The following is a 1010741-nucleotide window of genomic DNA, read 5'->3' as shown; positions in this document are numbered from 1 at the left end:
ACACAAAATAAACCCTTTTAAAACACACTTTGAGAATTCCTGGATGATCAGTAAAACTCTTCTGAATCTTCCTAAATGTGAGTCTGAAATTAACATTTCTTAACTAGAGAAGGGCAGGTGAACTAGTTAATAGAAAATTACACTTTTACATACACATTTAGTTTTTAGAAATAAGACACGGAATCAAAAAATACAACATTTAAAAGAACTCTGAAGAGAATCTTTGCTACAGGGAAGGGCTGTTCATTAGTCAAGACTTTTTTTTTGTTTGTTTGTTTTGTTTTTTGTTTGTTTGTTTTTACAACGCGATTTGCTGAACCTGGGGTGTGGGGATGGGGTGTGGGGAAAAATGCCCCGTGGCGCCTAATGGCAAAGACTGTTTTAGACTTAGGGGCAAGTCCAGGCCAGGAAAACAATCCAGGCTAGACCATTGGGCTAACTAGTTGCAAGGCTCTGTGGGAGGCTAGTCACTTGGAAACCACGTGTTTGACCAGAACTTGACAGAGAACTTGCACATTTTAAACTTTATTGTTATTTTCAAGGGGGAAAGGAGGCATGGAAAAGCATGGAAACTTTACCTTGTAAGCTGGCATTATGGGAATTTTCGTGACCAGCCTGGGGAAGGTCAGCTCCTCTAGCAGGACAGAAGGCAAATAGATGGCCTCCAGTCATGGGGCTGTGACAGGAGCACAGCCTTGAAATAGGGCATTTCTTTTCCAACTTCAGGACTTCTTTTCCTTTCACCCTATCAACCATCATCTCCCTGCCTCCTTCCAAGATGTTCTTATTTATGTCTTTCTTTCCTGACTTCAAACTGCATGAAAATAACCCTAATATGTCGCTGGTCTAGAAATTTCTCAGATTGTGTTTTACCCTGAAACAATCTCTCTGCCAACATTACATATCCCATATTTGTATCATCCCCTTCTTCTCCAATCCATTCTGTTATCTTAAGGCTATTAGCCCTTTGGAACTTTTAATTGTTGTTATATTTTAATAGCTAAAATTGATTAAGTGCTTACTGTATGCACCAGACTAAGTGCTTTGCATGTATTATCTCATTTAATTTTGTTGACAATTATTCTAGGTTTTAAATTATTGCCCCCAAGTGTTTAGTCAAGGAAATTGAGGCACAGAGAGATAAAGCAACTTGCCTAAAGCCTCACAGCTAGTAATTGGAAGAGCCTGGCTTCCAACTCAGGCAGTCTGACTCCAGAGTCCACTTGTCAATGACTGTTGAAGGGCCAGTGAGGTGCATATTTTGAGACTGTGTGAAGAGGAGCCAAATTCAAAAAAGCCTCGGGGTAAGAGAGATCAGATGACATTAGCTAGGCCCCTGAGCTATCCAGTTCCCCCTTCCCCTTTCAGCCCTCAAGCCCTCCTAACAGAAATAACAGGATTTATAAAAAGAAATGGAACCCAGTCATTGCCTAAGAGTAGCTAGTGACTGCTTAAGCAGATATCACCAAGTGGATCACCTCAGAGCGCAAAATCATGGTTTTCCAGCTAAGAAACTTCCAGAAAGTAAAACAGCAACTTTTAATGCTAAAAAATTAAAATATATTCCCATTCCTTCCCATGAGGTTTTTTTTTTTTTTTTTTGGCCGGGAACAAACTTTATTCAGTAAGGATTTGAAGGAGGCTGCGTTTGTGAGCAATAATGCTTAACAGAACTGAGATGTTACATGGCAAGGTTACAGACAGTAGCTCAGTTGGTAGTAGTACCATGGACATAGTACCAAGGGCATGGGTTTGATACCCTAGAGGACCAGAATGCATCTCTCTGCTCTTTGGCCCTTAATAGCAGCTCCCCTCTTGCCAACCCGCATCCTTTTACTGGGAAAACAACTCCAAAGTCAGTACTTCCATCTTTGTATACAAAGAACCACATACTCATTTTGATATATAAGTTGTTAATCACATAATCTGAAGAGATTATACTTCGAGGGCATGTGTGTATTATGAAAAATATAGATTCAAAATATTCTCGGTTGTTTCTTCTTTTTCATTTACACATTTAAGATTGGCAATATATACCTTAATAGACACTTATTTAAAAATTTTATTTAAACTTGTTTAAAATCTCATAAAACACTTTATTAAAATTTTCAAGCATACAAAAAAGGTCTGTCATTTACTGGTTTTCCTCTACTTTGACACTTCATATATGAAAATTACTTCTTCTCTTAGCACAAGCTTGCTGTGTACATTACTGGGCCCTGAGTGGGAATGGTGACATAACGTTATTTAGCAATCTTTTTGAAAAGAAGAGTCCCACATCTGTGATTCCAAACATTTCAGGTCTAGTATCTTCCAATATACTTGTGAGTGGCTGGATAGCCTCTCTGAAAGACCCTCAAGAAGTCCTAGTAGGAGGAGAAAACTTTTGGGAACCCCTAGGCTAAAGGACCTTCTTGAGTTTTCTTTCTTCTTTTTGGAGACACCTTTGCAAACTGTAGGATTTCCACCACAGTTCGTAACACTCCCGGCACCATTACTTTTGATTTTTCTTACATGCCACTTCTCTGGGGACAAAGCAACAAGCTACCTAATGTTTCTCAAGCTAGAGGTCATTAAATGTGCCTTCTGACCATAGTTCGTAAAGCTTCTGTTGCTTGTCGTGGAATGCTCTTAAGCTCAGCATGATTAGAGCTATGCTTGTTTGTAAAATGAGGCCCTGGAAACCTGAGCGTAGCTGAACACGGGTCTCTTTGCTATTGAAAACCGGAATGCTACTCTAAAAAAAAGACAATTGTTTTATGAAGACAACTGAAACAGGGAAATTAAGACCAAAAGTCAAATTGATTTCTGAAGTTGGAAAGAGGCTTCCTTTTTTTTTTTTTTTTTTTTTTCTTAGTCTTTCCTATCTTTGGAGGCCATACCATCCTTTTCCAAGAATTCCCAGCCCAGCAACTTCAGGCTACCCATCCTTCCTCACCTGGCGCAGATGCACATGGGAATTTATTTACTGTGACACTAATGAAGCTTAAGCTTCAAGGCCTCTCACTTGCACTTCCAATGCCCTAGGAGTGGCCCTAGTAATTCTGTATTGCTAATTTTATATTCTTTACTTTGATGTGGGCTCCTCAAATTATAAAAGCTTCAGACTCAAGAAAACTCAAATCTGTCCCTGAATGCACGACATCTAGAGAACACAGTAAACTTGAAATATGTGTTTGTGTGTGTATAATCTCCATAAATCACTAAGGTTTGACAAAGTAGGAGTTGCAACTAGCAATCCACAACTAGAGAATATGTACTTTTAAAAGAGAAAAAGCCCAGGGTAGCAAAGGAGGAATAGCACTGAATATTAAGAAGTTATCCATCTATGTAGAAAGGAATATATCACTTAAGCAGGATAGATATCCTTTCAATTGACAGTAAAATGGAAAGAGGAAACAGAATTAATATTGTTATGAGTGTATGTTACAGACTGATGACAAGAACTATATGGGCAATACTTCTTAACTACAGATCACAACACTGTGGAGGAGAAAGTAATAACGATAGAAAGCATATTATATCATATATTATTTAATTAGAAAAATTTACAAAATAAATATATGCTTATTTTACAAGTCAAAAAAGTCAAAAGTGAATGCAGAAGAAGGTAATAATAGTCTCTGCCTTCTCCATCCAATCGTATACCACCAATACTCCCTCGACCAAAATAATCAAATTTTGAAACAGGAAGAAAAGATTCCAGACAGTACATATCAGTAAATTTCATGTTGCTTTTAGGGGAAATTGTAGCAGAATATTATACAGATGGCTCCTGAAATATGCTTCCCAGGAGCAAGTAGTGGTTCACTAATAATGAGCCATGGCAAACTAGCTCATTTCCTATTTTGATTTTGTTTTGTTTCGTTTTGTTTTGTTTTTGTTTGTTTGTTTTTGGTTTTTGAGACAGAGTCTCACTCTGTCACCCAAGCTGGAGTGCAGTGGAGTGATCTCCACTCACTGCAACTACTGCCTCCCGGGTTTAAGCAATTCTCCTGCCTCAGCCTCCCAAGTAGCTGGGATTACAGGTGCCCATCACCATGCCTGACTGTCATTTCCTATTTTGAGTAGTGATAGCAAATGCAATGTAACCTCCTCGATGTAACCCCCAATGAACCAGTCATCATGTTATTCACTTTGTGTGGTCTCCCCCTACATCAAATCAGGACTGGCTTTTTGTGGCCAATAGAATATGGAGGAAGTGATGGTGTTGACTTGTAAGGCTAGATCATAAAAGAAACTGAAACTTCTGGCTAGGTCTTTCAGATAGTTTGATTTAGGAGAAATCACTCTCCAAGCCTTGAGGACACCAAAGTAGACCTGTGTTAATGCTTACATGGAGAAGAACTGAGGCCCATGCTAAGAGCCAGCACCAGCTTGCTAGCCACATGAGTGAACCACTCTAGAAGTAGATTTCTCACCTCCATTGAAACATTAAGATAAAAACATTCCCAGACAACATTTGACTGTAACTACATGACAGACCCTGACTCAAGCCACTCCCAAATTTCGGATCCATAGAAAACATGAGGTATAAGAGAAGATTATTGTGTTAACCAACTACATTTTGGGGTCATATGTTAAAAGGCAATAAACACCTCATAAATGGGTTTCTCAACCAGTCTGGGCAACATGACAAAATCCTGTCTCTACTAAAAATACAAAAGAAAAGATTAGCTGGGAGTGGTGATACATGCTTGTCCTTCAAGCTACTCAGGAGGCTGAGGTGGGAGGATTGCCTGAGCCTGAGAAGTTGAGGCTGCAGTGAGCCGAGATCATGCCACTGCACTCCAGTCTGGGTGACTGGAGGGAGACCCTGCCTAAAAAAAAAAAATTAAAAAAAGGATTCTCAGCAATTAGACCAGGATATTATTATAGTCAATGTATTTTTATTTCAGCAAACGATTTTGTGGTATTCTCTTGGACAAGATAGAAAAATGTGAGAATGTAAAGCAAAGATAGACATATTCATGACTAGTTGAACAAAACAGTTAACTAATGAATCAATGGCAAAATGAAGAGAACTTGCAATATTGATATAAGGTTATGTTGGACATAATCAAATAGAATTTTCTATGGTGGTGAAAATGTTTTATATCTATATCATATATTTATGATAGCCACTAGAACTGTGTGGCTACTTGAAACATGACATCTTAGGAACTGAATTTTTAATTTTAATTAAAGGAAACTTAAATTTATATAGGCATATGGCTAGTGGCTATTGTATTAGTTAGTGCAACCCTGTACAATTAAAAAAATCAGATCCATTAAACTTTAGAGAAAAAAAGAAATAGAAACCCAAGGACAGATAGTCTAAAAGGAATGTGGTACAGATTTTCTGTCCTTGGCTCAGTGTTCAACTTACTTATCAATGTTTTATGTGACAACATGAAAGACATGAACATAACTTTTGTTGATGAACCCCAATAGGGAACAATTATTAATTTATATGTTGACAGTATTTTTCCCAGGTTTGGCACTCCAAGGTCAGAGCAAGAAGGGAGTTGAGCTAGGGAAGTGATTGGGCTGAAACATAAGGTAGTTTTTAGGGTTAGTTCAGAGGAAAGGGTCCCAAGGCCAGAACAGGGTAGAGGAGACAAGCAATAAATTGGGCATATAGGCTTGGGAGGCAGCAAAGCAGACAAGCTGTGAAGATAAAACTAGAGATGAGACTGGAGCTGACAGGAAGCTAGAATGATGAATGAGCAGGGGGTTAGAAAAGGGAGGCAGGGGCCAAACTGACATGGATCAAGGAATAAGCATAGATGAAGGCCAGTTCATGCTTGCTTATGGCTGCCTAGTTCCTCCTGTTGTTTTTGCTGTTGGCTTTTTGCATTCCCTCTGGGCATGGGCTGAAGCCTTAAAGAAGCAGATCCATTCTTCAGAGAAACAGATAATGCAAGAGCCTGGAATTGTTAGCCTAAACCAACCAGATGACATTTTACAGTGATGAGTGTGAAACTCTGCAGCTAAGTTAAAAAAAGAAAGAAACAAACAAAAGCAAGGAATCGATTCTATAAGCACGGGATGTGAGAAACCTAGCTTAAAAAGTAATGTTAATCCAGTGTTACAGTGATACCAGAGAGACCAGTAAAATATCCAAATCAAGGGCAATCATCTTAACTGCACTCTATACCAGGCAGACATCTGAAGAGGTGTATCTATTTCAGAATATTACCTTTCAATCAAATTAAATAGTTTCCAAACTAAGGAAAGTAGTAGAATGGTGGATAATTCAGAAATCATGACATAATTGGAAAGTTTTGAGGAACGAGTACCATGTAGAGTTTTGGAGGGGAAGGCTTAGGAGACAGAGTAGCTATTTTCACATATTTTTAAAGGGAAGTCACAAGGAAAAAGGATCAATGGATAGGGGTTATAAAAAGGTAAAATTCAGAGTAATTAAAGAAGAGTATTATAACAATTACTGTTCAGAGCAATTAAAGGAAGAATATTCCAACAATTATCACAGCTGCTTTCTAAAGGAGAGAGTTCTAACTGGAAATAGTTCATGCATAGACTAGATGATCATCCGTACCAGATTTGCATTAAAAACTCATGGATTAGAAGACAGATCGAACTAAAGCAATTCTAAGTCCTTTCCAATTCTGAGAAATTATGCAACTACTATTCTTTTCAAAGGGCATTGCTATTCTGTTTCCAACATAGGGGCATGTACTATTCTTAAGTCACACCCAGGAAAGTACGTTTTATATAAGGTCACAGAACAAATGCGACACTTGGTTAGAATGCAAAGGCATAACCAGCTATTTTTATATGTGGTGCAAGTGCTAAGCAATGCAAACATTGCTACCACTCCTTCCATCTCCCCTTAGCCCTCTCCCACTCCTATTCATTACCATGCAAAATGCACTATCATTACAGTCTGCAAATATCTACTTCCATTTCCTTCATTTTTCTCTTTGTGTTATTTAACATTGAGAAGAGTTTTCAAGGTCTGATAGTGTGTATGTCAGACAGGGGGGTGGATATTGTGTCAACCTCTGGGAATGTATCTGAGTGATTGTGCTACTCACCCAACCATAAGTTATGGGACATATCCAATCAATTACTTCTCTTCTAGTGATTCCAAGGGGAATCTGTGAGATATACATTGCCCTATGTGATATACATTCTCCTCCAAGGAGGATGATGAAATTACAGCAATATTATTCTTTAAGACTTTTTTTCTTTACTGGAATTTTTAACATTACAATAGTTTTTCAAATTGTAACAAGTCAAATGATAAAAGGACATGTAAAGAAAAAGTTAATAAATTGCCTCCTCCCATCTCACCCCACTGTTAATGTTAAGAGTTTGAGTTTTTATCTTTCCATAGCCTTATATTTGCTAATACAAATATATGCAAATATACACACATATTTTCCCCTATTTTTCAAAATAGGAAGAGAGGATCATACTATACCTATCATTCAGCAACTTGCCTTATTTTACTTAATATGTTATGTACATCAGGACATATAGGAGTAAGTTACTGTTTTAAGAGCTACACACAAAGATTCACGGATTTGATCACATGAAAACTAAAATGAATCAATTAACATGAAAAGATATTTGCAACACATATGACCAACAGATGCTTAATATCCCTACTATGCAGGAACACCTACAAATTAATGAACTATCTAATGGAAAAATGGGCAATAACAATGATCAGGCAATTCACAGAAGAAGATATATTAGTAGCCAATAAATATAAGAAAACTTGCTCAACTTTACTAGTAATCAGGGAAATGGGAACACAAATAAAAAGCAAATTTTATTAAAAATTACAAAAGGAATAAAACCTCACTTTATAAACAGAGTAATAGTCAAATAGAGGTGTATAAAGAAAAACTTACTAGTTTACCTTTGTACCTGCTGTCTCATTCCCCGCAAGGTCATCATACTTACTAGCTACCACACAATTTTCTATGATCTTACAGACATATACAACTCACAATAAAGGTATTTTAAATAAAAATAAGATCTCCCAGGCGAGGCTGGCAAGATGGCCAAATAGGAACAGCTCTGGTCTGCAGCTTCCAGCAAGATAAATGCAGAAAGCGGGCGATTTCTGCATTTCCAACTGAGGTGCCAGGCTCATCTCATTAGGACTGGTTAGACAGTGGGTGCAGCCCATGGAGGGTGAGCCGAAGCAGGCATGGGCATCTTTCCTGATCAACATGCAAAGATCCAGCTCATTGTTTTAAATAACTACCTAATATTCCACAGGCTAGGTCCTACGTCACTATTCATCCAATATATCAGACTTTCAAGTAGTTTCCAGATTTTATTGTTTTATAAATAATCCCTCAAAAATATCATATAGACATATTCTATGTACTGGTGCTTTTATTATCTAGTACAGATTTCCAAAACTGCAATTTCTGGATCAAAAGATATATGTGCATTTCAAATTTTAATAGCAATTACTAGATTGTTTTCTAAAATGTTTGGTAAGAAACACGTTCCCAACAGCAATTTACAAGGATATTCACATATCCATACTTTTGCTCCAACAGATGTTGCCAGTCTTCTTTCTTTCTTCTTTCCTTCCTTCCTTTCTCCCTCCTGTCTTCTCTTTCCCCTTCTTTTTTCTTCCCACCTCCCCTCCCTCTCCCCCTCCCTCTTCTCTTCTTCCTCTTCTTCTTCCATTAATTGCAATGGGATTTCCATGTTACTTGGTTCATGAATTATAAGCCTACTTGATTATGGTGAGTATTTTACAATGTATCAGTTTGGCTTGTTCTTCTGATTTTAAGATAAAGCCAAATAGAAAAGTTATATGTTATTCAACCTCATGTGCTTAAACCACTTTGCATGATCTTGAATCATTTTATCTTTTTCTTTCAATTCTATGGGATTATAGGAGGAGGTGATGATGGTGGAAATAATTATTGAAATATAGCAATGTATTATTATACTGAGGCCTATCACTCATTTCATTTTATCTAACTGTAAGATTCTTGTTTCCACCTTATTTTTAGGTGTATAACTTAACCTCAGCCCTCTGGTAGACTGACGAGGAGACTTTCAATTGACACTGCCAATGTGCCAACTAAAATTAAAAGCAGCTATTTTCTCACCCCATCCAGCCAGACTAACATGATAATCATCATCCCTGACAAATTAAATTACCATTGTAGTAGTATGCTTTATGGAGATCATTGTGAAGATTAGCAGCCTACTAAAACCATGGTCCTGATGCTAAATTTGGGCTAAAAGAAAGAATAGCAAATAATGATGTTTTCCAGATTTCAGTGTAGAGCTTCTGATCAGATGTATCTAAATAAAACCATCAGAACTGCCACCTAGGACTCTTTCATGGTCCGTATTTCCCAACATATGTCTCAAACCTAGAGATTATTTGTAATAGGTTTACTGAATGCTTAAAGCATGACAGGAACTGTGCCAATGTTTTTACATTTATTATCTCATGAGTGTACTATTAACATCTCCACTTTTCTAGGAAAATTGAAGCTCACAGAAGTTAAGTAATTTGCTTGAGGCAGAGTGAGGACTTGAACCCAATTCTGTGAAACTTCAAAGCTACGACAGTCTATGACAGACGTCAGCAAACATTCTCTGCAAATGACCAGGTAGCACATATTTTTGGCTTTGCAAGTCATATAGTCTCTGTTGTAACTACCTCACTCTGCCATTGTAGCATAAAAGCAACCAGAGACAATATGTAAACAAATGAGCATGGCTGTATTCCAATGAAAGTTTATTTGCACTGAAATTTGGATTTTCCTGTGTCATGAAATATTGTTTTTGATTTTTTTCAATCATTATAACATTTAAAAATCATTCTTAGCTTGTGGGTCATACAAAAATAGGTGATGGGCCAGATTTGGCGTTGTGGGGCCTTAGTTTGCCAATCTCTAATCTGTGGCATCTCAAAGGGTACAGAGCCTATCAGTCACATAATTGAAGGGCTTAACCAACCATTATACTTTCCCTTTAATAACTCAATATGGGTCAGTTATTCAGGCACACATATGAGTCTTTTTTGGATCTATTTGTCTATTCAGTACCGTATATGTACTGATTTTATCTGGCAGAAAGTAATCCTTTTCTAAGGTTCTGTTCAAATATTTTAGCATCCACTGAACAAGCCTGTATTTATTAGATTCTTTTATTTTTATTTTAACCTGACTCTCCTTCACTTCACATACCATGCCAAAGATTTGTCTACTTTGCCAACATTTGTTCTATAATATATTCATCCTCCAACAGCTTGGGGGCATCTTCTACACAATAACTAATAACTCTCATAAAATAACAAATATGCAACTTTTTAAATATTAAGAGTGATTGAAGGATTATACTATTTTCAATGATTTCAACAATGGACGACATTACTAAAAAGCTCTTAGACATTGCAGTACATTCCAAGACATGTCCTTTTTTTCTTTCCTGGTCCCTTTAAACATTAGTGACAGGGGGATCCATGACAGCAAAAGTGGTGCTCACCAGTGCCTACCACAGTGCCTGACATGTAGTAGGTGCTTATCTGTTGAATGACTGAATCATTAGGACTCCCTGCTTAAGGGAGTAAATGTAAATGTGCGCAACCATCAGAAATCATGGACCCTGATGATTTGGTGAGTCACAATATAAGGTAATTAACCTTTTCAAAAGTATTTACAGATCACCAAAATACTATAAAATTATGGATTTTCTAAAGGTTTGGATGAGAGAAAAATAGTGCATGTTTTCCAGATTTTTTTTCTTTGTCAGAAGAATCTCTGGGAAGCCAGATAACTACTTAAGAATGGTACTGTCTCATCTTCCACACCTGCTGGTTGCTGATGGGATGAGGTGTCCTTCAAGCTAGTCTATACTTTAAGATCAGGAATTGAGCCAGAGTTTCCCTTTGGTGAGGAAAATGGCACAGTTATTTCTCAGTACATGTGGGTTTGGCTTTGTGCCCTATATACTCCAGTATCTGAATAAATGTGTGTGTGGTGGAGGGGGTGGTGGTTAATAAGATCAAAATTATGGATGTAGTTTCCATGTGGTTCTTTAGCTTTGTTGTGTTCCAGAATTGTATGCTTCAGTACTCACTGTCATCAACTCTATGGTGTAAATATGCCTTTTATCATAAGATGGGCAAAAATAGTGTATATAAATAGTTCAATACAAACTTCTCAGTACTACCTTAAAATAAGTTCAAAGCCTATGTCTTTCTAGTCATGGTGGGTCCAAAGTGTCCATCACCCTGGAAAATATTTCCAAAGGTAAATACAAGTAATTGGGGAATCAGGGAAAGTTATTATTTCAGCATGCAAAATAAGGTCACTCTCTGCAATATGTCTAGACACAGATGTACAAAGACAAATAGAAATGGGTTACAAATGACATTTTATTTTCTTGGAAAGAAGTAGAATGCATTTATTTAAGGAATATATATAATATATGAAACACCAATTATTCTCCAAATAGATAAACAAAAAAATAAGTATTTCTTTTGACCAGTGCCAGAAAAATAATAAAAAGGATTTGAGAAAGAGAATAATAATAAAAGGGACTGCCCCTATATAAGGTAGCCATATAAAGTCACAATGAAAAGGGGACATTTACCTGAGAATGCTATCTGATAACTGTACTTCAGTTTGCCAGATTCAAAACCCAAATGTTTTATTCGGGTGGAGAGAACCTCCTCTAAATAACCATTTTTTGATTAAAGGAATAATCCTCCTGGGACATTAAAGAGCAGCTGGTTAAATGCAAAAGGGAAGGGAACTGGCATTTATTGAACATATTCTCTGAACCAGACCCTTTACACATAGCATTTCATGTCATCTTATTCTATGTTATTATTTTTGTTTCGTGGATGAATAGACTGTGATCCAAGAAGGTTAAATAAGTTGCTCAAGGTAACATAAGAGACTAGGACTGAAAATTGAAGTTTTTGCCTCTGAAATCCATGTTCTTATCATTATACCATGATGCTACTCATCAAGAATACTAATTGCTACCACTAGTGAGGAAATACTATACTAACGGCTTTGGGAACATTATGTCACTTAATCTTCAATTAGTTACTGGAGGAACTACTAACCCACTTTATATATGAAGAAATTAAAACCTAGGGAGCTTAAGCAACTTGCTCAAGTCACATGGCTTGTCAATTATGTATATCCACATTCAGCACGTGATGATTTTGCTTTTCAAGTTTCAGAATTGTGACTGGACCAGTCTGATGTTTACAAAGTGGTTTACAAAGTGATGTTTACAAAGTGGTTCTGCCCTGAAGTCAGCTTGAAGGAAATACTAGTCATTCATCTGAATCATAATATTACTTCAGTCCACGTCCAGCTTCTCTGGGACCAAAGTGAAGCAGTAAAACAAGGTCACCCCTCAAATGCAAGGCAAATGGAATAAGACATGGAATACTGCTTGCGTTTCCCTTTTGCCAAAGAAAATGCCATGGAAGCCAGAGGTCACCTGAGAGTCTCTTCAAGAGAGTTATTTTAACCTGCTGTGAGATGTAAAATGCTCACCTCTGACTTCCTTTCTTTTTTAAATATAACTTTCAATACAGTCCTTCTTTTTCAGATGTATATTTGAACACTTTCGTCATGAGGACAGAAGTTTTACAGTTCCATCCAGTTAACTGATTCTCGTAAACCTGATGTGCCTAAGCAGGTAACAAATATCTGAGAAAAGAGGGAAGGGTTGGGCCTTAGCATGGCAAACGTGTGGTTAAAGAGATATCTTAGGTTCTGTGTTGTTCTTCATGCTTTCCTCCCTTCACCTAGACTGGAGGTGCTCCCCTCATCATATATAATCTCCTCAATATCGTAGGGTCTTCTATGCATTTTTACCTCCTCAAGAACTACCCTGAGGAAAGAAACTGCTAAACTCATCAGAAAATGACTGATAAAGCTAAATATGATATGTTTGCTATCCATGGGTGTGACTAAATTTTAATAATACTAATAGCTAACATATAAAATTGACCCTTAAACACTAGTTTGAACTGCATGAGTTTATTTACATGCAGATTTGTTTCAGTAAAAATTATACCTACTTAGTCTGCCTCTCCTGCCTCCTCTTCCACCTCCTCCACCTCTTCCAGCTCTGCAACCCCTGAGACAGCAAGTCCAACCCCTCCTCTTCCTCCTCCTCCCTCAGTTTACTCAGTGTGATGATGAGGAGGAGTAAGATCTCTACGATGATCTAATTCCACCTAATGAATAGTTAATATATTTTCTCTTCCATATGATTTCCTTAATAACATTTTCTTTGCTCTAGCTTACTGTATTGTAAGAATTCCATATATAATACCCCTGCATTGTTCAAAGGTCAACGATATAGTGAACTTAGTCTATTCCTGGCACTGTGCTACCTACATTTTCTCATTTAATTTTGATAATCCAGTAAGGTGGTATTATTATTAGTATGCTACAATTAGAATATGGTTTGCCCCTACCAAATTTCATGTTGAGGCTTGCTCCCCAATGTGGTGGTGGTGGGAGGTGGTGCCTTTAAGAGGTAATTAGCTCATTAGAATGGAATAATGTCTTTCTCTGGAGTCTGGATTAGTTTCTGAGAGAGTAAGTTGTTGTAAAGTGAGGTTTGGTCTCTTTGCACATGTCCACTTTCCCTTCTGCTTCTCTCTTATGCTTCTTGAACCTCCCAACCTCCAGTGTCGTGAGCCAAATAAACCTGTTTTCTTTATAAACTACCCAGTCTCAGATCTTCTGCTATAGCAATACAAAATGTACAAAAATATAATATCACTCTCATTTTATAAATTTTTAGAAAAATAGGCCCAGAGAGAGTCAGTAATTTTCCCCAAGGCCACCCAGTTGATTATTGGTACAAATATGAGTGGAACACAAGTTTTGCTGATTCTCAAGCCTGTATTCTTAACCAATTACTATGGTGCCATAAGACAAAAAAGATAAAGTAATAAGTGGAAAATTTAAGTATCAGTAAGCTGGATGAGAGAGATTTTGTGGGGGTAATGGGCAAGTGGGAAGGAGACAGATGGTATCTTCATGAAATCCCCATAAAGACACCAAAATTAGGCTGCGTATTCCACTCACTGTTCATAATGATAAAGAACAGCTTTTCCAAGCCCAGTGTCTCTCAGTTTATATCATTACTGAATGCGTGTAAATATGATTCATATATATATATACACACACATACATATATATACCTTTTCCTCACCAGATTAGCCTCCATGCTCAAAGCCTGTCCCACAACATCATGACATTATTTCTCAAGTAACGCTGGTCATTGGAGGTTTTCTGATTACAAACATACACTCACACAGTGCATTTCCCTTTGGGACAAATTTCAACTGAGTGTGTGTATATATATATAAACATGTATATATATATTAGGTGTATATATAAAATATATAAAATATGTATATATATAAAATTTCAACTGTATATATATACAATATATATATAATTTCAACTGTATATATATATAAATATATATATATATATTTGCACAGGATTGTCTAGCAAGCAATGTTTTTAAGGCTTATTGTACTAGGGTTTGGCTTCCTTGGATCTGCTCTCAGCTTGGAATTCAATTTAAACTATGCAAATGAGGACCTCAACTAATGAACTTTTCTGTTTTGGGTTAAAATTCTTCAAATAGTATTTAAATATTTTAAATTTATAAATTCAAATTTAAAAATTAGGTAATATTATATATATATTTTTTGAGATGGAGTCTCACTCTATTGCCCAGGCTGGAGTACAGTGGCATGATAGCAGCTCACTGCAAGCTCCCACCTCCCAGGTTCAAGCAATCCTCCTGCCTCAACCTGCCAAGTAGCTGGGATTACAGGTGCCCACCACGATGTCTGGCTAATTTTTGTATTTTTAGTAGAGACAGGGTTTCATCATGTTGGCCAGGCTGGTCTTGAACTCCTGACTTCAAGTGATCCACTTGCCTCAGCCTCCCAAAGTGCTGGGATTACAGGCATGAGCCACCACACCTAGCCTAAATATTTTTAAAGTGTCTTCAAAGCAAACAACTTTGCCATAACAAGAAATCCGTCAAGCTCATTAACACAAATACTACATTTTATTGATTTATAAAGGATAAAAATAACTTTCAGGTCCATTTAATGCAATTTCACTTTGACATATAGCTGTTTGTCTTCTAGTGTCCATGTTTTGAACGTTCACTATCATTGAAGAGACAAGTCTATTGTTATATATGTACTATATGGGATCAAGATAAACCAAATTGCAGTGAAAGTGCTCCCTAATCATATGTCTTTGTTTTTCTCTAAAACATATAAATTGAATATATCACAATGGTGTCTAAATGTTTTCTGAAGACATTCTCATAGAAAAAAAAAGTCACCCTATTCGTTTTTATTTTCATCTTAAATTGAGACCTTTTAACTTTTTTCATTTTTATTTGGTTGTTTGTGTTTTGCCACCAATATCACTTTCTACATGAACTATTTGTTCACTTGGCTGTTAGCAATGTGGTGACAGCAATTTTATGAGGAAAATATGGGTCATGATAACCCCCATTGTATCTGGATACCTATACATGGCTAGCTAGCTGGCCTTGGAAAGTGAAGTAAGAGACTTAGCTCTGTCAGTGAGAACATCCATTTAAGGATAAGTACATTTAAGTAAATGGGTGGTGCTATGTGTTTGCTACATTTTGGTTAATACCCTGGTCCTCTTGGGCAACGAAGTTGCCTTAATTTTCAAAGCCTGATTCATTCATTCTTGATTTAGTATCTTGGCCTTCTTTGGAATAAATATTATCATTATTGTTTTGTATTTTTATCTAGAAACTCATGCCATATTTTTCTTTCAGTTATCTATGCCCAGTGATAGGGAGATCAGTACTTGAAAGGGTTTGGGTGAGTATAGGTTGAGAAGAGTCAAGGTGAAGGAGCAATGCTTCTGTGTTTGATGGCATTCAGACTGTTCTCTGATCTTTAATCTGCCCACTCATAGTTCCTTACTTCTAGATGCTCCTTCTGCTCTTTCTCTGCAGGTGCCAAAAAATGAGTTGTCAGGGACAGGGGGTTATTGTTTTATTGGAAAAATCTCTCTCTCTCTCTCTTTCTCTCTCTCTCTCTCTCTCTTTCTCTGTCTCTGTCACATCTCTCTTCTCTCTCAAACCCTGAATATTATTGAACCTGTAAGTTCTCATCTAGTGCAGTCCTTGAAATACTATTGTATTATTGTATTTATTTTGTCATATAGTTTGTCAACTTTAAAATGGCCCTCTTTCTCAGCAATGTATACATTCATAGCAGGAACATCACATGTATAGGCCTCCATAATGTGAACTGAAAGGTGTGGAATCCCTCCCCGACCCCAGTTTTTCTCTAGTCAGCCTGGGACAGTTTCTGAAATTCCCACCAATACATTATGTTTTAATCCTTTGGATTAAGTCTTTTTTGAAATCTTTTGCTAAAATGTACCTGGAGGTTAATAAATAACCCTGAGACTTTAATTCTCTAGCATAACTGAATTTCAGATTATATCTCATAGAAAACAGGCTACTTAAAAGAATGGAGCATAGGATAAGGAAGTTTTAACAGTAAAAACTGGAGGAGTAAAATATATTGAATATTTCTGGGGTTTGGGGAGCAAACTGGGAACCCAGGTTGGATAATCATAATAATTTTGTCAATTCATTCTAATTCAAATCACACCCAAAGAGGCTAATTCTGTTTGTCTGGAAAAATATTGCATTAAACATTGCCCATCTCAATGGCTTCTACATTATTATTATTATTTTTTAATGTATTTATTATTATTATACTTTAAGTTGTAGGGTACATGTGCATAACGTGCAGGTTTGTTACATATGTATACTTGTGCCATGTTGCTGTGCTGCACCCATCAACTCGTCATTTACATCAGGTATAACTCCCAATGCAATCCCTCCCCCCTCCCCCCTCCCCATGATAGGCCCCGGTGTGTGATGTTCCCCTTCCCGAGTCCAAGTGATCTCATTGTTCAGTTCCCACCTATGAGTGAGAACATGCGGTGTTTGGTTTTCTGTTCTTGTGATAGTTTGCTAGGAATGATGGTTTCCAGCTGCATCCATGTTCCTACAAAGGACGCAAACTCATCCTTTTTGATGGCTGCATAGTATTCCATGGTGTATATGTGCCACACTTTCTTAATCCAATCTGTCACTGATGGACATTTGGGTTGATTCCAAGTCTTTGCTATTGTGAATAGTGTTGCAATAAACATACGTGTGCATGTGTCTTTGTAGCAGCATAATTTATAATCCTTTGGGTATATACCCAGTAATGGGATGGCTGGGTCATATGGTACATCTAGTTCTAGATCCTTGAGGAATCGCCATACTGTTTTCCATAATGGTTGAACTAGTTTACAGTCCCACCAACAGTGTAAAAGTGTTCCTATTTCTCCACATCCTCTCCAGCACCTGTTGTTTCCTGACTTTTTAATGATCGCCATTCTAACTGGTGTGAGATGGTATCTCATTGTGGTTTTGATTTGCATTTCTCTGATGGCCAGTGATGCTGAGCATTTTTTCATGTGTCTGTTGGCTGTATGAATGTCTTCTTTTGAGAAATGTCTGTTCATATCCTTTGCCCACTTTTTGATGGGGTTGTTTGTTTTTTTCTTGTAAATTTGTTTGAGTTCTTTGTAGGTTCTGGATATTAGCCCTTTGTCAGATGAGTAGATTGCAAAAATGTTCTCCCATTCTGTAGGTTGCCTGTTTCACTCTGATGGTAGTTTCTTTTGCTGTGCAGAAGCTCTTTAGTTTAATGAGATCCCATTTGTCAATTTTGGCTTTTGCTGCCGTTGCTTTTGGTGTTTTAGACATGAAGTCTTTGCCCATGCCTATGTCCTGAATGGTACTACCTAGGTTTTCCTCTAGGATTTTTATGGTATTAGGTCTAACATTTAAGTCTCTAATCCATCTTGAATTAATTTTCATATAAGGAGTAAGGAAAGGATCCAGTTTCAGCTTTCTACTTATGGCTAGCGAATTTTCCCAGCACCATTTATTAAATAGGGAATCCTTTCCCCATTTCTTGTTTCTCTCAGGTTTGTCAAAGATCAGATGGCTGTAGATGTGTGGTATTATTTCTGAGGACTCTGTTCTGTTCCATTGGTCTATATCTCTGTTTTGGTACCAGTACCATGCTGTTTTGGTTACTGTAGCCTTGTAGTATAGATTGAAGTCAGGTAGCGTGATGCCTCCAGCTTTGTCCTTTTGACTTAGGATTGTCTTGGAGATGCGGGCTCTTTTTTGGTTCCATATGAACTTTAAAGCACTTCTTTCCAATTCTGTGAAGAAACTCATTGGTAGCTTGATGGGGATGGCATTGAATCTATAAATAACCTTGGGCAGTATGGCCATTTTCACTATATTGATTCTTCCTATCCATGAGCATGGTATGTTCTTCCATTTGTTTGTGTCCTCTTTTATTTCACTGAGCAGTGGTTTGTAGTTCTCCTTGAAGAGGTCCTTTACATCCCTTGTAAGTTGGATTCCTAGGTATTTTATTCTCTTTGAAGCAATTGTGAATGGAAGTTCATTCATGATTTGGCTCTCTGTTTGTCTGTTACTGGTGTATAAGAATGCTTGTGATTTTTGCACATTAATTTTGTATCCTGAGACTTTGCTGAAGTTGCTTATCAGCTTAAGGAGATTTTGGGCTGAGACAATGGGGTTTTCTAAATATACAATCATGTCATCTGCAAACAGGGACAATTTGACTTCTTCTTTTCCTAACTGAATACCCTTGATTTCTTTCTCTTGCCTAAGTCCCTAGCCAGAACTTCCAACACAATGTTGAATAGGAGTGGTGAGAGAGGGCATCCCTGTCTTGTGCCAGTTTTCAAAGGGAATTTTTCCAGTTTTTGCCCATTCAGTATGATATTGGCTGTGGGTTTGTCATAAATAGCTCTTATTATTTTGAGGTACGTTCCATCAATACCGAATTTATTGAGCGTTTTTAGCATGAAGGGCTGTTGAATTTTGTCAAAAGCCTTTTCTGCATGTATTGAGATAATCATGTGGTTCTTGTCTTTGGTTCTGTTTATATGCTGGATTATGTTTATTGATTTGCGAATGTTGAACCAGCCTTGCATCTCAGGGATGAAGCCCACTTGATCATGGTGGATAAACTTTTTGATGTGTTGCTGAATCCGGTTTGCCAGTATTTTATTGAGGATTTTTGCTTCGATGTTCATCAGGGATATTGGTCTAAAATTCTCTTTTTTTGTTGTGTCTCTGCCAGGCTTTGGTATCAGGATGATGTTGGCCTCATAAAATGAGTTAGGGAGGATTCCCTCTTTTTCTATTGATTGGAATAGTTTCAGAAGGAATGGTACCAACTCCTCCTTGTACCTCTGGTAGAATTCAGCTGTGAATCCATCTGGTCCTGGACTTTTTTGGTTGGTAGGCTATTAATTATTGCCTCAATTTCAGAGCCTGCTATTGGTCTATTCAGGGATTCAACTTCTTCCTGGTTTAGTCTTGGAAAAGTGTAAGTGTCCAGGAAATTATCCATTTCTTCTAGATTTTCTAGTTTATTTGCATAGAGGTGTTTATAGTATTCTCTGATGGTACTTTGTATTTCTGTGGGGTCGGTGGTGATATCCCCTTTATCATTTTTAATTGCGTCGATTTGATTCTTCTCTCTTTCCTTCTCTATTAGTCTTGCTAGTGGTCTGTCAATTTTGTTGATCTTTTCAAAAAACCAACTCCTGGATTCATTGATTTTTTGGAGAGTTTTTTGTGTCTCTATCTCCTTCAGTTCTGCTCTGATCTTAGTTATTTCTTGCCTTCTGTTAGCTTTCGAATGTGTTTGCTCTTACTTCTCTAGTTCTTTTAATTGCGATGTTAGAGTGTCAATTTTAGATCTTTCCTGCTTTCTCTTGTGGGCATTTAGTGCTATAAATTTCCCTCTACACACTGCTTTAAGTGTGTCCCAGAGATTCTGGTATGTTGTATCTTTGTTCTCATTGGTTTCAAAGAACATCTTTATTTCTGCCTTCATTTCGTTATGTACCCAGTAGTCATTCAGGAGCAGGTTGTTCAGTTTCCATGTAGTTGAGCGGTTTTGATTGAGTTTCTTAGTCCTGAGTTCTAGTTTGATTGCACTGTGGTCTGAGAGACAGTTTGTTATAATTTCTGTTCTTGTACATTTGCTGAGGAGTGCTTTACTTCCAATTACGTGGTCAATTTTGGAGTAAGTACGATGTGGTGCTGAGAAGAATGTATATTCTGTTGATTTGGGGTGGAGAGTTCTATAGATGTCTATTAGGTCTGCTTGCTGCAGAGATGAGTTCAATTCCTGGATATCCTTGTTAACATTCTGTCTCGTTGATCTGTCTAATGTTGACAGTGGAGTGTTGAAGTCTCCCATTATTATTGTATGGGAGTCTAAGTCTCTTTGTAAGTCTCTAAGGACTTGCTTTCTGAATCTGGGTGCTCCTGTATTGGGTGCATATATATTTAGGATAGTTAGCTCTTCCTGTTGAATTGATCCCTTTACCATTATGTAATGGCCTTCTTTGTCTCTTTTGATCTTTGATGGTTTAAAGTCTGTTTTATCAGAGACTAGTATTGCAACCCCCGCTTTTTTTTGTTCTCCATTTGCTTGGTAAATCTTCCTCCATCCCTTTATTTTGAGCCTATGTATGTCTCTGCGTGTGAGATGGGTCTCCTGAATACAGCAGACTGATGGGTCTTGACTCTTTATCCAGTTTGCCAGTCTGTGTCTCTTAATTGGAGCATTTAGTCCATTTACATTTAAGGTTAAGATTGTTATGTGTGAACTTGATCCTGCCATTATGATATTAACTGGTTATTTTGCTCGTTAGTTGATGCAGTTTCTTCCTAGCCTCGATGGTCTTTACATTTTGGCATGTTTTGGCAATGGCTGGTACTGGTTGTTCCTTTCCATGTTGAGTGCTTCCTTCAGGGTCTCTTGTAAGGCAGGCCTAGTGGTGACAAAATCTCTAAGCATTTTCTTATCTGTAAAGGATTTTATTTCTCCTTCACTTATGAAACTTAGTTTGGCTGGATATGAAATTCTGGGTTGAAAATTCTTTTCTTTAAGAATGTTGAATATTGGCCCCCACTCTCTTCTGGCTTGGAGACTTTCTGCCAAGAGATCTGCTGTTAGTCTGATGGGCTTCCCTTTGTGGGTAACCCGACCTTTCTCTCTGGCTGCCCTTAAGATTTTTTTCCTTCATTTCAACTTTGGTGAATCTGGCAATTATGTGTCTTGGAGTTGCTCTTCTCGAGGAGTATCTTTGTGGCGTTCTCTGTATTTCCTGGATTTGAATGTTGGCCTGCCCTACTAGGTTGGGGAAGTTCTCCTGGATGATATCCTGAAGAGTGTTTTCCAACTTGGTTCCATTTTCCCCCTCACTTTCAGGCACCCCAATCAGACGTAGATTTGGTCTTTTTACATAATCCCATACTTCTTGCAGGCTTTGTTCATTTCTTTTTCTTCTTTTTTCTTTTGGTTTCTCTTCTTGCTTCATTTCATTCATTTGATCCTCAATCGCTGATACTCTTTCTTCCAGTTGATCGAGTCGGTTACTGAAGCTTGTGCATTTGTCACGTATTTCTCGTGTCATGGTTTTCATCTCTTTCATTTCGTTTATGACCTTCTCTGCATTAATTACTCTAGCCATCAATTCTTCCACTTTTTTTTCAAGATTTTTAGTTTCTTTGCGCTGGGTACGTAATTCCTCCTTCAGCTCTGAGAAGTTTGATGGACTGAAGCCTTCTTCTCTCATCTCATCAAAGTCATTCTCCGTCCAGCTTTGATCCGTTGCTGGCGATGAGCTGCGCTCCTTTGCCGGGGGAGATGCGCTCTTATTTTTTGAATTTCCAGCTTTTCTGCCCTGCTTTTTCCCCATCTTTGTGGTTTTATCTGCCTCTGGTCTTTGATGATGGTGATGTACTGATGGGGTTTTGGTGTAGGTGTCCTTCCTGTTTGATAGTTTTCCTTCTAACAGTCAGGACCCTCAGCTGTAGGTCTGTTGGAGATTGCTTGAGGTCCACTCCAGACCCTGTTTGCCTGGGTATCAGCAGCAGAGGCTGCAGAAGATAGAATATTTCTGAACAGCGAGTGTACCTGTCTGATTCTTGCTTTGGAAGCTTCCTCTCAGGGGTGTACTCCACCCTGTGAGGTGTGGGGTGTCAGACTGCCCCTAGTGGGGGATGTCTCCCAGTTAGACTACTCAGGGGTCAGGGACCCACTTGAGCAGGCAGTCTGTCCCTTCTCAGATCTCAACCTCCGTGTTGGGAGATCCACTGCTCTCTTCAAAGCTGTCAGACAGAGTCGTTTGCGTCTGCAGAGGTTTCGGCTGTGTTTGCTATTGCCCTGTCCCCAGAGGTGGAGTCTACAGAGACAGGCAGGTTTCCTTGAGCTGCTGTGAGCTCCACCCAGTTCGAGCTTCCCAGCAGCTTTGTTTACCTACTTAAGCCTCAGCAATGGCGGGCGCCCCTCCCCCAGCCTCGCTGCTGCCTTGCCGGTAGATCACAGACTGCTGTGCTAGCAATGAGGGAGGCTCCGTGGGTGTGGGACCCTCCCGGCCAGGTGTGGGATATAATCTCCTGGTGTGCCTGTTTGCTTAAAGCGCAGTATTGGGGTGGGAGTTACCCGATTTTCCAGGTGTTGTGTGTCTCAGTTCCCCTGGCTAGGAAAAGGGATTCCCTTCCCCCTTGCGCTTCCCAGGTGAGGCAATGCCTCGCCCTGCTTCAGCTCTCGCTGGTCGGGCTGCAGCAGCTGACCAGCACCGATCGTCTGGCACTCCCCAGTGAGATGAACCCAGTACCTCAGTTGAAAATGCAGAAATAGCCGGTCTTCTGTGTCGCTCGCGCTGAGAGTTGGAGACTGGAGCTGTTCCTATTCAGCCATCTTGCTCCGCCCACCAGGAGGATCGCTTCTACATTATTGATGTTGCTGTTCTTATTTGATATTTTTTTCCTATGTTCTCATTTTGAAAACCATGTTGGGGATCTTTACTGCTAATTTTTTTCTCTCTCTTTTCAAAAAACTCATTTGGATTCTCACCTGAAGGCCATTTAAATCTCCCCAAATGGTTTCTAATTTTGTATACGAAGATGAGGTTGGAATTTGTTTATGGATAGGTTAAGGCACTGAGATAGAAACTGAGAAAACTTATTTTACTCTGTTTTAGAAAGCTACCTTTTGGACATTGTAAAAAGCATTCACGGACTAATAGTGATTCTTAATTTTTTCTTTTCCTCTCAAACAAAAGAAATTTGATCAGTCTGCTAGCCTCTTAATTCACTGAAGTGAAAAGCTGTAGGAGACCTTAACTATCTCTGTTCAAAGGTTAACATTTTCCCCCTAATCAATAGACTTTACAATAATCAGGCTTACATTGTAGTTTCCAATTTCTCACCTTTCAGGTCACAGCAGTCTCCTTCCAAAGCTTCTTGGGTGGCACTTTTAATGATGCTTGATAAATGAGAGTACGTGGTCGAAAAGAGGAAGAAGCAAGTTGAAAAACAGTGCTAACTGGGAGGGGTACTTTTAACAAGAAATAGAATGTAATATAATGGAAAGAGAGAAGGACATGGACATTCTAGAAATAACTTCTGAAGGATTTTCTATTTAGCTTTGAGTTTATTTTTGGTAATTACATCACTTGACTCACGGGTTATTGTGGGAATTAAAAGAGAACATATGTAAAAGCATTTTGTAATAAAGAATCACACAAAACTTTTTTTTCCTTGAGTCTTTACTGCTCACTCTTTTTAAAATTTTATTTTGTTATTATACTTTAAGCTCTAGAGTACATGTGCACAATGTGCAGAGTTGTTACATAGGTATACATGTGTCATGTTGGTTTGCTGCACCCATTAACTCGTCATTTAGGTTAGGTACTTCTCCTAATGCTATCCCTCCCCCAGCCTCCCACTCCATGACAGGCCCCGGTGTGTGATGTTCCCTGCACTGTGTCCAAGTGATCTCATTGTTCAATTCCCACCAATGAGTGAGAACATGCAGTGTTTGGTTTTTTGTCCTTGTGATAGTTTGCTGAGAATGATGGTTTCCAGCTTCATCCATGTCCCTGCAAAAGACATGAACTCATCCTTTTATATGGTTGCATAGTATTCCATGGTGTATATGTGTCACATTTTCTTAATCCAGTCTATCATTGGTGGACACTTGGGTTGGTTCCAAATCTTTGCTATTGAGAATCACACAAATATTATTCTAAAAGTAAATCTTTCAGCCTCCCTCCTCTGTCTCTCTCTCTGTCTCTCTCTCAGGAGGCTAGAGAAAAACTTCATGATTCTTTCTTTTTGGCTGAGAATTTCTCAGCATGAGCATTGGTTCTGTAGTCAGGCTGTCTTGGATTTGAATCTGAATTCTGTCACTTTATAGCTGTGTATTATCACTGGACCAGTGATTTAATGTCCGTGGGCCTTAGTTTGTTCTCCCATAAAACAAAGATCATATCTGCCTAACAAGAGTATTAAGAGAATTAAATAAGATGATATATGAAAAGCACATGCACAGTGCTTAAACCATAGTAGGTACTTAATACAGCCTACACTGGTCCCATTATAGGTGACCATTAAAAGCATAAAGAAAACTTTGTCTAAGTAGAACATCTATTTTGTTCTACTTATCAAATTTCAAAATGGCAAGGTCTTCTAATTACCTTTGTCTGGATTTTATGTTTTGGTTTTAATGACTACAAAGGCAAGTAAATTTACAATGGATTCTGCAGCGTTGTGCAGTCTTCCTTGTGAGTCACTTGTGAAACTGCACACTTGTTGGAAGAAGCTGACTTTCACAGTTCTTTGGTTCAGATTATAGGAAATACTGTGCACCCCTATGGAAAGCTTCCAAATAAATGCATTGTAACTTCTAATAACCTTTTCTCGACATGTTTACATTTCTGTTGGCTTTGAATAGCTCTTGATATTTTAATGCATTTAGGCAGAGTTGATAGGCCATTTCCTAGCAAAGTAGACTTACCTACAACAAAACTTGGGGCTTTCCACATATGAGCCTTAATATACTAATTTTCTTTCAAGGTTTAGTTTTAAAATGCTTGGCAGGTACATAAATTTACTGACATCACCTCACCTCTAATTATAATTCAGAAGTGAGATTTTCATGTCTTAGTTATATCACCTTCCAAGTACCCTATATATGCTCAAGATTTCTTGTCTTTTAGAACCCTCACCTATGCTCTGCCAGAATTAAGGAGCTGTCAAAATTCTACTAAAAGCATAGTCTTATTACTAATATGGGGCAAAGAGTAAAGAACATATCATAGAAGTTATAGGCAAAGCTAAGTCTTCTTACATTGTAGCCCAATTACAAACATTTTTCTGTGATGCTTATAAATGTTAGGAATTTACATGTCAATCCAGCTTTCAAAGATAAACTTGAGGGCTTCTGCAAGCAACTAAGTGGAGATGGGAAACTTAACATGCAGGAGTATATAGGCAGATTGATTAGGGGACTTTAACATTTTTTCCCCTTTAAAATGTCCCAAGGAATTTATGGAGACCTTTATTCTCTAAAAAGCATTCTGTCAGGTTTAACCAGAACTGAGGAATCATTTAGGCCCCAGACCATGCTCACTGGGTACAAAAATGGACATATTTTAGGTTGAATGCACTTGATATGGGGGTAAAAGTAACACCAGTGAGGTTTTTTTCGTTTTTAATTCCTTCTGTCACTAGATGTGATGTGCTCCCTACTGTCATAGGAGGGTCATGCAGAGGGAAAAAAAAAAAAAAAAAAAGAAAGAATGGGAGAAAGATAAAGCAAGGGAAAGGTAGATAAAAACAGAAGTCAGAGAATGGAGAAAATATCATGATAGAACTATGCAGGGTGTCACAACGGGATCTGGGAGGCAAAAGGAAATGAAAGTTGGAACCAGGAACCTTAAGAGACCAGAGTGGTTTGAAGCATCTAGGTAGCAAAGGGTTAGTTTAGAAAAGGATCTGGGAATTTGATCTCAGTAGAGAACTATAATTTCATTTTCTTTGTGCAAACCAATTTTAAGTCCTAGTTTTTGCTACTTGGTTACAAAGATGACTCCAACATTTTACAGGACAAGACTCATCTATGGAAATCATTTTTCTCTTGTCTCAGATGCCCATTCTGCTGATTCTATTAGGGCAGCTGTTTAGTTAATCAAGGTCATAAGTATTTCGTCGATAGACATTTATTTCTTCTCATTGCATTTGTCTGTGCAAATTGTCAATGTGTCAGTTCAAATATCCTGATCAGCTTATAGAGAATAAACCCCATCCCACCCCAAGGCAATTGGGGTGCATGCTATCACTGTACATTTGGGAATAAAATAGTAAATCATGTATGCTACTCTCAAATTTACAATCCATCTGATATTCTACCAGTCAATTAGCAGCTTGTAGAATCTCCTTGGTTCCTCAGTTCTTTTTTGGCTAGGTTAGGGCATAATGAAATGGCAAAATCACAATACTTATACAATGGCTGACTTTTATGCAAGATCTCACACTCATCTGCATGGAAGCTTGAGGCACTTGACCCTCATACAGATTAGATTAGAGTGATTGACACTCTTCCAGCAGTGTTGTTCCATCCCTTATCTCCTTTCTTCTCTCCATCCAATCTAATTGGTTTTGTAACTCTGAAAATATTACTTAACAGAGACTGAGTCTCAACATCCTAATTTGTATAATGGGGTAATATTATTTACCTTACAGGGTAATTGTGATAACTGACGAGACAAATGTATAAAATGTCTTTGGTAGAAACCAGGAATTATTCCCCAATATTCTGTACTACCTTTATTTCTTTTTGTTCTTTCTTTTTAATATTTGAAAATTTGGACAGATAGATATGTAATAAAATAGCATAGAAATACTAATGGTAAGATCTGGGAAGCAGTGTATGGGTATTTCAACTTTGTGTATGTATGAATATTTTCATGGATCAATAGCTAAATATGGTGAATCCCTGCATATTAGACAGCACAGCTCCACAACATGCTCTGCAGTGCCAGAGTGCACCCTCAGCCTCAGACATGCCTTCACGCCCTTGACCACATAAGGTTGATACTTCCTTTGAGACACCATTCGAAAATCAGATCTTTTCTGATACCCCACCCCAACACAGATATGATCAGGGTCATTTTCTTCTGCACTGTGCCTTGTATACTCCACCTTTGTAGTTTTTTTTTTTGTTGTTGTTATGAAATGTTAATAGATTTTATTTATTATTATTTTTTATTATGCCTTATGTTCTAGGGTACACGTGCACAACCTGCAGGTTTGTTACATATGTATACATGTGCCATGTTGGTGTGCTGCATCCATTAACTTGTCATTTACATTAGGTATATCTCCGAATACTATCCCTCCCACCACCCCCCACCCCACAACAGACCCCAGTGTGTGATACTCCCCTTCCTGTGTCCAAGTGTTCTCATTGTTGAATTCTCACCTATGAATGAGAACACACGGTGTTCAGTTTTCTGTTCTTGTGATAGTTTGCTGAGAATGATGGTTTCCAGCTGCATCCATGTCCCTACAAAGGACACAAACTCATCCTTTTTTATGGCTGCATAGTATTCCATGGTGTATATGTGCCACATTTTCTTAATCCAGTCTGTCACTGATGGACATTTGGGTTGATTCCAAGTCTTTGCTATTGTGAATAGTGCTGCAATAAATATACATGTGCATGTGTCTTTATAGCAGCATGATTTATAATCCTTTGGGCATATATCCAGTAATGGGATGGCTGGATCAAATGGCATTTCTAGTTCTAGATCCTTGAGGAATTGCCACACTGTCTTCCACAATGGTTAAACTAGTTTACAGTCCCACCAACAGTGTAAGAGTGTTCCTATTTCTCCACATCCTCTCCAGCACGTGTTGCTTCCTGACTTTTTAATGATCTCCATTCTAACTGGTGTGAGATGGTAGCTTGTTGTGGTTTTGATTTGCATTTCTCTGATGGCTAGTGATGATGAGAATTTTTTCATGTGTCTGTTAGCTGCATAAATGTCTTCTTTTGAGAAGTGTCTGTTCATATACTTTGCCCACTTTTTGATGGGGTTGTTTGGTTTTTTCTTGTAAATTTGTTTGGGTTTTTTGTAGGTTCTGAATATTAGCCCTTTGTCAGATGAGTAGATTGCAAAAATTTTCTCCCATTCTGTAGGTTGCCTTTTCACTCTGATGGTAGTTTCTTTTGCTGTGCAAATGCTCTTTAGTTTAATTAGATCCCATTTGTCAATTTTGGCTTTTGTTGCCATTGCTTTTGATGTTTTAGACATGAAGTCTTTGCCCATGCCTATGTCCTGAATGGCATTGGTTAGGTTTTCTTCTAGAGTTTTTATGGTTTTAGGTCTAATAGCTAAGTTTCTAATCCATCTTGAATTAATTTTTGTATAACGTGTAAGGAAAGGATCCAGTTTCAACTTTCTATTTATGGCTAGCCAGTTTTCCCAGCACCATTTATTAAACAGGGAATCTTTTCCCCATTTCTTGTTTTTGTCAGGTTTGTCAAAGATCAGATGGTTGTAGATGTGTGGTATTATTTCTGAGGGCTCTGTTCTGTTCCATTTGTCTATATCTCTGTTTTGGTACCAGTACCATGTAGTTTTGGTTACTGTAGCCTTGTAGTATAGTTTGAAGTCAGATAGCGTGATGCCTCCAGCTTTGTTCTTTTGGCTTAGGATTCTCTTGGCCATGCGGGCTCCTTTTTGGTTCCATATGATCTTTAAAGTAGTTTTTTCCAATTCTGTGAGGAAAGTCATTGATAGCTTAATGGGGCCGGCATTGAATCTACGAATTACCTTGGCCAGTATGGCCATTTTCATGATATTGATTCTTCCTATCCATGAGCATGGTATGTTCTTCCACTTGTTTGTGTCCTCTTTTATTTCATTGAGCAGTGGTTTGTAGTTCTCCTTAAAGAGGTCCTTCACATTCCTTGTAAGTTTGATTTCTAGGTATTTTATTCTCTTTGAAGCAATTGTGAATGGGAGTTAACTCATGATTTCACTCTCTGTTTTTTTGTTACTGGTGTATAAGAATGCTTGTGATTTTTGCACATTGATTTAGTATCCTGAGACTTTGCTGAAGTTTCTTATCAGCATAAGGAGATTTTGGGCTGAGACGATGGGGTTTTCTAAATATACAATCATGTCATCTGCAAACAGGGACAATTTGACTTCTTCTTTTCCTAATTGAATACCCTTTATTTCTTTCTCTTGCCTGATTGCCCTGGCCAGAAGTTCCAACACTATGTTGAATACCAGTGGTGAGAGACAGCATCCCTGTCTTGTGCCAGTTTTCAAGGGGAATGCTTCCAGTTTTTGCTAATTCAGTATGATATTGGCTGTGGGTTTGTCATAAAGAGCTCTTATTATTTTGAGATATGTTCCATCAATACCGAATTTATTGGGAGTTTTTAGCATGAAGGGCTGTTGAATTCTTCAAAGGCCTTTTCTGCATCTACTGAGATAATCATGTGGTTTTTGTCTTTGGTTCTGTGTATATGCTGGATTATGTTTATTAATTTGCATATATAGAATCAGCATTGCATCCCAGAGATGAAGCCCACTTGATCATGGTGGATAAGCTTTTTGATGTGCTGCTGGATTCGGTTTGCCAGTATTTTATTGAGGATTTTTGCATCGATGTTCATCAGGGATATTGGTCTAAAATTCTCTTTTTTTGTTGTGTCTCTGCCAGGCTTTGGTATCAAGATGATGTTGGCCTCATAAAAGGAGTTAGGGAGGATTCCCTCTTTTTCTATTGATTGGAATAGTTTCAGAAGGAATTGTACCAGCTCCTCCTTGTACCTCCCGTAGAATTTGGCTGTGAATCCATCTGGTCATGGACTTTTTTTGGTTGGTAGGCTATTAATTATTGCCTTAATTTCAGAAGGAATTGTACCAGCTCCTCCTTGTACCTCCCGTAGAATTTGGCTGTGAATCCATCTGGTCATGGACTTTTTTTGGTTGGTAGGCTATTAATTATTGCCTCAATTTCAAAGCCTGTTATTGGTCTATTCAGGGATTCAACTTCTTCCTGGTTAAGTCTTGGGAGAGTGTATGTGTCCAGGAATTTATCCATTTCTCCTAGGTTTTCTAGTTCATTTGCATAGAAGTGTTTATAGTATTCTCTGACAGTAGTTTGTATTTCTGTGGGGTTGGTGGTGATATCCCGTTTATCATTTTTTATTGCGTCTATTTGATTCTTCTCTCTTTTCTTCTTTATTAGTCTGCTAGTGGTCTATCAATTTTTCTGATCTTTGCAAAAAACCAGCTCCTGGATTCATTGATTTTTCGGAGGGTTTTTTGTGTCTCTATCTCCTTCAGTTCTGCTCTGATCTTAGTTATTTCTTACCTTCTGCTAGCTTTTGAATGTGTTTGCTCTTGCTTCTCTAGTTCTTTTAATTGTGATGTTAGGGTGTCAATTTTAGATATTTCCAGCTTTTTCTTGTGGGCATTTAATGCTATAAATTTCCCTCTACACACTGCTTTAAATGTGTCCCAGAGTTTCTGGTATGTTGTATCTTTGTTCTCCTTGGTTTCAAAGAACATCTTTATTTTTGCTTTCATTTTGTTATGTACCCAGTAGTCATTCAGGAGCAGGTTGCTCAGTTTCCATGTAGTTGAGTGGTTTTGAGTGAGTTTCTTAATCCTGAGTTCTAGTTTGATTACACTGTGGTCTGGGAGACAGTTTGTTATAATTTCTGTTCTTTTCCACTTGCTGAGGAGTGCTTTACTTCCAACTATGTGGTCAATTTTGGAATAAGTGCCATGTGGAGCTGAGAAGAATGTATATTCTGTTGATTTGAAGTGGAGAGTTCTGTAGATGTCTATTAGGTCTGCTTGTTGCAGAGTTGAGTTCAATTCCTGGATATCCTTGTTAACTTTCTGTCTCGTTGATCTGTCTAATGTTGACAGTGAGGTGTTAAAATCTCCCATTATTAATGTGTGGGGGTCTAAGTCTCCTTGTAGGTCTCTAAGGACTTGTTTTATGAATCTGGGTGCTCCTGTTTTGGTTGCATATATATTTAGCATAATTTGCTCGTCTTGTTGAATTGATCCCTTTACCATTATGTAATGGCCTTCTTTGTCTCTTTTGACCTTTTTTGGTTTAAAGTCTGCCTTATAAGAGACTAGGACTGCAACCTCTGCCTTTTTCTGTTTTCCATTTGCTTGGTAGATCTTCCTCCATCCCTTCATTTTGAGCCTATCTGTGTCTCTGCATGTGAGATGTGTCTCCTGAATACTGCAATCTGATGGGTCTTGACTCTTTATCCAATTTGCCAGTCTGTGTCTTTTAATTGGAGCATTTAGCCCATTTACATTTAACGTTAATATTGTTATGTGTGAACTTGATACTGTCATTATGATGTTAGGTGGTTATTTTGCTTGTTCGTTGATGCAGTTTCTTCCTAGCATCAATGGTCTTTAAGTTTTGGCATGTTTTTGCAGTGGCTGGTACCAGTTGTTCCTTTCCATGTTTAGTGCTTCCTTCAGGATCTCTTGTAGGGCAGGCCTGGTGGTGACAAAATCTCTCAGCATTTGCTTGTCTGTAAAGGATTTTATTTCTCCTTCACTTATGAAACTTAGTTTGGCTGGATATGAAATTCTGGGTTGAAAATTCTTTTCTTTAAGAATGTTGAATGTTGGTCCCCACTCTCTTCTGGCTTGTAGAGTTTCTGCCAAGAGATCCACTGTTAGTCTGATCAGCTTCCCTTTGTGGGTAACTCGAGCTTTCTCTCTGGCTGCCCTTAACATTTTTTCCTTCATTTCAACTTTGTTGAATCTGACAGTTAAGTGTCTTGGAGTTGCTCTTCTCGAGGAGTATCTTTGTGGCATTCTCTGTATTTCCTGAATTTGAATGTTGGCCTGCCTTGCTAGGTTAGGGAAGTTCTCCTGGATAATATCCTGCAGAGTGTTTTCCAACTTGGTTCCATTCTCCCAGTCACTTTCAAGTACAACCATTCAGATGTAGATTTGGTCTTTTCACACAGTCCCATATTTCTTGGAGGTTTTGTTCATTTCCTTTTACTGTTTTTTCTCTAAACTTCTCTTGTGGCTTCATTTCATTCATTTGATCTTCAATCACTGATACACTTTCTTCCAGTTGATCAAGTCAGTTACTGAAGCTTGTGCATTTGTCACGTAGTTGTCGTGTCATGTTTTTTATCTCTATCAGGTCATTTAAGGACTTCTCTATGTTGGTTATTCCAGTTAGCCATTCGTCAAATCTTTTTTCAAGCTTTAGCTTCTTTGCAATGGGTTCAAACTTCCTCCTTTAGCTTGGAGAAGTTTGATCATCTGAAGCCTTCTTCTCTCAATTCATCAAATTCATTCTCTGTCCAGTTTTTTTCCATTGATTGCAAGGAGCTGTGTTCCTTTGGAGGGGGAGAGGCACTCTTTGATTTTTAGAATTTTCAGCTTTTATGCACTGCTCTTTCCCCATCTTTGTGGTTTTTATCTACCTTTGGTCTTTGATGATGTTGACGTACAGATGGGGTTTTGCTGTGGATGTCCTTTCTATTTGTTAGTTTTCCTTCTAACAGCCATGGCCCTCAGCTGCAGGTCTGTTGGAGTTTGCTCAAGGTCCCCTCCAGACCCTGTTTGCCTGGGTATCAGCAGTGGAGGCTGCAGAAAAGTGAATATTGCTGAACAGCAAATGTTGCTGCGTGATCATTTCTCTGGAAGCTTCATCTCAGAGGCATACCTGGCTGTGTGAGATGTGAGGTGTGTCTGCCCCTAGTGGGAGGTGTCTCCCAGTTAGGCTACTTGGGGTCAGTGACCCACTTGAGCAGGCAGTCTGTCCATTCTCAGATCTCAAACTCCATGCTGGTAGAACCACTACTCTCTTCAAAGCTGTCAGACACGGACCTGTAAATCTGCAGTGGTTTCTGCTGCCTTTTGTTTGGCTATGCCCTGTCCCCAGAGGTGGAGTCTAGAGAGGCAGGCAGGCCTCCTTGAGCTGAGGTGTCCTCCACCCAGTTTGAGTTTCCTGGCCGCTTTGTTTACCTACTCAAGCTTCAGCAGTGGCGGGTGCCCCTCCCCCAGCCTTGCTGCAGCCTTACAGTTAGATCTCAGACTGCTGTGCTAGCAATGAGGGAGGCTTTGTGGGCATGGGACCCTCCAAGCCAGGTGCGGGATATAATATCCTAGTGTGCCGTTTGCTAAGACCCTTGGTAAAGTGCAGTATTAAGGTGGGAGTGACCCAACTTTCCAGGTGTTGTGTGTCACAGTTTCCCTTGGCTAGGAAAGGGAATTCCCTTCCCCCTTGCACTTCCCATGTGAGGCGATGCCTCGCCCTGCTTCAGCTCTCACTTGGTGGGCTGCACGCACTCTCCTGCACCCACTGTCTGACATGCCCCATTGAGCTGAACCCAATACCTCAGTTGGAAATGCAGAAATCACCTGTCTTCTGTGTCACTCATGCTGGAAGATGGAGGCTGGAGCTGTTCCTATTCAGCCATCTTCCCTTTATTTCTTAATAGTAAAATGATTAATTTTATCTTGGCACATGGCCACCTGGAATAAAGACTTTATTTTTCTTGCTCTTTTGCATTTACTTATGGCCATGCAATTAAGTTCCGACCAATGGATATCAGGTGACACAGGCAAGAAACCAGGGGGCAACTCCAAGCAAAGAACTGAATCCTGCCAACTGTTATGTGAGTAAGCTTGGAAGCAGACTGGTTCCCAGCTAGGCCTTCACGTGAGACCACAGCCTCACCCAACACCTTGAATGCAGCCTTGTGAGAGACTGTGAGACAGAAGATGCAACTAAGCCATTCTCAGATTCCTGATGCATATAAAGCTGCTTAATTTTAGAATAGTTTATTACACAGCAATAGGTAATACAGGGACAAATGTGGCAGTGGAACATGTGACTTTCTGAAAGTTCCCTTCAGTAGAAAGGGTGTGCCCTTCTTCTGTTCCTTCCTCTTGATAGCTAGTTTAAGGCTATAATGGCTGGAACCCCAGCAGCCATTTTGAACAACGGAGCAGAGCAACAGGTAAAAAGTAACCTGAGTTCCTGAGATTATTATGTACAATACCATCCTGGATCACCTACACCTACATTTACAACTTTGGGTTTTTTGGTCACTTAAAGACAAGTCTAGTCCTATCTAACAATTGTGTCTAATATTACCGTTAACATCATATAAATATTTTTTTGAGCACTAGCTTTCTTTCTACCCCAGCATCATGGAAGAATAAAAACTAATACAAAATATCTTGTGGCATACTCCTTGTATTTCAGGAATACGTAGTCTAATTTCAAAATGATTTTAATGGCTTAGCTAAATTTTTCTCACTAAAGTCCATCTCCAGCAGACTTTCCTTACTTAAATATATACAATTCTCTAAAGAATGCTGAATTGTTTTTGGTGATGGGAAACATTTATTTTGTGATGGCAATGTCCACTCCTATTTCTGTCCATTGGTCAGAAAATTGAAGTTTTACACTTTTTTTTTTCTTTTTAAGTAAGAAATTTACATATATGTTTTGGTTTTGTTCCTGGCAAGTTGTATAAATTTGCCCAAGTTCTTTACTAACTTAAAGCCTCAGTCTCTCAGTTGGCAAGAGAGGAATAATTATATTACCCTCCTCCTAGTGTAGGCTAAATGAGATAATATACCAAAAATATTTAACATAGAGCTCTACCTAAGTAATTACTCCATAAAAGGTGACTTCAATTATATTTTTGAAATGTTATTATTAATACATTTATCTACAGCAAAGATTTCATGTTGATTCTGGCCTTCTTTGGTTCTATTAATATGTTGGCTTTGAAGTCCTCTGCAGATAATGCCTGAACCTGAAAAAAAAATTGTTTAAAGTTGAAATTCTCAGACACCAAGGCAGACTAAGAGGGTAGATATTTTTTTTGTCTGAGGGATGGCCTTTCAGGCATCCCTCACATTCTTCTCTATGCAGGGAGTGACCTTTATTCTTATATATATGGCAGGCTCAATAATGACAACAGTTGATTACCTTCTTTTTCTTGAATAACTTCACAGGTGAATACTCTCCCCAAATGCCACAAGTTTCTTCAGTCCTCTATTATGTGATTCTTAGCTGTTCAAGAAGCTCTTCCTTAGGTTTTGATTTACATAAATGAACTCACAGAAAGACCTAGATACCTAGAAATTTTTTCACTAGTTGACTGCTGGTATCATTTGCAGCTATACTAGGTATATATTTAAGGGCAAAATATTGTCCAGACTTTGGTCTCTCCTGTGGATTTTATGTAGCTTTTTGCTATGGAGGTCATCTGTTGAGATATTAGTTTTGACAAATGCTTGCTGGTCTAGTTTTCTGGAACACAGGGCTACTCATATAATCCAGTCCCAGGTTCATATGAATTTTTCTATGCTGCTCACCCAGCTGCTTTGGTTTGCCAGAGACTGTTCAATACTAGAATTTTCATACAAAGCTCTACTCTCCACCCCACCCAAGAAGCTTAGTTCCCTCAGGGATGTGATCAGAATTGAAATCACTGGAAAAATATTGTAGCTCTAATTTGTGTTAAAGAAATCCTGAGCTGGCCCCAGGGTTTAGCAAGCTCAGATAGCTCATAAAAATGAGCTTTTGGGCTGGGCGCAGTGGCTCACGCCTGTAATCCCAGCACTTTGGGAGGCCGAGACGGGCGGATCACAAGGTCAGGCGATCGAGACCATTCTGGGTAACACAGTGAAACCCCGTCTCTACTAAAAATACAAAAATTAGCTGGGCATGGTGGTGGGCGCCTGTAGTCCCAGCTACTCGGGAGGCTGAGGCAGGAGAATGGCGTGAACCCAGAGGTGGAGCTTGCAGTGAGCCGAGATTGCACCACTGCACTCCAGACTGGGCGACAGAGTGAGACTCAGTCTCAAAAAAAAAAAAAAAAAAAAAGAGCAAATAACATCTATAAGCTTTAATGTTTAATGTTAGTGAAGAAATATATCTCTCATTGAAGAAAAATATGTTCTATCTTGTCATCATGAGAGTTTAGTGGGTTTGTTTGTTTGTTTGTTTGTTTTTTCCTAGTAGTGTGGTTAGATCGTCGAGCTGCACAATTTCACCACTTAGTCTTCTTGTGAACATTTGGGTTAAGGATACGTGTGTGTGTGTGTGTGTGTGTGTGTGTGTGTGTGATGTGGTATGTGTCTCTGTGTGTGTATAAATAAATACGTAGATTTTTTTAAAGAATGATATTTGTGACTTATTGGTCATCCTAGTTTTAACCAATAGCGCTAACTGTCCATGGATTTTAAAGCTCTAGGAAGAGAAAAATCAATATTTTCCAAGTTGATATGATAGCCTAGAAAAGTTGTGTTAAAGTAGATTTTCTCTATTGTATTGTGGCAAATTCTACCTTGTTCACACACACTAGAATAATCAAAATTTTCAAAAATTAAAAATAACAAGGATATGAAGAGTTTGGAATCCTCATACATTGCTAGTAGGAAAGTAAAATGGTGCAGCCACCATGGAAGAAAGTTTGACAATCCCTCAAAAAGTTGATCATGGAATTAACATGTGACCCAGAAATGCCACTCCTAGGTATGTATCTTAAAGAATTGAAAACAAGTATTCAAACAAAACCTGTATATAAATGTGCACAGCAGCACTATTCACAATAGCCAAAATGTGGAAATAATCCAAATTTCCATTAATTGATGAGTGGATAAACAAAATGTGTTATATTCATACAACGGAATACTACCCAGCCATAAAAATAAATGAAATACTGACACATGCTACCACATTGTGACCCTCAAAATTGTTATGTGAATGAAATAAGCCAGTCATAAATGTCACATATTATATGACTCCATTTATATAAACTATCCAGAATGGGTAAACTCATATAGACAGCAGATTGGTGGTTTCCAAAAGCTTGGCAAGGAGGGAAGTAGGAGTAACTTCTTAATGGGTGCACGGTTTTCTTTTGGTGTGATGAAAATATTTTGGGGCTAAATAAATGTATTGGTTGTAAAATGTTGCAAATGTACAAAATGCCACTGAGTCGTACACTTTAAAATTATTAATTTTATTTTATGTAAATTTCATCTAAAAAAATCGGTTTAGTAAGGAAGTCTACTAACTTCCGTAAAAGGTAGTAGGCAATCACTATTCATGTTGTTTTCATGGAAATCTGTGTTTCAGCAGTGAGGCTGACATTTTGCATTTCTGAGATAAATTGGGTTTAGAGATATAATATATAGAAAAAGACCTCTTTAAGGCATATATTTTTGAAAAGTAGTCTTGCCCATTTTTCAGCCCAATATCAAGTTAAAAGATTCCTTGAAGTTCCTCTAGGTCAAACTACTCCCTTGTGATAACTCTCTTGGGTATCATTTAAGTTTACATTTAAGGTACATTTAAGGTACATTTATGGATCATGGCCATTGAAAATCAATGGATCTAAGTGAAAGATCAACTTTTTTTCCATTTAACTTGTTACATGTTATGCTCTAGTAACAATATCCCATTTGTAGTTCCTCAGACATGCATGTTATTTCATTTCTTGATCCATTTTTATCTTCTGTTCATTTTGCTTGGAATGCCCTTCTTACACTTGACTATTTAGCAAACTTCTACTCCTCTTTCGTGTCCTAAGTCAGTGTCACCTCCTCGAGCTGACTTACTTCTTCCTTCCTCTGTTCTACCTGATATTTTATACATCTGTTTCTTAATGTGTTTAGAACAATTATAATTATAACTACATGCTTGTATGTCTTTTTTCCCCACTAGACTTTGAGGTTTTTAAGAATAAGATCCATATCAATTTTACTCTTGGCTATGTTTCTAGTGCCTAGAAAAGTGCAGAGCCTATAAGATGAACTGAGAAAAGTTTGTTGAGGCAATTATACAAAAGACAGTATAATATTGACTTTCTTGGCATCAGGAGAATAATGAAAAGACCCTTGGAAACCCGGGGATATCTGAGGTTGATTTCAGCTGCCATAGAATTATTTTTGAGAATTTTATCCACAAGGAATCCTGTCTCAAAGTCTCAATCATTTATCTGTTCCCAAGATATAATGTCTCTGCTGTTTTGTTCCCAGCCTCTCCATTTGAGAAAGGTTCCTGATTATTTTTGCTGGCAAAACTATTTCCTGTAGATGCTCTTAATGTAAAATACAGCATTCTGAGATCATGGGATCTACACTGAAGAACTTTTTTTAAAAATTTTTACTTGTATTTGCTGCCATGGCTCAATTGTTCTGAAGACTTGGACACTTTTCTGTAACCTGATTTTCTCCAAAAAAGACAACTCCCTCATCCCTAGAGCCCTTGAAAGTCTCTAGAAGCTTTAGCAAGGCAGATGAGTCCGCCAACTTCAGCACTCTGCCAGTTTCCATCATGTACATGTTTTTAACCCTCAGGGTAGAGTGAATGCCTGGAGATATTCTTTCATAACATTTGTTTGGCAAGAAAAATAGAAAAAAAAAAATGATAGCAGCCAAGGGTCACAGTTTCTACATTCTGCAAGAATATCTTTAAGCATATTCTGCTTTTATTTTTGCAGAGTAAAAAGCTCATAGCTTTGTGACAACTCCTCACATTATCATTTTTTTTTTTTGCTTTGTTACTGGGTTGGGGCTATCACAGCCATAATTCTAGACTGCTCACATTTTTTCATTTGAAAGTGTTAAATTATATCCCCTACCTTCCTTTTTCCTAAGCATCCCTCTAACTACTTTCGGTTTTCAAATTCTGTAAAGGAGATACTTTTAATCTGGGGACCACTTTTAATGGCACCCATAGAGGGGCTTCTGAAGATACACAAACCCTTTCAGATTGTGAGCTGAGCGAAATTATGTACATTTTTATATTTGTGCATTTATTTCTGAAAAATAAGATCTGTAAATTTTACCAGTTCTCAAAGTAGTCCAAAAGTGTGTTCAAAACTATTATGACGTATAAACCTAAGCAGATATGCTTTAAGGGACTCTTCAGATAATAAAGTAAGGGTCTCTGCCTCAAAAAGAACTTTCCTTTTAAGAGGGATGTCTCTTTGTTTAGGGAGTGAGAGCTTTGTTTAGGGAGTGAGAGTCTCATGAAGTGAGATTAGAACTTTCTGGAATGTAAAAATTGGTTTTGGGATTGAACCCTTACACCTTGAAATTGAGTCTCCTTATTCAAGCTGCTGGAACTTACAGACCACTAGCTGAGCTGTTGGAAGTCACATAAAAATCACCAGTTGTAGCTCCTAAAGGAGAAACAGCAAAGAAACTGTTGCTGGACTTATAAATCTTTTTCAAATATTTGAGGTCCAGTTGTTATTTGTAGGTTGCTGGAGAAAATGTTCCAGCATATTAATATCTGTAAATTTATATGTGTAAACCTGTGTACATTTCTTTATCAATCTGCATTTATTCAGCACTCTAAGATGATTTACACCCTCCCAGTCTCTGAAAACCCTGAGGACAGAGTGTTACACATACTCTCAATTATTTATGCATAAAAATATGAGGTTTGGCTATTGGACCCACTGACATAGCTAAACATTTTTGGCCTCCTCACAAGGTAAAGAGTGGAGATGTGGTGGTTTGTGGACTTACATTCCATAGTCTGCATTGGTCTGTGGGGGAAGGGAAGAGTGGGGATAAAAAGAGCTCCTTCAACTTCTCAAGGTTGACTGAAAACTCAACTCTCAGAAACAGGGTTTCATCCTTTGAGGCACAATATCAGAATTGGGATATTTTCAGGTTTCATCAACTTGGAACTCTCATTTCTGCCCTTAAGTAATCTCCTTTCCCAATATTGTTCGTAATACATATGCTTGATTTGGCTTATTGGGAGGAGGTTACATATGAAGTGCTTATGTTTCCCAGTTGATATTCTTATATCTACATTCACCATTCGCCTATACTTTATAGACTTTCTGTTCTTCTACATTTCACTTCTTGTCTAGCATTACTAAAAGCAGGGGCCATGACTTATACTTTGGAATCCCTGCATGTCTGGCACAATGCTCAGTATATGATATATACTCAATATTACTGATTATTTTAATTTTCATGTTAACTAGTGATTTCTGGCCTTTAGTGACTTCAAATAATATCTCTAACTCCTAGAGGTGGTGAGGTTGGATTTTCATTTAAAGGTATACAGCCAAAGAAAAGAGTTCATTGGTCAGATGTGGCTTTAGAGAACCAAATTCGGCCTTTCTGTTCTTAGTGGTGGTCAGCTAAGTTTGGATCTAGTTAGAGTGGACATGGCTCTTGTTAGACTGGACAAGATTCGTGTTAGACTGGACAAAACTGGAAGCTTCTAGGACATACTTTTATTCATACAAGTATGACATATGACCCTTCTAATGGGTACATTAAGACACAGGGAAAATAATGCAGTTTCTAAAATTGTTCCACATGGTAAGTTCAGTGTTGTTTAATTCAAGTCCGTTTGGGGGTGTGCAAGAAAGTTTTACATAAGGGCAAGTCAGATAAACTCTTCTTATGACAAGCTCTTCTCTTCTAGGAGTTTATTTGCCATACATTGGAATGTAATCTCTATAGGACAGGTATTTGTACTGGTTTTGTTCACTTCAACACCCCAATAACTGGAACAGTGCCTGGTAGATAGGGTTCCCAGTAAAACTTTCCAAGTAGACACAATCAATGAATAAGAGCTTACTGAGCAGCAACCATGTGGTTAACAAAGTGGTAAGTTCTCTGAAGATACAAAGAAAACTTTTAAAATGGAGAAGTCATTATTATTCATGAGTTTAAAATCCACCTGAGATGAAATGAACAGAAAACAAAGCAATTGCACACTAAAGCACCCAGACCAAGAATAGAAAGATTTAAGTTCTTTTTCTCACTTTGCTATTAATCAACTGGGTTAGCTTGGAAATGTCACTTTTTTAGGAGCATTAATATTTTCTCATTTGGAAAACTGAGTAGACAAACTTAGATACTGAACATGTGATAATTCTATGTTTACAAATGCAGAGGAGCAATAAACACAGTGGGTTGTAATAGTCAAAGAACATGTCAGGTAAAAGATGGACCAGAACTTATATGTTTTAGAGAAGTGGGCAAAATAAGATTGCCTAAAAGGAGGAGTTCAGGTAGCAGGATGTACAAAAAGTTAGAAAAGATATTTGTACCCAATGCAGTCAAATATGAAGTGTGTATGTATGCATATGGTGCTTAGAACAGTGACTGGCACACAATCAACTTGATATATGCCTCAACTATTAAATGTGTATGGGGGAGGGAGGTGGGGAGAAAGGAGAGGATGGGGAGGGGAGATGAAGAGGGGGAGATAGCAGAGAGAGGAGAAGAAGATGGAGAGGGAGAGATAGAAATAAAAGTCAAGTAGAAAGATGGGTCTGACAGGAGTGGTCAGGGTGAATTAGAAGACAAACCAGCTAGATAGATATTTTAGTGATCTGAGCAGTCAGAAGCTACAGTAATATATATGAATTGGAAATATTCTTACATATCAACTATTTCAGCCTCACACTTAAACTCGAAATCCTTTCTGCATTCTTCCAGTCAGTCTCTGACGGTTTGCAGTGACAAAGTATACTGTTTTTCAAGGCAGCATATTTGGTTTATGGGTAGTTTGTGTCCTTAGACAAAACTTTCTGATTCTGAGCCTAAATTTGCCTTCTTGGTGAGTTCTACTCATTATCCTGGTTCACCCCTTGGGGCCACACTGATTATGTCTAATTTTACTTTAACATCACATTTTGGCTAAATTTTCTCTTTTTCAGGAAAAAATAATATCAATTCATTCAATCATTTATTCCATGGCATGATTTCAGATACTTCACCATCTGAACCATCTTCTTCTGAAATCTCTCTAGACTGGTAAAGTTCCTATTAGAATGTGGGTGCCTAGAAATGAACACAGGCTACCAGAAGTGGTCTGACTAGTGCCAAGCTCCTTCCTTGAACTGGGCATTGTACTTGTATTGCTCTGTTCTGACACTACATTTGCTTTCTAGGCAGCTACATCACACTGTTGAATCATTTCAACTTGTAATTGCCTTTAAACCAGAACTATGCAATGGCTTGTTAACCTGGTAAATTTCCTCTTTATTATTTTGGCCTTTCAGGTCTGGTAATTTCTTTTTGAGTGGAAAATTCAGGGAGCTTGGCAGGTTGAAAAACTACTTATTTCTTTAAAATGTCTAGGGTTGCTATTATTTTGGGGGAGAGGTGAGTGCTGAGGTACAGTCACAACTGACTGTCGGAGGGTCTATTAAATGACTGAATTAGTGAAAAGTCTGGATCACATTCTAATTTGAAAGAGAACGTTCTTTAATATAAAAGTATTAATTGGAATAAAGACTGTGATGATGTTTTCAAGGAAAGAATGTGCTTGACCAACTATAATGAATAGGCATGATGAGCAGCACCCTTCCCTGTATACATTTCGTGGTTAAAATCCGTTAAAACTGTCCTTGTAATGCTCAATATTGGGCATTAATTTGTCGAGACAACTTTTTTTTCCCTCCATACAGCAGAGAAGAAAATACAAGTAATAGCTGACACTTTCACAGCATCTACTATATATACAAGACTCTCTTCTGAGCATTGTGTGTACTTAATCTTCTTAATAATCCTATGAAGTAGATGCTACTGTTATCCTCATCTACCTTATCCCTATTTTACCACTGAGAAAACTGAGACACTGAGAGCTTTAAGTAATTTACCCAAAGTGAAATAGACAGTAAAAATTAGTGAGGAATTTGAATTCAGGAAGCCTGGCTATAGAGTTGGTGCTCAAAGCACCTCTCATATCCAAACACTCATCTTAGTCAGAATAGTAGAATTCAAAAATGTCTCCAACTTGCTTTAGCTAGGAGACCAAATTTAAGGGTGAGTTAAGCTCCCATACTACAGACTAATATATCTTCTCTCCTGCAAATGATGATGATTATGCGGGAAGAGATTTCACAATTGATTCTGCTTCCATTGCATATTTAGCGTATTTGGTTAAGCGTTTGGGACCTTGCAGATAGATCTATGTGACATAAAGATGTTTGAAAGGATTTAACATTTTATGATTTGGCAAGACATTGTCTTCCCTCCACCTGAAAAGGTAGATGGATGGATGAATATTTTAAGAATTGAGTCTGGCCAGGCCCGGTGGCTCACACCTGAATTCCCAACACTTTGGGAGGCCAAGGCAGGCAGATTGCTTGAGCTCAGGAGATCGAGACCAGCCTGGGAAACATGGTGAAACCTTGTCTCTAAAAAAGAGTACAGGCTAATACAAAAAAAATTAGCCTGGCATGATGGCGTGCACCTGTAGCCCCAGCTACTCAAGAGGCTGAGGTATGAGGATCACTTGAGCCCAGGAGGTCGAGGCTGCAGTGAGCGAGCCATACTCTTCCCATTGCATACTAGTCTTGGTGACAGAAGCAGACCCTGTGAGCCATACTCTTGCCATTGCAATCTAGCCTTGGGGACAGAGGGAGACCCTGTCTAAAAAAAAAATCCAGTCTATGATGAAGATGAAGATAGAGGAAAGAGTATGGAATCCTGGATTCTAGTTTTGGCTGTCACTAATAAGATTTTTGGCTTTGCATAAATGACTTAATATTTCTGAGTCTCAGTTTCCCCATCTTTAAGAGGACTAGATGATCTTTCAGAGCCCTTTCAAATCTAACATTCCATGTTTTAAGTGAGTAAAGGAAAGCAATGGTGATGAAGGAGAGAAAAAGTTTAAAGAATTTTCATGGATGAAGAAATAAAGTCAAGCCTTGGCTTTACCATTTTTAATTATCTTTGGATTGTGGCTGAATTGAAAAGTAAAGAGGGAGATCAATGACCCTCATCCTCCACTATATGGCTCAGAACTGGGTTTGTGCACATTAGAGGACAGGAAAAGAAAGAAAGAAAAAGAAATCTTTCAAACCAAGAAAGCTAATTTCATGTGAATTGGCATCAGTGCAAAATAAATTAGATGAATAGTTTACAGTATATCTCTCATAATAATCTGGCTTGTCTTGAAACATTGAGCTTTTTAAACAAATTTTACTGCCTGGCCTATGGCTTTGTGGTTCCATCATGTTCAAGAAAAAATGCTGACAACTTGTTTTCTGTTTCCACTGGCAGCATTACTGTTTTTAAATTGAAATGATAAATGGTTGGTTATGGTGCAATGGCTGAGCTTTGAATTCTATAGTGATATTCTATATTTCTCTTTAATGCACACACTTTTATTTCTAGGTAGATTTCCACTGTGTTAAAAAATGCTCATCACATCATAATTGTAATCAGCAAACTATTACATGAATTTTGGTCCTAATATTCAATAAAAGATACATCCTAATTTAGGCTTCTCTTTATTACCTGGGAGTGCTTTTGAGAAGAGCAGAGAACTCTGAGTAGAAAATTCTTCTTTGTTTTTCCTGCTTGGGGAAACCAAGGTGTGCCGAATATTTTCCCCATTTATTTTTATCCATGCTTTTTGAAGCATTTGAGAACAGTTGATTTGTATTTTCTCCACACACCCTTGCCAAAGACAGTGATAGAGACCTGGAAAGACTCACTTTGATCTGAAGGTAGTTTTGCTTGCCATGTGCTTGTGCAATTGAGTACTAGCTGATAATCAAAACCAACTCCCCAAACCTGAGCTTAGTCTTTGACACCGTATTTGAGGCTTTGGGAAAAAGCCTAAACCTTTATATTTTTACCTGTCAAATGAGCTTATCCAGGTCCCAAAGAACATTATACTCAATGATTTTTAACCACTGTGGAAGATGGGGCAATCACAAACAGTCACTATTTGTGTTAAAGTGTTGCATATATTAACAAAATTATTCAGAGATGAAGCTTAATTAGGATGTCTATGACTCCTCTTCTTGGTGCCTACCTAACTTCTGCTCCTAACCTCAGCATATTCCTAACATTCGCCATGTGCCAAGTGTGTTTTTGAATTTTTGAATCCCTCCTACTTTCTGTTTCTATCTCCTTCTACCTTTATCAAGACATAACCATGAGTTGCTTCATAATTGTAGGTTTCTGTACTCCATGGCACCATCTGATATTCGATCAAGTCACTTGGTCTCTGGGCCTCAGGTTTCCTAAAGTAAAATGAAGGGATTGAAATAGATGGCCTTGAAGTTCCCATTCATTTCTAAAATTGCCTGAGTTAATATCCACATTAATGTGTTATCTCGAAAATGTGCTTCCCTTCCTGATAGAGTAGTTTGGTGGAATTATAAAGGCTAGATTTTGGCAACTCCATGGGGACATCATGATTTAACCTAGTTAATATGATTTTAGGACACCGGTGATAGGCATTTTGGGGACTGCCTTCCTCATAAATTTTGATTTCCTTCAAAATGTGCTCCATAAAAAGCTACCAATTTTGCGTATTCCTATAGTTAACTCTCTCTGTTGGTTTGCAGGTAGCAAGTATTTCATAAACATAAAAAGAGATTTATATGTATTATTTCAGATTTAACTCCTAATACATTTAATTGAGGTCATATCCTCTTAGGAAATAAGCAATATTTCTGAGGAACTTCTTTAGCAAATTTTCTTTTACTGTTGGTATCATCCCAGCCATACTTTCCTGGAGAATTCATTGTGATCAACTCTTCCAAGATACTGTCTCACTCTAAAAGCAATTGCCTCTCACAAGCACTACTCATAGATCAGATGCTTAAGTTAAAAAAAAAAAAAAAAAGAAAAAAAACTCCTCCTGAAATGCAGCTTATCTAGCGATATTATCAAAAAGCTTCCTAATCAACTTGTAAGCATTTTAAACTTCTATAACAAGAAACCAGTTTGATTTTACCCAGGTTAAGGAAAAAGACAAACTATGGTGATTTTTTTTTTTTTTTTTGGCTTCTCTTTCCTTTAAAACAAAGAACAAAATGACAAATCCAAATTTGAGACATCTGGATGTTTCCCATCAGTGGCTTAAACATCTGTATTTTTTCACGTCTCATCCAGATGTTTTGGTCTTATGTAAACTTAGCTAAAGTGAAGCAGAGTATCAAGCAATCATCTGGGGACTTTGATTAACATGGACAACAAATCTGAATAATCCATGTTCTGAGAGTCCTGGTTTTTGTCTAGCTCAGAATACATTACTAATGAGGTCAAAGTTACTGTAGGTTTGTTCCTTGAATCGGGCCAGTTAGCTGTGATCTGTTCCATGGCCACAAAATGCACCTCTAACCTCAGCCAGCTGTCTTGGAAAATGAGTGTCCTTGGTCATACAGGCAGTCACGCAAGAAACCTAGTAACCAATCTCTATCACTTGGAAAGTAAAATAAAATGTATTTCCTGTGGACAGTAGGTCAGCAGTGACATTTTGTGTAAAATAATAATTGTAACAATAATTCTTACATAGCTCTTACTCTGCACCAACACTGTTCTAAGCACTTTGCATACATTAACTTACAATGTTCACACTCCTGTGTATTATTGGTATCTGCATTTTACAAATGAAGAAATGGAGGCACAGAAAGGCTAAATAATTTGCCCCACATACAAATAGATGACATTTTAATATTTTCTGGTATTTTGCTACTCTATCAAGAAAGTTAAGGACTGTCAAGCTATTGGATGCTTAGAAAATGTGTCAGAGGAGGACAGAAACTCAGATATCTCTGCATCCTGAATTCATTGGTGGAATTGCTACTGTGCCCAGTAAAGTAGGTTAACCTAATCCCTATTCTTTGACCCAATATGATAATTATAGGCATAAATTACCTTTTGCAAAAAACAAAAAAAGAGAGGCAATGTTTTTATTGGCAATGTCAGCATATAAAGTATGTATTTAGGAAAAATGACTATGTGGTTAGGAGCAATGAACTATGTTGGGTGGCCTCAGAGAACTAAATTGTATAAATGCTCTGAAGAAGAATGATTTGTGTGACTGGCAGAATGCTTAGGAAACTTTTATCTGCAACCACAAATTGACTTAGATCCTAAAATGCTAGACCTAGACAGGATGTAGATAGATAATCTAATACACTATTTTCTTTTTAAAATGTTGTAAACAATAAAAAAGTTGCTTGCTGAAAGAAGCAAACGGAAAAAATAAACTCTCATATTTTTTAAGGATTGTAGGAATTTAAACTTCACAGTGCTCCCAAATCCACTTGTCCATTTAATTCACAAATGAGATGTGAGCACCTACTCTGTGACCAGGACTATTATGGATGCTTGGACTATAATAAGGAGTAAGAAGAGACCACTGATCTTCAGCAACTCTTCATCTATTCTGGCATTTTCTATTTCAGAAAGTGGTGTGCGGTGGCTCAGGCCTGTAATCCCAGCACTTTGGGAGTCCGAGGCCAGTGGATCACGAGGTCAAGAGTTCGAGAGCAGCCTCACCAACATGGTGAAACCCCGTCTCTACTAAAAATACAAAAATTAGCTGAGCGTTGTGGCACATGCCTGTAATCCCAGCTACTCAGGAGGCCGAGACAGGAGAATCACTTGAACCTGGGAGGTGGAGGTTGCAGTGAGCCGAGATCACGCCACTGCACTCCAGCCTGGTCCACAGAGCGAGACTTCATTTCAAAAAAAAAAAAAAAAAAAGTAAAGGCCCTCTTTCCCACAACTTTCCTGCCTAAATTGTGTTTCATCTTCTGGTGTTCTGGAAAACAATTGCTAAGCATCTTAGTAATAGAGACTATGTATGTTCATCAAATCCCATATCCTGCCGATTTCTCTCCCTCCTCAGATCTGCCTTTTTCTGAGTATCCAGGTCACCACCCTAGCTCCATCATTTCTCACCTCACACCTGAACTATGATAACAGCATCTTAGCTGGTCTCCCTGCCTACATTATCTCTCCTTACCTACTTTTTCCTGCATCTGCTATCAGATGAATGCTCCACCACATTTCTCAGCCTTAGTTCTCTCTCTCTCTCTCTCGACAAGGTCTTGCTCTGTTGCACAGGCTGGAGTGCAGTGGCATGGTCTCAGCTCACTGTAACCTCTGCCTCCCAACCTCAAGTAATTCTCCCACTTCTGCTTCCTGGGTAGCTAAGACTACAAGCATGCACTACCACTCTCAGCTAATTTTTGTATTTTTTTGGTGGAGACAGAGTTTTGTCATGTTGCCTAGGCTGTTCTCAAACTCCTGGACTCAAGTGATCCACCTGCCTCAGCCTCCCAAAGTGTTGGGATTTCAGGTATGAACCACTGCACCTGGTTCTTATTTCTTATTATGTTCTCACACAGAGTCTGCTCTTGCCAACCAAATGTGCTCACTATCAGCTAAATAAGACTGACTTATTCTTTGTTGAATCTTCCCATGTGCTATTCTCTGCACTTGAGAAATTCCTATTCTTCACCACTCTTGGATCTATTCCAAACTTTTATCTTGCCACAGTCAGCACTGAATTGCCCCACCTCACTTATCTGCTCTGCATGTACAATATTAATTTCCTATACTTAAATGTGTTTTATAAATACCCACCTTTCTTCATGTACATGATGTGTACACTACTTGAGCACAGGGACTTCAATTTTTTAAAATGATTTCTATTATACTTTATGCAGTGGCCAGTACACAGTGGGCACTCAATAAATACTCATGATTTACTTTAATACTATTTGGAGAAAATGTTGAGCAAACAGCAGTGAGCATTTGGAAAGACAAGTTATATGAGTGTAGGTGACTTTACAAGTTCTGATCGCACAGTAATTAAATGGACTGCCAAATAAGCTTACATTTCTTGTGGCTGATTCCAGTTCTAAACCAAGACAAGTTTGATGTAAGAGTTTGAAGTGAATGATTATTGTTTATCAAACTACTCCATACATTCATCAGAAAGCCTTAATGCTCAGCACTGTGATCTCTATCAGACATAGTAGAACAAAAATGCATGAGTAATAGAGAAATTGGAGCCAGACAATTTTCAACATCAAATTCTGTCCTAGAAAAGAGCAACAACAATTGCAAGTATTCAAACTTAACTGGTCACTATGGAACTATTTTCTGTCTTGAGTCTGGTTTTATCAGCAGACTACCTCAACTTGGGAAATCAATATCAGGAGTGTAAAGATTTATATGTGTAATTTTCTGGATATTTCCCTTGGCCATTACTCAATTTTCTAGAAAATATTTTGTAAAAACCAACCAATTTATTTAAAAACAAAATGTCAAATGGCAGTAAATGCTTTATAGCAGTGGTTTCTTACTCTTGTAAGCCCTTCAAATACTACATGGGTCAAAGACGCTCCTTCTCTTTCCTGCAAGAATTTTTTTTCCTTTTCACACTTTCTATTCTCCACACCTGTTGTGGAAGTTATCCGCAGGATACTACTGATTCCCATGTCCTCTTGGACACCTCTATAAACTTCTCTTTCATAACTGAACTCTGTTTCACCCTCTGATTTCACCATTTCCTCCAAAGCCCTACCATGTTAACCATCAATCCTCAGACAAAATATCAACCTCTCACATGATGCTATTTTTGGTTCAAGCCTTACCAGAAATCTGCAACTCTCTTTGTACTTATATTTTTGAGTGAGTGATTGAAAGCGGACCAGATTTGGACCTAATTCAATTAAAGCTTAGAGGCAGTGAGGACAGACATCTTTTCAGGTACCATCCAGCCACTTTTTAGAGTTTCCATAGTTATGTTGGAGTCCATAGATTATCAATCCCACCATATTTCATGTTTTGTCTAATTAAACCCATGTACACATTGTCCATATCCTTGAGCATTGTTTGTTCTCATGCAATTTTAATTTCCTGTTTGTGGTTTTGTACATTTCTTATATTTTCTGAATGTTTCACCTTAAAATAATCTGTCTTAAAAAGTATACATTCTTGCATACAATAATATAGCAATAAATTTGTTATCAATATATGATAACTAGTTGTACCAGTGTTTTTCTAGATTTCCAAAATCAATTTCAGTGAAAAATTGAGAAGAAATATTTTTCCCTCTGTGAATGCAACTAGGAAAATACTTCATGTTCTAGACTAAATACCTATTATACCCTTATGGGCTATATATTTTAGAAATCTGAGATGAAAATTAAATTTTGAATTGACATCTAGAAATAAATTTTTATAGATAGTGTACACATTGGTTCCTGAAAATTGTAGAAAAGGTTTCTTGTCAAGTTCCCCAGCACAAGTGTGAATGCTCTGTTTTTGAGTACCTACTAGTAGTGAAAGGACACATTGTGGCCAGCCAACTCAAATTGCTACCCACATTTAATCATTGTAAATAGAGGAAGCAGAGAGACTCATGTTATATTTTCAGAACTTACATGCTCAATACAGAACTATTAATTTAAAAATACCACCAAACATTATATTTGAATTAATCTAGATTTCTGTGAAAAATAATATAATAAAAAATACAGTTGGTAACTTAAACTTATATTACACGAGTATATGAGTTCATGCAGATTTTTAACTTAGTAAATACACATAGCATTAAAGAACAACCAGAGTAAATACAACTTTATAACACTTGGAAACAGTTCAGAATTGATAAATTTTCATTTTGAAAGACTTATAGATTTTACAAAACAAAATTATCTTCCTCAGTGGAAAAAGTACATCTATAAAACATAGACATGTGTTGAACAGGGTTTTTCAAAAGAGCAACTAATTGTCCAGCTGTGAAATGAACATGTATCACTGCTAAGCTTTCACCCACTGTAGGTGCAGAATGCATTTTCTGAATAGCTGGACAGAGAAAAGCAACAGAGAAACAAGTAATTTGAACAAAACTCGTGGATCACAGAAATTCAATAATGAAAAAATACTGAAAGAAATAAAGCATTATCTGGTGTTCTCTTATACATTTGGGATTCACAATTACAAGGGGTGGGCAAATTATTAATTTTTACACATTGTGTACATTTGTCCTTGTTTTATGTTTGTCCAAGAACATGATTTAAGAACTATTGCAAAATGCCAAAATTGACCTTGATTAACAAATGACCCTCACAGGCATCTAGGTGGAGAGCACATCTAATTTGATTAATTGGAAAGAACATAAAGTAGTAATCCATAATAAATACTAGAATAGGAGCACATTCCTTACAGCAAATAGGCAATACTTAGATTATTTACAGGGATTTTCTGGCATGGTACAGTCACAGTCACTATGTGAGGATGGAGAAGTTTAGCCTATCAAATATACTCTTCAAAGCACCAGGAGTAGACATACTTGTGCAGGAGCCTTGCACAGATGGCCAAATATTATACATACAGAATAGTCTGTTTTATAACTACATTGCCAGTGAGAAACTGTGCAATTGCTGCTCTACCACTGGTAAACATAAATCATTTAGCACTTCATCTGCGAATATTGTTGCAGTACTTCTTTTCAATTGCTGACACTTGCAGTCAATATGTATTTAAATTCAAACATCAACGATGTCGAAAAAAAGCAGGAAGATGTCCACATCTTCATATAATACTTACAGCAGGTCAAGGAAAAAATCCAAATGTGAATTTGTTAGCAAATAATGAAATGTGTATTTCAAAATGTGTTTTCAAAGTTGTAAAACTTTTGGAATTAGAAAGCCACGAGGGCTGTTCAAAATCATCCTAAAAGAACACACAGCCTGTCTATTCATTTGCTTAAATGCACATTGTTTACCTATCTACCAATTTGCCTACAGAAGATGTGTTCCCTAATAAAACTAAAAGCTGTTATTATGAGCTGTTGATTTAGTCTATAGAAAGTGTCCATTATGTTGAAGAAGTTTTAAACATTTCAATCACATTTTTTCTCAACTGATCTTCCTCTACAAACAATCTTCCAACTGGAGTGCATCAACATTTCTTTCTTGATAATTCCTGAATTTTCAGAACTCTATAGAAGTTATTTTTCCCCTTAAACTTGGTGGAGAATTTTCAAATTCAATTAAAAATCTTTAAATTTTCTTTATTTCAAATACCATGTGAATACTGAAATCTTTTTAAATATGGGCAAGACAGCTCACCTACTAAGCATGCAGTCCATGTGCTATCATAAAACCTACTCTAAGACAACAGGATTTTAAAATTTTGTTTTCAGGAAGAAATCAAAACTGTACATTAGAACAAGGCGCCATACTACAAAAGCAGGTCCTTCCTTCCCCCCACTATTCTGGAAATGTAAACAAAAATATTTAAGTATAAAAGCCATTTTTGTACCTTTTTCTTCAAACACTTTTTTTAACACCTCAACGTTATTAGGTGTACTTTATGCTTGGTATAGCAGAAATTCTCTATGCTCATCTAGCTGTTCAGAGGAATTCCTATTTTTCACTACCAAATATCACTGGTAAAGCTAAGCTCTTTGGAGGATAAAGGCAGCAAAGAATTGTTCCTATGAAATTCCTGGGTATCTTTCAGGGTGTTATTAAGGGGTAGCTGTCCGTTGAGTAGCGTCAGAGGCAGGTTACAATAAGTATGGTGGTTGCCTAAGGAAGGTACTGGCAAGGTCGTGGTTGGTATCTCATGTTTATAACCTCTGCAACAGTGCCTCATTTGCATTGAATCTGAATGGTGGAATTCAGGGAGATCAGCTTGAGATGACACCAGAGTAGCTGAAGTAGTGGTCATGGCAATGGAGGGTATAGGCTGGAGTTCTCCAAAAAGTCCTTGTTCTGCGGAGTCTAGAACTTGGCACCGAGAGAGCATTTCTTTTTTCTTGATGGGCATTTCATATACTAAGTGCTTCCAAAACTTAGAATTTAATTTGCTGCTTTTGGGTCCCTTCCACTTGATCAGGGACAGAAGTTTGATACTGCGCTTTAGTGATTCCACTTCCTGGCAATTCACTTTCCCTTTTAATTCTGTACACTCAATCAAAATCACTTTGATTTCTCCACTGACTAGCATGTTATGGAGTCTGCTTTCCAGTTCAAAAATACTCCATCCCCGTCTGAGAATATAGTCTGGAGTTAGCACGATAATAAGTCTTCTGCTTTGTTCAACATATCTTGTGAGATCTTCGATGTATGCTACAAATCACAGAAAGAGAGAAAGAGTAAAACAAAGACATTGCCAGTCTTTAAAGCACCAGGTTTGCACACTAGTATAGCAAAGATCCAGTCTCTCACTAAAGTCCATCACATTTTCTTTTCTTGTATTGCACATTTCCTTCCCTAAAACTGAAAAACAAACTGCTTATAATCATTATTTTATTTTCCCTTACCATTACTTACAGTGTTTTTTTGGCTAACATAAACTCTGACTTCTTCAGAGCTTATGCGTATTTCAGTGATTTCTATTAATGTATTCATTTAATTAATACATTCTATTAATGTATTAATTTAATTCAAGTCAGGCTTCCAAGCTAGTGAACAACTAATCAAGGAGCCGATGAAAAGAGAAATGGAGCCTTTTAATAAATGCAGAGTTACCGTATTTATGGGGTTTGTTTGCTTTTCTTCTCTAATTTTCTTTATTTTTATTACTATTATTTATTGTAATTGACAAATACTAACTGTATGTATGGCCCCTAGTTCTCAACTACTAAACAAGGAGGGGGCTATGTATACTAACTACTTGAGAGATAACTGTGATATAGAGATGGTGGAAAATCTCTTCTAGAATCATAGCTTGTTTCTCCAATTATTTCTGTCATTTGCAAACTTAGGTTCGCCATTATGCCCTTCAAACCTAGAGACAGGGAAGTGGTTTGTGTCCATGAGTTTAATTGGAACTAGCTGCTTTTGTTCCAAGGAAGAGTGAAGAGTCGGAGGTGGGGGGTGGTGTGAAATGAACAGTGAAGGAGTCTACCAACTGAAAAGTAAGTATTTGCCCTACTTTGTGGAGCAATTCTGAAAGTGAGGTGAATATGTTATCTATGGCTTTTACATGGTAGAAAAACACTCAACTAACTCCGGATTTATTTATCACATGAAATAATCCCTTTGGAATCATGCTTCCCAAAGTCTTATCTGCCAAAAAGGGAAACACACACATGTTTTAACAAATGGAGACTTAGACACAGGTGCTACACCAGAGAGCTGTCTTTCCGAAGCAGAACACAAGGCCTTGTCTAATGTACAGTGCCCTCTAGCAGAAGCAGTGCTTACAGAAAGAAGCATAGCAACATTTGTCACCACAAATCTGCCCAAGGTTACAGACTGCTTTCAAGGAGTCACACTCAGCACATATCGTGGGGCCACCAAACAGCTCAGTACAAGCAATTTGAAAAGAGAAACTTATTTTACAGATGTGTATTTTACAGATGATCTCTCTTTTCTAAAGTTTTATTTTCACTACTTGGCAGCAAGAAAACTTTTGCAAGTGAAAATGAGCAAACTTTCTATATACCCTACAGATAAATAAGAAACCTTTAAGAGATACACATAGATTTGCCTATTTAACAATTTGTTGTTACTGTTCTTTGGGTTTTGACTTAATACATTTCAGGATCTTTCTCATGCAGTAGTTACAATGACTGTATCTGTCGGGATAAGGCAGTGTCTAAGTAGAGAGGGAACTTTTAAGAATTTTGAGTGCTTTATTTTAGAGATTATGCATTCAGGGGAAAAAATAAGCAGTGAAATCTGCAAAAACAAAATGAAACAAACAAACAAAAAAACCACCACACAAATAGTAACTGGGGAGTTATCACTCTGTAATTATCACTTAGAGAACTGGTGAAACAGAAGGGAAGGAAAGGTAGAAAGTTTCAACAGAGTGGAAAAATATTTTCCCAGTGTATCAACAGCTCTGACTCTTCATTTTCTTCCTTTATTTCTGCTCCCAAAAAGAAAGAAGTTATGTGGGAAGCTTCATCATTAGAAGTTGGATCTGTAAGATACAGTAAAATAAACTATCATGCATTTTTCTCATTATTCTTTTTACCTTTTCTCCAAAACAAAACAGAACAAAACCCAAACCCAGAATCATGATATCAATGCAGGAGTCAATGAAGATACAGTTTTACCAGATGAATTATGAATTCATAATTAATTTTATAGAATCATTCTTCACAAAATAATTTACCAAGGGGTTACTTTGAGTAGTATTGTTCCCTAATTAATTACAGCTTGTAATTTCATTTTAAAAAATTAAACCTTGTACAAACCTTGTCAGTAGCACTCTGTCACATAAAGTGTACCTCTAGGAACAACAGAATTTGTATGTGTTAGTTTGTAGTCTAAATGTACTTTTATTTATTTATTTATTTTGAGATAGAGTCTTGCTGTGTTGCCTAGGCTGGAATGCAGTGGCACAAACACAGCTCCCTGCAACCTTGACCTCTTGATCTCAAGCAATCGTCCTGCCTCAGACTCCTGAGTATTTAGGACTACAGGTGCCAGCCCCTACGCTTTGTTAATTTATTGCTATTGTTTTTCATAGAGGTGGGGTCTCACTGTGTTGCTCAGGCTGGTCTCAAACTCCTGGCCTTAAGCAATCCTCTGTTCTCAGCCTTAAATGCACTTTTAAACTATGCTTTTAGAAACTAAAGCTATATCTATACATGAGTCTATCAACTCAAAGAAAAGAAATTACAACCCAGGTATCTAAACTTATAAGAGAAACTGTACGCACATGTACTAATTCATTTGATTGGGGTGTCATGGGCTTTGGCTTTGCTAGCTTCTTTTTGGGATGAGGAAAGGAACAGGGTGACATTTTCCCTCCATTAGTATGGTTCTCTCCTTTCATCCATCTATTATATTTTGCCATCTGACAGTTAAGCAGTATGCAATATTTAGGGTTCTTGGGGCTTCTTAGAGAGACTTATCAGACAGAATTTACATTTGCCCCCAGAAGGAATGCCTGTCAGTACAGGTCCCACTATACTCAGCTGCACAGGGTGTGGGAGTTAAAGGGAACCTTGGAGAGAGGGAGTGGTCCCTGTCTCCTGCATACTCCACTGGCTGTGCTTATTCTGGCAAAGCCTAGTGGAGAGTTGAGGCAACCATCCAGATAATTCCGGCTGAAAACCTCCTGTAGAAGAAAAAAGGTCTGAATTATCCTGGTTTGCCCTATATATACATTAATCATATGCACTAGAGTCAGTCAGTCAGTACATCAAAATTTTCCCTGGGCAGACACAGCCCTAGTGTCCCAAAGAAAACATAAGCCATTTGCTTGGGCCCTGAATCTCGTGTTCCATTTCACTTGGTGAAAAACCAAGTGGAAGTTTTCAGATGTGAAGCCCACATTTCACTTCTTGGGATGATGATCAGTGGCTGGGCAGCAACCTCAGTGTTTGAAAGCAGCTGGGGAGGTGCCTCTAAGGGCTTACTGGCTCTAAGGAAAAGAAGGAGAGACTGTGCCCTAGCTTCCATATTCTGGCTTGCTTTCTGTTTTTCTTTCTTTTTCTCCCCATTCCCCTCTTTCTACCTCTGTCTTTATCCCTTTCTTTTTCTGCCCTTTTATCCTCTTTTCTTTTTACTTCCCTCTTTGTTTTCTTTCTTGCTCTTTCTTTTTACCTATCCCATTCTTCCTCTCTCTCCTACCTCCCTCTGCCTCCTTCTTCCTTCTCTTCTTAAGTTTTCTTTTGTTGTCTTTGGGAAAAGATAAGAACCTAGCCATCAAGGAAAATAAAAGTAAATGAGGAAGAGACCAAATAGGTAGAGTTCATAGTTTTTACTTGCTAATCTTTAGCCAGGGAATTGTTGCTGGCTTCTATGAAGCAAGTGCCCCAGTTTCCCCTTCACCTCGGGGTTGTATGTCTGCATCCAATGACTGTGATCTGCAGACTGATACATTAGGCCCATGTCCTGTTTTTGCACAGCTTGTGAGCTAAGAATTATATATATATATATATATATATATATATATATATAGAGAGAGAGAGAGAGAGAGAGAGAGAGATATATATAGATATATTTTAAAGAGTTGTAAAAGAGAAGAATAAGAAGAATATGATGCAACAGAGACCATATGTAATCTACAAAACCTAAAATATTTACTATCTGGATCTTTACAAAGAAGTTTTGCAACCCCTGAATTAAAGATCAAGGAGGGCGGTTGGGTTTGGAAAAGTTCCAAATAATATAAGCAGAAACAGGTATCAACTTAAGACAGTGCCAGTCCATAGTTAGTAGTAGTCCCTGACAGGCAGTGGGGTTTGCCCTCATAGGGTTGTGGGTTTTTGGGAAGACATTTTAGAAATCTTCAAAAAACGTTTTTAAAAGTGTGTTACCACGAAGAGATAATAAAGCAATGTTTTCCAAAAAAAAAAAATCCCTAAATCCACAGCACATATGAATACTCACTAAATCTTGCCCTGACTTGTTCTGGCAAATTTAGCAAGTGAGTAGCAGGAATCCCTTAAAAGACTTTTTCCGCATAAAAATATGAGATATCCCTTAAATAAAAGGTCACTAATTCATTTCTTTGCAAGTTGTGGTTTGATGTAACTAATGATGACAGAAAAGACCAAAAGGGGCTGTGTCTGATAGCCTTCTGTTTCTCTAGACAAGTCTGCGAAACCACAGCAGATTATCAGACATGAAACAAAGCCAAGTACATTTAACCTATTTATAATCTTCAACAATTAGAGAAAGAAAAAAGTCTCCTTGAACATAGTTTTGATAGGGTGCTTAAATTGATATAAATTCATTTTTTCACATTGTCAGTACAAATGAAAGAAAACTATTCCTTTTGTCTCTGCTGGGAGTTGACAGAGAGTTAGGAAAATATTCTGGAATAAAATGCCTTGCCACTAGACTTCTTGGGATATGTACTTATTAGAGAGATGAAAAAATATCATTCCAGTAGCACCAGTATTTGCAAAAAGCAAAGAAAGTTGCTATCTAAAGCCTTATTAAGAACAAAGCAAATTCAATTTTAAAATCTCTTTCAAGGGCCATTGTATAAAACAAAATTCTAGTGCATTTAGAGGAGAAGTAGAATTAGATCTAGAAAAGTGACTTAAAAGCAAATTATGCCATTCATTAACAAAGGAAAAAGGCAAACTGAAGGAGGAAATAGAAGCAGAAAGAATGGCAGCCCCAAAAGAAATTGCTTCTAATGGGAGACATACACTTTTCCAAAAGAACTCAGTACTTTCTTAATTCTCAGGCCACTCTACTGCAGATGTAGACAAAAAGGACATGGGAGAAAAAACTCTATATTCATGAATTTTTATGTGGTCTTACCATTGCCTACTAACCATCTGATTTCTCAAACTAATCAATTAGCTTCTTATAAATTATTTTTGTGTTGACACCTCCATTAATGTCAAGGTCATTATCAGCAGCATATAGGATATATTTTTTAAGAAGTTAAAATAAAAATACTTAGCCTGTAAACAAAAGCATAAGTTCTTACTTTCCAGATTCACAAAATAGTAATTTGATACGCTTAAATTCACAGCTATGCACAGCAGCTATTATTAGTTAAAAAGATACATCATTAGGCTGAGACAAGATGCATCAGAAGAGATAATACTCCACTAATTTTTGGTGAACATTAGCTAATTTATAGCTATCAGCAATATTTATAAAACCTATAGGTTAATATATCAAGATCTAAAATCAAGCCTACATATGTTTCCTATATATCAAAGAAAAATATATTATTCATCACTGCATAGTTGGGGAAAACATCTCACATTTGCTATAACTAGAGGCTTACAGTGGGTTACTTTATAATGTAGTCTCACTAAAAATACTATCTGAGTTTTATATAATGATGCTAAAAATTAACCTATTGGCATAGTTATACACGTTGAGTCTATCTTGGCTGATGTTGCTAAAGATTTTAGGTCTTGATTCTGTCTCTGACAGATGTAAGATTCTGTATCTATTGTTTGCCGTGGAGATTGAGGTTATATAATGTTAATTTAGCCATGTGTCTCTGTGTGTGTGCGTGTGTGTGTGTGTGTGTATAGGAAGCCTTTCTTATTTTTTTTTTTGATAAGCCTTTCTTATTTTTATTTTTATTTTTTGAGACAGAGTCTCACTCTGTTGCCCAAGCTGGAGTGCAGTGGCGTGATCTTGGCTCATTGCAACCTTTGTCTCCTGGGTTCAAGCAATTCTCCTACCTCAGCATCCCAAGCAGCTGGGATTACAGGCACCTGCCACCATGCCCAGTTAGTTTTTGCATTTTTAGAAGAGACGGAGTTTCGCCACATTGCCCTGGCTGGTCTCGAGCTCCTGACCTCAGGCAATCTGCCCGCCTCAGCCTCCCAAAGTGCTGGGATTACAGGCATGAGCCACCATGCCTGGCTGGGAGCCTTTCTAAATACGTGTGATATTACTTGTCCTACAAAAACCTTTCCCGCCCTCTCCCCTTCCAAATTCTTGGCTTGATAATTTACAGTTAGCTGAACTAAATTTCTTAGGAGGGAGTTTTGTTCTTTATAGTATGAGGGTCTTAATTAATTTTGATTAGTCATTGACTCAGCAGCTAACATGAATTTGCTGAGACCTTATGACTACCGGGAATTGTATGTATTTACAGTTCTGAGTTTGGAGGTTATATTTCTAGTAATGAACCCTTTACTTTCACATTTCACCTGTGGGTGAGTGGGGAAGCATGGCAGTGTGAAGAATCCACTCTGAATGCTGTCCACATTTCTGTCTTTTTTATCTTCTCTCTTCACCTCTTCACAGAGAGTAGAGGTAGGGAATGGGACACATTTAGAGACGATTGAAAGAAACAGAAAGTGGAGAGCAGCAAAGAAAGCGAACCTGCAAAATACCCTTCACCTCTTTCTTTCTCCCTTCTGAAACCCTAAAAGCTTGTAGTGTAACTAATTCTCACTGGTGCAGCCTTAATGAATATGGAACAAAGCCACTTACTACTTACAGTCTTTTCTGTGTTTCCTTCAGTACTTAAGACAATCTTATCCTGGTTTTATACTATTTTTTTTTTGAGATGCCTTTTCTTTGTGCCACCCAAACAGCAGATTTTCTGAATGAAATTCTACATAATCAACTCTAACCTCTACCTCAAACTTTGATGAGAAACATTATTCTGTTGACCTCAGTACACTGCTGGACATATTGAAGTACAATTTTTTCTCTCTTGACTCTAACATGAAAGGGATGGTGGACACGTACAATTTTATTCCATGTGAGTAAAGTTCACACAATATGTTAAATTTCCATGGTTGTTCATGTCACACCTGCCTCAAACGTTTTAGGTCACAGACATCAGATTGTCTGGAAAATGATTTTATTACTCCCCAAGGACAACTTAATTAAATGGTGTCCAATCTGTTCGGCTATCAGAGGAACTAGTGGCAATGAATACTTACAGATCCATGTACAAAAATTTTTTTTTTGCATGCCTCACTTCAGAAGTGACTAGGGATCATCTGACACCAGATGTATTCTCCAATCATTTGTCATTTCATTGGCAGCACAATCACATGGCTAGTACTAAGCATTAAAGAATTGAAGATTAGATTAGTGAGGAAAGTCTACCAAATGCAAGAATGTAATCAGACATTATACTTTTTCCCTTAAATTACTGAAAGTCTTAGGATTCCTTCGTGGAAAATTGAGCATAAAGACAAATGAAAAGATAATTTGACATGTGAGGCTAAATTCATAAATATAATCTTAGTAGATGTGGCCGATAAACCATAAGCATGATAATATTTTTAGTTTTCTAGTGTATTTCTTGAATGCAATCATGCATGAACAACTCACATAGGGATCCTCATAGTCTTTCTATAAATAGAAAGGAAAATTGAGGTAACAGCCTTCCATGGATTTTTTTTTTCCTCTTCAAAGTCCACTTAGACATCTGCAGCTTTTTCTAAAGCTTCATCCAAAGCTGGTTTAATTTATAATTGTTAATAAATATTGCATATGCACCTTTCAGCACCTTACCTTCTTACTTTTAAAGGGAAACACAGAGTACAGGATTGGTTTGTTTCTACTGTTAGTTTTAGAATGCTATTTTCTCCATCTGACCAGTGGCCCTCAGCCTGATTCAATAACTTTTTACATTTTTGGTTTTTATTTAATCTCTACAGAAACACTGAGATAAGATAGGCCCAAGAGCCTAAACGGTACTCATCCAAAAATGATCCCAATCTCAGGATCTCAATTGCACAGCTGGGTTCTGTTGGTCACATGTCAGCTTCAGAGCACATCTGTTCATTCCTCAAGGATCCTCTAGGCCCCATGAACACAATGTGCTCTGTGTAGAGTAGTTTATACCACAAAACCCAGCAGCTGCATGGGTGAGAAAAATCTCTACTTCTCAAGTTTGTGTCTCTAGGCAGTTTGAATAGGGTGTTTTCTATCTGGCTTTCTTCTGGTTGCCTGTCACTTCTGACATTCAGATGCCTGTTGGCAACAAAGTTGCTTTCACTATTCTCAGGGACAGATGTTTCTAGTCTGGGAAAAGACAGACCAAACTTTTACTGGAAAGTAAGAATTCTTGCCATATTTAGGCACCCAACCTGAGAAAACATAAGGAAGATCCTGGCCACAGGCTCAAGAATGGAAAGGTAGTCACTGCCAGGAAAATAATGTCCAGATTGGAACACTCAGTTTCAGCATTTAGGAAAAATATTTGCATCAAATCTCCCCATCTCTGCTGGTTCATAATGGCCAAAGGACAACATATCCCTGGTAGGGCATGGGTGGTTCAGACACCTCCAACTCACATTGGAAAGTGACATCTTTGAAACCAAGATTTCTGAGAATTCTTGGTTGTGTGTGTGTGTGTGTGTGTGTGTGTGTATGTATGTGTGAGAGAGAGAGATTTTCATGTACTTTTGAAACTGTGTACATTGGAAAGGTTTGTGTGTTGATGAAGTTGAGTTGGAATACCGTGAGAGTAGTACAAAAAGACTGAAGATATATCAAAAGTGAAGACATTAAATACGAATGGGTTTATGTCATAGATGTCATTAATTTGATTCATAGAAAATTATTGTTGTGGATCAAGAACGATTTTATGAAGTCTGCTTTCATAGTCCTCAGAGGCCTCATTGCTAGTTTTCAGAGGAAGGAGTAGTCTTAGGTCAACATGTTTTAAATGAGATGTGAGGGACAAACACAGCTTATAATACTGTAACTAGGTTTCCCTCCCTCCCCGCCCCCCACAGGAATGTGTCTATATTTATATAGTATAAGCATTAAATCTGTACCAATGGTTGAAAATACAGACCACAGAAGCTTCTTTAATAACACATATACACCAAGTCAAAATGTTCTACTCTGTCATTCATGTGTAAATCAAGTATATTATTCATATACTTCATTGACTTCCTGAATGCGTGCTAAAAATGCTAAGGAAAAACTCGTTAATCCTGACATGGTGACTGCTCAGCTAACTCTAAAATGTTGATGGAAAAGAAAAATTGTCAAAGGGCCTTTTTAAGAGCCTCTGTAGGTTACACTCGCAAATCGGAATTCAGAGAACATGAATTTCCTCGTTCAGGAAGGAAGGATTAAAATCAAACACCCTCCAGTGGTTGCATCTAAAAACTGCATAGTTGTCCCAAATGGTTTACTTGTAAAAGGAGTCTTCCTGTGCACCATTTAGAACCTAAGATCCAAGCCCCTACTCAGTCTGATTTTAAAACATTAAAAGAATTTTCTGTGGACTATAAAATCTCTGCCCATCCTGATGACATTTTTTCAAACAAAATCAATAAACATCTATGAAGCACCTAATGAGCTCAAGTCTTCTGCTAGATGACTATAAGGATACAAAAAATAAATGAGATATAGTCCTTGCCCTCATGGAGTTTATAATCTTGCTGGCTAGAAAAGACATAAATAGATGAAAAGCTAATAAAATTATTTTAAAATGCAAAATGTCACAGGAGAACAAATCTACTGTCGAATAAGTGATTATACACCATAAATTCTAGGGCTGGAGAGATTATTATGAACCTTTCACAGAGGCAGTGATATGGAGAAGGATAAGTAGGATTTCCAAATTCATAGAGGACTAACATTAACAAATGCATTACAAGGACATACAATGTATATCAAAGGCACAGTTTGGCTAGAGTGGAAAGTATGAGTAGAGGAAGTGGTAGGAGATAAATTTAGGAGATAAATTTGGGTTGGCAAAAGATTGTAGAAGTGTTTAGCTAAGGGTTATAAATTTTATCCTGTAGTAAATAGTGAATGATTCATTTGTTGAATGCGGAAGTGACATGATCAAGGAGATGTACATGATATTAGTGGGGCTGAATGGATGGGAGGAAAGATAAGGAAGGTAAAGGGATAATTAACATTGAAGGAGTTAGATAATTAGGGCCTACACTAAGATGGAAAAGTGAGAATGAAAAAAATGCAAGGGACACTGGATTTGGGAGAAAGACACAGAAGAATAAAAAATAACTCTGAGGTATCAGGATGTTCCTTGGAGAAACAACAAAAGTAGAATAGTATTTCAAGTCATAAAAATGGGGTATCAGGCTGTTCCTTGCAGAAACAATAAATATAGGGTAGTATGGGGAAAACTGCAGAAAGAAAAGAATGAAGGACCATGATAAGAAGCTTGGGGAATTCTTTCTTACATTTGTGGAGTAGGAAAAAATAAACCAGTAAATATTGCCTTCTTTGTTCCTTTCTATGCATGTCTAAATGTGCATACTAATGTGCACACATCAACATATACAGACATAAATGAACCCTAAGAAAAGAGATGAACAATCAAAACCCATTTGTTTCCATTTGTCTTTTGTCAGCTTAGTGACCAAGGTAGCCTGCTGGTAATCTGAATAAATATTATTGAGGAGCAGCATGATCTAGCAGAGTGAGAACCAAAGTCAAATAAATCTAGGTTCCACTGCCACCTCTACCATTTGCCAACTGTTTATCTTGGACGATTTGGGGGTTTTGCTTCCTCAGCATAAGGACATAAGTACCTACTCTCTCGCAACACAGGGTTACTGTAAAAATGAAATGAAGTAATGTATGTGAAATTATTTTATACACTGTCAAGTACTGGAATATAAGTTTTTTATTTTGTTATTATCACATGTTGAAATTAACATGTTATGATTTGTAGTTACCAGTTCAATCTTCCCTTCTCAAGGATATCAGTACTTATATGCAAATAAGTTCTAGCACTTATATTTTCCTCAATGGCATTTTAAGCTCTTCAAAAACAGGGACAATGTTTTAGATTTCTCTGTGTTTTCCTTACACTTTACTGTGTATGTGTATGCACTCTGGACATTAAAGGGAGAAAAGTACATATTTTGACTTGAAACTGAATTTATTCTGAAAGCCTCAATATAGCTTTCAATATGTAGTACAACTTAAAATGGCATTCAAGCCTAGCATACAAGTGTCTTGAAAATAATTTAAATACACAGTGAGAGTGCTGTACCCAATGGCCTAATATACCTTTTTAAGTGGATTTTTCCATAAATCTGGAAATAAGTGACAAGGCGTAATGAATAACAAGGTTGAAAGGCATAGATTCAAAGCCATTAGTGACAATAATTGTAGGTATAAGTAGAAACACAGTGACAGAAGACTAGCTTTGGAACTGAAACATATTGAAAAGGCTTTAACTAACTTTTACAGATATTTTTTTAAAGATCATAATGCTTTTCAGGATACTAAGGCAATATAATAAAAATGACCATTATGGCACAATTTAGAAATCATACTCAAAATATTAGTGAGAATGCCTTTAAAAATATTCAGATGCTAGAAATTCAGAACACAGGCATATGGGAAAGATTTGGATTTAAGAAACTCTACTATGAGAAACAACTGTCTAAATACTTGGCTCTGATGTTTGAAGCCTTCACATAACATCCTAAAAGAAACAGAACGTTTTAAATACAAAATTTGAAAGTACTTACTTCCACTTGGAATCAGGTCTCTTTCTGGGATGAAGAGTTTATATCCATAGTGTTTTTCCAGGACATCTGGCAGTACTTCAAGAGCAAACTGCTCTTCCTCAGGATTGTCACAGTCTAAAGTATCTTGGTCCACTTTTGTGTAAGAGAGATAGGCATCATATTCCTTGTTGTCTTAAACATAAAGAACAACAAAAGGGTTGTAACTATTAGCAGGTTCTCTTTGAGTACTAAGAGGCAGGGATAGCACAATAATTAGTGACTGTCTTTAATAATTGGAAAAAAATAAGTCACATGCCATGTTATAGGAAATCTAATCCCTTTCAAAATAACCCAGTCATATGATATGAATTGAAACCTATGCAATGGGCCACCTATAGTCTGAACAGAATAAAAGAGAGAATTATTATTTGTGACTTTCAGTGACTATACGCATTTGTAATACTCAATGATGTATGAATGATTAGCTCAGTGTGTTTGAATGCAGGACTAAGTAGACCAAAGTCATGGATTTAACCCCTTTATTTTCCAGTTGGCTTGGCTCTGTTACTTGGGCACAGACTATACCTTGTTTGCACAAATATGTGCAAAAGATCCAACAGGGGCTGGGCCCTAGAGTGTGGAAAATTGAAATAATCCAGCCTCGCTCCTGGAGACACTGTTCACAGCACATGCCATAGTTCCAGTTGGTTAGTGTCGTCATCTTCATATACAAAAAGCAGTTCATTACCAAATATTAGAGACAGCAGCTGGGTTTTATACAAGTGCATTGCCTGTTATTCTTGTTCAGTTCATGGCCAACTAATATGACACAAGCTTCCAAAAGAAGCCTTTGTTTCAAAATATACATCCTTCCAGTATTGCCAAATTAGATTTTTCCTCCACACATTTAGTCAGGGAGTTAACTGTGCTTTGCAAGTGTATTTTTTCCTCTTTTGCTGTATTGGCTCAGAGCCAGTCTCTCCAGAGAGAAAATGTGCATGTATGCATACAGTTTTCTTCCTGCAAAATGTTAATGAGCATAGCTACTTGAGGTATTAGTTTCTGAAGGTTTTAGATGGGCCACATCCACACTGAAAAAGTTATAGTGAGATTTTCAAAATTTCCTTATTAAAAAAAGTTTTTAAGTTAAAATAGTGAACACAGATTCACGTGGAACTATTAGTAAACCCAGTTACTTACAAATAATAACTGCAAAAGACTGGTAAGAATTTCGGGATTTGTTTCTCAAACACATCAATATTTTCTATTAAAACATGCCTAATTAGAACATACCTAAAACCTGACCAAAATGTAATTTATAAAATGAAGCAGCCACTCATTTATTTCCACCATAACCCACACCATGACTTCATTCTACATGCTGAAGGAGGAATAAACTATAGACATATGATGAGCTGTAGATACCCTCTTTTAGGAGTAGATGAGACCTCCCTATCTCTGAAGTAGGATTATGTTGTTCTAATTTTAGTAAGATTTTAGCCTTCACCACTCCCAAACAAAAGAAATTCTGGTTATTTATATTAAGATGGTGCCTGAAAGAAAGAGAAAGAGTTAATACTCTTTAGCATCTTTTCTGGCTGCAAAAGGCTTCCATAAACCTTGGTTGGATTACTTGATTGCCTGGAAGCAGATGTACATGAAGGACTGCCCTGGGTAGTTGAAGAGATCATTTCGCTTACAAGTTGGGCGCATTCCACTGTCGTGCATAAAATTCTGCTTGGAAGTGAGAATGTTCATAAGCAATGCTAATGTAAGAACCTCCTGGTAATCCTAGCACCTCTGCCCTTGTTCCAATCACATGCAGGATACACCTGCAGGCCCCTGACTTTCTCCAGCTATAATTACTCACCTGGGACTCAGAGCTGCCGATGACACACAGCTGGAAGAATAAAACAGGCCAAAGGACAAATAGCTCCGTTCATATGAGCAGAATATATTTCATTGTTCTTGATAGTGTTGCTGCCTCAGACTCCATAATGTCAGACCAGACCCTGTTACTCTCTCTGACTTTGATAACTTTCCTATTTCACAAACCTCCCTAAATTCAACCACTTATTAATTCATTCAACAATTATTTGTTGAGCATCTGCAATGGCTACTTGACTTCTTTACTCATCTGACCAGACCTTCTAGACTCCTCTCCTATTGCTTGTACTGACTATGATTATTTGTCTTCCAAACATGCTAAATTCACATATTCTTGATTCTGTCCTTACTGGTTCCACCTATATTCTGATATTGCAGTTCAATGCTACAAACACTTACCCCTAGAAAGTACTTCTATACTTACATTTCCTAAGTTGTGGCAAAGAGCATGGATGTCTTTGGTACGTGTTAACACCCAACACATCGGGATTATAAATTTTACCTCGCATTCTAGAAGCACACCATTCATTGAAAAAATGAATGCTCCTGGTTTCATTCATGTCCCTTTAAGATGAACTAAAGGTGAAGAGCTTATGGTGGCTGGCCAGAGCAGGAAGAAAGCTCTCAAAGTCACCATGTCAGATGTCCCAGACGCTTTAGAATACCAGCTAGTGAGCCAGCAGTGACACAGATGCTACAGTTTAAATAATGCACTCAACCTTATGTAGACAGCCAAGAAAACCTCATGAATAGCTGCAGCTGTTGCTCACAAAGAGGAGCAAGATAGATAAACCAAAATCAACAACATGATGCAAATAAGGTTAACAGCAAGGCCTGAAAATTGTTTCTAAACCAAAAGGCTGTTCAGCAGCACCACTTTTCTAGGCAAGGCTAATGAGCCTTCCTCTGTGCTAAATCATGCTGACTAAGCTTATCTGAGGAACCAGAAAATAGAGCATAATGCAGACAGAACAGTGTAAGGAAGAGGGCTGGCACAGTGGTTACCATAGGTATGCTGTTCCTAATAAAGAGAGAAGTTATAAGGAAGAGAACCAAATGTTTTGTAGAAGAATTTTCCTATTGTCACAGCTGTCCTTTTCTGTTTTAAAATCTAATTTGAATCCTGCTCCCTATCAAGAAGCCATCCATGTTTATAACTCAGTTGTTCTGCAGCTGTGCTAAGCAGAGTGCTAAACTCCTAGTTTCTACAGAGCAAAGACTGTGTAATCTTGTTGATTATTATATACCTACTACCTACTATAGTATATGTGTGTGTGTGTGACTGTAGTGTTGATCCAGATGCAGAATATAAGTAAATGCATCATGCATAGTCCCTGCCACTTAGTAGACACTTAAATATTTAATGACTGAAAAATTGAAAGGTTAAATAAATGAAGCAATCATTGGTGGGTTGAATTAAAATGAATTAAATTTTAAACATGGCTAAGAAATTAAAGTTTGTTGGATGGATTTTATTTTATACAAAATCAGGCATTTTTATAAGAACTTTTAGGAAATACCATTATAGATATTGTCAAAGAGAGAGCATGAAGAAAAAGCATACGGTTAAAATTAAGTTGTGTCTATGATATGTCAAAATATTTAAATGGTGAAATGAAAAATGTGATAGATTATCTGGCTGACATTTGGCATTCTGTAACTGTAAAAATTTATTCATTTTCACCATATACATATTGACTTTTTAGTATTCCACTGAAGCTAATATAGAGGTTATATACTTAAGGTCCAAGGTTCTATGCAGAAATATAAAATATTTTAACCATCATTCCTAACGAAAACACTTGAAGTGCCCTCTCCCCATATTGCATTTTCCCCCCAACACTGAATTTGGAATCAATACATACAATTAGGTAATCAAAATGTTCTATATTACTGGACACCTTTGAACACATGAACCACATTGCAGATAAAGATGCAAAGTGGAATATTTAATTCCTGAAAAATTCTATCATATCAGCATAAAATTAATCTTACAAATATGTACTACAATTGAGCAGTTAGTCTAGGTTATTGGGTATCAGTGATGAAGGTAATTAATTATTGTAGATTAACATAATAAATTGTATAATCTCAGAGATTAACAAATTGCATATTATCAGGACTCAAAACATATTAATCACAGAAGCCTCCCTTTCATATTTTTATTTATTTTATTCATTTTTTTTTTTGGAGACAGGGTCTTACTCTGTCATCCAGGCCGGAGTGCAGTGATGAGATCATAGCTCACTGCGACCTTGAGCTCCTGGGTTCAAGCGATTCTTTTGACTCGGCCCCCATGGTTATCCGGTACCACAGGCATGCACCACCATGCACCACCATGCACCACCATGAGGCAGGAGGATTGCTTGAGTACAGGAGTTTGAGACTGCAGTGAGCCAGGATTGCACCACTGCACTTCAGCCTGGGTGACAGTGACTCTGTCTCAAAAAAAAGGTAAAAGAAAAATAAAAGAAAGAAGAATTTCTGTAATTTACTATGAAAATATGAAAGTCAATTAAAACTCATCCCAAGGCTTACAGCAGTTTTGGGATGAGAACTTTATGTATAAGAAGCTACGTGCCATGATTTCTTATTGATTTTGATTGGAAACATGGCAGTTTGTACTCTTGAAAAAAATTAAATCATTTTAAATGTTCAAAGAAACAAGGCTCAGTATACTGCTTTATTGATATTTCTCTCATAAGATTTTCAAAATTCATAAACAGCAAATACAAGAAAATTATGAGCTATACTCTGAATTTTTATTCTTTCAGGTCACCTTTGAGAATGGTGCTATAAGCATTCAAAATATGTAGGTACATGTACTTTGAGCTTTAAAAGGATTGTCTCCATAGCTTTCAATCTGTTTCTTGCATGATTGCTTGTTTTGTAGATGGCAGCAATGGCTAAATTGATCTGTACTTAAATTTGCATTTTCTGAAAAAAAATTGGAATTGATTCTTAATTTGCTTCTTACTAAGTGGGAGGGACTTGACAGCAATTGTTTTATCTCCTGAGCAACTAATGTCTTATTGTTAAACTTTTTATTGGAAATAAAGTCAAACGTATAGGAATATTATAAAAATAAAACTATTTCAAAAAACATACATAGCATTTACTCAGATTTACCTATTGTTAATATATTCTCCTCTTTTCTCTTTTTCCTGGTAAGGTTTCTAAACTTTTTAAAGGTAAGTAACTTGCCATAGCCCTTTACCCCTAAATATTTCAGCTTGTACTTCCTAAAAATAGGGAAGGTCTCTTACATAATCACAAATGCATGCCATTTAATGGAATTCGAACAATAGGAGACAACTTACCATCATTAGTTTCATCAGCGCCAAAGTGCTGCCTGTAGAAGAGCATTAATTCAATGTTGTAGCATTTATAAATGACCACCAGCAGTACAAGGAGGAGGAAGATTGCTCCCAGGCCCCCTGCAAGCTCAATTTTGTAGATTAAATCTGGAGCGAACAGAATAAACAGGAAAAGGTAATTAAATCAGCAACACTTGGGATCTTCCCATATTTCTAGTATATAAGATGTACTACATTCTGTTTTCCTGTCCAGAAAATTCTTGCTTAATGCAGTAGCTTTGCTCTTGATACATTTGTATGAATCAAATTTTTCTAAAATAAACTCTTTAAAATTTGATTAATTTACTATTAAAAGTGGTAAGTCTATCTGAAAAGGAATAGTTGCTCCCAGTTTGTTTTGAACGCATCTGAGATGTCATATATATGCTTTTGCTCTAAATGTATTTCAGGGAACTATTAAAGCTACTTTATTCTGGGTCCAAGGCCAATATTTTCTTATTTCTGTTAAATTATCATATTGGTTTAGCAAGATTACCATCTAGTACTTCTCAGGCCACAGGTCCTATTCTTTTGCAGGAGAACATCATCATAAAATTACTTTCAGAATCAAATAAAATCTAATGAGTTTGCAGGATTTAACTGTTTCATTTAACCCCAGTAGAACATAATCCAATATAAGGTAAGCAGGTAAAATTAGCTTATCCATTTCCCCTACTTATTTGAATAAATTACTGTAATATATATGTGATATAATATGCCCAATGGAACTAAAACATAATGAGAAATCCAGGCTAATCACTTGGCCTCTTCAGCCAACACCAGCCTACCTGATAGCAGACTTAGGCTGCTCCAGTGGGGCATCCTTAGAACTCTTGAGCATTGGAACAATGAAATCAAAATATAATGGAAGAAGACATAATGTCTCCCAGGTTCAGGGAACAGTGACTTAACCTGTAGTAAATCAGTGATATTAATAAATCTAAAGAGTGTATCATCAAAAGAGGGTATGGTATCATGAAATTTAGAGAAAGGGGAAGTCGGAGGAGAATTTAGAATGTGAATTCAGCAATGTCCAGGGGAAAAATACTGAATCTGAGAGACATCAGACTAGAGACATATTTTCCACAGGGACATTATTGGTCTCATGATAATTAGATAAAATTGCCTACAAGATAAACTAACCTTCCTTTAATGTAATTACATAATTACCAAGTGACTATTTTATTACTAATTCAGCTTGCCATGTAACTGGAAACTAGAAAAGAGAGAGACAATCTAGTTTATACATCAATTCCTTGTGAGTTTAGTTGGCATCAGTCAGTCTTCCTGGATGGATCAATTATGGGGCACTGTCAAAATCAAATTGCTGACCATTGACAGGCTGTCATTCTTCAAAGCCAGACTGTCAACCTTTCTCTAGGAATGTCCCTTATCTCTATACAGGATTATTGCTTAAGAGAAATTAGCCAGGCTCAATATAACAATTAAGATCCATTTAGTAGTTTATATTTTATAAAAAAGAAATATATATATATAATATATAAATATAAAAATAAAATATAAAATATAAAAATATATATTTAAAAATACATTACACACACACACACACACACACAGAACAGCCAATCAGGAGAGTCATAGAATGGAAATGTAAGAAACACAAATAAATGTCACTCTTTTTGAGTATGGAGAGAGGGGGAAGGATAGAAAAAGGAAGAGAGTGGGGCTGCTGTGAAGGACAAAATATGCCAACAAGGAATATTGTGAGGGCACACACAATGAATAGGGGTAGGAAGTTGGAATCTGTGTCTGTCGTGCCTGATGCAAGAGGTGGTCTTTTTAAAAAAATAAGCCACAAAATTCCGGGTTTAAAAAAAAAAATTCACGACATAATTAGCAATGCCTCCTGCCCTCTATATAAAACGTGGCTGTCCAGGAACCTCTACCTTCCTCTGCCTCTGCCCATGTTGGGGACAAAACAGGCTTTCTTAAGAGATCTCTGTGGGCTGCAAATCACAGTTTTTACTTGTTTTCTGACCGTCTTATATACACCATCAATCATACATTATTAAAAGCCAATTTTAAATAGAGAAACCAATACGATTTACTTTGTTACTCTGAAAACTGACTTCTCTTTCATCTTGGGGCATTAATTGACTTGATTCAAAAGGTTTTTCCTGTTTTAAGATGTTCACTTTACGCTATAAATTTTTTGGTCTTTCTGTCTGTCTCTCTCTGCGGTCAGAAGAGCTTTCAAATGTTTTAAAAGTCGTGGAATGGGAAATTTTCCAGCAATTTCTATGTTATTTACAGAGCAGAGTTGCTATTAGGTAGATGGAAAACTTCAGCAGCAGGAACAATTTGTGCTCTCAAGTAGCAGACATTTTTTTCAGCAGTAAATTTATGGAAGAAAACCATGGTGAAAAAAGTACTTTTGTTATTTTGGGGTCCGTTTTATAAAAAATATCTTTGAAAGATATTATGTAATGATGGCTGTTTAAGTTGAAAAATGTGGACCTAGGCCCAGAGACCCAACCAGCATTCTTTGATTCAGCCCAGGCAGTCACATCAAAAGGGAAACATCTATCCTATAATCAGAGGGCACAGTTGCCATCACCCAAATGCCACCTGGATTTTCTTTTGTCTTCTATTTTCAATTGCAATTTTCAATCTCAGCAGGATCTATACTTCAAGGGACACTTACTCACTGAGAAACTGAAAGTCATTTTAGTTGGGCTGTGTCTTGTATATGCTTCACAAAGAGAGCTGTAGCAAGAACAGCAAATATTTATGGGCCTGTAACTTTTTCTAGGTGCCCAAAGTACATGGGTAGTTCTTTTTACCTTCTTAGTTTGAACCCACCTATTTCTTCACTGTGAACACAAAGATCAGATATTATAGAACGGGACAAATAGCAACTGAAGCCAAGGGACTGGAGAGAGAGAATGCAGGGAATGTTTAAGCTTGCTGCTCTGATTCACAAGATGGGAAGCAGTTTAGGAGATCCCACCTGAGGGCTTCTGTCATGGTCTGAATGTTTGTTCAAAATGCATATGTTGTAACCTAACCCCCAAGGTGATTATATAAGAGGGAGGCCTGGCCAGGCACAGTGGCTCAAGCCTGTAATCCCAGCACTTGGGGAGACCAGGGCAGGAGGGTCGCTTGAAGCCAGGAGTTTGTGACCAACCAGGTCAACAAAGTGAAGCCCTGTCTCTACAAAAAATTTAAACAATTAGTTGGGCATGGTGGTGTGTCTGTAGCCCCAGCTACTCTGGAGACTGCGGTGGGAGAATTATTTGGGCTCAGGAGTTTGAGGCAGCAGTGCACTATGACTGAGTCATTGCATTCCAGCCTGGACAACAGAGTGAGACCCTGCCCTGTTTCTAAAAAAATAAAAAATAAAAAACGAGGGAAGCATGTGAGAAGTGATTAGGTCATGAGGGTAGAACTTTCATGAACGGGGCCTGGTATAAGAGATGCCTGAGGAAACCTTTTTGCTGCTACTGCCATGTGAAGACACGAAGAAAGTGTCGTCTATGCGAAATGGGTCCTTACCAGATACCAAATCTGTTGGTACCTCGATCTTGGTCTTCCTAGCCTCCAGAACTGTGAACAATCCATTTCCGTTGTTTATATACTATCTAGTCTAAGGTATCCTGTTATAGCAGCCCAAATGGACTAGGACAGAAATTGGTACTGAGAAGTGGGGTGCTGCTGTAACAAATACCTAAAGTTGTGGAACCAACTTTGGAACTGGGTAATGGATAGAGAGTAGAAGAGATCTGAGGTATATTGCCATGAAAAGGGCAATTCTGGTGAGGGCTTGGAAGAAGAAGAGAGCTACAGAGAATTCCTCAGTCATCTTAGAGATTGCCTAAATGGTCGTGATCAGAATGTTAGTAGAAATATGAATGGCAAAGGCCATTCTGATACCTCAGACAGAAATGAGTAATAGGCCCCTACCAGACATGAATCTGCTGGTGCCTTGATCTTGGACATCCCAGCCTCTAGGATTGTGAGCACTAAATTTATAATGTTTAAAAATTACCCAGTCTAAGGTGTGATCCAGAGCAGGCTCAGAAAGTTTTCTATTCAGATATGGTGGGACAGAGTGAAGCAGCAGCACTGAGAATGAAGAGAGACAGATTCAATGATATGCCTCTGTTTTATGAGAAAGGAGGTATGTACAGGGAAGCAGAAATAATTATCAGAATTTCTGGAACCTAAGTTCACACTCTTGGCTCACCAAATAAAAAATTTAGGATGAACTTCTTACTGAAATGCTAGTTGCACGTACTGCAAATTGTTCATCTGAGAATAAGGAAGTGGTAGGTGCAGACAGAAGATAAATAGGTAAGAAGAGGGATAGGTTACAAAACTTGATCCTGTTAATTGGATATGTTAGATGTGAGTTTTCATTTTACAAAAACCCTTTTCACTTAATGAAAGGATTCATCATGTTTCTTCTCCATAATGATCACTTAAGGCATATTAAATATTTGACTTACAGCTCATCAAGAAGTTATTGTTCCATAAAACAATCCATACTAGTATTCCAAGTGGGAATACTACTGCCAATGAGGCCAGGCTATGATGTGATAAAGCTTAAAAGGTCCAACTCCAAAGAAAATATCTTAAGTTTCTCAAAACTAGCTAGAGCTTGTTCTGACTTTAAAAAAATACGACAGGTCCATAAGGATTCTTGCTCTTTCTTGGGCTTCCACTATATCGTCAGAAGCTCCTAAGGAGACCAAGTGAGGGAAGATTAACTGCATACTTTTGTAAAGCACAGTGAAATCATTTAACTGCTACCTAGAACAGAGAGTACAAACTGGTATACTATGGGCCAAAAAATTGGTTTTGTTGGATCATACAATGTTTCAAAAATGAATACTAATATTTTAAAATTAAAAGACTTCGTATCCAGTCTTTCAGCTTCACTTGAAAACTTCGAAGCTCTCATATCCCTGGGCATACATTCCAGCAAAAACAGCAGTAATCTCATAGAACAAAGTAGTTGTTGCCCTTTTAAAGCAAGGCATGTTTTCTCTGGTCTATGTTTTGATTTTGTCTAATATCCAGCCCTCTTCTTAAAAAAATTCAGTATTTTCCTGGGACCTGAGGTCTTTGAGTTTGCAATCCCTGGAAAGTAAATAATACTTGAAAAGAAAAAAACGCATTTAGGTAATCCAGGGCAGATATTAGTCATGACAAAATCACAGATCAAATCTTCTTTTTATCAATCCCTGTTATTTATTGCTCACCTGATTGTGCTTGTCCTCCATGAGGAGAATTTTCATTCAAGAAATAGTTTTGAGCACTTACTATGTTTTATGCACTGGAGATACAGCAGTAAATAAGGCAAGAAAAGTTCCTGTTCTCAAGTATTCTATATTTTAGTGGGGGGAAGAAAACAAGAAGCAAACAAATATGCAATATAATATCCAATAGTAATAGACAAAACAAAAAGAAGTGGAGACAGGTTAGAAGAAAAATAAAATGAAAGGTAATATCATTTTATATAGGATGGCCAGAAAATACCTATCAAGAAGATAACATTTAAGTAGAAATCTGTATGAAGGGAAGGAGGGAGTCATGGAGACAGCTGGAGGCAAGAGTGTTACAGACAGATGAAATAGCAAGTGCAAAGGACCTGATGCAGGACTGTGTTTGGTGAACATGAGAAACAGAAAGGAGGCTAGTGTGTATAATGTATGAGGAAAATTGTGGTAGAAAATGAGATCAGACGTAAGAACAGATTGTGTAGTGCCTTATAGGACATGGTAAAGATTTGGGATTTCATTCTTGGTGGAACAGGGAAAGAACTGTAAATGGAGGGTTCTGATCAGGGGGATAACATGACCTTGCTTACATATTTAAATGATCCTTCTGACTGTTGTGATAAGAATAGACTGTGAGAGGAAAAGGATGGAAGCAGGGAGACCAGTTAGGCTGTTACCATGATCCGGGTAATTGGTGCTGGTGGCTCAGAAGAGGATGCGGGTAGTGAAGGTGAGAAAAGTGTTCAGAGTCTGGATAGGCTTTGAAAGTTAAGCCATGGGATTTGCTGGTGGAGTAGATATAGGATGTGAGTAGAGAAAAGAAAAAGTGAAGAATGACTCCAAGGATTTTGGCATGAGCAACTAGAACAATGGTGATGGAGATGAAGAAGGAGACTGGAGGATCAGGTTCGTAGGCAGGAGAAATTAGGAATCCTGTTTGGGACAAGCTAAATTTGATACGCCTACTAGATCTGTAAGAAGAGTTGTTTAGTAGGCAATTGAGTATACAGGTGGGAAGTCCAGGCTAGACATAAATTTGGGAGTTGTTAGCATATAAGTGGTAAGCAAAACCATGAGATGGAGATAGAATGAAATCACCTACTGAATGAGTGAGAAGAGGGGACCTGAACCCTGGGGAACTCCAATATTTAAATATTTGGAAGATGAGAATTAACATTGTCAGTTATCATGATTTAGACCAGTTTCCTTGTAGAAGCCATGTGAGGTAGCAGAGTATTATAGTGTGTCTTAGTTTGTAGTGTCAAATTCTTAGAAACTTTTAGGTGCTGCCCTGTGTTGCTTTACTTATTAAAGACAAATGGATTTATTTTAAAACTCAAATGAGGTTATTTCTGTCCACACAGGCCGATTGATAAGACACCCCCCATTATTTTTCCTCATAGCAGGTTTTTAATTATAATACTATATATCTTTTGCGGAATTTTGAAAAATGTTTAAAGTTGGTCTTTCTTTGCATTCTCACTCCTCCAAAAGGTATAAGCTCCAAGAAGACCTAGGTAGGTCTATCTTATTCAGCATTCTATTCCCCAGCATCTATCATAGTGCTGGCTGTAGCTAAGTGTTCAATAATAAAAGAAAAAATTAACCACTTATTTGACCAGAATGGGTTCTAAGTGCTTATTACTAGCTAGACACTGCTCAGGTTGATATTTCTGAGGATACAGAGGTATAACAGCAGGCTCTGATTGGAGGATCTCTAAGCCCGAAATAAGACTAAGATGAACAGAAACAAAGTGATCCTTGCCACAAGGTGTTTGGGCATGATCAATACCTGCCCTTCATGTGGTTCCTAAGTGGTTACCTAGGATAAATTATCCAAGTTCAGTATAATAATAAAGACTGGTTATGGCATATTTCATACTCATTATATCATTATTATTTGAACCTCAAAGTGACTCTGCAAGGTAGATACTATTAATCCTATTTCAAAGATAAGAAAACTAAGGTTTAGGGAGTCTAATAAGACAAGTCAGTCCTACTGAACCAGGATCTCCTGAATCTGGATCTTCTGACTTTACTTTCTCTATTAGACTCCTTTACACTTAAATACGCCTTTATTTTAAGACAGAATCAAGTCTAATGGAGTACGAAGTGGTGCTAGAGATATAAATGCATTATTTTCAGAATAATGATTCCTCTCTGCTTCTTCAAGAGCTGCTGGTCATTGTCAAGTATTAGGGCTGGCTGGAAAATATAAATTCCATCCTGGCCAGGAAGTACAACTAAGTGACCTTGCTGATTGAATCTGTTCTATTATTGCTCTAAAACCTAGGCAACAAGGACACTGATTGAGAACATTTGTTCTGCTACATTTGCAAAGCCTTTGCCAGATGTACATATACAGAAAGTATTTAGCCTTTTGCAGCAACCAAAAGTCATAGCAAGGTAAGAGCCAGTTCAGAAGCTACTCTAGCTGCTGAGATTGCTTGTTGTTTGTATATCTGTTTTTATCTCCTTTATATGTAAATTTAGAGTTTCTTTTCTTTGTTCATTATATACAATTTCCACCCTGTCTGGAACCAACTTGAGAAAGAGATCTCCATAAATGCCAAAATATTTAGAAATATATGCACCTGATAAAGACCTCTTAATACCAGGTCATATCATAAAATATCGTTTATAATTTCTATGATAATTATAAGAATATTATATGGGATTATTAATTTTTTATTTTTTAATCAGGGAATAAAAAAGCAACTGTGTTTCTCATCCAAAAAAAATCTCTTGCATTTCATTTAAGCAATATAAGATATAAGAAGGCAAAATATGGAGAAAATATTGAATGTCAAATATATATCAAATTTTATGTAACACTAGTAACTAAGGTACACTTTATATCACTGGATTTAACATATAACAATACTTCATTTCATTTATCCACTTCCTAATGATATTGAAGATCATAGGCATTTTATGTTAATATCACAGCAAGAGAAATATCTTTCCTTAAAAAGACAAAATGGTTAATAGAAGTTTACACTACATGATAAAATAAAGCCAAGAAATATCTCTAACTTCAATAATTGTTGATAGCTAAGCAAACCATAGTTATAGTTATAAAAATAAATACCCTTTTTACGCAGCAGAACACTGGCATGTTTCCGTCCATTTCGGTTTTCAACATGGCAGGTATAATTCGCCAGGTCAGCTTCCACAACTGAGTCAAAGATGAGTGCCAACTCAACTTCTTTTTCTCCAAGATGCTCTTTGAGAAGCCTGAAATAAAGAAAGTATTCTTGGCTGAATTAGCTTGATTTGGGCAGAAAGCAGCCATGCAAAGACTACAGATGGTCACACAGCTCACACAGGTCTCTGATGATGGGCGTGGAGAATCCTGACTGGGTGTATATGTGGGTGGGACCTTCAACAAGAAAACACAAAAAGTGGCTCTTGACATGAAGATAAGATGGAAAAGAAAAGAAGTGAATAATTCACTTGGCAAAAAGAAATATTAACATGCCACTAGGCTTTGATAAATAAAGTCAACATGGCTTGTATGGTGAAAAGGAGGAAACACTAGGTTCCATGCTCTAAACTAAGATCATGAAAACTAATTGGATTTTTGCATCATGGCATGAAGGGAAAAAAATTTTAGAAGTATAGACTTTGTGGTAGAGGTTAGAGTTTTGATAGTAGTGAGGTAAAGATGTAAAGAAGGGGGCCTTGAATGTGGTTGCCTTATGAGAAGTAAACTGAAAATTTTTAGTGGCCTTCTATCTCCATACATTAGTGATAAGCCTACTCTCTGCTTTTCTCCTGGCTTTTGTCCAACGCAGTAATGCGCTCTGAGCCCTAATCCCCCAATAATGCTAACACGCCCATGACCCTGATCTCTCCAGACACTGCTCCCCATCTGTCCCTTTGCTTTCTGCCCTCACAGGAGAAGCCCTCTGTAACATTTTCTCTTAGCCTTGCTTTTTTTTTAAAGCTGCAAAGGACCTTGTATGGCCAGGAACAGATGTTCCTTGCAGAGGGGCTGAATTGCTAGGGTTATTTCCTGAAGAGTGCGTCTCCTGTTTCTTTGGAGAGTTATATTCTCAACAACGACCAGCCACCTTCTGGGTGAGATGAAAGTGGGCACCCTGTCAACTTTTCTCTTCTTTCTCTTGCCTTTGGCCAAAGAAGGAGCGAATTATGAGTCCACATGGTGACAACCCTACAGTTTAGTTCTGGAGTAGGTTCTTAAATACGTATATGTTTCAATCATGAAATATTTTAGATGGAAAATTGGAGAAGCAGAAGTAATTCTCGCCTTCTTTTTGGACACCTGGTTATAAATGCAGGGAATATCTCTATGACTTACTGGCACTCAGCATAAAATTGGAAACATGACTGCTCAGACAAAACTGGGCTCTAAGTACAGGACTCCCAATTACAAGCTCAGGCTTGGTCTTTACAAAATCATTAACTCAATGGTGCCTTAATTTAACTCATCTTGAAACTGGTAAAATAACTGCCATACATACTTTAACTTTGTTGTAAGGGTAAAATGGGTTAAAGTGATTTGAAAAGTAAATAGTACTATGCACATGCAAATGTATGTTACTAAACACAAACATTTCATTATCTGAAGGTAGATTGTATTTTAGCTACTCCAAAAATATTTGTATTTACGTTTACTGACATTTAAGATTGGCTTGACTTAACCTCTTCTTCTTCCCATTTGAGAGCAGGAAGGGCTTAAAGTTGGGTTGGTGGAATGGAATTTCTAAAATCTGAGTCTCTTGTACTAAAATCTCAAGTCCTTTACATTTATGTACCATCATAGAACCAGACGAGTATAAGAATTTTCTTAACTGCATATGGGAGAATACATCTTATGGTTAGTTTTTCTATAAATTGTTTTTATTTTTCCTGACTGAAGTTGTAGTTTCTCTTTTTGTCTTCTCTCCCAACATGTACCTAACCAAGACAAAATTGGACATTTACTACTTTCATGGTTTATATTGACTTTTGTTCTCTGTTTTTCTCCCTGATGTTGGTAAATAACACCACACTAAATTATTTTAGCTCTGTGTAACCTGCTGTGGAAGAACCCCCTGTAGTTCCAGAAGCTGCACAGGCACCACAACTTCAGTTTAATTTGAAGCCTCACATGGAGGGCAGCCATAGCCTCTGCCAGGCACAGGGTGGAAAGCTGATCCTGTTCTTCCCGACCAAGCCTTTCCTTCTTCTAATGCAGTTTCCAAAAACAGCTCTTCACAGGCTGCAGAAAGAATCTGGAGAGAGGATTTGAAAAATGATCCTTGGTTCATCTATTAATATATATGAGGTGTCTTAATTATCAGCTCCTGAAAAACCTAGGTGACTTGTGTTTTTTAGAATTAAAGATCAAAATGGTGTTTATGACTACAAATCACTCAACGGAGCAGTCATAATTTTCTAGCAAATATATTGTTTTTAATTTTAATTTTAGGTTCAGGGGTACATGTGCAGGTTTGTTTTATAAATTGCCTGTCACAGGGGTTTGGTGTACAGATTATTTTATTACCTAGGTAATAGCATAGTACCCTCCTGTGACCCTCCAAGACTTTCAAGTAGGCCCCGGTGTCTGTTGTTTCCTTCTTTGTCTTCAAATGTACTCAACATTTAGCTCCCACTTATAAGTGAGAACATGTGGTATTTGGTTTTCTGTTCCTGTGTTAGTTCCCTTAGGATAATGGCTTCCAGCTCCATCCATGTTGCTTCAAAGAACATGATCTCATTCTTTTTTATTGCTGTGTACTATTCCATGGTGTATGTGTATCACATTTTCTTTATCCAGTCTACTGCTGATGGGCATTTAAGTTGATTCCATGTCTTTGCTCTTGTGAATATTGCTGTGGTGAACATACCCATGCATGCATCTTTATGGTAGAACAATTTATATTCCCTTGGGTATATACCCAATAATGAGATTGCTGAGTTGAATGATAATTCTCTTTTAAGTTGTTTGAGAAATCGCCAAACTGCTTTCCACAATGACTGAACTAATTTACATTCCCACCAGCAGTGTAGAAGCACTCTCCTTTCTCTGCGACCTCACCAACATCTGCTATTTTTTGACTTTTTAATAGTGGTCATTCTGACTGGTGTGAGATGGTATCTTGTTGTGGTTTTGATGATCATTTCTCTAACAATTAGTGATGTTGAGCATTTTTACATATGTTTGTTTGGCTGCATGTATGTCTTCTTTTGAAAAGTGTTCATGTTCTTTGCCCACTTTTTTATGGAGTTTTTTTTTTTAATTTTTTTTTTAAGTTCCTTATGGATTCTGGATATTAGTCTTTTGTCAGATACATAGTTTGCAAATATTTTCTCCCATTCTGTATGTTGTCTGTTTACTCTGTTGATAGTTTTTATTTTTATTTATTTATTTTTTGCTGTGAAGAAGCTCCTTTGTTGAATTAGTCCAATTTTTCGAATTTTGTTTTTGTTGCAATTGCTTTTGGCATCTTTGTCATGAAATACTTGCCAGATTCTATGTCCGTAATGGTATTTCCTAGGTTATCTTTCAGGATTTTTATAGTTTTTGGTTTTACACTTAAGTATTTAATTCATCTTGAGTTGATCTTTGTATATGGTGTAAGGAGTCCAGTTTCAATCTTCTGTGTATGGCTACCCAGTAATCCCAGCACCACTTATTTAATAGGGAGTCCTTTCCTCATTGCTTGTTTTTGTCAACTTTGTCAAAGATCAGATGGTTGTTGATTGGTGGCATTGCTTATGTTCCATTGGTCTATGTGTCTGTTTTCGTACCAGTACCATGCTATTTTGGCTACTATATTCTTGTAGTATAGTTTGAAGTCAGGTAATGTGATGTCTCAGGCTTTGTCCTTTTTGCTTAGGATTGCCTTGGCCATTCGGGCTCTTTTTTGATTACATATATATTTTTAAATAGTTTTTTTCTAATTCTGTGAAGAATATAACAATCCATCAATGATTCTTTTGCAGTCTTTAATAAGTGCCTGGCTCTGGGCTGTATATTTGGCATATAAGAAATAGGAACATTAAAAGATGTGGTCCCTTCTTCTATTAAACTTTAAAATTTAAATGAGGAGACACAATGTACACAGTTGCAGAAAATTATAGAAAGAATAAGGCAAAGCAGGGTGGTACACTCACGCTTATGACAGTATGTCATAGAATGGAGAGACTACTGTTGACTAAGTTATCTAAAAAATGCCTAAGAAAATTCTCGCTAAGTGAAAAGAAGGGAGGGTTTTCCAGAATAGAAGACAAGAGTAGGTTTTTGCAGAATGTGTGAAAGAAAGGTATTAAAGAGACTGGTTTCAGAGTAGAGGTTATAAGTGAGGGAATCCTGGGATATATTTCAAATGACCTTAGAAGTATCTCATTCCAAGTATTGATATTATATGGGAGGGTAAGAACCACATGCATTTTAAATTGATTATTGAAACGTAATAGATGTACAAAAAAACTCACCTATTTAATGTATACAATTTGATGAGTTTGTATATATGCATGCATCCATGGCAGGTGAGGGAGGGGTAGTAACCAGAGGGGTCTAAATATTAACATTAAAAGCAAGTTATAGTAGCAGTGAACATTGGTACAATAAAAAGTAACCAGTTCAGGTGATAGACATCACTATATTCCAAAATTTTATTTAGATTGGTACTATTATTACAAATTAATACTATGAAGAGTTTGGAAATTGTCCCTCTCATTCTCACAAAAAGAAAAAAGGTGAACAAACTGAAAATTATCAACTTTTCTTAAATCCCTCAGGTAACAAGTCACAGGGCAAACTTCTGCCCCAGAAAGTTGAGAGAAAGGCAAATACAGAGAATCACAGTATACTGGAATGAGATCCCCAGGAGCAAGGCCTGTACCAGCACAAACACTTAAAATGTAATAGATAAATTCCTGGAGACCCACCATGAACTATCTTGAGAGTTAAAAACAGCATGAGACCTATATTTAGGAGGACCTAAATATAGGGGGACCCCACAATTTTGTGAGTTTTGCCTACATAAGCGCCACTAAGTTCTTACTGTGAAGATTGGAAAAAAGATTCCCTTATGCTTCTGGCAGGGGGAAAGGGAAAACTGACCATTTTAAAATGAGCCCAGAGCACTTTGTTCTCCTTTTAAAAGTGCTTGTTGATTGAGTATAGTGGTTCAGGTCTATAATTCTAGGCTTTAGGAGGCCAAGGCTAGAGGATAACTTGAGGCCAGGAGTTCAAGACCAGCCTGGGAAACATAGCAAGACCCCATATCTACAAATAATAATTTTTAAACATTAGCTAGGCTTGATGGTGTGCACCTGTAATCCCAGTGAGGCTGAGGTGGGAGAAACACTTGAACCTTGGAGTTAGAATTTGCAGTGAGCTATGACTGTGCCACTGTACACCAGCCTGGGTGACAGAGCAAGATCCTGTTTCTTTTCTTTTCTGAGATTGAGTTTCGCTCTGTCGCCCAGGCTGGAGTGCAGTGGCGCCATCTCGGCTCACTGACAGCTCTGCCTCCCGAGTTCACGCCATTCTCCTGCCTCAGCCTCCCGAGTAGCTGGGACTACAGGCTCCCACCACCACGCCCGGCTAATTTTTTGTATTTTTAGTAGAGACGGGATTTCACCGTGTTAGCCAGGATGGTCTTGATCTCCTGACCTCGTGATCTGCCCGCCTCAGCCTCCCAAAGTGCTGGGATTGCAGGCGTGAGCCACCACGCCCGGCCCTTTTCTTTTTCTTTTCAAAGGCTTGCTCTCAAGGAAAACCACTTTATCGTGACCTAAACTACTTCAATTTTACCAAAGCCTAGCCCACCTGGGAGAAGGGAAATGACTACTCTAGTCTTCCTCTCACTTTAGGGGGAATCTAAGAAACACTTATGAAGGTAACATACCAGGGGCACAAGCTCACTAAAGGATGCGACATCATAGAATTTTGAAATATGTATCACAACATCAATCAGGCTCCTGTATAATAATAAGGGATTTTATTTGGAAAAACAAAAAACAAAAAACCTGCAAAGCTCAGACCCTATTTAAGAAGAAATCTCGAGGAAAAATCAAACAAAACAGTGGAGACAAGAACAAAAACACTAGAGGCAATTTCAGCCTCTGACACCTATAGCTATACCAAAGAGTAAACACAGTCTAACTTTTAGTCAGATAAACATGAAATCTCACATTGAAAGCCTATTTACTTCAGTTACTTTTACCCAATATACCATATCTGGCTTTCAACAAAAAAGTCACAAGGCATATTAAAAAGCAAAGCAAAACAAAACAAAGCAAAAAATCCCCACAGTTTGAAGACATAAAGCAAACATTCAGAACCAGACTCAGATATGGCAGAGATTTTGAAATTACCAAACTGGAAATGTAAGATAACTATGATTAATATATTAAGGGCTCCAATGAAAAAAGTGGACAACATATATCAACAAATTAGTAAGGTAACCAGAGATGGAAACTCTTAAGAAAAAATCAAAAGGAAACTCTAGAAATCAAAATATGTTGACAGTCAAAGAATCAATGCCTTTGAAGATATGTCAATAGAAACCTCCTAAACTGAAATTCAAAGAGAAAAAAGGACAAAAAAAAATGTAAAAAATGCCCAATAATTTAGGAACAATTTCAAAAGAAGTAATATGCATATAATAAATACCAGAAGGAGAAGAAAGGAACAGTAGAAAATAACATAGGAACATAGAACATAAACAGTAGAAATATTTAGCTAATAATCTTGGAAAATTTTCTAAAATTTATAACAGACACCAAACCACAAATCAAGGACGCTCAAAGAACACAAAGAAGAATAAATACCAAAAAAACTACACCTAGGCATATCATTTTCTAACTGCATAAAATTAAAGACAAAGAAAATCTTGAAAGAAGCCAGAGGGGTAAAAAGAAATACCCACCACAACTATAGATAAAGAAGAATAGGAAATTCATCAGACTTCTCTGTGAAAATCATGCAAGCAAGAAGAGGGTGGGGTGAAATATTTAAAGTGTTGAAATAAAACAATTACAAACCTAGAATGCGATATTCAGTTAAATTATCCTTCAAAGGTGATGGATAAATAAAGACTTTCTCAGACAAACTAAAACAGGGAATTTCTGCTTATATATTTAGGATAGTTAGCTCTTCCTGTTGAATTGATCCTTTTACCATTATGTAATGGCCTTCTTTGTCTCTTTTGATCTTTGATGGTTTAAAGTCTGTTTTATCAGAGACTAGTATTGCAACCCCTGCTCTTTTTTGTTCTCCATTTGTTGGTAGATCTTCCTCCATCCCTTTATGTTAAGCCTGTGTATGTCTCTGCCTGTGAGATGGGTCTCTTGAATATAGCAAACTGATGGGTCTTGATTCTTTATCCAGTTTGCCAGTCTGTCTCTTAATTGGAGCATGTAGTCCATTTACATTTAAGGTTAATATTGTTATGTGTGAACTTGATCCTGCCATTATGGTATTAACTGGTTATTTTGCTCGATAGTTGATGCAGTTTCTTCCTAGCCTAAATGGTCTTTACATTTTGGCATGTTTTTGCAATGGCTGGTACCGGTTGTTCCTTTCCATGTTTAGTGCTTCTTCAGGGTCTCTTGTAAGGCAGGCCTGGTGGTGACAAAATCTCTAAGCATTTGCTTATCTGTAAAGGATTTTATTTCTCCTTCACTTATGATACTTAGTTTGGCTGAATATGAAATTCTGGGTTTAAAATTCTTTTCTTTAAGAATGTTGAATATTGGCCCCCACTCTCTTCTGGCTTGGAGAGTTTCTGCCGAGAGATCTGCTGTTAGTCTGATGGGCTTCCCTTTGTGGGTAACCCGACCTTTCTCTCTGGCTGCCCTTAAGATTTTTTCCTTCATTTCAACTTTGGTGAATCTGGCAATTATGTGTCTTGGAGTTGCTCTTCTCGAGGAGTATCTTTGTGGCGTTCTCTGTATTTCCTGGATTTGAATGTTGGCCTGCCCTACTAGGTTGGGGAAGTTCTCCTGGATGATATCCTGAAGAGTGTTTTCCAACTTGGTTCCATTTTCTCCCTCACTTTCAGTCACCCCAATCAGATGTAGATTTGGCCTTTTCACATAATCCCATACTTCTTGCAGACTTTGTTCATTTCTTTTTCTTCTTTTTTCTTTTGGTTTCTCTTCTCGCTTCATTTCATTCATTTGATCCTCAATCGCTGATACTCTTTCTTCCTGTTGATCGAGTCGGTTACTGAAGCTTGTGCATTTGTCACGTATTTCTCGTGTCATGGTTTTCATCTCTTTCATTTCGTTTATGACCTTCTCTGCATTAATTACTCTAGCCATAAATTCTTCCACTTTTTTTTTCAAGATTTTTAGTTTCTTTGCGCTGGGTACGTAATTCCTCCTTTAGCTCTGAGAAGTTTGATGGACTGAAGTCTTCTTCTCTCATCTCGTCAAAGTCATTCTCCGTCCAGCTTTGATCCATTGCTGGCGATGAGCTGTGTTCCTTTGCAGGGGGAGATGTGCTCTTATTTTTTGAATTTCCAGCTTTTCTGCCCTGCTTTTTCCCCATCTTTGTGGTTTTATCTGCCTCTGGTCTTTGATGATGGTGACGTACTGATGGGGTTTTGGTGTGGGTGTCCTTCCTGTCTGTTAGTTTTCCTTCTGACAGTCAGGACCCTCAGCTGTAGGTCTGTTGGAGATTGCTTGAGGTCCACTCCAGACCCTGTTTGCCTGGGTATCAGCAGCAGAGGCTTCAGAAGATAGAATATTGCTGAACAGCGAGTATACCTGTCTGATTCTTGCTTTGGAAGCTTCCTCTCAGGGGTGTACTCCACCGTGTGAGGTGTGGGGTGTTGGTCTGCCCCTAATGGGGGATGTTTTCCAGTTAGGCTACTCAGGGTTCAGGGACCCACTTGAGCAGGCAGTCTGTCCGTTCTCAGATCTCAACCTCCGTGTTGTGAGATCCACTGCTCTCTTCAAAGCTGTCAGACAGAGTCGTTTGCGTCTGCAGAGGTTTCTGCTGCTTTTGTTGCTGTTGTTGTTGTTGTTGTTGTTTAGCTGTGCCCTGTCCCCAGAGGTGGAGTCTACAGAGACAGGCAGGCCTCTTTGAGCTGCTGTGAGCTCCACCCAGTTTCAGCTTCCCAGCAGCTTTGTTTACCTACTTAAGCCTCAACAATGGCAGGCGCCCCTACCCCACCCTTGCTACTGCCTTGCAGTTAGATCGCAGACTGCTGTGCTAGCAATGAGGGAGGCTCCATGGGCATGGGACCCTCCAGGCCAGGTGTGGGATATAGTCTCTAATGTGCCCATTTGCTAAGACCCTTGGTAAAGCGCAGTATTGGGGTGGGAGTTACCCGATTTTCCAGGTGTTGTGTGTCTCAGTTCCCCTGGCTAGGAAAAGGGATTCCCTTCCCCCTTGTGCTTCCAAGGTGAGGCGATGCCTCGCCCTGCTTCAGCTCTCGCTGGTCGGGCTGCAGCAGCTGACCAGCACCGATTGTCCAGCAATTCCTAGTGAGATGAACCCAGTACCTCAGTTGAAAATGCAGAAATCACCTGTCTTCTGTGTCGCTTGCACTGGGAGCTGGCTACTGGAACTGTTCCTGTTCGGCCATCTTGCTCTGCCCCAAATATACTACATTTTCTTTATCCATTCACCGACTGATGGACGCTTAGGTTGATTCCATATTAATGCTATTGTCAATAGTGCTTCATTACTGATTCAATCTCACTACTTGTTATTGGTCTGTTCACGTTCTCTTTTCTTTTTATTCAGTCTTGGCAGGTTATATTTATCCATGAGTTTATCCATTTCCCTTAGGTTTTTGAGTTTGTTAGTGCATAGTTGTTCATAGTAGTTTCTGATAATCTTTTGTATTTCTGTGGTATCAGTTGTAGTGTCTCCTTTTTCATTTCTAATTTTGTTTATTTGGGTACTCTCTCTTTTATTCTTGGTTAGTCTATCTAGTGGTTTATCAAATTTGTTTATTTTTTTCAAAATAACTTTTCATTTTGTTGAACCTTTGTAGTTTTTTAGTGTCCATTTTGTTTAGTTCTGCTCTGATCTCTATTCTTTCTTTCTACTAATTTGGGGTGTGGCTTGTTCTTGCTTTTCCAATTCCTTGCGGTGCATTGTTAGGTGGTTTGTTTCAAGTCTTTCTACTTTTTGATGTAAGCATAAACTTTTAAGTGTATTTTCTACAAATTTATACCTATAAACAAGTAATGCTTTTGCTGTATTCCATAGGTTTTGGTATGTTTTGTTTCAATTTTCATTTGTTTCTAGACATTTTTTATTTATTTCTTAATTTCTTCATTGACTTAGTCATTGTGCAGGAGCATGTTGATTAATTTCCATGTATTCCCACAGGTTTCAAAGCTCCTCTTGTTATTAATTTCTAGTTTTAGTCCATTGTGGTCTGAGAAGATACTTGATATGATTTCAATTTTTAAAAATTTATTGAGACTTGTAGGATTCCAAATGTATGACATTTTTGAAAAGGCAAAACTATAAAGACAGTAAAAAGATCATTGGTTACCAAGAGTTTTAGAGGTGAAAGGGAGAGATGAATAGGCAGAGCTCTGGGATATTTAGGACGGTGACACTATTCTGTATGATACAGTAATGGTGGATACATGATATTTTACATTTGTCAAAAACCATAGAACTGTATAACACAAAGAATGAACTCTACTGTAAACTATGGACTTTAATAATAATGTATAGTGTTTCATTGATTGCAATAAATGTGCCGCAGTAAGTCAAGACATTAACAAAATGGGAAACTGGGAGGAGGGGCAAAGGGGCTATATGAGAGTTCTCTGTACTTTCTGCTCAACTCTTCAAAAAAAATGTATCTTCTTATCTGTTAACTTCTTTGTAACCCTAAAGCTATTGTGAAAAATAAAGCTTATTAAATAAATAAATCTCCTTTGCTTCTTCAAAAGGTGTTTTACTGGAAATACTTGTTTAGGGTGTGCTGGAGCCTTAATTTTCGTATCATCAGCAACTAGCACGGTGCTGGAAGCATCAAGAAAACTTAATAAAGACACGTTGAATAAATGAATGCATTTTTTTAAAGTAATATGTCATGAAAAGACATGTAGGAACCTTAAATGTATATTACTAAGTGAAAGAAGCCACTCTGAAAAGGTTATATACTGTGTGGTTTCAACTATATGAAATTTTGGAAAAGACAACATTTCAGAGACAGTAAAAAGATAAGGAGTTGCCAGGAGTTTTGGGAGTGGGAGAGATAAATAAAGTGGAACACAGAAGATTTTTAGGGCAGTGAAACTCATCTGTAGGATACTGTAATGGTGGATACATGTCACCATACATCCGTTAAAACCCATAGATTGTACAACACTAGGAGTGAACTCTAAATGTAAATCACAGACGTTGGGTGATCAGGATGTGTCAACGTAGGTTCATAGAATACAACAAATGCACCACTGTGGTGCTGGATATTGATGGTGGGGGGGAGTCTTGGGGGTAATATGGGAACTCTGTACTTTCCACTCAATTTTGCTGTGAACTTAAATCTGCTCTAAAAATTACAGTGTGTGTGTGTAATCCTAGAAAGACACTATATTAATGCATTTTAGTACAATTCAATGCCATTAAACAGATGTTTTAAAAGTTATATGTGCCTGGCATTGTGGTAAGCTGGGAAGTATTAATAAACAAATATTACCTCAAACTATTGTGCATTATTACTCATTAATGACTTCCTCTAATAAATTTAACTAAGGCAGTGAAAGGAGAAAGTAAAAAAGTAAATATTTTATTAGCAGGGAGATTCCAAATTACTTTCCAGTTTCTTCCAGGGGACTTGGTACTTTGAATGTTTTATAAAGATGTTGAACTGCCACCAGAGAGTTTATACTCTTCAGTGTCTGCCCATATCATCAATATCACTACTCATACTTCTGCTGTCCTCATTATCAAAAAGTACTTACTTGTAAGCAGCAATCTGCTCTACCAGACATTGTACTAATATTTACATGTAGGTGTTCCCTGCTATCCTAAAGGTCATAAGTAAAATAAGCAATGCTGAAGGGAATGATAACATAACATTCAGATAAAAAAACACAAATGCAATGAAATTTTAGTGAAATCTTAGTTAATGGAATTGTTCAGGGATGGAAATTCTGGCTAATTGAATTTTCTGTTCACCTGAAATTTAAATAGAAAGTCCTGTTGGTATCTTAATTGAGGTAAATAATTGTAAAATGTCTAAGACCAATTTCCATTCATCGTAAATGGTCCCTTGAACTATTCTGAGTCTTCTTTTGATGGCTAGGTATCTTGCAGAGTTTCTGTGTCATTATCCTGAGTATGAGTAATCATTGTCCAGGAATGACGATTGATAAAATTAAGGATGGGAGGTATGTTTTAAAAAATTAAAATGTTCAATTAAACAAGATCTCTTTCTTGGTGTTATTTGTTCCCCCCCACCCCCCATTAAAGCATTATTAGTCAAAGTCCAGCATCATGCCCAGAGTCTGACAAAATCATATTTATTGGCTCAATGCATTGAGGGAGGGGCATTCTAGAGGAACTACAGATTAATCCTTGATTGAAGGAAGGAAGAAAGTTTTGTAATGTTTACATTTACACTGAAAGATTCTGATGAGGTCTTAGGGAAGCAGGGGTAAATCCTGAATTGGTTGGAGTTTCTGAGGCAGGATTGGAAGAAATGGTGGTTAACTATGGACTAGGTTCTCTTATGGGGCAAGGATAGCTTAGCAGTTGGGTATCCCTGGTAATAAATGTAAGCAGCAAAGCAGGTTTGGGGCATCACTGGTAAGAAAGCAGTAGTCACTCAAAGGAGAAGGGGGTCGTTATGGCATTTTACAACTGCTGCATGACCTTGGGAGAAACAGTATTTTCTGCTAACTTTGCAGCTGGCTTTATCTGTCTGTCTTCCAAGCCTGATTAATAGCAGGGCTGCTTATTCTCAGTCCACACCGATTTTCACTCTTTCAGTCCCAGACAGATTTTGACTTTTTATAATCTAAATGTGGAGTACAACAAAACATTCTGGAGAATTGAGGATTCTTGCTAGCTTTGATGAATTCAGTCTAGTCCTACAGGAACTCTCAATCACTAAAGGGTAGCAGCTCTTCCTCAGTCTCTAAACTTCAGTTTCTTTATCTGCAAAATAAAGCTAATACTATGTATCTCAGATGGTTATTACGGTTATCCAATATGTTTTAAGATGTGAAATGCTTTTGCAATATGCAGTGTACAATAAAAGGATGAACTGGGATTATTATTATTATTTACTAGTTATAGGTTTTTGTCTAGAGTAGCTTACAACCCAACAAAACATAGTTGGGACTGAGCATCTAAAGTCTGCTCAATAAATGAAGAGAAACAACAAACATGTTTTAGGTAGACTTGTAGTATTTTATGCATAGATCAAGGCTAAGACCAACCCTGGAATCATGAACAGTATTCACCACTCCTTCAAAAACATACCTTTAGTTAACTAGAAATTAAGGACGACCCTAGGTAAAACTATGCCGTTTATAACGTATACATTCATATACAGGTGTGATGAGATTTGAAATCTATTTAAATTAAAGCATGGTGATTGGTCTGTATTTCTTCTTCCAGTGGGTTAAGCTGAGAGTGGAAGAAACGAAAATACTTTTTGAACCTCGACTTTGGGAACACCAAGGACATGTGGGGTCCTTCAAGACATTAAAAATTGTGTGAGAAGTTGCCAAAATATATCTCATCATTTTTACTAGGGCTGCCTGAGACTCCAATTATTTCCTCTGTATTTTAGGGACAAACAACATATTCACAGCTTCATATTGCTTTTTAAAAAGCTTTTTAAAAGTTGAATCATAGCTCTTGTGTCTTGTAGGTCATTACTAGGTTAGTTTGGGTCTTTAAGATAGACTCATCTTATTTTAAGAATAAAAGTTCATTAATAGATTCGGGGGGCGGAGCAAGATGGCTGAATAGGAACAGCTCCAGTCTCCAACTCCCAGCGCGAGCGACACAGAAGACCGGTGATTTCTGCATTTTCAACTGAGGTACTGGGTTCATCTCATTAGGGAGTGCCGGACAATCGGTGCTGGTCAGCTGCTGCAGCCCGACCAGCGAGAGCTGAGCAGGGCAAGGCATCACCTCACCTGGGAAGCGCAAGGGGAAAGGGAATCCCTTTTCCTAGCCAGGGGAACTGAGACACACAACACCTGGAAAATTGGGTAACTCCCACCCCAATACTGCGCTTTAGGCAAACAGGCACACCTGGAGATAATATCCCACACCTGGCCGGGAGGGTCCCACGCCCACGGAGCCTCCCTCATTGCTAGCACAGCAGTCTGCGATCTCTCCGCAAGGCAGCAGCCAGGCTGGGGGAGGGGTGCCCGCCATTGCTGAGGCTTAAGTAGGTAAACAAACCCGCTGGGAAGCTCGAACTGGGTGGAGCTCACAGCAGCTCAAGGAAACCTGCCTGTCTCTGTAGACTCCACCTCTGGGGACAGGGCACAGATAACAACAAAAGCAGCAGAAACCTCTGCAGACGCAAACGACTCTGTCTGACAGCTTTGAAGAGAGCAGTGGATCTCCCAGCACGGAGGTTGAGATCTGAGAAGGGACAGACTGCCTGCTCAAGTGGGTCCCTGACCCCTGAGTAGCCTAACTGGGAGACATCCCCCACTAGGGGCAGTCTGACACCCCACACCTCACAGGGTAGAGTACACACCTGAGAGGAAGCCTCCAAAGCAAGAATTAGACAGGTACACTCGCTGTTCAGCAATATTCTATCTTCTGCAGCCTCTGCTGCTGACACCCAGGCAAACAGGGTCTGGAATGGACCTCAAGCAATCTCCAACAGAACTACAGCTGAGGGTCCTGACTGTCAGAAGGAAAACTATCAAACAGGAAGGACACCTACACCAAAACCCCATCAGTACGTCACCATCATCAAAGACCAGAGGCAGATAAAACCACAAAGATGGGGAAAAAGCAGGGCAAAAAAGCTGGAAATTCAAAAAATAAGAGCGCATCTCCCCCGGCAAAGGAGCGCAGCTCATCATCAGCAACGGATCAAAGCTTGACGGAGAATGACTTTGACGAGATGAGAGAAGAAGTCTTCAGTCCATCAAACTTCTCAGAGCTAAAGGAGGAATTATGTACCCAGCGCAAAGAAACTAAAAATCTTGAAAAAAAAGTGGAAGAATTTATGGCTAGAATAATTAATGCAGAGAAGGTCATAAACGAAATGAAAGAGATGAAAACCATGACACGAGAAATACGTGACAAATGCACAAGCTTCAGTAACCGACTCGATCAACAGGAAGAAAGAGTATCAGTGATTGAGGATCAAATGAATGAAATGAAGCGAGAAGAGAAACCAAAAGAAAAAAGAAGAAAAAGAAATGAACAAAGTCTGCAAGAAGTATGGGATTATGTGAAAAGGCCAAATCTACATCTGATTGGGGTGACTGAAAGTGAGGGGGAAAATGGAACCAAGTTGGAAAACACTCTTCAGGATATCATCCAGGAGAACTTCCCCAACCTAGTAGGGCAGGCCAACATTCAAATCCAGGAAATACAGAGAACGCCACAAAGATACTCCTCGAGAAGAGCAACTCCAAGACACATAATTGCCAGATTCACTGAAGTTGAAATGAAGGAAAAAATCTTAAGGGCAGCCAGAGAGAAAGGTCGGGTTACCCACAAAGGGAAGCCCATCAGACTAACAGCAGATCTCTCGGCAGAAACTCTACAAGCCAGAAGAGAGTGGGGGCCAATATTAAACATTCTTAAAGAAAAGAATTTTAAACCCAGAATTTCATATCCAGCCAAACTAAGTTTCATAACTGAAGGAGAAATAAAATCCTTTACAGATAAGCAAATGCTTAGAGATTTTGTCACCACCAGGCCTGCCTTACAAGAGACCCTGAAGGAAGCACTCAACATGGAAAGGAACAACCGGTACCAGCCATTGCAAAAACATGCCAAAATGTAAAGACCATTTAGGCTAGGAAGAAACTGCATCAACTAATGAGCAAAATAACCAGTTAATATCATAATGGCAGGATCAAGTTCACACATAACAATCTTAACCTTAAATGTAAATGGACTAAATGCTCCAATTAAAAGACACAGACTGGCAAACTGGATCAAGAGTCAAGACCCATCACTCTGCTGTATTCAGGAGACCCATCTCACATGCAGAGACATAAATAGGCTCAAAATAAAGGGATGGAGGAAGATTTACCAAGCAAATGGAGAACAAAAGAAAGCAGGGGTTGCAATACTAGTCTCTGATAAAATAGACTTTAAACCATCAAAGATCAAAAGAGACAAAGAAGGCCATTACATAATGGTAAAGGGATCAATTCAACAGGAAGAACTAACTATCCTAAATATATATGCACCCAATACAGGAGCACCCAGATTCATAAAGCAAGTCCTTAGAGACTTACAAAGAGACTTAGACTCCCATACAATAATAATGGGAGACTTCAACACTCCACTGTCAACATTAGACAGATCAACGAGACAGAAAGTTAACAAGGATATCCAGGAATTGAACTCATCTCTGCAGCAAGCAGACCTAATAGACATCTATAGAACTCTCCACCCCAAATCAACAGAATATACATTCTTCTCAGCACCACATCGTACTTACTCCAAAATCGACCACGTAATTGGAAGTAAAGCACTCCTCAGCAAATGTACAAGAACAGAAATTATAACAAACTGTCTCTCAGACCACAGTGCAATCAAACTAGAACTCAGGACTAAGAAACTCAATCCAAACCGCTCAACTACATGGAAACTGATTAACCTGCTCCTGAATGACTACTGGGTACATAACGAAATGAAGGCAGAAATAAAGATGTTCTTTGAAAACAATGAGAACAAAGATACAACATACCAGAATCTCTGGGACACATTTAAAGCAGTGTGTAGGGGGAAATTTATAGCACTAAATGCCCACAAGAGAAAGCAGGAAAGATCTAAAATTGACACTCTAACATCACAATTAAAAGAACTAGAGAAGCAAGAGCAAACACATTCGAAAGCTAGCAGAAGGCAAGAAATAACTAAGATCAGAGCAGAACTGAAGGAGATAGAGACACAAAAAACCCTCCAAAAAAACAATGAATCAAGGAGTTGGTTTTTTGAAAAGATCAACAAAATTGACAGAACGCTAGCAAGACTAATAAAGAAGAAAAGAGAGAAGAATCAAATAGACGCAATAAAAAATGATAAAGGGGATATGACCATCGACCCCACAGAAATACAAACTACCATCAGAGAATACTATAAACACCTCTACGCAAATAAACTAGAAAATCTAGAAGAAATGGATAATTTCCTGGACACTTACACTCTTCCAAGACTAAACCAGGAAGAAGTTGAATCCCTGAATAGACCAATAGCAGGCTCTGAAACTGAGGCAATAATTAATAGCCTACCAACCAAAAAAAGTCCAGGAACAGATGGATTCACAGCTGAATTCTACCAGAGGTATAAGGAGGAGCTGGTACCATTCCTTCTGAAACTATTCCAATCAATAGAAAAAGAGGGAATCCTCCCTAACTCATTTTATGAGGCCAACATCATCCTGATACCAAAGCCTGGCAGAGACACAACAAAAAAAGAGAATTTTAGACCAATATCCCTGATGAACATCGATGAAAAAATCCTCAATAAAATACTGGCAAACCGGATTCAGCAGCACATCAAAAAGCTTATCCACCATGATCAAGTGGGCTTCATCCCTGAGATGCAAGGCTGGTTCAACATTCGCAAATCAATAAACATAATCCAGCATATAAACAGAACCAAAGACAAGAACCACATGATTATCTCAATAGATGCAGAAAAGGCTTTTGACAAAATTCAACAGCCCTTCATGCTAAAAACGCTCAATAAATTCGGTATTGATGGAACGTACCTCAAAATAATAACAGCTATTTATGACAAACCCACAGCCAATATCATACTGAATGGGCAAAAACTGGAAAAATTCCCTTTGAAAACTGGCACAAGACAGGGATGCCCTCTCTCACCACTCCTATTCAACATAGTGTTGGAAGTTCTGGCTAGGGCAATCAGGCAAGAGAAAGAAATCAAGGGTATTCAGTTAGGAAAAGAAGAAGTCAAATTGTCCCTGTTTGCAGATGACATGATTGTATATTTAGAAAACCCCATTGTCTCAGCCCAAAATCTCCTTAAGCTGATAAGCAACTTCAGCAAAGTCTCAGGATACAAAATTAATGGGCAAAAATCACAAGCATTCTTATCCACCAGTAATAGACAAACAGAGAGCCAAATCATGAATGAACTTCCATTCACAATTGCATCAAAGAGAATAAAATACCTAGGAATCCAACTTACAAGGGATGTAAAGGACCTCTTCAAGGAGAACTACAAACCACTGCTCAGTGAAATTAAAGAGGACACAAACAAGTGGAAGAACATACCATGCTCATGGATAGGAAGAATCAATATTGTGAAAATGGCCATACTGCCCAAGGTAATTTATAGATTCAATGCCATCCCCATCAAGCTACCAATGAGTTTCTTCACAGAATTGGAAAGAACTGCTTTAAAGTTCATATGGAACCAAAAAAGAGCCCGCATTGCCAAGACAATCCTAAGTCAAAAGAACAAAGCTGGAGGCATCACACTACCTGACTTCAAACTATACTACAAGGCTACAGTAACCAAAACAGCATGGTACTGGTACCAAAACAGAGATATAGACCAATGGAACAGAACAGAGTCCTCAGAAATAATACCACACATCTACAGCCATCTGATCTTTGACAAACCTGAGAGAAACAAGAAATGGGGAAAGGATTCCCTATTTAATAAATGGTGCTGGGAAACTGGCTAGCCATAAGTAGAAAGCTGAAACTGGATCCTTTCCTTACTCCTTATACGAAAATTAATTCAAGATGGATTAGAGACTTAAATGTTAGACCTAATATCATAAAAACCCTAAAGGAAAACCTAGGTAGTACCATTCAGGACATAGGCATGGGCAAAGACTTCATGTCTAAAACACTAAAAGCAACGGCAGCAAAAGCCAAAATTGACAAATGGGATCTCATTAAACTAAAAAGCTTCTGCACAGCAAAAGAAACTACCATCAGAGTGAACAGGCAACCTACAGAATGGGAGAAAAATTTTGCAATCTACTCATCTGACAAAGGGCTAATATCCAGAACCTACAAAGAACTCAAACAAATTTACAAGAAAAAAACAAAAACAACCCCATCAAAAAGTGGGCAAAGGATATGAACAGACATTTCAAAAGAAGACATTCTTACAGCCAACAGACACATGAAAAACTGCTCATCATCACTGGCCATCAGAGAAATGCAAATCAAAACCACAATGAGATACCATCTCACACCAGTTAGAATGGCAATCATTATAAAGTCAGGAAACAACAGGTGTTGGAGAGGATGTGGAGAAATAGGAACACTTTTACACTGTTGGTGGGATTGTAAACTTGTTCAACCATTATGGAAAACAGTATGGCAATTCCTCAAGGATCTAGAACTAGAAGTACCATATGACCCAGCCATCCCATTACTGGGTATTTACTCAAAGGATTATAAATCATGCTGCTATAAAGACACATGCACACGTATGTTCATTGCGGCACTATTCACAATAGCAAAGACTTGGAATCAACCCAAATGTCCATCAGTGACAGATTGGATTAAGAAAATGTGGCACGGCCGGGCGCGGTGGCTCAAGCCTGTAATCCCAGCACTTTGGGAGGCCGAGACAGGCGGATCACGAGGTCAGGAGATCGAGACCATCCTGGCTGACACGGTGAAACTCCGTCTCTACTTTAAAAAATACAAAAAACTAGCCGGGCGAGGTGGCGGCGCCTGTAGTCCCAGCTACTCGGGAGGCTGAGGCAGGAGAATGGCGTGAACCCGGGAGGCGGAGCTTGCAGTGAGCTGAGATCCGGCCACTGCACTCCAGCCTGGGCGACAGAGCGAGACTCCGTCTCAAAAAAAAAAAAAAAGAAAAAAAAAAAAAAAAAAGAAAATGTGGCACATATACACCATGGAATACTATGCGGCCATAAAAAAGGATGAGTTTGTGTCCTTTGTAGGGACATGGATGCAGCTGGAAACCATCATTCTTAGCAAACTATCACAAGAACAGAAAACCAAACACCGCATGTTCTCACTCATAGGTGGGAACTGAACAATGAGATCACTTGGACTCGGGAAGGGGGACATCACAAACCGGGGCCTATTATGGGGAGGCGGGAGGGGGGAGGGATTGCATTGGGAGTTATACCTGATGTAAATGACGAGTAGTTGGGTGCTGACGAGTTGATGGGTGCAGCACAGCAACATGGCACAAGTATACATATGTGACAAACCTGCACGTTATGCAAATGTGCCCTAGAACTTAAAGTATAATAATAATAAAAAATAAAAAAATATTTAAAAATAAAAAAAAGAATAAAAGTTTTCATGCCTATATCATATTCCCTCCTTTATTAGAGCATTTCACTCATGCAAGGAGAGGATGTTAAGGTAAAGGAATGAAACAGAAGACCAGAAAGTGGTAAAAAGCAGCAGTGAAGAAACCAAAACTAAAACAAACAAGCCAAGACCATATTCATCTCACAGCCTTTCAGGAACTGAAGGTAAATAAAATTATTTGCATTTTAATAAGCTTTTCTGAAAACATTAAGATAAATTGAATATGTTTTTCAGGCCAAGAATTAGAAAAGATTTGGTAAACTGTTTTATAGTATTGCCTGAGGAAGAAAACATTAGGTATTGATAGGGCTATTTGTAAAGTGAGATTTATAATTGAAAATGACTCTCTGTTGGGACAAAGCAATTGTCTTGAAATTCATGTAGTCCTTTTTGACAATCAGATGCAATGCGTAACCCTGTAGGCAATCTAAAATACTATTATTTCTTGTTTAATAGGACTGGTTCAATTTTTCTGACTTTTTAAATTAGATATGTAGAATACATGCCTCACTAGCAAATTCTTTAAAACAAAATTCTCAAGCTTCTTGTACGATTGATAAGAAGGAAATTCTGTAGTGGTACAGGACTGAGGTGGCCTTCCTAGAATCATTATCCCCAAAGGACACTTTGCAGGTATTCTCTGATCCTCCTTTGCAGCAGTTCCCATTAAGCTTTAACAGAAGGACAGAAAGTAAGAAGTCTTCCCCTTATGATTCCTACTAGGTTTCCTCAAAATAATTATTTGACTTCTCTGAATAAACATGGTAGAGCTTGGCAGAGAGCAGATTGTTGGAATGATTTTAAAATCGTAGAAATAAATAACCAAACTTGTACAGTTATAATTTATGTTATTGCACACATAAAATTATTTTACCATCTCTATAAATTACATCTTCTGGAGTTAGTGAAAGGGTTGTGATGCAGTTGTGTGGGACAGACTAGCAGTTGTGAATGGTTACCACATTTGGGTTCAGATTTCCTTGTGGCTTAGTCTCTTAGCAACATCAGAGGCATAGGAGAACTGTGCCAATCTCTTCTTAAAGGGAGATAAAGGGGAATCTGTATGCCCAAAGTGGGGTCTAAGTGCTTTGGCAATGGGCTGAAAATCAGGAGAGGCTAGGGACCACAGTGGTGAAACTGACCCAGAGAGCAAACAAATGAGAACTCCAAAATCTTAGACAGGATTTGATCCAAAATGCTATTCAAGCTGCAGGGGAAATGCTGAGTACAGACGTTATACTTACTGAAGTCCTAGTGACATTATCTCATCAAGCCCTCAGTAAATATCTAAGGTTTTTTTTTACTAGGTATCATTTTAAGTCCTCTATTCCTCTGTGGCAAACTAAGAAATGAAAAGTTGTAACACATATTTCTAGGATCCGGCTGCTACACAGGAAATTGAGAACCTAGGCAGAGGGGCTAGTCCTCCTGCCAGATCCAGTGCCTCTGGGGAAGCTTCTTCACAAGTCAACTGCCTGAGAGCTATTTATTTACATCATCACCGCTTGGTTATATTAGACAATGCAATTTTGAAATGTGTGCACAACATAAGAGCTATGATTCAATTTTTAAATGGGCCCAAAGCATTGCCCTTGCTATGGTCTAAATGTTTGTGATCTCCCAAAAATCATATGCTGTTACCTAATATCCATTGTGATAGTATTAAGAGTTGGGGCCTTTGAGAAGTGATTAAATCATGAAGGCTCCCCTCCTCATGAATGGGATTAGTGCCCTTATAAAAGAAGCATGAATTAGTTCCCTTGCCCTTGTTGCCATGTGAGCACACACAGAAGGCTCCATTCACGAGGAACAGGCCCTCACCAGACACTTAATCTGCCGGCATATTGATCTTGGACTTCCCAGCCTCCAGAACTGTGGGCAACAAATTTTTGTTGTTTATAAATTACCCATTTAAGGTATATTGTTATGGAATCCCAAATGGATTAAGACAAAAATTGGTGCTGACAGTGGGGTGCTCTGGTTAAAAAAAAATGTGGAACAGCTTTGGAACTTCGTAATGAACAGAGGCTGGAATAATTTGGAGGAGCCAGCTAGGAAAAGCCTATATCAACATGAACTAACTGTAAGAAGCAATTCTGGTGAGGGTTCAATAGAAGAGGAGAACTGTAGAGAAAGTTTCAGTCTCCTTTGTGATTACTTAAGTGGTCATGATCAGAATATTGATAGAAATATGGACAGTAAAGGTCATTTTTATATGGGCTCAGACTTACAGGAGAAACAAGTTATTAAAAACTGAAGTGAAAGCCATCCTTGTTATAAAGTGGCAAAGAACTTGTATGAATTTTCTTCATGTCCTAGTGCTTTGTGGAAGGTAGAACTTGTGAGTGGTGTGATAGGATATTTAGTGAAAGAAATCGCTAAGCAAAGTATTGAGGGTGTGGCATGGCTTCTCTTGATTGCCTACAGTAAAATGAGAGAAGAAAATGAATTAACGATGAAATTTATAATCAAAAGGGAAGCAAAATTTAAAGATTTGGGACATTCTCAGCCCAGCCATGTTGCAAAGAATGAAAAAGTGTGTTAAATAGAGAACACGAAGAGTGTGGCCAAGAAAACATTTGATAAGATTAGTATAGATATAAGGAAGCCAGAGGCTATTCATCAAGAAAATAGAAGAAGGAATTCTAGAGATTTTCAGGGCTACCCCAGCCATCACAGGCCCTTTCCAGACACTGGATCTGCAGGCATCTTGATCTTGACTTCCCAGCCTCCAGAACTTTGACTAATACATTTCTGTTGTTTATAAATTACCTAGTATAAGGTATTTTTTAGCAGTGTCCTGTACAGACAGAGACAGCACTGAACAAGGGCCATGCATCCAGAAATAAATTTTGTTTCCAGAAATGCCTTTGAGAGGAATCCCCTAATTAAAAATTCTCAGTATTCCGCCATCAGAACTCTTCCTTATAGAGAAAGTATATGGGTTATGAAAAAATGTGAATCTTCTCTTGCTTCACCTTAATAGTATGATTAGCAATTTTTTTTTCTATTAAAATGCTGGATTTGTTCCAATTTGCTGTGCTGTATAAAATCTTGTATGCTTTGTTTCAAGGACTTTGGAGGCTAGAAGACATAATTAATTAGTTCCTGTATTAGCATAAATGGCTATAGACTGAAAGAATTCTAGAAACCACACAAACTTCCAAATAGATCACAGTTCACACAAGACATGTGAAAGTGGAATGATGACATTTTAGTCAATGATGTCTTGCACATACAAAGGTAGCACCGTAAGATTATAACACTGTATTTTTACTGTACCTTTTCTTTGTTTAGATATGTTTAGATACACAAATACTTACTATTGTGTTACAGTTGCCTACAGTATTCAGTACAAAAATATGCTGTACAGGTTTGTAGCCTAGGAGCAATAGGCTATACCATATAGATTAGGTGTGTAGTAGGCTATAATCTAGGTTTGTATATGTACACTTGATGTTTGCACAATAATGAAATCACCTAATAATGTATTACATACAACATCATCCCCATCATTAGGCTACTAGTGACTATATTACAAAATGAGTGACTCTATATTTATGTTGGCTGGGAATTTCTGCCTTTTTGTTGGCACTTCTGTGAAGGTGACTTTAGTTAGCTAGTGGGGTCTTGTAAAATTTTCAAAATAAATGTCCTGTAACTTTCCGTCACTGCTAATATAGTTATTTTCCTGGGGGAGTTGGTGGAGAACGAGGATGTAACAAAATCAGTTAAACAATGTCATTGTGCAAGTTCTGAAAGGCTGTCTTCCTATATAGCATTTCCTAGCCGGTTGACTCATTTGGCCGCTAATATGGTGGCTTGTTCAGGATTTATCCAATTCATGTATATATGTTTTGTCTCCCACCAACTCTAATCATTTGCTGCCGGAGACAGCAGCAGTGTCTCCCTTTTCTTTTGTAAAATGGTATAACCAGTTTGGAATACAGTTAGGTGGATTCTTAAAAAGTTAAATAATCCTGCAGAACAAAAAGGACAGTAGACAAAAACTAAAGAAAGATGTGTAAAGAAATGTCTTTAGTTAATAACAATGTATTAATTTTGATTCTTTTTTTTTTTTTTTTTTTTTTTTGAGATGGAGTTTCACTCTTATCACCTGGGCTATAGTGCAATGGCATGATCTCAGCTCACTGTAACCCCTGCCTCCTGGGTTCAAGCAATTATCCTGTCTTAGCCTCCCGAGTAGCTGGGATTACAGGTGCCTACCACCACCGCCACCATGCCCAGCTAATTTTTGTATTTTTAGCAGAGACGGGGTTTCACCATGTTGGCCAGGCTGGTCTAGAACTCCTGACCTCAGGTGATCCACCCACCTCGGCCTCCCAAGGTGCTGGGATTACAGTCGTGAGCCACCGCACCTAGCCTGATTCATTTTGAATTAGTACACTTTATATATATATGTGTGTGTGTGTGTATATATATGTGTATATATGTGTGTGTGTATATATATATATACACACATATATATGTCATATGTGTCAGCAGTTCATTCCTTTTGTTTTTGAAACGGAGTCTTGCTCTGTCACCCAGGATGGAGTGCAGTGGCGAGATCTCAATGCACTGCAACCTCCACCTCTGGGTTCTAGCAATTCTCTGCCTCAGCCTCTTGAGTAGGTGGGATTACAGGCGCCTGCCACCACGCCCAGATAATTTTTGTATTTTTAGTAGAGACCAGGTTTCACCATCTTGGCCAGGCTGGTCTCAAACTCCTGACCTCATGATCCACCCACTTCGGCCTCCCAAAGTGCTGGGATTACAGGCATGAGCCACCGCTCCTGGCCCATTCCTTTTTTATTGCCAAGTATATTCCATTATATGACTATACAACAATTTGCTCATCGATTCACCTGTTGATGGACATTGGATTGTTTCCAATTTGGACTATTATGAAGAAAGCTGCTATGACCATTCGTATACATGTCTTTGTATACACATATATTTCCTTTTCTCCTGCCTGGATACCTAGACATGGAGCAGTCCCCAATGTCGATAATTGGGGAAACGGGGTATCGGGTATATAGGAACTCTATATACTATCCTCATGATTTTCCTATAAATCAAAAATTATTCTAAAAAATAAAGTTTGTTTAAAAATGATTTAAATTTTATTTAAAGAATAAACTAAAAATTAATTATATGTCTACTATACAATTCAAGCAAGCCATGTCTAGCTATTCAGGCAAGAGAAAAGAAAATATATGTGCATACAAAGATATGTATATGAATGTTCTTAGCAGATTTTTTCATAATGGTTCTAATTGGAAACAACCTGAATGTCCATCAACAGGTGAAGAGAAGAACAATTTCTGTATAATCATATAATGGAATACTATTTGGCAATAAAAATGGTATGAACTATTGACACATATAACAAGCTGGGATAAATCTCAAAATAATTTTGCTACATGAAATAATCCAGAAAAAAAACAAGCGCCTATTGTATGATTCTGCTTATATAAAATTCTAGACAAGGCAGACTGATTTATAGTGATAGGAAGATCCCTGTTGTTGGAGATGGGCAGGAGGGAGGGATTTCAAAGGGACACCAGGAAACATGGGGGTGATTAATATGTTATCTTCATTGTGGTGATGGTTTCACAGGTGTATACATATCAGTCTGCCCTTAGAAATTGCACACTTTAAACTGTGTGATTTATTATATGTCAATTATACTCTGATAAAGCTGTTTATTTTAAAAGTTATATGCAGCCACACATACAAAAAGGGAGATTATTATCTTAGGCTCGTATAATTAGTACTCTTGATCACAAAACATGTCTGAGCTTTTTGGTGATGGAACTTCTGCTACTATGTACTAGTGTACCTATCACACATCCGTTTGGGGACCAGTTTCTTGTTCTGTAGAATGAAAAGTGACCCTTAAGGTCTTTTATACATAGATACATAGACAGTAATCCTAAACATGTATCTTCTATAACAATTTAAAATGAATTCAGTTGTATTGATTTCAAATAAATATTAAGTTAAAATTCCCTAATAAAGTATTACTAATTAGAAACATCAAAGTATAAATGGCAATTAATACTTTAGAATCATTTGTAATATACCCATTATTTATTTCTGAAAATCTGTTCTGTATCAGGCAATTAATTTCAAGGGTTTTTTTTTGTTGTTGTTGTTTTTTTTTTTTTTTTTAAGAAAAACAGCTTTAGGCCGGGCGCGTTGGCTCAAGCCTGTAATCCCAGCACTTTGGGAGGCCGAGACGGGCGGATCACGAGGTCAGGAGATCGAGACCATCCTGGCTAACACGGTGAAACCCCGTCTCTACTAAAAAATACAAAAAACTAGCCGGGCGAGGTGGCGGGCGCCTGTAGTCCCAGCTACTCGGGAGGCTGAGGCAGGAGAATGGCGTGAACCCGGGAGGCGGAGCTTGCAGTGAGCTGAGATCTGGCCACAGCACTCCAGCCTGGGCGACAGAGTGAGACTCCGTCTCAAAAAAAATAAATAAATAAAATAAATAAAAATAAAAATAAAGAAAAACAGCTTTATTGAGATAAAATTTATATGCCATGTAATCTACCCATTAAAAGTAAACAATTCCTCGTTTTCTAGAATATTCACAGACGTGAAACTATCATTATGGTCAATTTCATAATATTTTCATTATCTGTTTTTTTTTTTTTTTTTTTTTTTTTTTTTTTTTTTTTGGTTTGAGACAGATTCTCGCTCTGTTGCCCAGGCTGGAGTGCAGTGGCTGGATCTCGGCTCACTGCAAGCTCCACCTCCCGGGTTTACGCTATTCTCCTGCCTCAGCCTCCTGAGTAGCTGGGACTACAGGCGCCCGCCACCTCGCCCGGCTAGTTTTTTGTATTTTTTAGTAGAGACGGGGTTTCACTGTGTTAGCCAGGATGGTCTCGATCTCCTGACCTCGTGATCCACCCGTCTCGGCCTCCCAAAGTGCTAGGATTACAGGCATTATCTTACAAAGAAGCCCGAGACTGCTTAATGGGTATAACGTTTCCTTTTAGAGTGATGAAAATGTTCTGAAACTAGAAAGTGGTGGTGGCTGTATGAATTCTGAATGTACTGAATGCCATTAAATTGTGAATTTTAAAATGATGAATTTTATGTTATGTTGTATTCTATCACACATACAAAAACACAACCATAGACTTTAGCTATCACATCTATATTCCATTCCTCCCCACTGACCCTAAGCACCCAGTAATCTACTTTCTGTTTCTATGAAGTTGCTTATTGTGGATATTTTATATACATTGAATCATATAGTATGTGTTTATTTTGTTTGTTTGTTTCTGGCTTCTTACACTGAGAACATTTTCAAGGTTCATTCATGTTGCAGTATATGCCAGTATTTCGTTTTTTATGGTTAAATAATATTCAACTGTATGAATGTATCACATTTTATTTATTCATTCCTTAGTTGATAGACATTTAGGTTGTTTTCATTTTTGTCTATTATGAGCAATGCTGCTATGAACATTCATGGACAAGTTTTTTGTAGACACATGTTTTGATTTACTTTGTTTATATCCCTAGGAGGGCTATTCCTACCAGCAGTGTATGAGGTTTCCCATTTCTTCATATCTTTACCAACATTTGTTATAATCTGACTTTTTTTTCTGAGACAAGGTCTAGCTCTGTCACCCAGGCTACAGTGTAGTAGAGCAATCATGACTCACTGCAACCTCAACATCCTGGGCTCAAGTGATCCGCCTACCTCAGCCTCCCAGGTAGCAAGTAGCTGGGACTACAGGCATATGCCTGGCTAAGATTTGCACATATATATATATATATATTTTTTTTTCTTGGTGGGGAACGGGGGAGAGACAGGGTTTTGTCATATTGCTCAGGCTAGTCTCGAACTCTTGAGCTCAAGAAATCCACCCACTTTGGCCTCCCAAAGTGCTGGGATTATAGGCCTGAGTCACTGTGCTCAGCCTATAATCTGACATTTTAAATTATAGCCATCCTAGTGCATCCTAGTGAGTATAAAGTGGTATCATGTGGTTTTGGTTTACATTTCCTTGATTACTAAACATGTCAAACACCTTTTCATGTGTATTTTGCCTAGAAATATGCTCCTATAGTCAATATTTTGCATAGACTCTTAAGGGGTTCACAGACCTTCAAAGTTATGAACCCCTAGAGAAGAGTTATTGGGCGGACACATAGAGAGAAATTGTCATGAGAGTAATTATAAATAATATTTAAACATAGTAAATAATACAAAGCGTACTCGTCTCATTTGTGCTGCTGCATATTCAATAAGAAAACTGAAGGAATAAATTTTAGCATTAATTGTACTAAAATTTTAGATTAATTTCCACTGCATGATTTTTTTTTTTTTTTTTTTTTTTTTTTTTTTTTTTTTTTTTTTTTTGAGACGGAGTCTCGCTCTGTCGCCCAGGCTGGAGTGCAGTGGCCGGATCTCAGCTCACTGCAAGCTCCGCCTCCCGGGTTCACGCCATTCTCCTGCCTCAGCCTCCCGAGTAGCTGGGACTACAGGTGCCCACCACCTCGCCCGGCTAGTTTTTTGTATTTTTTAGTAGAGACGGAGTTTCACTGGGTTAGACAGGATGGTCTCGATCTCCTGACCTCGTGATCCGCCCGTCTCGGCCTCCCAAAGTGCTGGGATTACAGGCTTGAGCCACCGCGCCCGGCCCACTGCATGATTCTTAATGGGAGTGAAGAGGGAAGAATCTCAATTCCTATCAGAATCAGGAACATACACTACACATCATCATCTCTGAAACCAAAGAGAAACCTCATAAACTAAGTGAGTCAGGAAAGGTTACCTATATTTTTATATCTTTCTTGTACAAATGAGAAAGTACTAAATAGAATTAGAAAACCAATAGATTGATATCTACAAAACAAGGGAGGTATTTGCGTAACAGGAGAGTGAAAAGAGGTCTAAACATGTACTAAATTGAAGGATCAGTATTTTCAGGATAAGTATTAGATGTTGGGAAAAAATAAACACTATTCAACAAGAGTCAACAGTTATTTTGGCTGAGCACCAGCTTACCATTGCCACTGCATCTTTACACTTATGACATATGAAGTTGTCTGTTCCCAGGTGGAAAATGAACAATTTGCACAGTGGTCTGAGGAGTCACCTTCAAAGACTGGACCTTTGCTGTGACTGTTGGAGTACCAGTGGTTTTAGCTTTAGAAACTCAAAGAAATTTGCTTAGGTAGCTTTTGGAGGGGCATTATACCCTGGTGACAAAATCTTTAAATGGGAGAAAAATCTACTTATGTTAGAAGCTTGCACATTGGCATTTCTTAAGGCAGTCATCCTTGGTTTCTCCATAACATCAGCTTTTAGACAATGGAATGATTTGGAGTTGCAATTAAAATCCTGAGCAGAATCCCTTGTAGGATGTTTCATTACATAACTGCAAAGACAGCAAAAAAAGATAAGCAATTCAAGCTCTCTACCTTATTTCACCTTCTCTAATGTGACCTGCCAGTTCTTCAATAAACTTTTCTCCTTTCATCCAGTAGATCATTGGCCCAGACTCTCCACTGAATCCGAAGAATGCTTTGCAGGGAATGTTCAGAGGCTTACCTGAGAATGAGAGAAAAATAAATGAGCAAATGACTCCTGATTATCAGTGGGAGACAGGAAGCGACCATTTAACATCCAAAGGAAAACTCAGAGGTGACCCAATTTTCAACTATTTTTCTAGTCATCTTATCATTGTACCTGAGAAAAATTTTAAATAGTTATGAGGGTTTCTAGAAAAGTCTTAAATTCAAAGTATAATCAAAAGTGAGAAAATAAAGTTACTCAGTTTTCTGTTTGTTTGTTTGTTTGTTTTTGAGACAGGGTCTGGCTGTGTCACCCAGGCTGGAGTGCAGTGGCGCAACCACAGCTCACTGCAGCCTTGACCTCCCTGGCTCAAGTGATCCTCCCACCTCAGCCTCCCAAGTAGTTGGGACCACACAGGGTCTCCCTGTGTTCCCAAAGCTGTTTGTTACTCAGGTTTTAAAACTGTTTATTTTTACTGCCTCCTTCTTATAATATGAAAAAAACAAATGAAAAGACTATCTTTTTTCTTTATTTTTGAGAATATTAAGCACTGCTAACTTGAACTTACCCCTGAAGCTAACATTAATCAAAAGTATAAGTTAATTTTTGGTTGGTGAGAAGACATATCATAATATACTCTCCACTGTTATTAAAATTACATGGAAATTTGTTTATTCTGATTTTTACATGTTTTAAGAAAAATTAGGTAATATATACTATAATGGTTATTTTTAGACATCAAATTGACTGGATTAAGAAATATTAATATCTAGATAGCTGGTAATGCATTATTTCTGGGTATGTCTGTCTGGGGTTGCCAGAAAAGAGTGGTATTTGAGTTTGGTGACTGAATGGGAAGATTCACTTCAGTGTGAGTGGGAAGCATCCAAGTGGCTGGGAGCCTGGATAGAACAAGAAGTCAGAATGAAGGCACTGTGTAAAATGGGGCCTCCTTGAGGTGGTCTATCAAAAAATGACTGCTCTTTTCTTGGCGCTACACATAGGTACTGACAATTGCTGCAATTTCTCCTGGAAGGAATGTTTTTACTCTCCTATTAAACAGATTCTTGTCAAATAAACACAAGAGACAGATATTTCAGCAGTCTAGTTTCTACAAATGCTGAATAAATATCCTGAAGCCTCTTGTCAATGGTTGAAAACAGGAAAACCATCCAAACATCATATGTAATACTCTGAGGAGAGTCCCAAAGTGATCAGCTCTTATGCCAGATACAGGGACTCAATGTGTGCCAGGGGATGGGCACCTCCTCTTCTAAAAGGCATGAAAGGGATCTCTGCATTTATTGGGCAAATAACCTGAAACATAATGTTTCAAGGGATTTCTAAAATCTGGCTTAGGCACAAACTCTTATCTAACATTTTATCTATTTGCTGCTGTACGGTTTTGCCTCCAGGCATTTTCAGAGTAATTCCTATGTTACTATGTGACCTGTTAGTAGAGACAGCCAACTTATGTTTGCATCTAAAGTAGGTTGAAGACTATCAAAATAAAGAGAACTTTGTGAGGTGCTGCCTCAGTGCTATGTAATAAAGTAAGTGAAGCTTCTTGCAAAGTGGCGTACATGCAGTGGATTGGCTCTCGTTGCGCTATAATTCCCCAATTTCTCTTATCAGAGAGCTCTGTGAACATCTGCATTGTGAGAAGGCTGCTCAGAGATCTTAAAAATCTAGAAATCTCAACAGTCTTAAATTTTACAGCCCTGTATTTGCTGGACACATCTTGAAATGAATAAACTCAAATTATCAATGTGTTCAGGAGAGTCTCTGGGGAAAGAGTTCAAACATCTATGTATCATTGAGTTTTATTGGATTTTAGAGCCAAAACTTTTCCAAACAAAACTGCGAGGTAAATCAAAATGTGATGACGTTGTGATGGTAGTAGAGTTTGTGTGCCTCTGTGTGTCTGTGTCTGGCGGGTAGATGGGGGGATTTAAGAAGGAAGTGGCAATTGGAGAGGAGTAGGAGCCACATCTTATAAGTCCTACTATTTATAAATAATGAAGATATACATCAGTGGTATATTGGTAAATATTTAAAACTGGCTTTCTGGAAATAATATGCATGTAAATACATACGTTTACAAATTTTGTGGATATGAAGGATGTCACAGCGTTTATAAAATACATAAATAATAACAAAACACAATATGTTATGGTAAATTCCATGTACTCAATTGATTCTCACAGAGTGCTTTCACTGATTTTTGTGGAACCTATGTTTGCAAATGAAAAACAAGTGTAGTTCCAATATGCGTATTAGTCAATATGTTCATGAACATTAATGACAAAAGTGGAAATAAACCAATAGACGAATATCAGAATTTCACTCATTCTTCAGTTATATGAGCGACTTCTTTTGATGAATTGGATAACAGATTACATTTGCATTTCAAATCCATACCATTGCTGTTAGAAACACTTTAAAAGAAACAGACCAAATTATCTGATGTGAAAGAATTGTAGGTGAGGGTGAAAAGATAAAATCACTTATCTTAATCTCCTCTTCTACCAGGATTTTCTAAAAATTTCTCAAAGGCAACAGTTTCATCTTCAATACTTTCATCTAACTCTGCTCCCCACCCTTTAACGGGCTGCATATTTTTGTAAAGGCCACAGATAGACATCACTGCCCTTTTCTTGACAAACAATTTTTTCCATTCTGTTTTTCTCTTTAAACAATTTTCAACCTCTTTTAAAGTCTCCTTCAAATTGTCCTATTATCTCTGCTTCTTGGTATGCAGTTTTTTTCCATTGTGTCAAGGGAAGCACCATCAAGGTGGTTACTTTTCTTATGAAGTTTATAATTTCATTCTGTATTTTTATTTACAGCAGGGATTGTTTTCTGTGGTAGTCCCAGATGCTGAGGGTTATAGAGGAATTCCCTTAGAGAAGTTCCAAGGTTGCCTCTACCAAGGCCCTACAAGTTTCACTGGTTTGGAACCAGTTTTTCTGTCAATTTCTTTGCTTGGGGGTTTGTGCCATTTATGAGTTATGTGAATTTAGAGTCCACACCCATGCTCGGTACAGGTTTAGAGTTCCAGTTTCTCTTAAATGTTTCATTGGATTCATAGATATGGCCCTGGACTGAATGTGAATTTTCTGTACACTTTCCTGAATCAATAAGCAGAGTTTTCTAGGCCCAATTTCATAGATTTCAGGGTTTATAAATCGTTCAGTTTTCTAGATTTTTGCTGGGATGTGTTCTAACTCCATACTTCACATAGATCCTGAACTCAAGCACTTATACCCTGAATGTCCACATTTGGTTTTGATATCTCCAGGAGATCTTCAATTTCAATTTATACTTCTTTCTCTTACTTTGATCTCCCTATTTATCACTAAAGCCTGAGAATTTCCCTTACTTGCTTTCCAGTTGGGCTAAGCATGTAAATTCTTTGCCTTATGTTGACCAGCATTTCTCTGTAGTTAGAACAAGAGGTGATCTTTACCATATCAATTCATTCTACCTTATTGACTAGGTGCCTGAAATTCTACCACAAAAATCTATAAATTGTGTATCTTTGTCTTACGTAATCAGGTTAATTTTAATTTCACCAGTCTTACCAAGGAGTTAAACATAGAGTTTATATTAATGTTACTGTTAATGTATCCTTTCTTCCCTGGGCCCACATTTTGATTTGGCCTTTCAAAATAAGATAAAAAGAAGAATGGATAGTTGTGATGCCAATGTGAAAACCAATCACCTTCCTGCTGTGCTTTATGTATTTAACTTTGTAGCTTCACCTTTCAAGAAGTTTATTTCTTCCTTAAGATAATTCACAATTAGGGCACAAATCTTTTATCTGTATTTGTGAGAATGCCCTGAATCACATGCTTCAGTCTAGCAGGCCAGTGTCAGAACACATGGAACACTGGAGCATGTTACTTTCAGTTGTAAAACATATTTTAAGAAGACTGTTGCTAATAATGCAGTTTATGAATTAATTATTTAAAAATTTACAGGAGAGTTGAAGTCATCATTATATTAATGTCACTCTTACACATATGCAATCCAGTATACTTCTTTTTGAATGAGAGTTAAGGGGTAAAGTCATAACTTGTATATGAGGCATATTTAATTGTTACGGTTTGAATGTCCCCTCCAAAACTCATATTGAAATCCAATTGACAATGTAACAGCGTTGAGAATTAAGACCTTTGGAAGATAATTAGGTCATGAGGGCTTTGCCCTTATGAATGGAGTAATGTTATTGTAGAACTGGATTAGTTTTTGTGAGAGTGGGCTTCTGAGAAAAGGATGAGTTGAGCTGGATTTCCTCTCTCTGTCTCATATGTGTGCCTTCTGCCATGGGATGACCCTCACCTAATGCCAACAGGTGCTGATGCTCTTGGACTTCTCAGCATCTAGAACTGAGAGCCAAATAAATCTCTTTTCCTTACAAATTTCACCATCTGTGGTCTTCTGTTACAGCAGCAGAAAATGGACTAAGATAGAAAAATTGGTACTGAGAGTGGGATTGTTGCTAACAAATATCTGAAGATGTGGGAGTGGCTTTGGAACTGGGTAATGAGCAGAGGCTAAAGGAATTTGGAGGAAAAGGCTAGAAAAATCCTGTACTGATGTGGACAGACCATAAAGAGAATTCTGGCAAGGGCTCAGGAGAAGAGAAGAGCTGTAGGGAAAGTTTGATCTTCTTAGAGATTACTTAAGGGGTTATGACCAGAATGCTGGTAGGAACATGGACAGTAAAGGCAACTGTGATGAGGTATCAGAAAGAAATGAGAAACAAGGTACTGAAAACTGGAGTAAAGGCCATCCTTGTTATAAAGTGGCAAAGAAGGTGATTAAATTGTGTCTCTGTCCAGGGCTTATGGAATACAGAGCTTTAAAGTGATACACTAGGGCATCTGGTACAAGAAATATCAAAGCAGCAAGGTATTCAGGCTACTGTATGGCTACTTTTCATTGCATATAGGGACATGTGAGAGCAAAGAGATGGCTTAAAGATGGAATTAATACTTAAAAGGGAAGCAGAATAGAAAAATTTTGAAAATTTGCAAGCTGGCAAGATAAAGAGTGAAAAGGCATCTTTAGAAGAGAATACTAAAGGTGTGGCCAATCAACCATTTGTTAAAGGAATTAATATGCATAGAAACAAGCCAGGTGCTATCCGTCAAGACAAGGGACAAAAGACCCCAAAAGTATTTTGAAGATCTTTGAGACAGCCTCTCCCATCACAAGCTCAGGGACTCTAGCAGGGCAGAATGGTTTGAGGTAAGAGGCCTGGGGTATCCTCCATGGGCTCTGATATGGTTTCACTGTGTCTCCACCCAAATCTCATCACAAATTGTAATTGCCATGTATCCAGGGATGCACCTGGTGGGGGATGATTGGATCATGGGGGTAGTTTCTCCCATGCTGTTCTCATGACAGTGAAGGATGTCTCATGAGATCTGATGGTTTTAAAATGCGTCACAGTGTGCAAGCCCCAAGCCTTGGTGGCTTCCACATGGTGTTGGGCCTGCAAGTGCACAGAATACAAGAATTGAGCTTTGGGACCCTCCACCTAGATTTCACAGGATGTATGGAAATGCCTGGATGTCCAGGTAGAATTCTGCTGCAGGAGTGGAACCCTCATGGAGAACCTCTGCTAGGGCAATGTGGAAGGGAACTGTGGGGTCAGAGCCTGGAAGGAGAGTCCCCACTGGGCCACTACCTAGTGGATCTGTGAGAAGAGGACCACCATCCTCCAGACCCCAGAAATGTAGATCCACTGGCATCTTGCATCATGAACCTGAAAAGCCGCAAGCACTCAACACCAGCCCATGCAAACAGCCACAGGGGCTGTACCTTGCAGATCCACAGGGGCAGAGCTGCCCAAGGCCATGGGAGCCCACCCCTTGTAATAGCATGCTCTGGATATGAGACATGGAGTCAAAGGAGATTTTGGAGCTTTAAGATTTAATGATGGCCTGGCCAGGTTTCAGACTTGCCTGGGGCCTGTGGCTTCTTTGTTTTGGCCAACTTCTGTCATTTGGAATGGAAACATTTGCCCAATGCCTCTACCCCCACTGTATCTTGGAAGTAACTAACTTGCTTTTGATTTTACAGGCTCATAGGTGGAACAGAGTTGACTTGTCTCAGATGAGACTTTGGACTTGAACTTTTGAGTTAATGCTGGAATGAGTTAAGACTTTCGGGGGCTGTTGGGAAGGCATCACCACATGTTGAAAGGGAGGGACCAGGTGGGAGGTGATTGGATCATGGGGGCAGTTTTCCCCATGCTATTCTCATGATAATGAGGGAGTTTTCATGAGATCTGATGGTTTTAAAAGTGGCAGTTTCCACTGTGCACTCTCTATCTCCTGCCAACATGTAAGACGTGCCTTGCTTTCCCTTCACCTTCCATCATGATTGTTAGTTTCCTGAGGCCTCCCCAGCCACGCAGAACTGTGAGTCAATTAAACCTCTTTCCATTATAAATAACCCAGTCTCAGGTAGTGTCTTTATAGCAGTGTGAGAATGAACTGACACAGGTTCATTACTCAGGGCCACCTTAGGACTCTTCTCCCTGAATCCCAGTGTAGCACCCCTCAGCCACCCAGTCATGGCTCAAGAGGACCCAGATGCAGCTAGACTTGCCAAAATGGAAGATACAATCTATAAGCCTTGGTGGAATTATGTCTGCATGCTTGCAAAATGCAAGAGTTGTGTGTGCATGGATGCTGTTGATAGCCTTGGGCCCTAGGGTAAAACAAGCCACAGGGCTAGAGCTACCGCAGACAGTTTGCACTGGGGGAATGCCTAGTGTGGTTGTAGGAGTGGGGTCACCTCAGAGACCCCAGAACTGTAGGGCCACAAGCATATAACACCAGCCTCAGAAAGCTACAGGCATGAGACTACAATCTGTGAGAATTGCTGAGTAGACTGAATCCAACAAAGCCACAGGGTTAGGGCTGCCACAGGGTTTGGGGATCTAACCACATACCCCAGTGTACCCAGCATATGGGACAGGGAGGCAAAGCAAATTATTCTCCAGCTTTAAGATTTAATGTTGTATTCCATTTTGGGTTTTGGACTTACTTGAAACCAGTTATCCATTTTGGTATGGGAATATCTATTTTATACCTGTCCCACTATTTATTTTGGAAGCAGATACCTTCTTTAGTTTCACAGGTTCACATATGGAGGAACTTGCCCCAGGATGCATCATAGCTTAAGTCTCACCTATGTCTGATTTAGATAAGACTTCAGACTTTAGACTTTTGAGATTATGTTGTAATGAGTTAAGACTTTGGGGCTATTGGTATGGAAGGAATGTATTTTGCATTGTGAGAAGGATATAAGTTTTGAGGCACCAAGAGCAGAAAGTCTCCTCTAAAGCTCATGTTGAAATTCAATTGCCAATTGTAACAGTGTTGAGAGGCAGGATCTTTAAGAGGTGATTAGGTCCTGAGGGCTCTGCTGTCATGAATCAATTAATGCCATTATCACAGGATTAGCGCCATTATTGAGAGAGAGAGATAGTGCGTGTACTCCTAGTAAAAGGAAGAATTCAACTGGATTTCATCTCTCTGACTTGCACACTCATGTTATTGCTATGTGATGCCTTCTATTACAGGATGACCCTCACTAGATGTTGGTGCCATCTCAGATTTCTCAGTCTCCAGAACTGTGAGCCAAATAAATCTTTTTCTTTATTGCCCACTCTGTTGTATTCTGTTATAGCAGTAGAAAATGGACTAAGAGACCCATTAATAGTTTTTCTTACAGTACGTATCATCTGTTCCATATGTTAAGAAGGAAGAAGCTGAAAGCCAGTGATCCCCGGGTGTAGCTTGACTGAGAGGGAGAGAAACATATATTCTCTTATTTTGAAAATAAAATTCCTATATATTTACATATATCTATATATGTATATGTATGTGTGTGTGTATATATACACATGCATATGTGTGTGTGTGTGTGTATATATATATATATATATTTCTATGTATATCTCTGTGTAATTTAATCACGAGGTAGTTCATCATTCCTCACACTGGCCTTTTCTATCAGTCATCCAATATATCAAGTACCCACTTGCAGCCAATATTGTACTGGTAAAAATACCAAGGTCCTTTCTTTCTCTGAGATTATTATCTCAAACTGAATGAATCATTGAGATTTAGAAACAGGCTCAGATAGGAATTAACTGACTTTTCTGAAGTCAAATTATGAACCAGCTTTGATGTTGTTTTTCAGAAATTAATGTCTTCCAATATGTAGTACGGTGTTTAATCTACCAAAAAAAAAAAAAAAAAAAAAAGCAGTTCAACATTTCAGAGTGATTTTATAAAGCCATTTTAAATTCTTTATTCTAAAGAATAGCCCTCTCCCCATAATTTCTAAATTAAATGAAACAGTCACAGATTAAATTCTAAGTTATAGTTGAGATAAAGCTATTATGAAGCTAAAGGAAGGAAGAAAGAATTTATTTCTTCCAGTAAGATACAAAGGAGATGAAAAGTTGACCGGGAGAAAATACTTGAGTAACCTTAGAATAGAATAATGATTTGGGAGAGAGAGAGATAGACAAAGAGAGACTGAGACCCGTAAACTTTCTACTATTTCTGGTTTCAAAGAATGTATGTGTGAAGCCAGGTAATGTTTCTTGGGGATGGTGGGGAATATGTTCATAGTTATTTGCCTATGCTAGAGGGAAGTAACACAGCAGCAGACCTCAAAGTAAGATGAGACAGAGCACTGTTTTCTTGGTTAAACGAGTATTGTTGTTGTTGTTATTGTTGTTGTTGTTTTGGTGTACAATTGACTCAATCAGATAAGAGGTACAAAGTCCACTGGATGAGGACTTGTTTAGAGTTATAGGGCTTACACAGTTGTGTCACTAAGTTGTCCCAATCCCAGTAGAAGTTTCTGTTACTGAATTTTATATAGGTTGAATGAATAAAACCCCCATTGTTACTACATATTCCACCGATTAACTTTGCTTATTTTTTCCTTTTTCATTTCCTTAGGACAGGGAGTGTGGCTCAGAGTCATAAGATCCTAGTTTTCTCAGTCGTATCTCACATTTAAGGGTACCAAATGTAGGCAAGGCAAAGACATTTCATGGAAAGAGTACTAGTGTCAGAACATCAAAGTTATAGCCCCAGCCCTTCCACTACATTGCTTTGATTTTTTTTTGACAAGTCCATTCCTCTAATAAGCCACAGTTTCTTCTTCTAAAAATTATAGGATCAACTGAGAGAATCTTTAAGGAGTCTTTCAGGTCTGATATTCTCATATTTTGTAGCTGGCCTAGAGTGTTAGAATTTTCCAAGTGGGATGAACTATGTCACTTTTAGTCCTAGCTCTCGAGGTGCCAGTCATTAGTTTCTTCTGCAAAATAAAAAGCATGTAAGTCTCTGTGCCTCAGGCAGCTTTTAACTTTAGCGTCAAGGTCCCTTGGCCATTTGGTTTTTGGCCTGAATCAGCTTGCTTTCTGTGCCTGGAATCCCAGTTCCTGTGTATCCCTTAACTTCTCTGTTTACTTCGCAGTGGGTTTCCTGCCTATGAACTCTACCTTGCCTTGAACCCTAGGTTCTCTCCACCTAACCTGACCCTGGCTGCTTCTGTTGGCTCTGCTGATCTTGGCTTATGACCCTGCTTTCTTTGACCCAGTGTTTTTCATATCTCAGCTTGACAAAGGAATTTTTAAAAGCTCCCCATGGAAAAGACAAAATCCTTGGAATATTAACTCACTATACTAGCAAGTCCAAATTATACTCAGCAAATTGAGATGTCAGGAGAGTTGAAGCAAGCAAATATGCTGTATGTGTGTATTCAAATGTGCATATACTTGCAAAATAACTCATTTGGAATGAATTAGTCGTTCAAAATTAAATACACATGATTCTTTATATTGTGTTAGGTGAAGGAAAAAAACTAAAAATTCGCATATTGATTTAGAAATCTAGGTTTGTAGAGTAGCCAACCTATACGATCATATCAATTGCAAAATGGTTTAAGTCCATATTAAATTCATAAAGTTGTTATTTTCATTTGTTTCAAAAGTTATTTACTTGGCTCTACACTACATGGAATTAAGTGTTAAAGCTTACAAAGTTAGGTCTATTCTAGCAGCTAGACAAGAGAGTAGTAAAACTAGAACACACAGTAACCATTACTTCCTGAAAAAAAGAGGTCACCTTTGTCATTTGAGAACATCTGATTGGAAACAGAAATCTTTTTCACTTTCTCAACTTCTGTATCGTCAAACGTACTTATGAATCCCTTACTAATAAGATCACAACTTTTGGTACTAGGAATGACTTGCTAGTTAAATCCTGCTGTACAAGTTTGGAAAAAAAATGAATCAACACAAACATGACAATTCTTATTGTATACCTGAAGATTGATCCAGGTATTATATGGTGACTGAAGAAAATACTGATGTGTTTTCTGGACATTATAGTGAGATTTAAAACACAGCTGTGGAAAGTTTTAAAAAAATCTTCAAAAAATAAACAAATATGTGTCTGTGGTTTTAATGTAGGTCCCATTCACTTTGATAAGTCTTGTTGGCTGTCTGCACACCGTGACTCCAGAAATGATGTTCAAAATAATCCCACAAGGATCCTTTAATCCTTTAGAAAATGGAAATATCAAGGTTTAACGCCTAGTTGAGAAAATGAAACCCAAAGCTGTCTACATATTACTGATCAGATTCATGTCACAGTATTGATTTTCTGAAGTATTATAAGGGTTCTTTTAGACTATTAATTTCCTTTGACGACAAAGCCCTCTGGTCTTGCGATTCATTATACTCTATTTTGTAGCCTATATGATTTGCATGCCTTTACCCTCTACTTTTGTTCACTTAAAGCCTCATCCATCAAAATATAGCTCAAGTGCCACCTATACCATGAAGCCATCCCTGACTTCCTTAATGCACACTCTGCTTTCTCTGAATCCCATTTTTATATATGTCATAGGAAGTTAAAAGTTTAGCTGTGCTCTGCTTTATATAATTATTACAACAAAATAAGCTAAGTACTTAATATATTCTGACCAAATTAATCATCACAGAAACCCAGGGAGTAAGGTATTATTGTTCTCAGTTTACAAGTGAGCAAAGAAAAGTAGAAAGAAGTTAACTTGTTTGAAGCCACAAACATTGTAAGTGGGAGAGATTTAAAACCAGACAGCTAGACTCTAGAGCCAAAGATCCTAACCACTCTTCCATACTGCATTTCGCAGGTGTTTGCCTCCTCTTCCCAAATAAATATTACAGTCTTTAAGGATGGAAACCGTATCTTATATTTCACTCTCATTTCCTTAGAGCAACTAGCGTGCTGCAAGGCACATGGTTGTGCTCAGTAGTACTTGTTTGATTCTCAAAAGCTTAGTTCAAGTTCCCTAATTTTTCTTATTTTTAAATTGGTTTTCTCTTGCAGCATTAAATGTATCTTTGCCAGTCTTCACCAATCCATTTTGGAATGAACCAGGGTACAAATAATAAATAATTGCCCTGAATTTCAAGTTTTCCCCTTCATTTGCTAACCCTTTTAAAGAGGGAGGAGGGAGAAAGGAAAGGGAAGAGGAGCCAAACTGATCTGAGTTGCCTTTTCAAAAATTCTTTCAAGGCAGACTCAACAACAAAATGGGAGAAAGGAACCTCAATGTTTATATGCCTGTGGAAATCAGTCAGAGTGCTGTGTTCAGGTGATACCAATCTACGATTGTCACCATCTCTTTTTGCTTGAAATTTGGATTTTATCTTGAATTGTATGTAATCTTTCTTTCTCCATGTCCATAAGTTCCTGAAGAGAGAAGGAAATGAGTTCAATATATCCACTATGGGAGAGTGTAGCAGTTATATGCCATTTAATAAGTTCGAATATTTTTGTTCTGTTATTTGAAGATAGAAGGTTACATAAATGACAGAAAATAAAGGATATTGAAGCTAATTCTTGTAGTTAGCAATATCATAATAAAAAAGTCATCTTTGTTGCTGCCTCTGCTGAAGGGCATAATTTAAAAAAGTAAAGACCCATCATTGCTCACAAGAAAAGCTGGCTTCTGATTCTTATGCAGGAATGGCTTGAATGTAATTCACAAAGTTGGTGAGGTTTCTTGTATCCTCCAGGGCTTTATCCCCATTCCTTGAGCCATGTACTCTCCAGCTCTGGGTCTTTACATTACTACTCTTGTAAAACTGAGCCAGCCATCCTTCTAGGAATGGATTCCTAACTCCATCATTGTTCTTGCCTTTCCTATGAGTGTCCTTGACTGCCCTATACTCTAGTCACTCAGCCTTGCTAGCTTACACAACCCTTCTTCACTGTAACTTTCTACTACTCTTTGTTCCTTCCTTGGTAAAACAATTGGCTAGTCTCATCAAATAATGCCCAATCATTTGCCAGTATGGGATAAAGCTAATAAAGAAGTTCTCCATTCTTTACCATGTAATGTGCATTTTTTTTTCTTGGAAAATCAGTGTGCATCTTTAGCAATTTCTCAAATAGTGGGACAATTGTTAAGCAATAGGAATTGCTTAATACAGCGGAGCTTTCTAAAATTCCTCACTACTCATCTACTGACTCAAAGTCCTCAAAGCAGTTGCTCAACAATCCTTTCTCTCTCTCCTTCAAAATTTCCTTCAAAATTATCTTCCAAATTCACAGGGAACTATCCTGTTTCCTCAGTCATCCCTACTCTTCCTCTCCTCTGGATCTAGTTGTATCTTCAATAAGTTGTTCTCTGCCTTTTCCTTTATAAGCTTCTATAAAGGTATATTTTTTTTTAATATGAAAATACTAAACGCTATAAAATTAAATAACACCCTACAATCTTCCAGTCACACTATTAATTACTTCATAAGTGTCTTGCATATAGGCTTCTGAAAACAGTGATCTCTCTATTTTGTATTTCTAAGCTTTTATATTTTGTTCCATAAGCATGCCACTTCATTTCAACAAACATATAACAAGTATCTACTATGGGTAAGATTCTTTCCTAGGTGTTTGGGGATATGTTAAATATGTCAGTTTCTGCCTTCAAAGATTGCAGTGTCACTAATTTATCAAAGATAGTTTCATAGCATTTCTTAGATTGGTAGTTTTCTTATCACTTGTTTTTCTTCAGTCTTCTGAACTTTTCATAAACTTCCTAGGGCCAGGGCTGTGCCTTATACTGTTCCATATTTTTCCACAGTGTGAAGGTTGTAAAAGAAATAGATCAGGAGTGACCTAGTTGGGGAAAATATCTCAAAGTCAATTGTTCTGTTACATCCACCTCTCTACTTGACTGGAACCAACAGGGACCTCAATATTCTTCCACTTTGGTCCATTTCTCACACTGTCTTTTATTTACTTCTGTAGTCAAAAATCCGATTAAAAACAGCCTCTTTCCCCGAAGCTCTCAAGTTAAAAAGACACTTATAGTTCAGTTTTCTGTACAAACTGTACAACAAACTCCTGAAGAGCTGCCATTTTTCTGTATTTTTTTTCTCTTCGGCCTACATACACAGGTACACACACACACACACACACACACATATATATGTATACACTAGTATAGATATTTTATTTTCTATCTATCTATATCCCTCTATCCATTCATCTGTCATTTATCTATTTATTACTTGACCCCACCCCACCCCGAATGATATGGCATTTTCTCCCTGAATTAATTACATCAGTCTTTACCACAGCCCTCTTACATAGTGTATGTGTGCACATGAGTATGTAGTAGGTATATCAAAAATTATCTCAAATATAATCTGTTGACCAAAGTTGTACATTTGCTATGTATTTGGCTCTGCTGATCACCTGAAGAGAGAGCAAGAAGAAACACCATAGAAAACAGCTCAACATGAAAAATGTTCTTACAGAATTTGCACTTGGTTACATGGTATATAGTAAAACTTTAACATTAAAATTGCTGCTTCTCCTGTCGGTGGGTGGGGTGGTGGGAGAGAGAACATTAGAAAAAATAGCTAATGCATGCTGGGCTTAACACCTAGGTGATGGGTTGATAGGTGCAGCAAACCACCATGGCACATGTTTACCTATGTAACAAACCTGCACATCCTACACATGTACCCCAGAACTAAAAATAAAAATTAAAATAAAATTGCTGCTTCTTTAGAACAAAGATTCCCAAAGCAAGGGACCAAATAGCATAGACAAGATTTTTTAAAGTATATTTAATATTTTACATACTTTAAAAAGGAGAATTATTACAAGTTCTTTAAAACAACCATTAAAATATAAGCAATTTGCTTGATGCCAACTATTCTTGTCTACTTGTTAAGGCTCCACTGGCAAATGAGGTTAGCCTATGTATGGTACCATTACGATTAAGTTATATATTATGCAGATATCTTAATTGAGTTGATGGATAATTGTTTAGCTTGTATTTTTTCTTACTCAAATATTTTAGCAACTCGGTGAAAATGTTGTGTATGTGTTTTAAATATATATTTGATTATTTTAAAACCTGGATTTAAGCTGTATTCTACATGACTAAGCAATCTAAAAATCAGCCTGTTGTTGTATATAAGACCTGCACATACAATTTGTTGGAAGGTACAACATTCTGCTTTGTATTATTGTTGTGTATATTGCTAACCTCCCTTACTATACTGTAAGCTCTTTGGCAGGTCACATAACTGCAAACCTCTGCAAAGCCTAGCACAGTGTTTTGCACATTGTGTGCTTTCAGTACATGCTAAATTAATGAACTAAACTAGCTTCCAAGAGACCTCGCATAAGCAATACTCCAACATCTATATTCTAAGTACTTCATGTACTTGAAAGTAATATAACTACATGTCTTCAAAATGCATTTCATAATTCATGTTTTTGACTATTTCTGACTTGTCCTTTCATCCAACTTAATCTGAGACAGTGAGGTTATGCTATTTATCTTTACATAGAGAAATCAAACACACATTTGATACCCACCAAGATTCTTTCAAAAGACATATGGAGAAGAATGGATGCAGATAAAGTTAGATACAGCATTGCCTATCTTTCTCTAATGCAGTTAGAAGGGAACTTTGAGATCATCATCTCATCCTCATCTTCTCACTGTAGATGAGAAATAGAGGGCACAGTTGTAAATGACTTGTCCAAGAACACACACTGACTGTTGGCAGAGCTTGCAATGTAGTCCAAATGCCTGCCTCTAAGTTTAATGCTTTTTCCAATATAGCAGCTATCTGTGGCCCTTACATTGTGAGACCCCTGTCACATCTTCTTGAGGGGCTTTTTCTTGGCTTTCAACCTCTTCCCTTTTCCAGTTTTTTTTTTTTTCTGTAGACTTTTGCCATATTTGTTTTCCCTAAGAATAGGTGTATTCATTACACAACTTTGCTTCAAAATATGAAATGGTCCTCATAATCTACCAATGTAAATGGCTCTCAATAGGGGAAAATTGTGCCCTAGAGGGAGCATTTGGTAATATCTGGGATGTAGTTACTTCCCAAAACTGAGGGATGGGGTGTTATGAGCATCTGGTGGTATAGGGCAGGTATTCTTCTAACCATCTTACAGTGCATAGGACATCCCCCACAACAAAGAATAATCTAGTCCCAAATGTCAATAGTGCTGAGATTGAGAAAACCTATTCTAGAATTAGAGGATTTTCTTTTGATTTATCTTAACTTTCTTTTCCAGAATTATTTCCTACAACCTTCCCACACTTAGAAAAATTGATTGAAGTGTTTTCTATTTTTTATAGATGTGCTATACTTTCCCATTGCCCTGATTTTGCTTGGCTTGAAATGGTTTTCCTCATCTGTCTACATTTTTCTTATTTGTTAAAGACTGAAGTATATAACCTGCTCCATAAAAACCTTCTTTGATTCTTACAACCAGATCATCTTTTCTCTTTTCAAGGCTCATAGAAATGTGAATGTAGACTGTTTTTATTTTTGAAAATCTTATATATTATTTTGTCAAAGTCTGATTGTTAGACTCTGAAGCATCTATGAGAAAATGTATACTAAGTTTGGAGTCCAAAGACTTCTAACTCCACCATTTACTAAATGTGTTTAATCTTACACACGTCATTTCACCCCACCAAGCCTCATACTTTTCATCACTGAAATGGGACTAATAATGCCTACTTCCTAAAGGTGGTCAGAGGATGAAGTAAAATTTTATGAATAGAAGTGCTTTGTAAGTTTTAAAGCACTGTGCCAATATGAGGGGTTGTTATTTTTATTGCAAGGGGAACTAGCTCTTGAAAGGCAGTTAAAGTTTCTATTTAACCTCGTGTTGGGAATAAACAGTCATTGACCATACTGCAAATTTTCTGGCTGGCCTTGTATGAGGGCAGGACATACGCTTAAGTCGACTTTAATTTTCCCCATGATGAACACAGTGTGTTCTTTGTGCCTTGCATCTACCCAGTATGGTGGTAAGGAAAATGCTTCCTTTTTCTGGAGAAGAAAGAGAACAGGGGAGTGCACCAACCAATTATTCACAACAGGAATGCTAGGGGCAACAAGAGGCCTGCAAAACATTTTTCTCTGCAGTCAAATACACCCAGTTCATAAAGAATGCCATAATTTACTTCTAGTTCCTTGCAAGGGCATTTTTGGAAGTGTTGCCCTTGCCATCCCAGAATCCCCAGAATGCAGCTGTCCTTTGTCAGCCAAAGTTTAAGAATAAAATATATGAGTAGTAATAAGAAGAAATCTGACTTGGGGTTTTTATTCTTAGATGATAACTTGTCATATTTGTGGAGGTCTTGCTAATTATATTTTGTATAACACAAATACCTATGGAAATTAAGGCTGAATAAGAAGCCCTGGAGCTTGAGATAATAACTATACAGATGTTTCACTAGAGGTCACTCTTGCAATCTAAGAACAAAATTGTGAAAAGAGGAAAACACACAGCAAAACAAAACAAAAAGCAAACCACCATCAACAACAACACAACAATGCACATGACATCAATGCAAAAAACAAGGATATAGTTTTTCATTTGAAATCTATGAAGATGCTCTTAAAATGATCAAATAAATTGGTAAGGAGTCGAGCTGTCATTACGGAGTATGAGAGAGCTAAAAAGTAACAATTGCTCTACTTGGCAGGCAGGCAGGCAGATAGGTAAGTGGCCAGTTCCTCCCGGGCTTGGGACATCAATTTACAGCTGCCCTGAAGTGATTAGCTAGATATAGATCTAAGTAGACTGGAATGACATACACATTTTAAACCAACTGAGTAGCTGGTAAGAGGAATTGCAGGAATTCAATGTTGCAACATAGTAAAACATAAATACTCTTTGTACCTGTTTGTTTAATTTTGTTTAATGAACAGTAGCTGTTATAGTGAAAATTCACTTCTTAAACAGATGGAAAATGTCTAAATGAGTGGGCTTAAAATCACCCTATGAGTTGTCTCAAGGGTAGGCACATATTTGTGCATTACAGATCACTATCTATATGTTTTATGATGTAAAGGTTTGAACTCTACTCTTGCATCTCGATACCCTTCATTCTTTCTGCAAACCTAATTGGCCTGCATAGTGCCTGAAATTCCATCTATCATCTCTTTCTCAGGTTAATGCATTTTACTTTCAGTTGTCCCTTATTAAAATTTTTAAACTCCCAGGGGAAGAGGAACAGCAGATAGTTTTTCCCATCATTCAAACCTCAATTCATTTTTAAGATCCTCATTACGGCACCTGCCATGAAGTTCCAAAGGGAGATAGGACATGTGACTCTGGAGGAAATATTGATGATGTCCAGAGGAGCAGGAGGAGAGTTATGGGTGGTAAACCTGAAGCACCACTGGAGAGCACTTGAGTAGAGAGGGGAGCATGGAAAAGAACATCTGGATAATAAAGTTTTCAAATTTTGTCAAGCTAGTAGTATGAGATAGATTTAAAAATTTTAGCCTTTCATCTGCTTATCAAATCAACATGATCGTTAAGAGATCTTTACCATATTGCTCTATGAAATAAAGGGATAGTAAAATAATGAATGTTATTACTAAATAGAGTCTAATAAACAAGTTCTAGACCAATAATAACTCAAAGGAATATTGAACCAAGTAAGTTTGGTCTTTCTGACATATCTTTTTTCTTAATGACATGTTTAAAACAAAAACAAAGCCATAGAAGTGGGCTTTGGTTTCACAACCTAGGATGTCTTGTTTACCAAGGCACATTAGCAAAATGTCACCATAAAGTCCCACTGAGACTTAAGTGCTTTTCAAGAATTTCAACCCCCATTTCCTGGGAGAATGACAGACAGCTATGTTGGAATGAGGGGAATAAAATTACAGGATTGAGTCTGGAAGACTAGCTAAGTCATTTAGGGAAACTGTTTTTACAATGTACCTCTTTGAAGAAAATCAGATGATGTCTAAGCTTCTGTCTAAACCTAGAGAATGAAGTGGTTACATGACTTAATTATCTCCAATAATTTAAGCCTAAAATAGACCTCCTTTGCCTCAGTTTTTCAGATTCAGTTCTCTGCCAAATTTGTATAGGAAATTGATTTCACCACTCACTTTTCTCTGAATGCAGTGATGGATCCAAAAGTAATGCAGAAAAAGTGACTCTTACTGAACAACTTAGCCCTCACCTATTTATACTGCTGTTTTTACTGTGTTCTATATCCTTGGGAAAATTTACCCTTTCTTATTAACACCAACCACTTTCACAATTAATGAAAAGTGGAAGAAATTGTCAGCCAGAAAAACTCTGTTGATAAACAAAAAACAAAACTCAGAATATATTTAAAACAAAATAACAGATACTTCTGAGAAAAATTCAGCAGCTGCTGGAAGACATTTGAAAGGAGTAATTTATTCCCTTTTACCTAGAAGGCAAAAATTGATGGCTAAGAATCTGTTCTCTGCAACATGAACTGACTGCAACTTGGAAGCTCAAAAAAATCTAAGCAGTGACCTAGAGAAAAGGACAAAAAGGCACAGCAAGTTTTATGTTCAGGGTGTGTTTCATCCAAAAGAGATAAAATTGGGCCATGTTAAAAATAAGTAAGCCTCTCTAAGAATTGCATCTAGTTTTGTACTAGGACTCTTGAGAAGGTCACAGGGAAAGCAGAGACGTGTCCAAGTCTAGAAGACGATGGATTCCAAATCCCATCCCACAGAGGAATGTGGAAGATGAAGCAAGAGCCATGTAAATTAAGATAATCAAAGAAAGAGAAATTAACTGGAGGGAAAACACCTGGGTTCTAGTCCAAGATTATTTACTCATTTTACATTATATAACACAGAATAAATAACAACTTATCTATATAACTTGTTATAATGTCATTAGAATGTAGATCTAGGAGGGCAGGGATTTTTATCTGTGAAGTTCATGGCTGCATCCCTAGAGCCTGGAAGAGTAATTGACATGTAGTAGGCTCTCATAAACATTTGCTGAAAGACTGAATGAGTGAGGTGCATCTCTCTAATCTGTAAAGTATAATTTGTCTAGGCATATTGTGACGATTGGGTGACAGAATGCATGTACATGGATTAATCCAGGTTTTGTGTGTCTAAAGTTTATACAAGTCAAGGGGGAGTGTCTTAAGAAGAATGCAAGATTACAAATATAAAATTAAGTACCAAATTGATTATTTTTAGGATGAGGAAATAAACTGGTATATGTGAAACATTTTAAAAGCTGATAAATGCCACAAACATCACAAAATCCAGAAAAAAAACCTACATATTTTCATGAATTAACTGCCTGACATACTTCCATAATAACTTTTATTAGTTACATTTTTATTGCATATACTTTGTTTTTCTCTTCATATGACAACTTTGTAATATTTTCTATAAACAGAATGGAAAGGTAATTCAATAGTTCCTCTAGTATGGTTGACTGAGATTTGTTTTTTGTTAATAAGTTTAGGATTTTTCTTCAGCTTTATAACTTGTTATTGCTAATGTCATGTAAAGTTTGACAATTGCTGTCAAATTTGGGGAACACCTACCCATTTAAAAAATCAGTTTTCTCTCAATTTTCTTTTAGATATAAATTATTTTTTCACAGACTGATTTTAGCTCTATATATTTCAAAGCTTATTTCTCTTACATTCACTTCTACTTCTGTTGCCAAACACTTTAGGACATGTTATTATCCTGAAATGACTTCTGGTTCTGTAGCCTCTGGCCCTTGATTTACTCAGCAGAGTGGGTGGCAGGATGATTTCGTGGAAGTCATTTGATACTGGGGTGGCTAGCATAATTTAACTATATACAGAAGTGACTGTGCACTGAATATGTCCTGCTAAACCCAAATTAAATATTTCACCAACTTAACTTCTACTTAACTAAAGCCCTAAAATTTTCATGGTCACTCCAATGCTACCAGACAAGAAAAAAAGCGTCTAAGTTAAGTTCAGTTAAAATATCTTCAGAAAGCTTTACAAAAACATATAGTCAGATAAAAGCATTGCTAAAGCTACTCTAGGAGGTTTGGAGGGGGTTTGTAAGGCTTATGCTTCATTAGCTTCATTGCAAATCAACCTGTGAAGATAAGAGCACTTTGCAAAGTGCAGAGTGTTATACAAATACAGATAATAATGACGATAATGATAGTGGCAATGACAACAATGATGATGATTGTGTAACGTAAAAGATCTTAAATTTTGTAGAAGATGACAAGTTATGGGAGAAGCCACACTTGGAATCAGTCTGATGCTGTGTCTACTCTCCTCTCTTAAACATCTCTGGTAGGAACCAAATCCTAATTGTCTTATCCGAATCTTAGGAAGCAGGAGGGAAAACTGTTGGCTTATATAACTACATAATTTATGTAGTGATTCCATAAAAAAGGGCCTCTAAATTCTGGTCCTAACAATGTCAAGAATTCCCTGGATTACCACTCTTATTTTTACTATGCAATTTTGAAGAAAAATATATAATAACGAAAAATAGCTACTAATTCACTAATGGTTTAACATAAATTGGTATTTTATTCATCATAACAGCATTTGTACACAACTCAAACATGCCAGTGGTGTATATATGAATAAGACATAATATTGATTCAATCTTCAGGCATACTTATATGCTTATGGCACAATATGCCTTTGCAGTTTCTAAGCCAATTCTGACTTCAGCAGATAGTACATTAGAACAGTCCATCCTATCCATGGGTAGGTCTGGAATTCATCTTCCTGTCTTGATATTCTTTAAGCTACCATGTCCACTATAGTTCCGAAGCAGTCAGCTGGCATCATATAAACAAAAGGGTCAATCAATCTCTCTCTGTACACATCACAGCCCTAAATAGCTTGCTCCTACCTACTCTGAGCACTGCCTAATCAACTGCTGATTCCTCTGCCACTTAATCTCATTATTCTTTCTCCCACTTATAGTCCTGCTTCAAACTTCAGGACTGGCATTTAATAATGCATTTTTATGGAGAATTTTGCCTTCCTTCCTTGACTGAAATTTTTGTTTTCTTTTTGAGCTATGTTGCTTTAGGCCACTGATATAGTTTGGATGTTTGTCCCCTCTAAATCTCATGTTGAAATGTGAACCCCAAGGTTGAAAGTGGGGCCTAGTGGGAGTTGCTTGTGTCATGGGGACAGAACCCTCATGAAGGGCTTGGTGCCATTCTCGTGGTAATGAGCTCTCCAGAGCTCTATTAGTTCATGTAAGAACCAACTATTTAAAGAGCCTGGCATTTCCTCCCCTTTTTCTCACCTCCTCTCTCACCACAGGACAAACCTACTCCCCTACTTCCCCTTCACCTTCCTCCATGAGTAAAAGCTTCCTAAGTCCTCATCAGGAGCCTAGTAGATGTGGGTGCTATGCTTTTACAGCCTGCAGAACCATGAGTCAAAGAAACGTGTTTTCTTAATAAATTACTCAGTCTCAGGTAGTCCTTTCTAGTAGTGCAAAATGTACTAACACAGCCACCTAAAGTAAATACTCTGTTTTAGCTACACCTGGCTCCCAGAAACTCATATCCAGGGGCACCCTGGCTAGGTTTTCCCTGGTCCCCAGAGAGGAAACCAGATAACAGGGCTAGCCTATGTTATCCTTAAGGTGAGCCCTAGGTATTCATATGTGCCCTAAGTCACAGTCTTCTCCCTGCCATGTTTACACAATTCTTACAAATTCCCTGATGGATGGATTTGAACTCCAGTCCATTTGGCCAGGACAATGACACTCTAATTTTTTCTAGTCCCTCAATTTTTATTACTCGTGTGTGTGTGTGGGGTGGGGGGGGGGGATGGATGTGGTGTCCTGTATTTATTCATCATCAATAAACACATTTTCAGCATTTCATCTGCTTTGAAGTATTATCAGTCCTAAACGCCAGATTGGTGCTCCTTGGCTATTCACCATAGTCCAGATCAACCACATCTCTTCAGATAGCACATCTCTTTAAATAAGACACACTGGGATGATCGCTAACCATCAAGAATCATGCTCCCCAGCTGTGCCAGGACCCCTCACCCTAGTCCTAGACTGACCTATCCTTTCTGCTTTACTGATTTATGTGGCTAAAGCCCCACATGTCTCAAAATTTTTAAATGATCAATTTGGATACTGTTTTTATTCAGTCATCTATGATTCTCATTATTTAATGTGTTATCCTTAATGTCTCTACCTAGATTATGAACTCTTTCAAGAAGGAAACCATTCCTTGTTCTTACATCTTTCCACATTCCTAGTACATAATGAATGTTAGCAGACTGCATTTAAATTTTCCAGAGAGGAGTCAGGATACATGAGGTGGAGAATTAAAAGGATTGGGAGAGAAGTCACAGTTAAGTGGGAATCTATGTCCCAGTCCTCTAACTGTCCTCCTGGCTTTACATGAAACATCATTAGAGAATATTGTATGCAGACATTGCAGTACAGGTGAAAGAGCAATTAATTGACTAAGAACATGGCATTTGAGTCAGACAGAACAGGATTTGATCTCTGGATTCAATTCCCAGCTTTCTCACTGTCTAGTTGTGGGTATTTGGTCAAGACACGTATTCTATTCACCTTAATTTCTTCATTTATATAATTGTGAAGGTAGTAGTATCTATTATACAATGCTTTGTGATGACTAAATGATATGGCACGCTAAAATGCCCAACACAATGTATGAGTCATAGTAATGCTCCATAAAGGGTAGCTTTTATGTTGTTACTATAGCTACTTTTTTGTAGCTTGAGGCCTAAACGCACCATGAGTTTCTATGCATGGATAATACATGCCAAGGAAGCAGCTGCAATTCTATTTTTAGATTATTTTCCATAAATTTCCAATGATAATAATAATAGCAACTAGCATTTATTGAACACTTATCCTATATTGGCTAGATTTCCTACCACAGGAAAAAGTTCATTGGATAATACCATCTAGCTGTAAGCCTCATGCAAATAATATTCATGTTCTAAAAGACATGATCCCCTGTATTTGGTGGCATGAGGATTTCCAATCTGAAAGTTTACTTTGGATCTGACACATTTTTCCCTGAAATATGATACTTTTTTTTGTAGCTTAACTACCTCATGTATCCATTGATTTATAAAATGTACTTGTCTACAATGATTAGACAAAAAATTAGAATAAGTTTTTTACATGGAAATTCAAAGTAGGATCATTTAGAAGCAGTTTTTTGATAACTTTAAGAATGGCACCTACCATATTTGTCTTTGCAATTTTCAAGATACCATGTGGGGAGATATGTACACCATTGCTAAGGAAACTAGTTACACGATATAATAGCTCTTAAGAAATGAAGCTAGCCTTACTCAACTTTGGGTGTTCGTTGCTTCCTCAGTTCACTAAAGATTCACAAGGAGATAAAAAGGAATTAGTCTCATTTCCAGGGTAAAAAAGCCTTAAAGGTCATTTTTCCTTTACATTTTTCCTTCACAGCCTCCCAATTGAAATCTTAATCAATTCATCATATTATGTCTAGTGTTCTATTGATGTGATTACTAAAAAGTGACTTATTTGGATCTGCCTTTTTATTATTAGTTTCTCCTTTGATTTTTCTATATTAGCTGACATGGAAGGTGTTGATGTTGCTGTACCCGTTATATAAAGTCACAAGAATAGAAGTGAACAAGGGCACCCATTCCAGATGGGAGAGTAAGTGGGGGCATATGTACATTAATATGAGATCTCAGGATGGGATGAGGAAGGGGAAGGGATATGTAAGCAACATAGTCCAACCAGAAGAAAAGATCAGGGGTCAGGAGTCTTATGTTCTAGTTCAAGCTATGGGACATCAAGCAAATGATTTAACCTCTCTGGGCCTCAGTTTCCTCTTCTGCTAAAGGTAGATGATAATGTTTACTTAACTTCACAGGTTTGATGTGAGGATCAAATATGTGTCATCTTCCTCACCCTCTGCATTCAATTAATCATCAAATTTTGATGGTTTTACCTACTAAGTATGTTTTGAACTTCTCCATTCCTTACCATCCATCCTAGAGCACCTTAAAGTCATTTTCACTTCTTACCTGTGTTACTCTAATTGCCTCCTAACTTGTCGTAGTGCATTTTAAGAGGCAACAACTTCTTTATAGGTCTTCCAGTCAAGAGATGAATTCTATTTTCCTATCCCTGAATCTGTCTAAGTGTCTGTACTTTATAAGGAACTTTACTTCTTTTTTTGTAAGTATATGCTATGGACTGAATTGTGTCCCACCAAATTTCATATATTGAAGCCCTAACCCTCAATGTGACTGCATTGGAGATAGGCTCTTTTGGAGGTAATTAAGGTTAAATAAGGCCATATGGGTGGGGCCTTAATCTGATAGGACTGTGACCAAAGAAGAGGTCATGCGAGCCCACAGCAAGATGTCAGCTACCTACAAATCAAGAGAAGACACCTTCAAAATAAAACCTATCTTGCTGGCACTTTGATCTTGGACTTCTCAGCGTCCAGAACTGTGAGGAAAAAAAATTTTGTTGATTAAGCCACCCAGTTTATGGTGCTTTATTGATAGCCTGAGTAAACTAAGACAGGGTATAATATCTTGCTATGTTTGGGTGATATTAATAAATTAGAATGTAAAGTATCTTAGAAGATTAGCTTACAGAGATGATTAAATTCTTATGTACTTAGAATGTTCCTAAAATTCCCGGAAAAAAAGGAAATTGAATTTCTAATGTTTTTGGTATGTTGGATTTGAAAAGTATTCTCACAGGATTCAGAAACCAATTCAAAACATTTTAAGAATTCGAGTTCACATAATATAGGTAAGTGCTTGGCAAATGAGACTAGCTTAACATTTTGGCTTAATAAAAGACCTACGTCTTTTCCAATTTATCATTATTAAGTACAAGTGTAGATTTTATTCTACTTCGGCGTGTTCTTCCTAAAGTTGTACAGATTTACTGACAGAATAAGCTAATATTGCATCTACTTAATGTTTAAGATTATGAATAATGTAAATTTGTATTTAATCAAATGGAATCATTATTCTGGCAAACTTTATTTAACCAGTAATTATGTTTTATACTATGTCAGCTTGAAGATAATTTCCAAGATCTTTAGATAACTTAAAATGTTAAGTTGATATCTTTTTAAAAAATTTTTTAGTTTTTATTTAAAACAATTTTTTTTATTATACTTTAAGTTCTAGGGTACATGTGCACAAAGTGCAGGTTTGATACATAGGTATACATGTGCCATGTTGGTTTGCTGCACCCATCAACTCATCATTTGCGTTAAGTATTTCTCCTAATGCTATCCCTCCCCCAGCCCCCCACCCCACAACAGGCCCCGATGTGTGATGTTCCCCACCCCGTGTCCAAGTGATTTCTTTGTTCAATTCCCACCTACGAGTGAGAACATGCGGTGTTTGGTTTTCTTTCCTTGTGACAGTTTGCTGAGAATGATGTTTCCAGCTTCATCCATGTCCCTGCAAAGGACATAAACTCATCCCTTTTTATGGCTGCATAGTATTCCATGGTGTATATGTGCCACACTTTCTTTATCCAGTCTATCATTGATGAACATTTGGGTTGGTTCCAAGTCTTTGCTATTGTGAATGGTGCCACCATAAACATAATGTGTACATGTGTCTTTATAGTAGCATGATTTATAATCCTTTGGGTATATACCCAGTAATGGTATTGCAGGGTCAAATGGTAATTCTAGTTCTAGATCCTTGAGGAATCACCATTGTCTTCCACAATGGTTCAACTAGTTTATACTCCCACCAACAGCGTAAAAGCATTTCTATTTCTCCACATCCTCTCCAGCATCTGTTGTTTCCTGACTTTTTAATGATTGCCATTCTAACAGGCGTGAGATGATATCTCACTGTGGTTTTGATTTGCATTTCTCTGATGACCAGTGATGATGATCAGTATTTCATGTGTCTGTTGGCTGCATAGATATCTTCTTTTGAGAAGTGTCTGTTCATATCCTTTGTCCACTTTTTGATGGGGTTGTTTCTTTCTTGTAAATTTGTTTGAGTTCTTTGTAGATTCTGGATATTAGCCCTTTGTCAGATGGGTGGATTGCAAAAATTTTCTCCCATTTTATAGGTTGCCTGTTCACTCTGATGGTAGTTTCTTTTGCTGGGCAGAAGCTCTTTAGTTTAATTAGATCCCATTTGTCAATTTTGGCTTTTGTTGCCATTTCTTTTGGTGTTTTAGTAATGAAGTTCTTGCCCATGCCTATGTCCTGAATGGTATTGCCTAGGTTTTCTTCCAGGGATTTTATGGTTTTAGGTCTAACATTTAAGTCTTTAATCCATCTTGAATGAATTTTTGTATAAGGTGTAAGGAAGGGGTCCAGTTTCAGTTTTTTACATATGACTAGCTAGTTTTCCCAGCACCATTTATTAAATAGGGAATCATTTCCCCCATTCTTGTTTTTGTCACGTTTGTCAAAGATCAGATGGTTATAGATGTGTGATGTTATTTCTGTTCTCCTCCATTTGTCTATAAATCTATTTTGGTACCAGCACCATGCTGTTTTGGTACCAGTACCATGCTGTTTTGGTTACTAAAGCCTTGTAGTATAGTTTGAAGTCAGGTAGCGTGATGCCTCCAGCTTTGTTATTTTTGCTTAGGGTTGTCCTAGCAATGCAGGCTATTTTTGGTTCCATATAAATATTAAAGTAGTTTTTTTCCAATTCTGTGAAGAAAGTCATTGGTAGCTTGATGGGGATGACATTGAATCTATAAATTACTTTGGGCAGTATGGCCATTTTCACGATATTGATTCTTCCTATTCAGGAGCATGGAATATTCTTCCATTTGTTTGTGTCCTCTTTTATTTTCTTCAGCAGTGGTTTGTAGGTATCCTTGAAGAGGTCCTTTACATCCCTTGTAAGTTGGATTCCTAGGTATTTTATTCTCTTTGAAGCAATTGTGAATGGGAGTTCACTCATAATTTGGCTCTCTGTCTGTTATTGGTGTATAGGAATCCTTGTGATATTTGCACGTCGATTTTGTATCCTGAGACTTTGCTGAAGTTGCTCATCAGCTTAAGGAGATTTTGGCCTGAGATGCTGGGGTTTTCTAAATATAAAATCATGTCATCTGCAAACAGGGACAATTTGACTTCCTCATTTCCTAATTGAATACTCTTTATTTCTTTCTCTTGTCTGATTTCCCTGGCCAGAACTTCCAACACTATGTTGAATAGGAGTGGTGAGAGAGGACATCTTTGTTTTGTGCCAGTTTTCAAAGGGAATGCTTCCAGTTTTTGCCCATTCAGTAGGATATTGGCTGTAGGAGTGTCATAAATAGCTCTTATTATTTTGAGATACGTTCCATCAATACCTAGTTTATTGAGAGTTTTTAGCATGAAGGGCTGTTGAATTTTGTCAAAGCCTTTCTGCATCTATTGAGATAATCATGTGGGTTTTGTCTTTGGTTCTGTTTATATGATGGATTACGTTCATTGATTTGCATATGTTGAATCAGCCTTGCATCCCAGGGATAAGGGCCACTTGATCGTGGTGGATAAGCTTTTTGATGTGCTGCTGGATTCGGTATGCCAGTATCTTATTGAAGATTTTCACATCAATGTTCATCAGGGATATTGGTCTAAAACTCTCTTTTTGTGCTGTGTCTCTGTCAGGCTTTGGTATCAGGATGATGTTGGCTTCATAAACTGAGTTAGGGAGGATTCCCTCTTTTTCTATTGATTGGAATAGTTTCAGAAGGAATGATACCAGTTCCTCTTTTTACTTCTGGTAGAATTTGGCTATGAATCCGTCTGGTCCTGGACTTTTTTTGGTTGGTAGGCTATTAATCATTATTTCAATTTCAAAGCCTGTTATTGGTCTATTCAGAGATTCAACTTCTTCCTGGTTTAGTCTTGGGCGGTTGTATGTGTCCAGGAATTTATCCATTTCTTTTAGAGTTTCTAGTTTATTTGCTTAGAGGTATTTATATTATTCTGTGATGGTCGTTTGTATTTCTGTGGGATCAGTGGTGATATCCCCTTTATCACTTTTTATTGTGTCTATTTGATTCTTCTCTCTTTTCTTCTTTATTAGTCTTGCTAGCGGTCTATCAATTTTGTTGATCTTTTCAAAAAACCAGCTGCTGGATTCATTGATTTTTTTGAAGGGTTTTTTGTGTCTCTCTCGCTTTCATTTCTGCTCTGATCTTAGTTATTTCTTGCCTTCTGCTAGCTTTTGAATGTGTTTGCTTTTGCTTCTCCAGTTCTTTTAATTGTGATGTTAGGGTGTCAATTTTAGATCTTTCCTGCTTTCTCTTGTGGGCATTTAGTGCTATAAATTTCCCTCTACACTGCTTTATTTTTTTTTATTTTTTTTTAATTTATTTATTATTATTACACTTTAAGTTGTAGGGTACATGTGCATAACGTGCAGGTTTGTTACATATGTATACTTGTGCCATGTTGGTGTGCTGCACCCATCAACTCGTCATTTACATCAGGTATAACTCCCAATTCAATCCCTCCCCCCTCCCCCCTCCCCATGATAGGCCCCTGTGTGTGATGTTCCCCTTCCCGAGTCCAAGTGATCTTATTGTTCAGTTCCCACCTATGAGTGAGAACATGCGGTGTTTGGTTTTCTGTTCTTGTGAGAGTTTGCTAAGAATGATGGTTTCCAGCTGCATCCATGTCCCTACAAAGGACACAAACTCATCCTTTTTGATGGCTGCATAGTATTCCATGGTGTATATGTGCCACATTTTCTTAATCCAATCTGTCACTGATGGACATTTGGGTTGATTCCAAGTCTTTGCTATTGTGAATAGTGCTGCAATAAACGTACGTGTGCATGTGTCTTTATAGCAGCATAATTTATAATCCTTTGGGTATATACCCAGTAATGGGATGGCTGGGACATATGGTACTTCTAGTTCTAGATCCTTGAGGAATCGCCATACTGTTTTCCATAAAGGTTGAACTAGTTTACAATCCCCACAACAGTGTAAAAGTGTTCCTATTTCTTCACATCCTCTCCAGCACCTGTTGTTTCCTGACTTTTTAATGATCGCCATTCTAACTGGTGTGAGATGGTATCTCATTGTGGTTTTGATTTGCATTTCTCTGATGGCCAGTGATGATGAGCATTTTTTCATGTGTCTGTTGGCTGTATGAATGTCTTCTTTTGAGAAATGTCTGTTCATATCCTTTGCCCACTTTTTGATGGGGTTGTTTGTTTTTTTCTTGTAAATTTGTTTGAGTTCTTTGTAGGTTCTGGATATTAGCCCTTTGTCAGATGAGTAGATTGCAAAAATTTTCTCCCATTCTGTAGGTTGCCTGTTCACTCTGATGGTAGTTTCTTTGCTGTGCAGAAGCTCTTTAGTTTAATGAGATCCCATTTGTCAATTTTGGCTTTTGCTGCCGTTGCTTTTGGTGTTTTAGACATGAAGTCTTTGCCCATGCCTATGTCCTGAATGGTATTACCTAGGTTTTCCTCTAGGATTTTTATGGTATTAGGTCTAACATTTAAGTCTCTAATCCATCTTGAATTAATTTTCGTATAAGGAGTAAGGAAAGGATCCAGTTTCAGCTTTCTACTTATGGCTAGCCAATTTTCCCAGCACCATTTATTAAATAGGGATGTAAAGGACCTCTTCAAGGAGAACTACAAACCACTGCTCAGTGAAATAAAAGAGGACACAAACAAATGGAAGAACATACCATGCTCATGGATAGGAAGAATCAATATCGTGAAAATGGCCATACTGCCCAAGGTAATTTATAGATTCAATGCCATCCCCATCAAGCTACCAATGAGTTTCTTCACAGAATTGGAAAAAACTGCTTTAAAGTTTATATGGAACCAAAAAAGAGCCCGCATCTCCAAGACAATCCTAAGTCAAAAGAACAAAGCTGGAGGCATCACGCTACCTGACTTCAAACTATACTACAAGGCTACGGTAACCAAAACAGCATGGTACTGGTACCAAAACAGAGATATAGACCAATGGAACAGAACAGAGTCCTCAGAAATAATACCACACATCTACAGCCATCTGATCTTTGACAAACCTGAGAGAAACAAGAAATGGGGAAAGGATTCCCTATTTACACTACTTTAAATGTGTCCCAGAGATTATGGTACATTGTATCTTTGTTCTCATTGGTTTCAAAGAACATCTTTATTTTTGCCTTCATTTTATTTACCTAGTAGTCATTCAGGAGCAGGTCATTCAGTTTCCATGTAGTTGTGTGGTTTTGAGTGAGTTTCTTAATCCTGAGTTCTAATTTGATTGCACTGTGGTCTAAGAGACTGTTGTGATTTCTGTTGTTTTACATTTGCTGAGGAGTGCTTTACTTCCAATTATGTGTTCAGTTTTAGAATAAGTGCGATGTGGTGCTGAGAAGAATGTATATATTCTGTTGATTTGGGGTGGAGAGTTCTGTAGATGTCTATTAGGTCTGCTTGCTGCAGAGATGAGTTCAATTCCTGGATATCCTTGTTTACTTTCTGTCTGGTAGATCTGTCTAATGTTGACAGTGGGGTGTTAAAGTCTCCCATTATTATTGTGTGGGAGTCTAAGTCTCTTTGTAAGTCTCTAAAGACTTTCTTTATGGATCTAGGTGCTCCTGTATTGGGTGCATATATATTTAGGATAGTTAGCTCTTCTTGTTGAATTGATCCCTTTACCATTATATAATGGCCTTCTTTGTCTCTTTTGATCTTTGTTGGTTTAAAGTCTGTTTTATCAGAGACTAGGATTGCAACCTCTGCTTTTTTTGCTTTCCATTTGCTTGGTAAATCTTCCTCCATCCCTTTATTTTGAGTCTATGTGCGTCTTTGCATATGAGATGGGTCTCCTGAATATAGCATACTGATGGGTCTTGACTCTTTATCCAATGTGCCAGTCTGTGTCTTTTAGTTAGGGCATTTAGCCCATAATTTATATTTAAGGTTGATATTGCTATGTGTGAATTTGATCCTGTCATTATGATGTTAGCTGGTTATTTTGCCTGTTAATTGATGCCATTTCTTCATAACATTGATGGTCTTTACAATTTGGCGTTTTTGCTGTGGCTGATACCAGTAGCTTCTTTCCATATTTAGTGCTTCCTTCAGGAGCTCTTGTAAGGCAGGCCTGGTGGTGACAAAATCTCTCAGCATTTGTTTGTCTCTAAAGGATTTTATTTCTCCTTCACTTTTGAAGCTTAGTTTGGCTGGATATGAAATTCTGGGTTGAAAATTATTTTCTTTAAGAATGTTGAATATTGGCCCCCACTCTCTTCTGGCTTGTAGGCTTTCTGTCGAGAGATCTGCTGTTAGTCTGATGGGCTTCCCTTTGTGGATAACTTGAGCTTTCTCTCTGGCTGCCCTTAACACTTTTTTCTTCATTTCAACCTTGGTTAATCTGACAATTATGTGTCTTGGGGTTGCTCTTCTCGAGGAGTACCTTTGTGGTGTTTTCTGTATTTCCTGAATTTGAATGTTGGCCTGCCTTTCTAGGTTGGGGAATTATCCTGGATAATATCCTGAAGAGTGTTTTCCAACTTAGTTCCATTCTCCCCATCACTTTCAGGTACACCAATCAAACGTTGATTTGGTCTTTTCACATAGTCCCATCTTTCTTGGAGGCTTTGTTCGTTTCTTTTTACTCTTTTTTTTCTGTAACTCTGTCTTCTCACTTTATTTCATTAATTTGGTCTTCAATCATTGATACCCTTTCTTCTGATAGAATCAGCTACTGAAGCTTCTGCATGCGTCATGAAGTTCTTGTGCCATGGTTTTCAGCTCCATCAGGTAATTTAAGATCTTCTCTACACTCTTTATTCTAGTTAGCCATTCATCTAATCTTTTTTCAAGGTTTTTAGTTTCCTTGCAATGGGTTTGAACATCCTCCTTTAGCTCATAGAAGTTTGTTATTACTGACCTTCTGAAGCCTACTCTGTCAACTTGTCAAAGTCATTCTCCTTCTGACTTTGTTCCATTTCTAGTGAAGAGCTGCCATCCTTTGGAGGAGAAGAGACACTCTGATTTTAGAATTTTCAGCTTTTCTGCTCTGGTTTCTCCGCATCTTTGTGGTTTTATCTACCTTTGTTCTTTGATATTGGTGACCTACAGATGGGGTTTTGGTGTAGATGATCTTTTTGTTGATGTTGATGCTATTTCTTTCTGTTTGTTAGTTTTCCTTCTAACAGTCAGGTCCCTCAGCTGCAGGTCTGTTGGAGTTTGCTAGCATTCCACTCCAGATCCTGTTTGCCTGGGTATCACCAGTGGAGGGTGCAGAACAGCAAATATTGATGCCTGATCCTTCCTCTGGAAGCTTTGTCCCAGAGGGGTAGCCGCCTATATGAGGTGTCTGTTGGCCCCTACTGGGAGGTGTCTCCCAGTTAGGCTACACGGAGGTCAGGGACCCACTTGAGGAGGCAGTCTGTCTGTTTTCAGAGCACAAATGCTATGCTGGGAAAACCAGTGCTCTCTTCAGAGCTGTCAGAGAGGGACGTTTAAGTCTGCAGAAGTTGTGTGCTGCCTTTTGTTCAGCTATGCCCTGCCCACAGAGGTGGAGTCTACAGGCAGTAGGCCTTGTTGAGCTGCAGTGGGCTCCACCCAGTTCGAGCTTCCTGGCTGCTTTGTTCACCTACTCATGCCTCAGCAATAGTGGATGCTCCTCCCCCAGCCAGGCTGCTGCCTCACAATTAAAACTCAGACTGCTGCACTAGCAGTGAGCAAGGCTCCGTGGGTATGGGACCCACCGAGCCAGGTACAGGAGAGAATCTCCTTGTCTGTCGGTTGCTAAGAACTTGGGAAAAGCTCAGTATTTGGGTGGCAGTGTCTTGTTTCTCCAGGTAGTCTGTCACAGCTTCCCTTGGCTAGGAAAGGGAAATCCCCCAACCCCTTGTGCTTCCCGGGTGAGGCCATGCCCCACCCTGCTTCAGCTCACCCACCATGGGCTGCACCCACTGTCCAACCAGTCCCAGTGAGATGAACCAGGTACCTCAGCTGGAAATGCAGAAACCACTCATTTTCTATGTCAGTCTCGCTGGGAGCTGTAGACTGGAGCTGTTCATATTTGGCCATCTTGGAATGCCAACCCCAGTTGATATCCTTTTGGGTTAATTAATAGATAGTCATTGGATATCTAGATCATTTCTAAGTAGGATAGAATGCCAAAATATTGATTACTAATCATAATATTAAGCTTATATGCTTTTGCTTCTATTTATATATGCTACAGAGAGATGTTATATTTGGATCTGTTAATGAACATGTTCATTTTGCAACTTTGAGAAATCATATAAAGTATGACTGTAGAAAGTTGTATTATGTGTATTCATGAGCTCTGCTAGATTGCAAGGATGGACTGCGAGGAAGTTTATTCTGTGAAGTAGAAATTGCTTTGGTTAAAAGTTAAAATTAACATATGTGAATGAGACTATGTAGGAGTAATAGTTTCAGAGAATTACAACTGTGTTTGATGTATTTTTATTTTCCATGGAAAGGAGTAGTTTCTTCCTAAAGGAGTTTTTGTTTGTTTGTTTGTTTGTTTTTTTGTTTTTTTATTTTTTTTTAACTCTTCAAATCTCTTTGTGTTTTTAAAACTTATTGAGGACCCCATAGAGCTTTTTTTTTGTAGATTCTAACTATTGATACTTACTATATTGGAAATTGAAACTGCGGAATTTTTAAGTTGCACACTTATTGATGAATTCAAAGATAGCAACAATGAACACATTGAATGTTACTAATAATGTTATGAAATTAATTCTGACCTTGTGGACATCCTGCTATGGGTCCTATAGTAAAGTGTCAGTTTATTCCAGAATATGAAGCAGCATAATGATAGACAAAAGGTGGTCATACATTTTACTTCCCTTGCTTTATAATACCTGAGTTTGAAAAGTTATGAACTGTGTTAAAAATCTTAGTGGAGTTTGCTTAAATCGATAGGCCTATCTCCTTGGTTCACTGCCTTCACTTACTATAAGAAAGGCTATTTTTTATTGTTGCAGTTGTTGTTGTTGTTTTCCATTAATCTGCTTACATAATAAAGATTTGTGTTATACCACAATAAGATTCTATGGTTTATGTTGTCTGTATAATGTCCTTGGTCATTCAAGAAAACAAAGTTTCCTCACAAAAACAAACATTCATTACAACCATGTTGTCTTCTAAGTTTTCTTTTAATGTTTTATTGTCATTTTGAAATAAATAACCAAGTATTATTTCTCAGGCACCTATGATCCAATTTGTATCTTAAATGTTGAAATACCATGACTTTTTTTATTTTTCCCTTCCCCAAATCTAATCCTGCATATAAAAAAAATAAAATAAAGCTTTCACCTTATCTTTTACAACTAAAATTACCTTTTTAGGCCCTGTGCAATGGCACAAAGATTTTTTCCTTCACCTAGTAAAATGAGAGGTGCTAAAAATAATTAGGTTTATTGATATGTTACTGCTGATGAGTTCTATAAGAACAGTTTTCAAATCAGAAAAGACGCTCAGCTTTCTCTAAGTTAAATTTGTGTGGGTAAAATATTATTAGCATAAATGTTTCAGAAACGCTATACTGTTTGGGAACTTTCAAGAAACTTGTCAAAGCCCTTGCTGTCCATGATATATATTTTAATTTATTAGAGTGCTAGGGGTGTTTTGCCTGATATTAAATGACAGCAGTATAGTGTTACCAGTCATAATTTCAGTTATTTTAAAAAACATTAACTTGGTTATAACTTTGCTTCTTTAAATTGAAAATGGCATCTTCTAGGCCACTAAATTTCAAATAGGAATTCACATCACTTAACTATGGAGTTTTATTAATATACAGATGGTTGTGATGTATTCCATACTTACTGAATCTTTTTACTTAATATTGATATATTCTTGATACATATTCTTAATATATGTTTAGTATATTTATTACATATTATGTCAGACTTGAATGTTATATCTCAAGATTTTTTCTCTGTAAAGGATATATTCATCTATTTTTATAATTTAGATGTAATGTTTGCTATCTTCTTTAATAATAGATTTAATCACTGTTTATAATTATTTTGTCTAAAACTTTTTTCGACAGCCTTAACTATCCTGTTTTGCATGTCAAAGAAACAACCAAATTTTATTGTCAGCTGCATTTTTCTTACAACAAATGCTCATTAGACCTTTCACTTTTGAAAGCTATTAGTAATAACTAACCATAGTCTTTTGTCCTAGATATTTTTGTTTGTTTGTTTTACTCTCATCCTTTCTTGAAAGCATATGCAATCAACTACAGTCCTCAGTGCTTCATCATTAAAAAAGGATGACTGTCTCAGAGCCACATGGAAAAGGATTATGACATGTACTTTTGGGTATCAGCTTCTGCTAATACAAGATCTTATGGAGCAAGAATAATTATATAAGACTGAATGCTATGATGTAATTTTTTTTCTTTGAGACAGAGTTTTGCTCTTTCACCCAGGCTGGAGTAAAATGGTACCATCTCGGCTCACTGAAACCTCTGCCCCTGGGTTCAAGCAATTCTCCTGCCTCAGCCTCTCGAGTAGTTGGGATTATAGGCACCTGCCAACACACCCAGCTAATTTTTGTATTTTTAGTAGAGAGAGGGTTTCGCCATGTTGGCCAGGCTGGTCTTGAACTCTTGACCTCAGGTGATCCACCTGCCTTGGCCTCCCAAAGTCCTAGGATTACAGGCACGCACCACTGTGCCTGGCCCATGATGTAAATTTTTAAAGAATATTGTTGATGTTTTAATGTTTCATTTTCAAGATGTATAAGGAAGTCCTTTGTCTTTTACGCTACTGTTGGGGCTCAGAACATGATACCACAAAGTATGACACCTTGGCATACTGAGTACTTTGAACTGAAGGAAACTAGAAAGGCCTCAGAAACAAGGTCTTTCTGATCTTCTTACATTCTCCTGTCTCCTCCTCCTCCTTCTCCCACAAAGCAAGTCATGGAAACCAGAATTCCTCTTCTCCAAAGAGAGTCATGAAAACTAGAAACCCTTTCCCCAAAAACAAGCCATTAAACCTAGAAAGGTAACTCTCTCCCTGCTCCCCTTTTCCTTGAAGACCTTCATTCCAGAGGGGTCATGTCTCATACTGAGGAAGAAGGACTGCTACACAGAGAGATCAACCGGTCTCTGAACAGATAGGCCTTCCTGGATCCCCCCACTCAATCTATTACCATTAGGTCATACTCTTTTGTCTAATCACATTTCTACATGGCTATACATTCTTTATTGAACCTAAGTATATAGGCAGCTTCCTCTAGGTTTGGGGGTCCTCATTTCTGAAGGCTCCTGTGTCATGTACAATTTTGATTAAATAAATTTGTCATGCTTGTCTCTTGTTAACCTATCTTTTGTTATAGGAGTCTTGCCTGTTACCCTTATGATTGGTGAGGAAAGGTATCACACTTTTGTACCTTTACACTATAACTCATAATAATTTAGTAGACTCTGCTTTTATAAACTGAAATGAAATATTTATAAATGGTATTTTATTCTCCTTGTTGACCCCTTCAGAATTCAGAAACTCTTATTGAATATTTTTATTTTCCTAGCAATGTAGTGATTTGCATAGTTGCAGTAAGAATTTATTCTCCTTTTATTGGAGAATAATTGGAAACATCTGTTATAGAACCAAGGACTTGCCTAGGATGTTATATGTGAAAATTATGCTTGTTCAATTAGATATGAACAGATACTTTTAAAGCACCAAAGCTGACTTTATAAAGCCAATGCTTACAAAGTAAACTTGGGAAAACTGGAATGGTACCTGGCTTCCAGGGTTCTCAGACTTACAGATGAGTAAGGAAGGTCGCTTTCTGGCAAGTCAAGGACTTTAGGATGTTTTGAAAACCTTAAAAAGAAAGAAATTCTGGCCAGGTGTGGTGATTCACACCTATAATCCCAACACTTTGGGAGGACGAGGCAGGCGGACCATGAGGTCAGGAGATCTAGACCATCCTGGCTAACATGGTGAAACCGTGTCACTACTAAAAATAGAAAAAATTAACCAGGCATGGTGGCGGGTGCCTGTAGTCCCAGTTACTTGGGAGGCTGAGGAGGAGAATCGCTTGAACCTGGGAGGTGGAGGTTGCAGTGAGCCGAGATCATACCACTGCACTCCAGCCTGGGTGACAGAGTGAGACTCTGTCTCAAAAAAAAAAAAAAAAAAATAAAAAAGAAAAAAAGAAAGAAAGAAATTCACCCATATTTGTAGGTACTATTGGCAAAATCCTTGTTTCCTAGTCTCAGGTCAACACGTAATAAGGAGCTTTTAAAAGTCCAATCTGAGATTCTTTATGAAAACGTCCATCAAAATAAACTTAAGAAGGTCCATATGGCAAATTAACACACTTGCTGCACCTTCATAAATAATTAGATCCAGTCTAATGATATGTTTTATTTTTTGATCAAGATAATTTTCAGGCTTTTTTGATCAAAAAGGAGGGGAATTTTAGTAAAAATTGATGTTTCTGTGGGAAATGATACATCATCTCTAGTGTATCCTTTAGGCCTGATTTAAGCAAAATCATTGTTCTGTTCATTGTTCATTGTTCCTTGTCTGAATTATTTTGCAACTCCTTGTAAGTTGAAGGTAACTGATACATAAATTCTACTCTGTCTGTTGGACATTTGGCTCCTCCACTTCACCTTGGAAAAACCAGTTTTGTCTCCATTTGTCAATGTTCCTCTACTCCATACAAATTTTAACTCTTTTGAATTTTATTTTGAACCAGTTATAATATTGGCCTGGTTCCCTCATACCATATGAATAAAATAAATCTTTAATCAATTTTTGTGTCTGTATGAAAGTCATGATTTTACCTTGCTCTGAAAATAAACTTTCAACAGGATATTTAATTCCTGGTTATCTTTCTGAGTTTAGATCATAGAGTTAATTATGTTCCCCCTAGTATGGAACTCTATGATTTAACAAAAAGTATTTACAAAAGAAGTGCTTGATCTGCCATGACATATAACTTGGATTATAACTTAAGTACAGCCTCAAGTGTCATTATAGTGTCATAGCTTGTTGTTCTTGCATCTTTCATTATGATTCCATATAGTAAACAAGTCTAGGGGATTAGAAGCTGTGAAGAGTAATTAAGAAATGACTTTGCCTATCACATGATAGTATAAAACAAGAGAGGAACTTTTCTGCAAGCCATTCCTTGACATATTTGGAGGCTGTAATCTATCCCCTAACCAAATAGTACCTTGCCTTTTTCACTTATGCACCATTTTTTCTTGATTGTGCATACATATTTTAAAACTAATGCTTCAGCTTGTTATAGAAAATTATAATATGTTTTAGTTATATGCAATATAAATTAGCCTTTTTTAATCTCTAGTTTGCCAAAGAAAGACAAGAGAGTTGTTGCTCTCTGATAAGACCTGGTATCTCCTTAGGACTCTCCACAGGGATTGGGTGGGGGTTGCAATTTCAAGTATCAGAGGCTTTTGATCTTAAACTTTGGCTATTACCCTATTGACTCCTAGTATCAACTATTCAGAAGTCAGGAAAAGACAAAAAAAAATCAGTTGCAATAGACTTCATAATCTAAAGAACAGCTATGAGCTCCAGGTCTTCTATAAAATGCAAGGTGAGTGTGTACATATTCCATTAAATGTACGGTTCATCTGAGTAGAAGAGTGGTTTACAGAGGCTAGGAAGGGTAATGGGGGTTGTGGGGGATGGGGATGGTTAATGGATACAAAAAGTAGTTAGAAAGAATAAATAAGGCCTAGTATTTGATAACACAACAGGGTGATAACAAGTAAAAATAATTTATTGTACAGTTAAAATGACTAAATGAGTATAACTGGATTGTTTGTAACACAAAGGAAAAATGCTTGAGGGGATGAATACCCCATTTTTGATGATTTGATTATTAGCCATTGCATGCCTGTATCAAAACATCTCATGTACCCCACAATATATACACCTACAATGTACTCACAAGACTTTTTAAAAAGTTTATTGCTCATGTGTTACTCACATGTTATGTCAGTACTGAATCTTACAGACTAATATTTATGTATTATTTATGTTTTTTCTCTTTTTTAATTATTTACCTCTATTCCCTATACATTTACCAACATCTCTTGGTTTTAGTTTCTAGGCACAGGATAATGTAACCATACTTTTGATATCAGGCAAATAATTGGGCCTTCAGGAGGTGACATAAACTCCCTATTGGCACTTAACTACAAATGGGCAGGGGATACAGCTTTCTTCTCAGGAAATGTTCTTCTGGAATAGCTTCACTTCATTAATGGGCTAATATGTGGTAGAATTTGACTATACTGCAATCTCCATCAGAACGTTATTTAACTTCCATTTAATCTTTTTTTAGAGTATACATACTAGGGACAATTTTGGCCCCCTAGGGTACATTTGGTAATGTCTGGAGCCATTTTCGGTTGTGACAACTGGTGGGAAATGCTACTGACATTTAGCTGGTAAAGGCCAGTGGTGTACTACTAAACAGCACAGGACAGCCCCTTCTTCCACCAAAATAATCTTTGCCTGCCATTGAACTGCTTCATTTCAAATAAGGATCACCAGGAAAAACAATTACTTTCTGACTTTTGTAAAATCAGATTGTTAAAGTTGTCTGCAACTTAATGCAAGTATTTATCTTTGTTTGTTCTATACAGCCTGGTGATTAGGAGTAGAGGAAATTACAGAAGTTTAAGTAACACAGAATGAGCAAAGTAGTGTGAGCTTTAGAATGTGCAGTATAGAGACTTATTGAATAAAATCATCAAGTTAAAGAAGTTTTACTTGTCCTATGGGATCCAGTGCTTACATTTCATGCAAAGAGGGTCAATTTCTCAGCAACTGCTAGAACAGGTGACATTTTCTTTGATCTGGCAAAAACAAGAACAATAACAACCACAAGGGACACTTGAAACTTTAAAACTTTGGAGGTTTACTTCACATAGCAAACAGCAGAAAATAATGAAATTACTATGTATCTTGTTAAATATAACTTAAGAAGAAATTTCATGTCATACCTGATGATTTAGTAAATAAATATGTCATCACTAAAGCATTATGATTTAGTATACCTGTTTCTCTGATATAATAGCACTAGTTGAGGAAAACGAAAGTACTATGTAATTATTATTGAGTTTTGACAAGGTGTCATGTAGTTACACATTCAGTTGTTACTATGTAATTATTGAGGAAGACATTTATCTAACACTTTTGTGCCTTGGGAAGCAGCCCCTGCAATGTAGTATCAAGCAAAATCTAATGGTAAAACCAATTTCCCAGTATTTAGCAGTAACCTTTAGCAGGTTCCTTTAGAGACATAGATATTTAAGTGACAGAGATTCCCCTTTGCCAAAGGGGGATCATCAGGTACAAGAGAATACTTTTTTCCTACATTACTTTAGTTAGCCCCATCTTGCTTTCCTGTGTACGGTCCCTAAGTGGATTCTATTGAGTCTGATGCCATCAAGGAAAAGATAAGTTTTCTGTGGTCTCTTCATAATCAGCTCAGTCCACATAGAGAGACTGGAAAGCTTTCCTGCCTTTCAGCTAACCAATCAAGAGAAATTGTGTCTAGAAAAATATTTATCATTACCAACAGACTGCATCAAACTACGATGAGATGGAAGCTACTGTGAATGAGCTCTAGTCTTTCCTGTGATGTTTCAGTGATCTTAAGTGAGCTCATTACTTTCTACCAGTGGAAGAGGTACCCAGCTGGACACAATTTTTATTTTTAAAAATGGTTTTAGAAGCCTTATGCTGTGCTCGCTTTGATAGCACATATACTAAAATTGGTACAATACGGAGAAGATTAGCATGGCCCCTGCACAAGGATGTCACGCAAATTCATGAAGTGTTCCATATTTTTAGCTAGACTAATAAAGAAGAAAAGAGAGAATAATCAAACAGACACAATAAAAAATGAATAAGTGGACATCACCACTGACCCACAGAAATATAAACAACCATCAGATAATACTATAAACAGATCTATGCAAATAAAGTAGAAAATCTAAAGAAAACAGATAATTCCTGGACACACACACCCTCCCAAGACTGAACCAGGAAGAGGTTGAATCCCTCAATAGACCAATAATAAGTTCCAAAATTAAGGCAATCATAAATAGCTTACCAACCAAAGAAAGTCCAAGACCAGTTGGATTTACAGCTGAATTCTACCAGAAATATAAAGAGGAGTTGGTACCATTTTTTCTGAAACTATTCCAAATAATTGAAAAAGAAGGACCCCTCTCTAACTCTTTATATGAGGCCAGCATCATCCTGATACCAAAACCTGGCAGAGAAACAACAAAAAAAGAAAACTTCAGGCCAATATCCCTGATGAATATTGATGCAAAAATTCTCAATAAAATGCGGCAAACCAAATCCAGCAGCACATCATGCAACTTATCCACCACGATCAAGTTGGCTTCATTCCCAGGATGCAAGTCTTGTTCAACATATGCAAATCAATAAATGTAATTCATCACATAAATAGATCTGAAGACAAAAACCACATGATTATCTCAATAGATGCAGAAAAGGCCTTCAATAAAATTGAACATCCCTTCATGTCAAAAACTCTCAGTAAACTAGGTATTGAAGGAACATATCTCAAAATCATAAGAGCCATTTATGACAAACCCACAGCCAATATTATATTGAATGGGCAAAAGCTGGAAGCATTCCCCTTGAAAACTGGCACAAGACAAAGATGCTCTCTCTCACCACTCCTATTCAACATAGTATTGGAAGTTCTGGCCAGGGCAACCAGGCAAGAGAAATAAATAAAGGGTATTCGTATAGGAAGGGGGGAAATCCAAATGTCTTTGTTTGCAGGTGACATGATCCTGTATCTAGAAAACCCCATCATCTCAGCCCCAAAGCTTCTTAAGCTGATAAGCAACTTCAGCAAATTCTCAGGATACAAAATCAATGTGCAGAAGTCACAAGCATTCAGATACACCAACAACAGGCAAGCAGAGAGCCAAATCATGAATGAACCCACATTCACAATTGCTACAAAAAGAATAAAATACCTAGGAATACAGCTAACAAGGGAAGTGAAGTTCGTTTTCAAGGAGAACTACAAACCACTGCTCAAGGAAACCAGAGAGGGTACAAACAAATGAGAAAATATTCCATGCTCATGGAAAGGAAGAACCAATATCATGAAAATGACCATACTGCCCAAAGTAATTTATAGATTCAATGTTATTCCCATTAAACTACCATTGACATTCTTCACAGAATTAAAAAAAAAAAAAACTATTTCAAATTTTTTATGGAACCAAAAAGAGCCCATATGGCCATGACAATCCTAAGCAAAAGGAACAATGCTGGAGGCATCACGCTACCAGACTTTAAACTAAACCGTAAGGCTACAATAACCAAAACAGCATGGTAATGGTACAAAAACAGACAGACCAATGGAACAGAATAGAGAACTCAGAAATAAGATTGCACATCTACAACCATCTGATCTTTGACAAATGTCACAAAAAGAAGCAATGGGGAAATAATCCCTCATTTAATAAATAGTGTGGGAGAACTGGCTATCCATTTGCTCAAAATTGAGACTGGACTCCTTCCTCATACTTTATTAAAAAATTAACTCAAGATGGATTAAAGACTTAAATGTAAAACTCAAAACTATAAAAACCCTAGAAGAAAATCTATGCGATAACATTCAGGACATAGACATGGGCAAAGATGTCATGATGAAATAACCATAAGCAATTGCAATAAAAGCAAAAATTGATAAATGGGATCTAATTAAACTAATGAGTTCTGCACAGAAAAAGAAACTATCATTAGAACGAACAGGCAACCTACAGAGTGGGAGAAAATTTTTTCAATTTATCCATTTGACAAAGGTCTAATATCCAGAATCTACAAGGAACTCAAACAAATTTATGAGGTAAAAACAAACGACCCCATTAAAAAACAGGCAAAGAACATGAACAGACACTTCTGAAAAGAAGACATTCATGCAGTCAACAAACATATGAAAAAAAAGATCAATATCACTGGTCATTATAGAAATACAAATCACAACCACAATGAGATACCATCTTATACCTGTCAGAACGGCCATTATTAAAAAGTCAAGAAACAACAGATGCTGGCGAGGTTGCAGAGAAAGAGGAACACTTTTACACTGTTGTTGGTAATGTAAATTAGTTCCACCATTGTGGAAGACGGTGTGGCAATTCCTCAAAGATCTAGAACGAGAAATACCATTTGACCCAGCAATCCCATTAGTGGGTAGATACCCAAAGAAATATAAATGATTCTATACAAAGATACGTGCATGTGTATGTTTATTGCAGCACTATTCACAATAGCAAAGACATGAAGTCAACCCAAATGTCCATCAATGGTAGACTGGATAAAGAAAATGTGGTACATATATACCGTGGAATACTATGCAGTCATAAAAAGTAATGAGATCATGTCCTTTGCAGGGACATGGATGAAGCTGGAAGCCATAATTCTCAGCAAACTAATGCAGGAACAGAAAACCAAACACCAAATGTTCTCATTTATGAGTAGCAGCAGAACAATGGGTACACATGGACACAGGGAGGCAAACAACACCCCGGGGCCTGTCAGCGGGTGGGGTGGGGGGAGGGAGAGTATTAGGAAAAATAGCTAATGCATGTTGGGCTTAATAACTAGGTGATGGGTTGATAGGTCCAGCAAACCATCATGGCACACGTTTACCTATGTTACAAACCTTCGCATACTGCATATGTACCCCAGAACTGAAACTAAAACTAAAAATAAAGCCTTATGCTTCTAGGAAGATAGAGTTGCTATAATTTCTCCTATTTTTTCCCGCGAGGTACAACTAAGCTATCTGGATATTATGTATAAAGCAAACATAAGATGATGCTGATAAACAGGGAGAAGAAGGCAGACGGGCTAAGGACTACAGGACACAAGGAATGACACAGTGGTTAGGTCCCTGGGTCTTCTTTGTGTCTCATATACACCAGACTTGTTGCTGAATAAGCCAGAAACCCAGAAATGGCAATAGTCGCAGACATAAAAAGCCCAACAAAGACCTGCTCTTCCTATCTAAAAGGCTAAAAAAGGGGAAGCCTAGAAAGATAGAAAGCTTTTGGACAATAATTATTATAGTCCAACCAAACATCACAGAAAAAAAATATGGTACCACCCCTGCCCATGCCAGCAAAGGATAATTGGAGAGCCTAGACATTCACTCTTAGGATGCTGTAACAAGTTGTCTAGCACGCCATTGGGATGGTATCAGAGATGGCCAAATAGAAAGCTAAGACTTTAATCCCCGCTTGTTGTTAATGAGAATCACATTCTTCTTGCCCTTTTGCAGTATCTGTGTGAGACACCATGTGAGAAGTCTGGACTTCTACCCCGACTCAGCTGTAATGAGACATCCCTCTACTCCCCACAGGGGTTCTGTCGGAGGAGGCCTTTCACAATTGCCAAGTAATAATAAAGCCACCTCCACTAAGGTATCAGTGGAGACCATGGAAGAACCTGGAACTCTCACCTATGTAGAAGTAGTTAGGAGACTCTCACTTTGGGTGTCAGTGAAAGCTGAATAAGGAACCTGGGCTTCTACCTTCACCTAGTAACAATGAGCTAATTCCCCTATTTTCCCTGATGGAGCAGTATTAGAGAAAGCCAGCTAAAATAGAAGGTTTAAATAAGAACATAGTACAAAACGTCTAGGTTTAAATTGGAAGCTAGTAGTTATTCCGAAAATAGGAAAATCTCAAAATAAATGAACAAAGGTAATGGATACCAACACCAAGATGACAGAGATATTAAAATTATGTAGCAATTATTTAAACAGTGGTAATAAAAAACTTCAGCAAACAATTATGAAGATACATGAATCAAGTTTAAAAATAGGAAGCCTCAGTATAGTAATAGAAAGTCCCAGCAAAGAATTAGAAATATAAAGAACCAAATGAAAATTCCAGAATTAAAAAGTACAATAATTGAAATAGAAAGCTCAATAGATGGGCTCAAAAACAGAATGGAGGGGAAAGATGAAATAAACCACTGAATTGAAAATAGAATAGTAATTACTCATTCTGGACAGTAGAGAGAAAATAGACTAGAAAAAAAAAATGGATAGTCTAGGACCTATGTGACTACAACAAAAGGTTCAACATTCAAGACATTGGAGTCCTGGGGAGAAAAGGAAAAGATGTTGGTACTCAAATAAATAATGCCTAAAATATTCCATATATGGTATAAATATAAACCTATAGATTTAAAAAGTTGGGTGAACCTCTAACAGGGTAAACACAAAGAAATCCATACTAAGACACAATATGTTAAAACTTCCAGAAACTAAACACAAAGACAAATTTTTGAAAGCAGACAGAGCAAATGACCCCTTATCAACAGCTGAAAATCACTGCTCTTAGTCAATACACTGTTGGAAGTTCTAGCCAGTGCAATAAAGCAAAACAATAGAATAAAAGACATGCAAACTGGAGAGAAAGAAATAAAACTGCCCCTATTTCCAGATGACATGATGTCTATGTTGAAAATCCTAGGGAATCTATAAAAAAATAAAAAAAACAACTCCTAGAACTAATAAGAGAGTTTAGCAATGTTTCAGGATATAATATAAGCATACAAGAATCAACTGTGTTTCTATAAACTAAGAAATCAATTCATAGACACTAATTAAAAATATAAAAACCAGCCAGGCGTGGTGGCTCATGCATTTGATCCTAACCCTTTGGGAGGCCAAGGCTGGTGGATCACCTGAGGTCAGGAGTTTGAGACCAGCCTGGCCCACATGGCGAAACACCATCTCTACTAAAAATACAAAAATTAGCGGGTCGTGGTGGTGGGTGCCTGTAATCCCAGCTACTCAGGAGGCTGAGGCAGGAGGATTGCTTGAACCCGGGAGGCGGAGGTTGCAGTGAACCAAGATTGCACCATTGCACTCCAGCCTGGGTGAAAGAGCAAAAACTCTGTCTCAAATAAATAAATAAATACATATATTTATATATATATATAGTATATATGTATAGGTATATATATCTCTCTCTATATATAATATATATATACACACACACCCAAAAATATTTTAAATATAGTGTCATTTACAATCATTGAAAAAATAAAGTACTTAGGTGTAAATTAACAAAACATGTGCTGGACTTGTATGCCAAAAATATGGAACACTGAATAAATGAATCAAAAAGGATCTAAATAACTAGAGAGACACAGTGTGTTTGTGAATTGGAAGACTCATCATAGTAAAGATGTCAATTTACTCCAAATTGTTATAAAGGTTTAATGCATTACTATCAACATTCCAGTTAGTTTTTTTTTTTTTTAGATATAGACAAGATTACACTAAATTTATATGAAAAGTCAAAGAACTTAGAATAGCTAAAACAATATTGCGAAAAAAAAGGTAGGAAAAATCATTCCATTTGATTTCAAGATTTATTATATAGCTATAGTCATCAAGACTGTGTGCTCTGGTGGAGATATATATATATGTGTGTGTGTTTGTGTGTGTGTGTGTGAACAGGAAACACAAAAATAGAGTCACACAAATATTCCCAGCTGATTTTTTTACAAAAATATAAAAGTACTTCAATGGAGGAAAGATAGGCTTTTCAACAAATGGTGCTAGAAAAACTGGACATCCATAGGCAAAAAATAATGAACCCTGAACTAAGCCTCACAAGTTATACAATAAAAATTATTCAAAATGGATTGAGGACTCAAATGTAAAATGTAACACTGTAAAAGTTTTAGAAAAATAAACAAATTTAACATTCTCAAAATAACATAATTACAGAAATGGAGAGAAGTTTAGTGGTTACCAGGAGTTAAATAGGGGATAGTGGTGGGAGGGAAATGGGTGTTACTATAAAAGTGCAACATGAAGGATTTCTGTCAGGATAGAACTGTTCTGTGTTATACTGTATCAATGTTAGTATCTTGGTTGTCAGATTACACTGTAGTTCTAGAAGAGTTTACCACTGGGGAAAACTGGGTAAAGAGTATATGGGATTTTCTGAATTATCTATTACACCTGCATGGGATTGTAAAATGGTCATTTCAACATTTAAAAATTAATTAGAAAAATTGCTTTGGGTGGAAAAAGAAGAGAAGAATGCAGCAAGACCAGGACAATGTGATGCTTGAGTTTATCTTCTAAGAAATGAAATCTCAGGTATTTGACTATGGGGTACCAGGGTGAAATTGTGGGTGGGACAAGCCAGGATTTTCTATAAATAAGTAATATAAAATATTTACCCCTTTCACATCCTTTGGGGACATGAAGCACATGTGCAGAAGACAGAGAAAACTTGAACCAATGAATCCCAGAAAGCGTACTGAATGGGAAATAATCAACGTGGGAAATCTTTCATTGCTTTTTTGTACAAGGTTAAGAAACACCCACCCTGCTTTTTACTCTAACTTATTTTGGAATCCACATAATTCACAAAAATAAGTAATCTTATTTTTATTTAAATATTGTTGAAAACATGGTAAAGATCACAAAGAGATCAACTAATTGTGAGCTGCAGCTTGCTATTAAAATAATGTTAGATAATTTTAAAATGATTTGAAATGAATCATAAAGCTAAGTGGGTTTTTTATTAGTTTTTGAGTTGGGGAAAGTAAAAATTTCTGTATTTTGTGCTTCATGTTTGCTCAAAACAGCAAAAAAAAAAAAACAAAAAACAAAAACCCGTTTCGAAAAACCATTAAAAGGACCAAAAAAAAAAAAAATCCAGTTCAATAAACACATACTCAGCTGGTGAATTAATATTTTATTTCAGTAACTCAGTAAACAATTTACCGTGAAATTTAATATCTTCTAATCTGTCAAAATGAAAGAAAACATCTTGTCTTTTTCAGAAAAACAAGTAATGTTAAATAATATTATCGTGAATATAGTTTTCAAAAGGTCAAGTGTTTTAAAATTCCATCCATAAAAATGTAACAGGTTTTCTCTTGTAGGTTGGCTTTTCGTTCTCCCAAATGATAGGAGGAAAAAAAGTACAATATGATGCTTTGTTAAGGTGGCTTAAATTACACACACACACACACACATACACATAAAATAAAGGCTCATAAAATTTCCTTTTATGTAAGGCTGAGCTCCTTGGGCTATAACTATTCAAGACAAGGGTGAACGTATGAAAATCCACTATGCTTGATGACTTGACTGATTTTTTATCAACTATGGTTGGCCCTTGAACAATGCAGGGGTTAGGGCCGCTAATCCCCACTGCCCCTGCTCCACACACACGCAGGTAGAAATCCACATATAATTTGATTCACCCAAAACTTACTTCTAATAGCCTACTGTTGACTGGTCCCTTATCAGTAGCATACATAATCAGTTAGCACATATTTTATATGCTACATGCATTATATACTGTATTCTGATAATTTAAGCTACAGAAAAAATGTTATTAAGAAAATCATAAGAAAGAGAAAATGTATTCTCTTGTTCATCATTTCCTTGATTGGCTCTCTCATAAATCCTGTGAAGTCATGCACAATATCTGGACACAGTTTTCTCTAGCAGGAGTTTATTGGTTTGGGCTTGATTGTTTTCATGGTTTTTTCCTATAACAAAGACAGCATCTTTAATGGTGTGATCCTTCCAGATTTCCCTGATGCTCTCTCTGTTGAGGAGGTTTTCTTCCATAGCATTGACAATCTCTTCCACAGAGTATTGTATGTAATGAGCCTTAAAGGTTGTTATGGCCCTCTGATCCAGAGGCTAGATTAGAGATATTCTGTTTTGGAGAAAGTAGACCACTCTGATGCCAGTGGTGTTGAACTCACAGGGGCATCTGGTGGTCAGGGGCATTGTCCAATATCAAAAGAACTTTAAAGGCAGTCTCTTACTGACAAGGTGCTTCTTGACTTCAGCATTGATGGAGCCAATCCAGAAAAAGGATTTTCATTGATTGTCCAGGTCTTCTTGTTGTACAATCAACAGACTGGCAACTGGTATTTATCTTTTCCTTTCAAGGCTCAGGGGTTACCAGTTTTATAAATAGGAGCAATCCTATCATAAACTTGACTGCATTTACACAAAAGAGTAGAATTCGCCTGTCTCTTCCTGCCTTTAATCCTGGTGCTTGCCTCTCTTCCTTACCAACAAATGTTCTTTGTGGCATTTTTTCCCCAGAATATGGCACTTTCACTTGCATTAAAAACCTGTTGAGGAAGATATCCTTTCTCCTCAATGATTTTCTTAATGGCATCTGGAAACTTGTGCTGCCTCTTGGTTGTCAAAAGCTGCTTCTCCTGTTATCTTGACATTTTTAAAGCCAAACCTCTTTCTAAAATTATCAAACCATCCTTCGCTGGCATTAAATTCTTCAACTTTGTATGCTTCATATTAAGTTGTCATATATTGACTTGACTTTTGCTTAAATCGTGTTAGAGTTTATAGGTATGCCTTTCTTAGAGCAATCCTGCACTTATCTAAAAGCTTCATTTTCAATACTAAATAAAAAGGTATTTTTCAAAAAGTGCAACATTTTTGCATCTGGTTGTGGAACTGCAGCAATGGCTTCACAAATTTTCTTTTCTCTCTCTTTTTTTTACAATAATCTTCAAGCTGGATTATTTTACCTTCAAACGGCAGGCAACTGCAGCTGCAGACCTCAATCTATGGTACATAACAAGCAATTCAGCTTTTGCCTGTCATGTCAAGACTTTTTTCTGCTTCTTGGGGACACTTCCAGCATCACTCGTGGCAATTTATATGGGTTCTCATGGTATTATCCAAAGCTTATGGTATTGCACTAAAATCAATGAAAACTACATAAATAACACCAGAGATCCCTTTTTTTCTGTGATACTCAATTTACGGGAGAGAGGAATTGCTCACATGAAGATGATTAGCAGCACACAGCATTTTAAGTGGTACTAGCAATACCTGAGCTCACTGCAATAACAGGAGGTAGCTGCAAAATTATTACAGTAGTATAGTACACACTACAGTTAATTTTATGCAGTTATAATTTGATACTGCATCTTTACATTTGTTTACATTTCTCTCAACTGGGAATGGCACCATGTATGGTCTGTGTTTGTATAAGTTTTGATAAATTTAAACTTTTTTGATACAGGGTCTTTAACTTTTCATAATATACTTTTGTATATTATATTTGTGTAAATGATAAAGTAGACTAGGATGTACATATATTTTGTGCATCCATGACATAACTTTTTCTTATTGTTTTGATATTTCTAGGTTAAGCAATTCATCTCCTAGTTTTTACAAATTGTCACAAATCTCCAAAAATTTTCTGATGTATTTGTGGAGAAAACTCACATGTAAGTGAACCAACAGAGTTCAAACACATGTTGTTTAAGAGTCAATTGTATAGGTAAGTATCATATAGAGAATCCCCTTTACCATTTTTGAGAGATGTGATAGGCTAATTGTTAAAACCTATGAATATACTGTTACCTATTTCTATGTAATAAAATAGCCTAAAACATAGTGACTTAAAATAATCAACATTTATTACTTCAGTTTCTGTTTGTCAGATATTTGTGTATGGCTAGCTGGTTCTGTTCAGTATCTCTTAGGAGGTTGAAGTCTTAACTAGGTCTTCAGGATCCACTTCAAGATGGCTCACTTACATGGCTGTTAGCAGGAAGCCTCAGTTTCTCACCATGGTAGACTTCTCCATAGGATACCTAAATGTCCTCATGACATGGCTATAAATTTCCCTCAGCTTGAACAACCTAAGAGAGAGCCGGTGAGGAGGAAGACACAGTACCTTTTATGATCGAATCGCCAAGGTGACACACACCTGCCTTTGCTTTACTCTATTTGTTAGAAGTGCATTAAGATCAGCCCATACTCTAAGAGAGGGGAACTAGTCACCACCTCTTGAGGGGAGGAGTTTCAAATAATGTGTGCATATTTTTCAAAAGCACTACCATGGTCAACTTGTTTATTCTGGGCATCTTTCCTTGTATCAGTTGATGATACTCACATTAGTCACACATCCAATAAGAGATCAGGTACACAAAACGCAAGCCATATAACATAAAGGTCAGTGTAAAAATCTAAGATTTTACAAAGGGAGATTCTGAGAGTTCTGTCTAAGATGTGGAATCAGCTCATAAAGAGATGTCATGCTAACAGAGCTTTTCATATGCTATTCCCACTCACAAGCATGAGCATTCTGTATGTATCACTGGAAGAACTTCTGATGTACAGGGGAAAAAAAGCATGAGAGCAGTGAAAATTCTGGCTTTGGTGGAAGATAAAGTAGGAAGAGTGTAGAAGAAAAGGAATGAGAACTAAACACTGATTGAAGATTTTGCTAAGATAGGGAAAGTTTCTGTAAGTGACAATAAAGGAGGTATGCTTTTGATTTCACAGTGTAATTAGACAACTGGCTAGTGATTTAATAATCTATTTCTATTGCTGCCCTTTTATCTGAAGTTTGTAATGGAATGAATCTAGCACAGGACTGCCAAATCTACTTTGCAGTAAAGAAGAAAACAGACTTTGAAAGTAAGTCCATATCTTTAGCGAATAAAAGAAAGAAAAGATGAAAAATATTGCATTTATTTTATGGAATACTTTTAAACTACTTTTAAAGGGAACCCTCTGCAGCAACTCCAGTGTCAACTGGGAAGTAGAAAAAGAATGCAGAATGGCTTTCAAACTGTTCCTCTTTTGAAAGTAGTAAGCTGCTCTATGAATCAGCTGACAAAAATTAGAAACTGATAAGTATTAGACAACTATAATATTTGAGATTCTGAGACTGGCCTCCATGTATTTTTATAGTTCCCCAAATTCCTCTTGTTATTAATTTATAGTTTTATCCCATTGTGGTCAGAGAAGATTCAGAATATAATTTCAACTTTTTTGAATGTTTTAAGACTTGTTTTTTGGCTGAACATATGGTCTATCCTCGAAAATGGTCTATGTGCTGCAGATAATAAATTGTGTTCTGCAGCCATTGGATGAAATGTTCTGTAAATATCCAGTAAGCTCATTTGGTCTGTAGTACAGATTAAATTCAACGTTTCTTTGTTGATTTTCTCTCTGGAAGGCCTCTCCAATGCTGACAGTGATGTGTTGAAGTCTCCAGACACTATTGCATTAGGCTGTATCTCTCTTTATCTCTAGTAATATTTGCTTTGCATATCTGGGAGTTCCAGTGTTGGGTTCTTATATATTTATAATTGTTATATCCTCTTGCTGAATTGACTCCTTTATTATTATATAATGATCTTCTTTGTCTCTTCTTACAATTTTTCTTGAAATCTATTATTTCTGATATAAGGATAGCTATTCCTGCTTTTTTGTTTTCCATTGACATGAAATATCTTTTTCCATCCCTTTATTTTCAGCCTTTGTGTGTTTTTATAGGTAAAGTGTGTTTCTTCTAGGCAATATATCACTGGATCTTGTTTTTTTTTTTTTGTTTTTTGTTTTTTGTTTTTTTTAATCTATCCAACCACTGAACCTCTTTTGATTGGAGAGTTTAGTTCATTTACATTCAATGTTATTATTGATAAGTAAGGATTTATTCCTGCCATTTTGTTATTTGTCTTTTTATTGTTTTGTGGTCTTCTCTTCCTTTTTTCCTTCCTTCCTGTCTTCCTTTTAGTGAAGGCAATTTTCTTCAGTGATATGTTTTCATTTATTGCTTTTTATTTTTTATATATCTGTTTTATGTTGTTTTGATTTGAGGTTACCATGAGTCTGCAAATGATATCTTATAACCCGTTATTTAAAACTGATAATAATTTAACACAGGTTGCATAAACAAACATGCAAAATGAAAATTACTAAAAACTCTACACTTTAACTTTGTCCCCCTGCTTCTTAACTTTTTAAAATTTCTATTTATATCTTATTGTACTATGTCTTGGAAAGTTGTTATAGTTATTATTTTCTATTTCTTCATCTTTTAATCTTTCTACTCAAGATATGAGTAGTTAGCATACCATAATTCCAGTGTTGTAATATTCTATGTTTTTCTGGTTACTTACTATTAGCAGTGAGTTTTGTACCCTCAGATGATTTTTTATTGCTTATTAATGTCCTTTCCTTTCAGATTAAATAACTCTCTTTAGCATTTCTTGTAGGATAGGTCTGGTGGTGATGAAATCCCTCAGCTTTTGTTTGGGAAAGTATTTATCCTTCATGTTTGAAGGACATTTGCACTAGATATACTATTCTAGGATACAGTTTTTTTCTTTAGCACTTGAAATATATCATACCACTCTCTCCTGGCCTGTAAGATTTCCACTGAGAATCTGATTCCAGAACATATTGCAGCTCTTTTACATGTTATTTCTTTTCTCTTGCTGCTTTTAGGATCCTTTCCTCATCCTTGACCTTTGGGAGTTTGATTAACTCCCAAATGCCTTAAAGTGTCTTCTTTGGGTTCAATCTACCTGGTGTTCCATAACCTTTTTGTAATTGGATATTTATATCTTCTTCTAGGTTTGGGAAGTTCTCTGTCATTAAATCTTTGAATAAACTTTCTACCCCAATATCTCTCTCTCTTTCCTCTTTAAGGCCAAAAACTCTTAGATTTACCCTTTGAGGATATTGTCTACATCTTGCAAGCATGCTTCATTGTTTTTTATTCTTTTCCTTTGTCTCCTTTGAGTATTTATTTTCAAATAGCCTGTCTTCAAGCTCACTAAATCTTTCTTCTGCTTCATCAATTCTGCTGTTAGGAGAATGTGATGCATTCTTCAGTACGTCAATTACATTTTTCAGCTCCAGAATATTTTTTATTCTTTTTAATTACTTCAATGTCTTTGTTATGTTTATCTGATAGGACTCTGCATTCCTTCTCTGTGTTATCTTGGATTTTGTTGAGCTTCCTCAAAATAGTTATTTTGAATTCTCTGTCTGAAAGGTCTCTATCTATGTCTCTCCTGGATTGGTCTTTGGTGTCTTATTTAGTGCATTTGTTGAGTTTATGTGTTCCCGGGTGGTGTTGGTGGGGGTTTTTTGTTGTTGTTTTGTTTTGTTTTGTGTTTTGTTTTTTTGTTTGTTTTGTTTTTTGAGAAAGAGTCTCACTCTGTTGCCCTGGCTGGTGTACAATGGCATGATCTCAGCTCACTGCAACCTCTACCTACCAGGTTCATGTGATTCCCACGCCTCAGCCACCCAAGTAGCTGAGACTATAGGCACGTGCCACCACACCTAGCTAATTTTTTTTTTTGAGACAGAGTCTTTCTCTGTCACCCAGGCAGGAGTGCAATGGTGCAATCTCGGCTCACTGAAACCTCCGCCTGCTGGGTTCAAGCAATTCTCCTGCCTCAGCCTCCCAAGTAGCTGGGACTAAAGGCACGCACCACCATGCCTGGCTAATTTTTTTTTTTTTTTTTTTTTTTTTTTGTATTTTTAGTACAGATGGGGTTTCACCATGCTGGCCAGGCCGGTCTCGAACTCCTGACCTCGTGATCTGCCTGCCTCCCAAAGTGCTGGGGCTACAGGCATGAGGCATCACACCTGGCCAATTTTTTGTATTTTTAGTACAGACGGGGTTTCACCCTGTTGGTCAGTCTGGTCTTGAACTCCTGGCCTCAAGTGATCTACGTGCTTTGGCCTCCCAAAGTGCTGGGATTACAGGCATGAGCCACTGTGCCTATCCTCTGGGGGTTCTTGATGCTTGTGGATGTTAGTCAGTGTCTGCGTATTAAAGAGTTATTTATTTTAGTGTTTGCAATCTTAGCTTATTTGTGCCTACCCTTCTTGAGAAGGTTTTCCAGGCATTTAAAGGATGTGGGGGTTGCAATGCAAGACTTTTGTCACTATAGTCATATCTGCTTTAGGGGGCACCCAAAGCCCAGGTATGCTGTGGCTCTTGCTGACTTGTGGAGGTATTGCTTTGGTGGTCTTGGGCATTTCCCTGGATCACCAAGCAGAAACTCTTGTTCTCTTCCCTTACTTTCCCCTAAACAAATGGAATCACTCTCTCCATGCTGAACTATGTGTAACTGGAGAATGGGTGAGTTAATGATTTTTTTTTTCTAACTTCTTAGTCTGTGCAGCTTTCTGTGAGAAGGATGGGTCTAATACTCTAAGGTCTGGTCGGTCAGCCATGTTATAATAACCTTACTAATCAGACTGTAATCTATTTAAGTAGATTTTAGAAAGTCAATTTTTTTTTTTATTTGGTGCTTCCAAACATGATAGATGGCCACTATAACAGGTCACTGGATTAATGATGATAGGCCGGTTTCGGTGGCTTATGCCTGTAATCCCAGCAATTTGGGAGGCCGAGGTGGGTGGATCACCTGAGGTCAAGAGTTCAAAACCAGTCTGGCCAACATGGTGAAACCACATCTCTACTAAAAATACAAAAAACTTAGCCAGGTATGGAGGTGGGTGCCTGTAATCCCAGGTAGTTGGGAGGCTGAGGCACAAGAATCACTTGAATCGGGAGGTGGAGGTTGCAGTGAGCCAAGATCGTGCCATTGTACTTCAGCCTGGGCAACAAGGGCAAAACTCCATCTCAACAAAAGAAGAATGATGATAATGACTATGTTGATTCAAGTCTTTTAGTATACCACTACATGCTGAACTCTCTAGTGGGAAATAGAAGCAAAGTAAGACATACCTCTCAAGTCTACGAAAGTATAGCTCTGAGTAAGGTACATGTTCACAATATCAAGGTACAGATGGATGAGAAAACACAAAATTGGTCACTAAATTATCTGAGACATCCCAAAGAGAGGAATTTCCTTAGAAATAATGTTATGAAAGTTAAACAGAACACTTATACTTCCCACACAGAGACAAACTCTGTGTGTCTAGGTAGTAGACACACAGAGTTTGATATTCCAACTGATGGAACTGGCTGAAAGTACAAATACAATTAGGTTCAAGAAGAATTTAGAATAAGTTTCTAAATGACAGACTCATAATAAATTACAGATGGCTAGGAATATATAGGGATGTCCTCAATTTTTTATTTTGACATTACAGATAACATCATTCTACCACTATATATCTTTATGCTTTTTTCAGGAATAGCATGAGTGTACAGGGTATGTGTTTATGTGTGTGTATGTAGTAGTAGTAATAGGAGTAGTCAGAGTCAGAATCATAATAGTAGTGTGATCATAGATTGTGTAGGGCCTATAAATGTGACACGGAGGAAATGAACTCTATTTACAAAGGTAAAAAAGAAATCTAAAATAGTTTGTCATGGTCAAAGATATTAATGGACAGTTATATGTAGCCTATGTGTGATCCATGAGTCTAGAGAAAGTCAGAAGTAGAATAAACAATATTCTGAACAATGAGTTTTTGCTTTCTTTAGAATGGAGAATATGTGCTTCTTGTGCAGCTAAAACCAGGACCCTTGATTTGAGAGACAGAGGAATCTGTGATATTCTTTGGAAAATTTGTCAATTTTACACCCTGTGAAAAGAGAGAAGAGAATCAAAAGACCTCTCAAGCTAAAGATATTGCCATAAAGTCCTCCAGAAACCATACCACTTCTTAACACGAACCCAAATGAGTGACTGGTTAGGGCGTATGGTCTCTGCTTTGCAGGAAAATAAAACAAAGGTAAAGTGTGCATTAAAAAATGATATAACTACTGGACAATACATTATTTGGAAGGATATAATCTGTATCTCAGTTATTTTGGGTCTCCTAGAGCACCTAATATAGTACTTCTCACAAAATAGGTGCTCAATAAGTATGTTCTGTCTTTTTTGTTGAATAGTAGTAAACAAAGATAACCAAACAGGTTGTGATATGAAAACTTGCTATTATGCAATGGTGATTATTTTCCTTTCATGTATCTACTCCAAAACAAAGATACTACAAATAATGGGTGTATGCATATGTAGAACTCACTTCAAAACTATATCAAATATGATCCCATTTGACTATTTTCGGTCAGAATATTTTAAATTTAATATTTAAAAGTCCTCAGCCCTCCTTTCTAGTCCTCCATTGCTTGTGTACCAATATCTATTACCAAACAGGCTAAAAACATCTTATTTAATTTGCTTTTCTGCAAATAAGTAAGCTCCATTTCAATACTGCAACCAAAGTCATGTTTCTGGCATTTATTGACTTCCTATTTTAGAATAATTTCCCTTCTTTGCTTTTCAGAACACACCACTATGGCTTTCAGAAACACATCAACTTGTTTTCCTGTCATCAGAATTTGGGCTGAAAGAAAATGAATTTGGAAAGTCTGTGAGACCTAGGTAGAGATCACTCTCCAGTTTAATTCTCCCTTCCTGCTCTTCCCACTTATCCCATTGACAGACAATCCCTGGAGCAAGGGTAGGCAGAAGCCCCAGAGAAATGTGCATTTTTTAAGAAATTTTAGATTTGGTTGAAATGGTGGAAAATCCTCTTGTGGTTCTGAGAGTGAAGTTTCTTCAATATGGCCATGCTGGCTGACACCTTTTCATTTGGTACTTTAAAACTTTGGATGTTTCTTTCTGCTGTAAGCCTAACATAAGTGATATTAGGTCATACACTTGATCTGTTCCTAAAAAGTGTCCAAGTATCACTTTTATGCACTGGAAACAAAAATCTATTTGGGCTCTAAATCAGGACCCAGGCACAAAGTACCAATCTTTGGTCTGTGACAGTGGAAACTTATGGGGCACCCCATCTCTCCCACCATACAACACGCCATCCCATCTCATCCCAACCCATCTCATTCTGTATACATATATAATTTCTTTAATTACAAAGTAATCATTTATCTTCTATTTCTGAAATTGTTTTCTGTATTGCCAATTATTTAGTGACTTTTGGCTTACGATGCTCTGTAATATGTTGCTCTTCTTACGTTCCAATGGACTTGTTCAGCTGCAAAAATGTTATAAACAGTCTTAGCCTATTTTGCAATTATCTGTATTACTTGAATGTCAGACTACAAGTAAAGCACATTTTTGATGAAGAGAATTCACTTAACATTTTAGCCATAAACCTGGATATTTGAAAAAGCATGAATCAGACAGTAGAAAGTGTCGCAATTGTATCACTCTTCATTTTGCTTTTTAGTCCTTCTAAAAGTGATATTTTGTTGATAAAGGAATTAGACCACTGGCATCAACATGGTATATCTGAAAGCACCCTTCCTTTATCATTGCAGTTATCAGGTTTTCTTGTCTTGGCTTTTATACATTTTTTTTTTTATTTTTGTGAGTACATAGGAGGTACCTAAATTTATGGAATAAATGAGATGTTTTTATATAGGCATGCAATGTGAAATAAGTACATCATGGAAAATGAGGTATCCATCCCCTTACACACTTATCCTTTGAGTTACAAATAATCCAATTACACTCTGTAAGTTACTTTAAAATGTATAGTTAAATTATTATTGACTATATTCCTATATTCACCGTATTGTTTTATCAAACAGTAGGCCTTATTCATTCTATTTTTTGGTACTTATCAACCATCCTTACCTCCTTTCCAACCCTCACACTACAATTCTCAGCCTCTGGTAACCAATCTTCCATTCTCCATGTCCATGAGTTCAATTGTTTTAGTTAACAGGTTGTTGTCTGAATTGAAATATTGGGAGATTGGCATGTAACTTTTAATTTTAATTTCCCATTTTAAAAATCTTTTATTGTTGTAGAGGTTAGCAGGTAATGGAAGAAAAGAGAAGCAAGTGAATTTGAAGGCTTATCACAGTGTCTTAACGTGATCAGCGACCAACAAGTAGTATCTATGATGACAATGATAATAATTGCAGTAAAATGAAGAGAGAGAAGATTGGATAATTGGAGAGGATGGTAATTTTCAGGTAATAGAAAGCATCTGAGCAAGCAGTGGATTTTAGGATAAGCATAACATGATGGGGACAGTTTAGTTAGAAAAGAGGACACATTCTGAGGAATCAAAATAGCAGACAAAGGTTCATGTCAGGATTAAGAACCTTGAGTGTGAGGCTGATGAATTAAGAATTTTTTTGTAGGCAGTGAGGAGCCTCTGGCATTTGATGGGTTCTTGCTAGAATCAAATGGATCTGTAGGTTCTTTTAGCAAGACAGGTATATACCTACATGTCACCCAACACAACTCAGTACAAAGAAAGATTAAGGAAATCAAATGATAATTTTAATCTAAAGTTGTCAGTTAAGTGGATTGACAGTTTCTCTTTCTAGCTCAAGCCACCTACCCCCTACCTTAAAATTACTGAACCAAATGGTTATTTTGACACAGACACTGCAAATGTGGCTCTAAAGGCATATACTCGGTGAAGGTCAAGTGAAAAGTTTATAGATTATATGAAAATATCATTGTATGGGATCACATTTTCTCATATTGCATTACATTTTGAAATTATAAAATAATAATTAGTTATTAAATTGCCTTAAAACACTCATTGTGCTAAATACTGTGCAAAGCCTGCACCTGCTTTCAGGAGGTCTTCACAAGGGAGTAAACACATGACTGAAAAGTGAGAGAATTAACAAAAGGAGAAAATACAGTATTGGAAAAGAGAAGAACAGTGAGGCAGAGTTGCAGTTTTCAACAATCCAAGAGGGTACAAAAGTCACATAATAAATTTCCATAACTAGGAATAACAGAAATTGAAACCCCGTTAAGTGAAAATATAATGCAAAAAGCACATTGTAAAATGAGCACCTTAGGGGACAATAGTGCAAATAATATATAAAGATACAGATTTCACAGAATTATAGAACTAAGAAGAATCTAGAGATATCATTTTGTCCATTCTCTTGATCTTCATGCAAAACCTCACCTCAGTCATCTCACGCAAGACAGAATCTATCCTGTTTGAAACCAAAATGTAAAACAGCCCAGAGGTGATTGTATAATCTCTAAAGTAATGTATTCTTGATGTTTGACATCCTTCATTGCCAGTAAACTCTTCCTTAAGCTTTCTCCTGCTATAGTGTCATTTCCTGTGTCTCCACCCTCTCTGCAGATGGGGAGCATCTGGTCCTAATGATTGTCTTTCAGGTCCTAGAAGACCATTACTAAGTCACCTCTTAGCCAGCTCTTCTATGGGCTTAACAATCTTAATTCCCCTTGGTTTTCTCTTCTTCGGCTGATTTTCCTGCTGTTTATCATGTCTGTGTGGGATAGCTTTATAATAAGAAAAACAATCTTGCTGTCTTTCATGCCAAATAGTCATACAATTAAAGCTCTCGCCGTTTTAAAAAAGAGCATATATCCGCCTAGGTTCCTAAGGCCAAGAATATTTTAAAAACTAGCTTCTTTTCCTTTTCTCAATGACAAATGCCAGTGGAAAATCTTACTTAACCTAAAAAAGCAGTATTTCTCTAAGGAGTTGAACTGTGCAGAAGAATTATTTCTAGTGTGGACAAAAATCAACCTTTTTTTCTGTCTTCATGGGTAAATTGCATAGTTACATAAAGGGAGAATTTACTCTATGTGTCACTGACACAGGAAGCTTTACCAACTTACATAGCCACAGGCAAAGGTTATGTCCCTGAACTCTGAACCTGCCTTTCCTAGCTCTCTCAGTAATCCAAATAGAGCTAATGATAGAGGGAAAAATCCCAGGCCTTCAAATGATAAAGTAACCTTTCCCAAAATGTAAGGAACAAAGACTAACTGTCAGAGGATTTAGAAAGTCATAACCAATTCAAGGTAGAATGCCATGTTTCTTTAAGAAAAGTACAGTGCTATATCTAGAAAGAGAAGATTTGGGGAAATGTCACATTTTTCAAAAAATATCAAGCATTTTCCCCAGCCCCACCAATTTGATTTGGTAAAAATTTGAAGAATATGAGTCCCAGAAACACTGGTCACAAGCAAACAAACAAAAAATACATAAAGAACTTTGGTTTTAATCCCTAGTAGAGTAATAGCTGGAACTCAACCATGCTGTGAAAGTGTCATCATCCTCCATCACCATAAGGGTATGTCTTCAAATGTCCCTATAAACCAGTGGCTCTCTCTTAGGGGCAATTTTGACTTCCACAGACCATTTGGCAATGTCTGGAGTCATTTTTGGTTGTCATAACTGGGGACAGTGGTGTCACTAGCATTCAGTGGTTCAAAGCTTGGGATGCTGCTAAACAACCTATAGTGCACAAGATGGCCCTCCACAGCAAAGAACTGTCCAGCCTGAAATGTCAAGAGCGCTGAGGTTAAGAAATCTTGGCCTAGCCTAAAGAGTGCCCCTTGACCAACACCACTAATTATGGGAGGACAGCTTCTATTGGCCCCTATGTCATAATCTGCTGTACTCGGAATGCTGCTCTTTTACCAATGTTCTGCATGCTTGGCCCTACTACCCCTCTCCTCCTCGTTACTTTCTGAAGGGTAGAAAGACCTCAGAAGACTTGAGATTTCTTTTCTCTCATCCTTGGGAAGACAATGCCAAATTGTACCCTTAAGTGGGGTATACTTCCTGTTACATGTACTTCAATCTCTTATCTTATGGGAAATTCCAGAGAAAGCATATAACCTTTCCTTGAGATGACAGGAATGCTCCTCTGTATTTCACAAAGGACAAAGCTTCTTTGCCCCACTCCTTAAACATTTCCATTTTTACCCACAGGCAGAGTTCCTAAACTCCTTGGGTCTGGCCTCTGCCTCTCTATAGCTTCCATATGCACTCAACTCAAGTATTTGTTGAGAAATTATCTACATGGTGATTTGAGCCTGGCTAATATGTTTTCAAGTTTGTAGTGACTATTAATTAGTATTGGAAATAATAGAGTCATTCTGGTTAATCAAAATCTCTAGTTAACTGTGAGTCATTAGAAATACCATAATAGACTAACTGTTCTATCAAGGAGTTGGAAAGAAACCAAATACACTAAATGCTAAAACTATAGCGAACATCATTTAATCTTTACTTGACAATTTAAATGGCTCATTAGGATCTTTTACTGCCTTTGGGACATTGTTAGCAGTCTTTCTCTATTTGTCTCTTTGCTTGACTGATGCTGGCTAAAGGAATTAGTTCAATTAACGAATTCTGGAAAACAGAATTGGGCCCTTAGTGAATAGTATTGGCTGACTAAAGAAAGGGGATAAAGGTGACCATGTTATGGAAATTTATTGTCTAAATCTTGACACATTTCTTTTTATCTAGAAACATAGAAAATACACAAAGCATAAAGTTAAAAATAATAATGTAGTGCCCTCAGTTGCATATTGGATGTTTAATAACTTTCTTTTTTTTGATGGCTAATTTTTTGTTATTATTTAATATATATATGCACCACTGTGATAAGCATAATGAATCCCCCCACTTTTCCCCTCCAACCTCCCCCTTGCCCCATGCAATAACCACTGTAGATGATTTGGAGACATCTTTAGAGATATTTTCCTGTACTTTAACAAATAAACTCAGATGTGTGTGTATGTATGTTCTGTATGTATGTGTAAAGATTAAGTATTGATTAACATTAGGTATTGATACAATAAGTACAATGCATAATTCTAGGGTAACCACGAAAAGAAATAGGGTACTTAACTTTGTACAGGTTACATACAAGTAGAGAAAATAAAATAAATGGAATGATTAAAATATACTCAGGTAATTTGAACTAAGAAAATAAAGGACAAAAAATAAAATAAAAGACAGTAAGAAAAATAAAAAAAAATGACAGTTGATTTAAATCCATAAAGTAGTAATTATGAAAAAACTGCCCCAACTAAAAAAAAAAAAATCAGATTGCGTTGAAAACATCCAACCGTATGCTGTTTATAAGACACATCTAAGATACACGAAAATAGAAAAATAAATGGAAAGAGCTATGCTAGGTGAATGCTAACTGAAAGAATTCTGGTATACATATATCAATGTTATACGAAATAGACTTTAGGTCAAAAAGTAATATGGTGGATATAAAATATCACTTAATAATGATAAAAAGTTTCCATTTTAAATTCGTGTGCATCTAGTAATATAGTCCAAAAATATATAATGGAAAATCCGATGTAGTTTCAAGTTGAAAAACCAACAGGCTTGGTGGAAATCTTAGCGTGCCATTTTTCAGTAAATAATAGAACAAACAGATAAACAATCACCAATGACTGAGAAGACTTGACTACAACAAAATTTGACCTAACAAATCTACACAGAATAGTGCTTCCAGTTCTTACAAGAATACATGTGTTCATAAATATGTGTGGTACAGTTTTTTTTTTTTTTTTTTTTTAATACTTTAAGATCTAGGGTGCATGTGCATAACGTGCAGGTTTGGTACATATGTATACCTGTGCCATGTTGGTGTGCTGCACCCATCAACTCGTCAGCACCCATCAACTCGTCATTTACATCAGGTATAACTCCCAATGCAATCCCTCCCCCCACACCCTCCCTGTGATAGGCCCCAGTGTGTGATGTTCCCCTTCCCAAGTCCAGTGATCTCATTGTTCAGTTCCCACCTATGAGTGAGAACATGCGGTGTTTGGTTTTCTGTTCTTGTGATAGTTTGCTAAGAATGATGGTTTCCAGCTGCATCCATGTCCCTACAAAGGACACAAACTCATCCTTTTTATGGCTGCATAGTATTCCATAGTGTATATGGCCACATTTTCTTAATCCAGTCAGTCACTGATGGACATTTGGGTTGATTCCAAGTCTTTGCTATTGTGAATAGTGCCACAATAAACATATGTGTGCATATGTCTTTATAGCAGCATGATTTATAATCCTTTGGGTATATACCCAGTAATGGGATGGCTGGGTCATATGGTACATCTAGTTCTAGATCCTTGAGGAATCGCCATACTGTTTTCCATAATGGTTGAACTAATTTACAATCCCATCAACAGTGTAAAAGTGTTCCTATTCCTCCACATCCTCTCCAGCACCTGTTGTTTCCTGACTTTTTAATGATTGCCATTCTAACTGGTGTGAGATGGTATCTCATTGTGGTTTTGATTTGCATTTCTCTGATGGCCAGTGATGACGAGCATTTTTTCATGTGTCCATTGACTGTATGAATGCCTTCTTTTGAAAAATATCTGTTCATATACTTTGCCCACTTTTTGATGGGGTTGTTTGTTTTTTTCTTGTAAATTTGTTTGAGTTCTTTGTAGGTTCTGGATATTAGCCCTTTGTCAGATGAGTAGATTGCAAAAATTTTCTCCCATTCTGTAGGTTGCCTGTTCACTCTGATGGTAGTTTCTTTTGCTGTGCAGAAGCTCTTTAGTTTAATGAGATCCCATTTGTCAATTTTGGCTTTTGCTGCCGTTGCTTTTGGTGTTTTAGACATGAAGTCTTTGCCCATGCCTATGTCCTGAATGGTACTACCTAGGTTTTCCTCTAGGGTTTTTATGGTATTAGGTCTAACATTTAAGTCTCTAATACATCTTGAATTAATTTTCATATAAGGAGTAAGGAAAGGATCCAGTTTCAGCTTTCTACTTATGGCTAGCCAATTTTCCCAGCACCATTTATTAAATAGGGAATCCTTTCCCCATTTCTTGTTTCTCTCAGGTTTATCAAAGATCAGATGGCTGTAGATGTGTGGTATTATTTCTGAGGACTCTGTTCTGTTCCATTGGTCTATATCTCTGTTTTGGTACCAGTACCATGCTGTTTTGGTTACTGTAGCCTTGTAGTATAGTTTGAAGTCAGGTAGCGTGATGCCTCCAGCTTTGTTCTTTTGACTTAGGATTGTCTTGGAGACGCGGGCTCTTTTTTGGTTCCATATCAACTTTAAAGCAGTTTTCTCCAATTCTGTGAAGAAACTCATTGGGAGCTTGATGGGGATGGCACTGAATCTATAAATAACCTTGGGCAGTATGGCCATTTTCACGATATTGATTCTTCCTCTCCATGAGCATGGTATGTTCTTCCATTTGTTTGTGTCCTCTTTTATTTCACTGAGGTACGTTCATTTGAGGTACGTTCCATCAGTACCGAATTTATTGAGCGTTTTTAGCATGAAGGGCTGCTGAATTTTGTCAAAAGCCTTTTCTGCATCTATTGAGATAATCATGTGGTTCTTGTCTTTGGTTCTGTTTATATGCTGGATTATGTTTATTGATTTGCGAATGTTGAACCAGCCTTGCATCCCAGGGATGAAGCCCACTTGATTATGGTGGATAAGCTTTTTGATGTGCTGCTGAATCTGGTTTGCCAGTATTTTATTGAGGATTTTTGCATCGATGTTCATCAGGGATATTGGTCTAAAATTCTCTTTTTTTGTTGTGTCTCTGCCAGGCTTTGGTATCAGGATGATGTTGGCCTCATAAAATGAGTTAGGGAGGATTCCCTCTTTTTCTATTGATTGGAATGGTTTCAGAAGGAATGGTACCAGCTCCTCCTTGTACCTCTGGTAGAATTCAGCTGTGAATCCATCTGGTCCTGGACTTTTTTTGGTTGGTAGGCTATTAATTATTGCCTCAATTTCAGAGCCTGCTATTGGTCTATTCGGGGATTCAACTTCTTCCTGGTTTAGTCTTGGAACAGTGTAAGTGTCCAGGAATTATCCATTTCTTCTAGATTTTCTAGTTTATTTGCGTAGAGGTGTTTATAGTATTCTCTGATGGTAGTTTGTATTTCTGTGGGGTCGGTGGTGATATCCCCTTTATCATTTTTTATTGCGTCTATTTGATTCTTCTCTCTTTTCTTCTTTATTAGTCTTGCTAGCGTTCTGTCAATTTTGTTGATCTTTTCAAAAAACCAACTCCTGGATTCATTGATTTTTTGGAGGGTTTTTTGTGTCTCTATCTCCTTCAGTTCTGCTCCGATCTTAGTTATTTCTTGCCTTCTGCTAGCTTTTGAATGTATTTGCTCTTGCTTCTCTAGTTCTGTTAATTGTGTTGTTAGAGTGTCAATTTTAGATCTTTCCTGCTTTCTCTTGTGGGCATTTAGTGCTATAAATTTCCCTCTACACACTGCTTTAAATGTGTCCCAGAGATTCTGGTATGTTGTATCTCTGTTCTCATTGGTTTCAAAGAAAATCTTTATTTCTGCCTTCATTTCGTTATGTACCCAGTAGTCATTCAGGAGCAGGTTGTTCAGTTTCCATGTAGTTGAGCGGTTTTGACTGAGTTTCTTAGTCCTGAGTTCTAGTTTGATTGCACTGTGGTCTGAGAGACAGTTTGTTATAATTTCTGCTCTTGTACATTTGCTGAGGAGTGCTTTACTTCCAATTATGTGGTCAATTTTGGAATAAGTGTGATGTGGTAATGAGAAGAATGTATATTCTGTTGATTTGGGGTGGAGAGTTCTATAGATGTCTATTAGGTCTGCTTGCTGCAGAGATGAGTTCAATTCCTGGATATCCTTGTTAACTTTCTGTCTCGTTGATCTGTCTAATGTTGACAGTGGAGTGTTGAAGTCTCCCATTATTATTGTATGGGAGTCTAAGTCTCTTTGTAAGTCTCTAAGGACTTGCTTTATGAATCTGGGTGCTCCTATATTGGGTGCATATATATTTAAGATAGTTAGCTCTTCCTGTTGAATTGATCCCTTTACCATTATGTAATGGCCTTCTTTGTCTCTTTTGATCTTTGATGGTTTAAAGTCTGTTTTATCAGAGACTAGTATTGCAACCCCTGCTGTTTTTTGTTCTCCATTTGCTTGGTAGATCTTCCTCCATCCCTTTATTTTGAGCCTATGTATGTCTCTGCATATGAGATGGGTCTCCTGAATACAGCAGACTGATGGGTCTTGACTCTTTATCCAGTTTGCCAGTCTGTGTCTTTTATTGGAGCATTTAGTCCATTTACATTTAAGGTTAATATTGTTATGTGTGAACTTGATCCTGCCATTATGATATTAACTGGTTATTTTGCTTGTTAGTTGATGCAGTTTCTTCCTAGCCTCGATGGTCTTTACATTTTGGCATGTTTTTGCAATGGCTGGTACCGGTTGTTCCTTTCCATGTTTAGTGCTTCCTCAAGGTCTCTTGTAAGGCAGGCCTAGTGGTGACAAAATCTCTAAGCATTTGCTTATCTGTAAAGGATTTTATTTCTCCTTCACTTATGAAACTTAGTTTGGCTGGATATGAAATTCTGGGTTTAAAATTCTTTTCTTTAAGAATGTTGAATATTGGCCCCCACTCTCTTCTGGCTTGTAGAGTTTCTGCCGAGAGATCTACTGTTAGTCTGATGGGCTTCCCTTTGTGGGTAACCCGACCTTTCTCTCTGGCTGCCCTTAAGATTTTTTCCTTCATTTCAACTTTGGTGAATCTGGCAATTATGTGTCTTGGAGTTGCTCTTCTCGAGGAGTATCTTTGTGGCGTTCTCTGTATTTCCTGGATTTGAATGTTGGCCTGCCCTACTAGGTTGGGGAAGTTCTCCTGGATGATATCCTGAAGAGTGTTTTCCAACTTGGTTCCATTTTCCCCCTCACTTTCAGGCACCCCAAACAGACGTAGATTTGGTCTTTTTACATAATCCCATACTTCTTGCAGACTTTGTTCATTTCTTTTTCTTCTTTTTTCTTTTGGTTTCTCTTCTCGCTTCATTTCATTCATTTGATCCTCAATCGCTGATACTCTTTCTTCCAGTTGATCGAGTCGGTTACTGAAGCTTGTGCATTTGTCACGTATTTCTGGTGTCATGGTTTACATCTGTCATTTCGTTTATGACTTTCTCTGCATTAATTACTCTAGCCATCAATTCTTCCACTCTTTTTTCAAGATTTTTAGTTTCTTTGCGCTGGGTACATAATTCCTCCTTTAGCTCTGAGAAGTTTGATGGACTGAAGCCTTCTCCTCTCGTCTCGTCAAAGTCATTCTCCGTCCAGCTTTGATCCGTTGCTGGCGATGAGCTGCGCTCCTTTGCCGGGGGAGATGCGCTCTTATTTTTTGAATTTCCAGCTTTTCTGCCCTGCTTTTTCCCCATCTTTGTGGTTTTATCTGCCTCTGGTCTTTGATGATGGTGACGTACTGATGGGGTTTTGGTGTAGGTTTCCTTCCTCTTTGATATTTTTCCTTCTAACAGTCAGGACCCTCAGCTGTAGATCTGTTGGAGATTGCCTGAGGTCTACTCCAGACCCTGTTTGCCTGGGTATCAGCAGCAGAGGCTCAGCAGAAAATGCAGAAATCACCGGTCTTCTGTGTCGCTTGCGCTGGGAGTTGGAGACTGGAGCTGTTCCTATTCGGTCATCTTGCTCCACCCTCGTTTAATAACTTTCAGTTGTAGCTTCCTAGGACCATCTACCATTAACACAGAAAATGGTACTTAGGCAATCTGAAAGGCTTTAATTCCAGCTTTAAATAGCCTACAGACTCTTCTTACCCTCAAGGGCCACTAGGTATATTGTATTCTTCTTTGCCTTCAGCCTAGGGCTCTGCGACCACACTGACACTTGGGGTTGAGTGCACTGGTAACCTTGCTCTGTTATTCCTTCCCTGACCTTTTCGGTGACTTCACATAAATTCCCTACACTCAGGCAAGTGTGCAAAATTAGTGATCAGCTTGCCTGTGCCTTTGCCAAAGGAAGAATCACAGTTTTGTTGCCTTGGAAAACAAAATACACTACAATAGCTCAGTGCCAACTATGTTAAACACCTAACAGCTTCTTCCTCAGTATAGCAAATTCTACAATGTAATAGTGATGCAGCCCTGAGAGAAGGAGAATCTGTCCTCTTTTCTTTTTCATTTTTTGCAGAAAGTGCTCTGCAGATTACTTATAGTATCACAGACCTGGTGAAGTTGTTGAGGGTAGTTAAGCATATCCATTTGATTATTAATTTGCATTTTAGAACTTGAAATTCATTATTGCTCTCTATTTCAGTTTTTATCTTGTTTTTAAAAATTCTGATTCCATATCAGCCTGAGACAACCTGCAAGAAACAAACTGGACATATTCCTAGCAAGTTAAGCCACAGGCAGAGTTTCCAGGAGCCCAGACCCCTGTATTGAACATGTTCTACTGCTCATCATTTCTATCATAAAAGAACAAGAACAATACAATTCTGGGTACTAGAAAAATTCCTGACTCCCTTTTGTATATTATCTAGCAGTTTTCTTAATGAGAAAAGGCTGTCATTCATTTAAGAAGCTGCTTCATAAGAACTGCCATTAGTAGGAAAGTTATTTTCTCATTAATATGAATGAACGTATCAAGTGCTTACCATGTTATTGAGATTTTGCCTACATTATCATAATTCTTCCCAACAACACTGCAAGATATAGCAAAGACTTAGAGAACTGAAGTAAGAATTGCATGTTCTTTTTCTTACCTTGTGCTATAGCTACTGAGTCATTGGACTGCTAATCAGGTTTAACTTGTGACCAAGCAACATTGGCAAGTCAAAGTAAAGAGTTGTAGGATATATTGGTTCAAGTCCGCTAACAAGCAGATGTCATGGCAAGATCAGACCTGCAAGAGATTTGCTGAGGTCTAAAGAACCTGTGAGGGAAAATGGGGAGACAGACAAAGGAGCCTGGCAGAGCCAATATATTGTGATACTATTGTGACTATTGAGGAGAAAGGGAAGAATGGAGAGTTAGTTAATGAGTCTTAAACTGCAGAACAATTCCAAGAAAGTTTTGGTGAAGCCAATGGGAAGTCCTAGAGTAAAAGTCATCCATCAGAGGAGTCCTGCTGAGAGACAGGACTAGCTGGATTTCCTAGGCTGACTAAGAATTCCTAAGCCTAGCTGGGGAAGGTGACTGTACCCACCTTTAAACACAGGGCTTGTAACTCAGCTCACACCCGACGCATCAGGTATTTAAGGGAACTCACTAAAATACCAATTAGGCTAAAAACAGGAGGTAAAGAAATAATCAAATCATCTAAGCCTGAGAGCACAGGGGGAGGGACAATGATCGGGATGTAAACCCAGGCATTTGGAGCCAGTAGAGGGAACCCCCTTTGGGTCCCCTCCTGTTTTATGGGAGCTCTGTTTTCACTCTATTAAATCTTGCAACTGCACACTCTTCTGATCCATGTTTTTTCTGGCTCGAGCTGAGCTTTCGCTTGCTGTCCACCACTGCTGATCACCATTGTTGCAGACCCGTCGCTGACTTCCACCCCTCTGGATCTGGCAGGGTGTCCGCTGTGCTTCTGATCCAGCGAGGCACCCACTGCTGCTCCCAATCGCGCTAGAGGCTTGCTATTGTTCCTGTGTGGCTAAGTGCCCAGGGGGCTGAACACTAGTTGCTGGGTTCCACGGTTCTCTTCCATGACCCATGGCTTCTAATAGACCTATAACACTCACAGCATGGCCCAAGGTTCCATTCCTTGGAATCCCTGATGCCAAGAACCCCAGGTCAGAGAACAAAAGGCTTGCCACCATCTTGGGAGCAGCCCACTGCCATCTTGGGAATAGCCCGCGGCCATCTTGGGAGCTCTGGGAGCAAAGATCCGCTGATAACACTGCATCTCCCAGAAACGGGCCTGTCCTAGTGTCCTTGTGATGCTTAGCCACTGGCTGGGAGCAGCCTGTGAAAAGTATGGCCCCTAATGCAGTGGCAGATTCGGAACTTAGCATCTGGGGCTGTCGGTCAATTACACTCCTCACAGAAAGAGAACTGAGAGGCAGATTTTCATTACTGTCATGGGGATATAGGCTGGGATAGATTAAGGGTTTGAGGCTTTTGACCTAATTCAGAAAGTACACTTACCCACGTTGTACTAACCAAATTATTTTGAAGGTAGGGCTTTTGTCTTACCTGTTTTTCTATCTTCCACTGCACCTGATTGATTAGGTAAAAAAATAAGTATTCAGTGATTGATGTTGACTCAATATGGCTTGATCAATAACAGTCTGCCTTCCCACAAAGTAATATAAATGGTTTGATGACAGTTTGCAAAAATGGGATAATTTCCTTTCATGGCTCCTAAAATGGCTATCTCTAAAAAAGCACAACTGACAAATACAGCCAATTACTATTACAACCATTAAGAAAAGGAAGAGTAATTATAAGTCTTTGCCCTTCCTAATCCAGCCCCTCTTCAGAGAATGAAAAGCCTCAGGGTTTGAACTATTGGAGAAAGGTACACAAAATCATTGACAAATCAATGCACACAAATCCAGACAGAGACACACATATGCACATACACTTGCCCTCCCATCCATTGCTATGATGCAATTTCAGCTTCATATAATACAACCCTGCCTTTACTCTGGAGTGCTAAGCAGCTCTGAACACACCGAAGAGCTTCCTTCAACCCCAGGTTCACCACTAAAGCAAAAAGAACAGCTTAGGAAAGTTTCTGGGTGCCGAGTATGGGATCAGGTCCATGTCATGGGCATGATAGGAAAAGAAAACTGGAGTGAGAGACAAGGTGTCTGGGAAAGTGGAAGTAAAGAAGGGCAAGGGAGAGAATACCAGAGGAGAGACAATAAAGCTGAACATATGCTGGAGATAGTAGCACAATTGTAATAATGATCTTGGGAGTGATGAGTCAGGCCAAGGCCACAGATTACCCATGCCAGCAACTGCAGACATAATAATTCACATGTTTGGGCAATTAACCATATAAATGCCAACCATAATATTAGCTGCCATGTGTTGAATACTCATTATGTGCCAGGCACTGTGAAAAGAACTTTACCTGAGATACCTTTAAAAACTTGTTTAATAAAACTGTGTGAGGTAGCAACAGATATACCCCATTTTCAGATGAAGCAACCAAACCTTCAGAGATATCAATTACTCTACACTATTTTGTTTCCATACCTATCAAGACTATTCATATTACTTATTTACATATATTGTCTGATCACATTGCATTTGAGATTTTTGGCCCGTAGCTAAGATTAGACATGGTCCCTGCTATCAAGGACTACAGATTTTACCATTTGAGTAAAGCAAGTACACTCAACTCCTCAAAACATACACAGAAGCAACCCAGGAATCACAAAATGACAGTGTATTGGGAGAAGGGAATTGTTATGGCAGGTTGGAGGCTGGGCCCATTGGACAAAGCTTCCTAAGGATGTGGCAACCTTGAACTACACAATCAAAGAGGGGAAAAATACAGCATGATGGGATGTTTAGGACAGAAATTTGCCAGCATGTCATGAGAATAAATGACACAGGACTTGCTGCATGGCTGCCTAGAAAAAGAGTGCTGAAAACTCAAACATTAAACCTGAGAATTGTTTCTGAAGCTACAGGTGTGATGTAAAAGCTTGCTTGAGGCACTGTTCACAATAGCAAAGACTTGGAACCAACCCAAATGCCCATCAATGATAGACTGGATAAAGAAAATGTGGCACATATATACCATGGAATACTATGCAGTCATAAAAAATGGTGAGTTCATGTCCTTTGCAGGAACGTGGATGAAGCTGGAAACCATTATTCTCAGCAAACTAAAACAAGAACAGAAAACCAAATGATGCATGTTCTCACTCATAAGTGGGAGTTGAACAATGAGAACACATGGACATAGGGAGGGGAACATCACACACCGAGGACTGTTGGGGGTCATGGGAGGCTAGGGAAGGGATAGCATTAGGAGAAATACCTAATGTAGATGATGGGTTGATGGGTGCGGCAAACCACCATGGTACATGTATACCTATGTAACAAACATGCATGTTCTGCACATGTACCCAAGAACTTAAAGTATAATAAAAAAATAAGAAAATAACAAGAACTTGAAGAATAACAGTAGAAACTATCCAAAAAGGAGTTCAGACAGAACAATATGAGGGTCTTGCCTTCACTTAGAAGTTAGCGGGCATTTTGTCCCTACAACTTCATTACCAGAAAATTTAGCAGAAACGATTCCTGAATGAGGTTGCTGTGGGTTGCTTGACAATACTTATGATGTTATTTATCAATTTTTACTTTTAATTTTATGGGGGTTTTGAAGAAAAGGAAATCTTGATTGTCTTAAAAATCTTATCTCTGATTTCAGAGAGATCAACTTCTGAGCTGCAATTCTCATGAACTTTTTCCCCTTGCTAATGCCTGACACACTCTTAATATTGATTTTCTCATGAAAATAAACACTAAAACCCAAGTAATGAGAGTACTGACATTTTAAAATCATGTGCTCTTAGCCAGATTCAGTGGCTCACGTCTGTAATCCCAGCAATTTGGGAGGCTGAGGCGGGCTGATCATAAGGTCAGGAGATTGAGACCATCCGGGCTAACACGGTGAAACCCCGTCTCTACTGAAAATTCAAAAAAATTAGATGGGCATGGTGGCACACGCCTGTAGTCCCAGCTACTCAGGAGGCTGAGGCAGGAGAATCGCTTGAACCTGGAAGGCAGAGGTTGCAGTGAGCCAAGATCGTGCCACTGTACTACAGCCTGAGGGACAGAGCGAGACTCTGTCTCAAAAATAAATAAACAAATAAATAGCTTGCTTGAATACATGCTATTGAACCATAAGACAACAATGTCAATATGAGCCAGACAAGTCATCATTAGAAAGTGTTCCCACTGGGTGGGATCAGATCACCAGCATACATGGCACTCTCTTGAGGGGTTTCAACAGAGGTGCCAAGGACTGACTGGACATGAAAGGAGCTTGCGCAGCTGGTGACACTGTGTAAAACTTTGTCCAGTTGTAAAACTTATTCTAGGCCTGAGCAGATAAAATTCTGGTTTCATCAGCTTGCATCTGATTCTTGCAAAGAAGCAGAGAGCCAAAAGCATGATCCAGGGAGGGTACTCATTTGACTTGTTTTCTATCAGCTTATGGTATTGTTTCTGTCCCTGTCACTAGTCTTTTAAATGGATCTGGATCATCTCTGTAATATGCTAAAGGCAACATGCAAAAGCCCAGGTTCAGGAACAGAATTCTGCCTCGGGTCTTTGCTCTCCTGCTTGCCCGTTTCAACCAGATCTCTTTTCTGACTCTCAGATCCAAATGGTTCTAAACTCTGGCTAATACTTGCCTTAGGCCCTTTTTTATTCGACAATCTATTTAGACTTATTTCTCTGGTTTATTTACCTCAGCTCTCTGTATACAATTTTCAACTTTCAACTTTGTACACACCATCACCGTCACAAACACCTGCAGCTGTAGGCGATAGACAGTCCTACCACCCACCTCAGCCCTGTAGGGCCCACACCAGTTATGCCAGCTTACATGGAATCCTTGCCAAGATAAGAGATGAGACACCTGGCATAGAGGAATATTTATCCATTGAAAAGTCAGTTTGAAAAGTACAAAAGTTGTATTTGGTTGCACGCTGAGGCTTCTAAAAGCCCAAAGGGAAATTATGGAGGACAGAGCTTTGTCAGTCAAGATAATTAATTCTAAGGTATGTAAAGAGACTATGTTTTGAGCAGAGCATAAGTTGGCAGCATAACCATAGAAGCAATTGTTACGTAGTAAGAAGAAAACTGGCTTAGATGTCAGGAGACTTGGGTTCCAGCTATAATCAGCTACAAATAATTGTGTGAGCTTGGGTCAGTCCTGTCACCTCTCTGGGTTTTGGTTTTCTTATCTAATAAGAAGGTATGGGTTAAATAACCTTCTGAGGTCAATTCCATTTCTCATCTTCTAGAATTCACTGATTGCTTAACAGGCAGTTACAAGTGAATAGAGTAGAAATTAGTCTTTGTGGACGCCCTGAAGCCTGATTGCCAATGAGGGTTTTATTGGGAAATAAGAGCAATAAATTACAAAGCCGAATAGAAGAGAACAGGAATTAAATGTTGGTTATGTGTTGTGGGTCTGAGGGAAGGAAATGCAGTTGGTGAGGGATAATTCATTTGAAGCAAAGACTTTATGTTGATTAAAAGTCCAAAAGTAGGGTTGTTAAATAACTGAATTATATGTGTGTAATGACGTTTAATGATGTTGTTTAAGGAACACTGAAGGAACCCAGTTGACACCAAGTGTTTCTCTGATATTCTACAATTCGACCTGCAATTCTTACAATGCAATTCTTACATTCTTTGCATCTGTATATTACTTGGGAAGTATGGCACACAAAACCAGAATTTGTCACTTAGGTCTGAGTACAAACTAATTTCTTTAGATTAGCCAACCACCTAGCAGGGCTCGGAGGGAATGAGTTGCAGGATAGGTAAATGTTGATGGGGCAGGAGTGAGGGCAGGAGTCGGGGGCTGTGCAGGGAATATGGGGGAAAAGGATCCAGACCATCCAGACCATTGGGAGCTACTTAGGAGTAGAGATCTGGTAACATGTTTTGCCATTCTTCGTCAGTAGAGATCCCTAGGCAGTCAGTGAATACTGTGAGGGAATAAGGAACTTGAAGAAACCTTGTGAGGTTAAAAAGGGACAATACTCAAAAAGGGTCAGAAAGTGAAAGCAGAGGCATAGGCTTTGTAAACATCAGTTATAGGATCACAGTCAAACATCAAGGTCCATGCCTTTCTCTTGAGCTCCACACCCATGTTTTCAATTACATACTGGATGTCCTTATATGGGTGATCCACCAAGCACCTCAAAACCAAAATATGAACAAAGAATCAGGTATTGCCAGTATGAATAAATATATTAATTCTGAACATATCATCTTGGATGATGTAACTATCTTCTAATTACCTTGCTGTCCCAGTCAGTCAACAGAAGTCCTTCTGGAGTCTTTCCTTTTCCTCATTACTCCACCCCTATCATTCAAGTCCTTAGATTCTAGAGGTTTTATTTCTTTTAAATAATGATTCAAATATTTGATACTCCTCTCTCCATTATCTCTGTCATTCTTAGTTCACATTCACTTTGCTTATTGTCTAGATTACTGAAGTAGCCTCCCAACAAATCTGTCTGTATCCAGCCTTTCCCGAGGTTATGGAGGATCTGTGCTGTCAGTTATAGTCCTTGTTGAATATCAAGATTATCTAGTTATGTGTCTGGTTTCTACTATTAATAGATGTGAACTCCCCAGACAACGGCTACATCTTATTCTTTTCTGTACCCCTTACCTAGCAGAGTGCCTGGCATAGAGAAAATTTGCTGAGTGAATAAATGAATGAACAAAGGAACTCATAGATTTTACTTAAAAATGGATTGTTAGATCCCGCATTCTAAACAGCAAAATAAATAAATAAATAAAATAAAAAGCTCTTAAGTACAAATTAAGTACTTTTGTGGGTTGACATATCAACTCAAGAAAATCTATTTTCCCAGTGGCCTCACATTTTTATTTGCTGAATAAATTTCAAAACCTTTCTCAGGTCCTCCAATCGTAAGTATTTGTACCCTAAATCTAGTGAATTTGTGCTTAATTTTTTGTATGTTTACCATCTACTTTCAATACCACATTTACTCAGTCATCAATTCCCTTTATAAAGAACTACTCAATTAGGACTCCCACAGTGCTTACACTCGCTTTGCTGCAGTTGTCAATCAGTTCCAGCCATTAATAGATTAGATTAGTTGGGAAACACAAGAGCCTGGATTTACTGGAGGGGAGGAAAACCCACGAACGGGCAAACCTGTTTGGCACCCTCTCTCAGTCTCTCTCTCTCTCTTTCTCTCTCTCTCTCTCTCTCTCTATATATATATATATATGTATATGCACACATATATATGTGTATATATGTGTATATAGATAGATGTATATGTATATATATAGATAGGGGTGTGTGTGTGTGTGTGTGTATATATATAGAATTTGTGTACATTAATGGTCAATCTTTGTACTAGTTTTTAAAAACTTTTGGGACTTGTAGGCAAATAGCTAATAGCTTGTTAATCAACCCCAGTCTTTTTGGTCACATCTGTGCACAATGAAAACAAACGATCTCAAAATTTTAATATTCAAACACAAAACTCTGTCCTAGAGGATCCTCTTGCAACTGGGCCTCAAAGGCTGTGGGTATTTTGAGCCTGTTGCAATATTATTTGTAGCTCCCAAATGAGAGAAAATAGACTGAAATAGCAAGAAAATTTTTGTCATGGCTCATACAGAGATGGAAGAAGGGTCCTGGGGTAGGTGTTTGGAAGTAAATCTGTGACTGGTCCCTGCTGATGGTAGGCATTCCTGAGAAGCCAGGCCACTAACTTTTCTGCTAATTCATTTTTTTTTCAAGTGAGTTGTTGTCTCTAATTCAAATTCCCAACACAAACCTAAATTAGTTTAGATATAAGTTATAGCAATGGTAACGGCTACTATATTTCCCTGCTATATATTTCACAAAACACAAGCAATTTCTATAGTCTTCAGTTAGACAGAAAATATAATAGATAGATAGATAGATAGATAGATAGATAGATAGATATGCAGATAGATAAGAGTTTCAGATTTTCACAGAATATCTTTGGAGCTTTAGTAGATATTAACATAAATAACGGTAAGAGGCAGACACCAAGTTTGACATGACTTGACTGGCTGTAATGAGAAACCAATCACCCCACAGAGGACCATGAAAAATAGGATACCATACAGTACTTGTCATTTCTGCCAATAGGCTTCATGACTTGGGAGTTTAAAATTCATGGCTTATGGCTTTTTTGTGTGTGTTTTTTGTTTCCTTTGTCCTTTCTTTCTATTTTTGGTGCAGGGAGGAAAGGAAAGGTAAGGGGAATAGCCTAATAAGGAGATATTAGTTAGTAAAAATGAAGCTGAGAATGGATGGTTATTCTAAAATAAAGATGAGGAGTGATGATTATTTCTGTAAAGGTAAATGAAATTGTAAAATTAAAACCTTTTATGGAGAGAAATTAATTCCAGTTTTCTACAAGGGTTCATCATTTTTTAGGCTTTCCATTTTTATAAAGTATTATATTTAATTCAAAGCACAGAGCTCCTCTGCTTTCAGATATGTATTAGATCATCTATTACTTACCCTTTTAGAATTTCCTTTTTCAGTATCATCTTAATGGTGACATTCTGAATGCTGCACAAATGTTCACATCTTGTGCCTGATTTCATTAGAGCAAGGATTTAGCTTGACTCTGTACAGAAAATGCCCAGTGGAGAGTTATAGTAGGTTGTGTCCCATGCAATATGGTGAGTTCTTGATGGCTCTTAGGTAAGGATTAAAGATTATACAATAATGGTATAAGATAAATTTAAGAAATAAGTGATTTCAAATAGTAAATTGATAAGGCATGGAGATATGCAGAGTGACTTAAATTTGAAATATTTACTGACTTTTCTCCTCAGCACAAACCTGACAATGTCCATACTAGGTGTTAGTATGCAAGTTGCAACCAAACTGGTTGCAACTTAATACTAACTGGAAAATACTTACATAAAAAGCAAAACTAAGGCTCTTCTAATAGAACTTATATTTCGACTTAGAGTTCCTCTATGGCTAAGTTATTACACATTCTATGTGCCAGTTAAGATTTAGAGATGAAATACCAATTTGATCATTAATGTAATTTTTTCTCTATTCTTTTTCCACTGGGCATAACTCTTGGATGATTCTGGGAAAAGAACAAGAAAAAAATATAACCCAGGTCAACATAAAAGACTGAGATGGATGAAGTGAATCCCAGCATATGAACGAAAGAAATCTGTTCTTTTCAGAATAACATCTACCCTGCACCATACATGGTGACCACAAATGTACAAAATTCCTGATACCAAAACTGAAATTCTTTCATGTTTTTCACAAGATTTAACTCAATTATAATTTAATTTTCTCCAACAGTTTTAATTACTTAGAATTTTAATGCCTTCTTTTCCCTTTTCTCTTGAATAGCCATATTTGAAGCAGTGGTTCCTTCCAAATGCTTTCATGTTGATTAGAATTATGATTCTTCCACACCATTAAAGGAATCCCTAAAAGAGGAGTCCTTCCCTGGTACAAGAAAAAACTTTCAGTGTTGCAGAGCTAATGTGGATCTGAGGTCACCTAAAGATCAGAGAGAAAAATCATAGAATTTCTGAGGTAAAAGATTTTCTTCCTCCTTCAGACTGGTAAACCATCCAGGATAAATGGCTTTCTCTTTCTCCCTTCAAATTGTGATTAATAAGCATGTGGTCTTTTATGAACAACCCATCTGCCCAAATAGCAAGAATAACATCAAACAAACAAGTAAAAAAAAAGAAGAAACTTTAAAAATGTTCCATAATATCTTCTAGTACTGCCAGTCTCAGTGTTTTATCTATATGATGCTCTTCCTTATGTCTAACCGTAGTTTGTCCTGCTTCAATGTATGGTTATTCCCGTTTGCTAAGGAAAGGAATATGAGAGGTAAATTTAAAAGGCAATTAGTTCAAGTTGAGTCTTTGCTATAGTATGTCTGAGTCTGCAAATGAATGGAAATGGGGGGGGGGGGTGGCAAATAATTTAATATTAAGAACAGACAACTGTCATTCAGATTTTCATCAGAGGCTCAGTGTTATGCCTGGACAGAGGAATGCAACAGAATGTGTCTGATCAGATTGAGGGAGTCACTTCAAAATTACCTCTGTAAAATTTAAATTTAGTTTTCTATTTCCTAGAGTGACTATTCCAGATGGGCCAAGTGGCTCGATAAAATAGAAACTGACCTACAATCAGTCTTCCAGGTTCAAGGGAAGGAGAAATAGAGATTGGTCGAGGTTGTTTATCATTTCTAAATGTCTCTGCACTGAGGTGAGATATATTCACCTTCCTTTTCATGTGGAAAAAGACCCAAGAATAAAGATTGAAACAAGACAAGATGAGTGGTATATATGCAGAGAGTAAGGCTTTCTTCCCAGCAGGCAGAAAGATCTAATAAAGAGGTAGCTATTCCTTCCTTCCTTCTTCTAGCCCCTCTCCACTTTCCCTTTCTACTTTCTTACTTTCCCAGCCATGGAAAAGAGAAGGCTATTTATTCAGATTGTAATTTGGAAGCTATAGCCCTCATCTTCTCCTATGACCCAATAGCCCAGAGGTTAGATTGAGTGCCATTGTATACTCCCCCCACCTCAGACTTTTGGCTCAGTGACCTTGATGTCAGACACTGAGGATGAAGCCAGGATAGTGAGTTGCAGCTGTTGCCTGTAACGTGACACCTGGGGGAATTCCTGGCCCTTTTTGCAGATCCCTATAAAAGCAACAGTACAAGGTCAAAACTCATCTCAAATATCACCTCCTTTGGGAAGCCTTCCCTGAACCCCGCCCACTGCCTCCTTAGGTAGTGCAACAGTATTTCATGGTTTTTACCTCAATCACAGCATTCATCAAGCTGTATTATACTGTGTTGATTTCTCTGCCTCATCCACTAGGCTGTGAGATCTTTGGGGATGTGAACTCTGTCTTTTATTTCTGTATCCCCAGTGTGTAGCACAGAACCTGGCATATAGCTGACTTTCAGTAAATGTTTGCTGAGTGAATGACAGTTTCACACTAACAGCTGTCTGTATCTAAGGGTCATCTGGGGTGCGGGGTTGTAAATTTTTTCTCTGTTTCCAACATTTCTGAGAAAATTCAACTATCAGAGAGATATAACATTTTTATTATATCATTATCTAATACACTGGCACCTTAATTCATTCATTACTTATAATTCCTAATTAATTATATTTAGTGTTTCAGTCATCTCACATTTTAAATATTATATTTTTATGAGTAAAAGTCCATGTAATATATACTAAGTATAATAGGTAATTATACTTAGGCAACTAAGGTGTTCACTGAATCAGACACATTTTGATGAGATCAGGGAGAGGAGAAAAGGTTAAGAAAATGGGTTACCTAGTAAATGTCTTTCTTCTTTCTAATTTGAACCTTCCCCCTTGTCCTCTTAATCTTTTTCCTCCTTTCTCTGCCACATTCCTGTTCCATAAATTATGCCCTTTCTCCCTCTCCACTGGCTACTCTTCAGTCAACAATAGGTTCATTCCTCCCCTATTAAAAGAAACTTCCCTCAACTCTTCTATCCCCCCAGGCTACACACCCCTATTGTTTACCTTTCTTTGCCACTCCCTCTAAACTATAGACAGAATAAGTTGATAGCTATAACCTGCACTGTCTTACCACCCACTCATTTCACAATCATTCTAACATCTGTCCTCTCCCTTCTAGTCAATCTGTGCTCTCTGACTCTTACCCTTACTACTCTGCCAAAACCTCTCTCTCAAGGGAGACCTCTTGGTTAATAAAAACGCAATGGAAATAGATCTTAGAGATTAAGAACATGAACTTCAGAGTTAAACAGATTTAGGTTTAAGTCCAGGCTGTGCCTCTTAACTAGCTATGAGGTCTTGATCAAGTTTTTTTAACTTATATAAATTTCAGTTTCCTCATCTTTAAAATCAGGAAAATAACAGTCCCTATCTCACAAATCGTTCTGAAGATTAAGCAGACAATTGCTGTAAAGTGCTTAGCATAGTACCAGAAGCATAGAAAGTGATCAACAACTGGTAGCAAGCTAGCCTACTATAAATTCTGACTCTCTTCAATTTTTATAGCATTGACTAAAGTAGGAACTAAACACCTTCTGGCACCCTGACCTTCCATGGCACCCACCATACTGTCAACCTCTGGTCTTCTTAATATTCTAACTGCTTTGTTTACATTTACATAACTGACGGCTCTTCCTCTTCCTACACCATCAGTGTGATCATGTCCTAAAATTCTGTTATTGGCCTATTCGTTCTTTCTCAATGAAGATGAAAATATTGGTGTGAAATTCAGGAGCAAGACTATTGCATGTGTCAGCTATGCTCATCACCTTTCCTTCTAAACTGGTTTTCCTCCTTACTTGGCTCTTTCTGTCACTAGCACCACAAATTTGGCTTTGCTCCAGGGAAACTGTACCATTTGCAATCCTCTAAACATGCCACATGTGCTTTACAACCTATACAGTTTGGCTTGTATTGGTCCTTTTTTTTTTCCTGTTAAAATCCAGCACATTCTTCAAAGACCATCTTAAATGTTATCTCTTTTGTGAAGTCTTTATCAACACAAGCTCTGGAATAATTGTAGTTCCAGCACTTTCTAGCTGTGTGACCATGGGAAAGTTACTAAATTTCTCAGCTTCAGTTTCCTCATAAAGAACATGAGGATAATCATGATCCTTAATGGATCAAGTTTGTTTGAGGATTAAATTAAATAAGAAAATTCTTACAAAAGTGCTTTGAATGGCATCTGACATATGATAAGCCTCAATAGATAGTAGTAATAATTACTATTGTTGTTACTACTATTATAACTACTAGTGACATAACTTCTTCACTTGGAACTCCAGAGCAATTAAATTCTGCCTCTTTTATTGCATTTTTAACTCTAACTTTTGTAAGGATTATTATGTACATACTTGACATCTGTCATTAACCCCCTCCAACTATTAGAATATGAGGGCAAGAACCATTTCTGCTTTATCTGACTGTGTATGGACTCAATATGCTTTTGTTGAATTTAAGTACATCAAATCCTGTTTGACAAAGGGACAATCCTGCTTGTCCTTTTTGGCATTTTTCTCTTTTTTTTTTTTTCCTTTTTTATTTGGTTCCCAAGGAAGCAGTAGTGATTAGTGTAAGAATGTAAGGCACTTCATTGTAACATTTTCTCTCTACATTTGAATAGATTCTGACATTTCTTTGCTTGGTTTCCCATGGCAAATTGTTTACTTAGGGATTGTGGTGACTGGAGGTAAGTGGGCAGGGGGCTTAGCCTTAGAGTTAATGAGAGCAATCGTAGGCCTGATTATTAGAATGGGAAAACGTACCTTTTCTTTTTGTACTCTTTTCAGATACTATCACTTATCTTTCTCCTTTTGAACTAGCAAAGTCAGTCAATATGATTAATTGACTTATTTCAGTATACAGACACTTAGACACTGAAAGGCAAATAAGGGAAGTAGAAGACAAACTCTCAGCCCTAAAATGAGCTCAGTTGAGGCCCATAGTATTTTTCCTTAGCTGTCAGGGAGAATATTAGAAGATGAAGGAAAGGAAAGAAAATCAGAGTAAAAAAGACTTCTGTTGGTGGCATTCTTAGAGTGAAATCTAGGCAAAATCATAAAATAAAGGTATTGGTTATGTATTTATATACTTGCCCCCCGATCTCTCCATGTAACCCCTTCTGTGAGCCTCTTCAGGTTCTGGGCACCACATATTTTCTCCCTAGGCTCAAATCCAAAACCAAGTATCCACCTCTCATTCACACTTAGGGATAAATCACTAAGAAAAGCTTAGGGAGTTTCAGTGGGTGTATGAGTGTGTGTATATATGTGTGCATTACATTATATAAATACTAATCAAAACTTTAATAGTGAGATTGTTAAGTATTAGCCAATAGTTGAAGCAGTGTGAGAACGCTTAAGGGATAAAGAAGCTTTCCTAGGGCTTTTAAGTCCACATTGCATAGGTCAACTGCTCTGCCTACATAAAAGATCTACCCTAGTAAACCTGTTGTCAAGTAGGTATAAGGCTCAATAACAGAACTATTAATGTTGACCTTTCATTTTGAAATTTTCAAGACTCAAGCGGTTATTTCTGCATTTGTATTCTTTGAAGATCAATGAACAAGGGTGGGAAATTAGTATGCAAATTAGACAAACTCAACAAAGATGATAATTATTGTATCACTTTGTGTTTATGGTATCTTCCTTGGGAAAAAATAGAGCAAAGAACAATTATCGAAAATCATCTTAAGTAAGACCTTATGGATCTATGGATCGTCATTCTCTAATAGGTTCATAACATGCTGCATAACCTAGCTAAATTAGTTCTTGGCTGCCCCCTTTATCTGAAAGATCTCTTGATCTAAATGCCTATATGACAGTAAAGAATGTTTACCAATGAATGAAACAATAAAAATGGGAATGTAGAAGCAGCATCTCAAGGCTCAATGCACTTGATCTATCTTCTTGCTTGGTCTACAGCCCATATTTCTCTTTTCTCTCTCTTTTCTCTCTGAGAGGGGGGAGAGGAAGTTTCCTTAACTGGGAGGAAAGTGAAATGAATTAATGTGTTGATGGTGTGCCTTCACACATGAGCACTAAGAAAAAGTTATTTACCAAATTCCTTTCCTCTAGGCAGCAAAGAAGAGAAACTGGGTTTTGTGTAAAACTTGTACAACCAGATATGGCTGAAACTCCCCTCATTGAGAACTGGCATGCATGATTAGAGTTGTCTAAAATGTTGACTTTCCCAGTTGAGCAAGTTGACCATCTTGATTTGTTATACTTGGAGTCATTTCCCCAATAATGACAAGTTTTTCACAAGTTAGATTATATGGCCTCAGTGAAAGTACATTATAATGAAAGGGTAGAATAACCCACAGCCTATCAGAACTCTAGTATTAAAACTTTTGTTCTATTCAGCAGAAATAAAACTGAGCTAACATCTTGTTTAAGATTTGGAATCATTTCCTAAAAGTGAGGTGTCTATATGGGGGCAAAAGAGAAGAGTGATTTCTGCCAAGAATTGTTATAGAATATGTTCCTCCAACTCCTTGCTCCACCACCTTCAATAAAAAATGACAACTTTGACTTTCCTCATGAGGCTGTCAACAAATCTCATTCAATACTGATAGAAGAGGAACATTAAAAAATCTATGGTCTTTCAAGCAGGCCAAATTCTGAGTCCCCATGTCAATATCAAACTCTGTCAGCTGTCGAAAGACAAAATGTCTTATTCTCAGAAACATACAGAAGCCTAGAAGAGTGATTCACCCATTACATTTAACTAAAAAGAGTTTATTGACCATTTGCACAGTATCCAGCCCTAGATTCAGTGGAGAATATAAAAGCATGTGGCAGGGACTTTCATCTCAGAGAGTTTATGAGGATCACATGGGAACATCCTGAAGGTCAGGGTCCAGTGTCGTCTTTAGTTCTTTGTGGCTGTCAGCCAAATTAAGCCATAGTGAGTTCAGACTGGCTTAAGGCATAAGCAGAAAAGAAAAAAAAGGTGGGGGCGGGGGAAGGAATAAGAGAGGACCAGGGAGAGTAAGGGAAGACAAAGGAAAGATTGTATGAGAATCAAAGAGAAGAGTAAGATACAAAAGAGGAGGGGGTGAGGGAGCACTAGTGAGGAAGAGGGAAGACTGTTCTGGGGACCTAAACTTTGGGTTGTCTCCCTTCTTTAATTAATATCCACACTGATTTAAAAACTGCTAGATTTCTTAAGTCAAAAGCCAGGATCCACAGGTAGATTAGTTGTGGTTTTGTGCTAAGGCAACTGAAGGAAGGAAAAAGGACAAGGATTTTTGATATGCTTGAATTCTTTCCTATCATTCCTGCCTATTATAATGTGAAGGCCATGGAAGTGCCAAATCTTGCACTGAGCACGGATCTTACCTTCTCTTTTCATAGGGGATTGAAGCTTGAATTGTGCCAGGCCATCTTGCCTTTTAGAGAGGCTACATTTCCAGTCAATAGGTGACTGGGATACTATGTTGCCCCTTGCGGAAGCAAAGGCTGGGTTTGTTTGTTTATTCGTTTCTGAAAATGGATTCTGGATCCTGGTAGAAAGAAGGGTTGTTTCCTGAGAAAATTAGAGATTGTCAGGGCAGCATGCCCTCACCATTTCTCTCCATTTTCTGTGAAGAAGGACCAGATGGGATGATGGATGGTTGGGGTGTGTATATCTATTGAATATGCCTAATCTGAATTCTCGGCAATTAGTGCTATTCAGTTTTAACCCTTTGGCTGGGCTATTCGTTTCACCAGATGTACCAGATGTACTGACTAAATCTGTCTTTACTTCTCTGGCATCTCCTATTTGCCAGAAAACGTTCCCTCACTTATAATGTGTCATTTTAAAGGATACGGTAGACACATTTCAAAGGATAGTTGTGGAATGCACCACTTTTTTTTTTTTCTCCCCATCACAATTAGATTTATGTGCTAAAGGGCTATGCAAATTCCCTGGCTGATTTTCTGGAGATTCACATTTTCTTTAAGGAATTCTTACCCCACAACTGGATCAGATCCTTGCATGAAATCCTCCCATTCAGACTCCATTCTTAAATTCCAGTGGTGAACGTAAAATAGCCTCAAGTTATTATATAATCATGGAATCACAGCGAGGGAACTTGCAAACATTTAGTTATCCTCATCACTTAAAAAAAGAGGAAACCTAGACCCAGAGAAGAAATAAGATTTGCCCAAAATCACATCACAATTTGTGACAGAAGTAGGGCCTCTGACTTGAACAGAAGTGAATAAAAAAATAAAATAATAAAATGGCTCATACTTCATATCTCTGTTCTTTTTTTTTAGGTGATTTATTCTTCTCATACTTCACCTTCCAATTTTTTGACACTTAATTCACTCAATTGACACTTAATTCTTACTTTCCAGACGATTTTCTTTTCTTTTTCCCTAAAACCCAGATGAATAATCAGTTCTCCACTTTGTTGAAAACTTTTAAGGGCACAGATTGAATCTTCAACATTTTATTCTCCCTAGCGCCTTTCACTGTTTGCACATAACTCTGATAATTATATGGAGAAACAATATCCTTTAGTTTAAAAAAAAGTAGTTCTGAATTTGAAGCCAGACAGACTCAATTTGCATCTTAGCACTGATGCTTACTAGCTATGTTTCCTTGAGTAAGCTATTTGCCATATTGGAGCCTCACTTCTGCATCTATAAAATTGAATGAGTAATGGTATCTACCTCTGGGGTTGTTGTGATAATTGAAGTAATATATATAGAGTGCCTAGTAGGGTGCCTGCACTAGTAAGTACTCAATAAATGGTGACCATTTATATTACTGAATAAAAGTGTGAGTAAATACTTGAATGTCATAGAGATTTACTCTCAATAGGAAGGTCACAGGGAGGAGGTAAACAGAGGGCCAAGAGGGGAAACAGAGTAGCTTCCCAAAACCCCTTTGGGTTTGAGTTTGAGTTTGGATTGCTTATTTGATTTACTGTTGGCTTAAAGCCAATCTCTGGAATATTCTGGAATTGTCAGAGCTGAAGGGGGCTTTAGAGATCACTTTGTTCCAATCTCTCACTTTACATAATTGGAAAATGAGGCTGAAAGGTAAACTGAATTCAACTTGGTTACAAACCTAGTTGAAGTAGGACCATAATTTCAGTCTCAAAGGATTCCTCTCCAGTACTCCAATGCCTGCTTTTATAAGGCACATCTGATTTCAAACATCAGCACACACACACACACACACACACACACACAAGTGAACAAAAACAAAACAGCAGCAACAACAACAACAACAAAAAAAAACCAAGAAACATACTTCAAAGCCCACTACATCATTTGGGCATTATCTAGCATTTTCGATTAGCCATTCCTCTGCTCCATTTCTTTAGCATGAATAATTGAACAGATGGATAAATAATTTGGGGGAAACATGAAGATTTAATTCTTTAGGGGTGTGTATATGATACATGTGTTTATGTGGTTTGTGTGTGTGTGTGTATCCCTGTGTACATGCTCAGTGAATGAAATGTACAGAAGAGAAAAATATAAACTATATCAAATAGAAGACTGAAAGCAAGTTCATCAACTCAAAAGCAAACTGTTGTGGCAAGTTGGCTTCATGGAATGGGAGAGAGTAGTACCTTGGATTACTCCTTTTCTTTGAGGAAAGGGAATTGGCAGTGGAAACTGAATGGGACGAAGGGACTTTTTAACTTCTGAAGTTTTTTTTTGAAAAGTCACTAATTTCTACTTCACTAATCTCTTCTTCCGTCTCCTTGCCATAACATTGTAACTGTCATAGAACCAAATGACCATTTCAAAGGATCAAAGACAAAAACAAGAACCTGACAACAGGCTGAAGGCATCCTAAAACAAGATTCAAGAAATATTTTTGTAAGTTGGCCAGTTCAGGCATACAAGGATCAAGGAGACCTGGCAACAGGGAGCCTACTGCTTCTAAGCCCACTGGTTAGTCTCGTAAAGACCTGGGCTGTTTTCCCAAATGTAGTGTAGAGAAAAAAAATTGAATGGAAAGCTGTACATGGTTTGGATCACAACCCTTCAAGTTATCTGATTCTAGTCTTTCACTGTCTTTGAGCAATTTTACAACTCTCTAAACTGTAGAAAACTGAGAGCAATGCAGAGTGATTCTTGTCCACAGACATGTAAACTTCCAGAAGATGCTCAAATCCCTGCTCAACTTTTTTTTTTTTTTTTTTTTTTTTTTTTGAGATAGAGTGTCATTCTGTTGCCCAGGCTGGAATGCAGTGGCACAATCTCAGCTCACTGCATTCTCTGCCTCCTGGGTACAAGTAATTCACCTGCCACAGCATCTCAAGTAGCTGGGACTACAAGCGTGTGCCACCACGCCCAGCTAATTTTTCTATTTTTAGTAGAGATGGGGTTTTACCATGTTGGCCAGGCTAGTTTTGAACTCCTGACCTCAAGTGATCCACCTGCCTTGGCTTCCCAAAGTACTGGGATTACAGGCGTGAGCCACCATGCGTGGTCCCCTGCTCAACTTTGAAAGAAGCCAGTTTGCTTTCATTTGCATATTCATTTAAAACTGTCTAATTTATAAATATGTCTTTCTTTTTTCTTGGGAATTCTCTCCTTGACTGTTTATAACACCCCACAAGTTTAACTCATTATTGAGTTAAATAAAATCTTTAGTGTTTGTTCATTTTTATATCTGTATGACATTCTTAATTTTACAATTTTTTTTTGTAAAATTATCTTTTAACAACAGCCATGCCAAGGATACAAAGGCCCCTGTCTGTTAGGTATCTAGGCAACATACACAGCAGATAGCAGACTGTAAAAGTTAGGAAGGATTTGGCAAGTCATGATTTTCCCAAGCTTCATTGACTAATCTCTTTTTTGAGCTAGAGTAAGCAAGCTGGGTCTCTTCATTTTTGTAATGGGTACAACACCAATGCACCATGGCATAAAAACAGCTCCCCCAGGGCAGCCTGCAAGTCTATTTGCAAAAGGAGCAAAAGGCACACCTGGACAATGCTCCTCCCATCCCCACCTCACCCCATCCCCTCCCTCCCCAGACACACAAGCTGCAGCAAAATAAAGGAATTCCACTGACATGGTCTCGCCTGAACAGAGAAAGCAAACTTTCACAGAGATTCTGTACTTGATGGTTTCAGCAATTTAGGTGCCATTCCTGAACCTGCCATATGTAGAATGGCCAAAGAAAGCTGACTTTGTGAAGCCACCTAGCTTCCTTAATTATGAGTGGTATTCTGGGATTGCATGCTCAGTGCTCAGGGCACACCTTTGGCCTATTCACACCCAAGTCACAAAATGATATGATAAAACTGTTTTCATTAGGGCCAGGAATAGATCTGATATCAAATGGTGACCAGCACAACTTCATGGCATTAAGAGATCAACTTTCTCACATTTCACAAATTTTTAGTAACAACATAAGTTCTTAAGGAATGGAAAGGGAACTTCAAGTTGAAGGTAGATGAGGTAGGGTAGGTAGGGATAAGGGGAAATGAAAGTTGGCAGGGTGAGGTAGGGAAACATTTTAGTATCTGTGGCTCAAATGTCAATTCCTAAAAACTCCCATCTATATTTTCTAGTTTGAAATCAGCATTGCCTGACAGAATACTGCATTGTGATTCCAAAAATATAGATTCTCACCTTTTCTCTGTTGGTAGTTACTGTGTCACTTTAGGCTAATCACTCAACTTCTCTGCATTTTTTTAATTCTACTTGTAAAATAGAGTTATATTTGTAAAATGGATAGTGCTTTTTCTGAATTGGAAAATAAATCTATAATCATAATAAAAGGATATTCATTAGAAGATAATATTTAAATATAACCATTATGAACTATATAATAATTAGTTATTGTTTTGTTGTTTGATAAAGCAATAAATGCAAGTTTGGCCCAAATTGCAGTTATAAGATTTTCCAAAAGCCATGTAAGCTCCTACTAAAGAAAGAAAGCCTTTTAAAATATAGGACCAGTTTGCTTTTTAATTCAATTCCATTACAAACAATAATAAATACAGTTTTTAAGATGAAATGAAAAGCAGTTTTCCTGTTATTACTACACTAGGTTTTCTTGTCCTGCAGAGCCCTGGGCCACACCACACACCAGCTGAATCAGAATCTCTGAGAGGGGGAGCAAGAATCTGCAGTCTATACAACTTCGCCAGGTGTTTCTGATGTACACCGAAGTTGGATAAATGCTAGGCCAAAGAGATAGGACTAATTTTAAGGAAAGATAGAAAATAATATCTCACTGGATTTAAATGTTTAGCTTGGAAAACTTTTCAATTATTTATGTTTTTTTTTTGAAATCTAATAAAAATGATTACCTTTTTACAATGTACACTATTTGGGTGATGGTTTCACTAAAATCCCAGTCTTCACCATTACACAATATATCCATGTAACAAAATTGCACTTGTACCCACTAAATCTATAAAAATTAAAAAAACAAACTATTGCCTCTAAGCACATTTGCCATTGACCATGTTTATATTTAAAATCTTCCACACAAACCAAAGAGTCTAAAACTTCCATTTATCATACTTAGGAGTAAGAAGTACCCTGAAAACCACCATCAGATTTGTCTTCCTCTGTTTTCCATTTCTCTAGGCTAGAGAGGGAGTTTGGTGTGTGTCAGTACAAGTTCCTCCTGGGACCATTCTGAACTCAGATAATAGATTTACCTCGAAATGGGTTGTTGACCTTCTGTCAACTCATTAATGCCTTACAGCAGCAATCCTCATTTCTCACTCTCCATCAGCTTCTTTCCAAACGTATCTTCTTGAGACATTTATCTGACATAAAATGTGTGTGCACCTCAAAAATTCAAAACACCCTTTTCAAAAGTTCATCTAACAAAAAGCAAGGCTTCAAAGAATTTCATTGCATCCCTGTTTGTATCTTATGTCAGGTTCCTCCTATGCTGAAATGTATACAGCTTTGAGAACCTGTTTGTCTATTATCTTCACTAATACATATTTAGCCTACCTGTCTTTGGACCAGCTAGGAATATTACAGCTAAGATTTTTAACAGACTTTAAATAAGGCACTCCTAGATCAATGTGCTATAAATTCAGATTAACAAGCATTGGGAGAGATACTGATACACTGAACTTGTTTTTCTCTTTTGAGTTATTATGCAGTGGAGAATATGTAAATGAATCTCTAAACATCTGTATGTAGGTAGTTTTTAAAAGCCTGAACTGCTGTTTGAATCTGCTGGAACAATGATTTTTTTTTTTTTCCTAATTCTTCTAACTCACTCTGAGCTCTCTTCTCTGAACATATTCAGAGGCAGCTCCATAGTAAATAGTAGTTTATTGTTGGGGGTCTTTTCACTGTCAACTGTCTGGACTTCAGGCACCTTGAGGGTGGGGACAAATAATCTGCTTCTCTTCTATCCCTCACAAGCCCTAGCACAGAGTGGATAGTAAGGAAAGACTTGGTTGATTGTTCTGAGTAAAATAAGCTCCAAATAAGAATGAGTTCAGCAGTTACAAGATAAAATGCAATTTTTAAGTTGCTGTGAAGCAAGTGAGTCTGGCAAGAGAGTCTGGAAATGTTAGCATGCCTACTAAAGTCAGATACACATAATAAAAGGGCTAGTTGTTGTGACCACATCCACAGGCAGATTTCATTTCTTCTTCCTCTGTGCTCCCACCAAACATGTGAGCCTGCCTTTTAATACAGTTAGTTCCACACATGTCTGTCATACCCTTTGGGCAATGAACTTCTTGCGGATATGGATTATGCTTAGTAATATCTGTATCTCAAGGACCTAGCACAGAGTGTGGCACAAAGAGATTAATTAGCATTTTGCTACCTGTATGAATGAATGTCTGCATGTGTTGTATATGTTTCAAGATTAGGAACCTTTATCACTATTTTTACTAAAAGGTTGAGGATACAAGTAGTTTTCTAAGGCTCTTTTCAGATGCTAGTACTATAGTTCCATAAAAATACTGTAGAATTGAGGTTAGTAAAACCCAAGCAATATATCTATGTCCAAGTATAATGTAACATAAATAAAATAAATTTTGATGTGAAGGATCACCCTATGATGACTTTGTAGAAAAGAAACACTCTGTTGTATATCATAAAGAAATAAATTTATCATTTATTTAGTATCTGCTGCCCATCAGGCATTGTGCCAGGTTCTTTCCCACATATTAAGTATCTTAATTTAATTCTCACAACCACCTTTTTAGATAAGTATCATTAGTTTCACATTTCAAATGCGGAAACTGAGGCTGAGAGGTTAACTTATTTGTTTAAGGTCACAGATAATTAATGGCAGAGTTAATCCATAGTTATGAAGTCATGCCATGTCGGTGTGACTCCAGAGCTCAACTTTGGGGCTTGATATTATTGTTACTGGCAGAAAAAAGGTGGCACATGGCTATAATAATCAACAACCCTACTCTCAGTATATAGATTCCAGTCCCATATCTAGGGGTGAATGCTACTTGTGCAAATCACATTGAATAGCTTTTTCTTCAATACTTATGTATAGATGATCTCTGATTATAAACAATATCTGAGGAAGACGGGAGGGCATAAACTAGGCACAAAATGGTAACCCGAGGTGGGAGTTGTAGATGTAGATAACAGGTTAGTGGTGATATTAATAAAAAGGTTTTATCAGTATTTATAGACTAATTGCCTGTTAGTATATAAGCCTCAGGTGAGTTATAACAGCAACTGGTGGAGTCTCTGGAGTCTCCTTGCTGTATGCTTTTGAGCTGCCTCCTTTCAAGATAGCATCCAAAACACTGACTACAATTCTGCAACATTGTTCTGCTTACTCCTAATAACAGCATCAGTTCAGCACAATCACCTGGTGCTATATAGCTCCAGCCTAATCTTCCAACTTCATTTAGAGTCATTCTGGTTCCCCTTCACTATTTCTCAACCACAGTGGCCTTCTTTTTTTTTTAGGTCCTTGACCAGATAAAGTTCTTCTTCTCTTCAGGACCTTCAAAATGTTTTTAAATCCTTCCCGAATGCTGTATCCCAACATTTTCCTTAGCTAACTTCAATTCACCCTTTGATTCCCTGATTTCTTTCCATGGACAAGCCTTTCCTTAGCCACCCATCGACCCAATTTTAGAATAACTTCCCTGTGCTATTGTTTCTTATTACATCCTATCATTTTCCTTCAAAATGTCTTACTATTAGTAATCATGTGTGTATTGTTGTGTTTATTTGTTTAATATCTGTCTTTCACCTGGATTCCAGACTCCATGAAGACAGGAGCTATATCTGTTTGGTCATGATCTATTGTATCCACAACAGATGACACCATGCCTAATTTGTAGTAGTGCTCAATAAATGCTGGATAAATGAATGGGTCACCATAACTTAGGGAAGGACCTTCATGTGGCCATCAAAGACAAGAGGATTTACTTAGATACATCTAGTCCATAGCAGATGACACTGTGCCTAATTTGTAGCAGTGCTCAATAAATGTTGGATAAATGAATGGGTCACTATGTCTTAGGGAAGGATCTTCATGTGGCCATCACAGACAGGAGGATTTACTTAGATTCATCTAGTCTACAAAGTGTCCAAATGAAATCTGGTCCCAGAACTGAAAAAAATTGCCCCTCTAAGATTATTTGATTATATCTGTAGTATCAGGCCCATATTTAAGATTTTTAAAAACAGTTTTTCCATTTTTCAAATATATGCATTTATTTATGTGTATATATATACACGTGTGTGTGTGTGTGTGTGTGTGTGTTACCTCTTCTAATAAAGGTAGTACAGCATAGTGGTTAAAGGTCAAGACTCTAGAGCCAGATTGCCTGGGTTCAAATCCTTAATCTGCCACTAATTAGTTATATGACCTTGAATAAATGTTTATTGCCTCAACATTCTTGTGTATAAGTTGGGAAAATAATAATAGCAATTCCCTCATAGGACTGTTATTAAAATTAAATGAGTTAATATGTGCAATACACTTAGAATAATGTTTGACCAATAATATTAAAAAAACGATTATCTGTCAATTTAACTCTCATATAATCTCATGAGGTTGAAATAGTTTCCCCCATTTTACAGGTCATATAATAAGCAACCAGTACTTGAACTCAGGTCTATGTAGTTCCAAAGATGAAAGGTTTAAAAACAGATTCACATGAGGGACAGACAAACAGATGAGGGAACTAGAGGTTTTCAAACTTGAGAAGAGATTAGTGGAGGTGAGGGTGGTCATTGGTGGGTGGACAATGGTAGATGTATTCAAAAATGTCTATGGTCATGATGTAGAAAAGGATTAGATTTATCCAGTATGACTCAAGAGAGTAAATGCATTAGCGATGGTTAATTATAAGGAAAGAGATTTCACCTAACACAAAAATATTTTAAGTCAAACACCTTTTCTAAAACTCAGCACTTTTCAACAACAAGACAGGCTGCTTTCTAAGAATGAGTTTCCTGTCACTGGACACATTCAGTCTAAATGGCTGGCTGTCATGAATGTTATTAAAAGGATAACTTTATTGGGAGAGAAGCTGAAAGAGATCACCTCAAAGAATCCTATGTACTCTCAGACTCTATAATTGAAAGATAATAACTGAAATACAACAACACATACCATTTATAATACCCAGAATGAAAATGACAGAAGACAGAAAAATTCCTGCTGAGAAACGCATTGTAGCTCCTATGTACTTAGATGTACACTTACCCACTGGACATGATGTTTGGATGAACTGGTAGTTTGAAAATCCTAGGCAGTCTCTGATGCTTCTATTATTATTATTATTATTATTATTATTATTATTATTATTTATTTTTATTGACTTTTAATTCAGCTTATAAAAATGAACCTTATTTATTGTGCTTCTACTGAATATATATTTAACATAAATATAAAGCCCTTAAATACTTTAAAACATTTAATTGCCATGCTAATGCCAAATTTGGTATAATTGTGTTATGATTAAAAAGGCAGGTGACTTGAAATGAGTCAAATGGCATCTTCCATTCGGGAGCACCCTCAAATAATATGTACTAGGAGCATTTCAATTTACTTGATAGCGATGACAGAAGAGGAATAAATGCCACTGAACTGAACCGTCATTACTTCCCCATCCCCCCACATACACACACATTTAGGTGAGAAGTAATATTTAGATGCATCTTCATAGCATTACCCTGAGGGAATGTAGTGAGCTACACATGGGTCAGCTTAATGTCCCCATCACTAGTTCCTGAGGTGTACAGCAATAGCTACAGAGGATAAAGGCTTTCTCTTGTTATAATTAATGTCCCCATCACTAGTTCCTGAGGTGTACAGCAATAGCTACAGAGAATAAAGTCTTTCTCTTCTCTGGGGAAATAATCATAGCTCAATATTCACACTCCCTTAAAATATTTTAAGTCAAACACCTAAAATCAGTGACTGATTGGCAACAGCTTAAAATAACAAAACCAAGTAGATACAGATTCTATACATAGCCCCCTTTCCTTTTGACTAACACATCCCTGCCTTGTGAAAAGCTTTAGACTTTACTTTCATCTATTCAATATTCACCAAATTCTGTACTGAGCCCTTCAGAACTGTGTTTTTGAAAGGATCACAGGCAATAAAATTCGTTTTACCTTGGGCTTGAGCCTTATTCCAGAGGAGGGCCTCACTACATCAAGGAGAAATATCTGGTTAAAAAACAATGGGCTTGTAGCAATGCCTTAACATTCACACTACTGAACATTATTTTGGCTTGAGTTGTTGAAAGCTCATTTATTAAATCAACAAATAATTGTGTCTAGTAAGTTTCAGACTCTGTGCTAAGTGTTGGCACAATCAAGCAGATCAATTAAATATCTTAAAAATCTTCAAAGATAAATTTGTCCATCATAAGTTCTACACACAAGCTTCTTTCAAAATGTCCAAAAGCAATTTGGTGTCCCCAGAGCAATTGCTAACATGTTGTGGATAATGCCTATTAAGATTAGATATATTTATGACATGTTTAGAAACTTCTTCCTTGGGAGCTGAAAGAAAGAATGATAGAAAAAGAGAAACTACAGGTATACTTATATGTTGATGTTATGTTGAGGGATATAGAAACCAATCAAATAAATCTCCTCAGCTTTAGGACATCTCCTGGGCTTCTCATAACTAAAAGAAGAATCTTCAAGTCCACTAAGTGCTTGAGAATTCTGATCTCAGAAGCCAAGGCCATGGGTTCAATCTTATGTTGGCTGTGCTTCATGGTCACAGAAAAATTAGATTTAGAAGCCAGATTAGATTCATGTTTTTACCATTGCTTATTTAAAGATGACTGCTTTAGAAAGTAATTCAACAGATGCTTTCCCAATGTCTTGTTTATTTTTAATAATCACCTTCAACTTCTTATTTCCAATGAAATTTATTTTCTTAATACCAATCATTTTTAATGTTATGCTTTCCATCTGCTTGGCATTTGGGGAGATTTATGTCCCCTTCTGGGGGAATTTTTTTTCCTTCTCTACTCAGCTAAGGCCAGAGGATATGAAAGTTCTTGATTCAGACAAATGTGTATTTGAAACTCCACTCTGTCACTCAAGAGCTATAAGATTTTGGCCAAGTTACTTAGTATCGCTAAGGACAGGTTTTATCATCAGTAAAATAGGGATAATAAGTTGATTTTTATTAGAATGAGATAAGCCATATAAAGCACTTTATCTCAGGACCTGGACCTACTAGGTGTTCCACTAATGGCTGCTATTACTGGATATTATCATGCACTGCAAGTGGAGGTTAAACGTGGAGGAAATCAACTCCATCATTTACTAACTGTGTAATCTGGATAAAATTGCTTCACTTCTCTGAACCTTGGTTTCTTCATCTGTGACATCAGGATAATAGTAGTGTTCATTTACATGTGTTAAGGATTAAAGATGATATAATGCATACAAATTCCTTAGCACATAGGAAGAATTCTATAATTATTAGGTTAAAACAAACAACCCCATCAAAAAGTGGGCAAAGGACATGAACAGACATTTCTCAAAAGAAGACATTCATACAGCCAACAGACACATGAAAAAATGCTCATCATCACTGGCCATCAGAGAAATGCAAATCAAAACCACAATGAGATACCATCTCACACCAGTTAAAATGGCAATCATTAAAAAGTCAGGAAACAACAGGTGCTGGAGAGGATGTGGAGAAATAGGAACACTTTTACACTGTTGGTGGGATTGTAAACTAGTTCAACCATTACGGAAAACAGTATGGCGATTCCTCAAGGATCTAGAACTAGATGTACCATATGACCCAGCCATCCCATTACTGGGTATATACCCAAAGGATTATAAATTATGCTGCTATAAAGACACATGCACACGTATGTTTATTGCAGCACTATTCACAATAGCAAAGACTTGGAATCAACCCAAATGTCCGTCAGTGACAGATTGGATTAAGAAAATGTGGCACATATACACCATGGAATACTATGCAGCCATAAAAAAGGATGAGTTTGAGTCCTTTGTAGGGACTTGGATGCAGCTGGAATCCATCATTCTTAGCAAACTATCACAAGAACAGAAAACCAAACACCACATGTTCTCACTCATAGGTGGGAACTGAACAATGAGATCACTCGGACTCAGGAAGGGGAACATCACACACCGGGGCCTATCATGGGGAGGGGGGAGGGGGGAGGGATTGCATTGGGAGTTATACCTGATGTAAATTACGAGTTGATGGGTGCAGCACAGCAACATGGCACAAGTATACATATGTAACAAACCTGCACGTTATGCACATGTACCCTACAACTTAAAGTATAATAATAATAAATAAAAAAAAAAAAAAAAAAAAAAAAAAAAAAACGTATGCAATAGCACAACCAAAAATCCCTTCATTTTATTGAGGACTCTCTCTAAATGGTCTAGTTGTTGGATTTAAGTCATACAGTCAATGAAGTGTTGCATTCCTACACTATTATATGAGTGAAATTAACAAACACTGTTCTCCATAACTAAGTGACAGAAAACTGGTTTCCCATATTCTAGGGATGTGATCTCATCTAGTCCCATGTCCTCATACAGATTATTCCTAAATCTACAGTTTTGTCCTTATTTCTCCTCTGAGTTCCAACCTTATATATCTACCTATCTCCTTTACATTTCTACCTGGATGTCTATTAGGCATCTCAAAATTAATATGGCCTAAAAAAAATAAATCTTCACTACATACCTTGCCAAAAACCTATGGCATATCCTTTACTCCATTCTTTCTCTCATCCTAGAGTCTTATTGAATCTACATCCAAAGCATATTCTCAATATATATACCTATTTTTCTCTGTCTCAACTGGCACTATTTTAGGCCAAGTGTCCACCATCTCTCTCCCGGACAACTACTGGGAACACCTTAACCTTTCTCCCTGCTTTTATGCTGGGCCTTCATATCTTGGCCTCAATCACGTATTAAATGTGGGCCTCTGATGGGGTTAAGGACATGCCATCCCAAAATATAACTGTTAAAGACCAGAATATGCCACTCCAAATTATGCCTCTTTTGCATAAGGATTATTGAGCTGGTTATTTTCAGAAACTGCAGACACAGGAGAAGCTCTGAAAAGTTACCAATTTTTAAGATAAATTTACATCTATAAAGGAAATCTTATTTTGTAATGGTGTCTCCCTCTTTGTGCCAAGAAGAGAGGGATGACGAAATCACTAGAGACTCTTGATCAGTGGAGAAGGCATGGACTCAAATCTGCATAATCAATCTTACCTTTATTTAATGGTGCCTTTTTTTTTTTTTTTTTTTTTTTTTTTTTTGGCCTTCTGGTCTTAACCAGGCCTTTTCCATTTTTTCCCTGTTGCAGAGAACTGTTGTATTTAAGCCTTAAGTCTAAGACAACTCTTTAAAATTTACTAATTTCTCTGTTATTTTTTCTCATGTATACATAAAGTATATAAGTTAATAAACTTGTGTTTGCTTTCCTTTTGTTAATCTGTCTTTCATTACAGGAGTCTGTCCCAACTAAGAATTCTAGAGTGTAAAGAGAAAATAATTTTTCCTCCCTTATACCTCCATGGGAAGAGCACAAGGCAGCTCTGTGCAGGTGAGGCAGTCTCAAGAGGTTAAAGCTGAAGGCTATCTGCTTACCACACTTCCAGTAACAGGGACAATAAATCCTTTGTTGAGGGCCGGGCGCGGTGGCTCAAGCCTGTAATCCCAGCACTTTGGGAGGCCGAGACGGGCGGATCATGAGGTCAGGAGATCGAGACCATCCTGGCTAACCCGGTGAAACTCCGTCTCTACTAAAAAATACAAAAAACTAGCCGGGCGAGGTGGCAGGCGCCTGTAGTCCCAGCTACTCGGGAGGCTGAGGCAGGAGAATGGCGTGAACCCGGGAGGCGGAGCTTGCAGTGAGCTGAGATCCGGCCACTGCACTCCAGCCTGAGCGACAGAGCGAGACTCCGTCTCAAAAAAAAAAAAAAAAAAAAAAAATCCTTTGTTGAAGGGGAATCTGGATAGCGCAACTCTGCTCATAACAACAGATATCCTAATTGAAAGCTCTTACCTGGGTAGTTCCAGGACATAAATTTATAATTCTCTGATATTCCCTTACAGAATTATAGAATATTTAAATGTCACAGGACACTTAGATTTTACAAAGATTTTATGCTTTTATTTCAATTCTTTCAATGGCTCTGTAACATAAGCATTTCTATACTGATTTTTCACATGAGGAAATTGTGAATCAAAGAGGTTATGACTCAAGGTCACACATATAGTAATTGATGTAAAGGGAACTTAATCCTCTGTTTTGACTCTAAACTCCAGTATTCTTTCTACTATGCTTCACTACCTCCCTAACCATAGTTTAGTTGAGCAGAAAACGTCATTTCCAACCATACTTCTTAACTGAAGCCTCTTTTTTAAAAAAATTAACTTTTATTTTAAGTTTAGGGGTACATGCACAGGTTTGTTATACAGGTAAACTTGTGTCATGGGGGTTTGTTGTACAGATTATTTCATCATACAGGTTTTAAGCCTAGTACCCATTAGTTATTTTTGCTGATGTTCTCTCTCCTCCTACCCTCCACTCTGCAATATGTCCCAGTGTCTGTTGTTCCCCTCTGTGTGGGAGCCAAATGATGAGAACTGAAGACTCGTATACTCTTTTTTCCTTCTATTTGTTCTTTCTGCCTAAGGGTGTATGCTGTGTGTGTGTGTGATGTGTGTGTGAGTGAGAGAGAAAGAGAGAGATACAGAGAGCAAGTATCTTTATTACTGGAAGTGTGGGTAAAATTGGCACATGCATTGAGAAAATATGGTCTCTTAATCAGGTTAAGGCCTTCTTGGAAAGACTTCTCTGGTTAATAATATGTTTTGAATAGTATCTTTTAAAAATTATTTGTTCTTTATGAAAATTACTTAATGACAATGCTATAAGTGTTTGTCTATGGGGCAGGAGTTAAAATTGCATCTAATCCCTGTCAGATAATCCCTAAAAGAGAGCTTCAAGATATCTTTGAATGCTGAGCACATGACGAAGACAAACTTCCACATTCAGCAACTCTGCATTTATTATTCACATATAGCAGGTAAGAATGGTAACTAAGCTTCAAAGAACTTTTTCAGTGTCAAAGCCTAAAGCTTTGCCAACTGATTTGAGAGGGTGATCAAACCTTGTTAATTAGTCAGCCTGTGAGCCTGTCAGAAAAATTATGTGAAATTGTAGGTAATAACTCATTAGCAAGAAATAGCTATTGTTAATTATGACAAGGTCAGGAAAGTAAGAGCTTTCTGAATTTGAGAGGATATTAAAAATAATAAGGAAAATGTCTTAGAGTAGAACAAGACCCAAAATCAAATACAGGAAACCATGTCTGAAGAAAGGGAGCTTGATGGTATCCTATGAGTTATGTGATGCTCTGGGACCAAAGAAGCAAGTCCTCAGAATTGAGTAGCTGCTGCTTGAGGTTGTCAGTGGCCACTTAGGGCTCTGTTCACTGGCCCATATGCTCTCCCTTGTTTTCAGGGGAGTATCATCTTCAGTAGCTCATTAAAATTCAAAATATGTTAGAATCATTTCGTTACAATTCCCTCATTGAGTTGGCCATTCAATATGTGTAGAGAAATTTTCTTGGTTGCCTGAGTAAGTTGGGAGAGCTAAAAAGAGAGGAATTTTTAGAAAGATGATAAGGTTCCAAAGACAAACATTTGCAAATAACAACAGCTACTGTTTAATAAGTGTTTGCTATGTACCAAGAACTTCATTAAGTATTGTATGTATGTTATCTAGTTTGTTCCTCAAAGCAGTTCTGGAAGGTAGATAATAAAACTATCCTCATTTTATATATGAGGAAACTGAGAAACAAAGATGTTAGGTCACTTGCCCAGGGTCACGGCAGTGCCACTAGATTAAGTGGTTGTGTCACTAGAACTCAGATCTGAGTAACTCTCAAGTCCATTCTCTTAATAACTCTTAAAATAATAATGATAATGACATTTTTATTATTTCTTAACATAATAATTTCTTAGAGCCAAAAAATTTGGATCATAAAAAGAAAATTGATAAATTGGACTTTATCGAAAGTAAAAATTTCTATTCTTCAAAAGATAATATTGTGAAGATGAAAAGACAAGCCATAGATCAGGACAAAATATGTGCCACACCTACATTTGACAAAAACTGTCATTAAGTATATATAACAAACTCCTTCAACATAATACAAAGAAAAATCACCCAATGAAAATGGGAAAAAAGACTTGTATGTATATTTTACAAAAGAAGATATAGGGATGCCTAAGAAGCACATGAAAGATGCTCAACTTCATCAGTCATCAGAGAAATGCAAATTAAAACCACAATGACTTACCACTTTACACCTATTATAATGGCTAAAATTTAAAAGATTGATCATACCAAGTGTTGGTAGGGAAGTAGAGCTACTGTACTTCTCATCCACTGCTGGTGGAACTATAAAATGGTAAAATTATGTGCATTATTTTTGCTTTTTATTTAGAAATAATTTTAAACTTTACAAATAAGTTGAAAATAATAAAAACAGTACCAAGAACACCCATATACTCCTAATCCATATTAATCTATTGCTAGCATTTTATTCATTTTGCTTTATCATTCGCACTCATGCTCATGCATATTATTTTTGCCTGAAGCATTTGAGAATATTTCATACACCAAGGCTTTTAGCTCCTAAAGACTTTAGTATGTATTTCTTAAGAGTAAGAATATTCTCTTATGTGATTGTAGTACCGTTATCAACTTCATTGAATTTAACATTGATAAGATACAATTATATAATCTTCCATTTGTATTCCAATTTTGCTTTTTAAAGTGTTTCATGTGCTTTTTTCATTTTTAATTTAATTTTATTTTAATTTTTGTGGGTACATAGTAGGTGTATATATTTTGGGCTACATGAGATGTTTTGATACAGGTATGCAATGTATAATAATCACATCATGGAGAATGGGATATCCACCCCCTCAAGCATTTATCCTTTACATTGCAAACAATCCAACAATATTCTTTTAGTTATTTTTAAATATACAATTAAATTAGTTTTTTACTACCATCACCCTGTTGTGCTAGCAAATACTAGGTCTTATTTATTATTTTAAACTATTTTTGTATCCACTAGCCATCCCTCCAACCCGTCACTACCTTTCCCAGACACTGGTGACCATCCTTCCACCCTCTATCTCTATAAGTTCAGTTGTTTTGATGTTTAGTTCCCACAAATAAGTGAAAACAGGCAAAGTGAATCTTTTTGTGCCTCGCTTATTTCACTTAACATAATGGCATCTAGTTCTATCCATGTTGGTGCAAATAACAAAATCTCATTATTTTTGATGGCTGAATAGTATTTCATTGTATACAAGTACCACATTTTCTTTATCCATTTGTCTGTTGATGGACACTTAGGTTGCTTCCAAATCTTGGCCATTGTGAATAGTGCTATTATAAACATGGGAGTGCAGATATCTCTTTGATATACTGATTTTGTTTCTCTTGGTTCTGTACACAGCAGTGGGATTGTTGGATAATATGGTAGCTCTATTTTTAGCTTATTGAGAAACCTTCAAACTCTTCTTCATAGTGGTTGTACTAATGTACATTCCCACCAACAGTGGACGAGGGTTCCTTTTCCTCCATGTCCTCTCCAGCATTTGTTATTGGCTGTCTTTTGGATAAAAGTCATTTTAACTGGGGTGAGATGATATCTTATTGTAGTTCTGATATGCATTCCTCTGACAATCAATGATGCTAAGCAGTTTTTCATATACCCATGTGCCATTTGTATATCTTCTTTTGAGAAATGTGTATTCATATCTTTTGTCCAATTTTAGTCAGATTATTAGATTTTTTTTTCTATAGAATTGTTTGAGCTCCTTATATATTCTGGTTATTAATCCTTTGTCAGATGGGTAGTTTGCAAATATTTTCTCCCATTCTATGGTCTGTCTCTTCACTTTGTTGATTGTTTCTTTTGCTGTGCTGAAGTTTTTTTAACTTGATGTGATACCATTTGTCCATCTTTGCTTTAGTTGCCTGTGTCTGTGGGGTATTACTCAAGAAATCTTTGCCTATTCCCATGTCCTAGAGTTTCTCTAATGTTTCCTTTTAGTAGTTTTAAAGTTGAGGCCTTTGATTTAAGTCTTTAATCCATTTCTGTTTGATTTTTGTATAAGGAGAGATATATGGGTCCAGTTTCTTCCTTCTGTATATGAACATTTAGGTTTCCCAGTATCATTTATTGAAGAGACTATCCTTTCCCCATGGTAGGTTCTTGGCACCTAAGTCTAAACTGAGTTCATGGTAGATGTATGGATTTCGATGTGCGGATATAAATCTCTGGGTCCTCTATTCTGGTCCACTGATCTATGTGTCTGTTTTTATGCCAGTACTAGCCTGTTTTGATTACTATAGTTCTGCATTATAAATTAAAATCAGGTAATGTGATTCCTCCATTATGATAGCTTTGACTATTCTGGACCTTTTATGGTTTTATAAACATTTTATAATTTTCTTTTCTATTTCTGGGAAGAATGTCATTGGTATTTTCAAAGTTTGTGCTAAATTTGTAGATTGCTTTGGGTAGCATAGACATTTTAACAATATCGAGTCTTCCAATCCATAAACATGGAAAATCCTTCTTTTTGTGTGTGTCCTCTTCAACTTCTTACATCAATGTTTTATAGTTTCCATTATAGAGATATTTCATTCTTTTGTTAAATTTACTCCTAGGTATTTAGTTTTATTGGTTGCTATTGTAAATGGGATTACTTTCTTGATTTCTTTTTCAGATTATTTGCTGTTGTATGTAGAAATGCTACTGATTTTTGTACGTTGATTTTGTATCTTGCAACTTTACTGAATTTGATTATCAGAAAGGTGGTCAAGGTAGCCAGGCTTTTGATATTCCTGTCAAGGTAGCAAAGCTCTCCCAGGCCCCATGCATGCCCAGAGGCGTCATTCAGAAGCCAGGGACTGGAGTCAGAAGCCAGGGACTGGAGTCAAAAACCTCAGAAGTCTGTCTGTTGTTCTATTTACTGTAGATGAGGTTGCCCTCAAACCTTGAGACGCAGTCCTTCCTACTCTTCCCTCCCCTTTCTGCAGGCAGAGGAGTTTCAGCCCATGGCCACCACCACCACAGGCCCATGGAAAGTACTATGAGGCTACTGTCAATGTCCCCTTAAAGCCCGAGGACTCTTTAATGAGCTTGTGGTGAATGGTGCCTGGCCGAGGACTCTCCCTTTAGGGCCTTGGTCTCCCCTCTGGCCCAGAGCAGGTCTAGAAATGCCATCCAGGAGCCAAGGTCTGGAACCATGAACCAGGAACCCTAAGTGCCCACTTGGTGCTCTATCCCACTGTGGCTGAGGTGGTATCTAAGGTGCAAGACAAAGTCCCCTTTACTTTTCCTCAATTTTTTCCAAGCATAAAGAGTTTCTCCCCATACCCACCCCAGCTGGGAATATGCTGAATCTCACTTGAAGCCAGCTAGTCTCAGAGTCTCACCGAAGGCCCATGGCATACTACCTGGATATCGCTGCTGATTATTCAGGGCCTAACAGCTTTTTAGTCAGCCAGTGATAAGTCCTACCTGGACTGTGTCCTTCCCTTCAAGGCATTGGGTTCTCTTCTGGCACAGAGTGGGTCTAGAAATGTTGTCTGGGAGAGACGGCCTGGAAATGGGGCCTCATGACTCTGACTGGTGTCCTATCCTGCTGTGGCTGAGCTGGTATCCAAGATGGAAGACAAAGTCCTCTTCACTCTTCCTTTTCCTCTCCTCAAGTAGTCAAAAGGTATCTTTTTTGGAGCCATAAGCTGTTCAGTCTGGGGTTTGGGTAGGGGTGGTACAAGCACTCTCTTAGCCACCTTGACTGGTGTCTCAATAGCTCTCCTGGCCCCCAAGACCCCTAGATCTGAGCTCTATTCAGCACTAGAACTTGCCTATGAGTTGCAGTCCAGGTGGCCTAGACTGCCTTTTAAGCTTATTTAGAGCCCCAGAGTACTTTCGCCCATGGTGGCGAAGCTTGCCAAAACTCAAGTTCTAACCACTTGGATGGGTGATTCCCCTCTAGCAAAGGCTAGTTTAAATATTCCCTCCGTGGGAGGGCATTAGCAGAGTTCAGCCTGGTTTTGCTTTCTGCCGAGACAGGGCAGCACTGAGTTCAATCCAATGTCTCACAATTCCTGTCCTTTCCATCTCCCAAGTGCATGTCACATGACTGCTTTCAGGGTGTGGGGGTGGGGGGGTGACATCAGCGATTCAAGACTGTTTTTCCTGCCTTCTTCCAGTGCCTCTTTGAGAAATACGAAGTTAAAAGCAGGTACTGTAAGTGCTCACCTGATTTTCGGTTTTTACGAAGGTGCTTTTTCTATGTGTAGACAAATGTTAAATTAGTGTCCTCGAAGGAGGGACAATTGGTGGAGCCATCTGTTTGGCTACCTTGCTCTGCCCCTTCCACAATTATGTTTTAAAACAGTTTGGTTAGGCCAGGCACAGTGACTCTCACCTGTAATCTCAGCACTTTGGGAGGCCAAAGCAGTGGATCACTTGAGCCCAGGAGTTCAAAACCAGCCTAGGCAACTTCGTAAAACTCTGTCTCTCCAAAAAATAAAAAAAATTATCTAAGCATGGTGGCATGCACCTGTAGTCCCAGCTACTCAGAGTCTGAGGTAGGAGAATCAATTGAGTCTGGGTGGTTGAGGCTGCAGAGAGCCATGATCACAACATAACACTCCAGCCTGGGTGACAGAGCGAGACCCTGTCTCAAAAAAAAAAAAAAAATAGTTTGATTGTTTCTTATAAAGGTAACTATACCTATAATTCCACTCTTTGGCATTTACCCAAGAAATATAATAACATATGCCCATAGAAAGACTTGTATGCAAAGGTTCATAGCCATATAATGCATAATAGACACTAACTAGAGAATACCGAAATGCCCATAAGCTGTTAAGCTGAAAAAAATCTGTTATAGTCACACCATAATAAAAAAAGAAAAGCTGCTGATACACACAAAAATATGGATAAAGTTCATAGACTTTATGCTGAGCCAAATAAGCCAAACACCAAGGAGAATATTCTACAAGATTCCATATACACGAAGGTCTAGAATACAGTTATGTGTTGCTTAATGATGGGGATATGTTCTGAGAAATGAGTTGTTAGGTGATTTTGTCTGGGAATTTCATAGTGGGTACTTACACACACCTAGATTGTATAGACTACTACATACCTAAGCCATACTGTACAGCCTATTGCTCCTAAGCTACAAACCTATACAGCATATTACTGTACTGAATACTGTAGGCAATTGTAACACCAATTATAAATATTTGTATATCTAAACACAGAAAAGGTAAAGTAAAAATATGGCATAAAAGATGAAAAATGGTACACCTGTATAGGGCATTTACCATCAATAGAGTTTAAAGGTCTGCAAGTTGTCTTGGATGTGTCACTGAGTGGTCAGTAAATGTGAAGGCCTACAATATTACTGTATACTTCTATAGACTTTATGAACACTGTACACTTAGGGTACACTAAATTCATTGAAAAAATTTCTTAATAATAAATTAACCATAGTTTACTATAACTTTATTTTATAAAATTTATTTTTTACTTATTTGACTCTTTTGTAATAACAATTAGCTTAAAACGTGAACACATTGTATAGCTGTACAAAAATATTTTCATTGTTTATATCCTTATTCTATAAGCATTTTTCCATTTTCAAATTTTTTAGTTGTTTTTAAACTTTTAAAATTTTTTGTTAAAAACTAAGACACAAACACACATATTAGCCTAGGTCTACACAGGATTATGATCAGGATAATCAATATTACTGCCTTTCACCTCCAAAGGTCTTCAAGGGCAATAACACATGTGAAGCTTTCATTTGCTATGATAACAATGCCTTCTTATGAAATACCTCCAGAAAGACCTGCCTGAGGCTGTTTTACAATTAACCATTTTTTGTGTATGTAGGAGGAGTACCCTTCAAAATAACAATTAAAAGTATAGAATAAGTAAATACAAGAAACAGTAACATAGTTGTTTATTATCATTATGAAGTATTATATACTGTACATTATTGTATATACTGTATTTGTATATGACTGGTAGCACAGTCGGTTTGTTTACAACAGTATCACCACAAACATATGAGGAATATGTTATGCTATGATTTTATGATAGCTGTGATGTGACTAGACAATAGGAATTTTTCAGCTTTGTTATAATCTTATGGAACAACTGTTGTACAGGTGGTCTGTCACTGATTGAAACATTGTTATACAGTGCATGACTTATATAGAAAACAAATCTATATTTTAAAAAGATAGCAAGAAAAAACTCAGTGGTTGCCTGGGGCAGGGATAGGGGAGGTGCTGGAGATTGCCTACATAGGGGCACAAAGGAAATGTTTCAACCTTAATTTGGTTGGTAGTTTATGGGTTACATTTGTCAAACCTCATCATCCTGTACACTTAACATGTATGTTTCCTTGTATATAAAGTATACTTCATTAATGAATGATTTTAAAAATTTTATAAAGAGAAAATGCTTTTAAAAGACACCCTGATTTAAGGAAACTGGCTCAGTAAAATAAGTGAACAAAATAAGTGACTGTTATTGAAATGGTTTCCAAGAATCAATCTTCCATCCTAAAAATCAAATCCAACCCACCAACTAGGGAAGCACTTAATACATAAAGATGGATATGCAATAACTCCCATTCTTGGCTGTTACACCTACGGATGGTAGCTTTACTTTTCCCAGTAAGAGATATTCCCAAATGGGAGACACAGGCAAGCAGACAGCCTCTTTTCTGTTCACATATATTCTCTATTAAAAATAACTCCATGAATTTGCTGGCTAGATAGAATGAATCTATCAAAGAAAACATCATAAGGCAAAAAATACTTGAAGTAAAATGAACACCTACTGCAATAAATTAGACTGTTATCTATTCTAATTAGCTTAATCAGATCCCCAATCTAATTAGAACTCACTTTGAACCATAGTAGCTTTGAAAAGTTGCCCTAGGTCTTGGCCTGGGCACAAATGATGTTTGTTGCCTGCCTGATCTGTTGGCTCTGATTGAGAGTGTGGGACATCAGAGCTTGGCATGAGGATGGTCACTTTAGGCACCGAAACCTCTTAATCACTCACTCGTGAACTATAATTACTCTCTGCTAAAACCTTATCTATTCCTGACTCACAGGCTTTTCCACTTCAGTTTAAACTTCTGGTATTTTTCCTGGACTGAGGATGGAACAGGAACATCTTCACCATACTCAGGTTCCACACACTTAAAAAGGAAAAACTAAAACTTAACAAAGATGGAAATATCTTCTTTGAGGAAACTCTCTATAATTACCCCAGCTCTCTCTCTCTCTCTCTCTCTCTCTCTCTCTCTCATGCATTATTTTTTAAATTGTAAAATATAGATAACATAAAATTTACCATTGTAACTATTTTGAATGTACAGTTCAGCATCGTTAAGTACATTCGCAATGTTGTATGACTATCATCACTATCCATTTCCAGAACTTGTTCTTCACCCCCAAATACCTCTTTTAATGAATAATATTACCAATATTTATCTCCTTGCTTAAAAACTTGTAATTTCTTCATAAGTTATTTGCTCTCTACAATTAACTGATTTAAAAGAGAGTTCACCATCAGGCTTCTTTCCCATATTTTTTTTTTCTTTCTAGAATCTTTAAAATATTTTGAGCATACAGAACTAAACCATTTTAAGCAGTGGCTCAGAATAGCAGTTTACTCACAAACAGATTGTGGCACAAGGGGTGTGACATTCTCCCATGTTTCAGGGGATGAAGTTTCAGAACAGATCCTAGAGAGGAGTTGAGTTTCTCCCTGCTGAACTCTGCCTTTATTTCCGGAAGTTGCCACCACGTAATTTGTAGTGAATCATCTAGCTAGAATAGCATGCATGGCAGTTTGGATTTTCTTAGACATAGACAAACCAAGAAAAACCGGTACACTATATGCTCACTAATATTTATCTTTAAAGTTATTTTAAGTATAATAAATTAGATAAAGTTAGTAAATAATTAGGTTAGTCATGCAATTCCACATAGAACAAGCGGGAAACAATAGATATCTGTGAAGGTTTTCTAAGTTGTGCTTTATGTTTCCCATTTCTCTTAACAGGCTGTCCAATCATTTTAAAAAGAACTCTGGTTTTATCTATCCCAGATTAATCACAGTTTTAAAACAATTACATTTCATGGTTTAAAATGTTCCATTGACACTTTCTTGTTCTTTACTAAAAGTCAGTAGGAGTTAAGTCACAAACATATACTCTCTGCTTTTTTTTGTTGGATAAAATAATTAATTTCTGCCTAGGTTTTAACTTGAAGTTCTGCTTTGCTTGCCCACTTACTCTTTCCTTCCCTATGAGTTTCCAAGCTGCCTTTTAAAGGTATGTCACTCCTTAACGGTTTTAAAAATTCTCAGAATTGCTTTCTTTTGGTGAATGAAAAATCTTTAATTGACATTTTAAGCCTTGATTACTTAAAAGAGCCACATTGCACCGTTTTGTAACAAAAACTACCTTGGCTTGAATTAAGTTACATGGGAAGATATCTACACCTAATGAATATTGGATTTATTTTAACTCACCTGATTCTTAAAAAATATAAGATAAAAAGTAATACAAATATAAATTAAACATATAAGAGGTTTCTCCTCCTGCACCCATGAATCAGAGTATTCCCTTAAATTAACCACACCCTATCATTCTTTCACAGCTTAGCAGTTCCCTTATAAAGCTTCTTCTGACTAATCCAGATTGCAGAGCTCTCTTCTTTCTCTGAATACCTACAGCAGTTCCTCAAGCTCTTTATACCATCCTCACACTTCTGCCAAAGACAGCTGATTATATTATTCCCTTACTCAAAAGCCTACAGTAACTCTCCCCTGCTTCAAGGATAATTCCAGAATCTTTGAAGAAAGCAATGAAAGACCCTTATATAATATGTCCCAATCTTCTTCTCTGCCCTCAAAACCCACCCTGGACTATAAGAACTGTCCTCTAGTGATACAACACAGCTGAGAGTCCTTAAATATACCATACAATTGATTTCATACCTCTGTGTATTGGCCCATGCTTCTTCTAACTGGAATGCCTTACATGACTTATTTCCATTTTTTTTTTCTTTTTTTGTCTGCTGAATGCCTATGCATCTTTTAATACCTGGTCAAGAGTCACTTTCTTTGTGAAAAATTATCTGACTCTCATAAGCAAAACTAACATACTAAAAAGTTATCATAATTAAAAGAACATGGTGCTGGCAAAGAAATAGACAAATATATCAATGAAACATAATAGAGCTCCATATATATATATGTATATACATGGATATATATATGTATATACATATATACAGATATGTATATACCTTAGAATTTAATGTATTGGAAAGCAGGAATTTCCACTAAAGAATACTGATACAATTGACCATTTGTTATGAAAAAAATGAAAAAAAAAGCAAAAACAATCCATACCACATACCATTAAAAAAGCCAAATTGATTCTTAAAAATTAATCATAAAATATTATTGCATAAAAATAGAACTGATTAAACTATCTGTATGGCTTTTTAGTAGGGGACAAAACTTTTTTTGAAAAGTGAACAAAATACTAAATAAAAATATTGATCACTTTTTTTAAATTGACAAATAATTGTACATTTATGCGGTACACAATGATATTTTGATCCACACAATGTGCAATGATCAAATCAAGATAATTAGCATATCCATCACCTCAAAGTTTTATCATTTTTTGTGCTAGAAACATTCAAACTCCTCTTTTCTAGCTATTTCAACATATAGAGTAAATATACAGCTATTTCAAAAATACAGTAACGTGACTATAGTCATGTTACAATTCTATGAAACATGAGAACTTATTCCTCCTATATAGTTGTAGTTTTGTATCCTTTAACCAACCTCTTCCTATTCAGCTCTCCCCTATACCCTTCCAAGCCTCTATTAACTACTACTCTACTCTCTACTTATAGGAAATCAATTATTTTAACTTCCACATATGAGTGAGAACATACTGTATTTATATTTCTGTGCCTGGCTTATTTCACTTAACATATTTATCTCCAGTTAGATCCATATAGCTGCAAATGACAAGATATAATTCTTTTTATGGCAGAATAGATTCTTTTGTGTATATATGCGATATTATCTATTCATATGTTGTTGGACACTTACGTTGATTCAATATCTTGGTTATTGTGAATTGTGCTGCAATAAACATGGGGGTGTAAATATCTCTTTGAAACATTGACTTCCTTTCCTTTGGATGTATATCCGGTAGTGGAATTGATGAATTATATAGTAGTTCTATTTTTAATTTTTTTGAGGAACCTCCATACTGTTCTCCATAATGGCTTTACTAATTAGATTCCTACCCTCAGTGTATAGTGTTCCTTTCTCTCCACATCCTCACAAGCATTTATTCTTTTACTCTTTTTGATAATAGCCATTCCAACTAGAGTGAGATGATCTCTTATTGTGGTTTTGCTTTGCATTCCCTTGATGATCAGTGATGTTGAGCACTTTTTCATATACTGGCTGGCCATTTGTTTGTCTTCTTTTGAGAAATGTCTATTCAGATCATTAGCCCATTTTTAATGGAATTATTGGTTTCTGTGCTAAGTTATTTTGAGTTCCTTGTATATTCTGCATATTAATTCCTTGTCAAGTTAATGGGGTGCAAATATTTCTCCCCATTTTTCAAGTTGTCTCTTCATCCTATTAATGGTTTCCTTTGCTGTGCAGCTTTTTAATTTGGTATAATCTAATTTATCTAATTTTGCTTTTGTTCTCAGACCAATGTCCTGAAGTATTTTCTCTCTGCGCTTTTCTAGTCGTTTTATGGTTTGAAGTATGATGTTTGTCTTTAATCTATTTTGAGATTATTTTTGTATTTGGTGAAAGATAGAGGTTGAGTTTCATTTTTCTGCATATGAATATCCAGTTTTCCCATCACCATTTATAGAAGAGACTGTCTTTCCCCAGTGTATGTTCTTGGCACCTTTATTGAAAATCATTTGGCTGTAAATACATGGATTTGCTTCAGGGTTCTCCAATCTGTTCCATTTGTCTATGTGTCTGTTTTTATGCTGGCACCATGCTGTTTTGGTTACCATAGCTTTGTAGCATAATTTGAAGTCATGTAGTGCACTGCCTCCAACTTTGTTCTTTTGTTCAAGATTGCTTTGGCTATTCGGGGTCTTTTCTGGTTCCAAACAAATGTTACAATTAAAAAAATGTTTCTGTGAAGAACTTCATTGGTATTTTGATAGTGACTGTATTGAATCTATATTTTGGGTAGTATGTCATTTTAACAATATTGATTCTTCTAATTCCATGAATATAAGATGACTTTTCATTTTTTGTGTATTCTTTGATTTCATTCATCAGTGTTTTGAAGTTTTTTATTGTAGAGAACTTTCACCTCCTTTGTTAAATGTATTCCCACATATTTTATTTTTTAGCTCTTGCAAATAGAATTGCTTTCTTAATTTCTTTTTCTGCTAGTTCATTATTGGTGTACAGAAATGATATTGATTTTTGTAAGTTGATGTATCCTGCAATTTTACTGAATTTGTCTATCAATTCTAAAAGTTTTTTTTGGTGGAGTCCTTAGGTATTTATATATACATAAGATCATGTCAACTGCAAACTGGTACAATTTGATTTTGCTCCTTTCCTATTTGGATGTCCTTTATTTCTTTCTTTTGCCTATTGCTCTGGGTAGGACTTCCAGAAATATACTGAATAAGAGTGTTGAAAGTAGATATCCTTGTCTCATTTATGATGTTAGGGGTAGGTTTGTCATATATGGCCTTTATTGTATTGAGATGCATTCTTTCTATGCATACTTTGTAGGGAGTGTGTTTTTTTTTTTATCATGAAGACATGTCAAATTTTATCCAATGCTTTTTGTGCACCTACAGAGGTGATCATATGGTTTTTGTTCTTCATTCTGTTAAAGGAACATATAGCATTTATTGAATTGTTATGGTGAATCAATTGGTGACCATGTCATAAATCCTACTTGATGATATTGTATAGGCTTTTTGATGTGCTATGGATTTGGTTTGCCAGTATTTGGGGATTTTTGCATGTATTTTCATCAGCAATATTGGCTTGTGGTTTTCTTTGTGTGTGTATGTTTCCTTGTCTGGTTTTGGTTTCAGAGTAATTCTGGCTTCATAAAATGAGTTTGGAATAATTCCCTTAAATGCTTTGGAATAGTTTGAGAAGAATAGATGTTCTTCTAGGAAAGTTTGGTAAAATTCAGCAGCAAAGCCATCTGGTTCTGGGCTTTTGTTTTCTTGGCATACTTATTTTTAATCACTGATTTGGTCTTCTTACTCTTTATTGTTCGATTCAGTTTTTCTATTTCTTCCTGGTTCAATCTTAGTATGTTGTATGTGTCCAGGAATTAATCTATGTCCTCTAGGTTTGTCAATTTGTTGGCATATTGCTGTTGATGATTGTCACTAATACTCTTTTGCATTTGTGTGGTATAAGTTTTAATGCCTTATTTTTCATTTTGTATGTATTTGTGTCTCCTCTCTTTTTTCTTAGTCTACCTAATGGTTTGTTGACTTTGTTTATGTTTTGAAAGAAAAACTTTTCACGTTGTTAATATTTTGTATTGCTTTCTATGTCTCTATTTTATTTCTGCTCTGATATTTATTATTTATTTTCTTCTACTAATTTTGAATTGTGTTTGTTATTGATTGCCTGGTTCCTTGAGGTGCATTGTAGGGTTGTTTATTTGAAATCTTTCTACTTTGTTTTCATGTAGGTGTTTATTATTATGAACTTCCCTCTTAGTACTGTTTCTCACTATATCCCATAGGTTTTAATATGCTGTGTTTCTATTTATGCTTGTTTCAATGTATTTTTATTTCCTTCTAAATATTTTCATTGACTCAATGTTGTTAAGCAGAATACTGTTTAATTTCTATTTGTTAATAAAATGTCCAAAGTTTTTCTTGTATTTTTTTTAAATTATACTTTATGTTCTAGGGTACATGTGCACAACGTGCAGGTTTGTTACATATGTATACATGTGCCATGTTGGTGTGCTGCACCTATTAACTTGTCATTTACATTAGGAATATCACCTACTGCTACCCCTCCCCCTTTCCCCACCCCTCAATAGACCCCAGAGTGTGATATTCCCCTTCCTGTGGCCAAATGATCTCATTGTTTAATTCCCACCTAGCAGTGAGAACATGTGGTGTTTGGTTTTCTGTTCTTGTGATAGTTTGCTGAGAAGGATAGTTTCCAGCTGCATCGATGTCCCTACAAAGGACACAAACTCATCCTTTTTTGTGGCTGCATAGTATTCCATGGTGTATATGTGCCACATTTTCTTAATCCAGTCTGTCACTGATGGACATTTGGGTTGATTCCAAGTCTTTGCTATTGTGAATAGTGCCGCAATAAACATACGTGTGCATGTGTCTTTATAGCAGCATGATTTATAATCCTTTGGGTATATCCACAGTAATGGGATGGCTGGGTCATATGGTACATCTAGTCCTAAATCCTTGAGGAATCGCCATACTGTTTTCCATAATGGCTGAACTAGTTTACAATCCCATCAACAGTGTAAAAGTGTTCCTATTTCTCCACATCCTCTCCAGCACCTGTTGTTTCCTGACTTTTTAATGCTCGCCATTCTAACTGGTGTGAGATGGTATCTCGTTGTGGTTTTGATTTGCATTTCTCTGATGGTGAGTGATGATGAGCATTTTTTCATGTGTCTGTTGGCTGCATAAATGTCTTCTTTTGAGAAGTGTCTGTTCACATCCTTTGCCCACTTTTTGATGGAGTTGTTTGTCTTTTTCTTGCAACTTTGTTTGAGTTCTTTGTAGGTTCTGGAAATTAATCCTTTGTCAGATGAGTAGATTGCAAAAATGTTCTCCCATTCTGTAGGTTGCCTGTTTAGTTTCTTTTGCTGCGCAGAAGCTGTTTAGTTTAATTAGATCCCATTTGTCAATGTTGGCTTTTGTTGCCATTGCTTTTGGTGTTTTAGACATGAAGTCCTTGCCCATGCCTATGTCCTGAATGGTATTGCCTAGGTTTTCTTCTAGGGTTTTTATGGTTTTAGGTCTAACATTTAAGTCTTTAATGCATCTTGAATTAATTTTTCTATAGGGTGTAAGGAAGGGATCCAGTTTCAGCAAGGTGTAAGGAAGGGATCCAGTTTCAGCTTTCTACTTATGACTAGCCAGTTTTCCCAGCACCATTTATTAAATAGGGAATCCTTTCCCCATTTCTTGTTTCTCTCAGGTTTGTCAAAGATCAGATGGTTGTAGATGTGTTGTATTATTTCTGACGGCTCTGTTTTGTTCCATTGGTCTATATCACTGTTTTGTTACCAGGACCATGCTGTTTTGGTTACTGTAGCCTTGTAGTATACTTTGAAGTCTGGTAGCATGATGCCTCTAGCTTTGTTCTTTTGGCTTAGGATTATCTTGGCAATGTGGGCTCTTTTTTGGTTCCATATGAACTTTAAAGTAATTTTTTCCAATTCTGTGAAGAAAGTCATTGGTAGCTTGATGGGGATGGCATTGAATCTATAAATTACCTTGGGCAGTATGGCCATTTTCACGATATTGATTCTTCCTATCCATGAGCATGGAATGTTCTTCCATTTGTTTGTGTCCTCTTTTATTTCACTGAGCAGTGGTTTGTAGTTCTCCTTGAAGAGGTCCTTTACATCCCTTGTAAGTTGGATTCCTAGGTATTTTATTCTCTTTGAAGCAATTGTGCATGGGAGTTCATTCATGATTTGGCTCTCTGCTTGTCTGTTATTGGTGTATCAGAATGCTTGTGATTTTTGCACATTGATTTTGTATCCTGAGACTTTGCTGAAGTTGCTTATCAGTTTAAGGAGATTTTGGGCTGAGATGATGGGGTTTTCTAAATATACAATCATGTCATCTGCAAACAGGGACGATTTGACTTCTTCTTTTCCTAATCGTATACCCTTTATTTCTTTCTCTTGCCTGCTTGCCTGGCCAGAACTTCCAACACTATGTTGAATAGGAGTGGTTAGAAAGGGCATGCCTGTCTTGTGCCAGTTTTCAAAGGGAATGCTTCCAGTTTTTGCCCATTCAGTATGATATTGGCTGTGGGTTTGTCATAAATAGTTCTTATTATTTTGAGATACGTTCCATGAATACCGAATTTATTGAGAGTTTTTATCATGAAGGGCTGTTGAATTTTGTCAAAGGCCTTTTCTGCATTTATTGAGATAATCATGTGGTTTTTGTCTTTGGTTTTGTTTATATGCTGGATTATGTTTATTGATTTGTGTATGTTGAACCAGCCTTGCATCCCAGGGATGAAGCCCACTTGATCATGGTGGATAAGCTTTCTGATGTGCTGCTGAATTTGGTTTGCCAGTATTTTATTGAGGATTTTTGCATCGATGTTCATCAGGGATATTGGTCTAAAATTCTCTCTTTTTGCTGTGTCTCTGCCAGGGTTTGGTATCAGGATGATGTTGGCCTCATAAAATGAGTTAGGGAGGATTCCCTCTTTTTCTATTGATTGGAATAGTTTCAGAAGGACTGGTACCAACTCCTCCTTGTACCTCTGGTACAATTTGGCCGTGAATCCATCTGGTCCTGGACTTTTGTTGTTGGTAGGCTATTAATTATTACCTGGATTTCAGAGACTGCTATTGGTCTATTCAGGGATCCAACTTCTTTCTGGTTTAGTCTTGGGAGAGTCTATGTGTCCAGGAATTTATCCATTTCTTCTAGGTTTTCTAGTTTATTTGCGTAGAGGTGTTTATAGTATTCTTTGATGGTAGTTTGTATTTCTGTGGGGTCGGTGGTGATATCCCCTTTATCATTTTTTATTGCGTCGATTTGATTCTTCTCTCTTTTCTTCTTTATTAGTCTTGCTAGCGGTCTATCACTTTTGTTGATCTTTTCAAAAAACCAGCTCCTGGATTCATTGATTTTTTGCAGGATTTTTTTTTGTGCCTCTATCTGCCTCAGTTCTGCTCTGATCTTAGTTATTTCTTGCCTTTTGCTAGCTTTTGAATGTGTTTGCTCTTGCTTCTCTAGTTCTTTTAATTGTGATGTTAGGATGTCAATTTTAGATCTTTCCTGCTTTCTCTTGTGGGCATTTAGTGCTATAAATTTCCCTCTACTCACTGCTTTAATGTGTCCCAGAGATTCTGGTATGTTGTATCTTTGTTCTCATTGGTTCCAAAGAACATCTTTATTTCTGTCTTCATTTCATTATTTACCCAGTAGTCATTTAGGAGCAGGTTATTCAGTTTCCATGTAGTTGAGCGGTTTTGATTGAGTTTCTTAGTCCTGAGTTCTAGTTTGATTGCACTGTGGTCTGAGAGACAGTTTGTTATAATTTCCGTTCTTTTACATTTGCTGAGGAGTGCTTTACTTCCAACTATGTGGTCCATTTTGTATTAAGTGCCATGTGGTACTGAGAAGAATGTATATTCTGTTGATTTTGGGTGGAGAGTTCTGTAGATGTCTATTAGGTCCGTTTGGTACAGAGTTGAGGTCAATTCCTGGATATCCTTGTTAACTTTCTGTCTCGTTGATCTGTCTAATATTGACAGTGGGGTGTTAAAGTCTCCCATTATTATTGTGTGGGAGTCTAAGTCTCTTTGTAAGTCTCTAAGGACTTGCTTTATGAATCTGGGTGCTCCTGTATTGGGTGCATATGTATTTAGGATAGTTAGCTCTTCTTGTTGAATTGATCCCTTTACCATTATATAATGGCCTTCTTTGTCTCTTTCAATCTTTGTTGGTTTAAAGTCTGTTTTATCAGAGACTAGGATTGCATGCCCTGCCTTTTTTTGTTTTCCATTTGCTTGCTAGATCTTCCTCCATCCCTTTATTTTGAGCCTATGTGTGTCTCTGCACATGAGATGGGTCTCCTGAATACAGCAAACTGATGGGTCTTAACTATTTATCCAATGTGCCAGTCTGTGTCTTTTAATTAGGGCATTTATCCCACTTATATTTAAGGTTAATATTGTTATGTGTGAACTTGATCCTGTCATTATGATGTTAGCTGGTTATTTTGCTTCTTAGTTGATGCAGTTTCTTCCTAGCATTGATGGTCTTTACATTTTGGCATGTTTTTGCAATGGCTGGTACCAGTTGTTCCTTTCCATGTTTTATTGCTTCCTTCAGGATCTCTTGTAGGGCAGACCTGGTGGTGAAACGATCTCTAAGCATTTGCTTGTCTGTAAAGGATTTTATTTCTCCTTCACTTATGAAACTAAGTTTAGCTGGATATGAAATTCTGGGTTGAAAATTCTTTTCTTTAAGAATGTTGAATATTGGACCCCAGTGTCTTCTGGCTTGTAGAGTTTCTGCCAAGAGATCTGTTCTTAGTCTGATGGTTTGTGGGTAACCCAACCTTTCTCTCTGGCTGCTCTTAACATTTTTTCCTTCATTTCAACTTTGGTGAATCTGACTGTTATGTGTCTTGGAGTTGCTCTTCTCGAGGAGTATCTTTGTGGCGTTCTCTGTATTTCCTGAATCTGAATGTTGGCCTGTGTTGCTAGGTTAGAATATTCTCTCTTCTGCAGCCTCCGCTGCTGATACCCAGGCAAACAGGGTCTGGCGTGGACCTCAAGCAAACTCCAACAGACCTGCAGCTGAGGTTCCTGAGTGTTAGAAGGAAAACTAACAAACAGAAGGGACATCCACACCAAAACCCCATCTGTACGTCACCATCATCAAAGACCAAAGGTAGACAAAAGCACAAAGATGAGTAAAAAGCAGTGCAGAAAAGCTGGAAATTCAAAAAATCAGAGCGCCTCTCCCCCTGCAAAGGAACACAGCTCCTCACCAGCAGCGGAACAATGCTGGATAGAGAATGACTTTGACGAGTTGAGAGAAGGCTTCAGTAGATCAAACTTCTCAGAGCCAAAGGAGGAACTATGAACCCAGTGCAAAGAAACTAAAAGCCTTGAAAAATGATTTGACGAATGGATAACTAGAATAACCAATGAAGAGAAGTCCATAAACAACCTGATAGAGATGAAAACCATGACACGAGAACTACGTGACAAATGCACATTCTTCAGTAACTGACTCGATCCACTGGAAGAAAGAGTATCAGTGATTGAAGATCAAATGAGTGAAATGAAGCGAGAAGAGAAGTTTAGAGAAAAAAAGAGTAAAAAGAAATGAACAAAGCCTCCAAGAAATATGGGATTATGTGAAAAGACCAAATCTACAACTGATTGGTGTACCTGAAAGTGACGGGGAGAATGGAACCAAGTTGGAAAACATTCTGCAGGTTATTATCCAGGAGAACTTCCCCATTCTAGCAAGGCAAAGTTTTCTTGTTATTTATTTGTACTTTTATTCCATTGTGGCCTGAAAAGAAACTTGTGATTTTGATTTTTTAAAAATTTGTATTGTGGTCTAACATATGGTCTATACTAGATAATGTTACATATGCTGATAAGAAGAATATGTATTCTGTGTCTGTTAGAGTAAATGTTCTGTAAATGTCTGTTAGATCCATTTGGTCTATATTGTAATTTAAGACTGATGTTTCTTTGTTGATTTTCTGTCTAGATATGTCCAATGCTCAGAATGGGTTGTTGAAGTCCTCAACTATTATTATATTGGGTTCTCTCTCTCTCTTTATATCTAATAATATTTGCTTTTGATATCTGGGTGCTCTGGTGTTGAGGGCATACATATTTATAATTGTTATACATTCTTGCTGAATTGATCCTTTTTTCATTATATAATGACCTTGTATTTTTTTTTTTTACAGTTTTGACTTAAATTCTATTTTATCTTATGTAAATATAGCTACTCCTGCTCATTTTTGGTTTCCATTTTTGTAAAATACAGTGTTACATCCCTTCCCTTTTAGTGTATGTGTGCCTTTACTGGTTAAGTGAATTTCTTATAGGCATCATATGACTGGGTCTTGTTTTTATTTTATTTCATTTTTTGTTATCCATTCAGTCAGTCTATATGTTTTAATTGGGGATTTAATACATTTACATTCAGTGTTATTTTTTAATAAGTGATGATTTACTCTTGCATTTTGCTATTTTTTTTTCCAGTTGTTTTGCATTTCTTTTTTTCCTTTCTTACTCTCTTATCATTTATCTTTGTGGTTTGGGGGTTTTCTTTAGTGATAATATTTTATTCCTTTTTTTCTTTCTCATATGTATGTCTGCTTTATCAGTGAGTTGTATATGTTCACATGCTTTCATAATGGTAGTTCTCATCAATTTGCTTTCAGATGTAGGGGTCTTTAAAACATTTCTTGTAGGCCTAGTATAGTGGTGATGAATTCCCTCATTATTTGCTTGTCTGAGAAATCCTTTATTTCTTCATTTTTGCAGGATAGCTTTGCGGGGTGTAGTGTTACTGGCTAACAGGCTGGGATTTTTTTGGTGTTGTTTTTTTTTCTTTTGGTACTTTAAATACATCACCCCTTTCTCTTCCGGCCTATAAGTTTCCTGCTAAGAAATTTCTTGTTGTTAGTCTGATGGGAATTTCCTTATATATGACTTGACACTTCTCTCTTGCTCTTTTTATATTTCTCTCTTTGTCTCTGATTTTTGACCTTTGAGTATGAAGTTCTTAGAATAACTTTTTTGGTTGACTCTATTTGGGAATTTTTGAGCCTCCTTGATCTGGATATTCACATCTTGCCTTAGACTTAAGATGTATTAAACTATTATTTCATTGAATAGGTTTGCTATGCCTTTTCCCATGTCTTCATCTTCTGGACTGTTCATAATGTGAAAATTTGTTCACTTAATGGTGTCCTATCTCTCCAGGAGGCTTTCTTAATTCTTTCTTATTCTTTTTTTTTTCTTACTGGTTTATTTTAAAAGACCTAATTTTAAATTCAGAAATTCTTTCTACAGGGTGCCATGTGAGCTAGTGCTTGGTCACTGGGGGACATGCACAGAGTGCGATGTCTCTGCTGCTGAAGGGGGTGGGGTTGCCAGTGGTGGTAGGTCAGGAGGACCAATTATTGGTCCTTGGGGAGTTTGTGCAGTATGCAGAAACTTTACCACTGGAGGTGCTAGGGTCAGTAGCAGTAGTGGACATTGGGTGAGCCAGTCATTGGTCACTAGGGAGCTCATGTGGCATACAGCAGCTCTGCTGTTGGAGGAGGGGGAGTGGTGATGGCAGCAGGCACCTGGCAGGCAAACCCTCAGCCTCTAGGGAGTGCACACATGGGCTCCCTTGGTCCTGTGGGCAGCCTCCCTGCTATGCTGGATTATGTTCTACTTGGGGTATAGGATGCTATGTGGGCTTGTGTGCCAGAATTATGGCTGTACTGCTGGGTCCAGGTGGTGTTATGCTGTTACAGTCTTCTGTGTGGGCTCAGTGGGATAATTGAGGGGTCACAGGATGTGGCGATGCATGGGCTATTAAAGTACAGGGAAGAATGTGGCCTGGTAGTGGCTCCTCTCTCAAAATGGTGCCATGCCATAGTAGCCTAGCTCCCAAGGGGCTGAGAGTGGACTTAATGTGAAGTCCTTCCCTGAAGCAATGTAGCTATATGGACTTAAGGCAGCTCCCTATACTTAGCTCACAGCTTGGAGGATTGTGGGGTTCCCCTTTTTCTAGGATTGTAGGCATCCACAGCGGCAATAGGCACTGCTGAGAGCCTCTTGCTTACTTTTTCCCTATAATAAGGAGGGGCTCTATCATGGCTCCAAGCCAATCCTGGCTGGGTGCTTCATTTCTTTCTGTATGCTGCCATCTCAAGCTTTTGTGTCTCAGAGAGTCTGTCACTTTCTTGCTGAATTCCAGTGTACTCTTGCAGACATTCTACTCAATTTGCCATTATCTACTTGTTTTGGTCCTTCTTTGTGAAAGAGGTGAACATTGGGCACTTCTGGACAAATATACTGATGATGTATTCAGATTGTTAAATTTAACTTCCTCAAAATTTTAAGCTTCTCTATGACAAGATACTCTAAACAAAAAGCAGTAGACTAGACAGAATAAGTTAAATTATTTCTACATACCAGACAATATATTAGTATCTATAATATATAAATAATCCCTGGAATTTAATTTAAAAAACCAAAATTACCTAATATACATATGGACAAAATATATGAAAATGCACTTCATAGAATAGGATATACAAATGCCCCATACATATATTAAAAAGATGCTCATTCTCAAGTAAGTAAGAAAATGTGAAAAGAACAGCAATGAAATAACATTTTAAACCATCAGATTTCATTCAGATTGGCAAATAATGAATTAGTTTGATGACATCATATGTTAATGAGAGCATGGTAAAACATGTACTGTCTTACCCTTCTAGTGCAACCATCAATCGGAATGGTCATTAAGGTAATTAAACATTAAAAATTTAAATGAAATCAGTGTTCATATCCTATAAAATCCAACAATTCTACTTCTCAGTAGCTAAATTAGAAAATAACTAAAAGTATGTGTAAGAATACCTATATAAATATTATTCATTGTCAATTAAATTAAATATTATTCTATCATCAAATATTATTCATCAAATAATTAACTAAATTATAATTTATTTAGAAAATATTTATTTATAAAATTATTTATAAGAAATTTATTGGTGTTTAAAAATTATTTATAAAATGATTAATTATAATTATTTTATTAAATATTATTCATTATTAAATAAATTAATTATTAAATACTCATTATTCATTAATTATAGTTAAGATGAATAAATAATGAATTAGTTTGATATAATATGTTAATGGTGGTTTGGTAAAACAAGTACTGTCATGCCCTTCTAGAGGGACCATCAATTGGAATGGCCATTAAGGCAGTTAAATATTAACAATTTAAATGAAATCAGTGTTTATATCCTATAAAATCCAGCAATTCTACTTCCCAGTAGCTAAATTAGAAAAAAACTAAAACTATGTTTAGGTATAAAAATGTTCACTGACGCACTGTGCATAATATTGATAAACTGTAAACAACTCTAAATGAATATCAACAGGGGGACCAAATGAACAAACTGCAGCATATCCATATTATGAAACTCTATACAATAATTTACAATGGCGAGGCACTGATAAGGCATAGTGTTGAATAAAACAAAAGCCAACTTGTAGATATGTTTTATATCAAGATACCAATTTCATAAAACAAGAAAACAATTACTATCATATGTATTCTATACATACATACCTATGCATATAAATGCTTAGAAAAATTCTAGTTTTAAAGGGATGCTAATCTTACCAATAATGTACTTATATACTATGTATATAATTAAGAATTAAAAACAAAGAGCAGTAAATAGATTAGGTTTATTTGTATTTGAACATTATTCACTATGGATTTTTTTTTTACCAAGACTAAAGGGCCATTTCCTCAATGTCACAGTTTATAATTGAATATTCAAGGCAAGGAGTACGCCAAAGTTACTTCACCCATGATCTTGTTTCACTTTCTTAACATTCAGGGCCAGGATTAGGGAGGTCCAAGGGAAGCCAAGTCATCCACATGCAGAATTTTATCTTGTCTTTATTTTAAAAATTGAAATTATCTGCATTGTGGAGTTCTGCATTAAATTTGATTTTTTTTTTTTTAAAAAAGATTGCAATATAACATTATTTGTCTTGATGACTAAGTTCTTTGGTGCCTCCTATATTGCGCACCCAAGGTTAATGTTCCACACACTTCACGGTGCAAGCTTTGTGTAACACTTTGAGTCTGGTATATTACACTCTATTTACAGGTGAGGAAATTAGTCTAAGACCACACAGCTAGAGAACTAGTAAATAATAGAGCCAGGTTTCAAACTCAGGTCCATTAGACTCAAAACCCATATTTACCATGCCCTTGAGTTTCTGTGCAATTTAATTTTGTTTTGTTTCATTTATTCAATGGAGCTGCACTTACTCCCAATGATAATATGCTTCATATATCTTCCATGTAGCTGTGCTTCACACCCTATTAGGCAATTCAGTCTGTCTTGCCACACAATTTGTGGAAGTTCTTTGTTCTTTGCATTGCTCACTATCTGTCAGTGAAATATGGGGAAAATCTAATTAGAAATAATATATGAATTATGTAGGACATAAGTGGCTTGACCCATACTCTTCAAGGTAAGAATCATAAACCTGTGTAGACTTGAACATAGACTTATTGGTTTCACCTCATTTTGACAAAGTGGTACTTAAAAGGTAAATCAATGATTGCTTATTGTGAATTTTCATGCCTATTCTGGGCAACAATCAATGAACATGTATTTATTGAACACTTACTTAGCTCTCTTCTCAGTAGTTCTTAACAAAGAGCAGTAGATCCCCCACAGGGGAATTTGGAAATGTGTGTGGATGCTTTGGTTGTCCATGATAAGTTCAAAGGGATTACTTGACATAATTTCAAAGAAGGGAGAAAATATATCTCTGATGATGATTAGGTGAGGAGATTTGGGGAATCAGGAACGATTTTGTGGAGGAGGTTACATTGCAGGTAGGTCTTTTGCATATTTGGGTATGGGGAGAAAGGCATTCCAGGCAGAGGGAGGAACTTGAGAAAATAAGAAAAACAACTCATTTGCACTGACTATTCACTATGTTCCAGGTCCAAATGGACCTAACAGGCATATACATAACATTCCATCCAACAACAGTAGAATGCACATTCTTCTCATGCACACATGGAGCATTCTCCAGAACAGATCACATTTTAGGTCACAAAACATGTCTTAACTAATAAGAAGATTGAAATAGTATTAAGTATCTTTTCTGACCACAGTGGTATGAAACTAGAAACCAATAACAAGAGGAAAACTGGAAAATTCACAATTACATGGAAATTAAACAAAATGCTTCTGAACAACCAATGGTCAAACAAGAAACCAAAAGGGAAATTAAAAAATTAAAAAAAATATCTTGAGACAAACAAAAATCTTGAGACAAGACAAAAAATAATAACGTACCAACATGTTTGGGATACAGCAAAACCAATTTTAAGAAAACATTTTATAGTGATGCATACCTACAGTAAAAAAACAAATATTTCAAATAAAAAACCAAATATTACCCCTCAAGGAACTAGAAAAAGACTAGCAAAAGTAAAAGAACCAACTATACACAAAGTTAGGAGAATAAAGGCAATATTAAAAATCAGAGAAGAAATAAATCAATGAAAAATACAAAAACAATAGAAAAAAATCAAGAAAACTGAGTTTTTTTAAAAATACAAAATAAAATCAACAGGCCCTTAGCTACACTAACTAAAAAAAAGAGAGAAGACTCAAATAACAGGTGCTGGAGAGGATGTGGAGAAAAAGGAACACTTTTACACTGTTGGTGGGATTGTAAACTAGTTCAACCATTATGGAAAACAGTATGGCGATTCCTCAAGGATCTAGAACTAGATGTACCATATGACCCAGCCATCCCATTACTGGGGATATACCCAAAGGATTATAAATCATGCTGCTATAAAGACACATGCACACGTATGTTTATTGCGGCACTATTCACAATAGCAAAGACTTGGAATCAACCCAAATGTCCATCAGTGACAGACTGGATTAAGAAAATGTGGCACATATACACCATGGAATACTATGCAGCCATAAAAAAGGATGAGTTTGTGTCCTTTGTAGGGACATGGATGCAGCTGGAAACCATCATTCTTAGCAAACTATCACAAGAACAGAAAACCAAATACCGCATGTTCTCACTCATAGGTGGGACCTGAACAATGAGATCACTTGGACTCGGGAAGGGGAACATCACACACCGGGACCTATCATGGGGAGGGGGGAGGGGGGAGGGATTGCATGGGGAGTTATACCTGATGTAAATGACGAGTTGATGGGTGCTGACGAGTTGATGGGTGTAGCACACCAACATGGCACAAGTATACATATGTAACAAACCTGCACGTTATGCACATGTACCCTAGAACTTAAAGTATAATAATAATAACAACAAAAAAAAACATTAAAAAAATAATGAATTTTTGTAAAGAAGAAAAAAAAAGAGATGAAAGTGGAGATATTAAAATGATTGCGTATGAAAAGAAAAAGTATCAGAAAGACTATCATAAACAAATTCAGTGAACTAGAGGAAATGGATAAATTCCTAGAAGCATACAACCTACCAAGATTGAATCAAGAAGAAATAGAAATTCTTAACAGACCAATAATACATAAGGAGATTGAAGTAGTAATTAAAAATATTCCAAAAAAGAAAATCCCAGGACTAAGATGACTTTATGGCTGAATTTTATCAAGCATGCAAAGAATTAATACCAATTCTCCCTAAACTCTTTCAGTAGATACAACTGGAGGGAACACTTCCAAACTCATTTTATAAAGACAGCATCACCCTCTTACCAAAGCTAGAAAAAGACACTGCAAGAAAAACAAACAAACAACAACAACAACAAAACACTACAGACCGATACCTCTGATGAAAATAGATGTAAAAATCCTCAATAAAATGTTTTATGGGTTTTAACTCACTTATTTTTCACAGCAACTCTATGACATTATGTTAAGGCCATAGAAAACCCTGGTTGTCACGGCAAAAATTTGGGAAGGGCTGTTGACCTTGTTCCTGTATTGGGCAGCCTCAATAATATGATCATTAGTATATTAAAGTTGCAGAGAAATTCCAGTGGTAAAATTCTTATTTAATATTGTTTAACTCAGACTCTTACAAACTTGTTTGGTGGAAGAAATATTTTTTATTAATAAACTTCCGTCTACATTAGTGTTTCAACTAAACACATCCTAGAAAACTTTGAAGATAATGGGAAATTAAAATGGTTGTAGGGGAAATGGAATGGAAGACAAAATCTGGGATATAACTTGAAGTTTTCAGTTATCAAAAGAGTATTTTCTTCTACAAGGCAAGCAAAAACTCTGTGCTATTGTTATGGTGTTAAAATGATAAGGAAGTAACATGATATGAACAAGAATTGTTCACCTAATTTTACCCAATTAATTATCAATCTCAGAATGAGTGTGTTACATGGATATATTGTGTGATGCTAAGGTTTGGGGTGTAAATGATCCTGTCACGCAGGTAGTGAGCATAGTACCCTTTAGGTAGTGTTTCATCCCATACTCCCCACCCTCTAATGTGTGATACCTGATGTTCTGTTCCAGTGTTAATTCACTTAGGATAATGGCCTTCAGCTGCATCCATGTTGCTGCAAAGAACATGATTTCGTGGATTTTCTTTATCCAATTCACTGTTAATGGACACGTAGGTTGATTCCGTGTCTTTGCTATTGTGAATAGTTAATCAGGAATTTTTTAACTTGAAAATCATTCTGTATTTCACTTATAGGAGTAAACTACAAGGAATAGTTCACACCATTAAAAAATAAGAATAATAATACTTGTCCTACCAGATGCTAAAATTATTAAGGTAAAACAAAGAGAGGAGTGTGGTATTAGTACGAGAAGTATCAATAGATAAGACAGATAACCCAGAAACCTACCAAAACATATTTAACAACTGGATTATTTTACAGGTTACATGATAAAATACTAAGGCACAGTCGTGCCAATTATTCTATTAATGGTTATGGAGTTATGGCATTTAGATATATGTAAATCAAAAAGTTAGATTCTAAACCTATGTTTTATACCAAAATAAATTCCAGATGGCTTGGAAATGCTAAATGAAGGTAGGAAATCACAGAAATCTAGAAAAGATAGAGGTGAATTTTATCAAATTATGATAAAAAGCAAATGTTCTGAGCATAGCAAATGGGGAAACAACAAATAGGTAAATATATTTTATGCTGTCTTTAGAGCTATCAACAGTAAAAATCTCACTGTGCAATTAAAAAACCTAAATTTTTCTCAGGCACAGATTTTATTAAAATATTGATCATATGCCAGGCCATAAAGCAAGATGTAACAAATTTTAAAGAGTAGGCATCATACTGACAACATTCTCTATCCATCGTACAATTAAGGTAGATGTTAGTAATATAAATAAAATAAATACAAATATAACAGGCTGCTGCTGGTATGTGCACACAAGCACAGCCACCGCCCCAAGAAACTGCTTTGGCTAGACCCCTCATCAGAGGATTGCTGCCAGGAGACTGGGAACACCTCAGTCCTGCCAGTTCAGCAGGTTCCTAACCATGAGGGGCCAGAGGACAAAGCTGGGGACCCAATACCAGAACCCCAAAGATAGACTCCATAGCCCAGGAGTGATGAGTTGAGCCTTGGACCCCTGAAATTTTCCAGAAAAGAAGCCAGTCAAATGAACCCACATTATATCAAACCCACAATGGTATCAAAGAATATAAAAGCAAAAAAAAAAAAAAAAAAAAAAGAAAAATCCATCCATCCAAAGGACAGCAACTTCAAAGATTAAAGGAATATCAACCCAGGCAGGTGAGACAGAACCAGTGTAAGAACTCTGGCAACTCAGAAAGCCAGAATGTCTTCTTTGTTTCCAAGTTCCTCAGCAATTGCTAATAACCAGGCTGAAATGGCTGAAAAGACAGACATGGAATTCAGGATCTGGATAGGAATGAAAATTATAAAAATTCAGAAGAAAGTCAAAATCCAGTTGAAGGAATCTAAGAAATTCAATAAAACGATACTAGTTGAAAGACAAAATAGCCATTTTAAGAAAGAACCAAACTAATTTGATAGAGCCGAAAAACTCACTACAAGAATTTCATAATACAGTCACAAATATTAACAGCAGAAGAGACCAAGATGAGGAAAGAATCTCAGAGCTCAAAGACTGGTTCTTCGAATAAACTCAGTCAGAAAAAATAAAGAGAAAAGAATAAAAAAAGAATGAACAAGACCTCCAATAAACATCAGATTATATAGAGGCCAAATCTACAAATTGTTGCCATCCCTGAAAGAGAGGGAGACAAAGCAAGTAACCTGGAAAATATATTTGAGGAAATCATCCAGTAAAATTTCCCCAACCTCATTAGAGAGGCTAACATTTAAATTCAAGAAATGCAGAGAACCCTTGTGAGATACTATACAAGAGGACCATCCCCAGGACAAATAGTCATCAGATTCTCCAAGGTCAACATGAAAGAAAAAATGTTAAAGGCAGCCAGAGAGATGGGGCAATTCACTTACAAAGGGAACCCCATCAGGCTAACAGTGGAACTTTCAGCACAAACCCTAGAAGTCAGAAGAAATTGACGTCCCATATTCAACATTCTTAAAGAAAAGATGTGCCAAACAAGAATTCCACATTCAGCCAAACTAAAGTTCATAAGTGAAGAAGAAATAAGATCCTTTTCAGGCAAGCAAATGGTAAGGAAATTTGTTACCACCAGACCTGCCTTACAAGAGATACTTAAGGGAGTGCTAGATATAGAAAGGATAGATCATTACCAGCCACTATAGAAACACTTTTAAGTACATAGACCATTGACACAGTGTTAAGCAACTACACAATCAAGTCTGCATAATAACCAGCTAACAACATGATGACAGGACTAAAACCATACATATCAATATTAACGTTGAACAAGAATGGGCTAAATGCCCCACTTACAAGGCACAGAGTGGCAAGTTGGATAAAAAAGCAACACCTAAGTGTATGCTGTCTTCAAGACATGTATCTCAAATGCAATGACACTCATAGACTCAAAGTAAAAGGATGGAGAGAAATCTACCAAGTAAATGGAAAACAAAACAATAACAACAAAAAATTGACGGTTGCTATTGTAACTTCAGACAAAACAGACCTTAAACCAAAAATGATCAAAAAAATTAAAGAAAGACATTACATAATGGTAAAGGATTCAATTCAACAAGAAGACATAAATATCCTAATTTTTTTTTCCACCCAACACAGGAGCACCCAGACTGATAAAAGAAGTCCTTAGAGACAAATTAAGAGACTTAACCCCACAATAACAGTGGGAGACTTCAACACCCCACTGACAGTATTATATAAATCATCAAGGCAGAAAACTAACAAATATATTTGGTACCTGAACTCCACCCTTGACTAAAGAGTCATAACAGACACCTACAGAACTCTCCACCCCAAACAACAAAATATTCATTCTTCTCATCTGCACATGGCACACACTCTAAAATCAACCACACAACTGGTCATAGAAGAATTATCAGCAAATTTTAAAAAATGATATCATACCACCTACAACCTCAGACCACAGTGCAATAAAAATAGAGATCAGTATAAATAAGATTGCTCAAAATCATACAGTTTACATGAAAATTAAACAACCTTCTCCTGAATGACTTTTGAGTTAACAATGAAATTAAGGCAGAAATCAAGAAATTATTTGAATCTAATGAAAATAAATTTACAACATACCAGAATCTCTGGGACACAGCTAAAGCAGTGTTAAGAGGAAAGTTTATAGCACTAAACACCCACATAAAAAAGTTAGAAAGATCTTAAGTTAACAACCAGTATCACACCAACAGGAAATAGAAAACAAGAGGAAACCAACCCCATAGCTAGCAGAAGACAAAAAATAACCATAATGAGACCTGAACTTAATGACATTAAGAGGTCAATAGCCACACAAAAAAATCAAAGACACCAGAAGTAGGCTCTTTGAAAGAGTAAATAAGATTCATAGATCCTGAGCTAGACTAATAAAGAAAAAAAGAGAGAACATCCAAATAAACATAATAAGAAATAACAAAGGAAATATTGCCACCAACCTCACAGAAATTTAAAAAAAAAAAAACCCTCAGAGACGATCACGAACACCTCTATGCACATAAAGTGGAAAATCCACAGGAAATGGATAAATTCCTGGAAACTTAAAATCTCTCAAGATTGAACCAGGAAGAAATTGAAACCCTGAAAAGACCAGTAACAAGTTTCAAAATTGAATCAGTAATAAAAAGCCTAACAACCAGAGAAAGCTCTGGACCAGAGGAATTCACAGCAAAATTCTACTAGATGTGTAAAGAAGACCTGGTACAATTCCTACAGAAATTATTCAAAAAAATTCAAGATCAGGGACTCCTCTTAACTCATTCTATGAGGCCAGTGTCATTCTGACACCAAAATATGGCAGATACACACACACACACACACACACACACACACACACACACACACACATTCAGGCCAATCTGTTTCCTTGAGAAACACAGATGCAAACATTTTCAACAAGCAAATTGAATCCAGTATAGCACATAAAAAAGTTAATCCACCACAATCAAGTAGGCTTTATACCTGGGATGCAAGATTGGTTCAACCTGCACAATCAATAAAGGTGATTAATCACATAAAAAGAACTAAAATAAAAAACCACATGGTCATCTCAATAGATGCAGAAAAGGCTTTTGATAAAATGAATATTGCTTCATCTTAAAAACTATCAACAAACTAGGAATTGAATGAATAAACCTCCAAATAATAAATGTCATCTATGACAAATTCATAGCCAACATCATATTGAACAGGCAAAAGCTAGAATCATTCCCCTTGAGAACTGGAACAAGACAAGGATGCCCTCTTTAACCACTTATATTAAATATAGTACTGGAAATCCTAGTCAGAGCAATCAGACAAAAGAAAGAAATAAAAGGTATCCAAATAGGAAAAGAGGAAATCGAATTATCTCTGTCTGCAGATAATATGATGTTATACTTAGAAAACCCCATGGTCTCTGTCCCAAATATCCTAGATTTCATGGGAAAAAAAAAAAAAAAGCAAGGTTTCAGGATACAAAATCAATGTACAAAATCAGTGACATTTCTGTAAACCAAAAACATCCAAGGTGAGATCAAAATCAAAACACAATCCCATTCACAATAGCCACAAAAGAATAAAATATCTAGTAATACGGCTAACCAGAGTCAAAATATATCTACAATGAGAATTATAAAACACTGCTCAGAGAAATCACACATGACACAGACAAACGGAAAATCATCCCATGCTCATCGATAGGAATTATCAATATTGTTAAAATGGCCATATTACTCAAAGCAATTTACAGATTCACTGCTATTCTTATCAAACTACCAAGAACACTTTTTACAAAGCTAGAAAAAAAGTATTCTAAAATTTATGAAACCAAAAAGAACTTAAATAGCTAAAGCAATCCTAAGCAAACAGAGCAAAGCTGAAGGCATAATATTACCCATCTTCAAACTGTACTGCAAGGCTACAACAACCAACAGAACATGGTACAGGCACAAAAACAGACACATAGACCAAAGGAACAGAATAGAGGTCCAAGAAATAAAGCCACATACCTACAGCTCTCTGATCTTTGACAAAGTTCACAACAACAGGCAATAGAGAAACAACTCCCTATTCAAAAAATCCTGCTGGGATAACTTGGCTAGCCATATAGAAAAGATTGAAACTGGACCCCTTCCTTTCACCATATAAAAAATTTCAACTAAAAATATATTAAAGACTTAAATATAAAACCCAAAACTATGAAAAACCCTAGTAGAAAACCTAAAAAATACCATTCTGGATGTAGGCTCTGGCAACGACTACACGACAAAAGCAATTGCAACAAAAACAAAAATTGACAAGTGGTGCCTAATTAAACTAAGGAGTTTCCGCACAGCAAAAGAAACCATCAATAGAATAAACATGCAACCCACAGGACAGGAGAAAATTTTTGCCAACTATGCAACTGACAAAGGTTTCATATCCAACATCTATAAGGAACTTAAACAAATTTACAAGGAAAAAAAGAACCCCATTAAAAAGTGAGGAAAGGACATGAACAGACACTTTTCGAAAGAAAACATACATATGGTCAACAAATATATGAAAAAAATGCTCAACATCACTAATAATTAGAGAAATGCAAATCAAAACCAGAATGAGATATCATCTCACTCCACTCGGAATGGCTATTATTAAAAAGTCAATAATTAACAGATGCTGGCAAGGTTGTGGAGAAAAGAGAACACTTATACACTGCTGCTGGGAATGTAAATTCACTCAATCACTTTGGAAAGCAGTTTTGTGATATCTCAAAGAACTTAAAACAGAACTGCAATTTGACACAGCAATCCTATTATCGGGTATTAATACCCAAAGGTATATAAATTGTTCTACTATAAAGACACATGTATGCATGTTCATTGCAACACTATTCACAATAGCAAAGACATGGAATCAACCTAAATGCTCATCAATAGTGACTGGATTTAAAAAATGTGGTACATATATACCATGGAATATTATGCAGCCATAAGAAAAAATGAGATCATGTCATTTGCAGAAACATGGATGGAGCTAGATGCCATCATCCTAAATGAATTAACACAGGAACAGAAAACAAAATACTGCATGTTCTCACTTACATATAAGAAGTAAACATTGACTATACATGGACACAAAAAAGGGAACAATAGAAACTGGGGCATTTTTTTAGGGTGCAGGTTGGGGAGGAGGATGAAAACGAAAGAGCAGCATATCAGATACTATTCTCATTAGCTGGGTGATAATCAGGACACCAAACCCCAGTGATGTGCAATTTGCCTGGATAACAAACCTGCACATGCATCCCTGAACCTCAAATAAAAGTTCAAAAATTAAAATTAAAAATTAAAATAGATTTTGTCTTTAAGAATAAACTTTTTAAATTTATCACAATTTTAATTTTGAGATAATTGTAGATTCACGTGTAATTGCAAAGAATAATACACGGTGATCTTGTTTACTTTCTACTCAGTTTCCTCCATGGTAACATCTTGCAGAAACTACAGTACAATACTACAACAAGGATATTAACATTGATACAATCAAGATGCAGAACATTAAAATAATAACGAAGAAATAAATTAAGTAATTAGAGTAATAAGATATAAAATAAATAAGTATAATAAATCATCCATATACATGGAATTTTTCTTTTTAAAAATTTTAATTAATTAATTATTATTTTGAGACACAGTCTCACTCTGTTGCTCAGGCTGGAGTGCAATGGTGTAATGATAGCCTAATGCAGTTTCAACCTCCCGAGCTCAAGCAATCCTCTTGCCTTAGCCTTCTGAGCAGCTGCGACTACAGGCATGTGCCATTGTGCCTTGTGTACAAAAATTTTTAAATTTTTATAGATATGGAGTCTCACTCTGCGCCTAGGCTGGTCTCAAACTCCTGGACTCAAGCAATCCTCCCACCTCAGCCTACCAAAGTGCTGGGATTACAGGTGTGAGCCTCCATGTCTGGCCTGGAAATTTTTAAAAAACATATTTTCAGGATCAAGTTAGAAATTATAATGGAATTGTAAAAATACTAAAAATTGGGTGATAATGACAACATCACATACCAAAATTTGTGGGGTTCAGTAAAAGCTCTATTTCAATCTAATTTTATAGTGTAAGTTCTTGTATTACAAAAATAATAAAGGAAGAACATTAAAGTTCAACTAATAAAGTAGAAAAGAAACAACAGAATAAAAAGAAAGCAAAAGATAGTAAAATATTAAAAATTGAAGGAATTAAAAAAATAGTAGAAAATAGTAACAATAACAGAAAGAAAAGTCAAGTAAACAGAAAAAACAAGTAAAAGGCTCAAAGAAAGCAAATTTGTTTCATTGAACAGTCTAACAAACAGTACAGAACCTTGGAAAGATTAGTCAAGGAAAACAAAAAGACAAATATATATTTCTTAAAAATAGAAAAGTAGACCTAACTATAGAAAAGCAGAATTAAAAGACAAATATAAAATTATTATTAATTAGCTTATCAATAAATTAGAAGAAATGGAAAAATTTATAGAAAAGTATATCTTAATTTTGATTCAAGAAGGAATACAGGACTACTACTATTGTCTATGATAGAGTAATAGGGCCAGATTTAACTTCCTGCCTTAAATACAGAGAGGAATGTAGAAAATACATGCCCTGAGAGTTTTCATATATTAGACAAGAGACAGAACAGGGTAATTATCTCTGGGAAAATAAGTGAAATTAGAGGAGCCTTATAATTGTCCAGCTTCCTGCTTGAGGAGAGCACAGGTTGAGAAACAAGGAAAGGAAACCCCAGGAGAGACCAGTACTTTCTCTAAATTGAGGAACCAGAATTCAGAATTTAAGGAGGCCAAGGCATATATAGTTTTTAATTTAAATACCAGAGAAGAGAGGGCTGCACACGCAAAGACATGTGCACATGAAAGGAATTCTAGAGATTTGTAGGAGTTTCCTCTCAAGTCTTTGGCTGAGCGCTGGTCTATGCATGCATGGAAGGAAACTATATGAAGCAAAAAAAGAACCAACCACCAAAATGGAGCAGGCAGAAAAATCTTTGCAGCATACACTAGGCTGGACATAGTGTGTGTTCCTATGAGCCAGAGTGGAAAGTCCTGCTCACATATGCATCATCAGATAGAGTTCGCAGGAGGGTACTGCCTTAATCACAGGTACAGATTAAACCTAGGCAAAAGCTTCTCAGGGCATAAACTAAAATTTTAAGAGTAACCCTGAAAAGAAGGGTACTGACTCCAAGTTAAAACTGCATCCCTCTAGTTCTAAATCTTTGAGGAATCCCCACACTGTCTTCAACAATGGTTAAGCTAATTTACATTCTCACCAACAGTGTAAAAGCGTTCCTATTTCTTTGCAAACTCCCCAGCATTTATTGTTTCTTGACTTTTTAAAAATTGCCATTCTGACTGGTGTGAGATGGTATCTCACTGTGGTTTATATATGCATTTCTCTAATGATCAGTGATGTTGAGCTATTTTTCTGTTTGTTGACCACATAAATTTCTTTTTTTTTTTTACATGTGCATAACGTGCAGGTTTATTACATATGTATACTTGTGCCATGTGGCTGTGCTGCACCCATCAACTCATCAGCACCCATCAACTCGTCATTTACATCAGGTATAACTCCCAATGCAATCCCTCCTCCCTCCCTCCTCCCCATGATAGGCCCCAGTGTGTGATGTTCCCCTTCCCGAGTCCAAGTGATCTCATTGTTCAGTTCCCACCTATGATTGAGAACATGCGGTGTTTGGTTTTCTGTTCTTGTGATAGTTTGCTAAGAATGATGGTTTCCAGCTGCATCCATGTCCCTACAAAGGACAAAAACTCATCCTTTTTTATGGCTGCATAGTATTCCAAGGTGTATATGTGCGACATTTTCTTAATCCAGTCTGTCACTGATGGACATTTGGGTTGATTCCAAGTCTTTGCTATTGTGAATAGTGCCGCAATAAACATACGTGTGCATGTGTCTTTATAGAAGCATGATTGATAATCCTTTGGGTATATACCCAGTAATGGGATGACTGGGTCATATGGTACATCTAGTTCTAGATCCTTGAGGAATCAAACAAAATTCAACAGCCCTTCATGCTAAAAACGCTCAATAAATTCGGTATTGATGGAACGTACGTCAAAATAATAAGAGCTATTTATGACAAACCCACAGCCAATATCATATGAATGGGCAAAAACTGGAAAAATTCCCTTTGAAAACTGGCACAAGACAGGGATGCCCTCTCTCACCACTCCTATTCAACATAGTGTTGGAAGTTCTGGCTAGGGCAATCAGGCAAGAGAAAGAAATCAAGGGTATTCAGTTAGGAAAAGAAGAAGTCAAATTGTCCCTCTTTGCAGATGACATGATTGTATATTTAGAAAATCCCATTGTCTCAGCCCAAAATCTCCTTAAGCTGATAAGCAACTTCAGCAAAGTCTCAGGATACAAAATCAATGTGCAAAAATCACAAGCATTCGTATACACCAGTAACAGACAAACAGAGAGCCAAATCAGGAATGAACTTCCATTCACAATTGCTTCAAAGAGAATAAAATACCTAGGAATCCAACTTACAAGGGATGTAAAGGACCTCTTCAAGGAGAACTACAAACCACTGCTCAGTGAAATAAAAGAGGACACAAACAAATGGAAGAACATACCATGCTCATGGATAGGAAGAATCAATATCGTGAAAATGGCCATACTGCCCAAGGTTATTTATAGATTCAATGCCATCCCCATCAAGCTACCAATGAGTTTCTTCACAGAATTGGAAAAAACTGCTTTAAAGTTCATATGGAACCAAAAAAGAGCCCGCATCTCCAAGACAATCCTAAGTCAAAAGAACAAAGCTGGAAGCATCACGCTACCTGACTTCAAACTATACTACAAGGCTACAGTAACCAAAACAGCATGGTACTGGTACCAAAACAGAGATATAGACCAATGGAACAGAACAGAGTCCTCAGAAATAATACCACACATCTACAGCCATCTGATCTTTGACAAACCTGAGAGAAACAAGAAATGGGGAAAGGATTCCCTATTTAATAAATAGGTAAGTTTTAATATCTTCTTCATTATTGATATACCTTCTAAATTTTCTATAATGAACATTTGTGATTATTATAAATAGCATACACATAACTATCAATATCATTTTTAAAGTGCAGAAATGAACCTAATTTTTAGTGTGATGTTTAGGCTGTGGAAAGAGAAATTGCATGAGTGTAGCAACACAGTCAAGCCCAGAATAACTGTGTGAAGTTAATCCCCTTTATAGTTTATCTACAGTAGATGGTACAACTCAGATTCTGGGTTAAGCCCTTGCTTCTAGGTTCTCTTCACTATCCCAGTTGGTGTGCATCCAGGGACTTCCAACTACTTCAGATATTAGTCTGAACAAAAACTAAGGTGAGTCCACAGAAGAAAAAAAATATCACAGAATGTGTTTCCAAGCCGAATGTAAATTACTTAGAATTATGCCCCAGCCCCTTTAAATTATATTACCCTTCTCCCTCCTACTCAGCATGGGAAATTAAGAGATTTTCTAAATTTATTTTTTTAAATTTCCATAAAATGTTTCAAGTTTTATAAAATTGACCCAGTGAGGCTGAGCAGAATTCATTCTAAAGCAATCAAATTAAAAGCGTTGCCAAATCCTCCTAGGGATTCTTTCTCTGCTGTACTCTCTGAGCATCCTTTCCTGGAGGAGCCTCAAGGTCTTGGTTTGATAATTCTTTGGTTTGACAGATTTGTTTGTTTGTCCTGTCCTGCAGAGCCATTAGGTACTAATGCTGTGAAATCTGCTGCTGGCTCTTCTCTCAGAATTCACGCTATTCCGTAAATGGTCCTGCATTAGCAAAATCTCCAGCTCTCCCTAGGGTTGGTGAGTGAGTCAAGGTGACTGCCCTGGGCCCCTGGTTAAGGGAAATGGGGGATACATGCTGTTGGCAGCTGTACAGTCATTCAGCTGGTGGACACAAGGCAAGTGTCCTTTACCAAAGTATGCAAAAAAAAACCAAAAACAAAAACAAAAAACATGTGAGGTTCACTTAACATCAGTTTCCAGCCTTCCTCCTCCCACTAGCACCAAGGCATAAACACAGCCTAGGAATATCTTTCTCCAAGTCTATTTCTTTATATATGACGGAGGCTGCCCATTTAAAAGCTCTTTTACATTTCTTTGAGCCTGATTTCACTGGATGCAAATGTACGATTTAGGGCAGGAAAGCACACAAGATGATTTGTTATTAATGCTCCACTGAATAGCCTTAACAATATCATAGATTTATCTACCAACACATCTACTGAGTGTGGAGTGTAAAGATGGTTTTACCTGAACAGTTTACTCGATGAAGAAGTTGTAAAAGCAGTTTGTACTACAGTGTTTCAGAGAAAGAGCAATACGGGTCCTGTTCATTGGTGTGCATGCTAAGACAAAAGAATAAGAACTGGGCTATAAGGACTATCTTGGCCTCTTAGCTACCAGTGTCTGTTGGGACACCACAACCATCCCAAATAAAGTATCTGGGGCTTAGAAAGGGAGTCTAACATTTTGTTTTGGAGCATTTTATCATCCTGTTGATGTTCTGGGGCAATATGGACTAATGGATAATAGGTGGTATTATATAGAGCCAGAATTGAGTACTGGCTTCATATCTTCATACTTACATGATCTTGAGCAAGTTAGTGTCACTCTTTGAGTCTTAGTTCTTTATCCATTATATAGAGTAGGAATACCCACTGCACAGATTTCTCATGAAGAATAAATGTGATAATAGAAGGCAACTAGCTTAGTATCTGTCTCATAATAAAATCTCAGTGGTTGTTAGTAATAGTAGTAGCGTAAATAGTAAAAGCAGTAGTAGAGTTGTTATTATTTATTAATAACAAAAATAAATTTAGTGTTATTTATTTTCAGCCTGATAAATCAGTTATCACTAAATACAGATTACTGAATCCATGGTAGAGCACAGCTTGCTAACATTTCCTTGGAGACAGATAAAAGAAAATATGCTTGGTTTTATATATTTTTTAAATTTAAGATACTTTTAAAACTTTTAACCACGATTTTTATTTAATGTTTCATTTTCCTCATGTAAATTTAATTTTACAGGTCGCAAAATCACCATAGGGTGGCATTTTTTTCTTGAAAGTAAAACTAAAGTCACTGGTATGACAACACAGACAGGAAAATTTAGTTGCAGGGAAAAATGTCACTCTATTTAGCACTGATATTCCCAAAGGTCAAGTGCAAATGTAAGTAGGGAGTAGAACTTTTTCTAACAAAGGAAAGCTTATGCACAAGACATGCAAGCCAAACAAAATCAGGAATCTGGCAATACCGAGTCTACCTCTAACATTATTCCCAGGGGAGATGGCTGAATACTTCAGTAGCTAGAGTTTCTATCCAATAGTATTCGATTCCTGAAGAGACAGAAAGCTGTCAACATAAAATGGATCTCAATTACAAGATAACTTCACAACATGGACCTTGAGGGTAACATAAACTCATTATTTTATTCATTTATTCAACAAATATTTATTGATCGCATGGCTTTAGAAAAGCATTAAGGCAAGGGTCTAGTCTATCTACTTTGGAAATCACTAATAGATTTTCAGTATATCTTATTAATCCTACAGATAGGAACAGTATGAGCTTGCGCAATATGTATTGGCACTACAGTTTGGTCTCTGTTCCCTTTGTGATTATTAGTGGTGCACTTTCAAGGAGCCAAGAGCTTTGAAGGCATCTTACCATACACTGAGCTCCAAAAACACTTGTGTTGGGGTTTTCTTGGTTTCTCTGTCTCCTTATCTTTGGTATTCAGAGATTTAGGAGGTAAATTTTAAAAGTAAATAATCCTATCCCATTGAGGCATTTCTTCAGAAAAAAATATGAGACACAGTGATTTCAAGGGATTTAAAGCATAATTAAAGGTACTTGTAGAAAAATGTCAATGTAAATATTAAAATAACAAAAGCAGAGCAGTCATGGTCCTTGTCTTATATAACCCTTATGTTTGTCATATCACTTAACTTTGAACACAGTAAGTGACTCCCTCCTCCAAAATCTATATTTTGTTTTACAAACTATCCCCAAATACTGTGTATTTGTTGATCTATAGGCATGTGCATGGAAGCTAGTCAAACGAACTTACAGCCTTTTTGCCGTTACAAATGATTATAAAGTATGCATTGCACAAGAAAGTGAAAATTTTCCTACAAATGGGAACATCTTGAACTGTTCAAGTCTCACATAACTTCATAGCAATAGAAACCACATTTTTGACCATGTAAGTACTACCAAAGAAAGGTAAAGAGATGGAATTTGGTGAGGGCAGTGGCAAAGTGTGGTAAGTAACGGGAGGAATTATTATATTCCAGGACTTTACACTTCTTCAATATAGGGTAATGGGTGAGGGTTGTAGGAGGGTGAGGGCATGCTTTCTCATGGATCAGTATAGTCTGGAAAATATGCTCTCAATTTGACTGAGGGAAAATATGTCTAATATTTTAAAAAACTAAGCTATCAATCAAATTAGTCACAACAATATTATTGAGTGCGTATTATATGGGAGGAAGTAGGAAGCCAAAGTGACAGATTCTCTTGATACAACTATAACCTTGATGAGGTGGCAGAACACACAGTCTTTAGTAAATCTTATACCACACTGTGTTAATGCCATTATCATTTAGCATGAGGACAAAGATGTGACTTTAGAGTTATTAGGGAAGAAATGATCTGGTTCAATCCTTTTACAAATTGTTCCATCAAGCAATATTCAATGAGAATATTAAAGTAAATTTTAGGAATGCTTTTATTGGCAATTATTTCTAGAAGTAATTTTCCAGTAGTATCATATAGGCCCATTTTTAAAAGATGGTGAAATTTTTAGTTTTCAGATCCATTATCATCTACTGAAATATTCAGCTGTTTCTCCCAGGAATAATGTTAGAGGTGGACTCTTGGTATTGTCAGCTGTCTAACTTTTACTTGGCTTGCATGTCTTGTGGATGAGCTTTTAATTGTGGGAAAAAGTCCTACTCCGTAGTTACAATAACACTTGCATTTGGGAATATCAGTGATAAAACAGAATAATTTTTCCCTGCAACTAACTTTTCATGTCAGTCTTGTCGTATCAATGACTTTAGTTTCACTTTTAAGAAAAAAAAATGCAAACTTTATGGTGATTTTTCAACTCCTAAAATACACTTACATGAGGGAAACATGAAATGCTCTGCCTATACTAAGGGCCTGATAGAATTTTGTTGAATAAATGAATTTTTGATAGTTGTCTTCTCTAATCATATAGTTGGCTTATATATTCCACAATATTTTCACATTAACTGCTACTTCTGCAGCATTTCTGAAGTTTTTCTTATTAACTCTAACACTGACCAGGTAGTAGGGTCATGTGGGTGTTGCACATAAGTGTTCTTTCACATAACTGTGTCTTAGCTCCCTAGAAGAATATAAGTTATTCAAAGAAAATGACTGGGTAAAGCCTTCTGAATACCCGGAAGGTGACCAGTATGGGGATATGCTTGTAGACCACGAGAACACTATATACTGCTGACCTATTGACCTACTAAAAGTTTGGCATATACACACCTACAAGCCTCTGATCATTGACAAAGATAACAAAAATAAGCAATGGGGAAAGGACTCCCTATACAATAAATGCTGCTGGGATAAACTGCTAGCCATATGCAGAAGATTGAAACTGGACCCCTTCTTTATACCATTCACAAAAATCAACTCAAGATGGATCAAAGACTTAAATACAAAACCCAAAACAATAAAAACCCTAGAAGACAACCTACACAATACCATTCTAGATATAGGAATGGGCAAAGATTTCATGAGGAAGGCGCCAAAAGCAATTGCAACAAAAGCAAAAACTGACAAAGGGATCTAAAAGAGCTTCTGCACAGCAAAACAAACTATCAACAGAGTAAACTGACAACCTTCAATATAAGATAAAGTATTTGCAACTATGGATCTCACAGAGGTCTAATATCTAGTATCTCTAAGGAACTTAAATTTATAAGAGAAAAACAAATAACCCCATTAAAAAGTGGGCAAATGACATGAACCGATACATTTCTAAAGAAGACATACATGTGGCCAACAAACATGAAAAAAAAGCTTAATATCAGTAATCATTAGGAAAAATGCAAATCAAAAACAGCAATGAGGTACCATCTGACATCAGTCAGAATGGCTATTTTAAAAAGTCAAAAAATAGCAGATGCTAGCAGGTCGTGGAGAAAAGGAAACACTTATACACTGCTGGTGGAAATGTAAATTAGTTAAGTCATTGTGGAAAGTAATGTAGCAATTCCTCAAATAACTAAAAACAGAACTACCATTCCACCCGGCAATCCCGTTATTGGGTATATACCCAAGGTAATATAAATTGTTCTACCATAAAGACACGTGCATGTGTATGTTCACTGCAGCATTATTCACAATAGCAAACACATGGAATTAACCTAAATGCCCATCGATGACAGACTGGATAAAGAAAATGTGGTACATATACACCATGGAATACTATGCAGCCATAAAAGAGAATGAGATCATGTCTTTTGTGGGAGCATGGATGGAGCTGGAGGCCATTATCCTAAGGGAATTAATACAGAAACAGAAAACCAAATACTGCATGTTCTCACTTATAAGCTAAATGATGAGAATACATGGACACATAGAAGTGAACAACACACAATTGAACCCATTAGAGGGTGGAGGGTGGGAGGAGGGAGAGGATCAGAAAAAATAACCAATGACTACTAGGCTTAATACCAGGGTGACAAAATAATCTGTACACCAAGCCCCCATGACACAAGTTTACCTATATAACAAACCTGTACTCCTGAAACTAAAAAGAAAAATTAAGAAAGAAAATTAAAAAATTAAAAGTAAGAAGAGAGACTCACATATTTTACTGTTGGAACTGTAGGTTTATTTCAGGTTATGACAATATTTTGGATGAAATAATATACTGACTTATGACACAAATAAATAATTTTGCAAAAAATAAGTTTGGCATATATATTCAGAAGACTTAGTAATGCTTGACTGATTCCTCACCTACTTACATATCTTTAATTCTAACTTTTCACTGATGGGTGATTTGCTTAATATGTCTAAGAGTTAGAAAATGTTTTAATAAATTGTACCCATTAGCACATTGTATAGAATGGTGCTTTTCCCCACCACACATCTGGCAATGTATACTGCTGCCATCTCACAAAATCATACTATCTGCCATAGAGAAAAAAAGGTCAGGTTTCTACCAAGTATATGTAACATTATTATCTTACTCTTCTAAACACAGCATTAACATAGAGCTGATTGTGTATTCAAGTGCTGTCACAGACAGCAAAAGGACCATTCAACACTCCACGAACCCACTTGCTATCTAGCTTCCCGCTGGACCTCCAGTGATTCCTGCCTGATGGAAAAGAAAATTAAAACATGTTCCTCTTAGTTGATCCTACTAAAGAAAGGCAGCTCTGGGAAAGCTAGTGTCATTGAGCTGTGAATCATATTCTCAGACATGTGATTATCATCTAAAGTCCAAATGTCAGCTCTTTTTGGATTAGCCTGGCTGACAGTGACCTGAGAGACTAAAGATGGTACTGTCCCATACAGAGCTTGCTTGGCCTGATAGCCTGTAGCTGCAGTGGGTCTCCTCTTGTATCTTCTTCCTCTCCCCTGCAGATTCCCTCCCCTTAGCATAATAAACACAAGGAATTCTTTCCTATCCTCAAGAAACACTCCCTTGAGAGTTCCTCTAACTAGTACCTTCTCCAGTCTTTGACAGAAATATTACTTGAAATATTAGCTTATATTATTTACTGTTTCCTTTGCCATCCTCCCCAGTCACTGCTTTCACTAAGGTCACAAGTGAACTCAGTACTTACAAACCCAATGAATAATCTGCCATGATATTACTTTATAACTTGATCTCTCTTAGACATTTAACATTCCCTCTTAAAATTTTATTTCCTCTTAGCTTTCATGATGATACTACCTTGTTTTCTTTTTAACTTACTCATGGGCAACTCCTTTTCAATGTCCTTAATGGTCTTCCCATTCTTCTTCATGGGCTTCCTCTGCTATTGTTTAAATACTGGTGTTCCTCCTGTGCTCATCCTTGCCTTCTATTGTTCTTAATCTATAGAGTTCTTCTAAATGATTTATTCTAAAACATAGCCTAAATTGCTAGTTATATATGATAACTTTCAAGTCTATATCTTTACCTCATAACTCTTAATTTTGTTTCAGACATATGTATTCTACTTGCCTAAAAAATATTTCTACCTGGATGTCTCACAAGCATATCATATGCAACAGCTATGAAACTGAACCAATCTTATTTCCCTAAAGATTTTCCCCCTTTCCTATATTCCCCCTCTCTGAGAATGGTACCACTATCCATTTGGTTTTTTAAATCATAAATCTGAAAGTCATCTCACACTCCTCCCTTTACCTACCAACATCCATTCACCCATTCACAAAATCACATTGCTGCTTCTTTCTTGGTAACATTAGCATGAGTTTCCTTCAACTTCAATCTTCCTTTATTCTTACCATCTAAATTCAGACATTCACAATTTCTTTCCTGCATAACAATACTTTCCTAATTGATCTCTGTCCAATCCATCTGCCACACTGATATCAGAGAGAATCATGTAAGTCCACTGAATTAAAAACCCTCCAGCCAGGTACAGTGGTTCACACCTATAATCCCAGCACTTTGGGAGGCTGAATCAGGTGCATCACTTGAGCCCAGGAGTTCAAAACCAGCCTAGGAAACATGGCAATACCCTGTTTCTTCAAAAAATACAAAAATTAGCTGGGTTTGGTGGTGTACTCCTGTGGTCCCAGCTACTCATGACAATGCGGTGGGAGGATTGCTTGAGCCCAGGAAGTTGAGGCTGTAGTGAGCTGTGATCACACCATTGCACTCCAGCCTGGGTGACAAGAGTGAGACCTTGTCTCAAAAACAAACAAATAAATAGACAAACAAACAAACCTTCCATGGTTTCTCACTACTCTCAGGATAAAGTTTAAACTCAGCTAAGTATACAAATCTCTTCATGATATGACCTCTCTCCACTCCACTAGGTTCATCTCTACCACTTCTTCACATATAAACTTTTCTTCAACAATATCAAAATATGTTCAATTACCCCAAAATAAATAAATTGATGTAATATGAATAACATTTTCATGCACTGTAGTATAGGTCAGCACACTTTTTTTGTAAAGGGCAAAATAGTAAATAATTTATACATTGCAGGTGATAAAAACAGATCTGTTACAACAACACTGACATTGTAGTGCAAAAACGGACAGAAATAATCCATAAACTAGATGAATGTGCATAACTGTGTTCAAATAATATTTTATTTACAAAAGCAAAGGCTTATCATACTGGTTCCTTAGGTCATAACTTGTTGACTCTTGAACTAAAAGACTATTCTACGTTAAGGAATTCTGCTTTGAATCCTTTTATAGAACTAAGAACTAATCTTGGTTCTTGTGTCAATTAGAATTTTTCAAAGTTGAGTTTACTTAAAGTAAGTTATACCTGTACTTAAGATAATATGTAAAAGTCATCACCATCCTCAGATGGCTCTAAAACCAAACAGTAATTAATTTTCATCCATGAACTATCTTCCTGGCCACAAATCTGATGTAGGCTTTCTTATGCATTCCATAAATCTATACTTTCACTAGGAAAAAAAAAATCTTCTAGGAATTCTTTGCTTCATTGGATTTGACAGTTTCACCCACTCTTGCAGATCTTTTCTTTTTCCTGATGCTAAAGTTTCTTGTAAATCATTTTCTCTCTCTTTCTGGGTGTTTGTGCTTCCAGAGTATGGAGGGGTATTCAGAATTTAATACATATTGGGCATGTCAGGGAAAAATTGATGTCACTAAATCTTCTATTACCTATGATATAATTAGGTACACAGACTGTCTTTACTCTGAAGAAGTGAAAATGGACATATTTGGAACATCTTCATTTCTATTAATAGGTGTAAAATTTACAAAAACCTGATGTTGAAATCTGATCTAGACACTGATCATTAAGGAAGGCTTTTTTTTGTTTCTCTTTAGTGGAAGAGAGAAAATTAGAGGCAAAGCAGGGTTTAAATCCTATATATAATTTTGAGTAATTATCTTTGGATTAGTTCTTGTGGGCCTCTTCCAGGCCTCCCCTACAATGCTATCAAATTGCCAATTAGTAGACATGTTTTATCATCGATGCTCTTATCTCTCAATGCTCTCCTGTACAGAAACAGATCTGATAGGTTTAGTGTTTTAATTATTTTAGGTAACATTCCATTTGAACCAAGGTAATGTTCTTCAAAAATAAGTCAAGTAAAAATAAATTCTTATCAAGAAGGGGTCACGCATGAAGCCATTATCACCCATATCTCAACCATAGTATGAGATTATCAACCATAATATGAGATTATTAACCTCATGTGGATGAAGGCAACAGAGGACAGTGGAGTCACAAGAGAGAAGGAGCCTAGATCCTTCACAACATTTATTCACTGTATCAGCTCTGGACTACTTACATATTGACTAACATGAGGGGAAATATATGTTTCAATCTTGTTTAAGACACTAGGTATTTAGTTTTCTCTGTTATCGCAGCCCAACCTCCTATGTCATAACTAATTGGAATAATTTATAATCATCATTATCATTTATCAACATAAAAAGGACCTAGCTTATGTTTCAAGCTATCAAAAAGACTTATAATTTAGAAACTTGGCTATGAAATACTTTCAGGATTTTATTAAATAGTCATATGTATATGTCTGGTCATATGTATATGTCTGGTCTTATGTATATGTCTGGTTATGTATAAACTGAGCCAGTTCTCTTCTTCTTACTGGGTCTCAGTTTCTTCATCTATAAGATAGGGAATTAAACCACATGATTTCTAAAGCTCCTTCCATCTATAAAGGTTATGATTCTAAAGTTCTACAGGCCTTTCTGTGTTTTTGGATTTGAATGACTTGGTAAGATCAATCAAGGAAAAACAATGGGTTTTGCATTTACTTCTATCTTGTCAGAGTGAATTTTTGGTTATAAAGTGGTGCTGAAGATAACTATTCTCCCTCCCCAATTCCTATACATCCTCCTCCTTTTTCCTCTTTCATGGATGTACTTGAAATGCACTTAAGCTCAATAGGGCAAAGCTATCTCCAAATGCATGGCATTGTGATCACTGCCATGTTCTTCTCCTCTACTTCAATTCACAATCTTCCTCTTTCATGTCAAATATCTCCCTTTCTGATGCAAAGCATGTATAAAGGGGGAATAGCAAGTGCTCACCTGCTTAAAAGTGGGAGGTAGAATGGTTGGTCTCATGACATTGGTTCAAGCCTTGAATCTATGATTAGTCTATCACTACTACACTTAAAGAGAATAGGCCACTGATAATTTAAAAATAAAAAAAAAATAGATGTTGGTGTGGATGTGGTGAAAAGGGAACACTTTTACACTACTGGTGGGAATGTAAACTAGTACAACCACTGTGAAAAACAGTATGGAGATTCCTTAAATAAATAAAAGTAGAACTACCATTCAATCCAGAAGTCCCACTAGTGGGTATCTACCCAAAGGAAAAGAAGTCATTACATGAAAAAGTCACATACACATGTGTATTTATAGCAGCACAATTCACAAATGTAAAAATATGGACCAACCTAAATGCCTATTAACCAACGAGTGGAATATTACCTAGCCATAAAATGGAACAAAATAATGGCCTTTGCAGCAATTTGGATGGAGATGGAGGCCATTATTCTGAGGAAGTAACTCAGGAACGGAAAAGCAAACATTATACATTCTCACTTATAAGTGAGAGCTAAGCTATGAGGATGCAAAGGCATAAGAATGTTATAATGAACTTTGGGGACTCAGGGGAGAGGTGGGAGATGAGTGAGGGATAAAAGACCACACATTGGGTACAGTGTACACTGCTCAGGTGATGAGTACACCAAAATTTCAGAAATCACCACTAAAGAACTTATCCATATAGCCAAAAACTACCTGTACTCCAAAAAACTACTGAAATAAAATTGAAAAAGAAACAGAATAGGTCACTGACACTTCTTTCAGGATAGCTACCAAATTCAAAATGCTTCAGTCTGAGAGTGGTCACAAAGTATTACTAATGTGGCTGTGCAAAAATGGTACTGACCCCAGAGGAACAAAGTTTACAGATATGAAGCTATGAGGAAGACATACTTAAATGATAATATACTGGTTGTTCCCATAGAAAGAGTGTATCTATAAGTCAGGATGGGCTAGGTTATGCCATAACAACAACAATTATGTGAATTTCATTGGCTTAAAACAACAAAGGTTTATTTCTTGTATAGTTTTCATGTTCAGTGTAGGATCTTGGTTTGGATGCTCTGCCTATGGTAATCACTCAAAGACCCAGGTTAAGGGAGGATCCATTTTGAAATATGCTTCCATATCACTACAGAAAGACAAACAAAAGGCTGGAGCTGAGCACTGTCAATTAAATGCTCCCATCAAGAAATTACAGGAGTCACTTCTGTTCACATTTCAATGGCTAAAGTAAGCCATATGACTACCTCTAACTTTAAAGGTGCAGGGAAGTATAATCCTATCATACGGCTGCAAGGGAAATTGAAATAGTTGTGAAAGCCTTATTTACTACAACAGGGTATAAGACTGCACGTCATGAGACCAGGGTTACAGTTTTAATTTTACCATTAGACATGTGACCTACAGCATTCAAACTCAGTGGGCCTCATAATATTTCACAATGGTTTGTTGTGAGAATCAAAGAAATAATAAAGGGAAAGTACAAATCATTAATCACATAAAAGGTAATAGTTTAATTATCCATACCTTATAATGAACTTTTACATCTAAAAATAGGGGCATGGCTGTTTCTTTTGTTGGCAGGATGTAATAATTCAATTTGTGGAGATTTGGGATGGCATTCATAAAACAGCAACCTTTCAGCAATAAATTACTATTTATAAAAAAGTATATACACATTACTTTCTTGAGACAGTGTGATATTTGACCTTTCATAAAAAATAAAAATGGTGCCAGTGTATCTCTGGTGTGAGTAATGGTACTCCAGAGATCAGGGTCTATGTTCTGCAAGAGCTCTAGATGCTATGTCAATTATTTTGTGCATTCAAGAAAGGTTGCAACTACTCTTATATTCAGCTAACTTATTTTTTAAAGCCATCATTCCACATAATCCAGTAATGGAAAGTGTGAATTCAATGAATTGCTACAATTAAAACTGGCCTTATTTGAAACTTACCCAGTTGATATTTTCCAGATTGACATGTGTTGGAAACGAGATGAAGAGTTTAACAAGGAAAGAACAAAAAATTCCCTCTCCTTGTTTCTCCAAAGGAGCCAAGTAACCACCAGTCTTTACAACATGTAAAGCTTCAGGGATGCATTGCATAGAATGTTGTTACAAATACATATAAGTCATACCCCATTGCCAGGACAGCCTAATCTGGGTATTATGACACCCTTCATTTCCCATCAGCTACAGCAGGGGTGCTTTGAGTTACCTCTAAAGGTGTCACAATTTTCTAAATAAGAATGTTAAAGTAAAGGGAAGTTAACCGTCTTCTGATTTTCTTTTCTTTTTTTTTTTTTTGAAATAACTCTACAGATGATAGATAGATAGATAGATAGATAGATAGATAGATAGATAGATAGAGATATATTTCACATGCCTGATTTTTAAAAATAAATCTATGTTATATGGTACATCTAGGAGAAGCAGAGACTATCACAAAATCAAAGTTGTAGTGATAGGAGACGATACTGCTTGAAGAAAGAAGAGCAGTATCACCACTCAAGATCTTTTTGAGCAAGACTGTTCTTTCTGAGCATCAGCTCTAACATAAAATGATGTGGCTGCTGTGTTGATGGCTGTTATTTGTATGCCTCTGTCTTTCATGTCTCTGACTCTGTCGCCATCTCTCTCTCTCTCTCTCTCTGTCTCTCTCTCTCTCTCTCTCTCACACACACACACACACACACACACACACATACACACACACCTGCATGCACACACATAGAGTTTTGACAGTTCAATTATCTTCTTCTATTTAAATTATATTAATATGCTCTGGGGCCTGGTGGCAGAAGGTACCCTTTGTAAAATCTAATAAATGAATGAAAGCACTAAAAGAGAAGTGACTCCATGAAGGCAAGTCTCTGGACTTTTTTTCCTTTTTAGGGCTTTATATTCCTTTGAAGAAAACTCTCTGCAAATCCCTAGATAAATGCCACAGGCCAGAAATATTTAGCAAAAATTCCTGCAAAAAATCATGTGAAATTTCTAAGGCATCAATAATATTATATTTAATAAAATCTGTAAACTTTCCAGGCCGGAAAATCCAAGACAAATTGACAAACGTGATTTTATATATCAGTCTTCCAGATCCACCCACAAATAATGGTATGGTTGAAGATACCAGATAATTCAGAATGACATAATCTATTGCAATGGAATTTTAAGAATTCAAATGTAAATGGACTCTTTAGAAGAAAGGGAAAACAGATGACTCATTAATCACAGATCTATGCCTTTGTTAAAATGCTGTTTCATTTACCTGGAAGTCTTCTGGTCCTCTTATACTCCTCTGACAAAATTCTCCACTAAATGTCTGGCTCATCTCTAATCATTCAATAAAATTATTCTGATTCTCTGCTAGAACTACGGTTTAGCAATTAACATATGTATATTGTTTGTGTATAAATATCTCCCTGCTTGTATGTCAGAGTATGGAGAATATCCATGCCTTTCACAGTCCATGGGCCTCAAATCTAAGCTACTTTCCCCATAAATCTACAGCCTTAGCCTTGAGGGAGTGTACTTCTCTGGATTCATGCTTAGTAAACTGTTTGATTCATTGTTTTACATCTCTCTATCTGTACCACTCCCTGTGGTAGCCTCCTTTATCTTGGATGGATAAACATGTATGTTCTAAGTTCTAGCTCTTAGATGCATTTCTTCTCCTAACAGGAGCTGGTCTTAAAGACATAAAAATACATTCAAAATTAAAATAAGAATTTTTTCCTTCTGATCTCTATCTCCCTTTCTAGAGCCCTCAGGGTTAGATAAGTTCAATGACCTGCTGTACCCTTTCCCTCAATGCATCTACTCAGCCAGATCAATGAGACCATAGTTTTTCTGGGGATATCTGGGGCAGAACAAAAGGACATTTGCAGAACAGATGCTCAGAGGTATCATCTAATCCTGGCCTCTCCCTCTGGTTGGTGTCTAAATTATTCAGGTCTCAGGATTGTCATCTCTCTCCTTGAAGATTTCCACAGTTTCTGTATAGTTCTGCATTCTAGTCTGTTTCCCTAGAATAGTTAAAATTGCCTTCCTATGCCCCATTGAAATGTTCTTTATTAAAATTTTATCCCATGTACTTATTTACTCTTCTGCCTAGATATAAATCAAAAGTTTAAAAGTCTCCTCTAAAATATCTTTCTTATACTTGAAGACATCAATTCGATTACTCTCCAAGCCACAGCTCCTCAGGTCATGTGGGTTTTCAGACGTCCTTAATGTGTTGTGTGCTAAATCTCACAAACCTCTCTGCAAACTTCTTGTCGAGTAATTATTTGAGTAAGAGAGGAAGGGCAGCCAATGATGAAGAAAGAGAAGGTGAAGAAATAGAGCAGATGGCTTGGGAGGGTGTATACATTTCCAGCAATACCATTCGCCCATTAGTCAAAATCAGAAACCTGGATATCAGCCTCTACTCCTTCCTCTCTTTCATGCTACCCATGCCATCAGTTACCAAGTCCTGCCATTTATACTCCTAAATATCTCAGAAACCAAGTCCTTCAGTCCTCTTCCCCCATCTCTTGTAAGACTCTCTCTCTCACATACTCTCTCTCTCTTTCTTTCTCTCTCTCTCTCTCCTCTCTCTCTGTTTTCCTGGGTTGCTGCCAATAAGAAAAGAATACACATGTTCCAGCTGTGGAGTTAGCAATGGTTTTATTTCTCTGAGGAGATTTCCGTAAACAAAGCACTCTGTTTTGTTTTCCTTTTATCTGGCCTTCACCCATACTAGCTCCCCCTCTCTCCATCCCCTCGTGAATCACTATAAGCCAAGTTAGGATAGCAACTCTCTGATTCTGAAGCTGACATGACACTCTGAAGATCTTCACCAGCCAAATTACTCTCCATAGATTGCTTAATTTGTGGAACATGTTCCACAATCACATTTTTTCTCCTGACTACCCTACAACCTTTTCTTCTCCTTATTTCTTTGCCCCATTTCCTCTCCTTTGCTGACAGCAGGTGGTCAGTGGTGTCTTGGAAAGAGAATCTGGCACCAATTAAATGCAAAGCGACAGAATCTGTGCTTCAATTAACTATTATTTGCCAAGTATAGACTTTGATGGAAGAGTAGGCTTGTCTATACTGACTATATAGGTACACAGGGCTAAAGATGGAGGTGTGGTGTGGGAAAGTGAAACAGAGAAAATAGCATTCAGCTATGCAACCATTGCCTGTCAGTCCACTGAAGGTTAACTCAATTATTTTGTAATTTGGTTATAAATTATAATTAAAATTCCTAGAAGACAGTGGCTCTGAAGGCTTATTGTTAAAATGACACTACATGTATTTTACAGATGGGCCACTGGTGGTAGATGTCATAGAGGTGGTCTACCTTATAGTTCCTTATAGAAAAATTAGAAAATCCATAGTAGAATGGAATTCATCTGTTTCTAGGTAATCAAAACCTAGGTACTTGCCAAAACCTCCCTCAAAATCCACTTTATTTATCATAGTTTGTTGCTATTCAACTTCCAGTTGTAATTCAGTTTTCAAAAGACATTGGGCTATAAGACTATCTCCTGGCTCTACAGAGCCAAAGGAGAATTTCAGTGATTTCTATGGTTTCCTGAGAGCATTCTAAAAAAAGACTACATTTTCTTTTTAAAACACCAATTTTCCCAACACCTAGTGAATTTCCAGACACCTAGTTCTCAAAGATGTATACTGAATTCTTGAAAGTTGGAATGACAATAGCCACTGTAATAGCATTTTTAAAGCTGAAAAAAATGGAGATTTAAATGAGTTACCTGAAGAATACAAATGATGGAGCTGGCTAGCCTCCCACCCTGGGTCTCCCTCAGCTTCCCTTTGCAGGGAGCCACCAAACACTGTGTTAAAGACAGAATAGACAAGTGTCTTTGCTGCTTTGCTTGTTTTGTTGTCTAATATTCAGCAAAAATCAAAGCCTTTGACCATGTGTGGGAAGAAAAAGGAAGGGAATGAAAAGGCAAGGCAAGGCAAGGTAGAGCAGGCATAGGGTGAGAGGCATATTTTCTGCTCATCCAGAATAATGAATGGGTGAATCAACTTCATCCCACAAGTGATCTGACCACATCCTGGCTTTTCTACACCACACAGAGGCTACAGCATAAGATAAGCAATGTGCCATTTGGCTTTCTTTGCTAACACTTCTCATCAGACTATTATTTTGACATTCCCACAGTGTTACTACTTTACTATTAAAAAGGGAAAAATTGGCAGGCAAGGCATATCTAAAGTTATTTCATTAAGGCTGACAGCTTTGAACTATGCTTCTGAGGGGGGATAAAATCCTTGTTATCAAACAATTACATGCTAGCTTTCAAATACCAAATGGTTTATAAATTTTCTTTCATGTCTTTACTAAGTTTATGTTCCTTGCTTTACTGTAGTAGCTGATTCAAAGACAGTAGCAGTTATAAGAAGATGATGCACTACTCAAAGGCTATTCACATATACACACCAGGTCTCACTGAAAAACTGCACATGCCAATTCTTGCAATCACAAAATCACAGAAATTCTCAAGAATCCACCTAACTTGGTGCTATGGTCTAAATTGTACGTACCCCCTCAAATTAATACGTTGAAACCTAATCTTCAATATAATAGTATTAAGAGGAGGAGCCTTGAGGAGATGGAGCCCTTATGAATGGGATCAGTATCCTTATAAAAGGGGCCTGAGTGAACTTGTTTGTCTCTTCTGCCCTGTGAGGATGAAGTGAGAATGCACCATCTGTGAAGCAGAGAACAATCCCTACCCAAACAATCTGTTGGTGCCTTGATCTTGGACTTCCCAGCCTCTGGAACTACAAGAAACAAATTTCTGTTGTTTATTACCTATTCAGTTTACATTATTTCTGTTAGAGCACCCCAAATCAACTAAGACAGTTGGTGTCAGAGAAGAGATTGAGGATGAAGGTGGCATTAAAAGTTCTTCATGCCATTTAAGCCACTATCAGTCCTATGGTTCTCTGAGCCTATTACATCTTTACTTTGAGGTCTCTCCTTCTTTCATTTTTTCTCTCCATGTATTTTGCTCTGGATTTCCCTGTCTTTCTTTTTCTTCTCCCTGGAGACAGCACAGCATATTAGAAAGAGCATAAACTTTGGTGACAGACTAACTGAAATTCATAACATTGGTCCTTTGTTCCCATGAGACTTTGGGCAATTCATGTAACCACTTTGTTACCTCAGTTTTCTCATCTGAAAAATAGCTATCTGTCTGACTACCTCATATTTTTGTTGAGAGAATTAAATGAGACTATATGTGTAAAATAGCTACACATAGAAAGTACTTGAATATTAGTCATTTCATCCCCCTTTCTAAGGGCTCCCCGTTGGGCACCTCCATAACTCTGTTTCAATGACTGCTTCTTTTTGCATAGGTCTGTTAGTGCCTCACAAGACTCAAGAGAAAATGTGCATATCTCTCTGCTTGTAAGCAGAATCAAAAATGCCAAGTATCATAGTGACTACAAGGATAGGATTTGATGCTAGACTGGTTGAGTTCAAACTCTAGCTCTCTCCCTTACTAGTTATGTTTCCTTGAATAAGTTAACTTCTCTTGTGCCCAGTTTCCCCATTTGTAAAGCAAACATAATAATGATCCTACCTCACAGGATTTTGGTGAAGATAGAATGAATTAATTCACATGGCTGGCACATGATAGGTGCTCAATAAATGTGTATTGTTAAAAATAAAATGTTACCTTCTCAGAGAGATCTTCCATGACTACCCTATTTAAAAGCAGTAGTCATCACCCTTACTGTCTTTTACCTTAAACTGCTTCATTTTTATTCTTAACAATTATTACTGTCTGACAAAATGTGTATTTATCTGTACTTGGTTATTTTTCTCCTGCTTCCTCTACCACTAGAACAGTACTTCCATGAAAGCAAGAACTTTCATTTTCTATAATCCCAACACCCAGAATAGAATCTGAAACATAGTAGGCACTAAATATATATTCATTGACTAGATTAATTAATTCTGTATAAAGTATTCCAGTGAGAGGAGAATCTCAGATCTTTCAGATTGAGGGAAGTCATTACTTGAGTATGGGAGCCTCCCTACTGTCTATTGATCCTCTGTCTAGGCAGAGCATTCTGAAAGCCAAGCTAAGCCTTCTGGCAAGCCCTCTGAGTGACTGCAATACTTGACTACTTCTCTTAAGTATGTGCATAAACTCCTGCTTACCTAGCATTCTGGCTATGAGTCCTGTAATTAAGTTCCCTAAGACATCCCATGTTATGTGGGGTGTGTGTGTGTGTGTGTGTGTGTGTTTATTTTCAATTCACAGATAATTGTATATATGGGGTACGATGTGATGTTTTGATATGTGTATACATTTTGGAATGATCAAATCACACTGGTTAATATATCTATCACCTCACATACTTATCATTTCCCTGTGGTGAGAACATTCAAAGTCCATTCTTTTAGCTATTTTGAAATATATAATACAATAATGTATTTCATAACAATGTATTATATTGTAATGTATTATATTAACTATAGTCATCATGCTCTGCAACAGCATTTTCTGTTCTTCATCATTTTTTTTTTACAATTTTACTTCCTTTAAATTTTCTTTTCAGATCATAAAAGATTTGTTAAATGGTTTATTACCTTAATAGAATAACTCTGGATCTCAAATCTTGCCTATTCCATTTTTGTAATTAACATCAAGGAATATATAAATGGGTCAGTGACAGTCAGAACAACTCTATGTATAATGGGCATGGGAAGCAAGAAGGGTTCAAGCCAAGTGCCTCCAGGTATCTTCATTGCCCATATCTACTTGTAAATCACAGGAACACTGAAGTGCTACTGCTCACAGTCAGCTTGTTTTCTACTCCAATTCTGAGATCTTCTGTTGACTTTGTACCTAGCTGGGTATTGTCCACTTGGCATTTGTGAAATCTATTTCCCTTTTCTATGCAAAACACTGCACTGTCCACAAAGCTTCCCTGCTGCTTTTTTCTGCATAGCAGTATTATTTTTAAGAAATATATTGTAGCAAAGGTCAAGAGACAAGAAGGGATTAGACATTTGCTCAGGGAATAAGCCAGGCTCTTGTGCAGTGGTAAAATGAAGCATAGGCACTGTATCTACCTAATTGTGAGAGGAAATAGCTCTGAGGTTTAGCATTACTCATATATGCTTTATATGCATGACCTTCAAAGGGCAGTAATGAATATCACTTTTTCTGTTGATAAATATTGATTCCTCTGTGCTGGTGGGAATCTCAAGTTCATTTAGATTTGCTAACTACCAGCTGTGACTTATTTAGCACCTACATGACCCTAAGCATGTATGGCTGCTTGGGTAATACCTGTTCTTACCCACCTACCAAGTCTAGGCCTGGGCTTTCAAAGTAAATATGGATCAAATAAGATTTCTGCCAGTTCAATAGCAGACAGGTGCTAATAATTTTTTAAAAAGATTTCTTCTAGTGCTTCTTTACTTTAGACCTAGTTCCTAAGGTGAAGGGGAACCTTACTAGCTTCTGAAGGTGAGCTGTCAGCATTATTTTTTTGGCAACATCTTTATTAATGGTTAGCATCCATATCTCAGTGAACTTATGGTATAAGGGTGTCCCATCTCTCAGAGTACTGCAATACCCCAAAACTGTTCTAGGAGTCCAGGCTGTGGTTTTATGGGTAAGACATTTGATACTGACATTTTTCTAAAGAATAGAATCTCTTTCTAGGGTCTAAAACTGACTTGGTTTAGGAATTGTGGATTCTTTGTCTCAAGCAAATTATGATGCACTAACTTTCATAACGTAATGTCCTTCATGTTCATCCACATTGCTGTGAATGACAGGAATTTTTTCTTTTTATGGTTGAATAGTATTCCAGTAGATATATAATATTCCAGTATATATATAACATAAAACATATTTTAAAATATACATAAAATGTACATATAAATATATATGCATTATATGTATATATATAACTTTTTATCCATTCATTTGTTGATGAACACTATCTCACTGTACTCCATAAATATGTATAATTATTATGTGCCAATTACAAATTTTATAAAAACCTACATGAGCCAGGCACAGGGACTCATGCCTGTAATCCCAGCACTTTGGGAGGAGACTGAGGTGGGCAGATCACCTGAGGCAGGAGTTTGGGAACAGCCTGCCCAACATGGCGAAACCCCATCTCTACTAAAAATACGAAAAGTTAGCCGGGCGTGGTGGCAGGCGCCTGTAATCCCAGCTACTCAGGAGTCTGAGTCAGGAGAATCACTTGAACCCGGGCGGCAGAGGTTGTAGTGAGCCAAGATTGCGCCACTGCACTCCAGCCTGGGTGACAAGAGTGAAACTCCCTCTAAACAAAAATAAATAAATAAATACATAAATGAAATGAAATAAAAATAAATAAATAAATGAATAAACAACAACAACAACAAAAAACCCTACATTAAAAGAGACATCTTTGGGAGGAAAGTCCAGGCATCTAGCCAACAGTTAAAGAAAGACAGGGGTGCAAGATGTCACCCACAAGTAGGCATTAGTATTCTCCCTGCTCCCTTGAAATCTTGCCATAGAATATATCTTATTCTGAGCTTCTAAGCTGGCCTAGCTCAGAACAACAGAGTCTTCATGCAGACCCTTGAGGAGGTTTCCTTCTTCAAATGTGTAGTAGAGATCTCAGCTTGAACCTTGTTATGTCCACTGCTAGAATTCAGGCAAGTTGGGATGGCTACGGTGCATTGGTAGAGTTAGTTTGCATGACGGCTGAAGGAAGAGAGAGGTTTTTGTCGAATTTTTTCATAGGTTTCTGAGGCAATAAAGGGAGATGGAGAGGTCAAGATGGTGTCTGGTGCTCCACCCAGTCTCAAAGATTGGGATCTAAGCCCCATGGAGAGCAAAGCTGAAGGCAGAAGCCAAATAAGCTATTTTTACAAGAGCAACAGAGAAAGACAATGACACCAGCAATGCTGCTTCAGCGCCCAGGTGACAAAATGCTATAAACAGGGAGAAGAATGGCATCCTCCCCATTTTCACCCAGAGTGGCACTGACACAGTGAAACCTAAAAAGATCATGTTGTTTTGGCTCCTCACAAGGTATGTTACTTTGAAGAGTGCAATAAAAGATTACCCGTAAGCAAGAAATTATAGTCCCCCAAAATGGCATGGCAGCAGTGACAGCAGCCAAGTGATATTTTCAAGTGTCTTCTTGTGGAGTGACATCAGCAAAGGCTCAAAGCAGATTAATGTAAGAATACTGTTTGTTAGCACATGTGGAGCACCTCCAGAGATTCTCCTACATAACTGGGTGACACTTTGAGGGAAGAGAGTAAAGAGATCTTGAAACACGTAAGTGGAAATAACACGAGCAGAAATAAGAAGACAGTGACGTTGGCATTTCTATAGTTAATGTGACCTTATTTTTAACCACAGTCTGAGGAGGTCTGAGGTATTCATACTGTATAACAAAGGTTAAGTCTCCTGATTCAGAACTTGTCAGATATATATATGAGTGGGTTTATTTTATTGTATGTTTTTGTTTGTTTAGCAATAGTGATGGCTTTCTGATTAAAAATCCACAAACTCTCAATGAATCTCCCTTTTGGTCAAAAGTATACATTTGTAGTCAAAAGTATACTTTATGCTTTAAAGAATCACACCTGTAGCATTGACCTCATTAATATGTTCCAACCATCTGAATTAACTGGCCATAATCCTGGGAAATAGTTTCCTTCTGAACTCTAGAAACTCAAAAGTCTCAGTAACTTGATAAAGATAAGTTGGTTTATGAGTAAAAATTAGAAGACTTTCTGAGTCAATGGCCCTAGGCTTAGAGAGAGGAGGCAATGTAAATTAAAGATAAATTTCTGCTCTGGGCAGGGATTAAAACTGTACCTAGAGATAGAGTGGAATCTATGCCAAGGGAATGAAAAAAATGTAACAAAACTTGAGGTAAACAGATTTAATTAAAACATAGACTTCCTAAATTCATTTTCTGTGATTGTTTGTTATTGTTCTCAGGAGCTGATTAAGCAGTAGCAGATGTCACTAATACACAAATCTCATTACACATGTAAAATGTGTTCAGTATATAGAAGAAGACCATGATTAGAAAATTTCTGAAAGGTACTGCTAACCACTTCCTACTTGATTTGCAAGGAAAATTTTACTTTAGATTTAAGAAAGTACATAAAGTTTGAGTCAAAAGTTGAGTCACTTTCTGGAAAATCATGAAACCAAATTGAGCTTGTCCTTTTTATTCAGATAGATAAATATTTATCTAGTGTCTACATGGTCACAGAATTCAGAATAGAAAAATAATTATTTAACCAAGTTGGTCCTTGCCTTAAAGAACAAAAGGGGCTAAAAGATGAGAGTGGACTAAAGGAAGTCCTTCCCTTCTGGACAATCAAGAAGTTGCTTCACATAAACAACATTTGGGAATGAAGGCAGTAGGAAAAGAAGATTGCGAGATATGTGCCTTCTGCTGTAGGGCACTTCTAGTATATTGCTTACATCTGAGTAATGCTTATGTGCCACTCATGCTAAGCACTTTGAATGTGTTTACATGTTACAACCACCCTGAAAGATATGTACTTCTATTACCTCCATTTTACACAAAAAGATTTTGAGACACAAAAAGTCACATTACTTGCCTAAGGTCATAGGACCAACAAGTAATAGAACTGTGCCTTGAATCTAGCCAGTTTGACCCCAGAATCCACATTTTACCACCACACCACACTGTCTTTCAATATACCCAAGTATACTTGGGCTGTGAGTTCTTAAATATTCAGAATTACCAGTTTGAATGAGCAAATGCCTTTTTTTTAAAAACCCGGTTTGAATGAGCAAATTCCTTTACTAAGTAAATGTATTAAATAAAATATAAAGCATCCCAAAGAAGGTGTTACGCATTCTTCCTTCTTAACTTCTGAGACAAATAACAAAATAAAGGAGTGCAGATTTTTAGCAAGTCAACAGTTTTCTAGAATAAACAGTAATTTCCTATGAAAGCATAACACATTTTTCCTTGTGTCATGAGCTATTCAAAATTATATGAACTGCCAATTAGAATTTTTTGTCGCAGGATTGGGGAGGGCGACTCTCCCTCTTACTCAGCATCGAGCTACAATTTAAATAAGCATCAATGACATGGAAGTAGAGGCAATTACTGTTAATGTTTGAGTTGTGCTCCAGGATGGAATAAAGAAGGGAGTTTTTTCATATTGGTTCCCTTCTATTTCAAGGAAAGTGAACTGCATGAAGACTGAAAAGGAACAGTATAATTTGTTACCCAAATTAAATGGTACTCACAAGATATAATTTTTGAATTAATGGAGACGTAAGTATCAAGAACTTGCTTTCATTCCCTCTAAAACTACTATCATTTGTTTTTATTTGGAAATATGTAGATTTGAGGTATTTCTTTCAGGGTGTGGCAGAATGTAATATTTGTGTCAAAGACCATTACTTCTTTTAGGTTCTACACACACACACACACACACACACACACACACACACAAAGTTACCGACTAGGATTACACTGTATTATTCCTGTGTCTCTCCTTATTTCATTTAATAGGCTTTGGGGCAATGGTTTCTAATCTTTTGGGAAATATGACATCTCACTACTAATAGAAATGAAGAGAAAGAGGGGGATTGTGAACAGTGGGATCCAAAGTTATAACATCTGCAGGATGGCTTTTTAAATCTTCTCTAACCCATAGCGCACAGTATGATATAATTCGTTTTTCTAAAATGCTATGAAAAGACTTTCAACTTCAAACAACCAGACAATAGACAAACTTATTTCCATATGAGAGATCAAAAGGAAATTTATAGCTCTATGCTTTGTAGCAATATAGCAGAAAAGCCATATGAAGCAGACCACTATGTTCTGTATTTCCCAGATTTTCTAAAGTAAGGAATGATTTACTAGTAAATAAAGATTTTTGCTGTCTCACATTTCCTTATATTAGTTTATTCACTTTTTGTATTTGTTTCTATAATATTCAGTTGTCCAATAAATTATTTCAAATATATTTTTGATATCTATAAAAGACCAGGGTAAATCTTCTACTAAACATTAATAAAATGTGGTGAGCAAATTAAAACTAAAAACAGAACCTTTCCTAGGAAATGCTGGTTACTAAGCCAGTCACATATGTGTCCTCAATTTTAAACCACAGTTGAGATTATTATTATTATTTAAAATTATTTTTGTATGCCACAGTGTTTATCAATAGAGACTACTATTCAACCAGTGGAATAAGGGAGTCTAAGGCAATGTAGTAATTTATATTCAACTTACATGGTATGATGGTATTGATAGTGGTGTGATGGTGTTGGGGATGGTATGATGGTGTTGAATATAAGCTGTGTTATTTTCATGAAGAATTTCAGGAGAAAAAAGCAGTTTGGCTTAAAGGCTCAAGAGATGGAGTTTTGCGTTCTAATTCCATTTTGTGGTGGATGGATGACTCTGAATAAATGTCTTATTTCTTGGATCTCAATTTCCCTGTGGGAAAATAACATTAAATGGTGGTACTACCAAGTGTTTGTGGGTAAGTATGTCATTTAATAAAATTACTAAAATAAAACTTCACAACTATGCATCAAAAGCCGAACAAAATAATTTTTAGAAAGGCCAAGGGAATAGCAGGTATACAAAGCTTCTCGGACTGTCCCCCAATGACATAGCAAAATTTGACAGTGATAGTCATTTATTTCATTAGCTCATTCATGTAAGGCACAATCCTAAATTAGGGTGAGAGTGGACAGTAAATAATGCCTCTGGCTTAAAGAAGGATAAACTAAATGACTAACATAATCTTGGCATGTTTGATCGCTTTTTCAAAGGCTTCTGAAGTCCAAATGATTTTACTGATCACTGACCACTAAAGGCACATCATGCAAATGAGAGATGAATAAAATAAGACCTGCATTTCAAGTTCACAAAGGGCTGAGGCATGCTCTTTAAAAGAGGAGAAAAAGGTCTTGTTCTCTGTCTGAAACTCCCAATAATCTTTCAGACAAAAGGACAACTCACAAATGTTTAGTTGCCCAATGAGGACAACCTAACATACCTCTCATTTGAAGCTGTAATCTCAGAAGCTTTTCTCCAAAACTAAAGCTCTGAGGTAACCTCATAGAATGATGTGGGTTGGGATGGGTTGGTATGTACAGAAAGACATTGCAAGACACTTGGAGTTTATCTGGATTTCAACTAACAAGGAACAATTATTGTCTGGAATTCCCTTTGGTCAAACTGAGACTGCTAAGAAACTAGAATTTTATGCTAAGACATAGGGGGAAGCCAACTCTGAGGAATGACTGAGAGCTTTCAGAAGGACTTTTTAGAACTTCCGCTTATGGCCACGAAAGAGTAACTGGTACTGGACTCTCACCATAACCAACTAGGGAAGTGGATGAAAGATATGAAATAACGGTTTTCAAATTGAACAATAGACAACACAGGACTTTGATCCCTGAAAGAAGGGAAATAAGCAAGGTAACCCTGATAGTTACCTTAGCTTTCCACCTGGAGTCATTTTTGAACTTCAGAGCAGTGCAGGAGAACCCAAATAGAGCATGTTAACTTGCTGACTTGAAGAGACAGAGATTAAACTTTGGGGAAGCTGAGGTACCTGAGATATGCAAGGCAGAGTGATGGAGAATATGAAGTTACTCAGAGAAATAGAAATAAATCTGCCTGGGGTCTTCCTTAACCTTTGTCTTAATATTAAACTGCACTTGCATAGGGCAAAAATCTACAAGGCTAGTCAAAAAACAAAACAAAACAAACAAACAAAAAAACAACAACTACCAGAGAGCTGTAAACTGAGCAATCCCCAAAGCTTACACAGGGCTTGAAAATGTTTGAGTTATGATCATCCAGAGTGGAGAGGCCTCCTTGAATGCCCAGGGCAATGAGTAGAGAATGTAGAAGGGTCTATGCTTAGTAATAAATGTCATGCTTACCTAGGAAGAAAAATCAGTCAATAGAAACAGATGTAGAAATGATAGAGATGACAGATTTATCATCTAAGAACTTCGAAGCAGCTATTATAAGTATGTTCAAGAATTTAAGGGAAAATATGAACATAACAGATATATAAATAGAAGATACAAAAAAGTAAATATATCTAGAGCTTAAAAGATTAAAAATTCACTGGATGGTCTTAATATAAATTTCAATATGGCAGAAGAAGAGAACAATGAACTTTAAGATTGAGTAACATAGACTATCACAACTGAAAGATATTGAGAAGAAAAAGCTGAAAAAATTAAACAGATTATCAGTGACCTGTGGAACAATATCCAGCAGCTTAATATACATGTCATTAAAGCTCCAAAAACGTGGAGAGTGGGAACACTGAAAAGTTATGTGAAGACATATTGGCTTAAAGTTTTCCAAATTTGATTAAAAGCATCAAACACAAATTTGAGAGTCAGTGAATCCCATGTTGAATAACCACAAAGAATGCCACACCAAGATATATTATAATCAAAATTATAAGCAAAATTATAGAAATTAAAAATTATTGTAATCAAAATTATAAGCAAAAAACCAATAACAATGAAAAAAAATTTATAGTAGCCAGAGAGATAAATAAGGTTCCTTGCCTGCAGGGGGCATTATATTTCTAGAATCCTTGGTTAAAATGTAAATACTCTTCTTGAGGAGAGAACACATTATATAGTTCAAAGCGTCCTGTGGAGGAGTTTCAGGATTCCTTAGAAGTAGGACATCTGATGTAGGCCAGGGCCCTATGGAATGGGGCACAGATTACATAAATATGAACAAGCCCTGGAGTGTGGGGCAACTCCAAGTAATGTGTTACAAAGAGGAGAAGTAAGAGATAACATCAGACATGTTTTATCAACTATTAAGACTGGACTCAGATGACTGTGGTATCTTAGGCTGGGGGTCCTAGTTGGGTGGCTCAGTGTTGAAGATAATGCTTTCCAAAATTGGGAAAGGACCTGTACAATTACAGAGTTGGATTTGTAAGGTCAGTCCTATTGAGGAAAAATAAGTTTATTTGCCCTTAGGCACTAAGCCTAAAATTTCCAAATCTTGCCCCCAAGTAATCAGTGGTACCTTGGGTTATGGAATATAAACCATCTGGTTGGGGCTGCTACAAGTATTCAAGACTGCGAGAGCAATAAAAAATGAATTTTTCTGTACTGTACATGAAATGTTTTGTTTTATAAAAATAAATTAAGATAATAGCATAAATGTTAATTAACTGAACTCTTAATTTAAGTAAAGATATCATGTAAGGTAATTTTAAAATAAATATATATACTTAGACACAAATGTTGTCTAGGTTTGCTATTTAAACACACAGTGATTATTAATCACCTTGACTAAATAGGACTTTCTTTGATATACCAGGAGGAAAATACATAACTTTAAAAAAGCGCTGGGCATTAGCTCAGCCCACACTAAGTCAGTCATTTGTACTTGCAGAGTTAAAATTCCTTTTAGCTACTTTCTCCTTTGCCCAGTGTTAGTTGTCCTAGTGAGTTTCCTCTTGACTGCTTACTGCGGATCCCAACATGCTCTCCTTCAGGTGGTTTCTGGGGCCTAATATAGATGGCTCTCTGCTTCAAAGCCTCTTCCAACTAATCACAAAGAAGCTCCTAAAACATGCAGTCACTCATAATCCTTTGGGCCATGTTTTTCTATGATTATCTATTTTTTTCCTGTCTTTACAACCACCCCACTATGGTTTATTCCCTCTCTAAGGAGACTCAGATTGAGTGAGAGTTCCTTTTCACACAATAGCTAAAGATCACTTATTCACTAAGCTCTGCCACAGACAGTCTGGGAAAATCTACTAGGAAATTCTAGTTAAAACTTCTTCTTACAATTTTTTTCTTATTAACTTTTCAGAAAACAATTTGGCATATATCAAAGCATTATGATAAGATGATATTTGAAAATAAAACTTATTAGAGTATAAAGAATACTTAACACAATTTAAACTTAAAATGACTTTTAAATTAAATGGTGTTCCAATAAATTGTGTGAACCGTAACTGAAATTTTTTTGTTATTGAACAAGTGCAATAACATATTGATATTAAGTATTACAGACATGTATCTGTTAAAGTAACTGTATCTGTGGTAGCTGTTAAACCATGAAATCTCAATGGCTTAACACAATAGAAATGCATTTTTCACTTATTCAGAGACCCAGGCTATGCCACCTTCAGCATATGGGTTCCAAGAATACTTTGGGATTCAACATATAGCCAGCAGATGGAGGAAGAGAGAGAGGACAGGATTAGGTGGGAGAATTTTATGTGTCATGCCTGGAAGCAGCTTATATCATTTCCACTCACATTCCACTGGCCAAAAATTAGTCATATGGCCACATCTAAGTTTAAGGGAGACTCAAGAGTGCATTCTAGTTATGTGTATTCTAGATTTGCGAAGGCAAAAAGGGAACAGAGTTTGATGTGCAATTAGACTCTCTGCCACAAGGTATAATTTTGGTGGGGAAAATGCAAGTGTGGTTAGTTACCAAGAAATGCTTGTTATACGTCTAAGAATACTACTTAACATATATTTATTAAATGCCTACTATGAGCCAGGCAGTGTGTTAAGCATTAACTTAGAGAGAAACTAGATTCTACTTACTATCTTTCATATATTCACGGTACAATGAAGGAAAATACACGTAAGCTGATTTTTGCCATTCAGAATGATAAATATTACAAGAGACATAAGTATAGGGAATCAAAATCTTGTCTTCAAAGGGAAATCTTTTTTATTTTATTTTATTTATTTATTTATTTTTGAGACGGAGTCTCGATCTGTCGCCCAGGCTGGAGTGCAGTGGTGCGATCTTGGCTCACTGTAAGCTCCGCCTCCCGGGTTCACGCCATTCTCCTGCCTTAGCCTCCCTAGTAGCTGGGACTACAGGTGCCCGCCCACCACGCCCGGCTAAAGTTTTTGTTTTTGTTTTTGTTTTTGTATTTTTAGTAGAGACGGGGTTTCACCGTGTTAGCCAGGATGGTCTCGGTCTCCTGACCTTGTGATCCGCCCGCCTTAGCCTCCCAAAATTCTGGGATTACAGGCGTGAGTCATCGCGCCCGGCCTCCAAAAGGAAATCTTCTAGTTCACTGTTTCCCTATGCTTTAGCCCAGGAGAGTTAACATTTTTCATTGCATATTAATGAAATGTAAGCTGGATAATTAGGGGGAAGATAACTTATAATGTTTATCACTTTCTTGCTGCATCATGATCATTTTTATTTGCAGCCCAGCAGCTTTATATACTTTATAGGACTAAATTCTTGCTTATTTAACATTCACTGAACATTCTGCTTTATATGCCTTACCAATATTTTTAAGTACATTTAATAAAAATTTATCTTAGCTCCTGAATAGGTTTTTTCAAGCTGCTGTTTTGAGAGACATGAAGGCTGCTAGGGGTGGGAAGTTGTTCTACTGAAATTTCCACAGGTGAAAGAAAAATAACATCATAAGTTTAATAAAATCGCTCTTATCAAGAATAGAACATCTGAGGTAATGAGGTGTATGTGAAGACTGGGTACCAATGTGGTTTGATTTTGTTTTTGTTTTTGTTTCTGTTTTTGGTAAAGTGCATGAATTCTCTTCCATTCCATCAGCATAAGTGATACTTTTAATGATAAGTATGTTCAAGACATAATGGGATCCTGAAATTTTGAGTAAAATCTTCCTTCAGGCAACTTCTCCACTGACCTTTAAAACTACCTTAGAGTTGTAGAAAGAACATTAGACAAGGTATCAGGAGAAAAAATATTGTAGACCTGTTCTACCACTACTCACTGTAAAAACCTGGACAGCATGTCACTTAATTTCATCTGGCTTCACTCTAGTTTCAGAATGTGAAAAGTATACTGGATCATGTTAGTCACATATATATGTATGTATGTATTTATGTATGTATGGAAATGTAGTATGAGGGTTTTCTAGAATGCATATGTCACTTCCTTTAGTATAAAATTTATCGCAAAATTATGTTTAATATATAGAATATGGTGATGCCAAATAAAAATTATTTGTAATCCTATTATATAGAGACAACAACTCTTTGTGGTATATCCTCCCAGACATTTTGTACCATGGTAAATACTAACTCTCAGAATATTTGACAATTTAGTATGCCCTGTGACCACATCTGCATTTAAAAAATCTCTTTTCTGCTCATTGAAATTACATTCCATTTTGGGAAACGACCTACAAGCAACCAGGGGAGTGCTTCTTTCATTACCAGTACTAGAGGCATCAGCTATTTTCAGTTTGAAAGACCCTATGAGTTGCAACAAAAAGAAAGGGAACACGCTGATGACTTCAGGGTAAGGGACAGGGATTGTATGGATAGGGCTGTAAATAATATTAAAGCTAGTGAAATGACCTGGATGGGACAGAAAGATTTATTTCATAGTTTATCTCAACACTCTTGGGAGACAGACAGTGGAATATAGCCTTAGTATTCAATTCCATCCCTTTTTATTGAGTCAGGGGATGTTTAAAGAAATGTATTGAGCTCTTTGAAAGTCAGCAATTTTAATAAGTGGCACTGAGAAAAGATTACACTGAAGAAGATCCAGGTGACACTACAGAACATAAGACATGAAGGAATTTATAACGGCTAAGCTAATTGTGGTGGAGGATACTCAGGAAGGCAGACCCCAGTGAATTATCTGCTCATCTTCCTGACCACTGCCTATTCCCCTGCCTCTCCCTCTTTATTAATGGCAATTTCAGACTTCTCGGGTCCTATCTCCTGGAAAAAAGATGCAGTGAAAAAGCCTTTGCTTTGTATAGCAGTGCCATTCCCACACCTAGTAATCACTCCTAACATAGAAATATATCTCAGTATAAAGCCTGGCAAGTTTCACAGACTTTGGAAACTAAGAAAATCCCACATTTTAGGGAAGCATCTAGAAAAGCAATAAAAATAATTGAAGAAATGTAAAACTGAACCTATGAAGAAAGATTTAATAAAGAAGTTGGCTGGAGTGACTGCAGCCTAGGATTTAGAATTGGAGACTGGATTCCAGGTTCAGGTCCCCAGGTAATTCTGGGCTTCGGGAGTTAAGAAATGTTGCAGGTTAGGTTCTGTGGAGTAGATACTGTGATGAAATTTGGCATCCTGGGTGTTTATGATGTTTATATCTATGAAAGGTAGGGGGAGGGAGCAGAAGTGAACAAATTGAGAAAAACTACCATGCAGATAAACCACATATGGAGTTCTAGAGTATATGTGGCTCATCAGCACATTTCATATTGGACTCAAATGGATGGGCCTCTATACCACCATTACACTTAGTCCTTGGATAGGAAGGATAAGCCCATGGGTATAACAGTTCTCTGTAGCCAAGACAAACCCTGAGGTGACAGCAGGAGACTGTCTGCTCACAACATTCTACATACGGTCCAACAAGTTCTACCTTTAAGAGGGTTCTGGGCAGCACATCTCTCTGACCACAGCAACAGAGCAATGAGAAATCAATTAGTTGAAGGTTAAGGTTTCTATAATTCCTAAAAACTTGTTGATTTAAGAATAATGACATATATCATAACAAATTTCATAACGAATTGGGTCATTTAAAAAATTAATCCTTGTTGCTGAAAGAATAACTGCCATATGACAGAGAAAAATATTCCAGTCATTGCTATTAACTTTCGGACTATGATTCAATTAGTGATAAACACATATACACATACACATACACACACCTCATCTGTGCACATCAGGAAATAAATAATATGACATTTCATACTGGGATTTGGAAGATAGTCTACTAACTGCATGTTTACCATACTCAGACAGGACCAAATCTAAGGCATTGAGTTTATTTTATACAACAGCCTGAAAAACTCAAGTTGAATTTATGGATGATCTTCGTAACAACATATTTGAATCATTCTGGATCATCGAAAGAGGATGTTCAGTTAAAACCCATATGTTTAGAATATATTTGGAAAAGAATGACACAATAAGGTGAAGAGACGTAAAAAAGATTGATAATGCTAACAGCTACCATTTATTTGCCATTTACTGTATGTCTAAGACAGTATTACTCCATTTACATATGTTATTCTGTTTAACTCACATAGCAACCTATGAGGTAGCAATTATTATCCCCCCTTTACCAATGAAGAAGCAGCACCAAGATCAAACAGTAAGTGGCAGAGTGTGGATACTTATCCAGATGCTCTGATTCCAGAGCCTACAGCCTTAACTACATCCTATACTGCTATCACATCAAAGAGGGGTTTGGATTTGCTCTCTATGACTTCAAGAAATAAAAAGACAAAACTCCAGAAGGTCTTACACAATCTGTTTGCTGCCTATTTCTCCAACACTATTTTATAATGCCTTCCACTTTGTTCACTTTGCTCCAGCTATACTGGCTTGGAACAAATAAAGTTCTTTCCACCTCAAGGCTTTTGTCTATGCTGTTTACTCTGACTGAAATATTCTTTTCCTCACTCTTCACCTGTCTAATCTTTATGTCACTTCTTCAAGTAAGCATTCCCTGACCTGCTTCCTCCAGACTAGTTTGGATGTTCCTGGTATAAGTGTTCATGGTTCCCTTGACTCCTTCAAGGCATATATATTTCTATAAATATATATAAAATGTATTTGTTTGTTTTCTTATTTATTGTCTGTCTTCCTACAGTAAATTATGAATTTCATGGCAGCAAGGATCACATCTGTTCTATTCACTATGTTTTTCTAAGCTATTTGGTGCTTAGCATAGTAGGTGCTCATTTGCTGGCTAGCCAGGTAGGTAGCTGTGTGCTTGAATGAAAAACTGTCACCAATGAATGGAAGTTACCAGAAATAAGAGTTGAACTCTGATAAAATAGGCTAATTTAGAAGGAACTAAACTTCTTTTCGTCAGAGATGTTCAAACAAAAGATGGATAACCATAATAACAGAATGTGACAGATTACTTAATTGCCACAAATTTTCCCTATCCTTGCATGTATTGTGACTTTTCCACTTCTCTCATCAAGTGATAGAATCTATTTCTCCATCTTGAAGCTAGGCTTGGTCATGTGATTTGCTTTTGCAAAGAGATATTAACAAACATGACAAGTAGAGACTTACAAAGTATGTGCACATTGAAACTTGCCCTCTCTTGAAACACAGTCCCACCACCTGAAGTTTGAAATAACCTCTTTGAGAATGAGAACCACATGGAAAGGGATGCAGCCAACAGTCAGTACTAGCCACAGGACATATGAATGAGCCCAGATTAGACAATTACTACATGGTAGAGCCACCAAATCACTGCAGTCACATGAGTGAGCCCAGGTGAATGCAGAAGAAGAACTGCCTAGCTAAGCTTCGCCCAAATTGGTGACCCACACAATCATGAGTAAAACTGTGCTGGATGTTTTAAGCCCTAGATTTTTGGAAAGTTGGTTAGATAGTAATAGATAGCTGAATTAGGGGATGCTGTAGTGGGTATTCTAGTAACAAGTAAAGGGGTTTACTAGGTGACCTTAAATGGCTCTTTTAATCATCAGAATCTATGATTGTAATTAACATCTTTTTCAAATACTCAAATGACATTTGAAATGGCTAACAAGTCCCTTTGTATTAAAAATGTATGATAGAGGTTATTCACCCATTTGTTTGGATTTACTATACATTTCAGAAATAAAGATGCATTTCAGCATTTGATTTGTACTTAAAGCTCACTTTATTTTAAATACATTCTCTAAATCCTTCCTAGCAAGCAAAATAACATTTATGCTAAAATCTGTCTCATGGCCTGTTCTATGTCTCCACGTACAGACGGCAGGAGATATAATTCACCCATAAAAGACAGCTGAAATATGCAGTGCTTTGAATTGTTTTAATATTGTGCATGAGGGACCGGAGGAGAAAATTAATTGCCGTATGCTGCCTCATTCAAAGTATCAGATGGATAATAATAAAAGAGAAAATGTATAAAATCATTTAGAGCCATTTTAGGACCATATGTTCAACTTCACTGATAATAATCAACTACAATATATTTCAGAAAATAGAAGTGGTGAGAGTATAATCCTGTTCATTATATTGGGTGTTAGACTTCAAATCATTTGAAAATCTTATGAATATATAGCAAACGTAGTTTGTAACTAGCGATAACTAGACATCTGATAAAGATGAATTCCATTATTCATGGGGCATGTTTTTCATCTTTTTGCCATAACTCAAATTTTTCCTCCTTCAAAGGTCGGGCTACAAACATATACTTTTCAGCACATCTTCCTAGATATACTACAATTCATGCAGATTCCTCCCTCCCATTATGCCCACCCAATTCTGTACTTGTCCCATAGATATATTAATATGTCGTGAATATTATTTTCTTTAAAAAAGTCACCATAGGATTTCTTTAAACAGCAGGAATCCCTAGTGATGCCTTTCTTATTTTCCTTCCTCCTTCTCTCCATTTTAATTATCTCAATGTATTGTTTGTGTTTATTTGCATGTCTGTTTTCCTAAATAAATATGGAATTCTCGAGGATGTATGAATAATGTTACTTGGGATATTAGATCAAAAAATGGTACATATTAGGTTCTGAAGAAATTACCCGAATGAAGGAATAAATGTAAACTACTATGTTAATCAGATCATTCTCTTTACATTCAACAAATACCACGTGAAAAGCAAGGAACTGCACATCCACTTACTTATTTAGACTAATGGAGTACTTTATTTCTGTAGTTTATTTTATGTCTGCAATACCTTATCTCCTGTATAAAAATTCAGTCACCTAAAAATCAGAGAGACAATGCAGGATATCGGAATTTTGGCTATAGCTAAGTCAGGTGATTGCTAAGTCCTCTTTCCAAAAATCAATTGTAATGGTAGGCGAAATTGACAAAAATAATCAATTAAGCAATCTGGCAATTGGCCAAAGAAATACAACAATTTGAGAATCACGCATTCTTGAAAACCTGATGTTCTTACCCATGGGTAAGAACAGTAGGAATCTGTGGTATTGTTTCTTCCATTCTTATTCCTCCCCACCGTCCCCACAACCCCATCTCAGACAAGGCATAAATTCTATTAGGGTGTGGAAGGCCATGAGAACTGGAAGCTGTTCTGCCACTATCAAAGGGGGCTCACCTGCTTTGGAAAAGTGAGCATTGGCCACACTCATGCCCAACAGTGTTGTCAGTGGAAGTGATCATCTTGGACACAAGGTGAGTAAGAAAATTTAACAGCTTTACTAACTGGAGGCTGCAGTCATGGTTGGGATAAACATAACTCTGGAATGGAGGCCCAAGCTAGCTACACACTTCTGGCAAACCCTGAGGCTGCACACATGGTAACATACTTATCAGAAGTAGATTTTGATAAGATGTGAAAGGGCCCAGAATAAAGTAAAGTCTGCAAGCCTGCACTTTGAAGAAAAAGGAATCCATATCTAGATATATCATAAGCCAATCACTGAAAACCAAAAACAAAGAGAAAATCTTAAAAGCAACAAGAGAAAGAAAAAAACTCATAACATATAGCTGAGCATCAATATAATTAAGGCTGACTTCATAACAAACAATGAAGGCTAGAATAACATATTCAAAGCGATAAAAGAAAAAAATATGGCCAACAGAACAAGACACATAGACATTGCACTCAGCCCAATTCTCTCATGCCTTCCTTATAAAGTTTTCCTTTTAAAACCCTTACCTCTCCCATAAAAAATCAAAGTGATTAATTTGGATAGGAATCTGGCTACTTCCCTTTTACTAGTTTTGGTTAATAAAGTCACTTTCTTTCTACCAGACGTCGCTCTTGTTAATTACACTCTGCAAGTGGTAAGCATCTGGACCTGCATTTCATTACAAAACTACCAAAAAGAATTCTCTATCCAGTGAAACTATCCTTCAAAAATGAAGGCTAAATAAGATGTTCCCAGATTAATAAAGACTGAGAGAATTTGCTGCTAACAAACCTACCTTCTAAGAAATACTAAAGGAAGACCTTCAATGTTGAAAGAAAATGACACCAGATCCAGAACTACAGGAAGAAATGTAGAGCAATGGAAAAGGTAAATATGTAGGTTAATAATGAAACACTCTATACTTTTTTAAAGATGTAAGATTACATGAAGCAATAATTATAACAGTATTACTGGGCTAGTCATATATAGATACAATATATATGACAGCAACAACATAAAAAAGAGGGATAACTTATTGTTGCTAAATTGCTATATTTTCCTGAAATTATGTTAGTATTAATCTGAAGGAGGTTCTCGTTAGTTAAGATTCATACTGTAATACCTAGAGCAACCATAAGAAAATAACTAAAAATTAGCTAAATATCTACAGGGAAATTAAATTGGTGCACACACAGAAATATTTAACTGAAAAGAATGCAGTAAAGGGAAACAGAGAAACAACAATCAAAAAAGAAACAAAGAGGAGGCAGAGCAAGATGGCCGAATAGGAACAGCTCCAGTCTCCAACTCCCAGCGCGAGCGACACAGAAGACCGGTGATTTCTGCATTTTCAACTGAAGTACTGGGTTCATCTCACTAGGGAGTGCCGGCCAATCGGTGCTGGTCAGCTGCTGCAGCCCGAACAGCGAGAGCTGAAGCAGGGCGAGGCATCACCTCACCTGGGAAGCGCAAGGGGAAAGGGAATCCCTTTTCCTAGCCAGGGGAACTGAGACACACAACACCTGGAAAATCGGGTAACTCCCAACCCAATACTGCGCATTAAGCAAACAGGCACACCAGGAGATTATATCCCACACCTGGCCGGGAGGGTCCCACGCCCACGGAGCCTCCCTCATTGCTAGCACAGCAGTCTGCGATCTCGTGGCAAGGCAGCAGCGAGGCTGGGGGAGGGGCGCCCGCCATTGCTGAGGCTTAAGTAGGTAAACAAAGCTGCTGGGAAGCTCGAACTGGGTGGAGCTCACAGCAGCTCAAGGAAACCGGCCTGTCTCTGTAGACTCCACCTCTGGGGACAGGGCACAGTAAACAACAAAAAAAGCAGCAGAAACCTCTGCAGATGCAAACGACTCTGTCTGGCAGCTTTGAAGAGAGCAGTGGATCTCCCAACATGGAGGTTGAGATCTGAGAACGGACAGACTGCCTGCTCAAGTGGGTCCCTGACCCCTGAGTAGCCTAACTGGGAGACATCCCCCACTAGGGGCAGTCTGACACCCTACACCTCACAGGGTGGAGTACACCCCTGAGAGGAAGCTTCCAAAGCAAGAATCAGACAGGTACACTCGCTGTTCAGAAATATTCTATCTTCTGCAGCCTCTGCTGCTGATACCCAGGCAAACAGGGTCTGGAGTGGACCTCAAGCAATCTCCAACAGACCTACAGCTGAGGGTCCTGACTATTAGAAGGAAAACTATCAAACAGGAAGGACACCTACACCAAAACCCCATCAGTACATCGCCATCATCATCAAAGACCAGAGGCAGATAAAACCACAAAGATGGGGAAAAAGCAGGGCAGAAAAGCTGGAAATTCAAAAAATAAGAGCGCATCTCCCCCTGCAAAGGAGCGCAGCTCATCGCCAGCAACGGATCAAAGCTTGACGGAGAATGACTTTGACGAGATGGGAGAAGAAGGCTTCAGTCCATCGAACTTCTCAGAGGTAAAGGAGGAATTACGTACCCAGCGCAAAGAAACTAAAAATCTTGAAAAAAAAGTGGAAGAATTGATGGCTTGCGTAATTAATGCAGAGAAGGTCATAAACGAAATGAAAGAGATGAAAACCATGACACGGGAAATACGTGACAAATGCACAAGCTTCAGTAACTGACTCGATCAACTGGAAGAAAGAGTATCTGCGATTGAGGATCAAATGAACGAAATGAAGCGAGAAGAGAAACCAAAAGAAAAAAGAAGAAAAAGAAATGAACAAAACCTGCAAGAAGTATGGGATTATGTAAAAAGACCAAATCTACGTCTGATTGGGGTGCCTGAAAGTGAGGGGGAAAATGGAACCAAGTTGGAAAACACTCTTCAGGATATCATCCAGGAGAACTTCCCCAACCTAGTAGGGCAGGCCAACATTCAAATCCAGGAAATACAGAGAAGGCCACAAAGATACTCCTCAAGAAGAGCAACTCCAAGACACATAATTGCCAGATTCATCAAAGATGAAATGAAGGAAAAAATCTGAAGGGCAGTCAGAGAGAAAGGTCGGGTTACCCACAAAGGGAAGCCCATCAGACTAACAGCAGATCTCTCGGCAGAAACTCTCCAAGCCAGAAGAGAGTGGGGGCCAATATTCAACATTCTTAAAGAAAAGAATTTTCAACCCAGAATTTCATATCCAGCCAAACTAAGTTTCATAAGTGAAGGAGAAATAAAATCCTTTACAGATAAGCAAATGCTTAGAGATTTTGTCACCACTAGGCCTGCCTTACAAGAGACCCTGAAGGAAGCACTCAACATGGAAAGGAACAACTGGTACCAGCCATTGCAAAAACATGCCAAAATGTAAAGACCATCGAGGCTAGGAAGAAACTGCATCAACTAACGAGCAAAATAACCAGTTAATATCATAATGGCAGGATCAAGTTCACACATAACAATATTAACCTTAAATGTAAATGGACTACATGCTCCAATTAAAAGACACAGACTGGCAAACTGGATAAAGAGTCATGATCCATCAGTCTGCTGTATTCAGGAGACCCATCTCACACGCAGAGACATACATAGGCTTAAAATAAAGGGATGGGGAAGATTTACCAAGCAAATGGAGAACAAAAAAAGCGGGGGTTGCAATACTAGTCTCTGATAAAACAGACTTTAAACCATCAAAGATCAAAAGAGACAAAGAAGGCCATTACATAATGGTAAAAGGATCAATTCAATAGGAAGAGCTAACTATCCTAAATATATAAGCACCCAATACAGGAGCACCCAGATTCATAAAGCAAGTCCTTAGAGACTTACAAAGAGACTTAGACTCCCATACAATAATAATGGGAGACTTCAACACTCCACTGTCAACATTAGACAGATCAGTGAGACAGAAAGTTAACAAGGATATCCAGGAATTGAACTCATCTCTGCAGCAAGCAGACCTAATAGACATCTATAGAACTCTCCACCCCAAATCAACAGAATATACGTTCTTCTCAGCACCACATAGCACTTATTCCAAAATTGACCACATAATTGGAAGTAAAGCATTCCTCAGCAAATGTACAAGAACAGAAATTATAACAAACTGTCTCTCAGACCACAGTGCAATCAAACTAGAACTCAGGACTAAGAAACTCAATCAAAACCGCTCAACTACATGGAAACTGAACAACCTGCTCCTGAATGACTACTGGGTACATAACGAAATGAAGGCAGAAATAAAGATGTTCTTTGAAACCAATGAGAACAAAGATACAACATACCAGAATCTCTGGGACACATTTAAAGTAGTGTGTAGAGGGAAATTTATAGCACTAAATGCCCACAAGAGAAAGCAGGAAAGATCTAAACTTGACACTCTAACAACACAATTAACAGAACTAGAGAAGCAAGAGCAAATACATTCAAAAGCTAGCAGAAGGCAAGAAATAACTAAGATCAGAGCAGAACTGAAGGAGATAGAGACACAAAAAACCCAACAAAAAATCAATGAATCCAGGAGTTGGTTTTTTGAAAAGATCAACAAAATTGACAGACCGCTAGCAAGACTAATAAAGAAGAAAAGAGAGAAGAATCAAATAGACGCAATAAAAAATGATAAAGGGGATATCACCACCGACCCCACAGAAATACAAACTACCATCAGAGAATACTATGAATACCTCTACGCAAATAAACTAGAAAATCTAGAAGAAATGGATAATTTCCTGGACACTTACACTGTTCCAAGACTACACCAGGAAGAAGTTGAATCCCTGAATAGACCAATAGCAGGCTCTGAAATTGAGGCAATAATTAATAGCCTACCAACCAAGAAAAGTTCAGGACCAGATGGATTCACAGCTGAATTCTACCAGAGGTACAAGGAGGAGCTGGTACCATTCCTTCTGAAACTATTCCAATCAGTAGAAAAAGAGGGAATCCTCCCTAACTCATTTTATGAGGCCAACATCATCCTGATACCAAAGCCTGGCACAGACACAACAAAAAAAGAGAATTTTAGACCAATATCCCTGATGAACATCAATGCAAAAATTCTCAATAAAATACTGGCAAACCAGATTCAGCAGCACATCAAAAAGCTCATCCACCATGATCAAGTGGGCTTCATCCCTGGGATGCAAGGCTGGTTCAACATTCGCAAATCAATAAACATAATCCAGCATATAAACAGAACCAAAGACAAGAACCACATGATTATCTCAATAGATGCAGAAAAGGCTTTTGACAAAATTCAACAGCCCTTCATGCTAAAAACGCTCAATAAATTCGGTATTGATGGAACGTACCTCAAAATCATCAGAGCTATTTATGACAAACCCACAGCCAATATCATACTGAATGGGCAAAAACTGGAAAAATTCCCTTTGAAAACTGGCACAAGACAGGGATGCCCTCTCTCACCACTCCTATTCAACATAGTGTTGGAAGTTCTGGCTAGGGCAATCAGGCAAGAGAAAGAAATAAAGGGTATTCAGTTAGGAAAAGAAGAACTCAAATTGTCCCTGTTTGCAGATGACATGATTGTATATTTAGAAAATCCCATTATCTCAGCCCAAAATCTCTTTAAGCTGATAAGAACTTCATCAAAGTCTCAGGATACAAAATTAATGTGCAAAAATCACAAGCATTTGTATACACCAGTAACAGACAAACAGAGAGCCAAATCATGAATGAACTTCCATTCACAATTGCTTCAAAGAGAATAAAATACCTAAGAATCCAACTGACAAGGGATGTAATGGACCTCTTCAAGGAGAACTACAAACCACTGCTCAGTGAAATAAAAGAGGACACAAACAAATGGAAGAACATATCATGCTCATGGATAGGCAGAATCAATATCGTGAAAATGGCCATACTGCCCAAGGTAATTTATAGATTCAATGCCATCCCCATCAAGCTCCCAATGAGTTTCTTCACAGAATTGGAAAAAACTGCTTTAAAGTTCATATGGAACCAAAAAAGAGCCCGCATCTCCAAGACAATCCTAAGTCAAAAGAACAAAGCTGGAGGCATCACGCTACCTGACTTCAAACTATACTACAAGGCTACAGTAACCAAAACAGCATGGTACTGGTACCAAAACAGAGATATAGACCAATGGAACAGAACAGAGTCCTCAGAAATAATACCACACATCTACAGCCATCTGATCTTTGACAAACCTGAGAGAAACAAGAAATGGGGAAAGGATTCTCTATTTAATAAATGGTGCTGGGAAAATTGGCTAGCCATAAGTAGAAAGCTGAAACTGGATCCTTTCCTTACTCCTTATACGAAAATTAATTCAAGATGGATTAGAGACTTAAATGTTAGACCTCATACCATAAAAATCCTAGAGGAAAACCTAGGTAGTACCATTCAGGACATAGACATGGGCAAAGACTTCATGTCTAAAACACCAAAAGCAACGGCAGCAAAAGCCAAAATTGACAAATGGGATCTCATTAAATTAAAGAGCTTCTGCACAGCAAAAGAAACTACCATCAGAGTGAACAGGCAACCTACAGAATGGGAGAAAATTTTTGCAATCTACTCATCTGACAAAGGGCTAATATCCAGAACCTACAAAGAACTCAAACAAATTTACAAGAAAAAAACAAACAACCCCATCAAAAAGTGGGCAAAGGATATGAACAGACATTTCTCAAAAGAAGACATTCATACAGCCAACAGACACATGAAGAAATGCTCATCATCACTGGCCATCAGAGAAATGCAAATCAAAACCACAATGAGATACCATCTCACACCAGTTAGAATGGCAATCATTAAAAAGTCAGGAAACAACAGGTGCTGGAGAGGATGTGGAGAAATAGGAACACTTTTACACTGTTGGTGGGATTGTAAACTAGTTCAACCATTACGGAAAACAGTATGGCGATTCCTCAAGGATCTAGAACTAGATGTACCATATGACCCAGCCATCCCATTACTGGGTATATTCCCAGAGGATTATAAATTATGCTGCTATAAAGACAAATGCACACGTATGTTTATTGCAGCACTATTCAAAATAGCAAAGACTTGGAATCAACCCAAATGTCCATCAGTGACAGACTGGATTAAGAAAATGTGGCACATATACACCATGGAATACTATGCAGCCATCAAAAAGGATGAGTTTGTGTCCTTTGTAGGGACATGGATGCAGCTGGAAACCATCATTCTTAGCAAACTATCACAAGAACAGAAAACCAAACACCGCATGTTCTCACTCATAGGTGGGAACTGAACAATGAGATCACTTGGACTCAGGAAGGGGAACATCACACACAGGGGCCTATCATGGGGAGGGGGGAGGGGGGAGGGATTGCATTGGGAGTTATACCTGATGGAAATGATGAGCTGATGGGTGCAGCACACCAACATGGCACAAGTATACATATGTAACAAACCTGCACGTTATGCACATGTACACTACAACTTAAAGTATAATAATAATAAATAAATTTAAAAAAATGTTACATAATGTAGGATACATTTTCCTAAAATAATATATTGCACATTGCATTTCTATAGCAAGACACATTAATTGCCTGGAAGTTGAAGTACAATTGTCCCAGAGACATAACTTTTATTGCTCAGAAAAATAAACAATTACAGGGAAGTTATTTACTTAAGGCCAAGTTCAGGAAGAATATGGCAGGAAATTGTCTAAAAGCATAAGACTGTTTAATAATACTTTTAATTTTATTTGTGTCTTAAATATTTAAATTGAATTGTTCTAGTATGACATTGCTTTGAATTTTATTAAACATATATAAAGTGGAGTGGTTTTCTTTATTTCAAAATTCATAATTTTTCATCTGCTCTCCACTTATGGTAGAAAAAAACTCCACACTGATTGCACTGCAGCTTTTCAAGAAAAAAATGAAAAATACTATTTCTTCATTGTTTTAGTTTTCTGAAAATGTCTTCTTTTAAGATATGCAGCTGAAATCATAAGGCCATATGAATATTTGGCAATGATCTCATAAGTCTGTTTGATATGATCACAAGAAGATAAACTTGACTTCAAAGAAGAATTATTTAGCAAAAATGTCTCTTTTTTATCAGCATGTTGGTAATTTTCTCATACACCCTCTTTATATGAATAAATCTAAAAAACTGAAAAAAAAAAAAAAAGAATCAGACAGGTACACTCACTGTTCAGAAGTATTCTATCTTCTGCAGCCTCTGCTGCTGATACCCAGGCAAACAGGGTCTGGAGTGGACCTCAAGCAATCTCCAACAGACCTACAGCTGAGGGTCCTGACTGTTAGAAGGAAAACTATCAAACAGGAAGGACACCTACACCAAAACCCCATCAGTACATCACCATCATCAAAGACCAGAGGCAGATAAAACCACAAAGATGGGGAAAAAGCAGGGCAGAAAAGCTGGAAATTCCAAAAATAAGAGCGCATCTCCCCCGGCAAAGGAGCGCAGCTCATCGCCAGCAACGGATCAAAGCTGGACGGAGAATGACTTTGACGAGATGAGAGAAGAAGGCTTCAGTCCATCAAATTTCTCAGAGCTAAAGGAGGAATTACGTACCCAGCGCAAAGAAACTAAAAATCTTGAAAAAAAAGTGGAAGAATTGATGGCTAGAGTAATTAATGCAGAGAAGGTCATAAACGAAATGAAAGAGATGAAAACCATGACACGAGAAATACGTGACAAATGCACAAGCTTCAGTAACCGACTCGATCAACTGGAAGAAAGAGTATCTGCGATTGAGGATCAAATGAATGAAATGAAGCGAGAAGAGAAACCAAAAGAAAAAAGAAGAAAAAGAAATGAACAAAACCTGCAAGAAGTATGGGATTATGTAAAAAGACCAAATCTACGTCTGATTGGGGTGCCTGAAAGTGAGGGGGAAAATGGAACCAAGTTGGAAAACACTCTTCAGGATATCATCCAGGAGAACTTCCCCAACCTAGTAGGGCAGGCCAACATTCAAATCCAGGAAATACAGAGAACGCCACAAAGATACTCCTCGAGAAGAGCAACTCCAAGACACATAATTGCCAGATTCACCAAAGTTGAAATGAAGGAAAAAATCTTAAGGGCAGCCAGAGAGAAAGGTCGGGTTACCCACAAAGGGAAGCCCATCAGACTAACAGCAGATCTCTCGGCAGAAACTCTCCAAGCCAGAAGAGAGTGGGGGCCAATATTCAACATTCTTAAAGAAAAGAATTTTCAACCCAGAATTTCATATCCAGCCAAACTAAGTTTCATAAGTGAAGGAGAAATAAAATCCTTTACAGATAAGCAAATGCTTAGAGATTTTGTCACCACTAGGCCTGCCTTACAAGAGACCCTGAAGGAAGCACTCAACATGGAAAGGAACAACTGGTACCAGCCATTGCCAAAACATGCCAAAATGTAAAGACCATCGAGGCTAGGAAGAAACTGCATCAACTAACGAGCAAAATAACCAGTTAATATCATAATGGCAGGATCAAGTTCACACATAACAATATTAACCTTAAATGTAAATGGACTACATGCTCCAATTAAAAGACACAGACTGGCAAACTGGATAAAGAGTCAAGACCCATCCGTCTGCTGTATTCAGGAGACCCATCTCACACGCAGAGACATACATAGGCTCAAAATAAAGGGATGGAGGAAGATTTACCAAGCAAATGGAGAACAAAAAAAAGCGGGGGTTGCAATACTAGTCTCTGATAAAACAGACTTTAAACCATCAAAGATCAAAAGAGACAAAGAAGGCCATTACATAATGGTAAAGGGATCAATTCAACAGGAAGAGCTAACTATCCTAAATATATATGCACCCAATACAGGAGCACCCAGATTCAGAAAGCAAGTCCTTAGAGACTTACAAAGAGACTTAGACTCCCATACAATAATAATGGGAGACTTCAACACTCCACTGTCAACATTAGACAGATCAACGAGACAGAAAGTTAACAAGGATATCCAGGAATTGAACTCATCTCTGCAGCAAGCAGACCTAATAGACATCTATAGAACTCTCCACCCCAAATCAACAGAATAGACATTCTTCTCAGCACCACATCGTACTTACTCCAAAATCGACCACGTAATTGGAAGTAAAGCATTCCTCAGCAAATGTACAAGAACAGAAATTATAACAAACTGTCTCTCAGACCACAGTGCAATCAAACTAGAACTCAGGACTAAGAAACTCAATCAAAACCGCTCAACTACATGGAAACTGAATAACCTGCTCCTGAATGACTACTGGGTACATAACGAAATGAAGGCAGAAATAAAGATGTTCTTTGAAACCAATGAGAACAAAGATACAACATACCAGAATCTCTGGGACACATTTAAAGCAGTGTGTAGAGGGAAATTTATAGCACTAAATGCCCACAAGAGAAAGCAGGAAAGATCTAAAATTGACACTCTAACATCACAATTAAAAGAACTAGAGAAGCAAGAGCAAACACATTCGAAAGCTAGCAGAAGGCAAGAAATAACTAAGATCACAGCAGAACTGAAGGAGATAGAGACACAAAAAACTCTCCAAAAAATCAATGAATCCAGGAGTTGGTTTTTTGAAAAGATCAACAAAATTGACAGACCACTAGCAAGACTAATAAAGAAGAAAAGAGAGAAGAATCAAATCGATGCAATAAAAAATGATAAAGGGGATATCACCACCGACCCCACAGAAATACAAACTACCATCAGAGAATACTATAAACACCTCTACGTAAATTAACTGGAAAATCTAGAAGAAATGGATAATTTCCTGGACACTTACACTCTTCCAAGACTAAACCAGGAAGAAGTTGAATCCCTGAATAGACCAATAGCAGGCTCTGAAATTGAGGCAATAATTAATAGCCTACCAACCAAAAAAAGTCCAGGACCAGATGGATTCACAGCTGAATTCTACCAGAGGTACAAGGAGGAGTTGGTACCATTCCTTCTGAAACTATTCCAATCAATAGAAAAAGAGGGAATCCTCCCTAACTCATTTTATGAGGCCAACATCATCCTGATACCAAAGCCTGGCACAGACACAACAAAAAAAGAGAATTTTAGACCAATATCCCTGATGAACATCGATGCAAAAATCTTCAATAAAGTACTGGCAAACCGGATTCAGCAACACATCCAAAAGCTCATCCACCATGATCAAGTGGGCTTCATCCCTGGGATGCAAGGCTGGTTCAACATTCACAAATCAATAAACATAATCCAGCATATAAACAGAACCAAAGACAAGAACCACATGATTATCTCAATAGATGCAGAAAAGGCTTTTGACAAAATTCAACAGCCCTTCATGCTAAAAACGCTCAATAAATTCGGTATTGATGGAACGTACCTCAAAATCATCAGAGCTATTTATGACAAACCCACAGCCAATATCATACTGAATGGGCAAAAACTGGAAAAATTCCCTTTGAAATCTGGCACAAGACAGGGATGCCCTCTCTCACCACTCCTATTCAACATAGTGTTGGAAGTTCTGGCTAGGGCAATTAGGCAAGAGAAAGAAATCAAGGGTATTCAGTTAGGAAAAGAAGAACTCAAATTGTCCCTGTTTGCAGATGACATGGGTGTATATTTAGAAAACCCCATTGTCTCAGCCCAAAATCTCCTTAAGCTGATAAGCAACTTCAGCAAAGTCTCAGGATACAAAATCAATGTGCAAAAATCACAAGCATTCGTATACACCAGTAACAGACAAACAGAGAGCCAAATCATGAATGAACTTCCATTCACAATTGCTTCAAAGAGAATAAAATACCTAGGAATCCAACTCACAAGGGATGTAAAGGACCTCTTCAAGGAGAACTACAAACCACTGCTCAGTGAAATAAAAGAGGACACAAACAAATGGAAGAACATACCATGCTCATGGATAGGAAGAATCAATATTGTGAAAATGGCCATAATGCCCAAGGTAATTTATAGATTCAATGCCATCCCCATCAAGCTCCCAATGAGTTTCTTCACAGAATTGGAAAAAAACTGCTTTAAAGTTCATATGGAACCAAAAAAGAGCCCGCATCTCCAAGACAATCCTAAGTCAAAAGAACAAAGCTGGAGGCATCACGCTACCTGACTTCAAACTATACTACAAGGCTACAGTAACCAAAACAGCATGGTACTGGTACCAAAACAGAGATATAGACCAATGGAACAGAACAGAGTCCTCAGAAATAATACCACACATCTACAGCCATCTGATCTTTGACAAACCTGAGAGAAACAAGAAATGGGGAAAGGATTCCCTATTTAATAAATGGTGCTGGGAAAATTGGCTAGCCATAAGTAGAAAGCTGAAACTGGATCCTTTCCTTACTCCTTATACGAAAATTAATTCAAGATGGATTAGAGACTTAAATGTTAGACCTCATACCATAAAAATCCTAGAGGAAATCCTAGGTAGTACCATTCAGGACATAGGCATGGGCAAAGACTTCATGTCTAAAACACCAAAAGCAACGGCAGCAAAAGCCAAAATTGACAAATGGGATCTCATTAAATTAAAGAGCTTCTGCACAGCAAAAGAAACTACCATTAGAGTGAACCGGCAACCTACAGAATGGGAGAAAATTTTTGCAATCTACTTATCTGACAAAGGGCTAATATCCAGAACCTACAAAGAACTCAAACAAATTTACAAGAAAAAAACAAACAACCCCATCAAAAAGTGGGCAAAGGATATGAACAGACATTTCTCAAAAGAAGACATTCATACAGCCAACAGACACATGAAAAAATGCTCATCATCACTCACCATCAGAGAAATGCAAATCAAAACCACAATGAGATACCATCTCACACCAGTTAGAATGGCGATCATTAAAAAGTCAGGAAACAACAGGTGCTGGAGAGGATGTGGAGAAATAGGAACACTTTTACACTGTTGGTGGGATTGTAAACTAGTTCAACCATTATGGAAAACAGTATGGCGATTCCTCAAGGATCTAGATGTACCATATGACCCAGCCATCCCATTACTGGGTATATACCCAAAGGATTATAAATTATGCTGCTATAAAGACACATGCACACGTATGTTTATTGCAGCACTATTCACAATAGCAAAGACTTGGAATCAACCCAAATGTCCATCTGTGACAGATTGGATTAAGAAAATGTGGCACATATACACCATGGAATACTATGCAGCCATCAAAAAGGATGAGTTTGTGTCCTTTGTAGGGACATGGATGCAGCTGGAAACCATCATTCTTAGCAAACTATCACAAGAACAGAAAACCAAACACCGCATGTTCTTACTCATAGGTGGGAACTGAACAATGAGACCACTTGGACTCAGGAAGGGGAACATCACACACAGGGGCCTATCATGGGGAGGGGGGAGGGGGGAGGGATTGCATTGGGAGTTATACCTGATGTAAATGACGAGTTGATGGGTGCAGCACACCAACATGGCACAAGTATACATATGTAACAAACCTGCACGTTATGCACATGTACCCTACAACTTAAAGTATAATAATAATAAATAAATTTAAAAAAAATAAAAAATAAATAAAATAAATAAAAAAAAATTAAATGTATATGTACCATATAATCCACCCATTCCATTTTCACGTATATACCCAAGAGAATTAAAAGCAGGGACTAGAACAGATATTTGCACACCAATGTTCATAACAGCTTTCCATATTCATAGCAGCACTATTTACCATAGCTAAAAGGTGGAAGCATTCCAAGTGTTCATTGAAGAATGAATGGATAAATGATATGTGGTATATCCACACAATGGAATATTATTCAGCCTTACAAGGGAAGGAAATTCTGACACATGCTGCAATGTGGATGGACCGTGAAGACTTCCTAAGTAAAATCAGTCACAAAAGGACATGTTGTCTGGTTCCACAAAGTTATCTAGAATTGTCAAAAAGTATAAAGATAGAAAGTAGAATGGTGGTTTCCATGGAATAGAGACAGGCGGAATGAAGCTTTACTGTTTAATCGGTACAGTTTCAGTTTGAGAAAAAAAAAAAATCATAGAGATGAATGGTAGTGATGGTTGCACAAAAATGTGAATGCTTGTAATGCCACTGAACTTTATAGTTAAAATGGTTAAAATGGTAATAAAATAACTCACTGAGCTGTACCATTTAAGATGTGTACATTTCAAAATGGACACATTTGATGAAAAAGAAAGAGTCTAGGAATCCATAGTAATGCTAATGAAGAAGGGGGTAACTTCTTTTCACATAAGAATACCAACTTATACTTGTGGAATGAGTTTAAAATGACCAGGTTGCAACCATCATCATAATCACTGGTTCTGGAAAGAAGCGTCATTGAAATATTTTGAGGAACAGAGTATTCAAATAGTCTCAAAGCATTGCCAACAGATTATTAATTTTATTTATAAAGGATAAACAATGCTTTTACAGTGATTTAATCTGTCAGATATCTCATTAAGCAAATGGTCAAACTAAGAATAACCAATAAAAGGAAAAAACAGAAATCATGTGCCTCACTGAAAAAGACACAGGATCACCCAAATCTTATTTCTATCACAAATATATAATGTGAATCTAATTTTGAGCAAAGAGATGAATTCAAATGGAAGATAATTTTACAAAATAATTAGCCTGGTTATTTAAAAAATGTCAATGCCATGAAATCAATTTAAAATAAACTTAAATTACCTTGAATTTGTACAATTTTTTTATTTGTTAATTGTACCTCAATAAAGATGGAAAAAATAAGTACAAATAAAAGGGCTTGGAAACTGTTCTAATTAAAGGCAACATGAAAATATAATGTGAAAATAAATGGAATGCATGATCTTTGCTTGGATTCTGGATCAGAAAATTATTACTAAGGATATCATTGGGATAAATGGGAAAATTTGAATATAGTATATGTTTTAGACATAGTATCTTATCAATGTTAAATTTTTTGAATATGATAGCTATATTTTGGTTATGTAGGAGAAGGTCTTGATTCTTATGAAACACATGCTAACTAATTTAGGGGTGAATTATCATATCTGCAACTAACTCTCAAATGGTTTAGAAAAAAATACAGATGTACTTACCCATGTATGTAGACAGCATAAATGTGATATAATGTTAACAACTGGTTAATCTAGGTAAAAGGCATGTGAGTGTTCATTGTAAATTTCTTGCAATTATTCTGTGGGTTTAAAATTTTTCCAAATAAAAAAAAGTTGTGAAAAATAAAATAATAATCTTTAAAAATATTTAGTCTCACCTAAAGGCATTTAATATTCTGGGACCGAAGCTTATATATTTGAAGGAAGAAAGGAATGGCTGGATGGCTAGATAAATAGCTTGGAGTCAAATGCTCTAAATTCTAGTCCAAGTTCTATCATTAACTTGTCATTTCATTTGAGTTTTTTCATGGGTCAGATAAGGGGTGATAATACCTCCTTGCCATGTTTACTTTATGGGGCTGTTGTAGGGATTAAATGAGATAACAGATTAAAAAAAGTAAACTGACAAGGGGAAAAGTGCTATTCAAATTCAGAACACTCATATTGTTATTATCAATCCTGGAATATTTTTACAATGGCCACTACCAAATCCATTGTTGGAAAATCAGAAGTATTGATTTGCACATTTTCAATGGTGTACCTTTACGCCTTTGCTTTTGTAATCCCTGTATCCTATGACATGGGTATTCCCTGATATGACTGATAGCCATTGCAGGCTATCATTGGCAATGAATGAGACCAGTGGCATCCAAGAGGATTCTCCTACATGCCTTCTTTCTGGGCAGCAGTTCTGCATATTTTCCATTTGAATCAGTGGTAGGAGTTCTTGTTAAATCAAGTGGAATCAGAAAAGGTAGTGGGCAAAGGGAGGCTTGTAGAAGGAAAGAGGAAGGAAAGGTGGCAGGGTCACAAAGAGGCTACTAGATACATTATAAGGGAGAGGACCAGAAAGTCCTGACACTGTCACCTAAAGATATCTATCTTATTGAGGTGTTCTGATTTTTCACTAGAACCACTACTACCAGTTTGCCATGTATTTAGTGGTAAAAAAAAAAAAAAAATGATTCAAAGGTCGATATCTCATATACAGTATTTGGAAATACACAAGTCAATTCTGTTTCAATAATCACAGCATGGGGCAAGACTCAATTACTGATTCCATATCTTAGGCACACAAATTGTACCATAGTTGCCCTAAGGGTAACTTTTGGTAAAACAACAACAACATTAAAATCCCTAAACTATTTCACAAAGGAAACACACACACACACCACACTCACATTTACTGCATGTCCTTTTTCTCCTGTAGGCTTTGAGGAGAAAGCCACATTTGTGACTTATGATCCACAACTGGCCATTATTTACTTGGTAGAGACATCGATTCACATCGAGACATAAATAGTAGAGACCTAGAAATACAGGTCCATTCAATTGCACCATCTTACAAATAATGGCTACTGATCAATCTTATTTTAAATTATGTCTTCTGTCATTCATTCATTCAATTCTTACAACTCACTCTAGAAACTGGTCTTTTGGATTGTGGTTAGGTGCTCGTTGTCAAATTCTCATTAATAGAATAACCACATTAAACAGACTAGGAGGTAGCATATTGCACTTGTCCAGAATTCAAGAGACTTTTCTCCCTGGACTTTGTGAACTAAAAAATTTCGGCATGAAGTCCTTGCCCATGCCTATGTCCTGAACGGTATTGTCTAGGGTTTCTTCTAGGGCTTTTATGGTTTTAGGTCTAACATTTAAGTCTCGAATCCATCTTCAATTAATTTTTGTATAAGGTGTAAGGAAGGGTACAGTTTCAGCTTTCTACTTATGGCTAGTCAGTTTTCCCAGTACCATTTATTAAATAGGGAATTCTTTCCCCATTTCTTGTTTCTGTCAAGTTTATAAAAGATCAGATGGTTGTAGATGTGTGGTATTATTTCTGAGGGTTCTGTTTTGTTCCATTGGTCTATATCTCTGTTTTGGTACCAGTACCATACTGTTTTGGTTACTGTAGCCTTGTAGTATAGTTTGAAGTCAGGTAGCGTGATGCCTCCAGCTTTGTTCTTTTGGCTTAGGATTGTCTTGGCAATGTGAGCTCTTTTTTGAGTCCATATGAACTTAAAGTAGTTTTTTCCAATTCTGTGAAGAAAGTCATTGGTAGCTTGCTGGGGATGGCATTGAATCTATAAATTACCTTGGGCATTATGGCCATTTTCACAATATTGATTCTTCCTATCCATGAGCATGGACTGTTTTTTCATTTGTTTGTGTTCTCTTTTATTTCACTGAGCAGTGGTTTGTAGTTCTCCTTGAAGCGGTCCTTCACATCCTTTGTAAGTTGGATTCCTAGGTATTTTATTCTCTTTGAAGCAATTGTGAATGGAAGTTCATTCATGATTTGACTCTCTGTTTGTCTGTTATTAGTGTATAAGAATATTCGTAATTTTTGCACATTGATTTTGTATCCTGAGACTTTGCTGAAGTTGCTTATCAGCTTAGGGAGACTGGGCTGAGATGATGGGGTTTTCTAAATATACAATCATGTCATCTGCAAACAGGGACAATAAGCAATGGCAACAAAAGCCAAAATTGACAAATAGGATCTAATTAAACTAAAGAGCTTCTGCACAGCAAAAGAAACCACCATCAGAGTGAACAGGCAACCAAAATTGACAAATAGGATCTAATTAAACTAAAGAGCTTCTGCACAGCAAAAGAAACCACCATCAGAGTGAACAGGCAACCTACAGAATGGGAGAACATTTTTGCAATCTACTCATCTGACAAAAGGCTAATATCCAGAACCTACAAAGAACTCAAACAAATTTACAAGAAAAAAACAAACAACCCCATCAAAAAAATGGGCAAAGGATATGAACAGACACTTCTCAAAAGAAGACATTTATGCACCCAACAGACACATGAAAAAATGCTCATCATCACTGGCCATCAGAGAAATGCAAATCAAAACCACAATGAGATACCATCTCACACCAGTTAGAATGGCGATCATTAAAAAGTCAGGAAACCACAGGTGTTGGAGAGAACGTGGAGAAATAGGAACACTTTTACACTGTTGGTGGGATTGTAAACTAGTTCAACCATTGTGGAAGACAGTGTGGGGATTCCTCAAGGATCTAGAACTAGAAATACCATTTGACCCAGCTATCCCATTACTGGGTATATACCCAAAGGATTATAAATCATGCTGCTATAAAGACACCTACACACATAAGTTTATTGTGGCACTATTCACAATAGCAAAGACTTGGAACGCACCCAAATGTCCATCAATGACAGACTGGATTAAGAAAATGTGGCACATACACACACACCATGGAATACTATGCAGCCATAAAAAAAGGATTTCATGTCCTTTGTAGGGACATGGATGCAGCTGGGAACCATCATTCTCAGCAAACTGTCACAAGAACAGAAAACCAAACACCGCATGTTCTCACTCATAGGTGGGAACTGAACAGTGAGAACACTTGGACACAGGAAAGGGACCATCACACACCAGGGCCTGTTGTGGGGTGTGGGGAGGAGGAAGGGATAGCATTAGGAGATACAACTAATGTAAATGACAAGTTAGTGGGTGCAGCACACCAACATGGCACATGTATACATACGTAACAAACCTGCACTTTGTGCACATGTACCCTAGAACATAAAGTATAATAATAAAAAAATTAAAATAATAATTTTCTTAGTTTCTTCATCTGTAAAATGAACCTAATATATTTTGCTCAACCTTATTGGTATTATGATGATCAAATCCAGAAATGCATTCAAGACAATCCATACTATAAAATGTAAACATTATTATTTTGCATCAAACTTTGATATACACGAAATACATGTCTCCTGCCCAGAAAGCACTAAACCAGAAAAAGAACCAGACAGTACAAAGACAACTTAATGTATTTTTCAATTATGACTGAATCAACAGCCAAGATGTCAAATCGCACTACTGAAATTTCTGTGTAGCCAAGTTGTAAAGCTTAGAATAAAATTTAGAGCCTGGCAAAGAGTAAATGTCAAAATGCCAGAGTCCCTTTTTCCTGGCAGCATTAATGAAGCCCATAATAGCAAAGAATGACAGCAGTCCTGTCAATAACCACCAACATAGGAACACTGCTTGTCTAGGCATGATGGAATCATGCTATTTCTAAATGTGATGCTTTGTCCAATACTAAATATTTGACTCAATATTTGATCTTTGATACATGGGAGAACACAATCAAGGAAGAACAAATTGAGAGAAACGTTGATGAAATCTGTTATTAAATAATTAGTGGCATTTTCTGTATGGTAAAACAATTTGACAAGTCTGATCTTCTCAATGGCAGAGTTTTAACCTGAGTTCTCCTGGAGGAGATTGAGGTGATTAAATCATGTATTTCTTAAAAACAATAGCAAAGCCTTAAATGGGCAACACACTGGTCATACCTGATAAAAATTCAAGGAAGTTACATATCTGTCATATTTGGAATTATTAAACATTTTCTAAAATGATGAAAAATAAGAAAACACAAAGAAAACAGATAAAGTTACTCTATATGGGAAACATTGAGAAAAGATTGGGGCTAGTATTTAATATTACTTGTTTTAGAACCACAGCTGCTGATACAGTAGTTATTTTAATTACTACTAATACAATCCATTTCAACTGTGGGATTACGAAAGCTTTGGGTATAAAGTGCAATTTCCATGTATGAATCTCAAAATGTCTAACAAACATTATCCACCTTTCATGAGAAGAGTAAAGTCAGCATTTTTTGCCAGCGGAGAAAGAGTTATTAACTTGCCTGCAGATGCAGGGTGCCATGGGACAGAGGCAACTTGTATGAGTTTACAAAGTAGAGGCAATTAATTTCCTTCTATTCTTTTCCCTCTTGCTAACTTGGGAAGAGGCAGGGAAGAGAGAATAAGAGAAAGAGAGAAGTATTTTCTATCTTTTGTGCTCCAGAGGGAAGAACTAAGCAAATACAATGAAACTGCATCAAGTAATTGATTGACTAGTCAACTCACAAAGATGCACCAAGCACATATACCCATATCTGTGCCAATCATTGATATAAAGAGTGAAACCAGTCATTATCCTTAATTAATACTGTGATTACAAAAGAAAATGTTGTTATCTTTTAGACATAAGTGCTGAAGTATTTAGGGGTGAAACATCATGTTATTTGTAATTACCTTAACGTAAATCTGGAAAAATAAAGAGGGAGCAAACATGGCAAAATGTTCAGTTGTACAATCTAGGTACTAGATATTTGGGCATTCATTATATTATTCTTTTTGCTTTTCTGTACATTTTCAAAGCCTTATACTAAAAGGTTAGATTTTTTTACCAATTCAGAGTAATGAGAAAATGCTAATTTAAATCAGAAAAAAATCTGAAAAACAACATATTTTGAAACGGACTATTTTTACTTTTGATCCTTCATAACAGCTGAAACTAAGCTAGTTTTGCCTTATATTGTATCATTTGTTTGGTTGACTAATATAGCCCTTACTCTATAAAGGATTGATACATTCAGATAATTAACAAAATCAAATAAATTAAAAATAATAGAAGCATAAGAAGGAATCACAACATGCAAGTGATAAAGTCTTTGCCCTTGTGTCAAATGGGCCACAATGTGAACACAAACTAGCAGCAAGAAAATACACTACAATGTTTATTTGGAAAAAATAAACTAATTACAAAGAAAAAACTCACGATACTATTACAGCTAATATTTGCTGAGCATTTATCAAGTGTTTCAGGCATATTTCTAAGCACTTTTCATGTATAAATTCACTGGATTCTCACCACAGGGCCTACTTTACCCTCAATTTACAGGTGAAAACAACTGACATTCATAGAAGGTTAGTAACTAATTTGCCAAAGGTCACATAGCCAGGAAGTGACAGAGTTAGAATTTAACCACAGGTAGTCCTGATTAGGAAAACCACATTTAAATCTCTAATTAATATTGTCTCTTTTCCTGGTAAGTGCAACATTTTAAAATAATGAGACCAAAAGTAAATATATATTCCATAGGTTTTTGTAGAGCAAATAATGAACAACATCCTCAAAAAAAAAATCTTTACTGTAAACACAGTGACAGGTTTCATTAGGCTTGTCATGATGCTTTGTAATTATCATATCTAGTATTTGCAGTAAGTAAGTTCTTAGGTGCTTGAAAATGATGTGTTTTAAGTAGCTTAAACACACCTTCCTGTATCTGCTAACCCTGTTAATCTGCCGAGAATAACTGCACCTTCCTATATCTGCTAACCCTGTTAATCTGCTGAGCATAACTGCACTCCCAGCTTTTTTCAGAGTAATATGAGTCATCACAAATTCTGAATTATTGGAGCCCAAATCTCTTACATGTACAAAGTGGCTAGGCTCATTTAGACTTAATTTATACTTATTTTGGATAAGATCATGTATTACAGTCTTCAAATGTTGTGATAGATTGAATAATGAAGTCAGATGGTGGGAAATGAATGATGAGCAGGTTGACTGAATATTAAATTCAGTTATGGTAACATACCGTGAATTTGGTCTTGAATAAATCAACCAAATGCCCCACCACCTGCCTACCTATATCTTCTTTCCTCTATTTCTTGCTCTTCTTTTAAGTGAGGAGTCCTTTGAGCCCAGAACTTCTACCTAGAGGATATCTCAATAATGACTGTGCAATAAAAATGATAAGCGAGATACAAATCTGTTCTTAAACTCTAGAATTATCTGATTAGGCAAGATTCAAACCTGAGATGAGTTGTCATTAAATTACAACATAACTGCACTTAAAAGTCTGGGTTTGCTCATTTCAGAAAGCACTACTCATTCATATACTGAACTGAGTAGGAGGCAGGGGAAGCAGGTGGCCTATTACTAGATCCATTTAACAAGAGATTCATGCATTACATATCCATCTCGAGGCAATTAGGCTGATCATTTTTTTTTCTTTCATGGCTTCACTGAAACCTCCTGGCAATAAAGCAATTATAAAATATGTATCCTAGCGTTTATCTATGGCATCAAAGGCCATGGCCTTCTTATGCATTAGTAGTGGACCCCTATTGACTTTCCTCTGAGAAATTTACTATTTCCAAGGCAAATTGACTGTTCGAAAGATATCTAAATATGAGGAGGTCTGGTGTATGAATAGCAAATGGAATGGGTGAAACAATTTGTTTCAATTGTCAAATCATTGTTCATGGATTTTAAAACAAATACCAATTATTACCTACCAAATTTATTATTATTTAAACACAGATGTGTTTCTAATGTGGATTTGAACACTTAGTATGTACCGGGCTCTGTGAAAAACATGCTACAGGAATTATTTTACTTAATGCTCACAGCACTAAAAATTATTATCTTTACCTCCATTTTATAGATGTGAAAACTGAGGCTGAGAGAGGTTACTTATGTGATCCAAGGTCGCAAAGCTAGTAAATGGTGGAACCAGGATTTCAATTCAGACACACTAACAGAACTTGCAATGCTAATTACCATGCTAACCATTTTTAGAAGCAGGATGCCAAATATTTGTGGAATAAGAAAAAAGCAATCCACAATCATCTAGATACTGATGTTGTACATGAAATTTTAAGTGGTAGGTTGGGGAAGACTAAACAAGATCGGGACTGAAAGTCTAGTTAGAACCCCAGATTTGGTCAAAGACGGAGATCAGAACATGGTGAAAGTATATGATATTCTGGAAAATAGCAGATTGGAAAACAAAGAATCAGATTCTAAGTCCTGCTGTTTCTAGCCAAGCAGGGTCAGATCAAGCAAGTGATTGAGTTTTAAGAATAAATTGGTAGGAATCCAAGTAGGAAGATGATTGATATGAGAGAAATAAGTTTCAGGGACCCAGTCATTGAGAACCTCTGGGGAATGTTTCCCAAACAGGAAACTGATTATTGAGGAAGTACTGAGATATCATGGGCAGCATTGGACCAGCAGGTAAATCAACAAGCTCATGGTTCTTAACTTTGCCTTCACACTAGAAATAAAATACGTAAACTTTTAAAATATCCTGATGTCCAGGTTATATTCCAAACCATTCACATCAGAACCTATGGATGTAAGATCAAGTCAACAATACTTTTTAAAGCTCCCCATTGAGTATAATGTGTAGCCAAAATTTAGAACCACTGAACTAGGCACCAAGTCACAGAGCAACTTGAAATTTTTATAGGTCCCTATGTAGGCACAGATAGCATCAAAGAAACTCAGGTGGGTTTGAAACTACAAGAATGTAATTACTGGTCTCAACTTTAAATGTTACAATAATGTACATACACAGGCATGTCATTTTACTTGTTTATAAATAATGAAAAATTTAGATGGGGCTAAATTTCATTGATACATGGTTCTCAACACCCAGATGATAGATATCATATAGGAAATTCATTTTGATAACTAAATAAAATTTGATTTTTTTACCTAGCTATGCTGATACATAAAAGTACTAACAGCCATGAAATTTATCATTATATTGATGCAGATATACTTTATGTCAAATCACCTCTCTCAAACCAAATAATTCCAAAAGGTAAAAGTTTGATAATACTGCCTATAAGCTTACCATAGTCACAGAATAAAGCCTCCAACGCTCGAGGTCCAGGGTTGGATTCAATTAAAATTCACTGATGGTTCAACATGTACCAAATTATTGACATCTGCTTTAATATATATTAGGAAAGGCTGTATGATAATAACCAAGTGACAGAGTTATTGAGAGGATCAACCAAATAACATATATGTAATTGCTGGTTCATAATGCCAGAAAACATTAAAAATTAAAAGAGATTTAATAAAATTTTCCCAAGCCATGTATGTATTCTGTGAACCAGTGGGTATTAGTTATACAGACAGGGTCTCTTATGTTACTTGGCGGTAAGGATGATTTACACCACTGTATTAGACCATTCTCATACTGGTATAAAGAACTGCCCAAGACTGGGTAATTTATAAAGGACAGAGGTTTAAATGACTCACAGTTCCTCAGGACTGGGGAGGCCTCAGGAAATGTACAATCATGGTGGAAGGAGTAGCACACATGTCCTTCTTTACATGGTGGCAGGAGAGAGAAGTGCCAAGCAAAGGGGGAAGCCCACATGATTCAATTACTTCTCACCAGGTCCCTCCCATGAAACGTGGGGATTATTAAAATTCATGGTGAGATTTGGGTGGGAAAATAGAGTCAAACCATATCAATCACCAAGACAAGTGTAGCTTTATGACATACATCTAAACATCAGATGACTGGCTGTTTTCTCTTAATGTTTTGGTGTCATATAACTTAGAGATTGCTTGAAAATGACATTAATAAAAGTCACAATCTATTTGTTTTACCCTGACCTCATTTCATTGTCACTGTTGTTTTTCTCTCCAGATCCCCATGTGAGTACATGACCCATTTAATGCAGCTGGAAAAACCCAGATGCCCCAAACTTGAATCCCCATGTTCTTAGAAATAGCTATAGTAGGCCGGGCGTGGTGGCTCATGCCTGTAATCCCAGAACTTTGGGAGGCCGAGGCGGGCAGATCACGAGGTGAGATCAAGACCATCCTGGTTAACACGGTGAAATTCCGTCTCTACTAAAAATACAATAAATAAATAAATAAATAAATAAATAAATAAATAAATAAATATGCCAGGCTTGGTGGCAGACGCCTGTAGTCCCAGCTACTCGGGAGGCTGAGGCAGGAGAATGGCGTGAACCAAGGAGGCGGAGCTTGCAGTGAGCCAAAATCATGCCAATGTTTGCCAGCCTGGGTGCCATAGCGAGACTCCTTCTCAAAAATAAATAAATAAATAAATAAATAAATAAATAAATAAATAAATAAATAGAAAAGAAAAGAAATAGCTATAATATTGCTTCTAAGCCTTTTGGCTAAGATCAGATGTAGAAATAGGTATAATAGAAAAAATATCTGGCTTAACATCATGAAATCAACTAAATCTAATCTAATGGAGGAGTATAAGCAGTTGCAGTTTTAGCAAGCCACGTATCATAGCCATATCCCTGACTTGTGAGTTTCCCTTTAATTCACTTATGCATACACAAATACCTTTGGAATCATTAAGTCTTTTCTCAGTTAAAGTTCTGCATGACTTGGTAACTCACTATCTGTATATATATGAAGAATTTTTGAAATTGGGTGCGCCATAAATGGTTGCTTGAAGAAGAAAAAAATATATGGCACAATTTTAAGTCAAGAAGAGGAAAAATTCACAGGCTTGACTGTGTAGTTTAAAACTGGATAAAGAGGAATTAAGGCTTGGGATAGTTTTCTAATGCAGCTGACAGAACTTAAAATGATCTCATTTTTATAAATTAAATTTGACAGGTGATTAATCTATGATAAGTACTAATTAAAATGCTTTGAAAAACAATTTCAAAAAGTATTTTAAAACATAGCTGAAAAGAAATATTTGAAAAATCACCTGAGTATGTGTATCTCAAAATGCAAATGATGGCACCAGTTTGTTGACAAATTAGGTATAAGCAGTGTAGATACAAAGAAAGATTACTCTGGGTATAAAGTGATAGGAAGTAATTGGAATGATCCATTCCTAACACTTAATTCTTGCAGCACTAAACTGGATCTCTGTAAACTCATTGTTACTAATATTTCTCTGGACTGATGATTGAGTCAATAAAGGAACAAATAATGCCTACTTAATTACTGGCAACATTGCCTTTCGAAACACACTTGTCTTTGGCGTTCTATAAACTTATAACTTCTCATTTATGGAGCTCTTTTAAATGTTGCTAATTATACTATCTTACATTTGTATAACAGTTTTTTTTTTTTTTTTTGCTAGGTTCTTTTGCTTGTATTCTTATCCCCAGGATATAGGTGAAGGAAGTAATTGTAGGTGTTTCTCTCATTTTAGAAATAGAAAAAGTTTCATAGAGGTCATTTGCTTAAAGCTACGCAGTAGAAGACCCAGGAATCTGGCCTATATTTTCAGATTCTAATTCTCTATATTTTCTTCTACCCTCAAAATTTCTCCAAGTCAACACTCTTTCCCCACCAAAGACCTCCTATCTGATAAATCCAATGGCCTCTCCATTCATGACTTCTTTCATTTGTTCATTCTTTCTTCATTATTTCATTCATTCAACAGATATTCATTATTTTTGCATTTCTCTTTCTTGATGTTTCTGCCTTATTCAACACCATTAGGCATCAAACTTTCTCCTTGTTCTTTATTTTTCAGTTATTTGCTACCTATCTGTCCTCTTCCCTGGCTACTTTTCTCCTCAACCCCCTAAGTGTGTTTCCCTAAAATCTCTGACTTTGACATTCTTCTGTTATATCTCTCTACCTTGCCCTTTAGCAATTTAATTTTAGTTTAAGGTTTCAGGTGTTATCTCTGTATGAATGACACCCAAATCTGTCTTTCTAGTATGAGAGAAGTACAGAAAAAATGCTATGAAAGCTTGAGTGAAGTAGCAGTCACTTCCAGGTTTTGGTTTTTTTTTTTTTTTTTTTTGGAATGACAGAGTGGGAATCAGAAATTTCCTGGCTTGGTTTTTTAGTGGTTCCTTGGAGTCTGGGGTAGGATTTGGATATGCAGAAATGGTAGAAAATGTGTCCTAATAGAGGAAACAGGATGAACACAGACACATTGGTGGAAAATGATAGAGCAAGTGCAGAAAACAGGAAGCATTCAAATTTGCATTATAGAATGAATAAATGCCTGAAAAGAGTAGTAGCAATGGTCAATGAGATTTTGGGAGATAAGATTCTGAGTGCTAGCCTTGATAATTTTGACTATACTTGAACTAGAGATACTAGCAGGAACACCAAGTTGAAACATCCAGTAAGAAGCTGCATACATAAATTTGAAATTAGGGAAAAACTTCATCACTGTGTTTACAGTAGTATATCTAATTGTTATTTGTATGATTGTCTTTTCTATTAACACTAGACAGTGAGTTTCTTGAGAGGATGATCTGTGGACACTTCATGTTGATTAACTGCTCCATTCCACTTAGTGTGGTACCTTGGAGTCAATAAAGGAACAAATAATGCCTACTTAATTACTGGCAACATTGCCTTTCGAAACACACTTGTCTTTGGAGTTCTATAAACTTATACAACATATTCTTGCATCTAATGGAAAAATACCGTTCTCAAAATCTGGGGCCTGATTTTAAGTTTCTTACTAATACTATCCTAGCTAGTCCCACAACATCCGATCTTTGCCTTGACTCCTGTTCAGTCCTCCAATCCGAGTTAGCTGCTCCTCCTCTAAAATCGTTTAGGACAGTGCACATCCTTATCACACAGTTACTCACTATGCACTTTATTTATTTGTCTGTATCATCTACTTGGATGTGAGCTCCTTGCAAATAAACATCTATGCATTTTATTTGTGTAACCCCAGGCATGTGGCTGGCACACAGTAGGTGATAAAAAGTGTTTTAGTGACTGTAGGAATGATTGTTTCAAAGTCTGTCTTAACACCACTCACTCTTGTATTTATTTGTTGTCTCCTATGCGCATTACACTCTAATTGGTATAGTGGGGTATCAAATGGATTCTGCTTTCAAAGAGATTTTCATTTATTAGGGATGTGACCTGCACAAAAATATATATGCAACTGAAAAGGTCAACCAAACCATTTCTAAGCAGGTGCTTTCACTGCCTTCTAAAAGTATTTTGTTGCATCCACGTGTTTGACATCCTGGATACCCAGTACCTGGATGACACCTGACTTCTGCAGATGTCATGCCATGTTGTAATCATGGGCAAAGTCTTCCCTGTGTTTTGAGGCTGCTGTCAAAGGCAACCCTGAATAACTTGCTGTGACTTTTCAAAACAGTACAGCAAATTCAGAATGATGGATTAAATGAAAATTACCTGCCCAATGCAAGAAGAATAAAGTTCCTTTTTGCCGAATTACTGCTGTGCAGGTTTATTTGCTGTCTAAGAAAACAATATGCACCTGGTGAAAACATGGTCGGCTGGGGAAAACCATCACAAACAGCTGTTTCCAGAGACAGAATTATACATTCAAAAGGAAATGTTTGAGCTGATCTTTTATTTATTCCTTCCTTCTCCTGACTTGTTGGCTTTGTTCTGCTCTCAGAAACCAATTTTTGCACCTTACAAACTTCTAAACCCTTTTGAGAGCCATACAACTTCTTCAGGAATAAATTTTCTGTGAATTCACGCACAGCCCAGAATCTTCTCATTACATATTAAAGCAAATCACAAGGATAAAGGTGCACTTCTTACAGGTTTATACTGTATTTTCTCTTTTAATTTTATTCATAGTCTAGATCTGTTTTCTTGATGCAAAGCCACAAAGCAGATGTCAAGGGATTCAGGTCATAGCTGTTCCACCCTCAACACTCCCTAGTCACAAGTTCGTGGTTTTCTTTCCCACCACACCCCTATCTTTGCCTAGTCAAGATAGTTTTATGTAATAAAATGAGAAAGTATTTTCTTCCTTCTCTTCTGCTTCAAATATTAGGAGCCCAGCTCAGATCCTTGAGACTCACTGAAGATTCCCCAATCACTTTAGCCCCCAGTGAGCTCCCAAAACACTTATCATCAGTTGCATTCCAGTTATGTTCTATGTTGCCAATCCCTGACCTGACAGTTGGTAAAACAATTTTTTAAGGTCTAAGTGTCTATGTCAGGAAAAACAACAACAACAACAACAACAAAAACACCTTTAGTATCTTCACTGTTCTTCCTCCTGAATGGTGAAGCTGGGAAATGAGCATATAAGAAGATATGAGCATAGGGCAATTATAAACAGGTTTCTAGCCTGGGATTCAAGATATCATGAACCACCTGAAATTATATGCAGTTTTCAGTTTACGGATGTTATTTTCTCTACAGAGTTTCTTTAGTTACCATCAGATTCTCAAAAGGATCTGTGATTGTCAGATGATTAACAACTGTAGTATGAGTGTCTTTTGACCTTATCAGAAAAGTCTTGGTCTGTGGTTGTGTCTTCAGCAAATAGATGTTGTGATCAGTGAACACACTTCCTCTCTGACTTCCCAGGGTCTGTGAAGATGGAAATGGCTACAAACTCATGGATGTCCCTAAAGAAAAGAAACCCTGTGATCAGAGCCTAGGAGTAGCATTATTATCATTACTATTTATTTTCTTCCTGACATGTTCATAGTGCTAGACAATTTACGAGGTTCTTATTATGCACCACCTTTATTCCTGTTTTAAAGTTTTTTTGTTTTTGTTTTGTTTTGTTTTGTTTTTTTCTCTCTCACCTCCCCTTTTCAACCCTGATTCAATTGATTTGATCTAGCTGGATCTGCCCTGAAGGCTGACAAAAGTTAATGTTTTAAACAAATTAAAGATAGTAGAGCCTTTGTTTACAGTGGGTTAATGGTACTGCTGGTGCTTAAGAAACTTGGTTAAGTTAAACTGTAAAGCAAAACTTCTACTAACTCTTTGCTTCCATTTGTTGCTGTCTCCATCCCACTGGGCCACAGCAGTTTCTCCTCATGCACCTCCTTTTACTGTTCGCTTTTGCTTCTTGGACTACCTGTATACATGTGGGAAATTTCTGCTCATATATCTTAGCTACACTTAGTATCACGGGTTGTAACGTAATGCTTATTTATAAATAGCAGTCTATGTCTCTGGACTTTTGTTATATCTGCTTCAAAGTATTCTACCACATATAAGGTTTTAGTGTTTCATTTTTTTGTTTGTTTGTTTTGTTTGTTTGTTTTTAGCCATGCCCTAACAGGCATTCCTCTGGCCCCCATTTGGTAAAAGTATAAACTAAGACACAGAAGGATGTGGCAACTTGCTGAAGATTCAGCAGGGTCAGAAACATTCAGTTTCTTGATGCCCCACCCATGTCTAGATTACATTGGATCATGCTGCTTCTCCTGCACTTGATAAACTCAACATCAGGGTTCAACGTTTATTGCTTGTAAATCTGAAAATGGGATAGGTAGCTTTTCAGGTTGTAATCTAGTGAGAGAGAGTCTTTGGTTAGTTGGCCAAACCCTGAAGGTAGAAAATTAGCCAGACACAAATTTTTCTTAGAAAATACCCGCTGATACTAGACTGACATTTGTTAAAACCAGGCTGTTTTTGACTCATCGTTTTTCTGATAACACACAGACTTGTACTTAGTGAACACAAGCCTTCCCTATTCTGCTGCCATTTCACATGATTTGATAGAAAAACTAAATTAGATTTGATGAAGTCAGCTTAAACTTTTAAAAATTGCTGGTTCCAATCTAGGTAGAGCAAGAATATTAAAAGTTATACATATGCCTGCCAGCTGTTCTGTTTCCCACCACTTAATTCCAAAGTTATCTGTTACTGTCAACAGAAAAGTCAGATATCTTTGTTTCCTTTCTTCTTAAATTTTCATGAATTCTTGAAAGCGCACACAACAGATGCCGTAAACAATGACAAAGGATAGTTATAAAACCTAATACTTCAAAGAAATTAAGTGAGGGCAGAGGACAAGAAAATGCTAGATTGATGCTTCTGGCAAGGAGTAAATTTAGAGGTGATAATCTCATACTGGATGGCAAGTGATCCAGTTCCTAAAGGTAAAATGGAATTGTCAGGTCCTGAATGATTTAGTATAAATGATTTAGAAACTATTCATAGAACCATTAAGGAAAAATGGGATGCTTCAATGTTGGGGGAGAGTAAATCTCAGACAAGAATGACATTCAACCTAGGGTAGGCCTTTCTCTAAGAGCATTTGTTCATGAAAATCCAGGTTTTTCTTTTTTGATTGATAAAGTTTGGTCAATTAAAAAAACTATGTTAAACAAAGTAATTGTATAAATTATATAAGTATTAGATTATTGATTACTCTCTTGGTTTTCTGTTTCCTTTGTGTCCACATTATTTTAGAAAAGACTCATAAATTCATATAGGGCTGGCCAAAAAGTTAAAAATATATAGTCATTCACAAACAAGCAATGGGGAAAAGTTTCCCTTTTTAATAAATGGTGTTGGGAAAACTGGCTAGCCATTTTTCCCAACTGGACCCCTTCCTATACAAAAATCAACTCAAGATGAATTAAAGACTTAAACGTAAGATTTAAAACCACAAAAATCCTAGAAGAAAACCTAGGAAATACCATTCAGGACGTAGGCTTGGGCAAATACTTCATGTCTAAAACACCAAAAGCAATGAGAACAAAAGCCAAAATTGACAAAGGGGATCTAAGTGAACTAAAAAGCTTCTGCACAGCAAAAGAAACTAGTATCAGAGTGAACAGGCAGCCCATAGAATGGGATAAAATTTTTTCAATCTATCCATCTGACAAAGGGCTAACATCCAGAATCTACAAAAAAAACTTACACAAATTTACAAGAAAAAAACAACCCCATCAAAAAGTAGGCAAAATATATGAACAGACACTTCTCAAAAGAAGACATTTACACTGCCAATAAACATGAAAAAATGCTCATCATCACTGGTTGTTAGAGATGCAAATCAAAACCTCAATGAGATACCATCTCATGCCAGTTAGAATGTCGATCATTAAAAAGTCAGGAAACAACAAATGCTGGAGAGGATGTGGAGAAATAGGAACGTTTTTACGCTGTTGGTGGGAGTGTTAATTAGTTCAATCATTGTGGAAGACAGTGTGGCAATTCCTCAAGGATCTAGAACTAGAAATACCATTTAACCCAGCAATCCCATTACTGGGTATATACCCAAAGGATTATAAGTAATTCTACTATGAAGACACATGCACATGTATGTTTATTGCAGCATTATTCACAATAGCAAAGACTTGGAAACAACCCAAATGTCCATCAATGATAGACTGGATAAAGAAAAGTTGGCACATATACATCATGTAATACTATGCAGTCATAAAAAAGGATGAGTTCATGTCCTTTGCTGGGACATGGATCAAGCTGGAAATCATGATTCTCAGCAAACTATCACAAGAACAGAAAACCAAATACTGCATGTTTTCACTCATAAGTGGGAGCTGAACAATGAGAACACATGGACACGGGGGGGGGGGGAACATGACACATCAGGGCATGTTGGGGGTTGGGGGCTAAGGGAAGGATAGCATTAGGATAAATACCTAATGTAGGTGACGGGTTGATGGGTGCAGCAAACCACCATGGCACATGTATACCTATGTAACAAAACTGCATGTACTGCACTTGTACCCCAGAACTTAAAGTATAAAAATATATATAGTCATCTGGTTCTTTTGACTATATGTTATTATATAGAAAAAGAAATCTGGCATTGCTGGATTATTTCTCTTGTAATTATTTGTAGATATTGTCTGACACTCCTTTGAAGAATTAATTACTCTTATTACTTGAATTTTTCTTGAACTGCCCTTGTCTCATGAATTTTATTCTTTTCAGTAAATGTGATATGTTAAATATATAACAAAATGTGATTTAATTTTTACACCTTTGTAAGATTTACACACAAATAAATTCACAAATTAGGGAAAAACAATTTAGGTAATCATTCTAATTTTTAGTTTGAGAAATATGGTTACTAATACCTCATGGGATTTTATGAGGCAAATAAAAGAAAAGCCACAGTTGAAGTACCACTTTGTTCTCCATGTTTCCAAAAGATATAGAAAAAGGTTTCCTATCTACAGGAAAACACCAGAGAAATGTCATCTTATGACTCAGAGCCAGCTCTGTTGGAGTAGAATTCATCAATAGATTCTAGAGCTAGTTCTCACCACTGACCAGAGTTCAATAAGAAACCCCGGAGGAGAGGTGAAAGGCCTGTGTCCAACTACAATACCTATTTTAATTATTGTTCAATTGGAACATATTAATAATCCATAAAACAAAAGCTGCTTGTGACAGTTTTTCTGGGTGAAATTAGAGAGGACTGAAATTAGAGAGAAAAGACATTAACAGTTTGAAATTAGAGTCGTTAAGTATTTGTATCACACAAAATATTTTAAACTTGGCATTACTCAAGTTTTTAGTTCCTCTCTTAGCTATTACTCAAGGAGCCAACCACTTGAAAAAGGACTTGTATAAATGTAGTTCCTAGTATATACATAGAGTGGCATTCAATTTAAAAAACACAAAATATTTTCTTTTTAAAACATTCAGTTGAGCATTAGATATTAACAGAGTCTCATCCACTTGGTGTTTATTTCAAGATGTTTGATAAAAGGGAGTGATAGTCTCCTGCTCAATATTGTGCTAACTAGAAGATGCTAAGACAGTCATTCTCAAAGTTAAAGTAGAAATATTTGTTTTTCCTCTTAGTTCATGAGGCTAAGTTCATGGGTCCAGTTGTTATAAAGACCATTCAGCTTCTTTCTGGTCCATGGCCAAAGTCACTGTCCCAGTCTGGAATCTTATGCTGACCAATGAAATTCCAGCTATTTATTATGGAGAGGACACATGTGGGTGGGTGGGTAAATCAGAGAAAATTCTTTGTGGCTAGAAAAAATCTCAAAGTACATGTCATACTGGGGCTAGGTCTATAAGAGCTCTTTTTGTATCTATATAGGACAGCACAAAATAGCCTACAGGAAAGAGACTTCCTAGAAAATGCCTTCTAGCTTTCAAGAAGCAGAACCCAAGAATACTTGCTGCAGAAATTAAATGAGTAAAAATAGACATTATTCATACTCATGATGTCCCTGTGGAGCTCCAAAACTGATATGATAGAAAATTGTTATCTCAACATGACCAATAATCTTTTCTGAAATCATAAGAGCTAGTTAAACAGAATCAGTAAAAAATATGAAAATGCTGATAAGTGAAATGATTTGCCTGCTTAATAAAGCTTAATTAGATCTTGATTTGCATTCATAATGTAAATGTGAGTGGTCAACTTCACTACTGTATCTCAGTCAATATGACTGAGGAAACTACATTTCCTTTGTCATGTCAACAAAGTAACCCACTAAATGAACTCTCTATATGGTGCTGGTTCCTCTTTCAGTGCAGTGCATTCCTACTCACAAGATGAGGTCTATTAGTTATCTATTACTGCTGTGCAAGTTATCACAAACTTCGTGGGAAAACAACACAAGTTTATTGTTTTACAGTTCTGCAGGTCACAAGTCTGGGGCTAAAATCAAGTGTTGGCAGGACTGCATCCCTTTCTTGATACTCTAGGTAACAATCTGTTTTCTTGTTTTATCCAGCTTCTGGTAGCTGCCACAACCCTTGGCTAGTGACCCCTTCCACCATCTTCAAAGTTAGCATCAGTAAGTTCAGTCCTTCTGACATGACATCATATCACTCTGACCTATTCTTCTGCCTCTCTCTTTCACTTTTAAGTACCCATATAATCCATGCCCGCTCAGATAACACAAGGTAATTCCAGCTGCAATGTTAATTTCCCTTTACCATGAAGGTGATATACTCACAGGTTCCAGGGATTGGACTGCGGACATTTTTTGAGGAGGCATTATTGTATCCACCACATGGGGTAAAGTTCAGTGCTACCAAAGACAGAATCAGTTTGGTTTTCACACACATTACCAAAACTCATACCTAGCTTTTCATACAGTGTGCTCAGTGAGATGTTGGTGAATATGACAAACATGGATAATGTACATACATACACGCATGCCACCCATACAGACACATATACACAAGCACATGTACACACACACATACACACACACACACACTACCATGCAAAGTATTCCATGTTGAAATATAGAAATGATTAATTAAACAATGTTCAACCAGTTTCTTTATTATATGATACTGCAGAGGCTGTTTTAAATTTAAATTTTTTAGAGACAGGGTCTCATTCTGTCACCCAGGCTACAGTGTAGTGGCACCATCACAGCTGACTGCAGCCTCAAACTCCTGGGCTTAAGCATCTCCCTCTTCAGCTTCCCGAGTAGCTGAAACTACAGGCACACATGATGACACCAGGCTGATTTTAATTTTTTTTTTTTTTTTTTTTTTTTTTTGTAGAGATAGGGGTCTTACTAATTTGCCCAAACTGGTCTTGAACTCCTGGCCTTAAATGATCCTCCCATCTTGGCCTCCCAAAATGGTAGGATTACAGGCATGAACCACCATGCCTGGCTGCAGAGATTTGGATGGACCAATATTCACTATAAATGTCTAAGATGAAGAGAGGGTGTAAGCCCTTTCCTAAATTTAGTTGATAATAAAACTCTTGCTTCTAAGTGTGTCTTGCTAGATTAGAGGGAAACACTACCCTAAGGTTTTTGGCACCTAGTTTCGGTTGCTTTTAGAGACCAGTGCTAATAAGGTCAACTGGATAACAGTCTAATTGGTCTATTCTGTGGCTACAACCTACATATAATCATTGATCTCCCCTTTGCAATGTTTTTCATTGGTTACTTGCTCACTGCTCACTGTGGGAAGGACCTAGCATACATATATGCAATTATATCTCTTACCTTATGAAACTGAAAATGATTTTTAAATTTTAAAACATTTTAACCATGATAAATTTCTGTTTGTTTTCTGGTGGCCAGAGGCTACCAATGAAGCCAATTTCATGGGCCTAGTTGTTATAAAGTCAAATCATCTTCTCTCAAGTCTATGCCCACATTTGTCCTAGTCTGTAATATTGGCCATATTGGCCAATGAAAGTCAACCTTTGCCATAAGTTCCTCAAGCTTTTTCCTCTGTTGGCTCATTCCTACCCTAGTTCTCAGCCTCAGTGTGATGTCTTTAGTAAGATGTTCTCTGATTATCTTATATGAAATAGCCTCATCCAGTTATTTTCTATCATATAATTTAGTTTTATTCCTTCATAGAACTTTATTAGAATCTGTGAACATTTTATATATTTGTTTGTGGTAATAATTGTCTCTCAACTAAAATGTAAGCTCTGTGAGGGCTAATACTTTATCAGTCTTTTTAAATGCTATACCTCCAATGCCTAGAATTGTGCCTAACACATATCAAGTGGTCAATAAATATCTGTTAAATGAATGAATGAATCCCTATTTTATGGATTAGAAAGAAAAAGCTGAGTTACAGAGGTAAATTACTTGCCAGTATCACCAACACTCTTTGTGACACAGCAGTGATCTTATTGTTTATCTCCTGACACTTAGGGAAGTATTCTTTGCTTTAAGAAGGTAATTTGCTAATTATTTTTCTGTGGTTTTACTGTGATTTAATTCATAGTTACTAGTCAATACTTCCCCCACTGCTTTGAGAATGAATCTGTAAGTGTCGGTGCTTGATCAATGCATAAGGCTCCCAGTGTTGAACATAGAGAGGAATGGATTAAAAAAAAAAAAAAAAAAAAAAAAAAAAAAAGCTTTCATTGTTTTTTTTCTTTTCTGCCAGCTTCTGAAGAGCCTTCTGTGGGTGGCTTCACAACTGTTCTTTCCAACTTCTGATGCTGTAAGTGCATCACCTGAGGACTATTTTTTTTTTCAGAGCTGGCAAATGTTAACTACTTGAGGTAAACCTTATGATATTCAAGTAGCAGTATGGAGGCAATACGAAATTCAAACAGTTATATATTTATTTTGATAAAAAGGGAAATAATTTAAGGATTAAGGCTAAGTGATTTGAATAATCTATCCATACATCTATGACTTACGGCCATGAGCTTTGGTTACTGTTACTGAAACCAGTTATTTATGCTAATTTTAGTAATATGATCTCTTAAAAGGATCCTAATCTTGAAGAGTGAGATTTTTAAGTAGTCTGAAGCATTGAATGGAATCTAACCATGGGCCTAGTGTTGTCAAGGTTGCTATAGTGGGTTTAGAAGAAATTTTAAAAAATAATAATTATAACTCTCTTTTGTGCTCAGGGAGATCCTGGGTTTTATTCTTCCTTGGGACAAAATAACAAAGGTTTACTTGGTAGAGGGTCAGTTGCTCTTTTAGGCAGCTATACATTGCAATAGAACCGAGGTTTTCAAAAGCTACTCTGCAGAGCTTTAGGAGATCTATTGCAGTGGCTGGGGCCTAATGAGATGGGGACCTCATTTGGGATTTTCTCCTTCACTAAAGCTGTTTCCTCTCAATGTGTTTTCATACAGGGCTTTGGTTCTAATTTGCTTTTGTAGACATGGCTCCACTACTAAAAGGAGAAAGCCACTGAAGTAGGTAATGATTTTTAACTTTGGCAAAGTTTAAACCCTACAATTATTTTGATTTCTGGATATAAACTGTTCCTCTCCTAAATATATGCTAAGTGGTTTTTCAATATTAACATCAAAATAAATTAAAATTAAATTTGCAGTTAAAATTTTTGATAATTAGAGATAATTAGAGATCCCTGAGATCCCTGAGAAAGTTTCAAGACTAGGATTGATAAATGTAGCACTATTGAACCTATTTGTAATGTGGATCTAGAGTCTGCCTATACGTAGTATAATTCCTTCTCAAAATGAAGTAAAAAAATATTACAACTTTAGCCATTATATTATTCATTTCTGCATCATCTTATGCAGTCTTTTAAATCACATTTGCTTGTGTGTGTATGATGGGAGGAGGAAGGGAGTAATAAGACAGATTTATCCTAATTTTAATCCTTGCTTTGAAAAATAGTCTTATGATACATTATTTTGACCTTCTCAGTATTGTGTATTTTGACTTGATGGCCATGCCACCTCTTTTCCACAGTTCACTGAGGCTGTAAACAAGAGATGTGTGATGGCATACCCTGAAAATTACACATTGTCGAAAAGGTCAAAATAGTAGAGCCAAATGTTGCTATTTGTAATTTACAGAATATATGAGACATTCAAATTCAAACAACTCATTTTCTTGACAGAGTAACAATAAAATAAAATGGCACAACATGAATCTATTTGGGAAAAAGACACTAGGAATAAAACATAGCCAGAGCCCAATTTCTTTCTTGGTTTCCTAAGATGGTGCTCCATTTACTTATTCTTCTACAGGCATAAGAAACCCATGAGGTTCCCTGGAAATGAGTTACATTTTATTGAAATGTTAGCTTGAAAATGTTAAGAGAAAGAGGGAAACTCAAGAATAGATTACATTTTGTTACATAAAGAGGGAGCAGAAATGTAGTCTAAAAAACACTAGCTGATTTGGGATGACTGTACCTGGGATACTATGTACTAAGTAGATGTATGATCTTAAATAGGTCATGTTTTTCTCTCTGGGCTTGAGTTTTCTCATGTGAAAAACAATGTGGATGGACCAGAAGCTCTCTTAAGAGCCCCTCAGTTTGAAATATTCTGACCTCTCATTTGATCTTATGATTTATAATCCCCATCTCCTTTCAGACTTTTCCATGGTGATATATTGTTTCCAAATTTGCCAAAAACCATTATTTGAATTTATCTCCTCCTTTTCAGAGGTGGAAGTGATTTCATGTCTCCCTAAATTTGGGCGGGCACTGTGACTTGCTTTTACCAAGAGAATGCAGTGAAAGTTACACCCATTCCAGGCCTAGTCTTTAAGAGGCCTGGAATCTTCTCACTGTCTTAGAAGAGAGCAATGAAGTAAAGAAGCTTGTACCAGAAGAGTGCATAATAAAATGTTGTGTGGAGAGAGAAGCCACATGAAGAAAAAATTAACTGCTTCTGTCAAAGATCAGCATCAAGGCCCAAGAATGTGAGTTATGGGTTGTCCCAGGCCCAGCCAAGCTCTCAGCTGTATGGAACCGCAAGAGAGGCCACAGTCAAAATCATGTGCAGCAGGAGAACCACCTGGACACCCATGGCATCATGAGAAATAATAAATCATTGTTCTTTTAAGCCACCATTTGGGGAGAGGGTATTATAGAGTAATAGGTAACTGAAATAACCACTTTAGTAAATGTTATCTTTACTCATTGAGTTGTTCAGTGACCTGAAAGACTTTCTTACACCTACTCTCTTTCTCACCTACCTGTATCCAATCCATTGCCAAGTCTGCTAGACTACAAGCTTCTTAAAGACAAGAAACATGTCTTTTTGGCTCACTACTGCATTTCCAGCTCTCAGTAGAGTGTCTGAGGTACAGTAGGTTAATTTCAGGGAAGTGCTGTTAATCTTACCTCATCTCAAACAATCAATCACTTTTTTCCATCTCCACCAACACCTTAGACTGAATTGCCTTCAGCTTTTGCCTGAAATACTGCAGTATCCTTTTAACCAGAGTCCTCATAAAAATTGGTTGGTTGAAAAGGTATATAGGACATCTCTGTGCTGCTTTGGCAATACTTCTGTAAGTCTACAATTATGTCAAAATAAAAAGTTAGAAAGTATAAATGTACATAAATTACATCATGAAACTTCTTTAATTAGAACCCGCCTATGATGTTTGACATGATGTGACTACTCCTTACCTCTCTGATGTCACTTCACACCACTCCTATCTCCATCTTCACAGATGGCAATGTTTAGCTATACTGGAATTAAATGAAGTATCTCAAATATTCTCAACATTTATTCATTCTGCAAGACCTTAATATCTACTATTTTGCCTAACTGAGGCACATTTTTTCTTACTTTTAACATGGTGCCTCCTTCTCATCTTTTAAAGTTTACCTTATCAACTTACTAAAACTATGCATTTCTACTCATCCACAATCTAATGTATGTTCTCTCTTATTTTCATTCGTAACACTTAAAAATTTGTAATTTTATATTTATGTAAAATGGTAGGTTAATTTACTTAATCTCTGTCTTCCCTGCTAGACAGTAATCACCATGAGAGAAGAAACCATGTCTGTCTTAAATTTCAGTGTTTATAATGGTGCCTGGTACATAATTAGCACTTGATAAGTGTTTGTTAAATCAGTTAAATCTCATAGACCTTTGCTTAAATTATCTGTGTGTATGAAGTATTATTTAAAATTTATGCGGATTAGTGTACATTGGTAAAGGACATATTTGTGGACATGAGGGAGCATACTCAGGTAAGGAAGGAAGCGTAGGGTCGTTTTAGGCTCTAGACAGAACAAGAACTAAACCATCCCACATTACCATACCAGCACTAAGGATATAGGAATTACAATAGACTTGTATGCTACACCTCTATTTACTGGGGCATGGTAACATTACACTGATTTATTCAGTACTTTTTGATTGTCTATTATCTGAACTGCCTATTATTTATACTGACTATACATGGAATCTTCACTGCCATGGATTAGATGCTAGGAGGACATGGGTTGCATTATATGTATAGACTTAAAGAAATCCTGGTGGCAGCACCCTTATGCAGGAAGAATCTAGAAACTAAATTTACAATTATCTATAATCTACATACAAGACAGCAATAGATTATATGTCAGCTATTTTGCTCTGCTTCCCAAACTACTTATTTTCTTCACAATTTGTTTGGCTAAGGTAAGAAAGGAATATAACCCTGAAATTGTACTTGCTTACTATACCACTTCTGTTATTTGTACATACACCCTTAAGATTATATTGACCAGATTTTGCTCTCCTCAGTATTGTGTCATAATGAAAGAAATTTATTCATTTTTTTCTGATCTATAAACTGATGTTGCTCCATAAATACAAACTCCATAAACACATCAGGATCTCAGAATTGTCCAGATGATGAGGAAATATTTATGTCATAAAATGAGTAGGCCCTATGGCCTTAAGATAGGAAAGAAAAAATAATACTTCAAATAAGGCCCAATTTTGAAAGAAGCTTCATTTATATGCAGGGATTTCCTCCCTTGGACTTGGTAAGTGAGACTTGTAGATTCAATACACAGGTTACAGCCTATTTTTATATAGGACTTCCCTTTTAAGATCTGCATGAGACCTGCCTATGTGTTTGTCTAATAGTGTATCTTTCCAGGAGCTCCAATGACATGAAAACTTAAATATCCAGGCATTCAGATTTTAGCTCAGCAAACTTCTTATTTTGAGATTGAAGGTTTTACTTCTCATCCAGATGTTCACTCTCATACAGATCTCGATGTAAGTAGGTATGGTGTTATGACTTGAATTGATTTCCTTCCAAAATTTATGTACCTAAACCCTGAATACCTGTGAATGTGACTTTATTTGGAAATAGGGCCTTTGCAGAGTTACAGTGAGGTGATACTGGATTAGGGTGAGCCCTATAATCCAATGATTGGTGACCGTACATGAAACGTGAAATCTGAGGACAAAAGGAGACACAAGGAGAAAACGCCATGTGATGACAAAGATCTGAGTGATGCATCTACGAGTCAAGGCACATCAAGGACTGCTGGCAACTACCAGAAGCTAGAAGAGAAACATGGAACAGATTCTCCTTTTTGCCTCCAGAAGGAAACTATACTGCTGACAAATTGATTTCAGATTTCTAGTTTCTGGAACAGTGATACAATAAATTTGTTTTAAGCTACCCATTTGTGGCACTTTGTTACAGCAGCCCCAGGACACTCATGCATGTGGTAAGGGAGGGTATGTTGTAGTCATCCACCTATGTAGAGTACACCACTGCCTCCTTGAGGTAAGTATTTAGAGAGATATTTTATTTCAGTTCAGTCAAAACTGCTGTGTACTTTTCACTATACAATAATAAATAAAGCTAGCTTCCTTCTTTTTTCTCTTATTTAGATAACTGGAAATTCTGGTCTACCAAGACCAAAGAGCGTTAATATAAATCAAACATTCTGTAATGTAGTAGTCATTCACTGATTAAAGTAGTTCAGTTAATTAACTGGAAACTTTTGGGGAGTACAAATAGGCTAAAAATGAAAATAACTGCATTCACAAAAATTCTGATCCTTTCATTATGGGCTGCTAATCCTGAATTTAAGAGATTGCTCTGATTTATGGGCTTGTGTAGTAATTGATCCAGAATGTTCCTAGAGAGGGAGAATAATATGATGGAAAAGTTATGTTTATCCATATCACTTGCTTTAATTGTACTAATCATACAATCTTAAGGCTGCTATTATTTATGGTTTCTGTGTTTCGCATAATTTGAATTGTTCATTCTGTTTGCAAAATTCCAAGAAAAATGTGCAGTTCTTAACCACAGAGAGCAGTTAATGAAAAGAAACCATTAGCTACTAAAGAGGAAATCAAAAATTTAAGGCCATCCCCACACCAATGCCACAAATTGATTTAAAATCCTTTAAATCAGGTATTTATTGTCATGCAGACAAAAAAAAATATGCTTAGCTAACTACATTTGCAGGTTTTTTCCAAAAAAAAAAAAAGCACTGATTTTGGTCAAAATGGTTTGTGTAGGTGGATAGGACCTAAAACTTGTCAGGAATTTTAAGTTAGTACTTAGCCCCAGAAATCTAGACATCATTAGGTCTATTTTCTCATAGGCAAAAAAAAAAAAAAATGAATGTGTTTTTTCACTGACCATGGAAGAAATGATTACGGGGCTCTTTCATGTAGTAATTCCTATGAAAAAGGTTTGGGGCGTTAGCTGATGACAGGTTTAAAATACTAGCCAACAGTGTGATGTGGCTGCTGAATAAGCTCACACAATCTCAAACTACATTTATAATAATAATGATACCTTCCATGAGTGTGTTGCTTCATAGTATAAAAAGTACCTTCACACAGATGACCTCATTTTACATAGTGATTAGAATACAGGAAGTCAATGTCCTATTCTGTATGAGTTAGGCCACATCTGGTATATGGTCTCATATTTTAAGAAGTACATTAACACTCTTCATTAAGTATATCCAGAAGAGGGTAACCATAATAGTGTATAGTTCCTATAAGAAATTATCAAGAATTGTAAATATTTATCCTAAAGAATATAAGAGGCTGGGGGATCCTGCTAGTTTATTCAAATATTTGAAGGACTATATGGAAGAAAAATAGGTTTACTCTGTCTTGCCACAAGAGTGAGATTATAGTTCAGCATAAAGGGAACTTTCTGATGACAAGAATTATACAATAATTGAATAGGCTGCCTTGTGGAGATAATGTGTTCTCCATAGTCATAGAATGCTGTTTTTTTAGACAATATTCTTAGAGATGCTCCCAGATGTATTCCAACATCAGGTAGGAATAGATGACTGCTATTGGGACAGCCAGTGCTCACCCATATCCACATGTTCCTCTATATTATGCAACCTTCCTTGCAATTAGGTTGGTCATGTGGTAAACTCTGAATAAGATGTGGTTGGAAGTAATGTGCACTACTTTCTGTTCTGGAACCTAAAAACAACATTGCAACCCTCCACATTCTCTCTCTTGGCTAGATAAGTGTGGGGGATCCAGCAGAAGACTCTAAGTGTCACTAGAGGATGGCAAAGCCACTAGGTAGAAAAAGCTTGAACTGCATAGGAAGTCACATGAATAACCAACTAGATTTTGTATTAGCAAGAAGTAAACTTTTCTTATGTTAATCCACTGTGATTTTGTGGTTATTTAATATATTGGCTGGAGTTTCCTTCCAATTTTAAGATTCTATGAGTTTGTTGTTATTGTTGTTGTTGTTGTTGTTATTGTTTGAAAGAGGGTCTCACTTCATCACCTAGGCTGGATTGCAGTGGTGCGAGTAAGGGTCCCTGCAGCCTTGACCTCCAGGACTTAAGTGATCCTCTCAGCTCAGCCTCCTGATTAGCTGGGATCACAGGCACACACTACCATGCCCAGCTAACTTTTGTATTTTTTTGTAGAGTGGGGGTTTCGCCATGTTGCTCAGGCTGGTCTTAAACACCTGTCCACACACAAACTGCACCACTTCAGCCTCTCAGAGTGCTAGGATTACAGGCATGAGCCATCGCTCAAGGCCAAGACTTTATGGTTCTTGATAGCACTAAATTTAATCACAGGGAGTTTTTCTAATGTAAAGTTGGATTTGTAAAATATAAGGAAATTAATGGGAGGGCTGCAATGAAGGAAGTTGCCAGCCATCTGAAATTTAGTTATCATAGAAATTTATTCACTTGTTTTTTCATTCATTCACATATCTGTGCATTTGTTCATACATATGACTGTGTATACATACACAAAACAGACATTTCCTGAGCATCAGGCACAGTGCTTATTGCTGGGAAATAAATGTTGAAGCAAATACTATCAATTTTACAGTCTAGTAAGAGATACATACATAACAACAAATGAAGATACAATTAAAAACTATACATGCTGGGACAGGAGAATTCATAAGGTATAGCAGAGACATAAACGGGATACATATTTTCTTCCTGGGATTGCAGCTCAGGGATCAGGAAAGGTATCATTGGGAAGTGATGATAAATGCAATATTGGCATATAAAAAATGTTTGCCAGGAGGTTGGGAGTGAGGAGGGATATGAGTTCCTGTGTGAACAAAAATAAAAGAGTTTGGCATAGCTAGAATGATGAGACTGAAGAAGTAGATGGCAACCAGTAATCAATGTAAGGAATTAGTATTTTCCCTTTTGGGCATGTAAGAGATTGAATCAGGAAAGATGCATAAGATTTACATTTTAACATAGATATTTTTTTCTGGTTATAGTGATGAGAATTTATTAACTATGAAAAAGAGGCAAAGAGACCGATTTGGAATTGATTGTAATACTTGCCCCAGCAAAAATATGGAATCCTAATTTGAAGTTACTAAAGCAATAATATAGAAGAGTCTAAGTAGAAAGATCTCTAAGCATTGTTGGCACGTTATGTAAGACAAGGTAGAGGGAAGAATATACTTTAAGCCTTAGGTTTTTGAGTTGATAGATCTCTGTTAGAACACTTCTCACCAACTGTTTTGTATATTAGTTTTTTTTTTTAATTTTTTCATTGTAGTAACCAACATATAACATGAAGTCTACCCTCTTAACAAATTTGTAAGTATACAGTATTGTTATCTATCTATCTATCTATTGTTGTACAGCAGACTTCTAGAACTTTTTCATCTTGCATGACTGAAACTCTACCTATTGAACAGCAACTTCCCATTTCTACTTCTACCAGTGACTGGCAACTACCATTCTATATCCTGCTTCTAAGAATTTGACTACTTTAAATACCTCATGTAAGCAGAATCATGCAGTATATGTCTTTCTGTTACCAGCTTATTTCACTAAGCATAATGTCTTCAAGGTTCATCCATGTTGTCGCATATGACAGGATGTCCTTCTTTTTCAAATGTGAATGATATTCCATGGTATGTATAGACCACGTTTTATTTATCCATTCATCTGCTGATGGATGTTTATGTTGTTTCCACATCTTGGCAAATACTCAGAAGTGAAATTTCTGGATGATATGGTAGTTTTATTTTTAATTTTTTAAGGCTTGCCATACTGTTTCCCATCGAGGCTGCACCATTTTACATTCCCACCAATTGTGCACAAGCATTCCAATTTTGCCATATCTTTACCAGCACTTATTTTCTTTTTTGTTTTGCTTTTTATAATAATAGCCACCTTAACAGGTGTGAGGTGATAGCTCATTATAGTTTACTTTTATTTCCCTGATGATTAGTGATATTGATCATCTTCTCATATACCTGTTGACTATTTGTATGTCTTCTTTGAGAAATGTCTATGCAAATTTTTATCTATAGTCAATCAGTTTATTTTTGCAGGTTTTTTGTTACTGAGTTGTAGGAGTTACTCAGATATTTTAGATATTAGACTTTTGTTAAATATATGGTTTGCAAATATTTTCCCCTATTTTGTAGGCTGTCTTTTCATTCTGCTGATTATTTCCTTTGCTTCATAGAAGCGTTTTAGTTTTCTGCAGTCCCACTTGTCTATTTTTTGACTATACTTTTGGTGTCACATTAAAAAAAGGTCATTGCCAAGACCAATGTTATGATTTTCCCCTGTGTTTTCTTTTAGGATTTGTATAGTTTTGGGTCTTATGTTTAATTCTTTAATGCATTTTGGGTTGATTTTTGTGTATGGTGTAATAAAAGGGGCCTAATTTCATTATTTTTCATATTGATATTCAGTTTTCCCAAGATCATTTGTATACCCAACATTTTTGGCACCAGGAACCAGTTTTGTGGAAGACAATTTTTCCATGAACAGGGGCAGGGTGGGGAGGATTTTTTTCAGGATGAAACTGTTCCACCTCAGATCATCAGACATTAGTTAGATTCTCATAAGGAGCATGCAACCTAGATCCCTCACATGCAGTTCATAATAGGGTTCATGCTCCTATGAGAATCTAATGTGCCACTGATCTGACAAGAGGCAGAGTTCAGGCAGTAATGCTTGCTTGCCCGCCACTCACCTCCTGCTTTGCAGTCCAGTTCCCAAAAGGCCACAAACCGGTACCATTCTGTGGCCCCAGGGATTGGGGACACCTGGTTTAAGGGATTATCCTTTCCTCATTGTTTAGTCTTGGTACATTTGTTGAAGGTAATTTGATCAAATATATGTGGATTTATTTCTGTATTTTTTAATTATTATTATTTTGTTACATTGTTCTACATATCTGTCCTTATGCTAGTATAACACTGTTTTGATAACTGTAGCTTTGTAGTATGTTTTGAAGTCAGGAAGTTTGAGCCCTTAGCTTTGTTGTTCTTTCTTTAAATTGTTTTGGCTATTTGGGGACCTTTGTGTTTCCATATGAATTTTAGGATTGATTTATCTACTTCTGAAAAAAAAAGTCACTGAGATTTTGATAGGGATTGTCTTGGATCTGAAGATCACTTTGGGTAATTATAGACATTTTAACAATACTAAGATTTCTAATCCATAAATGTGAGGTGTCTTTTCATTTATTTGTGCCTTCTTTAATTTATCTCAGCAATGTTTTGTGGTTTTTAGTATACAGATCATTCACCTCCTTAGTTAAGTTTATTCCTAAGTAATTTATTCTTTTCCTTACTATTATAAATGGCATTGCTTTCTCAATTTTATTTGTGGATCATCTACTCTTAGTCTATAAAGATGCATATGATCTTTGAATATTAATTTGTGTTCTACAATTTGTTGAATTTATTAGTTCTAACTTTTGGTAGAATTGTTAGTTTTTTTTTTTTTTTTATCTACAAGATTATGTCATTTGTGAGCAGTGACACTTTTACTTCTTTATTTCTGATTTGAATGCCTTTTTTTCTTTTTCTTGCCTGACTTCTCTGGCAATGACTTCCATTACTATGTTGAATAGAGTGACAAGAGTGGGCATACTTGCCTTGTCCTTCATCTTACAGGAAAAGCTTTTGCTTTTTCATCATCAAATATGATGTTAGCTGTGGACTATTTTCATATATGGCTTTCATTTTGTTGAGTGTTTTTATCATGAAAGATTGTTGAATTTTGTCACATGCTTTGTATGTATCTATTGAGATATTCATGTGTTCTAAAGATTTTTACCTTTTGTTCTGCTAATGTGGTATATCACATTGGTTGATTTTCATATGTTGAAACTTCCTTGCATTCTAGGGTTAAATCTCACTTGGTCATGATGTATGATCCTTTTAATGTGGTGTGCCAAATTCAGTTTGCTAGTATTTTCCTGAAGACTTTGGCTTTTATATTGATCAGAGTTATTAGTATGTAGTTTTCTTTTCTTTTAGTGTCTTTGTCTGGCCTTAGTATTAAGGTAATGCTGAATGAGTTTGATCGTATTCCCTCCTCTTCAATTTTCTGGAAGAGTTTAAGAGAAGCTGGAATTAATTCTTTAGTTATTGTTAATGAATTTAATTAACATTTATTATTAATAGTGTCAATTAGTTCTTAGTAGAATTATCCAGTAATGCCTGGTATCTTCTTTGCTAGGGGGTTTTATTACTGATTCAATATCCTTACTCATTATTTGTCTGTTCAAGTTTTCTACATCTTTCTGGTTCAATGGTAGGTTGGTAGGTTGTATGTATCTAGGGATTTCTCCCTTTCTTCTAGGTTTTCGAATTTGTTGACAAAGTTATTCAGTTTTTATAATCGTTCATAGTAGTATCTTCTAATCCTCACCAGCATTCATTATTTTTTTGTCCTATTAATAATAGCCATCCTAACTGAGATGATACAATACTTTATTGTGATTTTGATTTGCATTTCCCTGGCTAATTCCTTTCATCTGATCACTATAGATTATATGGTTTTAAATGTCATATATACCCAATAAATATATTTTTTAAATTATTTTTTATTATTATACTTTAAGTTCTAGGGTACATGTGCATAACGTGCAGGTTTGTTACATATGTATACTTGTGCCATGTTGCTGTGCTGCACCCATCAACTCGTCAGCACCCAACTACTCGTCATTTACATCAGGTATAACTCCCAATGCAATCCCCCCCTCCCCCGCCCCATGATAGGCCCCGGTGTGTGATGCCCCCCTTCCCGAGTCCAAGTGATCCCATTGTTCAGTTCCCACCTATGAGTGAGAACATGCGGTGTTTGGTTTTCTGTTCTTGTGATAGTTTGCTAAGAATGATGGTTTCCAGCTGCATCCATGTCCCTACAAAGGACACAAACTCATCCTTTTTGATGGCTGCATAGTATTCCATGGTGTATATGTACCACATTTTCTTAATCCAGTCTGTCACTGATGGACATTTGGGTTGATTCCAAGTCTTTGCTATTGTGAATAGTGCCACAATCAACATACATGTGCATGTGTCTTTATAGCAGCATGATTTATAATCCTTTGGGTATATACCCAGTAATGGGATGGCTGGGTCATATGGTACTGAGAGAAACAAGAAATGGGGAAAGGATTCCCTATTTAATAAATGGTGCTGGGAAAATTGGCTAGCCATAAGTAGAAAGCTGAAACTGGATCCTTTCCTTACTCCTTATACGAAAATTAATTCAAGATGGATTAGAGACTTAAATGTTAGACCTAATACCATAAAAACCCTAGAGGAAAACCTAGGTAGTACCATTCAGGACATAGGCATGGGCAAAGACTTCATGTCTAAAACACCAAAAGCAACGGCAGCAAAAGCCAAAATTGACAAATGGGATCTCATTAAACTAAAGAGCTTCTGCACAGCAAAAGAAACTACATCAGAGTGAACAGGCAACCTACAGAATGGGAGAAAAATTTTGCAATCTACTCATCTGACAAAGGGCTAATATCCAGAACCTACAAAGAACTCAAACAAATTTACAAGAAAAAAACAAACAACCCCATCAAAAAGTGGGCAAAGGATATGAACAGACATTTCTCAAAAGAAGACATTCATACAGCCAACAGACACATGAAAAAATGCTCATCATCACTCACCATCAGAGAAATGCAAATCAAAACCACAATGAGATACCATCTCACACCAGTTAGAATGGCGATCATTAAAAAGTCAGGAAACAACAGGTGCTGGAGAGGATGTGGAGAAATAGGAACACTTTTACACTGTTGGTGGGATTGTAAACTAGTTCAACCATTATGGAAAACAGTATGGCGATTCCTCAAGGATCTAGAACTAGATGTACCAATAAATATATTTAAGAATTCTTTGCACATCAAAAGAATATAAAAACTAAAGTCACAGGAATCAACATTGAGAACCAAAAAGTAAATGCAAGCAGAGTAGTAATCTGTAAAGTTTAAGAGCTACTCTATATACAAAGTGGTCACTCATGAGAACAGCTATTATTAGGTTAATAAGCAAACCACTTGACTGAGAAAGGAAGTGGAAACATAGACAGAAGGGAGTACACACGTCATCCTTGCTATAAATTTTACATATATATAATAGCAGTCATATGTGTACATACATAATAGTAGAGTTACAGAAATTCTGATCTGACTTATAATGATCAGGCTAACAATCATTTATTCACTACTGATCTAGCTGATTCCCCACTAGTATGCTCAATTAAACTGCCTGTGGGTGTCACAAAGAACCTTAATCACTGCACGTGTCAATGGTTAATGATATCTTACACTCATCATAATTTATAGAACTACTCAAGAAATTAATTAAATGATGCCTGAAAACATGCTTTGAATGCCTTGGAAATATATACTGCATAAATATGAGGTACTATTGTTAAAGTTAACCATTCACCTTCCTTAATTATCTTATGTAAAGTTAGCATGATTCTCTTTCTTTCTAAAGAACTTTCATTTTCCTGTAATTGAGCTAAGAGAGTGTCAACAAAAATAATCAAACTCTGTAAAATATTTGAAGAAATTTATTCTGAGCCAAATATAAGTGACCAATGGCCTGTGACACAGCCCTCAGGAAAACTTGAGAACATGTGCCCAAGGTGGGTCAGGGCAGTCTTGTTTTATACATTTTAGGAAGACATGAGACATCAATCATGTAAGATACACATTGGTTTGGTCTGGAATGGCAGGATAACTCGAAGCAGGCGACTTCCAGCTTATAGGTAGATTTTAAAATATTCTGATTGGCAATTGGTTAAAAGTTATTATCAATCACAAAGAATGTGTGGGTTACAATAAGGGGTTGTGGAGATCAAAGTTTTATCATGCAGATGAAGCCTCCAGGAAGCAGGCTTCAGAGAGAATAGATTGTATATGTTTCTTATCAGACTTAAGGTCTGTGTTGATGTTAAATGCTGGTGAGCTTTTTCTGAATTCTAAAAGGGAGTGGAGTATCATGAGACATGTCCGATCCTCCCTTCCTGTCATGGCCTGAACCAGTTTTTCGTGTTAACTTTGGAACCCCATGGCTGAGAGGAGGAGTCTATTCAGATAGTTGTGGCGGAGACAGGCGCCTAGAATATTATTTTTGGTTTACAGGAGTTTTCAAATTGTACCTTGACACAATTTTCCCTCTCCTTTGTTGTATGCCCCCTCTCCATCACATGTTCACATTGTTTTTGTTCTTTTGCCGACAATCAGCCTTGAGACACACCATGATTATCATCTCCCCAAGTTATAATTTTATCAAACAACTTAACAACAAATGTAAAACCATCATTATAGTAACAGATATACAATCAACATCTTCACAACTAAGGAAAATAAATGAAATTGATACAGGCCCTCAGTGAGTCAGTGCTCCTCTTGTTCTTGGAAAGTAAGTGTCTTACAAATACACACCACATTTCAATATACATAGGCTCTATTCCTAGGTTAATATTGCATTTGTAAACAAAATCAAAGTTTTTTGTGTGGACTTGATGCATATACTCTTAATTCAGTTTTTTTGAAATTCAGATATTGTTAAAGACTAGACTTTTTATTAGAACTGGTATCAGGCCAAGTTTACATTATACTCTTTTTGAAGGAGTTCCTTTTTTCAGCCAAAGGACTTGCTTTAACTGATCTTAATTGCCAGGTGTGCCCTCTTTTGCATCACTCTAAGACACAGTTCTTTCAAACTTTTCAGTGGTTATGTCCACAGTGACAATATCTTTCTCTTGTGGGAATCAAGAGCAAACTCTTACAGGTTTAGTACCACTGTCTTTGATCTTTCAGTATCCATTTGTTGCCTGATTTGTGAAGGCTTTCAGCCTTTCAATTTTCCACCTTGCTAGAAACCCAAGATCAGATTTTTTTCTGACATGACTTCTTTGCTTACCACCTTGCCAGGGCTTATGCAACCTGTAAGCTTCCAAACTCAAAGTTACTACCTTGAACATAAACTATTAGTTGTAGTTTCACAGATCTCTGAGCATTTTTCCCCAGATCTCTTGCCTTGTCCTTATTCTATGTAGACTCTGTCTCAAAAAAAAAAAAAAAAAAAAAATACTTCACCAGGCATAGTGATGTGTTCCTGTACTCAAGCTACTTAGGAAGCTGAGACAGGAGGATCACTTGAGTCCAGGAGTTTGAGGCTTCAGTGAGCCAGAATCATGCTACTGCACTCTAGCCTGAGTGACAGAGTGAGACCCTGACCCCCCAAAAAAGGACCAAAATGTATATCCCACTCCTGATATATCTAAGGAATTTCTGGAAAGAGCTATTATTAAAGGAACAAAAGATCTTCCAAAGTTTAAGCCAAATTTATTTAAATGAAGTATAGAGGACAATTAATGGAATTATCTAAATGATACAAAGCTACCCTTCTACCTCAATTATGAGAATACCCTTCTACCTCAATTATGAATAAGCCAGATAATAACTTACTCAATTTCCTACAAGTTCACCTACAAAAACTGCCTTTCTTTACATAAAATTATATAAAATATTTGAATTAAAAGAGATCATAAATAATTCTCTTTTTTTCCCAGTTCACGTGACATTTTAGACATAGTCAAAATTTGTAGCTTTATTTTTTTTCTTTTCCAGATCTTTAAAAAGCATCTATAATCCACTGAATAAGATGGGCTAGAAGATGAAACTGCTGAGAAGTGCTGCAAAGCTGATGGTATTGATATCAACACAGATATCATATGCTTTTGGGGAATTGGAATAGTGCACTCAGTTGACACTTATTCCTAATAAATTCAAACAGTGGAGAGTTCTCTAACTTATTTTTAAAGTTTCTAATACATACTTCCTATAGTTGAATGATACAAATTAGTTTCTTGGTCTCTGTTCAGATACTGGGTTACATACAATTTTTGGGCATTTAAGAATACTGTAAATCCCTCCAGAAAACTTTCCTGTATTGTCTTGTGCTTCACAGCTAGTTTTCAGGCATGTGTACTGATTACAAAATAGTTTTCTATTTAAAAAGGAGTTGTGGCTTGAGTTACAAAGGTTTAAAGTTAAAGCAACGCTCTAAATAATTTCTATTTTCTCACTGAATCAATTCACACTAGATACCCCTTTAACTTCGATATATATGATCACTCACCTTATGTCCAAAAATCTATTTTAAGAAAGAGCAGAAGTACAAGAGGACCATGTAAACAATAGTACTAATATTAGTAGGAATATGGCAAGGTTTAAGAGTGACAACTTTAGCTTCACTACATTTAAGCTGCTTACTAGCTGGGATAAGTTGTATAACTTCTCCGAACCCATTTTCCTCATTTAAAAAATGGGCCATAGACATTTCTCCGAAGACATACAAATGGCTAACAAGCACATGAAAAGATGCTCAATATAATTAACCTTAGGGAAATATAAATTAAAAGTACAATTTCAACCACAACAGTACTACATACACATTAGAATAATTATGTTAAAAAAAAAAAAAAACAAGTGCTTTCAAGAATGTAGAGAAACTGGAACCCTTTGCATTACTGATAGGAATGTAAAATAGTACAGTCTCTTTGGAAAGCAGTCTGGTAGTTCCTCAAAAGGTTAGACATAGAATGACCGAATGACCCAGCAATTCTACTCCTAGGTATATACAAGAGAAATGGAAACATATGTCCACACATAAATTTGTACATGAATGCTCACAGCAGCATTGTTCATAAGAGCCACAGAGTACAAATGATCAAAATGTCAATCAACTAACGAATGAATAAATAAAATGTGGTCGATTATTATTTAGCAGTGAAAAGGAGTGAAGTACTTACACATGCAATAACGATGACTAAACCTTGATAACACTATGCTAAATGTAAGGAGCCTATCACAAAATACTTCATGTTATATATTTTATTCATATTAAATATCCAGAATAGGCCAATCTATAGTTACAGATAGATGATTAATGACTACCTAAAGCTGAGGATACCTAAAGCTGAGGATACAGGTGAGGATGAGGGACTGAGGAGCGACTGTCAATGGGTACAGTGTTTCTTTCTGGGGTGTTGAAAATGTTCTGAAATTGTGGTGATGCTTGCACAACATCATGAATATACCCAAAATCATTTAAATGGATGTTTTAAATTGCCAATTGTATGGTATATGACTAATGTAATAAAAAATTGTTAAAATGAGGCAAGTAGTTGGGTTTATCACAAAGAGTTTTTGGGAAGATTAAATAAAATAAGCTATATAAAGTATTTAATATAGTGCCTAGTACCTTGTAAGCAATCAATAAGTGACAGCTCCACCACCACCACCACCACCACTACTGCTACTACTACTACTGATACTATTACTACAAATAATAATTATCATTAGTAGAACTATTATTAAAAAATTATTATAATAATTACAATTTTTAGCAGTACTAGAAATGTTATTAAATTATAATACTAAGTAGAGTAATAACATTATTTGTAATAGTAGAGCTGTTATTAAATAATAATTGCTAAAGTTGTTAATATTATTTAGCTGTCCTTATTAGAATGATAGTTTTATCCTAGGACAGAGTTTGGGGTCTAGATAATGTTACCATACCCAGTGTGCTATAATAAAAAGAAAAAACTTTGGAGTGAAACAGATCTTGTTGAAATCCCATCTTTGTCACTTACTAATTATGTAACATCATGTAAGCTATTTCACCTGTCTGCGGTTACGTTTCCTCATCTGCAAAATAATTCAACAATATCTACTACTTTGAGCTCTTATGAGGAATAAGATAGTGTATGTGTAAATGCCCATTTTAGTGCCTAGTACCTAGTAAATTATCAAATAATTTTTGTTCCAAATATATGAAATCATGGTTTTGGCTTTTTAAAAATATGATGAAACACCATCAAACTTGTATCAGTATCTCAATAAGACATAAGCCTAAGCAATGCCCCCAAACACCAATGTATGCATAGAGGACTGGTTAACAATCATGCTATTTAAGAGACGTTCGTAATCACATTGTTAGATTATAATCAGACACTATTTAGTAAACTGTTAACTTTTTTCCCATTTCATTCTTAAAAAAATCTCAAAACAAGCACAGCTGTTACAGAAACTTAGACAATAAGGGAACCAGTTTCAGTCTCACTCATTAATACTACAGCCAACTCTTAAGGAAAAGGCTTGGCCCAGATTTTCCAAAGGTATAAATAATGCACATGTTATATAATCTGGGCAATAGAATGGTTTTCAGTTTGGGGTAGCTCATGCTAAGCTTGTGCATGTTATCCTGAATAAATAGATCTTTCGGAAACAACTCACTAACCCTAGAATGTCTATAAGGGTGAGGAAATTCTGCCATGAACTAGCTCCAATTATGTGTGCCAAGAAAGCTGAGTAAGTTCATAATACCCTCCTTCTTACTCTCCAAAGTCTCCATAGTGTTTGGTTATTCAGTATTACGTAAGTTTTAAGGAGTTATTTGAAACTAAGAGGGTAAGAATATAATATAAAAAACTTTAAAAATCTCTTGCTTCCACCATTATACACACAATTCATATACCGAGTTATGACTCCAGCTAATGAAATAATCATGTACTACTATTTGTATTAACAATAATTCTGGTTTGACATTTAGCTCAGTTGGTGACTTGCTTTGGATTGTTCTTTTTATTTCAACTTTAGAAGGAGTTGACTAATTTTGTTAAACTGAATTGATTCAAGGGTATCATAAATTTCCATTTTTAGTATTTGCCACATTAAAGCAAATGGTGGACAATTTATGATTTCAAAAGGTTCTATTCTTGGTCATTCTTAATTAGTTTTAGATAAATCTAGTAATTGGTTGAAGCTGCAGAGTTTTGTCATTGTATTTAGTGAAAGCCTAAGCACGGAGAACCTTTAGTATATGAGGTCCTGCCACAAGAAAAATCATTTTCCTTTTTCCCTCGTTTCACAGTTCTCATATGCGATGCAATTCTACTTATGCACATCTGTTTCCCCGCTAGATTGAGAACTCCTTAAGGCCAAGAAACTCATTTAATTCACCTCTATATCTTCAGGATCTAACATGCTGGCATCCAGTAAGAACTCAATAAATGTTTTTAGGTAAATAATGTTTTATAAAAAACATAGATTTGGTTGAATAGCTAATTTCCTAATTTGGGATTAAATTAGGTATTTGTTTTGCCTTCTAGTCCTGAGTATTGAATTAAATGTTATATTTTGATATATTCCCTTGTAGAGTCTTTTACACTGATTTCTTACGGAATATGATATAATTTTCAGTAGAAAGTGATATGTTAGGGAAATTGATTTCTGATGAAGATTAACACTTCTTACACACATGGAGAAAGTTTGAGCCAATAGCACATAACACACTCATGAAATATGAATTTGAATAGCCTGTAAAAATAAAATAAATTCTGAATGAGAATAGAAAAAAAGAATCTTTTATACTGGATCACATTTGCCTAGAGATGAACTACTGGCTTTTTGAAACATCCAAAGTAACCCAATTAGCTTGGACTGTTCTACTTGTCTGAGTTTTTCTGATCTACCTTAGGTCCCCCAGGCCTCCTTTTTGATTCATACAAAAAGAGAAAGTAAATGTTTATATGTGTTTTCTGCATAATGCTGTCTAGCTTATTTTAAGTTTTAAGAAACTGCCAAAAAGAAAATTATCGGCCAGGCTCTATGGCTCACACCTGTAATACCAGCACTTTGGGAGGCCGAGGCGGGTGGATCACCTGAGGTCAGGAGTTTGAGACCAGCCTGGCCAACACAGCGAAACCCAATCTCTACTAAAAATACAAAAATTAGCTGGACGTGGTGGCACGTGACTGTGATTCCAGCTTCTTGGGAGGCTGAGACAGGAGAATCACCTGAACTGGGGAGGCAGAGTTTGCAGTGAGTCGAGATCATGCCACTGCACTCCAGCCTGAGTGACAGAGCAAGGCTCCATCTTAAAAAGAAAGAAAGAAAGAAAGAAAGAAAGAAAGAAAGAAAGAAAGAAAGAAAGAAAGAAAGAAAGAAAGAAAGAAAGAAAGAAAGAAAGAAAGAAAGAAAGAAAGAAAGAAAGAAAGAAAGAAAGAAAGAAGGAAAGGAAGGAAGGAAGGAAGGAAGGAAGGAAGGAAGGAAGGAAGGAAGGAAGGAAGGAAGGAAGGAAGGAAGGAAGGAAGGAAGGAAGGAAGGAAGGAAGGAAGGAAGGAAAGAAAGAAAGAAAGAAAGAAAGAAAGAAAGAAAGAAAGAAAGAAAGAAAGAGAAAAGAAAAGAAAATTATCATCATCAGTCAGAAGAACAGAGCACATTTTCAAACTCACCTTTAATTAAAATTAGATAGCAGATCTCAAATCTTTCATGCAAATGTGTTCATGACTTTTTCAAAGCTTTCAGGAGTATGTTACAGTTTGTAAAGCATGCATTTGGGTCTCATGAAAAGAAGTAGTTTATAAAAAGGGTCTACGTAGCATGAATATATTTCAAATGGGGCACATGTCCTTACAATATTTTAATAAATTGGTATTAACGGTGTAAAATAACTTTGTATATTGTAATACAGTGCTGTTTTACTTAGAAAAAATTACTGAAAATATATTTTTTTCAACTGCTAAGAAAAGAATTAGCCTTGGTATAGTCAAGGTTTATTTCTCAAATTTAAAGCTAAATTTACCTTCAGCGAGAGAAAAAATAAAGGATAACAGGATCAAATTGGAATTTTGCATGTGTGTGTTGTACATTGTTTTATCTTTTATATATCATACATTACCACAGGGAACTTTAGTAGTTACATAGACTTTTTTTGCGAGAGCAATAGTTTTCAGATTATTTTGTTAAGAATGTGTTTATCATCTCAAAATATATGGTTATTTAGTGAAAATTAACCTTCTTTCAGTATTACAAGGTGAACACAATTTAGCAACAACCAAACTGTCATCACCAAGTCAGCAAAAACGTATGTAAATTTCTAGAACTTTGCAAATGACTAATGGCTTACACTATAGGAGAGAGAAAGTCAAGATGTTTATTTTCCTCTAGAGACATAACAAAATATCTGTACTGATGCCAACTCCCTGCATGAAAAGTATTTATTTCTACTGAAATTTTTCATTTACTGAATTTCTTTTAGAAATATTCAGAACTGAGAACAGAGTGTAACCCTCAAATGAACACATGAACATTTATTCCAGACCATGTTTTCTAAAACTACCTTGAAGCTGATACTCAAATATTTCCTAAAATGTGTCTCATTTTGCATAAAATTGCTGCATGAAATTCTTGTCCATGGGAAAAATAAAATTAATAATGCTCTAGATAAACTAATTAATGTTTGTTCAAGTTATCTACTAATTACTTAACAAACTACCCATAACTTAATAGCCAATGACAACCACTTTACTTTGCTCGTGAATTTTGGGCTCATAAATTTAAGAAGAGTTCAGCTCAGTGGTTTGTCTGTGATCTACATGGCATAAGTCAGGGAAGCTAGAGCTGAAGGATCCACTTCCAAGATATCTTCTTCACTTATGTTGGTGTCTTGGTGCTAGTTGACCTCTCTCTCCCACCATATTGTGTCTCATCCTCTAGTGCCTCTCTATATAACTTAAACTTCAAACAGCATGGTGGTTTCAGAGTGGACCAAAACACTGGGACAGAAGTTGTAAGTTTCTTTTGACTCAGCCTCTAAAATTTCAGAACATCACTTTTGCCACACTCTATTGGTCAACTGTGAAGAATGAAAACTCAAGTTTAGATATTAGGAGTAGCCAAAAATCTATGGCCAACTTTAATCTACTACAATGTTGTCTAAAATTTTAAGTAATAGGATTTGGGAAACTGAAAGTTGATAATGTGTTTAGCCATATGGATTGGATTTTTGTATTTCTTGGCAGTTCTAATTTCAGTTCTAGCTTTAGGATGTCCAGAACTGAATGTGTTTGATAAACTTCAGAAACTGAAGGAAAACAATTTCCAGAAGTTTTCATTACCTTACTGAATTCTGCAAGTTTTCCAGACATAGACAGAGATATCCAATCGTCCCAGTTATCTTTCTGTATATCTTTTTTACACCTGGTGTTTTCTAATGTTTCATGATTCTGACTGCAGAACTCCCACTGACACAGAGGAGCTCTTTGACATTTATAGTGCTCATAATGTCAGCTGACTATTGAGGTATAAGAGCAACTTATAAAATGATTTCCAATTGTGGATAAATGGTACTAAATAAATCCATGAAAGAGTTAAAATCACGTAAAATTAATCAGTCATGTGCTCCTTGAAATGCCAAAGATCTAGTTTGACTGATTTTGCTTTTCTTTCTCTGAATTATATGGTTGTTTAACATCTCAGAGTAACAGCCTTTCTGGGATGAAAAATAAACAGGTCTCCCTCTTTCTGTCAATAAAGTTGTTTCCAACTGCGTTACAAACTAAAAGCCGAAAAGTTCATCCTTACATCTAATGTAAATTGGAAGTAAATTATTTTAGTAATCTTATAGGATGGTAATATTTGGTACGGTGTTTTGGCATATATATCTATGTTAGAATACAGGTTTATACAAAGTACACATCTTGTAGATGTCCTGAACAGTACATACAGGTGTTGCACCCAGCGAATCTGAATGGAATGTATCTTCTACAACGGTCCTTCTCCTTGCTTTGGATCAGTACTTTTCAAACTTTGCTGTTGTGTGCCTAATAGCAGAGGAGAGTACAGAAGGTATTCCTCCAGGGACCACAAACATAAAATTTACTCACATTTTGTTTGTGAATCTTATCAAGCACTTTTTTTTTTTTTTTTTTGAGATGGAGTCTCACTCTGTCACCCAGGATGGAGTGTAGTGGTATGATCTCAGCTCACTGCAAGCTTCACCTCTGGGGTTCACACCATTCTCCTGCCTCAGCCTCCTGAGTAGCTGTGACTACAGGTGTCTGCCACCACACCTGGCTACTTTTTTGTATTTTTAGTAGAGACGGGGTTTCACTGTGTTAATCAGGATGGTCTCGATCTCCTGACCTTGTGATCTGCCCTCCTCGGCCTCGCAAAGTGGTGCTGGGATTACAAGCATGAGCCACCACGCCTGGGCTTATCATGTATATTTTATCATGCAAATGTTGCTTTATATATATGTGTGTTTTGGTATGAAAACAATTTATCCACTTGAATTTCCATGGAAACTAATGATATGAGACCATCATATGGTTCCATGTAACCCCTGGAACCACAAAGTTCCCTTAGAATATTTTTATCCCAGTTCGAGGTAGAGAGATGTTAGTAAAATGTATCATATGGTCAGTAAGGGTATCAGCATATCTAGATTTGGCTCTAACAAAATATAATGACTGCAAAACAATATGGGGACATAAGAAGAGCCACAGTCTAATATTTCATTATTTCTAAATATTCACCATTTCCACAGTCCACTCTTAACAACATGTTTATTAATTTCTTTTTGTTTTGTTTAAAATGTTTAACTTTGGTACTCACATTGCTAGGTTTATTTAAAAACTAATATTTGCTATATTTCATTTTGGAAAAGTGAACATTAGGAATACAATTTTCTCTCTCTTATTTTCAAGACATAAATAAGTTTCCAACAATTCCAGTTGAATTATAAGGATCAAAAGTTTAGTCAAAACTTCCAAAAACTACAAGGAGATATCGTCTCACCCTAATCAAAATGGCTTTCATCCAAAAGAGAGGCAATAACAAATGCTGGAGAGGATATGGAGCAAAGGGAACCCAAATGTCCACTGTTAGTGGGAATGTAAATTAGTACAGCCACTGTGGAGAACGGTTTGGAGGTTCCTCAATAAACTAAAAATAGAGCTACCAGATGATCCTGCAATCCCACGGCTAGGCATATACCCAAAAGAAAGGAAATCATTATATCAAAGAGATATCTGTACTCCCATGTTTATTACAGCACTATTCACAATAGCCAAGATTTGGAAACAACCTAAGTGTTCATCAACAGACAAATGGATAAAGAAAATGTGGTACATATACACAATGGAATACTATTCAGTCATAAAAAAAGAATGAGATCCAGTGATTTGCAACAACATGGATGAAACTGGAGGCCATTACATTAAGTGAAATGAACCATGCACAGAAAGACGAATTTCACATGTTCGCACTTATTTTGGGGAACTAAAAAATTAAAACAATTGAACTCATGGAGATAGAGAGTAGAATGATAGTTATCAGAGGCTAGGAAGGTTTTGGGTGTGGTGGAAGTAGGAATGGTTAATGGGCATGCAAATATAGTTAGAATAAGTAAGTTCTAGTATTTAATAGCACAACAGGGTGACTACAGTCAACAATAATTTATTGTGCATCTTAAAATAACTAAAATATTATAACCAGACTGTTTATAACACAAAGAAAGAATAAATGTTTGAGGTGATGGACACCCCATTCACCCTGATGTGATTATTATACATTGTATGCCTGTATCAAAAAATTTCATGTACTCTATAAATTTACACACCTATTAGGTACCCACAATAATTAAAAATTAAATAACAACAAAAACCTTTCTAAGTGAGTGAAAATTGGGATCAATTTGTCTTCCCTGGCTGTATAATGGATAGAGACCACTATGGTCACAAATATCAATAAATCATATATTCAGTGTAAGCCCAATACATTTAAAGCATATTTACTCAGTTATCTTGTGGTTCCTCTGTTTAAAATTGAAGAAATTTAGAATACTAGAATGAAATCTAAGACAGATGAAATCTTGCAAATGTTAAAGGACATGATTTAAATTAAAGGCCACAATTTGAAAGAGATCCTAGCAGGTCTCTGAGTTTTTAGCTTACAGTACTTAAAATTACAAGGATTAGCAGTAGGATCTCTAAAAAGAGGTGCAATACCTTGTGTCCTTATTTGAGTGTGTACAAGGACAGTAGCACTCATAAGTCAACTTGTCACTTTTCCCAACATCATATGATTGATTCAGGATCCCAACCTAAAAACAAGTTTTAAATGGCCCTGGATTGTGATATTGAAAATAATATTATCAAATAATTTTAAAGGCTAAACCAAAGGCCTGTATTTTATTTTAAGAAATGCTTGGTCTCCAGGAGTTAATGCTGTCCAAATAAAAATTTTGGCTGACATGTATGAAAAATTTTCTGTAACAATCACCAATGCAAGACACTCATGAATCTATCAATCACAGAGTTAAAAAGCTCTGTCATACAGCACACTTAATACCCAGTGTAACTAATTAGTATTACCATTTTTTGATGCAATACAAACTAGTTTCCTTAAACTGCTATTGCACTGAACTCCAGGGTTAAAAACGAGCAGAACACAAATTGATTTGCATGTAATAACAGCGGCAATAAACCTTTCCTGTTTCATGCAATTTTCCCCATCTGTTAAGAGAGGGCAAGTTTAGGAAGTGTTATTCCAAGGAGGGGACTTACCCAGCTGGACATCTATAACACTTGGCTGATTCTCCATGGGGAACAATGGCTTAGGAGGCTTGTCTGTGAGTAAAGCTAGAAGAGAAAATGAAAGAAAGTAATGGAAAAATTGAGATAAATTACAAGATGAGAAAGATTCTATCATGTATGATATTTAATGTTTGTAGACTTGATGGTGTGTAAACATTTATTAGACAGTGTTCCTACTTGGGTTGTTACTTTATCCATACAATATCCATTTCCCAGCACATTTAGTGCACCATTGATTCAGTGTAAATAGGACATTTTGACAACTACATTTTCCAACAAGATGAAACAAATGGACTATTTTGGGTGGTTTTTATAAATTTGTAAGTATAAAGAAATATATATTTTTAAAGTATAATTGAGAAATAGGAAATCCTCATATATGCTTTGTAGTGGTATTCTCAATGAAATATTACCCTAATGGACATTTTTAGTGACATGGATCTTCTAAACCTCTGAATTATCCCCCACTCTCCACTGTAACCTCCAAAACAATATGATAAAGCAATGATATCTTCATTAGGATAATTGATCAAAAATACAAATTAAGCATGTTTTATACTCCAAGTCTTGTGCTAGGTACTAAAGGGAAAGAAAGCAAAGTCTTTATCTTTGCCCTCAATTTATAATACAGGACTATGAACACAGGATTAGCACACTATAATAGAGAATAGAACATAGAATATAGCATTTGAACTACAAGGCTATATATAGGTGGTAAAGAAATGGGGAAAGGAGAGGTCAATATTGGCTGGAAGGTTTGAGGAAAGTTTTATGAAGAGAATGGATCTTCATATGAAAATTAAGGGATAGAGAAGATTTGGAAAGGCAGAGAGTAAAGAAGAAAAGATTCTCAGAAGATTCTCAAAAGGATTTTCAAAAGATTATCAGGAAGGTGGGCGGAGCAAGATGGCCGAATAGGAACAGCTCCAGTCTCCAAATCCCAGCACGAGCGACACAGAAGACCGGTGATTTCTGCATTTTCAACTGAGGTACTGGGTTCATCTCACTAGGGAGGGCCGGACAATCGGTGCTGGTCAGCTGCTGCAGCCCGACCAGCGAGAGCTGAAGCAGGGCGAGGCTTCGCCTCACCTGGGAAGCGCAACGGGAAACGGAATCCCTTTTACTAGCCAGGGGAACTGAGACACACAACACCTGGAAAATCGGGTAACTCCCACCCCAATACTGCGCTTTAAGCAAACAGGCACACCAGGAGATTATATCCCACACCTGGCCGGGAGGGTCTCACGCCCACGGAGCCTCCCTCATTGCTAGCACAGCAGTCTGCGATCTCGTGGCAAGGCAGCAGCGAGGCTGGGGGAGGGGTACCCGCCATTGCTGAGGCTTAAGTAGGTAAACAAAGCCGCTGGGAAGCTCGAACTGGGTGGAGCTCACAGCAGCTCAAGGAAACCTGCCTGTCTCTGTAGACTACACCTCTGGGGACAGGGCACAGTAAACAACAACAAAAGCAGCAGAAACCTCTGCAGACGCAAACGACTCTGTCTGACAGCTTTGAAGAGAGCAGTGGATCTCACAACACGGAGGTTGAGATCTGAGAAGGGACAGACTGCCTGCTCAACTGGGTCCCTGACCCCTGAGTAGCCTAACTGGGAGACGTCCCCCACTAGGGGCAGTCTGACACCCCACACCTCACAGGGTGGAGTACACCCCTGAGAGGAAGCGTCCAAAGCAAGAATCAGACAGGTACACTCGCTGTTCAGCAATATTCTATCTTCTGCAGCCTCTGCTGCTGATACCCAGGCAAACAGGGTCTGGAGTGGACCTCAAGCAATCTCCAACAGACCTACAGCTGAGGGTCCTGACTGTTAGAAGGAAAACTATCAAACAGGAAGGACACCTATACCAAAACCCCATCAGTACATCACCATCATCAAAGACCAGAGGCAGATAAAACCACAAAGATGGGGAAAAAGCAGGGCAGAAAAGCTGGAAATTCAAAAAATAAGAGCGCATCTCCCCTGGCAAAGGAGCGCAGCTCATCGCCAGCAACGGATCAAAGCTGGACGGAGAATGACTTTGATGAGATGAGAGAAGAAGGCTTCAGTCCATCAAACTTCTCAGAGCTAAAGGAGGAATTACGTACCCAGCGCAAAGAAACTAAAAATCTTGAAAAAAAAGTGGAAGAATTGATGGCTAGAGTAATTAATGCAGAGAAGGTCATAAACGAAATGAAAGAGATGAAAACCATGACACGAGAAATACGTGACAAATGCACAAGCTTCAGTAACCGACTCCATCAACTGGAAAAAAGAGTATCAGCGATTGAGGATCAAATGAATGAAATGAAGCGAGAAGAGAAACCAAAAGTAAAAGAAGAAAAAGAAATGAACAAAGCCTGCAAGAAGTATGGGATTATGTAAAAACACCAAATCTACGTCTGATTGGAGTGCCTGAAAGTGAGGGGGAAAATGGAACCAAGTTGGAAAACACTCTTCAGGATATCATCCAGGAGAACTTCCCCAACCTAGTAGGGCAGGCCAACATTCAAATCCAGGAAATACAGAGAACGCCACAAAGACTCCTTGAGAAGAGCAACTCCAAGACACATAATTGCCAGATTCACCAAAGGTGAAATGAAGGAAAAAATCTTAAGGGCAGCCAGAGAGAAAGGTCGGGTTACCCACAAAGGGAAGCCCATCAGACTAACAGCAGATCTCTCGGCAGAAACTCTACAAGCCAGAAGAGAGTGGGGGCCAATATTCAACATTCTTAAAGAAAAGAATTTTCAACCCAGAATTTCATATCCAGCCAAACTAAGTATCATAAGTGAAGGAGAAATAAAATCCTTTACAGATAAGCAAATGCTTAGAGATTTTGTCACCACTAGGCCTGCCTTATAAGAGACCCTGAAGGAAGCACTAAACATGGAAAGGAACAACCGGTATCAGCCATTGCAAAAACATGCCAAAATGTAAAGACCATTTAGGCTAGGAAGAAACTGCATCAACTAACAAGCAAAATAACCAGTTAATATCATAATGGCAGGATCAAGTTCACACATAACAATATTAACCTTAAATGTAAATGGACTAAATGCTCCAATTAAAAGACACAGACTGGCAAACTGGATAAAGAGTCATGATCCATCAGTCTGCTGTATTCAGGAGACCCATCTCACATGCAGAGACATACATAGGCTCAAAATAAAGGGATGGAGGAAGATTTACCAAGAAAATGGAGAACAAAAAAAGCGGGGGTTGCAATACTAGTCTCTGATAAAACAGACTTTAAACCATCAAAGATCAAAAGACACAAAGAAGGCCATTACATAATGGTAAAAGGATCAATTCAACAGGAAGAGCTAACTATCCTAAATATATAAGCACCCAATACAGGAGCACCCAGATTCATAAAGCAAGTCCTTAGAGACTTACAAAGAGACTTAGACTCCCATACAATAATAATGGGAGACTTCAACACTCCACTGTCAACATTAGACAGATCAACGAGACAGAAAGTTAACAAGGATATCCAGGAATTGAACTCATCTCTGCAGCAAGCAGACCTAATAGACATCTATAGAACTCTCCACCCCAAATCAACAGAATATACGTTCTTCTCAGCACCACATAGCACTTATTCCAAAATTGACCACATAATTGGAAGTAAAGCACTCCTCAGCAAATGTACAAGAACAGAAATTATAACAAACTGTCTCTCAGACCACAGTGCAATCAAACTAGAACTCAGGACTAAGAAACTCAATCAAAACCGCTCAACTACATGGAAACTGAACAACCTGCTCCTGAATGACTACTGGGTACATAACAAAATGAAGGCAGAAATAAAGATGTTCTTTGAAACCAATGAGAACATAGATACAACATACCAGAATCTCTGGGACACATTTAAAGCAGTGTGTAGAGGGAAATTTATAGCACTAAATGCCCACAAGAGAAAGCAGGAAAGATCTAAAATTGACACTCTAACAACACAATTAACAGAACTAGAGAACAAGAGCAAATACATTCAAAAGCTAGCAGAAGGCAAGAAATAACTAAGATCAGAGCAGAACTGAAGGAGACAGAGACACAAAAAACCCTCCAAAAAATCAATGAATCCAGGAGTTGGTTTTTTGAAAAGATCAACAAAATTGACAGACCGCTAGCAAGACTAATAAAGAAGAAAAGAGAGAAGAATCAAATCCATGCAATAAAAAATGATAAAGGGGATATCACCACCGACCCCACAGAAATACAAACTACCATCAGAGAATACTATGAATACCTCTACGCAAATAAACTAGAAAATCTAGAAGAAATGGATAATTTCCTGGACACTTACACTCTTCCAAGACTAAACCAGGAAGAAGTTGAATCCCTGAATAGACCAATAGCAGGCTCTGAAATTGAGGCAATAATTAATAGCCTACCAACCAAGAAAAGTCCAGGAACAGATGGATTCACAGCTGAATTCTACCAGAGGTACAAGGAGGAGCTGGTACCATTCCTTCTGAAACTATTCCAATCAATAGAAAAAGAGGGAATCCTCCCTAACTCATTTTATGAGGCCAACATCATCCTGATACCAAAGCCTGGCAGAGACAAAACAAAAAAGAGAATTTTAGACCAATATCCCTGATGAACATCGATGCAAAAATCCTCAATAAAATACTGGCAAACCAGATTCAGCAACACATCAAAAAGCTTATCCACCATGATCAAGTGGGCTTCATCCCTGGGATGCAAGGCTGGTTCAACATTCGCAAATCAATAAACATAATCCAGCATATAAACAGAACCAAAGACAAGAACCACATAATTATCTCAATAGATGCAGAAAAGGCTTTTGACAAAATTCAACAGCCCTTCATGCTAAAAACGCTCAATAAATTCGGTATTGATTGAACGTACCTCAAAATAATAAGAGCTATTTATGACAAACCCACAGCCAATATCATACTGAATGGGCAAAAACTGGAAAAATTCCCTTTGAAAACTGGCACAAGACAGGGATGCCCTCTCTCACCACTCCTATTCAACATAGTGTTGGAAGTTCTGGCTAGGGCAATCAGGCAAGAGAAAGAAATAAAGGGTATTCAGTTAGGAAAAGAAGAAGTCAAATTGTCCCTCTTTGCAGATGACATGATTGTATATTTAGAAAACCCCATCAACTCAGCCCAAAATCTCCTTAAGCTGATAAGCAACTTCAGCAAAGTCTCAGGATACAAAATTAATGTGCAAAAATCACAAGCATTCTTATACACCAGTAACAGACAAACAGAGAGCCAAATCAGGAATGAACTTCCATTCACAATTGCTTCAAAGAGAATAAAATACCTAGGAATCCAACTTACAAGGGATGTAAAGGACCTCTTCAAGGAGAACTACAAACCACTGCTCAGTGAAATAAAAGAGGACACAAACAAATGGAAGAACATACCATGCTCATGGATAGGAAGAATCAATATCGTGAAAATGGCCATACTGCCCAAGGTTATTTATAGATTCAATGCCATCCCCATCAAGCTCCCAATGAGTTTCTTCACAGAATTGGAAAAAACTGCTTTAAAGTTCATATGGAACCAAAAAAGAGCCCGCATCTCCAAGACAATCCTAAGTCAAAAGAACAAAGCTGGAGGCATCACGCTACCTGACTTCAAACTATACTACAAGGCTACAGTAACCAAAACAGCATGGTACTGGTACCAAAACAGAGATATAGACCAATGGAACAGAACAGAGTCCTCAGAAATAATACCACACATCTACAGCCATCTGATCTTTGACAAACCTGAGAGAAACAAGAAATGGGGAAAGGATTCCCTATTTAATAAATGGTGCTGGGAAAATTGGCTAGCCATAAGTAGAAAGCTGAAACTGGATTCTTTCCTTACTCCTTATATGAAAATTAATTCAAGATGGATTAGAGACTTAAATGTTAGACTTCATACCATAAAAATCCTAGAGGAAAACCTAGGTAGTACCATTCAGGACATAGGCATGGGCAAAGACTTCATGTCTAAAACCCCAAAAGCAATGGCAGCAAAAGCCAAAATTGACAAATGGGATCTAATTAAACTAAAGAGCTTCTGCACAGCAAAAGAAACTACCATCAGAGTGAACAGGCAACCTACAGAATGGGAGAAAATTTTTGCAATCTACTCATCTGACAAAGGGCTAATATCCAGAACCTACAAAGAACTCAAACAAATTTACAAGAAAAAAACAAACAGCCCCATCAAAAAGTGGGCAAAGTATATGAACAGACATTTCTCAAAAGAAGACATTCATACAGCCAACAGACACATGAAAAAATGCTCATCATCACTGGCCATCAGAGAAATGTAAATCAAAACCACAATGAGATACCATCTCACACCAGTTAGAATGGCAATCATTAAAAAGTCAGGAAACAACAGGTGCTGGAGAGGATGTGGAGAAATAGGAACACTTTTACACTGTTGGTGGGATTGTAAACTAGTTCAACCATTATGGAAAACAGTATGGCGATTCCTCAAGGATCTAGAACTAGAAGTACCATATGACCCAGCCATCCCATTACTGGGTATATACCCAAAGGATTATAAATCATGCTGCTATAAAGACACATGCACACGTATGTTGATTGCGGCACTATTCACAATAGCAAAGACTTGGAATCAACCCAAATGTCCATCAGTGACAGACTGGATTAAGAAAATGTGGCACATATACACCATGGAATACTATGCAGCCATAAAAAAGGATGAGTTTGTGTCCTTTGTAGGGACATGGATGCAGCTGGAAACCATCATTCTTAGTAAACTATCACAACAACAGAAAACCAAACACCGCATGTTCTCACTCATAGGTGGGAACTGAACAATGAGATCACTTGGACTCGGGAAGGGGAACATCACACACCCGGGCCTATCATGGGGAGGGGGGAGGGGGGAGGGATTGCATTGGGAGTTATACCTGATGTAAATGACGAGTTGATGGGTGCTGACGAGTTGATGGGTGCAGCACAGCAACATGGCACAAGTATACATATGTAAGAAACCTGCACGTTATGCACATGTACCCAAGAACTTAAAGTATAATCATAATAAAAAAAAAAGATTATCAGGAAAGATTAACAACATAAGCCAAGACAGAACTTCACAAGCATAATATGCTTTGAGGAAAATGATTCTGATGAGAAGGGGTTGTGTGAGCACCATGAATTTAAAATGAAACTAGATGTAGCTCAGTTCTGGTGGACTCCCAGTAACAGGCAGAGGAATTTGGACATGATGTTCTAGGCTGGAGTGTCACTGTAGATCTTGGAACAAAAAAATGACTCAAAGGAAGTGCTGTCTAATGATGATTGGCTTGATATGTGTATTGGGCTGAGAGAAGAACAAAAAACTAAGAGATTGAGGAAACAATGCTGCAGTGTGGGGATGGGTGGTGGTGAGCAGCCACACCAGGGTGGAGTTTGGAGAATTTTACGTTTATGAGAGGACAAATCTGAGAGGCACCTGGAAGAAAGAAATGAGAGGACTCAGCATACAGATATATAACGTCATGTGTATTGCTGTCATAAAATAACTCTTATATCAAACTATTGCTTATATCCTGAATTCCCTTTAACTGATTCTGTATTTATGTCTTACTTCTAATATCCAACTGGACTCTTACCTACTAAAAAGAAATGTTTTATACTTCTTTATAATTCACAGGAGGAATAGCATAGGATTGTGCTATAATGATTAAACCACCATTAATTGACTAGCTTAGGAATTCCCTGCCAACATGAGAGAAGATCTCATACAATTTGCAGGATATTTAGAAGAGAAAGAGAGAAATAAAAGTTGATTACAGGACAAGTAAGGTTAGGGAAAAATACAAATTTGGAGAGATTCCCAAAATAGTTGTTGATAATAAACAAATGCACCAGAAATATACTTAGGAAAGAGCTTTATGGCACATTAGCTTTCTCTTCCTAATACCTGAACTGCCTGAAGTAGAAAAGTTTTAGTGAATTAATTGCCTTCATTTTTCCAACACATCATTCAAGATGACATACAACATGTATTGTCCTTATGGAATTGAACAACATTTTTGTTTTAATTAAGTTGATTTGGGCATAATTTAGACCTACTAATATAATATCTAGTCTTCATTTCATAAATACTACAGTTACTCTTAATAATCTGATTTTTAAATATTATTAGAAACATAAGGAATATATGTTAATATATAAACAATCATATATGTTAAACAAAATTTGTATGTTTGAATTTAAAATCCAGTTATATCAGATGTTCAATTTTGTTGTAGTTTGCTATTATTTTTAATAGTAAAATATTGGAAACAACTTCAATTTCCATCAGTAGGAGCCTTGTTACAATTGTGGTGATTTCATATAATGACATATTATGATACTGCTGTTTAAAAGAATTAAGTAAATCTGTAGATTAGATATTAAAATATTTCCAAGGTATACTGTTTAATGAAAAATACAAGGTCCCAAATAGTATGCACAGCATGCTATTTCGAGTATAAAACATACATATGCATATATAAATGTTTGTATATGTATGAAATATTTCTAGATGGATACATGTACAATTGGTAACAGTAGTGTCCTCTGAAGAGAGGGAGTGGATGGCAGAGTGACTGTGGTGGGTAAGGAAAGGGTGGCATGGGCAGGCAGAAGGAAGATTTAATCTTCACTATATGCCTTTATATTTTGAACCATCTGTATATGCTATGCATTCAAAACATAAATAAAATTAAAATTAAATCCAACCATTTTTCACTTTATTAATAAAAACCCATTTTGATTTCTTTATAGAATTATTGTCAATTTACCTTACACATCCAAATTATATACATTTAGCTTGCTGGAAACTATTCTTAGGCAATCTTATTTTAAAATATTTCCTTCTTCCAGATGAATTAACTGGAATGTGATAGGTAGGAAGCAATTGTAAGGAATGTATTTCATGTATGGAAATGACGATCTTGCTCTGCTTTCAGCAGGATGAGTTTGGGGTCATTGTTTTCCCCTTCCCTTATCTTCTGCCATGGACTATGGATGTATTTACCCTAATTTTATTATTGTTAAATATCAATAGCTGAAGTGACATTCACTAGTATTAATGATAATTTTAAGTGTCTTACATTTATAGGTGGTTCATAAGTTTCAAAGTGCTTTCAGATACATTAGCTCATATTATCTTCATGATGACCTTGTAAGGTAAAGAAGACAGTTACAAATGTGACCAATTTAGATATGAAGTTAAATGAAGCTTATATTGTCTAATTTGGTGTCCCCTTGTAACCTAAAGCCCCCACTTGCAAGATGAATAGGAAAACAGGATATAAGTTGTAGGCAGTAGACAGGTAAAGAGCTCAATACTGAGTCAGTGGTTTTAGTCTCTTTGACTCCACACTAATTACACTAGGGCTCCTAGTCCAATGGGAATGGCTTTGTGGCAAACAGCCAGTTGAAACATGATCCCTGTAGGACACCCCACACATATACACTTTTTCCCCCTAAACCCGTGAATGGAAAGAGATGAACTGGCACTTATCCCAGCACAGCTCAATGGGATATAAGGCTATGGTGCCTCTTTAAATTCCAATATCATGTTTAGGCCTGAGAATTGGTAAGAAGTGCAGAACATTTGTGATGATAAAGCGGCAACTGCAGCAGTTCATCTGGATCCTGACCACCAGCCCAGAGACAAATCTATCAGCACTTTGCATAATTATAGCATTTGCAGATTAGCTAGAGTGCATGCTGCCACAGGCAGGCAAGCTCATTTCTTATTTATTTTTATTTTTAAATCTCATCTGAAACTCAGTTACTATTTGTGAAAGGAAAGAAAGAACTGTCAATACCAAGTCCCCTAAACAACAGTGCAGATATTTACAATTTTATTAGGAATCTCATCCTGGACCTCAAGGGGGACTAATTGGGGTCTGAGCTAATCTTTGAATTTGCTGCTTAAGCTTCATGCTTTGATTGAAAGAATGGGAGCAAAGGATACATTTTGGTACTAACGTTTCAGTGTACAATTTCTCCACTGCACTTACCTCAGTAGCTGCTTATATTTAATTATCCTTAAATATAATTGCTTTACTGAGTATGCCATGACACTAGTCTTAACGTGTTAGTGAAGCTACTACTCTTACTGCCTTCTTCTTCCTAAAACTAGGTTTTATATGTTTGACACTAACTTTCCTGAGAAGAATGCTCAAAATAACTTTTTCTTTTCCATTATAGGCAATGATTTTATCTATATGTACAGCCAGATCAACTGGTTTGACTGAAATGATTGGTCAATTTCCATGAACTTAGTATAAAAAATAAGTAGACTCCTCTGTTTAATTGAATAAATCAATTTGACTACATTGCCCAAGTGTTACCTACTGTTATGACAATTTTCATTGTCCTCTTTTGTTGTTGACTTACCTGTTTAATTAGATTGGCCAGAAAGACCAAGTGGGAGGGAGTAGAAGGACAGAAACTCATTAATTTCTGTGAATGAAGTTATTTTGGAATTTGTATGTTATGGTCAATGAAGTGGATCCTTCCAAATCCATTCAGCATACCAGCACTAAAATCACATTCTAAAATCACTATTTTTGTCATAACATTTAACCATTCAAAACCTACCAATGTTTCCTACATTTACAGGAGGATAAACTGTGAACTTGTCACCTGGGAACATAAAGGCAGCCATAGTCTAGCCTTAATAACTTTCTTATTTAATTTAATTTAATTTATTTTATTTTATTTTGATATGTAGTTTCACTCTTGTTGCCCAGGCTGGAGTGCAATGGCACAATCTCAGCTCACCTCAACCTCCGCCTCCCAGGTTCAAGCGATTCTCCTGCCTCAGCCTCCCGAGTAGCTGGGATTAAAGGCATGAACCACCACACCCGGATAATTTTATATTTTTAGTAGAGATGGGGTTTCTCCATGTTGGTCAGACTGGTATCGAACTCCCGACCTCAGGTGATCCACCCGTCTTGGCCTCCCAAAGTGCTGGGATTACAGGTGCGAGCCACGGTGCCCAGCCTTTCCTGCCTTTTTACCCACCTATCTTCTATTTTATTGATGCTATAGACAAGTTACTTTCCTCATTCACATTGCATTAATTTCCAACTATGCATCATAGCTTAAACTCTTCCTCTAAGTTTGGTAGCAAATAAAAATAGCTACCATAGTTATCATTTACTTAATATCTACTGTTCTAGGCTGTTTTAAGACATTTTATATTACATTTTACAAATAAGTTGCCCAAAGTCAAGCAGCTTATTCTTGAATCTAAAGAAGGGACCTGAATTGAGTTCTGTCTGATTTCACCAGGCCCACAACACTCTAAGACCTCCCCCTTTCTTATTTTCATCCCAAGTCCTAACTATCCTCCAAAAACTTGTTTAAGTCTTGAATCCTCCAGAAAGCCTTCCTTAATAACAGCCCAAGCTAATCTTTCTCCTCTCTTAAATCCTAAAGCATTTACTATTCCTTTGAACCACCCATTTGGTTCATGACATGCACTACTTTGAATACAAATTAAACCTCACATTACATGGGTATGTCTTGTCTTCCTATTCTATATTTTTAAGCTCCTGGAGGATAAAGATCATGTCTCACATAATCCAGCAAATAAGATAGTATGTGACATTATGGAACAAATAAACACAATCTCCAAATTAACTTCCCGGTGGTATTCTTTCTCTAAAAAAGTGTGCTTCCCATAGCATTCTTAGATTGTGAGGAACAGAATCAAACTTTTGCTAATTAAAGCCAAAAGGGAATTTATCAGAAGTATATCTCAAGGATGGCCAGGAAGTTTGGGGAACTAGGTTTAGTAACAGAAAAGAAACTAGGCCAGGTCTAGATGTGCAAGCAAAAGAGACTACACAATAATTTCATCTTGTCCCCATCATTGAATTGAGCTGGTTTTGATGGGTTTTTAAATATGTTTTCTTTTATTGTATTGTATCTTGGTTAACTTTTTGTCCTTGTATCACTTTGATCAAGATTCAAAATCCCAGAACGACAGGCTGAATGAACAAGTTTTGAGCTCCAGGCCTAGGAAAGATTGTATGCAAATCATGAAGAAAAGAAGAATCTCCTAAAAGCAGGGTTTTTTCAACCTCAGCAAGATAACATTCACTACCAGCTAATTCTTTGTTGTAGGTGACAGCTTCCCTGGTTTCTACCCAAAGATGCCAGTAGGACCTTCCCCCAGTTGTGAAACTAGAAATGTCTCGAGATATTGGCAAAATGTAATGAGGGGAATAAAATTGTACCTGCTTAATAACCACTGTCTTAAAGAAAACTTAGGTTGTGTTGGAAAAAGAAATAAATACTAAATGGCCAAAGGCTACAGGCAATACCATCTCATTGCCCAACTCCAGGGGCACACTTATATCAGTTTCCATGTGAATGGCATTCCTGGGAGCATATAATATTAATGGGATGCCCTGAAGTTGTGCAAAGAAGTGACACTGATCACACACATCCATTAATAAAACACAATTTTATTAATTAAAACAATAATATATTATGCCAAATACATCTCAAGTTCTGAAATAGTCACTGGATTTTGTCAATGGGTAGCAACCGTTCCATGGGCTCTTTCCTCTTCCAAATCACCTAAGTTCATGAGCTAATTCCAAAAGAGAGCCACAGCAGCCTTAGGGTTCTTTGTCTGAAAGTGCCCAGATGTACAAGTATTACAGATTGCCTATTGTTCTGAGGGAATTGAGGACTTTGGGAAGAAAGACTTGGGAATAGCTTTCATGTGAGAAGACAAAATGGAGGTCCTTACTGAGCAAATCAGGTTTAGGGAGAGCCAGAGATCCTGTTAATATCCTTAAAAATTTCCTCTAATCATGAATGGAGATTTTCCAAGCTTAGCCTAAGTAGTTGACTAGTTTGAAGATTTCATAAATTGAACACAGAATGAATGCAGAAATTGCTGAGCTCTGAACACATCATAAGTACTATTATTCTTTGGAATACTTGGCAATTTTTTTTCTTGTGATTAGCTGATAATTGCTTGAGGGAAGGAATATCTCTTTCTCAATTAACTACATAGTCTTCTTAATCCTGTATTATGACATACACAATTTACTGGCCACTTAATCTAAAGCCCGATATGATAAAAATTTTTATTTCTAGAATTACCAGGCTGAGAGTCCCCTAATTCAGATGATTATCCAGGAAAAAGTACAGAATAATCATGATTATTCAATATCATTCTTAATGTTCCAAACCTGTAAATTCAAGCAGGACCAGCCTTGGTTGCAATATATCTGCGTTGCCCTAATATTCCTAATTTTGTGATCTCTATTTTAGAGAAATTTCTTCTCCATCCTGCTTTTAGGCACACAAAGTTGTGACTCTCTGATCAAAACCTACTGCAAAAAAGCATCTGCCATTTGAACCTTAATACAAACTTAAGACACTTGTAGCTTCTCTTATAAGGCTAGCTGCTTTTGGAAGATTGTCTCTAAATGTGGAATGAAAGATTGTCTCTAAATGTAGGCACACACTGGGCACCAGGGCCCCTTTCTTGACTATATTCACATTGATGTTAGCCAACAAACAGGGTGGCCTTCTGCAGAAGCTGATGAAGACAGATAAAGCTGTTTTCCTTAAGATTCTAACCAGCATTACTATGAGTGAATTTTCTAGTTCATAATAACATCTTAGGAAAAAGAGCCCAGGCATATGTTAAATTAAAAAAAAAAAATCAATGTTCATTAAAAATCAAGCTTTGTTTTTATTTCAGCTTGTTATTACTTCCATCAACTAACCACTGTAGCAATTAATCTTTTATAATTATTTTCTCTACCAAAATTATAATATTGTCTGTCTTATTTGTAACAGAAGGAAACAGATCAGCATGGACTGTTTATTAACTCAATCTAGAGAGAAGATATATTCTCTAGGTATCCCAGCTATAAGAGAAAATTTGTGATAGGCTCACCACAAAAAAATAGAACCAGTGATTCCCAGAATTATTTGAAAATTTGTTTTCAAATCACTGATGGCTCCAACTTCAGATACGTTCACATGTATCTCCCTCATCTCCCTACCTACTACCACCCTTCAAAAATAATTTGCTTCATTAAGTCACTGTTACTGATGACAATGGTTCATGTTCATCACATGTATATTTGGAAGATAAAATTATTGAGAATTACTGAGAGTCAAACACATGAAAGGTTATATTCAGAGGATTACATTGCTTTTAAAACACATTCCAGTTTCACTAAAAATATCCCTGCCATTATTTAAAGTCAGTGAAGTATTTGCCTTTTTTTAGCATAGAACTTAAAGTCAGTTATTTTCTTTAATAAATAAGTGATCCTTTAACAAATAGAGGTTAAACTGCTGGGAAAGTGCTGGGTAACTTATCTGGCCATTGCCCCTGCAAAGCTTAGGGCCTCCCTAGCAACTGGTTCAGAGTCTGTGTCCTGCCTTGCAATTCAGTGGATGTGCCCTTAGGGTAGTGAATGGTCAGGGCTGCTGTGAAGTTGCCCTGAGTTGCCCTTTTCTCTGGATCCCACATTTATTTCCACTAATGTTTGAGTTTTGAGCAGTGCATGAGCTTTGGGAAAGCTTGAGCATAAAGGCAGGGCAATTTCTTCTCAATGCCATTTGACACAAGGCCCTTCTCTGGAGAGAAGAATGTTTATTCAGCACAAATCTGCCCAGACATAAAGCAACTTCTTCAAACTTGAAAATAAAACAACCTTGGGGGAAATGGAAACTTAAACAGTGGTTATGATGGTAGTTTTATTTTTTCTTCTTCTTCACAGTTCCTGTGTTTTCTTCACTGTTGCCTTTTCTCCCTCAAGTAAGATTTTTCTTTCTCTCTCTAAAATAGTACTCCCCGGACCCTTATATTGTTGATATCAAACAAATTCCATATATAGTTATTATCAGATAAATTACACAAGATAGTGTACTTCCAGGTTGCACACAGAACTTGGGATATAGTTAATATTAAAATAAATATGAAAGGTTAAACATGGGAGATGGGTCAATTTTTACCTTGCTTAAAGATCATCATTTGGCTCTGTGATGACTGATCTGTCAGGATCTAGAAATTGGCCTAGATAGTGATGTCTAAAAATATAATATGATACTCAAGGATGGATAATTTTAGAACTAGACAAACCCTTAGGGATCTAATTCATCTGGCTATTTTGACAGATGAAGAAACTGAAAGGCAGAAAAGGAGGAATGTACTCAACATCATACTGAAAATTAATAATAAAACAGAAGACCCAAACCCAAGTTTCTTGAATTAAAAGTTCAATATTCTTGCTACTGCACCACGGCTAACATTGATTAAACATGGATTTCATGCCAAGTGCTTTTACATTTATTCCCTCATTAAATCCCCATGAGAATGTATAAAGTAGGTCCTACTATTATCAACATTTGAAGATGAGAAAACTGAGGCTCAATGAGTTTAAATTATTTGTCCAAAGTCATAATGCTGGTAAATACATTTTGGATCCAAGATTCAACCAAAGTCTATCTCACCCTTGAGTCCAAGGTCATAGCCACTACTCTATACTGTCATATTTCTTCCGTGTTTTTTAATTTATGGCTGTTTTTGTATGTGTGTGTATGTTCAAAATACATCCAAAATATTTCCATATAAGCATCACCAAAATATGAAAAAAGAAAAAGAAAGAAACCTAAACACTTCACGGAACTGATGAGCTTTGGGGATTAATTGACTGAATACCTCCTTTAGCTGCATCCACAAAATTCCACAGGTCAAAGAATGGGATGAAAATTCGATTTTGGATTACTTGGTGTAATTCATTCTTATAATCAGTTAACAAATGTTTGTAGTTATATTATAGAAAGGTACTCTACCAAATAGTGTGTATATCTTCGTTGGGGGCAATAAAGTATAAATTTGAAGAATACACAGAGTCAGATCAAAAGGCTTAATCTAGTAGAAGAAATGGAGGTGTACAAATGGCTGTAGTAAGTGACAAAAAGTGGTAATTGACTGTTTTAACTTTTATTGCTGCTGGTAAGCTATCACACACTTAGTAGTTTAAAACAACATATTTGCTATTATCTTACTGTTTGGGAAGTGAGAAGTCTAATGTGGGTCTCACTGGATTAAAATTAACATGTTGGCAGGGCTGCATACCTTTCTGGAGGCCCTGGGAGAAAATCAATTCCTTTTCCTTTTCTACCTTCCAGAGTCTGTCTGCATTCATTGGTGCTTGGCCATTTTTCATCTTCAAAGCCAGCAAGGGCAGGTTGAATCCTTGTTATATTATATTATTCTTTCTTTTCCACCTACCTCTTCTATTTTTAAGGAAACCTGTGATTTCATTGAGCTCACCTGGATAATCCATGATAATTTCCCTATTTTGAGGTCAAAGGATTAGCAACCATAATTCCACTTACAACCTTAATTTGACTTTGATATAGAACCTACCGTATTCCTAACAGATTAGATTATAGACATATTTGGGGTGGGGGGCATTATTCTGCCTACTACCATGCCACAAGAAGTAATCAAATGAAATATAGATAAAATTTAAAGAAGCAGAATATGACACTGTGGCTGTCATATGGAACAACATATATTGTCTGTATTGCATTTTTATGAAAATAACTTTTTTTACTGGTCTCATTTCAGCCAAATCAGTTTTTGAACATAATGTTTGCATTTCAAACGAAAGTTCGTGAAGGCAATTATTTGACTAGATTGGGCAGGTATTGATACTTCTGTTTTCAGTCTAATGGTTTATTTACTTATGGTTGTCAAATGAATTAGGCATTTATAACTTGTTAACATGATGTTTTACAATACAAAAGAGTAAGGAAAAGCAAAATATCACTTAAGTTCAGTTGTTTGGATGTGCTTACAGTCTGTAATGGGATGACAACTGGATATTAAATAAGCATTTTTTAAAAAATCAAAAGTTTCATGACAGGGATAATTTTCTAATTCACCGAATATTTGTTTGGTAAACATTATTTGTGACATGATATTTAGAGTTCAGGAAGAAGAGAGCCATTTTAACATAAACACTTACTTAGTTTGGGTTCTGAGGTAGAAAATAAAGTGTCAATCACAAGGCATTATCACTTTATCCTCCTCCATGTCAGCTTTATATTACCAGAGAACTTTCCATGATTTTGAGTAACCTATTTTTTTACATGACAACAAGCCAAGTGCATGGTCATCAAAAATCTATAAAGTACAGGGTGTTATTTCCACTTTGCAGATGAGGAAACTGAGGTTCAGACAGGTTAATTTACTCTCCTAAGGACTAACCTCTGGCTACGAAGAGCCAGAATCAAAATGTAAATCCTAATTTCCTGACTCTTATTCTGTAGTCTCCCAGTCTCATTTAATCCTCACAGCATTCCTATGAAATGAGTACCACTATTTCCATTTTTTGTTGTGGTTGAGGAAATTAAAGGTCAAAGGGGTTAGGTCATATGACCAAGGTTACCTTGCTAGCAAAGATGGCAGAGCTATCATTCAAATCTATGTCTGCTTAGCTTTAAAGCTGGGATCTTCCCCCCCAGAATCATTCAAGGATGAATATGTAATAATATTTCAAATGAACTCAATCATACTAGAGCAGTCTCTGAAAATAAAGTAGTTTTACTTTCCATTTCCATCACTGAAGTCAGGACCTGGCTCTTAGGAATCTTGATTAATTCCCCACATGATGGCAGCTCTCTGGGTGGTTTCCAAACTTGTTCCCTGTCTTCATAACATTGATGAGAACTAATTTAATTAATCAAATATAAGTTGATGATCTATGATGTTGAAACTGATTTTCAAATGGAGCCAATTATGACTGCTCACAGTTCCAAGGAAAAAAATATAAGCTAGGTGATTTCAAGATGTGATTATTGGATACAGAAGAATTGAGAAAGGAAAAAAAAAATTAACTGAATTCACAAAGCACTTTCTCTTTCCCATGATTATGTCATTAAGTTCAAATGGGAGGCTAGGAAAGCAAGAATTATTGTCTCCAGAAACTGAGATAGGAAATCTTGGGAATTTTTCAAAGTGGGATCCAAATCTCATGAAAAAGGGTGACTTGCCATTTTGAATTAACTTTTTGAGTAAACTCGCCAGTTAACTGTGGAGCTTTGATGGCCCCATTTTCTCTGATAGAATAAGCATTTATTCAGCTGTGATTACCATTCATCTCCTGATATAACTTTGTCAACAAATTGGGTTCAATATTCAAAGGACATCCTGACCCTCTAAATAATAAGTCTTTGAAATACCATAAGGCAAGCTAATTCTTTGACAGGGGAATCAAATTCAACCATAGTGTTCTATGTACTGGTTTAAATGGAGCAGCTTCCAAGTATAGTCTAATTCACCTAAGAGTCTGTACTACCACCACCCCTCCATCCCACTCCTCACTTCCCCAGTCTCATCCCATTATTCCCTAGTCTGGACTGACACTTCCTCTGCAGAACATTCAAGTACAGATGGAAACCCAGGTGTTAAAGCTTCTCTGACCTTATGACAAATTGATCTAGTGCCACCAGATGTTTCTATAGCAAATACGTACTTTCTCTGAGAGTATCTTTAGTCAGAAAGTGGTCAGGTCATTTGTGAGAGAACAAAAGGCTTTTCAGGAACTCTTGTGGGGGTTGTTTCCTGAGGTTACAAACCAAGGAAAACCCTGCAGACAGATCTTGCTGCGTTAGGTGACTCAGTGTCTACTGCTATGCTTTTAACATGAAGGCTAGTTACATGTCTGACCAAAACCCAACCCTTTAGGATCTTTGTCTATGGGCTAATGACCAATTAGTGCTTTAACATTAGCCTGACAGCCAGCGCTCACTAGTATATATTCATTTAATCTCAAAGAGCTTGGGGAAAAAAAGGCACTACATAGTACTTGAGAAAAGAATTCAGTTCCTGGGACAGCAGAATCTCCTCATCCCCACCTGTCTTATGTGTATCTAGACCTTGGAAATGTCTGTGATGTTCATTAGCATCAGGCTGATCTCAGTCTAACTCAGAGCAAATGGTTGCTTATGTTTATTATTTTATAGGAAAAGCTTTTCTCAACTTACAGAAATATCTGCCACCCACTATCTAGATCATCTAACTCTATGATGTTGTAGTTGAAAGCATAGGCTCTGTGTTAAGAACACCTGAGTCTTAGTTCTGGCTCTGGCACTTACTTTGAGACCTTGGTCATGATTCCTAAGCTCCTCCGGGACTCCATTTCCTTGATGCATAACTGGATAATAATAGTACCCACTTTTTAGGATTATTATGAGGATCAAATAAGATCATGCTTCTAAAGTGCTAGGCAGAGGCCTGGTACATAATTTAATTCTCAATAAATGTAGCAAATATTGATTTGCCAATTAAAGAGAACATCGAGCTGTATATCCCCCTAGGGATGGAGCCCAGTTAATTATCCCACAGTAAATGAATGGCTGTAAATATTTAGGTTGTGCAAACGTAATTTTGCAATAACTTTTGCACTAACCTAATAGGTACGCTGATGAGAGGAAGCTTGAAAGGACAAGGGCCAGGTACTGAAGGGAAGAAGTGAGAGTAGGGTAGATAGAGATACAGAGAATCAGGATAACCAAAGCAAGACTCACTTCAAAAATTCAATTCTCCAATACCATGTGCTATCACAGTACTTGCACATATAGATCCAGATCTAAAACTCACACAGCCAACTTCTGCCTTGGTAAGAGGATCACATATTCTCCACAAACTTCAAACTTGTCTATAATAATGCATAAAAAATGGATTGAGCTGGCAAGTATATTTCCACAGTGTCTGTGTGGATAATACACTCAGCATAAGTGACTGATTTTGTTGACTCCCCCTAACCTATGCAAAGCCAAAAGGAAATTAAGCTGGGTGGCTGGGTTTTCAGACTGATGTCAATTTTGCTGCAAAGCAAACAGGCAAGTTACTGGCAAAATAATAGAAGCCACCTCATCAGCCTTATGAAATTTCTTCTACAGACTAGATAGTCTAAAAGCAACTTACTACCCATTTGGTTTATCTCTGAGCCCTGAGCTAGAACTTAAGATACATGGGTTCTGATCCTGGCTCCACTAAAAATTTATAGTGTGACCTTGAACAATTCTGTTGCCTTTTCTAACTTTTCTATTGCTTAGGCTCCTCAACTTCAAAATGGAGATGGTAACTGCCCTGTGTAGTTTTTAGAGTTGATATGAGGATCAAGTGACCTAAGAAATATAAAAGCCCTATGAGGTTTTTTTTTAATCTCTAAATATATAAGCTGGAAAGCTGGAAATGTCCTCCTAAAGTCACAACTTTCAACATTGCATCCCAGAGATATAGCTGTCTTATGCCATTCTCAGGGTGCCTGTGAAGAATATCTACAGGACCACTTCAGGGTTTTTTTTTTTTTTTTTTTTTGGTGCTTTAAAGGATTTTGCCACATAGCATTCTATTTTATGTCTAGTGTAAATTAATCTAATTGTAGGCTACATTCATTGAAGAAGAGATAGAAGAATTATCACCATTATCACCAACTATATTTCTGGAAAATAATAATATATAACACTTAAATAATGCTTCCTATAAGGACTTAACCAGTATTATTTCATTTAATGTTTTCAGCAACTCTATGTATGGGGTATATAGTATTATTATCTCCATTTTATAGGAAAAAACTGAGGCATTAAGAAATTAGGTGACCTACCCAAGATTATATAGGTAATAAGAAACAAAGCTGAGGTTTGAATTTAGGCAGTCTGGCTTCATAATCCTTTTAAAATATAAGCCTAACAAGATCCTAATCTATTTGCATCATTTCAATAGTACTTAGTCTTACACAGTCATAATTACAAAGACTCTGGTCTTCCTACCTATTACATGAGTTCCCTCCAGAGTTCCCAGTATTCATGCTTCGTTTGATAGCTTTTCTGCAATAGGCTCACTGCCTCCTGACATCAATCATTTCAATTTTGGAATAACTTTTTAAAAATTTCTTCTTTATGTTCAGCTACAATTAGTTTCTTTATATGTTATACCTCTTGGTCCTATTTCTGGTCTCTGGAACAACACAGAATTAACCCAATACGCCTTCTATATACCATTGCTTAAAACATTTGCAGACAGATTTCTTGATCTCTGTCTCCCCCTTCCCTTCTGAAAACTCTTCCCCTTTTCAGGCTAAACACTTAGTTTCCTTAATTGCCCATTGTCTTTCAGGTGACATGTTTTCCAAAATCCTTTTTCATCCTAGACAACCTTTCTTGGACACAATCTAATCTATCAATAGGCTTCTTAGATATGGTATAATAAACTAAACACAAAATTTCAGATGTCATCTAATGTGCAATTAAACCAATACTTCTATTGTTCTGGACCCTACCTTTCTGTGATGCACACTAAGACTGAATTAGAAATTTTTGGCAATCTAGTCCCACTGCTTGTGCTCTCAGCCAAATAAAATCCTAAGATCATACTTTTGCAGTTGGAGTTTTGGACCCGAATGAAAAGTTTTACATTTTTTTCCTATTAAATGTAATCTGGTTAGTTTCAACCCATCATTCCAAACTACTGAGATATTTTTGAAAAGAATTATGTGCTCCAAAGAATTAACTGTCCCTCCCAACTTTCTCTCATCTGAAAATGTGATAAATATAATTTATATGTCATCTAAGTCACAGATAAAAATGCAGAACAGGATAGCACTCTGAGAGAAGGCTCTCTGGTAGCCAAGAACATTGGTTCATTAACGAATACTTCTGAAGTACAGTACTTGCTGACTTCTCAAAGTCCTGAACTATGCCATATTCCTCTGGCTCTGCTTCACACTCTGGGTCATTCTTTCCTAAGCTGTACCAGTTAAATAGGGTCCAGTTTGTAGGGTCCAGTGTGTAGGTTCCAGTGCAAAATGAAAATACATGACCCCTTGTTCAAAAATTGTTAATAAATTTAAGACAATAACATCAGGGCATTCAACCAAGTTTGAGGCCCTTCTAAGTTCAGGATCCTGTGTAGCTGCATAGGTCACACGGCCCTGAGGTCAGCCCTGTTCCCAAACTTTACTGTGACAGAAATTACTGGCTTTTCAGTAAAACCTGTTTCCTTTCTTTCTGAGCACATACCTATACTACACATACCTATACTACACATACCTATACTACACATTTGCCAGCCTCCCTTGCAGTTAGGTGTGATCATATGTCTGAGTTTTAGTCAGTGCAATGTGAGTGGAAATGATATGCACCCCTTTCAGGCTTGACCCATAAAAATCTTCTACACAAGATTTTTCATGCCGTTTTCTACCAGCTTGATACAGGTGATAATCGTGACCTTGGAAGATATATGCTAAAGATGATGAAACTTTAAGAATGAAGGAACCCAGATCCTTAAATTAGGAACATGTGCTAGGGTTTTGTATGAGAATAAATACATTTCTGTCATATCTCAACCATTCTACATCTTTGGGATTGCTTACTACAGCTGCTATCATCACTCTAGATAATACATTGCCATATTACCAGAATTACACAGAAAGCTAGTTGAAATTCTAGTTTCTAGGTACCTCTACTAGAGAATATAATCCAGTGAATCTGGAATAGAGAGTAGAAATATGTGTTTTTAATAAGCCCTCTCACAGCTGGTTCTGATGATAAGGCAAATTTGAGGACTTGCTCTATATTTTTCTTTCCATATTATTTTCCCTATTACAATGCCCCCTGCCCTGTGTTCTATCTCCTGCTGGTTCCTATTTCCAAAGTGACACTTACCACATGTCTTTAATCTGTTCCATGGAGTACAGACTTTATGTCTAGAACTCCATAGGCCATCTCGTAAATTTGGGATGGAAATCAGATGCAAACAATAAAGGAGCAGTAAGAAAGTGAAAGTGTAGATCCCTGATGACTTCTTGAAGTCACTATACCAACCCTGGACTGCATAACTTCTGTTTCTTTTTGCTTGAAAGAATCAATACATATATGTCTGAACAACTATAAGTAGGGTTTTCTGTTATATGTAGTAGAATCTAATCCAAAACAACAGTGAATTAGGTTGGAATATGGTGTTCTTTCAGGGTCCATGATATATATTTCCTTAAGCTGACAGTTGTTCTCTGCCTTCACATAGAACCAGGTCTTCCCTGAGTAACTTTGTATAAGCAATTGAGTGGCATGATGGAGATGATGGAAGTCAGTACTTCATTTTGCTAGTACCTCAAATTAGATTGTTATTTATCTTTGGCTAATAAGAAATGTCTCACAGAATGCCAAATACATCACTGTTAAAGTTTGAAAATCTCAGAGACAATATCCTGTAGTTGTATTTCCAGTGAACGAAAGCTTCACCTTATAGCAGTTCATGCACTTCTTAATCTGATTGCTATGATTTTGAATGTGTCCCACAAAAGTTCATGTGTAGGAACTCAGTTCCCAATACAGCAGTGTTGAGAGGTGAGACCTTTGGGAGAAGATCGGGTTATGAGGGCTCTGCTATCATGAATAAATTAATCCATTTATGGATTAATGGCTTAAGACAGTGAATTAGTTATCGTGATAGTGGTTCTGTTACAAAAAAAAATGGGTTTAGCTGTCTTTTGTGAGCTCCCTAGTCATGGGATGCCCTGCACCACCTTGAGATTCCTCATCAACAAAAACGCCCTCACCAAATGTGGCCTCTAGACCTTGGACTTACCAGCCTCCAGAAATGTAAGAAATAAATGTCTTTTCTTTATTAATTACCCAGTCTCAGATATTTGGTTATAGCAACAGAAAATGTACTAAGGTACCAATGAAGAGTAAATAAGTATGCTTTAGTGAAGCAACAGGATTATTGAGACACTTCATTTGCATCAAGGCAATCTTGAAAATCATGTTTGATAAAGGTTCTTTCATTCTCCTTTCTTTTTCCTCTATCGAAAAGTAAAGAAAGAGTGATAGATGAAGTAGGATGTCATCATCTTTCTTGAAGAGACAGTTGAAGTTTTTGCATACAAATGAAAGCTATCATTCTTGTCAACCTTAAATTGGAGCTCTAAACACTACCTCAGCAGCCAATTAATATTCTATAACCAATCAGAGCACTCATGCAGACTGTTCTGCCATCCTGAAACATAATCCCAGTGCCAAGAATTATTAGCTACAGAAGACAGAGCAGTTTTAACTTGTGATTTCCAACCAACTTGAGTCAATATAATATTCATTTTTGCTAAAAAAATATGTTTTCCAAAAATATTTTGACTGAATATGTCTTAACAATGAAAATAAGCCAAAAAAAGGTTGAAATTATTTGAGATTAGGTAGTCTGAAAGGTCGTATCACCAAGGGGTCTAATTCTATAAATGTTCGCTTCCTATAAACCATACCATGGAAGGGGACTTACAGAGTTCTGATTTCTGATTCAAGAAACAAAATCATCACTTGATTGGGTAACTTGGACAATCAATTCTGGCTTTCAGTGGTGTCATCTCTATCCCTTGAGAATTCTTGGAATATGCCAATTTGGATGGTTTAGAAGATATACGTGCAACAGTAATGTCAGGGATAATGTATGCCCACCAAGCCTGCTCAAGGGATCTTATGCCCTTAAAAGATAGGAAAACTAGAGAACAATACTTACTGACAGCTAACAAGCACCCAGAAGAACTTTTTAACTTGAGTGAGACAAAGAAGTATTTGCATAAAGACCTATTGTCCTTGAACAAAGAGAGAAAGCCTCTTGCACAGAAAAGTCAGGTTAATTTTCCCACTCTAAAATGTTAACAACCCCTTCTTTGCTGGGCTACCAATCTACCAAGTGGTAAAATTATTACTTTCTTAGGCCTTAAATTTGCTTCCTGAGTATTCACATTCAGGTTAAAATTCAGGGATAAGTGAAGCAGTCCTCATCAGAATAAACTGATCAGTTGCCAACTAATCCGGGGTCTATTTCTATACAAAGTTGAAATTTGAGAAGAATATTAACAGCCTAGTACATTTATTTCAATGCCTTTAAGGTATAAGCAAGCCTGTCTTTAAAAAATAACAGAGGAAAATAAATCAACAATAGTTTCTAATAATCCATTATTGAAGGGTCTGTCTCTCAAAATCTAAAATTCCACATTTCTATGACTTGATAGTACAAAATGAGAATGTGTCTTCTCCATTCAAAGAGATTCTTGATACTAAGTTCACTTCACTTTCTCAGGAAAGAGGCTTTTTCTTAGAGTCAATTTCAAAGAGGTAAAACATAGATATCTTTCAGGGTCAAAGCTTGAAAAGGAAGCAAATGCTATTTGTCTTCTTTCCAGATGAGAGGGGAACTGAAGACTATGGAATTAGACTATGGATTAGTTCACAGGAAAAGATTTTCCTTGAATGCCAAGTAGTCAATACAATAGTGGTTAAAGGGTTTCTAGCCAGACAGGTTTTCAATTCTAAGTTTCATTACAGAAGGTCCTCAAATAATGTTGTTTTGTTCAACATTGTTTTATGATGTTGATGAGGAAAAATAATCGATTACTGGCCAGGGCCCCTGTCTATGTGGAGTTTACACATTCTCCCCATGTCTGGGTGGGTTTTCTCTGGGTACTCTGATTTCCCCCCATATCCCAAAGATGTTCACATTAGGTTAATTGGGGTGTCTAAATTATCTTAGTCTGAGTCAGTATATGTGTGAGTGTGCCCTACAATGCAATCATGTCTTGTCCAGGGCTGGTCCCTGCTTTGTGCCCTGAGCTGTCAGGATAGGCTGTAGCTACCCATGACTCTGAACTGGAATAAGAGTCATGCTGAGAAATTTTACCTTAAGTTTCAGTTTAAACTAAAATTTGTGATTAAATCATTTTCAACACGATCTTAGTATCTGTCCTCCCACTTTGGTTTTGCATGCAGAAAGGAATTTTGGATTTTGGGGTTAATAATCATTTTACTTGCTTTTACTAATGTTTCTTAAATGTATGTATAGCTTGCATTTATTTCAATGTCTAATATTAGAAGTGTTTTTGTATTCATCTAGAAGTTTGATGATGTTTTTGTGACTAGAAATATGCTGCTGAAATTTAATTCTTGTTTAGGATTAGCCTATGGTCAAATTGGTTTCATTCTATGCTGTTTCACTTAAAGTCACAGTTTCCAAGAACCTATTGATGACGTTAAGTGAAGACTTATTGTGCTTATTAGCTATATGACCTTATGAAAACTATTTAACCACTCTGTGCCTCAGTTTCCCCATAAGTAAGTGAGAATAGTAGCATTTATCTTATAGTGTTGTTATAAGAATTAAATGAGCCGGGCGCGGTGGCTCAAGCCTGTAATCCCAGCACTTTGGGAGGCGGAGACGGGTGGATCATGAGGTCAGGAGATGGAGACCATCCTGGCGAACACGGTGAAATCCCGTCTCTACTAAAAAATACAAAAAACTAGCCGGGTGAGGTGGCGGCGCCTGTAGTCCCAGCTACTCGGGAGGGTGAAGCAGGAGAATGGTGTAAACCCGGGAGGCGGAGCTTGCAGTGAGCAGAGATCAGGCCACTGTACTCCGGCCTGGGCGACAGAGCGAGACTCCATCTCAAAAAAAAAAAAAAAAAAAAAAAAAAGAATTAAATGAGATAACATATGTAAAATGCCTGGTACATAGTAAGAACTTGATAAATTGAAGCTGATGTGATTTTATTGCCATGTCATATTCTGTTGGTCCAATTTATAATCTTTACAAAATTCAAATAGGAATGTCCAAACATTGATGTCATCTCTCAATATAATTTCCCAAAGATATCTTTGTCAGAAGATTATGAGATAATATTATGTGCCTGGCATTGTGCTAGGGACTATAAATAAATAGAAGATTTTGAAGTCTCTGCCTTCAAGGAGTGGATAGTCAAATTTTGAGTATGTAAATAAGTTTTGGCAAAAGGCTATAAATGGCATCTGGCAGAAGCCAGAAATGCTTAATCTATAATGAGTAGGATATGCCAAGTACTAGAATATCAAACTATCCAAAATTCCTTTCTGCATGCAAAACCAAAGTGAGATAACAGATACTAAGATCGTGTTGAAAGTAATTTCATCATATGTTTTAGTTTAAACTGAAACTTAAGGTAAGATACCATTCCTCAGCATAACCATTACTCTGTACACATAAGTGATGAAATAAAATTTAAATCTTACCTCCTAGAAGGAACTTTCTTTGACTCATTATTCTCACTGCTGACTACTTGTTTTATATGTCTTCCAGGTGGGCACATGTGTATGTGTGTGTGTGTCTGTGTGTGTGTGTGTGTGTGTGTGTGTCTGTGTGTGTGAGAGAGAGAGAGAGAGAAGTGTATCTAGCCCAATCCCCTGTTTTTATATAAACAGGAACCTAAAGAGTTATAAAGAGACTTTGCCTATATCAAATACTTGATTACTAGCAAACCAGAATTAGAACCCTGAACTCTAACTATTAGCACCTCTCTAGGTCCTGGGAAGATTATCATATCAATAATAAAATTCCTTCAAAGGAAGGCAAGAGCTTATCCTTGTCTTTATAAGCAGGGCCCACACTATTTACATCCTTTGTCTCAATCCACTCTCCCACTCCTTATTATTCATTGGATAAATGGCATACTGAGTGCTCAATAAATACTTATTAATAAAGGGAAAACTTCATGGCTTGATTCAGCATCGGTGAAAAATCCATGGACTCACCCATTCCATAGAAGGCAAACTTAATGTTTCTAAAGAAAAAACTAGTGAAACTTTCTGCGATACCAAAATATCAAATTAATAAAATTCTTATCTGTTGTTATATTAAAGGATCAAACTTTACAGAATTAATCATTCAGGTAAGTAGATACCAAAAATATCAAATTAATAAGATTCTTATCTGTTGTTATATTAAAGAATCAAACTTCACAGAATTAATCATTCAGGTAAGTAGATTATTCAGTGATTTCATGGTAGGGGTTTCATGATATCAGAGAGAAAACCGAACTTGTCTTTCTAGTACCTACTAGAAGGAAGAGAAAATGGGGGTAAGGGCTGCAGATGGCGATTAGAAGAGTGTTGCTGGGATTTGAACCAAAGATAAGTAGTGTGAAGTGAGTTGGGCAAAAGACCATGTGTGCTAGGGAAGAAGTATTTAATCTCTAATTTTGATTTGGGGCAGAAGAATTATATTAGAAGAGAAAGATGGGAAGAGAGTGAGGGAGAGCATTGATGTTAAAACAACCGGGTTGCCTTTCTCAGAGGCCCAAATTTGATGAATTATCAGGTAGAAAATAAATTCATAGATTTGTCTCTGAGAACAATCATTGGGACCCTAACTTTTTCAATAGCCATTTTAACAAACTATTCCTTAAAAGTCCTGAACTGACAGCAAATGTAAGTACAAGAAGACAGTTTTTTTCCTCTCTTCACACAATGGCAAAGTGTAATTGAAACAAGCAGTTATCTCAAGTGTCTTTTGTAATAAATAAGGCCAAAACACAATGCTGTTTATATATAAATTCCAAGCATTCCTCATTTTAACTAAAATGACATGGGGGAATGCAAATCCATAGCTTCAGCAAATTTTTCCTTCTAAAAGTGATTCATCACCATCAGATTACTTTGCAATTTCATGAAATGGACTTCAGTGGCATTTTGAAAAATTAGGAAGAAGGACTGTAACTAGAATGGAATAAAGAAAATATTACATAACCCCAAGTGAGATATTAATCTCTATCTAGATAGTCACTGTGCTTTCATTACAAGGAAATAAGGCCTCATGCAGCTCCTTAATAATCCAAATTTTGATGGCACTAAGCAGCCAAGTAATGAGATAATTTGGGGACTATCCCCAGGCTGGAAGAATTAATGACACAGTATGAAAGTTTTGCATGGTGGCAGGGGATAGCAGGGAGGAAGGATTGTGCAAACCAAGAGTACAGATAATGGTGGATGTTTTCCAGCATCCTCCTTATTCAAGAATCAAAAAAGCAATATCTCTAACAAGATACATAGTGCTTCATTCCTATGGACTATACCTATTTACAAATTATATGCCCCCACACACATACAAACATGCTCCTATACACATTTACGTACACTACTCTACACACACAACACACATATACTACGTATTGCTTCTTTCTTCCGCATGTCACATGAAGCATTTGCATACCTCTTGCCTATAGTTTACCTCACCCTCCTTTCTTGCTATTAAATTATACTCTGCTATTATTCCTGTTTATTTCTATTGCAGTGGATTTTTGACATGATAGGATTGTTCTCTGAAATGAAAGGAAGTAATTCTGACAGAAGGATCAGTGATTTTTTAAAATACAGATTGCCTAAGAGAAGCTAGAAGCTTACTCTTCAGACAGCCTGAGGCTTCGGGCGGGGAAGGAAAGTAGGCTGAAATTAATTTACACATATTTGTAGGGATTTGTGTTCAGATTTTTTTTTAAGGGCAGAATATACTCCATTTGGAAATGGCATTAACCCTTTCAAGCCACCAGGATAACATTTAGTAAGACAGAAACTCTAAACCAAATAGATTTGGGTGATAATAAAAAGACTTAAAGGAAAAGTGTTCATGGGGGAAAGTCACTAGCACTAGCTTCTTCTTGCCCAAGTCTCTTATCCTATCTATATGCATAGTTGAGCTGAAAGGGACTAATGTTCTTCTCTTCCTAGAAGGCACTAGGGACAACTAATACTACAGAAAGAATCTGCAAAGTGTGGAGTGACTCCATTTGGGCATCTGCAGGACTTGAGACACTGGAAACTCCTTGAATGTCAGCAGCAGTCAGCAGTAATCACTGAGTGTTTACTATGTGCCAGGCAGTGTTTTATACTTTGCATATATCATTTCATTTAATCTTCTTGTCCTCAATCACCTCAAGATAACATAGGAAATTCACATTTTTTACATAAAAAACTAGCAAATACATAAGAGAGAATAGACTTAAGCTTATGTCTGTCTGACTCAAGTGCCTGTGTTCCTTCAATGATATCTCTAGCAACAAACTAAAATCACCCATTTTCACTACATTGTCCTTGTGTGTATACAGACGTGGCTTTATCCTGGGTAAATGAGTGAATCATTGTCTGTTGTTTATCTGGTAATAGGTATTTGGATCGATAGGTGACTGTTTTAGCTATACATTTGTGTAAAACTTCGTGATCTGAAATGGGTTTCCCAAGAGATATTTTTTAAATGAAAATGGAAGGACTAGAAAACTTTTCCTGTCTATTGGTAACTAAATATTATCAGATACTTTTGGTATGTTTAGCATTGTAGTATTCTAGTGAGAGATCCCTGACATTTAATTTCAGAGTGAGGGAAGAGAAAGGGTTACAACGAGCTCGTTATATAGCTTGCTAAACCCCATTACTTGGAAAAATTCCCAGATGAACAGCATGCCATTATTTATGTGCTTATGTGATTAATACTCCATATTTGAGAGACCCAATGTAAAAATAAGTGGTTCACATGTGTCTGGAAGGAAAGAAGAATGAGAGGGGGGAAGAACAGGGTAGAGAAAGAAAGAAAAGAATGGAAAGGAGGAAGAATAAGAGAGAGATGTAGAGAGAGCAAAAGAAAAAACAAGAAGGAAGGAAGGAGACATGAGAGCATCAGGAGGCACTGTTTCACAAGACATATGATAAGATTTTTCAGATTGGGGATGTACTTCCTCTTACAGTTTCTGACTCCTTCCTTAAATAACATGGTCTATTCTTAAAACATTTTTGTGGTCACATGGAGAATCTTGTAAAGAGCTGAGTCACCTGCTTGTCCATTTATTATGAAAGAAGAAACAAAAGGAACTAAATTAGGGGATGGGCAGGTGCTGAAGACATAACTTTGCCCGCTTCACAGTTTTGTCAAGATAGGTGCTGAGCAAGTATGACTGGCTGTTGGACAATCTGCTGGCAAAGGATTCTTTAATATTCCAGGAGGAATTGTGGCATCCTGATTTAGCATAGCCAAAATAACTGAAGTACAGGATTATATTGGTACGTTGGTATAGTCATATTTAGGCTAGTACCATTTTTGCCAAGGGTAGCAAAGCAAATTGGAAAAAAGAAATTTAAAGGACTTGGATAATAAAAATTTATTTTTGAACAGAAAACATATTCTCACACACATGCCCCAAATGCTTATGCTATTAATATTGGATTTGTTTTAGTTTCTACATAAAGGGATGCTAAATATATTTAAATACATCTTCTATTATTGTAGCAACCTGTTTTGTCTCTTAAAATATGTTGTATTATTATCCTTTGTGTCTTGCTCACATGCTTAAACCAGAAAGATAAAATCTGGAATATTGCACTGCTGCTATTTAATAAAAGCCAAACACCGATGTATGGATGAAAATATAAGGAAAAAGTAGCTGACCTTTAAAGGAGAACCAGAACAATGTTGTAAAAACAACATTTCTTTGAAATAAATATTCAAGAACCAACACACAGACAGAAGGTTTACAGTCAAAGTAGATGAACACAATAAAAAATGTGTGCATGTGAGAGAAATATTAACACACAGACACACATAGGCAGACAGATAAACAGGCAAATGGACGCACACAGACACACACACACACACAAACAAACACTCATTCTATGTTGAACTAAAGTGTTTAAGATAATTCATCTAAGAGGGCACTTCTGGAATGTTGGAGTAAAGATTTCAAAAATCAACTCTTCCATAAAAGCAATGAGAACACTGGCAAAAATCTGCCAAAATCAACTTTTTCAGAACTCTGGACACTAACTAAAGGCTTGCAATGATACAAAGAATGTTTATCCAAGAAAAGTGGCTGAATTTCAGTAAGAACAATGAGCTTTGTGGTGTTTTAATTGGCCCTAATCCCCAGCTCCCTGGTATCCTTAAAAGCCAATAGCCTCACTACTGTGGTATAAAATCCTGTAGCCTAGCAGCCATTGGAGGAAGTACAATGGATTTAGAGCAATCCAGAAGTCTCATACATAGAAAATTGTCTCAATTCGACCTGTCTGAAAGCTTGGTGAAAAGCTACATTCTCAGGGCATGATTTCTATGACCAGGTGAAGAGTTTTATCCACAGGGAATTTGTCAAAAATGATCAGTGTCAATTATTTGACTTCACAGATGCCTAGGGTGACACCATCAATGGGAATTAATAAGAGGCTGACTAAAAGATGTAAAAAGGAAAAACTGGGTAATGAGATGTCCATAGAGAGCTTTGAAAAGCTTTAAACATTTAGAAGGTCACACACATGAGCAAAACTGTACACTTGGCCCGGAAAAGACCTTAGAAGATTTACTAATGGGTATGGGTTTCTTTTTGAAGTAATGAAAGTATTCCAAAATTGATTCTGGTGATGGTTGCATAACTCTGTGAACATAATACATTAGCATAATATTTTAAGGTTTATCTATGTATTTTGCTTCATTCTTCTTTTATTACTGAATAATATGCCATTGTAGTAGTATTGGATTTGCTACAATTTATTTGATAAAGCACTGAAAGCACAGGCAATAAAAGAAAAACTACAGGTTAAGAAATTCTGTGCATCAAGAAACACTATCAAGAAATCAAAAAGACAATTAGAGAATGGGAGAAAATATTTGCAAACCTGGTAATGGTAATATCCAGAATGTATTAAAAAATACTCCTACAGCTTAACAGAAACATGAAAATATAACCCAATTCAAGAGATGGGCAAAGAAATTCAATAGACATTTATCCAAAAAAGATATAAAAATGGCCAATAATCACATGAAAAGATGTTCAAAAACAATAGTCATTAGGGAAATGCAAATCAAAACCACAATGAGATACTACTTCATGCCCATTGGTAATAATTTGAAGAAAAAGCCCGGAAATTAAATATTGGCGAGGATGTGAAGAAACTAAAAATTTTGTGCATTGTTGGTGGGAATGTAAATTGTGCAGCCACTGTGGAAAACCATTTGGTGGTTTCTCAAAAAGTTAAACATAGAATTACCATATGACCCAGTAATTCCACTCCTAAGTGTATGTCCAAAAGAATTGGAAGGAAACTCAAGGAGATATTTCTGCACCAATGTTTATAGCATCATTATTTACAATAGCCAAAAGATGGAACAATTCAATAATCCATTAATAGATGAATGTAAAGCCAAAATGTTTTATATATATATACACACATATATATATAACATACATATATACAATAGAATATTTTTCAGCCATAAAAAGCAATTAAATTTTTATATATGCTTTAACAAGGATGGAGCTTGAAAATATCATGCTAAGTGAAGTAAGCCAGACACATAAAGACAAATATTGTATGATTACACTTATATGAGGTACCTAGAATAGGCAAATGTATACAGACAAAAAGTAGAATAGAGGATAGAAGAGGCTGAGAGGGAATGGAAAAAATTATGAGTCATTATCTAACGAGCAGAGTTTATGTTGGAGATGGCTAAAAATTTGTGGTATAGATAGTAGTGATGGAGACGCAACATTGTGGATATACTTAGTGCCACTGAATTGTGCACTTATAAATAGTTAAAATGATAAATATTATGTTATGTATATTTACCATAGTATAAATAGCAACAAATAATACAATTAATGATTACCTTAAATATAAATGTGATAGTCATGACATTTCTTCCATGTGCAACAGGGTGGGTCTAGGCAGGCTGTGGTTCCAGTTCTTTTAAGTAGATTGAAACCACTCTAGCCTCTTTCAGCAGCTGTGTGTGTGTGTGTGTGTGTGTGTGTGTGTGCGCATGTGTGTAACTTTAGATAAATAACCAGCAATTATGCAGGAAAACTAAAAATACTATCAATCAATAGTTTTTAAGTGAAATCTACAGAATACTCCACCAACCTTAGAATACACAATTTTAAAGTATGTAAAGAATACTTTAAAATGAGACAGATCATATCTTTCACCATAGTACCAATGTCTAAAATTAAAAATAATTGAAATCTTACATATTCTGTTATCTTGTCATAGTAGAATCAAACTAGAAAGAAAAAAATTAAAAATGGAAAGAACAGAATATAAATAAACATACAACATATCAACATATGGGATGTAGCTAAAGAAGTACTAGGATGGAAAATTATAGCACAAAATGCTTATATTAGAATTAAGAGAAAATCTGAAATCAATAATCCAAGGTCTTACTTCAAGAAAGTAGAAAGAAAGAGCAGCATAAACAAAGCTAAAGAGAAAAAACACATGATTACCTCAATAGAAAAGGCTTTTGATGAAATTCGACATCTCTTCATGTTAAAAACTTTCAATAAACGGTATTAAGGGAACATACCTCAAAATAATAAGAGCCATCTATGACAAACCCACAGCCAACATCATACTGAATGGGCAAAAGCTGGAGGCATTCCCCTTGAAAACTGGCACTAGACAAGGATGCCCTCTCTCAGTACTACTATTCACCATGATATTGGAAGGCCTGGCCAGGGCAATCTGGTAAGAGAAAGAAATAAAGAGCATTCAAATAGGAAGACAGGAAGTCAAACTATCCCTTTTTGCAGATGACATGGTCTTACATGTAGAAAACCTCATAGCCTTAGCCCAAAAGCTTCTTAACCTGAAAAACCACTTCAGCAAATTCTCAGGATACAAAATCAATGTACAAAAATCACTAACATTTCTATACAACAACAACAACAATCAGGCTGAGAGCCAAATCAGGAATGCAATCCCATTCACAATTGCCATGAAAAGAATACAATACCTAGGAATACAGCTAACCAGAGAAGTAAAAGATTTCTATAATGATAACTACAAAACATTGCTCAAGGAAATCACAGATGACACAAACAAATGGAAAACATTCCATGTTCATAGATAGGAAGAATCAATATCATTAAAATGATCACACTGCCCAAAGCAATTTACAGATTCAATGCTATTTCTATCAAATTACCATTGACATTCTTCACAGAACTAGATGAAAGTATTTTAAAATCCATATGGAAGCAAAAAAGAGCCTGAATAGTCAAGGCAATCCTAAGCAAAAAGAACAAAGCTGGAGGCATCATGTTAACTGACTTCAAACTATACTACAGAGCTACAGCTACCAAAACAGGATGGTACTGGTACAAGAACAGACACATAGACAAATGGAACAGAATAGAGAACCCAGAAATAAGGCCACACACCTACAACTATCTGATCCTTGACAAACCTGACAAAAACAAGCAATGGGGAAAAGATTCCCTATTCAACAAATGATGCTGGGATAACAGGCTAGCCATATGCAGAAGATTGAATCTAGACCCCTACCTTTCACCATATACAAAAATAAACACAAAGTGGATTGAAGACTTAAATGTAAAACCTAAAACTATAAAAACCCAGAAAACAACCTACGCAATACCATCCTGGACACAGGAATAGGCAAATATTTCATGATGAAAATGGCAAAAGCAACTGCAACGAAAGCAAAAATTAACAAACAGGATTTAATTAAACTAGAGTTTCTGCACAGCAAAGGAAACTACCAACAGAGTGAACAGACAACCTACAGAATGGGAGAAACTTTTTGCAAACTATACAATCTTATTCAGACCATATTATTTTCCTAAATTAGTTGAATTGTATCAATATACCTGTATTCTCCTGTATCTCACTGATATTTCCTTAGGATTATTATTTTAAATTCCTTTTCTGGCAGTTTATATATTTGCTTTGCTTTGAGGTCTGTTACAGGATAATTACTGTACGTTTTCCTATATATGTATCTTAAAGTATGAGTCGGGTAGGGTGCTTTGGCTTTAATTCTGGGTGGGTCCCACTAGTGGAGTCTTTGTGTGATTTATTCATCTGTAATTAACATCAGTGGTATCCGCTAGTACTTCAGTAGTCTGGGCTGTGGGTAATTTTTAAGACTGTAGCATGGCTTTGCTGGGGATAGGGGTTGTTGGGTAGGCCAGTTCTGAAGCACTTGGGGATAGGGCACCAGTTGTGGCAGCTCTACTAGTTACAGAGACAGACAGCATTGCCAGGGGCAGCTTGTACTGGGTGGGTTGGCCCTTGGCCTCTGGTTGCATGCAGTGTGCAGCAGCTCTGGTTAGATAAGTTTATATAAGCTATATAAGTTAGATAAGATAACCAGCTCTGCTGGTTAAGGGGACAAGGTCACCAGTGGTAGAGGGCATTGAATAGGTGGTTTTCATGCCCTGGAGCACAAACATGTTGGCTCCTTTGGTTTGGGGAGTAGCCTACACTCTGTGCTGGACTGCCTATTTTTTGAGGTATAGGGTACTGTGTGGGCTCAAGTGCTGGTGTCATAACTGTACTCTTGGGTCTATCTGCAGTTGTGACATTATAGCCTTTTGTGTTGGCATGGTGGAATGACAGGTGGGACCAAGGGATATGGAGATACAGGGCCTCTTGGGCCTCAGGGCAGGATGTACTCCAGCCTGACTTTGTTCTCAAAATGACACCATATTGTTGCAAGTTATGTTCCAAGGACTGGGGGAACGCACCATTACTTCTGTCTCTGGAGCAATACAGCTACATTAACTCCAGACAGCTCCCTCTACTGGGATCAGGGCCTGCAAGGACTGTGGGGTTCTCTTGTAGATAGGGTTTCAGGCATCTGCATTAGTAACGGGGGGCTGCTGGAGATCTCCTGCTTACTTTTCTATCCTAATGGAGAGTCTCTCTTGGTTCTGAGCTGATCCTAGTTGGGTGCTTTGCTTCCTATGCTGACATCCCAAGTTTCTGTGCTTCCGAAGATTTTGTCCCTTCCTTGCTGAATTCCAGTGTTCTTCCATAGACACTCTACTTGAATTGCATTTATTTATTCATCATTCTGGTCCTCCTTTGTGAAGAAGATGAGTGTTGAGCACCTCTAGTCAGGCATCCTGATGACATCTCTCCTGGATATATAGTCTTTATATTTTTATAATATGTAATCCTAAACAAGTTGTACTGTTTTTAGCATTTGTTTCTTTCCATGCTAATTTTGCACTATAAACCCACTTCAGAGCAATTACTGGAGGAGTATCATATATATACACCATGAAGGTAAACAGCAGCATGAAAGAAAATATCCAGGATATGACTGTTTTCCTTGCCCTAGAGAAAGGGAATTGGGAGAATGTAAGATGAAAAGGCACTTATTATTAATTTGCATAAGCCTGTATCTTTACTCCTGGCTGGATTGAATGTTTACAAGTCAATTGTTAAGCAATAGATTGCATTGCAAAAAAAGTCAAAAAGTCAGTCAGATTTGATTTTTTGGAAATGGAAAATCACTGGGATGAAAATTTTGGGTAGACCATGTGATTTGACTTAATAATTAAATAGGACTGAACAAGTGGTTTGCATTATATACTATGCCAATTGTCAGAAAGAATAAATGAATCTCAGATGACCGATTTGACATGAAGTATACACAGTTTAACTTATTTTGGAATCCTAAATGTAGAACTCTGGACAAATGTAGCCTTGCGCATGGGAGAATATGGCTAAAATTAGGCCAAAGAAACCTTTATCCTTACCATTAGCCAATAATTATCAGGAGTTTACCCTGTGTCTAAGAGGCAGAAGATTCTGTGTGTGCTGTTGTGTCAATGTGAAGGTATAAGACCCTTGATTGATGGACGTTCACCAAAAATAGATAGGGGGAGTGGGGGTGGAGAGTTTCTAAACACATGCTTAAGTTATTTTCCAGTTTCACTTCCCAATAGAGGTAGGGTACCTTGAATATCTCAGCGTTACTCCTGAAAGGCAAGTATCGATACCATTTAAAGACTTTCTACAATGGTCAAATTGTATTTTTATAGTGAAGGTACACCGAGAATCATCTTACTATCATTGTCAAGTCACTTCAAATCTCTATTTTGCAGATTAAAAAGAAATGTCTTCAAAATGCCAGTAAAATGCCCATTGCAGGGCTAAAGGCATTAAAGTCTAAAATCCAATACCAAATCTGTTAGGATTTTCATTTTTCATTCTTTTGTGGGATGGGCAACTGATACATGCAAGCTACACATGACAGGTAGAGTTGAAAATCCTTAATTGAGAATTTTGGTCCTTTGAGAGCTTAAGATTATTATTCATAATAATAAGAATCTTTAAGACAATCAATGTCCCCCTTTTATCTATTGGATAAAAGTGAAAAAGAAAGAGTTATCACTCTCCTAGGAGCAATAAAGACAGAGCCCAATAAAAGTACAAAAAAAATTTCAGATTTGTCAACAATACCAGGTCATCCCCACAAGTATCCTTTTATGACTGGCATACAAAAGGTCAAAATACGATTTGTTATATGAAATGTCAATTGCTGAAAATTCATGTTTTTACTATGACTTAATTATGGCTTCCATAGGTAGTGTTCCTAAATTATTAGTTGTGCAATTTTATTCACTAGTTTGGGCAGGAAAACAGATAGGATCACCTCTGAAACATTCTTGAATCTGAAGTTATTATTTCTGATAACTGTATTCTGTTTTTTACCTCATCATTAGAAAAAAAGAAGTTAAAAAAGATAAATGGTCTCAAAAATAAAAGATAGCTTTATTTGGTTCTAAAATTGGTCAAAATTGCAGGGGTTTCTTCTTTTGTATATGAACTGGTTTTTTCACCCTTAATTTTAATGTGCACATAAGTTTAGATCATCACTAGATGATGCAAAACTTTTTCAATGGTGATATTTATAATACAAGAGAGGACTCAACATTGGAGATTTTTGCCAGGGATGAAGCATAGGTTTTTAGTATCTCCTATGGAAAAAGGTACAATTGAAAATGTAGGAAGCATTTAAAAGTGTTATAGAGGGTTTTTTAGGCCACGTGACTATATTTATATTAGTAATTATATATTGGAGAACTTTTCAAAGGGCAATCAGGAGATAATGTCTATAAGTTCATAATTATAAGTAGGGAAAAAACTCTACCTATCTCTCTGTTGAATGTGGTTAATGGGTAATTCACCAAATTTCTTTGTATCTTCCATTCAGCACACATGAAAAAGGCAGCATTAATTAGGACTTAATGACATGGGTACCTGCAGACAATATGTATGCAGAAGTGATTTTAACTTCTCTTTATAGATATTATGCTTGCACACATACCTCATCTTTTCACAGATGTTATTATCGATAGACTAATCTGGGAAACAAGAATGTTTATGTAATCAAAGCACAGATGTTCATGGAAGAAATGGTGAAAATTGAGGCATGCCTAAAGCCAAGGGGAATTACTAAGAAGGCTAAGACATACTTACAACTCTATCTTTCCTTTCTCTCATTCCTTTAACACTTTAATATCTGCCTTGTACACAAAAGCTACTATTTTTTGTGTGCCAGAAACAATGCCAGGCACTTTTGAAGGAATTATCATTTAATCCTCACAGTCCTTTGAAATAGTAATTATTATCTCCAACTGGCAGACAAGAAAACTAAAAGAAATATATATCAGACACTTTCTTGGAGGAGGGATAAGTCTAAGCAGGCCATTAGAAAAGTCCATGGCAATAAAAGGAGAGGTCAAGAGATAGAGAGGTTTAAAGCCACTTGTACAATGAGAGCAGTTTCTATTTCATTCTAACAGTTCACTATGAACAAAACGTAAGAGAAATAAATTAAGTGCTGTATTTTAGAGAATAAACTAGAAGTGCTCTAGAAGTTCTGAGAGAGAAGATATCCACAGAAAATATCAGAGTTCTCATGGAGGAGATAAGCCTAGGAGAAAAGGGACAGAACATTCTGGACATGAGAGTACACTGTGAAACTATAAGGAGATATAAATTAGCAATGCCATTAACTAATCCATCTCACTTGGGAAAAAAAAAAACCTCATACCAACACTAACAATCATAATTCTAACAGAGCAGTATAACACACACACACACACAACACACACACACACACACACACACACACACACACACGGACCTAGGATTTAGTTGTGGTCTTCGTTATTCACATCTGTGTTGAAAAAGTTCATTAAGTTTCTTCATTTGTAAAATAGAAATAATAACATCTGCTTTCCTTGCAAATTGTTGTAGAAATCAAATCCACTAATATGTGTCAATATTCTCTGTAGAGATTTACTCAAATGGAAGAGATTATTATTCTATATTACTTAAAGTTGATTTTCTTGCAAACATCAACTCTTGAAAAATCCCCAGTAATGTATACTGAAGACTTCAATACAAATAGTTGTACTCTTTCCTCCCAGAGTTCTTTACTGGAACTATTTATTAAATGCTCAATGAGGACAACTGAGAGACTGAGGCTAGCCTCAGACAAGAAAAGTCTAAATTTATTAGTGGTTTAATGGATTTACATAGTTGTTGATTGGCTGTTAGACTGAATTAGAAACAATCAAGGATGGCAGAGCAAGCTGACAGAATAGAAGCCTACACCATTCCTCCCCAGTGCTGAAACATCAAATTTTAACAACTATCTGCACACAGAGAAGCACTATCACAAGAACCAAAAATCAGGTGGACAATCACAGAACCTGGTGGTAACTCAGTATCACCAAAAGAGGTATTGAGGAGGGCAGAAGAGGTAATCTTGATTTGCCTATGCCACCACTCCCCCATCTCCCAGAGGGCGAGTGCAGTGACTTGGGGACTTTACATTGAACTCAGGGCTGCCCTGTCACAATGAAGAATAAAGCCATGTTGGACTTAGCCAGCGACTGTGAATGGAGGGAGCATTTGTACCACACCTAGCCAGAGGGGAATCGCCCATCCTAATGGCTGAAACACTAGAAGAGAACATCAGGTGAACTGCTAAGGCTTTTGACTCCAATCTCTGGCTCCCAAATAGCATCTCTGGACATGCCTGGGGCCTTGGGGAACTCACTGCACTAAAGGGAAGGGCCTTGGATAAGGTCCAGTGCTCTGCTGGCTTCAGATCTGACGCATTGCAATCCCAGTGGTGGTAGCCATAGGGGTGCTTGCATCACCACACTCTCAATTCTAGGGGGCTCAGCAGAGGGAGAGAGACACCATTTGCTTGGGATAAAGTAAGGAAAAGGAACAAGTCTCTGCCCAGTAATCCAGAGAACACTTCTGGATTTTTTTTTTTTTTTTTTTTTTTTTTTACAGAGTCTCTCTCTGTCACCAAGCTGGAGTGCAGTGGTGCAATCTTGGCTCACTGCAACCTCTGCCTTTCTGGTTCAAGCAATTCTCCTGCTTCAGCCTCCTGAGTATCTGGGACTACAGGTGCATGCCACCACGCCCAGCTTTTTTTTTTTTTTTTTTAAGATGGAGTCTCATGCTGTCACCCAGGCTAGAGTGCAGTGGCACAATCTTGGCTCACTGTAAGCTCCGCCTCCAGGGTTCACACCATTCTCCTGCCTCAGTCTCCCGAGCTGCTGAGACTACAGGCGCCTGCCACCACGCCTGGATAATTTTTTGTATTTTTAGTAGAGATGGGGTTTCACCGTGTTATCCAGGGTAGTCTCGATCTCCTGACCTCATGATCTGCCTGCCTCGGCCTCCCAAAGGGCTGAGATTACAGACATGAGCCACAGCACCTGGCCATATTTCTGAATCTTATCCAAGACTACCAAAGCAGTACCTCTGTGAGTCTGCAAAAACCACAGTGCTATTGAGCTTGGGGCCCAGGACCATTTGAATACCTAGAAAGCCTTCCCAAGACAGACACAAAAAAAGCCCAGACTGTGAGGATTACAATAAATACTTAACTTTCATTGCCCAGACACTTAAAAACATTTACAAGCATTAGCATTATCCAGAAAAACATGACCTCACCAAATGAACTAAATAAGACACCAGGGACCAATCCTGAAGAAACAGAAATACATGACCTTTCAGACAGAGAATTCAAAATAGCTGTTGAGAGGAGACTCAAAGAAATTAAATATAACACAGAGAAGGAGTTCAGAATTCTATCAGATAAATTTAACAGAGATTGAAATACTTTTTAAAAATGAAGCAGAATTTCTAGAGATGAAAATACAATTGGCATGTTGAAGAATGCATCAGAATCTTTTAATAGCAGGACTGATCAAGCAGAAGAAAGAATTGGTGAGCTTGAAGACAGGCTATTTGAAAATACACAGTCAGGCCGGGGGCAGTGGCTCATGCCTGTAATCCCAGCACTTTGGGAGGCCGAGACGGGCGGATCACGAGGTCAGGAGATCGAGACCATGCTGGCTAACATGGTGAAACCCCGTCTCTACTAAAATTAAAAAAAAAAAAAAAATTAGCCAGGCGTGGTAGCGGGCGCCTGTAGTTCCAGCTACTCGGGAGGCTGAGGTAGGAGAATGGTGTGAACCTGGGAGGCGGAGCTTGCAGTGAGCTGAGATCGCGCCACTGCACTCTAGCCTGGGCGACAGAGCCAGACTCCATCTCAAAAAAAAAAAAAAAAAAAGAAAGAAAGAAAGAAAATACACAGATGAGACAAAAGGAATAAAACAAAGAAGCACATCCACAAGATCTAGAGAAAAAAACCTGGAAAGGGCAAATATAAGAGTTATTGGCCTTGGGCCCGGCATGATGACTCACACCTGTAATCCCAGCACACTGGGAGGCCAAGGTGGATGGATCACCTAAGATCAGCGGTTCAAGACCACCCTGACCAACATGGTGAAACCTCGTCTCTACTAAAAATACAAGAATTAGCCAGGCATGGTGGTGGGCACCTGTAATCCTATCTACTGAGGAGGCTGAGGCAGGGGAATCGCTTGAACCTGGGAGGCAGAGATTGCACTGGGCTAAGATTGCACCATTGCACTCCAGCTGGGCAACAAGAGCGAAACTATGTATCAAAAAAAAAAAAAAGTTATTGGCCTTAAAGAGGAGGTAGACAAAGAGATAGGGAGAGAGGAAAATATCAGCATTCAAGTACAAGAAGGTTATAGAACACCCAGCACACTTAACCTAAAGATGTCTACCTCAGGCATTTAATAATCAAACTCCCAAAGGTAAAGGATAAAAGGATCCTAAAAACAATAAGAGAACAGAAGCAAATAACATATAATGGAGTTTCAATATATCTGGCAGCAGACTTTTCAGTGGAAACCTTATAAGCCAGGAGACATTTGAAATGACATATTTAAAGTGCTGAAGAAAAAAACCCTTTTACCCTAGAATAGTATATCTGGTAAAAAAAAAAAAAAAAAAAAAAAATATATATATATATATATGTATATAATGAAATACATATATAATATATTATATATAAATATATAATATATAAAATATATATATTTGCCAGATATAATAGTATATCTGGTTATATATATATGTATATGTGTGTGTATATATGTGTGTGTGTATATATATATTATTTAAGCATGAAGGAGAAATAAAGACCTTCCCAGACAAATAAAATGTAAGGGATTTCATCAACACCAACCCTATCCTATAATAAATGCTAAAGGGAGTTCCTCAATCTGAGGGAAAAGGACATTGATGAGCAAGAAGAAATCACCTGAAGGTACGAAACTCACTGGTGATAGTAAATGCATAGAAAAACACAGAATAGTATAACACTGTAATTGTGTAAACTACTCTTCACTTAAGTCGAAAGACTAAATGATGAACCAATCAAAAATAATAACTACAACAACTTTCAAATATATGGAACGATAAGACATAAGAGAAACAATAAAAAGTTAAAAAGTGGAGAGACAAAGTTAAAGTGTGGAATTGTTATTAATTTTCCTGCATGCTGGTTTCTTTGTTTATGCAATCAGTGTTAAGTTGTCATCAGTTTAAACTAATGGGTTATAAGATAAAACATACAACAGATACACAAAAAATAAAAATCAAGAAATTAAAATATACCAGCAGAGAAAATCAATTTTGCTAAAAGGAAGACATGAAGGAAGGAAAAAAGGAAGAGGAGGACACAAAACAACCAGAAACCAATACCAAAATGGGAGGAATAAGTCCTTATGTGTCAATAATAACATTGTATGTAGGCGGACTAAACTCTCCAACGAAAAGATGTAGAGTGGCTGAATAGATGGAAAAATAAGACTGTATGATCTGTTGCCTACAAAAACACACCTTGTAGAAAGATACATGTAGGCTGAAAATAAAGGGATGGAAAAAGATATCCCATGGCAATGGAAACCAGAGAAGAGTAGGAATAGCTATACCTATATCAGACAAAATAGATTTTAACACAAAAAAGTGTAAGAAGAGACAGAGAAAGTCATTATACAATGATAAAGGGGGCAATTCTGCAAGAGGATATAACAATTTTAAATATATAAGCACTTGACACTGAAGCACCCAGATATATAAAGCAAATATTATTAGAGCTAATGAGAGAGATAAATCCTAATATAATAATGGCAGGGGAATTCCACACCTCTTTTTCAGCATTGGACATAGCTTCCAGACAGAAAATCAACAAAGAAACATCAGACTTAATCTGTACTAGAGACCAAATTGATCTAATTGAAATTTATAGAACAATTCATCTAACACCTGAAAAATACACATTATTTTCCTCAGCACATAGATAAACCAAGGATAGACCATATGCTGCTGGGTCACAAAATAAGTCTTAAAACATTAAAAAAAAAAACTGAAATAATATCAAGCATCTTCTCTGACTACAATGCAATAAAACTAGAAGTCAATAACAAGAAGAATCTTGGAAACTGTAAAATCCATGGAAATTAAAGAATATTCTCCTGAATAAGCAGTGGGTCAATGAAGAAATTAAGAACATTGGAAACTTTCTTAAAACACATGATAATAAAAACAAAACATACAAAACCTATGGGATATAGCAAAAGCAGTACTATGAGAAAAATTTGTAAGTCCCTACATCAAAAAAAGGAAAACTTCAAATAAATAACCCAATGATACATCTAAAAGAACTACAAAACTGAGAGCAAACCAAACCCAGCATTACTAGAAGAAAAGAAATAATAAAGACCATAGCAGAAATAAATGAATTTAAAATAAAGAAAATAATAAAATCAATCAAGGAAACAAAAATTTGTTTTTTTGTAAAGATAAACAAAGTTGACAAATCTTTAGCCCAACTAAGAAGAAAAGAGAGAAGACCCAAATAAATAAAATCAGAGATGAAAAAAAAAAGACATTACAACTGACACTGTAGAAATTCAAATAATCATTAGTGGCTCCTTTGAGTAAGTTATGCCAATAAATTGGAAAATCTGGAATAATCTGATACATTCCTAGATACATACAACCTATCAAGACTGAATCAAGAAGAAATCCAAAACGTGAACAGATCAAGAATAAGTAACAAGTTCCAAGCCATAATAAAAAGTCTCCCAGAAAAGAAAAGCCTGGGAACTGATGGCTTCATTGCTGTACTCTACCAAACATTTAAAGAACTAATACCAATTTTTCTGAAACTATTCCAAATAATAGAGAATAAGGGAATACTTTCAAACTCATTCTATAAGGTTAGTTTTACCCTGACACCAAAACCAGACAAAGACACATGAGAATAAAAATAAAACCTGGCAGGCCAATATATCTGATAAATATTGATGCAAAAATCCTCAACAGGGTGGGAGAGCATTAAGACCAATAGCTAATGCATGCTGGGCTTAAAACCTAGATGACAGGTTGATAGGTGCAGCAAACTACCATGACACAGGTATACCTATGTAACAAACCTACATATTCTCCACTTGTATCCCGCAACTTAAAATTTAAAAATAAATAAATATAAATAAATAAAACAATATTATTTTACCTACAAATATTTGTAATTATTACATATTAATAATTATACTTTTAGCATTATTACAAAATATGCAGAAGAATGAAACATGGTGCCTCTCACCATATACAAAAATCAAATCAGAATGAATTAAAGATCTATATCTAAAACATCAGACTATGAAGCAACTATAAGAAAATACTGGGGAAAATCTCCAGGACATTGGTCTGGGCAAAAATTTCTTGAGTAACACCCCACAAGCACAGGAATCAAAACAAAAATAAACAAATGGGATCACGTCAAGTTAAAAAGCTTCTGCACAGCAAAGGAAAAAATCAACAAAGTGAAGAGACAATCCACAGGGTGAGAAAAAATATTTGCAAATTATCCATCTGACAAGGGATTCATAACCAGAATATATAAGGTGTTCAACAGCTCTATAGGAAAAAAAAATCTAAGAATCTGATTAAAATTGGGCAAAAGATTTGAATAGACATTTCTCAAAAGAAGACATACAAATGGCAAGCAGGCATATGAAAAGTTGCTCAACATCACTGATCATCAGAGATATGCAAATCAAAACTACAATAAGATATACTCTCACCCCAGTTAAAATGGCTTTCATCCAAAAGACAGGCAATACCAAATGCTGGCAAGGATGTGGAGAAAAGGGAACCCTTGTTCACTGTTGTTGGGAATGTAAATGAGTACAACAAATATAGAGAACAGTTTGGAGTTTCCTCAAAAAACTAAAAATGGAGGTACCATATGATCCAGCGATCCCACTGCTGTGTACATACACCCCAAAAAGGAAATCAGTATATGAAGGAGACATCTACACTCCTATGCTTGTTGCAGCACTGTTTACAATTGCCAAGATTTGGAAACAACCTAAGTGTCCATCAGCAGATGAATGGATAAATGTTGTACTTATACACAAAGGAGTACTATTCAGCCATAAAAAAGATTGAGACCCTGTCATTTGCAAAAACATGGACGGAATTTGAGGTCATGATGTTAGGTCAAATAAACCAGATACAGAAACACAAACACCATATGTTCTACTCATTTGTGGGATATAAAAATCAAAACATTTAAATTCATGGTGATAAAGAATAAAGGATGGTTACCAGAGGCTAGGAAAGGTAGAGGGGGATTGTGGGACAGGTGGGGAAGGTTAATGGGTACAAAAGAAATAGAAAGGATGAATAAGACCTAGTATTTGATAGCACAACACAGAAACTATAGTCAATAATAATTTAATTGCACATCTTAAAATAACTAAAAAAGTATAATTGGATTGTTTGTACACAAATAATAAATGCTGGAGGGGTGGATACCCAATTTTCCATGATGTGATTATAACAAATTGCTTGTCTATACCAAAATATCTCATGTACCCATAAATGTATACACCTACTATGTACCAATAATTAAAAATTAAAACATTTTAAAAAGAAATCAATCAAAACTTTTAAATTATCAATCCAATGAAGACACTACCTATAAAGTACCATGGGTTATAATCTACCCTTTGTATGAAGACTATTTTTATTTTATTGATTAATTGATTGAGGTGGAGTCTTGCTCTGTTGCCCAGGCTAGAGTGCAGTGGTGCAATCTCGCCTCACTGCAACCTCTGCCTCCTGGATTCAAGCAATTCTCCTGCTTCAGCCTCCTGAGTAACTGGGATTGCAGGCTCCCACCACCACACTGGCCTACTTTTTGTATTTATAGTAAAGATGGAGTTTCACCATGTTGGTCAGGCTGGTCTTGAACTCCCATCCTCAAGTGATCTGCATGCCTCAGTCTCCCAAAGTGCCGAGGTTACAGGTGTGAGCCACCGTGCCCAGCCTGTATGAAGACTCTTTGTCCTCACTCAAAGTAGAAGGGATCCAGCACGTGGCATATGCCAATACAGTTTGGGCATAGAGCTTCTACTGCACATTATTAGGGGATTTGGGGTGTGAAATGCTACAATGATTCGGGTGTAAATAATGGAAATGTAGGCAGAGCTTTACATGTCCTTCTGTCAGAGGTAAAAAATATAAGCATGTAAGAGATGGGAGGTTGGTATCATTTGGGGCCTTTACAGGCTAGGGACAGATTTTTAAAACATGCCACAAAGTTTGGGGATAATAGGGAGCTAACATTCGTGAATAGTGACAGACAGCAATATTGAAGGGATTACACAATGTTTGCACCTTATGAATTTGTTTGCCTAGAGCTAGGATCAGAAGACTGCACATTTTTATACCCCTGGTAGGTAATAAGAACACAATTCATGGCCGGGCATGGTGGCTCATGTCTGTAATCCCAGCACTTTGGGAGGCCAAGGTGGGCAGATCACGAGGTCAGGAGATTGAGACTAGCTGAGACCATCCTGGCTAACACAGTGAAACCCCGTCTTTACTAAAAATACAGAAACAAAATTAGCCAGGCGTGATGGTGGGCACCTGTAGTCCCAGCTACTTGGGAGGCTGAGGCAGGAGAATGTTATGAACCTGGGAGGTGGAGCTTACAATAAGCTGAGATCGTGCCACTGCACTCCAGCCTGGGTGACAGAGCGAGATTCCACAAAAAAAAAAAAAAAAAAAAAAAATTCATAATAATGAGCCTTTCTGTAGTTATTACTTATAAAATACTATAAATAAAATTATTCGTGAGGAAATATTTGAGTATTAAGACTAGTCTTCAAACCTATGTCAGAATGGATCCCTACTACTATCCCTGTGAAAGAACTGCTCTTCTAAAGCTATCACTTGCATACAAACCCTTTCTCTCACTCCTGGATGCACTGTTATGTTCCTGAACTTGATGAGGTACCATCCAAAGGCCCCACAGAAACTCATATCAAAGATTTGGATAAATTTTTACATTTATACAATCAACTTCACACATACACATACACCCCAGATCTGGAAGAGAATGAAAGCTACTACTTATACATAAGATCCAGCTTCCAGTATATTCATTTGTCAGGGTCATGTTTATATGTCTTTGGGAACCTGTCATGTCTTAATTTGACATTGATAAGCTAAATATATCTCAGTTTAAGACTATCAGTATGAGAGAACATTTGAATCTTATAAGCATAATATATATGAACTGGCATGTTTTAAGAGAGGTCTGGGTTCATTCAATATTAGAAATGTTGAAAGTTCACTTAAAGGCCTACAAGCTTAAGTAAATACTTCATTATACAGCACTACTGAAGAATAATCACATCAATTAATTTCCCTAGTTCTCTTTCGTCTCCGTTTACAAAACGTAGCTATTGGCATTCAGGTAGCACTAAGATACTGTGATGTGGTAGTCACACTAAAGGAGATTGTATGAGTATATGGGTACACTCTTATATTTTCTCCCCTACTGCGATATTTACTAAGTAAGAGCATAAACTATTATTCTGCAGAAAGTAATAGACTAAGTAGAAAATAACATTTAGTTAATATTATTTCTTCTAAGGTTTTAGGGTAATCACCTTAAATCTGATATATACCAGACTCCAAATAATACTGCCTGAGGTAAAATAGCAGCTTTCTAATCTGAAGTAATTACTAACACTTTACATTGTACATAATTATGTTATTAATAGACATTGGCATTGATTGTCTTAGTCTGTTCTCATGGTGGTAATAAAGAAATACCCGAGAATGAGTAATTTATAAAGAAAAAGAGGTTTAATGGACTCACAGTTCCACATGGCTGGGGAGGCCTCACAATCATGGCAGAAGGCAAAGACGAAGAAAGACACATCTTACATGGCGGGAGGCAAGAGAGCTTGTGCAGGGGAACTCCCATTTATAGAACCATCAAATCTCTTGAAACTTATTCACTACCACAAGAATAGTATGGGGGAAACATGATTCAATCATCTCCACCTGGCCCCACCTTTGACATGTGGGGATTATCACAATTCAAGGTGAAATTTTGGTGGAGACACAGCCAATCCATATCACCGATTGAACATTCCATGCCCAGATTTTAGAGAAGGTGTTGTTTCTGAACAAAACTGTTTCTTTAGTCCTATTACTTATGTGAAAATTATAGCAGTTGGTGATATTTTTCCCTGCAGAGCACATTTGGCTCCAGCTGTACAAACCACTTAAGTTACTGTTAGTGGCATATACAAATTTTGCCAGGCATTCAAAACTCCAAAGTTATTTCATATCAGAGCAATGTAGCCTTGAGTTTTGCATCTCTGAAGGATGAGCAACATTAAATGACATCCTTTTGTCAGAGTTGATTCATCTAAAGACAGAATGAATCCATTTGTATAAATTGTGGCTTCACTACTGAAGGATTATAAAAATATATTGTGCTATACTTAAACCTAAAACTATTAATATAGTTAAATTATGCCATCTTTTCACCAGAAAAAAACTATCAAGTGCTTAAAATGCTATCATCAATCACAACTAATTCACTAAATATACAATTGAAGCAGCAATAGAAGAAAGAAAACATTGTTGGGCAGATCATCTGTCACTAAGTCAAACATCTCCATTTTTCATTGGATGAAGTGACTAAAGACTTTCAAGGTCTATAGTATAGATAATTCAAAATTGAATTCCTTTTCCAAGGGGACAACCCTTCACATAGTGTCATTTTGTGGGATGTTTTCTGAGCTGGTATATGAATTTATTTTTAAAAGTAAACCTCCGTGACCATTTCTGCCTGAGTCTCTATGTTTCAATTTAGCTGTGAAAGACATTCACCTAGGCATTCCTCACCTCGTTTCTTCCATCACAAATAGTTATCAACAGAGAAATATACCTGCGGACTCTTGTTCCTAAAGCTCCAAACCATCTTTTAACTCAGATTTAATTTAGTAGTCTGCCAAGGTCATCAGATGTTTTTAATTACCCAAAATAATCTTCAAATTCAACTTCATATCCCATTTTCATTGATATTTTCTGTCCGCATTCAGCCTGGCTCATTTCCAGACATACACATACATAACATCACTCTGGGCCAGAGAAATTATCTTTCCTGTGCAGTGCAATGTGTTTTTCTCTGGCTGTACCAAAAATATTTTATAAGAGAAGATGGTTTCTGTAGAATAGACAAAATATTAAGGAGGTTCTCCTACCTTAATGTCTCCTTAGTATCATTTTTTCTTCCATCCTTTTCCTTAACCCATTTTTTTTTTTTTGTACAGCAAAAGTTGTATTGCAAAGGGAAGGATCTTGGGCCTTCTGATTGAGCCAATATACTAGGATTAACAGGAATCAGAGTAGAGTCTAAAAAAAATGCCGAACATTTGCACAAGGGGCAATTCGGACTTGTGGTTGTGCTCTTAGGCTCAAACATACAGGATCAATCAGGATCTGAAGTAAAGCACATGCAGCAAAAAGGAAGTAAGATCATGATCATGCAAGAGCTGAGCCAACAGTCAAGCCAAGATCACAGACAGAAGATAAAGTTGAAGCTCACAAATGGCAACAGGGTAGGAACACTGTATTAGTTCGTTTACACACTGCTATAAAGATACTACCTGAGACTGGGTAATTTATAAACAAAATGGTTTAATTGACTCACAGTTCTGCATGGCTGGAAAGGCCTCAGGAAACTTACAATCATGGCAGAGGGTGAAGGGGAAGCAAGGCATATTTTACCTGGCAGCAGGAGATAGAGGGAGTGCCAGGGAAACTGCCACTTTTAAGCCATCAGATATTGTGAGACCTGCCTCACTACCACTAAAACAGCATGAGGGAAACTGCCCCCACGATCGAATAACCTTCTGCCAGGTCCTTTCCTGACAGCTGGGGATTCCAATTCCACGTGAGATTTGGGTGGGGACACACAGCCAAGCAATGTCAGACATACAAGCAGGTTACTAACCAACAGGAAAAAGTGACCTCTACATGAACCTGAGGTTTGCATAAATTCCTTATGCTCAGTTATTTGTCTTCTCCTTGAGGTTGTGAAGACCAATGGGAGACGAGGGATGCCACACCAATACCCTGTAATCTTGTCACTCTGAAATCTTGAAGAACTTTTAAGTAAAGCCAAATCTGTTGGACCTCACCACAGACGAGCCCATCTAACAGAAATGAAAGCCACCACAATGATGTCAGCTTAGTCTATATTATGGGCACAAAAAGAGATTCTATATTTCCATGGTTCTTTTTGTCCAACACACAACTACTTCCTGATGTACTCATATACCACATCCCTAAATCATCTTCTAATGTAACCCCAAAACAGAGTTTCATAATCCTTTGGGTTATCAAGTTTGGTCTTTTACCTCTTTCTACTATTTCCTTCCTTATTTAATATCCCAGATTCTTTTATCTGGAGCTGGTTGCTTCGGGATCTTATAAGTCAGGCTAATTCAAACATCCCCTTGTTTCTAGCCAAAGCCTCTCCTCAATCTTTGGCACATACCCATTATCTGGTACTTAACCAGGTCATTATTCCTCAAGTCATCAACCTCTGTGCCATTGCTTAAATCTTCACTTAGTCTGATACATTTCCCTAGTTAGAGGGAACAGGCAGAGGTGGAAGTTGTTCAAAGTTGGGAAGCAGGGCCTAGAATGACTGGATGAATGAAGAGCTGATAACATTAATTTTAAAACACTCAATTGCCATTTTATTTTGATGAAATGGGAATATTTAGGCTTGTCATGGTTAAGTTTGATGAGTTACGCTCTTTATTAGGTTGAATCCATTTCTTCAGTGGCTTGACTGGCATCTCTGATACTCTATTATCCATCTCATACTTTTAGCCTGTAACAGTAAATTTTGATCAAACCATTCATTTACTTAAGTGTTATGCTAAAAACAAAAACTTCTTCCTCAATCGAAACCATTAAAATTAAAGGTTAATGGCTGTGACTAAATATTCATCCACTCAACTATTTTTTTTAACCCATGGTAAAACTTTATATTTTACTGTTGTTCTCCTCAGAGAAAATTCTGGTTTGGATTGCTTTTAAACAGAATTGACCAGTAAGATTGAAACTGGGTACATAGGACCCAAGATTGAGAGTTCCTAGCACCTGTTTCTAAATGGGTAACAATGCCATGTTTTAGTTAATTTTAATAATCCCTATGTTTCTAGTACATCTGACACAGACAGTAGCAAAAAATAAATACAATTAGGAATATATGCTTTATGTACCTTCAAAGTACACCTGACATATTTTTCAAATTTGATATGAAAACAAAAATCAATATAGGTAAAGTATTCCAATTCAGACACATTTTTACCAGGGTCACTTTGAAAAGAACTGCAGCTCCAATTTATTTGAAACTCTTTATTACTCTTACTGAGATCTAATAAACATTAATTTATATGATAGATGTACAGACACTTTCTACACTGTTTGTAGCATTGCTTGTAAAGTCTGGTTTACCTATATTTGATATTAATAAGAATAAAAAAGAAGTAAGCAAATTCTATAGCGCTCAGAACTTCCCCATTCTTTTGTAGGTATACCTCACTTTAAGGAAACCTGACATGTAAATGTAGGTAAAAATAAAGTACTGGGTGACATTTTGCTTTAAAAATACTATAATTTACAAATGAACTCTCACTATTACATAAGTTTTAAAGTGATTTATATGCAACTATAGTTGCTCAGCTCTCAGAAAGTGACAATAAATATGGTGTATATATATACATTTCTATTTTTACAATGAGTTTATATAGTTTCAGAATTCTGATGTAAAAATCAATAAACTAAATGATTTATTTTACTAAGAAGTTAAGATTTCAAGACACTTATTTTTATTGTTCCATGTAAGATTTCCCTTCCTGGTTTGAGCACATTCATTAGTATTTGGGAGTGTTATCTACATTTCTATATTTTTGTCAATAGTACCACATAGACTAAGCAATATTCTTATACAACCTCCAAAATTAAATTTTCAAAGCAAATATGTCTTCATTTCAGTAATGCAAAGGAGGTTGTCCTGACTCTTCCTCCCTACAACTCCTTTATCCATTGGCTGTTGCTTGGAATCCCACCCACTGTTGGAGATGCACTAGTTTAATTTAAGATTTTGGTAACCTGCTCAAATGAATATGGCCCTACTAGAGGAAACACATGTAGCTATTATCAGTCATTTAAACTTTTGTGTGAATTGGTTATTAAATCATATCCTGAAAACTGAGAGAAAGAACTAAGGAAAGACAATACATAGAAAAGTGTCTCTAATAACAAAAAAGTAAAGGAAGCATTTATTGCTAAATTCAAACCTCACTTATTTTTATATTTTGGCTAGAACCAATTTTAACTGTCAGGATTACTGTGTAATAATTATTTTATTACGATTTTTGGATATGTATTTCTATGAGTTTTAACACATGCATAGATGACTGCAATGATCACCACAAACAGGATACAGGACAGTTATAACACCTCAGCATGATTGCCCTCATGCTGGCCTCTAAAGTCAGTCTCTCCCCACCCTTAACTCTTGTTAATCACTGAACTCTTCTCTCTCAATATAGTTTTGCTGTTTTCAGAATGTCATCTTAGTGGAAAAAATAAAGTATGTAACTTTTTGTGTCTGGCTTTTCTCATTCAGCATTGTGCATTTGAGATTCATCCATACTGTTGCATATGTCAATGGTTTGTTTCTTTTCTTATTTATTTATTTTTACTTTAAGTTCTGGGACACATGTGCAGACATGTAGGTTTGTTACATAGGTATACATGTGCCATGGTGGTTTGCTGCACCTATCAACCCATCACCCAGGTATCAAGCCCTGCATGCATTAGCTATTTGTCCTGATGCTCTCTCTTCCCTTGCCGCCACCCTGACAGGCCCCAGTATGTGTTGTTCCCCTCCCTGTGTCCATGTATTCTAATTGTTCAACTGCCACTTATGAGTGAGAACATGCAGCATTTGGTTTTCTGTTCCTGCCTTAGTTTGCTGAGGATGATGGCTTCCAGCTTCATCCATATACGTGCAAAGGACATTATCTCATTCCTTTTTGTGGCTGCATAGTATTCCATGGTGTATATGTACCACATTTTCTTCATCCAGTCTATCATTGATGGACATTTGGGTTGGTTCTAGGTCTTTGCTATTGTGAATAGTGCTGCAATAAACATATGTGTGCATGCATCTTTATAATAGAATAATTTATATCCCTTTGGGTATAGACCCAGTAATGGGATTGCTGGATCAAATGATATTTCTGGTTCTAGATCCTTGAGGAATCACCACACCATCTGCCACAATGGTTGAACTAATTTACATTCCCACCAATACTGTAAAAGCATTCCTATTTCTCCACAGCCTCACCAGCATCTGTTGCTTCTTGACTTTTTAATAATCACCATTCTGACTGGCATGAGATGGTATCTCATCATGGTTTTGATTTCCATTTATCTAACAATCAGTTATGTTGAACTTCTTTTCATATGTTTGTTGTTCCCACCAAACTACCATTGACATTCTACACAGAATTGGAAAAAACTACTTTAAATTTCATATGGAACCATAAAAGAGTCAACATAGCCAAGACAATCCTAAGCAAAAAGAACAAAGCTGGAGCATCATGCTACCTAACTTCAAACTATACTACAAAGCTACAGTAACCAAAACAGCACAGTATTGTTACCAAAATAGACATATAGATCAATGGAACAGAATAGAGACCTCAGGAATTAGACCACACATCTACAACCATCTGAACTTCAACAAACCTGACAAAAATAAGCAACAGGGAAACTCTTCCCTATTTAATAAATGGTACTGGGAAAACTGGCTAGTCATATGTACAAAACTGAAACTGGACCCTTTCCTTACACCTCATACAAAAATTAACTCAAGATGGATTAAAGACTTAAATGTGAAACCCAAAACCATAAAAACCCTAGAAGAAAACCTGGGCAATACCATTCAGGACATAGGCATGGGCAAAGATTTTATGATAAAATTGCCAAAAGCAATTGCAACAAAAGCTAAATTGACAAATGGGATCTAATTAAACTAAAGAGCTTCTGCACAGCAAAGGAAACTATCATCAGAGCAAACAGGCAACCTACAGAATGGGAGAAAAATTTTGCAATCTACCTATCCGACAAAGGTCTAATATCCAGAATTTAGAAGGAACTTAAACAAATTTACAAGAAAAAAACAACCTCATCAAAAAGTGGACAAAGGTTTCTTCCTTTTCATTGTCAAGTGGTACTTCATTGTGTGGATGCACCACAATTTTTAAAATTCATTCACATGTTGAACAGCATTTAGTCTGTTCTTGGTTTTTGGCAATTATGAATACTGCTGCTGTAAACAGTCATGTATATATCTTTATGGAAATGTGAGTTTTCATTCTGAGATTGCTGTTTCATATGGTAAGTAGATGTTTAACTTTATAAGAACCTGCCAAACCATTTTCCAGAGCACTGTATCATCTTGCATTTCTACCAGGAATGGATGAGGGCTCTAGTTCCTTCACATCCTTGTCAGCACTTGGTATTGTCAGTATTTTTAAATGTTAAGTATTTTAATGAATGTTAATGGTAGCACATTGTGGTCTTAACTTGCATCTCTCTAATGACTAGAAATATTTATTTAGCATCTTTTCATGCGCTTCTTTAGCATCTGTATATCTTCTTTGGTCAATTGTCTGTTCAATCTATTTTTCATTGTGTTGTTGGTTTTCTTATTATTGAGTCTAAGAGTTCTTTAAATATTATAGATTCGAGTTTGTTAGATATGCCATTTGCGCATATTTCCTTCTAGTCTGTGACTTGTCTTTCTTTATTCCATGAAAGACCAGTGTTTTTCACAGAGCAAAGTTTTAAATTTTGATGAAGTGTAATTTATCATTTTTTCTTTTATGGATCATGCTTTTGGCTACATATCCATATAATTAACTTTTGCATTTCTGTCTGGTCCATCTACTTGCACACAAGAGGTAGAAGGTAAGTATGAACAGGTTAAGTCAGCTTGGAATTCTGTCCTAGCTCCACAATTGTAATCTCTGGTCACTAAACATCTTTGAGTCTGTGATCCCCTCTTTCTAAAATAGGGACAATAAACATGGGACTGTCTACCTCAGCTTTATATTTTCAAAGCCTAATGACACTTTGGACAATTAGTAGGAACTTAGTAAATATGTAGAGGAATAGGGTAGTTGCAAGTCAATTAAGCTTATGTAAGTAAATTAGAGAGTGCTATCACATATAAGGCATTATTGTTATGGAGCCAAATCTACACATGGATTCATAGATGTTTGCTTGAAGGAATATTGGAGCACATAGCTATGGTACCTTATATTCAACTCACCCAATTTCCTAATTTTATAGATGCCACAACTAACAGAACCATTTAATTCATTTAGGTCTGTTTATTTTGCTTCAGTAAAATAAACTAGGAATTCCTACCATTTGAGAAGAAGTTTTAATAAGCTAAGATAAATGGAACTGGCTAAATATTTGATGATTTCCAATTCTCAAAGTGTACAAATGTGAGAAATGTGGGGTTTTTTTCCACTCCGGGAAAAAACACATATTGATAGTCACTATATTGTGCTCAATGATAGCCATGTGTATCAATTTCTTAACCAAACATAACTGGAATAGTATATTAAACTTTGAACTACATGGAAAGTAATAAAAGGATAATAAAAGTGTATCTTCTATACCAATGAGCAAGCCATTTATTAAAGACAAAAATAACCTTGTATATTAAAATTCAAGTTGATCTAAAGATTCATGCTCAGACATGGTATATAACATCACAAGTGTTAGTTTCCCATCTGTCACCAAGACAAAAAAAATCAATTATTATACACACTGGCAAACAGTTGTTTAAATAGGGACAATGACTTGATGAGAGATAACTTTGGGTTGAAAACAACAAATTGGCCATTCAAATTAGCAATGGGCTCCCTGGGTACGTTAAGTAGCTTTTCTAAGGCCTGGCTGGCACTCTGAAATTGGTATCTGTATCCTAGGGTTTGCCCCGAACTCTGAATTCTCTCTCATTCCACTCCCCAAATAACCCTGTACAAAAAATAAAATATACATTGTTTGTCTAGAAAGTCTTGAAATGAGTCTTTCAGGATTTTCTAGCATTCTTATCAGAGCCTGATTTCAAAAAACTAAAAGCAAATCGAACCAAACAGAAGCAAAAAAAAAAAAAAAAAAAAAAAAAGGGGGGGGGGAGCTTAATGATAGTTCTAGATCAAACACTGAGAGAGCCAGCCACATTTTTCCTATCTGTATTTCCACAGTCAACCACAGGGAAGAATTTATGAGTGATCAGTGGCCTATAGGACTGTGATTTCAGTGGCAATAAGAAGACCTTCTATGTCACCAATACCTCTCCTATACTGAAGAATGTACAGAATTGCTCTCATTAGTCATTTTTTGGACCCAAGACATACCCACCTGGGAAAGGCAACATATTGAGCCTTTCACCCATCATTAACACCTTAGAGCAAATGAGCTCCCCCAACATTTTCCAGATGTTGTGATATTCCAAAGAGAGTGGTTGAATGCCTAGGGAGGATATTGAGCACAAGATGTGATTGTTGTGGTGGGAACATTCCAGAGTGAGAAAAGTCAAAAAAAAAAAAAAAAAAAAAAAAAGAAAAAAAAAAAGGCACATTGAAGACACTGAATCTACTACCCAAATTTTCTGGAAACTTAGTCCTGCCTAGTCAAATCTTAGAACAAGAAGGTTCTTGGTTTGGTAAACTGAGCTTGTCAATAAAGAGTTGATAAGCCTGGTCAAAAGTTTGGCCAGAACATGTCCAAAACCCACCTGGATCTCATCTCATTTTCTGCAGTATTCAAAGTACCCATTACAGATTTCTCAACCCCACTTTCTTTTGCAAGGCCCCCTTTGTACCAACATTTCTGTTCTGCTGTCTCTCTTCTCTCTCCGAAATTTGCACATGAGTTGCATGTCCTTCATTCTCATAGATTAACTTATAACCCCTCTTTATTTCCCACATCTTCTTGGTAAATGTCAAGTATAGAGAATATCTAGAGTAAACAATTTCTTATGTGTCTCAAAGACAGACATCAGAACTATAAGAATGGAGAACATATTATTTCTGGAGTTGGGTCTTCCTAGAGCCTCTAACAAATTCTCTCTCTTTGCCTAAAGCTGTTGAACGTTTTGTTGAGCAGCTAGAAGAAATTTTTAATGTTTTAAGGGAAGCAGCTTGGTTAAAAATAAACAAAGTCAGATCCTGTTAGGGAGATTTGGAAATATCAGAGGTCAGATCATGTTCCCCAAGGCATAACAGGAGTCTATAGGAAAAGCCTGGAGAATGCCTATAAGGGAGGTTATGGTGCTGAAACACCACTACTAGATATAGAAGGTTGCCACTATCCATCTGCTTCATTTAGGTGTTTGAGTCTCTTAAATTTGTTAGGTGAAAAGCTGGGTATCCAATGGAGATGGCCTCTCAGATCACATGCCAGCTTGCCTATGCTAGAAACTTTGTGGCAAGCCACCTAGTTAGACTGTATTAGTTCCTTGTACTTAACTTTTCTTCCTGTTCAATTTTAGTTTCAGGTCAAATCCTTCATAATCAATCCTGCCAACAGTAAAACACTTGCAATCACGTCAGTAAATATCTAGATACAGTCATATTACACATGAACTTTATGTGCCAGGATGGAATTGTAAATGCTTTGAAAATTGCTTTGCTTCATTAAATGGTAATTTTTCTTCCAGTTTTACTAAATAAGTTTTACTGAAATAGCTAACATATGACTTCATGACTTTGCAAAGTCAGTAGCATGCTATGCAAGAGAGTCCATTTAATGCTAGAAACTACATTGTACTTAGTAAGCGAATATTTTAATTATGTAGCCAAACTATTATATAACAGCAAATATTAACCCAAATAGATCTAGAATGCTACTTCAAAGATAGGCTATAGTTGGAATGATATCCTTCCAGAAAAGAAACTATAGGTCAATTCAATTTACAAATTGCCAATAATGTCAGTTTATATGGTTTCAAATGCCCTTTAGTTAGGTAACTCTCAGCAGAAGTTTTCAGTGTACTATCATAGTCATGATGAATATAGACATGATGAATATAGAAATTTTAATGAGAAAAGATGATCTACAAACCTGGCAACAAGTGTTTCTAAAATGATCTCAGGGTGTAACATGAAAAGATACTCATAGTCCTCAAATTTAAATACTAATATTCTAACAGAAAATGACAACAAATTAAAATGTGTATTATGTAACTCTATTAAGCAAGGCTCATAACTATATGGATTAAGATATAGTAGAAATAATACTATGTGCCTCCAAATAGAATAACCCCAAATAATAAAACTTCTATATAGTAAGGCTAGCTTATTAAGGGATGACACATAATTTTTATCTCACATGACAACTCTAGTCTGATGGTAACGAATACCTGGAATTCTTGAGAAATATTTTGTGGCCATATAGGCACTCAGAAGGAAAGAGTAGTACCAGTGATTGGCAATGTCTACTATGGGTGTAGGAAATTGAAATGGCAGCACAAATGCCAGGTATGTTTTGTCCTTGCTCTATCAAAATGAGCTTGCTCAATCTTCCTGCCCCATATTATTTTCATACAGGGGTTAAGAATTATTAAGACAAATTATAGAGAAAACATGAGCAGGAGAATGTGTTGGTTAACTACAGACAGAGCTTGGTTAATCCAAGAAGATTTTCTGGAAAATAGGTCAAGAGAATTTCCCTTTATTTTGTGTAGACAGCTCAAATAATTTTGTTCTCTATTTTATTTGGTATTTACAATAGCAAATGGAGCCAGACTCTAAAATCACAGTTGACCAACAGATGCTCCTCTCTACTATAAACTTTACACCAGATACAAAAAGAAAAAACTGAGATTGAAGGTATTAGGTGTGTAACAAGAGTTATTTCTTTATACCAAGGTTCTGAAAAGTATGCTATCTATATTCCATGGGTTAAATTCAGGGTAAGGCTTCTTTTTGCATACAAAATGTGATTGGAATACAGTCACTCCCATTTGTTTACATATTGTCTATTGTTGCTTTCATGCTACAAGGGCAGAGTTGAGTAGCTGTGACCGATCATTTGGTTTGCAAAGCAGAAAATATTTTACTATCTGGCCCTTTACAGAAAATGTCTGCTGACCCCTGGGTTACTAGAACATTGTTTGCCAAACATAGTCTGTGGTCAACTAGTTTTATAGTTACCTGCCTTGTTTGTTAAAATGCAGATACTTGGGTCAACACCAATCCATTGAATGAGACTGTTTTTCATATTAGCCAAAGAATCTGCATTTAGTCAAGCATGACAGTTGATTCTGAAGCATATTAAATTTTGAAAAACACTGTTTTATGTCACCAAATTTGATAAGTATTGATTCTGAATCAAATCTCTGACAATGAAGGATGCCTGCTGTATCTTTAATCTGCCAGATTGATTGAATATTTTCATGACACTCCTAGAGCTACATAACAGAAATTCTATTTTTCATCCCTTGAACATTCAGCAGTTTGCCCATGCTGAGGTTCAGCTATGACTTATTAAGAACTTGAAGCTAATTTTCACAATTTGTGATCAATGTACCAATTATGTAATCTCATTTTTATTTAGAATGTGCACAGTATTACACAAAGTGCCAAGTGGTGAACAACTTCTTTGTTAAAACAAAATATTTAGTATAGGACTCTGGGATTCTTATTCTAATCTTATTTTTATATTTCAAAGTTTTCTTCAGTAAAGTTTGGCATGGGTTTTGCCTTAGATCAAGATATTTCCAGATATTATTTAGTTTCTGTCTTTAGGGCAAAACGTGTCTCCATCTAATCCAGCAGACTGCCTCTGGGGAAGGGAAAATCACAGGTTTTCCAGATTTAGTGGAAAAAACACAAGCATAGCCTACCTAATTTTCAAGTATCTGAACTAAATACAAATTCTCAAGCCACCTGACCTTTGTGCACTCATTTTACATAAAGCATGGTGCTCTTAGGAGTCAGAAAATAAATGAGGGCTAAGCAGTATGAATGATTAGTTCTATAGGAGGGACATTATATTCTCAAAGCACGCAGATCAGAAAACTATACAAATGTACCACAGGTTTAGTACTGACTAAATCTTGAAAGTCTGCTTTAAATCTTTTCTGCCTTGTCTCTTAATTATGTATGTTGGAAATTGTAAGTACCATTGATTTTTTTCATTTGCTAAATGCAAAAAGAAGGTGAACACAACTCCCTCTTTTTGCAAAAGTGAATAAAAGGAGCAGGAGATGCAGGGTGAAGGTGGGCTCAGATGACCCATAGAGATTTAGGGGGAATCTCAGACGGAGTTGGATGTTGTCAGGAATTCTGACAAAAATGGTTTCTGAGATTGTCAGTGCAAATGTCATTTGGACGAAGTATACAGTCTGAGTTAACAAAATCTTGATCTGGAAATCAGAACAAGTCCAGGAGTTAGTAAAATTTAGTTTCAACAGAGGAAAAGAAAGCTACTATATTTGTTTGTATCCGTTGGAGTCTGGAACTGGGCAGTTTTTACAACTCACACAAATTTTATATTAGTTCTGTCCATATGTAAGAAATCTTAGGCCTTTAGAAATACTTGATAGTTCAATTTATTTGGTGCATCATCAAATATTTTGTAGCTTCTTGTTTTAGATATTATTGTTTCCTTCATTTGATAATACTTTCTGAAAATAGAGAAAGCTAGATGTTACTATGTGATTTAATTTTACTCTCTTTTTTAACATTAATATATTTTATTCATGATTTCAATTTTCTTTTCATTTTTCCCATATGGTGTTTTGAATTTGTATATATTGAAAGCATATTTTTCAATATTTTAAATTAGAATCCTTTTTGAAATATTTCAAACCTTCAACATCTAGTTACAATGAATTTTATACATATTATTTTAGATCCTTTCAATAGAATCTGAATCAGAAACCAAATCACCATTTTGCTAACTGTCCCTTCCTGTTACTGATAAAGGCCAGCAGTTAATAGTTAGTCTTAAACCATAATCTAAATCTCATCTACACATGTTGCCCACACACAAGGAGTTCTCAAAATGTCAAAGAGATGAAAAAGTTTCCTTCCTAGGAAGACAGTCTTTTTGGATTCTTCTTCCTCTAATGGCATCAATAAGCTTTCAGATTTGATCCAATTTGATTAAACAATACTCACTGAATGTCTACTAATCACAAGGATTGGAGCTAGGAGCTGCAAATCAGCAAAGTCTGCACATAGTACACAAATCTGCTGCATTTACAAACATGACTCCAGAAAGTTAAGAGACATGATATTTACTAGGAAGGATAGAGAGACAGAAACGATATATCCTAATGTAAATAAAATATACGGGGTAGTTCCATTTGGAAAAATCCTTCTCAGGTCCTAGTTATATAAATCCCTCTATTGAACACATGTCTGATTCAGGGGCAGAGACAACAGCTGCTGAAGTCATGGAGTGTTAGAGAGTTCCAGAACAGGTGAAGATAAAGAAATTGAGGAGAGTGGGAGACAGTATTGTGCTGGCAGCAGGAGGCCTGATCAGGAACTTGCACAAGCCCTGTCCCCTAATCCAGGCAAAGAAAGCATGGAGCCCAAATAGCAATTAATCCAAGGTGACATGATTAAAATGGCTTACTAGACCTGGTTGGCCAAGTTCCCAAAGGACTCTGTAGCTCCCATTAGAAAATCTGCTGTTTGTGACAAAAATAACATGGTATATTGTGTTGCTGCAAGTGTGGTGTATTTACAATGAAAATCCAACTTTGAACCCAAACGACTTTGAGCATAAGAAATGAAAACAAAAATGTTTCCCTTCTTTATATTTCTTCCTTTAAAAATAAGTTATTTATATAATCTTAATTTCAAATCATTGAAGTGTAATTGGGACTATCCAGGCTGTCCTAGCCCAAGGTTTTCTGTGGTGGGGGCTGAGGGTACATGGCCATGCCAAAAGTATAAAAACAACAGACCTCAAGATGGCATGTCTGCACAATGAGGCATGAGAGAAGGAACATTAGCAATTCATTTATTCATTTACTTACTCATTTAATCAACAAATATTTAATTATCTACTCTGTACCAATGATTGTGTTAGACGTTGGGGATACAGAGTTAAGAAAAAAAATATATAATCCCAGTCCTTATGAATATAACAATGGGAGGGGGCAGGCAATAAAGAAGTAAATAAATATAGAATTATAATTACAAAAAAAATCCCTTGAAGGAAAGGAACAAGGTAAAATGAGAGAGAATAACAAGGAGTAGAATAGGGGTTGAGGGGACGCTACTTGCCTACTTGGGATGGCCAAGGAGTTTTCGTGTAGGTGCCTTTTTTATGAGATCAGAAACATGAGAAGTTGCCAAGCCAGTAAAAGCATTCCAAAATCCCAGGTAAATGAAATCTCATGTGTCACACCCTGAGGTAGATAGAATATAGTGTGTGAGAGGAGTTCAAAGGTCAGGGGGAGAGTAAATTATGAAGTTGATGTGGTAGGCAGAGGTCAGATGACATAGTACTTTACAGACTAGTGGTTTGGATCTCTCTTAAAGGCTTGTTCTGTCTGTTCAGTGAGACTCACTCTTCATTCATTCATTCATTCATTCAATCAATAAATGTTTATTGAGTGCCTGCTATGTCTGGGTACTTTCCTAGTTCAGAAATATATATTGTAGGGAGTAAAACAATTAATAATCAGTCCCTGCCCTAATTGATCTGACATTTTACTGGGAGGGAGACAGGCAATACATAAGAAAACAGAAAAAAAATAAAAAAGAATATTACAGATTTTGATACATGTTTTGGCAGAAATAGACAAGTGTTATGGAGAGTAACAGGAAGAGGGGGCACCTTTAATCAATTTCATTTCCTGACAGGGGTCTGGGCTTAGGCTGGTTTGTTGATGTTCTTTTTGTTGGTGTTAGGGTGGGGTTTTTTTGTAGCATTTTTAAAAAATAAACTAAATTAAATCTGGAAAATGATTGGTGTCATCAGCGATAACACAATTTCACTCCTTTATTTTCTAGTTCCCCAACTTTAAAAATAAATCCAAAACTTCATTCCAGTATCTTGTGAAAATAATTAGGGGTTGGAAGAGGCAAAGTCAGGACACTATGTCAGCTTCCCTTTGTTCAGATAATGGATTTCCTTACACAAATCAGCAAAGGAAGAAAAGAATAATATGAGAGGGAAGTTACACTGAGTCAAAAAACTGGCAAGTGTCATTTAATTTTAAACTTCCTGAGTCCTATGCATAAAAACTGATTTCATGAAAAAAAAAAGTTAAAAAAGCAGCTGCAGTCCTAACAATTCCTGAGGTGGGGGTGCGGGAGGAGTTGCTCCCATTCCCCTTAATTGAATTCCTTTCCTTTTTCCTATATCCTCAATTTCCCTTTTCCTGACTTTACTCTCATTATCGTTGTTTCCTCCTCCATATTTTTCTTTTTCTTCCCCTGCCTGTCTTTGCATTAAGTTCACTAGGTCCTTACTTTAGAAGATGACATTTGGTACCCTCATTGCATTCAGTGCAGAGAGTCGTTGACCTCAAACCCAGGTAATCTCCTTTACTCTGCCCATACCCTTCCAAGATTTAGTCAGAATGCTCTTCTCAGTGAGCGGTCTGGATTGTGACAGCCTCTTCTCAGCAAGGTAAGATTTAAATTTCTCTCTTCTAATTTGACTGTTCTCTGGAACTAAAGATGCGGGTTATCTGTCAGGGCAGTAGCTGCCCTGGATTTCTTTCAAGTCTGACCCTGCAGTGGTGGCTCAGTTGGATGGAGACCCAGAGTAAACAGCCTCTACTTCCAAGCCCAGCTGGCAACCAAAATAGTGAGAGGTGACAACATGCTAGCAGCCCTTGCTCTTGGTGCCTCCTCGGCCAAGGCGTCCACTCTGACAGTGCTTGAGGAGCCCTTCAAACACAACTGCACTGTGGGAGCCCCTCTCTGGGCTGGCCAAGGCTGGAGCCAGCTCCCTCTGCTTGTGTGGAGGTGTGGAGGGAGAGGCGCAGGTGGGAGCCTGGGCTGCACGCTGTGCTCACCAGCCAGCGCAAGTTCTGAGTGGGCACGGGCTAGGAAGGCCCCACACTCCAAGTGGCTGGCCGGTGCTTCCGGCCCAGGCAGTGAAGGGCTTATCACCCAGGCCAGCAGCTGCGGAGGGTGCGCTGGGTGCCCCAGCACTGCTGGCCTGTCCATGCCATGCTCGAATTCTCACCGGACCTCAGCCACTTCCCCATGGGGCAGGGCTCAGGACCTGCAGCCTGCCATGCCAGAGACGCCGGTGGTGGGCTCCCACATGGCCTGAGCCTCCCTGACGGGTGCCGCCCCCTGCTCTGAGGCACCAGGTCCCATCAACCGCCCAAGGGCTGAGGAGTGCAGGTGCATGGTGTAGGACTGGTGGGCAGCTCTGCCCACCGCCCTGGTGCTGGATCCACTAGGCAAAGCCAGCTGGGCTCCTGAGTCAGGTGGGGACTTGGAGAACTTTTATGTCTAGCCAGAGGATTGTATATGCACCAATAAGCACTCTGTGTCAGGCTAATCTAGTGGGGACTTGGAGAACCTTTATGTCTAGCTAAAGGATTGCAAATACACCAATCAGCACCCTGTGTCTAGCTCAAGGTTTGTAAATGCACCAATCAGTGCTCTGTGTCTAATTAATCTGGTGAGGACTTGGAGAACTTTTATGTCTAGCTAGAGGATTGTAAATGCACCAATCAGCACCCTGTCAAAACGGACCAATCATCTCTCTGTAAAATGGACCAATCAGCAGGATGTGGGTGGGGCCAGATAAGGGAATAAAAGCAGGCTGCCAGAGCCAGCAGCAGCAACCCCCTTAGATCCCCTTCCACACTGTGGAAGTTTTGTTCTTTCACTCTTTGCAATAAATCTTGCTGCTGCTCACTTTTTGGGTCCACACTGCCTTTATGAACTGTAACACTCACCGTGAAGGTCTGCAGCTTCACTTCTGAGGCCAGTGAGATCACAAACCCATGGGGAGGAATGGACAACTCCAGATGCGCCACCTTAAGAGCTGTAACACTCACCCTGAAGGTCTGCAGCTTCACTCCTGAAACCAGCAAGACCACGAACCCACCAGAAGGAAGAAACTCCGAACATGTCCAAACATCAGAATGAACAAACTCTGGACACACTGTCTTTACGAACTGTAACACTCACCACAAGGGTCCGTGGCTTCATTCTTGAAGTCAGTGAGACCAAGAACCCACCAATTCCAGACACATTTTGGTAACCATGAAGGGACTACTACATATCACCAAGCAGTGAGACTATTGCCTATTGCCAAGTGGTGAGTACCATCGGACCCCTTTAGCTTGCTATTCTGTCCTATTTTTTCTTAGAATTTAGGGGTTAAATACCGGGCACCTGTCAGCCAGTTAAATGTGATTAGCATGGCCACTGGACTAAAGACACGGGTGTCAGGCTTTCTGGGAAAGGGTTCTCTAACAATCCCCGACTCTTTGTAGTTGGGAGCATTGGTTTGCCTGGAACCAGCTTCCACTTTTCCTGTACTTCTGGGCTGAGCCAAGGGTTGACAGAGAGGAAAGCTAATCAGTTCTAGGGTCCCGACAACAAGTTGGTTGACCCTGCGGCCATGAGCGGGACTCTCAAAGACATGTTGCCCCAGCAAGACTCGCCCATCTATCCTATCTGTCCTGACCCTCACCCCCTGGGTTGCAATGCCTGCCAGACAAACTTCCTCTTGCCTCTCTTCTCTGAGGCTAGTCCCGCTTCTAAAAACCACTCCCTGTCTGTGGTGCTTTTCTAGTTTCTCCTATAAGAATGATTTCTACTATAAACTCCAGGACTCTGTTACCTTCTTTAGGCACCTGAGCTCACCAATTGGAAAGACATAATTTTTGCCCAAACCCCTGTCATGGGGGGTACTATCTGGAATTTTAGGGTCCCTTCTCAGACATGCAGGCCTAACAAAAGTTATTCCTGAAGCTAAGATATGGGGAGCCTCAGAAATTGTGTCTTTCCTATTCATATAAGTGAGGACAAAAGGTGTCACTCTTCCAACTCTGGAGATCCCTTCCCTCTCTCAGGGTATGGCCCTCCACTTCATTTTTGGGGCATAAAACCTTTATAGGACATTGGTAAGGTCCCAATACTAACAGGAGAATGCTTAGGACTCTAACAGGTTTCTGAGAATGCATCGGTAAGGGCCACTAAATCCGACCTTCCTCAGTCCTGCTTTTGGTCTGGGAGGAAAACTAGTGTTTCTGCTGCTGTGTCAGTGAGTGCAACTATTCCGATCAGCAGGGACCATTGTGGGTTTTTGGGCAGGGGGAGAAACAAAACAAACCACAACCATGGGTGGTTTTGTCTTTCAGATGAGAAACATTCAGGCATCAACAGGCTCACCCTTGAAATGCAACCTAAGCCATTGGGACCAATTTGACCCACAAACCCTGAAAAAGAGGAGGCTTATTTTTTTCTGCACTATGGGTTAGCCCCAATATTCTCTCTCTGATGGGGAAAAAAATGACCACCTGAAGGAAGGATAAATTACAATACTATCCTGCAGCTTGACCTTTTCTGTAAGAGGGAAGGCAAATGGAGTGAAATACCTTATGTTCAAGCTTTCTTTTCACTGAGGGAGAATACACAACTATGGCAAAGCTTACAATTTACATCCCACAGGAGGACCTCTCCGCTTACCCCCATATGCTAGCCTCCCTTTAGCTCCCCTTCCTATTAATGATAATCCTCCTCTAATCTCCCCTGCCCAGAAGGAAATAAGCAAAGAAATCTCAAAAGGACCACAAAAACCCCCAGGCTGTTTGTTATGCCCCCTTCAAGCTGTAGGGGGAGGGGAATTTGACCCAACCTCGGTACATGTCCCCTTCTGCCTCTCTGATTTAAAGCAGATCAAGGCAGACCTGGGGAAGGTTTGAGATGATCCTGATAGGTACACAGATGTTCTACAGGGTCCAGGGCAAACCTTCGACCTCACTTGGAGAGATATCATGCTACTGTTAGATCAAACCCTGGCCTTTAATGAGAAGAATGTGGCCTTAGCTGCAGCCCGAGAGTTTGGAGATACTTGGTATCTTAGTCAAGTAAATGACAGAATGACAGCCAAAGAAAGGGACAAATTCCCTACCGGTCAGCAAGCCATCCCCAGCATGGATCCCCACTGGGACCTTGACTCAGATCATGGGGACAGGAGTCATAAACATCTTTTGACCTGTGTCCTAGAAGGATTAAGGAGAATTAGAAAAAAGCTGATGAATTATTCAATGATATCCTCCATAACACAGGGAAAGGAAGAAAATCCTTCTGCCTTCCTCAAGCAGCTACGGGAGGCCTTAAAAAATATATTCCCCTGTCACCCGAATCACTCGAGGGTCAATTTATTCTAAAAGATAAGTTTATTACCCAATCAGCCACAGATATCAGGAGAAAGGTCCAAAAAGCAAGCCCTGGGCCCTGAACAAAATTTGGAGGCATTATTAAATCTGGCAACCTTGGTATTCTATAATAGGGACCAAGAGGAACAAGCCCAAAAGGAAAAGTGAGATCAGAGAAAGGCTGCAGCCTTAGTCATGGCCCTCAGACAAACAAACCTTGGTGGTCCAGAGAAGACGGAAAATGCAGCAAGCCAATCACCCGGTAGGGCTTGTTATCAGTGTGGTTTACTAGGACCCTTTAAAAAAGATTGTCCAATGAGAAACAAGCTGCCCCTTCGTCCATGTCCACTATGCAGAGGCAATCACTGGAAGGTGCACTACCCCAGAGGACAAAGGTTCTCTGGGTCAGAAGCCCCCAACCAGATGATCCAACAACAGGACTGAGGATGCCCGGGGCAAGTGCCAACTCATGTCATCACCTTCACTGAGCCCCGGGTATGTTTAACCATTGAGGGCCAGGAAATTGACTTCCTCCTTGACACTGGCGCAGCCTTCTCAGTGCTAATCTCCTGTCCTGGACGACTGTGCTCAAGGTCTGTTATCATCCGAGGAATCCTGGGAGAGCCTGTAACTAGGTATTTCTCCCACCTCCTCAGTTGTAACTGGGAGACTTTGCTCTTTTCACATGCCTTTCTTGTTATGCCTGAAAGTCCCACACCCTTATTAGGGAGGGACATATTAGCCAAGGCTGGAGCTATTATCTACATGAATATGGGGAACAAGTTACCCATTTGTTATCCCCTACTTGAGGAGGAAATCAACCCTGAAGTCTGGGCATTGGAAGCACAATTTGGAAGGGCAAAAAATGCCCACCCAGTCCAAATCAGGTTAAAAGATCCCACCACTTTTCCTTATCAAAGGCAATATCCCTTAAGGCCTGAAGCTCATAAAGGATTACAGGCTATTGTTAAACATTTAAAAGCTCGAGGCTTGGTAAGGAAATGCAGCAGTCCCTGCAACACCCCAATTCTAGGAGTACAAAAATTGAACGGTCAGTGGAGATTAGTGCAAGATCTTAGACTCATCAATGAGGCAGTAATTCCTCTACATCCAGTTGTACCCAACTCCTATACCCTACTCTCTCAAATACCAGAGGACAGAATGGTTCACGGTTGTGGACCTCAAGGATGCCATCTTCTGTATTCCCCTGCACTCTGACTCCCACTTTCTCTTTGCCTTTGAGGATCCCACAGACTACATGTCCCAACTTACGTAGATGTTCTTATCCCAAGGGTTTAGGGATAGCCCTCACCTTTTTGGTGAGGCACTGGCCCAAGATCTAGGCCACTTCTCAAGTCCAGGCACTCTGGTCCTTCAGTATGTGGATGATTTACTTTTTGCTACCAGTTCAGAAGCCTCATGCCAGCAGGCTACTCTAGATCTCTTGAACTTTCTAGCTAATCAAGAGTACAAGGTGTCTAGGTCGAAGGTCCAGCTTTGCCTATAGCAGGTCAAATATCTAGGCCTAATCTTAACCAGAGGGACCAGGGCCCTCAGCAAGGAATGAATATAGCCTATATTGGCTTATCCTCACCCTAAGACATTAAAACAGTTGTGGGGTTCCTTGGAATCACCGGCTTTTGCCGACTATGGATCCCCAGATACAGCACCCCTCTATACTCTAATCAAGGAGACTCAGAGGGCAAATACTCATCTAGTACAATGGGAACCAGGGGCAGAAACAGACTTCAAAACCTTAAAGAAGGCCCTAGTACAAGCTCCAGCTTTAAGCCTTCCCACAGGACAAAACTTCTCTTTATACATCACAGAGCTGGGATAGCTCTTTGTGTCCTTACTCAGACTTGTGGACAACCCCACAAGCAGTGGCATACCTAAGTAAGGAAATTGATGTAGTAGCAAAAGGCTGGCCTCACTGTTTATGAGTAGTTGTGGTGGTGGCAGTCTTAGTGTCAGAGGCTTTCAGAATAATACAAGGAAAGGATCTCAGTGTCTGGACTACTCATGATGTAAATGGCATACTAGGTGTCAAAGGAAGTTTATGGCTATCAGACAACCACCTACTTAGATATCAGGCACTACACCTTGAGAGTCCGGTGCTTCAAATACATACATGTGTGGCCCTCAACCCTGCCACTTTTCTCCTAGAGGATGGGGAACCAATCAAGCATGACTGCCAACAAATTATAGTCCAGACTTATGCCGCCTGAGATGATCTCTCAGAAGTCCCCTTAGCTAATCCTGACCTTAACCTACATACTGATGGAAGTTCATTTGTGGAGAATGGGATACGAAGGGCAGGTTATGCCATAGTTAGTGATGTAACTGTACTTGAAAGTAAGCCTCTTCCCCCAGGGACCAGCACCCAGTTAGCAGAACTAGTGGCACTTACCTGAGCCTTAGAACTGGAAAAGGGAAAAATAATAAATGTGTACACAGATAGCAAGTATGCTTATCTAATCCTACATGCCCATGCTGCAATATGGAAAGAAAGGGAATTCCTAACTTCTGGGGGAACCCTTATTAAATACCACAAGGAAATTATGGAGTCATTGCACACAGTGCAAAAACCCAAGGAGGTGGCAGTCTTACACTGCCAAAGCCATCAGAAAGGGGAAGGAGAAGGGAGAACAGCAGCATAAGCAGCTAGCAGAGGCAGGGAAAGACCAGCAGAAAGGAAAGAGAGAAAGAGACAGAAAGAGAGAGAGAGAGAGAGAGAGAGGAAGAGACAGAGACAAAGAGAAATTCAAAGAGAGAGTGGAAAAGACAGACAAAGAGGGAGTCAGAAAGAGAAAGACGAAGAAGAAGTCAAAGAGAAAGAAAGAGAGAGATAGAAATAGTGAAGAAAAAACAGTGTACCCTATTTCCTTAAAAGCCAGGGTAAAGTTCTGTCTACCCAGCCACAGTATATTCTTCTTAAGTGGAATGTTGACCTATATCTGCCTCCTCACTAACTGGACCAGCACCTGTACCTTATTCTTTCTAAGTCTCAACATTAACATTGCCCCAGGAAATCAGACCTTAGCAGTACCCCTCAAAGCTCAAGTCTGTCAGCACAGAGCCATACAAGTAATACCCCTACTTAGAGGGTTAGGAATGGCTACTGCTACAGGAACTGGAATAGCCAGTTTATCTACTTCATTATCCTACTACCACACACTCTCAAAGGATTTCTCAGACAGTTTGCAAGAAATAATGAAATCTATCCTTACTCTACAATCCCAAATAGATTCTTTGGCAGCAGTGACTCTCCAAAACTGCTGAGGCCTAAACCTCCTCACTGCTGAGAAAGGAGGACTCTGCATGTTCTTAGGGGAAGAGTGTTTTTTTACCCTAACCAGTCAGGGATAGTACGAGATGCCACCTGGCATTTACAGGAACATGCTTCTGAAATCAGACAACGCCTTTCAAACTCTTATACCAACCTCTGGAGTTGGGCAACATGGCTTCTCCCCTTTCTAGTCCCCCTGGCAGCCATTTTTCTTTTACTAGCCTTTGGGCTCTGTATTTTTAACCTTCTTGTCAAATTTGTCTCCTCTAGAATCAAAGCCATCAAGCTATAGATGGTCTTACAAATGGAACGCCAAATGAGTTCAACTAACAACTTCTACCAAGGACCCCTGGACCAACCTGCTGGCCCTTCCACTGGCCTAGAGAGCTCCCCTCTGGAGGATACTACAACAGCAGGGCCCCTTCATCACCCCTATACAGCAGGAAGTAGCTAGAGTGGTCATCGGCCAAATTCCCAACAGCAGTTGGGGTGTCCTGTTTAGAGGGGGGATTGAAAGGTGACAACGTGCTAGCAGCCCTCACTCTCGGTGCCTCCTTGGCCTCGATGTCTACTCTGGCAGCACTTAAGGAGCCCTTCAACCCACCACTGCACTGTGGGAGCCCCTCTCTGGGCTGGCCGAGGCCGATGCCGGCTCCCTCTGCTTGCAGGGAGTGTCAAGGGAGAGGCGCAGGCGGGAACCGGGCTTGTGCACGGCTTTCATGGGCCAGCCCGAGTTCTGGGTGGGTGCAGGCTTGGCAGGCCCCACACTCAGAGCAGCCAGCTGGTGCCGCTGGCCTCGGGTAGTGAGGGGCTTAGCACTCAGGCCAGCAGCTGCAGAGGGTGAGCCAAGTCCCCCAGCCCTGCCGGCCTGCCCATGCCATGCTCGAATTCTCACCAGGCTTCAGCTGCTTCCCCGTGGGGCAGGACTCAGGACCTGCAGCCTACCATGCCTGAGCCCCCCCAACCAGTGGGCTTCTGCATGGCCAGAGCCTCCCTGACAGGCGCCACCCCCTGCTCCGTGGTGTCCAGTCCCATAGTCTGCCCAAGGGCTGAGGAGTGCAGTTGCTGCGTGGGACTGGTGGGCAACTCTTCCCAACAGCCCTGGCACAGGATCCACTAGGTGAAGCCAGCTGGGCTCCTGAGTCATGTGGGGACTTAGAGAACTTTTATATGTAGTTGGAGGATTGTATATGCACCAGTCAGCACTCTGTGTCTAACTTGGGGTTTGTGGATGCACCAAGCAGCACTCTGTATCTAGCTAATCTAGTGGGGACTTGGAGAAGTTTTTTGTCTAACATTCTGTGTCTAGCTAACGGATTGTAAACTCACCAATCAGCACTCTGTGTCTAGCTCAAGGTTTTTAAATGCACTAATCAGTGCTCTGTGTCTAGCTAATCTAGTGGGGACTTGAAGAACTTTGTGTCTAGCTCAAGGATTATAAACGCACCAATCAGTACCCTGTGTCTAGCTCAAGGTTTGTAAATGTACCAATCAGTGTTCTGTGTCTAGCTAATCTAGTGGGGACTTGGAGAACTTTTGTGTCCAGCTAAAGGACTGTAAATGCACCAATCAGCACTCTGTGCCTAGCTCAGGGATTGTAAACGCACCAATCAGCACCCTGTCAAAACAGACCAATAAGCTCTCTGTAAAATGGACCAATCATCTCTCTGTAAAATGGACAGATCAGTAGGATGTGGGTGGGGCCAGATAAGGGAATAAAAGCAGGCTGCCCACGCCAGCAGCAGCAACCTGCTTAAATTCCCTTCCACAATGTGGAAGCTTTGTTCTTTCACTCTTTCCGATAAATCTTGCTGCTGCCCAGTCTTTGGGTCCACACTGCCTTTATGAGCTGTAACACTCACCAGGAAGGTCTGCAACTTCACTCCTGAGGTGAGCGAGAACACGAACCCACTGGGAGGAATGGACAACTCAGGACAGGAGGAACTAAGAACTCCAGACACGCCACCTTAAGAGCTATAACACTCACCGTGAAGGTCTGCAGCTTTACTCCTGAAGCCAGCGAGACCACGAACTCACCAGAAGGAAGAAACTCCAAACATGTCCGAATAAGGAGAAAACTCTGGACACACCATCTTTAAGAACTGTAACACTCACCGTGAGGGTCCATGGCTTCATTCTTGAAGTCAGTGAGACCAAGAACCCACAAATTCCGGACACAATAGGACTCCCTTGGGTGATGTCCCACAGAATCAAAAGGCATGGCCAAGGTGTCAACTGAGCTAAGCAAGAGTTAAGCTTACCACCAAGAAGGAAGACAAGGTGGAAAAAAAGGCTTATCAGTACACACTTAATCCCTTTGTTCACTGTTATTTTTTACTTAAATTTTTTTTTTATTTTATTCATTTATTTTTTTGAGACAGAGTTACACTCTTGTCACCCAAGATGGAGTGCAATGGTGTGATCTCGGCTCACTGCAACCTCCGCCTCCTAGGTTCAAGTGATTCTCCTGCCTCAGCCTCCAGAGTAGCTGGGACTGTTCACTGTTTAACTAGCTTCTCCACAGTACCCCCATCCCCAGATTCAATATAAGTCCTCTGTATCATTCCACTTTCTGCTCCATTTGTGTACTGCGAAAGGAAAATAAATCGTGGGGCCCCAAAATCATTAAGCTAAAGAGAAAAGTCAAGCTGGGAAGTGCTTAGGGCAAATCTGCCTCCCATTCTGTTCAAAGTCAACCCTCTGCTCACTGAGATAAATGGATATCTGATTGCCTCCTTTGGAGAGGCTAATCAGAAACTCAAAAGAATGCCACCATTTCTCTCTTATCTAAATATGACCTGGAAGACCCCTCCCTACTTTGAGTTGTCCTGACTTGGATTTGAGTTGTCCTGCCTTTCCAGACCAAACCAATCTTCATCTTACATATGTTGATTTATGTCTCATGTCTCCCTAAAATGTATAAAGCCAAACGGTGTTCTGACCACCTTGGGCACATGTTGTCAGGACCCCTTGAAGCTGTGTCACAGGTGTGCATCCTCAACCTTGGCAAAATAAATTTTCTAAATTAACTGAGACCTGTTTCAGATTTTGGGGGGTACATATTTTGGTAAACATGAAGGGATTCTGAATAAGGATGCCCCTTCGTTTTGACAAATCTCCTATTGTTGCTTGGTACAAACATGAACTAAGTTTATGGCTCAAACCAATGGGAAAATTTGCTTAGGTCTAGGAGCACCCCTCCAAATAATCCCTGATCTCCCAAAATTTGGTCAAGATCTAAGTTTATTTTGCTGTACAACACCCCCTTTTTAAAATTTTTACTTGTTTCCAACAAGGAAGGCAAGATTTCCTGGTTCCATGATGATGGACGGTAGATAACTCATTTATGGAGTTTGAGTTCACTCCCAGTAGGGAAGATGAGTTTGAGGGTTTTTTCTCCTGCTTCTAGAATGGTAGAAAGCCAACTTCAGCCTGAGACCCATCCCTAGGTAAGTAGCTGAATTGGGTTTTGTCTTGGCTAATTTTTAACAACTAGCTTGTCTTAATTTCTCCTTATCATTAGAGTATTCAGTGATCAAATTGTTGGGTTATTTTTTGTTGTTGTTGTTTCTTCCACTCTTTCTCCCATCAGATTTGACCAACTCTACCTGACTTGGTCAAATCTGAGTGAGAATTACAAATTATGGTTAACAAAGCCTCTCTAATATGGCCAAAATTCCTCACAGCTGCAAAAGATAGAGGAAAAATCTCTCTCCAAGAGTGAAGGTTCTCACCTTTTGTTTGAAATCCTTGAGTTATCACTTTGGTCAAATGAATGACTTATTTTACAATGACCTGTGATATCTTGTGTTCTAACTTTTGGATATTTGACAAACCTACCAAAATCAAATTATAAATTATGTCTTTTTCTGACCTAATTAATCCTTTAAGATATTAGGTTTCCTGAAGTCCAAAAATGACAATTTGGTTTATTTGGTATGAAAGTTATACAGAAAACACTGTCAAATATGAAATGGCTTTTGGTTTTCTTTGTACTGTGTTGGTATACATATGTTATTGCTATGTGTTCCAAACTTATGGGAAACTCCTATAATTCTGATATGACTTAGTGGACATTATCAGTAATAATAATAATTGTTATATTAAATTATTAACATAATTTTTTGTGTGTGACAAAGGTAACAAATTTCCTTGTCAATTGTGTCCTTGACTCTGGCTGCCCTAAAACTTTTTGTAATCCACAGACAATTGTTGTCTTGTTTTGGTCCTCTTTAGAAGGTGGTTTTATAATCAGCTATAAAATTCTCACAGGTGCTCTTGAATACAAGTTTCTGATAACTTTGAAGATTGTGACATCAGAATAGAAGTAAAACTTTTAGAACTCATGAAGAACTGAAATGTTCATGAATATCCAGCAGAACAGGAATTAACTACATGGACTGAACTAGTAGAAGACTGAAGTAATCTTTTTGACTTTTTGCTTAAAATGTTGCTGATCCTTTGTTTTGTTTTTTCAGAGTCAAGGAAACTTTTCTTTTGAGCTACTGGCAGCTTTTAACAATTTATTATACTTTTATGAACAAAATTCAGAATATATTTGTTTCTCTCTACCTGAATTCTCCAGTATTTGGAAGCTATTTATGAGTATTCATAATATTTGTTATTTGCATAAGTGAAATAACAATTTGTTTTCCTTTATAACAGGACACAATTGGAGAAACTGGTTATTTTACTAAGGCTTTGACTGGAATGGTATCCTTTCCTTTAAGGAACCAAACTTGAATTGTGGAGCCAATAAAAGCCCCTTGGGAAAACTGACTTTATACCTTGTCCCCAAAGTTTATCTTGGAAACTCAAGAGAAGAGGAATTCACCCAAATCATAGGTATTTGATGGTATAAATCCAAGGCTGGGCTCAGCTTTAAAAAGTCTTATCTGAGACTCCTTCTATGAAACAAAATTCCATCAAAGTCAATTTAAAAGCCTCTGTAAAAAATGTTATTCTTGCTGCAAATAATACAAATAATCAGGCCAAGTATAATAAAGCAAATCAGTCCTACCATGATTTGTCTTTAGTGAAAATGGAAAACCTGGAGAGAGAAAAATTATGTTTAAAAAACTGTAGTACAGGTGTTTATAGATTCTAGTCTTGACTAATATTTTCCAATTTTTATTATTTTCTACAGTTTGGAACGAATTCTAACTTTTCTTGGCTATAAGTCTTCAAAATAATGTTTTCAGTTATTTCTCTTTCTTTTTCCCCACATTTTTACTAACTTGGAGTCACTGAAAACTAAGCTGTGCTTTTGTAAAGCCCTGTGAACTGAAGCTAGACAACTTAAACTTCAGAAGAAAATAACAGCAACCTATTTACATACATAAACCACTTTTATATCTGCCTACTGATGTATGTACTTCAGAGTAATGTGGCTTATATCGATTTTCCAGGATTAGTCTTTTGTTTATTGTTGTTTTTCTACCTTCTTCCCCCTATTTTCTCTTCATAGATATGAGAGTTTACAACCAGCTAAAAATGAACTTTCCTCATAACTCAGGACCCACCCATCTAGGAATAAACCACTCTAGCCATGATCTATCAGACTAAACCTGAGATCAGAGACTTATTTTCTTCTAAAATGCTTTCTCCAAAAGATTTTTTAAATGAGAAGGGGGAATGTGTGACAGGAAAATAAATATTGGGGCCCCCAAATCACTAAGCTAAGGGAAAAGTCAAGCTGGGAACTGCTTAGGGCAAACCTGCCTCCTGTTTGATTCAGTTATCCCTCTGCTCACTGAGACAAATGCATATCTGATTGCCTCCTTTGGAGAGGCAAATCAGAAACTCAAAAGAATGAAATCTTTTGTTTCTTATCTACCTTTGACCTGGAAGCCACCTCCCCACTTTGAGTTGTCCTGTCTTTGCTTCTTGCTGTCCCACCTTTCCGAACCGAACCAATGTTCATCTTGCATATGTTGATTGATGTCTCATATGTCTCTGAAATGTATAAAACCAAACTGTGCCCTGACCACTACGGGCACATGTCATCAGGACACCCTAAGGCTGTGTCATGGGTGTGCATTCTCAACCTTGGCAAAATAAACTTGCTAAATTAACTGAGACCTGTCTTAGATTTCTGGGATTCACAGTACTATTCTTATTCCCAGTGATATGATTGTCTTGGCACAGGTTTCTCAGATCTGTCTTTCACTTTTTGAGGAAGTTCAGAAGATGGGGCTCTTTTGGTCTGGAGAAGCCTGAGTGTAAGGTTAAATTCAGCTGTAACCCTGATACCTGTAAATAGGCTAGTGGGGCTTGTCAGTCAAACTTCTCACATTTCCCAATACTGAATGAAGTGTTGCTGTCATTTAAGTGGCAAATCTTAATCTTAAATACTCAGCCAACATTTAAGTTATTAGAAGCCATTTCTGAGTGAACAGCTCAATCCAGCATAGCTACTAATTGAGGGACATAAACCTGTGGATATTTTGTTTCATCAATATAAATGTAAGTTCTAATGCAATTTGGTTTTTTGATACGCACACTCCTTAGGCCCTGAGACAGAATTGGTTAAGCAAAATAAGGACCCCCTGATGAACCAAGCACATGTCTGGCCATGGAAGGGTCATGTGAGGTTTCTGGACACACAATATTGGGGAGAAGTTTCTAGGATTTGGGGTTAATACATAAAAACTTTCTCTCAACTAGAATTGTCCAACAATGGACCGTGCTGCCTTGAGTCAGTGAATGGCCACATTTTAAAGATTTTGTAAAGAGGATTCCACATTGAGTAAGGAGTTGATTTAGATCAGTAGTTCTGAATAAGTGCAAAGACCTGTTATGTTGACAGTACTTAGTAGGTAGGTTCAGATTTCCTGAATCAAAATTTCAGAGTGGAGCCTAAGACTATATTTTCAAAAAGTACTTAGGTGCTTTATAATGTGAAAACAGGTTTGAAAATCAGTGAACCAAAGAACTTCAAAAGTCCCTCCCAGACTAACTTTTCCTTTTATCTGTTGTACTCAAAAGAAAAACAAACAAAAAAAAACCTGGGTTAGTTTTCTTATCTCCAACATTTTTTTTTTTAATGTGAAGGAAACTTCAAAACACTGGATCATATATGCCATTGGTTATTAGTAACAATTATGCATTTATAACTATTTCATCCTTTCACAAATGGTGTCACTTTATAACAAGCTAAAAATTTTTTTGCAGATAACATTTTGTATTATTCAATTTACAGTCTACAAAAAAAGACTGAAAAGATGAAGAAATGTCTGATGAAAGAAGATGTAACTGGTTTTTAAACTCCTACTTGACTTCATTTACTGAATTGAATAGTATCCATCAGATTGGAGTTGCCTCTGGGTTAGACTTGCTGATTCTGCACTCTAGCAGCTTTGCAGACCAAGCTGTCAGCAAAAGAATATATATAATTGTTAGTACAAATTTGCTGTGATACTTGCATTGCTCCCTTGGTTTGTAATAAATATAAAAGTTTTTTTCTTTACATCTGTTGCCTTCTCATGCGGATGTGTTTGTGATCATTTGCTCAAAATATAGTAGCATGCAAGTCTATTTCTGGAAAACAACAAACAACATCTCCATTCTCAATTCAGTAGAATTCTTGCTTTGAAAAAGCCTTCTGGAAATAGTGAGACATGGAATCCTTGGTTGATATAGAATGGAGACAGATATTCAAAGTAACTGTTTATGTGGTGACTGTAAAATATACTTGTTATATTTAATGCTACTTCTATCATAGGTCCATCTAATTTTCCTGGAAAATGTAAATGTAAACCTTGTGGTTTCAAAGAAGATTATTAAAATTATACTTCTAAAGTAATAGTGAATTGATAATACATGCCAAACTGTAGGGAAAAAAGTACCAGTATGATGAAATTTTTCTTTATAACATAGATGTTTTCAAGATGTGGCTGCTGGCCAACTTGTGTCAGAATACATTTTACCAAAACTCCCTGAGCAATTGCACATTATAGATGTTCCCTGGACAATTGTTATAAGTTACCAGGTGTTATTCTAAATTTTCAAAGCACTCAAATATAAAAACAATTTAGTTTTTGTGCTGCTAACTAAGTGATACAGTGTTTTCGCTCTCAAACCAATGACTGTGGAGATTAAGGAAACTGCTAATGTTTGCAGAGTAAACCAGTGATGCTACTGAGGATGACAAAGCATATGATCCATTAGGGACTTTTGTCAGTTGTTGAGCCATTTTCAAAATACCTCCTTTCATCAGATCTCCAAACAACTGGAAAGCAAAAGTAATTGGGGTCTTTTCTGTTCTTGAATTTTATAACAATAGGATAAATGACAAGTAAGCCAGGTATTTTTTTAAACGAATTCCCATGTACATCTTGGGATTAGTGTAGATTCAAACCAACCTTCTCCATTCAACTATGTTTAGTATAATTGCAGTGGTGAGTATATTTTACTGCATTCTAATTCTGTGAAAATTAGTCCAGCATTATTCCCTATCAAAGAATTAATCAAAATATGCAATTAATTAGAACATGCAGCAATTAGTTATACATGATATTATTATGTTTCAGGTGACAAAATTTCACCTATGGTTAATCATATTTGTTTTTATACATACATCTGTGCTGGATGCTCATGGAATCTATCATAACAGGCAATGGTTATGGCAAAGTCAAGAACAGACAGAAGGTAAAGAACTGAGAAAAAAGGAGTAAGACTGAGGCAGGGAGAGCTTTAACCAAAAAGGGGGAATTTGAATTTGGCACTTGGGACCCTATTATACAAAATAACAATTATATATCTTTTTTTTTCACTTCTTTTAGGGTATTTGCCACAATTATTCATCGAGTCATTGATCCCTTCATTTTTTTTCATTCAAGTATGTGTTGAGCACTAACTATAAGCCAGACACTGTTGTAGGCCCTAGAATTACAAAGATCAATTAGATAAGGTCTCACTCTTTTTGGAGTTCACATTAAAGCTGAAAAAAATTAAGTAATTATGATTTAATGCACTAAGAGCTAAGCAAGGTATATGAAAAATGCTGTAAGTGGACAGAGGAGGGAGGGATTTGTTCAACATGGGGAGAAGACTCAGAGAAGACTTTACTGATAAGATACTATTAAGAGTTGTACTTTGATAAATGAATACAAGTTCATAAGTGGAAGAAAAGGAAAGGGTATTTTCAGCAGAATAAATTATGAAAGAGAAGTGTAAGCATACGTGTCATATTGTCTACGGACTGGGTACATTGGGGAGTAGAGGAGAGAAGAGTCTATAAGGTAGGCTAGAATAAGGATTAGTACTACTTATGTACACAGATGATCCTTTCTAACAGACTAGAAGCTTCTTGAGGATAAGATCTAGGTCTCATCTTTTCATCCTGCCATTTACTCATTCAAAAAATATCTTCAGTGCCTCCTACAAGACAGGAACTTGAGCAGATAAACAGTATTACTGAGGCACTGACTTTTCCCCAAAGGAACTCATACTATGGGAATGCAGAAAAATGTAAAAACAAATTTTAGTACATTTGATGAATGTTGACCAAATGAATACTCTTTCAGGATTTTCTAATAATTTCATATAAATCATATAATATTTTTTTGAGACGAAGGCTCATTCTATTGCCCAGGCTGAAGTGCAGCAGTGTGATCTTGGCTCACTGCAACCTCCGCCTCCCATGTGATTACAGGCACATGCCACCACGCCCAGCTAATTTTTGTATTTTTAGTAGAGATGAGGTTTCACCATGTTGGCCAGGCTGTCTTGAACTCCTGACTTCAGGTAATCCACCTGCCTAGGCCTCCCAAAATTCTGGGATTACAGGTGGGAGTCACTGCACCCAGCCTACTTCATATAAATCTTACACAAATCTAATTTCCTGTTTGGTAAAAGAAGAGGCAGTGTCTCATGATTTTGTTTCTTTAAGAATTCTCCCTCATATCCTGACTTCCTAGCACAGGGCTAGATGATCATTAAATACTTTATTTCAAATGAAATGAACTAACTAAAGAAAAAAGGAGAAAAGGTTGCAATTTACAAAACTGAGTTAGATCTGCAAGACAAGGAATAGGCGACAAGAACAAAGTATGAAAAAATACTGTCGTCTAGGTGTGGGACCTGAAGGAAACAGACGACCTATTAATGAACCAGCTTTGATGTTCTGCTTTATTTTTAATATGTTGCTTTTGGGGTTTGGATTACATTAGCCAGAGATGCTGCTGTTAACTCTGCCAGTCTCTTTCTTAACAGAATGAGAAGCAAGTGAAACTGAAGCAAAGGTGGGGTGAGAGAAGAGCTCTTATCTTTCTTATTTAATACAGGGAGGCTACAGAGAGAAGGATGATTTAAGAACCAATTTAATAAATATAGGGTATATAGAGGGCTGGCAGTAGATAAATAGTAGCAGTAGTATTAATAGTATAATTTAAAGGAGTAAAAATAATAGTTTACATTTATTGCCAAGATTATGCCAAAATACTTTACATGCATTACTTTTCATTTTCATAACAATTCTATGAAGAAGTACCATCACTTTTCCTACTTTGCAGATACAAATACTGAAGGACAGAGCCGTTAGGTAACTTACCAAGGCTACACAGCAAATAATGTGGTGAAAAGAACATTTGAACTCAGGCAGTCTGATTGGAGATGCGATGATTAGAGAAGGCGCAGAGGCAGAAGCAGGAGTGCTTCAGGTGTTGAGACATTGATACAATAAGTATGTGTGTATGAGTGGATGGGGAAATAGCAGCAAAAGATAGAGATGTATCTAAGGCAAATAGTATCACATATACAGGAATCATGTAATAAGATTTTTTTGATTGTGGCTTATTAAATGGTATCTTATAATAATGGCACACTTCAATTTTTCAATGCTGCCTCAAGTCTGATTATATCTATATCTATACCTATATTCGTATCCATATCGATCCATAATTAACAAATATAAGCCAAAAAGGTTTTAGTTTGCCTCTGGTTCTCCAAATTGGAAATGAGTAGATCAATCTTAATTTTGAAAGCATCATTTCCTGGGTATTATTTTTAAAATATCACATTAAGGCATTTTTATTAAAGGTAGAGGATTGACTTTGATAACTTTTCCCCAATAATAAATTCAGTAACTTCAAAAAGAGATGTTTTAATCTTTGTCTAATATATAGAGAGGATATGCCATAAGGAAAACACAAAAACAAAACCTAGAAAAACAACTTTTCTAACATAAGTAATTTTTAAATTTTGTTCTTTTATAACATTCCTATTTAAATGCAGATTGTAATGTGCTACTAAGTACAAGGAAGGTTTTTGGGCTATTAAAATGCTAAATATAAGGTTAACTTTAAGTCAGAAATGATTGTAGAAAAGGCACATAAGTAGGAAAATTTACTTTAAGGTCATTTAAGAAAGGCCGTGCTTAAGCTTTGACTTTGACAGGGAAAAATAAATTTCTAATTAGAAAAAAATATAAAGAAAGTACAGAGCAATTATACTTGTTTATAGCAAGACGGTTGAGCATTACACTGAGGGACACATAATTTCATGTTCCTGTTGCAAAAACTAACAATCTCAAATAGACATATGTCTCTGGACAGCTTCACCTAGAACACAAATAGTGCTACTCTCATATTTAAGAGAGTAGGTATAGCAGTAACAAATATTTGCACAGTCTGACTTCCTAATAAATGACAACCATTACTATAACCATCCTAATGCTGGTTTTGCTTTGCTTTCTCCAACACCTACTCCCCCACACTCCATTCCCATTGTGTTCACTACTGTGGATATAGAGATTATGCCTTAGAGAAGGCAACTGGGAACCCGAGTCACCAGCAAACAATTTAGAAAACTTCCTTTAAGAAGAAATTGGGATATGTCTTTGAAAACAGATGTTTTGTTTTAAAGCAATGGAATATAGCTACTTATTGTGTTACTTATTCCCAAATGTTTAAATACATAACTCAAGACATTGGAAAAAAGTCTATTAAAAAATTGATGCAAAGCAAAGACTTTAAAACTAATGTCTTATCTTCTTCCTCCCTCTCATCTTCCTCCTCCTTCTATGAATATTACTATTACTACATCTGTACAGTAAATTATAGCTTATAATGTGTTTACATAAACATTATCTTATTTGATTATACTACATTAATTTAACATTTACTGAACATCTGTGCTTTACCTAATACATAAAGCATACACTGAGATTATAATTTTCAAAGAGAATTTTAGAAATAAACAAAAACTTTATCATTACATGTTGTGAAAAGTGCCATTAACAAAAATAACAGCATGCTATGAATGAGGCAGCAAAATGTACCTACATTGGGATTCCAGAGAAAGTATACCTGAGTGACACTTGAGCAGAGAAGGAAGGATGAGAACTTTCAATCAAATGAATAGTGAGATGAAGAGTTTCCTGGGTCTGCTGAAAAAAACATGGAAAGGCCCTGTGCAGAAACAAGCTTGGCCCATTAGAATGGAGTATAAGAGGTAAAAGATGAAGCTAAACAGGTACCAGAAGCCAGATGATGCAAGATCTTACAAGTTCAAGTTAAGGAATTTGAAGTATATTGCATGTACAGTGGGAAGACATTGAAGTCCTTTAATAAGAAAATGATAGTGTTGGCCCGGCACAGTGGCTCATGTCTGTAATCCCAGCATTTTGGGAGGCTGAGGCAGGCAGATCACAAGGTCAGGAGTTTGAGATCAGCCAGGCCTATATGATGAACCCTGTATCTACTAAAAATACAAAAATTAGCTGGGCATGGTGGCGGGCACCTATAGTCCCAGCTACTCAGGAGGCTGAGGCAGACGCATCGCTTGAATCCAGGAGGTGGCGGTTGCAGCGAGCCGAGATCGTGCCACTGCACCAGCCTAGGTGACACAGCTAGACTCTGTCTCAAAAAAAAAAAAAAAAAAAGAAAAAAAAAGAAAAAGAAAATGATAGTGTCTTATTTACCTTCTATATCAGCACTGTGTAATAGAAATACAATGTAAGCCCTATAAGTAGTTTTAAACTTTCCTGTAGCCAAATATTTAAAAAGTAACATGAAACAGGGAAAATAAATTTTAGTATTGTATTTTATTTAACCAAACATAGCCCAAATATTATCACTTTGGCATGAAGTCAATATTAAAAATTATTAATGAGCTATTTTACATTTATCATACTAAGTCTTCAAAATCCAGTGTGTATTTTACATATACAGCACATCTCATTTCAGACCAGCCACATTTTATGTGCTCATTTAGCACATGTGGCTAATGGCTATTATACTGGACAGTGTAGGTTTATAAAGTTTGCTGTGGCTGCTGAGTAGAGAATAAATTAGATAATAGTAAGTGGAAGTGAGTGTATTCATTTCCTATGGCTACTTAACAAATTACCACAAAAGTAATGACTTAAAATAACAAAAATGTATTCTTACAGTTCTATAGATTAGAATTCCAACATGAGTCCTGATAAGCTAAAAATGAAATTGTAAGCAAGGTTGCATTCCTTCTGGAGGCTCTAGGCCATTCCTTTGCCTTTTCCAGCTTCTAGAAGTTACCTACATTCCATGGCTCATGGTCCCACGGCTCCATCTTCAAAGCCAGTAGAGCTGAACTGACTCCCTTTCCTTCTGTTATCTCTCTAATTCTGTCATTTCTGCCTCCCTCTTCTTCTTATAAGGACCTTTCTGATTACACTGGGCCCACCTGGATAGTACAGGATAATCACCCTATCTTAAAGTCAGCTAATCAATAACCTTAATCCTCCCATTTCCATATAACATTATGTACTGATATGGTCCAGTGATTATAATGTGAATATTTTTAAGGGGGACATTATTCTGTTTACCATAAAGGGAAAAAAAAACCATGTTACTGACATTACCACAATGTTCTAAAATAATGAATTTGATATTTTATAAAAACAATACGTTCTTATGACAGAAATTCATAAAATATAGACAAGCACAAAAAATAAATTACATGTACTATAATATAGAATCTTACCACACTGAAATAAATATTCATTTTTAACATGTATTAAACATCATTCCAGCTATCTGTGAACAGATATAGATAGAAAATTGGAAAGAAAAATAATTTTAAAAAATAGGATAACATTCCATATTCTATTTTGAATAAAAGCATTACTTTCAGTAATTTTCCTTGAATTTAACAAAAATCAAACTCAATTGGAAGAAACTGCTAAATTCCAAATATATTTTTCCTTATAATAATTTTTATTTTTTATTGACATATTGTAATTGTACATAATTATGGAGTACAAACCAATGTTTAGATGCATAAATGTTGTATAAGAATCAAATCATAGTCTTAGCATATTCATCACATCATGTGTTTATAATTCTTTACACTATGCCTTACTGATAAGCATTGTCACCCTACTGTGCAATAGTACACCAGAACTTCTTCCTTCTAACTTAGTATGCATTGACCAACTTCGCCCCATCCTTCCTTCTTTCTCCCACTTATGCCTCAGTCTCTGCTTCTCTTATTACTATTGTTCTACTCTACTCTTCTATGATATCAACTTTTTATTTTTAGATTCCGCATGTGAGTGAGATGGTAATGGTATGGGTCTTTATGGGTCTGGCTGACTTCACTTAACATAGTGTCCCCCAGGACCAACTAAGTTGCTGTAAATGACAGGATTTCATTCTTTTTCTATGGCTGAATAGTATTCCATTGTGTATATATACACTACATTTTTCTTATCACTTATCTGTGTTGGACATGTGGGTTGATTCTGTATCTTGGCTATTGAAAATAGTGCTATAATAAATATTGGAGTCAGATACTTCTTCTTTTTTGATGTAGGCATTTATTACTATGAACTTCCCTCTTAGAACTGCTTTTGTTGTGTCCCACGGGTTTTTGTATGATGTGTTTTTCTATTGTCATTTGTCCTAATGAATTTTTAAGTTTCCTTTTTAATTTCTTCATTGACTCACTGGTTACTTAGGACTATGTTGTTTAATTTCCATGTATTTGTAAGATTGCCAAAGTTTTTCTTGTTATTGATTTCTAGTTTTATAGCATTTGGATAAGAAAAGATACTTGATATGCTCTTTTTCTTCCTAAATTTGTTAATATTTATTTTGTGGCCTAACACATGATCTATCCTGGAGAATGTTCCATGTGCAATTGAGAAGAATGTGTATTCTGCAGTTGTTCATTGAATGTTCTGTAAATGTTTGTTAGATACATTTGGTCTATGGTATAGTTTAAGTTCAATGTTTCTTTGTTGACTTTCTTTCCATTGTTGAAAGTGGGGTGTTGAAGTCCCCCACTATTATTGTTTTGCAGTCTATCTTTCCCTTTAGATCTAATAATATTTTCTTTACATATTTGGGTGCTCTGGTGTTGGGTGCATATATATTTACAATTGTTATATCATCTTGTTGAATTGATCCCTTTATCATTATATAATAATCTTTTGGTCTCTTTTTACTGTTTTTGACTTATAGTCTATTTTATCTGATATGAGTATGGCTATTCCTGCTTACTTTTGGTTTCCATTTGCATGGAATATTATTTTCCATTCTTTCACTTTCAGTCTATGTTTGTCTTTAATAGTGAGGTGAGCCTTTTGTAGGCAGCACATAGTTGCGTTTTGTGGTTTTCTTTAATGTATTCATCCACTCTATATCTTTCATTAAGGAATTTAATCTATTTAATTCAAGGTTATTATTGATAGGTATGAACTTACTTCTGCTAGTTTGTTTATTGTTTTCTGGTTGTTTTATAGATCATTTGCTCCTTTCTTCCTCTCTTGTTTACCTTTATGGTTTGGTGGTTTTCTGTGGTATTAAGCTTTGTTTTCTTTCTCTTTATTATTTCTGCATCTGCTGTGATTTCTTTGTGGTTACCATGGAACTAACATAATGAATCTTATAATTAATAGACTATTTTAAGCTGATAACAACTTAACTTTGGTTGCATAAAAATGCTCTAGATTTTACCTCCTCCCATATAATTTGTATTTTATTGCCTTAATTTATAACTTTATATTTGTGTCTACCTTAGCCACTAATTGTAGCTGTTGATGCTTTTGACCCTTGTAACTGTAAACTTTCACACTAGAGGACTGAAATATTTATATAGCAACATTAGAGCACTGGAGTATTCTGATTGTGAATATGGAATTATCTATACTAGTGGGTTTTATACTTTCACATGTTTTCACAATGGTAGATGTCATCCTTTCACTTCCAGATGTATGAATCCCTTAAGCATTTCTTGTAAAGCCGGTATTGTGGTGGTTAATTTTCTCAGTCTTTGCTTCTCTCGGGGGTTTTTATTCTTCCTTCGTTTCTGAAGGATGACTTACTTTGCTGGATATAGTATTCTTGGCTGATTTATTTTTTTCTTTAAGTACTTTGAGTATATCTTCCAATTCTCTACTGGCCTATAAATACCAAGCCTATCCCAGCAGGGGAAATAGTGTGAAGAAATATCATTTCCTCACTCTATATCCTCTTCCCAATCAACATTACTTAGGCTTCCTTTACCACCACTCAACAGTCTCCACTTTGCCAAATCTGATAGCCATTTCTCAGTTCTCATCCTCATTATCTTCTCAGTAACATCTGGCATAGCTTACTAATCCCTCCCACTTTATGCTCTCTTTCTCTTGGTGTCTCTTCCTCCCATAGTCTCTCTTTAATTTTTTCCTACCTCACCAACCAATACTTCTATTTGCTAACTTCTCTTCCTCTGCTTCATGACTTTATATAACATATATATACTGATGACTCCCATATATGGATCTACTGCCTTGACTTCTACCCAGAAACTCAGGCTTCTCTATGTAACTACCCACCTAACATCTTTATATGGATGGCTAATTAATATATCAAACTTAATAAGACAAAATAGAGCTGTTGATGTTTGCTTCTTTGTACCCTACACTTGATTTTCCCTCAAGTCTTCCACTATCTTAATTAATGACACCTCCATTTAACCAGGTGCTCAAACCAAACCTCTAGGGGTTTTTCCAAAAATTTTGGTATTGTCTATAACTTACAATGATCTATTGTAACACTGCATTTTATAGATAATGGCATTAAAGCTCAGAGACAAAAATGTAGTTTTCCCAAAATCATATAGCAAGTAAGTGGTAGAGGTATATCTAAAACCTAGGTTTCACTCAACTTTCATTCCATGTTCCAACTAAATGCTACACTATGTTATAAAAGCCTCCAAATATATTTTCTAAAGCTTATTAAATTTTCATAAAATTATAGGATGTTAATGCAAGATTTTTAATCTTAGTGGTCTCAAGTATTTCTTTCTCTAGAGGAACCAAAGTCATCTAAACCAGTGTCATGCTCTGACAGACAAGGATGAAGCTGACAGTCTGCTCTTTTTTCTAGTACTTCATCACTAGGTGGGCTCACATCTCTGTGGTTGGAGGAACAATGAGGCCACATGAAAAATTCCCTGCTCTATTCATCTTCTAAACACAATGTCTAAGACTAGTTGAGGGACAGGACACAAGGATCAATCAATTAATAAGCCAATGATGAACATCAATTTTATAACTAGCACTGTATAAGGCACTTTGGAAGGGAGAAGCACCAGGCTGTATACCATCTATAAGAAGTTTGCCTTCTAAAACACTGTGCAAACATCAGAGTAGGCAGCAATACATTTTTATTTCCTAAAGAAAAATTAGTTGGTAAATTATTACATTAACAAAAGAGGGAAGAAAGAGAATGAGAGCAGTAGGAGTTTGAAATTTAATGGCTGTTTGGAGGTGTGGAGGTTTGGATAAATTGGTTAGGAGAAAATATGGGGAAAGTCTCAAATTTCACAGGCTGAGAAAGGTAGTAGCCCAAACCTTATCTCATGTGAGCCTTCCAGGGGTTTGAACCTGAACCCTTCTACAGGGATCTGAAGGTCACATAGCATGACTCTCAAATACTTCCCAAGACATGAACATTAAACCAAAATGACAAAAACATGATGAATGTGACATCCACCCCATGTGAGTTACCTAATGCTTTTCTTTTTATTTTGGTTCTTTATACAGATTCTGTCTGTTTCCATGAGCTTTTCTGTAAATCATGAGCATCTGCAACCAAATTACACCAGTAAATCTCATAAAACAGCTTCCCTGAGACTAGATTCAAGATGTTAACACAACAAGAAGAGTTTCCTCATTTTATATAATGGCTGGGTGGGTCTTTTATACTTTAGAAAAAAATATTATTTCAAAATGTCATTTACTTGGTAGAGAAGCACCAGGGAAATGGCATTGTTGAATCTCTTTAATAAACTGTGCATTGTAGTCATTCTTAGAGAGAATTTGGAAACAAAAATTGTATCTTCCACCTGTTTCACCAAATCACTAATTATTAAAAAAAAAAAAAAAGAAAAAAAAAATGCTATTCTGTTTACCTAGTTCAACAGGTACTTTGAAATACAGAGCCAATTGAAAGAACTGAGAGCCCTCTAATTTTCATATGACTATGTGAAGTTGGTTGCTACAACAAGTCATGGGAAGGAAAGAAAACTCATATAAATCATGCAGTTCTATATAAACCACACAACGGTTCCATTCTCTCCACTATGTTGCAGCATACTTTAATTGGTGAAGTCTCTCCTTTGACATTTTTAGGATTTTCAAGATTTGCAAAGCTTAGACTAGAATAGGTAATAAGAGAAAGATAAATAAAATAAGCTAAAAATATGAACAGCTTGAGCCTCTGTTATGAGTTCATAAATGCCTTAAATTAGGAAGAATTACAGTGGGATTTAGAGCTATTGGGATATATTTGCATCTTGAGCTAGTCTTTTAACCACTAAGTAGAACAATTTACTGACTCATTCTTTTGTAGGAAACAAAGGCATATTGTTACCTACTGTAATCTGTTAGCATAAAATATTTTTAACGCACCCTAATGTGAGCACATAGAGTATGAGACATATGTTCAGAACTGGAATCTGTACAAGATTTTAATTTCAATCAAAGCCAAAGCAGCCCATGACTTGGGTCACCGTCTGTCCTTCAGGAACAAAGACAATGTGTATATTCTCAGTGGTTCTGTTTCATCCTATTTTCATCATCTAAGAATACAATTACTATAATGGAGACATAAAAGATATGAACAAAAAGATATCTAAAATAAATTAATTCAGTAAAAAGCTATAATAATACATTCTTACCATGTCCTTCCCCCCGACCTTTTAAAAATGTATATGTGCTTTGAAAACAGGCTAGGAAAGTATGTTTTCTTGTCATCCTTATCTCGCTGAAAGTGTTGCCAGTATTCAAAGTTGAGATGTATGTTTACAGAAGCTCTGGCTTGTAATCATTAATATTTTGAAATCGAGTCTTTCATAGCAGGGTGGTATAATTTTTGAAAGATCCTTATGATTCAGTGATAATGCCTTGCAACTCTGTATTGCTTCATATGAAATAACTGAAGATTTTTAAAAGGGAGTCAAAATTAAAGTTAGATTATTTTTAAATTTTATTTTCATTTTTGAAAGTTGTATTGACTACTTCTCTATGAAACCTTTAGGAAACATCCCCTGATGTAACATGTCTCATGAACAAAACATAGTAATAGTTTAATTTTAGGAGCATTTTTCTTCAAATGGCAGATTAGGAAAGTGACAACCTTTTTCAAGCACCTAAACTTTGCTAGTTACCTTCAGGATACTTGAAAATGTATGCTAATTAATAGAATAAGTAGTTTTTTGTGTCTCCTGTAATAGGACAAATATTTTAGTCAGGTTTTAGTTAACTCAAAGAGTTAACTAAATTATTAAGAATTTATATTAATGTTTTAATATTTAATTAGTTTACATTAATAGTTACACTAAGATTTCATAAGAATTAGGGTAAATAGTCAGAATTTCATATACTTGGCCAAAGTCTTTCTTTTAAAAAAGCTAATAATCAATCACTGATTGATGATCTCTATCTCTAGATACCTTCATAACTTCTTAATGGCTTCATAAAGAAAATCACTAACCTAAGGGAGTCCAGGCTCTGGACTGTCTCACAATTGGAAGAAATTTTACCTAGCCTCGCTGAAAACTATAGATGAATTGTTACCCTATAAAACTCTGCTTTTCACAGAGCATTACCTGTACAGTGCCTAAAGGTTCAATATCAAACACTATAATAAGCACAGAGAAAATTATTTTTGTTGCATTACTTTAATGCTGAGCACATTCCATAATATCCAGACTTTGTATCCATAATCTTATGGTGAGGCTACATTTCCTGTGAAAATGAAATACATCATTTGTACTCTGCTTAAGGATCCTGAATGTCAACCAATCTCATATAACCTTTTTGTCAATAGAAATGTGATTTTTAATAGCTTTGGACACCATATTTTTAGCTCGGTGATGATTGATATAGTTTGAATGTTCAGCCCCTCCAAAACTCATACTAGAATGTAATTACAATTTTAACAATATGAAGGTGTGGGACTTTCAGGATGTGATTAGGCCATGAAGGTTTCACCCTCATGAGTGAGATTAATGCCATTATAAAGGAATGAGTTTGTCCTCTTTTTATCTCTTTGATCTTCTGCCTTTTGCCATGTGAATATTAATTGCTCCTCCCCTGACACAGTACTGAAGGCACCATTTTGGAATCAGAATTACCAAACCTGGTGGTACCTCATTATCAGACTTTCCAGCCTCCAGAATTGTGAGCCAATACATTTCTGTTCATTATGAATTGCCCAGTCTCAGATATTCTGTTATAGCAGCACAAAACAGAGTAACATAATAGTCAAGACCATATTGTATTCAGTTTTTAATTCCCAGTCCCTACTTACACAGTGGCTGCTTCATAATCTACATTCAGTACATTTTTATTGAGTAAAATGTGGATTGATAAATGCAGTGAAAAGACGAATTAACTTAGTGAAGTAATTGCTATGATGCAGCCAATAAAACCAGGTAATATAACTATATTTTTTTGTTTTTCAAATGGATGCTCTTGTGTCATCACCAAGAGCATTAGGATCAAAGTATTCCCCTTAATATATTCTAAGATTTGGTTTATATCAAGTTTCATGGCTCAGTATATCTTGGGAATCCAGTGTGAATCAAGTACTGGGCTATGAATTTTTAAGAGGGATTCAGAAAACAAATATTACAGTCTCTTGAGTGAAAAGCCATGTATGAAATCACCATAAAAGTATAAGGCAGGATGATATAAGAGCCCTCACAATAAGTATATAAACAGTATAAATTTGTGCTATACAATATGAAAGGTTATTCTGTCTAGACTGAACTAATAAAGGAGTCATCTTGAAGGACATAAGACTTGAACTATACCTGAACAAAAAAAAAAAAAAGATTTGAATCAGTGGAAAAGGGTGGTGACTATAATACAAGTAGAGGACAGTATGATTAGAAGTACAAAGACTCAGATTTGTGGTTTTGAAAAAGAATAGAAAGACCAAGAATGTTGTAGGATATGTTTTCTGTTGCTTTTAGAATGAAGACAAAAGCTCATTAACATGGTTTGTAAGGTAATACATGATTTAGCACCTGCTTACTTCTCCAGCCTCATCTCTCCCTTCTGCTGCCTCTGATCCCACCGCACAGAGCACTGTTCTCACTTCTTAGAATATTTTCTTTTGCTTTCTACTTAACTAATGCTAACTATCTTTCAGATCTCAGATTAAGTATCACTTCCTCCTAGATTAGGAAAACTTCCCACTCTGCCCCATTATTAGCCTTTACAGTACTATTTACCTCTTCTTCAAGACACCACAGCTGTAATTTTATACTTATTTGTGTGATAATATGTTTGCCTCCTCCATTGAACTATTAGTTCTATAAAGGTAGGGATAATTTCTATTTTTATTTACCATTATATCTATAGTGCTTGGAACATAATAGGTGCTCATAAATAAATGAAGTTGAAAAATTAAAATAGCGTCAGATTAACAAAGGCCTTAAAAGTAGACTGACACATTTGGCTATATTGGAGCATCATACATTCATTCATCCAACAAATATATATTGAATATTTTATTATATGCCAGACTTTGTGTCAGGTATGGGAGACACAAAAATGGAAGATAGTTTCTGCCTGTGGTTCAATATGGGGGACACAGACAAACATAATCGGCAATTACAATATAAGGTGATCAGTTCTATGATAGAGAAAATCATATGTTTGGAGTATTAAGGAAGTGACCTCTAAGAAGGATAGGGATGGTAAGGGGAGAGACTGCTTGAGAGGTATAGGTAATATTTACATTGATTTTGACCTATACACTGCTTATAAGAACAAGTACAAAAAGTAACCAGTCAAGTGGCATTAGTAAATAGTAACGGAGTGTCTTATAAAGTTTATATATATATATATATTTTTTTTGAAAAAGCAGAGGAATAAAAAATGGGTCAATGAATTGGAACCCAAAACATTGGTGGTGCCAATTAGAGAGCAGACAAATTATGAGGATGATGTGCACCAGCTTCCTACTCTTGTGGCCCTTTCAAGGGGATTTCTGAAGATTATAAAATTCACCTCATTGCTTTTCTGAATTTTTGTTCAATATGCATGTGAACTATAATGAGCATCTGTTCCACAGATATAACCTTGTCTCCAGACTTAGACAAGAACCCATTTTCTAAATATAAGGTCAACAGGGATAGTCTGAAGGAGGTTGTAGAGGACAAAATGTTTCTGTAAACTTTCAAGTCAACAAGTATGGACTAAGTTTCCACTAGTTTCTCTGCACTGTGTTGGGCACTGTAGAGAAAACAGGAGAAGATTAGAACAGTCTTGCCCTAGAGGAAGATTAACATGCTCCTTATAACAGCTGGCATTCTAATTTAACTTCCAGTTGCTGTAGAAAGGCACTGAAAAGGAAATAACCATTTTTTCCTATATTTAAAATGCATTTCTTTCACAGATAACTATTAGAATGTTTTAAAGCATGTATGGAAAGGTTTAAAACTAAACATCTGAATCTTCCTAAAGCATGTTGGTTCATTTCCAAGGCCTTTCCTAAAATTAGACATAGAGCCTTACTTTGAAATAAATATAGCAAATTATTACTTTGAAAGTTGGGCTCTTAGACATCTCTGTTTCTACTTCAAATGGTCATTCCTAATTACATATACACACAAAAAAATTCAAATATATCTTTAGATCAGATTTTTCTCTTAGTACAAAAATACTTATCCTGCTTCAACCTGTGTATAATATACCCTCTTTTATTGTGAAGCTGCTTATATGATTCACCAAATGATAGGTCAACAAAGTCAAAACAAAGAAAAATCTATTGAAACAGGCAAGCTACTCTGTTGCATTTGGAATCATCATCAAAAAACTCTAATGTCCTTCCCAGTCCAATAAGCTATGCATCAAGAGTTACTTTCTACTGGAAGAATTGAGCAGGTACCAAAATGGAAAGTTTCTGAGGTTGTAGAGTTAAGAAGGGGCCTGCCAAAAAATAAAAACAAAAAAATAAAAGGTTGTATATCAAATGTCTGCAGTATGTTGGAATACAATCCTCAAATCCAATCCGATTCTACTTACTGTGGCTCCATGGAAAGGCAAACAGGAAGCCAGGGACGGTATAATTAATGATTCAGAATTACTCTGAGTATAAAAGGTCTAGTCACATCTCAACCTCTCCTGTCTCAGAAGAAGAAACTTTAGGCATTTATGAGATCTCCTGGAGCAACTGAATACAATGACAAGAGAAGAGAACTAAGGATGGAAAATTGGGGGAAAAAAAGAGTAAGTCGGGGAGAGAAGAAGCATCAAAGTAAATCAAGAAATGATCTTCATTCATTCAGCAAATATTTATTGAACCCTAAACTGGGGACTGAAAAAGACTGTGTCTATTCATTTGAGGGGTTCCCAATTTAGTTGGGAGAGGCCAATGCATTAAGAGACAATAAAAATACAATATTTAAAGCTAATACCTCCTACTCTGCTGTTGATCTTATCTCCTCACTTATTCTTTGAGACCTTATTCCATCAAGTTCTCCATTTCTCTATGTATCCTCAAATTTTTCTTCCCAATTCACTGTTTCTTTCAGATTGTAAACATACACAGTTCTCTTAGTCAATAAAAGAAAATCCCATTGATGTTTTGTCTCAATCTAGCTGTCACTCCCTCTTTCTTTCCTTCCTTTCATAAACTAGTAATAGCTAAAAATTCCATTTATTTATTCCTATTTACTCCTTAATATACTGCCACCTTTTGCTCTCAAAACTTCCTTGAAGTTGTAATTGCTAAAGACAGTGATCCCCAACTCAGCGACCCCAACCTTTTTGGCATGAGGTACTGGTTTCATGGAAGCCAATTTTTCTATGGACTGGGGAGGTGGCAGGTTTCAGAATGACTCAAATGTATTACATTTTTTATGCACTTTATTTCTATTATTATTACATTATAATATATAATGAAATAATTATACAACCCACCATAATGTAGAATCAGTGGAATCCCTGAGCTTATTTTCCTGCAATTAGATGGCCCCATCTGGGGGTGATGGGAGACAGTGACAGATCATCAGGCATTAGGTTCTCATAAGGAGCATGCAACCTAGATCCCTCACATGCACAGTTCACAATAGGGTTTGTGTTGCTATGAAAACCTAATGCTGCTGCTGATCTGACAGGAGGCAGAGTTCAGGCAGTAATGTGAGTGATGGGGAGCAGCTGTAAATACAGATGAAGCTTCGCTCACTCACCTGTCACTCACCTCCTGTTGTGTGGCCTGGTTCTGACACTGGTCCATGGCCCAGGGGTTTGGAACCCATGTACTAACTAATATAACTAATTAGTTATCTTACTTGACCTATCTATGGCATTCAACACTATTAGTCTCATTGAAATTCTATCCCCCTCTACCAGCATGATATCAATTTTCTAGTTCTCTCCCTTAATCTTTAACCATTACTCAGGATTCCCTGGAGACCTCCCTTAAGTATTGGTCTTATCAAGGACTTCATCCTTGGTTCTCTTCTCACCCTGAAATGCTTCCTTCCTTGGGAGAGAGGTCAGGCCTGTAGATAAGGGTTTTGGAATCAACAGTATACTAGCTGGTAATAGCTATTGTCTGAATGGGTTAAATAACATAAAAGACATAGAGGAAAAGATTTGTCTTTTGTTATTTAATCCATTCAGACAGTAGCTATTACCAGCTAGTATATTGTTGACTCCAAAATCCTTATTGATAAGCCTGACCTCTCTCCTAAAGTCCAGACTCAAGGAGACAACTGTTTAAAAAAATATTGATACCTGATTACCCTAAAGTCATCTCAACTTTATTAAAAAGAAGGACGGAAGGAAAGAAGGGGCATTGATGATTTTTCCTCAAACCCTGATCATTATATTTACTTAGTGTGCAAGACCAGACACCTATCACTCCCTCTTCTTTATCCTGTGCATCTGAATGGTAACATAAATTGATCAATTTTAGCTATTTAATATCTTACAAATTTATCTTTTCCTCTATGTCTTTTATTATCTTATATTTTGTATTCCACTAACTAGTTCTGTTACCTTTAATTTTGCTCCCTTACAATCTATCTCCCATATAAATACCAGAATGACCTTTCTAAAATGCATATTCTACTAGGTCATTTTCCTGCTTCAAGTCTCTCAATGACTCCTCATTGCCTGCAGCAATGGCTTTCAAACTTTCTCATGCAAAAAATTCCCCTGGAGGACTTGATAAAACAGAGAGCTGGGCACCATCCCCAGGGCTTCTGATTTAGTAGCTGGTGTTGAACTTTAGAATTTTCATTTCTAACAATTTCCCAGGTTAATTTAGATGCATACTTAGCAGAACCTAGCATTTGGCTATATAGAGTGGAGAAGCAAAAAGAGAAAGTCAAGGATGACATCTGAATTTTTGACTTAAAAAACTGGGTGGGTGGTGGAACAATCACTGAGAAGGAAGATAAAAAGATTTGGGAAGGGGATGACAAATGTGATGAGCTCAATTTTGGACACACTGATATTTTTTTTCAAATCACATCTTTTATTTCCCTACATTTACCTGCCTTGATTCAACTTGAGGTTCCAGCCATATTGTACTACTTAAATATCACTGAATGTACTGAAGATACACGATGTCTCTTTTCCAGGGCTCTAGACATCTGGAATGTCTTTGTTTCTCACCTTTCTTTCTTATGAAATAAAGCATCTCTTCCTCATTATACTCTTCTCAGCCTCTACTCTCTCATCTCTAAAATGAGTTTAAGAATATCTCTTCTTCTTTTCTTTATATTTTTTTAATTAAAAAAAATAAGAATATATCTTTTTCTTTATGATGTCTCCATGAGGATATGTGTGAGAACCCTTTCAGCCTCAGAGGGGGCATACTGTTTTGAGAAGTGGTTTCCAGTTTCAAACTTTGAGTGTCTGAATAAAGCCTATATATACCTATGAATTTTAAAGAGACACAAAGTACCCAAATCACTATTCCTAATTCCATCTAGGCACCTTAGGTAATTTAAAATTCATAGAGTCTCTATACTACTTGGCTAATAAACCAATAAAAATATTGATTTATTTGGTATTTACTATGTAGTATTCTGCTATACTTTCTGGGGAGTTACAGTTTGGTTACAGAGGTAAAACCAACACATATAAAATAATTAGAAGGCAATTAGTTACTAAAATATATGCCATAATTATAATAGGATAGTCAGAGGAAGGAGAGTTGAGCATCACCTGAAGTAGTAGAGAGGACTTCACAGAGGATTCAGAGCTTGAGCTGAATGTTGGTGGTTGGCGAAAATTTGGATACATGGAGAAAAGGAGAAAAAACACCACATGCAATATCAAGAGCAAAATCTTGGATGTAGGAATGAGCATAGCTTGTGTAGAAAACAATAAGAAAATCAGGTTAAGCAGAACAGAAGGCCAGGGACACAGTGAAAAAGAGACTAAATAGGTGGATAGAAGTCAGTATTTGAAGATCTTGAAAACGCCACAGAGGGGTTTGGTCTTGATATGGTAAACAACAGAGATCCTTTACAGGTTCCTGATGAAAGACGGAGAGTTTTGGTAAGGTAAATTTGTAAGTAGCAATTAAATAGGTTAGAAGAAGAGAAAGACTGAAGATGGGACAGTAGTTACCTGGCTGCTACAATGGCCCAAGTAAGAGATAATGAGGGCCTAAACTAATGTAATCCCAGTTGACTCTCAAAGAAGGGTGATTGATTCTCTAAGAATATGAGAAGAAAGGAAAAGTCAGTTCTTCATAGATTTTAGAAATGCTAAATGATTGAATAAATACATGAGTTCTGAAACCTCCAAAATGCAATAAGGAGCTAGATTAAGGCATTTAGAGGCCTTCAGTTCTGAAAAGATCATATGCCCAAACAGATAATTCAAAGTAAACACAACTCTAAAATATAAAATAAGTTTTAGCAAATCCAAAAAGATCCTTTCCTAACGGCTAATTTTATGCTTTAAAGATTCACCAAGACTTATAGATATGCTGCATTGATAATGCCATAAATACATGATTAGCCTGTCCATTAGGTAATCCAGCACTACTGGTAAAACTAGACAATAAACAAATTTCTCATGACAGTTCAGAGTATCCAAAGCCATTTCACAAACATCATCTCAATGCTAAAATTATCAACTGTGAAGCTGGTTATACTCACTTTGTAGGAAAGAACAAAAATATTCAATGACTTGTTAAAGACCTTTGATTAAGATAGGTCATTTTAATTATCTGTGCCTCAGTTTCCTCATTTATGAAATAGGGAGGCTGATAATGCCCTCAGAGTGTAGCTGTGTAAATTAAATAAGAGATATGTCAAAGTGCCTAGCATAGTAATATATATTTTTTTACACTCAAAAATATTTATTGATTTGAGGTCTTCATGGGATCACCAGAATCATGGAAAATTTCTCTTAACTAGGGAAACCATCTTTACAAAATTATGACAGTAAGAGAAATATGACATAGTTTACTCAATCTTGCTTCTAATGTCCAAGCTGCTTTTTGCATTTCTCTGATGGCCAGTGATGATGAGCATTTTTTCATTTGCCTGTTGGCTGTATGCATGTCTTCTTTTGAGAAATGTCTGTTCATATCATTTGCCTAATTTTTGATGGGGTTGTTTTTCTCTCATAAATTTGTTTGAGTTCTTTGTAGATTCTGGATATTAGTCCTTTGTCAGATGAGTAGATTGCAAAAATTTTCTCCCATTCTGTAGGTTGCCTGTTCACTCTGATGGTAGTTTCTTTTGCTGTGCAGAAGCTCTTTAGTTTAATGAGATCCCATTTGTCAATTTTGGTTTTTGTTGCCGTTGCTTTTGGTATTTGAGACATGGAGTCCTTGCCTATGCCTATGTCCTGAATGGTACTACCTAGGTTTTCTTCTAGGGTTTTTATGGTTTTAGGTCTAACATTTAAGTCTCTAATCCATCTTGAAATAATTTTCGTATAAGGAGTAAGGAAAGGATCCAGTTTCAGCTTTCTACTTATGGCTAGCCAATTTTCCCAGCACCATTTATTAAATAGGGAATCCTTTCCCCATTTAATGTTTTTCTCAGGTTTATCAAAGATCAGATGGCTGTAGACGTGTGGTATTATTTCTGAGGACTCTGTTCTATTCCATTGGTCTATATCTCTGTTTTAGTACCAGTACCATGCTGTTTTGGTTACTGTAGCCTTGTAGTAAAGTTGGAAGTCAGGTAGTGTGATGCCTCCAGCTTTGTTCTTTTGACTTAGGATTGTCTTGGAAATGTGGGCTCTTTTTTTGTTCCGTATGAACTTTAAAGCAGTTTTTTCCAATTCTGTGAAGAAAGTCATTGGTAGCTTGATGGGGATGGCATTGAATCTATAAATTACCTTGGGCAGTATGGCCATTTTCACGATATTGATTCTTCCTATCCATGAGCATGGTATGTTCTTCCATTTGTTTGTGTCCTCTTTTATTTACTGAGCAGTGGTTTGTAGTTCTCCTTGAAGAGGTCCTTTACATCCCTTGTCAGTTGGATTCCTAGGTATTTTATTCTCTTTGAAGCAATTGTGAATGGAAGTTCATTCATGATTTGGCTCTCTGTTTGCCTGTTACTGGTGTATACGAAAGCTTGTGATTTTTGCACATTGATTTTGTATCCTGAGACTTTGCTGAAGTTTCTTATCAGCTTAAGGAGATCTTGGGCTGAGACAATGGGGTTTTGTAAATATACAATCATGTCATCTGCAAACAAGGACAATTTGACTTCTTCTTTTTCTAACTGAATACCCCTGATTTCTTTCTCTTGCCTGATTGCCCTAGCCAGGACTTCCAACACTATGTTGAATAGGAGGGCTGATGTGTCTCTGCCAGGCTTTGGTATCAGGATGATGTTGGCCTCATAAAATGAGTTAGGGAGGATTCCCTCTTTTTCTATTGATTGGAATAGTTTCAGAAGGAATGGTACCAGCTCCTCCTTGTACCTCTGGTAGAATTCAGCTGTGAATCCATCTGGTCCTGGACTTTTTTTGGTTGGTAGGCTATTAATTATTGCCTCAATTTCAGTGCCTGCTATTGGTCTATTCAGGGATTCAACTTCTTCCTGGTTTAGTCTTGGAAGAGTGTAAGCGTCCAGGAAATTATCCATTTCTTCTAGATTTTCTAGTTTATTTGCATAGAGGTGTTTATAGTATTCTCTGATGGTAGTTTGTATTTCTGTGGGGTCGGTGGTGATATCCCCTTTATCATTTTTTATTGCGTCTATTTGATTCTTCTCTCTTTTCTTCTTTATTAGTCTTGCTAGCGGTCTGTCAATTTTGTTGATCTTTTCAAAAAACCAACTCCTGGATTCATTGATTTTTTTGGAGGGTTTTTTGTGTCTCTATCTCCTTCAGTTCTGCTCTGATCTTAGTTATTTCTTGCCTTCTGCTAGCTTTTGAATGTGTTTGCTCTTGCTTCTCTAGTTCTTTTAACTGTGATGTTAGAGTGTCAATTTTACATCTTTCCTGCTTTCTCTTGTGGGCATTTAGTGCTATAAATTTCCCTCTACACACTGCTTTAAATGTGTCCCAGAGATTCTGGTATGTTGTATCTTTGTTCTCATTGGTTTCAAAAAACATCTTTATTTCTGCCTTCATTTCGTTATGTACCTAGTAGTCATTCAGGAGCAGGTTGTTCAGTTTCCATGTAGTTGAGCGGTTTTGATTGAGTTTCTTAGTCCTGAGTTCTAGTTTGATTGCACTGTGGTCTGAGAGACAGTTTGTTATAATTTCTGTTCTTGTACATTTGCTGAGGAGTGCTTTACTTCCAATTACATGGTCGATTTTGGAGTAAGTACGATGTGGTGCTGAAAAGAATGTATATTCTGTTGATTTGGGGTGGAGAGTTCCATAGATGTCTATTAGGTCTGCTTGCTGCAGAGATGAGTTCAATTCCTGGATATCCTTGTTAACTTTCTGTCTCATTGATCTGTCTAATGTTGACAGTGGAGTGTTGAAGTCTCCCATTATTATTGTAAGGGAGTCTAAGTCTCTTTGTAAGTCTCTAAGGACTTGCTTTATGAATCTGGGTGCTCCTGTATTAGGTGCATATATATTTAGGATAGTTAGCTCTTCCTGTTGAATTGATCCCTTTACCATTATATAATGGCCTTCTTTGTCTCTTTTGATCTTTGATGGTTTAGTCTGTTCTATCAGAGACTAGTATTGCAACCCCTGCTTTTTTTTGTTCTCCATTTGCTTGGTAGATCTTCCTCCATCCCTGTATTTTAAGCCTATGTGTGTCTCTGCATGTGAGATGGGTCTCCTGAATACAGCAAACTGATGGGTCTTGATTCCTTATCCAATTTGCCAGTCTGTGTCTTTTAATTGGACCATTTGTTTAGTCCATTTACCTTTAAGGTTAATATTGTTATGTGTGAATTTGTTCCTGTCATTGTGATATTAGCTGGCTATTTTGTTCGTTTGTTGATGCAGTTTCTTCCTAGCATTGATGGTCTTTACATTTTGGCATGTTTTTGCAATGGCTGGTACTGGTTGTTCCTTTCCATGTTTAGTGCTTCTTCAGGGTCTCTTGTAAGGCAGGCCTGGTGGTGACAAAATCTCTAAGCATTTGCTTATCTGTAAAGGATTTTATTTCTCCTTCACTTATGAAACTTAGTTTGGCTGGATATGAAATTCTGGGTTGAAAATTCTTTTCTTTAAGAATGTTGAATATTGGCCCCCACTCTCTTCTGGCTTGTAGAGTTTCTGCCGAGAGATCTGCTGTTAGTCTGATGGGCTTCCCTTTGTTGGTAACCTGACCTTTCTCTCTGGCCGCCCTTAAGATTTTTTCCTTCATTTCAACTTTGGTGAATCTGACAATTACGTGTCTTGGAGTTGCGCTTCTCATGGAGTATCTTTGTGGCGTTCTCTGTATTTCCTGAATTTGAATGTTGGCCTGCCCTACTAGGTTGGGGAAGTTCTCCTGGATGATATCCTGAAGAGTGTTTTCCAACTTGGTTCCATTTTCCCCCTCACTTTCAGGCACCCCAATCAGACGTAGATTTGGTCTTTTTACATAATCCCATACTTCTTGCAGGCTTTGTTCATTTCTTTTTCTTCTTTTTTCTTTTGATTCCTCTTCTCGCTTCCTTTCATTCATTTGTTCCTCAATCGCTGATACTCTTTCTTCCAGTTGATCGAGTCGTTTACTGAAGCTTGTGCATTTGTCACGTAGTTGTTGTGCCATGGTTTTCATCTCTGTCAGTTCGTTTATGGCCTTCTCTGCATTAATTATTCTGTTTATCAATTCTTCCACTCTTTTTTCAAGGTTTTTAGTTTCTTTGCGCTGGGTACATAATTCCTCCTTTAGCTCTGAGAAGTTTGATGGACTGAAGCCTTCTTCTCTCATCTCGTCAAAGTCATTCTCCATCCAGCTTTGATCCATTGCTGGCGATGAGCTGCATTCCTTTGGAGGGGGAGATGCGCTCTTATTTTTTGAGTTTCCAGCTTTTCTGCCCTGCTTTTTCCCCATCTTTGTAGTTTTATCTGTCTGGTCTTTGATGATGGTGACGTACTGATGGGGTTTTGGTGTGGGTGTCCTTCCTGCTTGTTAGTTTTCCTTCTAACAGTCAGGACCCTCAGCTGTAGGTCTGTTGGAGATTGCTTGAGGTCCACTCCATACCCTGTCTGCCTGGGTGTCAGCAGCAGAAGCTGCAGAAGATAGAATACTGCTGAACAGCGAGTGTACCTGTCTGATTCTTGCTTTGGAAGCTTCCTCTCAGGGGTGTACTCCACCGTGTAAGGCATGGGTTGTTGGTCTGTCCCTAGTGGGGGATGTCTTCCAGTTAGGCTACTCAGGGGTCAGGGACCCACTTGTGCAGGCAGTCTGTCTGTTCTCAGATCTCAACCTCCATGTTAGGAGATCCACTGCTCTCTTCAAAGCTGTCAGAGAGAGTCGTTTGCATCTGCTGAGGTTTCTGCTGCTTTTTTGTTGTTGTTTAGCTGTGCCCTCTCCCCAGAGGTGGAGTCTACAGAGACTGGCAGGCCTCCTTGAGCTGCTGTGAGCTCCACCCAGTTCTATCTTCCCAGGGCTTTGTTTACCTACTTATGCCTCAGCAATGGTGGGCGCCCCTCCCCCAGCCTCCCTGCTGCCTTGTCTTTAGATGGCAGACTGCTGTGCTAGCAATGAGAAAGGTTCCATGGGCATGGGACCCTCCCGGCCAGATGTGGGGTAAAATCTCCTGGTGTGCTCAGTTTGCTTAAAGTGCAGTATTAGGGTGGGAGTTACCCGATTTTCCAGGTGTTGTGTGTCTCAGTTCCCCTGGCTAGGAAAACGGATTCCCTTCCCCCTTGCGCTTCCCAGGTGAGGCAATGCCTCGCCCTGCTTCAGCTCTCGCTGGTCGGCTGCAACAGCTGACCAGCACCGATTGTCCAGCACTCCCTAGTGAGATGAACCCAGTACTTTAGTTGAAAATGTAGAAATCACCTGTCTTCTGTGTCGCTTGCGCTGGGAGCTGGAGACTGGAGCTGTTCCTATTCAGCCATCTTGCTCCACTCCCTCCAGGATCTCTTGTAGGGCAGGCCTGGTGGTGGCAAAATCTCTAAGCATTTGCTTGTCTGTAAAGGATTTTATTTCTCCTTCACTTATGAAAATTAGTTTGACTGGATATGAAATTCTGGGTTGAAGATTCTTTTCTTTAAGAGTGTTGAATATTGGTCCCCACTCTCTTCTGCCTTGGAGAGTTTCTGGCAAGAGATCTGCTCTTAGTCTGATGGGCTTCCCTTTGTGGGTAACCTGACCTTTCTCTCTGGCTGCCCTTAACATTTTCTCCTTCAATTCAACTTTGGTGAATCTGACAATTATGTGCCTTGGAGTTGCGCTTCTCGAGGAGTATCTTTGTGGCGTTCTCTGTATTTCCCGAATTTGATTGTTGGCCTGCCTTACTAGGTTGGGGGAGTTCTCCTGGATGATATCCTGCAGAGTGTTTTCCAACTTGGTTCCATTTTTCCTGTCACTTTCAGGCACACCAATCAGACGTAGATTTGGTCTTTTCACATAATCCCATATTTCTTGGAGGTTTTGTTCATTTCTTTTTACTCTTTTCTCTACATTTCTCTTCTTGCTTCATTTCATTCATTTGATCTTCAATCACTCATATTCTTTCTTCCAGTTGATCGAGTCGGTTACTGAAGCTTCTGTATTTGTCACATAGTTGTCGTGTCATGGTTTTCATCTCTGTCAGTTCTTTTATGGTCTTCTCTGCATTGATTATTCTAGTTATCCATTCATCCATTCTTTTTTCAAGGTTTTTAGTTTCTTTGCGCTGGGTACATAATTCCTCCTTTAGCTCTGAGAAGTCTGATGAACTGAAGCCTTCTTCTCTCAACTCGTCAAAGTCATTCTCCGTCCAGCTTGTTCCATTGCTGGCGATGAGCTGTATTCCTTTGGAGGGGGAGATGCGCTCTGAATTTTTGAATTTCCAGCTTTTCTGCACTGCTTTTTCCCCATCTTTGTGGTTTTATCTGCCTTTGGTCTTTGATGATGGTGAAGTACTGACAGGGTTTTGGTGTGGGTGTCCTTTCTGTTTGTTAGTTTTCCTTCCAACAGACAGGACCCTCAGCTGCAGGTCTGTTGGAGTTTGCTTGAGGTTCACTCCAGACCCTGTTTGCCTTCATATCAGCAGCGGATACTGCAGAAGATAGAATATTGCTGAACAGCGAGTGTTACTGTCCGATTCTTGCTCTGGAAGCTTCGTCTCAGGGTGTACCCAGCCGTGTGAGGTGTGAGGTTTTGCTCTGCATCTAGTGGGGGATGTCTCCCAGTTAGGCTACTCATGGGTCAGGAACCCACTTGAACAGGCGGTCTGTGCATTCTCAGATCTCAACCTCCATGCTGGGAGAACCACTGCTGTCTTCAAAGCTGTCAGACAGGGACTTTTACATCTGCAGAGGTTTCTGCTGCTTTTTGTTTAGCTATGCCCTGTCCCCAGAGGTGGAATCTACAGAGGCAGGCAGGCCTCCTTGAGCTGTGGTGGGCTCCACCCAATTCGAGCTTCCTGGTGGCTTTGTTTATCTACTTAAGCCTCAGCAGTGGCGGGCACCCCTCCCCCAGCCTTGCTGCTGCCTTGCAGCTAGATCTCTGACTGCTGTGCTAGCAATGAGGGAGGCTCCCTGGGCATGGGACCCTCTGGGCCAGCTGTGGGATATAATCTCCTGGTGTGCCATTTGCTAAGACCCTTAGTAAAGCACAGTATTAGGGTGGGAGCTACCCTATTTTCCAGGTGTTGTGTGTCTCAATTTCCTTTGGCTAGGAAAAGGAATTCCCTTCCCCCTTGCGCTTCCCAGGTGAGGTGATGCCTCGCCTTGCTTCAGCTCTCGCTGGTCGGGCTGCACCCGTGGACCAGCATCAACTCTTTGACACGCCCCAGTGAGACGAACCCGGTACCTCCTTTGAAAATGCAGAAATCACCTGTCTTTTGTATCGCTCACACTGTGAGCTGGATGCTGGAGCTGTTCCTATTTGGCCATCTTGGGCGCCACTCCCCGGAATGTCTGATCAGCACATTTTTAATAAACCAAAGTTATTCTAAGGACTGTGATTCCTTAGATATCATTAATTTCTTGAGGTACCCTATAACATGATCATTATTCACTCTGAAGTCTCGTAAATAAGTGAAGCCTAATAACCCTGGCGGAAATAAATGAACAAAATATCAAAAGCTAGTTTCATCATATGTGAAATATGGACAACAACAACTACCTTGCCTTATCTACTTTACAGAGTCTCTCCCCACAATTCCAAGGATTAAATGAAGAAAATGTCCGTAAAAGTGTTTTGCATGCTATAATGTAAAGCATCATTGTGAGATCTGTGATGATGATCCCAGGTCTTTATTTCAACATCCATTTTCTTTACTTATTAATTTTTTATAACTTCCATTTTTATCAGTGGGTCTCCTATTCACTAGATTTATCTGATGAAAGCCATCTGGAATGCATATTTACAAGGTTAGCTTTTCACCCTAGATATATAAGAGGCAAAAATGTATGCCACAGATACTTGAATTCTGTGAGGATATTTTTCTCATACAGAATTACAAAGATTGAAATATGGCTAATTAGGCCCTAGGAAATGGCCTCCTATTATTAATACATTAACTTCCCTTAAGCATACTAAGGTCCTTAAGACAGTGGGGAAATGTTATGTTATAAAGCAATATCTCTATGCTTTGCCTAAAAAAAAAAAAAAAAAAAACCCGAACAATATACTAAACTCTTAACTAAGCAGATCAAGAGGATAATGGCTGCTATATACTCATTCATATTTTAAATAGATTGCCTTAAATAAAATTTCTCTCAGGGCATTTAACTCTTCATTCATTCCTTTATTCAACATTTATTAAATGCCAATTATACATCAGATACTATGCTAGATGATGGGGCAATTTTTTATGTGTAGGTACATTATTTCTATGTCTTTGGAATGCTACTTTGTGAACAGAAAGAGACTCTTGACTGGCAAAAGGAGGGAAGTAGAGAATGCTGGTATTTGAGGCAGGGGCCAGATCACAAAGTCCATAGTAATGGAAATGCATTGAAGTGTGTTACATAGTAGAGTGATATGATTTGATTTACATTTTAGAAAGAGCATGGTATATTATGTTTTGTCTGAGAGTCTAACTGTTAAAGAGATACAACAGCAGAGAAGGGAGACATGGAAACATAATGAAAAATCTTATTTTGATTGATTTGAAGATAGATGAGTAGGGGATATTTATTTTTAAAGTAATCCCTGCAGAGGAACACACATCAGTATGATCAAAGATCCCCTGAGTTATATGTGTCTCACAGAACATTTTCTTAGGCTGGAGTGTGAGTGGATGGAGAGGGGCAGGGTTGGGAGAAGTGGTGGGGAGGCAAATCTCCATGTTGTCCCAAGGTGACAGACAATGTAATACAGTTTGCCTGGCATAAATCCCCAGTTCATGCCAGTTGTCCCAGCATAACAGTTAGTAATAACCTTTTTTGTTCTCAAAAGTTTTCTAGTTTGAATTATAAATTATATAAGCACCCTACTTAAAGGTGAAAATTCATTCATCTCATTTTAAAAAGAATAATCCTGGAGATCACAGCTGCTCATCCAGACAGAGCAAAGTGAACCATCCTCTGTATTTATTCCACCATAGGAAAACAGAAATACTCCCAATAAAGAATAACATGAGATGAGTAATTGGTTGTTTATCAAATGTATATCTGACTAGCCTCCAGTTCCTATCCTTAAAAACTGAGCACAATTATTCTGAGGAAATGTTTCTAAAACATTCATAGCTCCTAACTGGTATTTGCCTAACAACTGTACATAATCAAGTTAAAACCATCACAACAGTAGTGTTCAGTAATTAGGAGAGGGATTCAAATGGACCAACTTTTACAGAAAATGGCAATTTACAGCCTAGCTTCTGGTTGTAGAAGAGAGTGAGGAGACCAATGAATGCAATATCTTTTCTTGGTTATCTGTAGACCAGGACAGTTAAGTGCCAACTGTTGGTTAGTACTAAAATTATAATTTGTTTCAAAGATAAATGAAAATCAACTCATTCTGGTTATCCACTTTATGTCAAAGAAACTATAGAAATCATTTTCTAAATTGCCAATAACAATATAATTATAAAATTATCCTACCATCAAGCAAGTGATGTATTTGGAATCCATACTAGGAATGAAGTGGGAAGACACAAAACAATCTTCTACAAAACTAAGTAGGAGAAAAACCATTCCTGTGAGCATATTTTAAAAATACATTACAATTAAAACTAATTTATGCTGATAACATATCATGCTAGGAATTCCCTTGTAGCCAATTTTTTATAATAAAAATACAAGCTTGCATCTCAAGTTACAAATCTCAACTGACTCTAATAAGGAGTGAATTCCCAAAGATTAGTACCCCTTTTATGTAACAGGACACAAAGCAAATCAAGACAAAATGATAACAAGATGCTATCAGGTTGTGTTATATTAAACTAAACTGTGGATAAGAGAGAGATGCAAAAAAACCCTCGGATAAATCCAAACACAATAAAATGCAGGATTTGTCCTAATTAAGGAGTAATTTCAAAGAACTAAAGTCATTGACTGAGAGATTGAGGGATGTAAGCCTTCCACTATTTTTAAGCATAAATTAGACCATTACTGAGCAGGCCTCCTCACAGACTGTGGTTATTGGTCTGTCTCTCCTTTTTCTTCTCCAGTGGTCAAACTGGCTTGTTCTTATAAACCTGAAGAGGTTAAGTTGTAAATTATAAAGATGAATTCACTAATAGGCATACACTATCTCTGCTCACTGCAACCTCTGCCTCCTGGGTTCAAGCAATTCTCCTGCCTCAGCCTCCTTAGTTGCTGGGATTACAGGCATGTGCCACCACGCCCAGCTAATTTTGTATTTTTAGTAGAGACGGTGTTTCTCCATGTTGGTCAGGCTGGTCTCAAACTCCTGACCTCAGGTGATCCACCCGCCTCAGTCTCCCAAAGTGCTGGGATTACAGGTGTGAGCCACTGCGCCCAGCCCAATTACCCATTTTCTATAGACTCAAAGTATAATGTAAGCCAATCACTTTCTGTTTTGTAAATTAACCTAAATTCTTTAGAAGCTGAATGAGTCTTAAGTGTTTAAAGTATATAAATGCCAAGCCTGTTATTCCCTCATTTGAAAAGAAATATTTATTAAATTATATGTAATGATGAAATAATTACACAATAGAACTACATGTTTCACTTACAGTACAATTTTATATGTTTCATAGTAAAGAAATGGTCGTGTGATTGCATAAATAAAATTCAACAGAACTGTCTACTCATAATCATTAAGTTAGATACATTTTTTAGAAAATGCACATAGGGAGGCCAGGTGTGGTGGCTCACACCTGTAATCTCAGCACTTTGGGAGGCCGAGGTGGGTGGATCACGAGGTCAGTGAGTTGAGATTGCACCACTGCGCTCCGGCCTGGGCAACAGGGTAAGACTCTGTCTCAAAAAAAAGAAAAAAAAAAATGCACATAGGGAAAGTTTTTATAAAGTACATGTAGGTTAACAATATCTTATTACAGGTCCAAAACAGCAGCAAAAAAATTCTTTATCATGAATTTTGAGTAACACTCTTCCTTGGCAAATGAACTAATATCCATGGTGTTAAGTAAACATTATATCAGGAAGTGCATATAAGTGCATACACATATATAGTGAAATATATATCATCCATTCTGAAATTCAAAAGTATGGTTGACTTGAAAATCACAAGGAGTCCTAATTAGAGATCATGTGGTTCATCCTGCTTCTTCCTCTCCAATTCCCATTTTATACACGAGAAAAATGAGGTCCAGGGAGGTAAAACACTTTCCTTGAGATTCTATAATAGAATCATTATTCTATTATATAATTATATATTATATGTATTATATATATTATATATAAAACAATTATATAATATATATATAAAATAAATATTTCTTTTCAAATTAGGGAATCACAGACTTGGCATTTGTATACTTTAAACAATTAAGACTCCTTCAGCTTCTAAGGGAAGAATATATTTTATATGTATATTAAATAATCATTATTCACAATCTCGACTCATCGCAACCTCTGCCTCCCTGGTTCAAGGGATTCTCCTGCCTCAGCCTCCTGAGTTGCTGGGATTACAGGTGCACACCACCATGCCTGGCTAGTTTTTGTATTTTTAGTTGAGATGGGGTTTCACCATGTTGGTCAGGCTGGTCACAAACTCTTGACCTCGTGATCCACTCACCTCGGCCTCCCAAAGTGCTGGGATTACAGGCACAGCCAGTTTGAAATCTCATGTCTCCTAAATCCCATGTTCATTATATGAACACATAGGCAGGATGAAATTTAGTCATGCTAGGAAAATGTCCAAATTTATAAAGCCACAATAAGACAGTATATTTATCTCCTGCCTTCAAATTAACATTTTTCAAACTAGAGTTTTGGTAGGGTAGGACTTTTCTATAATATTTTTGTGTGTGTATGTTTCAAACTTCACGTTTGAACTAAAATAAATTAAGAAAATAGATTTTGGATATTCTAGGTGATCACCTCATGACGATACTATTGCATTATTTAAGTGTCAGCTTTTACATGTTTGTTTATTATTATATTGTCACAAAGTAGTACTGTATATAAATGTATACATATAAATATATATAAATGATGCCTTCATGTCACATGAGAACAAAAATACATCATGGCACACTGTAATCTAAGTGGTGGAGACATAAAAGCACCTCATAGCACACAGAAATCCAGCCATGTACAACTCAAACAAACCCGCACTTTTCAGTAGTACACAGTCACATTCCAAACAATGACTTTTTTCAGTAAAACAAATATAATTAAAATTAATTTTAAATTTATTAGTTTTGCGGTTTTATTTATATTTCATTTGTAAGTTTGTTTTTGTATAAAAGCAATAAATTCAAGAAATTTAAAATAGTTCAATACCTGTTCAGAATTTTATAAAATGTATAATAAACCTAACTTAGACCACAATCGGGGAATCACAGGAAATTTTCCTCCTTTGATGGTGTAATTTGTTAACTGGTTTCTTTTCTGAATGGACTGCATCCTATTATGATTTGATGTTGGTGGAGAAAAGTATGAGGAAGCAAGGAAATATCCTACCTGGAAAAAGTTAAATCTAAGGTTGAATTGTATTTCAGTAATAATATTATGGGGAAAAGAAAGGAGGAAATGTCTACCTGGTGAAAGCCTTTGCTCTTTCTAGGTTCTATCCTCTCTCTTCATACCTCCCTCTGGCCTGCAGACTCTGGACAAAAAGTCTGAAGGGATTTGTCTTCAAATCTGATTTCAGTCTCATATTTCACTTACTTAATAGTTCCTCTAATTGGACATCTTACCATCAACTTAATATGAGAATGTCAGAAACCAAACTATTTCCCCTCCCAAGTCTTTGATCTCTTTAGACATTTTTTTTAGTATCACTGGTATAATCACTGTCCTTGTCACTCAAATCTGAGATTTAGTAAATGCTGTTGCTCCTTTCTCTAAAATACCTATTGCAGTCATAGCCTCTTTTCTGTTCTCATTGTTACTACTATAGTTTATACATTTATTTTCTCATACCTGGATTTTAAAAAATAATCAGTTACTTATGGTATGATGTACTATGTTGTAAGTACTGTCCTGGTGATTATGACAACAAACTCTGTGTACTGTCTGCCTGACCTTTAATCTCAGTTCTGCTCCTTATAAACAGAGGATTCTTGGCAAGTTAATTAACCACTCTGTACCTTAGTTTCTCTCATATAGATAATGAAGACAATAATAACAGTGCCTACCTTATAAGGTTATTATAAGAATTGAATGCATTAAAGTATACTGACTACATGATACAGGCCATATACAACAAACCCATGGCTAACTAAATGATACTAAATGGGGGAAAACTGAATGCTTTCCCTTTAAGTTATGGAATAAGACAAGGATGCCCACTTTTACCACTTTTATTCAACATAGCTATAGAAGTCCAAGCCAGAGCAATTAGAAAATAGAAAGAAATAAAGGGCATCCACATTTGAAAGGAAGAAGGCAAATTATTCTTGCTTTTAAATTATATGACCTTATATTAAAAAAAAAAAAAAACCTAAAGACTCTACCAAAAAGTCTGTTAGAACTGATAAACAAATTCAGTAAAGTTGTGGGAAACAAAGTCAACATACAAATTCAGTAGCATTTGTGTATGCCAACAGTAAACAATCTGAAAAATAAACCAAGGAAGCAAACCTATTTACAATAGCTACAAAATAATTGCCTAAGAATAAATTTAACCAAAGAAGTGAAAGATCTTTACAATGAAAGCTATGAAAAATTGATTAAAAATTAAAAAAGAACACACAAAAAATAGACAGCTACCCCATGTCCATGTTTTGGAGGACTGAATGTGTTAAAATGTCCATACTACCCAAAGCAGTCTACAGATTCAATATAATCTCTATCAAATTACTAACGATATTCGTCACAGAAATAGAAAAAATAATCCTAAAATTTATATGGAACCACAAAAGACCCAGAATAGTCAAAGCAGGCCTGAATAAAATGAGCAAAGCTAGAGGTATCATAGTCCTTGACTTCAAATTATACTACAAAACTATAGTAACCAAAACAGCATGGTACTGGCATAAAAATAGACACACACACACTAAAGAAACAGAATAGGGAACCCCAAAATAAATTGACACAGCTACAGGCAACTTATTTCCAACAAAGGCACCAAAAATAGACATTGAGGAAAGGATAGTCTATTCAAAAAATGGTGCTGGCAAAACTGGATATCCATATGCAAAAGAATAAAATTAGGTCCCTACCTCTAGCCAAATACAAAAACCAAATCAAAACAGATTAAACACAAATGTGGGACCTGAAACTATGCAACTGCTAGAAGAAAACATTGGGGAAATGCTTTAGGACATTGGTCTGGGAAAGGAATTCCTGAGTAGGACCTCAAAATCACAGGCAACCACAGCAAAAATGGATGAATGAGATTATATTACACTAAGAAGCTTCTGCACAGCAAAAGAAATAATCGACAATGTAGAGACAACCTACAAAATGGAAAAAAAGGTAAACTATTCCACTGAATAGGAATTAATAATCAGACTATATAAAGGACTCAAGCAACACAATAGCAAAATAACACAAATAATCTAATCTATAAATGGACAAAAAAAAATCCGAATAGACATATTTCAAAAAAAGACATATAAATGGCAAACAGGTATATGAAAAAAATTTCTACATCACCAATCATTAGATAAAGGCAAATTAAAACCACAATGAGATATAATCCCACCACAGTTAAAATGGGCTTTATAAAAACGACAATAACAGATGTTGGTGAGAATGTGGAGAAAGGGCAATGCTTGTATACTGTTGGTAGGAATGTCAATTAGTACAGCCATTATGGAAAACAGTATGGCAGTTCCTGCAGAAACTAAAAATAGAGCTACCATATGATCTAGCAATCTCATTACTGGGCAGATGTTCAAAAGAAAGGACATCAGCATATCAAAGAAATACGTGTACACTCCCATGTTTATTGCAGCAATTTTCTCAATAGCCAAGCTATGGAATCAACCTAAGTGTCTATCAAGAGATGAACAGGAGGAAGGGCGGAGCAAGATGGCCAAATAGGAAGAGCTCCAGTCTCCAACTCCCAGTGCGAGAGACACAGAAGACCGGTGATTTCTGCATTTTCAACTGAGGTACTGGGTTCATCTCACTAGGGAGTGCCGGACAATCGGTGCTGGTCAGCTGCTGCAGCCCGACCAGCGAGAGCTGAAGCAGGGCGAGGCATCGCCTCACCTGGGAAGCGCAAGGGGGAAGGGAATCCCTTTTCCTAGCCAGGGGAACTGAGACACACAACACCTGGAAAATCGGGTAACTCCCACCCCAATACTGCGCTTTAAGCTAACGGGCACACCAGGAGATTATACCCCACACCTAGCCAGGAAGGTCCCAAGCCCACGGAGCCTCCCTCATTGCTAGCACAGCAGTCTGTGATCTACCCGCAAGGCAGCAGGGAGGCTGGGGGAGGGGCGCCCACCATTGCTGAGGCTTAAGTAGGTAAACAAAGCCACTGGGAAGCTCGAACTGGGTGGAGCTCACAGCAGCTCAAGGAAACCTGCCTGTCTCTGTAGACTCCACCTCTGGGGACAGGGCACAGTAAACAATAACAAACGCAGCCGAAACCTCTGCAGACGCAAACGAATCTGTCTGACAGCTTTGAAGAGAGCAGTGGATCTCCCAACACGGAGGTTGAGAGCTGAGAAGGGACAGACTGCCTGCTCAAGTGGGACCCTGACCCCTGAGGAGCCTAACTGGGAGATATCCCCCACTAGGGGAAGTCTGACACCCCACACCTCACAGGGTGGAGTACACCCTTGAGAGGAAGCTTCCAAAGCAAGAATCAGACAGGTACACTCGCTGTTCAGCAATATTCTATCTTCTGCAGCCTCTGCTGCTGATACCCAGGCAAACAGGGTCTGGAGTGGACCTCAAGCAATCTCCAACAGACCCACAGCTGAGGGTCCTGACTGTTAGAAGGAAAACTATCAAACAGGAAGGACACCTACACCAAATCCCCATCAGTACGTCACCATCACAAACACCAGAGGCAGATAAAACCACAAAGATGGGGAAAAAGCAGGGCAGAAAAGCTGGAAATTCAAAAAATAAGAGCACATCTCCCCCGGCAAAGGAGCACAGCTGATCGCCAGCAACGGATCAAAGCTTGACGGAGAATGACTTTGACGAGATGGGAGAAGAAGGCTTCAGTCCATCAAACTTCTCAGAGCTAAAGGAGGAACTACGTACCCAGCGCAAAGAAACTAAAATCTTGAAAAAAAAGTGGAAGAATTGATGGCCAGAGTAATTAATGCAGAGAAGGTCATAAACGAAATGAAAGAGATGAAAACCATGACACGAGAAATACGTGACAAATGCACAAGCTTCAATAACAGACTCAATCAACTGGAAGAAAGAGTATCAGCGATTGAGGATCAAATGAATGAAATGAAGCGAGAAGAGAAATCAAAAGAAAAAAGAAGAAAAAGAAATGAACAAAGCCTGCAAGAAGTATGGGATTATGTAAAAAGACCAAATCTACGTCTGATTGGGGTGCCTGAAAGTGAGGGGGAAAATGGAACCAAGTTGGAAAACACTCTTCAGGATATCATCCAGGAGAACTTCCACAACCTAGTAGGGCAGGCCAACATTCAAATCCAGGAAATACAGAGAACGCCACAAAGATACTCCTCGAGAAGAGCAACTCCAAGACACGTAATTGTCAGATTCACCAAAGTTGAAATGAAGGAAAAAATCTTAAGGGCAGCCAGAGAGAAAGGTTGGGTTACCCACAAAGGGAAGCCCATCAGACTAACAGCAGATCTCTCGGCAGAAACTCTACAAGCCAGAAGAGAGTGGGGGCCAATATTCAACATTCTTAAAGAAAAGAATTTTCAACCCAGAATTTCATATCCAGCCAAACTAAGTTTCATAAGTGAAGGAGAAATAAAATCCTTTACAGATAAGCAAATGCTTAGAGATTTTGTCACCACTAGGCCTGCCTTACAAGAGACCCTGAAGGAAGCACTAAACATGGAAAGGAACCACCGGTACAAGCCATTGCAAAAACATGCCAAAATGTAAAGATCATTGAGGCTAGGAAGAAACTGCATCAACTAACGAGCAAAATAACCAGTTAATATCATAATGGCAGGATCAAGTTCACACATAACAATATTAACATTAAATGTAAATGGACTAAATGCTCCAATTAAAAGACACAGACTGGCAAACTGGATAAAGAGTCAAGACCCATCAGTCTGCTGTATTCAGGAGACCCATCTCACATGCAGAGACATACATAGGCTCAAAATAAAGGGATGGGGAAGATTTACCAAGCAAATGGAGAACAAAAAAAAGCAGGGGTTGCAATACTAGTCTCTGATAAAACAGACTTTAAACCATCAAAGATCAAAAGAGACAAAGAAGGCCATTACATAATGGTAAAGGGATCAATTCAACAGGAAGAGCTAACTATCCTAAATATATAGGCACCCAATACAGGAGCACCCAGATTCATAAAGCAAGTCCTTAGAGACTTACAAAGAGACTTAGACTCCCATAAAATAATAATGGGAGACTTCAACACCCCACTGTCAACATTAGACAGATCAACGAGACAGAAAGTTAACAAGGATATCCAGGAATTGAACTCATCTCTGCAGCAAGCAGACCTCATAGACATCTATAGAACTCTCCACCCCAAATCAACAGAATATACATTCTTCTCAGCACCACATCGCACTTACTCCAAAATTGACCACATAATTGGAAGTAAAGCACTCCTCAGCAAATGTACAAGAACAGAAATTATAACAAACTGTCTCTCACACCACAGTGCAATCAAACTAGAACTCAGGACTAAGAAACTCAATCAAATCTGCTCAACTACATGGAAACTGAACAACCTGCTCCTGAATGACTACTGGGTACATAACGAAATGAAGGCAGAAATAAAGATGTTTTTTGAAACCAATGAGAACAAAGATACAACATACCAGAATCTCTGGGACACATTTAAAGCAGTGTGTAGAGGGAAATTTATAGCACTAAATGCCCACAAGAGAAAGCAAGAAAGATCTAAAATTGACACTCTAACATCGCAATAAAAAGAACTAGAGAAGCAAGAGCAAACACATTCGAAAGCTAGCAGAAGGCAAGAAATAACTAAGATCAGAGCAGAACTGAAGGAGATAGAGACACAAAAAACCCTCCAAAAAATCAATGAATCCAGGAGTTGGTTTTTTGAAAAGATCAACAAAATTGACAGACCGCTAGCAAGACTAATAAAGAAGAAAAGAGAGAAGAATCAAATCAACGCAATAAAAAATGATAAAGGGGATATCACCACCGACCCCACAGAAATACAAACTACCATCAGAGAATACTATAAACACCTCTATGCAAATAAACTAGAAAATCTAGAAGAAATGGATAATTTCCTGGACGCTTACACTCTTCCAAGACTAAACCAGGAAGAAGTTGAATCCCTGAATAGACCAATAGCAGGCTCTGAAATTGAGGCAATAATTAATAGCCTACCAACCAAAAAAAGTCCAGGACCAGATGGATTCAGAGCTGAATTCTACCAGAGGTACAAGGAGGAGCTGGTACCATTCCTTCTGAAGCTATTCCAATCAATAGAAAAAGAGGGAATACTCCCTAACTCATTTTATGAGGCCAACATCATCCTGATACCAAAGCCTGGCACAGACACAACAAAAAAAAGAGAATTTTAGACCAATATCCCTGATGAACATCGATGCAAAAATCCTCAATAAAATACTGGCAAACCGGATTCAGCAACACATCAAAAAGCTTATCCACCATGATCAAGTGGGCTTCATCCCTGGGATGCAAGGCTGGTTCAACATTCGCAAATCAATAAACATAATCCAGCATATAAACAGAACCAAAGACAAGAACCACATGATTATCTCAATTGATGCAGAAAAGGCTTTTGTCAAAATTCAACAGCCCTTCATGCTAAAAACGCTCAATAAATTCGGTATTGATGGAACGTACCTCAAAATAATAAGAGCTATTTATGACAAACCCACAGCCAATATCATACTGAATGGGCAAAAACTGGAAAAATTCCCTTTGAAAACTGGCACAAGACAGGGATGCCCTCTCTCACCACTCCTATTCAACATAGTGTTGGAAGTTCTGGCTAGGGCAATCAGGCAAGAGAAAGAAATCAAGGGTGTTCAGTTAGGGAAAGAAGAAGTCAAATTGTCCCTCTTTGCAGATGACATGATTGTATATTTAGAAAACCCCATTGTCTCAGCCCAAAATCTCCTTAAGCTGATAAGCAACTTCAGCAAAGTCTCAGGATACAAAATTAATGTGCAAAAATCACAAGCATTCTTATACACCAGTAGCAGACAAACAGAGAGCCAAATCATGAATGAACTTCCATTCACAATTGCTTCAAAGAGAATAAAATACCTAGGAATCCAACTGACAAGGGATGTAAAGGACCTCTTCAAGGAGAACTACAAACCACTGCTCAGTGAAATAAAAGAGGACACAAACAAATGGAAGAACATACCATGCTCATGGATAGGAAGAATCAATATCGTGAAAATGGCCATACTGCCCAAGGTAATTTATAGATTCAATGCCATCCCCATCAAGCTACCAATGAGTTTCTTCACAGAATTGGAAAGAAGTGCTTTAAAGTTCATATGGAACCAAAAAAGAGCCCGCATCTCCAAGACAATCCTAAGTCAAAAGAACAAAGCTGGAGGCATCACGCTACCTGACTTCAAACTATACTACAAGGCTACAGTAACCAAAACAGCATGGTACTGGTACCAAAACAGAGATATAGACCAATGGAACAGAACGGAGTCCTCAGAAATAATACCACACGTCTACAGCCATCTGATCTTTGATAAACCTGAGAAAAACATTATATGGGGAAAGGATTCCCTATTTAATAAATGGTGCTGGGAAATTGGCTAGCCATAAGTAGAAAGCTGAAACTGGATCCTTTCCTTACTCCTTATATGAAAAATTAACTCAAGATGGATTAGAGACTTAAATGTTAGACCTCATACCATAAAAATCCTAGAGGAAAACCTAGGTAGTACCATTCAGGACATAGGCATGGGCAAAGACTTCATGTCTAAAACACCAAAAGCAATGGCAGCAAAAGCCAAAATTGACAAATGGGATCTCATTAAACTAAAGAGCTTCTGCACAGCAAAAGAAACTACCATCAGAGTGAACAGGCAACCTACAGAATGGGAGAAAATTTTTGCAATCTACTCATCTGACAAAGGGGTAATATCCAGAACCTACAAAGAACTCAAACAAATTTACAAGAAAAAAAACAAACAACCCCATCAAAAAGTGGTCAAAGGATATCAACAGACATTTCTCAAAAGAAGACATTCATGCAGCCAACAGACACATGAAAAAATGCTCATCATCACTGGCCATCAGAGAAATGCAAATCAAAACCACAATGAGATACCATCTCACACCAGTTAGAATGGCGATCATTAAAAAGTCAGGAAACAACAGGTGCTGGAGAGGATGTGGAGAAATAGGAACACTTTTACACTGTTGGTGGGATTGTAAACTAGTTCAACCATTATGGAAAACAGTATGGCGATTCCTCAAGAATCTAGAACTAGATGTACCATATGACCCAGCCATCCCATTACTGGGTATATACCCAAAGGATTATAAATCATGCTGCTATAAAGACACATGCACATGTATGTTTATTGCGGCACTATTCACAATAGCAAAGACTTGGAATCAACCCAAATGTCCATCAGTGACAGACTGGATTAAGAAAATGTGGCACATATACACCATGGACTACTATGCAGCCATAAAAAAGGATGAGTCCGTGTCCTTTGTAGGAACACGGATGCAGCTGGAAACCATCATTCTCAGCAAACTATCGCAAGAATAGAAAACCAAACAGCGCATGTTCTCACTCATAGGTGGGAACTGAACAATGAGATCACTTGGACTCGGGAAGGGGAACATCACACACAGGGGCCTATCATGGGGAGGAGGGAGGGGGGGATTGAATTGGGAGTTATACCTGATGTAAATGATGAGTTGATGGGTGCTGACGAGTTGATGGTTGCAGCACACCAACATGGCACAAGTATACATATGTAACAAACCTGCACGTTATGCACATGTACCCTAGAACTCAAAGTATAATAATAAAATTTTAAAAAAAAGAGATGAACAGAAGATGAGTAGATAATATGATATATATTTAAAATGGAATATTATTCAACCATAAAATGAATGAGATCCTGTCATTTGTAACAAAATGAATACCACTGGAAGACATTATGTTTAGTGAAATAAGCCAGGCACCGAAAGACAAATATCGTATGTTCTCACTCATATATAGAGGTTACAACATGATTTCATGTAGATAGAGAATAGAATGATGGTTACCAGAGGCTCAGAAGGGTAGTGGGAGGAGAGGATAAAGAGGGGTTGGTTAATGGGTACAAAAATATAGTTAGATAGTAGGAATAAGATCTAGTGTTTGGTACAAAAATAGAGTAACTATAGTTAACAATATATTGTTGTATATTTCAAAATAATGTTCCCAATACAAATAAATGATAAGTATTTGAGATGATGGATATCCCAATTTCCCTGATTTGATCATTACACACTTGTATCAAAATATCACTTATACCCCATAAATATGTACAGCTATTATGTACACATACAAATTAAATATAAAAAAGTATATGGGCTAACACATAATAAATAGACAACAATAAATGTTGTCTATTATCATATAACATCTCCTATCAAATCTCCCCAAAGCAAACAGCTTCTGCGTAGTGCTCTCTCTGTTTAGTGTGTGAGCAAGCCTATGTACGTTTTACTTTATGAACATGAATGCATTTTGCCTCTCTGTGTTTGGTTTAATAACTGTATGTTTTCAGCATTATAACCAAGAGGAAAGATAGATACAAGGGGAAGAGAGTGTTGAGAGGAATGGCAGAAAGGAGCTGTCTGATGAAGCAGCATAGTGGGGAATAAAACTTGAAAAGAATAATAGAAAAATGTACATTTAGGAGTCAGAGAGATCTTAGTTCAACTTCCAAATTTAATATTCCTAGCTGTGTGACCTTGTGCAAGTAACTTACTAACTCTGTCTCCACTTTCTCATTTGTAAATTGAGAATACTAACAGTATCAAACTTACAGGGTTGTTGTAAAGGAATCCATATAAAAACACTTAGAATGATAAAATATTAGCTCTATGGGGGTAGGGACTTTTCTCTGACTTGTTCATTACTCTGTCACTTCCTAGACTAGCATTTGGCCCACAGTAGGCACTCAATAAATTGAGATTCCTGAATAACATTCCTGGCCATAGTGGGCACATAGTAAATGATAGCTAATATGATAATTCATCTCCCTATTACCTCTGCACCTGTTGTATTTTATCAATTCTGCAGAGTGAATTGGAACCCAGAGAATCCACACTACAGCCTCAGAGAAAGAGATATTGATCTATATTGTCAAATCAATAAAGAAGCCAATCAATACAAAGGAGACCTTTGTATGTTAGCTGTCTGTAAGTCCCTAATTTCATTTTCATTCATTTTCTAACAGTGTTTTCTCTCTTTCACTAGAAAAAGTCAATATTAAAGTCAGGCCTGAGGAAATGTTTTTGTGGACATTGTGACAAAATCAAGACAAGATGACTATATTTCTTTGATTCAGAGTAGAGAGAGCTATGGAACAGAGTCACAAAACTTGGTTGAAATATTGGTTCTGTTACAAGCTACTTTTTTAACTTGGCTGATTCATTATCCCTCTTTAGGCCACAGTTTCCTCATCTCTTTCTCACAGGAGAAAAACACAAGTCATATCCTCATTTTGAGCAGGTATGTTATATGAAAACAATTTACTCTCAAGCTCTCAAAGTCTGAAATTCTCTCTGACTACAACTGCCTATCTTTGTAAGTCCCTTAACCCCATTTCCCTTGAATCAAAAAGTGTGGTGTAAAATACAGTGCTTCTCAATAGTTTTAGCAACAAGGAGCATTTTATTTTTCCCCATGTTCTCCCAAGCTGAAAAGAGTATCTCCCAGATCAACTGCATTGATGATATAAAATTCATTTTCCTCATTTCTATTCATCAAAGATATATATAGTTGCCAATCAGTATCCTATCAGCATGAGATAGCCAGTATTACCAAAATGAGTTGATATAATTTCAGGCAAAAGCAAAGGAACTTGACATTTTAGTCAGGTTGTGTAATTTATCACGAGTAAATTAATGCTGTTAGGCTTCTTTCAAACATTGAAAATGACTCACAGATTCTCATTATTACCTTCACAGATGCCCCCCCAGGGATAGGGTGTGGGCAGAAAACTCAGGTTAGGAGTCACTCATGTAATAGAAAGAATACTGGATTCTAATAAAATGACTCAGAATCTGAGAGACTCAGTTTTGACTTTCTGGTGAAAGGAAAGAACAATACCTGACATACTACCTCCTAGCTACCCTTTTTGAGTAAGTTCTATGTGTCAGTCCTTTTGATAAGTGCTTTAAATACATGATCTTATTTTAATCTTACAGCCATCTCATGAAGTTGTTGTTATCTCCATTTTACAAATGATGAAACTGAGGTGTAACAGGCCAAGTGACTGTACAAGATTCTACCACTGGTAAATGTCAGAACAGGGATGGAAACCCACGTCTGGTTTAGTCCATGTTAAAAGCATATTCGGCCTTGCTCTTAACAGGTCTGTCATACCCTCATATCCTGGATTTTTAACCATTATACAAATATAAGGGATAGTTGCTATTAGCATTTATGAAGAAATTCCATTTCTATGACCCCTCCCTATGTTTCCTGTTCATCATCTCTCTTTTACTTCATTGCTTACAGCTCCAATCTACACTCATTGGCTAGCTCGGAAACACACTGATAAAAATCCTTCAAAGGCTGAATTTCTACCACTTTTGTTTTGCCACTGACAAATTCTGAGTAATATCCAGAATGGAGAAAACCCACAATAGGAACAGAGTTGTTCTTATGACCCCTATTTCTGCCTATCAAAAGCCTAATCCCTCAAGGTCACTCCCTCCATGAAGCTATTAATGGCCTACATCACTTTGTAACTCTCTTGAAATTACCGATATCATTCTGTTTTCTTTCATAGTTATTTCTGTAATAGTTTCAACCCCCAATAGAATACTGTAAAGTTTTAGGGGAAACAAACGGTTTTACTCGTTAGGTTGGACTATAGTATAGCTGAAAAAGACCTCAGACATCATTAAATCCAGGACTTTGGCTCTAAAATGAGAAGTGAATCTCTAGGTCATACAAGTAAGTGGCAAAAGTGGTATTAGAAGGCAAGTTTCCTGATTCCAAGACCAGTGTCCTCACTCTTGAGTTTGCATCCCATACAATGCCTATTGTGATGCTCTGCACGTAGTAGCTATTCAAGAAATATTTGTTAAATAGAATAGAAAATTGGGGAAAACATTGAAAAGCTGATGTATTTTGTACTTTATTAAATGTGAGAGAACATGCTCCTAGTTAATGAACATGTTACAGAGAATAGAAGGTAAATGGCTGACTGAAATATTTATTTGGAGGGAAAAGTATACTTCACTAAATGTTTTACAGTTTAGGTACAAAATCTGTTTCAGAAAAAATATATTTTTCTCAATCCCTGCTTTCATCTTAACTAAATGTACTCTGTGAAAGCTGCTCATTCATTCTGTTATCACAACACATTTCCTCAAATTCTGAATATCCAACACAGCATACTTTCCCCTAAATGTATTTTATTACCTTTTATCACCATATCATTCTGCTTAAATGATTGTATTAGCACAAGGAAGAATCATACAAGCCTATGACCCACCAAAATATTGGATTCTAATCTATACCTCTTTTCATAAGTCCTTAAATTCCTAGTTTAGAAATATAAGATGAAGAAATATAAGTAATAGACAGCATTCTTCATAAAGTGAAAATGGTGATCTATGTCTCTCAAACTTTTACCCTCTCAGTTTTTATGTATAATATTTCAAACTTCAACAATCTACCTTCTGCCTCAAACTTCATATATTAACAATTAACTGACATTAGCCTATCCTGCTATTTTTTTTTTCTCCTTTGCTCCTCTGAAGTAGAGACTATTTTGTTATCATCCAATAGTTTCCATGAAACAAGTAGAATGTTCTTTTGAAAACTAATTAGTTATGATACTGTATCTATACAGTGTAGATAAGCTCATATATGCACACTTTGGAGAGATTGTTATTCTATTTTTTCTGATGGCAAAATGGCCTTTTTATAGAGAAATATTATTTCAATTAGTAAGATTTTAATTCCAGATGTGCTTACTTTTTATAGTCATTTCTCTGGGAGAAAAGCATCTTCATAGTCTTCGAATGGTCTTCAAGTTTGAGTTTAGGTTAAACCTCAAATATCTCCCAAAAGCAGTCTATTTTCCAAGTGTGGTATTCTTCAACTGGCCTACACACACAGTTTATTGCTATGTTGGGAGTCTGCCTATTTATAATGAGTACCTAAGTAAGTTCACATTGGAGTTTCTTTTTCATGGTACTCCATCTCATATGATTCTCTAATTGTTTTACATGAGTAAACCTGGTCTTCCAAACTACAAAGAAAAATAATGTATGTGAAGAAACTTTGTCTTATAACTTTCTTATATCCAATAGTATCTACCACAGTGCTGGATGCAGCATAAACCCTCATAAATATGTACAGAATTAAATGTACTGATTTTTTTTTCTAACTAGCATGACTTTCAAATACCAAGAAAAAGATCAGATTAACAAATAGTAAATCCAATCTGTTTGGCAAATTTAGGTATAGAGCAATTAAACACTTAAGATTATCTCAGTATTCTTCTCTCTCTCTCTGTCTCACACACACACACACACAGACACACACACACACACACACACATCTTTAAATATTCATCAATTTGGGGAAGGGGATGACGAAAATAAATCATGGAATATCCATGTAATAAAATTACAGGCAGTAATTTGAAGAAATGATTAGATCAATCTATGCTAACATGAAATCTCTAAAACATATTATGAAGAGAAGGAGAAAACACAAAGTGTAGAACTTAATATCAAGTTTGCCCCCATTTGTGTAAAAGAAAAAATGTATAGACAACACAGTCACATCCTCTAAGCTTGTATAACTATAGAAATTTGGGGAAAGTTTATACCAAAAATCTGTTAAGAGTGGTTGCCTCTCAAAGCAGGATTGACAGTGTGGGGCAGAAGATGGAATTACTTTTGTTACCTGCAATGTTTATGCTGCTTGAACATTTTATTCACTGTACATATGCATTTGTTTTTCAATTTATAAAGCTGATTAACTGAAAAAATTAATAAATTAATGTGTCAAATGATGAATGGCATAGTTGATTTGGTAATTTTATCCACTGATTGACAATCAACATACAGATTGTTCAATAAGACAAAATTACTTCAAAATTCACTTTAAGAATTTCCTATAGGTTGATATCATTAAAAAGGACAATTAGACCACTCCAAAACCCTCTTTAATCAATAACTAGTTTTCCTTGCATACACCTACTCCTATTATGCTGATATGACTTGGAAAAGAATAACAGAAATACATATTTATTTAAAATATCCAGACTAGGAACTCAGTGGCTCTTTTAGAATAGTGATAATTTCTGAAAAATAAAAAAGAGTCTAAGGGTTTATCTTTTACTATGAAGAACAACAAAGTCTCAGATATTTGAGAAATGCTGAGAAGCAGACTTAGAAGCTCCAGAGTAAGGTAGCTGCCATTTTCAGTCAATCATAGCAGCAGCAGCAGAAAAAAGGATTTTCCCCAGTAAATATTGAAAAATAGGTTAATAATATAAAACCTTCATGACCAGAGACAAATTTCATATTTCGTACAGGAGGAAGAGGGAAGAATACTTGCCAGAAGGAAGAGTAAATCTCTCAAAGCAAACATGTAAACCATGACTTGGGGGAGCAGTAGGCCTAATTTGTGAATGCCTTGTCAATGGTTCACAAAGAGCATGTTAAGGATACATGCAGAACTCTAAACTTACTGGTACCAACTAGCCTCAAAAGTATATTATCTGTGTGAACTGAGGTACTCACATCTGAGCAGTAGCATAGGACCTTCAGTTTTTCTGTATAGCAATGAAGCCTGGCTTTTCTTAATCACCAAATCTTCTTTGCCCAGGTCCCATGTGACAAGCCTTCCTAGAAAGCTAGTTGGGGTTAATGGCACAAACTGGAATGTAAGAATTGAGCCAAGCTACATAGCCCACATGCAGATCTTGTTTTTTTAACAAATAATTATTAAATACTTACTGCACTAGATATTGTGAGGAAAGAAAAACCATGAAATAAGTAGAAGACATGAGCTTTGGTTTTGAAAAGCTTACGAAACAGTTGGCAGGACAAGACTTGTGCACATGAAAAAACTAGAGAACAATAAATATCATTATGTAATCAAGTTCTGGGTTATAAAGAATATTATGAATGTTACAGTTCAAATCATTGATGGATTCCAACAAACTGAGCTAGCTTCTCATAAATGAAGGCATAGAAAGATATCTTGAAAGCAAGCAATGAGGCAATAAATGTTTAAAATATTTTCTTTAAAATAAAAGTCAAGTCTAGTTTCAAGTAATGAATTATTACTTTTACCTTTTTTTGAAACCACCTGAAAAATATAGCAGGTACAGGTTGTTGTTGTTTTTTGTTGTTGTTGTTTGTTTGTTTTTTGACAGGTCTCGCTCTGTTGTCCATGCTGGAGTGCAGTCGCGTAATCTCGGCTCACTGCAACCTCTGCCTCCCAGATTCAAGTGGTTCTCCTGCCTCAGTCTCTTGAGTAGCTGGGACTACAGGCATATGCCACCATGTCCAGCTAATTTTTTTGTATTTTTAGTAGAGACGGGGTTTCACCATGTTGGCCAGGCTGGTCTCGATCTCCTGACCTCGTGATCGGCTGCCTCAGCCTCCCAAAGTGTTGGGATTACAGGCATGAGCCACCATGCTCAGCTCAGATTGTTGTTCTTTAGGACATCTGGCAAAAGCCTGACTGGCCTAGGGATTCTGACTCTGTCAAGATGGAGTACTTTTACATGGCAGAGCAATTAGGCAAGAGAAAGAAATAAAGAGCATCCAAATAGGAAGAGAGGAAGTCAAACTCTCCCTGTTTGCAGATGACATTTTATATCTAGAAAACCCTATACTTTTAGCCCAAAATCTCCTTAGACTGATAACTTCAGCGAAGTCTCAGGATAAAAAATCACTAGAATCCTTGTACTCCAACAACAACCAAGCCAAAAGCCAAATCAGGAATGCAATCTCATTGACAATTCCAACAAAAGAATAATCTAGGGATACAGCTATCCAGGGAGGTGTAAGATCTCTATAATGAGAACTGCAAAATACTACTCAAGCAAATCAGAAATGACACAAAAAATGGAAAACATTCCATGTTCATGGATAGGAAGAATCAATATCATTAAAATGGCCATACTGCCCAAAGCAATCTACAGAGTCAATGCTATTTCTATCAAACTACCAATGATATTCTTCACAGAATTAGAAAAAAAAAAAACCTATTTTAAAATTCATATGAAACCAAAAAATGGCCCAAATAGCCAAGGCAATACTAAGCAAAAAGAACAAAGCTGGAGACATCACGCTACTTGACTTCAAACTATACTACAGGACTACAGTAACCAAAACAGCGGGGTACTAGTACAAAACCATACACATAGACCAATGAAAAAAAATAGAGGCCACACACCTACAGCCATCTGCTCTTTTTTTTTTTTTTTTTTTTTTTTGATAGTCTCGCTCTTATTGCCCAGTCTAAAGTGCAGTGGAGTGATCTTGATTAACTGCAACCTCTGCCTCCCAGGTTCAAGCAATTCTCATACCTCAGTCTCCCAAGTAGCTGGGATTACAGGTGTGTGCTACTATGCCCGGCTAATTTTTGTATTTTTAGTAGAGACGGGGTTTCACCACAATGGCCGGGCTGGTCTTGAACTCCTGGCCTCAAATGATCTGCCGGCCTCAGCCTCCCAATATGCTTGGATTAAGGAGTGGGCCACTGCGCCCAGACCAGCCATCTGTTCCTTAACAAAGCTGACAAAAGCAAGCAATGGGGAAAGGACTCCCTATTCATTTATCTCTGATAAATGGTGCTGGAATAACTGGCTAGCCATATGCAGAATATTAAAAATAGACCCTTTTCTTATACTATATACAAAAATCAACTCAAGATGGGTTAAAGACTTAAATAGAAAACCTAAAACTATGAAAACCATGGAAGACAATTTAGGCAATACCATTTTGGACACCAGAACGAACAAAGATTTCATGACAAAGATGTCAAAAGCAATTGCACCAAAAGAAGAAATTGACAAATGAGATCTAATTAAACTGAAGAGCTTCTCCACAGTGAAAGAAACTATCAACAGAGTAAACAGACAACCTAAAGAATGGGAGAAAATGTTTGCAAACTGTGTATCAAAGGAAGGGCTAATATCTAGCATCTATAAGGAACTTAAACAAATCTGCAAGAAAAAAACAAGCAACCCCATTAAAAAGTGGGCAAAGGACATCGACAGACACTTCTCCAAAGACATACATGAAGCCAACAACTGTATGAAAAAAAAGCTCAATATCACTGATCGTTAGAGAAATGCAGGTCAAAACCACAAGAGATTTCATCTCATACCAGTTAGAATGTCTACTATTAAAATGTCAAAAAATAACAGATGTTGGCAAGATTATGAAGAAAAAGGAACACTTATACACTGTTGATGGGAATGTAAATGAGTTTAGCTCTTGTGGAAAACAGTGTGACACTTACTCAAAGACCTAAAAACAGGACTACCATTCATCTCAGCAATCCCATTACTGGATATATTACCCAAAGGAATATAAATTGTTCTATCATAAAGACACATGCAAACATATGTTAATGACAGCACTATTTGCAAGAGCATAGAAATGGAATAAACCTAAATGCCCATCAATGGTAGAAGGGATAAAGCAAATATGGTACATATATATCATGGAATACTATGCAGCCATACTATGGTGTGTGTGTGTGTGTGTGTGTGTGTGTGTGTGTGTGTGTGTGTGTGTATATATATATATATATATATATATATATATCATGGAATATGATGCAGCCATGAAAAAAAAAAAAGAATGAAATCATGCTTTACAGGAACATGGATGGAGCTGGAGGCCATTATCCTTAGCAAACTAGTGCAGGAACTGAAAACCAAATACATTTTCTCACTTACAAGTGGGAGCTAAATAATGAGAACACATGGACATGTGGAGGGGAACAACAGACACTGGGGCCTACTGGAGGGTGGAGGTTGGGAGTATGGAAAGAATCAGGAAAAATAACGAATGGGTATTAGGCTTAATACCTGGGTGAAGAAATAATCTGTACAACAAAGCCCATGACACAAGTTTACCTATTAACAAAACTGCACATGTACCATTGAACTTAAACATTAAAAAACAAACAAACAAAAAAAAAACTTATAGGAACCCACATTTAAACTGATTAAAATACTTTTTTTTTTTTTTTTTTGAGACAGGGTCTCACTCTGTCACCTAGGCTGGAGAGCAGTGGTACGATCTTGGCTCACTGTAACCTCCACCTCCTGGCTTCAAGCAATTCTCTTGCCTCCGTCTCCAAAGTAGCTGGGATTATAGGCATGCACCACCATGCCTGGCTAAGTTTTGTATTTTTGGTAGAGATGGGGTTTCATCATGTTGACCAGGCTGGTCTCGAACTCCTGGCCTCAAGTGATCTGCCCACCTCAGCCTCCCAAAGTGCTGGGATTACAGGCGTGAGCCACTGTGCCCAACCTAAAAGACCTTTTTGATAGTTGGTTAAAAAGGACAGGTTGTAGCTCAACAGGTAATAAGTCTTCTGTTGTTAGAGGCATTCAAGTATGAACTTAAAAACCTGTGAAAATGATGCTAGGGAGAGAATTCCAGCATAGGAGGCATAAAGAGAAATGAGTTTATGTGAAGCTTCAAGATTTAGGGGTCATCCTAAATTCAGTACCAATCTATTATACCTTCCTCAACTACTTCCATTCCCTGAACAACCAACTCAGATATCAAGGACTATAAGGATTTTAAATATCCTAGTCTAGACTAGTCTACTTGAATCCTCATCACTATTTTATTGAACCAAAAATCATAATGGCATATTTGAAGGATCTTTCCACGCAAAACATTAAAACAAATGGTATTTGTGTTCATCTCTCAGTTTACTATAAAAGTAACTTAAAGCCTCATTCTCTGAACAATCTCTCTTCATTGAAATAAGAAAAATAATAAATAATATTGATCTATCATCATTAGTATAAAAATATTGTAAACATATCTGGCTGGCTGGCTGTTTACCTACCTACCTACTGATCTATCTGAAAGAATGAACTGAAGAATATATACCAAATATGAAGTTTGGCTGATTCTGAATGGTAGGTCTATAGGTGGTAATTTTTGTTCCTTACTTTTGTCTTCTAATTTTTGTAAAACAGGGATAACTGGCTAGCCTTATGCAGAGGATTGAAACTGGACCCATTCCTTTTACCATATATAAAAATCAACTCAAGATGGATTAAAGATTTAAATGTAAAATCATAAAACTATAAAAACTGTAGAAGAAAACCTAAGAAATACCATTCTGGACATCGGCCCTTGCAAAGATTTCACGATGAAGACATCAAAAGCAATTGTGGTGAAGATAAAATTTGACAAATGGTACTTAATTAAAGAGCTTCTTCACAGCAAAAGAAACTATCAATACAATAAAGAGACAACCTACATAATGGGAGGAAGTATTTGCAAACTATGCATTTGACAAAGGTCTAATGTCCACAATCTATAAAGAACTTGAATAAATTAACAAAAATCAACCCCATTAAAAAGTGGGCAAAAGACATGAACAGACACTTTTCAAAAGAAGACATACATGCAGCCAACAAACATAAAAGATGCTCAATATCACTAATCATTAGATAAATGTACATCAAAACCACAATAAGATAACATCTCACACCAGTCAGAATGACTATTATTAAAAAGCCTATTTGATGGTGGAGAGTGGGAGGAGGTTAGGATAGAAAAAGTACTTATTGGGTAGTATGCTCATAACCTGGGTGACAAAACAATCTGTACACCCAACGCCCATGATCCGCAACTTGCCTTTGTAACCAATTTGCATGTATACCCCTGAACCTAAAAGTCTAAAAAATAAAATAAAATAAATATTTATCTCTTGCAAAACAACAAGAGTTCCCAAACTTATCTGCTGTAGAAGTCAGGCTGGCAATATAGTTTAATGAACGGGCCAATGTATAAGACAATAGGGAAGAGTAGCGACTAGTATAACCTGGAAAATACATTCCCTTTTGAAAAGGATGGCTGCTACTCATTTCTAGATGTTTTTTGTATAAGGGAATTAAAGTGAAGCTAAACAGATTTTTATGTTAGTTTTAGCTGCTTAAATGATGGCAACTAGTGAAAATTTTAAAATAGAATAGATATATGGACCTGTAAATGGTCAGTTTACCACTTTTGAAATGAATATTCTGCTTGCTCAAACAGGAGGGTGGTCATGCCCAACACATTCTTCCCTGGCTTGTTCCAGCAATAAATCCAGGTTCTCAGACTCTCCATGGAAGTAGATTTGGCACAGATAGAGCATCTCAACTTTTACAGCCCATACCAGCAACTCACTCCTAAATCAAATAGCTCTAGAAGTTGCTGGGTCTGTGCATTCCTGAGGTTCCTAAACTACAGAAAACCAAAAGGTGACTTTTAAAATTACAAACATTCAGCAGCTATCTCCCCAGGTTCAAAATGAGTAGTCTGATCAAGAATATAGTCATATGTCTCAGACCCTCTACTTTGGTTAGGGCAGAATAAATGTGAGATAAAATCTAGTCCCCAGCTTCTCTGCAAGGAAAGGAAAAGTTGGAACACAAATCTAACACCCCAGCCTCTCCAGTTGTATCCCAAGGGAGTGGCTTCAATCTCACCTTACTCAAAGCAATAGCATGACTTGACACTGTCTAATTTGGGGGAATCCAATAAGAACAATAACAGCAGGTTGGACAAGCATAAGGAATTTAGAGGCATGAAGAATCTCTGGGTGGGCTGATTGGTGAGAAATATCTCCTCCATGAGACCAGTCTAATAAGACAGAGAGGAGAATTTTTATCAAATTCACAGAAATTATCAGAGAGTCAAGTAAAATGAAGAAACAGATGTTTTTCAAATTAATGAAGAAGATATATCTCCAAAAGTAGACCTTAATGAAATGGAGATATGTGATTTACCTGACAAGAAAATCAAAAGGATCATCATAAAGATGCTCACTGAATTAAGGACAGCAATGCATGAACAAATTGAGAACTTCAACAATGAGATAGAAAATATTAAAAAGTATCAAACATGAATAACTGAGCGAAAGAATAGATGAAGTAAATGAAACAATTCAATGAGAGGTTCAACATCAGACTTGATCAAGCAGAAGAAAACAGGAAGACAGTTCACTGGTAAATATCCAATCTGAGAAGCAAAAAGGGAAAAGAATAAAAAAGATTAAAGACTGCTCAAGGGATTTATGGGACATCATCAGACAGAATATGACACACATTTTCAGTATACCCGAAGGAGGAGAGAAAGGAACAGAAAAATATATTCAAAGAAATCATGGCAGAAAACTTCCCAAGTGTGAGGAAGAAAATAGAAATTCAGATTCAGTAAGCTTAACCGTCACCTATACTAGGATGAATTCAAAGAAACTCACACCAAAACACTTAATAATCAAGTTGTCTAAGGTTAAAGACCAAGGTAGAATACTGAAAGCTGCAAAGAAAAAGTGAATTGTTACATACAGAGAAACTTCTATAAAATTACTAGCAGATGTTTTCAACAGAACTCCTGCAGGCCAGAGGGAATAGAATGATATATTCATAAAGTTGAAAGAAAAAATATGCCAACTAACAATACTATATCCAATGTCTTAATCCATTTAGTGTTGCTGTAACCTGAGACTGGGTAATTTATGAAGAAAGTAAGTTTATTTGGCTCACGATTATGGTGCTTAGAAAGTCCAGAATTGGGTTGCTGAATTTGGTAAAGGCCTCAGGCTACTTCCACTTATGGCAGAAAGCAGAAATAAAATGGACACATGCAAAGAGATCATATGGCAAGATAGGATGCAAGAAACGAAGGAAGCCAGATTTTTTTTTTAACAACGTGCTCTCTTAGGAACTAATCCATTCCTATGACAGTGAGAACTTCCTGCCAGAGAAGACATTAATTTATTTAAGAGGGATGTGTCCCCATGACCCAAAAACCTCCCACTGCCAACACCAACACATTAGGAATCAAATTTCAACACAAGTTTCAGAGGAGACAAACTCACACTATAGTACCCTGCAATCTTATCCTTTAAGAAAAAAAAAAAAAACTTTCTCAGACAATCAAAAGCTAAGATAATTTATTGCCACCAGACAACCTTATAAGAAATACTAAAAGAATTCCTTCAAGCCAATGGAAAATGTTGCTAAGTAGCAACATGAAAATATATGAAAACATAAATCTCACCAGTAAAAGCAAGTACATAGTCAAACTAAGAACATTCTTGTACTGAAATGATGGTGTAAAAATCAATTATATCGGTCGGGTGCGGTGGCTCATGCCTGTAATCCCAGCACTTTGGGAGGCCAAGGAGGGCGGATCATGAGGTCAGGAGATCGAGACCATTCTGGCTAACATAGTGAAACCCCGTCTCTACTAAAAATACAAAAAATTAGCCGGGCGTGGTGGCGGGCGCCTGTAGTCCCAGCCACTCCGGAGGCTGAGGCAGGAGAATGGGGTGAACCTGGGAGGCGGGGCTTCCAATGAGCCCAGATCACACCACTGCACTCCAGCCTGGGAGACAGAGCCAGACTCTGTCTATAAAAAAAAAAAAAAAAAAAAAAAAAAAAAAAAAAAAAAAAAAAAAAAGAAAAGAAAAGAAAAAAAAAAAAGAAAATCAATTATATCTAGTATGAAAGTTAAAAGATAAAACTATTATAAACAACCATAGATATAATCATTTGTTAAGGGATATAAACTATAAAAGACACAAAATGTGTCATGAAAAACAAAGTGTGGGAAGGCATAAAACATAGAGTGTGTGCAAGTGTTCAAAGTTAGTTGTCACCAGCTTAAGATATTCTGTTATTAGTATAAAATGTTTTAAGATTATTTATATAAGCCACATGTTAGCCATAATGCAAAAATCTTTAGGCAATACACAAAATGCAAAAAGAAACGATTCAAGGTAAACCATTAAAGAAAGTCATTAAACCACAAAGGAAGGTATCAAGAGAGCAAAAAAAAGAACAAAAGATCTGCAAATTAATAAGAAAATAATTAACAAATGCCAACAGGTAAGTAAATAGTAATAGATAATTATTGATAGGTAAGGACTTAAGTTTAAATGAATTAAATTCTCCAATCAAAAGACACTGTGTGACTGAATGGATATAAAAACAAGAACTAACTACATGCTGCCTACAAGACACTCACTTTGTCTCTAAAGACACATATAGACTCAAAGTGAAGGTACTGAAAAGGTATTCCATAGAAATAAAAAGCAAAGGAGAGCAGGGTAACTATATTTATATTAGATAATGTAGATGTTAAGTCAAAATATGTAAGAAGAGATAAAGAAGGTCATTAAATAATAAAAAAGGGGTAAATTTATCAAGAAGTTATAACAATTGCAAGTATATATGTGCCCAACATCAGGGCAACTAATCAAGCAAATATAGATCTAAATGGAGAGATAAATTACAATTCAATAATAGTAGAAGACTTAAGCACCCCAGTTTCACCTTTGGACACATCATCTAGACAGATAATCAATAAGAAAACATTGGATTTGAACTACACTTTAGACAAAAATACCTAATAGATATTTACAAAATAGTTCACCCAACAGGAACAAAATACACGTTCCTCTCAAGTACACATGAAGCATTCCGGGATAAATAATCTGTTAGACCATAAAACAAATTTTAACAAATTTAAGAAGACTGAAATCATATTGAGTATCTTTTCTGACTACAATGGCATAAAACTAGAAATCAATAAAAGGATGAATCTTAGACGATGCACAAATATGTGGAAATCAGACAACATACTTCTGAACAACGAATGGGTTGAAGAAGAAATAAAAATAAAAATAAAAAATATACTGAGATAAAGAAAATGAAAACAACACAGCGAACCTTATGGAATGCAGCAAAAGCAGTTTTAAGAGGGAAGTTTAAAGTGATAAAAACCTGCCTTAAAAAAATAAAAATTTCAAATAAACAACCTAAGGAGTTAGAAAAAATAATACACAAAGTCTAAACTTAGCAGAAAGAAGAAAAAAACAAAGATCACAGAAGAAAAAAAAAATACGAAACTAGAAAAAGAGACCAACAATACTAAAAGTTGTTTTCTTGAAAAGATAACAAAACTGACATACCTTTAGCTAGACTAACAAAGAAAAAAGAGAAGACACAGGCCGGGCACACTGGCTCATGCCTGTAATCCCTGTACTTTGGGAGGCTGAGGTGGGCAGATCACTTGAGGTTAGAAGTTCGAGACCAGCCTGGACAATGTTACAAAACCCCATCTCTACTAAAAATACAAAAAATTAGCCAGGCAGGATGGCAGGCGCCTGTAATACCAGCTACTTGGGAAGCTGAGGCAGGAGGACTGCTTGAACCCAGGAGGTAGAGTTTGCAGTGAGTCGAGACTGTGCCATTGCACTCCAGCGTGGGCAGCAAGAGTGAAACTCTGTCTCAAAAAAAAAAAAAAAAAAAAATTAGCCTAGTCTGGTGTGCGCCTGCAGTCCCAGCTACTCAGGGGGCTGAAGCACGAGAATCGCTTAAATCCAGGAGGCAGAGGTTGCAATGAGTCATGATCATGCCACTGCACTCCAGCCTGGGTGACAGAGCAATACTATCTCAAAAAAGAAAAATAAATAAAAAATAAAAAGGGAAGATACAAACAAAATCCTAAATAAAAGAGGAGACATTACAATTGATACCACAAAATAAAAAGGAAGGTAATAAACTACTATGACAAACTATACATCAACAAATTAGATAACCTAAAAAGAATGGATGATTTCCTAGAATCATGTACCCTACTAAGACCATATCAGGAAGAAACAGAATATCTAAAAAGATCATTACTGAGTACGGATATTGAATCAGTAATAAAAAAATCCCCATTAAAGAAAAACCAAGAGTCTGTTGGTTTTGCTCCTGAATTCTACCAAATATTTAGAGAAATAATACCAATCTTTCTCAAACTCTCCCCCAAAAAAATTTAAGAGGAGGGAATACTCCCAAAGTTATTTTATAAGAACACCATCACCCTGATTTCAAAGCCAGACAAGGACACAAGAAAACAAAACTACAGGCCAATATTCTTAATGAACATAGAATAAAAATCCTCAACAATGTAGTAGCAAATTGAACTGAACAGCACATTAAAAAGACCACTCTCCATGATGAAGCAGGATCTATCCTAAGAATGCAACGATATGTCAACATATGTAAAGCAATAAATGTGATATACTATATTAATAAAATGAAGGACAAAAACCACATGATCATCTAAATAGATGCAGAAAACACATGCAATAAAACTCAACATCTGTTCATAATAAAAACAAAAATTGGTGTAGAAGAAATGTACCTCAACACAATAAAGGCCATATGTGACAAGCCTATAGCTAACATCATACTCAATAAGCAAAGTTAAAATCTTTTCCTCAATGAGCAGGAACAAGACAAGGATGCACACTTTCACCTTTTATATTCTACATAGTACTGGAAGTCCTAGCTAAAGCAATTAGGCAAGAAAAAGAAATAAAATGCATCCATATAGGTAAGGAAAAAGTGAAACTGTCTCTGTTTGCTGATAACATGATGTTATATGTAGAAAAACCCTAAAGATTCCACAAAAAACTGTTAGAATCAATAAAGGAATTCAGTAAAGTTGCACATAACCAAATCAACATACAAAATAAGTAGCATTTCTGTACATTAACAATGAGTTATCTGATTTTTTAAAACATAATTTACAAGAGCATCAAAAAAATAATTAGGAGAAAATTTAACCAAGGAGGTGAAGTATCTGTACACTGAAAATTATAAAACATTTATTAAAAAAATGAAGGAGACACAAATAAATGGAAAGATACACCCTGTACGGATTGAAGGAATATTATTAAAACACCCATAATACCCAAAGTGATCTAAAGATTCAGTGTAATCCCTATCAAATTTCTAACATCATTTTTTCACAAAAATCGAAAAAACAATCCTAAAATTCATATAGAACCAGAAAAAAAACCCCAAAGAGCCAAAGCAATCTTTAGAATAAAGAAAAAATCTGGAGACATCATGCTGCCTGATTTCAAAATACATTATAAAGCAATTGTAATCAAAACAGCATTGCACTGGCATAAAAACAGATACACTGAACAACGGAAAAGGATAGAAAGCACAGAAATAAAATCAAGTGTTTATAGTGAATTAATTTTTGGTAAAGGTGCCAAGAACATACAATGGGGACGAATAGTCTCTTCAATAAATTTTGTTGGGAAATCTGAATAGCCACATGTAGAAGAACAAAGTTGGACTCTTATCTTACATCATAAACAAAAATCAAATCAAAATGGATAAAAGACTTAAACATAAGACCTGAAACTGTAAAGCAACCATAAGAAAACACAGGGAAAAGCTCCAATGATTTCTTGAATAGGACTACAAAAGCATAGGCAACAAAAGCAAAAACATATTAGATTGCATCAACTAAAAAGAATTTGCACAGCAAAAGAAGCAGAGTGAGGAGATAACCCATGGATTGGGAGAAAATATTTGCAAACAATACATCTGATAAGGAGCTAATATCAAAAATATGTAAGGAACTCAAATAACTCAATAGCAAGAAAACAAATAACCAGGTTTAAAAAATTGGGCAAAGGATCTAAATATATATTTCTTGAAAGAAGAGATATGAATGGCCAAGAGATAAATAAAAAATATGCTCAAAATTTCTAATTATCAGAGAAATAAAAATTAAATTCATAATGAGGTATCACTTCACAACTGTTAGAATGGTTATTATCAAAAAGATGAATGATAACAAGTGTTGGCAAAGATATGGAGAAAAAGAAACCCTTCTATATTGTTGGTGGGAATGTAAATTATTACAGCCATTTTGGAAAGTAGCATAGAGGTTACTCAAAAGACTAAACTAGAATTACCATATGATACAGCAATCTCACTTCTGGACATACATCCAAAAAAAATTGTAATCAGTATGTCAAAGTGATATCTGCATTCCCTTGTTCGTTGCAGCATTATTTATAACAGCAATGATATGGAAGCAACCTAAGTGTTCATCAATGAATGAAGAAAAAAATACATATACATACATATATATATATAAACATATATAACATTTATACACATGTATGCATAATGCGCTACTATACAGCCTTAAAAATGAGGATATTCTGTCATTTGGGACAACATAGATGAATCTGGAGGGTATTATTCTAAGTGAAATAAGCCAAACACAAAAAGACAAATACTGCATGCCCTCACTCATATGTGAAATCTAAAAAAGCTAATATCATAGAAACAGAGAATAGAAAGGTGGTTACCAGAGAGAAAAGGAGAGGGGAGGAAAAGGGATAAGACAAAGGGAGATGTTGCTCAAAGGGTACAAAGTTTCTGTTAGATGGGAGAAATACTATTGCACTGAAGGATAACCACAATTAATAATAATATATATTTCAAAGTTACTAAAACAATAAATTGTTAACATTCTCACCACAAAACATAAAATGGGTATGTTAGCTTGACTAACTCTTTCTACAATACACACATAGATCAAAATATCACACTATTCCCTACAAATATATACAATAAAATAAATAAATCACATTGATCATTAACTGAACAGAATATTTAGTTTTATTTTTGTTTTTCTTTTTTACTGATAACCTGCCTGTTTTTTAAATATATTTTCTGGAATGTTGAGATTAGAAGGCATAAGTGATAATTTAGTGAAATAACAGACCTGCTTAGTCAGAATATTTTCTGTCACTGATAACACTGTAGGGTCCTTTATTATTGAGGATAGAACCTGTAGTCTTTGGGGAGGTGGAGTTTATAAAACTTCTGACCCCCTCAGGCTGTGAAGGAATAAAAAGAGCTAGTCGTCTTGGTGGTATATAATAGTGAAATTGGAAAATATATCTTAAAATTTTATTATCTATCTTATTTGAGAGAAGTATATAATTCAATCAATCTCCTGCATGATAAAAACTATTAATTTGGAATAAAAGTAGTCCTTTCCCTTTTAAATTAAATGGAACTTTGAACAGTAGCTGTGGGTTTTATCACATTGAATTGTAAAGTAAAATGCATCCATCCACCTTCACATTTTCAAGGATTACAGTGAAGACTGGCAAATGATGAAAATGCTACAGCAGGAACACTATTCTGTTTCACGTGTGCTAAAGGAAAGACGACAAGTATATGTGTTAATTATAAGTTGAAAAGCTATAAGGACATTCTGAAGATCAATGAGAATCTTGCATAATTGTTTCTGAACTGATGATTATGTGTCTGGTGATAAAGGAATTCAGCAAATGACATAATTGTTTAGCAGTTAGTAATTACATAGTCAGTAAAGGCCTGAAATGTTCAAAGTGCAAAAGAGTGAATGGGTATCATATAAAAGAGTGTACATGCAGAGGATGACAGATCCTATTCCAGAAGATTTAATTTGCAACATTCAAGTAGCTCAAAAGCCAATACAGGTATCTTTATATATATATATACACACATACACACACATATACACACACTTTAAATTCTAGGCTACATGTGCACAATGTGCAGGTTTGTTACATACGTATACATGTGCGATATTGGTGTGCTGCAACCATTAACTCATCATTTGCATTAAGTATATCTCCTAATGCTATCCCTCCCCTGTCCCCCCATCCCATGACAGGCCTCAGTGTGTGATGTTCCCTGCCCTGTGTCCAAGTGTTCTCATTGTTAAATTCCCACCTATGAGTGAGGACATGCGGTGTTTGGTTTTTTTGTCCTTGCGATAGTTTGCTGAGAATGATGGTTTCCAGCTGCATCCATGCCCCTACAAAGGATATGAACTCATCCTTTTTTATGGCTGCATAGTAGTCCACAGTGTATATGTGCCACATTTTCTTAATCCAGTCTATCATTGATGGACATTTGGGTTGGTTCCAAGTCTTTGCTATTGTGAATAGTGCCACAATAAACATACATGTGCATGTGTCTTTATGGCAGCATGATTTATAATCCTTTGGGTATATACCCAATAATGGGATGGCTGGGTCAAATGGTATTTCTAGTTCTAGATCCTTGAGGTATCGCCACACTGTTTTCCATAATGGTTGAACTAGTTTACAGTCCCACCAACAGTGTAAAAGTGTTCCTATTTCTCCACATCCTCTCCAGCACCTGTTGTTTCCTGACTTTTTAATGATGGCCATTCTAACTGGTGTGAGATGGTATCTCATTGTGGTTTTGATTTGCATTTCTCTGATGGCCAGTGATGACGAGCATTTTTTCATGTGTCTGTTAGCTGTATGAATGTCTTCTCTTGAGAATTGTCTGTTCATATCCTTTGTCCACTTTTTGATGGGGTTGTTTGTTATTTTCCTGTAAATTTGATTGAGTTCTTTATAGGTTCTGGATATTAACCCTTTGTCAGATGAGTAGATTGCAAAAATTTTCTCCCATTCTGTAGGTTGCCTGTTCACACTGATGGTAGTTTCTTTTGCTGTGCAGAAGCTCTTTAGTTTAATTAGATCCCATTTGTCAATTTTGGCTTTTGTTGCCATTGCTTTTGGTGTTTTAGACATGAAATCCTTGCCCGTGCCTATGATCTGAATGGTATTACCTAGGTTTTCTTCTAGGGTTTTTATGGTTTTAGGTCTAACATTTAAGTCTCTAATCCATCTTGAATTAATTTTTTTATAAGGTGTAAGGAAGAGATCCAGTTTCAGTTTTCTACATCTGGCTAGCCAGTTTTCCCAGCACCATTTATTAAATAGGGAATCTTTTCCCCATTTCTTGTTTTTCTCAGGTTTGTCAAAGATCAGATGGCTGTAGATGTGTGGTATTATTTCTGAGGGCTCTATTCTGTTCCATTGGTCTATATCTCTGTTTTGGTACCAGTACCATGCTGTTTTGGTTACTGTAGCCTTGTAGTATAGTTTGAAGTCAGGTAGCGTGATGCCTCCAGCTTTGTTCTTTTAGCTTAGGAGTGTCTTGGCAATGCAGGGTCTCTTTTGGTTCAATATGAACTTTAAATTAGTTTTTTTTTCCAATTCTGTGAAGAAAGTCATTGGTAGCTCGATGGGGATGGCATTGAATCTATAAATTACCTTGGGCAGTATGGCCATTTTCACGATATTGATTCTTCCTATCCATGAGCATGGAATGTTGTTCCATTTGTTCGTGTCCTCTTTTATTTCACTGAGCAGTGATTTGTAGTTCTTCTTGAAGAGGTCCTTCACATCCCTTGTAAATTGGTATTTTATTCTCTTTGAAGGTATTGTGAATGGGAATTCACTCATGATTTGGCTCTCTGTTTGTCTGTTATTGGTGTATAAGAATACTTGTTATTTTTGCACATTGATTTTGTATCCTGAGACTTTGCTGAAGTTGCTTATCAGCTTAAGGAAACTTTGGGCTGAGACAATGGGATTTTCTAAATATACAATCACATCATTTGCAAACAGGGACAGTTTGACTACCTCCTTTCCTGATTGAATACCCTTTATTTCTTTCTCCTGCCTGATTGATCTGGCCAGAACTTCCAACACTATGTTGAATACGAGTGATGAGAAAGGGCATCCCTGTCTTGTGCCAGTTTTCAAAGGGAATGCTTCCAGTTTTTGCCCATTCAGTATGATATTGGCTGTGGGTTTGTCATAAATAGCTCTTATTATTTTGAGATATGTCCCATCAATACCTAATTTATTGGGAGTTTTTAGCATGAAGGGCTGTTGAATTTTGTCAAAGGCCTTTTCTGCATCTATTGAGATAATCATGTGGTTCTTGTCTTTGGTTCTGTTTATATGCTGGATTATGTTTATTGATTTGCGAATGTTCAACCAGCCTTGCATCCCAGGGATGAAGCCCACTTGATCATGATGGATAAGCTTTTTGATGTGCTGCTGGATTCGGTTTGCCAATATTTTATTGAGGATTTTTGCAGAAAGTTAAAAAGGATATCCAGGTATTGGACTCAGTTCTGCACCAAGCAGACCTAATAGACATCTACAGAACTCTCCACCCCAAATCAACAGAATATACATTCTTCTCAGCACCACATCGCACTTATTCCAAAATTGACCACATAGTTGGAAGTAAAGCACTCCTCAGGAAATGTAAAAGAAGAGAAATTATAACAAACTGTCTCTCACACCACAGTGCAATCAAACTAGAACTCAGGATTAAGAAACTCACTCAAAACCACTCAACTACATGGAAACTGAACAACCTGCTCCTGAATGACTACTGGGTACATAATGAAATGAAGGCAGAAATAAAGATGTTCTTTGAAACCAATGAGAACAAAGACATAACATGCCAGAATCTCTGGGACATATTTAAAGCAGTGTGTAGAGGGAAATTTATAGCACTAAATGCCCATAAAAGAAAGCAGGAATTATCTAAACTTGACACCCTAACATCACAATTAAAAGAACTAGAGAAGCAATAGCAAAGACATTCAAAAGCTAGCAGAAGGCAAGAAATAACTAAGATCAGAGGAGAACTGAAGGAGATAAAGAGAGAAAAAAACTCTTCAAAAAATCAATGAATCCAGATACTGGTTTTTTGAAAAGATCAACAAAATTGATAGACCACTAGCAAGACTAATAAAGAGGAAAATAGAGAAGAGTCAAATAGACACAATAAAAAATGATAAAGGGGATATCACCACTGATCCCACAGAAACAAAAACTACCATCAGAGAATACTATGAACAGCTCTACGCAAATAAACTAGAAAATCTAGAAGAAATGGATAAATTCCTGGACACATACACCCTCCCAGGACTAAACCAGGAAGAAGTTGAATCCCTGAATAGACCTATAACAGGCTCTGAAATTGAGGCAATAATTAGTAGCCTACCAACCAAAAAAAGTCCAGGACCAGATGGATTCACAGCCGAATTCTAGCAGATATACAAGGAGAAGCTGGTACCATTCCTTCTGAAACTATTCCAATCATTAGAAAAAGAGGGAATCCTCCCTAACTCATTTTATGAGGCCAGTATCATCCTGATACCAAAGCCCAGCAAACACACAACGAAAAAGAGAATTTTAGAACAATATCCCTGATGAACATCGATGCCAATACAGGTTTCTACACATAAGGAAAGATCTTTCAGCAATCTTAAACACTCACACAACCCATTTATTGTCTTTCTACATAGACTTGTAATAAAGTCCTCTGCAAGAAGTAAAAATCTTTATGAAAGTTAGTACCCCAACTTCCCCTGGAGGTTTATCCCTTCCTCATGTCTTCCCTTGAGAACTAAGGAATGTTTGAAACAGATCCTAGTGGCTTAACACAATACAAGTCTATTATCTCAGTTTCCAGGGCTCTTTCCGTTGTTTCTAGAAATCTCAGAGCTAAATGTGTGGTGCCCATCTCTATGGCATACAGTTTAGACATTTATTTTATGTAAACTCGACCTTATCTTATTTCTCCTACTCTTATTATTTCCTCCTGATTTTATTTCTTAGTTTTTGTATTGTGGATTATATACACAGTTTTGCAATCTGCTTCAACTCCTTTTTGCAATAACATGAATATAAACATTATATCAATAAATATTGAATAAATGCACCAAACTAATTATCTGTCAGAAAACACTTCCAGGCCTATTCACTTTAAAGTCAAGTTCACACATGTTTCTAGGACCATTTTGTTTATGCAAATGACTCAAAATATGTCAGTAAAGCTGGGTTTTTGGAGTAATTTCCCCCTTATATCAGCATCTTTTGTTTAGCTTGAAAATAAAATGGAGGTTAAATCTGTTCTAAATTTGCTCAATTCTATTTATTTTTGTAAATTTCTCACCTGTTGACTGAATTCAACCACCCTCCTGACTCCTGCCACCTTCAAACAATCATCAGATGCCACATTCTCTCTTGATTAATTTTCTAATTTGTTCCTACCTCCTAAGAGAAAGGGAAGAACTTAGTCTTTAGAAGGCTATTCCACTGCTTCTTTATAAAAACCTTACATGGAACTGCTATAGATAATCATTAAATAGCCCGTCTCATTTATTTCATCCTGATGAGTTGGCTTCAAACACTTTAATCTTTTCCCATTGGTCCTGTTCCCTCTTTCATCACATTCCAAATCTGTTCTAGAGGGAAATACTTTGGAAAGGGCTTTTAAATCTTTTATATCACTGGTGAGTCATTTGGCAAAATATTATAATAACATATCATTAATTGGATCTTGGTGGCTCTCAAACATGCCAGTCAAGCTCCTGCCCCTGGGCTTTCACACTTGCTATTCATTTTCTCTGCTTATAACGCTATTCCTCAAAATATCTGCATGGCTTGCTTTTCTTCCCACGGGTCTCTACTTTTATATCATCTTATCAAAAAGCCTCTCCTAAACACCCTATCTAAATTATCAGCCCCCTTCCCCACCCTATTCCACTTCCCATTCTCTTCCAGGCTTTAGCTTTTCTCCAGGGCACCTATTACTATCTTGAGTTATTATGTATTTACATATTTAGTAGTGAATCAAGCGTCTCACTCTCTAGAACATACACTCTATGAGGACAGGACTTTGCCTTTTTTTCACCATCTAGAACAGTGACAGGCACACAGTAAAACTCAATAAATATTTGTTGTAATAAAGGATGGATGAAGAGTAGGCATGAAACAATGAATAAAGTCAATCCAACTGACATAGGGCTAGAGCCTGAAAGAAATCAGGTACAAGCCCATTTTTTTGAGTTCACTACTTCACTCTCTGGTCTCATACAGTATTCCCATTAGCCATGGGTAGATATCACTTCAGTTGAGTAAAAAATTTAGACACTGAAGCAGACAGACAAAATTACTTATCCCAAGTTGCTAAGGGGATAAGTAACAGTTAAGTATAGTAATAGCACACAACTGTGTGCTCGGTGATGTACAAAGGACTATAAAATATACAAAGAGGTAGGCTTAAAATGTAGTGCTTAAAATCATGGACTTTAGGAGTCAGAGAGACCTGGGTTCTAATGTCATCTCTGTCACATTCTTGCTACGTGACCGTGGACAATTTCTAAGTTTCAGTTACCTCATACATAAAATAAAAGCAATACTACCATTTTCAGATTCACAGTAAAGAGTCAATGCCATAATCCACAGAGAAAGAGTGAGCCAATTTAACATAGTATTGGTGAATGATAACCAACGGTAATTAAAACTACTACTGTCATTCAATGTATTATTATTATAAAATTACAGTTAATTTCTGAGACAACTAGAGACCAAAACAATAAAGTATGGGACCAAGAACCAGAATGTATCCTGTAGACTCTCCATAATCTACTGTCACCATTTGCAAGTGTAATTCTCCATTTTTAGACATATGAACATGGTGTAGCAGAAAAAGAAGAGTCTTTAGAGCTAGGAAACTTGGATTTGAGTGCCAGCTCTAATACTTTTCTCATGGGTGACTTTGGGCAATTCATAACCATGCTGAGATACATTTTCCTCATATATAAAATGGAAATAATATTTAAATCAAAGGGTTATAATGATTAAATGAGGTACCACATTATGAAAATTCTCAGTACAACATAGTACCTTTACAAAGTAGGAATTCAATAAATAAAAGCTGAATTAAAATCTGATTTATTTGCTGTCTCCAGTATAACCTGTCCTTTCCCATACCAATTCCCACCCAGGAATGCATATATGTCAATTGCCCTCTACATCTACTTAAATTCTATCCAACCTTTAAAGGCCAGTTCAAGTTGCAATGCCTTATAGTAAATGCTCTGGTGCTTGGTACAGGATAGGTTCTTTAGGGCCAAAGCACCTATCCCACAACTGTTGAGAATATCAAGTTACCAATCCTTGAAGCTAGAGCCACAACAATGGGAATTGTCCTTGGCTATAAAGAGCTGCATGCCCAAGGATAACACCTTAGCAGGGAGTGGCCCAAGGCCAAAGACTGCCTGATGAAGGAATTCAAAAGCCTAGCCCCCTTACTTCAATTTGGGATAATCATCCAGAGGTCTATCCTAACTCCAGATCTCCCTGTAAGATCTGCTGAGGCCATAGGCAACTACATTACGGGTCAGCTTCTACTTCTGCTCAATTTTTCCTTTCACTTTTCTTACTTCCTTACAGGCATATTTGCCATGAGCACTTCCCAATAAACCTTATGCATGCAACTCCTCATTTAAAAATCTATTCACAGCTGGGCACACTGGCTCACACCTATAATTCCATCAATTTCAGAGGCTGAGGCAGGTGGATCACCTGAGGTAAGGAGTTCAAGACCAGCCTGGCCAACATGGTGAAACCCCGTCTCTACTAAAAATGCAAAAATTAGCCAGGCTTGGTGGCAGGCACCTGTCATCCCAGCTACTCAGGAAGTTGAAGCTGGAGAATCCCTTGAATCTGAGAGGCAGAGGTTGCAGTGAATCAAGATCACGACATTGCACTCTAGCCTAGGCGAAAAGAGTGAAATTCCATCTCAATAAATAAATAAATAAACAAACAAACAAACAAACAAGCAAAATAAAAATATAAAAAATAAAAATCTGTTCCTAGGAACCCAAACTAAGATACCCCCAGAAATCATTTTATACCATGTATCTATATCACATCCCTTAGCCAAATTTTACATTCCTTGAGGGCAAAGCCAGAGTCTCATACTTACTCCATTTACTCCCTTAGAATGGGACACACCATAGATATTCAATGAAGATTCTGGATTGATTCTGTTGGTTTGCTAACCACTAACCATAGCATTAAAAAGCAATCCATTTTCTTTTTTTTCTTTTTTTAATTAATTTATTATTATTATTATTATTATTATTATTATTATTATTACTTGAGACAGGGTCTCACTCTGTTGCCCAGGCTGGAGTGTGGTGGTGTGAACACAACTCACTGCAGCCTCGACCTCCCGGCTCAAGCAGTCCTTCCACCTCATCGTCTTAAGTAGCTGAGACTACAGGCATGCGGAAAATGTCCAGCTAATTTTTGTATTTTTTGTAGAGATAAGGTTTTACCATGTTCACCATGCTGGTCTTGAACTCCTGAGCTCAAGTGATCTGCCTGCCTCGGCCTCCCAGAATGCTGGGATTACAGGCGTGAGCCACTGTGCCCAGTTAGCAGCTCATTTTCATGAAAAAAAAAAAAAAAAAAAGACTGAGCTTTTTAACAATGCAATTTTGTTTCCTCCAAGATATCCAGTCATAGCATACTGACATAAAATTTATGAGACAGTAAAAGAAAAACGGTTGTGTAGAAACAAAAACATATAAGGTGAAATTAGAAAATAAATCTGGAGAACAGCAGAGGTATCTTTCTAAAGCCTGCAAAATTGCATTGGCTCAATCTATGGGTACCAACAACAATTATCACTTGCCTAAACTTCTGTACTACATTTTCTTCAACTATTCTCCATTCTCCATTGTGGTCCCAGGCAGCAGCAGGCAGCAAACCTTTTTTTTTTTTTTTTTTTTTTTTTTTTTTTTAGAAATAGGGTCTTGCTCTGTCATTCAGGTGCTGGAGTGCAGTGGTGCAATCACAGCTCACTGCAGCCTCAAACTCTTGGGCTCAAGCAATCCCATCACCTCAGCATCCTCTAGCTCCTCAGGCTCACACTACTATGTCTGGTCCGCTTTTTTTGTTTGTTTGCTTGTTTTTTTTTTTTTTTTTTTTTTCCGTAGAGACACGGTCTTGCTTATGTTGCACAGGCTGATTTTGAACTAATGGCCCCCAGCAGTTCTCCTGCCTTGGCCTCCCAAACTGCTGGAATTACAGGCATGAGCCACCACACGTAGCCAAAACATTTTAATATTGTGATTGTGTGAGTATATGTATACCTTGTGTGCGTATATATGTATGTATACTTTTAGAAACTAGAGAAGATATTTTAGATTCATGAAAGCGAAAATGTCTGTGAATGAATTTGAAATATGGTTCATCAAAAAAGCAAAAACAATGCAGCCATTATTTCCATATCCTCCTTTAGCCTGTCCTGATTTTTTTTAGCAAACTACCAGAGTTAGTACAAATAAATGCTTTAATTTATTCATTTCTGAACAATTTGCATAAAATATAAGAGCAACAATCATTGCCTTTATTGATTTAAATACGAAGATATCCACGTGTATACCAAATATTTTAAGAAATGACAATTACTGAAATTAAGACTAAAAATTTGTGTTCAATAATATCAAAAAGTGTAATTTTTGTCACCATAAGCATTCTATTAAAATAATTTAACTAATATAAAACTATTATAATGATAATTATAATACTTACAGATAATAATTATTGAATATTTACTATTTTCAAGACACTTAAGTACATTACATTCTGACAACAACAATGACTACCCTCTACAGAATACTTTCTGCCAGGTATTGTTCTAAATATGATAAATGTATTATCTCATCTAATCTTCACCATCATCTTGTGAGGCTGGTATGAGATGATATCCTTTTTATAAGAAGAGAAAGAAAGAGTCAGTGAGGTTAAGTAACTCTCCTAACGTCTCATAGCTCAAATGGTGAAGTCAGGATATGAACCCAGGTTTTTTTGGCTCTTAAAACTATGGTCTTAATGTAAATATGGCCACCTGATGATGCAAACAAGCATCAATTTTATAGTCTGCATAGTGTGGCTGAGGGTGACAAAATGTGTATTATTCCCAGCTATTCTTTCCTTCAACAGATATATATTTAGAGTTTACCATGAACCAGATCATAATCCTAGGGCCAAGACATTCTTGATTCTTCCTTCTGTTACTTCACCCACATCATTCAATCCATTACCAAGGTTTGTTGAGTTTGATATAGCATCATAAATTGGGGAGAGAGGAACACTGCCTTGCACAGGAACGTCAGAGAATACTTCTTTGAGGATGAGCACTAATGCTTTCCACAATTTCAACTCCTGAACTTAATATATTGTTTTTTTGGCATTGTCCTCTGTCATATACCTAGTTGTCATTCAGATAGGTCACTGTTTCAGTTTGCACTGGACTCAACAAATCCAAATGGTCTTAGCAGGTACTGCCCTTGTAAGTAAGAGGAGTGAGCCAGGCTTGTGGCACATCCTGTAAAATAAATATTACCAGTGCTGATGTTTTGCTCACCTTTTACAAAGAACATTATCCATTTAGGTTGAGTCTATCAAAAATGGAAAACAGAAAAGAAGCTTCCTGCCTTATGAGACATTTTGTTGAACAATTCAGGTATTATGATATATACAAAGAGACTGATATTATAGCCCATTATGTGCAGTATGAACTATCTATGACTGATGATATCGCTGTATGTTCCAGATGTTGAAAAGAGAATCATAAACATGAAGTGCAAAAATATATTCCCAATTGAAAAAATCCCCCATTGAGAAAAACTGAACTGACTTTTGGATAAAGTAAAATATTTCAATGTAAATCTATCACCCTACCCATAACTTCATGGAAACTCCAGCCTGAGTTTAGCCCCCAAGAAACAAACCACACACACACACACACATATATACACACACACACACACACACACATACACACACACACCCCCCACAGCAGTCTAGGCACCATAAGTCACTTTAAGATTTTTACATTTTTTATTACTTTAAAATGTATCAGAATCCCTATTTGAAAAATCGTATTTAACCTTGATGAAACCATAGAGTATTTCCCAATTTAAAGCAGGTATTTTATAGTGGTGGAGGCACCCTTTAGGTTATAAACAATCAATACTAGTATTAGTCCAAAATTCTTAGATTGTATAGCCTATTTGGTTGTGCTGCATTCTATGTTTATTACAAATATGCACTCTAATTCTTGCCCCTGACCCTGTAAGAAACAAATAGATTATTCATATATTTACCAAATATTTACCAGCAGCCTATAATATGTGTGGTGCTATAAAATGGTAGTAATTATAAAAGACTGCCTTCCACTTATAGGAATTTGTAATAGAATCAAGGAAATACCACAAGTATGAAAGTCTCAATAGTATAAGAGGAAATGTAGTATGATATTTTCATTCATACAGATTACATTTATTGAGTTCCTACTATATGCCAGAGCTGGCAGTTTGAATGCAATGGTGAGCACAATAAATATGATCCATAGCCTCATGGTTCATATAGTCTAGATAGAAAGGAAATCAATTAAACAAGAAATTGCAATATAATGTAGTGAGTGCTATGGTAAAGGAAAGGTACTCTGCTATGACGTACCCAAACTGAAACTTAGAGCCTTAAGGTATGTTTCCTAGAAGGCAGAGTATTCCAGGCAGTGTAGGCTTCACTCCATAGCATGTGCGAAGATTCAGAGAGGTGAGAGGCAATTAAAGTCGGCAAGCAAAAGCATGCAATAGTGAGAAAGATGCATTCAAGGAATTGAAAGTCCAGTACAGCTAAAGCAAAGGATGCAAATAAAAAATTAGGAAGAGATGAGGCTGGAGAAGTGGGCATGGGTACTACATATCTTGTATAACATGTTGACGATTCTAGGCTTTAATCTGAAGGCTATGGAAAACCACCAAAGGATTTTACAAGGAGCAGTACCAGATCTAAAAGCAGCTGGTAGGTAAAAAATGGGTTGCATGGTGGAACAAGGAGACACAGGGTGATCTGTGTAGCAGTTCAGTGGAAGAATTAAAGTGGACATATACAGGATAAATTGGGGAGCTAAAGATGACAGGGCTTTGTGATTAACTCAATATTGGTATAGGGAACAGTAAGGGATGACTTCAAGGCCTCCAGCTTGAGCAATTGGGTAGATGGTAATGTCATTTACTGAAATGGAGAGCATAGGAGGGGGAATAGTCCACAGATGATGACAGCTTGAACAAGACATAATATGCTGATAAGTAGCATCCACATATGGAAGCAGAGAAAAGCAAAGGATCCCTTCTGACACTGAGATATGTTAATAGAGTCAGCACTTGAGCTGGGTGGGATTTTAGGAGAATAGGTAAGGTAATGAACAACTGAAAGGCACATTTAAGGAATGGAAAATGATCATGACTGTTTAGAATATAGGTTTTCTTTTAAGGTATGCTGATAATAGAGATGCAAATGCATACTGGGATTTAAATACAGAGGACTTTGAAATTTATGGTAAAGACTTGAAGCTAATATCAAGATTTGTAACGCAGCATTCCCACTAATAAGTATGGCCTTAGGTAAGTCATTTAATCCTTCTTTCCTAAATTTTCTCATTTATGAAGTGAGTAGCTTTCAGAGTTTTGGATTTCATGGATTTGTAAAATTTAAAAAGTTCAGGGTGGCAGTTAGGTACCATGGCTCACGCCTGTAATCCCAGCACTTTGGAAGGCTGAGGCGGGCAGATCACTTGAGCTCAGGATTTTGAGACCATCTTGGGCAACGTGACAAAACCCTGTCTCCAGAAAAAAAAAAAAAAAATTAATTAGCTGGATGTGGTGGCGTACGCCTGTAGTCCAAGTGACTTGGGAGGCTGAGGTAAAAGGATACAGTGGGCTGAGTTCATGCCACTACACCCCAGCCTGGGCAACAGAGTCAGACCCTGTCTCAGAAAAAATAAAAAATAAGAATAAAAAGTGGGGGATGGGGGACATGAAGCAACAAATGGTTGCCAACTTCATTTTGCCAAGCATGGACATTAAAAACAATAAGCAAATAAATTACCATCTATTAATGCTGTTACTATATAAAATAAAAGATATTTCAAAACAAAGTTCAAGATACTTTTTAAAATTATTATTATACTTTAAAGTTCTGGGGTACATGTGCAGGTTTGTTACACAGGTATACACGTGTCATGGTGGTTTGCTGCACCCATCAACCCGTCATCTACATTACGTATTTCTCTTAATGCTATCCCTCCCCTAGCCCCCCATCCACTGACAGGCCCCAGTGTGTGATATTCCCCTCCCTGTGTCCATGTGGTCTCATTTTTCAACTCCCACTTAAGAGTGAGAACATGTGGTGATTGGTTTTCTGTTCTTGTGTTAGTTTGCTGAGAATGATGATTTCCAGCTTCATCCATGTCAAAGGACATGAACTCATTCTTTTATATGGTTGCATAATATTCCATGGTATATATGTGCCACGTTTTCTTTATCCAGTCTATCATTATGGGCATTTGGGTTGGTTCCAAATCTTTGCTGTTGTTGATAGTGTTGCATAAACATACGTGTGCATGTGTTTTTATAGTAGAATCATTTATATTCCTTTGGGTGTATACCCAGTAATGGGATTGCTGGGTCAAATAGTATTTCTGGTTCTAGGTCCTTGAGGAATTGCCACACTGTCTTCCACAATGTTTGAAGTAATTTACACTCCCACCAACAGTGTAAAAGTGTTCCTGTTTCTCCACATCTTCTCCAGCACGTGTTGTTTCCTGACTTTTTAAAGATGGCCATTCTAACTGGCGTGGGATGATATCTCGTTGTGGTTTTGATTTGCATTTCTCTAATAACCAGTGATGATGAGCTTTTTTTCCACATTTGTTGGCTTCATAAATGTCTTCTTTTGAGAAGTGCCTGTTCATATCCTTCAGCCACTTTTTGATGGGGTTGTTTTTTTTCTTGTACATTTGTTTAAGTTCTTTGTAGATTCTTTGTCAGATGGATAGATTGCAAAAATGTTCTCCCATTCTGTAGATTGCCTGTTCATGCTGAGGATAGTTTCTTTTGCTCTGAAGAAGCTCTTTAGTTTAATTTGATCCCATTTGTCCATTTTGGCTTTTGTTGCCATTGCTTTTGGTGTTTTAGTCATGAGACAGAGTTTCACTCTTGTTGCCCAGGCTGGAGTGCAATGGCATGATCTTGGATCATTGTAACCTCTGCCTCCTGGGTTCAAGCGATTCTCCTGCCTCAGCCTCCCCTGTTAGCTGGGATTACAGGCATGCACCACCATGCCCAGCTAATTTTATAATTTTAGTGGAGATAGGGTTTCTCTATGTTGGTCAGACTGGTCTTGAACTTCCAACCTCAGGTGATCCACCCGCCTCGACCTCCCAAAGTGCTGGGATTACAGGCGTGAGCCACCACGCCCAACCTCAAGATACTTTTAAATAATTTTTAAAATAATTAAATTTCATTTTATTGAAAACTGACTTCATTGTCTTTATTTTTCTCTTTCCACTGAGGACTAGTGCAAACTTCTGGCACTTGTCCAGAGACCATAGTTTGGCAACTGCTGAATTATACTTCAGGATTCATTCCAACACTGACATTCTAGCATTTCTATGATTCCTAGGAATTTATTCATCAATCAGTAGGGAGCCATTGAAGGTTTTGGTGGAGTGAAATGATACCATCAAAGCTACATTTCAAGATCTCATATGGGAGGTCTTGGAAGATAAAATGCAGTCCAATATGTAGCTGCCACCAAAGTTGAGGCATAAACTAATAAAGGCATAAATGAAGGCATTGACAATAGAAATTAAACATTGAAATATATTGCGTCCAGTGCAACAGATTCTGGTAGGGTTGACAGCAAGCTTTATAAGTCAGACCGTGACTGAAATGTTTGGCTTTTTTAGCCAAAGCCTTGATTTACCTTAGAAAGTTCATTTGTAGTATTCTTTCATCTAACAGACTTTTCAAAAAGTGGACTCAAAAACAACATTTTTTTTCTGGTTTATCATATATATACCATAATTTTGAATGTCTCTGGGAGGAAGATAGTTTATTATTCATATTGTACTGAAGAGATCAATCAAATGTTTGAATGGGATGAATTATGAAGAGGAAGCATATGTTAATGAGTTGCTTAAAATCAGTACTTGGAGAGGTTACAAATGAAAAACAGTCCTGTCATGCCATAAAATGAAAGCCACAGGACTCAAACAGAAAAACAGAGAAAATAGCCCTGTTTAAAATATCTGAGCTATTTCTGCCCCAAACCTTTCAAAAGAAAATTACAAAATAGGCCGGGCGCGGTGGCTCACGCCTGTAATCCCAGCACTTTGGGAGGCCGAGGCGGGCGGATCACAAGGTCAGGAGATCGAGACCACGGTGAAACCCCGTCTCTACTAAAAATACAAAAAATTAGCCGGGCGCGGTTGTGGGCGCCTGTAGTCCCAGCTACTCGGGAGGCTGAGGCAGGAGAATGGCGTGAACCCGGGAGGCGGAGCTTGCGGTGAGCCGAGATCGCGCCACTGCACTCCAGCCTGGGCGACAGAGCGAGACTCCCTCTCAAAAAAAAAAAAAATAAAAAAATAAAAAAGAAAATTACAAAATAGAATGAGTAGGTCATCATATGAAATTTGATTGAAGAGTTGCTGTTCTCTAACATTGTGGGGTTAAATTCTCATACCATTATACTTGGGGGAAGTACTAGATTCTGAACTATTAGAGAGAAACATGTACACATGTTTAAAACCTCATGATATTCCCCAGAAATTGCCTTTGTTTTATTTTAGCTTGTTCAAGGAAGAAAACCAAAGGACAGCTATAGACCTTACAAGGCCTGTGGACCTAGAAGATGCTGGGAACTTACACATCAAAAAAGGAAATCACAGTTTCTAACTGGGTTACAATTTAAAACCTTTCCCCTTTAATTTTGATGAGCCTTGTGCAAAGTTTTCAAACCAGAGTGCTGTGGACAACTGCATGTCACAAATGGGTTACACATGGCTAAGATATTGATCGCCTCAGTCCTCAAGCAGTCAGAGCCACCTCTATTTACTCCAGTTTGCTGAATACATATTTACCGTTTTCAATATGTACCATGGGGTGAAAAAGTTGGTAGTCTTCCAGAGCACTTGAAACTGATCCAATTGTCCAATAGAACTGATGTTTATAGTCTTTTTGAATAAACACAGAAATTGACCCTCACAGTCTTAAATCTTTAATCTCACATTTGTCTTATCTGAGTTCCTTCCTCAGGAAACCAATCTTCAGGCCTCCCTGATACTATCAAGGAATTGAAACTAACCAGATCACCACATTCAGACAATAAGACACTAGACCCCTCACCCATCGTGACTGCTTCCTTACTCCTCCCTAATTCTTGTTCTCTTCCACATAGCTGTATTCCTTCCCTACTATATAAACCCCCACTTTTAGCTTGTTGGACACACGGATTTGAGATTTATTTCCTGTCTCCTTGGTTGCAGCACCTGAATAAAGCCTTTCCTCCCTGGCAATACACATTGTCTCAGTGACTGGCTTTCTGTGAAGTGAGCAATGGGAGCTACACTGAACCCCTGGCGTTTCATAACATACTGAGATGGGGCTTGCAGCTTAGTTTATGTTATGCTAGTAAGGACACATGGGAGTCTTTATGAGAATAGTAATAATAGTTTACACTTACATGGTATTTACCATATGCCAGGCAGGGTTCTAAGTAAATTTTTATTTATTTAAACCACCTAGTTCCACAACAACTCTATGAAATAGTGACTCTTAATGTACTCATTTCTTAAATGGAGGAAAATAGAGAGGTTAAAGTCACTAAGCAAGTAATTAGAAGAGCTAGGATTCTAACCCAGGATATCTGGCTCTAGAGTCCTCATTTCAACTGCCTTTTATACAAATATTTAAAGGAAAGGCTCTGGCTAGATATCAGTGACCTAGCACTAGGAGTTTGCAGATAAGTGCTGGTAGCTCAAAGCAAAAAAACAGTAAGTTGTTAGTTTAGAGATATATTAAGGCCCAGAACTGGCTATCAAAGACTTACTGGTTTGTAATAAGGCAAATAGAGAAATAAGACTTAGTTTCAAAAATTAAGACAAAAACCAGAGAACCCTGAAAATCTACAGGAGAATTTAAGATAAAGACCAAGATTACTGGATGAAATAACTCAAACTAATGAAGAGCAATAGATACATGAATGGTAGATAATTTTCATGGATATTTTTAAACCAAAGAATACCTGGAACAGTGGTCCTCAACTGGGAGCAATTTTGTCCCCAAGAGGACATTTTACATTGTCTGGAGACATTTTTGGTTGCATAGCTTGACAACAAAGGTGTAGGGTATGTGTGCTACTGGCATCCAATATGTAGGAGGCAGGGATGCTGTTAAATGAGCATCCTACAATAAGGATCCTACAATGCACAGGCTATCCTTTTCCCACTCCAACCAAGAAATATCCGGCTCAAAATGTCAAGAGTGATGCTATTTGAGAAACTGTGGCCTAGATGTATGAGTCTATGACCAACCGTAACCAGGTAGCCTCTGTAGGTGATGTTGGCTGCTGCTGATGATGATGTTGATGATGATGATGATGATGATGATGATGATGGAGGAAGAGAGGGCAAAGCGAGAGAAGGAATAAATTACAATACTCCAACAAAAAATAAAAGCAGAATTCACTATTTTTGAGTGTTTACTAGGCACTGTGCAAAGCTCTTTATTACATTACCTTGCTTAATCCTCCAGGCAAAAAACAACCCTCAAGGGTAGGTGCTATTATTAGCTCCACTTTACATATGTGGAAAACTAGGTTCAGAAAAGTTAATTACATTGTTCAGGATCATATAACTGTAAGTGATCCAATCAAGCATCACGCCCAATTCTGCCTGACTCCAGAGACCATTATACTCTACAGTATGTGTACAATTGGCTTAGGGTATACGCTTGGTTCAAGAGTCAGAAGCAAGAAATGGACACAAAGACAAACCCTTTCTAGGTACCTGGAGATATGGGTGCATGGGGAAGGTGCTATGAAGGAGAGTTTGAGGAATAAAATGACTGATACAAATCAGTGAATTTTCAAAAAGATTGTACATCATTCAACACACAGGTCTGTATGCCGTTTTATGAATGGGAGCATTGGGAATCAGTTTATTTCAAACTCAATTCCACATTCACATTTCTTCTGGACTTGGCATCAAGCCTTTTTTTCTTACGAAGGACAATCTATGTGTTGTATCTGCTAAAAGTGAAGAAGGCTGTTTAAAATTGTCCCTTTCAACAGTTCTACCTGGAGAAACAAATAGCTACATTTATTATTTTTCTCAGTGCTAAATTATTACACAATAAAATCTTTTTTTAAAAAAAAAATCTGCTTTTAAACTAGAGTAGCACCACCACCCCCTTAATACTTAAGCTGCTTGTGATACTCAGAGGCCAGGCTGCATCTTGGAAATATAATAGCCCCAATCAGTCAAAGCCAGCTCTACCCCAGCTAGCTTGTATACTGATGTTAGTCCTGTCCCCCTAGACCTGCATTACAAAGGCCTTACAGCCTTCTTCAGCGCCTTCCAAGTCAGATCCTATCTTGCTGTTGTCACAAAATGAAGCTTCAATCAGTACAACATCTACTTCCCCACTTGGCAGAAGGCTTTCCAATAACAATGAAAATTAAGGTGATTTATTTTCTGATAGATTTTGGAGCTTACTCATAGGCAGAGCTTTTGTTTCCTCATGAGTTATACTAGGGCAGGGAAGTGAGTATCTGAGTATGCCAGTAATTTTCTTTTTTCTTGTTTTTATAACAAAAAAAATTACTGCTCATAGAAATCAAAAGTGAAATGCCTGTGTTCATCCACTACATTGTGTGTTCAAAGCTTTGAATAATTTCTAACTCTTTTATTTCATTTTATTTTTCTGGGACACAGAATTGTTGACTCCCAGTTTATGGGAATTATTAAACTACATTTCGTAATACAATCAGAGTTTATTAGGCTTAAGTGAGAGACAGCCCATTCAAACACCTTGTAGGCTTTACACTCAGTGGTCTCCACTTAAGACAAAGCTTGTTGTTGCTTTTTTTTTTTAATTATTTTACTTTACAGCACTACATAAGTAAAGGACAGTTTAAGAAAAACTTAGAGTAGACTTGAGTGATGTCATAGATATTAGGTAAACTCCTGGTCCAAATAATATCTTCCTGTCTCAAGCCTGCCACAAAGGAGACGGTAGATATGCCCTGAGCTTCAAATGCCTTTTTATTATACTTTTGGTATGATTTTCTTGTTGCTCCCTGGAATGGAAATTTAGACAAATAGCTTAAGTCTATTCCTGTGCTTATGCAATGACTGGCATACACCAGTAGTTGATGTCTTTTAATTTGAGAGTTATAAGTGTAGGCAAATAAAATTTCTAACTACCTCCTGAGGACACATTCTGTAGTATATCCCTGGGCATGAAAAGAAGATAGTAACATCTGGAGGAACGAGGAACAACAGATTGTTTGGTGGATGGCCTAAAAAAATGCCACTGTCATGCTCAGAGCAAGAAAAGTTTAATCAGGAAATAATGACTTGGTGTCCATTTTATATAGGCTATAGTATCTGAAATGAAAAAAAAAAAAAAACTTTCCAGATAATTAGATGAATATTTACTTCTTTTCTTCAAAGTATTAAAGCATCAGAAGGTTGCCAAACACTGCCCTGGGTCTCAGAAGGGCAGGAGGGCTTCATATTAACAAGACCTCATCTATGTTATACAGTAGAAATATATTATAAGTTACACAGATGAAAATCCTGAGCTTAACTATCTGATGGATAAAATAATAATTATTCACTGCATGAACTAATTTCTCTGGTGATCCCACACAGTGAGCTTCCCTAGTATGTGTATTTGTTTATATTGGGAAATAAAAAGATACAACGTAGATAATTGAGTGGGTATCTGGTAAATGATTTTTAAACTAGATTGATTATGATAAAGCGCATTGGCATATCTATTCAAGAATTTATAGATTATTCTCCAGAATTAAATGTAGTTCTCTAGGTAGATTAATCATCTAAAAATATTTTAAAAATGAAACTTGGTTCTCATTTTACTAATAGATTTTACCTTATAAATCTTTGGTTTATGGAAGAGTAAACAAGATATCCAATTTTGCAATGTTCAATGAAGCAAAACAATCAATTTTGCTTCGAGGGGAAAGCCATCTTTGAATGACAGAGATTTGTACCAAGACATATCTACTTCTACAAATGTTCATGGTCATATTTCATGGCATAATATTTAAGTTCAGTGCCTGTCACAGATAAAAGTGTAAGGTACTATCTTTAAAAGTCTGCCTCATATTTCCCTCTCATTCAAACCAGAGCTAGCTATGGCATATAACCAGGCTTTCTGCATATCCTGATTCTTTTCTTCAGTTAGACTATTCTGGAGAGCACAGAGAATAGTGTATACATATGATACGGCAGAAGGATCTGAGTTTCAGAGGCTCCCTCTTCTAATCACTTCAATTCTTAAGTAAAGTCAAGTATACTTGTCCTATGAATGAACGATACTGGATTGAATTGCCAACATTAAAATTTCAGAGAGGGTGGCATGATCTGTATGAGGGATAGGAATTTTGAATTGCTGTCCAGTCCCAAATAACAATGATATCGAACATTTATGGGGTGTTTATTATATACCAGACATTGTTTTCAGCACTTCGTGTGGATAAATTTATTAATCCTCAACACAGACATGAGGTCAACAATTTATGAGTTATGTACCATCATTATCTCAATTTACAGACAAGAAAGCTGAGTCCCAAAGAGGTTACTTGCCTAAGATCACAGAGCTAGTAACTAGCTAAGCAGAAATTCAAACCCGGAAGTCTGCCTCTAAAGGCTGAGTTTAAGTCATTACACTTTACTCTGTCTTTGCCCTATTATAATTTCTCAATTTAAAAAGGAATTCATATTCACTGTAGAAAATTTTGACAATAAAGGCCAGGAGTGGTGGCTCACACCTGTAATCCCAGCACTTTGGGAGGCTAAGGTTGGTAGATCACTTGAGACCAGGGGTTCAAGATCAACCTGGCCAACATGGCAAAACCTTGTCTCTACTGAAAATAGAAAAATTAGCCAGGTGTGGTGGCATGCACTTGTAATCCCAGCTATTCAGGAGGTTGAGGCATGGGAATCACTGGAACCTGGGAGATGGAGATTACAGTGAGCCAAGATCATGCCACTGCTCTCCAGCCTGGGAAACAGAGTGAGTGAGACTCCATCTCAAAAAAAAAAAAAAAAAAAAAAAAAAAAAAAAAAAGAAAATTTTGACAATAATGAAAAGTAAAAAGGAAAGAAAAACAACTATTCATTAGTATTTATTTGTAGACCCAGCAGCAGAAATAATCACTGTTAAATTTTAAGTACCTATGTATCTTTCCAGACACACACTATACTTTTTGTAAAAATGAAATCAAACTGTAATATAATTATCTAAAAGAGCTATGTTCTTTGACCCAATGATTTTATTTGTGGGTCTCTGCATTAAAGAAAAAAATCCAATTATGGAGAAATAACTATGGGGGTACATGCCCACCAAATAGTTATTTACTATGGTTCAAGTTGGAAATAATTTAAATGTCCATCATGGTATATTTATTCAATGGATCATTTTACAGCCATTAAAATCATGATTAAGAGAATTTCACAACAGTTTGGAAAAGCTTATGATATAATATTAAGTTTTAAAAAGCACCATACAAAATTGTAAGGACAGTATGATTACAACTACGCAACTTTTATGGATAGAAAAAAGACTGAAATGAAATACATCAAAATGTTAATAAAAGTTTTATAGGAATGGTAGCAGTGGGGTAAATCTTTTTAAACTCATTCTATTTTTACAAATATTTACAATATAGCTTTCCTAATTAATTGTTTTTCATGTAGAAGACATAAAAGAAAAGAAATACTGCAAAGAACATATTACCTACATATAAAGCTAGCCTTGTCTCGCTTGATGGAGAGTCAGAATTTCACTAGCTATGTCTAATGATTTTCTGAGGATAAATGGACCTTCCAAGGACTTTGCCTCTTCAACATAGCTACCTGACCAACCTTGTGTAGAATGTTTTCTATTTTCAAGGATTCCTCATTTTATTTTTCAGCAGAATAGCTATGTCAGATCTATTGCCTGGGTTTCAGAATGCAGCCAATTGCTGTACTTCCCTGTTTTTCTTTTAAGGTAAAGCAAGATATATGAGACCTTGGAAAGAAATAAATGAGGTCTTCCTTATCCTGGAGTAGGAATTTTCAAAATTTATCCCCCAAAGTCACATAGTATCAGACCAAATCGCCAGGGCCTCCTGACTTAAAAGTTAAATTTAATTGCAACCTGCTTATTTTTCATTAATCAATAAATGGTCTGCTGTGTCTTAATTGAGATTAAATAAACAGGTTTAACCTTACTACAGAATTGGTATTTTCAACATTTTGTCTCAGAAGGTTACATCCTGTCTGTTTTGACTACCAGTTTCATAAATATAGCCTGTTGTCTGGTTCATTAATGGTTAAATCAGAATTAACTGAGTTTGCTCTGAGGTTCTATTTTCCCTTCAATTCTACACTGCCCTAGGAAGCTGTCCAGCGATCTTCCATTCTTCTCAGCCATAAGCCTTTGAGGACAATTGTACTAGATGTGGCCACGAGCTTCAGCAGGATATTCTTGTTGAACGTTGAAAAGGAAATTTGAAGAGAAAACCACAGTTAATGTTGGGGAAAAATCAGGTAATTAAAACCATTTGTAATGAAATAGTTCAGTATAGATCTTTCAACGAAATTACTGAATTATGTTCCCTTCCTGTAAGATATAGATATATAGATAAAAATTATTTTTCTTTTTTTTTTGAGACAGAGTCTCGCTTTGTCACCCAGGCTGGAGTGTAGTGGTGAGATCTTTCGGCTCACTGCAAACTCCGCCTCCCTGGTTCACACCATTCTCCTTGCTCAGCCTCCGGAGTAGCTGGGACTACAGGCACCTGCCACCATGCCCAGCTAATTTTTTTGTATTTCTAGTAGAGACGGGGTGTCACCGTGTTAGCCAGGATGGTGTTGATCTCCTGACCTCATGATCCGCCCACCTCGGCCTCCCAACATGCTAAGATTACAGGCATGAGCCACTGCTCCTGGCCATCAATTCTTAACATTTGTCACATGGCGAGCAGTTCTCATAAGGTTGTATAAAAAAAGGTGCTTGATTTATACAGAAACTAAAGTATGAAAGTACTATCTTGTTTACAGGGCAGTTAGAGATTAAAGGTTTTAAATGCCAGTTAAGAGTTAATTCTGGTAACTTTCCAGGTGATTTCTCTTTTTTGCCTTCCTTTTTTTTCCTCACTGGAAATATCTAGATGAATGAAAGGGTAAGTAAACAATCATGCTTATTTTTAAAAGTCCTATATTATATAGGACTTTCTACACAATCTTCAGTTAAAAAAAAGAAAAGAAAAGAAAAAGAAAACACAAACAACAAAAAGTAAATGTGCAAGTGTGTAAGAGGGAATTGCAGTAGGTGACATTCATCAGACCAGGGAAATTCTTACAATATATTCTTCATCTAGGCTGGCAGAAAGTAAGCAATTGCAAGTATGTATGAACAAGCACTTACAATTTCTGTCAAGGATTAGGTTGTAATCTAAAGAAGACAACACACAAACATCCACAAATTCTTCAGTGTACAAAAAGTCTGTGTTGAAGTGCCTGGTTGTGATGTGTAGATGTGCCCCATGCCTGGTTTCTCTAATTTCAGTCAATTAAATTACTTCCATAATTAATAAGATATATATAGTTAAATAAAATCCATGCATTCATTCAACAATAATTTATTGAATACATACTATATGCCAGGCAGGAACTATTGAGACACTGGGAATGTGTGAGCAAAAGGGGCAAAAATATACACTTACATTCCAGTGAGGGAAGACAAGACAATAAACGGTAAGCAAACTTAATAAGTAAATTTCATGAAAAATTAGAAAGTAACAAATGATATGCATAAAAGAAAAGCCTAGATCAGAGTGGATTGAGAGTATGGGGAGGTGGGAGTGGAGTGGGGGCAAGTTGCATATTAAACAGGCAGGGCAGGATAAACCTCACTGAGAAGGTGATATTGGATCAAAGACCTAGAGACAAGGGAGTAAAAACCATGCAGTTATCAGGGTGGAAAGCATCACAGGCAGAAGAAACTTCCCCGGGCTAATACTCAGGTGTATTTAAGGAACATCATGGTGACCAGGGTGACTGAAGTGAAGAGAGTGAAGGAGAGAGGAACAGGAGATGAAGTCACACTGATATCTGAGTACCAGATATATATGGCCTTGTGGGCCACTAAAGCAGCCTAAGCTTTTATTCTCAGTTTAGCAGGGAGACCAGCCTGGAGATTTTTGCAGTAAATCAGGCAAGTCATGATAGTGATGATGGCTCAGACCAGGATGGTAGCAGAGAGAGTGGTGAGGAGTCCTCAGATTCTGGAAATATTTCAAAGTTAGAGCCAAGATGATTTCCTGATCGATTGGTTGTGCTGTGGGAGATAAGAAGAATGAGTCAAGGATTATTCCAAGAATTTTGGTCTGACCAATCAGAAGGATGAAGATCCCATAAACTGAGATGGGGAAGACTGCAGGTTTTATGGAGATACCAGGAATTCAATTTTGGAAATGTTACATTTCAGGTGTTTATTAGACTTCCACTATGTAGATGTGGAGTTAGTAGTTGGATAGATATAGAGATTTTAATTTGAGAGTCATCAGCATACAGAAGTTACTTAATGACTAAATACAGACAGAAAAGAAAGGCAAATCCGAGGATTAATCTGGGTACTCCAAACTGATAATGTACATACCAAGTCAAACTGATTATTAATTACATTTATTACTGCTTTTATATCTCTACAGACAATACACTCCTTTATTTCCTGTGCCCGGAGTGGACTGCTTCCATGGCTCCAGCCTTAGTATGCCACTGAGTATATGTTGTACAATCTAGTTTAAAATATAATTAAGAGACCTGACTTTCGTTCCGTATATCTCGTCTACCCTGATTGCATCTGATCATCATCTGCCTCAGTTTCTCTTAATTTTAATTAGAAGCCTCCCTCACTGAGTTTCCTTTGTGCATTTGAGCAGACAGGTGGTTTCTGAGATGACATATCTACTCTGTGCTTAGCCTGGTATAAGCATAAGGGCCTCCTAAGGATAACATTAGATTGTGATTAGAAAAATCAGGGGTTTTGATTTTTTTAAACTGATCCTTCATTTTAACGTTTAAGTTTAAAATGTAAATCCCCTTAACCTCATACCCATATGTTTCATACATCTTCCCAACTTCTCCATCATCTCCCTATCTTTAATTTCTTTCCAAATGCTCCATATATTATTAACTATGAGATTCTGAAAATACATCTGCTGAGAGAGTGCCAACAACTAAATTCTGAGATGAGCTATTAATTTGGAGGCTTTATTGATACACGATTCCCTATATGTTTTGGGGAAATCCTAGCATATAACAAAGTAGAGCATCCAAGAGAAACCATCAAAAACAACACTAGACTCCTGGGTTTGACAGTGGTGGGCTGGATACTAGCACAACGTCCCAGTTTGGGGCCACATGTCAGTTTGCTGTACTGCTGTTTTGTATTTATTATTTGTTTGTTTGTTTGAGATGGAGTCTTGCTCTGTCACCCAGGCTGGAGTGCAGTGGCGCCATCTTGGCTCACTGCAACCTCTGCCTCCTGGGTTCAAGTGATTCTCTTGCCTCAGCCTCCTGAGTAGCTGGGATTACAGGCGCACATCACCACGTCTTGCTAATTTTTTTGTATTTTTAGAAGACACAGGGTTTCACCCTGTTGGCCAGGCTGGTCTCGAACTCCTGACCTCAGGTGATCCATCCACCTCAGCTTCCAAAAGTGCTGGGATTACAGTCGTGAGCTATCGCGCCCAGCCTGGGCTGCTGTTTTAAATGAACAGATATTTAAACTGCTTCAGATAGTCAGTTGTAGGAGGAGGTGGGGGCAGCAAAAGATGCTGAGGGAGAAAAAAAAAAAAAAAAAAAAAACAAGGATGAAAAAGGTCATCCTTCAAAAGCCTGACTCTTTTCAAATGCAGTATTGCTAGGCCCAGCTGGAGTAGGGTAATTGCAATTTGACTCCTCTTGGCCTCACCATAGAACTAGCCTATATGCAATGCTATGATAATGGAATTGCAAAGACTTTCAAAAATAACAGAGTACACAGGCTCTGAGGAGGAGGGTATAATGGAAGAGGGATAGGCAGAAAGTAGGTATAACCTGTGTCTGAGGCTAGATGAAGATTCAGGCTCCGAGAAACAAATATTACCCTTAGATTCAGCCAGAGGAAATCAATTAAAAGGAGTTTAGGAACAGCCTCTATGTTTGTTACACTATTCTAGGTGCTGTGTCTAATAAAAAAGTAAGGCATGGTCTTTCCTGCTAAGCTGTTTACAGGCTTACCTCTTCATCGGCAAAGAGTATATGAGTAATTCTAGTTACAATCCTGACAGGAACGTCAACCAAGGCAAAGTCCTCTAATATACATATCATTGTACTGTAGGAGAGAATGTAGGTAATAAAAACATCAAAACAGGGCTTCTGGGCCTGCCTGTATCATGGACAGCTCAGCCCTATATTTAATCTTTAAATAGATAGCAAAGAAGCAAATGATAGGAAGGCATGATTACTTTCCCAGCATCTTTTCCCGAAACATTGTGGTTTCTCTTAAAATCCATGTCCTGTCATTCATAAATTTATCAAATGAGTTGATTGAAAGTTCTAAATATATCTGAAGCTATTGATACTTTTGGAAATGTATTTCTTACCCTTTAGAGTAACACCTCCATTTATCAGTTTTATATTTACTCTTTTCAGTCATCAAGGGCCCTCCCCACTTCATTTGTCCCATGGTTTGGAGTTTGAGTAAAATAAGTGCCCATTCTCCCTCATTAACCCACAGTATTTGCAACAAAGTCCTTACTTAGGATGTAAACATCAAAATAAAGCAACTTTATTTAATATTTCATAATCTCTATCCACTCTTTAAAGCTCTGATCAAATGCCTTTTCCTCTGTGAATTATTCTGTGGTTACTCCCAAAATGATCTCTCCCTTCTCTCATCACATGAAAAACTAATTGTCTGGTCCACTTTTCTTTCACATTCTTCTTATAGTCTGCCTTGGGTTGTCACCAAATCATTTTACATATACATATTTCATGTTTTCCAGCGAGGTTATAAGCTTTTTGAGGACAAGTCACTCAATTAAAGATACTGCCTAACTATCCATTATATAGAAAGTACTGGCTTAGCACCATTGAAGATGCAGCAGAAACACAGTGAACTTGAGAGTATATGTTCATTTTAGAGGATGTTACATTTTAAAAATAAACACTGCTGTTGAAAGAAACACATCTGACCTGTAGGCTGTCAGTTTGTAAATACTGGTCTAAAATAAGGTGTTGGAGGTGGAAATGGAAAAAAGAGAGCTCACAGGAAAGGTAGAATTAGTAGGCTATGAAAGCGGACTCAATATATGATAGGAAGGAAAAAAGGCATCAGAGATGCCTAGGTTTCTAACATGAAGGACAGGTAATATAGTAGTGACATTTACCAGTAAATGATATAAGGAAGGAGGAGCAAGTTTGAGGGTGGAGTTAGCAATTAGGCAGAAGGTAATATGTGTCACTTGGATCATGAAGAAGGTATTCAGCAGAATAGCCATGATGACTTTGCCAGTAGAGCATCTGGAAGTTTGTATTTTGAATTCAGGAGAGAAGCCAGAAGTAGAGATTAGGAGACATAAACGTAGAGATTGTGCTGAATGTGAGATGTTACCCAGGGAGAGTACAGAATAAGGGAAGGAAACATGGACAAAGTCCTGGGAAACACCTAAATTTTTGAGGTAAATAAGCAAAAGCAAAGGCTACGTATATGACTAAGGAGCAGAACCAGGGGAACACAATGTCTTAAGACCCAAAGCAGGAGAACCTTTTAAGGAATAGCACAGATTTGAGAGCCTATCAAAGTGCTTGGCACATAGTAAGCATACAATAAAGTTTTATTGAATGCATGAGTGGTACTTTGAAGGATTCATAGCATAGAAGGCAAGAACATTAGGCCACATCTGAGTCCTTTTCAGAAAAACACAAACATCTTAGCTACCATCAGCAACTGGATATCTCAATTATAGCTCTGCAGTGTGTAAGTGATGCTATCATTTTATAACTTTATCCTATGTATTCTAAAAGGCTCAACAAACCTCCTGACTGAGTGACAATTATCTTCTTTTGAACCGAATGGCTCTCTGTTCACTTATATTTTTAAAGAAAAAAATGTGTGGCTATTCATTGGTACTATTACTCAGTCAGTTTCAGTCAGTCTTAAGGTTTGTGAAGGGATGCAGAAATTTTCTTTATAACAACCATGAAAGTTTAAAATGAGAAACATTTCATCTTAACCAATAACTGTATTCATTTGGGTATGAATTTTTATTGGCAAACCTTTCTCTGTATTAGAACAAAAAGATGTCTCCAGAGGAAAACTAAGGACATTAATTTCTCTCACCCATGGTTTTTGTTGGGTAGTGAGACCAGAATTCACAACGTAAAATTTACTCAAGACAACATTGAAGCTTAGTTTGGGCTTTCTAGGTGGAATCCTCTATTTTCAGCCCTTTCACCACAATCTACCCCTTCTGGTCCTAACTCAAATGTGGTTGCATCAAATCAGCACAACTTTTGTTAAAAATGGATCCAACTATTTGAGGTGGTCGACTGGAAAGATTTTCAGCTAAGTTTTTGTATCCAGTATAAATGAGTTTTACATGTATGTGTCTATGCCTTCACAAGGTTGGATACCCCAGACGTTAATTTAAAATCTCTGTCCTGGGCCTGAACTATGTCCCAATTCAATACCATAGCTTTCTTTCTAAGTTAGAAATGAGTAGACCAAGAACTAGGAGCTAAAGCAATTTTGTGGTGGCTAGGAGAAGAAAAAAGTCATCTGAACTGAGGACTCACCTTTTTTCCTTTGCATCAGAGAGACCCACTGAGGAGTGGGTCTATGTGACACAGCTCTATGCTATATTATGGCACCAATTAGCACTGAGTTAACTTAATCATCAGATGGCAGAAAGTTCCCAATTACATACAAATGTATATGTGTTAAGGGAAAGTATCCGGCCCTACCCACTGAACAGCTATGGTGTACCTAATCTGGATAAGAGTTAAAAGCCAAGATAAAAGACAAGGGCATCAAGGGCCAAATTCATGGCAAAGACATCAATATAAGGTCACCAAAATTAGGGCAGCCACATAGACGTCCTTGGAATACTAGAGGTAGAGAAAAAAGGGTCTGAGCAGAAGAGAAGCCTGAGCAGACATAGGTTTAGAAGATTGTAGCTTTAGGCTTTACTCTACCAAGCTGTACCAAGTCATATCTTTGTTTCAAGAATTCATCTTAGCATTTCAAGTTATCTTACTGAAATATGTTAATACTTTCCTTTAAAAAAAAAAACCTATATAGGGGTGCATCCAAGATGGCCGAATAGGAACAGCTCCAGCCTCCAGCTCCCAGTGTGAGCGACACAGAAGATGGGTGATTTCTGCATTTTCAACTGAGGTACCAGGTTCATCTCACTGGGGCATGTCAGACAGTTGGTGCTGGTACACAGGTGCAGCCCGACTAGCAAGAGCTGAAGCACGGCAAGGCATCACCTCACCTGGGAAGTGTAAGGGGGAAGGGAATTCCTTTTCCTAGCCGAAGGAAATTGAGACACACAACACCTGGAAAATCGGATAACTCCCACCCTAATACTGCGCTTTTCCAAGGGTCTAACAAATGGCACACCAGGAGATTATATCCCACACCTGGCCCGGAGGGTCCCACGCCAAGGGAGCCTCCCAAATTGCTAGCACAGCAGTCGGAGATCTAACTGTAAGGCAGCAGCGAGGCTGGGGGAGGGGCACCCGCCATTGCTGAGGCTTAAGTATGTAAACAAAACCGCCAGGAAGGTCGAATTGGGTAGAGCCCACCATAGCTCAAGGAGGCCTGCCTGTCTCTGTAGACTCCTCCTCTGTGGACAGGGCATAGCTAAACAAAAAGCAGCAGAAACCTCAGCAGAGGTAACTGCCCCTGTCTGACAACTTTGAAGAGGCAGTGGATCTCCCAGCACAGAGGTTGAGATCTGAGAATAGACAGACTGCCTGCTCAAGTGGGTCCCTGACCCCTGAGTAGCCTAACTGGGAAACATCCCCCACTAGGTGCAGACTGACACGTCACACTTCACACAGCAGGGTACACCCGAGAGGAAGCTTCCAGAGCAAGAATCAGACAGCAACACTTGCTGTTCAGCAACATTCTATCTTCTGCAGCCTCTGCTGCTGGTACCCAGGCAAACAGGGTCTGGAGTGGGCCTCAAGCAAACTCCAACAGACCTGCAGCTAAGGGTCCTGACTATCAGAGGGAAAACTAACAAACAGAAAGGACACCAAAACCAAAACCCCATCAGTACATCATCATCATCAAAGACCAACAGCAGATAAAACCACAAAGATGGGGAAAAAGCAGGGCAGAAAAGTTGGAAATTCAAAAAATCAGAGTGCATCTCCCCCTCCAAAGGAACGCAGCTCATTGCCGGCAACAGAACAAAGCTGGACGGAGAATGACTTTGACGAGATGAGAGAAGAAGGCTTCAGTCCATCAAACTTCTCAGAGCTAAAGGAGGAACTACATAACCAGTGCAAAGAAACTAAAAACATTGAAAAAAGAACGGATGAATGGATAACTAGAATAATCAATGCAGAGAAGACCTTAAAAGAATGATAGAGATGAAAACCATAACATGAGAACTACATGATAAATGCACAATCTTCAGTAAATGACTCGATCAACTGGAAGAAAGAATATCAGTGATTGAAGATCAAATGAATGAAATGAAGTTAGAAGAGAAGTGTAGAGAAAAAAGAGTAAAAAGAAATGAACAAAGCCTCCAAGAAATATGGGATTATGTGAAAATACCAAGGCTACGTCTGATTGGTGTGCTTGAAAGTGATGGGGAAAATGGGACCAAGTTGGAAAACACTCTGCAGGATATCATCCAGGAGAAATTCCCCAACCTAGCAAGGCAAGCCAACATTCAAATTCAGGAAATACAGAGAATGGCACAAAGATACTCCTCGAGAAGAGCAACTCCAAGACACTTAATTGTCAGATTCACCAAAGTTGAAATGAAGGAAAAAATGTTAAGGGCAGCCAGAGAGAAAGGTCGGGTTACCCACAAAGGGAAGCCCATCAAACTAACAGCAGATCTCTCGGTAGAAACTCTACAAGCCAGAAGAGAATGGGGGCCAATATTCAACATTCTTAAAGAAAAGAATTTTAAACCCAGAATTTCATATCCAGCCAAACTAAATTTCATAAGTGAAGGAGAAATAAAATCCTTTACAGACAAGCAAATGCTTAGAGATTTTCCCACCACCAGGCCTGCCCTACAAGAGATCCTGAAGGAAGCACTAAACATGGAAAGGAACAACCAGTACCAGCCATTGCAAAAACATATCAAAATGTAAAGTCCTTCAATGCTAGGAAGAAACTGCATCAACTAGCGAGCAAAATAACCAGCTAATATCATAATGACAGGATCAACTTCACACATAACAATATTAACCTTAAATGTAAATGGACTAAATGGTCCAATTAAAAGACACAGACTGGCAAATTGGATAAAGAGTCAAGACCCATCAGTCTGCTGTATTCAGGAAACCCATCTCACATGCAGAGACATACATAGGCTCAAAATAAAGGGATGGAGGAAGATCTACCGAGCAAATGGAAAACAAAAAAAAAAGCAGGGGTTGCAATCCTAGTCTCTGATAAAACAGACTTTAAATCATCAAAGATCAAAAGAGACAAAGAAGGCCATTACATAATGGTAAAGGGATCAATTCATCAGGAAGAGCTAACTATCCTAAATATATATGCACCCAATACAGGAGCACCCAGATTCATAAAGCAAGTCCTTAGAGACTTACAAAGAGACTTAGACTCCCATACAATAATAATGGGAGACTTTAACACCCCACTGTCAACATTAGACAGATCAACGAGACAGAAAGTCAACAAGGATATCCAGGAATTGAACTCAACTCTGCACCAAACGGACCTAATAGACATCTATAGAACTCTACACCCCAAATCAACAGAATATACACTCTTCTCAGCACCACATTGCACTTATTTCAAAATTGACCACATAGTTGGAAGTAAAGCACACCTCAGCAAATGTAAAAGAACAAAAATTATAACAAACTGTCTATCAGACCACAGCATAATCAAACTAGAACTTAGGAGTAAGAAACTCAATCAAAACCACTCAACTACATGGAAACTGAACGACCTACTTCTGAATGACTACTGGGTACATAACGAAATGAAGGCAGAAATAAAGATATTCTTTGAAACGAATGAGAACAGAGATACAACATACCAGAATCTCTGGGACACATTAAAAGAAGTGTGTAGAGGGAAATTTATAGCACTAAATGCCCACAAGAGAAAGCAGGAAAGACACTGACACACTAACATCACAATTAAAAGAACTAGAGAAGCAAGAGCAAACACATTCAAAAGCTAGCAGAAGGCAAGAAATAACTAAGATCAGAGCAGAACTGAAGGAGATAGAGACACAAAAAGCCCTCCAAAAAAATCAATGAATCCAGGAGCTGGTTTTTTGAAAAGATCAACAAAATTGACAGACCGCTAGCAAGACTAAAAAAGAAGAAAAGAAAGAAGAATCAAATAGATGCAATAAAAAATGATAAAGGGGATATCACCACCGACCCCACAGAAATACAAACTACCATCAGAGAATACTATGAACACCTCTATGCAAATAAACTAGAAAACCTAGAAGAAATGGATAATTTCTTGGACACTTACACTCTCCCAAGACTAAACCAGGAAGAAGTTGAATTCCTGAATAGACCAATAGCAGGCTCTGAAATTGAGGCAATAATTAATAGCCTACCACCCAGAAAAAGTCCAGGACCAGACAGATTCACAGCTGAATTCTACCAGAGGTACAAGGAGGAGTTGGTACCATTCCTTCTGAAACTATTCCAATCAATAGAAAAAGAGGGAATCCTCCCTAACTCATTTTATGAGACCAACATCATCCTGATACTGAAGCCTGACAGAGATACAAAAAAAGAGAATTTTAGACCAATATCCCCAATGAACATTGATGCAAAAATCCTCAATAAAATACTGGCAAACTGAATCCAGCAGCACATCAAAAAGCTTATCCACCATGATCAAGTGGGCTTCATCCCTGAGATGCAAGGCTGGTTCAACATACGCACATCAATAAACATAATCCAGCATATAAACAGAACCAAAGACAAAAACCACATGATTCTCTCAATAGATGCAGAAAAGGCCTGTGACAAAATTCAACAGCCCTTCATGCTAAAAACTCTCAATAAATTCTGTATTGATGGAATGTATCTCAAAACAATAAGAGCTATTTATGACAAACCCACAGCCAATATCATACTGAAATGGCAAAAACTGGAAGCATTCCCTTTGAAAACTGGCACAAGACAGGGATGCCCTCTCTCACCACTCCTATTCAACATAAAGTTGGAAGTTCTGGCTAGGACAATCAGGCAAGAGAAAGAAATCAAGGGTATTCAGTTAGGAAAAGAAGAACTCAAATTGTCCCTCTTTGCAGATGACATGATTGTATATTTAGAAAACCCCATCAACTCAGCCCAAAATCTCCTTAAGCTGATAAGAAACTTCAGCAAAGTCTCAGGATACAAAATTAATGTGCAAAAATCACAAGCATTCTTATACACCAGTAACAGACAAACAGAGAGCCAAATCAGGAATGAAATCCCCTTCACAATAGCTTCAAAGAGAATAAAATACCTAGGAATCCAACTTACAAGGGATGTGAAGGACTTCTTCAAGGAGAACTACAAACCACTGTTCAATGAAATAAAAGAAGATAGAAACAAATGGAAGAATATACCATGCTCATGGATAGGAAGAATAAATATTGTGAAAATGGCCATACTGCCCAAGGTAATTTATAGATTCAATGCCATCCCCATTAAGCTACCAATGACTTTCTTCAAATAATTGGAAAAAACTACTTTAAAGTTCATATGGAACCAAAAAAGACCCCGCATTGCCAAGACAATCCTAAGTCAAAAGAAAAAAGCTGGAGGCATCACGCTACCTGACTTCAAACTATACTACAAGGCTACAGTAACCAAAACAGTATGGTACTGGTACCAAAACAGAGATATAGACCAATGGAATAGAACAGAGCCCTCAGAAATAATACCACACATCTACAGCCATCTGATCTTTGACAAATCTGAGAGAAACAAGAAATGGGGAAAGGATTCCCTATTTAATAAACGGTGCTGGGAAAACTGGCTAGCCATAAGTAGAGAGCTGAAACTGGATCCTTTCCTTACTCCTTATACAAAACTTAATTCAAGATGGATTGGAGACTTAAATGTTAGACCTAAAACCATAAAAACCCTAGAAGAAAACCTAGGTAATACCATTCAGGACATAGGCATGGGCAAGGACTTCATGTCTAAAACACCAAAAGCAACAGCAACAAAAGCCAAAATTGACAAATGGGATCTAATTAAACTAAAGAGCTTCTGCACAGCAAAAGAAACTACCATCAGTGTGAACAGGCAACCTACAGAATGGGAGAACATTTTTGCAATCTACTCATCTGAAAAAGGGCTAATATCCAGAACCTATAAGGAACTCAATCAAATTGACAAGAAAAAAACAAACAACCCCATCAAAAAGTGGGCAAAGAGTATGAACAGACACTTCTCAAAAGAAGACATTCCAACAGCCAACAGACACATGAAAAAATGCTCATCATCATTTTCCATCAGAGAAATGCAAATTAAACCACAATGAGATACCATCTCACACCAGTTAGAATGGAAATCATTAAAAAATCAGGAAACAACAGGTGCTTGAGAGGATGTGGAGAAATAGGAACACTTTTACACTGTTGATGGGATTGTAAACTAGTTCAAACATTTGAACTAGTTTGAACAGTGTGGCGATTCCTCAAGGATCTAGAACTAGAAATACCATTTGATCCAGCCATCCTATTACTGGGGATATACCCAAAGGATTATAAGTCATGCTGCTATAATGACACATGCACACGTATGTTTATTGCAGCACTATTCACAATAGCAATGACTTGGAATCAACCCAAATGTCCATCAGTGACAGACTGGATTAAGAAAATGTGGCACATATACACCATGGAACACCATGCAGCCATAAAAAAGGATGAGTCCGTGTCCTTTGTAGGAACATGGATGCAGCTGGAAACCATCATTCTCAGCAAACTATTGCAAGAACAGAAAACCAAATACCGCATGTTCTCACTCATAGGTGGTAACTGAACAATGAGATCAGTTGGACCCAGGAAGGGGAACATCACACACTGGGTCCTATTGTGGGGATGGGACAGGGGCTAGGGATAGCATTAGGTTATATACGTAATGTAAATGACGAGTTAATGGGTGCAGCACACCAACATGGCTCATGTATACATATGTAACAAACCTGCACGCTGTGCACATGTACCCTAGAACTTAAAGCATATAAAAAAAAACCCTATATATAAAATATATATTTATTTCTTCCAAAGAACTAGTTTTCAAATTTTGTTGCATGTGTTTTCTGTGTGAAGGATGGTATATGTTGTGCACACAAGTACATACAGGATTTCAGTAGTGAGTAAAACACCGAGATTCATCCTAGAAGAGAGAAGACTAAGATGATAATTCGCATACAAAGCTCTCAATTGAGTATGTGTGAAAACACAGTTTAGTAAGAGAGAGAGATTTCTCCCAAAAACAGGGTCCAGAAAAGCATTTTTTTTCATTTTTTATTTTTTATAGTTGTGAGTGCATCATAGGTGTATATATTCGTGGGATACATGAGATATTTTGACACAGGTATACAATGCATAATAATCACATCATGGAGCATGGAATATCCATCCTTTCAAGCATTTACCTTTCGTGTTACAATTATACTCTTAGCTATTTTAAAATGTACAATTAAATTATTATTGACTATAGTCCCCCTATTGTGTTATCAAATACTAGGCCTTATTAATTCATTAACACTATATTTTTGTACCCATCAACCATCCCTGCCTCCACCCCCCACTACCATTCCAAGCCTCTTGTAACCATCCTTCTACTCTCTATGTCCATGAGTTCAACTGTTTTGATTTTTAGATCCTACAAATAAACGAGAACATGCAATGGTGTCTTTGTGCCTGGCTTATTTCACTGAATGTCCTCCTATTCCATCTATGTTGCTGCAAATAACAGGATTTCATTCTTGTTTATGAGTGAATTTTACTCCATTTTGTATATGTACTACATTTTATCCATTTATCTGTTGATGGATACTGTTTCTAATTCTTAGCTATTGTGAACAGTGCTGCAACAAACACTGGAGTGTAGATACCTCTTTGATATACTGAGTTCTTTTCTTTTGGAGATATACCAGCAGGGGGATTGCTGGATCATATGGTAGCTCAATTTTTAGTTTTTTATAGGAGCCTCCAAATTGGACTCCATAGTGGTTGTACTAATTTACATTCCTACAAACAGTGGACGAGGGTTCCCTTTGCTCTATATTCTTTCCAGCATTTGTTATTGCTTGTCTTTTGGATGAAAGCCATTTTAACTGGGATGAGAGGATATCTCATTATAGTTTTGAGTTGCATTCCTCTGTTGATCAATGATGTTGAGCACCTTTTCATATGCCTGCTTCCCATTTGTATATCTTCTTTTGAGAAATGTCTATTCCAATATTTTTGCCCATTTAAATGAGATGATTAGGTTTTTCCTTTAGAGTTGTTTGAACTTCTTATATATTCTGGTTATTAACCCCTTGTCAAATGGCTTGTTTGCAAACATTTTCTTCCATTCTGTGGGTTGTCTCTTCACTTTGTTGGTTGTTTCCTTTGCCATGCAGAAGCTTTTTAACTTCCTGTGATTCCATTTGTCCATTTTTGCATTGGTTGCCTGTGCTTGTGGGGTATTACTCAGAAAATCTTTGCCCAGGCTGATGTCCTGGAGAGCTTTCCCAATGTTTTCTTGTAGTAGTTTCCTATTTTGAGGTCTTAGATTTAATCTCTTAATCTAGTTTGATTTCATTTTGTATATGACAAGAGATAGGGGTCTTGTTTCATTCTTCCACATATGGATATCCAGTTTACCTAGCACCATTTGTTGAAAAGACGGTCTTTCCCCAGTCTATGTTCTTGAGCTTAGGTAGCTTTGGATATTCTGGGTCTTTTGTGGTTCCATATAAATTTTAGGGTACTTTTTTTCTATTTCTGTGAAGAATATCATTGGTATTTTGATAGGATTATATTGAATCTGTAGATTGCTTTGGGTAGTATGGATATTCTAGCAATACTGATTCTTCTAGTCCATGAACATGGAATATTTGTCCAATTTTTGGTGTCCTCTTCAATTTCTTTCATCAGCGTTTTGCAGTTTCATTATGGAGAACTTTTACTTATTTGGTTAATTCCTAGGTATTTGATTTTATTAATGGCTATTGTAAATTGGACTACTAGTTTTTAAAATGTATTTTCCAGTTTGTAACCTGTTGACATATAGAAATGCTACTGATTTTTGTATGTTGATTTTGTATCCCTCAACTTAACTGAATTTATTTATTAGTTCTAATAGTTTTTGGTGGTGTCTTTAGGTTTTTCCAAATATAAGATTATATCATCTGCAAACAGGGATAGTTTTACTTCTTCCTTTCCAGTTTGGATGGCCTTTATATGTTTCTCTTGTCTGATTGCTCTAGCTAGGACTTCCAGTACTATGTCGCATAACAGTGGTGAAAGTTGGCATCCCTCATAAAAGTATCATCGAGTAGAGAACATTTGAGAAGCAAATAAAATAATGAAAGATGAAAAGAAGAGACAACAGCAAGATAGAGAGGCAAAAGAACAAGCACAATTGATGACTAGACAGGAAGGAGCAATGCATGTTCACAGAATCACCATAGCAATCCAAATGAATTATAGCAGAAGGTCCCTGTTGGGGACCAGCAACAAATGCAGGTGAACTAAACTGAAGACTTAGCCCAGTGGTTCTCAAATATTTATGAGCATCTGTATTATTTGAGGGTGGCAGGGTACTTGTTAAAAATGAAGTTTTTTGGACCTATTCCCTGAGATTCTGTTTTATATGTCTGGGATACCTGCATTTGCTTCTGGTCCCCAACAGGAACCTTCTGCTATTACTCATTTGGATTGTTCTGGTGATTCAGTGAATATGCATTGATCCTTCCTGCCTATTTGTTGTTACTTGTGCTGGTTCTTCTCCCTGTCTATCTTGCCATTGTGGCTTCTTGAAGAGACAGTGGCAAGAAATTTGGAAGTGTGATAGGTTCCTGCAAGGGAAGCTGAGGCAGCCTTTCAGAATGCACACTTAAGGAAACCTTAAGTTAGGAGGTGATATCCTAGTAGAATTCGCTATCAGATTTCTATAAATTCCAACTTTGTCCAATGACATTTTGGTAGTATTTTATTTGAGGTAATGCTATTGAACTATATCTCTTCTAGAATAGAACTATTTTGTAAAGACAGTTATACCTGTTATTCTAATTGGAATTAATTATTTCAATTAAAACAGGAGGAAAACACCAAGCAATAGTGCTTTAAAACTTTATATAAACAAGCTGACAAAAATCATTTTTCCCCAGTATTCAGTATCTGTCTGAAGGTCACAAATAAGTTTTTTCCTTTGAGTTTGGATAAATTAGGAGACCACCTGCTGTTCTGTTTACAAAAATTAGCTGTTCATTTCACCATCTGGGAAAGCTTTGGTTACTTTGGTTTAAATGTTCATGGTAATGAAATCTGAAATGTTGCCATACATTCCCTTTGGGCAGCATCATCCATTTATCAAATGGAATATGTAAGCTTCCAGCATTAGATAATCATAGTTTAGGAATGTATTTTAATAAGCAAGTATGGAATATAGGTAAATTTTTGCCATCAAAAGGAGCCATGAAGGCCAGGAACCAACTTGGGGAAAAATATGAAGTGTTATTTTTTTCTGGCACAAAAAAGAGTTTTCTAGGCAGCACAAACAGTGTGACAGAAAATGCATGAGCCATAAAATGTTTTGTGTGTTGTAAGAAATTGATAGGACATTGGTTTCAATAACAAAATAGGTTGAGGTCACATGTTGTAAAGAGACTTGAATAATAAACATAATATAAGCTAATACCTACATATCACTTACACTGTACCAGGCACTATTCTAAACACTTTATATACATTAATTTATTTAATTATTACAATAAACCTTTGACATAGGTGCTATTATTAGCCCCATTTAACAAGGAGACTGAGCTACTCAGAAGTCACCAAAGGATTTTAGGCATGATCAGATTTGTATTTGAGAAAGTTATTTCTGGTTGCAATGTGGAAGAATGTTTAGAAAGGAAAGATAGTACAACGATAGAAGACTAGATAGGAGGCTAGTATAATAATTCAGGAAAGATTTAATGAAAGCTTAGAATTAGAGCAGTATAAGTGGAAAGTAAGAATATAGTCCAGAGAGAGATGTGAGGCAGAGTTGACTACTTAAGGGGCTAACTGGATTTCAGGTTTGTAGGAAGAAGTGAAAGAAGGATTATTAATTATAATTTTCAGGTCACACTTAGATGTGTAGGTAGATGGTACTGATACCCATTAGGACAGGAAATATAAAAATAATCATACTTTTTAGGTAACATGGTGAATTTTGTTTTGGACACTTTGTATTGAGATTCTAGTAGAATACCAGAGGTAAATATAAAACAGACAGTTGGCTGTATTGATGTAGAACCAGGAGAAATATCTGAGCAGAAGGTAGATTTGGGTATTAACAGCATTTTTAATTTTCATATTTGGCCTACTGGAGTTCCCATCTTCATCACTGCACTGCTGTCTGATTTATTAGTAAAAACATGTTGGTATACAAGAAGGGTAGAGCTTTTTGAGATCAGAAAACCACTGCACATAAAAGCAGTTTAAAAATCTACCAAAGCTTAAAGCCAGAATGTCATGGGTTGACCTGGCTCTAAATGTCACATATCAAGTCAGAAGGGAATCCAACAAGTTCTGTGTAGAGAACTAGGGGGTATCTGAACAAGGTGTGCACATGCTTGCTCAGTATATATCAAACTTTAATGTCCATGTAAATTACCCTGGGAATCTTGTTAAAATGCAGATTCAAATTTAGTCAGTTTGGCTTGAGTCATAAAATTCTGCATTAATTTCAAGCACTCAAGAAATGCCAATGCTGCTGGTTCATGGACCATATATTTGGTAGCAACAATCTGGACAGGTGCTATTCAATAGAAATACAATGTGAGCCACACATGTAATTTTAAATTTTCTAGTAGCCACATTAAAAAGTAAAAATAAATTGATAAAACTAATTTAATAATATGTATATAATTAACCCAATATATCCAAATAATATAATTTCATTATGTATAATATTTACAATATTAGTGAAATATTTTACATTCTTTTTTGGTACTAATTCTTTGAAGTACAGTGTCTAGTTTACAGTTACAACATCTATCTCAGTTTGGACTAGGCACATTTCAAGTGCTTAAAAGCCGTATATGCAGTACAATGCAAGCCCAGATAGTTCTGCATCAGATGTCTTCAATCAATGATCACTGTCACCCCCAGAAAAATAGACCTTAATTTTTCACAAAGCATTTGAAAGTTTTTACCCCACCTGTTCATAGCCAATTGTTCTTAGTTTTCAAAGTGAAATTAAACAGTTACTTATCTCAATGTTTACTTTTAATTTCCATGTAAGCTACCCAATATATGATTAGACTAAGTCACTTAAGAAACAGAACAGGAAATAGAATAATCACTGGAATAGGAGTCTGGAGATATAAATTCAGGCCCAAAAGAGTTCTGCCTCTATTTACTTGTTATGTGACTCGGGCCACACAAAGTTTCCTCCACAGTAAAATGCAGGGGGTTGGACCAGATAATCTCTAAGATTTCTCCCAATTCTCATGTTCTACTCATTTGTATTTAACACTATGCATCGTGAGTACATTCTAATTACAAGTCAACACTTCATGTAACAAATGGGCACATGCCTACACTTCCAGGTCCTGGGTCATCTCAACAATATATCAGTTCTGTTGATTAATGAACTTTGAATGAGAATCCATAGGAAAATATTTTCTAATGACTGAAACTATATTAAATCAACAAAGAAAAATAAATAGCCTTTGCTATGGCAGCAGTGACCTGCCAGATATAGAGCTTGTGATAAACACCAATCAGCACAGCCATGCATTTCTTAACAATGAGGATACATTCTGAGAAATGTGTCATTGGGAAATTTAATCATTGTGTAGACAACATATAGTGTACTTACACAAACCTAGACTGCATAGCCTACTACATAATTAGACTACATGGCATAGCCTATTACTCCTAGGCTACAAAGCTATACAACATGTTACTATGTTGAATACTGTGGGAAACTGAAACACAGTGGGAAATATTTGTTTATCTAAACATAGAAGAAGTCCAGTAAAAATATCATATTATAATCTTATGGGACCACTATCATACACATAGTCTATCCTTGTCCAAAATGTTGTTATGCAGCACATGACTGTAAATCTATTATAATTAGCGTCTAACCCCTCAGGTGAATTCTGTAGGGTTTTGCTGCAGGTAAATGCAATGCCAACGCCAAAATGAAGCAAGCAGATAGAAACCAAGATGGAATAGAAGATATGACTACTCTAACTACATCCATTCTCATGGCAAAACCTTAACAGGTTAAAACCTCTTCTCAATTTCAAGTTGGTAAAATTTTACTTAATACAATCTACTTAATAGAGCTTCAGGCAAATATACTGGGATGGGTTAGAGCCATGAGAATTAAGCTAACCTTAACTAAAATGGAATCAGAGCAGCTGAAATCATACAAAGCAAAGCATAATTTTACTTTAAAATGGTAAGGTTCTCCCATAGCTTTCAAAAAAACCCCGATAATATTTTTGAAATGTTAATGACTTCCTTGGAGGGTACAAGGCAATATGAGGACTGTTACAACTTCCTCCTAGGTTCAGAAAAGAATTTGACAAAGGGATCAGATATACTATCTAGATTACACCAAATTCTTTGCCCTGGAAAGTACTCTTGTTTATTTCATAGTCGTAACATTGATTTCCTTTTGTTATTCTCTTGATTTAAAAATTTTGTACTTCACAACTTATCTTTTACCTCTGCTGGAGACTGAAAAGACATCATAATGGAAAGAATGCTGAAGTCACATGATAGCATGGGGATCATCAGTAAGTCACTCCCAACAGAAGATTAATTTTTAGACATATGAAAAGATGAAAACATAGCTGAGAAAGTATGCTCTCCCAAGGTTTGCTGATTTAAATGCATAATTACCACTTACATAAAAAAGGTAAAATGCCACTGAAGTGCCTACTATAGGGAATACATCTTTTCAGTAGCCCCCTACTCTACCTACATGCTGTTTCCAAGGTAATGTTTCTCATCTACTTCTTTAAACTAATCCTTTCTATGAAAATCATCTCAATGGGTACAAAGTCCATATTTGAAATGAAGCCTTCCTACTGGCCTCTATGGAATTCCCACGCAGTAAATTCCCATGGTATGAAAGGAGGATGCACACAGATATCTAGAAGGAATCTCATACAAAATCTACACAGATAGTTCCATAGCAGAACTTACTGCTAGAACTTAAATAACCAGTATTGTTGAGGTCCAGTAACTTTATCTTGGCTACTTCCTCTAGAAACAACCATGACTCAGCCAAGCACATGAACACAGTGACAGTCTGAATGTAGAAGAATCTATATTGCATAGTATTACAGATATTATAAGACTGAACTTCAAGGAAAATTGATTCTGGGCCAGAATGATCAGATCCTTCTTCTGAAGTTCTGCTGGAGAAAGAGAAGAATGTTGCTTGGTCATGTCTTATAGCAACTATGAGAATCCAACTCACAGACCTCCAACTACAAGGAATGTAACTGATGAAGGGCTCTACCTTCTGTGCACTAAAATCCATCACCACACTGGTATTGAGCCCGTGTGTCCCACAGGCTTCTCCCAGCCAATGACTGAGCATGGCAGGGACACAAAGGCAGGTCCATTCTTGGGAAACAGAAAACAATTTGTTGGTTGACTTTGGCTTAAAGATTATCAGTCAAACTCTCCTGTTAAACCTTCTTTAGACTGATGGAAGTCTAGGACAATTCTACCCAACTCCCCTTTCATCTCTCTCACTTGGAGTCAGATTGGCTTTATGTTATGATGACTCTCACAGTCTTGTCTTTTTATTTATTTATTTATTTATTTTATTTTAATTTATTTATTTATTATTATTATACTTTAAGTTCTAGAGTACATGTGCATATCGTGCAGATTTGTTACATATGTATAGTTGTGCCATGTTGGTGTGCTGCACCCATCAACTCGTCAGCACCCATCAACTCGTCATTTACATCAGGTATAACTCCCAATGCAATCCCTCCTCCCTCCCCCCTCCCCATGATAGGCCCCAGTGTGTGATGTTCCCCTTCCCGAGTCCAAGTGATCTCATTGTTCAGTTCCTACCTATGAGTGAGAACATGCGGTGTTTGGTTTTCTGTTCTTGTGATAGTTTGCTGAGAATGATGGTTTCCAGCTGCATCCATGTCCCTACAAAGGACACAAACTCATCCTTTTTGATGGCTGCATAGTATTCCATGGTGTATATGTACCACATTTTCTTAATCTAGTCTGTCACTGGTGGACATTTGGGTTGATTCCAAGTCTTTGCAATTGTCTCATAGTCTTTTCTAGATCCTTTTCCATTTTTTTCTCACACAGACATTCCCCTATCAAAATCTTAGTAGGCTTTTAAGGCAAAAATTGACAAGCTAATCCTAAAATCTGTATGAGAAGGCAAAATGTTCAAGAATAGCCAGAACAATCTTGGTAAAGAACAAAGAACTTACACTTGCCAAGTTCAAAAAGTACTATAAAGTTACAGAAAAAAAAAACCCTACATTTATCATTAATATTTTTTACATAGGTACAAAGACATTTCAATGGGAAAAAAATAGTTTTTAGATGGTGCTAGAACAATGCAAAAAGATTAATTCTGACCTCTACCTGATACCTACACAAGCCTTTACTCAAAATGGACCAAAGACCTACATGTAAGAGCTAAAACTGTAAGACTCTTAGTAGAAAACATTGGAGCAAATCTTTGTAATATTGGGCTAGACAAATATTTTGTAGGTAAGACAACAACATGCAAGCAGCAAGATAAAAATTAAGTCAATTGGACTTCATCAAAAATTGTTGTGCTTCGAAAGTTACTATTAAAAAAAAAGAAGACAGGCCAAGTACCGTGGCTCACGCCTGTAATCTCACCATTTTGGGAGTCAAAGGCAGGAGGATTGCTTGAGGCCAGAAGTTCCAGACTAGCCTGGACAACACAGTGAGACTCTGTCTCTATCAAAAACATATTTTAAAAATTAGCCAGGTGTGGTAGTACACACCTGTAGTCCCAGCTATCTGCAGGCTGAGGTGGGAGAATTGTTTGAGCCCAAGAGTTGGAGGCTGCAGTGAGCTATGACTGCACCACTGTACTCCAGCCTGGGCAACAGAGTGAGATCAGGTATCTAAAAAACTAATAAATTAAATCATAAAATAAGGAAAATTAAGACAAATCACAGACTGGGAGAAAATATTTCCAAATCATACATTTTGTAAAAAACATTTATCTTAAATATATAAAAAAAGTCATAACTCAAATAATAAAAAGACAAATAACCTGATTAATGGTCAAAGGACCTGAACAGACATTTCTTCAGAGAAGACATTCAAATGGCCAATAATAATATGAAATGATGCCCAACATCATTTAGCCATCAGGGAAATGCAAATCAAAACCACAATGAGATACCTCTCCACAATCACTAGAATGATTATAATTAAAAAGACATAATGACAAATGTTCGTGATGATATAAACAGGAACCCTCATACATTATTAGTGCAAATGTAAAATGGTGCAGTCACTTTGGAAACAGTCTGACAGTTCCTCAAAAATTTGAACATAGAGCTGGCATATTACCTAGCATTTCCACTCATATATATGTGTACATATACATATACACACACACATATATACACATATATATATACACACACATATATATACATATATATATGTATATACATAACCAAGAGAGATAAAATGAAAACGTTTATTCAAGAACTTATACATGAATGTTCACAGCAACATTACTTATAAGAACTCCAAAGTATAAACAATGCAAATGTCCATCAACTGGTGAATGGGAAAATAAAATACAGTATATCTATACTTTGCAAAAAAAAAAAAATGCAATACCGATACATGCTACAACATAGATGAACCTTGAAAACACTGTACAAAGAAGCCAGGCACAAAATACCTCATATTGTATGATAACTTTTATATAAAATTTCCAGAAAAGGCAAATCTATAGAGACAGAAAAGAGATTAGTGGTAGCCTGGGGCTGAAAAATGTGTGTTACTGCAAATGGATATGAGAGATCTTTTTGGAATGAAGGAAATATGCTAAAATTGGACTGTGGTAATAACAGTTCCATAACTTTGTAAATTTACAAAATTTACAAAAACCCACTGAATTGTATGCTTAAAAAAGGTAAATGTTATGGTATTTGAATCATATAGCAATAAAGTTGTTAAAAACATGCATTAAACATCCATGTTAGGAGAAATATAGGGATATGAAACTCAGACTCACATTTCCCCATAATTTACTTATGAGAAAGATGATTTACACAGGTGGATCTGTCAGATAAGGTAAACAGCATTTTCACTGGACTTCTGAAGTGAAGTGGCCAAGACTAGTAACATTTTAAATATTAGCAAATTTTATTTCTGTCACCTTCATAGACATTTTACGTACCTATGCACACAAAGGGTAATCTGGTGAAAACAAAATTAAAAAGATGTATTAGGTGTGAATTCTGAAAACCTAGACTTAGGCCCTTTCTCTGTTACTTATTAGCAGTAAAGCTTGGGAATTTCTGAGCCATGGTCTTTCCATCTGCACCAAGAGAACACTAGAACAATGTATGTGAAATTGCTTTTTAAGCAGAAATTACAATATGAAGTAAGGGAATTTTAAAATTAGTGGTGATAGAGAAGATAGAACATGCATATATATATATATGCTAAACAACAGAAAGTGACTTGTGAGAGATGTAGATAGCATGCTACAGGATTTCAAAGGAAGGAGAGATTCTTTTTGGTCTGAGTGAAGAGAAAGGTTTCATGGAGATGCTGACATTTAAACTGGGCCATGACAGATATTTGCATTTGAGCCAATAGGTTAAGGGAATCCAATCAGAAAAAGCAGGGGAAGGCTGGACCACACATGGAGAATGTGCAATACATCTATTTACCTGAAGTATGACTTTCTTGCTTCTTTACCACTTCTTACATTCTAAAGCCTTCCTCCCTCTGTACTCCATTTCTATTCACACACTGCAAATTTCAACTCCTCTGCTATGCTCTTCTCTGACTCATTACCTTGCCCAGCCCCACCCACACTCCCATTAGATGCTACATGTAATCTGATCTGACCATACTGCTTATACCTCTCATTTGGCATTCTCCTGACTTTGTATCACCTTACAATCTTTGGGTTGTGATTATCTGATACTCCTTAGATTGTAAACTTGAGGCACATAATTTTGTCCTATTTTTTGTTACAGTTCCTACACACAATACCCTCTAAAAATTATTTTCTGAATCAAAGTGAATTCACTCAATATTTATTGAGGGCTCTGTGTGTGTGTGTGTGTGTGTGTGTGTGTGTGTGTGTGAAGACAGAGTGTCACTCTGTCGCCCGGGCTGGAGTGCAGTGGCACGATCTCGACTTGCCGCAACCTCTGCCTCCTGGGCTCAAGCGATTGTCCTGCCTCAACCTCCTGAGTAGCTGGGATTACAGGTGCCCACCACTGCGCCCAGCTAATTTTTGTATTTTTAGTAGAAACAGGGTTTCACCTGGTTGAGACCACGCTGGTCTCAACCTCCTGACTTCAGGTGATCCCCCCTCGGCCTCCCAAAGTACTGGGATTATAGGCATGAGCCACCACGCCTGGCTGAGAGCTTATTTTTGACCCAATATAGTGCTATATAGAATATAACACAAGATCTGATTCTTGTCCCTCAAGTTGCTTACAACCTAGCCAGAAGGTCCAAAATTTAATTATATTCCTGTATGGAATATAATGCGCACAGCATTGATGATTTTCTGTCCCCATCTAATATCCAAATTTTATCTGACTTAACTGCTCCTTGCCATTGGTGGACATGTTATAGGCAGACAGATGGGGAAGGACAGTGGAGGCACAGTTACACAAATGTGAAAAATAAAGTAGCAATGATAAATGTAAAAAGAAACAAACACTTTGATAACAAAATCTGTTTGGAAATACCAATTAGTCATTGATTTAAAAAGAAAATCACACACTAAAAGATACATTTTGAATAAAACTTGAGCCACCTCATCTCAATAAACACCACACTAGAATTATTTAGTTCCTTGAAAAGACACTGGTTAAATTCTTTCAGAAATAAGTATTTGGTTCTAGATCACTTCTTGCCAGTGTATATTATCTGGCCCATCAGTGATTCTTAATAGGATTTGGGTCACAGATCTCTCTTGATGAATGCAGTCAACTGGCTCCCAGAAAAAATGAACAATCACAAAATTTTTTGCATAAAATTTTAGAGTTTTGAATATGTCCCTAAAGTTCTTTCATGAATATTATGGTAGGCAGAATTTTAAGATGGCCTCCAATAATCTTGATCTTTGTTATACATAGCTTGTATAATCCCTTCTGTGAATCTGATAGATTCTCACTCCTGTAATTAAGTTATATTATACTGCAAAGGTGAAAGAATTTTGCTGATGAAATTAAGGTTCCTAATCAGTTGACTCTTAAGTTAACAAAAAAATGAGACTACCCAAGTTTAGCCTGACCTATGAGGTGAAACCTTAAAAAACTGGAGAAGTCAGAAAGGTTCTAAGTGGCAGAGATGCTATTCTGTTGACTTGGAGGAAAGCAAATGATTATGTTAGGAACTGCTGATGGAGAGAGACATGTAACTGGGACATGAGAGCATCCTCTAGGAGTTGAGAATGACCTCCAGGTGACAGCAAGAAAATGGATACCTCATAACCACAAAGGACTCAATTCTGCCAAGAATCTAAATGAGCTTGGAAAAGGATCCCAAGCTCCAGATGGGAACACAACCCAACCAACAACTTGATTTCAACTATGTGACACCCTGATCAGAGAAACCAGCTACACTGTACCTGTACTTCTGACCTAAAGAAACTGGGATAATAAATAAATGGCTTAATAGCCATTAAGTTTGTGGTAATATTTTACATAGCAATAGAAAACTAATACAGACAAATTAAAAACCTGCGACCTAAAGAGTTTATATGGATCACCAGACAATACTGTAGAGCAGATGTGGCTTTTAGAAGTCTTATGGTAACGTAAGGATTCCAAATTGTGATTACAGACATTTCAGAAAAGCTTTGATTATTCCTTAGGTCGAAGCTTCACCAAGGGAGTAAGCTACATACCAATTCCCTAGACAGACTGGATTTAATACACTCAGATGATTTGCACCCCAAACTATTTCTTGTTAAATATGCACAGTTGTCCAGTAGGCAGCCATTTTTTTTTTCTTTTCCTCCCAGCCCCTTGGCCTGCTAGGGCTGCAAAGCCTCCTCCTCAGTCATGGTTGCTAAGTGTTTAAAATTCATTGTTATTACCAGTCGGAGACCCTGTGTTGGTTACTCAGCAATTGCTTATACTGGATAGCCTTTGTAGCAATCTCAATTCATGTGCAAACACTGACATAAAAAATCCAAACACAAATGTCAGTAACCCTATGTATCATGTTCCAGACCTATTTTTCTTCTCTTCTTTCCTATACTTCCATCAAAACATATTTATCTAGTATCCCACTTCCATAGATTCCTGGCAAATGAGAGGTGTTAATTCAATCCATTAATTCATTCGACAAGTATTTATAGAATGACCTACCACATGCAAGATATAGTAAACACTCTTTGTGGGACAGCATCAGCTTCACAGCTGTATGATCTGTGCAGTTGCACAGGGCTTTGCATGTAAAAGGGCCCTGTGCTTGGTTTAATGCTCTGCTTTTGCTGTCTTGACATTTTTAATAATTTTTTAACAAAGAGCCTTGCATTTTAATTTTACACTGGGCCATGCAAATTTTGTAGCCAGTCTTATTATGGTAATATAATACAAAGGGAAACATAACTGAACTGAAAAGATAGTGGGATATCTGCATGCTGGTCTTGGTTCTGTCACTAAAGGATTGTGTGATCCTAGGCCAGTAAATTTACCCTCTCTGAGCTTCAGTTGTCTCTTCTAAAAATTGAGGGGATAAGACTGGATCAGTGTTTCCTGAACTTACCTGATAATGAGAATCACCAAGGGTGCTTGTTATGAATACAAACTACAAATTCTAAATGTATGCCTCTGATTCTTCCTGTCAGTTTGCTCCCATTTCAGTGTTCCAACACTCATCTATACCCCAGCACAGATGCCCCACCCCAAACCCACAGCCACAGGAGAGGTCACATCTTTTGGGGATAGGGGAAGTGAAATCATGGGAGGCTTCATGGAGGAGGCTGTACCTGAGCTGGTCCTTGAGGGATGGGGCTACATTATATTACCCAGGCAGAGACTGGAAAGATTTTCCAGAGAGAGATGGTGTTTATGTGCAAAGCTAGGGATGAAACACTGGTGCAGAGCATGGGCTCACCAGGCATTGGGCAGGGTTCAAATCAGGCCTGGTTCAAACTGACCACCTCTCCCCATGGGCTCCAGCACTCTTCTGCATCAGTGTAAACTTCACCCACAGGCTTATACACTCATACGTCTACACACTCACACATACACACATGCATAAGACACTTAAATACACACACTCACAGATACACACACACATATACACTCATACAACATGCTCACACATGCATACACACACATACATTCACATGTACACATACCCACACTCATATATCCTAGCACACACACACACACTAACACACATACACATACCTGCACATATACATGTACATATACACTCACACAATATACTCACACACACTTCCAGGCAGACAGGCCTTTCTCAACTGTAATTCTCTATCTCTGGGTAGGCAGGCCCCACTTTTCTGTGAGTGTTACCAATAGTCTTCCTTCTCCCCCCACCTTACTGAATGTGTGCAGTTGCCTAGCAGGCAGCCATTTCATCTCCTTATTGCCCCTAGACCCACTTAGTGAAGTAATTACAATCCTCCTTCTGAAACATGGTTGCCAAGTGGTTAGAATTCACTATTCTGACACTTAACAAATGTAGTTACTTTGTAGTTGCAACCTCAACACAAATTCATAAAGTCAAGGGCTAAATATCAGTTCAATGTAAGAGTTCTGTTCCCAGTTCTATCATAGCTGCGCAGCCCAGTACCCCCAACCTCATCGAATACTGATGCTTCCCTATATTTTTTACAGTTTCAGTGCCTGTTAGTTAACCATGATTATGTTATTAAACTCCATAACTTTACTCACATATTAGTCTGCACTCTCCAATCTACCATTGACCTTATATAAGTCTGTACACACACACACACACACTCACTCTTCAGTTCTCCCCCCTTCCATTTTTGAGAATATAACTCATACGTCATTTTGGTATTTTGTCAGTAGAAATACGAACTCTGTCATTTTTGCTGGCATTCTTTTCTATGATTGCCTATTAAAACTGCCAGCTAAGGGTTCTTCTGAATCTATCAAGATCAGACTCCTATGCACTTGTGGGTGTATGGGTGTGCACAGTGTTATTTCCCTTTCATGTGCATTTTATTTGTGATGTACCGACATCAATGACACATTTTAGAATATTTGCATATGTTGTACAAGCAACAGTAAAATTACCAAGTACTAAACAGCACCAGTTATATTTTATTTGAGTGACATATAGGCTACCATAAAGTAAAATAGCGAATGCAAAATCAGTGGCAAGAAAGCAAGCACAAAAGCACCTCTTTAATTTCCCACTGTTTTATAATTGCACGGTACTTTTTAGAATCATCTTGCTTCTTTCAGGAACACATTCCTATCACAATGAGTGAAAATAGCCACGTCAATGCCAATAATTCCAAAGTTATGATGTTCTTGCCCTTGAGCTCAATCTCCTAGACCCACTGCCTAATGCTTTATACCAGGCACAATTTGGATGCCTGACTTTGCAAAAGTGGGCACCGACATTTAATACATTGGGAGTTTTGAACTAGCTTGGATCATTTCATGCAATTCGACAAGCTATGAGCTTTGTGGGTGACCTTGCTGTGGCATTAGAGGAAGCTAATCTTATTGATTCCTACCCTCTCACTGATAGCAGAATAAGTGTGGGTCAACCTGGAATATTTTTCAGGTTGAAATCTAAACATTAGCAAACACAGAAAGAAAAAGCTCATCTCAAAGCTCCTTTACTGGGCTGTGGGAAAGTTGGTACAGCCGCACAATATCTAAGCTCCACAAAGTCCTTATTAAGTATGACAGCAACAGCTGAAGCTGCTAGAACTAGCAGAACATTGAAAGAAAGACAGGCCCATTAGAGAAAGAAGGGGAAAAGGTATAATTTGAAATAAAGAATATATCTCTGGGCTGCCAGTGAGCATGAAAATCCCAGCAGCCATGGAGTTTTGTATTGCATTGAAGATGACAGCTATAATTCCCTTTGGACACCTGGACCTGTATTGTCACATTTCCCCTCATAAACATAAAACATAACAGCACTTTGGAAAGCGAATGTAACTCCTGTTCTGCTTGATGGATAACAATAGTGAGAGTACCTGAGACAGGCAGAAATTTGCTTATTCAATAAACAGTTCTAAGGCTGAGAGAAAGCCCTGTGGTTGGCGTTCAAGGCCTTCTACATAGCTTACCCTACCACACCAGGCTTCACTTCACTACTCTACACCATGACTCTAGTATCGTACCAAGTCGGAGTCCTTTCAATACACTCTATTCATTTCTCTCTCTGTGCCTTCACCTTATTCTTGTCTCTGTTTGGAATAACCCATGCTCCTGCCTCCAACTGTAATTGATCTACTTCTTATATTTTTCTTTCAGAGCTAGCTCAGGTTCCAACTCCTCCAAAAAATTTTTTTTCTCTGATTGAACAAATCCCAGTAATGTCTTCCTTTTATTTATTTCGATAGAACCTATTAGATGTACCATATAATCTGGCCCCTGCTTCCACATGATCTTGCATAGTTCTCTAACATAAAACTCCTAGAGGAGTGCCTAAGAGTTCTCAGCACACGGTAATTTAGAAAATACTTACTTCTGCCTGGTGCAGTGGCTCACGCCTGTAATCCCAGCACTTTGGGAGGCCGAGGCGGGTGGATCGAGGTCAGCAGATCGAGACCATCCTGGCTAACATGGTGAAACCCCACCTCTACTAAAAAATACAAAAAATTAGCTGGGCGTGGTGGTGGGCGCCTGTAGTCCCAGCTATACCGGAGGCTGAGGCAGGAGAATGGTGTGAAACAGGGAGGCGGAGTTGCAGTGAGCCGAGATCGTGCCACTGCACTCCAGCCTGGGTGACAGAGCGAGACTCTGTCTCAAAGAAAAAAAAAAAAAAAGGAAAAGAAAATACTTACTCCTTAGTGGTAAAATGTATGAACCTTGAATTCCAACTCTAATGCTACCTGTATGAATATAGGCAAATTATTTAACTGTACTAAACCTCAGTTTCCTCATTTGTGAAGTGGAAATAATTGTAGCTACCTCACAGAAGTAGCTCTGTTCTGTTCTCATATTTCACTTTTTCCACCTAAGTTATATTAATGCTTTTTGTTCTCAGGGGGGAAAAAAGAAAAATGTCACTTCAGAGAGTCTTTGAGTCTTCTTTGTTCAGTAAAGAAGGCAGTTGAAGACAGACCTAAATTACTGGACTGACCGGCCACCAAACAGGATTTCTGACCTTAAATAACGGTCTAAAAAAGGAGCTTCTTAACCAGGTTCATATCTATCATGAAAGATTCTTCATGATCTGGATTATGTTTAGCTCTCCAGAATAATCTTTTATAAGGACACTCTTCTCCCAAGTGTGAATTTCAACACCAAAAAAACGACTTAGAATTCCTCAAAAATGCCTTGGTTCCTCTAAAATCTCGAGACATACAGAGAAAATATTGTGGTTTAGGTTGGAGACATACAAGAAGCTTCTGAGGGCTTTAAGATAAACTAAGTCAGAAGCTGAGAGGAGAAAAAGTGGAAACCCCATGAAAAGGATCATCACTATCAACACTGTTTCATATTTGCAAACCTCATCAAAAACCAGTGTGAAGTATTAGTGACTATACTTCATAGAGGAATTCATTTCTAGTGATTAAGCCCTTAATAAATATTTGTGTCACACAGAAAGGATTTTTCCCTTATTTTTACGGGTCCAATAAACAGCTATTTGTAAATATTCAAACTAAAAATTTGCTGAGTTCTATTTCAAAGTGTTTTTCAACATGGAGCCTAGCTCTACTTTAAAAAAAAATTTATGAGATAGGTAGAGTGAGATGAGAAAATAAGATTAGAATGGGTAAATTACTAGCCTAAGGTCACCAAAGTGATTACTACTGAACCCTGGATTAGGGCCTTTAGTGATTCCTAATTTAGCTATCTCAAGTTTGGCTTTACAGATATTGGGCTTTTTACCTCAAAAAAAAAAAAAAAAATACTGGAGACCTTCAACCTTGAGTCATTGGTTAAAACTGAATGTTTAAACAATGTTCCCCCACTCCCCATCAGTATTTCAAGTGCATCTGGTTTCAGGAGGCTCAGGAGATGCTGGAGGCACTGAATGGTAGAAGGTGAATTGTGTCATTATACCGTGAAGGCAAAATTGGATTTAATCTGTCATTAAACAGCTCCTTCAGTTTATACCCATTGTCACTCCTATTAACCTCTGCCTCCCAACATGCCCAAACATTTGCACATGAATGAAGCTGAACTTTCTTATGAGTAAGTTTCTTCATTCAAGGTTTCTTTGATTTTGTTTTCATCAAGTTTTCATGTTACAGGGGAGAGTAGTGCTTGCACCATATGGTATCCAATTTGTTTTCTCCTTAAGATGGAAAGCCTACACACTCAAATTTCCTGACCCTGCTTTTTCTCTGCCTGGTTTCATCAATAACTGTTTTTTTGCAATGTCTTTATTATAACTAAATTGTTCATACATTGTTGCTTCATTTTTCTGGTTAAATCTAGATAACTAATGAGTACACAGTCTTGGCCATCACTCATTTCATGCCTTTTTTCATTGATTAGCAAGCAGATTTTTTTTTTTATAATGACCCATCACCAGCTATATTTATTTATCAATTTATTTATTTTTATTTTTTGAGATGGAGTCTTGCTCTGTCACCCAGGCTGGAGTTCAGTGGCATGATCTCAGCTCACTGCAACCTCCGCCTTCCAGGTTCAAGTGATTCTCCTGCCTCAGTCTCCTGAGCAGCTGGGATTACAGGCATGCACCACCACACCCGGCTAATTTTTATATTTTTAGTAGAGCAGGGTTTCACCATGTTGGCCAGGCTGGTCTTGAACTCCTGACCTCAGGTGATCTGCCCTCCTTGGCCTCCAAAAGTGCTGGGATTACAGGTGTGAGCCACTGCACTGGCCTATATTTATTTTTTAATACCCTTCTTACTACAGCAGACTAATTTGCCCAGTGTTAGTTCCATCTGGTTTTCACCAGCCTCATCGAAAAGTGTATAGTCAACAAGGAATGCATAACAGAAAACAAATTATTGGTTGCCAGGGGCTAAGGAGAGAGGGAGATGGAGAGTAAAACTGCTTAACTTTGCATCCTTCAATCACAAATTAGTGAAAAGGAGAGACTGGCATAGCCTGCCAGCCTACATCTTTCTCTTATGCTGGATGCTTCCTGCCCTCAAACATCAGACTCCAAGTTCTTCAGTTTTGAGACTCGGGCTGGCTCTCTTTGCTCCTCAAGTTTGCAGACAGCCTACTGTGGGACCTTGTGATCTTGTAAGTTAATACTTAATAAAACCCTATATATATATATAAACATCTATTAGTTCTGTCCCTCTAGGGAACCCTGACTAATACAACAGGTATGGGGTTTTCTTTTGTAATGATGAAAATGTTTTGGAATTATATATGAGTTATAGTTGCACAATATTTTGAATGTACTGAAGGCCACTGAATCATACACTTTAAAATGATTAATTCTAAATTATGTGACTTTCATCTCAAATTTTTTATAAAAAGGTAATAAATATTATGTGCCAGTAATATTTAAAGGACCATCTCTTCAAAGTTTCCTTTGCCTGACATTAAATCAGACTACAGAGGCTAAGAAGACATGACCACTTTCTGTCAGGGTGAAAGTGTTCCTCATCAGAGGTCAAGTTGTTCCCTGTTGATGGACCAGGCTGGTTTGTATGGCCAAAGCTACAAACAATAAGCATACCACTCTGGATGGGGGACTAACATTAATTATCATTCAGAACTTGTATTTCCATAAGTGGATGAAGCACGTATACTTTTGGCTGAAATTCCAATTCTCATTTTGGTCATTGTCCATTTTTAATATGTTAAGAGCTTCTCAATATATCAAGATTAAATAGTGAGGAGAAGAAAACTTCAATTTGATTGCCTATTTTTCACTAAATTATTTCTGTTCTAACAAATGGACTCATTTGACAATTTAAAAAATGATTGCAGTCTTTCAGCTTCTCATCCTTTCCTTCCTTTTCCAGAGGGACTGATATTCTTCCTTAGAGAACCAGAATAAGATGGCCACTGAAATGCTGTAAACATTTGATATTTTTATGCCCTCCCATCTCGCCCCATCCTGACCCCAGTTGCTACAGGCTATGTTTAAAGAGGTTCTTCTGTACCTGCAGCTGAATCATATAGCATTACGGTTTGCATTGGCTTACTGACCTTATCCTGGCTCCATCTTAGCCTACTCACCCTTAGTTTCCTTTTCACCCATTTCCACATATCTTATGCATTTTCATAAAATAACTCAAGCCTTTTGGGAAATTAGGTGTGGTATAACATAATAGAAGGGGAAAAATGGAGAATGATATTTTTAAGTCAAAAGAGAACACCAGATTGAAATAAATGCATCTGACTCTAATTTGTGGTGTGATCCATAACAGTCTGGCTTAGTCTGTTTGGTCCGCTTGACTCTCTGCAGCTACAGGGTACAGAAACTACCCTGTTGATATATACAAAGAAAGGCTCTTTTAAAAGCCCAGAGTACACCATGCTGAGCATCATCCTTGAAAACAGCAAGATCGACTAGAGGGTAAGTACACTCCCAAATACCACCAATATTAGTGATTTTTTTTTCAAGCAAATGGGAACAAATTGTGTAGGCCCTGGTCTTGGAAGAAGCCACTAAAGGAGACAGTGGTTTAAGAGATAACATTCCACTTTGCCACACTTAGTGACATTCATTGTAGCATTTATTTTTCTCTTCGTCTAAGACAATCTAATTGAGATTCTGAAGGTTTTTAAACAGATATGATTCATAAAAGATTATGATTTAGTGTATTCAGAAAACTCATTAACAGGGCATTTTAGATAAAGGAAGCACAACACAATCAGATAGATGTTGATTATAATTTACTTGGGCTAAAATCTACATCTGCAAATGAATTGCTACATAATCCTTGCTGATGCTATAAGGACAAAAGTCCACTGCCATAGAGTTTCCTAAAGTAACCTCTCTTTGATAAGAAGTATGGCATTAAAAATGTAAGTGTATGGTGAGCTCTGTGTTTCCCCACCCCTCCATTCCCACACTTCCTCATGCCATGAATGTATTTACCTAAACCTTGGTGAGTAACAAAGCAGTTACGTTATTAAACTGTACAGTAAATAATCTACATTCACATGTCCTAAACAAAATCTGTAAAAAATCACTGCAAAAGGAGGTTATTGAGACTATTGAGAAAGATCTTTTTTGTGTGTAAAGAATAGTTAAGCAAAATGTAATATTACTGGTAGGTACCTCTAGTTGCCCTATGCATGACATGGAAGAATAAACAAATTGAGGGGGGCAAAAAGTGTAACAGTGAGATGCATCTCTTTAGGAGCTCAGTGGTTTAATGCAAATGTTCTTACCAAGATGCATCAATAGACCTTAAAACTCTAATTTTCCTCTGCTTTCTACTAGGAGAAGTGTGACTAAAAGATGGAAAAGATGAAGTCCTGATGTTTGTCCCTGTTTCTGTTGAAGTTATTCTGTGCCCTAAAATTATTTCTGATCACCAGGTTTCACAATTATTGATAGAGAATACCTATTGTACTATGCTTAATTACTTTATCTGTTAAAATTTCACATCAGTAATAACTCCAACTTTTACAAATTCTTTTTTGTTGTTGTTGTTTGAGATGGAGTCTCACTCTGTTGCCCAGACTGGAGTGCAGTGGCACGTCTGGGTTCACTGCAAACTCCACCTCAAGGGTTCACGCCATTCTGCCTCAGCCTCCTGAGTAGCTGGGACTACAGGCGCCCGCCACCACACCTGGCTAATTTTTTGTATTTTTTTTTAACTAGAGACAGGGTTTCACCATGTTAGCCAGGATGGTCTCAATCTCCTGACCTCATGATCCGCCCACCTTGGCCTCCCAAAGTGCTGGGATTACAGGCATAGCCACCGTGCCCAGCCAACTTTTACAAATTCTAAACAAGGTCTTTGAAATCTTCTTCCCGTTTGAGTTCAGGCACATCACTATAGGCTGTTTTTGGGAGATAGCAAAAAAAGAGAAAGAATGAGCTATTCCATTCCCAGGAGCCATTGGGTACTGGGTCGGAATGGGGAATTGTATCACTGTATGCTGAACTTTTGGAATGCCCACAGCATAAATTCTGACGTTAGTGTATTTAAATGAAAACAAATTCCAAAGTTAAGTAGTTTGTTGGATGTGGTGGTCTCTCAGCACTCTACTTTCCCATTATTTTCTACCTCCTGTTCATTCAATTGGGAATTAACTGTCGTTTTAATCTATGAAAAATATCTTGGGCATATGAAGAAAGAACAAATGTCCAAAGTTGCCTTTTTAAAAATGTTTCATTTTTTTAAATTGACGAATAAAGTTATACATATCTATCATGTACAACATGATGTTTTGAAATATATATACGTTGTAGAATTCCTAACTCAAGCTAATTAACATGTGCATTACCTTACAGAGTAGATTTTAAGTGTTCTCACCACAAAAAAAAAACTATATAAGGTTATGCAAAGTTGACTTTTATCTTAATTGTTTACCATGTATATAAAAGTATGACAGTGTATGTACAAGTCTTAAAGTCCTAAATATGCTTTTAAAAAATGCAAAGATTCCATATAATACCTGAGCTTTCCTCATGTATACTGCTGCACAACTTCAGGACAAACGTCATACCAACTATTTCTGTACCTAAACAGATTTCCCAACAAAAAGAACAAAGAGTAAGTTGTCTCCAGGAACCATGGTAGCACATAAGTTATCTGACTGTATCACTTGGAATTGAAAATTAAAGGCCTGTTTCCATAATGGAACTATTTTGAGGAATTGACATTACTGCCGTAACAACAAATAATTCACAGGTATCTTTAACTGAATATAAAGCCTCTAGATGCTGAATTAGATGATGTGCACTTCTAATAAAAGAGAATAGGCTGCATCTTGCTGCTTCAGCTAATTGTGGATTTTTATTTCATGTTTTATTAGAGGGAGTATCATAATCCTTTCTTTCCACCCATTCTATAATCCATCCTTTCCACGTTGGGTCAAATTTTCTTATCCTAACCTGAAATACTGCTTTTGTTTCACACTCTGCCCAGATATTAAGTCAATAACTAAGATTCAGGTAGTCATTTTACTAGAAAGTCATTTAAATGATGTATTCAAAAAAGAGGTCACTTACCCTTAACCATCACTACAAGAGGAAGAGATGTCCAAATTGGTAACTCCTTTGGCCAATTTTCTTGTAAACAATGTCACACAAATGAATCTGAACACAAATGTTGTCTCTATATAAATGTGCATGTACATATATGCATACATTGACAGCAACTAATGAGTTATTAAATTAGCAAGGAATACATTTTTCACCTAAGTGAAGTTTCCCAACAAAGCTTTGGAACTGAAAGCTTTCTAAAATATTGCTATCTACTTACTTACCTTTGAAAACTGTACTTGCTGATTAAAATTTAATAATATTTAATACTTTTTAATGTGCAATGTAATTAAGAACAGTGATCACTGTACTATGTTGCTGTAATCTTAGAGTTTTTCTCAATATTACATGGTCTCAGTAGGCTATCAATTTTTAGTTCTTATGTTTGTCTTTCAGATTTTCTATCTCCCTTTAGCTATCAGTTTATTAGTCATCATTTTTTAATGATGCCTGTATACTCACTTGGAGCTTCCTCCTTGGTCTTACTTTTTTAAAGTTTAAACATTATAACATTGTTTTTGGACTACCATGCATAAAAATAAAATATAAATACAAATACGTATAAATACAATGTATATAAATTATATATGTGTGTGTGTGTATATATATATATGTATGTCTAATCATCCACAAAGGGTGATGGGGGATAAATGAAAATAAACTGTTGCAAAGCAAAGTTTCCATATTTTATAAGTAGAAAAACTAACTCTAAGTAGATCGGAATAAAGGTACGTATTATGATCCCTAAAACATCCCTAAAAAGAATGTACAGTACTTAAATGATGATAAAGATATTAAAATGAAGGACTAAAAAAATATTTGATTAACCCAAAAGAAAGCATGAAGGGAAAAACAGAGCAGAAAAAAACCAGATGGGACAAATTGAAAATACATACCAAATAGAAGGCATAAACTTAAGCATATCAATATATATATTGAATGTAAAGGGAATAAATAGTTCAATTAAAAGGCTACAATTGTCAAATTGGATAAAAAGCAAAGAACATCTATGTGTTGTCTATAAGAGATACATTTTTAAATACAAAACACAGGTTGAAAATAAAAGAATGGAAAAAGCTAAGAAAGAAAGATGGAGTTGCTCTATTGACAGAATAGACTATAAAACAAAGAGTATTCCCAAAGCTAAAGAAGGACATTTTATAATGACAAAGCGGTCAATTCATCAAGGAGACATAAACAACTATAAATGTATCTACACCTAAGAAAAAATCTTCAAAATACATAAGCAAACCCTGACAGAACAAAGAAATATACTAATCCATAATAAAAGTGAGAAGTCAGAGATTTTTACATTCCTTTTTCTGCATTGGTAGAATGACTAGATTAAAAATAAGACATAAAATATGTCCCAATAAATTACACAATGTGAGTTCTTACAGAGTATGCATGTTCTTCAATCACAGTGGAATTAAGTTAGAAATGAACAACAATAAGTTATGTTTAAAAAGTACTAATATATGGAAGTTAACACATTTCTAAATATACCATAAACAAAATAATAAATCACAATGGTAACTGGAAAATTATTTCAACTAAATAATGATGAAAATACAGCACATAAAAATTTGTGGGATGTGGCTAAGGGAGTTGGAAAAAAATTGTATAATACAAATGTTTATGCTAAAAAATGTTTAAAATAGATTATATAAGTTTCTAACCTTAAGAAGATTTTAAAAGACAAGTAAATTAAACCCAAAGTAGGTAGAAAAAGTGAAGTAATAAAGACAAGAGCATACATAAATAAAATTGAAGGTAGGCAAACACTAGGAAAAATCAATTCAGTCCAGCAGTTGACTATCTGAAAAGATCATTAAAATTGATAATGCTGTAGCAAGACTTATCTCAAAAAAGAAAAATGTAAAAACACAAATTACCAATACCAGAAAGAAATACAGGATAGCACTACAAATCCTATAGATATAATAAGAATATTAAGGCAATATTATAAACAACATTGTGTCAGCTTGAAAACTTAGATAATATAAACAAATGACATTTTTATAATAAAAAGTGACTATTAAAAAAATAGTCACTGAAACTGCAACAATATGAAATAGAAACTCTGAATAGCCCTAAATCTATATAAAAAAATTAAATTCCTCTCCAAAAACCTTCTCATAAAAAATATATCCAGGCCCAGATGGTTTCACTGTGAATTTCATCAAATATCTTAAGAAGTAATACCAATATTTCAGAAAAAATAGTTGGAGGGATCATTTCCTAACCTGTCTTATAAAACCATCATAATCATGATACTCAAACTAGTTAAAGATACTAGGAGAAAAGTACAAATCATATGACTCATTAACAGAGATGCAAAAGGTCTTTATATATAAATATGCACACATACACATATGTATACTCGAAAACAGAAAACATTTGCATAATATATTTCTGACCTAGAAATAGACTTTTATCTAGAATGTATATTTTTTAAATTTCTTGCAATGCAATAATATACAAACCCCCCAAATTTTAAAAGCAGACTTTTTTTTTTTTTTTTTTTTTTTTTTTTGAGACAGAGTCTCGCCCTGTCAGCCAGGCTCGAGTGCAGTGGCAGCATCTCGGCTCACTGCAACCTCTGCCTCCCAGGCTCAAGCAATTCTCCTCCCTCAGCCTCCTGAGTAGCTGGGATTACAGGCGTGTGCCACCACGCTCGGCTAATTTTTGTAATTTTAGTAGAGATGGGGTTTCACCATGTTGGCCAGGCTGGTCTCGAACTCCTGACCTCAGGTAATCTGCCCACCTCAGCTTCCCAAAATGCTGGAATTACAGATGTGAGCCACCGCACCCGGCCAAAACCAGAAAATTTTAAAAGATATTCACAAAATAAGATCTATGAATAACCAATAAACATAAAATGTTTAATATTACTAGTTATCAGGGAAGTATAAATTAAAAACAGAATGTGGCCAGGTGCGATGGCTCATGCCTGTAATCCTAGCACTTTGGGAGGCCAAGACACGCAGATTACTTGAGGTCAGGAGTTCGAGACCAGGCTGGCCAAAATGGTGAAACCCCATCTCTACTAAAAACACAAAAAATTAACCAGGTGTGGTGGTACATACTTATGATCCCAGCTACCTGGGAGGCTGAGGCAGGAGAATCGCTTGAACCTGGGAGGTGGAGGTTGCAGTGAGCAGAGATTGTGCCATTGCACTCCAGCCTGGGCCACAAGAGCAAAACTACATCTCAAAAATAAATAAATAAATAAATACATTAATTAATTAATTAAAACAGAATGAGATACCCTCTTTCCCCTACTAGAATGTGAAGTAATAGATGGATGGGAAAGACTAAGAACACCCAACGTGGGAAGGATATAGAGTGATTGGAACTCTCATACATTGCTGGTGGGATATAAAATAATACAAGAACTTTGGCAAAATATTTGACAGTTTAAGTTACACATGCACCTACTTTTTGTCCCAAAAATTCAATTTCTTGGTATTTATTCAAGAGAAAGGAAAATATATTTTCATAAAAAGACTTCTGCAAGAGTGTTTATAGCAGCTTTACTCATAATTATCCAAAATTAGAAACAATCTGAATGTTTATCAACAGGACGATGGATCTTTAGTAATAAAGGAAAATGACACACGCAATAACATGAATGGATCTCACAGACACACAAACAAAAATATAGTATATTATTCCATTTTATTAACTTCTAGAATAGGCAAAAATAATCTGTGGAGAAAAATTCAGAATAATGTGTGCCTCTGGAAAGGAGGGAAGGATTGATTTGAAAATGACACAAGAGAACTTTCTGGAGCGATGGAAATATTCTAAATTTTAACAAGGGTGTGGGTTACATAAGTATATTTATTTGCCAAAATTCATTGAGTCGTATACTTAAGATTCAACAATTTCAAGGCATGTACATTTTACCTCAATAAAAATAAAATAAACTGTAAACACATATTGAATCCTACTCATTGGGCTACCTTATCATGGAGGAATGGATTAGCAATTCTAAAACTACTTTCTGCATATTTTAGTCTTGAACAAATGAGTAAATGCATTGAGAATAATGGGAACCATGTTTCCCTATTTTAGGAAAAAAAAGTTATAAATATGGAAAGGGGGAAGACTAGAATGTTTTCAGTGGTGGTGGATTGAAACTGGAAGCATTAGTATAAACTCATGGTTTTTAATACAGCAACAGGTAAATTTCAACCTGTTCAATGAGAAGACCTAGACACCATGATGCAGCTTGTTGGAATGAAGACATCTAGTCCCCAGATCCTAGTTTCTAAACTATTCCTTATTGAAATGAACAACAGTTCCATGAGGAAATGGCTGATTTCATGTTCAGAGCAGAGAAAGCACAAAATGAGCTTTGAACAGCTTGTTGCATCATAAAGTAAGGAAGTACTCAAGGAATAGAGGCATGTTAAAAGGGCACAGGAGCCAGTTTGACAGCATTCATACTGGCCAATTCTGAGAAAATTTGCATATCAAGAAAAGCAATTATAAAAGATTGTAACTCATTGAATAAAAAAGAATTAATGAGTATATGCTAATTCAAATAATAAAGTAAATAAATAGGAGAGAAAATAAACTTCTTATAGTAAAATGCCAAATAGTAAATATAAAAGAAATTCTGGAGTTAAAAAATTATCAGTAGGTGGTAAAGCTAGTAGATATGGCTGGGCGTGGTGGCTCACACCTGTAATCACGGCGTTTAAGAGGCCAGGACAGGAGGATTACTTGAGTCCTGGAGTTTGAGATCAGCCCAGGCAACATAGTTAGACACCATTTCTAAAAAACAATTTTTTTTAGTTAGCCAGGCAGGGTAGCACATGCCATATGTAGTCCCAGCTACTTGAGGCTGACAGGGAAGGATAGATTGAGCCCAGGAAGTTGAGGCTGCAGTGAACCATCATCACATCACTCCACTCCAGCCTAGGTGACAGGGTAAGATCCTGTCTCAAAATAAAAATAAAAATGAATCAATCAATCTAGTGAATCAAAGTTTGGTAATGAATAGGATACATGCATGGTCTCAAAATATGGTCTACCCATCACTTGTTAATTACTTAAAAATGGAAACAATACTAAGTCCATAGTAGAGAAACGTGGTGGATACTACCTTCATCAAGTAATCAAACTTAATATTTATATATATAAAATATTTAGAGAGAGGGTCATCCTCGATGGTCCAGGCTGGAGTGCAGTGGTGCAATTGTGGCTCATTGCAGCCTTGAACTCCTGGGCTCAAGCAATCCTCCCTCCTCAGCCTCCCAAGTAGTTGGGACTATAGGCACGTGTAACTATGCCTAGTTAATTTTAAAAACTTTTTTTTTTTTTTTTGGTAGAGATGTGGTCTCACTATGTTGCCAGTGCAGTTTGATTAAGTGTCCTCACCCAAATCTCATTGACAATTATAATCCACTCTGTTGAGGGAGGGAAGTTATTGGATTATGGGGGCAGTTTCTCTCATACTGTTCTTGTGATAGTGAATGAATTCTCATGAGATCTGATGGTTTTACAAATTGTAGTTTCTTTATGCACATTTACACTCACACTCACGCTCACCCTCTCTCTCTCGCATGTGCATACACACCTGCTACCATGTAAGATCTGCCTGCTTCCTCTTCTGCCTTGATTGTAAGTTTCCTGAGGCTTCCCCAGCCATGCGTAACTGTGAGTCAATTAAACTACTTTCCTTTATAAGTTAACCAGTCTCAGGAATTTCTTTATAACAGTGTGAAAACTAACTAATATAGTTGTCCAGCCTGGTCTACAATGTCTAGCCTCAAATGATCCTCCCACTTCAGCCTCCTATAGCATTAGGATTACAGGTGTGAGCTACTGCACCCAATCTAACCTCACCAACGTTCAGACAAACCCACTTTATATATGCCTCTTAATAAGATGCACTTTTTAGAGCACAATCTTCATTTAACTTGTGTTACTCTCCAAGATTTATGACCTGAATCTAATTAGGAGGAAATACGAGGCAATCACATTGAAGGACATTCTATAAAATAGTTGATCTATACTTTCCAAAAATTTCAATATGAAGGAACACAGTCTCAAAAACCATTCCAGACTAAAGAAAACTAAAGAGACATGGTACCTAAGAAATGCATGATACTAAATTTTATCCTTTACTGAGAAAAAAACTACTTACAAAAGACATGATTAAGAAAATTACACAAATTTAAAAAGACTTCAGATTAGTCGAAAGTAACATATCACTGTTAAATCTCTAGATTTTGTAAACTATACTGTAGTCTTCATATGAGAATACTCTCCTTTTCTTGAGAAATACACACTGAAGTCTGTATGATGAAAGGGGCATGATATCTCCAAATTTAATATTTTTCTGAAAAAAAATACACATTATATAGTATATGTTATTAATGTATATGTTACAAATTAGATGTCTATCTATACCTATCTATCTAAAATAGATAAAGAATGAAAAAGCAAATAGGGCAACATATTTTTTAAAATTGTGAACCTCTGCAATAAAATATGTGAATCTGCATGAATGGTATTTAGGTGTTTCTTGTATCATGCTTTAAACCTTTCAACACAAAATTAAGTAGTTATAAAATGAAGTACAAGAATTGAACCTGCATAATAATAAGGAATATCATCAATTCCTTAGACATGAAAGGAAAAATATTTAAAATTTTTTTAAACTCTGGATTTTGAAAAATTATTTTCCCATCATTCTTGATAAATACAATAATGACGGTGGGAAAAGGGAAAAAGAATAGTTCTCTGCCCCCAGCAGATGTCCCTTACAGGTCTACCATTTAATTTTGTATCCTAAGCTCTTATAAAATATTTCTAAATTTTATAAATTAAATTATTTACTCTCCAGTGTGAAATATTAGCCACAGTAAAGGCTCAACCTTATTATCCAGCAACAGTAGTTTACAGTTTGTGTTTTCTCATAAATTTGGTGCCTTCACAAAATATTTGGGAAGAATTTTCATTCAGGAGGGAATGCTAAGCATTCGAAAAAAATAGTAAAAACTTTTCAGATGGGAATTTTGGCTTTTCTACTGGAGAGAGAGAGAGAGAGAAAGTAGGGGGAGGGAAGGAAGAGAGAGATGGGGAGACAGAGAAAGGAGTGGGGAGGAAGAGGAATGAAGGGACATAGAGAGAAGAAAAGGAAAAGAAAAATGACAAAATATATTTTAAAGATGAAAGTTGTCATTGACAATGCTTAAGGCATAAAATATATTGAAAAATAGATCCGTGTGTGTGTGTGTGTGTGTGTGTGTGTGTGTGTGAGAAGAACTAAGATGAGATCTATCCTCTTAACATATTTCAAAGTACACAATACTGTATTTTTAACTATGAGTACTGTGTTGTACTGCAGATCTCTAGAACTTATTCATCTTACATAACTCAGACTTTATACCTGATATGGTTTGGATTTGATTCCCCACTGAAATCTCATGTTAAGATGTAATACTCAATGCTGGAGGTGGGCCTGGCAGGAGGTGACTGGAACATGGGGGTAGCTTCTAATGGTTTGGCACCATCTTTCTATTGCTGTTCTCCTGATAAAGTTTTCATGAGATCTGGTCATTTAAAAGTGTGTAGCACCTCCCCTCCCCCCTTCCTCCTGCTCTGGCCATGTAAGACATACCTGCTTCCCCTTCTGCCATGACTGGAAGTTTCCTGAGGCCTCCCCAGAAGCCATCATGCTTCCTGTACAGGCAGCAGAATCGTGAGCCAATTAAACTGCTTTACTTTATAGATTACTCAGTCTCAAGTATTTCTTTATAGCAGTGTAACAACAGACTAATACAATATCCATTGAGCAAAACAAGTACATTTTTGTAGGTAATTGATATATTTAGTACCTTGATGTGGTAATGAAACCATCGCCATAAGGTTGACAAGAATTGCATGTCATGTTCTGGACAGAAATAGAGTTCTAATTAAGCATTTATCAGGCTGCCTTCTGGCCCACTTCCTTGCTGCTAAAAGTCATGTAGCATTAGACACTGATCATTTTCATTGCCATTGTTTCTATAGGTAGGATTTCTGACATTAGGGTCATAAGACTGTTTAAGAACTGATTTGCATCCCTATTGCTCCTATAGACAGAATCTGACACAAGAATTTTAAGACTTTTTTTTTAAGGATTACTTAAGATGTTTTTCAGATCTCAAATTCCAGCAGTTTGAAAATCCCCACAGAGTAACAGGACTAACATGAGAATGCAATTTCCTCATTTCCCTATCCCATGACTTCACTCTTCACTCTTTGACTCATCAATGATCTCCACACTTTGGCTTACTCCAAAGACACTTAAAAATCCTAGCTCTGAACTCCTTGGAGAGATGGATTGGAGGTTCCCTTCCAGCTCCTCATTCAGTGACCCTACAATTAAACCTCTTTCTCTGCTGCAATCTGGTGTCTCAGTGTATTGACTTGCTGTGTGCATTGGGCAATGAACATGTTCTGACTGCTATTTAGTGGCAACCCCACAAAGGGTCACCCCTCATGGTCATGTGGCTGTGGCTTGGTGCTCCCTCACACATTTCTGTGGCCCAGAGGAAAGCCCAGTTGGCTGCCTGGCTTCTTTAAACCAGGGGCTGTCTCTGGAGCCTCGCTTGCTGGCAGGGCATTGCATACATTTGCTTGCAGCAGAGAAATGGTTTCTGAATCTGAAAGACATCTTCTGAATCTGCTGAGTACTTCCAAGTTCAACCACATCTCCTTTCCATTCTTCTGATCTGTTGGCCTCTTCAGAGGTCTTGTAACCTCTTCGGAGATCCTATTGACCTTCCCTAACCTATAGGAAGGGTCCTGTTTAAGGGGATTTTCCCCAATTGGAAAGAGAACGAAGAGCACAGTGCTAGAGGGAAGTACTCCAGGACCCTTCTGGTCTCAATTCTGAAATCTGGTTTCAGAATTTTGACTTGTGAGGCCTTGTGTTTGTTTTTGTCTTGCCCTATTTGTGTGTGGGCAAGTTGGAAGGAATCACTAGCAGAATGTCAGCAGGTCTGACTGGGAGTAACCATTTTGGTGTTTTGTCTGTTTTGCCTGGTTAAAATTTGCAAACTGAGTAGAATAACTGGTGTTTGTGTCTCTGTTATGTGTATCTTGTAATTTTTCTCTGCTGATATGGGGAATGCTAATTGGATCCCTTGTGTCTTATAAAATTGAGTGGCTTTCACCTATGAACCCATGAAAAGAATGAAAATGGTTTTCCTTGGTAATTAGCGATCAGGGTGGTCAAAACTCTGCTCTTCTAGGAGCTGCAGTTGAAGGAATTCAGGAACCCAAAAAGCCAATAAAAGGATAAGAATTCCTTCCCAGTTGGCCTCCTGGCCTCTCTTTTTGTGTGGAATCCAATTGAATGGACAGTAAAAATCATTGTCTCCTCTGAAAGGTTTTAATTTGTAGGGGCAATTACAGTACCTGGTTTTAAGATCATATTAAGGGAAAAGGCACTAAAGAGGGTATGAAAGACAGCTCTGAATCACCAACCCTCCTCCATGCCCTGGCATCAACCATATCAAATGGAGAGAGAATTGTATGGTTTGGGGAGGGAGAGTGCAGTGATTGTGAAGTTTGCATTGGAATTCAGTGACGCCCTGTCACAGCAGAAAGCAACATGGGACACAACTCAGTACCCATGGAAGGGGCATTTAGACAAGCCCTAGCGAGGGGCTTGTCTAAATCCAATCCAGTGGTCAGAGCTAAAGTCTCAACAAGCCCTGTCACCATGGGCTAAAGTGCTCTGGGGTGTAAAATAAACCTTAAAACCAGTTTAGGCCACAAGGACTGTAATTCCTGGGCAAGTCCTGGTTCTGTGCTGTGCTTACAGCCAGTAGATTTAAGGTACACTCAATCTAGTGAGACAATCTAGTGAGAGCACCCAAAGGAGTGCTTGTGTCACCCCTCTGCCGAACCTAGACAGCATAGCTTGCAGCTCTGGGAGGAACTGCTTCCCTCTGCTTCAGAAGAGAGGGGACATTAAGATGCCTTTGTCTTACAACTTGAATATCAGCTCAGCCACAGTAGAATAGGGTACCAGGCAGAGTCCTGAGGTTCCCATTCCATGCCCTAGCACACAGATGACATTGCTAAACACACTATGCACCATAAAGGAATCAGCTGCCTTAAAGGGAAGAACCAAGTCCTGGCAGTATTCATCACCTGCTGACTAAAGATTCTATGGACTCTGAATAATCAGCAGTGGTAGCCAGGCAAGACTCTCTGCAGGCCTTGGACAAATGGGGTCACATTAAGTTAAAAAGTGTCTGCACAGCAAAGGAAATAATCAATAAACTGAAAAGCTAGCCCACAGAATGGGAGAAGATATTTGCAAACCATCCGTCTGACAAGGGATTAACCACCAGGATATATAAGGAGCACAAATAACTCTATAGAAAAAAACTAATAATCTGATTTTAAAATGGGCAAAGATCTCAACAGACATTTCTCAAAAGAAGACATACAAATGGCAAAGAAGCATCTGAAGAAGTACTCAACATCATTGATCATCAGAGAAATGCAGATCAAAACTACAAGGAGATATCATCTCACCCCTGATAAAATGGCTTATATTCAAAAGACAAGCAATAATAAATGCTTGCAAGGATGTGGAGAAAATAGAGCCCTCATCCACTGCTGGAGGAAATGTAAGTTAGTACAACCACCACGGACAACAGTTTAGAGGTTCCTTGAAAAACAAATCTAGAGCTACCATATGATCCAGCAATCCCACTACCAAAAGAAAGGAAATCTGTTTATTGAAAAGATATCTGCACTCTGATGTTTACTGCAACGCTATTCATGATAACCAAGATTTGGAAGCAACCAAGTGTCCATCAACAGATTAATGGATTTTTTAAAATGTGGTACATATACACGATGGAGTACTATTCAGCCATAAAAAATAATGAGATCCAGTCAATTGCAACAACATGGATGGAACGGGAGGGAGGTCATTATGTTAAGTGAAATAAGCCAGGCACAGAAAGACAAATGTGGCATGTTCTTATTTATTTTTGGGATCTAAACTTCAAAACAACTGAACTCATGGAGATAGAGAATAGAAGGATGGTTACCAGAGTTTTGGAAAGGTAGTGGGAGGGTAGGGGGAAGACTGGGATGGTTAACAGACCCAGTATTGACAGCACAACAGGGGGACTGTAGCCAATAATTTTACATTTTAAAATAACAAAAACAGTATAACTGGATTATTTGTAACACAAAGGATAAATGCTTGAAGGTCTGGATATGCAATTTCCCTTGATGTGATTATTATGAATTGCATTCCTGTGTCAAAATATCCCATATACCACAGAAATGTATATACCTACTATGTACCTACAAAAAATAAAAATTAAAAATAATTTTAAAAGCCTACATCACCAATAATTATTCTTGCTGCACTCTATGCAAATATTCAGACCAAATATAATAAGACTCAAACTTATTTTGCAAATAAATTGGTCCTACTGATTTTTATTTGGTAGAAATAAGGCCCTGAAGAGAGAAAAATTATGTTTCAAAAGAAACTACAGTACGCCTTTTATTAGCACACTGTGTCCATTATTTTGAGTTTTTCTTATTTGTCTACAGTTTAGTTTGAATCCTGAATTCTTTTCTAAGTATGTCTCCAAACTTACATTTTCAAATTTTTATTCCATTTCTCTAACTTAAACTAAATTAAATTGCTACTACTGTTTTCCTGAGTAACTGCAAGCATACTTTGTGATATACAAACTATAGTTTGCCTGCAATGGCATCTCCTGAAATGAGATACAGCTGTTTAATGGGACTGGACTATTCCAGGAATGGGAGACTGGTTTACTGGGATCCTTTGCCACTCAGCTATTTACTAAATTTTTCCACCAACTCAACTTTTACTGTGTGAAACTCCTAGGGAAGTTTCAGACAGGGTATGCCGGGGCTCAGAAACCCATACCCCAAAATATGGCATGTTGGCAAGAAGTGTATGTCACGGACCCCCTTAATGATCTCTTTAGCTTGCTTCTTATGGGAATGGGAAACTGGTTTTGGTCCCTTTTATGGTTTGGATCTGTGTCCCTGCCCAAAATCAGATTGAAATCTAATCTCCAATGTTGGATTTTTGGCCTGGTAGGAGGTAATTGGATCATTGGGGTGAATTTCTCATGAATGGTTTAGCACCAACCTCTTCTTGCTGGTCTCAGCATAGTAGTGAGTTTTTGCAAGATCTGGCTATTTAGAAGTATGTAGCACCTCCTCCCTCTCTCTCTTGCTCCTGCTCCCGCTGCTCTACTTTGCCTTCTGCCATGATTGGAAGCTTCCTGAGGCCTTCCCAAAAGCAAAACCCACTATGCTTCCTGTATAGCCTGCAGAATCATGAGCAAATTAAAACACTTTTCTTTATATGTTACTTAGTCTCACACATTGTTTTCCCCAGGTATTTCTTTATAGCAATGTGGGAATGCCCTAATACAGACCTCCTTACAAATTCTTTTTCTTATAATTATTGTTGTATTTCTCTTCTATTCCCAACAGACAACAAGGACTAGTAAAAAGAACTGACATTTTTGCCATGCAGTCAAAACTCTAAACTTGACACTCAAGAATATTTACAGGCCACTGTAAAGCAGGTTTATTTCTCAAATCCTGATTATGGTCCCCATCTGTGCCCCTTGTCAGCAAGACACAGCCAGAGAAGTCATCACCCAATTCCCTCCTTATTGATCACACCTCAGGACTGAAATCATTGCCACAGGGTTGACAAGAATTGCATGCCGCATTCTAAACAGAAATATAGTTATAGTTAAGCATGTATCAGGCTGCCCTCTTGTCCATTTCCTTGCTGCCGAAAGTCATGTAGCATTAGATATTGACCATTTGCATCACATTGTTCCTATAGGTAGGATTTCTGGCATTACGGTCATAGGAAATTAAAAATTGATTTGTATCCCCATTGTTCCTATAGACAGGATCTCTGACATTAGAATTTTAAGACTTTTGTTTGAGGATGCCTTAACATGTTTTTCAGACCTCAAATTCCAGCAACGAGTTTGAAGACCCCCACAGAGGAACAAGATTAGCATGAAAATACAGCTTCTTCATCTTGCTGTCCCATGGCTTCACCCTGTACTCTTTGACCAATCAGTGATTTCCATACTTCAGCCCACTCTGAGACACTTAAAAATCCTAGCTCCAAACTCCTTGGGGAGATTAATTTGAGGTTCCTTTCCATTTCCCCATTCAGTGACTCTACGATAAAACCTCTTTCTTTGCTACAACCTGATGTTTCAGTGTACTGACCTGCTGTGTGCATCAGACAATAAAACTTATGGTTATAGGAACAGTATCACAGTAGAAGTATGCATACATCCAAACTCATCAAAATGTCTGCATTAAATACATGCAATTTTTTGTATGTCAATTAAACCTGAGTAGAGCTTAAAAACAGATTTATCATGTTTTTAGATACCTTATATGTATAACAACAAATAAGCTTATTTGATTCCCCATATCTTCATTTAGCTCCTCCTCGATTTCTCCATCAAAGAAAAATTTCTCATTATAGATTCATTGTTCCCTTTTCCTCATTTTCCCACCTCTTTACAACCTGCTGCTGTTAGCCGATTTTTTCTACCACATCGAAATTAACTTTTGTCAAGGTGCCCAATGACCTACATGTTGCCAAATGCAATGATCTATTCCTAGTCTTCAACTTATTCAAACTCAGTAGCATTTGCTAGGGTTGATCACTTCCTTCAACTCAAAACAGTATCTTCTTTTGGCTTCAGTGACACCCATACTCCTGGTATTTCTTTCACCTAATTGGCGACTCTTTCTCATTCTCTTTTGTTGACTCTTTTCCTACCCACTCTGAGAATGTTGAATGATTTCCTAGGTTATCTCATCTAGTAGCATAGCTTTAAGTGTCATTTAAATAGTGACAGCCCTCAAGATTGCATATCCAGTCCTGACTTCTCTCCAAACTCCATATTCATATATATTTTTTATTTCTTCATTTGAATCTGAAATAGACATTTTAAACTTATATCACAAACTGAACTCTTGGCTTAAATCTCCAGCCTCAACCCTCAAGCTTATTCCTCCTCATTCTCCCCATCATAGTATATGGTATCACCATCCCCCCTCAGTTGATTAGGTAACAAACATAAGAGTCATCTCTAATACCCACTTTTCCTTCACCTCTGCCATATTCAATTCATTAACAAATCTTGTTCATTCTCCCTCCACATTATATTCCCAATCTATTCACTTCACTCCATCCTCACTGTCACCATTTCAGTCTAATCATTCAACATCTTGCTCGTTAAAGGGTACAAAGTTTCAGTTAGATAAGAGAAATAAGTTCCAGAGATCTATTGTACAGCATGATGGTTATAGTTCGTAATAATGTATTATATACTCAAAAACTGCTAAAATAATAGATTTTAAATGTTCTCATAACAAAAAATGATAAGGATATGAGGTGATGGATATGTTAATTGGCTTGATTTTATCATTCCACAATGTATATGTGTGTGTGTAGACACACACATATATATAAACATGTTTATACCAAAAATACATAGAATTTTTGTCAATTAAAAATAAAATTTTAAAAAATTTTAAAAATAAAAGACAAAAATCTATTTAGAAACACACATACATATAGAAAATTATAATTTCTTAAAGGGACTATTTTAGTAGCTTCCTAATTAGTCTCCTGGCCTCCACTCCTGCCATCTATTCTCTACACAACAGCCAGAGTGATCATTTTTAAATGCAAGGCAGATCATATCACTACCCTATGATATGGTTTGGCTCTGTGTCCCTACCCAAATCTCATCTGGAATTGTAATTACCCAAATCTCATCTGGAACTATAATCCCCAAGTGTGGAGGGAGGAACCAGGTGGAAGGTAATTGGGTCATTGGGGCCATTTTCCCCACCCTGTTCTTGTGATAGTGAAGGAGTTCTCATGAAATTTGGTTGTTTGATAAGTGTCTGGCGCTTCTCCCCCTCACTTGCTGTCTTGCTGCTTTCTGGAAAAAGGTGCCTGCCTCCCCTTCACCTCCCACCATGACTGTAAGTTTCCTGAGGCACCCCCCAGCCATGCAGAACTCTGAGTCAATTAAAACTCTTTTCTTTATAAATTACCCAATCCAGCGTAATATCTGTATGGCAGTGTGAAAACAGACTAAAACACCCCACTTAAAATCTTCCAGTGGCTTTTTACTGTGCTTAGAATAACATTCTCTTTACTCTGTTGAAAAGGTTTCATGTGATCTAGTCCTTTACTACTTCTCTGGCCTCATCTTTTATTACTCAACCTCTTGCTCTCTATGACTCAAGCACAATGGCTTTTATTTGTTCCCCCAAAGTGCAAAGCACATTCTGACCTCAGGGCTTTTGCATAGCAGCTCCCTCTGCCTGGTATGCTCTTCTCCTGAAATCTTTCACCTCATACAGATCTCTGCACAAATGTCACCTCTTCAGAGGGACCTTCTTTGCCAATCTCCATCCCTTTTCCCTGTTTTATTTTTATTTTAGCACTTACCACTATTTTACATTATATATTACATCTTATTTATTTATTATTTGTCTTCACTACCTTAATGTCAGGTCCATGAAAGCATACAGTTAGTTTTGATCATTGCTATATCCCCAGTAAGGACTCAATAACTATCTGCTGAGTGAATGAAACTGGCACAGTAAATAATCTAAGATGAGTTAGCAAAAACCTTAAGTTAACCATTTCAGTCCCATATTTTTATAGGAGCAATGCCTTATGCTAAAATAACCAGAGAGATCAAATGGCATATTAAAGGTGACAGAATTTTTTGGTGACAGAGCCAAGACTAGTGTGAAGGTCTTCTGATTCCTAGCCCAGTGCTCTTTGCTCTGTTCTATTCTGTCTAATGCTGTCAGTCATACTGAGAAAAATATTGGGAAAATTGCTTGCTGAACTATATAATGTCATTCTGCTTAAATGAAAGAAAAAGACTGAACTGTGTCATAAATTCAGTATTTTCATTGGTTTGGCAGCTGCATATCGACCATCTACCTTTTGCAAAGCACTGTTAACATTGCAGGCATAAACAAGAAATGACCCTCACTCTCAAGAGTTTATAATCTAGAAAAGGGAATAAACCCAACTAATATAATACAAGACAGAATGTGATGAGTCTCACATGAATGACCAAAAGTATTATGTGGGTCCAGAGGAGGAACTAATTATGTCCAGCTGAGATGATTATAAAAGTCATGGCCTTAAAGGATGACAAGGCCAATAAATGGGGATTAGCATGAACAAAGGTATAGGAGAGTGAAAAATGCATATATTCTAGGCAGAGTAAGTAGGACAATTAAGCTGATCTATGGGGTCTCTGTGGTGCTAACATAATTCGAAATATAGTTTGAGGTAAGAATTAAAAGGGCTTTGCATATGTGACTAAACAAAGATCGTGGGCTTCATTTCTTAGGAGCTTAACTGAGATTTGCTAAATTAATATTAAATAAATGGATTGAGGACCAGTGTATCTTTTGGACAAAGGTAATGACATGATGTGAGAAATACTCTTAGAAAGACTGATCTGAAAGCTGGGTATAAGATGAATTGGTATGGAAAGACTGAAGGTAAACAGATCACTTGGGATGGTTAGAAATGGGCCAGGAAAAAGGTAAAGACATCCTGAACTAGGTGGTGGGGTTTTTATATTGATGTTCAAATCAATCATGCAAGCTTTGACAATTTACATGGCAGGAAAAAGGATTAAGTAATTCAGTGCTATACTCTAGATCAGAGACTTATTTTTTTTTTACCACAAGCCATAGTAATAAATATATTTTATATCATGACCCAATGTGCATGTATGCACAGATGTAACACAAATAATTGAAATAAAATTTCACAAACACACTTTTTCTTATCATTGTATAGGCACATTGATAGTTTCTATTCTATTTAATTTTCTATTTCACTTAAAAAACACTATTTGCAAATTTCAACACTGATTTATAACCTACTAATGGGTCATGTAACTCATGGCTTGAAAAATATTGCCGTAGATTTAGTCTAAGTGATTGGGATGTCTAGGTCACAGGATTCACTTTACACCTGTCTAATCATCTACCAAGAGTTAATCAATTTGACCCAAAGCAAATAATTCAAAGCCTAGAGAAATTATGCTTTTAGTAACCTTTTTTTTTAAAAAAAACACTTTTATTTAAAAAGATACTCACCTACCTCACATCAAACTATTTCAATAATCTCAGGTCTAGTCCCCCTGCCACCAAATTTACCACTTCCAGAGTAATCTGCCTGCAAACATTTTCCATATGTCACTCCTTTTCTGCTCAGAAACCTTTCATGGTTCCATACTGCCTAGTCCAAAATGCCCAAATTTTATGTCCTGACTTTCAAGGTCCTTCATAATTCAGCTTCACCCTTCCTATCCAGTCTCATTTTCCAAAACTCCTTAACACACCTGTTCTTGTTAGATTGAGTAATTCTACAAACATATACTGCTTATCCCTTCCTCTATAATGAGCTCATATTGTTGCCTCTGTCTTGAATGCCCTCCCCTTTTTCTTCACCAATCAAAAAATACCTACTCTAGCCCATCTACCCCATGAGGTATCTGCTGCTAATTACTTGGCTTCACTCTGATTCATGTCAACACTCACACACAGAACTATAGGGTGTCTGACCTTAAGTGTGAATAACAGTACCAACCCTACACCTTCTTCACAAGGTTACTGTGAACATTACATGCAATAACATATGTAAAGGACCTAGAATAGTGCCTGATATGTGCTCAACAACTACTTATCTCTGCATGTTCTTTCCCTGAAAACAGGTGTTACATCTTGTACAACATCTAACATAGGGTTGAGTACATAGTACGCACTTAGTAAAATCTGATGATTTACTGATCAATCAATTTGCTCTTCTCCACTATTGTATTCAAATAAATAAAATTTTCCCAGTCATCAAACACAGTCAGCTAAACAGGTCAACCAGAGATAAAGGTAAACAATTTACTTGTTCATTTCGTTTACTTTTCAGAAATTAGTTATGGGAGTTTCCACAGCAAACAGACCCTGAAAAGGCAGTGCTTTTCCCTGACCATCTTATGTGTTGCTGTGACTCTTCCTCTACCCTTAAAATTTCATTTGTTGTACTCTTTTCTGCTGACTAAATTGCAAAAAGGGACTCAAAACGCAAATGTCAATTATGTGGCTGTGGCTATTTTTATAAAATCTTCACATCTAGGTTGAATGGGAAGTCCCATTATATTAAGCATGATAGTAACTCTAATACACTCCCATTCTCTTACAGATTAGGCTTATTTCTGAAATCACTCCCACTATTAACCTCAAGGTTTTCAATAAAATTATAAGGAAATGTCCCTTTGCCTCAGCTCCAAAAAAAAGCAGAGCTTTGGTAAACGGAAACTGGAAGATCTTGAGGAGCTTGTCCACTGAACTGTGGGAAATGGTGACAGATACAGAAATAACGTTCCTCATTGTTTTTCACAAAGGACAGGTAAAGGAAACAGCACATCATTTACAGAGAGAAATAAATGTTTCTCATTACATTATCATCTATTGTTTGCCAATTGCTTTTGCTCAACTTTCTGCTTTTAGTTAAATCATATTACAAACAATTCAATCACTATGTTGTAAACATGCTAAGCTAATTTTTTGTATAGCTCAAATGTATCTGTTATTGTTTTGAGGCTTCATGTCACAGCTTAAAGTGTCCTTAGAGCTTGAGGGGCTTAGCTCATTTTTAAAGGGCATTCCATTCAAAGTTGAAAGTTCACATTACTTTTTTTTTCAGAATTATATTTAGAGATTGAAAAATTATCTGTACCAAGGTGCAAGGGTTCTCTTTAAAGAAGTGAAAACATATGGTTTACAAAAAAGTAAAACATAACCACATTGAATTATATGAAAACGTGCTTAACACCAATCATAATAAGATAAATCAAATAAACCTGCAATGAGACTTTTTCCCTATATGCTCAGGAAACAGCAAAAGATTTGAGGGAAAACTGCTGACAAAGATTTGGGGAAACAGGTATTCTCAGTCACTGTTGGTGGGAGCATAAATTGTAAGACAAATTGGCAGTTTTATCAAATTTAAAATGCATATAACCTTTGATCCAGCAATTCTCCTTTCAGGAATTGTGTGTGTGTATAACATGAGATACTATGTAGTCACATAAAAGTGAAATATCTATCATTACTGATATGAAATGATGGTCAAACAATATTAAAACCCAAAAATCAAGTCGCATGACAGTTGCACATACACTGTGCCTATGTGTATAAAAATAAATATAGACATAAACACAAATAGAATGATAGATAAAATAACAATGTACACTTTTTAAAATATATCATCAGCAGTTTGCCAACATTTTGGTCTCAGGACTGCTTTCACTCGTTTTTTTTTTTTTTTTTTTTTTTTTTTTTAGACAGAGTCTTGCTCTGTTGCCCAAGTTGGAGTGCAGTGGCATGATCTCGGCTCACTGCAACTGTGGTCTCCCTCCTGGGTTCAAGCAATTCTCCTGCCTCAGCCTCCCGAGTAGCTGGGACTACAGGTGCCTGCTACCATGCCCGAATAATTTTGGTACTTTTAGTAGAGATGGGATTTCACCATATTGGCCAGGCTGGTCTTGAACTCCTGACCTTGTGATCCACCTGCCTTGGCCTCCCAAAGTGCTGGGATTACAGGTGTGAGCCACCGCGCCCGACCAGTACTGCTTTCACTCTTAAAAATTAGAGAGAATACTAAGAAGCTTTTGTTTATATAGGTTATGTATTTACTATATTAAAAACTAAAACTGAGAAATTTAAAAAATCTTTAATAATTTTCTTAAAATAATGAATCATAATTATATGATTTTATTATATAACGTATTTATCACAGAAACTATATTTTGCAAAAGCAAGAAGGCCATGAGAAGAGTGTTATTGTTTTTATATTTTTGAAAATCTGTTTAATGCTTGGCTTATCAGAAGACAACTAAATTATCATATCTGATTCTACTTTCAACCTGTTGTGATACATTGTTTTATTTGAAATACATGAAGAAAATCCAGTCCTGCAAAGATATGTAGTTGTAAAATAAAGATGTATTTTCACAGCCTTTTCAAAATAGTGTGGATGATCTTCTTCGACACTATACCAAACACAACAAGTGGCAGTTTCTTAAGGATTAGCTGAAGTGTGGAATCTGAAATCATATCAATTATTGCATCTTGGCCTTTTGGCCAAGTTGCAAGTTAATCATATCAATTAACTTCGTATACCTTGCTACATTAAAATCCATTGACCCATATTGCTCTTTGAATGGATCTTTTATACATGCATAATTTCATAACAACATACATTGGTTATCTGGAAAATACTACTTCACTGAGTTATGTGGATCTTCTAAATGTTGATACATTTTATGATACTTCAATATCAAAATATCATATGTATTAATATCATTATTAATTTCATTAGTACAGTTGTCCCTCAGTATATGTAGGGAATTCATTCCAGGACTGCCCCCTATCTTGCCCTGCATATGCCAAAATCCACACATATTCAAGTCCCACAGTTAACCCTGAGGAACCAGCTTATTAGAAAAGTCAGTGCTCTATATAAGTGGGTTTCATATCCCACTAATACTATATTTTCTATTCATGTTTGGTTGAAAAAAATCCATCTGTAGCTGGACCTGTGCAGTTCAAACTTGTGTTTTTCAAGGGTCAATTGTATTATTATGAAAATAGCTTTGAACTTGTAGAACCCATGAAAAGATCTTTGAGGCCCTAGGAGTCCTTGGGCTACACTTTTAGAATCAGTATTACATCCAACAGAATATTTATGTAAGTATATCCATGACACTGGTAAAAATGATTATATCTATGTAAGGGGTTGGAGGCAGAAAGGAGATTTTTTCAATGTACACATTTTTATTGTTTGGATCTTCTACTGGGTGTAGGTATTACATATTCAAAAACAAAGACTGACATAGATTTTCTTTTCACTTCCTTAATAAAGCTAAGAGACTTCATCAATAATTCTTAACAAAACAAATAAACTTAACTCTGAACAAAATAAAAACTTTGAGAATCAGTTCTCATATTCCTGATGACTTTTGTGATCATTTCATAAATGCTACAAATCCATTATGATTGATTAAAAAACATTACAATTCAGTTTGTGAGACAAATTGTGAAACACAAATTTCACACTGAAATTTCACTCTTGCTTCCCCTGCCTTTCTCTCAAATAGTTGATTAACAGTAAACAAGTATTTAAAGACAGTACAAAGGACTTTTGTCATTAAAAAGATATATCTCTCATATATCTGTTCTGTAATATTTTCATTTCTGTTTTAAAAAGCACAAAATGTTTTACAAAACTTCCAACAAACTCAATTCTCAAACATCCTGTTCTATGTAAGAGATTTTGAGAAATAGCAATTCAGCACAAAATGTAATAATTTATTACATTTTGAAATGGTTTTGATTTTGATCAAGCCTAGAGGAGGCTTTAAATAGGCAGAAATGGCCTTTATGAGGGGCTAAGGGCCCAGCTGTGGATCTCATCCGATGGCCCTTCAGAGCCATGTGTCTCAGCACTTGACCCATTTTTGCCTTAGCAAAAGAGAAATGTTCCTATTAGAAAAGTGAAATTCCATGAACTTGGTTCACTTAAAAGAAAATCTATCTCCATCAAGTGTAAGTGAGGCACCCAGTTATTCAGTAATCATCTGTCTAGTGTTACGACACTCAACTCAAAACCAATTTGAGGAAGAGACCTGTACTCCTTCTGACAGACCCAATACTGAAACTTTGATAACCTAGGAGACTTTGGCATAACTACTAACACAATCACCCAAGCAGAAAACAAAGAAGTTATTTGCTTCACTCCTTTTTTTTATCTTCCCCCTTCCCAATTTGTCACCATCAGCTCCTTCAATACAGAAGACCCTGAATTATTATCTGGCCCTTGACTTTCTCTCTAGTCCTTCTTCAACTTGTCCACTTGATAAATTATAACCCACCTTTCAAGATAATGTTCAGATGTTTCAACTCTGTGAGTATTTCTGGATAAGTTGCACTTTTGTTTAGTGAACCTTTACTTATCACTGAAATCCCTGTCCAGCCATCTCCCACCACCTCCTACCTACACCCAAGATGAGTTCTGGGTTCCCATAATATTTTGTACATGTCTCTACTATAGCACTATACATGCTATATTATCATTGTTAATGCATCTCATTTTTCTACTAAACCATGGATCCCCTAAAGGCAGAGACCATATCTTATTTATCTTTGGGTTTTAGTATCTAGGATGATGCCTGGCGCACAACAGGCTGTTAGTAAATTCTATGTAAAGGAGTGAAGAGATACTCTTAAGGACAAGAACCTGAACAAGCAATGCGGTATAATGAAAGGAACCCAGATTTGATCCTGTCAGATCAAGATCCTGTCAACTAGCAACTACCATGTTTCTAAATAACATGACCAATCAACCACTTCAACACAGTCCTTTACTCCCATCCTCTTGATAGCACTATCTTTACTTACTTCCTATTAGTTTTCCCCCTTACCTGATAGAATACTCCTCCTCAATCTTCCTTACTGTTTCCCTCTTATCTCCCCAGCCTCTAATGCTGGCATGTACCCACAGCTCAGAACTTGAACCTATTCTATCTACATTCTTCAGTGATATCATAGATTTACTTACAACTTACATGCTGTTCGCTCCCAAATTTATTTCTCCATGGTGGACTTCTCCCTTGAACTCACATATCTAACTACCCATCCAACATTTCCACTTAGATGTCTAAGAGACATCTCAAGTGTCCAAAACCAAACTCCTGATTCTGTCTTCCCCATCTCATTAATCAACAACTCTACCCTTCTAGTTATGTAGGCCAAAAAATCTGGATTTGTCTGTGACTTATTACTTATTCCAGTACCCCATGTTCAATATATCAGAAAACTTGTTGGTTCTACCTTCAAAATATAATTGGAACTCTACAACTTTTAATTCTTATGGCTTAAACCCTCTGGACTATAGCAATAGCTTCCTAATTGCTCTCCCTGCTCCAGTCCTTGCCCCCTTCAGTCTATGTTCTATCCAATATCCAGAGTTCTCCTTGTAAAATAAACCTGGCCATGCCAAGCCTCTGCTCAAAACCCTTCAATGGTTTTCCATCTAAGAGTGAAAGCCAAACTCCTTACAATGGGCTACATAGTCCTACATGATCTGATCTCCCACCGTCACCATCTTTCTGACCTCATCTCCTAATTTTCTCTCCACTACTCTCTCTGCCCCAACCACTCCAGCCTCCTGGTTGTTCCTTAAAGTCTGAACTCTGGTCTACATGGCAAATCCTAAGCCCATTCCAATAAACTATCACTGACCTATGACAGTTAAATAAAATTGACAATTTTTTTTTAAAAAAAGAGAGAGAGTATCAATACATAATGGTAACATAGTTAGTGAGGAAATGACTGACTGCCTGTAAATCAAGGCCCATAATTTTGTAGTCCCCACAGATTATCTTTTCAAGAATTCTATGAAACCACCACCAAAACAACCCCAAAAAGCATACTAAAACAAGCATGATAAGATCAGTATTTTCTTTATGCATTAAGGTTGGGATATAAGAATTCTAATTAAAATAAAAGAAAGTGGTTTTTCCCTAATAAGTACTCACAACAATATTCACTGGAGGCCATTAAATGTGAGCCCCACCAAGACAAATTTAGTGTCAAAAAGCAGATAGGTGGTTGCCTGGGACTGGAGTGAAGGAGATTTACTGCAATGTTTTAGGGTTACATGTATTTTTAGGGTACATATTATATGTCAAAACTCATTAATAGGTACATTCTTATTGAATGTAAATTATACCTCAATAAAGTTGATTTAAAATAAAGTATGTGCAAAATATATTTAGAAGTTATATAAATAAAACAATTTAAAAATGGTCACTGCCTTAAAGAAAACTGGCTAGCCATATTCAGAAAGCTGAAACTGGATCCCGTATTGCCTTAAAGAAACTTGAAGAATTAAATGGAAATATATGGGAAAAAATTAGAGAATGCTGTTTTTTTTTTTCAGACGTAGATAGCAAATGACTCAGTTAATTTAAAGTAGGATTTAATTTACTCCAATATGATTTATACACCACTTTTCCGAAGCCTATTATATCTTGTAAAGGGAGAGGAACATATGAATAGTTCTGCAAAGATTTTGAAATCAGCCAGTGACATCAGGAATTTCTCTTGACGCTCAGTCATAGAATATACAACCAGGTTGCTTATTACACTAAGCAGGAGATGAGGAAGGAAAAAAAAAGGAGGCTCTCTCTTTGAAAATTTAATGTCCAGTGAACAGGTCAGACAAATTAGTGCATACCAACTCCAAAATAACCCAACTCTACTTTCTTGGCTTCCCCCCACAGTTCTGTAACTCTGCCCATTTGCTAGGTGATTCTCCTCCTCTGGGCTTCTATAGCACTCTTGGCATTCCTCTATCAAGCTAGCTTATTGTTGCACTGTAACTACTTGATTTTCTGTACTCTCTTTCCTACTAGATTGTGGGCTTCTTGTGGACAAGAACCATAATTTAGAAACTGCTGAATTTCCAACACCTAACATGGTGCCTGAAACATAGTAGCACATATACAGATTTGTGATTGAATGAACCTTGTCATACCTAGACATGTCACTAAAAGGTACCACAATCCATCCAATTAGACAAGCAAGAAACCTAATCATCACTTAAGAGACACTCATCTATTTATCTGATACTCCATATTGAAGCCATCACCAAATCTTGTTGATTTTACCTTCTAACTAGCCCTAAAATGCATCTACTTTTCTCTATAGTCACAACTTCCACCCTAGTCCAAGTTACTATCACCTCTAGCCTGAACTAGTGCAAGTGTATCCATTCAGGCTTCTCTTCAATTCATTCTCCACACTGAAACTATTTGATGATGTCACACCCACACTCTTCCTTAAAATCACTTTTATGTCTTCCTCTTACTGTTAAGATGAAGAGAAAATCTTGAATATAGCATAGAGGCTCTGCACTGTCTGTCCCCTACCTATCCCTCTAGCCTAAGCTTATTCTAGTTTCCTCCTTCCTCACTTCACTACAGCCAGCTGTAGTTGGCCTTATTTTAGCTCCTGGTATTCATCATGATCCCTCTATAGGGCACGCTTGCACATGCCGATACTTTTGTCCCAAAAGCCTCTCCTTCCCCATCTTTCCTAGTTAATGCTCACTTACTCTTTATATCTCTGCTTAAGATTTACTTCCTCTAAGAAGCCTTTCCTGATCTCCCTGATTAGGTCAAATTCCCCCAACACATGTTATTTTAGTCCATGCATCTCTTTCTTCCATAGCAATTTTACAATTAAAACTTCATATTTATCTTTGTGATGGTTTAAGGGCTGTCTTCTCAACTAGATTTTAAGCTCTTAAAGACAAGAACCGTATGTGATTTTCCTTACCACTGTATTCCCAGGGCTTAACACAAAGCTTATATAATAGGAGCCCAGATATTTTTCAATAGGTTAATGAATACACTAATGAAGAAACAATAGCAGCTGAATAATACTTATTTTTACCTTTAAGGATTTTATTTGTTCATTCAACAAATATTCTTTTATCTCCAACTCTATGTCAAGACCTTACTAAAGTGATAGGAATACAAAAGGGCAAAATAGATATGATTCCTGTCCTGATGGAATACACAGAGTGGTTTAATGAAAGGGCTATTCTCTTAACAATTTCATTTATAAAAATATATTTTCTATAACTCCACTAATGTACTATCTTTATTCAGTAGGTTGTTTGAACTTTCTGGCTGGCAATGTGTTAATAGAAATTGTTTTTTTTTAAAAAAAGCCTGTTTTGTTCTATCGTTGTCTTACTGTGTCTTAAATTTTTTCTGCTCTTCAGCTGATTCTCACTTTTTTGCAGGCTACAAAGTAGATTAATGGTGGTAGTAGTAGTACAAAGCATCTTTTTTTTTTAATAGCAGTCGTTCTAATAGTACTAGTAGTAGGAACAGTAAATAATAGTCATAATGACAATAGCAAATAGCTATCATCTACTCTGTCATCTCAAATTCTCCCAACAACTCTGTAAGCAAAGATATACAAACAGATGAGGAAGTAGAGGCTCAAAGGGGTTCAATAATCTCCCCAAGGTTATACAGGGAGTAAATGGTATGAAAAGAATTTGAAACCATGTCTTTCTGACTTTAAAACCTGTGCCCTTTTCATTCCATCGTATTTCTTTTCAAGCAAGGGAGACTGCTGGAGTTATTTTCTCAGTTCTGCTTCCTGGTATCTCCCTACTAATAAACTTTAATATTCATAAACTAGTTTGTGGGGTAATATTGCAATGCATACAATCATTAAGGAAGAGTGCATGTTTTGAGGATCAAAACATCTTTGAATTAGAAAACTGATTTATGAACCAACCGAAAAGTAATACATATGGAGTGTGCCAAGGTTAGTTGGAAAATTGTCCTCCTTTGGCATATGTTCTAAGAGTTATTGAAGAACATAAGCTAATGGCTTCTGGAAAATGTCAGAAATCCTATATACTTTCACAGTTTTGCCTAAGTGACTTTTATAAACCAGATTAGCAGAACTCTCTGAAGGCTTTACATTAATTTGACTTAAATATTTCAATTAAAATGGAACACTGATTAAATTTGGCATAAAAAAGCCTCCTAGGCAAGGCTCAGGAAAGTCAGAAAGACACTGTGGAGTGTTAGAAAGTGGCAGAAAGCGCCATTGTATCGGAAAACGTATCAACTTAGCTACTGCCAAGCTGTGTCTTTGGGGCAATAAATTAATCTCTCCAGGCTTCTGCTACCTCATCTACAGAATGAGGGGAATCAGACTGTATGTTGTTCAAAGTCCCTTCTAGTTCTAATCCACGTTTTAAGCTACTTATAGTTTGAAAATATTACTGGCTAAATCAAAAGTCTGTGTAACTAGAATTCCCAGCAAGTAGAAATTAACTAATTAATTTGAAAAGACATCTCCAATAATTAGAGATTATTTGGTTAATAGGACAGGATAAACTTACGCTTTCTCTTGCAGAGGTTCCAAAAAATGACATTGGCTGTTTCTCAAGTATCTTTCTTCCTAGCCTTTTCCACCCCACAAATCTATACAGGTCAGTTGGTGTGATTACATTTAACCGCATGCTCCCAACAACCAGTGAAGCAGCAACTAGCATAGTGCCTTGGCAGAGAAAAGATACTCAGAAGATCTTCACTGAGTCGAGTTAAAATGAGAAAATAAGAGAAACAATGTTATGCAAATCAGCACCAGAGAAGGTCAGTCTCTGAGTTTGTACAGGTGCAAGGAGCAGGTGTTACTCACAGCTGTTAGGGCCTTCAGCTTGGAAAAAGGTACCTGATGTCCAAAAACTCGAACTTCTTTATCAGTGAGGAAAAATCATAGCTCTTTTGTGGCACAAATACCAAAATAGGCTAAGAATATAAATTATTCTTCCTGACATTCAAGGCCCTCCAGTAATTAGGTCTACTTTCTCTATCTAACGTTATCTCTTGATATTCTCCAATGACACCCCTGGCTTCACTCAGCCACTAAACTTGAGAAATGCATGAATCTTAAGTTTCAGAATCAGAGTTTGGCCTTCAAATCTCAACTAATTTCCTCATTAGCTGTGTGACCCGGGCAAGTTACTTAACCTTGCTGAGTCTTGATTTCCTCACCAGTAAGATAATAATTCATATTTCATAGGGATTTTGAGAAGTCATCATTGCATAAGATAAAGAAAATTATAATAATATTAGCTATCATTTATTGAGAGCCAACTACGTACCAGGCTTTCTGCTCCTTTCATTGTACCACACATAGGGAGTTGCCCTTCTATTGGTGATAGACCTCCAACTAAGAATTCAGAATGGTATCCAGAGGGTGTGAAGACAGTTGCTAGTTCAGGCAGGCAGTCAACAAGTGATGGGTATCCCAACAGCTGGCTGTGCATGTACAGTAGACATTTACAGACAGGCTTTTATTCAATAGCAAGGAGATCTAGCAGCAAATGTGCACATCTCAATATTTTCTTTCCGTTCCTTGGGTTGTAAGAGACTTTGGAAATTGGAAGAATCCAAAAGGAAATGTAGAGGCACTTTTCCTAATGTGTGGAACTGGAATGGGGAAAAGACCACCAATCACTTGCTTTGTTGCCTTGGGCAAGTTGTGTAACTTCTCAAGTTTGAGTTCCTTTATCTATAAATTGGGGCCTGCACTATTCAGTACTGTAATAAAGATTACCAATAATGTGTGTAAAATGATTAATATGGTACCCAGCACATATCATAAATAGTGACTGTATTTAGTGTGGCATTAGTTATATTCTTCTAGCTCTGAAGGATTCAAATGTCAGCTAAATATAAGATATCATCCCCATATAGTAGAAAAAATACAGGTACAATTATCATGCTTAATATTTAACAATTTGATGAGGTTTGAAAAAATCATGACAAGTAGCTTTCTTATACGCTGACGATTCTAGAGAAAATATGTAACAGGGCCTAGGAGCTGCAGTTTGCATTGATCTCCTATACCAATCATCAATTGCCCCACACAATTTAGTACTTTATTGCAGCTCATCCTATATACCATACAGACAGCTCCAAAATTTATATTTCTAGTCCAAACTTTTCCCTGAATGCCAGACTCATATATTTAACTGTCTATTCTACATCCCCTCTAAAGTATATAAGTATCTCTAAAACATGGCCAATACAGAACTTTTGTAACCCCTCACAAAATCTGACCTCCCTCAGTCTTCCTCATTTCAGGAAATAGCACTATTGTCTACCTATTACTAAAACCAAAAACCTAGGAATCATCATGAGAAAGTATAGTCATTCTGTCTCTATAATGCTTCTTAAATCTGTCTACTTTTTTCTACCTTTATTACTACCCTTCTGACCCAAGCCACCATCATCTTTCTTTTACAGCTGACACACGCTGTTCCCTCTAAAATATTTTTCACCCACTCTTCATCTAGATGGCTTTTTCTTAACCATCAGGGTCCAGCCTCAATTTTATTTTGCTTCAAGTAGACCATCCCCAATCTCAATTAGTCTTCATTATTTTCCTTATAATGATATATTGTAATATATAATTATACATGTATCCATATGTTTATTCACTTAATCTCTGTCTATTCTCCCCCCTCTCATTATACTTCAAGCTCACTCAGGACAGATATCATACTTTTTTAGTTTATCTATTTACCCAGAACAATAAGTATTTGATTAATGTTAAAAGAATATCAAACGTATTACATGTGGAGTGAGGGTGAATAACCACTTCATTGATATTTTTCGCTTGTCCCAAAATGTCCTTTTTACCTTTCACCTTATATGCTCGCCAGGAGGTAAATTAAATAGCATCATGAAGATAATTTTACTAGCACAAAATGTAAGGATACGATATCAAAAAATGTTGATTTTAGGAGCAAGGGTGATTGGGTAATTAAACTATGATTTAAAATGCCTCTTATAAAAAATTACAGCACAATGATGTCTCATTCAACTATTATGCTACAGTTTATGGTGAGACTATGATGTCTTGACTATCAACATTAAGCAAACAACTAGCGTATTGATCCAACAGCTTCAAAAATCATTATTACTGCCTTTCTATCTCATTTTCCCAGAATATAGCTAGAGAGAGAGTTATCAGACACTATAAGATGAGCTCCAATGCAAAGGACTCAAAACACACAAAATATGTAAATTCATTCATTCGACAAACATACTAAGTCACTGCTATATGACAGACACACAAGTGGTTATTCCTCCAGGCCAGGCAGAGAGGATCAAGGCAACATACCCCAGAAAGGAACCAATCTTCTTTCCCTGCAGACCCATGCCCATGAGGCTCATCACTTAGGCCTCTGCATCTGGTGGTTGCCAGTTGCTCTTCAGGATCCCCACTGGAGCCCAGTGCCAAATCATGGAGACATTTCTAACTACATAAAGTACTTCCAGTACCAAGAAATGATTTATGGACTTGAACTGATGAATTATTTTCCTATTTGACAGCCAAAGGAGGCCATTTAACTGCCTTTATAAACCACCAGGGATTAATCATAATGACATAAGGAAATGCTAGACAGGAAAAGTCCAGTTTCCTCAACATGCTTGTCCTCTCTACTCATTTCCACCTCAGCTTTGTCTTAGCAGCTTTTGCTTTTGGCTCACACATCCCTTAAATGTCTTGCTGCCTGGAAAAACTCATTTATATAGACAACAATATTTGTCCTGACCACTTTAATTGACAAATTATTCCACATGATTGCATCTCCTTGAATACAACAGTTCTGCCTGAAATATTAACACCTATTTATATGGTTCTTTGCTTTTTAATAGCCCCCCGGTTAATTTTCTATTTTTTTTTCCATTCAAGCTCTATAAATGAAACGCCCTATTAAAAACAGCAATTGGTCTTAGACCATTTGTCAGATTGCTTTCTTGTCATGAAATGGCCATGAACTCACCTTTGCAAGCTTTCCAGTAATAATAATGATGATGATAATAATACTAATTATAATATAGTCATAAATTGCTTAATAATGGGAATACATTCTGAGAAATGTGTCATTAGGTGATTTCATCATGGTATAAATATCATAGATATCTTTACCAAACCTAGATGGTATAACCTACCACACAATTAGGCTATATGATATAACCTATTGCTCCTAGGCTACAAACCTGTACAGCATGTTAGTGTACTGAATACTGTAGACAATTGTAACACAATGGTAAGGATTTGTGTATCTAAATATAACTAAACATAGAAAAGGTACAGTAAAAATACAGTATTATAATCTTATGGGACCACTGTTTTATATACAGTTCATCATTGACAAAAATATCATTATATATGCATGACTGCAATGATTTATTGAGTACCTACTATTTCTCAATCATCATACTAAGTGTATTTTTTATTATTACACTTTAAGTTCTGGGGTACATGTGCAGAACGTGCAGTTTTGTTACATAGGTATACAGGTGGCATGGTAGTTTGCTGCACCCATCAACCCGTCACCTATGTTAGGTATTTCTCCTAATGCTATCCCTCCCCTAGCCCCCCCACCACCCAAAAGGCACTGGTGTGTGATGTCCCGCTCCCTATGTCCATGTGCTCTCATTGTTCACCTCCCACTTGTGAGTGAGAACATGTGGTGTTTGGTTTTCTATTCTTGTGATAGTTTGCTGAGAATGATGGTTTCCAGCTTCATCCATGTCCCTGCAAAGGATATGAACTCATCCTTTTTAATGGCTGCATAGTATTCCATGGTGTACATGTGCCACATTTTCTTTATCCAGTCTATTATTGATGGACATTTGGGTTAGTTCCAAGTCTTTGCTATTGTGAATAGTGCTGCAATAAACATATGTGTGCATGTGTCTTTATAGTAGAATGATTTAAAATCTTTTGCGTATATACTCAGTAACCAGATTGCTGGGTCAAATGGTATTTCTAGTTCTAGATCCTTGAGGAATCGCCACACTGTCTTCCACAATGGTTGGACTAATTTACACTCCCACCAAGAGTGTAAAAGCATTCCTATTTCTCTGCATCCTCTCCAGCATCTGTTGTTTCCTGACTTTTTAATGATCACCATTCTAACTGGCATGAAATGGTATCTCATTTTGGTTTTGATTTGCATTTCTCTATTGACCAGTGATGATGAACATTTCTTCATATGTCTGTTGGCTGCATAAATGTCTTCTGTTAAGAAATGTCTGTTCATATCCTTTGCCCACTTTTTGATGGGGTTGTTTTTTTCTTGTACATTTGTTTAAGTTCTTTGTAGATTCTGGATATTAGCCCTTTGCCAGATGGATAGATTGCAAAAAATTTCTCCCATTCTGTAGGTTGCCCGTTCACTCTGATGATAGCTTCTTTTGCTGTGCAGAAGCTCTTTAGTTTAATTAGATTCCATTTGTCTATTTTGGCTTTTGTTGCCATTGCTTTTGGTGTTTTAGACATGATGTCTTTGCCCATGCCTATGTCCTGAATGGTGTTGCCCACGTTTGCTTCTAGGACTTTTATGATCCTAGGTCTCACGTTTAACTCTTTGATCCATCTTGAGTTGATTTTTGTACAAGGTATAAGGAAGGAGTCCAGTTTCAGTTTTCTGCATGTGGCTAGCCAGTTTTCCCAACACTATTTATTAAATAGGGAAGCTTTTCCCCATTGCTTGTTTGTGTCAGGTTTGTCAATGATCAGATGATTGTAGATGTGTGGTGTTATTTCTGAGGCCACTGTTCTGTTCCATTGGTCTATATATCTGTTTTGGTACCAGTACCATGCTGTTTTGGTTACTGTAGCCTCGTAGTAGAGTTTGAAGTCAGGTAGCATGATGCCTCTAGCTTTGTTCTTCTTGACCAGGATTGTGTTGGCTATGCAGGCTCTTTTATGGTTCCATATGAAGTTTAAATTAGTTTTTTTTTTTTCCAATTCTTTGAATAAAGTCAGTGGTAGCTTGATGGAAATAGCATTGAATCTATAAATTACTTTGGGCAGTATGGCCATTCTCACAATATTGATTCTTCCTATCCATGAGCATGGCAAAAGACAAGAAATAACTAAGATCGGCTAGGCGCAGTGGCTCATGCCTGTAATCCCAGCACTTTGGGAGGCCAAGGCGGGAGGATCATGAGGTCAAGAGATCGAGACCATCCTGGTTAACATGGTGATACCCCGTCTTTACTAAAAATACAAAAATTAGCTGGGCCTGGTGGTGCACGCCTGTAGTCCCAGCTACTCGGGAGGCTGAGGCAGGAGAGTTTTTTGAACCCGGGAGGCGGAGGTTGCAGTGAGCCGAGATTGCACCACTGCACTCCAGCCTGGTGACAGAGCGACACTCCATCTCAAACAAAACAAAAACCAATAACAAAAAGTTGTTCCAGTCAAACCATATCATGGTAATGTGTACAGCAGATAATTCTATAAGCATTTACCAGTGGGAGGGGCTCAGGCTTTGGAAAAACAACAACCACCTGAGGCTTTATTCCACCATCATCATTTAGTTGCTATAGAACATTGAGAAAAATTACTTAGATTCCCCAAATTTCAATTTCCACATCTATAAAGCAGGGCTAAAATGACATACCTTACAGGATTCTGAGCTGATCAAATGAGATGATATATATGAAACACAGAGCCTAGCTCCTAGTTTCATAATTTTATGTTGTATCTTAATATTAAGGCAAATCTTTGTATAGGGAGCAGCAGATCTTGAAGAGCCCTAATGTTATTGGTGTTACAAGATCTACACAAAGAAGATCTCTTATAAATTATTACTATAAATTAGTATCAGACAATGTGGTGAAAACTTCTGCAAAATTATTGAGGGAATTCAGAGAAAAAATAGGTGACTATAAGATGAGGTTAGTCTGTGATGGCTTCATGAGGAAATTACAGAAGTGTAAAACATGTAGTAGCAAAGAGGAGTGGAGAAAGCATGAAGCAGGCAGGCAAGCAGGAAGGAATAGAACTAGTGACATATATTGAGCACTGTTGTGTGCAGGAGCCATTCAGGTAATTGTAACAGGGTGCTTTAAGAGTAATGTTTTGAAATAAACGTGGATTCAAATCCTAGCTCCATCACTTACGATGGTGTGTGATCATAACAAGTAACTTAGCTTCTCTGACTGTTCATTTCTTCCCTTATAAAATATAGGAAATAATCACCAGCCTTTTGAGACTGTTAGAAGCTTTGACTGATTATAAAGTATAATCCTTGACCAGATGAATGACAGTTCTCTGAGTATCTGCTCTACTCTATTGGATCTAGTTCATGGCTGGTCTCCCTCTGCACCAAGCTCCTAGTTTTCTTTTCTACAGAAGGGTGCCTTGAGAGAATATTCTCAGCTTGCTCAAACCACTGCTTTCAGGTTGGGAGAGAACAAGGTAGCTGAGACTCCCACAAATACACATAATGGACCTAGGAAAATCTGCTCCCACGGATCTCAGGGAACTACATAGCTAGGAGTCACAGTGTAACCCCTTCCCGAGAATCCCTTCCCCCAGCACTAACTTGGTGTCAGAGAAGGCAGCCAAGGGGTCAATGGTCACCTCAGGTGATGGACGAGAGCCATTGGAGTAGAACTGGCCTGGATTGCACACATTTGCCATATACTGCTGTCATGTGCTCTAACTTGTTCACCCCCAGCTATCCAAACTGGTCTCCTGCAAAGTTGCTTGGAAAATAAGCCCACAGGAATAAATGCTCTCGCAGTTCCTGACTCTCCAGAAAAATAAGACTATCTTTCTTCTTATGGGAAAGTTAATAGTGTTTGTTCATCTCCCTGTAGGGCATAGAAACATGACACAAAAACTTTCCTGGGACAAAGACTGGCAATCTCTTCATGGCTGTCATCAACAGGGTTAACAGACAGCCCTGTGTCATAGGTTGAAGGAAATAAGGGAAAGAAAGGAGAGACAAAATAAAAACGCAGAAGAAGGAAAAAAGTCACTCTATGGACCGACATCCAAGGCCCTTTTTTTTCAGTGATCCTCGGTAGGATTTTTTTTCTTCTAGTTCCCCAAGGTCATGAATATTGTTGATCTTGTTTCCAGAAGGAATAAGCAGCCACCTGCAGGGTAGATTGTGACACTCTGGGAAAGGCCCCCCCACAGGCCCTGCAAAGTCCCCAGAAATTCCCACCATTAGTTATGCCTATGAGTTACAGAACTGAAATATCTACTAAACTGCAAATATGTTAGCTGAGAAGAGAAACATTTTCGGTCTTTATCAGTCATGAATTTTTTAGCTCACTGAGATATTAGATTAACCCCAGGAGAAAGCAAGGATCTGAGGAGATGAGCTACAGAGAAAACAGGCCATTGAAACATTTAAAAGAGGCAGATAAGAGACAAAGATGTCATCCAGGGTGGGCTGGGTAGGCTAGGAAAGGTCAGGGTCATCCAGAAAGGGAGAATAAAGCCTAGGAGGAAAGGGAAAGAAACCGCTGCAAGCTGGTTTTGGTCATGAGATCTCTGCACTGTACAAAAGAACAGTCCATTATGAAATGCACAGTCAGTCACGTGAATGTTCCCTTAATGCAGCCAAGAACTATTGACTGCTGTGGTTGTTCCTTATTAGGTCACACAAAAGGTACAAATGAGGTACATGTTCATGTGATAATCAGGACACATACATTCAGATCATGTTAACGGCCTACTCATAGTGAACATGGAGGAGAGAGAACATATACCGATGATTTGTTCCCTTCAGTGCTTCACATCACACCGCTTCAGGGCAGCTTTAAGGCAGGTGCTTTATCCCCACGGCTCCTCCTTTATCTGTAACACTTGGAGACCAACTTGCTTCATCATCTAAATCACTCACTTTTCTAAGGTGATCCATTTGTCAATACCCCTCCAATAGTATTACATCCATAAATTGTGCCCCCTTCACTCTTGTTGGATCAACTAGTCTACTGGATGGTGTGATTAGGATGGCTTCTGAATACTGTTCCCAGTTTGTCTTTTAACTGCTCTCCAGGCCACTTCAGGTTTTCTTTCTTTAAATTTTTTTCCACTCACTGCTAGAGATGGAAATAGTGGAACAGAGTCTGAGTCAGTCACACAGTCGGTCGCTTGTTTAAAAGTCCTACTGAACCAAATCTTTAAAGGCAAAAGCCACAAACATGCAGTCCCCAAGTTGAATTTAGCATACAGGCTGTTTTATTTGGTCTACAGAGTGCTTTACAATTTAGGGATTTCCACACAAAAATCCAGACTTCTGGTGTCTCTTATAAATCAGAGGGCCTAGCAATATTGGATTCTCAATCTCACATGGCAGCAATCAGCTAGGGTTGAGTCAGTACAGGTAGTACTCTCCAATTTTTCCTTCAGTTGTTGCTTCACACACCTGGTCCACCTCACACTGTGGACATGACCTGTCTGACTGCTGGGAACATTTGAGTCTTATTTTTGTTTTGTTTTGTTTTGGTTTGGCTTTTTTGAGTTGGAGTTTCTCTCTTGTTGCCCAGGCTGGAGTGCAATGGCATGATCTCAGGTCACCACAACCTCCACCTCCCAGATTCAAGCAATTCTCCTGCCTCAACCTCCCAAGTAGCTGGAACTACAGGCATTCACCACCACGCCCAGCTAGTTTTATATTTTTCTTAGTAGAGATGGGGTTTCTCCATGTTGGTCAAGCTGGTCTCGAACTCCCAACCTCAGGTGATCCGTCTGCCTCGGTCTCCCAAAGTGGTGGGATTACAAGCGTGAGCCACCGTGCCCAGCTGCATTTGAGTATTGTTAGCGGCTACCTCTGCTGATTTGGTTTTAGACATCAGTAGTAAATGGTTTTCCTTTTAGAATCAGAAATAGTTATTCCAAAAGACAAAACAATGGACTGGTATATGAACATTTTAAATAAAAGGTTATTTCAGAGATTCTTAGGCCTGAACTCTGGAGTTACCAACTTTGGAATTCTCCTTGAGTTGCATCTCTTCTTCTGGCCTAGTACCCAGGATTAAGGGACAGCAAACAGAGTAACAGCGGGGCAGAGTAGGAAAAGTGTAACTAGGACTTATAAGATGGGGATTCTAGTCCTAGTTGTGCAATTCACCAGCTTATATCCTAGGGTCATTGTTTTAAACTCTCTGAGCCAAGATTAATAATAATAATACTCTATTTGCTGACAGTTCCATAAAGTTCTTATAACAGAATGAGATCCCAGAAGTGAAAGTGCTTTGAAATTATAAGGTGCTCTCAAATAAGTTGTCTTATTTGTACCCAATCAAAACACTTACCAAATAAGCACTCAACCAAACCAAGCTACAAATAATTTTTGAATACCTACCATATGCTCAGCACTTAGAGATGTAGAAATTAATTAGTCAACAAATCCATTCCCTTAAAGAACTTAAAGGATGGTTGAAAAAATAAACAATGGAAAAAAATAAGTGATAATAATCATAACCTAAATGCCAAATAAGTATTTTATTTCAACTGTTGATGTTATAGGCATTAGTAGGAGGCCAATAGAGCCAGGTACTCACTCAACTATTCACTTAGCTTTCCTAAAGTTTGTTCTGTGGAGACTTAACATCCTCAGATGCTTTGGAGCCTGGGAATATTATGTATTCATAAAAGTTTAGGAAATGTCCTAAAAATATATACCATCCCCCCACCGTTTTTTTGTTTGTTTGTTTGTTTTTGTTTTTGTTTTTTTGAGATGGAGTCTCGCTCTGTCACTCAGGCTAGAGTGCAGTGGCCTGATCTCAGTTCACTGTAACCTCCACCTCCCGAGTTCAAGTGTTTCTCCTGCCTCTGCCTCCTGAGTAGCTGGGACTACAGGTGCACACCACCACAGCCAGCTAATTTTTGTATTTTTAGTAGAGAGGGGGTTTCATCATGTTGGTCAGGCTAGTCTTGAACTCCTGACCTCAAGCAATCCACCCACATTAGCCTCTCAAAGTTCTAGGATTACTGGCATGAGCCACCGCACCCAGGCCCCATCCCCCTTTGAGAAAATTAGAGTACACATTAGATATTACAGGCAGTAAGATGCCCTGAGATACCCTGCAAAAAAGATGACTGTTTAACTTTGACCTTGCAGATAAACAAATAGCTACAGAACCTTTCTTCTCCCTTCCCCACTCTTCTCTCTTCCTCTCCTTTCTTTCCCTCCTCCCCTTTCCTCTTCTTTCTCTCTTGGAAATCTTTCTCTTAATATTTCTTAGAATCAGGGTTCCACAAAATACAATCTGAGAAGCACTATTCTAATGAATAACTCTTTTTTCACAGGTTTCAAAGGAGAACACACTTATATCCCTACCTGTCTGCTTTCAGAACATCACAAACTTGGATCCTGAACTTCTTACTGTACATAGTAGGCACTGATTTATGTGTTGATTGACCTTTACCAACTGAGCCAACATTGTTTAACTAGCCATTCATCCATTGCTTCACTTCCACTAGCTTGAAGTCATAGTCATAACTGCAATGAATATCATTGGAATATTTTTTCTCAATATAAATTATCATACTAGTAGAGCCGTATGGCATCAAAACACAAAATTTGGCAAGAATTTACCATCTTTCATGCATTCTTAATTTTCCTGGAGCCTCACTTTTCCTTGCTTCTTTCCTGGCACCATCCCACATGCAGATTCAATTATGGGCCCTACTACTAATGATCTTAACTAAAGTGCTAAGAGCTAAGGACTAGGTTCAAAATGCCAAGTGTGCTTTTTTTATGGATATATAAATTCTAATAGGGAATTATTGAAGACCAAATTGTGAATGTCCAAAAAGGATATTATAGTGGAATGATAGACATTGTGTCCAATATTTTGGTTTCTGTTCTCTAGGTATGCAATATATATTTGGCGAGTGAAATCATGCAGTTTTTTGCCTGGTGGTGATTAAAAAGCTACATCTGAGAATTGGGAAGACCTAGGTTTATATCTGTGTTCCGCCATTTACTGAGTATGTGACTTTGGGCATGTCATTTCACTTAAGTTTTAGTTTATTTCTCTATAAATGGGGACATCTTATAACCACTATAGGGGCCCAGCCAGAAAATTCCCCTTGGCCCTCTGAAGATTTGCTGAAAAATCAACTCACAAAAGGCAGAATAATTGGAGAAAAGCATATACGTTTTTCTAACATGTATACACTGTATACACAGGAGCCTTTAGAATGAAGACCCAAAGATACAGGGAAAAATGCCCATTTTTATGCTTAGGTTCAACAAAGAATGGACAGCTATGTAGGCATATGATTTGACAAAAAGACTATGATCTAATGCTAAGAAGCTGAGTGGGGAAAACCGGCAAGGCCTGTCTGTCTAGATTCTTCTGGGCTTCTCTGAGCACACATTCCTTCCTTCTGGGTGTGGGGCAGGACCCTCTCTGGGATGGGGACCTTATTACCTATAGTTAAACAAGGTAGGTCGAATAATTTCTTTATGGCCAGTTTTCACACAGAGAAGTGGAGAGAAAGTTAGAGTAACATTTTTAGGCTTTATGACTGGCTTTGGGGGAAAGGGGTTCTGGTTTCTATGACCTCCTTTGGGGAAGAGGGATTCCAGTTTTATGGCTAGCCTTGGGGGAGGGTGGGGAGAATGGGACAGAGAGACAGGAGGGCAGGAAAAGGTCAAACTTGCTTCCGAGTCCTTCATTTTGAGGTATTGTTTTCTGAGCCCCAAACCACCCTCATATGTTGGTTGTGAGGACTAAATGAGAAAATGAATGAAAACCTCTAAACGCAATGTATGCTGCACAGTCAGCTCTCAATAGATAAAAGCTCTCTGGGAGCTCCTTTTATGATTATTACAGAGTTGCTGGCTTAGAGATTACTTCTGTTGTATTATCTTTACTCAGTCAAAATCCCCGCTTCTATTTATTTCACCAACTCTCCACCATGTTGCCATGTTCCACTGTTTTTTTCTAAACTCACCCTCCCCTGCAAAATCTCAGCATTAACAGTAGAAGGATAAATAAACTAAGAGCTAGGACCACAAAAAGCCTGTTTTCCAGCCTGAATGTGAAATTGCTTCGTCTGTGTGTAAAGAGCTGCCATTTTCCACACCAGAGGAAAGTTTTTCTAACAAGCTATGTAATCTAAATGACACCTGCAACAAGGCACTACAATTAAACTTTGCAAAGTGGAATTAAAAGCACTTGCTAAAGCCATGCATTTGAACGTATTCACCAAAGACTGATGCCAATTCCTAGTTGGCAGTTTTACCCCAAGCTTTATATCCAGATTGCTTTGCTACTATTGCTGAATAGTAATCTGGCAGCAAATCTTTGAAGTATTTTCAAGGAATAAATCCCTCTTGCTATCATATTCAAATGCCAATGGGTTAAGAGATTACCCCTAACGTGTGAAAAGTCTCCAACCAGGGACTCTAGAGCTGTCTACAATAATCAGGTGGAGAGGTGTTATTTGCATATTGCCCAGGAAACAGGTTAGTGATTTCTTCTAAGTAGCCAATGCTCACGTCTAAAAAGCTGCATAAAGGCATGTATTTGTGAATGATTTGCCAGGTGAATGGTGAACTGCCTTCCAAATACAGATAATTAGTTCCGGCTTCCTTCTTGCGTCCGTTTTGAAGAATCCCTATAAGTAATGTCTGCCTTTGACCTTCTTAAGGCAGAGTTTCTCTTCTTATCCCTAGAGACTCTATCCCATTATGTTGCTCACTCTCACCTACTCCTCTTCTCCTTTTTCCATTATCACCTGTACTACAATTCTCACCTTCTTTTCTTTTTTTTTTTTTTTTTTTTTTTTGAGACGGAGTCTCGCTCTGTCGCCAAGGCTGGAGTATACAGTGGCCGGATCTCAGCTCACTGCAAGCTCCGCCTCCCGGGTTCCCGCCATTCTCCTGCCTCAGCCTCCCGGGTAGCTGGGACCACAGGCGCCCGCCACCTCGCCTGGCTAGTTTTTTGTCTTTTTTGGTAGAGACGGGGTTTCACCGTGTTAGCCAGGATGGTCTTGATCTCCTGACCTCGTGATCCGCCCGTCTCGGCCTCCCAAAGTGCTGGGATTACAGGCTTGAGCCACCGCGCCCGGCCAAATTCTCACCTTCTTATAACCAACTCTCCTGTCTTACTTTTTCACTTCAATTAGCCCTCCGCACAAATTCAACATGAAAATAAAAAAAAAAAAAATTTAAAATAGCATGTAGCCACCTAAAATATGCTGTGGGAAATGAAACTGTCACTGTAGGCATCATTAGCAAATGACCTAAACATGCTACTGTGCACGTCTATTTGTTTTTAAACCCTTCCCTATGCATCTGCAGCCTTCGAAGGAATAAAAAGAAATTTCCACAATAATATCACAAAAGTCTGCTACAATTTATATAATAAAAGTGTTCCAGAAAAGTTGCATTTAAATCAAATCCTGTTTTAATGCAGAAAGAAAGCTAACTATTTAAATAAATACTATGGCATATATGGAGAAATAATTTCATTAAAGCAAAGGATAACCTTCTAGTTTATCAGTTTTGAATATCTGGATCTTTTTATTCTTGACCTTCTTAAAGCAAATAGCACCTATGTACCTTTAAGAAACAGGTACTGAAAACTTTGTTTTATTTATAAAAGTTATATTTAAAGTTTATTATAAAGTTATATTTCTCAGAATTATACATTTAAAAAGAATACTCAGAAAATAAGCTTTAGAAATTTGACAATCTTTTAAAATTTGCATAAGGGAAATACACCATTTAAAGAACCTCTATTTACATGATTTTGTAATTAACCAACTCTATTAATGTCATATTGAAATTCTTATCCCATGATAAACTCAAAACACATATGAATGGTTACTCTTTAAATAATCCTAACCTTATATTTTGAATTATGAGAGGACAATCTGTTTGCTAATTGTTTTCATATTATTGAGCATACAAAGCATGGTATAAGTTATATAATGTTCCATAAAAGAATAAACCTTCACAGAGCAACCTCTTGAACTTCCATACCAAGTAGCCATTTTGTTTCTACATCAAGCATAACATTTCAACTGTGTGAACAAATACACAAACATGATACTTTCTTATATGAATGATGACCATTGACCCAAGGATAATCATAAACACATTTTGAATTATCTTTTCCAGCTCCTAGCTTGTTGCCTGGCATGTAACATGTACTCAGTAAATATTTATTTAAGTGGTAAGTGAATAAATGACTGATTTCCCCAGTTGAAGTTGCTTTACCCACACACCTTGACACATTTTCCTTGGTTAACATGATCTCTATTTTCATGGCAGTTCTTAGAAATTTAAAGAAAACAAATTGGGACCTATAAAAATCATGTGTGTGTGTGTGTGTGCATGGGTGAACTAACATACTCACAAAATAATCAAACCTATGACTTTGACTTGTTAGCACCATTCTCCTCTCTAGTGTCGCTCAAAAACATGATCCTTGGAAAGTGTAAAACAGAATCACCTGGACAAAAAGGTAAATTCCTAGTCTAACTGACGTACTAAATTAGAATCTAAGGGAGAAACCTGAGTATCTGTATTTAGAGATCTTCATCTTTATCCTCTCTGGGTCCCTTCACATGATTCATATTAAATTTTGAGATCCTCTGCAAGGTATTCAAATAAAATTTTAGATCTGTAATTCAACTATATTAAATGTTTAAAACAAGTAAATTAACATCTTATAAAATACACAAAATAAGTACCTCTAGCTCTCTTTTCCAGAATCTAAAATGAAATGAAAGAAGCAAACGTGTTTTCAACAGAACCCATTTGATGTGAGTGAAAAGGAGGTTTGGTGTTTACTTTATTCTGGTTCAACTTAAAACTCAAGCCAAATACTATAATGTTACAAGATTCAGCAAATGATCCGAAATGGAAGTGCTCTGCAAGCCTCTCATAAGGATTAGTGACTGTGGCCAAAGTGATGATGCTGCAACACTTTGTGCATAGTCAGGTCACTTATTAATAATGTACAACTGCCCATGATTGAATTTTCTGCCATGAATGAGGCAGGGAAGTCTAGTTCATGTGGAAGAAATCAGAAACTAATCAAAAGCAGAAAAACTTTGCTATTTGGAATTGGCCCAATATGGTAGTTATTTTGAAAGCTCATGGGGGGTAGTTATTTTGAAAGCTTATTTTGAAAGAACGTGCAATTCTAATCAAAATAATTATTTAAACTTTCATAGAAGGCACTCTACAAAATCAAACTAAGAAGTAAAACTACCATTTATTAGTATAGAGAGTGAAGTAACATATATGTATATTATATATTAGTTTATTTAAAATATATATTTTGTGTTCCCTGTGCTAACATTTAGAATTTTGAAAAAGACAAAAACAATTAATCTCAAGGATCAAAAACCTAATTAAATATATGGGTTATAGCAATGAACTTAACTCAGCAAGTATTAGTTAGTTGACTGATTTTAACACCATCTCAAAAAGGTCAGCCAGACCTTTTTGAACCTTTTTAAACAAAAATAAAATAGAAGAAAAAATGTATTGCTAGCATTAGCAAGAGTATGTTATAAATTAACCAACTGGCTGATGTTGGCATTAGATGGTTAAACAGGTAATGCTCAAGTGCATTAATCATAAGTCAATTAATGCGATCAATATTGCAATTGTCTAGGTAATTTCAAAGTTTATCATGGCTTGGATATTATCCACAATAGAAATATGTATGCATATACATACAAACATACACACACATACTTAATTGTTTATATTTAAGGTATACAACAAGATGTTTTTGTTATACATATACATAGTAAACTGATTACTACAGTCAAATCAGCATATCAATCTCATATGTTTATTTTTGTGTTAAGAGCACCTAAAATCTACTCTCTTAGCAAATTTTCAACATGCAATATGATATTTTTTTTATTTTTGAGACAGAGTCTTGCTCTGTTGCCCAGGCTGGAGTGATGTGGCATGATCTCAGCTCACTGCAAACTCTGCCTCCTGTGTCAAGCAATTCTCCTGTCTCAGTCTCCCTAGTAGGTGGGATTATAGGTACACGCCACCACGCCTGGCTAATTTTTTTTTTTTTTTTCAGTAGAGACAGGGTTTCCCCATGTTGGCCAGGCTGGTCTCAAACTCCTGACCTCAGATGATCCACCTGCCTTGGCCTCCCAAAGTGCTGGGATTGATTACAGGCATGAGCCACTGTGCCAGCCTCAGCATACAATATTATTAACTACATGCCGTACATTAAATCACTAGACTTATTCATCCTATATTACTGCAACTTTGTATGTACCCTTTGACCTACACTACTTATTCCCCATTCTCTGTCCCTATCCACTTTTCTACTCTCTTTTGCAACACATTCAACTTTTTTTTAGGTTCCACATGTGAGATTATAATACACATGACACACATAATAATAGGAAAATTAGTCAAGATTTGTTCGTGAGCAATAGTAAGTAGATTTTTTTTGTCATAGAGTTTCTTAGGTTCCATCACATTTGTTGTAAGGGATATCTTTTTGGTATTAGATTCTGTCTTATGTCTCTGAAAATTACTTCCTAAAATTCTCTAACAGGTAAGAATATTCTAAGTTTATTCTTCCACTAGTTTACATTTTGTTTGTACTTCAGATTTAAAACACACATATGCATGTTCTTCATTTGGAGTTGCTTTAAGAATCACTAGAAGCTCACAATAACATCACTCACTTATGGAGAGTTTTGCATAAATGATAATTTGGATGCAATCTAAGAAGATTTCATTCCAAAAATCTAACAGACTCTCTTTCCAAAATCAGCCTTCACCTACAAGGAGATTCCACAAATGGGTTAAGTCAACATTCTAGAGTGGTTCCACTATATACTTTCTGAGATGTTTAGTAATAATGATACCTTGAAGAGTTCAGAACCTTTCATAAAGACAGAGAAGAGATAAACAGCAATTAGGCCCTTGTTCTCTAAATTCTGTTTTCATATTCCATGTGTTGCTTTTACTCAGTACAACTCATTAATAGCAAGTTTCTCAACTGTTTGATTTGCAGGCAATTCTAAATTCACAGAAAGTTGACTCTGAAAAAAACTCTTGCTTCCCAAACCAAATTATACTTAAAATCTCATTTGCCATAATTTTGTAGAACCAATTCCTACCTGTAACTTTCAATTCAGTTGTTCGTCTTACAAGTTTTCCTTCATATTTAAGTTCACACGTGTAATTTCCTCCATCTTCCTCTTGAACTTCTTGGATCAGAAGAGCATTTCCTTTCTGTATTATTATGCTTCTCCACATTTTTGGCTTGCATTCCTGCAGATAAAATATTTGCAAGTAAGCAAAAAATAAAAGTTCATGGACTACATCTCAGTACCGGCAAGTTAGTACTTTTACTTTTTTGTATTCTTCTCTTTCGTTTTCAAAATATGTAACTAAGGAGTCAAGTCAATGACCAAGAAAAATCACAAATGTGTCCTATTGTATCCAATTCTAATATCACAACTATTGCACTATAAACCACTTTAAAGGCCTGACCCCAGGAGCAAGAAGTCTTTAGAAACATTCTGAAAAAAATAAATAGAATAGCATAGAAGCTCCCCAAATACAAGAGAGGTATAGCAGAACCTTAACAGTCACTAAGTATTATTATAATGTCCTGGTTCTTTCTATTTGACAGGGATATTTCCTAAGAGTCCTAAGAGGATATGGTTCACTTAGCCACTCAGTATGCTTTAGGGGAGTCTTAGGCATTATTAAACATTCATAATAGGATTTTATATTGGCAATGAAGTTTACAATTGTTTCATTAATTACTCCTTATTATGAAAACTAATACTAGTACTCCAGAATCTCCCTTCTTGTAATCAAGAAATCCATGTGGGGGTAGAGAGGGAAAGAATATAAAAAATTAAGGACTTCTCTAGAAACATAGCTAGGTAAAGTGAGGACACGCTTTGTTATAGTAACAGCCTGGAGATATCATCTACTTACTTTCTGAGTTCAGTGATACACAACCACACAACAAGATTTGGGTTTTGAAGCCAATTATCTTACTCTCCTGATAGGAATGTGAGGGAATCTTGCGACCGAGATTGGACTTCCCTAGAAAGGAATGTTTAATACTTTTCCAGAAAGTGACAAGGATATAACAATAGCCAAGTGTGTAAGAATATTCAGGCAATTATCTTTGACTTTTAGGAATTTTTTCAGACTAATTATTAGATATTGCCCCATTCTGGCTATCATTCACCTCAAATGTCCTACCAAAGTGGTAGCCAAATGCTGTACAAACATCAGTCGAGGTGTAGGGGATAGCTGTTAGGGAGTGTTGAATATTCAAGGTAATAAATATTTTGTTGCCAGGCATGGTGGTTCACGCCTTTAATCCCAGCACTTTGGGAGGCTGAGGCAGGCGGATCACTTGAGGTCAGGAGTATGAGACCAGCCTGGCCAACATGGTAAAACCCTGTCTCTACTAAAAATACAAAAATTAGCTGGGCATGGTGGCACGTGCCTGTAATCCCAGCTACTCGAGAGGCTGAGGCAGAAGAGTCTCTTGAATCCAGGAGGCAGAGTTTGCAGGGAGCTGAGATCATGCCATTGCACTGTATTCTGGGTGACAAGAATGAGACTCTGTCTCAAAAAAAAAAAAAAAAAAAAAAAAAGTATTTTATCATGTAAATTCTGTCAGTCAGTTAAGGCAATAAATAAATTGATTTTGAGGTAGATGATGTGAACAATAGTTGAGAGCACTTTTTACTTTCCCACTATGGTGTATACAACATCTACATCTACCACTCCTCACCCCTGCTGTCCATACACATATCTTAAACATTCACGTAAAGTTAGAATCTGTGCTGACTCTCAATCCCCAGCTGTGAGTGCTTGTGTATTTGTGTGCATAAGTATGTGTGTGTACATGTGTGTGTGAGTAATCTGAGACAGCAAGTACCCATTTTTTTCCGTAACATTTTTTTCTTTCATGTTAGCAGGAGTTTTGACAACAAAACACACAAAGTGGTGCTTAAGTTCACAGGTATAATATTTAAGAGATAAGCTTGCTTTATATTCTATACAACTACCCACACACATTGTCAGAGAGTAAATAAAACTAATACTATTGAGGGCATGCAGATATAAGGCTGCTTTACTCCCTAGGGTCTTCCTGAAGAACAGTTAAGGGTCTGTCTGAAATTATATTACATACCATGTCTGGCAAGGTTTATCACCTATATGAGATTTGCTTCTGAGTTAAACCTTGGGATATAAGGTTTCTGGGAAAATGAAGAAGAAAGTCTGAACACAGAGAAAAAGAAACAGCCCAGCTGCCACTGCCGTCATACAATAATAATCCTCAATTATTTTCGCATTGCTTCCAACTCTGATAGCCTCAGATTTCTAAAGAATCGTTCTGAAGGTCATTAAACAAAAATATGGTCCCTCTGGGCATTTTGAGAGGAAAGGAAAATGAAAACTGAGCTGTTGCGCTTTCACACAACAGTGGTGGAGGTGGGAAAATAAGCCCACACACTCATTCAAAGACAAAAGGTGTCATTTTCTAATGTCATTTTGGGGAAAGTCCATATGCAATTAATTCTAAGAATTTTCATTTTCTCTGCTCATTGTTGTGCTTTTTTCCCCCAGGAAGTAAAAACTAAAGAGTGTATAGGAATTAGAAAATAACTCCTGGTGAAGAACAGCCTGGAATCTGTATATGTTCTTTGGGATAGATCAGGACAGTCCTATGTGCTTTCCAAGCTGCCATCTAGCCTTATAAAGGGTTCTTTGTATCCAAGAGAGGACTTTTATTTTTATTTTTTAAATTGTGGCATAAGAAAATGTTGTCTTCAGGTCACCAACATCCCTCTGGAGACAATGTAGTATAGATGAAAAGGCAAACGGCTTTAGGATAAGACATCTCTAGGTTAAAATGTGGGGTTCCCCCAAGTTCTGTGATCTTCACCAAATTTGCTTATGTGAATAATATTCACTACCATGTGAGCAGCCAGAATTCAGAGGCTTGCAGATTTATTCATTACATTCTTGTTGGGCAGCACTATAAGGAGTGGTCATACAACACAGACAATTCCTAAAGGTTCCCAAACCTTTCTCATACTCGATTATATTTCTTTAGAACCTCCAGCTCTGCTTGGTGAAAACTGGTGCTAATGAACTAATCAGATAGAAAGAAATCTTCACTAATTGGCTAACTATCAACCACAAAATAATACTTTAACTTATGGAAAATGTATGGCTCCTAAGAGGCCAAACACTAATTTTAGTAGGTGGGAAGAGGAACTATATTTTGGTCAGAAGAGCTTTTATATTACCTTTCCCATCACACTACATAGATGATCATCCTGCCTCCACTAATACGCCTTTTGCAAAGTTACTTTGTTGGCTATTTTACCTCAGTCTGGATGCTTATATAAACTCTCAGAAGTCTTCCAGGTTCTTGGTTCCATTATCGGCACTCTTTCTCCCTAGCTGCTGGCTGCTAGGCTTACTGCTGTCATTGCTTCTCTCCTGCTCACTAACTCCCTAATGAACAGACAGTATTGCCATATGTAGTAGTCTGTTCTCATGCTGCTATGCAGAACTACCCAAGACTGGGTAATTAATAAAGAAAAGAGGCTTAATTGACTCACAGTTCTGCATGGCTGGGGATGCTTCAGGAAACTTACAATCATGGAGGAAGACACCTCTTCACAGGGTGGCAGGAGAGAGAATGAGTGCCCAGCAAAAGGAGAAGCCCCTTATAAAACCATCAGATCTCGTGAGAACTCACTCACTATCGTGAGAACAGGATGGGGGAAGCCACCCCCTTGATTCAATTATCTCCACCTGGTCCCTCCCATGACACATGGGGATTATGGGAACTACAAATTCAAGATGAGATTTGAGTACAGACACAGCCAAAGCATATCACCATACCCCACTGCTCCAGATGTGTTTAATTCTAGTAACATACTAGGCAAAGAATTTGAAGTGTATAGGTCAAGCCTCAAGATGGTTGTCTGAGGCCAGGACAAACCACCAAAGGCTCAAATTTGAGCAGTCCCCTAATACTGAACTCACTGTGTGATCCCCCTACTATTTATTGTCCCTGGGACTATTAAACCTCATCAACTTGAAAATTTTGCTGAGAGCCTGTCTTGCCAGAGTTGCTTAAGTTCAACAATCAGATCCTTTTTGTGGCCTGGCTATCCCCTCATAAAGTAGTTTGTTGTAGGACATCCTTACCCAGTCAACATAATATCAACACTTAAAGCCCAGCTTTTTCCCCCTCCCTCCCCACCTTCCTAGGTGGTAAATGTCCCATGCCAGTAGTTGCTAGGTTGAAAGCCCAGAATGCACAACTGAGACATCTGTTTACTAAGAACCCTAAAGTAACCTGTTGCTAGCCAAATTTGGATCTTGGAGTTTCCAACCTGAAATATTTACCACTGTACTCATAGTCTACTTCTGAGATATCGTCATTATACCTACAGGTGTTTTCTAAATCCATTTGATTTGGTGGTTGTGGTTACTTTGCCATTCAGAGCACATGACTTATTCCTCATGGCAAGAATATCAGGAAGATTGATTTTAATATTTCTTCTGATTCTGAGGTTTAACCTCAAAGCAGCTATGCACCCATAAACTAATCATGTAACTTCTAGTCCTTAAATGCCTTTTTTCGAATACCCAACATCCACCCCTTAGGCCAACTTTTCTCCTTCCCCCTGGAGACTGTACTCTCCCAAAGGGCATCTAAACATCTGTTTAAAAATCTTTAGGGGGCCTGGCGCAGTGGCTCATGCCTGCAATCCTAGCATTTTGGGAGGCCAAGGCGGGTGGATCACGTGAGGTCAGGAGTTCAAGTCAGCCTGATCAACATGGATAAACTCCTTCTCTACTAAAAATACAAAATTAGCTGGGCATGGTGGCGCATGCCTGTAAACCCAGCTACTCGGGAGGCTGAGGCAGGAGAATCATTTGAACCTAGGAGGCAGAGGTTGTGTGAGCCAAGATTGCACCCTTGCACTCCAGCCTGGGCAACAAGAGTGAAACTCCATCTCAAAAGAAAAAAAAAAAAAAAATCTTTAGGGAAACTGAACTGTCTGCAGTTTAAAGATGGAGGAGACAATTAGGAGTACGATTGCCAATTAGGTATGAACCTCGTCCTTTTCAACCTATCTCTACTCCAAATGCCTAGGATAACCAACTACAAGGAGTCCTTCCCTTCCAAGCTCTATTTCTCCAACTTTCTACCTTCACAGTCTTAATATTGATATTGGTAGCCCACAGTGGTTAAGAATATAAGTTCTAGACTAAACACTTGTATTAGAATCCCAAGTAATATGTTTTTGAGCATGCTACTAAATCAATCTAAGCCTCAGTTGCTTCACCTATTAAAAAAAACAGGTGGTGATAATATTTACCAATTGGGGTGATTATAAAGATTAACTGAGGTGATATATGTAAATGCCCTGTAATATAAGGCATCACATGCTAAAACTACTCAATAAATATTAACTGTTTTTCTATTATTTTTATTACTTTTAGTACTTTGCTTTCAGGTTATACATATATTATGATATATTAATGATCATCAGGAGTTAATGTGATCCAAATTTCTATAGCAGCGTAGAGACGATACTTTAACCTAAAGTTATCATTCTAAGGCTGAGATTAACTTCTGGTTTCCAGTCTGACATGTAAAGGGCTTAGAAGTCATCACTACTATCCTCACAACAAGAAAAAAGCCAAACAAACTGAACATCAATAACCATTTTCAGATCCATCAGACAACTGAGGTCACAAAGAAAACTACTACACCAAAAACTGGAAAGACAGGAGAATATAGAGAATCACAGCTCACTGGGAGCAGAAGCAGCTTCACGAGCCAGCAACTGGTATGAACTCTTTACCCTTTTCTAGCCTTTCACATGGAGAAGGAAACTATCCAACTCTAGCTCCTTTTAGCCTTTGAAGTGGAGGAAGAAACAAAGCCAGCTCTAGCCCTTCTAGCCTTCCTGTCTCAAGTAGTGGGTGGGAGAGAAGCTGAGAAGCACCTGTGGTCACAGTTCAGAAACACGGTTCACTAAAAAGCTGAGACCTAGTCATAATATTATATAGCACTTACCCTCACCCTGTATCTTACCAACACATCAATTAGGACTCCTGTCTAATAATAGGGCATCACAGTTTAAAGAACTGCACAACTCACACCTTATTTAAGAAGTCTCTAGGGAAACCCAAAGACAATAGAAGAATGAAAAATGAAGGCACCAGAAAGAATTGTAGTCTCTAACACCAACAATTATAGAAAACAGTAAAAACAGCCTTAGTCTTAGCCAGAAAAATTTAAAAACCTCACACTAAAGGCCTATTTATCTCAGTTCCTTTTTACCCAGTCAGCATATCATGTCTGGGTTTCAAGGAAAAATTACAAGGTATACTAAGACAAAAGACAAAACAAACAAACAAACAAACAAAAACCAGCTTGAAGAGAGAACAAATATCAGAAATAGACTAAGATATGAAGTGGCCAGGATGGCTGACTAGAAGCAGCTAGCATGTGTGGCCCATAGAGGAAAAGAAGAGGCGAGTAAATACAATACCTTCAACTGAAACATCCAGGTACTCACATTGGAACTAATCAAGAAAACAACTTGACCTGTGGAGAATGAAGAAAAGCAAGACAGGACAATGGCCCACCTGGAAGCAACACGGAGCCAGGAGAACCTCTCCTGCACAGAGAAGTGGTGAGTGAATGTGTGACCACAGGAAACCACGCTTCTCCCACGGATCTTTGCAACCCTCGGATCAGCAGATCTCCATATGAACCCACTCCACCAGGGCCTTCAGTCTAACAGAAGGAGCTACGTGGAGCCTTGGCAGAGCACTCAAACATGTGAGGAGACCCTGGAGTCTTATATACTTGGACTTTCCAGAAAGAGTAGCTGCAGCTCTGGCAAAGTGGAAGGTTAGACCTCCCTACATACCCCTAGGAAAGAGGCTGAACCCAGGGGGCTGAGCAGCAACAGCCTACAGGCCCCACATCCACAGCACCTAACAGAATAAGGCTTGGAATTCCAGCTAGCCACTGGTAGGGGCATTGCACCTCCCTAAAAAGGAGCTCCCAGGGTCGGGGGCAGGGGGAGTCATTGCTGTTTGGGTGACTTAGCCATTCCAGCCTGCAGGCTTTGGAGAGTCTTAGCTGACCAGGGATGTAAGGGATCCCCCAGCACAACACAGCTGCTCTACCAAAACATGGCCAGACTGCTTCTTTAAGTGGATCCCTGATCCTACTCCTCCTCACTGGACGGGACCTCCCAAACTGGGCCTCCAGCCACCCCTGCTGGTATTCTCCAGTCAACAGAGATTTGTAACCTTCCCGGGATGGAGATCCAAGAGGGAGGGGTGAGCCACCATGGTTGCTGTTTGGGTGACCTAGCCATTTCAACCTTCAGGCTTTGGAGAGTCCCAGCTGGCCAGAGGCAGAAGGGATTTCCCAGCAAAAAAACAGCTGCTCTACCAAAATGTGGCGAGACTGCTTCTTTAAGTGAGTCCCCAACCCCACTCCTACTCATTGGGCGGGATCTCCAAAACTGGGCCTCCAGTCACCCCTGTCGGTGTTCTCTGGCTAACAGATTTTTAACCTCCCTGGGACGAAGCTCTCAGAAGGAGGGGTGGGCCATCATCCTTGCTGTTTGGGCAACTTAGCTGTTCCAACTTTGGGCTTTGGAGTGTCCAAGGCAACCAGGGACTAGAGCAGACCCCCAGCACAGTAGAGTTGCTCTACCAAAATGTGGCCAGGCTCCTTTTTTAAGCAAGTCCCCAATCCCCATTCCTCCTTGCTGAGCGGGAGCTTCCAACCAGGATCTCCACCCACCTCCTTCAGGTGACTTTGGGCCAGCAACAGATCCATACTTCCCTGGGACGAAGCTCCCAGAGGGAGAAGCAGGCTGCCATCTTTGCTGTTTTGTAGCCTCCACTAGTGATACCTCCAGGTACTAGAAAATCCAAGGTGACTACGGACTAAAACAGGCCCCCAGCATACTACAGCAGCCCTATGGAAAATTGACCAGACTATTATGTGGGTTCCTATTCCCATATCTCCTTACCAGGCAGGTCCTCCAGGCATGGGCCTCCAGCCACCCCCTGCCAGAGCTATCAAGCGAGTAGAAACTTGGCAACTTCCTGGACAGAGTCTCCAAGGACAACTGAAAACCTCTGTGAGACTACCTCTGTAGTGGAACAGCCCTTGCTACCATCAGACTACGGAGGAAATATCCTAAGTACTTTATCCACACCACCAACAAGCTGCAGTTGACCCAAGGAGAGGAGGTTAGTCCATCTCCCACAGGCGCCACATATTCCCCACTACTTGGCACCAGACACGGAAGTCCTGGCTTGGACCCACAGCACAGGCCCTTGATCCTGGGCTGATTGTACTAAGCCACTGCTGACCTGCATCTCTCTCGAATGAGCTCCCAGGAGACAAGAAAATGATCCTTGGCCACAACCACTACTAAGGTCCCTTCCTCTGCTGCCTCCAAGTTGGGGAAAAAAACAAAACACTGAGATCACCCCAGAGCTACTATGAGAAGCCCAGTAGTGCCAAGTTGCAATCTACAGCCAGCACTCAAAGGAGAGAGGAATCCACTTTCAGAGAATTGAGAGGGAACAAGGCTCCAAATGTGAGTAAACATAGGAAAGTCACACAACTGAGCAAGAGTGTACCAACTGACCAATAAGCCTATGTGCCACCTGCTGGATCACACTCCAAACCTTCAACACTAAAAATACTTCATTAACATACCCCCCTCTGAAACCAGAGACAGGAAGTCAGCTTCAAATAAAGACCCTGCACAAAGCCTCAGCCCAGTGAAAACATCCAGAAACGTCTATTGACTGTACTCAATCTACACTGCAGTTAAAGGAACATCCACAGGCAGAGATGAGAAAAAACCAACGCATGAACTCCGTTAACTCAAATGGCCAGAGTGGTGTATGTCCTACAAACAAATGCATGAGTTCTCCCATGAGAGTTTTTAACCAAGCTGAACTGACAGGAATGACAGAAATAGCATTCAGAATATGGATAGGAACAAAGATAATTGAGATTGAGGAGGATGAAAAAACCCAGTCCAAGGGAAATAATCACAATAAAATGACACAGGAGCTGAAGGACAAAATAGCTTGTATAAGAATGAACCTAACAGGTATGACAGAGCTAAATAACACAATACAAGAATTTCACAATGTAATCACAAGTATTAATAGCAGAATAAAGCAACCTGAGGAAAGAATCTCAGAACTTGAAGACTGATTCTTTGAATTAACACAGTCAGACAAAAATAAGGAAAATAGAATAAAAAGGAATGAACAAAACATTCAAGAAACATGGGATTATGTAAAGAGGCCAAATCTATGAATCACTGGCATCCCTGAAAGAAGAGAGGAGAAAGCAAACAACTTGGAAAACGTATTTCAGGATATCGTTCATGAAAACCTCCCCAACTTTGCTAGAGAGGCCAAGTATCAAATTCAGGAAATACAGAAAACTCCTGCAAGATTCTACACAAGAAGATCATCCCCAAGATACATAATTGTCAGATTTTCCAAGGTCAAAGTGAAAGAAAGAATGTTAAAGACAGCTAGAGAGAAAGGGCAGGTCACCTACAAAGGGAATCCCATCAGGCTAACAGCAGACCTCCCAGCTGAAGCTCTACAAGCCAGAAGAGATTGGGGACCTATATTCAACATTCTTAAAGAAAAAAATCTTCAACCAAGAATTTCATATTCAACCAAATTAAGCTTCCTAAATGAAGGAGAAATAAGATCCTTTACAGATTAGCAAATGTTTAGAGGATTCATTACCACCAGACCTGCCTTACAAGAGATCTTGAAAATAACAATAAATATAGAAAGAAAAGACCACTGCCAGTTAATACAAAAACACACTTAAACACATAGAGCAGTGTCACTGTAAAGCAACCAGATAAACAAGTCAACATGCACAAACAAGCTAACAGCACAATGACAGGATCAAATCCACACATATTAATACTAATCTTGAATGTAAAAGAGCTTACTTAAAAGGTGCAGAGCAGAATGGCAAGCTGGATAAAAACTCAAGACCCAATTAATTGTATGCTGTCTTCAAAAGACCTATCTTACATGTAATGATACACATAGGCTCCAAATAAAAGTGAAGGAAAATCTACCAAGCAAATGGAAAACAGAAAAAAAGCAGGGGTTGCAATTCTAATTTCAGACAAAGCAGATTTCAAACCAACAAAGATTAAAATATAGAAAAGGGTATTACATAATGGTAATGGGTTTAATTTAACAAGAAGACCTAACTATCCTAAATATATATGCGCCTACCATAGGGGAACCCAGATTCATAAAGCAAGTTCTTAGAAACCTACAAAGATACATAGACTCCAACACAATAATAGTGGGAGACTTCAACACCCCACTGAGTATTAGACAGGTAATCAAGGCAGAAAATTAACAAAGATATTCAAGACCTGAACTTAACATTGGACCAAATGGATCTCATAGACCTTTACAGACCTCTCCACCTGAAAACAACAGAATATATATTCTTCTCATTGGTACATGGCACATACTCTAAAGCCAACCACATAATTGGACATAAAACAATCCTCAACAAATGTAAAAAATTCAAAATCATACCGAACACACTTTCAGACCACAGTGTAATAAAAATAGAAGTTAAGACTATGAAAATCACTTAAAACCATACAGTTACATGGAAATTAAACAACATGCTCCAGAATGACTCTTGGGTAATTTATGAAATTAAGGCAGAAATTAAGAATTTCCTTGAAAATAATGAGAACAAAAATACAATATACCAGAATCTCTGGGACACAGCTAGGGCAGTGGTAAGGGGAGATTCAGAGCACTCAATGACTACATCAAATAGTCAGAAAAGTTTCAAATTAACAACCTAACATCAAATCTGAAAGTGATAAGCAAGAACAAATCAAATCCAACACTAGCAGAAGACAAGAAATAACAAAAATTAGAGCTGAACTGAAGGAAATTGAGACACAAAAACCATTCAAAAGTTTTCTTAAAAACATTAATAAGATAGATAGCCCACTAACTAGACTAATAAAGAAAAGAGAGAAGATCCAAATAAACACAATTGAAAATGATGAAGGAAATGTTACTGCTGATGCCACAGAAATAAAAACCCCCATCAGAAACTATTAGAAACACCTATATGTACACAAATTAGAAAACCCAGAAGTGACGTATAACTTCCTAGACACATACAACCTTCCATGACTGAGCCAGGAAGAAACTGAATCCTTGAATAAACTAATAATGAGCTTTGAAATTTAATCAATAGGCCAGGCACAGTGGCTCATGCCTGTAATTCTAGCACTTTGGGAGGCTGAGGCAGGTGGATTGCCTGAGCTCAGGAGTTTGAGAACAGCCTGGGCAACATGGTGAAACCCTGTCTCTACTAAAATACAAAAAAATTAGCTGGGTGTGGTGGCAGGTACCTGTAATCCCAGCTACTCGGGAGGCTGAGATAGGAGAATCGCTTGAATCCAGGAGGCAGAGGTTGCAGTGATCCGAGATCACACCATTGCACTCTAGCCTGGGTGACTGAGAGAGACTCCTTCTCAAAAACAAAAACAAAAGAAAAGAAAAAAGAAGAAATTGAATAAATAATAAATAGCCTATCCACAAAAGAAGAAGGAGAAAAAAAAAGGCTCAGGACTTGATGGATTCATAGCCAAATTCTACCAGACATACCAATAAAAGCTGGTACCATTCCTACAGAAACTATTCCAAAAAATTGAGGAGGAGGGTCCTCCCAAACTCATTCTGTGAAACCATCATTGTTCTGATAACAAAACCTGACAGAGGCACAACAACAACAAACTTCAGGCTGATATCCTTGATGTACTTCAATGCAGAAATCCTCAACAAAATACTTGCAAACAAAATCCAGCAGCACATCTAAAGTTAATACACCACGATCAAGCAGGCTTCATCCCTGAGATGCAAGGTTGGTTCAACACATGCAAATCAATAAATGTGATTCATCACACAAACAGAACTAAAGACAAAAACCACATGATTATCTCAACAGACAAAGAAAAGGCTTTGATAAAATTCAATACCACTTCATGTTAAAAAACTGTCAATACCCCAGGTATTGAAGAACATATCTGAAAATAATAAGAACCATCTATGGCAAACCCATAGTCAACATCATACTGAATGGGAAAAAGCTGGAAGCATCCCCCTTGAAAACTGGCACAAGACAAGGATGCTCTCTTTCACCACTCCTATTCAACATAGTATTGGAAGTTCTGGCCAGGGCAATCAGGCAAGACAAAGAAATAAAGGGCATCCAAATAGGAAGATAAGAAGTCAAACTATCTCTGTTTGCAGACAACATGATTATATATCTGGAAAACCCCATTGTCTCAGCCCAAAAGCTCCTTCAGCTGATAAACAACTTCAGCAAAGTTTCAGCAATGTTTGATTTATAAACTTTTATATTCCTCTGGCATATACCCAGTAATAGGATTGCTGGGTCGAATGGTATGAAATTAAGGCAGACATCAAAAAGTTGAAAATATGAGAAAAATGTTAAATCAATGTATAAAATCACCAGCATTAACATACACCAACAACTGGCAAACTGAGAGCCAAATTGTAAAAGCAGTTCCATTAAAAATTGCCACAAAAATAATAAAATACATAGGTGTATAGCTAACCAGAGAGGTGAAAGATCTTTACAATAATGCAAACAAATGGAAAAACATCCCATGCTTACGAATAGGAAGAATCAATATTAAAATAGCCCTACTACCCAAAGCAATTTATAGATTCAATGCTATTCCTATGAAATTACCAATGACATTCTTCAGAGAACTAGAAAAAACTACCTTGAAATTCATAAGGAACCAAAAAAGAGCCCAAATAGACAAGGCGATTCTAAGCAAATAGAATAAAGCTGGAGTCATCACGTTAAATGACTTGAAACTATACTACAGGGGTACAGCAACTAAAATAGCAGGGTGCTAGTACAAAAACAGGCATATAGACTAATGGAAAGAATAGAGAGCCAGAAATAAGACCACACATCTATGACCATCTGATCTTCGACAAAGCTGCCAAAAACGAGCAATGGGGAAAAGACTCCCTTTTCAATAAACGATGCTGGGACAACTGGCTAGTCATATGCAGAAGATTGAAGCTGGACCCCTTCCTTACATCATATACAAAGGTTAACTCAAAATGATTTAATGAATTAAATGTAAAACCCAAAACTATAAAAACTCTGGAAGATAAACTAGGCAACACCATTCAGGACATAGACACAGGCAAAACTTTCATGACAAAGACACCAAAAGCAATCACAACAAAAGCAAAAATTGACAAGTGGGGTCTAATTAAGCTTAAGAACTTCTGCACAGCAAAAGAAACTTTCAACAGTGTAAATAGGCAATCTACAGAATGGGAGAAAAATTTTGCAAATTTTGCATATGACAAAGGTCTAATATCCAGCATCTGTAAGGAACTTAAACAAATCTCCAAGAGAAAAATAAACAACCCCATTAAAAAGTAGGCAAAGGACATGAACATACACTTTTCAAAAGAAGACATACATGCGGCCAACAAGCATATGAAAAAATGCTCGACATCACTGATCATTAGAGAAATGCAAATCAAAGCCACAATGAAATACTATCTCACACCAGTCAGATAGCTGTTACGAAAAAGTCAAAAAATAACAGATGCTGGTGAGGTTGTGGAGAAAAAGGAACACTTATACACTGTTGGTGGGAATGTAAATTAGTTCAACCATTGTGGAAAGCAGTATGGTGATTCCTCAAAGAGCAAAACAGAAATACCATTTGACCCAACAATCCCATTACTGGGTATATACCCCGAGGAATATAAATCATTCATTCTACCATAAAGACACATGCACACAAATGTTAATTGCAGCACTATTCACAATAGCAAAGATGTAGAATCAACCTAAATGCTCATCAATGACAGATTGGATAAAGAAAATGTGGTACGTATTCACCATGGAACACTATGCAGCCATAAAAAAGAATGACATCATGTCTTTTGTGGAAACATGGATGGAGCTGGAGGCTATGGTCCTTAGCAAACTAATGCAGGGAATGAAAAACACATATCATATATTCTCACTTGTAAGTGGGAGCTAACTGATAAGAACATATGAACACAAAGAAGAAAACAACGGACACTGGGGTTTACTTGAAAGTGGAAGGAGAGGAGCAGAAAATATAACTATTGGATACTGGGCTTAATACCTAGGTGATGTAAAATACCTTGACACCTGTTTGTTCTGTAAAACAAACCCCTGTGGCACGTGTTTACCTATGTAACAAACCTTCACGTGTACCCCTGAACCTAAAATAAAAGTTAAAAAAAAAAAAACAGACTCAGATATGGCAGAAATTTTATATTTCCCAGATTGGGAACTTAAAATAAGTATGATTAAAATGTTAACACCTCTGATGGAAAAAGTAGACATCATGTAAGAGTAGATGAGTAATGTAAGCGGAGAGATGGAAGCTTACAAATAATCTGAAGGAAATGAAGGAAATGCTAGGAATCAAAACACTGTAACAGAAATAAAATAATGCCTCTGAAGGGCTTATTAATAGACTTTAAATAGCTGAGGAAAGAACCAATGAGTTTGAATATAATGTCAATAGAAACTTCCCAACAAGAAAAGGAAGGAGAGAGATGAATGGAAAAAGTGGATCAGAATATCCAAGAACTGTGGAACTACAAAAGGTGTAACATAGGCATAATGGGAATACTAGAACAGGAAGAAAGAGAGAAAGAAAAAGAAGAAATGTTTAAATTTCACTGCTGAGTCATTCATGTATTGGAGCAGACTGGGTCTGGGCAAGGGGATGGTGTGCAGGTGGGCTACTATGAGCATCTGAGCTGAGTTTTGAACAATATATAAAAGGCAGGCAGGACGTAGAAGACAGAAGGAACATGTGCAGAAGCACACAGATGTGAAAATACTTGAAGTAGAAAAAAAAGTTCCAAATAATTTTGCTCTGTTGAGAGTGGCTGGATTCAAATGTAAAGAACCTTAAATTCCATTCTAAGATATTTGCACACTGTCAGGGTTCAAATCTCAGCTCTGCCACAGTGTAGCCTATCTCATAAGGCTTCACTAAAGATTGAGTCATGTAATGCATGAACATATTTGGCACAATGTTAGGCCCTGCAAACACTCAATAAAAAGGAGCTGCATCTAAATGATTTTATAGAATCATTAGAGTTCGCTAAGAAGTGGCATCCTATGATCAGATGTGTATTTCTAAAAGATCATTGTGCTGGATACATTGAAGATAGACTGTAGGAAAGACATTGTGTAAGAAGCTTTAGTTTGCTTTGAACTGTTTGTATCCCTGGGATGCCATTAAAGATATACTCAAGCACCTTCTAAGCCTAGATTCTTAGAACAATTTGGGAAAGATCAAGAGCAAACCCTTGTTAAATTTTAAAAAGGCATGCCTGTTAAAAGATTACAAAGTTGACAAAAACAAATCATGTTGATAAAGCAAGAAAATATAACATCAAAACCCAATGCTTGTAACAGTTTTATTCCTAATCAAAAAATTGCAACAATCCAAATGGTCATCAATTAGTGAATGGTTAAATGGTACATCTATGCAGTGGAATACTATTCAGCATAAAAAGAAATGAATTATTGATATATGTCACAACATAGATGGGTGTTAAATGCATTATGCTCAGTAAAGGAAGACAGACAAAAAAGCTACATATCATATTATTCCATTTATATGACATTCTGGAAAATGGAAATTATAGGAATAGAAACAAAGGAATTTTTACCAAAGACTAAGGCTGGGGTGAGAGGATTGAATACAAAAGGACATACAGGAACTTGGAGTGACAGAACTGTTCCATATCTTGACTATGGTGTATACATTTGTCAAAACACATCAAATCACATTGTACATGTAAAATGGATGAATTTTGCTATTTGTAAATTATACATAATAATTTGACCTTTAAAAGAACCTCAGCCTTAAATTAGGGTCTGAGATGTCTTAGGTAACTATATTTCTGGCTTCCACATTACTTTTCCATTTCTATAGTTGCAGCAAATCTCAAGTAAAGACTTTAAACTTTTATAGCATGTCTAGGGTATATAACAGCTATTAATTACATCTATTTTATATGTGGGGAAATTGAGGTCCAGTGATATTTAATTACTTATCCATGTTAATGGTAGTATGGTGATCAGAATCCAAGTCCTCAAACTTGAAGCCCAGTGCTTTTTATACATGCCAAATACCCATTCCTATTGTATTAGCCCACCTTTTTTATAATTTACAAACAGTTAAAAAAATAAAACCTCCCCACTTCTAATGCCATATCTAGGAATAAAAAGAAGTACAAATGGATCTTAAATCTTGTGTCACTGACTATGGTTTCAGGGCACACCAAACTGAAGCCTTCATGAGCTTTGCAACTCATTCCTTCTGGATAAATATGTCTTTGAAAATTCTTGTTACAAGATTAAACATTCAAGGGTGGCATACAATTTTATGGTTATGAAAGAAGGCACAGATTAATTTTGTTAGACTTCCAAAAGGGATTCAAAATCTCCAAGCATTTTGGGAAACCATATTTTTTTTTTTTTAGCAAGCAAGTGTTGATCATTCAGACTGCGGTATTATGAGGTTTCTAATGACATTTTTCCACCTTTAGAAAAACAGTCAGAATGTATAACAAGATAAATCAATGTAAAGCTCTTTTCTTTAAAAACTTAGCTCATTGAAATAAGTGATGGCATTTAGAAATGGTCATTCCTAAACCACTATTTTTGTAGATGAAATTAACTCTTTATAATTCATTTGGAATTTTTCTTAAACAGGGTACAAGAATCAGAGATCTAATTTTTTTTCTAAGTAGATACTCAATTATGTCCACACCATTTTTAAACAAACCATCATCCTCCCTCCACCTACATTAAAATGAAATGTTACCTTTATTATATTTTACATTCTCATATATATGTATTTTTATCTGTTTCTGGATTCTTTATTCTACAGGTCAATTATCTTTTCCTTAGCTTACTGTTTCAATTGATGCTGCTTTGTAGTAATTGATAGCAACTCACAGAATATGTCCCCTCTCATGAATGCTTTTTTCCAATATTTTCTTGGCAATTCTGGTATATTCATTTATATTAACTGTGTAATTATGTTGTCCAGTTTCAAATAATTTATATTCTATCAAATTGCACTACTTATACATATTCTGGAAAAACATATCTTTTATTCTTTGATATCTTCCCATGCAGAAACATGTTGTCTCTTCATTAATTTGGATCATATTTTGTGTCCTATAATAAAGTTTTAGGTTTTCTTCCTTAATCAATAGGCTTTATTTTTAGTTTTAGGTTTATAGAAAGAAATGTGCGGAAAGTACAGGGTTTCCACATACTCTCCAAACTCTCACATCAAGTTTTCTAAATATTATTAACATTTTGCATTAATGTGATCAATTTGGTCTAATTGATGAACGAATATTTATAGATTGTTATTAAAGAAGGTCCACAGTTAACATGAGGGTGCACTCTGTGTTTTGTACAATTCAATTGGTTTTGACAAATGAATAATTTCATGTGTCCATCATTACAGCATCATACAGAATTGTTTGCCATCCTAAAAATTGTTTCCCACCCTAAAAATATTCTGTGATCCATATATTGATTCCTTCCTTCATATTTCCTCCACAACACCTTGGCAACCACTGATCTTTTTATTCTCTCTATAGTACTACCTTTTCCAGAATGTCATATAGTTCTAAGCATACATTATGTACCCTTTTCAGACTGGCTTATTTCACTTACGGTTTCACATTTAACGTTTCTCCATGTCTTTTCATGATTTGATACATCATTTTTTACTTATATCTTAATATTATTTTATTATATGAATGTACCACAGTTTGTTTAGCCAGTCACAAAGGATGAAGGACATCCTGGTTGCATACAATTATTGGCAACTGTAAATAAAGATGCCATAAACATTTGTGTGTAGGTTTTTGTGTGGACAAAACTTTTCAACTAATTTTGGTAACTGCCTACAAGTGCAGTTGCTGGACATTATGCAAAGCTTACTTTGAACTTTATAATGAACTGCCAAACTGTTTTTTAAAAGTGGCTATATCATTTTGCATTCCCATTTGCTATGAATAATTCTTCCTGCTGCTACACAACCTTGCTAGCATTGGGTGTTATCTGTGTTTTCGATTTTAGCTTTTCTAATATGTATGTAATAGTACCACAATGTTGTTTTATTTTCATGGGTACACAGTAGGTTATATATTTGTGATGATATGAGTTATTTTGATACAGACATCCAATGTGTAATAATCACATCATAGGAAATGGGATGTCCATTCCCTCAAGCAATTACCTTTTGTGTTACAAACAATCCAACTGTACTTTTTTATTTTAAAATGGAAAATTAAATTATTTTTGACTATAGACTCCCTGTTGTGCTAGCAAATAATAGGTCTTATTCATTTTTCCTACTTTTTTTATCCATTAACCATCCCCACCTCTCTGCAATGCCCCCATACCCTTCCCAGCCTCTGGTAACCATCCTTCTACTATCTATGTCTATGAGTTCAATTGTTTTGATTTTTAGAGCCCACAAATAAGTGAGAATATGTGGTATTTGTCTTTCAGTGCCCGGCCTATTTCATTTAACATAATGACCTCTGGTTCCATTCATGTTGTTGCAAATGACAGAATCTCATTCTTTATGGCTGAATAGTATTCCATTGTGTATATATATCACATTTTCTTTATCCATTCATCTGTTGATGGACACTTAGATTGCTTCCAAATCGTGGCTATTGTGCACAGTGCTGCAATAAACATGGAAGTTCCGATATATCTTTGAAATACTGATTTCCTTTCTTTTGGGTATATACCCAGCTGTGGGGTTGCTAGAGCATACGGTAGTTCAATTTTTAGTTTTTTGAGGAACCTCCAAATCGTTCTCCATAAGGGTTGTAGTAGTTTACATTCCTACCAACAGTGTAGAAGTGTTCCCTTTTCTCCGAATCCTCACTAGCATTTGTTATTGTCTGCATTTTAAATACAAGCCACTGTAACTGGAGTGAAATGATATCTCATTGTAGTTTTGATTTGCATTTATCTGATGATCAATGATATTGAGCACCTTTTCATATTTTGGTTTCCCATTTGTATGTCTTCTTTTGAGAAATGTCTATTTAAATGTTTTGCCCATTTTTCAAATTAGATTAGATTTTTTTCCCTACAAAATCGTTTGAGATCCTTATATATTCTGGTGATTAATCCCTTGTCCAATTGATGGTTTGCAAATATTAATCTTATTTTTATATAAGCCCCTTTGCATCCTTGTTAAATGCATTCTAAAGTGTTTTATAGTATCATTGTTTAAACAAGATCATTTCATTTTTCACCTTTACATGTCTAACTGGTTATTGTCTGCAAAAACAAAAGCTATTGAATTTTTGTATATTTTTAGTAAGCTATCATACTGAAGTTTCTCATTAATTCTATTTTTTGTTGTTGTCGTAGTTGAATCCTTTGGGTTTTCTAGGTATGCAATCATATAATCTGAAAATTAAGATTATCTTGTCTCTTCTTTTCCAATATTTATATAGCATATTTCATTTAATTTTCTTATTGCATCAGCTAGAACCTACAAAACTGTAATAGTGACAGAGAGAATTTCCATCTTGTATGTCATGGATGTAAGGAAGCATATATGTTTACAAGGATGTTGCAACACTGTGGTTATTAAAAACAAAAATAGAAAAAAATGCATAAATATCCATTAGTAGAAGACTGATTGAATAAAATAAGGTAGTTCTGTCCTGTAAATGATTATGCAGCAAAATGAATTAGACCTGTAGAAGATGTGGAAGGATGTTTCTCATACAGTTGTGTGTGATGAGGAAGGCTGAAGCATGATATGCATAGCATGTTCTCTTTTTTATAAAAAAAAAATAGAGAAGGGGAAATATTTGCATATATGTGTATATATGAAAGAAAATAATGTATTTTATATATGTATACACACATACACACATATACACACAAAGAGAGAAGGCGGGGAGAGAGAGAGAGGAAGAAAATGTTAGCATAGAGGAAAGTGAAGAAGTATATAACAGTAAACATTAGTTATTTTAGTGGTTGAAATGGAATGGAAGAGAGGATGAAATTAACTTTATATTAATACACCTCTTCACGGTTTGATTTGTCAAAACAATCAGCTTTTAAATACAGACACACACACACATATGTGTGTATATATATATATGTATGTGTGTGTGTATATAAATATATATATATATATATATACACACACACACACTTCTAGTCAGTGGTCTCTTTTTGTAAAATTTAATAAATGTAAAAAAATAGATACATGGGTTTCATTAGACTTAAGCAAGTCACTTAATCTCTTTGGGCTTCAGTTTCCTCATTTGAGTCCCTTTCAACACTCAGAGTCATTAAAGAGTACTTAGAAAGCATTACAGGATTTGTTTCTGGACTAGCAATTTTGATAGAGAATTCTGTTTGTATCAGCAACGTGAGTGATTAAGTGCATAACATATGCATGTAGTGGAGCAATCACAGTGAGATTATAAGAACATTAGATGTCAGAATTACAGCGTTTGAATCTAATTGGCCACGTGTAGGGTAAGTGACCCTCTGTGAGTTATTTCAGTTTCCTCATCTGTAAAAAGAAGATAACAACCACCAATAAGTAGACTCCCCTCCTTTTGCTAACTGATGGAGTTCAGACAGAGGAGGTACAACTCCCTCTCACACATCCCTTGCATTCTCAGGACAACCAAGATTAAATTACTCAGCCATCTTTAGATAAAATATATATATATTACATTTTATGAAAAGGTAAACAAGAGCTTCCAAACCAGTGGGTCACAGCACTCTGGAGTGCTATGTAAGGGTTACCAGTATACGGGCACATTGATTTTGTGTTGCTCAGCCCCAAATCAGTCAGGAGGGCTGAGAGCACCTAAAGCTCTCAAAGCCAGTCATCCACTCACTTTGGTGTGCCATATTATCACTTTCTCTGTGGGCTGTTACATAAAAATATTTGTAGAATTTAAATCAACCCAGTTGTCCCATATAATCGATGTTTATGGTTTCTTTTGAATAAATGTAGAAATTGCCCCTCTTAGTCTTAAAACTTGAGAGAGTCACATTTGTCTTATCTGAGTTCCTTTCTCAGGAAACCAACCTTCAGGTCTCCCAAATGGTATCAAGGAACCAAAACTTAACATATCACTACATACAGACAAGGAGAAATTCAACCCCTCATCCGTCATGATTGTCTAAGCAACTACCTGCTTCCCGTTAGCCAACTCCTATTCCTTACTTCTCCCTAATTCCTGTTTACTTGTATTTAGTTACCTTTGTTCCCTGCTATATAAACCCCTGATTTTAGTCCATCAGGGAGATGGATTTGATATTGATTTCCCATTTCCTCAGCTGCAACACCCAATTAAAGCCTTCTTCACTGGCAATACTCATTGTCTCAGTGATTGGCTTTCTGTGTGGCAACCTGCAGGACCGAAAGTAAACCCTTGATGTTTAGGTAACGAAAGATTGCTCCTGACTATTATATACCATGAAAATATTAACTGATCTTATTTAGTTTTGAAATTTTCCTTTGCAGAGATTCATGTCTGTGATTAAAAACAGGTATGTCTGCTGCCCTTTACTCAAGACAAAGACACTATTGATTACAAGTAGGAGCTCTTCTTCTAGATGTTTCAATTGATGTAGTTTCTTCCTGGAGTGTTGAAAAGCAGCTGTTCACTCATCTATCTCCCTTCATGAGAAAAGAGAAATGTGTTTATTTTGGTCAGTTCAATATTCCCAGTTCCTAGCATAGCGCCTTGCACAGGTAGGCACCCAATACATATGCACTGAATGAATGATCAGTTGTACAAATAAGTTTTTACTGAACCATCCATCATTCCCAACCAATTTCATTTATAACCAATGGTAAGCGTCTAAAATTGAGATAGTTGGGACAAGAAAAAGGAGAATTCAAAGTGATAGCCTTGACGTTATTAACACCAGACTTTTACCAACTGAGGTAACTAATCACATAGATGAGTGTTTTACTGCAAAGCGTGTATTTGTATTTTTGTTGACAATATCCTATCAAAATTAGGACATTCTTCAGTTTAGAAATGGGATAAAATGACTCCACATTTGTGTGATAACAGTGTGCTCAGTGAATAACGAAGTAGGTTTAGTGTTCTTTGTTCAATTAAAAAAAGAATCTTTATCTCTCATTTGTAAAATGCTTTAAAAACACTAACATTATTGAATATTCTGCTCTAATGTCTAAACCCTATTTATATAGTGTCAGAAGAAACTTCTAAAAGTGTAGCCCCTCTCCTCATCTCAGTTTGATAACTGATGCAATTCAGATAGAGAATATATAATCCTCTTACACATATCCTTTGTATTCCTCAAACAGGCTGGATTGGCTTACTCAGGTATCTTTATGAACATGCCTCCAGTACCACCTGATTCACCTCTACCTTCATAACCAGCTGTGATTACATGTAGGCACAGAATGATAGTCCTTAAAGGTCTACCATAGCATATTTCAAACAGCCCAGGAAACTCAAAACGAACTATGAGAGTGATACAATATAATTAATTAATTAAGTAAAACTCAGAGACTGATGGAAAAGAAAGGAATTTAAAGATTCTGTATATTTGAAAAGACACCTGGAAAATGGATCATGCAAACAATAGTTTTCACCGTTAAAGCACTAGAGTTAAGACGTTTGTTAAATCAAGTTTAGCCTAAAACTTCCTGCTTACATATTTTAAGTATGACCTAAATGTTTCTCTGTACATCTTCTAGTATAACAAGTGGTGGTGTAAATAGGCCATAGCCTACTCTTGTGCCAATCACTGGGTTTTGACCAATCAAATGTGGCCAACTTCAAAATGTGTTCAAATAAGACAAATGCTGAGATGTAACCAATCCAGCTGTTTCTGGACCTCACTTCCATTTTCTGTTCATCATTTTCCTTTTTCTGTCCATAAATCTTCTTCTATTACATGGCTGTACTGGAGTCTCTGAACCTACTCTGGCTCGAGAGGCTGACTGATTTGTAAATCATTCTTTGCTCAGTTAAACTCTTTTACATTTATTTCAGCTGAAGTTTTTCTTTTAACAGATGATATCAGAAGTGGGATCCAAAGTAGAGCTTCTAATGACCCCAAGAGTATTGAATGACCAAGTGAGGTACCCACCAGACCCATTGTGTCCATTACTCTCTTGGAGCAACTGGGGATCATGGTTAAGTTCTCTCTTGGATTCCGAAGCTCCATGGTTTTCTGTTTTGAGTTCTCTGAGTTTCTTTGAGCAAATTTCTGATCCAAGCTGGGTTTGGAAGTCATGGCAGAAAGCGGACTTGGCCCAGGATCAGATTGGATCTGGTAATTAACTGGCTTGGATCCAGTTAGAGGCCTCTTACATCTGACTGGGTCAGAAAGAACCTAGTAGTAAGTGGCAATATTGCAGGGGGTATAAAATTTGGCTTTTGGAAATTCACAGAGATTTTTGTGTTCTACTCCTTTGTTTCATTTTTCTTGCATGCTTAAGCAGGGAAAAAAATCAGTAGCTAAGTTGATCAAGGGAACCTGAGAACAAAAACAATATTTGAGATAAAAATGGGATCCTTAATTTCTGAAGAACTGAGTTCCTTCTGGCATATACACACATGAACAAGTATGAGGCCCCAGAAGCAGCAAAGTCTTATTGAAATCGCAAAATCTCACTAAAGGTAAGTTGCAGTGGAACCTTCCAAATGAATGACACTGTACTGAAGTGCATTTGATTGAGGGCTCCCAAATTAGTCTCATCTAGGGATGCCTATTGACATGCAGAAGCTTCTAAAAAGACTTCAATATTTTATCTAAAGACTTTATAAAAGGCAAATACAAATCTTAAGCAACTAATTGATTTTGAAAAATTAAGTCTGCAACCTTTTGGCTTAGTTAGTTTCCCACCCAAAAGGTGGAAAGAAAGTTACCCTAGATAAGGTGCTTATAAAAGGTAGGCCCTCAGGTAAAATAGGCATGCTTCTTTTTACAGATCTATCCATGCTGAGTCCAGGCATACAATGCTTTGTTGGCCCTATTCTTTAGTGGGCTCCACCCATTACCCTGAACTCAGTAATTTTAGCTAAGAAACAGTAGCTATGTTAAAAAGAAAACCCTATTGAACTAAAATACATCTTTCTGGAATTTAATTGACTATCTTAAAACTCTTTTGTAAAAAAAATATTTTATATATATTACATATATGTATATATATTATATATATGTGTGTGTGTGTGTGTGTATATATATATATAGAGAGAGAGAGAGAGAGGAAATCTCCATTTGTAGGGATATCTGCCTATGTACATTAGAAACTTAACATTTGTATTAGTCTGTTTTCACATTGCCATAAATACCTGAGACTGGGTAATTTATAAAGAAAATAGGTTTAATTGACTCACAGTTCTGAATGGCTGGGGAGGCCCCAGGAAACTTATAATCATGGCAGAAGACAAAGGGGAAACAAGGCACGACTTCACAAGGTAACAGGAAAGAGAGAGAGAGCAAGGAAGTGCCACACTTTAAAACCATCAGCTCTTGTGAGAACTCACTCACTATCATGAGAATACCATGAGGGAAACCATCCCCATGATTCAATCACCTTCCACCAGGTCCCTCCCTTGACATGTGGGGATTACAATTTGTGATGAGATTTGGGTGGGGATACAGAGCCAAACCATATCACCATTCTTATCACCATTCTTTTTTTTTTTTTTTTTTTTTGATATGAAGTCTCCCTCTATCACCCAGACTAGAGTGCAGTGGCACAGTCTCAGCTCACTGCTACCTCTGCCTCCCAGGTTCAAGTGATTCTCCTGCCTCAGCCTCCTGAGTAGCTGAGATTACAGGCATGCACCACCACGCCCAGCTAATTTTTGCATTTTTAGTAGAGACAGAGTTTCACCATGTTGGCCAGGCTGCTCTCGAACTCCTGACCTCAAGTAATCCACCTGCCTTGGCCTCCCAAAGTGCTGGGATTATAGGCATGAGCCACAGCACCCAGCCCATTCCTTTAAATTTGCATAATAAGTCATACTTTTGGTTGAGATGCTTTTCTGGCCACCTTGTCTTGATGGAACTTTCATGAGAGCACTGTTTTTTGTTTTTTGTTTTCCCCTGGTTTGAGCAAATGATAATATAAATTTTAGGGCTAAAATCTGGCTCTCCGCTTATGAGTTATAAATTTTTATTTTTTGTGGTTCCACCTAAGAGTTGTCCCTTTAGAAATACAAATTTGTTGCCTAGTCAACAATTGCTTAGTGCAATGAAACCAGTAATTGGAAGATTGATAGACTGAATGGGAGAAAGAAAAACTATTCTAAAACTGACCAATGAAAATTCTTACAAGTAATGGATTTTCTTCTGTCTGTATATCTCTATGTGTTGTGTGTGTGATGTTTATATGAAAAAGCTCTTATTAATTGGTTTAAAAAGAATAAGTGCTTAAATCAAATATTTTGTCAGAAAAATAGAAACTGTAATGTCTTTTCGTTCACATGACTTTAGTAATCTTTGGGAAATAAAGACAGTTTTATAAGATTATTGGTAAAATAAAGACACTTGGTCTAAATTAGGCAGGTCAGATATTAGGTTTGCTAAATGCTTTGAGGTCATAAACTCCTCCTTTGACTTTTGAAAATTGTTAGACTTACCTGCTTTAGAGCCATTAGATTCTAGATAAGGCTGGGGGACACATGGAGTTAACCACACCCCCTAGCTATGCTGGAAAGAGTTGGACTTTGTCTGCACTTCAGTCTGTTGTCCTAGGCCCCATACCTAGTACATAATTAAAATCACTTACTTACCAGGTTTTTCACTGAAAATAAAAATTGCTAAGAGTTGAGATTCTAACATGTAATTGAGACTACTAAAGAAACAGTTTTACATGCAAAATGTGTGAGGAAAGTGAAGTATGCTTTTGGTAAAAGATTATAAGAAGGCATGGGAATGTGGATTTTTGGTCCTAGATTAAAGGGTTAAATGATTGATTTAGGTTAGATAGGATAAAGCTGAAAGTTTGAACAAGTTGTGGAAGATTGTGAAAAATTAAACTTGTAAAAGAAATTCTACATGTGAACATATTGGCTAAATTTAAAGGGGTATTACTCAGTTTTTTTTTGTTTGTTTCTTTGTTTCTTTGTAAATTGAACACTGAAATAAAAGCACAAAAGGGTTTTCTTAGAGCACTGATCTACTATTTAACAAAAATTTGTAATGGGTTATAAAAGATTTATGTGAATCTCACCTTATGGTAAAACTAATTAAGATTAGATAGATTTGTCTACTAGGTTTTATTAAAAATTGGGGTTGATATTAATAGTATACTAATGCAAGGATGAAATTTGGCTTTCTTTCTTGAATGAGATTTTATGCTAAATAATAGAATTGCTCTAGATTACTTACTGGCTAAACAGAGAGGTATCCATGCAACTGCTGGCACTTGTGGCCTGTGGAGAAATACATCCCATCAGGTATTATAGAGACTCAGTGTAGGAGATTAATGAAGAGACTGCTTAGTTAAAGCGAGTAGACTCTTTAGCTCATTCTTTGATCTATTTGATTTTAGTTGGTTTGGTTCATGGTGACCCTAGGTAAGGGGCATACTCCAAACTCTTGGTATTATCCTACTGACAATCATAATAGTAGTCCCCCTGGTGTACTGTCTTCTCTCAAAAGTTTGCATTCAGCCATCTCAAGAATGGCAAATGTTCTCTCTTTAATTGGAATGCCAATAGCTGAAGGAAATGTGTGACCATGAGGGCATCATAACCTATGAATGAATTGCTGAGACCTGGAAACCCAAAATGACGGTAACTGAGAGTGGCACACTCTCACCTAAGTGAGAACCTGACAAAAAGGGGGGAATTTTTAAACAAAATTATGGGAGGCCATTGTTTTGGACTGAGCTCATGTCATGCACTAGGCCCCAACAGACCAGACAAAATCAAAAGGGACTCACTTGTGCTAAATGTAACATAATCAAACTAAGACTTTAAGGAAACACATATATCCTAGAACAGACCAGGTTTTGCCTTTTTCTCCTGTAAATAGGATGTTCCAGAGTAAGAAGTTATCCTCTACTCTAACCCTCACAAAAAAAAAAAAAAAAAAAAAAAAATGACCTGAAGTCCTTGTTCACACCTTACACAACCCACTGTTCTGCAATTTTCCAGTGGGTTTCAAGACCAAATAAGTACATTTATGATGGTGATAGTGACATCAATGACTAAAGTTTTGGTCAATCTCTCAAAATGAGAGGATGAATAAAAGGGGGAAATTGTTAAGTCATGTTTAGCGTAAAGCTGCTTTCTTACATATTTTAAGTTTGGCCTAAAGGTTTCTCTGTACAGTCAACTATCATAAGTGGAGGTGTAAATAGACCATCACCTACTCTTGTGCCAATTACTAAGTTTTGACCAATCAAATGTGGCCAACTGTTTGAACCGTGTTCAAATAAGGCACAGAGCTATAACCAATCCAGCTGTTTGTGTTCCTCACTTCCATTTTCTGTAAATTACTTTCCTTTTTCTGTCCATAAATCATCTTCTACCACACGACTGCGCTGGAGTCTCTGAGCCTACTCTGACTCAGGAGGCTGCCTGATTTGTGAATCATTCTTTGCTCAATTAATCTTTTAAATTTAATTTGGCTGAAATTTTTCTTTTAACACATTGGACATTTCTAACTTTGAATGAGCACCAGAATAAACTCTGGACAAATGTATCCTCTTCTTTATATTCCTATAGCCGGAGCAAAACTTGCTCAGCCTGGTAGAAAATACACAGGCTATAAAGTAGGCAAGGCAGACTATCCAAATACTAACTGAAAAGGAAATATGTTCCTGATATGTTGGTACACTTTCTTCAGGTATTTACTTGAAACCTTGTATGAGAACCAAGAGTTAGCAATACATTCCTGAGCTTCAGGTACTCTTTAACTTTTGATTCTAGTATTTTATCCTAATCCATTAGTATATTGTAGGGGCTAAGAGTGGGGCCAGTAGCCAAACTGCAAGTCACAAACTGCTGTTGACTTTTGCTAACCCACTTAGCTTGTCTCCAGTCACTTCTTCTATAAAATAGACATAATATTACGTTATATGGTAGTTCTAAGAATTGCGTTAATCTATCTCATGCACCTAAAACACAGCTTGCCATATAGTAAGTACTTAATAAATGTTAGCTAACATTATGATGATCATTTATCAACTGTAAAATATTATGGAAATATTAAATATTATCCAGGCAGAGCTGGAAAGGCCTGTTGCTTCACCATTGTTGGTCCATTTCTAAGGAAGAGTGAGAAGTGGCATTTGCCAGCAGTAAATTGCTTGAGTATGTAAGGATGATAGTGATGTCTAGAAATATGAGAAAAGGAGAAGAAAGAAGTTAGCAGAAAGTAAGATGAGATAGTAGAATGATTCTTATAAGGGAAAGTTGATTATCTGGATTTCACTCCCAGCTGCTAACTCTTTGGGCAGGTCATGTTCCCTTCCTCAACCATAAAATTAAAATAAAACTTTATTTTTCTTTCTTTTGCCAGGCTCCACTGTACCAGCATGGCATCTTACAAAAGTTCCCAAGATATGGTCAAGGCTGGGTTTAGTCCCAGGCCCATTGCTGGAGTGGGTAGTGATTAAGAAAATGAATTCTGGAGTCACACTGCCTTGAATAGAAAATCAGGCTTTGTTCACTGTGTAACTTTGGATAAGTCACATCTCTCTAAGCCTCAGTGGTTTTGTTCTCCATTAAATTAGGATAATAGCACCTACCATACAGAGTTGCACTGAGATTTAAACAAGATAATGTTGAAATCAAGTTTAGCTACAATGAATGGCACACAATAAGTGCTTAATAAATACAAATGAGGTTGATGATGGCATAAACCCACCAAATTATCTGTAGTCTACTTTTATGCATAATAAACATTATGTTCCTTTTTATCTGTCACAATATTGTCTTCATTAAGATAATTCACATTAAGACCTAGACATTCTAGTACAGAGCATGTTCTTGGTGTCTATTGTTAAGTTTCCCTAGGCGTGAAAATGGAGAGGCTTCCAAATGTAAAAGCATATGACAGCTGTGGGAGTTAGGGATTAGGCTTCCCTAGGAACTGAGGGTCTGTCAGATCCTATAGAAACAATCTGCTCCACCTTTTATGTGTGTTTGGTTCCAACAGTACACACAGCATCTGTGCAGAAAACCTCCTTGGTCACTTACCATCACATCATAAAACCGTACAGTGTGTCAATTGCTATGTTCAGAGCTGACAGAGGAGAGTTGGCTTAGTTCTGTTACAAGACCGTGGCACCCAGGTTTGCTGCCAGAATATCATGGCTGGAAGGTTGTGTGGTTATTATCTGCTTCTTCCCCTAGATCCAATTTTCTGCCCTTTTCTGCTCTACTCTATGCTCAGAAAAGCCAAATGCTATTGATTCTATCTCCTGCCTCTGCACCCTCGCTTCTGTTTCAGTTTGAATGAGGGTGGCACTAGAGGGAGGCAACTAGCAAAAAAACAGAAAGCAGGATTATAAATGGTTAGGGTATTTATCCTACCCACTCCCTTCCTATCTGCTACCTTCATATGTTCCTTTAAGGCTGTATCTCTTGGCAGCTTCCTCCACTCTTGCCAGGTTCCAGTGACACTGCTCCTTCCCCTTGCCACTGCAGGTCTAGGGGTGATAATCAACAGCTTCTTCCCTTATTGATTTCTTCAAGCCTGCCCAAACCTCTGTAAATAATCATTTCATTCAACTCTCTTCTTCTTCTTCTTCTTTTTTTTTTTTTTAAGATGGGGTCTCGCTCTGCTGCCCAGGCTGGAGTGCAGTGACACGATCTCAGCTCACTGCAACCTCTGCCTCCTGTGTTCAAGCAATTCTCCTGCCTCAGCCTTCCAAGTAGCTGGGATTACAGATGTGTGCCGCAATGCCCAGATAATTTTTATATTTTAGTAGAGATGGGGTTTCGCCATGTTGGCCAGGCTGGTCTTGAACTCCTGACCTCAGGTGATCTGCCCGCCTCCGCCTCCGAAAATGCTGGAATTACAGGCGTGAGCCACTGAGCCTGGCCTCAGTTCTCTTCTGTTCAACCTTTGAATGTGGTTTATTTCCAGCTAAACTTAACCTTAGCAGTGTTTACACATCCTGTACTGGGCCCGTTTCTCTCCTCTGCATTCACTGTTGTGGCTTTCACAGAGTAGAACATTATGATAGTTGTTATTCTTTATAAGTACTACTACTTGTAATGGCAGGCCTTTGTTCCCGCCAGCAAATAATATTTCTATGTCCCCCAGATAATTTATTTCAAGTGTTATTTAAATGTTTACCCTTCTTCCCATTTGTTCTTATATGTTGTTAGGCTGGAGGGAGATTCTACTTTTAGCAGTTGGAGAAGGGGGTATTGCTTCTAACACCTGCATTAAAAATCAGTGATACATAAGAGTCACAGCTCTGAATTATTTAGTTGTGGATCTGTTGATTCTTCTCAGTGAAATAACTAATACCAAAAACTAATAATAAAAAAACTCCCTTTCCTCATCCCCAAGGCTGCTATTGACTGAAGTAAAATATGCATATTATACCATGCTGAGTTACCTTATACCACACAACATCAGGCTCCTGATTGGACTTTTTAAAATCATCCATGTCTGGACAGGAGATCTCCTTTCTTTTAGTGACTTCAGATTTTTCTAAATAGCGGATCCTGCTGTTGTAGCACAGGCCTGATTCATTCTCTGCAACAGTCAAGGACATTGACACCTTCATGCAATATGTTGAGTTTCTGTAGGAACAGAGAAATAACAAAATGGCTTTATTGGGTGTTTACAACTTTGTTTGTGCTCTATATATTTCAAGAGTATTGACTTTTCCATTTAGGACCTTGCCTAGAAATCAGAAACAACATCAAAGCAACACAGAGCAGTTTTATGCTGCAACTGACAAGAAGATATGAAACTAACTGCTAATGTGGATATTTGTGTGGCCATGAGGTAGCCACAGAGCTACATAGAGAAGTTATACCCATCTTCCAAACTGTAAGATAGTCTGACTTCCTTCCCAGCAATAAATATTACAATGTTGAAAATCTGATAATAAAAACCTATGAGAAAGTCTCTCTATAACTGGAGGTATAGCCATTTTTGCTCTGACCTTGTGGCCAGTCCTTTAACAGTTACTACAGGGACTGTTGAATTTTACTATTGGTTTCTCAGCCAACATTTCCTGACACAGAATACATACTAAAAACCAGATCAACATCCAGAGAATATCTGTTAGCTTACAGGTTAATTTACCTGTTAACTACTCAGCTTTTTAAGGTACTCACTGAGATGTGCCAGGTGTTGAATTTTGGGCTTTCATAAAGAAGAAATCCCACTAGAGTCTGGTCAGTTGGGATTAATTGTATCAACCAGTACTAGCATTATAAAGAATTTTCAACCCTGAATGTTATCATAAGGCCACTTATAAATTGGGCATTAATTGGCTAACACATTACATAAGGACATTCATTGAACAAAAATTCTGTCTTCTTGTACCTTGGTTAGCACTTTCTCAATAATGTGAGTTCAATAAACATATTTAATGAATCTAATTAACTACAATAAATAAATACAAATAAATAAAAATTCTGCCTTTGTTTTTCTATGTATAATCCATGACCTTTCTCTACTCTACCTTACTTGGATTCCGGAAGATGTCAAACACGAAAGAAAATGGAAAAGTGTGAGGAAGAAATCAGAAGCAGTCTGATAACACTATACAGATTAGCTGTAAACCTTGGTCGGAGTATTTAATTTTACTTTATGGAAGACATTTCGGGACCATATTTGTTTTAAACATCAAGGGATACGTGCTGTCAAAACTAAAATTGCTAAGGGAGGCAATTCAAACCAAGTGCTTTATAACTGAGTAATAACAATCTTAACAGATGGGATTAGCATGCCAACCAACAATTTTAAGACAGTACCAAATGATCGGCACTATTCATACTGCTTAGTACTCACTTACTGAAATTTTAAATCCCAGACATCATGCAAAACACAGGAATGCAGATGGCTATGCCCCTTGGGTTTACAAACTAAGTTAATAAGAATGATTCCTACTTAGGCTTCTGGTAAAGTTAATTTCTGGCAAGCGCCCCTGACTATGCTCAGGCCTCTGTCATCTGAGAAGGAAACTATCAAAGCACTCCAATTCTGATGTTTAGATGCAACCCCATCACACTATGTAGATTGTGGGATTTGCTTTTATTTCTTCCTCTATATGGGTTCCTGGAACACAAAGGGCGTAAGATATGCCCAGTGGGAATTAAATGAAAGAAACATTTATGTTCTTGTCAGACATTGGACAGCCTCTTTAAATGCCATGAATCTAAAGCCACAATAGTAGTAATAATAATATATTTCAGAGAAGAAGGGTAAATCAATTTAGCTCAATCAACTTAGCTCTTTTTCACCATTTTTTAAATACTTCAGTGTTAAATATTTCCAAGTCTCCTTGCTTCATACAAAGCCATACATGATCTAGCTCTACATAACACTCTCCCCTTTACTCATTAGGGTGCAGCCACACTGGCATTTTCTCTGTTCATTGAACACACTATTATTCAAAAAATAGGCCTTTGTACTTGCTCTTATCTGATCTTCTAATATTTGTTTATTTGTTAAAGTATGCACTAAAAAGGGCAAGGAATTTGTTGCTCTTGTTCATTACACCATCCCTGGGATCTAAATGAATAGATATAGATGCTTAGTAAACGTTAGTTGATTAAATGAATGGGCATCAAAAGGTATCTATTTGAGAGACAAGTTATTTTTTTCTACTTTTGTATCAGTTCCATGTGGTATATACCCCCCTTTCTTCAGATGAAGGTATATGGCTTGTCAAATATCATATTCCTTCAGATGAAGGTATACGGTTTATCAAATATCACATTCCTTGTATAAGTATGACCCGGATAATTTGCAAGTATTTGTGGATAGCCACTAGAAGAAAGATTGGCCAAGTTTTGTGCAGCAGCATATTGGCAAAGAATTAAAAATATTGGCTACATCTGAAAGACAAGAAGGACGGGCAGGGGCAGGGGATAGAGGGAAGCTAAATGGTTACAGTTATTTAAAAAGTATCTAACACAGAATAAAGATAATCACCTCTGCTGGATATCCAAAGTATTCTGAACAGTTCTCGATGTTACTGGCTTTGATCATATCTGCTCCACGGTGTTCATTCATACAGGTGAAAGGGACATACTTGTTACTTTTCAATTATTATGTTATACCTCCACAGAAGAAGAGTTGACCAGATATCTCAATAATAGAAGTAGGTGAAATGTTCAATGCTCTGAAAGAAGCTAACTATCCCAAATGTATGTATCCCTGGGTAGAAAATAGAGTAGACTAAAGTAGAGGACCAATCTGATATAGTGGTTTCTTAACAAAGCATCATCTTTAAACTAAGACTCACTAGGCTCAACTAGTTCTGTGACCTTGGACAAATTGTTTAACCTTTCTGAGTCTCAGTTTCTTCACCTGAAACATGAGGATAAGAAGCTGTTTATGGTGGCTCCATTGGAGGTGGGAAGAAGTAGTTCCTTTCATTATACAACTATGAGTAAAAATAGGTTTACATTTTTATACCTGACCTGTTCAGATCACTGTAAGTATTAAATAATGTATGTAAAATACCTAATACAGTATCTATCAAAAAGTAGGTATTCAAACAATTGTATCTCTAATTAGAATTGTAGGTATTGCCAGCATTGTTAAATATATTAAAAGATATATATATATAATTATATATACATATGTATAACTAATATGTATGTATACATCTATATGTGTATATGTATAATAATATACATATCTAATATGTACTACTTATAATTTACATGTGATATAATAATCATGAACAATATAAAAACAACACACTGGCAGCAGCGGGTTAAAATAGTCCACTGGGTTAGAAGTGCTACTTGACAGGAAACAGTCTGGAAGAGGTCAGTTGGGCAAAAGGTCTAATACTAGAGAGCCATGTAGGTCTGAGAGAATCAAAAAGATACACTGACTTAGTCACAAAAAGAAGTGTATCAAGAGAAAGCAGCTAAGGCAGGAAGGAACTTCCAGGTACTCTGAGTACTAGCTACTAGGAAGAGGCAGAACCTTGGAGGTCAAAGAGTTAGTAAAGGCTCCACTTAAAAAGGTTTACTTCTAGCCAGGCACAGTGGCTAACACCTGTAATCCCAGCACTTTGGGAGGCCGAGGCGGGTGGATCACGAGGTCAGGAGATTGAGACCAGCCTGCCTAACACGGTGAAACCCCGTCTCTACTTAAAATACAAAAAATTAGCCAGCCGTGGTGGCACGCGCCTGTAGTCCCATTTACTCCAGAGGCTGAGGCTGGAGAATCACTTGAACCCAGGAGGCAGAGGTTGCAGTGAGCTGAGATCATACCACTGCATTTCAGCTTGGGTGACAGAGTGAGACTCTGTCTCAAAAAACAAACAAACAAACAAAAAAACTTACTTCTGGGAGCTTCTTAGACAAATGCCTTCTATAACAAAGCCCAGAGACCTCAAAGCCAGGTTTCCAGGCACAAGACAAGAGCCATTCATGTGTTCATTCCCCAACCTCTCCAAAGTATAAACAATGTAGATGGTGTCAGCAGCATTTATGTTGATTTGGGGTGGTGTTAAGGGCAAGGAAGCTACCCTGTAGATGGCTGATGAGTGAGTTGAAGGAGGAAGTGTGTCCTTCCTAACCCTTATCTACAAACAACTTTAAGCCAGGGCCCAGTAAGTATACATTCTCATTCTGGTCACAGACATGTGAATAGATGCTGACATGTGAATAGATGCTGACAATCCACTTTGTTAACTCATGAACAAGTCATAGGATGAAGTCATTGGTCATTGAGGATGACCAAGGTCCCTGGAACTCAAAGACAAGGTCTGATGTGAGTCCTATTATCACCACAGGTGACCTGGGGGAGGTATAATCAAGGCTGCCGGACAGTCTGAAACTCAGGTTGATTTTTATTAGTTGTGTAATCTAGCCCTGGCACAGTTCATGCTAACAATCTTGCATTATTTAGATTTTATTTTGAAAAATGCCCCAGGCAGGTTCTATTTAAAATATTTCCTGCAACTGGGACCTAAAAATGTTACTTTCATTAGGTACAATTAGAGCTATGTGAGGTTGAGGAGGCAGACTGACGAGTGTGCAAGAACGGAGATGGTATTTTTTTCTCTCCGTACTTCACATCCTGAGGAAGACAAGGAACACATTCAGGCTCAATGTGGGCAAAAGGCCTTTGCAATGATACTGCAACAACAACTTACAATTACACACATTAGTAATCTTTCCAAGTACTTCTATATCTATTATCTTATTTAATTCTGCCAATAACCCAGTAAAATTGGCAGGGTAAGTATCCCTTACAGGAGTAAAACATAGACACAGAGAGGCAAAGAACTTAGTCAAGCTAACATAGCTGGTCAGTAGTTCAGAACCAAGGTTTATTGGCTGCTAGCCCTTGAATACTCTCAGAACTCGATGCTAACATTGCTTAACAGCCAAACTAACTTGTGGTTATCCATACCAACTTGAGGAAGCTGATAGAAAGAAAAGCAGATGTGTAAAGATAACATCTAAGGAATAATGTTAATTTGCGTAGCACAGAAGAATTAGAAAATTTATAAATAAATCTTGCTTTCTATTCCAAAGGTTTAATGTTAGCTTGTTTAGGTCATAATTAGAACTTTTTCCCCAGATGTATTTCTAAGGGAAAATATTGACCAACCTTGGGTTCTCTGGGGAGAAGAGTAAAACTCATAATTTAAAATACACATGAAACATCCAAATTCCTTTTCTAACTCCCATTTATAAAACATGCCCATACTATAAAATCTAAAGTTTTATTTTAGAGTTTGAGCATATGTGAACTTGTCGTATCACCAGGACTAAGCTAGTGAAAACAATCTAAATAAATTAGGGATCTTTCTTGTACCGAAAATCAAAAGCCTTAGATAAAATGCCTCATGATATAGTTGAAACTTTCCTAACTGATTTATTCGATTGTCTTATCCTCACTTCAAAATACTTTCCTTGCAAATTTCAGAGACCATCTAATGATAAGCAAACTAAAACAAGCTTTACTGTCTGAAATTTTATAAGATGAATTGATTCGCTATATATAACATCAATTAATCAATCTACAGTCATTGAATAAGACTGTCCTCCTTAAAACATAATAAGATCTAGCAACTGATATTTTAGCAAATTCAAGGAAGGAAAACAAATGAATAAACAAACAAGGTTTCAAGCCATTTGATGAGTTCTATTTCTCAGAAATCATTAGAAAAATTAAGTTTTCTAGTAAAGGAGGATAAGGGGGGAAAAGAATATCATGTATTTATTACAGCTGAACTGTACATTTAAAATGGTAAGGAGGGTAAATTACATATGTATATTTTACCTTATTTTAAAAAGTTTAAATTGAAAATATTAAAAAAAGAAAAAGAAGAAAGTTTTATTGAAAAATCTTTTAAGCTTGATTGGAAAGGGGACTTTCAGATGACTGCAGAAATAATTACATAAAACTGCAAACTTGCAATGTTAATGCATTAAAACACCAAAGATGGTCAAAGCCCTGAACTGTGTATTAATATTACCATTCTTTGAAGACCCACAACCCTTTAGAATCATTCAAATGACATTTAATGGGCACCTTCTATGTGCCATGCTGTTTATATACATTGAAAAGCAGATGTAAACCTAATATAAAGATAAAAATATCTATGCTAATAAGAAGAAGTTTGGGGAAACAAGTGAGGATCTATTGAATGAATTCACTTTTGTCACTTTTAGTCTTAAGTAAATCATCTTACTTCTAAGCTTGCAGAGTTGTAAAGAGCTCAGGGATTTTTGTTGGTTTAAAAAACAAAACAAAACAAAGAATGCCGTCACTCATAGATGATGTCTCTAACCTGTAAAAATGTCAATATAATAGGTTTTAAGTTTATGTACATTTTTTCCATATGGTATAAACCTGGTAATTAAACAAACAAGGATTTGTGGGGGCATAAACATATCATAATTTTTTAACTGTTCTTATCTCCTGCTGACATGAACATTCAGCCTTTGACATGACACTCGTAATCTGCAACCCAGAATTATTTAAGCATAACTTTCTTATAGTTCATGATGCAGTCAGATAAAAGGTCAATCCAAGGACTTGAGTGCTTGATAATGCAGCTTTTAGAGTTAGACTTGGGTTCAAATCCCAGCTCTATGATGTCTTACCTATGAATCTTTGCATGGGTGACTAAATCTCAGTTTTTGGTATATGTGGAATTAGAATAATAAAAGCAGCTATCTTTAGAGGGTTGTTTTATTGTGCAAGTGTTAAGAATGGTAAAGGGGGCCAGGCCCAGTGGCTCACACCTGTATTCCCAGCACTTTGGGAGGCCAAGCGGGTGGATCACTTGTGGACAGGAGTTCGAGACCAGCCTGGCCAACATAACAAAACTCTGTCTCTACTAAAAATACAAAACAAAAAAATAGTTGGCATGGTAGTATGCTCTTGTAATCCCAGCTACTTGGGAGGCTGAGGCACGAGAATCACTTGAACCCGGGAGGCAGAGGTTGCAGTGAGCTGAGATAACGCCATTGCACTCCAGCCTGAGCAACAGAGTGAAACTCTGTCTCAAAAAAAACAAAAGAAAAAAGAAAAGAAAAGAAATAATGGTAAAGGGTCTGAGATTTTACCTTGCTTATGCACTAAAAATTTAGCCTGCTAGTTTCATGGAAACTGGTAGAAGACACCAGAATCCTAGGTCAGAAATAATAAACAGTTAATTGCAGCAATGACAGTAGCCAAAGTATCAGTATTTGTGTTGCTTATGCAAACTCAATTCCCATAGGATAATACAAAGAGGATCAGGTGACACTTGTAGAAGTAGTGTGTTGTATTACAAAAGAACCCCAAGCTTAAGAAACACAAATTTCTTATAATGGGCCATAAGCATGTCTGCCCTTTGTTCCAGAGGCAGATACTAACTGTATTTTCCAAGGCTATAAGCAAACCTGCCTTTTGCTCTAGTGATAGACACTATTTCTGTCTTCTAAGGCTATTCTTTGGCCAGGCACGGTGGTTCACGCCTGTAATCCCAACACTTTGGGAGGCTGAGGCAGGCAGATCACCTGAGGTCAGGAGTTCAAGACCAGGCTGGCTAACATGGTGAAATCCTATCTCTACAAAAATTAGCTGGGTATGATGGTGGGTGCCTGTAATCCCAGCTACTTGGTAGGCTGAGATGGGAGAATCACTTGAACCTGAGACGCGGAGGTTGCAGTGAGCTGAGATCGTGCCATTGCACTCCAGTCTGGGTGACAGAGGAGACTCTGTCACAAAAAAAGAAAAAAATAATAATGCAAGAACCCCATGGAGAATTCTCTCCTACCAATGAGATAGTTCATTTAAAGCTCATAGCACAGTGCCTGGCATATACTAAGTGCTCAATAAAAATTAATTTCCTTTAACATCATCACCACTATTATCACACTATCTACTGATTCCCAACCCAACCCATAAAGTGAATCAAAGATGTTTTGTTTTCTTCTTGTTGTTATTGTTTTTTTAAAAAAGTAGCTCGTGGACAAGGTTATAGTAAACATTATGTGTATTTTAAAAACTACTCACTCAAAATAAAATTTTTGTCATCAAAATATTCTTCACCTTGAATTCAAAGCAAACTATAATTTATTTGGAAACTGCATTAAAGTTAGAAACCTACTCAAGGAAAAAAGTATACAGTACATATATATGTAACAATCCATTTATATATAGCTAGGATTTGTAGATTATTCTAGTGGTGAGCTCATGTCACCATTCCTAAGGGAAAGGCAATTGTAATATGCCACCTAATGGTACAGGCAGCTTGTTCAAAATCTGACTGCCAATGATTGAGGATGTGGATAAAGGTAAGGTAATAACGAAGGTAAATTTGAAAGGTTCCCTGACACCACCATTTTCCACATCATAGTATGAGTGATTCCTGCTTTCTTGTTTGGATGAAGACAATTTTAAGAATGGTAATCTGAGACACATCATACTACAACCAGAAAGGTCTTCATAAATCTTTGGAGAACTCCAATGTTTCTACTAAGACCAAGAACATAACTCTCTTCCAGAAATCCTTCCCCAACCAATTTCACTGACTTTAATAACTATTTCTCACTTCCTCACTCTTTAACTATAAATACCAGATTACACTGATATTTTTGCATCTGTCAATATGTTATTTCATAGTTATTATCATAGAATTCACAAAGGTTTGGCCTCATTTCCTGGGTCACAATGCAAACTCTTCAAAACACAGAGTTTTCTTTACATATGATTACCTCTTTCTTTATACAGTAAATACCAGATTATTTTCCCTGTCTTTGTGTTGAAAATTGTATAACTTAGTTGTCTCACCAAATAAGCTGTCATATCCTATGCTTCCACGATCTATTTTCTGACTCCTGGTGGTAGAATTCTCTACTGTGTCAGAGATCTTGAAAGACTAGTCAGTATTCAAAATTTCTACTTGTTCCTCTAATTTCATTCTATGATCCCTTATCATCTGGCACCTGCCTCACCTTTCCATTGACTCTCATCACTTGAATCACTAAGGCTATCTTATTAGCTAAATCTAATGACCTCTTGTTCACCCTTATCCTATGTAACCTCTGTGCATTATATGAAACTAGTAACACTCTTTTTACCTTCCAAATCTCTCCTTAGGTCTAAAATATCTCCCTTTTTTGATTGTCTACTCTGACTACTCCTACTGCTTGTTCTTCCTTATCCTATCCCTAAAGGTATTTGCTACCCTTTCCAAGACCTAGGGATTCCTTCCTCTGTTTTTTTTTTTGTTTGTTTTTGTTTTTGTTTTGTTTGTTTTTTTTGTCGTGCTTATTCTCTCCTTCCAACCTTCATCTCCAGCAATTTTATTGAAGCACAAGGTCTTAAGCCAAAAACTGAGCACTGAAAATGCCCAAATTTATAACACATATCTCTAGTTTTGTCCTCTCACCTAACTTCCAGCCCAGTACAGCCATTCAACTATAATTCAATATAACTATCACGAAGGCATTTGTCAATCTAAAACTGAATTTATCTCCTCTCTATAGTCTGTTTTTCCTCATATCTATTATGGTTTGAGGCATCACTTGTCACAAAACCTAGTTTCTCAAGTCAAATGCCTCAAAATCATTTTCTACTCCAACACCCATATTTATTTCTCATATATTACTACAATTAGTTAACAAGTCATGCTAACTGTATGTCAAAAATCTCTCCTCATCTGACATCTCATCGAGGTCCTGCCACAGTTAAAGCCCTAATCCTGTTTTGACTGCACTATTGAAGGTTTCTCTTTCTTCACTTTCTCCCTCCTCCAGGCTGCTAAAAGAAACAATTTACTTTTAATTTCCTAAGTATTTATAAGCAGAAATGGAAGAATGGCAGCATAAACAGACAACTAATCACAAACTGAAGTTCATGTTTAAAGTATTATAGAGGGAATAAAAGAGATAAGGAAAAGATGTTCTGAAGTTAGTAGACAAGAACACAAAGGAGTAAGGGGGACTACTACAAAATCAGCAATGGTAGCACACAGCTGTAGAAAGGAGGAGATCCATGAAGTCAGGCCAGGGTTCTGTCCTCAGCCCTCTACTCTTCTTGCTCCATATTCTGTCCCTTATTTCAACCACTGCTGTAAATACAGCTTTCACCTTTCAATACTACATCTGCAGCTCTGATGTCTCTCCTAAGTTCTAGACTCATATATCAAACTGCCTACTGAGTATCTCCACCAGGATGCCCAACAGGTTTTTGTTTGTTTGTTTGTTTGTTTGTTTGAGACTGAGTCTTGCTTTGTTGCCCAGGCTGGAGTGCAGTGGCATGATCTTGGCTCACTGCAACCTCCGCCTCCCAGGTACAAGCAGTTCTTCTGCCTCAGTAGCTGGGACTACAGGCGTGCGCCATCATGCCCAGCTAATTTTTGTATTTTTAGTAGAGACAGGATTTTGTCATGTTTGCTAGGCTGGTCTCCAACTCCTGACCTCAAGTGATCCGCCCACCTCGGCCTCCCAAAGTGCTGGGATTACAGGCGTGAGCACTGCACATGGTCCCAACAGGTATTTAAATGTCAATATGTCTAAAGGTGAACTCATCCCCCCAAAATTATTCTTCATTCTCCATCTAAGTCAATAACAGGGCTATCTACTTAGAACCCTATACCAGATACCTGGGCATTATCCTCAGCATTCCCTCATCCTTGTCTCTGATATCCCTATGCATTCTATCTACTAACTGGCTCTCTACACTCTTCTTTCCGTCCCTATTTCCACTGCTTTAGTTTACTTCTTGAATTGCTTTAGCATCTCCCTAATGGGCCTTCCTGACTCCAGTCTCTCTCCCCCTTTCCTCACCATTCTCTTTGCTACGTTATCTTCTGGATGCTCTTTCTATAGAAGTCACTCTAGAAAAAGCCAAAACACGATTCCTTTCCACTGACGGCTGATAAAAAACAATATACAAGCTGAGAAGGAAAGAAATCACAAGACATCATCAAAAAACAGCATTTAAATGGTGGGACTTTATGCCTCTGGAGTTTAACTACCATCTTAGGTAATATTTTAATGCCTGATTTATTGTCTTTTTCCTCTCTAATTATCTGACAAAAGACCCTTAGAGAAGAAATATTGTCTTTTTAAATGTAGTTCATAGAATAGAACATAATGCCCATATAATAAAAAATGAATGCTCTGATTTTTTCAGAAGGGAAAATAACTTAAAACCCCCAAATCAGTGTATCCCTGTATGGCTTAGTCCCTTAGGTACATAAATGATGGTAGATAACAGAGTTGAGAGAGTTAAATTAGAATGGTATCCTGGGGTGAGATTCTAATGTCAGGACAAGGAGTGTGTCACAAGGAGCCATCAAATGTTTTTAAGCTTAAGAGAAGCATGATCATAGGAAAGATTAGGAAGTCATTAGGGATTATAAAGAAATTAAAGACAGGAAGATTATTTGGGAAGTAACATGGACATTCCCTAAGTGGGCATGGATGTCTTAGAAGTTTCTGAGGTCACAGCAACAAGATTTGGTCTCTTACTTGACTTATTTTTAAGGGTAGGTATGAAGAGTAGGTGACTTAAAAATTTGATTTTGAGGTTTCTGTATTGGGCAACATAGGAATTTAGGAGGGGAATCATCTCCTGCATATATTAAAATAAGCAAGAGGCCATTAGTTTGAAGCTGTTTCCATACTTTGAGTTCCTATCTAACAAACTGCAACCTAACTTAGCATTTAAACAGACTGAAACTTAACATAAGCTGTATAAAAGACAGCCTAATTTCAACCAAACACAACTAGCCAGGCTCCAGCTAATTACAGGCAGTCAAGTGATGGGACCGTGTCCAAATAAGGCAAATGCCTGGCTGTAACCAATCAGGTGATTTTTCTCCTTTGTGTCCAAATTTAGCCTATAAAAACTCACTTCTCATGCTGCTGGGAATAGCTCTCTGAAACTCTTCTGGTTCTGAGTACTGACAAATTCATGACTCGTTTTTTGTTTTTGTTTTTGTTTTTCTTTTGTGTTTAAACAAACTGTTAACTTTGTCTAACGTTTCTCTTTTAACAGGGAAAAGGGGGAGTTATATCATGAACATTTTGATTGTGTGTGTCTGTAGGACATGTATGAAATGCGAATCTAGGTTGGGAGTTTGACACCTACAGGCCAAATCATGCCAACTGCCTGGTTTTATATATGAAATTTTATTAGAACATGGCCATGGTCATTTCTTCAGGTATTATTTATGGCTGCTTTTGTGCTACAAGTAGTTGGGATAATCTTTTGCCCACAGAGCCTCAAATTTCTGCTATCTTGCCCGTTTCAGAAAAAGGTCACTAACCTGTTTACTAGGATTTAGGAGTCTGGAAAAGGAGCTACAGAATTTTCATGGGTTGGGGGGCTTTTTCATGTTCTAGAACACACCTATTATTCCCCTTCAACCTCGAGGAGGGTCCCTACTAGCCGTCGGCGTGGGACAAACCACTGTGGAGAGGGAGGGAGAAGTGGGACTTTTTTGCCTTGATTATAAGGGCTTACTTTTCTTGGTTCTAAGTCTTTTCTGACCACTCCTGTTTCTTCCGACCTTTAAGGGCTCCCAACCATGTGGCAGGTTCCCTTACATCCCAATGGAGTGGCAGGGGCCTTCCTCACTCACTCCCTTCCACCCCTGGTGTCTCTGAAAATTGGAACAGTCCCAGAGTAAAAGCCAACGTTGGCTCTGAGTCTTCCTTTCCCCGGAGCCTTAGGAGGGAGAGAGATCCTCCTCTCTCTTCGGGCGTGTTAAGACAGCGGGGTTGGCCTGTACTTCCTCTGGCTCTGGCTGAAGAGGTGAGGCCTGGTGGGAGTAGTCCTAGAGTAGGACAAGCCTGTTAGACAGTCATTACGATGCTCTTGTCAGAGCCGGGAGGGCGGGGGCAAGAGGGTGGGAGAAGACGGATGAGGGGAGGGGCTAAGGGGGAGGAAAGGAACCTACTGGCTGCTCCATCCACACTGGGCTAGTGAAACCGTTAAACCCCTAGGCGATCATGGCCTTGAGACCTGAGGACCCCAGTAGTGGGTTCCGGCACAGCAACGTGGTGGCCTTCATCAACGAGAAAATGGCCAGGCACACAAAAGGCCCCGAGTTCTATCTTGAGAATATATCTTTATCCTGGGAGGAGGTGGAAGACAAGCTGAGGGCCATCCTGGAGGACAGCGAGGTGCCCAGTGAGGTCAAAGAGGCCTGCACCTGGGGCAGCCTGGCCTTGGGCGTGCGCTTTGCCCGCAGGCAGGCACAGCTACAGAGGCACAGGGTGCGGTGGCTGCACGGCTTCGCCAAACTGCACAAATCAGCTGCACAGGCCTTGGCGTCAGACCTGAAGGAGCTCAAGGCACAGCAGGAGACAGAACGCAAGGAGGCGGCCTCCCGGCTAAGAATGTCCCAGACCAGCTTCGTGGAGGTGCAGAAAGAGCGAGACAAGGTGAGTTGGAAGCTCCTCCATGCAGTAAGATCCCTCAACTGGTCGCTGCCCAGTACCACTGCCCCGCCCCATTCCCACCCCTCTCCACCCTGCTCCATGGCTTCGCCTTGCCCCGCCCTTCCCACCTGGTAGCTCTGTCCTACCCTGCTCAGTGCTCCCGCCTTGCCCCCAGAACACACCTCAGCCCTGCCCACTTCTCTCCAGGAGCTGGCGTCTCCCCATGAGTGGGAGCAGGGGGCAGGGGGGCCAGGCCTGGCCACTGCCGGAGGGGTTTGCACAGAAGGAGCAGGTGAGGAGGAAGAAGAGGCAGCGGTGGCTGCTGCTGGTGCTGCTGGAGGAAAAGGAGCAGAAGAAGAGCAGAGGGATGTGGAGGCTGTCGCTGCCCCTGTGGAGGCCATGGCTCCCCCCATGGAGGCTGGGTCTCCCCCGGTGGAGGCCATGGCTGCTCCCGTGGAGGCCGAGGCTCCCCCCGTGGAGGCTGGGGCTGCCCCCACGGAGGCAGAGTTCCCCCACGTGGAGGCCGGGGCTGCCTCCATGGAGCCCACAGAGGAGCTGGAGAGAATCCTCCTGCAGCTCCTCGGAGATGCTGATCAGGAAAATTACACCTATTGGGGGCAGAAGGAGGAAGATCTCAGGTCGGTAGAAACAGCCACGTCTTATTTCTCTGGAACCATGAACCCCTGGTCCAGAGCCTCACCAGAACCTCTTCCTGTCCAGCTCCCTGCCTCATTCACATACTCATACTCAAGCCCTTTTTCCTCCTTCTCAGGCATACCCACTATATCCCCTCCACAAGCAACAGTCACAGCACCAGTTCCGACTCAGCTGCCTTCCGACTGGGGGGCCTTTGATACTAGCCTGTGGTCTGATGGGGGGCCCCAAAGAGTAGACCCTCAAGAGCACCCAAGAGACAGGAGATACTCCGAACCTCATCAGCAAAGAAGACCTCCAGTATATCGCAGGCCAGGGGACTGGGACTGCCCTTGGTGTAACGCTGTGAATTTTTCACGGAGGGATACTTGCTTCGACTGTGGGAGGGGAATCTGGCTGCAAAAACCTCATTGAGTGCAGAAATGCAAAATAGAACTGAAGCATGCATATCTCAATGGCGAATTAATTTTCAGAGGGAAGGCTTGAGGTGGCAAGGGCCAGGGTGGTAGGGGAAGAAGGCTGGGAAGAGTGGGGGAAGGAGGTGAGACAGTGGTACCTTTAGGAACAACTTCAGTGATAGGGGTGTTGACTGGAGGAGGGGGAGGAAAGTAGGGGTTGTGAAAGAGGTGTAGAAGTGGAGTGGTGGGCAGGGGAGGTATACATTGGGGTGGGGCGAGAGAGACACAGAGAGACTGACATGTTTTGGTGACCTCCTTTGTATTCCAGAGCATTAGCACTCAATACCCTAGAAGTGCTGCAGCTTTTATTTGTGTGTATGTGTGTGTCTGTCTGTCTGTCTCTCTCGCGCTCTCTCTCTCTCTCTTTGCCCTAGTGCCTGGTAAAAGAGGCAACCATGTATATAACACCCCACCCTCTACTCGCATCTAGGCCTTAGATGATTGGAGCAGGAGTGGATATTTGACCCATCCAGAACCAAATGGATTTTCATGCTAGACACTGAATCGAACAGAGAGGCCGATTCCATGATGTTGGGCAATGAAGCAGTGGGTCACTTGGAGTTGGGGCCAGGACCAGAGCCATGGATGCTGAGGCCACTGCAGAGGCCTGACCCTGGCTGTGGGGGAATAGAACTGGGTGCTTTCCGGAGGCAAGTGTCTTTGGGAGTCACTGGTACGTGGTTCTAGGGAGCAGACAGGCACAGAGGAATCATCCTGTGACTCCAGAGAGATGGAGACAGCAGCAGCACAACCACTTTTCACTTCCTACAGTTGTGCTACATGAAAATTCCCTTTATACAGATCCTCTTTTCTTTAGTTAACTTGAGTGGGTGGACAAACAGATTTTTTTTTTAACTTTAAGTTCTGGGATACATGTGCAGATCGTGCAGGTTTGTTACATAGTATACATGTGCCATGGTGGTTTGCTGCACTTACCAACCCGTCATCTAGGTTTTAAGCTCTGCATGTGTTAGGTATTTGTCCTAATGCTCTCCCTCTCCTCACACCCCATCCCCTGACAGGCCCCAGTGTGTGATGCCCTCCTCCCTGTGTCCATGTGTTTTCATTGTTCAGCTCACACTTATGAGTGAGAATATGCAGTGTTTGGTTTTCTGTTCCTTTGTTAGTTTGCTGAGAATGATGGCTTCCAGCTTCATCTATGTCCCTGCAAAGAATATAAACTCATTCTTTTTATGACTGCATAGTACTCCATGGTGTATATGTGCCACATTTTCTTTATCCAGTGTATCATTGATGGGCATTTGGGTTGGTTCCAAGTCTTTGCTATTGTAAATAGTGCTGCAGTAAACATATGTGTGCATGTGTCTTTATAGTAGAATGATTTATAATCCTTTGGGTATACATGCAGTAATGGGATTGCTAGGTCAAATGGTATTTCTGGTTCTAGATCCTTGAGGAATTGCCACACTGTCTTCCACAATGGTTGAACTAATTTACACTCCCACCAACAGAGTAAAAGCGTTCCTATTTCTCCACATCCTCTCCAGCATCTGTTGTTTCCTGACTTTTTAATAATAGCCATTCTAACTGGCATGAGATGGTATTTCATTGTGGTTTTGATTTGCATTTCTCTAATGACCAGTGATGATGAGCTTTTTTTCATATGTTTGTTGGTTGCATAAATGTCTTCTCTTGAGAAGTGTCTGTTCATATCCTTCGCTCACTTACTGATGGGTTTTTTTTTCATGTAAATTTGTTTAAGTTCCTTATAGATTCTATATTAGACCTTTGTCAAATGGGTAGCTTGCAAAAATTTTCTCCTATTCTGTAGGTTGCCTGTTCTCTCAGATGATATTTTCTTCGCTGTACAGAAGCTCTTTAGTTTGATTAGATCCCATTTGTCAGTTTTGGCTTTTGTTGCAATTGCTTTTGGTGTTTATAGTCATGAAGTCTTTGCCCATTCCTATGTCCTGAATGGTATTGCCTAGGTTTTCTTCTAGGGTTTTTTATGGTTTTAGGTTTTACGTTTAAGTCTTCAATCTATCTTGAGTTAATTTTTGTATAAGGTGTAAGGAAGGGAACTAGTTTCAGCTTTGTGCATATGGCTATCCAGTTTTCCCAGCACCATTTATTAAATAGGAAATTCTTTCTCCATTGCTTGTTTTTGTGAGGTTTGTCAAAGATTAGATGGTTGTAGATGTGTGCTGTTATTTCTGAGGTCTCTGTTCCATTCTACTGGTTTATATATCTGTTTTGGTAGCAGTACCACGCTGTTTTTGTTACTGTAGCCTTGTAGCATAGTTTGAAGTCAGGTAGTGTGATGCCTCCAGTTTTGTTCTTTTTGCTTAGGATTGTCTTGGCTATACACCCTCTTTTTTTGGTTCCATATGAAATTTAAGGTAGTTTTTTTTTTTTTTTTTTTTTCTAATTCAGTGAAGAAAGTAACTGGTAGCTTGATGGGAATAGCACTGAATCTATAAATTACTTTGGGCAGTATGGCCACTTTCATGATATTGATTCTTCCTATCCATGAGCACAGAATGTTTTTCCATTTGTGTACTCTCTTATTTTCTTGAGCAGTGGTTTGTAGATCTCCTTGAAGATGCCCCTTGCACGTTGTATACCTAGGTATTTTATTCTCTTTGTAGTAATTGTGAATGGGATTTCACTCATGATTTGGCTCTCTGCTTGACTATTGTTGGTATATAGGAATGCTTGTGATTTTTCCACGTTGTTTTGTATCCTGAGACTTTGCTGAAGTTGCTTATCAGCTTAAGGAGTTTTGGGGCTGAGACGATGAGGTTTTCTAAATGTACAATCATGTCGTCTGCAGAGACAATTTGACTTCCTCTCTTTCTATTAGAATGCCCTTTATTTCTTTCTCTTGCCTGATTGTCCTGGCCACAACTTCCAACACTATGTTGAATAGGAGTGGTGAAAGGGCATCCTTGTCTTATGCGAGTTTTCAAAGGGAATGCTTCCAGCTTTTGCCCATTCAGTATGATATTGGTTATGGGTTTGTCATAAATAGCTCTTACTATTTTGAGATATGTTCCATCACCACTTAGTTTATTGAGAGTTTTTATCATGAAGGGGTGTTGAATTTTATTGAAGGCCTCTTCTGCATATATTAAGATAATTATGTGGTTTTTGTCATTAGTTCTGTTTATGTGATGGATTACATTTATTGATTTGCATATGTTGAACCAGGCTTGCATCCCAGGGATAAAGCCGATTTGATCGTGGTTCATAAGCTTTTTGATGTGCTGCTGGATTTGGTTTGCCAGTATTTTGTTGAGGATTTTCACATCGATGTTCTTCAGGGATATTGGCCTGAAATTTTCTCTTTTTGTTGTGTCTCTGCCAGGTTTTGGTATCAGGATGATGCTGGCCTCACAAAATGAGTTAGGGGGGATTCCCTCTTTTTCTATTCATTGGAATAGTTGCAGAAGAAATGGTACCAGCTCCTCTTTGTACCTCTGGTAGAATTAGGTGTGAATCCACCTGGTCCTAGGCTTTTTTTGGTTGGTAGACTATTAATTACTGCCTCAATTTCAGAACTTGTTATTGGTCTATTTAGGGATTCGACTTCTTCCTGGTTTAGTCTTGGGAGACTGTAAGTGTCCAGGAATTTATCCATTTCTTCTAGATTTTCTAGTTTATTTGTGTAGAGGTGTTTATAGTATTCTCTGATGGTAGTTTGCATTTCTGTGATTTCAGTGGTAATATCCCCTTTATCATTTTTTATTATGTCTTCTTGATTCTTCTCTTTTCTTCTTTATTAGTCCAGCTAGTGGTCCATCTGTTTTGTTAATCTTTTCAAAAAACCAGCTCCTGGATTCATTGATTTTTTGAAGGGTTTTTCGTGTCTCTATCTCCTTCAGTTCTGCTCTGATCTTAGTTATTTCTTGTCTTCTGCTAGCTTTTGAATTTGTTTGCTCTTGCTTCTCTAGTTCTTTTAATTGTGATGTTAGTGTGTCAATCTGAGATCTTTCCAGCTTTCTGTTGTGAGTATTTAGTGCTACAAATTTCCCTCTTAACAATGTTTCAGCTGTGTCCCAGAGATTCTGGTACATTGTATCTTTGTTCTCATTGGTTTCAAAGAACTTCTTCATTTCTGCCTTAATTTCGTTATTTACCCAGTAGTCATTCAGGAGCAGGTTGTTCAATTTCCATGTAGTTGTGCGGTTTTGAGTGAGTTTCTTAACCCTGAGTTCTAATTTGATTGCACTGTGGTCCAAGAGACTGTTATGATTTCCATTCTTTTGCATTTGCTAAGGAGTGTTTTACTACTAATTATGTGGTCAGCTTTAAAATAGGTGCTATGTGGCACTGAGAAGAATGTATATTCTGCTGATTTGGGGTGGACAGTTCTGTAGATGTCTATTAGGTCCACTTGGTTCAGAGCTGAGTTCAATTCCTGAATATCTTTGTTAATTTTCTGTCTTACTGATCTGTCTAATATTGACAGTGGGGTGTTAATGTCTCCCACTATTACTGTGTGGAAGTCTAAGTCTCTTTGTAGGTCTTTAAGAACTTGTTTCATGAATCTGTGTGCTCCTGTATTGGGTGCATATATATTTAGGATAGTTAGCTCTTCTTGTTGCATTGATCCCTTTACCATTATGTAATGCCCTTCTTTGTCTTTCTTTTATCTTTGTTAGTTTAAACTCTATTTTATCAGAGACTAGGATGGCAACCCTTGCTTCTTTTTGTTTTCCATTTGCTTGGTAAATATTCCTCCATCCCTTTATTTGGAGCCTATGTGTGTCTTTGCACATGAGATGGGTCTCCTGAATACAGCATACCGATGGGTCTTGACTCTATCTAGTTTGCCAGTCTATGTCTTTTAATTGGGGCATTTAGCCCATTTACATTTAAGTTTAGTATTGTTATGTGCGAATTTGATCCTGTCATGATGATGTTGTCTGGTTATTTTGCACATCAGTTGGTGCAGTTTCTTCATAGTGTCATTGGTCTTTATATTTTGGTGTGTTTTTGCAGTGGCTGATACCAGTTTTTCCTTTCCATATTTAGTACTTCCTTCAGGATCTCTTGCAAGGCAGGGCCTGGTGTTGACAAAATCCCTCAGCACTTGCTTGTCTATAAAGAATTTTATTTCTCCTTCGCTTATGAATCTTAACTTGGCTGGATATGAAATTCTGGGTTGAAAATTATTTTCTTTAAGAATGTTGAATATTGGCCCTCACTCTCTTCTGGCTTGTAGGGTTTCTGCAAAGAGATCTGCTGTTAGTCTGATGGGCTTTCCTTTGTAGGTAACCTGACCTTTCTCTCTGGCTGCCCTTACCATTTTTTTCCGTTTCATCCTTGGAGAATCTGAAAATTATGTGTCTTGTGGTTGCTCTTCTCGAAGAGCATCTTAGTGGTGTTCTCTGTATTTCCTGAATTTGAATGTTGGCCTGTCTTGCTAGGTTGGGGAGGTTCTCCTGGATAATGTCCTGAAGTGTGTTTTCCAACTTGGTTCCATTCTCCCCGTCACTTTCAGATACACCAATCAATCTCAATCGTAAGTTTGGTCTTTTCACATAGTCCCATATTTGTTGGAGGGTTTGTTAGTTCCTTTTCATTCTTTTTTCTCTAATCTTGTCTCCATGCCTTATTTCAGTAAGTTGATCTTCAATCTCTCATATCCTTTCTTCTGCTTGATTGATTTGGCTATTGATACTTGTGTATGCTTCACAAAGTTCTTGTGCTGTGTTTTTCAGCTCCATCAGGTCATTTATGTTCCTCTCTAAACTGGTTATTCTAGTTAACAGTTTCTGTAACATTTATCAGGTTCTTAGCTTCTTTGCATTGGGTTAGAACATGCTCCTTTTGCTCAGAGGAGTTTGTTATTACCCACCTTGTGAACCCTACTTCTGTCAATTTGTCAATCTCATTGTCCATCCAGTTTTGAGCCCTTGCTGGAGAGGAGTTGCAATCACTTTGAGAAGAGGCATTCTGGCTTTTGGAATTTTCAGCGTTTTTGCGCTGATTTTTCCTCATCTCCATGGATTTATCCATGTTTAATTTTGGGGGTTTATAACCTTTGGATGGGGTGTTTGTGTGGGGCTCCTTGATGCTGATGTTGATGTTGTTGGTTTCTGTTCGTTTGTTTTTCTTCTAACAGTCAGGTCCCTCTTCTGTAGGTCTGCTGCAGTTTGCTGGAGGTCCACTCCAGACCCTTTTCACCTGGGTATCACCAGTGGAGGCTGCAGAACAGCAAAAATTGCTGCCTGCTCCTTCCTCTGGAGGTTTCATCCCAGAAGGGTACCAGCCTGATGCCAGCTGGAGCTCTCCTGTATGACCTGTCTGTCAACCCTTGTTAGGAGGTTTCTCCCATTCAGAAGGCATGGGGGTCCAGGACTCACTTGAAGAGGCAGTCTGTTCCTTAGCAGAGCTAGTGTGCTGTGCTGGGAGAGTCCCTCTTGTCAGGATCATTTGCTCTCTTCAGATCCAGCAGGCAGGAACGATTAAGTCTGCTGAAGCTGTACTCACAGCCACCCTTTCCTCCAGGTGCTCTGTCCCAGGGAGATGGGGGTTTTATCTGCAAGTCCCTGACAGGGGCTTTTACTTTTCCTTCAGAGATGCCCTGCCCAGTGAGGAGGAATCTAGAGGAGCAACCTGTCCACAGCCGCTTTGCCACACTGTGGTGAATTAGCCCAGTCCATACATCCCAGCCTCTTTAGCACTGTCAGGGGGAAACTGCCTACTAATGCCTCAGTAATGGCAGACACCCCTCCCCCAACCAAACTTGACCATCCCAGGTTGACTTCAGACTGCTGTGCTGGCAGTGAGAATCTCAAGCCAGTGGTTCTTAGCTTGCTGGGCTCCGTGGGAGTGGGACCTGCTGAGCGAGACCACTTGGCTCCTGGCTTCAGCCCCTTTTCCAGGGGAGTGAGCGGTTCTGTCTTGCTTGGGTTCCAGGTGCCACTGGGGTTTGAAAAAATACTCCTGCAGCTAGCTCAGTGTCTGCCCAAACAGCTGCCCAGATTTGTGCTCGAAACCCAGGGCCCTGGTGGTGTAGGCACACAAGGGAAATCTCCTAATCTGCAGATTACAAAAACCGTGGGAAAAGCAGAGTAACCCAGCTGGGTAGCACTGTCCCTCACAGCTTCCCTTGGCTTGGGGAGTGAGATCCCTGGCTTCTTGCACTTCCTGGGTGAGGTGATGCCTCACCCTGCTTCTGCTCGCCCTCCATGGGTTGGACGCACTGCCTAACCAGTCCCATTGAGATGAACTGGGTACCTCAGTTAGAAATGCAGAAATCACCTGCCTTCTTCATTGTTCTCTCTGGAAGCTATAGACCAGAGCTGTTCCTATTCAGTCATCTTGGCACCGCCCCATCAGATGATGATGATGATGATGATGATGATTATTATTATTATTATTATTTGAGATGGAGTCTCGCTCTGCCGCCCAGGCTGGAGTGCAGTGGCGCTATCTCGGCTCACTGCAAGCTCCGTCTCCCGGGTTCACGCCATTCTCCTGCCTCAGCCTCCCGAGTAGCTGGGACTACAAGCGCCCACCACTACGCCCGGCTAATTTTTTTTTGTATTTTTAGTAAAGACGGGGTTTCACTGTGTTAGCCAGGATGGTCTCGATCTCCTGACCTTGTGATCCGCCTGCCTCGGTCTCCCAAAGTGCTGGGATTACAGGCGTGAGCCACCGCGCCCGGCCCATCAGATTATTTTTATGTCAGAAATTGGTACCAGGAGAACAGTTGCAAATAAGAGACCATCAAATAATATGTTCAAACCAGCTGGGGAGTTGCATCAGGTTATGCTGAGTAGTGGAGATTCCTGCATTCCAGGAGTCTCTGGGAATGAACTGGATAGAAAGTTCATTCATGTTCTGAGTGAGTTATATCATGATAAACAATCAAAACAGGCCTGGGGTTAACCTCAGGTTTATGGTTGACTCAAATCGACATGGCAGTGCTTTGCTACTCCTGAGGGAATACTTCAGGGCTACATACAGAGAATGCCAGCACCAGCTCCAGGCAAGGACTGCTATGACTCTACAGCCCTCATGACAGGAGAATCCTCCTCAATCCCCAGTGAGCAGAACCAGGGACAGTCAGATTTGAACAGAGAACTCCTGCCACTGCCAAGGAGGTGAGTCAGCAACTGATAGCACTCAGAGGGTTTCCTGGTTTAGACCATGGGCGAAAGCATGGTGCCATCATCCTGAGGTAATTTATCTTCCAATCCACCACCATGACAAATGTAGGAAGGAACTCTAGCTACAAAGCTCTTAGTGAATTTAGAAATGTAAAACATAACAGAAATATATCCCAGTGGGAAATCAACTTTCAGAGGGAGGGGTAAGATGGGGGAGGATAAGAGTGGGTGGGTTCAAAAGGTGGGTGGCAGGTTGGTCTCCTTCTATCCCTTTGATGACTGTAAGCTGTGTTGATCAGGGGTACATGTACGTTTTAGCTCACAGGTGGAAGGATGGAGAGGAGTTAGACCTGAACCAGACTGAGACACAAATGGAGGAGACTTGGACATCACCTGGGGCCTGTGGACCTAGTGACTAAGAAACTCTCATGGCCCTGGGATATCTCTGCAGCAGTGAGATGTGACATTAGGTTGTTTCCTGTTGAATCTATGACAGTCATTCAGGATTTGGGGCCAGTTCCCTAACTAGTTATTAAAGAGTTTTTACTTGTCAAAAATGTTCTTGGGCTTGTTTATATCCTTCTAGGGCAGGGTTTCCCAACATTGGCACTCTTGACATTTGGGGCCATATGCTTTTTTATTTCTGGGGGCTATCCTGTGCATTATAGGTTGTTTAGCAAAATCCCTAGCCTCAACTAACTGGATCCAGTAGTGCCCATCTTCCCACCCCACCCAAATTGTGACAACGAAAAATCTCTCCAGATATTGCCAGATGTCCACTAGAGGGCAAAATCGTTACGAGTTACCTAGGGAGGGTAGGCTCAGGGGTCAAATGATGGTAGGCAGTGGGACATTAGAGCATAGGGTGGAGTGAGGTAGAGTAGGGGGCATGAGATAGAGGGCCTTTACTTCTTTATATTCTTGTGCTTTGTGAAAGTAAAATAATGCAATGTTCACAGAAATACAAAACAATACAAAGAAGTTAATTTACTGGGTGGATGGGTTTGGAAAGGCCACTTCTTCCTCTGGAACAGAAGGGAAAAGGAGAGCAGACACTGTGTAGGAACCCAAGGAGTTTCCTGCCTTTGTGTCTGTTAGACAAGGCACCTGAGGGTAAGGACAGAAGATTGGGGTGGAGGTGGGACAGTGGTACCTTTAGGAATAACTTCGGGGATGGGGTGGAGACTGGAGGAGAGGGAGGAAAGGATCATCAAGCTGCATAAAAAACACGGTTGAAAGAAAATCAAAGGGGAGAGCAGTGGGACCCTAGGAGGGGGCACTAGAAAGGAAGGTGAATAATTCCAGGAAGGAGACCAGACACTTATCTCTCTGGTCCTACAAACTGTTTTCATAACTATTTTTTTCAGCAAAACATTGAATCAGTTTGCTTGGATTTGGGTTTTATATTTGGTAGGATTATGGAAAGATATTAACATTTTCATGATTTCCTGTGTTATGCATATTAAAGTTTTTTTCTCTGTAAGTCCAGAGGAAAGGTTTTAATACATAAAACTTATTTCTACTTCCATCACTGAATATCCTCTACAAACCCAGCAGAAGCAATCTCACCTGACCTTTGAGCCCTTGGGCAAGCATGCTTAGTGAGATGGGCAATTACAGAGGAAGACAGCTTTAAAAACAATGCTGCTAGGAGAAAGGCCCAGCTCTGATGGGTGAGAGAAGGGGATGGATATTTCATGGGGACCAATGACTTGGTCAAAAATAGTGAGTTTTACCTCTAGAAAAGCTATAATGGTCCTCTCTGGGCTTGCCATTTGAGATAACAACAAGCAAAGTGGTAAAAGGCAAAAACCAGGGAAGCTTTCATTGACCTCTTTTTTTCTGATCACCCATCCATGTGCCAGTAAGTCAAACTTGGCTATACCTGTCTCTAAAATAATGGAAAGTAAAATTAAACTATATTTTATTTAGAAACAGCAGTGAAATTTTATCTTTGTTTCATGTCATGTGGAATCAAAGTCAAAAGTTGAGCAGAGTGTGTATATAGTGACATTACCTAATATAGAAACTTCCCTAAATGCTTAAAAATCAGAATTTTCTGTGACTTTGTACCCTGCTGTAAAATACTGGCATTCTCAATATTATTATTTGGACTGTTACCTCGCAAAATTGCCTTCCTGTCATCTATTTCTATTGGTAAAACAATATACTAAAAATGATTCATGTGAGCAAATTTAAAACTTCCAGACCCTACTGATCTGAGGGTTTCAGCCAGTAAGTCAATAATCAGCATGTATGGAAAGCCTCCTCTGTGTGTGGACAGTGTGCATGGTGCTTAAGTGGCAATCTTTAGACTGAGCTTAAAAGGAGGAGAGAGAGATCTCTTGCTCAAGAGTAAAAGAGAATAATGTAAATATGAAACATGGTCAAGCCACTTTCCTTGTAGGAAGTAAAGGGAAGGCACTGACAGGGGATCAGGGTAACAGGACTAAAAAATTAAAAGTGTATATACTATATCTCTATACTCAGGTACGTGTATATTGCCTTAGTGTTGAAGAGCGAGATCTGGTCTGGAAACGAGTGTGTAGATTAGTATTGGCTTGGGTCTTGCTTGAATGTGATCAAGGCCCCAAGGTGGAAAAATACATTACCCCTCTCACTTAGCTTTTCTCTATCTCATATTTATAGATACAGACTATACCCAACAAATATTAATGAGCCATCTTACCAAGCTGAATCACTCTTCACTGTGGTGAGAGAGTGGGGATGGTTCCATGTGAATTTATCAACACCTGTGAGAAAACTGGTTGGAGTACATGCTAAGACTAACAATGCTTTAGTCAGCAGCATTGCCTTTCTTTAATGAGGGTCAGGTCATAGAAGGGAATTTGCCTCCTTTAAATATACATTTTCTCTGTGGAAACATCATCTGCAAAACATGCCTTATTACCTGACTGCAAGTTAAGGTGCTCATTAGTTGAGTCTTTCAGCTTTTTTTCTAAGAATTGGTCAATGTCTAAAATACCATGTTTCAAAAACATCTGAAACCTTCATAAAGCAAGTATTGTTAGGTTCATACTCAGGAAAAAAACACCTCAATAAATCCAGGTTCTGACCAAATTTACCTCCCTGTTTCTCCCTGTGTATGGCCCATGTTTTACTACCTCCTTGCCCTGGGACATTGTTTTATCTGCCTGGGAAGACCTCTACTATCACCACCTGTTTAGATCCTCAAGAGTCACCTCAAATAAGCCTGATTCTATAAGACAAAAGCTATTTTTCCTACTTACTGTACTATTACTTCATCTTTCCTATAGCACATATCACTTTCCCTCATGTATGATGGAATAAAAGCCATCAAGTTAGTGTTTGCAGCTTTTCCCTTCTTCTTGCCTTCTAAACATAATTCTCTTTTTCACTGCATTAGTCTTTTTAAATGCAACAACTTTTACAAGATCCTTGGTATGGCAGGTTAGTTCCTGAGATTTTATTGTGCAGAATAGGAGTAATGGGCAGAAAGAGCTGAAGAATTGCAAGGAGCACTGCTAGTTTAATTAAATTACATTGGAAAGGGCAAAAAAAAAGAGCTTCCTGAAAGGAAAACAGTGCTAGAGGATGAGAAAGGGCAAAAAGAGAAGAAACTTGTAGGGGATGCATTCCAGGAAGAGTTTTTTAGCAGGTAATGAGAGGAGCAATGAGAGAGGTTTCTGGGCAGCTGAAATATACAAGAGATACTAGGAGTGACAGTAATGTGAAAAGATGATTTTTGTTGCTGTGAGTTACACATGGGCTTATCTTTGATATTTTTTAAGAGACTACAGTAAATCTATCCTCAGACTTTAAAAAATATGTTTAGTTGCTAGACTATGTTTTCTAGGATACAATTTAATGATGAGTCACATGGGAGTTATGCTTGTTTGATTGTGATATGTATACATGTCCTAACTCCCCTTTTGACTTGTTATAAGTCTGGAGCCCTATCATTCACTTTTGCTTTTTTTAGTACCCTCTGCACAGGAGGTACTCAATAAATATTTGTTTAATGAATAATAAATACCTAAGAGCTAAAAGGATATTGGCTGAAAAACATCACTTTTATTAAAAACAAACAAAAACAAAACAAAACTGTAGTTAGGAAGGAATGAGATCTCATTTGTGTTCTACTGTGAACATTTTCAACTTTTTTTTTTATTATTATACTTTAAGTTCTAGGGTACATGTGCATAACATGCAGGTTTGTTACATATGTATACTTGTGCCATGTTGGTGTGCTGCACCCATCACCTCATCAGCACCCATCAACTCGTCATTTACATCAGGTATAACTCCCAATGCAATCCCTCCCCCCTCCCTCCCTCTCCCCTCCCCATGATAGGCCCCGGTGTGTGATGTTCCCCTTCCCGAGTCCAAGTGATCTCATTGTTCAGTTCCCACCTATGAGTGAGAACATGCAGTGTTTGGTTTTCTGTTCTTGCGATAGTTTGCTGAGAATGATGGTTTCCAGCTGCATCCATGTCCCTACAAAGGACACAAACTCATCCTTTTTTATGGCTGCATAGTATTCCATGGTGTATATGTGCCACATTTTCTTAATCCAGTCTGTCAATCAGACAAAGGGCTAATATCTAGAACCTACAAAGAACTCAAACAAATTTACAAGAAAAAAACAAACAACCCCATCAAAAAGTGGGCAAAGGATATGAACAGACACTTCTCAAAAGAAGACATTTATGCAGCCAACAGACACATGAAAAAATGCTCATCATCACTGGCCATCAGAGAAATGCAAATCAAAACCACAATGAGATACCATCTCACACCAGTTAGAATGGCAATCATTAAAAAGTCAGGAAACAACAGGTGCTGGAGAGGATGTGGAGAAATAGGAACACTTTTACACTGTTGGTGGGATTATAAACTAGTTCAACCATTATGGAAAACAGTATGGCGATTCCTCAAGGATCTAGAACTAGAAGTACCATATGACCCAGCCATCCCATTACTGGGTATATACCCAAAGGATTATAAATCATGCTGCTATAAAGACACATGCACACGTATGTTTATTGCGGCACTATTCACAATAACAAAGACTTGGAATCAACCCAAATGACCATTTTCAACTTTAAGGTGAATGGAGGGAAGTAGTGTCATGCAATGAGTTTTTGGAAAAGATAACCATACATTTATGACACCTGATTATATTCATTCTAGTACTTTGTCATATACTGATGTATATGTTTCTCTAATTGATTCATCATGAGTCTTATATATTAGAGGTTTTGAAGTCACAGTAAACAGACAAAAAGAGCCATTTAAGGATATATATGCTTCAAAATTAATCTCTATTCTTTGGTAGAAAACAACTTTTAAGCACTTCTGTATATGTAAACTGAAAAGTGATCACAAAGGATTTTAAACTTGGTAAAACAAGAAGTCTGGTTCTCTGAAAATTCTTGCTTTAACTTAATCATCATTTTTCATGAACTTAGAATCTCTATTTCATTGCCCTCTGTTATCCATCTTTAATTAATAAAATTCTATCCTCATCACCAGACAATAATGTTCACTGATGAAACTAAAAACACACAGAACCACAGAACATTTTATAGGCAAGAATTAATGTAAATAACCATATCTCATTTATTGTAATATACAAATACAGATTACTATAAAAAACAGTGAAAATAGATAATAATTGAGAAGACAGTAGAGAAAACTGATAATGTGTATGAGCTCTGGAGTCAAACCTGTCCAAATCCCAGCTCCATCATTTACTACCCATGTGTCCTTGGGCAAGTTCTTTACTTCTATAAGTATCAGTTTTATCATCTTCAATAATATGACCTACCTCATGAGTTATTCTAAGGATTAGTACAATGCTTTCACATAATAAAAGCTAAAAAATTATAGCTAGTAGTAGCAGTGGCGGTGGTAGCAAAAGTAGAAATAAGAGATAATGTATGGAGTGCTTACTCTATGTCAGTATTGGTGCTAAGTGCTCATCAGCATTCTCTGACGTAGGTACTATGATCTTTGTTCATCTCCAAGTCTTCTCTCTCAATTAATAGCACCATGATTCACCCAGTTGCTTCAGTCAAAAGCAACAGGAGTCATCCTTTACTGAGCTTTTTCTCACATCCAGGACATCAGTATGTCCTATCAGCTCATCCTTCAATACATATCTGGGATTCATTCATGTCTCCCTATTTTTATAGCTACCACCACAATCCAAGATACCATCACATCTCTCCTCAACTAATACAATTGCTTCTCAACTTGGTCTTCTTGCTTGTCTCCCTTGTAGTTCATTCTTACCAGGCAACCAAAGTAATCATTTTTAAAATGGAAATTGGATCATGTTACTCTCCAGTTTAACAAAAATAAATACTAATTTTATCTCTGATTACTAATTTAAAAATTAACTTTTTATTCTGGTCCATAATATGCAACAGCATCTGTCCTCTGTTCTCTGCCTGCTTTTCCAGCCTGATCTAGTAGCATTATTCTCCAGCTCACCACACTCCAACCAAAATGCCCTTCTTTAGCATTTTTTTTTTTGACAGAGCCTCGCTCTGTTGCCTAGGCTGGAGTATAGTGGCACAATCTCAACTCACTGCAACCTCCACCTCCCAGGTTCCAGCAATTCTCTTGCCTCAGCTTCCCAAGTAGCTGGGATTGTAGGTGTGCACCACCAGGCCCGGCTAATTTTTGTAGTTTTAGTAGAGACGGGTTTCACCACGTTGGCCAGGCTGGTCTCGAACTTCTGACCTCGGGTAATCTGCCTGTCTCAGCCTCCCAAAGCGCTGGGATTACAGGCATGAGCCACTGCGCCCAGCCCTTTCTTTAGCTTTCTTGAATATAACAAGCCTGTTCCCATTTCATTACCTTTGCACATGGTATTCACTTTGACTGGAATACTGTGCCCCAAGATTTTCACAAGACTGGCTCCTTCTTGTCATTCAGGTCTCAGTTTGTATGTCACTTTCTCTGTGAAGCCCTTCTTGACCACCTAACTGAAAGTGGCCTCTCTGTCAGTCACTCCTCTAACATGACCCTTCTTCATTCTCACCAGTGTAGAATTATGATTACCCAGTGTAGTCTTGTGATTGCATTAGTTATTTGTATGTTTTCCCAACTCTAGAATGGAAGCTCCATTACTTTAATCTCTCCTTCAATGCATTTACTCAACACCTAATGCAAGTGTTCAAAATATTTTAAGTTGAATAACCAAATGGGTCTTTATTTTCCATGTAAGGAAAAGCAAGGCACAGGTCACACAGCCATAATATACCATTACTCCCTAGGTTAATGCTGGAGTCAGAACCAATAGTTCAGAGTTTGCAAACTGTGAGTCCCCTGGTTGAACCTGAGTAGTCATATAAATTGCTCAAGGTCACACAATTTGTAAGTAATAAAACTGGGATTTGACTCCAATCAGTTCAGCTCCAGAGACCATAATCCTAATAGGACACAGTAGTAGTATTAATAGTGATATAGAAGATTGCACCACAGTGTTAGGTGTAGAAGAGTCCTAGCTAGTTCAGTAACTCTTAGTAATTCCTCCTTTAGTAACTGCTTAAAGGCAGATGCTGTGTCATAATTTTCTCTTGGGTTCACCACAGTGAAAGGCACAATATTAGTCCATATAAGCATTGAATGGATATTTTCACTGAAGTTACTTTTCATGCCTGGGACTAGAGTTATTGCACATCTTCAGTCCTCTGCCCTTTTAAAGAGTTGTTGTTTCATCATTGACAGGAAGGAAGGTGGAGGAGAAGCACCACTTTATAGCAATAGAATCCTCTTGATAGAATACCTATTTCAGTACACTGTAGCTAGCAATAAGGACCCCTATACTGATGGGTGCATTTTTTTGGAGACTCCAATAGCCACACAAGGGATTAAGCTGGAATTGAGCCTGTTGCCACATAAAGGGACACCATATGACTCTACTACTGAATGCTCAAATGTACTCTAGGGAGAGTGGCGGGTTTCCTTTAATCTGTCTTGCCTTTGGAGTGTTGATTTTCCTGCTTCACTTCAATACAGATAAAACCTGCTGCAGCCCTACTTTAAGATGACTATACCATCACTCTCTAGGTTAATGTTGGAGTCAGAACCTATTAGTTTAGAGTGTGAGAACTGAGTTGAATGGTTGAATCTGAGTATGGGCTTTTTTGGACAGGAGAGTCCCATAAATTTAAACATTGAGAAATTTCACACAATTATTCAGATTTCAAAACATCAGAAAAACTGGCAACATTGGGCCTATATCCCTAGTGCCCTCTAACATTAAGGGGTCAGAAAGAACATGAGGAGCCAGGAAAAGAACTTATGAAATAGTAACTGATAGAGTATGAGGAAAGCCAAGAGAGTACTGTTCTCTGGAAGTCAAGTAAAGAATATTTTATCAAAAAGAAGGGAGTGATCAACTATGCCACATGACATTACAGGTCAATAGGAGAACTGAAAATTGACCTGCCCATTGGATTTGGCATTGTTGTGGTCATCAGAGACTTTTATAAGAGCAGGTTTGGAAGAGCGGTGAAGGTAAAATTTTGATTGGAATGGGTTTACTAGAGAATGAGTGGTGAAGAACTCAAAACTGAATGCAGACAACTCTTTTTTTATAAATAGTTTTATTGAGATATAATTGATACACAAAGAACTGCACATATTTAATGGGTACAGGTTGAAGGGTTTGGACATATGTAAACAACCATGATATCATTACCAGATAATTCTTTAAAGTAGTTTTTTCCAAATGGGAGCAAGAAACTGGGAATAGTGGCTGTCAGGGAAGTGGAGTTGAGAGGATTTTTTTTTAGATGGCATAAATATTGATCTATATATATGCTGATGGAAATGATCCAGTAGAAATAGAAAATTTCATGATATGGGAGAGAGAGAGAGGAGGATTGCTCAGGTGATGTTCTTGGGTAAGCAAATAGGGATAGAATCTGGTGTACACATGAAGTGACTTGCCTTACATAGAAGCAAGGCCAATTCACCTGTGGTAACAGGCTGGAAGGCAGAATATGTAGGTACAGATGACAGTAGGTGGGCAGATCTAGTGGCAGATTTTCCTGACTACATCATTTTTTTTTTTCTGTGAAACTGGAAGCAAGGGGGAGGAGATATTGAAGACCTGAGGAGTGGAGATGATATAAAATAGTCATCTAGGCAGATGGGAGACTGAATGGTCTAATATAAAATAAAACTACCTGGTAGCATTAAAGGTCAATTCGAGGTCCCTGACAATGAATTTAAGGTGAAACCAGTCAATGTTGTTATATATTTTCCTTCAGCCAAGTTTAACTGCAAGGATGCAGGCATAGTATAGATGGACAGTTAGGTTTAAACAGTGTTATAGTTTCCACAAGCAAGTAAGATGAAGGGAGAAAGGGTCAAGAGAAGCAAGAGGGTGTATATGGGAGTGATTATAATGATTGATCCACTGAATTGGAACTATGCTAGATGGGAAGAGAACAAGGTACAGTGAAAAACATGTGAGATCAATGAGAAGGAGGTCTGGGTGGAATCAATAGATTATTAGAGGTAAGGTATATAAAAAAATGAGCTAGAAAAATGGGAGGTAGTGGCAATAGAATAGAATGCATGAAATGAGATTATGGAGGGGATTGCTGCAACTTCCAACACTCCAAAATGTTTCAGGTGGCCTGCCACACTCATCACATTACCTTCTTGACCTCTGAAAAGATTTTGAGTTTGCAACCCTGCATTAGGTTAAAACCTTGATTCTGAGCAAAACAGCCATAAAACAAAGTCACTTAAGATTGTGCAATGATACAAGGGATGAAACTAAAAAGTATATATAAATACCAGTGTTAGCCAACTCATCAGTGACTATTTGAGAAGAATTCTTCTTTTGTGGTTATCAAATATAACCTATTAATTCTTACAAAGCAGGTACTCCTGTTGACTAAACTGTAAACATCTGCTTCCTTCCAGTAAATAAACTGAATGAAGTTGAAATTGCATAGTTAATGTACAACAGTATGGTTATATTTCTAAACATTAAAACATCCAATTTAATGCTAATGAAATGAAAATAAAGTAAAATGGTTACTTCTTTGCTATTTTAAAATTTATTTATATAATTTTATTAACAAGTAGGTTATCAAATTGCCATGAAAAATAATGGAATCAGAGACTCCTGCTTATAACCAAAAGGAGGTAGAAAAATAACTAATTACATTTCATTTCAGGAATGAAATTCCTGCTGTCTCAAGATCCTGCTGTACTATCTTGATCTTTTCTGAGGTCAATTAATTCTATAAGATCCAGGCTTTCATTTTTCTGACAAGAAACTATCTGCTGTCCTGGAAATTGCTACCTGGGCAACCGAATTGTTGACACTTAACTTTTCACGGATCAATAGTTAAGTTGGAATTGAATTATGAGATATGTTCACTGTCCTTGAAAATCTCTTGGTAACCGCAATGGGAAGTAGGGTAGGAGACTGGAAGGTGCTAAGAGCTATTTCTTTGTGTCTGATGCAGACTAGAGCATCACTTTCTTTTCTAAAGACACAGGTCTCCTTGCAATATGTCATAAAGTGAGTCACATGATATGTATTCAATGAATGTTTATTGACTGAAATAAAAATACTTGCTTATATATGATGCCTAGGTATTTATAGGCCAGGATCATTTAAGTGACGATAAAATCAGGTAAAATTACTGTATACTTACATTTATTTCTTTTTATTTTTTTTTTTGTTATGGACTATTTCAAACATAATCAAAAAAATACACAGGGCAATATGATGAATCCTCATGTACCCACCATATAGATTCAAAAATTAGCAACATGCTATACTTTTCGTTTCAAATGTATTCACTCCCTTAACTTTTCTTCTGATGTTGTTTTGCTGGAGTAATAATCATTCAAACGTGAATTGATTATTCACATTTGAAATCACAGCAATTGTGCTCCTGGCTAGATATATACTAAGGAACTGTTCAGAAAGATGTTGTGAGGCATTCAGATTTTGAGAACCTCACTTCTTTCAATGACTACTAGAGACCAAAAATATTTGGATAATGCTTCCCATTTTATAAGGGAGCTCCTTGTTCTGTTTACCTCGTTGCAGAGGTAAATGGTCATAATAATTTTGAACCTCTAACTGATTCCCTGCACTCAGTCATAATTATCCCTAAATGTTAGGTTTTTACAGGTGTTCAATTATGTTTAATTGTGTGTGTGTGTGTGTGTGAAATGGAGTCTCACTCTGTCACCCAGGCTGGAGTGCAGTAGCACAATCTCAGCTTACTGCAACCTCTGCCTCCTGGTTCAAGCAATTCTCGTACCTCAGCCTCTCGAGTAGCTGGGATTACAGATGTGCACCACCATGCCCGGCAAAATTCTGTATTTTTAGTAGAGACCGGGTTTCACCATATTGGCCAGGCTGGGCTTGAACTCCTGGCCTCATGTGATCCACCTGCCTCGGCCTCCCAAAGTGCTGGGATTACAGGCACAAGCCACCGCACCCAGCCAATTGTTATTTTCAATATCTGTGAATTCAATGCAGGATCATATGACTATATCTATCTTCATTCACAGCTTAAGTCACCCCTTGTTCCAAGTTGTTGAGAAAATGATATGTGAGATTTTGTCAAATAAGATTACCTTCATCATTTTTATCTTATTAATTCATGCTTCCATTGCAAATACTGGTGTAATTCTTGGATTGGCACTGTCTCTCAAAATATGACTTAATCCTCTACCATTCTCATATTACCAGCCCATTATTATGCTTGGAAATTCAACTAATCACTCTTGAGACTGGCCAAAGAAAAATTTAAAAATTATTCAGTAGCCAATTGGCTACTGAAAGGTCACAAACAGTAAATTTTTCTTGCTGTCATTCAAATGGGTGGAGAATATTACTAAATATTTCATATCTTCATTTTTAATCACAATGACATCAGTAGAGTAACTTTTAATGAGATCAATAAAACATAGAAAAGTCATCCTTGATTACCTTCAAGTGGTATCAAACTGGAGATTTTAGGTGAATACTGACATTGTCAAATTAAGAGCCCTTTTCACTATAAATGTCACTCTTGGAAATTGCATAAAATCACCTATATGGACTGAATTTCTCACCTGGCACATAGTAGAAGTCAGTGGCCACTACTAGATATGAAAAACAGGTTCATTATTTACAGACAGATGCTATTTCACTTATATACCTGGAATAGATTTATGTATCTCTGAGTTGACAAAAGACTGGTTGATTCTGTTAGAATAGTGATTTCCAAACATTTTTTTCCTTACTAAGGCACACATGGGAGATTATATTCAACAGTTCCACCTATCTCTATCAGTCCCAATAGCTCCCTAAGGCTTGCTGCACAAAAGTTAAAAAGTCACCCATTATATTTGAATCTTAGTGGAATTCTTTTATCTTCTATTGGTCTAGATGTGAGTTGAGAACTTCTGACTCAGATGGTATCCAAAATACATGTAAAAATGGCAAATCTGAAATGTACTTTAAAGAGAGGGTCACCTATAGGAAAGGACTTCAGGGACCTTGGGAAGTTCCACTATCCCTAAAGTACTCCTTCACAATCTATGACTTTGTTTAAAAGCAAATAGACTGTCAGCTGAGAGGACTCAGAAGCAACAACACCCCAGTAGCAATGAGCATACCTAGCAACCAAATCTAGGTTTCTAATGCAATTATTCATTAGAAAAACAGGACTCCTTGGAAAAATGGCTAATTCTAGAACTGGGGCACGAAATATATAAGATAAACCTGGAGCATCTTTCTACAATGTAAGGAAATGCCAAAAAAATAAAAAATAAAAAATACAACCACCACTCCATGATGATAGAGTTATATCAAAGGGACAAATGAGCCAACTGAAAGAGCTTCCTGTGGGCAAAGGTGGAAGAATTTGAGCGAGAAAATTAAGTAGAATTGCATTACAAGTCTGTGTATAATATAAATATTAATGAGTCCATACTGATATAAATAAATGATGGAACGCATAAGTAAGTTGGGAAGGGGAGAGACAAATTTCCATGCAGAAGAATTTGAAATAATTTATGTAGATATTTCTTCTTAAGTGTGGACTGTGAATAATAACTTTCTTCCAAAGACTACTGTATGGAAAGGAAGAAAAAGAAAGAATAAGTTTACAGAGAAAAATTCTAAACACTACCTCAAGCCAGGTGATCAAAGTCAACATCAACAGTTATGAGTCATATTGATACTTTATACCCTTGATACAACGTGATGAGGATGGTATTTTACCTTTGTAATCTTCCTCCTCAAAACATATTACCCCAGTCTAACCATGAGAAAAATATCCAGATAAATCCCAGTTGAGGACTATTCTACAAATTATCTGACCAGTACACCTCAAACTGTCAAGGTAATCAAAAATGAGGAAAGTCTGAGGAACTGATGCAGCCAAGAAGAGCTTAAGGAGACATGACAACCAAATACAATGTGCTACCAGAGATGGGATACTGAAATAGAAAAAGAGGCATTAAAGAAAAACTGAAGAAATGTGAAGAATATATGGACTTTAGCTAATAATAATGTACTACTATTGGTTCATTAATTGTAACAAATGTACTACAGTCATGTAAGATGTTAATAAAATGGGAAAGCTGGATATAAAGTGTACAGGAGCTCTACATTATCTTTGCCATAATTATGTAAATCGAAGACTTCTTGAAGTTCATTGAAAAGCAAATAGTGGATTTTTATTACAGCACCTTTTGTAGGGACAAAATACTGGAAACAAAGTGTATACTCATCAATACAGAAATGATTGACTGAACTGTGGCTTCATAAAATATTAAGCAACATACAATATTATATATTTAACCCTTCAACCCAGCAATGCCATTATTAGGTATATACCCAAAGGAATATAAATCAGTCTACCATAAAGACACATGTACATATATATTCATTGCAGCTCTATTCACAATAGTAAAAACATGGAATCAACCTAAATGCCTATCAATGGTAGACAGGATAAAGAAAATGTGGTACATATATATACACCATGGAATACTATGCAGCTGTAAATAAGAATGTCCTCTGTAGCAATGTGGATGGCCATTATCCTTAGTAAAATAAGGAACAGGAAGCCAAATATTGCATGTTCTCACTTATAAGTGGGAGTGAAACAATGAGAACACATAGGTACAAAGAAGGAAACAACAGACACGGTGGCCTCCTTGATGGTGGAGAGGGGGAGGAGGGAGAGAATAAAAAAACTACCTATCAGGTACTATGCTTACTACCTGGGTGACAAAATAATCTGTACACCAAATCCCCATGACATGCAGTTTACCTGTATAACAAACCTGCACATATACCCTTGAACCTAAAATAAAAGTTAAAAAAAAAAAAAGCTCTCTATCAATTGACTTGGAGAAATTTATACCATGTATTTTTACTAAGCAAAGAAAATGCACAGAAATCTATAATCCTCTTTTCATTTTGTAAAACAATGAGAAAATACCCATGTCAGTATGTTTGTATAATTAAAACAGTAGGGGAAATGCATGTAAGGATACATACTAAGTTGTTAATATTGCTAGGAGTAAGGGAATGGGTTTAGAGCAGAGAAGGGAAAAGAGGGGAGGTAACAAGACTGAAGACATTAACAGACCTGGGGAAGTAGCAACAATTTGTTTAATAATTCATTGTAAGCTTAGCACCTGTACATAGTTGACTGATGCTTTGCAAATAAAACTTTAAATTTGTGAAAACAACAAACAAAAAGCAAATGGTGTAGTGGGAGGAGAAAAGAGATAATTTTGATTGGTGGGTTTTTAATGACAGTGGGGGATGGAGAGGAGACAAGCAGAGAGGAGATAAGCAAGGAAAGAGTAGCAGCACTCTAGAGAATATAGTGTCAGTCACTAAAGCTGAATTACATCTACTTCTCAATTTTGCCAAGAGCTGCCCAAGTAAGAGAAAATATTGCTTAACACTAAGGGTGTGATCAGAATGATTGCTGTTCTTCCAAGATCCTGGAGATTTTGCCCACCACAAACAGACTAAACTCACCATTTGCTCCCCCGTCACTCCACTTTTTTACCCTGCACACAAAAGTGATTCTTAGAGCATCCAGAAGGCTCTCTATTTATATACCACCTTGTTCTCCCGGCCTTTTGAACAATGAGGCTTCACCAGGAGCTTCCAAGTGCTTTTGATGAGGAAGTGACATAGCTTTGGCATCAAAGTTCACAGGACACAAAAATAGGAAAGGTCTGCATTTCCAAGGAGTTAAAATCAAATAGTAGAGTACAGGTCCCTGGTGAGCAAGATCAAAGACTCCCAAAATTGCAGAATTGAAAGGTGGCTTAAAGGTCATCTCAACTACCTACTTAAATACCTAATCCAGTCTCCATTTGAGATGCTAGATGCTAGAACCTAGATTCTATCACTGGGGTAGAGGGGGAAGGGAGAACATACTGTAGAATCCCTAAGGGAAAAACATACGCTTTTTACTGTAAACTTCTTGCAAGCAAGAATTGTGTCTGTGATATCTTCCCACTATAGTACCCAGAAACTCAGGATGACTGTGTATTTACAGAGCTCCATGTTGATTATTTAGACACAGTGGACTCAAACTCGCATTGCAAAATCTATGAAGGATTTCACCAGTAGTACATTTGCTGAGAAATCTCTCAGAAGCATTTGAAACTATTTTTCATCAACAAGAAAGGCAAGATCATGGCTAAAATGATATTTTAGATCATTTTCATGACCAGATATCAAGATAATTGAGTCAACTAGCTGTGTGTAAAACTAATTGTTAATATAAGACCCTGGGGCAGGGGTGGGGTGAGGGAAGAAATGAGTCAGAAATTTTTCTTTTTTTTTTTTTTTTTAATTTTTCGAGATAGAATCTCGCTCTGTTGCCCAGGCTGGAGTGTAGTGGCGCGATCTCGGCTCACTGCAACCTCTGCCTCCCGGGTTCAAGCAATTCTCCTGCCTCAGCCTCCCGAGTAGCTGGGACAACAGGCACCTGCCACCATGCTCAGCTAATTTTTGTATTTTTAATAGAGACAGGGTTTCACCATATTGGTCAGGCTGGTCTCGAACTCCTGACCTCAGGTGATCCACCCGCCTCGGACTCCCAAAGTGCTGGGATTACAGGCGTGAGCCACTGCGCCCGGCCCGAGTCACAAAATTTTCTAAATTAAATAAGCACACACAGTAAATGGGAATTCTACTTTATGAAAATCTCATAGGAATTTGCTATGTAGTTCTGACAGATAATTAGAACTGGAATTTACTGAAGCTCCACATGTACTGCAACCTTTCAAGAACATATCCATTATACAACATGAGGCATACCTATATGTACTCAAGTCCCACTCAAAAGACTATCAGCCATGTAACTGGACAATGTTTTCACACAACACTCACCTTAAAACACAAGTGTAGAATCCACTGTCTTGTGCCTCAGCTGAGTGAAACCATATTGAATCTTCCTCTTTACTCATCCTGACCTCTGAAAAGATGATGGGCTCTTCCAAATCACCTTTGTTTTTGTACCACATAAGCCTGAGCCCAGTGCTCTGAGCTGTGCTATAGTTGGTACGAATATAACTGTAGAAAAGGGCACATTTCACTCGGACTGGTTCACCTGCCAAAGCCATGTATGTCTTGAGATCCACTGACCAATCAATGCAGCCATCCACTGAAAGAAAATCAGAAGAGGCGTAAGATACAGTGAGCATTGTTGACAATAATAGTGTGAGCAGTAATCATCACCAACATATCCTAAGTGCTCCTCATAGATTACTTCATTCAATCTTCCCAGTGACCCTATGAGATAGACTTGTATCCTGCTTAAACCTTAGTAAGCACAGTCCCCGCTCCAGCCTTGTGCCTTTGGGGTATCTTCCAATCTTCTGCAGCCACCTTCTGCTTGGGATAGACCAGATTCTTCAAGGAGCTTCAGAACTCGTGCCTGTAGGGTTGTCCTGTGGCACCATGGCCAGGTCCTAATTCCAGCAGAGTGGCCAGGCAAGTTGTTTGCTTCTACTAGCCTTGCAGTATTTCCATCACATTAGCCTGTGAAATTGGACTACTAGAATGACGCTGACATATTGGTTTTAGGTGACTCAAATTGTTTATATAGACAGGAGCCCCACAAAACACTTATTTCCAAGAGACCTCTACACAGCCTAGAAGTGGTCCTGAGATGAATGCTTTTCTTATTATTTTACAAATGAAGACACTGAAACAAAATAAGTTAAATGACTTTGCCCAAGGTCACACAGCCAATAAGTGGTGGAAAACCAGTCTCTGATTCCAGATTTTGTGTTCTTAACCCCTACCCTATACTGCCTATGCCTATAATTGTGACAATAACAATTGTGCTATTATTTGCCTTTGAGAAAGTAAATGCTCTAGTTGAAAGCAGTAGGCACCTACAGTAATTATTTGCTGTTATATACATGCTAGTTTTCCATGGTATGACCTATTAATAGCATACATTTAACCATAGGTCAATTTCTCTTTATACCCTAAGGCCTCCCTTTCTGCTTAGCTGCTGAGTGCTCATGGGAATATATTATATTACTGTCAGCTGTAATCAAATAATATTAGGTAGGTAGGTAAATCTACCATTAAAGAAAGAAATGTACAGTAAATTCCTTATTTTCCAGAAGGATTAAAAATGAAATGCTGTGGCCAATCTCATATGCTGGTCAATATAATTAGCATAGCTATTTTATTTCCAATCTCTTATTTTCAAAAAAAATTCATCAAATTACGCTATATCCCTTCATTTTTCTTGATTACCCTTTAAAAAACAATCATCTCAGATAAATGTATAAACATTGCCATTTTAAAATTATATGTTTCACTTATTATTTTTTGAACTGATCTGCTTCCTTTTTTAGATGTTGAGAACTCTAACCCAGCGTGTTTAATCTTTTAACCTCAGTTGACAGGAAGCTCAGAGCTAAATGCAATGTTCAAGTGTAATAACTATCTTACCTCAGGATTTCACTTTCTCTATATGAGGGGTTCTTGAACTAGGGTTCAAGGACACCCAGTGGGAGGATGCCTGCCTGGGCTTCAAGGTTGTTGGCAAAACAATGTGCCTATTTACACAGGTATACTTTTCTGGGGAAATTTTCCATAGCTCTTTTTTCTTTCAGATTTTCAAAGGGGTCTATGGCCCAAGAAAGATTTTGAACTCTGGTTTCTGATCTCTCTTTCTGACTTTGGCTTTCACTGGCCTGCTGCACGTGGGCTGTTATTACACACTGCTTCAACTCCTCTTATAGTATGTGAGGTATTCATTACAAATAAACAAACAAACAAATAAATAACTCCCTTTAAATTGATAGTGAAGGGCATCTAAACTTTCTTCGAGGATTCAGAGGTATCAGATTCATCACTATGGATTCTGATGATTGTTGTACACTGTTAAAGCCAAGAAGGTACAGTGGTTTGGACTAAATATGTACTGATCACTGGCTGTCTCTTAGGGGTCTTTTTAATTCAGTCCTTGCTATTGGATTGTTTACCTGTCATTTGTCACTACGAAACTTTCAAGAAGGAAAAGAAGGAAACTTGAATTTGTTGAACTTTCTGGGTTATTATAAATTACTAGTGATACACCTCTGGATCAAATACAACTTTAATATTTATTGTTTTATCATCTTTAAATGGATTTTATATTATTCTTTTTATAAATTATCTGTGATACTCTTTGCATGCATTGAAACAACTGAGAGGTAATGATATAAATATTTGTTAGAAAATATATGTTTTCTCATAGCTTGTTTTTCAAAAGTTGGTTAATAGAAACAAAATAAACCCCATGGGAATATTTTTAAAAACTGTTTAATATTTCAGTTTTTGTTTTCCCCTAATCCTAAGATGCACAGCAAATATTTTGAATTAACAAATTTGGCTTTGCAAAATAGCATCAAACTCTATCATTACCTACTTGATAGAAAAAAAATTGAAATGCTATTTCAATTTGCTTCCCAAATCTCTTTAGTTATCTCTTCTAAGTGATCTATTGCATAATCCTACACCTTTACAATGTTAACAGTCTGCTTTGGCCCATTAGTGATGGGACATGGTAAGTACTGAAGGTAATCAATGTATCTGCTCCAGAGTCACAGCAAGCATGCTCAATGGCAGTGTAATACATTTAATTGCCATTACAATTAGTTTTATCATGCAGACCTGGAGAGTACACTGATAATTCATTCCCCTTTAAAGGCCATGTGAGCAATATGTATTTGACTTAATAGATTTATGGTCTCTGTTCTTCTGTTCCCTTGCCTTAGGTATCAGAGAGGGAGTATTTAGTTATAAGGTAGTCAATAGCCAGAGAACAGAAATACAATGATGGAGAAAGTAATTTCTTTTTTTTTTTTTAATTTATTTATTATTATTATACTTTAAGTTCTAGGGTACATGTGCATAACGTGCAGGTTTGTTACATATGTATACTTGTGCCATGTTGCGGTGCTGCACCCATCAACTCGTCATTTACATCAGGTATAACTCCCAATGCAATCCCTCCCCCCCTCCCCCCTCCCCATGATAGGCCCCGGTGTGTGATGTTCCCCTTCCCGAGTCCAAGTGATCTCATTGTTCAGTTCCCACCTATGAGTGAGAACATGCGGTGTTTGGTTTTCTGTTCTTGTGATAGTTTGCTAAGAATGATGGTTTCCAGCTTCATCCATGTTCCTACAAAGGACACAAACTCATCCTTTTTGATGGCTGCATAGTAGTCCATGGTGTATAGGTGCCACATTTTCTTAATCCAATCTGTCACTGATGGACATTTGGGTTGATTCCAAGTCTTTGCTATTGTGAATAGTTCCGCAATAAACATACGTGTGCATGTGTCTTTATAGCAGCATAATTTATAATCCTTTGGGTATATACCCAGTAATGGGATGGCTGGGTCATATGGTACATCTAGTTCTAGATCCTTGAGGAATCGCCATACTGTTTTCCATAATGGTTGAACTAGTTTACAATCCCACCAACAGTGTAAAAGTGTTCCTATTTCTCCACATCCTCTCCAGCACCTGTTGTTTCCTGACTTTTTCATGATCGCCATTCTAACTGGTGTGAGATGGTATCTCATTGTGGTTTTGATTTGCATTTCTCTGATGGCCAGTGATGATGAGCATTTCTTCATGTGTCTGTTGGCTGTATGAATGTCTTCTTTTGAGAAATGTCTGTTCATATCCTTTGCCCACTTTTTGATGGGGTTGTTTGTTTTTTTTTTTCTTGTAAATTTGTTTGAGTTCTTTGTAGGTTCTGGATATTAGCCCTTTGTCAGATGAGTAGATTGCAAAAATTTTCTCCCATTCTGTAGGTTGCCTGTTCACTCTGATGGTAGTTTCTTTTGCTGTGCAGAAGCTCTTTAGTTTAATGAGATCCCATTTGTCAATTTTGGCTTTTGCTGCCATTGCTTTTGGTGTTTTTAGACATGAAGTCTTTTCCCATGCCTATGTCCTGAATGGTACTACCTAGGTTTTCCTCTAGGATTTTTATGGTATTAGGTCTAACATTTAAGTCTCTAATCCATCTTGAATTAATTTTCGTATAAGGAGTAAGGAAAGGATCCAGTTTCAGCTTCCTACTTATGGCTAGCCAATTTTCCCAGCACCATTTATTAAATAGGGAATCCTTTCCCCATTTCTTGTTTCTCTCAGGTTTGTCAAAGATCAGATGGCTGTAGATGTGTGGTATTATTTCTGAGGACTCTGTTCTGTTCCATTGGTCTATATCTCTGTTTTGGTACCAGTACCATGCTGTTTTGGTTACTGTAGCCTTGTAGTATAGTTTGAAGTCAGGTAGCGTGACGCCTCCAGCTTTGTTCTTTTGACTTAGGATTGTCTTGGCAATGCAGGGTCTTTTTTGGTTCCATGTGAACTTTAAAGTAGTTTTTTCCAATTCTGTGAAGAAACTCGTTGGTAGCTTGATGGGGATGGCATTGAATCTATAAATTACCTTGGGCAGTATGGCCATTTTCACGATATTGATTCTTCCTATCCATGAGCATGGTATGTTCTTCCATTTGTTTGTGTCCTCTTTTATTTCACTGAGCAGTGGTTTGTAGTTCTCCTTGAAGAGGTCCTTTACATCCCTTGTAAGTTGGATTCCTAGGTATTTTATTCTCTTTGAAGCAATTGTGAATGGAAGTCCATTCCTGATTTGGCTCTCTGTTTGTCTGTTACTGGTGTATAAGAAATGCTTGTGATTTTTGCACATTAATTTTGTATCCTGAGACTTTGCTGAAGTTGCTTATCAGCTTAAGGAGATTTTGGGCTGAGACAATGGGGTTTTCTAAATATACAATCATGTCATCTGCAAAGAGGGACAATTTGACTTCTTCTTTTCCTAACTGAATACCCTTGATTTCTTTCTCTTGCCTTATTGCCCTAGCCAGAACTTCCAACACTATGTTGAATAGGAGTGGTGAGAGAGGGCATCCCTGTCTTGTGCCAGTTTTCAAAGGGAATTTTTCCAGTTTTTGCCCATTCAGTATGATATTGGCTGTGGGTTTGTCATAAATAGCTCTGATGATTTTGAGGTACGTTCCATCAATACCGAATTTATTGAGCGTTTTTAGCATGAAGGGCTGTTGAATTTTGTCAAAAGCCTTTTCTGCATCTATTGAGATAATCATGTGGTTCTTGTCTTTGGTTCTGTTTATATGCTGGATTATGTTTATTGATTTGCAAATGTTGAACCAGCCTTGCATCCCAAGGATGAAGCCCACTTGATCATGGTGGATAAGCTTTTTGATGTGCTGCTGAATCCGGTTTGCCAGTATTTTATTGAGGATTTTTGCATCGATGTTCATCAGGGATATTGGTCTAAAATTCTCTTTTTTTGTTGTGTCTCTGCCAGGCTTTGGTATCAGGATGATGTTGGCCTCATAAAATGAGTTAGGGAGGATTCCCTCTTTTTCTATTGATTGGAATAGTTTCAGAAGGAATGGTACCAACTCCTCCTTGTACCTCTGGTAGAATTCAGCTGTGAATCCATCTGGTCCTGGACTTTTTTTGGTTGGTAGGCTATTAATTATTGCCTCAATTTCAGAGCCTGCTATTGGTCTATTCAGGGATTCAACTTCTTCCTGGTTTAGTCTTGGAAGAGTGTAAGTGTCCAGGAAATTATCCATTTCTTTCTAGATTTTCCAGTTTATTTGCGTAGAGGTGTTTATAGTATTCTCTGATGGTAGTTTGTATTTCTGTGGAGTCGGTGGTGATATCCCCTTTATCATTTTTAATTGCGTCGATTTGATTCTTCTCTCTTTTCTTCTTTATTAGTCTTGCTAGTGGTCTGTCAATTTTGTTGATCTTTTCAAAAAACCAACTCCTGGATTCATTGATTTTTTGGAGGGTTTTTTGTGTCTCTATCTCCTTCAGTTCTGCTCTGATCTTAGTTATTTCTTGCCTTCTGCTAGCTTTCGAATGTGTTTGCTCTTGCTTCTCTAGTTCTTTTAATTGCGATGTTAGAGTGTCAATTTTAGATCTTTCCTGCTTTCTCTTGTGGGCATTTAGTGCTATAAATTTCCCTCTACACACTGCTTTAAATGTGTCCCAGAGATTCTGGTATGTTGTATCTTTGTTCTCATTGGTTTCAAAAAACATCTTTATTTCTGCCTTCATTTCGTTATGTACCCAGTAGTCATTCAGGAGCAGGTTGTTCAGTTTCCATGTAGTTGAGCGGTTTTGATTGAGTTTCTTAGTCCTGAGTTCTAGTTTGATTGCACTGTGGTCTGAGAGACAGGTTGTTATAATTTCTGTTCTTGTACATTTGCTGAGGAGTGCTTTACTTCCAATTACGTGGTCAATTTTGGAGTAAGTACGATGTGGTGCTGAGAAGAATGTATATTCTGTTGATTTGGGGTGGAGAGTTCTATAGATGTCTATTAGGTCTGCTTGCTGCAGAGATGAGTTCAATTCCTGGATATCCTTGTTAACTTTCTGTCTCGTTGATCTGTCTAATGTTGACAGTGGAGTGTTGAAGTCTCCCATTATTATTGTATGGGATTCTAAGTCTCTTTGTAAGTCTCTAAGGACTTGCTTTATGAATCTGGGTGCTCCTGTATTGGGTGCATATATATTTAGGATAGTTAGCTCTTCCTGTTGAATTGATCCCTTTACCATTATGTAATGACCTTCTTTGTCTCTTTTGATCTTTGATGGTTTAAAGTCTGTTTTATCAGAGACTAGTATTGCAAACCCTGCTTTTTTTTGTTCTCCATTTGCTTGGTAAATCTTCCTCCATCCCTTTATTTTGAGCCTATGTATGTCTCTGCGTGTGAGATGGGTCTCCTGAATACAGCAGACTGATGGGTCTTGACTCTTTATCCAGTTTGCCAGTCTATGTCTTTTAATTGGACCATTTAGTCCATTTACATTTAAGGTTAATATTGTTACGTGTGAACTTGATCCTGCCATTATGGTATTAACTGGTTATTTTGCTCGTTAGTTGATGCAGTTTCTTCCTAGCCTCGATGGTCTTTACGTTTTGGCATGTTTTTGCAATGGCTGGTACCGGTTGTTCCTTTCCATGTTTAGTGCTTCCTTCAGGGTCTCTTGTAAGGCAGGCCTAGTGGTGACAAAATCTCTAAGCATTTGCTTATCTGTAAAGGATTTTATTTCTCCTTCACTTATGAAACTTAGTTTGGCTGGATATGAAATTCTGGGTTTAAAATTCTTTTCTTTAAGAATGTTGAATATTGGCCCCCACTCTCTTCTGGCTTGTAGAGTTTCTGCTGAGAGATCTGCTGTTAGTCTGATGGGCTTCCCTTTGTGGGTAACCCGACCTTTCTCTCTGGCTGCCCTTAAGATTTTTTCCTTCATTTCAACTTTGGTGAATCTGGCAATTATGTGTCTTGGAGTTGCTCTTCTCGAGGAGTATCTTTGTGGCATTCTCTCTATTTCCTGGATTTGAATGTTGGCCTGCCCTACTAGGTTGGGGACGTTCTCCTGGATGATATCCTGAAGAGTGTTTTCCAACTTGGTTCCATCTTCCCCCTCACTTTCAGGCACCCCAATCAGACGTAGATTTGGTCTTTTTACATAATCCCATACTTCTTGAAGGCTTTGTTCATTTCTTTTTCTTCTTTTTTCTTTTGGTTTCTCTTCTCGCTTCATTTCATTCATTTGATCCTCAATCGCTGATACTCTTTCTTCCAGTTGATCGAGTCGGTTACTGAAGCTTGTGCATTTGTCACGTACTTCTCGTGCCATGGTTTTCATCTCTTTCATTTCGTTTATGACCTTCTCTGCATTAATTACTCTAGCCATCAATTCTTCCACTTTTTTTTCAAGATTTTTAGTTTCTTTGCGCTGGGTACGTAATTCCTCCTTTAGCTCTGAGAAGTTTGATGGACTGAAGCCTTCTTCTCTCATCTCGTCAAAGTCATTCTCCGTCCAGCTTTGATCCGTTGCTGGCGATGAGCTGCGCTCCTTTGCCGGGGGAGATGCGCTCTTATTTTTGGAATTTCCAGCTTTTCTGCCCTGCTTTTTCCCCATCTTTGTGGTTTTATCTGCCTCTGGTCTTTGATGATGGTGATGTACTGATGGGGTTTTGGTGTAGGTGTCCTTCCTGTTTGATAGTTTTCCTTCTAACAGTCAGGACCCTCAGCTGTAGGTCTGTTGGAGATTGCTTGAGGTCCACTCCAGACCCTGTTTGCCTGGGTATCAGAAGCAGAGGCTGCAGAAGATAGAATATTTCTGAACAGCGAGTGTACCTGTCTGATTCTTGCTTTGGAATCTTCCTCTCAGGGGTGTACTCCACCCTGTGAGGTGTGGGGTGTCAGACTGCCCCTAGTGGGGGATGTCTCCCAGTTAGGCTACTCAGGGGTCAGGGACCCACTTGAGCAGGGAGTCTGTCCCTTCTCAGATCTCAACCTCCGTGTTGGGAGATCCACTGCTCTCTTCAAAGCTGTCAGACAGAGTCGTTTGTGTCTGCAGAGGTTTCTGCTGTTTTTGTTATTTTTACTGTGCCCTGTCCCCAGAGGTGGAGTCTACAGAGACAGGCAGGTTTCCTTGAGCTGCTGTGAGCTCCACCCAGTTCGAGCTTCCCAGCAGCTTTGTTTACCTACTTAAGCCTCAGCAATGGCAGGCGCCCCTCCCCCAGCCTCGCTGCTGCCTTGCCGGTAGATCGCAGACTGCTGTGCTAGCAATGAGGGAGGCTCCGTGGGCGTGGGACCCTCCCGGCCAGGTGTGGGATATGATCTCCTGGTGTGCCTGTTTGCTTAAAGCGCAGTATTGGGGTGGGAGTTACCCGATTTTCCAGGTGTTGTGTGTCTCAGTTCCCCTGGCTAGGAAAAGGGACTCCCTTCCCCCTTGCGCTTCCCAGGTGAGGCGATGCCTCGCCCTGCTTCAGCTCTCGCTGGTCGGGCTGCAGCAGCTGACCAGCACCGATTGTCCGGCACTCCCCAGTGAGATGAACCCAGTACCTCAGTTGAAAATGCAGAAATCACCGGTCTTCTGTGTTGCTCGTGCTGGGAGTTAGAGACTGGAGCTGTTCCTATTCAGCCATCTTGCTCTGCCCCGGAGAAAGTAATTTCTAAACATTATCCCCATTTATTCTTTTCCCTTAGTATTTGCAGTGTAAGGTTACAACAGAAGATATTTCAAGAGATCTCAGGGAATTTTCCCATTAAAATGGACCAGAGGTATGATAACACGGATCTATGAATGCCTATGTGCCACCAAATATTTTCTCACTCTACACTTTCATCAGTAGAAATCCATTTCCATGAGTTAAGGCATTGTAGCCTTAAACCTAAATTAGAGTATTAGATCCCTACTAGATTCCAACAAGTTGGTATGATTATTTTTTATTGGATTGCTATTCTTAATAATCCAAGAGTGGGAAAAAAAAGAGCTAGAAAAGGATATAGCACACTTATTTTTAGATTTGGGACTAGGGAAGCAACTAAGAAGTACAGGCTGAGGTAAGAGGCCTGAAAAGTCAGGTGATCAGTCAACATGGAGGGATTGAACACTGACATTAAGAGGGAAGAGCTTAGAGGTGTCCAAAAGTCACAAAAGGGCAAGAAGAGATGAAAGGTCACATATAACTGAATTTGCCAAGTGCCATTAAAAGTAATGCACACAAGTCAGATTTCTGTCATCAGGAGTTTGCAATCACATGCCATACTTCCACAGTCCCTTGTATGTAGACTCTCCATACATATTTGGCAAACGCTGAATGGCTGAATGAATACATCTGTCATGCAGCTGACAAAGGTGCAGGCTACAGATCAATTGGGGCCACAGTGGAACTGGGTAGCCCATAGAGGGAGCCAACTGGTGCGCTTGATCTCATCTGCACAAGTCTCCAATCCACAGAGCTATCCAGCCCTATACTGTTCACAATTCCAGTGGCACCTATTTAAGCAAGCTCCTTGCAGGGCTCCTGAGAAGAGTGTTGACTGGATAGACTGGCTTCTCCCACAGGTGGTTTGATAACTATATCTCACTGACCAGCCACAAATGTGAATGGAGGCATTGAAGGAAGGGAATTTCACTATTTCCCCTGAATAGTGAAACTCTGCAGTTGGACTGAAGCTTGCTATGGAACGAACCCACTGAAAGTATAAGTGAATGTATGTCTGCCCTCTGTTTCACAATCAGTGAGTATGATTATAAATATTCTGGTCCCTGGATTTGAAAACACCTCCTATTCCTAAATTATCCTTTCTCTGTTCACTCAAGTCTTATGAATAGCAATTTCAGTATTTAAAAGAACAATTGTGGGCTTTTAAGATTCTCATCACTACTCCCTTGACTTAGATTTCTATAAGGCTCAAAAAGTTATTATTTGGTTTAGTCTTGTGGGTACAAATGCTTTAATATCAGCCGGGTGCAGTGGCTCACACCTGTAATCCCAGCATTCTGGGAGGCTGAGGTGGGCAGATCACCTGAAGTCATGAGTTCGAGACCAGCCTGGCCAATATGGTGAAACCCTGTCTCTACCAAAAATACAAAAATTAGCCAGGCATGGTGGCGCATGCCTGCAATCCCAGTTACTTGGGAGGCCAAGGCAGGAGAATCACTTGAACCCAGGAGGTGGAGGTTGCAGCAAGCTGAGATCATGCCATTGCACTCCAGCCTGGGCATCACAGTGAGACTCTGTCTCAAAACCAGCAAACAAACAAAGTGCTTTAATATATGAGTTCTCCAAAACAATTATAATGGAGTGAAGAAAGCCACTTCTATACAACTTGTATCTCTATTTTAATCATTTTCATTCTGATCTGTACAACCAGTGTATGTCTAGGGAGTTCGACATAAAGATTCCAAAGAAGGAGCACATAAGACTAGAAAGGAACATGCCAGCATCTATGCAATTTATTTTGCTAGAAGGAGATTCCTACGAGTAAAAATCAGTGCAGTCCCCTGCAAAGTGCCCTGAGTGTCCCAAGCAAACTCATTTAGCCTCTTTATAGATAAGCCTCCTAATTTCCCTTCAGTACAATCAGGAAGGCAAATCCTGCTGCATCTATCTGTTGTAAAAATAAAATAATAATAATAATAAATAAAAACACTGTGAAAATTTATAAATACCTACAAGAGGATAAGTTGCTATTATCAACAATTATAACATTATTTCAGAAAAAAGAATATTGAGTGCAATGAAACTAGACTCTAATGACTATACACAATTTCTTATTGGGGGACAGGATATATAACTACGTATAGAATTGCTGATTCTGGACTTTTATTTCCCCAAATTGGAAATCCCTCGTTAGGTATAATGGCTAATCAGCACGTGAGAAAATATGCAAGCATGTACCCTATACTAGCTTATTATGTGTTTGTGATTAACAAATTCGTTTGTTAAACCAGGTGTTTTAACTATGCAAACTTAATCCCACTCATTTTTACTAACAGTTTTCCTGTGAGCTAACAGGGCAATTGTTGGGGGCAATTCATAAAATTACCACTAGAGGGCGAGCTGTCCAAGTTTTTGTTTTACATGTTTTCCCCACATTAGCTTTAAAACTACGGATTTATCATTGACCAGCTGCTGGTTGCTGGAGGTGAATCACAGCACACCTATGGGAATGCACCGTTGTCGGCGACAGAAGCCAAAAGTTGAGGATACAGCTGCGATCTTGCTCAAACTGGGGAACCAGGCTACACACACAGACACCCCCAGTGAATGACCCAGCACAGAAAGGTGTAACAGCAGCAGCAGCTCTTAGTTTAATTGGGCCCTTAGAACAGAACATCCAAGAACTGTGCTAAGTGTTTTGCGCAAATTTTTCTCCTTTCATTCTCATGTCAGCTTTGGGAGGGAGGGACTCTTGTTATTTCCACTTTACTGATGAGAGAAAAAGAAAGCTCAGAGAGTTTAAGTGACTTGCTCAAGGTCACTCAAGTTGTAGTGGCAGAATTCAGACTCTAACCCAAATAAGCTGGACACAGAACTTATAATCTTAATCATTATGTGTTCTATATCCTGCCTCCTATACTTCTCTTCATCCCAGCCCAGGAGCTAGTAAAATATTAAAATTTGCTTGGTGCTATCCAAATTGTCATGTGTATTCCACAGAGTTCATGCCTGTCCAGGAGTAGACATTTCCAGCTGAGGGACATCATATTCCCAAATAATAACCATTGTGGGAAGAATAGCTGTAAGATAATGTATGCTAATTATTTATCTATGAGTTATACAGTGTTTGCAGAGTAATTATTAATAATTCATGATCTTGACGTAATCTCCAAAGGTCAGATCTAAACTTTGGAAAACTTTATCTGACCCCTATCAATTTGTTTAAAATTAAGTATCTGGGAATGATTATCCCATTCCTACCATTATATTTAAGAAATATAGTTGTGTGTGGGCCTGTGCAGTGGCTCATGCCTGTGATCTTAGCAATTTGGGAGGCCGAGGCGGGCAGATCACTTGAGGCCAGGGGTTCGAGACCAGTCTGGCCAACACAGTGAAACTCCATCTCTACTAAGAATACAAAAATTAGCAGGACACGCCTGTAATCCCAGCTACTCTGGAGGGTGAGGCACGAGTCGCTTGGGACTGGGAGGCAGAGGTTGCAGTGAACAGAGATTGCGCCACTGCACACCAGCAGAGGTCATGCCACTGCACTCCAGCCTGGGCAACAGATCAAGACTCTGTCTCAATAAATAAATAATAAATAAATAAAATTCAGTCAATTCCTCTTAAAAAAAAAGAAATATAGTTGTGTTTATTTTAACATTTGTATATATTTTACTTGTTGAATAAAATGTTATGCTCTTTTTCCTAGTATTTTAATGTGGGAGTTGAATGCCCTCTATTTCTGTCTCAGATATGCCCCCATCTAAGAAAAGTTTCTTCCTGTTTATACCCAGCACAGAGGACTCTGTCTGCCTCAAGTGGGCACTCCACAGGCACAAGCAAGTCAAACTCTCTAAAATGTGAGTGGCCTGTGCCCCTGTTGCTACACCTGTGCCTCTTTTCTCCCAGCCTAGAAGTACAGACAGAGCTTTTGTCATTTAAAAAAAAATAAAGTTCTGTCTAGAAAAAATATTGATTTTTAAAATTTCATCTGTGCATCATTGTCCATCAGTAGAAAGATTTCACACTCAGCTCTATATATACAATGAATGATTATTGCCTTGGGTTTTTAAAAATACCTTTGCAGAAATTTCTGTTCAGTTTACATATTTTATGAATTGGATTATATGCTTCCTTTCACACTTTTACCCCGTATTATTCATCAATGGGAAAGATCTGCCTAAATGAAGTCCTTCATCTCATTGCAACCTAGTTATTACGCTTAATAATGGGCTGCCAACCATTTTCATTTCCCTCTCATTACAGAATCTGTGCAATGCTTTGTCAAAATCACTCTTTTGATCTTTATCTAATGAATGAGCCTCCAGTGCATTCTGAAAGTGAAGCCATGGAGAGGCATTACAACCAACTCCTCAACTTCTGATTACCTTGAGACCTGATGAGTCTTCTTGGGAATTAGACACTAGCCAGGACAATTCCTCAGATGCACTGATGTTAATGCTAATGTGCCTGTGGGAGACAGGGTAGTAGAACTGCCCACCAAGCCCTGTAACAGGGTTTCTACTGTCCCCTCAAATCCAGGATGCTCGGCAGTGAGCTTCTCTCCCCTGCAAAATCTGCCCCACCTCTTATGTTCACAGTCATCCAAGCCAAAAAGTGTGGAGTCATCACTGAATCTTGACTTTCTCTTCTCACTGACCACCTCCTACCCTTTCCATAAGACATTAAGCCTTGCCCATTTCTGAAAAGTTACTCAAATCTGTCCCCTTCCTTTCTATCCTTAAAGACACTGAAGTCTATCTAAGTGCTTCTCATGTCTTGCTTGGATTATTTCAATATTCTTTTTTTGTCTTTATTAAGTTTTAATTAAAAAATAAAATTATATAAATATATGATATATGACATGATGTTTCTATATGTGTATACATTGTAAAATGATTAAATCAAGCTAATTAACATAACCTTCACCTCACATGAATTTTTTTTGTAGTGATAACTTTTAAGATTGACTTTCTTCACAATTTTCAGGTATATAATATATTAACTATAGTTCCTATGCTGCGCAATAGATATCTTGAAATTATTCCTCCTGTTTGACTGAAACTTTGTACCCTTTAACCAATATTATCCCATTCCTCACTTTCCACCCCTGGTAATCACCATTCTAGTCTCTGCTTCTGTTAAGTTCAACTTTTTTAGATCCTACATATTAGTAAGATCATGTGGTATTTGTCTTTCTGTGCTTGGCTTATTTCACTTAACATAATATCCTCCAGGTTCATCCATGTTGAAGCAAATGACAAGATTTTCTACTTTTTAAAGGCTGAATAGTATTCTATTGTGTGTGTGTATACTAACATCCATTCCCACCAATAGTGTGCAAGGGTTCCCTTTCCTCCACAACCTTGCCAACACAATCTTTTTTTTTAAATAGAAGAATAATTAGATGTATTGAAGTAAGCCAACATGGTGGAATATATTATAAAGCTATTTTTTTTTTAATTTATTTATTATTATTATACTTTAAGTTGTAGGGTACATGTGCATAACGTGCAGGTTTGTTACATATGTATACTTGTGCCATGTTGCTGTGCTGCACCCATCAACTCGTCATTTACATCAGGTATAACTCCCAATGCAATCCCTCCCCCCCCACCCCCCTCCCCATGATAGGCCCCGGTGTGTGATGTTCCCCTTCCTGAGTCCGAGTGATCTCATTGTTCAGTTCCCACCTATGAGTGAGAACATGCGGTGTTTGGTTTTCTGTTCTTGTGATAGTTTGCTAAGAATGATGGATTCCAGCTGCATCCAAGTCCCTACAAAGGACTCAAACTCTAGAACTAGATGTACCATATGACCCATCCATCCCATTACTGGGTATATACCCAAAGGATTATAAATTATGCTGCTATAAAGACACATGCACACGTATGTTTATTGCAGCACTATTCACAATAGCAAAGACTTGGAATCAACCCAAATGTCCATCAGTGACAGATTGGATTAAGAAAATGTGGCACATATACACCATGGAATACTATGCAGCCATAAAAAAGGATGAGTATAAAGCTATTTAAATTGTTTTTAATGATGGGATAATGCTCAAAGGATAATGTCAAATCAAATAAAAAACAGAATGCAAAATTTTGTACAATAAAATCTCTATTGTTTAAATAAAATAGGCCTTAAAAAGCTGGAAGGAAAATCATCAAATAGTTATAACGCTCACATTAGGGTTAAGAGTTTATGGTAATTTTTTTTTCAATGTATCAATGTTTTACAAGATTTCTATGTGCATTTCTTGAAAGTCATTTTAGGGTAAGGATAGGCTCCTGGAAATATATTGATTAAGCTGAGTCTAAAGAACTAGATAGAGTTCAGCCAGATGAAGAGGACCATGGTAGCAGAGGTACAAAGGTGAGGAATACAGTGTGTACTCAAAACTGTAAGCAGTTAAGGGTTGGTGAAGTATAGCATGATGGCAGTCATCAGAGAGGAAGCTGAATATGGAGGTATGGTCACAATGTGGGGGTTTGCTACATTAAAATTATATCCTATGGCCAACACAATCTTTTATCTTTTTGGTAGTAGCCATTTTAGCAGGTGTAAGGTGATGTCTCATTTTGGTTTTAATTTGGATTTCTCTGGTAATTAGTTACGGTGACATTATTTCACATATCTGTTGGTCATTTGTGTGTCTTTTCAGAAATTTCTGTTCAGTTATTGCTCATTTTTTAATTGGGTTAGCTAGCATCTAACAAACAGGAATAACAAAATAATTTCTCTGCTACAACTGTACTCCAGAACTCATGATTCCATGCTGAATAGTCAAAATCACCAAGTCTACCCTATCAAAGTATCTGTTTACCACTCTCCAAGAGAAACTTCCTGCTCTAGACTTCCTGCCTGTCTAGACTTCTCTGCCTGTCTCACCTTACCCAACCTTGTCAGAAAGCAGTTATGCTGTGGACCTTTGCTCAGTCAGTTCCTTCCTGTCTTCATCCTCATATCATTTTTCCTACCTTCCATGCATATCCCAACCAAATCCTAGTCATGCTCTGAGCTTAAGTAGGTGCCAAATGGCATCTTGGTTTTCCTACTTTAGTGATTTGCACTTTAGTCAAGGTCAGAGACTCACGTTTTTCTTTCTTTCTGTTTACTCTCCATCTCCCCTCAGGACCTCCCAGATCAGAAACTTAGGAGGTCTTACTGAATTCAGGTTTATAGTCAGCCCTCAGTATCCACAAGGGATTGGTTTCAGGACCCTCTCCCCTACATTAGGATAATAAAATCTTTGAATGCTCAAGACCTTGATATAAAATGGTGTAGTATTTGAAATATGACCTACACGCATCCTTTCACATACTCTAAATTATCTCTAGAGTATTTATAATACCTAATACAATGTAAATAGTTGTTATATTCTATTTTTGTGTTATTTTTGTTATATTGTTATTGTTTAAATATTTTTGATCCATGCTTAGTTGAATCCATGGATGTGAAACCTGTGGATACAGAGGGTTGACTCCATAAATTCTCATCCTGTGATAACTCACATAATTAAAAGTCAGTGGAGTGAACTGCTTTGGTTAACTAATTTTCACATTAGCTGGAAATTAACCTTTGGATTTTCAGAAATCTTTTCTAAAACATCTGAATCCACTTTTCTGTCCCAATAAGTAGAGAATTGTGAAGAGAATAAAATCCTTGTGGCTTGACTGAAGATATGTCAGGCTTTTGAAGTCATCGTCCTGGACCCCAATGCTAAGGTACTGAAAACAGTAGACAGCTGGCTGGAGATCAGAAAATCTGAGTTATCATTCCGCCTCTGCCTCATTGACAAGATACCCAATTTAAGGAAAGCCAGTTTCTACTCCTTAAAGAAATGAAGGTGCTAAACCAGACAAGCTCTAACCCAGTACCGGTAAAATGGATTATCTGAGTTGGTGAGTTTCAAGGTTGGGAAGATAAGCTGCATATATGATCGTGGAAAATCTCCTGGTGATATTCTTTATTATTAGTTTTTAAAATTTCAATGTTAACAGAGAACTAAAATGAATAATATTAAAAATTCTCATGATTTCATCTTTCAAAATTAATAGTGTTAACTTTTTTCCAATTCACTTTCAATAGCTTTGTTTTATTAAGGAAATAAAACATTGCAGATATAGCTAATGTCTCCTTTATTCAGTACACACAGTCCTATCCTCATTCCTCATATCAAACCCCTGCCTTGAGATAACCACTATTTCTTTCAAGTTTAGGCTCTTATATACATAGATAAGTACCTTGAAAAAAACATATTAGTGACTAAAAGCTTGTCTTACAAGGGAGAGGGTGTAGGTGGGAATAAATGTCAGTTAACTGAAGGTTCTTCTGAGATGTGTTCCAGTCTACTGACGTCTAAGAGAGTGTACTTAAAGGTGTTCACACACCTGAAAGTACTTAGAACAGGGACTGACACACAGATAAGGCTCAGTAAGGGTTTCCTATTCCTACTGCTACCACTACTACTGCTCATGTTAATTATATACTTATTTTGTTAATTATTCTACTGTACCTCTCAAGCCTTTACATATAATACATATTAGTTCTCACTAAATTACTTATATTTCATCTTTATATTAAATTCATTAATTGTTTTTTCACATTTAGGTGATAGGTGAGTCATATTACCTATAAATTTCACTTCATGACAGTAAAAGGGCATTATGAAATATTCTAACCTATATTTTCAAATGTATTCATTTTATATAATACGAAAAAACAATACATGTATAGTACATAGTAATAATACTATATACCATTATCATATGTATATTTTGTACATGCTTTATTATAACTTATATTCTAATATCATTACAGGTTATACAATATATTCATATTTTATAAATTATATTATTTAAATGTATTCAATTGCATATTATATTTACAGTTTATTAATATGGATGTATTTATATTATGTGCTCTTCAAATATTTTATGTTGTTATATAATGTATATAATGCATACTGTTATAATTAAATATATAATTACATTTATATGTCAATTGCAATAGTTTAATTATATGAAATTTTTTTTAAGTTAAAAAGGTCAAATATTCAGGAAGGATTCAAGATGGCTTACTAGAGGTATCAAACACTCACCTCCTCCACAAAGAAGAACCAAAATAGTATATAATTACACTTCGAATAGATCACCTAAGAGAGAATGCTGAATTTCAACAGAGAAGTGACAGGAAACACCTAAGACAAGGAAGGAAAGGAAAGTGAGGCAGCTTGCTTGGCTAGGATAGGCTGGAAGCCTGGAGAGAATCTCCAATGTGGGGGAAGGGTAAGTGAGTGACCCCAGCAGTCCACATTCCCACCATGAACTCCTGCAACCCTAGCCATAGGAGAACCCCTCAGTCTTCCTGGAACCTGGCACTAATGTAAGGAGCTTCCAGGAGACCATGTGACAGCTTGCTCCACAGAGGGAGCTAGCTAATACTGGATCCCAGACATCCCCTAGACCTAAGAAACCATACCGTGGTGCTATGTTGAGAGCCAGCCCTCAAGAGACTGGATTCTGTGCTGACATTAGTCCCTACATCTCCAAATCCCTGGAGCCCCACTTACATCCTGCTGCATTCACCTGAAGAGTTTCAGTGGTGCAAGGCCAGCTGGGTACGGCAGTGTGGCAGGGTCCCCAACATTCTAGCCTCTACAGATTCCTATACTCCAGGAAATGGAGCAGTGCAACATGCCAGGGAGACTGCCTCTGGGACAAAGAGAGCCAAAGCTCATGCTCTCTAAAACCTGAGAGCTGCCTATCTGAAGCTGTTGACAGAAACCCTGCCCACACCAGCAGCAGGGCCATTGCACACTAGCATGTGACTTGATGACAAGTTCTCCCCGCACACTGCTGCCCCAATACCTGTCACTCCTGCCACAACTAGAGGTTGAAGCATGTGCTCCCCAGAGCCTGAAAGCCACCCACTTGCCTGGGGATGCTGCCATTGACAGCAACCTCTACCCGCAAAGTAGCATGGCTGCTGTGCACTAATACACCATGAGGACAGGCTTTCCCTGCATACAACTGCAGCTGCTGCTGCTGCCACCAGAGGCCAAAACAAATATTATCCAAAGCCTGAAAGCTGCCCACTGGCTTGGAATTGCTCCCACTAACACCAACCACTGCCCCCCACCCCCTGCCTACGCCCCACCACCCATCCTACAGCAACAGAACCACTGCGCACTTGCATGCACTCTGACATTAGGCTCTCTCCACCCACCATAGTGGGTCATCCTGCCCTGCCTATCACAACCTGTGCCCATGTGCACCATTGGCGGACCCAGAAATAGGCCCACCCAGTCTGAAACACCACCCTCTACTTGCGCCAGTGCCTGAGGATGCCATGCAGGTGCCTAGGGACCAACATGCCCAGTCCACCCTTGCTGGCATCTGTGCACTGCTACCAGAGACCCAAGGATGAGCCCACCCAGCCTGCCACTAACCCCACTACCTGCATCCACATGCAAGCACCCAGCTGGGGGCTGCAGACTGTCCTCCCATCCTTGCTAACAATAGTGAGTGCTGCCTGGGAGCCCAAGTGTTGTCCCATCACCACTACTATTATTGCTGATGCCACACATGCTGGCCAGGAGTCCAAGATCCTATCCATCTGTCTGTCCCACTGCTGCCACTGCTGGCACTACAGAAAACCAACAAACAGCAATGATAAACAATAAGAGAGAAACAAAAGACCAAGACATCTACAAAACAACCAGAAAACAATTAATAAAATGACAGGAATACTCACTTATCAATAACGACCTTGATTATAAACAAATTAAAATTTCCACTTAAAAGATAAAGACTGGTTGAATGGATAAAAAATACATGACCTAACTACATGCTGCCTACAAGAAACTCGCTTCACATATAAAGACATAGACAAAGTAAAAGGATGGAAAATGTATTCCATGCAAACAGAAACCAAAAGTGTACAGGAATATCTGCATTTTCATCAGATAAAACAGATTTTAAGTCAAAAACAGTAAAAAGAGACAAAGAAGGTCATTATAAAATGATAAAGGGATCAAGTCAGTAAGAGGATATAATAATTCTGAATACATATACACCCAACACCAGAGCACCCAGATATAGAAAAAAAAAATATTATTGGATCTAAAGGAAGAGATAGACTCCTATATAAGAATAAGGGGGATTTCAACACCTCAATCTCAGCATCAGACAGATCATCTAGACCAAAAAACAACAAAAAAAATATTGGATTGAAATAGAACCATAAACAAATGGATCTAACAAACATTTACAGATGATTTTATCTAACGCCTGCAGAATATACATTCTTTTTTTTTTTTTTTAAGACAGAGTCTCGCTCTGTTGTCTAGGCTGGAGTGTAATGGCGCGATCTTGGCTCACTGCAAGCTCCACCTCCTGGGTTCACGCCATTCTCCTGCCTCAGCCTCCCGAGTAGCTGGGACTACAGGCACCTGCCACCATGCCTGGCTAATTTTTTTTCTATTTTTAGTAGAGACGGGGTTTCACCTTGTTAGCCAGGATGGTCTCAATCTCCTGACCTCGTGATCCACCCGCCTTGGCATCCCAAAGTGCTGGGATTACAGGCATGAGCCACTTTGCCCAGCCAGAATATACATTCTTATCATCACATTGAATATTCTCCAAGACAGAGGATATGTTAGGCCACAAAACAAAGGCTCAACATATTTTTTAAAAAATTAAAACCACCTCAAATATCTTCTCAGACCACAATAGAATAAAACAAAAAATAAGAGGAACTTTGGAAGTTGTACAAATGCATGAAATTGTACAAATGCTCCTGAACAACCACTGTGTTAGTGAAGAAATTAAGAAGGAAATAAAAAATTTCTTTAAACAAATAAAAATGAAAAGACAACATACCAAAACCTATGGGATACAGCAAAAAAGAATTACTAAGAAGTTTATAGTAGCAAACACCTACATCAAAAAGTAGAAAAAGGCCAAATGAACAACCTAACAATACACCTCAAGGAACTGTAAAAGCAAGAACAAACCAAGCCCCAAATTAGCAGAAGGAAATAAATAATAAAGATCAGAACAGAAATAAGTGAAATAGAAACTGAAAAAATATAAAGGATCAACAAAATGAAAAATTGGATTTCTGAAAAGATAAACAAAATTGATAAATCACTGGCTATACTAACCAAGCAGAGAGAAAACTCAAATAAAATCAGAAATAAAGTGGGGGACATTACAACTGATACCACAGAAACACAAAAGATAATCAGAGACTATTATGAATAACTGTATGCTCACAAACTATAAAACCTAGAGGAAACAGATGAAGTCCTGGAAACATACAAGCTACCAAGACTAAATCAGGAAGAAATAGAAAACCTGAACAGAACAATAATAAGTAGGACAATTGCATCAGTAATAAAATGTTTCTCAAAAAAGAAAAGCCCAGGAACAGATGGATTTGCAGCTGAACTGTATCAAACATACAAAGAAGAACTAATACCAATCCTCCTGAAACTATTCCAAGAAAACCAAAGAGGAGGGAATTCTCCCTAACTCGTTCTATGAGGCCAGCATCATGCTGATAGCAAAACCAGACAAGGACACAATGACAAAAAGAAAACTACAAGCCAATATATCTGATGAACATAGACATAAAAATCCTCAACAAAATACTAGACGATCAAATCCAACAGCACGTCAAAAAGATAATACACTGTGATCAAGTGGGATTTATATCAGGGATGCAAGGATGGTTCAACATATGCAAATCTAAAAACATGACACAACACATCAATAGACTGAAGGACAAAAGCCATACAATTGTCTCAATAAATGTAGAAAAAAAGTATTTGATAAAATTCAACATCTCTTTATGATGAAAAACAGTCAACAAACTAGGCAAAGAAGGAACACATCTCAAATTAATAAAGGTAAAGGCCATATATGACAAAACCACAATTGAAAACATACTGAATGGGGAAAAGTTGAAAGCCTTTCCTGTAACATCTGGAACAAGACAAGGACAAGGATGCCCACTTTGTTCTTTTTTCTTTTTTCTTTTCTTTTCTTTTTCTTGAGATGGAGTTTCACTCTTGCGGCTCAGGCTGGAGTGCAATGGTGCAGCCTCAGCTCACTGCAACCTCCACCTCCTGGGTTCAAGTGATTCTCCTGCCTCAGCCTTCCGAGTAGCTGGGATTACAGTTGTCTGCCACCACACCCGGCTAATTTTTGTATTTTTAGTAGAGATGGGGTTTCACCATGTTGGCCACACTAGTCTTGAACTCCTGACCTCAGGTGATCTGCCAGTCTCAGCCTCCCAAAGTGTTGGGATTACAGGTGTAAGCCACTGTGCCCAGCCAGGATGCCCACTTTCACCACTCCTGTTAAACATAGTACTGGACATCCTAGCCAGAGCAATCAGGCAAGAGAAGAAAAAAAAAAAAAGACATCCAAATTGGAAATGAGGAAGTAAAACTGTCCTTTTGCTGATGATAAAATCTAATATCTAGAAAAACCTAAAGACTCCACTAAAACTCTTTGATTTGATCAATTAATATCTAGAAAAACCTAAAGACTCCACTAAAACTCTTTGATTTGATCAATTAATCCAGTAAACTTGCAGGTTACATAATCAATGTGCAAAAATTAGCATTTTTATACATCAATAATGACCTAGGCAAAAAAAAAAAAAAAAAAAAAAAAAAAAAAAAAATCAAGAAAGCAATCCCACTTAATATATCTAGAAAAAAATACCTAGGAATAAATTTAAACAAGGAGGTAAAAGATCTCTACAAGGAAAACTGTGAAACACTGTTGAAAGAAATTGAAGGTGATAGAAACAAATGGATAAACATCCTATGTTCATGGATCAGAAGAATTAATATAGTTAAAATAAACATATTCCCCAAAGCAATCTACAGATTCAATATAATCCTTATCAAAATACTGACATCATTCTTTGCAGAATTAGGAAAAACAACCCAAAAACTCATATGAAACCAAAAATGAGCTGAAATAGCCAAAGCAATCCTGAACAAAAAGAACAAAGCTGCAGGCATCACATTACGTGATTAAAATATATTACAAAGCCACAGTAAACAAAACAGCATGACACTGGTATACAAATAGACACATAGACCAATGGAAGAGAAGAGAGAACCCAGAAATAAAATTACATATTTAAAGACAAATGATCTTTTACAAAGCCAACAGGAACTTATATTAGGGAAAGGACACCCTCTTCAATAAATGGTGCTGGGAAAATTGGATAGCCGCATGCAGAATAAAACTGAATTCCTATCTCTTACCAAATACAAAGATAAACTCGACAAGGATTAGAGACTTAAATATAAGACCTGAAACTAAAAACACTAGAAGATAACTTAAGGAAAACTCTCCTGGACATTAGTCTAGACAAAGAATTTATGGCTAAGACCTCTAAAACATAGACAATAAGAACAAAAGCAGACAAATGGAACTTAATTAAATTAAAAAACTTCTTCACAGTAGAAGTAATAATCAATAAAGAGACAACCTGTTGAATGGGAGAAAATATTTATAAATTATTAATCTGATAGGAGACTAATCTAGAATACACAAGGAACTCAAACAACTCAATAAGAAAAAAACATATAACTCCATTGAAAAGTGGGCAAAAGACACAAATAGACACTTCTCAAAAGAAGACATATAAATGGCTAACAGATATATAAAAAATGCTCAACATCACTAATCATCAGGGAAATGCAAATCAAAACCACAATGGGATATCATCTTGCCCTAATTAGGATGGCTATTATCAAAAAGAAAAAAAATAATAAATTCTGGCAAGGATGCAGAGAAAAGGAAACTCTTATACATTGTTGGTAGGAATGGAAGTTAATACAGCCATTATGGAAAACAGTATGGCAATTTATCAAAGGAAAAAAAAAGAAACTAAAAACAGAGCTACCATACAATCTGGCAATCCCATACTGGTTATTTATCCTAAGGAAAGGGAATCAGTATATTGAAGGGATACTTGCATTGCTATGTAAATTGCAGCACTATTTACAATAGTAAATATATGGAATCGATCTAAGTATTCATCAACAGATGACTGGATAAAGAAAATTTGGTATATATACACAATGAAATAGTCTGTGATTATAAAAAGGAATGAAATCCTGTCATTTGCAGAAACATGGATGGAACTGGAAGTCATTAAGTTGAATAAGTCAGTCACAGAATGTCAAATGTCACATGTTCTCACTCTTATTGGGAACTAGCAGAATTGGTCTCAATGGAGGTAGCAAGTAGAATGATAGTTACTAGAGTTGGGGAAGGGTGTATGTGGGGTGGGGTGAGAGACTGGTTAATAGGTATAAACATATGGTTAGATAGAAGGAATAAGATTATTTTTCTTAGCAGAATAAGGTGACTATAGCTAAAAACAATGTATTTTGTACGTCAAAATAGCTAGAAGCATGGACTTAAAATGTGTCCAACACATCAAAATGATAAAAACATGAGGTGATGGATATCCTAAATACCCTGACTTGATCATTACACAGCCTATGCATGTAACAAAATATCACATATACCCCATAAATACATATAGTTATTATGTATCAAGAAAGGTAAATTGTTTAAAATGTTCAAGTATTGACAAGTTTGTATGATTCATCCTAGTATATTTCTTATATAAAATATTATAAACATAAACATTTCTTATATAAAATTGTAACTATACTTAAAAGAGGGAGTAGAGCCAGATAGGATTGGGAAAAGCTTTGTTCGTTGGTACATATTTTTATTATTTGTCAACACAAATTTGTACATTCTAGGGCCATTCAGATAGTTCATAAAACCAGCAAAGCAGCTTCTAGCCTTCAGGTCTTTGCAATGGCTGTGCCCCATGCCTAGTTCTACAGAGCAGTCCCCAATTTTTGGCACCAGAGACTGGTTTCATGGAAGACAATTTTTCTAGGGACTGGGGAAGGGGATGGTTTTGGGATGATTCTAGGGCATTACATTTATTGTGCACTTTATTTCTGTTATTATTACATTGTAATATATAATAAAATAATTAACAACTCACCATAATGTAGAATCAGTGGGACCTGAACTTGTTTTCCTGTAACTAGATGGTCCCATCTGGGGGTGATGGGAGATAGTGACAGATCATCAGGCATTAAATTCTAATAAGGAGTGTGCAATCTAGATCCCTGGCATGCACAGTTCACAATAGGGCTTGTGCTCCTATGAGAATCTAATGCTGCCCCTGATCTGACATGAGGCGGAGCTCAGGCAGTAATGAGAGCAATGAAGAGTGGCTGTAAATACAAATGAAGCTTCACTGGCTCACCTGCCAGTCACTTCCTGCTGTGTGGGGCTGGTTCCTAGCAGGACACAGGCTGGTATCAGGCCACAGTCTGTGGTCCGGGGGGTTGAAGACCCCTGCTATACACTGTCCCCTCAGATAGCTACATGACTCACTGATAGCCAGTGTTTTTCATGTATCTGTTCAAATAGGTTGGGAGTGAGGGAAATTTACTGATTCTTGGATTAATTCCAGATCTGATTGCACAAAGGGATCAGTGGATTAAAACCCCTCCTTCATCATCTCAAGCAGCAACTCCCAGACCCTGAGCACTTCCTCCACCCCCCAAATTCATCCCCATAGTCCACTTGGTGAACTATAGCCTCACCCAGGTTAATGTCAAGGAGGGGTGGTAATGAAAGAGGGAGGGCTCCTCCTTGCTTGCCCCCAGAAGCAGCCCCACCCGCCTTCCCTCCTCACAGGTGGATGGGGTGGTGCTGCTGTGGGGTACATGGGAGTACATGTCAGTAGGTGCCCTGGAGGAGGAAGTACTTACGCAACTGGCACAGTGGAGGTGCCAGTTGAAAATGACCGTCAGAAGGCAGCATGCTCTGTGGATGAGGGATGAGGGAAGGCTGGGCCTCTCAGGATGTTGGTGATCCTGAAAAGCTTCTTGGGATCAGGACTGGGGGTGTGTATTGGGGTGAATGAGAAGTATGGCATTATGAGGCTGCTCAAGGGGTATCACCCACAACCAAGCTGTCCCAGACTTTCCTGCTGGGAAATGGCCACATTTAGCATACTTCCTGGGTATAACTTGCATCTCTGCAATGTCAGCGTCCTAATCACTACCTAGTATGCTGGCCTCACCTTTTTCCCTCTGGGAAATGGGTGTAGTTACAGGACATTCCACGATACTATATGCGTTTAGGTTGATGTTAGAGGATTAAATATATTTAACTTGCCCATGTACTGATTGTCTCTGCAGTGAAAGGGGCCTAATTCTAGTATATCCTTAATACTATTATGGGTGGTTACATTAATATCATAATGTTATAATATTATTTAACCAGGAAGTACTACCAGGAAGGTTTCTATTATGCTTTACTTTTTGTTAACTGAGTATAATTACTCTGCACCCATTATTATTTGTGTTTACATTATTATTATTATACTATTTAATAATTTCACCTTTAGAGCATCAATTATTATAATTCAGCTCATAACTAAATGGTTATATCATTAATCATTATAATCAATACCATTATATATGATTATTATGTATATCATAATCATTACAAGTATTACAATAAGTACAGCACAGTTTTAAATAATAACTTACTAATAAATATAGTTAATAACAAGTTAGTTATATGCTGTTAAAGGAATCCTGATATTTCCCTTTCATCTTGTCAGAATCAGGATAAATGAGGTAAAATGTTAATGCAGTTATTTGCATTATTTTAATACAGTATTTAAAAAAAAAAAAAACTATGGTAACTACCATTCTTGGTACTGCTGGTATGGTGCTTTCCACTCTGGGAAATGGCAAAATTATATTACATGGTTAATGTTATTATTATTACTGCTAATGTTATTTTGGCACCTATCCTAATAATGGATACCAATATAAGAATAATTATGTTATCTGCTCTTACCTGTTAAATTAAGATGATTTTAGAATATCAGTAACATACTATATTGATAGTATAATAATTAATACCACTCCTGATAATCTTGGCTTGCATCTGTAAAATGGACATGATTATGAAGAATCACTGTTATTTCTATTATTATTTGCATTTGTTAGTACTATAATTTCAATTAATGCTACTGTGAGGAATGAGATTTGCATTTGTTAGTACTGTAATTTCAATTAATGCTACTGTGAGGAAAGAGTTTCTTGTAAATTAGGGAGAAATTTACACCTTACAGGCTTTTTGTCAAGTTTATGTGATTTAGAAGCTGGTAAATAGTAGTAATAATGATAGTAATGATGATAATAATAGGAGAGTTTCTTAACTCCTCACTGTGTATTAAGGACTGATTTAAGTGCTTTACATTCATTGACTCATTTAATCCTCACAACAACCTTATGAGATAGATGTTACAAATATACCCAATTTAATTTGAGCAAACTGAGACAGAGGTTAAATGCCTTGCTTGAGGTCCCACAACCAATTTAAGTCCAGGTTCCCTTCTCTTAACCGCTACCACTTTCATGGGTATTGATAGGAATAATTACCACACATAACTAATATTTTATTCAAGTTATAGGAATCTTATTGTTATATCAGTGAAAAAGAAGAGTTCCCTACTTTCTCATGCATAAAACAGTCAAAGGCACCAGCAGTGGGTGATGTTGAAGTTGCTGATGTTCGGGACTCAGCCAGGGTGTACAGGGTGAGGGTGGGGATTAATTTCTCCCTCCTTATGTTGGCAGCAGACTCAGATGAAACAGCTCAGGCCAAAAGCATCTTGTATAGTGTTGGTACACAATAAATGCTCCTCAAAACTTTTTTTAATAATTCAATATGACTCATAGCTTCCTACTAGCGCAGGTAAAAAGAGTAAGCAAAACTTAAAAAAGAAAAAGGGTAAAGAAAGATACTGTTCCTTGTACTCAGTAAATGGATGACAACAGCCCTTTTCTCTCCAGCTGTGGTACCATTCTCCCAATCTTCATCCACCCTCTCTGCCCTCCCTGCTCAAAGGAAAACTGTTATGTCAACAGTCTGTTGTTTATGTCTGTTTATGAAGCCAATATTCAATATCAAACAGTGGGGTAAGGCTTCCAGCCTACATGTGTCCAATATATACTTGGATAAGGTCCAGCTCAAGTGATAAGGCCTGGAAGATTGCCAAGAGAATGGAGTGAATCTTCATCTGTGAGGAAGCAGGGAGTAGGGTATGAAAGGATGAATGATGATAATGAATGAGGGTGAATGAGGAATTGAGAGAAGGAACAAGGGAGATTTGTTAATGGGGTGGAGATTTGAAGATTTGTCAGCTCCTCATAGGAAAGGATTAGAGGCAGCGGTTCCCTCTAGAAGTGGTAGGAGAGTAAAGGTGAGACCTAAAAAATGATTGGTTGGAAGTCTGTTTAAGAAAGAACTAGAGAAGCAAGAGCAAACACATTCAAAAACTAGCAGAAGGCAAGAAATAACTAAGATCAGAGCAGAACTGAAGGAGATAGAGACACAAAAAAACCCTCCAAAAAATCAATGAATCCAGGAGCTGGTTTTTTGAAAAGATCAACAAAATTGATAGACCGCTGGCAAGACTAATAAAGAAGAAAAGAGAGAAGAATCAAATAGATGCAATAAAATATGATAAAGGGGATATCACCACCAACCCCACAGAAATACAAACTACCATCAGAGAATACTACAAACACCTCTACGCAAATAAACTAGAAAACCTAGAAGAAATGGATAATTTCCTGGACACTTACACTCTCCCAAGACTAAACCAGGAAGAAGTTGAATCCCTGAATAGACCAATATCAGGCTCCAAAATTGAGGCAATAATTAATAGCCTACCAACCAAAAAAAGTCCAGGACCAGACGGATTCACAGCCGAATTCTACCAGAGGTACAAGGAGGAACTGGTACCATTCTTTCTGAAACTATTCCAATCAATAGAAAAAGAGGGAATCTTCCCTAACTCATTTTACGAGGATTCGTAAAATCATCCTGATACCAAAGCCTGACAGAGATACAACAAAAAGAGAATTTTAGATCAGTATCCCTGGGTATACAGTTAGGAAAAGAAGAAGTCAAATTGTCCCTGTTTGCAGATGACATGATCAGGTATTTAGAAAACCCCATTGTCTCAGCCCAAAATCTCCTTAAGCTGATAAGCAACTTCAGCAAAGTCTCAAGATACACAATCAATGTGCAAAAATCACAAGTTTTCTTATACACCAGTAACAGACAAACAAAGAGTCAAATCATGAATGAACTTCCATTCACAATTGCTTCAAAGAGAATAAAATACCTAGGAATCCAACTTACAAGGGATGTAAAAGACCTCTTCAAGGAGAACTACAAACCACTGCTTAGTGAAATAAAAGAGGACACAAACAAAAGGAAGAACATACCATGCTCATGGATAGGAAGAATCAATATCGTGAAAATGGCCATACTGCCCAAGGTTATTTATAGATTCAATGCCATCCCCATTAAGCTACCAATGACTTTCTTCACAGAATTGGAAAAAACTGCTTTGAAGTTCACATGGAACCAAAAAAGACCCTGCATTGCCAAGACAATCCTAAGTCAAAAGAACAAAGCTGGAGGCGTCACGCTACCTGACTTCAAACTATACTACAAGGCTACAGTAACCAAAACAGCATGGTACTGGTACCAAAACAGAGATATAGACCAATGGAACAGAACAGAGCCCTCAGAAATAATACCACACATCTACAGCCATCTGATCTTTGACAAACCTGAGAGAAACAAGAAATGGGGAAAGGATTCCCTATTTAATAAATGGTGCTGGGAAAATTGGCTAGCCATAAGTAGAAAGTTGAAACTGGTTCCTTTCCTTACTCCTTATACGAAAATTAATTCAAGATGGATTAGAGACTTAAATGTTAGACCTAAAACCATAAAACCCTAGAAGAATACCTAGGTAATACCATTCAAGACATAGGCATGGGCAAGGGCTTCATGTCTAAAACACCAAAAGTAATGGCAACAAAAGCCAAAATTGACAAATGGGATCTAATTAAACTAAAGAGCTTCTGCACAGCAAAAGAAACTACCATCAGAGTGAACAGGCAACCTACAGAATGGCATAACATTTTTGCAATCTACTCATCTGACAAAGGGCTAATATCCAGAACCTATAAAGAATTCAATCAAATTTACAAGAAAATAACAAACAACCCCATCAAAAAGTGGGCAAAGGATATGAACAGACACTTCTCAAAAGAAGACATTCATACAGCCAACAGACACATGAAAAAATCCTCATCATCACTCGCCGTCAGAGAAATGCAAATCAAAACCACAATGAGACACCATCTCACACCAGTTAGAATTAAAAAATCAGGAAACAACAGGTGCTGGAGAGGAAGTGGAGAAATAGGAACACTTTTACACTCTTGGTGGGACTGTAAACTAGTTCAACCATTGTGGAAAACAGTGTGGCGATTCCTTAACAATCTAGAACTAGAAACACCATTTGACCCAGCCATCCCATTACTGGGGATATACCCAAAGAATTATAAGTCATGCTGCTATAAAGACACATGCACATGTATGTTTATTGCGGCACTATTCACAAGAGCAAAGACTTGGAATCAACCCAAATGTCCATCAGTGGCAGACTGGATTAAGAAAATGTGGCACATATACACCATGGAATACTATGCAGCCATAAAAAAGGATGAGTTCGTGTCCTTTGCAGGGACATGGATGCAGCTGGAAACCATCATTCCCAGCAAACTATTGCAAGAACAGAAAACCAAATACCAGATATTCTCACTCATAGGTGGGAATTGAACAATGAGATCACTTGGACACAGGAAGGGGAATATCACACACCCGGTCCTATTGTGGGGAGGGGAGAGCGACAGCATTAGGAGATATACCTAATGTAACTGACAAGTTAATCAGTGCAGCACACCAACATGGCACATGTATACATATGTAACAAACCTGCACGTTGTGCACATGTACCCTAGAACTTAAAGTATAATTTAAAAAAAAAAAAAAAAAAAAAAAAAGAAGAAGAAGCAGTTAGAGGTTGGACACGGTGGCTCATGCCCATAATCCTAGCCCTTTGGAAGGCCGATACGGGTGGATTGCCTGAGCTCAGGAATTCGAGAGCTGCCTGGGCAACATGGTGAAACCCTGTCTCCACTAAAATACCAGAAATTAGCCAGGCCTGGTGGTGGGTGCCTGTAATCTCAGCTACTCAGGGAGACACGAAAATTGCATGAACCTGTGCGGCGGAGGTTGCAGTGAGCTGAGATCATGCCACAGCACTCCAGACCAGGCAACAAACCGAAACTCTGTCTCAAACAAGAAAAAGAAAAAAAAAAAAAAAAAAAATACAAGAAGAAGCAGTTAGAACTCCAAGTATAACACCTCAACATCAGTTCCATATACTAGCAGAAGGCTGGGTGAGAAAGTTCTAGAAGGTAAAACCAAGGGGGTATTGTTTACCAGGGCACAACTACCTAGGCCAGGCCACAGCCTCCTGTAGTTAATTATTTATCTATCATTGAGCATGGGCATCCTGCAGAAACTTTGACAGTAACACAACCCAGACTGCCAGGGTTAACAACACTGTTACAAGGAGCTCCAGACTCAGTGTCCCTTCCTCCCACCAGATGACAGAGGCCTGGCTACTTTCTTTCTCTTCTCCAAGGAAACTCTCCTCCCTCTAGAAAACCAGAGTTAGATATCAGAGACCTCATTTTCCTGTTGGCTTCCACCTTGCTTCTGGCTCTGTCCTGAACCATCCACGAGCAAACCCGCAGTTGTTATTCATAATATTGCTAGGTTGTTTAATGTGACTGAGACATGAGTGAGCCTGGAGAGACCTCAGAGATGTCTCTACCACATAGGTCTTACCATGAAATTCCAGAGGGGTCAGTAATATTCCCATGTAGTTGGCCAGGTGGGGAGGACAGCTCTGCACACTCTGTTTTTAGAAGACTTGGAGATGGGAGAATCTTAAGTCCCAGAACCTTAAGGGCCTTCTGTCCTCACCCCTAGTCATTGTAGTTCAGTTTCTGGGACCCAACAACATCACCACCTAGACCACAAATTATTAAGAGATTACCATTACCAGGGTATGCCCATCATCTTATCCCTATGCCTGTCTCCCCAACCGAAGTGTAAGGTCCTAGACCATGATTTGGCTAAGAATATGGGGTGACTCTTTGGAGCTTGGTGTTCCTAGTGAAATACTAAGTCCCTGCCCTCCAGCTCCATAAACACTCTTGTAGCAGAAATTCTAAAATGATCCCCCAAATGCCTCCATTCTCATCTCCAGAACCTGTGAACAGGATATTACTTTTGTGGTAATGTTATGTTATATGGCCCAGTTGACCACAAAATAGGGAGATTATTCAGGTGGGCCTGATAATCACATGGGCACTGAAAAGCAGAAAGCTTTCTCGAGTTGCAGAAGAGAGGGAAGTCAGAAAAAATCTAAGGTACAAAAGGGACTCTAGGTACAATTGCTAACTTTGAAGATGGAAGGGGATACTTGAGAAGCAATGCCAGCAACCTCAACTAGGAATACAGCATAGCTCCTGGCTAACAGCCAGCAAGAAGACAAGAATCTTAGCAATTTTACCAACAACTTCAATGAGCTTGGTAGTAGAGTCTTCCCCAGAAGCCCTACGTAAGAGCTCAGCCTAGCTGACACTTGACTTTTGAGACCCTAAACAGAGAAATCAGGTGAGCCCTCCTAGATTTCTTATATATAAAAAAACTGTAAGCTAATAAGTGGGTATTATTTAAAGCTTCTAAATTTGTGATAATCTGTTATGGCAGTAATAGAAAACTAATATAACATCTTAATCCCCAACCTCCTTTCCTTTCTCCTCCACAGGTTATCAAGCCCCTGAGGGGGCCCCACATATCAGTTACTCTCCTCATCCATTCAGGAAGATGATTTGTTTTGTCCATAAGGTAATGTTCTCAGCCTCTTGCCCCTGCTGCCTTTGCTCTGTTCAAACCCTTTGCCCTCATACCTTTGACACATGTCATGGGGGCATTTTGACCATTGAGTTTCCTCCAAATATACACCCAAGACTCGCCAAGCATAGCTGATTGTTTTCTCACTCCATCTAGAGCCAGAGAAGGGGTTGGATTTAGAGGAATCTATGATTTGACACTGTCACATCGTGAATCCTCTGGAAAGATTTCCTGATGCGTGAACTGCCAGTGGTAGAGGTGGACATGGAGGGGCACTCCCTGTTCCCCCAGCACTAGTCTCCACTCTTCTGGGTGTATATGTTCTGGGTTGACATAAGCAGATAAGCAGGCCAGGTGAGTTGAGGTAGAGATTAATTGGAGTGTGCTTAATAAGGTCTGTCCATCCCCCCACCCCCCCCACACCCACCCACAACATGCCGAGTTTTTGACTATTTTAGTTCGTACTGAGTTTAGCAGGCTTGAAGCCTGGACAGGAACAAATGGGGATATTAAAACCAATGTTCCCAGCTATGCCACGTTCCACATGATGGAGGGTAGATCAACTTCCTCCATAGACCTCCAAAATACAGGACAGGGGGAAAAGACTGCCCTTCAGAATACAAACCTAGCCTTACTCTCTATGCTACAGGGGGATGTAGAGTTGAGAGCCAAAGGAAGCAAGCTGGCCTTGAATGGAGAAACCTGTTGTTTCTGTCACCTACTGCATACCCCACCTTCTTCCTGATTTCCACAGTCCTGTTCTATCTCTATGTGTGACCACCTTCAGTGACACATGGCTCTTCTGCATTCACATCCAGGGAACCTTCTCCTACCATAGGCCCCAGAGGTCTCTGTCACAGGTTCTGTAGAGACACTGTGGGGATACCTACTCGAAATGTTGTCTGCCTCCATAGATACCACAATTCTCAGGATCAAATGGGGCCATTTTCTTTGAATTTTGAGACCACAATGATGAATTCTCAAAAGATTTGGAATTCTTTTATTAGCAGAGGTGAGACCTCATAGAGGGTCTTAGACTCCTCCCCAAACTGAACTTTCTTTTAAAATTCTATTGTATCTTTTCTCTCAGTTTGCTGGCTCAACAACTCCATGAAGGATTATGAGCTGAACATCTCCAGGGAAAGTCTGCCTCCCTTTACCACTGCCTGTTACCTTCATAATTGGGGGACCCCAGGCACAGGCTCCAATCTCTGGCTGTGCCTTGACTAATGTTGTATGACTTCTGACCAGTGTCTAAACTTTTCTGAATTCTACTTCAAAAATTAAAAATGAAAGAAGCAGGGCTTCATCAAAATCCTCATGAAGTCTCATTCTTCTTGAACTTTTTACACTACTCTTTGCCTAATTCTACAGATTCTTAAATAGAGTGAGATACTAGAAAAGTCTAGAAAAGAAATTTCTTGACAGGCAGTATAGCATGGGGTTAAGGGCTTGGGCGCTGGAACTAGGTCCACTTACTACTCCTGTGATGGCTTAGCTAAGTTTTCTTGGGGAAGTCATACTAACATTTCTGTGCTTCAGTTTCCATGTCAGCAAAACAAATAACACTTGTGACTACTTCATGGGGTCATTGTATTTAATAATGAATACATGTCAGGTACTTAGAACAAACAGTATCTAACATCTAGTTAGCACTAGTGTATCAGTTATAGTCAATAATAGTAATAGTAAATACAATTTGATTTATAACTTTAGCAGTGATTATTTTTATCAGTAATATAATTTATAACATTTGAAATGTTTAATATAAGGAATGATTATCTGTATTATTGGAAATAATGTCTAATATCAGAAGTGATAATTCAGTTCATACTGGCAACCATAATTTAACTATTCTGATAATCTCATCTTAAGACATTATAAATATTTCATATGCTCATTTGTAATTTTTTCCTATTATCATGATATTTGCATACTGTTTTTTAGCTGACAAATACAAAGGATTCCAAAGACTCTCTCCCTTTGTTTTACATCTTTTTAGAGGGGTCATTATTATCAAGCTTCATGGAAGATTTTTATAACAAGTTAGAAATTGTGGCTATTTGCTTTTGATCCTTCATGACATTGATTGTAATATTATCAGATGGCTAGGAGAAGGGACCTGAGATGGACACCTTGCTGATGTCCATTGGCTTTCAAAGCTATAGCATAAAAAGCCTGTTCTTCCTGACTACCTAGGACCAACTCAATTTATAAGAGGAACAAGCAGAACTTACCTCCCCACCCACTCCACCAAATCCCTACCATTCATAAAGTCTAAATCAGTTTGAAAGAATCTGGGCCTGGGAGTGATGGCTCACGCCTGTAATCCCAGCAGTTTGGGAGGCCAAGGCAGGCAGATCACCTGAGGTCACAAGTTCAAGACCAGCCTGACCAACATGGTGAAACATCATGTGTACTAAAAATACAAAACTTAGCCAGGTGTGGTGGTGCACACCTGTAATCCCAGCTACTCGGGAGGCTGAGGCATGAGAATAGCTTGAAACTGGGAAGTGGAGGTTGCAGTGAGCCAAGAAGTGGAGGTTGCAGTGAGCCAAGATCGCACCACTGCACTCCAGTCTGGGTGAAAGAGTCACACTCTATCTCAAAAAAAAAAAACAAAACTGAAAGGTTCTCAACCAAAAGTGCTTTACTTCCTTTGTGCCACCTTTTAGAGACTTCAGGAATCATGGTTGTTTACTTTTTCACTGAATTAGAGTGTCTTATACTCTAGAGATGACAAAACTCCTAGCAGAGATAGTATTATTATATATTAGCATAGATTAGTTTATCAAATTAAGCCAATATCCACTATCATCACCCAGCACAAACCTGCTGAATAAATTGTACTCTGGATAGTAAATTTTACTTGGGTAGAGCTGAAAGAAGGAAAAAGCAAAAGGGTATTTGGCCCATAGGGACTCTCTGGTCCATATTAAATAACATCATTCGACAAAAAGTGGCATGAGGGTTATATGGTATAGTTAAAAGGACAGAAGATTTGAAGATATCGGGGTATAATATGAGTTTCTTATCTGCAAAATAGAGAGTAGCTCTGCTTCCAGTGTAGAGTTGTTATAAACATCAAAGTAGGGGACCTGATGGAAGGGATCTTTTGTTAAGTCCTTACCACATATCAAACATCATGTTAGTTGACTGTGATGGTTAATATCATGTGTCAACTTGACAGGGCCATGGGGTATCCAGCTATTTGGCCAAACATTATCCTGGTGTGTCTATGAGGGTGTGTCTGGATGAGATTACCATCTGAATCAGTGGACTGAGTACAGCAGATTGACCTCCCCATTGTGGGTGAGCCTCATACAATCCATTAAAGGCCTGAATAGAAAAAAAAAAAAAAAAAGTCAGAGTAAGAGAGAATTACTTTTGTCTGATTGCTTTAGGGCTGGAACAATTTTTTTTTTCTGGCCTTCAGATTGAACTGAAACATTGGCTCTTCCTCTGTCTCAAGACTGCTGACATTCAGACCGAAACTTACACCCCTGGCTCTCCAGGGTATCCAGCTGGTTGACTGCAGATTTTAGGGCTTGTCAGTCTCCATAATCTTACGAGCCAATACTTTTAATCAATCTCTGTCTCTCTGTCCCTCTGTCTGTCTGCCTGTCTCTCCCTCTCCCTCTCTTCCTCCCCCCTCTCTCTTTATATGTGCACACACACACACACACACACACACACACAACCCCCTCCTATGGTTCTATTTCTCTGGAGAACACTGGCTAAAACAATGACCCATTTAATCCTCACCAAAACCTTAGCAAAACATAGGAATAGCCCCACATTTAGAGGAAAACACTGAAGAAAACACTGACAGAAGTTAAATTTTGCTGCCCAAATTTTTCATGTAATTGTACACATATAAAACGATAAAATGTATTGCCTCATTGGGATAAAATGACAAGACTTCTAGGAGACCAATGTGGCTGATCATCCCAGGCCTGTCTGGCCATCCCAAGGGCTGATGGATCAATGTGTTGACATTGCTGCAGCCTATCTCTGATATAATGGTTGTTAAACTCAGGATTAAATTACTTCATTAAGTTCATGTATTTGTTAGAGAAGCAGCGGAAGAAAAATGTTGAGAATCAGGCATACCTATGTTTGAATTCAGGATCTGCCATTGACTTGGCTGTACGACTTTGGACAATTAGGATAACCTCTCTATGCCTCAGGTTCCCCATCTATACAAGGGGAATTATAATAGTGCCTTTCTCATGGGTCATTAGAGAATGAAATGCAAATTACATAAAAGACTTTAACTTAGATCTTGGTGCCTACAAATACTCTGTAAATACTAATCGTGCAACTAATAACAACAACCATAATAAAATGGCAAAACAGGGTATCTCTGACTCCAAAGTCCATGTTCTTTCCCTGCCTCTCCTGAAGACACGCTTCCCCAACTTTACAGTTTTGCAATGAAGCTGTGCCACTTCCACTGCAAGTGAAGCCACATTGATGTGGGTATGTGGCGTGGTGGTGGCGGGGAGGAAGCATTGCCATGCTCTCTCAGTTTTATAGTCCTTCCAAAGCTGTTTTCAAAGAACTGCCTTTTTGGGGGGTGGCAGGAGTCATCTCCTGTTTAAGTGACTCACCAGTAGACTGAGTCAACCAAATCGACCTAGTGCTTTGCCATCATTAGCTACAATGCAAAAGTGGTTTTGCAAATGGAACAAGTTCATGATAAACAGGTCTGAAGAAGGAAAAACAAAACTGACCAAGTAAAGGTAAAAATGTCTCCTGAAAATCTCATCTCAGTCCATATAGCTGACTCATAGAGTTAAGAAATCATTCCTTAGGCAGAAATTCCTTTGGCAGGGCCAGAAAATTGTTGGTCACAAAATGATAAACATTCCTATCTCTTCATCACAGAGTGTTGGGCCAACCCTTTCCCCATTTCATTATATCTGAATATCAGAGTTCAAACTGCTATCTCACTGCTTCAGTTGATTATCTGGGGACTCCTTGATTGTAGGTTCAGATAAGAGGTTTGAGAAGTTGGACCACTAAGCCCAGCTTGCCTAGTTATCTGGTTGAAGAAAGGCAAGATCAAATCCCACAGAGTAGTAACGAATGACAAAGAGAAATAGATGAAAGTAATGTAATAACTTATAATAAGACTGATAACATTTGGTGGCATTATTAAAAAATGGTCTTGCAGTTAGTTTGAATTAAGTCTTTATTACAGAAGAGTTGCCAAACAAATAGATGGCTTTTCCCCACTCCACTTTAAAAACACAATAAAAAAGACTTCTCTTGTGTAACTTTACAGTCTCAAATCTAGGTCAATTTGTCTCCATTTATGTTAAGCAGAGATGTTCTTCTTACTGTGCTGTCACTCATCTTAGTTCATGTGCTTTGTGATTCATCTGGAATTTGGCCAATTCTTGAAATCATCTCTCCAAGTGTCTAGAATGAGCAGGATGGAGCACAATTAGCTCCATGATTAAGAAGACTTTTCATCGTTTATTCTTTTGTGATTTGCTAGAATTTCACTTTTGCAATAGGGGACAGTATCATCTTTTGATTATTTTCACAAGGTTTAAAGTGATGGTGAAGGCAAAAACTTCTGGCATTTGAAAATGGAGCCAAGCCTGCATACTTTCCTCCAAATAGCACAGTAGATATTGCAAATGCAAAAATAAGGACAAGCTAAAGTCATTAGTCTCTCCCTCTTCCAGGTATATGAAGCTAAGTGGGGCTTGGTGGGTTGGGATGTTAACTGCTTTTGGTGAGGGAAGACATTTCAGTTCTCCATTTCTTTAGTTTATTTATTTATTCCTTCATTTTTCAACACACATTTATTCAGCACCTATATGTCAGGCACTAGAATAGAGCCTGGGGCTACACTGTCAAATAATATATAGGCCTTTGTCTCAGGAAGCTTACATTCTAGTGGGATTATTAAATAAGTATTTGTGGTGATGATATTAATAGATAATACAATGGGCTTAACATGTGCCAGGCACTATTCTAAGGACTTTACATGTATTAACTTATCTAATCCTTGCAAGTAGGTTTTATCAATATGATTTCTCCATATAATATACAAGGACACTGAGGATTAAGTAACCTATCCAAGGCCACTTTACTGGTAAGTGTGAGAGCCAATATTCAAATCCAAGGACACTGCTTCCAAGGCTATGCTTTTAACCATTAAGCATACCAGAGGTATCTTCAATATGATACCACAAAAGAAAGAATGAGGTGTCTTGGGAGCTACTGAGCCAGATTGGAAGATCAAAGAGGGATCTGCAGAGGAAGTGGCCCTTGAACTAAATTTTGAAAAATGAGGAGCCAATAGCTAGATGAATACAGAGAACAGGACATCCCAAGCAAAGGAAACTGTACATGTGAGGTCATGAAGACCAGAAACAATGTGACATGTTCAGGAAATTACATGTGGTTCCATATGGCTGGAGCATATGGGTAAATGTTAGAAGATACCAGCGAAGTAAATAAGAGACAGATCATTTAAAGGCCTTGTATTGTTAAGTCAAGAAGTTTGGCAATTATCCTGAAAGCCATGTGGAGCCATTGAAGGATCTCTAATGATTAGCTTTTTACAAAGATCATTCTAGTAGTAGCGTGAAACAAAGACTGGAATAGGTCAAGACTAGAAGCACAGAGATCATTTATGAAATTGTCACCATAGTTGAGATAAAAAAGTGAAGGTGAACCAAGGAAGTAGCAAAGAGAACAGCAGAGTAGATAGGGATATAAGCAATGTGAAGGTAGATTAGAGTTGTAAGAGATTGCATGTGGAGAACTATGGAAAGGGTTCATGGCTTTTAAGATACTGCTTCAGTGGCAACACTATTAAGCTCCCAAATTTTTATGGAACAGTGGGTGGCACTCAAATGTTTTATAATAAAAGGAAGAATATATAATAAAGAATAAATGAATGGTCAGTGGGGAGTATAAAGGATCATTGCCTGTATGTAGAGGGTAAAGGAAAGAAAAGAATCAAGAATAATCTAAGGTTTGCAGAATAATCTAAGGTAACTTCCTTCCTTCCAGAATAATCTAAGGTAACTTCCTTCCTTCCAGAATAATCTAAGGTAACTTCCTTCCTTCACTGAAATTGCCAACACAGGAGAAGGAGCAGTTTGGGGACAAGGATGAAGAATTCAGGTTTAGATACACTGAGCTGGAGGTGTCTATGAGACACCTACACGGTAGTGATATATGCAAAGTAGAATAAAACAGGATTTAAATATTTTAATAGTAGCTAACACTAAGCACATACTATGTTCCAGAAACTGTTCAAAATGATTTAAAATGACATGTTTAATCTCTCCCTAAGCCTCACAAGGCAGCTACTGTTGTTAGTAACCTTATTTACAGATGGTGAAATTAAGGCACAGAGAGTGTATATAATCTGTTCAAAGTCACTCAGCTTATCAGTGGTAGAGCCAGGATTTAAACCCACACTGTCTGATTCCCAAGGCTGACGTTTTAAGCACTATACTATAAAGTCAATCCATAGCAGATATAGAGCATGAATTGAAAGTACATAAAGGAGGATATGATTAAGTCAGGAGCCCCTGAAGTATGCTAACCATTGCAATGACTTAAGAGAGCTCTTGTTCTTGCCCTGTAACTTTTGCTTATTAGCATTTCTCACTTCTGTCACTAACTGGTATTTCACGTATCTTACTCACATTTCTTTGCACAATGTCAAGGATGAGCTATTATTTTATCTCATAGTCCACCTGTGGTGACCAACTTGTTCCAGTTTCCTTGAGACTGAAGGGTTTCCCAGAATGCAGGACTTCCAGTTTTAAATCCAGACAGTCTCGGGCAAACTTCAACGGATTGGTCACCCTCAACACATTGGTCACTCTCAACACATTTAATCATAATTCAATCTGGGAAGTTTTGGGATCAGCTCAGGCCAATTTCCATCTTACTAACCTCTCTCATTCAAAGAAGGATATGAGAACTCAATCAAATCACTGCTTGTGAGACACAGCCTGATTACTGGGCAATCTGTTGTCAGCTCTGAGTCAGTGAATTCCAAGATAATACAAGATTTCTGTTTGTTTGTTTGTTTGCTTTCCACAGGCAATTGAAATCATTTTAGGTTATTGTTCCCTACCTTTAACTGTTGACAAGAACACATGAATGTCTTCAACTCATTATAATAAATGTCTAATTCATCAGCTGCTCAGATACCTTGTAGAGAGTATTGCTACTCTACAAAGAGAACCTTTGGAAGAGTTCTCTTAACTCTCCTCTGTAGTATTCAGGTGGAGTGGAGGGGGTGTAATCAAATGGCAGGTATTTAGATAAAGTTCAGTGACATGACAGACAAGTTTACATAGGAAAGGACCTTGGACCAGTCTCTTCCTACTTAGGGCCAAGCCTAACTATAAGTAGCTACTCTCTTTTTTGAGCCTGAAATGACCATCTTCTTAGGAATAGGGTGTCTTTCAGCCAGACACTCACAAGAGCTAGAGATACAGAAATGATAGGAGCTTCCAGAAACCAAGGTAAAAAGCACAGAATGCATTTGCTGCGGTATCATACTTGCAGATTCTGCTAACTCAATGTAAAATATGCATAACATATTAGCAGAGATATCAAAGGTTCTAGAAAATACAGTTCACCTTTCCAAAATACTTGTATGAAAAATAAAATCCTTCCAAACTTTCAAGAAAACCCCATTTGGTGAAGATTATCTACTATTCTTATTGATTATGGGGAAAGCTGAGAAGACAAATGGAAGAAACCAAAAGCAAAACCAGGAGTCATGTCAGTTGACCCTTTTGTATTCTTTCTTTTGGCAAAATAAGTACCTAAAAACCTGGTGCACATCAAGGGGGAAATGTGCATTTCATTTGAAATGGTAAAAGCGAGGGAGGCTTTTTGAGCAACCTTTTTTGCAAAGCATAGAATGGGAGTCAGCAAACTTTTTCTGTAAAGGGCCTCGTGATAAATATTTTCAGCTTTTTTGGCCAAAGTGTGTCATAAATACTCAATTCTACCATGGTAGTGAGAAAGCAGCCATAGACAGTACATAAACAAATGAGCATGACTGTGTTCCAGTAAAACTACAAAACAGCTGGTGGGCCAGATTTAGCCCCTGGGTCATAGTTTTGCAATAACTGATCTAGAAGTTAAAGGGACCCCAAGACAATTGCTTAACTGTCCCTCTGCTATGGTTTGAATGTTTGTGTCTCTCCAAAATTCATATTTTAAAATTGCAACCCCCAACATGATGGGATTATGAGGTGCAGCCTTTGGGGAGGTGATTAGGTTACGAGAGCTGAGCCCTCATGATTGTGATTAATGCCCTTATGAAAGAGACCAAAGAGAGCTAAAGAGTTCCTTCTACCACATGAGGACACAACTAGAAGTCTCTGTCTACGAGGAATCGGAGGAATAGACCCTCACCAGACACCAAATCTGCTGGTGCCTTGATCTTACTTCTCAGCCTCTAGAACTATGAGAAATTAATCTTTGCTGTTTGCAAGGCACTTAGTCTATATTTTTGTTATAAAAGCCCAAATGGACTAACACACCCTCCATACACGGTGTTACACAGTGTCCATGTTTTCTTAAGTATGTGTATGTAAGTGTGTGTGTATGTATATACTGCTTATAAAAAAAGCACTCATTATATTTCTCTTATTAAGTATTTTAAAAATATATAATAATTCAGTTACATGAAATGATGAAACATCTTTGTTCTGACATTATTTGAAACTCAGAAATAAATGCTTAAGGAAAGTTGTGTTTATTTTCTCTTTAGATTATTGTGGCCACTATATATAACATGCCCTGGAATACTGTGCCTGATTTGAGTGCTTTTTAAATCCCAAAATTTTCCCTCACCACATATACTCTGAATAATATTGTAAAGCAATTGATTTTCAGTTCAGTAAAAAATTAATACCTTCCATTTATACAGGGCTTTATTTACAAAGCATTTTCCCATGGCTTTTTGTTTTCTTCCTCACAGCAGTCATGGATGGTAGACAGAGAGTTCATGGTATTCCAAATTATATAGGCAACTGAGGCCTAGAGGAGTTATGCAACCACTTATGTCATACAGTAAGTTACAACTCCATGTTTGACTCCATAACAAATGCTCTTGCCATTGTAGCATAAGTATGACAACAAGTTTATATTATTATGTAACTCTGGAATTACAGTGTCATCTAACAATGGTGAGTGGACATAGACTGGGTTGAAAAACTAGACGTCTATTCCTGGGCTAAGAAAATGTATTCAAATCATTAAACTTAGTTCAAAAAGCTATGAAGAGGTAAGTCCCCTGAAGTCTCCCATAAAACAGCTTTTAGGACCAGAGTCAGGAAAGCCACATCATGAGGAAAGGTATCTTATGCCATCCAGTAACTAAATCCCCTCAGAGAGGGTCCAAGTTATACCCACCTTATAATGAACTCTAATTTATGGCAAATAATATTTTAGTGAGATTCGAGTGGCAGATTTTTCTGTTGCAAGCTCCATAATCTTAAAAACTGTTACAAAATGAAGATTTTGACAAATAGAGGATAGCAAATGAAAAAGTTGCACACAAAATTACCATGTTCCAGTGTTAGTAATGATTTTATAATGCAGATTGTATTTCCCAATTCCTAACAATTTGCCACTTTCTTATTTCAAATAAAACCATGTGGTCTAGGCAAACTCGTTGAATTTTAACTTGAACCATAATAATTTATGAGCAATTATAGAAGCACATGTACACAGCCTCTGAGTAATTTGTATTTCTGCTTGCTGTCAAATAATTTTTGCATCTTGAATCCACCTATAATAATTTTGCTATGGCACCATCACCTGGAGCAATTTGTACTGTACAGTTGTTGTACCCATTTGCCTCGTATCTTGTTACCAAAAATCCAATTTTAAATTCAAGTGAATGAGAAAAAAACACAGTAATTTGTTGATATACTTTCTAAAACAGATTAGCAATTTAAGTAATGAGTTATTTTGATCACATGCAATTATTATTATTATTATTATTGTTATTTTGAGACAGGGTCTCGTTTTGTTGCCCAAGTTGGAGTGCAGTGGCATGATGATGGTTCACTGTAACCCTCTGGCCTCAGCTTCTTGAGTAGCTGAGACCACAGGCACATGCTCCTATGCACAGCTTATTACTTTTTATTTTTTGTAGAGATTGTGTTTTACTATGTTGTCCAGGCTGGTCTCAAACTGCTGGCCTCAAGCAATCCTCCCACCTTGGCCTTCCAAAGTGCTGGGATTACAGGTGTGAGCCAATGTGCCCTGCCACCATGCACAACTCAAAGGAACACTGTCTGCCTATCTAGAGATTACAATCCAGATGGACCATTTAAAATATTTTCATGTCTTGGTCCAGAAGCCCAACTTTTCAATAAGAAATTCTGTTTAGTTTTCTTTCTTGTATTTGGAAGAATTAAGTGGGTAGACTTGTCCAGTTTAAAAGCAGAGAAAATGAGAAACCTAGATGTCTTTTTGGTGACCTCAGATAAATCACAATAAGAATCAATCAACCTCTCAATAAATACCCCCTTCTTTCTCTCTCCTTCCTTCTCCCCTACATTCTCTCTTAGATTTATGGTTTATTTTAAATTCCAGTTGATTAGTTTTGGGGAGAATGAAAATAAATAGATAGATAAACTAAGTTTTAACATATATTTTTTCCAGAGAAACTTTTTCAAGTATTTGCCCAATTGAAATGGGGAAGGCCTCTAAATATATGAGCACAATTAAAATATGTATTACACATAATTCTAAGTCCATTCTCTCATTCTTCTTTTGAGTGCCCCTAAATTGTGCAGGCATCCCTGAATGTAGGAAACACATTTAGAAAATTTCGTCATATAACAAAAATAACATGGAAGGATGCATACAGGATGCTAGGGCAATTTCCATATCTGCATGTATTGGGCTGTAGAATAAATGCAGGGATCAATGAGTCCTTAAAGCATGGGCAAGCTCAGATGCATCCATGAGAAACCTGGGATTTAATCACACATCCATAAACAGACTGCAAAGAAATTCATCAGTTATATGGATTCTCATCAACTTTTGAGGGAAAGAAATCCAGGCAACAAAAGTTGGTAAAGGCTTTCTTTGAGCTCTAGTGTATAGCAAATGTTCAAATCATACAGGCCTCAGATTGGACCACTAGGTCAGGCCCCAACAGATTACGCTCTGTGAAAGCAAACATTTTTGTTACAAACAATCACAAAAAAAAGAAAGAAAAAAGAAAAGAAAAAGTGGGGAGGTTGGGTCTTTAAATCAGCTGTATCTAATTATTAGCTGGGTAACCTTAGGCAAGTCACTTAACCCATGTAGTCTGTTTCCTCTCAGGAAAAATCAAAGGTGTGGGCTACATGAACTTTAAATTCTCTTCAAATTCAATGTTTCTACTTTTATGATGACAAAATAGTCACCTATTCTCTGGTATCAGATTAAGCCAAACGTCAGAGAGCATGAAAAGGCTTGCAGAAAGCAGAGTGAATAGCTACCTACGTGAAGTGAAGAGAAGGAGTCGGCCTGAAGTACTTTACATGTTTGTCGCCAAATGGTTCTTCCACTGTTTCAATTTGGAACTTAAAATTCCCCTTCTATTATAGTAATTAGTGTGGAAAGCAATATGTTTCCAGAATGTGTTTGGAAATTTATGAGATTAAGGACCTCTTATCCCATTTCCACCAACTTAGGGCACATTAGTTCATTTCTATACAAAAAGAGTGTCCCATAGGGGATTTGGTACAGAAAAACTGAACCATTCCCTATCCTATTTCATATCCCATTTCGTATCCCATTCTTTCTGTCTCCCTGCCTTGCTTCCTGTTTTGGTGGTAGAGGAGTCAGGGAAAGACTTCTGTAGGAATCTTCAGAAACAGATGAGGATTTCCAGTTTGCTTGGCTTCTCAATCTGAATGGGAACAACATCAGCACTTGAAATTTTCCGCATCTCCACTCTTGACCTTTATAGTCAAAACTTCCCTCCAAGCTCCAAGTTCTAGAAAACAGAATGATATTCCTTTTACAAACAGCCTGGAAAAGGCTGATCCACTTCTTATTAGCTTTACAACTTGAGTAAGCTGTTTAATGCATCTAGAGCTTAATTTATTCATCTCCAAAATGGGAATAAAATAATACCTGCTTCATACAGTTATGGAGAAGTTCAAATTAGATAACGGCATAAAGCACCTGGTACAATGCCTGGAACACAGTGAGCATCACAAATAGTAGAACTCCCTTTCCCACAGTCACCAGCCTGGAGCACTGGATGCTGTGAAGAGAGGGTCCCTCCAGATGGTCAGTAGAAAGCACAGCAGGGGATTCAGAAGCAAGGTGATGAGGGAAAGTATGGTGTGGAATACTGAGAGAGAAAGAGATTCATTATAGAAACCACTTCATGTTCCAGAAAGGTGAAGTGACTTACCCCAGTTTGCATAGCTAGTTAAGTTAATAGAAGAAATGGGACCAGAACCCATATGTTATGTGACTCTCTAAAAGAGTTCCCTTTTCCTATTCAAGCCACCCCCTGAAAACCTATTTATTTCATTATGTGGCCCAAAGCAAGTGATCACACAGACTATTGCAATAGTCCCAGTAAAAGATGATGATAGCTTTGACTAGCAAGGTAGCAATGGCAAAGATGATAAAATTTGGAATATATTTTCAAGAACTGGATGATGAATTGGATATGGGATATGGGAGAAATAGAGAAGTAAAAAATAACCCAGGTTTTGTGTCTCCAACAAAATGAATGGAATTGCCATTCGGTGGGGAAAGAAAAGAAGTGACAAGGAGTAGATGAGGGAAAGGTAAGAATCAAAAGTTCAGTTTTGGACATATGAAGAGTGAGATCCATTATTGAGATCCTTGCCTAGATTTTTAAGGTAAGATGTAAAAATGGGCCTTACTTTAGATGAAGCTTTTTCTCTGTGCCCCATAGTTCTGTTCTTTTCTAAAACAAGTTGGTTCTAGGAATCCAATGCTCACTTTTTCAAAAAGGAAGCTAAAACTCACACATTCTAAAGATAAAAACAGCCTAAAGCATATCTTAATTTTACATTGGAATTTATATTTTAACAATAACAAAACTAAAATCTCTCCTACTTGCAGGCTAATTCCTGAAATCCTAACTATTAGAGAACCATCTCTTTTGTTATTCAATAAGAAATAATACTTTTTGATTAACAGAATTTCAGTGATGGAAGATGTATTAGGTGCAATTCAGAGTACCTGTTTATCTGTCTAAGTACTTTTCTAGAATATACCTTTTGCAATCCTTAACTCTCATTTCAGTTCCAAATGAATCAACCTCCCACCTCCACTGGCCACAACTAATTGGACCACTGTGAACAATTCATACAAATGCATTCATTCTATAGCCTGACCAGCCAATCTATGTTTTACAAGATCTGGCTTTAAAAAAATGAGTCGAGTCAATCATTTTCTCTCTTGAATTTTATAATTGAACATTGAGAGGATGAGCCTGATAATTGTAGCGGCTGAGATAGAAGGAGGTGGGGGACTTGAGGATAGAACTTTTGTGGGCCATATGTAAGCTGAAGATACAAGGAAGTCAGCAGTCGAATGAGAATATTGCAAATATGTGGGGAAAAGGAGGAAGAGAGAGAGAGAGAGAGAGAGAGCTTTGTAGTTAGCCAGATCCTGAGACAAAATAACCTCTAATCCTGATGGCTTTCCTGTCCCCCATTCCAATTTCTATGAGGCCTGTGTATGCTGGAGCACAATCTGTCCTTAGCTCCTAAAATTTTCATGGTATATGCTTTTTTTTTTAAAAAAAAAAAAAAAAAAAAAAAAAAAGGAAAGATTTTTTTTTTTTTTTTTTTTTTTTTTTTTTTTTTTTTTTTAGCTAACTCGAAACCAAAATTAATGCTAGCATAGAAGGTGATCTAGTTCAATACTCTTGCTTTACAGATGGGAGAAAGAGACCCAGGAATGCCAAGTGCCTTGCCTAAGTTCTCAAAGAAATTAAAGGGCAGATCTGGCATTGGGATTCAGGGCTCTAATATAGTCATAGAAGAAAGAGTCCTGCAACAGTTTCCTTTAATGGGAATTACTGTCAAATACATTAAATCTTACCAGTTTAAGGTAACATGTAATCGTACTTTTGTAGAAATTCTGATCGGTGCATGAATAAAATGTATTTGAGAAGAGTCTCGAGATCAAATAAATATTTTGTTTGTAGAGATATCCTTTTCTCTGATCCTTTATAATATTAGGATCATAAAGCAAACTGTATTTTTCAGGCAATAGCAAATTTCTTCTGAGATGAATAGCTATATAATACACTTGAATAAAAATACTTTGCAAATGAAAAGAAATGAACCAAATTTTAAACAGTTTACAAAATTAAACCAACAAAGTCTGTCATTTGTGCCAATACATTCACTTTGTGTAGTATTGCTAAAATATGCAGATGGAACTAAAGCTGCATTAGCTATAAAACAGAGCTTATACCACAGCCAGGAATCTTAAAGTAAACCAACAATTAACAAGCACCTACTGAAACGTAAAATATGTGATCAGACTCAGTAAACTGCACTGGAAAAGGAAAGAGACTATGAAGACAGGCCACAGAAAGTTTCTATAAGTACCTGAGGCTCAGGTGTGGTAACGTGTTTAAACTGTAAGTCTCATCAGCATAATAATGGACAGGAAAGTACACCTGTGAGATGATCAATCCAAGCCCCCAAAGAGGAGGAAAGGAAACAATCAAGGAAAATATTTTTAACAACTAATGTGGGTCTAAAACTGGACTAGATAGGTGGGAATCTAAGGAATAATGCGTGGTTTCTGCCCTCAAAACTCTCCTGATCTCTCTCACTGTAGAGGTAAAACATCCTCAAATTAAAAACTGGTTTAGTAGAAATCATGTATGCTAAACGCTTACTAAAAGTAGAGTCAATAGGTGTCTAGGAATTCAGAGCATGCAACGTCATGCCAGCTGGAGTGGGCTTTCCCTTAATGCTATTTGAGCATCTATTATAGACAAAGTGGCTTGCTCACAGTGCTCCTTTGGGACAAGTACTCTTAGAGGAGGAAGCACTGAAGCTTGAAGGTTGGGAACATTTTGATACATATTCTCCTGGTCATCCGGAGTCCAACCCTCCCATTTCCTCTCCCAACTGCCTGCAAATTCAGCCTCTCAAGGAAACCTTATCAAATTTCCTTCCATAATGCTTTGCACATCTGCATCCATCTCATCAGTTCTGTTCTGTCATTCTATTCAAAGCCATCATTAACTCACATCTGAACCCTATTACAACCTCCTCACCAGGCCCCCCCTCTCTAGTCTCTCCTCCCACTAATCTACCCTACACACAGCTGCCAGATTCAGCTTCCGGAAATGCCAATTTCATCATGTCTCTACCCATTTTCTACATGATACATTTTAAATTCCTTTGCCTGGTATTCAAGGATCCCTACAATCAGAGCCCAGATTATATTTTCAACCTCATTTTTCCTACAATAATGTTCCAGTTCAGCCAGCCCTACTAAGTATCCCCAAACTTCTTACATTTCCATCCCAAGCTTCTGTTCACCCAGTTTTCCCCAATCTTAAACGCCCTCCTCAGATCTCTTTATTTATATAAATTCTAAATTCCATCCACTTCCTAAAGCTTTCCCTGATTATCTCAACCAACAATGACAGCTTGCTTCTCTGATTTCAAACTATTCTATTTCTACTTATTTTAACTTTAAATTTATTATAGTTATATTCCTCCTCTCTACCCTCAGTGGAACAGATGATGTGGATGTGAAATGCGGAGAGACACTAGGGGGTAAGCACCATGGAAGCCAGGAGACTAGTTAGAAGATAATTATACTATTACAAGCAAGATATAATGAGGCCTGGAAAATATTCAGGCCCCAGGAATACAAAGGAATTAATGGATGAGATATATTACAAAAGAAGGATCAACAGGACTTGATGATTGACGAGATAAGGGAACCAGAGGTTGAATAACAAATGAGTTGGAAGTTTTAAGGCTGAATCATGCCATTAAAATTTAAAAGGTAGTGTCAAACTGGTTTGGTAAAGAGGGTGATAAGTTTGTTTTAGGCTAAGTTAGCTCATGGCAGGATATAGTAAATGGTTAGAGAGAAAGGAGCTTATGAAAATGATTACAGCTGGTGATAGAGGTTGGTGGGAAAGGTGCTCAGAGGTATTCACCAGAGCCATAATTATAAATGCATTTATAAAGAGAAAGAACGAAGAAAAAAATAAAAGGGAGAACAAGAAAAGAGGATCCAGTGGAGGAGACACAGGAGCAATAGAAAAATAGAGCATAACAAACAGAGTTAAACACAATAAGGGAGAAAACAAAACAAAACAAACTTGACAACTCTGATTCTATTAGGAGATCAAGATGCCACTATTAAAGACCAAAGCCATCTGCACGGGATATAGGATGCCCTGATGGTAAGGAAATGTAGGAAATAGGTGTTTGGCACCAAGGATAGGAGAGGACAAAATGGGACACAGGCTAAATGGCACAGAGGATCAACCAACAATTATGATATAATGGGGCTCTACTATATCATATGGTGGCATTGCTGGGTTGTACGATTCAGTGATTGAAAGTGTAGATACTGTAAACCAAAAATAAAATTCTAAGCCCCTCAACTAACCGAAGGGATCCCTCTCTTAGCCAAGGGGATCCCAAAGAAATCTGAAAAACTAGTTCAGGCCATGACAGCAAGTGGGGTCAGACATACCTCATTATAGCCTCCTCCCTTTGGAGTTTAGACACAATTGACCAGCATTAACATTAAAACAGAGATCTTATTACTGATAAAATAGAATATTTGTAGCAATAAGATACCAATTTCTACCTGACTCTGGTATCACATCACATGACAGATAGCAGGCCCTGAAGGAAATCAAAATACTTTACACCCAAATATATTTCTTTGACCTATTTTGAAATGACCCTGCAAAACTCTCTCTTTTGGGGGAAATATGCATTCTGTAGAGAAAGAATCTCTTTCCCTTACTAGGTCATTTTTGGAGAGTCTGACACCCTTTTAAGGTCCGATAAGAGAAAATCACCATCTATTCTCTCTGAAGTCTGTTACCTGGAGGCTTCATATACATGACAAGATCCTTGGCTTCCACAACACCCCTTATCTTCACTCCAACTGACTTCGACTCTTCAGACAGAGCTTAATTGTCTCAACCAATTGCCAATCAGGAGATCTTTGAATTTACCTATGACCTAGAAGCCCTTGTTTTGAGATGTCATGCCTTTCTGGGACAAACCAATGTATACCTTACATGTATTGATTTATGTCTCTGCCTGTAAGTTCCATCTCCCTAAAATGTATAAAACCAAGCTGTAACCCAACCACCTTGGGCACATGTTCTCAGGACCTCCTGAGGCTGAGTCATGGGCCATAGTCCTTCACTTTGGCAGAACAAGCCTCTATTTAAATTGATTAAAATCTGTCTCTGATATTTTTTGCTTTACAAAACTAAAGTCAGAGTGCCTGAGTCCGTATTACAGGTCTGCCACTTTGAACCTGTGCAAACTTGAGCAATTTGTTTAACCACCCTGTGATTCACTTTTCTCAACTATTGGAAATAATGAAAACAATGTCTACCTCACTGAATTGTTGTCAGAATTAAGTTTATATAGGTCATGTGGCTGGAATATAAAACAAGTTCAGTAAATGTTAGCTATATTATAATGGTGTTTACCATTAGCACATAATCTAGTTCACATGGTATCCTTTACAGAGACTTGCTCATTTTCCCGAAAGGACTCCAAGTTAGAAGAACTATTCAAAGTCAATCTGCTATTAATATATGTTGAAAAAGAACTAACATACAGATGTCAAATTTTCGGGCAACAGAGCAAAACCTCGTCTCAAGAAAAAAATTCTGGCAGTCAGAGTTTAAGCTAAATAAACAAAACATTCAACTGATTGTCTTAGTATGTTTTGTGCACCCATAACAGAATATTACAGACTGATAATTTACACTGAACAATAGTGTTTTGGCTGACAGTTCTGGTGGCTAGGAAATTCAAAATCAAGGGGCCAGTATCTGGCAAGGACCTTCTTGCTGTACAATCCAATGGCAGAAGGGCAAAGAGAGAGACAAAACAAGGGCAAACTCATCCTTCTATAAGAAACACATTCTGGTAATAACATACTCACTCCCACTATAATGGTGTTAATCCATTTATGAGGGTAGGGCTCTCATGACCTAAACACCTCTTACAGGTCCCACCACTCAATATTGTTAAAATGGCAATTAAATCTCAATGTGAATTTTATAGGGGACATTCAAACTCACCAAATTAGGTTCGTGATAGGAATTTGGAAGTTTTCTGACTAGACTTTTCAGTGATTGTGAATAAGGCCCATGTAACTACATATGGATAGTCACAAGATTTTGCATGTAATGCTCACCATGTATGATCTAAATGAATTACAGGGCATATAAAATGTCTCAATTAATTTGATTTGAGAATTTACTAAACAACAAAGGAAGTAGTTGTTGCTATGCAGTGGCAACTTAGAATAATGCAGTATCAAATAATAAAAAGTTTCCTTGTTATTTTTATGGGCCATAGAGCACATTCAGTGAACTACAAATAGAATGAGAGTCAACCATCTGAAAATTCTTTCCTAAGAAGAATGGTATGCATTCATGTCCAGCAGTATATAACTGAAAAAATAATTTTTCTGGGAATAAGACTTTTTCATGTAATCATATTGCCCACTTTTTTTGTAGTGATACCATAGTTTATTTATTTCCATTTTTTCCATAGGTTATTGGGGTACAGGTGGTGTTTGTTTACATGAGTAAGTTCTTTGGTGGTGATTTGTAAGAATTTGGTGTACCCATCACCAGAGCAGTATACACGCCACCCTATTTGTAGTCTTTTATCCCTCACCTCCTTCCCACCCTTTCCCCCAAGTCCCCAAAGTCCATTGTATCATTCTTATGCCTTTGCATCCTCATAGCTTAGTTCAGACATATGAGTGAAAATATGTGATGTTTGGTTTTCCATTCCTGAGTTACTTCACTTAGAATAATAATCTCCAATCTCATCCAGATTGCTGCAAACACCATTATTTCATTCCTTTTTATGGCTGACTAGTATTCCATCATATATATATATATACTGTAGTTTCTTTATCCAGTCGTTCAGTGATGGGCATTTGCATATTGCCCACTTTCTAATGAAAAGTGAAAGCCGGCCAGGCGTGGTGGCTCAAGTCTGTAATCTCAGCACTTTGGGAGGCCGAGGCAGGCAGATCATGAGGTCAGGAGTTTGAGACCAGCCTGGCCAATATCAGGTGAAACCCTGTCTCTACTAAAAATACAAAAATAACCAGGCATGGTGGCTGGTGCTTGTAATCCCAGCTACTCGGGAGGCTGAAGCAAGAGAATTGCTTGAACCCGGGAGGCAGAGGTTGCATTGAGCTAAAGATTGTGCCATTACACTCCAGCCTGAGTGACAGAGTGAGACTCCGTCTCAAAAAAAAAAAAAAAAAAAAAAAAAAAAAAAAAAGAAAGAAAAAGAAAAGTGAAAGCCTACATTGAAACAACATAGGTTCTGGGTACTATCCCAATTTTATTATTTGTTTGTCATCTTGCTCCCAACTTCAATAGTCAATAAAATAGAGGAAGTGAAGTTTTCCTTTTAGTTGAATTCTCTCCTGTCTACTATGATAGATCTCTAGACTAAAACAAACAAACAAACCAAAAAAAAAAAAAAAAAAAAAAAAAATCTTCTACATCATAAATGTGCCCGTAGAGTAGACACCATTTTGGTTAATGTAATATTCTCTCTTTCTCTCTCTCTACCTCCCTTTTTCTGTCTAATTTTTCTAATAGAATAAAATCTTAATCAGCTAGATTACAACTAAAAGAACTCTCAAGTCATATTTTGAATGTTCTACTTAAAAAAGATGGCAAGTCACATAGAAAAAAATCGTGGTAGTAATTTTACTAAAAATATTAGCAAGGAATGAAGTGCTCAATCCAATTCAGCTCAATTTCCTAAACCTTTTACATCTCCATATATGATCCTAGACATATTTCATTGATGATCAAAGCAGTGGTCCAGAGACACCAAACACCACAGTTGTACAGTAAAGATGGTCAGGGACACGATGAGATTTCCCAACATTATGGAAAGATTTATTTAACTTTGATCAACTTTTTATCAAGACAGGGAAGTAGACACAATTTAGAAATATTTCCTAACAACTTGAAAATACATAGCAAACTTTGAAATAGTGACACCTAAACAATCTCCTTGGAATAATAGTTGCTATGCATGTTTTCCCTTAGAACTACAGTGGATTTCCTCTATTTCTCTACACATGCAAAACATTCCTATCACTTGATTTTTTTTTTTTTTTTTTTTTTCCATTTCCTCACATTCCAAGACAGGTCAAGGAAATAGTCAAGCAAATGGTTTAAGATCTGTTTGTCATGTGTGGTGATTTACTTCAACATTTGGTAGCTATACTGGTAATACAAGTGTTATTTCTAAGTGCATAAACAGAGGGTCATTTATTAAGATCCATGACAGATTGAGTGCCAAAGCCTGAGCTGTTATACACAAGCCAACCAACAAGAGAAGTACTTATTAACCTCCATGAAAGACAAACCACTTAGTTCTTTCCCCTAAGGATGGGGCAGCCTAAGAACTGTCAGCCCAGTCCAGTCTGAGACACCAAGGAATGAAGATGTTTAACAAGACCAAGAAGCAAAGATAAGCCAAAAAGAATGCACTGTATAGAGAAAGAAAGGCATCTGGGGCCCTTTAAACAAGCCATTTCTAGCTCCAGTGAAATATTTGAACAGATAGATTTTTAGCCCTCAGTGGGCCTAGTGGAAACAGATGTAGCTGAAACTAGGCTTGTACCTCAGGACCCTGAAAGTAGAGGTTGCTCCACTTTGCTATCACTCCACCTCACCGGCAGACCAAAATTAAAGGTTGAACTCTAACCCAGTACCAAAGAGAGTAACCAAAATCAAGTCCTGATGACACAGCATGTCTTTTGATAATAGTATTTGTATGCTCTAGTTCTTCATTAACTAGTGTTCAGTTTGAGTTTTGATGTCATGTCCCTGCTTGGCTGATGATTCTGTATTGATATTGAACTAATCTGATACATGAGTGTCTTCATCTCATATATGTTACTGTGAAGGAGTAAAGTGAAACAAAAGCCTAGATTTTGAAAGGAACTTGTGTTAACTGATGAAAATTTAAATTCATGTAAATCCAGGCTGCCCCTATACCTCAATCCTCATGCCATAGGACCTTGCTTTCTTATGACTATTAAAACATGAATCAATTTTAAAACAATTATGGGAACACATATTTGTATTATTTTATTCTATTTTATTTTATTTTGAGATGGCATCTTGCTCTGTCACCCAGGCTGGAGTACAGTGGCATGATCTTGGCTCACTGCAATCTCCGCCTCCCAGGTTCAAGCAATTCTCCCTGCCTCAGCCTCCTAAGTAGCTGGGATTACAGGTGTCCGTTAACACACCCTGCTAATTTTTGTATTTTTTAGTTGAGATAGGGTCTTGCCATGTTGGTCAGGCTGGTCTTGAACTCCTGACCTCAGGTGATCCACCCACCTTGGCCTCCCAAAGTGCTGGGATTATAGGTGTGAGTCACCACACCCAGCCATGTTTTACTATTTGTATAGCACCTTAATATACATGTTCTCATTTGATCTCCACAACATCATGAGGTAGGTACTATGATTACTACCCCTACTTACAGATGATGAAACTAAGGCAAAGAATAGTTTCAGGCAACATATTCATTGTCATATACCTAGTAAGCAGCAGACTAGGACTTGAACTAGATGTTAAGTCTGCTGCTCAATTTCCTCTATTCTCACTATTTTTTACAGATTTTGTAGAACTTTCATTTAAGGGCTTTTATTATGTTATACTTTCTAGACCCTCAAGTTACTCAAGTGAAAGTTCAGTCTAAGGGGATCATACATATAGACATACCTTAAATTCATGTTGGCATTTAAAAAGATTCCATAGATCCTATCCCATAAAGAAACCAAAGGTAAGAGCATTGTACTACAGGAGCAGCTAATTTTTGTTGTTTTTAAAAGCCTTGTAGACAGAGCCAAAGAGCATGTGCATCAGCCAAAGGACTGACCTCTGTCAGTCCATTTGTGCTGCTATAACAAAATGCCACAGGTTGGGTAATTTATAAACAACAGAAAATTATTTCTTACAGTTCTGGGGGTTGGGAAGTCCAAGATCAAGGTGCTGATAGATTCAGTGTCTGGTGAGGGCTGCTCTTCTCTTTAAAGATGGCACATTCTTCCTGTGTCTTCAAATGGTAGACAGGATGAACAAGATTCTCTGAGCTTCTTTTATTATGGTACTAATCCTTATAAAAGAGCTGTCATGACCTAATCATCTCCCAAAGGCCTCAACTCTTAATTCCAATACTTTGAGGATTAGGCTTCAACATATGAATTTTAGGGGGATACAAATATTGAGACAATAGCATGACCTATGATAATTTTCTTGCTATTCAAGGAGATTTCCTTTTAAGAATCCCTAAGATTCAGAAAAATAATTTTAAATCCATTAATGGATGTGAAATGGCAACTCAGAAACCCTCTTTAAGGAGAAATTATAAATCACTATATTCCTCACCCTTGCACCTGCCTGTAAGAGATTGCACTTCTATTTCTTGGAACTAAAACATATTTTCTAAATATCAATAAAATGCTGGAATTTTTTAAAAAACATACAGGTTTCATGAAATCTACTACATGACAAATTCATAACATACTATTTATTTTTTTATTTTATTTTTATTTTTTTATTTATTATTATTATTATACTTTAAGTTCTAGGGTATATGTGCATAACGTGCAGGTTTGTTACATATGTATACTTGTGCCATGTTGCGGTGCTGCACCCATCAACTCGTCAGCACCCATCAACTCGTCATTTACATCAGGTATAACTCCCAATGCAATCCCTCCCCCCTCCACCCTCCCCATGATAGGCCCCGGTGTGTGATGTTCCCCTTCCCGAGTTCAAGTGATTTCATTGTTCAGTTCCCACCTATGAGTGAGAACATGCGGTGTTTGGTTTTCTGTTCTTGTGATAGTTTGCTAAGAATGATGGTTTCCAGCTGCATCCATGTCCCTACAAAGGACATAAACTCATCCTTTTTGATGGCTGCATAGTATTCCATGGTGTATATGTGCCACATTTTCTTAATCCAGTCTGTCACTGATGGACATTTGGGTTGATTCCAAGTCTTTGCTATTGTGAATAGTGCCGCAATCAACATACGTGTGCATGTGTCTCTATAGCAGTATGATTTATAATCCTTTGGGTATATCCCCAGTAATGGGATGGCTGGGTCATATGGTACATCTAGTTCTAGATCCTTGAGGAATCGCCATACTGTTTTCCATAATGGTTGAACTAGTATACAATCCCACCAACAGTGTAAAAGTGTTCCTATTTCTCCACATCCTCTCCAGCACCTGTAGTTTCCTGACTTTTTAATGATCGCCATTCTAACTGGTGTGAGATGGTATCTCATTGTGGTTTTGATTTGCATTTCTCTGATGGCCAGTGATGATGAGCATTTTTTCATGTGTCTGTTGGCTGTAGGAATGTCTTCTTTTGAGAAATGTCTGTTCATATCCTTTGCCCACTTTTCGATGGAGTTGTTTGTTTTTTTCTTGTAAATTTGTTTGAGTTCTTTGTAGGTTCTGGATATTAGCCCTTTGTCAGATGAGTAGATTGCAAAAATTTTCTCCCATTCTGTAGGTTGCCTGTTCACTCTGATGGTAGTTTCTTTTGCTGTGCAGAAGCTCTTTAGTTTAATGAGATCCCATTTGTCAATTTTGGCTTTTGCTGCCGTTGCTTTTGGTGTTCTAGACATGAAGTCTTTGCCCATGCCTATGTCCTGAATGGTACTACCTAGGTTTTCCTCTAGGGTTTTTATGGTGTTAAGTCTAACATTTAAGTCTCTAATCCATCTTGAATTAATTTTCGTATAAGGAGTAAGGAAAGGATCCAGTTTCAGCTTTCTACTTATGGCTAGCCAATTTTCCCAGCACCATTTATTAAATAGGGAATCCTTTCCCCATTTCTTATTTCTCTCAGGTTTGTCAAAGATCAGATGGCTGTAGATGTGTGGTATTATTTCTGAGGGCTCTGTTCTGTTCCATTGGTCTATATCTCTGTTTTGGTACCAGTACCATGCTGTTTTGGTTACTGTAGCCTTGTAGTATAGTTTGAAGTCAGGTAGCGTGATGCCTCCAGCTTTGTTCTTTTGACTTAGGATTGTCTTGGAGATGCGGGCTCTTTTTTGGTTCCATATGAACTTTAAAGCAGTTTTTTCCAATTCTGTGAATAAAGTCATTGGTAGCTTGATGGGGATGGCATTGAATCTATAAATTACCTTGGGCAGTATGGCCATTTTCATGATATTGATTCTTCCTATCCATGAGCATGGTATGTTCTTCCATTTGTTTGTGTCCTCTTTTATTTCACTAAGCAGTGGTTTGTAGCTCTCCTTGAAGAGGTCCTTTACATCCCTTGTAAGTTGGATTCCTAGGTATTTTATTCTCTTTGAAGCAATTGTGAATGGAAGTTCATTCCTGATTTGGCTCTCTGTTTGTCTGTTACTGGTGTATAAGAATGCTTGTGATTTTTGCACATTAATTTTGTATCCTGAGACTTTGCTGAAGTTGCTTATCAGCTTAAGGAGATTTTGGGCTGAGACAATGGGGTTTTCTAAATATACAATCATGTCATCTGCAAAGAGGGACAATTTGACTTCTTCTTTTCCTAACTGAATACCCTTGATTTCTTTCTCTTGCCTAATTGCCCTAGCCAGAACTTCCAACACTATGTTGAATAGGAGTGGTGAGAGAGGGCATCCCTGTCTTGTGCCAGTTTTCAAAGGGAATTTTTCCAGTTTTTGCCCATTCAGTATGATATTGGCTGTGGGTTTGTCATAAATAGCTCTTATTATTTTGAGGTACGTTCCATCAATACCGAATTTATTGAGTGTTTTTAGCATGAAGGGCTGTTGAATTTTGTCAAAAGCCTTTTCTGCATCTATTGAGATAATCATGTGGTTCTTGTCTTTGGTTCTGTTTATATGCTGGATTATGTTTATTGATTTGCAAATGTTGAACCAGCCTTGCATCCCAGGGATGAAGCCCACTTGATCATGGTGGATAAGCTTTTTGATGTGCTGCTGAATCCGGTTTGCCAGTATTTTATTGAGGATTTTTGCATCGATGTTCATCAGGGATATTGGTCTAAAATTCTCTTTTGTTGTTGTGTCTCTGCCAGGCTTTGGTATCAGGATGATGTTGGCCTCATAAAATGAGTTAGGGAGGATTCCCTCTTTTTCTATTGATTGGAATAGTTTCAGAAGGAATGGTACCAGCTTCTCCTTGAACCTCTGGTAGAATTCAGCTGTGAATCCATCTGGTCCTGGACTTTTTTTGGTTTGTAGGCTGTTAATTATTGCCTCAAGTTCAGAGCCTGCTATTGGTCTATTCAGGGATTCAACTTCTTCCTAGTTTAGTCTTGGAAGAGTGTAAGTGTCCAGGAAATTATCCATTTCTTCTAGATTTTCCAGTTTATTTGCATAGAGGTGCTTATAGTATTCTCTGATGGTAGTTTGTATTTCTGTGGGGTCGGTGGTGATATCCCCTTTATCATTTTTTATTGCGTCTATTTGATTCTTCTCTCTTTTCTTCTTTATTAGTCTTGCTAGCGGTCTGTCAATTTTGTTGATCTTTTCAAAAAACCAACTCCTGGATTCATTGATTTTTTGGAGGGTTTTTTGTGTCTCTATCTCCTTCAGTTCTGCTCTGATCTTAGTTATTTCTTGCCTTCTGCTAGCTTTCGAATGTGTTTGCTCTTGCTTCCCTAGTTCTTTTAATTGTGATGTTAGAGTGTCAATTTTAGATCTTTCCTGCTTTCTCTTGTGGGCATTTAGTGCTATAAATTTCCCTCTACACACTGCTTTAAATGTGTCCCAGAGATTCTGGTATGTTGTATCTTTGTTCTCATTGGTTTCAAAGAACATCTTTATTTCTGCCTTCATTTCGTTATGTACCCAGTAGTCATTCAGGAGCAGGTTGTTCAGTTTCCATGTAGTTGAGCGGTTTTGATTGAGTTTCTTAGTCCTGAGTTCTAGTTTGATTGCACTGTGGTCTGAGAGACAGTTTGTTATAATTCCTGTTCTTGTACATTTGCTGAGGAGTGCTTTACTTCCAATTATGGTCAATTTTGGAATAAGTGCAATGCGGTGCTGAGAAGAATGTATATTCTGTTGATTTGGGGTGTAGAGTTCTATAGATGTCTATTAGGTCTGCTTGCTGCAGAGATGAGTTCAATTCCTGGATATCCTTGTTAACTTTCTGTCTGGTTGTTCTGTCTAATGTTGACAGTGGAGTGTTGAAGTCTCCCATTATTATTGTATGGGAGTGTAAGTCTCTTTGTAAGTCTCTAAGGACTTGCTTTATGAATCTGGGTGCTCCTGTATTGGGTGCATATATATTTAGGATAGTTAGCTCTTCCTGTTGAATTGATCCTTTTACCGTTATGTAATGGCCTTCTTTGTCTCTTTTGATCTTTGATGGTTTAAAGTCTGTTTTATCAGAGACTAGTATTGCAACCCCTGCTTTTTTTGTTCTCCATTGGTTTGGTAAATCTTCCTCCATCCCTTTATTTTGAGCCTATGTATGTCTCTGCGTGTGAGATGGGTCTCCTGAATACAGCAGAGTGATGGGTCTTGACTCTTTTTCCAGTTTGCCAGTCTGTGTCTTTTCATTGGAGCATGTAGTCCATTTACATTTAAGGTTAATATTGTTATGTGTGAACTTGATCCTGCCATTATGATATTAACTGGTTATTTTGCTCGTTAGTTGATGCAGTTTCTTCCTAGCCTCGATGGTCTTTACATTTTGGCATGTTTTTGCAATGGCTGGTACCAGTTGTTCCTTTCCATGTTGAGTGCTTCCTTCAGGGTCTCTTGTAAGGCAGGCCTAGTGGTGACAAAATCTCTAAGCATTTGCTTATCTGTAAAGGATTTTATTTCTCCTTCACTTATGAAACTTAGTTTGGCTGGATATGAAATTCTGGGTTGAAAATTCTTTTCTTTAAGAATGTTGAATATTGGCCCCCACTCTCTTCTGGCTTGGAGAGTTTCTGCCGAGAGGTCTGCTGTTAGTCTCATGGGCTTCCCTTTGTGGGTAACCCGACCTTTCTCTCTGGCTGCCCTTAAGATTTTTTCCTTCATTTCAACTTTGGTGAATCTGGCTATTATGTGTCTTGGAGTTGCTCTTCTCGAGGAGTATCTTTGTGGCATTCTCTGTATTTCCTGGATTTGAATATTGGCCTGCCCTACTAGGTTGTGGAAGTTCTCCTGGATGATATCCTGAAGAGTGTTTTCCAACTTGGTTCCATTTTCCCCCTCACTTTCAGGCACCCCAATCAGACGTAGATTTGGTCTTTTTACATAATCCCATACTTCTTGCAGGCTTTGTTCATTTCTTTTTCTTTTTTTTTTTGGTTTCTCTTCTCGCTTCATTTCTTTCATTTGATCCTCAATCGCTGATACTCTTTCTTCCAGTTGATCGAGTCGGTTACTGAAGCTTGTGCATTTGTCACGTATTTCTCGTGCCATGGTTTTCATCTCTTTCATTTCGTTTATGACCTTCACTGCATTAATTACTCTAGCCATCAATTCTTCCACTTTTTTTTCAAGATTTTTAGTTTCTTTGCCCTGGGTACATAATTCCTCCTTTAGCTCTGAGAAGTTTGATGGACTGAAGCCTTCTTCTCTCATCTCATCGAAGTCATTCTCCGTCAAGCTTTGATCCATTGCTGACGATGAGCTGCGCTCCTTTGCCGGGGAAGATGCGCTCTTATTTTTTGAATTTCCAGCTTTTCTGCCCTGCTGTTTCCCCATCTTTGTGGTTTTTATCTGCCTCTAGTCTTTGATGATGATGGTGACATACTGATGGGGTTTTGGTGTAGGTGTCCTTCCTGTTTGATAGTTTTCCTTCTAACAGTCAGGACCCTCAGCTGTAGGTCTGTTGGAGATTGCTTGAGGTCCACTCCAGACCCTGTTTGCCTGGGTGTCAGCAGCAGAGGCTGCAGAAGATAGAATATTGCTGAACAGCGAGTGTACCTGTCTGATTCTTGCTTTGGAGGCTTCCTCTCAGGGGTGTACTCCACCCTGTGAGGTGTGGGGTGTCAGACTGCCCCTGGTGGGGGATGTCTCCCAGTTAGGCTACTCAGTTGGCTATTATGAATAATGTAATTATGAGTATTCATGTATAAGTTTTTATATAGGCATATGATTTTATTTCTTTTTTGTATATACCTAGAATGAGAATTGCTAATTTACTTCTAAAATTAAGACCCGAGACTCCTACAGAAAACAAACATCTACTATGTTCTCTAATGGGGGTGGAAGGAGGAAAGCTTTGCCATTTCCACCTTGTAAATCAGTAGGGTAAACAAACCTAATTATTAAAGAGAGTTACACTTGAGCAGGCAGTCTGTCCCTTCTCATATCTCAACCTCCGTGTTGGGAGATCCACTGCTCTCTTCAAAGCTGTCAGACAGAGTCGTTTGCGTCTGCAGAGGTTTCTTCTGCTTTTGTTGTTATTTATTGTGCCCTGTCCCCAGAGGTGGAGTCTACAGAGACAGGCAGGTTTCCTTGAGCTGCTGTGAGCTCCACCCAGTTCGAGCTTCCCAGCAGCTTTGTTTACCTACTTAAGCCTCAGCAATGGCGGGCGCCCGTCCCCCAGCCTCGCTGCTGCCTTGCTGCGAGATCGCAGACTGCTGTGCTAGCAATGAGGGAGGCTCCATGGGCGTGGGACCCTCCCTGCCAGGTGTGGGATATAATCTCCTTGTGTGCCTGTTTCCTTAAAGCGCAGTATTGGGGTGGGAGTTACCCGATTTTCCAGGTGTTGTGTGTCTCAGTTCCCCTGGCTAGGAAAAGGGATTCCCTTTCCCCTTGCGCTTCCCAGGTGAGGCAATGCCTCGCCCTGCTTCAGCTCTCGCTGATCGGGCTGCAGCAGCTGACCAGCACTGATTGTCCGGCACTCCCTAGTGAGATGAACCCAGTACCTCAGTTGAAAATGCAGAAATCACCGGTCTTCTGTGTCGCTTGTGCTGGGAGTTGGAGACTGGAGCTGTTCCTATTCGGCCATCTTGCTCTGCCCCGCTCCCTAACATACTATTTATAAAATCCAACTAGTAAAGTACATTTTCACATATGTCCCTTTGTATGCTGTCAACCAACCACTGCTCTTCAGGTATAAATTGAAAGTTATGACATTACACTTACCACCAGAATTATAATATGCACAGGCTCCTGAGAATATAGAATATGTGTCACGGCGTGGAGGTGGCCATAGGTCCATTTGTTAATTAGCTCTGTCCATATATGGAGAAAAAAAATAGCTTCCTAGGAGAAGAGTGTTTTATTGCTCACTTTAAAACAGGATGACTAGTAATGCAAATGTCAATATATCATTGACTTTTGATAAACACACACACAAAAAATTTACTTCCTGACGTGGGGCTTGTGTACCAAGAATGCTCTGCTTTGATCACTCTAAAGACAGGAAAAAGGTAACTCTTTTTAATAATTAGGTTTGTTTACCCTACTGATTTACAAGGTGGAAATGGCAAAGCTTTCCTCCTTCCACCCCCATTAGAGAACATAGTAGATGTTTGTTTTCTGTAGGAGTCTCGGGTCTTAATTTTAGAAGTAAATTAGCAATTCTCATTCTAGGTATATACAAAAAAGAAATAAAATCATATGCCTATATAAAAACTTATACATGAATACTCATAATTGCATTATTCATAATAGCCAAGAAGTTGAATCAATATAAATGTCCATAAACAGATGAATGGATAAACAAAATGTGATATAAATATGCATACACATGCAATGGAATATTATCAGCCATAAAAAGGAATGAAGTTTTGATACATGCTACAACATGGATGAAACTTGAAAACATTATGCTAAGTGAAAGAAGGCACAAAAGTCCACATATGCGATTCCATGTATATGAAACATCCAGAACAGGCATAGAAAAAGAAAGTCGATTCATGGTTGCCAGGAGATTGGAGGGGTGTTGAGAGGAAATGGGTGATGACTGTTAATATAGGCCTGGGTTTCTTTTGGGCATGATGAAAATGTTCCTAAATTGATTGTGGTAATGATTACACAACGGAGGCAAGCAGGGACCCCTCTTAGGTGCCTATTGCCCTCCCCTCAAGCATAGAAATAAAGGAAAATCTCTGTACCTTCAAGGGAAATTCTAGGCACCTAGCTAACCCTGAGAAGTAAATGAGCAGCCTGATAAGTGAAAAGGTAATAATAGCTTAAAACAATAGCCAGGGAAATTAGAGTGACAGAATGTTTGGTTCCCTATAGAAACTAAAGATAACATCTTAACAAATGTCCCTGAGTTGTTTTTCAGAAACCCAGATCCCCATCAAATGGAAAATGCCATCCACTGGCACATAGACTTCAGCTATGGGGAAACTGAGGACTAAACCCTGACATCTCTTCTTTGTTCCAAATGTCTTCCTGAGGGACCTGTAGAAAGTCACACCCGTATGCCAGAGCTCAACATTTCTTTCTGCTGACCCCAAGATTTTAGACAAAGCTTTGCTTTCTCAACCAATCACAAACCAGAAAACCTTTAAATCCAAAATCTATGACATATAATACCCTTCTTCAAGATGTCCTGCTTTTTTAGACCAAACCAACGTAGCTTCTATGTAATGATTTATGACTTTGCCTATAACTCCTGCCTCCCCACCTTTAAAAACCCTTACCTGTAATGCACCAGGGAGCTCAGGTCTTAAGCATTAGCTGTCCAATTCTCCTTGTTTGGTATCCTGCAATAAATGCCTCATTTTTTCTCACTGCAAATCCCAATGCCACTGTTTGGCTTTGCTGTGCCAGGAGGACAGAAGCAAATTTGGTTTGGTAAGATAACTCTGTGAATATACTAAAGATCATTGAAGTGTACACTTTAAATGGCAGAACTGCATGGTATGTGGATTATATCTCAATAAAGATGCTATATTTTTAAAAAAATTAAGTGACTAGGAAGCCAGAAAGGGTAGTTTCTTTAGTATAAGATAAAAATATTTATATTAGCCATATAAGAAAATTTGGTAAACTCTAGATTACTCAGGTAGAAGGAATGAGTAGGGCAAAAAACATTTTTCTACCCTCTTGTAAACCAGGGCTATAAAATGCTTTCTGAAACTTTCTAAGACTTTCTTTGGACAGCAGGAATAAGAAGGCAAGGCCCTGGGAAGGTCTAGAATGCGAATTTAGAGCCAGAAGAATATGGCATAAGGTCAGGAGGAATGGGAATGGAACTCCTTGGACCACCCTAGAAAGCAGAGTAGGATATATCTAGTTTGCAGGAAGGGGTAGGTCTTAATCTATTGGAGCTGCTATGACAAAAAAAACTTTAGACTGGGTGGTTTATAAACAACAGAAATTTAATTCTCATAGTTCTGGAGACTGGGAAGTCCAAGATCAAGGCACCAGCAGATTTGGTGTCTGGTGAGGGCTTCCTGCTTCATAGATGGTGCCTTCTCACTGTGTCTTCATGTAACAGAAGGCACAAAGAAGCTCCCTGAGGCCTCTTTTATGAGGGCAATTGCCTCATTCATGAGGGATCTATCCTCTTGATCTAGTAACTTCCCCAAGGCCCCACCTTTTAATACTATCACATTGGGGGTTAGGATTTCAACATATGATTTTGGAGGGGACACAAACGTTCAAACCATAGCAGGGTAGAACAGGGTTAATGTCATTCATAGCCGGGGTTGGATTTTTTAGCATCTGAGTAAGAGATACTATATAATCTTAGTAGCAAAGGAGAGGATTCTAACATTAGTGCAGGCTGGATCACTGTAGTAAACCTAGGTCCCCCTAATAAATGATTAGACATCCACAGGGACATAGAGGGGGACTTCCTATCTCTCTGAAAGACTGGGAGACAGATTAAAAGTAAGTGGCCATGCTGGGAATACCTGGTGGATCTGTTAAGTGTTACTTTGAGTCTGCAGGGCCACCTTAGCAGCTGGGCAATTTTGAATCTAATCAAGTTAGGCCCCTGCTAATGCTATTCTTAGTAAATAATCTCAACTCTGACAGTTCCTAACCAACTTGCCTTCTTCTGTGTACTGAACTACTGACTGCAGGGGAATTCTAGGGTTTTTAGGGACTAAAGGAAACAGGGGAAGGAAGAAGTAGGAAAGTGTAGGGCCCCAGCCTTGACTGGAAGTAGTCTGAGAAGTTTCATTTGACATGTACAAAACAGATAATAATGCAACTCATCAGTATAACATTGTAGGGTTCATTAGGAAATTGTACATGCTCTATTTCGGTTTAATATCTAAAATAGTGGTCACTATTCAAAGGGCTTAAGAGATCTTCTGGCTTCAGGAGACTGGTTTGGTGTTAGAAGAGCAGAAATTAGGTGTTACTTGACAAGGGATTTGCTGATTCTTCTTCACCAAAATAGGAATTAGGTTCAAGAAACATTTAAGTTCAAAAACAATTTACTGAACATCCGTTCTCAGCCAGGCCCTCTTTCAGGTGTTGGGGACAGAGCAGAATAAAATATGGTCCTTGCCTTTAGAGAAGCTCACAGCATTACAGTAAGTGTTATAAATGGGGGGAATATAGGGTGACTTGGGGGCAAGCAGAGGTACCTGACTAGCTCCTTAGACTGCTGAAGAGGGTGTGTGGATATACTAAGCAAAAGAATCCCTGAGAAAAGTTGAGAGATGTATAAAAAACATTCATTCATTCAATCAATCATTCAACCAATACAATTTTAGCAGTTATTATGTACTACTAAAATTGGCAGGCATTGGGGATGGGAGCAGGAACTGGGGATGGATTATTGGCCAAACAATGAGACAAAGTATATTCCAGATATGGGAAACACTGTGAACAAAGACACAGAGGCATCAAATCACATGGTGTACATGAGAAAAGTAAAAACAATTCTTCATGACTGAAAAGCAAAGTGAGAAGATGGTGAATGATAGTCAGAGACAGAAGATAGTTACTAAGGCCTAGTCCTGAACATCTTAACCAGGTTAAGGAGCTACATTTTTATCATGTAAACAACAGGGAGTCACTGAAGGGTTTAAGTAGGATATGTGAGTTTTAAAAAGATGACTATTGGTACAGAGCAGATGATTTGAGGAATAGACACTGGGGAGGCTACTGAAAAAAAGAGCTTGCATAAGGACAGTGGCATGAAGAGGTAGATTATACCCTTCTTGGGAAGATTCCATTCAAGGACCCTTTCTATTCCCCATGGCACCCAAACTTATATACCATAAGCCCCACTCCTTTGAGGCTGGCTGATGGTGAGGCTAATCTCTAACAATGTAATTAGTGCAGAGGAGTTAACTGACACTGGCTTAATGTATAACCCTCCTAAGATTTACATCTTAACTACGAGTTTGAACAGTGATTCAAAGGAGTGAAAAGAAAGAAAATGTCTTGGCCCAGAATCTTCCCATACCGAAGGTAAGTCTGCTCATTTACCTACCATAGGCAGATGGGAGGAAAAATCATAGTAAAGAATAATCCAAAGAAATAAAGTTTTGGGAATGATGAAGTATTGGTGTAAGTGGCTGCATCCACCAATGGGAGAAGGGAAATCAGCCTAGGCACAGGAAATATTGGCAGGAGCAAATGGGGTAAGTGAAAAAACAGAGGAAAGACAATGAATTTACCCCCCTACACACACACACACACACACACACACACACACACACACACACACACACAAAACCATCTGTTGAAAGGAGTCTCTGACTGTAATCTTTGGAGTATAGGATGTATACTAGGAGACCTAAGTATTTAATGTTCTGAATTAAAGTGTCTCTGTGAGAAAATAGAGAAGGCCCATATGCTGGAAATGTCTTTCAAAAGTCACAGATTTAAAGAATCTTCACTGAAGCTACGAAGAAACTACTTCCCCCTGCTTTTCCACCCCTCCCACCGCATGTGCCTAATGGCAGAAAAACCACCACATCCAGGCAGGGCCTCTCCAGCAAGGAGTGGAAGATGGCAATCCTTCAGGGACTGTTGGCTAATGAAATGAGCCAAGGTGAACGAAGTGGAGGTTGCTGAAAAAAATGAACAGCACAAAACATTATTCCTGTTTAAGTGATGAGGAAAAAATGAGACCCCTGGGAAGTTTTAAAAAATGAACAGTAAGATCAAACAGTGGATAAGAATAAAGATAGTTATATGGGCCACTTTACTGTAAAGTCCCCTTCAAAGGTGCAATTTTTCTTACCAAAAGTGTTGGACACATATAGGATCATCAGGATGGAGATAAAGACTAAGGAGAAAATCTGAATGTCAGAATGCTTCAGTGATCAGTTAAATTCTTAATTTTTTCAGGGTTGTGGAAAAAGAACATATCTGAGAGAAAATGAAAGCAACTTCAGGGAAAAGAGAATTTGTTCTTCCTCTTATGAACTCTATGATGAAAGCAGTCATTTCTCTTATTTTGTGTGATGTGCTGGGTTGTAAAACAAAGAGCTGGTATTTGAGCTTCCATTTGACAGTGTAATAAAGGCAATTATAATCATTTGCATATTAAAGGCATTATTATTACTTCATGGCAAATATTTCCAACAAGATAGAATTGAAAAAATATTCTCCTTTTAAGCAGGCTACACATGCTTTTGTCAGATTTGACATAATCTGAAGCCATGCTGTGTCAAACTGTCAATTGCAGGAATCCTCCAAAGCTACCGTGGATCTTATTTCAATCTCTTTTAAGATTCATTTGATGTCACATAATTGAAAATAACCATTGGTTGTGATAGGTTAATTATATGCAAAGGAAATAATAGGGTACCACTGTTACGCTTGTAGCCAACCACTTTTAGAAGAAAACCATATTAAATTTTTAGTCTCTATGACAGCTTGCCTTAAGCTGCATGCCCTTTATAATGTCATTTGGGGGCCCTATTTAAAACTAAATATTCTGAAATATGGCATCAAAAATGATGAGATCTGAGATTGCCTTTCTCTGGAACACAGTAGTGTGCCTTTAGTGCTACGCATAAAAAATTGTAACCGAATTTATTTTGAGTTGCAAATTTAAGATGGGGAAAAGATCTCAGCCCCCAACCCCAGCATTGTAAGCTATGATAACACCAGTTATTTCTGGTTGACATCCCTTAAGTAGCCTATAAAGATAAACCTCATTCAAAGACTTGGCAATGCTTGAAGCTTTCTAAACTAATGTTCACCTGTGAGTTTCAAATACTCCTTCCTTTGTATCTAGGGCATTTTCGTAGAATTACATATAGCCTATAGCTTAAAATCTAAATGAAAGATGCAGCTTAGATTGAACTCTGGAAAATAAAGTAAGCGGTTAATGAGATTTAAATTAGTAACATCTAAAATCTTCTTTTAAAGAAAACATTGATTTTAAATAACTTACTAATGAAAAAGAATGGCATTCATTTAGGCTTGGCCTGAGACACATTATAGATTCATTTATCAGAATAAATAAGGATGTGAGTATCAGGGAAAGGGCTTCTATTCTGGCCAGGTCATTCCCTTGCAACCTCTTTTTGGGATAATGAGGTTGGAAGATTTTCTAGTTGCTGTTTGGGCCCCATGATTTCTGATGCTCCTCCCCACCACTGGCACCTCTTCACCTCCACATATCCACATCCATTTCTCATACCCCTAATACTAATTTATTTCACAATTGGCTTCCTTTAAATGCTTTCGTCTCATGAACATAATTTTATATTACAACCCTGCATTAGCATTTGCTATTGAACATCTGAAATTATTCATTTAATCCTTCAAACACCTAGCTGAAACATTTTTCCATAAAGTCTCCTTAGGGTCTTTGCATTTGCATATTCATTTGCACTCTGGGATTGGCTATTCCACGAGTATTGTATCAACTGGCTTTGCATTTGGCTTTGAGTAGTAACAGAAAATGTAATCTCAGTGGCTGAAGCAAATGGATGATTTTTTCATCTCACATAACAAAAAAGCCAGAAGTAAGCAGCCCAGGGCTGCTTTGTGCCAGAATGCCATTCATGTTCCAGGTTCATTATATCCTTTTGTTCTATCTTTGGCATTTGATTGCCAACTTTGTGCTTGTCACTTCATGGTCCCAGGCTGGTTGTTCCACTTCCAGCCTAATGTCTGCATTCTAGTCAAGAAGAGAAGGAAAGCGGGAAGAGGTAGTGCCTAATCTCAGCATATGTCATTGGGCAGAAGTCTGTCACACAGGCACCTTAGGTGTAAGCAAATCTGAGAAGGCAGGTTGCTGTCAACAACAAAATTGGGGTTATAATAGAAAGGTAAAAGGAGAATGACTATGGAGTATTCTATAACATTTTCTGCTACAGTGTTTTTCGTTCATGTTAAATGTAGCCACAACCTATTCTTTAATTGGACTATAAACTTCCTCAGGTCAGAGGTCATCAATTTTATTTCTTTTGTTTCTCTCTCCTCCCCTTAGCATATTTGAACCATTAGATGCCTGATGGTAACTGAATGAACCAAGTAGGCAGCTCTACCACACATCCTCCTCTCCCACTGTGTTAGATGACATCTGTCTGTGTGAACATGAGTTTAGCTCACAGAAATGAAGAACAAGCAACATGCATTATGTTTAAATAGCTGGAGTCGCATTCAGTGATGGTTTGGCTACTTGTTTTCTATGGAATAATTTCCAACCTCTAATGGACTGAATGTGTCCCTTAAAAATTCATATGTTGAAACTCTAATTCCAATTTGGTAGTAGTTGGAAGTCAGGTCTTTGGAAGGTGTGTAGGTCATGAGGGTAGAGACCTCATGAATGGGATTAGTGCCCTTATAATAAGAGACATGAGAGCTAGCTCTCTTTCCAACTTGTGAGGACACAAGGAGAAGTCGGCAATTTGCAATCTGGAATACAGCCCTCATCATAACCTTACCATGTTGGCACCGTGATCTCTGGCTTCCAATGTCCAGAACTGTGAAAAATAAATTTCTATTGTTTAGAAGCCACTCAGTCTCTAGTACTTTGCTTTAGCATCCCAAACTAAGAAAAGTTCTTAGTTGACATTTCAGACCCTCTTCAACCTAGCCAACTTCCTACCAACTTCTGCAGCATTATGTCCCATTGATCCCTTCCACGTTCTTCCCCCTTTTTCAAACTCAATGACTCACTCTTCAGAATTAATCTATATGATTTATTCTGTGTAATATGCTTGATTGAACAGCAAAAAAACAAACAAGCAGTGACGACAACAACAACAAACTTGCACTTGAATTTGTCCTTTTACACACAGTGTCTTCTTACCATATTCAATATCTACATTCCTCAATGTCTTCCATAAAATCTTTCTGATTAGATGAGATAATATATGTGAATGCTGGGAGAAGGAGCAGGAGGAAGTGCTGCTTTTCCAATCTTACCCCTTATGTATGGTAAAGGTTCTTTTTAGTACCCCAAGGCAAAGTTTAACGCAATAAATTATTAGCATTAGTAAGAGAGAGATTTACTTCTCTTTATAGATGCCCCATTATCACAAATCTAAAGGCATGCAAACTTATCTCTGTGGAAGTCTGAAAGAACCAGCATGGATCCAGGAAAGATAGTCTCACAGGCTTCCATCAAATAGGCCACTAGCGTGATGGAGCCAGAACTCTAGGAAGAGGGCAGAGAGGTGGAAAGGGAAAGAGGTAAGGGACTCCCAAGTGCTGATTTGAGGCTGACTTTCTGCAGGCTACAAAGTCAAGAAATGCTATCCACTACCCACTGGACTCTAAGAATATTCATATTTAGCTACTACTAAAAATTGATTATTTCAATAACAGAATGAATCTTTTGAACATGGTAAGGCATAACAGTGGAATTACATAGGCTAAAAACCTAGTATATAGTAGGTACTCAATAGCAGCTCTCCTTCCAGTTTCCCAACCCCAAAGGAGTTCGTTCTTCCTCTAACTTATATAACACCTTGCCTTTACCTATCTTTTTGGTGACTTTACATTTTCTGCTTTTTTTTTTTTTTTTTTTTTGGTAATTATATGTCATTGGATTATAAATAACTTCAGGGCAAAGAGTGAATAATTTAACCTCATAAAGTCCACAAGGTCTGCTGATAGTGCCTCAAAGATGAAAGGTGCTCCATTATTGAATAAAAGACTGAAAAAGAAATAAATGAATGCCTTAATTCCTGTAAGGCAGCATTTGAAACAAATTTGTTCAAGCAAATATAATATTTTCAAATTTATTTGAAATAAATGGATTTTCTTCCTGATCAGTTGAGGTAGCCAGGAAGGGTGCAAAGGGAGACTTAATACTAGTGGCTGTCTTCTGACCAAGCATAGGCAGGCAGCTTCCTTTTAATTCAATAAGGACTTACTGGGAACAACTCTATCACAATCCTTGCCTATGAATAAATTATATATATACATATATATATTTTGAGACAGGATCTCACTTGATCACCCAGGCCGGAGTGCAATGGCACAATCATGGATCATTGCAGCCTTGATCTCCTGGGCTCAAGTGATCCTCTCACCTCAGCCTCCTGAGTAGCTGGGACTATAGGCACATGCCACCATGCCTGACTGATTTTTATTTTGTATTGTGTTTGTATAGATGAGGTCCCACCATGTTACTCAGGCTGCCCTAGAACTCCTGGGCTCAAGTAATCCTCCCACCTTGGCCTCCCAAGTTTTTGGGATTATAGGTGTGAACCACCACACCTGGCCTAGATGATATTTTGAGGGGAGTATGACGACTCGTTTCACATAGGAAATTAAACTAAAATAGATGACAGTTTAACAATTAAGTCATCTAGGTGTCTTTAATTAAAAACATCAGACCAAATCAACACAAATTTTAAAAAAATGAAGAAGAAACCCTCAATCTCCTTCACTGAAATATATGCTCATATTTATTCTTCCAGTGGAAAGCATTACAGAGTTGCATTTGAACTTTCCAGGATGGTGAAATATATACCTATTTGTGATGTTGATTTCTGCTTTGATACCACTGGTGTTCTCACTTATTCACCAAAAAATAGTTTTGTGGTTATGTCAGCACTCACGGCTCTCTAGAGACCTCCTAGCCCCCAGTGTGTCAAATAGTTATTTCTGCCCATTGCTGTAGAACAGAGCTGTCCAAGGGAACTTTCTGTGATGATAGAAAGATTCTATATCTGTGCTATCTAATACAACAGCAGTTAGCCACATGCAATTATTGAGCGTGTTGAATGTGACTACTCAGACTAAGGAAGTGGATTTTTAATTGAATTTAATTTTAGCTTATTTAAATTTAAATAGCCACCTGTAGTTAGTAGCTATTGCACTGGACAGCATAATTCTATATGTGGAAAGGCAGGCCACCCTCTTACAGTACTCTCTACTCTCTCTACCTGCCTTAGGACATCTGGTATTCTGCCCTCTCCTTCCATCAAGATTCTCTTCTCATAAGTCTTCATTCTCGCATCAGAAAGCACACAATGACTCAGATATCACATTCCTAACTTGGCTAACTTGGCAGAGTATGGGGTGGCTCCTGGTAGGGAAATGACTTTATCCACATGAATTTGTATAGCTTTATCTCTGCCCAAGATCTCTTAATGCCAAGGCATAAAAGAATGTAGCAGGGCATTATAATTTGGCTCTACTGCCCTCTTACCCATATCTTTCTCATTTTACAAGCTAACGTTGAAATGGACTTCTCCAGAAAATTTCCTCACATTAGTCCTACCCATTCTCTATTCCTGCTCCTCTTATCTCTTGCTATGCGGTACACGGAGTCAGTGATACAATGAAGAGGAGTTAGAAGAAAATGGGAAAGTTTGTTGTTATAACCTCCTGCCAACTAAAATATTGAGATAATACTGTAATTTTCTAATGATGTCTTCAGTTCTTCCAAAGAATCTGAATACATACACCATGAGCAAATTATGATAACACTCTTTAGAATTAATTTGTGCATATCAACAAACACTATACTTGAGCACAATTAATGGTGTGACTCACTATAGTCTTAATGATGTCTTAGTGGTGTGACTCACTATAGTCATCCAAGTGCTCATTTATTTCATAACATTTGTGCACTGCACATAGCAGAGAATCACGAAAATATGATCATATTTACACATGCCTTTGTGGAGGATATTTATGGCATCCTTTTGCAATTGTCCAGAAAGGAGGGTTTAGGCGGAACAGGAAATAAAGGTTAAAGTAAGCAAAATTAATACCAGAGAAAATCTAATATAAGCCTGGATCTTATAATAGCAGTAGGATGCAGAAAAATATATAACCATATTCTGAAGTCAGCTGGATCAATGTGAATAAACACTATCCTAATGAAATTTCCTTTCAATAAAAAAAATTAACCTAGACGCATATTCAGGTGCAATGAATAATCATCTTGTTAACACTTGAATACATTCAATAATGCACAAAGTCACAAAACACTATCTTCTTTGATGCTTGTGATTAGTCTTCATCCCATGCTTTATTGGACATACATGGAGCTGATTTCATTAAAGCTGATGATACTGTTTCCTTGGCCCTCTGTGGAACTCTTCACTCCCATGTTTCACTGTGATAGTAATTCCAAGTGCCAAAATGCAGAGTTAGTCCCAACTCTACAGCTTATGTTTTTAGAACCTCTGCTTAAGGTTTCAGTAGAGCAGTAGGACAACCAGTAATCCAAAACCCTAAACCCCACCTGACACAGTGTGCAAAGGCAGTTGTCTTTGGGGGATCTGGGCATCTGCATAACATATCTCCTTGTGGAAGACTATAAAAGCTGGCTATTTCTCAAACTTCCTTATGAAATCCCTACGCTAGAGCAGGAATCAAATATCAGTTTAATTATTCTGGTATTTTTGAATCATGTAATAATTTTTGAGCATTTATGTGCCCATCACTGTGTAGTTACAAGGGTTTGAAAATATGATTTAAGATACAGCTCATATTCCCAAGGACCTTACATTTTAATTCTCCAGTCTCGTTCTACCATCATGTATTAGTAGTGTCAAATGTATTTCATTAGCAATTATCCGTATTATGCTATTGCAAAATGAAGCTTTCCCTATCATGCAGCCTGCAAATGGATAATGAAATGCCTCAATGGCATAAAGATTTGCTTTTGACATTTCCTTTTATGTTAATCCAGATAAACAGCCAACTAATTTTGATGTTTGGTCAGCCTTTCAAAAATTGAAACTAAATAACAGTTACAAATTTTGGGGGAGAATCTTATAAACACACCAAATCATTTAATGGCTGCTCTAACTACTGAACCACCAGTCACCCACTACAGTAGTTACACTCCTAAGAACAACTGAAATAAAAGGATGAGGATGAGCTTTCTCATGCTAGTATATTCCACAAGGTTTGGCAATGCATACGTATTAAATATATTAAATAGTAACTACTATTACCTGAGTATGTTTAAGTGTATTACTCAGAAGACGGGATGGATGAATAGCAATGTTGCAAATGGACTTTTTTTTTATTTTTTATTTTTAGCTCTGAATCCAAGTAAGATATGGCTTTTCCAAAGTAGCACTCCTTTGTCATCTTGGTCATCACCAGCAGAACAACTTTGATCCATGTAGTGAGACCACAGAGATAGCAAACTCTAGTTGGAGATGCAGGAATACAGCAATTTCACAGTAATTTCTGGAGTTATTAATATTATAACTTAATCTATAATGATTAAGTTATAGAAATGAAGGATCTTACAAGAAAAGAAAAAGGTAGAGATCAGACTCTGAGATTAGGTACAAACATAAGGCACAAAGAAGAAGATCCATAATTGGCCAGGACTAGTACTAGCTCCTTTCTGAAGAACAAATGGAAGCTGATATGTAGGCTTTGTAAAATGTGTATAGTCCTTATAGACTTTGGGCCTCCATAATCATCTTTTTTTTTATTGTTTATAAAGTCTCTCCTCACCCTCAGATATCTTGCTCCTGTAGATAGTAGTATTAAGCACCTGAACTAAATGAGCCCTACATGGCTATTAAAACCACAATGATGATAGAGTAGGAAAAACTAAGTGACTACTCTTGAATAATTCTGTGTGTAAACATATTAAAGAGAGAGAGATTTACTATATCTGTAGAACTTAGCACAGTGCTCAACTCATAATTAGCAATTAGTAAATATTTGTTGAATGAATGAATGTGCAACATATTACAATAGTTCAATAACATGGGGTAGGGAAGAAAACTCATAGTATGGCTGTGTCTACATGACTACTGGTTCTACAACTTTTATTTATTTGATAAGAAATTTCATTTAAACCATTGGCTAATTATATCAAAAAAGAGGTTGAATTGAATTTGCTGACTGAATTGATCAGATAATTAGCTAATATGACTAAATCAATTTCGAATTGCTCCGGCATCACAAATAAATGTTTGCAGTTAATAAAAGTGGCTGGGCGTGGTGGCTCACGCCTGTAATCCCAGCACTTTGAGAGGATCACAAGGTCAGGAGATTGAGACCATCCTGGCTAATATGGTGAAACCCCATCTCTACTAAAAATACAATAAATTAGCCAGGATGGTGGTGGGCGCCTGTAGTCCCAGCTACTCAGGAGGCTAAGGCAGGAGAATGGTGTGAACTTGGGAGGCAGAGCTTTCAGTGAGCCGAGATTGCATCACTGCACTCCAGCCTGGGTGACAGAACGAGACTCCGTCTCAAAATAAAAATAAAAATAAAAAATAAAGTTAATAAAAGCTGTCTGTGGCATCAGAAATCACGAGGTCAAACAGAAAATGGAAATAAAATGCAGTCTGAGATTAGAAAGACAATTTTACAAACACAAAGCTAAAATGTATCTTACTGGAATAGAAAAGTGATAGATTGTCTTATTTTCTGATAAGAAAACATCTGCAGGTCTTTCTGTGATGGTATACTATAAAAATGCTATGGTCTGACTATTGGTGTCCCCTCAAAATTCATATTTTGAAACCTAATCCCTAAAGTGGATGGTGTTAAGAGGTGGAGTCTCTGGGAGGTGATTAGGTCATGAGGGTAAATTCTTCATGAATGAAATCAGTTACCATATACAAGAGGCAAGAGGGAGTTTGTTTGCCCCTTCTGCCATGCAAGGACACACAGAAGTCCCCATACATGAGGAACAGGTCCTCACCAGACACCAAATCTGCTGGTGCCTTGACCTTGGACTTCCCAACCTCCAGGAGTATAAGCAATAAATTTCTGTTGTTTATTAATTACTCACTCTAAGGTATTTTGTTATAGCAGCCTGAACTAAAACAAAAAATATTATACTATTTGTAATTGTCATTATTGTTGGTTCTGTGAGCAAATTCATTTGAAAGACATTTGGGGTGTGTGCATGTGTGCACACACACACATCAGATGTATTACTTAAATGCTAAAATTAAAAAACAGATAAATTGAAGCAGTTATTTATATAAAAATTGTTTTTACCATACAGAAAATATTAAAATTGAATTTCCTTAAGTTGCAGGTACATTTATCTGCTTATAATGTGCTATTTGACAAAAGTTAGAAATGAAGAGGAAAAAGAAACTATGCTAAAGTGCTATCAACCATAGTCTATTAAAAATCAATAAAAATAATGTTACATATCTCTCTAAAATTATGAAAATCAGTAGAGAAAATAGAATTTGATTCAGATGTTATATTTCCATAGAATATTTCTTAGAATATTTCTAATAATGTGTTAACTGAGCAAAATGAAGTCTATCATCTCCACTTCAACATTTTGGTAGAATTTTTAGACAGTTATAGATATCATCAGACTTACCAGTGGATGCTATAAAAGAAACAACGGTGGTGATTCTGAATCTCAACTGTTGCCAGTGAAATAGGGAAAGTGATGTTACTGCATAGAAACATTTTTATTGAACACATTTCAACACTGCAAGGAACACTACACATATCACTCTTTTAGCTAATTCAAGTTTCTTCTGTTCAGAATAGCACTTTCTATTTTTTGCTTTTTCTCATATCTATTTCAATTAAGTTCCATCTTTGAGAAACCGAGAAACTTCTAATTGAGCACTTCTCCCCCTAGTAAGTTTGCCCAAAAATGTCTTCTCTCTACTTTAATCACAATATAAAGAATAGAAGAAACAACATAATCTTTTCTTGTAAATATACTCAGATTTTAATTATTTCTTTCATATAAATCCCTAGCAAGAATCCTTTTCTTGGTTCTCTCATAAGATAACTTTACATAAGGGAAGTCATTCGTTTTGGAAAGGAAATAGGGTGGGAAACCATCCAGGCACATTGTCATCTTTTCTTAGCTATCTTTCTGTTGCAGGTGATTATCCAAAGGCTGGGCTGTCTGAAAATATCATACTGGAATGGTTAAATTTGTTCTTGTGGATTTTTTCCTCTGAAACCTATTTTTTGAAAGAACTCTGCATTCAAAGTTTGATCATTATTATTATTATAAGGATCCTCACCTCCTTTTAAATACTGAAATTATCTCAATTGGAACTTTTTGAGAGGAAGCAGCTTAACCACCATTTTCAACAAACCTTAAAAAGGCTCATGGCATTTGACAACGTTCTGGTTGAATTTCCAACTGTGTTTTTTTATTATTAAAATAAATAAATATGTGGTAGAGCATCAACTTTGTCACCTGAGCATTGTTAAAGTCGACATTTGCAAAACAACTGTGCTAATATGACATTTTCTTTTTTATTTTTTTTCTTGGTTCTTTGGGATGATCTGACAATGAACCAAGATGACTTTCATTGAAACCTTTGGTATTTGACCAAGTACCATCTATACTTCAGTTGCTTTCAAACTATTTTCATTTTCCTGCCTCCTTGCTATGAATTAAAGGAATAGGACACATTAAGACTTCAGCAAACTTCCTATACTCGCTCCCCCACACCCACCAGAGAGTAACACAGAGCATGCCAGCCAATTCACAGAACACTTTAAAAGAATTGCAATGTCCTTTTAGTAAAAAAGACTACTATGGCTATCATGAAACAAATTGTTCTATGGTGTGCCTACCCCTTGGGCTTTGCTTTTCCTCTCTGGAGATTAGAAATAATTCAGCAAAGCAGATATCCCCACTCATAAGTTAATGTGTACCTCTTTCTGACTGTTACATTTTTCCAGTAAACAAAATTCATTCAATGCACTAATCCTACCAGTGAACTTTGAATGGCTAACTTGTTTTCTACGTAATGTTCAAGAACTACCTGCTCAACTTGAGGAAAAATTATATTAGCACTTGGAAGAACTAAACTAATTTACAGGAGGTGTCAGCCAATTATGGCGATTGAACCAAATCCAGTCTGCTGCCTGTTTTTGTATTGGCCTGTGAGCCAAAAAAAAAAAAAAAAAAAAAAAAAAAAAGAAAAGAAAAAAAGTTTTTTTACAGGTTAAAATGGTTTTAAAAAATTAAAAATAACAATATTTCATAATGTAAAAATTATATGAAATTCAAAATGCAGTGTCCACAGCCACCCTCATTTGTTTATATATTAATATATATAATCATATATGGCTATTTCTATACTATGACAGCAATTGAGCACTTGTGACAAACACCTTATAGCTCACAAGGTCTAAACTGTTTACTATCTGGCCTTTTACAGAAAATAAAAAGTTTGCGAACCCTGATGGAGAGTCCTATTTACTTAGGAAAAACAGCTGTAATTGTTGGGCCTTTTCCCCTTAAATACAGCTTAGAAGTACAGATCTCCAACACTGAAGCTAAGATGGAATTAAGGGTATGCTTTCAAAACACAACCAACCAACCAACCAACAAGAACAAATAAACAAAAACTCCAACAAGACTAGAATTTGAGTTCCAGTTCTGCCACTAATCCCCTATGTAAATTTAGTTACACTACCTTCCTATTCTTGCCTGCCTTTTCTTACCTATAAAATTCAGTTTGAATGAAATTGTTTTTCTGGTCCTTTTCAGATCTAGAAATCTAAAATTTGCTTTTCCTCTTTTTAAATTTCCTACTTATATAACAAAAAGAATATCCACTTTATTAGAGGACTCATGACAGGTTTTCTGTTTCTAGTAAGCTCTTCTAGGGTACTTGAGTGTTTGTGTAAGAGGTCATCACTTACTAAGTACTTGGCTGACAAACAAAGTTGAAGTGGTAGGCTACTAGAGATCTACTAAAAATAAATAATGGTATAACTCTGAAATGATCCTGAAAGTCAATGTGAAAATGAAATTCAAGTGACAGAAAATATTTTCATGTGAGATTTTTAGGGATATATCTATTTGTATAACATACTACTTAACTGAAATATACCTCATACTTATGGTAAACTCGCATTTTATCACTAAGGCATGTAGTGTAGGACTTCTATGTCAAGTGTAATTTGTGGACCAATAATATTTGCATCCTCCTGGATGGAAGCTTACTAGAAATGCAGAAAATCAGTCCCTACCCTAATTCTACTGATTCAGCATCAGTAGGTTGATAAGGTCACCAAGTGATTTGATTCATACGCATTTTAAAATTTGAGAGGCATTGGTACAGAATAGTACCTCTCAAATGGTGGGCGGTAATACATCAGAATCACCTGGAGGTGCTGAGTAAATGCACATATTACTTGGCCCTAAATCTTGATCTCTTGAGTGAGGTCTGAAAATCATGTTTTTCTAAAAGCACTCAATGGGATTACTGTGCACAATATTTGAGGAGCACTGGAATAGTGGTTAAGAACATGGATTTTTTAGTCAAACATTCCTAGTTCTCTCACTTAACAGCTTCATGACATCATGTTGCATAACTTGTTTGAAGCTTGATTTATCCATTTGTAAAATGTGCATAATAAAAGTACCTATCTTATAGGGGTTTTGTGAAGATTCAAATACAGAATACGTGTGTCTAGTATATAGAAAACACTCAGTAAAACATTAGTTATTATCATCAGAATTATCATCATTATTAGCACCACCAGCAGCAGCAACAGAAGTGGTGAAAGATTAAGCCGAATATATATAGGTGGGATGAGGAGAGATGATGTGGGAGTCTTGTTTTCTACATTCATAAACTTGCACTTTAATCTGGATATTTTGGAGAACCACTGAAGGGTTCTAGGCAGAAGAGTTGCCCAAGCTTTAATGAACTTGGCTTTGGTGGGTGGTGAGGGCATCTATACCAAAAAAGGTCAAGAAGGATCACCTATTTCACAATAGGCTTGTGGTATTGGGCTGCATACTAAGGAATTCTTTAATCCCAGCTATCTTCAATATGTAAATTAGATGATATATCATCTGAGATACCTCCTGGCTCCAGATCTTAGCAGCAGTTGCAGAGTTACCTGAGATTAGGAATGACCCCCTGATCTAAAAACCCCTGCGGTCTTTCTATTCTGCCAATAAATCAACCATGTTGGCTAAGAGTCAGCAGGGGGGTGAGACAAAAATCAGTTTTCTGAGAGGGTGCCATATGCTATGGTTTGAATGTATATGTCCCTTCAAAATTTACATGCTGCAACTTAAACCCCAAGGTGATGGTATCAAGGAGTGGGACCTTTGGAAGGTGATTAGACTATGAGAGCTCTGCCATCATGAATGAGATTAGTGCCCTTGTAAAAGTATTTGTGGTAGCAAGTTTGTCCCTTTTTTTACCTCCTGACATGTGAAGATTCAGCAAGAAGTTGCCCTCTATGAGGCTGAGAGCAAGCCCTCACCAGACCTGGAATCTTCTGGCAGCCTTGATTTTGGACTTCTCAGCCTCTGGAATTGTGAGACTGGAATTGTGAGAAACAAGTTTCTCTTTTTTATAAATTACCCATTCTAAGGTATCTTGTTATAGCAACAGCAATGAACTAAGACAACATAAGTTATTGGAGACGAAAAACTTCACAGAATTAAATATTTTCATAAAAGAGATATACTCTCAGTTGGATTTGGAAAAAAATTAAATGTTTGGCAGAAATAACAACACAACAGAAAAGTTAACTAAGGGTCTGAGATTCTTCTATTTTTCCCTAGTCTAGATTCACAGCTCTAAAACTTCTGCTCCACCATGGCCAAATTATCAATCTGACACTCTTACTTTGTGAACACATTTTGTTTTATACTATGGTTAATATTAGATACAAAACATGTATGTCTTCAAGAAGCTTACAATTCATTTATAGAACTGAGGTCTAAATATAAGAAATCACTAGAGGGCAACGCAAGGCAAACTAGAAGCAAGAGCTAAAAGTAGTGGGTTAGTCAGAGCATAAACTATATAGAATCAGAAGAAAAAGAAAGAACACAGTGGGTCAATAACATTATCAAATGTATGGGGTCAGTAAACACCAGGGAAATGTTTGAATAAATTGTGATGTACCCATGGCTTACAACACTATACATTTTTTAATATAATGAGTTATATGTATCATACCAAATGACTTGAAGGAATTTCCAAAACGTACCATTAAGTGAGAGTGCAGAGAAGTGTACATAGCATAATTTCACTTGTGTAAAACAAACAAAATTTCCTGTGTATGCTAATGCATCTAGAAAGTTATATAGAGATACACATCATGTTGTTAATATTGTTTGAAAGTAGTGGAAGGCAAGTGGTTCTGATGCAGGAGGGTAGTAAAGGGCAATATAATAGGAAGGGAAAGAATGAAAAAAGTCATAACACAGACCAATTTTTGAGCAAGCACATAAAAAATAAACAACAAATAAGGCTAAGCAATAATGGTCTTAAGGCAAAGAGGAGGTATTTCAGCAAAACCTGGCTGGAAGAGGCCCAGGGACATAAAAAAGGAGGATCAAGGGTTCTGTCAGGTCCTTTCCTTAGTCACTGCTTAAAGGTTGGTACATGTTACTTAAGCAGAAGGAATTAGAGATATATAGCAGACTCCTTTGGATTATTACAATTTAGTTGTAAGCATACACATCAAATCACAATGCATTCTCACAAAAATATCTCTGAGTACTATATGTGTTATAAAATTTCCCACATTTCTAAATGGAATGAAGTCTAGGAGATTAAGCTAAATATGTATTTATTTGTACTCTGGCTAATACTAAACTAAATATGTACTCTGGCTGTTTTCTATTTGTAGTTTTTGTTTACCTATTTTAAAATTCTCAATAAAAATGTTTTCATTTGTCTGTCTCTTCGAAACTGAAGCATTTTAGTTTGTTTGCATTTTCCTTGTGAAATACTGTTAAAGGTACTGAAGAATGGCCTACATACAAGAAATCTTTAGTTTAATACAACTTATTTGGCAAGGTTCAGATTTGATATAAAAACCTGAAGAAATTGTTTTGGTGGTCTTTTCTATTATTTTTGGATAAGGACTTCTAACTAGAGTCACATAAAGAGTTCTACCACTATGTTTCCTATGAACCAGCCATGTGACTTTGGACAAGCCAGTTCGTTCCTTTAAGTGTATAATTTTCCTAGTCTAATATAGTTGGAAACTGAAAAGTTCTGTTTCTTCCAATCCTAAAATGTGTTATCCTACAAAACTACCACATACAACTTACACTCATGCTCAAACTAGCCACTGATGGTCCTCAGTCACATGACTTATTCAGGACATAATGCAGATACCTACACATAAAGTAAAATAATAAACCATGATAAATATACTGAAAAAATACTCAATTGACAGCCTTTGGGGAGGTAGTTGACAATACATTTATTCTTTTGCTGGAATGAAAAAGTGTCTCTAAGCCTGTCAGTCTTCCAAATATCGAAACCATTGGTTGGAAAAAAAGTTATTGGTTTCTTGCTGCTTTATAACTTCAAAGATTACCTGTTCTTATCTGAGATCTACTCAAGTGCATGTAGCAATTAAATTCCTTTCCTTGCTTGCTCTTTTCAGAGTCTCTATAGCACACATGTAAAAACTGAAGAAGAATCACCAGACTCAATATTTCAGAGAGAAAAGAGGAAGCAAAGATGAAGCTTTAGCTGATGCTCATACATTTTTGCTATATTGTAATTAATTTCCAACTCTCAACATTTCTGGGCAAAATATCAAAGGATATAGAGTGGAGGGCTATGCTTCTTGTAATATGTGGTGATGCTCTTCTGGCAGAAACTGGAAGCAATGCCCAATCAACTGGAGAAGAATACTGAATATCTGATATGTTGCCTGATTATATTTGTCACTAAGGAAATGTTTTGTTGGCATTCATAGAAAATAATACAATTGATACCTACTTTATGACACAACCCTTGCTGGCCTAAACATCTATAATGAGAACTAAGATAAAGAGAATGGTTTTCACAACTAATTTCAATGGCATATTAATTCACCTTGATTCACCTGCTATACTCCAATCACTAAAAAAATAATCTCACCTCTTTAGCAAATGGCTGAATGGAAATTTTATTTAATCCTTAACAAAACAAACTAGCTTGGAACTTATAACAATTCAGAAAGAAACCTTGTTAAAGTTTGCTTTCCAACATATGTAGGAGGAAAAAAAGAACATACTAAACAAATTACTACATAGGGAATAGCGGGTGCCAACTATGCAGGGATGTTTGCTAGTATGATTTCATATCCACATCCTCATGAGCAATGAGTCATGGGAGATGATTTCCTAGAGAGAGGGCAGATCAGAGAGAAAGCTATGGATGTACTCTTTATTCTCCAAATGGCTTTTTCCAACTGATTCCTTACTTGAAATTTCCCAGACACCAGGTAGTATGGACTGTTATAGAGTTACATGATAGATCAATAGCAAATCTGTGACATCAATTCGATATCATCAAATATAGAGAGCACTTTCAAATGGAAGAGAAAGTACATTGATTCTGTATGACTACAGAGGCTTAACTAGGAGCAAATACAGGAAAATTACAGACAGTCAGGATTTGTGGCAGTATTTAGGAAGAACTTTTCAGCAATGAGATAGACTACCTACAAAAATATCATGTTCTGTCATTACAGAGGGGTACTGTCTCAGAATTTCTTATACTGGATAAAAGCTTGAACTACATAGTTTCTAAGGTCCCTTCTAATTCTGAAATTCTATTTTCTAGGACTATTTTTAACATACTTGAGATAATTATTTTCATATTTATTTATTTATCGCCTTCATTCTCAGAGAGGATTGATTTTAAGTACAGTTTTCCCTCAGTATACACGGGGCAATTGGTTCCAGGACCCACCCTACTCGAGTCCCATAGTCAGTTCTGTGGAACCCACATAGAGGAAAAGTTGGCCCTCTATATACACAGGGTTCACATCCTGTGAATACTGTATTTTTGATATGAGTTTTGTTGAAAAAAAAAAACATGTATATGTGGACTCATGCAGTTAAAACCCACATTGTTCAAGGGTCAACTGTACTTTGTAAATATCAACTGAGAAAAAAAGTAATAAATTATTATTACCTATTTCTTAAACATAATCAGTGAACTTCTATTGAAACAGTTTTTATTAGTTTAGTTAAAATTTCTGTGCTTGAATGAAATAAAGTTTCATTCTTTTAAAAATGTTTTGTTATTTTGACTGGCTTTCCTTCCCTGGGACACCTGTCATTGTAATAGCCATTTAGACAGAATCAGTGAAGAGTTAGCACATGACTTTGGGAAAAATGGATGAACGTTTTAGAAGTTTGTGGGATTAGGATAATTAAATGACTTTTTAAAACATTAAGCTTTTTTCAAGGTACAAGCTCTAATGCTTCATTGTATTTTCAACATACATTTATTGAGCACCTTTTGTCTGCCAGGCACTGTGCTAAGTTCTGGGAATGGATACGGTAGAAAATACAACAGACAACCCCTTTCACTCATGGAAATGATAACATTAACCATTGTATCTTTAACACAGAAATATATTGGAACTTAACAAACAGTATTTTCTTTTTTAAGTGGCTGGAAATCAACAACAAGCAGCTTAAAGAGAAAGTACCATACACAAACAAAATGTCATTGGAACCAAGAATTTCAGACTATCCTTAGATAAATGTATGGTTGTGTAAGGTGTAAGGTACATTTAAAAAATCTTTAAATAAAATTGAAAGGAAAAGCAGCAAGGAAGGAAAGAAAGAAAAGAAAGGAAGGAAAGAAAGGGGAAAGAAAATGCATTTGGGAATCATAAAAACATACCAGGAACATTTTATTCAAATTGTATACACTTGTCACTGTGGCTAACTTAATGAACAATCAAGTTTTTCAAAGCAGGTGAAAAAAAATGTTAAGTGAAATTCAAAGAAATGGAAAAAACAGAAATAGACACCTTCTCTTAATAGTTCTAAAAATATTATAATATGATAGTATATTTTTATAGAAATAGTAGAAGAATGTGTTAGTCTAGGACCTCTGAGAAACAAATGCCAAGAAAGGATTGAAATGCAAGAATGTCATTAAGGGAAATTCCTGTAATGAGGAGGGAGCCAAAGAAGACTAAAAAAGCTGGCAGACTACAATGCAAATCTGACCCTGAGTGGAGGAGAGAGGCAAGGAAGTTTAGATGGAAAAATAAAATAAAAATGAAAATGTCATAATATTTATGAGTCTATAAGTAGGCATAGATGGGGTTTACTTCAATTAAATATGTTTGTGAATCATATAATCTTGACACCATGACTTTGTAATCTGAGGTCTATGGATGGGCTTCACAAGTTTACAAATCCCTTGAAAATGTACACAAAACCATATGTTCACATATATTTTCTCTTGTGTAGAGATTTCTGTTTTCTCTAGATTCTCAAAAATAGCCTGACCTACTCTACCCCGACCCCACCGCAAAGATAAAAAAGTAAAATTACTGTTTTAAAGGTAACATGATGGGACATCGGAAAGGCGAGACGGGCTATTGGCAGCATAAAGGCTATGTAGTACAAGGAGGAATAATGACTAGTTAAGCACTTTAGCAGAGTGTCAGGGCTGTTATAAGCTACTTTACAAATGACAGGAAGTCAAGGTCCTGCCTTAAAAAACTCTGAAATTGTTCTGATGATGCTACATTTAGATAGGTGATTAATAAGAGTGAAGTTGATGAGAATTTGCTACCTCCAAAAGGAACCATAATGGATTATAGCACTGAACCAAGCCAGGTTTGAGGCAACTTATCTCTAAGTCATTTTGGGAGAGGCCCAGGAACAGATATATTGATAAGAGTCATTTAGAGCCTTTGTTTAAAAGCCTGTAGGTTTTGAAGGAAGACTGCAGAGGGAGACAAAAAGAGAACGTTGATAAATGTAGTCCTATCTCAAGGTTACTTAAGGGAAGAGAAATACTAGTTCACTTACATACCCAGCACATACAGCTTTGAATATTTAAACACAATTTTAAATAATCCTCTCCCATGTTACCACTGCCACTGGCACACACAAAAAAATCCTATTTAATATGTTTTGTTCCAAAGGTCTGGCAGAATTCATGGTTCTAATTTACCAACTACATCTCGGATCATCAATCTACCAATTATTCTCATGCCTCACTGATCATACAGAAAGAAGATGTGTTTGATTCATTCTTTTTTTCCAGTAGTGTGGAAAATGTATACCTGCTTGTGATTTGTGGCTGATATTCGTATCATGACTGATTGGGGTAAAGGGATGGGATAGATTTGAGCTAACTGGTTCAAATAAGGACTGAATCTTTAACTATGATGCCATCCTAACATGGGGCTCTCACCAACTAAACTAAGCTACTAGGATATTGCCCTAATATGAAATAAATTCTTATATATTTAAGGAATATTGCAGGAATCTAGTTTTCCTAACCCTACCTCCACCCTTACTCCCCCTATCTTTCCTTCTTTGGCTCTGCCCCTTTTTTCTATCTTTATCTTTTAATTAGGCAGCATTGTTTCTCTCCACTGGGATATAAGTACCTCAGGTAAAAGTTTCTTGGCAGAATCTAATCCTATATCTTTTTCACCACACTACAATAAAGTACTACATGGACTTGGGCAAAATGAAAGGAAATTTTTCAAACATTATTTCATTGAAACAAGTATATATGATCAATTTCATTTTAGCTCATCAGGATGCTCTTGGGTATACAGTTTACAATTTCAGGAAAATCTCAGAAATATTTATCTTTGAACCAACATCCAGATGCAAGGCTAATTAATGGGTCCTCGGCCCTGTACAGAACAGATAACAGGTTTGTTTACTATCTGCCTTCCCACAACCCCTGCACTGTAATGTTAGCTTTATGAGAGCACAGACTTCATTTTGTTCACTAACACATCATTTGAAGCTAAAATAATGCCACGGATATATTAGATGCTCAGCAAATGTTTCTAGACTGCGTAAGTAAATGAATATGGCTCGTGTCCCTTGTAGACTTACCTAAATACATTTTACTAAGAAATTCCATCTGGATTTTTATTTATAAATAAGATATCATGTATTATGTGACTTTTCCATATTGGCAAATTAGGTTCTCTGAATTAATTCAGAAACCAACATGCCAAGGTCATGCTTCCTCAGAGAGCAATGGGCATCTGCCTGACGACCATCTTTTGTTATTCTCCAGCCTCTTATGTGGGTTAGTCTTGGTCACTCCATGGACACTGCCTGTCTCTGGTTTTACTTTAAAAAGTTTTTAAATTGTAATGTATTTTAAACCCATTTTCTAAGCACTCTCTGTTATATTGCAAGTATAATTTATTTCTTTTTTCTTTTTTTCCTCCAAGGCCAAATAGGAGACATTTAAAATTCCCTCTAAGAAGTTGAGTGTTTGACTAGAGCAAACCCTCTTGTAGAACTTGTGTTATTTGTTCAAAACAAAACAAAAATGTAATCTTCTAAAGGTCATCCTGGTTCTAAGAGTTACCAATTTTCCCCTTCTGCAGTTCTAATAAAAGAAATATGCATGTACTGTTGAAATAGAGACACTCCAGGGACCAGAAATTAAATAGACTGTCACAAGGTAACCTGGCACAAACAGATGGACAAATGCTGGATCTTCAGCTGCACTATTCAGTGGGGTTTCCTTTAGCCAATTTGAATGTCTCTGTGGATGAGAGCCTTTACACCTGACACATCTGTGCTCCAGATCCCCTGCCTTTAAAATGACTTTTCTGAGTGTTATTGGAAACAAGAACATTAAGATAATGGCAAGAATGACAGTGAGGCATACACAAGGGAAGTAAAATAAATGAAATCAATTAGTATTATAAATATTGGCTCCTCTTTTACACATCTTTTGTGTCAATTACATACACAACATCCTGAGGCTCCAAGAATTAACCACTTTGCTTTGATCAAATACCAAAAATTAGAAGGAAAAAGAGAAGAGCGCCTTTATTTTGCTATTCTTAATCACTATCTCTTTCTAACACCTCTTGAATTTAGAACAAAACAAAACAAAATTTTCTCCAGTACAATCAATTGCTTCTGAAAAATAAAAAGTTCATTCTGAAAATATAATAGTGGTTTAAATAAACCTATTTAATAGAAAACCACATGCTCCAATTTACTTGATTTAATGGAAAAACACTCGTAGCCCAGTATAAATGAAGACAAAATGTGCATAACCAACAGCCCTGTTAAAATGGGCAGTAGTAGAGTGTATCATTTTGAGGTCAGCTGTCATTCTGTTTGAATGGGTCCCTTAACAGATCACAGAGCAGATGGAAAAGGCCAGTATGACATGACTCTCTGACTTAATTATAGCATTACCAAGACAGCATATGGACCTTGTATGTACTGGAGAATTTTTATTCAGTTAATTTATTTGCACATAAATTCTGTGATGTGCTTCATTTGGTTTTATGTTACCTTCAATATTTATATTTCTCTTTAATTGAACCATTTTTATCTATGGATTAATAGGTCAGGCTGTTCTACCAATTACAGCTGACGCTTGTTGAAGCCCACATTAAAAAAGAAAGGTGTGGAATTTAGATTTATGTCTTATTCAAGATTTCTCAATTTAGAACACTATTACAGTTCTGCCCATAGCTATCATTCCTGCAATTAGGGGAAAGGGTCTTAATGCAGCAGGCATTTGACACCTCCCATGGTTTAGAAGACAGCATCCATCTTTTGCTTTTAAGAAACTGATTAGTCCACCAAATGGTAAAATGCACAGCAGAGAAAAAAAAAACACACACACCAAAGAGAACTCAATCAGTTTTTCAGGAAACGCATCACCTTACAACCCATTCCAAAGTCAAATCTGTGAGAGCTACTGATCTAATTCATTTAAAAAGGAGTTGGAGAGCTCTGGGATTTTACTGCAAATCTGTCACACACAATTCTGCATAGACATGGTATGCATCACTGGAAAATAATTTAAAACTTCTGCAGACATCGGGGAGTATAGTCTAAGTGCTAAATTTAGGTGACAGCACAGATAAAACAGGAAGTGAAATATTGCCCAAAGAAACCAGCCCTTGACTTGGTCAAAGCCTGAATTTAGATTCTCAGTCCACAATATATCAGCAGCTGTAATTTAACTGGATTCCCAGAAGAGCAATAAAATGGTGGCTTGGGAAGAGGGCAGTAACATCACATATATACCAGCTTTGGCTTCCACTCCAAAGTGCCAGATCTTATTCTTGATCTTTGCTAAAAGGAAGATTTAATTTGAATTCAAATAAATATGAAGGCAAAGAGACAAATGGGTAATGCTCTGATCACGAATATTTAAAGGTTATTTCATTTATCTAAAAGTACTAGAATAACTCAGATGAGAGAGTAATTCTTCTCTTTCCACCCACATAGAGACACAAATATTTCTTGAGATCCTAATCCCTTTCTCCTTGTGTAAAGGATATTGGAGGGATTAAAAATATATATATATATATATAGTATGTATCATATAGGTTTTGCTGGTTTAAACAAATTTTCCTTTTTCTTCACAAAGAAGCTATCTTACAGTCCCACCTTTCACAAATTCATTGTAACAGTGTCAGAATCATCAGTAGAGCATCATAATTCTTGTGTCAGACTGTCTGGGTTTGAGGCTTGCTCAACCACTTAATGGCCATGTGATCTTGGACGAGTCACTTCTTTGTGCCTAAATCTTCCCATCAGTAAAAACTGGGACAGTAATAATACCTACTCCTTAGGGTTCTTGTGAAGATTAAATAAGTCTATATAATAAGCTTATAAGGAGCTCCATAAATGTAGCTGTTTTAATTACTTTACTAAATTACTATGGTAATTTAATTACTACAGTCATTGTTATCATCATTACCATCACAATAATGGCTGTATTTGATACATTAGTCTTTTCACAGTATCCAACTAACTTTTTAGTTTAAACTACATTGCTCACAGCTGTACATTTTTTGTTAACACTTTTTTCCCCCAAACACTGCTTGAGTGGACACACATGCTGGGAGTGAATCAATTGTTGACTGGCAAAAGCCAATCCAATTCTCTTGAAAATTTGAACAAAGAGAAACAAAGACTAAATAGGTCAGTTGGGTACTGAAAGCATTAGGTCAAAAACATTTGGGGCCAGAATAGGTGCAACAACAACCTAAAGCTACAGCTGAGCTGGAGGTGTGGGGAAGTTGAAATTAAGAGCCAGGCAGAGGAAGCCATTTTGTAGAATGCAGGATTGAGCCCCTGTGCAGAAAGAAGCAGAGATGACAGATTGTGTTGCTACAGAGAGCAAGAGGTGAAAAGATGAGCTAGCTGCCTGACAATTTCCAATTCCCTATGAGATGGGGTTCCATGAGACTCCCTTTATCCTAAAATGCATTCTCCTTTACTAGGCCTTACTTGTGAAGATTCCTGTTTTTTGCAATCACATAATCTCTAAGACACATAATAATAAACTTCAATTTGTATTCAAATCCTTCCTGCTTGCTTCCTCATTTAAAAAAAAGTACCTAAGTTCTTTCCAACAAGAGATGTATCTGTTCAAATTGATTTATTGAACTGTACAAAACACAACAGAGCCCTGTTATGATGGAGCTTGTAACTAAAAACCTGGCTACATCACAGGTCAAAGTGTGTCCTGTGAAATGTAACAACTACACTGAGTCTGGTTTTTCTGCAATACTGGGATCCATAAGGCTTGTCCCCAAGACACTGGCATGGCTAACCACTGTATCAGTAACTCATCTACAAAAGCATGAAGTTTAGACCTACATAGTTTTAGTTAACAAACAAAAACCAGAAGCATCCCCCCATTTTAATTTCTGCATCTCATTTTTATTGGGGCTGTGTACCATACGTTTCTTGAGCTATGGCACATGATGAACATTTCAGAATACGCTCACACATCTCTTCTTACAGGGTAATAGCTATCTGTGCATGAGTTTTCCCAAACAGGAATTGTCAGCAATCATTTAAACATCAAATCTGGGCCAGGCGCAGTGGCTCACGCCTGTAATCCCAGCACTTTGGGAGGCCGAGGTGGGTGGATCACGAGGTCAGGAGATCAAGACCATCCTGGCTAACACGGTGAAAACCCATCTCTACTAAAAAATAGAAAAAATTAGCCAGGTGTGGTGGCGGGCACCTGTAGTCCCAGCTACTCAGGAGGCTGAGGCAAGAGAAAGGCTTGAATCCGGGAGGCGGAGCTTGCAGTGAGCCGAGGATCGCGCCACTGTACTCCAGCCTGGGCGACAGAGCAAGACTCCATCTCAAAAAAATAAAATAAAATTTAATTTAATTTAAAGATAAATAAATAAACATCAAATCTGGAGAAATGAAAAGCAATACATTTCAGAAGAACAACAGAAATTGCTCATAAGTCCATGGAGATTTTAGACTTTTATAATATGTCTTTTTCTTTTTTTCCTTCTTAATTTGTTAGTTTGGTATTCCTAAACTTACCCATAGAGCTGAAGTTACTAAAAATGGCTGGCCTGCTCAGACCACTCAAGTGAACCAGCTCTTTGGAATAAGTTTAATCCTAACACAAATTAGCCTCAATTTACTTGCACATTTGTGAATGGAGTAAATATGTTATTCACTTGGTGTTACCAGCTGCCTCTCAGCCAAGAATACAGGAGAGTGGCTTCCTGGAGATGTCCTTTCCTCTCATTTTACCAGCCCTAGGACCAGGAGCTCTTTGCATTATTTCCTTTTTTCAGCTATTGGGGCTGATGGCCCTGACCTTTGGAATAACAGATTGACTTCTCTGGTGGTTTTTTGTTTCTGAATCATCAAAGACCACATTTAAATTGCTTGATAATGCCACCTCAAATATTTTCTTGACCCAGTCACAGTACATACAGACTGTTTTGTTCTCTACACTGGGGTGAAAACTTAGCCACTTTGAACAACTATTTTGAAATTTCCCTTTGAATATTTGTTGAGGTTTATGGGTCCAACATTGACTTCAAGTCTGTCAAGCAACAACTAACAGAGGCAGTTTAAAAGAAGAGTTTATTTCTATCTTTATTCTGCCTAGTTCTGGAAGATAGTAAGTGGGTCACTATACTTCATGTACCTAAATGATATTAATGATCTCAACAATATCCCTTAAGCTCTGGCTTGTTTATACAGTAGTGTAGCTGGGTTACTCTCACTCAGTCCCACTTATGAGCAATATGTATTAGTCAGTTCTCATGCTGCTATTTAGAAATACCTGAGATTGGGTAATTTATGAAGAAGTTTAATTGACTCACAGTTCCGCATGGCTAGGAAGGCCTCAGGAACCTTACAATCATGGTGGAATGCAAAGGGGAAGAAAGGCACCTTCTTCACAGGGCAGCAGGAAGAAGTGTTGAGCAAAGTGGGGAAAAGCCCCTTATAAAACCATCAGATCTCATGAGAACTCACTCGCTATCATGAGAACAGCATGGGGGTAACTGCCCCCATGATTCAGTTACCTCTCACCGGGTCCTTCCCATGACATGTGGGGATTATGGAAACTAAAAATCAAGATAAGATTTGTGTGGGGACACAGCTTCAAGGCCAGGCCCATTCACTCACCTATTGAGTGTCTGTCTCAACTCTGGGAAAGCAACTTGTTTGCTTTAGTGGTTAAACACAAACGATTACTACCTTTCCATTATAATTAATTTGTTAAAAACACAATGGTTTAGAGACCTTTTCCCCAAAAAAGTCAAAAACCCCAAACCAAAATTTTGCATTCTCTCTGCCACATCAGTATCCTCACTCCATTTCTGATCAAATTCACTGGTTTCTCACAAACAACTGGACAATCCAATCTTGACTATCAGACAATAAATCTTCTCATCTGCACTGGATTTCTGATAAGAAAAAGTGCTATGTTCTTTTTTAAGACTTCTTACTTTTAAATCACAAAATGTTTTGAATGGTGGTTTTGATGTGAAAGGTACACCAAAAATACACACTAATGAAGTATGACAGTAATAAGTTCACCAAACTGGAAGGTCTCAAATGGTGGCAAATAATATTTCAAGAAGATTTCATTGTACCAGATTGCTCTCTAGGGAAAAACTTAATATTTTATAAGAGTGTTTCTGAAATATATTGGCAATTATTCTCTGAACCTAGGTGAAGCTGAAATTATCCTACCAAATATAATTGTCAGCAACATCAAATTGGCCAAGAAGAACTGGGTTTCCAGATAGGAAATATTTTGTGAGCCTGAAAAGAACGAAAGGCATGAAAACCTTGCCTCTACAAGTCTAATTTCCTACAAAAAATTAGTTCCATATGGGAAAAAATGTACTTTGCAAAACAAATACTTTTTTTTTTTTTATTTTTTTAAATTTATTTATTATTATTATACTTTAAGTTGTAGGGTACATGTGCATAACGTGCAGGTTTGTTACATATGTATACTTGTGCCATGTTGCTGTGCTGCACCCATCAACTCGTCATTTACATCAGGTATAACTCCCAATGCAATCCCTCCCCCCTCCCCCCTCCCCATGATAGGCCCCGGTGTGTGATGTTCCCCTTCCTGAGTCCGAGTGATCTCATTGTTCAGTTCCCACCTATGAGTGAGAACATGCGGTGTTTGGTTTTCTGTTCTTGTGATAGTTTGCTAAGAATGATGGATTCCAGCTGCATCCAAGTCCCTACAAAGGACTCAAACTCATCCTTTTTTATGGCTGCATAGTATTCCATGGTGTATATGTGCCACATTTTCTTAATCCAATCTGTCACTGATGGACATTTGGGTTGATTCCAAGTCTTTGCTATTGTGAATAGTGCTGCAATAAACATACGTGTGCATGTGTCTTTATAGCAGCATAAGTTGTAATCCTTTGGGTATATACCCAGTAATGGGATGGCTGGGTCATATGGTACATCTAGTTCTAGATCCTTGAGGAATCGCCATACTGTTTTCCATAATGGTTGAACTAGTTTACAATCCCACCAACAGTGTAAAAGTGTTCCTATTTCTCCACATCCTCTCCAGCACCTGTTGTTTCCTGACTTTTTAATGATTGCCATTCTAACTGGTGTGAGATGGTATCTCATGGTGGTTTTGATTTGCATTTCTCTGATGGCCAGTGATGATGAGCATTTTTTCATGTGTCTGTTGGCTGTATGAATGTCTTCTTTTGAGAAATGTCTGTTCATGTCCTTTGCCCACTTTTTGATGGGGTTGTTTGTTTTTTTCTTGTAAATTTGTTTGAGTTCTTTGTAGGTTCTGGATATTAGCCCTTTGTCAGATGAGTAGATTGCAAAAATTTTCTCCCATTCTGTAGGTTGCCTGTTCACTCTGATGGTAGTGTCTTTTGCTGTGCAGAAGCTCTTTAGTTTAATGAGATCCCATTTGTCAATTTTGGCTTTTGCTGCTGTTGCTTTTGGTGTTTTAGACATGAAATCTTTGCCCATGCCTATGTCCTGAATGGTACTACCTAGGTTTTCCTCTAGGATTTTTATGGTATTAGGTCTAACATTTAAGTCTCTAATCCATCTTGAATTAATTTTCGTATAAGGAGTAAGGAAAGGATCCAGTTTCAGCTTTCTACTTATGGCTAGCCAATTTTCCCAGCACCATTTATTAAATAGGGTATCCTTTCCCCATTTCTTGTTTCTCTCAGGTTTGTCAAAGATCAAATGGCTGTAGATGTGTGGTATTATTTCTGAGGACTCTGTTCTGTTCCATTGGTCTATATCTCTGTTTTGGTACCAGTACCATGCTGTTTTGGTTACTGTAGCCTTGTAGTATAGTTTGAAGTCAGGTAGCGTGATGCCTCCAGCTTTGTTCTTTTGGCTTAGGATTGTCTTGGAGATGCGGGCTCTTTTTTGGTTCCATATGAACTTTAAAGCAGTTTTTTCCAATTCTGTGAAGAAACTCATTGGTAGCTTGATGGGGATGGCATTGAATCTATAAATTACCTTGGGCAGTATGGCCATTTTCACAATATTGATTCTTCCTATCCATGAGCATGGTATGTTCTTCCATTTGTTTGTGTCCTCTTTGATTTCACTGAGCAGTGGTTTGTAGTTCTCCTTGAAGAGGTCCTTTACATCCCTTGTAAGTTGGATTCCTAGGTATTTTATTCTCTTTGAAGCAATTGTGAATGGAAGTTCATTCCTGATTTGGCTCTCTGTTTGTCTGTTACTGGTGTATAAGAATGCTTGTGATTTTTGCACATTAATTTTGTATCCTGAGACTTTGCTGAAGTTGCTTATCAGCTTAAGGAGATTTTGGGCTGAGACAATGGGGTTTTCTAAATATACAATCATGTCATCTGCAAACAGGGACAATTTGACTTCTTCTTTTCCTAACTGAATACCCTTGATTTCTTTCTCTTGCCTGATTGCCCTAGCCAGAACTTCCAACACTATGTTGAATAGGAGTGGTGAGAGAGGGCATCCCTGTCTTGTGCCAGTTTTCAAAGGGAATTTTTCCAGTTTTTGCCCATTCAGTATGATATTGGCTGTGGGTTTGTCATAAATAGCTCTTATTATTTTGAGGTACGTTCCATCAATACCGAATTTATTGAGCGTTTTTAGCATGAAGGGCTGTTGAATTTTGTCAAAAGCCTTTTCTGCATCAATTGAGATAATCATGTGGTTCTTGTCTTTGGTTCTGTTTATATGCTGGATTATGTTTATTGATTTGCGAATGTTGAACCAGCCTTGCATCCCAGGGATGAAGCCCACTTGATCATGGTGGATAAGCTTTTTGATGTGTTGCTGAATCCGGTTTGCCAGTATTTTATTGAGGATTTTTGCATCGATGTTCATCAGGGATATTGGTCTAAAATTCTCTTTTTTTGTTGTGTCTCTGCCAGGCTTTGGTATCAGGATGATGTTGGCCTCATAAAATGAGTTAGGGAGGATTCCCTCTTTTTCTATTGATTGGAATAGTTTCAGAAGGAATGGTACCAACTCCTCTTTGTACCTCTGGTAGAATTCAGCTGTGAATCCATCTGGTCCTGGACTTTTTTTGGTTGGTAGGCTATTAATTGTTGCCTCAATTTCAGAGCCTGCTATTGGTCTATTCAGGGATTCAACTTCTTCCTGGTTTAGTCTTGGAAGAGTGTAAGTGTCCAGGAAATTATCCATTTCTTCTAGATTTTCCAGTTTATTTGCGTAGAGGTGTTTATAGTATTCTCTGATGGTAGTTTGTATTTCTGTGGGGTCGGTGGTGATATCCCCTTTATCATTTTTAATTGCGTCGATTTGATTCTTCTCTCTTTTCTTCTTTATTAGTCTGGCTAGTGGTCTGTCAATTTTGTTGATCTTTTCAAAAAACCAACTCCTGGATTCATTGATTTTTTGGAGGGTTTTTTGTGTTTCTATCTCCTTCAGTTCTGCTCTGATCTTAGTTATTTCTTGCCTTCTGCTAGCTTTCGAATGTGTTTGCTCTTGCTTCTCTAGTTCTTTTAATTGCGATGTTAGAGTGTCAATTTTAGATCTTTCCTGCTTTCTCTTGTGGGCATTTAGTGCTATAAATTTCCCTCTACACACTGCTTTAAATGTGTCCCAGAGATTCTGGTATGTTGTATCTTTGTTCTCATTGGTTTCAAAGAACATCTTTATTTCTGCCTTCATTTCGTTATGTACCCAGTAGTCATTCAGGAGCAGGTTGTTCAGTTTCCATGTAGTTGAGCGGTTTTGATTGAGTTTCTTAGTCCTGAGTTCTAGTTTGATTGCACTGTGGTCTGAGAGACAGTTTGTTATAATTTCTGTTCTTGTACATTTGCTGAGGAGTGCTTTACTTCCAATTACGTGGTCAATTTTGGAGTAAGTATGATGTGGTGCTGAGAAGAATGTATATTCTGTTGATTTGGGGTGGAGAGTTCTATAGATGTCTATTAGGTCTGCTTGCTGCAGAGATGAGTTCAATTCCTGGATATCCTTGTTAACTTTCTGTCTCGTTGATCTGTCTAATGTTGACAGTGGAGTGTTGAAGTCTCCCATTATTATTGTATGGGAGTCTAAGTCTCTTTGTAAGTCTCTAAGGACTTGCTTGATGAATCTGGGTGCTCCTGTATTGGGTGCATATATATTTAGGATAGTTAGCTCTTCCTGTTGAATTGATCCCTTTACCATTATGTAATGGCCTTCTTTGTCTCTTTTGATCTTTGATGGTTTAAAGTCTGTTTTATCAGAGACTAGTATTGCAACCCCTGCTTTTTTTTGTTCTCCATTTGCTTGGTAAATCTTCCTCCATCCCTTTATTTTGAGCCTATGTATGTCTCTGCGTGTGAGATGGGTCTCCTGAATACAGCAGACTGATGGGTCTTGACTCTTTATCCAGTTTGCCAGTCTGTGTCTTTTAATTGGAGAATTTAGTCCATTTACATTTAAGGTTAATATTGTTATGTGTGAACTTGATCCTGCCATTATGATATTAACTGGTTATTTTGCTCATTAGTTGATGCAGTTTCTTCCTAGCCTCAATGGTCTTTACATTTTGGCATGTTTTTGCAATGGCTGGTACCGGTTGTTCCTTTCCATGTTTAGTGCTTCCTTCAGGATCTCTTGTAAGGCAGGCCTGGTGGTGACAAAATCTCTAAGCATTTGCTTATCTGTAAAGGATTTTATTTCTCCTTCACTTATGAAACTTAGTTTGGCTGGATATGAAATTCTGGGTTTAAAATTCTTTTCTTTAAGAATGTTGAATATTGGCCCCCACTCTCTTCTGGCTTGTAGAGTTTCTGCTGAGAGATCTGCTCTTAGTCTGATGGGCTTCCCTTTGTGGGTAACCCGACCTTTCTCTCTGGCTGCCCTTAAGATTTTTTCCTTCATTTCAACTTTGGTGAATCTGGCAATTATGTGTCTTGGAGTTGCTCTTCTCGAGGAGTATCTTTGTGGCGTTCTCTGTATTTCCTGGATTTGAATGTTGGCCTGCCCTACTAGGTTGGGGAAGTTCTCCTGGATGATATCCTGAAGAGTGTTTTCCAACTTGGTTCCATTTTCCCCCTCACTTTCAGGCACCCCAATCAGACGTAGATTTGGTCTTTTTACATAATCCCATACTTCTTGCAGGCTTTGTTCATTTCTTTTTCTTCTTTTTTCTTTTGGTTTCTCTTCTCGCTTCATTTCATTCATTTGATCCTCAATCGCTGATACTCTTTCTTCCACTTGATCGAGTCGGTTACTGAAGCTTGTGCATTTGTCACGTATTTCTCGTGTCATGGTTTTCATCTCTTTCATTTCGTTTAGGACCTTCTCTGCATTAATTACTCTAGCCATCAATTCTTCCACTTTTTTTTCAAGATTTTTAGTTTCTTTGCGCTGGGTACGTAACTCCTCCTTTAGCTCTGAGAAATTTGATGGACTGAAGCCTTCTTCTCTCATCTCGTCAAAGTCATTCTCCGTCCAGCTTTGATCCGTTGCTGGCGATGAGCTGCGCTCCTTTGCCGGGGGAGATGCGCTCTTATTTTTGGAATTTCCAGCTTTTCTGCCCTGCTTTTTCCCCATCTTTGTGGTTTTATCTGCCTCTGGTCTTTGATGATGGTGATGTACTGATGGGGTTTTGGTGTAGGTGTCCTTCCTGTTTGATAGTTTTCCTTCTAACAGTCAGGACCCTCAGCTGTAGGTCTGTTGGAGATTGCTTGAGGTCCACTCCAGACCCTGTTTGCCTGGGTATCAGAAGCAGAGGCTGCAGAAGATAGAATATTTCTGAACAGCGAGTGTACCTGTCTGATTCTTGCTTTGGAAGCTTCCTCTCAGGGGTGTACTCCTCCCTGTGAGGTGTGGGGTGTCAGACTGCCCCTAGTGGGGGATGTCTCCCAGTTAGGCTACTCAGGGGTCAGGGACCCGCTTGAGCAGGGAGTCTGTCCCTTCTCAGATCTCAACCTCCGTGTTGGGAGATCCACTGCTCTCTTCAAAGCTGTCAGACAGAGTCGTTTGCGTCTGTGCAGAGGTGTCTGTGTGTCTTAGTTTACTGTGCCCTGTCCCCAGAGGTGGAGTCTACAGAGACAGGCAGGTTTCCTTGAGCTGCTGTGAGCTCCACCCAGTTCGAGCTTCCCAGCAGCTTTGTTTACCTACTTAAGCCTCAGCAATGGCGGGCGCCCCTCCCCCAGCCTCGCTGCTGCCTTGCCGGTAGATCACAGACTGCTGCGCTAGCAACGAGGGAGGCTCCGTGGGTGTGGGACCCTCCCGGCCAGGTGTGGGATATGATCTCCTGGTGTGCCTGTTCCCTAAAGCGCAGTATTGGGGTGGGAGTTACCCGATTTTCCAGGTGTTGTGTGTCTCAGTTCCCCTGGCTAGGAAAAGGGATTCCCTTCCCCCTTGCGCTTCCCAGGTGAGGCAATGCCTCGCCCTGCTTCAGCTCTCGCTGGTCGGGCTGCAGCAGCTGACCAGCTCTGATCGTCCGGCACTCCCCAGTGAGATGAACCCAGTACCTCAGTTGAAAATGCAGAAATCACCGGTCTTCTGTGTCGCTGGCGCTGGGAGTTGGAGACTGGAGCTGCTCCTATTCGGCCATCTTGCTCCGCCCCCCAACAAATACTTTTTTAATCTTCAAAAATATACTTATATTTAAAAAGGACATTTCAAACTTCAATCACCTCTAGAACATTTACATGTAGGTTTGCTGCTGTATGGATGAGCCACAGAAATTCTTACATTCCCAGAATGTTTGCCTTGGGTCCTGGACTTGCTTCTCAGCTACACTTATACCAATTCAACCCTTGACTATTCCCATTGATAAATGTGAGCACTGTGGCTGCCAAGCCAATATAAGCCAAAGCTATGGCGATCTGCTATGGGAAAAAGAATGCAGGACACAATCTACAAATCAATTTATATAAGTGGACCATTATAATGATAATAGTTGCAATTTACCAAGTACCTACTATGCACCAGGCCCTTCACAGATATTTTCTCTAATTTTTACAACTGTGCAAGCTTATTATTATTACCTTAATTTTAGAGATCAAACAAGGGAAGTTCAGAAAGGTTTGGTAAATTACCTAAAACCATATGGCTAATGACTAATGCTGGATTTTGATTCCTGTATTGTCCATCTGAACTTCTATCATATGCCAGGCACTATATAAGATAATTGGCATGTGGTATCTCATTTAATCCTCACACTAATCCTAGCTGTTAATAAGACAACTCTTGTGCCTCATTGCTCAAGTTTCTATAGAGAGGAAAAAAATAGGGGAGGAACAATTCCAAGCCATCCCTCACCACTCCTGCCTAATTGAAGAGGGGGAAAAAGCTGCTTGGCAACATTGAAAGAAGGGACTGAGCAGGTATGATTCATTCACTTCCGAGTTTTCAGTCTCTCTTTTGGAGAACCTATAAATTTCCAGCCCAGCCATTAGTAAAGTTTTGGGGGAAGGACTTGCCCTTGTAGGGCAAGACCATGTTTGCACAGTTCTGTCTATGACTGCCTGGCTGGGTAAGTTTAATTCAAGGTGAGTGAATAGGAAAGTAGTAGTAGTAATTAGTCTCTGGTTTAAATCAACTTTATTAATAATGAAACTGGCATTTTTATCTCCATTTGCCTGACTCAGAGAGTGGCTCCTAACTCAGAATACGCAAAGGGGAATAATTTTCAATCCTAAAACTCCAAACAGTAGATATTCTTATTAGTCTCATTGCCTTAATCTGTTCAGGCTGCTATAATAAAACACCATAAACTAAGTAGCTCATAAACAACCTACATTCATTTCTTACAGTTTGGCAGGTTGGGAAGTCCAAGATCAAGGTGCCAGTAGATTCATTGTCTGATGAGGGCTTCCTCCCCCACAGATAACCATTTTCTCACTGTAACCTCACATGGTGGAAGAATTTAGGGAACTCTTTGAGGTCTCTTTTTCCAGAGTATCAATCCTATTCATGAGGGCTCAGCCCTTATGACCTAATCACCTTCCAAAGGCTCCACCTCTTCATAGCATCATCTTGGGGGTTAGGATTTCAACATATACATTTTTTGGGGAGGGAAGCATGAACACTTAGTCCTTCACACTCATTTTCCAGAGGAAGTAAACAAGGCTCAGAGAACAATTATCATAGATAATCAAGAATTGTAGCCATTCCTCAAATCTGAAGTCATAGTATGGAGAAGAAAAAGGAATGACAAGCAGCAGCAATAACTGAAAAAATCTAGTTGGTTTTCATTTTCATATATAATCTACAATAAGATGAATGTCAGAGAGGATTCAGGGGAGATAGATGGAGACTTGGGAAGAGGAGGTAGGAACAAAAAATGGTAGACAGAATTCAAAGTCAAAGCAAGGTACCACTCAGTGGAGACACAATGTTCTTCTCTGAAAAGGCCTGCTCTGAGGCAGAGAGAAGTAGAATATACTTTAGAAAACTGGCAACATAAAGAACCTCGTTTTGCTACAAATGAACTCTTGGTTAACGTACTTATGAATAATAAAGTGACTAAGAATATTTGGCTAGATTGTCTCACCTCCAAATCTCTCTTCTCTCATTCCTCCAAAGAACACTTGGTCCTAACTCTATAGAAGGACACCCAAGATCTCATAATGCAGTTATATATAGTACAGGAAGTGAGCAGAGAGGCTGAGAAAAGAATGCGATTTCCGCTTAGCATGAGCTACATAGAAGAGTGTGCAGTAGCGGCACATAGCAGCATCACTGCTATCCTTAATGGAACTCCCCAGGGGTTAGCTGTGCTCATTCAAGGTAGATAGGCTTATTTCCTGTTTACTAGTCATCAGACCCTGGAGAATGCACTGCCAATAGAGCTCTGGGCTCTAAATAGAGATTTGGTATCCTACCCCATATAATTACGGCCATTTGTCCCTGTATCAATTGCAACAGAAGCAAGGTTAGCTCCTAAGATGCTTGCTTTTGGTTACCAGAGGTGAGATCTGTACAGACTCCCTTTTTCTTTTATTTAATTCCTAGGAAGGCCTAGCGATGTTTTAAAAGACACTTCTAAAGTAGGCCTGGGACCAATAGCGTCTTTCACTGATAATATGATCCCTTTAGAGGAAAACAATGAAGAGTGAACATATGTAATTCCCTTGAGGAATACTTGCTGCCCTTAAGGGCACCTAGAAAACTACGTGCAGAATTAATTTACTTTAGCAGTTTCTTTTGCAACAACTTTGGATTCAGGGGATGCCTGCATTTGCAAATGTGTGCAGTGAGGATGGCAGACTTGACCCACACAGACTTATCTTGCATTTGAGGATTTCATGTTCACAAAAATGCAAACTGAAACATAACATCAAAAATGTAAGCTGATACATATATTCAGTGAGCTTGTTGTACTTTAGATTAATATACCACACACCTTACACTTCGTAAAATTATATTCACTTTTCTGTTCATTTTTCTATATAATACCTTTATGTGAGACACTCTCATTCGTGCATAGCATAAGTCCAATACCACAGTTTTGATTATCTTTTTTAACCTATAAAGCCCCTATTTAATTATTCAGAAAACTTATTAAAAGGTCAGTCAAAATTGAGTTAAATATCTGTACATATTTGCATATTTGTGTGTGTGATTTTTTTGAGGAGGAGAGGAACAAGAAAAAATATGTAGTCAATCAACATTCTTCTCTTTAAGCAAGACTCTCTGGCAATAGAAAAATTTGAAAGTCCTCAATAATTGTGATATAGTCACTTTAAACAAAATTAATGGTTTTCCTAGAGGCAAGTGTTCCTGTAGTTAAATTGTCTACTGACTAATTTAACTTACCCCAGGCTGCTGGGTAATATAATTTCTTATGCTTCAGAAAAGGGTGTTCTCCCAGTGCTATAGATATAGACAGTAAGATTTGGAGTCAGAATCTCTAAAATTCACACATTTTCATTTGGCAGAGCTTGAGTTGGTTCATTGGCCAGGGAGGTGTCTCAGTAAAGTACACAGATGCCAGAGCTGGAAAGTTCTGGATAATTCCAATCAAAGATGAATTCCTCTTATAATAGTTAAATAGCATTACTATCTTAATTTCTTTCTTTTCATGCATGGGAGCATGAAAAATGAGAACAGCCATTAATTTATGTCATCTAGAGAAAGATTCAGAAAGAATGCATTATATATCTACCATGTAATTTCCTTCTTTCATTCTCAGTTTCAAAACAACAACAACCAGAAAAAATGCCCAAGGAAATTTTTAAAGTTAATTAGAAGTCAGAAATATTTTTCCCGAAGACTGTCATTGCCAGGGTACTCATTAAAATGCCTTGGAATAGTCCATGTTATCTAATATTATTAGTAGATCAAGAAATGTGAGGCATTCTTTAAGGCAGATAATTAACTTATCTGGAGGAATTGTCATTGCTCTGTTCTGCAAATGGTCAATATTACATGACTTTTGGGGTTGATATGAAACTAAGTCAAGAAAGTTAAAGGGATTCTGCAAACCTGGTTTCTTTATTACCATACAGTATATAGGGAAGAAGTAGTCACTCTTTCCTTTTTGTCCTCCATACATCAAGCTTCCAGGTATTTTCAGTGCCATTAGTATCAATTTCCTTGGGGAAAAGTTGTTACAAACTACAAGAGAAGAGGCCACTGTACCCTAGACTTCTCCAATACAGTTTTACTTTAAAGAGGTAGTTTGCAACAAGCAGAGAAAACAAATAGAAAGACATGGAAAATGTTCTTAATTACATCCTATTAAAACCACTAGGCTCATGAGTAAAGTGAATGGTTAAAAAAGATTTTTAAATTCCCACAATTTTGGTTACATTCTAACCACAGGGCTGGTATTACAGGCGGGAGCCACCATGCCTGGCCACATTTTTAAATGATTTTAAATTAAAATATTATCCATGTTTGTCAACTCTTTTCCAAAGCCAGTGTAATTAGATGTAGTAAAAAACATATAGGAAAACAAATTTGAACTTTTATTTTTTAAAAAAGACAACAAGTCAAGTCACTCCGTATTTTATTTTTATTTTTATTTATTTATTTTAATTTATTTATCTATTTATTTTTTTGAGGTGGAGTCTCACTCTGTTGCCCAGACCAGAGTGCAGTGGCACAATCTTGGCTCACCACAACCTCTGCCTCCGGGGTTCAAGCAATTCTCCTGCCTCGGACTCCCGAGTAGCTAGGACTACAGGCGTATGCCACCATGCCCAGCTAATTTTTGTATTTTTAATAGAGACGGGGTTTCACTATGTTGGCAAGGCTGGTCTCAAACTCCTGACCTCGTGACCTGCTCGCCTGGACCTCCCAAAGTGTTGGGATTATAGGTGTGAGCTACCGCGCCACTGTCACTCACTATTTTTACAAAACAGGTTGCAATTTGCATTCTAAAAGGATCTTTCACCTTGTTTCTTTATTCCAAGATAGTGAATGTTGCCTTGATCTGTTTCTAAAGTAAAGTTACATTCATTTGAGCCAGTAATATCTTGCACACAGCCCTGCCAAATGCAAATTGCTCAAGAACTGCGGAGCTTCTCAACTGGGGCTAAAGATATTTATCATGAAAGGGGTTCCATGTGTGGCTATTGTATTCACACTGTACTGGAGATGTTGATGCTGACTTCAGAGGTAACAGCAGAGAACATTGGCTTCTTTCAGATCTAAATACTGGCCAATCCAAAATTTTCAGCAAAAGAACTTGTGGCAGAAAATACAAGATGCCTCCCAAAGGGTCGTTCTCCCTTTCTTCCTTACTAACAGAAACTGTATCTCACAGCTTCCCTTGCAGGTAGGAATTAATACTTTGTAAACAGAAGTTGTGAAGGGCTTCTGGGAAAACTCTTAAGGAAGCTGACTTGGCTGGGTATCATGGAAAGAAACCTGAAATGAGACTCAGGAGACAAAGGCTTTCATATATATCTGGTCACTAATATGCTGTGTGAGGTTGGAGAGCCACTTTCCCTCTGCACCTCCATTTCTCATAGGGAGAGTGAGATAGTTAAATTACATAATCTCTGAGGTCCTTTCCAAATTTAGGACCCATACTTTCTCTTTCAGTTGCCAGTTCCTAAGGAGGTAAAAGCAGATGCATGAAATGAGTGTGTGCAATTCACAAGATGAAGCTTTACTATTGCTTGCTTCTTTGCTGTCTCGTAAATTAAAAATCACTCAGCATTTTCTACATTGTCAGATACATAGTTTATGTTATTTATACTCATTAATTCATTTTAAGAGCTTTATTGAGATATAATTCACATATGTAAAATTCACACATTAAAAGTGTACAATTCAGTTGTTTTTATTATACTCACAGAGTTGTACAAACATCATCCCTATATAATTTCAGAACATTTTCATCATCCCCAAAAGTAATTCCATACTGTTGACAGTCACTTCTCATTCTCCCCTCTTCTCAGCACCTGGTAACCATGAATGTAGTTTCTGTCTCTATGGATTTGCCTATTCTGGACTTTTTTTTTATTAAATGGAATCAAACAATGTGTGATCTTTTGTGACTCACTTCTTTATTATATATTTTCAAGGTTCATTTGTGTTGTATAATGAATCAACACATCATTATTTTTCATGGCTAAATAATATTCCATTGTATAGATATACCACATTGCAGGGAGACCCCCTGAAACTGTTGCTACAGAATAAAAGATGAAACACTCCTGATTATTGTAAATACAAAATTGCATGCAGGGTTGTTAAAGACAATGCCAGGTTGGACTGCCAGAATGAGCCAACAGCGCATGATGTGCTTCCCCCTGCAGAGAGCCTATGAATGGACGTGCAGTCAGGGAGGTTTCACATCACCAAGATTCCTATCCCAGAAAAGCAGATGTTCATAGCTCTGGGAATGGAATGCGACCCTCGTGGAGAGCCTATAAAGGGACACTTAGGGGGCACCTATCTATGTGGATAAGATAGGGCTATAAACGCCCTCATCTTGCCACGGCTCTTCTAGGCCTCTTTAGGGCTGAGGCATACTCCCTTCTGAGAATTTCTGGTCTAACAGGTTGTCTAACTTCATGTCCTGTTTCTATGAATTGTTTATAACCAGCTTTTGCTGCAACTGTTACTGCTGATTAATATCTTGCTAATCATAGGTTATGGAAAGACTGTGTTCCTGTTTTAAGGCTCTGTTAGAAATTACTGATGCACACACTGTAATGTAAATTCTTATCTCTGTATACTGTACTTTTGCATACAGATGTTATGTTAAAGAACTACTTCATCCCCATGTGACCATCTCACCTCATAATCAAATGACCCTAAATCCATCACTAACCTACCCCTGCCCTCACTAAACTTAATAATAAATGCTTGGCATATCCAGTGCATTGCTGGCACTGCAGGACCAGAAGGTGGTGACCCCCCTGGACCCAGCTTTCACTATCTTCTGTGTGTCCATTGTTTCTTGACCTGCTGATCCACTTGGGAACAAAGAGAGAGCCCTGTTGCATTGTGAGCTGCTGGCCAGATCCCACAATACCTGGTGTCCAACGTGGCCTTCTTTGTTCCTCGGCTCGGTGCACTATGAGTGTGGGTTTGTGATGACTAGTCTTTAGTCTCGACAGTAAGGTCTCTGGGTATGTTTTTCTGACTCTCCCCTCTTTTTGGGTTTGTCAACTGGCAATATTCCAGGGTTATTATGGGACAATAGCAGTCTAAACACCAGGCTTATCTGTCTTTTATTAAACTTCTTCTTAAACAGGGTGGAATCAAGGCTGATTCCAATAACCTTATTCTCTTATTTCAGACTATTGAAAAATACTGTCCTTGGTTCCCTGACAAAGGTTCTATGGACCTGTTAGACTGGGATAGAGTTGGCCCCACTCTCCGCCAACTCATGAGAGATGGTGTTTTACTTCCTGTTTCTGTTTGGACTGACTGGGCTCTTATTCGTGTTGCTTTACTTCCTTTTCAGTCTGGTTATCCTCTTCAACTGCCACAAGTTAACGTGGATGGTGAACCACTCCCTTTACCTCACCTAGCTGACCCTCCTACTAGCCTTCCTCCTGATGATGAGGAAGAATTCAATCTCTCCTTGTTTTCTCCCCAAGAGGAGGAACCTGGTGATGATCCCCTCCCTCCGCCTCCTATCTTGGAACCTGTATATGTTAAACTCTTCTACTAAACCATTGCCCCCTCTGCCAGAGGTGGACGTGTGGCATTCATCTGAATGGCCTGTTTCTCATTCCTCTCATCCTTTTGGACCTCTCCCCTCTTCTATGCCTACTGTTTCTTTCAACACTCCGGGACCCCTTCTTTCAGAGGCTTGGAACCCTGCTTCCCTCCAGTCCACGTCCTAGCCCCCTCACTCTCCTTCTCTTCCTCTGCCCCTGCACAATGGATGTGTGAGTCACTTGTTTGGGTAGAGCAGTGTCAGGTTTCCAAACACAAATTGGAGGCCTTAATTGAAATTGTTAATGACTTACTACAAGCAAACACTGTTGAGCCCTCCTTATCTCCATGGAACTCACCTGTGTTTGTTGTACAAAAAAGTCAGGAAAATGGAGGATGGTAACAGACTTAAGAGCTGTTAATGCAGTTATTAAACCTATGGGGCATTACAACCGGTATGCCCTCCACCTCCATGATTCCTAAGGAATGGCCTTTAATTATCATTTACCTTAAAGACTGCTTTTTTATATCCCTTCAGACAAGTCAGACTATGAAAAATTTGCTTTCACTATACCATCCATTAACAATTCAGCTCTCACAGCTAGATATCAATGGCAAGTTTTACCTCAAGGAATGATTAACAGTCCTACTATTTGTCAGTTGTTTGTCAGTACTGTGTTACAACCTATCCGACAGACTTTTAAAAATAATTTCATTTTTCATTATATGGATGATATACTGATTGCTGCCCCCACTAAAGATGAATTCAGTCAATGTTTTACCTCTAAAATTAGCTGTTGCCAATGCAGGACTCCACATTGCTCCTGATAAAATTCAACAAGCCACTCCTTTTCTGTGCTTAGGAATGCAACTAGAAGCTCACTCCATTAAGCCTCAAAAAGTCCAACTTCGTACTGACAATTTAAACACCTTAAATTATTTTCAAAAATTACTAGGTAACATCAATTATCTCAGACCAGCCCTAGGCATTCCTACTTATGCATTATCTCATCTATTTGCCACTTTATCAGGAGATACAGATTTAAACAGTCCTCGCTCTCTATCTGAGCCAGCAAAACAAGAGTTGTCTTTTGTAGAACAAAGAGAGAGGCACAAGTCTCTCGTATTGACCCAAATTTACCTTTATGATTTTCAGTTTTTCCTTCCATCCACTCTCCTATGGGACTTATAGTACAAAATGATTCTCTAGTTGAATGGGTATTTCTTCCTAATTCATCCTCTAAAACTCTTCCAATATATCTTGATCAAATAGCCACTTTGATTTGGGTTAGGACATCAACGTATCACTAAAATTTCCGGCTTTGATCCAAACATTATTGTGGTTCCTTTGTCAAAAAATGAAGTTAAAAATGCCTTTTCTGCAACTTTGTGCTGGCAGACTAATCTGGCTGACTTCATTGGCACTATTGATAATCATTTCCCTAAGTCGAAATTCTTTCAATGTCTACGAAATACTTCCTGGATTCTACCAAAACTTACTTGTTCATCACCACTAGAGATAGTCGTTACCACTTTTACTGATGGATTCAGTAATGGAAAGGCAGGGTATGTAGGGCCAAAAGACAAAGTCATTTCTACTCCATAGACTTCTGCTCAAAAAGCCGAGTTGTTTGCTGTTATCACATTACATGATTTTGATCAGCCTCTTAATACTGTCTTTGACTCAGCTTATGTAGTCCATGCCACCAAGGCAATAGAAACAGCTACCATCAAATACATTGCTGATACTAATCTGTTTTCCTTGTTCTCTTTGTTACAAAAAACTGTCAGAAACCGAAACCACCCTTTTTTCATCACTCACATTTGTTCTCATACTAACTTTCCTGGACCTTTATCCAGTGGTAATCATAAAGTTGATACTCCAGTTTCTCTAGCCATTACAGATGCAGAACAATTTCATCAACTCACTCATACTAATACCTCAGGTCTTAAACATAAATATTCTTTCAGTTGGAAACATGTTAAACAAATTGTACAACACTGTTCTCAATGTCAGGTTCTTGTTTTACCCACACAATCTCCCAGAGTTAATCCCCGAGGTCTTTCTCCTAATGTTATCTGGCAAATGGATGTTACTCATGTTCCTTTTTTTGGAAAATTAGCTTATGTGCATGTCACAGTTGACACCTTTTCCAATTTCATCTGGGTTACCTGTCAAACCGGAGAAGCCACTTCTCATGTTAAAAAATATGTTTTCATGTTTTACAGTTATGGGAATTCCTAGTGAGCTCAAAACAAACAATGGTCCAGCCTATTGCAATAAAGCTTTTAAAAATTTTCTTGATCAGTGGCATATTAAACATATTACTGGTACTCCTTATAAGCCACAAGGCCAAGCTATTGTAGAAAGAAGCAACAGAACTTTAAAATTACAATTACTTAAACAAAAAGAGAGGGATAGGAGTTGTCTACCTCTCACATACAACTAAACTTGGCATTGCTCATGTTAAATTTTCTTAGTATTCCTAAATCTAGTCCTGTTACTGCTGCCGAAAAACATTTCTCTGGTAACCGTCCTATGGTAAACCAAGGAAGGGAAGAATGGTGGAAAGACGTTCAATCTAACATATTGTCAAAAGGTTCTATTTTTACATGGGGAAGAGGCTATGCTTGTGTTTTCCCCAGGTGAACATCAATCTCCTGTTTGGATTCCTGCTAGACACCTGAAATTGTGTTCTGAAGATGCATGCAACAACGAGACAGAGAAATTTGCTGAAAAAGCGCCACAGCAGGAAACAACTAACACATCCAATCATCAAAAAGAAGAAAATGACCATGCTAACTCCTTTACAACAGACAATCCAGTCAGCCATCCTGAACAACTTGTCTCCAGCGATCCAGGTCTGGCTCAGCCTCTGCCTCCTCCTGATGACACTGATCCTTCTACCCTCTGTCACTCCACAGACTGTTAAAAGCTATACATATTGGGCCTATATTCCTTTTCCTCCTCTTATTTGAGCCATGACATGGATGGATGCTCCTATTGAGGTCTATGTTAATGATAGTATTTGGATGCCTGGTTCTGTAGATGATCGTTGTCCTACCCAACCTTCAGAAGAAGGAACCCCTTTCAATATCACTTTAGGTTTTAGGTATCCACCTTTGTGCCTGGGACCCACTAATGGATGTCTCTCATTACATATTCAAACGTGGGCAGTCACACTACCATCTAGTCACTCTGTCCCTCCTTGAGGACGCTTGGTGTCACGGTTCTCATTAAAACCTCTAAGGCAGTTCAAAACAGGAATCACTGATTATATTCACACATCCCAATATAAGCCTTTAGGACCTGCGTGTCCTCTCAACTTGTCTTCAAATGCTGACAAATTAATATGGAAGGATTGTGTTAGTTCATAAGGAACGGTGTTATTTAATTTTTCTCACTACACCATTGTTGAATGGGCTCCTAAAGGTCATATTACTAATGATTGCTCTCAGGGTCACAGAGATTGTCAACATTTTCTCTATGATATTACTTATCAAAAAAGTAGTGACAGCCCTCCCCTATTATATTGTAGATTTAACTCCTTTTTTGCCTTTTAAGTGGAAAGGGGCAGGGGTTGACCCTCCAAAGCCAAGGCTCGTTGTTCCCCACTTAGGACCTGAATATTCAGAAATATGGAGATTAACCATAGGTATGACTGGTATGAGAGTTTGGGCTGGAGAAAGTGTTATAAGTAAATCCACCTTGTCACCTCGCAAACTAAGACAACAAATTGATTTACACTACTATTACCACACAGCCAAAAATATCACTATGACAATCGTCAAAAGGTCAATTCAAAGATGGGACAGTAAAGATTATGAGGACTTATACCCCTGCATTGCTAAATGTCCCCCCCACCACCTCTCATACAACCTATTCCTCCCACCCCACATTCACAAAAAAGAATACCATTCCTATATATATATATATATATATATATATTCCTATATATATATATATATATATATATACACTATCTATATGGAGTCTAACAAAACTGTACCACTTAAAAGTTGTGTTAAACCACCATATATGTTATTAGTAGGAAAGATGCATATTAGTTCAAAAACCAACATAATTACCTGTGTTAATTGTTGCTTATATACTTGTACTGACTCATCCTTTAATCAATATCATAATATTTTAATAGTCAGAGCCAGAGAAGGTATTTGGCTCCCCGTAGCCTTACATAGGCCTTGGGAATCTTCCCCTTCTATCCATGTTTTTAACAATATTTTTTAAAAAATTATTAAAAGGAGTAAACGATTTATTTTTACATTAATTGCAGTAATAATGGGCTTGATTTATGTTACTGCAACTGCTGCAACTGCTGGAGTTGCATCACATCAATCTGTTCAAACTGTTCATTTTGTGGATAAATGGCAAAAAAAATTCTACTCAGATGTGGAATTCTCAGTCAGGTATTAGTCAAAAATTGGCCAATCAAATTAATGATCTAAGGCAAACTGTTATATGGATGGGAGATAGAATTATGAGTTTAGAACATAGATTACAAATGCAATGTGATTGGAATACTTCTGATTTTTGTATAACTCCGTTTCAATATTATGAGTCTGTTCACAATTGGGAATCAGTAAAACGCCATTTACAAGGAAGTGAAGATAACTTAAGTTTAGACATAAGCAAGCTAAAAGAACAGATTTTTGAACCCTCTCAAGCACACTTAACTGTTTTACCCGGTGCTGAAGTTTTAGACTGTATCTCTGAGGGGTTATCTAATCTCAACTCCATTCAATGGGTAAAATCTTTGGGAGGATCCACTATCGTTAATTTTGTTCTGTGTATAATTTGTGCTATTGGTTTATTGTTCATGTGCAAAATTTGAAAAAGTATTCTTCAATCCAATCGTAATCAGTGCCAAGATATGATTGCTTTGGTTCATTTAAATCAGAGAAAACGGGGAGGTGTAGGGAGACCCCCTGAAACTATTGCTATGGAATAAAAGATGAAACCCTCCTGATTATTGTAAATACAAAATTACATACAGGGTTGTTAAAGACAATGCCAGGTTGGACTGCCAGAATGAGCCAACAGCGCATGATGTGCTTCCCCCTGCAGAGAGCCTATGAATGGACGTGCAGTCAGGGAGGTTTCACATCACCAAGATTCCTATCCCAGAAAAGCAGATGTTCATAGCTCTGGGAATGGAATGTGACCCTTGTGGAGAGCCTGTAAATGGACACATGGGGGGCGTCTGTCCATGTGGATAAGATAGGGCTATAAACGCCCTCATCTTGCCACGGCTCTTCTAGGCCTCTTTAGGGTTGAGGCATACTCCCTTCTGAGAATTTCTGGTCTAACAGGTTGTCTAACTTCATGTCCTGTTTCTATGAATTGTTTATAACCAGCTTTTGCTGCAACTGTTACTGCTGATTAATATCTTGCTAATCATAGGTTATGGAAAGACTGTGTTTCTGTTTTAAGGCTCTGTTAGAAATTACTGATGCACACACTATATTGTAAATTCTTATCTCTGTATACTGTACTTCCGCATACAGATGTTATGTTAAAGAACTACTTCATCCCCATGTGACCATCTCACCTCATAATCAAATGACCCTAAATCCATCACTAACCTACCCCTGCCCTCACTAAACTTAATAAATGCTGGCATATCCAGTTCATTGTTGGCACCGTGAGACCAGAAGGTGGTGACCCCCCTGGACCCAGCTTTCACTATCTTGTGTGTGTCTATTATTTCTTGACTTACTGATCCACCTGGGAACAAAGAGAAAGCCCTGTTGCATTGTGGGCTGCTGGCCAGATCCCACAATACCACATTTGCTTATCCATTTATCAGGTGGCAGACATGTGGGCAGTATCTATGTTTTGGGTATTATGAATGATGCTGCTTTGGACATTTGTGTAAGAGTCACTTTTAAAAGATATCTGCTATGTGCCAGATATCGTGCTTGGTAAATTAGACAGACACAGTTCTTGCCTTCATGAAACCTAGAGTCTAATGGAGAAGGAAAACATTAAACAAGTAAGAAAATGGGTTCTGAGAGGGGAAAAAGAGAGTGCAGCTTTCTATGGAACACAAAACAGGTAGACTAAGCTAGCCAGGAGGCAAGGGTTCGTTAGGGAAGGCTTCCTGGTGGAAGTGATATTTGAACTGAAATCTGAAATATAAGAAAGGGAGAGAGAGAGAGAATGCGGAGGCACTGAGACAGGAAGCCCAGTACGTTTGTAGAGTGAAGGGGGAGAGCAAATGGGAGAAAGGTACAAGATGAGGTCGGAGATATGGACACAGGTCAGTTCATGCAGGGCCTTATAGAGCACAGTAATTATTTGGGGCTTTATTCTAAGGGTAATGGGGACTTATTTTAAAAGTTTTAAACAAGGACATGAAATTATCTAATTTATGTTTGTAAAATATCATCCAGGCAAATGGCAATAGTACATATGCTGAATTCAGTTAAGAGAATGTTGCAGTGGTCTAGCTCAGACACAACTGAGGCTTAGACTAAGGTGGTGACAGAGAGGATTAAGAGACTTTAACATAGCCAAAGTATATGTTGGTGTAAAAAAATGACAGAACTTTGCCAGTCACCATGGCTCATGACTATAATCCCAGCACTTTAGAAGGCCAACGGAGGCTGATAACTTGAGGTCAGGAATTTGAGACCAGCCTGGGCTGGGCAATATGGTGAAACCCTGTCTCTACCAAAAATCTACCAAAAATACTATATATATATATCTCCAGGCATGGTAGCGCAGGCCTGTAGTCCCAGCTACTCGGGAGGCTGAGGCAGGAGAATCGCTTTAGCCCAGGAAATGGAGGTGGCAGTGAGCTGAGATTGTGCCACTGCACTCCAGCCTGGGCGACAGAGTGAGACTCCATCTCAAAACCAAAACAAACAACAACAACAAAACAGAACTTGCTGTTGCATTTGATTTGGGAGGAATGAAGAGGAGTACTGTCAAGGGCAATACCTAGAATATTCTTACCCTTTGTTGAAATGGGGAAAACTGGAGGAGAAGCAGGATGTACTGCAGAGGGTAGTGAGTTGATAAATTCATCCTGTGACATGTTCAGTTTAACGTGTCTATAGGATGTGGACATGTAGACGCAGATGTTGACAAGGCAGTTGGCTATGTGAGTCTGGAGTCCAGGAGAGCTGGATATGGGGCCCACTTATGTATACATGGTAACTGAATTTAGGGAGGGTAGAGTGGTAAGAATAAAGAGGGTCTAGAACAAACTGAGCTTTGAGGACCTCTGCCATACAATTTTTAGATAATAGAAGAAGGGCTCAAAAAGGAGACTGAGTAAAAACACCTGTAAAGTATATCAGGAGAGTGTGTCACAGAAGTCCAAGGAAGTCACTGTATCAAGGAAGAGAGAGTGGCCAACCATGGAGAATACTACTAAACATAAAATCAGGATTCAGAAGTGACCATTGGTTTCATTGACAATAAAGTCATTGGTGAACTTAGCAAAAGTCAATTTCAGTGACATAATAATGGATGGGAGGATGAGATGTCAGATTCCCCTTTTATTGCTTTCTAAATATTCTCAAAGAGAATGAATTCATTAAAAGCGGTGACTCTTCATTGTTGTCCCAGCTAAACCCCATCCTGCACCTACCACTAGTGAATCCTCCTGAAGCACTCAGCTACTTACTTCTCCAAACTCCCCACTTTGTCATTTGGGTTCTCTAGGTGTCAGGAGAAAGCTATGTTAATCACAAAGTTGCTTTGATATCTTTTACGGTGAGTTTGTCCATCTTATTGACATTCACTAATTCATCAGTGTCTTGTGTCTTATGCTGAAAAAATGAAAGACTGAATAACTGGAAAATTATTGAAAGCCAGCTGTTTTCCTTTTTCCTATTTTCTAGTTCATTTAATATTCTCGGCTACACAGTTTTTAGATGACTTATCCAAGGTCAATCAATTTGCTCAGTGGCAAAGCCTTGACTCAAACTCAAGATTTCTGACTTGAAGTCTGGTGCTTTTCCCAAAGCCCCATAGCTGCACTCCTTTTTACATCCTTCTCAAGGTATCAACTAAGAGTAAGTACTCCATAAATGCTTTGTGAATGGTTTTCTCATTAAGATACTGTGTTAAATGTGAGATAAGGAATGAACTTTTACAACTAGCCCTAAAATAAGCATCTTAACACCATCTGGTCTTTAACATTCAGTATGCTGAATAGCTATGTGATAAAGAGAAGGAGATACATGATCGCAAATAATGCCTGTGGTTGGAAATGCTTATTGGGAATAGACATACCATTATAATCAGTTGTGTATGAGTCTGTGTTCTCCTAGATTGGATACTCCTTGATGGCAGGGGATGCATCTCATCCATCTGTCAAGTGCCTAGCACAGTGCTTGGCCCAGAAGGAGAGATCAATAAATGTGAAATGCATGGTAGATTTTTTCTTGTAAATTTGTTGGAGTTCTTTGTAGGTTCTGGATATTAGCCCTTTGTCAGATGAGTAGATTGCAAAAATTTTCTCCCATTCTGTAGGTTGCCTGTTCACTCTGATGGTAGTTTCTTTTGCTGTGCAGAAGCTCTTTAGTTTAATGAGATCCCATTTGTCAATTTTGGCTTTTGCTGCCGTTGCTTTTGGTGTTTTAGACATGAAGTCTTTGCCCATGCCTATGTCCTGAATGGTACTACCTAGGTTTTCCTCTAGAATTTTTATGGTATTAGGTCTAACATTTAAGTCTCTAATCCATCTTGAATTAATTTTCTCCAACAAATTTACAAGAAAAAAACAAACAACCCCATCAAAAAGTGGGCAAAGGATATGAACAGACATTTCTCAAAAGAAGACATTCATACAGCCAACAGACACATGAAAAAATGCTCATCATCACTGGCCATCAGAGAAATGCAAATCAAAACCACAATGAGCTACCATCTCACACCAGTTAGAATGACGATCATTAAAAAGTCAGGAAACAACAGGTGCTGGAGAGGATGTGGAGAAATAGGAACACTTTTACACTGTTGGTGGGATTGTAAACTAGTTCAACCATTATGGAAAACAGTATGGCGATTCCTCAAGGATCTAGAACTAGATGTACCATATGACCCAGCCATCCCATTACTGGGTATATACCCAAAGGATTATAAATTATGCTGCTATAAAGACACATGCACACGTATGTTTATTGCAGCACTATTCACAATAGCAAAGACTTGGAATCAACCCAAATGTCCATCAGTGACAGATTGGATTAAGAAAAATGTGGCACATATACACCATGCAATACTATGCAGCCATCAAAAAGGATGAGTTTGTGTCCTTTGTAGGGACATGGATGCAGCTGGAAACCATCATTCTTAGCAAACTATCACAAGAACAGAAAACCAAACACCGCATGTTCTCACTCATAGGTGGGAACTGAACAATGAGATCACTTGGACTCAGGAAGGGGAACATCACACACCGGGGCCTATCATGGGGAGGGGGGAGGGGGGAGGGATTGCATTGGGAATTATACCTGATGTAAGTGACGAGTTGATGGGTGCAGCACACCAACATGGCACAAGTATACATATGTAACAAACCTGCACGTTATGCACATGTACCCTACAACTTAAAGTATAATAATAATAAATAAATTAAAAAATAAAATAAAATAAAATAAAAAAATAAAAAATTAAAAAAAGAAATGCATGGTAGAATATAAGGAAATACATTTTAATTTTATGATCTTTCCTCCATGTAATAAAAACTATTATTATCATTTACTATTATGACAGACATTGTTCTAAGCCATTTATTGGTATAATCCCATTTAGTACTTATAGAAACTCTAGGTTGTAGGTATTAGTGTGGATAATATTATTTTCCTCAGCACGACTATTTTATCTTATCCTTTTTCTCAGTGGCTTTGAAATTTAATCTATCCTACAAAGATTTGCTTTCTGAATGGATCTACAAATATTAAAAGTTCCTTGTACTTTCAGCACCTTGAACTTAACACATAGCACTTGTATATTTCTGAGTAGACTCCAATTCTATACTTCATATTGACAACAAGGAAAATTACCTGAGCAAAACAGGATATATAATATCATATATAATATATAGTAATATAATATTATCCAACTAGTGCTTATTTTATAGATGGGGAAACTGAGGTCCAAAAAAATAAATTGACTCCTCCATGGCTGCCAATCTAGTAGATGGAAGAGCCAGGTTTCCAAAGCAGGTAGAATGGCTCCAGAGGCCATGCTCTTAACATGTAATATGTTCTCTCACCTGAATTTAGCTCTTCTATGTCACATTCTTCATACATTTTTAGATGACAGCTATAGTAATAAATGAACCAGTGACAAACAGTTGGTGTCATAACCTTTTTATATTTTCTTATTCTAGTTATTTTTACATTTTCAAACTTAAGAATCATACAAAGCATTATGATTATTAGTAGTTATATCTTTATTAGATGCTGATTCCCAAATCCAGATCCATTCCAAAGCCTCTTATCCTTATCTATAAGATGGGCATAATTGATTTTTGTACTTCCCATCTAACAGGGTTAACATGAAGATAATAAAATATTCATCTATCCAACTGACTAACAAGTAATTATTGAGCATTGAGAAAGATACTGCAGTGAACAAGACATATAATTGTGAACAAGACTTGATATCAGGGGGTTTTCAACCTACTTGGAGAAAACAGAAAATAAATATATTATTTAAGAATTAAATCATTTCAAGTAATTAAGAAATGTTAGAGAGTGACAGGGTCTGTCCTTGCCTTGAAGTGGAAAGATTAAATCTCCTTGTGCAATGTCTATTGTATGGTCAGCATTCAATAGCATTTATAACAGCTTTTTATTACTGTATTCGGTTTTTTTCCCATATATTTGTCCATTTCAGCCACTGGGATGTGAATTCCAGGTGAACAGGTCACGTTTGTTTGATTCATCAATGTAGACTAAGGCCCCAATACAGCTCAGAGTGACTAATCAATAAATGTTTGTTAAATGAATAAATGAATGAAGAATGAATGAGTTGCTGAGTAAATCTTCCCTCTCTGGTCCCCTAGCACCATTGGCCTTTCCCTAGGGATCAGTGAGTTCTTTCTGTCCCCTGACTGCTCCAGAGTCCAACTAAGAGCTCTAGTCCTAGTTTGGCCATGAGAAGCTGTTCATCTTTACATCCATTGTCATTCCAGTTATACTCACCAGATTTCAAAATAAATTTGTTCCTTACTTTCCAATTCTTATGGTTTTTAATTTTAATTTTTAGATCTTATACCTTCCTGCCAACACATACATGCACACAAAAAATAACAAAATAACTCTCCACCTCCAGCATCTGCTATAAAGCTTCGTCTCTAGGGTTTTTTTCTGAAATTCTCTCCAAAACAGAGCACAATAATCAGTGGGAAATGTACCCCTCTTGGTGGAGATAAAACACTTATAGCTAATGACCCACCTTTAATGGCACAAAATCCTTTTCTGGGCCTATAGCTGATGTGGGGCTCAGAAAGACATTGAAGTTCTACTCAGCCCACAACTCTCAGCTAAACCAGAACCCACCAATGAAAGGAGGCCCTGAAGCTCAGAGTCCTCTGAACAAAATACTGTTTGCCAGGTTCTTATCGTGGCTACAGTTACTGGACCTGCTAGTTAACTTCCAGTGATTAACACCATTGCTTCAGGAAAGGAAGCCATCAGAGTAGACTTTTACCCAGGCATTTGAAAACTGCCTTATACAAAATAATTCATTGTTTCTCTTTTATTAAGGGACCAGGAACACCCTTCATCTTCAGCTTACCCTCAGTGCAGCAGAAATAATCTTCATGGATGACTTTGCCTCCTTCAGGTTGTAATGACTTGTCTGTGCTAGCGCTGGTTAGTAAATCCCTGTCAAATATCCTACTCTTAGGGTACACTCACACACATTAACTGCTTTTCTTTGTCCCAGCACCCTAGTTCTACTTTGACCACCATCAAGTTGTAAAGATGTCCAATTGTACATATTTATGTATCCATCGGCCCAGAAGCCCACACATACACACTTTTTGACATTAGTGAACTGTAGGACTTTCTGGCTTTGCTATAAATTGGGGAGGTATTTGAATAACTGCAGGAGACAATTGGGCAGACCATCTCATTACATGAACATTTGCATACTGAGTTCATCAGTCTGTCTAGTCAGTGTAATTAGTCTTCTCTGTGACTAATGAAAGAAGATGGCACAGGTTTACAATGTAAGTATTGATGCAAGAAGATTAATAACGGGCTTCCTAGCTGTTTTTCTTGCTCACAGATGGGAAACCAGAGCAAACAGGGCCTTCTTGACAATCCCAGAAAATAGAAAGTATGTGAGACTAAGTAGAGTTATCTTAGAAAGAGGTCAAAGGAAATCATCACTTGTGTTTTTAGGCTCACTTAACTCCAAATGTGAGAAACCATTACAATGAAGGAGCAGACTAACTTGGTGAGATGATGTGGTTGTAACTGAGAGGAGGCAGAGGGAACTTAGAGTATTAATTCATTCAGTTAAAACTATTTACTGAGTATGGGCCTCATGCTGGGCACTGTTCCAGGCACCAAAGACATCTAATTTGTATGTTAATATTGAAAAGGTGGCAAACCGAACATGTTTAAAACTGGACTCACAATTTCTCCACCCCCAAAAACCTCTTCCAGTCTTCCTCATCATAGTAAGGAGCAACTTGATCCTTTCATTTGCTTGGTCATGCTATCATCTTTTACTACTCTTTCTCTCTTACCCCTCATTCCAACCCATCAGCAAATACTGTTGCCTGTGCTTTTAAAATATATGCGGAATCCACACATTCACCACCTCTATTGCCAGCACCAGGTTCATATCGCTGTCAGCTTTCATTTTGGGTTATTGCAATAGCCTGTTCTCTAGCTTACAGACAGCAGATTATAGGACTTATCAGCCTCCATAATCATGTGAGCCAATTCCTTATGATAAATCGCTTTATATATATACACACACATATATACACACATATGCGTACATACATGTGTTCATGTTTTAATCACAAAGAGACTGAAACATATATTCATGTTCAGATAGCCACAAATGCCCTAACATATGTAGCCTATTGGTTAAGTGTGTGTACACATATGTGTATACACACACACATACACACACAATTGGTTCTGTTTCTCTGGAGAACCCTGATTAATATAAGTGGCTAAAGAACTAGTAAGTCAGTTGAAAATATGTGGGTTGTCAGAAACAATATTTGTACAGGATGAAGGAGAATGATATAGCATTTGTGCAGTGTGTTAGGGAGGGTAGAGTCAGAATCAAATCTTTTCGAGAGCTGAGGCAACTCGATGCCATAACTTTATCTGCCTTTATTTACCCCCTGGCCTAGCATACAGCTAAACTGAAATCTTTCAGAGAGCACAATTGGTATGGGTGAAGGGTTAGACTAGTCAGCTAAACTGGAGAGGATGACATGAAATCAGACTCGTAACACCTGACTCCTTAGAAACTTGGGCCCAGCTAAATGTATAATTTACCACTTTCTGCATGACTACTCTCGAAAACTAGATGGAACTCAGAATTCCCTATAGGGGTTCTTTAAATAGTGTCTCTCTCCATACTCCACACATTGTGCATTTTAAAATATTTAATTTTTCTATTCCACATAATTTCCTGAATTATGCATGGGGGTCACAATGGTATGGAAGAGTCAAACATAAAAAAGCCCTGCTTCCTGCACTCAACTAAATGATAACTGCAGGCTGAGTGGCAAGAACTGATTTTGAAACCAACCTTTTCTAGAGCATACTTTCTTTGCAAAGCAATTACCCCCAGTTAGACATATATGTTTAGAGGGAGCATTTAACAGAAGCAATATCTTTAAATCCCTGATTGTAGAGTTCTCAGAGTGTGTAAGTGGATTGGCAACATATACCTGCCAAAGGGGATACACCATTCCTACAAACTCCCATTTTTTTTAACATCTCCAAATTCTCACAAGGGGACTGAAAGATGCATTCATGTTCAGATGGCCACAGATACACTTACATATGTAGTATATTGGTTATGCAAATGACTGAACATGCCTAAGATCATTACATTTACAACAGCCCAGAACATGTAGATACTGGTGAGGGCTTAACATGAAAATAGAATTACTCCTCAAAAATGTTATCTCCAAAAGATCTCAAAAAGATTCTACATGCCAATTATTCTAAAATGGGGCTAATTATTAAAATGTGGCATCCTTCCCCATAAAGATGTGCTAGTCAACTAGCATTTGGCATCTGTCTGGCATATATGCTAGGTAAACTCTTGTCCTTACTTTGCGGTTTTCCTGCCCTTGCTGATATAAGAAGGCCTTGGTTTTTAAACTTGACTTATCCCAGTTTAATGAGGGAGGGCCAAGTAAACTCTATCGAGATTTAAAACCTAATCTTCTGGGAGCCCACTAGAGCTTAGGTCTGTGTTGAAGCCATTTTCTTTTTATCACTAAGCCAATTAATCATGTGCCCACTGGGGAGAGGAATTGGGAGTTACTCATTCCCTAAGGTGAGTATAATTTACACTAAATCGAGTTATGAAAATTGTGAGCACCGTTAGGCTGGGACCCTTTCATCAAATATAAGTAATGTTCGCCTCTATGTGACATATACATGGGCAGGCCCACAGAGCTAAGAATAAATTGGCACCAGCAAGTACTATTTCAATGCACATTTAAGGAAAGTGGAATTGGCATTCAGCCATTCTTCTAGGAGTGTTAATGCTTCAGCAAGTTAAACTTAACAGAATCTTACACCTGATGAGATCTTTTCCAGGTCCCCTGCCTTCAGGCTGGTGATGCCTGTATCATCCAGAATGAATAGGACCCTGTTCACTTATAGAAGTTCTCTAGCCTCCTTCATTCAATCATCCTGATATTTTTAACACCATGAAATCCAGAATTATTGTCTATTAAGGCCATCCCCTTGCCAGAGAATTAGGTCTGTCATCAGCCCTACCACCTCTGGAATTCACTAACAAAACAGCCTGTTCTTGACCATCATTATCAACCTGTCTCTGGACAATATTCAATGAGGACTAGTTCTCACCAAGTAAAATAAGCATAAAGGAAGCTGAGCTTTGGACTGGGAAATGAGCTGCATTACACTATTGAGTGCTTTCTTTGGTTGGGGCACATTGCCTGATACTCTAGACTCCAAACTGAGGTCACCAGACCTCTCACTGTATCCCTGAGAAGGAATCTCTCCATCCATTATTTATTTATGTCTTTAGTCTTTATGTACGGAAGACCATAGAAATATTTCTGGATGTTTCCTGGCTTTAGTTTTAATAGTAACTTTAGAGTTATGGAAAAATCCAGCAAGATAAGGTACAGTCGTTCTTCTTTATCTGTGGCTGATACATTCTAAGACCCCTAGTGGATACTTGAAACTGTGGATAGTACCAAACCTTGTATATACTATGTTTTTCCTATACATACAGACCTATGATAAATTATCATTTATAAATTGGGCACAGTAAGAGATTAACACCAGTAACTAATAATAAAATCTATAACAACTATAACAATATACTGTAATAAAAGTTACATGAATGTATTCTTTTTCTCTTTCTCAAAATATCTTATTGTACTGTACCATGAGTAACTGAAACCATGGAAAGTGAAACACAGATAAGGGATGATATAGTTTGGATGTTTGTCTCCTCCAAACCTCAGGTTGAAATGTAATCACCGATATTGGAGGTAGGGCCTGGTAGGAGGTGTTTGGGTCATGGGGGTGGATTCTTCATGAATGGCTTGGTGCTGTCCTCATGATAGTGAGTGAATTCTTACAAGATCTGGTTGTTTAAAAGTGTGTGGCACCTCTCCCACCCCTTGCTCCTGCTCTCACCAAATGATGTACCTGCTTCCATTTTACCCCCTGCCGTGACTATAAGCTTCCTGAGACCCTCGTTAGAAGCTGCCAGATGTTGGTGCCATGCTTGTACAGCCTGCAGAACCATAAGTCAATTCAACCTCTTTTCTTTATAAATTACCCAGCCTCAGCTATTTTTTAATAGCAACATGAAAACAGACTGATACAATGGGTAACTACTGTATAATCCTTTGTAGCACTACAAAAAATTGTACTTAATTAATTATGTGTGGGACTCTTTAATGTTGCTCTCCCTTGTTAGACTATAAATTCTCTGAACGCACAACATTCTTGTAAATAGCTGCACCTCTAGTGCGTTGTACAATGCTTGACATAGAGTATTTGCTCACCAAATGTTTGCTGAATGACTGTATATGAAAACTGAAAACAACGTACAGAGAATAAAGTTGGTTTCATCACAGTCTTACCTATACATGTAGGTATGCCTTTCTCCTAAACTATCTCACCCTGATTTATCAGGCTTTTCTTGGAAATAACTTTTGTCAAACCACATCTTCAGCATGTTAAACTTATCCCATAGATTTTTGACATAACATGATTTCCTGCCAGTCATTCATTCTGGTCACATAAAAAGAACACAGAACAAACCATAATTGAAAATGGACAACTTCCCAAATCAAACGTGACTCTGACCCAAATCAGAAGGGGAAGAAAAAGTAATTCATTCTGGCACCTTAATTAATTATCACACAGATTGCGTATTGATTTTCTTGTATTCAGTCTAATGCTTTATGAAGCACACTCCTTTCATACAAAGTGTGAACATCATGAAGACCTGCAGATCAAAATAAATCTAAATATTTGGGAATACAAGATCAGAGACTTTCCTAGGATTTATTTTAAATTGTGCCCAGGTAGACATTATGTTACTATTTGAAAATTTATTTTCTTTGCTTAGGTGACCAAATTTCTGTGACTCTGAGGTAAGACAATAATATTTCAGAGTGAATGATGTCCCATGGGGATTTTTCCTGGTAGGTTATGACCAGTAGTAGGATCAAGTGGGAATTCAGCCAAGAATTATGGGAAGAACCAGAGATGAAATGAGTGAAGCCAGAAAGCAAGAGACTGATCAAGAAAAGTAGGAGATCTAGTTATAAAAATCCTGCCTAGAAAGTACAAGTGGAAGAATTATAAGCTGTGCTTTAGCAAGGAGGCCTGAGTCTAGCATAACAAGAAAAGATAGAATATGAAAGCATACAGAAAACAATTGAAAATAAGAATTGAGGGCAAGAGGTAGAAGGAGGAAATTGAAGGGGACAATAAAGAAGAAAAATCCTGTAAGAGATACATAGGAGCGTCATAAAATGAAAAAGGAGCTAAAATTAAAATTCAGAATTGGCCAGCTATAAAAAGGACATTTCACCTCTCAGGGATTCTGATGAAGGCATAGACACTTCTTCTACTATATGCTATCTCAGAAGTATTTTTCACGCATCTTTCTTGAATGAGCTTTATGTTCCATTCTTAGAGAAGGTGAGATGGATAAAAGGAATATAATAGACCAGAACTCCTTTCTTCTATGTGATGGGTATATTTCCCAGCTCCACTCCCCGACAGTTCCAGGCATAAAGTTACATATCTCAAAGATAGACCCGACTAGGAGAGTAGGAGCCTTAATAATTTTAAAACCTTGTGACATAATGGGCACCCTACTTAAATTGCTTATATTTCTATTAAAGCAGCTTGAGTGTGGGGCAGGGGAGGATTAAGTTATAGGAAAGCAGTTAGAGTTAGAGGAGAGGAAGGAGGGAGGGGGAAAGATCACTGAAAATTCAGAGAACCATAAAATGGGATATTTTTCAATTACAGTTAATTACTGCCACACAATAAACAGCATATGCATGTCAAACTTTTAAAGTTTAATGGTGTACACAACTCAATAAATAGGTTTTTGTGTCATCTTAAGTGAAAAATTTTATAAAGTGGCAGCAGATAGATATACAATTTCAGCTGAAATTTAATGTTGCTTAATCTTGAATCTGAGGTTTCAACTTAGCTAACTTTGGAGGTATATAACCACAGTACTCTTTTCCCTACTTTCCCCTCCTGGAAATGAGACACCCTTGCTCATTTCTGTTGTAAAGAAAAAAGAAAAGATCCACACGGTCTGAATTAGCTTGGACCTGGGCCAGTACTCTGAGGGGACCCCAGCATCTTTTTTTTTTTTTTTTTTTTTTTCAGACTGAGTCTCGCTCTGTGGCCCAGGCTCGAGTGCAGTGGCAGGATCTCGGCTCACTGCAAGCTCCGCCTCCCGGGTTCACGCCATTCTCCTGCCTCAGCCTCCGGAGTAGGCGCCTGCACCCCCCCCCCCCCCCCCCCCCCCCCCCCCCCCCCCCCCCCCCCCCCCCCCCCCCCCATGCCCAGATAATTTTTTGTATTTTTAGTAGAGACAGGGTTTCACAGTGTTAGCTAGGATGGTCTCGATCTCCTGACCTCGTGATCCGCCCACCTCGGCCTCCCAAAGGGCTAAGATTACAGGCATGAGCCACCGCGCCTGGACAACCCTGCCGTCTTGAAACTGCTACAGCTTGTGAAAGACTAGCTGGGCAGCCTAAAGTATCACAGAGACAGCTGGCAAGAGTTAGGGAAAGTGATAGATTTTTGTATTAATCTTTTTTTTCTGACACATATTAATTTTTATTTTTTTCTCAAAGTGCTCTTTGGATTAAAAATTAACTTTTTATTAATATATAACTCATACAACACAAAATTCGTAATTTTAAAGTGTGCAATTCAGTGGCTTTGGCATATTCACAAGACTGTGCAGTTATCACCTCTATTTAATTCCAGAATATTTTCATTACCTCAAAAAGAAACCCATGTCCATTAAATAGTCGCAGCCCATTTCCCCTTTCTCCCAGCCTCTGGCAACCACTAACCTAGTTTTTGTCTCTATGTCTATTCTGGACATTTCATATAAAAGAAATCATACAATATGTGGCCTTTTCTGTCTGATATTTGTCACTTAGCATAATGTTTTCAAGGTTTATCCATGTTATAGCATGTATAAATTATTTAATTCCCTTTTTATGTCAAAATAATACTCCATTGTGTGGTTATAACACATTTTGTTTATACATTCATAAGTTGATGGACATTTGGGATATTTCCACTTTCTGGCTGTTAAGAATATGAATAATGCTACTATGAAAATTTATGTAAAAGTGTTTATATATGTTTTCATTTCGCTTGGATATATGCCCAAGAGTATAATTGGTGGGCTAGGGTCATATGATAAAACTCTAGGCTTAGCTTTTTGAGGAACTGCCAGACTGTTTTCCACAATGGTTGGTATACATTTTTACCTCCATCAGCAATGCATGAGGGTCCTAGTTTCTCCACATACTTACCAATACTTCTTTTTCTTTTTTTATTATAGCCATTCCATGTGATATGAAATGATATCTTATTGTCATTTTACTTTGTGTTTCCCTAATGACTGATGATGTTGAGCATCTTTTCATGTGATTATTGTTGACTTGTAGATGTTCTTTGGATAAATGGCTATTCAAATCATTTGCCTTTTAAAAAATTTGAGTTGTCTTTTTATTGTTGAGTTATAAAAGCTCATGATATATTCTGGATACTAGACTCTTATCAGATATATGATCTGTAAATATTTTCTCCCATTCTGTGGGCTACCTTTTCATTTTCTTGCTAGTGTCCTTTGATGTACACAGGTTGTTAATTTTTATGAAGTCTCATTTATTTATTTTTCTTTGGTTGCTTGTGCTTTAGATGTCATATTTAAGACACCATTGTCCAATTGAAGATCACAAAGATTTATGCCTATGTTTTCTTCTGAGAGTTTTATTGTTTTAGCTCTTATATCTACGTCTTTGAGCTAGTTTATGTTTCTGTATATGGCATGAGGAAGTGGTCCAAATTTATTCTTTTGCATGTGGATATCCAGCTGTTTCAGAACTATTTGTTGAAAAGACTATTTATTCTCCATTGAATGTTTTTGGCACCCTTGTAAAAAAATTGACGTAGATATATGAGTTTATTTCTGCACTCTCAATTCTATTCCATTGAACTTTATGCCTACTCTTAAGCCATTACCACACAGTCATAATTACTATAGTTTTGTAATATTAATAAAAAGAAAGAAATATGATCACCCAGTAGATGCAGGAAAATAATTTGACAAAATCCAACACCCTTTCATGATAAAAAGCGCTCAAAAAACTAAGACTAGACAGAAACGTCCTCAATCCAATAGAGGTTAAAAACACAAAGCTAGAAGCATACTTAGTGGTAAAAGATTGAAATGTTTCCTCCAAACATCAGAAAAAAGTCAGGAATTTCTACTCTCCTCACTTCTATTCAGCATTGTACTGGAGGTACAGAGTGATAGGCAAGGCAATTAGGCAAGAAAATGGAATAAAAATGATCCAGATTGGAAAAAAAGAAGTAAAACTATCTATTTGCATATAGAAACATCTCGTATATAGGAAATACTCAGGAATCTACTAAAAAGCTCTTAGAGCTAAGAGTTTAGTAAAGATGCAAGATACAAGATTGATATACAAAAATATATATTAATAGTAGCATCAAACGATCTGAAAAAGAATTTAAGAAAACAATTCCATTAGTAATAGCATGAAAAAAATACTTAGGAATAAATTTAATCAAGGAGGTGCAAGTCTTACACACTAAGTACTATAAAACATTACCAAAAGAAATTAAAGACCTAAGTAAGCTGTAAGACATTGTATTCATAGATTGGAAGACTTAATGTTGTCAAGATGGCAATACTCTTTAAAGTGATCTCCAGATTTAATTCAATCCTTATCAAAAATCCAACTGCTTTTTTTTTCTGCAGAAATGAACAAGTTAATTTTAAAATTCATGTGGAATTACAAGAGACTCAATGACCAAAACAATCTGAATAAAAGAACAAAATTGGCAGTATCATACTTCTTGATTTCACAACTTAACAAAGCTATAGTAATCAGAACAGTGCAATACTGGCATAAGGATAGATGCATAGATCAATGGAGTAGAACTGAGAATCTAGAGAACACACCCACATACAATTTATGGTCAATTGATTTCAACTAGGGTGGTGCCACTATTACTCAGTGAAAGAAAGAATTTTTTCAATGTATGTATATATTTTCATACATATATATCATATATGTTTGCATATGTATGATATGTAGTTTACATAAAAATATTTTATTGGATCTATCTGTTTATGAAGATGCTCTTTCTTTGGTCTCTGGAAACACTGTGTAGCATAAGAAAGCAATATATTGGGATAGGTCCTTTACAGAACTTGCAAGCTATGTGCTATTATCCCTGTTGTACAGATAAGGAAACTGAGTCTCAGAGAGGCTAAACGTTTTCCTGTAGGTCACATAGCTTGAAAGTAGCATAGCCTGGATTGAAACCTGGATGTGTTGACCCCATAATGCAAGATATTTCGATTGTACCAAGTAGGATAACAAAGCTTTACTCACAATTTTGCCACATCTGAGGAGGTAGCTCAGCACACGCTCTAGTCATCAGACTTGCACCACTACCCATTGCCAAGTAAGGATTCCAGGCAATACTGACCTCAAAGACCTGGTAACTGACCTCAAAGATACTGTGCATGCATTACCTTATTTAATCTCTTTAAGGGTCCTAGGAGATGTGTTTTAGTATTAGCATCAATTATACAAGTAAGGAAACTGAGGGTTGGAGAAGCAAAATAATTTTCCTATGGCCATAAAGCTAATGGTGGAGTTGCAATTTGAACTCTGGTGTGCCTCACTCTAAGGTCTATGCTGTTTCTACTGCTAGCCACTGTAGTAGGTTAGCTATAGTCTTGCACTCTTTCTCCTCCACCAGAAAGATAACAAATAAAATGGCTGTACCAAACCCTTTGCCTTCTTTTTAAGTCTTGGCTAGGCTTGCTCTGGTTTATTTAAGCTTTGGATGACGTTCCATGTGATGTGGCCCCTTGAATTGTTTTCCATTTCTGAACAGGTACAGATTACTTCAGAGCTTCAGAGTATCTCTCCTTCCTTTCTTGTTTTCTTCTCCTCTTATTACTTATCATTTTCCCACACCCTTCTCCAGCTTCTAGCATGCAAATGTATGGGATGGCTGGCTACACTGTGATTGGAGACACAGGGAGACTCTATAACCACAAATCCCTATTATAAATCTCATCAAATGATGTTAATTTCTTTGTCATCATAGTTATTCTATGTTTAAGAAGCTCATATTTAAAAGTAAATGACCCCAGGAAGGATTTCCAATTTTTATTTAATACACAAAATTGAATTTTTTAGACAGACCATAAAAAATAGGCCTCTTTGTGAGTTGAGGGATGTGTGTGTGTACATTTCTGTGTGTGCATGCATGTGTGCACATATGAGGGTATTTATAAGCCCTAGTGCACAAGAGGGGAGGTTGGTAGAGTGGAAGCATACCCTAGACAAACTTTCTACCCACTTTTGTCCACTTTGCACTTTTCCAAGTATAGGCCTATGTTGTGGTTCAAGGAATAAAGGAAGGTTCAAATTTGAGAGCTGTGAGAGGAAAAAGGTAGATGAGAAAGTAGTACAATTTCTGCCTATTTTTTTTTTTTACTTCCAGTTATGCCTTTCTTTATTCTACGTATAGGGTCATATATTATTTTATAGCACATTAAAACTGCATTGTTTATCAGGCACACAGGGCATACAATGGAAAATAATAGCATGGGCACTAGAGGGAGGCTGACTAGGGTGTACATGTGCCAGCTGTGCAACTTTTGGCAAGTTGATTGACCTCTCTGCACCTCTCTGTAATAAAGAATTTTAAATTGCTCCAAAAGAGGTCTGGCCTTTGCCCTCAGCTCCCAGGAGGTAATTTTTATTTGCTTAGGGGCCTTGTGATGGACAGATAGTAACAATGTGATTTGGAGTAGGAGCTTTGGATTGGATGGTATCAGTCTACCCAGAAACTGAGATCAACTATGTGGGCAAATGATCAGTCATGCCTAGGTAATACAGTCTCAATAAAAACTCTGAACAACAAGGCTCATGTAAGTTTCCCTGGTTGGTAACACACCATGAGTAATGTCACATTAGGATGCCAGGAGAGTAACATGTCCTGACTCCACAGAGAGAGGAAAATGAAAGCTCTATATTTAGTACTTCTGGATTGTGGTCTATGTGCTTCTTCCCTTGTTGATTTTAATTTGTATCATTTCCCTGCAATAAACCATAACTATGAGTATGATAGCTTTCTGCAAGTTCTGTGAGTCTTTCTAGTGATTTGTCTTACATAAGAGTGGTTTTGGGAATCATCCAAACTTGCAGTTGGTGTCAGAAGTAAGTGCAGTCTTGGAGACTGTGCCCTCTTACCTTGTAGTTGGCCCTAATTCTTTGCAACCTCAATCTTCTAATTTCTAAAATGGGGATAAAATACCAACCTACCTATTTGAAGGAAAAAAACAATGAAATTTTAAAAAATTGAAAAGGGCTACCACTGAATAGGTTCCTCAATAGAAGGGAGAAATTATTATCAAGCACACATCGTAAGTACCATCATTAATAACACTTTGTGTATGGTTTACAAAACATAGATTGTCTCTTTTACATACATACTATCTCAATTCCTCACAACTATTGGAAGTAAGTAATGTATCCATTAAGGATGAGAAAATGGAAAACTAGAGCAGTTGTGACTTATTAATTTATTAATTCAATGGATAAATGTTGAGTGCCGACTTCTTGTGAGGCATTGTGTTAAGTGTTGGAGTTGTAATGGGGAACAAACAAGATATGACTCTAGCACTCATGGGGCTTACCTTCTAGTGAGAAAGACAAACACTAAACAAATAAAGATCAAAATACAAAGTTAAAATTCTGATAAGTACTATGAATAAACAGAAAATTATATGGTTAACATAATAAGTGACAGTATTAGGACTTGGGCTCAGACTTTTGAAGACCAGTGTTCTTTCTAATATACCATATAGCGTAAGTGTACATCTGGTAGGGTGACTAACCATCCTGGTTTGCCTTGGGCTAGGGTTTTTCTCAGGACACAAGATTTTCAATGTTAAGCCTGGAACAATCCTGAGGAAACCAGGATGGTTTATCACCCTAACATCTAATAGCCAATGTCTTGGCTTCTCTTGTTCTAAGGCTAATTCTCATACATGTGGACTTTGTCAGAGACTATTTCTAGTGAGTTAGTAACAGAAAAGAATAAAAAGGCAGATGAATCAGACATTGTTAGCATCAAGACCATTCATGGGAAAATTACTGCCAGGTGTACATTTGAGAAGAGGCTGTCTTTGTAAAAAGCTTCAGACCATCTCTGGTAAAGGGTCACTCCAGTTGGAGAAGAAAGCTAGAGTATGATCAGGAAACTGATACAAGATTACTTACTTCAGGTTAGTTTCAGAAGGTACAGCCCTCAGTTATCCTTTTACTTAGAATAAGAGTTTTTGTTTTAAAACCACCTGCAATTTCAAAAGTAACTAATTTATATAAGTCACATACAAACACAGTTGGGGAACTAAACAGAGCTTTCAACTAGCCAAGGCAATTGCCACCAAAGCAGAGCTCAATAGTTTCCCTAAGTATCTAGGGCCAGCTGGATCCTGAGTCCTCACAGTTCATATTAAAGAAAACAAAAATAATTTTACATTCAGGGAGCCAGAATCATTCATGGCTAATTAGGAACTTTAGATGAAACCAATAAGACCCCAGAGTGTACCTGGGAGAGAGTACTGGGTTTGTAAATGAGAAAGACGCAAAGGCATGGTAGCAAATATTTCATGGCATTAGTCTTAGGGCTAGAAGAACTCTCATTCCTGAGATAAGGCCACTCTTCTGTCATTTGGAGGATGTCCTCAACTTTTATATTGTCTACCCACTAATTAAGCCCTAAGAGAATCATACGTATTTGCACTTGATAGGCTCTAAGAGAAGTTGAGGTAACCTCAGAGGCCTGCTATGTCTGTATGTATAGACCTCTTAAGGAAAGTGTCCCACAGTTTTTTTCTTACACAATTTGCTATTATTTATATTGTGTGAAACCAATCCTGCTACCTCAGCCACAAGTGATTGGACCAGGAATTTGTTAGTGGATGGCAAAGGGAGATGGGGAATACATTTGATCCTTGAAGAACATGGGTTTGAACTATACCGTTCTACTTATACATACTTTTTTTCAATTAAACATAGATAGAAAATACAGTATTTGCAGGAAGTGAAACCTGTGTATACAGAGGGCCAACTTTTCATATATGTGGGTTCTACAGAGCAGTGACTGTGGGACTTGAATATGCAAGAATTTGGGTATATGTGGGGGTCCTGGAACCAATCCTTGGAGACACTGAGGGTCAACTGTATTTATGCCAGTTTCATGGCATCACCTCAGCTTTGGGTGGCCTGCATCTTGTCAAGGAAAATGAGAAGCCTCGACATGATGTACTCAGATGTTTGACTAAGGCAAAGTATTCATTCTGGCCTGAGAGTCAATTCTTCCTCTTTATCCTCCTTCCTTTCTTTTCCTCCCTCTTCCTTACTCTCTCCTGTTCCCCTACTTTTTAAATAAGACAATACAGCAAAGTCCGATAATGAACTATAAATGGTTTAGGAGGGAACAACCATTGTAACTTTTTTCAAAAGGCTTTCTGGGATATTAACTCTTATTGCTTTTCCTAAAACTATGTAGGCAGTATAGAGTTGTAGCAGTTAAGAGCTACAACAAACAAGAGTCCTCTTATTCACTGTGGGACCTTAGACAAGACACTTAATCTTTCTAAGCCTCAATTTTATCATCTGTAAAAGTGAGGATTAAATGAAGTACTGGATGTAAAATGCTTGCAGAGTGCCTGGAGCATAATATAACAGTCATTATACTCACACTGGCTATTAGTTTTCCTTGTTATAGTATGATTCCTTCTACTGCCATTACTACTATAATAACACTCTTAAAAGACAGCAGGGATCTGGTAAAATTGACTCAGAACAAGTAAGTTTTGTGGAGGCAGAGTAGGGGATGGAAAATGAGGTGGGGAAGGGGAGTGCAGGCTTTTTTAGAGCATTGACATAGAAGACCCTGGGCTACAGAGGAAACCACTGGGTTGGGCATGGTTGGGGAGGAAGAAAGAATGCAGAGTAAGAAGGACAATAGGGACTCACTTCACTGACCTCACAATTTGTTCTATATGCACACATGTTGGAAAATTTTCCACATTCATTTCTATATATTTCCCATTCTCTTGCTTGGCTGAGAAAGGTTTTGGAGTTGAGGTTGGGGATAATAAGGGACATTTAACTTCCTCAAAGGGGTCAGTGTCTAATTGTGCATGTAAAAATAGTATCATGGCTGAAAATAGGTTGGAGAAGTACAGGACGCTCCTTCCAGTTAAGGAAGAAAACACTAGTAATCTACTTAAATAAAAATCAATTTTAGTCGCTCCTTTATTTCACTTTTTATGGTCTGCAAAGTTCCACCCTTTTCATGCTGTAGAGTGAATGGTATGTAATTCTATACCAATGAAAAATTTTCTTTTAGAAGAGATGTGAAGGTTTTAACTTTTTAAATAATAATTATTCTTCTAGATTCTTTATTCAGTATTCAAGCTGTTTAATTTGTAGGGCTATATATCTGATTCACAAAACTTTAAGTGACACTAATCAGGCTCAGCTATTTTCATTATTAATGTACACCAATGCTAATCTAGTGCTAATCAACCCTAGCCATAGCATTAAGGTTTTTCTTCTCCTTAAAGTAGGATTTAGGATTAGCAATAAAAGTTAACTTTTTTATTATCTACTTACTTTATTGATGTTACATTCATTAAGGATTAACTGGTGCCAATATGTGGGTCTCTATTTAAACATACACATTTAGTTCTGGTGTTCTCAGGAGACTGTTCTAATCCCAACATCACGTGTAGAGTGGTATGAAAGGTGAAATTTATAATAGAAAAAAAAGCAATTAAATAAAAGATAGCATAACCTATAGCCTGCCCCAGGTTTTGATCTTTCTATATTTATCATTATAATAAGTCCTCATTAATGTGGACCTCATATACTCAAGTTCTGTGATCATTTGGACCCAGGCTGGGCTTAAGTTGACCTTGCAATATCTATAAAGAAAGGCTTTGCTAAGAAAATTAATGGAATAAACAGAAATGTTAGAGGAATATTCAAACTACTTAATAGCCCAAACTGTGTTTTCAAATACTTTAATTGTACTCCATTATTATAGTAATTACAATTACAAATGAATGTTATCTTTCATTAAAGTAGGCCCACCATGAGTCTTACTCATCACCAGCTAGCTAGCACTCCTTTATATACACTCTACTTTTTAGATTTATCAGCAGTTCAGCTTGGAATCTTCTACAATTAGCCTGAATTAATAGTGGTTGACTAATTTAAATGATGTTACAATTTACACAGTATCCTTTTCTGGAAGAGTTTAACAAACATTCTTATGCTAATGTTTAACAACTGCCTTTAAAGAGACTCTGACATTTCCAGTAGATCTTAACGAAAGAGTCATGCAATGGAGTATGTCACACGCATGTGGTTCAAATGTGTTACAAAAATACATTACTCTAATCAAACTATGGCAGGATTCATAAACCACATAGGCAGAAGTGCCAACATTTTTTTCAGAGATAAGAAAACTGAGGGAATCAAGAACACAAAAGCAACCCCAGCTCTGAATTTCAGGGAAATAGACTTTACATATTATCTTTCCTCAAAGGTTATAAGACAACATGTAATTAGCACAGAATTCTAGACAGCTGAGATAACTGAAGGGCAAGAAAGTCTCTGGAAATTCCTTATTACCCCCATTTTATATATGAGAAAACAGAGAGAAAGAGGGTAGGTGACTTTCCCAAGGTCACACGAGTAGTAATTATTAGAATTAGAACTTGAACCACAATCTGATTACAAACTGTAGGCATTAGCCAATTAATCTGTAGCAGACCAAACTGCTCCTCGCCTTTATCCTTACATTCAGTGTGGTAGTTCCAGAGACTTCCTTGCCCTTCAGTTAGCTCAGCTATCTAGAATTCTGTGATAATAAGCTCTGGCCCACAAGGAATAATGTGTTTGCTTAATTTTGACCTGTTTTAATCTCAGTTAATTTTAATCTGCTTCATGACCAGTGACAACATCCCCAAATACAGGTAGTTTTGCCCTAAAGGCAAACTTATTTGATAGAGAAGATGGAAGAGGGGGAAATAACATATGATATATTAAAGTGTATATCCCATTGGTGGTGAGAAGTATTACAAGTCCCATATTATAGGTTTTATAATAAAGAATCAGAGAGGATAGGTGACTTGCTTAATGTCACACAGTCAGAGTCCAATAAGTGGCAGGACCAAGATCCAAAATTAGTTTTCTCTATGCCAAAACTCATGCTGTTTCCAGTTTATCACATGATTTCCCGCATGCTTAAACTCAGGGAGGTACTTTCTGGAGCTATATTGTCTGAATTTGAATCCAGACTCTAATGCTTTCTGTCTTGGACAACTTTCTAAAATTCTCTATGCCTGATGGTTTTTTTAAAAATCTGTTAATAATAGGATTGTGAAGATAAAGTAAGATAATGCATCTCTGGTAAAACACTGGTACCCCATTACCCATAGTTATATTTCTCATACTGTTGCTGTTTTCTAAGTTCCTGGTCCCTGCTAATTTGATGTTCACTGCCTAATATGATAACCAATGGTCATATATGGCTACTAAAACTTAAATTTTATTTATTTTTTAATTATTTATTTTATTATAAATTGACAAATTATAATTGTATACATTTATGGGATACAGTGTATATATATAATATATATACACTATATATATCATATATACTATATATATACACACACATACATACATATACAATGTAGAATGATGAAAGCAAGGTAATTAACATAGTCATCACCTCAAATACTTATCACTTTTTGTGGTGAGAACATTTGAAATTTACTCTCTTAGCAATTTTGAAATAGACATGATTATTGATAGCCTCCATATTGCATAACAGATCTCAAAAAAACTTATCCCTCCTATCTAACTGAAACTTTATACTCTTTGACAAACATCTCCCCATTTCCCATTCCCCACCCCCAGCCATTCTACTCTCTGGCTCTATGAGATCAACTGTTTTAGATTCTACATATAAGTGAAATTATGCCTTATTTGTCATTCAGTGCATAGCTTATTTCACTTAGCATAATGCCCTCCAGGTTTATTTATGTTGTCACAAATGATAGGATTTCATTTGCTTTTTAAGGCTGAATAAAATTCCATTGTGCGTGCGTGTGTGTGTGTGTGTGTGTGTGTGTTTATATCTCACATTTTCTTTATCCATTCTTCCACAGGTAAATACTTAGGCTGATAATACTTAGGTTGATTCCATATCTTGGTTATTATGAATAATGCTGCAATGAACATGTAAGTGCAGATATCTCTTTGACATATTGATTTCATGTCCTTTGTATATACTGTTGACACTGGAATGACATGGGTTTGAACTGTGCAGGTTCACTTATATAGAGATGTTCTTCCAACTCTGCAACCACTGGGAGAGCAAGACCAACCCCCTCCTCTTCCTCCTTCTCCTCAGCCTACTCAATGTGAAGATGACCAGGATGAAAAGCTTTATGATGAACCCCTTCCACTTAATGAATAGTAAATATATTTTATCTTTCTTATGATTTTAATAACATTTTCTTTTCTCTAGCCTACTTTAAGAATATACTAAATAATACATATAACATATAAAATACATGTTTATCAACTATGTTATCAGTAAGGCTTCCAGTAAACAGAAGGCTATTAGTAGTAAAGTTTGTGGGGAGTCAAAAGTTATATGTGAGTTTTCGACTACTGAGAGTCAGCACCCCTAACTCCCATGTTGTTCAAGGGTTAACTATATATCTAGGAATGGAATTGCTAGATCATATGGAGGTTCTACTTTTAGTTTTTTGAGAAACTTTCATGTAGGTTTCCATAATGGCTGTGCTTGTATGCATTCCCACCAACAGTATACCAGGGTTCTCTTTTCTGTACACCTTTGCCAACACTTATCTTTCACCTTTTTTATAGTAGCCATTCTGACTGGTGTGAGGTGATATCTCATTGTGGTTTTAATTTGCATTTCCGTAATAATTAGCAGTGTTGAGCATTTTTCCATATGTTTACTGGCCATTTGTATGTCTTCTTTTAAGAAACATCTATTCAAGTACTTTGCCCATTTTTAATCATGTTATTTGTTTTCTTGCTGTTAAGTTTTTTGAGTTGCTTATACATTTTGGCTATGAGCCCCTTATCAGATGTATGGCTTACATATATTTTCTTTCAGTTACAGGTTGTCTCTTCACTCTGTTGTTTCCTTTGTTGTGTAGAAGATTTTTAGATTGATACTTTGTGTATTTTTGCTTTATTTGCTGTATTAGTATATTCCCACACTGCTATAAAGATACTGCCCAAGACTGTAATTTATAAAGGAAAGAGGTTTAATTGACTCACAGTTCTGCATGACTGTGGAGGTCTCAGGAAACCTACAACTATGGTGGAAGAGGAAGCAGGCACATCTTACATGGCAGCAGGCAAGAGAAGAGTGTGTGTAGGAGGAAATGTCAAACACTTATAAAACCATCAGATCTCATAAGAATTTACTCACTATGATGAGAACAGCCTAGGGAAAACTGCTTCCATGATCCAACCATCTCCCACCTGGTCCCTCCCTCGACATGTGGGGATTATGGGGACTACAATTTGAGATGAGATTTGGGTGGGGACACGGAGCCAAACCATATCATTCTGCCTCTGGCCCTTCCCAAATAACATGTACTTTTAACATTTCAAAATCAATCATATCTTCCCAACAGTACCCCAAAGTCCTAACTGATTTCAGCATTAACTCAAAAGTCCACAGTCCAAAGTCTCATCTGAGACAAGGCTAGTCCCCTCTGCCTATGAGGCTGCAAAACCAAAAGCAAATTAGTTACTTCCTACATACGATAAGAGTGCAGGCATTGGGTAAATGCTCTTGTTCTAAGTGGGAGAAATTGGACAAAACAAAGGGGCTACAGGCCCCATGCAAATCCAAAATCAAGTGGGGCAATCACTAAATATTAAAACTCTGAAATGATCTTCTTTGATTCCATGTATCACATTCAGGTCATGCTAATGAAAGAGGTGGGCTTCCAGGGACTTTGGCTGCTCTGTCCCAGTGGCTTTGCAAGGTGGAGCACCCGCCAGCCTCTGGCTGTTTTCACAGGCTGGTGTCGAGTGCCTGCAGCTTTTCCAGGCACACTGTGCAAGCTGTCAGTGGATCTATTATTCTGGGGTTTGGAGGACAGTGGCCCACTTCTCCCAGGTCTACTAGGAAGTGCCCCAGTGGGGACTCTGTGTGAGGAATCCTACCCTACATTTTTTCCTTCCACACTGCCTTAGCAGAGGTTCTCCATAAGAGCTCTTCCCCTGCAGCAAACTTCTGCTTGGATATATCCAAGTGTTTCCATACATCCTCTGAAATCTAGGCGGAGGTTTCCAAACGTCAATTCTTGACTTCTGTGCTCCTGCAGGCCCAACACCATGTGGAAGTTGTCAAAGTTTGGGACTTGCACCCTCTGAGGCAACAGCCTAAGCTGTATGTTGGCCCATTTTAGCTATAGCTGGGACACAGGGTGCCAAATCCTGGAGGCTGCACAAAGCAGCAGGGGGCCCTGGGTCAGGCCCATAAAACCATTTTTCACCCCTAGGCCTCTGGGTCTGCTATGGGAGGGGCTGCTATGAAGGTCTCTAACAAGCCCTGGAGACATTTTCCCCATTGTATTGGTGATGAACATTTGGCTCCTCCTTACTTAAGCAAATTTCTGCAGCCAGTTTGAATTCTTACCCAGAACATGGGTTTTTCTTTTCTATCTTAGGGTCAGGCTGCAAATGATCCAAATGTTTACATTCTGTCCTCTCTTGAACACTTTGCTGCTTAGAAGTTTCTTCCACCAGATACCCTAAATTATCTCTCTCAAATTCAAAGTTTCACAGATCTCTAGGGCAGGGACAAAATGCTGCCAGTCTCTTTGCTAAAGAATAGCAAGAGTTGATTTTACATAGGGTTTTTCATGTCTCTATCTCCTTCAGTTCTGATCCTAGTTATCTCTTGTCTTCTGCTAGCTTTTGGATTTGTTTACTCTTGCTTCTCTAGTTCTTTTAATTTTGATGTTAGGGTGTTAATTTTAGATCTTTCCTGCTTTCTCCTGTGGGCATTTATTGCTACAAATTTCCCTCTAAACACTGCTTTAAATGTGTCCCAGAGATTCTGGTACGTTTTGGTTTTGTTCTTATTGGTTTCAAAGAACATCTTTATTTCTGCCTTCATTTCATTATTTACCCAGTAGTCATTCAGGAGTAGGTTGTTCAGTTTCCATATAGTTGTGCGGTTTTGAGTGAGTTTCTTAATCCCGAGTTCTAATTTGATTGCACTGTGGTCTAAGAGACTGTTATGATTTCCATTCTTTTGCATTTGCTAAGGAGTGATTTACTTCCAATTATGTGGTCAATTTTAGAATAAGTGCGATGTGGTGCTGAGAAGGATGTATATTCTGTTGATTTGGGGTGGAGAGTTCTGCAGATGTCTATTAGGTCCACTTGGACCAGAGCTCAGTTCAACTCCTGAATGTCCTTGTTAATTTTCTGTCTCATTCATCTGTCTAATATTGACATTGGGGTGTTAAAGTCTCCCACTATTATTGTGTTGGAGTCTAAGTCTCTTTGTGGGTCTCTAAGAACTTGCTTTATGAATCTGTGTGCTCCTGTATATGGTGCATATATATTTAGGATAGTAAGCTCTTCTTGTTGCATTGATCCCGTTACCATTATGTAATGCCCTCTTTTGTCTTTTTTTTTTTATCCTTGTTGATTTAAAGTCTGTTTTATCAGAGACTAGGATTGCAACCCCTGCTATTTTTTTGTTGTTGTTGTTGTTTTGCTTTCCATTTTCTTGGGAAATATTCCTCCATCCCTTTATTTTGAGCCTAAGTGTGTCTTTGCATGTGAGATGGGTCTCCTGAATACAGCACTTCAGTGGATCTTGACTCTTTATCCAATTAGCCAGTTAGTCTTTTAATTGGGGCATTTAGCCCATTTACATTTAAGGTTAATATTGTTATGTGTGAATTTGATCCTGTCTTTATGATGCTAGCTGGTTATTTTCCTTATTAGTTGATGCAGTTTCTTCATAGTGTCGATGGTCTTTACAATTTGGTATGTTTTTGCAGTGGCTGGTACCGGTCTTCTTTTCCATGTTTAGTGCTTCCTTCAGGAGCTCTTGTAAGGCAGGCCTGGTGGTGACAAACTCTTAGCATTTGCTTTTCTATATTTTATTTCTCCTTTGCTTATGAAACTTATTTGGCTGGATATGAAATTCTGGGATGAAAATTATTTTAAGAATGTTGAATATTGGCTCCCACTCTCTTCTGTCTTGTCGAGTTTCCTGCAGAAGGATCCACTGTTAGTTTGATGGGCTTACCTTTGTGGGTAATCCAACCTTTCTCTCTGGCAGCCCTTAACATTTTTTCCTTCATTTCAACCTTGGTGAATCTGACGATTATGTCTTGGGGTTGCTCTACTTGACAAGTATCTTTGTGGTGTTCTCTGTATTTCCCGAATTTGAATGTTGGCCTGTCTTGCTAGGTTGGGGAAGTTCTCCTGGATAATATCCTGACGAGTGTTTTCCAACTTGGTTCCATTCTCCCTGTCACTTTCAGATACACCAATCAAATGTAGATTTGGTCTTTTCACGTAATCCCATATTTCTTAGAGTCTTTATTCATTCCTTTTCATTCTTTTTTCTCTAGCCTTGTCTTCTCACTTTATTTCATTAAGTTGATATTCAATCTCTGATATCCTTTCTTCCGCTTGATCAATTTGGCTATTGATACTCGTGTATGCTTCATGAGGTTCTTGTGCTGTGTTTTTCAGCTCCATCAGGTCATTTATGTTCTTTAACCTGGTTATTGTAGTTAGCAATTCATCTAACATTTTTTCAAGGTTCTTAACTTCCTTGCATTGGGTTAGAACATGCTCCTTTAGCTCAGAGGAGTTCATTATTACCCACCCTCTGAAGCCTACTTCTGTCAATTCATCAAACTCATTCTCCGTCCAGTTTTGTTTCCTTGCTGGTGAGGGGTTGTGATCCTTTGGAGGAGAAGAGGCGTTCTGGTTTTTGGAATTTTCAGCCTTATTGCACTGGCCTATCCCCATCTTTGTGGATTTATATACCTTTGGTCTTTGATGTTGGTGACCTTCGGATGGGGTCTCTGAGTGGACGTACTTTTTGTTTATGTTGATGCTATTCCTTTCTCTGTGTTAGTTTTCCTTCTAACAGTCAGGCCCCTCTGCTGCAGGTCTGCTGCAGTTTACTCTCCAGTAAACTGCACTCCAGACCCTGTTTGCCTAGGTATCACCAGCAGAGGCTGCAGAACAGCAAAGATTGCTGCCTGTTCTTTCCTCTGGAAGCTTCACCCCTGAGATGCACCCACCAGATGCCAGTCAGAGCTCTCCTGTATGAGGTGTCTGTCAGCTCCTACTGGGATGTGTCTCCCATTCAGGATACCCGAGATCATGGACCCACTTGAGGAAGCAGTCTGATCCTTAGCAAAGTTTGAACTCTGTGAACCCAGGAGCTGGTTTTTTGAAAATATCAACAAAATAGATAGACTGCTAGCCAGACTAATAAAGAAGAAAATAGAAAAGAATCACATAGACACAATAAAAAATGATAAAGGGGATATCGCCACCGAATCCACAGAAATACAAAATACCACCAGAGAGTACTATAAACACCTCTATGTAAATAAACTAGAAAACCTAGAAGAAACAGATAAGTTCCTGGACACATACACCCTCCCAAGTTTAAACGAGGAAGACGTTGGATCCCTGCATAGAGCAATAATAAGTTCTGAAATTGAGGCAGTAATTAATAGCCTACCAACCAAAAAAAGTCCAGGACCAGATGGATTCACAGCCAAATTCTACCAGAAGTACAAAGAGGAGCTGGTACCATTTCTTCTGCAACTATTCCAATGAATAGAGAAAGAGGGAATCCTCCTAACTCATTTTATTAGGCCAGCATCATCCTGATGCCAAAACCTGGTAGAGACATAACAAAAAAAGAAAATTTCAGGCCAATATCCCTGATGAACATCGATGCAAAAATCCTCAATAAAATACAGGCAAACTAAATCCAGCAGCACATCGAAAAGCTTATTCACCATGATCAAGTTGGCTTCATACTTGGAATGCAAAGTGGTTCAACATATGCAAATCAATACACATAATCCATCACATAAACAGAACCAATGACAAAAACCACATGATTATCTCAATTGATGCAGGGAAGGCCTTCAACAAAATTCAACAGCCCTTCACACTAAAAATTCTCAATAAACTAGGTATTGATGGAACATATTTCAAAATAATAACTATTTATGACAAACCCACAGCCAATATCCTACTGAATGGGCAAAAACTGGAAGCATTCCTTTGAAAACCAGCAGAAGACAAGGATGCTGTCTCACCACTCCTATTCAACATAGTATTGGAAGTTCCGGCCAGGGCAATCAGGCAAGATAAATAAAGGGTATTGAAATAGGAAAAGAGGATATCAAATTGTCTCTGTTTCCAGATGACATGATTGTATAATTAGAAAACCCCATCATCTCAGCCCAAAATCTCCTTAAGCTGATAAGCAACTTCAGCAAAGTCCCAGGATACAAAATCAATGTGCAAAAATCACAAGCATTCCTATACACCAATAACTGACAAACAGAGAGCCAAATCATAAGTTAACTCCGATTCACAATTGCCACAAAGAGAATAAAATACCTAGGAATACAAGTTGCAAGGGATGTGAAGGACCTCTTCAAGGAGAACTACAAACAACTGCTCAAGGAAATAAGAGAGGGAACAAACAAATTGAAAAACCTTCTACGTTCATGGATAGGAAGAACCAATATCATGAAAATGGCATACTGACCAAAGTAATGTATAGATTCAATGCTATCCCCATCAAGTTAACATTGACTTTCTCCACAGAATTGGAAAAAAACTACTTTAAATTTCATATGGAACCAAAAAAGAGCCTGCATAGCCAAGACAATCCTAAGCAAAAAGAACAAAGCTTGAGGCATCACACTACCTGACTTCAAACTATACTACAAGGCTACAGTAACCAAAACAGCATGGTACTGGTACCAAAGCAGATATATAGACCAATGGAACAGAACGGAGGCCTCAGAAATAACACCACACATCTACAACCATCTGATCTTTGACAAACCTGACAAAAACAAGCAATGGGGAAAGGATTCCTTATTTAATAAATGATGTTGGGAAAACTGGTTAGCCATATGCAGAAAACCAAAACTGGACTGTTTTCTTATACCTTATACAAAAATTAACTCAAGATGGATTAAGAATTAAACATAAGTCCTAAAATCATAAATACCCAGAAGAAAACCTAGGCAATACCATTCAGGGCATTGGCATGGGCAAAGACTTTATGACTAAAACACCAAATTCAATGGCAACAAAAACCAAAATAGACAAATGGCATATATTTAAACTAAAGAGTTTCTGCATGGCAAAAGAAACTATCATTAGAGTGAACAGGCAACCTACAGAATGGGAGAACATTTTTGTAATCTATCCATCTGACAAAGGGCTAATATCCAGAATCTACAAAGTTAAACAAATTTATAAGAAAAATGAAACAATACCATCAAAAAGTGGGTGAAGGATATGAACAGACACTTCTCAAAAGATGACATTTATGTGGCCAACCAACATGAATAAAAGCTCATCATCACTGGTCATTAGAGAAATGCAAATCAAAACCACAATGAGATACCATCTCATACCATTTAGAATGGCGATCATTAAAAAGTCAGGAAACAACAGATGCTGGAGAGGATGTGGAGAAATAGGAATGCTTTTATACTGTTGGTGGGAGTGTAATTAGTTCAACCATTGTGGAAGACAGTGTGGTGATTCCTCAAGGATCTAGAACTAGAAATACTGTTTGACCCAGCAATCCTATTACTGGGAATACACCCAAAGGATTATGAATCATTCTACTGTAAAGGCACATGCACACATATGTTTATTGCAGCACTATTCACAATAGCAAAGACTTGGAACTAACCCAAATGCCCATCAATGATAGACTGGATAAAGAAAATGTGGCACATATACACTATGGAATACTATGCGGCCATAAAAAAGGATGAGTTTGTGTCCTTTGTAAGTACATGGATGAAGCTGGAAGCCATCATTCTCATCAAACTAATACAAGAACAGAAAACCAAACATCGTGTGTTCCCACTCATAAGTAGGAGTTGAACAATGAGAATACATGGACACAGGGAGGGGAACATCACACACCAGGGCCTGTCAGGGAGTGGGGGGCTAAGGGAGGGATAGCATTAGGATAAATACTTAATGTAGATGACTGGTTGATGGGTGCAGCAAAGCACCATGGCACGTGTATACCTATGTAACAATACTGCACATTCTCTACATGTACCCCAGAACTTAAAGTATAGTAATAATTAAAAAAAAAAAAAAAAAAAAAAAAGGAATAACAAGAGTGATCTTTGCTCCAGTTCCCAATAAGTTCCTCATTTCCATCTGAGACCACCTCAGCCTGGATTTTGTTGTCCACATCACTATCAACATTTTGGTCAAAACCATTCAGCAAATCTCTAGAAAGTTGCAAACTTTACCACATCTTCCTGTCTTCTTCTGAGCCCTCCAAACTGTTCCAACCTCTGCTTGTCACCCAACTCCAAAGCCGCTTCCATGTTTTTGGGTATCTTTATAGCAGTACCCTACTCTTTGTGGTACTAATTTCCTGCTTTAGCCTGATGTCACATTGTTATAAAGATAGTACCCAAGACTGGGTAAGTTATAAAGGAAAGAGGTTTAATTGACTAATGGGTCTGTGGATGGGAAGGTCTCAGGAAACTTACAATCATGGCAGAAAGGTAAGCAGGCATGTATTACATGGCAGCAGGCAAGAGAAGAGTGTGTGTAGGAGGAATTGTCGCTTATAAAACCATCAGATCTCATGAGAACTCCCTCACTTTTATGAGAACAGCTTGGGGGAAACTGCCCTCGTGATCCAATCACCTCCCACCCAGTCCCTTCCTTGACATATGGGGATTATGGGAACTACAATTCGAGATGAGATTTGGATGGGGACACAGATCCAAACTGTATCAGTTGCCTATGTTTTTGATGTCATCTCCAAAAAAATCTTAGCTCAGACCAATGTCAAGAAGCTTTCCCCTGTGTTTTCTTCTAGTATTTTTACAATTTTAGGTCTTATATTTAAGTCTTTGATCCATTGATTTGATTTTCACATATGATGTGACAGTCTAATTTCACTCTTCTGCATGTGGATATCCAGTGTTCCTAACACCATGTATGGAAGAGACTAGTCCTTTACCTATTGCATATTACTAGCACCTGTGTCAAACATCAGTTGGCCATAAATATATTAATTTATTTTGTGGCTCTCTAATCTGTTCCATTGGTCTGTATATGTGTTCTTATGCTGCTACCATGCTATTTTGGTTACTATAGCTGTGTGGTAAATTTTCAGATCAGGTAGAATGATGTCTCTGGTTTTGTTCTTTTTGCTGAAGATTGTTTTGGCTATTTGGGATCTTTTGTGATTTCATATGAATTTTAGGATTCTTTTTTATATTTCTGTGAAAAATGACCTTGGAATTTTGATAGGAATTGCATTGAATCTGTGGATTTCTTTGGGTACTATGGCTATCTTGATAATATTAATTTTTCAACTCCATGAACATATCTTCCCATATATTTGTATTTTTCATTTTTTAATTTAAATTTTGATAGTTTGTGGTATAAAAATATTTTACTTCCTTGGTTAAATTTATTCATGAGTATTTTTTTCTATTGTTTTTTAAATGGGATTATTTTCTTTATCTTTTTCAGATAGTGTGTTGTTTGTATAGACAAATGCTACTGATTTTTCTGTGTTGATTTTGTATCCTGCACTTTTACTGTTCTCATTTTAACAATTTTTCATGGAGTCTTTAGGGGTTATCTATGTATATGATCTTGTTGTCTACAGAGAAAATTTCACTTCTTCTTTCCTATTGGGTTGCCAATTAAAAACTTAAATATAAACAAATTCAAATTATGTAAAATCAAAAATTTAGTCCTTCAGTCACACTAGTCACATTTCAAGTGCTCAGCTGTCCCATGTAGCTAATGGCTGCTATATTGCATAGCACAGATTTAGAACACTTTTAACCTTACAGAAAATTTTAGTGGACACAAAGAAACATCATATATATTTATGTATACATGTGTATGTAAATGCATAGAAAGGGAACTGGAAAGATGTATATCAGACCATTGAAGATGGGGGAAGGAAGCAAACAAGGATTTTCATGTTTTGTTCTGTATACTTTCATATTGTTTAAAAGGTGAACACACACACACAAACATACACACACACACACACACACACACATAGAGTCTTACTCTGTTGCCCAGGCTGGAGTGCAGTGGCACGATCTCGGCTTATTGCAACCTCCACCTCCTGGGTTCAAGTGATTCTCCTGCCTCAGCTTCCCCAGTAGCTGGGATTACAGGCGCTCATCACCATGCCGGACTAATTTTTGTGTTTTAGTAGAGATGGGGTTTCACTGTGTTAGTCAGGCTGGTCTTGAACTCCTGACCTCAAGTGATCCACCTGCCTCAGCCTCCCAAAGTGCTGGTATCATAAAAGGTGAACATATTCTTTATGAAATTTGAGAAAATACAGTAACTATTTAGAGAGTAAGCCAATTATGAAAAGAAAAATAGACTGCCTTAAGATATGAAGATAAGGAAGACCTTCCTGAAAAGTCTGAAGCCTGAAAAGCCTGCAGGGTTGGGGGAAGGTGCCCTTCCTAGCGGAATATCTTCACTTAAGGATTCTGCTTAGCTGTTGCCTCAATGTATGGCACACAGAAAACATCTGCTGCCAAATAAAGTATTAATTAGAAAAGGCTCTGCTGGGGCCAGAGGCAAAGGAGTAGATTTTTGGTTTTTGCCCAGATAATAAGGAGCCTTATGAGAAACTATTCTCCAATGAGCAAAATAGTCTCTTCAGCCTGGTCTTGTCTAGACCAAGAGATTCCCAAGGCAAATTCAGAGCAACTCTTGAAATATCAGGTAACAGCCCCATCAAGAAAATCAAAAACCATTCTATGCCCAGCAAAAGAAGCTATGCTGAGACCTTTCTCACGCAGGCAAGGGACCAAGGAGCTGGGGCTAGCCGTCTTGACTTGTTTTATACCTTAGAAAGAATTCTTGAATTATTCAATGGACCTTCGCCAAAAGGGTTGTTGAGGTAAAGCAAGAAGCAGAAAATCAATCTCAATGAGAATAATAGATTTTAACTTTTAGTTTAAGGACAAAAGTTGATAATGAAAAGGTTCTGATAATTCAACTCCTGTTGGAAGAAAATAATTATTACCCCAAAGCCCTCAAATATCCCTTACTTTCTTTTTTTCTAAAACAAGTCTTTATTTTGTTTTAATCTGATGTAAAGCTAAAATGCCTTTGTTGTATAAAAATGAAATATAGAAATATATAATAAAGAGAAAGTCATCTAGAATTCCCAGCCCTTGCTCCATACAACATAATGTCCCCATTTCTTTTCTCTAAAATATACTACATTATTTTTGTAGAATCAAACTAAAACTGTGTTATAAAACTTGCTTGTTTCATTTAACAACATAATTTGAATTCCTTTCTATGTTGGTAAATAGAAAGAAATTATCTTCAGGCCAGATTTACACAGTCACATCCAAATGAAGGCTTGCAGAATTTGTAAAAATTTATATTTTGATTCACTTAAACATTTTAAAATTATTATAAATGTAAAGTGGATTTTATTGGGTGGGAATTTAAATTTCCACATAATTATTCATGTAGTCCAGATGACTCTGATTCGCCACTGCCCACTCTGTGGCTCCCCACTCTGTGTGCTGTGCTGCCCACTCTGTCTCCAGATGGTATGGCTGTTTAAAAGGTCAGGGAAATCAGGAGAAGCCTCCTTCACTTCCTAACCATCACCCCCATCTTTGTTCTTACTTGGGCCATTTTCCTTAGGAGGAAGCTTACCTGACATTGTGCCATCTTGGGGAACAGGTCAGGGAGCAACTTGGCTAAAAGTACAAGGCTCAGTTGTGATCACAACCATGAGGTGTTCCAGAAACCTGTTCTTCTAACCTTGACAAATTTTTAAGGCACTTCTATTGATAATACAACCATTTGCAGCTTCGATAGCCTCAAAAGGAAAGTATTAAAATGCATAAAACAATTTCTTGCCTCCTATCAACCATTTTACATGTTTTGCAGCATCCCAAATTCTCAGGAATTTTAAGAAGAGTGAAATAGACTACCTTTTTAGAACCTTGGTATAATTGGATGTCAACCTAACACTACTTCTGGTACAATCTATCACTGAGCATGATGCTACCTGACAATGCCTAATGAAAGTTGACAGATTCATTTCTGCTGGGTTAGAGAAGTCAGCTGTCCACCAGAGAGCTCAACATTCTTTCTAATCAGTGCTCACTCAGAGATCCCAGGAGATAGGAAGGAACAAATTATTACATTGAAGAAACAAAAGCCATGAGCTTCCTGTCACAATAGTTCTTAACATATTTACAGATTTTTATACTGATAGAGACCTTGGAGAAATTATCTAGGGCAAACCTATCCATTTTACAGATGAAGAAACTAAGGCTTTGAGAGGGGAAATAGCATAGAACACATTGGTCTCAAGGCTGAGACTGGAACCTAGGTGTTTTTGTATCTATATTTCTGTCTGATTTAACTTTACTAATAAAAGACTGTGTTGTAAAGGTTGACACATCACTATGGATTAATAAACACAGAATACTGAACTTATGGACTAGTTTCTAAGTTCTGGTTAGAATTTGCTGAATTTTCTAGTAATAGATGATATCATTATTATTCCTGGAGTCCATTTTAAGGTCATCAAGTAGACCAGGGTTTTTCTTAATTTATAAAAAGGCAAAAAAGGAAGACCCAATCATATATTTTAATGATATTAGTAAACATTAACATGTTACAATATGTTTGACTTGTGTCTCATTACTCCTTTCTCATCTTCTAGAGTAAAATTTTACTGGAGAGCCTACTCTTTAGCTATCCATCTTGTTTTCAAACATATCGAGAGTAAAGATGATTCATGTATTCCTCAGTATTCATAAACCAGACCAAGGTGTCTTCTTTCACTCTGGTTAATGCCACAAGTTATCATCATATGTAGTTATTTCACAATATTCACAGCACTTTAATATACAATTTACTTAATAATAATCAATATGTTTCAATAGGACATAGTTTTTGTGTCTTTTTACTTAAGATAGAAGATTATCTGTATCTCTCTTTCCCTTGATCTGCAAAATAGGTATGATAATAATACCTACCTCATAGGGTTGGTATGAGAATTAAATGAGTAGCTATTGTAGAATGCTTGGAACACTGCCCGACACATAGTACTTGTTAAATAAGTTTGTTGCACAATAAAGCACCTACAGGACATCAAACTCCAGACCAAATTGAAGTGTCTGAGCCAGGGGTTTTTCAGTCTTGGCTGTACATTGGAATGTACTGTGGAGCATTTAAAATGAAGATGCTTAGGCTCCACTGCAGATCTGCTGAATCCAAGCCTCCAGCGTAGGTGGAAACGAGATGGAAAGGGTCTCTGTATGTGTATTCATGTGAACGTGTGTATGTGTGTGTGCGTGCACACGCGTGTATGCGTGCGCATGTGTATCTCTGCAGGTATTTTGTCTAAGTTTAAAAGTTTCCTAAATACCCTCAGTTAAGAACAGCCAGTCTAGAGACTGGTGACTACATGGTAACATCTTCTATGTGGTAGGTCTTATGCAGAGGAACTTGCAAAACAACAGTTAAAACAAAGTGCAGTTTTTAACTTTGTGTGGCATGCTCAAACATAAGCTTACCAAATTGGTATTCCTTTCCAATTCACCAGTTCCACCCAATCTGCCCAGCTTAACCAAAGTGTAAAATTCTTAAAGCACCCTCCTGACACCACTTCCAGGCCATATTTAAAGAGATGGGGCATTAACTCAGATAACATTTCAAAGAAGATTCTGGGAAGGGAGAGTTTTGGCATTCCTTTTAGAACTCTACTGCCTTGTCTGTCTTAGCTTCAAAGCAAAGTTCACTGTAATATTCCTGATGCTATTTGTTATACTCTGCCCTAATTCACTTCCTTCACAATGAAGAATAATATTTAATAAAAGTCAATTAAAATATGTGTCGAGGGAGAAAGGGGAGCTTGGTAACAAAGGGAAGACTACCCACCATCAAAGCATTGATTATTTGAGTGTACAGACTTACTGAGAGTTCCAAAACTCCTCCCACAAGCCACATTGGTATTTCTTAAATTCAAGTTGTTATTTGAACTTCACAACTCTGAAACACCAATCAAAAACACGTCTTCATGGGGCTAGTAAGTCCAGGCATATATGTAACTGAGAAAATACACTTCTCCATCCCTTATAACAATCATATTTGTCAGTCAAAATGTCAGTAGTTGCTCTTAGGACACATTTGAGTTTAGTCACTATCACAGTTGGTACTATTGTAGTAGGTTTTGTTTCAAGGAACTGTTACTCAGTAAGTCAAGTATAATTTTGGATATAAAGTGGTTAAAATTAATAGGCAACAAGGGTTATATGTGGTAAGTAGGCAGGATGACTAGGGAAACTGATGAAGATATATTCTGGGACCAGAACAAAGGCAACTGTCTCCATGAAGTATTATGGAGAAGCAAGGAAGAAGAGATTTAATTTTGAGAGTGAGGACAGAAAGGAAAATGTTGGTATCAGTGTTTCGAAACAGTAGAAAGCCTTTCGTTTCTGAACCAATGCAGTTCAGCCTGCTTCCCATTCAGAGTCATCACACCTCCCTTCAGCTATAGCCCATCTCCCAACACCAGTAACTTGCAGTGTTCAGCTAATTTCAACCTCCCTTTTACCCATTGTGTTAAACCAAGACAGATCTGAAAACCACTTCAAGAATCCCCCTCCAGAGTTGGGAAGTAAGGAATGGGGGAGGGGAAGGGAGAGAGGTAAACATACAGATAAACCTAAAAGGAATCATTACCCAACAGCTAGGTATTCTGTCTTGGTTACCAAATGTAATGTAACTCCTGCCTAAGGTAACATCTTCTTTGCAGTAGATCTTACTCAGCGGAACTTGTAAAACAACAATTAAATTAAAACAAAGTGTAGTTAGAAACCATTTCTTAAAATAGCATAGGCAACACAACCCCACTGCCAGCATTTTACATAAAAGTGAGAGCTTTTAGGTATTTGAACACTGAAAATGTTTTATACATTTTGCAATATTCTTCATACTCATCAGTTCTATCTATTTTCCAAGACGACCAGTAGGTTATTCAATTGAGACTCTATTCCCAATCTTTGATTTTTCTCAAAATCATTTTTGTCCTCATTCCATGTTCCCCTACACCTTGCCCACTTTTTATCCTGACTGAGAGCAGAGGGGATGCCTAACCAGAGGGAGACTACTAGTGCTTTTTATGATGAGAAACCAATTATAGTATTTTAGTCTAATAGAAATAAATTAATATAAATAATCTATAAATATGGAATGAAGTCTCAAACCACCCAGGAGACATTTTTGTAACCCCAGGTTGTCATCAAACCCCATCCAATAAGATCTATTGTATGTCAAAATAGAAACCAAACAGAACCATTTCCATGTCTGCCATATGAACCCTCAAACAGTTACCACGTGGTGGACACTTCTAGTTATTTAAATTTGACTTAATACTCTTCAGGGGCTGGACATCCCATTACCAGCAAATTTTAGCTTTATTTTTCAATCAAATGCAATTATTATATTTGAGCTGTCAGTTTCAGTTTCATAGCTTTGTTTCCAGAAAACTATATAACATGAAGTCTCCTAAATCAGTTTAAAATTATTTAGTGTCAGTACATATGGTCTATAAGTTTTAGAAGCTCCACAGATTTGCAATCACTCTGAGTCAAAGGGTACTGACATTGATCCTGTCCTTGCATTTTTAAGATTTGAGGCTGAGGAGGAGGAGATTTTTTTTTTTCAATAAAAGTTACACTGAGTGTTCCTGCTTCTCCTGCCTCCCCTTCCACCTTCACATCTTTCAATCCTGCAACCCCTAAGATGGTAAGACCAGCCCTTCCCTTTTCCTCTTCCTCAGCCACTCAACATGAAGACAAGGATGAAGACATTTATGATACTCCATTTCCACTTAATGATAAATAAATATATTTCTTTTCCTTATGATTTTTAAATGATATTTTCTTTTCTCTAACTTTATTGTAAGAAGACAGAATATAACTAATATAACGTACAAAATATGTGTTAATCAACTATGTTATCAGTAAGGCTTCTGGATCTTAGTGGTTACATTTTAAGTAGTCAAAAGTTATACATTGGAAGAGTTGAAGCAAAATGGCTGAAAAGAAGCCTACAGCAATTATCCCTAACCCAAGGAACACCAAACTGAACAACTATCAACACACACAAAAAAAGCATCTTCATAAGCACCAAAAATCAGATAAGAGGCCACAGTACCTGGTCTTAACATCACAATACAGAAAGAACATTTGTGGTAACCTGGCAGTACTACCCATAGGCTTGTGGTATTGGTGGCCATGGGTGAGACTTCTCTGCCTGTGGAAGGGGCAGAGAAAAGTGGGAAGGATTGCATCTCATAGTTTGAGTGCCAGCTCTGATGCAGTACAATAGAACACGAGGTAGATTTCTAAGGTTTTTGACTCCACTCCTTGGTTCCCAAACAGCATCTCCGGACCTGCCTGAGTCCTGAGGTAACTTATCACCCTATAGGGAAGAAAAAAGTCCTAGATAGCTTCACCACCTGGTGATTGAAGAGCCCTGGGGCTTTGAGTGAATACAGGTGGTAGCCAGGGAGTGGTTACAGTGAGCCTTGGGCAAGAATCAGTGCTGTGCTGGCTTTAGATCTGATCCAGTGCAGTCGCTGTGGGTGGCCACAGGGATGCTTGTATCACCCCACCCCCAGCTCCAGGTGGCTCAGCACAGAGAAGGAGTCTGTGTTTGGGAGAAAGTAAGGGAAGAAAACAAGAGTGTCTGTGTCTGCCTGGTAATTCAAATAATTCTTCTGGATCTTATCCAAGACCACCAAGGTGGTATCTCTGTGAGTCTTCAAGAACCAAAGCATTACTGGGCTTGGGGTGCCACCTAATGCAGGTATGGCTTAGATTATAACATCCAAGTCTTTTCAAATACCTGGAAAACCTTCTCAAGAAGAATGAGCACAAAAAAAAAAAAAAAAAAAACCCAGACTGTGAAGACTACAATAAATACCTAACTCATCAATTTGCAGACACTGACAAACAACATATTAAGGAAAGAAGCATTGAAGAGGATAGAAGACAGTCTTGAATCACCTACACCACCCCTACCCCATCCTCTGAGGTGAGCACTTGACACAGAAAGATAATCTGTGTGCTTGGAGGAAGGGGAGTGCAGTCATTATGTGAGCACAAGCATTCAGATCACCCAGGAAAATATGACCTCACAAAATGAACTAAATAAATAAGGCACTAGGGACCAATCCTTGAGAAACAGAGATAAGTGATCTTTCAGACAGAGAATTCAAGATAGCTGTTTTGAGGAAACTCAGAGATATTCACAATAACACAGAGAAGGAATTCAGAATTTTATCAAATAAACTTAACAAAGGGATTAAAATAATAGAAAACAAATTCTGGGGCTTTCTTGAATTTCTGTCAATTGTCTTTTTGCCAAAATGCAATTGACATACTGAAGAATGCATTTTGATGCATTATTTTAATAGCAGAATTGATCACACAGAAGAGAGAATTAGTGAGCTTGAAGAGAGGCTATTGAAAATACAGTCAGAGGAGACAAAAGGAAAAAGAATAAAAAACAATAAAGCATGTCTCCAAGATCTAGAAAATAACCTCAAAAGATCAAATCTAAGAGTTATTGGCCTTGAAAAGGGGGTAGAGAACAAAATAGGGCTAGGGAGTTTATTCAAAGGGATAACAGACAACTTCACAAACCTAGAGAAAGATATCAATATTCAAGTACAAGAAGGTTATAGAACACCAAGGAGATCTAACCCAAAGAAGACCATCTCAACACATTTAATAATCAAACTCCCAAAAGTTAAGGATAAAGAAAGGATCCTAAAAGCAGCAAGAGAAAAGACACAAATAACATACAATGGAGCTTCAATGCGTCTGGCAGCAGACTTCTCAGTGGAAACCTTACAGGCTAGGCGAGAGTGGCATGATGTATTTAAAGTGCTGAAGGAAAAAAAAATACTTTTACCCTAGAATAGTATATCTGGTGAAACTATCCTTCAAACATGAAGGTAAAATACTTTTCCAGGAAAACAAAAGCTGACAGATTGTATTAATATTAGATCTGTCCTACAAGAAATACTAAATGGAGTTCTTCAGTCAGAGAGATAATGACGTTAATATGCAATAAGTAACCACCTGAAGATACAAAACTCATTGGTAATAGTAAGTACAAAGACACACAGAATATTATAATAGTATAAGTGTAGTGTGTAAACTACTCTTACTTTAAAGAGCAAGACGAAGAGATGAGACAATCAGAAATAATAACTGCAACAACTTTTCAAGATATAGATAGTACGATAAGATAGAAATAGAAACAACAGAAAGTTAAAAAGCAAGGACAAAACTTAAGGTGTAGAGTTTATAATAGTTTTCTGTTTGGTTGTTTATGCAAACAGTATTAAGTTTTTATCAGCTTAAAATATTCAGCTATTAGATTGTATTTGCAAGTCTTATAGTAGCCTCAGATAAGAAAAAATACAGTGGATACACAAAAATAAAAAGCAAGAAATTAAATCACACTACCAAGGAAACCACCTTCACTAAAAGGAAGTACAGGAAGGAAGGAAAGAAGGAAGAGAAGACTACAAAAAACCCTAGAAAACAAATAACAAAATAGTAGAAGTAAGTTCTTATTTATCAATAATAACATTGATTGTAAATAGACTAAACTCTCCAATCAAAAGATATAGAGTGGCTGTATGAATGAAAAAACAAGACACAATTACCTTCTGCCTACAAGACACATATATAAAGACACAGACTGAAAATAAAGGAATGGAAGAAGATATTCCATGCCAATGAAAACCAAAAAGAGCAGCAGTATCTATCCTTATATCAGACAAAATTTCAAGACAAGAACTGTAAGAAGAGACAGGTCACTATACAATGATAAAGGGGCTAATTCAACAAGAGGATATAACGAGTGTAAATATATATGCACCCAACACTGGAGCACTCAGACATATAAAGCAAATATTAGAGCTAAAGAGAGAGATAGGTCCCAACGCAATAATATTAATAGCTGGAGATGTCAACAAGCCACTGTCATCATTGTTGATTTTCTTTCTGGAAGATCTGTCTAAAAAAAAAATTGAATTTAATCTGTACTACAGAACAAATGGATCTGATAGATATATACAGAAAATTTCATCCAATGGCTGCAGAATATGCATTATGTTTCCTCAGCACATGGATTATTCTCAATTACAGAACATATGTTAGATCACAAAACAAGTCTTAAAACATTGAAAAACACTGAAATAATATCAAACGTCTTCTCTGACTATAAGGGAATAAAACTAGAAATAAATAACACGAGGAATTCTGAAAACTATACAAACACAAAGAAATTAAACAATATGCTCCTGAGTGACAAATGGGTCAATAAAGGTATTAAGAAGAAAATTTGAAGATTTCTTGAGACAAATGAAAATGGAAACACAATGTACCAAAACCTAGGGGATACAGTGAAAGTCGTACTAAGAGGAAAGTTTATAGCAATAAGTTCCTGCATTAAAAAGTTGAAAAAGTTCAAATAAACAGCCTAATGTAACATCTTAAGAAACTATAAAAGCAAGAGCAAACCAAGTCCAAAATTAGTAGAAGAAAAGAAATAATAAAGATCAGAGCAGAAATAAAATTGAAATGAAAAAATAATACAAAAGACCAACAAAATGAAAAGTTCATTTTTTGAAAATAAAAACAATGTAAACAAACCTTTAACCAGACTAAGGAAAAAAGGAGATGAACCAAATGTATAAAATCAGAATTTGAAGACATTACAACTGATACTGCAGAAATTCAAAGGATCGTTGGGGACACTATGAGCAGCTATATGCCAATAAATTAAAAAATCTAGAAGAAGGAAATGCTTATTGGAACATTCTGAATAGTCAGCCTCAAAAGGCTATATGTTGTATGAGTCCATTTACATGACATTCTAGAAAAGGCAAAAAAGTACAAAAAGAAACCATACCATTGGTTAAGTGGAGGTGAGGGTACAGAGATGATTAAAAATAGGTGTAAGGGAAAGTTTTTGTATTGAAGTTGTCTTGTATTTTAATCGTTGTGGTTACATGACTGTGTATGCTTGTCAAAACTCAGAAATGTACACTAAGGGTCAATTTTACTGTATGTAAATTATACCAATAAAAACAATGAAAGTCTTAATAAAAATAAATGTAATGTGATAAAAAAATCTAGAAGAAAATGATAAATTTCTAGACACATACAACCTACCAAGATTAAATCATAAAGAAATCCAACATGTGAACAGAGAAGTAACATTTAAGGAGGAACTAATATCAATCCTACTCAAACTGTTCTGAAAAATAGAGGAGGAGAGAATACTTCCAAACTCATTCTGAGGCCAGTATTTCCCTGACAACAAAACAAGTCAAAGACATATCAGAAAAGAAAAGAAAAAAGAAAAGTACAGGCCAATATCCCTAATAAACATTAATGCAAAAATCCTCAACTCAAAATACAGTAAAATAAATTCAACAACACATTAAGAACATCATACATCATGACCAAGTGGGATTTATCCAAAGGATGCAAGGATGTTTCAGCAAAAGCTAATCAATTAATGAGATACATCATATCAACAGGATGAAGGATAAAACCATACAATCATTTCAATTGATGCTGAAAAAGCATTTGATAAAATTCAACATTTCTTCATGATAAAAATACTCAAAACGCTGGGTATAGATGGAGTATACCTCAACACAATAAGAGCCATATATGACAGACCCACAGTTAGTACCATATTGAATAGGCAATGATATGATTTGACTCTGTGTCCCCACCCAAATCTACAATTACATATCATCTAATTCCAGTTAAAATGACTTATATCCAAAACAAGATAACAATGAATGCTGATGAGGATGTGGACAAAAGGGAGCCCTTGAACACTTTTAGTGGGAATGTAAATTAGTACAAGCACTATGGAGAACAGTTTGGCAGTTCCTCAAATGCTAAAAATAAAGCTACCATATGATCCAGCAATCCCATTGCTAGGTATACCCAAAAGAAAGGAAATCAATATATCAAAGAGATACCTGCATTCCAACGTTTGCAGCACTATTCACAACAGCCAAGATTTGGAAGCAACCTAAGTATCTGTCAACAGATAAAAGTATAAAGAAAATGTGGGCTGGGCACGGTGCCTCAAGTCTATAATCCCAGCACTTTGGGAGGCCAAGGAAGGTGAATCACTTGAGGTCAGGAGTTCAAGAACAGCCTTGCCAACATGGTAAAACCCCATCTCTACTAAAAACACAAAAATTCACTGGGCATGGTGACAGACACCTGTAATCCCAGCTACTCGGGAGGCTGAGGCACGATAATCACTTGAACCCAGGAGGCAGACGTTGCAGTGAGCCGAGATTGTGCCACTGCACTCCAGCCTGGGCAACAGAGTGGGACTCCATCTCAAAAAAAAAAAAGAAAGAGAGAAAGAAAGAGAGAGAAAAGAAAGAGAAAGAGAAAGAAAGAAAGAAAGAAAGAAAGAAAGAAAGAAAGAAAGAAAGAAAGAAAGAAAGAAAGAAAGAAAGAAAGAAAGAAAGAAAGAAAGAAAGAAAGAAAAGAAAGAAAGAAGGAAAGGAAAGAAGGAAAGGAAAGGAAAGGAAAGGAAAGGAAAGGAAAGGAAAGGAAAGGAAAGGAAAGGAAAGGAAAGGAAAGGAAAGGAAAGGAGAAGAGAAGAGAAGAGAAGGAAAGAGAAGAGAATTTGGTATATCAGGTACATCTACAGAATGAAGTAATGTTTAGCCATAAAAGAGAATGTGATCCTGTCATTTGCAACAACATGGATGAAATTGGAGGTCATTATGTTAAGTGAAATAGGTAAGACACAGAAAGACAATTATCACATTTTCTCACTCATTTGTCAGAGCTAAAAATTAAAACAACAGAACTCATGGAGATAGAGAGTAGAATGATGGTTACCAGAGGCTCTGAAGGGTACTGGGGGTGGGGTAGAAGTGGAGATGGTTAATGAGTACAAAAATATAGTTAAATAGAATAAGATCTAATATTTGATAGCACAATGGATGACTAGTCAACAGTAATTTATTTTACATCTTAAGATAACTAAAAGAGTATAATTGGATATAATCGGATTGTTTTTAACACAAAGAATAAATGCTTGAGGCGATGGATATTCTATTTGCCCTGATGTGATTATTATGCATTGTATGATAGTAACAAAATATCTCATGTATCCCCAAAATATATACATCTACTGTGTATTCACATTTTTTTTAAGTTATACGTGGATTTTTTACTGCAAGGGGTGTCACCGCCCAAATCCTCATGTTGTTCAAGGGTTAACTGTAATTAGTACAAAAACTGCCTTTGTGATTACCCTTATTAATATATTTGGTTTCCATCATGGAAACTGACATGGCATCTTCCTCACTTGGTACCATGTCTTGTTCATATTTAACAGAAAAATTTTTTCCTTGCATGTGCATACCTTCTCCACGTTATCAATGATATTATCTAAATTGTTCTAAGTCATACATTCCTTTTTTTTTCTGGAGGAAAGGAAAAAAAAATCTGCAAAATGGCTCTACCTTTATTTCCTAAGTTGCCCTTGTTTCCAATATACTCATTTAACACATTTAATTGAATCTCTACTATGTGTCTTTAACTATGACAGACATTTGTTATCAAAGATTTGACTGATTTTCTCTTATTGACAGCAGGGCCACAAAAAGGAAGAGGTAAGTTTCCACATATATTCAGGTAACATGTTGTTTCTTCCTGGCCCAATTTTGTTTGAGAAACCTCATGTAAGATGACTACAAAATTGTCCCTGAAAGAGCAATTATTACTCTACCATCTAAAATAACCATTCAGGCCGGGTGTGGTGGCTCAGGCCTGTAATCCCAACACTTTGGGAGGTTGAGGCAGGTGGATCACCTGAGGTCAGGAGTTTGAGACCACCCTGACCAACATGGTGGAACCCCGTCTCTACTAAACACAAAATATTAGCCCGGGTGCAGTGGCTCACGCCTGTAATCCTAGCACTTTGGGAGGCTGAGGCGGGCAGATCATGAGGTGAGGAGATCAAGACCATCCTAGCTAACACTGTGAAGCCCCATCTCTACTAAAAAATACAAAAAATTAGCCGGGCATGGTGGTAGTCCTGTAGTCCCAGCTACTGGGGAGGTTGATGCAGGAGAATGGTGTGAACCCAAGAGGTGGAGCTTACAGTGAGCCAAGATCAGGCCACTGCACTCCAGCCTGGGCGACAGAGCGAGACTCTGTCTCCTAAATAAATAAATAAATAAATAAATAAATAAATTTAGCTGGGTGTGGTGGCGCATGCCTGTAATTCCAGCTACTTGGGAGGCTGAGACAGAAGAATTGCTTCAACAGCAGGTGGAGATTGCAGTGAACTGAGATCATGCCACCGCACTCCAGCCTGGGCAACAGAGTGAGACTCGGTCTCTAAATAAATAAAGAAAGAAAAAAAATAATAAAAAAATAAAATAACCAGTCAAAAATAATCCATTGTTTAGTTTATTCGTCATTTATGAATCATCTACTATGTGCTAGATACCGTGGTTTGTGGTAGAGATACAAAGATGAACAGTTTCACTTCCTTCCCCACAATAGAGAGATCCTGCTGTTTCCTTCATTATAAGGGGAATCTGATAGATGGAGGTAGCTAGATTACTGTTTGGCATAGGAAATAAGACCAAAAAAGAGAATTCATTAATAAGTGTTCCTAGAAATAGGGTAAGGAGGCCTCAGGATCATTTACTGGATTAGCTGGTAAACTGTATAATCTGGGTATCATATAGCAAATTCAACTACTTCTGCTAAAGCCTGACCATTCTCACCATAAATAAAGTGTCTTTTCCTTAGCCAAACATACACGTCACTGTTCATGCAATTTTGCTCCTTACTAAACATAACAATAAAGTCCAAGCAATTACATCAGTGCAGACATCTAGCCTGGCCAAACAATTCACTTGCTCCAATTAATTAACTAACTTGCTAGTTTAAAGAAGGCACAGTAAAACCTTGATTAACTAGTATGCTTACAGAATAGGGTATTGTAGGTAATTGAATTGTCTAACAAAAGTTGAGCAGAAAGCATTTTTGTTGCTTTCAACTCTTGTTTAAAATTATTTTTAAATGGCCCAGGCAAATTGAGTTAAAGCTCAAGTCAATGCAATCTAGCACATAGGACTGCATTGTTACTGGGCAATAATGGCTATTCAGAACTTCATGGTCATCACCATGCACATTGATATTCACTCTACAGAGCAGGAGATGAAAAATTATAATGTCTAGGACTGTGTTTTGACCTAAAAACATTTCCTGGAAGCCATTTCATCATATGAATTCCCGATACTAGCTTGCTTGGGATTTAGCTTCATTTTCCTCCAAATTTAATTAATAATAATATAGTCTAGCTAATTTAGTGTTTTACTGAAGTAGAGTCTGCTAAAGTACTATATAACTGGCTGCTTAACTTTTGGCAGATAGCAAGAAAGTGTACATAGACCTTAGATATGAAAGAAGTTTCTCTTTACAGAGTAGAAAAACAAAGGTCCAGGGGAAGAGAAAGTGACTTAGACAAAGTCTCACAAATAATCTCAGAGCTGAGACTTATAGCCACATTTTCTCCTTCAGAATTCAGGGTCTGATCTACTACATCCAATGATAATCATGAGTTTTCTGTGGTTTAGATGATCTTAACTGTTTCTCCCAACCTTAAATTTCTTGATTTTTTCAAATTGGTACTGTAATTATCATACCTGTTAAGATGCTTATTTTTAAAACCAGTTCAGAGCTATGCATTTTATAATGACAAAACATATTTTTGGATTTTATATAATACTTCAAAATAAACAATGCAATACAGGATGCTGAAAATTGTCAGAAGTCCTCTTTTATCTCAGAGGTGCATTGAAATGGAACTTTGAAAGATCATCAGTCTGCTCTGTCCAATTATTGATGTTCTTTGATTGAAATGCAAATTTAGATTTTCCAGAAGACCTGCTAGTGCAAAGAAGAATTCCAGTATATGGAGGTGAGAATATTTGCCTTTTTAATATGACATTTTATTATTTTTAGTTGGAGCTACATATATTCATAAGAAATATATGTAGGGAAATCATTAATTTGACTGTGATATTCACTAGAAGAAACCTGTCATTTTTTTCTTTCAAAATTATAATAAGTGAGGTATTTGCAATTTCTGTTCTGAATGTTTTCTTAAGCAGACAAAGAATAGCTATTCAAATTATAGGAAGATGTTGCTTTTTAAAGTTAAATGTTTCTCCTTTCACCTTTGAAAGAAGAAAAGTGGACCTAATTGAATGCAGTAGTGTATTAAGTCATTTTGGTTGCTCTTTTCCTGGCCAACTACCAGGGGAATCTCTTAATATAGAATTTCCAACTAGGCAAACCCACTGGGCTTTTTCAGAAAAAAGCCAGAGTGATTTAGTGAAACTGGGGGTTTTTCCTACAGTGGTTTTGGAGTTGTAACTATGGGCAATTCTAAAGAATAAGATTTTGCATTTGTGCATCAAATTCACAGACAAATCCAGTCTTTTTACTAAGTACTCACTTTGTAGATTTCAATTTAAATATTAAATCATAAAATAGCCAATGGGATAAGATTAGAATGATTGTGTGTGGTTCCTATATACAGATAAGTCTTTTTGTGTTCCTCATTATTTTATTTTTGCCAGTCAAAACATTCACTCTGTAATGCTGAAAATAATAAGAACCAACTTATTCTTTATAACGCTAAAAGGGCTCACAGATGCCATGAATGCTATGTATGTCAGCTGTGTTATATCAGACATTAACTATTGCTATAGACTGAATATTTGTGTTTCCTCCAACATTCATATGTTGAAACATATGAATCCCCAGTTTGATGCTATTAGGAGGTGGGGCTTCTGGGAAAGTGATCAGATAATGAGAATGGAGTCCTCATTAATGGGATTAGTGTCCTTATAAAAGAGGTCCAAAGAGTTCCCTTGCTCTTTCTGCCATGTGAGGACACAGCAAGAAGACTGCTGTCTATGAACCAGGAAGCAGTACCTCACTAGACACCAAATCTGCCAGTGCCTTGATCTTAACTGTGAGAAATAAATTTCTGTTGTTTGTAAGCCAGCCAGTCTATGGGACTTTGTTATAGCAGCCGAAACAGACTAAGACAACTATGTAGAATTGAAATATGTCTGACATGATTTCACAAGCGGAATACTCACATATACATAACAAATAGTGTTATAATGAGGATATCTTAATGGGTTGATAATTTTGGAGATAATATTCAAGGAATATTCATATTTTTCACTTAAATATTTGTTTATAATAGTGAGATGTATGGGGAAGAATGATAAATTCAAATATCTTCTTTAAGAGGCTGCACCTATTTCTCTTTGGCCATATCTACACAGACAGTCACACAATTTAGGCTAAAAAGAAATCTAGGTTAGGAGGAGGGTTATCTAGATCAGTACTGTCCAAGAAAATTCTGTGCAGTAATAGCAATATTTCATATTTGCACTGTTCATATAATAGCTACTAGCCACGTGTATCTAATTAGCATATATGTGGCTGTGTGCCTGAAGAACTGAGAGGTTTTTTTAAAATTAATTTCAACGTAACTGTACATGCAAATAAGCTGGAGGTGGTGGTATGCACATGTAGTCCTAGCTACTGGAGAGGCTGAAATGGGAAGATGACTGAGCTTAGGAGTTCAAGGCTAGCCTTGGCAACATAGTAAGATTCTGTCTTCAGTAAGCAAACAAATAAGTAAAAGTAAACAGACATATGTGGTTAGCAGCTACCATATCAGACAGCACAGATCTAGATTTTTCCATATACAATACCACAGTTTCTTGAACATCAAAGCAACATCGTTTCATTCATGATGAAAAAAAAATGCATCCTGGCTAGGGCCACTATCTGTGTGGAGATTACACATTCTCCCCATATTTCTGTGGGTTTTCTCTGGGTACTCTGGCTCCCTCCCACATCCCAAAGCTGTGCACGTTAGGTGGTCTCAGTGTGAGTGTGTGTGTGTGTAAGTGTGTGTATTAGTGTGCCATGTGATGGGATGGTGTCTTGTCCAGGGAGGGTTCCCACTTTGACCCTGAACTACCAGAATAGGCTCTGGCCACCTGCCACCTTGGACTGGAATCAGTGAGTAAATAATTATTTTGTTTTTATTTATTTTATTTTATTTTTTGAGACAGAGTCTCACTCTGCTACCCAGGCTGGAGTACAGTAGTACAATCACAGCTCAATGTAACCTCAAACTCTTAGGCTTAAGCAATTCTCCCACTTCAGCCCCCAAAGTAGCTAGGACTATGGGTGCACACCACCATGCCTGGCTAATTAAATCTTTTAAAAATGTAAGTATTGCTCACATTTACTTCATTGTTTAATATTATAAGTGTTTTGGTTTTATTTAAAAGGTTGTTGATTTTTTTTTTTTACCAGAAGTATAATGTGAGAACTTAACTCTATTTGTTTATATCAATTAACCTATGGTAAAATTGGTTTTGTTATATGCCATTTTTCATAAAGTCACAGTTTCCAAGAATCTATTGATGAATATATTAAGTGAGGACATACTGTAATATCAACCAATCAGGGTGTGGGAGAGGAGGAGGTTCTAGATTCTGTTTTCTTAGGTATAAATTCTATACTCCATCACGACTAGCTGTGAGGATTTGGGCAAGTTATGTAATCTCTGTGGACTTCAGTTTCCTCATCTATAGTCCTACCTTAACGAGTTGTTCTGAAGACTTAATGACACAATGTAAGTGAAACCCATAGCATGGGTGCCTGGCATACAGTAAGCACTCAAAACACAGTGGCTATTATTATTATTACTTGATCAACTCCAAAACTTCAATTAATTTGGGGTTGTACAGGTAGCTTTAACATCAGCAGAGGTGTTTTAATGTGTGGCAAAAGAAAAAAGCAAAATGGAAAAGAATAAAATTTTCAGGCATTTCAGAAAAGAACTCAGCTTTTTTTCCTCTAAATGATACATTATGCTAGGGTGGAAAATTGGAAAGTAACTTCTTAAGGCAGTACAGGAAGTTTTGATAAGAAACAGCTGATGGGAGGGGACAAGATGGGTGAATAGAAACAGCTCTGGTCTGCAGCTCCCAGCAAGACCAATGCAGAAGGCAGGTGATTTCTGCATTTCCAACTGATTCCTCTAACCGTCATCCTCAGCAAACTTACACAGGAACAGAAAACCAAACACCACATGTTTTCACTCATAAGTGGGAGTTGAACAATGAGAACACTTGGACACAGGGAGGGAAACAACACACCTGGGCAACTCGGTGGGTGGGGTCAAGTGGAGGGAGAGCGTTAGGACAAATACCTAATGCATGCCGGTCTTAAAACCTAGATGACGGGTGGATAGGTGCAGCAAATCACCATGGCATATGTATACCTATGTAACAAACTTGTATATTCTGCACATGTATTCTGGAACTTAAAGTTGAAAAAAAGAAAAAAAGAAACAGCTGAAATCCAAGGAATTTAAGGTCTATGAGAGCAGCAGGAATTTTAATATGCTGTGGTGAGAGGGACTCTGAAAAAATACCAAACCAGAAGAAAAAAATAAAGGTAGTTTAAGTACTTCTTTTGGAAAGTTCTAACAGAATCTTAGTTGCTTTCTTTATTTTTCTGACAGTAGCTCCCAGGCTCACAGTATGGTCTTTTGCTGACCAAGAGTTCCATTCCAGAGAACAGTATTACACAGACACCTACTTTTCTTTCAACATCGCTTTTGTTCCATTATAACCGAATTCCAAATTTTTAGCTGAATACATAGTCACCCAGCATAAAGACTATATTTTCCAGTTCTCTTTATGACTAGTTGTGGCTGGAAGATAGTCCCAGACAATGGGATCTAAGTGGAAGCAGAGCATGCAACTCCTGAGAATGTCCTTAAAGGGAGTAGTTTGTCCTTCTCTTCCCTTTACTCCTTGCTGGGTAGAATGCAGACATGATGGCTAGAGGAAGGTCTCTCTGACCATGAGGTATCTCTTAGAATATAGGCTAAGCATGGAATTGCTGCAAGATCAAAGAGCTAGCCCATACCAGTCCTGCTATATACCTCTGCACTTGAATGCATGAGAAAAGTAACATATATTGTATAAGCCACTCTTATTTAAAGTTTTCTGTCACTCATAACAAAGGCTAATTCTTTTTTTTTCTTTTTTGTCCCTTTATTTCTTCTAAAAAAAAAAAGGTTACTGTAGCCTTGTAGTATAGTTTGAAGTCAGGTAGCGTGATGCCTCCAGCTTTGTTCTTTTTACTTCGGATTGTCTTGGCAATGCAGGCTCTTTTTTGTTTCCATATGAACTTTAAAGCAGTTTTTTCCAATTCTGTGAAGAAACTCATTGGTAGTTTGATGGGGATGGCATTGAATCTATAAATTACCTTGGGCAGTATGGCCATTTTCATGATATTGATTCTTCCTATCCATGAGCATGGTATGTTCTTCCATTTGTTTGTGTCCTCTTTTATTTCACTGAGCAGTGGTTTGTAGTTCTCCTTGAAGAGGTCCTTTACATCCCTTGTAAGTTGGATTCCTAGGTATTTTATTCTCTTTGAAGCTGTTGTGAATGGGAGTTCATTCATGATTTGGCTCTCTGTTTGTCTGTTACTGGTATATAAGAATGCTAGTGATTTTTGCACATTTATTTTGTATTCTGAGACTTTGCTGAAGTTGCTTATCAGCTTAAGGAGATTTTGGGCTGAGACAATGGGGTTTTCTAAATATATAATCATGTCATCTGCAAATAAGGCTACAGTAACCAAAACAGCATGGTACTGGTACCAATGGTACTGGTACCAAAACAGAGATATAGACCAATGGAACAGAACAGAGTCCTCAGAAATAATATCACACATCTACAGCCATCTGATCTTTGGCAAACCTGAGAAAAACAAGAAATGGGGAAAGGATTCCCTATTTAATAAATGGTGCTGGGAAAATTGGCTAGCCATAAGTAGAAAGCTGAAACTGGATCCTTTCCTTACTCCTTATATGAAAATTAATTCAAGATGGATTAGAGACTTAAATGTTAGACCTAATACCATAAAAACCCTAGAAGAAAACTTAGGTAATACCATTCAGGACATAGGCATGGGCAAGGACTTCATGTCTAAAACACCAAAAGCAACAGCAGCAAAAGCCAAAATTGACAAATGGGATCTCATTAAACTAAAGAGCTTCTGCACAGCAAAAGAAACTACCATCAGAGTGAACAGGCAACCTACAGAATGGGAGAACATTTTTGCAATCTACTCATCTGACAAATGGCTAATATCCAGAACCTACAAAGGACTCAAACAAATTTATAAGAAAAAAACAAACAACCCATCAAAAAGTGGGCAAAGGATATGAACAGACATTTCTCAAAAGAAGACATTCATACAGCCAACAGACACATGAAGAAATGCTCATCATCACTGGCCATCAGAGAAATGCAAATCAAAACCACAATGAGATATCATCTCACACCAGTTAGAATGGCAATCATTAAAAAGTTAGGAAACAACAGGTGCTGGAGAGGATGTAGAGAAATAGGAACACTTTTACACTGTTGGTGGGATTGTAAACCAGTTCAACCATTATGGAAAACAGTATGGCGATTCCCCAAGGATCTAGAACTAGAAGTACCATATGACCCAGCCATCCCATTACTGGGTATATACCCAAAGGATTATAAATCATGCTGCTATAAAGACACATGAACACGTATGTTGATTGCGGCACTATTCACAATAGCAAAGACTTGGAATCAACCCAAATGTCCATCAGTGACAGACTGGATTAAGAAAATGTGGCACATATACACCATGGAATACTATGCAGCCATAAAAAGGATGAGTTTGTGTCCTTTGTAGGGACATGGATGCAGCTGGAAACCATCATTCTCAGCAAACTATCAGAAGAACAGAAAACCAAACACCGCATGTTCTCACTCATAGGTGGGAACTGAACAATGAGATCACTTGGACTCGGGAAGGGGAACATCACACACCGGGACCTATCATGGGGAGGGGGGTGGGGGGAGGGATTGCATTGGGAGTTATACCTGATGTAAATGACGAGTTGATGGGTGCTGACAAGTTGATGGATGCAGCACACCAACATGGCACAACTATACATATGTAACAAACCTGCACGTTATGCATATGTACCCTAGAACTTAAAGTGTAATAATAATAAAATTTTAAAAAATGGGATACATGTGCAGAAACTGCAGATTTTTTACATAGGTATATATGTGCCATGGTGGTTTGCTGTATCTATTGACCTGTCCTCTAAGTTCCGTTCCCTCATTCTCCACCCCCAACAGGCCCTGGTGTGTGTTGTTCCCCTCTCTGTGGTCATGTGCTTTCGTTCAACTCCCAGGCTAATTCTAATTAATCATAGTTGTTCTAGCTGAAACTGATGGCAGTGACTACTGCCATCACACTGGCTACAACAGGGATGCATGGTTGGAGCTGCACACTCCATGCAGCCAGTGGGAGCCCCACCCTTTCTGAGTTAGGGTGGGAGCTCCCCAGATACAGCTGCAGTCGCCCAAATCATGACTGCAGACCCAGGCCTCCTGCTCTTTGGAGCAGGCAGGAGCCCTACCCTCTTGGGCGGGGCTACAGCTGCCCAAACTGTGTTATGGATCCGACCCTCCTTGTGCTCTTGGGAGGATCTGCCCTCTTGGATGCAGCTGCAGCTGAAGACCTGGACCTCCTACTCCATGGAGCAAGCAGGAGCCAGGGACAAGCAGGAGCCCCACCCCTTCTGAGTTGGCTGGGCAGGAGCTCCCTGGGTGCAGCTGCGGCTGCCCTCCAATGCACAGGACCTGTGCATCTCTGCAGCCTACACCCTCAGGGGGCAGAAATGACCTCCCAATCCCTGCAGGCTCGGAGTGTCTGCTCCCGCTGCCTGACCTCTCTCTTCTCCTGGTGCCTGCTCTGATGTGGGAGCGGGGTTGGGGCTTAGCCCCAGGGCCATGAATGGCAGTAGGAGGCAGACAGATAACTGGGCAGAAAGGGGTGGGTCCCCAGTAGGTCCCCACATTCAGGCCAGGGAGGTCCTGAAGGCTGGGGGCCCAGCTGCTAGTCCTGCATACCCACTGGACTGGGGACTTAGAGTGCCTGCTCTGGGCCCTCCCATGGCTTCCCTTGGACCAATCAGCACGCACTTCCTCTCCTCCGAGGTCCATAAAAACACCCAACTCGGAGCAGGGCAGAGGGCAGAGGTCTGAGAGACAACTGGATGACCAGCTGTACAAAGGAGTTACCCCCTCTGCTGAGAGCTTCAGGGACCTGCAGAGATGTCTGGACAATCTGCCTGCAGAGAAAAGCCACCCTCTCCAGGGCCTCCTCTCTGCTGAGAGCTGAACACTCGGGATGACCTGCCTTCAGAGGATCTAGGTACTATGGGTCTCCTCTGAGCTGTTCTAACAGCAAAGCTCTTCTTTGACTTCTTCACCCTTTTCTTGTCTGTGTACCTCATTCTTCCTGGACCTGGGAAAAGGACAAGATCTCAGGCAAAGGTGCACTGGCCACAGAGGTTTTGGGAAGAAAATCGACACCCCAAAGATCTCGTAACAAAAATGTGTAAATATCTATTTCCAGTAAACAAGAGTTCCAAGGCAGACTTCTTTTAGGCTTAACTTTTTAAAAAAAGTAAGGAATACACCGTTAGAGAGTACTTAAATAAGAATTTAGGCTACTTTGAGACTCATCCTACAGAGGATTCAGACAACCAGTCAAAAATCAAATAGACTGCTAAAGTATACATAAAGACAGAATATCAATGAAATGTAAAACTGTGAATGTCATAAAAAATGTAGCATCATCTTATAGCAACTACCTGTAGAATAGCAACAGAAATGAAAAATGGAAAGCTGTACTGAGTCCTACTTCCAAAAAGCATACTTTTCATCCCTTAGATGAGATATTGGAATTCACCATGCTGCACCTATGAACAGAAACAGGACTTTTTTCTAGCACTTGATGCTAGTTAACCTTTAATAATGACTATCTGCTAGAGAAAATCTATTATTGGACACACAATGCAAGTATTTTGTGGGAAGCAAAGCATCCAAGAGTCTTCTAACAATTTTATTCAATTAGAATAAAAAAGATTCTTTATAACTATTATTTGAAAGATCAGTCTGTATTGCATTTTAGGGAGAAAAGGCCATGAATCAGAACCACTATAAGGACAACTCTGACAGTAGTTTCAGAATTTAACAGATATTCAGTTTACTATTTTTTTAAATTAAGAACTTATAGAATTTTGGGGCAAAGTACTTCCACAGGCCTATAAAAAGAAATCAATAGTTTTCCCCAATTAATACTGGATTCGTTATTCAAAGTGCAGGGAGCACTTAATTTTCAGGAGCTATGTGTGAGTATTGACATTTCAACTATATAGAAGTAACTTTATTTACTGTAATAAAAGCATATTAATGTTGATTTATTTAAACACTTCAGTGAAGTGGCAGTTCAGTTTAATCAAATACGAACCTAATTGGGTTATGTTTGATTTAAAAGTTTCAAAACACTATTGTGAGATTTGTTAAGGGCTGAATTTAGAAAAGTTATAATCATTAAGAATTTACATTATGTGCTGAGGCTATACTGAGTTTAGTGGCAAATTTCCAAGCAGCAGACCTCTTAAAAGACTAATTGTCTGTGACTATGTAATTCCCTCAGCACAGAATAGGCCTTGCCATTGACTTGCAAATACCAAGTTAGAACAACGCCCAGAGCACCCACAAAAAAAAAAAAAATCTGCCTAACACGAAGAACGGGTAAAAACGAATGTTGCTATATGTTTTCATTTCTCTTCTTTTTAATTTCCAAACTGTACATTCTACAACTGTCATAGCGCCAGCTAAGATTATAATATTTTTGAAGGTATGTCAGCATTTTCAGAAATCCACTCCTCACCACTCTTTACCAGGTGTGCTATATATTCTAAACACAAGATGCCACAGGTCTCTATGAAACTTGAAAAAAAAAACATAATTAATAAGAAAGGCTACCCTCATGACTGAATTTTCAGTACTCTCTCAAACAACTTTGCATCCTGCAGGCAAGACCATGGTAATGTTTTATTGAGGGGATAGGTGGGAACAAGTTGACAGGGTAAAAGGGGATTTTGGAATGAAATGAAAAAGGAGAAATGCTTGTTTTCATCAAGGATGACACAACCTGCCAAGGATTTAGACATTGTTCTCTAATTTTCAGTTTAGAAGATAAAGGCATTAAGTCTGTAAATCTGTGGTGCCCAACAGAGGAGCCACTAGCCACATAGTTATCGAGAAGTAAAAATGGGGTTAGTGCAACTGAGGGATTGGATTTGTAGTTTTAATTAATTTAAATTTCTGCATGTTGCTAGTGTTGACTGTGTTGGACAGTTCAGATCTAGTGGCTTAATCATATTCTGTTTTTGTTTGTTTGTTTGTTTTCAAGACTACCTCATAGGTAGTGATGCAAAGATGAGTTCCTCTAAACCTACACTGTCCACTATGGCAGCTACTGGCCACATGTGACTATTGAGCACATGAAATAGGGCTAGTCCAAATTGAAATATGCTGTAATTATAAAATATACACTGGGTTTTGAAGTATCAGTGTGAAAAGAAATACACAATATCTCATCAATGATTTTTTTACATTGATTAGTTAGTAAAATGGTAATTTTTACTATATTGTGTTAAATTATTAAATTTCATTTTACTTGTTTTATTTTATATTTTTTTATTTTGGCTACTAGAAATTTTAAAATTTCTATATGTAATGCACATTATATTTCTGTTGGACAGTGCTGCCCTAAACAAATCAGTCCAGTGATTTAGTTCATTAAGTATGAAAATACATCAAGTAAGTGAAATAATATTGAAGCAGTGCTGCAAATTTTTACACGTCTTTGAATGCTCCATTGTTAAGTGGACTCTTCCCCTGTCATTTGCTTCCTGACACATGTCATGAAAACCTCATTAATATCTTTTGAGGAACCAACTTGTCCCCTCACAGCTGTGGTTCCTCTCTCTCTTTTACCTAGACTGTCACAATGGACACTCCTCCTGAGATGTGATCTCTATTCCTTCTTCCTTTACAGAGCTGTTTCCTTACTTGCTCACTTCTGCATTGGCACTGGTCTCAGTGGTGGTCTGGGAAGTCGTTTCTAAAACAGATATTTCAGGCTGTTGAGTCACCATGCCTTTATTGGGTTTGTTATATACCTGCCATTTCTTTCTATCTCTCTTCTTTTCCCTCAATCTACTGACTCCCAGAAGGAGTTTCTTTTCCCAGATTAACCATGTTTTTTCACATGGTTAATCTGGGATTTTCTTTAATGTCATCCAGTCTTTCCTGGTAATAGCAAGTAATAGTTGTTCTTCAGTTAGCATTTCTATTTTTCATCACATTATATCTCTTTTCAAAGGTATGAATATTGAATCAGAAGAGACTACCTAGCCTGCTTGCATAATCCTGAATTGTTCACTCTGAGAAGAATTCAGCTAGAGCAGGCACTTTTAAATGAGCAAAAGCTCTTGTTAGAATAGAAGACAAGCAGATGAGGAGGTATTCGTACTTAATTCTTTCTCAAATCTCCCTAGAGCATAGGAATCCTGCATCATTTACAGCTGGACTGAAAACCGTTAACATTCAACCTAACATCAAGAATTCTCAATCCAAAGGAAATAGTTCAGGGAAGTGAACTCCCTTTCTTGCCAAAATAATAATAAGTGAATAAATACATAAATCAATTAAAACCAAAACAGAAATATTTTCTGTTTTAATTGGCTAAAACAGTATGCCAATTTTACACAGAGTAAGATGGCATACCAAGCATACAGAGGTTCAAAATTATTAGTTTCAATTAATCTGAAAAAGAAAGCCTGAAGGAAATATGAGTTGCTAAAGCTGTGATGCTTTTTGGAATAATATTCAATGGTGTCTACTAGATATGCATCATCTTTTAAGCCAAATTCAAATATTCAAATTAAGTCTATATTCAAAAATAAAAGAACTCTCTATGTAAGGGATGTATGCAACTCCCTGCACATGATGAGAAGCAAAAGACACCGGAAACACCTTCCAACCCCCTTCCTCCCCTGCTGTCTGCTATTTACCATCCCCTCCTACACACACGCACACACCGCCCCTATGCTTTCTTTGGGTAATGCGGAATGAAGGAGCCCATAAAGTTGCAGCTGTTACCTGGGAGGGGAATTATATTGAATGAATCTCAACCCTTACCATTTGAATTAGGTTTTCAGTTTCAGTTCCATAGCAGAGAACGTAGCTCAAGCTGAATGGAAATCCAGGGAGTTGAGTTCTGTTAGGCATGGGAGGGTGAGATAGGTGTGGATATGGGATGCTTTCTTGTATGTGGAACGAATTTTACTGGGAATTTCTAGATATTCAGGAGTGAAGGGAGAGGGCAGGATGGGGTTTACGATCATGTGAAAGGTTCTATCTCCAAATGGGAGGAAGGCAGCAGAATAAGGGAGATGGAGAAATGCCCGAGACAAATTGCTTGTGTCGGCCCTTTTACTAGGTCTAGCACCAAAAAAAAAAAAAAAAAAAAAAAAAAAAAAAAAAAAGTTTAGTGCTTATGTAGGTAAAGTAGGCGATGTAGAGAAAGGACAATGAAAAGTGAATGGTGTCTAATAGAATAGCAATTAGTAAAAATACAAGAATTGACACTGTGCTCAAACCTACCAGAAAACAGGACTTACACATAATGCTGATGGTCACCAACCTCTTATTTAAAATTATAGCCAAGGTTCTTAGTGAGTCAAGTATTTTTTTTAATGCATTGCACTGGATATAATGCAGGGACTGGACAAAGAGGAATGAGAGAGAGAGAAGAATCAGCACTTAGATTCACTAGGAAGCAAAAGGTAGGTTTAGTCTGGAATTTGATAATTACTGCTAGTGATGTCTGTAAGCACTGGTAACTGATGTTTTTCAGTAAATGCTGAGAATCAAGCAAAGAGAAGGAAATAAAAGTTGCAATCCAGGGAGAAATTCAGATCAGAGTGCAGCCACTATTGAAAAATAGGGTAAGAGTCATTCATGGGACATAAAAAGTTCTCTCCTGGGTCAGGCTAACACTATTCATGGTGGCTTTCAATTCCTGGTTACTTCAAGCCACATTTGCTTTCCATCTATTTTTCAGGATTAGCATATATGTGAATGTCATGCAATATTCAAAGTAGAAACAGTCATATATCTGTGGCAGAAAGTAAATGCACCGAACTAAATTTTCACTACAGTTTAAACAAACCACATGAGTAACTTGAGCACTTCATGTACTAGGAAGTCTATGAGGATCTGGAAATCTTAATGTTTTCTCTTCCTAAGTAATAACTAATTTCATGAAAGAGTGTGAGGTTCAAGCTCTCAGAAGAAACTATTAATGTTTTGCATAGTCATTACATTTTCAAAATAGGAAAGACCAAAAGTTATTTTGCCAAATTTAATAACTTTTTAAGATTAATTTTTTAATCTAAGTAAAAAATGTACATACTCTAAAAAGTCAAGCAGTGCCAGGTATAGTAGCTCACACCTGTAATCTCAGCACTTTGGGAGGCTGAGGCAGGAGGATTTCTTGAGGCAAGGAGTTCAAGACTAGCCTGGGCAACAGAGCAAGACACCGTCTCTATGAAATACATAAAATAAAAATTTTAAAAAGTTAGCCAAGCCTGGTGGCATGTGTCTGTAATTCCAGCTACTCAGGAGGCTGAGGTGGGAAGATTGCATAAGCCCAGGAGTTCAAGGCTGCAGTGAGCTATGATCACACCACTGCACTCCAACCTGAGTAACAGAGCGAGATCCTGTCGCTTAAAAATAAATAAATACAATAAAAGTCAAGCAGTACTACTAGGCTTGTAACGCAAAGAGCAGTCCCCTGCTCCATTCTATCTAACTGCTGATATATTTTCTCCCAAAGCAAACAACATCCAACCCTCTGCTGTTTTTCTTCTGGTGTTTACCTCCACATACATATCTAAATTATACACTTACAGTGTTATTTTTTAAAATTCAGTTTTAGGTAGTACCTGCTGACTTTCTATTAGAAGAGAATTCCACTTTCCTAAAAGGCCCCTTCAACCCAACACATACACCATATTTGGTTAAATCAGTTCAGTGTTTACAATATTATTGATTATGTCACATTATTTATAGCTGAGCTACTCGCTCTATTATGATTACCTTTAATTGTATAACATTTTAATTTTTCTGGAGCTCATTAATTGGCTCATTTTTTTCAGTTGCTTAGCTTTCTATGTACCAATAATTAATTCATCACCGAATCCTCTGAATAATTGAAAACCTCCTCTAACTACACATTCAAGATATCAGCATGCTATCAGGCTCATGTTCCACTTGGAAGTATTGCTCTTAGTGTTATCTGTCGTCTGGGTCCAATCTATACCATGGTAGAAGTTTAGCCACCTGTTTCTGGAAACTGAGTGGAAAAAGGGCATTGGGACATTCATTATTCACTATGTAGACTTTCCCTTATTTTCCCTGTTTTCAGTACAAGTCATCTTCGCTGTCCTCAGCTGGGCCTACTGTTCCTAAGCCTAGAGCCTGAGTAGTTAAGCCTCCCCAAAGAGTAAACCTTCTGTCTCCAATCAGAATGGGAGTGGAGGATTCAATTATCTGGAAGTACAGAGTGGGAAAGATATCCAGGGGTCTAACTGCTTTAAAGACATTTCATAAGGTCACTTGTTTTCAGTCTCAGCCTACTTCCCTGCCTGAAAATTGATTTGATATTTCCAACTTTTGAAACTTTCTGGGGTTCTATAGTGGAAATGGGCTTGCTTCTTGCCTTTGCATCCCCCTCCTCTTCAGGCTTAGGCATTGCTTTCCCAAGGTCTGCTGAGTCAGTGTAACACTTATCCATCTGCTTTCCATCTTCCAAATTTTTGTTACCACCCCCTGTCTGATGTCATTTCCTACTCATTGTCTCTTTTTAAAATGAGTTATACCCTTTTAATTCCTTTAATATCATTTTATTGGGGTTTAGGGATGGAGTAGAGATTCAGGCCTATGTTCAATTCACCATATCTAACCACATTAATCTTTAAATACAAAACTATTAACACTTGGGAGGATCCAGTAGGTCTAAGTGCACAATGTTTGCAAATGACAGGAACAGGACTTGAGAGAACCCAGAACTAAGTCTTGGTCCTGTGCTCCTTCCACTTATCCCACTGAATCTGCCAGATGCAAAGACTGTTATCTTCCTGATTGTTTTGACATTCTGATAAGTGTTTCAGGCTTTATACAAGTGTTCTGAGTACAAGGTTTAATGCATTTAGTGGCCTGAGCAATACAACTTGGCTTAGTACTCTAAGGCTTGTGTTTTCTTTTGCCAAATTTTAAATAGTCCTCAGCCTTAAGTATGATCAGGAATATATAATTAAAATACTGTAATTGATACTCATAAAATCAGACTCAATAATTCTAGAATTTTAGTTTGTTGTTACTATTTAGACTTGGCAACTTTTAGGAGACAAGCCTTTGCTAGTGGTTAGTAAACTGGGGATCTTTTCATTATGAAAAGAACAGCCTAAATATGGACCAGGCAAATATTCATTGGTCAGTTTATTAAGTTTGTAACAATTGACCATTGCCTCCCTTCAACTGAGACTTGTAAACAGTAGTGGTAAGCTAGATGTGTCCTAGAAAACTAGAACAATGCCTACCTACCTCCTCAGGATATATTGACTATGGCTCTGTTTCTACATTGTAAGGATCTTGGGAGAAATTGTTTGGATTATATCAAAGCAAAACATGTTTATTTTTCCTGCTTTGGGAAGGGAATGAGGAAGGAGAAAGAGGGAAGGGACTTATTTCAGTAGAGCCATAAGAAGGTAGTGAAAGAGGAGGAATAGAAGAAGGGATTGGGAGTTGGGGGCTGGAGACTGGCTGCCTCCCAAGTCTGAATGAAAAGCACAGTGCTTCCTAACCAGTGTGTTGAAGAACACTAGTATGCCAAGATTTGCTTCCAGGTTAGCCAACATATCTATCCCCTCAGCCCTTGGAGTGGTTGAGCAGGGACAGAGGTGCCAGAGCCGCTGGCTAGTCTACCGTGATATCCAGTGTGCCACACAAATACTTTTTCTGTATGTACTCCGAAGTGAAAAAATTAAGTGGGTAATCATTGTCTTTAAAAGATCAAGGAATATCTACAGGCAGAAGTTGACCCAGAACCTATTTATAGGTATATTGAGAAGCACAGGAACTGTCATCCCAATTAACGTAACACAAGATAGAAAACTAGTGTTCTTACATTTGTGCAGACTTGGAGTTGAGGATGTCACTGATCTTGCATAACAATGATTTGTTTCATCTTACAGAGCTGTTTTTCCTTTATTAGAAAAGCTTCCCTTTGCAGAATATTCCATAGCTCACTCTATTTTTATTCTAATATTTTCATGGCATCCTCTCTGTGTTCTTAAAATTTAACTTCATTATTCTTAGTTACAGCACCTTGTAGCTTGTACTAAGCTGAATCAATATTTTCTCTTGCTAATGTTTGTACAGTTAGAGATATTTGCAGATCTTTAGACCTCCCTCTAAGCCAAGTTATATGTACTTTGTTCCTTTAATCTTCCCTTATAAATTACCACCTCACAGCCGTTAAACAAGATAAAGTCCATTTCCTAATTCCACTGAAATATGTCATTTTTTTCCTTGATATGACAACAGAGCTTATAGGCATTGATATTCCCTTGTTGAAACTACCTTTCTATCCTCTCTAATATGCTACTTTAGTTAAGTAAAAAGTGAATTCAGGAGGATAAATTCCAAAGGGCATAGTCCTATAGGGATGCAAAATGCAGACAGAAGGCAGAGGTGCAAAGAAGGAACTAGAAGTTAATGCAATATATAAATAAATAATCCTCCAGCATCAGGAGACAGGGCACTGGGGGTACAGTCACTAATCATATACCTAGAAAGAGGTTCTACAGCAGACACAAGGGCTTACTTGAGGATGAAGGGTGGGAAGAAGGTGAGGATCAAAAAACAATCTATAGGGTATTATGCTTATTACATAGGCGATGAAATAATCTGTACCCCAAACCTCCGAGACATGCAATTCATCTATATAGCAAACCTGCACATATACTCCTGAACCTAAAATCAAAGTTAAAAAAAGAAACAGGTTCTACAGCCACTGCTCTTCCACCAAAGTGGTATGATGAGATACCAAACACCATGCACTAATGTGCATGCTTCCTCTGCCCCAGTGGCCTGCAGTTCAAGATTTAAAAGTCAGATAGAGAAAGAGGAACACATAAAGGAGCGTGGGAGTGACTAGACAGTAAACTAGGAGAAAAACCAAGAGGGTATGATATCGAGCAATCCAGCAGAAATGGTGGTTCAAGAAGACAAGGTTAACAGGATCAGATGCTACAGAGAGGTTGAGTATAAAGAGGACAGGGAAGTTACCATTGGATTTTTGATGGTCATTGGTGACTCTAACAAGAACTGTTTCAGTTTATTGGAGTGGATAGAGGACACAATAGAGTGGATTGAAGCCAAAAGTGTGGGCCTGATGCTGTGGGTGTATCTAGGCCTGAGGGGCAGAGTTTGTGTAATTAGTGGGGGATCAAGTACATTTTTAAAAGGTGGGAAACCTTTGACTACTTTATCTGTCTCATGGTCATGATTCCCCACATCTTATTCTAATATCTTTTCACCATACTCTTAACAGCCATCATGACAACATAATATTTTTGAAGGACTGGGCTTAATTGGACACTTTGGAATGAGTGTCCCCTCCTACTCCTCCTCTAGTTATGTTCAAAAGTCAGTTAGAGGTGTGGAAATGAAGTGATTATGAAAAACTCTTTCAAGAAGTTCTTCCATGAAAGGAAGTAGAGAAATGGGGCAGTAGTCAAGGGAGAAAAAGAGGTTGATGAGTTGCATTTGCCTATTTAATAGAAGAGAGAGCAGAGTATGTTTGAATACCATTGAGAATGTTTCAATAAAAAGAAAAATGGAGGGGATGGGATTTAGAGGACAAGTGACAGTGCTAGCCTTTGAAAGAGGTTTGAGTTCTTCAGCCATTGTAATAGGAGGGAAAGCAGAGCATGGATATGGAATCAGGGATAAATACCCATTAGAGGGCTGCTGTGAAGATTTCAGCAAGGTAATAATTTGAAGCCTGGCCTATTGACTGGCACATAGAATGTGCTTAATGAATATTGCTTCACCACCCTTCTGCTCATCCTGAGCTCCCTCATTCTCTTGTATCCAGTCCACACTCCCCACTCTGGAATTGCTGTTCCCCTGTAACTATCCAACCCTTTTTCTATCTTTTCCATGACAAGAATCCTTCACTCTGTTGAGGCCCATTTTCCACCAACAATACATATTGTTCAGTTTTCTCCAAAAAAGATCACTTTCACACTACTCCTCCATTTTCCTGTAGGCCTCTATCAGGTAACATCATCATCTTCTCCATCATTTCTCCTTTATCTTTCAATTCAACAACCAATTCTGACACCCAGATAATGAGCATCATCCCACCAAGTTCCCACTCAGCTCTTAGACAACACTTTTATTTGATCCTCTTACTAATTTATCCTACTCCCTTTGTTTTCTAAGAGATTCTCAAATAATTTACATCCGCAAAATTGTGCATGTTAATATCCACAGACAAATGACTTCATCTTCTAGATTTCCGTGTTTCTTGGAAGCATATGGAGAGTTAACTTGTCAGCTAAGATAGAGTTTCTCCATTTTCTCTAGACAAGTCAATATGGTGAAGATAAAATATATAGTAATTCTGAATAGAAGATCTCATTATGTAGGTATCTATAAGCTTTGGTTTTTATCCCTTTGTATTGTATTTTATTATCATGTTTAGCTGCAATATCTCCAAAAGCACTGTCATGGCTAACTTTTGTGCATCAGTATTGAGAGTTTAAATTCAATGCCATAAAAGTATTATAGTTTGTAACATGCATGAAATTTGGGGAATTCTTGAATATGTAGGTTATTGACACCAAGAGACTCAGGCATTCCATGACATTAGAGCAGGTGCAGGACAGACAAGCAAATCTTCTCTAAAAATCTTATGTGGAAACAAAAACTGTTATTGAATTTTCATAACAAAAATATTTCTGGAATTGTAATTTTATTTTTATTTTAGTAAATAGTCCTGTAACATATCTCACTGATGCCTTTTTCCAAATGTGGTATATGTTTGGCTTCTGTATATATGTAAGTGCATATGTTGTAAGAAGTAGTCATTGGCCTTGGAAACTTTAAAATACCAGAGATTGAGCCACGAGCCAGAGAAACCAAGATTAGCTGTATGATCTTGACTAAATAAACTTCCTGTGTTCTCATTTCTAAACTCTTGATGATGGGATTTGACCTGGATCCATGATTGTCTATGCTCCAGGGTGTTTCAGGGGCCTGTGTTGTTGGGTGCTGGGAGGGGGCAAGGGGCAATGAGGTGACCAGAAGTTTCGAATTAAGAAGCAATAAATTCAGGTAAAGTGTCTTTCTCATAGACGTTGGTCAAATTTGGGAGGAGGAGTTACTTTTGATTTTGTCTCGTTACCAAAAGAATGATACTGATGCCTTATCATCTTCCATAGAGGCCATGGCTGGTAGAGGGAACCATGTAGACTATGTGAGATACTGGATTAAAAACAGAAAATACTCATACAAAAAAAGCAATACTTTGAAATATTTGTTCAGTGGATGACAGTAGATATTTAACACCGTACTAAGGAGAATAAAGAAAAAATGCTCAGCAAATGTAAGTGGAGAATAAGATGCAAGAAGTCAGATTAAATTTAATTTCTCATGGAATGAAAGGTGCACATTGCTTTTAGTGTAATCTCTTTAAATATAAAGATGCTTTAAATATAATTGGAGTTATGTAATTTTTTTCTCCCTTGACTAGTAAATCATTTTTAATATTTTATTTGTGAGAATAAATGAGATAATGCAAAAACACTTTGGATTATTTGTTTTAATGAACATTAGTTCCATGGGATATAAATAGGTTTTAGGTAAAAAGTGAGTTCAAATCCATGTTAATTTTTTTCTTCCCCTGTGGGACCTCTCAGAGATTATTAGTTTTTAAATGTGAATTGTAGACTCTGGCTTACAGTGTTTCCCCAACTCTTTGAAAGTGATTCCCTTGATGTGAATAATTAGATGTGTCACAGAACACACTAGTGAATGTAGTTTTTAATAAGACACGTAATATCACTAACTTGAAAATTGAGCTATAAGAAAACAAGGAAAAATGTGTCTAGGGCTTGAACAAAGACATTGAATGATAATTAGACTTTATAAATCTAAAATAAAAATTGGTGCACTCAAGCAAAATACAAAGGTATTGCAAACAGATCTTGAACAGCTTTATTTAAAGACAGCAAAACTGACCAAGTAAAAGAATGAAAAATATATAAACTCTAAATACATAAGTATTTATAAATTCACCATGCTCCAGGGGCATGTATTTATGCTCCTAACCCCTCATATATATAAACTGACTGTCTCCTACTTCTCTAACATTCTGGGCTTATGCTTTCTTTTAATATCTAAAGAAAAGAACTCCAGTACTTGTTCTTATGTAATTGCAGGAAATCCAGCACTTTCTTTGATATGCCCTTATGTTTCTTGGTCATTGTCATTAGCTTTAATTCTGAATTCTAGCTTCCCAGTCAATTCTTGATCAACTTCAGCAATCTTGGCGTCATTATTACTGATAAGTTCTTTTTCTTTTTTTTTTTTTTTTTTTGGGTTTTTTTTTTAAATTTATTTATTATTATTATACTTTAAGTTGTAGGGTACATGTGCATAACGTGCAGGTTTGTTACATATGTATACTTGTGCCTTGTTGGTGTGCTGCACCCATCAACTCGTCATTTACATCAGGTATAACTCCCAATGCAATCCCTCCCCCCTCCCTCCTCCCCATGATAGGCCCTGGTGTGTGATGTTCCCCTTCCTGAGTCCAAGTGATCTCATTGTTCAGTTCCCACCTATGAGTGAGAACATGCGGTGTTTGGTTTTCTGTTCTTCTGATAGTTTGCTAAGAATGATGGTTTCCAGCTGCATCCATGTCCCTACAAAGGACACAAACTCATCCTTTTTTATGGCTGCATAGTATTCCATGGTGTATATGTGCCACATTTTCTTAATCCAATCTGTCACTGATGGACATTTGGGTTGATTCCAAGACTTTGCTATTGTGAATAGTGCCGCAATAAACATACGTGTGCATGTGTCTTTATAGCAGCATAATTTATAATCCTTTGGGTATATACCCAGTAATGGGATGGCTGGGTCATATAGTACATCTAGTTCTAGATCCTTGAGGAATCGCCATACTGTTTTCCATAATGGTTGAACTAGTTTACAATCCCACCAACAGTGTAAAAGTGTTCCTATTTCTCCACATCCTCTCCAGCACCTGTTGTTTCCTGACTCTTTTAATGATCGCCATTCTAACTGGTGTGAAATGGTATCTCATTGTGGTTTTGATTTGCATTTCTCTGATGGCCAGTGATGATGAGCATTTTTTCATGTGTCTGTTGGCTGTATGAATGTCTTCTTTTGAGAAATGTCTGTTCATATCCTTTGCCCACTTTTTGATGGGGTTGTTTGTTTTTTTCTTGTAAATTTGTTTGAGTTCTTTGTAGGTTCTGGATATTAGCCCCTTGTCAGATGAGTAGATTGCAAAAATGTTCTCCCATTCTGTAGGTTGCCTGTTCACTCTGATGGTAGTTTCTTTTGCTGTGCAGAAGCTCTTTAGTTTAATGAGATCCCATTTGTCAATTTTGGCTTTTGCTGCTGTTGCTTTTGGTGTTTTAGACATGAAGTCTTTGCCCATGCCTATGTCCTGAATGGTACTACCTAGGTTTTCCTCTAGGGTTTTTATGGTATTAGGAAGAACATACCATGCTCATGGATAGGAAGAATCAATATCGTGAAAATGGCCATACTGCCCAAGGTAATTTATAGATTCAATGCCATCCCCATCAAGCTACCAACGAGTTTCTTCACAGAATTGGAAAAAACTGCTTTAAAGTTCATATGGAACCAAAAAAGAGCCCGCATCTCCAAGACAATCCTAAGTCAAAAGAACAAAGCTGGAGGCATCACGCTACCTGACTTCAAACTATACTACAAGGCTACAGTAACCAAAACAGCATGGTACTGGTACCAAAACAGAGATATAGACCAATGGAACAGAACAGAGTCCTCCGAAATAATACCACACATCTACAGCCATCTGATCTTTGACAAACCTGAGAGAAACAAGAAATGGGGAAAGGATTCCCTATTTAATAAATGGTGCTGGGAAAATTGGCTAGCCGTAAGTAGAAAGCTGAAACTGGATCCTTTCCTTACTCCTTATATGAAAATTAATTCAAGATGGATTAGAGATAAGTTCTTTTTCTACACTGACTCACTCCAAATATGAATACAACCCACTATGCACGACTCCTCATGGTACTACTAACACACTGCTTTTGCACATACAGGTTGAATGTCCCTAATACAAAAATGCAAAATCTGAAATGCTCCAAATTCTAAAACTTTTTTAAAAAATTTAATTTTCGATTTGATTGGGTACATAGGAGGTGTATGTATTTACAGGGTACATGAGATGTTTTGATACAGGCATGTAATATGAAATAAGCACATCATGGGGAATAGGATATCTATCCCATCAAGCATTGATCTTTTATATTACAAATAATCTAATTACACACTTTTAGTTATTTTAAAATGTACAATTAAGTTATTATTGACTATAGTCACTCTGTTGTGCTATCAAACAGTAGGTGTTATTCATCCTTTCTAATTATTTTTTTCTAATGATACCCATTAACCATCCCCAGGTTCCATCCAGCTCTCCACCACCCTTCCCAGACTCTGGTAACCATCCTTCTACTTTCTTTATATATATATATATATATATATACACACACACATACACACACACACATACATATATACACACACACACACACATATATATATACACATTTTATTATACTTTAAGTTCTAGGGTACATGTGCATAACGTGCAGGTTTCTTACATATGTATACTTGTGCCATGTTGCTGTGCTGCACCCATCAACTCGTCATTTACATCAGGTATAACTCCCAATGCCATCCCTCCCCGCTTCCCCGTCCCCACAATAGGCCCCGGTGTGTGATGTTCCCCTTCCCGAGTCCAAGTGATCTCGTTGTTCAGTTCCCACCTATGAGTGAGAACATGTGGTGTTTGGTTTTCTGTTCTTGCGATAGTTTGCTGAGAATGATGGTTTCCAGCTGCACCCATATCCCTACAAAGGACACAATCCAGTCTGTCACTGATGGACATTTGGGTTGATTCCAAGTCTTTGCTATTGTGAATAGTGCCACAATAAACATACGTGTGCATGTGTCTTTATAGCAGCATGATTTATAATCCTTTGGGTATATACCCAGTAATGGGATGGCTGGGTCATATGGTATTTGTAGTTCTAGATCCTTGAGGAATCGCCATATTGTTTTCCGCAATGGTTGAACTAGTTTACAATCCCACCAACAGTGTAAAAGTGTTCCTATTTCTCCACATCCTCTCCAGCACCTGTTGTTTCCTGACTTTTTAATGATCGCCATTCTAACTGGTGTGAGATGGTATCTCATTTTGGTTTTGATTTGCATTTCTCTGATGGCCAGTGATGACGAGCATTTTTTCATGTGTCTGTTGGCTGTATGAATGTCTTCTTTTGAGAAATGTCTGTTCATATCCTTTGCCCACTTGTTGATGGCGCTGTTTGTTGTTTTTCTTGTAAATTTGTTTGAGTTCTTTGTAGGTTCTGGATATTAGCCATTTGTCAGATGAGTAGATTGCAAAAATGTTTTCCCATTCTGTAGGTTGCCTGTTCACTCTGATGGTAGTTTCTTTTGCCGTGCAGAAGCTCTTTAGTTTAATTAGATCCCATTTGTCAATTTTGGCTTTTGTTGCCATTGCTTTTGGTGTTTTAGACATGAAGTCCTTACCCATGCCTATGTCCTGAATGGTATTAACTATGTTTTCTTCAAGGGTTTTTATGGTATTAGGTCTAACATTTAAGTCTCTAATCCATCTTGAATTAATTTTCGTATAAGGAGTTAGGAAAGGATCCAGTTTCAGCTTTCTGCTTATGGCTAGCCAATTTTCCCAGGAATTGAACTCAACTCTGCACCAAGCGGACCTAATAGACATCTATAGAACTCTCCACCCCAAATCAACAGAATATACATTCTTCTCAGCACCACATCACACTTATTCCAAAATTGACCACATAGTTGGAAGTAAAGCACTCCTCAGCAAATGTACAAGAACAGAAATTATAACAAACTGTCTCTCAGACCACAGTGCAATCAAACTAGAACTCAGGACTAAGAAAATCAATCAAAACCGCTCAACTACATGGAAACTGAACAACCTGCTCCTGAATGACTAATGGGTACATAACAAAATGAAGGCAGAAATAAAGATGTTCTTTGAAACCAACGAGAATAAAGATACAGCATACCAGAATCTCTGGGACACATTTAAAGCAGTGTAGAGGGAAATTTATAGCACTAAATGCCCACAAGAGAAAGCAGGAAAGATCTCAAATTGATACCCTAACATCACAATTAAAAGAACTAGAGAAGCAAGAGCAAACACATTCAAAAGCTAGCAGAAGGCAAGAAATAACTAAGATCAGAGCAGAACTGAAGGAGAGAGAGACACAAAAAACCCTCCAAAAAATCAATGAATCCAGGAGTTGGTTTTTTGAAAAGATCAACAAAATTGATAGACCGCTAGCAAGACTAATAAAGAAGAAAAGAGAGAAGAATCAAATTGATGCAATAAAAAATGATAAAGGGGATGTCACCACCGACCCCACAGAAATACAAACTACCATCAGAGAATACTATAAACACCTCTACACAAATAAACTAGAAAACCTAGAAGAAATGGATAATTTCCAGGATACTTACACTCTCCCAAGACTAAACCAGGAAGAAGTTGAATCCCTCAATAGACCAATAGCAGGCTCTGAAATTGAAGCAATAATTAATAGCCTACCAACCAAAGAAAGTCCAGGACCAGACGGATTCACAGCCGAATTCTACCAGAGGTTCAAGGAGGAGCTGGTACCATTCCTTCTGAAACTATTCCAATCAATAGAAAAAGAGGGAATCCTCCCTAACTCATTTTATGAGGCCAACATCATCCTGATACCAATACCTGGCAGAGACACAACAAAAAAAGAGAATTTTAGACCATTATCCCTGAAAAACATCGATGCAAAAATCCTCAATAAAATACTGGCAAACCGAATCCAGCAGCACATCAAAAAGCTTATCCACCATGATCAAGTGGGCTTCATCCCTGGGATGCAAGGTTGGTTCAACATATGCAAGTCAATAAACGTAATCCAGCATATAAACATCCTTTTACTCTCTATGTCCATGAGTTCAGTTGTTTTCATTTTTAGATCTCACAGGTGAGAACACATGATATTTGTCTTTCTGTGCCTGGCTTATTTTACTTAACATAATGTCCTCCAGTTCCATCCATGTTGCTGCAGATGACTGGATCTCATTCTTTTTGATGGCTGAATAGTGATCTATTGTGTATGTGCCACATTTTCTTTATCCATTCATCTGTTGATGGACACTTAAGTTGTTTCCAAATCTTAGCTATTGTAAGCAGTGCTGCAACAAACATAGTTGTGCAGATATCTCTTCAATATCCTGATTTCCTTTCTTTTGGGTATGTACCCCGCAGTGAGATTGCTGGATCATACGGTAGCTCAATTTTTAGTTTTTTGACGAACTTCTGAACTGTTCTTCAAAGTAGTTGTACTAATATACATTCCCACCAACAGTATACAAGGGTTCCCCTTTTCTCTGCATCCTCACCAGCATTTGTTATTTCATGTATTTTGGGTATAAGCCATTCTAACTGGGGTGAGATGATGTCTCATCATAGTTTTGATTTGCATTTCTCTGATGATCAGTGATGTTGAGCACCCTTTATTATGCCTGTTTCTCATTTGTATATCTTCTTTTGGGAAATGTCCATTCAAATCATTTGCCTATTTTTTATTAGCTCAGATTATTAGATTTTTTTTTCCTATAGAGTTATTTGAAATCCTTTTATACTGTGGTTATTAATCCTTCTCAGATGGGTAGCTTTAAATTATTTTCTCCCATTCTGTGGGTTGTCTCTTCACTTTGACGATTGTTTCCTTTAGTGTGCAGAAGCTTTTTAACTTGATGTGATCCTATTTGTCCATTTTTGCTTTGGTTGCATTTGCTTGTCAGGTATTGCTCAAGAAATTTTTGCCCCGACCAAGGTCCTGGAGATTTTCTCCAATGTTTTCCTGTATCAGTTTCATAGTTTGTGGTCTTAAAGTCTTTATTCCATTTTGATTTGATTTTTGTATATGGTGAGAGATAGGGGCCTAGTTTCTTTCTTCTGCATATGGATATCATTTTCCCAGCACTATTTATTGAAGAGACTGTCTTTTCCCCAGTGTATGCTTTTGGCATCATTGTCAAAAATGAGTTCACTGTAGGTATGTGGATTTTGTTTTGGGTTCTCTATTCTATTTCATTATTCTATGTATCTGTGTTTATGCCAGTACCATGATGTTTTGGTTACTATAGCTCGGTTATATAATTTGAAGTCAGATAATGTGATTCTTGCATTAGAATAGCTTTGGATATTCTTGGTCTTTTGTGGTTCCATATACATTTTAGGATTTATTTTTCTATTTCTGTGAAGAATGTCATTGGTATTTTTACAGGGATTGCATTGAATCTGTAGATTGCTTTGGGTGGTATAAACATTTTAACAATATTGATTCTTCTAATCCATGAACATGGAATATCTTTCCATTTTTTGGTGTCTTCTTCAATTATTTATTTATTTATTTATTTATTTATTATACTTTAAGTTCTAGGGTACATGTGCATAACATGCAGGTTTGTTACATATGTATACTTGTGCCATGTTGGTGTGCTGCACCCATCAACTCGTCAGCACCCATCAACTCGTCATTTACATCAGGTATAACTCCCAATGCAATCCCTCCCCCCGCCCCCCTCCCCATGATAGGCCCCAGTGTGTGATGTTCCCCTACCCGAGTCCAAGTGATCTCATTGTTCAGTTCCCACCTATGAGTGAGAACATGCGGTGTTTGGTTTTCTGTTCTTGTGATAGTTTGCTAAGAATGATGGTTTCCAGCTGCATCCATGTCCCTACAAAGGGCACAAACTCATCCTTTTTTATGGCTGCATAGTATTCCATGGTGTATATGTAACACATTTTCTTAATCCAGTCTGTCACTGATGGACATTTGGGTTGATTCTTTCATCAGCATTTTATAGTTTTCATTATGGAGATCTTTCATTTCTTAGGTTAATTCATAGATATTTCATTTTATTTGTGGCTATTGTAAACAGATTTACTTTTTTACTTCTTTTACAGATTGTTCAATATTGGCATATAGAAAGGTTACTGATTTTTTAAATATTGATTTTGTATCCTGCAACTTTACTGAATTTATCAGTTCTAATAGTTCGATGGAGTCTTTAGGTTTTTTCAAATATAAGATTATATCATCTGCAAAGCAGTATAATTTTACTTCTTCCAAAATCTGAAACTTTTGAGCACCTACATGATGCTCAAAGGAAATGCTCATTAGAGCATTTCAGATTTCAGGTTTTCAGATTAGGGATTCGACCAGTAAATATAATGTAAATATTCCAAAACCTTAAGAAATCCAATATTCAAAACACTTCTGGTCCCAAGCATTTCACACAAAGGGTACCCAAACCTGTAACAGGCTTTCACTAAAGGTTAGCCTAGCTGAGGAAGATTGCTGCACAGAGCAGGTAACAACTTGTAGACATTGACTATCAGGCTTCAGTTCTTATCATGGTTGTATTCTAGTACTGGCCAGCTATCATGATTCTGGAACCCATTCCCCCATCAATGCTTTTCCACATATTCTTGGTCCCAACTCTTGTCTTTTTTGCTGTCTGGTAGAAAATTCAAAATGTTGTTATCTTCATGGGAAAATCAATTAGTTCCCATTTATTTCAACCTCTACCCTATGATCAGGGCCTTTCCTTCATAACTGAAAGATTCATTAAGGTGTTTCCTCAAACAAACCAGATGTCTTTGTTCTTCCCACCTGGACTGCAGAAACAGCTGCAGTTATTTAAACAACACTCTTCTCTTTCATAAAATAGTTTTTGCCAAATATAAAAGGATATCATGGTTAATGGATTCCTTAAAAAGGGAAGCACTACAAGAAACACTGACAGGCTTTTACAAATGGCTTTTTCTTATAAATAACATATGAACACAGTTTTGCAATGTTATTTTCATTACTTTATTTTGCAGTAACATAATACAATAAGTTTTATGTTGAGATCAGTGAGGTTCTTTGTGCTTTAAGAAATCAAATCAACTTTACAGCCCCATACCCCAAAAGAGGAAAAGAAGAGTATATTACAATATTGATGAATGAATAAAAAATGTATAACAATTTTCAACATTAATCCAATGGGCTTTTAAGATTAATTTGACATTTAGGGACAGTCCAGAAACATACTGAAGTCAAAGATAAAGTCTGGTCAGCTTATACTTTGAGGAAAGTATAGCAGTCTAATTATTTAGAGGGCAGAAGTAATTGTTTCAATTCTGTTTTACAAAAACAAACAAACAAACAAAAAACAAAACTGGTTCTAACCACATGATTGCCCAATAAGTAGAGCTATAAGTGTTCAATTAAAATTTTATTAAAGGATTTATTTGTTGTAACAAAGTTTTAACTTTCTCCTGTGATAATAAGCAGGGAGAACAAGAAAAAGTATTTTGAAACTTCCCTCTTTTCTTCCTTGATCCTACCTAAGACAAGAAGACTAAAGATTGTGTGAAACCGATAATAGTTCTAAGCAGGAACAAAACAAGGTATCTTAAAAGAGTTTTTGTCTATAATAATCCCCCTACAATACACAGTGGAAAACATTGTAAGTTAATTTCCAAATGTCACCACAGATAAAATGGTTCAGAGAGACAAAGCCTGACTTGCGGTAAGTAGGCATAGAAAATGTATTTCTACCCCCCCAAAAAAAAATTACTAAAGAAAACAAAAGAAAATTGTGAAAAACACTGTAACAATGGCACTCACACATCAGAAGTTGGAAGGAAGTTAACAGAAAGATAATAACTAATGAGAATCCCTGGACAAATCTGTAACTGACTCATCTCTGTCAACATAAACATACTATCTTCTTTTACTGAAGTCTGCCCAACACATGTCCTGGAAGCTATATCTTATAAAGAAGTTAGAGAGTCGTAAAAGCTTTCTGTTATTGGTAACAATTCCTCTTTTCTCTTTTGTTTGGAGAATTATAACAAATATTCCCTGCTCAACCAGTAAATATTTCAGAGACTGCCACTTGCTCTAAACAACAAAACCAGCAATGTCTAATTTTCACAACCTTTGTTACCATCAGTCCTCACCTGTTTCTGAACCTCTAAGAACAGAACTTCTATGCTGTCTTGGGCTACTTTAAACATTGTAAGAGCCTAAGTTCTTAGTTATCTGTGCTTGATAGTTATCATAGCTGAATCCAGAGGGTAGACTTTCGAAAAAGAAAGTGTTATACACATATGATCTAAAGATCACCTGGAAGATGAAAGGACTGTTTCTCGTTCCAGATTAAAAGCAGAATTTGATTCTAAGTCTCCCTATATCACCCACTGCCAGAATGCTTCAAAGCAAAATTGTGTGATGGGCAGAAAGCAATTTGTCTAGGAAAAGTGCCAAATGAGAATTTGAATTTGACACAAGGGACTATTCTCATTAAGTGAACTGTTAGATGCAGAACATACAATAAAATAAGACAGATGATCTTTTCATTGTAAAATATTATTTCTATCATTTGAATCGTATTTTGAAGAAGTATAATTGCCAAATACACGAAGAGGCTCATTTCACAGAGTTTCAGTTAATCATGAGCTACATACAGTTCTTCAAGCACATTCTCTATCCTTAGCATGAAGCCACTGTCTTTGAAAATATTTTAGAAAATAAAGATAATTGAAATGGAAAAAATCACTTTTAGGCTCTGAGAGTTTTAACTAGTGAATTAATTCAAATAATGCCACCCTTTTGAAATAAGAAAGTACTTACAAAAACCACCTGCCCCGATAAGAGTAAAATATAATATACTTACATTGCCAAAAGGCTTTCTTATTAAATGTCTATTCTACTTCTTAATTCTTCTTACCACTTTATTGACTATTTGGAGCAATTAAACCTAGAATTAAAAGAGATTTTTCTTTCCCTAAGCATCTATGTTTAATATTATCTTCCAAACATATCTGATATTCTTTGGAATCAAATATAACAAAAATTAATGGAGTAAAACTATTTGGAAGAATGTCCTCAAGCACTTGGTACACTCTTCAACAAATATTTTTTGAGATGCTATGTTGTGTTGGACGCTTTCTAGGTACTGGAGATGCAGCAGTACATACATACACAAGGTTTCTGCCATTAAGAGTATTAGATTATATCAGAGAAGACAGATAATAAACAGAATAAGAATTAATTATATAGTAAAACTTCAGGTAGTTATAACTGCTAGATAGCAAAAACAAGAGGCTGGAGCATGATGGTGTAATTTTAGGTAGGGTGATCAGGGAAGACATCTGATAAGACCTTTGACCAAAATAAAGAATGTGAGAGAAGATTTGACAGTTTCAGACCCCTGAAATGACATTGCTTTTTCTTTAATGCAGCATTTGCTGAACATTTACTATATGTCAGGTAAGACCCAGGGGCAAGTGATACAAAGTAACTAAAATTGGGGTTCCTACTTTCAAAGGACTCACAGTCAAGTGGAGCAGGTAACTTGAGAATGCTAATCCTTATATTGTGATTAGCTCTTTACAGGAGGGCAGTGTCAGACCAACAAAATTATAAAATAGGGAAGGGTTGTATTAGGTCACTAACATTCTATCTCCTTTCTACACCAATTTCTCTTTCATCTAGTGCCTTATGTTTTTCATTTTCATGTACATACATCTCTGCTTCACAGCTGCTATCAAAAAGTACCAAGATTCAGCAGCCTTAGAATCTTCTGATCTTAAACTGTAGAAATCCATCTGAAGGTATTTCACAGGTTTTGGACCCTTTCTGAGCCCTTCTCCACAAGAGAAAATCTACTTGCCCACTAACCCTTTCCTCCATGAAATGGAACAGTGTAATGCAGCTCTTTAAGAGCAGATATTTGAAATTTAAATACAGTCTTCCAGAGGCCCCAAAGGAATCATTGAAATAGGGCAGGGCATCTCTACCTCTGAGGAGGCTGGTGGGGGAAGCTTTCAATGTCTCTCACATCCTATTTAACAAGACAGTCTCTTAGGTCAACTATCTGTGTGGTTAGCACCCATGAAAAATCACAGAGCTGAAAGTCAAAGAGTCTGGGATATCCAAGAAAAGACTCTTCAAACTTCCTCAGTTATCTAGAATGTTAAGTTTTAAATTTCATCTGGTTCTTGACCAAACTATTCATTGAGATAGAGGAGAGAAGGATGTGTCTTCAAGTCATTTAATATGTGCGACTGTGAATCCTTTAGAAAAGAGGCACTTAAAAATAAAATAGCAGAATCTTCAGAAATTATACAATCTGATTTTTCTTTATTTTCTCAGAGCAGAATGAGAATAAGTGAATTGTTCAGAAACCGTCACATTTCTTATATCCCCTCATCCTTCTAAGTGCTGTGCTGCCTAGCTTTACAAGAGTTTCAGTAAACTTAGTCTATATATATTTCAAATCTGTATGTTAAAAAATAAATATATATACATATATATAGTGTATATATATGTATATAATGTGTGGGATTCTGCATCTAATGATATATTTTATTTATATTTTTAAAACTTTTCCCATGGGAAATGGTAACTGACATAAATCTTATCAAGGATAAGAACAACATAGAGAGGGTTTAGAAGTACACATTAAGGGTTACCTCCATACACTTACCAATTTTCTACAATTATATGGTTGATGTGAATGCTGACACCCTAAATGTATTGACTAAGGGCAAGGGCTATGCATGCATTGATTGCCATTATCTATCTCCAGCTTTATACTCTGCCTTTCTGTCATATGGTAAGCATATGCTCAAATATTATTTACTATTTGAATAAATTGGGTAAAAAGGAAGGCAGAAAGAAAGGGAAAAAATAAGAAGGCTCAAGTTAGCTTGTCATAGGCAAATACCCACATATTGTTTTGGGCAGTCCAATCTTAATCATAATCAAAAACACCTAAAGAACAAGTAAATTTAAGAGTAGGCATAGTTATGGCAAATGAAAATTGGTTAACATCATAGATACCTGAGTCTCCTGAAACAATCGATCTCCTGAGAATTCCCCTGTACACTAAATAATTACTTGGGGCAGAGATGCTGTCAGCGCTGGCTGGTGTTTTGGGAAGAACTGCACTGCTGATGGACTGGGAAGTGACCCAGTGAGGCAAACAGCAGAGAGGTCCATAGTTCTTGAGCTAGCTTATATATATATAAGCCCCATGGCCACCCATAAACTCCGAGCAGCATACCTAAGAATGGGCTTTCCCTCCATCTCACTGATCTCTTTTGGTTCTTCTTTTAACCTGATTTCATGGAGATTAAAATATGTAGGACAATTCCTCAGTATAATTTTCCCTGACCCACACAGCCCGTCAGATGGCCCTAGAGCCACAGCAGCCTAGAATTAATATCCATGGTCCTACTGAAAGAATAAGCACTGAAAGACTGAAATGACATTTGTGTTGGAGACCCTGACCTTGCATTACAATTGGATGCAAACCAGAACTTTCACTTAAGTACATCTCAAGGGATTTCTGTAATGTTTACATGGATTGTCTGGAAATAATTCAAGTCTATCTCCTTTAGTTAGATCTGGTAATCAGATTAGAACTGAAGAGAAACCAGATGCCAACTGATTTTGCAGTGTGGCTTTGTCTTAGAAACCTGCTGACACTGTTCAAATAACCATGATAAATGATGTGAAAATAAATGGATATGCTAAAGCAGGGATGGAATATCTTTAAATGTATGCCTAGTCACCTAATTTAGCATAAAGTCTTCATTCTCCCTTATCTAATATACATCATATAAGAGGTGTCATTTTTTTTTCTCTTCTCTGTCCACCTTGCTGAGTTACTGTTCAAGTCCACTATAAGTGTGGGGCTTCCCAAAACACTAGCTAATGCTGGGGCATCTCTGTCACCTGATAATTACTAGATTCCCAGAGGTAACAATAAGAGCTAACACATATTGAGAACCTAGGTGCCAGACACTGTGCTGAAACATAAAAATAGTTTCTAATATTCATTGAGCCCTTACTACATACATGCCAGGCATTATGCAGGTTTTACATATATAATCAACTTACATTTTCATAGCCTTATGTAGTAAGTACTAATGTTATGAATCCTCACTTTATAGATGCTAGACCAGTCTGTCTCCATGAAATAAAGACATCAGACTGCCATTCAATGTAAATCCCTGGTCCGTCCTGTCCAGAATTCTGTCACAACAACAGCAGCAGAAGCTGCTAAATGCTTGACTGCATTATTTTTTTTTAATTATTATTATTATACTTTAAGTTCTAGGGTACATGTGCATAACGTACAGGTTTGTTACATATGTATACTTGTGCCATGTTGCTGTGCTGCACCCATCAACTCGTCAGCACCCATCAACTCGTCATTTACATCAGGTATAACTCCCAATGCAATCCCTCCCCCTCCCTCCTCCCCCCTCCCCATGATAGGCCCCGGTGTGTGATGTCCCCCTTCCCAAGTCCAAGTGATCTCATTGTTCAGTTCCCACCTATGAGTGAGAACATGCGGTGTTTGGTTTTCTGTTCTTGTGATAGTTTGCTAAAAATGATGGTTTCCAGCTGCATCCATGTCCCTACAAAGGACACAAACTCATCCTTTTTTATGGCTGCATAGTATTCCATGGTGTATATGTGCCACATTTTCTTAATCCAGTCTGTCACTGATGGACATTTGGGTTGATTCCAAGTCTTTGCTATTGTGAATAGTGCCGCAATAAACATACGTGTGCATGTGTCTTTATAGCAGCATGATTTATAATCCTTTGGGTATATCTCCAGTAATGGGATGGCTGGGTCATATGGTACATCTAGATCTAGATCCTTGAGGAATCGCCATACTGTTTTCCATAATGGTTGAACTAGTATACAATCCCACCAACAGTGTAAAAGTGTTCCTATTTCTCCACATCCTCTCCAGCACCTGTTGTTTCCTGACTTTTTAATGATCGCCATTCTAACTGCTGTGAGATGGTATCTCATTGTGGTTTTGATTTGCATTTCTCTGATGGCCAGTGATGATGAGCATTTTTTCATGTGTCTGTTGGCTGTATGAATGTCTTCTTTTGAGAAATGTCTGTTCATATCCTTTGCCCACTTTTTGATGGGGTTGTTTGTTTTTTTCTTGTAAATTTGTTTGAGTTCTTTGTAGGTTCTGGATATTAGCCCTTTGTCAGATGAGTAGATTGCAAAAATGTTCTCCCATTCTGTAGGTTGCCTGTTCACTCTGATGGTAGTTTCTTTTGCTGTGCAGAAGCTCTTTAGTTTAATGAGATCCCATTTGTCAATTTTGGCTTTTGCTGCCATTGCTTTTGGTTTTTTAGACATGAAGTCTTTGCCCATGCCTATGTCCTGAATGGTACTACCTAGGTTTTCCTCTAGGGTTTTTATGGTATTAGGTCTAACATTTAAGTCTCTAATCCATCTTGAATTAATTTTCGTATAAGGAGTAAGGAAAGGATCCAGTTTCAGCTTTCTACTTATGGCTAGCCAATTTTCCCAGCACCATTTATTAAATAGGGAATCCTTTCCCCATTTCTTGTTTCTCTCAGGTTTGTCAAAGATCAGATGGCTGTAGATGTGTGGTATTATTTCTGAGGACTCTGTTCTGTTCCATTGGTCTATATCTCTGTTTTGGTACCAGTACCATGCTGTTTTGGTTACTGTAGCCTTGCAGTATAGTTTGAAGTCAGGTAGCGTGATGCCTCCAGCTTTGTTCCTTTGACTTAGGATTGTCTTGGAGATGCGGGCTCTTTTTTGGTTCCATATGAACTTTAAAGCCAGTTTTTTCCAATTCTGTGAAGAAACTCATTGGTAGCTTGATGGGGATGGCATTGAATCTATAAATAACCTTGGGCAGTATGGCCATTTTCACAGTATTGATTCTTCCTATCCATGAGCATGGTATGTTCTTCCATTTGTTTGTGTCCTCTTTTATTTCACTGAGCAGTGGTTTGTAGTTCTCCTTGAAGAGGTCCTTTACATCCCTTGTAAGTTGGATTCCTAGGTATTTGATTCTCTTTGAAGCAATTGTGAATGGAAGTTCATTCATGATTTGGCTCTCTGTTTGTCTGTTACTGGTGTATAAGAATGCTTGTGATTTTTGCACATTAATTTTGTATCCTGAGACTTTGCTGAAGTTGCTTATCAGCTTAAGGAGATTTTGGGCTGAGACAATGGGATTTTCTAAATATACAATCATGTCATCTGCAAACAGGGACAATTTGATTTCTTCTTTTCCTAACTGAATACCCTTGATTTCTTTCTCTTGCCTGATTGCCCTAGCCAGAACTTCCAACACTATGTTGAATAGGAGTGGTGAGAGAGGGCATCCCTGTCTTGTGCCAGTTTTCAAAGGGATTTTTTCCAGTTTTTGCCCGTTCAGTATGATATTGGCTGTGGGTTTGTCATAAATAGCTCTTATTATTTTGGGTACGTTCCATCAATTCCGAATTCATTGAGCGTTTTTAGCATGAAGGGCTGTTGAATTTTGTCAAAAGCCTTTTCTGCATCTATTGAGATAATCATGTGGTTCTTGTCTTTGGTTCTGTTTATATGCTGGATTATATTTATTGATTTGCGAATGTTGAACCAGCCTTGCATCCCAGGGATGAAGCCCACTTGATCATGGTGGATAAGCTTTTTGAAGTGCTGCTGAATCCGGTTTGCCAGTATTTTATTGAGGATTTTTGCATCGATGTTCATCAGGGATATTGGTCTAAAGTTCTCTTTTTTTGTTGTGTCTCTGCCAGGTATTGGTATCAGGATGATGTTGGCCTCATAAAATGAGTTAGGGAGGATTCCCTCCTTTTCTATTGATTGGATTAGTTTCAGAAGGAATGGTACCAGCTCCTCCTTGAACCTCTGGTAGAATTCAGCTGTGAATCCATCTGGTCCTGGACTTTTTTCATTGGTAGGCTATTAATTATTGCTTCAATTTCAGAGCCTACTATTGGTCTATTCAGGGATTCAACTTCTTCCTGGTTTAGTCTTGGAAGAGTGTAAGTGTCCAGGAAATTATCCATTTCTTCTAGATTTTCTAGTTTATTTGCATAGAGGTGTTTATAGTATTCTCTGATGGTAGTTTGTATTTCTGTGGGGTCGGTGGTGATATCCCCTTTATCATTTTTTATTGCGTCTATTTGATTCTTCTCTCTTCTTTATTAGTCTTGCTAGCGGTCTGTCAATTTTGTTGATCTTTTGAAAAAACCAACTCCTGGATTCATTGATTTTTTGGAGGGTTTTTGTGTCTCTATCTCCTTCAGTTCTGCTCTGATCTTAGTTATTTCTTGCCTTCTGCTAACTTTCGAATGTGTTTGCTCTTGCTTCTCTAGTTCTTTTAATTGTGATGTTAGAGTGTCAATTTTAGATCTTTCCTGCTTTCTCTTGTGGGCATTTAGTGCTATAAATTTCCCTCTACACACTGCTTTAAATGTGTCCCAGAGATTCTGGTATGTTGTATCTTTGTTCTCATTGGTTTCAAAGAACATCTTTATTTCTGCCTTCATTTTGTTATGTACCCAGTAGTCATTCAGGAGCAGGTTGTTCAGTTTCCATGTAGTTGAGCGTTTTTGATTGAGTTTCTTAGTCCTGAGTCTAGTTTGATTGCACTGTGGTCTGAAAGACAGTTTGTTATAATTCCTGTTCTTGTACATTTGCTGAGGAGTGCTTTACTTCCAATTATGTGGTCAATTTTGGAATAAGTGTGATGTGGTGCTGAAAAGAATGTATATTCTGTTGATTTGGGGTGGAGAGTTCTATAGATGTCTATTAGGTCTGCTTGCTGCAGAGATGAGTTCAATTCCTGGATATCCTTGTTAACTTTCTGTCTCGTTGATCTGTCTAATGTTGACAGTGGAGTGTTGAGGTCTCCCATTATTATTGTATGGGAGTCTATGTCTCTTTGTAAGTCTCTAAGGTCTTGCTTTATGACTCTGGGTGCTCCTGTATTGGGTGCATATATATTTAGGATAGTTAGCTCTTCCTGTTGAATTGATCCCTTTACCATTATGTAATGGCCTTCTTTGTCTCTTTTGATCTTTGATGGTTTAAAGTCTGTTTTATCAGAGACTACTATTGCAACCCCTGCTTTCTTTTGTTCTCCTTTTGCTTGGTAAATCTTCCTCCATCCCTTTATTTTGAGCCTATGTATGTCTCTGTTTGTGAGATGGGTCTCCTGAATACAGCAGACTGATGGGTCTTGACTCTTTGTCCAGTTTGCCAGTCTATGTCTTTTAATTGGACCATTTAGTCCATTTACATTTAAGGTTAATATTGTTATGTGTGAACTTGATCCTGCCATTATGATATTAACTGGTTATTTTGCTCGTTAGTTGATGCAGTTTCTTCCTAGCCTAAATGGTCTTTACATTTTGGCATGTTTTTGCAATGGCTGGTACCGGTTGTTCCTTTCCATGTTGAGTGCTTCCTTCAGGGTCTCTTGTAAGGCAGGCCTAGTGGTGACAAAATCTCTAAGCATTTGCTTATCTGTAAAGGATTTTATTTCTCCTTCACTTATGAAACTTAGTTTGCCTGGTTATGAAATTCTGGGTTGAAAATTCTTTTCTTTAAGAATGTTGAATATTGGCCCCCACTCTCTTCTGGCTTGGAGAGTTTCTGCCGAGAGATCTGCTGTTAGTCTGATGGGCTTCCCTTTGTGGGTAACCCGACCTTTCTCTCTGGCTGCCCTTAAGATTTTTTCCTTCATTTCAACTTTGGTGAATCTGGCAATTATGTGTCTTGGAGTTGCTCTTCTCAAGGAGTATCTTTGTGGCGTTCTCTGTATTTCCTGGATTTGCATGTTGGCCTGCCCTACTAGGTTGGGGAAGTTCTCCTGGATGATATCCTGAAGAGTGTTTTCCAACTTGGTTCCATTTTCCCCCTCACTCTCAGGCACCCCAATCAGACGTAGATTTGGTCTTTTTACATAATCCCATACTTCTTGCAGGCTTTGTTCATTTCTTTTTCTTCTTTTTTCTTTTGGTTTCTCTTCTCGCTTCATTTCGTTCATTTGATCCTCAATCGCTGATACTCTTTCTTCCAGTTGATCGAGTTGGTTACTGAAGCTTGTGCATTTGTCACGTATTTCTCGTGTCATCGTTTTCATCTCTTTCATTTCGTTTATGACCTTCTCTGCATTAATTACACTAGCCATCAATTCTTCCACTTTTTTTTCAAGATTTTTAGTTTCTTTGCGCTGGGTACGTAATTCCTCCTTTAGCTCTGAGAAGTTTGATGGACTGAAGCCTTCTTCTCTCATCTCTCAAAGTCATTCTCCGTCAAGCTTTGATCCGTTGCTGGCGATGAGCTGCGCTCCTTTGCCGGGGGAGATGCGCTCTTATTTTTTGAATTTCCAGCTTTTCTGCCCTGCTTTTTCCCCATCTTTGTGGTTTTATCTGCCTCTGGTCTTTGATGATGGTGACGTACTGATGGGGATTTGGTGTAGGTGTCCTTCCTGTTTGATAGTTTTCCTTCTAACAGTCAGGACCCTCAGCTGTAGGTCTGTTGGAGATTGCTTGAGGTCCACTCCAGACCCTGTTTGCCTGGGTGTCAGCAGCAGAGGCTGCAGAAGATAGAATATTGCTGAACAGCGAGTGTACCTGTCTGATTCTTGCTTTGGAGGCTTCCTCTCAGGGGTGTACTCCACCCTGTGAGGTGTGGGGTGTCAGACTGCCCCTAGTGGGGGATGTCTCCCAGTTAGGCTACTCAGGGGTCAGGGACCCACTTGAGCATGCAGTCTGTCCCTTCTCAGATCTCAACCTCCGTGTTGGGAGATCCACTGCTCTCTTCAAAGCTGTCAGACAGAGTCGTTTGCGTCTGCAGAGGTTTCTGCTGCTTTTGTTGTTATCTGTGCCCTGTCCCCAGAGGTGGAGTCTACAGAGACAGGCAGGTTTCCTTGAGCTGCTGTGAGCTCCACCTAGTTCGAGCTTCCCAGCGGCTTTCTTTACCTACTTAAGCCTCAGCAATGGTGGGCGCCCCTCCCCCAGCCTCGCTGCTGCCTTGCTGCGAGATCACAGACTGCTGTGCTAGCAATGAGGGAGGCTCTGTGGGCGTGGGACCCTCCCGGCCAGGTGTGGGATATAATCTCATGGTGTGCCTGTTTGCTTAAAGTGCAGTATTGGGGTGGGAGTTACCCGATTTTCCAGGTGTTGCGTGTCTCAGTTCCCCTGGCTAGGAAAAGGGATTCCCTTTCCCCTTGCGCTTCCCAGGTGAGGCGATGCCTTGCCCTGCTTCAGCTCTCACTGTTCGGGCTGCAGCAGCTGACCAGCACCGATTATCCGGCACTCCCTAGTGAGATGAACCCGTACCTCAGTTGAAAATGCAGAAATCACCGGTCTTCTGTTTTGCTCGCGCTGGGAGTTGGAGACTGGGGCTGTTCCTATTCGGCCATCTTCCTTGACTGCATTATTTCCTTTAAACCTTACAATAACACTCTGAGCTAGGAACTATTATTACTTCCATTTTACAGAGAAGGAAACTAAGTTTTAATGAGGTTAAGAAACTGCCCAAGCTGGACCCACTGGTACACTCCTAAAATCCTAGCTTTTTTGGAGGCAGAGATGGAATAATCTTTTGAGGCCAGGAGTTCAAGACTAGCCTAGGAAACATAGTGAGACCCCCCATCTCCATAAAAAAATGTTTAAAATAGCTGGCTGTAGTGGCACACACCTGCAGTTCTAGCTACTCAGGAGGCTGAGGCAGAAGAATCACCTGAGCACAATAGTTTGAGCCACTGCACTCCAGCCTGAGTAACAGGGAAACCCTATCTAAAAACAACAACAACAAAAACACAATCACTTCCTAGGGCCACACATTGCACATGATGCACACGAGATGGGTAAGGCCGAACTTTAATACTCAGGTTTCAGGTTTCTTTGGGTCCAAAATCTGGGACCTTTCCCCTGCTCTCCAGGGTATCTTATGATTCCTATATTCAGGAGGCAAACCAAATATCCTTTATGTGAATTTTATATATGAGTCAGAGAGATTTTAAATTCAAAGTTTACTTTAATCATAACCAGAAATCACTTTAGTTAAAAATGAACAGGTGAGCTCTATAATTACTTTTGAGGGAGTCCCTGAACATCAGGATAAGGTTAGAGAAAAAATGTTGCCAGATTTATTTCTAGCTCAATTTTTAAAAATCAGAACTTATACTATTACAGTGTAGCTCTTTTGGGAGAATTCCCAAGAGTATTTTTAGCAAGCAATAAGACATTCCTTTGTTATCCTTTAAGTGTTATGTTTCAAGAACAGAGTATCTATTACCTACTGATTATGAGGGTTGGATATTTCTCTCATAACAGATGGTCTTTTGTTCATGTCTCGATTCTACTGACTTTCTAATTGCTAATATTTGTGTTACTACTAATTATACCTTAGTAACCTCATTCCAGTAAGAAGGCACTTATGGCTGTTTTTTATAGAGCTAGTGTTTCAATTTTTATAGCTTTTTCCATGAACTAGCTTCTAGACATTACATAAAGCTTCACACAATAGTTGAAGGTATACTTTTCTTCAGATTTCTATAAAGAAAGGAAGAAAAGAAACAATATATTCTACAAGAAAGCAAAACATGCTACTAAAGAATAGAGCCACATTATCCCAGGCTACTCAATTCCACACTTGGATACTCCCATTGCTTGCCTGCCCAGTGACCAACCAACCTTCGTTTATAATTGACTAAAAATAGAGAACCATAAATAAAATACTTGACCTACTGCATGGACACATTATAAGTAAACCCTCAAGAATTGGTAACAACTGTGATTAAGATGACTGGCTATTTCCCAGATAGCCATAGCAACACCTGGTATTTCTTAGCTATCTTACTCCAAGAGGCTCCAGTCTCCTTTTAGGTTACTCTTTCTATTTAAACTCAGTAGTTGCATAGGGAATGTAAGAGATCAATATCTTGGCAGTGTGTGTTGCAAAAAGAAAAAACAAGGGCCTTGAGTAATTTGCTGGGAATGAAAAGAGAGTTAGTGCAGGAACTCCAAATAGTATTCAATTTTCTTAACTCCTTTCTTTCATATTTTTCCATAGATTTAGGCTTGAAATATCTGAATGGACTAAGGTAATATCACATGCATGCATTATTTTATTTAAATCTCTCAATAATACTATTAGTTATTGTTGTTATTATCCCTGGTTTTTAAATGACAAAACTGAGGCACAGAGAGGTTAAACTATGTTAAACATAGTACTGCCTTACTATGTGATTCGTGTGATTATAGAATAAGCATAGTTGGGTTTATGGATATGAAACAGTGGTCTAGAGAGGAACACAAATACTGAAACCACTATTTATAATACATCAACAATATTGCTCAAAGTAAGGCATATGCAAATTGCTATGGAAGTACAGGAGAAGGCAACTGAAGTGAGGCTTCACAGAGGAGATACTTTTTGAGCTGCAGTTGATAGAAAGGTAGGAGGAGGGCATACTCTGCAGAAGGAATGCACATAAAAAGGCACAGGATAACCAATAACCATGATGTTTTCATTCATGGCTAGAGTGTAATAAGCAAGAAGGTAGGGATTAGGAAGAGATGAGGCTGGACAGGTCAGATCATGCAGTGCTTCGCTCCTTTTGGGTAGCTGGCACATTTAAAAGTATTCTGAAAGACCAATCTATGAAGAGTTTATAGCAGATATTAAAGCTGTATGTATTTTAACCCTTCCAGTCTATTTAAATTGCCCTTTAAGAGATGACTTCTGAAAATGCCAAGCCTTAACTCAAAGAAAGAGTCGAATTGCAGGAATTCCAGGCACATGTAGTGAGGGGAACCACTTTTGGTCAAGAGGCCTCTCTTAGTAACCCTTTGTGTCGCATTCAGTAGTTTCCCTAAGAACAGATGAGAATCAGCTTTGTTAATTGCAGTCCTAAGTAACCACTATTTGCTGGAACATGTGAAATGCACTGGTGTCAGCAATGATTTTGCTCTTAGTCACTTTTTTCCAAACTTCCTACCATAAAGTCTTCTTCTTACCTTTGTTTTCTATTTTATGTTTTTTTTCTTCTTTGTACTTTTATTGCTAGACATGTTTCTACTCGTACATGTCCTCTCCCCTACTAGTTCTATTTTGTTCATACTCAGCTCTTACTCCCTCTCCACTCTCTATTATGTTACTCTTTATTATACTCAATTATGCAACCTCTTTGCATTCTTCTCTATTTTTCAGTAATACTGTAATTGTACACTGAAAGCTTTTGTGTCCTTAGGTTGTTAAGATCTAGAGTTTTTGATGTTTTTAAAAGCTATTCTCCCTCAAAGAACAATTCAGAAACATATAATTGTGATACAAGTGGTCAATAATTTTCCTTTGAGGGACAATCACTCCTTCCCCTTAAAAACAAAATCTGACTTACTTGCATAGGTATTTTTTAAAATCTCTTAGTTCAAATTTATTAAAGCTACAGTAAATTTTCACTTAATAAAAATGTTTTCTTCTGATAGAAGTTTCCTATTTTTTAACAGGCATTTTTCCTACAATCCTTAAATAACTAAGATCAGAGCAGAACTGAAGGAGATAGACACACACACGCAAAAAAAAAACCTCGCAAAAAATCAATGAATCCAGGAGCTGGTTTTTTAAAAAATCAACAATAGCCAACTAGACAGACTAATAAACAAGAAAAGAGAGAAGAATCAAATAGACACAATAAAAATGATAAAGGGAATATCACCACTGATCCCACAGAAATACAAACTACCATCAGAGAATACTATAAATACCTCTACGCAAATAAAATAGAAAATCTAGAAGAAATGAAAAAATTCCTGGACACATACACTCTCCTAAGACTAAACCAGGAAGAAGTCAAATCCCTGAATAGACGAATAAAAATTTCTGAAACTGAGGCAGTAATTAGTAGCCTACCAACCAAAAAAATCCAGGACCAGACGGATTCGCAGTCAAATTCTACCAGCGGTACAAAGAGGAGCTGGTACCATTCCTTCTGAAACTATTCCAAACAACAACAACAAAAAAGAGAGAATCCTTGCTGACTCATTTTATGAGGCCAGCATCATCCTGATACCAAAACCTGGCAGAGACACAACAAAAAAAAACAAAAAAGAAAATTTCAGGCCAATATCCCTGATGAACATCAATGCAAAAATCCTCAATAAAATACTAGCACACTAAATCCAGCAGCACATCAAAAGCTTATTCACCATGATCAACTCGGCTTCATACCTGGGATGCAAGGCTGGTTCAACATATACAAATCAATAAATATAATATGTCACATAAACAGAACCAATGACAAAAACCATATGGTTATCTCAATAGATGCAGAAAAGGCATTGACAAAATTCAACAGCCCTTCATGCTAAAAATTCTCAATATACTAGGTATTGATGGAATGTATATCCAAATAATGACAGCTATCTATGACAAACCCAAAGCCAAAGTCATACTGAATGGGCAAAAACTGGAAGCATTCCCTTTGAAAACTGGCAGAATGCAAGGATGCCCTCCCTCACCACTCCTATTCAATGTAATATTGGATGTTCTGGCTAGGGCAATCAGGCAATAGAAAGAAATAAAGGGTATTCAATTAGGAAAAGAGGAAGTCAAACTGTCTCTCTTTCCAGATGGCATGATTGTATATTTAGAAAACCTCACTGTCTCAGACCAAAATCTCCTTAACCTGATAAGCAACTTCAACAAAGTCTCAGGATATTAAATCAATGTGCAAAAGTCACAAGCATTCCTATACACCAATAACCGACAAACAGAAAGCCAAATCATGCATGAACTCCTATTCACAATTGCTACAAAGAGAATAAGATACCTAGGAATCCAACTTAGAAGGGATATGAAGGACCTCTTTAAGGAGAATTACAAACCACTGCTCAAGAAAATAAGAGAGGACACAAACAAATGGAAAAACATTCTGTACTCATGGATAGGAAGAATCAATATCATGAAAATGGCCATACTGACCAAAGTAATTTATAGATTCAATGCTATGCCCATCAAGCTAACACTGCCTTTCTTCACAGAATTGGAAAAATCAACTTTAAATTTCATATGGAACCAAAAAAGAGCCCACATAGCCAAGACAATCCTAAGCAAAAAGAACAAAGCTTGAGGCATCATGCTACCTGAGTTCAAACTATACTACAAGACTACAGTAACAAAAACAGCATGGTACTGGTACCAAAACAGATATACAGACCAATGGAACACAACAGAGCCCTCAGAAATAACACCACACACCTACAACCATCTGATCTTTGACAAACCTGACACAAACAAGCAATGGGGAAAGGATTTCGTATTTAATAAATGGTGTTGGGAAAACTGTCTAGCCATATGCACAAAGCTGAAACTAGTTCCCTTCCTTACACCTTATACAAAAATTAACTCAAGATAGATTGAAGACTTAAATGTAAGACCTAAAACCATAAAAACCCTAGAAGAAAACTTAGGCATTACCATTTAGGACACAGGCATAGGCAAAGACTTCATGACTAAAACACCAAAAGCAATGGCAACAAAATCCAAAATTGACAAATGGGATCTAATTAAACTAAAGAGCCTCTGCACAGCAAAAGATATGATCATCAGAGTGAACAGGCAAAATACAGAATGGGAGAAAATTTTTGCAATCTATACATCCAACAAAGGGCTAATATCCAGAATCTACAAATAACTTAAACAAATTTACAAGAAAAAAAAAATCAGAATGAACTTCCATTCACAATTGCTTCAAAGAGAATAAAATACCTAGGAATCCAACTTACAAGGGATGTAAAGGACCTCTTCAAGGAGAACTACAAACCACTGCTCAGTGAAATAAAAGAGGACACAAACAAATGGAAGAACATACCATGCTCATGGATAGGAAGAATCAATATCATGAAAATGGCCATACTGCCCAAGGTTATTTATAGATTCAATGCCATCCCATCAAGCTACCAATGAGTTTCTTCACAGAATTGGAAAAAACTGCTTTAAAGTTCATATGGAACCAAAAAAGAGCCCGCATCTCCAAGACAATCCTAAGTCAAAAGAACAAAGCTGGAGGCATCACGTTACCTGACTTCAAACTATACTACAAGGCTACAGTAACCAAAACAGCATGGTACTGGTACCAAAACAGAGATATAGACCAATGGAACAGAACAGAGTCCTCAGAAATAATACCACACATCTACAGCCATCTGATCTTTGACAAACCTGAGAGAAACAAGAAATGGGGAAAGGATTCCCTATTTAATAAATGGTGCTGGGAAAATTGGCTAGCCATAAGTAGAAAGCTGAAACTGGATCCTTTCCTTACTCCTTATACGAAAATTAATTCAAGATGGATTAGAGACTTAAATGTTAGACCTAATACCATAAAAACCCTAGAGGAAAACCTAGGTAGTACCATTCAGGACATAGGCATGGGCAAAGACTTCATGTCTAAAAAACCAAAAGCAATGGCAGCAAAAGCCAAAATTGACAAATGGGATCTCATTAAACTAAAGAGCTTCTGCACAGCAAAAGAAACTACCATCAGAGTGAACAGGCAACCTACAGAATGGGAGAACATTTTTGCAATCTACTCATCTGACAAAATATCCAGAACCTACAAAGAACTCAAACAAATTTACAAGAAAAAAACAAACAACCCCATCAAAAAGTGGGCAAAGGATATGAACAGACATTTCTCAAAAGAAGACATTCATACAGCCAACAGACACATGAAAAAATGCTCATCATCACTGGCCATCAGAGAAATGCAAATCAAAACCACAATGAGATGCCATCTCACAGCAGTTAGAATGGTGATCATTAAAAAGTCAGGAAACCACAGGTGCTGGAGAGGATGTGGAGAAATAGGAACACTTTTACACTGTTGGTGGGATTGTAAACTAGTTCAACCATTATGGAAAACAGTATGGCGATTCCTCAAGGATCTAGATCTAGATGTACCATATGACCCAGCCATCCCATTACTGGGGATATACCCAAAGGATTATAAATCATGCTGCTATAAAGACACATGCACACGTATGTTTATTGCGGCACTATTCACAATAGCAAAGACTTGGAATCAACCCAAATGTCCATCAGTGACAGATTGGATTAAGAAAATGTGGCACATATACACCATGGAATACTATGCAGCCATAAAAAAGGATGAGTTTGTGTCCTTTGTAGGGACATGGATGCAGCTGGAAACCATCATTCTTAGCAAACTATCACAAGAACAGAAAACCAAACACCACATGTTCTCACTCATAGGTGGGAACTGAACAATGAGATCACTTGAACTCGGGAAGGGGGACATCACACACTGGGGCCTATCATGGGGAGGGTGGAGGGGGGAGGGATTGCATTGGGAGTTATACCTGATGTAAATGACGAGTTGATGGGTGCTGACGAGTTGATGGGTGCAGCACAGCAACATGGCACAAGTATATATATGTAACAAACCTGCACATTATGCACATGTACCCTAGAACTTAAAGTATAATAATAATAAAAAATAAATAAAAAATAAAATAAAAAGTGGGCAAAAGATATGCACAGGAACTTCTCAAAAGACGACATTTATGCAACCAACAAACATATAAAAAAAAGCTTATCATCACTGATCATTAGGGAAATGCAAATCAAAACCATAATGAGATACCATCTCATGCCAATTAGAATGGCAATTATTAAAAAGTCAGGAAACAACAGATGCTGGAGAGGATGTGGAGAAATAGGAACGCTTTTACACTGTTGGTGGGAGTGTAAATTAGTTCAACCATTGTGGAAGACAGTTTGGCAATTCCTCAAGGATCTAGAACCAGATATACCATTTGACCCAGCAATCGCATTACTGGGCATATGCCCAAAGTATTATAAATCATTCTGCTGTAAAGACATATGCACCCATATGTTTATTGTGGCACTGTTCACAATAGCAAAGACTTGGGACCAACCCAAATACCCATCAATGATAGGCTGGATAAAGAAAATGTGGCACATATATACCATGGAATACTATGCAGTCAAAAAAAGGATTAGTTCATGCCCTTTGCAGGCATATGGATGAAGCTGGAAAACATCATTCTCAGCAAACTAACACAAGAACAGAAAACCAAACACTGCATGTTCTCACTCATAAGTGGGAGTTGAACTATGAGAACACATGGACACAGGGAGGGAAATATCACACACCAGGGCCTGTCGGGGGGTGGGGGCTAGGGGAGGGATAGCATTAGGAGAAATACCTACTGCAGATAACGGGTCAATGGGTGCAGCATACCACCATGGCACATGTATACCTATGTAACAAACCTGAACGTTCTGCACATGTATCTCAGGACTTAAAGTATAATATAAAAAAGGAAAAGAAAGAAAGGGAAACTTAGCTTGGAAGATACACAGTTTTAAGAAGAGAATTATAATCATTACACATTCTATGCATGCCACATAATATCACATGTACTCCATAAATATGTGCAAATATTATGTAACAAAAAATTAAAGTGAAGCTATGTTCACCGGGGAAAAATATTTTTATAACATCAAGGGCTAAAAAAACCTTAAGAAATCTTCCTTTCTCATTTATTCTACTTGTCTTTCCACTTATACGCATGATATTAAAAAGAATCATAAGCCATCCACATTCCAGGTACTTCAGTTCAAGTCACTGAATACCCACTATGTGCCTGGTGCTTATAATGCTAGATTTATTGATTCGTATCAAAGGAGTCAGGGCAGCTATGCCCTGTTTATCAGTAGCTTATGAGCCAATTGAGGAGATAAAACAAATACATGTAACACTTTTTATATAGGGCAATATGTACTGAGACACTGATTATATGCTACAAGATACAATAGAAGAAAGAGATCAATGCGGAAAAAGAGTCATGGTGAAAAAATTTGTGGAGGAGATAAGGCTAGAGCTAGGCTTTGGATAATGAGGAGGATTTTCAGTAGGCAGAAGGGCAAGAAATTAGGTATTTCAAGGGATGGAAATTTAAAAATTAGATGATTTCTTCATAGAGAAGGAGAATCGTCAGGACAAAGGGCTGGAGCACTGCTCTCCAGAAGCCTCTCTAGTTTCCTCACCCATACCAGCAAGCAAGGACTAAAACTCTCTCGCCCTCTACAGTCTAGGATGTTTTTACTCTAGGATCCTGGTGACATGACACCTCTGTCTCTGGTAGGCAGGAAGTATGAAGACCTTATGAGGGAGAAGGAGAGTATCTCTACCTCTTTCAATGTGGTTCCTCTACAACCCTCTCTAGTACTTGTGGAACAGTATCAGGACATCTGCTCCTTCCCATCATGACAATAAACCCTGAGGATGCAACTCTTTGATGCTGCTGTTCTGTTGGTATAATTATAAGAACAAAAGGCATGGAACTCAAGCCAGAGATCTCACTCAGGGTTCCCAATATCAGTTCTTAATCTTTTCTGGGGTCACAGAGCTGTCCAAGACTCTGATGGAAGCCACAGGACCTCTCACACATATACTGTCTTCTCTTTTCTTTAATTACAGCTTACAATATCCCATTGAATTACTTCCCACCTGTTATATTTAAGAAACAGATGGAGGTAAAGCAAATATAACAATATCAAGACTCCACTACAGTGTTCCCAAACCAGTGTGCATCACAATTACCTAGAGAGCCTGATCAAAATGGATATTTGGATGAAGAAAGTTACCTGGCCATACTTTGAGAAACCCTGCTCAACAGCCATCTAACCTTACTAAATCCTTTTCACTTGGCACATTGATAAATGAGTTTTACCACCAGAGAGCAAATCAGAATACCTCATTTCCTTTTTATAAAAGATGTGGGTAGGGAAATGATTATACAGCCGTGAAACTACAATAAAAGAAAATGGAAAAAATCTGATTTCATTGACCGATTAACCTGAGTGCCGCAACCTAACTTACCCTTTGTTGAAATTTTATTTTAACAAAAATTAGAACTTGATAATTTTGCATTTTATTCTCTCTCTCTCTCTCTCTGTGTGTGTGTGTGTGTGTGTGTCTGTGTGTGTGTGTGTGTGTTAGAGACAGAGAGAGAGAGAAAGTTAGCCTTGCCTGTGCTTTGAGGACTAGTTCTGCAAACTAGCACCCAGTTGCTACTAAAATACACATTAGTAATAGGCCCACAATATCTGCATTGATTCATTTTCAGGAACTCAATTATTGCTTAAAGTGAGGGCCATCTGAATATGGTCCTTTATCTGAAAACTTAGAAAGCACTGATGCCTTCACCATGCATGAACCACTGTATATCCTTCCTTGCCATAGAATTGTATTTCATTCCATTGACAGGCATGAAAGCATTCATCCTCTCTCCCCCTTCTGTTAAGGACTGATTTGTGCATCCCAGGGAAAAAAGGTAGGGATGTCACAAGATCTATCTTCTTTGCTTTGATGCACAGATTCAGACACCATTATTTATACTCTGTATTAATCACTGGTAAATCCTTGCCTTTCTGAGGCATCATATGTCCTATTGACATTCAGATGGTTATCTTACAAAAGTGTAGACAAGACAAAACTTGAGGTGTTTGAAAACCAAAACATTATCTTTTGAATTCTCCCAAAAGTGATGTGAAAAAAGAGTCTTTAAATGGTCTATCCTATGATTAAACATGGTTCCCATAGGAATCTTTTAATTTTTTTAAGAGCTAACTGCTTTATGTTGTTTTGAGGAATGCTCCTTTAAGGGGCATCTGAAGTTACTTACTTTGTTTTGCCATAGGAATCTATGTAACTGACTAATTGTCAGGTGAATTATGAAATACTAGTAAATACTACTATTCATATTAATAATTATACGATCACAATTCCACTCCTAGGTATATACCTAAGAGATAAGAACACGTATATCCACATAAGGACTAGCACACAAATGTTCATAGTAGCATCATTAGCCAAAAAAGGAAACAAATCCACATGCCCATCAACTAATAAATGGATAAACAAAATATGGTATATCCACACAATGGAATATTATTCAACCATAAAAAGGAATGAAGTACTGATTCATGCTACAACACTGATGAACCTTTGTAACATCTTGATAAGTGAAAGAAGTCAAATATTATTTGATTCAATATACATGAATTGACCAGAATATGCAAATCCATAGAGCCAGAAAGTGGAAAGTGGATGCCAAGGACTAGTTGTGATTAAAATGCTCTAACTGGATTATGGTTATGGTTGAAAAACTTGGCAAATTTACTAAAAATCATTTAATTATACAATTAAAATGGGTAGTTTTTATGGTATATAAGTTATGCCTCAATAAATTTTGTTTTTAAAGAAGCAATTAAAAAGCAAGAAGAAAAGCTGAAACATTTTTCAGAGATATTTTAATGAAAGGAGAAACCTGGGGGAATCATAATAAATATTGAGATTTAAATATTAATGCCATTTTCCATTTATTAACATTTAATACATATCTATAATATCTATATAGATATTATATTTTATATAGATACAAAATATATGTATTTTATATCAATATAAAATCAAACAGTGAAATATATATTCTATATATAATATATATTACATATAGATATATTTTATATATCTAAATATAATATATGTAATATAAATATATATATATAATTGAATTGTTGGTACCACCTTTACATATGAGGAAGCAGGCTTATAGAAGTTAAGTAAATTGCCCAAAGTCACACAACTAGTAAAGGACAGAGCCAGGATTTGAAGTCCACTCTCTTAATCAAATGCCATAAGTTTCAAGTAAATTTTACCCCTAACTGCCATTCAAGAGCTTACTCCCAATTTTTCAATATTGCCCCGTCTCCACCCATCCCGTGGCAATGGCCCACATCAGCAGGAGAATAACTTATCCTCAGAGTCTCTCAACTTCCTATAGTCTCTACTATGGAGTTGTAAATAAATTGAGATTTTTTTTTAAGAAATAATTTAAATGCTATGGTCAGAAATTGCTTTGAAGCTGGGACTTATCCAACACCATAAAATTTTGTTAATTCTAATTTTCTAGTGTTCTAGAATTATCTAATTATTTCGGCTAATTTCTTTTTAGCTCACCTTTCTTCAGGCCCAGTCCATGCAGCAAATACCAAGCAGTAGGCCTAGAGCCTTTGGCAAGTTTATTTGGCAAAGACCCTCAAACACATTCATGATGGTGTAAGAATGGGTGAATCAAAGATGAAGCTGCACAAATACATTTTGCTTTGCATTGCTATCTAAAGAAACTTTGCTCTGGAACGCTATTAAGGTGGAGGAAATGGCCAATTACTACATTGACATTCTATTTATTCTATTAAACCTTCTAATATAAACATTAAAAGAAGCAGATAGTCTGTAACTAGCCAACTTAAAAGTCTTGTAGAAGAGAAACAAATGATGATAAAAAGCAAAACTGTATCTTTAAAAAAATTATAGTCTGTTACCACCATAAACGGCATGCAAATGAAACATTCAGAGTCCATCCCAAAATGAGAGTAAAACCCTTGCACCACAGTAGGTAATAAACTAGGAGGAAATGTGCACACTGCCAAAGTGCCAAGCACTATTTTGGGAAAAACCTCTATTTGCACTATGTCAGATTGGCATTTCTGGGTTAATAGAATATACCCTAACTTTCAGGGCAGCAATTCAAATATGCAATTGTTTATTTACTCCTGAGCTATACCTGCTTTTAAAATGGTTTGACTAAAAACAAGAAGAAAACTCTACATAAAAGATGCCAAAAATCATTTCACAAGATAAACAAAACCCTTACAGACACAAGATAAGTGAAAAATTAGAAAATTATGTACAGATTATTTTCCAGAGAGTTTGTGGATCTCAAAGCTAAGCTCCTTTAAAGTAGTAGGTAGAGATTTCTGCAAAGAATCGTAAGAAGTCACACATACTGAGAGGAAAATACTCCATTAAAAGCACAGTGCTAGAAAGTTGCACATAACGAAACAGTATTACAGAGATAGAAACACTATTTTCATAACATTGCTTCTCTAATTGAAAATCTGTTCAAGCCAAACAATACCAAGTACTCATCATTAGTCAGAATGCTACCACTCTCTTTTTGTAATTTTGGACAAGTTTCTTTATCTCTTTTAGTCATGATTGCATCTGCTGAAGGTCCCTTCCAGCTTTGAAAGCCTAGGACATGGCCTTCTGCTTCTTCTGTGTCCACTGTACCATCTAGTCGTATGGCACCAGCTTTCACTTCCCAAACCCAGTGAATGGGATCAACATTATCTATTTACTTGTCTGATACACACTGTTACTTGCCTACAGGCCAGGCAAGTAACAGCGTTTTATATAGCCCTTTATAATATGGGCTCAGACACTTCACACTAAGCTACCAATGATCAGTGACAACTTGATGAGTGATCTGTGTGTTTGATGGGGGTAGGGCCAGTATACTAGAGACTAAGGCTTAGTAAATTAAGAGAATAACTTTTAGATAGTAGAATTGTAGGTGCTAGTTGAAAGAGCTATGAGTGAAGGAGAAAAAATATGTGAGGCTTCCTGATGCCAGAAATTGTACCATATGTGGGTTACCTTTTCCACATATAAACAACATAATTCTGGATGAGAATGGTGTTCACTACATCAAAATTAGATTTAAAAACTCTATTTAGTCCACTTAGTATTCCTTTATTTGATGAACACAGACTGGAATGCACGCCCTCATCCACAGCTATCTTATAAATATATACTGTATATTAGAGGTGGGAAGGTCCAGGAGAGAAAAAATTATGGCTAGTTCGGCATAGAGAACCTCCAGAGCTAAAAAAAAAAAAAAAAAAAAAAAAACTATCTAAAAAGGTGTGGTGGTTTGGAATACAAGGAATAACTCTATAATGGCATATAGATATACATTTTTCTTCTCTTAAACAATTTTTATTTACTAATTTGAATTAGCAGTACATTTCCAAAATGAACAAAACTTAAAAAGGAAAAACTCTCTTCCCTACCCTATGCCCCAGGCACCCATTTCCTCTCACCAAGATACAAAATATTATCAATTTCTTGGATATCCTCCTGGATATATTTTATGCATAGAGAAGCAAATACAGGCATATCTAGTATAAGTATTTCTTCTCCCCTTTTTTATTGACCAATTTTCTACACCTTAATTTTTTTCACTTAAAATGTCTTAGAGATCTTTCAATGTGTATACATTAAGATAGTATCCTCCTTTTTAAAGAGTACCCTCATTTTTTATGGCTATATCATATTCCATTATATGAATATGCATAATTTATTTAAATAATCACTTATTGAGATATCTAGATAGTTTTCAATCTTCCACTATTACCAACAAGGCTGCAATGTGCATTCTTGTGAACATCTCATTCTCTATGTATGTGACTAAACCTATAGGATAAATTCCTAGCACTGGCTTTAATAAGTCAAAGCATATGGATGTTCATAATTTTGAAGGATATTTCCAAATAACCCTCCGTAAGATGGTACCAATTTATTTTCCCACCAGTCATATATGAGAGCACCCATCTCCTCACATTCTTGCCAACACGGTGTGTTGTTAGTTTTTTTATCATTGCCAATCTGATACATGAAAAATGGATGTCTGTATATGTTTAAACAACATTCATGATCCATTTTCTTTTTCTTAATCTATTCTTTTTTTAATTTTACTTTAAGTTCTAGGGTACATGTGCACAACATGCAGGTTTGATACATAGGTATACATGTGCCATGTTGGTTTGCTGTACCCATCAACTTGTCATTTACATTAGGTATTTCTCCTAATGCTATCCCTCCCCCAGACCCCCACTCCCTGACAGGCCATGGTGTGTGATGTTCCCCTCCCTGTGTCCAAGTGTTCTCATTGTTCAGTTCCCACCTATGAGTAAGAACATGTGGTGTTTGGTTTTCTGTCTTTGTGATAGTTTGCTGAGAATGATGGTTTCCAGTTTCATCCATGTCCCTGCAAAGGACATGAACTCATCCTTTTTTACGGCTGCATAGTATTCCATGGTGTATATGTGCCACATTTTCTTTATCCAGTCTATCACTGATGAGCATTTGGGTTGGTTCCAAGTCTTTGCTATTGTGAATAGTGCCGCAATAAACATACGTGTGCATGTGTCTTTATAGCAGCATGATTTATAATCCTTTGGGTACATACCCAGTAACAGGATTGCTGGGCCAAATGGTATTTCTAGTTCTAGATCCTTGAGGAATCTCCACACTGTCTTACACAATGGTTGAACTAATTTACACTCCAACCAATGGTGTAAAAGCATTCCTATTTCTCCACATCCTCTCCAGCATCTGCTGTTTCCTGACTTTTTAATGCTCTCCATTCTAATTGGTGTGAGATGGTATCTCATTGTGGTTTTGATTTGCATTTCTCTGATGACCAGTGATGATGAGCATTTTTTCATGTGTCCGTTGGCTGCATAAATGTCTTCTTTTGAGAAGTGTCTGTTCATATCCTTTGCCCACTTTTTAAAGGTGTTGCTTTTTTCTTGTAAATTTGAGTTCTTTTTAGATTCTGGATATTAGCCCTTTGTCAGATGGGTAGATTCCAAACATTTTCTCTCATTCTGTAGGTTGCTTGTTCACTCTGATGGTAGTTTCTTTTGCCATGCAGAAGCTCTTTAGTTTAATTAGATCCCATTTGTCTATTTCGGCTTTTGTTGCCATTGCTTTTGGTGTTTTAGTCATGAAGCCCTTGCCCATGCCTACATCCTGAACAGTATTGCCTAGGTTTTCTTCTAGGGTTTTTAAGGTTTTAGGTCTAACATTTAAGTCTCTAATCCATCTTGATTTAATTTTTGTATAAGGTGTAAGGAAGGGATCCAGTTTCAGCTTTCTACATATGGCTAGCCAGTTTTCCCAGCACCATTTATTAAACAGGGAATCCTTTCTCCATTTCTTGTTTTTGTACAATGACATATACATTGAAAAATAATAGCCTATGGTATATGAAACTGAAAAAAATGTTTCTCTTTTTGATTAGAAAGTATACTTGTCACTTTGAGAGAGTTGTGTTATGGTTTGAATGTTCACTTAAAAACTCATGTTAAAACTGGGTTGCCATGATGGCAGTGTTAAGATGTGGGAGGTGACTGGGCCATGAAGACTCCATCTTCATCATCCTTATGCATGAATTAATACCATTATTGTGGGAGTGAGTGCAGTTAGCACAGAAGTTTGGCTCCCTTTTCCTCTATATTATGTTCTTTCACTCTCTTACCCTTCCACCTTCTGCCACAGGATGACCCTCACTAGATGCCAACATTATGCTCTTGGATTTCCCAGCCTCCAGAACTGTGAGCCAAAATAAACTTCTTTTCTTTATAAGTTACTCAATCTGTAGTATACTGTTTTAACAGCTGAAAACAGACTAAGACAGATAGTATTGCCCTTATTAATTATTTTATCAATAGTAAGTAAAAAAGTCCACATCAATGTATAGCATTTATAGTGCTAAAACGATTCTGCATGTTTCTACTTTGCCTTTGTAGTTTCTTATTTTTTTCTTTTTTTTTAAATTTATTTATTATTATTATACTTTAAGTTGTAGGGTACATGTGCATAACGTGCAGGTTTGTTACATATGTATACTTGTGCCATGTTGGTGTGCTGCACCCATCAACTCGTCATTTGTAGTTTCTTACCATAGATTTTTCTCTTCTTGACATTTCTCTTCTCACTTGTCCCAGGTTTCTCGATCATTTCTGATCTCACCACTAGGTCTTTGTAGTATATCTACATTATCAGTTCACTTTCCCACAGTGACTCTCATAGAATTGCCCGTATTAAAAAATACATTTCAAGGAAAACATGATTGTGTAGTAACTGAACGTTTCATCTTCTTTAAAAGGTAGGGCAGAGCTCTAGTGTGTATGGCACTGTGCTTAGCCTGAATCATTTTTACCTTTGACACTGGTGGATTTTATGTCTAGAATCTTAGCATCGGAAGAAGCCTTAAGAATTGTCAGGCTCTGCTGCCACCTGATTTAAATCCTAAATCCTATTTATGTCACTAGGATTTAAATTAGGATGGAGTTTCCTTCTTCAGCACAAAGAAGTTATACTTCGAGACTGAGCCAAATAGTTGTAGATATAGCTGGCCTATGGAATTTTATTGAGATATTATGCTGGATAAACAGCACTGGCTTGTATCAGATGACCCAGGTTTAGTTTAGTTCTGGACAAATCACATGGTTTCAGACATAGTTTCCACATCTATAAAATAAGAATGTAGGACTATATATAACAGCATTCCAAAGCTGTTTCTGATGAAGAGTTATTCTTTAAATTTCCCCCCAAGTCTGAAGAACTGTTTGTTCAACAAATAACTGAGCACCTCTCATTAGTCATAGTTCTCCTGTTATATTTTGCAATCAAAGACAAGTAACTTCATTTCTTTCAGTTTCATTATCCCCCTCACTTATCTTTATATCTGCTTCAGCACCTTACCAAGACTTTCACTAATGGAAGAGTTGGGGATATAAGTTGTTGGCAGGCATTAAACGCAGTTATAAAAGTAAATCACAAGTAGGGAATAAGAAAGGCAGCTGCCAGCCCCTTGAGAGGGGACTATAATTGCAATTATTGTTCTCACAATTGACCAAGGAAGAGTTAAAACCATGGGTAGACTGAAATTTAATAATTGTAGGTCCTAATTCTAACCCACTCATCTCAAGCCTTAACGGATCTAACAAGGAGCGCAGTTATCCTACCTATGTGGTGGTAGAGATGATGGTAATAGCAAAGTGTCTCAACTGCAACCCAACAATGACACAATCTCAAAATGTGTTCTTGCTTCATTCTTGGAAACAGTAGTTCATAAGATTCCAGCTGAGTTTAAGTGCCCAATAATTGGTGAACTCATCTGTAATCTGGTGGGATAAAAATTCACTCTCAAATGCATACAGTAATTGTCTGAGCCTTACCATTTGATTTCTTCAGTAGAGCTCAGAACTCTAGAACTAGTCGTCTACATCTTTCTTGAAATGTAATGCCTACATGAATATCCTGAGAAAGTTACATACAAGGAGCTGATGTTGCTTCAAATTAATCAAATGTATGTTTGAATTCAGCAAGAAATATCCAGTATTACTTTTTATTCTACAAGTTGTTAGTTTTATATATATATTATATCTATATACTAATATTTACATTGTTTTCTCTCCAGGTGAAGTGAATTTTTGTGAGATGTTTCCTCCTAGGTACTCATAAATGTCTACATAAAACCAGTCATAAAAAGGCTTATTTCATACATCCCATTTGCTTTCCCCCTCCTTCCTGCAGTAGTTCTGGTCAAAGTTGATAAAGTAAGAGTGACACAAATACCCACTAGGAGGGGAAAAATAACACCCAATATGGCTTTCTCGGAATTAGCAGGATTAATCACAGCTGATAATTGCATTCGCAAATGATGATAATACATCATATAATCTCATTAAATTTTGAAGCACCATTGCTTTTAGAGAGAAAAAACACAGCAAAAACCTACATTAGGTAACGATAAAAATCCCCTTTGTGTCTGAAATCACAGAATGAATTTCTTTTTTACTTGCTTTGCCCCTTATCTATACAAAACGTAAGATTCCATAGCTATGAGAATCAGGAATTATTACTTTTGGAGAGTTCATTTCCCTACCAAAACTCTGCTCATTACTTTAAAAGAATAATATTGTAATCTATGATTTCTGAACAAAACTGCAGGTAACATTTTTCTAGGGAACATAAGGCTGAGAAGGCTAAAAATTCTCCCCTCTGTTATTTAAGTTTGTATAATTTTAACAAAACTAGCTGAGGAAGTAGAAATGACTAGATATTGATTATTCTTTATGAACAGTTCAAATATTTTTTGCGAGGACTAGTCTTCACAAAACTTGGAAATATATGGTGAACTAAAAAGGTAGAGGGAACTAGTAGGCCTATAATATAAGCAGAAGAGGGGGAAAGAGGTACATACAAGAAGAAATACAAGAGAAAGAAAGAAATGTTCATGGTAGTAAAGTGCAATGGAGCAGTGCTTCACAGACATTAATGTGCATACAAATCACAGGGAGATCTTATTCAAATGCACATCGTGATTAAGTAAGTCTCGCGTGGGGCCTGAGATTCTGCATTTATGAGCTCCCAGGTGATGCCCACGTTGTTGGTCCATAGTGCATAGACATATCTATGTTTATAGGCAACCAAGTTATTAAGTGGTCTGGGTTGTTACTAACCAACTAAACTGGCTATTTCAGATCAGTATCATTAAGTCTTTATTAAGCACTACCCTATATGAAGCATCGTAGGAGGCTACAGGAAGGTAAAATCTTTGTTCCTCTCCTCATTAAACTTACAGTCTAGTTGGAGAGGCAATATTTAAAGGGAATAGATTTCCCCAACGTCATAGAAATAATCCTTTTTGCCCAGATTTTGTGATTTGCCCTCTATGCAACATGGTATTCAAATACTTTCTTAAAAGAATCCAAAGACAGGGTAGATCGGGGTAGAGGGAGGAAGGCTGAAGGTGTGAGCATAGAACATGAGTGGGGGATTTAATTTCACAGTTTGAAGATATTTCACAGGTGAAATTTTTCCATTAACATTAAACAAAGCAGTTTTCCTCCCCCACCTCACTGAGGGATGGGGACATTTTAACCTTGAACCAAATGTGTGAATTGAATTTAGATAACATCATCTCACATTGTGCAGATGAAACTTCTTAACATGTAAAAGAGGGGTATGGTGAACACCACTTTAAGGCAAATTGTAGTAATACATCGGTATTGAGGTACCACAAGAGTGGAAATAGGATTCAGGGTCTCTCAACATTTTCATCGTTCAGTGAATTTTTAACACTAAATGTGAACATAATTTGGTAAAAATAAAATTGTATTTCTTAACCTTGTAAGGTACATGCTCCTCAAAATTTTCATTCTTTGCATAATTTTCAATGTTAAAGATAGGTAGGACTCTAATAAAAATGAAATTATATTGCTGAACTCAGAGAGCCAGACACCAATTTTTATCACAAATTCAACCTGTTCTCATTTCATTAACTGCATGTTTCCTGTACATTGTAAGGACTCAAGACTGGAAATTTTTTTTGAAAAAGAAGTCTACCTCTTGCTTTGTAAAAGTTTTTAAAAAATAAGAAAGAAGTTTCTTTCATGTTAGTAATGTCAGCTTCTTTTAATAAGATTTCAAAACACAGCTGCCAGCTTTGACCTCTTCCTGTCAAAGCGTTTTACTTTATTTTAACCCACTCTTCAGACTGCTTATCTTGGTCACTCATCATTTGAAACCAAGTCACTCTCCTTTTCTGATGACTTGGAGCATTAAAACTGCCTCACCAGCAGAGATGTGTATATATCCTGAAAACAGGATATCGAGACATCCATAGTGAATGGGCGGCCCTTTCTGGTGGTGGATAGATGATCTGGAACTACAAACATCTTTTATGTGTAAGGATTCTTCAAGCCCTGGAAAAGGAAATCTCAGGAGTGACATGTCTGGTTTTTCCCTTTTTGTTGCCTTACATTTCTATAACCTTCTTGAAATTTTGAAATAAAATTGGAGAAAAATCAGTTACATAGATTAGATGAAATAATATTTGCAAAGGAGAAATGACCTCTGCAAGTATGGATCTGACTGTGTGGGGCCTAGAGGCGGGGAATGGGGAAGACAGAAACAAAGAGAAAAATAACATGAGTAACAAGCATGAACGGACAGATGACTAAAACAGAGATGCAGAATCACATGGAATATGTAATACAGAAGAAAAAAAGGCTCTTTCTCCCACTCTTACTAAGTAACCCAGTTACAGACTGACAGCACTAATAGAAACTTGCTCGAGAAAAGTCGAAACATGGGGAAGAAAATTACGCAAAAATACACAGAGGATAAAAAAAAGGTAATTATCTTTCTATAACCCTCTGTTTCAGGAGGAGGCATGCACATGCACATGAGAGAGAGAGAGGATATAACATAAATATGACATGAAAAATTTCTAAACTTTGGTGTGTTCACCTGTAAAACCAAATCTATAAATGAAAGATCTCAAACATTTGATATTTTAAGAAACATCTGGAGCAAGGATGAAATTCAGCATCCATATTTTGGGTGATAATTAAGTACTCTAAATTTCAATCAAAATTTTTGTCAATTCTTTGATGGCTCATTGATTTTAGAAGCCACATCAGATTTCACTCTTATTTTTACTGGATACTTATAATAATGTAGAGTAATAAAAATTGAATGACATGCTGAATGGTGATTTAAAAACAGCCATGCATTGCATATTTGGGAGAGACTAAAGGGGAAGGAATATAATTTAAGCATATCCTGGGTGGTTTTCCTCCTCAACACTGATGTAAAAGCAAATCTGCTACATATAAATACCACCACAATGGTGAAAAGAAAAAAAAGAGTATTTAGAAATCCCACTGATTGCATCTTCCCATCCAGAGTAATACCATTATCTTAAACAGTTAACCTATTTCTTTACCAATCTCAGCAACTCTCTGGTACATGAACAACCTTAGAATTCTCACACAGGATTTCAACAATAAATTATGCATGACATAATATTATGATGGTGTTTATAGAACTAGATCACCTGAAATTGTGAATCTTCTACAGCGTCACAGATCAATTTTCTTTAAGCCATTTTTACTCCTTAAGAATACTCTATTTTATAAGACCTTAATTTAGACTCTCTTCAGAAAAATTGCCTGTTTCCTATAGGATTAACACATAATGACTTTGGTGGGTGGGGGTGTATTAGGGCAGTTGACAAAATGGCTACTGACATTCTTCATTCTAGGAAGGAAGGTATTATATGTAAACAATATAAATGCCACCATTATGAAAACAAAGTTTAAGATTTTCTTTCCCAGAGAATTCATGGACCATCGTTTATAAGATTTAAAACATTCAATTCTTTCGTGACTACAAAAAGGATTCCAAGACTTCATTCCCCAAACCAAGGAGAAATTTCAAAATATGTAAGACACAGTCGAGATCACAAAAGGTGCTGTTTAGGTGGAGTTCATTTCTACCTATCATTCAGAAACCAAAATTATGAAATGGATGGGCTTTCAAGGCATCATATGTATGTTAGCTCATCTTTTCATTCTCTTTCTTTGTCAAGCTTATCTTTATTTTACACTCAAACTTGTTCTGTGATATTTTCCTGTCTCCTTGTAAACTTCATGTTTTATTCCTTGAATAGCTCTCCCTTTGTTCTACCATGCTTTTTGTATATAGCAGTTCAGATATAGAAAGTCTCTTTATCTCCTATTATTTTTATTGGTGGATAACAGGCAGAACCCTTGGGACCCCATTGAAGGACTTTTAATGCTTTTGCATTTCTATTCTGCGCCGTTTCCTGCTTGCACTCATTCAATTTCACACAACTCTTGCTGCAATCTTCCGAAATTCATTCTACAGAAACTCATCACTTTTATTTTTACCCCCTTTGCTTTCACTTTGGTCCCAATTACCAACCTAACTAGATTTTGATTTCTGTTCACTTCAGGAATGCCCTCACTTTTCACATCATCTTTCATTCTTTTGATATGCAAACCTGAGCCTATGAATTGCTTCTGCTTTTTCTCCCCTGACTTTAGCTACTGTGTAATGGGAAAGCCCTTTACCATGTCCTTGTCACTTTGCTTAGTGTATGCATCTATTAAGATCCCATGGATAGAACTATAGTCACAGAACTTCACTTTAAAAGATGCCCAATTTACCCATGAAGTTTATTCTACTAAGAATCAACACTCTCTTAATGTCTTTGCTTTGGTTTCTTCCCTTAAAAAGCAGTTATTTAACTATTCTTGAGTCTGTTTGACTTGAGCTTTAACTGTTTCATCTTCTCTCTTCTGGTTAGAATGGTTTATTTAAAAAGCTTCAAATAGAGGCAAGACAGACCTCAATGATAAAGCAGGTTGAGCCTCCTGAAGGCCAGCTTTTTCATCTTGATTTGCTTATTGTCTACTGAATGAAGCAAAACAACTCAGTTCCTTTGCAAATGATTACATTGATTAACTATAGCAAAGAGCTAAAAGAGAATGACTCTCTGTAGAATAGACCAGAGAGAAGATATTCAGAATCTTGGAGACTAGATATACTCCTCTAAATACTACAGGTATTCTGTGCAAATCATAACAGAGGCAATGTTAGGAAGTCTAATCAAATAGGTAGTTGGCTTCAAGAAGATCTAACATTAGGCAACATAAGACATCTTAGGAGGTCAATAGGACCAATTGTTATGGTAACCTGGCACCAAAAGGTTAGCTGGCAGTTCCAGAGGGTGTCAGGCACAAGGTAAGGAAAGCAAGTGGTGGTAAACAAAAAGTAGGAACCCATTTGCTTAAATTTCAGTACAAAGCAGGAACTTGGTCACAAGGAACAAGCAAGAGGCAGAATAGAAGAAGGATGACTTACTGCAAGGCTTAGGACTCCAATGGACCTTTCTATTAATATTTCCTCTGATTAGGGACCAGATTGATCTTTGGGTGTTGGACAATGCTAGGGGTTAAAATGCCCCATTTATGGAGGCTGAAGTCAGGAAGGCAGCAAGTTAGAATTCTCATTATATTTGGAATTCAATACTAATAGATTCTTGTCTTCAATAACTATAATTTAATTCTAGCCAACTTGTAGTTCTATGGACTTCATATAACACATCAGGACTAGTGTAATGTTTTCAGCAACAGGCACCATTTTAATGAAACCTTTAATTTTTAGAATGTTTAAAAAGTATCAGAGATTAGACCTTTCTAAAGTGTTTTAAAACCTTTACTAATTCACATTTTGTTTTATTTTGTACTTTAGTCAGTGTAATTATCGAGCACATGAGTGTTTCTTTAGAAAAAAGCCAGGGTCAGTGAAGGAATCATAATACCATTTTTGAACATGAATAAAATAAGGTACCAACAGTGAGTCTGGAGATGGATTATAGCACAATCAGTACTTTTAGACTGCCATAATCATCTCAGGGAGGGTCAATATCATCTTAGCAGAGGGCAAACAGGCCCCAAACTCCCAGTGCCACCCATGAAAGATCTCCAGCTTGTACTTGTCTTTATGCTGTCCCAAATCCCCAATAACAATTCTCTATTTTTTGTTAAGTCACTAACCTCAAGGGATTTTTTAAAATGTAGAACTATAAATGGAAAGTAGAATTCTAATTACAATTCCATAGTAGAAATAGATGTCCTTCTTCTGGAGCTTAGGCTAGCTCAAGAAACTAATCTGCAAAAAGAAACTTTTAAGAAATACTAGTAAGTACCTTGTTGAGAGAACATGTTCCATATGAAAGGAATAGCACAATAAAAATATACCCATATATTATTTGCTAGGGAGTGAATCTATAAAGGCTTTGAGAAGGAAATGAAAGAGGAAAAAGAAGTTGAGGAAGGATAGAGGAGCCATAGAGGAACAAAGATACTTAAAATAATTAGAAACAGCAGAGAAATTAGAAAAGTCTTATGCAGAAAAAAAAAGAAATGTTATGAGTGAGAGGGGTAATAATGTTGAAATGGAAGATTAAATGGAAAGTACTAAGTAAGAAATTGGAAACACCAGGAATAAAATTAAAGGTTTGCCTTGTACATAGGGGAAAATGTCATTGGGTATTATCACATACATAAGTCAGAATGTATACTAGAACTAAAGCAAGTTTGGGGAAATTTTTCATTCTCCACTTGGATGTCTGGTTTTCACGTAGTCACAGTATGCATACCATTGTGTAGAAAAAGGAGGCGCCTGTAAGCAAACATAAAGGTTTCTGTTGTAACACCCATGCATACTGGAAAAGTCCATGTTCAGCAGGTCAGACTAAGTGAACATCAGGCAACATAAATAAAGTAAAAAATAAGTAACCATCTATGATCTTAGCTATAGAATTTATTAGGAGTCGCTTCTTTTAGTTCCTCCTTCAAATTCCAGAAAGTTTTTGGAGACTATACAACTGTGCAGATTGGCCTCGATTTAAATGCATAGCTACAACTCTCAAATGGCACACAACTTTGCCTAGAGATGTTCCTCCACTTCCCTAGTATGTTTACTTCTGCACTTTGAAAAAATATTTCACACCTTCTCCACTGTCTTCAAATCAGCTGCAAGAGCTCATCTCCCTATCCTGTCCTCCCACTCCTACCCCACACTCTCCCACTCCATGTACACATAGTCTCTTGGCACACTCTCTACCTTCTATTGTTACAATGGATGGTGTATCCCTGTTCCAATTAAAGAACTGCATCTAGATTTCTCAAGACAGCACTCCTGCAATTATCCTTTCTCTCTTGGGTAATCAGTCCTCCTCCTATGGGATCATTCTGTCAGCATTTAAAATACTCTAAGCTGGGCACAGTGCCTCATGCCTGTAATCCCACTGCTTTGGGAGGCTGAGGTAGAAGGATCACTTGAAGCCAAAGGTTTGAGGCCAGCCTGGGTCACACAGTGAGACCCACTGTCTTTACAAAACACAAATGTCAGCCAGGCATGGTGGCACATGCCTATAATCCCAGCTGCTTGGGAGGTTGAAGACGGAAGATCCCTTGAGTCCAGGAGTTCAAGGTTACAATGAGCTATGATTGCACCACTGCACTCCAGCCTGGATGAGAGGGCAAGACCCTCTCTCAAAAATAAATAAAATAATAAAATACTCTAGTTTTCTCCATCTCTTTTTAAGAGATGGGGGTCTCGCTCTTTCACCCAGACTGGAGTGCAGTGGTGCAATCATAGCTCACCACAGCCTCTACCTCCTGGGCTCAAGCAATTCTCCTGCCTCAGGCTCATGAGTAGCTGGAACTACAGGTGTGTGCTACCATGCCTGGTTGATTTTTTATTTTTTGTAAATACGGTGTCTCACTATGTTTCCCAGGCTGGTCTCGAAGTCCTGGGCACAAGCAACCCTCCCACCTCAGCCTCACAAAGTGTGAAGATTACAGGCACGAGCCACTGAGACTGGTGTATGTTCTATTTTAATAAAGCAAACACACAGGAAAATTCCCCCTTGTTACCATATTCTTCCCCTGCTACTGCCCTATTTCTCTACTTTCCTTCAAGGCAAATCTTGAAAAAGTTGTCACATTCACTGTCTCCACTTCCTCACTCACATCCTCCCTGTCATTTCACTCCAATGGGCCTTCTGCCACCACTACTTCACCAAGGTCACCAATGACCTCTATGTTTCCAAATAGAAATTCTCTGTCTTCACTTTACTTGATTTCTCAACACCATATAAATTAGTTGACCACTTTCTTCTTAAAGTAACACTTTCTATACTTGTGTTCTTTGTTACCACTCCTTTTTAACCTCTAACTTATCAGATGTTCCCTATCTCCTTTGTTGGATTCTCCTTTTTTGCTTAACCTCTTTATGATATCATGCCCCAGGACTCTGTCCTTGGCCCTCTTCTTTTCTCTACAGACTATCACTGGGTGATGGTATTTTCCCACAGATGGTGTTTATAGCTACTTGCTTAGGAATCCTAAATTTATATCTTCGGCTCTGACCTCTTCCCAAAATTCAGAGTCTTATGTTCAATTTCTTACTTATCTAGTAAGTATGTCAAACTCAGTATCTCCAAAACAGAACTCTTGATTTCTACCCCCAGTCAGAAACTGTCTCTCCTCTCTGTCTTTTTCATCTCACTAAATGGTACCACCACATACACAATTGTTCAAGCTAAAAATCCAAAGCTTTATTTCTTTGGAAACTTTTTTCCTCATCCTCTTATATCCAAGCTATAAGGAAATAAAATCAACTCTACCTACCATAAACATCATAAGTTGTACCTTTTCCTATTACCTCTACTGCTATCACTTTATCTCAAGCCACCATTATCTTTTTCTAACTGTTAAAAGAGTCTCTTAATTAATTCCCCTGCTTCCAGTATTGTCTCTTCCAATTCTTTCTCTATACAACAGCCACAATGATCTTCAAAAGACCAGAAATAATAACATATCACTTATTTGCTTGAAATCTTCTATGGCAGTGTTGTCCAACAGAAATGTAATGTAAAACACAAACATAAGCCACTAATGTGACTTTAACCTTTCTAATACCCACACTTTTAAAGTATAGAGAAGCAGGTAAAATTAAACAATTTTGTTTAACACAATACTAATATATTTTGTTTATCCTAGTATATCCAAAATATTGTCATTTCAATATGTAGTCCATAAAAAATTATTTGCGAGACATTTTAAATTCTTGTTTACATACTAAATCTTTGGTACACATCAATTTGGACTAGCTACATATTAAATGCTCAATGTCCACATGTGAGTAGTTGCTACCATATTGGACAGTGAAGTTCTAAGGGATTCCCTTCCCACTTATCATAAAATCCAAAATACTTCCCTAAGTTCACAAAACTACACATGAACTGACTCCTCTCTACTTCATCTCTATCTACTCTCTTCCCTTGCCCACTATGCTCCAGTGATAGTGGCCTATTTGTCTTCCAGCTTGACAAATCTATGCTTCCTTAGGCTTTTACCCTTGATGCCACATCTTCCTGGGATGTTGGTTCCCGAATACTCACTTGTCTGGCTCCTTCTTATAATTTATGTCTCAGCATAAATGTTACCTCCTACCTAATTAACAGGAAACCCCCAGTCTTTCTCTACTTCAGTTTCAATATTTATTGGTACCTGATATTTTCTTACTATTTTCTCGTCTTTCACCTTCCATTAGATGTAAGTTCTTTGATCTCAAATACTTCATCTGCCTTATTGACCTATTCTTAGGGCCTACCACAGTGTCTGGCACATAGTAAGCACTTAATAACCATTTGTTAAATGATTGAATAAACTTATTCAAAGCATAATATTCTCTATTTATCCAGTTCTTTGTTATCTACTTAAGAAAAAGAGCCAATGGGCTTTGGCATGACTGTATGCTATCATGTATGCTAGAATCAAAGATGTGGTCAATCAGTGTGAAAAATAACCATTTTCAGTCTGTCCATGACTAATTTCCAATTATCTTGCAAGTCTCAGCTTAACTATTGCCTCTGCAGGGAAGTATTTCCTGAACCTATAGACTATTTTCTCCATGAAGTTTGTACCCATGGTACCCTTCATGTTCTCATTTATATTACTCATGATACCTCTAATTACTTGGTACATACTTATGGACAGTACTCTCATGAGGGCAGAGGTTGCATTGATCTGTTTTTTAATCTTTTTATCTAGCACAGTGAATAACATGCAGCAAGACTTCATTACATGTTTGCTGAACTGAAGTAAGATGAACTGACTCACACTGGCATTGAGGCTAGTAAGGTTGAACCTCAGTATATACTTCCTTGTTGAGCAAATTGAAGTTCCTACTGTGAAGGAAAACTAAACCTATTGTGTTTGGGGAATGACTCTGATAGGGGGAAAAATAAAGCATAACACTATGTATTGCATTGATAGCATAACTTCCTTCTTTTATTATCCTAAATTAAGAATCCGATATTTGGATATTTCATTTCAGAAAATCTGAAAAGGCTCAAGCCACTAAAATAGCCATATATGTGAGTGGCTGGGTAGGTATGACTCTATTTAAATTAAAATAGTGCCTTGTTTGGAACCCTGCAGGTTGCTAGAGAAATGGTAAAATGGTGACATCCTTTCAGGAAAAGAGATAAGCGGGATCAAAGCCAGCTTACAGGTGGCAAAGAGGATAATCCTCTATCACATGAAAGATTGATCTCTTTTAGAATGAAAGGAGACTCGCTCTGACAGATGTCAACACACAGAAAAGTAGCACTTCCTGCACATTCTATCATAAAGATAAATTGGAGCCTGTGACTTTGCTCTTGAGACTATTTGAACTCCATACCCCAGGTGATGGAAAGAAACTACAACTAAAGGCAACTCAATTCAGCCTGATAGCCAGGCCTTTACTTGCATTTTCTTGATCATTGCCTGCTTTATTAGTTACAATGGGCAAATTTTATGAAACAGACCAATGTTTCTGAGTATAATATCATAACTCTAGGTACAAGTAATCATACTTTCATGCCATGTAAGAGATAGATTCTGCTCTTCCTTGGATAGACCCGGACTGTTTTATTTCAGCCAGCAAGTCTTTCTAATACGTTACTTTTAATAGCCATTTATTAAACAGCAGCTCTGTGCCAGGCACTTTTAAAGTACTGAAGATACAGTAGTGAGAAAAATAGATAAAGTCCCAGCTCTTAGGGTGCTTATATTAAACACCAAAGAGTAAATAGATAACAAAGAATAAAAGTATCTAGAAACAAAGAGTAACTAGAAACAAAGAGTAGATAAGCAAATAACTGTGTAGCATACTATAAGGGCTATAAAGAAGAATAAAGCATGGTAAGAGGACAGAGTGTGATGGTGGGGGTAAGGATGATTATTTTAGATGAAGTAGTCAAGGAAGGCCTCTCTGAGGAGGTGTCATTTGAGCAAAGACCTGAATAGAATGAAGAAGCAAGCAAGCTACGTGAATAGCTGGGACAGGTTGCTTTAGACAGAGAAAACAGAAGCACTTATCTTAACATTTTGTTCAAGCCCAAAGCCTTGAATGCTTTAGCAAAATTGGAAGTAGCATATTTGGAGCCTCCCAGCCTGCTTCCATGGCCCTCTTCCACTTGGGAGTCTGAAATACCCAGTTCTTGTACATCTATCATCACAGCCAGCTGACTGGGTCCTGCTGCTCACTTCACTCTTGCAAGTCTCCTAGTGTATTGCAGAGATGAAAAACTCTGGGTCTTCCCACAAGGAGCTCACAGTCATTTCCTTGGGGATCAGCCTGGGCCCTGATATCTTGTTCTCATGTCTTTTGGGTTAAAACTCTTAGAACCATGTGGCTAGGCACATTCTATCAATTCCATTGTGCATCCTCAAAGCCTCATACTGGCCTCCTCAGAGTAGATGCCCTTGAATCTGGATTCTTGGCCTGATAACGAACTAGATATGCTTTACCCATTTGGACTATGTAAAAGTTATTTTAAGGGTTAAACTTTGCCCTTATTCTGTTTGCTCATTTAATATTTTTATTGAGGTATAATTTATAAAGAATGAAATGGACAGATAAGTATATAGTTCAATGGGTTTTTTACAAATGCATAAACCTGTGTGTCTCACATCACAATCAAGTTAAATGATATTTCCATCACCCCAGAAAGTTACTCTGTACCCTTTTTAATCAATTCCTCTCCAGAAGTAATTACTGTTCTGATTTTTTTCACCACAGTTTAGTTTTTCCTGTTCTTGAACTTTATGTAAATAGGTTCATACAGTATGTACTTGGCTGTGCCTGGCTTCTTTCACTCATCATTAAGTCTGTGAAATTCATCCATGTTGTGTGTATCAGCAGCTCACCCATTTTAATTGTTAAGTGCTATTCTATTGTACGAATACAATCCATTCACCTGTTGATAGAAATATGGATTTTTTCCAATTTGGGGCTATTATAAATAAAGTAGCAATGAACATTCATTAGCAAGTCTTTCTGTAGACATATGTTTTCATTTCTCTTTAGTAATTATGTAGAAGTGGAAGTTGGATTATAGGGTAGGAGGGATTACGAATTTTAATATATATAAAAATTTGGCTGTGAACCGAGACTACCTGTTCACAATGGTAGTAATCATCTGCTTAGCTGATAATCTCAGCTTTGGCTAAAAACAAACTGTAATACAGTATAGCATAGTGGTGAAGAGTGAGGTCTCTAGACTCAGACCGCTTAAGTTCACATCTTGGCTTTATTACTTAATAGCTGTGAAACCTTGGACATATTATTTCATGATCCTGGAGTTTAGATTACTTATATGTAAATTATACTTGTCTCATAGGGTTATGTAGTGAGGATTCAATAAGATATTCTCTATGAAAGCAGTTAGTGTGGTGCCTGGCACTACATAAAAATTCAATAAATGTTGACTTGGGGATGGGAAGACTTAAGTCCTATCTGCACTTCTTTGAAAGCTTCAGTGAATATAACATCAAGATGAAAGGCAACCACACACTAGAAGTTATGCAATTAAATTACAATTTAAAATCAACTCTGAGCTTAATAGCAAACAAAATTTAAGTTAAATTTTCCCTTTTAAATAATAGTACACAACCAAAGATTGATTAGCAGTTTGCCTTTACTCTTCAGACTAGCTTTGTCTTCAGCAACATTGTACTTCCTTGTTAAATAATATTGGCTTGTATACATAAGCTTAATATGCTATCATTTCTTTGCAAGCGAATTGTTGACATTCACAGAGGGTGCCAAAAATAACAGCTGAACTTGCAAAATATTAATGGGAGGATCAATTCGGCACCATCATTAGAGACAATTAACGTCAGACTCATGCATAAAGATGCTTAACCTATAAGAAACATTTTATGGTTTTGTGATTACTAATTTATATATGTTTTACTTATCAATTTCAATAAAATCAATTTCCCAACTCTCTCGGTTGAATACATTTTGGTCAACTAGCATTAGGCAATGAAAAAAAAACGGATGTGCAAAATCAGTGTAATTTTTATTTCCTTTCAAGTGACTCTGCTCGATTTACAATGTCAAGGTGCTCAGCTGCCAGACCACAATTCAAAACAGGTAATGGTGAGTTTTCATTTCACTTCCAAAGGAAACCGTGGGGACTAATGTAGCTGTGGACTCTAACTCAAGAGAAACTGCAAATCTAAAATCAAGTTTTCCCTATTCTTGCTCAAGATAAATCATAGAACAATACCGCTTGAGCTAGGAGAGGCCTTGATGTTGGTTTAACTGTAAACCAATTTTAAAGGAAAATTGAAAGGTTGCTTGGATTTTGTGGCCTTTTTCATTCTCTGAATGAAAAAAGTTAAATCTCAAACACTCATATTCAGTATATTGGGCCCAAAGAGAAATGTCAAATTCTTGCTTTTCCCTAATAACATTGCTGGTGATAAGTCAGGATTCCACCTCTGACAGAACCATAAGGGCCATGTGGGAGGCCGATGTCTTCCTTGATGTCATTTTCATTGTGGTAGGAAAATTGCCCCTGCATCTTGGTAGCCCTCCAACTACATTACACAGCTATAATCTATGGCTATGTCTGAAATCACTGTCCTTCAACCATCACATCCTGGTAATGTCTTGAACTCTTCTAAAGTAAGAAGCACTCAAAATTCTGAAGAGATAAGGAGTTCAAACTCTGCATTCCATAAACGCAAGTACCAGGTGTAAGGGCTTATTTAACCTGTCAGTTATTAACTGACTTAGGTGTCCCCCTCTGTGTGCCTCTCCTGTACTCATTTATCTCCCCTGCTTATCACACAGCTGCCAGTGTGCTTTTTTCTAAAATGCAAATCTGATCATGCCACTCTCTACTTAGTATCCTTCAGTAGTTTCCTGCTGTTTCCAAGGTAACATCCAGTCTCTCTACTATGGTCTACAAAGGCCATTCATGATCTGGTCCTTGTTTAAATTTCTAGTACTGTCTTCTGTAATCTCTTCCGTTCCACTCTCATTTTAAGCCAAACTGGCCTATCCATGGCTCTTTCAAGAAGCCACACTTGCCTCCCTCAATGCCTTAGTACACGTTTTTCCTGCTAATTTGAGTGCCTTCCCTTGCTTCCTCATCCACCTGTCCAAATCTCCTTATTTTTCACGATTGAACTTCAGTGGCATCTCCTTCTAAGATTATTTTCGGTTTTGCTCACATATGATCAATAACTCACACCTACATAAAATGCAGGTAATCCTCCTTTGCTCTCCCTTAGCTCTTACTGAATAATTTTATCACAGCATGCTTTTATAATTGTAGATTTTCTTAGTTGTCTTCCCCACAATAGTGTGAGCTCCTGGTAGGCAGGGACCCTATTTTATAAATTTCTGAATTCCCTACAGCCTGTCTCAGTACCTGGCTCAAAGTAGATATTCAATAAATGTTGGCTTAAAAGATGCAACAAAGGGAGTGAAACCCTTGAAATTCTAACTTATAGACTCAATTTTTGAGTTCCTAATAAAAACAGCCTTGGCCATTAGTGTGAACACTCTAGGCTCAATTCATTGGCATTAGTGCCCTTCTGGACAGCCCTCCTAATCTCCTACCAGTTGGCAGGTAGACCTCTGACATTCTGTCCATTCTTTGAAAGGCCTTCTGCCCCTGTCTGTATTCTGCTTATTATCTCAATTTTCTGATGGGGCCTGATTCTAAGACTCTTGACCTTCCTCTGGCTACTGTGTAAACCTCTCCTCTGAATTTCCCTTTGATGAACTCATGTAACTTGCCTAATCCCTTGAGCACTGAGCCTCAGACATGTACAGTATAAAATCTTCCTTTGCCTGGGTTACTTAATAACTTAAATGTACTAATATATTACTATTTTGTACATAAATAGTAATACATTGAATAGGGCCAAAAGTAGTGTGTCTAAAGACTAAAAATGTTCAAAGTCTTAGGGAGAAACAGTAAGGAGGTATATGAGTAGTAACTACTTAATGCTCTCTAGCATTATTCCTTCAAATCTTCAGGGGAAAGCTGTGTCCTAATGCCTCCTACTAGTAAGCTGAATTTCAAGCCAATTCTCATGCATTTGGTCACCTTATGATTTTTTACATCAAGCTTTACTAGGGTTAATAAGGCCAAATATCCTTACTAAAGTATTTCTTCTCCAATAGGTCCTAGAAATTCTATAGGGACAGAATGGCATCCCTACAGTAATCACAATTTCTATAAAAAAGTGTTTAAACATCTTCAGGAGTAGGTTCCATCTGGAATAAAACAGCTGTTGACCTTTAAATATAATTTTGCAACACAGGTCTTTCAACTGCTACTGACCCCAAAGAAGGTATCAAATAATGCTTTTGCCTTATTGAATAATAATATGCAATATATTTTAAAGGTCTTCCTTCTCTCTCGGGCCATTGATATTTTAGTGCTTTTGAAGAGTTTTCGAAAGCATTACAAGATTACCTTTATAATTCTCAAGTCACCTTATATTCTTTTGCAAGATGTCCTTTATCTCATGATTTGCTGTGGAGGTTAGCACATTGATACTTTTCCTGTCAGATGCCTTGTAAAGAAGAAGAAGAAGCACAAACGTAGGATTGTTTCAGTGTTATTTTGAACTGCCTTGCTTTATGTCAAAAAGAATGCTGCCATTGTTAAAAAACATACCCCTCTAACCCCATCCCAAGGGGAGAGAGGGTGGGTATGTGATTTGTAAAATGTTACAGAGTTTTATTTGCATGATACAAATGAGGAAGAATATCCCATTAGCCAAGCCAAATTTAATACTTTCCTGTGACTTTTACACCACACAAGGAAATATATTTTCCAGATTTGTATAGTGTTTGCTGATGAGTCCTTATATATGGAGAAGTCATGAAAACTGTCTGTTATGAATGAAGAGATACACATTGGCCCTATTTGTCTAGGCAATAGCATAGATTTTGGTGATGTAAGAGGTAGGATTTAATAGGGCTTATGATTGCCTTGCCAACAACATCTAGTACAGAACAACTGTGACTGAGGGTAACACAAACAATAGTCAAGCAGTTGTTCCTAACTTCTTTGCAGAAAGCAAGGAGTGGTACATTAGCTACCTGAAACATGAATCAGAATAGGAGAACTTAAGCAATGCTTACAGCTTATTAAAGGCAGGAGGAAGAAACAAGAAAATAGAAAAGTATGGCAGTGGAATCTGATTTTTTACATGCATATGTGTGTTAAATATACATATAATGAAATGAAAGAGATGAAGACAATAAAAGAGAAATGGTGTCATGACATAATGAGTTCCAATAACTAGTGTGAAATGGTTTGGGAAATAATTTTTTTTAACCTTTTATTGTGCTTTTTATAGTTACAGACATGGTTAAAACTAATTTTGGAGTTGATAAATCCAGAGAAGAGAGAGGATATTCAGATAGGAAACCATTTTTTTGATGAAGGAATATAGTCATCTGTCCATTTTTTCCCTCCTAAACTTAAAATATTTCAAATATTGGGCAGTAAGAGGACTGTATGAATATAAACAATAGGAATGATAGCTGTCCTATGAGAAGATGTAGTCCAAGGGAGCAAAATATGCCACATATGCACAGAAAGGAGATTCAAACTGGAAAAAATTATTTAATGAGAATTATCCTTGCCAACAATATGATTCTTTACTCTCCTTCACATGCTATTTATTTCTAGCAACAGGTACAAACCATGCAATCTGAGTTGGTCTCTCAGTTATAAGGGTAGGTTGTGTCATCCACACTCATTCAGTCTCTCTTTGGGACTAGAAGTACAGCTTTATAAGAAAGATGGCTCATTGTAGGGGAAAGCATCATGATATTAGAGTATTCAGTGCTAAGAGCATAATAAGAATGGCCAAACCCTATGCCTTATTTGCTGCCCAGGCTCAAGATGTATACCCCAGTACGCCTACACTGAAATTAACCATAAAGGAATGAGTGAAAGAGCAAATACTTAGGCACTACGTTTCTTATGCACTACACTTCTCAAAGGTTACAAGGCTTTTCTGGGGGAGGATATACACACACTTTGTCCACCAGTTGTTCACTGTGTTACTATAGCTGAGATGAAGTATCCATCTATAAAAAGGATAATAAAGTAACAAAATGAGAAATGTAATTCACTTTATGAAAACTCATTTTGTGATCAGCCCTAAATAAGCCTCTTTATTACTTTAAGTGAGTACAAATAGTATCAGCAGTTCCTATACTATCACATAGTCATATGTTTGTAGATTAGAAAAGTACAAGCCCACATTCAGTGAAAAATTGCATATGCATATGAAAAGAAAGGGTAGCATTACTTAATCAGTGAATTTGTTGGACACAGTTTCTAAAACATCTTAAAAAGCATTTTAATATGTGTGGAGTGCATGTTTTTAAATTTAAAAACACAGGCTTCAATAAAAGCACAATAAAAAGTAAAACAAAATTATTTCAAGCAGTAATATTGTCAAAGTGCCTTCTTGGGCATTCAAGCCTTAACTAGAATGAGAGTAGATATCATGTGCTAACAAAAGATGCCAAAGTCTGTATATTGGCACCTTCCTATCAATAATGCTAATAATAAAATGAACTCTAGAATTCCTGTGAATTCAATCTTTGATACATTTAGAAACAAGATATTACATCTAGTTCTATTAAGATGCATAGAAACTGCAGTGTTCCATAATTCATTTACACATAACAAGGCATTAGCTCCTAACTATATACCACCCCCAATTTCTTAGTGTTTAGTGAGCAAGTAGAAAATTTAACCTTTGTCAATTAGACCAAGCTCAAATTGCTATGTAAGCATCTTGGTGACAGCTGTCAATTCAGAAGCAGTTTATCAGACCTGAAAGATGACAAGAAAATGCTGAGTTGATGTGACAGTGATGAAAAAAAAAATTGCTAAGGCAGGTATCCCTGCAGGAAATGTCTCTGCACCACAGTAGATGGCTAGTGGTCAGAAGAAAACCAGTAAAGCCAAAACTATGGAAACTTTAACTCTTCACTCTGAAAGACTAAATACTTAATACAAATCACTTTCCCAAACCTTTAAGAGCAGAGTTTGGTTTTAGAGCTTCATAGGTGTTGGTGAAGTTGTTTGTGCTATGCTTTTGGTTGGCAAGATAAACTAAGCATTTAGAAAGAAAAACACTGAAAATTTCCACTAACATTCTACGAAATTTATCAGACACGCTTTACTTGAGGGAGCTGTGCTACCATACCTATTGCCTGGGGAAAGACACATCATACAGATAATGAATGATTCACTGAGAAGCACATACGCGCATCATACCCATTTGTATTTGCTGTCACAAAGCAGCTAAGGGCTGATTTGTGTAACTCAGTGGGGGGCATCTAGGCCCCCAAGCACCCTGTTTGGGATGAAACTACAATGCAGGAGGGTAGCCTTCTTGGGCAGTAGGGAGGCAGGAGGCACAAAATCTCAGAGACCACCAGTGACCTTGCCAACAATAAAGAGTGCCTGAAAAATTTCATGGAAGGCCTACTTTGCTAAAGGACACAAAGCAAGAAAATCCCTCACTGATTAAATAAGTAAGGAACAGTTCCATAGTTGAGAGTAACATAGCTGTACTCACTAACAGAATGGTTTTTATTCTGTTTTAAGCCCTAAATGTTCCTTGTCTTTTTTTTTTTACATTATACACAACTTATAAACTACCTCAAAGCCTGAAAAAAATCAGGATATAAATTTCAAATAAATAAGTTACTGCCATTACCTTGGGTATATGCCAGAAGCTTGTATCACACTGAGTCACATTCTCAAAAAAGCTTTGCTCTCCCTTGGTCTTTTCAGAAACATGGAACACTAATTCCTGTGCTAAACGGCCATCCTCCTGAGTAGGTCTGACTGCTGAATAAGATATTTGTATACAGGCTGAGACAATTTTGTGCTTATTGTCTGGATAGTCAGTGAAGTCCGCTGCAAAATGGAATGTATTTTTTACCACCAAAATGTGAGAAAATAGGAATGCAGAGATCACTATATAGGAGAATATGGGTAACAAGGCCTCTATTCAAGTGGTGCTGATTTGCCAAGCAAAATGCATTGTATTAACATTAGTGCCTGTGAGGCAGACACTGCATGTGCATTTCATGTCATTTCTTAATGTTTTGTTGAAACTGGAAAATTCCCCACAACAGGAGTATAGGAAGAGTAAGTACTGGTCCATGTATTTGGTACTTAAAAGAAATCAGGGAAGGACTAAAAGAGATTGAAGGTGTTTCTATACACAAAATCCCAGGGAATTTAATCAACTTACAGAATAAATTGATGAAGTCAGAAGAAAATTCTCTTAAAGCCTGTCAAAATGGTTGTTTTACTGAGTTAAGTGGCAATTCTATCTAAATGCCTCATGGGCATGACTTTATTCAACTTATATTACTTAGCAGTGATTATTGGTAAAAATTTATGTATTATGCACATTCTGATGCCATTATTCCTAAACAGTCAATTATTTAACTCAGATAATTCAGCCAAATTAGTTTTTAGTGGCATGTAGAGAAGCAACTAGTTAACCGTATTTTCAATATTTAACTAGTTGTTCTGCTTTTGTAGACACACTCTGAGGCTATTTCCAGCAGACAAAACATTATATTCTCTTAGAATGCAGACTTGAAAGAAAACTTAATCAAGCTATCAATTACTAAGCCTTTAGAGCGCATAATAACAGTAGCTAAAGTTTACTGGATACTTAATGTGTGCCAGACTCTGTGCTATACACGATTAACACGGTTTATCTCATTTAATCCTCCAAACAAGCCTTTAACGTGGTTATATTATCACTCTCATTGTATAGAGAGAGGAACTGAAGCTAGAGAAATGCCCATTCCTGGAGGAGCAGTCAGGATAGTGAAGCAAATCAGAGTAAGAATTTAGAGAACAATGTAAGATCACATATAATTGAGGCCTCAGTGCTACAGAGACATTCAGAGAAATGGAAAAGGAATATGAGATAAACAGGAAAACTTTTAGAGAAGAGGTAGAAGTTGAGCAGAACTCTGAAGAACAAATAGTAAGGCAAGAAAATATTGTGAGCAAAGATGTCAAAGGCAAATGGGTGACACTGAATAATATGAAATTGATGGATTGGCTTGAATTTGTAAGGCTAGTGTTGGGGGTCTACTATAAGCTTTTCATTTCCTTTTGCATACCACAAGTTTCTAAGAAAAAATGCCAACAATGAAATACAGGTACACATAATTCAATAGTTTGTAAATGTAGTATTTCTGGATCTCAGGAAAAGACAAATATTTGATAGCTCCAAAGGCATTCATTAAATGCTTCACTTATTCTGAGAAATGTTTTCTAAGGGGAAAAATGTTATATATTACTTGTCTTTTTATCACCAAGCCCACAGCTCCTTCACTTTCTCCATTCTGACTCTCTTCACTAAATTCTGGGTAATCCATGTGGGGAGCATCTTTCTGACAAGAGGCAATAATTACAAACTGACATCTGTGAGAACAGTAACAGGTCGGAATAACCACCTACTCATCCCCAGCATGTGTAACCTCTATAACCAGATGTGTACTTACTCAATTTAGCTATGCAGCATTAATGGGGTCCTTTTAATATTTAGTTTTGTCAATTAAAAAATTTGATAGGAGAGATTCTGCTATTTGATCATCACTCTCTGAAAATACTCATACCTATTTAAAATGAGATAAACAGGCCGGGCGTGGTGGCTCATGCCTGTAATTCCAGCACTTTGGGAGGCTGAGGTGGGCAGATCACAAGCGACCAGGAGTTCGAGACCAGCCTGGCCAACGTGGTGAAACCCTATCTCTACCAAAAATACAAAAATTAGCTGGGCATGGTGGCGCACACCTGTAATCCCAGCTACTTGGGAGGCTGAGGCACAAGAATCGCTTGAACCCGGGAGGCGGAGGTTGCAGTGAGCTGAGATCACACCACTGCGCTCCAGCCTGGGCAACACAGTGAGACTCCATGTCAAAAAGAAAAAAAAGAAAAAGAAAAAAAAATGAGATATACAAGCACGATACTTTAATAAATTTGCAGATTTTGAAGCTGGAAGGTCATTTAATCCAAACTTTTATAAACATGAAGGAAGAACAGCTAACTGAATTTGCTTTTTGATAGCATGCTTTAATTAATATGGTAAATTTTCATCAATGTTCTCTTAAATACCAGTTGTAACTTTATTATTTTTATTCTTATCTTTTGCAGTCAGTTTTAGTCATTTTCTTTTTATTTAGTCCTTAACAAGTAAAAAATAGCAAGAGATCATGTTCATCACCCCTCTGCTGCTTTCCAATAACAAAACAATAAAAACACCTTAAAATGTATCTGTATTAAGGCACTCTTTTGAAACATATTTTTAGGTTGAATTATCTTCTGTAACCTGAGAAAATTTATTTGACCTTAATGTAAAATGGAATCCCTAACCCATGATTAGCATAATTCTACACTATTACGTTTGAAATAGTAATGGTATAATCCATCCTTTAAGGCCCATGTACTCCATGTGACCTACTCTGATGACCCCAGTTCATTTGAAACTCTATGCTCCCATCATATTTGTGTGAATCACACAATGGAGCACTTGTTTCCATATTAATTACTGCCTCCAGAGCTAGCTTGAAGGCAAAGAACAGGTTTCTTTCTGCCTTAGTGGCCTCCTCATATGGCATCTAACAAGATAACAGATAAGGACAGATGAGAAAAATAGCAGCTAGTGGGGAAGTTTAACAGTGGAGATAATGGGATTGCTGTGGGTCATATTTTCTCAAAAGTATTTTTTTGTATTTTTTTTGTCAATTAAATGTTTTGAAAATCCCATGTGTGATTAACTCTGTGCTCATAAATTATTCTGGAAGAGGCTGAAAGTTCTTAATCTGGACACTATAATTAACTATGGCAGATTTTCTTACATTGGTTTTATGTTTTTAAATTATAAACTAATTATATTTCTCCTGCTTCCTTAAATTTATCCAAAGTTGAAATAAAATAAACATTAAAACTGCCTCAAATACTAAAGGTAATAACAGCAACACCTGGTTATTATACACTTGCCTTCCATCTGAGAAGCCAAAAGTTAGTTGTAGATGTTGGTGTACCTTTTATAATGTGTCCTCACAAGGTAGGTTACTAGATTGTCAACTCAATGGGGCCCTTGCCAAGGAAAATACCTGTAAAAAGGCCAGGGTTCCTAAAATTCTACATCTATGCTTGCTAAAGTGATTTAATTTTACAATCAAGTAAAATGACTGTATAGCCAGAGTATTATCAATAGAAAGTAACCTCACTAACTTTCTACTCATTGGAATGGAGTTGCACTGAGAGATAAGGTTGCATTTAAGCAACTGCACACACAAGGAAGAACAGTAACCACTGTTGAATGAGTAGTCAATGTCATAACATTGCTTCACAGGGGGATAAAAAACATGGTCCATTTTTATTAGAAGTTAAAATTGTGTCCAGAATGGAAAATGCTATATATATATATATATCTATGTCTCTCTCTCTATATATAGATATATATATAGATAAACTTGCTCTCTCTATATATGTATATATATAAGATATATATATAGTATTTTATATATACAAAATATTTGATACTGCAGAATACATTTCCCCTCTAGTAAAGAAATAAAAGCTACTGGATAAGTAAACCAAATTCTGATTTAGAAGCAAATATCAAATATATTGGGAGAGTCTCTTAAGCTACCCAGAAAGACTAGAAAATGGTAAGACTCAACTCACACCTCCAACCAAGTCTCAATCTGATGAAAACATTTTTGGAGAATATATAATGGTTCAAAAGATCAAAAACTCTTAATTTCACAATAAACTTCCGCCATAATTTGACCTTATCATGGGATGTATAAAACAGATGACAAAGCATGCCTTAAGATACAGTGAGTTTCTTGACTATGTAACATGTTGTTCCCAAAGAAATGGGGAATGTGATGATTATGGACATGTTTCAGCCTCATGAATGTCTGAAATGCTGGATTTCAGTAGTAAAATGTAACAGTCAAGAAACATAGAGGATAGAGATGATAAAAATAAGTGTCTCATGTGCTTGTACAATTGATGCATCACATGTCAAATAAAAACAAATAGCACTTTCCTCAGTGAGACATATGAAAAATGACTGACACTTAAAAGTAGCAATTACAATTTCAGTGGAATTGCTATATAAGAATTGAAACGCTTTTGTGAAAAGAAATACAAAAACATCACATAGGCATATTACAGTATACACAGTTGGTTTCTGTTCATAAAATGCAATATATGTTTAACAATACATTTTTAACAATAGTTAAATGTATAGGTTTAAAAGCACTAAAGAACAACAGACTTTAGGTTACCAACAAACTGAACTAATTCTGTTGTTATTTTTTTCTGTTTGCTTTCTGTTTTATATTTACCCATTTATATTTGCCTGTATATTAAAAACCTTTATTCAATTCAACCTAACAAATATTTATTGACCAATGATTACGCCTCAGGCACTTTGCTACATGCTAAAAAACTAGTTCAACAATGAATAAGATACTATTTTTCCCTAAAAAAAAACTCACAATGTAATGTGAGTTTTTGATATGGAGGAAAGAAGGAAGTAAAAAAGCTCATAAATCACTGTAGCACAGGGTATGGGTGCCTTAAAAATACAAAGTGTTATGTGTCTATAAATGTGTACTTCCAAGTGATTGAGAGGATGAGGGAAGACTTGGTATAGAAAGTGGTCTTTGAGATGACACTTACCTTGAAGGATTTTATTTTATTTTTTATACACATGAAAATGTGTATACTGATCACATATGCAAAAGAAAAACAGAAGATTATAAGGGGTATTAATGAACAGGAATCACGTGATCAGTTTTTTCTTTCTACCTTTTAGGTTCATAGGGTACATGCACAGGCTTCTTACATGGATAAATTGCATGTCACAGTGGTTTGGCATACAGGTTATTTTGTCATCCAGGTAATAAGCATAGTATCTGATGATAGGTAGTTTTTTTTTTATCTCTACCCTCCTCCCACCCTCCACCCTCAAGTAGGCCCCAGTGTCTATTGTTCCCTTCTTTGTATCCATTGTAAAAGTAAACAATGTTTAGCTCTGCCTTTTAAGTGAGAACATGCTGTATTTGGAAGGTTGGGTCAACACACAAACCAATAAATATAATTCATCACATAAACAGAACTAAAGACAAAAACTACATGATTATCTCAATAGATGCAGAAAAGGCTTCCAATACAAGCCAACATCCTTTCATGTTAAAAACTCTCAACAAATTAGGCATTGAAGGAACATAACTCAAAATAATAAGAGCAAACTATGACAAATCTACAGCCAACATCCTACTGAGTGGGCAAAAGCTGGAAGCATTCCCCTTGAGAATCAGAAGAAGAAAAAGATGCCCACTCTCACCGTTTCTATTCAATACATTACTAGAAGTCCTAACCAGATAAATCAGGCAAGAGGAAGAAATAAAAGCATCCAAACAGGAAGAGAGGAAATCAAACTTTCTTCAAAGATGATATGATTTTATAACTAGAAAACCCCATAGTCTCTGGCCAAAGGCTCCTAGATCTGATAACTTCAGCAAAGTTTCAGGATACAAAATCAATGTAAAAAAAAATGGTAGCATTTCTATATACCAACAATGTCTAAACTGAGAGCCAAATCAAGAACACAAGCCTAAACATTCAGTACACACAGACACAAAGAAGCGGGCAATAGACACCAGAGCCTACTTGAGGGTGAAGGATAGGAGGAGAGTGAGGATTGAAAAACTACCTATCAGGTATTATGCTGATTACCTGGGTGACAAAATTATCTGTACACTGAACCACCACAATACACAATTTACGTATATAAAACTGCACATGTACCCCTTGAACCTAAAATAAAAGTTGGAAAGAAAAAAAAGAACACGATCCCATTCACACAATAACACACACACACACACACACACACACACACACACAAATGCCTTGGAATATACCTAACCAGGAAGGTGAAAGATCTCTACAAGGAAAGCTACAAAACACTGCTGGAAGAAATCAGAGACGACACAAACAAATGGAAAAACATTCCCTGCTGATGGATAGGAAGAATCAATACTGTTAAAATGGTCACATTGCCCAAAGCAATTTACGGATTTAATGCTATTCCTATGAAACTACCAATGACATTTTCAGGGGAAAAAAAAAAAAAAAACAACTATTCTAAAATTCATATGGAAACAAAAAAGGTCCAAATAGCCAAAGCAATCCTAAGCAAAAAGAACAAAGCCAGAGGCATCACACTACCCAACTTCAAACTACCCTACAAGGTTAGTTTGTTTTGTAACCAAAGCAGCATGTTACTGGTACAAAAACAAACATATAGAAGAATGAAGCAGTTGTAAAAATCTACATAAAATGCCAGACATCTACAACCACTTAAAGGATTTTAAAAGGCAAAAATGGGAATTGGCAGAATGCCTTTGTAGGCAGAGGGCACAAAGGAAAGAAATGTCTTGGCCAACTTTACATGGAGTGTGTCTTCTATTTAGAGATAAAATAGAAGGCCTGCAAAGATAAGTTGGAGTTAAAATATCAGGCTGGGTTTCTTAAAGAATGTGAAAATAATACTTTCATAAAATAGAATTTCAAATAATACAAACAAGAACACAATAAAAAGTGAGTCTCCCACTCAAAAAGTTCATTACCCAGAGGTGACCATTCTCTATTTGTTGTGTGTACTTGCAGATCATCACACGTATATGCATACATGCATATATTCATGTATTTTTTTATTTCACAAATGGAGACATATTGCATACACTGGTCTGAATCCTAATTTTTTTCTTCGTATCTCTTGGTAAACATATTCTTCTCAGCATCTATCTACTTTATTTTTAAAAATAAACTATACAACAGCCCTTTGTGAATGTGTCATATTTTACTTAAGTAGACCCATATTGATAGATATTCAGGTTGCTTCTAGTCCTTTGCTTTTATGAACAGAGTGGCAATGAGTACCCTTGAACATGCATCTGCATACACAAGTATATCTGTAGCAAGATTTCTCAATGTTGGCACAATTGACATTTTTGGTCAGATAATTCTTTGTTCTTGGGGGTTGTCCTGTACATTGCAGAATGTTTGGCAGCATCCCTGGCTTCTATCCACTAGATTCCAGTAACACATGTCCCAGTTGTGGTCATCATAAATGTCTCCAGACATTGCCAAATGCCCCTTTAGGGGAAAAATCGCTTCAGGTCGAGAACCACTTATCAATAGGACAAATTTCTAGCAATGGATTTGCTTCTATGTTATCTGTTAACTTACCAACACTGTTAAATAGCAAAATTTACTATTTGCCACTCATTTTAATCTGCATTTACACATAAATATAACTGATGATTGTTTCCCATGTTTATAATCCATTTCTATTTCTCTTTTAGTAAATTGCTTGTTCACATCTCTTTTCTTTGGTATTGAATCATCTTGTATTGATTCATAATAAATTATCAAACTTTTATCTGTCATGTTTTGTAAGATATTTCCCAGAATCTCCCTTTTTATTATATTTTATTATATTTGTGAATTTTTAAATTTATTTAGTGACATTTATTAATATTTTCCACTAGAGTTTCTAGATTTTGCATCTTAGGTATTTTATATGTCAAGGTCTCCCATCCCCCTACCTCCCCATGACCATGTTTACTTCTAATACTTTTAGAGTTTCACTCATGTAATTTCAAATATATGGGCTTTCTGGAATTAATTTTGGTATAATGAGAGAGGGAATTACCTTTTTACTCTATAGTCAATTTTAACATATTTTTCTTCTATTTTAATATGACCCTTTAATTATACATGTTAGTGTTTGAGTCTATTTCTAGAACGAAAAAACTATTGCTTTGCCCTGTCTTCCTATTCCCGCACCTTTAATTACAGTAGCTTAGAATATATATTGTAAAGTTAATTCTTATTTATCACTTTTTTATAATTTTCCTAGCTATTTTCACATGTTTATTTTCATGTTTTGTATGTACTTTGTAATCACTATGCCTAGTCCAAAGTTTTCTTGGTATTTTAATTGGGATTATATTACATTTTAATGTCTTTTCACTATTGTCTTCCTATCCAAAAGCAGGATATTTCTCTCCATCTATTAATGTTCCTCAATAGAGTTAATGGTTTTTCATCTTGATTCAAGCATCAGAGACAGAAAAAAAATACATTTTTTTTCATATAGGTTCTATAAATTTCCTAAGTTTATATTGCTAGGTTTTTAGCAGCTTTTATGCATGAAATCTGTAGTTATATTTTCTACACTTCTACAGATATATACTTATACAATTATAATAATTTCCAGTTGGTACTCTTGGATTTTCCAGGTATGTAATGACATTTGCAAATAATGATGATTGTGCCTCTTCTTTTTGTTTTTATGTATCTTACTTCTTTCTTTCATCTAACTGCATTAGTTGGTATATCCAGAGCTAAGTCGAATGATAGTGGTGACATTGCCTTGTTTCCAACATCAATGAAAATACTCTTAGAGTTTCATAATTAAACAGAGGTTCAGAAGGAAAAGCGAGTATAGAGTGTACGAGACATAGTATGCTACTTTTAATATATTATGAAATATTTTAGGCATTGAAAAAGACCAATACTATTAATATAATGAACATCCATGAGACATAACCAGCTTAGAAATATTACCCATACAGTTGAAGCCCTTTGTGAGCTCCTACACTCTTGCATTCCCATTCCTACTCCCACATCATGAGGTAACCACTATTTTGATTTAGGTGTTTATCATTCTCTTGCATTCTTTTAAAGACACATACACACGTAGAAGTATAATCAATTTATAACATTGTTTTACATGTCCTTAAACATTGTAGAAATGGAACTACTCTGCACATTTCAATTGGTACCTTGCTTTTCTTGGCTCATTATGAGGTAGGAGGCAGGACTTGATGGCAGAGGTGGGGCTTGGGTTCTGGACCAGACTAAAGACTAGCTGAAACAGGGAAAAAGTGAAAGGATCTCTCCATAAGACATGCCCTCCAGTGCCGTGTCAGTTTACCATTGTCATAGCAACACTTGGAAGCTATCACCTCTTTCCATGGCAACAACCCAATGAGCTGGAAGATATCACCTCTTTTATAGAAATGTCTGCATAATCTACCCCTTAATTTGCATATAATAAAACATGGATATAAATATAACTGCAGAACTGCCCCTGCACTACTACTCTGCTCACACTCCCAATGGGATAACCCTGTTATACAATGAGCAGTACCTCTGCTGCTGCTGTAAACCGCCACTTCAATAAAAGTTGCTATCTAACACCACCAGCTTGCCCTAGAATTCTTTCCTGGGCGAAGCCAAGAACCCTCCCAAGCTAAGCCCCAAGTTTGGAGCTCACCTGCCCTGTGTTATCTGGTGACCAACAAATGGACAAAGACAGCAAGTGAGAGAGAGTGAGACAGCAGAGATGGAAATTGGTGGAGAGGTAAGATGGTGAGACAGTAACGATGATGGCAATCAGCGATCAGTGGAGAGGCAGCAATTGGCAAGAGATGGTGAGATGGCAACCAAAAGCTGCAGACTATAACCCTGAGGCTGTAACAATAAAGAGTTGCTAACACTACAGAGCCGTAACACTAACCAAAGGCCCTTTCCAGATCCATCATCTTTCCCAGTGGGCAGTGGAGCTGAGTGAACAGGCAAGTGTCCACAGTAGTACTACCTTGAATGGGACCTGCTGCTCCTACCAGTCGGCTGGCAGGTAACCAGTCCCTGCACTTGCACCTCATGTGTGACAGCTGAGTCAACCTAAGTTGAGGGAACCTGGAGAAGACCTTCATCCAAGTCCCATGTGGAAGATCAGTCAGCACAATTTTGGCTAATGTGAATGGGTGAGTGTTCCCTCTGAACCCCTCCCTACAATATCAGATAAGTTAGGGAATAAAAGTCTTTGGCTAAGTGGTCAGCTAAAAGTCACTCGTTAATTGAGTGTCCTGAGACACATCCTTGTCACTTCTTCACCAGGTCCTTTCTCTTCTGACTCTATTTTATTGATCCACTAGCCATTTGACTTTCAGTCCTAAAATGTATGTTTTGCTTGCAGTCTTTTTTTTTGCTTTGGCTCCTTTGGCAATTGTTTTAAGTCAGCGCAGTTGATTATGAGAGGTTCCCCATTGTGTTTATACTGAGGGACAGCAGAGTCACATTGTTCTGTAGCCCCAGCCAGGCCTTTGGGGTTCACTGTTGGATGCCCCACAGATACTCTGGGGTTTTTGGCATTTGGAGAGCCCCCGGATACTCTGAGGTTTCTGGCATTTGGTGTAGAAACACTTGTTGGCTTGATACTCAGGTATTCCAGGTTTTAAACATTCAGTATTGTTGGCCACCCCTGGATGTTCCAGGGTTTTGACATTGGCATTCCTTCCAGTATTATGGGTTGGAGGCCCATCCTAAAGGAATCTTGGTCTTGTCTTTTCTTATTTTCTGCCCTAAAAGTTGTCATTTTCTGTAACAGCATTTTCTTTTCCTATTGTTACTTTATTTATTTTTTCCTTCTGTACTTTGCTTAATAAAAATACTTTTTCTGTCATATTTCATTCACTGGCAAATGCTTATAATCCACTTTTACAACACCTTACTACCTATACTTAGCTAGCAAGTAGAAATCTAAAAGGGAGAAATAACAAAGGCCCAGTTGTTTTTTCTCTCATTAGACTTAGAAAAAGTTATGTGTCCAATAAATATTCTTACTGGTCATGGAGACAAGGATGAGCATCTGAGCATCCCAGAGGACTTACCACTAGGGTGTCTTTTAAGCTATTGGAGCAAATTCAGACTCAGCTTAGAGAAAAAGAAACTCATTTTCTATTGCAACACCATTTGGGTTCAATACAAATTAGAAAGCAAACAGATTTTACCTAAGCATGGCCCTATACATTATAAGGACATTTTACGATTGAACTTATTCTGAAAAAAAAAAAAAAAAGAGGAAAATGGGAGGACATCCCTTATGTACAGGCTTTTATGGCCCTTTACTGGATCATGTTATTTCCAGGCACCAGAAAGCTATATGCCTAAGGAATCCCCTCCTAGCTGCTCCCCCTAGAAAGCTTACGCCCTCCCTGGAGTCTCCTCAGTCCCCCAATTCTGAGAAGAGTCCCACCAGTTCTCTAACAAAGGATCTCACCCCACGGTCATCAGGCACCCCCCGCCTCACTTATCCAAGTAGCCCCAGCTATACCCCACACTGCCCATATTGGGGCCCCTAAAGTCAAACCTACCTCCATTGCAGGAGGTAGCTAACGGAAATAAGAAAATACTTGGAGTTTATATGCCAATTTCTATGTGTGATTTGGCTTTACACAAGGACAAATTTGGCCAGTTTTCAAAGAATCCAAAACACTTTGTAGTTTGTTAAGTTTACCATGTTCTTTTATTTAACTTGTCATTACTCACAAATAACTTGTCATGTTCCAAATTTGTAAATAACTTGAATCCAGTTGTGTTGTATAGGTCATTTTATTTGATGTGTTTAAGTGTATATACAGCCATTACAATGTGTGTTGTGTTTAGCATGTCATCAAATATTGCCATCTATTACTTGTGCTACAGGAAAAAAGTAGAAGGAAAAGTGTGTGGTTAAGCCAGTCAATTATAACAAGATTAGAGAAATAACTCAGGGAAAGTTGAAGATCCTGCTCTGTTTCAGGGTCATTTATTTGAGACACTCACAAAATACACAAATGCAGACCCAAACTCCCCAGAAGGGCAAGCTCTTCTGGGTATGCATTTTATTATTCAATCTTCTCCTGTCATTAGGAAAGAGCACAAAAAGCAGCAAAGAAACCTCAAACTCCTACAAGCCAACTCTTAAACATGGCGTTTAAGCATTACAACAATAGGGACAGGGCAAAAGAGGTGAAAAGAAAGAAATAACCACAAATGCAATTATTAGCAAATGCTTTAATCCCCCTGCCTCTGCAGAGTTACCCATCTCAAGAAAGCATTGCAAGATCGGCAGCTGGAATGCCCAGAAAAGAACCCCAACTCGCAGGCCCCTGGGCCAGAATCAGTGTGCCTACTGCAAGCAAAAGGACCATTGGCAATAAGGATGTCCTAACTGTCCCCAGTGAGAGAAAAATATTGTGGCCAGAGCTAACCTTCTTCTGCTAGCCCCCAGAGAGCTGCCTTGTCCAAGTATGTTTACTAAGGGTCTCGGACCTTTGACCTAATGGACAGCTTCCCACAGTGGCAGACAAGCAGCCGCTTGAGCATTTTTCTTCAATGTCTCCACTACTGGGTGATCTCTCTGGTGGCTTGGGGACTCTGGGCTTTCTCCCTGAGCAATGCAGTTCCCCCAGCTCCCTTCTTTATTTGATGCTATGGGATGTTCCTCCCTGCCTCAGTCCTGTCTTCTATATCTATTGGGGCTAACAAAATTTGGCAGATAGGTAAGTCCTAATTTTGTAAATAACTTGAATCCAGTTGCTTTGTATATGTCATTTTATTTGATGTGTTTAAGTGTATGTACAGATTTAGTGTGTGTTGTGTTTAGCATGCTATCATGTTGGCTGATAAACAAAAGAGTGCTCATGAATTAAACAAGGCTAGTCTAAGCTTATTCATTTGAAGAGAATGTTGTGTCTTTTAAAATTTAAGATTTTTAGCTAGGTAAATCACTGATGTTCATAGGCTTTAAAGTGGTTAAAATGACTTTAAATGGTGACTACCTTTGCATGGGATCTTGGTTTTTGGAGGTGGTCTAAACTTAGCTATTAAAAGTAAAAAAGTTAAATACATATGAATGGAATAGATGCTTAAATAATGAGCTTTTTGTGTGGTTTAAAATCTTAAAATTGTGGAATAGTTCTCATATATAGAATGCCAATGTTTGGTGGGTAGTTCAGGACTTCTTGTTTCCTAGTTTTATATAAAATGTGCCAAAGAAATGTATTCTTTACTGGAAAAAAAGAATAATTTTTGTCTAATTTGGAAGTTATTAAAAGAGAGGTTCAAAATATGAGGGAACCAATGCATAAAAAAGAGTGATGTAAAAAATGCCATTGACAGAAAATATATTTTTTGCAAGAAAGAATATTTAAAAAGGAGTAATTTTGCATCAAAAGGATTCTCTATAGTAAATTATTGTCCTACATTAAAATGATTGGTTATTTAAGAAAGAGATAGTGTAGGAAAAGTCAGAAGGGCCAAACATGTTGTAGGTGATCTGTGTAAACTATGATAAGGTTCACGAGAGGGAATTTATAAAATAAATTTTTTGTGCATGACTAAGCTAGCTGTAACTAAAAGAAAATTGTTTATAACAGACTCTTTAAAAATGGTCTACATTTTAAAACCAAATTTTCTTAAGGTATTAATTTGCTAAATTACCAGAAAGTTTTCAATTCTGTAAGCTAATTCTTTTGAAAGCTTCTCAGTGAGTTCATGTAACTCCATCCTTTAGCTTTTTTGTCAGCTCCTGTGAGTTTTTCTCTTCTGGTTCTATTATTCTGGCCAGATGCTAAAGTGTTTTGTCTTAGAGGTCTGTGGGAGCAGTGTCTTCACCCAATATAGTTTCTCTTGGTTTCTCTTGATATAATCTCATTTTTGGCTTTTAGTTTTTGACTCATATTGCTTAAAAGGATTTTAAGTGCTGATGAGTGCCTGACCACCTCCATTCCCATCTGGCCTAGAATGTTTAATTGGCTATATGTCTTTTGACTGCAAGTCCCTTGAGCAAAGGAAATTCCAAAGAAACTTAAAAACTAACTCAGGCCATGACAGGTATCAGGGAGTTAGACAAACCTCACTATGCCCCCTTTAGGCTCTTCAAGAATATGGAAATAAATTATTGCCTCTCACCATAAGACTTAGTCTTACTAAAAACCAAAAAGAAACATCCTCTGAGAATCAGTCACAACCTAATTGAAAGGGCCCTCCTGGATATTGTTAAATACTGCCACCACTTAAAATTCAGGAAATAACTACTTGAGTACAACTATCAAGGATTAAACCTGTTTCTTATGAGTCACAGGCACAAAGAGAGGGCACCATGACCTACTTCTGTAAACCTTTGGAAGACTTCCACTACCTATTTATAAGAATCAACACTCAGCCAGAAGTGGTAACATGAAGCCGTGGGTGGAAATAGGAGCACTAATTTTTCTCTTCTTAACTACAATGCTTCTTTTCTATTGCTTTAGCCAGCTACCTCCTCTGGGGAGACATCTCTTTTGTTCTTGTTGGATGTAGAGGCCATTCTTTATTTTATTTTATTTTTTTTTTGAGACGGAATCTCGCTCTGTCACCCAGGCTGGAGTGCAGTGGCCGGATCTCAGCTCACTGCAAGCTCCGCCTCCCGGGTTCACGCCATTCTCCTGCCTCAGCCTCCCGAGTAGCTGGGACTACAGGCGCCCGCCACCTCGCCCGGCTAGTTTTTTGTATTTTTTAGTAGAGACGGGGTTTCACCGTGTTAACCAGGATGGTCTCGATCTCCTGACCTCGTGATCCGCCCGTCTCGGCCTCCCAAAGTGCTGGGATTACAGGCTTGAGCCACCGCGCCCGGCCTTTGTAGAGGCCATTCTAAAGCCCAACTGGATACCATGCTGTCACTGTTAATACTGTTTGCTCTCCCAATTACTCTAATCCAGTGTGGGTGGGAACAAAACTCTATAGTAAATATTTCAAAAATTGTAGCATCAGAGAATCATCTTTATGGTTGCTGGATTTATCAACATCCCCAAGATAGAGAGTTCCATCTTCTGGACTATTCATAAAATCTCACAGCCATCTCTCCAGATCTCAAAACTAATGATAGCAATCCTAAATTACCCAAAACTTCCTACTTGTTAGGTGGAATGCTCCCCTACTTAACAGATTCCACCTGCACTCCCCCACCACCATTACCTGAACCTGGGAAGTTGGGTATCTATACCTCCAGTACACTATGATTCTATCTTTTGCACCCACTGTTGTTTTAATGACATAAAAGAGGAACTTTCCCTGTGATGTTGTGATCCAATTCTAGTTGCCAAGTTCCCAAGGCCAGAGCGAGGTAAATGGGATTCCACTTAAGAGTGAGGAACCCATATATGGTGGCTTCTATTGGATCAGAACATGCAGGTGAAAAACAACTGCCTAATCTGGGAAAGTGGGAGTACTGCCCACTTCTGGAAAACAAAGATTGTTCGACCACTCCCACTGGAACAGGGGAAGAATATTTCTATGGACCCAACTTGGAAGCAAAGAATAGACATCATACCCTGTAAGACCTCGATGTGTGCCTTAACAGGGCTCATTTTTGTTTGTGGCCATAAGTGGGAAAAAGTCACACCCCATAACCACACCCAACTTCCCAGAGAGCCACTTGTTCTTTTAGAAGTAGCTTTCTCTTGTATATCAAAAATTTAGGACAGGGGTGAATGTACATTGGACACCGTTGTGCCTCCAGGGTTCATAGCCTATAACCCCCTAAGACTGAGGAACACCAGAATTAAACAAGCAATAGGATTAACACTGGCAGGAATCAGGACAACAATAGGACTTGTGGCATTCTGGACTGGCTTTGTCTATCATGAGTCAACCCTAAAACAACCTAACTCAAACCCTAAAATATTCAGCCACCAACACAGATCAGGGACTAAAGAGAATTCAAGAGTCCCTGGACTCTTTGGCAAATGTAGTTCGCTATAACAGACTAGCAGTGGATTATTTACAAGCTGAATGAGGTGGAGTCTGTGCAGCTATTAATAAAACCTGCCGCTCATGTATTAACACCTCTGGACAGGTTGAGGTTAACATTCAAAGATCTATAAGCAAGCTACCTGGTTATATAGATATAACCAGGGCACTGATCCCAACTATATCAGGTTGACTATCAAAAGTACTTTCCCAAGTCTCACTTGGTTTTTACCTCTCCGAAGACCTTTATTTTATTTTATTGTATATTATTTTATTTTATTTTATTTTATTTTTTGAGACAGAGTCTTGCTTTGTCACCCAGGCTGGAATGCAGTGGCACAATCTCGGCTCACTGCAACCTCTGCCTCCCAGGTTCAAGCAATTCTCCTGTCTCAGCCTCCTGAGTAGCTGGGATTATAGGCCTGCCTCACCACGCCCAGCTACTTTTTTTATTTTTAGTAGAGATGGGGTTTCACCATGTTGGCCAAGCTGGTCTCGAACTCCTGACCTCAGGTGATTCACCTGCCTCAGCCTCCCAAAGTGCTGGGATTACAAGTGTCACCCACCGTTCCCAGCTTCCTAGGACCTTTAATAGCTGTCTTGTTATTACTAATCTTTGGCCTTTGTTTGCTTAACTTCTTAATAAAGTTTGTGTCTTCTTATTACAAAAGTTCTAGGTAGACAATGCTGCCACAAGACTTCCAACTCATCCCATCTACTGACCCAGACAGTAAAAGCATCTTGCCTCTGGGCTCCTTAGATCAGATCCAGAGATTTTTATCCCTCTGGTGGTAGGAAGGTCCTATGCCCATAAACTCAGCAGGAAGCAGTTACAAAGATGGACCTCTGCACTTCTGCACTTCTGCAGCCCCCTTAAGGTTAAAGAGGAGTATTTAATCTTTGAGGGGGTAATGAGGTAGGAAGTAGGACTTGACTCTGGACCAGATTGAAGAATAGCTGAAATAGAGAAGAGGCAACAGCACCTCTGCGAAGACATGCCCACCAGTGCCATGTCAGTTTACCATTACCATGGCAACACCCAGAAGTTAGCGCCCCTTTCCATGGCAATGACCAGAAAACCCAGAAGTTACCACCCCTTTTGTAGAAGCATCTGCATAATCTTAATTTGCACATAATTAAAAGTGGGTACAGATATGACTGCAGAACTGCCCATGCCCTGAGCTGCTACTCTGAGCACACTGCCTATGGGGTAGCCCTGCTTTGCAAGGAGCAGTACCCCTGCTGCTGCTGTACACTGCTGTTTCAATAAAAGTTCCTAACACTACTTGCTCGCCCTTGAATTCTTTCCTGGGTGAAGCCAACAACTCTCACAGGCTAAGTTCCAATTTGGGGGCTCACTTGCTCTGTATTAATTATATCAATAATTTGTTGAAATATTTACCTCAAGTTCATTTATTTTCACTATTTAGTGCTTCATTTTATGACTACACTATAATTTATTTATCCATCCCCCTATCAGCGATAGGTACATTGTTTAAATCTTGTCTTTTTTCTTACAAACTGGGATATAGTTCTACATATCTTTTGGTGTAAATGTACAAGAGTTTCTCTAGGAAATATACCTAGGAGTAGAATTGCTCATTTGTAGGATATTCCCACCTTCGATTTTACTAGATATTGACAAATTGCCTTCAACAGTAAATGCACCAACTTAAACTCCCACCAACAACTAGTATATAATAAGGGGGAAAAAAAATTAAGGAAAAAAAAAAAAACTAGTGTATGAGAGTATCCATTCCTACACACTTTCACAAAAGCTTAGAGTAGCCAGACATTAAATTTCTACTAATCTGGCAGGTGGACAAATTTCATATCATTTTAGATGTAATTTAGATGTCTCTAATTACATGTGAAATTAAACAACTTTTCCTGTGTTTATTGGCCATTCATGTTTCCTCTCCTGTGAGAGGTTATGAGAGGTTACACCTGCTTATAACCTTTGCCTAATTTTCTCTTGAGTTGTTTTCTCTTGTAGATTAGTAGTAAAACATTTTTAGAATGGATTCCAATTATTAATTTTATGCCTTGCAAATGCGTTTCCCCAGGTTTTTCATTGTCTTTTTTATTTTTAAGTGGTGCTTTTGATGATCAGAATATTTTACTTCTAATATAGTAAAATGAATTAATATTTTCCTTTATGTTTTATGTTATAAAACCTTTCAAAGAACTATTTTTCTACTCTAATACCATAAAGTTAGTCTCTTTTATATTGTTCTAAACATTTTAAAGGTTTTCTTTTTACATTTAGGTCTTGTAGATGTTTGGAACTTATATTTGAGTATGGTGTGAGGTCAAGATAACCCCCTTTTAAACGTGTATAAACCAGTGATTCCAGTGTCATTTATTGAACAGCCTGTTCTTTCCCAGCTAATTTTCAATGCCAACTCATACTAAGTTTTTCTATATGGAAAGGACTTTCTTCTGGATCTATATTATATTGAATTCTATTGGCCTAGTTGTTATGTAAGAGAATTAGCTTATTTACTCTAACTTTACTAATAAGCCTTGATAGCTGATAAGCCATGTCCCTTCATAAAAATTTTCTTGGCTATCCTGAGGTCTTTTTCCTTCTGTATTTATTTTGGAATCAGCTTATATTTTTACTTACATACACACACACACACACACACAGAGCAAAAGGCAAAAAACAAAACCCTGTTGGGATTTTGATTGGAATTGCATTGAATATATAGATTAAGTGGAGAGAACTGTCATCATTATTATAGTGAGTCTTCCATGAACATGCTTTACATCTGCATTTTTTAAAGTCTACAATCTCTCAATAAAATTTTATATTTTCTCCATTAAGGTCTTAAACATTTGTTAGATTTATTTCTAGTTACTTTATTGTTTTTCTTTCAATTATACATGGTTTTCTTCCTAAAATTACTTTTCCAAATGTTTGTTTCTGACATATAGGAATACATTTAATTTTTGTTAAACTATCATTAACTCTAAGACTTTATAGATTATTTCAGGTTTTCTATGTAGGCAAATCATAAAAGTCTATACATTGTGACAACATAACATTTTTAAAATTTTAATACTTACCTTTTATTCTTGTCTTACTGCACTGATTAGGGCCTTTGGTACACTGTTGAGTAGAAATGATAATATTATGCAATTTTCTCCTGTTCTTGATTTTCAAGAGGAATGTACCTAACATTTCACCATTGAACATGATGATTGCAACAGATTACTTTGTAGACACAATTTATCAGTTGCTTCTATTCCTACTTTGTTAATAACTGTGTGTTTGCTTTGGTTTGTTTCATGAACAGGCACTGGCTTTTAGCGAATGTTTTTACTGTATATATTGAGATGGTGATATAATTTTATTACTTTCCATTAATGTGATGATTTACATTAACATTTTCTCTAATATTCAGCAAACATTAGACTCCAGTGAAACTGAACTTGGTCTACTTTATTAACAGTTTTATACATTGCTTGATTCAGTCGACTAATACTTAAATTAGAATTTTTATCTATGTTCATAAGTTTTACTTACACTTTCAATTTTTCCTATTGCCTTTAACTACTTTTGGAATCGAGATTATCCTTAGAAAATAAATTTGGAATATATGTTTTTATCTTTTGGGAAGAGTTTATGTGAACTTGAAATGATCTGTTCCTTGAATGTTTAGTTGAATTTTCCTGTGGTTTCACTGTTTTTCTTAAGGTTAGTGGTTTTTTTTTTTTTTTTTCCTGCAGATTTAATTTCTTTAATGATTATAAGTCTACTAAGGTTTTCTATTTCTTCTGTAGTTTGTCTAGAAAAGTTGTTTTTCTTTTAAAAAAACATGCATTTTGTCTAAGTTCTCATGTATATTGGTATAAAGTTGTCTTTTGGTATTTTCTTATTTGTTACTTCATATCTAGCCATATCTCCCCTTTTTAATTCCTAATATTGTTCATCATTCATGTTCTCTCTCTTCTCATGTATGTACACTTCCTACTATTGCCCAGGGTTTGTCTATTTTATTAGTCTTTTCAGAGAACGAAGCTTTGGCTTTGTTGATTCTACAAGGTTTGTCTTTTCTGTTTTGTTAATTTCTGTCCTCATCTTATTTTCTTTTTTTCTATTTTTTGCGTTTATTTTGTTCTTTTGCTAACCTTTAGAACTGAAACTTAGCTCATTAATTTATAACCTTTTATTTTTTAATATATTTAATGCTACAAACTTCTTTCTATATATCATTTTAATTTCACAAGTTTTTACATATACTTTTTTTTTATCTTTTGCTTGCTCCAAATATTTTCTGATGTCCAATATGAACATTTTCTCTTGTGAATATTTATTTAAATGTACATTTTAAATTTTTCTAAAAGTGTGTTTTAAAAATAATCCCATTGTTATTTATTTCTAAGTTGATGGTACTGAGTTAAGAGAACATGGTCTGCATTATATGGATTTCTTTAAATGTACTGGTAGTGGCTTTACGGCATAATATGTGACAATTTTAGTAAATATTCCATATGTTCTTGAGAATAATATGGTATTTTGTAATTACTAGATGCAAGATTTTTCGCTAAGTTAAACTTATTAATTCTGTTGTACAAATCTTGGATATTAGGCATTGACAAACTGCAGCCTATGGGCCCAGACTGGCCAACTGCCTGTTTTTGGCCTGTGACATAAAAAAGAGTTCTTATTTTTAAATGGTTGAAAATTAGCAAAAGTAGATTTTGTGACACTTGAAAATGATATGACATTCACATTTCAGTGTCCATAAATGAAGTTTTATTGGAAAAAGTTATGTTCATTGATTTAAGTTTCGTCTTAAGACTGATTTCACACTACACTGGCACAACTGAGTAGCTATAAGAGATTCTACAATCATATGGTCCACAAGGCCTAACATTTGTAAATGTGTGTTGATCTCTATTCCATATTCTCACCAACAATTTTTGTCTTTTAAATTTATCCATTACTTTGACTAGTGGATTAAAATCTGCCCCCATGATTGTGGATTTGTGTGATTCTTCCTGTTATTCAGTCAATTTTTACTTCATGTATTTTGAGACTGTATTGTTAAGTAAATACAAATTCAGAACTGTTAGAACTTCCTAGCGAATTGAATTCTTAGTCATTATGTAAGAGTCCTTTATTTCGTAGTATGCTTCTTTTTTAACCTTAAGGTCAATTTTTTCTGAAATATAATATAGCTATGAAGATATATCATGGGTGCATTAGTATTTATTTGCCTGATAAATACTTATCCATCCTTTTACTTTCAGTTTTTCTACTGCCCCTATATTTTAGAAAAGTCTGATAAGTAGCATATTTTAAAAGTCTAATCTAACAATTATTTTTTCAATTTGTCACATAAATCCATTTATATTACTGTGATTACTGATATTTTTCACCAATTTACTTGATGTTTTCCACTTACCAAACTTTTTCTACTTTTAGTTTCTTCTCTTTCACTTCATTTGGAGATGGAGGTTGAATTGCTATTTATTTAAATTTATATTCTTTCTAGCGTTTGCTGTTCTGTGGTTTTATTATTCTGTACCTAGATGATGATTTATTTTTCCTGCATTATATACATTATGCATCCTGACTCTGAAGCTATGTCTTTCATTACTTCTAGAAAATTCTCAGTCATTTTCTCATTGGATATCACCTCTCTCCTAATCTTAATTTTTCTTTACATTTGAAACTCTAATTAGGTATATGATAAATCTTTTCATTCTATTTTCCATGCTTCCTATATATTTTATGAGTTTGTTTCTCTGAACTGCACTTTGACAGTTTCTCCAGATTTTTCTTAGAGCTCATTAATGCTTTCTTTATGCCTAATCTTCGGTTTAATCCATCTACTGAGTTTTTCATTTCTGTAAAATACATTTGATATTTTTGCAAATATACCTCATTTTATTGTATCTTCTCCTTCATTCATGTTTCTGATTTTTTTATACTTTAAATATAAAGTAATACATATACTTTAAATATAAATGTTCAATCTAATATTTGATAATTTCAGTATCTGAAGTTCTTAAAGGTCGAAAACTGCTATTCTGTAGTTTCTTCTGATGCTTCTTCAGTGTTACTTATATAACTTTGGATTGTGAATTTATGTTCATGGGGGCTTTATGTTTAAGAATCCTGCAAGACCTGTTAAGGTAAAATCCTTCAGAAAGAGTTTACCTTTGCATCATACAAGAATCCTGTTGTGATACAAATCTGGAATTACTTTAAGTTAATTTCTTTGCTCAAAGTTTCCAGGATCATATGAGATGTTGCAGATTTAAGATCCTTATCTACATGAAGGCAGACTACATATATACATTTTCACATATCACAATTTTTACCTCGCAGAGCCCAGGCCACGAAAAACTAATATACTTCTAGTCTCTCCTTATTCTTTGCCATATATATACCTTTTAGTCCACTATTTCTATGTGGATAGGAGATTCAAATGGCAATCACGATCCCAAATCAACACAATGTATAGAAACAAGGCTTCATCTCCTGTTCCTTATGAGCCCACTAAAATCCACGGTGGTAGATAACTGAGATAGAAAAATATTCCCAGGGCAACTGCAACTTTACTGTTACCTTAGTACTTCGGTTTGCAGATTGGGGTGCCTCTAGCTGTTTTTGCTGAATTTCTTATGAAAGCAGGTATGCATTTTGTAAAATGTTTGTTGACTGGGCTTGGTGACTCACACCTGTAATACCAGTGTTATGGGAGGCTGAGGCAGGAGGATCACTTGAGCCTAGGAAGTCAAGCTTGCAGTGAGCTATGATTGCACCACTGTCCTCCAGCTTGGGAAACAATAGAGCAAGACCCTTTCTCTAATTTAAAAAAGAAAGAAAGAAAAAAAAAAAAACCTTTTTTATATGTTTCCCAGTATTTCTAGGCATTTTAACATAAGGATTTCTAGGACATCTAGTACACCATATTGTCTAAACCAACTAGTATCTGTAAATCGTATCTGTTTGTCTTTGATGTTAATTCAGATGGAGAGAGGGGCAGAGAGCTATTTCTTATTTTTCTTGGGTACATAAGAAGTAAATCGGCCGGGCGCAGTGGCTCACGCCTGTAATCCCAGCACTTTGGGAGGCCAAGGCGGGCGGATCACGAGGTCAGGAGATCGAGACCATCCTGGCTAACGTGGTGAAATCCCGTCTCTACTAAAAATACAAAAAAGTAGCCGGGTGTGATGGCGGGCGCCTGTAGTCCCAGCTACTCGGGAGGCTGAGGCAGGAGAATGGCATAAACCCGGGAGGCGGAGCTTGCAGTGAGCCGAGATCATGCCACTGCACTCCAGTCTGAGCAACAGAGCGAGACTCTGTCTCAAAATAAATAAATAAATAAATAAATAAATAAATAAAATAAAATAAAATAAATCCCTGGTACAATGTAGTACCATGATAAAGGCAGGGAACACAATATAAAATGACAAGTCAACAATTACACATATTTTTCAGGCAAAGCCACAGGAGATTTTTTCTCTGAAGCTTTGGTTTAGGAATTGGTTGAAATAAATGAATATAAATGGATATTAGCTCTGAAAAGCAGTTATTGAGCAATTTTCAAACTCTTCCTGAAGTAATCAATGAATTTTGAGTAACATGTGCTCACCATCAGATCTCATAGGTCATCAAAAGTGCTTGTAAACCAATCATAGATCCATAAAGAGTAGTATCTGATTGCATAATCTCTCTATCTCCCCTCTTCTCTCTCTTTCTCTCTGTCACACACACACACACACACACACACATCCTATTATTAAGTTATAGTATATTCAGAAAATGAATCCTATGTACTTGAAAGATGCCTTTATGTTTTGTTATTTGGAAAGGTACTCTGTTTATTTTTTAATCTTATAGGAAGAATCTCTTAAAGAAGGATTAAAAGAAACTTGGTGTCAAAAATACTTGTATGGAGGTAGAGTAAGCATGGATGAGTCAAAAAATGAGGCACTTTGTTTATTTTCTGACCCAATTGGTATTCCAAACTTAAAGCTGTCATCTATTTCAGGACGTATGCTACCTGAGCCAAGGAAGAGAAAGGATACTGGTGATATTTTATTTGGGTCTGGGGCATGGAATCTATTTACTACCCTCAGGGCACAACAAGATCCAGGGGTGACTTCTAATTTGTGGTGACAGGTGAGGACATTGACCCTATTAATGTCAATGAGAAATGCCTAGATGTGAGAATGTTTTCCATAATGCCATACTGATGTGTGCAGAACATAGTCAACTTTCCTGAAGGAAATTATTTCTTGTTATGCAAATATCATTACTATGTGAGATGTGATTACATATGAATAACTACATTTATGATGAAACCTCCTTGGTTGGAAGAGCAAATGTAAGTATTAAGTACTACCTTAAGACTATTCAAATTTTTCCTAATTAAAATAATGTGAAGACAATATATTTTTATAATGTCTAAAAGGAAAGCTCAACCTATCCCTACTAAAACCTGGAAAACTCTGTCACAGCTCAATTAAATCCAGATCTCACTTCTGAAATAATATGGTTACCACAAATAAAATACTACTTGATTAGGGAAACTATTTGATATCTGACTCCTGAGATCCCAAGGACCATGAGTTATTTGATTCTGTCAAGCAGAAACATGTAATGGGATGAACTGGTTACCATTAGCCCCTCTCAGGGATGAAGAAACCCAGGTAAATATTGATGACCACTAACAATGACAAAAATAATGCCCAGCATTTGTATAACTATTAATCAGACAGAAAAAAAAAATGAGATAACAGCCATCCAATGCTCCTATTAGACAGAGCATACAGCATCAGCCTCATTGTCCAAATGGGAGAAGCAGAGGCCCAGAGAAGGTGAGTGAATTATGAAGAGAAAGGCAGAGATTGAGGAATCACCCCAGAATTGTGGAGAGAAGCAATTTAAAAAGCACAACTAATGTCTTTTTTAAAGGCACCTTCCAATGTCCCTACAGTGAGGTGTTGATGTGTCTTATCCCAGGAAAGGAAATTCCTAATGACATACAGAAAGAATAAAATTCTCTCAGTTTCAGCCTTAAAGTGTCCTCCTTTTCCTTAGAGTAAGTGCTTTAGCATTGCACCTGGTGTAGCATAGGCTATGCACTAAATGGCCTTTGTAGTGGTTGTCATTAGTAATAGTTGCTGATTTAGAGTTTCCTATTCTCCACACTTGGGGCAAATTATTTTTTTTCTCTTGCCTGTGAATGCTTCTCCTTAAGATTTTCATTGCTTCTTATAATAAAGAAGTCAATAAACCTAAAGAAAATTACTAAAATAGCTTAGTCACCATGAAGAGATATACTTAGCTTCACTGTATTGGTAAACTTTACCTTTGGTTGCACATGGAAGAAGTCTTGGCTGTCAATTTCCCAAGTATATTTACTTACCTTCAAAATCATTTTGAGCCTACGTTAGGAAACAGACTTAACTACGTTAATGTTTTTATAACTTGATTGTCCAACAGTGAATTAGGAGAAAGCAAGGTGTCTAGAAACATAGAAGTGAGGCAAGAAACATAGAAACATAGAAGTGAGGGCCCTCCAGCTCTGATGAGCACCTTGGAAACATTTTAGCCTGTGAAGGCCTGAAACTGTTCCTGAGTTGCTACTGCTGTGAAGGCCACAGTGACAGAAAGCAAGGAAAAACAAGGTATACATTAGACATTTAATATCTGGTATTTCTGCTGGTAAACTCTCCAGGAGGCCAGTGGTGTCTATTTTCCAAAATGGGTAATCATGTGGTAAGCACATCATAGGTATTCAATAAACACTTGCAGAATTCATTCACTCATTCATCATTCATTCATCTAACAAATACTTTTTGAGTACCTATTCTGGGCCAGGCATTGTGCTAGGAACTGAAAATAAAGTGCTGAATATAAGGCAGACTCGGTTGCTGCTCTTACATTCCAGTGGGGAAGATCAGACACTGAAACAGTAAATACATTAGAGAATCTCAATTAATGTATAATATAATCATATATTCTATGGAACATGAAACAAAGTAGTGGAATTGAGAGTTCTTGGAGGAATGGGGTAGAGGGAGCTACTTTATATAAATTGGTTAGGGAAGAATTCTAAAATGAGATGACAATTGAACTGAGACTCCTGGAAGGAACCTTGAAAAATATTACCCATACTAAGGAGAGTCAAGTCATGCTAACAGTACCAGCATTTAGTATCAGGACATGGCTGGCAGAAAAACAGATATCATTTCACAGAATGGATGGAAACAAAGGATCCAGCAACTCAGACAAATCTGAAAAGCTAATTCAGCTCTCTGGTCAAGCAAGAAGCACAAAATAAAGCCAGGGATCAAGATCCAGAAGGTCAACTAAAATGCGCAAATGTGATCCGACTTCAAGGCAGCAATGTTTGACCTCTGGCTGCTTCTTTCTTCTGAGTCTACAGGTCAGCAAGTGGAGGGCCACTGTAGGCAGAAGGATGTGCCAGAGGCCCCAGGATTGCTTTGATTTTTACAGTAGTAGGTGTGAGAGACAAGAGTTCTCAGGATGCTTTTACAAACTTTTTCACACCTACTCTTCTGTCTGTCATGCAAATATCTTTTTTTTAATCTGTTACTGTAGAGCAACACCCTTTCAAGCATTTTTCAAATGCAAAGCAATCAAAATATGAAATGGGATCATTTTAATTTGTGTTTGCTTTGCAAAAACAAAGTTAGAAAAATAGGCAATTTGTCAAGGAAGAGCCATGTCATAAATACAGGAGATTCAGGAGCTGTAGATGCTGAGTTCTCAGATTTTTCTTTCTCCTAGTCTATGATTTGGTGTTGCTATGGGAATGCAACGCAAAGTGGCACTCAGAGTTTCATGCCATGAAATCAATGTAAATTCCAGGTGTGAATATTGCAGTATGTAGTCTGTAATTTTTCTTGCAAAACTATAATTAGATACTTGGAGGGAGGAGGGGGAAGGTGGAATGTGAAGAGGAGAAATAAAATGGGGAAAGGGGAGGAATTGTAAGAATGAGGGGGGAAATGAGGAGATCTTAACATTAGTGTTTTGATTCACATATTGCAATTAGCCAGTACTTGAATTTCTATGTGAATGGATAGCTATTTCTTGTTTCTCCCTGCTCCCCTTCCCCATACTCTCCTGGGTGCTACATTTTAAGAATGACACAGAAAAAGTAAAGAACCCATACCTACCCACCCAAGATTGCCAGGATGCCATGATTCACAGTAGGAAAGAGCATAGCATTTAGTCAAAGGATTTGGGTTCAAGTTTTCATTCTGTTATTTACTAGGTGTGTAATCCTGGACAAATCAGTTAACCGCTCTATGTCTGTTTTCTCATATTAAAACAAGGATGATCATTTTTGGATGATTATTCTAAACAAAACCTTAGATAGTTTTCCTTTCCTTTTTTCTTCAACAGAATTCCCCAGCTTTCTATTCTAGAGTTAACCTCACAAGCTAATTTGATGATATAAATGCTGCACTTCTCAGATAACATTTACATTAATAATGAAGCCATTAGTGATTGAACCCTTTCACTGACTTAATAATCAATTGTGTATTTATTAAGTGGTACAAGTACTCTGCAGGATAAAAAATAAATAAGTATATTTCCAGTAGGAGCTATATGGCTACAAAGACTTAAAATAATGAGAAAAAGAACTTTAAGGTACAGGATAACCAAATGTAAAATATATGGTACAGAGCTTAATGATCATACAACATTTCAAGGATAGGATGATGAGTTTGAGATGAAATCCTTAGAGAAGGTTTCATGGAGATAGTGGCATGTGAGAGAGGCATGAAAGATGGACAAAGAAAGAAAACAGAGAAAGGCATTCTGGCCAGGGAGAGCAATGGAAGCAAAAGGAAGGTATAATATGGGATTTCCCAACATTTTACCTAGCTAGAGTGAATGAAATCTTAAGCTGGAGGGGTAAGGCCCTTTGCTGTGGATGGTCACCAATTGAAGGCACACATGTGGTCAACTGTGTTCATGGGACATGATCCCCAATTTGTACCCTCAAATGCCAGAGAAAACCTTAATAATTACGTACTAAGTCAAACAAGCACATATAATATTGGAAAAGGGGCATATCATCCTGACAGCCCTTAGAAAAAAAGTCTGTTTTTAAAAAAATGTGTTCCAACTTTCATTTCTTTCAGTGCAAATCAATAACTCTAAATGACTGTAGGAGGGAGATGCTACAAACTCGGTGCCCCCATCTCAGAGCAAGATTGATTTCGTTAACTGTGAGGGACCACTATAAGTCCCTGAGCACCAAGAATACGTGCAGTAGACCTATACACTAACTTCACTTGTATTAAATGTAAGAGCCAGCTTAGAAGTAAGAAGACACCCGATAGCCCATTTCCAGATGCGGCAATGTAAACTGCAAATAACAAAGGCTAACACAAATGGGCATCACTAGTCTGATGTACTACCCTTCTTAAGGCTTTTTCCCTAGCATGAGAGAAGTTAGGGTGTTCATGCTTTCTTTGGAATTTTTTTTAACAGACCAAGAAAAAAAGAGATGATTCTTCATCTGATCAGGAGAGGTACAAGCAAAGCCCTGGTTATTGACTAGCAGCTAATTTCTCTTAAAACTCCCTACATCCACAGACTGCCCCCATAAAACCAGCATCCCCATGTTACTAATTCCACGGAGACCCTGTGAAAAGAAAGGAGACACAGTATTTCTCATGGTAAATGCCTCAGTGTATCCTAGTGACGATGAGACAATCACCAACAACACTATTGGTGTCAATATGTCTAGGTAAAATGGGCTTTTAATCTGCCATGCTTATCAGCTTGGCACTTACCCTCAGGTTGCTAAGCCTAAGATAGATTTCTTCTCTCTGAAACCCACAGCACTGAAATCATATTAGTCCTCATCCTGAAGGCTTGATGAGAAGGCTATAAACAATGAAAATTAAATAATTTTGATAGTGCATTAGTACCTCTCCTAAGAAGGAGCCCAAGGAGCACCATGGAATACTATGCAGCCATAAAAAAGGATGAGTTCATGTCCTTCGTAGGGATATGGATGCAGCTGGAAACCATCATTCTCAGCAAACTATTGCAAGAACAGAAAACCAAACACTGCATGTTCTCACTCATAGGTGGGAATTGAACAATGAGATCACTGGGACACAGGAATGGGAACATTACACATCAGGGCCTATTATGGGGAGCGGGGAGTGGGGAGGGATAGCATTAGGAAATATACCTAATGTAAATGATGAGTTAATGGGTACAGCACACCAACATGGCACATGTATACATATGTAACAAACCTGCACATTGTGCACATGTACCCTAGAACTTAAAGTATAATAAAAAAAAAAGTCAAGATCCTTTGTTCAAAACATATTAAGAATTTCAAGATAGTGACAGAAGTGCATTTATTCATTCATTTAGTTTGAGACAGGGTCCCACTCTGTCACCTCAGGCTGGAATATAGTGGTACAATCATAGCTCACTGCAGCCTTAACGTTCTGGACTCAAGCGATCCTCCAGCCTCAGCCTCCTGAGTAGATGGGACTACAGGTGTGCACAAGCATACCCAGATAATTTTTTATTTTTATTTTTCGTAGTGATGGGGTCTTGCTATGTTGCCCAGGCTGTCTCTAACTCTTGAGCTCAAGAGATCTTCTCCTCCTCCCTTGGCCTCCCAAAGTGCTCGAATTATAGGCATGAGCCACTGTGCCCAGCCCAGAAGAGCATTTAAACCAACCAATAACACGGGCCACACACCAATGACGACAGACCTGCCTTGGATATTCCTAAAGAAATTCATATGCCTTGGAAAAATAACAAGGGATATGACATTTTCAAAATAAACTTTAGCAAAATGAAGAGGAAACCAAAGAAAATATTGCAATAATAAAACTAATATAAAGTCAAGTTCCCAAATTGCCAGTTTCTGATAGTGAAAATCCCAAATAAAAGCAAGTGGGATGTTTCCATGGATCTTGAGGTCCTTCAAACTCCAATTACACTATAATCAGGTGGAATGGATTCATAAAGGCAGTATCTGCCTCCCTCCCTCTGAATCCCCAGCTTGCCTCTTAATCCTTTGACCCTCAGGTGCTATCCTTCCTTGATAGTTCTTCAGCATGGGTGTCCCTGCCCTGATCCCATCCAAGGAAAAGAGGACAACTCCCCTACAAACTCAAAGCTTTCCAAGGCTGTGTCCTCCATTAATACCAGAGACTTTGCATTCAGAACACCTAGCTTGAAGCATTTCCTAGCTCACTGCAGAAGTGGACAGCACCAGTGTTTGACACCCTTGGTGCTTCTACTCTTTAGCATGCACCATTTCAGGCTTAGACTGTTAGCTCTGCCCACTTCATTCATGGGGAAACCCCTCTGGGTATATATACCCAAAAGGACCATCCACTTTTTACTATTGTCATATCTTAATTCAGCAGCAGCAAATATACATGCAAGAAGGGGAAATTATAACCCTTTAGGGCTTCAGGGATGTTTTTAGCACCTTCTAGCTAAGCCTCTGCCCATATGAACTGATATTCTCAACTATCCAGCAGCATAAGAGCCCCTTAGAGTAGGATACCTAAAGCCAGCAAAAGTCATAATTCTTAAAAATCATCTAATACCTGTAGTCCCAGCTATTCGGGAGGCTGAGGCAGGAGAATGGCGTAAACCCGGGAGGCGGAGCTTGCAGTGAGCTGAGATCCGGCCACTGCACTCCAGCCCGGGCGACAGAGCGAGACTCCGTCTCAAAAAAAAAAAAAAAAAAAAAAAAAAATCATCTAATACAATGGTTTACAATTTTTTTAAGCTATGAACCTCTTTGGTCAAATGATATTGTATGTGAAGGTGAAAACACAAAAGCAGAGAAAATCAGAGCTGCTCTTATTGAGAAAAAAGGACAGAGTATGTACGTCAGCGGCAAACCATCGGCCACCAGAATTTCTCCTAATGGTGACTCCATAGAATGCCTACTGCTATGAAGAAAGCCACAAAATTACAGTTGAACCCTCTTGGGTTTGTTTTGTTTTGTTTTGTTTTTGTTTTTGAGAAGGAGTCTCACTCTTTCGCCCAGGCTGGAGTGCAGTGGCGCATCTTGGTTCACTGCAACCTCCACCTCGCAGGTTCAAGCAATTCTCTTAGCCTCTCCAGTAGCTGAGATTACAGACATGTGCCACCACACCCGGCATACATACACACACACACACACACACACACACACACACACACACACACTTATTAGAGACGAGGTTTTGTCATGTTGGCCAGGCTGGTCTCAAACTCCTGACCTCAAGTGATCCACCTGCCTCGGCCTCCCAAAGTGCTGTGATTACAGACCTGAGCCACCACACCTGGCTCCTCTTGTTTTTACAGATGGTGAAATTGAGGCCCAGAGAAGGGAAGTGAGTTAATCAGGATTAGTGTCAGTCAGTAGTGCTACTGACTAGGTGCTACTGTTAGGACCCAGATCTCCCTCCTCAATTCAGCATATTCCAGGGGTGCCCTTTATCTGCCAAGTCAGCAAAAGCTGTGAGTGAAGGAAAAGGAGGACTCTCCTTTATGCCCTTTAGCTGGGCCACAACAGAACAGATCAGGCTCTTTTGAATTTTGGCAAGCACTCAAATGTATCCTGAGAGACAGTTTACCATGTTTTCTACAGAATACTTGTGGAGCAAATAAAAACGTACTGATCTCCAACTCTTTGTTATACACTTCCTTTCACCCCAGAAAGCAACTTTGGATCATTTTGGGTACATTTCAAAACAAATACTTTTGATTTCACTGTTCCCACCCCCATTTTTTTTCCAAATTATTTTCACATTCTCTGTTCATTTTTAACTAATAGGGAAGTCTGACTCCTATTGAAGATGCACTGTTTGGCATGGAAGACTCTCAGTGGATGAACTATAGAAGTGGTTGAATCCAAATTTAACTCTTTGTGTTTCCTGCTGGGAGACAAGCTTTTGAAACCAAATGGAAGAAAGATAAAGACATTGTTCTGGGTCTGAGAATGTTATAGAATTCTTGGAGAACATAAAAAAAAAGTTCCCAAGTAATAAGTAAGGGCTAATCCTTTTAGAAAGTTAAACCATTCTAGAAAAGGATACCGTGAATGGGGAGTAGGAGATATATATATATATATGTGTGTGTGTGTGTGTGTGTGTGTGTGTGTATAATATATATGGGAATATTATATATATATGTATATGGGAGTATAATATATGTATGTATATGGGAGTATTTTATATATATATGTATATGGGAGTATAACATATATAATGAGGAGCTGAAATAAATTTCTGTTGTCTTGACAGAGGGGTGTAAAGAACAGCAGACTCTCCAGCTTAGAAAGGACTATCTATATATAAAGCATGTTAAACAGCTAGAGACTGTTCTTCCCTTATATCCCCTGAAGAAAGTGCCCCAGTGACCTTGAGGAATATTTCAGCTATACTAATAATTACTAAGAATAGAGGCTGGCTATTCTCTCCTCTGCCTTTCCCATCTCTAAGCCACAATGTAAGTGAATCTCTGGCTAAGAGACAGGACTCCAGACCAGATTGAAGATTGGCTAAAACAGGAAGGAGGCACAGAAAGCACCTTTCCACAAGACACACCTACCAATATCACAACAGCTTACCATTACCATGGCAACACCCAGAAGTTACCACCCTTTTTCTAGGAATTTCTGAGTAACCTGCTGCCCCTTAAGTTGCATATAATTAAAACTGGCTGTAAATATGACTGCAGTACTGCCCCTGAGCTGCTATTCTCAACACACTGCCTATGGGGTAGCCACGCTCTGCAGGAGCAGTCACTGAGCTGTAACACTGCTGCCTCAATAAAACTGTTTTCTTCCACCACAGGCTCATTTTTGAATTCTTTCCTAAGTGAAGGCAAAAACCTTCTCGGGCTAGGCCCCAATTTAGGAGTTTGCCTGCCCTGCAACATGGCCACATCTACTTACTCCAAGGTTAAATTAGGCCACCCGTCTTACACTTTCGTACCCTAGCGGTCACTAAACCTGTAATTACTCAGTTGTGGTGATCAGTGCCTGTAGTCCTAGCTACTTGTGAGACTGAAGCAGGAGGATCGTTTGAGCCCTTCAAGATTGCAGTAAGCTATGACTGCCCCACTGCACTCCAGCCTGGGCTACGGAGCTAGACCCTGTCTCCAAAAAGAAAAAAAAGAAAAGAAAAGAAAAGAAAGAAGAAAAGAGGGAAATCTGTAACTACTAGTGCAATATCTGTCTTGCCTATTAGACTTGAAGCTCCATGAGGAGAGAAACTGTCTGTCTTGTGTGTCACTATATTTCTAGCACATAGCACTAAACAGACCTTCAAGAAATATGTAATGAATTGAATTGATCACATAATTCAAAACATCTATGGTTTTTTAGGTAATGATGGCAAGAAGGGAAAAATTACTTCCCCATGTTGCTTATTTATTATTTGAAGAGTTATTACAATTAATGATTAAAAATCACAGTGATTTTCCTTTTCTCTAGAGTCAATGTCTGCTCTGTAAAATGCATGCTTTATCTATGGAGTGCTTTCAAGATAACACAGTTTTTCTTTGCATCCATTTTACTTACATGACATTTTTTAAAATAGCTGGACAGCTGAATTAATTCCATTGGACCTATTGGCCCAGGGCAGAAAGAAAGAATATCCCTTCAATCTGTCTTCAGCATAACTGTCCCTGGACACTTTTGATTTCTATAGCCTAATTTTATGAGTCTGGAACACAGTCTAACTTCTAACCTCCTCACTACCCTTCAATTCACTGTCCAAGAAGAATAGTCATCCCAAATAAAGTGTAAAAAAGAGAAATGGATAGGGAAAAAGAAAGTGGGATTTTGAGTTTTGCTACAAAAAATATATATTACATATGCCAGTGTCCAAGTTGCCAGGCTTGTTGATTAGAGTGACTAAATTTATGATTCATGTCACCAGAAAAATCAGGAACATATTAGAACATGCATTATGTTGATAATAGTTGATAAGAGAAAAAATATTTATACTCATAATAATGAATACCTTTGTTCCATCTAGAAACTTACCTCTATTTTCTTGATTCATTGTTTATTGTATACTAAGCCAGTTAGCTTGGCTTCAGGGAATAAGAAAGAAGCCAAATAAAGTTGCTTAACCTTCTTTCTGAGCCTGAGTGCATGAATTCCTTGGAATAAACAAAACAATTTTATATTGTTTTAATATCTGGAATGTTTAGTTAAGGGTTTATCCACTCAAGAGGATGCCAAAATATGACTTGTAAACGTAGATACTGTAGGATATGTGGCATGCATATCTCAGAACTTATCTATCCAAATATATGCTTATGACAATTTATAAAGGATTCTCTAACTTAGTTAGGTTATTTTCCTCTGAGTTTCCACAGCATCTGTGTTTTCTTCTATAAGAGCACTCACCACACTGTAAATATGTACTTGTTGACTTGTTAATCTTCTCAAATAGACTACAACATCCTTGAGGAGAGGGCTAAGACTTCCTCATTTCTGTAACCTCTCTGCCATGAACAAAGTAAATGATGAAAGTAACCTTTCAATGTGGTAGCCATGGGAGGTAAGCACACGTTCCTGCAATGTTGGAGTTGCTGAAGACTACAAAAAAAAAAAATTTCTTTTGCAACTGCCTTCAGAATCCCTTTACAAGCCACCCAAGAAGAACAAATGCTTTATTGATAATCACACCTAATATACTATCCAAGAATGACAAATTGGCGAAGAATAGATCAAAATACAGTCCACACTTAAACATGACACTAGACATAAACAAATTTTCTGATTCAGAAGAACATTGCTAAGCCTTGGGAGACACCATTATGAGTTCTGAGCAGAATTTGGTAAGCATATATTGCTAGTTGACAGTTCTTCCTGAATAAAATGCTAAATTAATTGGAAACCTAAATTGTATAAGTTATGCATAAGAAGGACTTAGCATCTTTCTTTCTAATGGTATTTTTGTAGCTTTATCATCTGATGAATGCATGAGGGGATCAGATGATATGAATAACACCTATCTTTTGCCCATCTACCATATAATCTAGTATACAGGTAATATCCTTTAACTGATTAAGGCCTAGGGTGTACCCCAAAAGTTCTTCTCTTCTGGGAAATAATACATAACTCTCAATAAGATAACAACATTATTTTGTGTTAATGTTTCTTTTGTTAAAGTAAATTCACTGTTTGCATTAAAATAAATCATGTTGTGCTCTTGTGATTCATTATACATTTGACTGCATTCTGGAGGGGTCCCTCTTTTATCTATCAAGAAATATGCAGATTTCATACAGCCAACAGACACATGAAAAAATGCTCAGCATCACTGGCCATCAGAGAAATGCAAATCAAAACCACAATGAGATACCATCTCACACCAGTTAGAATGGCAATCATTAAAAGGTCAGGAAACAACAGGTGCTGGAGAGGATGTGGAGAAATAGGAACACTTTTACACTGTTGGTGGGATTGTAAACTAGTTCAACCATTATGGAAAACAGTATGGCGATTCCTCAAGGATCTAGAACTAGATGTACCATATGACCCAGCCATCCCATTACTGGGGATATACCCAAAGGATTATAAATCATGCTGCTATAAAGACACATGCACACGTATGTTCATTGCGGCACTATTCACAATAGCAAAGACTTGGAATCAACCCAAATGTCCATCAGTGACAGACTGGATTAAGAAAATGTGGCACATATACACCATGGAATACTATGCAGCCATCAAAAAGGATGAGTTTGTGTCCTCTGTAGGGACATGGATGCAGCTGGAAACCATCATTCTTAGCAAACTATCACAAGAACAGAAAACCAAACACCGCATGTTCTCACTCATAGGTGGGAACTGAACAATGAGATCACTTGGACTCGGGAAGGGGGACATCACACACCGGGGCCTATTATGGGGAGGGGGGAGGGGGGAGGGATTGCATAGGATTTATACCTGATGTAAATGACGAGTTGATGGGTGCAGCACAGCAACATGGCACAAGTATACATATGTAACAAACCTGCACATTATGCACATGTACCCTAGAACTTAAAGTATAATAATAATAAAAAAAAATTTTAAATAAAAAATAAATAAATAAAAAGAAAAAGAAAACTCATTGTATCTAAAAAAAAAAAAAAAGAAAGAAAGAAATATGCAGAGACTGCCCAATAAACCTATAGATGCTTGAGGCATGCTCTTTTTGCCTCGTGCAAGTATTTCATGCAAAGCTTATGAGCAACAAAAATTGTGCCTATTTTCCAAAATGCCAACTTTATTTTAAAGTGTGTCACTTTAGAGTAAAGCAAAATTTACTTTTTAAAATATGTTGATCTCACTCTAAAAATGTTAACGGTATAATGAATTTCCTCAAAATACATTGTATAAGGGTATTTTGTGCTGAAAAACCACAGCCAATTTATGCCCCACCAATAATTTTGCATCGGGCTGGAAAACTCATACATTCTTCAACATTTACAAATGCAGATTCATTTAGCATTACTTTGATATTATATATTTTTTATGTGTGCAATACAGACAACTCAGTAATGTGGCTGATTGGAACGTGTTATTTGTCAAGGCAGCTGCGTTACAGTCCTGTCTCAATACATAGTCTTTTTGTAGCTTACTCAAAGATCAATGCCAGATAACATCTTTTTTTCTCTTTGTATAACCAGCACATGGAGTCTGGTACATAGTTTATATTAGCAGTTATCATTTACTGAGTGCTTACGATAGCCAGGCACATGCACTTTCCTATTGAATCCTTACTACATCCTTGCAAAGTAGGCTCTGAGAGCCCAACTATGCAGTTGAAGAAATTAGGACAATTAGTTGTTGAGTAATTCACTCAAACTCAGACAGTAAATTGTGGTATGGGAAACCAAACCCATGTCTATTCCATGGCAAAGCCCATGCTCTTAAACACCATGGTAGATTGCCCAGAGTAAATGTTTGTTGAATTGAACTGTTAAGCTGAACATCAAAATATTAAAGCCACTTTCATGAAATGGGTTTTATTTACGATTTTACAACAGAAGCTAAGTATTTGTTACTTTCACTTTTTTGGTAACTTCAGCTCAGAAAGTTGAATATGAATGATTCTACATTTACTTTAAGTGAGTCGTGCATTCAACTTACAAAAGAAAACAATAGAATCTCAAAATTTTAAGTCTTACATTTCCTGACTATTAGGTTTAGCTATTTTCTTGCCTATTGATTTCCCTTTTGGTATTGGGGCTTTATCACATATCATATCAATTTATTTTCACAAATAGAGATTTTCTGAATCTTAGATCTGGAACTGTAGCAAATGTTATATAATTGTTTATTGTAATTTTAAATTTAGTTAAAAATATTAAATCAGCATCCATCTTATGAAGCCATATTTATGATTTTTTCTTTAAAAATGGGACTACTTTTATAATCTTAAAAAAGAAAAAAAAAATCACGTATCCATCTTATTCCAACCTAAGGCAACAACAAAAAAAAGAAAGTGAGTTGTATGAAGTTCAAAAAAGGCCTATATAGTTTGGAGCACATTAACACTCACCCATGACTAATAGTGAATCACATCAAAGAAGGATGTGTTAATAATATATACTTATTGCAATAGGACCATAATTAATGAACTTGCTCATTGACCTATTATAAAATTTTGTCTTGTTGAGCATTAACAAACATTTATATGTATTATTCATATACACTATACATTTTACTTTGGGTGCATGTAAAAGAAGGCATATATTAAGTTATTAAAATTAACTGGTACCCATTTATAAAGACACACATTGCCCTAAGATTCTTATTTCCAAAGAAGTCAGTGAGCCCTGTATACCATACACTTGATTCTAATTAGCAGCAGATAATGCGGTGATTGCTAAACCTGTTGGGTAAGGTACTGGATTTGATCATTTAAACATTTTCTTAGTTATGAGTATATATTATCTATCTTATGAAACCTTTGCAAAAATGTAGGGCTCAGTAGGATAATAGTCTTATCCATGGTGTAGAGACTTTATTAAATATTTTAGGCATTTGGGAAGGTGAACACTCTCAAACCAACAGTACATTATTATGTTAAATAGTAATGATTATTATATTTACTAAGTTCTTATGTTTTTCTTTAAACTTTATTTTGTCATTTGCCTCATTTTCTCCCACCGTTATACTATTCACCCTTCCTTATTTAGTAACCTCAATTACTTTATATCACAGCCAATTGAACTAGCATTTATTAAGTACCCACTAAATGACAGGCACTTTATGCATATGTAAAATGTAATGCTCTAACCACCCTTTACAGCCAGGATAGAGGCAGGTGGAAGAGAAAGAGCAGGCAGAGAACCAAGATTTGTACTGGACATATGCCAATTACTTTTCGAATTATTTATCTATTCCTTACAACCTTTTAAAACAGGTCTTATCACCATTTTACAGTTAACAGAAATAAGGATCAGTGACATTAACTTCCCTAAAGCCACAAAGTTAGTTAGTAGCTGAGGCAGAATTTCAACCCAGGTCTTTATGACTCAGAAACCTGTGCTCCATCCAGCACACATTAATGTCTCCTCTAAGATATATACGGAAGAGGAATATTTCTCTGAATTATTAGAATAAAAAATCCCAAGGCACAGAAATTAAATAATTAGTCTAAGATCATATAATAAGTTAATGAAATAGCTGAAAATAAGGCCTAGGCAAAGGAATCCTAAACCAGTATTTCCCACTAGACATCATATAACTTAGAGAATATGTGCCAGTTCTAAGGAGGCAGCATTGTCCTCATAAATTAAATGTAAAATTTCGACTAATGAGACTCTGAGGTTGACAATTTAAATAGAAGAGTCATTTAAATCTCAAATTCTGAAATTAAAGTTCTCATAGCAAGATCAATTTGTGCTAATTGTGCACATATATTATTTTGCTTTCTTTGCTAGGCTGTAAACGATCTATTTTCAGAGACAAGTTAATCCTGAGAAGAGAACAAAGTCGTAAGAAAATTTTTAAAACACACTCAATGTGAAATACGAGTGATAATTAAATGTTATTATAATCCAAATTTTCATACAAAATGTCCTTGATTTTACTCTAGAGGAGATGTTTAGAAAAGAAAGAAGAGAAAAATCCAGAAATGAAAGTCCTTCCTGCTTTTCTATTAGAGGAGGTATAAATATTCGAAATATTTTTAGAAAGTGATAAAGAGTACTCTTTGGTATTTAGAGTTGGAAATGGTTGTGGATACAGGGCATATTGTTAAAGAACAGCTGCTTGGTGATTGTCATAAATTGTACATTAGTTTGGTCAGAAAACACACACCATGCATCCTATAAAAGGGTGTGTTTTGTTTGTTTGTTTTGGTAAATCCACATCAGCTACTTCCACACATGAGGAGCCACTTTTAGGGTCACTAAAAATAATATAAACTATTTCCTGACATAGTATTATTTGTTTATTGAACAAATAATATTTATTGAGTGCTAATCCTGTGCCATGTGCCGGTCATAATTTCTGGCACAGTGAATGTATAAAGTGAACAAACTATTCAGAAATCTCTACCCTCTTGAAACTTGCATTCCAATGGGGACAGAGTTTAAAATGAACATGATAAGTAAGTAAATTTTATAGGATGTCAGATGGTGGTTTTACAGAAACAAAAGAGTAGGCAGGGGATCACTGGTTCTGAGTAGTTGCAATTTTAAGTGGTGTGGTTGATGTGGCTGTCACTAAGAAGGAAGGTGACTTTTGAACAAAGACTAGAAGGAGGAGGCAGGGGCAATCATACGCATATCAGGGGACGAACATTCCAGGTAGGGGAAACAATGTAAAAGCCCTAATGGGGTTGGCATGCCTGAAATATGAAAGAAGATTAATCAAGGTGACTCAAAGATTTTAACTGGAGAAACAGAAAAGATGGATTAGTCATTAACTGAGAAGGAAATTTGGGATAAATCAGGATTTGGAAGCAAGATCAGTTTAGTTTGGGAAATGTTAACTATGAGATATCTATTAGACATCCAAATGGGAAATGTTAACTAGGAGATATCTATTAGACATCCAAATGGAAACAATGAGTAGTCAAGTTGATTATATAAGTCTGGAGCTCTGGAGAGATGACTGGTCTAGAGACACAAATTATGGAGTCATCAACATAAACATGCTTAAAACCATGAAACTGGATAAGATCACCAAGGGAATCTGCAGATAGAAATGAGAATGATATGAGGCCAGCATCATCCCGATACCAAAGACTGGCAGAGACACACCAAAAAAAGAGAATTTTCGACCAATATCCCTGATGAACATTGATGCGAAAATCCTCAATAAAATACTGGCAAACTGAATCCAGCAGCACATCAAAAAGCTTATCCACTACCAGCAAGTTGGCTTCATCCCTGGAATGCAAGACTGGTTCAACATATACAAATCAATAAATGTAATCCATTACATAAACAGAACCAATGACGAAAACCACATGATTGTTTCAATAGATACAGAAAAGGCATTTGATAAAATTCAACACCCCTTCATGCTAAAAACCCTCAATAAACTAGGTATTGATGGAATGTATCTCAAAATAATAAGAGCTACTTATGACAAACTCACAGTCAATATCATACTGAATGGGCAAAAACTGGAAGCATTCCCTTTGAAAACTGGCACAAGACAGGGATGCCCTCTCTCACCACTCTTATTCAACCTAGTGTTGGAAGTTCTGGCCAGGGCAATCAGGCAAGAGAAAAAAGCGTATTCAATTAGGAAAAAGGGAAGTCAAATTGTTCCTGCTTGCAGATGACATGATTGTATATTTAGAAAACCCCATTGTCTCAGCCCAAAATCTCCTGAAGCTGATAAGCAACTTCAGCAAAGTCTCAGGATACAAAATCAATGTGCAAAAATCACAAGCATTCTTATACACCAATAACAGACAACCAAATCATGAGTGAACTTCCATTCACAATTGCTTCAAACAGAATAAAATACCTAGGAATTCAACTTGCAAGGGGTGTGAAGGACCTCATCAAGGAGAATGACAAACCACTGATTGAGGAAATAAAAGAGGACACAAAAAAATTGGAAGAACATTCCATGCTCATGGATAAGAAGAATCAATATCATGAAAGTGGTCATACTGCCCAAGGTAATTTATAGATTCAATGCCATCCCCAGCAAGCTACCAATGAGTTTCTTCACAGAATTGGAAAAAACTACCTTAAAATTCATATGGAACCAAAAAAGAGCCCGCATTGCCAAGACAATCCTAAGCCAAAAGAACAAAGCTGGAGGCATCATGCTACCTGACTTCAAACTATACTACAAAGCCACAGTCACCCAAACAGCATGGTACTGGTACCAAAATAGAGATATAGACCAATGGAACAGAACAGAGCCCTCAGAAATAATACCACACATCTACAGCCATCTGATCTTTGGCAAACCTGACAAAAACAAGAAATGGGAAAGGATTCCCTATTTAATAAATGGTGCTGGGAAAACTGGCTAGCCATAAGTAGAAAGCTGAAACTGGATCCCTTCCTTACACCTTATACAAAAATTAATTCAAGGTTAAATGTTAGAACTAAAAACCATAAAAACCCTAGAAGAAAACCTAGGCAATACCATTCAGGACATAGGTATGGGCAAGGACTTCATGACTAAAACACCAAAAGCAATGGCAACAGAAGCCAAAATAAACAAATGGGATCTAATCAAACTAAGGAGCTTCTGCACAGCAAAAGAAACCACCATCAGAGTGAACAGGCAACCTGCAGAATGGGAGAACATTTTTACAATCTACTCATCTGACAAAGGGCTAATATCCAGAATCTACAAAGAACTTAAACAAATTTACAAGAAAAAAACAAACAACTCCATCAAAAAGTGGGCAAAGGATATGAACAGACACTTCTCAAAAGAAGACATTTATGCAGCCAATGGACACATGAAAAAATGCTCATCATCACTGATCATTAGAGAAATGCAAATCAAAACCACAATGAGATACCTTCTCACGCCAGTTAGAATGCCGATCATTAAAAAGTCAGGGAACAACAGGTGCTGGAGAGGATGTGAAGAAATAGGAACACTTTTACACTGTTGGTGGGATTGTAAACTAGTTCAACCATTGTGGAAGACAGTGTGGCGATTCCTCATGGATCTAGAACTAGAAATACCATTTAACCCAGCCATCCCATTACTGGTATATACCCAAAGGATTATAAATCATGCTGCTATAAAGACACGTGCACACATATGTTTATTGCGGCACTATTCACAATAGCAAAGACTTGGAACTAACCCAAATGTCCATCAATGATAGACTGCATTAAGAATATGTGGCACATATACGCCATGGAATACAATGCAACCATTAAAAAGGATGAGTTCATGTCCTTTGTAGGGACACGGATGAAGCTGGAAACCATCATTCTGAGCAAACTACCGCAAGGACAGAAAACCAAACACCGCATGTTGTCACTCATATGTGGGAACTGAACAATAAGAACGCTTGGACACAGGAAGAGGAACATCACACACCAGGGCCTGTCATGGGGTTGGGGGAGGGGGAAGGGATAACATTAGGAGATATAACTAATGTAAATGACGAGTTAATGGGTGCAGCACACCAACATGGCACATGTATACATATGTAACAGACCTGCACGTTGTGCACATGTACCCTAGAACTTAAAGTATAATAAAAAATGAAATAAAATAAAATAAATAAAAATCGATGTAAAAAAAAAAAAGAAATGAGAATGGATCCAACAACTCAGCCCTGGAGCACTCCAATGTTCAGAGATCCAAGAAAAGAAGACGAACTAGCGAACGAAACCAAGATTAAAGGTCCATTGAGACCAGAGCCAAAACAAACCCCAAAATAAGAAAGTTGTCTGCATTTCTTTAACATTCACAACAAAATCTTGAGACTTAACTTCTCCCAAGTATCTCCTAGTGGGGCATTTACTTTAATTGCCACAAGTCAGGGATAATATAATACTAATATTGCTTTATATTTCCCTAGAACTTTTTGAAAGTATGTTGGTAATACAATTTTAAATACCTTTACATATTTCTCCAAAACAGGTCACTTGAAAATATGTATATCTACATATGAACAAATATCCATCCACATATAGCCCATATTATTATCATATGACGTACCAGTTTTGAGGTATACAATATTGCTATTGATGATTTAAACTAAAGATCATAAAATACTGAGAAGCTTTAACAGGATAATCCCTGCCTTTTTAAAAATATGCTTCATATTTAAGAGGAGGAACTTATGGATATTTGTGTATTAACCAAATGCTGATTATAATTTTTATCAGCTTTATTGAGATATAATTCACATACTATACAACTAATACATTTTAAACATGCAATTCAATGTTTTTTAGTATATTCATAGATATGTGCAACTATCACCACAGCCAATTTTCCAAAATTTTCATCATGAAAAAGATATATCCTTTACCCTTTAGCTGTCATAGCACTACCCTCCCACCTCCCCAGACCTAAAAGACTATGAATTTATTTCCTTTTTCTATAGGTTTGTCTATTCTGGACTTTTCAAACCAATGAAATCAGAGAATATATGGTTTAGGTTACTGGCTTCTTTTACTTAACATGTTTTCAAGGTTCATTCGTGTTGTAGCATGTATCACAACTTTATTGCTTCGAATGGACCAATAATATTCCATTATACAAACCTACCATATTTTCTTTATCCATTCATCTGTTGATGGACACTTGGACTGTTTCCACCTTTTGATTACTGTGAATAGTGCCACCATGATCATTCCCATGGAATTTTTTGTTTGAAAATCTGTTTTGAATTATTTTTGGTATATACCTCAACCTTGGTTTTGAAAACAAAATATTTCTGCCCCTTAAAAATTATAAGCATTATTTTTCACCTCTTATAAGAAAAAAAAAGGCTGCACAAAGATTCAAGCATTAGGTTTAATATTTACTAAACAACCAAAAAAAAGGCTGCTTAAAGTAAATCGAGATCTCTAGGTTTAAAAAAGTCAAATAGGCTTCCCAACTAAAGGATTTATCAAATCCCCTAAAATGCTAACATGTGGCCCAGCGTGGTGGCTCACGCCTGTAATCCCAGCACTGTGGGAGGCTGAGGTGGATGGATCATCTGAGGTCAGTAGTTTGAGACCAGTCTGGCCAACATGCATGGTGAAACCCCGTCTCCACTAAAAATACAAAAATTAGCTGGGCATGGTGGTGTGTGCCTGGAGGCTGAGGCAGGAGGATCGCTTGAATCCAGGAGGCAGAGGTTGCAATAAGCCAAGATCACTCCACTGCACTCCAGCCTGGCCAAAAGAGTAAGACTCGATCTCAAAAAAAAAAAAAAAAAAAAAAAAAAGCTAACATGCATTATCTCTGAGAGAGAATCCAGCATTTCCCTATTTGCTTCTAGAACCCTTTCTTGTGGAGTAGTATTGTATAAGACAAATATTTCAATGAATTACACATTGCAAACACTGATGTAAAGTAATGACTACGTTCATAATGGTTATTTATCAATTATTTGTGAAATGTACAAACGCTATTTTCCCATGACACCACTTTCCTTTTTGCCTTGGTCACTTGTTAGAAAACAATCAACCTTCAGAGGGTCAGATTACACAAAGAAACCAACAGCTCCCATGCCTCCAATTAAACGCCATGGCCAGCCTCCTACATTGCCATTTAATCAACCATGTGGATGCTATTTCTGGGTGGTTTTTTTTTTTTTTTTTTTGGTATACTCTAGTGAATTTAATATTAGCACTTAATTAATCTGCTCACTAAACTAGAGCAGAAAACAAAAGGGAAAGAAGAGTGAATAATTCATTATATAAATTTAGAATTAGAATCATTTCAGTGAAGCACAGTCATTTTTATCACCAGTAATTTAACAAATTTGCATTCATAATATTGAAGATATTTGCACACTGCTTTTCAGACACAGGCAACACAATATTCCATTGTCACACACTGTTGACAGGTATCTTGAAGAAAACACTAATTGCTATTAGAAGATTCCAAATTTCAGTATTTTGTCCTGATTATCAGAGACTAAAAGATAAAGCAATAATCAAATAATAGCACCATATTGATATTGGACAAGAATGCTAATAAAGCAGTAATGTCTTTGCCAACAATTTTTATCCCTAATCATGAACTATTTTGATATCCAGAAGCTTAAATAGGTCACATCATAAGAGAAATTTCTGAACAAGTGCTTCCTGCCCAAAATAAATATGTTTATATCCAATTCATTCAGACGATTGCTTATCTAAACCAGATTGCAATGTTTTCAATATTACTGGCTTACTGTTTAAACCTTTTCAAGCTTTGTGTTTAATCAAAACTTAAAGCCATTTGCATCCAGATATCACAAATCATATAATGCAAAGTGCTGTGTCTGGACAACCAAATGGAAATCAGCAGCTGAATAAATGAGGTGGTTGCCTGTAATTTAGGATTTACTATCTTATATACTTCATGCTTGCCAACTACATTCATTTTAAACTAAAAGTAATATGCAGCTAAATGTAAAGATGTCTAAATCACTACTTTAGTAAGATAGAAAATGAAATGGCTTACTTTTATACAAAAACGTATAAATGCATCAGTGATCAACATAACCCTGACACACTGCAAAAGAGCTTAAAGATGGTAAGGGGAGGAGCAATATGTTTCCAAATTCTGTGTTGACAATTTCTAGAGACACTTTGATTGATATTATAACTTATTGTGACTGCAACAGCCAGATGTTCATCAAAAATTCATGCCTGCCACCCACTCCCCATGCCTTAATGTAGTGATGTTGTTGGAAGGCAGTTGCCTAGTCAGATACTGCAATTCCCAGCCAATCCTTGGATCCAGGTATGGCCAAGTAAACAATTTTTGCCAATGGAATGTGAACAGAAGTGATGGGTATCACTTTCAAATGGGAGTTTTTAGTAAGTGGGTATGTCTTCTCCACTCTCTCCTTTTCCATCCTTGGGCTAGATACAGAAGACTCTGAAAGCCCTATGGGAAAGTCACAGCAGGGAAGATACCGAGCTTCCTGAATCATCTTTTGGAGGAAAGCTACTCACTTATTTGTTGACACCTGTAATGGATAATGGACCATTATTTGAATAAGAAGTAATCTTGTATTGTACAAAGTCACTGAAATTTGAGTATTTACTTATTACAGCAGCTATTACTATCCTAATAAATACATTTCTTAAATAGCATTTTCCCCTCTCAATTAAAGGTCTATACAGACTTGAGTCAAGACATATGAGCAAACTCAGCAGGTTAGTAATTTGGTACCTCTTCAAACCATATGTTTAAAAATATTTGTCCAACATCTATTGAAGAAGCAGGCTGAGCCCTGTGCGGAGATGGAGAAAGTACACGGAGAAAAGAAAGATCACTGGAGGCAGAGCCCAGTCTCTCTGCTCTAAGCAATACAAGTGTACCAATTCATCTACCTTATCACATGTACTACTTTCCTACTTAAGAGTCTGGTAAATGCAATTTTCTCCATCTGCTTTTATCTCCAGTGATATTTTAGTACCTGTGAAATATTTTTGCTTCTATAGATTGGTACCCAGGGCAGCTGGTACCTTTAAATTAAATCTAATTTAAATTAGCTCTAAATCTATATCTTGCATCCTGAAGTGTGCTTTGTAGCACTGTTTCTCAAGCATTTTTGACCTTCACCCATAGAACAAAATACACTTTAGGTTGGACCCAGTACACTCCTATGTTTGTTTCATGAAAAAGTACTTGCCTTCCTATATGTGATACACCCTGATATATTCTGTGTCATTTTTAAAGTGCTGGTTGCAAACCACTAAATTGAATTCATAATCTGGGAATGGGTCATAACCCACAGTTTGAAAAATACTCTTGCATGGATGCTCTTGGCTGGTATATGGCTTTGTCTTTTGGAACAGGAGAAGGGAAATAAATTTGACAGGGAATGAAATGGGAGAAGACAGGTAATGGTGCTTTTGAAAGGGGAGGGGAAAGCATAGTATCAATGAATGTACAACACAACATTAGCTATGCCCGGTGTAGAATATGCTTTCAGTGGACAAGTTTGAGCTTGGTAGAAACTATAGAGGTTAAGGCAGCTCATCTGTAGAAGAACAGATATACATTGCCCCAGTAAGAGCAATGACAGAGGTTTTAGTTCTGAACACATGCATGGAAGATGTTGACAAAACTTGAGAAAACAGAGCCAAGGACACCTAAATCTAGAATTTTATGCTCTTACTAGACTATATTCTTGCCCTGTCACAATAGTTACATGCACATTAAGAAAGTTTCCAAGAACTGAGATCCTGTAAGATCATACTGAATTTCAGTCTTGGAAAGTGTCCAGTCCATTCTGTGCCTACTAAGAAAGGAGAACAGAATTTAAAAAAAAAAAAAAAAACCATTTTGGCTCTGCAAGTATGGCACACTTTACAAGTGAAAATTACCACTGAAGAGTATATTTATGGATAAAACAGATGATATGTTAATTTTCACATGTTTGAAGGAAAGCCTCAGCTAGAAGTCACAAATTCTCCCAAGAGGAATACATATGTTGTTCAATGAAGCTTTCTTTCAATTTTCTTGCTGCCATAAAAATTATGCTCTCTGGTTTCAGTGACCAAAAATATTGTAAACTTTGGCACACTTTATAACAAAGTTTTCCTTTTGTTTTTAATATGCAAATATCTTTAGATTATATAGGATTTTCCAAGTCTTAATGAAATGGCTGAGATTATAAAACCAAAAAATACGTCAAAAGTCACACATGGGCAATTCATAGAGAAAGAACTACAATTGGCCGTAATAAATATTTGAAATAAATGTTCAAATTGATGTGCAAGTAATGGAATTTAAAACAACTGGAATTTTTACTAATAAAATTAATACAGAATTGAATGTAAAATAATGTTACTGAGAGACTGCTGAGACTGGAGAGTTAAGGTGTTGGAGGAGAGGAATAAATTGCTACAACCTTTCTGGAAAGCATTAAGATACATCAAGACATCTTAAAAATGTGCATCCTTTTTGGCCTCGTATCTTTACTTCTAGGAATCAATTTTAAGGAAATGATCACAAATTCTGATTAAGAGTCACACCGATGTATATTTGTTGGAGCATCAAACATAACAACAAAAAATTATGAACAATCTAGGTATATCAAAATTGTATTTTGTTGAATCATCTGAGTATTACAAGTAATGTTTACGGGGCTTTTAATTGCATGAATAAATTCTCCAACTAAAATATTAGGTTACAAAAAGCAGGATATGGAACTCTATGTTTGATGTAATCTCAAAAGTACTATAAACATAGATGGAAGAAAATGTACACACAAAAACCAACAACAGCCATTTCTCAATATAAGGGACACTGAACACACCTTGTGTCTATCTGCAGGGTCCCAGCCCTCTACAATGTGCATGTGTACCTCATGTGCCTTTTAAACAGTGTAACCTTTAAAATAAAGTTTTTAAATAAAACTAGTACATTTTTTAATCAACATTAGAAAAATCTAAAATTTATTATATTGCTGTACCTTCTGTAGCCCTGTTGTACCTCTCTCCCTCTTTATCTGGCATGCTATATGACAATTTGTATGTATTTTTAAAATAATGTGCTTTTCTGATTACAAAAGGAATGAATATATGCTTGTAGAAAATTTGGAAAATATAGAAACTAAAAATCACCTAGAATCCTACTACCCATGATGATACTAATAATAGCAACAATATTATTAGCTACAGTGTTCCCTAAGTGCTAGATCTTTTATTAAGCATTTTATATAAATTACCTCATTTAATTTTCCACGGGCCCTATGCGGTAACTGTGGAAACAGATTCAGAAGAGTTACTGATCTCACTGAAATTCACACAACTACTAAGTGGTAAAACTGGCCTGACTCCGCAGCACAAGGTTTTAGGCACTATATATTTTTCTGCTGTTATTTCATATTATTTACAATCCCTGTTGGCTATCTATATTTGTATGCCAAACAAATATGTGGTTATGCATGAAGATGCCGTTTGCAGTGGCATCTATGACTTTAAAGGAAACTTTAGAGCATGTGGCTTTCTTCTCCCTTTTCACTAATTTTACCTAGACTACGATGAGCCTATTCAAGTTGTTTGACTACTCAGGAAACTTTCTTTTTTTTAAAATATATGCTTCATTATGGCTTTTTTTTGCTTTTCTTTCTTTCTTAGGAATACTTAAAATTATTAAACTGGATATCCATTCTTCATATTTATCATCTTCTCCCTCATGAGTCTTCATCTTTTTCACTGCCTTCTGAGATGATTTTTCAAGTATATATGACATTCTCACTGATCTGATTTTCAGCATTGTCAATTCTGTTCTCTACAGCCTCCATTGATAATATACATCTGTGGTTGAGTTTTAATTTCTTGTAATCTTTCCTTATCTTGATTATCTCACATTTTAATAGTCTCATTTTGTTGCCTAATTTTTATTATTCCTTGATTATCTTCATTGTGTCTTGATTTGTTCCCTGATGGCAGAGGTTTTAAACTGAAGTTCATAGGCTTCAGAGGAAAACCCCAGAAACAGAATGCAAAAAAAAAAGTTGTGAGTGTATTTACAAATTTGTTTTATATGAGGAAAGAGTCCAGAATTTCCTCAGAAAAGAAAATTTTATGTGTCACATGACCTAACAAAAGATTATGAACACCTCCAATTTACAGTCTGCTTTTTCATAAAAGCTGTGTTATCTTGCATTTTAGCTAAAATAATCAATTTCTAATCTTTTTCTAATTCCTTTAAAAACTCATTTCTATAAATGTGTTCTTTCTGGAAATCTCCAAAATAATTTGCCTTTAGCCCATTTGCAGATTTTCCATATGTTCCACATTGTTTTTTCTTTCACTGTTTATTTTCAAAGGAGTTTCAATCTATCTTGATCCCATGCTTGCCAATAGTTAGGAGACAACAATTGTCCTAGGTTAAGCTCAAACTGGATTTTAGATAAATCCCCTTCTCGAGTATGCAACAGGACAATAGATTGATGTATATATCTCATATTTTCAACTGTCTGTTCTTGGTGTCTAACTTGATTTCATTAATACACCTTCTTTGAACTAAGATTGGATCCTCTCCTGACCCAACTGACTGATTTATTGATAATCAGAAATGATGGAGTACATGCAAAACTAGAATATCCAGAATACCTTCCTACCAAGGTTCTTTGCTCCCACTTATAGCAGTATGTTTTTGGGGATTGAACTTTGAAGATGATTTACCACTACTTCATATTAGAAATCCCAAAGCCACTTTCATTTGTCTTCTCCTCTAATTATTTGCTGAAAGTAGTAGTGCTCAAGCATATATAAGGAAAAGGGCAATATTTTAGGGTTTAGTGTCCAGCCTTCTAGCTATCTAAAAAAGTACTTTCCATGCACTAAGACAATCACTCCTTGTTTTGCTGGGTATAGAATGTGTGTTTTGGAACCATGATTAGACTGCATGGGAGCAAAGATGAGATTTTTTTGGACCTATTCAATTTTTTTCCTTTTTTTTATTATACTTTAAGTTCTAGGGTACATGTGCACAATGTGCAGGTTTGTTACATAAGTATACATGTGCCATATTGGTTTGCTGTACCCATCAACTCGTCATTTACATTAGGATATATTGGCTTACCAAATTTCTAGCAGCATAGTATGAGTGGTTCGCTGATGGTACTTTTCAATCTACTTCTTCCTGATTTTCATCTAGTGGAAAATTCTCCCTGGTACTGGCAATAATTTGACTGTCAATCCAAATTATCAGCATTGTTGTGAGCTCTCATCATTTCTCTACGTCTTCATAGATACTTTAGTGGAAATTCACGAATGGCTGTGTCAGGGGCTGCCAGTCAAATCACATTTTTCAAAGTTAGCATCTCTAGGGCTGTGCCAATGGAAGAATATTCCAAGAGAAGCCTGGCAGCAAACTCTAAATCCCTACTAACACCAGTATGTTAAGAAGCAGAAATTTCCCAGCCTAAACTCTAGTATTAACAAGAAAGTCTTCTAAAATATGCTTTGATATTTAATTTCCATATTCAGCTTAACTCTTTACCTTAAACTCAGACCATATAGAACTTGACTTAATAGAAAATATCTGTTTCTCCCCCAAAATTCATTTTCTTCTGAAGGGCATGTGAAGGCCATGGTAAAACATGTACATCCTCAGCCCATAAATGATTTTGTGTGTGTGTGTATGTGTGTGTTTGTGTGTGTGTGTGATTGTGAATGAATCAGACTATTTCCACTGTTGTAGTCTTTTATATAATAGAAAACCCAGTTTTCTAGAGAAACTGGAATTATACATTGATTTGGCAGCAATATCCACATGACTGCTTCAAATAATGAACTTGAATGATCTTTCATTGTGTGTGTGTGTGTGTGTGTGTGTGTGTGCGCACGTGCATGTGTTTACCTGTAAAATTGTAGTATTTGATGCCACCCTACAGCCTAGGTTTCTGACCCTATCCTCCTGGGATTTAATATCAATTTACATTTAATATACACTCATAGTGGCTGAGCGTGGTAGCTCATACCTGTAATCCCAGCACTTTGGGAGGCTGAGGGGGAATGAATCACCTGAGGTCAGCAGTTCGAGATCAGCCTGGCCAACATGGTGAAATGCCATCTCTACTAAAAAGAGAAAAATTAGCTGGGCATGGTGGCAGGAGCCTGTAATCCCGGCTACTCGGGAGGCTGAGGCAGGAGAATCACTTGAACCTGGGAGACAGAGGTTGCAGTGAACCGAGATCACACCATTGCACTCCAGCTGGGTGACAAGAGCGAAACTCCATCTCAAAAAAAAATACATATATATATATATATATAGACACACACACACACACTCATAGTTTCCCACATATCTGTGAGTCTGTGTGTATTTGAGATTTTAATGTCTTTTCACAGTATTAACTAAGTCACTGAGAACAGCATGCCAGTGTTTAAGTAAAGTTAAAGCTTCTTGATCCTTATTTTAATTTAGCATAGGACTGCTAGACCAATGAAAGCATGTCTATATTATTTTAATAAATTCTACCAATAATAAAAAGTTTTTTATTTTCGATAATTTAAACATTTTCAAAAGTAGAAATAAATAATACCTGAAATTAAAGTCAGTCATGATTAAATTTCAGAAGTAGATAAAATACATCTCGGAGTGTTTTTCTATCTTTTCATTGGCCTTCTCACAAATAATACCACAACTTTCGCTACTACCCAGGATCATCAGGCCTCCCACTGTGGAAATCCAACCGGGCCTGTCTTGCTTGGGTAGCAGCTCATATTCCTAAATCATCTTTCTTACTTTCTCCAATCAAATATCCTGTTTCTTCAATGCACCAATCTCTCCATTACAAATAGACAGGCACAGATAGATCGTAGCATTTCACTGGTTTTTTTTTTTTTTTTTTTTCAGGGGAGGTGGGGGAGGTGGGGGAGAAGTGGCATTATAACAGTACAATCCTCTGCTTCACATTTTCTTTTGCCATGTTTCTGTTTTCACTGTAATACATATTTATTTATATTCACTTTTCCTAGGGGTATACCACCTTCTATTCCACCCTTTCTTAGTGCTACTTCTGGCAAGATAGTCTGTCATTTTTTGGTAAACCAATTCTCTTGAAAAAAAGTATTGCTTCCCTGCTTTTTAGGAATTCCCACCATTTTTAATTCCAGGAATAACTATACATAAATTATGGATATTGATGATACAGCCCAACATCTTCCAGCTAATAGGTCCTGCAAGCAGTAGGAATAAAGGTATTATTTTTGCTTGTGGCTGTAGAAACCCATAGATCAACTTTTCTGTTAGTTTTTAGTCCTTTATTGGTACAGTATGGCATAATGGTTGAGGATATGAGTTAAAAATTCTCTCTGCTACTTACTAGGGGAATCACTTTAATCACTTTAAAGACTATTTATTTTCTGTAAGCCTCACTCAGTTTCTTCATCTGTAAAAGAAAAATAATGTCACCTGTCTTCAAGGGCTGAAGAAATGATTTAATAAATTAATGAATGCAATATGGCTAACTATTCTGTGTGCCTGGCTCATCATAAGTTCACAATAATGTTATCTATCATTATAAGAAGGCAGTATAATATGAAGGGTAAGAGACTTGTGAACTCTGAGGTTACACTGCCTAAATTCAAATGTCTATTCTAACACTTATTGGTTATATGTCCCTAAATAAGTCATTTATGCTCCTGATTCTCTGCTTCCTCAGCTGTAAAACAGAGATAACAATAAAACCTACTTTGAAGGGCTACTGTGAGTATTGAATAGTTACTTCATGTAAAGCTCTTGGCACAGTGCCTATCACACAGTGAGCACCCAGTAAATTTTTGTAATATTGCAACAATGGTGACAACTATGTGAACAAGAACAACCAATAGCTCTCAAGTTATACAGACTAGGCCACAACTTACTTGTCAGTATGGCTCTCCAGAGGTTCCCTGCACATCTTCAGGTAAGCAACTCATACTATCTAATATTACATTAATTCCATAAAATTATCAGTACTATTTTTTCTTCGATGTAGATTTTCTAAGAACTGAACATGACTGATGTTTTAAGAGCTTAGCAAATGGTCATAGGATAGAAGAAAGACCAACGTAGTAGAATTTCTGTTACAGAGATTGCCCCAAACTCAATAAACAGGCATAGAGAGGAAACACTTGCCTGAGGCAGTAGTTCAGCTGAATGTGATGAATTGAAAGGGCAATAAAAAGATGGTAAGGTGGTTGTAGTTAAAGTCGAAAAAGAACACAGGGGTACAACAAGTAAGCAATAACATGGGAAGAAGTTTACAAGCCCTAAAGAAAACATTTCAGAAAAAGTGTAAAAGCTTACAAGCTGACTTAGAATTTGTGAGCACTCATTGACAAGCTATGTTTGGATACAGACCTAAAAGAGCATAATTTCTATAAGCATATGGTTCCACTGTGTAACATGTGAAAAACTTGAAGAAAGTGACATTTACATGAAGTGTACTTTGTGGCAAAGAGGTGGATCCAAAAGGAATATGGAGACACCAAACAGATCTGGAATCTGAGAAATCTGTGCTGGGCATTAATGAAGATGTCAGGTGTGGATCTCAAAATGGATAAACGAATTGCTGCCCTAAACACACATGCTGGTTAACAGCCTGCCATAGATTGAGCAAAAACTACCTGGATTTGAGTCAAACAAAAAATGATGAATCAGTGACAGAAATAAACACTATAATAAGAAAGCCTGGGCTGCTCAAGTGACACTTGAGGTAAGACACTAGAATTCTGGAACTAAGAATGCACGGTGACATTGGCAAAAGAAGCTCTGAGGGCTAATGTTGCTAGAGAGGGCCCAATTGGGCCAGTGAACACTGATGATTTGGAATATAAATGTGAGAAGAGGGCATAGAAAGTGGCCCCCCGCAGTGTGGTTGCAGAGGGTTCTTTCGGGCTTAGCACTAATATAAGCTGACTTCTCTTAAGTCAGAAGTCAGCTCATGAACAAACAAAAGGCTGAATAAGGAGTTTCTTGATGGGGTCCAAATTGTTATAACCACAAGGGAAAAATACCATGAATTCCATGATTATGCCAGTGTCACATTTGCTAAGTCCATTTGTAACAGCACAAAACCCCTAATTACGCCTAAGGGGTCAGAGGAACAAGGTGCATTAATTTTTGAAAGTATAACCTTGATTTTGCATACAAGCCAACTTGGGAACATGATACACTTTTCTTTTTAGTAAAATTTTAAGAACAAATTATATTTTCCTGACATACCAATAGAAAGGGTTACTATTTCTTTAAGAAAATAAAGTAGGAGTGAATCTAAGAAAACACTATTTTATTTTATTTTCAAAAATCCTTTACCAGAAATATATTCAATTTATATTATCACCTTCAATCCTGCCTAGGTATTGCCAACACGCTGCCCCTCACACCACCTTACAAACTCACACAAAGCAGTCCAATTTTTCCCCATTATTCTTTAAATCATCAATTCAACACAAGCCTTTCTTATTCTACAAAGTAACATCACATAGCACATGTTTAGTTCTCAAATGGTTCCCAATTACCATCCAATCTAAGTACATTTTTTGGCCAGTGATTATTTCCGTGGCTACTTGAGCTCTGGGAGTTGGGAACCTTTGAAATTTCTTCAAGCAACATCAGTTTTGCTTATACCCTGGAGTCTCACTCTGGTACAGAAAAAGAGAGAGAAAACAATTTTGTTGGGTTAATTTCTGTAAGTGCAGCACAGCCTCAACCTGACAGAGAAACAACATGGCTCCCACAGCATGAGGCCAAAGCTAAAATGTTTCTTCCAAGTCTCCCGGGCCAGATGCATTTTGAGTTGCTAAGCACTTGTTCTAACACACTCTCAATGCAGACTGAGAATGAAGGACTGATAAGACACTCGGTAGCAAATTCTCAAGGAACCGGAATAAACTGGACTAATATCTATAATGAATCTAATCAAATGTTGACCTGATACAAAACAAATACAAAAAATTAATACGATCTACAATTTGATAGCACAACAGAGATACTATAGTCAATAACTTAATTGTATATTTTAAAATAACTAAAAGAGTGTAACTGGATTGTTTGTAACACAAAGGATAAATGCTTGAGGGGATGGATACCCCATTCTCCATGATGTGGCTAATATGCATTGCATGCCTGTATCAAAACATCTCACATACCCCATAAATATACATAACTGCTATGAACCTACAATAATTAAAAATAAAAATAAATTAAATGTTGACCTGAATACTGTTTGACTTTGCTTCTGTCAACACCTATACACTGGAGACACACCTTGTGGTGGGAATGCTAGCATCTGTTTCCATCAAATGCTAGAGAACTGGCTCTGGTGATTGCAAGTAACCAAACACTCCCTTGAGGAGTAACAGTGCCATTTGTCATGTTTCCTAAAAAGGTAATAGAAAACACAATGCCATTCATACACGGGCTGATCAAATTACATTGTATTCTAAAGAATATAGAAGGAAAATACAAATGTTCCTATGGCAGGCTACTCTAAAAGGAAGTATTCTCAATTTTTTAAAGAGGAAAATTAGGAGACTAGAAGGAAAGGGATTTATATTTAAGATAAACTCCAAATTTTATTTTAGATTTCATATAATATCTTCAAAATTATGCATCTTTTTTTGGGAAAGAAAGGTGGGAAAAATTCAATCACTTTTGAATTGTGAATTTGAAAAAATGGTTCAGAATGATTTTTAAACTCCATTCATTCATTCAACATTAATTCAACAAATCTAGAACCTATTATGCATGTGAAATACGGGACAATGTGCTTTGGGCAATATAAATGTTCATAACTCATCATTCCTGACCTCAAAAGCACTAAAATTAAACAATAATACAAGGTGATAGAGAAGACTAAGTGTAGTGATGATAATTAATCCTATAATTGAAAAAAAGATACCACTGGAGGTTGTTGTGTTATCAGGAAAGACTTCTCGGAGGTGATGGAGATATAGTTGACTTTCAATGGTAGGTTAGATTTAAATTGTAGGAGAGGTAGGAAGAGGAATGGGCTTCGGAATGGTGATAGTTTAATCTTCAATAGGAGAAATTAGCTTGCATTAAGTTTGCCAAATGGTTTCACCTGGTCTTTCTTGTTTACTTTGCATTGGAGTTACAGAATCTTAAAGTTAAGACAACCTAGTGTAAATGTTTTCATTTATAGATAAAGAAACCAAGATCCAGAGAAATTATTTTCCCAAATAGATCCAGCGAGTAATTTTCCCAAAGTCACACAGCTAGTTCAATGGAAATCCAAAGCTGACTCCCGGTCCAGTATAGCTTGGTAAACTGGTAGACTCCAAAGACACAGATACACAAATCTCACTGGTCCTTAATCAAGTTGCATCTTTAAGCCTGAGTTGATTAGTACTTGTTAGTTCTACACAGTGGTGCTTACTTGCCACAAAGAACCCTGAGCAGTGGAACAATTCGAAAGGAAACGAAAGAACAGTGTGTCAATCCAGAGTTCAAATATGAGCAAAGATTTACTACTAATATGAGGGCTTATAGGTCTGAAAACATCCTTATATGATGGGATACATCAACTGTGATGCAAGAGAGAACACTAATGGTTATTTCAATATAGTGTTGCACTCAAATGATTTTAAAAGATATACTTCTTAAGTAAACAGAATCAAATTACAATGCCTCCCATATATGGCCCAGACTGGCCAAATTCAGGACAATCTAATCTTCACATCAAACACTGACACTGCATTAAAGTTTGATGACCGCGATGACACAAATTGGGGCCTAGATTATGTTTTTCAAAAGCAATGACAAGAAAGGATTTTTTCTAGGAAATCATGAACAAAAAGACATTTTCAGAGAGTTAATATCTTTCTCTCTGTGTATTTTGAAAATTTAGAAATACCCATGTCAGAAATGTGCCACGAAATACACCTAAATTTGAACAACATATCTAGTACATCTCAAGCAGTTCAACAATTAATTCTTGTAATGTTTGCAGGTTTGCTTCAGACATTGGAAATGATTTTCTAACAGGATTTTAAAGATTTCTATCAGGGTAGTGGCCAGAACATCACATTTTTATTTCACCCATCACTCCTCTGATGGAGCTAAGTACACTGCCAGAAAATATTTGTTGCTCATTTGTTTTCAAAAGATTGATAATGGTCATCTTCAGTTTTGCTGTTGTTGGTGTATAGGAATGCTAGTAATTTTTGTACTTTGATTTTGTATCTCGAAACTGCTGAAGTTATATCAGCTAAAGCAGTTTTTGGGCTGAGACTATTTTTCTAGATACAGAATCATGTTATCTGCAAAAAGGGATAGTTTGGCTTCCTCTCTTCCTATTTGTGTGCTCTTTGTTTCCTTCTGCTGCCTTATTCCTCTGGCCAGGAATGTCAATATTATGCTGAATAGGAGTGGTGAGAGAGGGCATCCTTGCCTTATGCTGATTTTCAAGGGAAATGTTTCCAGCTTTTGCCCATTCACTAGGATGTTGGCTATGGGTTTGTCATAGGTTGCTCTTATATTAAGGTATGTTCCTTCAATACCTAGTTTATTGAGAGTTTTTAACGTGAAAGAATGTTGAATTGTATTGAAAGACTTTTTTGCATCTATTGAGATAATCATGTGATTTTTGTCTTTAGTTCTGTTTATGTGATGAATCACATTTATTGATTTCATATGTTGAACCATCATTGCATTCCAGGGATAAAGGCTAGTTGATCATGGTGGATTAGCTTTTTTGATGTGTTGCTGGATTTGGTTTGCTGGTATTTCATTAAGGAGTTTTGCATTGATATTCATCAAGTATATTGGCCTGAAGTTTTTTTGTGTGTGTGTCTGCCAGGTTTTGGTATCAGAATGATGCTGGCCTCATAGAATGAGTTGGGAAGGATTCCCTCCTAGATTTTTTTGGAATAGTTTCAGTAGAGATGGTACCGACTCTTAGTTGTACATTTAGTAGAATTTGGCTGTGAATCTGTCTGGTTCTGGGCTTTTCTTTTGGTATGTTTAGGATTTTTATTTCTCACTGGTTCATTCTTGGAGGGTTGTCTTTTTCAGGAATTTATCCACTTCCTCTAGGTTTTCTAGTTTGTGTACATAGAGATATTCATAGTAATATCTGATGATTCCTTGCAGTTCTGTGATATCAGAAGTACACCTTTAACATTAAATGTCACCTTTATCATTTCTGATTGTGCTTATTTGAATCTTCTCTGTTTCTTGGTTAAACTAGCTAGTGGTGGATCAATTTGGTTTGTTCTTTAAAAAAAAAACAACTTTTAATTTTGTTGATTCCTTATATCATTTAATTGATCTCAATCTCACTTAGTTCTGCTCTGATCTTTGTTATTTATTTTCTTCTGCTAGCTTTGGGTTTGGTTTGTTCCTGCTTTTCTAGTTCCTTGAAGTGTGACATTAGGTTCTTGAGATCTTTCTACCTTTTTGACGTAAGTATTTAATGCTATAAACTTTCCTCTTAGCGCTGTTTTTGTTGTATTCCAGAGATTTGGTATGTTTTGTTTCGATTTTTATTTATTTCCCCCAATTTTTTATTTCTCCCTTAATTTGTTGTTTACCCAAAAGTTATTCAGGAGCAAATTATTTAGTTTCCATGTACTTGTGTAGCTTTAAGAGTTACGCTTGGTAATAATTTCTAATTTTATTCTACTGTTGTCCAAGAAGATACTTGATATGGTTGCAATTGTTTTGATTTATTGAGACTTACTTTATGGCCAAGCATATGGTCAATTTTCAAGAGTGTTCCATGCACAGGTGAAAAAAATGTATATCCTGCAGTCGTTGGGTAGAATGTTCTGTAAATGCCTGTTAGGTCCATTTGTTCAAGAATCCAGTTTAAGTCCAGTTTCTTTGTTGACTTTCCTGACAATGCTAGACAGGTCATCAAGGCAGAAAACCAACTACTTCGATGACTTGTCTAGTGTTGTCACTGGAACGTTCAAGTCTCTCACTATTATTGTATTGTTATCAGTGTCTTTTCTTTGATCTAGTAGTATTGGTTTTATAAGTCTCGATACTCTAGTGTTGGGTGTACATATTTTTAAGGTACTTATGTCTTCTTGCTGTATTGAACTCATTATCATTATTTAATGCCCTTCTTTGTGTTTTTTTTTAAACTATTGTTATAGTGTGTTTTAATTAGATATAAGAGTGGCTACTCCTTCTCTTGTTTGTTTTCCGTTTGCATAATATATATATTTTTCCATCCCTTTACTTTGAGCATGTAGGTGTCTTTAGACATTTGGTGGGTCTCTTATAGGTAGCAGGTGGCTGGATCTTGTTTTTTTTTTTTTTTAATCCAACTTGTCCATCTATATCTTTTAATTGGTGTATTTAGGCCATTTATATTCAAAGTTAATATTGACATGTGAAGTTTTGTTCCTGTCATGGTTTTGTTTCCTAGTTACCTTAAGTCTAAATTGAATAACTGCTTTATACGATCTGTGAGCTTTCTACTTACATGCGCTTTTATGATGGTAAGTATCATCCTTTTGTTTCCATGTTTATCACACCTTTGAGCATTTCTTGTAGGACCAATCTAGTGGTGACAAATTCCCTTAGCATTTGCTTGTCTGGAAAATACTTTATCCTTCATTTATGAAACTTAGTTTGGCAGGATTTAAAAATTCTTAGCTGGCATATTTTTCATTTAAGGAGGCTAATAATAGGCCCCTGATTGCTTCTGGCTTATAAGGTTTCTGCTGATAAGTCCACCGTTAGTCTGATGGGATTTCCTTTATAGGTGATTTGATGTTTCTCTCCAGCTGCTTTTAAGATTTGTTCTTTCACATTGATGTTGGATAGTCCGTTGACTATATATGCCTTGGCAATGTTTCTCTTGTGTAGTGCCTGTCAGGTGTTCTATGAATTTCTTAAATCTGAGTGTTTGCATCTCTAGGAAGATCAGGGAACTTTTCCTGAATTATTCCCTAAAATATGTTTTCCAAACTTCTTATTATTTTCTCCTTCTCCCTCAGGAATGCCTATAAGTTGTAGGTTTCGTCACTTTACATAATCATACTTTTCTCGAAGGCTTTGTTCATTTTTAAAAATTCTTTTTCCTTTTTTTTTTTTTTTTGACTGGGTTAATTCAAAAGACTGGGCTTGAAGCCTGAAATTCTTTCTTCTGCTTGGTTTAGTCTATTGTTAGAGCCTCCAACTGTTTTTTAAAATTTCTTCAGTGAGTTTTTCACTTTCAGAAGTTCTGTTTTCTTTAAATATATGTATCGAACTTTTATCTCCTCAATTATTTTTCTGATTTCTTTGTGTTGGTTCTTCATTTTCACTTGTATCTCACTGAGCTTCCTTAAAATTGATACTTTGAATTCTTTATCTGGCATTTCCAAGTTTTCATTTTGGTTAGGATCCGTTGCTAGATAGCTAGTGTGGTCCTTTAGGGATGTCAAAATGTTATGTTTTTTCATGTTACTGGAGTTCTTGTACTTTCATGTGTAGAAGCTGTCACTTTCTATTTTTAAACTTATTTTCATTTCGGTGGGATTTTTTTTCTTCCCCGCTTGAGTGTGTTACTGTTGTGTATGTTGGGTAGAGTTCTTCGGCTTTGCTTCTTTATGCTTTTAGGGCACCAACACTCTGTATTAATTCCTTGATTATAGATAGCCTTACTGTAGTGGTTTTCTAAGATGCTAGTTGTTTGTAGGTTGTTGTAGTGGTATGCTGTGCCACACTCACAGAGATGGAGAGGTGGAGTCCTTGGGAAGCTTATCTCATTTCCCAGCACTGTGTGTTGTTTTCAGCAGCAATTACATAAGATTACGCAGTTCACCCTAGTGGCCAGTAGGTGGCGATAGCGGGCAAGAGCCAGCTGAGCACTGTACAGTGCTGATATTAGCAGTTGTGATGGGTCATGCAGTTTGGTGTCCCAGCCAGTAGATGGCGATTGCCGAGGAGAGCAATTGCGTTGATGGCATTGAACATTTTACTTGGCCTTTGTTGATGGGGGAAGTACTAGGGTGTTTCTGGAAATGGGCAGGGTATGGGGCTCTCAGGGGTCCTGCTCCACACTCTGCCATCAAGGTGGCTGGAGGGGGCAAAGCTGGGCAGGGCTGGGTTGGGCAAGCCCACAGCCAGGCTCTCCAAGGAAGTTGTAAATACTTACTTTCGCAGGGGTCTAGGGGCTGCTCTCAGGCTACTGGGACAACCCTCCAGTGAGGGGTGGCGGCGCCTCTCCTGTGCCACAGTGTATGCTCAGGGTAAGAAGGATGCCAGGGATTATCAGCCCAGCAGGCAGCCATGGTACCCCACCCAGCTGCTGCACCCTTGACTTGGGAGGTCTCCCTCCAGCATTCAACGCTGGCAGCAGGCCCAACTAACTAGTCTAGTCCCAAGCAATCTGTACCCAGATTGCCAAACCATTCCAGGCATTCATGATACTCCCTGAGGCAGAAACCATGGCTATCAGGCCACACCTGGTCTCCTGAAGGGTGTTCCCATGCCATTACATGAACCCGAGCTGTGTTCTTCTCTTATTCTGACAGTGAGGGCTCTTCCTCTGCTAGAGATCAGACCACGAATCTCATTTTCATCCACCTGGGTAGTATGCTCAAGTCCTGGGAAACTGGGACAAGGCCAGAGGATTTGTTCACTGGCCCCTCAAGGTCAAGGACCACCTGTGACGGGGGTGAACTGCACCCAGGCCATCAACAAACCACCTAGGCGGGACAGTGGAGGCTATGTTGTGGGCCCCTCCCCTGTGGGAATGGCCAGACCGGCAGTCTTAGGTGGGTTCAGCAGGTGTGGGATTTCATGCTTTGGCTGTACCTCAGCCCCATGGCAATGGCAGTGGGACCTGTCTTGGGCATGTGAGCATTCCCTGGCCCTGTTCTCTCCAAGCCTGGCAGACAACAGGACCTGTAGCAACTTAGGGCAGGATGCAAAGCTCTAGGGTGCGGGTCGGGGAGGGGAAGCTCAGAGTCAGCTTTTGCTGTCACTGCCTAGCACACTGAAGACTTTTGGGCTCTACTAGGGTTCAAGCAATGTGTCTGTATTATCTCCAGGCAGCTCCCTCTGCCAGTCCAAAGGTCTGCAGGAATCTGAGGGAATTCCTGTAGTGAGGATCTCAGAGATCCACAGTGGGAATATGGTGTCCTAGGGTTTCTTCCCTCAACCCTTCCTTGGAACTGGCACCAGTCTGGGGGCCAGTCCTGGTATCTCATAATACCAAGCAGGCAGCCCCACTTCATCCCTCTTCAACCAGGGTGTCTTCTGTCACCTCTCTATTGAATTTCAGTGTTTTGTCTCAAAAGATCTGTTCAGAGTGTACAGGTTTACTCAATATTTTGGTTTTTTTCACAGAAAAGGCACCTCCCAGCTGTATCTAATCAGCATCTTTAATACCTCCCTTTTTAGTGTTTTTAAAGTGTATGTAAATGGACTCTGTCTTAATCTAGTGTGTTAGGCCATTCTTACATTGCTATAAAGGAATACCTAAGACTGGGTAATTTTTAAAGAAAAGAGCTTTAATTGGCTCCTGGTTCTGCAGGGTGTACAAGCATGGCACTGGCATCTGCTTGGCATCTAGGGAGGCCTTTGGGAGCTTTTACTCATGGTGGAAGGCCAAGCAGAAAGAAGCAGGCATGTCACATGGCAAAAGCAGGAGCAAGAGAGTGGAGGGGAGGGGCCACATACTTTTAAATAAACATATCTCACAATATTTCACTCAGTATCACAAGGACAGCACCAAGTGATATAGGATCTGCCCCTATGACCTGATCACCTCCCACCAGGCCCCACCTCTAACATTGGGGATAATAATTCAACATGAGATTTATTAGAGGGGACATTAAAAAAAGCACAGCCTGAGGCAAAATCTTATGTGTTGCTACTACTATTTGGTAGTGTAATCCCAGTGTTGTAGAAGTAAGGGGAAAGAAAAGGTGAATTAGAGGAAAAAAGTGTTAATAGGAAAGTATGATCGTGAGTTGGCCATTGCTTGGTATCAAGCACAATTGATTGCTTGATTTCTAGGGACCATTTGCTTTGAGACTGTATTTACTACTATAACTGAGTAAAGTAAATATTGGGGAAGAGGAGGAGAAGAAATTATCTGCCAGTAATAGTCTCTGTTGCTCAGTCTCCCCATGGAGCATTACATCCCTCACACTTCTGAGTTGTGTAGACAAGGGTGCTGAGCCAGTCCAATGGCCTCTTATGCCTCAGTGGCAATAGAGAGGCCTCAGTGCAGGACATACAAGTCACACAGAACAGACATGAAGCAAGGTTGTACCCTAGTCCCTACAAAATTGGCTTGGGCAGAATAAGTGCCTGGGTTGGGCGCTGTGGCTCACATCTGTAATCTCAGCACATTGGGAGGTCGAGGAAGGTGTATCACTTGAGGTCAGGAGTTTGAGACCAGCCTGGCCAACATGATGAAACCCCATCTCTACTAAAAATACACACACACACACACACACAAAGGCGGGTGTGGTTGCAGGTGTCTGTAATCCCAGCTACTCGGGAGGCTGAGGCAGGAGAATCGCTTGAACCCAGGAGGGGGAGGTTGCAGTGAGCCGAGATCACACCACTAAACTCCAGCCAGAGTAAGACTCTGTCTCAAAAAAAAAAAAATGGGCCCGTCGTGGTGGCTTATGCCTGTAATCTCAGCAATTTGGGAGGCCAAGGCAGGCAGATCACCTGAGGTCAGGAGTTTGAGACCAGCCTGACCAACATGGTGAAACACCATCTCTATTAAAAATACAAAATTAGCCAGGTATGGTGGCATGTGCCTGTAATCCCAGCTACTTGGGAGGCTGAGGCAGGAGAATCACTTGAACCCAGTAGGCAGAGGTTGCAGTGAGCTGAGATCATGCCATTGCACTCCAGCCTGGGCGACAAGAGTGAAACACCGTGTTAAAAAAGAAAGAAAGAAGAGAGAGAGAGAGAGAGAGAGAGAGAGAGCGAGAGCCCAAGAGTCCCCAGAGTCTTGTGAGGCCAAGAAGACCTGAAGAGTTGTCTAATGTAAGAGTTGTCTATGTAGTATCCTGCAATGTGTATCCGTTGTAACTTACTTTTTCATTAAATGTCATGCTTAAAACATACTCATGTTACATACGTAGATCTAGTTAATTCTTAAAGTTCTTCCTCCTATGAAGAGATCATCATCTATCAATGTTCCTATGGATGGCCATTTAGCTTCTTTCCAGTAGTTTGGTTCTTTTCAAACCATATTCATTAAATCCCTAAAGTTTTGTAGAGGTTGCTTAGGGACCACAGAGGAGCTCCATAGGCTATCTTGTTCAAAGGGCATCATGGCTTTAAAAATAAATTTGAGAAACAATGAAAATTAATACCCATCAAGAATAGTATACAGGCTTCCAGACCATGGTCCAATGAGCTTTGTAACACAACAGGATACTCATCTAAGATTTTGCCTCCGTTAATTTTACTCCATTTTGTCCTCTATTAATTTTATTTCATATTGAGAATTACTAGTCAGAATCCACAATCTTATGATCCCTGAGGTATCAGCAAACAAGTTCTCTTTCATATATTTTGAATAGTGATAACTAAGTTAGCAACAGAAGTTAAGACCATAGGTTGTGGAAGTCACATGCTAAGGCATGGAATAGATGCTAACCCCCTTTGCCCTGCACCTCTCCAAATGTTAAATAAATGTATTAAATATAGTGTATTAATGTAACCCTATTGGTCCATCATAACCAGAATATAGTTTTTCAGCTCCTCCTCTACTTTTTTTTTTTTTTCAATTAACATGCAATGATTATGGCAAGTACATGGTCATTTGTTGATGAATGAGGATACATAAAGTAGACACATAGTCTTTCAGTTCCCCTTATGGCCTTTATATGTGGGTAGGGTGTGATCTCTGGTCATGAGACATAGCCAAGGTTACTATAGTAGGAAACCCAAACCTGGAACCCTGGTTTGATTAAGAACATGCTCTATTTTCCTAAGGTGACCAACCAAAAATAAAAGGTAAAATATTGACAGAGTTAGCATGTGTTAGATAATTGCAAATGTTCAGTTGAGAAACACTGGTAGCAACAGACCATGGAAAATTCTATAGTTAATCCCTAACTTGCTAATTTCCTAATTATTGGACTTTTAATAAATGTTACATAAATTTTGTTTGGAGTCCTAAAATCTTATCTGGTATTATTACCTAGGGCAGTAATTAGTATATCTGGTAAAGTAAAATCACAAGTCACCACTACTGTAGATCAGCACAGATTATAGAAAGATAAGATACTTTCCAAAGAGTCATATATCTTTTCTGTCTCTTCTGGCTTGAGAAGCAGCTTCATCTTGTATAGAATTTAGTCCAAAACTCTTAGTATCCAGGTTTCTATTAATTGTTTCTAGACAACGTTTTAAGCCAGATTTTTACTCAAGCCCTTTTCAGCTGATGGCTCACCTCAGCTGGGCACACTCATTTATAAACACTGGTGTTTAAATCCTTACCTTGAAAATAGGATTAGACTACTCCAAAGGATAATTAGGCATTTCTTCCAGGGCCAATGAGATAACCCATTCTAGGTTTGGGAATTACGGCAGGGGTTGTTTTTGCCTAGTCCGTCTGGTGAGGAACTCTTTTCCTGCATGTTAGTGACTTTATTTGGCAAAGCTTTCCCTTTAGAACCCACAAGCAATTTGGGAGCTTCCCAATATTTTTTTTAAATCAAATCTGTGGATAAAAATCAAATACAGAAACTCATAGTTTCATTTGTACCCAGGACCACATTTGACCTAAGGAACCTTCATTTGCAAAGAGTTAGTTTGCTGTTTTTGAATATTATAACATCAGAAATCTAATGAGGAATTGTTTTCTCCGACATCTGAAGAATGTGAGAGACTTTGAGCCTTTCAGATTCTTTTCTTTCACTTTCAATAAACTAGAAAACAACTGCTTATTTTTATCAGGGGCAATTTCTTGTTTTGCTTCATCAGGCATTCTGCCTCTCCTATATAATAATACTAACAAAGAACATTTTAGACCCCGAAGGTAGTAAAAATAAAAAGGTGTCAATCTCATCCTCTTTTACTGCCATTTCAATGTTCTAGTATAACACAGTTGACACATTGTTAATTTCTATGACTTACTTCAAAAGCACTGCAGACTTTTACACTCTTGCTGATAATTCCAGGGCATTCAACATAAAGAGTAAAGAAACCTCTGCATATGGTTTAGAAAAGATTTTTATCACTCTCACAGCTCAAGATGTTAGATGAGAGAATCTGGTTTATCAATACAAAGCTGAAAGGTTATTGGGGAAAGAGAAAGGTCAAAATGGAGAGACAGGGTGATATAGGCCCAGATTGGGAAAAAAGTTATTCATATCACTTCCTTAAAACACAAAGAGTTTATTAGAAAAGAAGCAAAGATTATCATACATTGAAGTCTACAAATAACACAGAAGGATATTGTTTCCCCATAATATGAATATAATGTGTTTTCAATTATATCACTCTAAAATGTGAAGCTTGATTCTGTTCATAACTAAAATTTCCAAATTCCCTGTTAACTCAAAGGCATTTTTCCATTCTGTTTCTATCAGTAAGTCTGCTGAATTCCATTTTCCATTAAAAAAACATTTATTCTAGCAATGTGAATATATATATCCAGACAAAAATTCTCATTTATTTTCTGTCTTTCCATCGCTTTGTCTGCACTTCTCTCCCTTCCTTTTATTGAGTGTTGGTGAGATCTTTTAAAGCTTTTTTTTTCTCACAAAAAAACACTTTTATTCATAAAAGTGTTCAAATCTTAAGTGTACAGCTCACAGACCGATAGGTGGATGGATAAATAGGTATAGATATCAATACATGTAATTACCACCCAGAAGGCAATGTAGAATATTACCAGCATTCCATAGGGCTCCATTGTGCTCCTTTCCTGTCAGTATTCCCCCAAGGTAACTACTGTCCTGACTTCCGTCACCAAAGATTATCTGTTTCAAACTTCATGTAAATACAATCACACAAAATGCACTAATTTGTGTCTTGCTTTTTAAATATATTTTATGCCTGTGAGACTGACCTATGCAGTTGTATGTAATTTATTCTTTTTCATTGCTGTGTAGAATTTGATTGGATTAATATACTTTAATTTATTTATTATTTGCTGAACCAAGTTATGGCTGTTATGAACAAAGATTCTATAGGCATTTCTGATTCTGACTTTTGGTGCATGTATAGGCCTATTTCTCTTGGCTAGGAGTAAAACTTCTGGGTCATGGGATATACACACAAGTGACATTCAAAATTTTTGAAAGTTTTTCCAAAACAGTGATGCCAATTTTCATTTCCACTAGCAGTATATGAGAGTTCTAGCTGTTTAACATTGCCAGTATAGTTGTCCCTCATTATACATGGGGGATTGTTTCCAGGACCCCTTGCATACACCAAAATCTGCATAGACTCAAATCTTGCAGTTGGCTCTGCAGAACCAGTGTATATGAAAAGTTGGCTTTAGTATTTAAGTGTTCATATCCCATGAATACTGTATTTTTGATCCACCTTTGGTTGAAACAAACCCACATACAAGTGGACTCACACAGTTCAAACCTGTGGCATTCAAAGGTCAACTGTACTTGGTGTTACCAGTCTTTTAAATTTTATCGATTCTGGTGTGTATATAGTGGTTTACTGTGGCCTTAATTTGCATTTTCCCAATTAACAGTATTGAACACCTTTTCATATGCTTATTAGACATTTGAAGCCCTGTTTCATAAAGTATCTTTTCAAATCTTTGACCTGATTAGAATTTACTTTTCTCTCTTTTTCTTATCGATAGGAGAAGATTCATATTTTAATTTTAAATTCAGTTTTTAAAGTTTTCTCATTTCTCGTATGATTTTTTTCTTTAAATGGTATTTTATTTTAAAATGTTTTGCTTAATTTCCAAACATTTGGTTTTCTAGCTTAATTATATTGTGTTAAAGAAGTTTATGATTTTAGCCCTTTGAAATTCATTGAATTTTACCTTATCACCCAGTATAAGATCTACTTTGATAAATATTCATGTGCATTTTTTTTAAAAAGGGATGTATTCTGTAGTTGTTCAGTGTAATTTCCTGTATGTGTCAAATTAGTTCAAGTTGATATTTGTTCACTCAGTGGTCTATATAATTATTTTCTGTTTTATCAGTTACTAAGAGAAGTATGTCAAAGTTTTAAAGTATAATTGTGTTTTTTGTTCCATAAATTTTTGCTTTATACATGTTTAGCTATGTTATGAGGTGAATTAAAATTCAGGATTCTTTGTTCTTCCTGATAGGTCGGCCTCTTTTTTTCCATCATCAAGAAATGTCCCTTTATCTTTAGTATGACTACATCTTACCTTAGAGTTGATTTTGTCTGATATTAGTATAACTATACCAGTCTTCCTTTGGTTAGTGTTTGCATGATATATTTTTTCTGGACTTTTACTTTAAATCTTTCTGTCTCCTCCTATTTAAGTTGTGTCTCTTGTAAGCAGTACTCAATTTTTAAAATCTAATATGAAAATCTTTATTATTAAATTGGAGTATTTAGTCCACTCACCGTTACTGTAATCACTGATACATTTGGGTTTATATCAACCATTTACTTTTCCTATCTTTTTTGTTATTCCTATATTCCTCTGTTCTTCTTTTTTTGGGTTAAATTAGTACTTTTTATGTGTAGTATTATTACATTTCCTTCAACATTTAACTTGGTAGTTATTCATTTACTTAGTATTTTTAAATGATTACCCTAGACACTATAGCATGAACTCTTGACCTATACATAGTGTACTATAAATTAGTATGTTTACAACTTCCCAAATATTATAAAGATTTTAAATACTTTAACCCTTCTAATTTTCCTCATGTCATTTGCTGCTATAAATTTTTTTCTACATATTTCAAACTTCATAAGCATTATTATAAAACAATATCTGTTTATATTTCCACACATATTTATCCTTTCTTTTGCTCATTTTTTTTGCATTTCCATCCTTCCACCTGATAATATTTATTTACTGACTGCCTGAAGAACTGTCATTCATCTTTATTTTAGTATATATCTGAAAGTACCAAATTCCTTCATATTCTGCTTGTCTGAAAATATCTTAATTTCCCCTCCTTTTAAAAATAATGTTACTGAAGTATAATTTGCCCCCATTTTGGACAATATTTTTACTGAGTAAAAAAGTTTGGTTTAACTGCTATTTTGTTTTATAGTATTTTAAAGATGTCACTTAATGAACTTTCAATATCTAGCTCTCAAATAATTATTTCCTGAAAAAAAATTTATTTTGTTAGCAAAATTAACTGAGAAAAACTGAGGAATGCTCTGAGATTGAAGAAATCCTTTTTTCATAAATAGGAAACATATTACTATTTTTTCAATGACTATAACAAAGACTGTTCTTACATTCAATTGAACTCTTTATTCTGTAGCTTCTTATCATTCATCCTATCTCTATTTTTTGTGATCTTTTAGACTGAGTTTAATCCCTCTTCAATATGACAGCTCTTAAAATATAAAGATAACTGTTGGGTTCCTACTTCTCTCTCCTTCAATCTTTTCTTCAGACTAGACAAACCCCCTCCATGTGTTAATTCTTCATAAATTTAGCCAATTTCATTTATTATCTAAGTACTTTACGCTGAGTGTGCTCCAGTTGGTTGACTTCAGCAAGCACGTTTTTGCTTGACTGTGTCAGCTGATGTCAGGCAATTTGCGACAATGCTCTAAATAAGACCAATCCCAAATAAGATTCAACTGACTGAATTTGGCAACATGTTTTGAGTACATGTAGTCATGTTTTCTGTGCTAGCTTTTGAAATTAGCATAAGGGAAGGAGGGAGTGAAGGAGAGCAGAGGAGAGCAGAGGGGAGCAGGGAGGGAGTGGGGAGTGGGAAAGGAGGAAGGAAGGGATGGAGGAAGGAAAGAATAAAGAAATATTAGAAAATAAGTTTAAATTGTGTTCAATTTATTTTCCATTTATGGGAAAAATAACTCCCTAAAGTCTCACAGTATTTTATAGTTTTATTCAGTTTCACTAGATATAAAATGTAGTCAGGAAGCTATTATTTGAGAGAGAAAAATTCTAAGTTTATTAAGTGAGTATTTGCAATTGTGGCAGATAAAAAGAAAAGGTATAAATTCAATAAGGTGAACCAACAAAATGAGATTTTGTGTAACTTTTCAGCTATATGCTGCAAGTCTTGATAGCAAGAATGATTAGTTTCCCTTTATGCAAACCTACATTTTGAATAAGCTTCATGAAGTGAACCAGTGATATTTAGTTTCTGAAAAAAAACTATTTATGAACTTTCATGAATACAGGCAGAGTAACATAAAGAATATATTATTACAACCTTACATGGAAGATTATGCAAGGTAAATACCCAAGAAGGCTCTGTCAGGACTAATGAAGCCTTGAAATATAATTATATAATGTGGCAAAGAAAACAAATATATACAGTTTGAAGTGAAAGGTATGCTAAAAGTCTACTTGCAAATTATTTTTGAAAGCTCCCAGTGAGACACAAAAGTAGGTCAACAATCACAAAAGAAGTTATTTATATTGCTGCTTTTGTGCCCCCCAAGTTTCTGTCAAAATTCTTAATATCTAGATTTTGGTTTGTTTCTTCTTGGTAACATGTTAGCTTTCATGTATGAAAAGAATGCGACTGGACCACTGTCAGAAGGCTATGACCACCCCAGTAGTGGGAGTGGATTGGTTCTAAGCTACTGACTGCTGATGAAAGGCTTTCACCCTTATTTTAGTGAATTCTGCTATTCTATGACAATATGGTTTTTGGTCTGGCATTGCAAGAGGTTATATATGGTTCTCTCGGTTGCAGGAAGTCAGGGACGCTGAATGGAGGGACTGGCTGGAGCCACAGCAGAGGAACATAAATTGTGAAGACTTTATGGACATTTATCACTTCCCTGATAATACTCTTATAATTTCTTATGCCTGTCTTACTTTAATCTCTTAATCCTGTTATCTTCATAAGCTGAGAATGTACATCACCTCAGGTCCACTGTGATGACTGTGTTAACTGTACAAATTGATTGTAAAACATGTGTGTTTGAACAATATGAAATCAGTGCACCTTGAAAAAGAACAGAATAACAGCAATTTTTAGGGAAAAAGGGAAGACAACCATAAGGTCTGACTGCCTGCAGGGTCGGACAAAAAGAGCCATAATTTTCTTCTTGCAGAGAGCCTATAAACAGACAGGCGAGTAGGAGAAATATTGCTAAATTCTTTTCCTAGCAAGGAATATTAAGACCCTAGGAAAAGAATTGCATTCCTGGGGGGAGATCTATAAACGGCCGCTCTGGGAGTGTCTGTTTTATGTGGTTCAGATAAGGACAGAAATACGCCCTGGTCTCCTGCAGTACCCTCAGGCTTATTAGGGTGGGGAGAAAACTGCTCCCTGGTAAATTTGAGGTCAGGTCGGTTCTCTGCTCTCGAACCCTGTTTTCTGTTGTTTATCAAGACAATATGTGCACAGTTGAACATAGACCATTATCAGGAGTTTTTGATTTTGTCCTTTGCCTCGTGATCTTTGCTTTGCCCTTTGCCTTGTGATCTTTATTGGCCTCAGAAGCATGTGATCTTTGTTCTCCTTTTTGGCCCTTGAAGCATGTGATCTTTGTGACCTACTCCCTGTTTGTGCACCCCCTCCACTTTTAAAGTTCTTAATAAAAAACCTGCTAGTTTTGCAGCCCAGGTGGGCATCACGGACCTACCGATATGTGATGTCACCCCCGGCAGCCCAGGTGTAAAATTCCTCTCTTTGTACTCTTTCCCTTTATTTCGCAGACTGGCCAACATTTAGGGAAAACAGAAAGAACCTACGGTGAAATATTGGGGGCAGGGGCATGCACGCAAGATGGCCGAATAGGAACAGCTCCAGCCTCCAGCTCCCACCGTGAGTGACATAGAGGGTGGGTGATCTCTGCATTTTCAACTGAGGTACCGGGTTCGTCTCACTGGAGCATGTTGGACAGTTGGTGCTAGTCCACAGGTACAGCCTGACCAGCAAGAGCTGAAACAGGGTGAGGCATCACCTCACCTGGGAATTGCAAGGGGGAAGGGAATCCCTTTTCCTAGCCAAAGGAAATCGAGACATACAACACCTGGAAAATCGGGTAACTCCCACCCCAATACTGCGCTTTACCAAGGGTCTTAGCAAAAGGCACACCAGGAGATTATATCCCACACCTGGCCTGGAGCATCCCATGCCCATGGAGCCCCCCTCATTTCTAGCACAGCAGTCTGAGATCTAATTGCAAGGTGGCAGCAAGGCTAGGGGAGGGGCACCCACCATTGCTGAGGCGTAAGTAGGTAAGCAAAGCTGCCTGGAAGCTCAAATTGGATGGAGCCCACCACAGCTCAAGGAGGCCTGCCGGCCTCTGTACACTCCTCCTCTGGGGACAGGGCATAGCCAAACAAAAAGCAGCAGAAACCTCAGCAGAGGTAAATGTCCCTGTCTGACAGCTTTGAAGAGAGCAGGGGATCTCCCAGCACAGAGGTTGAGATCTGAGAATGGGCAGACTGCCTGCTCAAGTGGGTCCCTGACCCCTGAGTAGCCTAACTGGGAGACATCTCCCACTAGGTGCAGACCGACACCTCACACCTCACATGGCTATGTACACCCCTGAGATGAAGCTTCCAGAGTGAGAACCAGACAGCAACACTCGCTGTTCAGCAATATTCTATCTTCTGCAGCCTCCACTGCTGATACCCAGGCAAACAGGGTCTGGCGTGGACCTCAAGCAAACTCCAACAGGCCTGAAGCTGAGGGTCCTGACTGATGGAAGGAAAACTAACAAATAGAAAGGACACCCACACCAAAACCCCATTAGTATGTCACCATCATCAAAGACCAAAGGCAGATAAAACCACAAAGATGGGGAAAAAGCAGTATAGAAAAGCTGGAAATTCAAAAAATCGGAGTACATCTCCCCCTCCAAAGGAACGCAGCTCATCGCCAGCAATGGAACAAAGCTGGACAGAGAATGACTTTGACGAGTTGAGAGAAGAAAACGTCAGTCAATCAAGCTTCCCAGAGCTAAAGGAGGAACTACGTAACCAGAATAAAGAAACTAAAAACCTTGAAAAAGGATATGACGAATGGCAAACTAGAATAACCAATGTAGAGAAGTCCTTAAAAGAACTGATAGAGATGAAAACCATAACACAAGAACTACGTGACAAATGCACAAGCTTCAGTAACCAACTCGATCAACTGAAAGAAAGAGAATCAGTGATTGAAGATCAAATGAATGAAATGAAGCGAGAAGTGTAGAGAAAAAAGAGTAAAAAGAAATGAACAAAGCCTCCAAAGAAATATGGTATTATGTGAAAAGAACAAATCTATGTCTCACTGGCATGCCTGAAAGTGACAGGGAAAATGGAACCAAGCTGGAAAACACTCTGCATGATATCATCCAGGAGAACTTCACCAACCTACTAAGGCAGGACAACATTCAAATTCAGGAAATACAGAGAATGTCACAAAGATACTTCTCGAGAAAAGCAACTCCAAGACACTTAATTGTCAGATTCACCAAAGTTGAAATGAAGGAAAAAATGTTAAGGGCAGCCAGAGAGAAAGGTCAGGTTACCCACAAAGGGAAGCCCATCAGACTAACAGCAGATCTCTCGGCAGAAACTCTACAAGCCAGAAGAGAGTGGTGGCCAACATTAAACATTCTAAAAGAAAAGAATTTTCAACCCAGAATTTCATATCCAGCCAAACTAAGTTTCATAAGTGAAGGAGAAATAAAATCCTTTACAGACAAGCAAATACTAAGAGATTTTGTCACCACCAGGCCTGCCCTACAAGAGATCCTGAAGAAAGCACTAAACGTGGAAAGGAACAACAGGTACCAGCCATTGCAAAAACATGCCAAAATGTAAAGACCATCAATGCTAAGAAGAAACTGCATCAACTAACGAGCAAAATAACCAGCTAATATCATAATGACAGGAACAAGTTCACACATAACAATATTAACCTTAAATGTAAATGGACTAAATGCTCCAATTAAAAGACACAGACTGGCAAATTGGATAAAGAGTCAAGACCCATCAGGTTGCTGTATTCGGGAGATGCATCTCACATGCAGAGACACACATAGGCTCAGAATAAAGGGATGGAGGAAGATCTACCAAGCAAATGGAAAACAAAGAAAGGTAGGGGTTGCAATCCTAGTCTCTGATAAAACAGACTTAAACCATCAAAGATCAAAAGAGACAAAGAAGGCCATTACATAATGGTAAAAGAATCAATTCATCAGGAAGAGCTAACTATCCTAAATATATATGCACCCAATACAGGAGCACCCAGATTCATAAAGGATGTCCTTAGAGACTTACAAAGAGACTTAGATGCCCATACAATAATAATGGGAGAATTTAACACCCCACTGTCAACATTAGACAGATCGATGAGACAGAAAGTTAACAAGGATATCCAGGAATTGAACTCAACTCTGCAGCAAGCAGACCTAACAGACATCTACACAACTCTCCACCCCAAATCAACAGAATATACATTCTTCTCAGCACCACATTGCACTTATTCCAAAATTGAGCACATAGTTGGAAGTAAAGCATTCCCCAGCAAATGTAAAAGAACAGAAATTATCACAAACTGTCTTTCAGACCACAGTTCAATCAAACTAGAACTCAGGACTAAGAAACTCAATCGAGGGGCGGAGCAAGATGGCCGAATAGGAGCAGCTCCAGTCTCCAACTCCCAGCGCGAACGACACAGAAGACCGGTGATTTCTGCATTTTCAACTGAGGTACTGGGTTCATCTCACTGGGGAGTGCCGGACGATCGGAGCTGGTCAGCTGCTGCAGCCCGACCAGCGAGAGCTGAAGCAGGGCGAGGCATTGCCTCACCTGGGAAGCGCAAGGGGGAAGGGAGTCCCTTTTCCTAGCCAGGGGAACTGAGACACACAACACCTGGAAAATCGGGTAACTCCCACCCCAATACTGCGCTTTAAGCAAACAGGCACACCAGGAGATCATATCCCACACCTGGCCGGGAGGGTCCCACGCCCACGGAGCCTCCCTCATTGCTAGCGCAGCAGTCTGTGATCTACCGGCAAGGCAGCAGCGAGGCTGGGGGAGGGGCGCCCGCCATTGCTGAGGCTTAAGTAGGTAAACAAAGCTGCTGGGAAGCTCGAGCTGGGTGGAGCTCACAGCAGCTCAAGGAAACCTGCCTGTCTCTGTAGACTCCACCTCTGGGGACAGGGCACAGTAAACTAAACAAACGCAGCAGACACCTCTGCAGACGCAAACGACTCTGTCTGACAGCTTTGAAGAGAGCAGTGGATCTCCCAACACGGAGGTTGAGATCTGAGAAGGGACAGACTCCCTGCTCAAGTGGGTCCCTGACCCCTGAGTAGCCTAACTGGGAGACATCCCCCACTAGGGGCAGTCTGACACCCCACACCTCACAGGGAGGAGTACACCCCTGAGAGGAAGCTTCCAAAGCAAGAATCAGACAGGTACACTCGCTGTTCAGAAATATTCTATCTTCTGCAGCCTCTGCTGCTGATACCCAGGCAAACAGGGTCTGGAGTGGACCTCAAGCAATCTCCAACAGACCGACAGCTGAGGGTCCTGACTGTTAGAAGGAAAACTATCAAACAGGAAGGACACCTACACCAAAACCCCATCAGTACGTCACCATCATCAAAGACCAGAGGCAGATAAAACCACAAAGATGGGGAAAAAGCAGGGCAGAAAAGCTGGAAATTCAAAAAATAAGAGTGCATCTCCCCCGGCAAAGGAGCGCAGCTCATCGCCAGCAACGGATCAAAGCTGGACGGAGAATGACTTTGACGAGATGAGAGAAGAAGGCTTCAGTCCATCAAATTTCTCAGAGCTAAAGGAGGAATTACGTACCCAGCGCAAAGAAACTAAAAATCTTGAAAAAAAAGTGGAAGAATTGATGGCTAGAGTAATTAATGCAGAGAAGGTCATAAACGAAATGAAAGAGATGAAAACCATGACACGAGAAATACGTGACAAATGCACAAGCTTCATTAACCGACTCGATCAACTGGAAGAAAGAGTATCTGCGATTGAGGATCAAATGAATGAAATGAAGCGAGAAGAGAAACCAAAAGAAAAAAGAAGAAAAAGAAATGAACAAAGCCTGCAAGAAGTATGGGATTATGTAAAAAGACCAAATCTACGTCTGATTGGGGTGCCTGAAAGTGAGGGGGAAAATGGAACCAAGTTGGAAAACACTCTTCAGGATATCATCCAGGAGAACTTCCCCAACCTAGTAGGGCAGGCCAACATTCAAATCCAGGAAATACAGAGAACGCCACAAAGATACTCCTCGAGAAGAGCAACTCCAAGACACATAATTGCCAGATTCACCAAAGTTGAAATGAAGGAAAAAATCTTAAGGGCAGCCAGAGAGAAAGGTCGGGTTACCCACAAAGGGAAGCCCATCAGACTAACAGCAGATCTCTCGGCAGAAACTCTCCAAGCCAGAAGAGAGTGGGGGCCAATATTCAACATTCTTAAAGAAAAGAATTTTCAACCCAGAATTTCATATCCAGGCAAACTAAGTTTCATAAGTGAAGGAGAAATAAAATCCTTTACAGATAAGCAAATGCTTAGAGATTTTGTCACCACTAGGCCTGCCTTACAAGAGACCCTGAAGGAAGCACTTAACATGGAAAGGAACAACCGGTACCAGCCATTGCAAAAACATGCCAAAATGTAAAGACCATTGAGGCTAGGAAGAAACTGCATCAACTAACGAGCAAAATAACCAATTAATATCATAATGGCAGGATCAAGTTCACACATACAATATTAACCTTAAATGTAAATGGACTAAATGCTCCAATTAAAAGACACAGACTGGCAAACTGGATAAAGAGTCAAGACCCATCAGTCTGCTGTATTCAGGAGACCCATCTCACACGCAGAGACATACATAGGCTCAAAATAAAGGGATGGAGGAAGATTTACCAAGAAAATGGAGAACAAAAAAAAGCAGGGGTTGCAATACTAGTCTCTGATGAAACAGACTTTAAACCATCAAAGATCAAAAGAGACAAAGAAGGCCATTACATAATGGTAAAGGGATCAATTCAACAGGAAGAGCTAACTATCCTAAATATATATACACCCAATACAGAAGCACCCAGATACATAAAGCAAGTCCTTAGAGACTTACAAAGAGACTTAGACTCCCATACAATAATAATGGGAGACTTCAACACTCCACTGTCAACATTAGACAGATCAACGAGACAGAAAGTTAACAAGGATATCCAGGAATTGAACTCATCTCTGCAGCAAGCAGACCTAATAGACATCTATAGAACTCTCCACCCCAAATCAACAGAATATACATTCTTCTCAGCACCACATCATACTTACTCCAAAACTGACCACATAATTGGAAGTAAAGCACTCCTCAGCAAATGTACAAGAACAGAAATTATAACAAACTGTCTCTCAGACCACAGTACAATCAAACTAGACTCAGGACTAAGAAACTCAATCAAAACTGCTCAACTACATGGAAACTGAACAACCTGCTCCTGAATGACTACTGGTTACATAACGAAATGAAGGCAGAAATTAAGATGTTCTTTGAAACCAATGAGAACAAAGATACAACATACCAGAATCTCTGGGACACATTTAAAGCAGTGTGTAGAGGGAAATTTATAGCACTAAATGCCCACAAGAGAAAGCAGGAAAGATCTAAAATTGACACTCTAACATCACAATTAAAAGAACTAGGGAAGCAAGAGCAAACACATTCGAAAGCTAGCAGAAGGCAAGAAATAACTAAGATCAGAGCAGAACTGAAGGAGATAGAGACACAAAAAACCCTCCAAAAACTCAATGAATCCAGGAGTTGGTTTTTTGAAAAGATCAACAAAATTGACAGACCACTAGCCAGACTAATAAAGAAGAAAAGAGAGAAGAATCAAATCGACGCAATTAAAAATGATAAAGGGGATATCACCACCGACCCCACAGAAATACAAACTACCATCAGAGAATACTATAAACACCTCTACGCAAATAAACTGGAAAATCTAGAAGAAATGGATAATTTCCTGGACACTTACACTCTTCCAAGACTAAACCAGGAAGAAGTTGAATCCCTGAATAGACCAATAGCAGGCTCTGAAATTGAGGCAACAATTAATAGCCTACCAACCAAAAAAAGTCCAGGACCAGATGGATTCACAGCTGAATTCTACCAGAGGTACAAGGAGGAGCTGGTACCATTCCTTCTGAAACTATTCCAATCAATAGAAAAAGAGAGAATCCTCCCTAACTCATTTTATGAGGCCAACATCATCCTGATACCAAAGCCTGGCAGAGACACAACAAAAAAAGAGAATTTTAGACCAATATCCTTGATGAACATCGATGCAAAAATCCTCAATAAAATACTGGCAAACCGGATTCAGCAACACATCAAAAAGCTTATCCACCATGATCAAGTGGGCTTCATCCCTGGGATGCAAGGCTGGTTCAACATTCGCAAATCAATAAACATAATCCAGCATATAAACAGAACCAAAGACAAGAACCACATGATTATCTCAATTGATGCAGAAAAGGCTTTTGACAAAATTCAACAGCCCTTCACGCTAAAAACGCTGAATAAATTCGGTATTGATGGAACGTACCTCAAAATAATAAGAGCTATTTATGACAAACCCACAGCCAATATCATACTGAATGGGCAAAAACTGGAAAAATTCCCTTTGAAAACTGGCACAAGACAGGGATGCCCTCTCTCACCACTCCTATTCAACATAGTGTTGGAAGTTCTGGCTAGGGCAAACAGGCAAGAGAAAGAACTCAAGGGTATTCAGTTAGGAAAAGAAGAAGTCAAAGTGTCCCTCTTTGCAGATGACATGATTGTATATTTAGAAAACCCCATTGTCTCAGCCCAAAATCTCCTTAAGCTGATAAGCAACTTCAGCAAAGTCTCAGGATACAAAATTAATGTGCAAAAATCACAAGCATTCTTATACACCAGTAACAGACAAACAGAGAGCCAAATCAGGAATGAACTTCCATTCACAATTGCTTCAAAGAGAATAAAATACCTAGGAATCCAACTTACAAGGGAGGTAAAGGACCTCTTCAACGAGAACTACAAACCACTGCTCAGTGAAATAAAAGAGGACACAAACAAATGGAAGAACATACCATGCTCATGGATAGGAAGAATCAATATCGTGAAAATGGCCATACTGCCCAAGGTTATTTATAGATTCAATGCCATCCCCATCAAGCTACCAATGAGTTTCTTCACAGAATTGGAAAAAAATTGCTTTAAAGTTCATATGGAACCAAAAAAGAGCCCGCATCTCCAAGACAATCCTAAGTCAAAAGAACAAAGCTGGAGGCATCACGCTACCTGACTTCAAACTATACTACAAGGCTACAGTAACCAAAACAGCATGGTACTGGTACCAAAACAGAGATATAGACCAATGGAACAGAACAGAGTCCTCAGAAATAATACCACACATCTACAGCCATCTGACCTTTGACAAACCTGAGAGAAACAAGAAATGGGGAAAGGATTCCCTATTTAATAAATGGTGCTGGGGACATTGGCTAGCCATAGGTAGAAAGCTGAAACTGGATCCTTTCCTTACTCCTTATACGAAAATTAATTCAAGATGGATTAGAGACTTAAATGTTAGACCTAATACCATAAAAATCCTAGAGGAAAACCTAGGTAGTACCATTCAGGACATAGGCATGGGCAAAGATTTCATGTCTAAAACACCAAAAGCAACGGCAGCAAAAGCCAAAATTGACAAATGGGATCTCATTAAACTAAAGAGCTTCTGCACAGCAAAAGACACTACCATCAGAGTGAAAAGGCAACCTACAGAATGGGAGAAAATTTTTGCAATCTACTCATCTGACAAAGGGCTAATATCCAGAACCTACAAAGAACTCAAACAAATTTACAAGAAAAAAACAAACAACCTCATCAAAAAGTGGGCAAAGGATATGAACAGACATTTCTCAAAAGAAGACATTCATACAGCCAACAGACACATGAAAAAATGCTCATCATCACTGGCCATCAGAGAAATGCAAATCAAAACCACAATGAGATACCATCTCACACCAGTTAGAATGGCGATCATTAAAAAGTCAGGAAACAACAGGTGCTGGAGAGGATGTGGAGAAATAGGAACACTTTTACACTGTTGGTGGGTTTGTAAACTAGTTCAACCATTATGGAAAACAGTATGGCGATTCCTCAAGGATCTAGAACTAGATGTACCATATGACCCAGCCATCCCATTACTGGGTATATACCCAAAGGATTATAAATTATGCTGCTATAAAGACACATGCACACATATGTTTATTGCGGCACTATTCACAATAGCAAAGACTTGGAATCAACCCAAATGTCCATCAGTGACAGATTGGATTAAGAAAATGTGGCACATATACACCATGGAATACTATACAGCCATCAAAAAGGATGAGTTTGAGTCCTTTGTAGAGACTTGGATGCAGCTGGAATCCATCATTCTTAGCAAACTATCACAAGAACAGAAAACCAAACACCGCATGTTCTCACTCATAGGTGGGAACTGAACAATGAGATCACTCGGACTCAGGAAGGGGAACATCACAAACCGGGGCCTATCATGGGGAGGGGGGAGGGGGGAGGGATTGCACTGGGAGTTATACCTGATGTAAATGACGAGTTGATGGGTGCAGCACAGCAACATGGCACAAGTATACATATGTAACAAACCTGCACGTTATGCACATGTACCCTACAACTTAAAGTATAATAATAATAATTAAAAAAGAAAAAAAAAAAGAAACTCAATCGAAACCACTCAACTACATGGAAACTGAACAACCTGCTCCTGAATGACTACTGGGTACATAACGAAATGAAGGCAGAAACAAAGATGTTCTTTGAAACCAATGAGAACAAAGATACAACATACCAGAATCTCTGGGACACATTTAAAGTAGTGTGTAGAGGGAAATTGACAGCACTAAATGCCCACAAGAGAAAGCAGGAAAGATCTAAAATTGACACCCTAACATCACAATTAAAACAACTAGAGAAGCAAGAGCAAACACATTCGAAAGCTAGCAGAAGGCAAGAAATAACTAAGATCAGAGCAGAATTGAAGGAGATAGAGACACAAAAACCCTCGAAAAAATCAATGAATCCAGGAACTGGTTTTTTGAAAAGATCAACAAAATTGATGGACTGCTAGCAAGATTAATAAAGAAGAAAAGAGAGAAGAATCAAATAGACGCAATAAAAAATGATAAAGGGGATATCACCACCGAACCGACTGAAATACAAACTACCATCAGAGAATACTATAAACACCTCTATGCAAATAAACTAGAAAATCTAGAAGAAATGGATAATTTCCTGGACACTTACACTCTCCCAAGACTAAACCAGGAAGAAGCTGAATCCCTGAATAGACCAATAGCAGGCTCTGAAATTGAGGCAATAATTAATAGCCTACCAACCAAAAAAATTCCAGGACCAGATGGATTCACAGCCGAATTCTACCAGAGGTACAAGGAGGAACTGGTACCATTCCTTCTGAAACTATTCCAATCAATAGAAAAAGAAGGAATCCTCCCTAACTCATTTTATGAGGCCAACATCATCCTGATACCAAAGCCTGAGAGAGATACAACAAAAAAAGAGAATTTTAGACCAATATCCCTGAAGAACATCAATGCAAAAATCCTCAGTAAAATACTGGCAAACCAAATTCAGCAGCACATCAAAAAGCTTATCCACCATGATCAAGTGGGCTTCATCCCTGGGGTACAAGGCTGGTTCAACATACGCAAATCAATAAACATAATCCAGCATATAAACATAACCAAAGACAAAAACCACATGATTATCTGAATAGATGCAGAAAAGGCCTTTGACAAAATTCAACAGCCCTTCATGCTAAAAACTCTCAATAAATTCGGTATTATTGGAATGTATCTCAAAATAGTAAGAGCTATTTATGACAAACCCACAGCCAATATCATACTGAGTGGGCAAAAACTAGAAGCATTCCCTTTGAAAACTGGCACAAGACAGGTATGTCCTCTCTCACCCCTCCTATTCAACATAGTGGTGGAAATTCTGGCCAGGGCAATCAGGCAAGAGAAAGAAATAAAGTGTATTCAGTTAAGAAAAGAAGAAGTCAAACTGTCCCTGATTCAATTCCCTCCCCATTAAGTTACCATTGATTTTCTTCACAGAATTGGAAAAAACTGCTTTAAAGTTCATATGGAACCAAAAAAGACCCAGCATTGCCAAGACAATCCTAAGTCAAAAAACAAAGCTGGAGGCATCACGCTACCTGACTTCAAACTATACTACAAGGCTACAGTAACCTAAACAGCATGGTACTGGTACCAAAACAGAGATATAGATCAATGGAACAGAACAGAGCCCTCAGAAATAATACCACACATCTACAGCCATCTGATCTTCGACAAACCTGACAAAAACAAGAAATGGGGAAAGGATTCCCTATTTAATAAATGGTGCTGGGAACATTGGCTAGCCATAAGTAGAAAGCTGAAACTGCATCCTTTCCTTATTCCTTATATGAAAATTAATTCAAGAGGGATTATAGACTTAAATGTCAGACTTAAAACCATAAAAACCCTAGAAGAAAACCTAGGTAATACCATTCAGGACATAGGCATGGGCAAGGACTTCATGTCTAAAACACCAAAAGCAATGGCAACAAAAGCCAACATTGACAAATGGGATCTAATTAAACTAAAGAGCTTTGCACAGCAAAAGAAACTACCATCAGAGTGAACAGGCAACCTACAGAATGGGAGAACATTTTTGCAATCTACTCATCTGACAAAGGGCTAATATCCAGAACCTATAAAGAACTCAAACAAATTTACAAGAAAAAAAAAACAACCCCATCAAAAAGCAGTCAAAGGATATGAACAGACATTTCTCAAAAGAAGACATTCATACAGCCAACAGACACATGAAAAAATGCTCATCATCACTGGCCATCAGAGAAATGCAAATCAAAACCACAATGAGATACCATCTCACACCAGTTAGAATGGCAATCATTAAAAAATCAGGAAACAACAGGTGCTGGAGAGGATGTGGAGAAATAGGAACACTTTTACACTGTTGGTGGGATTGTAAACTAGTTCAACCATTGTGGAAAACAGTATGGTGATTCCTCAAGGATCTAGAACTAGAAATACCATTTGATCCAGCCATCCCATTACTGGGGATATACCCAAAGGATTACAAGTCATGCTGCTATAAAGACACATGCACACATATGTTTATTGCGGCACTATTCACAATAGCAAAGACTTGGAATCAACCCAAATGTCCATCAGTGACAGACTGGATTAAGAAAATATGTCACCTATACAGCATGGAATACAATGCAGCCATAAAAAGGATGAGTTCGTGTCCTTTGTAGGGACATGGATGCAGCTGGAAACCATCATTCTCAGCAATCTATTGCAAGAACAGAAAACCAAACATCACATGTTCTCTCTCATAGGTGGGAATTGAACAATGAGATCACTTGGACACAGGAAGGGGAACATCACACACCGGGTCCTATTGTCGGGGGGGAGGGGGAAGGGATAGCATTAGGAGATATACCTAATGTAAACGACAAGTTAATGGGTGCAGCACACCAACATGGCACATGTACACATATGTAGCAAACCTGCACGTTGTGCACATGTACCCTAGAACTTAAAGTATAATTTAAAAAAAAAAAGAAATTTTGGGGGTGGGTTCCCTTGATACTCTCCTATAAACAATTCAGAACATTATAAACAGTTAGCTTTGTGTTTTCTGCATTTAAATCATGTTCCTCTCTCTAGGAAGTATGTAATAATGGCCTACTAGATTTTTCAGAGATAAGAGGCTGATGAATACTCATCCGTAAAGACAGGGATGTATCTACTAATGCAAAAGGTCACCACCCTGGAAACATAAGTTGAGATAACAGACCGAGCTAAGAAATTGGCTTAAAAGAATTAATTCACACACTAGGTAAGCTTTAAACTTTCCATGACTGTTTCCTGCTTCTGATCATGATGGAATAGCCTACAACAGACTTAGAATGCCTACAAAGACCATATAAAAATTTTTTATGTCTATTACTTGAAGGCACCAGAGTGTAACCATAACTCAAAGTGGGGGCCAAGATTCTGGACAGAAGGGACTGAAAATGAAGTGAATTCTACATTCATCTCTGCTTTTATCCCTGGAGCATTTACCTACTAACAATGTAGAGAATAGAGGTGGATAGGAAGGGTTGGTCTGGGACTCACAGCAGCCTCACTGTAACAGGGAGACAGAAATTGGAGTTTGGGGCTGCCAAAGTGGCAGGGGCCCAAAGTCCCATAAACCAAGATAAAAGTAACCCAGAAATTCTGCATTAAATGTCCCCTGGTTTGCCGACTACTAATCTGCTGTATGCAAGGACAATGTTATTTCCTTTGTGGAAACCCTCCATCCATTTCCCCTCACTGGATAATTATTAAAAGTCAAGCTCTGTAGCATGCTGTGTATAACCTGTACTTTCTGACCCACCATATCTTCCCACTTGTGGAAGACATATCCTACAATGATTCCCTATGAGTCATGAATTCATGAAATCTCCTCTCTGTAATCTTCTCTTCTTTTGACTGAGTAGAATCTGTCACCTGTTTCTCACAAATATAGCAAAGATAATATCACTTCCATGATTATGTTACATTGTATAGGAAAAATAGAAGTATATTGTAGTTATAATGAAGTCTTCTAATCAGTTTACCTTGAGTTTAAAAAAGAGAGATTAGGGCTGGATGCGGTGGCTCACACCTGTAATCCCAGCATGTTAGGAGGCCAAGGTGGATGGATCACCTGAGGTCAGGAGTTCCAACATGGTGAAACCCCATCTCTACTAAAAATAAAAAATTAGCCAGGTATGGTGGCACATGCCTGTAGTCCCAGCTACTCGGGAGGCTGAAGCAGGAGAATCGCTTGAACCTGGGAGGCCTGGGTGACAGAGCGAGACTCCATCTCTAAATAAATAAACAAATAAATTTTAAAAAGATATATTATACTGAATGGACCTGACTTGACCAGATAAGCTCTATTAAAGGAAGGCTGAGGCCTTTCCTATGTGAGAGACTTGAAGCAGTTGAGAAACCTTGGTGCTGACTCTGAAGTATCAAGCTACCATGAATTCTAGTAGCCACAAGGGGATCAATTCTGTCAGCATCCTGAATGAGCTTGGAAGAGGCCCCTAAAATTCAAATGAGAATGCATCTCAGCCAACAAGTTGATTATAGCTTTGTGAGACCATGAGGGGAGAGCCCAGTGAAGCCATACCCAGACATCTGCCCTGCAGAAACTTTGAGATAATACACTTACGTCCTTATAAGCAGCTAAATTTGTGTTACTTTGTTATGTAACAATGGAAAAGTACCACACCGCTTGTTGCCCCAAACTCCATTAAGAACTACTAGTAGTGCTCTGACACTGATGTGCTATCTTACACTTTCATGTGTTTATACATATTGTTACTTTTGTATTAAGTGCCCTTTTCTAGTTTTTCTGCCTGCAAAATTCCCACACATATTTTATTATCCATCTGAAATTCTTACATTTCTATTAAGAATTCATGACCCATCCAGGCTGACTTGATAGCCTTTTTGCCATCACTATAGCTATTCTTTGAACTCTAGTACCTGTTACATTGTAATACACTTAGCTCTGTTTGCATGCCTTACTCATTTATCAGTTCCATGAGGCCAAGGAATACAATTAATTTTTGTATTGCTAACCTTGCCCAATGAAATACCTAGCTTTAGTAGAGTTTCTCAATAAAAATTTCTTAAGTGAATGGATTTACATTTGTTCATTGCATTGAACCCTCCTTATGATTTATAGCCAGTTCCCTCCCAAATACAGTACTATATTTGATTTGCCATTTGTTATAAATGTACTATTTTGAGATTTGAGAATACATATTTGGGAGTGGGAGTGGGAATGGGATCAATAAACTTAGAGAAAGAACCTGTATTCCTCTCTTCTACCTTCTTCATGCCTTTATGTATTAATTATATCCTCTCTATCAGCCCCAGGGTTTTCCTTCTAAAGATATCTTGTATTCTTGTTCACATGTTTTCTAGCTGCTGATCCTATTCTGAAGATTTAAAAGTTATATAATTTCTAATAATAAAAATGTGCATACCAAAATGTGTTCTTCTCCTAGTTCTTCCTTTTTATGATCTCTAAATTCTTGATAATCCTACAAAATATCTTCTATTGCAGTGCTCTTGGACTGTTAGGGCAATTCAAGTTAAGTGGCTTCAAAAGAGTTGGTTTAAAAGCAACTTATTTCAAAATTATTAGGAAAATCTCGTACAATTGTGTATTTGCCTCCTCCAATCCTGTTTCATTGACTAAGTTAGGAAAAGCCAGACGGTCAGAAAGACAAGCCCCCAAAGTGTCACTTTCTTTAGAATTCAAGTGAGACTCATAGATCAAAGATTTTAAGTCTTTAGTCAGGCTGGTATAATCTCTAATATTCTGCCTATTATGAAATCTCTCGGACGTTAGTCTGTTCCTTCAAGGTGGCATAAAGAGCTTGATTTACCATCTCGGAGGCTTCTTATAGGACATGGGAAAGGGAATTGAAATGCATACAAATCCTGGCATGAAAAATAAATAAGTCCCTGGATTCATTAACCAATCTAGACTCAATGTTTGCAACTGACTAATTTTAAGTTCGAGGTGATAGACCAGAGTGTGCATTAAGACCAACAGAGAAACAATGCACACATATATGCATCACCTTCATACATGGGTTCAATTATAAAACCTAAATGGCAATTGGAGAAATCCTTTATGTTTTGGTCATTAGTGTATAAAATTATTAATAAACTTGGATCTCTGTTATAAAATTGAAACAGATTTATAAAAGGCAAATAGTAACTTCCTAGTAAACATATTGAACACACACATTATTTCTACCCTCCAAAATTCCACCAAATTGACATTAAAGAAATACGCATGCAAAAAGAACAAGAAAAAAGGTAATAGCAAACAATAAATGTCAACAAAATATTGAAAGCTAGAAAACAAAAAAGGAGGAGTAACTAGCTTAGCATACTGAAGAAAGTAAAACCCTAAACCTGTATGTCACAGAATCAACAAGTAACAAGCCTATTTTCCTCCATGAAACTTCTGAAATTCACAGATATCGAAGACATCAGATACGTCTGAAGATAGGAGTTAGGGTGGGGCTGAAAAGGTGATTGGTGGAAAGTCTAGGAAGAAACTGTTCTAGACATCCCCTCTCTGAGTTTTTTCTTGTATGTATGTATGTATGTATTTTTTTATTAAAGTTATGGGATATATGCACAGAACATGCGGGTTGGTTACATAGGTATACATGTGCCATGACGGTTTGCTGAACTCATCAACCCATCCTCTACATTAGCTATTTCTCCTAATGCTATCCCTCTCCTAGCCACCACCCCCAAACAGGCCCCGTGCATGACATTTCCCTCCCTGTGTCCTTGTGTTCTTATTGTGCAACTCCCACTTATGAGTGAGAACATGTGGCGTTTGGTTTTCTGTTCCTGTATTAGTTTGCTGTGAATGATGGTTTCCAGCTTCATCCATGTCCCTGCAAAGAACATGAACTCATCCTTTTTTATGGCTGCATAGTATTCCATGGTGTATATGTGCCACATTGTCTTTATCCAGTCTATCATTGATGGGCATTTGGGTTGGTTCCAAGTTTTGCTATTGTGAACAGTGCTGCATAAACATACGTCTATAATCCTTTGGGTATATACCCAGTAATGGGATTGCTGGGCCACATGGTATTTCTGGTTCTAGATGCTTGAAGAATCACCACACTGTCTTCCACAATGGTTGAACTAATTTACACTCCCACCAACAGTGTAAAAACATTCCCATCTCTCCACATCCTCTCCAGCATCTGTTGTTTCCTGACTTTTTAATGATCGCCATTCTAACTGGCATGAGATGGTATCTCAATGGGATTTTGATTTGCATTTCTCTAATGACCAGTGATGATGAGCTTTTTCTCATACGTTTGTCTGCCACATAAATATCTTCCTTTGAAAAGTGTCTGTTCATATCTGTCACCCACTTTTTGATGGTTTTTTTTTTTCTTTCTTGTCAATGTGTTTAAGTTCTTTGTGCATTCTGGATATTAGCACTTTGTCAGATGGATAGATTGCAAAAATTTTCTCCCATTCTGTAGGTTGCCTATTCACTCTGATGGTAGTTTCTTTTGCTATGCAGAAGCTTTTTGGTTTAATTAGATCCCATTTGTCAATTTTGGCTTTTGTTGCCACTGCTTTTGGTATTTTAGACATGAAGTATTCACCCATGCCTATGTCCTCAATGGTATTGCCTAGGTTCTCTTCTACGGTTTTTTATGGTTTTAGGTCTTATGTTTAAGTCTTTAATCCATCTTGAATTAATTTCTGTATAAGGTGTAAGGAAGGGGTCTAGTTTCAGTTTTCTGCATATGGCTAGCCAGTTTTCCCAACAACATTTATTAAATAGGGATTCCTTTCCCAAATGATGGTTTTTGTCAGGTTTGCAAAAGATCAGAGGGTTGCAGATGTGTGGCACTATTTCTGAGGCCTCTGTTCTGTTCCATTGGTCTATGTATCTGTTTTGGTACCAGTACCATACTGTTTTTGTTACTGTAGCCTGGTAGTATAGTTTGAAGTCAGGTAGTGTGATGCCTCCAGCTTTGATTTTTTTTGTCTACTTAGGATTGTCTTGGCTATACCGGCTCTTTTTTTGGTTCCATATGAAATTTAAAGTAGTTTTTACTAATTCTGCGAAGAAAGCCAGTGGTAGCTTAGTGGGGATAGCATTGAATCTATAAATTACTTTGGGCAGTATGGCCATTTTCACAATATTGATTCTTCCTATTCATCAGCATGAAATGTTTTTCCATTTGTCTGTGTTCTCTATGATTTCCTTGAGCAGTGGTTTGTCATTCTTGAAGAGGTCCTTCACATTCCTTGTAATTTGTATTCCTAAGTATTTTATTCCATTCATAACAATTGTGAATGAGAGTGCACTCATGATTTGGCTCTCTGTTTGCCTATTATTGGTCTATAGGAATGCTTGTGATATTTGCACATTGATTTTGTATCCTGAGACTTTGCTGAAGTTGCTTATCAGCTTAAAGAGATTTGGGTCTGAGACTATGGGGTTTTCTAAATATACAATCATATCATCTGCAAACAGAGATGATTTGACCTCCTCTCCTCCTATTGAATATCCTTTATTTCTTTCTCTTGCCTGATTGCCCTATCCAGAACTTCCAATACTATGTTGAATAAGACTGGTGAGAGAGGGCATCCCTGTCTTGTGACAGTTTTCAAAGGGAATGCTTCAGCTTTGGCCCATTCAGTATGATATTGGCTGTGGGTTTGTCATAAATAGCTCTTATTACTTTGAGATACGTTCCATCAATACTTAGTTTATTGAGGGTTTTTAGCATGAAGGGGTGTTCAATTTTATCAAAGGCCTTTTCTGTATCTGTTGAGACAATCATGTGGTTTTTGTCATTGGTTATGTTTACATGATGGATTACATTTATTGATTTGCATATGTTGAACCAGTCTTGCATCCCAGGGATGAAGCTGACTTGATCGTGGTGGATAAGATTTTTGATGTGCTGCTGGATTTGGTTTGCCAGTATCTTATTGAGGATTTTTGCATTGATGTTCATCAGGGATATTGGCCTAAAATGTTCTTTCTGTTTTGTCTCTGCCAGGTTTTGGTATCAGGATGATTCTGGCCTCATAAAATGAGTTAGGGAGGATTTCCTCTTTTTCTATTGCTTGGAATATTTTCAGAAGGAATGGTACCACTCCTCTTTGTACCTCTAGTAGAATTCGGCTCTGAATTAGTCTGGTCCTGGGCTTTTTTTGGTTGGTAGGCTCATAATTACTGCCTCAATTTCAGAACTTGTTATTGGTCTAATCAGGGATTTGACTTTTTCCTTGTTTAGTCTTGGGAGGGTGTATGTTTCCAGGAATGTATCCATTTCTTCTAGATTTTCTAGTTTATTTGCATAGAGGTGTTTATAGTATTATCAGATTATATTTTGTATTTTTGTGGGCTCAGTGGGGATATCACCTTTATCATTTTTTATTGTGTCTATTTGATTCTTCTCTCCTTTCTCCTTTATCATTCTGACTAGCAGCCTATTTTGCTAATCTTTTTCAAAAAACCAACTCCTGGATTCATCGATTTTTTTGCAGGGTTTTTCGTGTCTCTATCTCCTTCAGTTCTGCTCTGATCTTTGATATTTCTTGTCTTCTGCTAACTTTTGAATTTGTTTGCTCTTGCTTCTCTAGTTCTTTAATTGTGATGTTAGGGTGTCGATTTTAGATCTTTACAGCTTTCTCCCATGGGCATTTAGTGCTATAAATTTCCCTCTAAACACTGCTTTAGCTGTGTCCCAGAGATTCTGGTACATTGTGTCTTTGTTCCCCTTGGTTTCAAAGAACTTACTTATTTCTGCCTTAATTTTGTTATTTACCCAGTAGTCATTCAGGAGCAGGTTGTTCAGTTTCCATGGAGTTGTGCAGTTTTGAGTGAGTTTCTTAATCCTGAGTTCTAGTTTGATTGCAGTGTTTTCTGAGAGACTGTTTGTTATGATTTCCATTCTTTTGCATTTTCTGAGGAGTGTTTTACTTCCAATTATGTGGTCAATTTTAGAATAGGTGTGATGTGGTGCTGAGAAGAATGTATATTCTGTTGATTTGGGGTGGAGAGTTCTGTTGATGCCTATTAGATCCACTTGGTCCAGAACTGAATTCAAGTCCTGAATATCCTTGTTAATTTTCTGTCTCTTTGATCTCTCTAATATTGACAGTGGGGTGTTAAAGTCTCCCTCTATTATTTTGAGGGAGTCTACATCTCTTTGTAGGTCTCTAAGAACTTGCTTTATGAATCTGGGTGCTCCCGTATTAGTTGCATATATATTTAAGATAGTTAGCTCTTCTTGTTGCATTGTTCCCTTTACCATTATGTAATGCCTTTCTTTGTCTTTTTGGATCTTTGTTGGTTTAAAATCTGTTTTATCAGTGACTAGGATTGCCACCCTTGCTTTTTTTTTTTTTTTTTCTTTCCATTTGCTTGGTAAATATTCCTCCATCCCTTTACTTTGAGCCCATGTGTGTCTTTGTACTTGAGATGGGTCTCCTAAATATAGCACACTGATAGGTCTTGACTCTTTATCCAACTTGCCAATCTGTGTCTTTTATTTGGGGCATTTAGCCTGTTTACATTTAAGGTTAATATTTTTATGTGTGAATCTGATCCTGTCATCATGATGCTAGCTGGTTATTTTTCCCATTAATTGATGCAATTTCTTTATAGTGTTGATGGTCTTTACAATTTGGTATGTTTTTGCCGTGGCTGGTACAGGCTTTTCCTTTCCATATTTAGTGGTTCCTTCAGGATCTCATGTAAGGCAGGCCTAGTGGTGACAAAATCTCTTAGCATTTGCTTGTCTGTAAAGGATTTTATTTTTCCTTCACTTATGAAGCTTAGTTTGGCTGGATATGAAATTCCGTGTTGAAAATTCTTTTCTTTAAGAATGTTGAATATTGGCCCCCACTCTCTTCTGGCTTGTAGTTTTTCTGCAGAGAGATACACTGTTAGTCTGATGGGCTTCCCTTTGTGGGTAACCCGACCTTTCTCTCTGGCTGCCCTTAACATTTTTTCTGTCATTTCAAACTTGGTGAATCTGACAATTATGTGTCTTGGGGTTAGTCTTCTCGAGGAGTATCTTTGTGGTGTTCTCTGTATTATTTGAATTTGAATGTTGGCCTGTCTTGCTAGGTTGGGGAAGTTCTCCTGGATAATATCCTGAAGAATGTTTTCCAACTTGGTTCCGTTCTCCCCATCACTTTCAGGTACACCAATCAAACATAGGTTTAGTCGTTTCACATAGCCCCATATTTCTTGGAGGATTTGTTCATTGCTTTTTATTCTTTTTTTTTCTAATCTTGTATTCACACTTTATTAAGTTGATCTTCAATCTCTGATATTCTTTCTTCCGCTTGATCAATTTGGCTATTGATACTTGCATATGCTTCATGAAGTTCTCATGATGTGTTTCTCATCTCCATCAGGTCATTTATGTTCTTCTCTAAACTGGTTATTCTCATCAGCAGTTCCTCTAATCTTTTTACAAGGTTCTTAGGTTCCTTGCATTGGGTTAGAACATGTTCCTTTAGCTCAGAGGAGTTTGTTATTACCCACCTTCTGAAGCCTACTTCTGTCAATTTGTCAAGCTAATCCTTCATCCAGCTTTCTTCCCTTGCTGGTGAGGAGTTGTGATCCTTTGGAGGAGAAGAGGCATTCTGGTTTTTTGAATTTTCAGCCTTTTTATGCTGGTTTTTCCTCATCTCTATGGATTAATCTATATTTGGTATTTGATGTCGGTGACCTTTGGATGGGGTTTCTGTGTAGATGTCCTTTTTGTTGATGTTGATGCTATTCCTTTCTGTTTGTTAGTTTTCCTTCTAACAGTCCGGCCCCTCTGCTAAAGGTCTGCTGGAGTTTGCTGGGGGTCCACTCCAGACCCTGTTTGCCTGGGTATCACCAGCGGAGGCTGCAGAACAGCAAAGGTTGCTGCCTATTCCTTCCTCTGGAAGCTTCGTCCTAGAGGGGCTTCTGCCAGATGCCAACCAGAGCTCTCCTGTATGAGATGTCTGTTGACCCCTGCTGGGAGGTGTCACCCAGTCAGGAGGCATTGGGATCAGGGACCCATCTGAGGAGTCAGGCTGTCCATTAGCAGAGCTTGAGCACTGTACTGGGAGATCCGCTGCTGTCTTCACAGCCAGCAGGCAGGAACATTTAAGTCTGCTGAAGCTGCACCCACAGTTGCCCCTTCCCCCCATGTGCTCTGTCCCAGGGAGATGGGAGTTTTATCTATAAGCCCCTGACTGGGGTTGCTGCCTTTCTTTCAGAGATGCCCTGCCCAGCCCTCTCTGAATCTTTATCCAGGTATTCCAGATAGGGAGAATTGTGAAAAATGTAATAAGATATCACACCTGAACACTAATGAAAGTTTCATTGACTACACTGTGGTGGGATCAGTATTGGTGAGACCAGGTCGTCTACCTGCCCACACCCAGATATCTGAACAAGACAGAAAGAAGTAATACATTTGAGAAAGATTTTAAGCCCATCCATGAAAACCTAATTTAATGACCAAGAAAATGTGTCACTTCCAAAGAAATCTGAAGAGAAATCAGTGGGCTGCACTGGAGTTCAGCCAAACAAAAGAAACTAACAACTGGAAATGCAAGTAATTCTCACTGGGTTTTTCTCTCTGGTTCTCCAAAGATTTCTTAGAAGAGAGTGCTTTAAGAGTATTAAGTATATGCAGTCGGGAGGAAAGGGTTCAACAAAAGAACAAATTCACACAGGAACTCAGAAAAAAATGCTAACTAGCATTGGTCCCAGAAAGCAAGAGAGAAAACAGAGATCTCAGAAAAAGAGATATCAGAAAGAGATCTCAGAAAAAATCCCAAAGTGACTAGTCATGATACTTTATTTGCTAGTCTGGTTTAATTTTTGGTGAAATTTCCAAACATTGACAATTTCTTCATGAAAAAATCAGTTGCATTCTTATTAAACCTTATTAATACTTTATTTTAGCTCTGTGACATTGTATTTAAGTGTTTGTCATAGCAGCTCTGCCAGTAGTTCTCAACTCTGATGGTGCCTGGACCCAACCCCATATGATTTTTATTTAACTGAAAAGGGCCCAATTTGTTATTCTTTCAAAAGCCCTTTTGTTGATTCTAAGTCACAACTAGAGTTGACAAATAGCAAGAAACTCCACATTTCTAGAAGGTAAACTCTGTATTTTATTTTTCTCCTTATACCTAAACCTTAGCACGGCAGCTGGGGAACAATATTTTAAAATATAGCTCCTTTCAGATGTGCTCTGAGAGTTACCTTATGACAAACTCTCAAGGGTGGATATTGTTATATCAACATTCCAGTGTAACCTAACGGCTTTTAAACATTCTCTGTACTACATGTAATAGATGCTGTGAGGTTCACTTCTTGTCAGAGCATGACGTCTAAAAACATTTCATTTGCCTTTAAAAGCCAGATGACATGACAGTTGAAAAGAAAAACATACTCATAATGGACATTTGTGATTTTTTAAACAAATACAAAAGTGTCTCCTTATAAAAATCTATTATTATGATTATTACATAATTATTATTATTACATAAAGCTGATGCTGAAAATTTCTTTCTTAATCGATTTACACCGATATTATGAGAAATTTGAGACTCCTGCTTCTTGGTTATGAGGAATGCTGTTTCATCTTTCTCTGGACATTCTTACCTGCAACAGCTAATACTCTGGATTCCTTTCAACAGGACCATTAATTTCCTAGTGAGATTTCCCATGCAAAAGCAGGGAAAGAGGATCCAAGACCAGAATCAAAAGGTCTCTCTCCCCATCGGTGCTCAATAAATATTTGTTGAATGAATTAATGAAGTAAGAGAATCAATTCCTCTTCTGTCCATCCTTTTCAAGCCTTGTCCTTTGTCTATATTCAGTAGAAATAATAACTGTACAGGTAATACTTTAACTTAACACACATTTAAATCCCAGACAGAATTGTGAATAGATGTTGTTCATATACTTTAAGTAAAAGGGTCATATTCTCTTTTCTAAATCTAAAAAGTAGGTGACTGTATCATATAAGGGCTTTTATCATCAATAATCATGATCAACATTATATTCTTCATCTTGAGGCAACTGAGCCATAGTATAAGCAAATTATAAAAGGCAGAAATCTAGATTTTCAAAGCTGATAGAATAGAGGCAAGTGTTCTCACATTTATAGTAAGACTTATCAATAATTCTTCAAATTAGCCCTTCTCAATTTTGGTTTGTGTCAGAATCACTGAGTAGGGCTTGTAAAAACACAGATTGTTGAGTCTTCCTCGCAGGTTTTCAACTCAGTAGGTCTGGGCTGGGGCCCAATAATTTGCATTTCTAACAATTTGTAAGGTGATACTGATGCTGGTCCATGGAGCACACTTTGATAAGCCTGCTCATCTGGCCCAGGCTCAGTAGCACCATCTGACCTTCAGGCAAGCTGGGTCATCCAAAAGGTTTCCTGCAATAACATGATGTCTAACTCTAAGCAGTGCTAATAGATAAATCATGCATGCCACATGTGTAATTGAAAAGGTTTTACTAATCATATTAAAAAAAGAAACTAAAGTTAATTTTAATAATACTTTAATCCAATATATGCAAAATATTATCATTTCACCATGCAAGCAATATAAATATAATTAAGGAGATATTTTACATTCTTTTTTAATACTAAGTATTTAAAATAAGTTGCATGTTTTATACTTACAGCCATGTCAAATCTGACTAGCCAGGTATCAAGTGGTCAGTAGCCCCAATGTGACTACCACATTGGCATTGCAGCTCTAGAGTCCAGATCTCTATATCTCTCTTTAAAAAATTGTTTTAAACTTGATATTTTAATTTACTTTGAGCTGCAATAAAATTATTTAAAATAGGTATATACAAGGTGGAAAGTGATACTTTCCAATGAAGGTAAAGTGGGCCAAAACAATCATCTTTTCTTCCAATCCACTAAAATAGCATTCAATTGCAAATTCAATTTATATAACTTCTATAGATTTTTATTTTGTAAGGTAATATTATTCTATAACAAATAACCACGTTTTAACTTAATTAATGGTAACATCTGAGGTGCTAAAATACTAGATAGCATGGAACCAAAAAGGTTCCTTCAATTAAGATGTTAAAAATTATACTATAGGAAATGGATACTTTCTTCTTACTATAACAGTTTTGATACTACTTTTGCAGTAAATGTTCATTATTGAAAATTGAGACAATACAGATAAGCAAAAAGAAGACTATAAAAATTACCTGTAATTTGATACCGTTAATTCCTTTGTGTATATTCACCCAGATATTTTTCCTTGTCTATAGTATATAGTATTTTTGAAAGCAATCACAACGTATATGTTTTGTGACTTGCTTTTCTCAATTAACAATACAGAATATCTTTCCAGATGCATTTATATATCATTTTATAAAATTATTTTAAAGGTTGTATAGTATTATGTGGGTATGCCACAATGTTTTAGTCCTATCTATTGAGATACTTTCCTTTTTTAGCATTTCCTTTTTTAGAAACATTGAGATGCAAATGAGGTAAAAAGCTGTCAGAAATTTGACCAGCACTCCAGACCCACACTATCCTTCTGTGTAACCCTTTCTAACCAAACCTGCTCCTAAGTAATTACTCCACAATTTCTACTGCCAATGTTGTCAAACCTTAGAGTGTATCAGAAACACCTGGTTGGTTGTTTGTTTGTTTGTTTGTTTGTTTTTAGTAAAGATCCATAGGCCCTAACTTCAGAGAGTGATTCAGCAGGTCTGGTGTGAGGGCTAGCAATCTGAATTTTTAAACAACTCCCCCTACAAGGTGATCTTATTGCAGGCAGTCCCTATTTAGAGAAACACTGCTCTAGTTCTTATGTCCTATTTTAAAATAAATTTGATAATATTTTCATTTACCTGCACACACTGCTTAAGGAAATGTTCAGAAATAAATAAATGCAGAAAATTTATCACTCTGAACCAAATTTCTACTCCCAGCAACCAAAATCTATTTTTAAAGTCCCTATAGCTCTTATTATAAGAAACCTAATATTCTAGTACATAATTTCTTCCCTAATACATTTTTAAAGAAGAAATGTGGTTAGTGTTTTGCATGTTGCAAATAGAAGGCTCTACTTCGCAGTTGATATAAAGGCATAAATTCCTGCAAATATGGATGGCATTTGCAAAATTCTGAATAACATCTCTAGCTACCATCAGAGACTGCTGGCTTAGCTGAACTGCCTCATCAAATAGAGTGTCCATTACCTTTCATTGGGTTTGTAGGATTAGGCCTGAAAGGGTTGTGTGTGTTTGGTGAGAATTCTTTACTGTTGCTTAAAAGTTCATTCACAAATGAAATGCACTTAATCAGCCTCCTTCCACTGGCAGTTGACAGGGAACAGACAATCCAGAGATATAGGCTACCCAGAGCAAGCAAAACAGAACACACCCCTTCCAGTTTGTTCAGGGGCCTGAAGTGACATACCATGAAGAAACTGATATTCTGAAACTTTGATGAAACCTTGTGAAATATTCCACAGTGGCAGGAAACATCCCTACTCCCAATTCTGAAGGTAGACAAAGGGTACTTGAACACTGTGTTTCTGCTTAGAAAATCGAAAGCAACTACCAGACATTATCTTCCAAGAATTATTTTAAAGTCTTAGAAAACTCTGTCTCCTGTGGTCAATGGTATCAGCCTGAATACAAACAAAATAAATGATTTTTAATGATATATCAATATATACTGTGAGTCTTGCCACAGAAAGTAGAAAGGCAGGCCACCCATAGTTTTGATTGCATAGTCTCTTTGTTGTTTGTTCAGATTAACTCTACCTCATAATGATTTTTCTCTTATTCTGTATCTCACTGGCCCTGGTAGATACAGTCTTACTCTTACTATCCTGCCTTGCTTATATAATACATCAGAACTATTTTCTAGTAATTTCAAGACTGTATTTTGTAAGACCCTTGGTGATAAGGACTATGCCTGACACTTCTTTTGTATCTCCACTGGCACAGTCACAGTCACATGGCACTCACACAATGTACTTATTAACTTGCAGCACATACGTGTGTACGCACACACACACTTGCTATGTGACCTCTTCTGTTTTGTTTTTGTTTTATTGTAAAAGTACTTTGCATCATGGTGAATAAGGGACTTTAATCTGAACCAGTTGGCTCATGTGAGACTTATTTAGGATAAGTTAATGTCATCAGCTCAGCATGCTTGGTCTTATCATGCTTTACCATATTTGCTAATAGACACACACGTTAAAAATAAGTATTTTTCCTACCTCTGAAAGGAAAGCAATCCTGAAATGAAACAGTCACTATTGGAAAGCCACAAAATAATATAGTATCCATGTCTAACTCTCATTATCATATTGATTTGCCTGCAGCATGCTTCATAAACATCTCTATAAATTAATACTTAAACTAGTCCACCAGGGAGAGGACAGGATTGCCTTTTGAAACTAGAATTATGGGGCTAGAAGCACATAGAAACATGTGTTACAGCAGAAAGAGCACCAGACTGTAACTCAGGAGAAAGGATTCTATTCCCAGGTGGGCAAGTAATCTTGAGCAAGTCACACTCCTTCCCTAGCCTTCAGTTTTCTCATCTGTGACACAAGGAGGTTTACATTATATTTATTCATGCAATATATATATTTAGTGCCTCCCTGGCCTTCTAGGTGTTAGAAATACAGAAAAAAAAAATCCCTGTCCACCTGCAACTGATAGAAGATAGAAGGACAATGCATTTCTAAAATATCTGAAAATGATTATTGGGGGATACTGATAAGCACCATGAAGCAAAATAAGAAGGTTAATGGGATACAGAGTAAAAGGTAGGGAGAAGAGTAAATGAAGAAACAGGGAGATGTACTAGGGAAGGCCTCTCTGAGAAAGTGATATTTGAGTGAAGGCCTGAATACTGAGAAGATTTATTTGCAAACAGTTACAGGAGAGTATTTCAGACAGAAGGAACAGAAAACATAAATTATCTGAGGTGGCAACAAGCTTGGTCTCTTCAAATAACAGGAAGAAGGTCAATATGTCTTCAGTGCAGTGAGCCAGGAGCAGAGTAGCAAGAGATGGTGATGAAGCGGTATGTCAGATTGTGCAGGGACTTGTAGATTAGGGTGAGAGGTTTGGATTGTATTCTATATGTCATGGAAAATCTTTAGAGAATTTTGATGCAGGAATGACATCATCTGATTTACATTTTTAAAGTACTGCAGTAAAAGCAAGAGTGGAGAGTCTGAATAGAGACCACTGCAGGAAGAGAGATTGATTCACTTGCCAACGGTGGTAGTGAAGACAAAGAAGATTGAACAGATTTGAGATACGTTTAAGAGGCAGAGTCAACAGGACGTGACTCACTAGATGTTGAATAAAAGCGGGAAAAGAGGAAAGAAAGATGACTCTTGGGGCTTGTACCTGAGTAATAATTGTCTAATGGTTCTTGTTTCAGACATTTTCACCTATGCTATAAATATGATTGGCCTATGCTTTTCAGATTCTGCCTTTTCCTGGTTTTATGATGGTTATGCTAGTCTCATAAAGTAAATTAAGTAGCTTTTTTCCCTTTTCTGAAACTGTTAATGTAATTTGGAACATTTAATTCTTGAAAGTTAGAGAAAATTTTCCAATAAAATCATCTAATCACGTAAGCCTGGAGTCTTTGGGCAGGAGATGGGAGGTTGATAATTTTTATTACCAATTCAATATGCTTAAGCTTATTGGTTTATGAAGGTTTTCTAATTTTTCTTGAGATAATGTTGATCAATTATACACTCTATTAATATGTCCATATCATTTCTTTTCTATTTTATTGGCATAAAGTTGGTTACTTCATATTAATCTCTTCTGATTTATTCAAATCTCTGTTATATCTATCATATTACCTTTTCATTCCTAATACTACTTGCATGTGTCTTTCTCTCCCTTGCGTCAATAAGCCTCATGATTCGGTCTTAGAAGTAGAAGGCTGAAAAGAAAATGATTTAAGGAAGATCTGAAAATATATCCATTTAATAGCACACTCCCAGTCATTCCCATTATTTGTTTTTGTATAGAGAGCTCATGAATTAGGTGTGCATGTGAGTATGTAGAGTGCTGTGGGAGTGAAGAGAACTACAAAATTTTTAAAAACCATTAGGAACAAAAGAGAAACAAAAACCTCAAGACATCACTATATCAGGTTCTAGAAATTCAAGTTTGCTGTACTGACCATACACAAAGAGGAAACTCGGGTATTTAAAATACATAAGGAAGAGAACACACGGACACAGGAAGGGGAACATCACACACTCGTGCCTGTTGGGGGGCAGGGGGCTAGGGGAAGGATAGCATTAGGAGAAATACCTAATGTAGATGATGGGTTGATGGGTGAAGCAAGTCACCATGCCATGTGTATATCTATGTAATAAACCTGCACATTCTGCACATGTACCACAGAACTTAAAATATAATTTAAAAAGAAAACTATATATGTATATATGTATATGTATGTGTGTGTGTGATAAGTGAAAAGAAGATGAGTACTTTCCAAGTTAGAGCAGAGCTATCAAGAGAGGAACAGCTTATCCAGTGACTGTCAGAAATGGCCATTAGTTGGTCATACTACAGTATACAAATAAGGAGAGAGTGATATTTGTGAATAGAAGGCAAGCATATGCAGGCAGTTTTGCAGAACCTTCTGACCCAAAAATCTTCCTCTCCTTGGACTCAACAATCCAAACTATAGGTGAAAGTTTAGAGCCAGAATGATCTGAGTTTTAATCCTGCTTTGACATTTGCTAGTTGTATGACCTGGAACAGAACACCACTTATCCCTTCTGTAATTTATCATCATTATCTATAAAATAACAATATTAGGCTGGGTGTAGCTCATGCCTGTAATCCTAGCACTTTGGGAGGCTGAGGTGGGCAGATTGCCTGAGCTCAGGAGTTCATGACCAGCCTCGGCAACATGGCAAAATCCCGTCTCTACTAAAAATACAAAAAATTAGCCAGGCATGGTGGTACGTGCCTGTAGTTCCAGCTACTCGGGAGGCTAAGGCAGGAGAATCACTTGAGCCCAGAAGGCAGAGATTGCAGTGAGCCGAGATTGTGCCACTGCACTCCAGCCTGGGCAACAGAGTGACTCTGTCTCCAAAAAAATAAAAAAATAAAAATAATATAGCAATACTACAACTGACTTCAAAGGGTCCAGAAACCACAATGGACACCCATTCTTTTCCCTTTGTTATAAGCCAGCTGAAACAGCTCCCAAGAGAGTTTATTTATTCTTTAGATTTTACTATGGTGTTTACATTTCTAGATGTTTCCAGGGTGAATCTCTATTGAAAGCCTAATGAAGATTCTCCTTAGAAAGCTTTTTTCTTTTAAAATCATTTCTCATCTGTGAAACCAGAATTGTTGAGAAGAGGGGAGAGAATAATATCTGACCAACATATATAAAATGATAACTTAATGCATTTGCTTACTCAGTTGATGACATTTGATGAAAATGTATTCTTTTTTTACCACAACTGGTTAGCCTTGTCTAAATTAGAACCCCCAAAATAGCTTGCTTTCTCACTTTTAAAGATTCACAAGTTAGTAGTAAATCCATAATGGAATAAAAAGGTTTTGGCTATTATATTGAATATCATCAACATTTAATGCCCCTTCTGCAGCTAAAAAAGCTACACTTCTAACAGGACAATAAGCTTGCTGAACAGTATTTAATTTCCCATTGTTAATTTAGCTAAATTAATGTACATCAATTTTAAAATGCATTGAAGATACTCTTTTAAAGAGTAGTCTTTTCAGCCTTTTTGGATAGTATATATACTTTATCATCAGCTTATCTCCCCCAGAACACCAAAATTTATAATTTTTTTCCTTTATTTTTCACATGCTTATTGCCTTTCTCACTAGAATTTCATGAATGAAATACAAAAGCATTGCATGTTTAAAAAGTTTACACTTTTAAAACTGGACCTTATATTTATTTACATTGGTCAAGCTGGGAACTGTTACCTATAACACTAGTTATACTTCTACAATATATACATATAGACACGAAAATAGAACACATTATTTATTAATTATCCACATGCTATTCTGCAATGGAAATGTCACTCATTACTAAATAAATAATGTTAGGCTTAAAGCTGAAATAATTTTTAAAAGGTAATAAAATACCTAGCAATTAGAGTATTTCTTTTAAATCTACACAGAATTTTCAAAGTTAACAGCATGTTTACTGGCTGGAATAGAATTCAAAATAGACCAATTCCTACTAACCCAGAGAAATTTCTTTTTTTCTTACTCTTGATGAGGGTTCGTTCAATCTGTGTCAGAGTTCAAAGAACAAAACATTGTTTCGTTTGATGTAATTTGGAGGTTAACAGTGGTAATTTTGTGAAAAACAACATCTCAGAACTTTTTCCATTATTGCTTAATCTACTGTGTCGAAAAGTACTTTACTTGGTACGAATTAGTTTTCACCTCCTCAGTCTCTGTTATGTCAAAGGTCAGAGGTGACTAGGAAGACAAAGTTCAATTTCCTTTTGGCCTTGACAGTCCCCTTTGAGGGAAAAAGAAGCTACTTTACTTCCATAACATTCATACCAGGAGAGAAAGGCTAAAGAGAGCTCCTAGAAATGCCCAAGTGTAAATATAATTTTATTTTGGGTCTAGAATCTGATGATAGAAATGAATAGCTAATAATTGTTTTTAAAAACAAAAAATAAAAAGGAATAGCATTCAGAAATTTCTTCATTAATATTTCATGGGATAGGGACATACTACTTATATTACAGAACGAAGATAAAATTGTCAGCATAATATGAGCAATAATGGGAATGAGAGGGACTAGCATTTGTTGAGCACCTAACATGTGACAAGTACTATAAATACATTGTTTCATTTAATCCTCACAATGAAGATGACCTTGTAGCATGAGAACTGTCACTCTCATTTTACAGAAAAGGAAACTGAGGTGCATAGAGGTTTATTTACTTGCCTGAGATGACACAGGTAGTAAATGGTACGGCAGAAATTTGAAACCAGGTCTTTCTTGCTTCAATGTCCCCACTCTCACTATGTTTCTTCCATATGGGATTCACTAACACATCACTATGGGAGTGGGTACCAGCTAAGCTTCAAGCACAGAAAGGTTACCAGGTGCTGATAGAGCCCTGCCAAATCAAATTTTAGAGCCTGCCAGGCTCTTAAAATACATGACCTGGTAGAAAGCAACCAACTTGGCCAGGCGCGGTGGCTCACGCCTGTAATCCCAGCACTTTGGGAGGCCGAGGCTGGTGGATCATGAGGTCAGGAGATCAAGACCGTCCTGGCCAACACGGTGAAACCCTGTCTCTACTAAAAATACAAAAAAATTAGCCAGGCATGGTGGTAGGCACCTGTAGTCCCAGCTACTCGGGAGGCTGAGGCAGGAGAATGGCGTGAACCCGGGAGGCAGAGCTTGCAGTGAGCCGAGATCGCGCCACTGCACTCTAGCCTGGGCGACAGAGCAAGACTCCATCTCAAAAAAGAAAGCAACCAACTCCTCAATCACCTGAAAATTTTTAAATGTGCACATAAATCAATCCTGGGTTATTAATTGAGGTATATTAATATTGAATGAACAAACAAAGGAATAATAGAAGGACCTAAAGTAAGTGGTTCTCACTTGGAAATGGTTGGAATCCCATTTCCTCCTTGAGAATCTGGTGAATAGTAAGAACATGCTCTCTAGGAAAACATACCTTTATGATACAACATTTTAGCAAAGAATTTTAGGGGCTTTTTGGTCTCCCTGAAACTAATTGTAGTAGGCAGCACCATTGTTCCCATTCCTTCGTCTCTCCCTAAATTCATGACCTTTGCCATAGGACTTTGTAACTCCTCCCACCTGAGGCAGAAAGTATTTCCTTGCTCCACTGATGCTGGCTTTGGCCACCTAGCTTGCTTTTTCCAATGTAAGTGATATAATGCAATTTCTAACTCTAGTCTTTAAGAGGCATTGTATGTTTCTGTTCATTCTTCTTGCAATTTTGCCATCACCATGAGAAAAAACAATGCTCCACGTAGCCTTTTGTTCCAAGAAAGATGAGAGATATGCATGGTAGACCTGGGCTCAACCTCCAGCTTAGAGCCCAGCCTAGGTCAGCCAACCTCCAGCTGACCTACAAATGTACAGATGAAAACAAATAATTGTCGTTTTAAGCCAGTGAGTTTGGGGGTGGTTTTTAATGTAGCATTGTTGCAGTAATAGTTTGACCACTATATCTATTCAGAGCCTTTCCGCCTTCAAGAATCTGTGTACCGTATGTTAAGAACCTTTGGTCTAGAATGTTTTAAAGAAGAATTTCCAGAGATCGAAAAAATTATTTAAACATGCGTTAATGTATCTGATTCCATATGCCAGGTAAATTAAAGTCTGATGTGATAAACAAAACAATATGTTTAAATAACAATTAAAAAGCTCTTTTGATATGTACAAAATACAAATTCAAAGTGATAGCAAACTCTTATCAAACAGTTTTATGGGCAGCGCCTTTTCTTTGTGGTACATAAAACAGCGATGTGTCTTACAATCAGTGGCATCTTAGATATGATGAAATATCACCTAGCAAATGAGGAAAATGGTAATTGGCTCTGTCTTATCACTTGAGGATTTAGAAAATAGATAATGAAGTTCACTAATAATTAAAATTAAATTGTGTATTATGGCTGTTAGTAAAATCTGCACCCATAATGCAGCAGCTTTGTGATCATCATTTCAGGTGGGCTTTCTCATACTTCTCATCTCTAGAGAAGCAAGGTGTCATTACATATGGTTGGGCACCAACATAATGGTCTAACAAATAAGTGTTATGAGCATGTAGATGATAGATTAATTTAGGCTATAGTAGTTGTGTTAAATATTCTTGAACACAGTAAAATGTAAGCTAAGCTGAAGCATCTTGTCAAGGGGAGAGATGAGAAGACTTGGATGGTTCTGAAGAGGAGGGAGGGCATTCTAGGCACAGAAATGGTTTATGGGGATCAAAAAGTAGGAATGAGCATGAGGTATTCAGAAACAGGGAAGAGACCAGTCAAACCAAAGAAAGATTATAAGGGGAAGAAGGAAAAAGAAAAGAGCACACAATTATGTGTGGCATAAAATGTTGCACACATCACCTACAGATTCCCAGTTGCCATCTGAAATGTTAGGTCAGGTTTACCCAGAGCACAGAAAGAACCAAGTACAATCAAAGAGAGGCTGTCTTTGTATTTCCATTCATATTCCTAATTTAAAACCCAGAAGTAACTTCATTTATCTATGAATCATGCCCAAGGGAAAACAACTTTTTGAGGTTGAAAACATAAAGCAAAATAAAATTTGTAATGATATTCAAATAAAAATATTGAAAATATAGCATGTATGTCACTCAATAGAAAGACATAGGAAAATATATTCAGGAGCAATAAACTTCAAGTTAAATAAATAGCATTAAAACTTATAACAAAATTACAAGCAAGTAATTCAAGTTCTCTCAAGGGCTTTACATACTTCAAGGAAAACATCTTCCAATTATCATAAAAAGCTCTCTCCAATTTTCACAGTTCATCTATAATAGGTTGATTACAAATGTAAAATGTATGGCTCAGGTAGTGCTGTATAGTCAGCTGTAACCATAACCTCCTGTATAATGACAAGCAATTGGAATAGCAATACTACGACTTAATCTATTTAATTCAGATTGCTTGGCATTTATACCTATACTCCACTGGAGGAAAAAAAACAAAATATTTGCAGTAAAAAGTATATTCTTATTATTAATCTTTTATCATACAAAAACATCTCAACAAAAAAAGGAATTGACAGCAGAAATAGAAAGAAAATGATTTTTTGACTATGGTGCTAACAGAAGATTATCATTTTCTTAACTGTATTTCCTATTATTATCATCAATGGAATACTTGTAGGGAAAAATAAAAATAAACAATAGAAATGTTCAGCTCAGAGATTAAAACAAAGAATCTAAGAAAAGTTTTGTGGATGGCTATTAAAAGCTTTCATGGGGAAAAATGGCTATTTTAAAATTTCATTTCTACAGTGTCATTATACAAAATTGGCAGCGAATAAGAGTTCTGGCTACATGTCTGTTTTGCTAAGAGTTAAGGAGATGTCAGTGCAGGCTGATGTTAATTAAGCAGGACAGTCATCTTTTGGAGCAAACTTAAAATTTTGTGGGATGCCAACATCCCTAAGGGGCCCAGTGGCCTGGGCTAAGAGGCTCCTTTTCCTCATTAATATATGATTTAGTATATAGGGACTCTTCCCTTTTTTATTTGTTAACACACCCACCTAGGTATTTGATTTCCTACTATGTGCCAGCCCCTGCTGGGTCACTTCCTTCAAGAAGCTTATAATCTAGTGGGGAAGACAGATATACAAGTAAAGGAAAGAAAGATCATATCTACCAAGAAGATGGAGATGAGAAACAGCAGGAGAAAGTCAATATTATTTTCAAAGAGGAATTACTTTTGAGTTAAGTCTAAAAAGATGAGTAGATGTCCTCCAGGCAGACAAGGAGAAGAAAGAAATTCTAAGCAGAAGATAGAACTTGAATAAAATTTCATAGGAATGACCAGTCATTGTATTTTAGGGAAACTGCAGTCATGCCTAATGACTGCTTGAAGGCCAAGATCTTAATTTACCCTCAAAAACATCCTTTAAAAACTACTCTAAAACAAAATAAAACAAAACAAACAGTATTTTGAGTCAGACATTATTTTCCAACAGAATATCAAGTAAATACTTTCAAAATGACTACAAAAAAATAATACAAGCCAAACACCCTAATGTCTGGCAGTTCTCAGTAATCAGGTTTTACTACATCCAAGTCATATTTTTGGAATATTGTATGACAGATAAATAACTTGATCTACTAAAGAGCAAGAGAAACAGAAAGATAAAACACCTTCAACCAACTTCAAGTATGTCCTGATCCTATGATTTGAAGATCAGAGGCTTTTGATAATCTTCCAAATTAAGACTGAGGTTGTGACTACCATGTATATGAGTGACAGCCCTGGAGTCCTGGAAGGGAAGTGGGGGTGGGTAGACCATCCCTACAGGAGTTCTGCTGGGTGACAAAGAGGATCTTCCCATGCTTCTAAAATGTAATTTCAATAATCCCTGTTTCTAAATGTGTAGAAATTCAAAGCCTCATAGGCCACTGTTAACCTGCAGTTCCCTCCCCTCTTTGATTAGGAAACTGGAGACATTTCTTCCATCCTTCTCCCAGTAGCCCTAGGGCCAAGGGTAGGTAAATTGTGTATAGAACCTCAGAACAGTACTTGATCTCAGCCCAATGCTACTTTCCAAATCACTCTACAATTCACTAGTAGTTTAGGAGTTTTACTGGCCTAAAAAATATATGGCTACTTCTAGATTCACTCTTCAGTCAGTGTCAGAAAGTGTCAGACTAGATAAGGATCTTTTTAAAAAACGTGTTCAAAGCAATAGCATGTTGCTAATGTAGGCCCTTGGGATAAAGTTTATATTTCCTGACTTTATGTCTTTAAATCTTACACATTGATGCATTGTGAGAAAGTGCTAAAAAAGCAATTTGGATAAGTGGTTGTTAATTACATTCTTCTTGTAGCCAAGCTCGGTCCCAAAACTCAGGACCAAGATGGGCTACAAGAAGGATATAATCAACAACCATTTATCCAAATGTTTCCATTGGTACAGTATGTGGACAACGACGGTTTACTGGACATCAAACTAACTTCCCTTTTTACTCATGGAAAGAAACCCAGAAAATGATATAGAAAAAAATGCAAGCAGTCCTTTTCAGAAGGCCATTTCAGATAAATAAGCCTTTCTTTACCATATTCTTCCTATATGTGAAATTCCTACATTCTCTCAAACAGAGCTGTCTACCCACTCCAGCCCTCAAATAAATGTGTTTCTGTAGAGCATGACATACACACTTTGGTCTTTGAGTTACTGTTTTTAATGCATTTGATCTATTTCCTATATGTGTGTTCAGAGTAGTATTGTACTCTCAGACATGAAGTTCCCAGAGGGCAGAGGTCCTTTCTCTGCTATTTCTTGGTATAATTAATGTATCACAAAGCAGCATGAACACCTAGGTACTTAATCAATGCTTTAATGCTTTGGGATTAGTGTATAAATAGTGTGACCATGTAATTGATCATTCAAACTGGGACACTTCTGAAAGTGAATGGAGACATTATTAATATTTATGCTGGGACAAGAGACATAAACCAGGAATGTTGTGGGCAAATCATGATGTTATAGTCACCTTTCGATTCAAAAGAAGGATTCTCCTTTGGAGGCAGCCAGATCTCTTATATTCATGAGTGAGACAATATTTTGAGTCAGATATTATTTTCAAATAGGAGAGAAAGTAAATACTTTCAAAATGACTTCAAAAGAGTAAAATTGGGTGTTTTCATGCATATATACTAAATTATGTAGGTATTATAACCTAGTGGGCACCTCTCTTACACTTAATTTTTGATTTGGGGTATATCTATTAGTATGACACCTCATTTCAACTCTGATGGAGGTAGATAAATCTAGCAATGGGTAAACAGTAAGGAAAAAACAATAGGCAGTTCTTGCAATAGACATCTATTCAGCTTTCTTTCATGAAAGGCTGCCACTTAGAGCTATTAGTTCATCAAGCATATTTGCATTTCCAGTATTGTAATTGTTCTCACAAATTTATGTTGTTGGCCATGCAGCCAATTTTTCATTTGCATTTATTAAAGGAGAAGTTATGAATTAGCTTTTTCAAGCAAGGGTTAACTTAAAATAAAAAAGAACACAGATAGGTTTGCTATCTATTCTTCTAATTCCTTCACATTTACTTTATCTGATTATCCATCAAGTTTTAGCGGTTACATTTGGGAGCTTTTCCCAAATAAAACCTTTGGTTGGAAACTGAGTTACAAAAGATATGTTTGTTTGTTTGTTTAACATTGAGAATGATCACTTAAAGTTGTATCTCAGACAAATTCCCTGTTTATTTTGTTTGTTTCCTCCCCTACTGATGCCATAGTGCCAAGGCAATAACAGATCATAAGTCTTTAACAAAAATAATGGCGAGGAAGTCCAGAGTGGGATTAAAATCGTTTTGGTTTTGTCACCAGCTCTATAGATTAAAGGTGATGTCTGGGGTCATTTTTTCTATTATATTATGCCATTTATTTAAGATCATTTCAGTAACTAGATATAGATACATTAAGCCATTGCCTATTCATACTCCTTCCAATCACGCAAGTATAAACATCTGAGAGGGGGCGGAGCAAGATGGCCGAATAGGAACAGCTCCAGTCTCCAACTCCCAGCGCCAGCGACACAGAAGACCGGTGATTTCTGCATTTTCAACTGAGGTACTGGGTTCATCTCACTGGGGAGTGCCGGACGATCGGTGCTGGTCAGCTGCTGCAGCCCGACCAGCGAGAGCTGAAGCAGGGCGAGGCATTGCCTCACCTGGGAAGCGCAAGGGGAAAGGGAATCCCTTTTCCTAGCCAGGGGAACTGAGACACGAAACACCTGGAAAATCGGGTAACTCCCACCCCAATACTGCACTTTAAGCAAACAGGCATACCAGGAGATCATATCCCACACCTGGCCGGGAGGGTCCCACACCCACGGAGCCTTCCTCATTGCTAGCACAGCAGTCTGCGATCTCGCTGCAAGGCAGCAGCGAGGCTGGGGGAGGGGCGCCCGCCATTGCTGAGGCTTAAGTAGGTAAACAAAGCTGCTGGGAAGCTCGAGCTGGGTGGAGCTCACAGCAGCTCAAGGAAACCTGCCTGCCTCTGTAGACTCCACCTCTGGGGACAGGGCACAGTAAACAATAACAAACACAGCAGAAGCCTCTGCAGACGCAAACGACTCTGTCTGACAGCTTTGAAGAGAGCAGTGGATCTCCCAACACGGAGGTTGAGATCTGAGAAGGGACAGACTCCCTGCTCAAGTGGGTCCCTGACCCCTGAGTAGCCTAACTGGGAGACATCCCCCACTAGGGGCAGTCTGACACCCCACACCTCACAGGGAGGAGTACACCCCTGAGAGGAAGCTTCCAAAGCAAGAATCAGACAGGTACACTCGCTGTTCAGAAATATTCTATCTTCTGCAGCCTCTGCTGTTGATACCCAGGCAAACAGGGTCTGGAGTGGACCTCAAGCAATCTCCAACAGACCGACAGCTGAGGGTCCTGACTATTAGAAGGAAAACTATCAAACAGGAAGGACACTTACACCAAAACCCCATCAGTACATCACCATCATCAAAGACCAGAGGCAGATAAAACCACAAAGATGGGGAAAAAGCAGGGCAGAAAAGCTGGAAATTCCAAAAATAAGAGCGCATCTCCCCCGGCAAAGGAGCGCAGCTCATCGCCAGCAACGGATCAAAGCTGGACGGAGAATGACTTTGACGAGATGAGAGAAGAAGGCTTCAGTCCATCAAATTTCTCAGAGCTAAAGGAGGAATTACGTACCCAGCGCAAAGAAACTAAAAATCTTGAAAAAAAAGTGGAAGAATTGATGGCTAGAGTAATTAATGCAGAGAAGGTCATAAACGAAATGAAAGAGATGAAAACCATGACACGAGAAATACGTGACAAATGCACAAGCTTCATTAACCGACTCGATCAACTGGAAGAAAGAGTATCTGCGATTGAGGATCAAATGAATGAAATGAAGCGAGAAGAGAAACCAAAAGAAAAAAGAAGAAAAAGAAATGAACAAAGCCTGCAAGAAGTATGGGATTATGTAAAAAGACCAAATCTACGTCTGATTGGGGTGCCTGAAAGTGAGGGGGAAAATGGAACCAAGTTGGAAAACACTCTTCAGGATATCATCCAGGAGAACTTCCCCAACCTAGTAGGGCAGGCCAACATTCAAATCCAGGAAATACAGAGAACGCCACAAAGATACTCCTCGAGAAGAGCAACTCCAAGACACATAATTGCCAGATTCACCAAAGTTGAAATGAAGGAAAAAATCTTAAGGGCAGCCAGAGAGAAAGGTCGGGTTACCCACAAAGGGAAGCCCATCAGACTAACAGCAGATCTCTCGGCAGAAACTCTCCAAGCCAGAAGAGAGTGGGGGCCAATATTCAACATTCTTAAAGAAAAGAATTTTCAACCCAGAATTTCATATCCAGGCAAACTAAGTTTCATAAGTGAAGGAGAAATAAAATCCTTTACAGATAAGCAAATGCTTAGAGATTTTGTCACCACTAGGCCTGCCTTACAAGAGACCCTGAAGGAAGCACTAAACATGGAAAGGAACAACCGGTACCAGCCATTGCAAAAACATGCCAAAATGTAAAGACCATTGAGGCTAGGAAGAAACTGCATCAACTAACGAGCAAAATAACCAGTTAATATCATAATGGCAGGATCAAGTTCACACATAACAATATTAACCTTAAATGTAAATGGGCTAAATGCTCCAATTAAAAGACACAGACTGGCAAATTGGATAAAGAGTCAAGACCCATCAGTCTGCTGTACTCAGGAGACCCATCTCACACGCAGAGACATACATAGGCTCAAAATAAAGGGATGGAGGAAGATTTACCAAGAAAATGGAGAACCAAAAAAAGCAGGGGTTGCAATACTAGTCTCTGATAAAACAGACTTTAAACCATCAAAGATCAAAAGAGACAAAGAAGGCCATTACATAATGGTAAAGGGATCAATTAAACAGGAAGAGCTAACTATCCTAAATATATATGCACCCAATACAGGAGCACCCAGATACATAAAGCAAGTCCTTAGAGACTTACAAAGAGACTTAGACTCCCATACAATAATAATGGGAGACTTCAACACTCCACTGTCAACATTAGACAGATCAACGAGACAGAAAGTTAACAAGGATATCCAGGAATTGAACTCATCTCTGCAGCAAGCAGACCTAATAGACATCTATAGAACTCTCCACCCCAAATCAATAGATTATACATTCTTCTCAGCACCACATCGTACTTACTCCAAAATCGACCACGTAATTGGAAGTAAAGCACTCCTCAGCAAATGTACAAGAACAGAAATTATAACAAACTGTCTCTCACACCACAGTGCAATCAAACTAGAACTCAGGACTAAGAAACTCAATCAAAACCGCTCAACTACATGGAAACTGAATAACCTGCTCCTGAATGACTACTGGGTACATAACGAAATGAAGGCAGAAATAAAGATGTTCTTTGAAACCAATGAGAACAAAGATACAACATACCAGAATCTCTGGGACACATTTAAAGCAGTGTGTAGAGGGAAATTTATAGCACTAAATGCCCACAAGAGAAAGCAGGAAAGATCTAAAATTGACACTCTAACATCGCAATTAAAACAACTAGAGAAGCAAGAGCAAACACATTCGAAAGCTAGCAGAAGGCAAGAAATAACTAAGATCAGAGCAGAACTGAAGGAGATAGAGACACAAAAAACTCTCCAAAAAATCAATGAATCCAGGAGTTGGTTTTTTGAAAAGATCAACAAAATTGACAGACCACTAGCCAGACTAATAAAGAAGAAAAGAGAGAAGAATCAAATCGACGCAATTAAAAATGATAAAGGGGATATCACCACCGACCCCACAGAAATACAAACTACCATCAGAGAATACTATAAACACCTCTACGCAAATAAACTGGAAAATCTAGAAGAAATGGATAATTTCCTGGACACTTACACTCTTCCAAGACTAAATCAGGAAGAAGTTGAATCCCTGAATAGACCAATAGCAGGCTCTGAAATTGAGGCAATAATTAATAGCCTACCAACCAAAAAAAGTCCAGGACCAGATGGATTCACAGCTGAATTCTACCAGATGTACAAGGAGGAGTTGGTACCATTCCTTCTGAAACTATTCCAATCAATAGAAAAAGAGGGAATCCTCCCTAACTCATTTTATGAGGCCAACATCATCCTGATACCAAAGCCTGGCAGAGACACAACAAAAAAAGAGAATTTTAGACCAATATCCCTGATGAACATCGATGCAAAAATCCTCAATAAAATACTGGCAAACCGGATTCAGCAACACATCAAAAAGCTTATCCACCATGATCAAGTGGGCTTCATCCCTGGGATGCAAGGCTGGTTCAACATTCGCAAATCAATAAACATAATCCAGCATATAAACAGAACCAAAGACAAGAACCACATGATTATCTCAATTGATGCAGAAAAGGCTTTTGACAAAATTCAACAGCCCTTCATGCTAAAAACGCTGAATAAATTCGGTACTGATGGAACGTACCTCAAAATAATAAGAGCTATTTATGACAAACCCACAGCCAATATCATACTGAATGGGCAAAAACTGGAAAAATTCCCTTTGAAAACTGGCACAAGACAGGGATGCCCTCTCTCACCACTCCTATTCAACATAGTGTTGGAAGTTCTGGCTAGGGCAATTAGGCAAGAGAAAGAAATCAAGGGTATTCAGTTAGGAAAAGAAGAAGTCAAAGTGTCCCTCTTTGCAGATGACATGATTGTATATTTAGAAAACCCCATTGTCTCAGCCCAAAATCTCCTTAAGCTGATAAGCAACTTCAGCAAAGTCTCAGGATACAAAATTAATGGGCAAAAATCACAAGCATTCTTATACACCAGTAACAGACAAACAGAGAGCCAAATCATTCATGAACTTCCATTCACAATTGCTTCAAAGAGAATAAAATACCTAGGAATCCAACTTACAAGGGATGTAAAGGACCTCTTCAACGAGAACTACAAACCACTGCTCAGTGAAATAAAAGAGGACACAAACAAATGGAAGAACATACCATGCTCATGGATAGGAAGAATCAATATCGTGAAAATGGCCATACTGCCCAAGGTAATTTATAGATTCAATGCCATCCCCATCAAGCTACCAATGACTTTCTTCACAGAATTGGAAAAAACTGCTTTAAAGTTCATATGGAACCAAAAAAGAGCCCGCATCTCCAAGACAATCCTAAGTCAAAAGAACAAAGCTGGAGGCATCACGCTACCTGACTTCAAACTATACTACAAGGCTACAGTAACCAAAACAGCATGGTACTGGTACCAAAACAGAGATATAGACCAATGGAACAGAACAGAGTCCTCAGAAATAATACCACACATCTACAGCCATCTGATCTTTGACAAACCTGAGAGAAACAAGAAATGGGGAAAGGATTCCCTATTTAATAAATGGTGCTGGGAAAATTGGCTAGCCATAAGTAGAAAGCTGAAACTGGATCCTTTCCTTACTCCTTATACGAAAATTAATTCAAGATGGATTAGAGACTTAAATGTTAGACCTAATACCATAAAAATCCTAGAGGAAAACCTAGGTAGTACCATTCAGGACATAGGCATGGGCAAAGACTTCATGTCTAAAACACCAAAAGCAATGGCAGCAAAAGCCAAAATTGACAAATGGGATCTCATTAAACTAAAGAGCTTCTGCACAGCAAAAGAAACTACCATCAGAGTGAACAGGCAACCTACAGAATGGGAGAACATTTTTGCAATCTACTCATCTGACAAAGGGCTAATATCCAGAACCTACAAAGAACTCAAACAAATTTACAAGAAAAAAAACAAACAACCCCATCAAAAAGTGGGCAAAGGATATGAACAGACATTTCTCAAAAGAAGACATTCATACAGCCAACAGACACATGAAAAAATGCTCATCATCCCTGGCCATCAGAGAAATGCAAATCAAAACCACAATGAGATACCATCTCACACCAGTTAGAATGGCGATCATTAAAAAGTCAGGAAACAACAGGTGCTGGTGAGGATGTAGAGAAATAGGAACACTTTTACACTGTTGGTGGGATTGTAAACTAGTTCAACCATTATGGAAAACAGTATGGCGATTCCTCAAGGATCTAGAACTAGATGTACCATATGACCCAGCCATCCCATTACTGGGTATATACCCAAAGGATTATAAATTATGCTGCTATAAAGACACATGCACACGTATGTTTATTGCGGCACTATTCACAATAGCAAAGACTTGGAATCAACC

At 37.5% G+C, this 1010741-nt stretch overlaps 2 protein-coding genes and 1 non-coding gene across 3 annotated transcripts; 2 read left to right on the top strand and 1 right to left on the bottom strand.

Annotated features, from left to right (window-relative positions):
- Window positions 1-52159: 52159 nt before the first annotated feature.
- Window positions 52160-657045, bottom strand: IL1RAPL2 (interleukin 1 receptor accessory protein like 2). The gene is made up of 9 exons (XM_050775873.1): window positions 656732-657045; window positions 617657-617843; window positions 586964-587117; window positions 343180-343254; window positions 108038-108167; window positions 78234-78379; window positions 69864-70007; window positions 64678-64848; window positions 52160-52921 (listed from the first exon to the last, which is right to left on the bottom strand). Exons 1-9 carry the CDS (start codon window positions 657043-657045, stop codon window positions 52224-52226), a joined length of 2019 nt encoding a protein of 672 aa, XP_050631830.1. The 3' UTR covers window positions 52160-52223.
- LOC126946945 (U6 spliceosomal RNA) lies at window positions 149245-149351 on the top strand. Its single transcript, XR_007722810.1, has one exon. It is a non-coding gene; the product is annotated as a U6 spliceosomal RNA (small nuclear RNA).
- Window positions 630411-632233, top strand: TEX13A (testis expressed 13A). Its single transcript, XM_050776077.1, has 4 exons — window positions 630411-630510; window positions 630702-631142; window positions 631347-631541; window positions 631605-632233. Exons 2-4 carry the CDS (start codon window positions 630708-630710, stop codon window positions 632205-632207), a joined length of 1233 nt encoding a protein of 410 aa, XP_050632034.1. The 5' UTR covers window positions 630411-630510; window positions 630702-630707; the 3' UTR covers window positions 632208-632233.
- Window positions 657046-1010741: the final 353696 nt, after the last annotated feature.

The sequence above is a fragment of the Macaca thibetana genome, chromosome X, assembly GCF_024542745.1.
Source record: "Macaca thibetana thibetana isolate TM-01 chromosome X, ASM2454274v1, whole genome shotgun sequence".
NCBI lineage: Eukaryota > Metazoa > Chordata > Mammalia > Primates > Cercopithecidae > Macaca > Macaca thibetana.
This window is presented reverse-complemented; position numbering and strand designations above follow the sequence as displayed.

Coding starts and splice junctions, on each gene's coding strand:
- TEX13A (XM_050776077.1), top strand. CDS start 630,708: ATGGCCTTGAGACCTGAGGACCCCAGTAGTGGGTTCCGGCACAGCAAC. Junction 631,143..631,346: donor TGCAGAAAGAGCGAGACAAG/GTGAGTTGGAAG, acceptor ACTTCTCTCCAG/GAGCTGGCGTCTCCCCATGA. Junction 631,542..631,604: donor CTGCCCCTGTGGAGGCCATG/GCTCCCCCCATG, acceptor GTGGAGGCCGAG/GCTCCCCCCGTGGAGGCTGG.
- IL1RAPL2 (XM_050775873.1), bottom strand. CDS start 657,045: ATGCTCACTGTATCTTACGCCTCTTCTGATTTTCTTTCAGTGGATGGC. Junction 343,255..586,963: donor AACTGAATTGAAAGTTACAG/GTAGGAATTGGT, acceptor TTTCTCTTCTAG/CTTTACTCACAGACAAGCCT. Junction 64,849..69,863: donor CGCTGATGAAACTAATGATG/GTAAGTTGTCTC, acceptor TTTATGTTTAAG/ACAACAAGGAATATGATGCC.